Source organism: Arvicanthis niloticus, chromosome 12, assembly GCF_011762505.2.
Source record: "Arvicanthis niloticus isolate mArvNil1 chromosome 12, mArvNil1.pat.X, whole genome shotgun sequence".
NCBI classification, from domain to species: domain Eukaryota; kingdom Metazoa; phylum Chordata; class Mammalia; order Rodentia; family Muridae; genus Arvicanthis; species Arvicanthis niloticus.
Window position 1 is genome coordinate 28,891,761 of NC_047669.1, and position 937,763 is coordinate 29,829,523.

The 937,763-nt window shown below is 37.6% G+C and overlaps 2 protein-coding genes, 2 long non-coding RNA genes and 1 pseudogene across 41 annotated transcripts; 2 read left to right on the top strand and 3 right to left on the bottom strand.

The window, feature by feature from the left end:
• The first annotated feature begins 196,483 nt into the window (after positions 1 to 196,483).
• On the top strand, positions 196,484 to 913,222 carry Zbtb20 (zinc finger and BTB domain containing 20). 36 transcript variants are annotated; one of them, XM_076942929.1, is made up of 13 exons: positions 230,290 to 230,651; positions 255,943 to 255,978; positions 256,945 to 257,050; positions 328,322 to 328,370; positions 380,729 to 380,774; positions 488,271 to 488,344; positions 592,955 to 593,002; positions 755,329 to 755,368; positions 861,419 to 861,519; positions 863,573 to 863,630; positions 869,384 to 869,571; positions 901,242 to 902,846; positions 908,849 to 913,222. In XM_076942929.1, the coding sequence occupies exons 10-13, from the start codon at positions 863,605 to 863,607 to the stop codon at positions 909,268 to 909,270; spliced, it is 2,241 nt and encodes a 746-aa protein (XP_076799044.1). In that variant the 5' UTR covers positions 230,290 to 230,651; positions 255,943 to 255,978; positions 256,945 to 257,050; positions 328,322 to 328,370; positions 380,729 to 380,774; positions 488,271 to 488,344; positions 592,955 to 593,002; positions 755,329 to 755,368; positions 861,419 to 861,519; positions 863,573 to 863,604; the 3' UTR covers positions 909,271 to 913,222. The 36 variants fall into 36 exon arrangements, with proteins under 36 accessions (XP_076799052.1, XP_076799063.1, XP_076799042.1 ...); XM_076942937.1 differs by lacking the exons at positions 230,290 to 230,651; positions 255,943 to 255,978; positions 256,945 to 257,050 and adding exons at positions 196,484 to 196,582; positions 466,350 to 466,446; XM_076942948.1 differs by lacking the exons at positions 230,290 to 230,651; positions 255,943 to 255,978; positions 256,945 to 257,050 and adding exons at positions 196,484 to 196,582; positions 868,852 to 869,015.
• LOC143444056 (uncharacterized) lies at positions 206,012 to 235,074 on the bottom strand. Its single transcript, XR_013113581.1, has 3 exons — positions 234,814 to 235,074; positions 232,077 to 232,122; positions 206,012 to 207,292 (listed from the first exon to the last, which is right to left on the bottom strand). It is a non-coding gene; the product is annotated as an uncharacterized LOC143444056 (long non-coding RNA).
• Positions 479,616 to 480,846, top strand: LOC117717597 (large ribosomal subunit protein uL3 pseudogene; annotated as a pseudogene).
• Positions 501,469 to 557,852, bottom strand: LOC143444054 (uncharacterized). Of its 3 annotated transcripts, none has more exons than XM_076942957.1 (5): positions 557,713 to 557,852; positions 555,622 to 555,980; positions 527,068 to 527,226; positions 504,902 to 505,000; positions 501,469 to 503,168 (listed from the first exon to the last, which is right to left on the bottom strand). In XM_076942957.1, the coding sequence occupies exons 2-5, from the start codon at positions 555,628 to 555,630 to the stop codon at positions 502,860 to 502,862; spliced, it is 576 nt and encodes a 191-aa protein (XP_076799072.1). In that variant the 5' UTR covers positions 555,631 to 555,980; positions 557,713 to 557,852; the 3' UTR covers positions 501,469 to 502,859. The 3 variants fall into 3 exon arrangements, 2 of the variants coding, with proteins under 2 accessions (XP_076799072.1, XP_076799071.1); XM_076942956.1 differs by having other exon boundaries at positions 555,622 to 556,006; positions 557,713 to 557,846; XR_013113579.1 differs by lacking the exons at positions 501,469 to 503,168; positions 504,902 to 505,000; positions 527,068 to 527,226 and adding an exon at positions 543,425 to 543,560 and having other exon boundaries at positions 555,622 to 556,006; positions 557,713 to 557,846.
• On the bottom strand, positions 614,501 to 618,440 carry LOC143444055 (uncharacterized). The gene is made up of 3 exons (XR_013113580.1): positions 617,001 to 618,440; positions 615,039 to 615,145; positions 614,501 to 614,743 (listed from the first exon to the last, which is right to left on the bottom strand). It is a non-coding gene; the product is annotated as an uncharacterized LOC143444055 (long non-coding RNA).
• Positions 913,223 to 937,763: the final 24,541 nt, after the last annotated feature.

Genomic DNA, 937,763 nt, shown 5'->3' on the forward strand with positions numbered 1-937,763 from the left:
GCACCCGTTTTTTCACTTCCTGCTCTAGCAATGAGCTTTTTACATTCTAGAGCCTGCCATCCCATAGAAGCACCTGATTAAATGAGCAATGAACGAAATGAGGTAATGACAGAGCATTCAAATGAGTCACTAAGAATTCAGCCAAACCATAGTCTAAACCCTAGGAAAACAAATGCAACAACCCGTATTTATGAGGGGCAGGGAGGAGTAGGAAGTATAATGTAATCAGTATTTGATATAATTATGTTAGCTAAGGCAAGAAAATTCCACTGAGAGTGTCAAGAATTTCATGCAACCTAGTATGCTGTCAGTCCCCTGTGTCCGTTCTAATCAGCTGGATTGAAGGGCCGTAAAATCATGATGTAGAAACAACCTGCTCAGATATGCTAGTCCAAGACTTTTATTTTTGTAAATGAGGAAACTAAAACCTAAAGACATTAGGAATTTGTTTTGTATGCTTTCATTCTATGGTCCAAATTATCAAAAGCTAATATCTGATATTTCACACACACACACACACACACACACACACACACACACACACACACGATTAGATTGAATAGTGATCCTGTCTTTTTCTCTCATTCTCTCTCTCTCTCTCTCTCTCTCTCTCTGTGTGTGTGTGTGTGTGTGTGTGTGTGTACACAAAAGTTTCTGTTAAAATATGGATCTGTGCATTTATGGTGAAATAAAGTCATGAACTAAAATCTCCAGGGAAATGAAATTAAAGTCATTACAGAACTTCTAAGAACTATCAGAGACCTCTAAAAAATATATGTTGGGGTCAGAAATAAATGTAGAATAAAATTGTTTTAGTACCATTTCTCTCCCTCTCGGGCTGGAACAACAGGACTTTAAGTACTGAACAAAGGCACACTTCTTAATTCTCATCTTCCTTTCCAAAATTTATCCTAAGAAATAATGTTAATTTTTGTTAGGATGAAGACCCTGAGAACTCTGTCTTCTAAAGTTTGGAGGCTTCACAGATTTCATCCTGATTCTCAGTGATATTTTGGGAGTTGATTAAAAGAGAAAAATAATACGGAATCAAGTTTTGTCTGTCTTGGTAATGTTCTTTCTCCAGAACTTAGAGAATGTTTGCCATTTGGACACTCACAGTTCATGGTGTATATGCATCTATCTGCTGGAGATGCTTTACAGAGAACTGTCAACAGATCTGAAAACGTCATTTCTTGTCCAAAACCCCACAAAAGTCAAGCTTGAAAGGAAATTTCACATGAAAAAACAAGAGTATCCCTGAAAACAGTTACCAAAGGTATGCATGGATATATGGACTGCAAGGTGAGTTTAAAGAGTAGAAACTTGGTCAGCTCCAGGAGAGCCAGGCCACAGAAAGTGCTGAGATTTGCCCTTGTATGCCCCAGCACTGCTAGTTTGCTCTTCACTCATTCTTTTTGACCTAATGAATGACTCACAAAGGTGTGCACAGCATCAGGTACACCCAGTATATCACACTGGACCTTCCGGTGCTGTGTTCTGGCAATTCAGACATACATGCACATTGAGCACTCACATACATACATAAGTAAAAATTCTAAAATAAAAAATATTTTTAAATACAGAACAACAAGAAAAGACCATAAGTAAACAGCAAATGAATTCAACAAACATAATGGCAATTTTTTTTTAAAGTTGAAGGTATTTAGATGTGAGTATGTCCAGGAGGAATCATGCGACTAGAGCCGGGGTTGAGAAGCTGACTGCATTCATGAACCCCTCACTGTGCAACCTTTTTACTACATCCTCAGTTTGAGAAACCAGATCCAATCTACACCAGAACCAAGTCAAAGCATTGCCCATGACGTCATCCACTTGTGAGCATGTGATTAATTTCTGACCAATGAAATCCAAGTCAAGTTTGCATAAGCAGAGGGATACGCTACTTGGAGGAACAGAAATGAGGGGCACCAGGTTCACTCTTGCACTTTTCCTTTCTTCTTTGATCTTCAGCTACTGTGTGACAGCTGACCAAGAGCAGACCTTCAGAAAGAGACAGCAACTGGAAGGATAGAAATTGCTCTATACAATAATGGCACACAAGGGTAGGAGCAGACCAAACTTCTGGCGATCTTGATTGGATCTTGAAATTTCTTTTTTAAGAAACTATAAAATTTAACAAAATTACTTAATACCATTATTTAAAGTCAAATTTGCCACAGGCAAAAATCTGATTCAGAGAGATTTATTATGAATAATTATCATTTATTTATTAAGGTGAAAACATTCCTGCAAGGTCTTTTAGGAAGAATATTAGTGCCATCCGATATTTGGATGATGTTTGCAGCTGGCTAGAGAAATGCTCATCCTTCCTGAAAGAGGACATTGGTTTCATTTAAGCCAGTGGTCAAAATGTGTGGACTACTGATAGAAGCAGTGAACGTTAAAGAGGAAAAAAAAAAACCAACCAAACAAAACAAAACCCCACCACACGGAGATACTATGGCTCTCTAGACCTGAGTATGCAATTCCATTTAGGCAAGCAGTGGATCTGCCAGAGAGAAAACAAGGAGACGGTGAACTTGAGTGGCTGTAGATGGGCCAGACAAGCACTTCACAGATTTCTGCTCAAGTAGAAAAGAGAACTACCTGTGTGTCGAGTGGATAAAAGTGAGAGCTACCTAACTTTGCTTGTGCTCCCTACACCCCTCCTAGAACATCAGACACTACACAGTTAGACCTAAAACAACAAAGTAAAATTAAAAGCAGAAACACCAACTTCCAAATACCAAGGGAGGGTCAGTTGAAATCCTGGGATGAAACTTAATAAAATATGCAGAAGAATAAGCTCAGACCTTAGATTTTCTAGAATGCATGATGTAAATAAGTTCATATTTCAATGCGAAGAACAGACAAACCTTTAAAGTTACAAAGTTTAACTCCTTCTCGGAAGACAAAAAAACACCCATGAAAAATAGCTGAGTGGACCCAGATCTCAGATTTAGTAAACACATAGTTCAAAAAGATTATGTATGTGTGTAATATGTATATATTTATAGTAATAGAGTAGTATAGTTTACATGTACATATATAGTGTTAAGGTATTGAAAGTATGATGATGATAGTCACTTTGTCTATGTTTAGGGGAAAGTGACAGAAGATAACACCCAGCTCCACAGTGTCATCCTCTGCTGCCTGAGCAGAACTCTAGACTTTTACGAACCTTGACTCAAGCTAAACTGGCATTCAGCTTTACTACAGAAAAGGATTTCAAAACTAGACAGTTTATGAAGCGGAGTGAGTATATAAGTGCATGTTTCTCATGCAAGGGTGAGTATGAACTCAATGGAATGTTCCGGCTCATTGTTTTTGTGGAATTGTGTGTGTGTGTGTGTATGAGTGTGTGTGTGTGTACATTTACAGCATTCACTTGCATATTGTTGGTAGGTACTGAAGTTTTTACTTTGAAAGGATTGAGAAGAAACCTGAATAAGTTTGCTGAGCAGCATCTGCCAGGATTATTATTGATAAGGTGAAACACACAGAGATAAGGAAGGCAAGATGTCTTTACTGTAATGTCTAGAGTTTTGTGTGGGAGTCTCAGGAGACGTCTGAAGAAGGAGTGAGACCCCACCCAATGTCATATACATTCAGGCCGTATGCCCAGTTCATCATCACTTTAATATAAAATGTCTATATATGAGAAGACTATTATTTCTATGTTATCAGCCTTCGAAGCAAATGTTGTTCATTGTGCTAAGGTTTGTGCCTCGTGGTTGCTCAGACTTCAGGATGAGAGACCCCTTCCCTTCCTATGTCAACATAATTTCCCTGCTTTTTTATCCTTCCTCAGATTGACAAATAGGGAATCTCAATGCAGAAGAATCATGCACATAAAAGACACACAGTGCTCATTGTACTATAAAATGCTTCAACTAACTGTGCTGGAAAGCAATCTTGCAGTTCTCAAAAAGTGGAACATGGAAATTATTGCCCAATAATTCCACTCCTCCACATACACTCAAGAATGAAGTATTTGTCCATATAAAAACTTCTAGGAAAATATTGTTAGAACATCATTTGCAAATTCTATAATAAAATAGAAATAATCCAGAGGTCTATTAACTGATAAATTGATTAAGAGTATATATTATGTTCTTATAATATGATTCAATGAAACAAAGAAATACAGTATTTAAAATATACCATCCAATTAGATAAATCTTAAAAATATTGTATGTGAAAGAAGTTCCTCACAATATTGGGGTATTTTGACTCCACTTATATACCATATTAAGAACAGAAAAAGGTATAGAAAGGAATGTAGATTAGTGGCCACAAAAGCCTTGGGGACAAGGGAGGCTCTTTGGGAGTGACTGGTAAGCATAATGGATTTTTTCTAGCGCTAATAAAAAGTTGTGAAGCTGTATGAAATCACTAAAAGAAATATTGAAGTGAGTGCTTTAAAGAGTGAAATATATGATATGTGAGTTCTGTCAATATACCTATTTTTAAAAGTCTTAAGGCAATTACAAAATTATCAAGTGCAACAAAGGCAACCTTGACTAAATTTGCCTATCCCACCTAGATAAAAGTTCATAAGATATTAAAACACCATAATATAGATAAAATAAAAATATTTACAATACAGAAATAAATTAATTCTATGCTTAGATAAAAATGAATACCTCTAAGGACTTACATTAGAAAGAAAAATACTAACATTTTCTGCCCCTGAATTTAGAAAGAAAATAGAAATATCAGACCAAAGATAAACAGAAAATAGCAAATTATAATGAACAGAGTGACAGACCATGGAAAAAAGAGAGAAGAATTTAAAACTATTACTTGATCAACTGATCAAACTTTAGTTATTCTAATAAGAAAACAGAGAGAGAGGGACAGAGAGAGATAGTGTGAAGCCAGGAAAGAATAAGAAAGCAGCAGAAAACCCCAGGCTGAAGGATAAGATGGGTATATTATAACTCTCTTCATACCAACACATATGAAGGCATGCCAGTGCCAACACACAGTTGGCGTTACCTTACTCACTGCCTTTGGGTTTCTATTTTAATTCCTAAATTAAACAAGCATTGTAACTTTAGTCCTCATGAGATTAAAATTTGAAGAATCTAAAAGGCTTTTTAATTTTTAAGAATGGTTTCTGCTCATAGAATGTCCGCCTCTGTGACTCCATGTGATCTGAGAACTAAAGTCTAAGGCATCAGAGTCATAAGTCATAAGTCATAAGTCATAAGTCATAAGTCATAAGGGATGCCAGGCTGGGGGAGTCCTCCATCAACAGAGTACTTGCCTGTCATGCAAAATGCCCTGGATTCAATGCTAGTACAGGCATGTAACATTCTCCTTGAAAAGTTCTCTGAAGACAATGAAGTTACTGAAGGAAAGAATAGTGTGGGGAGTGGGGCCCATAAAGTTTTAAAGACTGTAAAATTAGTATCTAAGAGAACCTATTGACAAAGAGGAGCGTTAGAAACTTCCAGATCAAGACTCACTAGTACTTGCTGGAACCATCGGCACAAGTACAGAGGCACTCCAGAGTATCTGAAGGTGACCCATGACGCATAATAGTAAAACTATACACACTTGGGTGGTATACACTTTTAGATGATTTGTGACATTTGATGCTTGAAATACAAATTCATGTAAAATTATACATAACAGATAAAGCATGCCCAGAAAAGCCCAGGCTATGCAAATGAACCCAAATTCTGTAGCATGTAAGCTCCCAATCTTTTAGAGCATGGCCCTTGAGATTCTAAACATTTTCCTTCTGTTCATTCTACTCTCTCTATTGGAAGTATATTTTTTTCTTAAATTCTCTCATTCCTCTTGCTACTATCTGACTGTCTCTAATTCCTTGTTTCAAGACATACGATTCCAAAATCCCATCAAAAGCTGATAACACCACCTCAGAGGTGAGTGCCCTCACTCCCCAGATGTGAGTCTCCCAGACAAAAGAGAGCTCTTCTGAAGCCCTTTCTCAACCTAGTAAGAATAGTGAGGTCAAAGAAAACACAAAAGTAACCAGATAATCCACCAATTTTCAAAATTAAAAATCTAGCCAGTGTTTTTGAAAACTAGTGTGGACCAGTTTTGAATCAAAACTGTCAACAACAAATGGTTCCAAGGGACTTAGCATTTGTAAATTTTTAAAACATTTAACTTTTTGTCTAAGTTTCTCAGAAAGTTAGGGGAAAATCTCCATCTACTATTATCTCCTGGGTAAGCATTTTAAAAGAGAACCTTCACAATATACCATAAGTGGAATGAACTTGACATTAGGGAAATTGTATTGTCTTACTTTGGGTTTTACTGCTATGAACAGACACCATGACCAAGGTAACTCTTATAAGGACATTTAATTGGGGCTAGCTTACAGGTTCAGAGGTTCAGTCCATTATCATCAAGGCAGGAACATGGCAGCATCCAGGCAGGTATGATACAGGAGGAGCTAAGATTTCTAAATCTTCATCTGAAAGGGGCTAGCAGAATACTGACTTTTAGGCAGCTAGGATGAGGGTCTTAAAGCCCATACCCATGTGACACACCTACTCCAACAAGGCCACACCTGTTCCAACAGGGCCACACCTTCTAATAGTGCCAATCCCTGGGCTGACCATATACAAACCATAACATTTGTGTAATTTTTTTTTATTTTAAATTTAGTACAAATGAACAAAAATATCTCCATAGATCAACAGTTTATACAAGAATATCTAGAAATCATTTGTGTGGATATGTATGTAGAGAGATGGCTCAACTATTAAGAGCATTCACTGCTCTTGCAGAGGATTGAGATTCAGTTCCCAGCACCTACATGGTATCTCATAACCACTGTAACTTCTGTCCCACGAGGTCTTATACTCTCATGTGTAACTCAGTTCCAAGGGACTCAACACCCTTTTCTGACCCCCAGAGAGACTGTACACACATGCTGCATAGGCACACATGCAGCCAAACACCCATATGTATCAAGTAATACGATGATTAGAAGAAAGTCTAGAAACCAAGGTTCCAGGTTTTGTTACAGAGTAGCAGCTCCCAAAACTGTGATTTTTTTTTTTTTTTTTTTTTAGGATCATTTTTGTGAGGAACATGAGATGGTCTTGAGTGGAATATGAGAAATTTTCATACTTTGCCAAAACCAGACAGTAGATAAGCTCCAATAGTAATGAAAGATATTATCATGCATTTTCCATTTTCCTCTGATTAAAGAGAGAGAGATTCTACTTGTGATTCGTGTTTATCAGTGATCCAACACCATGGACATTTCATATTTAATAAAGGAGATGTAGACATCAATGCCAGAGTCTCCCAAAAGCGGCTACATCACTACATACTTTATAACATTGCCTTGTCTCCATCAAAGTTAAGTCAGAAGATGGTTGTACAGTACCTGTTTCTACCTCCAGCATTTTGGAGTCCAGCAGGAGAGAGAACAAATTGGACTACATGATGAGACCCAGCCTTCATTCCCTCCAGATAGTTACAGTTATCTTTTTATAGTGAAATGTTATCCACTTAAAATACTGATATAAAAATTTAAATACATATAATGATTTTTTAAAAAGTCAGTTTATGTAATAAACGATATTAACTAGATTCATATTGATACAGAAAAAACAGCTCTCGCCTCAAAATGAATAAGAGCTCATTCTAGAGCTGTATATGAGTGACTACAGCCTAGGACAGATATTCAGGTTACCTTAATATCATATTCCAATGTGGTAACAGTTTTGTGATGTTTTTATAGTAACCAAATAAAGGTTGTAAGTCAAGGAATTTTCCAGAAACCTGGTAGAAACATCAGCTGGGAGGTCACAGCAAAGCAGAGAAATCTGTCACAGGCCTTAGATGCTATCTGGTTATAGCCTTAGCTTGAGGGCTGGTGGATGTAGACCAGTGTTTCTTTATTCTAAAATGATTTACCCAATAGTCACAAGGATGTTAGGTCACACATAGATTAGAAAAATAAATGGCTACGTAGAGGGCCAAATTTAGCCCATGACAATTTTGGCTTCAAATCTGTAACATTCCAGATCTCCATAGACAATCGGCCTTATTAGAATTTGTTTCTTATACAAACATGGATTTTTTTTTTTCTGGCAATTGCAGTTCACAATTCGAGGGAAGGGCCGTGAAGCATTTACTGACCAAGAGCTCTTCTCTGTAAAGCTAGGTCATCTGTGAAGAGTAAACCTCATGCACCCAGGACATCTTATTTTCCCTTTGCTATCACACTGAACTTAATTTCTCTGACTTCTTTTGCCTTTGATGTTGTTGGCCTGACCCTAAATCTCACCTAGTTTTCAGTCTGAAAGCCCTGTGGCCATGACTCCTGGGTCCACTTCATCTGCCTCTGTTCACTTTGAATCTCCTCAGTCTTGCTACCGAACCTATGCTGACTCCAAAGGAGTCCGTCTGGAGGATGGATAACACCCCATTATGAGCTCTTAATCCCACTTTACTAGTGTATTCACTCTTAGTTCATAATCCTCCCTGCCAGGATCTATTGCCAAATTTAGACCTCAGTACCACAATAGAGCATCCGCTTAAATCGAAAGTGACTTTTCATTTTTATTTGTGCTCATTTCTGTATTAATGAGTAGAACCAAGCAGCTCAGCTCAGCCTACTCATCAGCTGCAGCATTTCACAAACTGAGGTTCCTCAACATTTTATTCTTATCACAACACTTACCTTTTTTGTTATTGTTTTTGTTGATATGGTGGTTTGAATGAAGATGCTCCCCATAGGTTCAGATATCTCAGTACTTGTCCCTGGTGGGTGGTGCTGTTTGGGAGGTAGTGTTGGTTTAGCTGGGAGAAGTTTTGTCACTGACAATGGGCTTTTAAGGGCTCAAATCCTTTCCCATTTCCAGCTCCATCTCCACCTTGTGTTTGTAGTTGAAGACAATGATTCTCTGCTTCCCACTCCTGCTACTATGTACTCTACTGTTGGGGGTCCTCTAAAACTATAAATCAAACAAATTCTTTCTTCCTTAAGTTGCATTGATCATGGTTGTTTGGTTTCAGACTTCAGGACAATGAACTGAGATCCATATTTTACATATCAAATCAGACCTGGCCTCCAGGTTCTCCCAGCATCCCTCAGTGCCTACCTGGCACACTCTGCCCCCAACCCTAAACTTTCCAGCCCAGGGACTGGGGTACCCTTCCCCCCAGAGACTCTTCCCTATTTAATCCAGACTTTTTGGTCTCTCTCTCTCTCTCTCTCTCTCTCTCTCTCTCTCTCTCTCTCTCTTTCTTCTTCTTCTTCTCTTGTTCTCTCTTCTAACAGGTTCTAGACTCATAAAAGCTATTATAATTAAGAAATATGTTGATATATATAACCTATAACCTTATAAATGATCATATCCTTTAATATGCTCAGAATTATATTTAAAGTAATTTTGAGAACTGATATGGTTAATTATTAAGCTTTCTTTAGCATCCTGTTTTATATTTGCTAGATGTACAGTTTAGAGCAGATAACTAGAAATAGAGATAAATTGTCTAACCCAGATATGCTTAGTAGGTTCTAGCCCTCAAACCTGTCAGAGTCCTGCTGGATATGGCATTTAAAATCATAAACTTAAGATGTTTAAAATAAAAGGCAGAGAGACTCCCAAATCTTAGCAGTGATACCCCAAAGGTCTCCAAGAAAATAGGGACACAGCTAGAAAGGACTCCTCTACCTAGATAGTGGCATGATAACCACTGAGAAAGACTGCTCTATTGCCTTGCCTGCTACTAAGGCCTAGCCTGAATTGTGGAAACCAGGGACACTGGACATTCCTCACATTGCTTAAGACAAGCAAGGCCAGTCTTCGAAGTTCCTTCTCCACAACAAGACCTCTCAGATTTGCTAGGCCTGGCAACCGAATCCTGCCCTGGTACCTGTGTCCCCAAGGAAGCCATCAACATAGCAGAAACCTAATGGGGTGGCCATCTAGGTAATGGGTAAGTCTGTCATTTTAATTGACACATAGGCCATTTAAATTACAATATATCCTTGTCAGGTCTCTGAGGGGTTTGAAGACTGAACTAGTGAAAGAAGTAACTTTAGATAAAGGAACTTGGCTTTACAATGACTGCTCCCAGTGATCAAGCACCTGTGTCTCATAGTGAATATTGGATAGAAAAAGTTTATGTAAGGTCCGAGGATATGCAAGTTTTCAAGAAAGTGTTTGAAGGCCTAGAAAGGTGTTTTGAGGTTGATAAATGCAAGTTATAAAGGATTTACCTTTTTGTAAACTTTCAGGGAACACAGGCAAATCCAATTCTCACAGGTCAAAATGGACTCAAGTACTGTCAGTTAACAAACAACCTGTTCCCCTATTACCACCTGCCTGTTCCTGAGGGTGGGATCTATTTCCCTTTTCCTAGTCTTCGGACCCCCACCCATCCTTCACTACCAAGAACATGGGCCTAAGACTTTCAAATGTACATCCCCCAAAAAGGTTTTCTCCCTAAATTCCTTAACTTTATCTGCTGTCCCTGTTATGGTCTGTATATGCTCAACCCAGGAAGTGGCACTATTAGAGGGTGTGGCCCTGATGGAATAGGTGTGGCCTTATTGGAGGAGGTGTGTCACTGTAGGTATAGGCTTTAAGACCCTCATCCTAGCTGCCTGGAAGCTAGTATTCTACTATCAGCCTTCAGATGAAGATGTAGAACTCTCAGCTCCTCCTGCACCATGCCTGCCTAAATGCTGCCATGTTCCTGCCTTGATGATAATGGACTGAACTTCTGAACCTGTAAGCCAGCCCCAATTAAATGTTGTCCTTATAAGAGTAACCTTGGTTATAGTGTCTGTTCACAGCAGTAAAACCCTAACTAAAACAGCCCCTAACATTGAGATGTTTCCTCAGAACCTGCATTCAGGAAAGCTCCAAAACCATAGGTGCCTGGCTCAGCCTCACATAACTGGGGCTGCACAGTCCAACTTCCAGATGGCCCCACAACCTGCATGGCAGTGAAACCACCAGCTCTTCCTGGACTTGGCCAACAATCCAGCTTTTTGCCCACACTCCTAAAGGTGCCCCAATGTCGGCAGGAAGTAGTCATAAATAATGATGTTGTCCCTTATTCACTTAATATCAACAAAAGGCTGGAATGTTTGGTTTCAGATCCTGGGAACAAGGGACTAAAGTGCATATTTTACATATCAAATCAGACCTGGCCTCCAGGTTCTCCCAGCATCCTTCAGTGCCTACCTGGCATATCCTGCCCCCAATCCTGAACTTTCCACCCCAGGGGCTAGGCTGCTCTTCCCCCAGAAGATCTTCCCTATATAATCCAGATATTTTGAGCCCCCCCTCTCTTTCTCTGTTGCTCTCACTTTCTTCTTCTTCTTCTTCCTCCTTTCTCTCTCTCTTCTCTCTCTATGCATGTGCACCCTTTCTTTTTCTTCTCCCTCACCACCCCCTCCCAATGCGGTCTTCCCTGGCCTTGGTCCTTGGGACCAGTGAACTCACCCATGAGCAGTTTCCCAATAAATCTACCTTTAATATATTCTAATCTGGCTTGAATTTGCTCATTGCACCAGCAGAGGAATAACCTATCAATGATATTTTATCACAGTAACAGAAAAGTAACTAATATACTTGTTTACTTTCTTATTTTCATTTCTTTCTTTCTTTATTTGAGTCAGGGTTTGGCATGAATAGATTGGCTGGCCTTCAATTTCCTATACTCCTCCCACCCCTACACCAGCGTGTTCATACTTCAATTGCTGTAGTATGACTTTTCCCTTGGGTAAACCATAAACATCTTATTGCCAGCTCAGAGCATAGATAATCTTGGCCCTGTAGCCACAGCCATGAAAGAAGCAGAATGAAACAGAGGTAGCAAGGTCAGTAGTAATTGTAATAGAACTGTTGCCATCCCACAGTAGAGGGATGCCTGGGGATAACAGGACCTTCCGTCTAGGATTCCAACCTTTACTCCTTTCTGTACCCGCACAACTGCAAATAATGTTTTAAGATATCATAGTATATGAGAAAGCAGAAGGGTAACTGTTGCACCTTTCATGAGGATGTCATCCATGAAAGGTGGGGACATTGTGGTGATGCTGATGAGAACAGAAGAATTGATCAGGCAATTAATCAAGGACAGGACCTTGAAACGAGCAGTTCTGGTTCTTTTCCTTGGCTAGAATCTGTCAATGACCTTAGTTCTGTCCTGGCTGGGGTCAGAAATGGCAGAAGAAGGCTCTGGTTCCTGATCTGATTTCTTGTTATTATTCTCCTTTTATACAGCATAAGTGAGCACCGCTGTCTGCAAGCTACACATTAAGACATGAGAGGCACCTGAACATCTTATAGGTGGGCCAACTGGTGGGCTCATTGGCCCGACAGACCCATTGTCTGATGCCATCCCAATCCTTCAGCCTATCAACCCTGAGTTAGGGACCCTTTGTGATACCCCACATCCAAGACTCTCTCCTGCTACACCAGAGCTCTCTTTGCTCTTTATTTCCCACCTATGAAGAATAAGCTCCTACCTATGAATTAATAATAAATTATTTTCCAAAAAGCTCATCTTCCCATTGGTCCATGAAATTTACTCTTCAAACCTGTAAAACAAAAATCCAGAGCCACTGACACAGTGGAAGCTTTCTGTGATCATAGGTTTCTGGCACCCTAATTCCTGAGTTACGTTCACCTGAAACAAGAAAGCGCCTGTTGTTCTCAGGGACTCCTGCCCTTCTCCTGCTTCAATACAGCTATGGTGGAATAGCATTCTTCTATGAGAGAGCTCCACCCATGCTCTTCCTGTAAGCCAGTCCAAGTCCCATAAACTTGGTGCACATGCAAAGAGAGAGAAGGGAAAGAAAAAGGAGGAGGAGGATGAAGAAGAAGAAAAAGAAGGATGAGGAGAAGTCAGTTCACCAACGTGGACTTTGAATTCTTACTTTGGTCTGACAACAGGCATGCACTACCATGGCTTTCTTATTACAGTAGGTTTTGGGTCTATGAAACAAATGATGATTACAACTGCTAGAGCCAAAACAAACAAACAAATCACACATTTCTTTTTATGAAAGGCCACAGCAGGATTTACCTTTCTTCCGCTACATCAAGTCAGTCAAAGTGGCAAGCTTTTAAATAAATTGACTTTGAACAGTCAATTAGTTTTCTCCTTTAACATCAATTAGTTTTCTCCCTTAACAGTACAGTTTTTTTTTTTAAACCAGAATCTCAGTTATTTTATGAAGTTTTAAATGAATATTATACAAGTACCAAGTGGAAAGGATCTTTAACATTATCTATTTAACCTCTCATGAAATCTTAAACTTCTACCAAAAGCTCTGCATGGGAATGGCAATTAGTTAAGATGAGCTGTTTAAGATTCTTTGCAGCAGTTGTAGTTTCTATCCTAAGGATGAGATTGCATTGGAAAGTCTGAAATCTGGGTCTGAGACCTGTTTCATCTGAGAGATGAATGGCTGGTATTACTGAGATGTATTATCTATGAAAATATAGCCATTTTTCTTGTAGGACCAACTGGCCCAAACAGCAAACGAATGATTTGGCCTTTATCAACCTGAATAAAGAGAGTCATCTGGACCTAATACTAACAATTATAGTAAAATAGAGATATGAGGAAGGTATGTATCTTTATTTTAATTACATAGATCAAAAAACACTTAAGTTATCAAGAAATTTCAATGTATTTAGCCATATTTCCTGGCTTCTCTTCAAGAGAAAGTGGTAGGAAATTAACATTTACTACTTGCCAGTATTTATCCCAGGTTTTCATCTAAGTTATCTTATTTAACTGTAACAATTTGGAATCTCATCTTACATATTTGCTCATGGTTACATAGTTAGCAACAACCTATGACTCCAAATTTTAACTGTAATAAGGGATATATGACATTATAGATTTGTCAAACCCATAGAAGTAGACAACATGAAAAGTGAACCCTAATGTTTAGTTAATGATAGTGTATCAATATTTACTCATTAATTGTAATAAATTAGCCAGAATAGTGTATCAACAGTCACTCACCAATTGTAATAAATGTGCTCTACTAATCCAAGAAGTTAATATTAGGGGAAACTAGGTGAAAGGTATGTGGAAATTTAATTGTTCATTCTTGTATACCTAAAAGCACTATAAAATGATATACCTTTTAAAAGTTAAGATTTACATACCCCCAGATTTAACTGTCCAATTATTTCCCTTATATTTATTCTAGTCAGAGTTTCAAACCCCCACCTCTATGGACATTATGCTTGTCAAGGTCATCTGAGAACACTGCCGTATTGGATCCAACTTTCTACTTTCATCTGACTGAATTACCAAGAGTATTAGATACATTTATTATAAGTTCTTGTGGCTTCTAGGCTATCATAGTGACCATGATGCTATATTTATTCTCCTTGTATGGTCCTTCCTATGAGATTTTGCTCTTTTCAACTTTTGCTATTTTTTCCCTCAGAAGTCTTACTATATAAGGACCCCGCCAAGGCTAGATCTCTGATTTTCTTGTCTTCTTGTCTACTTCACATTCTTAGTGATTTTATGTTATCTGATGACTGTGAATTTAAATAATGTGCAGATATTTCTCAATTTTGTGTCTTCATACTGGATCTATTCCAAAACACTAGACCTAAATAATAATTTAATATCTTCTGTTAGTAAAAAGCTTTACTGAAGATGGAACCAATAGGAATAAAGAGTTAGCCCCTGTATCTTGATGATTGACTAGTCCAAATCTGCAGTGTGGGCCAGCAGGCTTGAGCAGGAAAGTCAACACAGTCTGATTCTTGTCCAATGACTGACATCTCAGAGATCTAGGAGGGCAAAGTAGGCAACACCAGGCATGAGTAAAATGCTACAGAATTCCTTCTTGTCCACAAAATGTTTTCTTTTTCATTAGTTTCTGTTTGTTTGTTTTAGACAGAGTCTCTTAACATAGCCCTGGATGTCCTGGAACTCAGTATGTAGATAAGGCTGGCCTCAGACTCACAGAGATCTACCTGCCTCTGCCTCCCAAATGCTGGGATCAAAGGCATGTGCCACCATGGCTGGTGCAGAAAGACATTTTATTGGGGCCTTTAATTGAATGAGTTGTCCAACCAGGACCACACTTTTAAAGAAAACCCATTCTCCCTCTCCAAGAAGCCATTAACTTTCAATAGTTCTTCAGGTAGTAGTGGGGCCTCAAGAGCCCCTTTGCCCTATGTGTTAAATGTTGACTCTCTCTGTAGGTAACCACAGTTGCTGTCAATTCAGGTCTGTTGCAATCCTGTCATGTTCAAAGACATGTTTCTAGTCCTTGTTGACCTCTATTGTAATCTTTCCATCCATAGTCTCTTCCATGATGCTTCCTAATATAAGGGTCCATGATTCATGAAGAACGATACCCCAGCTTCAAATAGTATGCATGCAGATGCAGAGGTCTCCCATACATTGGGATAGAAGACAGAGGTGTGGACTTTTCAGGGTCAATTTAAAGCCTGTTGGGTAGGAGTGGGTGAGTTTTCCTTTTCTTTCCCTTGATTGTTTGGCTGTCTCCAGGGGTATGGGTGCCTTTGTGATTGATTAAGGCTCTGGGGAATTGGGGCTTTTGCTGATTAACTATACTTGACTCAAGTTAGGTGGTGGGGCAGCTTCTACAGCTCCTGATTGGCTGCCTGTGAGGTTATCTCAATTGGCTGCCCACAATGGGTGGTTTTTCCTGAAATTGACTTGTTTTGAACTTTTCCAGTTCTAGGAAACAGAAAGTTAGGCCAAATTGCTGGTTTGCAATCTGTCATGGAGTCAGCCTGGCTCTGGCTCACTCAGTCCTCTCACTACAACTTGAGGAGAGGTATATTTGTCCCAATATATCATTTGTGGTTAAGCACTCAACTGACATTTATTCTCTGCACTTTGGTCAGTTGCGATTAATACTAATTTTTTTTTCTGCATTCGGCATGACTGCTTCTCATGAGGACTGAGACCTGCACTGATCTATGAACAAAAAGACATGAATTTAGAGAACAGTCTGATACTCTATTCATTTATCAGGAAGCTAGTAGCAAATGTACCACTGGGACCTGTGAGATGGAGCCATGGAGTCTTGGCTAGATTTATAGTACCAAGCATGCATTTCCTGCTGTGAAGTGGTTTTTAAATCTGATCAGAAAATGGTTGGTTACCCCTATACCATTCATGTCCCTAGTGCACCAAGAGCACATCTTGCCACACTGGTCAGTACCGTAGTTCACAGAGTTCACAGCCAGGCAAAACTAATGATGTAGTTGCTTTCCCTCCAGCAACTACAAAACATTTTCCTGTACTATAAGACCTAGTTGACTAACAGGGAGGAAGCTTCATAATCAGTACCAGCTTGCTTTTTCTATGCCCTGTTACCAAAGTATGTGGTACCACTAAATACTTGTGTGTAACCAAGAACAGTGGGAATAGCTTGCATATATAGGGAACACCTTGACTAACAACTGGAGGGGAGGTATACCACACCTGGCACTGGGCTTGTGGTTTGGTCATTTGTCTCTGGCTCCTAAAAAGAGAGACTTCAGGAGGTGACTCCAGTTAAAGTTAGTAGCTCCCACTTCAAACAATGTAAAAGCCATACTCCTTCAAAGGGCTACTATAACAAATGGTCCAAACTACTTACTTCCATATCTCCAGCACTTACAACAGAGTCCTTTCCTGAACATGGCAATTATATAAGAATCATTGGATAACTGAATTACATAATGAATAATAAATTGTAAAGCCCCTGTTTGTTCTAGAACACCAGACCCCCTATTAGAAACCATCTTATCAAAGATTTCAGAAAAAAAAACGATCCAAAGAAAATATTCATGTAACTTCATCTAAACTGAGAAATCAATTCTTTTTAAAAAGACAAATGCAAAAAAATATTTGTTAAATGTATGTAACCAAGACTATTAATATAGGTAATACACTGAAATATAAACAGTGGGAACTAGAATAAATAATAAAATATGAGCTATATAACACCAACTATATAATGTAAAAAAATATATGCTAGAATAAAATAGGAAAGAAGATTATAAAATATTACTAGTAAGGAATCATTGGTCACTTCTGAATATTATGAAAACAAATAAATCAGTAATAATTGTTTTTATGAGTCCCGTAAAATTATGTTTTTATACCATGCCCAAATTTAAAATCAGTATCATTAATATATGCTAAAATAGAAAATAGCTGCTGAAATAAGCCTGCTTTCATTATTTTGGATCTCAGAACCTGTAATTCAAGCAGAAGACAGGTTAATGATGAAATGAAGACTATAGGGTCTGCAGAAGTTTGCAGCCTGAAATCAGGCTGAGGGTAATTGCTGGGAACAAGAGCCAGATTTGTCCATCCACTCCCTGGAGGCAGACCACAGAGCAGCTCCACAGAACCAAGGACATAGAAGCTACCCTAATGACAGCAACCCCATGGCCTTTTCCTTCCTGTGTCCCTCCTCCATGTTTTACCAACCCTGCCAGGGCAGGTTACTAAGTAGCACATCCTTAGAACATGTGCTCATGCCTAGTGGCAAGGACAGCTGGGAGAAAATTGTATTTGTATTGACTCCATGATGAAAACAATCCTACCATGGTTGATGTCTAAGCTACCAGCTTGACATCACTGAACACAGTTGGTTTGTTTGTTTTAATATTTATTCTTCTCTAATACATTACATCCCAACTGCAGTTCCTCCTCCCTCCCCTACTCCAGTCTCTCCCTCACTGTCTTTACAAAGTACCTGTGTTCTTCCTCTAACAGAAGTAGATGATCTTCATAGAAGCATGTATAAACATTCCCAGTGTTTTCTTTAGGAAGGAAACTGCAATTCCAGATCTGTCAGATTCATTGCTATTGTTGTTTCCTTTCTTCCCCACTTTTATCATTATGTTGTTTTACTGCCATGTAACCTTTGTCTTAATTTCCAATCTAGGGCCACATCTAAAAATCTAAAATATCTAGCATTGGACTCTATCTCCCTAGGATAGCCCTCCCACTCAAGTCCTAACCAGACCTGAGCCTGCTTAGCTTCTAAGATCACATGAGATTGACAGCATCCGGGTCAGAGTGGTATGGCCTTAGACAGTACTGTCACAACTCTGACGGTCTCTGTCTGGTTGCCTGTACAGCCTACAGATAGGAGAAATATGAGTACAAACCATTGGATTGATACCTGTGGTTAACTGGTCACTATATTTAGCACCGCAAACTAAACCTCTGCATATCCAATACGTCTGTGACTGGGATGGAGACCCTTCTTTCTTTAGCATCTAGTTCATTTCACCTATGTTCAAGCCGAGACCTCTGTCCTCTGAGGAAAATTATGAGCCTCCTGTGGCCTCTCGAAGCCAGTGTTAAAGTTCTCTCTTTCCTGTTCCCCTACATGACTGTCAGCAGTATAAGAGCCACAATCTTTAGAGACCATTACTTTCTCCCTTTGCCGTTAACAATCACATTGAAGGCAGGGAGCATGCCCAATTGCCTTTACATCCACAGGACCACACAGCATAGCAGGAGGAACACTGTAGACTCCCAAATTCAACCATTCCCTCAGTCCCCTGACTTCACAGATGTTCCCAGCATCTGCTGAGTACCAAACAATGGCTCACGGACTGGAGATAAAACAGTGACAAAATTCTGGGGTTTTCTGTCAGCACCACAGAGGAAATATAAGTGACTTATATTGAATGATTAGAAGTGCTGAGAAGAACAACTGAAATCATGAGTGTTGCTTGGGGTCGGGGGTAATGGCTTTCCAGTACGATTGTTCAGAGGATTCCATTGGTAAATTGACCTCTTCATAAAGATTGGAAGGAGGCTGATACAAACTGCACAATACAATTAGATTCCTGTCCAGCTTCACAGGACAATATAAAATTCACTCCCCTTTTTTTTTCTGATACTTCAGACCTACCTTATTGGATTCTGGGGGTCTGGGTCACTCACCCCAGAGCAGTTGTTACCCACATAGGAAGGAAGTCTCTGGGTTCTTCCTCCTACCTGTCCAATCATTTGTCTCTCCTTAGTGAGTCATGCTGCTCTTTTGTTCTTGATCAGACCTGTCATGTTTGTCGAGTTCTGACTCATTCAGTTCTAATCAACCAGGGTTTACCTCCCGTGTGCCAGCAGCATCAGCCAAGCAAGTGGATTCACTGTGAAACCTACAAAGCCCTTGAGGACTTTCTTCCTAAATCCAGGAGAGAATATTAAAAAAAAAAATGTACAAACACCTTCATGAGTGTCATACTATTTTTGAAATGATCTATTTCGTTAACAAAGAAAATGTAAAAGGATCAACTAAATTGAACACGCGTGGTACATGTGCACATGACTAATTTAGCAGAGTTCATTCGTTATCAGTGCCTTTATCTTCTGATTATTTTCCAAATCCCCATCTCAAAAAAGGACTTGTCTTTCTGGCAGACAGGTAGGAACTGGCTATGCATTATTCATGTGTTCAGAGCATCCATATTTGTATTTCAGCAAAATACCCACCTCTCCTTCAGATCACACTGGAACAATCAGACAGCAGCTGAAGGACAATTGGGTCTTCCAGACTGAGCCCTTTAACTTTCCATTTTCGCCCCCTGATTTTTAAAAGAGCCTACAGATTTGTCCAAACTGGATTTTTATTAGTTCATGTGCTTCAGACTTAAAGGGGTGGGGGCTGTGTTTTGCAAGCAGAGCCCTGTGAGTCAGAGCTGAGCGTTTCCTGATTTGCATGTAAAGAAAGAAGAGATGAGCAGTGGAGCATTTGTATGGGACCAGGTTTTGTTGCAGGGACTTCTCTATTGTGTTATCTAACATATGTTGTCTCACACTGTACACAAAAGGAAATGTGGAAGGAAGGTATGACTACTCACCTCCTTTAAATCAGAGGAAAAGCAGTTACCAGGACTTGGAATCAGGCTTCCAGTTACGCACAGCTTGGTGACAGTACTCATGGGGTTCAGATACAGGTGTGTCTGACTCAGAGAGCCACAATGTTCATTCTCTCCAAGCTTCTGTTTTCTCCTTTCAGCTTAGTAATGGATAACATTGCAGGTGTCAATCCTGTTTGGAACTATGCTTTGAAGTGTACATACATAGTGAATCTGTTCGTTTAATTCATTTAAGAAGTATTTCATTCACCAGTTTCTATAAGAAAAGCACTTAGCCCCTCTCTTTGCACCTTCCAAGAAGATAATATATCATCTTTAACCATTGTCACCTTGCTGTGCAATAGATCAATCACAAAGGAGATAACACCAAGGTCACAATTTCTAGTCTCACCTGTTTGGGCTTTAATCCAGGCCATAATCTCCCCCAACTCCAGCCTCAGGCTAGATCCTAATTGACTCAAATTCTGTTGTAAACAGGTCCTTATACCTTAACTAGGCAGAACATAGCAACTAATCCTGTCCACCAGGGAAACAAGGCTAAAGATATCTGTTAGCAATTAATCACTAGTGCCATCTTTGTTGTGTTCAAAGGCAAAGACAACCTGACCTTTCTCTTCCCATAAATCTATGTCACTCCCTATCCTTCAAATGACAGGGCACTATCATTCTCCACAAGGAAGAGAGTTAAAAGGGTTCCAGCTGTTTACTTCAGAAGAGAAAACAACCAGATACATCTTGAGTAATTATACCCTTTAGGTAGCAGAAGATAAGCCAAAAACTTCAGCAAGTGGGGAAGGAGAGGGAAAGAAGAAGAGAGGAAAAGGGAGGAAGGGAAGGAAAGATGGAAAGGGGGTGGAGGGGGAAAGACAATAGAAAGAGAGGAGAGAGAGAGTAAATTAAAAAATGAATATAGGTGTTATCTGAGCTATGAATATACACATGATAATTATTGGTTGACAGACAATTCCACTATTCTACTAGGCTCCCAGGGACCTAGGCTTGCATCATTGCCCTCCACCTGCCAGGTGTGAGTCAAGTACAGCAGCTTTTAAGGACTGCTTGCAACCCCAGCCCCCCCCCCCCTTCTCCTCCTTCTCCTCCTCCTTCTTTCTGTTTCTTTGACTTCCTGGCTAGTCTCTTTCTTTCTTCCTCTTTCTTTCTCTCATTCTCTCTTTGAAGTGGAAATTTCTGGTTTCTTTGGAGACTCAGTTGTGTCATGTGATATCTTTCTGGAGACTGTCTTATGAGAAGATGTTTTGTTGAAGCCAACACATGGGAGGACATTTTTTCTGAGAACAGACAAGTAGAGTTTTTCTGGAAGCTGCCTGGAAAAGGGGCTTTACTGAAACAGATTCTTGAGAGGACATGTGATGTTTGGAAAGAGTATAAGTATAACCCAATGGACAGTGGACATCACTGTGGCATTGGTTTGCCTTGCCACTCATTGCTGGTCATCCTTGGTCTTCTTCCTTCCTTCCTGACACAGGTCTTTATGAAAGATGCTGTGGCATTGAACATTGGTTTGCCTTGCCTTCTTCCCTGATCATTGTTTGTTGTGACTTTGTAGAGAGAAATGCACCAAGGAACTTCTCGTGATATTCTGGTAGCTTCTTGTGGCTTCCTTGGTCTCTGGCCAATTTGGCAGAGCCTTGCAGTTGCTTCTGGATTGAGCTACCACTGATGTTTCCTGTGGAATGAACTACTGATCTCACATTAATGAAGATTGGGATCACCCTAAAGAACTATTTTTAAGCAGGTCGGCTTCCACCATGTCCTAATAGCCTTTCTTTTTTACTACTTATGGGGGTGGGGGGAGCTAAAAGGGAGATTGAAGCATTTAAGAACCCTTATTAAAGTAGATTTTAGAAAAATCTAAGATAACATTTCTTTCTCTATTTTCTATTTCTGTCCTCCTTTCTCTGCCTCTCACCCTTTTCCTGGTCCCCATTCCACTCCCCTTTTCCACAATAAACTTCTCTTAAATGAGGTCTGTCACATGGCACGATTTCTCAGGAGGGCTCCTTGGCAGGGGTCTGACAGGTATTCTTTTAGCTCCGGCACCTTGGCAGGGACCCACCAGAAACTCCCTTACTCTACCACTGCATTATATTACATTATATTTTATAATAGTAATGATTGGTGATTCACTGTTGACATAAACTGAGGATGTTCTAGGATTCTTTCAAGGGAGATTAAATGAATCTAAAATCCAACAAACAATAAATAGGTGCTCCTCAGACTAGGCTGTAGATTATCCACAAAATCTTGAGTCCCTGTATAAACCATTTTTATCAAACCAGTGAACCCATTGGTCAGTAGTATTTATCAAATGAACAATTACTATATGTGGGTAACATATTTTGAGAATGCATCACAAGTCAAGCCTATAGCAAGGAAAGAGTTAGTTTGTAGACATAGTCAGGAATACTAATTTTTTGTGCATAGATAAAGAAGGTAGGATCTGTGGCCAGTAATAACATCCCCAAGGCTCTTATAGAATCAAGTATAGCTTAGGGGGAAACCCAGAATTCATGTCTGGATACCCAATTTTATTTTTTACATATCTAACAAAGATTATCATGAATCAGGTCTGGGAAACTACTTCAAAGGGGCTGTTCTGATAGAAATACAGCAACAGCAAGTGGAGCATAACCAGGGACTTGATTTAAATATGAACATTTTTTTCTAACATACCATCCTTTCCCAGTCAAATGTCTGTTTGCTCACCTATGTATTTGCTCACCTATGTATTGGGGACTTTCAGTGTCTTGTGACACTGAAATTTAATTGCCAATGAGCCGCTATCAGGTATTTCCTTCTCTAATGGACTGAAGATGTATCAGCTGTTTTGGGTTAGACCTGGAAAATGTAGGTCAATGTCCAGGTCAATGACAAACATCACTACATAGGCTTTTATTGGGCCCTGCTCTTGAAACAGGAAAAGCTATTGGAAAGAGATCAGTGTGGATTTTCAAAAGTGCTGACATATGCTTTTGAAAATGAATAGAGGAGGTACCTCCTTTGATATCATTGAGAATCGCTCGCTAGAATGAATTTGATATAGATCAGCCATAAGGACGGTTTTATTGATGTTGACACAAATGAATTTATAGTAACAGCCAACCCTATTGATTCTAACTCAGTAGTGTGAATGTATTGTTTGGTCACAAGGAGAGACTTTGCATCTGCCATGGCATCTGGGAAAACTGTCTGCCCCAGAAAAAGAAGTGATTTTCTCATTTTTCTGTCACAAGTGCTACCACCACATACAACCACGCTGGGTAACTTCAATCACAGAATTTCTTACCTGACTGGAAGCACAAGTCCAGGGTAATGTCAGGGTTCTCGCCTTCTGAGAGCTACAGGGAGAATCTACCAATGCCTCTTGCCTTGTTCCAGGTAGTCTCTGTCAACCTTTGGCATTCCATGGCTTCTAGACATATTACCCACATCTCTCTCTTCTTCAAGTGACATTCAAATCACGTGTGCATATTTTTGTCCAAATTCTTCATTTTCATAAGAGCAGCAGTCATATTGGATCAAAGCCTACCCTATAACTGCACCAAGCCCGATTAGCTCATATTATCATCAACCACTCTGTTACTAGATACAGTCACATTCTCAGGGATGAGATGTTAAAACTCAATAGGAGAATTTTGAAATGGTGTCACTCCAATCAAAACAGTAGAAGACTAGACAATGCTTGTGTCCTGCTTCATGGAATGGGTGTAGTACAGTCTGTGGAAAAATCTGAGAGACCAGTAATTATTGCTACTATACCGACAAACCTCATAAAAATTTCAGACCTCAAAATTTGTCCATTCCATAGCTTTCAACTATGTCTTGACACTGTTTTCTCAACCCGAGGGATTTGCTTAATAAGATTTGCTTGCATAAGTACTTAGATGAAAAAAAAAGTTTTTGTGAAGTAATATTTATATTACAATCTTATTTCTCATATTGGTTACATTACAATAAACCAGACATACTTATAAAAATGTTTACATAATGAAGCAAAATAAATGCACTGAAAATCTTTGTAAATCATATTTCTCCAAGATAATTTATTAAAACAATTGTAAAAATGCTCATGAAAGTCTAGTAAAACAATAAGAATATAAAAGCAAACTGTAAATGTTCTGTAAGAAGTATCTGCCTTCCGTGGACAACCTCTTGGCAAATTTGGATGGGAGTGTCACCAGCCCCAGTGACAATCAGTAGTAATCAGCCTGTACTAGTATTTCTTCCTCAGCATTTAAGGTAAGTACTCTTATTTTTCTTATATTCAACTAACATCACATCATTTGAACTTAGCAACTGCTCCATTTAAATCTGTTTCAAGAAACCTGGATAGTTGCTGCAGTAGTTCAGAGGGAAGAGATGCTAAGACAATTTAAGCATTGAAATGTTTCGTCCTTGCTGGTCACTGGAGCTCGTCCTAAAATCCACTAGGACATGTGGTTGTCTAGCAACCAACTAATGTCCTATAATGATCTACAAATTGATACCTGTGCTGAATGAATGTCCTAGTCCATACTCTGAGCTTTACATAGTTAATTGAAAGCTAATGTCCCCATTAGTGCCTGTTAGGGAGGTTCAACAAGTGTAGTTTGCATTGCTAAACGTTGAATAATTATTAGAGGTGGTGATTAATGAAAGGTAGAAGGGACTGGATGACTCATCTGGTGACAACTGTGTAAACAAATGATGTTTTTGGACTGCCCACTCCATAAATAAGTTCAGGAGAGTTGATATCCACAGCAATGATCATCTCAGCTGTCCCTGTAGTATTCTTTCTGGGTCCTGCATTGGTTTTTCATTTGCCTCTGTGAGCTCTTAAAAAAAACAAAACAAAACAAAACAAAAAAAAAAAAAAAAAAAGGATTATTCTTAACCCAACTAATAGAAATCAATCTTTTTTCAATTTTTAAAAATTGTTTTGTTATTTTGCATGCATGGGTGTTTTGTCCACAGATATGTCTTCATACCATGTGCACTCAGTGCCTTCAAAGCAAAAGATGGCATCAGATACCGGAAGACTGGAGTTGCAGTGGTTGTGAGCTGCCATGTGGGTGCTGGGAACCTAACTCAGGCCTTCTCCCAGAGCAGCCAGAATTCTGAGCTATTACTGCAGTCCCTAAGAGGTCAGACCTCTGAACATACCCCCTATCATCTACAGTTCATCATAACATTAATATGGAGAAAGACTGGGTCAGTGGGTGGCATCAAGTACTGTCAACCCTGACAACCTGAATTCAATTCCTGGAACCTACATGTTGGAAGAAGAGACCCAACTCCCACAAGTTGTCCTCTGACCTCCGACACACACACTAATATTTTGAATGGAGTAATAACAGTAAAAAAAATAATCTGAATATGCCTTCCCTTTTGAAAAACAGCAAGATTTTCAAAACCATGTTTATTTCAAATGCATGTGACTTTTTACAGTTTAAAATAACTGATCATTTTTATAAATGTGCTATATTTTTTAATACTCAGAAATCGGGGTGTATCTGATTCTTTTTCCCTATTCTTGATAACTATTCATTGTCTGTCTTTTACCCCAACTCTTTAAGTCCCAAGTTCTTTCCATCTATCAATTATATGTGTATATATATTTTAATATTGTATTTATTATTATCCTATATGTGTATCTGTGATGTGTGCATGTGAGTATAGGTACAAACATGCCCCTGCACATGTGTGAAGGTCAGAGAACAACTTTCAGGAGTTGATTTCCACAGTGGTTTCTGGGGATCAAATGCAGGCTCTCAAGCTTTTACCCCCTGAGTCATCTCACCATCACACAAACACATTTTTACTGATTACATTATTCAGTTAAAAGCTTCTGGCTTTTATACTGACAATTCTTTCTCTTGAAACCAACAAAATTTAGTTGCTTCCAATTCTCAGAGCTGTTAATTTTGAACTTCACACTTGTAACCCTCAACTTTTTATTTCAAAAGTATATTCAAAGAGTCCTGTCATATCAAAGTCTTGTTATATAAAAATGTATGCTTTTCAAATATAAAAGAAAAGTGTCAAGACAAAGGGGAAGGTTTGTTTTTTAGACTCAACAGAGTCTAAGATAAAACCACTCACAGATGCATCAATTATTCCATATTCCAAACTAAAGTTCTAAGTATATTTGATAATTCTATAATATACTAGATAAGCATGATAGTAAGATAGTAAAATAAAAAAGTACCTGGCCTGTGACAGGCACTTTGCTGTGACACATACATCATGTAATCACATTACCTTTCTTATATCAGATATGAGTGGAGATGTACATGCACATATGCACTCGTGTGTATGCAGACATACACACACACACACACACACACACACACACACACACACTACAATCAGCTCTATATAGCCACCAATCAATTTTCTTTTCCAAACTTTGCCTACTCTTGATATTTGAAGCAAGTAGGACCATATACCATACCATGTTTTGTGGCTGGCTTTTTACACTTAGCATCTTTATAATTATTTGGTAACACCTATATTATATACTTCATGATGACTAGAAATGTGCTAAATGCATAGGCTCATACATACATCCATGTGATGAACACATAGGAAGAATTTAGTAAGTACTCATCCAATAAGAAATAGAGGAACAGAAGGTAGAAACTGAAAAAGGCAAGAGCAAAAAGACATAGAACATAGTTGAATTTAAACATTTAAGGAAACCCTGGAATGTAAAAATGTGGTACATACTAAGACATGATATGTGCTAACATGGGGTCTAGGGAAACTGTGATATATTGCTGCAAGGTTATCAGAAATACCCATGAGAGAAGATGGGGTATCACATTTAAACAGATGAATAAGAAAGTCATTGCCAACTTGGTTAAAAGAAACATCTAAAGAGTGACACTCCTATAACTTGACAGTAAAACATGGCATTATAAACTAAAATTCCGAAAGACTAACAAAAAAAAATCTCAGACAGCCAGCATCTTCAGTCTTACAGTTCACATGATAAGTGCAGCTTGGATACCAGACATCTATATATGAGAAAAAGACCCAATGGCAAAGGGGACCAGAAAGCTGAAGATAGTATTTTAAAACCATGGGACTAGGCAATAGTTACCATGAGACAGTAGGCATGGTAAAAGAACATTTCCCTCAAAGCACCAAATGTATACAGCCCGTCAGCCAGTGTTGTCTTCATCAACTTCCCTTCATGTGGAGTTCAAAGTGGAAATAGTCCAAGGAGAGAATATAGAAAAGGGCTATATTTGTTTCCAATGGCATTTGTGATGGAAGGACTATTCTCCTCTATATAAAATAAATGATGCTTTGTTGATATATTCCAAAGTGGCAGTCCAGGAGGGAGGTCTAACTTTGGTGGCTGGAGGCACTGTGGTGGAGGAAACAGTCACCTCCACTGTTTCTTGTAGCAAGTGTATGGCAAGTTAATTTTGAAACTTGTACTTTGGAGATGTACTCTGATCATGAAGGACGAAGGCAATCTTAAGAAACGGTCATCAACAGCAAGTGGTCTCAAGAAGAGTGCCCAGTGTGAACTCCAGTTTCTGCAGACACATAGAAATGTGACTTAGAGGCTAAGAGTTACAAGGATGGATAGAATTCACGCTCTCGCCCTGCTTTGTTTGGTTTTGCTTTTGCTTCATAATCCATAGTTTTAAGCTGTCATTTTTTTAAGGTAAATAAAATTATCTGCACGGATATAAAAAGAAGAATGTTTCAAAGTTTGAACAAGAGAACCAGTAAGACATTGCAAAAAGACTTCAGACAATAAATGTGCCATGCAGCTGTACTGGGAGAAGGAATGCCAACTCCTCAAATCTAAAACCGTCAAAATGGAGCTTTACCCCCAGAGTAAGACAGTTCTACCAGGCACCTTTGGATGAGTATTATTTATTTTACTATTGAGCTTTATATATGTTAACTTTTTGAGGGTCACATAATTGTAAAATAGCCTCATAAAATACTCAGATCACAAAATTTTAGTCACATACAAATGTTCCTTACAAAGCAAAAAGCAATATATTAGGCTCTTTCTAATTCTTATATCCCATTGATTTCCACTCTCAATGAACAGAAAGGAGAAATGAAAGCCAGGGTAAGAGAGGCAATAAATGTAGAAGTCCAAAAACACAGAAACTTACACATAAGCATTGTAGTTTCCTGACTAATAACCTTCTTGTCTCACGTTCCAGAATCGTATACTTATTATTAATAGATACCATGCCAGTTTCAACAGAGAGAAGAAAAAACGTAAATCACAAAAGACTCTGAATGTATTCTACCCATGGATAAATGACAAAGCCTTCACTGCACATTCACCAAATGCCAACGAAATGGCATGATCCTTGGTGGAAGTAAAATTTGTACTTGGTTAGACTGACAAGGGTAATTAATGCTTCTTTAGAAAAGCCAGGGTCCCAGTTACTGTGTGTCACATGAAAGAAACACCCCCCCATCTACTCCTCCCTCATCTGTGGTTAATATTGAGTTATGAATCAAACAATGACAGCACTGCAGAGACAGGAAGTAGGGCTAAGCTAACCTTGGAACACAAAGCACCCAGCCAGGATTGCAAAAAACAGCACATTCATCTTCCCAGAACAGAGCAAAACGGCCTTTTAAAACGTAGCATTATCCAAGAGAGGGATATGCAGGTAGGTCTCTTTAAAGGCTGCTGGTTTCATTAGCATCTTTGTGTTATTTTAGCAATGTACATCTCTTTGCCTTCATAACCTGATATCTTTTCAAATTCTCATCAGAACAAGTCATTTAGAAGCAAGTCACACCACATGGAGGGTTCATGAAAGAAATAATTATGTGGATTTCACACAAAAAATTTAACATTTTAAAAATTGTTGGTATTTTCTGAGTAACTTCCTCTGGGTCCAATACATTACATTATTATCTCACTTAATCCATTCAGTGAAGTCATATGTAAGTAAGGCTCTGCTTCTATTTTTTATGATTTTAAAATTATTTTTATTTACGTGTATGTTTGGATGAGTGCCACATGTGTGGGAGTGCCCAAAGAACAGAAGAGAGCATTAGATTAGTTACTAGTAGTTGTGAGTTCCCTGACATAGGTGCTGTGAACTGAACTCTGGCCTTCTGCAAGAGTAGTGGATGCTCTTAACTGCCAATCCGTCTCTCCAACTCTATATATCCTATAAGTACAGATAGGCTAATTATTTGGCCTGCAGTTTTATAGTTAAAAGTACCAAAGTCAGAACTTAACACCATGCCTGGTTAATATCAAACTCTTCATTTTTAAACATGTGTATATATCACCTCAATTCAACAATGTTCCTTTTATCATACTCATGAACTGTATTAGTCGGTGTTCTCTAGAGTAACAGAATTTACAGAATAAATGGGCACATGCCTCTCTCTCTCTCTCTCTCTCTCTCTCTCTCTCTCTCTCTCCCACCCACCCACCCACACCCTCGGTGTGTGTGGGTGTGTGTGTGTGGGTGTGTGTGTGTGTGTGTGTAGGGGATTTATTAGAATGGCTTACAGCCTGTGGTCCAGCTAATCTAACAATGGCTGGCTATGAATAGAAAGTATAAGAGTCCAGTATTTGTTCAGTTCATGAGGCTGTATGTCTCCTTTGGTCTTTGGTAGATTATAAGTGTAGCTTTCTATTTCAAACTTAGCAAAAATCTCTCACTGGTGTGCCCTCCACATTTGGATTTTAGTTAATTCCAGATGTAGTCAAGTTGACAACCAAGTATATATATCACATGAACTAAAGAGTTCTTTTGCTTCTCTTAGACAGAAAAATAAGAGAATACTTTCCAGGCTCCATTAAGGTTAGATTCAGAGACAGTGAGTCCAGGGATAAAAATGACCTGCAGATAGCACAGACAGAATGGATACTTGTGGTAACTGCCACTTTTCTTACCAAAATCTATCTGAGAGGCAAGGTTTTCCTTGGACAACATAAAGACAATGAGATCTGAGAGTTCTTTGCCCTTGGCCCCCTTGACCCACATCTATTGACTAGAGTTTCATCAAGCCAGTGACTAGACCATTTCTCTGCAAAATACCTGGTTCCTCCTCCGTGGTAAGCCTTGCTAATCAATGAAATCAGATATTTACTATGTAAATTTTCAAACTCCTCCAAGCCACATTGCTTGTGTAAAAGGATAACTTGATGGTCAAGAGGGTTGGTAATTTAACTTGTACTTGAAATCACTACTACTTTGATTTATAACATAATCTTTATCTTCACTAGATCCTACAGGGGGATGTCTGTTCAGATGCGCGCGTGCGCGCGCGTGCGAGAGAGAGAGAGAGAGAGAGAGAGAGAGAGAGAGAGAGAGAGAGACTCAAGCATTAAAATGATAAAACATTAAAAAGAGAAATGAGTCAGAAAAGACAGTCTCTCTAAATCCTAGTCACATGAGCAGATGTTTTATGGTTCAACACCTACATCACAAGGGGTGGGTGATGTAGAGATAGGAAGCATTGACACAGAGGTTTAGCAATGGGGAAGGACATTAAAATATATGTTTAGCACCTGTAAAAGAATCTTTTCTCTCACAGTGCAGTATTATCGCCATCCTTTGTGCACATCTGAAATACAGAAGACTTTAGCAACACACCACACCCAAAGGCAATATTATGTTTAAGCACTCATTACTGTTTCTTTAGATGCTACAAAATGAAAGCACTGGATTCCTGGTAATTTTGTCTCTTGTTTACCAAAACAATAAAGCATATTTGTCACATCAGCCCACTAGAAAAGCCCAGCTGTGAGCAAACAGACCACCACTGGCCCATTAGACTGTTCACGGCATAAAAAGCAATATAGAAAACACTATCTATCATTGTCCTCTTCAGCCCACTCTGCCACCAACTTCACTCCCATCCAAGCGTGCCCAATGTGCTTGATGTTTTGTTTATCTGAAAAAGAAATAAAAGACATAACCAAACTATGTGTGCAGTTGTCTCTGTTGATTGAAGTGGATCTCTTGCATTGTTGGCCCCCTAAGGACTCCCCCAGGCCTAACTTGTCACAGGCTCTGCATCATTTCTTCTCTACTGCTCAGTCTCTCTTTTCTCTTGTGCTTACACTGCAAAATTAAAAAATAATTATAACGAATGGCTCCATTTTGTTTGTGCTTCAAAGAGCATGCCAAAACAAAGCCACAAAGAAAGAACAATGCTAGGATGATTCCACAGATCACCAAGAGAACTGAGGACTCCTAACTAAGGAAAAAAAATAACCTAACTAGCACAATAAATAAATAAATATGAATAAATATTCATGAGCATCCACAGGTATGCTAATGCTGAGTTTTTATTATTTTTCAGAGCAGTTGCAACTTCAGAAAGAAACAAAGACATTTTTTTTTAATTGAGGAAAAAGGTACAGGGAGAGAAATCAAAAGGCCACAGCCCCACTCTAGGATGTAATACATTCAATATGAACTTTCCCATATTTGTCTCTATGAACAAGTTTTCCTGACAGACTCAAGTGGTAATGGTGTGAATCAAGAGAGATTATAGATAATCTAAGTACTATGTATATGCTAGACTATACATAAAATAGCTACATTACAAAAAATTATGTATTCTGGGATTTTGGTGATGCCCAAGTGGGTGCCATAATTACAGTTAATTTGTCTCACTTTGTAGAATGAATAATAGTAGGGGAACAGAAAGAAACATTTAAGTGAGGCTGTCTGATCCTTTGTGGTCAGCTTGCATGCCAACAATATGCCTAAGCACTCTATCTCAGTCCTGCAGTACATGTGACTGCTATGCATGCCTCGGCAAAGTATAATAAATGTACTTTTCAGTGTTGAATCTGAATGTCAGGATCTATAATGTCAGATCCAATCATGTCTAAGAGCTAAATTGTGGTGGCAGAAAGTGTGTAGCTCTGACATAGATAGTTAGCACATGGTGTCAAAGCCTTTCTCAAATTGTTTCCCACTGCCCTAATCCTTCCTGTTCATTTCTCAAGAGTGGTACAATATTTCCCATACATCTGCAGATTTTCAAAGTGGAAATGAGAATTTTTGAAAACATTTTAACATTAATGAATGTAAATAAAACCATGTAGGTTGTGGCTAAATGTTATTCAAATTGTATGTAAATATATACATTTAAACAAAACAGAAAAATTTAAATGCAAAATTTCGAATATTTTTTATATAAACAATAAGACTTCAATTACTCTATTCCACCTTGCTGATATTTCATGTGCTCTCTATACAGTTATTTATACACATTTTAACACTACATCGTTTTGCCTTTGTTTTGGTGCAGTTTCTAATTGGGGTGGTTGCATATGTAACAGTGATTCCTATGGCCCTAATAGCTACACAGCAGACACACAAATCTGTAACTTCTCATATACTACGGCTTAGAACTTCGGATAGTCATAGCCAGATGTCAGCATGGGAGAAAGGAGCCTGATAGACAAAAATATCCAAAGCAACAAGTTCTAAAAACTGTACCTCACTGTGTAGCACCAGTCTCTGTGTAGGGTAAGGATGATCAAGATCCCCAGACGATAACAATACACATACTCACTATACAGGTCCTAGGTACTGGAGCTCTTGCTTTTCTAATCCTTCTACTCCATACCACACAGTTCCTTATATATATTATTTTGCATTACGGGACCTGAGATATTTATATTCTCACCACTTTAGGATCTGTTTCAGAGCATACCAGAATGGTTATAATCTACAACATATTTAGAGAGGGCAGTTCTTTTGTTACTATAGAATCCTCTCAGCATGGACCAAAATAAAATTGATTTTAACTGATTCTCAAGAGGAAGTGATAGATGTAAATACTTAATTATAATAAACCATGAAAGTGACACAATGTAACCATGAAACAATTGCTATGATAGAACAGAAAAGAAAATGGTTCTCCCAGAGAAAGCTTCAGGCTAGAAGATAAACATCGGGATCAAATAGAAAGTCATACAGAAGTGTTACAAACAATAGCAATCAGAAAGCAAAATCTAAAAAGTTCCCAAACAGAGACATTTAATATATATATATATAAAGTTTGAATCTCAGTAAAAAGACCACACGTTCAAAGTCTTAATATAAACACTGAATCATTGAGCCAAGAGTCATCGGGCCTGACTTTAGGTAGGTAACATGAATTAGGTCATGAGTCAGGTAACATGAGTCTCTTCCTCCAGACTATCTTGTGCATTTTCTTTTCCAAGGGGATAACTTCTGGTGGTGCTTTATTTACATGTCAGTTTCAGATGACACAGATCCAAGTAGACACCAACACACCATTTTAGAACAAGCCACACTGAGTCACAACCAGCAAAGGAGGACCAATAATGATGCAGCGGATGCCAAGTTAAGCAGGAAGTGTGTGGGCACAGGTGTATGAGAAAGAATTCCAGCACTGTGAGTAAACGGCTAGGAAGGGACAGTGAACACACTGAGAAGACTGAGACAGAGGGTAAAGCATGGAGTTTAATTGCCGAGAGGGAAATAAAAAAGCATGCGGTGACAAGATAAAGAGGGAGGAGAAAGAAAAACAAGATGTTGATAGGTTCTCAAAACAGAGGCAGAAAGAGAGATAAAGGTTCTGGGTGGAGGCAGCCTACAATACCAACTCTGTGGACTACAAGTCCCGGTGGTCTCTGAGCGTCTTAAGACTGCCCATTCAGCGTGTTTAATGAAACTCCATATGCAAGAATCTTGTTCCTTGTTTTAGTACAACAACAACAATAAAATCTCTCTCCTCCATCTAGTCTGCAATCTCTTCTCTCTGAGACCTCAACTATATTTTTCTAGACCTTAAGACCATACTTAACAACAACAACAAAATAAGCTATTGAGATTAGCCTAATTTAAAAAAAAAAATAATTCTGTGACTTTATGGCAAAGAAACCAGGAGTAGGTAAGGGAAATGCTTAGCCAATCCTTTAAAGATGATTCAAGCTACCAAGGATAAAGATGCCTTAATTATACTACAGTGATCAAGCAACAATTTCTACTAGGGTGACCGGGAACTTGGCAGATGATATCTGTGATTGTATTTATCTGAGAACTCTGTTCTTTTCTCTGCCTCCAGTTCAGCTTGCCAAGACAATGAGGAAGGCGAGGGCAACAGTAGACTCACAAGAGCAGCTGTAATGTCATGGTCACATTTGATCATCTTGCCACAGGAGAGGTAGAGGCAGAAAAGAATGTTTGCTTGTTACCAGGAGCTCTACTATAAAATCTGCGATGGGAGATAACTTTTCCCTTCATCTCTGTATTTTCTGAGATCATATTCTTTCTTACTCTTATCAAAAGTCTTTTTCTCCAAATATGTAAAATCATACATTGTACAATAATATAAACCTGCCCATACAGTCCAACCCAATATCCTTTCATATTGGTCCTGCAATTAAAAGGGAAAAAATAGGCCCGTAAAAATGACAGAAATTATGTTCCTTCATTCAATCATTACCTTTACAATGGTGTTTACCCTACTTTTCCTCCTGATGAACAGTTCCAAACTACAAAGATGTTTAGGAACTGAATATGAAACTAGGTAGGTCAACTATTCCCAAGAGACTGCTGAAAGTCACATCCTGAAATAAAGCCAAGAGTAAACGCCAATCATATGAAACCTCCGTCCAAAGCCCCTTGGAAAATCAAAATTGACATAGAAAGGTACAAGGAAGAGGAAGAGATAATCCTACGTACAGTACTTCCTCTCTGACGGAGAAAGATTCAGAGTCTTTGTGTAGAGCTAACGGTCTTTATCTGTACAAGTAGATGAAGCTCTAGGAGCAAGGCCAGGTGGCCACGAATTCTTAGCCAACAACTCTCTAGCCATTGCTTGAATATTTTCAGTGTCCAACACACTTAAACTTCGCCATTGCTGGAGAGCTCCAGTGACTCTAAAGCTGTTCCCAAGGCCAGGGATGTTAGCCTTCTCTTTACCCTATGTCTCGGAGAGTCACACTTCCCTTTATAGCAGCAAAGCTTACTCATACATCCTGTTGTTTCTCCTTCCGTCCAAGCCCTTTGCGTTATTTTTATGAGGTTTTCCTGCCTCCACAGACAATTGGATTCTAACCATACTCCCCAATTTTCTTCACATCTAAATGATCCACAATTATATTCAGAATTGTATATGTTTTCTAAGTGTTCTAATGCTTCCAGCCATACAATGGCACTGCTTTTAGAACGGTTGTTGTAAAAAGCTAAAATGACATTCTGACACAGTAAAAAGGCACATCATAGATCCTGAAGTGCAGTGAGGGCATGAATCAATGCCCAAACATATACTGCAGTAGACTTCCTCGTCTGGGTTGCCTTCCGATCACCACTGCATAGAACAAGATTCAACAATGGTACCGGAAAAGTGGATGTGGAAAAGCGTCCACTCACTGACTTAGTTTTGCAGGCTTGGTCCTTCAAGATAAGTGAGGCAAATTTTGCTTGAACAAAATTTCAAATCTCAGTGAGTCATGAATATTTGGGTGGATTTAGAACGGTTGAGCTCACAAATGTCAAATTCACAAATGTTAAAGGCCTACAGCAGATGTGAACTGAAGTCAGGCAGGAAATGAGTAACTCCAGATGGACGTAAACAGTAGCAAGCTGTGAAGGTTATGTTTAATTGGGAAGGAATAATATAACCATAGCAAATATTAATACAGAATATACTTTGTATAGCATGGCTAGCAAGGCCTTATGTGTATGGACCTGTTTGCCCTACAAAGTATCCTCTTATAACTCCTCATTCCCACTTGAATCCCTGGTGGCAAAGTGGGGAAACTGGAAAGGACTAAATACTCATTTATGATCTTCAGGAGACAAATGAAGAGCCGATGTCTCACCCAAAATGCTAAATGTCTGAGGCTGAACACAGGGAATGCAGACTTCCTCAACGACCTCATAGTCTGAGGAAGGGAAAATAACTCTGTTTCTATGCCGTTCGTTTTCCGAAGGAGGACTTCCTAATAAACATGTAATCATTTCTACCAAGGATGACTTATAAAGTAGTTGTAAGACTTGATGACTTTTACAGCTAGTCTGTTTGATATGAACATGGATACAGGGGCATAGAGAGAAGGAAAAATAGTAGTTTCTGTTTTGGCCCTTACAGGACACAGCTTAAAGCCAGGCTTGATTACCCAATGACTAACTACTGGGGGTCAGAAACATATTCTGTGCTTATCTGGGACTATCTTGAGGCAATTTTGTATATGCATTTTTAGTCTTTCTTGTTTCCTCACTGTTTTCCACCTCGGTTTAAACCAGAGACCCTTCTCTAAAATTCATCTCGTCTCAGCTGTAAAACCAGCAAAAAGAAGAGTTTTCCCTGATGCTAAGGATGTAGAGAGAACAGCAAAGCCAGCAAATATAAAACTAAAGAAGCCAAAGGTCTATGCAGCTAGCTATGCTGTGGATGTCAGAGACAAGTTATAGGAGATACAAATAATATTTATAAATCTCTTAAAATATATTGTATTTAACTTGTTTCTTCCATGTCTGTGCCTAAATCTCACTTCTGACCCTCATCTTTTCCAACTTTAGCTTTGTACCTATTTCCCAGATTGCATGTCTTACCCCCTTCTTCTAATGTGCGTATCACTTTTTCGTGTCAAATCCAAAAACAAAACAAAAAACAAAAGCAAACAAACAAATAAATAAAAACCCTTACTAATGACAAAATCTGTCTTTAGCATCATTCTCTTGAGAAAATAAAGTCTATGAAACAGTATTATTATAAAACCAAATAAGGATGCCAAAATTACAAACCAATATCTCATAAACCCAGATGCAAAAGTCATTCTTTTGAACATGAGTAAACTGAGTCCAATGGAATATAAAAGTATGATTTTATACCACAAAAATGAAAAGTTGTTCGAACATGAAAATCACTCAACACGACACATTAATGGAATAAAAAGTTTAAAACATATGATCATCTCAAAAGACACAGAATATGTATGTGACAAAATTCAACATCCTTTTATGATGTTTATAGAATTGGCATAGAAGAAACAATGCTCCATCTGAGAAAGGACATCTATAAAATATCCTCAGCTCTACATCACGCTGAAAGACTTCCCATACTTTCATAAATAAGGCAAGCCTATACACTTTCATGAATAAGGCTATACACTTGTCTTATGCTTTCTAATTAGTGTTGCATTGGACTTTTTAGCTAGGGAAACTCAACAAGATAAAACAACAATGCCTCTAGATCGGAAAGAAAGATATAAATCTATATAATCAAATAAAATGATCTCACATATAGAAAACCCTAAGGAAGTCATTTAAAAAAAGAAATAACTGTTAGAACCAATAAATAAAGGTTTTGAATGTTACATCCTAGTAATCAAATCTTAAAAACTATCCTTTATGATTTGCCTCAAAAAATGGAATACATAAGAATATTTTGAAGAATATAAGTTACAATCAGTGAAAACAATCAGTACAAAATCATTTTAAGGAACTAAAAGCTACATAATATCTGATTACATGATAGATGATGATAGACAATTGTGATACATAATACATAGATAAATAATAGATGATAGATGTAATAGATAATGCATAAAAAGATAGATGTAGATAGATAGATCAATAGATACATAGATACATAATTGGATGGATGGATAGATGGATAGATGGATGGATGATGTATGGATGGATGAGTAAGTAGATAGACAGACAGACAAACAGACAGATTCAACATAATACTTCATAAAGTTTGTTTGGATCTTATGTAGAAAGGGACAAAAATGATCCTAACATTCATTTGGAAAAATGAACGGTTTTAAGTATGAACAATATTGGAGGATACACACTTCCCAGTTGTAAAACTTAAAATGGTGGTATAATAATAAAGACAGTGTTAATAAAATGAAGTCACAAATAAATATCAATAAGTGAGATAGAACTCACATTCCAAAAATAAAACCATATTTATGGCCAGATGAGCCTCTGCAGGCATTAAGATAATTTATTAAGTAAATAATAGTCCTCAACAAATGGTACTAGAATAAATGGAATTCTACATACCAGAGAAAAAGCTGTATAACTCTACCGCAATCAATATGTAAACGACAACTCAAAACAAATCAAAAGATTTAATATAAAATCCAAAATTATCCATAGAAGGCAATATAGGAGCAAATCTTTGGTCTTAATTATACAATGAACCCCAAGATATGACATCTAAAAATAAATGATAAAAGTAAAACAATAAATTGGACTTCACCAACATTAAAAATTTTCTTCCTTAAAGGAAAAATAACCAGAAATTTCTTGCAAATCCACATATTGATAGGAGACTTTTTTCCCAGAATACACTTTGTCTACAAGTCGATAATTAAAATATTAACCCAATTTTTCTATGACTTATTCATATGGACTTAATTATGAAGCTCCCAGATGTATACACTGAAAATGCCTGTTAGAAATAGGGGATAATCTGTATGCATCCCACAGCCTCCCTCAGCCTCTCCTGCAGCCCAGCTCTCCTCAGTTGAGCTTGTGTTTATCTTCCTGGAAATCCTGCCCTGAATGGTCTTTAAATGGTCCCTTTAAAATCCTTACTCGTCCTTTTCTCCTCAAATAATGATGGGGCTAAGTCACACCCAAAGCTCACACCCTATCGAGTATTTCCTCAGTACTTTACAGAAAACACCAAACAAAAATGCCATTTTACAAGAGGTGTATTTTTTTTCTTTTAGAATGTAAGCTCCTCAAGAGCAGGGGCAATGTTTTCCATATGTTCTATTGTGCCTAGTACACTGTAATGTGCAATGAATATTGATGATGAGAAAAGAAAGAAATACAGGATAATAGATATAAATAAGTTTAAATTAGATCAACGGGAGGTCTTAACCCAATACAATGAGTGTTTTTATAAAAGGTTTCGGAATGCATGCACAGAGGACAGGCCACATAAGGACACAGAGCAAAAGAGGGAGGCACAGGAGAAGCCAGACTTTCAATACCATGCCTCAGACTTCCAGATACCAGAAATGCAAAAAAATACATCTATATGGGTTAAAGCCACACAGTCTGCAGTCTTTGGCATAAGCCAGAAGATCAATTTAGCTACTAGGTTTAACCATGTGATGATTAGCAAATGACCAACAAGCACTTAGGCAACTCAAGAGGCATGATTATCAGAAAAATGCAAATCAAAATCATAGCAAAGAATAATTCACATCCACAAGAGCTGTCAAAATGGAAAATACAGACAGTAACAAGTGTTGTCAAGTGGAGGGAGAAATTGGAATGTCCACATGCTGCTGGTGGGGATGTAAAAGGATGCAGCCACATTGGAAAGTAGATCCTCAAAAGAGCAAACAACCATGTGACAGCCATTCTGTGAACAAGCATAAACCCAAGAGAATAAAACTTGAATACATGTAACAGCATTAGTCATAATAACCAAGGAGAAAAAACCTAAATGATCAGTAACTAAAAAATGGATTAAGAAAGTATAGCATACAATATTATTCAACTAAAAGGAGGAACACAGCATGAAAACATGCTAGGACATGAACAAAATTTGGAAATACTCTGAAAGAAGCTTGGTCATGTACAATCACATATTCTTAGTTACTGTTTACCTAAAATGTCCAGAAGGCAAGTCCATATGTATACACAAGGACTAGCAGTTACTAGGGGCTAAGGAGACAGGGTGAATGGTGGCTACTTATGAGTATACAGTATCTTTGGGAAATAATCAAAGTATGCTGAAACTGGGCTAGGATGACGGTTACACAACTCTGTGAACATATAAATGACCACTGAATTGTGGTCGAAAAGGTAGATTTACAGTATAGAAATTATCAATAAATCTCAGTAAAGCTAATACATGTGTGTATGCATGTGTATGTGAGTCTGTGCTCATGGGTGAGTGTGTGTGTTTATATGTTATGCTTGTGTTCATGTGGGTATGTGCACATGTCCATGCAACTGTGTATGTATAGAGTCCAGAGGTCCATGTGGGGTGTCTTCCTCAATCACTCCCACATTGGTTCTGTTTGTTCCTTTTAAAGTGTCTGTCACTTATCTGGAAAGCATCATCTCAGCTTTGCTCAGTAGCCAATGAGGTCAAGAATCCTCTGTCCACATCACCTCCAATGCTGTGGTTACAGACATGTACCATTGCACCTGGCTTTTTTTACATGGATGCTGGGGATTCAAAGTCAGGTCTTGTGTGCTCAGCAAGCACCTTACCAACTGGGGCATCTTCCCAGCCTGGCTGCCACCTTCTGAAGATGTTTTAGCATTCCCGTTGTCTACAGCATCATATCTAAGCTCCTTAGTTGGCCCTCTCTAGCCTAGCCTCTCCTGTTTTCCCTATTCACCTCTTACTCCTTCCATATCCTCATGTATTTTCTCATCATAGAAGGCCTCTCCTTCTGTGCCTTCTAGGAAACCCATAACTGCTCTATCACACTCAGCTTAAGAGTTACCTCCCCCCTCCCCCACCAAAAAAACAAGACAAGTCAGTTATGGTGTAGCACAGCTTTAGTCCCAGAACTCAGGAGACAGACAGGCAGATCTCTGAATTCAAGGCCAGTCTGGTCTACAAATCCAGTTCCAGAACAGCCAGATTATGTAAAGAAACACTGTCTCAGGATTGGGGGAGGGGTATTTCCCATGTAGTCCTCCACTTACCAGACAATTACTCTCACTTCTCTGCCCATACATGTAGTATATTTTCCATATCTCCCTGTACTCAAGGTTTTCTAAGATATGAGGAAACATTTCCTCTACAGCAAAAAATAAGCATTATTCAAATTATCTCTTTAAAGACCACTACTTGACAATTAAATTAGATGCCCTGATGTTTGGCGGTTGTTGGTAGAGAGCCGCAAATAGCCAGTGTCATTTTTCAGTGCCTTATCTCCACAGTGAGAAAAGAAAGGGAAGCCTTCCATGGAGACGTGAGAAGATTGTCAGAGGCTAAGCCATTTTATGAAGTTATCAGAAATTCCTGAGAAAGTGTACATGCCACAGAGCAGAAATAAATCTCAGGAGAGCCGAAAAGTGTTGAGAAGGGAATATACAAAAAAAATTAGCAAATAATCTAGATTTTCAAAAGATTTTTTAATCCCTGTGTTGGTTTTTGCAGATTCTGCTTTATCATACAGGCCATGGATTTGTCACCTAATATATTTTATGAATGTTTCAAGGGAAAAATGGACAGTACTGAGTTGGTTTGCTTTCTGTCAATTCAACTTAAGTCAGAGTTACCTGTGAAGAGGGATAGTAACTGAGAACATGCTTCATTAGATTGGTCCTTAGACAACTCTGTGGGCCATCTTCTTGATTAATGATCGATGTTGGAGGGCCTATCTCCTGTGAGTACTGTCATCTTTGGGCAGCAGGTCTTGGGTTGTATAAGAAAGCAGGATGAGCAAGCCATGAGGAGCAAGCCAGCAAGAAGCATCCCTCCTTGGCTTATGCTTTGGTTCCTATTTCCAGGTTTCTTCTCTATTTGTGTTCTTCACTCTACTTCCCTCCATAATGGACTGTGATTGGGACATGTACCCCAAATAAGTCCTTTCCTCCCCCATTTCCCTTTGGTCATGGTCTTCATCACAGCAATAGAGAGAAAAGCTGCTGACTGTTCGGGTAGCTAAATTTTTACTTTTATTATTTTAATGTAATTTGTTGCCCTATTTCAGGCAAATGATGAGAAATTGGCTTACATTAAATGAAAGCCTCCCCCAAAAACCCTTTGTAAGTGCCTGGGTATGTTGAAAATAAAACAATATTGATTGATTTTCTAGGAGCAGCCAAGCTTTAAAACGTGATTAAACAAATTTTTCTTGTTTGTTGAAATGAGGCATTCACTGGTTGTTTTATGTATCATACTTAAATGAATGGATGTGGGGGGATTTGAAGCACACCTCTTCTCCAGAAGTCATTATCTGTGCTGGGCATAAAACTGGGCCACAGTAGGAGACATTGTAAATCCTCTATATTAGGCTAGAGACAAGTATAGCCCAAAAGCCCGATAATGTTAAGGTAAACACAATGGCAGCAGTTTACCTTACCTTGAACTTGCAACTTTCAAAGTCAGTTTCACAGTATCTCATTTCATTTCTATAATATTCTCTGGGGTAACAGGTCAGGTTTCGCCTCTGTATCATAGGAGAAAAAGCTATTCAGGCAGACTGAATAAACTTCCCAGGGTCAAAGAGTCACCATGGAATCAGAACCAGAATTCCAGCTCATAGGCTTATTTCTTGAAACTCCTTCCCTTTCCCCATATTTAAACTGCAGAGCAACAGAAAACAGCAGCTGGGGCAAAGTGGCCCAGGATCCCTGGGTTGAAGCCTTTGAGATTGCTTTCACCTGAAAGACACAGTCTCTATGACTGATCGGGCTCTTCATCCCATGCTGTGAAAATAATGATAATATACTCTTAGATTTCGTTATCAAATATAATACATGCTATATTAAAAGCAAGGAAATCATGGACACATTAGTATATAAAACTGTTGAAAAGATAGTGGAAAGACAAAGTAGAGGACTATCTACAGAAAGGCTGCCCTCTGTAAGATGGACAGGGGAAAGTACATTATACCCAGTCTCTTACAGGACAAAAAGGTTATCATTTTTGACCTAATACTACAAAAAATTACTCTAAATTTCGAAACATAACTATATCCTATTTACTTACATTGTATGGATTTCTTTTATGTAATTTGCCATGAAAATGATTTCTTTTTAGTCTGAACTCTCAGACTTATAAGCATTATAAAATCACTCTGTATTCTATGAAGCATAAAACTTTTGGTTGATTTGAACGTAGCATTTTGAGTTTAAAAAATAGTCTGCTGGGATTGCCACTGAAATGAGTGGACAGCATGGTGACACATGCTAGTCTGGATTATCTTTTCATAATTCTGGAGACTGCAAATTCATTTTTAGGGCATCAGCAAGTTCAGTCTCTGGCACTGGACTCTATTCCTGAATGAAGGACAGCTGCCTTCCTTCTCTCTCTCTGTCTCTCTCTCTCTCTCTCTCTCTCTCTCTCTCTCTCTCTCTCTCTCTCTCTCGATATATATATATATTATATATATAGAGAGAATATTATATATATATATATATATATATATATATATATATATAGAGAGAGAGAGAGAGAGAGAGAGAGAGAGAGAGAGAAACAGGAGAGGAGAGGAGAGGAGAGGAGAGGAGAGGAGAGGAGAGGAGAGGAGAGGAGAGGAGAGGAGAGGAGAGGAGAGGAGAGGAGAGGAGAGGAGAGGAGGAAGGGAGGAAAGGAAGAGGAGGTAGAGGGAGAGAGGAAGGCCTGAGGAAGTATAATATTCAGGTAAGGACACTGACACTATTAGACAATGCTTCACCTTCTAACTTCTTTTAGATTGTTAACAATTAGGAGACCTTTTAGACAGGAACAGTTTTGGACAAAAGGCATGTCTTTCTATCTCATGGATCCAGATTGGAATTGGATTTTTCCTATTTCACATTTAGCAATATCCTTCACATGTATGCCTTCTACTTTTGGCTGTTAGTTCATTCCTGATGTAGTCAAGTTGACAATGAAGAGCAGACTTTACCAATAGCCACCACAACTAATGATAAACAATGTGTTGCTGTAGGCATCTATTCCGGCTTATAGAAAACTTACATATACACTCATTTCAACCCACTCAAGAAACTGGTGTGCATGTAAATGTATCAGAACTTGCTACAGATGCATTCACAAAAACAGAAGTATTTTCCCTCAAGTTACTTAATTCTATGACTAAAATCAGGAACTGCAGTCAGACAGAGAAGAAAGCTGCAGCATCCTTTAAGATTTCGTAAAGGACAGCATCCTGGAAGACACCTGAAATAATTTTCTGTAAGACTGAAGAGTGCTCTATAAGACCTCTGAAGAGAGAGCAACCAGCCCAGATCAGGAAATTCTTGTCTCCTCCGAGGTGAGAACCATATAACCTGAGTCTCCTAAAACAAATAGGATTGATGATCAAGAGGTCAGAGAGGCATTCAGCTGGATAAGCATCAAGATTTGACAGTTGTTACTGGCATTTGGGCAACCACACCTGAGAACATTGTGACACATAAGCGTTCAATTACAGGACACTAAAATAATTCTTTTTCAAATTCTAGGAGTATTCTTCTTCCTATTAATCCCCAATGAGTTATTTATGAATTATTTATTTGTCTCATTTTTTCCCATAGGTATTTGATGCCTACTTGTTGATGTGGTAAAGAAATACATCTAACTGAAAGAATGCAGAAAAAAAAAATCCTTCATCTGACTAGTTCTGAAAAGCCTTTTAGAGGCTATCTTTCCTTGGAAACAACAAGCAGGTTTGTCACTGCAGAATGGCTTTGACATTTGTCTTGATGCACAGTAAGTGACTGCCCTATAGTTTCTTATAATTCCCTTGGCTAATAATAGAACGCTAACTAGGGCAGAACTAAGACTGCTGATGGAAACAAAATAGATTCAGCTGTGCTCAGCCATGGTGGGAGCTAGGACTCAAGCTGGCCAGGAGCAGTGCTGTTCCCTGGTCAGGTATTTTTTATATCCAACTTAATCAATGCATTCCATTAATTGCAAATTTCTATCCTTACCTTTATATTCCTTGGTACAAATCATTGGCCCAGCTGAATGTTTATTTGGGCAAATCCCCTCTTTGTGTGTTAGTCCCTATTGTATAACTTTTCCTGAGGAGTCGTTTCTACTTACTCCAGATAGGGAGGGCAATGACAGACCAAAGAACTGATTCCAATCAAGTCCAGCTTGACAAAGCAATGGAGTTATTGGAGTCACTTAGAGGCACATGGTCAGGCATTGGTTATAGGAGCATGAGCAACTTATGGGCAACTATGCCTCCTACCAACTGCATACTCCTTATACACTGTTATACACCCTTAGAAGGGCAGGGCCTGGTGAGCCTCCCTCCTTTGTTCAGCTGGAAGTGTTAATAGGTGCAGTTTCATGAAGGTCTCATATATGATCACTGTTGCTCTGATGCTAGATCCACCCAGACCACATCCAACCCAGACACAACCATCCATCATCCCCACCTTTATTTTGATGAATTTTCACTTTAGACTAGATGTGTACCATTTTGCCAAAAGTTGTTTATTACTGTTGTCTCTAAAGCAACTAAAGTGCATCTTGCATTACATCCTGATTTTATGGTTCACGGGGTTTTCCAGATTAATTATTTTATAATGGGATGTGGTTTTATTGTCCTTTATGGGTGGTTTCTGTTGTGCAGAAGATTCTGGAAAGTATAGTGTTAGTAGAAATATGACAATCTTATCTCCTTGCTCACAAAAGAGCATTATCTCGTTCTTTATGAGAACACGGGTAGTTATTACCCATTGGTTGGTGACTGGATATAAAACATGCCTTTGTGATGACTTCCAGCTTTTGTGAAGATGTCACCCTATGGTTCTAACTCAAAGATGTGGGCTGAGCTAGTTAAACTTGGTTTTGTTCTGTAATGAATTACAAATTACTACCTGCATAAATATTCAATGAAGTGGGTGGTGCCCAGTCAAGACAGCTCCTTCCATCTTTATAGAGGCAACTGCCATGTCTTCATGTGGGGTACTAAGAATGACCTCTGTTTTGTGGGTGATTTATTATTGGTTCATAGTGCTCTCGACAATTACCTCTCTTTGGTAATCAATTGGCTAAACACCTGCACATTTTACTGATAGAATATTTTCCAGCCAGTTATCTCCTGAAACAGTGCAATTAGGTTTCTTTTTCAACTGAGTATGTATTTTCCTAAAGAAGAAATTAAATTCCCATGAATGACACAGAACACCAGAGCAGAGGACATTTAACTCCACAAAAAGAACCCCAGAGCAGAACATTTGGATTGGAAAGGCAGCTAGAATATCTATAGCTAGTTCCAACATTTGGAGCACACAAAGCCCGGAAGGAATGGATCTGATGTAAAGTCAACCTCAAAGGGCTGTGTTTCCACTTCAGCACAGTGCCAAGGCCACCAGGTACTAGAGCAAGAGTTGGTGATACAATGGCAGGACCAAAGGGAAGAAAAATAATGAAAGATATGATGTATATGGCAAACCATACTGGGGAAGGACAGTTATTTCAACCACGACAGTTAATATTTGTCACTTGTTCCTTCCTGAAAAGAAATTGCAAATTCAAATCCAATGTCATCAGAAGTCTCTTTCTTTTTTGTCAAAAAGTGTGATGGTTTTATTTGATGTTCTAACCAATTACCAAGTGGTAGCTTAAAGTATCAGTGTTTTAACAATTCTGGAAGGTTATGATTCTTGGGCTTTGTTCTCTTTGCTTTTGTGGACATTCCACTTTCTTATCCTGTCCAGTTTCCAAAGAACTGATTCCAATCAAGTCCAGCTTGATAAAGCAATGGGGTTATTGGAGTTGCTTAGAGGAGCATGGTCAGGCATTGGTTGTAGGAGCATGATCAACTTATGGGCAACCATGTCTCTGTAGAAGTTCTGCTTCTGTCTTCATATTATCCTCCAAAACTCCCTTAGTCCTTGAGATGAACCCTCGAGATGACCCTGGGTTCATGACAGTAACTTCAACACAATGGCATCTCCAATATTCATTTCTCATTTCTGTATTTGGTAACATAAGCACAGGTTCCAAGGACCAGGATACCACCATCTTTATCTAGCCATCTATAGACAAAGAGTCAGTATCACTTCTCACAACCTGATCAAGGTTGTCTACAAGCCCTTATCATCTTTACACTTCAGATGTGGCTCTGTTTAACTCAGATTCACTTTTTGGTGTACTCAAGATTCAAATTTAGGTTAAAAAAAACACCCTACTAAAAATTTGAAAATTCATGTGTTTCCTATAGTATACTACAAGATGTCCTTCATTCCACACATTAGTATGACTTCTGAACTGGATGGCATTGACATCAGAATGATTTTTCAGTAAAATCACAACACACACACACAGACAGACACAGACACACACACAGACACACACACACACACACACACACACACACACACTAAATATTAAATATCTGTTTTTTAACTAGTTAGAAATCCACTCAAAAGCTTGTGCAGACTTTTGTTATTTTACCCTAAATAACACTGAGGAAAAATTTATGAAACCACTCAACAAAAATCAGTATACCCTAAATTAATTTATCTTTCCTGAATTACCAATCACTGTTTTGAATAATATGAATGAGTGAAGCTTTGCTTTTTTTGGTGAATGAATATTGATTCCTAGTGATTGTCATATTTTTTTCTCAAGGTTCACATGCTTTACATTATAAATTCTAATCTGGAATGTTGATAAAAATTACTCTTCAGTTGTTCTAATTCATACTTTCTGGCATTATCATTTCTTCTGTTAAAAACTGGAATAGCATATTTAAATCTTAAAAGTTTCTTGTAACTTTCTTGGATATTGACCTGTGACTTCTTTTATATAATATAGTTAGCACTTATTTTCTGTCTCCCTAAAGCCTTTCATCATTCACATCATTTATGCTTTAGTTTTCTTGATACTTTTCTTATATTTCTGCCAGTTTTATATTCATGTTTCATAATATGTCTCTCTTTATAACATTTGTAAAACATCATTTATAAGCTTAGACTTGGAACGGGCTGTAACCCCATTATTTTCTTTAAATGTCTTTTGCTTTTCTCTATGATCTTTTCAAAATTCTTATACAGTCAGAATTATATTTATAGAACTTCTCAACCTTCATCATCTATTTCTCTTTCAGTGTGATGAAGCCTTTTCTTTTTATCAGTCAGCTTTTAAAGTCTGGGGCACATGAATAGGCCTTCTTTTACTTTTCTTTGGCATTAGGCTTTTACTGTTGCATTTATAATACGTTTTCTATTCTAGTTAAAATAAAATCCAGAATGGTGTGTGCCTACATTGATTCTCTTATTTTATCCACAACAAAACAGTCTGCTGGTCAAAAATTTATCAGATTCCCTTCCTCCAGCAAAATTGGATTTTCAACAGAGTTCACGAGACGGAGAGTTTTCTGTGACACCGACTGAGAATTTAATAACATAGTGCTTTGTAATATCTAATATTCTGTATACTCCTTGACAACATTTTGGACCATTTATTACTCATTTTTCTTGGACTAACTATGCTTCGATCTAAGGCCTGAGTATCTTCAAAGATCAGTTTTCATGCTGCTTTCCCTTAATAAATTTTGCTCACAACAATCATTGCAAAATGAGAAACTAGTATGTACAGCAACCCTAACGCCTACCGATGAAAACTAAACATACTCTGGTACATCAGCATAGTAAAATCTGTGACTATATGAAAGAATAAGCATTTGGATGCTGTGAATGCATGAAAACAATTATAGCTCTGTGTATAGAAGCAGACCACCACACTGACTCTAACTATGAAACAATGACTATGTACAAATACACAGGAGATAAGAGATCCTCAGGAAAACGCAAATCACTGATGCTGTATCTTAACTAGCAATTTGAGGAACTGACAGATCAAAATATTAAAACTGCATCTAAACTATCCCAAAAAATCTTGTATTTTTATTTCCACATGGGACAGAACTTTATCCAAACCAAGTCTACTCCAGTGTCCCCATTAACTTGCCAGATGTGAAGGCTGAATCATTGACCTTATGTGAAATGTACTCGGGCCAGAAGAACAGGAGAAAAATCATTTGATATTTTAGTCTCTTCAGTGTATATGCAAAGAGACCAAATATTTGTATTTGGAGTTTTATGAGTTTGTATTTCTCAAAATGTAGTTAATACTAACTTGTATTAGAAGCTTCTTATGCTTTTGTCAAAGATTCATTTTTCTCTTCTTTACTTGGCCAGTGTCACCCATAAATACTGAAGTTTGAAGCCATACACTGCCCTCGATGACAAGCAGGAGTAATGAAACAATGGAAGAACCATGAGTTCCTAAATCCTGAAATTTTCACTGAATGATCATTTTCTCAGGAGAGGGCCCATGTTGCCATTGGGCTTTTTACAGGTTTCATAGCAGATAAAACCAGGAAAAGTCTGTAATACCTCTTTTATGTGCACATTATCCATAATGTAGATTTAACACACATTTAACACCACATGAAGACATGACCCAGCATGTCTTCAGAGATAAAAGTGAAATGCCCTTCCCTCAATTACTTTTGATAAGTCCATATTATAGATGTATTTGACAAACAATTTATCTGTATCTTTTGGTTTAAGTAAAATTTTTAAATGACTACGGAAAAACCAGATTCTATTGCTAGTACATTGCGATTTGTAGTGATGTTACAGGAGTAATCCTGTGTGGAGTGAGTATCTTTAGTATCTAGAAGATAGAGAACAAACTGTTGTGGATTTAAAATAAAACCATAATACTTTACAGTCCTTCCTATTAAGTAATTTTCCAACTCCTTGAATCTGAGTAGCCCTACAATTTGTTTGACAAGTCGTTGACAAATTTGTTGTCAGTTCCTAAATCTGTTGTCAGTTCTTAAGTCTCAACCTCAGCTTCCATATTCACTTACTTGAAATAAGTCATTGCCAAGTGAATGAAGTACTATATGAGAAATTATTTGGAGAGATACTCAGTTAATAGCCAACATTAAGACCGTAGACTTGAGAATAAGCTCATAGATTCTATCTATTCTGAGATAAGACATGGCAAGAGTCACTTGAGTGAACTCTGGCAAGACTAGGAAAATCACCTGATTAATCCTAGCCAACACAGATAATCATGAGAAGTACTAAATAATTGCCATTCTAAACCACTAAATACTATCAAGCTTCAGGTATACAGTCATAGAAAAAGCATGCTACACCCTGCCTGGCCAGAGCTTGTTGAGGGCATAACAATAAAAACAGAAAACACTAGAATCTACTTTGCAGTCCACCTCTTAATATTATGGACAACAAATGCAGCTACTCAGGACCTTTCACAAAATGATTTGCTACACATCTGTGGAAATGAAGTTAACAGATACCCTCAACTGTTAGCTCTTTTAGGGTTTCTCTTAGGTAACAAGAATTGCCTCTCCCAAAGCAATGCCTTTTCTAAAGAAGCTTGCATTCGATGACTAGGTGAGGTGGGAACAAAAAGTCCCAGAACCATTAGTTCAAAGGTAAAATGACAATGCAAAATTCTTGTTCAAGAGCTTTACACAGGATGGCCAGGGCTTTTAAATAAGTTTCTGGGAACTACACACAGTCTCTTAGAGGTATAACATTTGGATAGCAAGCATTAGCCCAGATTTGACAAGTGTGGTATTTTAAATAAGAATAGTCCCCTTAGGCTGACGTATTTGAATGTTCAGTCACCAGAGAATGACACTATTTGAAATGGTCAGAAAGATTAGGAAATGTGGACTTGTTGGAGGAAGAGTGTTATTGTGTGAGTGGGCTTTGAGCTTCAAAGCCCATGCCAGATTGTCTTTCTCTCCTAACCTACCAATCAGAATGTAGCTCTTCGTTACCTCTGCACCACATCTCTCTGCCTCCGTGTTTCTTGCTGCCACACATTCTTGCCATGATAATAAACTAAACTTCTGGAAATGTAAGCAGGCCTCATATTAAATGCTTTCTTTTATAAGAGTTTTCTTGGCCATCGTGTCTCCCCAGAGCAATAGAACAATGACTAAGACAACCAGTGAGCAGTGACAATCAGATCACTCTGATGAAGATTCCTGAAGACTACTGCTCCAAGGTATGATGGGAAATGATATGTTGTCTCTTACCATTGGTTAACTACCATCTTCTTGCTAGTTAATAAGTCAATTCTAAGTGACTTAACAGAACTTACTTGACATTGTAACATTGTTATAAAAGTATAGGATAGAAATGGTTTAAACTCTTAAGACTTTCACTGATTTGTTTAAAAGGTTAGGGAGTCATTGCCTATAATTCCAGTTTGGTTGGGGGGAAGTGCTGAGGATGATTGCAAACTTTCAGGCTAATCTGGACTACATAGTAGAACTGTCTCAAACACAAAACACAACAAAACAACAAAAAAACAGAATTGTCTTATGTTATATATTAAATTACACATAATTTAATATATTTATTATATATAAACAAAATAAATATGTAAATAAAATAATATATAATATTATATTATATAAGACTTATATTTAATGTTTTCTGAATCATTTCATCTTTACAATGACTAATCAAGATCAAGCTGAAAAGAGCCTGAAACTCAGGAAATGAGATTCAGAAGACTTTAATCCAAGTCTGACTAACTTGAAAGGCCATGCTCGTTTTGAAGGTCATTGCCTTTTACAAAGCTAGGTGTAGAGTGAAACAGAAGGGATGTGATAAAGCCCACCTACACAGTGACACTCTCCCTCCTACAGGCCCACACTTCCTAATCCTACTGACCATTTCAAATAGTGTATGTATATATTCTCCTTCATATAGCTAAGCAAGAAAGAGACAACAAAAATAAAATTCATCAGAATTTTATTTATTCACCAGAAAAGAAGAATGAGCAAGAAATGAATAATATAATTACCTTTTGTATGTGTGTGTACATGTATGTATGTTTACATGTACACAAATTGAGTGTTATTCCTGTATGGGAAGTTGCCTTTATATGTGTCCACATTTGAGGATGCCAGAGGACAACTTTGTCTGAGATAGCTCAGATGCAGTCCAGGTTGTTTTTGTTTTGTGTTGTTGCTTTTATTTTTTATTTTATTTTATTATCTCAGATTTACTTGGTGTGTGCATATTTGTGTATGCATGCTTAAGTGATGGATCTACATATGCAAGTGCCCTTATGTGTGGGCAGAACAAATTTGCTGGAGTCACTTCTCTCCTCCACTGTAGGGGTTCCAAGGACTAAACTCAGCTTGTGAGGCTTGGAGCCGAGCACCATTACCTGCTAATTCATCCTGCTGGCTCCCATTTTGGCATGTGATTTGCTGTTTGATTGATTGGTTGGTTTGATTTAAATACAATCTTTCAGTGGCTTGACATTCACCAAGTAAGTGGGCTAGCTAGCCAGAAATCTGCCTAGCTCTGGTTATCCAGTACTGAAGTTACAAGTGCATCCACCATACCAGACATTTTTGGTTTTTATGGGTTCTGGAAATAAAACTCAGGTCTTATGCTTACAAGGTAATTCCTTTACCAACTGAACTATCTCCCAACCCCCTCAAATAGTCATTCCTATGGAAGTGGAGCTATGACAACACGAGAAGCTACAGCAACATGAGAAGCTACATAGACAAACATAAAGTTATGAACAAACTCAACAGCCTTCAAGACTCCAACATATAGCTCCATTACCTGTAATCCAAATGTATTCTCTCAGTTCTGTGTACAGCGATGCTTATTTTCCACTGTACATAGGGTTAAGTAAATTTAAAGAAGTCATATCAGCTAAAGACATTAAAAGTAAACAAAGCTACACTGAAACACTTCTATGGAAACCATAGTGGCTTGTGGGAAATTCTAGAAGATTTGGGGGTCAGAGGCAGGAAGGATAACCCATAATGTTGAGCTCCCAAAGCCTTTTAGTCTCCCCCTGCCAGAGGCAGAACTCCAGGCAGTGCAGCTCACCCCTGGCCTACTTTACCTCTCTTATGCTTCCTTCTGGGAGAAAGAATGTGCTAGTCTGGCAAAATTTGTCCCGGCAAGTCTTTGGATTCAGTTTACGAACTCTGAAAATAATCTCTTTTCTTCCCCCTTACAGACAAAGCTTGTCCCTTCAGCTCAAGGTCACTTGCTTGTCTTGGTGTTGAGAGGAAGTTGTCCAGAAGCGGCTGAGCCTCTCAACTCCTAGGATGGATGCCCTGTAAATCGCAGCAGACACCCTCATAAGCATAAATTCTGGATTTCTTGTGTATGAGATTACTCCTACCTCTAATTCCACTTCTGGGGCAGGTGGCTAGAATGCTCATTCTCATTCTGTCTCTGCTACATTCATAGATTTTTGTTCTCTCTGGATTTCTACCCCTCCCCTCCAGGCATAACAGCTTCAGGTTTAAGCTTCTCTTGAAGAAATGGTCATGCTTCATTTAATCCTGCTGCAGGCTGGCTGCTGTGGATGTCATGCTTCTGATGAGCCATTAAATCAAGGTAAACACTAATGCCCCAGGCCAGAGGATCTCAAGAGAGGCAGAAAGTGGCCTCACCTCACAAGAACCACTGTGGCCAATCAGGCCCTCTACCTGTCTGACCCACACCCTCAGAGTGCATTATAAAATGCTCGCTCTGGGGTAAGTTCGAATCATGTTTAATTTGGGGAAGAAAATGTTTTCACAAATTTTGCCTGAATGAAAAAGGCTTCAGAGGAGTAGACAATAAAAATGACAATGATAAATCGTACATCAGAATAGCTTCTGGGATCTTGGAAAGACTGCTCAGTCAATCCCTGTTTTTTGTTTGTTTGTTTGTTTGTTTGTTTTTAAAGAAAAAATGTAGGCTGTGTTTGCATGTGCCTTTAAGTCCAGCATTGTAGAGGCAGAAATGCTCAATGAGCTCTCTGCTGGCCAAGCTACTTTGCTTGGTGAGCTCCAGACTAATTGAAGACTCTGATGCAAGGGGGAAAAGGAAAGGAAAGGTACCTGAGGACCAACACTAAAGGGGGTCTTTGGCTTATGAAGCCCTGCAAATGCACTTGCACATACACATGTACCTACAGACACATGAACACACATACACACACACCAAAGAAAAATGAAACTGGAGCTAGAAATATAATTTAATTGGTAGAATGTTAGAAAGCACAAAACTGTGAACAGGGCCTGATGAAACACTAGTTTCTAACAGCACAGGAGAGGTATCAGCAGGATGACCCGAGGTTCAAGGTCGTAGTTTAAGACCATCCTGAGCCCCTACGAGATTCCATCTCACAAACAAACACCAACAACAAAACAGGCAAGCCAAAGCCCTACCTAAAATCAGAATACTTCTGGATTTAGCTGAAACTGATATAATCTGTATTTGTTTTATGAGTTCGGTGTGATGAATTAGGATGCAAACTACATAGGCAAGCATGCAGTTCTGTTAAAAACCCTTAAAGGCCAAATTTGGTTTGAGAAAAGACAAAGAAGGAGAAAAGACAAAGAAGGCACCAGTTTGGAATTTCCATGTTAGACTTTTCCTGTAAATGTTTTCATTTTTCAAACTTCAATCTAATTCACCTAGGATATAGCCATGAGGGCAGGCTGCAATTTAACTTACATGTAAACAAATTCCACCAGCACCATTGACCACTGGACAGCTCTTCTTTTATACATGCTGATATGAACCAAGTCTGTGCCATTTCCTGTCGACCCCGACATCACATTAACTTAATTATTGCAGAATATTCTATGTTTTAGTCTTAGGGTCAAATTTTCTTTATTCTTAATAATTTTAAGTGATTCATTGTCATTCTTTCCCATTTATCTTCCAGTTCAAATTCACTTTGCCCAGTTGAAACACATAAATCTCAGTAGGATTTCCTTTGGAATTAAATCAAGAGAAAATCCACGTACTATCTGGAAATAGATCTCCACTAGACAAGTTCTATCTTAAAATGTTTTTCATTTGATATTTGTGAAGGATCCAGACTATATTAGTCACAGCTCCAGTTGCCAGTGACATAACACTATTTAAATCATCTTTAAAAAGGAAGCACTAACTATAAGCATTAGTCCTAAACTGATTCCATTTCTGCATCTAAAAGTATAATGTATATAAGAAACAAACTTGAACAAAAAACATGTTTAGATAGAAGGCATGGATCATAAGATAACACAGGATAAATTTGACTTCAAAATTAAAAACTTCTCTTTGCAAAACACTGCTAAAAAAACCAAAAAGACAACAATTGCCTGGAAGTAAATATTTTCAAAACATAAACTTGATAAGGGACTGGTTTTCACAATAATGAAACAATCTCACAAGGAAATAAGAAAACAAAACAATAAGAATTACTGGAAGATTTGATCAGATACTTCACTAAAATTGATGGATCTCTAATAAGTATATAAAATGGTGCTTAGAAGCATTTTTTGTTGAACTCAAACCACCAAGTACATATTAAATTTATCCGAATGTTTAAAAGTAGCAGGAAAAAATATGGTAAGAAAGCAAAGTCATGGGAATTCCCACTGCTTCTAGGAAGGGGCATGGAACAAGAAGTTGGGAATGTGGCTTAAAAGTTTCTTATACAATTAAAATATATTTGTTTGCTAAATGTGGTTTTTCAGGCTTGTAATCTCTGCTACTCAGAAAGCTGAGATAAGAGGGTTGTGTGTTCAAATATAGCCTATACATTTTATCAACGTCCTGTCTCTAAATTTAAAAAATAAAAATATAAACGAGCAGGAGTTCTTCTTAGTGGTATAAGACTTGCCTAGCAAGTGAGAAGTGATCCTGTGTTCAGTTCTCAGCACTACAAAGTGTACGTGTGTGTGTGTGTGTGTGTGTGTGTGTGTCTGTGTGTGTACACACATGCATGCATTGAGGTTCTATGTAGGCAAGTAGCCCTACTCTTAGATATTTCTTGACAGAAGTAAAAATGTTATCCATTCAATAATGTTTATGCAATTACTTAATTTGGATTTCTCCATAATTAACAAAACCTACAGCAGTCCCAATGGCCTGTGTACCATGAATGAATAAACAAATTGTAATAGATATGTCAGTACATTAGCAATGAAAGCAGAAGGAAATACCCATGCTTTCTAACAGCACAGATAGATCTCAGAATAAGTCAAATAAGAGAAGCAATACCTTGAAGGCTATATATGGTGCCATATACATGATATTCAGAAAAAATGCATAATTACAGAGATAGAGAAACATCTGTTGGTGGGAGGAAGAACATTGGGGTAGGGAAGAGAAGGGAGTCAGTAACTAGGGAGTAAGACCATTCTGAGGTGATAGAACTACTTTATATCTGCATTGAGGTGGTATTTGGTCAACCTTAGGCACTGACAAAATGCATGACACCAGTCACTGTAAATAGAACAAATTTTACTACATAAAAATTGAATCTCGCGGTCTGAGCCCTCACACTGAGCAGATCCCAGGTGGCAACTCTGCCACCAATCTCATAGAACTCAGAGGAAGCAGGCCTCGCAGCAGCTCTAACCTGGGCAGGATCTTAGGTAAGGAGAAGCAACACCAGCCCCAAACAGGGAGTAACTGGGACCCACTAGGACCCAAGAAGTCACTCCTAGCCCGGAGCACTAGTTCATTCCGGTCTGTGCCTGAGCACTGAACAGATCTTGGGCCCCACTTCTAACCCCAGTAGTAACATCCACCCCACACAGTTCTGATACAACCAAAATAATAGGAAAAACAGGCTCCAGCCAGGGACAGGGCAGGTAGGACTAAGGAGATCCAGATGGCAAAAGGTAAGCTCAAGTACATAAGCATCTGCAACCCAGGGTACTTGGCATCATCAGAACCTAGTTCTCCCACACAAGAAAGTCCTGAAATCCCCATATCACCAGGAAAGCATGATTCAGATTTAAAATTACTTCTAATGATGATGATAGAGGACTTTAAGAAGGACATAAATAACACTCTCAAAGAATTTGAGAGGAACACAGGTAAACAGGTAGCAGCCCTTAAAGAGGAAACACAAAAATCCCTTAAAGAATTACAAGAGAACACAACCAAACAGGTGAAGGAATTGAACAAAACCATCCAGGACATAAAAATGGAAGTAGAAACAATAAAGAAATCACAAAGGAAGACTATCCTGGAAATAGAAAACCTAGGAAAGAAATCAGGAATCATAGATGCAAGCATCACCAACAGAATACAAGAGATAGAAGAGAGAATCTCAGGTGCAGAAGATACCATAGAAAATATTGACACAACTGTCAAAGAAAATGCAAAAAGTTCTTAACACAAAACATCCAGGAAATCCAGGACACAATGAGAAGACCAAACCTAAGGATAATAGGTATAGATGAGAGTGAAGATTCCCAAATTAAAGGGCCAATAAATATCTTCAACAAAATTATACAAGAAAACTTCCCCAATCTAAGAATGAGATGCCCAAAAATATACAAGAAGCCTATAGAATGCCAAATAGACTAGACCAGAAAAGAAATACCTCCCATCACATAATAATCAAAACATCAAGTGCACAAAACAAAGAAAGGATATTAGATGCAGAAAGGGAAAAAGGCCAAGTAATATATAAAGGCAGACCTATCAGAATTACACCAGACTTCTCACCAGATACTATAAAAGCTAGAAGATGCTGGACAGATGTCATACAGACCCTAAGAGAACACAAATGCCAGCCCAGGCTACTATACCCAGCAAAACTCTCAATTACCATAGATGAAGAAACCAAGATATTCCATGACAAAACCAAATTTATACAATATCTTTCCACAAACCCAGCATTACAAAGGATAATAGCGGAAAGCTCTAATACAAGGAGGGAAATTATACCCTAGAAAGAGCAAAAAAGTAACCCTCTTCCAACAAATCCAAAAGAAGATAGCCACACAAAGATAATTCCACCTCTGCTAACAAAAATAACAGGAAGCAACAATCACTGTTCCTTAATATCTCTTAACATCAATGGACTCAATCTCCCAATTAAAAGACATAGGCTAATTGACTGGATATGTAAACAGGACCCAGTATTATGCTGCGTACAGGAAACCCACCTCAGTGACAAAGACAGACTTTACCTTAGAGTAAAAGGCTGGAAAACAATTTTTCAAGCAAATGGTCCTAACAAGCTGGAGTAGCCATTCTAAATTCTCCATCCCAAGAACACAAAGGGAGAGACTCGGCTCCACCTGTATGCATAATTGAGGGTGGCCTTGCCAGGCATCAGTGGAAGTGGACAGCTTTGGTGCCTCAAAGTTTGGATTCTCTAGTGTTGGGGAATTGAGAGCAGGGAGGCGGGAAAGGGAGGATGGTGGGAGCACACTCTCATAGAAACTCCCAGAATTATACGGATTAGACATGACAGAGGCTGGCCACCAGAAGACTAGATTCCAGAATTCAAACAAAAAATTATCTTGATACTAAAATTTGTTTTGAGAATTGTGTATTGCAGAACACACAGCCTTGGTGTATGTACTCATCAAGCTGAGCAGACCTGCCCAAACCTCTGATGTCCTGGAATTCCAGCTGGATGCAATGAAGACACAGTGTCAGAGACTTATCAGTTTACTCTTCCCCCTGCCCCTCTTCTAATATCGCAGTGCCCATAATCAGCTTGAAGAAGATAATAAAGAGTCGGCACCCCTATTCCCTAGGCTTGGGGACTGAGGTGGTTAATATTGGGCTGTCTTTCTAGGGGAAAATAGTGGTTTTGTTGGAACAGGGAGGATTAGCTAGGATTTATTGCATAGCCATAACCTATTGGTAGAAATATGTATAATTGTTATTAAGATGAAGTTATAATTTCTTAAATGGTACAAAATTTACTTTGATTTCAAATTTAAGGTTTTCTTTGGTATGAGTTTATTATTGATATAAAAATGAGATGAATACTGGTACTCTCATGGGCATTGTGCCTGTATAACACATTTAGGAATACAAGGCTTAGACTCAGTCCTTTAACTTTTTAAACTGAGTTGAGATGGTTAGCCTGTGAGTTAAGGGCCTATAGCAAATTCATGGCTCTGAGTTCATTGTTAGGGTGTTTTCTATATTTTCTTTAGAAATAGCTGAGAGGAGTTAGCAGACAACAGTCCAGATTGACTTACATGGATAGTTGGTTTTCAAAACGTCAGAAGTCCACAGAATTGAAATTGTTTACAAACATTTCTGTAGTAATGTTCATTTTGATTAGAGACCTGTCTGCTCCTGACAGCTTCCTGTCTTGGATTCTAAGAAGAAATTTAGCATCTTTGGAGTTACTCCAGTTGTGGGGAGACAGCCACTAGGCAAGAATTGCCTCTTTTCATCTACAGACATATCATTGTCCAGAAAAGGACACACTTGCAGAATAGTCGACTGATTATATCTGCCTAGACAGAGTAATCAGCCCTTAATTCTGCATCACTCGGTCTGTCAGATGATCCTGGGCCAGAAGGCTGAAGATTGGATGCTCCAATGTTTTGTAGTATAGGGACTGTCCAGGTGTTCAGCAGTCTCTATAAATTGGCTAAGTTTTAGAAGCTATGCTTAGTGCTTCCCATAATTTCAGTTAACTCAGTCATTCTGGATTACTGACAGGATTGAAGACTTATAGTCTCATAGCCAATCCTGGCTATTTACTTTGAGAGAAAAGATTTGAGTGGATGGTTTTCAACTGACATTCATTCTAAAGCCAAGAAAAAAAAGCCAAGTTCAGAACTAAGTCCTTTATTTAAAAGGGATGACAGAGGTTCTGGTTATTCAACAAAATGATGGACTGGGTATTAGGTCTATCCTGTACCTTACTGACACAAATTGTTATAATTATGCTACAATTGTATTTTAAGAGAAAAGTTTTATTTTAACAGGAAGGGTGATATGTAGGAGGAGGTAAGGTGGGAGTAGTAAGGAGAAGAAGCGGAGGAGTAAGGAGAGGAGGACAAGGAGAGGAGGAGCTAGGTGAGGAGGGGGGGAACATGGAGGTGGATGTTCGAGTGTCTCCACCAGTCAAAGATAGTTGATATATCTAGGTTGGGTATTGGGTTACACTTCTGATTGTATGGGTATCTTGTTATTGAGCATTACCAAACTTATAAAGCCTTTGATTAACATTAAAAAAATTATAAAAGCAAAAAATGAGAAGGGGGTATGGGATAGAGGTTTTCTAGGGAGGGGAAATAGGAAAAGGGGATGGCATTTGAAATGTAAATAAAATATCCAATAAAAAATTTTTAAAAAATTGGACCTTGATAGACTTGTACTAAAAGTGTGGAGACCTGTTTATTGGTTTTGTATTTGGAACATCTGTGTTTTCTGGCTTGGGGCATATCTGGGTTTCATGTGTAATGGTGTCTTTTGCCTTCTGCATGGTTCTCTCTTGCTTTTATTCTCTCCACATTGGTTTATTTTTCCAGCAAGAAGCCTTATTAATTCTCATCTTATAGGAATCTCTATAGCTCATGCACTCAAAACATGTTCCTCCCTCTTCTTATGGCCACTACAGTTCTTCCTAAAGGTACCAACTAGCCCTACTTAAGTAATAGCCTCTTCTAGGCTACTCAACATCTAGGTCTTATGGAATGAGGTAGTTTGGACTTCCGGAGTTACAGTGCCCTCCCCAATGGCAGAAATATCCCATAATGGAGCATATCCTAGAAGAAGAAGAAGAAGAAGGAGAAGGAGGGGAAGGGGGAGGGGGAGGGGGAGGGGGAGGAGCTCAGCAGACAAAACAGCTCATGCCCTGACATCCTTATTCTTATGACTGTGTGCTGTTTTTTGCCAGCTGCTCATGGCATACAACACCAGCATCCAGGCCTCCTGCTCTCGAGCTGTGCTCCATGGAATCTTTGTGGCTCATTTCCAGAATTCCATTTCACAGTTTCATGTTTTTACTTAAAACATAGCAGCATCTACAGATACCCGTGTCAACCTCCCTGCCTCTTCACACATACCAGTGTGTCTCAGTTGAAATGGCTTTTCATGCTGAGACACTAACTCTCAGTAGATTGAATTTACCTTTCCATTTGGTGATTTGACCTGCCACTTTGGTGACAGCAGGTCTGAGAAGAGACATTGCTGCCTACACTTGCCAGTTTCTCAGGTGACTCCATCAGCAGTTGCCTGACACAGAGCAAGACAGGGCAAGACAAACAAGTGACTTAGACTGACTTGCATAATTAACCTCACCATAATAGGCCTATCCCATGGCAGCACTGTCACCGTGCTCGCTGAACAGCAGACTGATTGCACAGTCTACAGATATTGCAAACACCCCAGAAAGCAAAAGTTATATGAGAGGCTGCTTGGGAAACAGTCTAATATAACACGTGGGCAAACTGAAGCCCCTCGAGCATCTTGCCTGAGAGCTGGGATTAAAACCCTCTCTACCCAGTTGTCTGCTGACCTGTGCTCTGCTGATGGCCTCCAAGCTTCAGCTTTGCTTGGATTTCTTTCTGGCTAATGATTTCTCAGCATATAGTTCTACCACCACTGAATATAAATGTTTGAAAATGCAAATAAATCAATATCGTTATCTATTTAGAACAGATGTTCCAATGTTCCTCTCCCTCTGATGGGGTTATATCTTTATAAACTAATCAAAAGCCAAAAATATTGAGTCTAAGATGCTTTCAAAATCCTTAACCGAATATCATAGCTTACAACACAGGACACTGCATGGTGTTGCATGTATACCTTCCTGGTGCTGTGACTGACGGGGAACTCCCTGAGAATCCCATGCTCTGAAGAAAATATACTGAGTAGTGCCAGGCTGGGAAAAGATCAACAATCAGAATTCAACGTGCAGGTTCTGCTGAATGAATCTTGGTTGGCATCGTGGATAGGCTGAAAACTTTGCAGCCTGGGGACCATCTTGGTGGTCTTTGCTATTGATATTTTTCCCAGGCAGAATGCATTGCCTAGTAGTAAGCTATAGACTGAAAAATGTTGGATTTAAATGCTGGCCGGGTAACCCTGGCAACGAATTCAGCATTTCTTCTCCCAGAAAATGAAGCTACTAACAATACATTCTTCAGGTGAATGTTATGCTGAGTAAAATTATTTTTAAAAATATTTAGCACGACAGCTAATAGGCAGTCTCCACTCAACAATGGCTAGTTGCTTGGCCACATTGTCTTTGGTCTATGTTCTTCCTTTAGAAAAAAAAAAAAACATAAAAGGGAGGGGGTATGAAAGGAAATAGGAGAAACAGAGAACCTGCCTAACAGAAGAGCAAGTAGGTCTAATCTTGATTGTTAACTGGCTAGGATTTAGAATTATTATGAAGACAAACCTCTAGGCATGTCTATAAGGGAGTTTCTAGGTTCAATTCATTCTGTGGAGTACAGAATCCTAGACAAACTACAAAGGAAAAAAGGATGCTGAAGAGCAGCTTTTGTCTGCTGTTTCCTGATGTAAGCGCTACCACACCTCCTCCCCATGATGAGCTCTACCCTGGACCTGTGAGCCAAATAAACCCTTCCTACCTTAAGTCACTTTGTCAGAGGGTTTTTCTTTTTTCTTTTTCACCAAGAAGACAAACAACTAATATAGGCTTGGTGAAATTGCAGCTAATGTTGTTCGTGAAAATACTGGTCTCCTCAGGCTCCTGAACATATGGTATACATACACTCAGGCATGTATGCTACATATGAAAGAAAGAAAGGAGAAAGAGAGAGAGAGAGAGAGAGAGAGAGAGAGAGAGAGAGAGAAAGGGTGATAGATAGATAGATAGATAGATAGATAGATAGATAGATAGATAGTAGATTTTTTAAAAAAGAAATGTTGGCCTCATACAAAAGTGCCCCCATTTTGTTCTGAGAGCCCATAAGATAGGGTAAGAAAAAAGAAGGTAGTTTTGGGTTAAAAGAAACAACTTTTAGAATTGCTGGGATATGTTGAAATTTATTTAAGTGTTCTGGACTTGTAAAATCTTGTGATTATTCAACAGAGAGAAGGTAAAGTTGTGATCTGGGCAACAAAAAGGCAGGAGAAAACAGCAAAGGATTATTGCAAGGACATCAGAGTAGGAAGAATAGAAAAAATGGGAAGATATCTCAGCTTTAGGCAGGGAGCCAAACACAGAGATGCTGTAGGTCAAGGCCATGAATGGAGGAGCAGCAAGAATCAGGAATCAGAAAATAAATTAAGGAACTAAATTGCATGCCAAGTACCAGGGACAATAAAACACTGGATCATAACTAGGAATTATTAGCATGAGACCTTGATGCTAAGAAATGAATCTATTATTTCCACTAATGTTAGGATCTCACACAGTGGTTGCCAGGACACAGTGATTCAAGGGTACTGTGAAGCACACAAAGTAGAATGGAAAAGATGTTAGGCCATGGTGGATGAAACTCATAGAGACAGTGTCCTACACATGAAGGAAGGCCTTCACAATTTTAAGTAACAAAACACATTACAGCCCCCATCACTGAAAATAAAAAGAATAAGGAAACATAATTCTGGAGTTTGTAGAGATATTTTGATACATATGCCCAGAGGCATTTTTAAAATATGGCCTTGTTTTTCAAAACTAAGAAAAATTAACTGAATATATTAATGATAAAGAAGGCAACATACAAAAATTCAACTGATGTGTTTATACATTATTGTCTTACTGTCAAGAGTACTCTAAGACTAGTTGAGTGTGAATTGTGTGGAGTGGGAAATACTTTTTCAAGTAACTTGCAGTTACTGTGTGAAATTCAGATCCAGAAAAAGCCTGCAGTGAGTTTTAGAATTATAAATTTGTAAGGATATATAAGGATAGGAAAAGGATACTTTTCATTTTTGATAAACTAGAACATGTGTATGGTAGTGGGGTGTTTAGGGGCAGTGATTCAATTCAAGGGCAAAAGAATAGAAAAAAAAGTTACTGATGCAAAGGAGAGGAACTAAACTCAAAGCCAGGCCATTACTAAGGAAAACATCTAGAGTTAGTAACACACACACTCACAAATGATGCAATGAAATCCATTATTTTGATGCTAACAAAGAAAATTAAGAAAATATCTGGTTTAGTGACTAATACAAGAGAATGAATCAAAAGCCAGTTCCAATAAAAATGTCAACTGGAGAAATTCTGATCTGTGTGTCCTGAATTCTGATTGGTGTGAGTACGTGCGTGTGTGTGTGTGGTGTGTGTGTGTGTGTGTGTGTGTGTGTGTGTGTGTTATGACTTTGGGATACCATGAAACATCTTTTATTTTACGTGAACTTTTGCATCAGAAAAATTTTGTGTTTGAGTTGCACAGAACCCTAAAACTATTGATTACCTTCTAACATCTAATAACATGTGAAAATATGTGTCCCTTTCATAGTTGGTGTCCCTCTCACAGTCTGTGAGTTATAGAATGCTTACAGGAATACAAGTGAGTCTTATTCATAAGGAGGCTCGTGATCATTTAATATGATATATCACCTACAAGTACTGGATGTTTTTTCTTGTGTCATTAAACTTGTATGTATTGTCTGGATGCATGTGCTCTTTCAATCATCCTTGGAGCTAATTGTAATAGCTTACCAGTATTCTCCCTAATTAATGTCTTAAATAAAATCCTTTGTCCTGTGCTTATTTTATATGAGTATGAGAAACATGGTATCATTGTTCAAGAAAGCATTGTCCCTAGAAGCTTACAAAAATTCCATTGCCAGCCACTGAGGAAGCATAAACAGTATCATTCACGGATAAAGGAAGAGAAGTCCAAAGTGATTTGCCAACACAACAGTAACTTCTTAGTCTTTGCATCATTGTAAAGCCCAAATCACTAACTCCCAGTGCAGATGATGTTCAAGTAAGAACATTAGTAGTTTGAATGCAGTGGGAAAACATAAGCTTGTTAATTCACAATGTTTGTTGAGTATAAAGCCAGCCAATTAAACTTTGTCACAAGTCACAAAATTATCTTTGTCCTGTCTGAAGATGGGTACAAAATATCTAATTTAAACTTGAATATGAGAGATGTAAGCCGAACATAAATGATTCTTTCTCTCCTTGTAGCAGCCACCTCTAAAAGCATTGGCTCTGAAAGAATCCTTTCAGGATTTTTTTTTTCAGTCTTAGCATCTATTATGAATAAAAGCCGTATGTGGGACACACGTTTTAAAGCACAGGTACTTCTATATTATGATTTAATAATGTAAATGTATTTCAAACAAAACATACATATAGAGGGGGATATAAACTAATCTCACATTGTTTCTGTATATGTTTCCCCATTGCACAAAAATGCAATGTAGTCTCTTAGCAGCCCTTTCTTCCTTCTTCAAGAACAGTGCAGGAGGCACTGGACAGAGTAAGTATGAAAAGAACATTCTAACATATGTAAACAAGGAAGCACTGGGAGAATTCATTTCCTTACCTAGTATAAGGCCTATATGACCTGAACATCATTTTGTTTTGCTTTTGTTTTTAATTTTTTTACCCTAGAACCAGAGTACTTTTCTTTCAAGAGTGATAACCACTTTTTAAGAATGTTAGTAATTTTGAAGAAAAGCAGTAAAAACAAGTACCACAAGTTTTAAGATCCAGCAATAAGAATAAAAATACTCTGATGGAGATAGAGTTGAAAGAAAATGAATTTCTAGAATAGGGTTCTAGAATGTTAAGAGAAACGAAGAAAGATAAAGTCCAAATTAAAAAGTCAAAACTAAAGAAAAACCTTTAAATAGATGTCACTCTCTGTGGGATAGAAAACTTCTGTGTCCTTGCTGTATGTAGTGGTTAGAATAGTAATGGCCTCCATGGATGAATGTGTTTGAACAATTGGCAGAGGGAGTGGCACTATAAGGAGGTGTGGCCTCTTGGAATTGGTGTGGCTTTGTTGGAGGACATATGTCACTAGAGGGTGGCTTTAAAATATCGAAAGTTAAAGCCAGTTCACTTCCTGCTGTATGCTGATCTGGATGTAGAATTCTCAGCTCCTTCTCCAGCACCCTGTCTGCCTGCATGCTGTCATGCTTCCCTCTATGACAATAATGGACTAAACCTCTGAAACTGTAAGCCAGCCCCAATTTAATGTTTTCTTTTGCAAGAGTTACTGCTGTCATGGTGTCTCTTCACAGCAATAAAACCCTAAGACACTGTTTCAAATTGTGTGCCTCTACCTCAAATTTCTTATGATAACACAACCTCCAATATATCATATGGAGTCTCCTTTGGAGAAAGTGTCATCACAGAGGTTATCAGGTAAAAGTTCAGTATTCAAAGTGAACCCTAACCCAACACTACTGCCATTTTTATAAGACCAAGAAAGTAGAATACACAGGAACACAAGGAGAGAACCACATGACCACATAAAGATGAAGGTAGAAAAGAAGATACTTCAAAGAAAGAAGAACAACAAAAGATTACCAGCAAACTACCAGAAGCTTAGAGATATAAATGGAGAGTCTTCCTCACAGTCCTTACCAGGACCACCCCAGATGTCATCTGGATTTTGCTACTCTACAGTCTAGGATGAAGAAGACAGCTTCTCTTTTTAAGTCACCTAGTTTGAATCACTTTGTTATGGCAGTACGTAGAAATCAACAGAAAAAAGATATGGGTTGCCACCAAGAAAGTGGGCCCATATCTGCTTTTCAGGTAAGCTGGCTCTCCACTGAGAGGCTAGAAACGGGAAAGAATTGGAAGCTGCAGGCAGACAGAGAACCAACTGCTCTGCAGGGACTGCCAATTAGTGTTAATTCAATATGAAAGAAAGGAGGAAAATCAGACATTTTATTATGTAGATCTAAAGCACATTAAAACAATGAGAGAGCTACCAAGTGTTTCTAGGGTTCAAATTATATTTCTGGCAACAAGCAGGTCATGCAAGGCAGAAAACAAAATAAGCCTAAGACCGTAAGATGTTAGATTCGTCCAGCATCCTGGTTCCCACCAAGCCATCAACGCTGTCAGGAATGTGAGCATCTGCAGCTTGGGTGATAATCCTCTAGATTAAAAAACAAAATTTAAATGCATGCTATTTTAAACTATTTTCTTTGGAAATGTGACCACCACGTACAGCTCTGTAAGTTTGCACAAGTAGAGAAGGGAGGGGTGCCATACTTAAGAGAAGCATTGTCCTAGTTCACAGCCCTGAGTAGGCATCCTCCTCACACACCATAAGAATGGGAGAAGAGGTCAACATAATACACAAACTCATACCACAAACAACAACAAACTAGTGTGTGTGTGAAAACATATGGCATAGAAAAAAGACGAGTGTTTTTAATGCTGGGAAAACATTGAAAACAAGAGAGCAAGACTTCAGGCCAAAACAATACAAACATATTCAAACATCAAAAGGAAAGAGACACCTTTGTGCATACACATGAAGTATACTGGCAGTCATCACACCAGATTGTTAGGCCAGGTTCATTACACTAAAACAATATATTCTTATGTTGAAATGTTGCACCTCCAGCTATCTTCGAACCTTGCTTTCCTACAGCAGTTCTGTGCTGTCGATAAAATGTGACTGTTACTGTCATACACAGACCGTGATCAATGACACTATGGGAAGCAGCATTAAGACGCATGGTGTGTTACTTTGGAAGTGAATGATGTAATGTTCCTGACTGCCATTTGCTGTAACTGTGGATACGAGACTGCATGCAGTTCTGGATGCATGACATTCTCTCCACTAAAATGTATTCTACTGACATCAAGCTCCTCCCTGGACCATCTTCCTTTCTGCCTCGCCTCCTTTCTTTGGACTTTGCTTTTTTTCTGTCATCTATTCAGCTGTGTGTATGCACTTGCAACATCACATGCTTGGTACTTTAGACTTTTGTTCTTCTGTAGTAAATGCTCCAAGCAACTGTCCTGAGTGAGTCCCCCTTTTCGATTCACTCCTGACTTTGGGGCTTTCAGTTTTCTTTCTAACAGAGGATAAGATGCAATCTCTTATCCACAGCTGAGTCAATGTTCAAGGAAGAAATGGGTTCGGTAGAAAGCCATCTTCAGTGCTTTTTATGCATTCAGAGTTTCATAACATCTTTAAAAGATTATTAAATAAAACATTGTTTCTATTAAAAATAGACATTAGACTCACTCCCGAATGCTTCCATTTTCTCAACTGTAGAAAGTCTCTTACTGTAGAGAATGGTTCTCTGTGGAATGGGTTGTTATCATCACCACTGACTGCCTTGCAAAGTTATTATGAGAGGGGATGGGCTAAAGAGTGCCTGATCTGGCTGATGTTAGAAAAGCTAATGTATGCATGAGTCATTAAATGTTTTACAGTCTTGCCTGAGAAGAATCTCTGGGCAGGAGATAGGTGAACTCTACCCAACCTAAGCAGATCAGGAGAAGCCTGAATAGCACATGGATGGAAAGTGGCATCAAAGTTTGCACTGTTAACAAATTTATAACCAGATGGTGAGAATAAGATTATCTGAAGACAGTCTGAAGAGAATCCCATTTCCCCCAAACAACTGAAAGCATCTGTTTGTGCTACTCTTTCTGGAATCCTATGCTATCCCTCCTCCTGAGCCAGGTCTCTGAAGCTCTCTCCAACAGCTGCAGGCACAACAATGGTCTGAGTACAGATCACATGTGTCGTATACACAGACCTGTAGTCAGCATGCACATTCTGCCTGGATTTCCCTGCATTTTAATGTATGTGGTTTTGATAGTTCCTTAGGCTCTGGTGACTTACATGAGTCTATAGGACTGAGCACAGCAGTAGACACATGTAGCATCATCTTAATCATCTGCATTTACATCTAACACTACAGTGCTTTCAGGTTTCTGTTTCCTCTCCCTACAAATATTCTGGTATTGGAGAAGCCAATGTTCCAAATCTTGTGGCTCTTGCTAAATCAGTCTGGAATGCATGCCTCTGCAATCACAATGATTTGTCTTCCTTCTACTGAGTATTTCTTTAACCTATCATGTTGGCTCACACGGTCCTTAGAGATAAACACTGGCTAAAGTTTCTTCTCAGCTATATTACTGATTCAGTTGATAGATAATCATTTTTCTTAGATTTCTATTAATTTTCATGTACTTGATACAATGTATTTCCTGACTATCTGTGGTGGCTTGAATATGCTTGGCCCAGGGAGTGGCACTAATAGAAGAAGGTGTGGTCTTGTTGGAGAAAGTGTGTCACTGTGGGGGTGGGCTTTGAGAGACCTTCCTTCTTGCTGCCTGGAAGTCAGTCTGCTTCTGACTTCCTTGGGAACAAGATGTAGAACTCAGCTCCTCGAGCGCCATGCCTACCTGGATGCTGCCATGTTCCTGCCATGATGATAATGGACTGAACCTCAAAAGTTAGTAAGTTAGTGCCAATTGGATGTTGTCCTTTATAAGAGTTGCCTTGGTCATTGTGTCTGTTCACAGTAGTAAAACCCTAAGACATTATCTGAAACTGACAAGATGGACTTCATATATCCTATAACCAATACTTCCTATATCATCTCTTTGATCAAGAGACTTTGCTTGGTGACATTATTAAATTATTAAATTATTAAATTATTAAATGCTATGATCTCATACCCCTTAGTCCACCTGCCTCCCCATTCATTATCCCCAGTATTATAAGTTTCTAATCAGACAATAAGAAAGAACTTTACAAATCTGTGATACTACTCAGTTTCTGTTCTTTGTACTTGAAAATGGTACAGATGGTAAATCTTATTTGATGTGTTTTATTTTATCACATTATATAGTTTAAAATATTTTGATACAATTAAAAATCCTGGTTTTGTTTTTTAAGGGGTTGTAATTGTATGTAAGGAACAGAAAAAGAACCATGTCATGTGGCTGTAACCTTGAAAAGCAGATTGGGTAGAATACTTGATGTTCAGGGTCTTATGTACAACAGCATCGGTTTTCATGAACCATGGAGTGGATCATGAGCAGTAGCAGTAGAGAGGGCTGCACACTGTCAGGTGAGTGTAATTTAACATCAATTGTGTCTTTCGGTCTTGAGGTCTGTGGAAAGCTCCTCAGAGCCAAGCCCAAAGCTGAATGTCACTCATTTTCACTGAAACTGTAAATTTTTACCTCTTTCTCACCCTCCTAGATAATTTTGTAGAAAGACAAGATGAAATGTCACAACGAGCATCATAAAGGTGCTGCTTTCAAGATGCTGTTTAAAGGATGCTGTGAGCCAGGCATGCTGATTCACAGCTGTAATCCCAGCACTGGGAAGCCTGCAGTGAGTTTGGTGCCTACCTGAGCTACACTGAGTTACCCTGTCTCCTAAACAAGGCAGATACATTAAATAAATTAATTATATAAACTCAGTGAAAGAAAGACCTTAAATGTATTTCAAGTCAGATTTCCATTTTTATTTATTTATTTATTTTTTAATTGGATATTCTACTTATTTACATTTCAGATGTTGTCCCCTTTCCCCACTCATCCCCCTCCAGGAACACCCTATCCTGTTCCCCCACCCGCTGCTTCTTTGAAGATGTGTCCCCACCCATCCACCCACTCCCCCCTCCCTGCCCTCAAATTACCCCACACTGGGGCATCTCGCCTTCATGGGACCAAGGACTTCCTCTCCTAGCAATTCCTGAGGATGGTTTCTACTGCATATACAGCTGGAGCCATGGGTCCCTCCATGCATGTTCCCAGGCTGGCGGTTTAGACCCTGGGAGCTCTGGTTGGTTGGTATTGTCACTCTTCCCATGGGGCCGCAAGGGTCTTCAGCTCCTTCAGTCTTCTCTCTACCTCCTCCATTGGAGACCCTATGATCAGTTCAATGGTTACCTGTGAGCATCCACCTCTGTATATGTCAGATTCTGGCAGAGGCTCTCCAGAGACAGGTATATCAGGCTCCTGTCAGCATGAACTTCCTGGCATCCACAACAGTGTCTGCATTTGTTGACTGCACATGGGATCCCCAGGTAGAACAGTCTCCAGACAACCCCTACTCCAGCCTCTGCTCCACACTTTGTCTCTGTATTTGCTCCCTTGAGTATTTTGTTACTTCTAAGAAGGATTGAAGCACCCATACTTTGGTCTTCCTTCTTCTTGAGCTTCATGTAGTCTGTGAGTTGTATCTTGGGTATTGTGAGCTCTTGAGCTAATATCCACTTATCAGTGAGAAAATACCATGTGTGCTCTTTTGTGATTGAGTTACCTCCCTCAGGATGATATTTTCTAGTTGCATCCATTTGCCTAAGAATTTCTCAAACTCACTGTTTTTAATAGCTGAGTACTACTCCATTGTGTAAATGTACCACATTTTCTGTATCCATTCCTCTGTTGAAGGACATCTGTGTTCTTTCTAGCTTCTGGCTATTATAAATAAGGCTGCTATGAACACAGTGAAGCATATGTCCTTGCTATATGTTGGAGCATCTTTTGGGTATATGCCCAGGAGTGGCATAACTGGGTCCTATGTCCAATTTTCTGAGGAACTGCCAGACTGATTTCCAGAGTGGTTGTACCAGCTTATAACCCTACCAGCAATGGAGGAGTGTTTCTCTTTCTCCACATCTTCACCAGCATCGTCTATCCCCTGAGTTTTTGATCTTAGCCATTCTGACTGGTGTGAGGTGGAATCTCAGGGTTGTTTTGATTTGCATTTCTTTGATGACTAAGGATGTTGAACATTTCTTTAGGTGCTTTTTGACCATTTGAGTTTCCTCCATTGAGAGTTCTTTGTTTACCTCTGTACCCCATTTTTAATGGGGTTATTTGGTTGTTTGGAGTCTAATTTCTTGAGTCCTTTGTATATATTGGATATGAGCCCTATATGAGATGTAGGGTTGGTAAAGATCTTTTCCCAATCTGTTGGTTGCTGTTTTGCCCTATTGACAGTGTCCTTTGCTGTGTCCAGGTTCTCATATCTGTGCAGTAAATGCTTTTTCCCCCATGGAGCCATCTCTCCAGCCTTCTTTGTTCATTTAAAATAATTCAACTGAGGAAAAGAGGAAAACAGAAAGGAACAACATCCTCGTACCAAGTCCATAGAATTTTAGCAACCACTTAGCAAGAAGAACCTATGAAATATTAAGATGGGAAATGAAGGGTTTCAGATATTTTTAAACATTTAAAGCACCGCATAATAACATGGGAGCCACCCCAGCAAGCCTGTTGCAAAAGGATTTTTATTTAAGGAAAAAATCTTTCTTCGATACCAAACTAATGAGGGGTAGATTGTGCATTGGCATATAGCTAGCATTTTGGAACCATTTCCAGCTGTGCAGGAAACACTGAGAAGCAGGAAAATGGAGCCTACTCTCAGCAATCATCAATCGGTGTACAACACTTATGGGTTCCAGGAAAAAAAATAATCGCTCATTCTACAAATATTTACCAAATCTGGTCTGTTCCCTTACATGGGCAGAAGAAGCATATTCAATAGAATTCCAAGCTTGTCCCTGCTCAGGGACCTTCCTCTCTAGTGTCTAGGTGATGTTCCTATTAATGCCGAACTTCCCCACTAGCATCCACATTTCCTTCATAGTAACTAGCTATTACCTCTAGAAGCAGAAAGAGAGAACAAAAGGTACATGGAAGTCAATGTAAACACACACCTAATTTGCTTTTCTTTTATGTAATATGGTTCACTAGGTTTCTGTTAAATGAAGCCAGGTTGCTAGACCCAATGTACAAAAACAGATGTTAAAAAAAAAAAAAAAAAAAAAAGGACATATTGTCATGCTCAAGGAGGGCTTTATTTTAAAAGGTGGGGGGGGGGAGAATATCTTAGTCTGAGAGCATGAGGGAGGGGCCATAAACACAATAGTTGAGGACAGATTATCGGAGAAGCTCCTTGCATCATTCAGTCCATGGCTTACAGTCCCCTGCTTAGCAGCAAGGGCCATCTAGAGATGCTCTATCTGCTGACTAGAGACAAGGCTGCACAAATGAGTGCCACTTAAATCCCATTCCAGCTGCTCCCCACATCAGAAGTCCACACTGGAAAATGGGAATAGGCTCTGACACGAGAGAACTGCCCTGATGGTTCAGGGTAGCAAAAAGGCAGACCCTCTGACCGCTTGCAGCTCTGAGCACAGCAGAATGTAGTAAAAGCCTTGCAGAGATGTAAAATTAGATGAGTGATCTCTGGGGAAATGAATGAATAAACACTAATGTCTGCTGTCTGACCGTCTGCTCATTTGCTCGTGATATTTATATTGAATGCTTTCTGTGTGTTGATCGCATTTTAAAAGCCAGGTATTTGTATGATGGTGTGCAAGTATACAATCTGGGAGAATGAAGCCTAGTTGATGTAAAGAAGTCTGTTCCCAAATGCTTTGCTCTCCATGTCTCCATCTTCGCAGGGATGCTTCTAAGCTGAGGCAGCTTGCAACTCAATGAATTTTGCCTATTCAGTCTTTGACCTTTGCTTTTCTCATCTTGTCAGTGACACTGAAGATTCTTAATATAGTCACTTGAGATGACCTGTGTTACTAGAAACCATTACAGTCAAAAATGAGAATACATTAAAAGGCAGGTAATATGCTTGCTACTGTGATGCATGGGACTTTATTCTTCCTGCAGAGTAACGTGTCTGCCCCATCAGTACAGAAACAGGACAATTTTTCATATGGATGAAATAACCTTGAAAGCTTTGTCACTGTAGAGCAGAGAGAAGCTACTAAAATGGTTCTTCTTAGCCTCTTTCTGCTGATGAGAGAGAGAGAGAGAGAGAGAGAGAGAGAGAGAGAGAGAGAGACTGCGCCATCTCCCAGGGGCTTCAATGCAGTTGCTATGGCAACACTATATCTGAGTCAGAACTATTAACAATCACCATGGCAACAAGTGTCTCACTTGCCATTTCCAGAAACTGGTTGCGTTTGGACTGGAATCATCACACCATGAAGAAAGGGGTGGGGCTTCTCTTTCACTAAGAAACAGGAATACTTTCTCTCAAACACCTTCTGCAAAAAAAAAAAAAAAAAAAAAAAGAAAAGAAAAAAGAAATGTTTTAACTAAAATGAAATTAAAGTAATAGGAAGGGAATCGTGTTGCTATAAGCTGGTTAATCTTGTTGTTTGTTGGGATTAATGCCCAAAATGTTAATAATCATGATGTTGAATTTATTTTACCCATAAGTCCCAGTAAAATCTTTCATATATATGAACTTCCTTCCTGTGTTGTCAACGTGAACAAGAACACATTTTATGTCTTGCCTGTCTCTTTTCTGTATCTGTTTAATCTCCCCAGCCTCACCCTGTCAGACACCCTCTTGAATATTTAGCACAGTAGAAGTCTTCAGAGATTCGTGGATCACACTTGTCAAGTTCCAAGCAGAGAAAATGATCATGCTTATTTCTAGAAATGCACCAAAATGGAGGGTGTGGTGCTCTTTGAGAAGAGGTCATGTTGTGACTTGGGGCTCTTCCTACTGTGCAACTTCAGATACAGAATGCTAAAATAGTTGGTCCCAGTGGTTTGCACCTAGAGCGTGACCTCTGTGAGTGATTGCAGACTGGCAAAAAAAATCAACACAAGCTAGCTCGTTCTTGGGACCTATTGGTTGTGTTCTGGGCTTTTTCATGGCCCTTCCTTACCTAATTGTCCCAGGATGCATTTCACTGCAGATGTTCATGCCTGTGGGTATCTGCAACAGCCAGTAAGAGGTGTCAGATGCCCTGGAGCTAGAGTTTCTAGTGATTGTGAGCTACCTAACTTGGGTTCTAGGAATTTAACTTGTTTCCTCCACAGTGACAATATACAGTCAACTGCTGAAGCATTTCTCCAGTACTCCTATGTGTTAGCTTTAATATCATGTTTCTCCACGTTCTGGATGAAATCAAGCCAGTGCTGCTTTGGAAAAGACACTGGAGGACTTGTGACCCAGTGTGGATGAACAAAGTGAAGAGTTAGAATATTGAGTACACAATATAAAGTCTTCAGGCCGGTTGTCCTAGGATGAACATTAACCCTGGTTGTTTGCCAGTTGCTAAATGTGTCATCAAAGCTTGAGCTTTCAATTTACGTCCCTTTCAGCTCTCAAACAATGTTAACTATGAGTAAGTGACTTCATCACATTGTGTGACAATTTTGTTCCTCTTTGAAATAGCGCTCCCAATAATACTTAGCTCATGGGATTGTTTTTGATGACTAGTGAACTAGTATACCGAACACGTCCTGAACATTGGGTGACGGCAATATATTCACCAGCCGTGATACATTATTGTTGCGCTCAATTCAATGATCTGCATGTGCTTCCTAGTTAGTCAGACAAAAAATACCCTTTGTCTTAAACATGTTTAGTACATCATGAGGCATATGGGAGGCTTTGGAGGGAGGAAAGGGAATGGGGAAATGATATAATTATAATTCCAAAGAGGAAATAATTTTTTAACAGTGTTTACTAGTTTTATTTGTTCCTCTCATTCAATATACATTTGTTTTTGAGAGGCAGAGATCCATATAGGTCTCGTTCTGTAGGAATTATAATTTACTATATAATTCCTGTAGGAATTACAAGTTTAAAAGACTGGTAAAGGAGGTTGGCAAGGCAGCTCAGTGGGTAAAAGGTGCTGGCTGCCAAGTCTGACAACCTGAGTTGGATCTCACCGACCAACATCTGACATGATAGATGAAGAAGACTCCCACAAGCGTCTTCTGATGTTCAAATATATGCTATGGCCAGCACCAGCACATACAGGTATAGGTAAACACTTGAATGCATATACAATAATAATAATAATAATAATAATAATAATAATAATAATAATAATAATAATAAAACAACTAGAGGAGAAGAAAGAGTAGGCATCAAATGATATTTGACTTTCAGAACTAAAAAGGGATTCTTCTCAACTGGGTGAAGGCGCACATGGTGTTTTCTAGTGTGGACTTCACTCTAGCACTTTCAAAATGTACCCACAGGCTTTTGTACTCCGTTTGTGAAGCTATAGTATAGCTTGTCCCAATACTGCCATTAAAATCGCCCTGTATACAGTCTGTGTTACTCTCAGCTATAAAAATAAAAGTTCCCTATAGACTAGAACTTGGCAAATTTACTTTGATTAAGTTGGGCTATTTTTATTTTGTCCTTAAAGGGTGGCAACGTGCCCTAGTGAATCAAGCTGTCCTGAAGTGAGTGTCAATACTTCCCACTCCAACTTTGACATTTAGAGTTGTCTTTAGCAAATTATTCTGTTTTTTTCTTTTTATTACAGTTGACAAAAAAGTTAAAAACTAGTTTCTGCCTCCTATATTCCTTGTTATGAAGGTAGTGAGTATTGAATGTTAAACGTACCATAATCCCCTCGCATGCTGCCTTAAAATGAAAATCTGAAGATACCAGTTCTGTTCCTTTCTCTTTCCTCAGAGTAAGTCGATCGATCTAGTCTGTCTTAGCCATGTGCAAGTCCACCTAGCCAGTGTCCAGGAGATTGAACCTTCTGGGAAGTGGTCTATTGTAAAAGAATTTAGACATGTTTGGCCACAGTGAAAGAACAAGTAGATGAGAAGTGTGCTCATTCACAGGTTTCAGCACAGTTTGTCTTTTGTTTGTGTAAACCCATTGATTTTTCACAAATTCCTCCTCACAGCAACTTACAACTTGAGAAAAGAAATTGCTTTGTGATGCCCTCTAACTGGAATTGCTCTGTCCAACGTGGCTCATGGAGGGCAAACAGATCGTTTCTTTTCTCTTTAACAGTCCCTTACACACACACACACACACACACACACACACACACACACACACACACAAACAGAAACCTCTTAGTATAAATTTCCTTAGTCATCTCCCTGCCAAGTCTTCTTGAGAAGAGACCATCCTGTATAAAATCAGCTACAACCTAGCCTTTGGACCTAGCTACAGGTCTAGCTGGGGGGCTGAGAAGTGCTGGAAGCCAGTTTGGTGTTTGAAAATGTGCAGTAATTCTCAAGAAACTTTTCAATAACAAGTCCTTTCTGGTCTCTTGAGTTTGAAGATTTATCCTCTTTTTCATAGAATTTTAAAGTCTGTTTGTCTGGCAACTTCTTCCAAAAGGTTATGGACTCTCTGTGGGCAGAAACTGAACCTTATGTTTGCCTCCCATGCTGATGCTAAGACAAATTATTTGTACATCCTAGTTAAAAAATATTTTGATTTCAGAGTCTGTAGAGACAAATACATACACACCCATATACATACATACATACATACATACATACACACACACACATATATATACATACTCACACACACACATATATATATACACACACACATATATATACATACATACACACACATATATATAATACATACTCACACATATATATATACATACACACATATATAACACACACACACACACACTACTCCCTGGCTGCTGAGGGGAGATAAGAAGGGAAAATCATTCTCTCTGGGCACAGTAGGTAGAGCTTCTTTTGTAAATCTTCTCAATGAGGATGGATCGTATGTGGCTCTCCCTGGAATCAGTAATCAGTGATTTTGCCTTATCGTTATGGGTATTGCCAAGGCTAGAAGGTAGAGATGGTTCAAATCTATTCTAAGTAATCAACATCTAACAAGATAAAGTAGGAAAAGGCTTCAAACTTGAGCAGGCATGATTGTCTGAGAAATTAATATTATCCCGAAGATAAAAACAACTTGAGTATCAGTTCACATCCAGACTAAGATTACTTCTTCCAGGCATCTTCCCTAAGTGCAGTAATACCCTCCACACTTGCTTTGTCTTCATTCTCAGAATTTCAGATAACAAAGACTATATCAGATGAAGACCACAGGTTGCTGGCAGCCATAAAACCTCCGTGGTTAACCTCATGGTTAGCTGAGAGGGACTCTCCTCCAGGGAAGCTGCTGGACAATATACAGAATCAGGACAAGAAACAGCCAAAACCTAGACTCCCAGTGGTCTCGCAGAATTCGAGTAGACTTCTGCTGCACTGAGTATACTCTTGTCTTCTTGTGGAGGATTAGCAAAGGTTGGGACACATATTCATTGCTTTAATAACATGAGACATTAAAAAAAAAAAAAAAAAAAGGTGGCACAAAAGTCCTCCATGACAGGCCATGATCCATAGAGTTTAAACAGGGTACCAGAATTCAACAAAGGGGAAGAATCCACCCTTTCCTACCTCTCAACTACTTAGAAACCTTACAAAACTGGGGGAAAGATGCATGGTGCTCCCCAGACAGGAAAAACCTTCTATGAGCAACACCCTTCTTTCTAATTTGCTATTGAGGCATTTTTAGACCTATTCTGTCTAGGCATGCCAGCCATTACTAGAAAAAAAATTAATGAAAATTATGCAAGCCTATTGTTCAGTACCTTGCTAACAAACAAATCCAATATGCTTGCCTAACTTTCTAAGTACAGTGTACCTCTATACAATTCTAAAATAAACTCTGCTTATTCTCCCCTGCCTTTCTATAGCCCAGCATGCAGCCCAGGTGCTAGGTTTAGCATCATTTTGTAACACTGATACTGTTCCCACCTGATTGGCTTGGAGGATGGATGTAAATGTAATAGCACTGTCAGCTTCAGTAGCTTCTAAGCTTAACAATGAAAGAAAGATTCTATAATTTTCACTAATATTCAGTTGGGCTGGAATAAGCAGCTAATGCTACTAGCTATGCAAGGCTTGGGATGTATACACTCTGACCAAGCTGCTATTACCTCTCCATATGCATCTTGGCCATCAAGAGCCAAATTTAGGATTTATGAAAATCAGGCCCATATCTTTCCAAGTCATGGTACCCGTAAGTGAGCAAATGATGCCACTTACCTACTATTTACCAAGTCAGCAAGGTTAGTAGCTGTCATCCAAAAAGCATGCCATGAATCTAAGACAATGCTTGCATGCAGACTGGCCTCTTAAGAAAGACGCTGCATGCCCATGGTCTGCTTTTTACTGTCTAATATTTACACATTCTAATATGACAGCATAATACATGTTTACTCTGATTACTAGGTCATTTTCACTTCCCAGCCGTTTGGCTGATAATTGCTATTCACTATGCAGCTTACATTCTAAATGAGCAACACGCAAATGCTGATGAAAGTTAGATGTGCCATTTTTATGCTGTGCCATGGAAAGAAGCTGGTCCACAGGGTGCCAACTGCAAAAGCTGACTCCTTATTGACCAAATCATAAGCTCCCCCCTTGCCACATTTTCATGCAGCATTTCAGAAGTTGTAGGTGTATTTATGCATTTAAATAATAAAAAATAGTGACTTTTTTGTGAGGCACAAATGCTATTGGTTAGCCAAAAAGCTAGTCTATCTGTTCTAATTGATTCTCTACAATGAATACACGATCTGAATAAAAGCCAACTGTTTCTTCCCCGCTGTGAATTTGCAAGCCAAAACTTTGGTTATCTTTCATCTGGTTTCAGATGTCTGTTCCAGCTATAGAAGCACACTGGCTACCCTTTAAGATGGAGTATTTCCTGTCTAGTAAAACCCTTGGGAGAAAAGCATTCTTCCTAAATTCTAATTTTAAATATTCCCAAGTTGCAACTTTTCAAGACTAGACAACAAAAGAAAGATAAAGCTGCGGATATCCCAATGATCTTAGTTTCCTGACATTTAGGGTAAAACCCAAGGATACCACTAGTAAGTCAGGCTGGGTTTCATCTACTCTAGGTTTCAGGATAGTACATACTCAGGCTCAGGTTTTCAGCAATGTTTGGAATAACAAAATAAACCTACTCCCTCTATAGGTGAATCTTACCAGCTGTGTAGGCTACACCTGAGATAGCTCCCTACTAATAATAAGGCAGATGTGTTGTGCTATCCTGACAAGGAGAGCAGAGAAGAAGAGCAGACAGGAGAGCAGGCAGAGCCAAGCATGGTGTTCTGAAGTCTGCTCCAGGTTGGCTACAGAATGGATAATTAGTCCTCCTGCTTGCCCCATGGGTTTGCAATTTAAATTAGGCAGACATTGCTGGAAGTTAATTACAGGTGTTCCAGCACAGCCAACAGGGAAGCATGGTACTTTCTGATTATGGATGTAGAAATGGCTTAGTAGCAAGAAAAAATATGTTTTAAAATTATTGGAGAAAATAAGAAAAAAAGTTGTTTTTAAAGAGTATCATAAATTTAAGGATAATTATCATGCTTTGCATACAGTTTAGAACAGAAAAAGCAAAAGAGGCCACTACCAACAACATAATAAAAAGTCATTCTACAATTTCCTCTGCCTATTCATGCTTGGTGCCTCCTGATTTGTGTTCCCCTGAATTGCAGTGCCTTCACATAGACATCAGAAGATCATATCGACCACCATCCACTCTGGTTTGAACTCAAACATTTCTAGGTGATCCACGTTTAACCTTTTGTTTGCATTTGTTGCTAGTTGGTATTTTGAAACATTAAGGGAAGATACCTGGGTTCAAATAACAATATCTTATTCCCCATTCTTTCCTAAAGGCTAAGGAAGATTAATCAACACTTTGCATTTGCAGAATAACAGCTGCTGTGCCCACCTCACAGGATTACTTCAGAAAGCAAAGGAGATTGTTGGAAAATGTGCTTAATCAATTTCAAAGCATAGAAACATGAGAGTTGAAATCCATCCATATTTTCCTGATCTTAGAACATTTTGAAAATATAGAATTATAAGAATATTTAGTCTATTTAGCTCTGAAAGTCATAGGTAAAAGGCTCAATTTCTCATTCCTATGTAGCCAACACCTGACCACTACAGCAGCACCACTTTCCAAATCAAATCTTTAATTAGATTCTTGAAATCCAGAGATTACATGGGAAATTGCAATTCCAGAATATGCTACATCCCAGATACTTTCTATCTTCCTTTAAAGCTTGAATCTTGCATGATAGAATGTAGCACATAATGCCTATGCTGATTTTCAGATGGCTGGGGGATATTGGGCTTAGATTGCATGTAGGGGTACTAGTAAATTGTGGTGTCAACAAAATTGTCACTTAGATCACACTCTGATCTCCTTTTCATTCCCCTGCCCTTGTGATCTTCCTCAAAAGCATTCAGATAAGACAGAGACTATATTGTAAAAGATAGAGTTTATTACAGAGTTAAGTGGAGTACTGTCAAGAGGAACGAGAGAATGATGCCCAAAGAGACCATTACATTGCCCACAATCTACAGTTCAGGCAGATTTCAAACTATCTGTAAAGTCTGTGAATCAGATAGCTTTTCTGAAGGATATTTTCCTGTCTAGGTGATTGACAAGCTGACTTGAATTAACTAACTCTTACAGGGCTATGTTGTATCCTTGGATTGGTTTTGGTTTTTATGAGAAAGCCTCCTGCTATACAATCTTGTAAGGTTTAAGGATCCTATAGCCTGGTTTGGATAGTTACCAGTTAGTGACCACTCAGAAAATTTAAGATGTCACAATGCTTCTTAGAGCTAAAATTATAATTGAGGTTCCATTTATTTAACCAGTGTAACTAGAGTATTAGAGTCCTGCAATTCCAGGCCTTGGTTTTATAAGCTGTTGATTATGAGAGATAGGTACATCCCTATTGTCCTTTGAGCCTAGTAATATCTAATTTGACATCTAAAAAAATCACCACCCATATATCCCTGAAAAAATCCAGCATCCATATTGCTATGACTTAACTATGAAGAATATCCCAAAGATCCATGTATTGAAGGTGTCTTAGGGTTTCTATTCTTGCACATAACATCATGACCAAGAAGCAAGCTAGGAAGGAAAGGGTTTATTCAGCTTACACTTTCACATTGCTGTTTATCACCTAAAAAAGTTAGGACTGTAACTCAAGCAGGTCAGGAAACAGTAGCTGATGCAGAGGACATGGAGGGATGATACTTACTAGCTTGCTTCCCCTGGCTTGCTCAGCTTGCTTTCTTATACTGGCAGGACTACCAGCCCAGGGATGGCACTACCCACAATGGGCCCTCCATCTCTTGATCACTAATTGAGAAAATGCCTTACAGCTAGATCTCATAGAGGCATTTCCTCAAGGGAGGCTCCTTTCTCTGTGATAACTCTAGCTCCCCTAGTTAAGTGGTCCTAGGGTTGTGAAAGAAAGTAAAATGAGCAAGTCATGAAGATAAATATAGTAAGCAGCACTCTTCCATGGCTTGTTTCAATTCCTGCCTTCAGGTTCCTCCCTTGAGTTCCTGTACTGACTTGTCAATATGACCTGAGAAGTGTAAGTAGAAATAAACCCTTTCCTCTCCAAATTGATTATAGGCATGGTGTTTCATCCCAGCAATAGAAAATTTAATTAAGACAATGAGATGATAGGCCTATGGAGGAAATAAGTCACTGGGAACATGCCTTAGAATATCCCTTATCCCCTCCTAATTAGACCCTATCTCTTTCTCTCTATCTATCTATCTATCTATCTATCTCTCTGTCAATATATCTGTCTATATCTCTCTATCCTGAGGTGAGTTTCTACCATGTTCTCCACTGTGACATTTTGTTTTGTTTTGTTTTATTTTTGCCTCACCACAAGTCCAGAAGCAATGGATCCATATAATCATAGATTGTAGCCTTTGGAACAGGAACCAAAATTGTTCCACAAAGTCAATTTTGTCAGGTTGTCAGGTATTTGTGACAGCAGTGGGAAACTTATTAATATATATTAAGTTAAGTAATTTTAATTTGTGATAGGTCTAGATATTGGTGACTGCTGGTATCTTTCTCCAGGTCCTTTCTGCTAGATCTGCCATCTAATTGTTCTATCAGTTATAGATAGTAGAGAATGTTTCTAGATTTAATCATTAAAATATTTATCACTCTAGCTGTGTGACTGAGCAGTGTTTTCAACCTTTCCTGTGAACTCAGTATCTTACCATGCTATTAGGAGATAAAATACCTTAACTAACTTGAAAGTGTCTTGCATATAGATCCAAAGGAAATGTTTTATCTGCTGGCTTCCATTATAACACAGCTGCATCTGTAATATCATATGCTTGTCCATGGACATCCTCTGTGACAACTGGACAACATAGCTAGGAGGCAGTCGTGGAATAGATGCCCTGACAGATCAAAGAGTAGAACAAACTGGTGGCTCAGGGAAACTGTTGATCAATTACCCAAGTTCATGAACACAAGGATGTGCTTATTAACATTCACAACTGTTTTCTTTCTTTCTTTCTTTCTTTCTTTCTTTCTTTCTTTCTTTCTTTCTTTCTTTCTTTCTTTTAGCTTCCTTTACCTTGTGCTTCCTGATAATAAAAGCACAAGGGAATACTCAGCTGTCCACTAATGCAGCACCCATCACAAACTTCTGGCTCCGTTCCAGTGTCTTAATTCTGAATACTGAGCTTTACTTGCCACATGTGTCTCTATCAGACTTTCTTGTCAAAATGAAGCTTTTTAAAATAGGGGAAGTAGACTATAAAAGATTGATAATTATGCAGAGTCCAAGGTCGACCGTGGCAGGGAGCCAGTTCAGGATGAGCCCTCGTGAACACTTCTGTCTTTCTTGAGTAGCGGAAAGAGCCCAATCACATTCATCAAAGATTAAAGTGCTTTGAGCTGCCCCTCCAGAGCACTGTGAATGAGTTGTTGCCTTTTCCGGTCTCATCCAGAAGCAGCTGAAGGCTTTCTGTCCATCTATTAATTTTCTCCATCTGGTACAGTTTTTCCAACTTTCCACCAGGGTTTCCTTTTAAGAACCAGTGATTGCTCAGAGACTTCCATTTCTCTTTCTCTAAAGAAACTTTGGACTGTTTGATGCACATGGGAGACAGGCAGGATGTGCGAGAGTTGAAAGACAGGAGATGAGTTTTATGTTCAGAAGCACTAACTTCTTGCTCTAAGCCACGTATGGGTAGAAATTATTCTGAAAATGAAATCAAGGAGCGGTGGGAGCAAACCAAGAGAAAGAATGAGTCTGGATCAGGTTTAACTCAATTCAAATATTGATTGACTGCTTGGAATGGGCTGACAGGCTTGAAAGCAGAAAGCCTGCATGCAGTAAGGAAAGGGCTTAGGGCTCTACCACCTATTGCTCTTGGTGGTATCTGTTCTATCTTTGACTAACAGCTTACCTCATGAGTTGTAGAAAAATTTTGTGTGGGTATTTAGCCTTCAGAATGTTCTTTTCTTGACTACTGGTAATAAACCACTGATATTCCTTGGGAAACATTCTTCTTTACGGCTAATCTTCCACATTCTAGCAAAATGGCTTCAGGCTGAGGTAATCAGAGTCCCATCTTTCCTGGCTACAGTGAACAGCTCAGGGAAAGACACAAGCTGATATTACAATCAATCTAAGCTAATCTGAATGTTTTTCTAGAGCTGCAAGATTTTTTGAAGCTATAAAATAAGGGCCTGGACCTATTGACAACTGTGTCACCAATAAAAGAAAGAAAAGATACAATGTAGAGACAAATCCAAAAAGAAAAACAACCTAGTTTGAGACCTTAGAGCAGCTTTTCCTGAAGCCACTCCCTTCCATATACTCTGCTAGTTGACCCAGTGATATCCCCTGGTTTTAGTTCAGTTTGAACTGAATTTGTAGTTACCGAATTCAAAGATTCTCAGCAGCCTTATTTATATAGGATAATCAGAGTAAACTTAAAGGACACTTCCTTGCCAATAAAGAATCATACTTCTGAGTCTTATATATAATTTGACACATGACTTATCTTAATAGGCCTTACCAAAGGGAAAGAACCCACGAAGAGAGAATGCGTGGGCACATCTGGTAATTAAAGTGAGGAGGAAACTGCTGGTCATCCATGAACTCGAGGGTGTGTGCTTGTTAGCATCCACAACTCTTTTGTTCAGCTGCCTTCATCTTGGACCTCTTTATAAAACAAACACAAAGGGATACTCAGCTGTCCACAATTACAAGCAGTAAAATATTAACCAATTCCAAAGTAAGTCAGCAATGCTCCTTAGTGTGTCTGGAAAAAAACAAACAAACTTAGAGACGCTATCAACTTCCTGTGGTAGCAGAGTAAAGGCCACGATTTCAAAAAATTTGCTCTTTATAAGAGTGCTGACTACGGGTGGTCCCTATGCCAAGAGTTTGAGATGCCAAACATTTCACCAAAACAGCAGCTCATCAGTGGCCAACTAAAAATGGAGGCTTAGGTTTGAAATCACGTCCACATGATTTTAAAACCTGTGACCTCAAACACTGTGTCCTATCTCAGCTCATTTCCACTCCTTACCACCATCGTGGTTACCAATCGAGCTCAGGATGATCTCAGCCGGTTTACTCAACACACTGTCCTGAGGTCCTCCTCTGCCCATCTCCACATTGCTGGCTTTGCTCCCTTTGGTGTGAGCATTCTCCACTTTCCATGCATTAATGATTCAATCCACTTCAGTAAGCTTTAGCCCAAGGAGACTCAGGATCTGTGAGGAGAAAGGAAAAGAGCATACAAGGAGTCTTGAAATCTGTGTAACCAACATGTCCTAATATGGTCTCACTGTGGTCCTCCTTAAATGAACCCCAACTCTAAAACTGACACCAAATTCTGTTTATTGAATTATCTCAAAAAAGCAGGAGCCCTATTGTTACTAAGTTCCTCCATTTTTTTCTGAGGAATTACACCTTAGAATTCCTAACCCTACCACAGCTTTTGTACTGCTTCCTATTCTTTGCCCCTTCTAAGAGCTTCCTATCCATCTACTCTGTCTCTGCTGGCTGACTGACTTTTCCTTGAGAAAGCCATCCCATTATTTGCCAGATTGATATCCCATGGTCCAACAAAATACATCTGTTCTCATTACTTACTGAATAGGTTTAAGAAGCTACAGCACGGTCTCCAAGGATTTGTGTATTGGCCTCTGCTCTCACCTTCTCTCTTTTCATACACATGTATTCAAACGTACTCTATCTAGGTGCTGGCCCCTGAGCTCAGCTTGCTTGCCCAACTCCATGGTCCACTCAGGATTGACATTGTTTACTCTTCATGAGAGGCATTTCCCCCTTTCTCCACCTGCCTCATCCTGAAAGACCCAGATTACATTCCATTTGTTCTAAAACACAAACAAAAACCACTCCTCCTTTTAGCAACCTAAGGAGCATACAGACATCAAGACTTCCAAGATGCGTATCCCATATTACATTCCACTAGTTATGCATGGCTGTTTCATCCTTCCACCGGGTAGCCAGCTTTTAAGAGTAGGACCCTCATATTAGACTTCACTAATCCAGATAAGGGCCTGGCCTATTATTGTCTTGGCTAGAAGGGATATTAATCCAATAAATGAAATGTATGAGATGGGTAATGCACTGTGCACTCTGAATGTAAGGGGTTTTGTCTCTTAGTTGGCTCACTCTGGTGAAGTCCCTCCTGTACTGAATAGCAAGTAATATATAGTAGAAATGATATAACATGACTATCAAGGTAAAGTCATAAAGATATTACAGTACTTGCATTCTTTGGAGTACTTTTCATGGTGAAAACCAAGGCTTCTGGCATTGATTTGTATATTATTTGAGGAAGCTATCTTAAAAGTGGATCCTTTATTCCAAACCAAGATTTCAAATAATGGTGGTTCCAGATGCCTTCTTAACTGCGATCTCCCAAAAACCCTGACCTAAATTTACCAGGCTGGAATAATGAGATAATGTGTCCATTGTAATTTTAAGACCCTAGTTTTTGAGGTGATTTGTTACACAGCAGTGAATAATCAATAAAGACTCCATTGGTGGTACTATAAACACAAGCACAAGAAAGCATAAACATCTTACACTGGCTTTGGTGAGAAAATTAAACTAGAAATGGGAAGGAATAAGAAAAAAAGAAAACACCTCATAAATTTAAATGCTTAAGTTATTAACTCAAGATATTTTCTTTGTTAACAATTACTAAGAGATTTGTTGGGGTCTCTGGTTCTCTATGTATATTTTTTGATCTATGAACCGTGATCTCTAGGCACATTCACAATTTTAATGATCAAGAAAGCATAATATTAATATGTATCATTGGTTTTGCATTGTTACATTCCAGAAATGGTTCTAAGATATTTCTGACAACCCCAGAATGTAGACATTCCTATTATTCTCATTCTATTGAAGAGAAAACTGAGTCCCACAGACCTGAGGTAACATGCCTGGTGTTCTCAGAGGAAGAAGCTGACACAGTTGATTTCACATACCATCAGCCTAGACTTATAGACTAAACTGAATATGATGCTATATAAGATGTCATGTTTCTTATAAGAACTGACATCCTACACAGCACTTCACAGAAGTCAGTAAAAGAACTAAAAGTATGCTTGTTGAAAATTAGTCACGATGATTAACTCACATGGCTACAATCTGGCCTTATCCTGCTTTTTTTGATAAGTAAAATCTCAAAGCAAAGCTGAGAGGTTGCATCATTCTGAACACCCTCCAGAAACACTCTTAGCATCTTGAGTGTATTTATCTCCAGTCTAGTGAGATTTGAAGCTCCTTCTTTTCAAGTTGGGTGCCAAAGACTGATGTCTGAGTCTAGATTGAAGTTGTTGATTTTCTAAATACAATAAAATCCATGTACTCTTTTGTTGAAGCCTAGAAGGTGTATTCAATCAAAAAGCTACAAATTGATAGAGACATTTATTCAGTCTGTTTTTTACAAAACCTATTTACAGCTCCGTGCAGGATATGGGATCTGTGGGACCTGCCCTTAGGAAGCTTACAAATTCCTTCCCATTTTTGCATGTTTGCTCTATTAAGATATCCGGTGTATTTATTTCACCATGCCTCTCCCCACCACACACATATGAGCAAACACAAACATACGTACTCAATGTTTGTTGTGTCTGTTGCTCTTAGTTTTATAAAAGCAGATTTTCAATCATTACCCTATTATTCTTTGATAACAGCAGGTCAGTGAATAAATTAGTGAATCCAGTCCTGAAAATTTTTACTACATAGTCCAAAAATATTCTCTAAATCTAATCTACTTTTACTCTATTGATGGCCATTGGACCCTTTTGTAGAAATTTTCTCTTTCTGAAGGATGACTTTCCATAACTTGGTCATTGGGTCATAGATGTATGTTTTAAATATTTAATAGACATTTCTGGATTACTATTTGTACAGAGGGAGTAATAATTTATGTTACTAAGTGCCACAGCACTCTAGGAGGGTACCAACTTCCTCACATCCTCACCAATACTAGATTCTTAAATTCATAGTTTCTGCTAACTGGTTAATTAGAAAAAAAAATCTTTCTGTTGTTTTAATTTTATTCTCCTATTGATAAGTTAATATGTGTTTATAAGTGTTTATAATGCAGTTTTTTCTAACAAGTTATTATTATTTTGAATCTTTCTTTAAAGATCTTTTCTTAACAATATGTAGAGCCATGAAGAAGTCTCCTTAGTGCAGTAAATAGCGCACCAGAAACATAATATATAGGATCAGATTTTATGCATATTTTTGGTTATAAAAGATAGTTTCCAATAAATCCATTTGTTATTTTTCTTTACATTATATAATAGCATCTAAACAATGTTATTTTTATATAGTAAAAGATATTAATTTTTTTCCTTTATTGTTTGAGCTTGACTTCTGAACAGGAGGTTCTTGAAACACAAAATTCATACAATAGTTTTCTAAATTTTCTTTTTGTTTTTTAGTATTTAGCAACCATTTGCATTTAAAAATGTTAACCATTGTATTTGTCAGGATTCTCTAGAGTAACAGAACTTAGAAATTGGATCTCTAGATGGAGAAAGAAAGAGAAAGAAAGAAAGAAAGAAAGAAAGAGAGAGAGAAAGGAGGGAGCAAGGGAGGGAAGGAGGAAAGGAGGAAGGAAGAAAGGAAAGAAGGAAGGAAGGAAGGAAGGAAGGAAGGAAGGAAGGAAGGAAGGAAGAGGGAATTTATTAGAATGACTTACAGACTGTGATATAGCTAAGCCAACAATAGCTGCCTACCAACAGAAGACCCAAGAATACAGCAGTTGTCCAGTCCACAAGGCTGGATGTCTCAGCCGGCCTTCAGCACATGTTTGTATATGCTGGAATCCTGAAGAACTAGGATCTAATGCCAGTGAAGGAATAACTTGGTAGTGAGGGCAAGCAGGCAAAGGGAGAGGTTTTCTTCTGTGTTCTCTATATAGGCTTCCAACAAAAGGTAGAGCCCAGATTAAAGGTGGTTCTTCCCACCTCAAAAGGTTTGGATGAAAGTTGCATCTTCCCACCTCAAAGATATGGATTGGAAAGCAGTAGATCTTCCCACTTTGAATGATTTAATTAAGCAAAACCCTCTCAGAGGTGTACTTAGCCATTGGGGGGGGGTAGTTCATTCCAGATATCGTCAAGTTGGCAACCAAAGGAGCCATCACAAACATTTTAATTTAAATGCTGTGTTTTCCAGCTTGTCATTTATCCTGTTTTAACAATCAATTTTAGAACATTTTAAAAACTACTTCACACAAGTCTACTTAGATGATAATTATATCCCCTGCTCCTTACTGTTTTATTTCCCTCTCACTCCAGTGAGCCATTTCTTCCCAACTCATACATCTCCTATTCTCACATTTTGGCATTTTGGTTGTGTGCAAGCAGCCACATCTGATCTGTTCAGTATCTCAAAGTCCAAGATAGCCCTTCAGAGCACTCCTCACTGTCACTGGCTCTTACAATATTCCTGCCTCTTCTTCCACAGGAGTGATACGAACGTCTTGTTTAGAGCTGAGCACTCATTTGTCACTTATACAAATTGCTTTGACCAATTAAAAATCTGTATGTTCACCTTTTTCCACTGTCAAAAGAATCATCAGCCAAGGTTGAGCGTAGATAGCACTACCTTATGAGTATGCGATGGCTACTTTTGGTTTTCTATTTGACAACCAAGTAGAATCAAATTAACCCCAGGCAGCTGGACATACCTAAGAAGGATTTTCTTAATTGAATTATTTTAGACGAGAAGACTTACCCTAAATCTTGGAAGCCTATCTGTATCTGTGTCTGTGTCTGTGTCTGTGTCTGTGTCTGTGTCTGTGTCTGTGTCTGTGTCATCTGTATCTGTATCATCTGTATCTGTATCATCTGTATCTGTATCTGTATCATCTGTATCTGTATCATCTGTATCTGTATCTGTATCTATAGATAGATAGATAGAGAGAGAGAGAGAGAGAGAGAGAGAGAGAGAGAGAGAATCTCCACCATAACTGTTCTGTTCCTTTAGAGAACTTTGGCTACTATGGGATATGAAAATAAAAATAAATATTCAGAAGGCAATTAGACAATGTTTCGATTTAAAAATATATCAGTAACCTATTTCTGTCACTTCTCTAGCCAAAGGTTTTTAAAAGGATTATGATATCAGTCGTGTATTACTTCTTGTAGAGTAACTCTCAAATCCAATCAGAAAGTGGTTGGCTACCGCCAAAACAGCCATGCCTCCATTGTACCTCTGCACTAAATAGACATACCTTAAATTTCTTTCAAGCATTTTGTTATTTAATTTCAATAATATTCCTTTCCTTTCTGTATGATAAAAATGCTCTTCTATATTACTTTCTAGTTTTAAATTTGGAGATGAGGAACTCCATACTTGTCTTGCTTTCATTTTTAATGAGCTGAATGGTTATGTATTTGTTAGGAGAGGAAAGTTATATTATTTGTTTATCCAAGATACTGCTTGAAGTCTTGAATAGTTTCATTTTTGCTGTTGTGATTTAATAATTCCACCACAGGGTTGGGGAAATGACTCAGTGGTGGGAAGTTTGTTGAATATATCAGAGGCCATAGGCTCAGCACTAAAAATAAAAATCTCCAGTGCTGGGAGAAAAATTACTCCATCAAAGCGTATCTAGATCTATAGATATTTTTATTAATCTTCAGTAATCATTTTCAGCTTATAGACATTTTAAAAATCTATAGGACCAAAGAGGTAGCACAATGGGTAAAATGCTGGCCATATAAACATACATACGAACCAAGTTTGGATCCCCCAAGAGCAACGTAAATACTAAGTAGGCATGACAACCTGCCTTTAATCCCAGTGTATGAGAGATAGAGACATGGATCTAACTGGTAAGGTGGCTAGCTAGACTAGTGGAATCAGTCAGTTCCAGATTCAGGTAGGAACCTTGCTTCAATATGTAGTATAGAGAACAACCAAGGAAGACATCTGACATCAACCTCTGTCCTTCACATGCATGTGCACATGTGTATTCACATGCTCAAACATAAGCATACAAACCACACCACACACACACACACACACACACAGAGAGAGAGAGAGAGAGAGAGAGAGAGAGAGAGAGAGAGAGAGAGAGAAGATTGTCTTCAATTTTCCCTAAATTTCTTCTCCTTTCCTTCTCTTTCCTGTTACGCATCTTACCTCTCCTCATTGTTCACAACTATTCTGCTGAAGCTTCCACATCATAAATCCACTTTTAGAAAGTAACCATCGCTAGTATATTTTGTGTACCTGTAACATTTTTAGTGTTTCAAATAAAAAAGACATCCTGTGTGATGTGGCTGCATCTCTGAGAATTTTGCTTTCTTCTTTCTAGAAACCTCTTTGAACTCATCCTCTTCCTCAGTGGAAATTATGGATAATAGATGCGTACCAAGGAAGTCTCTCTGTCAGTGCCAGAGCATGGGGTGATTTGTTTGTTCCTGAGTGTGTTCTACTCCCTAACCTCCCTATTCTTCAAGCTGTCTAAGTCTTTCATCTGGGTACAAAGCAAAAAAAGAAGCTCAATTAAGAGTCAAAAGAAAGTAAATACCAAATTATTATATATTGTGTCAAAGATACCTATGATGGCACATTTTGTTTTTAGAAAGGAAAATGTTGCTAAGCCATTTTGATATTTAAAAGCAGTTTATGATTCTGAGAACTCAGGAGTTTTAAAAGACTATAAATGTTGATTTTGACTGGGGGTATATTTAGGACCTAGGAATGAGTCAGAAGCAGGTAGAAAGTGCAGTTGAGTCATTGTGGCTGACATCATGAATTAATGTCACTAGTTTAGGATATTGCTCACATTTAAGAACATCTAAAATATTCTAGAAAAATGAAAAGAAAAACATTAAAAGCATGGTGATGGCATGAAAGGGAGTGGGGGTTGTTAGCCTTTATCGTCACAGTAGGCGTTGGGAGGAGAACTTCATGTTCCTTTTAAAAGTAACTTCTAATAATCATTGGTGAATTGGAGTCCAAGAGGAAAGACAGAAGTGAAGAAAAGATGTGACTCTTCAACCAAGAAAAATGGCCCAGTTTCTGCTACAGAGAAGATTCCCCCAGCCTGGCCTTGATCTGTGAGGTCATGCCATTTCCGAAGGAGCAGTAACTAGGCTGTACTGTGCCTTATCCCATTATGCTAAGAAACCAATTATGGTAAATACTATTGCCTGGAGGGGATTTCTGTGTGACTGGAGAAAGATCAATGCAATAACCTAGGACCTTAATATCAATATTTATCACAATTTTCAAAAACTAATCTATTATTGAAATTATCCTTCAAAACATAGCTTAAACGGTTAACATTTATAACACTATCAATATGTTGGTCCTTTTCAACTGAAAGGCAGTTGAAAACCATAGCAGGACAAGTAATAAAATATAAATGCCAAATATTTACTAAAATAATAGTCCAAGGAAAATATGAGGCTCTTATCAGATCAATCCAAAGAGACTTATTTAACTGACTACAGGCTTTAATATAACTATCAATCAGATGGGCTGGGTGTTCAGTGCTTCCATTTCCCACACACTTCAAAAAGCTACACATTTCTGCAACTCACATAAATAATGAATTGTCCTTTGTACAAAGATGAGCCTTTATTGTTCTATCAAGATGGAAGCCAAATGGAAAACTGTACCCTGGGGCACAAACTGTTTGTGATTCAGGAGATATAATATTTAGAATGAAATTAGTGTTGTAAAATAACAAAGAAAATATTGAGATATATGCTGGGAAAATATTATCTAAACAACAACATTAATAAGAGATCTGTCAAAAAATAATGAGCTATTTGAAATATATGCAGCATTCAGCACAGACAGCATTTCTTCAGAAGAAATGGAAAGTCTCTGTCTAGTCATGACAAAGGCCTTGATGTTGCGAAATCTGAATTTGGTTTCACATTGTATCATAGATCTTGTTGGGAGGAATTGGGCCACACACTGCGTCTTAGTTACTTTTCCATTGCCATGACAAAACACCATGACCAAGGCAAGCTGTAAAAAAAAAATAACATTTAGTTTAGGGTTTCCTTGCAGTTTCAGAAGATTAGTCCATAATCATCGTGATGAAGGATATGACAGTAGGTACACAAACATGGAGATGGAGCAGTAGCTGGAGACTTATATGCTGAGACAGCAACCACTAGGGAGAGAGAAAGAGAGACAGAGACAGAGAGACAGACAGAGAGACAGACAGAGAGACAGACAGAGACTGAAAATGGTGCCTGGGCTCAAAGCATACCCCCAGTGCCACACTTCTTCCAACAAGGCCACACCTACTGATCTTACCAAACAGTTCCACAAAAGTGCCAAACAAACCTTTGAATATATGAACCTATGGAAACCACTTTCATTCAAACCACCAGACACTGTGTTTGGATCACAAGGCCCCAAATATTTTTCCATCCCAGTGTTCTATTGAGAAGTGATGAACTCCCTGAATCTATATTATGATTAAGCACAGGTAAAGCTATAAACATGATAGCAGATTTCCTTATAGGTCTCTTAAACAAATACGATCAACTTCTTGATCATATTTTAACTATGTCAAAAAACACCTCTGCTTGCTTTCTCTGTACCCTCACACAGTAGATAGGCTGCCTAAGCAAAAGAGAACACACTGGGCCACTGTTCCAGGGGCTGAATGTTTCAAATGACATTATGAGTGGACTTCTGGTTTCTTTTAGGACATTACAACTTTTAAGAATTTAAAGACTTGTAAATATATGTACCTTCACCTTCACCTACCTTATTTAGGCACTGAGGTTAAGTCTTGAGTTATCTCATTCTCTCTTGTTCTAATAATGCTTGAGGCTAAAGTTATAATATAGAAATCTAGGTTTCAACTGAGATATGAAAATAAATAAATAAATAAATAAATAAATAAATAAATGAATAAAGGTGGGCTTTCAACTTTTATACTTCTGAATCAGTGAGGATGTTGCTGCTGCTGCTGCTGCTGCTGCTGCTGCTGCTGCTGCTGCTGCTGCTGCTGCTGTTTTAAATATAAGACTTCAGAGTTTTTCCAAACAACAGCTCTTGTTTGAATAGCATTTTCGACCTATTGATACAAGAAGTTCAGAAAGTTCAGACAAAACTGGCAATATATGAACAAATATAAAAATTTTAAGAGCTGTAGGTTGAATTTACAATTTTAAAATAAATTCTGCTGATTCGCCCCTGCCTTTCTATAGCCCAGCATGCAGCCCAGGTGCTAGGTTTAGCATCATTTTGTAACACTGATACTGTTCCCACTGATTGGCTTGGAGGATGGATGTAAATGTAATAGCACTGTCAGCTTCAGTAGCTTCTAAGCTTAACAATGAAAGAAAGATTCTATAATTTTCATTAATATTCAGTTGGGCTGGAATAAGCAGCTAATGCTACTAGCTATGTAAGGCTTGGGATGTATACACTCTGACCAAGCTGCTATTACCTCTCCATATGCATCTTGGCCATCAAGAGCCAAATTTAGGATTTATGAAAATCAGGCCCATATCTTTCCAAGTCATGGTACCCGTAAGTGAGCAAATGATGCCACTTACCTACTATTTACCAAGTCAGCAAGGTTAGTAGCTGTCATCCAAAAAGCAAAAATCTAAGACAATGCTTGCATGCAGACTGGCCTCTTAGCAATGACTCTAGTAAGGACATATTAAATATTTCCTACCTAGATGAAGTGTCCAAGCTTCTGTGAACTTTTGGTGGAGATGTATACTACCACAATTTGGTCTTAGCTAAGGCCATCAGCCTTAAAAATCATTGCATGGTTGAGATTAGGAGGAGCAAGGGCTCAAGAGATCTAATTTAGTATCATATCAGTGCCAGAATTGACTCCATACACATTCACAGATCCAGTGACCTCTGCTGGCTGAAGATGATTGCCTGGGACCTTGCAAAATCAAGCCCATGCTTCAAATCTGCTGCTATTGACCTCGGATTTTTTTTAATGTATAATTGTTATTATTATTATTTTATTTATTTACATCTCAAATGTCGACCCCCTTCCAGTCCCCTCTGGAAGTTCTTCTCCCTATCCCTCCTCCCCTTCCCCTGGAGAGAGCCCCTTCCTCGGGCATTACCCTCCCCCATCCCCTACCAGAGGCATCAAGTCTCTATAGGATTAGGCACATCCTCTCCCACTGAGGCCAGACAAGGCAGTCCTCAACTACATATGTGCTGGAGACCTTGGACAAAGCCATGTATGTTCTTTGGTTGGTGGCTTAGTCTCTGGGAGCTCACAAGGGTCCAGGTTAGTTGACACTGTTGGTTTGCCTATGGGGTTGCTATCTCCTTCATTTCCTTTAATCCTGCCACTAACTGTTCTATAGGGATCCCCGACCTCAGTTCAATGGTATATATCTGTATCTGTCTCAGTCAGCTGTTTGAAGAGCCTCTCAGAGGACAGCCATGCTAGGCTCCTATCTGTAAGCACAACATAGCATTAGTAACAGTGTCAGAGTTTGGTGCCTACCCATGGGATGGATCCCAAGTTGGGCCAGTCACTGGTTGGTCATTCATTCAGTCTCTGCTCCATTATTGTCCCTGCATTTCCTTTTAGACAGGAGCAATTTGGGGTCAAAAAATTTGAAGGTGGGTTTGTGCCCCCATCACTCCAATGGGGGTCTTGTCTAACTACTTGAGGTGGTCTCTTCAAGTTCCATATCCCCACTGTTGGACATTTCGGCAAAGGTCACCCACATTGAGTTCTGGGAGGCTTCCCCATCCCAGGTCTCTGGTACTTTCTAGAGGTACCACTCCCCCATCCCAACTTCCATCACTGCATATTTCCAATCATTCTCCTGGCCCTCAGGGCCTCTCTGGTGTCTCTCCCCACACCTGATCTTGCCTCCTTTCTTCCTTTTCCCCTCCCCCTTCCTTCTCCCACCTAGGTCCCTCCCTTCTTCTGCCTCCTGTGATTATTTTGTTCTGCCTTCTAAGTCGGATTGAAGCATCCTCAGAAATGATACAACCACTGTAGAAATCAATCTGGTGGTTACTCAGAAATTGGTAGTTCTACCTGAAGACCCAGCTGTACCATCCCTGGGCATATACCCAAGGGATGCTCCGCCGCAATATTACAAAGACACATGTTCCACTATGTTCATAGCAGCCTTACTTGTAATAGCTAGAAACTGGAAGTAACCCAGATGTCTCTCAACCAAAGAATGGATACAGTAAATGTGGTTCATTTTCACAGTGGAATACTATTCAGCTATTAAAAACAAGAACATCGTAAATTTTACAGGGAAATGGATGGACCTAGAAAATATCATCCTGAGTGAGGTAACCCAGACCCAAAAGGACATGCATGCTATGTACTCACTGATAAGTGGATATTAGCCAAAAAGTAAAGAATACCCATGATACACTGCACAGAACATAAGAGAATAAACAAAAAGGAAGACCTCTAGTCAAGGCTAGTCCAGTGGGTTCAGGTCCATTGTTGATAATCTACTAGTGAACAGTCTCCAGGTGAGAAGACACTATTCATTCCACTAAGTGGATTTTCTATAAACTCTAACATGCAATTTTCTCACTTTAGGGCAACTAAACTTTCTTGGGTAAAGAATGGTATTTACATTTTCCTGCTCCCAGAAACCTGATGTTACTTGCTTCTTCTAGTTTCTTGCTTTCTTGAAGACTTCTGAATTGAACTCCTAGCACTCTTTATTTCAGAGTTTGGAGGGGACAGATCAATGGCTTCAGGCATTTTATCTTCTACACTTCATATCTCTGCCCATCAGCTTCTTGTATCACATTCTAAAAGTTTGCACTTTTCTCATTGCTTAATTTCTAAGTCTGTGGTAATTTCTTTTTTCTCTTCATCATCATCATCATGCATCATCATGCATCATCATCATCACTAGTATGTCCATGGGTGGGGGTTAGCCATGTAAATTCCATAGCATACATGTGAAGATCAAAGGACAACTTTGTGGAGTTGACTCTTTTCACCATTAGGTGGGTTCCAGGAATGGGATTCTGGTCATCAGGCTTGCTTTTATACCCCTGAGCCATCTTACAAGCCCCTCTGCTGACAAATACTGTTAAGAAAGTTCTGGCTTCTTTAGCCTCTCCTGAAGATATGCACAGCCCTTGATAAGCCTTCTAAAAGAGTTTTGGTGTGACATTTTATAGCATTCTCTTAAAAGTCTCCAGAGGCAGATAAAATGCTGCCTGCTAGCACATCACTTTCCTGCGTAGGTTCATCTCCTCCAGAACTGACAGGGGCACATATCTTACTCTCCTCCTTGAAGGAGAGTGACTCATTGAGGCTTTAAAGGTCCCTTGTACTATAATAAAGTCCTCTGCTGTTCCTCATCACCCTCCAAGCCCATAGATCTCGTAGAGTTTGGCACAAGGTCTTGTGGATGACATCTCATTGTCTCTCCTTTTCTTTCAAAGCAATGAATAGTTTCACCTAAGTAAACAATTTTCCAAAGAACTCCTAATCCCTCACTGCAGCGAAAAGCATCCATGTCACTGCCTAATTAATTGGATGTGAGAGGAAATGATGTGTGTTTCTTTCACATCTTATTTGTGAAACCTCTTCCCCTGCTCACTGGTTGCCTAGGAGATGGAGAAAACTGAAATTGCTCTCTCTTGGACTAAGATGAAAGCCTGGGGCTGAGATTGACAGGACTATCCTACCTCTGTGCACTGTTATGAGGAGTGGGGTATTTTATTTAATCCACTGGATTTTAGGTTCGATTCTTGACATTTCTTTTGGACTTACATACACTATTCAAATCTTATTGGCAGTAGGATTCACTAAGAGAAACAAATACCTGAATCACTAAAAACATCCTTGATTATATAATTTTCTTATAAAGTACATAAGTGGAAGCTAACAGTAGCTTTAATGCCCTCTACAGTCAATCAAAACACAAACAGAATTGCTCATAATGGCCTTGCTCCCCACTCTACATTTCAAACTCAAGAAAGTTTTCAAGAGTTTGATTCTTTCTTCACATCTGATCTAACTCAGTATCCTAAAGTGACAGAATTGCCCAGCAATTTTCTTTAGTGAGTTCATCTAAAGGGAGGAAACAACTATGTCACCTTCAAAAGGATTGAAGTTATGGGCCCCAGTCAAAACTTTTTAAAGCAAAATCCAAGAAAGGGGATTTTCTGAGCAGTTATGGAAATAGTCTCCCCCAATCACTTCTAAATTGCTATTTTTTTTAAAATACTTTTCCAAATATTTCACTACCTTGTAAGGACTAGTGACACACACAACTTGAACCTGAAGAATCTTAATTTCTTGCAAGTTCTGTGGGCATCACCATTGCCTTCTCTTTCATGTAATAAATTACCTCACCAGCTTTGCAATCATGCCTTATATCCATGACCATGGACCTTGTTCTTTCTGAGGTTAATAAAGTCTATGGTAAGTTTTCATATGTTTCACCAGACTGAATTTTAAGGTTGAACTTCAAAGGGAGGCATGCTCCAGTGATGCTCTGTCCACCTGCTAAGGTATGTTATTTTCTGTCAGGTATGTAAGGGGCTTTGCCTTATCCTGTATGGGTCATGAAATTGTCAACCATATACCATCTACTATAGTATTTTATCTGAAAAAAAAAGTTCACATTTATGTTTTCCTTTCTATTTCCTTCCTGCAGATCCTATACCACTGCATTATGTCAAATAAATCATCCACTGAAAGAAACAATTAGGTAGTCTCCTCTACAAGGGGAAGATGAAAGTATGAGAAGAGTTTTACATCGATAATGATCCCAAGATTATCATGATGACACTTCTTCCAACACATGGAGATGCTCTTCTGGAATATTCTAGACGATTCTAAGAGCCACTTCAAAAATAGGCATGCAATAGACCTTCTTTATTGTCATGACCACCAGGAAACACCACTGTTAACTATTGTATGAATCTCAGTCTTACCACATTCAAAATAGTGATCAGAGACATACACACAGAGAAAATCTTTACCAAGTAGGTTTCAAAGCATAGAAATGAAATGTAATTTTTTTCTACACATCTCAACATCTGCTTCCTAAACTTAAGATTCTTTCTGGGAACATGCTAGCTTCATTTTATCTCCCTTACCAACTGACTTAGTACCTTATAACAACCTGGAATTCATTATACCCTATATATTGAATATATATTACATATATTAATAATATATTACATATTATTCTTTAAAAGATGCTCATCTTATTTCCTCACAAGCATCTGTAATGTGTGAGTCATATCCTACAGATCTATAATGCAGCATTCAGCTTCAGTGCTGTTCAACCTATACCAATCATAACCAATGCCCATTGATTCCAGTATGTTTCACAATCTGTCCTGTATATGCCATTTTCTACACATGCACAGTAAGTGGAAGAATAAATGACATTTTAAGTATCAAGTACAGGATAACAACCTGGGTTCTTGGTTTGCTTGTGTTGTGACTGACACAAGAAATAGATAAGCTAATATTCCACAGAATGTCAAGACACACTGGGATCATTCTAAAGAGACACAATCATAATTCAGTTCACTATATCTCCTGAATTGCCGTTATACACTAATCCTATTGGAGGGCATTTTGACTGCTTTGATTTACGATCATTACTGTCTCAATTGTCCCTTCTCAATTGTTCCAATGAAACGTTCTCTGTGAAGAAGAGATTTTTAGAAACTGTACCTTAACACCAGAAGACATAGTTGGACTCAGTATCTAGTCTGTCTTCAAATCAACTAACAAATAACCAATGCCACAAAGTAGATACAAGCCTACACATTGGCACCCATGCATAAATGTACAGCCTCTTTATGCTATTTACCTAAGAAGTAATTGTTGGGCATTGACTGTGCCCACTTCCTCTCCCTTCCATCTAAGCAGCAGAATTGGTTAGGGACCTGCAATGCTATCCTCATTTAGCAACCACAGAGCAGTGTCAGCAGCTCTATTCTGTGCTCTTTTGTTCAGCTTCTCTTTATTTCAATGGTGTCTGCACAGCTCACCTGATGTCACTGGGAGAGAAAAAAGAGACTAGCAAAACCCTTTGAATTGCTCTCATAGCTGGATTTATGTAATATAAAAACTCATGATCCTGAGAATACGTCTTTTCATACATTACGATGACAAAGCAAGCTTGGTAGACTGGAATATAAAGTGCTTCCAGTAGGAAGTGAGGAGACAGACAGAAGAATGTTTTCCTGCTTTTACAAAAGCTTGTCAGATAGCTCTGTTTGAAAGGCAGCCTGTGTCAGTGTGAAATAATCCTGCCCTCTCTCTTCCTCCCTGGCTTCTCCAGGGAAATGAGTCACACCTGGTCGCTGCCCTTCATAGGGTGTTTGATGTTCTAAATTCCCATCAGCCCTGCACAGCTAGGATGATGTCAGCACAGTTGACATTGTTAGATCCCTGCTCTGCTTACATCAACTCCCTGTCGCTCGGGTGTCTGATGAGTGTGAAGAATGGAAGGGGGAATCATCTTCTTAGCAATGCATCCCACTGAATCCCACGTCTCTAGGATCCTGAAAAGACATCTGGCACTTTGCTTTGGGGATTTCCTGTGCTTGCCAGAATTTTAGTTAGATTAAAATACTGTCACTGTGAATCAAAAAGAAACCTCTCATCTTCTTCCATCAGGATGTGTATGCTTTTACAGTACTTCACATCCAAATGTTTATCACCAAAGTACATTATTTATCCATGTTCTCATGCCATAATTCCTGAATTCCTCTGGGATACACTTTCTTGGCTTGATAATCTTACTTGCGCTTAAAAACAGAAAAGTCAAAAGGGGGCCATCTTATCATCCTTCAGTGGTCAAATATCATAGACATGTATAAGTACATAAAATATACAATCAACTTACAAAGAAAAGAAATATGGGTGTACTAATAATAGAGGGATCCAGATAGAGTATAGAAACATTTCCTGGATGCACTCAGAAGACTAGAAGCATTAAATATAAAGTATAACAACAGCACAATGAACTCAGACAGCTGCAGCCTTCAGATTCATCTATGTATTGATTATCCTGGGGAAGGCAGAGAAGACTTTAGGAAAAGGATCTAAAAGGTTACTTTGGAAAATGTTACAGTGGAACAGCCAATAGAACCCTGCCCCTCATGCCAATAGCTGTCAGAAACCCCAACAATGAAGATTTAACATCTACTCTCTAAGAACAATGGCTTCAAATTATTACATCTCAGCTCTTTATGCAAATGCTTTTCATTGCTTTCTAGCTCTCTTTGTGCTTACCCACTTATTCATCTTAGGAGCATTTCTGGCTACAGCATCTTCCTCTATTTTAGTGTCAAGTGACCGAGGTGGTAACTGGAGTACGTTAGTGGACACCACAATGCTGTGTGATAAGTACTCTCATTAGAAATAGCCCAGGGTTCGGAGACAATAAGAAACAAAGGGGAAGACAAACCCAGGTTCTAGAATGGAAAGAAGTCCTCAGAGTGTCGTGCTGAGTCTTCACTACTCGGTTTTGTTTTTATAATTGCAATTAAAATGATAATTTTAAATCCTGATATTCTACCCATAGAACACAAGCATTTATTTTTAGCACGTAGTTCCATGTAGTCCAGAGGGTTCATTTGTCTGCCCACTTGCCCAAGTCACCCAGAGTAGGCATAGCCCACACACAGGGACAAACAAATACTTCTTAGATCTCCATGGTGGGAACAATCAAATGAGTGCAGAGAGGTGCTCTGTCTTCCAATCCTAAAACTTGAGGCTGGTAGCTAGGGCATACATAAAACAACATGTTGCTTGTCTTTTCCCCAGCAGATTCTCTTTCATGTTGTATTCTGCTTGCTTACTGGTCTTTCACCAACAAAAACCAGAGCCTAGATTGAGTAGTAGCTCAATGGTAGAGAGCTTGTCTCACACTTGGGGACCCTTCATATGGTCCTCAGTACCACACACACACACACACACACACACACACACACCTCTAAAATACACTTTAATATTTTTAGTTGTTGTTTGTTCTACAGAACATCCTAGATATCCTTGTACTATGACCTAACATCCAGGTGTTTACAACACACTTTCAGGTCAGCCATTGTGGTGCAGGCCTTTACTATCAATATTCAAAAGACAGAGGCAGGTGAGTATTTGTGAATTAGAAGCAGCCAGGTCTACATAGTGAGCTTCAGGCCAGCCAGAGCTACAGGAAAAAAAAAAAGCGCTAAGAAGAAAAAAATAGCAGTTTTTGTTAAATGAGTATTTTATTTCTTTATATCTCCTGCTTTTAATGCTTACTTTATCTCTGTAGTTTTAGAACATTGTTTCATAATCCTCTTCATATACATAAAAAAATAACCACTTTGTAAAGCACACTGGGAAAACTGAGAATGTCTATCCCATTCTATGGGTGCCTCCCAACTCCCAAGAGCCAGCATTCATACATCCAGAACTTAGGTCAGCAAAAACAAGGCCCGCTACTTGGAAGTTCTTGTTTCCGTCAATTAAAAGGGAGGAGGCACTTTTTTCTACTCTGTGTTTTGTAGCTCATCTTTCCTGCTCAGCATGTCCTGCTGTTTTTCTTTTAACTTTTGGATTTTTTTTTTTTTTAAAAAAATGCTTTCTGGAACACTTGCAGGTTGCTTATGGGAATGAAAAGTGGAACAGATGCTATGGAAAGCAGCATAGGGCTCCTCCAAAAACTGAACGTGGAATTACATAATCCTGCAATCCCATTTCCGTTTATATATTCAGAAGAATTGCAAAGGAGGGACTCAAGCAGGTGTTATGCACCCATGTTCATTTTGGCATTGTGCACAATAGCTGAAAGGTGGAAGCAACCCAAATGGATAAATAAAACCTAGCATATACATACAATAGACTTTTATTCAACCTTGCAATGATTTTGAATACTACTACAATGTAGGTAAAACCTAAAGGAAATGGTGCTAAGTGAAACAAGCTAGTTACAAAAAAAAGATGAGTATTGTATGAGTCTGCCTTATATGATATATCTAGATAGTCAGATATATACAGGGGAAAAGTAAATTGAAAGGTCCCCGGGGCTGGATGGAAGAAACAATGTGAAGGCTCTAAATGTCACATCTGTATTCTTAAAGTTAGCTAAAATCATAGATCTTATGTACATATCACTATAATTTTAAGTGTATCCTTTTACATTGTATTCAAAACATTTAAAATTATAATCCTTTTTCCTATAACTATTTTGGGGATGAAAAGCTTGAACACATGCTGATTTGCCCAGACTTTTGAAAAGACAAGAGTAGAGATCTGTCAATAAACACTCGTTAGTTTCATTCCAGTCACAGGTTATCATTGCCACCTGCGGTATCTGTTGTCTGAATGGGTACCCAACATTCCAACTATCCCGAAGCTTCCAAGTCGTTTTAGAATGGACCCAGTTTGACTTCGTTGTCATAAGCACGACAGTCTCATACCTTTTCCATTCTTACCCTCGCCTTAAATTTTTAATAAAATGTGATTGATTAGCATTTAAATCCAAAAGCAAAACCTTCATCGACTTGTACTTATACTGATCAATGCTACTAAGAAATGCAAAGCCCTTCTAGTCCCTTGAAGATGGAGCATCATTTTGGACTGGCAGGCTTTCAGGTGTGCCTAGCATTAGATTAACACATTTTGTAAGATGTGTCCCAACAGCATATCACAGCCCTAACATGACTCGATGACCTGTTCTTCTGCTGACTTCACACCTTGCATTTCTAAGGTAAAATTATATATTGTTTTTCTCTCACTCAGATACCCTGTTGTCTTTCTCACCTTCATTGTAGATGCTTAATTTAGAGTCCTGTATCTCATTCTTAGGCAGGAAATTCCAACTGAGGATGGGTTAAAGAGACAGCCTTTTGGAAAATGAACATCAGGCAGAAACTGCTTCACACACACACACACACACACACACACACACACACACACACACGGTCATTTTGCTTTTACTGAAAACTAGCTAATCAAGCTAAGAAAAAACAGTTAGAAGCATAATTATTCCAAACCTGAAAATAAGGTTTGTTTAGCATTTTGACCTTTGAAAACACAAGATATAATTACGATAAAGCAATTTTGAACTCTTAATTTTTTCCTCACTGGAGATTAATCCATATCAACTTTCCTGATACATAGTAGGCCTTCAGTTCCATTCCGCAGAACCATTGTATTCCAAATCAGTAAGTGGCTCCGGCAGTAAGCTGCTTAGTAGAGGGAAATGCAGAGGAAGAAAGCCTGATTATGTTGTTTTGCACATCACTGAGACATGGCCCTGAAGGGTTATGAAAAAGCCTCTGGAATAATCAATGTCTCCACTGAGTAATAACAACTTGAGCAGGAAAGAGCAAATTTGGGTTTTGTCTTAAGGAAACAGGAAGCTATGAAAATGTCTGAGGCAAGGAATGGGTAACATGAAATTTGTGTCTAGAGACATCAACAGTTTGGAGATGAGACCAGATTCATTGCATAAATTTTTTTTTCAAATATAAAATCTTGGGTTAAGTCTTGAACAATAAAATTTTGGTCATGGGGCTGGGGAGATGGCATAGTCTGCAAAGTGCTTGCCACTCACGTAGAAGGACCAGAGTTGGATCCCCAGCACACAACATAAAAATCCAGGCACAGTGATATATACCTGTAATTCTAGTCCTAAAGAGGCTGAGACATGAGCGTCCCTGGGATTTGGTGGCCAGTTAGTCTAGCAGAACCTTCGATATGAAGCTGTACTCTAGACCCTGTCAATATTAACTTCCTTATTATGATAGCTGCCCTCCAGCCTCCAGGCTCTACTGTCCAGTATCATTTTTAGTAATTCCCCTATTCATTGTTGCTCCCTTGAACTCTCTCTAAAGAAAATCTGACCATGTCCCTCACCACTTTGAAATCTTGTGACAATGGAAACCATTTTAACTTAAATCCTTCACATGAGTCCCTTTGGCTCTTGACCTCTTGGCCAAGCTGTCCTTTTAGCACCATCTCCCATCACACCCACTGTTAACATGGCAGCTCTGGTCAGCATCTTTGATTGGTTAACTCTTAATCAAAATGTCAAACTCCTTTCAACACCATTCTCCATAGAACAACAGGTCACCTTCTTGCCCTGTGTTCTGCTACCACTTGATGTAGGTCTTGATGTAGGATTCAATCATTCATTTACATACCATCTTCCTTCTCTCTAAGACCAGGACTTAATTCTGTTCCTGTTGACCTCAAGATGAGTCTTGTACATTTAAAAATTTAAATTGCATAAAAAAATCCATATGTTGGTATGGGCAATGTAGGAAAATTGAGTCTATAAAACATCAAAGGGGTTCATAACTCCATAAAGGTTAAAGGCCATTATCACCCTAGGCTGTGCATTTCCCCCGCAAGCATAGAACATATTTTGCTCATCATTGTATAACCAGTTTATTGAAGAGTCTGATCTCTGTGGGGCACAAACATGAAACAGTTTATTTTCCTCTAATCCTTACTTTGAACTGTTTTCTGTCAAATCTGCCTGCCCTGCTCTTTAATGACATCTCAGACAGAGCTCATAACTTTTCAGTTCCTTTGAGTTATTAAAATAGACCAGTTCACGTGTATGACTCCTAATTCAAACAAGCCAGTTCTAAAAAGCCACTTTTGAAACAATCAGGAATTTAGACATTCCTGATTAAGAATCAGGACTCGTTTTAAGAATATCATGAAGTCAGTGTTAGGATTATTTGATATGATAAAAGTGGTTATATCTTTTTGTTTTCTTAGTGCTAAAGCATTACAGACACACATTGAATAATGTGTTTTTGAATACAAATTATGTGATAACTGGAGCTTGACTTGTATATAATATTTTAAAGAAAACATAGGATCAAGAGATTAAGGAAGGTTGGCAAAGTACTGATACTTATTGTATCTGGAACACAGTTTATGGATAGTTGATAAAGTATTTTCTATTTGTATGTATATTTGAAATTTTCCCTGATGATTTTTTTCTAAATTTGTTCCAGTCCTGTATCAAAGAGCCTTCTCACCCTTAGCCAGCAGCATTCTATTGTTAACAACTGGATCTGCAGAGAAGGTAAACTTAGCTGGTCTAAAGCACCCCACCTATGGCTAATGTAAAGTAAGACAACGCCACTGCTGCACAGCTGGGAAGAAATTTCAATATCACACTGTAGTGTGGCTTTCCTACAGGCATGATAGAAATGGCAGCGTAGAGTAAAATAATTAGCAAATGATGACCCTTTAATGGCTTGCTGCCTGTGGTTCAAGATAACCTTCTTCTGTCCTCTCTTCATATCAAACCAATGTTTTCAACATACATTCATGCAGTGGCAGCTTAGGAGAATTTGTTTTATGATGGCTGAATAACAACTGACATACAAGATTCCTGAACATTTCACAACCATCGGCCATGGGACACTACTGCTTCTCCAATTCAGCAAACCAATTCAGCACATGATGAAGACCAAGGTTCTAACATGAATGGCACTTTATATATAGTCCATAGTTCTCTGCTCTGAACAGGTCCTCTTACTCAGGCATAAGAAGCCACACCCCTAGATGCCCCCCCCAATAAAGAGACAAAGTAATAACCACTTCCTTTTATGCCACTGTCTTTGCATATAGACTGAATCTCCCCATCAGTTTTGCTCCTTGATTGACATTCCAGCTTGCCTATGTGTTTGCCTCAAAAGAGTTAGGCACACTACTCTACAGTATTTAATAAGAGCATCCATCTATCAAATAGGAATCAATTTTTCATGGGTTATATTTTGAAGCAAGAGGATAAGAGACACATTTTTTTTCTTCTTAATAAACACTGCTGGGATACTGATGCTTTAAATTACTGACTGAGCACCCTCTTGGCTTATGCTTAGGTATAATGTATCTATCCATTATGTATAGCCATTTGAAAATTTTAAGTAGTCTAATCCAGGCTGTTAGTTACATATGTCTGTCCTATAGTATAAATCATATGACATCAACTTAACAATTAGAAGCTATAATGTATATTTTCATATTCCTATTAAGAAGACTAAGTCTATTTGTTTTGGTTCCAGTAGATGAAACAGATGCTGTGAGACAGCTGAAAAACAGTTTTATCACAATGAAAAGGTTTTAAAAATACCCAGTGTATGGTCCACTTATCATCATTACTCAACTGAAAGAGCACAGGTTTGCATGGATTTCCAAAGTGCAAATCAATTCTAGGATTGAATCCTGAGCCATTTGATATTTATGATAGATGACTCCTTTATATAAGATAGAGGTTGTATTGCCAAGGTTATAAACTGCCATGCTGAAAAGATATAGAGTATTCAGCCAACTTCTTAATGCCCTGAGAATTTGAAATTTCTCACACACATGTACATACAAATAGCCCAACTAGGCACCAGCAAAAAGGGAAAAGAAATATTGTACATTACTAAGTAGTAGACACATCTGCATATCTATTTAACATCTATATGTCCAGTAAGTAAAATACCTATTCTGCAGATGAGAAAACTAGATGAAGCATGTTGAAGTAATGTGATCACCCAGATAGGAAGTCAGAAAGCCCGAATGTGGAGAGAAATTTTCTGTTCCAAATCCTATGGTCTTTATTCAAAAACCACAGTCTTTTCAACATGAATACCTTTTTCAGTTGACTCTCTTTTCATTTCAGTCCACTACCACCTGCAAAGCTGCATTCAAAGTTTCACCAGTGCAAATTCAGAAGGAGGAAGAAACAAATGCTGGTATCTACAACACAATATTCCACACAACTTCAAACTCCTCCCCTCTGCCAGGTTCTCCTTAATGAACACATAGAAACAAGAAGGCATTGTATCCATAAATTCTTTGTAATTATTACAGCATGTCTGAAGGTATATGCACATTAATTAATGCACACAAGGGAGGGAGAAGACATGACTGTCCCCCCACTCCCACTCATCTATGTTAGTGGCTGAAGTCCTTAACAAAAAAAGAAGGGGGAGGAGGAAGAAGAGGAGAAAGAGGAAGAGGAAGAAGAGGAAGAGGAGAAAGAGGAAGAGGAGAAAGAGGAAGAGGAGGAGGAAGGAGGAGGAAGGAGGATGAGGAGGAGGAGGAAGGAGGAGGATGGAGGATGAGGAGGAGGAAGAAGAAGGAAGGAGGAGGAAGAAGGAGGAAGGAGGAGAGGGAGCATATGCATTTATTTAATATTTAATGGAAGTTTTATATGACCTGAAGTCTTCAATAGAAGACAAAAACATGATAAAAATGGAAAAAAAAAAAAACGATGTGGTTTATCTGTGAATTTTTATATGGTTGGCAAAATGTCATTGGGCAAAGAAGGGAAGACAGCCATAAACTGAAATTGTGGGTGTGAGGGAGGGGGAACAAAGAAATTTGTTCCCATTCTTCCTTGTCTCCAGTTTCTTCTCTCCAGACATGGGACATGTTTACCACATTAGTTTTTAGATCCTATTTCAGGAGATAAGAAAATAATTCTGGGGTTTCCTAACTTTGGAAGAAGGGTAAGGTGAAAAGTGAGTGTGACATTCCTAATTCTGTGATGTTCTCAAATGCCAACATGACTTATCTTCATGTAATATATTCTAGGTCAGGTCAAGGGAGACTGACTACTTTTCCAGTCTCAGCTGTTTCTCCAGCTCATTGATGAAGGTCCATCTATCTATTTGCCTATCATCTATCTGTCTTTCTATCTAAAAATCTATTTATGTCTCTATCGTCTATCAGTCATCTATTATTTATATATCATCAATAATATATCAATCATTTATCTATCATATATAATCCATCAATCATCTATTGTCTCTATCTATCTACTTATCATCTATCTATCATCTCTTTATGTATGTGTGTGTATGTATGTATGTATGTATGTATGTATCTATCTATCTATCTATCTATCTATCTTATTTTTAAATTATTACCAAGGTTTATATGTTATATCTGATAAGAATTCAAGGATAGATAGATAGATAGATGATAGATAGATAGATAGATAGATAGATAGATAGATAGACAGACAGATAAAAGGATCCATTTTAGGTGAATAGGATTTTTTTAAATGCACTGAGCTATCTAGTGTTTCATGTGTGATTGGTTTTTAAAGGAAACAGAATGCATTAAAAAAAGAAGATAAAGCAAAGCACAGCATTCCAGAAGTGAAGACTGAAAGGTTGAACTAAAAAGCATGCAAAAGCAAAGGTGATTCTACTTCTAAGGAACAATTATTTCCAGGTTTTCATTATCTTTAAGTCCAAACTATTTAAAATATTGCTGAATAGGCCTGGCAAGATGGCTCTAAGGGAAAGAATGCCTATCACCAAGCCTGGTGATCTGAGGACCATCCCTGGGACCCACTTGATGGGAGAGATACAACCCCTGAAAGTTATTCTCAGACCTCTATATGTGCGCGAGAGCACACACACACACACTTTTTAATACTTTTTAAAATTTACTGACTAATCCAGCAATACTGTTCTGAGATTCATTGAGAACACCTAAGAGCTTCTAAACAAAAATGTATGATAAGTTTTTGTTGTTGTTGTATTATCTATTTATTTTTGATTGAAACTTTTTGATGTATGTTTTTTTAACCTCAGCAATTTGTGTGAGCATGCACTCAAGGAGGAGGAGGGGAGGAGGATGGGGAAGGGGGGGAAAGGGAGAGGGAGAGGGAGAGGGAGAGGGAGAGGGAGAGGGAGAGGGAGAGGGAGAGGGAGAGTGAGAGGGAGAGGGAGACGGAGAAAGTAAAATGACATACCCAAGTGTACATACCCATGTATGTTTATGTGGAGCCAAAGACTGATGTCAATATCTTGCTTTATGTCTCTCTACCCTGCTTTTTGACAAATGGCCTCTCAATGAACATCAGACTCACTAAATGTCTAGACTGACTGGCCAGCAAATATCAAGTCCTGGAATTCTCTTGCCAGCACCTGGTTGTTTGGGTTGTTTTATTATTGTTATGCTAAAACACAGTGACAAGGACAACCTCCAGAAGGAGGGGTTTATTTGACTACAGTACCAGACAGTAGGAATACATGATGGTGGGAAAGTGTGGCGGTGAGCAGCAAGCATGGCGGCTGAAGATGAGGCTAAGGCCTCACCTCTTCTTGAATTACAGACAAGAATCAGAAAGAGTGAACTCTAGTCAAGTGACTCAAGCATTTAGACTCTCCCCCACACCCAGTGACATACTTCCCCAGTAAGGACACACATCTTAAACCACCTAAACAGCACTATGTACTAGCGAACAAGTTTCAAATGCTCAAGACCGTTGGGGCATTCAACCCCCACATTACTTAGCATGTATCTTCTTGTCAGACCTTTTCTGTGCTGGGGATTGAAATTCCGGTCCTCATGTTTGTACAACAAGCACTTTACCCTTTGAGTAATATTCCTGGTATAGGAGCATTTATTTTTTAATTGGTAGACCCAAGTAGGACAGTTACTACTACAACTATTTGGATTGCTTCATCACTGACATGCAAGATGGATATTAGGTACAATGAGCTTTAAAAGAAAATCTCCCAGTTTGTAAAGAAATAAATGTCCCCAAATGAAGGTATGGTATGCATAGTTCTGAAGGAGAAGATAGTGGGTAAGAATCAAGGAGAGTATATCTTGGACAGTACTTTAGAAACTGTGAAATGTCTCAAAGAGTCGGTATTAAAGTAGTGAAACATGGGATCAGATTAATGCATTGCTTCATTTTATCTTCTTTAAAATGAAAATCTCTAACTGAATGAAAACTTAGACTAACGGTCCAAGAAAAGGGATGGTTGGCTATTCCGTAGATTGACACATGGTTTTTGTAGGATAGTTGGGAGACTAAAAACCACATTGTACTTTCTCTCTTTTTTTCTCTGCTTCTCACTTGTCAGAAATGCTATTCCAGCCATTGTCACTTAACTGAAACATGAAAATGGTTGGTATACACGGGAAAAGAACAAGCATGCAAGCATTGTTACCAAAGCTACTGAGTTAAAGCTAATTCACCTTTCTGATCCAAGTATATACAATCACATTCAGATTATGTATTACTCTTTGTGTTAAGATTACACTAGATTATAATCAAGAGAGTTTTATTGGGGAGCTTGTTCTACTTTAATTATGTACACTACACATTGATAACAGTGGGAAAAGTTGTAATAGTTCTCATACAATGAGGGGCAATAGTGACAGATGCAAACACAAAAAAGGCAATCTGGGAATCACAGAGTGAGAGTGAACAGCGTTATATATCCAGATGGTCCCTAGAGACATCATTGCTTTGCATAATGATCATTGATGTCCATACTCATAACCTTGAGTCATCAAAAAAGGTTAAATAATGTTCAGACCTCTATAATAAGTAGACAACTTAGTGTATCATCTACTTTAGAAATATTTCCCTAATAAACTCCTGAAAACTTAAGTAAAATATTAAGCAAATACAACTTACATTCTAAAGCGTTGGTTCTCAAGTTTCCTAATGCTATGAGCCTTTAATACTGTTCTTCATGTTGTTGTGACATCCCCTATATACACACATACCATGAAATTATTTTGTTGCTATTTCATAACTGTAATTTTGCTACTGTGATGAATTGTAATGTAAATATCTGATATGCAGGATATATGATATGAGCTCTCCCCCCAAGGGATTGTAACCCACAGGTTGAAAACCACTGTTCTAAAGTGCTATATTTCCCAATAGCTTAGAGTCTTTGACACTTGCCTAAGTCTTAGTCTTTTATCTAGGTGGAGTGTCTAACCTTAACTCTGAATATACCCCATTTAAATAAATTTGTGAGGGCATGGTCCTTGTGGTTAGACTTAGGATAATCAGAGCACGCCCCTCCACGTACCCTCTCCACAGGAAAATGCAATTAATAAGGTGTTCAAGAACATAGTTCCTAGAACTCAGACTGGCCCTCAATGACAAATTCCCCTAACTATTGCTTAGGTCATGCACTCCATGGCAATTGTGGCAGCTTGCATTGACTAAGACATAGCTATGCCCCAGGACCATGCTGAGTATTGTCCTTTACCATTCACTGTCAAGCCCTTAGGAAAAGATTTCAGAATTTTCCATGCCTATTTCTAGGACAGCGTGGGAAAGAAATAGTCTCCCTAAAGAGCAATAAGAAAGAAGGCGAAGATGAAGCTGGCCTTTTGGATTCTATTTTCATCAGCTCTTTCTTTCAGCAATCCTTTGACTCACCAGATTTTTTTTTGAGGACACAGCCACTGGCAGTCTGGTCTCCAGTAAGAGATGGTAACAATTATCTCTACAGAGTTTAGTGTAGAGGAAAAAAGCATAATTTAAACCATAAAGGCAGTCAAATTATAGTGTCATTAATAAGGTGAATTTCCACTAAGGACACTTTTTTTTTTCCAGTTATAACCATATAATCAAAACAATTCCAGAAAAGAATTCTTTATTCCAACAAAGCAGGGGTGAGGTGCACAAACAGTATTTAAAGATCTAAATAGAAAAAAATATCTGAAAAGAGATCCAGGGAATGTCACCTGTAACTATGATATACCCTCAGACACTGTTAAGTTCTAATAGAAGGCTTTAGAGAAATGCAGGTACAGAGAACAGCTTTCCTCTGACAGTTTTACTCTCCCAAAGACCAGATTCACAAGAAAGGAGATCAAAGCTCACATAACAAGATGAAAGAAGGAATGCTTCCATACTCAGACATACTTCATCACAAAATATTGCCTGTCCTTCAGTCTCAGTGTTCAGAAAGACTCATTTACTATGGGAGACATAACTACCATGAAAAGCCTTTTTGAAAGCCATATGGAAATCTACAAGTGTGGAAGCTTCTTAAAATGTATACATATGTATACATAAACGAGTTTAAATGGAGTTACTATGCAGTAGTGGCAATACTATCCCTACTAGACATCATATGCTACCAAATAAAACCCTAGGAGTAACAGCTTGCATCGTTCGTAGGTTATTGGCCAATGGGGTTTCCTAGACCTCCAACAATATTAAAGACTTGGCACTGTGTGACAAGGCCAGAGTCCCTGAAGAGAGGTCTGGAGAGGCTACTGGTGAAAGTACAGCCCAGTTGCAGCAGTAAACCCTAGCATTTTGGAGATGCCAGTACCATGGGACAACTGTTTAGAACAGCAGCAGCCGAGGAGCACAGCCAGCCTGAGCCTGGGAGAAAACCTGCTTGTGCTATACAGTGCAATGCATATGTATGTCCAAGCCTTTCAGAGCTGCAACAGTCCTGAGTCCCAGAAGCCAGACACTGAGCATCAAACTGTTACAGGACTTCAGTTCTGCTCTAATCAGACTGCGACTGTGCCCTGGTTCTTCCCTCTTGGAATATGAGGTACTTAGCTTATTTTTATTTTGCCGGGGACCACAGTTGAGAGACTTTGGAGTTTTAGAGAGACTATGGATATTTTCTAGAGGCTTCAACTTTGAAAAAGGCTTTGTATGTTTTTTAAAAGACTGATTTTGTTTTTTTAAGCATTTGATTTTGTAAAGACCGTGGGAGTTTTAAAAGTTAGAATATTGTTGTGTTATGATACTAATGCTAATATGAGATCTCCGGGATGAGCAAGAAGGAGACAGTTATGAATTTTCAACAACGTGTTTGTGTGTGGAGTTCATGAGGGGTTAATTGAGCTAACTCATTTTTATGTCAACTTGACACAAACTATAATTATCTGAGAAGAAGGAACCTCAGTCAAGGAAATGCCTTTAACACAGTGGCCTGTGGTACATTTTCTGGATTGGTGATTGATATGGGAGAAACTCACTATGGGCAGTGTTATCCTTAGACTGGTTGTTCTAGGTGTTATAAGAAATCGGGCTAAGTACACCCTGAAGAAGCCGGCAAACAGCACCACTTCATGGCCTCTGCATCAACTCCTGCCTCTAGGTGCCTACCGTGTTTGAGTTCTTCCCTTGACTTTCCTCAGCAAGAGAATGTACTACGTGATTGCAAGCTAAACTCTCTTCTCCCCAAGCTGATTTTGGTCTTGGTATTTTTTTTTTATCACAGTCACAGAGGTTCAAGAATGAATGAAAATAAGAAGGTGAGATAAATACAGACAGCTATCCTTCTCTGCTTCCAGACTGTGACCACACTGTGACAACCATGTCCTACTCCTGCTGTTGTGTCTTCCTAGCCATAAGGGATTATATCCTCGAAACTGGACTACACAACAGACCTCTCCCTTCCCTAAATTATCTTGTCACAGCAATGAGACAAATCACTCACACAAGCCAATAACTTGTTTACATGGCTCTACCTTGTAGACAAGAGGGTCAGACTAACATTAAACAGGTATTACCAAACAGGACAGAATCTGAAGTTCATAGCTGTGAGTGTGCTGGGGCCCAAAAGTTCATTTTAATGCCTACAATTTCAAAGAGAATACCCAGGAGCCAGATGTGATTAAGAAAAGAAATGAGTTTAGTTTTACTGCTCTGGCCAGAACTGGAAAGGAAGAAAAAACATGAATGAATGAATGAATGAATGACCCCCCCCCCCCATAATTCCTCTTTATCCTGTAGGGTAGGAAGTTTACAATTTGCAGGAAAAGTGAAACAGACACCCGGAAATGTGTAGATTTTAGCTTAAGGGTCAAAGATGCTGTGAAATCTCTTTCTGGGACACCAGCACTTTCTTCTCTAACGCCAGGGAAGCTTGTGGAGTCTCTTAGCATGGGGTCTCCCAGGGAAGTTTTCAACCTCCAGGTCAGGAACTTCACAGCTCCTCATAGCAAGGTCCAGATCAGGTAGTCTAGAACTAACTGTGGCTTCTAGACAGTTGGGGTTGTGAGTGGGATGTAATGGTGTCTGGCAGTTAGTCACCTGAGGTTTGAGGAGAGGTTCAGGAGTGTTGAATGGATTTTTCCCAAATTAGTTAACCGACTAAACTGATTAAGTACTCTTCTTCCTCCATCATGTAGCCCTTATAGTTCAACCTAGGATATTTCAGGAATTTTCTCTTATCAATAGACATGGAAAAACAGATATTTTGAAGCAGAGAGTTCTGTAATTTTAGAGGATTAAACTGCCTCTGAAGGTTTCTATTAAATAGTTGGTAGGTCTTTCTGGAAGCTTCTTGAATGAACTGTAAAGTTCTTTGGAGCTTTTATCTTCCAGGATTACAGCATGTTGTTGTGGAAATGCTACCCTGATGAGAGCAGTGAACAGAAAAAGAGAAGTAGGCATCATGAATAGTTCATATTGTCATTCAGCAATGTCCTTGTATCGAGTTGTGTGCAAGTCTGCTTTCTCCAGTAATTTATAGATGCTCACTACAGATCATAAATAATGCCGAAATATGCCTCTTGTACTTTCTGTTCTCATTGCTGTAGTTTCAATGTCATCATCTTTATATCAAACTGTATCAGTTTCTTCTTTTGAAAGTTTCATTATAATTTCTAACTTTCTTGTAAATGAAAAATAAAGTAATGAAGAGCAATAGTTAAGAATGGTATCACATGCCTTTAATCCCAGCACTTGGGAGGCAGAGGCAGGTGGATCTCTGAGTTTGAGGCCAACATGATGGACAGACCAAGTTCCAGGACAGCCAGAGTTACCCAGAGAAACCTTGTCTCAAAAAACAAAACACACTAACAAAAACAAAAATTAAGAAGGAGGAGGAGGAAGAAGAGAAGAAGAAGGAGAAGGAGGAGGAGGAGGAGGAGGAGGAGGAGGAGGAGGAGGAGGAGGAGGAAGAGAAGAAGAAGGAGAAGAAGGAGAAGGAGGAGGAAGAGGAGGAGGTGGAGGTGGAGGTGGAAGAAGGAGGAGGAGGAGGAGGAGGGGGAGGAGAAGGAGAAGGAGAAAAGGAGAAAAGAAGAAGAAGGAGGAGGAGGAAGAGGAGGAGGAGGAGGAGGGGAAGGAAGGAAGGAAGGAAGGAAGGAAGGAAGGAAGGAAGGAAGGAAGGAAGGAAGGAAGGAAGGGGAAGGGAAGGAGAAAAAGAAGAAACACAGAGTAAACAATAACTCTAATATCATCATGGGTTTTCTGAGTATTTGCAACATAATTCACTCACAGAAGATGCTGAGGTTTTTCTAACATAGGTGATTGTTGTCTTTCTCGGTTGATGGTAAAGCAGCACTAAAATAGAATAACATGGATATAGAAGTTGATTGTATCTTTCCCATATCAATGCTAAGTGTTGAAGAATCACAATTGTTTAAAAAAAATCCATTTTAATGCGTCTTTATTTTTATTACACCCGTTTGTCATCAACAAAACACTGTGAAGTTTCCTGAGGAGAGAGGAGCTCCCTGCATTGGAAGTGTCTCCAGAAGAAATGGTTTTAATTATCACTGGTATGATTTCAGATGCCGAGTTAATCGTGGTGCCGCCATTGATGACCTCCCCTTCAAATCTGCTTTTATTTTGATCCTGTAAAACACAGTACACTTTTAGAAACCATCTTGCTCTTTGTTTTCACACGTTTCCTCACATATTGTTTGTCATTTCATCAAATGTCATAAGGAAGGGGATTTGAGGTAAATTATGCCTCAGCATGAGGCCTCCTCATTTCAAGATGCATCAGGAATGCTCTATGAAGAAAGAAAGAAACAATTGTTGGGCTTCTGTCCTATCCTGCAGTGAAGAGCCAAGCATCCTGCCACTCCCTCAGAAACTCCTAAATCCTATTTCCCATTCCAGGATTTAAAAGTGTTCAACAGAAATGAATTTTCTACCTCGGTACCACATTATATCACATAGTCCTTATCTTTTTTTTTTTTTATTTGCCCCTTCTTTTGGTGTTTTGAGGAAAGGTCTCATTTTGTTTCTCAGTCCAGATTGCCTTTGAACATGGGGGCCCTCCTGTTTCCACATCCTAAGGTCCGTTCCACCGTTCAGTCTTTCTTTTAAAAAGACTGCATTGGGTGTCCTTTTGGGGTCTGAGACAGGAAGATAAGACAAATGTGACACTATGTTCTCTAAAATCCTCTTGGTGCCATTGAATGTTATTATGCGGGAATGTAAAAATTCAGGTGAAACAAAACATATTACTGACTCTTAACATTGTATAATTAATTTTCAAATCATAATCTGCATCTTTATAAGTATTAGAGGGAAGAGGTTGGAAACTGTAATCTCAAAGCATGAGAGAAGATGAGCAGAGCTATTTATCTTGATTAAAGTCTTGAATGATTTAACCACAATTAGGAAGACAAGTGCCTACAACTGTATTTCCCAAAATATGGACGATGGTGCTCAAAAAGTATATAAAAATGTCTTTCAGAAAATATGTTTATTTTTCTCAGGTGTAGTTAGGGACCTCTTTCCATATGCCACTCAAGATCGTCCTATAAGGGATTCAAATCTTTAAACTTTTTATTAAAAAAAAAAAATGAAGATTGAATTTGAACTGTCCTAGGTCATTCTGCTAATATATGAAGGGTAGTCAGGATATTTTTCACCCATCTCTTCTCAAAAGCAGACGAAGTGAATCGTCTTTGAAAATAGCAGAACTACAAAGAATAGAAGTACATGTTGATGTCTGAAAAAAAAATATGTAGTTACAGAACAAGAGTAAATAAAAACTCAAAACCCACTTTTCATTTCAAACAGTTTCTATCTGTGGGGGTTTTCTTTTCTTGTAAGACATAAGAAAAATAAATCTTTTCTCAGAAACTATTCCATTGGTTGTAGCAAATGTACACGGTTGTATAATATATGTCAAAAATAGGACAGAGAGCGATTTTATTGTCCTACAAAACTCCTTTGTTACTTTGTGGCTTGACTTTCCCTGTAGGCCCAGCCAATAATGTAGTCTGTTTTCTGGCCTTATAAATTTGGCTTTCCTGGAATATTATACCAATTACACAGTGTGTAGCCATTTGAATGGTTTCTTTCACTGATCATGGAACATTGGGTGCCTAACCACATTGCCCCATTCATACATAGTTCCCTGTTTCTTCTTTACTGCAGGAGCCAGAAGCCCTGGTGTAACGTTGAGAATGATGAGCGGATGTTACTTTTGTTTCCATCTTTGCAGAGAGAAGATTCAGCTGGACACAGGCTCTGTAGATTTCATGTGTCTGGTGTCAGGCAGATAAAGCTCTATCAACTCCTTAATTCACTGTGAATTTTGCTACTGTTTCCATTGCTCTTATTTTAAGCCATGGATGGACAGTGAATTTTGTAAAATGAGAATTCTGGGCAAGTATGATAAAGATTATGTGATCTTTCCTCATTACTCTTCTGAGATGATGAACGATGCTGATTTCAAATGCTGAGCCCTTTTTACATTTCCAGAATAAACCCATTTAAATCATGAGGTATTATTTTGTTTTTTCTAATATTTTATCGATGACTTTAGCTCCTCACATGATATATATTTATTGTTAAGCAGTTTTTATGTTTTCCTGTTTTTTTTGTTTTTGTTTTTGTTTTTTTTTTTTGTATCAAGGTAGAATGTATTAAGTGTTCTCTTTATTTTCTGGAAGAGTTTACATAGACTTGGCAATTTTTTCTTAAAGTTCTAATAAACAAAATTTAACTATTAATTTGATATATTTCATACACAGCAAGATCATCTGTATTATCCATTTTCTACTTATAAGCTATGATAATTTCTGTCCTTTGAGAAATGAATTACTTACTGCAATTATCAAACATGTAGACATATATAAAATTGTTGGAAATAATCCCTATTCCTTTTCCTGTCTATAAAACCAGTTATGATTTTCCTTTCATGTACAATATTACTAATTTTACATCTATTTTCCTTCCTTTCTCAGTCATATAAGATGTTTATTGATGATATCAATCTTTGCAAACAACTAGTTTTTGGCTTCTTTTTTTGTTTGTTTGTTTGTTTGTTTGATAGTTTTTTAAATTTTTCTGGTGTTAATTCCTTAATTTTTACCCCTGTCTTCAATTTTCTTTTTTTTTCCTCCAAGATTTAATTTGTTCTGCTATTTTTTTTTTCTAAATTCTTAAGGCTTAGGAAATAGATTTGGCTCCAGGAAACTGATGAGATAAAAAGAAAACTCCATGCAGCCAAATGAAGCAGCAAGAAGCCAAAGAAATGACGCATCCAAACCCAACATGAGTTTACAGGGGTTAGTTATAGATAAATAGGAAAGGTTGCTTGCAGACTATGGGTGACTCAAAGGCAGTTGAATCACTTAAAAGTTCCAAACCAACACATCCAACAACTCAGGAAAACATTATTATTAGAGTTCCTGTGTGCAACTTTCAGGCAGCTAAGACCTTAGAACTGGTATGAGGTCATAGCAGTTTTCCTGAGCTTCCTGATGGAACATGGTCTTAACGAGGTAGGTAAGGCTGTGGTGGGTCTGAATGATTTTATAATCAGCATAAAAAGTATGTTTGTATATTTGAAAGAAAACATGATAAGATTTGTGTCAGGGTGGAGTTCCCAAAGAGGGGAAAAAAGATGAGAAGCCAAGATTCTTTGGCTCATCTGGAAGTCTTTGAGGCAAAAAAAAAAAAAAAAAAAAAAAAAAAAAAAAAAAAAAAAAAAAAAAAAATCAATTCACAAAAGTGTGAACTACAGAATTCTGTAGTTTAAAATTGCCCCAGACCTAAAGCACTGGGCAATAACCCTTCACCCAGATTATATTGTGTACATTTCTCTCCTTCAAGAAAATATACTGAGAATGTATATGATCTTCATAGTCCAGAGTCCACTCAGACGTTAGTGATAAAAAAAAAAAAAAAAAAAAAAAAAAAATTGAGGCTGGTCATGGCATGGGCTTGGAGCCTGTCAGATCAAACAGCAGTACAATACATGAAAACATGGTCGTCTGCCTCATTCCCAGTACAGGATAAGCAGTGTGAGCTGACCCACTAAGCCTATATAGGAGACATATAGTGGTCTCATGGCATCACCCCTGTATGAATAGGGCAGATGGTTATAGAGACTTACTGTGAATTAGGAAGAGCTAGAAGAGGCAGTGTCCACCATCCACGCTTCTGTACACAGCATTGCTGTTGTGTTGATGGAACAGTTGGCAGAGTCTTTTCTTGCTTTGATTTGAAGCCAGATCTTACTGTGTAGACCTCATTGTCCTAGAAATCATTATGTAGACAAGGCTGGCCTGGAACTCACAGAGACCCACCTGTCTCTGTCTTCCAATTGCTGGTATTAATGATGTGTACCATCATACCTGGCTAATACTTGACATAAGTAATGAGATTTCACTGTGTTGTATTTGGCCTTGCTAACTTTTCCTTAGTATTCTCCTAACTATTTAATACCTAGATTATTGTTCTTTACTTAGAAGGAATAGCAGTGAACTTGAGAGAACTTGCATAATATCTGTAAGAGGATTTTTATTATATGATAGTGAGTTCACTATTGTGGTGAACTCCTACAGATTTGGAAAAATAACTGGTAGAATAGTTAACACAACAGTTAAGGAATTTAAGCAAAGGTGCCCACATGGATAGAAAAAGTCCCTCTCTTGAGTCATATGCTTATTGGATAAAATCCCAGAGGCACCTGTGAGCTACTTCGCTATGAGTTATTGATTAGACTTCCAGATGAGCCAAAGAATCTTGGCTTCTCATCTTTTTTCTCCTCTCTGGAGACTCCAGCCTGACACAAATCTTATCACATTTTCTTCCAAATATACAAACATATTTTTTATGCTGATTGTAAAAATCATTCAGACCCACCACAGCCTTACTTACCTCATTAAAACCAAGTTCCACCATGAAGCTCAGGAAAACTGCTATGACCTCATACCAGTCCCTGTTGAATTAACTCTCTCTCTCTCTCTCTCTCTCTCTCTCTCTCTCTCTCTCTCTCTCTCTCTCTCTCTCTGTCTGTCTCTCTCTGTCTGTCTCTCTCTGTCTGTCTCTCTCTCCCTCTTCCTTCCTTCCTATGTTCTTTCCTTCTTTCCTTCCTTCCTATGTTCCTTCCTTCTTTCCTTCCTTCCTTCCTTTCTTTTTTAATAAAGGAAAGCATAGTTTCAGAGGTTTAGTCCATTATAGTCATGGCAGAAAATGGTGACATCCAGGCCAACAAGGTATTAGAGGAGCCAAGAGTCCTACATTTTGATCCACAGGCAGCAAAAGGAGACTGACACACTAGGCATAGCTTGAGCATAGGAGACCTCAAAGCTCGCCCTCATAGTGACACACTTCCTCCAACGAGACCATACCTACTCTAACAAGGTCATATCTATACTTCCTAATAGTGTCACTTCCTATAGGACAACCATTTCAACACATGAATCTATGGTGGTCATACCTATTCAAACCACTACAGATGTCATCTCTGTCCCTATATTATGTGTGAAAACCTTTAAGGGTTGTACTTCTTTTTTAAAAAAAAATTAGACATTTTATTTACATTTCAGACGTTATCCCCTTAACCCATTCCCCCACACACACCCAGGAACCTCCTATCCCATCCTCCCTCCTCCTGCTTCCATAAGGGTGTGCCTCCCACCCTCCCTACTCCCACCTCCCACCCTCAAATTCTCCCACACCCAAGGATCTCTTCTCCCACCTATGCCCAACAGGCCATCCTCTCCTACATATACAACTGGAGCCGTGGGTCCCTCCCTATGTGCTCCCAGGCTGGTGGTTTAGACCCTGGGAGCTCTGGTGGTTAGTATTGTAGTTTTCCCCATGGGGCTGCCAACCCTTTCAGCTCCTTCAGTCTTCTCTTTCACTCCTCCATTGGGGACCCCTTGATCAGCTCAGTGGTTAGCTGTGAGCATCTGCCTCTGAATATGTCAGACTCTGGAAGAGGCTCTCAGGAGACAGTTATATCAGGCTCCTGTCAGCATGCACTTCCTGACATCCACATTAGTGTCTACCTTTGGTGACTGCACATAGGATGGATACCCAGGTGGAACAGTCTCCAGATGACCCCTCCTTCTGTTTTTGTCCCACACTTGGTCTCCATATTTGCTCCCTTGATTATTTTGTTACTACTTCCTAGAAGGACTGAAAGACCTACACTTGGTCTTCCTTCTTCATGAGCTTCATGTGGTCTGTGAGTTGAATCTTGGGTATTGCGAGCTTCTGGACTAATATCTAATTATCAGTGAGTGAATACAATGTGTGTTCTTTTGTCATTAGGTTACCTCACTCAGGATGATTTTTTTCTAGTTTCATCCATTTGCCTAAGAATTTCTCGAATTCATTGTTTTTAATAGCTGAGTAATACTCCATTGTGTAAATGTACCACATTTTCTGTATCCATTCCTCTGCTGAAGGACATCTGGGTTCTTTCCAGCTTCTAGCTATTATGAATAAGACTGCTATGAACACAGTGGAGCATATGTCCTTGTTATATGTTGGAGCATCTTCTGGGTATATGCCCAGGAGTAGTATAACTGGGTCCACAGGTAATGCTATGTCCAATTTTCTGAGGAACCGCCAGATTGATTTCCGGAGTGGTTGTACCAGCTTGCGATCCCACCAACAATGGAGGAGTGTTCCTCTTTCTCCACATCCTCATCAGCATCTACTATAACCTGAGTTTTTGATCTTAGCTATTTTGACTGGTGTGAGGTGGAATCTCAGGGTTGTTTTGATTTGTATTTCCTTGATGCCTAAGGATATTGAACATTTCTTTAGGTGCTTCTCAGCCATTCGAGTTTCTTCAGTTGAGAATTCTTTGTTTAGCTCTGTACCCCATTTTTAATAGGGTTAATTGGTTGTCTGGAGTCTAATTTCTTGAGTCCTTTGTATATATTGGATGTTAGTCCTCTATCGGATGTGGGTTTGGTAAAAATCTTTTCCCAATCTGTTGGTTGCTGTTTTGTCCTATTGATAGTGTCCTTTGCCTTACAGAAACTTTGCAATTTTATGAGGTCCCATTTGTCAATTCTTAATCTTAGAACATAAGCCATTGGTGTTCTGTTCAGGAACTTTTCCCCTGTGCCCAAGTATTCAAGGTTCTTCCCCACCTTCTCTTCTATTAGTTTCAGTGTATTTGGTTTTATGTGAAGGTCTTTTGTCCATTTGGACTTGAGCTTTGTACATGGAGATAAGAATGGATCGATTTCATGCACAGTTCCCTCCATAACAAACTGGTCTTTATCTGCTGTTTTCCTCTCTCCTATATTCATGTGTAAATAGCTAGAATAACCAAGTGTCCATAATGGTGGGCACATATAAATCCAGAAGGAATTTATATAATAGCTACTTCAAGGAAGAATTAGTAACTATGCTACTCAGTTTCAAGACACACAGGCTGACCTCACTGACATTCATTTCTCACAATTGTGTGTCATTTCTTGTTTAAAAATCTTTCCAGATTCAAGTAGCCTACAAGGGATGTATTCTGTGATTATCATAGTTTCCTATATTAGGCCATTGTTAAGTCCCCCATCTATATGATGAATCATGGGTTTTCCCTTGCTCTGTACTAAAGATTGAACCTGAGGTATAGCTTCCTTCCTTCCTACCTCATTCTCACTGTCAAATTCTCAGAGGTGCAGAAGAAACCTCTGAACCCTGAAAGCTGTATGAAATGGTATCCAATATGACATCTCTCCTCTTTTCCCAACTTTCCTGCCAAATTAGAGGCCAGTGCAAAGGAGAGTATCATACAGCTCCCCCATCTACATTGTAATTTCTCCCTTACATTCCTGGAATGTGGCTTACAATTCCTGGAAAGCAGCTTAGCCTCAGTTGCAAGTCCCATTGCCTGTGACAAAGGCCATGCTAATTCCATCTTAGTCTACTTAGAAACCTGTTCTATATGTGCTACTTTAAAGGTTTCTAAAATAATCTCCCACCTTCCCACTGTTTTCAGAGCATCCCCATACACAGGAAACAAACCCCACTTACCAAGGAGATGTGCCACCCCAAACCTAGAGAAAATATATACCTTGGGGTTCTCCTAAGTATGTCCTACCCTCAGATTTCAGCCTCCACTACTTGTCTTGTGACCTATAAAGGATGCAAGAAACTACCATCATAGCAGGAAGGTATTCCATTTTTATACCACATGAGGAAGGATAGCCATATTAAGACTTATTCCATGGATACTCCACCCTCAGATGCCTCAGCCTCAGTTATGTATCTTATCTCCCCTAACAAAAATCATGTAATCTCTCTCCACTCACCTATTGCTTTGTTAGTCCTAGTTCAGGCACCAGTTTGTTGCATCAATTCACTTTGTGAAATATTATTTAAAGTATATTCACCCCAAGTAGAGAGCCAACAAACTAAGGAAATTATTTCATCCAAGTCCAGAGATTGGTAAACCAATTAGTTAATTGTGGATATTTACAAAACCACAGGTAACTTAAATGCAGCTAGAACACTAAACCATTCAACCCCAGCATGGGTTATATTTTTTTTCAAGCAAATTAAATAAAATACCTTTGGCAATTTGGAGGCAGCTATACAACTGAAGAGTCTCTCTCCACTCCCAGCAATTGTTTATTAATTTCTTCCAAAGATTTTATTTATTTATTTATTTATTTATTTATTTATTGTATGTGTTTGTGCCTGAAAAGATTGTGTGTGTTCTGTTTGTGAGTATACATGCATCCAACACATGCATGCAGGTGCCTTCAGAGGCCAGAAGAGGGCATCAGACGCCTAAAACAGGAATTAGATGCAGTTGTGAACCACTTGATATGGGTGCCAGGAACTCAATCTTGGTCCCCTGCAACAACAGTAAGTGATTTTAAGCACTGAATCATCTTTCCAGCCCCATTTACTTTTAATATAAGGCCAGAGAGGGGCCTCATAGGACCTCAGGGTTTCATAAGCCTCTTGAGCTTCCACATTTCCTCCATCAGTGAATCTTCCAATCCAAAAAGTAAACGCTACAAAACAGCCTTCACTAACAGAAGAATCTAATCACATACTCTCGATTTAGCTACATTCCACGTTTTGATGTATCTTGTTCTTACTTTTATTGCACTCAAAATATTTTCTAATTTTATATTATGCTAACTTGTTATCTTATGGATTATGCAGAATTGTGTTGTTTACCTTATAAGATATGTGTGGGTTTTCCAAATACCTTCCTATTACAAATTTCTGATTAAATTCCATTTTGGCCAAGAGCATATTCTACAGGATTCAACTCTCATTTCTATAGGTTTACTATATATCTCAGAATATAGTCAACCGGTATTGAATGATCACATGAATATGTATAGAACATATATTCTGTTGGTGGTAGTCTTCTGTAAATGTCAAGTAGTTCAAATTAGATGACATTTGTTATGTCCCTGATTACTATGTTATGTCCCTTATATCCTCACTTTTTTCCGTCCTAGTTTTCTAAGTTAGTAAGTATTGGATCCTTCACCTATATTGTGGATTTATACCTTCTCAGTTATTTCTGTCAAATTTTGCATCTTGTAATCTGAAGCCTTATTGTTAAGCACATATATGTTTAAGATGATTATGCCTCCTTCACTAATTCTTTATAATTATATGATATCTATGAGGAGGTTTTGATGTCCTTCATTCCTTTTCACATACAATTAGGAATAAGGCCTGACAGCTTTTGATTTTTGTCACTACATATTGGTTGTCTTTGTCAAGGAAACTTTAATACTTACTAAAAATTAACCCAGTTGTGGTGGCTTAAATGAGAAATGTCTCCCATAGGTATCCAAACCCTTGCTTCCCAGTTCGTGGCATTGTTTGAAGATGATTAAGTGCTATAGCCTTGCTAAAGGAAGTATGTTTTGGAGACAGATTTTGAGATTTAAAGACTTTTTTCCTTTCTAGTTTTTTAGTTAGTAAGTATTGGATTATTCACCTATATTTGTGGATTTATACTTTTTCATTTATTTCTGTTTGAAAGAAACACCTCCAGTTTACTCTTCCTGCTTCATGTTTTCAGTCCAAGAAGTCAGCCTTCAGCTTTCTGTTTCTGCCACCATGCTGACAACTGGTTGCTAGGCTTTCTCACCCATGATGGACTCTGAACCTCTGAGATCATAATCCTCAATTCACTTTTTTTTTCTTATAAGTTGTTGTTGGCTGTGGTATATTATCACAGTGACAGAGAAGTAACTAAAGCACTAGTCTAAGATGTTTTTTTTCATAAACTTTGGAATAGTCAGCTGTGACAAGATGTTGTTATAGCATTTTCTATAACAACATTGCACCATCCTGGAGACTATATCATTTGATTTAAAAAGGTTGAGGACAATTCGATTAGAATTTGAGATAAAAAGAGAAAACAGGCAAGATGTAACTCCAACCAGCTGCTGAGTGAAGGGAAATAAAAAAGAGAGAGCCGTGCCTTCTGAGCTAAAGTCCAAGAGAGCCAGTATGTTCACCAATGGAGGTCAACAAACAGCTGCGTGGTAAAAGAGCAAGAGGCATCAAAGAGAGAACCCAGAGTGCCACAGAAAGCATGCCAAGGCTTTTAGCCAGCATCCAAAAAAAAGTTAGCTAGATAGGAGGAAAAGGAAAAGCTTTGCTATTTTCTGAGGTAGAACGTCAAGAAGCAGACAGGTTAAACAGTGCTTCCTCGAAGTGCGGCAAGTGGCTATACCAAAGAAGTTTCTGGGGAGTATATGTGCATTATCTCTGTGAGAGGATTCTTTCTCCTCCTTAACATATCTTCAGGTGAATCAGTTTTTCTGGAGCATGGTCTCCTGCCTGGCCAGGTGATGGATAGACTCAACTAGATTAACTCTTGAAAGAAGAGTCAGTCCTTGATACCAGGCTCAATAGTTTGGACCAGATCACTGTGTTTCCACCCAGGATCCAAAATGTTCCCCTTCTTTTGATCAGGATGTTTGGGGTGGGAGACAACTGTATTGTTTCTGCTTCTAGTGTAATTGGGAGAGAAATAAGGGATGGGTCCAAAAATAACTACAAGAGAGGAATCTTTCCTCAATGGCCTCCAATAATTCCTGTCTAGCTAACATTATCCTATCAAGAGTTAAGGTCCAGGAATCATTTAAGAGATGGGTTGTACTAGGGAGTAGCCGTAGCTATTTCCACTATTGAAATCCAGAGATCTAACTCCAAAATTACTCACCAGAAGGGATTAGTGCCAATATTAGGGTTTGGCCTTACTCAGTAAAGCTTCCAGGCAGGAGTGATTCATTTAGGAGAAGAGAGAGAGATAACAAGAAACCAGAGGTTCCTTCTGGCATTCCTGGCCTCTAGCCAGGACAAGAAGACAAATTTAGCTTCTGGCTGAGGACAAGAATGGAGATACTGCTTTCAGGGTCCCACTCCCTAATATTACCTATCTCGCATTCTTATCACTATTACAATGATCTGCTGGTCTGAGTTTAATACGTTTCCTGAGAACCTAGGAAAATACATTGGCAATACTTAGGAAAAAAATTAATTCCACATAGATTTTATAATTTGCATAGGTCAATGTTTTTCACATTGTGAAATAAGGCAGTTAGACTAAATGACCTCCAAGACCTCGTCAAAGGAGGGTTGCCCATATGTACCAGCTTGCCTCATATTGTCCTCATTTTGCAACCAAAATGTGTACATCCTGGAGAGAATTTTCAGACCCTAGCATCCCAAGATAGGATGGTCTATGTTAAATTTCAAATTCTGGGACAAATGGTTGATGTGCTTGTTTAACATATCAAAGCAAACCTGACTTCCATGTTCTCCCAGCATCCCTCAGCCCCTACTAGTTACAAGATCCTCCTGGTTTGCATATCTACCACCTACCCTGAACTCTCTTGCCCAGGGGGCTGGGCTGCTCATCCCTATATAATCCTGCCATTTTAGTTACCCACACTTTTTGTATCTTTGCCCTATTGGCTGTTGCACCTGGTTCCCTCTCTCTCCTCTCCCTTCTCTTCCCATCCCTACTTACGTGGCTCAGGGTCATGTCTACTCTGAATTTTCCCAGATGTCTCTGAGTCCAGCTAAGCTCTCCCTTTTATTTACAATAAAACCCCTCCTCCACCATACCTAGGAGTGGTGTGTCTTTTCCTTTTTATTTCTTTTTTTTTTTCATTCAGTCTATGGCATCACTTGATAAACATATTTGAAATCACTGTTTGGTTTAAGTAGTGATGGTTTCCAAACCCTGAGGGTTAATTTCAAAACAAATGAAAATATTTTTTGTCTTATTTCTCAAATGAGCTTGAAATTTTATATATTGCAGCGTTTATGTGACTTAATGCTGAACGAGTTAAAAGTTGAAGGCGTTTTATTGCCTCTGTGAAGTCCAGGATAGGATCTACTCTTGTTCTGACCTCAACTGTGGCATGTGACAGTGCTTTGTAGCTTCACATCACAGCTGCATGATGTCATTGGCAATCCTTTCAGGAGCTGGTCCCTCAGCCTCATTTCCTTGACAGAGTAAAGCATTCTACTAGATCTAAGATTAGACATATTTGTAACTGTTACACAAATTATCAGTTATTATTTGGTATTCATATTAATGCCCTGGTTTCTGTGATTCATGCAATTCAATCTGCTCTGTGTAAAAAAGCAATGACCTCATTCTTTGCTGGATCTAAAAATCAGTCGTGGTGACTAAAACCCCTTGTTCTACACAAAAGAAAGAAATCAGATGACCTTTGCTCTGACCCTTGACTTGATATTTACAAAAGCTAATTATGGGGAGGGCCAACTCTCCTTTATCATTCAAGGACATTTGGTTAAGGTCTACTCCTTAAATAAAAAACAAAAAGTCATTCAGAGTGCTATTTAAGGCTGTATACAGTATGAGGAAATCTACTCTGATAGTTAATTTGGCGTTTTGGACATCAACATTGATTTTTCTCTAAGTCAATCAAGTAAAACAAGGGAGGGGTTATATGTCTCTCATTAAAATCAAAGTGGTTCACTAACAAAAGGGAATCAGTTATCTGGAGGTCTGGCAGTTGGAGGTCAGAGAGACACATGGTCAGATAGCTCCAGCTTTAAACCTTTCTCAGGTTTCACTACCTACCACGCCCCTGCCACTGCATCTGCAGGAAAAGAACTACAAACCACTGTGCATTGCTTAAACTCTAAAGGTTACTTGGATGATAAGGATAAGGAGACCACCCCTAGGACCGAATGCAGTCACTAATCCCCAGTGGGATGACTTAGTTACGTTTATTATAATCTCAATGCTTACAAATACAGGTTTAAAGTAAACAAACATTCAGAGAAAAGAAAAAGAAAGCATCAGATAATTAGAACAATAGTGGAGACACAAATTCTTATTTTTGGCCTGGTTTCCCCTGGCTAGCCTTTTCTTTGGGGGAAAAGTAGAAGTCTGAATTCTTTTGTTCATTTCAGCCACCGCCCTTTTGCAATTTGAGTCTGAGCAAGGCTGCCACGCCCAGTAAAGGGACAAAGGCAGAAAAGGGGGATCTCTGGGCACTGACACAGGTCCACTTACTTAAAGAGGACTCATTTGTTGGTCTCACTAACATAGCTGTGCACATCAGTTACCATCTCTATAAACAAACAATTAAAACAGGGACTTAAAATATATGCATGCTCTGGAATTCTGATTAAAGTATTCTTTTCCTAGAAAGACAGGCAGCCAGAGGGTTCTACGAGTTTCAGAAAAAGGATGAATGCTGCCCCCTTTTGACTAAGTGCTGGATGCGCTGTGCAGCCATAAAGTCTAATGGCCAGCCAGTAAGAGTAAAAACCCTACTTTTGTACAGAGAAATCTGATTAAATCTTTGATGCTGGAAGGTTAAAGAGAGCTCAAAGTTTATCTCAATGGGACTTTTATAGGCTTCTGGGAGGAGGTTGGTTATCTTTTATCCATGCACCTACATTTTCTCAGCTGTTTCTCTTTTGCAGACTCTTAATTTTACCTGGAATAATCATTGAGTTTACTGCTCTTTTTCTCCCATAAGTGACAGACTAATAGACTCCTTGAGAATATGAGCCTCGATCACCACTTTCCCTTCCTCCTCCTCCTCCTTCTCCCTGCTTCCTCCTCTTCTTGCCTTCATAACTATCAGAGCACCTACAAAGATTCATGCACAGTGGGTGTTCAACAATAAATAAGCAACATTTAGCTGCCGTCACTATACTTTATAGCTATTAGTTCTCTCTGAACTAATAAGTGCTGCTGGGGTTTAAAGTCAAGAAATTCAAATGAGTGTTGTCATTCATTAATCTGAGAATTGTTTACACTCAGAAGCTTGCATACTCAGTTTGCTGATAGGCACCAAGCACTGATATGTATGTTATATACATAAAAATATTTTTAAAAATAAAAAATACGGAAAAAAACCTTAGTCATGTTGCACACAGGTATAATGCTGAGTGTAAGAAAATTGACTCAAGACAAAAAACAAACCTGACACCAAAAAAACCCAACCAACCTACCAACCAACCAACCAACCAAACAAACAAACAAAACTGCATGCTGCATGAATCCTTGCTCTAAAGCCTCCAAACAGTGAAGTGACACATAATGCTAGGAGCCTCTTTGGAAGAGCATTGGTTAGAAGGGAAAACACAAATGACTTCTAAAATGTTACTAATTTCATCATTATTATTGAATCTGGAGGCACTGCTGCATTCACTATAAGGAATCTTATTAAGCTATGTGCTTATGATATGTCCACTTTTGTACATTATGCTTCATTAAAAACACTTAAGTGATATTTTTCTCAAACCCCAAGAAACAGATTTGCATATTAGCTAGGGCACATTCTCTCCATTGTAGGTACCTCTGCTTTAATTAATGAAGCTAATCAAACTCTCTTAGCTATCGATCAGACAGCAAGACATCTTCAATCTGTGGAAATTTTCTAGCTGGGCTATCTGTACATCGGTTTCCAGTTTCTATGGCAACTACCAGGCAACTACTCTCCTTGAAAAAAAAAAAACATGTTCTTCTTCCTGCCCCTCTCAGACCACTGATATATTAACACTCAAACAACAAAGTTATTTCATGCATGTGAACCTGTTTTGTGGAATAAGGTGAGTGCTTTCACAGTAAAATCTCATTTGTAGATCTTCATCTGCAAAATTTGAAAGAAACCAACAGGAGATATATGGGAAGGTTTGGATGAGTAAAGGGAAAGAGGAAATAATGTAATTTTCTTATAATCTCTTAAATAAAAGATGTACTGTTTTTTAAAGGTAGCCTCACAAGGTTTTGTGAGGAGAATTTATTACATTAAAATGTGAAGCTAACAAGACTTGGCAAGCTGATGCCAATAAATTTCAATTACTGGGGAAACGGTCTTTCCTGATCTAAGTCAGAAGACCCATGTCCTAGGCATGGTTTTGCCAGTCTTTAAGGTGAAACTTGGCCTCAGTTACTTCAACTGTGAAATGATCCGATGATGACTTTGAAGTCACAAAGGCTCACAGTTAGAAGTGAGTAGTGACTGGAATGAACAATGTGAAACTCTGCAGGCCACTGAGCTTCAATTTGTCCCTGCCACATGATTAGGATTTTATGACTTGCAGGCCAGTTACTTCCTTAGCTTTTCACTTTATTACTACAATTTCCTGTGAGAGTATAATTTCCTGTTTTTCTCTTGCCTTCCTTTTACTCTGCCTTACCACATTGTGTTGGTGGACCATGACGTGGGTTTAAGGAAAAGATTCTGCAGAGTCCTTTGTGACTGGCCAGTCAATTCTAGATGAGTCCCCTGGCACAGTAGATGAAATTTTTGGTAATAAGGGGTGTGGGGGAAGATTGGCTTATGTTTAAAGGCACAACAGGGAGAGGATATTTAAAAGGAGGATGTTCATTATTAACTTTTGCAGAAGCGAGTTAGAAAGATGAAAACCAATTGCTATTAAAAACTATTCTAGACAAGAAAATTCTGAGGCATATTTTAAACAGATGAAGCATAAGCTAGAAAAACAGGACACTTCTTAAAACAAGAAGGGACATTGTTAGGATTGGGTGTAACTTCTGAAACTATATGGATGTCAAATCTTCAACAGCTAATAGAACTAGATATAGAAAAGTAAAACATAAAATAGATTGGAAGATATGTTATGATGCTCTCCACAACTAAGGACCCTGTGACACTGAATACAAATAACAAAGAAGAACATGGTAAAGAAATAGCAACATGGTGTGGCCTTATTGTCACTGTGGAGACACGCTTTGAGGTCTCCTATGCTCAAGGTACACCCAGTATGGCACACAGCCCCTTCCAGCTGCCTTCAGATCAAGATGTAGAACTTTCAGCTCCTTCTCTAGCACCATGTCTGCCCGGACACTTCTTCCCACCATGGTGATAATGGGCTAAACTTCTGAAACTGTAAACCAGACTCAATTAAATGTTTGTCTTTATGAGAGTTGCTTTGGTCTTGGTGTCTCTTCACATCAGTAAAACTGTAACTAGGACACCAAGCTAAGCATCAGTGGAGAGAAAGACTGATAGCAGAAGAGTGAGAATCTCCATCTGTAAGGCCATCACACAGGCCAGGACTGTCCCCCAGGGAAGGGCAGGGCTCTGATGAATGAGGCTGACTTACTTTCTCAGGATGGTTACTTTACCCTTAGAGAAGCTTTCATGTCAACACTACATGCATTCAGATAAACACATTTCTCTGGCAAAAGTGAATATTTCTTTGGTGAAATTACCGTTGACTTTTCACATAAAGTCATATTTTTCTGGCTGGTGGAGAAAGCTTACAGACCCTTGAAGCCACAGACTTCATTGAAGTATGTATGAAGTACATCATACATCATAAACATGATACAGTGATGATGAGTTTTTGAACATCTTAAATTAGTCTATTGGATTGCATACCTTCTAGACCTATATTTCTTCATCCTGAATAACCATCAGAAATCCTGTTAAGATTCAGTTTCCCTTGAACTAGAGCCTGAGCTTCTGAATTCTGAAGCCTATACACAGGTAACATCTATACTACAGTGATGATGCACTATTTATATCCAAGCAACATGCAGATTTTAAAAGGAGAAAGAAAGCATTAAGGATAGGAGACATATTCTAGATCACTATTAATTATAGCTAGAGACTGAGCTACTTACTTAACAATGAAGGTAGTTATGTAGAAGAAATAAAATCTTACTTGAACATATGAATTAACTGCCAATCAATGAAAAGTTCAGAAGAGATTTAGGGGAAAATACATATATATTCATAAATTACATATATATATATATATATATATATATATATATATATATATATAATGCTCCACTGATTTGAAAAATGTTGGTATTATTTTGTTTCATTTTTTTAACTGAGGTATATCGATCATAATAGCAACTGAAACTTCTTTCTTTTCTCTTCTGTTTTTCTTTCCTCCCCCCACCGCTTTGAGACATTATCTCACTAGCACTGGCTAGCCTTGAACTCACTGAGATCTACTTGCCCCCAAACTGCTTTCTCTATTAAAACCTCATTTAATATAATCTGTAAGAGCACATCCCAATTCCCTGATGATGGGGTGCTCAGCACTATTTCCTGAACACTACCACTGAACTCACCATTTGTAGATATGGTCCTGGCCTCTCTTTTATGGTTGTTGCCTTTCAGTTAATATCTGTTCCCCCACATCTCCCCTCTGCCCTGCCCAAACATCACCACAATACCAGCACTGAATATTCATCGCTCTTTTGGCATCCCAGCTACTCTCTCAGGAGCCATTTCTGTTCCCAGTAATAGGCACTGCTGTTTCTTCAACTACTCTGAAACCTCAGAATCTACTCCCTCCTAGCCACAACACGGTAACAAGTGGGCCAGTCCCCGCCCCTGGCCTGTATATAGTCTTCGCTGCCACGGCTTTTGCTCCTGTACTGGCTGGTTTTGTGTATCAATTTAACACAAGCTGGAGTTACCACGGAGAAAGGAGCCTCCCTTGAGGAAATGCCTCCATGAGATGCAGCTCTAAGACATTTTCTCAATTGGTGATCGAGAGAGGGAAGGCCCAGCCCATTGTTGGTGATTCCATCCCTAGGCTGATTGTCCTGAGTTCTATAAGAGAGCAAGCTGAACAAGCCATGGGAAACAAACCAGTAAACAGCATTTCTCCATGGCCTCTGTATCAGCTCCTGCCTCCAGGTTCCTACCCTCTGTGAGTTCCTGTCCTGACTTCCTTTGGTGATGAACATTAATGTGCAAGTGTAAGCTGAATAAACTCTTTCCTCCCCAACTTGCTTCTTGGTCATGTTTTGTGCAGAAATACAAACTCTGACTAAGACAGCTCCCAATCCTTTTTTTTTTTTTCCTATTCTCACTTTCAAATTTTACTTGCAGTCTTATTTAGCCATCCTTCTTTCCATCACTACATCATCAAACAGAAATCCAAGTGTTGGCTGAGATCTCACCGGAGGCTGTACAGAAGATTCTGTCTTCAAACTCATAGGAGTCTTTGGTAGAATTCATTTCCCTGTGCATGTAAGACACATAGTCCTTTGACAAATGGTCCCCTTTATCTTTGAATCAATCATCTCTAGTTCCTTGAGATTTCAAATGTGTACTATGAAACAGAGAATTCTCTCTGCTTTCTGGACTTGAATGATTGAATTATTTCTACCTGGATAATACAGATAAATTCCATATTCCAAGGTCTGATGACTATCAGTCTTAACTACTGTTATCAAAGTCTGCTTGCCACCTGATGTAGCATACTCATTAGAATAACCCCAGGAAGTCAAGATCATGAGAACCAAACTTCTGCCCAACACATTGAACATCCATGTTGGGCACTAATGTTCTTCTCTACTAAGGTTTTCAACACTAATTAAGAATTTTTTTTTATTAGATATTTTATTTACACTTCAGATGCCATCCCCTTTCCCCATTCCCCCCCTTAGATAACCCCTATTCCATGCCCCCTTTTCCTTTTTGCATTTATACATTTTTTTAAAAAAATAATGTTAATCATAAGCGTTATAAGTTTGGAATTGTTCAATCAGAGGTGGAACCCACTGACCAACCTAGATATAACAACTATCTTTGACTGGTGAAGATACATGAATATCTGCCTCCCTGTCTTCCCCCTCTTTCTCTCTTTCATCACCTAGCTTCTCCTCTCCTCCTTCTCCTCTTCTTACTCCTTTTCTTCCTCTCAGTACTCCTCCTACCTTAGCTCCTCCTACACATCACCCTTCCTGTTAAAATGAAACTTTTCTCTCAAAATACAATTAGAGCATAATTATGACAATTTGTACCAGTGAGGTACAAGATAGTCCTAATACCCCATCCATCCTTTTGTTGACTAACCAGCACCTCTGTCATTTATCCTAACTAAAACATTTAGTTCTGAACCTGGCTTTAGGATGAATGTCAGCTGACGACCATCCACTCAAATCTTTTCTCTCATGGTAAATAGCTGTAAGTTTTCAACCCCATCAGAAATCCAGAATGACTGAGTTAACTATAATTGTGGGAAGCACAAAGCATAGCTTCTAAAACTTAGCCAATTTATAGAGACCTCTGAACACCTGAAAAGCCCCTATACTACCGAACGTTGGAGCATCAAATCTTCAGCCTTCTGGCCCAGAATTATCTGACAGACCTTGGTGATGCAGGATTATTAAGGACTGATTACTCTGTCTAGGCAGATATAATCAGTCGACTATTCTGCATGTGCGTCCTTTTCTGGACAGTAATTTGTCTGTAGATGGAGAGAGGCAGTTCTTGCCTAGTGGCTGTTACCACACAACTGGAGTAACTCCAAGGATGCTCAATTTCTTCTTATAATCCACGACAGGAAGCTGTCAGGAGCAGACAGGTCTCTAATCAATATGAACATTACTATATAAATATTTGTAGCATCAGTTCTATGGACTTCTGATGTTTTGAAAACCAACTATCCATGTAAGGTAACCTGGACTGTTTTCTGTTAACTCCTCTCAGCTATTTCTAAGTAAAATATGGAAAGCACCCTAATAATAAACTCAAAAATATGAATTTGCTATAGTCCCTTAACTCATAGGTTAACCGTCCCAAATAAGTTAAAAAAGTTAAAAAAGGGCTGGGTCTAGGCCCTGTATTCCTAAAGGTGTTATACAGGCACAATGCCCATGAGCGTATCAATATTCATCTCACTTTTATATTAATAAGGAGCTCGTACCAATGAAAACCTTAAATTTGAGATCAAAGTAAATTTTGTACCATTTAAGAATTTATAACTTCATCTTGATAATAATTATACAGATTTCTACCAGTAGCTTATGGCTATGCAGTAAGTCCTAGCTAATCCCCCCTGTTCCAACAAAACCACTACTTGTCCCTAGAAAGACAGACCATTATTAACCACATTAGTCCCCAAGCTCAGGGAATAGGGGCGCTGATTCTTCTTTAACTTCTTCAAGCTGATTAAGGGCGTTGAGATTTTAGAAGAGGGGTTGGGGGGAAGAGTAAGTTGATACGCCTCTGATGCTGTGTCTTCACTGAATCCAGATGGAATTCCAGGACATCAGAGGTTTGGGCAGGTCTGCTCAGTATGCTTGATGAGTAGATACACCAAGGCTGTGTATTCTGCAATATACAATTCTCAGAACAAGTTTTAGTATCAAGAAAAAAAAAATTTCCCACCCCCAGGGGGCTGACATTTTTTTTTAAAAGATGTTGGTTCTGAAGACTTTTTTTTCCCCCCGCTTGTTAAAATTGGTTGTAGTATTTACATTTCAGAGTTTATCCTCTTAGCCTACTTCCTCCCACCACCCAGAAACCTCCTATCCCATCCCCCTCCTCATGCTTCTATGAGGCAGTGACCACACCTACCCCCCTCACTATCCCCTCCCCACCCTCACATCATCCCCCCCCCCCACTGTGTGTTCATCTTTTTTTATGGGACCAAGAAACTCCTCTCCCACCTATGTCCGACAAGGCCATCCTCCCCTACATATAACTCTGGAGTCTTGGGTCCCTCCCCATGTGTTCCCAGGATGGTGGTTTAGACGCTGGGGGGCTCTGGTTGTTTGGTATTGTTGCTTTCCACCTGGGGTCAATAACCCTTTCTGCTCCTTCAGTCCTCTCACTAAGTTCTCCATTGGGAAACCCCTGATCATATCAGTGGTTAATTGTGAACATTGTCCTCTGAGTGTGTTAGCCTTTGGCTGACCTCTAAGGAGACAGCTATATCATGTTCCTCACATTATGCACTTCCAGCCATCCACAACAGTGTTTAGATTAGGTGACTGTACATGGGGTGAATACCCAGGTGGAATGGTCTCCTGATGGCCCCTCCTTCAGTTTCTGTTCCATGTTTTGTTTCCCTATTTGCTCCCTTGAGCATTTTTGTTTCTTGTTCTAAGTAGAACTGAGGCATCCCCTCTTGGTCTTCCTTCTTCATGAGCTTCATGTGGTCTGTGGGTTGAGTCTTCACTAATCCAAGCTTTTGGGCTAATATCCGTGGAGATATGTTTGTGTAATATCTTCTTTTGGGGTTTTTGGAAGATTACTTTCTTGCTTTTTCTAGGTTATAGTTTCCCTCCTTGTGTTGGAGTTTTCCACCAATTATTCTTTGAAGTGCTGGATTTGTGTTGAGATACTGTGTAAATTTGGATTTCTCATGGAATATTTTGGTTTCTCCATCAATAATGATTGACAGTTTTGCTGGGTATAGTAGTCTGGGCTGGCATTTGTGTTCTCTTAGGGTCTGTATGATATCGGTCCAGGATCTTCTGGCTTTTATGGTCTCTGATGAGAAGTCTGGTGTAATTCTTATAGGTCTGCCTTTATACATTACTTTGCCTTTTTCCCTTACTGCTTTTAGTATTTTTTCTTTGTTTTGTACATTTGATGTTTTGACTATTATATGGCGGGAAGTATTTCTTTTCTGGTCTAAACTATTTGGAGTTCTGTAAGCTTCTTGTATATTTATGGACATCTCTTTCTTTAGGTTAGGGAAGTTTTCCTCTATAATTTTGTTGAGGATATTTACTGGTCCTTTTAGTTGGGAGTCTTCCCCCTCATCTATACCTATTATCCTTAGGTTTGGCCTTCTCATTGTGTTTTGGATTTCTTGTATATTTTGGGTTAGTAGCTTTTTGTATTTTGCATTTTCTTTGACAGTTGTGTCAATGTTTTCCATGGTATCTTCTGCACATGAGATTCTCTCTTCCATCTCTTGTATTCTGTTGGTGATACTTGTGTCTATGACTCCTGATCTTTTTTTTAGGTTTTCTATCTCCAGGGTATTGTCCCTTTGTGATTTCTTTATTGTTTCTACTTCCATTTTTAGATCCTGCATGGTTCTGTTTAATTCCTTTTCCCGTTTGGTTGCATTTTCTTGCAATTCCTTAAGGGATTTTTGTGTTTCCTCTTTAAGGGTTTCTATCTGTCTACCAGTGCTCTCCTTAAGTTCTTTGAGAGTGTTATTTATGTCTTTCTTAAAGCCTTCTATCATCATCATGAGAAGTGATTTTAATTCTGATTCCTGCTTTTCTGGTGTGATGGGGTGTTCAGGGCTTGCTCTGATGGGGGAGCTGGGTTCTGATGATGCCATGTAACTTTGGTTTCTGTTGCTTATGTTCTTGCTCTTGCCTTTTGCCATCTGGTTAACTCTAGTGCTGCCTGTACTTGCTGTCTCTGACTGAAGCCTGTCTTTCTAGTTATCTAGCTTGTGTCTGATCTCCTAGGGTCCAGATGTCTCTGTGATCTTTTCCAGCTGTACTGATTATAGTGGTACCTCTAGGATGCCTCAGGATATGGTGCCTTCAAGGTAGTAGTCCAGCTAGGTGTCTGCTGTTCTGGGTGCAGTGTCTCCTCTAGAATATCTCAGGATATGTTGTCTGAAGCTCTGAGTTCATTTGTTCCTCTGTGGCTCTGGATTGAGTGGACCTTCCAGTATGTCTCAGGTGGAATCCGGGGTCCACACAACAGCAGAACTGGCAGAGGTCTGATCCAGGCCTCAGATCTGGGAACTAGTTTCTAAGACACTGTCCAAGTTAGAGCGCCTGGGATCCCTGCTTCCTCTGGGTTCTTGGAGGTTGGGGACAGAGCTGCCACCCAAGATCTGCTCAGTGCTCTGGCCCAGACTGGAAGGAACCAGTGTTCCGGGCCAGGAGTGACTTCCTGGGTCCTTTTGGTTCCCAGTTACTCCCTGTATAGGGCGGGCCCTGCTGTCTGCTTACCTAAGATACTGCCTGAGTTCGAGCGCTTGGGATCCCTGCTTCCTCTGGGTTCTTGGAGGTTGGGGACAGAGCTGCCACCTAAGATCTGCTCAGTGCTCTGGCCCAGACTCCACTAATTAAGAATTATAATCAGGTGGAGAACATTAGCAGTTAGTGTCTAATCCTTCAAATAAGGCCATCTAAAATTTAATATCCAAGATTGAGGGCTGTCTCCATTTGTGTGCTAAATTCAAGGGACAGCTGTCTATGTGTATGCAGGTGAACATGTATGTATGTATGTATATATGTATGTATAGAACAAAGATCTACCTCATATATTGTTTTTCAGGTGCCATCCATCTTGTATTTTTCAACAGAATTTCTCACTGCCCTGGAACTCCCCAATTAGACTAGAGTAACTGGCCACCTGTTAATATATTATCCTCCATTATAAGTGGCCACCAAACACTGGAATCAGAAGCACATGACACCACACATGACTTTCTCAGGTGACTTCTGTGGGTTAACCTTAGGTTGTCACTCTTGCATGATAAGCCTTATATTTTTAACTGCCAACTGATTCAAATCCTAGCCCAAATGAAGAATCATTGCTCATTATTCTTCCTGGACAGTTTCTTGGCAAATCTTCTTTTGCTCATCCTTTCTACACCACTAGGTCTCCAGTCCACTTCTTTTTCCCTGGCAGGTCTTGGTGCTACTTCTGTCGGCAACGAGGAAATGAACCCTTCACAATTATCAGATCTTCCTATCACATGCTCTAAGCGTTTAACTCATAGTGGAAGAGTATTTTCAACAGCATACCTCTCCTGGGAAACTATTCTAATTCTTTTATAGAATGCAAATATTTATACAGTTGTATGGTCACTTTTAAGTGTACAAATCAGTAGTCTTTTCAAAGTAATATTTGAAATTAGCAAAAATTTCCTTCTCTGCTGCGTTTGATTTGATTTCCTATTCCCTATCTGAGTATTATTCACAAGACTTTGTCTCAGAGTACAAAATAATTCTCAAGGACCTGTATAAAATTTAGTTTAAAAGTTTAGTATAAAAGAACATATGCACCATGAGATTTTAAAGAACTGTGTGTGTCAGTCCCCAGACTTTGGCTGTGAACACTCTCCTCTTTCAATGCTCACTTTCAAGAAGTAGTCTTTATTTAATACCGAGTGTGTGATTTTGCCCATTATAATTATATACTAGAATAATTCAACATAGATATGCTGTACTGGCTTCAAGTTCAAACAAACTTGCCAGCTAATATATGGTTTACTCAATTGCCCATTTATCCTTCTTAATGACCATATTTTCATACAACTTTAACTTTGTACAGGGCTCTCAGCTGGGTTAAATGTTACTTGAAAATATCTGGAAATACATGTTCGAGAACTATGAGAGAGAGAGAAAGTGCCCAATGCCTACTATTTATTTTTATTATTTGACAAAAAAAAAAAAAAAAGGAAAAAACACTCTCTAGAAGGAAGCCAAGGTAAAGGAAGAATGCCCTCATTGAGCTTTGTGACTTTTTACTTTAAAACTCACCAAACCCATCTCATTCATTCCTTTTTGGAACTGTCTGTGGTGGAAAGTTAAGAGTTATATAATCCATAAATTGGTCATTCTTTTATTAAATTCTAGTGGTGCTAAACATATAAACTATTTACTACAGCCAAGAGACTCTGCAAAAATTAACTCCCCTCCCTTAAAATCATATTTAGAGCCATTACCACTCTGTCATGCCAACTGATCCTTCAGTCCCTAAAACACAACTGTCTCCACCCTAGAGGTTTTGCCTATGTACATGCTTATGTCTAGATTTCTCCTATTAAATTGTTAACTTCATATCCTCAGCTCAAATGATGCTTCTTCAAAGGATTTCTCCTTCACCCCTCTGAACAAAATCAAATAATGAGTATCACATTGCTTTGCTCTGTAGTTCTGATGCTGTGTCACTATTCACAATGTTAATTATCATAATTACTAATCTTTAATGTGCATTAAATGCACCACTAGATTATAATCAATAACCTGTAGGGAACTATGTGTTTTTACTCTCTCTTATATGTAATGCCTTCTACAGTTCTTAGTATTGAAGGAATATTTTCCTTGCTAAATAAATAAATAAACATATGTTCATATCTTTATTTGCCTTTTCAAATTTCTTAAAGAGGTTTATATAGCTTGCTATGGTACTGTTTTTGTGCACAAAAATGGTAATTTTGCTTTCTGATAGTGGACCTATTAACAGAAGAGTGTACCTGTTTAATTATATATACATATACATATGGTTGGAAACTCCCTGATTAGTAATCAGATTACACATCTACAATGTTGGTCATTGTCATCTGATCAAATCTTATTCTGCTTGTTCATGTTCCAACGGCCTTTCACAAAGGCCCTTCACATTCATTAACAGTGGTAGATAGTTCTTGATGATAGTGACTTCCTGAAATCCAGTATTAACTGATAGCTTTCCTCTAGGGAAAATAAACACTTTAACATTTTACAGTTTCTATCAAAAAATGTCCTCCCTTGCCCTCTCCCATTATTGCTTATTTTATTTTTTGTAATAAATTGATAAGGCTACCTCTACCATAACTGAGTCATGCTGCTAACTTCTCCAACTGAAAAAAGTCCCAAGGACAGAGTACTTGTCCACTTGTAGTAAACCAGCAGTTAGCTCAGTGTGCCTAGGATTATTAGTAATTCTGAGCACAGCAATACCTTTTTTTTTGGATATTTTATTTATGTAGAATACAGATGTCAATCACTTTCCCCATTTCCCCTCCCTAGAACCCCTTATCCTATATCCCCTCTTCCTTTATGCTTTAATTTCATTTTGATTACATGCATGTAATAAGGTCAGTTCCAGGTTGAGGGTCTAGCAATACAATAGATGCAAATAGTTGAGGAACAAGCAAGACAACAAACACAAATAGTCAAAGAAAAAGCAAGGCATTAAACCCAGTTACATGAACACTCCTGTGATCACTGTTTCTAAAGGCTTATCAGGATGACCAAAGTATCTGAGCCTACTTCCCTATCCTAGCCCAAGGTCATTTTCATGTCTGAGGCCTACTTCCTTGTTCTAGCCTAAAATTTACATTCCTGTCTGAAATTACTTCTTTGTTCTGGCCTAATATTTAGATTCCTGCTTGACATTACTTCTTTGTTGTAGCTTACAATTTAGACTCCTACCTGAAATTACTTCTTTATTCTAGTATAATGTCAGATTCCTCTTTGAAGTCTACTTCCTCGTCCTTGGCCAATGTCATATTCCTGCCAAGCAGCCCCTTTCCTTGTCCTTGGCCCATGTCAGCTTCTTACCAAGCAGCTCCAAAAGCTCTCCACCTCTCCCCCTTTTTTATTTTGATAATAAGACTGAGCCTGTCTTAGGTGGTTCTGACAAGAATGCCTTATTTACCCATCATGGAACATGCATTATCAAAGGCAATGCACTTCCATCTTAGGTTGGTAAGGCTCTGTGCAGAATCTTACCCATCTTTGGCTTGCCAGCCTGTTAATTTAATAATTCTGTCTGGAGGTCCATTTTCAGGTTTAAGCCATGTACTTTGGCTGCCAACATGTTGATGTTGTTAAGATAAGCTTTAACATGATGGGCAGGAATAAAAGTATTCCCAGGACAAGAAGAGAAAGCCTGATCCAGCTGTATATGCCATTCCTGAGGTTTGTCCAAAATTGAAATACTGAGCTCTAGGCCATGGATAATTTTATCAGCATTGTCTGCAGCATCAAAGGTCAACAGAACAGCATTCTTTAAATTTATAATCTCACTATGCAAAGTTAACACACCCAGAGAGGTATTAGGATTATGCCAAATATCCTACAGGTGTCTTTAAACATTTTTTTCTAATTATAATGACAATAATTGTTAATTTCAAAAATAACACTACTCCAATGATATTTGTCATGACACTTGAGATGGCTCCTAACTCTTGAACCCTGAACCTCCTTCAGATAATTTGAATGGGTTATAGAGCATCATTCATTGTTCCAGATACCTACATAAATCCTTTTGTATACCCAATACATTGGTGTCATTTTTTTGCTAGAAGGTTAACAAAAATAGTTGTCTTAACTCCTTGTATCAATGCTATTGCAGAAGCAGAGTTGCTAGCAATTGATGGAATTAAAGCTGTTATACCAGAAATAATCAAGCTTGCTACCCTCTTGCTTCTGCTTAAAACCTAACACACTTCCTCCAGCACATTTTAAAGCTTTTTTTTTTTTTTTTTCAGAGAATCAAGGTTTTCTAATACTCAGGGCAGTGAGACAAAAGCTGGTTGATAGACCCCCATAACAGACATGCCAGGTTTCAACACACTAACATAACTGGAAATTATACAGTCAATGCAACTTACAATAAATACTGTAGAAGAGACAGAACCAATTTTAGCTTGACAATTAAAAGAGCCTTAAAACATGCACTAACCCTTGTTTGAAATCCAAATCCTGTCACAAAATTATCTTTTGCTATCCTAACATCATAGTGAGCTATAGCTAGCTTTCAAATATGTCTCTTAAAAAGTCCAGATCCAGTCTTCCAAAAGTAGACTATTATTTCCCATATTGGATTGATTTCTAGTCCAGTACATGATTGAGTCCTAATAGCTGGTCACCTTTAAGAAAAATACAAGAGATATAGTTTTTCTTTTTGATTCTCTATCCCACAAGGTTTAAAAACTTGAGGCAAGGCAGCTTGTCCCATCTGGGATATAGTCAAGCAAAGGTGGGTCAGGAACATATGTCCAATATAGCTCCCCAGTCACCCTTGTCAGGGCATTCAGCCAGCTCACAGGTCGGCATCATTCTTTGTCTCAGGAACAGAATGTCTCACCAAACTTTTTAAAGTTCCCTGGGCCTCTTCCACAATACCTTGTCCTTGAGGATTATACAAAATCCCCATAATAAATTGTTGATAAAAGTCTGGACTGCTCAACTACAATTGCCAGACCCATTTTCTGTTTTTTTTTTTTTTTTTAAATTGGATATTTTATTTATTTACCTTTCAAAGTTATCTCCTCTCCCATTCCCCCTGAAACCCCTTATCCAATCCCCCCTCCTCCTATTTCTATGAGGGTGTACTCCCACCATCCTCCCATTCCTGCCTCCCTGCTCTCAAATTCCCTAACACTAGGGAATCCAAACTTTCAGGCACCAAGGGGGAGTCATGAGTCTTTCCCTTTGTGTTCTCAGGCTAGAGGTTTTAGAATGGCTACTCCAGCTTGTTTCTTAGGACCATTTGCTTGAAAAAATGGTTTTTCTGCCTTTTAATCTAAGGTAGAGTCTGTCTTTGTCACTGAGGTGGGTTTCCTGTATGCAGCAAAATGCTGGGTTCTGTTTACGTATCCAGTAAGTTAGCCTGTGTCTTTTTATTGGAAAATTGAGTCCATTGATGTTAAGAGATATTAAGGAGAAGAGATTGTTGCTTCCTGTTATTTTCATTATTAGCAGTGGCATTGTTTGTGTGACTATCTTCTTTTGGATTTGTTGGAAGAGGATTACTTTCTTATTCTTTCTAGGGTGTAATTTCCCTCCTTGTATTGGAGCTCCCCCCCCTTTTTTTTCCTTTGTAGTGCTGGGTTTGTGGAAAGATACTGTGTAAATTTGGTTTTGTCATGGAATATCTTGGTTTCTCCATCTATGGTAATTGACAGTTTTGTTGGGTATAGTAGCCTAAGCTGGTATTTGCGTTCTCTTAGGATCTGTATGACATCTGTCCAGCATCTTCTAGCTTTTATAGTATCTGGTGAAAAGTCTGGTGTAATTCTGATAGGTCTGCTTTTATATGTTACTTGGTCTTTCTCCCTTACTGCATTTAATATTCTTTCTTTGTTTTTTGCACTTAGTGTTTTGATTATTATGTGATGGGAGGTATTTCTTTTCTGGTCTAGTCTATTTGGTGTTCTATAGGCCTCTTGTATGTTTATGGGCATCTCTTTCTTTAAATTAGGGAAGTTTTCTTCTGTAATTTTGTTGAAGATATTTATCGGCCCTTTAAGTTGGGAATTTTCACTCTCATCTATACCTATTATCCTTAGGTTTGGTCTTCTCATTGTGTCCTGGATTTCCTGGATATTTTGTGTTAAGAACTTTTTGCATTTTGCATTTTCTTTGACAGTTGTGTTGATATTTTCTATGGTATCTTCTGCACCTGAGATTCTCTCTTCTATCTCTTGTATTCTGTTGGTGATGCTTGTGTCTATGACTCCTGATTTCTTTCCTAGATTGTCTATCTCCAGCATAGTCTCCCTTTGTGATTTCTTGATTGTTTCCACTTCCATTTTTATGTCCTGGATGGTTTTGTTCAATTCCTTCACCTGTTTGGTTGTGTTCTTTTGTAATTCTTTAAGGGATTTTTGTGTTTCCTCTTTAAGGGCTTCTACCTGTTTAGCTGTGTTCTCCTCAAATTCTTTGAGAGTGTTATTTATGTCCTTCTTAAAGTCCTCTATCATCATCATTAGAAGTGATTTTAAATCTGAATCATGCTTTCCTGGTGATATGGGGAATTCAGGACTTTCTAGGGTGGGAGAACGAGGTTCTGATGATGCCAAGTACCCTGGGTTGCTGATGCTTATATTCTTGTGCTTTCGTTTCGCCATCTGGCTCTCTTTAGTGCTACCTGCCCTGTCTCTGACTGGAGCCTGTCTTTCCTATTACCTTGGTTGTGTCAGAACTGTGTGGGGTGGGTGTTGCTACTGGGGTTAGAGCTGAGGCCCAAGATCTACTTAGTGCTAGGGCGTAGACTACAAGGAACCAGTGCTCCAGGCCAGGAGTGAATTTCTGGGTCCCAATGGGTCCCACTTACTCCCTGTTTGGGGCGGGGTGTTGCTGTCTTTTTAGATACTGCCTGGGTTATTGCTCCTGGGAGCCCCACTTCCTTTGCACAGCAATACCTAATTTTCATTTTCATCAAAATTCTCTTGCTTTCTCACAATTTTCTAACCATTTCAATTCTATAATTCAGTAACACAACTATTTTCATTATCTCATTCTGTTTCCAAGTATTTTGATGTGTCCTAAAACATGAGGACTCCGAACTTAGGCATACTTCACTACCATACTATGAAAAAAAGAGATGATAGAACTGTGCCTGAAGCCAGAGAAACTAATTAAGCAGTAGTGATACTCCTTAAAGAGGGATGTAAAATTGAACTCAGGGGTCGTGTTTGTTAACAGTCAGGGGATCCCATCTAAGAGGGCAGGTTACTATAAGAAGAATCTTTGGATAGTAGTAGTATAGCGACAATTACTGTATTGCTATTCTAAAGGTAGTTAGGCTAACCCACGTCGAAATGAGCTTCAAACTAAGACCCAACTCCCAGGGAGCACAAGCTAAGTGGGTGGTGTGACATGGGAAGGAGATCAAGTACCAGGTAAATGGCTTGGAGATTAAGCCAAAGCTATTGCCTCAGCAGGAAGCTACATGGCAAGCCAGAAAGGAAACAGAATTTGGCACATGAGCAGGCTACATATGTTGAGCATTACTGGGCATATTGCTCCTTACTGCAGAAGCAGGTGCAGAGGGTTCTGCCTGGGACACTGAATGACAGACTAGAAACCATAGACTATTTCCAGACCCTCCCTACCTGGAAATTTGAGCAATTAAAATAATGACAAGTATGGCCAGTAGTTCATAGTGTTGTAGAATTAAATCTATAAGCAGAAGATTGTTGGTGCTGGGGTCTAGGTAAGAGAAGGAAAAGGTAAAAAACCAACTATTAGATACTCCTGAGAAAATGGAAGTCAAAAACCTAGGATATATACATGCCTTTGCAACAGTACTAGCTATAGCTGCTATTCCACAGAACTGAAACTCTGTATGCCAGAGATATACACACTCACACACACATGTATGTGTGCGTGTGTGTATATATGTGTGTGTGTGTGTGTGTGTGTGTATTGTTGGGGGTATAGCTAGGTTTATAGAGAATATATATCTGAGTTTAGAATCTATATAAAAAGTGCTGGGTGTGGTAATCCGCATTTGTAAACCCACATAAAAACAGGAGGATTCCTGGAATTTGGTGGCCAGGAAGTCTAGAATAATTGCTGAGCCCCAGGCCAAAGATAGCCTCTGTCTCAAAGGAGAAGCACTGTGTTTCTGAGACACCGGGATATTCCTCTGGCTCCTTCTCACAAGGGAACACACAGGTATCTGTACTCAGATATACATGTGAACACACACACACATTATAAAAAGTATATTTCTTTTTCTTTGTGAATACATTTATGTGTTTTAATTTGAATATTTCTCCATTGTACTCCCATTATATAAAGCTTTTAAGAATATTTTATGCCTTGGTCTCCTGGGAACAGGCTTAAAATGATAGGCAATTCATTTGGTTAATTGGTATACTGTGAGATACACAGGGTATTTCCTTTCTAACACTACACAAATCTATAGCAACTCTACAGTAACAGCAATACATCATCTGTCTGGCTGCTTGCCTTAGCATCTTCAGTATTTTAGTACAGATTACCTGAAGCTCATCCATGTTCCGTAGCCTTTAGTTTGGGAAATAACTGAGAAGCCCAAGCAATACCTAATTAAATTTACTGTGATTCTTCCACCTGCAACATTATGAGAAGGGCTTCAGTTAATTTTATATATAAATGATTAATAATATATATGGGAGTATGGCTAGGTAGTAGGAATAACTGAGATTCTGTCTCTGATTGATTACCAATCCTACCTCCTACTATGGTTCCAATAACTGGATTTACTGTGTTGTATCTACTTGATTTTTATATTTCTTCTGCTTTTTTTCTTCCTTTTCACTTTTTTTTTGGTGCTGGTGATTGATTATGTATTTCTCCATTCATGCATATTAACTGGACTGGAAAGGTAGTTCAGTAGTGTACTGGCCTAGTGTGTACAACATTTAATCTCCAATACTTGCAAAACTGAGCATGGTAGCACACACCAATGACCCTGGCACTTAGGAGGTGGTGGTAAAAAGATCAGACATTCCATGTCGTGCTTCACTAGTATGGTCTTTACAGTGAGTTTGAGGTCAATTTGAACACTGTGAGACAATGTTTCAAATTAAAAAGGGCAAAACTAGTTATTGATGTCTATTTTTGTGCCAGGTATTAAATGTAGACATTGGGAATTTAACAATGAGTAAAGTAATGTTCCCTTCCTGCAATTTTGTCCTCGTTGCAAATATTCCAAGGAGGCAGTGTGGCTGGAGAAGAGTGTTTCAGGAGAAACATGGAACAAGAGGAATCAGTGTCAGCAGTCAGTTGTCTAATGTCCTTTTTTTTCTACCACAATAAGAATTGTGGGTAGCCTCGTAGAAACTTGCTAGCAAACCCTTTGCTGGGCCTAAGGCCTAGGGTCTGAATGGCAGATCTAGAGGCTTATAACCTGACATCTGGAAAGCTACAAGCTTTAGAAGCCAGACTTTCAGGTCTAGGCATTCCAGTTGGAGGGTTATATCCCTCTGGATATCCCACTGGTTAACCACCAGTGGTCCCACTATTTCACAGGTGATATTCTTAGCTCCCAGCCGTAGTCAAGTCATGAGTGCAATTTGTCTAGCGTGACGGCTCTCAGTACCCATCTCAAACACTAGAATCTTCAGACATATAGGAATGATAGTGTTCTGGACCAGGTTATCTGAGATTGTTGGTCATTAAACTTTGGCAGCTCTTGAGAACTGGGTCCCAGGACTCATTGTTTCTCATCTTTAGTCCCTCATAGTCCTTGCCTTTATTACCTCTAGCCCACATCATCTCTACCCCTCCACTGTCTGGAATTTCTCAGTTGTACTCTGGTCATTACTGTGGCTATCTCTGCTGTTGCTTCTGCTAATGCTGTCACATTTGGTGTGTGTTGCTACAGCTCTGATGTCACTCCTGCCAACTTCTGCTTACGATATTGAGACCCCATCCAAGTATACTAATGATAAAGATCAAATGCAAACAAGAAATGACAACTCAAAAACATCCTCTAATGTTGTAGCATTAGGGGACAGCACAGAAGGGTGTCTGTAAAGACAGAAGGAAGATATGGCAAGAATGTCTGCACCAATCTATGAGTTCTTCATTCAGATGAAGGACTGTGTTTGGGCCAATCATTGACCATTCTCCCTCCAGTCTCTATGAAAACAGCTGCAGAGTATATTAATGTTCATCAAAGCTCATGATGGCAAAAAGTGTGGGTACAGGTATGGGGAGAGGGTGATGGACTGTGAAATCATTATGAATATCTTGCTGCTCATTGCATGACCCTTCCTTATACAAAAAAGTTCAGAGTTAATATTCAAAGTTCTACTATAGTAGCTGATACGCTTGCTTTATTTCCTTTATCTCTCTGAGACATGCAGATTTGATATCCTGATGATACTCGAGGGCTCTGCAGTGGTAATTTATTAACTCTGTAGCTGCTTTCATTGATGAGGATTCTGCTTCAGCTGCACTCGCATCTTCTGTTTCCATTGTCACACTTTTATTACAATGTTCCTGGGCATTCACACTATCCACCTATGATTATACAATAACAAGAGAGGGGAAATTTATAAATATTAATGCTATTCTTAGGGGGAAAGGCGTGCCAACTCTTATTTCATGGAAGTAAACATCGGCTGCTCATTAAAATATTGGCTCAAAGTTGTGGTCCAGGAAGCCAAAGGGTCTTGAGATGAAATGTAGATCTGCTTCTGAATTTCTTCTTCCACCTAAATAACTCCCATGACCCCCTCAATAAGTTGTCTTTTTAAAAATAAACCCTCCTAGAAATTAATCTAAGACATATGATTTAAGAAAATGTAGCCACTGCAATAAAAATGTGTGGTCCTTAAGTGACTATATTAGAATTATCTCTGAAGGTAATAAAATGTAGACTCTATGTCTACTGCAGACTTGCCAAATGATAACCCCAAGTCCAGGAGTCTGCACTGAAAAATAGCTCCTTAGGTAAATCTTTGTACATTAACCTGTGATATGATTGTACTGAAGATTTTAATTTGAAGTTTCAATTTTATTGATATCAGTACCAATTTTCAATGAGTAAGCTAAAATTCATGTTTATTGATTCATATTATATTGGTTTAGACTCTCTGAGAGTATCATTGCAATGACAGTCTGTCAAGTGCAGGGCTTAATCTTACGTAGAATTTTCTAAAATGGTCAAGAAAATTCCCTTATCTAAGATGGGGAATTGACATTTGTAGAACAACACTGACTTACCCTGTGGTAGAGAAAAAGGGAAAACAAAACTAGAAAAAGTTATCAATATTTAATATTTCAAAATAGAAAAAATATCAGTCATCTGACTTAGAATACAACTTGACACCATAGAGATGGCTCAGTAGTTAAGAGCACTGGATAGTCTTCCAGAGGACCCAGATTCAATTCCCAGAACCCACATGGTGACTCATAACTGTATGTAACTGTAGTTCCTGGGAATTCAACATCTTCTTTTGACAGAGCACACACAGCACATACATGGCATACAGACATACATGCAGACAAAGCACATGTACACATACATAAAATTTGAAAATAAAAAAACTATAACAAAACACTTCTCAAACTGATGTGAGTTTCTTATTTTTCCCCAATACTTGCTTTTGGTGGGGGAGTTGTTTTTGTTTTTATTTTTTCAAGGCAGGGTTTCTCTATGTAGCCCTGGCTGTCCTGGAACTCACTCTGAAGACCAGGCTGGCCTCCAACTCAGAAATTTGCCTGCTTCTGCCTCCCAAGTGCTGGGATTAAAGGCGTGTACCACCACTGCCTGGCAATACTTGCTTTTTAAATCCAAAATACAGAAAAGACAATTGTTTCCCTTTACACGGTACATACCTATGGGCAGTGGCTCTATTATATTTGGCACACAGTGCAAAATATTTTTTATATTGCTTGAATAAATATATTTTTGCACAGTATATAAATTTTACATCCTTTTGTTACCAACATACTGTGAAAGTAAATTTCTTGAAGGAACAATAGTCTATTATTTCTACAACAATAGATTCATAAAATACTAGATTTGATATTACATAATTTACTTATTCAGTGTTCCACTGATGGACATTTACTTTCAGTTTTTAATATTAACAGATAATTTGAAACAGCAGTGATGTATTTTCTTCTGGTTATTTCTTGAGACAAATCCCTAAAGCAAAATTTTTAAGTAAAAGATTGTATATACTTAAAATAGTATATTTTTAAATTCATGGCCCTCCTGAGTTGAGTCACTAGTGCATAATAAATTCTATTAGAACTATTTTTTCATATTTGATACTTCTAGCAATATAATATTGTATATACATTTCATTATTTGTATTCAGATGTGTTTAATTAATAGTGAAAACATATCTATTTTATACTCTAATTAGCTAGTTTGCATTTTCTCTCATGAGTTTCCCTGTCTCGAAAAACCAATATATATAGAGAGAAATAAATAAATAAAATAAAAATTGAGAAAGACATATGTAAAACAAAATATAGAAATAAAGAACAAACTCAAAACTCAAAACAAAAAATGTTGTGTAGACACAATGACACACTGAGATATGCATTGATAATAGCACAGGGTAGAGATCCAAAGTATCTAAAGACACATAGAGCAGATAACATGATCCACATGAGAAGGTACCTACAGAATGGGAAAAATCTTTACCAACTATACATCCAACAGAGGACTAGTATCTAGAATATACAAAAATATTTACTGACCTGGGTAAAACAAGCAACCTAATTTTAAAATGAGGCATGGAACTAAACAGAGTATACAAAAAGATGAAATACAAGTGGTTGCGATGTGATATTTTTGATTGTTTTATTTTGTTTTGTTAACTTAAGTCATCAAGAAAATGGAGATGAAAAGTACATTGATATATCATATCATCTACTGAGTCTGAATGACTAAGATCAAACAAACAAAACAAAAAAACCTAACAACAACAAAACAAAAAAACACAAAGCAAATGGTAACAAGTCCTGGTATGGATATGGAGAAAATTAAACACTTATTCACTGCTATTGAGAATGCAAATTGGTATAGCCATTATGGAAGTCAGAGACACTATTTAAGAGCAGTGCAGGGAGAGTCATTAAGTGCAGAGCCAGTTCCATTGAGTTCAGTTGAGTTGAGTTCAGTCAGCTCAGTTGCCAGTAAGTTGAAAATATAATCAGTTGGGAGTCAGTGTAGCACAGTAGAGTTGAGTCCATTCTTGAGTTAGTGCAGTTTGGTACAGATCAGCAGAGGCAGTTGAAACCAGAAAATAAGAAGGAGCTAGAAGATTAGAACAAATTGCCAGAGTTAGTTTGAGGCCAAACAGAACAATCAGTAAGAAGTTGAGAGAAGCCAGATTGAATCAGTCAGCTTGGAGAGGAGTTTGAGACAGAACATCTGAGCTGAACCAGCCATCCAGAGTTCAGAAAGAAACAGAAAAGGTGAACTTGTTCAGCAGTAAGCCTTTGAGGCAACAACTACATCTAGCAAATAAAAGTTACTTTTACACCAAGTGATAGAATACATTAATAGAGAAGGAGAAATGGAAATAGTAAAACAGGAAGGGTTAAACTGATGGTTATGAGAAAGCAGCGTGGAAGAGAGAATATGAGAAGGGATAACTAACATTTAACACTTTCAGAAACATATGAAGATTATAACTACAGAAATTTCATAAAATATAAACACATACATATATAAAAATTTGAAATGGAGTTATCCCATAATGAAGCAACAATGCCTCTGTCTCCCCACCAAAAAGTCAGAATGGGGTCCATCTATTGGAGTTGTTAAACAGTGACATCACTATTACCATTGCTCTCGGTTACTCTCCAGAAAAGTGAAAAGGGATTAGAGGTTACCCTCAAGCATTCGTCTCACCTTCCACCATGTTCAAAGCAATCTCTTTGCTGCTTACCATTGTGTATTCAAGGCTACCAGATCTACAACCTTCCAGGGATTGTCTTGTCTCTGTCTTCAGTCTTACCATAAGTGCACTGAATTATAGATATAAATTCTACTTTATAGCATTCTGTTTTACATGATGGGTTTTCGGAATCCAAACTCAGATCTTCATGTTTGCAAATCAAGTGCTTTATCTATTGAGCCTTCTCTGCAGTCCACATGAGACATTATCTATTATCTACCTATCTATCTATCTATCTATCTATCTATCTATCTATCTATCTATTATCTAACTGTCATCATCTGTCTATTTCTATATAGTTATATATGTAATTGATACATATATAGATATATATGACACATAAAGTGCACACGCATGTGCTCACACACATAGCCAAAAAAGTTTCAAAGTAAGAGAAAAATGGTCACACAGCAACAGACTTAGCAACATATGATAAGCAGACTCAGAGAAGAGCATTTCATGAATCAAAACCTAATAATATGGCTAATATTTTATAATAAGATATACTTACTCATGACTTAAAAGTATGTGACATTGTTGCATCTAGGAGCCAGAACTAAAGTAAATATTTCTATCTGTTTGCAGATGTGATAAATTAAAATTGATGCCCAGATACAATTATAGAATTGTTTCTGTGTTTATTTGGAGAACACACACACACACACACACACACACACACACACACACAAAGCCCTGTTAAGAAAACACACACATAACTCCCCCAAAGTTTTATTTATATTCCTCATAAATGTACAGATAAGTTACCCATTTTGTTTCTTTAGACATAGTGATGGAAAACTTTAAATCTTTCAAAATTTGTGTAAACCCCATAGGAAAAAAACCACAGGTCACACTAGAGCTACATCTGTTACTAAATAGTAACTCAAAATAACAGATACAAATTCATCAGTTTATGAATTATGGTTGAGAAACAGGGGAACAACAAAAATTCATCATCTGACAAGACTATGGTAAAATTAATCTCAATGGTTTATAAAAGTAACTTCTCTGAAGAGAAACTTTTAAGCCTCTCTGTGGGTGGAGCCACCCTACTATTTAAGCTAATGATATGTGCTGTGTGGAAGCTCTATCAAGGACTCATTAATCAGCCACTATGAATGACCAAAGCAAACAAACAAGAAGACTGAACTGCAGAACCATCAATTCAGCCTCACACTACAGGATTGTGGGGACACATAAATATTTTGAAATATGTTTAAATAATGTGTCCAAACTACTAGTAAGAATTTTCCAAGCAAATGCTATTTAAAAAATGTTTGGGCTATCCACAAATGTTTTCATAAGCATTCCAACCAGGCAAATCCTGAAACCTCAGGGGGGAAAAATTTGGCCAACAGGAGAACTCTTAAGAAAGCTTAGTGTTGGAGAGAAGGTTACCTATGAAAATGTAGACAGAAATGTTTGAGCCATCAGGATGGTCTAAAAACAAATGCAGGTTTCACAGATGTTTTGAAAAAATAATTCTTCCCCAAAGCAAGCATTTGGATGGTGAGTACACAACCAATAAAAAAATGTTTGTTTGCCAATGCATTTTACTTGGTACATACTTGCCAGGGCTAAAGTAGGCAAAAGAAAAAGAAATACAAAGTATTTTGAAAATATTCAAAGTAAAGTTGGTGTTCATCTACAAGAGAACATTTGCTTACTAAGCATACAGCAAAAAAAATAGATTTTTTTAATAGTTTATTTAAAGTATTAAAAATTTCACCAGCATAAGATCAGAAGCACAAAAAATATTCCTAAGCATCAATTATATATCAGAGATTTTCCATTGATATGCTGCTACATAATTTTTATTTTTTATTAAAAATATTTTTTCATACAATATATTCTAATCATAGTTTCACCTCCCTCTTTTACTTCTATATTTTCCCCACCTCTCCCCCTTCTGTCTCTCTCTCTCTTTCTCTCTCTGTTTCTTTCTCTTTCTCTATCTCTCACAAAAACAAACAGGCAAACTAAAATAAAAATACAATGAAACAAAAGAAAAAGCATAAAACACACACACCATAAAAACACAAAGTCAAAAATCAGAATTAGAATATAAATACAGAAGACCAGTAAGGTTAAAAATGTCCAAACAACATACTATGAGACAGAACAAAACAAAACAAACAAAATCAAAAAAATCAAAATGCTAAAACTTCCCAAACACCATTGAGTTCATTTTGTACTGACATCTACTGCTGGGTATAGGGTCTGCCATTTGTAGACCCCGTGAGACTCCATCACAGAAACTCCTTCTTCCTTTGCAAGCAGTTGTCAATGAGAGCTGGCTTCTCAGGAATAGGAGCTCATGTCCACTTCCCCCTCTTAACCGTAAACATCACTATTATTCTTTTGATTAGGTCTCATAATCTGATGGCAAACATCAGTATAACTATTTCATAGGCTGAATATATTAGCTAGTTAAGTGTTTTTACAGCACGTGTGCCTCCTGACATTATAAAATAGACTTTGAAAACATTATATTCTTTTATTCCCTTAAGAAAAAATATAGAATAAACCAATGGCTAATACTAAGATGTCTCATGTAATACAGGAGCAAAGCCAGGAAATGTGGGGGAATATATAAAGGTTTATTGATGGTTTGTTTTGTTTTAAATTTATTTTTAGATAGATGTTTACTGTCTGACTTTTATGTAGATTGTGCTGGCCTAGAACACACAGAAATCTGTCCACCTTTCTTTTCAGAGTGCTTGCCTTAAAAGCTTGTTCTACCACTCACAGTGGATGTATTTCTTTAATGACCATTTTTAAGACGTCTGCTAGCCATTCACTATTTTTATCCTATATCAGTGTCAACATCATATTATATTGTAAGACACAGCCCTCTCTTCCCAGTTTCTTTCTTAGCTCCCTGACCTAACTAGGTCCAGATTTCAGATGTTGGATTTCAGATGTTCAGATGAAGGTCACAGCAAGACAATTGCTTGATTTGCCTAAACTTCTAGAACTTTCACTTCTGCTTCTTGTCCATCTCACCCTGCCTCCAAATGCAGACAGTTTCGAAAGCTCTGAGATCTGTCTTTTCTTCCATGCTGACTCCCAACCATTTAGACTGTATAAGGTCACACAGAACTCCGAGCTAGCTTCAGCTCTCCGTTCCCAACTCGATGTTGAACATATTCACTTGTTCCCTGTTAAAACATAACATAACACTCAAAAAAATGCCTAAAGCAGGATTTCTCAACCTGTGGGTCATAACATGGAAGGTTGACAGGCCCTTTCACAGAGGCCCCATACCAGATATCCTGCACATCAGATATTTACATTACAATTTATAACAGTAGCAAAAATTACAGTAATGAAGTAACAGCAAAAATAATTTCACAGTCGGGGGTCACCACAACATGAAAAACTGTATTAAAAGAATCACAGCATTAGGAAGGTTAAGGGCCATTGGTTTAAAGAAAGGTTTGTTTATTAACTTTCCTTCAACAAGCTTAATGTCCTCATTTCCACAGATACCAATGCTATCTCCAGTGATCTTTTAAAAATACACCTGGAGCTGGAGAGATGGCTCTTAGGGCACTTGCCTTACAAGCCCGATGATCTGAATTTGATCCCCAGAACAGACATGAAAGTAGAAGAAGAGATCTACCTCCAGGGTTGTCCTCTAAAACCAGGCTGTCTTAGGGTTTTATTGCTATGAAGAGACAGCATGACCGAGGCCACTCTTATAAAAGCAAACATTTCATTAGAGCTGGTTTACCGTTTCAGAGTTTCAGTGTATTATCATCACAGTGGGAAGTATGGCAGGCAGACTTAGTGTTGGAGGAGCTGAGAGTTCTAAGGCAGCCAGGATGAGACTCCTTTTGCAGGCATCCAGGAGGCTCTCTTTCCACACTTGGCAGACCTTGAGCATAGAGACTTCAAAGCCTACCCTCACAGTGACACACTTTCTCCAATAATGCCACATGTACTTTGCCAAAACCACACCTCCTAATAGTGCCACTCCCCATGGGCCAAGCATTCAAACCAATGAGTCTAAGGGGGCCAAATCTATGTAAGCCACCACATTGGCCATCTCATACACAGGCCATAGCATATGTTTGCTGATACACACACATGCACATGTACATGCATGCATGAACAAAGAATCATAATAAATAAAGTTTAAAAATATATTTGCTAGGAAGACTTTTGGGGGAATAGAATAGGATCAGTGGGGGGTGGGGAGGGGTTGGTGTGTGCCTTAGTTAGGGTTTTACAGCTGTGAACAGACACCATGACCAAGGCAACTCTTATAAACACAACATTAATTGGGGCTGGCTTACAGGTTCAGATCTTCATCAAGGTGAGAGCATGGCAGCATCCAGGCAGGTATGATATAGAAGGAATTGAGAGTTCTACATCTTCATTTGAAGGCCACTAAGAGAAGACTGACTTCCAGGCAGCTAATATGAGGGTCTTAAACCCCCCCACACACACACAAACACACAGTGACACACCTACTCCAACAAGGCCACACCTATTCCAACAGGGCCACACCTTCTAATAGTGCCACTCCTTGGGCCAAGAATATATAAACTATCACATTCTACACATGAGCCTATGGGGGACATACCTAAACACAGCATAATGCAACAAGCTTCTTTGTCTTGGGCTGGTGCCACTTCCTGTTAGCAGCTTTACTCAGCAGATAACTCATGGCTCTGTCACCTCGAACACCTTGAGGTCTCCAAGGTAACCTCTACATTACAGCTTTTTGTTCCAATGTCTGAGATCCACACATGATATTCTGGGCTTCTCCAAAGGGTTTGCAACACTTCTCCAGCTCTGCACTCTGTAGAACTCTAGACTGTGGTTCACTCCACTCCACTGCTGCTGCTTTTCTGGGTAGTCATCCTATGGTACTGGCATCTCCAATATACTAGGGTCTTCCACTGCAACTCAGCTTCACCATAACCTCTCTTCACGGTGCCAAATCTCAACTTCTTTGCAGAATCCCTTCAGTCCTGGGCCATCAACTGCAACAGAGGCTGCACCTTCACCAATGGTCTTCCATGGCCTCTTATAGTGCCAAGCCTAGGCTGCTCTCCATGACCCCTTTATACTTTCAAAACCAGTACCACCTGGGTGATTCTTACACATTACCAAGTTCGGCTGTAGCATGAGGCACAACTTTGGCTACCTCAGGAACACAGCTTCTTTGTGCTCTCAGAAAACCCTTCCCAAAAGATTTCACTTCAGTGATGCTAATCTCTTCTTAATCACCATTAATTTCTTAGCTTCTGCTAACCAGCATCAATTGTCCCAGTAGTCTCCTTCTCCTCTTGACTAAAAGGCCAGAGCCAAATGACCAAAGCTGCCAAGTTCTGCTGCTTGCTGGGTCTGGAATACGGCCCCCTTGTTACATTATATTATCACCAGCTTTCTGTTTTCCAACTCCTTCACCACCTAAACTTGGCTGTTCTGAAACTTGCTCTCTGGCTGAGTTTGACCTCAGAAATCTGCATGCTTATTTCCTAAATGCTGGGATTAAAGGTGTGGTCCACCACACCTGAACTTAAAAGGTTTTCTCTACTTGGAACTTGCTCTGTACCAGATTGGCCTTGAACTCGGAGAACTGTTTGGCTTTGTCTCCTGGGATTAAAGATGTGTACCACCAAGCCTGGACCTAAATTTATCTGGGTGGGATCTTTCCCTAAAATCCCACTTCCTTAATCTGTTAACTCCTACAACATAAGATTCAGCTCCATTCTACTGGTACCCCTTTAATATTTGAACCATATATTTTGTATTTTTCTTTTCTCAGCTTGCTCCTTTTCATTAAAACACTCTTCATAAGAGTGAACTTTAATAACCGCACAACAGAATTTATACCAGACTGTTTGAAACTTCCTCTTTCAAATCAATTAATCGAAATCTCTTTTCCATAGCCTCAGGCAGACTCTTCAGACAATGGTAAAAAGTAGCTACATTCTCTACCATAATACCACAAAAAACAGTCTCAGTGCCACAGACTGAAATTCTTTTCCACTGAAACCTTTTGGATCAGGTCTGCACAGTTCAAATCACCCTCAGCAACAAATTCTTCCATGTTCCTACTAGAATAGCCCATTAAGCACCACTTAAAGGATCCTACTACCTTCCAAATCCAAAGTCCTCAAATCCACATTCTTCTAAATAAAAGCATGGTCAGGCCCATCACAGCAATACCAGAGGCCCTGGTACCAACTTCTGCCTTAATTAGGGTTTTACTGCTGTTTACAGACACCATGACCAAGGCAACTCTTATAAGGACAACATTTAATTGAGGCTGACTTACAGGTTTAGAGGTTCATCAATGTGAGAGCATGGCAACATACAGGCAGGCATGGTATAGGAGGTGCTGAGAGTTCTACATCTTCATCTGAAGACCACTAAAAGAAGACTGGCTTCTAGACAGCTAAGAAGGGGGTCTTAAAACCCACACCCACAGTGACACACTTTCTCCAACAAGGCCACACCACACCTACTTCAAAAGGCCATGCCTCCAAATAGTGGCACTCCCTAGGCCAAGCATATACAAACCATCAGTGTGGAAAAGAGCAGTGTGTGTGTGTGTGTGTGTGTGTGTGTGTGTGTGTGTGTGTGTACTATTTGCCTGCTTGGTGTTTATGGAGGTCAGAAGAAAGTATTAGATCCCCTGAAACTGGAGTTTTGAATGGCTGTGGATCGCCATCTGGATGCTGGAAATTTGAACCTAGGTCCTCAGCAAGAGCAACAAGAGCTCTTAAACACTGAGCCCTCTCTCTTCAACCTTATTACATTTATCATCTTAATGGCAAACACACTGAAAAGTCATTGCTTTTTTGAAACATGCAGTACAGTTACTATCAGTAGTTTCATGACCACTGGATGCAATGGAACACCAGACCTCCTTTCTCCTAGCTCACTATTACTTAACTTCCCATTGCTCAGTCTTTCCTCATTTCCATTTTGTGCTCACCAGCTGCTAGGGACCACCACTGTCTTCTTGCTTCCATGAGATCTGCTTTTTTTCTAGATTCCACAGTTCATGCCTGCATGATATTACTTCTTTTACTTAATAATTAATCATTGTCACAAGTAACAGGATTTCATTTATGTTATGGTTGCCAAGATTTCTATAGTGTATAAGTATCACTGCTTCATTACCCATTCATCATTCGAAAGGCACTGTGATTGCTTCTATTGTTTAACTTTTGCAAATAGTGCTAATGGGGGTGTAAATGTCTCATCAACACACTGGCTTCATTCCCTCCAGATATATACCCAATAATGACACTGGTGAGTGGTATGGTGGCTCTAGTCATAGTGTTTGAGAAACCTTCACAGTCTTTTCCAAATTGGCTGCACTAATTTACCCTCCTACCAATAATACTCAAGGGTTTCCCTTTCTCCAGTTTGTGTGTGTGTGTGTAATTTTTTTTCTTATAGTCCTGGAGAATTGAACCTGAGTCTTGACCAAAATTGGCAAACTCTCTACTACCAAATTAGATCCACAATTTATCTTTTTTTGCATTTGATTCATAGTCCTCTGATGATTACTGATGACAATATTTGCATGTATCTGTTGGTCTTCTTTTAATAACTTCCGTATTATTGCTCTAGTTGGTGGCATGAACCTGGGAGGGCCTAAAAATGAGGTGGACTAAAGTCTCATAAAATAGCCAACTTTATTCAGAGCATCAGACAATTTTTACTCCAAGGGTTAAGAAGAATCCCATTTGTAAAGTGTACACTCACAAAGACAAGCTAAACACGTCAAAAAAAAATGTTTTTTCAAAGAGGCATATTAACAAATAACAATATCTAACTGTAATGAATAATCTAAAGTAAACTCACTTCTATCTACTACAACTGGGAGGGGCACAAACTACATTCCAAGAACAGCCAGGCTATAGAGGAACAGAGATTACAAGATTCTTCTCTTGTTTGTTTACTCAGAGTTTTCTGACAAGGTCTCAGAAATCTCCCAAGCTTTGTTCATGGACTGTGTTCTGACATTTAGGTTGGTGTCTTTTTTTTTTTTTTTTAAATCAGGTTATTTGGTTTTATGCTATTAAGTTTAGGGAGCCCTTACATAGGATTATGATTTCTATCCTCCACATCCTGACTGAGGTGACAAAAAAAAAAAAGAAAAAAGGGCAGACACAGACACATAAACAGGTATGCTTAAATCAAGTGGGCCATACTTGCTCTGCTGGAGTGTCACTAACTACAGTAGCTATCTTGTACTTTGGTATCATATGCTACACAAGGAACATGGTTAGTCTAAGTAGGAAGTCTCTGTAGGGGAACAGTCTTAAATTGTGGTCATCCCTGAGAAGGAAGTTGCAGTAGCTGTTCTTATACACACTGGTCAAGTGTTTGTAAACACTCATACCTGGGTCAGATGAAAGCTTTGCCCTTGCCTCTTGGCCTCACCTGGGAGAAGGCTTTGACAGTTCTCACAGGTTTGAGATATTGGTGTCCTTAACATGACTGTCCCCAAGTCAACAATTTATATTTATTCAGGATGCTATCCACATTACACACTCACTCAGTGCTTCCTGGGCTCCAAAACTTCATCAGATTAAGTTTAAAAATATTTTCTATAATCTTGAAGGTTTTTGTTTTATTTTTTTATTTATTATTGGTTTTTTGAGACAGGGTTTTTCCCCTGGCTATCCTGGAACTCACTCAGTAGACCAGGCTGGCCTCAAATTCAGAAATCCGCCTGCCTCTGCCTCCCAAGTGCTGGGATTAAAGGCATGTGCCACCACTGCCCCAGTTTATTTTAATGATTGTATCTTTTGCTGAGAAGACACGTATTGCTGTAGGTGCTCACAGATAAGCATTGGAGAAACCAGAAATGTCAACCACTCAGGGTTGTCTCCTCAAAAGAGGAAATGAGCACCTGTTTTCTACCCAGAAGATTGGGAGTGGATGTTATTAATGACCTATGACCTTTTCATCTGTAGAGCCAAATCTCAACCAAATTCCCCGGAATGTCTATCTCAGACTCTGTTTCTCTGTATCTTTATCTTTGTTTCTCAGTCAGTACTACCCATCCTATCCTGAAGGAAGAAGTCACATGTACTTTATAGACAGTTACCTGTATGATGAAGACCATTCCAGATCCTTCTCTAGGCCTTTAAGCTAATATAAGCCTGTTTCTAGAATCCATCTTTTTTTGAAGAACTAACAGTAGTTTAGATTTAATATATTATGCCTCCTAGTGCACCTGGGATTGTATTACACCAGAAAACTTTTTCCAAATTGTACTGTGTTCTAATCTCCCAATGTATTTTCCTTATGCTTTCTCCTATTAGTTGTATGTCTTATATTTAACTCTAATCTAGTTTGGTTCTGCTTCTATTATTAATGAAAGAGGAATCTTGTTTCATTCTTCTGCATGTGGAATTCAGTTTTTCCAATGGCATTAGTTGAAAAACATATCTTTTCTCCAATTTGTATTTTAAATACTTCTGTTGAAAATTAGTTGACTGTAGATGTATTAGTTACTATTAGCATCTATTCTGTTCCCGTGCGTGTGTGTGCGTGTGTGTGTGTGTGTGTGTATGTATGCCAATAACATCCTGTTCAGATTACTACAACTTTAAAATATATATTTGAAGTCAACTAGTGTATTGTCATCTGCTTATCTCCTTTTATTTATATTTATTTATATTTTATTTATTTTATTTATTTTTAGTGATTTACAAATTCTAGGGTTAGTGTTTCTGGTTATATTCTGATAGGGCTCAGTGGACAGTAGGCATATTTTAAACTTTTAAATGTGTGTCCTCTGAAAAATTTTTCATGGATATTTAGACTTTTCATTATGGAGTTTTGGGCCAACTTTATTCCTAGAGACATGTTTCTGTGTCTATTGCAAGTGAGATTACGTCCTTCATTTATATGTCAGATAATTTGTTATTGGTATTTGGAAATACTGCTGATTTGTACAGGTTGATTTTGTATTGTATAAACTTGTAGAATTACTTAATCAACTCTAATATTGAGAGGCAAAATGAAAAACCTTGACATTACCACAAAAACCAAGAGTTCTAAACTTCCTTTTTGTTTTTGCCATATTTCTTGTGGTTTTCATGATATAGAACACACCACAAGATTTTATTCATGCATCCTGTGTTCATGAACTAAAATAATCAATAATCTGATTTTTAAAGTTCACACTGTATAGAGAGACCTACATTCAATGACCAGACAGGAAGCAATGTTAATGCTTAAAGTCTTTTCTTCCAATCTCATTTAACTTTTAAAATCCATTCTAATGCATAACCTGTATTATATCACCTCTACTATGAGTTCTAAAAACAGCTTTTATCTTCTATACCATATAGTCATAATTATCACATATCCATATTTTGTTAAATAGTTGAATAAAAGAACAAGAGAGCTGGAATGAAGATATGTTTATAGCTAGAATATAAACAAGAAAGTATAGTAAATGGTTTCTCAAGACCAGTTTCAAGAGTCATTAGTTTAATAACCTTCACAGAACTGATGGCAGGTTAATTGTTTTCACTTGACTTCTATTCTTCTCATGATGCTAGGCATCTTTCAACAGATAGCTATACACATAGGCTCTCTACATTGTCTATGGTATTCTTTTTGTTTGTTCACATTTAAAATACCTTAATTGACTTTTTTGTACAGTTTTGTGGTCACAGCAAAAATGATGGGTAGCTGCAGAAATATAGGCTATCCTCCTCCCCTTCCTGAACAGCTTCCTCCTCATCAACATACTCTGATGAAATCATTGCAACTAAATCTATGTTAATTTATTTCTATCACTCCAAGTCCGGAACATACAGGATGGAATCATTTTTGTTATTTTATGTTTTATTAATTTAGAGAAATAATCTCACTTATCTATCAACAGAATATTATGCAGATATATTTTACTTCTCTAACAATACTCTGTGTTTACCTCTTCTTTTATAACTCCTGAAAATCATAGGTTATTTTATAGTCTTCTAGTTTGCCTTTTTCTGAAAATATACATGATAAAAATTGCACAGTGGGAAGCCATAGGCTTCTTTCATTTTGTAATAGATATTTAAGTTTCTTCTGATTTTTTTAAGGATTGATATTTCTTATTATCACTGAGTAATATTTCATCACTGTTATGACAAAACACCATGACCAAGGCAACTTATAAAACAAAGTGTTTAATTGGGCTTACAGTTTTAGAGGGTCAAAGTCTATGATGGTAAAGCAAACACATGGTAGAACAAATAGCTGAGAGCTCACATCTTGATCTTAACATATACAGAGAGAGAGAGAGAGAGAGAGAGAGAGAGAGAGAGAGAGAGAGAGAGAGCCAGGAATGGCACAAGTCATTTGAAACCACAAAGCTAGTCCCCAGTACCACATTACTTCCCAAAAGTCCATACCTCCAAACCTTTCCCAAACAGTTCCACCAACTGGCAATTAAGTATTCACACATATAGCCCTACATTTGGGTATATCGCACTTTCCACTCTCATCCACTAAAGAACATCTTGGTTTTGGCAAACTTGGGTTATTAGGAAACACTTACTATAAACATCCATGTACAGAGTTTTCTGTGTGGATATAAAATTTCAGTTTCTTTTTAAATATTCCAATAAATTAATTCCTAGATCATATAATAAAAATTCAATTTTGTAGGAAATTGTCTTTTAAGGTGGTTATGAAAACTGCTTCCTGCCCAGGTTGATATGATCCTTCTGGGCAAAAAATAAAATAAAATAAAATAAAATAAAACTCTCCTTTTCCTCAAACTAAGGAAGGAAGAAATATTAACCATATTCTATCACAGGTTGATTGCATTGTATCTAACCTCTTTTTATTAAGCTGGGTGGGGTAGTGTGTTTCAGGGAGAAAAACTTCAGCAATGAAGTATTATTCTTATCACATTACATTAAAATTACCTTTGCTACTATGATGAATAACTCATGATTTCAGCCATTGCTCACCCAGTTCAAGGCAGTGTTTGTCAGGTTATCCAAGACAAAGTCACTTTTGCATTCTCTTTTTGGGAACACACTACTCTTTGTTGCTGTTGTTGCTATTGCTCATTTGAAACAAGGTTTTCAACCCAGGCTAGCCCTGAGCTTCATATGTATCAGAGGATGATGATTTCTTGTTCTTTTGCTCCTCATTCCTAAGTGTTGATATCACAGGTATGAGCTATCATGCCCAATGTATGAGGTGCTGGGATAAAACAAAATGCTTCATGTGTGCAAGGCACGCAATCTACCAACTGAGTTGTAGCCCTACCCCTCCCTGACTCTATATAAGATTCACTGTAACTGAACTGCAAATTTAAATGGAGTGCCCAACAACATATTAGACAATGCAGTAGAAAGGATACATGAACTCCGAGGGGTCGCTGGAAAATTTCCAATCTGAGGAGGATTTTCTGAAGTGGGGGGCAGTTATCACTGTCTGACTAGGTTTATAAGAAATAGGGAAGAAAAATAAACAGCCCCATTTAAAAAGGATTTGTGAGAGGAGGGGCAATGAAAATGTGGGGTTTGTATATGGGGAACAGAAAAATAACTCTGTCATTTTTATTTAAAGTTGTTTCATTAATAAGTTTTCTGCTGGGCATGGTGGTGCAGCACCTTTTACTCCCAGCAGTCAGAGGCAGAATTAAGCAGATTGCTTTGAGTTCCAGGCCAGTGTGGTTTGAGCAGTTATAGGCTAAGCAGGGCTATGTAGTATGAGAGAATAAAAGAGAGGGGAGAAGGAAGAGAATGAAATGAATTAGAAATCAAACGGAAAACAACTATGAAATGGCATGAATTAGTCATGTCCTATTGCAAGCAATCTTAAAGTGGAGAATCCAGCAAGATGGATGAGGCACTGAACAATGTATGCCTTTGACACAGAAAAAAAGGATTTTTTTTAAAATGGAAAATGAACAGTTCCTATCCATGAAAAGTGTTGGGGGAAGAAAGCTGGGATGCAATGAGAATCAAATAGAGAAATTTTGGACCATCTTGCACTGGCTGCCTAATTATCCCAAGATTGGAACAGTTTAAGTAAAGAAAGACCCTCATAAAATGTGGGAAATATATTAGGAGACTCCCAACAGTCCATACTCACACCTCTAAATTTATTAAAATTAAATGGGGCTCTAAAATTATTGCTGTTAGAGAATCTCGAAACTCCCATGGGCTGCAAGCACAGCTGGGAAGTTGTCAGGGAGTATGTGTCATTTCACTGGTGCAGACTGGAAACCCAGTTCAGGTCTATCTACCCTGGGCTAACTGTAGTAGAACCACCCTTTAACAGCTTGTGAAAGCTAACATTGTGTTAACACAAATTTGTGTTCAATATACATCTTCCCAGGCATAAGGCAGTTACACTACAATGTGAGACCATTAGAATATTTCATAACTCTATTTAAAATGGTGACTAGAGTCCAGGCACAAAATAAATGAGGAAACATTAGATTTAAGCTACTTAAAATAAGACAGATCTGACGGACATTTAAAACAATATACCCTATAAAGGCAAAATACATGTTCATCTGAAGAACACATGAAATGTCATATGGTAGGCCACAAAACAAGACTTAACAAATTTAAAAATATCAAAGTAATTAAGTATATTTCCCAAATATGATTATGTTAACAGTTTAGCTACATTATCAGAAACAATTTTGAGCAAAAATAATAAAGCTGGAAGTATCACACTACAAGACCCAAAATATTTTAAAAGACCATAGTAATCAAGGCACAGAGATGTGTATCTGTCTCCACAGCTACTGGGACGCTGAAGCAGGACGTTTGAAGCCCAAAGTTTGAGTCTACGAGGGACCCAATTTGAAAAACAAACTGGCACAAAAAGTAAAATATATCTTTATTTTTTATTAAAAGAAGCATCAACCTCAAATAGATTAAAGACTTAAATGAAGTATTTGAAACTGTTAAAACATAATGTCAAAAGAGCAAAAGACAAAAAGTCTATAGCATTGGTATAAAAAAAGGTTACTTGATCATAACTCCTAAAGCATAGTGAAGAAAATAAAAATAAGTAAACAGCATTACACCAGTTAACAATCTCTGAACAAGGAAAAAAAACCCTTGAGTCAAGATACAGCCAATTTGTCTTAATTACTTTTCTATTGATGGGACAAAGCACCATGATTAAAGCAATTTATAAAAGAGAGCATTTAATTGGGCTTACAGTTTCAGAGGTCTCAAGTCCATGATGAGGGAACAAATGTACACAGGAACAGCTGAGAGCTCATGTCTTGATCCATAGGTAGGAGGCAAAGAGACACACTGGGAATAGCACAAGTCTTTGAAACTGTAAAGACTGAGCCCTGTGACACACATTCTTCAATAAGGTCACACTTCCCAATCTTTCTCAACAGTCCCACCAACTGGCAATGGTATTCAAATATTTGAGTCAATGGGAACCATTCTCATCTAAACTATAACACCATGGGTTAGAGAAAAGATTTGCAAATCCTACATAGAACAAGGATACAAGAAACTCAAACTAGTGACAAGAAAATAAACAGTTCCATTTAAAAACATAGTGGCCAACACATGTTCAATATCCTATCAATGAGATATCAATTAAAACCACAGTGTAACATCAACTCATATCTGTTAGGCTGTGTATCAAAAAGATTTTTATCATAATATTAACAATGACATGCAAAAAGCTGAAATCCTTATACATTGTTAGTGGTATTATAAATTGGTGAGGTCATTTCTGAAAACATAGAATATTCTAAAAAAAAAAAAAAAAAAAACCCTAAGAATTATCATGCTATGATCTAGCAATCTTGCTTCTGCCTACATATGAAGGGAACTAAAACCAGTAAATCTGGATGTAGCTGGAAAGGAAGTCTGCATTTACACGGATGATTCATGATAGTCAAAACACAGAAATAGACCAAGTGTCCATCAATGAAAAACCAGATGTTAAAATATGGGACATAGACATACAATGGACTAGTATTCAGCTTGAGAAAAAGAGATTTCATCATTTGCCATTATGAAGTGAATAAACATGAAGAATATTATGTTAAGTCAAAGAATCCAGGCACAAAAAAATGTGACATTTGTTCTCATCTGTGTTAGATAAGAGTGGCCAAACTTGTAGATAGTATAGTGTTTACCAAAAGGAGTTACAGAGGCAGGGAGAATGGGTTATGGGACTGGAGAGATAGCTTAGCAGTTGAAGACATCTTACAGAGGACTCAGGTTTTATTTCCATCGCCCACACTCTATTTCTTTTCTTTTCTTTCTTTCTTTCTTTCTTTCCTTTTTTTTTCTTTTTTCTTTTCTTTTTTTTTTTTCTTTTTTTTTTTTTTTTTTTGGTTTTTCAAGACAGGGTTTCTCTGTGTAGTCCTGGCTGTTCTGGAACTCTCTGTAGACCAGGCTGGCCTTGAACTCAGAAATCCACCTGCCTCTGCCTCCCAAGTGCTGGGATTAAAGGCGTGCACCACCACTGCCCGGCTACCTACACTCTATTTCTAGGGGATCCAATACCCTCTTTTTACCTCCAGAGGTATCAAGAACGCACATGGTGCACATGACATATATGCAGGCAAAACATTCACATGTAAGATTAAGTGAATACAACTAAATATTAAAAGTGAGTAAGACTAGTGTTGTATTGCCCTGAAGAGGCTTATAATTAACAATGTATTGTAAATTTCAAAATACCTATAAGAGAGGATTCTAAATATCTTTATTATAAAAATTATAATGTTTGAGATGATAAGTACATTAAATTCCCTGATTTGATCATTTCACAATGTAAATATGTAACAAAATAGTGAATTACACTTTGTAAATATATGTAATTTGTATTTATCACTTGAAATTAAAATTAAATAAAAATATGATATATCTGTAAAATGAAAATTACTCAGCAACCAGAGAGAAAACCACTAATACATGCTACAGTTAGGCTATAGTCAAAGTATAAGCTAAGTAGAAGGCATTATACCTTAAAGGCTATATATTGTGTATTTTTATTCCTATTGAATATCCATAATGGTAAAATTTTAGACAGAATATTAATTATTTTCTATGGCTGGAAGTATGGATTCATACACTGCAAGTGGGCATAGGAGATGGTTCATACATTCTAAAATGGGTTATAGCCACTAATTTCACAACTTTCTAAGCTTAATAAAGGTCATTGAATGATCTACTTTGAATGGGTATATTTAAGGTACAAAAATTATACGTCACTAAGTCTTTTGAAAGAGGATAATATTGTATCTGGTTTGCCAGCTCTTGCTTCTCTGGTCTCTTGCAGATGACCAGTTACATACCATTTAGGATTATTTTTTTCTGAGAAATAAAATACACCTTTATATATTGAATTAAAATTCTTCTGGCAAGACTTTCTATTCTGCCTATTTAAGAGGTAAAATTACTATTAAATGTGTTTCTTATAATTTCATGGCATTTTAAATTTAAGACACAAAATTTAACAACTTAGAATGCCATACAATCCTGAATTGTATGACAGAATTATTTGTAAATAGTTTCACAATATCTTAGTTAGTGATGAATTATCTTAGTTCTTAGGAAATATGTGGCCTATAGTTCATAAACTTTCATCTAACAAATCAATGTTTGCTTTGTATGTACTACACCTATGATTTTGTTTTCATATTCCATGAAATGGATTATTCATTCTTTAAAATTGTTGTTTTTCTTTAAAATAAATGGATCCTATACTTGTCTTTTTTTATTTTTATTTAAAGTTCTAAAATTATCATTTCTGTTAAACCAGATGATCTTTTAAATGTAGATTTTATTTTGGAGTAATTTTTTATTTCTGCCAGCAGATGGAACCCTTTAGATTTATTTTGTCTCAGTGCTAGCTAAACCAACCCTCTGTGAACCATTTTCATTTTGAAGAATAGTTTTATCTAATGTTTGTTTCTGAAACAGGATGAGTATATAAGAATAGCCAACATATATTTCCTACCAAACTTCATCATTAATGGAACGCACATGAATATATTTAATTGAACTTACAACTTCATAGACAGTTGATCAAATTACACTGGTCAACGTGTAAATTCTCAAGATATTCTTTGTACCCCCAATGGTAAGGAAACACATAACCTAAAGGAGCCTCCATTCTATAGAATAATGGTTTGAAAGTATTTTATGTAGTCAGATAGTAAATATTTACATTCAATGAGACTGAATGTCTTCATCAAAACTATTTTTTACTACATTGGCTCAGATACACCCACAGATAATATGTGGGCAGGTTTGGTCTTTGGACCATGATATTTATCTTACCCCTGCTCTTGGACAGAAAATCCTGAACTTGCTTGTGAATCTGAATCAATAGGATATTTTAAATTTTAGATAGCAAGATCCATTCTTCAGAGCATATGATTAGGCAGCTCTCTGGAAGGACTTGAAGATATGTATCACTAATTAGTTTCCAAGTGATGCTGATGTTGTTGGTACAGACTTTATCCTAGAAACCATACTCTAGGCCATATCAGCACTTCTGTTGTATTTGTTTGTTTATTCTCTTTCTCTCTCTCTCTCTCTCTCTCTCTCTCTCTCTCTCTCTCTCTCTCTCTCTCTCTCTCTGTGTGTGTGTGTGTGTGTGTGAGTCTGTGGATATGTGCCACATGAGTGTTGGTACTCAGAAGGGAGCATTGGCTTCTCTGAAACTGGAGTGAGAAGTGGTTTTAAACTGCCTGATGTGGGTACCTAGAACAGAAGCCAAGACCTCTGGAAGAGCAGAAAGTGCTTGGAACAATTGAGTCATCTCTCCAGGTCCCTGTTGCTTTATTTCTAGAATATTCTTTAAACAAGTAAAACAGATAACAAAACGTGAACTTGCAATATTTCCTAAAGAGACAATTTATGAAGTAATAGATTGGGTCAATGGGAAGTAAGACTTTATATTGTGACATACATGGTTCAATTATCACCATCCATTAGAGGAGTGTAGTATTTTTTTTTTTTTATTAAGAATGATGCTATAGAAAATACCTCTTGCAGAGGCTCACAGGCTGAAAATGTGTTGACATTAGTATGAGAAGGTGAGAAAAGAATCACCCACCACTGCTTTCATCCTGACATAATCCCTATATTTTAATGCATGCTTTTACATAGCTAAAATCACACTGCACATTTAACTGTGAAATACAGTTTTTTTAAGTGTAGTGATCAGGATTGCTACCCTTGTAATTAAATACTATTTGTAAACATCATTTTTCATAGATATGTAATTTCCATTACATATAAGTATATTTTAACAACTATTCCTACTCCATTTATGATTCCTGGATATTTTTGCCTTGGTGTTTATTTAGAAATAGTCTTCCAATGAACATTTTGGTGCATAAATTTGTCTTTATATGAAATTTCTTTCAAAACCCACAGTAACATCATTATTGATATTTTTGAGAAAAATTCCTCATAGTTCTGGAAGCTGAAGTTTAAAATCAAGGCACTGACATGTTGTGAACTCAGGGGTGGGGAGGCTGTGTTTTGGTTTTTAGATGATGGCCTGAATCCCCTTTTATAAAGGTTCAAATACCATTCACGAGGCCTGTGACGACTGATTTTAATGCCGACTTGCTACAAGTCATAATCACTTCAGTAGAGAACCTCAATTGAGGGACTCTCCTGATTGCCTTAACTGATATGAGAAGTCACACCCCAAATGTGGAGGGGGGCACCTTCTAGAAGCAGCCCAAATTAAAGGGCAAGGTAGAAGGAAGATGACTTATCTTTTGCTCCCATGATCTTTCCTCTTGCCTTTGAATAGATTTTCCCCATTGCTATAGCTGATTCCTCTATTGGTACCAGAAACAGTATCTCAAGGGTTCCATTGTGAACTAAATATCAGCAGCTTCTAGAAACCCTCCAGGTTCCCAGGACCAGATTTGAAGTGCTGAGGCACACATCCCCAGGGACAGGGTCACTACAGGGTTCATGGCTGTTCTGGTGTGAGACAGCCATTGTGAAAGTACTATTATAGTTGAGGCACCCAGCCTTAAGAATGGAAGCAACAAATAGTTCTCAGCCACTCAAGTGTGAGACAACTGCTGTTACTGTTTCAGAGTAAGATGATTTGATAAGTTCTTTATATATATACTGTGTATACATATACACACAGATAGAGAAAGAGAGACAGAGACAGAGAGGGGAAGAGATGAAGAGAGAGAGAGAGAGAGAGAGAGAGAGAGAGAGAGAGAGAGAGAGAATTTTCATCTTATCAGTCTGTTCCCTAGAACCCTGACTAATTTTATGCCAAGTAGACTTATTTAAAATTCCATCCATAATATCATTGCATAAAGAATTAGGTTTCAACCTATGAATATTGGTAGGACACAAAAATTCAGACCACAATACTCATTCACTCTCTCTTATTCCCTCCAATCCCTACACACACACACACACACACACACACACACACACACACACACACACACTTTCAAGACATTGCCATTACAATGGCAAGTAAAGCATTTTTTGAGATGGTTTGGTACATGGCAGAAATATTCGTGTGCACATCTACAAAGGTGGAGAGCAAAAGCCATTCCCAGGCAAAGCTACATTTGAGAGTGATTAAGGCACAGAGGTCTTCAGAAGCTTCTCTCCCTGCATACAGCATGGCTTAAGTCAAGCCTTGTGTGCTGGGCTGAGACAAAACAGTATGGAAGAAAGGATGCTTTCAGTTCTGTAAGAACCACAGATGTGTGGCTGTCACTCTAATAGTCCTTACTCAGGAAAATTCCCCCAAAAGACCAAGGTGAAGACAGAAGCCTGATGAACCTCTGCTTCATTTGGGTTTGAACGGTTTTTGGTGGTGACTAGTTCTCCTTCACCTATCTTAGTTTGGGCTGGAGTTTCTTTATGGACAAGTCTGTAGTTCTCTTCTTGCAGAACTTTTCTTCCTGAGGCCCAGGGAAGATCATTTCACAGATTCACAAGTTCACCAGAGAACTGGAAATGCATCTATATTCATTACAATTTATGATAGATGAATGATGGGAAAGAAGCATCTTTGACTATACTAAAATAAAAAATGGTGTCCATATCATAAATTTTAGAGCTGTTCTTCTCTGTTTTGTACTTCTCACAAATTGTTTTTGGTCAAAAGTCTGAGGAAAACTCATTATAGCACAAGAAAAAACAGCCCCGACCCTAGGAAAATTCTACCAGTGTGTCTCATCCAATGTGTTAGACCTTGTGTTCCATTATTCCCCAGTAGAAGCTAACACTATAATCAAGCCAGTCTCCTTATTGTCCTTGAGTCAACAGCCATGCCTGTGTCTCATTGCACCAGCCTCTACTTCTTGGCTCCTGTGATTTCTGACCCCTAGAGTCATTCTTTTTAACACTTCCTCATAATATCTAACTCCTTTAAGCTCCAGTATAAAGTCTAGACACTAAAAGAAATGGCCTTTCTCGGGGTTCCTGGGGATTCTACCTAAGAAAAAAAGCTGAATTCCAAGTTACCAGGCATTAGCTCATTGTTGAAGACATTTGTAGAGCCCCGAGGATGGGAATGCAAATGGAGCATTAAGTCGGTATGGTCACATAGTCTGGAGAGAGATTGACTGGTTGCCCTTTCAAAATATTTTCCCAGCATGATAAAGAATGGTAGGGTAATTCTAGCATGCATACGAGAACTAAGAAGCTGCTGAACATTAAACTCACTCAGCACGGTTCTTAAGGGGGTATAATCCTGAAGCAACAGAACAAATTCATGTCCCTAAGAGAGGCACCTCAGTACATTTGTGGCATGACTTGGATATATTGTATTGTCAGGAAAAGTAAGAGCCCAAAGTACTCTTCTTGACAGAGTGATTGCTAAATAGCAGAGAGGAAAGAAGCTGCCTCTGATGATGCCCGGGCTGACACATGCAATACTGGGCAAATGAACTGAATATTAGGAGAACAGGGAAGTAATCCCCAATGATTTGATTGGGTTTCTGCACCTCAGCAGAATAGTCTCAGCACAAACTAAATTTAATTGTAAAACAAATGACAGCTGTATTTCTTAGAAACTGACTATATAGACTGAGACCCAGTGCCAAAGGTTTTTCGTTTCTAATATTCTACTACCAGGTATAACTGTCTTCACCTTCCATTAAATGGATATTCAAAACTGATGAGCAAAGTTTAGGCAAATATATTTACATCATGTGAATGTTTTGAATAGATGGTAGAAATACTTTTGCATCATGAGTTTAACTGAGGTTGTAGTCGTAGGAAGCCAAAATTATTCATCTACTATGGTCATGTCTTTGCTAGCTTGATCAAATTTGTAGAAAGAACAACAGTGGCAGACACAAGTTTCTGTATTTACATTTCTTCTCAAACTTCATGATGAAAAACATGAAACTGTTCAGAGTTATTTTAACATTTAAACACATTCATCCTCAGAATTGGAAAATGCTAACGCTTTCCTATGCCCATATGCTGAATAAAATTCAAAGTAAATAGAGCTAGCATATTTTTGGAATTGCTACTATCAAAGCAATTAAAATCTCATCTCAAGGTGGCTATTATAGAAGTATTTATTGTTATTTATGTGTCTGAAGAAGAGACATTTCTGTACTGGTATTATAGTACACATCTGAAACATTAAAAAGAAAAGAAAATATTATGTTTCAAATTTTTCAGGATTTGTTTTAAGGCATAAGGATTTCCAATACAATATCTCATGGAGGAAGTCCTTTCTGTGCTATGATATGTTTAATATTTTAAAATAAAATTATATTTACGGACATAAAAGAATAGTTAGATTAAAAATAATATTTGATTATTTGACTTATGCCCATGAGCCTTAATTTATTTGACTAGTTTCCATGACCTTCTCATTAATTAAATGGCTTTAAAAATGAATAACATAGTGTATCCTATGATATCACCTAGTTTACCATTTTTAATATACTTACCAATACAAGAATAAACACATGTATACTCTGCTGTGGCCATCTTAAACGCTATTAGGTTGGATATTATTATCCCAAACAATAAAAATTTTCAGGATTAATTTTTATAGTTATATAATTATTCTCACATGAGATATTTTAGTATAGAGAATACCTAATAGTGTCCTTTATATTGCTGCATATTTTCATAGGTTTGAACCATACTATGTGCCTGGGAAATTTTCGTTATTATCTTGAGACGGTTTCCAGGAACCCTCCCTCATTTCCTTGAAACATGTAAACCATAGTTTACCACAGAAACATATTAACTAAATATAAATCAAGTGGAGATTACTAAGTAACTTATAGTAGCCACATTGAAGAACTGGCTGCCATGCCTACCAATGCCCCACATGTACTAATGGTGGTGGTCATTCTTTACGCCCCAAGAATATAAATGCTGTGGATATAAAAGGAGCCTTAGTGCAGCTTGTACCTTGTCCAGCATACTGTATTAGTTATGCTGACATTTCTTGTCAACCCCATAAAGCCAAGATTCTTCCCCAGCTGGATTCTTGATCTCAGATATTAGGTTTTAACCTGTATTACTCTACAATTCACATGTACCTTCCTATTTGTGCCAACCTCATACTGGTAAAAGTGAAAACATCTATAGACTCACTTTGAAGATGGATGGCTGCCTGTTCCTATTAGCTTTCACTGTGTGAATAAAAAAAAAAAAACCTAAATCCAAACCACACCTTTATCTCTCAGTGATACTGTGTTGGTTTAGCTCATCTATCAATAGGTACACTGGAAGTAAGCTGATCTAGGATGAGTCCACAGAGGTGACTCAGCTAAGACACTTATACCTTAGAAGTGTCTTACACTATTTTCCTGGGCCCTATAAACTGGTATCAGCAATGGTGAGGTACATTAAAGAAGGAACAGGAGTCCCTTTAACCATAACTGAGGCCACACAGTGGTGTATTGACACGTCTACTCATTCTTTTAACAACAGCAACAAAAGGTTATATGGGCAGGCTCAAATTAGGAGGGAAAGAAAGAAATAATTCTGCATCTTAAAACAGGAGGAAAGTGAATCAAATGTCGTTGATTTTGGAGGGCACAATGGTTTTCAGTACCACCATAAATTTTTCTTTACTTATCAAGTGCTGTGTACCACATGTTCACTATTCTTGTAACACAACCTGTGGTAAGAATCAATGTCTGCTTGGATAGTAGTCATCTATTGTGGCTATCAGTTTATGAGGTAAGGAAAAGTAAGGATTCTGTATAAAAGAGAACTCTGAGTTTAATGATAACTTACTGATAGAATTTGATATTTTTGAGAGGCACAGATTTCTGAGGAATACACAGAACTGAACGACCAAAGCAGGCTTAATCTGAGCAACAGAATGTAAAGAAAATGGGCAGAGAGCATCAGGCACAGAGGGTATTGGTCCCAAAGATGTCTACATCCTAATTTACTAAAGCCTGTGGATATTACTGTAATAAAAGAACTTTCCAGATGCATTGAAATTAAAGATTTTGAGGTGGATTACCTATGAATGGATGATGTTATCATAGTGGTCCTTAGGAGAGGAACTCCAAAGTTAGTTAAAAAGAATGCAACAAATAATGTAAGAATAAATCTGTGCTATGTCATCCGCAGTGATAATTTGTTATGGCTATAATCAAGAAACTAACACAGAAGCATGAGACACAGAAGTAGTAAAGCCTCCTGTCAGAGAAAGAAAGTGTAGATGAAGAGACTGCATCAACTGACACTAGTAGTAACTACAGAAATAGCAGTAGGTGAGAGCGGGACTAGTTGAGTCTCCACCAGGTATTAGTATAGGAAGAAATGTTTTTTAATTGGATATTTTGTTTATCTACATTTCAAATGTTATCCCCTTTCCTGGTTTCCTCTCTGCAAATTCCCTATCCCATCCCTCTCCTCCTGCTTCTATGATGGTGCTCCCCTACACACCCACCCATTCCCACCTCACTGCCCTGGCATTCCTCTACACTGGGGCATCGAGCCTTCACAGGACCAAGGGTCTCTCTTCACAATGATGCCATATAAGGCCATCCTTTGCTAAATATGCAGCTGGAGCCATGGGTCCATCCATGATTTGCTTCTATTCTAAGTACGCTACAGTCTAAAGGGTCTTACATTTCTAAAAAGGCCAGTTAAAGAGAATACCAATCATTTGAAATAAGCTGAATGAGATGGTGTTTATTAAAACCTTGAAGAGGTTAGTCTATAGTAAGGTAACTAGGTCAGATGAGGATTTTATTACAGTGACATTAACATTAACATTTTGCTATTTAATTCTTCATTCTGGGGTCTTTTTCAAGCACTGTAGGATGTTTAGCTCTATCCAGTAAAAACCTCCTTGTTTGCAACCCTAGTTGCAAATAGTTATGAAAATAGAAAAAAAATCTCCAGATATTGCTCAATGTATCTTGGTTGTCAAACTCATGCCTGGTCAAGAACTACTGAGTCTTATTGTAGTAGTTAAATTTCTGTTGTTGTAACATAGTTGGGAAATTACATATTCTTAAACTCATGTTTTCAGAGTTTTCCCCACAGCCTTAAGGTTGTGGTTGTGAATGGTACACAGCCTGTACCATTTTGCTTAGATACTAGACATACCCTCACTTTCCAGACTTCCAGACTTGCACTGCTTGTAATTATCATGGAGTCATTAGCCTTGGCAGGGAGTACATGTCCTGAAGGAGGAACATGAAGTTAAATATATATTTTTTATACAAACAAGCCTTGTACCCAGCAACTGTCAATACTTGTGGAGGCCCATGTTCTACCATCTCTGTTCCAGTGGATGGTTATGTTACTTTGTTCCTTCCATGACCATGCAGGACTTGGCAATTTATACAGGTGATAAGTCCTTTTCCTTACATTAGAAGTCTTGTCTCTCTTAAAGAAACAACAACGGATGGGTCAGAATCTTACTAATAAAAAAAGGTACCTGGGGATAGCATTTCTACAGTATTGGTTCTCTAAGAACCAACAAAAATGTCAAACTTTTCTTTACTCATTGTCTTCAAAGATAAGTCCTAGAGAACTTTGAGCTAATCATGGTGGCACTTAGATTCTAAATGATGCATAGTCAAAACTAAGCCCCAAATAGGAGAAACACTGGATAATTCATTGGTGTGAATTGCATCACTGATACTTTCTTTTTCTTTCTGTTTGTTCAGTACACTTTTTCCAAGCACCTCTCTTCCTGTCCCAGACAGCCTGTAATTTGCAGGGAGAAAAGTCTTGTTTTTAAAATATGACCCATTTCCTAGATGCTATTGATTTGCTTCTGGGGTAAAGTTATGGTCCTACTTTGGCAAATATTTCTGTGCTCTTCATGGGGATCCTCCATGTTCTCCTTTAATCTGCATTAGGATGTGAAGTGGCACTACAGTCAACTCATGCTTATCTCTGCTCTGAGACCATGTAGTTGTATAAAGACCCACTTAGTACTGTGGAAAAAAGAAAACCTACTTCTAGCTTTACCTCCACAAGCAGAAAATTAGCCTTTAATTAGTGTAATTAATTCTTATACATGTTTTTGGGCTTATAGTCAAGTTTTTAAAAGTTACATTAAAAATCTGTCTCAATTACTATGAGGAACAATAAAGGCTGTTTTTGTAGCTATTATTCAGGCCAAGGCTCTTATGTTAGAATCCTGCCCTCCGTGTTCCTTAGAACTGTATTCATCGCTCACCACTCATCTCACAGTCCAGATCCTTCCTGCTATGAGATCTTACTTGGTGTACTAGTCCATTTTCCTTTTAAAATAATTTTATTATTTATGTGTGTATACACATGTATATATGCACATGTATGTGGCTATCTGTGGAGCCCACAAGTGGGCAGTTGATCCCCTGGGACAAGACTTATGGGTAATTATGAGCCTCTGGATGTAGATGTTGAAAACTGAACTCTGGCCTTCTGCAAAAGCAGTATACACTCTTAATGAAGAGCTAATTTCTCCAGCTTTGTTACTTGGGATTTTTGTTGTTGTTGTTGCTGCTGATATGACAAGCTACTTGGTATCATATAGCTTTAGCTGCCAACACACGAATCTAGAGGTGATGGGGAAAAGAGAACCTCAACTGAAGAGTTGTCTCAGTAGGATTGGCCATATCTGTGAGGCTTTGTTCTTATCTACTGATTGATGGATGATGACTCAGCCCCGCTCTGGACAGTTCCATCCCTGGGCAGGTGGGCCTGGGTTTATAAGGAAGATAGCTGAACAAGCCAGAAGGAGCAAGCTAGTAGAGTCTTCCCTCATTCTTCCTATCTCCCACCGTGTGAGATTCTGCTCTGATGGTCTTTAGTGAAACCTTTTCTTCTCCAACATTGCTTCTGGTCAGTGTTCTTTTTCTTTTTTTATCACAATGATGCACAGTAAAAATAAGACAAAAGGGTTTAATTTGGCTTACAGTCTGAAGGTACAGTCTTCTAAGGTAGGGAACTTTTGGAGACAGGGGCTCAGAATGGCAGCCAGGAAGTAGAAAGCAATGAACCTTAGTATTCAGCTCCTTGTCATTTTTTATCTACTCCCAAACCCATGCCTACAGAATGGTGTTGCTCACATTTAGGGTGAGTCTTGCCACCTGAGTGAACTGAGTCATGCAGCTCCCTCACTGTTGCTCATTGTCTCCGTGTTGATTTAACTCCCATCAAGTCGACAGTCAAGATTACTTAGTACACTCACTAGGTTTTGCAAAGCACTTATGATATGTGCTTACTGCTATACTCACACTGGTCCTGGTGCCCCATGCTGCTTACTAACTCAGCGAAGCAGTCCAGGAGAGCAGCGTATTTCATCACAGATTATGTCTTAAAAATAAAGATTATGTCTTAAAAATGTTCTCTCAAAGCTAACAAGTCCTCCTACCTATTGAGTAGAGGAAAGAAGCTCAGCCTAAATGAGGTTTGAGTAATTAGCTAAATTAAACAGAATATCCTAGAAATCTGAACTGCAGGAGAAACTCAAAGACAAAGATGAAAAATAGACTCACTGAGTAGCTACATCACATTAATTGTAGAACTTGGTACTGGGTCCTTCTAGCTATTTGAATCCAGAACAAGCTGCCATCACGCCATAACATAGAGCTTTATCCCAGAACTCATCTCTTGCATTGTGTGAGTGCAAATGAAAACACCCACTGAGTCCATTTGATTGGAAATGGAAATACCTTACTAAAACAGCCTTTATTATGAGTGCACTTGTGTTCTGTGGTACACAGCACACATGTCTTTTTATTCTGTAAGATTATGGGTTCTTTTTCTTTGTTAAGGGCAGGAATATTATGCATCCTCCCCAAGGAGTTAGCTCAGTCTTCCAACACTGAGATCCTCAGAAACAACATAATAAATTGGACTGACAGCAGTCCCAATGTGCTTTCTAAATTCAATTTTTTAATTATACCAAAATGTATTTGCTATCTATTATAAGAAAAAAAGTGACAGCTGAATTTTTCTTTCATATGTGAGAAGTCCTCCAAGATGTCTTCTAAGACTAAAAATGAACAGAACAGGTTATCTGTTATTTCCTTCTCCACATTTGATTTACTTTCACTGGAGAGAGAAATCACTCAGTAACTTCCTTAAGCAACAGCTATGTATTCATAGAAACAAATGTCTGTTGGAAAAACTTTATACTCCACGGTTTTCTGTAGAAATAAAAATCATACCCGGAGGTGTTAAAAAAAAAAAAAAAGAAAGAAAAGAAAAGAAAAGAAAGAAAAGAAACAGCCAGTAACCAAACTATCCAGCACTGTAGTTAGAAATTTGGGTGACATAGAAAATACTGAGTGACTATATCATTAGTTGTATAAACCCCCTACCCATCAACCACATTCACTCTGAGGTTTATCTATGAGCCTTCAAGCCCACCCACAACATGAGAGCACACCAGTGGCTCATATAAAGTATACAGAATAATTCTGCAATGTTTAAGTTTTTCCAAACTCTGTGCTGTTTTGACACTTTCAACAGTTATTCATTAATAGAAAATATGTAGCAAAGGAAGGGCACCTTCCTTGGAAGGTACCTTATCTGGCAATATTCTTAAATTATATTTCATAACTTTGATTCTTTCCTGGAAGATCCTCGAATCTCAAACTTTTATAGTATTTTAAGCATCAACTTCAACTTAAAAAAATTGCTCAGTAAAGATTCTAGAAAAATAATCACAAAAAAATGATTTTTGTTGTTTTGTGGAGGGTTTTTGTGTTTTTTTGTTTGTTTACTTGTGTGAGTTTTTTTTTTTCAAGACAGGGTTTCTCTGTGCTATATAGTATTTATTGTTCTGGAACTCTCTTTATATGCCAGGCTGGTCTCAAACTCACAGAGATCTACGTTCCTCTGCCTCCTAACTGTTAGGATTAAAAATGTATGGATGATCAAATTATTGTTAATATTTTTCTAATTAAAATTGACCTGATTATTCCCCTTAATCCCAGAAACTAGCCATGTGCCCTTTCCTATTTCCATGTCTCAGGAATCAGGGCACCTAGGTTTCTGAAACCTAGGTTAAGTTTTACACAACAAAAAAATGATTGGAAAAATCTTTCTTATTCAACCAGTCTCTCCTACATCATGATTTTTTCCTTAAACTTTTTATTTTCCAGAAAAACAGATGTTTTCTTTTGCATAGCAGTATTATTACCAATCTCAAATATCACTTCCTATCAGAAACTATTAGTTAATTTTTTTTATACTCCAAGTAAAAATTCAGCTTTTTTACATTTCAGAACTTCTAAAATGTAATTATTTTGGTCAGTATGTCTATGGCAGTAAACAAGACTAATTTTCATTGAGGACATTAAATAGGGCAATTAGAGATGCGATCTAAAAGCCTATTCAGGCTTTTACATCATTTTACTCTTGCTTTAATGCACTTTGCAGATACTGATTAAAACCAAAACAAAACATGTCCCCTCCCCCAAATTGAAGTTTATGATTGCCTTGTCTCAAACAAGTCTGATGATGCTATAGTTTGGGCAGTAGATGCTGACTTATGTTTATGTCACATTTTGGTAATTGCCACAATATTTTAAATATTTTCACTACTATAATATCTGATACGGTGATTTTTGATATTATTGCAGAAACTGTTTGGGAGCCCAACAAATAAGTCCTATATTGGAATGGTGAACTTGGCTAACACATATGTGTGCTCTGATGAACTATTCCATCAACCAGCATTTCTACACCTTTGCATCTTCTTGGCCCTCCCTATCCACTGAGATACAGCAATATTGAACTTTGGCCAATTAAAAGCTCTGTGTGCTCAAGTGAAAGGAAGAATCATGTACTTCTATTTTTAATAAAGACTACAAATAAGGGTTAGGGGATAGCTCAGTGGTTAGAAGGCTTGCCTAGCATGTGTGAGATTCTAGGTTCAAATTCCTGTTGGCACATCATAAACACACACACACACACACATGCACGCACGCACACACGCACATGAAAAATATGTCAAAAGCTAAGAGTTGCTGTCTGGCACCAAAGGATTAGTCAAGCTATGTCTGAGAAGAGAACGTTTCTGGAAGAAATTAGAGTTTCTGCTTCAGAGAGCACGAAGAGTTGATAAGAAAGTAAAACAATGTAATTGCAATTGCTGATGTGGAGAAAGTTTTAGATGTCTGAAGAGATCATCCAGCTACAGAATGACCTTAGGCCAACGCCAAATCAGAAAAGTCCTAAGTACCTCTGATTTTATGAAGGTGGAGAGTTAAGGAAAGTGCAGGAGAAAAGTTAGAAGGTAACAGAGGTCAGATTCTTGGGTGTAGGGGAAGAGGACACTGCTGTCAGATTGGATAGCAAGTGCTGATACAGAAGCAGCAGTTAAGTTTTTTGAATTGAGTCAGGACTGTGTACAGGAAGAATGCTGTACACAACCTGCAGAGTTCAGCGTGTACAAGGAGCCCACATAGAGGAAGGTGTCACCTGAGACTACTTTCTCTCCTGATGCAAAGCCAGAGCCTGGGTTCAAAGCTTCAGACACAGGCCGTGTCTTTCTTTGTATGGGCTAATGCAGCTGTTGACTTCAAATTGAAGCCAGTGCTCAGTTACCATTGTTGAGAGGCCTCCAGCCTTTTAAGAATTATACTAAGTCTACTCTGCCTATGTTCTATAAATGGAACAACAGAGCCTGGATGGCAACACATCTGTTTACAATATGGTTTGCTAAATATTATAAGCCCACTGTTGAGACCTACTGCACAGGCAAAAAAACAAAAACAAAAACAAAAACACAAGCAGATTTCTTTCATAGTGTAATTGCTAGGGAGATTAGGCTTTGGTCACCCAAGAACTCTGAAGATGTATTGTGATTCTTTATTTCTGCTAGTGAAACATCTATCTGCATCCCACAAAGGGGTCACACTGAATTTTAATTATATTACCCTTTTCTTTTAATTCTTCTCTCTCTCTCTCTCTCTCTCTCTCTCTCTCTCTCTCTCTCTCTCTCTCTCTCTCTCTCTCTCTCTCTCTCTCTCTTTCTTTCATCTAGGTTAATATAGAACTCCAGTCAATCATCCTGCATATACCTTCTAAGTACAGGGATTTCTGGCATGTGCCCATATCCCTCAATTACATTAAAAAAAAAAAAACAAAACTTTAATCTCTTTTTACAGTCCAGTTGTTAACTGGGCTCTAAAAGTTCCTATTCTGCCTTCTGACAGTTCCTCCTTCCATTCCTCCTGCCCCCCACCCCATCTCCAAGAGGATGTCCTCCCCCAACCCACACACTATCAGACCTTCCCATTCCCTGGGGCCTCAAGTCTCTCAAGGGTTAGCTACCTCTTCTCTCACTGAGGCCAGACCAGGCAGTCCTCTGCTTTATATGTGTCAGGGGCTTTGGACCAGCTAGTGTATGCTGCCTGGGTGGTTCAGTGTCTGAGAGATCTCAGGGGTCCAGGTTAGTTGAGACTGCTGGTTTTCCTATGGGTTGCCCTCTTCCTCAACTTTTTCCAGCCCTTCCCTAATTCAACCACAAGGGGTCCCGGCTTTAGTCCATTGATTGGATGTAAATATCTGTTTCTGTCTCAGTCAGCTGTTTGCTGGGCCTCTCAGAGGGCAGCCAAGCTAGGCCCCTGTCTATAAGCACACCATAGCATCAGTAATAGTGTCAGGCCTTGGAGCCTCCCCTTTAGATGGGTCCCAATTTGGGCCTGTCACTGAACCTCCTTTCTCTTCTCAGGCTCTTCTCCATTTTTGTCTCTGCATTTCTTTTAGGCAGGAACAATTCTGGGTCACAGTTTTTGACTGTGGGATGGCAACTCCATCTCTCCACTTGATACCCTGTCTTTCTACCTGAGATAGATTCTACAAGTTCCCTCTCCCCACTGTTGGGCATTTCAAACTAAGGTCCCTCCCTTTGAGGCTTGAGATTCTCTCAGTTCCCAGGAGATAACTCAGCTAAAAGTGCTTGCCTCACAAGGATGAGGACTTGAATACACATGAAACACCACGTGGGCCATGTGAATTTAGCATCTCAGTGCTGGAGTCCTGCAGGAAGAGGATTCCTGGGACTCACCAGTCATCTTGTCTTGTCATATTGTTGATATCCAGGTTAGATGAGAGATATTGTTACAAAAAACAAAACAAGACAAAACAAAAAACAGTAGAAAGTGCAAGGAGAAAAACAGCTGACATCAGCTTTTGACACACACACACACACACACACACACGAGCACACACAAGCACACACGAGCACACACGAGCACACACTCATATACTACACACTCACACAGAAACTGGAATTTGCCCCAGTGATTCACACTTATAAAGACTCACCACTCTAGATTCCATTGAGATTACTTATGATTGATGAGAAGGAGTCAAAATAGAAACACAGATAGGCATTTGGAAGAAGTTGGTGCTGATCTTTATGAATGACTGGGGGATCCAAGACTACAGTGGAAGAATTAATTGCAGATGGGTAGAAATAGAATTAGAAGCAGATTTGACTAAACTGCTACATTTTTATCATGAAACTTTAAGATATTGAGTAGCTATGTACAGATAGGCAAAGAATATTATTATTATTATTATTATTATTATTATTTATTATTATTTTGAGCTAGAATCCCCTTGTGAATATACTGTGAGGGTTGTTGAAATGACAATTTCTGTCATGGTATCAATTTAATTGACAAAGTAGCAGTAGGATTTGCAAAGACTGTCTTCAGTTTTCAAAAGAAGCTTGATTGGGGACAAAATGCTATCAAATTTCATCCTGTTACTCAGAAATCTTTCACAAAATGGTCAATTGATGAAACAACCTTCATTGCTGTTTTATTTTAAGAAAATACCACAGGAAAACCCTCCAAAAAAATCCAATGTTCTCAGTGAGTACCCATCAACATTGAGCCACAGCCTTCCACTAGCAAAATTACCAAGTCTCTAAAGCACAGATGGCCATTAGAATTTCAGCAACTGAGTCTTTTTTATGTACCTTGCTTTCATAGACATGATGCTTAATAAATAACTTTTATATGCACTGGTACAGGAAACCAAAATGTTTTGTGACTTGCTTTATTGAGAAATGTACTTTTACTCTGGCAGTCTGGAACTGAATCTCAAGGGTCTCTGAAGTACCTGTGTAGAATGCAGCTATTGTTTGGATTCCCTTCCAAACACCTTCCTTCCTACAGGGATCCTTTCAACACCCACTCTGAGTCCAATGGAACCTAGAAGACCTTGAGGTTTGAGAAAGCCTTAGCAGAAGAACTATTCCTGTGCCAGCTTCCAGCTCCAGGACTTTTGATAAAAGAAAAATTTATCATTTTGGGACCATGGGCCCTTACTTTGTCCTTATTCTGTCTCACATTTTATCTATCATACAGAAGCCACTGGGCTTGGGTGGCACTAATAAAACCTAATAAAACTCCTATTTCAAAGGGTTCTCTAGTTTAGAAGAAACCAGTCAGCAGAGTTCAGATACTCTTTTACCAAGACACTAGATTCAGGATAGGTAATGCATGACATTGGTATTTATGGAATATAGGACTCCTGCCCAACTGTTCAAAGATTTGTCATCTTACACTGGTGTCGTGTGTGTCTACAACGATGTAAACCATCACAACAACTTCAAGTGACACACAGACAGTAGCTAAATGTGTCCCAGAGTTTTGATCAAACCATATCTAACTTACCACCACATCTGGATTTCTGTTGCAAGAACCAATAAACTTGTCTTTACTTGCTCAAGATTACATACCTTATACCTGAAGCTTTTTTTAAAACCATTTTTGTTATTGTATAATAATAATGTCAAAGTGAAATTAAACAAAGCCACTGTATAAAATACCAAGACCATTTGATTTCTGGTGACATTACTTGAGGTACCTTCATTAGTGCAAATCAACATAGTGTCTTTTATCATTTGGGTTTATTCCACTTGCAAAATGCAGTCCTTCCTAATTCAGTAGTGTGTCTAAATTGTATGATATTGGGACCCTGAGAAATTATTCATGTATTCTTTTATTGAAAGGCTTATCATGAAAAATAAATTTGAAAACAGAACAAAGAAATGAAGCAAACACCATGTTCTTTCAGAATTGAATATAAAATAACTACTGGTCAGAAAAAAAATCCATTTTTTCAGCCCAAATGATCAATTTCCCATTTTAATGGCTAGTACTGACCAAAATGTTTGTACAAAGTAAAAAACTGGCTTAAATTCTACTGCCTTCTTAGTATCTGCTTAATGCTCCTTCTGTTTGTTCCCATGGGGTAATTATAGGTTGCTCTGGACTCTAGGCTCCAAAGGAGGCTTACAGCCTCCCATTTCTATAAGCACCATCAAGACAGAGAAAGACTGTATGTATTAATATTAAGAGCTTTGTTAGGCTTCAGGTTAAGAGTTAAATCTTCTAATATAGGTTTGCTACCCAAGAGGCTTCATTTTTTTTCGTGTTATTTTTTTTTTTCCTTAAATCTCCTCTCTGGAAACTTTCTTATGAAAATTAAAAAAACAAATTGCTTGTTTACATTTATTAATTAGTCTCAATTAGTCTCTCTCTCTCTCTCTCTCTCTCTCTCTCTCTCTCTCTCTCTCTCTCTCTCTCTGTGTGTATGTGTGTGTACTGGCCATGGTGCCTGTGGACTCCAGAAGACAACTCATGGGAATCTGCTTTCTACTTCTACCATGTGAGCTGTAGGAACTCAGATTGTCAGGTCTTTGTGGTGTATGCCTTTATCTGCTGAGCCATGTCACCAGCCCCACTTCTATAAGAAAGTTCTCTTCTTTATAGGATGATACTACTCTTGAGTTGCCTTCCACAAACTTAATGTTTCCAGAGGAGCTTTGATTTCTTTGTGCTACTTTTGTTTGCAGTGGCAGAAACTGCTGACAGGAATAACTGCAGGAAGAAAGGGTTTAGCTTAGCTTATGGTTTTAGAGACTTCAGTCCATCAGGAGAGAGTTAGTTGTCTTTGTCAGTGGAGGTGTGCGGCAGAGGCTTTTCACATCATGGCAGACCAAGAAGCAGAAATGCAGAAATGTTTGGACTGGGACCAGGATGTTTGCCCTGCATAACCTGCTTCCATCAGTCAGGAAGGACTTCATCTTCTAAGGCTCCACAGCATTTACAGAGTACCATAAGCTGGAGAACAAGCATTAAAACAAAGCCTATGTTGGATGTTTGAGATTCAAATCTTAACTGCCTTCTAAAAGACTTTCCTATCCCTCCATACTTTGTCACTGCAACTCCTACACCCTGACAAATAAGCAGAGAACATGATGAGAATCAGACAAGCAGACCATAAATACACTGTCCCTGAGGCACAACAGAAAAAGCACATTTAAAATTTTTTTTTACAATTTATCCAAATCACATTTAAATCACCATGTATATTTTTAAATAATAGCAATGTAATACAGTGAAATTTTTAAGATATGTTTTCTGCATTCCAGTAAATCAAAATTTTATATGACCTGTGAAATTGGGCTAAACATAATAACAACAACAACTAGATCAAACATTTGTTTAGTAAAAATTCAGGTAAACAACGCTGCTCACAATTAATCAGGAGGTAGATCATAGGAAGTAGATGTTAGGTCTGTTTTTTGATTTCCTGTTCTTACATGGAGTAACTAGAATTTTTTCCCCTGTCACTACTAATATAGGAAGCACTAAAATGGCTCAGGATTGAAAAATTTTAGGGGTTCTAGCAAAAACGGGTTACATACTCCTACACCTATCTACTTGCAAAGTAGGTTGTCTAGCCTTGTGGAACATGCAACCTTACTGTAAAAACACATGTAATAATCCCATTCCATCATTATTAAATGTCTAGTGGCTCCATATACAATTAGTTTTTACACATACTTCATAAGGTAGGTATACTTTTTTGCTTGTTTTCCAAATTTAAACCATACCAGGTTCCCAAGAATATAATTACCTAATTTAAGCACATAGTTCCAATATGCTTTAAACAGTATTAGTTGCCTGTTTTTCTAATCCTTGGACATTTAAAAACTCTTAGCACCAAAATTAGTCTCTTGCCCCCAAATCAGTTTATTAGTATCAATCATGACACATACACATGTGTGTATATGCATGTGTGTTCAATGATAATTTTTATTCAAATTACAGTATTGCAGTTGTAGAATTTTCAGTATGCAGGCTATAAGAGCTTATAGAACATGGTAAATTTAAAAGACAAGGAAACAAAAATCTTAATTTCTCATGTATAACTACAGGGAATGGGCATGACTTCTCAATGCCCCAAGTTAAGGAAAGTCAAATAGTACATACTTTCATATTTAATACTTGTACCTCAGGTAGGCATCTTGTTTATAAACTTTAAAATAACTTGCTATCTGAAATGCCACTCATAAAGGTGCATTTCATAAGCCTGGAGACATTAAATTTCTAACAGAGATATTAAACATTGCAGTTACTGAAGAGATTTTTTTTTTTTTTTTTAACAAATCTTCTTTGGCAACTGAGTTGAGAACAGATCAAGTTATGTTTGGAAACTTTGGGCTGCACCATTTGAAGGAAGAAGCTAATCTCTCAAGTTCCCTTTCTGCTTTCGTTTCCCAAGTGATGGGCTTTACCTAGAGGTACAATCTGTTTTCAGCATTGTTCTCAGAGTTATTGACCTCTGCCATCATGTAAAGTCAGGTTCTTCAAGAAAAACAAATCACAATGGTACTCTGCTCCTTCTGATAACAATAAGTGAGCAAAAAAGAAAATATTCTCAAGGAACACGCGTGCAGAATTTAATGAGGAAGAGAAAGAAAGGATGTGACAGAGCTCATATCTTCCTGACTAATACTCTTGGTCTGAACCCATTCTGTTTTCACGTGCTGTTTTCACGTGCAGAAGATATGTAATTAATCTTTAATTCACTGAGATATTTTTTCAACCTGAAGCCAGTTTAATGGTTTTTAAAATTTTTGGCTTCTCTTCTAAAAAACATATTGATAAACAAATATATATAATTTACCATCTCATTCATCTACATTCTGCTAATTTCTATACTATTGGGAAATAACCCAGACATTCAGTCATAGAAACTCAGGGATTCTTTTTTTTTTTTTTTTACATTTGCTTATTTTCTTTCTTTCTTCCTTTTTTTAATTGGCTATTTTATTTACACTTCAGATGCCATCCCCTTTCACCATTCTCCCCCTTAGAAAACCCCTATCCCATGCCCCTTTTTGCACGTATACATTTTTTAAAAATGTTAATCAAAGGCTTTATAAGTTTGGTAATGCTCAATCAGAGGTGTAACCCACTACCCAACCTAGATATATCAACTATCTTTGACTGGTGGAGATACGTAAACATCTGCCTCCCTGTCTCCCCCCTTTTTCTCTCTCTCATCACCTAGCTTCTCCTCTCCTTCTTTTCCTCTCCTTACCCCTTCTCTTCCTCTCAGTACTCCTCCAACCTTAGTTCCTCCTACATATCACCCTTCCTGTTAAAATAAAACTTTTCTCTCAAAATACAATTAGAGCATAATTATGCCAATTTGTACCAGTGAGGTAGAAGATAGTCCTAATACCCAGTCCATCATTTTGTTGACTAACCAGAACCTCTGTCATCTATCCTAACTAAAAGACTTAGTTCTGAACCTGGATTTTCCTTGGCTTTAGGATGAATGTCAGCTGATGACCATCCACTCAAATATTTTCTCTCAAGGTAAATAGCCAGGATTGGCTATGAGGCTATAAGTTTTCAACCCCGTCAGAAATCCATAATGACTGAGTTAACTATAATTGTGGGAAGCACAAAACATAGCTTCTAGAACTTAGCCAATTTATAGAGACCTCTGAACACCTGGACACTCCCTCTACTACATAACGTTGGAGCATCTGTTCTTCTGCCTTCTGGCCCAGGATCATCTGACAGAACTTAGTGCTGCAGAATTACTAAGGGCTGATTACTCTGTCTAGGCAGATATAATCAGTCGACTATTCTGCATATGTGTCCTTTTCTGGACAGTAATTTGTCTGTAGATGGAAAGAGGCAATTCTTGTCTAGTGGCTGTCTCACCACAACTGGAGTAACTCCAAAGATGCTCAATTTCTTCTTAGAATTCAATACAGGAAGCTGTCAGGAGCAGACAGGTCTCTAATCAAAATGAACATTAATACAGAAATGTTTGTCACATCAATTCTGTGGATGTTTTGAAAACCAACTATCCATGTAAGGTAATGTGGACTGTTGTCTGTTAACTCCACTCAGCTATTTCTAAATAAATAGAAAACACCCTAACAATAAACTCCAAGCCATGAATTTGCTATAGTCCCTTAACTCACAGGCTAACCATCTCAAATCAGTTAAAAAAGTTAAAGGACTGGGTCTAAGCCTTGTATTCCTAAATGTGTTATACTGGTATAATGCCTATGAGAGTAACAATATTCATCTCACTTTTATATCAATAAGAAGCTTGTACCAATGAAAACCTTAAAATTTGTAATCAAAGTAAATTGGTGCCATTTAAGAATTTATATCTTCATCTTGATAATAATTGTACAGATTTCTACTAATAGGTTATGGCTATGCAATAAACCCTAGCTAATCCTCTCTATTCCCACAAAACCACTACTTTTCCCTAGAAAGACAGCCTAACATTTACCACCTCAGTCCCCAAGCCCAGGGAATAGGGGCGCTGACTCATCATTAGCTTCTTCAAGCTGATTATGGGCGTTGGAAACTTAGGGATTCTGTCCTTAAGTTATAAAATTGTTGCTATTGTTTTCCTAGAAAATTAAGGTTAATTTTTAAAAATATGAATCCTATATTCTGTAGTCTATCTGAGACTATACTAAAAAGAGTGGAAAGAGGTCCTCTGTTGTAGGCTGAAAGATTTTTGCTACCAGCTGGAGATGTCCATATTTGATGTCTGTACACATTGTAGTGTATGTGCCACATAGTGAAAAGGACATTGCTGGTGTTATTACATTAAGGATCACATAAACCAATAGAGACAAGTTACAGGTGAATTACATGAAGAAATAACTCATAAGATATGAATCCCAACAAGTCCTAGAGCACTAATAAACCATAAGCACTAACAGAGTTTGCTTAGACATAAAATACAGACTCTATATGAGAAATTAAAAAAAATGTCTATCAAGGCAGGTGATACATGTCTGCAAACCCATCCCTAGAGAGTACATGTTAAGTTGGAGTCTAGTCAAGAATATAAAGTGAATTCAAGGCCAGTCAGACTGTAAAATATTTCTCATGATAATAATGAAACAGACTATCTTAATGAAACAGTAAAATGGTCTGTGAACATCAACTAAGATAACTGATGAATTGTATGAATCTAATTAAAAGTACCTCGATCAATTACAAGAAATTGCAAGAGCTCATGGAGTTCATGAGCCCATGGATTCACAGCAACTGCACTGATTATGTTTGTAGCAACTGTGACCAACTACCCAACAGAGTATTTCCAGGAGGGAGATTTTATGTAGGTTCACTGTTTTAAAGGTTTGGGTTCTTGATAACTTAGGACAATGGACACAGGACAAATGTCATGTCAGTTGCAAGATGTGTACAAGAGGAGTGTGATGGTTTGAATATGCTCACCCTAGGGAATGGCACTATTAGAAGGTGTGGACCCTTTGGAGTAGGTGTGGCCTTGTTGGAGTGTGTGTGTCACTGTGGGTGTGGGCTTTTAGACCCTCATCCTAGCTGCCTAGAGTCAGTCTCCCACTAGCAGCCTTCAGATGAAGATATAGAACTCTCAGCTCCTTCGGCACCATTCCTGCCTGGATACTGCCATGTTCCCACCTTGATGATAATGGACTGAACCTCTGAACTTGTAAGCCATCCCTAATTAAATGTTGTCCTTATAAGAGTTGCCTTGGTCATGATGTCTGTTCATAGCAGTAAAACCCTAACTAAAACAAGGAGTAGTCTAGATCTTGGCTGATCATGAAACAGAAAATTCTAGACAAATTGCAGGCTCTCTGCTAACTCTTCTACCCTACATTTTATTGTGTTTTGGAACCTAGCTAGTGGGATGGTACCACCTTCACCACCAGTCTTCCTCTTCCCCTTCTTGCCATTCCCTTGCTGGTTTGCCTTTCAGATCGCTTACATGCTTCTAATCCTGTTACCTTGACATCACACAGATTAATCTGTTTTTATGACAAGTGGTTCTGCAGATCTGAGTGGGTTCCTTGGCCTTTCGTTGTGCTGGAAATCTATTTACTGTTTTTGCTTTTCCCAGAGTACACTGATCTCTCCCTACATCTACTTGTGCATCTCAAACAGAACTGTCAATTATATTCCCCACCTCCTATTCATAAAGTACTCGAAGTTAATTTTTGTGTATTATTTAGAGATCAGTTCTGATTTATCTAATACCATTCATTCATACAGACCCCCTCCCTCATGACCTCTGTTGCCAATTTGCAATTTTAACAAATTGACATTTATGCTAGACCTTCTTTCTGGGCTTTTCCCCAGCCCCAGTATACAACACACGCGCGCGTGCACGAGAGAGCACACACACACACACACACACACACACACACACACACACACACCCCCCTTATTCCTCTTCTCCTGGGATCACATTCTGGAGTCAAGTACATTATATCCTAATTACGTGAAGTTTTGTTGGAAACTGCTTATGGTTTTGGTATGACTGTTTCGTTTACAACAAAGCTTTGAACAGAACAAAGAGCAAGCACTGGAAGGAGAATCTGAGTACAGAACAAAACAGGCTAAGCGCCTACAACTCCTGTGAAGAAGTATTATAAAGGGCTTCAGACTTTTACCACATTGTGGGTTTTGTGGTTCAAGAAAATTTTATATAACGTTTCCAGGGTCAGGAGAACTTGCTTCACATCTGGGGTGCACGTGTGTTTACAAGTGTCCTCCTTAAGTTGCTTTGAATATGACTCATCTAACCTTAATGTTTTGCATATTGTCCTGACAAATTTTGCTGTCTAGTTCAATTTTATGCCACTAGGAAAGGAAGAGTTTTATTTTCATATTTTTTTATTGCTATTAATGTGCTTTTGCTATTAGTGAGCTCATGTATAGAAAAGCCATGCCTGTTTTCAAAAAAGTAAAACTGTTAAGTAATATATATCATATACAGGGTTGTAAGTTCCCTAATGGATCTTCTAAATACCACATTAGGTTGACAATAAGAGTATAGCCATCCCAGAGAATAATTGTTTTTAGACAAAACTGGGTTTATGGATTCAAGAAGTTCCCAAGCCTTTTGTTACACTGGACATTTATTGCTTTCTCCTGTGCTTCCTTTGAATACTTACTGGTCATAGAGATTTTCTCAATTGTCTCTCAGACAAATATTTTGTATTTTCTGATATTCTATAGGATTTTATTTGTCGTGTCATTGAGACTTTTTCTATTTCACCCAATGATGCCACTAATTATGCTACACAGTATATAATTAGGGTACATATGACCTTATATATTATATGCTGCATATATATAGTCCCTTCTTTAGAATCTAAGCTCCTTGAGAGCAGTAACTGATTTATTTTTTAATTCAACAAAGTAATAATTTCAGTGTATTCTGATTATTCCCAACTCCTTTGGAAGGTGGTGTTTTATATACTCCCATGTTGTATATGCTGCAAACATGCACAGCAGAGTAATTTGTTTCTTTTATTCTAAGAAGCAGAAGACTCTGGAGGAAATAAAAAGGCAAATCTTGTCTTAGTTTAGGTATTTGTCCCCATTTAAAATTTTTAATTAGTGTGAAGAATGTACACTTAATGTTTGTTGAATGAATGAACAAATAGCACACTGGAAAGAGGCAAATGGATTGTGAATAGATGACTAAAGACATTTTCATAAATCTTTTCTAGGCAACCCACTAGTCTTTTTACTTTCAACCAACTTTTAAAAAAAATTTCTTAACCTTTTGGGACACACAATTTAAAAATGTTTATTCATTCAGTTACTTATTTTCGTGTTTATGTAGGTATATGATGCAAGTTTAGAGGTCAAAGGATGACTTGGGGGAGTTGGTGCTCCCCTTCTACCAAGTGGGTTATGGGGAATCAAATTCAGATCATCAGTCTTGGCAGAAGTCCCTTCACCCATTGAACCACCATGCCAGCTCATCAAAAATCAGTCTCCAGTTCTGTTAAATGTTAAGAAGAAAATACCTCATGCCCCATATTAGGGGTGATATATTTATAAAGATAGAGAAGAAATATGCATGCTTTGGTGGAGGTGTGGTAAGGTGTGGGGGAAGGGGGTGCCTCTGAGCGCCTATGACTTCTCCCTGAGGACACACAATAGTATAGTATAGAATAGAGCTTAGTCTGGGCATGGAGAGGGGAGTTGAGAGGGTAGGTGGTAGTGGCAGAGGGACACAGAGAGAGAGAGAGAGAGAGAGAGAGAGAGAGAGAGAGAGAGAGAGAGAGAGAGAGAGAGAGAGAGAGAGAGAGAGAGAGAAAGAAGAAGAAGAAGAAGAAGAAGAAGAAGAAGAAGAAGAAGAAGAAGAAGAAGAAGAAGAAGAAGAAGAAGAAGAAGAAGAAGAAGAAGAAGAAGAAGAGATCAGGCCATGAGCATATGGAGAGAGATGGGGAAAGGGACAAGAGGACAGAACAGAAGCAGGAAGGCAAGAGCAAGAGCATGAGAGAGGAGAGGGGGCAAACAGCCCCATTTATCGTGACTCAGGCATACCTGGCTGTTGCCAAGTAACTGTGGGGCAGAGCTTAGACAAAATGCTAACAAGGGGGGGGGGTCTTGATACAAGTTTGGGATGTCTCCATCTGGGAGAAGCAAAAAGCACAGTAGTCAGGGTAGCCATGCAATGTAAACATGAAAATTGAGATATTCCTAAGAGTCAAAATCCTTTTAACACCAGAATTGGACATTAAAAAATACAGGTAGTAACACCTAAAGCCTGACCTTGTCATTGTTATTTTACATAGTTGTCCTTATGATTCCTCATAATCCTCACATCTACAAAACACTGCAAAGTATCTACAAATTTATGAAAAAGATAAGTAAGCAGTCATTTCTTTTTAAAGTTATGAGGTTAACTACTTGCACTTTTGTTAAATTTTAGTTAATTCTCTCATGATTGTTCTGCATGGACTATTTCCTGTAAAAATTTTTACTTAGGGTTTATACACAAATTTAAATCCACACTCAATAGTACTTTTTTACAGTGAATATCCTTCACTTCTTTTTTAAGCATTTTCTGGATTCTGATAGCCACATCCATTATCTTCAGAAAGCCCCTAAAGTATTAATGAAGTCAAGGCCTTGTACTTTTTTCTTATCAGGGCTACTTTTGCTTTGCTTATGGTCTGCCAGACTTCTGAGTCAAAGGGAACATTTGGTGTTCAAAGTATTCAGTATATGTCAAGGAAGCCTAGTTTAAATCCAGACTTAAACTTACTTCAAGTCTATCAGAATCTATTTTTCAAGTATATAATCTATACGATTATTTTCTGTATTAATAACCAATATTACAAATACAGTTTCTTTGTATGCTTGGTGTTTCTGACAAATCCCTTTCGTGACAAATTAAGCTCTTTAAAAAGTATTAGTTCTTATTTTGGCAGGAATTCTTTTTCTTTGTAGAGTGAAAAGCCATTCTTTTTTCCATCTTAGTCCTTTTAAGGAATTCTTTTCAGGAATCTATCCTTGGCTTCCTGCTGGCCTCTGGCCTCACCCCCTTCCTCCTCTACCCCGCCCTTGCCTGACCAGTATTTGTTAGAATTTGGCTCTGGGGAGTACTATGCTGAGTGACAAATGGATGAAGATGAAGGTTTTATTGAAGCATCTGAACTGCATTTAATTTTCCGTGTTGCTTTATTCCTTCTAGCTCCCAGGATATTGAATTTTGTGGGCTCCAGTTGGGTCGTCAGTACTTCAGGCGTTTAGTAATAAGAAACATAATCTGCTTTTTCCGGTAGGATAATAAATCCTCGTTGATATTAAGGGTGGCTCTCTGCAGACGGTTTCACACGGTATTTTTTTTTGTAGAAACACATTCCCTGGGACTCCTAACACTGCTCCCGCCTGTGTCTCCCCGGGCTGCAGGTCACCTCCCGCCCAACGGTCCCTCCCACCGCCAGGATCCTGCTCGCTTGGACAGCCACTGCCCGTGACCGCGACACCCCGCCTCCCTGCACTGAACCCCTTCCCTACCCTCCCCCTCCTGGCGAGCCAGACAGCGGGTAACCGCCGCCTCCGCTGGGGCATCCCGGCTCCAGAGGCGGCGCGCGCCAGACACCTGCTTCTCACTGGCCGCCGCCGCTGCCCCTCACCCCGCAGTCTCCGCGACAATTGGCCCCAGGCCGCCGCCCGTCATCCTCTAGCCACTCTTGGAGTCCCGCCTCTATCCTCGGGTCATTTAAGTTTATCACAAATAAATAAATAAAGGAGGAAATAGAAATGCGTAGAAAGTAAAAGCAGTCGGGAGGGGGCGGGGATGTGGATGAAAAGGAGGGTGGGGAAAGGAGGAGTAAACAACCAAACTTGATCGTACCTATCCTGACCAATCACCGATCACTACAGTCCGGTCTGACGGCCTCTGTCGACCAATAGTTCTCTAGCTCTTGGATCACTGAACAACGAGAGACGACTAGCCTCTCAACACAGGGCGCTGGTGGGCGGGAAGTGTTGAGACCATTGACCAATAGACTGTTAAAAGTGTTTTGACTGAAGTTTGTATTCACCAATAGATGATTGAGATAGCGGATTGGGTATCTCTTAGACCAATCAAATATGACAGAGATGAGGAACGGGGCAGTTAGGGGCGGGGCCGCGGAGGGGAGGAGGAAGAGTGCATTTTGTTTATGGGCGGCAACCTCACGAGGGCTGTCCAATCGTTATTGGTCAGCTCAAGCACCGAGTGGCGTGCGATCCGCCCAATAGTAGGCCAAGTTAGAGGTTCGCGGCTTCAGGCGCCCAATGTGGGCCTTCTGCCGAAGAAGTAGGGGCGGGGGGAAGTTTAGGAGTTGAGGAAAGAAGATTAAAGAGCGCGAGGAGGTAACGCCAAAAACTCTAATTTGTTGTGGGGCGGGCGGGAGGGAGGGGTGTGAGCGTGCGGAGCGCGGCCCGGCGTCTGCGAGTCGCCGGGAGTCGGGGGTGGCTGGCCGCCGAGGAGGGGGCGGGGTGGGGCCGTGGCGCGAGTTCCGAGCCGCAGCCCGGGGCTTCTGCCCCGCCCCGCGCACCCTCCCGCCGCCCCTCCTTGCGCTCGCCCGGCGGCCTCGCGCGACCCTGCGGGGAGGGTCCGCGGCTAGCACAGGCGCGCTCCCGGTCGCTGCCACCGCGTCTTGTCTCTCCTCCCCGCTCCTGGAGTCGCGGCTTCCCAGAAGAGGAGCTGAGGGGCACCGGCCGGGGCTCCGGAGCTGTTGGCGGCGCCGGCTCCCGCCCCTCTCCTCTCTTCTCCCTCCCTCAGCTCTCCCATTCGCTTTCCTCCCGCGCGGAGGACTAGCTTCAGAGAACCCGGGCTGGGACGTGTAGCCCCGCCTGCCGTGCTCGCACTCATAGACTGGGGGGCTTGGCAAGGAATGAACCCTATCGGTTTCTCTTTAGCCTTTGGAGCACTTTCGAAACATTTAGAAAAAAAATGTTAACGTTCTTTCATACCTTGAGATATAAAACAAAACAAAACAAAACTAAATAGCAAAACCTACCCAATCCCCAAATATTGGAGTATGGTTTTGAAGTTCAAATGTGGTCCTCTAGTTGTTTTAATGCGTTTCCCTGTGTGTGGCTCTCAGGGTCCCCTTCAGCCCCTCCCCTTCCTAAGGATGCAGAAGAGGCAGGAGGCAGGGATTTCGTAAAAGTTGTATTGATAAACACACTTGCACAAGCATATGCTAGGCACACACACAGACTATAAACATTAGCGAAAAACACAATATGGCGTACAGCTACTCTACCTAGCTCGGTAATCCGATGATCTCTTACTCCGAACTGGGTCAAATGAGGTCTGAAGAAGCAAGACAGTTCTCCAACAGAACTCTGAATGGCATGGGAAGACGGGAAGCCTGCGGCTGATAGTACAGTTCTCAGAATCCTTGGCCCAGATTTAAGTTGAACATGTTACCTTTGTAGACAGTGAAATTTGCCTTTACTGTTTTTTAAACATCCTGCCCCCATGCACAAATACCAAAATGTTACTAAAGTGGAATTTTCTCGCTTTGTTATTTTCTGCTGATAAAAAATTTCAAAGTATACAGTGATTTCAAGTGAACAGTGGTCAAAGTTACTACTGCAACTTGTTGCCATTGAAAAACTTAAAACATCCAAATACCAATTTGTGGAAAATAGTATGAGCTCTCAATTCAAGGAATCAATGGCAGCTTAAAATTCTCACAGGATTTACTTGTATTCCTGGTTTAGCTGCTTGTCTCAAGGACTTTTTTCTATATCGTGGGAATAGATCCCATCCCTCTGTACCTATCCACAAATGAGCATGTCAAGAACTGATTACATTTTTGTATTTTTGCTTTACAATTAGGTTTGACTTCTAGGAAAAGAAGATAAAAACCAAACTAACAAGTCACTTATTCTCAGACCTTTGCTCAGTAGAATTCCTAATAAACAATCAGAGTGCATACAGGGTCATAGTCTCTTGAGTCCTCCCAAGAAACTTGGTTTTAGAATTGTTGAAGAACCACAGATGGTTCTGTTCAGTTGCTCTGGTGTAAAAGCCCTAGATTGGGCTTCTGATTTTCAGTGAATTTCCATTTGTAGAGTTTTTAGTTTGAGGTCAAATGGTGCTGAAATAAACACGTGAGGAGAAGAAAATGGAGATTTCCGGAAATCTCTGAGCTGCACAGTGAGTGAATCAATCAGGCATTTTGGGCTTTGATTCAGGTCTTAGATGAATGAAGTACAAGCATTTCAGATTGAAGATCAGGTGATAGGCATACCCCCCCACCATGCTCCAAAGCAATAACGCCCTTTCCTGTTGACCTTCTAATGCTATTAGGTTAGAGAAAGGAGCTTAAATCTTACTAAATTTTATCTGTTTCCTGGAAGCTGTCTTTATGTTTCCCTAGATAGGTCAGCATTTTGGGACTATCACTATACTAAGAAAACACAGATCCACATCCTGACTTTATTGACTAGGTGATATCAGGAGGACAGCATGAGCTAACGCAGTGATGGAGGGAGAGAGTATGTGAGGTGGGTTTAGATCTGTTAGATGTGGTACCCGAGTCTTTCCTAGTTATGTGGCAAGGCTTTGGGACATATAGCCTACTCCTGTTTGCCTGTAAGAATTTGGCTTTTCGATAAAGGAAGAAGATAGAAGAGCAAAGCCTTTTCAAGTGAATTGTTTTTTTGTGTCACTTGTGCAGATTTTCAGAAGACTTTCCAGACAAACTAGACTTCCCAGATAAAAGCCTAGACTGAATAACTTGGTCATTTAAAAGAGCAATAAAAGCTGCAACTAAATTCCAGGAAATGACTTATAACATAAATAAATTTTAAATTATTTCAGATATAGAAGGGAAGTTTTATTTTCTGAAATAATCACGGTTTTCTTACATGGGTGGAAGGCAGTTCTGGATACTTTGGATGAAACACTGAAGTGAAGGGGAAATTGTTGTTCTCTGTGGAGAACAGCGTCATCACATCACTAGGTAATAGACTGTCCACTCCACATTGCTAGGAGATTTTTTTTTTTTTAAATTAAACTTTAAAAAAATCCAGCAGCTTTCCTGATTTAAAACTAGAGTTGTAAAGAAGTTACCAAGTTTGAAGTATAGAGTGTTTATGATTACCAAACAATCTGAAAGAACTCAGTTTATTTAAATTATTTGTACTCATTGTTTTTGTGGAATGTTTTCATAAAATTTCAGAAAAATCTTTGACACATAAGGACTTTAAATTCTTATTTTTTATCATATGTTTGGAATAAATAAAATGTTGCTTTATAATAAAATCTCATGTCTTCACATTAACTGTAAAATTTCTGTGTGGCATGGTTTTGCTAGCAAAACTGATAAAATGATTAACTCACTAACATACATGTTAATTTTTTGCTTAGGATTTACTTTAGGAATATAACCGAAAAATCAAGTATCTCAGATTTCCCCAGTTTTAGTTTTACAAGGAAAGATGAAAGTTGTAACTACCTTATAGGTAACATTAAAGAGGTAGGGAGAGGCCTGGAAAAGAAACAAGCAAACAAACTTTGTTTTTAACCCTCTCTTTTCAGACTCCAAAATCACTTGATTGGCACTGCTCTGATTTATTAAACCTTTATGATTCAGGAATACTATATAAAAATTTTAGCATTATTTTAGCTATTTTGTCTATAAGTAGAAAAAACCCTAGGTTGTAACAGAAGGAAACTTGGTGTCTAGTTCAATGCATATGTTACTGAATTTTAAGTGTGTGGCTTCAAGTAGTGAGAATCTTACCTTTCTAGAAGTTGGTTGATAGCTCCCAAATGACAAGTTCTGATTTGCATTATTTTGCTCTGTCAGTTATGAGTCTGGTTTTGTTACCGATATATAAATTTACTCCTTACAAGAGATAGCTTTTGTTGTACAGAGTGCATCCCATTCTCTGCTGTTGAGGGTTTGGCTTTTCAGGCCTACCTTAAATCTCTATGTTAGTACATATTGTAATTAGCCTTTTTCAGAAAGGGACATACTGCATTTAGAGCACCTTGTGAATGGTTCATATACAGAGACTGCTGCATAGGAAGGCTCAAATCAGAAGAGTGAGGGAAAAATAGAGACTTTTAATTTACTAGAATAGTTTCAGTTGATTTTTCTTGGAGAAGAATGGTTAGAAGAATGTTTAAAGCTAAGTTTTCCTATTTCTAGTAAGAGTGGTTGATCAATGTGTGTGTATTAGTATGTATTTACTAATAAACAGTTTAAGGTAAAGACATATTTTAGTGCTAGATAAACCCAGTCTTGCCCTGTGGTCCTTGACATGGAATGTTTTCAATGTTACCAAGTGATTTTGTTTGACACAATTTGTTAGTTACCAGAACTTTCCTGTGAGCAACATAGAAACACAAGCTAATTAAATCTTTGTAAATTTTATAATACTTTGGGCTAAGATGTTATTTTGGAAGTTTTAAAAGCATGATTACCAAGCAGTGCATAAAATGAATGAAAACTGAAGTGGGAAGCTCATGGACTGGAGTCCACATAAGTTGTATGAGTGTCAGAGTGAGATGGCCTTAGTACAAAAGATAAAATCTTGACATGTGTCAGGTTTTTATGGTAATAAATGAAGCATGACTAATTGTATTAGATTTTGTATTTGTAAGGTATGTATAAGCGTGTGTACAGTGCATTTTAAGTCAAAATTTGGGGTGTTATTGGCTAGACGTAGTCATTTCTTTGCCAGAGATACTAGGCTGTGTGAGGGCTAACCATCTGTCAAGCAATAGAGACAAAGAAAGGTTTTTAATATACTAGTGTAAAAATCTCTACAAACTTGTTTTGAATTGTATTGTCATTTTGTTTTGGCCTTTATACTCTGTGTTGAATATGTACTGGGTCAGTCACCCCATTTTGTTTTATGAACAAACCACTGAAGGCTGGATAAGGTTATTGTCACAGCTGATGAGATCTAAAGGCAAGATAAAATATGTTTGGATTTTGCTTTCATGTAATGATCAAAAACTCACAAGTGGGTTGGCCACCCACTAGCAATTATTCAAATGGTTTCAAACATGCTTATTTTCACCCACCCAGTCTCAATTTGGGGTGTCTTATTTATTTATTTATTTAGCTTTATAGATTCAAGCTTTATATTTTAGCCCATTCCTGAGCTGTTTGGAAGAAAAAAAAAAGTAGCAATAGGAATCCAGATTGCCTGTTTTAGGTACAATATGGTGTGATGTGAAATTGAAACAGCAGATTGGTGAGAAACTTGAGTTTCAAACAAATATAAACTAGTTTGTTTAGTGAAGTCATACACAAAACAGTCTCTATTGACAGGACAACATTATTATTTTCTTTTTCAGTAATTCCTACATCTTGAGGTCACCATGGCTCTTTGGGTCAGCAGTCTATTCCCAAAGCATCATTCAAGGAAGCTATGTCTTAATATTGCTGATTATAATAGTATACTTAGATATGGCAGGCCAAGGAATTATTTATAGCAGTGCTAATTATATCAATAAAAATAGCAATATTAATACTGAGTGTCAAAATCCATTCTTGACAGTATGAAGTAAACAGAACTTAGTCAAACAAAGCAGCCAGCTTGTCTTTATTGTCAGCTCATGAATATGTACATCAGGAGAAAGATACACACAGTTTAGAGTTGAGTATACTGACTTAATCTCTTCAATTGCTTTTGACTTTGACTTTCAATGGAAAAAAGCTTTTGATTTAGCAAAAGACAAAAAAGATTGGGATTTTTAGTTTTGAAACTCTTGGTGCCCATTATCTTTGTCATTGTTAAGTTTCCTGAGATTTACTTATTTCTACTTGAGGGCTTTTTATAAATGATCAGAAATTAATTTTCTCTGTACATTTTGGAATACATATTAACATTGCAAAAGGATCTGTAAGCACCTCTAAAGCTTGACAAAACAAAAGAAACAAAACCAGCTGTTACATCTATATCCACCCCCCCACGGTAGGTACCTCTCTTCTTTCCTCCTTTCCTCCATCTCCCTTTCTCTCCCTTTCCCTCTCCTTTGCCTTCTTTCTTGCCCAGCCCTCTCTTTCTCATGCTCAGTACATCTCTGGCTTTCTTTAGACGTCAGCAATGTTCTTTTCTGTGGTTTCTATTTAAGGATAAGTGTATATATATTCATTACTTTTAGTCAGTTTTGGTCTTTTAAACTTATTTTCCTAATGTTAGATAATTAAGTAAAACTCATTAAATTCAGAAGAGGGTTTTTAAAACACATGCTATTATCTACCTTTTAAATCCCTTCTATATTAAACTTAATTATTTTACTTTATTGCATATAACCAGAAATCTGGATATAGTTAGTCGGGACTGCTGTTGACTAGTTATCTGAACTTGGGTATGTCCTATCGTTAGTGATGTTGTCTCAATTTAGTGATACTGCATTCAGACATAGGAACTTTAAATGTAGACACAGTATCAGTTACTTATTATCTTTTATAATTAGAAAGAATAAATTTACTAGTTTGCATATATCACCCACCAACTCGCCCTGGTTCAGAAAGCTATAGTAATAGGATTTATGGTGATTGTTTGTATCCAGCATAAGGTTGTTTAATTGAAAGAAGCTGGTAGTAATAGAATGAGGTAGCTAACAGTCATTTTCTAATTCCATACAATATATGTGTAGATCAATATATATGTCTTTAAGGAAGGAATGTAAGTTTATACCCTTACTCTTATATAGATAAAGTCTGAGTAACTAAGAGCCATCTCCAGAACCACCAGGGATTGAATATATATATATATATATATATATATATATATATATATATATATATTCATTCATTCAATAGCCAAGGCAGGGCAGAAATATACATTTAAACCAACAGATCCTACTGATTTCTAAACGTCTTTGTGTACCTTTATGCTTCAAAAATCACTGCCTAACATTATCATGGACCACTAAGAGTTTGAAATACAAAGATTTTTTTTTTTAAAGAAATCATGATAATGCTAGCATGCAGTTAGGCAATATGTTTAATTGCATTGTAGAGAAAGGCAAGCTACTGCAATAAGCTGTCTGGTAAACCACATATTGAGTGTTTATTCTATGTCACCCAATTTTGAACTGTTTTTGGAGGAATTTGTGAAAGCCTGTTTAGAATCCAGTTTTCAAAATACTTGTTAGCTTCCATGATGTTTGGATGGATATGAGAGGTAAAAGAACTTTGATATATTAATTTTATTTAGTTCATTATGAAATTTAGCTTTTGACATCTTTCATCTTATATTCACAGAGTTTTAAGCCAGGTTCTACTAAGCTTATCATGGGATATGATCTAGAAGTTTTGTGTGAAACTAATTTTTCCTTGATGCCATTAGCCAAAGGGAGGCCCAGTTTTATTTAATAGTATAATATATATGCTAAATAGATTTCAGATTACCAGCTCAGGTCCTGTACGTGAGTTTGGATTATTTTGAGTAGTCAATGGCTGTGAATAAAGAGTAAAATGTTTGTATATTTTAAGACAGAGTTTCACTGTTTGACAGTGTAGCCACTGGCTGGCTCAAAACTTGCTATGTAGACCAAGTTGTTGTTCAACTCAGAGTATTGCCTGCCTCTTGCTCCTGAGTGTTGGGATAAAGACCTATGCTTTCATGCTTGGCAATAGTAACGTTTAAAGTTAAATATAATTCCAAATAGTTAGCTAGCCCAGCCACTCATGTGCCCTTTGTCTGTAAAATACAGCAGGTGCCACATGCTTTTCAGAGGTGCTATGCTTACTTTGCTAAGTGTACACATGTTAAGTTTGATAGTATGAATACTGAGGGGGTAATGAATCGATGAACCATCACTTCTGCAATTTTACTTTTCCTTATGACGGTATTTCAGATGTTTATTCATACTCTGATTTTACCACATAATGAAATAAAATACAGTAATCTTTTTTGCATGGTTCAAATAGTTATATCACTGAAAAGACACTGTGTGGTTAAAAAATTATTAGCATTCAATTCATGCATGGCAGCTTTTCTCTTCAGGTTTATTGTGAATGGTGCTCTTGTGTTTGTTCTTTTGACAGCCCGTGGTACCTGGTCTTAAGCTATAGTGTTTGCATTTTACTGTTCTTTATATGACAAACTCTCAGAGAAGCACCTTTGAAAGCTTGGCCTCATAATACACTTTCTTGCTCTTGAAAGGGTTTTAGAGCAAAGCATTGCTAAGTTGGGGGCTTTTGAGCTAAAAAATAAGTATAAAAATGAACAGGATCCTAGGCTCTTCTCATTCAGATATTATATATTTCAGTTTCAACGTAGAAGTTGGTGACCATTCCTTCTCGTTTTATGTAAATGGAGATTATTTTTCTGTATTTGTAGGTATATTCATTCATTCTCATTCTCTCTCTCTCTCTCTCTCTCTCTCTCTCTCTCTCTCTCTCTTTCTCTTTCTCTCGCTCTCTTTCTTCCCACCGCCTCATTTATCTTACCGAGTTTTGCTATCCAAACAATGGATAGCTCTGGTGTAAAGTTGATTTCAGTGTTTCAAGCACAGTGTGACTCCCACTAACTTTAGTTATTTGGGCCTCAGCATTTGAGAGAGGTACCATTTAGAACCATGCTGCACTGTTAAGGATAGATGTGGCTCTTATCCTGATAGCCTTCATGCTGGTTTGGTACACGTCACACAGAATGTACTCATTGTTGGTCATGATATTTTACATCTATGTGATGAAAGTCTTGCTTAGTAGCTGTCCATTTTTTTTTTTATTTTCAAATAATTCTTGTTCAAATTTAACATTGTGAAAATTGACATTACCTATTATAATTTACCAGAGCCAGACATCTTTACACATGCTTATGATCCATCATCTTCTTAGCTACTTAATGAAATTCCATCATGGCAGAAGTTCCAATAAAAATTTTATTTACTGTGATTCAGAAAAGAAATATATCAGCTATATCAGATACCACTATCAATGGTAAAGCAAATCTACTTCTATCAATTCAGGATATTGTGTGGAATAGAGTACACAGAATTACATTACCTACCGATTCAAGGATGAAACCCAAATTTCATATCCTACATGATTCCTATCTAGATAGTAGGACAATAAACCACAGTACTTTGTGTACTTTAGAGATTGCAATTGAGATTTTTGTACATTTTATATGAACTTTTAAAATTCTTGAACGAGGAGTGATCACAAACTTCTATATAATTAAAAAAGTTTTTTTTTCTTTTTAAATTTTATTTATTTATTTATTTTACTAATTTCACTTTATATTCTGAGTTATTTAGAAACTGTGCTTAATTAAACACTTTACCATTTGTGATATTCAGAGAACAAAAATACAGTTAATCAAAACCAATAATGATGGAAGGCTATGCTGTGTAAATCATGTTGAGGAATGTTTGAACTTTTGGATAGTAGCTGGCATGCTTTTAACATATGCATGACTTGCTAGTATATTTGAGAAATTTATCTGATTGCCCAAAGTTATAATTTGCTTTTCTTCTAACTGAAATTGGAGAAAACTGGTTTGAAGTTGTATTAAAACAAAAGATACTTGTGTCTTGGAATAGCTAAGAGTGGTATTCCATTAATGTTTACATAGGATGGTTAATAGCTGTAGTATATTTAAGATCTGTTTTTGAGAACATATGGAAAACACATCATTGTTTTTATATACTGTATTCAGCTTACTGAGAACGCTGCTGATTTAAGGGAATACTTACAACAATATTCAAACACACTTCAGATCTACAGATCCCAATCCTGCTTTCAGGCTTCTGTTCATGTGGGAATTTTAAAAACAAGCTGACCTGTAGGAGTTTTTTTTTTTTTTTTTTTTTTTTCCCTTTATAATTATGAAATGCTTCTCTTTGTGAATGAAATGACTGTTGAGATATGAGAACAGTGGGCTTAGCACCTTGTGCAGGTAACATTATTCTGAAAAATTTTCTCCTTTAGTTGGGCAAGCAATTAAGAGAAAAGTACTCAGGGTACATATCAGAAAGCAGCAGACATTGGAAGGAAAGTTTGGACTCCAGAAGCCTCTGGTCAGTTTTCATTCGTGTTAAGTATCCAAAACTCCCACACTAGAGCAGCTAAGGAGCATCTTTCTGTCTCTAAGGCTGAACAAGCAGAGGTAGAGGGCAGACGTTGTCCTCTATGTATCTTGGCGGAGAATTAACAGAACATCTGCTTTTCATCCTTGCAGTATTTATGCCATTTAGGATACTCCAGCAACCAGTGCTAAGAGCCAGTGACATAGCAACAGAAACTATTAGATTGCAGGACATGGTAACAAGGGCAAGAGTGAGGTCATGTGGGAAAGTCAGACTGAACTCCTCAAGTTACTGCTTACTGTTGGTAAAAGTAAATGAGCCGGGAAGTGCATGGCTTTAATCCCAGCACTTGGGAGGCAGAGGCAGATAGATTTCTGAGTTTGAGGCCAGCCTGGTCTACAGAGTGAGTTCCAGGACAGCCAGGGCTACACAGAGAAACCCTCTCTGGAAAAAAAAAGTAAATGAAACTTGAGTTTGAAAAAAGTGGGAAGGACCACCAAAAAGAAAGTCAAATAATGAATTTTAGGTATTAAGAAACATCTCAGCTGAATAAATCAACGGATGAGTCAAAGAACACTGTCCTTGTTGAAATATGAATCAATGAACTAGAAGGCCAAGAAATACATCAAAGCTCTTAGAGAACAAAGATAAAACATGAAAAATGTTGAATAAAGATGGTTGAATTTGGAGGCTATTGAAATCAAACTTGTGAACGCTGAGAATTACAAAGGGAAGAATTAGATTAAATACTAAAGTACTAAAATACTCAGCAGTCTGAGAACCATAAGAATCAGTGTATGACTTGAAAGGGTTTGCTGATTTGTGGTTTTGACTTAAAGAAGGGTGACACCTTTATGGACAGTCTGAGAAAAATTCTCCATTCTAAAATGCACGAGATGAGCGTCTAAATAGATAGGGCAAATTTCCACAGAGGCTCCCTGTAGGGTGGGCGGAGTTCATAAGATGCCAGTGCTGCTTGACCTGTGCAGGAATCAGGAGGTGCTGCAACGGAGTTTCCAGACTTCAAAGTCACAAAGAACACCTAAGATTAAATGTATCTAGGAAGTGATGAAATAGAAAATGTCTTAGTTGAATAAGCATGATGCAGGTCATAGTAAGAAACCATTATTTCAACATGAAACCAACTCCCCCACCCCCCCACCCCCCAAAAAGGGCAAAGAAAACAGTAAAAACCAAATTCCAAAATTGGCAGTTTGGAAGGATCAGCATTATTTAGAAACTCTTGTTGCTTTAGTTCACTATAAACTATGAACATTAATACAAGGTATCAGTGTTACAGATACCAGTTGGCATAGAAAATGAGAAAGAAACATGGTAAGTTGAATTATAGGAAATGAGTATTTTTTTAATTTAAATTACTTGAGGTTATGGAAAGTAATATAATCTTTTAATTTCATGTAATACTCCATTTTGATAAAGAATGTACAAAATTTATAGCTGAATTACAGTTCAATTTTCTTATAGAAATTAATGCAAAATTATAAATAACAAATAATACCAGCATCAGATCAAAACAGGCTTAGACTAGGTCTTAGAAGATTGATTTAGATAGAAATGAAAATATGGCCAAATAAAGGAAAATATATGATGCCAGTTGATTACACTGACAAGTATAATGTTTTAAAACAGCATTATCACTTATTTTTCATCTTTCTCTGACAATGCCTTTAAAGGTATTAGCTATATTGTAGACAGTTTGAAATAGTTTTTCCACTTCCTTGATTTTTAGGTTACTCTTTATCTGGAGATATTTTTAAAACACATAGCTCCGTTTTTAGCTATTTTGAAGTTAAAAATTTCAATCATGATATTGTGTTATCAGAAACAATATATTTTCTAAAATAAGCACAAATATTAGGAATTACTAATTTTTTATTTGGATATATTGATATGATAGGACAGTATATGGATATAGAAATATATTTTAATACTTTTTTCATTTATTTATTTTTGGTGGGGTTATGTTCTTTTTCTGTTGCCCAAGCTGCTGTAGGACTGTTACCCATAACAGTCTAATTCTACCTGAGCCCCCAAGTGCAACACCATACTTGGCTTATTGACCAACATCCTAAAATTTGTCTTTGTTTATCTGTAAACTTTTAAACATGAAAATTTATAATTACCACTTAGAGATGTGACTAGATAAAACCATAAATATCATTCTGTATTTGTCTCATCATTACTTTGCTCAGCATTTAATTATTAAGATTCACCTATGTTGTGCATAATAACTCAGAGTTCACTTTCACTTGTACATAACATGGGTTGCCTGTCTTGCTGTTGAATATTTGAGCTGTTTCTTACTAACATTTTCAAGAAAGTCTTTTGTTATGCACTCAGCCTGGAGTTGCTGTTTTCCTAGGTGCTTAATATTCCATAATTACAGTAGTTGTCACATTGCCTGGCTGAGGTCCTGTGGGTCATTTGTCCTGCACTAGTGGTACACATAACATTGCCGTTCATCTTCCTTCTTTTTATCTTACAGTACTTACTGTCAGAGTTTTAAATTTGACCACTTACATGAGTAAAACACATCCCATTTGAGTCTTCACTTGAGTTTTTGTACTTACCAATTTGGCTATGAAAACATTTTTGTTTTTTGCTTTTGCACCTCTCTCTCCCTCAAGAAATGATTGTTCATACTTTCAGCTATTTGTTTTTTGGATGGCTCTTTCCTATTGATTTGTGTGAGTACTTTATATATTCTAGATACCCCTTCTATCTTGATTTTTATGTCCTTTAGCATATGATAATTAGTAGAAGTATGTTATCATGTTTCTTTCTGCCTTTTAATAAATTATTCCCTGAATTAGATTTTTTGTGTATTATGTAGAAATAAATTAAAATAGTTTTATTAAGGGCAATATATTTCTGGCTCTATTTGTTGTATTTTCTTGTCTTTCCGCAGTGATTTGCCTTACTGCCATTTGTATAATGAGTGTCTGTTTTGTCTGTCTTCTTGGTTGATTTGACTATTCCTGTACCAGCAAGATATTTTTTTAAGTAAGTAAACATTTGTACTTATGTATATAAGGGCAAATGGTTCAGAATTTATGTTTTAAATTTTCTTTTCCTTGAATGTCAGTGTTTTCTCCACCATGTTAGATAAACTGTGGTTTTTAAAAACACACATATATGGACACATGCATATACATACACATATATAAAACTTAGTTGCTAATGCATATATTTTAATATCTGAAGCTTTGTTCAAAGCAATTGCTTATTTTGACTTAGGTCTTGATGATGACAGTCTGTTAGAATTAAAAGCTAAAAGTAATAACAAAAATGTAGTTTAAATTTTATAATACCCAAGTTAATTAACCTGGAAAACCAAATTCAAATGTGTACCATAATTTCTTATATACTGTAGGTATATGCTCATTTAGCAGTTATCTGTTACTGTAAGTATAAACTAGTGAATTGGATCATATCCATTTTGAATCATTATTATAGATTTCATTCCTATTATAAATTTTGTGCTGATCAGTGTTTAAATGATTGACATACTTAGGGTCATTTGCTTTGTAGGGCTCTGAGTTAAGGTTGTAACCATTTAAAGATGAGGAAGGCTAAGAGTAGTTGAGTAGCTTGCTTCCTTGTGGAAGAGGAGGTCAGATGGCACATGTGTGTCTAGTGCTAAGCAGTGGTGGCTTCTGATTGCTTCAGTCATTCTTAAATAAAGCTAAGTCTGTTGACTTCAGCTTTTCCTCCATCCAGTCTCAGTACCAAATAGATCCTAGGGAATCAAAATGACCATTAATATCAAAGTCAATTTTGAAAAAGAGTAGAAAAAAGAAAAATCTAGTAACATTGAAAAAAATCTGTAAAATGCCCTGAAAATTGTGGTTAGAATAATTGTTACTGGGTGGAGTGTATATGTTACGTGCATCAGATGTTAGCTGATAGTTAGCTTCAGCTAGTGGATCTTCTCTTACTCATTTGTCCCTTTTTCTTTTCAGGTGTCCAGAGCTTGTTTAACAGTATGTTTGTTAGAGAATTGACAAGTATTCTATTTACTGTTTCTTATAATGAAACTGTCTCTGACAATTCAGTCTGCCTCCATTCTTAATCCTTTTGTGTTTCTAGAATGTTTACCTCTTTTGTTTTCTATTCCAGTGTGTCTATTTTGATTTTAAAATAAATTGTATGACCAGATAGGTAAACACTGTTGTGTTGTTGATCTATAATGAGTGTTTAAGGATGTCTCCTTTTTGCTTGTTAGGAGTCTTAGAGGATGGAAATGTGAGGAAGTAGAGGAAAGCCTTCACTAACCTGGACTAGATGCCACAGAGAGAGGAGTATGATGCTGTGATGTACAGAACTACCACATAATGCAGGCCATTCAGAATGGAAGTGACTGGTTTTAGGGGAGTCATGCCTGCTTTCAGTGACTGGAGTATGAAGATATGTTATGAAATCTTGATCCTTTGATTAGTTCAAGAGTATGTAGGTGTTTAAAATTGGAAATCAGAGAAGGCAAAACCCAAAGGGGTAAGCAATATTTTGTAAGTGATCTAGCTTTTTGAACACAGGACTGGTTAGGTTAGGAAGAGAAGGGAATGGGAGTCAGTGGATACTCAGGTACATAATAAAATAATGTATTAGAGATGTATTTAACACAAGTGCAGTGATATATATTATATAGACATATATTAACCAAGATGTAGCTATTTTAGGAATGTGGTTAGAAGCATAGATAAGATCAACACAGGAAATGTTAATGGATAGTACTTATTGGATGAACAGGAGCATGGATTTTAGGGAGAATCAGAAAAACTAAAGGAATGGAAGGGTAATGATGCCTTTTGATGGAATTAAAATTCATGGAGAACTAAGGAGATCATAAATACAGGACTTACAGAATAATAATTCGACTTGATATACATGAAATGTGAGAAGGAATGATTTTGATTGATGATTTTTTAAAATTTTATTTAAAAGATAATTGTGATGGTTGAAGCAATGACTTGGTTGCTAAGAGCACTTGCTATCTCAGAGAACCAGCGCTTGGTTGCTAGCACCCACATGTAGCAGTTCACAATGGCCTGTAACTGCAGGTCCAGACAGTCTGACACTTGTTTCTTGCACTTTCGTATACTCACGTACACATACGTACACATAAATAATTAAATCTTTATTAAACAAGAGACTTTGGAGCAAGAGACTTGCTAACATTTTCTAGGAAATATAGAGAAGCTATTTAATGTGCATCTATCATATTTGCAAACAGAAGTTACTACTAAGGGCCCCAAATCTGAGAAGTACATGTCATGTTAAATTGCATGCTTTAAAGTTCAGTTAGGTTCACTAGTTATCTCACCTTTAAGTCCTGCCCTCTTCTAAACTTGTCTCTTTTATCTCTACCTGCCAGTTTTTATGTTTCCTTTCATCATGAAAATTGAGATAGTTGACAGTAGTTTGTTTTTGCATTTTCTTTTCAATCTAGGTTTTTAAGGAAACTTAAATTTGCTATGTAACCATTTGCTACAGACTCTGTCTTCACTATTTAGACAAGGAACCAAAATGAAATTCTAAAAGCTTTGAAGAATTCTCCAAGGTCTGGAAAAAATGTAGCTTTATAAATATTTTTTAAAAGAATTTGATATTATTTACTTTATATTCTAATTTAAAATTCCAGTACTTAAAAAGGGGAAAGCTTTCTTAAGGACATAAAAGATGGACTACATGGGCCATAAAAATAAACTTAGATTTGGTTATACTGATGTTTAAAATACATAGTATAAATTGTTCTTCATATAGGTACTTATTGAAATTTGGCAGATTAGTAATTTCCTTTTTTTTTTTTTTTTTTTTTTGAGACAGGGTTTCTCTGTGTAGCTCTGGCTGTCCTGGAACTCTGTAGACCAGGCTGACCTCGAACTCAGAAATCTGCCTGCTTTTGCCTCCCAAGTGCTGGGATTAAAGACATGTGATTTCTTTTTAAACTTGATGAAATTAATCTTTAAAAATTTTAAAGGAAGTCCATTTTCGTTTGTTTTGGAGACAATTATACTATTTCGCATCAAGTAAAGTCTTAGAATCTGGAGCCACTTCTTGTACATTTTTTTTCTCATGTTACTTTAAGCCTAGATGTATTGGTTAGCTTTTGTCAACTTGACACAATGTAGACACCTGGAAAGAGAAACCTCCATTGGGGAGTTGTTTTTACCAGATTGACCTGTGGGCATGTCTATGAAGCATTCATTCTCTTGAGATTCTTGATTGAAGTGTTTAGATGAAGCCCACTGTGGGTGGTGTGACCAATGGACGAGTGGTCCTGGGTTGAAGAAGAAAGCAAGCGATGAGGAGCAGTTCAGTAAGCAGTGTTCTTTCATGGCTTCTGAGTCGACTCTGGCCTCCTTTGAGTTCTTGCCTTGGCTCTCTTCAGTGTTAGACTGTAACCTCTTCTCTCCAGTCACAGCAACAGAAAGCAAACTTGGACACTACACAAATACTTTAGTCATATTTGTTTTATTCAAATATAGTTCTTTTTTATTGCTAGGATTTAACTTAGGTATTTATTTGTGTGTGTGTGTGTGTGTGTGTGTGTGTGTGTATGTGTGTGTGTGGTAGTGGTCTCTTTGCATGTGCATCACTGTGTGTGCTGCAGTGCATGTGTAGAAGTGCACTACTAGTGGACAGCTATAGTAGATAGCACCCCTACCCATTGAGCATGTAGAACATTTTAAAAAAATTATAGTTAAAAAGCATGTTTGATGGAATGATGAGTATTCTAGATGACTTATCAAGTTTTAGATTTATAACTTTTTATATTTATTTGGAAGATCTTATGTATGTTATATAAATTGTTTTCTCTTAAGTTATATTTCTTCATTAAAAAATTGGCAGATTAGAGAGATGGCTAAGTGGTTAAGATTTATGGCAGCACTTCCAGAGGATCCAGGTTAGATTCCCAGCACCCACATGTAGCTCACAGCCATTTATAACTTTGTTTCCAGGATGATCTGATGACCTGTTGAGACCTCTATAGTCACCAGGCAAGTGGCACATAGATATATATGAACAAGTAACCGCATGCATAGCATATAATGAAAATAAAATTAAATAGTGGCAAATAACATCACAATTGTCAGTAAGAATTAAGTTTAAAACAGCCAACAATTATTCAATCTATATATCAATTAATGATAGCTTCTTCTACTTTTTGTAAAATTACTCCTCTTTTGTCAATTAATTGTTGAGGGAAATTAGGATTTGCATCTCTCTTGAGAATATTAAACAGAGACTTAAATTCTTTTGTGAATAGCTTAAAATAAGATCTTAGCCAATAAGCATCTCATGGAAACTTTTGAAAATAATTTGAAATAAGTAAACTGTCTTTTTTTTTTTTTTGCCAGAACCCATTATCTGTTTTTTTTTTTTAATTGGATATTTTATGTATTTACCTTTCACTTCTATTCTCTTCTAAAACCCCTTATCCCATACCCCCTCTTCCTATTCTTATGAGGGTGTGTGTCACTGTCCTCCCAATCCTGCCTCCCTGCTCTCGCATTCCCCAACACTAGGGATCCAAACTTTTGGGGACCATGGCTCTCCACTGATGCCTATCAAGGCCACCTCAATTACCTGTACAGGTGGAGCCATGAGTCCCTCCCTTTGTGTTCTCAGGCTGGAGGTTTAGACCCTGGGAGCTCTGGTTGAGTATTTTGTTCCTTCTAAAAAGGACCAAAGTACCCACACTTTGGTCTTCTTTTCTCCTCTTGAGTTTCATGTGGTTTATGCATTGTGTCTTAGGTATTGTGAGTTTTTGGGCTAATATCCACTTATCAGTGAATGCATACCATGTATGTTCTTTTGTGATTGGGTTACCTCACTCAGGATGATATTTTCTAGTTCCATCCATTTGCCTAAGAATTTCATGAACTCATTGTTTTTTGTTTGTTTGTTTGTTTGTTTGTTTTTTTTTGAGACAGGGTTTCTCTGTGTAGCCCTGGCTGTCCTGGAACTCACTCTGTAGACCAGGCTCTGTAGACCAGGCTGGCCTTGAACTCAGAAATCCGCCTGCCTCAGCTTCCCAAGTGCTGGGATTAAAGGCGTGCGCCACCACCGCCCGGCACTCATTGTTTTTAATAGCTGAGTAGTACTCCATTTTGTAAAGGTACCACATTTTCTGTATCCATTCCTCTGTTGAAGGACATCTGGGTTCTTTCCAACTTCTGGCTATTATAAATAAGGCTGCTATGAACATAGTGGAGCATGTATCCCTGTTGTATGTTGAAACATCTTTTGGGTACATGCCCAGGAGTGGTATAGCTGGGTCCTCAGGTAACACTATGTTCAATTTTCTGAGGTATCTTGGATATTAGCCCTCTATCAGATATAGGATTGGTAAAGATCTTTTCCCAATCTGTTGGTTGCTGCTTTGTCCTATTGATGGTGTCCTTTGCTTTACAGAAGCTTTGCAGTTTTATGAGGTCCCATTAGTCAATTCTTGATCTTAGAGCATAAGCCATTGGTGCTATGTTCAGGAACTTTTCCCTTGTGCCTATTTGTTCGAGGCTTTTCCCCATTTTCTCTTCTGTTAGTTTCAGTGTAGCTGGTTTTATGTGGAGGTCCTTGATCTACTTGGAATTGAGCTTTGTACAAGGAGATAGGTATGGATCAATTTGCATTCTTCTACATGCTGACCTCCAGTTGGACCAGCACCATTTGTTAAAAAATGCTGTCTTTTTAAAAACCATCCACTGGATGGTTTTAGCTCCTTTGTCGAAGATCAAGTGACCATAGGTATGGGGGTTCATTTCTGGGTCTTTTATTCTATGCCATTGATCCTCCTGCCTGTCTCTGTTCTAATACCATGCAGTTTTAAACACTATTGCTTTGTAGTATAGCTTGAAATCAGGGTTAGTGATTCCCCCAGAAGTTCTTTTATTGTTGAGAGTAGTTTTCGCTTTCCTGGGTTTTTTGTTATTCCAAATGAATTTTAAGATTGCTCTTTCTATCTCTGTGAAGAATTAGTTTTGTTTTGATCTTGAGATTGAATGTAGCTCAGGCCAGTCCTGAGTTCTGTCTCCACCTCCCAAATGCTGGGATGACAAGTCTGTGGCCCCATGCTCATGTCATGTATAACTGTAATAGTTTTGTGAAGAACGTTTAATGTTGTTACATGGTGGACAATTATAAAGTTTTGATGTGAATTATTACTAGTTAGAAGAAGTCCATAACATAATAAAATGTGGGAATTTCTGCATCAGGAAGAAAAAGGATTATTATTTAATGACTTTTGTCATGGATTAAACACTTTGTGTATTCTCATTTAGTGTTATGAAGAAACCAAAATTCAAACAAAATGGTAACTTGTTTTATTCACAAATAGCAAGTGTGGCTGCTTGAGTCAGATCCAGGCTGGTTTGACTTTAATAACCATTTTGTTTTTGCAGATTTACTCTGCTTCCCATGTATCTGCTGATGGAGTGCGTGTGCCTGAATAATCATGGCAACGATGAAAGCTAATCTTTCAGGTCCTCAGTCAGATACCAGCATGCTGTACAATTATCATTCTTCTCTTTTCTTTCTAAACATTTCATGTTGATCTGCCTACCTTTTCTTTATGAAAATGCTATGAGTCAGATGGAAAACATGAACGATCAGATATGTTCACATAACTAAATATTACACATTACAAGCTAGCTTTTCTCCACCTTAGGTTTCTTATCTGGAAGAACATACAATGAAGATTATTACTGGCTTATCAAGCATTTCAAAAATAAAATAATTCTTCATAAAATTAAAATTCTTAATTTTAATAAAACAGTTGGTAGGCTTCATAGAATGTTTCATTTGATTTTTTAGATTAGGGAATTGATTTCAGGTCAGTTGATGAATTCCCTACTTTATACAGAAAATATCTCAGTAAAAGCCACTATGGAAACATTTAAGAAATATTCAGATAAGTCTGAGGTCTGAGTAAAGACACATCACATATCTCATAAATATCCATTTTTGATGCTATGATGATATGATGATGAAATGAGCTGCTTCATTTTCAAAAGGCCTAGAGAGTGTTAATTCTTCCTGCAAAGATATAATAGAATGCAGAGAAAAACAGCGCCATGCTTTGTGATGTGTGTGTAGTTAATTGCTGACTCTTGTCAGTAATCTAGTTCCGGTAATTTTTGTAGATTAACAAACAAGTTATAGTAGCACCAATATAGCTGCACCTAACACTATCAATTATTGAGAACACAGTGCTTGTAAAACATTGTACTTTGTAAAGCCACGCTGGTCACATGAACTTTTGTGAGTGAGACAGTCATAGAAGCAACAGCTCCATTTGCACTAATAAATTATAAAATTTTATACATTTAATCTCTCATTTCCTTGTAATATTCAAGTACTCTTTATGTATCAGTTTCAATTTCTACTTCCTTATAATTCTCAACAAATGCTTTATTTTTCAACGCTATCCTCAGGACTTCGTAAACTCTTGTTTTTTAAGTGCCTTGCACTTTGTGTATTCATAACCAATGTTAACCCTCTAGAAATTGAATGTAGTCTTCAGTACAGCTGTGTAATAGAGTAATTCTTATCCTCATTGTGTAGATGCATTCTGTGAGTGTCATGGTTAAGTAACTTGTTTCTGGCTAGCGTATATGTAGTTTTCAAATTGGAGCTAAAGAAGTTTTAGAATAGTGCTCTACAAACTGGATTTCATGTAATCTAGGAAATATGCAAGGTGGTGTAGATGACATTGAAAATACATCAGAATTTTTATGTGTATTTTCATTTGTAAAAATTTAAAAGGTTAAAAATCTATAGTGTTTAATACACATTAGATACTGTCAGTATTTGTAACTTGCATAGTAAATCATACAAATGATCCTGGTTGGGGCATGGGAATTTACTTGATTGAAGAATTGGAACCACACTACAAATCTCAAGTGTATAGTTTACCTTGAGGTATTTTTTCCTGATGATAGAAACCCATCTCATTGGTAAGGCATTAACATCTAAGTGGGCAAAAGCACTTGCCATGTGAGCCCGACAATCTGAATTTGATCCCCAGAACCATCAGAATGGGAAGAACCATGATGCTCAAAAGTTATTCTTTGACCTGCCACAAACTGCATGTCACACATGTGTGCATACACACATATTAGTAGTAAAATATGAGTATCCAAATCACAAAGGTAAACATGATAACGAGCCATTTAAAAATTTAAAATAATGGTTTTTATTTAGTCGTTGGACATTTCACAAGCATGTAGGATTTATTTGATCTTCCTCACCCAAGACACCAACCTTGCAGAATCACCAACCTGCCTCCCTTTCAACCTCATGTTTCTTTTTAATTGGTCATGTTATTAGTAGCCACCTCAGTCCTATTAACACTGACCACATATATATTAGTGTGGGATCATCCACTGTGCCAAGGTTAACCTACTAGTAGCAACACCTACAAAGAAAATTGTTTAACTCTTCCTCAGCAGGTGCCAACTGTCAAGAACTCCTCAGGTGGGGTGATGTCTGGGGAGTCCCTCCCCAATCTGTGTTGAAGATTTAACTGTCTTGATCTTGTGCAGATGTATTGCAAGACATCATAGCTGTTGAACTTGTGTGTTGTGCGTCGGGCATTTAAAATTTAATAGTGAAACCAAACATTCTCTTGAACTATTGTTCTTAAGAGCAAATCTGGCTGAAATAATACATAGAAACCAGCATGACAACAAGCTGCATCACATTTTGTCAGCAGATGCTGTTAGAAGATGCATAGAATGTATTTCTTAACATATTGAGGAATTCATACAAATTATATGGTGTGGAAGAGTTACTGTAGAGTCAAATGAAAGTACTAGTGATTGTAACACTTGAGCTGATGGTATTTGTTGGGCTAAGTCTTAGTAAGAATAAGAACTGCATTTTATGAGTGACTCAAATGGTAACTGCTGTAAGTAACTGCTAAGCATAAAAGTGTTCTCAGTAAAACAATGCATTCTGGAAATTTCATGAGTATATTCACGTAATTAATATATTAGAGATGTTTGATGAGTATAAAAAGTGTTTTGGGGTTAGGTTTCAGCATGACATCTAAATTGATTTATTTGTAAACAAACTATTTTTCATAGATACTGTAGTTAAAAGTTTCTCTAAGTGCCATAGGATGTCATTAATATAGTTAATTTGTTCTTGTAATTAAAGCTTTACATATAGTAGAAAATACATCAAGAACAATGGAAATAAAGTAATACTTTAGTAGAGCCACTGTGAAACCTTGTAGGAAGATGGAGACTGCCCATAAGTTTCATTTGCCCAGTTTCAGATGCTCCAGTTATTTACTGGCAAAAAATGGAGAAACTATTAAACTTATGGCTATCATGCATTTTTCTTTCAGACTATGACAATTGTTCTGTGATGACTGTACTGTTTGTAATGTCTGTACTGACTTTTCTGTCACACATTTTAGGAAGACATATACTTGATCTAATTTTTAAAAGAATTAGCACTAATGATGAGCAAGAAAATAATTGATTTTTGAAAGATCCATGGTATAGAGATAGCATTTCATATTAAATTATATTAATTACTTTTATTAGGATGAAGTTATGTTGACAAAACTACTATACTTGTAATACTAGTTTCTGTGCCTTTAAAATCTGTACAAAATGCATCTACATAGTTTTATAAATTTGGAAAATAAATTTATAGCTCTCTTTATAGTCTTGCAAATGAAGTCTTTAATACGTTTTAAAATTTTGTTTAAAAATTTTCTGAACTACATTTCACGGTATGAAGTACATGTCACATTACGACATCAAGAGAGTCAGAACTTTACCAGCTTATTTCAACAAGGCATTTCATATCATTGGTAGCTGTGCTTGGAAACTGAGCATTGTGAATTAGTAAGCACAGCTGAAGCCACTCTTCCTCCACTTAGTCTGCTGGTTTGTGAGCTTTCTCTGCAGCCTCTCCCATGCTAATGATTACAGTTAATTTCACACGAGACCATCCTTTCTATTGACTACTTCACAGTATGTAGAACTCAGCCAACGTGCAATGGATGACCCAATTTATTTAATCAAATTTCTGCTTCTATTGTTTTTAGTGAAGTAAAATGTTTTTAAAATATTGATAAACTTAAAAATTTGGAATGATAATTGATTTTTTTTCATTTAAATGTTTACTACTGCCTATTGCTAGCCTATAGTGTATAGAATATAGTAGTATATGTTTGTAAAATGTATCAGTAACTGAGTATACTGGGGTGTGGGCTTCTATTGATCAATGCCACTAGACCAATTTAAATAACTCAGAATGGAGGAACTTAAGAGTATTGAATTTAGTTGCTGGTGTGCTGGAGAGATGAAGAGATGGCTGAGTAGGTAGAGTGCTGTAGGCTTGCCGACCTGAGTTTGGATCCTCAGCGCTCATGTACAAAAGCTGGACAGGACAGCTGGGGAATGAACAGGTGGATCTCTCAACCTTGAGGACAGCAAGCCAGACAGAGTCAGTGAGCTTTAGGATTAATGGGAAAACAGACATAGAAGCAAGCAAACAACAAAATCAAGGAAACTCACCAAAAAGGTGGTAATTTTACTTAGCATGAACATCTTCAGCTAAAACAAGACAAGGATTTAGCCACCCAGCATTTACCAGTTCTGCTTTTGAACAGTAGCTGCACCCCTAGTGAGTCTGAAGAGCCTAGGAACCCAGAGTTCTGTTATGTGCCAAGTGGGCTGGACTTTGCAGTTCCATGTGGGTGTTGTGTTCTAAAGTGCTGCTCACATTGCTGCCATCACTAGCATCCCAGAAAGACACCTCCTAAGAGTGCTGTGGTGTAGGGGCAGATCAAGTGCCATTGTTGAGACTACCAGTGCAAAAAAAAAAATAATAATAATAAGCAAATACTTTTAGCTAATAAATTTAAGTCATTAGCATTCACACTGCTCTGTCTAAGATGTCATGGAACTAAAATTAGCTTTAAAGCTAGTAGAAAATATTTAACAAATTATGAAAGAATTTTACCAGAATCTAATTGTAGGTAAGAACTGAAAGTTCAAAAATAATTTTACAGGTAGGGTTACTGTTTTTACAACTGGAGAATTGATTGCTCTAGAATAAGAGAGTAGGAGAGGTAAGTCACTGGTGAAATGACATAATTCAGTTTTTGTCATTTTGCTTTTAAAAATGGATTTTGGTTTGTTACTGAAAGCTAGAGTTGATTAGGAACTACATAATGGTATTACATCCCTTACTTACTTACAGCCAGCAACAGTTTCATTGGTCTTAGTCACCGTAACATTTCTTACTGGTCTGACTCACCAGCTGTACATACTGCTCATGACTTATCAGCTGTAAATATTTTGACTGTCATTCAAACTGCCGAAAACTGATATATTAGTTGATATATTTATTCCGATAACTTTAAAATCTGGGAAGATGACTCAGTAGGTAAATTGCTTACTGTTGAGTCTGACCATCTGAGTTCATTCTCTGGCCAATATGGCGGTAAGAGAATTTATTCTCACAAGTTGTCTTGTGCACCATGGTATATGAGCATGCATGTGCATGCATGCACACACACACACACACACACACACACACACACACTACATTGTAAAATATAACAGTAGCAATAGCTAAAATACAGCAAATGGAAAAAACAGACTTAAATTACATTAGGTAATGCTTAAATAATATCAAATGTTTTATAATGGCTACTATCTTATTGTAAGCATCTCCTAAAATTGCTAAAGCACAAATCAATTGTTGAGTGAAATACTGAGACACTGGAATTTATTGGTGGAGGGATACTTGAATGAGAATTTTGAGTGTGTTAGGCGAAAGTCATGTGAGTCTCAGTAAGGTGTTGACCCGGTTAACTGTTTATCAATATTTTATACATTTACATATGGCATTGTAAGAGGCATGTTCTAGAGTCCCAGATCATTCAGCATATAAATTAACTCCATAATGATCTCTCCCCTCTCTTTCATAATGTCATAATGATTCCAGATTTTATTACAAGCAACGTTCTTTTCCTTTATTATTCGCTGCTAACACTGCTTGTCACAGTGCCTAGACACTTGCTTAGTGTTATTTGGCACAAGTTTAAGAGTTGGGAGTACTCTTTGCAATGTGGAAAGTTCAACTTATGATAAAATGTCATTAGTTCAAAATAAAATCTTGCATCTTATTTAAATTAGTAAGTCCAAATTTATGGATATTCAGCAAGGCATAGAATTTGTTTTGTACAGAATATTCTTAGCTGAGATATTTATTGACAAGGTACTTAAAATTAGAATGATAATTTTTGGGATACCCATCATAATTAGAATTTAATTTAGTGTAATTTCATATTTTGACAAGAATTATGTAACAATATTTGATATATTCGTAATATTTGATAATTAACTATTCTGTATTTGTTAATGATCAAAATTTTCTTTAGCTGATTCTACAAAAACATTTCAAATTACCATAATTTTTAAAGGCTATAAGTTCATTACTGTCAGATTTGACTGAGTTTTGTTATACAAACATCATCAACAACAACAACAACAAATACTATTTTTACTCATTTGGATCATTACAATGGCCTGTTGCTTCAGAGGAGTTAGGGTGCTATCATGCTGACTCTATTAATAACTAGCTTCATAATAGCTAGGCTGGCTTTTACTGTGTTTTCAGTTCTGAAAACTGGCTATTGGTGTTTGTTTTGAAGGTGCCTGTCTTTCTGTCTTCTCCCCACCCCCATCTCTCTGTCTTTGTACCAGTAAGCTACATTCACAGTCATTGGACATTTATGTATGTATTTTTTTATCAAATCATAATTTTTACTTTTTCACACAGAGGTTATAAACACGAAAAGGCAGGATGTGGGGAAGGGGATGACACAGGAGAATAGGTGTTCAGGGGGAGTACAGATATCTTTCAGAAGAGGGTGTCGGCTGGGTGAAGGTTCAGGGGACAGGTTATGTATGTATTTTTAGAACTTTCTTATTTTATGTGTATGGGTGTTTTGCTTCTATTTGTCTGTGAACCACATGTGTACCTGGTACTCTTGTAGGCCAGAAAAGGGCATCAGATGTTCTGGAATCAGAGTTTCAGATGATAGACGTGGGTGCTGGGGGGTTAGACCTGGGTCTTCTGAAAGTGCATCCAGTGCTCTTGACCACTGAGCTGTCTCTCCAGCCCTTTAAGTTATTCTTGTAAATGTGTGGCTTTTCATCATGCTTTCTATAAATTTCTCTTTGAGAAATTGAGTGTGCTCTTTCTCGAACACATATAAGACAAGTATTGAAACCATCTAGGGAATATGCATACTTTCAAATCCTTTTCCCACTGTGACTATTCATTGTCTAAAAAGGTCTTTGTAATCTTTGTAATTACTGTTTGAGAAAACGATTGGAGTGATTTTGTCAGGCTCTTTCTATACAGATTAATTCTCCTTTCTCCCTGTCTTCTACTTTTTCTTCCTCGGAGACTTCATTTTCTTAGCTATGAGATGGGGACATTGATATGACTTTCCATCTTGGAGAGATTAAATGAGATAGTGAATGTAACACTAATTACAGGTCTAAAGCATATAGCAGTGATAACAGTTATTCTAGAAGTGGATATCAGAAAATCTTGAGTTAAGATGCCTTTCATGTCTTTATGTGGGTTTCATTTTTCCTATTAAGTGTACCACTGTGCTTTTCTGGTATATTTAATATATGCTGTATGTATGAGTGAATTGTATATGTGTTAAAACTTTGAAGATCGACTAGCTGCTGGCTTTGTTCTAGATTGTTGTGTAGGTTGGACTGAGCAGGGAGCAAGAAGAGTTCATTCAGTTTGTATGTCTAAAAGAATTTCCTAGATATTTATTACAAATGAATTTAGTATGTTTTTTATTGCATTAGGTCGGCATTTCCATTGGTTTTTGTAATGAAGTACTTTATTTCCTTCATTTTATGAAGATAGTCATATCATTTTAAGTAAACTTATAATGTAGCATTGATCTCTGTAGTTATTGTCCTCCATAGTCTGCTTTGTCTTGTATTTCAAAAGGGAGATTGACTCATTTCCATACATGAGTCATTCTACATTAAAGGTACTTTTGATTTCTTTTACTCAAGATTTACTGTTTCCTAGCCATTGTTCACTCCAGTAGTTACTCCTGGAAGGCTTGAGGGGGAAGCATCCATATTGCAAAGCTCTTAGAATGTGTGTGTGTGTGTGTGTGTGTGTGTGTGTGTGTGAATCAACTTCTCTTTTGATTCTTTTGGACTACATTATACGACTATGTAAGACTGTAGACACCATCCAGACTTTGCCAGAAGTTTGCAGAGAAGAATTTGCATTGCAAAAATACTCTTAGACTTCTAGATTAGGCTTCACTTGAGAAAAAAAATTCACCTTCAAAGTGGGAATTTCTCATTGCTTGCTCCTTCTGCCATCTCCACTCTTCCAATCCCTTTCTCATGTTTCCTACCTTCAGATTGTAGCTTCTTTCATACTTAGTGCAGTTTAATCCCACAAGAAGGTTATACAAGGTGTACCCCAAACTTCTGGCTTTCAAGGTGTTTTCCTCAGGTAGGATAGTTTCCTTCCTATAAAAGGGCCAACTTCAGATTTTACTTGGATGTTTTCCATGTATGAAGACAAAATATTATAGCTAAAGCAAATGTCAATGAGGGCTGAGTCTTATTCAGGATTTGATTTCCAGTCTTCCATAGGTTTGTGAGATGGCTGAGTGGGTGAGGACCCTGGCTTCCAATGACAAACTGTGTTCAGTAACTGTGCGCTCATGGTGGAAGAGAACCTACTCCCTCAAGTGTCCTATGACCTTTCCATGAACACACTGAGGCACATGTGTGTGATAGACAGACAGACAGACAAACAGACAGACACACACACAATTGTAAACAAATGTTTAAAATCTATTAGAGGAGAATATCTTTTTTATTCAACATTTTATTGTCTATCTAAAAGATCTTAAAATAAGGATAAACTATATATGTGAATTAGTAAATTTTAAACTAGTATGTACAGGTTGTTTACATCATCCTTAGAAGTCAGATTGTTCATGTCTTTCATTAACTACTGTCTGTGAAACCTGTGTACCATTGTTTTGTTTAAGCTTTCATGTTACACATGCTCTCATTCTGAGTATTCTTTCAGCTACATATTAGCTGCACTGCAAGTGCCAGGCCAGAGAAGTGAATGAGTGACCTGCTGTGTGTGCAGGTCTTGGTCTAAAGGAGTAGAAGGTCATAAAACTTCTCCAGTGCTCCAACTAGCCATAACAGAGGCATTCCCAGTTACACACATTACACTCTGTGCCTTTAGTTTTAGACTTAAATATTTGTTGATTATATTGAAATTAAATATTTTCCTTCCCATGTAAAGATTGTACTGTTTGGCAGTATTAGAAAACTCTGATTTATTTATAGTCTCTTTTCATTTTTCTTGGGAGTAATGGGGTACAATTTTAGTCAGATGACCAAAATTAAGAATTATTATCTAATTAGGACACATAGAATTAACTTGATGATGGTGGCTTCAGTGACAAAGTCTTCTGTTTAGTGTAGCAATTAACCACTTTGTCTGACTGATCCTAAACATGGCTTTCCTACCCTTTTCCTCAGGCTTTGAAACTTTCCATTGCTGCAGCATGGCTCTAATTTCCTCCTCCTCTTTTTCACAATAGAAGTATCTTTGGGTATCTTGGGAATATTCCTAAAACTTTAATGATGCCCGAGCTCAGAAAAAGGTTGACTTGGGGTACTTGTGAATGCCTTTGAAATTAAGCTTTCTTTGCTCTTGAAGAATTAAAAAATCTGCACAGTCTTTGAAATAATTATTAAGATAACACTGACTAAGATGCATGCCATTGAAAACAATGGAATTTAACACAATAGGACAATATTTACCACTGATTTTTACACTTGTTTATGTGCGTGTGTGAATATATATATATGTGTGTGTATATATATATATATATATATATATATATATATATATACTCTTAAAGAATTCACTAGATGTTCTGGGAAATAAGCTGTATGCAGTGTGTTTATAGAACTCATTGTATGAAAACAAACTCTATTTCTAATCTCAGAATCTACCATTTCCCTACAAGTATATGCACATATACTTTCATGTTTTAAATTAGACATTTATAGACTTGTGTTTAGCTTATTAAGGGTATTAAGACACTATTATAGAATACCAGTTTAGCCAGTGTTATTTGATTGTGTTCACTGGACTGATTGGCTGCCCATCCCCTTCTGTTCTATGAGGTCTTCAAGGGCAGGAACTGTGTATCATATTTTAAAATTGTTTCATCTCCAGTGCATAGTAAAGAGATAATATGTTTAGTTAATGCATAATGATCAGTACAAAGATAAATCCTTTATTTAAATGAAAGTCAAAATATCCAAATAATTCACAGTTGAAACAGATATTATAAAACCACATACTTGTATCTATTTGTTGTTCTTACAGTTCTTACAGTTGAATCTTGCATTTCTATTCCCTTCTCACAATACAGAAAGTTGGAGATGCTCTATTATATTTTACATATTTATTTAATTATTTATAATACTTGTATTATTATAAGTATATGATGTTTAGACTATACAACTTTTAAAAAATTCCTTTTTAGTGTATGATGTATATGTGTATATACATGTATGATTTGTGTGTGTGCATGTGTGTGTGCATGTAGGCACGAGCCTGCCACATTGCAAAGTGTGCCACCCAGAGGATAATCTTGGGTCTTGGGCTTCATCTTCCATCTTTTCTGAGGCAATGTCTGGATGTTTGTTTGCTGCTGTGTGTAGGAGGCTAGCTGACTTGTGAGTTTCTAGGGATTCTCCTATTCCTACCTCTCACCTTCTGAACACTGGGATTACAAAATTGACTTGAGCTCTGAGGATTTGAGCTCAGGTTCTCACATGTCTGTAAGTACTTTATCATGGATCTGTCATTACACAATATTCAGGAATACCTGACAGAAGGTATTTTAGACTTGCTATACTCATAAACCACATGTACCAAAAACTCTGGGTGTTGACATTTTAATTGTGCTGTATTGATATGCAAGGCATGGTGTACTGAATTTAACCCACATAGAATAGAATCTAATGGCTGGGTGAGGCTTTAGCAATCATAAGATATTTGGAGGCATTGAAGTATTGCCTTTAGTCAGAGACAATGTGCCTAACCCTCAAGAGACTTGAGGTCCGAGGGACTTTAGAGATCAGGTTGGGTTGGGGTGGGTGGTGGGGACATCTTCATGGAGACAGGAGGATGGGGAGGAGGTATGGGACGTGGAACAGTCGGAGGGGGGATAAAATCTGGAGTGTAGATAAATAAATAAATAAATAAATAAATAAATAAATAAATAAAAGATTAAATAAAAAAGAAGTATAAGAATTAAACCATAAGATCTAAACCAGACAGGCTAGATTCAAATTCCATTACTGCTAAATTATGTGATCTCAGACAATTACTTAATCTTCTTGTTTCTTCATCTTGAAAATATAGCCTAAAAACAGTTCTTACCTCATAGGGTCATTATTAAGATTTAATGAGTGAATAAATGAAAATGACATAGAACAGTTTTTTATACATAGTGAACAATTAAGCACTGGCTGTCACAATAATTGTTAGTTCAAATCCAATTATTTTCTTTAAATTTAATTTTTATTATATAAAGAAACCTAAACTGTGGATAGTTACATGACTTTTCAGGATATGCAAAAATTAGCAGCAATTCTGGGTCCATTTTTTTGTGTGTGTATGTGCGTATGTATGTATGTATGTATGTATGTGTATGTTGTTAATATGTTATGATGGCACAAGTTTGGAAGTAAAGGGCATTTTTGGGAATGATTCTCTCTTACTATAGGTTCTAATAATTGAATTCAGATTTTCAAGCTGGCACTTTTAAGTGCCTTTATACATTGAATCATTGTGCCTGCTCCAGAAGTGATGCTTTTTAAATTTGATTAGTAGTAGACTTTGCTTTTTATTTCTAATCGTGTGTATGTATGTATGTAGGGTATGTGAGTAGGGGTGGCTGTGGAAAGGTCAGAGGCACAGCCTCTATCTAGAGCTGGAGTTAAGCAGTTGTGAGCTGTCTGATACGGGTGAGGTGTTTGGAGGACTGAACTCTGGTTCTCTGCAATAGCAGTACGTATTCTTACTTGCTGAGCCATCTCTCTAGCCCTAACAGTTCTTCTTATTTATTTTTGTTTTAAAGGACTCTGGGCTTGTAGAGAATTGAAAAGAAGCTATTTGATTTTACATGTGGCTTTACCCTCATGCCTTCATTTGTACCTTCCCTCACTGTGCCAATAATGTAATCTTTGATTTACCCTGTCAAATTACTCCCAAATTATTCAAAATCCAATCTGTACATTTGTCTGTAGGTTCACCCTTAATGCTCTGCATTCTATGGGTTTGAACAGAAGTACCATCACGTATCTGGTCACGCTTAGGTCACACTGAGGGGAATTTAAAGCCCCAAACCGCCATCTGTTCTTCATTTATTCATCTCATTTTCACCGTGACCCCAGAACCGTTGCTTTTTTCACTCTCATTTACAGTTGTGTTCTCTAGAATGTCATATAGTGGAATCATGTCAACATTTCTGCCATATCATTTTATGGCTTCTTTATTTTTACTACTGGAAAACATTCTGTTGTCTTGATATACCATAGACTGTCCGTTTATCTAATCAAGAACATTGTGATTATTTGCAGGTTTGAGGAATTACGACTATAGTTCCTATAGAATGCTCTGTTGGGGATATTTTAAAAATAGATTTGCAAGAAACTGTCAAGTAGTTATTATTTTCTATTGTTGCTATCAATGAAGGAGCATTCCAGTTGCTCCACATTCCCACTAGCAAGCATGGTATTGTCAGTGTCTTGTATTTTGGCTGTTCTAATGGGCGTGCAGTGATACCTCATTGTTTTGCTTTGCACTGCTTTGAAGATATATGACGTGCATGTTTTCATTTGCTTTTTTGCCTTTGGTTTTCCTCTTCAGTGAGGTGACTGTTAAGCTCTTTGCCCACTTTTTAAATTTTGTTGCTTGTTTGAATTGAAGATATCATTTTATATTTTAGATAAGTATATATTATAAGATTTGTCTTCTGTAAATATTTCCTAGTTTTCTATGGCTTGTCTACCATTATTTTTTTCCCAATATTCTTCACATACGAAAAAAATAGTGATTTTAATGAAGAATTTACGAGTTTGTTCTTTCTTGGACCACACTGTTAGTGGTCCTTAGAGAGTTATTCCTGTAGTTTTGGAGTCCTAGGGTTTTTTACTGTACAAGTATTTTTCCCAACATTTCAGGTCATCGTCTAGGACTTTTTCATGCTGTGTGGTTCTTGCGCTGTGTGTTGGGAAGTCCGCCTTTGTTCCATAGTGTTACAGTCTTAGTTTGTTAACGATCAATTGACAAAGTTTATGTGGATCTGTTTCCAGCTTCTCTGCTCTTTTACACCATTGATATTTTTATTTATTTATTAACTTTTTCTCGAGAGCCACACTGTGTTGATTATATTATAGCTTTACAATAAACATGGAATTGCCAGATAGATCAGCAAGGGCCAGATGTATGCTGATATATAGGCTGACCTCAAATTTAGTATGTTGCTAAGGATGCCCATAAGCATAAAACAGTATGTCCAGTTTTAGGAAATGCTGGGGACTGAATCTAGGCCTTTGTGCATGCTAGGCAAGCACTCTGTCAACTGATCTATATATTCCCCCACCCAGCATAATAAAGTTGTTTTGGTTATGTAAAGGAATACATTCTGAATTTTATAGTACAGTAATATGATAAGCCATATGAAAGGATGGTTTTACAGATAATATTTTTAAGGTCATTGGTATCAAAATACAGCATTGGAATAAGTCAAATGCACCCTCTTTCATTTTTTGTGTGTGTGAATTCCTTTAGAATAATTACTCTATTTCAATATTTTTAAATGCATACAAATGATATAGTCAAACTGCATAGAACAATATTAAGGATGATAAATGCCTACACATATACAATACTCAAATATAGTTTGGTGCATCAGGAGTTGTTTTGAAAAAAATCGAGGGACTTGCAATCAGTCCTGATTTTTGATGTTCATCATCCTACAGCTGAAAATACATCACCACTTTAGGAAAGGCACCTGGGAGTAAGCAAAAGCTATGAGGACCATGTGGTGGGACCAGTAATATAATTAGCACTATTTTCCTGGAGCTAGTGTATGTGAAAATTTGGTTAAAGGTATAGTATAAAGAGTTTCATTTTTTTCTTTCAAGGAAGGTTTATTTAAAAGCACTAGTTTTAGTTCTTATTTCTAATAAAAGATGAAAGGTTATTTACTGTAGTTTCAGATCCATATTGTATGGAACTTTGTCTTGCTTGAATGGTAACTCCTAGTGGGTTTATTTTTCTGGTATACTATGTATTAAATGCATTGCACCTGTTCATACAGACTGCATTGCATTGTGGTGTTTGTGTAGCTGGATGCTTCAAACAAGAAACCAGTCTGCTTTCTTCTAGGGTACTAGCCTATTAGCAAGTTAATTAAACTTAATTCTGTTTTTGTCTTACAGTTTTGTTTATGGTCTTGGTTTATTTACTGAACAGTGATTTCTTCTTTGCAGTTATCAGTTTTGTCTGAGATCAGTTTTTCTATTGTATGGAGTCTGTTTCTTACAGTCTCCTTTAAGACTGCTCTGACTTTAAAATCATTACTAGGCTTTTGTCAGAGCAGATTTGTTGACATTTTTCTCACATTCAAAAAATAAATTTGAAAGATTGCACAAATAAGCTATGTAATTCCTTATTTCCTGCTAATATGCAAAAATGTATTTATGATAATTACACACGTACTGTGTGCCAGAGCTGAAACAATACATTCCTCATAATGGAGCATAAATAAAGAAGGTGGAGCCAGCTGCTCTTAAACTGTTTATTTGCAAGCAGTAATGCTATAGAGAATATACCTTTTCCACTCTGTTAGTCTGGCAATACTGAACCTGTTGCTGCATTAGACGAGTTGCATTTTCCTGGATAGGGGAAGGAGGGCTGTCTGCTGTCTGGTAGGAGGGCTTTGTCTGTGCCTTTCTCTCTCTCTGTTTCTGTTTTTCTTTCTCTCTCTCTCCTCTTTCTCTCACTGGCTTGCTTGCTCTGTTTCTGTCTTTCTCTCTCTCTCTCTCTCTGCCCCCCCTTTCCCTCCCTCTTGCTCTCTCTCTCTCTCTTCCCGTCTCTGTGGTTTGTAAGGTAGGTTGCAGTGTGTGTATATACACAACATCAAGAGCAGGAAAATGGACTCATTAGGGAGGCAGGCAGTCATTACCACTCACACTGTACTTCCAGGGAGACACCGATTATGAGAAGAGAAACTCAGCGCTGGGGAAGAAGGTAGGGGCAGACAACTTTCATAAAAACAACCCTGCCTCCTCAGTCCCCCTGTATTTATCATCTTATTTAGTCTACAGTGCTTTTAGGCTTTCTTTCCTGAATTTTAATTTCTGTATTTAAATTTGACAGAGCTAATGCTAGCTTGAAATTTGGAACATCTATAGGAGACCTACCCTCTACTAATTTTCTTAATTATTTAAGGGTGTGACCTTGTGATTCAGTTTTATTAGTTTAAAAATAATTACAAACAAACCTATTTTTCTTACTAAAGTAATGAGTAAATCAGAATCTTTCACTCTTTTAAAACAAACTCCTCCGTATGTTTGTCTCTTTGCTTTTCTTGTCTGTTTATGCAATTCCATCTGTCTGTCTATATATCATGTTGTCCTTATTTATTGCTAACTGGATTTTGTTAGTTATTTGCCAGTGAGTTTTAGCTGCAGTGCCAGTGTGGGTACTACCAAAACGAGACTCTTGTTCTTTGTTTTAAATTGAAGTTTAAAGTCCATATTTACAGTATAAATCCTTGAAGCAGGTTGCATACTTTATGCCAGCATGTTTATTTGATGACATTGGACATAAGGTGAGGGGTAGCCCCTGAGGGTGGGCAAGAATCAAGTAACTATTTTTTTTTTTTTTTTTTTTGCTAGTACACAGGCAGAAATAGTGCATCAGGGGGTTTTAGTTTGAAAGAAATGGTGGCTATTTTCTAACTTTTTGTTTTACAGATAGATTGCTGTATTTATATGGGTATTACTGTGGTTAGTAAGAACACAAACTTTCTTAACAAGAAGTTTTTATCCTGGGACAGTTTCCTTTTAGTATGTTACTGCTTGTTTATGCTTGGGGAGGGAGGAGTGGAGGCTGGTCTTTTTAATTTTTTTTTTTTTTAACAAAGTGGAAGCTATGAAGTGTATCAGGCCATTTTTTGCAACAACTGTAAGTATTCCCTTAACATATTTGAGTCCATAGATAATGTATTTGTTATTGCAAATATGTATTTGAGGGTTTTTAATTTTTATTTCTTTTTTCTTTCCATGGTGGCAAAAAGTTATGTTTGAAGCCAGCTTACATTGTTGAGGAATTTTCTAGAATAGTGCTTTTTTTTTTTTCAAAATTTCAAGTAGTTAAATAAGGTGGATTTGAAGGATACTTTTAGATAGACTTTTATTTAGGTTTGTACAAAAGTAAAACTTTTATTCGTCTGATAAAAATTAAGTCAGACAGTGAGGCACATAAATGTTTTCAGAATATACACGAGCAGTGATAGAAAATGAATGCTGATCTGTGGAGATCTTTGATAATAACAATCACCTTTCTGTAATACATTATTTATTTATTATAAGTGGCAGACTTTCCCCTGTTAATTCCATTAGGCCTTTCTAACAACACAAAGAAGTCCATAAAGCAATATTCTTAACCCACCTGGGACACGAGAGCAGACTCCACAACACAGTCTCAAGGTTCAAACCTAGTAAAGTGTTTTATTCAAAATCCATTATTAAGAGAGTAGTGAACTTTTGCTACTAAGAGTCTTTTTTACCCCTTCTTTAAAAAAAAATTATACTTAGATTTTTAATTTAGTTTTTTTCCTCTACTGTCTTTTTATCTGGAAAGGCCAGCCTTGACTAAGAGCAGTACAGACCTGAAGTACATTCTGTCAGACCCTTTCAGAGATTGTTTTCTTTCTTTCTTTCTTTCTTTCTTTCTTTCTTTCTTTCTTTCTTTCTTTCTTTCTTTCTTTCTTTTTCTTTTTTTTAATCAAAGGTCCAAGGAAAGTTTGAGGTAGGCTTTAGGAAATGTGTATTAACACTGTGCATAGTTGGTGTTTTGAATATAGTTTTTTCCATTTCTGACAGTGATCCAAAAAGTTGTTTCAGAACTAATAGGTCAGAAGTGTGTCTGTGTCAAACACCTGTTATTTTTGGTATTATCTCTTGAAGAATTATCTAAGATACTCTTTTAGATAAAAGAAACCTTTTACAGATTGTTTGATCAATCATTTTCTTGTGCATGTATATTTTGTGGAAATATTGTGTATTTATGTACATAGTTCATGTTTATATGGATCAAAGAATCATAGATGCATTGCTGATAGAAGTTTAAATATTTCCCATTGTTTTTACATTAACGACAAGTAAACACCAAATGCTGTAACTCCAAGAGAATGGAAATTTTTTTACCTCCCAGAGAGGATAAAAGCAAGGAAAATTTTAGTCATTTCTGTGGTGGTTTTAATTTTTAGAATGTGTTTTCTTTTGCATTATAATTCTTGGTTGGCCTTCAGTAAATCAAAAATATTTTTAGTATGAAAAATAATCTTGCCCTTTTCTGGGAGGAACTGTCATAATCTAAATGCTGCAGGACATTGTAAAATGTGCGTAAGTAAACTTAAAGCCTGTGCCCTCTGCTGCACAGGGATTTGGAAAACTGAAAGACTTGCGTCACAGGAGGGCTATAGAGTGCCAGAAAAATTCATTAACCAGCCTTGCTGGTTATGGTGGGCTCATCTTGCTGTTTAAGTCCCGAAGCCTTGGTCAGGTCACAGTGTGTTTCATTTTAATGTTAGGGGAGACAGTTATCTAACACACCCACATGAGGAAGTGCTCTAAAGCAGTTATTTCATGCTTTGCCATGCCCTGTAGCTAAAACAATTTGGTATTGAGTGACGTGTGTGCTTTTTAACTCCTATCCGATGAAAATCAGCTTTGGCTCTTTGAAAAGCACCCAAACAGTGGAATGCCAAACAGTATGATTCAAATGCTAAGCACATGCCAGTTTAAACTTTCTAAATTTTTTTTTTTAACTGAAGGGTGAATCAGTATGATTATTTTTAATAGAAAGACTATGTATGATTTCCTGGATCTTACTCAATAGGGCTTCAAAAATTGCAGATACACTTTTCCTTCATATTTTTTTCTGCAGAAGCTTATATTCATCAAAAGGAAAGCAGCTGCATACTTTCTCCCTGAAATGTTAACAAATAAATGGCATTCCTGTTTATTTATCTATTTTTGAATTTTAATGATTAGTCCTTGTGCTAATTAACAAATTCCTGTATTCATAAAATCTGGCACTATATAAATAACCAATTGTGTGATTATCTACACATGTTCTGGCTTTCTATAAATATGGAAAGTATTGGTGGATGTGTCCATGGACTGGCCCAACCCAGAGTTGTCGCTGGTCATGCTGTCACATAGGAAGCCAAATTTAGGCCCCGAGCAACGTGTTGCTCTGAGGTCTGGCAAGGTATGTGGAAGCAGCGTCTGGCCCTATGCTCACTGTGATCTTTTCTGGCAAAGGGAGGTCTGCTGTTGACATTCTTTGAATGCTGCTGGTTGCAGCCTTCTTCAGTTGCAAGCATGGCCTCTTGAGAGTAGCTGGTGATACTGGGTACTCGAGCTGTCCCACCTCGGATCTACTTAAAAATATACACATTATGTATTTTAGTAGAAAATGTGCTTAATTTAACATCTACTAAAGAAGCCCATCCTAATTTTCTTAACTAGAAAGAACCTAAGCTGTACCGAAGAAAAAAATCTGAATATTTTTAGTTATTCAGCTCTATAAAATACAAACACATTTTAGAAATTTGGTATCACAAAGAAACAGGTTATCCTACAGTAGTGGCATTACACACTGTCAATTGTGCAAGGTATATTTGTAAGTGTTTTTTTTTTCTCTCCGTTAAAAATAATCTTAAAGTAGCTTACAAAGTAGCAGGTTTCCATATGTCTTTTTGTCTAGACTTAGTTTTGGTTGACCCTTGATGGCATCCACTTCCAGAGTTCCTAACCTAGTCCTTCTGTCTCCCTGTGTTTTCATGCACCAGTAGCACATTTTAACGAAGCAATCTGTTCTTTGCTTAGAGGTCAAGGCCTTTTAAATATTTTTTCATTATATAAGACATTTTGGTTGCTATTATGCAATCCCTTAACTAGCCAGGTACTTTTCATTTGTGACCCAAAGTCTAAAGGCTACATGCATATTCTACACATTATAGAAAATGTTTGACTTCTTGTCCTGTTACACAAATATCCTATAATCACATATCAATATCCATACCTATTATATTTAATGTACCAAGAATAATTTCGTGCTGTTTCAGAAGCAGTAGAGGCAAATTTCTGAGGCTCTAAGAAGGAATAGTGCCACCTACCTGTTATTACTGTGGAGCATGTGGCATCTGCCACAGCAGGTGTTCAAAGCAGCATTCAAGGGCTTAGAAGTGGGACTTTTTCTGTGACTCTGTTCCTTCTGTGGTAATGGACAAATTGACAAATACTCTGCTGGTTCTGCACTTAGCTGAGGGAAAATTATGCTTGATTTTTGGCTCCATAACATCTCTTCTACTTCAGAATCAAGCTCTTTGGCTATACTGCAGTTGACTGGAAAGTAATCAGCTTGAGGACATGGAACTTTTGCCTTTCTGGAATCTTTTGACACTCAACTGAAACTCTAGGCAGTGTTTTGTAGTTCTGTTAAGCAATGCAGCTCTTACATAACCACTCCAACCCGGACAAAGTTAGCAACTTTCCTACATAAGAATATTGAGAAAAGGAGCAAAGACAGTAAGTTGATCAGTTCCTATAGTTGGCAGATGGAACCAAACACATTTGTCATTAATTCTGAGTGCTTTTAATTGAAGGTGATTGAAAGGGTTGTGGTTATAATATACTGCTTGCCTTTTTGTATAGGAAGTAGCTTTGGCATTGAAGTCATCTGTGTCTTCAGATATGATGAATTTAATGTTCATATTTCACATTAAACAGTTAAGTATCAAGAATTTATTCGAAAAGTTCTCATATTAAACTACTAATGTAAGGAGTTATATTAAAATATATTTATGTATAGTAGAGTTTGCAGTTAGAAGAATCAAATGATGCCCAATAAATTGGAAATCATACAAATGGGAATAATTACAAATTACACATAGTATTATTTTGCCCTTAAAGAAATTCAATGTGAACCTTTTTTGAAACAAATTTGAAAAATTTGTTATATGAATGTTAACAGTTAGAAGCCTTTAATTTTTCTCTTTTTATTAAATTACTATGGGTTTCTGTTTTTAGTTTTCTTTTAAAAATATCATATGGTTTTACAATCTAATTGTGATTTGTTGTTGTGAACTCATTTTGTAGTTTGATCTTTCCAGCAAATAAAATGTAACTGACAAAAATTACAGGAATGTTTTTGATTTTTGTGGGTATGCCAACTTAGCCATTAGTAAATATAACTAGCAGAATGTTTCTTCAGGTTATGTTACTTTTTTGGTTCTCATACGCACATGTGATTGTCATTTAAGGTGAAAACACCTTACCTAGACATCCTTTTGTTGTTGTTGTTGTTGTTGTCGTCGTCGTCGTCTAAATAGAAGCTAGGCAAATGCTGCTAGAAGGGTTGCTTTTCACTGTTTAACTTTTAAAATACCGGACACACTAAAACTCCTCTTAATTCAGTAAATACACTCCTGTTCTGTATATACATATTCATGTCCCTATGTTTTTGGTCATATATTCTTTTCATCTGGGTTTTAAGTAGGATAAAAAGAAGTAAAATGCTTGTAACATTTTGTGGTTTCTTATATCATCAATGATCTTTATTCCCTCATTTCATCTCTACAAGGGAGAGAAATATATGTGATTAAGAAGTAAATTGAGATAAGTAATACTGAGGGTGGGAAGAGTTGGTGAAAGAAAAATACTTGGTGTCCAACTTTAGTGGAAAGCCATTGACCATTCCATACAGTTTCCTTTTTCATCCTGCTAAAGCAGATAGGTCTAAATACTCTGTCCATCCTGAGACAGATTCTAATGGTGCCACCTCAACAAGGTCATAGCAGAAGTCAAAGCGTTATATGAGCAGTCCTCTCAGTACTAGGCTTCTTCCTGTCCCTTAATCTTTGGGGTTTGAGCTGTGAGCAGATTTTCATATTGGTGAACAGATATATTTGTTCTGTAAGAAGTTTTCCTAACAAAGCTTTCCCCAAGCAGTCACCAAAGCAGCACCATGAGCTGACTTAAAGTGGGTGAACTGATCCACCAAATTTGTGTGTGTTTCTTCTTAAAATAATACCAAATAATTTTATATAAAACAGCAACCAAAACACCCTCTTAAACTTTCCATCAGACAAAATGGATTTAGGTTTTGTTTTACGTAACCACTTTCTGAAACCAGTTTTTAATAGCCCCTTCCCTGCATCCTGCCCATTTGTTGGTTTGCTTTGCAAATGTTGAATAGATACAGATAATTTTTTACTTTTAAGAAAAAAAAATTATACTCTTACATTCTCAATGTATCCACCAATATGAAGATATCTAGGTCCTACACATAATAGTTTCATTCTATCAATTGGCCATGAACAAAAGAAAACTGGTTTTTCCTTGTATGTTGAGAAAAACCCTACATTCTGCTACAAAAACCTCTTCCTCTGGAATCAGGTGGTAGTAATTAATGCAAGAAAGGATTTAAAGTGGCTAAATCTGGAGGCCTTGTTTCTTTTGATTGTGATTTTAAATAAGTCACAATCTCTGTTTTGCAGGGTTTTTTTTTGTTTTTTGTTTTTTGTTTTTTTTGTTTTTTGTTTTTATCTTTGACAGTAAAACAGTAAAGCTCTGATTCTATTTTTTTTTTTTTTTTTAAGTCTTAGTCAGTGTGATTTTGTTTTAGGTAGCTATATTTGTTGCTCTGTCTGTTCATAGTTTTTGTTTATAAGCTAAAAGTGGATGGAGGAAGTTTGAGTTCATAATGGTGGAAGAGTAAAAGGAGCCTGTGTGGTCCGAGAGAGAGCAGAGCACTTTAATTCTGAGGTGGTGGGTATCAGGGTAAGTAAATGTCACAATATATTATTGGTCTTATTTAATGACTCAATAATTGCAGTAAACCAAAAATTCTTTCTTGACAGACTAAAGGACTTAATTGCCTGTGTGCAGTCTGATAAAAGACAGTTTTAAGTAAGTTTTAAGAAAGTGGAGTGCAGCGTAGCCTGTGTGGCTCCACACTTTCCCAATGGCCACTAGATGGAGAGGCGGTCCATGTCCACAGCTTGTCCCTGGTACACAGCTCACTTCTGAGTTTCTACTGGCAGAGCCGAACTGTATGCCTTTGAACATTTTTATGAACACAGACATGACATTTTGGCGATGTCATCAGAGAATATATTGTCTTCTGTAAAAGCATGATGTGATTTTCATGAAATTGAAAAAGATTTGTTCTTCCTTAGCCCCCTGTAAATACGGGCAGACATGGGAGGCCAGGATCACAACTCTTGTTTTAACTGCCACAATAGACCCTTTTGCCTCTTTCAAATTTGTCCATTTAGAAAGGGCTCAGAATGAATGTCAGCACGACAGTGCCACCTTGTGTCCCTGTTGCTATGAGAGTAACTAATGCATGAGCCAGTGAAAAGGAAAGAACTGGACATTCAGAAAAATATTTGCAATTTGTTCTAAGCCTAGATTAATGATACAGAAGTTCTTATGAATTGTTTTGGTGTGTTTGAGAATTCTTAATTCTCAAGAAGATGTTTGGATCTGTGCATTTCCCCCTTCTCATACTAGTGTGTATTAAAAATTCTTTTAAAATGCTGAGTTCAGAGGGATGGGTTTAACTTAGAATTAGAGATGGAGAAGACAATGGATAGGAGAGATTTTCACTCAGTTCTTACAACTTATAAAACCGAAACTCAGCATATCAGACATGGAGCTATTTCTTCCTTTGAATTCTGATGGGAACTTTTATATGTATCCCTTGTAATACCACTTCTCAAATTGACTTGTTATTGTTTCTAAGCATATAGGCAATATAAGCCCTGGGCTGGAGGATGAGGCTTATGTATGAACTGTCATTCTGGAACCTTTTATGGCATTCAGAATACTCAGTCGAGTTACTTGAGGTCCACATGAATACTTATACTGAGTAGTTTATGACACATTTATTTGTTTTACACACACACACACACACACACACACACACACACTTACTTTACCAAGTTTTAAATGCATTTCTCTTTTTGGAGAACACCTTTTGACTTACATTCTTTTCAAGCAATCCTTTCTTTTTTTTAAGATATTTAACTTTTTTTTTGTTTTTTTTTTCCCCCCTTAGGTAAACAAGAAATTACTTACTCTAGAATGTGTCTTATGGCTGGCTGTGTAGTCAACACTCGGTTTCTAATTCCAGCTTCACAACAAATTTCTTGTGAATGAGACACTTGACCCTCCTATATCAGTGCATAAGATCATTGGACTGATCCAGTTGATTGAAGGGTGTCAACTCATGAGTTTTGGAGGGCCTGCTCTCTCTCTCTCTCTCTCTCTTTTACATTATTTTTGTACCTTTGGCATCTCAATTTTTGAATTATTACTGTAGCTAAAAGTTAAATTACTTGTTGAAAATACTGCTTGTTATCTCATGATTTAGAAGAGAAAGCTCTTATAGGGGTTAAATATGATATGGGCAAGGAAATTATAACTAAAGGACATTGTAAGATTCTGCACTTTATTAAATATTAAGTTTGGTTGATTGGACTACCATCTTTAAGCTATAAAATAAGCAAAATAAATTTAAAGAGCAACTACTTGCCACTTTCATATTATTTCATGCTATTTTAAACTTTTTTCATAACTTTAAAAAATCAGTATTAAGGTTTAAATTTCACGTGTTTTTGCATGGAATTTACACCTGGGTTTTAAGTCCACGTATCACTGAAAATACAAATAAAGTTAGGATTGGATGATTCACTTTACTTTTTAAGTTTGCCCTTGTAATTTTAAAAACAGCAATCTCATTAAGTCATTGTGAGGATTAAATGAGTTCATGTCTGTCAAGCTCTCACAAGTAGTAAGAGCAGTATCCAGATACTAATGAGTGTCCCTGCCATTACTGCTGTAACTACAGAAGGAATGATGATAAAATCCAAGTCAGAGCAAAACACACAACTTAGAACATTAAAATTTGGGACATTTCTTAATTGGAATGCTTCTTTATGGCAGCAGACTCTTTAGAGAGGTCCTTGAAATTTTCTATAGTTTGCCTTAATAACTAAAAATTGTAATACTAAACTAAAACTACTGTTTTTAAATAACTTTTTAAAGTTACTATTCACAAGTTACTTTTGATCATGATATTTATTAAGTATAAAAGCTAATTTTTTAAAAAATAAGCAATTATTATGGAAAATGTTTTCTTTTCAAGTATTTAATTATTATACCATAGTTCAGTGGTTTTTAAGCATCAGGGTGCCTAATAATCACCCTACGGTGTTGCTTAAACTTTAACCATCACTACTGGTTCAGTGCAACTCAGGAATCCTGCACTGTAGCTGGTCCAAAGAATTCAGAAAATTTTAGTAGACTTTTACATCATCTACATATAGCCACAGATGCATCACAATCAGCAGGTGAGTTTTCATATGTATGGATTCTGAGGTCACATGTATCTTACAAAAGCTACTTTACCAGTTTTTATTGCAAACTGTGAGAATCACCATTTTTTAAGATGTAATGTTAAAATATGTTTATTGTTGCATCTAAATTAAACTTCACCGATCATATGATCCCTTTACTAAATACAACTGTATTTTACATGTGGAAGGCTGGTCATTCTTCATGTATTAAAAGTTTAGTCTTGTCTTATAGCCAAAACATAAGGAAGAAGGACAATACTTATTGTTTTTCACACAGAGTACTTAATTTAATCTTTACCTACAATTCTGTGTGAATAGTGATAGTCTGCCTGTGCTTCAGATGAAAAACCCCTGTGTTGAATCCATTGTGACATAGGTTGACAGCTGTGCACATCAAAGTTGAGATTCAGGGTCTGTGTTTTTTCCACTACATTATATCATTTCCTCCCCCTTCATTCTAATGAATCTTTATCAAATTCTCATTAAGTATCTAATTTTGGGAGGCATAAATCTGTGTGAACCACTTGCTATAATAGTTATTAATTAAATCATGTTGATGGAAAGAAATTCTTATTTTCTATTGAAAATGATTTCTGGCTGGAGGTAGAAATAAAGGACCAATAATCAAAAGGACCCTACATAGTTCTATTAACTATGATTATTGAATTCTTAAATAGCTTTACTTATGGGGCTTTGAAATCCCTATACCAACATTATGAAGTGTTTTCTACAAGAGAAGAAATCTAGGCTTGTAATGGTTCAGTGACTCACACATAGTTGCACATCTAGTTAAGGGGCAGAACTTAGGTTAAAACCAGATTCAGTTTAATATTGATAGCAAAGTTAGTGCTCTTAATATATAATCAATAACTTTAAAGTTACTCCTTACTATCAAGGTATACCCCAGAATCAAGTGTATCATTTGTTAAACACAAATCATAATAATAAGCTTTGTAGGATATAAGTTTATTTCCTTTATAGGAAACATACCATCTTGCTACAATTAATAAGTTAAGGAGTTTCTTTCTTTAATTTGTAAAGTTTGAGTTAATGTGCAATAGTATATAGACATTACTTTAAAAGAACAATCTTTTGTTTATATTTTTTAGTGTTAAAGTTCTTTAGTGGAATATTATTTGAATGAAAATTTAAATTTTATCTATTCTAATATGTTGGTATACACAAAATTTCATATTGTAGCCATTGTTATCAGTCTTAAAATAATTGAATTACATTATATGGTGAAAAATAGAACCAATGTATCAGCAACTTTAAACAGTTAAAGTACCTTACCATGGAGCATTTCAAATAGTCCTGTTTTAAAAAGAAAGTCTTTGTATAATGACAGTCTTTGTATAATACAGTTTGGTATACGAGCTGGTATATGTCACACTTATTTTGTATAAATTATGAAACATGTAGTGCTTATGCTTTTCTATAAACTTACTAATACTCTACATGCATTAGAGTAGTCACAGAGTAGAGAGACTCTAGTCTGTATCACCCATGCTTGAAAATAACCATGATCTTATAAAGTAAGATAGCTTACATAGTTTGGGAAAATTTTAATGACAACCTAATTTACATATTAAACATTATGTATGTATGTGTGTATGTATGTATGCATGTATGTATAGCCACAGACTTAGTAACAGGGGAATGTGATCTTTTCTTTAGAAGACTTTCAATTTGGGGGGATTTATTTGGGTTACATTGAAATTCTAAGAGTGACCTTTTCTCAAATTACACTCTTTTAGGTTGTCATCTAGGGAAGAGTGAAGGGTAGATCTTAAAATTAAGAAGTTTACCTACTCTTTTTTCAAATATAGAAATTAAAACATTATTTTGTAGGAAGCCAAATTTAGTAACGGAGCATGAAATGGAAAATTTTGTCAGTAATTTATTTAAGCTCCACAGGGAAAATTCTGTAGGCTCTTTGAATATCCTAAATTTGTTTTGATTTGAAACCAGCTTAAAGGGCATGTCTATCTTAAAACAGTTCTCCATTTTTCTGAGGAAAATTCCACAGGAGCTAGTAGTGGGAGGTAGTATACCAACAATGACCCTTTTGGGGCCAAATAAGCACTTTAGCATAACTCACTCCTTCCTGTTCCTCTTGCCTAGTGGTCATGTTTAATTTTGACAGCTAATTTTATTTCTTTGCAAACACACAAAGTCAGAAAGCAAAGTCAGAAAATCGGGAGGGTAGGGTATTACTGGTATCATGTAGATGAGGTTTTTGGCTTGGAATAAAATGTAAAAAAAAAAAAATCTAGCCAGTATAGGGACATGGGAAGCAATTAGTATCTGAAAAAGGTACCCTTGCTTTACAGATTAGGCAGGAGCAGCCTAAATAGGTAAAATGACTAGTTACAGTTACACATGAGTTTTCACTGTTGGAGCTTGTACTGGAGCTTTTTCTTCAGTGAGAACATTGGTTGGCTTGGTGCCTTTATTGATGAAGAAACTCTTTAACATCCCTGCAGCCTGTTTCCTCCCGCCTCTTTTCTTGCTGTTGCTGCAATATGTGAAAATGATTCTCATGATAGTTTCAGACTAGAGGTAGATTGTCAGGCACGTCAGAGCAGGAAGGATGTTTAGAACAAGCTTCTCTGGAAGGTCAGCGTGCATCCTTCTAAACATGTGTATCACTTTTATTTAGATCACATATGTAACAATCATGGAGTTAGAAAAGGAACATGTTGTTGAATAAGTAGATATTGTGCTCATGGCAGAGCTCTAAATCTGGAAATTGTAGTGAACACATAAGGTTTGAGAAAACAGCTTCATAGTCATATTATATAATTTAGAGTAGAAACATTAATTAGAACTTTAGTCTTCAATGGGTTTATAACTTTCTCAGGTATCTCCTCTTCTTGAGCCTTGTGGGAAAATTTCACCTTGGTTCCCTTCTTACCTGTCGAGGTCATATCTATTAGCATCTCACTGTTACAGTACACGTAAACGTCTGTGGATGTTGCAGTGTGTGAGCAGTAGCATCACGGTTCATTATAATGCCATCTTACTAATTTCTCTGTGCCAACTGAAACCAAAGCCTGAGTTTTACTTGATCACCGAAAACTAAGTCAGTAACTGCATAGAAGAACTTAGAGGAGATGTCATATTCGACATGGTTTGCACACACTGCAATAGAGTGTCCAGTCCTCTAAACTTTTATTAATGAATGTGTGAGTTATTACCAAACCTTAATGCAGATCAGGTAGATGGTTTTCACATTGACATTTCCACAGACATCAGAGCCTTGGATTCCAGTCTAAGAATTGAAATTGATTGAGGCCAAAAGCAGCCATACATTTGATTCACAGATGTGTCCTATTTGTAGAGAGCACCCATTCCTTTGTAGGTGGGCCTGCTAACAAGTGTGCTGTGTTTCTATCTCAGCAATGCAGTCAGTTGCAGTGGCATGAGGAGACTGGTGGTTAGGCCATGAGGCTCTGATAGAAGCAGAGTGCAGGCTTCTCACCTTCCATCTAAATTCACACCAATCGGCAGGAAATTAAATGTGGTTCTTAAGAAATGTAGAATGCTTAAACTAGAAGTAGCTAAAATAGAAGGAACTAAATGATATCTTTAAAGAATTTTACTTATTTTCCACAGTTTTCATCTAGACTTCATCTTGATTAACTTTTCAGAATAAAAGATGAAGTTGACAGCCTTAAAGAGACAGTAGCCTTAGCCTACAAACTATAAAATTATAGTTTGTGCAGTTTAAATATCCTTGGGGACAGACAAATATGTTCTTATCTACTGCAAATTAATTGTTTAGTGAAAATTCTCTACGAAAATAGGTACTGATCCCCAACATGTTATTTATGGATAATTTAGGATATAAAAAGAAGTAACAGTTCAAAAACTTACTTGTACTGATTTTAAAATTATGATTTTAGATTTGAATGAGAGGGAGAGAGTATTAATTTGATTAATTGCCATTTAAATATGCAGTTTCAGGTTTGTGGCATCTCTATAAACCAGGATACAAAGACCATAGAAAAAGATTCTTGTTTGGAAATTACATTTCATGTGGCTATAAAAACACTAAAGAAGTTTCTTGTTATAATAAGGTGAAAGTGGTTACCAAAGAAACAAAAGTTTCTTATCACTTGGCCTGAGGCAACTGTGGCATATTAAGCTTAAAATGAATTCTTGTCTCAGGAGTGCACACAACACTTATTAATGTCTTAGAAATTATGCACACATAGGAAAAAGGAATAGCATTTTCAAGATACGTTTGAGAAAGCATCTATTGGGGTACAGATGGTGTCTAATATGTAATGTAGATACTTAAGCCTTAGTCCTATTTTGCTGTTTTTACCTTTTACTGGGGCTTGACATTGTGCAGAATGACTTGTTTTTTGTCTTTAAAGGGCCTTTCTCTTCATGATAGTCAGGTTCCCTGGCGTCCTGAAAGAGTTAATGTAGTTTCCAAGAGTGCCCAACTTCCTTCCAGGGAGTAGTGAGTGCATGTGAGCTAGTCTGGCTCCAGGATATGTGTTCACATCCCAAAACCAATTTGGCACAACTTAAAATGTCTGCTAGGCAGAGGATTCAGTGTTGTTAGGCCACGCAATTAGTGCTTTATTTCATGAGCACCAAATTCACCCAATAGTGTTTTGTTGTAAAGAAGAGGCTGAAATTCACAATAACGGGTTTCATTTATCAGAGCCATATGGGACTCACCATCTTTGGATATATTTGTAAGGCTTTCACAAAGAAGAATCCTGAGGCATCTCAGATTTCACGGATTGGAGGGCAATCTGGATGAGGATCATTTGTTTGGAAATGATGAACTATCCTTTCATATGTAGTCTCCAATTTCAGTAATCCTTGAGAAGATCCAAAATGCCAGGAAAGAGTTAAGTAAGCCTCAGCTTATTAGCTTTATTGGACAATAAAGACCATGGTTTTTATTTGCACGTAGATCTGGTTCAAATGCCAAGTGCACCTTTGATGTTAAAATTTGCCACCTAATCTCTGTAGTTTGTGATGTGGTCTGTATGAGAGGGAAGGTGGGTTCTACGACTCAACTTTTATTTTTTTTTTTATTTTTTTATTTTTTTTGTCACTTTCTGCTAGTCGGTCTTGGTCATATGTCAGTGGGTTGCTGGGAATCTTTGAGTAATATAGTGAACTGAAATTTTAACCCTGGTACTTTTGATAGCTGATAATTCAACATTATTTCTGTGCTGCCTCTTTTCCCTAACTGTGATCTTTAAGGGGATGATGCAAGGTGTTCCCCAAAGTGCTAATATAAGTTGATTTTTAAATAAGTTTCTTTGTTACTATTCTTTAAACTTAGATATTTCTCATAAGATATTCCTTCTGTGATTCACTTGCCTTGTACTTTTTTTGGTTTCATATTTTACTTGGCTATTGATGACCTATAAACTAATGTTTAAGCATTCATTAATTGAATATAAATGTGTTTGAAGTGAAGAGCACTATTATGTAATAATAGAGTACTATTATGTAATTTTATTATAATATTTTTCAGAGTTTTTAATTGTTGATTCTGTAGGTTTATTTTTGTTGTTTGGGAGCTCCTGGTGCTGCCTGATAAATCTGGCTAAATTGGAATATGTACAGGTAGTTAATAGCACTGTGACAATTGTTGAAGCCTGTTTGAAATTCATATAAACTTCATAAGGGTGCTGATTGCAATTTTAAGTTGTAATGATATTGGCATTCACTTGAAATACCTTTTGCTCATTTTCAATATTACTTTATTGCACTTGCTTTTACTTTACTATTATTGAATTTATACTGAATACTTAAACACTTCATTGGTTAGCAGTCTTTTTATTGGAATGTTTTAGGTTTCTCAAAGAATGGTCACTGATTTTTTTTTTTCAGTTATAAGCATGTTGAATAACTCAACTTAAATAGAATTTAGCTTACTCTTTATAAAATTTTCAACTCTACATTGATACTAATATACATTTTTAATACTACTTCATAAGTAGCAAAATACCTGAATCTTTCCATTTTTTGCTAATGTGTATTATACTGGGCAAGAACAGTACTTAGATATTTCTGACATAGCACATCTGGAATGGGTACACATGTGTTGCTATAGGATGTTTACTCATTCTAGCCAATGAGACTGCTGAACAATAGGTAGAAATTGGAATTATAGAATAAATTATAACTGCTGAAATCAACTTAAGCATTAATTGTGCTAGGTGGTCTTCTGTCTTATGATCTCTCTTTTTCTTTATTTCATTCTTAGTCAGATGTTCTCAATTTAATGCATATAATCAATAGTTAAATTTTTTCAAATTAAGCTTTATTGTTTTCTTCTTTCAACAAATAATAGGTATTGTGACCAAAGGAGACACATTTTTTTTCTCATTCAAAATATTGTTATGAACTAAAAACAAACTCTTTTTGATGATGCTTGACAAGTTATATACAGAATTCTGAAACGTTTCCTTTGTGAGAGCAATGCAGGATTTGGGATCATTGTCAGCAGCATCAAGGAGTTAAAAATGGTACTGACACTCACATTAGTATATGTAGCTCTAGATAAATGGTATTTGACTGGATTTTTGATTCACTAATGAAATATAGGCTGTGAGGAGAAGATAGAGAAGATAGGCACCTGGGTCAAAGACAGAAATGTAGATGTAGTGTAATAATCAGAAGTGTAGTCCTAGTGGATCTCCTAACAAAGGGCACAGAGGATGGAGGATGAGGAAGGCAGCCATGGATGGATTGTACATGTAGATGATAACATATTTGGATGCTGAGACGACAGTGCTAAGCAAAATGATCCGGATTATTTGTTGTTTGGTGCCTGTAGTGGCCCAGCTTTCTGCATTTATATTGAGGGTCTCAGGTAGAGTTGAGTGGCTCCTGGAATTAATGTTTATCATATACACAGGATCACAGGCCATTTATTTTACATAAGAATTTTATTTGCTTGTGATGACAGACCTTTTTGAGCTTAAGGTATAGTAGGTTTCTGTTTGTATCTTATAGGCAGGGTCTATGTTGTTTTTTTCAAATGATAAGTATGTTTACATGGGGCAGATGTGTGAGATGCATGACTATATGGACACATGTAAGGAATGGTTACCTCTAGCTCCTAGACTTTTGCCTTTTTCTTCTAAGTTTTGCTTTATTCCCATCCCCATCCCACTCAATATTTTCTGGGTAGAGAACAAATGCTTGCCTTTATCAGTTTATGTGATTTTTATTTCCTTTTGTTGTTTTGTCCACTGAGTTTGATTTTACCTCAAGAATTAAGGCTCAAATATAATGAATTTTAGTTCTCACATCCAAGAGTATTTCTATTTCTTCCCTGCCCATTTGTCCATATGCTTGCTGATTCCTGATAGGCTGTTCAGTGAGACAGCACTTCTCTCTCTCTCTCTCTTGCTCTCTCTTTTTCTCTGTCTTGCTCTCTCTCTGTATGTTTGTGTGTGTATGAGAGAGAGAAAAAGAGAGAGATTAGTTAATTGGTGTTAGCAGAAATATTTTCACATGTTTTATAAGCAAAGTGCAGTAAGGTATATAAATGTAGATATGATCCAGACACGCGCAAGCTCACGACTGTCACTGCTCATGCATAGGCGCTCAGAAGTAATTAATGTTAATAAGATTTTAATGTGCTTGTGAGATCATAATGAGGAGAAATGAATGCTCTGATTAGGAAAAGGTAACTGTGTGTATGTGTTTTGGCTTAGAACAAGATTTCAATTTTTATAAACCGCAATTTCAGAACTTGTTTGTGATTGCATCAATTGGTTTTTATTTTCAAATTAGAGGTCTGTTTAGCCATTTGAATGATTAACCAAATAAATGGGTGAAGCCCTGATCATAAGGAATAGTGCAGGTTTCCATTTATAAGGCAGTGTCACTGTGTAGTAAGGCTGTGTTGTCTTTTCCACTGTACCAGTTTAACATCTCTTAAAAACAAAATCAAAGTAAAAATCAAGCCATACAACCGTTTCCAGAAGCCACTTGTAAAGACAGTACTTAGTTTTGTAGACTGTTACCTCTCTATCCTGTAGGTGACATCTATAGGATCTATACGACCCAGAGGTACAGATAACCTTCTGCCACTCGGTGGTGGTATAATTAGTTACAGTCATATGTTTGATGCTTTTTAAAGTCTTTATTTAGAAAGATACTAAATGCCCAGTATTTTTCTTCCTAAGCATAATCCTTATAAACTTTAGAGGCTTATTGTCTATTGTGTAAAGAATGGTATTTCAAGGTAAGCAAAGATGCTGTCTCAAAACATACACCAATACTACACAGACAACAGCCAGGTGATAGATTGGCTTAAACCCAGATGTCTTAAGCACTAGGGTATTTCTCCACAACAGTGTATGGAAATTTTTATTTACAGAGATTTAGAATATATCTACAGTATTACTACTTTTAATGGTAGGCTAATATAAATGCATTTAAGGGGCTTTGCCCTGTGGCCCTTAGAAATCACGTATATATTTTATAATATGAATTATAGGTAGAACTATTAAAATATTAGAAACATTTTGAAATTTAAGAAAAAGTTTTGGATCTAAATTGAGATATAAGGTACTGTAGTTGATTTCCAACTAGGTTACAGACAGTTACAGACATGGTGAAGGCTCTGAGGTTTGTTTTTTATATTATAATATTTTTGCTTCTGTTTAAAAAACTATAGGAAGTGTCAAAATTGCTTCTACCAACAAATGTGAGATCTCTGTGCTTTTCCAACAGTTTTAAGGTTTACTTTCTATCGAATACTCATAATGGTGGTTATCTCACAAAACAAAGCATTTTCTGTTAGTATTGATTAGTTGAATTTTTCGTATCACAGAGACATACAATTAGGAATAGTTTTCCTATTCTCATTATGTAAAGACTTAGTTTTTTGTTTTGTTTATTAGTACTTGGATGGCATCTTATGGTAAAATTTCTCATCAAATCAAGGTACATTTCTAGGTTTTCTGTCCTGAGTTTGTCTGTGCTGTTTTCTCATAATTATAAATGATTATGCCTTTATAATATGTTTTAATATTTAAGCTGTTCATTCCCTTCTCCAATCTACTCATTACTCTTCTTGTTCAGAGTTTTCTTGCTTAGTTGTTATTCCAAATAAACAGTATAGTCAGCCAGAAGAACATGTAGAAATGAAAAAAATCACCTTGCGAAAATTTTCATGTAATTTTAGATGCTCCTGACTTGACACAGGCATAATAATTATCTTTATGGGGTAAGGTTTCTTATACCTGAGTTTTCCTTCCATTTATTGAATAACTTTTGTGTCTTTATAAATATTCTATGATTTCCTCATATAGATTTAAACATTTGATATTAAGTTTCTTATATAGTCTTCTGTTTTTCTTTTAATGCTGTTTGCTTAGCTTCTTATATACTTAACATCCTAAAGAAGTGTCTTCTCTCCCATTATATTTTCTACTAGCTGTTTTTTTTTTTCTACATAGAGACTCCTGTTTACATGTTAACTTTATGGTTTGCTATGTTACAAAATGATTTTACTTGTCTGTGGTGACCTGAGGTAGATTTGAGACTGATTATAGTACCTAACATCTGTGAAACTGTGGACAGGTTAGTTTGCATGTCCATCTGAGTTCCTATAGCAGATTACCATCTATTGAGTCACTTATAAGCAACAAAAATTTATTTGTTACATTTTTTGAAACTGAAAGTCTAAGACTGTAGCCAGCATGGGCAGGTTCCAAAGAGGGCCCTCTTCCATTTTGGAGACTGCTGAATTCTCTTGTCTGCTCTCATGCCAGAAGTGAACAAACTAGCTAGTTGGGCTTTCTTTTGAAAGGCAACAGTTTCCACTCATGATGACACTAACACCATGATCTCAGCTAATCCTAATTATGTCCTAAAGCTCCATCTCCTAGTGTTATCACACAGTGATCTAGAGGGTCAGCATCTGAATTCCTTGGGGCAGGAACATGAAGATTTACTTCATTAACACTGACGTGCATCCCACATTTGCTAACTGGGTGCTATAGTGCATCAATTTATCCGTTATCATTTATATAAATAGAAGTGGCTGTCTGGAAACTTTACTAATATTTTTTTTGGTGATGCTTATGAGTTCATGATGGCTAAATATTGAACACATATGAATTCATGATGGTATTCATGTGAGAAGAATAGTACTTCCTAGCCATTATATAAGACTTCTTGATTAAATTGGTGAAAAACCAACAATGATATTTTAGTAGTTCAGTGTCTTTTAAGCTTCAACTCTAATTTACAAAAATGGATATTGTCTTATAAATCTTTTGAATTCATTTGATATAATCTATTCTTAAAAAATATATAAAATTTTAAGGTTTATATTATTCTCATATCTTGGTTGTGGTAAGGACTGATAATGCTTTGTTAGTTGTTGTTTTTATTTTAATTATTTTATTATTATGTTGTCTGTTCTTAATTTGCAATGCTCACACAAATATTCCACCCATATATATTCTTATTCGTAGTGTTGCTGTATGCTTTGAATAAATATATGAAATGTCTGTGCGTGTATGTGTGTAATGCATGCAAGTATGTTTTCAGATATGTGTAGGTGTATTTACATGTATGTGTAAGTATGAAATCCAGGTTCACAACTGCATGTCTTTCTTCACCTGCTCTCCATTTTTTTTTCTTTGAGATTGGCTTTCCTCACTGAATCTGAAGCTCTTATGTTCAGATGATTGCATAATGAACTTGAGTGATCCCCCTGTTTCTGTGTTCCTCTCTGCCAAGGCTAGGATGTAAGGCTCATGACAGATTTTTTATTATGTATTTTATTATGTATTTTGGGGACTTGAACTCAAGTCTTTGTTCTTTAATAGGAAGCATTTGCCTCTCTTGATCCATTTCCCTAGTACAGAAACATTTTAATTAGTACTAAAATTAGACAAAAAGTGACAGGTAAAAATTTGCCAATATTAAAAAAAAGCTAAAGGTGAAGCATGATTATATCAGTGGAGAATATAAAATATTTAGTTGTTTTTGACTGAAATTTCTCAGAACCTGTCGGGATGAAGAGTAATTTCCTCAAAGAACTGTGGGTACATTCTGTTTATAGTTTAGGTTTTGCCAGACTTTTGGCTTCGCATTGTGTGAAAGTATTCTCTGTAGTCTCTCTTTGCTCTTTTATTCATTCACCCATGTCAGAAACAACATACAGTATATGTGAAGCACAAAGAATTGTTGTGTGTTGTAATCCTTTTTGAATCCTTTATGGAATACTTTATGGCAGTCCTTTATGGGTTGTCTTAGTCCCAGAGATAATTGAGGCAGGAAAATAGCATTATGTTCATGGAGTTTGAACCCAGTTATTAACCCTTCCTCTAACTTTATTCAAGTTATTTAGATTAGCAGTGTTAAATTTTCCTTATTTACAAAATAGTGTCTGTTGTATAAGGTTGTATGGACCAACAGTTATCAGTATAAACAATACGGAGAAGCAGCATTGTCATCTCTTTGTAAGATCCAATTTCAAGTTTTCCCAGAATAAATATTCAGAAATGGAAATGCTGTATCATCTGATAATTATATTGTTAATTTGAGAACCCTCCATACTGTTTTCTTTAGAGGTTACAGCATTTCATACCTCTGCTAACAGTGTGCAAAAACCTCACCTTCTCTATATCCTTACCTAAACTTGGCTTTTGTTTTGTTGATAGCCAATAAGTGAGAGATACCTCGTTGCAGTTTGATTTACCCTCATGAGGACTGGTGACATTCAGTATTTTTTAAATAATTTCTTTTATTTTGAGATAAAATTTAATTTTCTCCCTTTCCTTTACTCTGGCCAAGTCTCCCATATATCCCAATGCTCTTCTCAAGGTCTAATATTTCATGACTTTCTCAGCCACCAAGTAAAAGACCATACCTCTTATTACTATTGTATTGAAGGTAAGTTCCAACAAATAAACTTTTCAGTAACACATTCATAACAAATATATATAACATAGCTTCAGCCCATTTATAAAGATTGTGCTCCCGCTGTTTGGGTTCTCTGTTGTTGTTAACTGTTCCAGTAGACATGTCCATAGTAACCTTTTACCAGATAGGTAGTATTTTCACTCTCTTGACTGTTTCCTTGCCTGTGTAGAGGTTTTATTTTAATGTGGTGTTAAACTTACTTGCTGTTTATAGATTTTTATTTTGAGATGAAATTGAGTGTTTTTGTTTTCATTTTTCTCTCTTTGTTTTTAGTATTATACCTACAGAATCATTGATTACTTTCATATTTGTCTAAGAATTTTATATTTTAATGTCTATGTTTAATTCTGTATATTGAGCTGATTGTGATATAGAGGGTAAGGTAAGAAGGACCTAATTTCATTTTTATCGTGTTATATGGGTATCCATTTTTCTCAGCATCTCTCATGTATGGGACAGTACTTTGGCCATTGTATATTCTTAGTTTCCCTATTAAAGATTACTTGAATCTGTATGTGTGTGCATTTATGAGCACTCTGTTGTGAGGCACTCACCTTTAAGCCAAGATCTAACTTTATTTCTTTTGCTGTAAAATATTAGAATTTAGGAAAATGATGCTTTTAGGTTTATTTTTTCTGGAATTGATTTGGCTATTCATGATATATTCTGGTTCATATCAATTGTAAGTTTGTAGAATTAACTCTGAAGGTCACTTTTGCAATTTATAATGTAAACAATATTTAGACTGCCAGTCCATGAACAAGCTTTATCTTTCCATTAGATATGTTTTTGTAACTTTTTCTAGTCAATGTTGTTATAGTTTTTAATATCCAGTGTTTTACTTTGGTTTATTTCTAAGCATTTTTGATGCTGTTCTTATGATTTTAAAATGGGAATATTTTCCTTATGTCCTTTTCAGAGAGTTTATTATTAGCACATAGAAATGCAACTTACTTTTGCTCATTGATTTTGTGTCCTGAAACTTTACTAAATCTATTAGATTAAATAGTTTTGTCTTTCTTTCTGGAGACCTTCAAGATTTTCCCTAAAAGAAGATCTTGATCTGTTGTAGAACAAACACTTTTACGTTTTTTCTAATTTCGATGATATTTGTTTATTTTATTTTTGCTTTGGCTGTTGAATAGAAGAGGTAAGAGTGAAAATCTTTGGAAAAACATTCAATCCTAACTAATGGAAAGTGATCCTTGCACTTCTCACATGTGGAATATATTTTTTCAAGATACATTCCTTTCCTTGCTTGTTGTTTATCCAAAATACTGAAATCAGGAACCTGCTTGACATGTCACCATTCCTTATGTCCATTGTGGTACTGTTGACAATTGCCACAGAATTGGGACAGCCTAAATATACTACAGATGAATGATCAAGAAAATGTGACAAATACAAATGGTAGAATATTATCCAGTATTAAAACATTAGAACATTCTCTAATATGGGGCAATATGGATGAAAACTTTGAATGGATACACTAGCCAATCACAGAAGAACAAAGCTACATGATTCCACCTATATGAACTATCTAAAATATGAAATTATTTGAAGTGTCAAAGAGGATGGTGGCTTCCTAAGCAGGAGACAGGAGTAAATGGAGACTTATTGATAAATAGGTATAAGGTTTAATTAGGTGAAATAAAAAAAATGGTCCAGAGACTTACTCTATAGCGTGGTGCCTATGTAGTCATTACACCTAACGATATCATGCACTCAAAAATTTGCTTAAAGCCTAGAATCAATGTTAGTTAAGAGTAGTAATTTTATTTAGATAAATCAGAATAAGTTAATGGCATAATAATAATAATAGTAATGATAAAAACAATAATATTGAATTATAAAGGATGATCATATTGTTTTTACTGTACTTGCAAAAATCTTTTTAAATTGAAAATTTATTATTCTTAGGAAAAATTAATTGTAGGTTTTGTTGCAAGTGGATAATTTTTACTTCTATCTCCCATTGCCTCCATAAATATTCTTCATTAACATCCCTTTGTTCATTATTTTTGTACATTTTTGTACTCTTTAATTTTAATATTTTTTGAAAGAGTAGTTTTTTGTGTTGGGATTTGATTTAGGGCTCGAGGTTCATTTTGTATAAATGGTGGTATGGCACCTGTAGTACAACATACAGTGAAATGAACTGAATGTATTTGAACATTGCTTCTTAGACTCAGTTTTCCTTTTTCTCATTACTGTGTGGTTGAGAGATGATAGAAGAACTGAGGTATGGTAGTGGGTGCCATATACAGGGAACAAGAACAGCAGTTTTAGAAACCTTCCAATGCCCAACATTTCTCTACAAGATATGTATTAGTTGTATAGAAAGTGAAGCTATTTGTAGTAAGAACTTTATGTGTTCTTATGGGCTAACTAGCTCAAGGGGAGTGAGAATTGGAGATAGTCTCCTATTGAATTCTCTTCACTTTGCTGGCCTCTTCTGAGACACAGTGGTTCTCTTAAAGTATGATCTGACCCGAAATACACAATGCAGTGTTTGAATCACTAATAGCATGTGAGCTAATATTTTTGTTGTTTCTGTACTATGTCATTTCCTGTGTGAACTATTTTTTAATCCTCTTATAGATAGCAATGTAGTGAATATCATCTATTGAGTCACCATTTGTGCTCATCTCAAAACACTATGGTAAATATTGTCCTACTATTCTTTCTGACAACCCCCAAGAATAGCTATTACTTTCTTCTTCTCTCTACCTGGGAGAATTCTAAGGGTAAATGAGATTAACTTCTACAAGGCCCCCTCTCTAGTCATCACAGAGTTCACTTGAATCAGTGGGATAACTTTAAAAAAAGGTGTTTGATAAGTCTAACATGAGCATCATTATGGATAATGAAAGGAACCTTTCATTTTTATTCTGTAAGCAAAGCTGGTGGTTTTAACCAGTGTGCTGTTCTGTATAACAAGCAAATTTATCATCCATTATACCCATTGTCTCTTACAGAAATGATCAATACCTATTTCTTTATACTGTTCTAAACTCCAGAGTAACACTGAACCCCAACTTAAAGAGTAAATAAACCAATTATGTAGTATCATTTCTTCCCATAAATGGAGAATTCTGCAAAGTATAATCAATTAGAAATTCCCTGTCTGATTAGTTTCCAGAATACTGGGTGTCAGTAGAGATTAAAAAGCCCTCCTCTCCCAAGTTCTCCTATAAGGAAGACTGGTTGTTTCCTTAGCTTCAAAAGAATATTTCAAAATGTCCGGCTGGCTGCCCCAGCCAGTCTCTTTGGAAACCTCTTTGTCATCCTCATGGCACATTCCTCTGGCATGCATGACCTGCTGCAAGCTAAACCCTGTGGAATAAGGACGCTTTCATCCCTTTGTTTGGTGTGTTTCATTTTCAGAGTTTGGATGATCCTTTCGTCTGCTGCAGCAGCAGGCATTGTTAATTTCTGTAGGAGGCCTGGATGAACAAGAGTAGTCATCATAGAGAGACAGCCTCTCAGAACTGTCCCTTCGTGCCATGATGCTGTGTTAGATCACTTTCCCCTGCTGGATTAATGGCCAGAGAAAAGGGGAGCAAACAGTACCCCAAATACTCCAATTAAAAGTGCTTGACATCACTGATGTCCATCCTGTTGTTTTCTCAGCTTCCCAACCTGTACTTAATTTCTGGTAGAAAGCAAGAGTGTAAACATGATTATTTTATTATGATTCTTACTTATTTGTAAAAGCATCAACATTTTATAAATTTCTTTTTGGGAGAGTATAGTTGAATCCTTTATCGTTCTCTTGACTTTCTCCCTAATATCACCAAAGCCGCTATCAGGACAGTAGTATAGTACACTACTAAGCATCTAGATTTCATTCTGTTTGTAATGGGAATCCTGTACATTTTTGTTTCTTTAACTGTCTAGTGGGCCAAGTTCTCCTGCTTACATTGCTTTTGTTCTTGATTATAGAGAAATCTCTGTTCCTGCTCTGTTGGTGTTGCCACTGTAAGTAGGAGAGTAATTTAGTCTTTTTATTTTTGTGCTTTGTGCTTAAACTCAGGGACTCTCACATATGAGAAGCAATGTCCTATCAATGAGCAACCTAACATAGAGGCTTGTGAGTTTCATATTGCGATTTAAAAAATAACCTCTCCCAACTCTAAAGTTCTGTATGCAAAATATAAAGCGGGATTTCCAGTACTAATAATTTCTGTGCATATATGATGATTGATGGTTTGCACTGTTTGCACTTATATATTCCTAAACATGTATCTGTGAGGCAGAGACAACTGCTTTATTTGTCTCTTTCAGATATCTAATTCAAGGAGATAGAGTGACTTATTCTACATCAAATACGTTTTAATTGGCTGAACCTGAAATTTAAATTTAGATTTTCCACCTTATATAACATACGGATTTCACTGGGAGGTACAATGTTTCTCCCTTGAAATGTAATTTCATTAATTAATATTTAATGTGTATATGAATATATGCTTTCTTATCCATTATTGGATTAGATGTAGAATTTGTGATTTTAGTTTTTAATTGATGAAGTCTTCTAGAATTCCTAATGTAAAATAACAAGAAATGGGTTACCTTTATTTGTAGAACTTTTGATGTGACTATAGAAAAGCCATTTTCTTATATGTAAACATATTATTTCATAAATCACCTTTCCAATAATAGTATTTATAATAGCAGAGGGATAAGAATACAAGAAAATCCATTTGAGTCAATCATTATCCTTGGACAGCCGTATACTTTGAAAGCAAACTAGGTAACTGTGAAAGCTTGCTTGGAGTGTGGGTAGGATTGTTCTGTACTATCTGGAGAATGATCTCTGATAACCATACTTTAGATTTTGAATATCTGTATTAAGTATATTGTAAGCCAAAGTAAAAAGATAAGTAGAAAATGATAGATAGCAAAACTTCAGATTAGGCACTTAACACCCCCCCCCCCCCCCCACAGAGATGTACTGGAAGCCGAGGCAGCTAAGGAATGTTACTGATAAAATTCTTGGCAGAGGAGTGTCCTCTTGTGTGAAGCTTCCAACTAAAATAACAAAGAGCTACAGGTAAGAGATAATATCAAGTCTATTGCTCAGTTTCCAGCAGAAACAACCTGGTTAAATTGAGGTAGTCAGCCGACTTCCCTTCATTTTGTGTGTGAGTACCCTGTAGCTAGACTGGCAGCTTCTGTTTCTCACATGATGGACTCAACAGTAGTGGCATCTGTTTGAAGTGGCTTACCTTTTCACTGTTTTCAAGGACAGTGTTTTAACTTGGGCTTTTTTCTTGTCCTCCAGTCACAGGGCAGTCGGCCAGTGCCCAGACAAGAGGCTTTGGAGGGCACTTTGAGAAAAACGTGCTTGGGTCTGAAGGTGGTGGTATGGGGAATAATCCTGTTTTCATTTCTAAAATCTGCTTCTTAGTGAGTTCAACAAGGCAGTGGCAGTTTATCAGAGTAACTGTACATTACAAAGAGGTCTTGATTGATCCTTTATTTAACTTGCTTGTCAAGTTAGTACTGACTTTAAATAGATCCAAACTGGAAATCTCCATGCCCCATTATAAGTACAATTTAAGTAGGAAAAATAATTGAAAACTGTAGAAGACCCACCTTATCCTGTCTCTCATTTTTTTCAGGATCTATGAGAATAAGAAGTTTGATTTTTTTTTTTTTTATCAGAAAACTCTAAGCCTCAGATTGCATGTGAGATCTAAGTAAAAGAGCTCTCTATGTATTGTCCGGTTGAGAGTTATCAGTAACATCCAGGCTATTGGGAGTTTGTATTAGTTGTGGAGTGCTCACACAGCTCCTGCTCCCAGAGTCTAGACCTCTGCAGTGTGTTTTTCACTACTGAACATTAAGCTTTACATAATCTTCTCCACATTATAAACAGAGAACAGATAATGGGGCAGCCCCTAAGGAATGTATGGGTAATAGACAAAAAGACTTAGTGCCTAGCATAGCTGTGTTTGTGTTGAATACTGATTGTAAGATTGTAATGCAAGTAGTAGACATGTGCTCAATTCCCACATGCTTCTGCTGTTGCATGGATAGAGGTTTCATTAATTCATACATCTTTAGTAATTCTTGTTTTTGACTGAGTGGAGATTTGAGTTCTTTCTCACGTTACTTACGGTTACAGGTGCATACACTTTTATGTAATTTCACATCTTGTTTAGTTTCCATTGGCAAGGTGCTTATGCTTCAGGAACAGTAGCATTGCTGATAGTTTCTTTGTTGGTGTGAATATTATAGTGACAGTGGTATAGAATGGATGGAATCTTAAAATCAGGACCTCTGATAGTTTGTCTCTTAGAACACCAAAAGCTGTACCTGTAAAATCTCACAAACATGATCGCCCAAATCTGAGTTGAACACAGGACATCAACAAACATGCCAAACTACATGGGGGAAAGGCCCACAAGGCATCAACCATACACTAAGAACTATAGGAAAATGACTAAAGCTGGGAGTGGGAGAAGTGGCCCTTCGCAGGGAAGAGCACACTAATTGGTTGTCCAGTGCCAGATTGTCAGCCCTGAAAATATACATGTTATACATACATACATACATACATACATACATACACATGTGTATATGTATGTATGTATGCATACATGTACACGCATTATTATATGGCCTCAACAGGTTGTATTTAGAAATATATGTATATGCAAATACATATCACATGCAATAACAATTCATGAGAAAAGAAGCCATGAATTTGAAGGAGAGTAGGCAGACCTATAAGGAAGAGTTTAAAGGGAGGAAAAGGTTGAGAGAAATATTGTAATTCAAATACAATCTCAAAAATAACAATGAAAGAAATAATGACAGAATCAATCACTACAGTGAATTCTGGTGCATTCTGAAAAGTTAGGTTATGCAGATTTAAAAAAAAATTTTGGATGTGGCAGAGTTTTTACTCTGTAGTCCTGGCTGTCCTGGAACATCTCATGTAGACTGACCACACACAGATCTACCTGCCTCTGCTTTATGAGTGCTGGGATTAAGAGAATGTGCAACCCATGCCTGGCTTGGAATTTTTCTCTTGTATAAATTATGTGATGGTATTTAATAAACTTTGTGAATGTATTATTGCTTTGAAACACTAAGGAAATAAAAACTTGAACAATTGAAACAATTTAGGACCAGAAGGTGAGTCAGAGGGCTTGGTGGGAGGAAAGAGAGGGGGAAATGATGTAATTGCTATGTAACTTCAAAAAGAGAACTATTATTGTTAAAAATATTTAAATCTTAAATAATACTTTAGTTATCTTTAGTTATTTACACAGTTTTCCCCCCTGTGGGGATTTTTTTTGGTTGTTGTTATTTTTTGCTGGATTGGAGAGAAGTGTTCATGAGTGTAAAAGTCAGAAGACAGCTAATGAGAGTTAATTTTTTCCTTCACCAGGAAGGACTGCAGGATGGAACTTAGGTAATTAGGCTTGGGGTCAAACACTGGTACTCAGTCAGCCACCTTCAGGCCCTCAGCTTTAGAGTGTGAGTGCTGTGTAGTGGTGATTTGTACCCTTGGTATATTTCATATTGAAATTATAATCTCTAATGTGATGGTGTGATGGTACTGGACAAGGGTCCTTTGGATGAGGGGTGTAAGGTCATGAAATGGGACTCTTGTGGCAGACTAAGCACTCTTATGGAAGGATATACTTCTTTTGTGTCTATGTTCTCCTTTACTTGAGCACACAGCAAGGAGATGTTTGTATGCAAACCAGGAAGAGGCAGTAGGTACAACTCCACTATGCTGGTGTGTTGATCTCAGTCGTTCAGCTTGAGAACTCCAAGAAATAAATTGCTGTTTACTACCCATCCAGATAGAAGACTGAGTCAATGAGGCATATGTGAGTGGAGATTTTATATATATATATATATATATATATAAATATTTATAAATATATATAAACATATATAAATATATATGTATATATATGTATATGTATGTATATTTATCTGGAGCAATACATTTATATGCTGACATTGATGACTTTTTTTGCATTCTGTCGTTGAGAATATTATCATTTGTTAAAGATTCCTCTGATGCATGCTTTATGTGAAAAGTTATATACAGGAATCTAAGAATTGTTCCTACATTTTTCAGATGTTAGGCTGTGCTTGAAAAAAGATATTAACTTGTGAATGTCCAAGGTGAAATATAAAATGACAGAATCTTTAATCTTATTTGATAAATCAGTGCATGTATTAAATGAAGAACAGCTTCCTCACATTTTGATCAATATTTAAGTACTTAATGTGTTTTTACACAAAAACTCTCACATGCTTAGTTCATGGAATGCTTTTTAACTGTTCACTGGTTCATTCATCAATGGTTAATATAAGGCACTTTTGTTATAGCTTACAAAATGTGGAGTTATTCAATTCACTGCATGCAGTTAAGAATTTAGGTTATCCTTCAATAATCAGAAACATGCTTTGCCAAAAATCCAGTCTGAGTGTGCTCAAAATATCAAGTGCCTTTTGAAGATTTTAAATAAGAGCTCCACAATAAAAATTCAACAACAAACAAACAAAAAGCCCATAACAAGTTTGATAGACAAAAGTGTTTAGCAGACATCCTCCAGCCTTCTTGAGAATTTTTAGAAATTAAGAGAGGGAGAGGCAGAGAACAAGGTAGATAAAGAAGGAGTGGACGCCTTTCCTTTATTATTATTATTTTTTATCAAGGACATTTGGTATTGAGAGAAAAAAGTGAAGACGAGAAATGAAGAAAGGACAGGATTTGCCTCAAAGATTTATTTTGTAATTGATTGTAGCTTATAAAGGTTTTCATTGACGGAGAATGGGAGGGAGGATTGTAAGTTTCAATGCTGAAGCTTTGAAGAGTTGCCCTGTTGTTGCAGCTGCTTGGGCAGGCTCGCTCAAACATCAATGGTGCATTGTGGCTGTTCCTTCTGCTTCCCTGTTTCTGATGGACATTCTCCAGGCAGTGAAGGGCAAAAGGGCTGGCAATGCTACTAACCAGCATAATAGAAGCTGTTGGACTAGTTTTTAGTATGTGTATTAGCAGAACACTTGATGATCGATTATATAATATGGTCAGCCTACACTGGAGTTTAGAAAGCACTTTCTGGCAAATTAGTGCAAGCAAGATGTTTTATACTATCTTTTTGTTGTATTGAGTGTGTGTTATTTAGTGATTGCATAGTGGTCAACAGAAAAGAAAACCAATGTAGGTAGTATAAAGAAAAAAATTAGACTATAGTTAGAACCATTCAAATATATCCCTCATGAAATAAAAATTACAGTATTGACTTCTGCTGTTCATAGTCTCATTTAAAAGGATAGGCATATAGAACATAATAAATTATATTAAAAATTATTCCAGTGTTTTTGTTTCTTTTACTGAATTTTTGGTAGATTTTATTATTTGATTTGTCCTTTTATTAACATGAGCTTTCATATCAGATTTTAGGATCCACTGGCTACTTATTAGGTAGAGCAATTACCCAGGATTTTGACATGACCTAAGGAAGTGATAGAGAGAAGGCAGAAATTATATTGTTTATTTCTTTCTGTGATATTCTAAGAATGTAGACATATGAATAGGAAAGAATGGGTGGGGGTGTGTATTTTTACAAATTAAAGTAAAATCACACTGGCAATTCAACAAGTATTTTGATAACAATTTTTAAGAACTGTACATTTATTACTGTATGTGTTTTTAAAGCATTGCCTCTATATTCTTCCTTGATCTTTGATGACCCTGAGGAAGTTTTTCTCATCTTACAGGTAAGAAAACTGGCTTAGAAAAGCCAACAATTAGTTTTGAGTGTAGATGAAGTAATTAACTTTCTCATTTAGTCATTATCATATCTCAAAGAAGATGTTCCTGCCTTCCTTTTTTCCATGTTTCAGATGAACTGAAATACAGTCCTTTTCTGCTAGAGCACATGGGACCCGGTTCTGAAAACTGTTGCCTCAAAGCTCATTCTTTTTTTACTGAATGCTACGATTTTAAAATGAGGAAAATTGAAAAGTGTAATATAATCCATATAAACCAATGTATAAAAAAATTTAAAGATAATGAAGGATTCTATAACCTGCAGACTAAACTTCACCTCATATAATAGTCTATGCCGAGATAATGAATACATAATAGATACCATGTAGAAACCGAGATACATCATTATTTATCCAAGATCATTTTCTGATAAAGGTATTTATATTATTAGATGAGAGAATGTTGTAAATGTGTGCTATCTTCATGTAATGATATGCCCAATAATTACAGTATATTTAGATAGATTCATGTAGGTGGTTTTTAGATTTTGTGTTTTTAGTCACATATCTTATTAATGTCCCACCAAATACAAAGTAATACCCACTATGAGAAGTTCTTTTTATCATTTTTGAGATTAAAATGCAATCACAACATCTTTCCCTTTCCTCCCTGCAAAGCCTTCTAGGTATGCTTTCCTACTCTTTTTAGGCAACTGAGGAAAACTGGACATTGGAGAGGTAGAACACCCCAAGGATGAGCACACCATTTGGTTGTCCAGTACCAAATGATCAGTCTTCAAAATACATGTATAAGTAACATTATACTGATTGAAAAAGCTACTTATTGTTTAAGGAGTGTATGAGCACACATACACGTGAATAACAGTGAAAACATAGTGCATGCATTTGGAGAAGTTCTTTTAAAACAGAGTAGGACATCAGAGTTTTTCTCAATGACTATCAGTTGGTAAAGAAGCCAAGAAAAATATGACTACTTAGGTGGTAAGTATATTATTAGGCACAATCTCAGTGTGGTTTCACGGCATTCAAATATCCAAGCCTGTCTAAAGTCTTGGGATGGACTTGTAGATGTGAACTTTGTAAAAATACAAAATAAGTTATAGTCTTCCAATGTATACAACACAGTAAGCATTACTGTTCTGAAACAGAGGAATATGGCACAGTAAACACTGAGGTTTTTAAAGACTGGACTGGGACATGGAAACATACACAAGATCAAAGTAACATGCAAACCAGAAAAGCAAACATGAAATTCTATACTTCCATGTCTGGCATCTGAAACACTTAGTGCACAAAGTGAACTCCAAGTGATGTAGGTAGCCCTGCCTTATGGGCTTCCAGTTGTAGTATATATGTCCTCTTCCCATGGCTGGTTTCATTTGTTGCAACTTTTTTCTTCAGGTTTATGTTCCTGACATCTCTACCATTTGGGATTCCTATTACTGTTTAGATATCCACCTTCATACCTTCACAACTTTACACATTGCCCTCTCAGGGACTGCCAACACAGATATTAACCCTGATATACATTGTCTCCAAAACCTCTGAAATCTTGGCAGACATCTCGATGGCCCCATGGCCCTACAACTCTCTTATTGTGCATGTCTGAACAAGCAATATCACATTGATAGTACCAAGTTTTACCTTCAGTTTGAGAAGTAGCCAGACCCCTCTAAGACATAGCTGAAGAGATCACTGAATGGACATAATGAAGGGAAGGCTTCTTAGGCCTGTGCTGTTGAGGAACCTTTGTGAGACCTCAAAATGATCACCCCAAATTAGAAGGACTAATGGCAACAAGTACTAATGGCAATGCATCTAGATTTGTCCTAACAGAGCTTTAAAAGGAGACTCACAAGGACCAAACCAATCTGCAAATTATTATACAGAGTGCCCAAAAGTATCTTGACACTATCTAAAGTAATTCAACAGCAAATTCAGAACACAGCAGCAGAAAATTTATACTTAAAGTAATGACCACAAACTTAAATTTAAATGCATTAAAAGATGGAAAATAGGGCCTTTAAACAGAAGAAAATCAATTAAATTTGGCCTAGAAAAAATATAGTAGAGTTGGAATGGACACATTTTGTAACTGCTTTTATAAATGTACCAAAAGATTTAAAGGAAAACATGACTATAGTAAAGAGCATTGAATGGTATAAACTAGAACTAACAGGGATTTTTAGCTAAAAGTATAATTGACATAAAATGCATTTCTAGTGTACTAATAGGACATTGGATGCTGTAGAAAAGAGTAGTGAGTGTGAAGATGTAGCAACAGAACTGTCCTTTCTCAAGCACTCTGTAAAAAAAAAAATGAGATTTGAATAAAACCTGCAAGGACATTAAAGCCTCAGAGATCTATAGGATACCATGAAGCAGTTTATAGCACCCAAAAATGGATGCGGAAGAAAAGATGGAAAACTACTTGAACAATTAATGACTCTAACTGTATTTGTAGAGGTACAGGATCTTATCCATGATGAGTATAAATGCAGTGGAATTCACATAAAGTCAGGTTATATCAAAAGTGCTGAAAAGAACCAAGAGAAAACGTCCTAGTGGTGTGGAAGCAGAGGTCTACAATCCAAGCTCTGAGCAGGTGGAGAGAAGGAGAATAGATAGATCCCTGGAGCTTGCTAGTGAGTCTGTCTAGCTGAATCAGTGAGTGCCAGGAAAGGAGAGACATATCGTGTTTCAAAAACTAGGTGGAGGAGATTGAGAAATGGTTAAGAGCGATTGCTGGTCTTGCAGAGGACCGGAATTTTGTTCTCAGCTTCCACACGGCACACAACTATCTCTAACTTTATTTCCACAGTATCCAACATCCTCTTCTGACCTCTGAGGGCACCAGGCACACAGGGTGATACCCATATATATGCTTGTGATTATTCATACACTGAAAATGAAATCTTTGAAGAAAAATGAAGTGGAGAGCAAATGAGGAAGCTATGTGATAGTCCTGTGGTGTGTCTCTCACCTGTGTACAAACATGAACACATCATACACATAGAGGAACCGAGGAGGTGAGAGGCATATAGATAATGAATATATGACATAATTACATGGAAAAATTATTAACAAAAACATTTTATGAGAATCAACACAAACGAGAAGAAATTACAATGGTGTCCTCAAAGCGTTCAAAGAAAAAGCCAAGCTATAATTTTACAAAATTTTTCTCTGAAGACAAAATTACTCATAGATGTGTCCTAAAAGAATTGTTAAAAAAAAAAAAAAAACTATAGTAGGAATAAAAAAAATTACAGCAGATGAAATGGAACATTTTGATTTATAATAAGAGAAATATATTTAATATATTTTCCTCTGAAACTTTACCTAAGATACAATAAAAAGTTGGCAACAATACCCCTCCACACACACATACACACACGCATACACATACACACTCACCCAAAGTGTATTATGTTTGGTATGAATTATATAATGACAGGAATAGAGATAGGTGAATATTTTGTTTTTCTAGTACCTATAAATTCATATGAATAAATTGTTGATTATATATGGGCATGTAAACTGCTACAAATGCAACCTGATTGTGGTATTTAAATTTTTTTAGAGGATATTCTAGGAGGTTTTTGCTTGTTTATTTTAGGATTTGTATACATCACAGTGTCAAACCAGACAAATTTTGGATTTCTGATTAATTGTTGTTTGATGATAATAAGCAATCTTAAGTATCCTTCCTCTTTTGAGAAATAATTAGTACATATTATTATATGTACTATTCATTCAAACTTATAAACTTTTAGAGTAAAATAAAACAGTAGAACATTGTACTCTTAACAGATTACTTGACATAATAAAGGTTTGTCTTTGGATATAAATGGCTAAATGCAGACATCTGAGGTGATTCACATAATCTCTCTGAACCTAAGTCCTTGCTTACAGTATCAGGAAACTGTTTTTAGAAGTTCCTAAGCACACTAAGATTTTGGCTTTTGAGCTTGAGTAAAAATGTTTTAGGAATAATTTTACTCCATGGTTAATGGATATTTCAGCCCTTCCTTTGAAGACAAATGAGAAAGAACTACTGTGTCCAAAGCTGACATTGCGCCCTGTTGGTCACTGGGAGCAGACCACAGTGCTTGTGGTGCTTCACATTGAGAGAGACTGTCCTTCACAGCTACTTTCCCAAGCTGCTTTCTTCAAGCTGACTCAAGATTGTTTTGTGCTGGGTATTTGAAAAATGCTGTGTATACTTATTCACCTGTTGAAATTTTGAATATTTGTTTACTAACAAGTTATTAAATAACAAGAAGCAATAGGTATTCTGCCTACAGAATAAAGAGCTTATTTAAATAATATACTATGAAAGCCCAATTTAATACCGTTGCGATCAGTGACCGCTTATAGGAAATAAATTGCTGTGCAGAATTAAACAAACTAACTTTAAATTGAACGAAATAAAACTTCAACCTAACCAATACCCAAACATTCTTGTGGCTTGTTTTAATTCTTTCCCCCACAATATTGTGAATATTATCACATTTTATCTCACAGACATTTGACTAAGAATTTAAAAATAATGAATTGGTTTACCAGAGCATTGAGATAGCAAAGAGAAAATTTAGCTCAGCTTTCAGTATAAAAATTTTAATCTATAGAATAAATAATGAATTGTAGGTGAAAATGTAGATATATAACAGATAAGTTAATAGAAGTGTATGTAATTGACACAAACTTAACTTTATGTATTTACAATGATTAAAAGTGAAATGTAAACCTAATTATTTGGGCATGCTTTCTTTATTCCACAAAAGAAAAGAGCCTGTCCTGGAAAGCAATGATGTATACCACTTTCAGCCTTGTTTACCTTTTACGGTTTAAGTGTTTTTGCCGTTCTGAGTGAGTCTAATATTTGATAATAATTTAAAGAAATTTAACTTGTAGCCTCAAATTAGTTGAACTGCTTTCTATGATATATAAATGAAATTAAGATGAAGCCAAATGAATGGGCAAATACCTATTAATAATGATGAACAAATAGAATATTTGTATTAGATGAGTAGAGAGGAGATACCTAGTTTACAGTGTGTTCACATCTGTTGAAGAGATAGAAAGGTAATGTAGAACAGTGTTCACTGTTTGAATTTCAAGGGAGAACGACATGGGATTTGTCCCATGCTTACCTCTCTGTCTACACTGGCAATATTTAGTTCAGTGGGAACATTATTGAAAAGGAATTAAGGTGGCTAGCCAAAATATGAGAATTATAGGTTGAATTTTCAGAATTCAGATTACCTTTGATTGTGAATTTGACTGTAGAGAAAAAAATTGAATAAGTCAAGGGATTTCTTGACTAGAGATTTTTAAAAAAATAATTGAATGTGAATTAATGAATTGCAGTCTTTTTTTCTCCTTTTGTTTCTGAGACAGGGTTTCTCTGTATAGCCCTGGCTGTCCTGAAACTTGCTTTGTAGACCAGGCTGGCCTCAAACCAAGAGATCCACCTACTTCTGCCTCCTTTACCATAGGATTAAAGATGCGTACACTCAGATTGAACTACAGTTTTTATTTATAGCACTGAAGTCCCAAAATGTTTATAGTGTCATTTGCTGGAATTCTGAATAATTTAGTCTTTGGAAATGTTTGCTCTTTAGTTTTTTAAATGTTCTCTTAAAAATTCTAGCTGTATGTAAAAACGTTAGTATACTTCAAACTTATACTAAAGTGCCAAGTAATATAAATTCATGAGTTTTCTTCTTTTTTTTATTACTTTTATTTTTATACAGTCCATTCATTACCCCCTACCAGTACGCCTTCCCACAGTTTCTCATCCCATTTCTCCTCCCCCCTGTGTCCAAGATGATATCCCCTTTACCCTCACCAGGTCTCCCCACTCCCTAGGGTTTCAAATCTCTCAAGTGTTAGGTGCTTCTTCTCTCATTGAGGCCAGACCAGGCAGTCCTCTGCTGTCTATGTGTCAGGGGCCTTGGGCTAGCTCCTGTACGCTGCTTGGTTGGCAACTCAGTGTCGGAGAGATCTCAGGGTTTCAGGTTAGTTGAGACTGCTGGTCTTCCTATGGGGTTGTCCTCCTCTTCAGCTTCTTCCAACCTTTCCCCAATTCAACCAGGGGATCCACAACTTTATTCCATTGGTTGGATGTAAATACCTCCTTCTGTCTCAGTCAGCTGCTTGTTGTGTCTCTTAGAGGACAGCCATGCTAGGCTCCTGTCTGTAAGCACATCATAGCATCAGTAAACTCTGATAAGAGTTTTTCACCAAAGGACAAGTTGAGTATTTTTAACTCAAGCACCGGTGTATGTGTATATGTGTATGTATATGTATGCATGCAATACTAAAAAGTACAAATATATAAATATATAATATATAAATTATATAATATAAAAAGAAAAGCATCCTTCTGTTCTTTGTTTTTTAAATTCATTCCTCTGTATTAGGTTTCACTGTTGCATTTTCAAGGTAAGTGTGTTTTTGTTGCCTCTCCCCCATCTCGCTGAGCTTCCCTTGCACCTTTGCACTGGCTCCCCTCTCCTCTACTTTCATGTTTAGTGTGCCCTATTGTCCCCCCTTCCTCTGCTTCTGCTTTTCACCTTCATGGTCTTCCCTAAAGGTCTGTTCCTGCACTCATTCCCACTCATATTCATACATACCAAGTTATAAGCTAGCATCCACAGCTGAGACAGCATGAGACTGTGGTCCTCATCAGTCTCAGTTCCCTAGATTACTGTGAGACTTCTCAGGCTATTCACTCTCCCACAGATTTTATTTTCTCTGGAGCTGAAGAAAATTCCCTTGTGTGTATGTACCACATCTTTATTGTCCATTCATTTATTGATGGACACCTAGTTTGGTTGATTTCCTTCCTGTAGGACAGAATAAAAATAGACATGGACTGCACATGTCTGTGTAAAAACCATCCATTTATTGTTACTTTTTTCTTTAAGTGATACTGAACCATTGTTCATATGTTAGTATGTGCATATCAGCTGACATATGGTCATAACACTAAGCAGACATAGAACCCATACATAATTTTTTTGTTGTTGAAAGTTTCCTTTGTTTATATAACAGCTATCCTGGATTTATGGGAAGATATATGTTTGTAAGATGGCATGTGTCAGCTTTTTTATTGTAGGCATTAGGAAAAAGTCAAAGAAAAATTGAATAATCTGTGAAATGGAGAGAACCAGTTATAGGTAATACCTAATTTCAAGGAAACTTAATTTCTCAGATATCTTTAAAGATAAATCTGTTTTAGAGAATAGCATTTGATAATGCAATGTTAGTTTTGGTTTCTAAGATGAGGTGAAGACAGCTTAAGTCCTTCATAGACTTATTTAATCATAGATTTATTAAATTTCATATATGTATCCAGGATGGCAACTGTATGGAGATTTTGCTACAATGGATGACAATGTAATTATTTAACTTACTATTTTATAATATATATGTACTTAATTTTTTTATTTTTGAAAGTTTCATTTTCTTTTCTTTTTATTGAAAATAGATTCTTTTTCTCCTACACTATCTCTTGTTTACAGTTTACTCTCCCTGTACTCCTCAAAGTTCCTCCTTACCTCATCTCCCATCCAGATCCACTTATGAGAGACTTATTGTCTCTCATAAGAAAACAGGCTTCAGGGGATAATAATAAAACAAAACAAAAACAAACACATCCAGGTTGAAAAAGACAAACAGAAGGAAAAGAGTCCAAGCAGAGACCAACTCATTTGCATACCCAGGGAACCTATGAAAACACTAAACTTGAAACCATTACACACTCTGTCTCTATCTCCATCTTCCTCTCTCTCTCTCTCTCTCTCTCTCTCTCTCTCTCTCTCTCTCTCTCTCTCTCACACACACACACACACACACACACACACACACACACACACACACACAGAGGACCTGATGCAGACCCATACTGGCTCTATGAGTGCTGCTTTAGTCTCTGGGAGTTCATATGAGCTTTGATCATGTGAACTTAGGGAGGGCCTTGTTTTCTTGGTGTCCCCTGTCCCATCTGGCTCTTATGCTCTTTCTGCCTTGTCTTCCATGCAGTTGCCTATGCCCTGAGGGGAGGATTTGATAGAGACATCTCATTTATGGCACAATGTTTCAAGGTTTCTCACTCTGCATAATTGGTTTGAAATCCATCACCAAAATGTCACAAGATACAATCCCATTTACTGACAATAGAGGGTTGTTTTAAGCACTTGTTTCTTTAGGTTATATTTATGATCTTGATTTCTTGTTTTAATGTGACCTTTGAAAGACTTGCTTACCTTTGTGTCTAACCCCCAAATCTGTGAATAAAATGGTCAGAAAAGAAAGCTAAACGTCCACCTCCATTTTTAACTTCTAGCAGGATAACCTCTAATACTGTTAAAGACTAATATTGCTAAATGTCATTTCAAACTGATACATTTTTGCTTGTTATTTATTGGGACTGTGTGTCCAATTGTTTTAGACCACTTTTCTGTTAAATAGTTTTGAGTAGTTTGCTGTCTATTTTGGTATAATCTATGTTTAGTTAATATCTGCTAATTTTTAGAATTTAGAAGTCGAAGACCAACAATTATATACTCAGAATTTTCATTGAATGTATGGTAGAGAACGGATAGGTCACCAGACATTGCAGTATTCGACAGTAATTGCTATCAAAGCCATCTGGTCTCTATACTTCACAGCTAGCTGGCTTTTGTAACCAGACATTTCTACAAATGTGGCTCAAAAATCATACATTTTCTATAGCATTATGAAATTATTGAAATTTGTTTGGTAACTTGATTGATATAACTTTGTTGATAGTAAGATTATGCTGTAATATCTAAGTGTTCAACATTCCTACATGGTGATGCTTAAGAAAATATGCCACTTTTAGGGTTATCCAGAGGAAGAAATGTTAAAGAGATTATGGGAATAGACACCTTGTCTAAAAGCATAAAGAGTTTTACAAAGTCATAAGAGAATGGGTTCTCAGATGATTGATTAAGGCCAGTGTAAGCCTCATGACAGTTCACTATGACTGGTGAACATATGTGCTTTAGACCTGTGAAAAATAAAGTTGTAGGGGTATGCTAGGACACACATGGATTAGTGTAAATCCTTTGTAAGATTGAAATCTTTCATAAATATTCTTTGTACATCATATAAAAATCACTGTTTTAAGACAAATGTTAAAGAAATGCTCATTTTAAATGTAAATAAAAATTCAAAAATAGTCACATCTTTATAAACAAGGACAAATTATTAGTTTCTTTTCCCGTTTCTGTGAAGAACTACAGATGGATGACCTTTTGAAGTAGTCCTTACATAAACTTTGTGAGAATTGCAATTGTGAATTTGATTCATTTTGTGAAGCTTACGGTTGCTTTGAAATGTACACAGTAATAATCACCTCAACATTTGTTTTAATTCTGCCAAGATTATTTATCTTACCTGAAATGACAGACACCTCTGTTGGCATATTATTATGAGTAGCATTATAATTTATCAATATAAATTATATGAACCCAAGATTCTGACTTTAGTGAAAGTTTTAACCCCTTATAAATAGGCAAATATTACACTCTCAAAACAGGATGCTGCAAAGGCTTTTGTAGGACCTTTTCCACTTAGCATAAACCATCTCAAGACGCAGAGGTAATAATTGGATGTCTCTCTGTGTTTCTCTCTCTGTATATATATATAGTAGTACATATATATATATATATATATATATATATGAATATTCACAAACATATATCTACATCTTTGTGTCTGTTACTCCAAGAGAAACCAGAATTATCATTTTATATAGAAGGTTGTGTTAACTCTTTGCGATTACTAGTTTGGTTTGTTGCCACATCAAGATGATAATATCTGTGGGATCAAGGAATTGACACAATTTTAGCTCACAGTATAAAGAACATATCTTAACATAAAATTCCACCATACATAGAGTTAGTTTACTAGAACGAAACTTATTCTGCATTTAAATTATGAGACTGATATTTGTGTTGAGTAAATTTTAACAACATTGGGACAAAGCTTCAGATTATTTGTTTCTATGTATTTCCTTCAAATTTATGGAGATTTTGACTACAACCAAACTCAAATTTTAATAATTATAGAAATATCATGCCCTGTGCTTTTTTTAAAAAGAACATTTTAAAAGTTAGTTTTGCAGCACGAATAGAGAAAGAAATTTCAGTAGAACCAGAGAGGAGCTTCTCTGTACACTGGTCCATCATGTAAGCCTTTCGAAGACCCATAGCAGAGGCAGATTACCCAGTGTTAGAAAACAGAACATCCTTCATATGCCATTTGTTGTTTAATAAGTATTTCAGAATTATATAAATGTAGCCCTAGAAAAATAAACTGAAAAGCTGATATAGCAGAAAGAACCTTGGTTACATACATGTAAACTTCATTTTTCTTAATTCTACCTTCAGTTTTCTTTAGGCTTTTTACTTTATTTTATTTTATTTGTATGCTTAATAAAAGAGAAATAAAAGATGTTTAGGAAGATGATGGGGAGAGGAGGCTACTAGAGGGTGGAAGAGTGCTGGATGTGCCTGAGGATAAAGGAGAAGGAAAGAGAAACAGCAAAACAAACTCAATTCAAAAATTCCCTGGGGAAAACTAATGCTTTGTCTGAATAAAAAGCAAAGAAAGTTGCAGTATTAGGATGCTCACAGTGTGCACGGCTATTACCAGGTAGAGATTTATGTAAGCATTTTCATTCTACAGTGCCACCTACATATTTGAATTTTCTGTAATATAGTGAATATTTGAGAAGAAAACATTCTGAAATTATGTCTTCTGTGTTAACACCACTTTGCTTGTTCAAATTGGTTCTTCAAAGATCCTTTTCAGATAGAAGCCACGGAGCTCCTTGCTGTAGGACCAGACTCAGTATCTCAGCTTCTTTACCCAGGAGATATATTGATTTGACCATGGGTGATACTGTCCTAATAATGTTTCACAGTGAAGTATTTGGAATGAGCATTGTTTTTATGCACATATGAAGGGAGTTGTTCATTGTGTAACCAAATTGTCTTGATTGCCAATGCAGTTTGTTTTGTAGTAAAGATCTGTATTGTATTATCTGTCCCGACACTTGTGGGTTCTGTCCTTTATAACAGTGTTTCACTAATTGGTGCCTCTGGTCTTGTCAACTCTGGATACTTGACCTTTGTAGTTTTATAGAAGAAAAGACAACAAAGTAATTTTTTCATTCTGTCAGTATTTAAGTAAAAATTATATTTTCATAAGATTTCAGTGTTGAAATTCACACATAAAGGATTTATCTTAAGTAACAATGAGCTAACAGCACATAATATGCATGTCTTGGTTAATATGCTTGTATATAACTTACAGATTATATATGTTGCTAAACTTGTCATTGTTCATTGTTACTTTTTTGTTATATACTTATTCACAAAATCCATCAAGAGGAAAATTATATTCATTTAAATATAAAAATATTGGTGAAATCTTTAAATACCAAAGTATTATCAATATAAACAGTGCACACTATTGTGGAGCCATAGTGCACACTTAGTACTGTCCCAGAGGAAGTGAGTTACAGGTGTGAGGATTTTATGCACTGTTTGGGAAGTGCACACAGGAAGACCAGTGATGAATACCAGAAATCCTATCCCACTTTGTTCTTACTGTGTTGTTTTTCCTCAAACCTTGTCAAATAATCAAAGGAAGCTATTGAAGCTCTTCTGGTCATTTTTTAATGCTTTCTAGTATGAAATATATGACTTTTGTTGCCAAAGGTGAAAGATCAAATCTACAAAGGCTTTCTTCAGAGTTTCTCTTTAGAGCAAAGTAATGCTTTAGGATTGCTTTGAGACTAGGAACCAGGCTCACTGTTACCACAGATAAGCTTAGAGAGAAAGCAAAAGAAACGACTGGGACAGTTTCTTTATCATACCTTCTTAGGTATCACCTGATGTATATGTGCATTACAATTACCTTTAAGTTGGAGATGCTTAGTTTGCTCTTGGCATTTGTGCTGTGAATGTCTGAGTCAGGAGTGCTTGATGACTTTTGTTACATTTGGTACTAAAACTCCAAATCAACAGTAAATATTTGTGTTGAGCTATGATGTTGGCAGGGAAGTTTAATAACATTATAGAAATCTATCCATGATAATAACAAGGGGAGGAAGGGTCATATACTACCTAAAACAATTTTATTGAAATGACATTTGCAAGTATGAATGAATGATGAAACAATGTTTTTGTATAAAACTTACAATTATTATAAATTCATTTCTTTTAATTTCAGTGTGTGTATGTGTGTGTGGGTGTGTGGATGTGTAAAGAAGCCTTTGATTTTAGTATGATCATCATGATTTAGTTGAAAATAGCACATTTTCAGAATAGAATACGAAATTCGTGTGGAAAGAGTTTATTGAATTGTTTTTAATTTTGATATATTTATTCATTTGGGGGTAAGGAACTGACATTATACCATTAATCACATTTTAGAATATATTTTGGTGTATAAATGAAGAATTATTTTTGTTATCATGATTTTATAGCTCTGAATCTTACCAAAGGGTAGACTGAAAACCTTCAGGATTTTAGGTTTGATTGTGGCATAGTTATTGTCTTACTGTCTGCCACATATTGAAGGCAAATCTCTGATGATTCAGTTTTCCACAGCTCTAGTCAGGGTTTAGACAATTGGAAATGTATGACAGAGCCTCTTTAAGTTACAACTGATTTAAAATATCTTTAATTATAAATCATGATGTTTTGACTAAATGACAATGCACTGAGAAAACTGTCGGACTGGCCTGGGAACCACTATGCCCTTTAATGTTGGCAGTCCACATGTTTGTCAACTTTCAAATGGTGCAGTAGACACTATGAGTTTGAATCAAAGAAAGTCTGAAAGAGAGCAAAGTAAGTGATTTGATTCTGAGTTAGAATTTAGGAAAGGATTGTAAAAATTGTATAGAAATCTCCTATTCTTGTTTTCCCCTTGTGTTTGGAAAGTGAAGCTGAATATTGCATTCAATGTTCTTCTGTTAGATTTTCCTTTCTTATGACACACATTTTTTTGAGAATCTTAAGGAACCTTGAAATGAATTATGTTTTAGTTACGTACCACTTGAATTTCTTTGAAGTAAATATAAGATCAGTCTACAAAGCAACAGTAACAATTTATAAATTTCTGTGCAAAAATTAGCTTTAAACTTTTAAATTTATATAACTTAACTTTTTATTTATTTAATTGAAATGTGAAGAATTACATAGTTTTACCGATCATCAACATGATATGTATCTAGTGTAGAAAATTCAGCCCATGATTAAAAATATAGAACTAGAATATAAAAAATCACCCTTCTTTCCCAGTGTTTTATGTATTTGATACAAAGTGTGTATTTATGTGTGTGTATTGCACACACATAGATAAGACCATGTGATACTTGTAGTTATTGGAGTGAGGTGGAAATTAGTAAGAATGTTGACCAAGTAACTTAATGCAATGGTCTTGTTTTTGCCTTGAGAGGGCTTCATCCAAGTATTTATCTGTAAGAGAAAGCCATGGGAATGAGTCTGCATATAACGACATTAACATGTTAACATATTTTACCTTTGAGAAATGTTAATGTACTGTTTTTACTGACTTTTTCTTTGCCCATAGCAGATTGTATCAAGTTAGTGTCATAAGCATTTGGGACATTCAGGTATAAGTTTAAGAAACTTCAAGTTTTTAAGACTCTGTGGAATAGAGAATCCAAAAGAGAAGTTATAATGACTCTTGTATTGTTATTAAATGTGACCAGTTATTCAGACTCAATCATGGACTGGTCTAGAAATCAATCCAATATTGGAAATAACAGTCTTCATTTGGAAGGCTGGTTCTGGACATTTTCAGAGACATTTGGAAGTTAGCTGTGGTTCTCTATGATGATATGTTAGCAAGAGATAAAGTTGGGACAGAATCTGGATTTCAAACAAGTGTTAGTACATGTGTTAAGGGTGTTTTAATTGTCAAGTTAAAATTACTTTTGTTTCTTCTACAGTACTTAATGTAAGTTGCATTGATTTTACACTTTCTAATTGTGTTAGTGTGTTGAAACCTGGCATGTGTGTTGTGGAGATCTATCAACCAGCTTTTGTTTTATTGTCCCTGAGTATTACAGAACATTGTTATTCTGAAAAAAGCTTGCAAGTACTGGAAGTAGTGAGTCAGGCTTTAAGCAGAAGCTAGAGGGCAGTGGGCTTGATTATTGCTGGTATAAGAGCTTTAATTACATTAATTGCTAGCACCACTGCCTCTGCAATTGCTTTGACACAAGAGGTTAAGACAGGTACTTTGTTAATCATTTAGCAAAAAATGTTACTAATGTGTTGAGTATGCAAGAGGATTTAGATAGGCATTTGGAACAATGAATGGATTGATGTTCTTTATCCTATTAAAATTATTGGAAGGAGGTTCAGAGTTTGCTAGTAAGGAGCCACCTTGAGTGTCATGTCAAATACCATTGGATTTGTATTACTTGTAAAATTTACAATGAGAGTCATTATAATTAGGAAAAAGTTTAAAGATACTTGCAGCGTATTTGGCATAATTCTAACACCTCTCTGGATGTTTTAACTTTGCATAGTGAGCTTATTTTGATAAAATGATAGTTTCTGAAATAATTAAGGCTAAGTAATTAACATACTTATACATCTCATACTTTTTATTTGTGTGTGTATATGTTAGGAAGACATTTGGAACCTGATTTTAGACATTTTATGCATACAATGTATTACGTTGACATTAGTCTCTATGTTGTAAAACAGATGACCATGGCTTGTTCTTGTTCAAACAGAAATTCAGTGTTTAACTCACAGGTGTACATTTCCAGTCCCATGTCAGCCTTGGCTCTTACAGTCACCATTCAAAACGGACTTTGAAAAGCTGTGCCTGTCATATAGCATCTCGTTAAATTTAGGAAATAAGCATTTTAATATTTCATTAATAAAAGTTATGATGGGATGCCGACTGTGATGTGAGATAAAATCAGAAAAACTTTCATAGCCAATATTAAATATTTCACTTCTGAGCCTCATAATGTAAACCTGCTTTTAGAGTGGCCTAGCTCAGTCTCTCCTTTTTATATAAGCACCACTGGTTTCTTGTGCTCACTGATAATTTATTTTGGGTGAAATATCATCTATGACCAGGCTTAATATTAAGATGTTAATATGTACTTCTTCTATCTAATAGTCTGAACTCATTATCTTAGTGTATTTCTTACATTTCCCCATGAATGTAGTTTTAAGCTTTCAGATATTTGGAAACATTTTCTAGTTTTTTACCTAAAACTGTAATTAGTCAACTTGTAGACCTCTCTGTTTCTCTGCCATTTTTTTGTGTGTTATAATCCTGGTCTTGCACTAGGCAGTCCCTTATTTCTTTTTCTTAGAAAAGTATATAATATTTCTGGGTCATTCTGTATCACCATATTGATCATGTCATCTGCAGCTGCAGATTTGAGTGAAACTCATCTCCTTCATCTAGATAACTGTTATTCTGAGTGTGCAGTTCAAGATTAATCTGCCTTTTCAGTTCCTTATCACACAGTTGATTTATACTGACCTCTGGAGATGTTGTCTCTTTCTGTCCCAGGATAAAGTAACAGGTCACTGAGATAGTATCTGGTAATTGTGTCAGAAGAGTGACTAGTGGTGTCTAGTAAGGAAGAGAGGAACATTTTAAATTAAAAGGTTGGGAGATTGTTAAATTATATATAAACAATACATTTGTTAAAAGATGCTGAATATATAATAAAATGTTTTAAGCATTTTGATACTGCCTTTCATATCGTACACATATTATTCAAGTGTTGTATACTCAAGTGTCGGAACTACAGTGTAATCTATATTAGAAGCTAGGTGATGAGAGAGAGAAAGAGAGAGAAAGAGGGGGGGCATGGAGGCAGGTGTTCACATGTCTTCACCAGTCAAAGATAGTTTATATATCTAGGTTGGGTATTGGGTTACACTTCTGATTGAGCATTACCAAACTTATAAAGCCCTTGATTAACATTTTAAAAAAATGTATAAAAGCAAAAAGAAAAAGGGGGCACGGGATAGGGGTTTTCTAGGGAAGAAAAATGGGGAAAGGGGATGGCATCTGAAATGTAAATAAAATATAAAAAAATAAATAAAAAAGAATATACTAGTTGTTTGAGTGTCTCATATATGTTTTGATCATATTCACATCCTACCCCAGCTGTTCCCAGATCCACCCTGCTTCCCTATCAACTCAACTGCATGTCCGTTATTTCAGTTTTAAAATCCTATCAAGACCAATATGTACTTCTCGAATCTTCTTGATTGTGTGGGATCGGAATGTGACCGACTTGTGGGGACTATACTCTTAGAGAAAACGCCCTCTTCTATCCCAATAGCTTCTTGGACAGGAGTGGGCTTTCTGAGTACAAATCCTATCTCTAATCTGGGATTTGGTCTGGCTTGCATTTGCACATGTTTTATTCAATTAAATTTATTTTCTTTGAAAAGTGTATATGTTACATATATATGTAAGACATATATATGTACATATATATGTATACATACACACATACACACATATACATAAAACATATATATTTTAAATCCAAAACATACTTTTAGATTTAAATTATAATATTAATCTAAAGGAAATGTGGTTTATATTGCAAATAATATATTAAAGAAAACTTTACTGGAATATGTCTAGTCCTTTGAACTTTCATTTAACTTTGAGCTTTTATTTAACTCTTGAATATTTAGCAATCAACCAAATAAATACATGCAATAAGTTTTGAGAATTACTGTGTTTTTATTTATTTATATACCATTTACTCTATAAAAATATATATGGCCAAATATGTTGCCATCCCATTTTATAGTACTTTTACAGTGTTTCAAGTCATTATTCACACAAGGTAGAAATTTCGTTATTGAATGTTGTTAATTGGTTTTCAGGCATCTTCAGAATAAAGGGTATGTATCATTTGCTTTGTTCTTACCAATTGAATTGTCTATTGGTAGGTAATAAGTAAAACCACATAAGCACTTATGTAGGCTTTCCTTGTAGGTTCTTGACTCTCTTGTAGTTATAATTACACGTTGGTTTGAGATTGGAAATTTAACCCTGAAACTTTGTTCCATTTAGATACACAGGGCTATGTTTGGTAATATGTGGCTTTGTAGATAATGTCAGCATCTTTGTAAAACTTCATTTTTAAAGTAGTTTTGTACAAATCACACTACCAAGTTTATTATTTAATTATGTTTGCCTTTTTATTATTTAATTATGTTTTCCTTTTTGGCTCTTTCTATATAAAGATAGAATTCTGTATATTAAACCCACACATTATATATATCACAAAGTAGATATATTTATTTAAAAATAATGATAAAACAACATTTAAATGAATAGTCACATCAAAGTATGGTCCTGTGCTTTTGTTTTTAATTTTTTCTAATCATTATTTATTGATTATTCAGTCTTTACTCCAAGATGATTCATCTACTCTGTTCACCTTTTGTGCAAACCTCTTATCTATCTAGAGCTCTGTAAGGTGCTTAAGATCACTTTAGCCTCAACTGTTCTTGTAAATCTACTTATCAGAATCCCAAAAGACTGACTACCTGTTCCTGTTCCTTGACTTTGGAGTTAGATGTGATCCAACCATCACTTTTTACCTCTTTGGTGCTTAGGGTTTTGTTAATTGTTCTTAGTCTCATATTTGTTTCTAAAAGAGATTGAATATTGTTACTCTCATAGGCACTGTGCCTGTATAACACATTTAGGAATACAAGGCTTAGACCCAGTCCTTCTTTAACTTTTTTAACTGATTTGAGATGGTTAGCCTGTGAGTTAAGGGCCTATAGCAAATTCATGGCTCTAAGTTTATTGTTAGCGTGTTTTCTATATTTTATTTAGAAATAGCTGAGAGGAGTTAACAGACAACAGTCCAGATTACCTTACATGGATAGTTGGTTTTCAAAATGTCAGAAGTCCACAGAATTGACATTACAACCATTTCTGTATAAATGTTCATTTTTATTAGAGACCTGTCTGCTCCTGACAGCTTCCCGTCTTGGATTCTAAGAAGAAATTGAGCATCTTGGAAGTTACTCCAGTTGTGGTGAGACAGCCACTAGGCCAGAATTGCCTCTTTCCATCTACAGACAAATTGCTGTCCAGAAAAGGACACACTTGCAGAATAGGTAACTGATTATATCTGCCTAGACAGAGTAATCAGTCCTTAATAATTCTGCATCACTCGGTCTGTCAGATGATTCTGGGCCAGAAGGCTGAAGATCAGATGCTCCAACATTCTGTAGTATAGGGACTGTCCAGGTGTTCAGCGGTATCTATAAATTGGTTAAGTTTTAGAAGCTATGCTTAGTGCTTCCCATAACTTCAGTTAACTCAGTCATTCTGGATTTCTGATGGGGTTGAAAACTTATAGTCTCATAGCCAATCCTGGCTATTTACTTTGAGAGAAAAGATTTGAGTGGATAGTTTTCAGTTGACATTCATTCTAAAGCCAAGAAAAAAGCCAGGTTCAGAACTAAGTGTTTTAGTTAGGAGAGATGACAGAGGTTCTGGTTAGTCAACAAAATGATGGACTGGGTATTACGACTATCTTGGAGTAAGGAGAGGAGGAGAAGAAGGAGAGGAGAAGCCAGGTGATAAGAGAGAAAAAGAGAGAGAAAGATGGGGGGGGGGGGGAGGAGGAGAACATGGGGGTAGATGTTCATGTTTCTCTACCAGTCAAAGATAGTTGATATATCTAGGTTGGGTATTGGGTTACAATTCTGATTGTATGGGCATCTTGATATTGAGCATAACCAAACTTACAAAGCCTTTGATTAACATTATAAAAAAATTGTATAAAAGCAAAAAGGAAAAGGGTGCATGGGATAGGGGTTTTCTAGTGAGGGGAAATGGGGAATGGGGATGGCATGTGAAACGTAAATAAAATATTCAATAAAAAAAAAGGAAAAAGAAAGACTATACCAATAGCAGATATTGCAAGTTCATTAAATGAGCAAATATTTGTCACAAATATATAAAATATTTATTGAAATTTATTAAAAACAGCCAAATAAATTCTTTGATTCTAAAAAAAAAAGAGAGTGATAGGTGAAATGATGGTGTTATTTTTATGAAGCTGCTTCTATTCACTGAGAACTCAGGAAATAGTAGTTACTCTTGTTTTATTGTTAATTATATCAGTGGTTTTTTTTTTTTTTTTTTTTTTGCATCTACCTCTTGATGCTTTCTTTGATATTAGCCTTAGTTGTTTGTGTATATCTGCTGATGGAGCAGAGCCTTAGTTTGGAATGCTTCCTGCTACTCTTGAGGACTATTCTTAGTGTATTTGGTGTCTATTCTTGATTACTTTATAGAGGGTATTGCTGAGAAATTTTCTTTCTGAAAATATTTAAGAACGTATTTATTCAAATTCTGTTATTACTATGGTAAGTCCAAATAGTAAAATAGTTTTGGATCGAGGAGAGATGGAAATTTATAATGCTTTCCTACCATTTTTCTTTTTTTAAATGTAAAAAAATTTCACCTGAGGAAACTCACCATAGTAATCAGTTAAAAATTTTTCATTTATTTAAAGTAACATAGGGAAAATTAATTAGAATTATTTCATAATTAATAATTACACAATAAATTATTACTGTAAAATAATGATAATTTATTGTTACATTGCTGACTTAAAAGTGAAACACTTTATCTTACCACTCCTTGATGTCTCTTATATGCTATAAAGATCATCAATAATATCTTTATAGTTACTTTAATCATGTAAAACTGAAACTCTTTATTAAACCAAAACTGTGTTTTTCTCTGTACCCCTTGACCAACATTCTACTCTCTGTCTCTATGATTTTTTTTAAGAACTCTAAATGTTATGTATAAATGGTACCATAAAATATTTGTGTTTGGTGTATTTTATTTTATGTGATATACTAAGAACTCACTACATTCTAGTTTGTGCCAGAATTTTCTTTCTTTTTAAGGCTAAATAGTATTTGATTTTATGTATATACAATATTTTTCTGATTAATGAATAATGAGTATTATTCATTAACAGACAAATACCTGCATTGCTTCTGAAGAATAGCGTTTGTGAATGATACTATGATCGTAAATATAAAAATCTCTCTCACACTTTGTTTGAATGGTTTGGTTATATAACTTAAAATAGAGTTGGATTATATGGTAAATCTTTTATTAAATTTTTGAGTAGCTGTCGAATCACTTTCTTTATGAGCTATGTCAATTTCATTATGATAACAGGTTTACCATTTTTTTCTGTTTTTCTACATCCAAGTCCAAGGCTGTTTATCTGTCATTTTGTTTTGGTAGCAGGCATTCTAATGGGATCACAGCTTACTATAGGGCTTATTTACACTAACAAATAACTAAAGTTTTTGCACATACTTTTAAGTGTTTATCGTCCATGGAGAAATTTCTATTGAAGTTTATTGTCAATTTAAACACCTATTTATTACAGGGTATACAAAAATAAATATTTGTACATAGCATACATGTGACTAAGATACCAAGTAGAGTTTCAGTGTAATGAGTAATGTCTAAGTCAGAGTATCCATTTTTAAAAGAGTCTTGGTATCCTTTAAGAAAATCATTTGACTATATGTATGAGACTTTATATCTGTTATAATTCATTGACCTCTGTCTGACTTTATACCAGGTTGTTTTGGTTGCTTTGTCTGAATAATAACTTTTAAAATCAGGGAGGGTTCCTTTTTGTGTGACTCCTTTCCAAATTATTTTGGCTATCTAGAGTCCTGAGACACATGGAGATTAGTATTTTAAGAGATGGTTTTCTGGGCTTTTTCCATTTGCTTGTAGTACTCTGATCAGTTTTCATGATAATTTATCCTTGCACCCCCTCAAAAACTCCTGATTTCCTCTGGTGCCAATCATTTCTATAATGTGCTGAGTTCATTTTCCTATTGGTTAAGTACTTCTAGTCCTCTTGGTGCTCAGAGTGATACTTGTCTGCACTTATATTTTGATTTTGCCATCATGATAGAACTAGACTTATGGAAGTGTCTGAGAGTACACTCTTCATCCAATTGTTATTTTGGGGGCGTGTAGCAGAATCTGAGAAGGATGCTGTTATTTCTTTAGAAGTCTGATTAACTTCTTCAATGGAGCCATCAAGAGTAGGGCCTTTCTTTTGGGGAGTTTTACTATTAACTTGTTTTTTTTTTTTTTTTTTTTTTTTTTTTTACTAAGTTCTATGTTTCTTAATAGATTTGTCTAGTACATGTTGATTTGTTAGGATTTTTTCCATTTCATCTAAATTATCAAAACTGTTAGCATGAAGTTGCATATTGTATACACTTAATGTTCATTTCTATACAACTGAATCCTCATGCTACTTTTCCTTTTTTTATTTTTTATTTTTTTTTTGTTACTTGACAGTAGTTTTTCTTAATATATCACTGTACCATTTTTGTAAGATTGGTCAAGTTTTTTTTTAAAGAACCTAATTCTGGAACTGTTTATTGAAGCCTGGTGGCTCATCCATGGATACACACTGGAGATAATGATTGTTCCACCCCTAGAATTAACCAATAGCCAAGAGTCCAGCAGATAGGCCTGTTTATTAAACCCTGTCACAAACCAACATAAACAGGATTGTGAGAGGAGGGCCTGTATGGTAGAGGGGAATGGACACATGTCAGAGACCTAGGAGAAGATGACATGTATGAAAAGGTTAAACTACAAAGTTAATAAAAATTACTTAAAGCCTCTTTTGGCTGTAAGTATATCCTCTTTAAGAATTTAATAAAAATTCTTAAAGCCCCTATTATTTTTCTTAGAACAGTGTTGGAGATAATTTGTTCTTTCTTTAATTTTCAAGTTCTGAAAGTAGGTTGCTAATGTTGTTTCTTTAAGAATTTTTCTTTTTATGTAAATGTTATAGGCATGAAATTCCCCTTAGCACTGTTTCTTGTTTACACCATACATTTTAATATAGGATAAAACATTCTCCACTTGCTTCAAAGTTTTTCTTAATTACCTTGTGATGTTTGTTTTGATCTATTTATTATTTATGCATTTACATCAATTTTTGTGAATTTCTAATTTGCCTTTGTTTTCTAACCTTATAACATTCCAGAATTGAAAGATACCTTGTTTGATATGTATATTTTGAAAATTTATGGGAACTTCATTTTGACCTAATATATTTTATAAAGTATCATATGTTCACTTACAAATAGTGCATATTTTGTTAGGAAGTTATATATATATATATATATATATATATATATATATATATATATATCACTGCTTGCAGTTTTACATTATTAGCAATATGGTTTTATGCTTTTCTATACCACACAAATCCTTATTTCCTTTTTAAACAGAAAGATATATTATTTTTTAAAATTATGTATTTTTTTTAATTGGAGTGTTTATGTGTTTGTGATTGGAGATGCTTGGGGAGGCCAGAAGAGTGTGTTGTATCCTGTGGAGTAGGAGTTCTAAGCTTTTCTGAAACCTCAACTGTGGGATCTGGATCTGAGCTCCAGTACTTTCTAAGAGCAGTACAATCTCTTAATCATTGAACCATAGTATGCACAGACTTGAAGATCTTTATTTCTACTTTCTGGAGATATCAGCAATATTCTTTGTAATTTGCTGTCTTTATAATGACTGTGTTGCATTCATGCTTCATTCCTCTCCGCATATCTCTCGTATATCCATCTTATTTTTTTCTTATAACCCAGATTTCACAATATAGATATAAAGTGCCAATAAAGTGATTTATTTGCAATAACCAGTGATATCACTCATTCACCTTTATTTGTTCATGGGGAAGACTTTTTTTTTTTTTCTCGGAGTTCAGTCTGGTCCATATTACAAAAATTCAGATGGTATTATTTTGTCTTTCTTTTCACATAAAATTACAATAAAACATAGTTTTGGGAGATTAGCATCATCAAATAGACCCAAGAAGCCATGGTACTTACCAGTGGTTAATTTAATCCATTTACACAATTTGAATTTTCCCACATCTCTTGAAAGTGCGAAGGAGGACAATTTTGTCATGATAATATGACACTAACTTATCCTTTGATAAGGGTGTTAAGAGCAGGTCGTTAGATGGACTCAGGGTTGGATGGCATGCCCTGATTTTTGTTGACTAGTGACCTCTAAAACTTATTACATTTGTGTCCACTTAATACCAAGTCACCTAATGGAAGCACATTTTTTTCCACCAAATCATTTTGTACTAATTCAGTACAATTTTACCCATTTAATATCAATTGACACTAAGCGATTTCCTGTGCAATGTCAATTGAAAATCACTGATTTCTTGCTAATACAGCACTTAGTGTCAATTTCTTTGTGCAGGAAAAGCATTTTTTCAATTAGCTACACCATATAATTTTTTGTTTTTAGTTGTTTGCATGGATGTTTGAGAATAGTTTTAAAACAAAGACATGAGGAAAAAACAATGACTTTCCTATTTGGAATTAAATAATTTAAACCCCAGGATTTTATACCACATTTATAGGAGATCAACTATATTACTGTAAAGCTTAAAAACATATAAGACAATATGGAAACAAAATGATATTAGAGCTAAATAGGATTGTGTAGTTTCACCACTGCATATGCCCAGGTTATGGTAGAAGATATGTTGACCACCAAAAATGCTTCAGTTCCTTAACTATGTCTGAAAATGTACAATTTTAGAATTAATTAAAAATTACTTTTGGTAGAAATGACCTTTGAAAATTCTTACATGGTCTCACTAGAAAAATTGTACAGCATTATCTTCTCTATTTAATGAAAATTGGAAAGTTTCATAGACTATCCCAAGAAATAGCACCAAAGGTAGATACAGGTCTTAAGACTGATTGCTTACTAGGTTTCTTCAGCAAGGGTAATAGCCAACACATATCTCCTGACAGCCTCTGTCCTAAGAATTTATGACCCATGAATATGCAACCAGACCAAATTCAAGATTAAAGATAATGTTTGATATGTAGAATGTTTATTAGCACACTCAGCTGGTATAATATTGGCAAACATTGTAAAGTACTAGCTAGACACAGAAATGACATCAGTGTATAAAATGCTCCTTTCCTGGTGAGAGAGATCTGTGCATGAGACACAGTAAGTTACTCTTAACTAAAGTGATAAACTGATAGTAAGTGGTGTATGTCTTTCAATTAGTGTGGGATGATAATGGTAGAATTGGGATCATTATCGAGTTGGGCTCTGGAGGAAGCTTCTGGTGTATATTTGAGAGAAGAGATGGATTCTCATGTGGTTTCTGTCTCTCTTTCCTCACCTTTCTGTTTTCTTATAGAAGATGAACATTCTTAAACTGTTTGGTTCTGTGTAAATATTATTCCCATTTCAAAATGTCTAAGAAGAGATTTTGCAAATAATTTGAGATAATATTTTTATATATATACCATTTGACTGATATTGCACCAGTGTTTGAATATACAAAGTGAAATAAAGTACCCATTATCTTGAGAAACTAATTATGCATCTATATCTGCCTCTACATTTATTTATACATCTATCTATAATATTGTTAATATATAGCATATTTGAATGTGTGTAATATTTGCCTATTATCCTGGGCAAAATAAAGGTATATTGTCTACCCTGGTAATTTAGGAGAAACTTTTTTTTTAGTACTTCATTTCCACCATTTCTTCCAATCCCTGTGCCTCTTCCAACTCCTGTGTGTGCCTCCATTCCCTCTCAACTTATTGTCCTGTTTTAATTATTATTGTTGTTACATAACATACACACACACACACACACCCCATGCTCATATGACCTCTTACATTTGGATGATGTATTCTGTGATGGTCCCTAGCAATAAGTTAACCTCCATTCTCCACAACCATTAATACTGCCAATCTAGTGTTTGGCCTTAAGAGATTTATGCTGTCCAGATTTGTACCTCAAGTCGTGGTGGTATGCAAATGCTTTTGTGTTCTCGTTCTTTTTAAATAGTATTTCTTTTTTTAATCTTTTTTTTTAATCGTAATTTTTACTTTTTCACACAGGTGTTATAAACACAAAAAGGCAGGATGTGGGGAAAATGATGACACAGGAGCATAGGTGTTCAGGGGGAATACAGATATCTTTCAGAACAGGGTATCAACTGGGTGAAGGTTCAGGGGACAGGTAGAGGCAGGCAGATTTCTGAGGTTGAGGCCAGCCTGGTCTACAGAGTGTGTTCTCATTTTTAAGGTTTCATGGGTGCACCTTCCTTGTTGTAGACAGAAATAACTCACAGCAGATATCCTGGTCTTCTGCCTCTTAAAATCTTTCTGTCCCCTGTCCCCACCTTGCTGTAGGGTGTTGCATTGTAGAATATCATTTGGGTTGGGAGAATAACCATTTCTTCTTAGTATTTTGATCAGTTGTGGATTTCTCTAGTAGTCTGCTGCAAAATGAAGTGTCTTTAGTGACATGTTAGAGCATCTCATAGATATTATGCTGGTTTAAGAAGGCAGCAATAGAGGTCCTCTTGTAGGATCCGTGAACTTATCATACCTAGTTAGCTGGTTAAGTTTCTAGGACTAGCTATGAATTCCTTCCTGTTAAGTAGGCCAACGGTGTAGTTAGATAGGTGTTGCTCACTCACAAGATGCAAGTTTAATTTCTTCAGTCTAGGGATATTTTTCTAGGCTGGTCATTGTGCTTCAAACGCCTTGATTCATAAAAGGATTTCCAAAATGATCCTTGAAAGATGAACAGAAGGCAAATAGGTAAATGTGAGAGGACACATTGTTAGAAGATACTGAATTAATTAAAGTTAAGAAATACTGTTATCTCTTACTGATATATTGAAAAGCCATTTGACTCAACTTGGAATTATAGTTTATTTGCTGTCTTCTGTCATTTTCTAAATTTAAGAGTTGATGCTGATCATTACCCCCAAGACCTTAGGGTTCTTTTTCATATTACATTTTGTTATTTTTACGTAGTGTTCAGTCATATGTTGTAAATAGAATTTCTAAATTTTATGCTTGCCAGTATATTTTTTAGGTTTTGCTATATATATAGACCTTTTCATTTTTATGTGTTTAGATACATTTTTTTTTTAAAAAATAATGAATTACATTTGCACTTAAGGGCTTCTGCCCTGTTTGTATGATTAGAAAGACCTTCTTTAACTCAAGACTAAATATTCTCCTATATTTACTTCTAGTGGTTTTTTTTTTTTTTTTTTTTTTTTTTTGTATTCATTGTTTACATATGACTCCTTAAACCATCTGGATTTTTATTTTGATATACAGTGTGAGATAGGCTCTAAATTTACTCTGTTCTAAATATTTAACCAGTTGTCCCAGCACCATCAATCGAAAAATCTATGTTTTCCCCACTGATTTAAAATGCATTATTTATCATATGCTAAATACTTAATTTACAAATGTTTTTTCCTAGCTTTCGTATTTAGTTTCCAGCCTTTCTCTTTTTTCTTTTCATCATTTTTTGCCAGTTTGTATATTCTTCTGTTTGACTATACTATTTATTTATTGTATCCCTTGCCATATAGAAAGTTGATAAACACAGTTTCATTTTACTACATTTTCAGTTAAAATGTTATTGACATTCTTATTCATATATTATTTTTAATCAATAATTTAGTCACCTCTGCTCTGCCTCCAGTTTCACTTGGCTTTTGGCAAGGGCTATGTTATGTTTGTGAATTACTTTATGAAAAATTAAGGTATCTTACCAACTGATAAATGTATAAATAAATTTGTTATTTTAACTATTACTCAGAAAAGGTCTAATAATTCTTGAAGTGTTCCTCTCTCTTTCAATGTTATCTTTTATGCTGCGATATTCATGATTCTTGCATTTTGTTCTGTGGTGTTGCTGTCCCTTCTAGATGATGGTACTTGGTAGGTGCCAAATGGCCATTGTCTTTGCTTCATTGAGTAGTTTTCTAGTGCTTCCACGCTTCACTGTTATGTCAGTTATCTCTGGGCCTGGATACTCTTTTAAGTGATAATGAAATGATTTATTCTAATCATTTTCATATGATTTTAAAATTGAGAAAAGTGACTTTTAAGTTGTAATTTCAAAAGGCATGTTTTTTCAATTATGTCGTATTTGTACATTATATATGAACTTTCATATTATACACATAATAAAAATTCAATTGCTAAAATTTTTTAGTTAGGATGGATTGTTATTAATTTAATATATAGTTCTTGACAAATTATTTAGGAGTTCTAGATCTTTATATATAAGTGAGAGAGTGTTTATTTACTACATTCTAAAAAGTGTAAAATACATAACTTGAACTTGTAGTAGTTCTCAAAATCAGGTTGTTTCCCATTTTTATCCTGTCTCAGTGTAGAGAAGCTGTATTGCAGTGCTCAGTGGCCTACTACACTGTGAGGTCGCCAGACCAGGCTTGTAGTAGGTTCAGAAAATGAATTAGAAAATTTCATTTTATATTATGCTTTTTGGTGTTTTCTATTTTTTGAAAATGTAAGGAAGTTTAGTTTTGTCATTTAATTTGGGGTTTGGAGATGTTGATTAAAGGATACAAAATTTTATAACAATCAAGGGAATCAATTACAGATGTCTATTTTCAACATGACAGCTATCCTTAAAAACATAACCTTGAAAAATGGATATAGAGTGTTCCAATATATATCAAAGTTAAACATATAAAATACCGTGTTTTATTTTTTCTTGTTGCTTCAGAATTCCCCAAGGAAGCAACTCACAGTTCAAGGATGCAGTGTGTCATAGAGAAGTCATGGTAGGAGCTTGAGGCTACTGGTTACACTGGATGTAGAAGACCGCTTGTATTCACCTTAGATGCTTCTTTGTATTTAGTCAGTATTCTAGTTCATGAGTTGGTGCCATTCATTTTTAGGATAAGCTTCTCCATTTCAGTTAACCTCAAGTAGAGTCTTTTACAGACATACCCATAAGTTTGTCTCTTCATTGATTCCATATTCTATTGAATTGACAATAATTAACCAAATTACATGAGTGTTAACTGTCAAACTTAGGAATACATACATATATATACACACACATCTATATGTATATTTCATATATTATAGTAGAGTATACATTTACACACATGAATGTTAATATTTTTGTACATGACAAATATATACCATTTATTTGTTGAAATTGAATATTTATAGGTTTCATATTTAAAATTTATTTCTGAAAAGTTTTGTAATTTTTAGTGTTTTATACTACTGATCTGTTAAAATTTCCATTTATAAGGTCAGTTTTGAAAGTTCTTAGATCAATTTTATCATTTATTTACATCAAGCATTATTACATAATTTGGAATTTTCTGAACATTTATGGTTCCTGTCTTGTTCTTTATTTTTTTGTATTTATACATTTTCTTTCACATAATATTGTATGAATTTCTATGATTGATATAATTTACCTTATTTAAAATAGTGTTTTTGGATATATTTCTAAATTTTTATGTTTTAACTAAGTAAAACCGCTTTTTTTTCAATTAGTATTTTAAATACATATTCCTGATACATAGTATCAGTATTCCTATGGAATATTCTAGTATGGAACTAGAAATTTAAAGAACATTTATACCAGGAACTCCTGTAATAATTACTGTGTTCCATATTAGTTATTATACAAAGTAAAGTTATTAATTATTTTCATTGCCTTGGCTGGAGAGGTAAAGGAGAAAACATAGTTTGTGTTAGCCTCCAGCTTTACAGCCTGCATTATTCAGAGGGTGGCAACAGTATGATTTAGAGTATTGGGTAATACTTTAGAGTATCTTGAATTATAAACATAGTTTTCTTTCATTTATTTAGAATTAAACATGATTCTATGATGTACCATATGATACAGTCAAATCATTTAGACATATAATATTGAGTTCAAAGGATAACTTAGCAATATAAAGAACTATATAGATGCCATCATTACCTTGATAGTTATTAAACACCTGGGAAGATTTTGTTGAGTAAATTATTGAAGAGCAAAAGAAAGAATATCCATATAAATACCTAATTAAACATCACTCAACCTCCACTGTTTTATTTACTCTTTCCATCAACGACATGGTATTTGAACATAAGTGTAAATGAGTACATTTCTTTTTTTTTTATTGGATATTTCATTTACATTTCAGATGCCATCCCCTTTCCCCATTTCCCCTCCCTAGAAAACCCCTATCCCATGCACCCTTTTCCTTTTTGCTTTTGTACAGTTTTTGAAAAATGTTAATCAAAGGCTTTGTAAGTTTGGTCATGCTCAATCAGAAGTGTAACCTAATACCCAACCTAGATATATAAACTATCTTTGACTGGTGGAGACACATGAACATCTGCCCCCATGTCACACACACAACCCCCGCCTGCCTTTCTTTCTTTCTTTCTTTCTTTCTTTCTTTCTTTCTTTCTTTCTTTCTTTCTTTCTTTCCTTCCTTCCTTCCTTCCTTCCTTCCTTCCTTCCTTCCTTTCTTTCTTTCTTTCTTTCTTTCTTTCTTTCTTTCTTTCTTTCTTTCTTTCTCAAATCAGTTAAAAAAGTTAAAGAATGACTGGGTCTAAGCCTTGTATTATACAGGCACAATGCCTATGAGAGTAACAATATTCATCTCACTTTTAAATCAATAAGAAGCTCGTACCAATGAAGACCTTAAATTTGAAATCAAAGTAAATTTTGTACCATTTAAGAAGTTATAACTTCATCTTGATCATAATTATACAGATTTCTATCAATAGGTTATGGCTATGAAATAAATCCTGGCTAATCCTCCCTGTTCCAACAAAACCACTACTTTTCCCTAGAAAGACAGCCCAATATTAACCACCTTAGTCCCCAAGCCCACGGAATAGGGGCACTGACTCTTCAGTAACTTCTTTATGCTGATTACAGGCATTGAGATATTAGAAGTGAGGTTGCAGGGAGAGTAAATTGATAAGCCTCTGATATTGTGTCTTCACTGCATCCAGATGGAATTCCAGGACATCAGAGGTTTGAGCAGGTCTGCTCAGCTTGCTTGATGAGTAGAAACACCAAGGCTGTGTATTCTGCAATATACAATTCTCAAAATAAATTTTAGTATCAAGATAATTTTTTAGAGGGCTGACATTTTATTAAAGATGTTGGTTCTAGCAACTTTTCTTTTCTTCCCTTTTTTTAGATATAATATTCACATTTTGTATTTTATCCCCTTACCCCATTCCCTCCATTACTCAGGAACCTCTTATCCCCTTTCCTCCTGCTTCTATGAGGGTGTGCCCCCACCTACCTCCACTCCCACCTCCCCACCCTCAGATTCCCCTTTACTCAATGTTCAGCCTTCATGGGACCAAAGATCTCCTCTCCCACCTATGCCCAACAAGGCCATCCTCCACCACATATACAGCTGGAGTCATGGGTTTCTCCCTATGTGTTCCTAGGCTGGTGGTTTAGACCCTGGGCAGCTCTGGTTCGTTGGTATTGTTGCTCTCCTCATGGAGGCACCAACCCTTTCAGCTCCTTCAGTCTTCTAAATTCTTCTTTGGGAACCCTTAATCAGATCAATGGTTAGCTGTGAGTATCTGCCTCTGGCTATGTCAGACTCTGGGGACTTCTAAGGAGACAGCCTATCAGGCTGCTGTCAGCATGCATTTTCTGTCATCCATACATATGCTCCACTATGTTCATAGCAGCCTTATTTATAATAGCCAGAAGCTGGTAAGAACCCAGATGTCCTTCAACAGAGGAATGGATACCAAAAATGTACATTTACACAATGGATTTGTGTAAATACACAATGGAATAAATTTACACATTTATTCAGGTATTAAAAATAATGAATTTGAGAAATTCTTAGGTAAATGGATGGAACTAGAAAGTATCATCCTGAGGGAGGTAACCCAATCACAAAAGAACACACATGGTATTTACTTACTGATAAGTGGATATTAGCCCAAAAGTTTGAAACAACAAAGATTCAACTAAAAGACCACATGAAGCTCATGAAGAAGGAAGATAAAGTGTGGTTGCATAGGTCTTACTTAGAAGGAGTAACAAAATACTCAAGGGAGCAAATATGGAGACAAAGTGTGGGACAGAAACTGAAGGAGAGGTCGTATGGAGACCACTCCACCTGGGTATTCATCCCACGTGTAGTCACCAAAAATAGATGCTGATATGGATGACAGGAAGTACATTTCTTTGAGGAAAAGAACAGAGACGTTTATCTTGTTTCAGCAAGATAAAATATACTTGCTTTTTTGTTGTTTTTAACGATTTTATTTCTTTTGATAAAATCTATTTGCATTGCTCATCTTTCAGTTAGTAACTTGGGGATTGTTTTAAGATTTATTTATTTTATTCTATGTGGGTAAGTGATCTGCCTGCATGTATGCATGTATCTATGTATGTACACTGTATATGTTGCCAGAACTGGTATTGGTCATGTGAAGATTTCAGAATTGCTTGGGCCAGAGTTAGAGTTGTTTTTTGACTCATCATGTCATGTATGTGTACACTGAAAAAAAAAAAATCCTTGAACCATTTTGCTGTCCCTCAAGCCAACAGGTTACTTGGCTATTTTTAAATAGAAATATTCAGGTCTTTGCTAGAATTTATGTGTAAGTATTGTTATGAAAACTAATTTTAGTGGAAAAATTAAATCAATATATATATTCAAATATTAGATGGACTGATTTTCATTCATAGTATATTGTATTAAGCAGTTATTCAAAAACATACTTTTTTTTTCAAAGAGGTTAGCTTTACACTAAATAGAAATACTGTGTTTCAAAACTTTAGAAGGCACACTTTTGTGTGACAAAAGTGACTTTTAAAAAGATATTCGTGTTGCTTTTTAGTGTATTTACATTTTAAAAGTAACAGTTTTTCATAATGTAGAAAAATATCATGGGGTCTTTTGATTGGTAAACACATATGGCCAAAGAATGGATTGTTAAAAGCTAACACGGTGGTGGTGGTGGTGGTGGTGGTGGTGGTGGTGGTGGTGGTGATCGTGGTGGTGGTGGTGGTTCTGGTGGTGTGTGTGTGTGTGTGCGTGTGCGTGTGCGTGTGCATGTGTGTGTGCGTGTGTGTTGGGATCAGGGAAAATTAAAGATCCAATATAGGACTAAAAAAAAAGCTACTAGTTCTTTGACTACATGGAAGAAGAGAACATTTTATTTTTTTCCTCTGATTGACTGCCTTTGCCTAGCAGGAACCCTATGATGTAGTATTGCAAGAAGTGATCAGTTACCAAAAGAATTCATGTCTACAAGTCCTATGGCACAGCTTGGTGGCCGAGTGTTCCCTAACTTTTGCCTTGTATATTATGTGAATTAAAACTCTTGATGCTTTGCTTTGTTATTTTAGAACTCTATGTGTGTTTGAAAGCTAGTCTGTTCGTTCATATATGACTGAATATTTAGAAGTTATTTTAACTATTAAGTAGGCACTACTTCAAGGAAAATTATTTGTGATGACATGATTTATTGTAATTTGCTTTGTGTCAGGTACTTATCGTATCTTACATTGCATATTGTTCTGTACATGTGTTTTCATTAGTACATTTTATTTTAGTTTATACTAGGCAGATTAGCCCAGAGACTGTATAACAATAAAAAAGATTCTGGACATAAGGATTATCTCCCCTATGGCTCCTCCTATGCTCACTCATTCTGTCCTCTGTTCTGCTTTCTGCAGTTTTGGAACCATTTTGTTCTTTTAAGTCTCAACTGAGGTACAATTGCTTAAAGTGAAGGCTGTTTTAGTTTTATCACTATCTGTTTACTTCCCCTTGTGTACTCCTTCTCTGTAGCAGAGTAATATCTCCATGGGAACACACACGTTTCACTTTAGTCACTGTTCTTCCGGTTTAACACTGTATGCTCTGTGTGGGTATCTAATGAATGAAACAATGAATGAATGAATTAAGCATTTACTTTTCTCTACTCTCATACAGTCTCATAATTATACATAATCACAGATTCTCTACTTGAATATATATATATATTTCCTTTCTAAAACTAGTTTCAGTGCTTCTTTTTTAGTAAAATATGAAATATGAGAAATATTGAAACTGAATATTGTAATGAAATATTGTAAACTGAAAAGTTATTTTTATTTTATATGTATACACACATATATTTATAGACACACACATACACATACACACACACATACACACACACACACACACACACACACACACACTCTTATAAATAAATGATTGTTCCTGGGATTGTTTGCCATGGTGTACACATTGTAATGGGATGACTTTAGGGAGTTGCTTTTCTCCTTTCCACTTTAACTGTGTTTTCCTTTACATCAGATTGAATTTACATTGCCAGGCTTATTTATCAAGAGCCTTTATCCACTGAGCTTTCTTACTGGTATTCTTACTTGATTTGAACATTATTCTTTGTTCTGAACATATTTTATTATTTAATTGACATAAATGAATATGCTGGTTTTATATGTTAAAAGTATCTTGAAGAAGCATAACTCATAGCTTCATGGGGTAAAGGGTACCTTAGACTAGCTATCTTTGTCATTCATTCATATCTACAGTTTCAAGTGGTCACTCAGATGTCAGTAGACATATAGAACCACCATATAGCAACACATATAATCTACAATGTGTTATAATAGCATAGTACTTCTCTTTAGAACTTTGATATTAATATAGTCCAAGTTTCTTTTGTCTACTCAATTGAAATTACTTATTCTCATTGAAAAATTTTATATCGTAACACTTTAATCTGGTTTTTGCTAACTTGAAAAACTAAGAGACATAATTGTATTAAAACCTTTATTTTGCATTTAGTCTTTCTGATTGTTAGTATATTTGTTTCTATTAAATCCAGTAAAATATTACTAATTATATAAATACCTGGAATCACTTGGCATTTATGTATTTGATCATTGCATTTATAGCCCTCTTAGTTACAATTTCACTGCTGTGAACAGATACCATGACCAAGGCAACTCTTATAAAGAACAACATTTAATTTTATCTAGGGTTTTGCTAATTTAGAACCTGTTCTTCCAACACCATTGTTTACATTGTGTTATTTTTCTTTCCTACATATTCAACCTTTTCTCTCTTTGCTTGTTTTTTTAAATTTACATGAATAAATAAATATACATCTGCCTTTCCTTGCTGTCTTTTATATACACATTTTATAGTGCAAAATGTAAAATTAAAAAATTTTACATGAAGATTGGTCTTGATATTACTTTCTTCCTTTTTTCCTTCTTAAAATTTTAAAAACAAATTTTCCTTCTTTTTGCTCACTGAAAAGTGTCTTATTTTCCCAAACCATAAGATTACCTCCTCTCACCCCTTCTCATCTTCATCTATCCCCTTTTCCTTCATGTTCTTCCTCTTTCTTCTTTTTTGCCTTGACCTTACTGTGTATCTCAAATTTTGTGGTATTTTGATGGCCATTTTCTTTTAGATATGCTCCTGGATTATGACCATATTGGCATTTTCCCCAACTCTCACAGTCTCTTCCTTTGCACTTTTTCTCCCCTTAACATATTGATTCTTCTTTCTCATTGTCTGAAATCATTTTTTTCTTTTTTGCCTTCACTTCCTACTTCATCTATCAGTAATTATATTCACGTATTTCATTTCAGCCCTAGTATATTTTAGTGATTTTTAGATCTATGGCTCCAATAATTTTTTAGCGTAAATCACTGGTTTCCGATAATCACTGGTTGTATTTAGGTGAATTCCCAAAAGACACTATGAGCTTAACATATCTAAAAGTACATTCTTATAATCCTTTTGAATTAGGATTTTTTTTTTACTCAGTTTACTGTCTCTGAAAATGGGAAGATTATTGACCATTATAGTTGTGGCAACCTTGAGTCCAAAGCTTATCCCTTTTCTCTAACAGTTTCCTTGTACAGCTATGTTTTAGGGATGTACATGAAAGTTAGAAGAAAATATATAATTCTTTTAGATGACATATGTAGCCATCTAATATTAGAAAAATAAATAAAATGCTTATCATAAAGGAAACAATCTATAATAGAGGTGTATATTTCCTTGTCCAGTCTAAAATCACAACATTAACCTTCCACATGAAACATGGATTCCAGAAGTCAAAAATGAACACCCAGTGTAAAAACAAAGTAATGAATCTACATGGGCTGAAATATTCTTCAAGAATTTTTGTATTTTTGATGTTATTAAAACAATTATTTTCTACCCCTGATGTATGTGTGTTTTGTGTGTATAATTTTTTTGATTTTTTGATTACATATCAATAGTGCAGTCATAGTGCAAGAACATGGAGTGCATGCTGCTGAGAGAGAAATGACTTTAGTGGTCTATCTCGAATCTTTACAATTAATTCTAACATTCTAGGCAAGACATGTCCACTGCAGCAGTTGTGGCATGACTTATAGGGAAGCAAGTGCTATCTGATATGCTTGGGGTGTTCCAGAAGACAGTATCGATGTCTGAAACTACAAACACAGTTAAAACCTAAAACTGAAGGAAGTCTGAGGTCCCAGCAGGGAACTTAAAATTGTACTTTATCTAGGTTGACACAGTACAAAGCTGCCTTCCAAACTCTAATGTTTAAACCCATAAACAAATAGTTGTGACTCCTAATAGGATAACCTTCTCTTTGCAATAAAAGGTGGTGAATGGAGACATGGCTGCCCAAGACATTGAGAGTAAATGATAGTTAAATGTTTAGACTGAAATAGAACATTCATATGCCCCTTCTTAGGCTCAAGGGACAATGGATACAAGGTGCAGGAAGGCTTTTCTGATTTTCTTAAACCTTGTTCAGAGAAGTGGCTTTTTACAGTGTCAGGGACTCAAAACCTGTCCAAATTACAATAGTAAGCAACTGGGTGTGGTCAGCCATAAATGGGATGTCTTTATCCACCTTGTTCCCAAGAACCAAGGGAGATATAGAAGGTGAATTGGAAATTGTGTAAGACAGTACAAATTCTAGAATACAGGAGAGGCTCATAAAGGCCCTGCTGAGGGAATTTGGCCATTGATGGTACACTTGGGGGAGGGACAGTTAAATTTGTGTGTGTGGGGTATGACTCTCTGGTCGGTTGTCCATGTGTCAGTATACATAAGGCCTTATGTTCATACAGGCAATAATAACTGGAATCAGTTGGTCATAGAATAGAAAATGTAAATCAGAAACTTGGGAAGGGGATGTTTGATGAGGACTTGAAGCTGGTAGAAGTGGGTTTAGATGGTGAAACAAGGGAGAGATATTTTCACAGTATATTTTCATAATTCACGAAATCTTCAGAGAATTCAAAAAGGTCAATAGACAAAGGGCCACATATGTTGTGAAGCTAAACCATTCCTGTAAACCCAGTGAAGTTTTATTTTTCCTAATTTTGAAGGCCAATGCATTTTTCTTGTCATTGTCATAATCCTGGTAGGAATAAAACTACTAATGCCAGCCATAAAAGCATAGCACAGATAGTCACATATAGCTTATGATATCTGAGAAGAAAAACAAATGAATCCACTAATTTGTATAGTTTCTGTACTGTGGTAATTATTATTTTAAAGTATATTTTTATTTACATAGAGCTGATGCACAATAGTATCTTGGTTGTGATGCCAGCAGCTTCATACACCCCACGCTCTTTTAAAATTATTTCTTTTATGTTTCAGCTTATAGTATAGTTACATATTTTCTGCTTCCTTTTCATTCCTCCAAACCCTTGCATGTATGCCCCTCCAGCCTCTCTTTTAAATTCATGGTCCCTGTAGATCATGTTGTATGCTAGCTTCGAATGTTCAGATCAGTTGAGTAAGCCATTTAGGGGAGTTGTACGAAGACTATGATGATCATCCAGTAGCAGGATTGCCTACTGAAGGACTTGTGCAAGCTGGGCTGGGCTCTGTTGTTAAGTAGTAAATGATTCTATGAAGCAGAGTCAAACTAAATGTATCTATAACATACATTACTGCTAGTATAATTTACTGTTATCAAAAGACTAAATCTAAGAATAATTGGAATAGAGTAGAAACGAAGGTTCCCAGCTCAAAGGACCTGAAAACATTTATCAAAAGTTTTGGAAGTTGTTTTTAACTTTTTCCAACCAACATGCTCTATCTATTTTTGTAACTTTACCAATACTAAATAATAGTTAATTTTTTTTAAAAAAAATTGCCACTAGCTAATTGGTATGTCTATAAGGCTAAGGGTTTTCATGGCTTTGAACATTTATGGTTTATTTTCAGTGATGATGCTTCATCAGTTTCAACTGGACTATTTATATTTTTCTTCCTCTTAAGTTTACTTAATTCTTATATTGGGTTTTAGCCTATTGTTGTTCACATGCTTTTTGTTTGTTTGTTTGTTTTGTTTTGTTGTTGAGGCCCTCACTAGTCCCACGTTTGGGTGCCAAAAATGTTGGGAACCGAGCTGGTCCACGTTTGGGGGCCAAAAATGTTGGGGCCTAGGCTGCCCCACTTTGGGCAGCCAAAAATGTTGTGGTCCTCTCCACTCCACGCTTGGCGGCCACTGTTTTCTGGCCCAAGCTGCTGCTCTGGTCCAAGGGTCAGGGTTCAGCAAGAGAGAGAATGAGGAGAATGGAGACCAGATAGAATGTGATTCAATCCTGTTTATTCTTCAGTCTCTCTTCCTAGTCCAAGTCCCAAGTCTTGAGTTCCTAGTTCCTAGTTCCTAGTTGTACTCAATCTCTGTTACTCCAAATAGTTCTCTCCTAATGCCTAATTCCTACTCCCAAGTTGTAATCTCTGAAGTGTCTGATTCTCTGTCTTTTATATATCTCACTTCTAAGCCATGCCTTTTGGTCACGCCTTTAATCATGCCCTTAGGTCTTATCTCTAAATCTGATCTGTAAGTCACACTCTTAAGTTACACACCTTTAATCTCACACACCTTTAATCTCACACACCTTTAATTATCTCACACACCCAAGGAAAGTCCTGGGTATCTAAAGCAAAATGTTATCAGAGTGTGCTCAGCTGTTGTAGGCTATTGTAATCCAAGTCTCATGTCAGGGTATATGGCTCAAGATGGCTACCAGGATGATAGCTGCCTTCTGTCGGCTCCCCACATTTTGTTTTTCGCTACAGGCTTTCTCTGTATAGCTCTGAATGTCCTGGAACTCACTCTGTAGACCAGGTTGTCCTCGAACTCAGAAATCTGCCTGCCTCTGCCTCCTAAATGCTGGGATTAAAGGCGTGTGCCACCACTGCCTGGCATTCAGATACATTTTTAATGCTATATACTTGATCTTTCTATTTTTACATAGTTACCTCAGTTGAAATCTAGAAGTCATGTTAGTCTGTGTTTAAATTTCTCAATGTCATTCTCTTTCACACTTTTTTCTTACCCAGATTAAAGTTATCATACCTGGCCCATGAACTTAGTTTTTATTTATTTATTAATTTTGTATTTATCTGTCCCTCTTCACCTTAGCTCCTTACTCCCTTTAAGCAGTGAAGAAAAACCTATTAACATAATTGGTGTTTGCTCTGTCAGTGTTGGTTCAGAACTTCAAGCATAGGCCATATGTGTGCATATTTGTTTTTTTTCTACCATTTGTTTTCATTCCAAGTGCTTTTTTATTAGTAACAGAAATGATATTTCATAAAATAGTACAATTTTTTCATAGGTTTCTTCCATAAAAGGAGATTATTGTTACTGTTGATCATTTATATTTACTGGTAAAGAAGATTGGGGGGATTTTTAGTAGTTTTTTTGTTTTTTGAGTATTTCTCCCACAATATTGTCACACTTTTTGGTACACAAATTATAGGCTACACATTCAGTGCAGTGGATTTGTCCTGGGGTATTTCTCTATTAATGCAAGCACTCCGCCACTGAGCTATGTCTCCTAGCCCCATGTATGCTTTTTAAAGTTCTTGCTCCTGAGAAGAGCTTTCTAGTGACACATTGATTATCAATTCTGCTTATCTGTGACCATTTCACGACTTTGGTTAGAAAAGTTCCAGAAGTGGAGGGACAGAGAATGTTCCCACCACTGAAACTGCTTGTCTTTCTTAGGCCCCAGGTCTAATTATTAGATGATTGTGTACGTCGATTCCATAAATATCTAGTTGAGATTTTCCTATAGAACACATAGTTCTCTAGATCCTTCTCTGCTAGGAAACTTAGCGGCAAACGAGAATGTTGCTGCTGTGGAGCTTACAGTCTGGTGTCTAAGTCAGTGTCTGTTCATGTAAAACAAACACCGATTCCTGTTTCATTCCTGGTCTGTGCCTTTTTTGTTTTTGTTTTTTTTTTATTTGATTTTTTTTCTCATTAAAATATTGACTTAAGCATCATGTCATGGATTCTAGAGAAACAAAACAAGACAAGAGAAGATAAAACAAGCTTTTATTCTACTGTCACACTTGCAAGCCTGAAAATTTGTTGTCATCAAGTAAGGGCTTGAGAAAAAAAAGATATTCCAGTCAAACCTTGTTGGGTCTTTTAATGGCATCATGTTTGGTAGTTCTGATTTAAGAGAACAGCATGAGGAGAATTGGAGAGGCTACCTGTGCCCCCTTCTGCTTCTGCTGTGTGATGCTCTCAGCTGCCCAACACACTGTTGCAGGTGCTTATTATTTTAATGGAAACTGGATTGAAGTGTGATAAGTTTCACAGGAGAGTTGTTGGAAAAAACACAAAACAAGGTCTCTATTTGAGACAGTGGGAAATGAAAATAAGATGTAGTTTGTGTTTAAGTAAACATTCTTTCAATTTGATAGGCAAATAATGTCAGTTTCAACCAAGCCATCAACATTTTTCAACAAAACGATAAAAATAGCACCTTGATATAGAAGCTTTCATTACAGTGAATCAAGAAGTATAAATATAGCATAATATACTATCATGGAAATATGCAATGTAAACTGAGTTAACTGTTGAGAAAGTGCAAAAACTTTTCATAGTGCTTTTCTATGACTACATTTTAAGGATTCTTAAATTTTGAACTATTGAATTTGTATTATGTTTCTAATTACTTTTTCTATGACTACATTTTAAGGATTCTTAAATTTTGAACTATTGAATTTGTATTATGTTTCTAATTACTTTAACATATATGGTGAGTAAATGCCATGCTTTATATATATTATACTGAAGTTTGGGAATACAGCGTTTTTGAAGTACAGTACATGGATATTATCATTCTAAATTTAGAAAGGAACTATCTATCTGTTTGTCTCTCCAACAATCTAGGTCTGCATGATCTATTTATCAATCATCTATCTTGCTTGGATTGTATATGTACATGTATGAATATGAATTCATGTATGTGTCATCTGTGTATTAGTTCTCATGAATATACACACATATATTATGTAATTCTTCAAATATACAAATGTTTATTTTTTGGTAGAGCTATAAGTTATACATTTTAGTTTTATACTGGTAAGAAATATTTAGTTCAATGACTTTTGTAGCCCAATAATTTTATTCCAATTTAATTCTGTTTATTACTAAAAATTTTAGAGGGTGCCCAGTGTTATCAACGAAAGATTGAACAATTACTGATTTGTATCTGCAAAAATTTTGGTGACTGTTACTTTGTATGAAGTTTATATCTACTAACATATTTCACTTATGGAGACAGAAAGATGTCTCATTTGCCAGGAATTCCTGCCAGCAAGAGAAATAGTGACTGCTGAGCTAAAAGTATAGATCATTGGGTTAATCAGTATAACGTTCAAGTCCTTTAAATGAGAGAAAAAGGCTGTGTTATAATGTTTTCAAAAGTCAAAATTAACTCGGGATATAAAAGAAAATAATTTTATCAGGATTGTTTTCAAAGTTTATAAAGAACAAACAAATTACACACACACACACACACATATGACATCTCACTTTTTAAATGATTTTACTTTGCATCTTTTGTTCTTTGATCTCCTTATGAACAGAGACACATGAAGTAGCAGGGAGGCCAAGGGTGCTAGATGTCTTGGCACTCATTAACTATTGCAATTAGCACTATTTAGATTGATATTTTTCCAAGATGAAAGCATGATTTGGACAAGAAAAACAGAAAAAATGATCATATTTGTAAAAGTAGAATGACATTGACCAGGAAGAAACAAAAAAGAAACAGAGCTCACCTCAGAACACTTGGATGTTTGAAATATTGATTACATGATAAGATCACTTCAATGTAACTGTCTCTTAAGAGTTATTAATGGTTTGCCGGTATTAAAGTAAAATGAAAAGACACCAGGGCAGCCTGCCTTAATAGCTTGCTGGCTTGAACCCTGATACATAATGTTCTTGTAATAGTTTATGGGGTGACTGCAGTAAATTAGTAGCGAATGTTTTCCAATTTTTTGGCTCTTCCTATCAGATCTGTTCTCAGAGAACATTTTGTTCTGAGGATATTATGAAAGCAATTGATCTACTTTAAAAGTTGCTTGACAATTTTAATATAGCAGTAACTTTTCTCTAGTTCACATTGTGTGACTTTTTTTTTGTCTTTGTAACTTGTGTCAAATTATAGTTAGGTCATAGGTAGTTTGATAATACAAATCACCAAGTACTGCTACAAAAGAAACATGTCATTCTTCAGTGAGTTTTGTTTCCCTTATCTATTTAGACAGAACTTTACATCTACTCTTCTTGACAATGATTTGGAAGGATTAATTTTGAACCTAAATAGCTTGCTGATAAATTGTTTTCAATCATATTGAAGAATTATATTTTATGTAAAAAAGAATATTTGCACTACTTTCATTTTTTTTGCTGTGATAAAATACTGTGACAGAAAGAAACTTAGAAATATAGGATTTATTCTAACCCCCAGGTTATCATAGCATGGAAGTCAAGGCAACAGAAACTGAAGACCTTACACTGACAATCAAAAGCAGGGAGAAATAAATGCTTGCAAACTTGGTACTCAATTAGCTCTCTTGGTACATACCCAGCCCACAGCCTCAGAACAGGACATGGTGCTGCTCACTTTCAGAAGGGTCTTCATGTATCAACTAAAACAATCAAGACAACTCAGGGCAACCTGATATAGACAGTTTCTCACTGATACTACTAGCGGATGGTTATGGGTTCTGTCAAGTTGACAAACTAACCAGAACTGGTCCCAAGTAAAATTACAACATTCTAAATAAAATTAGCATGAGAATTGCCTGGAACTCATTAATTATCTCATATGGAGTTTTCTAGGGGCATCATACCATCTCTGCTTTGGTTCCTCAACCAGGATATGTTCGTTATATATACAGTAAAAACAAGAAATTATAGAATTAACAGAAATTGAAATAGTCTCTATGTTAACATTAGAGCTATGGAGAATTGTAGTCTTAGAGTATCTTATTTCTTCCTCTTCTTCCCCTCTCCCTCCCTCTCCTGTCCCCTTCCCCATTCCTTCCCCCTTCCTTCCCCTTCCCATCCTTCTCCCCTTCTTTTCCCCCTCTTCCTCCTCCTCCTCTTCCTCCTCCTCCTTCTTCTCCTCTTCCTCTTCCTCCTTTTCCACCTCCTTCTCCTCCTCCTCCTTTTCCTCCTCTTCTTCCTCTTCTTCCTCCTTCTCCTCCATTTCCTTCTTCTTTTTGATGTTCCTGGGAGCATTTGTTTCATAGAAATGTTATATTACAATATTACTGGCGTAAGGGTAAAAGGCAATTTTGGAGATTGTGAGATAAAAATATGAATGCATACTAACCACCCTACTAGATGCCAGATTCAGTTTTTGAGCAAAAGGATCTTACTTACTTTGACAAATATTTTCTTTTTTTTTTTTTCATTTCAAAATATTTGTCTTGTGAGGCATGAGCAAGCAAATGAAATTTAGAGACTTCATTTCGGTTGTACTCATATTCTTTTGTGTAAATCTGCATTTTATTCAGAATAAATGGATTTTTTAAAATAACAAACCCCTTAAAATTAATATTAACATGTGGAATTGTTCATTGTTTTCATGTTGTCTTAACTATTCCTTTTTATATCTATTTTTCAAGGTTCCTAGAGTTATTTGTTAATAACTCATTTTAATTGTAATAGTTTTCTTATCTTGAATGTATTCTCATGGAATTCTATGTATTTCCAGTCATATTGTAGTTTATTCCATATATTCCTGGGAAGTGAGGCTGCTTCTTATACCTTTTAAAAATTAAAGGGCCGGTAGTCAGCATGATGGCTCAATGAGTAAAGGTACTTGCTGTGTAAGCCTGGTAACACAGGAGTGTTTGATACCCAGATATGAATAGCAGTATTGTTAATTATATTAATATATAATGTATTTATGAATGTATTTATTAAAATTTATAATTTTGGCTTTAAATGCTCTGTTAAATACTTTAGGGGTACTAGAGTACTATAAAATACTTGGTCTTGTAAAAGGAATAACATACTAATATATAAAGTTTTTAAAAATATGTATTCACAATGTCGATATGTAATATGCTATAATCAGCATTCTAAATTATATTGTCTATATTCAAATTTGTTACATTAGCATCTTTAGAAATACAGTATTTAGAAGTAAAACTCAGACTTTTGTTCTTACAAGCTTTTATAACAAGCATTCAATAAACATACATTTGAGGTTATATAGCAATTGCCAGATGAGGATTATATGTTCACTCTCTCTGTGATATTGCTTCTTTGATATGTTCATTTTTTCATATTTTTGACAGATGGATTATTGTATAACTTTATGAGCTATAATGTCATATTTCATGACATCTCAGTGATTAATTCAAGATAATTTGCAGATAGATCATTTTAAGCTTCTCATTTCATTATAGTGAACACATTCAAATTTATGTTTTCTATTCTGAGATATGTATAGCATTATTGTTAATTATATTAACCCTGCTGTGCCATAGAATACCAAGTTTTTCTATCACCATAACTTCAATAAATTCTTTTATGCAACAGCTAATCAATAGACAAATTGATAAAGTAAATGTAAGTACAAAGTGGAATATTATTCAGACATTAAAAAGTGTGGAATTCTGTAATTTCTATAGAGGGATCTAGGAGATATGAACTAAATAAGTCAGGCACAGAAAGAAAAGCAGCATGTTCAGAAATGACCACACTCAGAGGCGGGCTATGTGCTGGTTGATCATGGAAGTAAAGAGCTGGACAGCCGTTATCAGGGACTGGGAGATATGCACAAAAGAGATGAGAGATCACTCAGCAAGTCTCTTTTATTAAAGTCTCACAAAATAGCCTAGGTCATTAAATGAACTCAGGAGTATGTGAGGTAGATTAAACATGCACAAAGGTCAGTTAATTTACAGTTGAGGATGATTCTTTAAATTTTTTAAATTTCACAGTAGTGTCAATTACCTCTAGATGTTTTGTTTTCTGTTCTTTGTCTTTCTATTGTTTGAAGTGTAGCTCTTAACAACAACAACAAAACAAACAACAACAGCATCAACAACCATCTCTAACGCCTCCGTCTTTTTACCATATAGAATATATTACAGAGCTGTTTAGGAACTATTAGGGTAATAGTTGGGCCTGTGGTAATGAGAGAAAACTGACATTCAGGTTGGAATCTCCTTTCCCTATAAGAAAGACCAGACCTCCCTCAGCTGTCCATTCTCTGCTCCAGCATAGTTTCCATTTTTCAAGTCAAGAAAATAAATAGAAACCGTCTAATTGGGAGATTATTGGGAAAGAATAGAAATATTTGAGCAATACTTCCATGAGAATATATAGCTCATTTTGAGAAAAACAATAAGGCTATTAAAGATCTAAGGCACAAGAAGATAAATAGACATTAATATTTCATGGAAATTAATATAGATGAAAATATCTAGAGTTCATATATGTGCACTCAATGAGTAGAATTTTATCCTTTACCTCCTTCCTTCCTTGCCTCTAACCTCTTTTTTGTATTTTATTTTTTAATATTATTTATTTACATTTCAAATGTCCTTATTCCTGCCCCCCTCTACAAGCTCCCCACCCCCTTCCCTTCCCCTTGTCTCTAAGAGTGTGAACCTACCCACCCACCCATATACCTACCCACTTACCACTTACCCACTCCCACCTCACCCCTCCATTATCCCCCTTCTCTGGGGCATCGAGCCTCCACAGGGCCAAGTATCTCCGCTCCCTCTGAGGCCAAACAAGACAGTCCTCTACTACATATGTAGCAGTGGGGGTGGGGCCCGGACCATGTATGCTCTTTGGTTGGTGGCATAGTCCCTGGGAGCTCTGAGTGTTCTGGTCAGTTGATACTGTTGATCTTCCTATGGGTTGCCTTCCTCTTCAGCTCCTTCAGTTCTTTCCTTGTCTTTTTCATAGGGTTCTCTGGGCTCTATTTGTTGGCTGTAAGTATCCATATTTTTCTCTCAGGTTCTCACAGAGCCTCTTAGGGAACGGCCATGCTAGTCCCATATCTATAAGCACATTTTGGCATCAGCAATAGAGTTGGGATTTGGTGTCTGAACCTGGGATGGATACCAAGGTGGGGTGGTTTCTGGATGGCCTTTCCTTCAGTCTCTGCTCCATTTTTTGTCCTTGCATTTTATTGAGACAGGAACAATTCTGGGTTAAAAATTTTAAGATGGGTTTGTGGCCCCAGCAACTGGGAGATGTTTCTATCTACAGAAGGTGGTCTCTTCAGGTTCTATCTCCCTGCTATTGGGCATTTCAGATAATGTTATCCCCATTGGATCCTGCGAACTTCTTGCATCCCTGGTGTCTGAGACTTGCTAGTGGTCCCTCCCCTTTCCTACCCAGGTCCTTCCCTCCCTCTGCCTCCTGTGATTATTTTGTTCCCTCTTCTAAGTGGGATTGAAGCATCCACACTTCAGCCTTACTTCTTGTTAAGCTTCATGTGGTCTGTGAATTGTATCATGCGTATTCTCCAATTTTTGGCTAATATTCACTTATCAGTGTGTATATACCATGTATGTCCTTTTGGGTCTGAGTTACCTTACTCAGGATGATATTTTCTAGTTCCATCTATTTGCTTGCACATTTTGTGATGTCCTGTATTCCATTGTATAAACATACCACAATTTGTTTACAAACTGATATAACTACTCTGGAAATCAATCTGGTGGTTCCTCAAAAAAATTGGAAATAGTTCTACCTGAAGACCCGGAGTTCTACCTATACCACTCCCAGAGATATACACAAAAGATGCTCCACCATATCACAAGGACATGTGCTCTACCATGCCATTGCAGCCTTATTTATAATAGCTAGAAGCTGGGAAAAACACAGATGTCCCCCAACCTCTAACCTCTTTATTTCCTTTCTTTAACCTCTTATCTTCTATCCTAGTTTCTTATTGATCTTAGGCATTTCCAAGGTTTTAGTAACTGTCTAGGAGTTGATTACAGTCATATTTTTATTTTAAACAAAATCCTTTCCTTGACCCTCAGTCACCAAGACCCAGTTACCTACCTCTGCAGTGTTTGGACTAATCTAAGCATTATTGGTATTGGTCTCGTTCTTTGTGTTTGGTGGAAGCCAGTAGAGAAGTTCCCAGGACTAGGCTTTTCTTGTTATGGACTGTTTTTCATTGTTCAAGGTTACTGTGTGCCTTCAGTCCACATTTTGTTTATCTTTCTTTTGCTGATGTGCATATATATATATATATATATGTATATATATATATATATATATATACATATATATATATATATATCCATAAACTCTTCATGAAGGTTATATACTTGAATTTTATAGAACTCATGTCTTCCCACAACTTGAAGATTTCTACTCTATATCTTTTGGAGCTTGAGGAGTGAGTATACCAGAAAGCACACAGGGTAGCATAGATTATTTAGTTTTAAGGGAAAAATCATAATGCTAAGCATCTTCAAAGAGCAGGGTAACCACCAATTTGAAGTAGGACATAGTTTTAAAATTTGGCATTACAATATTTCACTTGGTGGTGTCATGTTTTCTATAGCTAAGCTTGGCACTGGTGTCACAGAAAGCAGGCACGATGTGAAAGTCAACCAGATGGGAAGGAAGGATGGTAATATCCAATCTGCTTTCAAGACATAAGAAATTGTCCAGTACTCAGAAAGCATTCATATCTTTATAAAATGTTTCTTGTGGATGGTTATACAAAGTGAAAGTGGTAGGATTTATTAAATAGGGTCACACTGTATAACCTTGGCTGACCTGGGAATGACAATGGAGCCAGACTACAGGAGAACCCATAAAGATGCACTTCCTCTGCCAGGTATTAAATTTCAGGTACTTGCCCAGCTGAAAATAATGTTTTAGATATGTCTTTATATAGTCATATTGTGCAGACAATGATTGAGTTGCTTAAAATCACCTACTTTATAAATGATGTGGAAAATTCTTACTAAGATGACAGGTGGGCTCAGCGAATGTACTTTGACCTTATTTGGTAGTATATATGATTCATAATCATCAGTTAGTATATATAGACCTCAGTGCTTAGCTGCTACAGAGTCTACTGTGTTGTGGAGCTACAGTTTTCTAGTTTCGTGATGGACATAACATGTTTTCCATTCCTCTCCTGTGCTGTATCTTGTGTTGCCTTTCTTCCTACTCCTCCTGTACTCCTCCCCACCCCGCCCCTGTTTTCTCTTTTATCCTCTCTTCCCCACTGCATCCCTACTTTCCTTTCCTGCCTCTTGTGACCTTTATTTTATTTATTTTTTCTTTTTTAACTATTTATTTATTTATTTATTTATTTATTGCACTCTAGATTTTATTCTGCTCCTGGTCCACTCTCTGACGATACCATTCCACATGCCATACCTTTCCCCACCACCCTGTCTCCACGAGGATGTCCCCACCCCTCCACCCCCACCCCACCAGACCTTTAAACTCCCTGGGGCCTCCAATCTCTGGAGGGTTAGGTGCACCTTCTTTGATTGAACCCAGACCCCAGGGTCCTGTGCTGTATTGGTGGTTCAGTGTTTGAGAGATCTTGAGGGTCCAGGTTAATTGAGACTGCTGGTCCTCATACAGGGCTGCCCTCCTCCTTTGCTTCTTTCAGCTGTTCTCTAAGTTAACCACATGGGTCAGCAGCTTCTGGCCATTGTTGAGTGCAAATATCTGCATCTGACTCTTTCAGCTGCTTGTCATTTCTTTTTAGTGTTTTTATTACAGTCAGTAATAATAATAAACATTCTTATAAACATTCTTTTATGTATATGTAAGAAAGCCACCACACTTGAATCAATAAGTTTGAACTTTAAAATTGAATGGAAAATAGTTCCTTAAATTTGCCTCAGTCCCTGTTTAATCTTTTCTGAAGCTACCAATATTGGTAGAACTTTAAAATTTGTGTGACAGAAATGAGAATTGTTAGCATCTACTCATATTCTTTTGAATAATCAACTTTAATTGTCACTAATATTTTAATCATTTAGAACAGTTTTTAAAATTTAATACTTATTCTTTATTTTAAGTTATGTAATCTAAACATAAACTTTTCACTTGTTATCTATGTTGTAAACATATTCTCTTATGTATTGCATATATTTTATTAATACATACATTTTTCTTATTTTGAGAAACAGATGATTTTCTACTTCATTTTTGAAAGTAGTATGAAACTATGTTTTTAATATTTAATATGTTTTTTAATTGGATATTTTATTTACATTTCAGATGCCATCTCCTTTCCCCATTTCCCCTCCCTAGAAAACCCCATCCCATACCCCCTTCTCATTTTTGTTTTATACAATTTTTTTAATGTATAAATTATACATTTATAAATTTGGTAATGCTCAATATAAATCAGAAGTGTAACCTAATACCCAACCTAGATATATCAACTATCTTTGACTGTCGGAGACATGTGAACATCTGCCTCCATGTCTGGCCCCCTCTCTGTTTCTCTCTCATCACCTAGCTCCTCCTTTCCTTCTCCTCCTCCTGTCCTTACTCCTCCCACCTTAGCTCTTCCTACATATCATCCTTCCTGTTAAAATAAAACTTTTCTCTCAAAATACAGTTAGAGCATAACTATACGAATTTATGTCAGTAAGGTGCAAGATAGACCTAATACCCGTTCATCATTTTGTTGACTAAGCAGAACCTCTGTCATCTCTCCTAAATAAAAGACTTAGTTCTGAACCTGGCTTTTTTTTTCTTGGCTTTAGAATGAATGTCAGCTGAAAACCATCCTCTTAAATCTTTTCTCTCAAAGTAAATAGCAAGGATTGGCTATGAGAATCTTAAGTTTTCAACCCCATCAGAAATCCAGAATGACTGAGTTAACGGAAATTATGGGAAGCACAAAGCATAGCTTCCAAAACATAGCCAATTTATACAGACCGCTGAACACCTGGACAGTCCCTACACTACAGAACATTGGTGCATCTGATCTTCAGCCTTCTGGCCCAGGATCATCTGACAGACCGAGTGATGCAGAATTATTAAGGACTGATTACTTTGTCTAGGCAGATATAATCAGTCGATTATTCTGCAAGTGTGTCCTTTTCTGGACAGTAATTTGTCTGTAGATGGAAAGAGGCAATTCTGGCCTAGTGGCTGTCTCACCACAACTGGAGTAACTTCCAAGATGCTCAATTTCTTCTTAGAATCCAAGACAGGAAGCTGTCAGGAGCAGACAGGTCTCTAATCAAAATGAACATTAATACAGAAATGTTTATAACATCAATTCTGTGGATTTCTGTTGTATTGAAAACCAACTATTTATGTAAGGCAATCTGGACTGTTGTCTGTTAACTCCTCTCAGCTATTTCTAGATAAAATATAGAAAACACCCTAACAATAAACTCAGAGCCATGAATTTGCTATAGGCCCTTAACTCACAGGCTAACCATTTCAAATCAGTTTAAAAAGTTAAAGAATGACTGGGTCTAAGCCTTGTATTCCTAAATGTGTTATACAGGTGCAATGCCTATGATAGTAACAATATTCATCTCACTTTTATATTAATAAGAAGATCGTACCAAAGGAAACCTTAAATTTGAAATCAAAGTAAATTTTGTACGATTTAAGAAATTATAACTTCATCTTAATAACAATTATACATATTTCTACCAGTAGGTTATGGCTGTGCAATAAATCTTAGCTAATCCTCCCTGTTCCACCAAAACTGCTAATTTTCCTTAGAAAGACAGCCCAATATTAACCACCTCAGTCCCCAAGCCCAGGGAATAGGGGCGCCGAGTCTTCATTAACTTCTTCAAGCTGATTATGGGTGTTGAGATATTAGAAGATGCATTGGGGGAAGAGTAAATTGATAAGCCTCTGACACTGTGTCTTCATTGCATCCAGCTGGAATTCCAGGACATCAGAGGTTTGAGCAGGCCTGCTCAGTTTGCCTGATGAGTGGATACACCAAGGCTATGTATTCTGCAAAATACAATTCTCAAAACAAATTTTAGTATCAAGATAATTGTTTGTTTGAATTCTGGAATCTAGTCTTCTGGCAGCCTGCCTCTGTCATGTCTAATCCATATAATTTTGGGAGTTTCTATGAGGATGTGCTCCCACCATCCTCCCATTTTTGCCTTCATGTTCTCAAATTTCCCAACATCAGGGAATCCAAACTTTCGGGCACCTAGGTCCTCCACTTCCACTGATGCCTAACCCCTTACCCAATTCCCCCCCTCCAATTACTATAAGGGTGTGCTCCCAATTCATTCTCGCCTCCCTGCTCTTGCAATTCTCCAACACTAGGGAATCCAAACTTTCAGGTACCAAGGCTGTCCACTTCCACAGATGCCTGGCAAGGCCACCCTCAACTCCCTATACAGGTGGAGCCATGAGTCCCCCACTTTGTGTTCTCAGGCTGGAGATTTTAGAATGGCTACTCCAGCTTGTTTCTTAGGACCATTTGCTTGAAAAGTTGGTTTTCAGCCTTTTACTCTAAGGTAGAGTCTGTCTTTGCGCTGAGGTGGGTTTCCTGTATGCAGCAAAATGCTGGGTCCTGTTTACATATCCAGTCCATTAGCCTGTGTCTTTTAATTGAGGAACTGAGTCCATTGATGTTAAGAGATATTAAGGAACAGTGATTGTTGTCTCTTGTTATTTTTGTTATTAGAGGTGAAGTTATCTTTGTGTGGCTATCTTCTTTTGGATTTGTTGGAAGAGGATTACTTTCTTGTTCTTTCTAGGGTATAATTTCCCTCCTTGTATTGGAGCTTTCCTGCTATTATCCTTTGTAATGCTGGGTTTGTGGAAAGATACTGTGTAAATTTGGTTTTGTCATGGAATATCTTGATTTCTCCATCTATGGTAATTGAGAGTTGTGCTGGGTATAGTAGCCTGGGCTGGCATTTGTGTTCTCTTAGGGTCTGTATGACATCTGTCCAGCATCTTCTAGCTTTTATAGTATCTGGTGAGAAGTCTGGTGTAATTCTGATAGGTCTGACTTTATATGTTACTTGGCCTTTTTTCCTTACTGCATTTAATATTCTTTCTTTGTTTTGTGCACTTGGTGGTTTGGTTATTATGTGACGGGAAGTATTTCTTTTCTGGTCTAGTCTATTTGGTGTTTTATAGGCTTCTTGTATGTTTATGGACATCTCTTTTTTTAGATTAGGGAAGTTTTCTTCTATAATTTTGTTGAAGATATTTATTGGCCCTTTAATTTGGGAATCTTCACTCTCATCTATACCTATTATCCTTAGGTTTGGTCTCCTCATTGTGTCCTGGATTTCCTGGATATTTTGTGTTAAGAACTTTTTGCATTTTGCATTTTCTTTGACAGTTGTGTTGATATTTTCTATGGTGTCTTCTGCACCTGAGATTCTCTCTTCTATCTCTTGTATTCTGTTGGCGATGCTTGTGTCTATGACTCCTGATTTCTTTCCTAGGTTTTCTGTCTCCAGCGTAGTCTCCCTTTGTGATTTCTTGTTGTTTCTACTTCCATTTTTATGTCCTGGTTGGTTTTGTTCAATTCCTCCACCTGTTTGGTTGTGTTCTCTTGTAATTCTTTAAGGGATTTTTGTGTTTCCTCTTTAAGGGCTTCTACCTGTTTAGCTGTGTTCTCCTCAAATTCTTTGAGAGTGTTATTTATGTCCTTCTTAAAGTCCTCTATCATCATCATTAGAAGTGATTTTAAATCTGAATCTTGATTTCCTGTTGATATGGGAAATTCAGGACTTTCTACTGTGGGAGAACTAGGTTCTAATGATGTCAAGTACCCTGGGTTACGGATGCTTATGTTCTTGTGCTTGCCTTTTGCCATCTGTATCTCCTAAGTGCTACCTGCCCTGTCCCTGACTGGAGCCTGTGTTTCCTATTATCTTGGTAGTATCAGAACTTTGTGGGGTGGGTGTAACTACTGGGGTAAGCGCTGGGGCCCAAAATCTGCTCTGTGCTCAAGAGCAGACAGGATGCTGCCCAGGATAGAGCTCTGGGAGCCCTGTTTCCTCTGGGTTCTTAGAGATTGGGGCCAGACCTGCCACCCAAGATCTGCTCAGTGCTTTGGCTGAGACCAAAGGGAACCAGTGCTCCAGGCCAGGAGTGACTTCCTGGGTTTTTGTGGGTCCCAGTTACTCCCTGTTTTGGGCGGACCTTGCTGTCTGCTTACCTAAGATACTGCCTGAGTTAGAGCACCTGGGATCCCCGCTTTATTTGGGTTCTTAGAGATTGGGGGCAGAACTGCCACCCAAGATCTGCTCAGAGCTCTGGACCAGACAGGAAGGAACCAGTGCTCCTGGCCGGGAGTGACTTCCTGGGTCCTTGTGGGTCCCAGTTGCTCCCTGTTTGGGGTGAACGTTGCTAAGATACTGTGGTTCTTCTGGCTCATCTTCAAGCATACATCCACATATGATCTGTGCAGGGCTCTTTGTATAGTGATGATTGTTTGTTGGGTCCAGGCAAGGTGCTTGACCATTTCCTTCCACCCTTTAATAGAGCATCTTCCTCAGTTTACTGATCATCCCCAATTGTTCTCATGCTTGATGTTATCCTTGGTGTTAGGGATTAGATGTTAGACATCTGTTTTAATTAGTCAAGTGCTGTTTTGTAAGGTTCTCTGATGTATTACTGGCTCTTAGAGTTCACATGACTTCCACCCACAGCCGTAAGGTGACCTGTAGCTTTCTGCAGTATCTCTAGGCTGTTCTGTAGACTTTCTAAATTCAGTGGGGAATACTAACTTAGGGTGTACATGTTCTTTCTCACTTTCAGTGACTTCAGGCTTTGAGTCTTTGTATAGTATGTCTGTTATCTGGGGATTTGAGGGATCTTTGAAGCCATCAAGCCTTCTGTCTCACTCTGGTATTCCTCCAAAGACCCTTTAAAAATATTTTATACCAACATATTTCACTTTCATTAGCAAAGTTATATTGAATATCTCTGTGTTTGAAAGAAATGCGAGGCACACCTATAGATATGAGCCAACTTGTCCTTCTTTTTTTAAGTTTCATTGAGACCTGTATTCTAACTTTAGAATTGCTTGTAGCTACTCCCTGTCATTATTGTCATATAGAAGATATATATGATTTATGTATTTAGCACTTCATTTGAATTCTGTTTCCCTCCTTTTTTCTTAGTGGATGACACACTTGTTTGTGTTGTTATGCCAGTAATCATATACAGTTTTTAGAAGAATGATATCATTCAGGTTAACAGATAACATTATGCATTTTGTATTTAGAAAAAGAGAGAAGAGAAGGGAGATGGAGAGGGAGGGGCAGTTTAAGAGAAGAGAGATAAAAGATTGTAGACATTTGGGTGATTAGACAGATTGTACCAAGGGGACTCAACTCTTGAGCAAAGTTAGTTTTAATCTTTTCAGTGCAGCAGTTGAGCTGTAGCTGAGGCAGGTAAATCACTGCAGCCCCATTCTGCTCTCACCTGCAGCTCACTGCACAGGGCAGTTTTGTTTTTACATGTAAATGGGTGGGAAGTTGAGAGGTCTGCACTTAGCCTTAATTTTGGCACTTTATGACTTGTACTCTAGTTTTGGCCTTACTGAGTGCAGAGTAAATGACTGTCAGTTTGATTGTGTGTGAAAGCTTCTGTTCTATCATGGCATATTATCAGGAACTCGGGATCAGCAAAGCTGTGTTCCTTTGTAAATGCTTTTCTTCACCATGATGAATACCCATAGCAAGAGCAAAGCTAATAACACTATTCAAGTTCCAGAGAAAGATGTGAACACTTCATCCTTTTTTGCAAATATCACATTTTTGATTTTCCTTCATTTTAGGGAAAAGAGTCTCTTTAATTATTTCTTTAATGAATCAGTTAGTGTATGGAGCTTTTGAAATGTTATTTTCCAGATAGATTCAACAATCTTACCATCTATTGTGTAATTTAGTGGCAAGCTTTTTGCATTCATCATACCTTGGAAGGTCAAGCATTTTATGACCTCAAAAAGCTTGATCCTTCTTTTGAACAATTACCTAAATGTTCCCATTATTTAGAATGGATATTTCAAACATCTCAAGGTTTACCTTTACTAGGATTCTCAAGTGTTTTCTTTTACTGAATACAAAATTCAACTGAAACAGACTTTTATATTACCTAAATTTTTTTATGTTTTTCTCATTTTATTTTAAGAGATACAGTAGTATGACATGCTGATGTAACTTTAATGATAAACTTTACATTTAGATGTTATAGATTTGGCATTTCTGCCAGACCCCAGTTGAAGCTAAAAACCGTATTTTGACACTGTAGTTGAGAGATTTATATAGCTAGCACAGATAAAATTAGATTGTATGACAGAATGGAGAGTGCAGTTTACTGGTTATTCTGAATGCTTGGGTTGCAATTTCCACGAAGCTGATTGGCAGTGGCAAATGCTTTAAGTAGAACAGAAAGTAGAAACTGGTGGTACCAGTTAATAAATTGATTGCTAGATTAGGTGGCACATACAAACATACACTTAGGGATCTAGGTACTCCATTACATCCTCTATCACATATTTTTTTTCCATATAAGCAGTATATATAAGACATAAGTTGAGTTTTGACAATTGGTCTTTTTTGAATCCTATCTAATAAAAATCTGATTCTAAATCCTCCAGTCTTTATTCTGGATTACTCACTGATAGGTTCAGTAGTGGTCTGAGCATCTTCCCATGTCTTGTTTTTTATAAAGAAAATTGTATTAGGGTACAGCCATACTCATTTGTCTATGTTTTTACTACCAAAGTATCATGGTTGTTGAAGAGCCGAGAAGAAACTGTATGACCTAAAAAGCCTACAACTGTTATTTGGCCTCTCACAGAAAAAGGTTGCTGTTTTATGGTTCAGGACACTCACATCTCAGATTATTGAAATGTATGAATCATAATAAATTCTGGGGGAAAGTATTATATCTATGTGTTACACACAGGAAAAACTGAATTTGTATGGTACAACACCCTAAATCTTACATGTTTCATGGGAATTGATTTACCATTTGTTAATAAAGTTATGAAATGATTGTCACTGCTACTGCTTTTTTCAATTTCATTCAACAATTCTCCTTAGCATCATAAAAGGATGTGGTGCCATATTAGAAGTATAGTGGGAGAATATGGAAGGAATGATTATTGAGAGAAATAATGCTTGTTCTTCTTATATGTCAAGTCATTTTGGGTATGATTCTACAGCATCCTATTTTTTCCCTCAAATTAATCTTGGACTTTTCTCTCATATTAGGGGCCGTACATTCATCAGCCTAAGATTAACTAAAAAATTACTTTGTGCATTTTAGGTGCTTAATAAGTTTTTATGACTTGAATATTAATGTCCTAATAACTTTTATGTATTCATTTATTCATTATTCAGGTATTTGAGTGCTTACTATGTGCCAGGATGACATCCAGGGGCAAGTGAATAGGCAATGAACGAGACAGATGGCATCTCTAATAAGAAAGCTAGACAATGAATAAGTTTATGATTTTTAAAAATGGTAGTAATAATCTAGAAAGTAGAGAGGGAATTTACAAGTGAATTGGGTATCAAAAGTCACATAGTGGGGTAAAGTTATTTGGTGCTATTTCAGTTGATAAATAGATAATGAGAAGTGAACTATTAGATAATGATCAAGAAGGGTCTTTGGAAGAGCAAGTTCAAAGCCACAGAGGTGGCGTATAAAGATTACAGCATGCAGGAATTACAGGAAAAGTTTTTGTTGTTGTTGTTGTTTTATGTCTGTGTGTAACTTTAGCAATATTGAGCTGCATGAGAGTGTTAGTGGTAACAAGGCACAAGATTAGCTTGTGTGTCTTTTCCTAGGTTTTGAAATGATTGATCAATAAATAGAAATGTTGGTGTAACTGAACAAAAATGAGTGACTAAATTGATTACATGTAAATGACTTATGAATGAAAGAGAAGCCCTGCATAGTACAGATAAAAATAAGGGAAGAGTAGAGAAAGAAACAAACTGAAATAGACCTTCAGGGTATTCAGTACTTGCTCTTTGGTCCCAAGACCAAACAGTTATAAAACCACGAGCTGCATCTTGCATCCTATTGAAGCAGCCTTTTCCCCAGAAAATAAGTGAGTGAACAGGAAAATTTAAAGAAAATGGGCATTCAAGTAAACTGAGGAGGTGATAGTGAGAGTACAGATTAAGAGATGTTACCACTGACATTTGTCCTGAATGCTTTTTCTTCTTTTCTTTGTAACTTGGTACAAGTTTTGTGAGAAGAGGGGGGAACTACAGTTCGGAAAATGTCATCATATTGGCTTGTGGGCAGACCTGTGGGACAGTTTCTTAGTGATGGATGTGGGAAGACCCAGCCCATTGTAGGTGTTATGTCTGGGCTGTGGTCCTGGGTGGAGAGAAAACAGGTTAGCAAGCCATGGGCTATGAGCTTATCCTCAGCATTCCTACTTGTTCTCTGATTCAGTTCCTGCCTCCAGGTTCCTGTGTTGAGTTCCTGTTTTGACTTCCCTTAGTAGGGAGTCTGACCTAAGTATAAGCTGAAATAAACTTTTCCCTCCCCAAATAGTTTTTTGATGATGTTGTTTTATCATAGCAGTTAAAACTTCAACTAAGCCAGTATTTAACAAAAGTTAGGACTGTTAGTGGGCCAGACTCAGGTAACTAAAAACCATTCCAAAGCCTGCAGTTTCAACTAATGTCAATCTCATAGAGGCAAAACATACACATACACACACACACACACACACACACACACACACACACACACACACACACACCGTAAGAAGATAGGATGGTAAATGGTGTGTTTAAATCAACACTGTTAGAAGTAAAAGGATGGGGGGGGGGTCTACATTAGTAGAAAGAAAAAGGCAAAAGCAGAGAGCAAAACTAGATATGGTTAAGAGTCACTGTTGTAACTCTCTAGGTAAAAGAGACTGTAAAGAAAAGGAATTACAGAACTGGTGGAAGACTAGAAACTGGGGTCATGCAAAGGAAATTAATTTTGAATGAGAAAATATTCAGAGGGTTTTTTTGTAAACATAAAAAGTATAGGAAATTATTAGACCTTAAAACATATAAATGGAAATTTAATTAGTTTAATCCAACACATTACCTACAGTTTTATCTCAGTCCTATTTTGGATTAAAAATAGGAAATTCTTATCCTTTACTTTAACTACTAGATTGATGTCTCTATGTCAGATATAGAAGACCCTCAGTTCCTTCATCAGGGTTCTTTATTATGTTGTCTTACATCCATTCATTCCCTTGCTTCTTTCTGTACAACATTCATTCTTCTGTTTCTTATCTTTTAGGGTTTTTAGTGCTCTCTCCCTTTTTCCCCTTGGACATTTGTGGCTTGCTAGTATCTGCTTGTTTGCATTTATATGTAGCGAGAAATGCAATGAAAGTTAAGTGGATTGAATTTTATAGCTAAATCCTGTAAACAATAAGGATGTGATTTATTTATTTTTGGTATCAGCCTCTGCTCTTCAGGAATCTACTCAATATATACAGGCTAATTTACTTGTGGCAAGTCCTGCGCTAACATTGGTTGTTTTCTGGTAGCAGTTTGTCAGCGAGCAGAATATGCCAAGGAAATACTCACAGTTGGATTTTTTAGACCCTGATACAACTTGTCTGCTTTTACTAACCATACTTTTCACTTTAATGTTTTATTTTATTGATATTCCTTAAGGCTAGAAAAATGGAAAAATCCTATACACTGTACATTTCTCTAGACAAATTAATAATTTGGGAGATAACTTTTATCATAAGATTGTGTATTCATTTTATTCCTTGACCAGGCTTTAGGATGTACATCATTTGATAATCTGTCCCTTCAGAACAATTTCTAGAAAGGATATTATGTGGTCAGTTTTATTGTGTGCTCCCACAGTTATTGAGATGGTATCTTATTTTTCCATCTGGGGCACTCTGACAAATTTATAATGGTATACAAGTGTCAGTGGCCAAATATGGTACCAACTTGGCAACAATTTACAGTTTCCCTAATGAATTTACCTAGGAAACTGCTATGACTGCTCCTTCTACTGTAGTATTAAATACAAAGGCAACTCTGTGGAGAACATTAGCTCATAAAAATTGGAAACTTTTCATGTGGTGTAATATATGGCCCATAAGTGAACTTCACCATCAGACTGGATAAGAAACCTGGTAGAGGAATATCTTTTAGCAGATTACTTAACCTCTTAGCTCTGTTTATCCCAGTCAAATGGGAGTGATGCTACTATCTTCCTCTAGAGTTTGTGTGAGTCTGAAAGAAGTACTTGTTCTTTGACTATTTGTGTTTAGTGTCTTACTTGTTCCTTGACTATTTGCATCTATTGTATTGCTATTTCCAACCTAGAACTGACCTTAATACTTGCATGTAATTAAAATGGTGTAAAAGCGAAAAGGAAGGCTGGAAAGATGGCTCAGCAGTTAGGAGCTCTGACTGCTCTTCCAGAGGTCCTGAGTTCAATTCCCAGTAACCACATGGTGGTTCACAACCATCTGTAATGGGATCTGATGCCCTCTTCTGGTGTGCCTGAAGACAGAGACAGTGTACTTACATATATAAAATACATAAATCCTTTATTTAAAAAAAGCACAAAGGAAAAGGAGGGTTGGATAGGGGTTTATGGGGGGTGGGATGGGGGAAAGTGGATAACATCTGAAATGTAAATAAATAAAGTATCCAATAAAAAAGAAACAAAAAGAAGTAAAAGTATATACTTGCACAGAACCTAAAGAAGGGACTGCTAATGTATTTTCTGTTATCATTTAATTTTTAAATTTAAAAATGACAACTAAGTAGCCTTTTTTCTGATCATGGTTTCTCTGAGAGTTATGATATTAAAAGGTAAACATTCTTGGTCTAAAATATGTTGTGATTTGAAAGTCAAAGAACTTGTGGTACAGTTGACCTAAAAGAAGAATATTTAACCTTTACCCAAGACTAAATGAAGCAAAATAGTTTTTACACATCATGACTAAGACAAAGAACAGTATTAGAAGTATAGCTTCAAAAGGTAACTCTGAACATTCCCTTCATGTTATGGGGTCATGTTTAGTTGGCCCAGTCTCTATGTCTAAGTATTTAGAGTTCTGAAAATTTTGAAAGGCAAGATGCTTTTATGTAGGTACCTTAACACAATTTTATGATTACATGCACTTTTGTCTTGAAAAATATCTTTGGTTTTTTTTTTTATTTTCTCACGTAACTCTCTACCCCAAATGATTAAGTAAGAGATGCTGTGAGGGCAGTGGAAATGTTTAGAGCAAAAAGGAAACATATAAGCTCCAATTACTAAAGCAGAGATGGCAGTACACTATCTTGGACTTCAGTAGAATGGATCAAAATAAAACCTTTATTTTTTATTATTATTTCCAGTATAACTAGGCAACTTAACCATCTTCCTAGGAAATCAGTGTTCCCTGTGCCCAGAAGCAGCCATTCTTCAGTCTGTTAACTGATCTGACATAGTCTGGGAAAGTGGGGTTTTTGTCTGATTTTGTCTAATTGTTATTTTTTATTATGATTTCAAAGTTATTTTTAACATTCTTCTATTTTATAATCATGTCTTTCTTTCACCATGTTTAGAAATGGGTGCTTTATAAATGATTGTTTCCAAACCCTTATCAATCAGTTTGATATAACTGTAGCAGTAAATACTTGTACTCATTCTGCTTAACTTTTGGGAAATAAATTATATGAGAGACTAGGGATAGCCACAGAAGAAGAAATTGTAGTACTGTTTGAAATCTGAAAACCTCATTCTACTCTTATGTACTTGTGAAAGTATTTAAACCTATTTGATATATTCAAATTTGTATTATTAAAATGACTTAAATATTTTTAAATAATTATATTTTTGAGTTCTTAGAAAGGGCACATATTCTAAATTCATAAATTTTCTTTGAAGGCAATTAAATAAATAATTCAGAAGTGTATTCTGTTTACCTGTTAATAATTAAGCAGGTTAGTCTGTGTACTCTTCATAGTCATTGAGTTTTAATTTATTTATTTGTTGGTATGTTGGTTTTTAAGAATTTATTTAAGGACTTCTACTATTGGAGAATAAAAACAAACAGAGTAATGCTGCACAGTACAGCACAGGGAGCTTTGAAAGGACAAGGAAGAAAAACTGAAAGTCAATTGGATTTGAGGCTTTAAAAGCAGTGTTTTATAAACAATTCCTCTGAACTTTGTCCCTCTCTGTAGAAATGTATGGTGCCTGATTGTAAGTTTAATTGACTCAAAGCAATGGCTTTGGTATTGTCCTAGAAGTCTCTCCCAGTGGATATGTTATGATTTCTAATGTCCTTGCTTCAGGGCTCAGCTGGGCCACTACCCAACAAGTCAACCATATGGCCTATTGCATTTCTGTGGTGTTGTACATTAATATTCAAAACCAAAATGATTGCCTCCATCTAAGGGACCACCATTGTAGAAAACTAGAACTTCGTTTGACTTTACATTTTTTTTTAGTGTCCTAAAAATTTTAGACTTTTATACTTCAATATAAACCATATTAATAAAATCATAATCATGTCTAGCTTTCTCCTCTTCATCTCCATCCATGTCCTTGCTATAAATTTCAGTTTTATTTCCTCAGTAGAATGGATGAGAACTGTACCCGAGCTATACAAATACATGACTTGGGCTGAGGCAAGAGAGTTTCTGTCTAACTATCTCTAGGCCTAGGCTTGAAAGCACCTAGCTTCTGTACAACTACCCTACAAGCCTGGACCTTTAGAGCTTCAGCTTCCAGCCTCTGAATACAAACCTATGTCTAGAATGTTTTAGCCGATTAGACTTACTGCTGAATAAATTAATTCTTTCTAACTCTTTCTGAACTTTAGCTGGTTGAATCAATATAGCTGTTGTGGCTCAAACAGCTCTCTAAGCTGACTGATGCAATTTGGCTTCTTTTGGCTTCTGACTGAATTGCTCTGCTAGGAAAGGCTCCACAGACTGAATCACTCTGAACTCAAACTGAACCTAACCAAACTGAACTTCCCTCTCTCCCTGTCACTGCTCTTTAAGTAGCCCCTCGTTCCTGTCTTGAGAAGTAAGTGTATTCCATCTCTGGCCTATTATGTCACATCCTTCTCTGATTTGTTAATTTTCTTCCCCTCAAGTAGATATTATTGTTTGAGATTTAAGGTGTGTCCTAAAGGCCTGTCAGTATTCCAGCCAGAGGGATTAAAGGCATATGTCAGCATTCCAGCTGGATATGTGATGCTTGCCAGAACATCCATGTTGCTGGTTTAAAATTACTCTGGAGTTGCCCACATACACATCTTAAATTCATGTTCTCTTCTGTAATTCTTATCTCCCCCACCCTGCACTGGTTTCAATTAGTTCTTAACTGTATGCACATGACTATGAGGCTGGCCATTTAGTCATAGACAACCTGTTTGAGAAGTTGTCCCTGAAGAAAACTGACTGTCCTTCTTATGGTAGCCGTAGAGTTCCTAGCATGCTTGTAGCTCCCCAGGTAGGTCTTGGGCAATGTGAGCCTTTTCCCAATCCGTGCTGGACCATTGCTTGATATATTCCTGTGCAGTCTTAGTAGGCAACTATAGCTACTAAGAGTTCCAGAAGATAATATTTTGCATCAGTCTTCTTGGCTAGGTGGCTCTTGCAATTCACCTTCCCCCTCTTTCAGTGTTCCCTAAGCCTTGGGTGGAGGAGTTGTTTTATAGATCTCATTTGAGGGGGATACTCCACAGCCATTTACTCTCTACATTTCCCCAATTGTGATTCTCTGTCTAATGAAAGAAGAAGGGGTTTCTTAGATGTGGGGTGGGAGCTGCACCAACTGTATTGGTGTGAGACATACTGAAAAGCATTTTTTTGTCTTATGTGCGTTGATACATTTTGTTTTTATACCACTGTTTGCCTAAAACTCCATGGTGGGTGTGTCCCTGTGGGGAGCCAACAGAAGGCGGCTATCATCCTTGCAGTCATCTTGAGCCATATACCCTGACAAGAGACTTGTTTTCAACAGCCTACAACAGCTGAGCACACTCTCATAACATCTTGTTTTAGATACCCAGGATTTTCCCTTGGGTGTGTGTGATTAAAGGTGTGATTTAAAGGTGGGACTTAGAGATGAGACTTAAAGGTGTGACTTAAAGGCATGACTTAAGAAGTGAGACTTATAAAAGGCTAGAGGCAGACAGAAGAGGGTGCTGGAAACTTGGAACTTGGGGGCGCTAGGGACTAGGAACTTGACTTGGGACTTGGACTAGGAACAAGAAACTTGGAAAGAGAGACTTGAGAATAAACGAGACTGAATCACACTCTGTCTGGTCTTTATTCTTCATGTCTGCCCTCACTCTCTCTCTTGCTGAACCCTGACCAGTGGACGGGAGCAGCCGGGACAATTTAGCCCCCAAAGCTTGGGGCAGTGCAGGCTCTAACAATTTTGGCCCCCAAGCTTTTGGCAGTGCGGGTTTCAACATTTGGCATAGCAGTCTCCAACATTTCCCCACCATGGAGTCCAGATGATACATACATATTTCTAGCGATGACCTTTTAAAAATTATACTTATATTCAGATATACCAACTTTGTTTGTACCTGGTGAGGGGTATGGGGAATTTGCTTCTTGTATTTTTTTGGAGGTACTGCCTGTTGTCAGTATGCTATCATGGCCACATGCTACTGACATTGTTCCTCTCATACCACTTGTTCTCAGTCTTTGTAAAATCCTATTTCACAGTATACATGTTTGTCATGGAACTGAGATGCTTATTCCATTGAAATGTGTACTTTATAGTTATCCATCTCTTGGCTAGTTGTTTAAGACTATTTCTAAGCTTAGTGGCAATGGACTGTAATGTAGGATACCTCTGAGTAAGACAAAAAGTATCTGAGTTCCAGGCCTGCCTGGGCAATTTAGTGAGACTCTGTCTACTGACAAAAGTAAAACAAAGGGTAGAATATAGCTCAGTGATAGCTTATGTATGGGGTCTTGAGTTCCCAGTGCAGCAAACAAGTAACTGACAACAAAAGCCCAGGGCTTTCTATGATCGTTGTAGATTTAATTCAATAAAGATGTTTCTCAGAAAAATATTTGCTATAAGCAAGCCTGTAGTGATGCTATGAATACTTAAATGAAGTAGATATAGTATAGCAGTCCTTGTACCAGAGAAAATTATGCTTATCAGATAAAGACAGATATAGCATGTAAGTGAACTGGATACTAGCTTAATACTAACAACTTTATTTTATCTTCTGTGATTAACTCTTACTATTTGGATTCCTGACTTACCCTAGCCATATTTTTCATTTTTAAATTTTTTTTATAAATCTTAGGAAGATTAATTATTATATGATACTGGTTAGATTGACTCAGGCATAGGAAATGTGGTGACTTTTTTATATGCTCATAGTCTGTTTATGTTTTCTAATTAATTAAGTGATAATAGTTGTCTTCTTTTGAGTTCTGTAAATGTTTATTGAGTTCTTGTTAGACACTATTTAAAGAATTTCAGAGAAAATAAAAATGAATACGTTCGACAGGCTTATCCACTGAAGAAATCCACAATTGATAAAAATAGCAATATAAAAATAATAGTTAATGAGCAGCCAGCTTGCTTGCTAGGCGTAGTATTAAGGAGGATAGTGTTTATCATGATTCAATCTGGCAGCAGCTGGGCTACTCTTAGATATATGTTTTTACTCCTTAACTTAACCACCTAGATTTTTTTCTTTTGTCACCTCTTTTAAGAAACTTCTTTTCCAAACCAGTGAAAATAGCAGTTCATCTAGCTCTCAGCATTGTTTCCATGAGATGTTCTCCTCGACTATCATAGATCTAATAATTTGCTTACTTGCATATTATTTGAAATAGTATTACTGGTAAACTTTGAATTATAGGAGTTAGGGTTGCCAAAGGGAAAGCATAAATTTGTATATAACAGGTAACTTCTTGAAGTGCTAGATGTCTTCTTTGTATTATAGATATAGACATGAGTGGTCCGTATGTTGGTTGGTCAGTTTGCACATTCTTTTCTTGAGTAAATGCATTGGTCATCCAGCATCCAGCAGACACTATTGATGGTGTGTGAAGGAGACAGTGGGCCTATCCTATTCTAATGAGGGAGAGAAATAGTAAATAAAACTTACTCTTACAGCATAATCACATAAAAGCCAAATTAATTTTTCCTAAGGTCTTTCTCTGGACCACTTTACAGTCTAATCCCTAACCACCTGCTCCCATACACCTTTTGTTCCCATCATCCTTTGTTCATACCATCAATGGTTTTTATCTTACTCCTGGATCTGATCTGTTGTGGCCCCTAAGGCTTGCCACTGCAGAGTAATTGTGGTATTGTTCATGTTCCCCAAAGGTAATGACACTGTTGTCTTCCTTTTCTTGACTCCATTTGAGTGTCATTACAACTTGGACTTGGGTATCTTTTATTTTGCTGGGGGATCATTTATTGTTTGATTCTTTGTTTCTGTTTGCAAGAATGTTGCATATGCATATTAAAGACTCAGCCAATTCCAATCCTAAGAGTTTTTAAAAGAGGTCTTCACTGTAGATATACTGGCTTATAGGATTAGCTTATGTTTATGTAATGCATTTCCATTAGCAAAACTGCTTTTGAGACTTGAAATGACTGAGTCTCTGTGGAGATTATTAGTAAATATGACATCAAGGTCATCATAGAGATTTCATAGTAAATTTAGAAAGATTGCTTTCCAAGGACATAATTTTAATTGGAGAATTGCTTGTGGCTAAATTTTCTTATTGTGAAGCATAGCATATTGTTTTCAAAAGCCCCTTAACATCCTACTTGCTTTATCTCCAGTCTCAGCTTTGAGTCTTTATTATCAATATGCTTGTGGTTACAAAGGAATTTAAAAGTGTCTTCTTCATATGCTTTGGAGATGGTTCCAGCAGGTAAGAGTACTTGATAGGCAAGTATGAAGACACAATCAAATCTCTGTCACCACATAAAAAACTAGCTAGGGCCATTGACTACTGTAACCCTCAGCACTGTGCAGGCTGAAGAAAGGGGACTAAACTTTGCAGCCATCATGCTAGCTCTAAATTCAAGGAGAGGCTGTCCCAAGGGAGGAAGTCAGAAGGTGATAGAGTAGGGCATCTGATGTTCTCTGATCTCTGCATACATGTGTACATAGCACACATATATCACAAACAAAAACTCATACAGATAAATAGAATAGAATTTTTAAAAGAAACAAGGCACTCATTTGTGTGTATCCATTTCTGTCTCAGGTCTTAGTCAGGCTTGTTATGAGACTCTACTTAACGTGTTAACTTTGCTGCCTATGTCTTTCCAATCATTTAATTTTTCTTTTATTTAATTAGCTGTGATTATGTAAACACTTTATCCTCATTTCCCATTTTAATGATATCTCAGTCTTACCCTTATATACTAGTTAATTTGCTGTCACTTTTCAATCTGTCATATATTACAAATATTCACAAATTGCATTAAAGTATTAGTATACAGGGCATGAAGGATGGTTCAGTTGACAAAGTGCTTGATGTACAAGTGGAGTGAGCAGAGTTTGTTCTGTAGCATAAATGTAAAAATCCCAGATGTGGTATATTCTTGTAATCGCAGTGCTGGGGATGCAAAGGCAAGAATGCCACTGGTACCTTTCTGGCCAGCCATGCTATACTAATTGGTGAGCTTCAGGCCAATAACAGACCTTATCTCAAAGGAGGATGACATTAAGGTCATCATAGATATTTCACAGCAAATTTAGAAAGATCTCTTTCCAAGGACATAATTTTAATTTGAGAATTGCTTGCAGCTATTTTTTTTTAATTGTAAAGCATAGCATATTGTTTTTAAAACTGCCTCAACATCCTGCTCAGAAATGGTGGCATTTCTGAGGATGATACCAATAGTTATTCTCTTGCCTACAGACAAATGTGTTTATGTGTTCACATATGAAGACACATCCAAATATTAAAATCTAAAACTCATTGTTAATATAATTTAAGAAAGTTCCTATTGATTCTCTGTCCCCTGTCCCTTTCAAATGTGTACATATAGTGCTTTGTATTGAATATGACATGTTTTGCTGAGACTCTGTAGTACTGGATGTGTTCAGTTCTTTTAATGATTATGTTTACTTTGTTTTTAAAGCTAGAAATATTAGAATTCATGAAGTCACCTACATTTTTCTCAAAGCTAATCATGAAAACATTAATGCAAATGGTTTCTTGAATGATTACTAATTTTAAATATTTATTTTTTTATAGCTAAATGAATCAAGTGTTTGAATTGCCCTTGCGACTCTGAAGGCTGAAGGTAATAGCCAATGATCTTTTTCCATGGGTTTTATCTTCTTGGACATGCTTTATCATTTTCAAGGCCATGGATTTACTACTTAAACTTTTTCTTGATTGCTCTTTAACAATCTCCCAAAATAATAATTAATTATAATCTCTCAAAATAATATTTAATTATAAGTAAAACAAATATTTCACAATATTTAATCCTACTTCACTGATGTTATACTTTCTTCTACATAGAAATGTTTTATGCTTCTCATTCTTATTAGTTTGAATTCTTCTTATTTTAAACCTTGACCTTTCTCTAAGTAGGCATATTGACTCAAAATCGGAAAGTAAGAATATGTTTGTGCTTAGGAATAGCTTTACAACTTATGATAGGAGAGAGATAAAAATGCTTTCACTGGAAACATCCAAACTGTTCAGATGGCATTTAATAGCTTCTGATACACAAGTGCAGAATCGCAGGAAGTATACAATAGACTTGTGTTGCTGTATTGTGTATAAAGAGCTCATAGGGCTTGAGAGAGGCTTCTTAGACAAGAGGGGGCTGGAATTACCCTGCTTCTTACATGCATGGTTAGATAGATCTTCCAGAGAGAATAACATGCTAGGGTAATTCATTATAGAAGAATAAATCACAGATTACATAGGAGGGGGTTGGGATAGTGTGATCCAACCATCAGTTCTTGAATACATACACTTAAGTATGTGTGATAGCTTGTTTTTAATTTCTTTACACCAGTGCACACCTCAAACGTTCCGTTTAGCAGTGGGATATGCAAATTGTTTCAAATGCAGCAGCAGTACTTTCACCTGAATGTCAAAACTGTCAGACAGCTTTAAATCAAATCTTTATAACATTTTTAAAAACCAACCAGCCCAAAGATTGAGGCACCAAACTCTGAAAATACTTGTCTCCCGTACTTCCAAAAAGCTCCTGTATGTCAACATAGTAATGTCAGAGTTGTAATTCACCTGCTTTCTAATTTTAACCTTTTAAGGATTTTATTTTATTTGGCTTAATTACGATATTTTCTACAAATTAATGATAAATGCCTTGATTAATAAAACCAAATGTCAGAGAAAATGACAACTTGATGAAAAATTAATACTAGGCAATATTTTAAGGTACAGAGGTACTAAAGATGTATTCCTGAGATTGGTATTTCATCATCTATTTCTTGACGGTAGGTAACCAGAATTTTCTTTGTAGGTTTTTACTACTACATGTATAGGTGCATTAATAATATAATTTCAGCTGTTTTTAATATTAGTTATTATAAATACAAATATATTCCTAAGTTATCTCTTATATTACTGCATCATTCATTTGTAGTTTACAGAATCAAAATTATGCATATAGTAAGATAGTGATAGAAATGAAATTAGCACACTGAGAATCTAGCTAGTTTTGTGTGTGTGTGTGTATGTGTGTGCGCGCGCACATGCTGTCTGTCTGTTTAAGAAAGTCTCATGGTATAAAATTTCCCATTTTAAACATTTATTTAGTTATCACCATTTTGTATAATGACTCCTTAGTTCAGCTAGCCTGGCTGGCCAGGGATCTCCTGGATCCATCTGCCCCTGTCCGCCTCTCACTTGGGCTACAGTGCATGCTTCCATGCCTACCTTTGTATGGCTGCAGGAGATCTGTACTCAGTTACTTATGATTTCATAGCAGACATTTACCAGCTCAGCCATTTCTTTAGAACACAGGGATTTGGTTTTTAGAGCATTTTTTTTCAAAGTTTTTTATGGAACTTAATAAATGTAAATGGTTCTGACTTGCTTTTTCCTTATAAACTGCTTTTACTAGTTTAAAAACCACTAGAATGATCAATATGATTATTCTTTTGTGGTGATATTCTTTCATAGGATTGAAAGATAAAAATGTGCCACGTAATTTTCATTTGAAAGTTTTTGCTTTGCTTTACAAATTTTTCCTACTAGTACATAATGTGTACTGAATGTATTTCCCCATCTTTCAAACATTTCTGTCTTCTTATTCCTTACCTGTTCCATTGGTCTCCTCTATCTCCCTAGGCAGATTTACTTTCACTTTGTTATGTATATCCTTGATTTTATGTTTCTCTATGAACCACATATGAAATAAGGCATGTAAGGCAATAAGAAAGACATTAACTGAGACAGACATTTCACTTAATATCATCATCTTCATTTGCCTTCATGTTCCTACAAACATCAAGATTTTGTACTGTCTCCATTTATTTTTCTGTTTTCATAAATGTAGGATTTTTATTTTGACCACTTAGACATTTGTTAAGTAGAAATGGCATTATGCACCATTAATGCCTGTGCTGTAATTTTATATTGACACTTCACAGATAAAACTGCAAACCAAATAAAGGAAGCACAGCCACTGCTCCTGTGTTGTGTTTTGATTGATTGATTGATTTTTATACAAAAAACCACGTAACGCACTGTCGGTGAAATGGACTCAGTTTGGCCATCTGTTCATGGAGTGACATTCTGGTCACACCTATCAACAGTAATTTTTGCCTGCCAAAGTTAGAACTACTTCTACATGCAATAGAGACTGTAATTTTTTTCTGGTGTTTCAAGCATCTTACTGTGCATATTAAGGTAAGTAAAGGTAAGCGCTAGTTAGCAATATGCAAACATAGTGTGTGCCAGTCCCAAGGGAAAACATTCTTTAGTGCAGGTTTCCTGGAATATGTGCATTTGGAAATAGATTTTGTTTGAATCTTCTCTTAGTTGGCTCTAGGTTTTAGTGTTTTTATGTAGTGCTTGATTCCAGGCATCCAGTCTGTACTGGCAAATCTGTTTGATGGTACAGGCCACCAACGTTGCTGCCCTCAGTGTTACATCCTGCCATGTCTAACAGCTCGTCAGCTAGTTAATCACTTCTGTGTAACTCTCTGAACCATCCACTTTCCAGAGGAGGTATTTGCTCCATTGTAGCACAAGGCTCCGATTATGTGTCATCTCTATACCTGAATTTATCTGTAAGCTAAAGCATTATTATTTCATAGATTATTAAGTAGCAGATGCCCCTATTCTTTGACAGTTCTTAACGTCCATACTAAGCATGTGTTCTTTCCTTTATGCTATTTTCCTTAGTCAGTTTATTTCTTTTCTACATATGATATAGCTCTCTGTGTTTATTAGTTCTAGGATTTGATAAGGACTTATGAAATACTTCACAATGTATAAGGTTATACTTTTAGGTGAAATCCTAGCTGTCTCGGTTTTGTACTATAAAAAATGGTTATATTCCCCCAAACCTGTGAAGAATAGAGCAAAACTGAAATCCAAAATAAGTTCTAAAAGCTTTTGCTTGGTGTCACGTTTGAGCTTTGAGGGGAGGATGAGTTGCTGAGCTTACATAAACTTAGTTCAGGGAGTTGGGTCATGATGCTGTAAACCTGATGCTTGAATTAGCGCAAAACAATCAGCTGAAAACCTGTGAATATCCTGAATCATACAGAAGATTTAAAGCACTTAGACTCAACTACATAAAAATAATCTACAATTAAATGGTATTATGGGCCAAAACTATATAAATTCTCAGTTTTGAAACATATATAAAACTTTAGTTTTTTTTATAAATGTCTTTTTAGCACCTTTTGAAATGGCATTTTATATCTTAACGTATATTGTATTCTGTAAAATCATATTATTTAAAATTTTGTATGGAAAAATTAGGTTGCTTTTGAAGTTCAGTTTTTTTATAGGTGTTAGAATAATCAGGCTTTAGAAGTTGGGGCTACCCATCTTATTTGTCTCCTTTGGAAACTTCTATTTATTAATTGAATAAAATATGTCCAGTAAGTACAATTTCATCTTAGTCTTTTGGTTTTGGTTTTTGAGACAGTCTTACTATGCTGGCCTTTAATGCATGGTTATCATCTTTCCTTTTCCCATGAGTGCTGGGATTCCAGTCTCAGGCCATTCTAGAGCTTTGAGGCATACTGTTAAGTAAGAAAGAAAAAGATATCGAGAAACAAAAATGGAGTTTTTCCCCTCCCCCAAATTCTGCATTCATCCTTTTTCCTTAGCCACCTACCATCCTTCAAAATGCACTGGTCTCTTTTTGGATTTTTTTTAGTGTTGACAAGGTGTTTTTCATTCCTCTAATGAAGTGGGAAATAAATTAGCATGCTTCTGGAGGTATTTAGATTACTTACTGTAGTAATGCTCAACATGTCTTTGTAATAGTCTTCAACTCCTACCCACAACTAATTAGTGACTTTCAGAATGAGAGAAGATGTTAGTCGTGCAGTAGCTCTATATTTCCTAGTGATCAAAGGAGTGTTACTAATATACTTGTCAGTGTTAAAAAAGAGTTAAGTAAATAAAGGACCAGATGGTTGCGCCCAGAACCTATCAAGAGCCCAGTATGTGTGGGCTGGTCCAGCAGAATGACGGGAATGTTTTCCAGGCCAAGTGAACTACACTTAAGCTTTTACTAATATCAAGAAGAATGTTTGTCAAACGAGTTTTTTCTGGGATTGTGATTCACATCTGCAGATCACATTGATACTATAACTTATGAGAGCCACATACTCTTTGCATCAAATTCACATAGTTTCACAGGTCTCAGCAAAGTGCCATGCCATGAGTCATATTAGCTTACAGAGTAAGGTAATTACCCTGGAAACATTTTTGTAGGTTCAGAAAATATTATTTTTTTTAACTCTTATAAAATCTTTCTATATTCTATTTTTGTTTTTTCCCCCTTTTCCTTTCCAGCCGGGCTGGCAAATCTCTCGATCCTTGTGCTGTACCTGCCCAATGCTTGGCAATTACACTCAGGGAAAAAAAAAGGATTTCTACCGTTATAAATGTTTTTCATTCTTTATTTTAGTTGGATATTTGTTTCTTCTAACAGATCATGTGACTCCTGATCTAAAGTACCTGATAATATAGTACCTGGCACACAGTGCTAACTGAGTAACTAGTGAGCATGCCTTAGTGTTTGTGGCGAGTCTTCAGACTGAGTAAACTGGAGGTCAGGATCTGCAGAGCCCTCCTGTGTGTCCCTGTGCTTGTCCCGATCCTACGCAATACCACTTTATTTCAAGAGCCATTTTATCTTTTCATTATATTATGTTCATCTTATAAATAATTTTGAAAACTACAATAGGTATTTAGATCAGTGCTGTTGAGTAGGTAAGATAAAATAAAATATATATTTTGAGGCATTTTCTTCTTAGAGTCACACCAATAATGCTCGAGGCTATTATCTAACTTTAGGCCCCTCCCTACCTTCCTGCCCTCCTTTCTTTCCATATTTTCAACATTTCCTGAGTGTTAGCTCTGTGTCAGATATTTCACAGATGTTAAATACAGTATTGAACAAAAGAGCGATAAGGACATTATCATGTAAAAGGGTAATATACTAAGACATAAATAGCAATTACAAATATAGATATTTGATGAAGTCATTCTTTCTGCTTGACTCTGTACTCTGCCATGCTTTTAGGAATTGAGTGTGCAGTATATTATCTCCAGCAGCCTGCATTTTAAAGAGTGGATTACATTTAGATTGAAATTATAGAATAACCATATTCCTTTTAACTTGTCTAAGAGTGCAGGTGTCTTTGGTACAAACATAGATGAGGCAGTATTTTGCTCCAGGAGGAGCTATAAGAAAAAGATGTTTGCTGGGCAGTGGTGGTGCACATCTTTAATCTCAGCACTTAGGAGTCAGAGGCACGCAGATGTCTGCATTCAAGACCAGGTTCATCTACAGAGTGAGTTCAAGAGCAGTCTGGGCTACACAGAGAATCCCTGTCTCAAAAACCAAAAATCAAAAAATGAACAAATTAAAAAAAAAACAAGCAAAGCAAAAAAAAAAAAAACAAAACAAAACAAAAAAAAAAACCCACCAATAACAAAACAATCAAACAGAAAAGAAAAAGGAAAGAAATCAGAACTGTCTATACTATCTGATACACATGACCTTTCATGGCTATTTTCAAACCATAGAGCTTACATAGGAATTTCTAGATTTTCTTTAAATTACCAAAAATTATTTCTGCCAAATAACTTTTGTTAGCATATTATTTACTTTTGAGTTAGGTTTTGGCAATGGCAAGGGAATACTAGACGATGGATGTGTCTGTAGTTTTCTCTCACTGGTCATGTGCCTATGACGGTTTTGTGTTGTGATCAGATTCTACATTCTGCTTCCTACTGGACATGCACACCACTTGGCCCTGCAGTCTGTATTCCCATTCAAAGCCATTCCATAGCTGGACTTCAGCCTTGTTCACTAAAAAGAGGCCATTTCCCCATCAGCTGTCCACTTGGACATACATTTTTTATACTCTTAAAATGTTTTGTATGCATCCAGTGTTTACTAGATGGATTTGTCAAATTGCTCATAGATAATCAGTTTTTTAAAGTTATAATTTGAGCTGTGACCTCTCAAACTGTGAATTATAAGGTTTGACCCTTTGATTCACATTTTGACATAACAGCCATTAATTATAGTTTTTAAAGGACATTTATTTCAGTTAAAATTTGTGTTGTGAAAACAGTTTCAGTGTTTTTTCTTTTAACTTTCAGGAATAACTTCCCAAATATAAATGCATATATTTCAAGAATTCTGCATCTATATGTAGTGTATATATTTTATTATAGTGACATACTGGAATAAACATGAATATTATATTGAAGTATATTTGTGCATTTTATACCAATTCATTTTGATATATTTCCATTGTGATATATCCCAATGTTATCATCCATTAGTTATCACTAGGATCATCCTCATTTTCTGCTGTGATTAATTATGACTGTCAAGATTTAAAAAAAAAAACAACTTACCAGTGAAATCTAGGCATGGCCTTAAAGAAAATTTGAATATTCTAACGACTATTTGAAGTAGTGTGGTATAGGCAAATGTAAACTGTTTAAGTGGTTTTTATGAATATCCATAGCTTAGATACTGAGAGGGAAAGGACATGGCAGAACAATCAGTGTGGGTGAGCTCAGCAGTTTGTAGATTGGTGAACTCCAGTAGTGTCTGTATTTTAAATGGATGTAGGACATTTTAATTGGATAAAAAGACATTTATATAGCTAAAAATAATAACATAAATTTCTATTACTAGTTAATTAGTACTATTTCAAATATTTATTTTTAAATCTGGCTTTTTTTGTTTTGTTCTGAACATAATATAGAGAAATGAATACTTAAAATCTGAATAGCCTTCATAAAGGCACATAGTTAACGATTTGTATTTTAAATATATCTGAAATAACTAGCTTGGTTTTGTTTAAATTATTCACTGCTGTTGTGTTCTTGTCTACCATGAGGTCTTATGGGAAGTGTCTGGTCTCTCATGTACTGGATAGTGTGCCTCATGAAAGACATTTCCCTTTGTACTTGACTATGGTACTCCAAGATGGATTGTTTCTTAACATTATAGAAATATGTTCATTTTAATTCTAAAAATATGTTACTGTCTTAGTTGACTCTAGAGATTCAGGCAACTTCTATTAACAGACTGACATGATTTGAGAGTGACTTGTTGACAGCTATCTGGGAACGTTTGTTTATTTATTGTGTGTATTTTGTACTTCCTATCTAGAAATAGCATTATACTTGGAGTTTAAATTGAGTTTTAGTGTTGGTTCAACTGCTTCTTGTTACCCGGGTAAGTGACTTACTTCTGTGTACTAGTCTCCTCAAAGGAAAATTAAGAATGAGATCTTCGTTATAGTTAGGATTGGAGGTATTATTAATAAACATATTGAATTCATTGGCTGACACACAGAATGTTACCAGTAACTAATAATAATTTAAATTGGAACATTGTTTCCTATTTTTTTCAATCGGTAAGGCATTTTTTTAATAATTTCTATTTTCTGATACACTTACTTCATTCTTCTCTTTTTATCTCATATGTTTCTTTTTCCTATGACTATCCAGTTTCCTCATGTTTCCTTTTACAAATGGAGATCTCATCTCACCCAGAAAACATTTGAAATAAGAGAGTTATTCTCCAAACACATGTGAGAGCACTGCAACAAAGGAGTAATTGATAATCCAAAAAGATGAGAACATTTTATCATAGGCTGTGTGTTTATTATTTTTTTCTGAAGTACTAAAAATCCCAGGACTTACTAGTAGAAAGGAGACTTCTCTGATTAAGTAAATAATTTAGATTACAGTATTTACCTCTAAAACCTAATAGTTGGTAAGTTTTCCTCTGCTTAGTTTCTGAAAGAAAAGGTAACAGCAACAAAGAGTATAGCAATAACCCACAGAACAAGAGATTTATATAAGGATTACTATCCAATGAACATAAGGAACTTAATGTATTTAAACAATGGCCAAAGGAACAGCATACTTTTTTCTTAAGAGTGAATAGAAATAACCAAGAGATAAATGAAAGACTGTCAAACATCAATAATAATCAGAAAAACAAATTAAAATCAAGACTATAGTAAGCTAGGTTTCATACCTTAAAATGACTGTAATTAAAAAGCCAAAGATATCTGCTGCTGACAGTGTATAGACAGAGAATTCTTTGTACATGGTTGGTATGGATACAGATTAGTAACGACGGGAAACATTTTGCAGATTACTCAAAAAATTACCGATAGAATTGTCATATCACCCAAAAATGCTAATAGGTATAATTCAGGATCTATGGCAGAATATGTGGAGGGTATACGTGCCTCCACAGTTTACTCCAGTGCTGTTCACCATAACAAAGATACAGAAACAACCGAGGGGGCAGTCAGTAGATGACACTGGAATACTGATATTCAGCTTTAGATGTGAAGTATGCATGTGTGTGTCTGTGTGTCTGTATGTGTGTGTGTGTGTGTGTGTGTACTCAGTCTAAAACAGGAAAACATTATTTAACTGGTTATTTATAATTTTTTAAACATTAAAACTCATGGACATTATATTTAGTGAAATAATGTAGATAATGTAGACAAAGGTAAATTCTTCACTGCCTTACTTATATGTGGTATCTATAAAAGCTGCACACAGAAGCATAGTTAAGTGATGCTTGATGCCAGACTTCCACATAATGATCAACATAATGGTCAAGGAACACTTAGGTAGGAGGACTAAGTTAATAGGCTCTGTTATACGTCATGGTGACTATAATTAATGTATTGCAAATTTTAACATTGTTAGAGAGTTTAAGTCTTTTTACCATAAAATTGTTGAATATGTGAAGTAATTTATATATTCATATATGTTTGGACATTGTGATACACACACACACATACATATTCAATTTTAACTTGTTAGCAAATAAGTTGAGATTTAGTAGATTAATTCAAAAGTAATATCGAGGTGTATTCAGGTAGACCAAAAGGCAAATAATTTCTGAAATGAATTTTAAATAAATTTTTGTTTCACCAAACACATGTAATCATTTGTATGTTTCAGCTAACTACATAGAATAGGACTCAACGGCTTCCTTTCAGATGGTCGCCATTGCTGTTATCTATTTAGGAATTCTTTTCTTAATGGCACCAAGTATTTAGCATTTTACCTGAATAAAAGTAGTTCTAATACAAGATGTTGGGAGACTTACAATTTTAAAATAGTGAACAGTGGGCACAGGAAAATTCAGTATAATTTACAGATTTAAGATACTTTGTTCCTTGGTTTTCAAGATAACACTTTTTTTTTTTTTTTATTTCTTACATTACTTGAAAGTTAATTCAGGATGATGTTGAAATTGTAATTTGAGCTCAATCTATGTTTTGAGTTCCTAATTTACAGATCTGGTTTTTTGGCATGTTCTCTTCTCTTGACACAGTTTTCTTCTGTCGTTTTACAGCTTGATGTCTTTTAAACATAGACTTTTCTAACACCTTTTCCCTTATCTTTCATTGCATCTGGTATGGCCTTCACATGACCAGAGAACAAAATTCCATTTCATTAGTGGAGACCTTACTTATCCTCTGACATAGAGTATTTTAGTCCTAGTTGAGGGAAAGGGTTGTCTTTTCCACCAATGTCCTTGACACAGAAAAGAAACCAGTAATGTGTTTGCAGACTTGATTAATCAGTGGACAGACGTAGGGAAATTAAATTGCCAACTCTACACATGAGAAATAAAAACTTAGGAAAAGGGGTTCCTTCAACACATAGTTGAAATGCACGGTATTTCCTTTGACTTTGTACTTGATTTCACTTTTATTTTAGTGTTTGCTCAAATTTGAATCTTTACTAATCAAACCAAAGTTTTACCACCTATTCTTTAATGAAGCTGGTTGTGCTTTTAAGGCAAAAATATCTGTAGGCAAAGAAAAAGAATTAAATAGTTGCCCTAATCTTAGCACTTAGAGTGAAGTTGGATGAGTGGCACAGGACATTTTAAAAGAGTTGGTACTCTTTAGTTTTATTGTATGTACCACTGATGGTTGTTCTAAGCTTCAAGCAGTTTTTATATGTATCACCTTTCTCAGAGGCTGGAATTTAGGCAATAATTAGCCTCATAAGTGAATATGTTTGGAAAGCATAAACTGACATTCTCTTCCAAAAGAAAGATGTGGTTGTTTTGAGATTGCACTCTTCGCTTTAATGGTGTCTCGGCTGAAACAGATGCCTTCCTTGCTTTCTTCTCCAGAAGCTGCTTCAGAGTTTTAAGTGCAGTGAATACAGCACACACAGGCACTATTATCGAATCAGAATGAGGCCAGGGGAAAACGCATCTAGGATCCGCACGCCTAAATGCAGTTAGTAAACAGAGACACTAACTCTCATTAAGCATAATTAAACCTAATATTGACTGTAAACTGTTACTTACCTTAAACTTCTCTGTAGAGAGAGTGAAAAGGGATTAACCTAGCAGATTGGGACATTAATTACTACCTATTTCACATTAAAGTTACCATCAAGAAGAGCTATATTCATAAATAAAACATAGGAGGGATTGAGAGACGGAAAATATGTAAATTCATTATATAAAAAGGAAAGAAATTCTATATTAAAAAATAAAGAGAGGTCTGTGAGTGATGTCAGTTTCAGCAAAGGGGAATGCTAGCTAATTACTACAACAAATGGACTAAAATAATCACAGAGGTGTATCTCTGCCTCTGACTGACAGGACCTGCTTCCTAGGAGACTCAGCTCAGCTCAGCACGAGGCTTTTCATGTGCTCCTGCTGCCAGTTCTTCAGGCTACTGAGGGTTTGAGAGAGGATGAAGGGACTTGGGAGAGATGTAATTTCTTCCCCCTTTGCAGTCATTAATAGCAGCTTATTTATGAAATTTATTATAAAGATTGTAGAAATGTTTGGTTTGTCATCAAGAATTTTTTTTTCCTCCCCGAGTCAAAACTGTCTGGCAACTGGTCTCCTGCTACTATTTAATAATCTCCTTCTTGGGTGCAATCTAAAGAGAATGTTGTGAAGAATATAAAAATGTCAGCTAAATTTAAGATCCACTGTTAAGTTTTATATTATGCTGTAGCCTCGAGGGGGACAGATTTAAAAGAGAAGAATTTAAAGAGAAAACAAAGTGTGGACAATACCGGCACCTACTAGACTTAGACATTTTTTTTTTCCGAATACATCAGATTGCTTCGACTGCTTTCTATCAGCTGCTTTCCATTTTCTTTACACTCAGCGCATTGCAGTGAGGATGGACATTCCAATTACTTAGCAAGGGTGGGTGTTCTGTTCTGTAATGGTACCCCCATATACTTTGGGTTTAATTGTACTATCCAACCAAAGTTTAGATTTAATTTACTAGGCCCTTAATCAAGCTTTGGAGCTATTGTGCAATTTTTTTTTCTTTCAAATTCTCATAGGCAAGCACCAGTGTAATATAGCAGTTGTGACTGTGTACAACAGAGTCTAGAAAGTCAGCCTGAAGCATGTAGTTTTTTAAATGGGATCGGGAGTTCAATTTAGAATAAAAAATCCTAATTTTTTTTCTAGTGAATTTAAAGTTAGTTTCCTGGGTTATGTGTTTAACTAACACAACAGAAATAATTAATGGATAAAAAAGTCTATCCTTCATCTCACCCATTGAACAAAGCCCCACCGACTGATTGGGTGAGGGGGGATGAACAAAACCAGTGAGAGTGAAGAGTACCTCTATCCTCTGCTCCCGTAACAATAGTGATGTTCCGGAATAACCATAACAATGGCATTCATATTAATCAGACATATTTATACAGAATTAGTGTTGGCTTTTGCTCTATATTACCTTTAGTTTTACATGAACTTTTATTATCTGTGCATATCAAAAGAGACATGGTGAATGAACAAAGAGGCCCTGTTATGAGACGAGTATTATTTGACATTTTGGGAAGCTCTTATTATAGGGTTTCCTCTTACGTGAGAACAACGGGAAGGTTGTCATAGTTGCTCTATTAGAGACACTCTGGAATTCTAAAACAGAAATGGAGCCCATTTTTTTTTCCTTGAAGAAAGTTAATCAATTAAACAAATTGGAATGATCCAAGACTTCTCATGGTGGTTGGCTGCCCTGACCTTTTTTGAGCTTGTGAACCTCTGACCTTTCAAGGTATCTCTTAGTATCATGATTTTTCCTTTGTGTTACAAAGCTTGGTAGTTAGTACTTCAGTTATGTTTTTTCCCAAAGATTAAATATACTTCTAGACTTAGTGGAAATATTCAGTTATAACAAAATGCAGATGTTTTACAAAGCCTTTGATTTTCCTGCAAACCAGATGTGTTTTGTTTATTAGTGCATATATTGTACTAAAAGAGAATGATTCAAAGTAGTTTCTTTTGAGGCCATCTTCCTTGGCTTCTCACAGTTCTGACTGGGAATTATGTTTTAAAAAAAGTGTCAATCTGGATATCATTGAATTTCTTATTAAAACCACTGATCATATATTTTCAGTCTGACTAGTATACTACAGGTTTATTTTGTCTACATCTTAGGTTAAGATTTTATATCCAAAGAATAAAAGTAAAACTATTGAAAGGAAACTAGAGTAGTCACTATGGCTGAAGCACATCTACTGCCCGTAGACCTGCCAGTGATTCTTCAAGTGGAGGTAGTGGATGTCAGAGCTACCAACTGTCATGGATTTAAAGTAAACCTCCCCAAGATCATTAGGGGATGTTGATTAACAGTAAAACATACCACCAGTTTGACCAATACATAATTTGACTGCTTTTAACTATAGAATTGAAATAAATTATTTAAAATTATTACGACTTATTTTTTACTTCCATTCTGTTTTCCTGAGTTTTATGTTAACAGACACTGAGTTTGATGGTGAAGTAAAAACAGTTACTTATCCCTGCAAAAATGTCTGCCAGAATCGGCATTTAAGCACATAAAAGCAAGCTAGATTTTACACACACACACACACACACACACACACACACACACAAAATAAAATATAAATAAAGAATAAAACATGTTAAAACTCTTAATAAACTACTCATTTAGAAGAGTAATTGGGAAAAATGATTTTTGATAATTTGAAATATGTAAATCAGTTGAAATATTTAAATTGAATTTTTAAAAAAACTGCTATTTAATTTTGAAGGAAATGTAATATTTCCTATTCTGGTTTCTGTCTTAATTGGATATTAAGCAGGTAAAATTATTTTCCTAGTGGCTACTAAGCTTCTAACTAGATGGACACTTAAACTTGAGTTAAACCTGGAAGGAAGATCCTCCTGATTTGGAGACTGAGTTTTCTTAGCTTGCATTTCTGTGTCTTTCACTTATATCAACCCAACAGACGTCTGAGAGACTTCATCTCATCTACCTCTTCATTATGATGGCTCCTTAGGTGGCTTCGGGCTAAAAAGCAGTCAGACATTTAAAGCAGCTTACATTTTCTTAAGTGTTACTAATCTCCGTCCCGATGTTGAACTGTGAGGGCTGATATGCTGCATTTATAACTTTGAATCCTTCTTAGGGCCTCTGATTTCACATTGTTTTTAGGAAATTCTTGTTAAATGTAGATAAGCTGAGGTGAGTGAGGAGCATCTACACATTCAAAAATAGTTCAGTGAGTTTTCTTATATCAGAACGTGATAGGTTTTATTTTCAGGAAAATAAATAAATGTACCTGCAACATGCAAATCACTAGTTTTCCTTAGGTCATAGTATCTGCTATGACCTAATTTAGGAGTGACAAATCTAAATGCTTTCTTCATTTATCTTAAATGATATCTTGCTTTCCTGATTTTATAATCATATTACTTGTCATCCATTAGTTATGCATTAGATGAGAATTTTTTCACCTGTTAACTATTGAATATATTAAAGAATAAAAACGTAACTTCTGAGTTTTAGACCTGCGGCACATTGAGCTATTCCTGCGTAATGCAGTGTACTAAGTTTTAGACTGTTGATTGGGCATCACCTTTTAAAGTACTTAGTTTTAGTAGCTCATTCATTAAAACTCCGGACTTTAGTTATATATCAGAACCCATGTTAAAAAAAAAAAGAGTAGAATGTTGTAGTATGCCCTTGTTATCCTTTGTGGGATGGCAGAGACAAACACATGAGCTTATAATAGCCAGAATATCCTATTTGGTGAGTTCCAGGACAAGGAGTAATCCTATATCCAAAGCACACCACACAGGTAAAGAGCACCTGAGGAGCAATGGCTAAGCTTGTCCCCTAGCTTCCTCATGAGCGTGCACATACACACACACACACACACACACACACACACACACACACTACAGTCTTGAGTGTATAATCTATAGTGATAACATAACACAGCATTCAACACAGCATAAAAGTACTTACATTTTCTTGTAGTTTGTAAAATTCAAGAATTCATGACGTTTATGTGTTTTACTTGAGCAATTAGTCATTCTCCTTGACTCTTAATTTCTTACTCTACTACATATGGAAAATTATTTAGTTTTTTGAATAATTCGATGCTGTCATTAATTATTTTGTTGCCTGAAGAGAATGATAAAATGTAAAGAATGGATCCGGTCTAGGCCAGAGCACTGAGCAGATCCTGGGCAGCAGCTCTGCGCCCAACCTCACAAAACCCAGAGGAAGCAGGGATTCCAGGAGCATTAACCCGGACAGTTTCTCAGGTAAGGAGACAGCAACAGCATCCCCAAACAGGGAGTAACTGGGACCTACAGGGACTCAGAAATTCACTCCTGGCCTGGAGCACTGGTTCCTTCCAGTCAGGGCCCAAGCACTGAGCAGATCCTGGGCTGCAGCTCTGCCCTCAATCTCACAGAACACAGACGAAGCTGGCCTCCCAGGCGCTCTAACCCAGGCAGTATCTTAGGTAAGGAGAAAGTAATGCCCACACCAAACAGGGAGTAACTGGGACCCACTAGTGTTGAAAACCACTCTCTAAAAATGTCACGGACCTCTCTGCCCCACACGTGGGGGCCAGAATGTCACGGACCACTCTATTAATATTGGAACTCACTCTGCCAAAAGCCTTGGGGGCTAGATTGTTAGAACTCACACTGCCCCAAGCTGCTCCAGTCCGTGGGTCAGGGTTCAGCAAGAGAGAGAGTGAGGAGTGAGGATGGATTCAAAGAATGGAGACCAGACAGAGTGTGATTCAATCCCATTTATTCTTCAGTCTCTCTTCTCTCGAAGTCCCTAGTTCCCAGTGCCTCCAAGTTCCAAGTCTCTAGTTCCTAGTACCAAGTCTCAGGTTCTAATCCTAGTTCTAAGTTGCTAGTCTCTTTCCCAGTCACTAGTCTTTTCCCAAGTTATTAGTCTCAAATACTCTCTTTTGTCTGCCTCTCCCCTTTTTATATGTCTCGCTTCTAAGTCACACCTTTAAGTCATGCCTTTAAGTCTTGTCTCTAAATCACACCTATAAGTCATGCCTTTAAGTCTCACACCTTTAAGTCTCACAAACCCAAGGGAAGATCCTGGGTATCTAAAACAAGGTGTTATCAGAGTGTACTCAGCTGTTGTAGGCTGTTGTAAACAAGTCTCTTGTCATGGTATATGGCTCAAGATGGCTGCAAGGATGATAGCTGCCTTCTGTTGGCTCCCCACACACTAGGACCCAGGAAGTCACTTCTGGCCTGTAACACTGATTTCTTACTGTCTGTGCCTGAGCACTGAGCAGATCTTGGGCCCCAGCTCTAACCTTGTAGTAACACCCACCCCACACCGTTCTGATACATCCAAGATAATAGGAAAGACAGGCTCCAATAAGAGACAGGTCAGGTAGCACTAAAGAGATCCAGATGGCAAAAGGCAAGCACAAGAACATAAGCATCAACAACCCAGGATACTTGGCATCATTAGAACCTAGTTCTCACACCCAAGAAAGTCCTGAATTCCCCATATCACTAGGACAGCAAGATTCAGATTTAAAATCACTTCTAATGATGATGATAGAAGACTTTAAGAAGGACATAAATGACACCCTCAAAGAATTGGAAGAGAACACAGGTAAACAGGTAGAAGCCCTTAAAGAGAAAACACAAAAATCCCTTAAAGAATTACAAGAGAACACAACCAAACAGGTGGAGGAATTGAACAAAACCAACCAGGACATAAAAATAGAAGCAGAAACAATCAAGAAATCACAAAGGGAGACTATGCTGGAGATAGAAAACCTAGAAAAAATAAGGAGTCATAGACAGAAGCATCACCAACAGAATAGAAGAGATAGAAGAGAGGATCTCAGGTGCAGAAAATAACATAGAAAATATTGACTCAACTAACAAAGAAAATGCAAATTGCAGAAAGTTCTTAACACAAAACATCCAGGAAATCCAGGACACAATGAGGAGACCAAACCTAAGGATAATAGGTATAGATGAGAGTGAAGATTCCTAACTTAAAGGGCCAATAAATATCTTCAAGAAAAATATAGAAGAAAACTTCCCTAACCTAAAGAAGGAGATGCCCATAAGCATACAACAATCCTACAGAACACCAAATAGACTAGATATGAAAAGAAATTCCCCCTGTCACATAATAATTACAACACAAAATGCACAAAACAAAGAAAGAATACTAAAAGCAGTAATGGAAAAATGCCAAGTAACATATGAAGGCAGACCTATCAGAATTACACCAGACTTCTCACCAGGTACTATAAAAGCCGTAAAATCCTGGACAGATGTCATACAGACCCTAATAGAACACAAATGCACGCCCAGGCTAATATACCCAGCAAAACTCTCAATTACCATAGATGGAGAAATCAAGATATTCCAATACAAAACCATATTTATACAGTATCTTTCTACAAACCCATCACTACAAAGGATAATAGCGGGAAAGCTTCAATACAAGGAGGGCAATTAAACCCTAGAAAGAGCAAGAAAGTAATCCTCTTCCAACAACCCCAAAAGAAGATTACCACACAAATAGTGTCTCCACTATTAACAAAAATAACAGCAAGCAACAGTGTTTTCTCCTTAATATCTCTTAACATCAGTGTACTCAGTTCCTCCAAAAAACACATAGGATAACAGACTGGATATGTAAATAGGACCCAGCATTTTGCTGCATACAGGAAACCCCCACCTCAGTAACAAAGACAGACACTACCTTAGAGTAAAAGACTGAAAAACAATTTCTCAAGCAAATGGTCCTAAGAAACAAGCTGGAGTAGCCATTCTAATATCGAATAAAATCTACTTTCAACTTAAAGCTATCAAAAAGGATAAGGAAGGCCATTTCATACTCGTAGAAGGAAAAGTCAACCAATATGACCTCTCAATTCTGAACATCTATTCGCCAAATGCAAAAGTACCTACTTTCATAAAAGAAACCTTACTAAAGCTCAAAACACACATTGCACCTCAAACAATAATAGTCAGGGATTTCAACATGCCACTCTCAGCAATGGACAGATCATGGAAACAGAAACTAAACAGAGATACAGTGAAACTAACAGAAGTTATGAACCAAATGGACGTAACAGATATCTATAGAACATTTTATCCTAAAACAAAAGAATATACCTTTTTCTCAGCACCTCATTGTACCTTCTTTAGACAATATAATTGGTCACAAAACAGGTCTTAACAGATAGAAAAGAATTGAAATAATCCCATGTATCCTATCAGATCACCATGGACTAAGTCTGGTCTTCAGTAATGACAAAGACAATGGAAAGCCCACAGTCACGTGGAAACTGAACAACACTCTACTCAATAATAATTTCAGGGAAGAAATAAAGAAAGAAATGAAAGACTTTTTAGAATTTAATGAAAATGAAGACACATCCTATCAAAACCTATGGGACACAATGAAAGCAGTGCTAAGAGGAAAACTCATAGCTCTAAGTGCTTATAAAAAGAAACTGGAGAGAGCATACACTAGCAGCCTGACAATATACCTGAAAGCTCTAGAACAAAAAGAAGCAAATACAGCCAAGAGGAGTAGACTGCAGGGAATAATCCAAGTTAGGGCTGAAAGCAACCAAATAGAAACAAAAAGAACCATAGAAAGAATCAATAAAACCAGGGGCTGGTTCTTTGAGAAAATCTACAAGATAGATAAACCCTTAGCCAGAGTAGTCAGAGGGCAGAGAGACAGTATCCAAATTAATAAAATCCAAAATAAAAAAAGTGACATAACAACTAAAACTGAGGAAATTCAAAAAATCATCAAATTCTACTACATAAGCTTATACTCAGCAAAACTGGAAAATCTGGATGAAATGGACAATTTTCTGGACAAATACCAATTACCAATGTTAAATCAGGAGCAGATAAACCATCTAAACAATCCCATAATCCTGAAAGAAATAGAAGCAGTCATGTAAAGTATTCCGGGCCTCTTCCGTGTCCCCTTTGCCCACGAAAGAGACAAGTGAGGCAGTGTTCGGGTGGTTACTACAACGAGGCTTTATTCTTGTATCAGCAGAAGCGGAAAGACGCCAAGCCTGGGAAAGACACTGCTACATGTACCCTAGAGTGGTGTGTTCACTTCTGATTGGCTGTTCACTCATTACCCATATTACGCCCCCGGATGGGCAGTGACTTTGGCGCACTTTTGCCTTTTGCACCTGCGCAGTTAGTTGTTTACTTGTGGGAGCACAGGATGCCCGTGCCATCTTGTAATGGCGAATGTTGTCATGCTCACTGTGGCTCCTAACAGTAAAGTGTCACCACCAAAAAAAGTCCGGGACCAGATGGTTTTAGTGCAGAATTCTATCAGACCTTCAAGGAAGACCTAATACCAATTCTCATCAAACTATTCCACAAAATTGAAACAGAAGGAACACTACCCAATTCATTCTATGAAGCCACCATTACGCTCCTACCTAAACCACACAAAGACCCAACAAATAAAGATAACTTCAGATATATCTTTCTAGGACCCATCCTTCAGCAACCTTCCACAGTAATCTCAGTAATCTGTTCAAATTTCTAAAGTCCCAGAGGATCATACCATTAATTACAGCTATACTTTCTTCATGTGACCATCTCTATAAAAGCACTCATACACACACAGACACACACACACACACACACACACACACACACACACACACTCGTGATTTTCTAATATCCTAGGAATCTCAGATCCATTCAAGGTAAAAACAAAGTTAAATGTATATTCCAATTTTCTTTGTACATTTTTTATTGTGTAGTTTTATTTCAGACATTCTAACAACTCCATAGAGAGTATGCTATACTTGCTATATTTGCATGTGCTTATTTAATGATACAAAGAGCCTAGACATGAGACACACATTTTCCAAGTGAGAATAAAGTTTCATTTCAGTCTCCCTGAAAAATAAATACATATTTTATTCATATTCACATACTGGCTTATATTACAAAGATTTTTTCTAAACTATTTTCTTTCTGATTTTTTCACAATGTCAGTTTGTCACTATTCTATTAAAATATTCACTTTATAGATGGACTAAATTGGCATCCTCACATGACTAATGCCCATTTGGTGCATTCATGTAAATATAGTTTATCAATTAAAGATGACTGTGTTTTCTGTCATTCTGAATCTAGAACCTACTAATTTGTGTGTTTCAAAATATATTTGAGTCATTGGATGCTAATATTTCAATCTTTTTCTGTCTCTGTCAATGTGTATGTGTGTTTGTGCACATATGTATACACATGTGCATGCATGCATATATACAATTCTATCTTCAGTAAATATGTACTAATAACGAATTCCCACAGATTTTTCTTGGAAGGGAAGTTTTACAATTTAAATGTCTTTAAACTTTCAAAAATTGCACTCCTGAATTGTTGTTTATTCAAAAACAGATTTGGTGTAAATATAGTCAAATAGAAATGAGCCCATTTTTAATATGTTGGTGGGTGGTGACATACATGAACTCCATTAATAGTGATGTATGCTTTGTTCTTATTTCATTTTGCCAATGGATTTGTTATCAGATTGATTTGCACTGGGAAGATTTAATTCTCAGAATAAGTATCTAAGGTACTATGCACATTTTCTGTAAGGGCTTAAAATTCATTTAAGCTTGGGGAACACGTCACTACAGAACACATAGATACAGCCTTCTCCTCTGTAAACCGAGCTAGTTACTTTTTTGGTATGGTTTCATATTTTCTACAGAGGGTGATATCATCTTCCACATACTGTTTAAAATATGTGGTTATTAGGAAGCTCTATTGAGTCTCTAATAATAAAAGAGTTAAGTGTTAAAATGAACAGGTTACTCCTTCAAAAGGAAACTATACAGTGGCCCAAGGTCCATAGCTTCCTATAAAGAAATGCAACAACAGCAAAGATATATTAAGACACAGTTGAAGTGCTCAGGCAGTGACAAATAATTACAGTTGAAATACATGCTTCATAATACTGTATTTTCTCTAACAATGATACACATAGATATTTTGTATTTTATTTTAATTGTTTGAATTTTATCTTATTCAGTCATATCCTATCCCATTCTTGCTTACCTTCTATTTTAGCTTTATACAGAAGAAGGAACTAAGTTGGGTAGGCAAGTACTAAGGACTGAACTTCTGTTTTTGCTTTTAAAATGTCCACCCATCTTAAATAAAAAGTGTTAATAGTATGGTCTGGAAGTTAAAAAACAATTTCACAGGGCTGGAGAGATAGCTGAGAAGTTAAGAGTACTGCTTATTCTTCTAGAGGTCTTGAGTTCAATTCCCAGCACCCACAATGGTGGCTCAAAACTGTCTGTAAGTATAGTCCTACAAAATTTGGTGCTCTATTCTGATGGGATAGATAGATAGATAGATAGATAGATAAAATAGCCATATACATAAACAAATAAATTTTAAGGAAAAACAGATCAGTTTTATATCTTTTTAAATGTGCTGTTGAGAAGAGAGTTAAAAGGGATAATTTTTAGAGCTACGTCTAGTGTGATTAGGTTCTCTTTTCACTTAAGCAGAGTTGCTGATGTTCTTTTTTGACTACAATTCAAAAAATGATTTTTCTTAACCACGACCCATATGTTTGTGGTTTAGACATAAATGCCATCTCCCCTTTGCCCATTATTACTCTGACAACAAAGGGAGAGAAACAGAAACTCACATCCTGTTTACTTGTTTGTAGATCCAAAGATGCAAATCTGCCTTAGTGTTGAATATAAGGAAGCAAGAGGTGTCATATCTGCATGTATAAGGGCCACAACAATGGCATAGAAACACTATGTGATCTTCGTGTCAAAATGAGTCACTCCTAAACTGGGGAGGCAGTTTAACATAGTGGGACTCCCTTTGGTTGAAACACATCTAGAGTCAAATCATCTGCATATTTTGGGGTAGTGGCCAATTAATCAAGGTGGTCTAAAGGTTATCAAGATTCTTGGCTTGTTAGAATAATCAAAATATTAGATTATTGTAATAGTTTAGAGAGGCATTGTTACCAATGGTAAACCTACCAGTATATTGTGATTTCCTGATGTTCATCTGCTTGGGCTTGCAATGACTATGGCAATTATGTCTAGTTCATTTTGCTCATCTGAGGGAGAAAAAAGTTAATTTGAACAAATGTTTCCCTGGTGATTTCAGGATGTATTCTTGGTTTAGGTCCATTCTCTGTAGAAGCCTAATATGTCTTATCAATATGTAAGTCATCCCAAGACCTGCAGTATGGGTTCCACCATAAATAGGTGAGTTGAGCACTGGGGATTTTCTGCCTCCATCGTATCTGTTCATGTGTTATTATTTTGGTTATTTGGCTAGTTGTTTGATTGAAAGAGCAGTGTTTACTTCATCTTTTCTTTTTTTAATGTTATTCCAGTCAGATTTATAGAATGCCCTGAGTTTTGAGATGAAAACTTCTATTTGGATGATAAGATCACTACAGTAATCTCCTGGACCTCATTCAGTAGCATCAGTGTGCATTTTTGCAGTATGGCTTGTAGTTTGGTGGTGGTTCATAATCTCTGGTCTTCATTTCTAGTACTCGACAAATCTTTACTTTATCTACATATTGTGTCTATAGTGTCAAATTGGAAGTATTTGATGCTAGAATTAAAAATGGACTCTATTAATCATTAGACCAAGTACACTGTAAAATGTTTCCTTACCAAGTACAATTTGCAAAACCGCTCTCCCAGTTAATTTCCATTCAGATTAATACACCTATAGGAATAGGGCAATTCTCTTATAAACAGAGCACAGTAAAATACATGTTCTTCTTCCATTCTTTGTTAAAGTTTATTAATAAGAACAGAAGGCCAAGTCAGATATGTGATTGATTGAGAAATTAATGCCCCCCCTTTCAACTCCTTTGTGTTACCATGTCTGTTTAATGAAAGTTTAACAGTGTTCCTTCCTCTTAAATCCAGAAATATGCCTTTTGGGAAGAAAGAAACCTTTTCTTTAGAAAAGCTAACATGAGGATGAGGACCTGCTCTTCTTTAGTTGGTCAGTACAAGAGGAAAATGTTAGTTTTGGGTTTTGGTTTTTGTTAAAGTCTTTAATTTGGGGTCGTTGTCATTAACTCAGTGAAGATAAGATCAGAAGACATGACAGTAGTTTAGCCAACAGATGAATTTAGTAAAATATTATGAATGAACCAATGAAATATAGAGAAAAAAAGAGAGAAAAGGAAATTATCTAAACAAAATTCAGATACTTGTGTTTTGTTAATATTTTTCTATAATCAACTTGAACCTGGAGAGATTTGTATGTCTTTTAGACAGAAGGAGTAAGTAGACTGTGGGAGGTAGAGCCATCTTGTTACTATCTGCTGATATTTAGGAACTTCCATAGAAGTTTCTGGAGTTGGAGAATTCATCCCTAGTCATTGGAGAGTTAATTATACTGGCGTTTTGGACTACATAAGGGATGGTAGGTGGATCTCTATCTGCTAGTTAACTACGGCTATAATAGTGCTGTTCACCTCAAGGACTATTTGCTCTGTAGCATGAAACATAACTGACTTTAATTTGCAAGCCAAATAATTTCATGTGGAAGATCTATTACTCTTTTGTAAGTAGAAGACATTGGTCTCAAGCAATGACAGCTATAAGCAGAGGAAGCTTTATTTACCAAGTCAGCTTCAGCATGGTTCAGGTTATCTAGCTTTAAAAGATACTATTATAACAAGTCTGTAAATGTGGCTTTTATTTCCTGAGAAGATGGCGTCAGATGAGAGCCTTACCCAATCTGTTCAAATACCTGGCTTGGACTGAACCCTGAACACTACTTTCTCTGTTCTATCTTTAGACTCAGGCCTGGAATCGTCTAGCCTTCATACAATCAAATCTTCTAACCTGACTTGTTCAATCCAGCTTTTTTTTGGCTTCTGACTGAATTGCTCTGCTTTGCCTCATATGAATTTTGGCAATACATTCTAATCTTTGGCTCCTTCTTTTCTGGTTCATTCTATTTTTACATGTGTCTAGGAATATTTGACAAACACAAATTGATTTGAAGGATTTAAACAATATGTAAGAAAAGTATTAAAAGTTGTGTGGGTAGGGAAGTATGGGTAGATTGGGGGTTGTGTTATGGTGAGTATGATCAAAACACCTAGTTACAAACTCTCAAAGAACTAATGAAAGTATATGCATATGTATGTATATATATGTATGTATGTATTATATATGTATATATGTATGTATATATGTATATGTGTGTGTATTTTTAATTATATGATGTTTTTAGTGTTTATATATATGAATGTACCTATTATGCCCAACATCTCTAACTTTGAGAAAGGCCTATGATAATTTACCTTTTCTTACTGTATTTTTTATACACATTGATACTACCAGTCTAATTAATACTTTTTATTAACATGTATTACTTATGCATAGTAGTATGATTCAGTTTGGTATTCCTGAAACATACAAAGATAAAATTTGCCCTTCTTTATACTATGTTGCCCCTGCCCTACCCTCACCATACCCTTACCAATATTGAATTTGTCTTTTTTATTTTATTTTTACATTCTATATGTGAAAGACTACATCTGGTACTTGTCTTTCTATGTTTGGCCTACTTCACTTAACATAATACACTGTCATTCATCTGGTTTGGCTTCAAATAAAAGGCAGGATTTGATTCTTTCTTATGGCAGATGATACTTCATTGGCACTAGTACTTCTTTACCTTGATTTGTTCTCTGTGGCCTTAACTGATATGTGCCTGAAGCAGATTTCCTTAATTATACCTTTATCCACATAGACCCTTTGTTACCTCATATTAAAGAATTATACTTTCTCCTGAGTAATGACAACACCAATTGACAAGACTCTACCCCTAGGTGAAGAACTACTGACAATTAATAGTTGCTGTCTTCTTCATGGATGAGCCTCCCAGTAGGTTATATAATCTCAAGAGCTAAACTCTAAGGACATATGAAGAAAACTAAATGAAAATATTAGTGTATTGATGTGTGTTTGTGTGTGTGTGTGTGTGTGTGTGTGTATGTGTGTGTTAACAATTCAAGAATATGAGGCCATGAATTTAAAAAGGGGGGACATGAGAATATTGCTGAAGAGATGGAGGGATAAAAGTGAAGAAGGAAAGCTGGGCAGTGGTGGCGCACGCCTTTAATCCCAGCACTTGGGAGGCAGAGGCAGGCAGATTTTTGAGTTCAAGGCCAGCCTGGTCTACAGAGTGAGTTCCAGGACAGCCAGGGCTACACAGAGAAACCCTGTCTTGAACCCCCCCCCCCAAAAAAAAGGAAGAAGGAATTAAGTCAGTGAGGTACTCATAAATGAAAATTTCAAAAATAGACATAAAATACGTCTTGTTTCTTTTCGTCAGCTCTTTTTTCTTCAGCTGGTTTGTGTTTTTATTTTTGTTTTTTGTTTTTTGGCTTGGAGATTTTTTGTTGTTGTATTGATTTTTTCTTTGAGAAATAACTTAAAGTTAGGTGGTAGGGAAGGGGAAGGATCTAAAGGACTTGGGGGAGGGAGGAATGTGATCAAAATATATTTGAATATGAAAATGTTCTAAATAATGAAAACTATAATAATAAAAATTTTAAAAATAAAATAAATAAATCCTTTCATCTTTGAGTTGAAAAATAAAGAAAAAGAATGAATTAATATTAAAATAATATATACAACTTTTTTACCTGCCATCTTATTGATTTCATAAGAAAATGCTGGTTATTATGTATAGAATACATTCACTTATTAAATACAACTTTCTGACTTTAGATTATTTTCCCAGATAAAAGTAAACTCCATTTTTATATGGGGAACAGCAAAGCCTCAGCCCTGGAAATCTTCATTTCCACAGTGCTTTCTGCCTCTGCTGCTCTAGAGTCTATGCAAATCAGTTAACCTTTGCTCCTACCAAACTGGGTTTTCCTCTAGTAACATTTTACTAACCAGGCTCAGAGCTATGTAGAATTTTGGTGAATATAATCTATTAAGATAAATGCTGTGCTGTTTCACAAATAGCCGTATGCCTTCTTAGAACTGTTTCTTTAGTTTATCCAAATCCTTGCGGACTTCCTGTCCACTCTTTCTATTAATATGAAAGAATCATTACTGTCGTCAACTTCAGTGATAAATTTTAGATGTTTTTCTGTTTTGCTTCAAGGGTTTTGAAACTTTTGTTAAGAACATATTCATATAGAATTGTTATTTCCTATTTATCGTTTAACCCTTTATAAGTTATATAATGATTTACACAATATCTCTCTGTGTATCTGATGATAATTCACTTTGAAATTTGTTTTGTCAAAAATTAACACAGCAGATCATCTTTGATTAGAATTTTCTTGGAGCATTTCTGCTTCTAGATCTGTGACTTCTGCAGATTTAACTGTCTAGAGATCAGTCAACAGTAACAAAAGCATTGCAACTTAGCAGAACATATAAAGCCAGTTTCTAAGCATAATCTCTTAAATGATAGGCTATAACAATTGTTTACAAGCCTTTAAGTTGTATTACATATTACAAGTAATGTAGAGACCATCTAAAGTATATGAAATATATGAGTAGAATACATGAGTATTCTGTGTCATTTTATATAAGACTCTTGAGATTATATGAATTTCAGCTTGTCAGTATCTAGCCTTCTTACTGTCCACAACTACCTTCCAGGGGTGTCTCTCATGGTGAGGATCTTACAGGCTAAGTATAACAATCTGGCTTGTAATCGTTCTGTTATGTCAGGACCCTAGAGTAGGTTTGTTTTAAATAATAGTAGCCTTTTCAAGGAAATACCTGGCCACTGCCCACAACCTTATAGAATGACAAAATGGGATTCTTTTTGCTTTCAGCTTCTCTACCAGAGAATCGATTGTTTTATTAAAACCTGCTAATGTGTTTGAGGCTTCTGAGGGCTGGGAGGCTGAGGTAAAAGACTGTGGCTTTCTTGTTGCCTGCATTCTTGGTTTGTTTATGTGTTGGACTGACTGGGCTTCTTCCCTCTCCTGACCTGGAGGCTAAAGGCATGTTTGGTTTGGCTTCTTGTGGTGTGCTAGCAGTTGTTTCCTTGTCTCATCTCAGCTATTCTGTCACAGCATTGTGATTTCTGAATGTCTTCCCTTTGATTTGGGAATCAGTTCTTAAGCTAAGTCTTCTTGACAGTCACACCATGGCAGATTCTCATCCACCATTTTAAAGAGAAGGCTCTCTGTTCACTTTTCACTGTTTGTTCTATTTGAAACATTTCTAGTATTCTACTTGCATTTAGCTGTTACCCTATTGACTGACGTGTTAGTATGGTTTTCTTAGGAATTCCTCTAAAATTTGTTTCATAAATATCTAAAGTCTTATAGGCCTCTCAGAATGCATGTTTCATCACTGTTAATAGACCATGCACACTGGCAGCATTTGCATCCTTCTGTTTCCTACTCTGCAGTATACTTTCCATATGTGTGTGTATGTTTGTCTACATATATTGACAATCACATAAGATAATGTTATAATTGGACCTTTAAGTTGTCAAACATTTCAAAGAACTCGAGACAAGAAAATTACTTTTTTCTATACACTTAAGTTGATTGTTTTCTGTTTGTGTTCGTCATTTTATTGTCTAATGAAACAGTAATTCATTGAAACCAAGGCTTCCTCTTGTGTCATTTTTCCTTCTGGGAGGAAAAGACTCCTTTAAGCAGATCTATTGAACAGTCATTATGGTACAAACTTTCTTAATTCTTTACCTGATAATGACTTTATTTTATATCATTCAGTAAAAATAGTTTTAATAGGTATAGAATTTTGTATGTCAGCAGTTCGTTACTCTCAGCAGTTAAAAAAAAATCATCCTTTTGTTTTCTCTGGTTTCTGCTGAGGAATCTGTATTCATATGCACCAGGTTTTCCTCAAGATAGTATGTAATGTCCTCTGAGTGTTTTAAAGCTGTTCTTCACTGTCTTCAGTATCTAGCACTTAGTTTTAATGTAGCTGGACAAGAGTTATTTTGTTTTAACTCTGGTGGGAATCTCTATCATGAGTCTATATTTTTTAAGCATTGCATATTTACTGATAATCTAATAAATTAAACATAAGGCCTTTTGTTATTGTCTTATATAATTTTCTGCACCACTTTTAAAGATTTTTTTCTTATTCTTAATGGCCAGATTTATTTGATCATATGCTTTATTGACTTATTTATCTGTTATCCTCATTTTACTATTCATATAATATGCAGTTTTATTTTTCCACTTTAAGTCTATTGCTTATATTCTGGATCATTTCATAATGGGCAATATAACATATTGTCAATCACTTGCAACATTTGTATCCTTTCATTTTCTTTGTGTCTGTTGATTATCTTTGCCCATGAAAGTTTTTATATTCCTAGTTCTGAATTCATATACCTGGTTGGTTTGGATCATGTCTTGGGTATTTGGAATATTCTATATGCTATTGCAATCCTTATTTAGAATCTTTGGAGAATATTGACAGTTTTACACTAATGAACACCTGATTTCATTGAAAGTTATGAGCTTTTTTCTGTGGTTCCAATATCAGTTTTGGTTTTGGTGTTGTTCAGCTCTATCCAGTGTGTCTTTCCTTTGCCAGTCTTAGACTTTGGCAGTCTTAGACCTACACATTAAGTCTGCTGGTTAATGTTGCTCTCAGTTTCTTTTTTATGTAGATTAACATCAGATGCATACTTGTGCAGCTAAAGATGTGGCTGGATCTCATAACAACTTTATGAGGTCACTTTATTGACTCCTTTTTTCTTGGTGATCTCCTTGGTGTTTTTTAGCTCCCTGAAGCTCTCTTTTATGGTCCTCCAACCAGCAAACTAAGGCTTTATTTATATCACTAATCCTCATTTCTATGACTTTGTCATGTTCAAGGCCAAGTGGTTAAAGAATAAAGAAAAATATAACCGGTGGGAGTTCATCCAATTTTATGTTAATTTTATATAAATTGTTTTAGTGCAAGAAAACCTACATATGGGTGTTTTAGAGAGTGATCAGTGGTTAAGAGCACTGACAGCACTTATAAAGGACATGGTTCAATTCCCAGCACCCTCATGTCTGCCAGCAACCATCTGTAACTCCAGTCCCAGTGGAACTAAAGCCCTCTTCTGTACTCCATAGGCACAAGGTGTGCACAGGGTACATGGACTTACATTCAGGTAAAATATCCATACATATAAATTTTTTAAAAGGAAACATATATTTAATTTACATATAAAAATTAACTTATATCCAATGGATATATACATGTAAGTATCACCCAGACCAAAACACAAAATCCAACATGACCATACAGATTCATTTTTCTACTCCCTAGTTCTTCTAGAGAGTCATTAATAGCACTTCTAGTAAATGTTAGTTTTAATTGTTTGTGAACAATGTAGAAACATGGATTATATATTACTTTGCATTTAGATTTGTGTATGTGTGTGTGTGTGTGTGTGTATGTTGCATGTAAACTAGTGTACAGGTAGGCAGAGCAGATCAAGATCCTCCCACCATTGTTCTACGTTGTTCTACAGTTGTTGGTTGCTTCAAGAAGAGTCTCTCCCTCATGTAGAAGTTTGTCATTTCATCTAGACTGGCTGTCAGTGAAGACTCTAGTCTGAATATTAGGGTTGGAGGCACAATTTTGTTTCTTTACAATAATCCTGTTTATACATACTAATTTGCATTATGTTTTATCTATTTCAAGATAAGGGAATTTTAATATTGTTTGTTTATGACCCCCTTAATCTGAGAAGAATTTACATGACACCATCATATATTTGACACCATTTGATATATCAATAGGTAGATAAATCATATATTAATTAAATAATTTATATATTGACATGCTTTGGTATAAATGTAATCTTATCATTTATTGAAGAGTAAGTAAAATTTCCATGGTAATGAGAATGGCGTGCTTCTTTATTTTTACATACAGGAATCTTGGGTGAGTCTTGCATGGTACAGGACATAGATCATTTTAAGTGTATTCAGAGATGTACAATACTTTTATAATTAATACTGAGAAAGGCACTTCATATAAATATACATTATATAAATTGCTGAAGCACTTTTTGCTATTCAAGAATTTTTTTAGTTCAGTCATAATTCTTACTTTATTTTAAATTCATTTAACAGTTTTTAATAACACTTGTCAACTCAAATATCAACTTTTAAATGTAACCATTCTAACACAAATGTAACTCATATATACATTGAATTTTATACAAAATCATTGTGTTTCTTGGTGAGCAGAAAACCTTGGTATGCATAGCACAATTCAGAACATCTAATAGCTTAGAATCTGAGCTCTTTCAATGTATGTTGGCATCGTGCTCACGGCAGTATGTGCAGTGCAATGGGTACGTCTTAAATGTTCGAAACCAAGTATGCAGTGAAGTCAGAGGAGGCGACTTAGGCAAGTGCAACCAGAAATACCTCAGATGAAACCATTTGATATTGGGTTGTTGTGCGGTCAGAATCCTTTTAATGATGCCAGGTGCTTTGAAGCTTCCATGCTGGGTTATGCAGCTCCATATAGGGCTCTGGCCCAGCTAAGGAGGCTGTAGTGTAGATGTTCATGTCTAGTACGAGTTCATTTCCTGGTATATTGTTTTTAGATAGGTACAGAAGGTATTGTTGTTAATATTCTTATATACATCTTTGGTAGAGACTATCAGTTTCCTATGTATACGTTTACTGCTGTCAGCAGCAGTATAACACTTCCAATGCATTAAGACCTTGCCAGTACTTAACTGTCTTTTGCATCGTAGCATTTCTGGTATGTGTGGCATTGTGGTGTTACTTGGAATTGTTCTGCTTTCTCACTGTACATACTGTCTGTTGTCATCCATGTGTATTAGTTATTGATTGTTTTCAGTCTCATTGTTGCTTATCATTTTGTAGGTGTTTTATCATATTTTTACATTATATTTGATGTATTACATATGCAGATTACATCTTGCAGATACTTTATTTTAGTCTCAGACTTCTCTTTACTTAAAGTCTCTTGATCACAAAAGGGTTTTATAACAAACTTGAACTTACTAGTCTTTTATTTCAGTTAGTATATTACATACTATTTAAAAACAGAACAAACTCCTCTGCTTACCTGAATATCATGGAGACATTTTTCTTTCTTATTATCTAGGAACTGTAAGGCTGTTAAAGTTAATTGTTCATTTTGCCTAAAATTCATTTTGTGTCATGTGTGTGACAGGGTTTGAGATGGCATAATTCATATTCTTAAGGACATTTGGCACATTGATCCAGCACCATTTGTTGCAAAAGTTTTTTGTTTTGTTTTTCTTTTTCTTTTCTAAGTGCTGTCAATAAGTTTAACATGAAATAAGCATTTTATACTTGTGGGCCCATTTTTAGCTTTATTCTGTCCTTCCGACTTGTCTACCCTTCTACCAACAATGGGTGGGTAGAAGGGAAGAATTTGCTAGAAGATGAGGGAGGGGAAATTGTGATCAGAATATATTGTAGTAAAAAAATCATATTTTCAATTTAAAAAGACTGTCATGTGTTCACTTTGACTTAAAGTCTACAATGGTAGAATATTTTTATTATTTTACTTTTGTCTTCCCTGAATAATTTTTTTTTGTTTGCTTAACTTCATTTTCATACTTTAAAAATTTGCTTTGTGATTCATATTTAAAATGTACATTTGGAAACTTAATATATACTATTTGTTATACTTACTAGGCAATTTAATAGAAATTTAAAATTTGTTTCTCTAGTATTTCTGAAACTGCACTGTTTGAATATCACCACATTGCCCATCATCACACACAGACATGAGAGAGAGTTTTCTTGTCTCTACCTACCATAATTTTACCTACCGTGTGTCACAGTGAATTTTCTATTGTCATGATAAAACACCATGACCAATGCAACCTTTAGGAGAAGGATTTAGTTGGGCTTAAAACAATGTATGGTGGCAGGAAACAGCTGAGAGCTCCTATCTCAAACAGCAGAACAGCAAGCAGGAAGCAGAGAGAGAACATGTGTTAATGTACAAGTGGTTTGAAATCTCAAAGATCCTTGCCCCATCATGACATACCTTATCTAAAAAGGCCACATGTATTAGTCCTTCCCAAACAGTTTCATCAACTGGGGACCAAGTGTTTAAACATTTGAGTCTCTGAGGGGTATTTTCATTCAGTCCAACACATTTTACTTCTTTGCTCCCGAAGGTTCTTAGTCACATTATAATATAAAATGCATTTAGTTCAACATCAAAAATTCTCATATTTTTTACATTTTACATTGCTCAAAAGCCCAGAGTCTTCTCTGAGACTCAAGGCAATCTCTTAATTGCAAAATTCCCTGAAAAATCAAAAAGCAAATTACATACTGCCAACATCCAATAGTGTATAATGTATACTACCATTTCACAAGAGAGAATAAAGGCATCGTGAGGAAAAAAACTGAACCCAAAAGCCAAACTCCAAATCTCATAGTTCCATGTTTGATGTCTACAGTCTTAGCTTCACCTCTCTTACGTTACACAATAGTTGTCTCACACGCTGGTCCCACTCCCCATGTGCAGTTTTTGGCAGATGTCTCACAGCTCTGATATTTGTGATGTCTTTGGGTTCCCAACTCAATTCTTGCTCCATTTCACAGGTTTACCAGTGAGGCAACACAAGATCCCTTATCTTTCAGCAGCTTGAAACAGTGACTATGCTGCCACACTTTGCCTGGCATTGGTCGCTGTCTTTAACATTGGAGACGATTCCATAACCCTTTATCCATCTATCATTCATGATTGTAAAGTCAACCCCATGTAGAAGACACTACCACCTTTGGATGTCAACTTGGGATGATGCGTGGGTTTTTAAAAATCATATTGGCTGTGGGCTTTATTTCTTATATTTCTGGAGTCAGAAGCTTGATTGTACGGGCTCTTGCCATGGGGGTGTCCTTCCCTTCACTCAACTGCATATCAGACCTCTTCTTAATATCTTATCTCTTTCAGCCTAAACTTTTATAGTGGTGCTCTTTCTCTTCAAACTGTACATTTTGCATTTTATGCTGTCTTTTTCCTATTTTATTGTAGACCTCTGTAGGAATGATTACTAATAACCATACAACACAGTTATTATGGTATCTTGAAATCTTTTCTGTTTAAAATTTTTCTATTACTTTATAATTTATTCTCACGGCATTTAATTTGTTCTTAAAGGTCATCCTCTTAAGAATAGGGAAGAAAACAGTCACATTCTTAGACAAATATCATAATAATGTTTTCCAGGACACTTGGAAATGTTTCCTTTTGAAATCTCTTGAGACTGTGCCTTCATAGCTCTCAACATTAATGTCTTCTAATGTCCTATTATGATGTCCCATTAAGCTCTTCTTAGAGTATTGAACCACTTTTCTAATCCAAAGTCCCATTACCTTCCACATTCCTCCAAAAACCACAGTGTTAGGTCTGTCACCTGTCACTGCAACAACCCATTTCCTGGTATAACGTAGTTACATTTCTGAGGTTGTGATAAAATACCATGACTGACTTACTCAGGCAGTATGTACTTAAATTTATTGTGACAGAGGATTAGAATCCATGATGGCTAAACAAGACATGGCTAAGAGCTCATGTCTTGAACAGTAAGCAGGAGTCAGAAAAACAAACAAACACACTTTGAATGGTCTTAAGAGTTTTGAAACCTTAAAGAGCACCTCAGTAACACAGTTCATTTAGCAAGGTCATATCTCATAATTCTTGCCAAACAGTTCCAACAACTCAGAACCAAGTATTCAAACACATGAGCCTATAGGGCCATACTTATTCAAATTACTATACTGTTTCTTTGTGATTGACTTCTCTGTGTTCCCCATTTAAAAACAAAATGAGTTCATGTAAGATTAACACTAGCCTAATAGTTCTAATAAGGATTTCTTAAGTTACATATATTGTTCTCTTTGGTGTATTTACTTTATATCTGCCACCTGTTACCAAATGCTTAGATTAACCCTACATTGTAGCTGTAATGAACTTTATAGTATAGATATCTGTCCCATATCCCATTTCTCATATCTTAGCTGTTCTGACAACTCCGAAGCAAGTGATTTTTGTCTTTCCTTCCCCATAAGGTGTGGTGCTCTGGTTTGCAGTTTTTCTGCTCAGCCTGCCATGCTCCCATTGCTGGTTAGGGGTCTGCAGTGCCCAGCTGGTGATAGAGTTATATAATGCAGAATGGCTGAAGTATGTTCGCCTTCTTTACAAAATGTTGATTTTTACATGAAAATTATGTTGCTTGTACCCTGGTATTTTTCAATGATTCTCAAAGAAAATTTTATTTTTTATACTTTTACAGCTTTTTCTCAACAGTGAGGTGGTTATAAGCTATGCCAACAAAACAAAACCGGAGGCCTTCTAGGGATGTAAGATTGGTGTATTCAGTATTCAAGCAAAGGTGGTATAACCATGGCATGTACCTTCACAGCATAACTCTGAAGACATTCTATTAACTCTAAATGTATTTTATACTCTCATCTACATGAAATTATTAGCTATGTTTAGATATAAATATTACTGAGATTTAAAAGAGTTTGCTATTGAAGTTTATTTATCATAAATAAGTTGATCCAACTGCATGAGTACATTCATCTCCCACGAAAAACTGTTTTTTGAAATTGAAAAACTATCAAGAATTAAGGTATTTTCTAAAAGAATTGGTTATACTTTCCCTAACAAAGAAATTTTTATAATTTAAGGAATTAAGTAACATGTGTTTTATATCTAGGAATTCATCCCAATGAAATAATTTAAATGCAGAAAGTAAAATACAAATTTAAAGCACAATGAAACTCATCAAAGTCTTTTAAAAAATAACCAGAAAAAAATTGTCCAAACACAGAATTAGTCAAGTACCTGTGGCAGATTTTTTTTTTTTACGAGAAGATACTAGAGATTTAAAAATGTAAATATGCTTATTTGTTAAAAAATAAGATGCAAAATAATGTAGTTCTTGAAATTAAGACTAAACTATTGAAAATTAGCCCTTCTGAGACTGGAAGATGATAAATTAATATAAATGAAGAGGTTGTAGTTTCAGAATTTTAGAAACATTTTTTTCAAAGTTTTTTTTTTTTCAGTAACTCATTTCATCGTTTTCAGTAGGGGGTGATTGGGATATTTAAAATGAAAAGAAAGAATGCAAAATATTTCAAATTATTTAGAGTAGAAAATAAGTCAGACAAACCAAGCAACATATTTAAAAAGTCTGGGGAATATGCTTTAAGAATTCTAACAATGAGCACTTTAGCCATTCGCCTTTAGTGAATCTACTCTGCTTTACAATGAACTACTTAATGTCTACACTGGAAATAATAAAATACAATCCAAAAAAGATTTCTAGATGACATACTGTTTATCAGCACCACTGGTAGGAAAGGAACGACAAATATTTTCATTTCAGTTGAGGTATTGGGATCTTGGATAAAAATTGATGTTTTAGAAGTGAGTACTCATCGGTCAGTGGTGGTGCACGTCTTTAGACCCAGCACTTGGGAGGCAGATGCAGGTGGATTTCTGAATTCAAGCCCATCCTGGTCTACAGAGTGAGTACCAGGACAGCCAGGGTTACACAGGAAAAACCCTGTCTCGAAAAACAAACAAAGAAACAAACAAACAAACAAGAAGTGAGTACTCAAAATAGCCATTGTAGCATCACTGAAGGAAGGGGGGACCCATTCTTTGTGTATTTAGTATTAATTTCTCAACATACTACTCAAAATTTTTAAGAAATCACCATATTTTAGTTCTTGTGTAAAAAAAAATCAAATCACAAGAGGATGGACAAACTGTGTTCCATCTTCTAATCTAAAATTATTTCTGAGAAATGAATATTTCAAACTCATATAGTCCCATGTCCTTGTACCTTTCCTTGAATACAATGTATTTATTTTTATACATTATAAATACAATGTATTTATGTTTTAGACCCTCTTGAACTCATATATGATCACCATCCTCTGACTGTAGTATGATTACTTCAGATGAACCTTGAAGGGAGGACATTAGTCATTTCTGACTTTGGACCATGGAAAGAATCCACTGCTGCCAAACCCTCTCAAGTAGGAGACTGTTTCCATGCTCCCGAACTAAACAATCATGTTTTTCAGATCCTTTTAAATGACATCTATGATATAATGCAGACCATATTGTTTTTCATATATAGTGTGCTCATATTTCTTTCTTCTATTGATTCACCAATATTACATCTGTAAAGAAAATACATGACAATAGACAATATTTATGATTTGCTAGTGGCCTTAAGCAATAGCAGTTAGTAGAATCCATGTCACCTGCCTGTCCTTCCTTACAAGGCAGAGAGTTTGCACTTAGCTGAAATTACAGTTCATGTATACTTGGCACGGACCCATGCATGTGTGTACATTAGTGAGCATATCTGCATGAATTTACAATTTGTCAGGTAACAGAGAAGACTTAGCATGGCTTCTCTTATGCTGTATTATTTCGTTAATAATATTCCTATTTTCTTTAGTTTTTCTTCCATTTTATTTTCCCTCCTTCATTTCCAAGGTGTCCCTGATCATCCAGTTCTTATTAGGTAGTTAAATTATGCAAGCACCAATCTCGGTGTCCCCAAACACACATAGCTAATCAAGAGTAAAACCATTTATTGTAAATTTACTTCTAGAATGAGTCCTCCTTTCTCTGATTTTGAGGATGGATAGATACTCATTATGATCTGGTAGACAATTATAACATGCACAGGTAGATAGACGAGTGCTCTGTGTTAGGTGTTGAGACTTTATTTTACTCATTTAAAGACAAAGATTTAAATGTGCTTGTTTAAATTCAACAAGCCCTTAGAGCCATGAGGCCTTGGGGGTAAGAGGTGCTTAAAACCAAATAGCATAGGAGTAATTATATGCCAGACTGAAGGTGGAGCTGAACAAAGAGTGAGCTGGTGTGGGAAAAGGGATGGCAAACTGAATTACATCCCAGGTATCCACCGGGCACTAAAACATGCAAGAGAAGGTGCGTCTTCATATATTTTTACCAAATTTTACAAAATTTAATGCTTTTCAGGTGATTAGCTAATCTAATTTCATCTTTCTTTTTAATACATTTTCAGCTTTAACCTAAATGCTTAAAAATCTTCCTCTCAAGGATGATTTTAGTAAAGAATACAAAGACTTTATTATGCAACGTTTATTCTGAATTCAGTATGGCAGAATTTAAATATAAAATAATTGGAGTAGAATTTCAATATCCTTCTTTCATTAAGAAAAAAAAAACGACCTTTTGAAGCCCACCTGTTTCTTCCAAAATGTAATGTTATGGGCAGGAGGGATAGTGTGAATTGCTGAGAAAAATTTAGGCATTTTAAAATTATGACATCATTGCTTTTAAGTCTCATCTTGCGCACACACATAGTTTCTGAGAAGGTAGAAAGGAAGAAAAGAAGTAAATGCTGATTATATGAATTGTTTCAGGGATTCTTGCCTCATTAGCTACTCATTGTACTGATTGCAGGACTTAGAAATGACCAGAAGCCAGATTAAATCCTTCCCCTTTCTTCTGGAACTGATGGCTCTCTTTCCTTTTTAATAGAAGTGAAAACTATAACCATAGAACTCAAATTAGATCGGTTCAATAATTTTCTATAAAAAGGCAGTATTTTGAATTTCCCAAGCAGTTTTTAAATAAACTCACTATAAATATATAAACAGTTCCTTTTGTCTATTGGATTTTAAAGTTATTTTTAAGCTAGTCTACAATACAGTGGGTTTCATTGTAGCATCTTATTGCATATATCATAATAATTTTTAATTTATCTCTTTCTCTCTGTGTTTCCCTATCATGATTACTTCCTTTTGTTGGTATCCTTTCTTATAAATATCACCCCCCTCTTTTCTGTGTCATATACTCCATTTTAAGTGTTGGAAAATTCTCAATTTTGAGAGAAATGGTATGTTGGATTATTGAGGGCTGTTTTGCTGTACTGCTGTGATGAGGGAGAGACCCCTGAATCTCTGGACAGGTTTCTCTTCTGTTGTTCTGTTGTACATTGTATGCATATTGAAGACGGTCTCATTCTGCCATAGCCTGCCTGATTGCTCAGTGGAGACTGAATGAAAAAGGGTGGAGAGAGGAAAGGCCATCTTTGATACATAAGTTCTTGCATTCAGCCCCTATTAAAGCCACTCTTGCATGTGAGGAATGAGAATTCAGACTGCTCCACTTGTTTATTTAGGAAACACTTGTTAAGCACTGCTTCTGTTCTAGAAATAGAGATAAATTTTGGTTCAAAATTTGGTAAAAACAATACCTGATCAGGTGGAGGTTACTAATTTGGAAAATTTTACTGTTTCCTGGGATACCCAAATAAAAAATATCTCTAGTTTACGTTCAGTATGAGACAATAGGATATCAGAAAATTGAAGGAATCATTTTAATATATGCAAAATTATATATTGAAAGAAAGGAAGAAGCAAGCCTCCATCTGAACAATGCGAGATAGCAAAGCTGATGAAACCTTTCATGCAGAAGTAACGGCTAAGTTGAGATCTGTAGGGTGAATGGATGGGGAATTTGTCTGCAAATTCACTGGTAATGTCCAAGGAAGAGGTATATATTAGGTTTCAGGCATACTATACATAAAGCATAGAAGTATAGGGTATCAGTAGGTCTATAGATAAATCCCATTCACATGTTGAAAACTTTAAAGCTCTTTGGAGGTCAGCACAGAAGCTATGAATGCTGTCTATTTTAAGTGTGGCAGGAATATTTTTTTAATTTTTTTAATTTTTTAAAATTTTTTTATATTTTATTTACATTTCGGATGCCATCCCCTTTCCCCATTTCCCCGCCCTAGAAAACCCCTATCCAATGCCCTCTTTTCCCTTTTGCTTTTATACATTTTTTAAAAATGTTAATCAAAGGCTTTATAAGTTTGGTAATGCTCAATCAGAAGTGTAACCCAATACCCAACCTAGATATATCAACTATCTTTGATTGGTGGAGACACATGAACGTCTGCTCTATGTCCCTCCCCCCCCCTTCTCTCTCTCATCACCTAGCTTCACCCTTCCGGTTAAAATAAAACTTTTCTCTCAAGATGCAATTAGAGCATAATTATTCCCAATTGTACCAGTGAGGTACAAGATAGTCCCAATACCCAGTCCATCATTTTGTTGACTAACCGGAACCTCTGTCATCTCTCCTAACTGAAACACTTAATTTTGAACCTGGCTTTTTTCTTGGCTTTAGAATGAATGTCAGCTGAAAACCATCTACTCAGATCTTTTCTCTCAAAGTAAATAGCCAGGATTGGCTATGAGACTATAGGTCTTCAACCCCGTCAGAAATCCAGAATGACTGAGTTAACTGAAGTTATGGGAAGCACTAAGCATAGCTTCTAAACCTTAGCCAATTTATAGAGACCGCTAAGCACCTCGAAAGCCCCTATACTACAGAACGTTGGAGCATCAAATCTTCAGCCTTCTGGCCCAGAATCATCTGACAGACCTTAGTGATGCAGAATTATTAAGGGCTGATTACTCTGTCTAGGCAGATATAACCGGTCAACTTTTCTGCAAGTGTGTCCTTTTCTGGACAGTAATTTGTCTGTAGATGGAAAGAGGTAATTCTGGCCTAGTGGCTGTCACTGCACAACTGGAGTAACTCCAAGGATGCTCAATTTCTTCTTAGAATCCACGACCAGAAGCTGTCAGGAGCAAACAGGTCTCTAATCAAAATGAACATTAATATAGAAATATTTGTAACATCAATTCTGTGGACTTCTCGCGTTTTGAAAACCAACTATCCATGTAAGGTAACCTGGACTGTTGTCTGTTAACTCCTCTCAGCTATTTCAGATTAAAATATGTAAATCACCCTAACAATAAACTCAAAGCCCTGAATTTGCTATTGTCCCTTAACTCATAGGCTAATTGTCCCTAATCAGTTAAAAAAGTTAAAGAAGGACTGGGTCTAAGCCTTGTATTCCTAAATGTGTTATACAGGCACAATGCCCATGAGAGTATCAATATTCATCCCACTTTTATATCAATAAGAAGCTCATACCAATGAAAGGCTTAAATTTGAAATCAAAGTAACTTTTGTACCACTTAAGAAATTATAACTTCATCTTGATATTAATTATACAGATTTCTACCAATAGGTTATGGCTATGCAATAAGTCCTAGCTAATCCTCCCTGTTCCAACAAAACCACTACTTTTCCCTAGAAAGACAGACCAATATTAACCACCTTAGTCCCCAAGCCCAGGGAATAGGGGCGCTGACTCTTCTTTAACTTCTTCAAGCTGATTACAGGTGTTGAGATATTAGAAGAGGGGTGGGGGGGAAGAGTAAGTTGATAAGCCTCTGAATCTGTGTCTTCACTGCATCCAGATGGAATTCCAGGACATTGGAGGTTTGAGCAGGTCTGGTCAGTATGCTTGATGAGTAGATACACCAAGGCTGTGTATTCTGCAATATACAATTCTCAGAACAAGTTTAGTATCAAGAAAAAAAAATTTTTTTCCTAGAGGGCTGATTTTTTTTTTAAAGATGTTGGTTCTAACAACTTTTCTTTCCCCCCCCCTTTTTAAAATTGGTTGTAATATTTACATTTCAAATTTTATCTCCTTATCCCATTCCTCCCACCACCCAGGAACCCCTTATCCCATCCCTCCTCCTTGTGCTTCTATGAGGGTGTGATTTTCCAGTTTCTGTAATGCTGTTTCCATTAACATAAACTGCCTCCTAAATTTCTAAATCCTTCCCTTTGTGTTGTTAAATCTCTTATTTTTCTTTCTTTTTTTCTTTTTTTCTCCTTTTTCCCCTTTTCTCAATCTCTCTTTTTTAAAAAATTGGGTATTATATTGACCTTTCAGATTTTATCCCCTTACCCCACTTCCTCCCACCACCCAGAAACCGCCTATCCCATCCCCCTTCCTCATTCTTCTATGAGACAGTGCCCGCACCTACCTCCCCCAATACCCCCTTTCCATCCTCACATTCTCCCCACCCCCACTCTGTGTTCATTTTTTATGGGACCAAGAAACTCCTCTCCCACCTATGCCCGACAAGGCCATCCTCCCCTACATATACTGCTGGATTCATGGGTCCCTCCCTATGTGCTCCCAGGCTGATGGTTTAGACCCTGGTGGGCTCTGGTTGTTTGGTATTGTTGCTTTCCTCCTGGGGTCACAAACCCTTTTTGCTCTTTCAGTCTTCTCTCTAAGTTCTCCATTGGGAAACCCTTGATCATATCAGTGGTTAGCTGTGAGCATCATCCTCTGAATGTGTGAATTTTTGGCAGACCTCTAAGTACACAGCTATATCATGTTCTTGACAGCATGCACTTCCAGCCATCCACATCAGTGTCTAGCTTAGGTGACTATACATGGGATGAATACCCAGGTGGAATGGTCTCCTAATGGCCCCTCCTTCAGTTTCTGTCCCATGTTTTGTTTCTATATTTGCTCCCTTGAGTATTTTTGTTACTCGTTCTATAGAACTGAGACATCCCCTCTTGGTCTTCCTTCTTCATGAGCTTAATGTGGTCTGTGGGTTGAGTCTTAGCTATTCCAAGCTTTTGGGGTAACATCTGCTTAACAGTGAGTAAATACCGTGTGTGTTCTTTTGTGTTTGGGTTAACTCAGGATGATAATTTCTTGATCCATTCATTTACCTAAAAATTTCTCGAATTCATTATTTTTAATAGCTGAGTAATACTCCACAGTGTAGATGTACCACATTTTTGTATCCATTCCTCTGTTGAGGGACATCTTGGTTCTTTCCAGCTTCTGGCTATTATAAATAAGGCTGCTATGAACATAGTAGAGCATATTCCTTATTATATGTTGGAGCATCTTCTGGGTATATGCCCAGGAGTGGTATAGCTGGATCCTCAGATAATGCTATGTCCAGTTTTCAGAGGAACCGCCAGACTGATTTCCAGAGTGGTTGTACCAGCTTGCAATCCCACCAACAATGGAGGAGTGTTTCTCTTTCTCTGAATCCTCCTCAGCATCTACTATTATATGTGTTTTTGATCTTAGCCATTCTGACTGGTATGAGGTGGTATCTCAAGGTTGTTTTGATTTGCATTTCCTCGATGACTAAGGATGTTGAGCATTTCTTAAGGTGATTTTCAGCCATTTGAGTTTCCTCTGTTGAGAATTTTTGTTTAGCTCTGTACTCCATTTTTTAATAGGGTTATATGGTTGTCTGGAGTATAATTTCTTGAGTTCTTTGTATATCTTGGATATTAGCCCTCTATTGGATGTGGGATTGGTTAAGATCTTTTCCCAATCTGTTGGTTGCCATTTCATCTTATTGGCAATGTCCTTTGCCTTACAGAAGCTTTGCAATTTTATGAGGTCCCATTTGTCAATTCTTGATCTTAGAGCATAAGCCATTGGTGTTCTGTTCAGGAACTTTTCCCCAGTGCTTAGGTATTCGAGGGTCTTTACCACCTTCTTTTCTATTAGTTTCAGTGTATCTGCTTTTAAGTGAAGGTCTTTTATCCACTTGGATTTGAGCTTTATACAAGGAGATATGAATGGATTGATTTGCATCCTTCTACATGTTGACATCCAGTTGAACCAGCACCATTTGCTGAAAATGCTGTCCTTTTTCCGCTGGATGGTTTTAGCTCCTTTGTCAAAGACCAAGTGACCATAGGTGTGTGGGCTCATTTCTGGATCTTCAGTTCTATTCCATTGATCTTCCTGCCTGTCTCTGTAACAATACCATGCAGTTTTTATCACTATTGCCCTGTAGTACAGGTTGAGGTCAGGTATGGTGATTCCCCCAGAAGTTCTTTTGTTGTTGAGAATAGTTCTCACTATCCTGGGTTTTTTGTTGTTCCAAATAAATTTGCAAATTGCTCTTTCTATCTCTATGAGGAATTGATTTGGAATTGTGATGGGGATTGCATTGAATCTATAGATTGCTTTTGGCAAGATGGCCATTTTTACTAAATTAATCCTGCCAATCCAGGAGCATGCGAGATCTTTCCATCTTCTGAGATCTTCTTCTATTTCTTCCTTCAGAGACTTGAAGTTTTTGTCATACAGATCTTTCACTTGCTTGGTTAGATTCACTCCAAGATATTTAAAACTGTTGTGAAGGGTGTCATTTCCCTAATTTTGTTCTCAGCCTGTTTATCTTTTGAGTATAGGAAGGCTACTTATTTGTTTGAGTTGATTTTATATCCAGCCACTTTTCTGAAGTTGTTTATCAGGTTTAGGAGTTCTCTGGTGGAAGTTTTAGGGTCTCTTAAGTATACTACCATATCATCTGCAAATAGTGAAATTTTGACTTCTTCCTTTCCTATTTGTATCCCGTTGACTTCCTTTTGTTGTCCAATTGCTCTAGATAGGACTTCCAGTACTATATTGAATAGGTTGGGTAAGAGTGGGCAGCCTTGTCTAGTCCCTGATCTTAGTGGGATTGCTTCAAGTTTCTCTCCATTTAGTTTGATGTTGGCTACTGGCTTGCTGTATATTGCTTTTACTATGTATAGGTATGGACCTTGAATCTTTCCAAGACTTTTAACATGAAGAGATGTTGAATTTTGTCAAATGCTTTCTCAGCATCTAGTGAGATGATCATGTGTTTTTTTAATTTGAGTTTATTTATGTAGTGGATTACATTGATGGGTTTCCGAATATGGAACCATCCCTGCATTCCTGGGATAAAGCCTACTTGATCATGATGAATGATTGCTTTGACCTGTTCTTGGATTTGGTTTGCGAGAATTTTATTGAGTATTTTTGCATCAATATTCATAAGAGAGATTGGTCTGTAGTTCTCTTTCTTTGTTGGGTCTTTGTGAGGCTTAGGTATGAGCAGAATTGTAGCTTCATAGAACGAATTGGGTATTGTTCCTTCTGTTTCTGTTCTGTGGAATAGTTTGAAGAGAATTGGTATTAGGTCTTCCTGTAAGGTTTGATAGAATTCTGCTCTAAAACCATCTGGCCTAGGACTTTTTTTGGTGGGGAGATTTTTAATGACTGCTTCTATTTCTTTAGGGGTTATGCAACTGTTTATATGATTTATCTGCTCCTCGTTTAACTTTGGTACCTGGTATCTATCTAGAAAATTGTCCATTTCATCCATATTTTCCAATTTTGTTGAGTATAGGCCTTTGTAGTAGGATCTGCCTTTTTTTTTTTTTTAAATTTCCTCTGTTTCTGTTGTTATGTCTCCCTTTTCAGTTCTGATTTTATTAATTTGAGTACTGTCTCTTTACCCTTTGGTTAGTCTGGCTAAGGATTTGTCTATCTTGTAGATTTTCTCAAAGAACCAGCTCCTGGTTTTGTTGATATTTTGTATAGTTCTTTCTCTTTCGACTTGGTTGATTTCAGTCCTGGGTTTGATTATTTCTTACCATCTACTTCTCTTCGGTATATTAGCTTCTTTTTGTTCTAATGCTTTCAGGTGTGCTGTCAAGTTATTAATGTATGCTCTTTCCATTTTCTTTTTGTGGGCACTTAGAGCTATGACTTTTCCTCTTAGTACTGCTTTCATGGAGTCCCACAAATTTTGATATGATGTGTCCTCATTTTCATTTAACTCTAAAACGTCTTTAATTTCTTTCTTTATTTCTTCCTTGACCAAGTTATCATTGGGTAGAGCATTGTTCAGTTTTCACATGTATGTGGGCTTTCCTTTGTTTTTGTCCATGTCAAAGACGAGTCTTAGTCCGTGGTGGTCTGATAGGGTACAAGGGATTATTTCAATCTTTTTGTGTCTGTTGAGGCCTGTTTTGTGACCAATTATATGGTCTATTTTGGAGAAGGTACCATGAGGTGTTGAGAAAAAGGTGTATTCTTTTGTTTTAGGATGAAATGTTCTATAGATGTCAGTTAAGTCCAATTGGTTCATAACTTCTGTTAGTTTCATTGTGTCTCGGTTTAGTTTCTGTTTCCACTGTCTGTCCATAGCTGAGAGTGGGGTGTTGAAATCTCCCACTATTATTGTGTGAGGTGCAATGTGTGCTTTAAGCTTTACTAAAGTTTTTTTTATGCATGTGTGTGCCCTTGCATTTGGAGCATAGATGTTCAGAATTGCAAGTTCCTCTTGGTACATTTTTTCTTTGATGAATATGAAGTGTCCTTCTTTATCTTTATTGATTACTTTCGGTTGAAAAACGATTTTATTTGATATTAGAATCGCTACTCCAGCTTGTTTCTTGGAGCCATTTTCTTGGAATATTGTTTTTCAACCTTTTACTCTGAGGGAGTGTCTGTCTTTTTCACAAAGATGTGTTTCCTGTATGCAGCAAAATGTTGGGTCCTGTTTATGTATCCAATCTGATAGTCTATGTCTTTTTATTGGAGAATTGAGTCCATTGATAATAAGAGCTATTAAGGAAAAATGAATGTTGTTTCCTGTTATTTTTGTTATTGGTAGTGGAGTTATATTTGTATAGCTACCTTCTTTTAGGGTTGTTGGAAGATTACTTTCTTGCTTTTTCTAGGTTGTAGTTTCCCTCCTTGTGTTGGAGTTTTCCACCAGATATCCTTTGAAGTGCTGGATTTGTGGTAAGATATTGTGTAAATTTGGATTTGTCATGGAATATTTTGGTTTTTCCATCAATATTTATTGAGAGTTTTGCTGGGTATAGTAGTCTGGGCTGGCATTTGTGTTATCTTAGGGCCTGTATGATATCAGTCCAGGATCTTCTGGCTTTTATAGTCTCTGGTGAGAAATCTGGTGTAATTCTTATAGGTCTGCCTTTATGTATTACTTTGCCTTTTTCCCTTACAGCTTTTAGTATCTTCTCTTCATTTTGCATATTTGATGTTTTGATTATTATGTGACAGGAGGTATTTCTTTTTTGGTCTAGTCTATTTGGGGTTCTGTAGGCTTCTTGTATATTTAAGGACATCTCTTTCTTTAGGTTAGGGAAGTTTTCCTCTATAATTTTGTTGAAGATATTTACTGGCCCTTTAAGTTGGGAGTCTTCACCTTCATCTATACCTATTATCCTTGGGTTTTGTCTTCTCATCGTGTCCTGGATTTCCTGGATATTTTGTGTTAGGAGCGTTTTACATTTCACATTTTCTTTGACTGTTGTGTCTATGTTTTCCATGGTATCTTCTGCACATGAGATTCTCTCTTCTATCTCTTGTATTCTGTTGGTGATGCTTGTGTCTATGATTCCTGATCTTTTTCCTAGGTTTTCTATCTCTAGTGTAGTCTCCCTTTGAGATTTATTTATTATTTCTACTTCAAATTTTAGATCCTGGACAGTTTTGGGTAATTCCTTCGCCTGTTTGGTTGTGTTTTCTTGCATTCCTTTAGGGCTTCTACCTGTTTACCTGCGTTCTCCTCAAATTCTTTGAGAGTGTTGTTTATGTCCTTTTTAAAGTCCTCCATCATCATCATGAGAAGTGATTTTAATTCTGAGTCCTGCTTTTTTGGTGTGATGTGGTGTTCAGGACTTGCTATGGTGGGGGAACTGGGTTTTGGTGATGCCAAGTAACTTTGGTTTTTGTTATTTACATTCTTATTCTTGCCTTTCACCATTTGGTTAGCTGTAGTGCACTCACTGTTTCTGACTAGAGTCTGCCTTTCCAGTTATCTTGGTTGTGTCAGAACTCCTTGGAATCCGGATGATTCTATGATCCTGAGCTCCAGCTGCTCTGGGTACGGTGGCTCCTTTAGGATATTTCAGGATATGGTGTCTCCATGGTAGTAGACCAGCTATGTGTTTGCTGCTCTGAATGTAGTTGCTTCTCTAGGATGCTTCAGGATATGGTGTCCCCTGCTCTGCAGCTCTGTGGACCGTGTCCTCTCTAGGATGCCTGCAGCTCTGCGGTCCTTGACCTCTCTTGGGTACCTCTTCAGCTCTTCAGTCCGTGACCTCCCTAGGGTGCCTCTGGACTCAGTTTCCAGAGGGGAGCAGATCATCTGGGAGACTGCTCCAGCCACAGGTATCTGGGCCAGGGGCGGAAGGGGAGTAGCTCTCTGTAGGGGCAGGGTCTGGATGCCAGGTGTCCTCTGGGGGCTCCCTACTGCTATTTGTGCTTCTAAGGCCTAGGGTGGTGTGAGGTTTCTCCTACCTGCTGCTTTGTGGTCTGTGATCTCCCTAGGGTGCCTCTGGACTGTTTCCAGAGGGGAGCAGATTGGCAGGGAGACTCAGGAATATTTTATATAGCGACCATTATTCCCTCTTAAGGACAGAAAATTCATTTGTTGACATTGAATATGGTGTGGTGGGATAGAAAATTTAAGGAAAGGAAATTATTTGAAGTAGATGACAAATAAAAAAGTAATGAGACAATTTACTAGGGAATCCTGAACGTTTTGGGTCCAGCTCAGTTTGGAGGCTATGGGGATGGATGGTTACACTCTCCAAGCTTGTCTGAGTCACCTTAGGTTCTCCAGTCTGGGAGTGGAGAAGGCAATTCCTGCTTGCAGGTTGAATTTCAACCTACATTGCTACTCTTATTCTTCCCTCTGACCCACTCCTCATCTCTGAAGCCTGCCAGGTGCTGTATTGGACACTCTACCTCTGTGAAGGTTTTCCTTGACAGAAAGCAATTATTACTATCAGAAAGCTTAAATAGCCTTTTGTAATGTATAGATTCCCTAGTGACCCTGTCCTTCAAAATGTGTAACTGTGAGGAATGGTATAGTGTGTCCTAGAGGATTCTAGTAAGAGACTATTTCAGTGTACAGTTGCCATAACTTGTGTGATAATGTTCCTTTCTTGGTTTTCTCCTACCCCTGAATCTTTTATATTTCATTGACAAAATGCTAAAAGCTTAGTAGACTAAGCCAACAAATATTTGTTATTTGGCACATTTGTAGCATATGCCTGGCCTCTTAGGGTTTCTATTTATGTGGTGAAACACCATCATCAAAAGCAGCTTGGGGAGGAAGGGGTTTATTTCACTTACGCTTCATATCCTAGATCCCCAGGAGAGGAAGTCATGGCAGGAACCTGAGGCATGAATTTGGGGTAGAAACTGATGTAGAGGCCTTGGCCTTTATAGCTTTCTTATCCTGCTTTCTTATTCACCCAAGGACCACCTGACTAAGGCTGGCACTACTCTCAGTGATCTGAACTCACCTATATCAATCTTTGGTCTAGAATACTTTTCATTGAACTTTCTCATTAAATAATAAAAAAAGGTAAGGCACTTACATATTTAAAATTATAATTTGTATTATTTATTTCTGAAATAAATAATATAACAACAATATAAGTTAACTAGAATACTAACAGTAAAATAACAAGCAAGCAAATTCTCAGGTGCTTCCAGAAGAAATGTATATATATATATTATTAAAGTTTTGAATTACATTGTACCAATGACTACTTAAAAGAAAACATATTTAAAATATGAATATTTTGTTCTATTAGTTTCCAGTTGGTTTGTTTTGATATTTGATCTTTGGGTTGCTGTTGTTGTTGCCAGAACTTGTAGTTGGATAAACTACAGAAGTGGAATGGATCTGGAGGAAGTTAGGAAAGGAAAGACATGATAAAAGTATATTGTATGAAAAACTTTGTTTTTTTCATATTTTCCTTTTATTGAAAATTGATTCTTTTCTCATACAGTGTATCCTAATTATAGTTTACATGTGTTGTACTCCTCCCAGTGATTTCCCAACTCCCCTTCCTTCTGGATCCACTCCATCCACCCCCTTTCTGTCTCTAACTCGAAAAGAACAGGCTTCTAAGAGATAAACATAAAAAAATCATAGAAAACATAAAAAAGTAAAAAATAGTAAGTGAAGGGAAAAAACGTCTTATTGAGGCTGGACAAGGCAATCCAACAGAAGGAAAAGAGCCTCAAGAGCAGGCACAAGGATCAGAGAGCAACTCCTCCTCTTCCACTCAGCAGAGCAGTCAAAGGACTGAGCTTCAAAGCTGTAACATAGACAGAGAGGACCTGCTGCAGCCCCAATAGGCCCTGTGCTTGCTGCTCCAGTCCGTCTTCCTGTCAGCCTATATAGTTGATTCGGGCCTTGTCCTCCTGGAGTCAGCCCTTCCCCTGTCTCATACTCTTTCTCCAGCCTCTTCCACAGCTTCCCTGAGATCTGAGGAGAGGAATCGATGCTGACATCTCATTTAGGCTCTCTCTCCCTGAAATATCTGGCAGTGGGTCTCTGCATTTGTTCCCTGGTACAAAGAAATGGTGCTGAAGGAAGCCTCTCTGATGACAGATGAAGGCACTGATCTATGAGCATAGCAGAATATAATTTTGAATTATTTTATTGATTTTTAAAATTTTAAGTCAATATTATTTGTTTACCCAAGCTGGGATATCCAGTTTCTGGGTTTTGGTCATACAAGTAGTGTCTGGCATGAGTTGCATCTTCGAGAGTGGGGCATAAGTAAAATCAGACATTGGCCGGCCACTCTCATGAGTTCTGTACCATCATAGGCTTCATATATTTGCAGGCAGAGCACATTGTAGACCAAAGGTTTTTGGCCTACAAAAGGCTATTTACTGTTGTTCTCTTCAGTAATAGGGTCAATAATAGGTCATGTTGGATAATGTTGGTTTGGGGCTATTAGTAGTTTAACATATTGTAAACTGTTCACTAAATGTCTAGCTCAGGACTGCCTCTTGTATCAATTTTTGGCTATAGTGTTTTGTGCCCAGTAGGCTTTCTTTACAGCCTGGATTTCTGTTTAGTTTAGTTCCTTAGCTTATAATAATAAGATATCCTCTCCCTTTGGTGCAACTGTAATTCTAATATCAGGGCCCTATAAGGAAATGCCATGCCAGAGACTGCTTATTTTGTTATATGCCCATAAAAGGAAGCACCATAAATAATCCTGCAGGATATTTAGATGATCACCATTTTAAATACAGGGAATATGTAACTTGCATGAAATCTAATTGCCTAGTGGCAAATCATCCTATCTGGTAACTCTGTTGCTGCCCAGACACTATAAGCCTGGGCTATGGGGTCAGTGATCACAGGAATTGCTGTTTTTTTTTTCTTTGTCACTACATCACAAGAATGGTTCCAATTGACATCAACCTTATAACTATTAAATAGCACTGATTTTAGAGGGAATAAAATTATGACTATAGACCAGAGAGAAACTAACCAGTTATAGAGAGAATCTATTAGCTGTAACATTTCATCTGTTTAGCAGAAATTTTCTTCCCTCTCTCCTTTTCTTTTCCTGTTGATGTTGCAATAACAGTGTCTGTAGGAAGGATTAACGAGTAACTAACTATTTACTTAAGTGGCTGATAAATAACTCACTGTTAATAATTGTCCATTTGTTTCCTGTAACTCTGCATAATCTGCGGCAGTCTTACATGCCCCACACTGGTCAGTGTTTTCTTGATCTCCTTTTATGCTATATTACTGTTAACATGAAGAAAATCATATAAATAAAATGTAAATATTTAAAATAATTTGTGAGTGTAATTTGTAAGTGATGCATGCTAAGGAGTCTGAACTTTCAATCAATGCTACATATATGTAAGTTTTCACTCTACAATATAAAAGAATAAACATGACATACATGTTATTGTTCTAAAATGTACTAGTCCTCTCAGAAATACCATAATCTAGGTTATGTTTGTATCTGTGTTTGAATGTTCCTTCCTTCGGATGTTCAGTGCTTTCAAGTGTTTAGCACTGTGGGCATGTGTCCTGCTCTATTTTTTTAACACATGGTGGTGATAAATGTATCCGCTTGCACACAGTAGATGCTCACTGAATCTTGCTGGCTTAGTGAATAAATTAGTCTGTACTAGATACAACAGATTTTCAGTCCTGAGTTGTTCTTGCTGTCATTTCACTCTGCATAATTTAAAAAGTTTGACTAAGATGATTAAAAATGTGTTATTGAATTATTGTGTAGATCCTAGAGTAGTGTGATGAAAAAGACCCTGTGTGTACCCTGATGAGGAGGCAGTGTGTTCTCTCTGTAGGCATACCTAGTGGAGTTATGTGTGAGTGAATTCATTTATTTCTCAAAGAAGAGTTAGGTTTATGGCTTCCATATGGCACTTTGTAAATTTTCTTTTACCTCTACCTTACCAAATAATATTTTACTAGTATAAAAGTAATGTTTATTATGAATAGTTAACTGTCTGTAAACCTAAGTATAATAAAATTTAAATTGTTAATAAATATTCCTTTTCAATAGATTTTAGATATTAGATTCAAGATCTAGTATTTTGGTTTTTATGTGTCTATATTCTATAGTTTTATCTTCATTGTCATTAACCTATACACTTTACATTATACATGCTTGCATAATGTACAATTATACTATACATTTAAAGATTCCATAAAATTTTAAATGTTTAAGGTACATTGGGAGTTGGAGAAAATATTAGTTTATATGGCTTGATATACATTACTTATTTTCTCTCATTACATATCCAAATTTCCTATAATATTTCAGTACCATAGAATTATCTTCTTTATTTATTTACTTACTTTTTAATCTGTATATTGTGTGCATGTTTGTAGGTTAGAACTGGAATTAAGTCACATGTGTAAGTCAGAGGAACAAACTAAGGAGTCAGTTTTTTTCTACCATAGGGATCCAAAGAATCAAATTATGATCCTTAGAATTGGCAACAAATATCTTTACATACTGAGACATTTCACCCGCCCTAAATTTATCTTTTAACATAGATTTTTATCTATTTCCAATAACATGAACAGAAGCCTAGAACTAAACCTATTGAGAAAAATATTTAATGTTTGGCTTCTAAATACCTATATATAGTAACTTTCCAGAAGCTTCTTAGCAATTCATGCTCACATCAGTTTTATGTGTGATGCTATTTTATCGAGCCATCATAAAAATAATTACCTATGCACACCTTTGAGCAAAGTTCACTGACCTTAACATGTTGCTGAGCTAGGCTCAGATGTACATAAATACTTTATTTTGCATTCAGAAAGAATTATGAAATTTTAGTTTGTAGAATTTAGCTTGTATTCTGTTACAGTGCATCTTCCATCTAAACTCAAGATTGTTTGTTTGTTTGTTTGTTTTGTTTTCTCGATTGTAATTGTCAGCTTCCGGTATTAAGCTGGACTTTCATGGTGCTCTGTACCAGTAGCTGCTTCACTGGTAGCTAGGCCAGTGTGTGAGTAAGCCACGTGTGTTGTAAGCAGTCCTCATAGACTCAGGCTGGAATTGATCGGTTGTACCAAAGTAAAGGAGCAGTCAGTTTTATTCCTGCATGATTTTTGTGGACTGCTCTGAGGAAACACTTTGTTGCTTACCAGTCAGTGTTCTAGCAGAGTGAGGGCAGATGAACTGGGGGAGTTCTTTCTCAGAGAGCAGCAGTCATTTGTATTAGCAAGGCATTAGTCCTGGAAGAACACCAAGAAAAAAATCATTTGTAAGTATTTTCCTAGTCCTCTAGTGAGAACACTTGCATTGCAGAGGCCATGGTGAATCTCAGTCAATTGATGACACTGCTGAGGTGCTGAGTACATACATTCACATATATGAGTAATACCTGTGGGGCCATAGGAATATAAACTACTCCACCTTCCGTATATACTGCAATCTCTCCTGCTGATCTGCAAAAGTTGTATCTGTACAAATTGTGAATTTGGTTTGGTAAATTAATTTCTGCTTAGATAACATCTCTGTTTTCCATTTCAGAGTTCCTGATAAATTGCAAGTCTGTTTTTGCCTCATAGCTGCACAGGTATGTATGTGAGTTTCCTATAGCTATGCAAATATATGCATTAACTGTCGAGTTACTACATCTTGTTTATTAAACTTGCTTATAGATGTCATAATATGCAGTTGTTAATTTCAGATCATTTGTCTTATAAATATTGCAAGTTCCAAGGAACTGTACTTTGTACACACATTGCATTGCATACCACTGTAAGAATCAGATACACATTTCTAAGATTTGATGAGGCACAATAATTTTAATTACAAAGCATTCATCTGGTGAAGATTAGAGAGTATTTTATAGGACTGTGCTGTTAAAGCAACTGGCATGTGAGCTCAGACCATTGGAGAAGCATTGTCTTTGGCTTCTTTATTATCAAACTTCTTTGATGTGTTTCAAGTTGTTTGTAGAGGTTGCTTTAGGTCAGGAGTGGCTGCAGACCTACTCTCTCCTGCATAATCTGAGTCACCAGATGAACCTGGATGGGGTGGGAATGTTTGCACTGGTTTCAATTTCAGCCATGCAGTGTTGTTGTTTTTGGGCAACAGGCAGGAATTCTCCAAAGCTTGGTTGCACCTGCTCAGATGTTGCTCACAGCTGTGTCATAGGAGGGACACACAGATAAGCTTGCTAGCAGTTTGCATGTGCTGTTGTGTATCTGTGCTTCATGTACTCTTGAGTTGGAAAGATAGGAGATGTAGGCTTTGGAGTATTAAATTGGGCCATTATAACAGTCACTGGTTATAGTGTTTAGATACTTTTGCTCAATTCTTTGTTTTGTGTATCAAATGCTCAAATATTTTTAATATATCCCAACTGCCTTAGAGAATGTATATCTCATATAGTATATCTCTGGAGAAAACCATGTTGATAATTTTTTGTCCTAAGAGAGACATTTTGTGTTTGGCTTGATTTCACTATGTTGGCAGCCCCACTATGTGGGGCTGGATGTAGTTATTGATCCATTTAGCTGAACAGATTTGAAAGCATTTGGCTATTAGTGGACACATGGGGCACATTCAGAAAATCTAAGAGTATATTGTAAGAAGATTTTACTTGTGCATGTGTCTCTCCTGCAATTGGACTTGAAGAAATGGGGAAAAAACCCTGAAAATTAAGTAGTAAATTCTAGAAGAGGAGCTAACATACACATGAAGTTTTAAGGTTGCTATATTATCATTTCATCAAATCTACCTCCTTGGTGTTTTTCCAGAGTTATTTGTAGTGCAATTCAGTTTCTTTTGTTAATAGCTTTATTTATGTTCTGACAAATTAGTGTATCTTTAAGAGATTAGAACTATTATTGAATTTATCTTAGGTAAAGTTCTATAAGTGAAATACAAACAGCTCTAATTTTATATAAATGTCTTAAATTAATTTATTCAGTTGTCCCAGATTCCTGATATTGAAAACTTGTTTGCATGGCTTGTATTAGTCTCCTTAACATTCTAGGAATACTAAGAATTTTTTTCCATGAGAATTTAATAACCCAAATCTTAAGTCTTAGAACTGGTGTATTTTTTTCTGCTATGGATATATGGAATCATTTTTTAAAAAATAATACATCATTATAATATGGCCTGAATTAACCTCTTGGGAAATAGGAAAATAAACAAGCATAGAGGAGTGCCTGTGGCTCCTACCACAGGACCTTGTACAGAGCAATTGGTCAGAGCATGCTGGATACAGTGAACCATGCCTGGCAGTGTGGTGTAACTAGAGGAACTGTGCCCTGGAGCCATGTGGCCCAGGAAGGCATGTTGGGTGAATACTGATTTGCTTTACTTGTCACATGGCTGGTTAGATGCTGATAAGTCTTGTTTCTGAAAACAAGTAAAGACGTAAAAATCTCTTCATCTTCATTGTTACATATCAAGAATTACAATACCAGTATTTACTTTGTGTGAATATTTATTGACTATGAGCAAAATATTTTTATTCTCCTCATTATACATTTAAAGGCTGAGGCATCATCCTTAAGTTCCTTGTCACCTTGGAAACTCTTTGGTGCATAGGAATGAACAAACCCTCTGCAAAGTGGTCCAGGCCTGAGCCTTGCACACTCACTGTGCTCCCTCCTCACCCAGTGCTTGCTCATCAACTTCACAGAAATAAAATATATCTTGACTTTCATTGGGTCAGGTAAGATTAGAACATATTTAAAAGGTATAGATATTTTTCTAAGCAGAAATAATGGAGCCTATATTTACCCTATACATATTTATAATTATGGTTTCTATTCACCATTGAATACCAACTGCAAGTACATAATAAAAGTAAAGTCAAAGCAGAACAGCTAAGACTTGCTGTTGGTCCTTCTAAGATTACATTGTGTGTCTTGAAATAATCACATTAGAATGATCCAGTTCTTAAGACAGTAATAACTACTTATATATTTCATTTATTTATTTATTTATTTATTTATTTATTTTAGCAGTCAAGTGGCTGTTCTTTGCTTGACTCAGTAACTAATAAATCAGAGTCCTTCCTCAGGGATGAGAACAACAGAGAGGAAAACATAGATATATCAGTAGTATTTTATTTTATTTTATTTAGTTTTTACCAATTATTATTAATGGTCCCAGTTGAATCTTTTGTGTCCTCATTTGTAAAATTTTACATCTATAAATTTCATGTATTATTAATGCACTGAAAGTTAGGTAGCAAGCAACAGTTAGCACATAGCAAATGCTTAAAATTCCTTTCTTGTTTGTATGGCCACTTCTAAGGCTACTGCTGCCTTCATCATGACTGTTTCAGATACTGGAGGAAGACCATCTGAGTAACAGAGATCTGTCCTTCTGGTCTGGAATGTCTAATAGATTGTCTCAGAGGTAATAGTTAAAGATATGTGTTTCTTTGGCTTTACGGAGAATTTATAAATATCGTAAATCAATTTACTGAGTCAGAAGAAAAGTTAATATACTTTTATTGTTTTACCACTTTCTATCATTTAGAATACATGTAACATAAAACTTACTCTCTTAGTCCTGTTTAGGTTTAAATTTTACTATGTTAAACCTAAACATTTTTAAATATATGGATAATGCTTATTCAGACACCACAACAAACCATTTATAAAACCCTTTTGTTTTAGAAATTTCAAATGTTTAAAACACTAAAAAGAAGTACAATTCTTTCTTTTCTTCAGTTCTTGAGAAATATTTTATTTTTGTCTCAGTGATTGTGACAACTCTATAGGGAATGTCACAAAATACATGGTTTTGTGTTTGTGTGTGTGTGTGTATCTTATTTCAGTGAATAATGTCAAGGTCCATCTAAATTGTGGTACATGTCAAGTTTTCCATCTTTTAGTAACTGAATACTATTTTATAGTTTGCATACACCACATATTGCTTGGTTATTCATTTTGACAGTGGACACTTTGATTTCTTATACATTTTAGTTTTCTGTATATCTGTAGTGAACCCATGTGTAAACCTTGAGAACCCAGTTTCATCTTACTTTACAAAGAACCAAAAATGGTATTGGTAAATCATGCAGTAATTCCATTTCTCATAAACTTTTCTGGGATTCCATTTTAAATTGGTGGAATCATTTTAGCATGTTCATGTGAATGGCATTGGATTCCTTGTATTGAAAATTATTACAAGAGTCAAGTTCATCAAGAAAGCACATTACTTATGTGAGTTCAAATGACTTAAAACGTCTATGCCTATTTAAGAGAAAACACATCCTGGGAGCCCATGATACTTTTAGAATTATGGAAAAGTGATGTAGTCATCAGTTGCTCATATTGAAAAAAATAGGATGATGGGAGTAAAACTAACTGGCACTGAAATTTGAGTTTATTCCATACTTTATTTCTCACCAGAGAATCTAGACCTTACTGTGTCCTGAATCAGGGTTACATTGTCATTAATAGAGGTTTATTCTAAAGCAGCCAAACTTAGTGTCTTAGGTGAATAGTTGTTCCCTTGCAGTTTAAAAGTAGAAAATCAAATTTTATAAACAGCCTTGATCTCTTCTCTGCAGTTGGAGGAGGAACGGATGTTTTCCAACCTTCTCTTTGACTTATGGGTAGACATTTTCCTCATATCTCTTCACAGTGCCTTCCCTCTATTTATGATTGCCTCGTGTTCAAATTCATTTTTTATAGAACAAAAATCATATAACCCCAATGAAGACCTATTTATATCTATAATTTCATATTTGTTAGTATTAAAAATTAGGAGTTCAACAGATTTGGTTTTTTTTTATAAACATTCTGTGTGTGTGTGTGTGTGTGTGTGTGTGTGTGTGTGTGTGTGTGTACCACATATGTGTGGGCCCATGCAGAGGCCAGAAAAGTGTCAGACATCCTGGAGGTACAATTACAAGTATTTGTGATATACTCAACATGGTTTTGGTTTTGGTCTGGAAATGCCCCAAGCCCTTAACTGCTGGGCAATTTTTTTCATTTCCCAACATGATTGTTTTATTTTTATTGATACAATTTACTTGGAATTGTTATATTAATATTTGAGTGACTTGGTGTACTCCAACACAAATGTAGGTCAATGTTAACTTCCTCTATAGAATTAAATATATATATGTTCATACACAGGTGTGCCTTACTGATAGTGCTTACAGTAACATGGTTAGGTAAATAATATTCTTCCATTCTATAAGTGATAAAATTAATATTAGAGTGGAATACCAACAATCTGTTCACAGTATACACCTAGTAAATACTAGGCCTGAACCTATTTAGATGCTATTTTAAAGATAAACTTTATAACTGAGTCAAAGGTACATCACAACCATAGAAAGCTTATGGTTGTTTTGTTTTGTAACTAAGATTATGTCAATTGGGACACTATTGTTATTGTATCAATGGCCAATCATTGACTGCTTATTTTCTTCTCTCCTGACACTTAGCTGATGGTTGTCTATAAAAGCTTAGTGCCTTTACTCTCCCTGTTTGGTGAACCTTTTGGATAGATGGAGTCTAACCACATGCTTCAGAGACTTATTCTGAGACCCATTGTGTGGCTGCAAGAGGGACTGTGACCCAGTACACTCCTTGAGTCTGTGGAGAGTGCTCAGCATGCATGTCCTTATCTCCTGCTATTTCTTCCCTCCCTTCTCACCTTTGCCTTGGTCTTTCCCTCCTTCCCTCTTTCTTTTGTCTCACTCTTCTGCCTCACCCTCTTTGTTTTCTCACCTTTTTCACTTTTCTGTTTTATGTAATGCCACTCCATGACTGCTAGTTATGGAAGGGAGCTGGCACTTCTGTGTGAGCCTCTCCCTTTGTTGGTGTGTACTGTAGCCTGGCCACAGCCTTTTGTTACCCGTTCACACTAAAGTACAAGGAGATTATGTACCTTGTGTAAGTTTCCCATCTTACCATTGAAAACATTTTGTTTCTCACATTGAAATTTCAAAACAGAGCTACCTCATGACCCAATTTCACTAATATTTTCTTAAGTAACCATTGTACTCATAAGATTTTTTCCACCCACTGTCTGTCTAGCCTGGTTTAAAATTTTATATATGTACTTTTAAAAAATTGATTAGCTGGAGAGCAGCCCACTCCTCTGTTCTGTATAATAAGGATTTAAAAACTGCATGCTGAATTCTGTATAGTGTAATTAAAACTGACCCACATTTGGACCTGAGTACACCAGGACTTAGCCAAACTTGCCATGAGCTGAGTTCTGGTGGCAGATGGGAACTAATGAGGACACACTCCACTCCAGAATTTCCCAGCTGCTTGGCCCCTTTTTGTACAAACAAGGTTTGGAGCGAAGTCCGGATCCCATGAGCATGTTCTGTAAATGTGCTGTGCCCAATGGCTTGGGAAATGTTCTCACAAAATTATGCTGCTTCAAGGTATCCTTAAGACTTCAGCTATTGTCCAGTTTAAAATTTAAAAAAAAAAATAAAAGGGCTTTTTACTGCTCTTGCCAACCAGTTTTATTTTTTAAGTGAGTAGGATTCATACATATCCCATCTTTTCTCCTGTGCCTGGCAATGGTGGGAAAGACATTCCTATCACAACATGGAGATTTGTAAGCTCCCTACCTCAGGGACTGTTGTACCTCAGGAGAAGCATGTCTCTTTGCAACCTATGGATCTCTTCAACTGGTTTGATGTCCTGGGACTATTGAGGCAGATGTAATTGAATCAGTTTGACGCAGCTGTAGCTGGCATGTGGTCGCTCAGATTGCTAGCACCTGCTTGTTTTTTTGCAACTCACTAGAGTGAGAGAAGTGCCAAAACCAGCATTGGTCTTGGAGCAGCAGCTCCAGCACTCCAGATCGCACATCATTCCCTTCCAGCCTCACCACATCATCACCGGGCCTGAATTAATAAAACCCTTTTGCATGATTAGATCTGAAGTAGACTTTTCCTTCTCATTCTTCTCAGTATGCAGATCCTGACAGTACTGACCATGAGTCCAAAAAAATAAGGCCAGATAATGGTGATCAGATGGCTTTGGGGCTCTCTTATCATTAGACAACTGGGTACCTGTGGTTTGCAGAATCATTTAAATGAATATACCAAATTCATTTACTGTTCCAGCATAGTCTTATTGGCACAGAGAATGAGCAGTTAATGTATAACAAACTGTGAGCTGTTGTGGAATATGATAAATACACTTCCATAGCAGGGGGGAAATAAAATGGGACTCTTTCTACAATGTAAGAACTAAACTAATTGACATGGGTTGCTTCAGCACTTACTGTGTATAGGATGATCCAGTATACTAAAGGAGAGATTTAAATCCTAGAATCTCGATAGGTGAGCTTTCTTTTAAAATATATAGATTTGTCATTATTAAAGTTGTAAATCTTTTTTTCAATATATTTGTATAACCTTATCTTTTCTTTGTGACATTTAATTATTGTGCAGGAATGATCTCACTGGATCCTGATGTTTTATATGAATTGAGACGTTATAATGTATGTTTTAATGTTTCTCTAAAAGAGGTTTAATGTTGATGATATATTTAGAGCAGCTATGAAATAGAATCATGACTAACAGGAAAATGCTATTTCATTATTATTAGGTAATTACCACGTTGTAACACATAGATGCTAGGGAGAAAAGGATATGTGGTCTTGACCAAAAGAAACATGAAGACTGGTAGCTTAGTCCTTTATATGACAAAACAAGGCAGGATCAATGTCAAACGAGGTTCTTAGAACCGTTGTGCCCCTTTCTCTCTTCTATTGTTCATGGAATACATTCTGAGTCCAGTTTGGTTCTCTTTGCAGCCAAGCCAGATTCCTCCTAAAGATAGCCTAGGAGGCAAGCATTGCCAATTGATGGAAGCTGTGTGTAATACGATACCCGTGCGCAGTTGCTGGGGAAGCATGACATGAGTAATTGCTAAAGCTGGTTTGTGGGAACAGAGATCTCTGTGAGTCTGCTAGGGAGAATCGAGAGTTGAGATGGGTCTTGAATAAGAACAATATGTAAGGATAAATTTTCTGAAAATGAGAAGGTGAAACATTGTGAAGCTATGGAGTAATATATGCAAATGAGCGTGTGTGTGAATTTTTTAGCATAGACAATGACTACGAGAAGACCTTAGTCATACATGAATCCTTAACTCTGCTAGACTATCAAATGTAATATGGCATGTTATTCATCGTACAATACATCTTCTCAGAGATTATCTCTGACTCCTCTTATCTATGTTAGGCCTCTGATACAATGGTTTTTGTAGAGTTTTATTGTTTTTCTCCAATTTCTACAATTCACTAGTATGAGAGTACAGTTTCAATGTCAAAAATATTTCAAAAGGACTTTGTTCTCTGTAAGTTTATATAAAACAATGTTTTAAATAAATAAACAGGTAGTTTTAAAACACTTAAAAACACTGTTGCTTAAGGGTAATCTCTGCTCTAAGTGTAATGGCTTACTTTACTGCAAATCTCTGAGTTCAGAGAAGAAACCACAGATCAGTAGGAACAGTGCAGGGCTTAGGAATAGAAGATCTGGGTTTGAATCCTCTGCTGCTACATGGCTGTTGTAGCACTGGGCAGTTGTATGCGTTCTCCTAGATTGAGTCTCCTCGTCTATAAAATAGAGTTAGCAATATACCACAGCCCCTGGGATGCATGCTCCCTCCCATTTGCCATCACCTTCATAAATCTAGTTGTTCATTTAATGCAAATTGTTTTATCCGTTATCTCATCTATGTTTGTTTGCTACTTATTGAGACAGGGTTCCTCTGTATAGTTATGGATGTCCTGACTTACTCTGTAGACCAGGCTGGCCTCGAACTCACAGAGTTCTGTCTGCCTCTGCCTCCCATGCACTGGGATTAAAGTCATGAACCACCACTGCCCAGCTGTTTTCTACTTATTATACTTGAGTACCCCTATGGTCTATATCCATGTTAACTGAACTTATAAAGTATTGAAAGGTCATTGTTTCAGAAAGAAATAAAATTTATATAAAGCCTTTTTGATTTGTAGGTATAATTTTTCCACATATTTAGAATATGTTGAGATTTTATCAGAAATTTGGCATTTGCTGATACCTGTTAATATAAAAAAAACTATCAGTATTTGCAGTTTTGTAGTATCTTCCTTCAATATATCTTTGACCATAAAGTTACTGATACAAAGGCTCTGAGGGACATTCTCAGTTCTAATTTTCTAATAGGAAGCATGAATAGACATTTCTTTGGATAAAATAAATGTCAAGATATTTTTTTTTACCATTTTCATGTTTTTTTTTTTTAAGATTTAATTTTATTTATGAGTACATTGTAGCTGTCTTCAGACATACCAGAAGAGGGCATCAGATCCCGTCATAGATGGTTGTGAGCCACCATGTGGTTGCTGGGAATTGAACTCAGGACCTCTGGAAGAGCAGTCAGTGCTCTTAACCACTGAGCCATCTCTCCAGCCCCCCATTTTCATGTTTTTAAGTTCATAAAAACAGGTTTGTAATAGGTCTTGACTTACTAAATATACAACATTGGATTTTTAAGTGGTTGTAGCTATATAGTGCTATATGTAGCTATATAGTGCTATTGATGGTATGTGTGTATACATACATATGCATACAAATGTATATTATATATATGTACATTCATATACATATAGTAAATAAGTAAATTAAAAATTGACTACAAGTGTTTTTTAATGCTACCTTAAACTTATAGAGCAATCAGGATTGCTGAGGTCAGTGTTACTTGGGAAATAGCTAACTGTGTTTAACTGGAGACATTTCAAACATAGCCTTTAATCATGTTATGCTGATGCCCCAGGCAAAGCAATGTATACTTATTAGAGTCATTGCAAGTGTCAGGATAGTATATTCCCTAGGCCAAAAGAAAATTGATTTTTTTCTCTATAAATTTGTCATTTGAAATAATATTCAAATTTTGGTCAATAAAAAAAATGTGTATATTTGCTTTCTAAATCCAGTCTTCAACAACATAATTTTTTATTAGATGGCCGACTTGAATTATTTCATATTAAATAATTTCAAGGATAACCATGGTATTGATTATAAGGTATCACGAAATAGTCTCATTTATTTACCTCAAAATATAACATGGAATTTAAAAATACAGGTCTATTTTGTTTTATATTTTTAAGGTGATGAATAACAGTACCATCCTGGATTCTGGCTGTCTTGAAAAGGTGGTATTATCTTTGACCAAATACAGGATAGTGTATTCTTTGTTAGGCTGAGTTGCTACAATAAGCTTTCTCATTGATTGTTCTGTACAGTTCTGTGGACTGGGGGCTTTGGGGTCACCATCTGTATGCAAGATGCTTTTGCTTCGCCTATTTCTTAGGCTTGTAAACTCTAATGACCATGTATTACATACCTGAGGCTGGTATAATACATTGTCACAAAATATGTAGCTTAAAACCATAGAAATGTATTCCCTAATAGTTCTTGAGGTCAGAAATCCTTATGAAGGGGCAGTAAGATTACATTCCTCCTACTGGCTCATATGGAGAATTCTATTTGCTTTTTCAGAGTTCTCATGGCCCTAGTTTTTCCTTAGATTTTGGTACTGTTACTCTGAACTTCTTGCATCTTTATGTGGTCTTCCCCTCTGTGGCTTTCTTCTTTTCTTAAAATGATAACAATTATTGGATTTAGATTCTACTCTAAAACGAGAATGATTTTCCCATGATCTAATTTACTATTAACTCCATATTTTCTCCTCTCTGAGATTGACAGTATGCACATGCGATTTAGTGTCATTGCTGTTTGAAACTAAAGGGCAATCTAATCACTGTATGTAGCATTTGCTAGGACTTTATTTTAAGACCATATATCTAAAATACATACTCACCTAGTGACCAGGACAGATTTGTGTATGTAGGATAGAATTACAAGGCTTAGCTCAGTTATGTCACCAGTGAATGACTGACAGAGAGTTGGAGCATCACTTGTCCCAGCACAGAAACCTGTATTCTTTCTACTTCTCCCAACTTGATCTTAATAAAAGAGGTCGTTGTTTTCTGTAAATAAGTTTCAAAAGACTTAGTATGAAGATAATCAAAGACGGCAAAACACAATCATTCTAGGAATAGTTGGAAATACTACTGGAAGCATTTGTTAACCCTTTCTACTTCATAATTGGAACTTTTAAGTCAAGAATTTTGAATTTTATTTTTTTAAAACAGTGAAATGTTACATGATTATTACCCGTATTAACTATTAAACAAAATATCTTACTTGGTGAATTATATTCAGTACAAGCATATTTATATAGTAGAAAAAGTATTAGACTTCCTTGCCCTTGGAAAAAATAAAATGAAAATTTGAATTTATAAATATCAAACTATGATTTCCACCCCAAAAACATTAATATAGTAAACATACTTTAGTTTTTCTCATTCTACAACTAGAGAAAAATATTATTTTGCTATGCTATAATTTTCTTGTGTTTTGGGGGGGAGGAGGTGTGATGATTAAATGTATTAGTCTACATATACACATTCCAGTTATCATGTTAATTTAGATACAAAACATGAGTTCTTTCTCTTCTTATTCAGAATTCTATCTTGGAGGCCTGGCATCAAGTATCATCTTACCATGAATAAATCTGCCTTCTAGCTAGACATGTAGGGCTTCATACAAGCACTTTCCTTGGCCTTGCTTTTGGGTTGTTTTGTTGTTGTTGTTTTTTGTTGTTTTTCTAAGACAGTTATTCAAACTGGTTTTGATCTTTTCACTTTTCTGCCTCAGCTTCTCAAGTAGTTGAAATTTCAGCCTTGTCACCATGTCCAGCTAGAAGGTAGATTTATTCATGGTATAGATGATACTTGATGCCAGGCCTCCAAGATAGAATTCTGAATAAGAAGAGAAAGAACTCATGTTTTGTATCTAAATTAACATGATAACTGGAATGTGTATATGTAGACTAATAAGAAAAAGGTAAATAGAATATATTTACAAAGGCATAGGTAGTATTCATCACACTCAATGGTAAAGGTAGGATAGAGAATGGATGGATGGGGAGTGGGGTCATGACCAGCCATTCAGAGGACATGGCACCTAGCGTCTGCACAAGAATAATGTAAAGGACCCAATCATGGGAACAACTGCAGAAATATGATGTCTAGAGTCTTAAAGGTTATCTAGGACTGTGTATTGAATATGCAAATTAGTGCAGCTGTGGCAAGGAGGGATGTCCTGGTATTAATTTGTCTGTAAGAAGCTATTCAATCATTTCTTTCTCCTAATACAAAAGATATATTAATTTTTATTTTATGTGTTTGAGCGTCTTGCCTGCATATATAGGCTCTGTAGGGTATGTCAGAAGAGGCTGGTTGAGTTCTGGTATCAAAGGAAGAGCAGCCAGAGCTCTTAACTGCTGAGCCATCACACCAGCCTGATCAATTACCTGAAAGTAATAGTATCATACTTTGATTTCTTTTTCTGCATTTAAAGACTGAAAATAGATAGAAGGTCAAATGGAATAGTCATAGGTGTTTTTATTTTTACTATTAATCTCATGATAGCCTACGATCTAGCATAGATTTTTTTTTAGGAACATATAGTTATTTCCCCAGTGTAATTGAATATATAGAACTTATTACTCTCATCTCTATTTTTACCTTGAAACAATAATGTCTACAACTACTTCATTCACAATGAAATTATTACTGTATAAGAAGATAGAAGTATTTGGTGAGAAACTGACTGCAGGTTATTATTCCCTGAGTTTGACATCTGTAATCAGCGCTGTGTGCCCCTCATTTTTGGTTCTCCATTGTTCAGTGGTACAGCATGGCATGAGCAGTATGGGACAGTGCAGAGGAAATAGCAAGTCTACTGTGAAAATGTAGAAGAGATTGAAAAGCCAGTCCACAAATGGTTAAGTTTTTAGATGTTAATATATATATATATATATATATATATATATATATATATATATATATATAAATAGAAAAACTAAAACACACTCAATGTAGTCTTGAAGAGGCTGAAAATATCCCAATTTGCAAAATAAGCTGTCCTGTGTTTAATATCAGCATTGTTATTGGTTAAAACCTTAACTGTACTACAGAAATTCTCATGACTCTTCTTGTCTCATTTAAGATATCTGAAATGAAGGAGTATACTACTTGGTTTTCCAGAAATTCTATAATACATGGTTTTCAGTACATAAAAATTATCATCTCAGTCATACGTGAGATAAGATTCTTTAAAGAAACTCTGTCCATGCATCCAGAGTGTTAAGTCACCACAGACAAAGGCCATTATAATATTGAAAACTTGTATATTGTAATTTAAAAACAATATAGAGGGTATTTCTTATGAGTTGGAAACATGTTTCTGTCCTGTTGTAGACTATGGCCGTTGTATGAGTGCTAGTGAGAGTATGTGCATGGCTTACAAACTAACACTGGCACTTTCTCTCTTCATGGTGTGCATGTATATGAGAGCATTTTTCAGTGTACAATAAGAATTAACAGCGAGCTGTATCATGGGCTGGCAGGCCGTGACAACTACAGCACACACTCCTCAGATCAGTCTTGTTTGGCAAATCTCACCACCTTGGCAGAGCTGAACTGAGACCTAGAAGCACTACTCATGCAGGCAGCGATGTAGCATTTAAAATAATATTTAATTTATTCAGTTTGCCACATTTTTCAGCAGCTACATTATTTGCTTTTGTTACAAAAACATAGTTACAGTCTGTACACAAAACACTAAATAGATACTTGTTCATTTTAGTAGATCTAGATACTCAAAATTGGTATTTAAATTTTCAATGTATTTTTCTGCCATCTGTATCAGATTATGAACTGCTAAAAGCAGAAACTGAAGAGCTCTTAGGTAACTTAGAGTGTCTTGTCAGCTAATCCAGTTGTTCTACAGAAGAGGGAAGGCCACAGTAACCGAGTGCCCCACTGTAGACAGGTGTGCTGTTAGCAGCTCAGCTCAGCGTTGCATGGATCTTTCACAGTGTTCTCTCAGTTTCCTCATGGCACTAAACAGTGGTGCTTACTCCTGTTTTCTAAACATGTTCATATGGTTTAAACGGTTGGCGCATTCATAATCAGCTTATTCATTAAAGAGTATAGCTCATCAAGCAATCTTCTTAACTGAACTTCAAAATCAAATTGGAATCCATGTTCAAATAGTTTGCTATTTGTTTCTTAAAAATATGTTTTCAAAAGTATTGTTCTAAGGCTGGCTTCATATGACTTTAATTCTAGCACTGAGGAGGCAGAGGCAGGCAGATCTCTATGGGTTCAAGGCAAGTCTTGTCTCTATATAACAAGTTACAAGATATCCACATTTACATGGCGAGATCCTGTTCAAATCAAATACATAAGCAAATAAATAAAAAAACAGGCACTCCAGAGATAAAAAAAACTATGAGAAAATTCCATGTATCATAAAAACATCATTGTTTTGTGCCTATAGACAACCTATTCCTAGTTTTTTCTACAGCCTCATCAATATAAAAGTAATTTATCTTATTGGAAGAATAAAAATTATATTTTATCATTGTCTTATGTGCAACTTATATTAGATTTCATGATGTTTTTTAAAATTCATTGCATATTTAGACTTCTTTTAATATGATCTGGATGTTAAATGTTTTATATATTTCATTGAGTTTTCATTTTATATTTTCATTTTATTTTCACAAAGCTCTTTATCAATTTTTGTATATCCTCTTTGTGTGTTATCAAAAGTTAAATTTTGCAAGCTGCCAAGGTGGTCTTTCCTTGGGAATAGCACACCCACTGGTTGTTCAGTGTCAAAATTTTAAGACTGAAAGCACACATTTAAGTAACATTATATGGACTCCATAAGTTGTATTCAGGAATATATATGTATATAAATATGCATAAATGCATGCAATATAATGATAAGACAGGTCATGAATTTAAGAGAGAGCGAGAAAGAGATAGAGTGTGTGTGTGTGATTGTGTGTATGTGTGTGTGTATATGTGTGTATGTGATTGGAGAGAGAAAAGTAAAGGGAAATAAAAATTAGAATCTCAATTTTTTAAATACTTAGAAAAATGAAGTTTTGTGCTCACAGTTTTAGTTATGAATTTCTTTTTGCCCTGTAGACCTTTGTACAGTAGTACTCACTGCTCATTTACTTTCTGACTTAGAAGACCTCATGTGTAGAGAACTTATTCATATTTTCTTGTAGCAGATTTGTGTTTCAATCTTTTATTTAATATTTATATTTTTGTTTCAACTACATTTTACATTCTGTGTACTTCCAAAATGCATTAACTCTTGTTTTTGAATGAAAGTAACAGTTTTATTTTTTCACTTGAAATGAAAAAATTCCTTTTTGTTCCATAAACTTCTTAGGAAGACAGAGTTAGCACCAAGGCAAAAGAAAAAATAGTATTATATTGAGATCTGGAATGTCAGACTTGACATGTCTTTCTTTAGCAGTCACTGATGACTACTGTTTGTGACATAGGACTTCCCAAGAAATTCTCTCGTTTACAAGAATAAATTATTATATTTTGATTGTCTAAGCAATGATTAAATCAGTGAAAGCATCATAGAATAAATCAAACCCCTAGTGAGATACTTTTAACAGCAAATACAGTTCATATGGTAATGTTAATTTTACTTACTTAAGAAAAGCACTTATCAATAAGACCCTATAAACTGAACAAATGAAATAAAAATTTGAACATTGTAATTCATTGCAAGATGCAATAACCAGGTGATAAATAAATTTATTTGTGTCTTAAAAAGTTGGCTTCATATAGTCATTATTAAAAGGCAATCTTTTCATATGATTTTTTTTAGCTTTAAAAGGAGCTTAGGTTAAGAATTCTGATAGCCTGTGTCTTTACAATGTTTTATAAAAAAGCAGTTACAAAGTTGAATTTTAGCAATAAAAGAACCTTGTCCGACTTAACCATGTATTTGTATCTGCTTATGACAAGTGGGGTAAAGGCTGTGGTGTGCAATCCTTAATGTCACGATTTTTTCTTCTACTTTCAACTTAGCTTTCTGTTATTACTTTATGGTTGTTGTGTGGGTGTTTTGCCTACATGTACAGCTGTGTACCACGTGCTCAGCCAGTGTCTACAGAGTAGAAAGGGATGTTGGTGCCCCTGGATTTGGAGTTGTGAGCTGTGGGTACTAGGAATCAGTGTTGAGTCTTCTGAGAAAACAGCTGCTGCTCTTCATTCCTGAGCTGCCTCTTCAGCTCTGTTGTTAATATTATTAAATCATATTTAAACATACATAATCATATATAGTTTTATATTCTAACAATAACAAACTCAATGTAAAACTATTTGGGAAATTCAAAAAGTAGGAATAAAGACAGTCAAGATATCTTTGATACAATTATTAACTATTAGAAGAAAGAGTTGTTAATATATTGGTGTCTGTTTTCAAAACCATGGGCCATTGCTCACAACATATAATTTATTGGTTGTGATTTTTGTTAGCTAACAATATAATTAAATCATGTTTTTGCTATTAAATAATTTTTCCAGGTGTGTTTATGTATTCCATAAATGTATCCTATACCATCTTGACAATCACTTAGTTGTACACATGCAAGCTAGTTACTTCCAATCTTTCTATATTGAAATAGAAGAATAGCTTTATATAGATACATTAATGTACATCCCTAATAAATGAATGGAAGGCTATGAAGTTTTTAGCCTTTGATACATTTAGAATGGCCATTTGTATGCATGCACACATCCTCCTTAAAGGGAGCTGTCTATGCATATCACTATTGCCTGTGGCCCAAAGAAAACACTCAGTGGTTTGAGGAAAAGGGTAGAGAAATTGGCCAGATGAGAGGTCATCAAGGCTTGTTGCATGCTGCAAAAGGCTGTGAAGTATACAGATTTCATCAAAGCAAACTTGTGTGTGTTTTTTTTTAAAGCCCTGACTGAGTGCTCACTTGCCATAATTGAATGTCCCTGTTAGCTTAGTCAGTAGCCTGACCCCTCAAGCACACCGGTACATTTTGTGATTGAGACCACTTAGTCATACTAATCATTGCATGTAGAAAATACATAAAAGATTTGTATTCATCACTCAATATGTTTTGCTGCTCAAGTGTCATGAAACATTCAGGGTGTATTAACTGGCAGATGCACACCTGGAGTATGTTCTTAGCTTTAGAAACCAGTAATTTAAAAAAATCAAATATTTAATTTTGAGGGAAAAATCAGTTTTGGATTTTGAGCATATATATCATCTTTCATTTTGGCCCAATTAACCCAGCAGGTGTGTGTAAATTAGGTCACTACTTTGTCACCGTGGTAACACGCATTGGGGAGGTGGATCTTAACCACCTCCATCACAGGTGATGTTGGCTGAGTTAGTATTAAGAGGTGCTTTTAAAACAAACACGGTGAATTTAATAGGATAGAGTGTAAAAAGGCAGTCTGACGCTGGGTACCGACAGTACTCCATGACACAAAAACAAGTGCTGCCTGAAATCTCCATTAACAAGAAGGTTTAATGAGCCTGAGAATCAGAAATGTGAGACTTACTCAGTCTCTGCAAGGACAGATGCTGTAGCACCATGAGGTGATGGACTTGTTTCTCATGGACCAAGGGATTTGGGCATCAGAGACAACTCCTCTAGAAGTTAAAACCGGTTTCAGAAATAAGTCATGGTTTTCAGAACGTCTATGACTTCCTGATTATGTACTGGAGTGTCTGGAATCTAGTCAAAGCCTAGAGGTGTTATTTTGGTTTTAGTTTGTAATGAGAGGGCCTGATTCTTTCTTTTGTGTGCTCTATTTTAATCAATATTCATAGTTGCTCCTGGGGTAAAGCATTGGCAGAGTTGGTCTCTGCCAGCACTCCAGCACTGATACTGTCTCTAACTCCGGCTTCCCACCAGGTGGAAAATCAGACAAGCCTCAAGATCGCGTGTAGTGCCTGTGCAATCTGTTTGGCTGTCGAAGGCTCCAAATCATGTGGGCATTCTGCAGCCCTACAGAGTGATAGAATTTCCTCACTTATCACTGACAAGTTCACACCTCTTTTGGTCATTAAAATTGTAAATGTGTATTATCAAATGCAAAAAAAAGCAGGCCAATGATATAAAATCCACTTCTAAGGAAAGCGTCTTCCTGGGCTGTTTCAGCTCCTGCTCACTGCTGCTGCTGTCTCCACCTGCCTGTGCTGCTGGTTCATATGTCATTTTATAGCTTTCAGTTGCCCTTCTGTCCTGCTCAGCGTTTGTATTACTTATTGTAATTTGAAGCATTTTTATTCCATACTGTTTTTGATAATATTTTCCAGTGGCATTTAAGAAACTTGAATTCCTTTTGTGTTTATTTTCACTTGGTTGTGACCGCAGCATTATTACTTATTTTGTGTGTTTTCAATAGTTAATATTTACAAAACACTGAACAAAGTCTCTGAGATTGCTTTCTATAATCTCCCTCTCTGTGCATCAGGAATGACAGTTACCAAGAGAAGGGACACAGTAAGTCACTATGTCAGAGTGTGTGTGGATTTGCTAGGTAGGAGAGTCAAGGGTCTCTGATTTTCAGGTTTGTTTTGCTTTTTCATTACCCAAGAGCCCTGCAGGCTTGGAGACTCACAAAGGGACACCAGGGCTGAGTAGGGGAGCAGTTGCCTCAAGTGCTCTTTGCTTATAACATGTCTTGCATGGATGTCCTCCTTATGTTCAAGTCTTCTTCCCATTACCTCTCCAGTGGAGTTGGAAAACCATTTATTTTGAAGAAAGGTTTATTACGAAAAAGCCCCGACGTCTCCGGGAAATCTATTAACCTGGTGAGATAAGAGTGTGTATTGTACACTAAGAACAGCCTCCCACATTCTAAGACCTGGTCCATTCAGGAGAAAGGGGAATGTCAGTACACATTGTAGGAATGAAAATTTTACCAGAGCAGGATCCCAGCCTATTTTAGACATGGGACACCAAACAAAATACAAGGATTGAGTTATCAAATCTAATAAAACTAATAAAGGAAGTTATGGTAGAATCAGGAAACTTGGACCCAAATTGAGGTAACCAAGCAGGAGGGGTGGGGTACAGACACTTAAAGAGAGTAGTTTCTTTCATTGTTTGATGAAATAATTTTTATACCCTTTAAGTAGCATGTTAAAAAGAAAGAGAGGTTGGTGTGACTGAGACAAAGAGCTCACAGTCACAGAACTGGTTGGTTTTATACCTTCCTTTACTGAGCATTGTCCTTCAGTACAATGCAGAGCCATTTCTTTGTTCTCACAAGCTAGCAGTTAAATTGTATGTAAATGCATGCAAATTAGATGCTGTCTAATAAAGAGAGTCATTAGATGGAAGAAATATTTAGTTTAGAAAAAAAAAGCAGGTGTATTGTGTAAAAGAAAATGTAACACTACAAAAAAGCCCAAACTTCTGTGGACAGTTATAGAAAAAAATTATTAAAATAGATTTTTAAAGACTTATGTCTTCTTGACCTTTCTTTTGTGCTTATATATATGTGCTTGTTTTAAAAATATTTACATATAAAACTAGAGGACTGGCTTCTTTCCCAGAATTACTGGAAGCACCTTCACCAGGAACATTTGGACTTGGATAATCTCCACAGCAGCGTTTTCTTTCTTGAATTAAATGAAGTATAAAATGAATGATTTTCCCAGGAAGAAGCTGTTCTTCTTTAGGTTGATACAGGCCTCATGGTCTTACGATAAATGTCTTACAACGGGTCATGGTAGTTATATTTTACCTTTGAAGAGTGAGAATTCCATATCCATTCCAGCCTCCGAAAAAATTCCTTAAAAGGTTTGTAAACCATAGGTTTCTTGTGAAGAGTTTGCAGTCTGTAATGACCAGTGCTGTGGTCAGTGTGTAGTGCAGTGACAGGTGCTCATTAGACACTCACATTTTGCTTTGAGTGACTAAATGCGATCCATTTTTTGATGAAACACGTGGTTGTGGGTATGTCAAATACCTTTGTAATCTCTAGGATACAGGGAGTGAAGCAGCTGCTGATGCCTCAGGCTTGTACATAGCACTTCTATAGTCCATGCTTACTGAAAACAATGTCTTGCTATTCATTTTCCTCAAGTGAACTATGACAAAAATGTGTAGTGCTCCTGGCATGCATCTCTCAAGTGATGTTTGTGGAGCAAAACCAGGCATAACTAAAGGAGCTGTATATGCAAAAGCTTAGTACACAGAAGACTGATACAGAGATGATACAGGAAGATGAGGCAGGGTCTCAAAGATGGTTTCTTAGAGGAAAGTGGGGTTGAACTAAAAGCTAGCAGTGAACAGATAGTCAACTATGATGGGGTAGAGCAGACTTGCAAAATTCTCCATCTTGCATTCCCAAATAGCAGAAACAGCAGGTTTTCTTCTATTCTCTTATGAATTTCCAGGAACAGCTTGACTTTAACCTCTGTGGAAACACAAATGAGAACTATGATGGATACAATAATTACCAAAGTAAGATTATAACTCTCACACTTATAATCATATTCAGTCATTGAGAAATAAGGGAAATTAAGCAAAAAGACTTCATAACTTTTTTGATTTGAAGTCATTATAAATATAAAATTTGTTACTCAATCTCTGATTCTGTCCATGGTGTGACATATGTTTTGAAAGTGCAAGACTTAGGGATGCCTCATTTATGACTACTAGCATTTAGTTTACAGAATATTTGCTAAGCTTTTATTTTATTACAATGGCAACCCTTGAGATATCATACCTTGTATTCTTTCCATTATCAATATGAGGGAGTGAGGTTATGAACAGTAAATCACTTTGCTGAGATTACAAAGTCCATGGCTTGACCAGGTTTCTCTGATATGTTGTCTAGCTCTTTCTCATTTGAATAAAAGCAGCATCTATCTTCAATTCTGATTTTATTCTGAGGGTTTTCTATTGTTTTTGTGTTTTATTCTCATTTTTGTCCCACCTTAGTATCCATGGAATATCAAAGATTGAGTAGAGAGAGACATAAATGGGAAAAACTCAAACATTTTGGTACCTGAGAGCGGAACTAAAAGGCATAATGGTTTTGTGGACTGAAAGAATGTGAATTTGCTTCCTTGACTTTAGAATTAAAGAGAAGATTTCAATGTGGAGGTGCAAGATGTGTTGTATTGAACTAATCTTGGAGGTAACCAAAGGGCTGAGGGACTAACAGCTTCTGATATTACTTAGTGCTTATTATTGTTATTATTATTATTTCTTTTTAATTATGCAAAGTGCTAATCAGTTTGATTATGCACAGTGCTAATCAGGTTAATTATGCAAAGTGCTAATCAGTTCTTCTTGAAGCACATGAAGAGAGCAGAGGTGCTGGCGGTGAATGGCATAGCTAGATGGGGGTAGTCACGGCAGTCATTCCTTATTAAGATAGGAGAAGACAAGATAGCAAATGGGATTTATCTATGAACTTAGAGAGGAAAAGAAAGAGAACTATGGGCACGTGAAAGATGATGGTTTAGGCAGGACAGTGTTTATGCACAGAAAGCTTTTTCCCCCTGGTTGTATACTTTGATTGGATAGTGTGCTATATTTTGAAGGCAGTCATTTGAAGCCAGAACGAATGCAGAGGGAAAGAAACAGAGTACTGTATAACTAGACAAGTTGTCAAAACAACTTACTGTAGTTGGCAAGCACCAAGTCCTGGGAGGACAGTAGAGGAAGTGGGATCTAATAGACCTATACATGAAAGAGGGCATCAATAAAGAGAATTGAAAAATTAAGGCAGTGTCATTTTGAGAAGATAAACAGGGCCACCTCACTCCTGCATTGTTATTAGGTTGGCCATCTGTGCAGCATATTTCCTGAGGTGACCTGAGAGCTGGCTTCTTGGTGCTGGCAGTACTCTGTTGAGAGCAGTGATGACGGATGTGACAATAAGGGTTTTATGTAATAGCTCCTCGTTGGACCAGCTTTGTTGCTGCTGAAATCAAAGTAAATTTTAATATTGACTTGCAGGTCTGTGCTTATTAAGCTGGGTAACTTCCTGTGAAGATGAGTTTATAAAAATATGCTCATAGGCTTTTATAGAACATTGGCCAGAGAGTTCCCTTAGGAAAGGCCTTTTTGCTCAGTCCCATTCTGTTCTGTGGTTTGATAAGCTATCAATGAAATGCTGCTATACATGTTTGTTTGAGTGACCTCAAAAAAAATTCAGGATGCTAAGTGAATATTCATTTTTTAAAGAAATGTTTCCAGTCTATGTGACTCTACCCTGGCTCTAGAATTTGAGCTGGAGATTTAAATTATTTGCAAAGAGGAGGGTCTAATTCCCCAGTTACTATCTGACAGTATTTTCTTTTCTAAACACATGTCTAAGTATGAATCATCTTCACAAACGCCTTCTGTGAAGCTGGATTTGTATAAGTCCAAACAGCGATAACAGTCCTATAGAGACAGAGTCACTGGTGGAGGAGCCTCAGGCCTAGGGCATATTAATGACTTATTTGTCCAGCCAGTGTGGATTCTTTGATAAAAATAAGCTTTCAATTTTTATTTTTTTTAACTGGGACCAATTTCCTTTTCAAATATGAAGAGAATGACATAAATCTTTGGTTTCCAAGGAGAGTCTGGAAAGAAATAGATTGTTAGAGGACAGTGCCCACAAATTGAGAAAGCCCGTTGGGGGCCCTTTGGGAATTTGGCTGGGAAAATTTGTAATAAGCAGGCCTTCTGCTCAGCTTCATGGGAACTTGGTTTTAGAAATGAAACATTGTTTATGTTTTCCCCACCTTAAAACGGATAAAGATGTAATATTCATATTAGCACTTTATTAAAATATTTTGAAGCACTTCTTAATAAATGCAAAAAAAAACCCCTTTTGTAGTGATTTTAACTAAAGGGCACCTTGTAAATCGGCCTCTGTGACAGTATACTAATCCCTTGATTCCTTCTGAGGCATTTGAAGCCAACACCATTGTTACATTGACATTTGTAATTCCATAAGAAAGTTTTAAGGAGAAATGATGTGATTCAAATGGCAAATGAAAATGAATTTACTAAGAGAACTAATATGGTCAAAGTGCTGATTAATTCTGTATTTATCCTCGCAGCATAGATGTGCTTGCACATACAGACCTACTCATTCCTTCATTAAAACTGGAGTTCTACGAGTAACTTATTTGCTAAAAATGTCTGCACTGTTCTAGTTATAATACCTGCTACTCTCCTCAGTACTTGAGACACGTGGCCTAAAGCACAAGTACTTTACAGGATAGTGCTTAGTGGTAAGAGTAAATGGTGTTTTCCTCATGATCTTCAGCTCCCAGAGATAGATCATTAGAGCACAGTACCCACAGATTTAGAAAGTCTTTGGGGAGCAAAACTTTATGTTTTTCTGGTTCTGTAATTTTTCCTCCTAGAACCATATGAATCAACTACTTGGTCTCAATATTCAATTATGTAAAATTTAAGAGTTTGATCTTTTTGCAAGTATGTAATTTGTTGTTGTTAATTCTATGGATACTCCCAGTGTCCGAGGTAGGATTTCTATTGACGTAACAAAACACCATGACCAAAATTAGCAAGTTACAGAGAAGAGAGTTTATTTGGCTTACACTTCCACATCTTAGTTCATATTGAAGAAGGTCAGGACAGGAACTCAAACTGGGAGGAACCTGGCGAAGGATCTGATGAAGCCATGGAAGAGTGTTGCATACTAGCTTGCTCCACATGATTTGCTCAGCTTGCTTTCTTATAGAACCTAGGACCACCAGCCTAGGGATAGCACTACCCACAATGGGCTGGACCCTCCTCCATCATGACCAATCTAGAAAATGCCCTGTATATGGATCTTATGGAGGCATTTTCTCAATTGACGTTCCCTCCTTTCAGATATCTCTAGGTTGTTTCAAATTGACACAAAACTTTCCAGCACACCTGCCTTGGGTTTTAAATTAAATTAAATTTAGATATGGTGGACTTTGGAATATACTTGGGTTTCATTCAGTACTGAATTTTCTAGTTACTAGCTGAGGAAGTCATAATATATTCGATTGTACTTCCTCATACTTTCTCCCTCAACGTTTGGTTCTGGGTGTTAGTTGAACTAAACCATGTAAACCATAGTACCCAGTGCTCAGTGGCTCATGGGAACCCTATGGCTCCACAGTAAGTCCTTTATTTCTGACAACAGTATCTTCCCTGGCTCTGCAACCCAAATAGTGGGTGCCAATGCAGTTCCTGTGACTAGTCTGCTTTGGGTTTTCTTATGTTATTTTGTTTCATTTTACATTAAACTTGTAGTTAAACTCTCTATTTTCTCTTTCCTTATACCTTTCTTGTTCTTCATATATATTTGATCACTCCCCTAGTTAGTTAATTTTTAGTTACTTATATTTACTGAATGTGTAATATAGTCTTGGTTGTAGCCATAAGAGTATGTACCCCTGTGATGAAGCCAGTTGATAGAAATGTCTTGTCTTCCTCACAGCTGCAACATAACATAGCTGTTTCTTGTTTTATCTTCTTACCTACACTGGGAAGGGTTTAAGAGTGAAAGTAACAACCAGAGTTCTTATATGTCCAGTATCTTCCATGGACTCTGCCAACAGGCAGCCCTCTGTCTTGCCAGGGAAAGAAGTTGTAAAGCAGCAAACCCATGATCCATTAACGAGTAAAGTATTGAGAAAGTGAAATTGTCAAGAAAGCTTAATGGAAGAAACATTAGGAAGGTATCTTAATGAAAGTAGGGTTTGGATTTGACCTTACAAAAAATAATTTTAGTTTTATATTGTGGGAATTGGGTGAAAAGATGAACTCTAGACCATGAGCAGGAGAACACAAAAAAAGGAGAAGTTGACCAACAGCTGGACAATATGTGAATCAGAGACAGAGAGGAGAATGAATGGGTGCATTGTGTACTTTAGATAAAGATCCATGAGTCCTTTAAAACCTCATGGTTATGTAGTTCCATCTTTTCAAAATGTGATGTATTTGTGATCTGGGGAAGATTGTGGGGCTAGTGAGATGGTTCAGCAAGTAAAGGCACTTGTCACCAAGGCTAATGACTTGAGATTGATCCCCAGGATCTTCAAGGTAGGAGGATAAGCCATATGCCATGACGTGCAGACATACAGACAGACAGCAGGAAGGCAGGCAGGCAGGCGTGTGCGCACACACACACACATATTGTATTGTAAGAATACAGACATTAGCTTTTTTTGTGAAGAAAGAAGCTGTGGGAATAAACAGAACAATATAGGAAAAAAGACACTGGAACACCATGTGAGAGAGAAGGCCAAGTTTGTTTAAACCTTCATGAGTTTTAGTCACCCTTACTGATTATAATTAAATGGTGTCTTACTTTAGATGCCTTAGACTCTAGAAGTTGAATATGAGAAAATATATTTTATTTTAACAACTATTATCTGAAAAGATAAAAATTGAAAGACAACAATGTTGTTCTGTTGAGAGAAGATAAAAGGTATGTCTAGAGATAGGCATAAGCATATGGCTTTTAAACTAAGAAAACAGTTACTAAATGATTAATTTTACAGAACTCTGCATCTGAAATATAAATATAGATCTACTTGTGAAGAAAACAGACCATGGATCTTCATGATTTGTCTTAGAGGTTGATTACTATGACCTGCAGCTAGCTAACTGAAAAATGAAATAGAATGTAGGTAGCACTAGGGTGAAGTTGAGCAGGATCTCACCATTCGTTTGCAAAGCTCGAGGTTTGCATACCTGACTGTAAGAATGATGTACATACTAATAGTTCTCTTCTTTACTCTACCATTTAACCGAGTGCTCTTGCCTGTACCTCTTTCCTTCTTCTAAGAACTCTGTTCATGGCAGGACTTTGCATGTAGAATAAGTAGACTAGAAAGCAATGGGAATCATGACCATGGGAGTTAAAACTTGGATCTTTAGGACAGATAAGTAAAGTGTGAATTCGGAAAGGAAGAGGAGCCTGGCAGGATATGTAGGCTGGAATGGGGTGGCAGAATACAAAGGTAGGGAAGAAAGAGGCTTTTAAAGCAGAATGTTTAACATAATCGACATTGAGAAGGGGGATTTGTTTCTTTCACTCTGCTGGATACTTTCTGGAGAACTGGATGAGAATTGGAATGTTTTTCGGCATGTGCTTCTGTCTGGCTGCTGTTCATTTGGATCTAACTATGGTGTTGGGGCACACACTTCATTCTCATTCCCACCACCAACATCACACAAAGAGTGAAGAACTGAGCCTCAGACTGTCAGTGTTTCTCAAGTAGGTGGTAGATGTTTGAGATTATGTGTGCTGTTATTCACTTATCCTGGTTGCTAATTGTTTAAGGAAGAAGAAGGAGTAACTCCAAAGATGCTCAATTTCTTCTTAGAATTCAATATAGGAAGCTGTCAGGAGCAGACAGGTTTCTAATCAAAATGAACATTAATACAGAAATGTTTGTCATGTCAATTCTGTGGATTTCTGATGTTTTGAAAACCAACTATCCATGTAAGGTAATCTGGACTGTTGACTGTTAACTCCACTCAGTTATTTCTAAATAAAACATAGAAAACACCCTAACAATAAACTCCAAGCCATGAATTTGCTATAGTCCCTTAACTCACAGGCTGACCATCTCAAATCAGTTTAAAAAAGTTAAAGAAGGACTGGGTCTGAGCCTTGTATTCCTAAATGTGTTATACTGGTACAATGCCTATGAGAGTAACAATATTCATCTCACTCTTATAGCAATAAGAAGCTCGTACCAATGAAAACCTTAAAATTTGTAAACAAAGTAAATTGGTGCCGTTTAAGAATTTATATCTTCATATTGATACTAATTATACAGATTTCTACTAATAGGTTATGGCTATGCAATAAACCCTAGCTAATCCTCTCTATTCCCTCAAAACCACTACTTTCCCTAGAAAGACAGCCCAACATTTACCACCTCAGTCCCCAAGCCCAGGGAATAGGGGCACTGACTCTTCATTAGCTTCTTCAAGCTGATTATGGACATTGAGATGTTAGAAGAGGAGTTGGGGGAAGGGCAAATTGACAAGCCTCTGATGCTGTGTCTTCACTGCATCCAGATGGAATTCCCGGACCTCAGAGGTTTGAGCATGTCTGCCCAGCTTGCTTGATGAGTAGATACACTAAGGCTGATCATTCTGCAATATACAATTCTCAAAACAAATTTTAGTATCAAGATAGTTTTTTTTTAAAGAGGGCTGACATTTTATTAAGGATGTTGGTTCTAACTGCTTTTCTTTTTTTCCCCTCTTTTATTGGATATAATATTTACATTTCAAATTTTATCCCCTTACCACATCCCAGCCACCTCCCAGGAACCCCTTATCCCATCCCCCCTCCTCCTGCTTTTATGAGGGTGTTTACCCACCTACCCCCCAATCCCCCTCCCCACCCTCAGTTTCCCTTCCCCCCCACCCCCACTCAGTGCTCAGCCTTCAAGGTACCATTGACCTCATCTCTCACCTATGCCCAACAAGGCCATCCTCCCTTACATATACAGCTGGAGTCATGTGTCTCTCCATATGTGCTCTTAGGCTGGTGGTTTAGACCCTGTGGTGAGACAGCCACTAGACAAGAATTGCCTCTTTCCTTCTACAAATTACTGTCCAGAAAAGGACACACTTGCAGAATAGTCGACTGATTATATCTACCTAGACAGAGTAATCAGCCCTTAATAATTCTGCAGCACTAAGGTCTGTCAGATGATCCTGGGCCAGAAGGCAGAAGAACAGATGCTCCAACGTTTTGTAGTAGAGGGAGTGTCCAGGTATTCAGAAGTCTCTATAAATTGGCTAAGTTTTAGAAGCTATGCTTTGTGATTCCCACAATTATAGTTAACTCAGTCATTCTGGATTTCTGACAGGGTTGAAAACTTATAGCCTCATAGCCAATCCTGGCTATTTACCTTGAGAGAAAAGATTTGAGTAGATGGTCGTCAGCTGACATTCATCCTAAAGCCAGGTTCAGAACTAAATGTTTTAGTTAGGATAGATGACAGAGGATCTGTTTAGTCAACAAAATGATGGACTGGGTATTAGGACTATCTTGTACCTCACTGGTACAAATTGGCATAATTAATATAATTGTCTAATTGTATTTTGAGAGAAAAGTTTCATTTTAACAGGAAGGTTGATATGTAGGAGGAGCTAAGGTGGGAGTAGTACTGAGAGGAAGAGAAGGAGTAAAAAGAGGAGGAGAAGAAGGAGAGGAGAAGGTAGGTGATGAAAGAGAGAAAGAGGGGGGAGACAGGGAGGTAGATGTTCATGTATCTCCACCAGTCAAAGATAGTTGATATATCTAGGTTGGGTAGTGGGTTACACCTCTGATTGAGCAATACCAAACTTATAAAGCCTATGATTAACATTTTTAAAAAAATGTATAAATGCAAAAAGGAAAAGGGGGCATGGGATAGGGGTTTTCTGGGGGGGGGGATGGGGAAAGGGGATGGCATCTGAAGTGTAAATAAAATATCTAATAAAAAATGGAAAAAATATAATTTTGGATTGTTGTCATTATCTGTGGGTTTATATATAAAGAACAATTTCATTGTTTTAAAAATAATAATTAAATTTCTAATTAAATATTAGTGTTGATATGCAGCAATTTCAATAAAATTTAGTGGTCAGAAGTTTGAGCCCCAGTTTAATAAAATGTTTTCTCAAATAAAAAAACAAAGAAGGAGGATGTCAGACAAGAGTGGGATTCAAACCAGACAGAAGGACCCTGACAATAGCGACAATTCCATGTGCATTTCAGTAATGAAATGTTTACTCTATGTATTTTCACTTTGTACTAATCAGAAAAACAAAACAATTCCATGTTAACCATGCAAACTTGTGCTTAGGTGAGAGAAAAGATTTGAATTTTGCAGGCATTAACATTCTGACACAATCTTCACAAGATTATATGGTTAAGTGATCAAGATTCTTATAAAAAATGTTACTAAGTAAAACTCTATCCGTTAGAACACTGTTAGCCAGTATTGTTATTTAGGAATAACTTGGGTTAGCTCTTGATTCATGAAGTTATCCCCTGTAAAACTGACCAACCCTACACTGACATTTCATGTGATTTAGTTGATGTGTCTAGGAACTTAATAGCAGCCCAACGGTGACATCAGAGACTCTGATGATTTTTTTCTGACATGCCCAACATATTTTTTTTTGCACTACATATTTTTATGGCATACATTTTATCCAACTTTAAGAGTCCATTTTGGAATATTTCTTCTTTAAAAATATATGTTGGCATTCTACAATGAGTAGTTTTTATTATACTTGCATTTTCTTAGTGTCTTCAAAGGGAAATTCAGAATGGGTAAGGCTACATCAAGCATATGGCTACACAAAGATTAGAAAAGCTATGGCCATCAAAAATAAATATTGGTAACAACACTGACGGAATTTCACATGTGTGTTTATTATGAGAAAAGAAAAAGACTTGCATAGAGCTTAGATAAGAAAGTAAGCATGCTGATTAACAAAAATAGAAACCAACGCATCTGCTAGTGAACTGGTGGCCTTGTCTGCTTGCTTCCACTTAAGATAACGCACTTTAGCAAGATACAGTTTTTATATCATAATAAGTATTGGCTTTAATATTATTTCAGAAGGAAGCTTCTATAGCATTTAAATATTTTTAAATTAATAAAATATATGATTATAATAATGCATTACTGGAAACAAACTTTTCTATTATATAGAGAAACAACAATATGTCTAGATGCAAAATCCCATAGTTTGGATGTTCTGTTTGAATTCTTTGCTTCTGTTTTCAGCTTCAGATTTATTATCTTTTTTGCCCAGTAGGAGTGCAGGTAAACAGTAGAACCATCAACAAAACCAGCTGGTCTTGCTTCTGCCTTACCCTTCCTTGTATCCTGAAGCCATTGTATTTGATATCCACAGTCTTTGGGTAGGAATCAGGTTAGACTTTTATTTTAGCATTCTATTCTGAAGTAGAGAAACACAGACTGATGAAGTCCATGTAGAGATCAGTTTCAACAGCTATCCACCTTTGAGTATTTGAGAAGACATCCGAAAGGCACTTTCTATGATCCTGTAACTAAACCATGAATGTATACCTGCACTGTGGTTAGGAGAGGGGTAAAGATTCAACAAACAAATAGGTGAGGGAGACTCTGCAAAACTCTTCTATAATTTTTATGTTGACTATAGTTCTATGAGTTCTGATATAGAACTCCCATTTATAGAAGGAAGTTGAAGAAAATAAGTAGTTAAGATTTCGCTGAAGATGATAGAAAGGAAGTGGCCCAGATGCTAAGATGGAAATGAAATGAAATGACAAGCTTAGTCTTTACTTAATAGTCTTTGTAAGCTTGACACAAATCAGAGTTATCTGGGATGAGAGAAGCTCAGTTGAGGAGTTGCCTGCATCTCGTTGCCATTTGGGCATGGCTGTGGAGCATTGTCTTGATTCATAAGTGATGTGGAGGACCTAGCTCACTGTGGGGAGTACCAACCCTGGAAAGCTTGGGATATAGAAAGCAGGCTGAAAAAAATAAAAATAAAACTAAAAATAAAAATAAAGAAAGCACGCTGAGCAAGACATGTGGAGGAAGTTCCTCTGTGTTCCCTGCTTTAGTTCCTGGCCCCAGGTTCCTGCCTTGAATTCCTTTGCTCATGGCTTGTAACATGTAAGCCACATAAACTCTTTCCCCTACCCCTTAATTGGTTTTGGTTATGGTATTTACCACTGCAGTGAAAAGCTAACTAAGAGAATGGTCAAGGAAATCTGTGATATAAGAGAGGGTAAATGAAAGGCAATTTATTACCTTCAATAAAAAACATCTTGACCGATATTGAGGACATTTCCTAACAAATCTTCTTTTGCATTGAATAGACTTCCTGACAAGCCAGTCTTTGAGGTAGAATCTGAAGGAAGTAAGGTGTTCATTTTCTTCTCCATTACATATTTATGCAGTATTTCAGTGAGTTCAAAACTGTGGACTTAAAAAATCCTTCTTTTCTTTAGATACCAACATCACTCTAGTAACAGGCTATGTTGAATTCATATCTCTAGAGAAGGTGGAGAGATGGTAGTAGTTCCCCAGAAGCAGTTTGGGTACATACTAGAGGGAGAAAAAGCCATGGCATGATAGGTATATTTAACCTCAGTACTCTTGTCAGTGGGGTGTTTTGCTTGAATAAAGGTGACTGTTCAGGTAATGAGGCTGGTTATCCACAGTGTCTCATTTCTTAGGTTCCCTGTTCTTCCTATGCACCATTTCCATATTGAGTTGCCACTCTTACAGTGAAAACTAATTAAGCCAGCATAAGTATATTTTACTATAAAAACTGATGAATTTTAGTTGTTCAAGCTAATGAAAGATAATAATGTGTTTATTTAAAAATTTTTCAGTTTTCAGTATTCAGTTCCATTGATCATGTGTAACAAGTACAAAGATTCTGAGCATGGTAAAGGCTTATGTTTGCATTCCTCGGCTCGTTTGGACATTCTTTAGCAGGACTCTTTTTTTCTGTTTATTGACAGTACTCTTTAGACCTTTGTAAAATTATAATGTACACATTACCAGCATATATTTGGTTGCATAATGAGAGTAGGTTTTTAGTAAATGTAGCCGGAAGGAAATATAAAAATTCATTGCACTAGTTTTAATGCTTTGGGTAAAATAGGTTTGTTCTATGAACCTTGAATTACATAAGACAGAGTGCTGTGTTTAGGAGACATAAAAGCAGATTAAAAGTCAAGAGAAGCAGCATAGCTTCTCCTTGGAGAGTGCTTGCCTCTCTATCTGCTGGAGGAAAAAGCAGGTATTACTGCCATTCCCCCTGCTCTGATGCTGAGAAGTGTCAGTTGTGGTTACCTGAGAATTTTGGCAATGATACACAATTTTCCTTGAGGAAAATAAAATTAGATGTCATATACTGGAATTGGTCACATTACTTTTATTTCTATTTTCTTTAATCAGTTTTCCCCTTCTTTTCCCAGCAATTGTAGCTTCTTTGGTTTTTAGTTTAGAGGGTGGGAATAATACAGTTACCAAGACTGAGTAGATGTCACTTATTTCTCTATTTATGTTCAGTTGTTTGAGACATGACATTGGCCCTAGCCTTAACTAAACAACAATATTCAGGAGAGTTGGCATGGACTCTGTCTCTGTGTGCTGAGAATGGGTCTAACACATTGGTGTAACCCATGTATCTACAAAGAAATTTTCTACTCTTAACTAAAACTAACACTTACAAAAACTTGAGGAGAAGTCTCTTTATTCCTCAGTGGGTGATAACTGGGTTTGAAATGTACAGACAGAAGTTGGGTGAGCTGGATTGCTGCGCAGTGAGGCAGTAAACAAGTCTCCCCTTTTCTGTTAATTCCTTCACTTTCTTGTAACCTCTTACCTCCCCAAATAGAGGACAAATCAATCCTGCCAGTGAGCTTGCTGTCACCATGCTACTCCTGGGCAGGAAAGGAGCTCTTACTCTTTATTTCTAGAACAATCCACACTGATGGTGGTGGTTGTCTTTACTGTTTATTTCTCAGGGACAATCTGGGGCTTATGTTTTAAACATCTTTTTCTTTCCTCCTTCTAAGAATTCACTGCACTTAAAATTGTAGTAGTCCTCCTCTGGACCTACTTTTGCCCTTGTTAAAGGACATGCACCTCATGTTGTATTGTATCTGTCTCTAATTTTCCCTAGGAAATGTTTAAGGTACATTTCTGGCCATTTTTGTGTGCATCTGTCATATGTTTCACACGCTGTATTGATCAGAGTACTTAGGGGGAAGGATCAGTTAGTATCCATACATATATAGAAAGAGAATATAAGAGGAAATGGGTCACATGTTTATGGAGTCTGTTTCATGCCAAGGTCCACAGACAGCAGACTAAGGTCCCAGATGAACCAAAGATAGAGGTTTCATCTTTGTCCAGAGGTCTGATACATGGCAGATCTGATAGGATTACTGAAGTCTGAAGGCCAGCAGACTCAAGATTCAGGAAGAACTAATGTTATAGTTAGAGTCAGAAGGGAGGAGAAATTCCCTCACGCTTGCAGGAAAGTCATCTTTTTATTCTCTTTGTGCCTTTAATTGACTGGATAGTATCTACCATTTAATCCTGACAAAAATACAGGTCACAATACTATAAAGAAGATTCTATTGCTTAAGTCTCACTAAGTCTAGTGATTGTGTATATGGTTTCTATCAAATAGAAAATCTATCTTTGCTACTGATGGTGGTCTGTTTAACAACAGGCACATAGTTAGCCTCACTTTACCCAGATAACACTGCATAAGGCTGTGGTCAAACTCAAAGCTAGTATCTGCAGGTTATTGGTTCGACTTTTGCAAATAGCACAAGCTGAACAAAAGGTTCTTATGTAAAATGACATAGTGTTTGTGTATAACCTATTCACATCTTGAATATTTAAAATCATGTTTAGATTCTTTTGAATGTCTAATGCAACATAAATACTATATAAATATTTGTTTTACTTAGTTGTTTAATAATGATAAAAATGTAAATGATCATCAGATAAACATTGTTTGAGAATTATTTTTGATCAGTGACCATTTGAATATTTGAATGCAGACCCAAGAATAGCAATAGCTGACAAGTCATTTTAATAATTAAATAAAACAATTTGTGTAAAATAATTACTAAAGAATAGCTTACTATGTGAATGCACAGAAAATTAAGGCCCATAATGGTAAGATTTGGTTCCAAGACCACACAGTGGTTGGTAAAAATGAGCTTTAAACTTACATTGTTTCTTCTAAAGTCAGATGTTTAGCCATTCCTCTCTTTTAACCTCTAGAGGGGACCACTATCATGTAAGGAGTGAGCCTGTCACGTTAGCCTCCATGTGCTAAAATCCTCAATCTCTCACTTGCCAAAAGGCTTTAGAGAAGGTATGTAACTTCTTTGTTCATGTGCTTCTTCATCTTTAAAACAGGAATAGGATCTTTTATAGAGTAACAGGGGATGTAAATTGTTTCTAGAAATAATGCCTTTATCTCTGAGATTTAAATGATAGAATTCCAGAACCAAAAAGATTGACAGAGAAGTTTCCACATTTGCCCTCAAATTATGATATTTGCCACTTGGATTTAGGGGTGATGTAGGAAATAATTGGAAATACTCAAAATATATTAATAATTTTAATGGTACAGATAAGTTTCTATTGTAACAGATTTGTAAACAGTTTCGAGAGAGTAAAACAACATGGGATTTGTTCAGAATATTTATGTATCTTAAAAATGAAATTAAAACTCATAGATGAGGAATCTGTTAGAGAATAAATGCTGTGCATGTACAATGGATTAGGATGGAAGATTTTTTTCTTTAGTGCATAAGAAGATACAGAATTGTAGAATGTTATAATTTGTCAATGAAAAACAGCTGAAAAGGTACAAGCCATGAAGAACTACTTTTCTACACATGCCTTGATTTTAGACAAATATATCTGCTTGAAGTTCTGAACACCATGGAAAAAGGCAGCATGGAAATGCATCATTGGTGTAGGAGCCTAGAAGTATTTACTCAGTGCTTGATCCTTCTGTGTGATGGATTAGATGCCACATGCTTCAGTTTGCTGTGTTCTTTCACCCAGTTTGCAATAAACATGATTTTTGTGAGGGAGGGAATCTTATGAATGTTTGTAAGAGATAAAGGAGAGGTTGTGTTTCAGTTGTCCATTATGGAACATAAGTCCAAGAGAAAATCATATCACTTTTTTTCTCAAACATTTTTATATCCACTGAATAATATTAAAAATAACTTTAAGGGCAGGCTTCTTAGAGAACCATAATGTTCATATGTAGGCTAAAGGGAATATGGCAACAGAGGGAGAAAATTTCGGGAAATTTGTAAGGCAAGTATGTGTCATGTTACTTTTTTGCACTCTGAGATGCCATCTATTTCCTCTAAATTTTAACATATAGTAATAGCTACACATTTGTCTTCTCTACCAATTGAATTATCTATAGCCCATTTGCCTCCTAGAAGTTGGAGTCTTTTCAGAATAGGCGACAATTATGAATATTATTATGTGAGAACTATTGAAAACAGATAAAAATTGTATAGTAAATGTCAGATAGATTAAGCTATCTCTTCCATGAGATAGCAGCTACTTATTATATCATTTTATTTTGAGAGATTTACAAAACTTTCTTTTTTACTTTTTGGCAATTGGCATGAGCATTACTCAGAGAAAAAATAGTAATTACTAGGAAGCCAAGGACCAGAAAGATTGTTCAGACAGTAAGGCACTTAACTTTGTAGTCCTGAAGACCTTCGTTTAGATTGCCAGCACTCATAGAAAAATGCAGCCATAGTTGCGCATGCCTGTAACACCAGGACAGAGGATGTAGAGACAAAAAGATACTGGGGTGGTTGCTGGTCATCCAATCTAAATTGGTGAGCTCCATATTTATTGAGAAATCCCTTTACCAAAAATAAGGAGGGGACTGATTGAGAAAGACATTAAACTTTACATACATGTATGTGCACATACATGTACACACATACAAGCACTTATGCAAACCTGTACACATATGCATAAACACAAAGGTTTTTTTTTAAAAACAAATAGGAATTAAGGAGGATAAAATTGATCTTGAAAATCTTTTTTCCTTTGACTAAATACATAAGGCACATGAGGTATAATGTTCAACAAGAATCTGCTTGAACAAGAAATGAGAAATACAGATGTTCAAGCAGATTCTGGTTGAATTCCAGTGACTCCTAACAGGATTAGATAGCTGAACACAGTGTTAGAGGACAGGTTCATGGGAGTGGCAATAGGCTGACAGCCTGCCTGCTATTGTGTAGCACTGTCAAGGTACCAACAGTAAAGGAGGAGGAAAAAATTCTGAATGTGATGATGATTTTTTCAACTTTATTTTTTTAATGTATTTAGTTTTTAAATTTTATTTTATTTATAGTCCAGTTTTTATCTCCCTCCTAGTCTACCCACTGATTGTTCCTCATCCCATAACTCCTCCACCATCTCCAAAAATATGTCCCCAACCCCCACCCCCACCTGACCAAACCTCCCCACTCACCAGACCTCCCCACTCTCTGGAGCCTCAATTCTCTCAAGGCTTAGGTGCATCTTCTCTCACTGAAGCCAGAACAGGCAGTCCTCTGATATATATGTGTCGGGGGCCTCATATCAGCTAGTGTATACTGGTATATTTTTTACAGCAATGAGTCACAAAACTAACACACAGTATAAAGTCACATGAGCAAGTACCTCAGCAAGCTATAATGTAATCAGTTATATTTTGATTTATGGTGATTTGAGTGATTATGGCCGATATAAGTTCATGTAATTGAATACGTGATTCACAGTTGGTAGAACTATTTGAGAAAGTTAAGAAGTGTGGCCTAGTTGGAGGAGGTGTATCACTGGGGGGCAAGTTTTGGTGTTTCAAATGACTTAGGCTGTTCCCATAGTCATACTCTCTGCCTCCTACCTATAGTTCAAGATGTAAGCTCTCAGCTATTCTTTATATCATGCCTTTGCGCCATCATCATAAACTAAACCTCTGGAAACTTAAGTCAAATTATTTTATATGTGGCCTTAGATCTGGTATTTTATCATAGCAATAGAAAAGTAATTAAGACAAAATGGTATTATTTTTGATCTTCTCTTTTAGTTGTAGCTACAAACTACTTTAAAGTAGTGCAAGTGACCATCAAGAGTGTATTTTTATAAGAAGAGAAGTAAGAAGAAGAATGACTAAAATATATAAGACATCTTTCAGAATGTATTTTGTGAATTTTCTCAAAACTTACTCAGTGATCTAGGTAATTGTCATCACCCACTTTATAGATATATGGTTCAATTAATTGTTAATCTTACATTTTTCTGCAGTTCCTCACCTACTGTAAATATACTGGGTTGTTGAGTGGTCTATAGACTAGGGGACAAATACCAATAGCACGCTGTACTCACAGATTCATAGGCAGACCTTGCCTCTACTGCATAGTCACACTCCTCCAGACTCACAGAAAACACATTTGTTCTTTAAAACAAGGGCCTTCTTCCAATACTCTGCACACAGTATGTGATAAGAATCTCTGCTAAACAGATACATGCTTTTGTAAAGAGGATCCTCATTTTAGATTCACTCATACATGATCAAATCAAGACTTTTCTTTACTTCTAAGGAAGAAAGTCTAATCAGATGTTCCCAGCTTACAAACAACCTGTTCCAGAGTTCAGTCAGCCTATAATGAATGAATGGGTATTCTCTGATTATTTATTTATAAAAAATACCGATTCAAGCAGCATTTGCTATGGCTTCAGGTCACATCTAGGCTCTGGAGATAGACATGTTATTAAACAAGACACAGAGCTCTGTTTACATAGACTCACACACTGGTTCTTAGAAGTAGAACTCTAAGAATTGTGTCTAACACATAACAGATCAATATTTGCCAAGCAATATTGTTTAAGAGTGGCCCTGTTATTTTCAAAGATGTTCATTCATTCAGAGCTCACAGCTTCTGAACTAAACAAAATTCATGTGGAAGGACTAGGTAAGAAAAATGCACTGCCTTACATATATTCTCACTGCAGTTGATTAATCTTTGTGGGCACCTACTTCAAAAACAGAATCATCTTTCTACTTGCTTTCATCTTTGCTGTGTGGCCATGGCAAGCTAAGGTCATGTGATCCTCAGCTAAAAATAATGAAGATATGATAATATTCTAATTCTCACAGAGCACAGCATAACTTAGTAAATTAATGTTTGCACAGTGCTTAGAAATCTGAGGTTGAAAATTGCTAAGAGAAATGTACAGAACTATTATTGCTGCTAAAATTATGATAGACAATTTCTTCTCTACCAGAAAAAAAAAAAAGACTTCAGCATGTTGGTGTTTAAAACTGTAAAATTCTACAATTGTGAAAGCTGTATGCCACATTGAAATAAAAAGATGTTTGGTATATATCTAAATGAAAAATAATACCATTATTATATAATAAAAAGTTGCCAAGGTATCACTGTTTTGGGAAAGTAAATGGCATTTAAGACCTTATGAATCACTAGTCTGGACAGCTAGATGATTACATCTTATTTTGTAAGTGACAGGTGGTACCCCAAGTTCCAAAGTTCTGATATTTGCCGATTCTTGTTACTAGTGTTTGGCTTGGGACAGTAACAACTCACTTTAATTCTAAGGATGAGAAGAACTAGTTGGTGGAAGAGTGAAGGGCTGGTTTTGGGTGTGTGGTGCTGCTTTTGGCTCTTTAGTTAATCTCATCCATGCAAGAAGCTGTGATTTCAGAAGAGGTCTGAAGGTACTCTTCCTGGAATGTGAGTTCTTCCCACGGCTTTCTATACCATCTAGAGTGTTAAGGATCATCACTGTGCTCCTTAGAGGATGGTATTTAAGCTATAAAAGTTCAAGGAGAATAAATAAACACTATTATTCACTTAACAAATTTATAGTGAGCACCAACCATACATTCCATTGCTTAAGAATGACTCCGAATACTTAAAAACTTGGCTTCCTTAGCCTCTATTTTAGTAATGAAGAAAGATGGTAGATAATGAACATACAATTTTAGCACAGAACAATGTCATGAAAGAAACAAAATAAAGTCATTTAGGTTGGAATTGGCAACCTTGTAAGGTATGTAGATACAATTGGCTGAAGGATAACAACATAATCTTAAAATGTGACTTCCAGTTTTACATTGTAAGATTCTTTCATATTTGTAATTTTAGCAAAAACATAAAAGGTATGAACATTTTCAGTCAAGTATCACAGGACTCTGTATTCTGACATGACCAGACCATTCAGAATTCTACTAAGAGAGAATGTCCCAAGATAGCTAGCTTTGCCAGAAAGTTTGAAGAGAACCACCTGGGTCTCAGCTCAGGATTTTTTTCCTTTATTTTTTCTTTTTTATTATTGGATATTTTATTTATTTACATTTCAGATGTCATCCCCTTTCCCCATTTCCCCTCCCTAAAACCCCCTATCCCATCCCCCCTCCTCCTTTTTGCTTTTATACCATTTTAATTACATGCAAGTATTAAGGTCAGTTCTAGGTTGAGGAACTAGCAATACAATAGATGCAAATAGTCAAGGAACAAGCAAGACAATAAACACAAATAGTCAGAGAACTGGTTAATAAAAGAATTTAAGAGTTGAGGTAGAACTTGAGGACAATTTTATTAGAGTTTTAAAGAAAAACACCAGGGCAGGTAAACTGCCTGAAGAAGGAAGATGGGGAAGTAAACAAGAGGAAGACATGTTTGTAAGCTGCTACATGGTTGAATGGTTGAGTGCTGATAGGGATATGGCTTCAGAGGAAAAATGGGAAGAAGTTTAGAGTGCCTAGACTACGCTCACCATCTAAGAGAAAGGACAGAAGGACAGAAACAGAACAGGTTTTTTTGTTTTTTTTTTTTTTTTCTCAGTTAGAAAACGTGACAGCAGCTCTCACTACTGCAGGAGACATGGAGTTTCTGGGAAGGAAAAGGATATTTATCTCATTAAAGAGATGATTTTTCTTCCTATCATTTCCGTATAGTTAACAGGTGAGCCAGTCTTTCTGAGTGGCAGGCTCATTACCAGAAGATTGGCAGCCTAGCCTTCCTATAGGTGTTCTATTGGCCAGGCCATTGGCTGTTGAAAATGGATTAATTCTTAAAGGTAGAGACAATGGTATGTGATGGTTCAGTTTTTAGAGCTAGTCAAGATGTCACATCTCCTGCACAAAAGGCCAGAGGTTGATTCCTTTCTTTAACCAGGAGGAAATAGCTTTGCCTTAATAGGCTTCAACAAAGCTCTGATCAAGGCTGCTGTACCACCTCCCTTGTGAGGCAGCAATGTTAAAACCATTTATAAGATGGGCTGAAATGGGGAAGTAGATACAGTCCATTTTCACCTTGAAAATCCAGAAATCCAGTTCCAAAGCTGCTCAGTGCTCTCAAACAGCCTCCGGGCAGGGTGCTCATTTATGAGATAAGAAATCAGAGCTCCCTTGTGGCACTCCTGGTCTGAGAACCAAGGACATTTCCTGCTTCTAACCAAGGACAATAAAGGAATTGTTCATTTTGAGAGTCCCTGTCTCTAAACTACTTAGTCAGTGTCTCTCTTCTGTCCTTACCATTGACCCATACCCATGAGGCAGAGGGAGGCCCTGTGCTAGTCTGCACCTGCTGTTCAGCCTTCTCTACTGGATAGCAATGGTTGCAGTCATGAAGCTATGTGCTATGCTTTGTAATTTTTAATACTATTCTGTCTTGGAAATTTCTAATTTTCCAGGAAAACTAACATTTCTGTAGAATGGCAAATGTCCTTGATGGATTTTATACATTGAAAAACTTAAACCATAATTGTTTGGGTTTTTTTTCTCTTATTGAAAATGCTTTCTCCCCCCTCACATAATATATCCTAATTATGCTTTCCCTCCCTCTGCTCCTCCCATGTTCTCACTCTTGGGTTTCAAACCTGGGGAAAATGGCTGAAGTGCCTATTTAACATGTCAGAGTGGTTACTTGACCAGCAGTTTCTCCCTGTATCTCACAGTCCCTTCATGTTAAAAGGTCCCCTTCCCTGACATATCTTTTCTCCTACCCTAAAATTTTCCAGGACAGGGGGCTGGGCTCCTCTTCCCTATATAATGCAGCCATTTTGGTTACAGACTTTCTTTGTACCATTTGGACTCCTGGCTATTGCACCTGATTGTATTTTTTTTCCTTTGGCTACTTTGCAGGTTCTTTTTCCTAACACCCTTCTCCGTTTTCTGCCATTCTTCAACACCCTAACACTAGATGAAAGAAAAAGGGATAGAGAGGACAGAGAGAGATCCCTGAATAAAGTCTGGAGTCAGAAAGGGGGTGATGTTATTGTTAGACTACTTCCTGCTGACTAGGGTTGTAGTCAGGTTTCAAAGTCACACAGTTTCACACTATCTGCAGCTGGCAAAAATCACATTCCTGCTAGAGCATGAGGTAAGTCATAGTCAGCTGCTCTGGACAATCTGAATCGTCCAGTATCCCTGGAAATATATTCTAATATATATTCCTGTGTTTTTTTTTAAAAAATCAAAATGCCAAAATTGTCACTACACTTGTTCCCTTGGTCTCTCCTCTTGCTTCCCTCCCCATCTCCCCACATGGCACAGCTTAGTCTGGTCATGTCCACTCTGGGCTCTCCCAGCTGTCGCTGCCTCTGGTTATGCTATCCCACATGTCTATCATAAATACTCTCCTCCACCATACCTAGGCATGGTCAGTTCCTTTCCTTTTGATTTTTCCCATTTCTCTGGTGCCCAAACTCAGGACCTGTCATGTCCTTTCTCTCTTTTCATTCATTCACACCTCCCTTCACATCCAGCACCAGTCCTTCTCTGTCTCTCATTAGAAAACAGGCTTCTAGGAGGTGATGTGATATAATAAGATAGAGCGATATCTAATTACTCAGAAAAGCACCAAGCAAACACAAGGAAAAGCGACCAAGAAAAGCCACAGGAAACATATAGAGGCAGAGACCCATTTATTCACACGCTCAGCAATCCAATAAAAACTCTAAACTGGAAGCCATAATATAAGAGAGAGAGAGAGAGAGAGAGAGAGAGAGAGAGAGAGAGAGAGAGAGAGAGAATATATATAAATTAAATTAAATTTAAAACAACTAAAATTTTTTTAAAGATCAAAAAAAAAAAAAAAAAATCCCTGACATTGACATGAGACAGGAACCTTTTTAAGAGTTCACTTTCTGTAGGCAGTCTACTTTAGGACGTAAGCCTGCCTGCCCTCAGTAGGAGTTGGTCTCTCTAGTGAAACTCCCTTGGAGAAAAATCAAATTTTTATTTGTAAGTGGTTATTGATTGGATATAACTTGTAGGTTAGGGATGGGGTCATGTGTCTGTTTCTCTTTTCAGCTCTAGAACCCCATTTAATGCAGACCCATGCAGGCCCTGTGCATACTGCCTTAGTCTCTGTCAGCTCATATGTTAGTCAGTCTTGTTGCTTTACAAGGCCTTGTTTCCTTGGTGTCCTCTATCTCCTCTGGCTCTTAAAAGCTTTCTGCCTCCTCTTTTGAAGAGTTCCCTGATCCCTGAGTGGTCAGATTTGATGGAGACATTCCTTTAGGGCTGACTGTTCCAAGGTCTTTCATTATCCATGTAATGTCTGTCTAGCTGTGGTTCTCTATATTTATTCTTAGCTGCTGCAGGAGGAGGCTTTGCTGATGCTCGGTGAGCACTGCACTGATCTTCAAGTGTAGCAGACTTCAGGAGCCATGGCATGTTAACTGCTTTTATCTTCAAAGACCAGAACTATTTGGGTTTCCCCTGGGTCCATTGACTGACTATATAGTCACAAGTTCTTGGTTACCCAGGCAGTGTCGAGTGTGGGTTCCATCTTGTGGAGTGCACATTAAGTCAAATTACACAAGCTTTGTGTCACCAACATATCTTGCAGTCAGGACACCATTATAGTTCAAAGGATTTGTGAGTGGGTTCATAGAAAACTTTAAACCTTAGTTTTAAAACCTCTGTTGTGTTCCTGCCTCTTCAGTGGAGGCTTATGGCAAACTACTTTGTACAACAATCACATCTTAATTTTGTTGAAGTTTCTGAATGGTATGTAAATGTTAATAATAACATGTAAACTATATGAATTGTAATTGTAGAACACAGACATGGGTTAGGCCTTTGACTTCTGTCATCTGCAAGGATTATTTGAAGCCTTAGTTTTGAAAATAGACATGCAGAACAGTGAAAAAGAGCATGTGTGTCATGCTGATGTCACTGCCATTGTAAGGAAGCCTATATGTGGTGCATGGACTCCTTTGCTAGTCACCGTGTGCCTCTGCAGAAGCGACTGCAGTCATTCATAGAGAATCAGCTTTGCTTAGAGCCTGTCACAAGCTATAGTTCAGAATATTAGACAGGAGTATGGGAATGTTTAGAAATTCTCTGAACCCTGAAAAATAGCTACAAACTATGAAGCCATCCATTTCTCTCTGAACTTACACTAGAAAAGTGCATGAACTTATAAACAAAAATAAAGTTTTTTATACCCAAATTTTACCATCTAATCCTCCAAATTAATGGTAAAATGTGTAAGAGGAAAGGGGGGTGGGGTTAGAGAGAAGGGGAAAAAAAGGTAGGAGAACACAGAAACTGTGAACAAAGAAGGAGCAGCAGGAAGGAAGAAGAGTCGAAATGTGTCTTAGAAACCCATGGATTTTCTATTTTTAAAAATACCAGTTTATCTCATACAATCTTCAGAGTTTGAAATTGACTGGTTTACTGTAAGAAGCATTTAGTAAATGCAATTTTTATTTTTAATAACTAAGGCTCAAATTTCATGTGAAATCTCACACCAGCCCTCCAATGTAATTAAGTTTATGGTTTTCTCAAGCACTTCAAAGACCCGTGATGTGCTGTTAACAACATTTTTTTTTCTGGATTAAGAGTAGGACACTGCAGCAGTCATACTGCAGCTGGCTGCTGTCGCTCAGTAAAGCAGACGCTACCAAGTGATGCAAGGTACTTGATGTTTTTGTGTAATTTGTCTCAAAAGACTCAGGACAAAGAAGACTGTTTTACCTGGAAGTCTAAAGTGATAAGATGCTGGTATGTGTGTGTGAATAAAAAATGTCAAGCAAAGCCTTTATCTGCAGGCTGAGGAGGGCATTTGCACTGCATAAGTATTGCTGAGGGCTCAGTGGCTTTGTGGCAGGGGTAGCCCTGGAGATTAGTCTGGGAGCTCCTAAGGGAAACTGGTGTCCCATGATTCCTTCTACCATCACACACACACCCTCATGCAGAGGCTGCAGGTGCTCCTTTTTCATTGCACGATGTAAAGAGAAAATGTAAAATGGACAAGCTTCCCACAATCATGTTCTCTTCATCAAGCTGTTATTGTTATTTTAGTGAGTCCACTAAAAAGAATTATCTGGAGCTTCTTGTCTTTGCTTCTTTGTGTACTTGATGAATATGATTACCGTGTTACCTCCTGTATTTAAACCCCTCTGCCTAATCCCACATTCTGTCTAAAAGACATGTCTGAGAGAGCTTGTCCCCCTTCCTGTGATAGATTTTTAGAGATATGACTGCATTTAAGCAGGTGCAGTAAATGCATTTGGGTTGTTTTCACTGTCTTGTGCAAGTAAAAAGTAGCCAACATAATTTAACTAAGATTAACAGAGACCATTAGTAAAATAAGTGTGTTTTATGAATGAAAATCTCACACTAATTCGGCATTGCCTTTTTTGACAAATGCACTATATTCACTTATGTAGTACATCATTATATGCCTAGGAAGCAAATAAACATTTGTCAGATTCCTTTCCAGAATTTTCTATTAACTGTCTTCTAATTTTTTCAAGTGGCCTGCAAAGGGAATCAGATTTTACTTTTAAATGGAACAAAAGGTTGGCCTGGTACCACAAGGCCCAGTGATGTCAGGATTATAAGAAATCTTCACTTAATTTTCTTCTAGAATTGTTCATAGTCTTTTCATTTTTGAGTTTAAAGCATCCTATTCAAAATGGCCACCATAAAAGGGGAGGAGGGAGCAAAGGAAAATAATAAAGAACAGTGGTACCCGAGTTGGTGCTGTATAAATAAGCACATTTGCCGTGTCTCTCTTCTGCAGTTTTTATGTCCCACTGATGAGAGAACTGGTTTGAGATGTAAATTGCTTCCCTTTGATTGAACCAGGGAGGAGATGTCATGTAACTCATCTCATCAGCATCGAGCATTGTGCGCCTTTGGTGAATTATAGGATAACAGGGCTAGGAAGAATTCCTTAACCTCTTTCTACAGCTCTGTTCCAGTGTTTAATAACCACCAAAGGGAAGGTCTTCCCCCACCTACCTGACTGCCTTCATCATTTTAGCTCATTGATTCCTACCCTGTCCTTAAATAATTTTTCAAAGATCACTGGAAAGTACCATTGGTTTATCTGCAGTAAGTAATGTGCAAATGAGAATTAGGTTGTGGGAGGGGCTTTGTTGCTGCTGTTAATTTGTTTTAGGTAGAGATCACTTAAAAGATTGCTTTGGAAAAATGAGAAAAGTGATGAAGAAATAATTTCCAGAAGGTATTTACCATGCTGTCTGGCTTATTTGTAATCAAAAATTTCTGTAGGGATGGAGAGCCACAAAGAAAGCGGGCTCTCTGCTTAGTGAGCATTGCACCCAGCAGAGGATCGGGCAGAGTAGGAAGTCCTTCTGAGATCCTCCAAAAACTATGCTGCATGAAAGAACTGGCAAAAGGGACTTAAAACAAAAGAGGTGAAAATAAGCCTGCAGCCTAGCTGCTCAGGGAGCAGCCAGGCACTCGTGTGTGTGTGTGTGTGTGTGTGTGTGTGTGTGTGTGTGTGTGTAAGAAATTCAGGACACATATCACAATCCTATCAGGATATCAGGATAGCAAGGCCTTTTCTTCCTCCCTTTCTATTAAATCTACATTTTGAAGGTGGATGGTGCTGACTCATAAATTAAATTGGAGTAATACATACAGTGTATATATATTTCTGTCACTTTGTCTCAAATTAAACACGAACCTTCTCCCCTGACAAGATGATAGAAAAGTTAATTGCTCGCCCTGGCTTTAAATTGGAATTTGAATTTGCAAAATGCTAAAGGTTTATGAGATCTAAATCATGAGGAGCTTAAATTACATTCCTGTGATAAAATATTAATAAATCAATTAAAACATAAGCCGAGTATAATATTACTTTTTTTTGTGGGAACCTTGAACACAATAATTCATTAGGGTGTAGTGCAGTAACAATTATTGTATCTTTTTTTAATTTTCTTTTTATTAGTTTTTTTTGATAAATACATCATCAGATAACATTCCACATGGTAGATTATCATCCCCCAATGCAGCATCTAGAAATCGCCATACCCCTAAACAAGAGCTACACTCTAAATTATCTGCTGTTAGTTATCCTTGTTAGCATCAGCTGCTTCTTTTACTGAAAGGGTATTTTCCTCTTGGGAACATCTGTTCAATGCCAGCTCTACCATTTTGCGGTTTCTTCTCTAAAAATGGGCATAATCATACTAATACTACCTCTGCACTGGCATGCAGAACCAGTTAGATAATGCATGTAGACATCCTTCACGCATGGTAAAGCTCCAGCTAATGTATATTATTATTATTATTATTATTATTATTATTATTATTATTATTATTATTACTATTATTATAGATTAGGAAATTTGTATGTCTAGAAGGGCTCTTGAATATCACTTATTAATCAACCCTCTCATTTTAAATATGAAAGATCAGAAATCCAGAGAGGTTAAGTCATTTGGGTAAGACTACACAGTTATACAAGGAAAGTGTAGAAATTAAAATCAAGAGTCAAAAACTCATATCTCAGGGCATTTCCCAGATTGTATTCCAGTACTCCATACCTCTTTAAAAATACTAGAAAGTTTACAGCAAGGTTCATGTGTCATTCTGTCTACAACTGTATCCCTGTGTGTGTGTGTGTGTGTGTGTGTGTGTGTGTGTGTGTGTGTGTGTGTGTTTAGATTTGATTTTATCTTATTTTAATCATTAGTCATTTTAGGCATAATTTTCTAAAAGGCCTGGTGAAGCAAGCATGCATTCCCACAGCTGTCAGGAAGGGGCTCATTTACCTAAGGAGAGAATTTCTTCTCCTGCTGCTCCCCAAATGAAGACTCAGCAGTCACCTTCCTTCCTACAGGGTTTTGGAGGAGGCCACAGAAGAAAGGCAGCCTTTGTTCTTAAGTAATTCTGTCATGTAATGATGGAGGAGGATCCCAGGATCCCAATTTTATCTTTTCACAGTCTTCCTGCTCTCTACCCCTCACCTTGGTTTTTCTGACCCCTGTCCCTCTCTCGTGTCCCAGGGTCCTCTGTGACTTGCTTTTTGCTTATTATGAAAATAAAGAGAACCATTGGTATAATACACAAATTAGAGCTACCTCAAATAATTGTCCTTTTCCCCTTGTGACAGTAGGGAAACTCAAGCTCTAAATGCTGACAGACAATCAGAGGGTGAGATTGAGTATGTCTGTTTGTTCTGCTGGCCAGGGATTGGACAGCTTGGCAGTGACTCCATTCCGTTTTGTTTTCTGTAGCTTTTTTTCATCATTAATAACAATATTCACATCTATATATTCTAGTATTTTTAGCATTTTGAAGACGTTTGTTGGAAATGTTAACTGTTCATTGTCCTGTCCTGCAGGGCATTAAACAGGGTCTGGGGAGATCACCTAAGAGAGAATGGGGGAGAAATGGGCGAACACAAAGAACCACTGCTTGTCAAACCGTAATTTTTACTTTTTCACACAGGGTTATATACACAAAAAGGCAGGATGTGGGGAAGGGGATGGCACAGGACCATAGGTGTTCAGGGGGGAGTACAGATATCTTCCAGAACAGAGTGTCAGCTGGGTGAAGGTTCAGGGGACAGTTCACTTTGACTCTGCCTATGATTCACTTGTCCTTATCTAAGTTGGTACTATCCACCAAGGCTACCCAAGGTCTATGACTGTCTACAAGACCTATGACTACTTGTTCCTATCCAGGCTGATAAATTTCCACCAAAGCTGCTTGTTTACAATATCTTATAGCTATCTGTTTCAGTGTTTTTCCACAGAGACCCGAGACTTTGTGTTAGCAGGCTGACTTAGGCCTATGGCTGATTTTAGGCCTTCAGTGTACAAGCAAAGCTGCCCCTGACCGTTCATGAATCATAAAGCTCTATATAAGAACTATATAAAAGCAATCGCTAATGTTCTTCCAAGGTGCAAAATCCCTAATGTCCATAGAGATAGATGTCAGTAGAATCAAATTGTTAAAATTATGTGGTTACTGGGGGAAAACAATTAAAAAATAGAAACAAATAAAAATATTTATAAAGGCAAATATCTGTGCTACCATTTTTAAAAAAGCATCCTGAATTAAGAGCTTCCACAGATTGTACTACAGTGTCCTGAGGTGTTTCTAAAACGATATTAGGAACATAACATAAGCAAATTGCATTTAAGGAAACAAATGAGTCTTGTTGAATTCCAAGTTCTATACATACTATATGACCCTATGCATTATCTTTGATTTTGTGATCCATTTATTGAAACTATATCATATGCCAGACTCTGTATAGATTTTCCTCCTGACATTACTTGTTCATCTCAGGGATATTTAACAAGGAGCACAAGACCCAAGACTGAGAGTTAGTATTCAAACCTGGTCTGACACCCAGACTTTTTCTCATTTCACTATTACCCTGTGGAATCTTCCATAGAAGACTTAAGCAGTACAAGTTACAACAAATGGAACAGAAGGTCTGTGCAAACATACCAAAGGAAAAAGAAGCAGGGAGAGAAATTGTTTCTTTTAAAGGGCTCACTGAGAGCAGCCTCATGTTGTGTTGGATAATTTTCTCTGGACCTCTATTATTTTTATAGTGTCCTAGAGTCTTAGTTAAGGTTTTTATTGCTGTGCATACACACCATGACCACGACCATGGCAACTCTTATAAGGACTTTATATGGATTGGCTTACAGTTCAGAGGTTTAGTTCATTATTATCATGGTGGGAAGCATGGTGCTAGAGAAGTTCCTGACAGTTCTGCATCTTGATCCACAGGCAGCAGAAGGAGACTGCCATACTAGGGCTGGCTTGAGGATATGAGATCTCAAAGCCCACCTCCACACCTATATGGTTCCTCCAACAAAGCTACACCTATTCCAACAAGGCCACACCTCCTAATAGTACCACTCCCTATGGACTAAATACACAGGGGTCTATGTGGTCATTCCTATTCAAATATCCTACATATTATTTTCTGTGGATCAGCTGTTTTCTGCTTTACAAATCATTTTCCATGTTTCTTCATTGTGTACTCACAAAACACTCATATGTGAAGTAAGCAAAAAAAAAGAATGTAGTCTTTTACATACCTGTTTTACAGACTAGAGAAATAAGTCCTTGTAGATTAGATTATTTGACAGACCCATCTTTGTTTAGTGGCAGAAAGAGCTCCATAACCCAGAGCTTTTTATTTTAGTTTTCTGTGTTGGAGGCAGGGAGCACAGAGAGTGTTGTGGATGTCTTGCTCACTTAAGTATTACTTTGTATTTGGAGTCAGGGTCTCTCAAGGAAACTAGAGCTCACCAAACCAGGCAAGTTGAAGGGATCTTTTTGACCTTTGTTTCCAGCCCTTGGATTATATAAACGCTCACTACCTTGCCACGCACATGGGTCCTGGGGTAGAACTCAGGTCCTTGTGTATACATGACAAACACTTTACCAATGAAATCCTCTCCTGAACCACTTGCCACAGAATACTCTTGCAAGATCAACTCACTGGATTACTTGAGAAAATATAAAATCATATTAACCTTTCGATTTTAATGTTTTAAAGAATTTTTGAACATAGGGCCTGAAGAGATAATTCAGTGGTAAGCGACTGACTATTCTTTTGGAGGACCTGGGTCCAACTCCCAGCACCGAAATGGCAGCTCACAACTATCTGCTGCTCCAATTTTAGGAGATTTGACAGTCTTTTTTGGCTTCTGCAGGCATCAGGCACACATGTGGCGAGCAGATATATATGCAGGCAAAATACACACATAGAAAAGTAAGTACATGTTTAACAGTTAATTAGGAAGATTACTAATGTACAATGCTTTATTCTCCTGTTGTAAGAAAAAGAAATGGGGTAGGCAATCTAAAGAGTAAGGCAACTGAAGTTTATTTTTCATATAAGATGATTTTCTAGATACTGATTGGGAATCTCCATCCCTTTGCCTATTTGTCCTTCTAGAAACACAGCTTGGTTTTATAGCATCTTCTGGAAGCCTAGTATAGCAGTAGTCTTAAAGAATCGCCTGATTAAATGTAAATATGTTTATGAGAACAGTGATACAGGGTTCCAGGAATGTGGATGCTACAGTTGACAAGAAATGGCCAAACACTTAGTTGAGAAAAGGGTTGGAGAAAGACCAATAATTAAAATTGTGTTTTTACCAATTAAGAGGAAATAAAATAAACAGGAAATGTTATTCTTTTCATCTCTTCCTGTGAAACAATCAAAAATGAGACATATCCAAACTCCTTTTATTTGGGAGACAGGCAAAATTAAAAAGCATAAACCATATAATACTTTGTAGCTCTCTTCCTATTCTCATTTTCCCCTTTCCTTTTCCTCCTCCTTTCTCCTCCTTTCTCTTTCTCCTCCTCCTCCTCCTCCTCCTCCTCCTCCTCCTCCTCCTCCTCCTCCTCCTCCTCCTCCTCCTCCTCCTCCTCCTCTTCCTCCTCTTCCTTGTCCTCTTCCCCTTCCTCTTCTTCCTCCTCTTCCTCCTTCTCCTCCTCCTCCTTTGGTACAGAGTTGATAGAGTTAATTCTTTGTATAAAGGAAATAGAATAGAACCTTTTTTGGATCTCCACATAGATTACAAGAAGGCTTAAGTAACATTAAATAGAGGTAGACCAGATGTGTAGCAGGAAACAGTACAGAACATAATGCATGTTTTGTATAGTGGCATAGAAATAGAAGACATTGTGCTCTCTTAAAATGAAGGGTCAAGAGTTAGGTATGCAGAATCAGAGATGGTGACAATAAACAGAAATGAAGCTGGCTGAGAGAAATAAGAAATAGAAGAGGAAGGAAAGCTATCATTGAGCCAAAATAAATAGTAGAAACAAAGAGTTGGGGAAGGAGGAAGATGCTTCTAACACTTACTAGAATTATGATGAGAAAATCATTTTTTAAGTTTTAAAGTGTATGGAGATGTGGCTTAGTGATAGAGCATTTGGCTACCATGTCAAGTCTGTGGGTCCAGTCTCCAGCACTAGTTTATTTTTTCAGTCCTAGCACTAGGGCCAAGAGTAAACTCTTTCAGTTAAGTTTATTTTTAAAGAAATATTATAGAATTTACAGAGAAATGAGAACATGTGGATATAGATAAAACCCTGTTCAGAATCCTATTAAAGTTAGCCACTCTAACTACTAGAAAAAATTAAAATGAATGCATTCTCATTCAACTCAGCAAGATGGGTGAACAACAAGAATCTGCAAAACAGGAAGAATTTTGTACAAATAAATTTGGAATCTATAAATAAGAAAATTTTAAAAGATACACTAATAATTCAAAGTTTATTTTCTTTTTAAGAGAATAAAAAGCTAAACAATCTAGTATTAGTTGACAAATGACAATAAATGGCAAAATATACCCACAAATACATAAAAGTAAAAAGTAAATGGAGAAATAACTCAAGAAATGAATTAAGTTAAACTAACTATAACATTTTCTTCAGATAAACTTAAAACTTTCAATATGATAAGTGAATTTAAGTAAATATAAATTACCAAAGAGGTACAAAATAAGTAAGAAATTCTGCTTGAAGAGCTACCACCAAATATATACATTCCTGTATATATACATATAATAGCATGTATATGTGTGTGAGTGTGGTGTGTGTGTGTGTGTGTGTGTGTGTGTGTATGAAAAGAGTGAGCTGCCATTCACAGCTCCCTTTAAGATGCAGCATCATTACACATAGAACCATATGCTCTTCTTCCTACTGGTTTGTTATGCTCTTAGCTGGGATACCATTTTTCCTTTGTGACACTGGCAGAGCCATTGTTTGAGAGCATAGGAGGTGTGGAGGCTCCCAGCTAGAATTTGCTAGGTCAGAGGAGGAAGTGATTAAGCCAAGGAGAATCTCAGTACCAGCTATGGTTGTGCATATGGTTCTTGATTATTAAGTTTTGCTTAATTTAGAAGAACATAATCTACAACCTAGAGATAACTACTGTCTTTGAAAACCACAATAGTGTGAAATATAAAATTATACTTTTACTCAATGATAAACATTGTTTTCTTTGAGTGGCACTTAGAATTGAGAAATTATTTAAAACCAACCATACTTGTATGACTCAGCACATGTGTGGTAGCTATAAATAAGAAACAAAGAACAAGCCATACAGTAGTAGCACATACCTTTAATCTCAGCTCTGGTCCTGCAGTAGTAGGTGAATTTCTGAGTTTGAGGCCTATGTGTGGACTACAAAGTGAGATCCAGGACAGCCAAGGCTACATAGAGAAATCCTGTCTTGAAAAACAAAACAAGATAAAGCAAAACAAACAAAAAGAACAAGTGACAACAAAAATTAGTTTATACACTCACGAATAAGATAAGTGGTTTGTCTTTATTTTCAATTTTAGAAGCATTTGGGTGATATCTACTTGTGGCTAAGGATAAAATATGTCCAAGATACTGTTTGTGTTCAAAATATTGAACTAGTTTTTTTTGTAGTCAGTTTTATTTTGAATATATAAGCAGTTGTATAGAAATAGATTATATAAAGTTTCAAAGAATGCTTAAGTTGTATATGCAAGACAAAAATCCCAGGGTCTTATACTTAAAGGGAATATTGATTTATGTTAAATTTTGAAGGAATTGATTAGATTATCCAAGTTGCCTGGGTAACACAGCAATCTGTGGTCTGGCCATAGTTTGTTTAAAAAAAAAAATGCAGTGAGAGCTTTCCTAGGGAGCCAGTGCCTCTGAGTTCTTATGACACATGTATTTTTCTAACATCAAATTTAATATTTTGACAACATATGAACCACACGTGAGTACTTTCTCTACAGGTTTTCTGTTGGGCAGGTGCCATCTGTGGCTGTGAAGCCAAGTGTTCTGCTGGGGCAGAATAATCGAATCAGAGTTAATGGGGTGACCATCTAAGCAGGGCTCTTTGTCATTAAGGTCCACTCTTGTGATAGTAGCACATTATCCTGCTGATTGGATTTGTAGGAAGGCATCCACCTGTGGCCTGTGTTGGCAGACAAGAGACTGACTGCAGAGGCAGCCCTGGTGAAGGAGAAGCAGGGGGGAGCTGTCCTGGGCAGCAGAGACTTTGACTGGAAAGCCAGCCACACTTGCAGGATGGCAATACAAGTAGGTGGGTGACTCACATGGAATTTGGTTCACTTAGTTCCCAAACTAAAGCAACCTAAGCCAGAGGGTTAGAGTCTGTGGCATTGGAAAGGAATGATTTATCTTGAGCAAAGGAAAAGCAAATGCATTGAGAGACCCACAGCCAGCTGATGAGAAAAGATTTAAGCACATGGAGCCCTTTACCTTCATCTCAGGGATGATTTTCTGTTTGGATGAGAGCTATTGTAAGAATTTCCATGTCTGTTGGGGGCACTGAAGTTCTCACAGACTATGGTAAACACAATTTGGCTCACACGCTCTCATAATCAGGCTGACTTGCAGTGAAACAGAGAGTGCTCTATAGCTGTGCCAGGCCTCTAGCAGTACCAACTGTTAAATAATAAACAGGCCCTGTTTGTTGGCAGCCTCTTCCCCTCCTGCCAACATGGAGTGCCCATTTTCTGGGTTTACCTGCCCGCATGTGTTCAGACACTCAGAACAGTGTGTGTGTTGTGTGAGGCAGTGATGGCGTGAACACATCAGTCTACATCTAATCTGCTTAGTTTATTATTCCCTCAGGACATCGGGTAATCTAGCAAACATGCAGGGTTTGGACAGCACAAACAATGGCCATGCTGTTGTTCTAGATAATTTTACAGGCTTTGAAGGGTGCGCTAGCTAATTGTTTTTCTTAGGTTCATTTTCTCTTCTTATTCTTTTTGCATTGGTTTGGAGGGAGTATGGATTAGGGAAGATGGGAATGATTCTGCCTATGAGATACTTTACTTCAGGAAGTTAGAAAGTATCTGGGCTGCTTATTTTATTTTACTGGCAAGATGTCTTTGGTTAATGTGTACTGAAGAGTGAGTCATTCTGGAATTACTTGCTGAAGTCACATAAGGTACCTCAGAGAAGGTGCCCACACTTGGCTCAGTGGGTGTGTCACACTATAACTAAAGCATCACTATAACTAAAGCACAGTCTATGGTGAGGTCAAAGTTCTTCCTTATACCATCACCAAGTGCTTTGGAAAGGGAGTGCAAGTAAGATCCAGTTGGAAGCAATATTTCCACCCATTCTCATTCATGCTCCACCACCACCTCCCTTTTTCTGAAGGAAGGAGATTCCTATAAGTTCTTTGTAGTCACTGTGATATTCCTCAGGAAAAGTTCCCCTGATAATGTTAGTTTTACAATGCTGTTTTGGCCAAATGAATTTCATATGTCTCACAGATGCAGTGCTCAAAAATAGACTCTTCTAATTCCCACAAACCCTCTTCAACCCAGCAAAGCCACCATGCTCATCTTTAGGAGTAAGCTTTGCGATGTTTATGCCTAAGTGTCACATTTAAGTAGAAGTCCCCAAGCATTAAGGGTAGCTATGGAGCAAAAGATTCTCATTCTCATTCTCTCTCTCTCTCTCTCTCTCTCTCTCTCTCTCTCTCTCTCTCTCTCTCTCTCTCCTTTCTCATAAGTTAAGTGAAAAGTAAGACCTTAACTTTCTTCTAATGGCAATATCATTATGAAAAATAGCCCTAGTTAGAAGTTTCTATTATAATCCATTTGTTTAAAATTGTCATTCACATTTCTTTGTAATGATGGTTCCCACATGATGAAGCTATTCGTTGATTGGGAGAGCAAAATCATTTGTTTGCATGAAATGAAATTTCATTCTCAGATCACTAAATACGGGCTACAGTGTGGGGTAATCATTCAGTCTTTTTGACCAGGATATTTTTAGATCAAGAGTAAATAGTTGAATGACAAGCTCTAGTGACAGCACAGCCAGTGGAGGTTTAGAATGTTGGGCTGTGATGTTCAACCTAGTCTTCTCTGGATTCATACCTCAACAGTGTGTAGTGAACACTAATGTTCTTTTCTTTTCATTAAAAACTCCCTCCTCCCTCTATTCAGTCTACTCTTGACCATGATGACCTGAAATGGTTAAAAAAAACTGGCATTAAATTCATAGGGAAGTAGTTATTTAAGCAAGGGGGAAGGCTAAGAAGCCTAGACTTCTAATTGAGGAGCTCTTGAAATTGATGGCTTCCAGCACATGGGGAGTCTGTTTTCATTAAAGGTGTGGCTTCTGGCTTGTGGGCCTGTGAATGGCCTGACATCCCTGCGTATGTGGGCAGCATGAATTGGATAAGGTAGGTTAATTTAAAATGCACATTTAAAAAGAAGAAATCCAACTTGGAAGGGTATGGGGAAGTATGGTGTGCATCTAGGTTGAGTAAATTGGATCAAAAACCATTGTAGAAAAGTCTTAATAAATTAATAAAAATATATGTGACATGAGTGGCACTCTGTGGCAGTGAATTGGGTTTACTATTAGGTTACTATTAGTTTATCATTAGTAAATGGCACTCTATGACAATGAGTTGAGTTTACTGTTCGTTTCCTGCTGTGTCTTCATTCTTCTTGTGATGATGTTCTCAAAAGTGTCATTGGATCAAATTAGGGCCAGATTAATTTTTCTTCTTATAAGCAATTTTCCTTTTTTTCTTGGCTTTATTCTAACCTACAGGTCTCAGAACTCCACCAAAACCCTGAGTGACAGCACTCCCTGATAGAGCACTTCTCTAGTCCCAAGTTTACATGTATTCCTGGCTTCCAATGTCTAATTTGCTGAGCACAGAAAGGGAGATACCACAAGTTTTATGATTGTCTCTCAATGAATAAATAAGGTCAAAGAAAAACATTTGTGTTGTGATCTTATATGTAGGCATGCATGTTTGTAGGTACATGTGCCCCTAACACCGTTCTACTCTATGATAAGTTTGATGCAGCATACACATCACACGTGTCTCTTCTCTGCTTGTAGAACTGCCAATCTATAGCTGAGGTAACAACTGTTTCTAGTAGTTTAGATGTTCAAATTCATGAAAATCAGACTGGCTACTTCTCTTTCTTTCTTTCTTTCTTTCTTTCTTTCTTTCTTTCTTTCTTTCTTTCTTTTATTCATGTATAATTTCTCATGCATTTATTTTCTTAAGCACCTATATAAACACCCATGTATCTAGAAATCATAAAGTTTTTTATATACGTTACTTCATAGAGTCAGAGTATGAGCAGCTGTGGATTCATAAAATACATTCTCTTGTTGCTCATTAGGAAAAAAGTATTTACTACCTGATTTAGTGATTTTATAAGATTATTTTGGTATACTGCATAGAAAACACATACATGGTTACAGTTGGCTTTGGATGTTGGGAAAACAGGATTGCTGGAACAGCACTTAAATAAAAGGAATAGTGCTGACCTACTTAGAGAAATTAATTATGAAAGAAAAATAATGGATTATAGTAGCAGATAATGGTTCTGGGGCTGGTGCTGGTTGAAATCCATCCTGAGGCTTATTTATAATTGGCACAATTAGAGTTTTCGAGAATTGAGCAGCCTTGATTTATTTACAAGGGTTCATGTAGGACTTGAGTCAGGGGGAATGAAAGGGATAGAAGTGTATAGAGGATTTACTGCTATAAAGACGGTTCTGTAGAATTCAAATTCAGATGGTAGGGTAGGACTTACTCTCTCCAGAGATGCAGTGTCAGGTTCTTAAATGCCAGGAGTTTTTAAAAATGTGGGCTCTTTCTTGTATCAACCAGTCTTCATGGTAGATCTAATTAAAAAACTGAATTATACTTTCAACTTAAGAACATTTTGTTTTCTAGGATTCTGTGAAGTAAGTTTCTATAATATGCAGTTTAGTACTTGTAATGGTTCGTTTGTTGGTTGGATATGTATTACTCTTGATACTTAGTGTGTGTCAGGTCCTGTTCTATACACTTTAAATCTGTACTAACAAATCAACCGTGTTATTTTCTAGGAAATGATAAGAGTATGATTCATTTGGAAGCCATAAAAAGAATAAATGGATAAGCTACATTTCATCACCATTAAATTTTGTATATTTGAAAATATTATTAATACAATAAAAGATAAAATACATGCTCTACACAAATATTTGCATGGAGTTTATTCATTAGAGAACTTTTCAAAATGCAGTACATTAAGAAAACATATACTGTGTTCAATGGTTAATAGATTTTGATCACAAAAGATAGAAGCACATAAAAATATGCTCAACTTTAGCAGCTGTTAGATAAATCACATGTCAGTGTAAAGGCTTGGAGACTGCTACACATATTTTGGCATGGTTGAAATTAAGAAGAGTGACCATACCAAATATTTGTGAGAATGTGGAAAATATGTCAAAAAGTAAAATTGCATATTATCTGGAAATAGTTTAATATCTTTCATTTTTAAAAAATCAGACATATATTTATTGGGTAATCTAGCTTTTCCCTGCTATGAAAGAGCAAGGAAAGTAAATGTTTTTATTAGAGTTATACACAGATGTTCCTAACAGCTTTGTTTATATGAGATAAAAATTTAAACAACCTGTGTGACCATTCAGAGACAGGGATAAACAAATTATAATGTAAATGATTACCACAAAATAACAAATTGAGTTGAATTATTGCTACATGGATAATTCTCAAAATAATCTACAGAGTATAGGAAAAGTAAAATAGGTTTACAATGTTTGATATTGTTTATATATACAGTTTTAGGGATTGAAGGTCAATGGGTAATGAATGATAGTAAGTCCACACATTTTAGGTGTGATGAGTAACTCTTATTTTATTGTGGTGCTGGCTTCAAGAGCTAATCAGAGTGTCAAAGCATCTAAAATTTTATATGTTAACTTTGTGATTTAATCTTTATCAAGTGTACCTTAAAACACTTTTTTAAAGGGAAGAAGAAGGGGGAAAGGTGTGTAAATTATATCCAAAAAATAATGAGGTAGCAAATCCACATAGTGCATTTAGGTTGTTTTGTCTGGAAATGTTCATAGTGTCCCCATTAGTGCTGAAATAATTTCATCCATGTACAGTTTCCTTGGAACACTTACTTATCCATGACAATTAGGTTCCATATACATTCATGCCTGAGACCACGTGGCGAATCCTACATTTACTGTTTTTCTTCTGCAATTATATTATAGATTCAGAGAGACTGAAGGTAATGGGAGTATTGGATTGCAGTGGAAAACTGTTTGCTTTCAAAATTAAGATGTCTATGAAGATAGCCTTAAACTTTGCAGCATTGGAAGCTGATGTTCTTAGAACTTCCTTTTAGAAATCCTGGCCACGTTGGATACCTGAACATATTATTTTTTCTCATACCTACTTGTATTATATTTCTGAACAGTTACCATATCTTTTTCCAGCTTGGACTGTCTCTAAGCACTGCCTTCTCATGCTCTTTTCTTGAATGACCCATATCCCCTCCAAACTAAACTATGTGCCAGTTAAACTCTTCCTCTCAAGTATACTCTTCCCCTTAGAATTGCCATGTAAGTCTTCATAAGGTGCTTCCTTCTCAGAATCCGCTTGGGCCCACATGCACCTGCTCCCTAGTCTTTGATCTTTCTTGGAAGTATGTATTTAATCTTTTTTCTCTCTCCATATCAAAGCTATATCCATAGTTCAGAGTGCTATCTTGTTTTACCTAAATTTTTGCAGTAGTCACTTTATATTCTTAATATTAATCTTGCAACCCAATCATTCTAGAATGACTCATGTCTTCCCCTCATAGCAGCTTAAAAATATTCGGATATTTTAAAACGTTCTTCACTATCCTTTCTTCCCTTTTTTGTACACTTCTCTGAAGTAAAACAATTTATAAAGTCAATGTTACAACTAATTTTCTCTTGAGATGCCTTTACTGATTCCCTAATTAAATTTTCTTACTTACATTGCACTTCTGTAGATGTAAGCTTTATTTATTCATTTGTTTATGAAACAGTCTTTTAACTCTCAGGTTAGCCTCAGAGTTGCTGTGTAGTTGAGAAAAACCATGAGAATCTGGTTCTCTTGCCCCCATATCCCTAGTGCTGGAGTTGCAATCCTTGCCACTATGCCAGTTTGTGTGATCCTGAGTTTCAGGCCCAGGTAGGTAAACATTTTACCAATTGAGCCACATTTCCAGCCTGGTGTGTTTTATTTTCACTGGTCTTTTACCTAACTCTATTCTTAAAAACAAATAGTATATTATTTTCAAGCAGTTTCTCTAATACCAGACATCATACCTCCAGATGGAAATTGATGAAACATTAAATGGTTTGTTAAATGAGTGAATAAAGAAATATTTTATATGATTTGTGATATAAAAGCTAATTTGTTACACTTTAATTTGGAAGCTGGTAAGATAGATTTATTTAAAGGCAAAGTTAATTTTCATTACTATAGCTTTATAAAATGTGTATTCATAGAGAATGTGACACTTAGGTATTTTCTATTATCCAGTGCTTAAATATACTTAAATTCATCTATACTCCTAAACACATACATTATTTCTTTATAAACTTTTAAAATTATTTCTTCAAGCTTTTGGATTGTACAGACACCATTTGTGGATACTCTGCTCTGCAGTAGTAAACTTCTGATTCCTGCCTGATGATAACTTAGTATTTGTATCTCAACCCCTTCCCCCTCCCTTCCTTGTCATTATCTTCTGGAATTCTACTCAACTTCTGTAGGATCAGCTTTCTTAGCTTTCCTATAGAGAGCTTTCTGCCTGGTGCATTTCACTTACATAATGATCTCCAGTTATCTGGTGAAATCCTTGTTTTTACCATTGATTGGCATTCCTGCATTTACAGTCAAATGTAATTGCATTGTTCATATTTACTCTACTTTAAAAAGTCCATTCTGTAGTTATTATACCTGATGTTTGTCTCTATTTCTTAGCCAGTGTGAATAGTGCTATAAAGGACATGAGAATGTAGATTGTCTTTAGTGTACTAAATGAAATGCATGTAACCAGAAGTGCAAAACTAATACAGTCTTTCTTTAGTGACAGTACCAGTCTACACTCTTATGAGCAATGTGCAGGTGTCTCCTTTTCATGATCTCTTCACCACACTTTTCTTCAGTCCTTTTGAGAATAGCTATTCTTTCTTACCAGAGTAATCCCTTAAAAATTTATATTTATTGAATGTATCTGTGATGTCAGTGTGTGACTGTGGGCATACATATGTCATCGAATGTATGTGTATGTCAGAGGACGATTTTCAGGAGTTGGTTCTTTCTTTCCACCATGGAATGCTGGGATGGGACACAACCAGTCTGGTATGTAGCATGCATACTTGTTTACCTACTGAGCTGTCTTGCTGACTCTTGTTGTGGTTTTGATTTCTATTTCCTGATAATTACAACTTATAACATTTTTCATATATCTATTAATTTATTTTTTGTCTTTTGTGAAATATAAATTTGTGTTTATTGTCCACTTAAATTTTTTTGTGTTGTTTCTTTTGCTGAAAGGAAACTTTTATCTTGGTGTTATCATATTTATTTGTATTTGCTATTGTTTCTAGTGCTTCTTGTGTCATACCCAGAAAATCCTTGCTAATCCCAATGCCCAGAAACATTTCCACGTGTTCTCTTCTAGTAGTTTCTTCTAATAGTTAGCCTTATATTATTTTTTAATTCAATTCAGTTAATTTTTATAATTGGTGAAAGACCGAACTCTAGTTTCATTGGTCTGAGTGTATAAACAATTTTCTTGGCACAATTAATTTCTTCAGTGAGAACATCTTTGTCAAGCATCAGCTTATTTAGACATGTGGGTTCTGAAACATGCACTTATGGTAGTGCAGTTTCCAGAAGTCCTAGTCATAATACATTTTAAATCAGATGATGTACTTTTTCCTGTTTTGTATTTTTGGCATTAGCTATTGCAGTTGCAATGTGTGCGTGTATGTGTGTGTGTGCACACGGGCTCCTGTGTGTGCGCCTGTTGGGTGTGCGCAGGTGCATACAAGCAAGTGCTTTCATATAAGTTTTAACGAATTTTATAATTCTGTGAAGACTACCATGAGTATTTTGATAGGAATCGCACTAGATCTCTTGATCAGTTTTAGTAATATGGTAATAATTTATCATTAAAAATATTGGTTCTATGTATCCATAGTAAATTTTTCCATATTTGTGTGTTTTCTTTAATATCTTTCTTCAGTGTCTGTAATTTTGTTATAGATATATTTTATTTCTTTGGTTGGATTTATTCTTAGTTATATTTGATAGATGTTATAAATTAAATTGCTTTTATGACTTCTGTTTCAGTAATTTGCTATTGATGTGGTACAGTTTGATTCTTACATATTGATTTTTCCTCCTGAAATTTCCTATCATTACTTATTATTTTCAATAGTTTGGAAAGTCTTGGTAGTCTTTTTCTGTGTATGCAATAACATCATGTGCAAATCGTGAAAACCTTCATTTTCATGGGGCTCCAGTTCTTAACCATATTAGTTCTTAGGATTTCTTTACCTTTACTATATATATTCAGAGGAGCTCTCATTGGATTCTCACCTTTCTATAATTACTTGTTTAAGTATTTGTTGATTCTTAAGGAAAATAATAGTTTTTTTTAATTGTATAACTTGTTTGAGTTTATTATCAATAAAATGATCGAGCACTTGATATAAAGTAGAATATTTTAAAAAATTTTGATTTTATGATTTTTTAATTTATGGGCACATATGTGTCTGTGTGTGAATATGTGTATATGAGTGCAGGTGTCTTTGGAGTTGAGAAGTGGATGTCAGTTCTTGTGGAACTGCAGATACAGGCTTTTGTCGGGCCCCTGATTGGTGCTTGAGGCTGAACTCCAATATTCTCTAAGAGAAGTATTTGGTTTGAAACACTAAGCTATCTCTCCAGCCCCTAAAGCAGAATATCATTGGCATGCCTACAGTGAAGTACTTCACAGGAGGACGTGACTCCCAATAACCCTGCAGGGGACTTTACCATCGTCTTACTTACTAGGAACCTAAATAGCAGAGATCAAGAGTAACTTTTTCAAAGACACATAACTAGCACAGAGAAACCCCAGGTCCAAACTTGAATCTATGTCACTCAGATTTTCTCCTTTTATTTTTTTAGATCATAATATAGTTACATCATTTCTTCCTACTGTTTCTCCCTTCAATTCATTCCATATACCCCTTCCTCTCTTTCAAATTCATGCCCTTTTTTTCATTAATTCTTGTTACAATAACACCCCACACACACACACACACACATACAACTTATTCCATGTGTATAATGTTAGTTGTATGTGGATTTACAGGGATTACCTTTTGATATTGGATAACCAGTTGGTGTGCTCTTCTTTGGGTAGGACGATTTTCTTCACTCTCAGCATTCCTTGGTTGTCCATAAATCTTATAGGGTTGGGGCCTAGTGGGGTTTCTCATGTCTATTTTACATTTCTGTTGTTTATGTCCTGGTTAGGCTCATGTTAAGTGTTCTGACTACTGCCTCCCATTTTCTCTCTGAGGCATATCCTTATTTGTTTGGTGTATCTTGTTTTTCTATGATTGCCTTAGTAAATAAGCATGATTTTAATGGCCTAAACATTAGAAGCTTGTTCTTTCAAAGCAATGAAACCAGTAACTGAAATTACCATGTTGGCACGGCTACACTTTCTCTCACAAATGTGTGAGAGTCTTTTCTTACTTTTTCATCCTCTGGTGGTTTCAAATATTTCTTGGCTTATAGATACATATTATAATCTCAATTTATGCCTCTGTCTTCAGATGGCCTTATGCCATTTATCTTTTCCTCTTCTGGTGCGTACTTATATGGAAGTGTCATTAGAGATAAAGTATATCTTAGTAATATAGGATAGTCTCATCTAGAGATGCCTTGCCCAATTGTATCTGAAAAGCCCCTTGAAGTTAACTAATATTTTAATATTTTTGTGTATATGAGTGCTTTGGATTTTTGAATGTATATACATCATATGCATACCTGGTGACTGAAAAGAACAAAAGAAGGCTTCACATCCCCTGGAACTTCACATCCCCTGGAGTTACAGATGCATTTGACCCATCATATGGGAGCTGGGGATCAACCTGGGCCATCTCCTGGAGCAGAAAGTTAACATCTGATGAATCATTTCTTCAGCACTAAGAAAAAGGCACTTTTTACAAATGTGAACAGAGCCCCAGATTCTGATCAGGTTATGATTTGAGTATTTCTTCTTTAGTGTTTCAATCCTATATGCTACAATAAATGTTCTATGAAGTAATTTGAGAGAGTCCTATACTGAGGGCATGCCTTTGGAATATTTAGAAGAAGGAAATAGATGATGGAAATTACATAGGTAGGTAAGTGGATAGACAGACAGAAACAGAAAGATCCAAATGATAGATTAATAATACTATTGCTGTTAGGGCCAGAAGTAAAATACTGATGCTCCTCTGTTATTATTAAGGCAGGAATAGTAACATCTTGTTAAGAATGCTAATCATAGGTTTAGAATAGCTTTATTACATGTGAGACTCACTTGCCTATTTGGTAGTAAACAAAGACCTCAATAAGTTGGTTTAATGAAGCTCCTGTTTTCTACATGATGCAGTCCCTGAGTCTGCCATAGTCTATTTTGGTATATCTCCTATGAATTTCTTAACTGGCTGACCTTTGTTGTCTTTCAAATGTGCATCCTTCCCTGTCCTGTTTGTTCTTCATGGATGTGTAGTTTTTGTGTGTGATGTTAGTATTTTAGAATTTTTATGAGTAATTCTCTGATTACTTTAGCATGAACCTTCTTTAAACTTTCAGAGAGCCTAACTGCAATTCTAGTGTAACTCTCCCAATTTCAAGTCTTACTGTCCCTTTTTATTTAGACATATATGTATTACAGACACCAGGAATGCACCATTATGCTCATTTAGAGTTGTCAAAATTTACTTATAATACACAAACCTTTCCAGTTTGTTCTCAGTACAGTGGATGAATCCCAAATTTTTATTAATCTTATTGGTTAAAGGTTCATATTAAGTTAGTGTGATTAGGAAATCTAGTAATTTATAAGTTCCATTTTTAATTGGATCTGACATATTAAATAGCATCAGCCTAAAAATGTGATTTGCCTTATTTTCTTATATAGTATGCCTCATTTACATGTATAATAGTTTTCCCAGTTAGACTCTCTGGGAGAAAAGTATATTTTGATTTGTAAGTGATTCTCAATGGAGGTAGCTTCTGAGTTAGGGATGGAACCTGTGTCCAGTTTCCCTTTCAGTGTTCGGGCCCCATCTGGTTTAGACCCATGCAGGCCCTGGGCATGCTGCCTCAGTCTCTGTGAGTCTATGTGTGCTTCAGTCCTGCTATGTTTAGAAGGCCTTGTTTCTTGCTGTCCTCCATCCCCTCAGAGTTTTATACTCTTTCTGCCTCCTCTTCTCCACAGGAGGTCCTGAACCTTGTGGGAAGGGATGTAGACATCTCTTACATCTGAGTGTTCTGAGGTCCAATACTCTCTGCATACTAACTGGCAGCAGGAACTACTCTTGGGATAGATCACATTTGCAGTAGTAGATGGCCCATGAAAAACAAACTCAGGCAATGTTTGAAGAATATACTAAAGGACAAAAATCCATTTTCAATAAAAGAAACAATGAAAGAAACACACAAAAAGTAACTGTGATTGTTAAAATGTGTTTCCTACCTTTGTTTTTGTTTTTTTTGAGGCTCTAGATGAAAGGCCTTATGTGAGCTGTGATAGTTATTCATATGGTGCTCTTACTAGTGAAGAAGCTGCGAATGCACTGCTACTCTCTGCTTACCCTCTGGGAGCTTATTTGATATCTTTTTTTTTTTTTGGATTGGATGTCTCTGTTTTAGTGAAAATTTATTGATTAGATATTTTTCTTGGCCTCTGGAAAAAAAGTAAGATTTGAAGGTTTCTATAGAATACTAATCAGTGAAGACTCTTTTCTATTAGCCTATTTACTAAATGCTAGAAAAATATTTTGTGTGTAGATTAACAGTTGTAATAGATAGGCATCTTTTAAGGTGGTATATAATGGTCTTTGTCCTGTGTCTGTACCTTTGTATATATTTATCTTTTTTTCTTTTATTAACTAGAGACAGTATGTCACTTCTGACAGGAGTAAGAACAAAACACAAGGTATTGATAAAAATAATGTATTTTCAAATGGCTGTGGTTTTTGTCATGGTACCTTCTGGACAAAATTAGATGGAGAACAACACATAAATGCTTTGTCATGAAATTCTCCTGTATAGAAGAGATCAAGGTTGGTGACAAGTTAGTGACTAAATTTAGAAGTGGCTTCTTCACTGAAATAGAAATATCAGGCAAGAACTCATATTTGGCAGGTTTGATCACAGTCTCATGAGGGAACTGGACTCAGGTACCAGTAGTCATACATCCATATTCCTGACACCCAAAGAAACTCTAGGCAAATACCTGTTCATTTTTTTTAAGCTACTGTGTTTTGGGAAAAATTGTTACACAGCACTAGAATATGAATGTAGCAGTTCATCTAAGAGATATATACATCCTCTTGTAACTTAACCTTAAATGGAAACAAGGCACAGGGACATAAATGTACAAAGTATGTAACAGAATGGCACTTGTAACTGGGATTACTACACAGGGGTAACTGAGGCAGGATGGGACACAGTGCGGATGCTTTGTATATCACGTCCAAGAACAAAGGACTGCTATGTAGAGGTTTTATTAGATCTTAGAACATGGGAAGAGATCTGCCATGTGAAGATCTAGGAAATGGACAGACAAGCAGTGACAATAATAATAGGCAGTAATAAGTTTAACTTGTTTTGGGGACAAAACAAAAGGAGCCAAGTTTCTAAAAAAAAAAAGGTGACAACTGGAGATCAGGTAGCAGAGATGGGCAGAGAAGATGGAGACATTATTTTTAATGATTTTTATTTGAATTTCATTCGTATTGCAACATAAACTGACTGTATTATTTCATGCAAGGGAACAATATAATGTGCCCCGGATTTTAAGATAACTCTAGCTTCTGCTTTGATATCCAATTCCAAAAGGCAACAGTGGAAACAGGAAGCTGGCAAGGAGGTAATTGTGATGTGAATTGGTGATGGCAGATGTGGGGAGAGATGACTGGTTTGGGAGTGTGGCTTGGGTTTGGGTTAGTAGGGATTGTTGAGAAGAACACAAATGTTAAGTGTGACACAAACGAGTGACTGGGAGGATGGCAGTGCCTTTTATAAGAGGTATAGGTAGGAAAGCTTGATTGTGAGAGTTAGCAGTGAGATTGTTGCTGTAGGATTCAGAGTTTTGTTCAGTGTCTGTTATTCTACAATATGCAGAACTTACCAGAAATGTGCTCATTAACCTCTATTCTATGGTGTGAGCAAGTTTCTTTCTTTGACAAACCACCTGTGATATCCCATAATATGTTTTTATGAGGGTTTTTTTTTTTTGGTATGTGTGTGGTAAATTTTTTTCAAAGGCTATGTGAATGCTGAAATAATATACACTGACTCTACAAATACATTTGAGTTAATCAGACATAATTTTTCTTTTTTAGTGCTGTAAAATACTGAGGGAAAAATCAAGGTAGTTTTTTCATTATGCTTTATTAAAGTGTGAGTATCAAATACAAGATAACCCTTGGTCACCCCTGATTTGGTATTTGTTACATCTTCTTATCATGCTTTTCCTCATTCATTAGTGGTTCATTCATTCATGCCACCTTACCCACCTTACCAGTTTGTGACAGCTCTAAAACAAGTTCTGTAAGCATAGTGGGAATTTGGGTGGATTCTTATTACATGTCTGTGAACTCTACAGTAAGAATATTTTTGTAAGTATGGTTACATAGATGGAATACATTCATTCAATGTAATGGAAGGATCAGAGGAGCTGAGGGAAATGCAATTAATATCAATGATGCTTGATGAGGATAGAAACAGCTGGCAAACGCAGTGTCCTAAAGCATATAAACATCACTAGGCGTTTGGGGACTACCACATATACATGATTCTAAACATCACTGGGTGTCTGGGGACTACAACATATGCAGGATTCTGTAGCCCGTTGGTATATTTAGATACCAAAGTATTCGAGAAAGTACATAGCTGAGATTGGATCTGCTAAATTCCGATCCAGTGCACTGCAACTGCTGTGCATTGTGAGATACTTGTATGAACTCATGTATTATAAAATTAAATTGTATTGTGTAGTTCATTGTATTGTTCCGTCAGATTTTGATATCCTCATTTTAAATAATTCATGGGAAGAAATGATCACTTCATAATGCCACAAACTCACAGCAGGCAAAACTAATTTTACACAATATGAAAACAGATTTTATTTATTTAAAAGGAATATTAAAAAAACACAACAACAACTTTTTTGACACCAGCTGCTGGGAAATAAATAGAATACTTTATGACAAATATCTAAATCTATAAAAGCTGTTCCTGGGAGAGCAAGTTGTAGATTGTAAAGATACATTTACATGGTTTGGTCAGTACTAGAAGGCACATTTTTAGTGAAACAAAGCCTCCCATTTCATTTCATTTCCTAGGGTGTAGAAGTTGGAGAAAATCAGCCTTACACAGTCCCTCCATGTCCTCCTAACACAATGCCAGCCATGGGACAAACTTTACCTTTAACACAGCCACCCTGTAAGTACAAATAGTATGGAAGGAACTAGCAAAGTGTCCTCAAATATTAGTACTCTCAGTGTTATTTATAACGTTGTCCTAATCAGACTGTGACTAGAACTGAGTGTTTGAGGTGTCCACAGAACCCATCTTCCACTGTGACTTTAAAGAAGGATGAAAAAACTAGATGAATGAGTATATAAAGGCGCCATTTTCTCTGGAAGTGTTTACCAGGTGGACATTTTAAGGAAAACATTGCACACGGTAGTAAATACTCTAAGCTTGTTGTTCAGTGTGACAGTAAATTCAGCTCTGATTCAATGAAATTCTGTCTGCCTACAAAGAATAGGACTCAATCCCTGGCTAGATCTGAGCTTAAGCTAGGTAGTGTCAGAGTCCAGGTGCTAGCGTTCCAGAAGTATCAGCAAGAGAACAGAGGTGGAACAGGAAGGGCTGGGGTTAGAGAACAATGAAATGGACACAAGAGGGAAAACACAGAGCAAAGCTGAAAAGAGTCGGATAGTTAACTACTCCCAGTGAAAACACTCTGCTAAAACTATACCTGCTGTTTATTACATTTTACCTAAAAAAGAAAGAATTAAAAAGTCTTACTGATGGTAGGGTTGTTAATCTTTGGTTAAGAGACTGGCTCTACAGAAAAGTTTATTACTATCTCTGATAACAGCTAAATTCCATGCATCTTTGTATACTTTATAATAGATAGCCTTATATAATAATGTCCATGGTGGAAGGGCTTACCTCTGGTTTTGTTAAATATTTCCTTATTAACAGGTTAAAAATTAAGAGTTGTTGGGAGCCGACTTTCAGCAGAAAGCAGCTATCAGCTTTGCAGCCATCTTGAGCCAAATACCCTGACTGAGACTTGTATTACAATAGCCTACAACAGCTGAGCACACTCTGATAACATCTTGCTTTAGATACCCAGGACTTTCCTTGGGTGTGTGAGATTAAAGGTGTGTGAGATTAAAGTTGTGTGAGATTAAAGGTGTGTGATTTAAGAGTGTGATTTAGAAATCAGATCTAGAGACAAGACCTAAGGGCATGAATTAAAGGTGTGACCAAAAGGCATGGCTTAGAAGTGAGACATATAAAAGATGAGAGAATCAGACACTTTAGAGAGTACAACTTGGAGAACAATTTGGAGTAACAAAGATCCAGACACTAGGAGTAGGAGTAGACATTAGACACTCGGAGGAGAACAAATTGAGTATAACTAGGAACTAGGAACTCAAGACTTGGGACTTGGACTAGGAAGAGAGATTGAAGAATAAACGGGATTGAATCACACTCTGTCTGGTGTCCATTCTTCGAGTTCTTCCTCACTCACTCTCTCTTGCTGAACCCCGACCTGCGGACCAGAGCGGCAGCTTGGGCCGGGATACAGTGGCCTCCAAGCGCAGAGTGGAGAGGGCCTCAACATTTTAGGCTGCCAGAACAGGGACTACTGTGGTTCCCAACATTTTTGGCGCCCTAACGTGGGGCTAGTGCGGTTCCCAACAAAGAGTGAAGATTTCTTACACATTTTGAAAAGTTACAGATTTTGGAGTCCTGAAATAAGGAGCTATTACCATCAACTTTTCCATATATAACATACAATGGCTAGAAAGTCTCAGCATTTGCTCATAAAGCATGAGGACCTGAGTGCTAACCCCTGGCTCCCACATACAAAGCAGGGCATGTTTGCATATGCTGGTAACCCAGCATTGAGGATGGGTGGGTAGAGATGGGCAGATATCTGGAGCTCACTGGCTAACCAGCCTAGCCAAAACTTTATGCTTCCAGTTCAGTAAGAAACCCTGTGTTAACCTCCTGTGCCACTGTACTCTTTTGTGAATACACCACACACATAAATCCCATACACATTCATGGACTATCCCACCATACATACAAAATGCAGTGTATCTTGGGATTTAAAATAATCAATCAATATTCCACACTGTTAGTGGTTAATGTATTTCAGTGGTTTTGTTTATTTTTTCTTGGTGATGATATACAAAGATAACAGGTTCCTTCATCCTCCATGCATTAGTACATTCTAATATATCCTTTATCAAGGTTGCTCTGAAACTAATTGAAAGAACATTGGGATTTCCATAATGAAGGTCTAAGTTTATCTACTATAACTAAAATTGGTAACTGTGTGCAATTCATTTCAAATTTTGGGTCCTTCTGGTTTTTAGTCTGTACACTCTGGTTAGCAATGCCCATGTATGAGATTCTGTGATACCATTCAGTGAACTATTGGAAAATTTGGGCACTTTTAGAATGTGATTAAAATAGTGAATTCCTCCTCTATTGAACGCTTGATAAATTCTGTTTCTAAACAGCTACACCCGTGCATTTTGAAGGATGACTGTGCATATATAATGTAATATGTTGAAAGTGACTCCATTTGTGCTGTGCATTTGCTGCAACACACCTAGAATTATAATGCAAACATTAGCAAAACAAAGCTGCCACAGCAATGTTAGTATCAGGAGGCCTGAGTTATATTGTACTGGTATAGTAGCAAATATATATAATTTTATATATTTATATATATATATATATATATATATATATATATATATATATATATGTTTGATTATATATCATATAAATTATATAATATAATTACAAATTATATTATATAATTATATAATTATATAATATATATCATATAAATTATATAATATAATTACAAATTATATTATATAATTATATAAATATATAATATATATCATATAAATTATATAATATAATTACAAATTATATTATATAATTATATAAATATATAATATATATTATACATTTGCTACATATATTATAATATATAATATTATATAGCATATAATATTATAAAATATAATATATTATATATAATATATTATATTATTTATGTTCTGATTTCTCCTCGAAACAAAACATATAGCACTCTAGGACTTTACTGAAAATAAAGATAGAATACCAGAGATCCCCAACTTTCTCTTGATTATCTCTGATTTTCTGTGGTTCCTGTCTTTTAGAATATAAAACTTACATATATATGAAATCTTTTTTATTGAAGATAGATTTTTTTCTTATATAATATATTCTTACTAAAATTCCTGCCTACCTGCCCTCCTCTACAGATCCAGTCTATTCTGCCCTTCATTAGAAAAAAACAGGCTTCTAAGAGATAACAACCAAACATGAAAATATAACAAGATGATCCAAAAATGATTGTATTGAAGTTGGGCTTGGTAATCCAACGGAAGGAAAAGAGTTCAAAAACAAAGCATAAGCATCAGAGACCCGTTTTTTTTCTCCCTGTCAAGATTCCTATAAAAATAATAAGCTGATAGCCCAACAATTTCAGGTGCCTCTTTCCACACACACTCTCTTGCCACCCCATCCCCCGGCCACACACATACCTGCTTCCATTCCCACCCCACCCCCAGTCCACCCTTAGATATATTCTTTTTCCTGCTTTCATGGGGATCCATTCGTCCCCAGTAGACCCCTACTCTTTACCTAACTCTCTGGGTTTACGGGTTATATCTTGATTATCATTTACTTTATGAGAGCCACTTACAAGTGAGTACATATTTGTCTTTCTGTGTCTCAGTTACCTCACTCGGTGAGTTTTTCTAGCTCGATCCATTTGCCTGATAATTTGATTTTTAACAGCTGAGTAGTACACTATTGTGTAAATATAACACATTTTCTTTACCCATGCCTCTACTGAGCAACACCTGGTCGTTTTCTAGTCTCTGACTATTATTAAATAAAGCTGCAGTGACCATGGTTGTACCAGTGTCCTTGTGGTAGAGTGAACCTTCTTTAGAGTATATGTCCAAGAGCTGTATAGTGGGGTCTTCAGCTAGATCTTTTCTCAACTTTCTGAGGAAATGACATATTAATTTTCATAGTGGCTATACAAGTTTGTACTCTCACCAGCTGTAGAAAAGAATTTTCCTTATTCCACATTCTCACAAGCATCAGCTGTCACTTTTTTGTTATTGATTTTAGCCATTCTGTCAGGTATAAAATGAAATCTCACAGTAGTTTTGAGTTGCATTTTCTTGATAGATAAGGATGTTGAATTTCTCATTCTTGGTCATTTTAAATTTCTTTATTGAATATTCTCTATTTAGATCAGTACCACATTTTTAATTGGATTTTTAATACCACATTTCTTGAGTTCTTTATTTATTTTGAACATTAGCCCTCTGGATTTGGAGTTGGTTAAAAACTTGTTCTCATTCTATAGTCTGCTGTTTTGTTCAAATGGCAATGTGCTTTGCCTTAAAAAAGCTTTTCAGTTTCATGAGGTCTCATTTATTAATTGTGAATCTTAATCCCTGTGCTATCAGTATTTTGTTCAGAAAGTCGAACTTACAACCTGTGTCAATGTGTTCAAGGCTATTTCCCACTTTCTGTTCTGTTAGGTTCAGTATATCTTGTTTAATCCTGATTTTTTTGATCCACATGGACTTGAATTTTGTACAGGGTGACAAATATTAGATTTGTTTTTTCTAAAGGACTTTTAATTCAGCAACATGCCTGCTTTGGCAAGGGATTCCATCCAACAACCTAGGTCTGTGTGATCTGGCTGGAACATGCAGACAAGCTACACACGTTTAATTCTGGCTGGAACTCAGACAAGCCTGTAGTACACACCTTTAAAGTGAAATTAGTTGGTAGAAGGAAGCAGCCATGTTTGAAAGTATCTTCTAATTGAGGGACAAAATGTTGCATCAGACAACAATTTGACAGGAGTCAGAGACCAACACAGGAAAGAGAAGTTACTTAGAGAGCAGCTCAGGAAGAGTCAGTTTATTGAGACTTAGTTCAGTAAGTGCAGTGGAGTTGAGGAACCTTTGTGAATTCATGCTGTTCAGTGCAAGTCAGCAGAGGCAGTTGAAGGCAGAGAATGAAAAGCTGCCCAAAGATTAGAATAAATTGCCAGAGTTAGTTTGAGGCCAAGTCGGCCAATTTACTGGGAACCTGAGAAGCCAAATTGAATCACTCAGCTTGGTGAGGAATATGAGCCAGAACATCTGAGTTAAACCAAAACTAGTTAGAGTTCAGAAAGAACTCAAAAAGGTGAGCCTATTCAGCAGTAAGCCCCCAAGACTACAATTCCATCAGGCAAATAAAAGTTACAATTAGAGTTTGTGTTCTTCTACCTGCAGACATCCAGTTTTATCATAAAGATACTGTCTTCTTTCCAATGTATATTTCTGGTTTTTTTTTTTAATCAAAATTCAGATGTCCAAATGTATGTGGATTTATGTCTATATCTTTAATTCAATTCCATTGATTAAAGTGTCTGTTTTTATGCCAATACCGTGTGGATTTTATTACTATAGTTATGTAGTAAAATAGAAGTCGGGGTGGGGATGCTTCTAGCAGTTCTTTTATTGTTCAAGATTGTTTTTGCTATCTTGAGTTCTGGCTTTTTCATATAAAGTTGAGAATTGTCTTTGCATAACTGTAAAGAACTGTGTTGGAATTCTGACAGGTATTGCAGTCAATCTCTGTATTACTTTTGGTAGAATGGCCACCTTTCCTTGTTAATCTTACTTATCCATGAACATGGGAGATCTTTTTATTCCCTGATATTTTCTTGAGTTTCTTTTTGAAAGACATGAAGTTTTTATCATACATATCTTTCCCTTGTGTAGTTAGAGTTACCTCAAGACATTTTATATTATTTGAGGCTATTGTGAAAGGTGTTTCCTGATTTATTTATCAGCCTGCTTGTCATTTGTATATAGGAGAGCTACTGTTTTTTTATCACTATTATTTACTCATGTATCCAGCCACTTTGCTGAAAATGTTTATCAGCTATAGAAGTTCCCTAGTGGAAGTTTTAGGTTCACTTTTATATACTATCATATCATCTGCCAATAATGGTTCTTTGACTTCTTCCTTTCCAATTCATAACCTCTTGATCTCTCTTAGTTGTCTTATTGCTTTAGCTAAAGCTTCAAGTACTACACTACATTGACAAGATAAGGAATGAATGGACAACCTTGTCCTGTTCCTGATTTTAGTGGAATTGCTTTGAATTTCTCTCCGCTTAATTGTTGTTGTATATAGGCTCACTGTAAATTGCCTTTATTATGTCCCTTATGTATCCCTAATCCCAGGACTTTTCTCATGAAGAGGTTTGGGATTTTGTCAAAAGCTTTCTCTATATCTAATGAGATGATCATGTGGTGCTTTGCTTTCAGTTTTTATATGATGAATTACGTTCACTGATTTTCATACATTGAACCATCTAACATCTCTTTTATGAAGCTTACTTGATCTTGTTGGATGATCTTCGATTCAGTTTCCAAGTATTATATTGAGTACTTTTGCATCTTTGTTCATAACAGAAATTGGTCTGTAATTCTCTTTGTTTCTATTTTTTATTTCACTTTTTAGCTTGATTAATTCCTGCAGTTTGCTACTTTTGAATGTATTTATTTATTTAATTTTTTTTGCTCTAGAGCTTTCCAGTACACTGATAAGTTGCTAGGATAAGATTTCTCTGATTTTTTAAGGTAGTTAGTGCAATGAACTTTCTGCTTAGCACCATTTTCATTGTATCCCATAATGAAATGCTATGTATTCAAATTATCAAAAGTCATTAATGTCTTTCATTGTTTCTGTCTTTACTCATTTTTTCATTCAATGAAGAGTTGTCCAGTCTCTTTGATTTTATAAGGCAGAACAGAGAAGGAAAAGTTCTACTAGCAGCCTACCTGGTATTCTGGCAGGCATGCTTGTATGATAAAATCTTAAGTTTTCAGTGTGCCTCAAGCTGTTACTTATAATGCAAAGGCTAGACTGAGAACTGAACATCATTCAAAGTTCTTACAGAGAGACATTGTACATGTTCTAAAATGATCATAATTACCTTTGCCTATTTAGTCAATTTCTGTAAGTCAACCATCAAATAGAATATTGAACTCAAATATTGTCACTTCTAATGTGGGGACATAAGTAGCCTACTTGGAGAGTTCCAGACTAATGGAAGACCCAGTCTCCAGAAATGTTGGACAGCACATAAGGAGCAACACCCAAGGTTGTCTTCTGGCTCCCTCACATATTTTCATACCCATATGCATCCTCACAGGTAGAAACACACACATACACACACATACACAGAAACACAGACACATACACCCACATACTAACACACTTAATTCTTCTTGAATATTGTCTTTGGACATAAAGAATTTTGGAAATGATGTGTTTCATAGCTTATAGGAACATAATAATGTCATTTTGCCTTAGCATAATATCTGGTGCCTAATGTCTAATATCTAGTTAGAAGATGATAGAAGAATTATAATTGGTGAATTTGAAATGGCTGTTGTAAATGGCCTGTTGTAAACTTACTATTTAGAATAAATTGCCACATACTTCATGATAACTGTCATGGTATTGGTATCAGTCACATGACTATGTTAAATTGTTAAATCTTGAGATGGATAATAAGTCACATGGGAAACACTGCCATGCTCAGCTATAATAAAAGTAACTAAAAATACATATTAATATATATCAAAGTATGAAAGCAAATTTAAAATCAGAGTGAATTTGATAAGAAAAACAAATCCAAACTGGATGCATTAAAACCACTTTTTATCACATCCATCCCTGCTCCTCCAGCTTTTTCAACCCTCAGCCTGCACACTCCTTCAAAACTTTATGTTCTCTTTTAAATGTTTATTTTTAATAACCAACTGAGCCCAATTAATGACACATCCATGTGGAGGTTGTCTGTTGGTGCACGAGCAATGCACCAGTAGCTGTTCCTCAAAGTAAAGTGACTCTCCATTCCCAGCACCTGCCAGTGCCAGTGCCTTCTCATCCAGACAAGAACCTGCGAGTGCCTCTCATCTGTGCTTGACGTTTGATTAACTTGAGCTTGTGAAACTACTGTCTTTGCTATGTGTTCATGAGTATCATAGTTATGTCATATCCAGAAGACAGCACTTACAGCACTTCTTTGTACCCCCATGTTTATAATCTTTATCCTTTCTCTTCTCTGATGTTCCCTGAACCTAGCAGTGAGTGATAGAGAATGAGACGTATGTCTCATTTGGGCTAAGTTCTCACTGTCACTTATCCTTAGCACTTTGACTATTTGTGACTCCCTATAAAAACTGCTACACAATGCAAAAGTGTTTCTTTGATCAAACTTGAGTGTATAACAAATGTACAAATAAATCATACACATTAAGAAAATATTTTGAGAACATAACCATTTAGCAAAACTCATGCTAAAGCTAAAAGCTCATGCCCCCTCTAAATCAGAGCTATGACTTGCCTATCAAAAAGGGTTTACAGATGAGATAGGAATTCTCTCCTATGCTGTAGGCTTCAAACCCAATCAGAAAGTGGATGGTTACTCCTTATCAACTGTGCCTGTAGACAAATGTTGCCCGACAGATAAGTGTTATAGAATGTAGGGTAGAGTGTTAAGACCTATTTTTCTGTGCCAGAATTCATAGCACTGTGAGTACTAGCCAGTAAGGATAAAGTTTTGCATTTATAGATTAATTATTTTCATAAAAAACAAGAGGGTTTTATGGTATCCTCAGAAATAGTCTTATCATCTCATTATGAAGGACAACCAACAGCAATGGCAATATTCTGTATTTTTTTGTGGGGAGTTATGGAACAACCTCTTGATCAATAACTTGTAGTCACTTTAGCATGGTGACATAGATTAGGCCATATGTGACAGAGGGAAGGAGTCTGTGGATCAGGCAGAATAGGACTTTGAATTATCATCACAGAATTAAGAGTAAATTTCTCTTTGTGCAATCACAATAGCTTTTGTTTTCTAGGAGACACATCTACAGACTATCTGATGCTTATCCTCTTTAATGGAATTACTGCAGTTAAATTATGTGAAACCTCAACAGATTGATATTAAATTTTAGATAAAGTTGGTAATTAATGGCAGGCTTCACACATAATTAGCAATGAACTTTGAACAGGGCCTGCCTAGGGGGAATTGGATCATGGATTCTAGAATTCTACAATCATTTCATTCGAGCAGGAGAGGCAAAGGCCCCTTCCTTCATTGAGTAGATGAGAGTAGATAAAGCAAGTAGCCAGGGAACTCTGCTGGGCTCTGTAGAACAGCTGGGACTAGAAAGAGTGCCTGGTTTTGGTGTAAATGCCTTTCACCTTAGCATTTGACTTCTTCATTCCTAGCATCACAGTCACTCTCAGACAAGGATTTCGGTCATTATTTCTTAACTAAGTGTTCAGCTTCTTAAGTAACTTCAGTAACAAACATTCATGTGGCACTTTCTGTAATTCTCCTTATGGCTTGTGTTTTAGAACTTCACACTATGTTTAGAGTTAGTGAACAGAAGTAAAACACAGAGTCTGAGAAAATCTGGGAAGGGAACATAACCGGTAAGTGGTAAAGACCTGGTTCTAAACCCAGGCCTGAGGGGTCTAGAGCTCATATTCTATTCTATGCTGTTATATAAGCACTTAGTTATATAACCACCTGGCAATAACATGTCTAAATTCTCCGTGTCTTGGGGGAAGAACTTAGAGCAAAATGCACATGATCTGCAGGGAAGTCCATTATGTAATAAAACAAAGTCGGGATAATTGGATGTCTCCTTAGAAGGGAAGAAAATAAGAGAGAGAAACAGTAACTATGATAAACTAAAACATTGCTTGTTCTAGGTGACTGTGAGCAATGTTGGATCTGAAGGGTGTGGTTAAAAGGACACCATCATGACTTAGTACTACAGCCCACTATATCAGAGTAGATGGCCTTGTTAGGCTGCCCCTATCTTGGTGTCAGGCTGCTTGAGTGACACTAATGCTAGGAACAGGCTTGCTACTGAGGTAGTACATTGAAACACAACTATGCTCAGTTAGACCAGAAGTAAAGAGCATAAATTTAATCTTAAACCATATTATATAAAGCATTGAAGAGCCAAAGCTGCATATAGTTCTGACTTGTGACTCTTCATGCCATCCTATATGATTATCATGAGTGTAAGGCTACCTAATACTTCTCTTAGCTCCAGTTTCCTCACATATAATTAGGATAATTGTACTAATCTCATAGATTCCTGGTGAGGGGGAGCAAATAATATCAGTCTCCATAATGTTTAGCACTGTGCCAGACACATAGAAATATGAAACATTTTAAGAATAAAAATCATTAATTTTTCAAATATGGATTATAATGCTAATTACTTTCTTATATAAAAAAGAAAGCATGGCCTAGGCTATAATAATAAATAGGACTTCATATTTATCAATCTCTCACAGCTTTTGGATAAAGGACCTTGAACTCTGAATTGTGAATAGTGCTTATAAAGGAAGCTTTGTAAATCAACTTATTTAAAATGCAGTAGAACAGCTTATGATTTAAAAGCATCCTGTGGTGAATCCTTTTATAATGTGAATAATCATCCCCTAATTTATCTGTTCTGTAAGTTCAGATTTTGGTTTAGTGTGTCTTCTTAAAGGAAAGAGTACACCTGCACTCTTGTTCCTACAAGGTAAGCAGTACTTTCATGCTGGGAAGACTTTCAGAGAAATACAGGGTGCCTCTTGGATTCAAGATGACATAGGGCAGTAACTGAAGAAACACACAAGGCCCCTGTTGTCAGGAAGAACATTAATTGTACTTTGTGATGCATATATTTTTAATGAGTGTTCATCCTCACATAGGCCAGTAGACCTAGACTGTCATGAGGATCATTGAAGCCTAAGAGTGTTGCCCACATTGAAGAGCTAGTTACTGAAAAACAATTTGCCTCATGCCTTCTTTCTCTGAAATTTCAATGGAACTCAACATCAAATTATGACATGCCATCCAAATCTCTATGAAACACCAAATCCCTATGAAACAGCAGTATGGAAAGCTGTGCAATGGAAAGAGCAGTGGGCTGGGAACTGGGAAGTCGGCTACACAAGACCCGGTGCATACTCACAGCACAGTGTACAAACAGGCGTCACCTTCTTTGTGCATTTGTTTCTTCATTGTAAACTAATCGTGTTGGATTTACATTTCATATGCAACCTCTTAATAAAAACCTTTACTAATCTGATTCATAAAATGAGATGAACTGTTCTGTTTCTATCCCTCTAATTTAAAAAAAAAAAAGATTAGAAAAAAATCACAGAAAGAACACTTATGAGTAGTTAAGAGGTTTTCTTGTCCCAATCAACAATACTTGTCACTCTGCCTCAGCTTGAGCCCTTTTTTGCAGATATGCAGATTTATAAGACATTTTATTCAACTATGATATAGAGATGAATATCAAAGTGGGCAAACTCAAACCGAATGAGTCTTTTCTACCATTATCCAGCAAACATTGACCTGTGTTTGGAGAATCATGGATGTATTTGAAATAAAATGACCTCTCCCACAAATTAATTATATCTAGGACTAAAATAATTACATCTTTTCATTGATTCTTTTTATTTCCACAGTGTCCATGGGAATTTTGCCAATTCTTCATAGCATGATTTAAGCTCATTCATACCTAACTTGGATGAAGTACACTTTAAATATATTCCTGCTGCTCTGTCCTCTGCATGATGAATGGGACAACACCATGTATCAAATTCATAAACATAAACTATATGGTGCATCACAAAGCGGGGTCCTTAGTAACCCAATGACTATATTATAAGAACTTGGAGAGCAATGTACACTTTGGGAATTGTTCATACTTGTTCCAGTCCACTGAGGATGTTGAGTGTAGAACTACAATTCATAGATTACAAATGGATCTGATATCAATTGAGGATTTAACATTTTACACAGATTCATGCATTATAAATTACAACTATATAACCTTGAATTTTTGTTCAAAAACATTCAAGCAGATTTTAAAGAGAAACTCATGAGCTTAATTCAGATAAGGAATAATGAATCATTAAGTTTAGCCAAATTGGAAATTCTGGCAAATCTTAGTAATCCAAATCATCTTTAGAGTTCCACTGCCAAACCTAAAGATGCTAAAGCTACCATATCTGACAGGATGTGCGACAGGTTTGCAGGTGCCAGAATGACTGTAGCAGAGCAGAGAATCCTTATTTCACAAAGATAAAATTACCCATCTATTCGTTTCAGTTCTTTAGAAGAAATCATGATCTTGGGCATGTCATTTCTAATTTTTAATGTGTAAAGATAAAGCCATTTTAATCTTCCTAATGTAATAAATATTAAAAATATACAACATAGTAATAAACCATTTCTATTTTCTCAATATATGTTGGAAAATGATGTGTATTATTTAAAGCAGGTATTAGAGAGGATTGAAAAAATACTAAATTTAAAAATGCAAAACTCCATCTATAGGGAAATTCTAGCATAAGCAGTAGATTTTAAAATATACTATAGTAACATATAAAACCATACTATTATTTTTATATGTAAAAAAAAGTCAAGAAATATTGAGTATATGTTTAGTATTATTGGAATGTTGACCTGCATATCCTCTGAGATTTTATGGCTCTTATGTTTCTGAAATCTTATATACACAACCAATAGAACAAGATGATTACAAATGAAATTTCAAAAGACAATCTTTGCATCTGTATTGAAGTAGAAGATCTGGGTTCCATAATGGAGCCCAGGTTATGCTGAGGCAGACTGTATTCACTAAACAATATTTACTTTTATTTCTGAAGAGTGGAGAACCCATAAAAGCCCAAGAGCACCCTCTAGTGAGACTTCTGTGATAGGCCTGGGGACTTCCTCTTGACCTTCACTATCCCTTTCAAATGACCTTTGATTTTCCAATATGTACACCCTGGATTCGTATTATCTGGCCGGAGTGAATAGTAGATCACAGAGAAGGTGGTATGCTTGGAAAGCATGGCTAGGCTAAAAATGCTTAACTACTAGATCTGACATCCATTGTTCTCATGGTTTGGTTTTTACTCATAAAATACCAGTCTGTGACCAGCTAACTTTGTCTATTAAAATCGTTTTCAGAACTAGTTAAGGAAACATAAGCAGTAGAAGTCTGTAACTCATTTGTACTCTGGCATCCTCTAAAGTACAGCCAGGAGAGTTTTTCTATTTCCAATATCAGAAATATGACCAAGGATATTGAGTTGAGTTTGGGGGATTGACAAGGGTGGGAAGGGTACATAACAAAACTCTAGATTTGGCCAGTGAACACTGAATGCATATATTTAATAATTAAATTAAATTTTATAAATGTTATTTATATGTTGAACTTTACCAATAATTGGTGAGCATTGATAAATAATTAAATACTTCTGAAATGTAAAAAATGATTAAATGTAATTATATATGTGCTATTGTATTTTAGAAAGATTAATGTAAAGAGACTGTTAATTATAAGTTAGTTTAAGCTGTTAGTTTCTGTCATTCACTTAGATTATTAACTATTACATAACAATTGAAACAAGGTTAATTATTACTTGATTTTATAAACAAGTTGACATAAAAGTACTGCAATTGGAAGGGAACTTAGGGATCTAAATTTCTCCACTTCAGACAAACAGAGGCAAAGCCTTGGTGTATCTAAATGTTAAGCAACTTGGCAAGATGATTCAAGTGGATAATGGCAGCATTAGGCACAACAGAGACTCCTTGTGCTCATTCTAGTCTTCCATATGCTACAATAGCCCCATTATTAAAGAGGCTGTAATGTGATCGCATAAGTTCATTCTCACTGATTTTGGAAAGTTCTTTATGCTTAGAATGAAAGTGTGTGTCTTACTGTCCCTCTCTTACTCTGTCTCCACTCTTGTATAATGGAGTAAGTTACTTTCTGGATTACTTCCAGGCAAAAGATAAATTTATGGTTATTTCACGAGTTCTCTTTATTCTTGAAATGCTGGACTGTTTATTTGTGACTGACCCTTCAGTCAGATTAATATTCTAGCATTACTAGAAACTGCTCCTGTGAGTCTCTACTTCAGACTCATGTATGTTCTGATGGTTCTATCTGTTTGTGTTCACAGAAGTATTATATAATCAAATAAAAAGTAATGTTGAAGGCTGTTGACATTCATTAAATTTAGTGTCTGTATTGACTGTTCATATCTAATTTGGAAAAAAAAACAAGGCTTTCTTGGAATTATCCAACAGAAGTCAGATCAATAACTCTTTTTAAAAGACTTTTAGGTATATCAGCTGATATCTTGAAAATAAATGGGTTTTTTTAAGTTTTTTTTCTTTTAGTTTTAGGAAATAACCAAACTCTTTGTGTATTTATACTTGAGTATTACTGTATAAGAAACAGCAATTTGGCAAAACATATTCCATATCAGTTCAGCAGGAATCTATGACTCATTCAATTCTCAGTTCATTACCACATTTTTAATCTCAGTTTTAGTAATTAAGACTCTTAATTTTAATAGTCTTAATACCTATGCTTTTCGTCACTGCTAATGTTTAGGAGATGAGATAGCTATGTGTGGTAAATCAAGGCACAATGTCCTAATTTCAGTTGTAATAAAAAAAAGTAGCTATGTTAATGAGCTTTATTTTTATTTTTTTTGCCTCCTATATGAATCCTCCAATACAGTGGAGTTGTTTTGTTTGTTTAAGAATCATAAAGCCAGCAAATTGTAGTGCTAGAATGATAATGGCTATCAAGGAGGCTGGCCTCTTTGATTTTTAGATGAATAAACCATCACTATACAAGAAAAGGAAATTGGAAGTGTGTGATTTTATAACTTCAGTTTCAGGAATAGGTATTTCCTTATTTTCCTAAAAATAGTTGACTCTGGAGAAACAACTGTCGAGTTTTACAGGTACTCTAACCCTCCAAATTAACCAACACTGTGTTATCTATGCACAAGCTATATGAACTACATTAAACCTGGTCTCATGGTAGTACAGTGCAGCATGTCTGCCTGGCTGGCTTTCTAATTCTTGTCGGTTTGCAATGGTGTTAAAGACCACATTGAAACCATAAGTGACTACTGTTAAGTCTATTTCATCGTTAGCTGTGAGTCTAAACAGTCACAGTAATGAGAATGCGTGGACTCTGCATGGTCTACTAAATATTTTTAGGAAGTGGAAACCCCTTCTGGAGTTCTGAGAGAAACATCACTTTGAAAATGCCTTTAAAAGTACTCCAGCATAAACATTGCAGTGGAACATTTCATTAGCTTTTGAAGAACAATAAGGAAATGTGGAGCATAATAGGCTAATATGTTTAAGTGGCCTTGGTAGAACCCTACTTAACTCAGTGGGATTTTCTGCAACATGCAGAGGTGGAAAAACCATTGCCTACATATGCATTGTGTAGGACTGCCTCCTTCCTCCTTGCATGCAGTGTATATCAAAGAGAAGTGACTTCCCACCTGTAATTCTAAAATGACGAAAATCTCAAAATGCAAGTTTCAGAAGCATTAATATTTAGATGGGATGATCAGCAACCAACAGGGCTACTTTTGGCATCCTGGATTACTGCAAGATAGAGGAAGGAATAAACTGAATATTAACATAGCCCAGCCTTTTACAGCTTACATAGCCATCAGGGAATTAAGATCCTTAAATACCTAAGAAAAAGACATGATGTAAGCCAAATCTTATTGGTTATAAATTACAAAGTCTAATTCAACTAATGAAAAATTATTTTGCTATTTACACTTCAAATCTATCCTGCCAAATATTTGAATTAAGTAAAATGATAATTTAATAAAAAACAAAGTGGTAATTTTTTAGTGTTTTTTTTATTAGGATTCAAGTAACTACACTGAATGCAGTGCTGGCCTTGCAGTATGATCTTCTGCCAATACCTTTAGCTCTTGGAGCTTCTATTTTCTCTAAGATAAATTGGAACTCATTAGTCCTAGGGACACTGTGATCCTTGTAATTTGATTAATCTTTTAGGGAAAAATGTAAATTCAGCATACAATTAAAATGTTTTTAGCAAGTTCAAAAAGACCTCCATGATAACAAATTAAAATATTAAGTATTTTTCTTTATGTAAATAAATTATCATCAAAATTCATTGAAAAGTCAGAATCCATGTTCATGTGACATTGGATTAGTGATACAAAGAAAAGGCCTTTTGAGTGACAGATAGCTCGAGTGGCTAAAGGAACATATTTAAGCCATTATGTTTGTTTGTTTCCTTTACTGTCAAATCCTATCTTCAGAATACTATCAACTACTTATATTGATAAATGGAATCTGTCTTTCAATTCCAGGATGTGTTTTCTATCAAATTTTCTCTTCATTGGTTGTTGGAATCTATATGCAAAATAACATATAAACACAAATGTAAAACCCAGCTGTAATTGTTGCTAGCAGTTGGGGACATCATAAATTCCTTCAGAAGTAAACTTGTATTGTAAATATCATTAGAGCCACCCAGTAGGAGTGTGAAAAATCTAAACAAAACTTATTGAAGTCAGCGGCTATGGTTCTTCCTCACCCAGAGGATCGTTTCCTAGCTACCCTGCATGCTCCAGTGGAATCTCACAGAATGCTCCAGGCTCTCCAAGTTAATCCAACAAAGAATCAAGTGGGTTTATTTTAAAATTTACTCTTAAATATGTTCCCTAGTTTTGAAATTATGATTTTGTGCTTTGCTTGTATAATTCAAAAACAGCTTTAGTTTAAAAACAAAAATTGGCAAAAATACTAGTGCATTATGTGTTTTAATCACGTATGGTGTTTTGAAAAGGACTCAAAATTGACAAAATTGTTTCATTGTAATTACAGTTCAAATGCATGGATTTTCTTTCTCATAAATTGTGTAAAATAAAATAAAAACAACAGACTTCTCCTATGAGTAGTATATGAATAATTAATTATATAGTTATGCTACAATATAAAGTACAATAGCTGTATAGGTGACATAAATTTTTCTTGTATGTATTTACATTCTTTAAGGGAGTTTGTACTTTTTAGTTCATATTAAAAAATATAAAGTATACTGAGTTCTCAGGAATTTTTATCCAGTGACGTGGTCAATACTCAAGCTCTAGTACCTGCCGGCCAGCTTTTCTCTTTTATGGAGTTCTTTGTTCCTATAAGAGCTTTTTTTTTCTTTTCTTGGTAATATATAAACACAGAAAGAGAAGTTTCTTTGGCTCATATTACACTCATGAGACAATGATGATGCTGAAGTTCTTTTCATAATCAGGACCTTTGTAGAGATTGCCCAGGTATTCTTAGCCAAAATCTCCCTCTCATTGTACACTACTCCAGGGCAACATGTGGTGTGCCAGCTGGATGCCCTCCCTACATGCCTCAGGTGGCCACATTTCAATGGTGCCTATAGAGCACAGGCCAAATTCTCATTCTCTGTGTTAATCAGTGGGAGAATTCCCATAGAAAAAGGGATAGAAGCACATCTCAGGAAAACTCTAAGAGATTAGCCAGATGATTAGGCCAGGACATTTTAAGTTCAAGTTTTATGTAGAATTTCTATGGCATTATCTTAGTTGACTGAAGAATGTTAGAAAATTTAGAGATACTTCAAATTAAAAGTATCTTTTATTACCTTGTGATTTCTCTAAAGATAATTCCACAGTATTTTTTTTAGATGCAGTCAGAACTCATCGTGATTTATAAACTCAAAGAAAACTGATAAACCTATTAATCTAATGGAACCATCCTCCCATAATTTTGAAAGGATCTGATTTATATCTGGTAAACTTTCATGGTAACACTCTTCATTTAGATTCCGTTAAGTTCCATGAACATTAAGTAAATGTATAGTATGTGTACAGTACTATCGTACATACTTTTGGTAGTTCTGTAGGTAACTTTATGGTATTGAATATATTTTCACATTTTCATGTTTATGGTAAGGAGTCACATTTTAATTATTTCTTACATAAATTGCCTAAAGTTTCAGATGTTATACTTTAGATTTGAATTTTGGATTTTTCTGTATTTACTTTGGGTAATCCTGAAGACCATTGTAGAAAGACATTTAGCTTCCCTTGAAGGAAAATAAAAACATAAGTTTAATATATTAAATTGACCAGGGTTAGTACTGTTGCATTTCTCAGGTTTTCTGTTGTTTACTTGACTTTAGGTTCAATTATGAGTTTATTTTTAATTACCTAATTGAACCTGTTCTATAGTTAGCCTAAATGTAATATTTTTATTCCCTACATTTAAAAAATATTAATTCATTCCATTTTATATATTTTCCAATTTAAAATTGTGATTTATCTCAACCTATTCTTCTTGCATACCATATATTAAATATTACTGTTCTCTCTGAGTAAGGTTAATGCTATACAACTTCTGGATAACAGCTATATAAGCAGTTACATTCCACTTAGCATATACAATATCTTTTATAATTTTTGCATCTAATTCATAATGATATTTTTCACTTCTGTGTTGCTGTTATTTTTTGATAATTTTTATTAGTTTTTCTTAAGTCTACACTTAAATAATTGAAAAAAAACTCCAAATTTTACTTTCTCCATCAATTGTATTTCACTTACACATATGGTAGAAATAAAATTTATCTGTAATTTATCATTCAGATTTTCTAAAAATTAAAAAAGTCATCTTCACTAGGAATTGAACATACCACAGTTTTCTTAAACTCAAAATTTGAAAACTTGGTTGGGATTAATTTTTCTCATGATGTCAAATTTTCAAAAAGATGTTCTGCAGGAAACCCATCATTTATGTCATTTGGGGAGTTTGGCCCAGAGGGCAGTCATGTTGACCCCATCTGCAAAGGTTGGCTAACCTAGAATCTTGGACTAAGTAAATCCCATTCATCAAGGTCCACATAAAGTAAAGTAGGTGGGGAGCAGAGGGACAGATGGTAGGGTCGACAGCAAGAAAGTTGCTGTTGACATTGATATAGACCCTTCTTCTTGCCAGAGTGACTCCATGGACTTCTTTTGGCATGAAATCCTAAGCCAAAGCTATCATCTTAATGGAAGGTGAGCTGCAGGCACACTGGAGAGATCTAGACACAGTAGGTATCTCAGATTGGCTTAGATTCGGTCTATCAGCTTGACTGCCATACCTAGTTGATTGATGTGCAGTGGGGCCTGAAAGTGCTGTTTTGATGTTGAAGATTGTGTCATAAGGTTCCTGATATGGTGCACATGTCTGGATGAAATTGGACATTGACTGTCTCTGCCTATGCCAAGCAACAGCAGACTTGAGTACATTATTGTGTGGATCAGTAGCAGATGGGGAGTGCAGACATTTGGAGGGGTGTGCCTTCAAACACAATACGGAGCCAACAAACTTAGAAGGTTAGTGCATGGCTTGACTTTGGCAGCTATTTTTAAGCAATGACAAAAATTTCACATATTACCCATTTTTACTTTGAGAAAAGCCAAACACATCGGTGGTTCCATGCAACAGAAGTATACGAAACAAGTATACTATTCTCTGTGTTGGTCATGTTGGTTGGAGAGAGCTCTTGGCTTTGGCTAAGTGGGCCAAGTAAGTAATTTTGGATTGTATATACTTGAACTTGGTACTGATGTATTTGTTACTAATGCCAGTGAATCTTACAAGAAGAAAAAGGAAAGGACGTCAGAGTACCTCAAATGCCCCATATTATATTATAATATAATGTGACACTAAAGAGTGATTTTACATTCTTTGGCTTTCAATTTGGTCAGAATATTCTGTTCTTCAGACAAAGAAACATTAAGAACATATAGCCAACAGAAACATATACAATTATACTATGGAAAGAAATTTATAGATGAAAGAGCCTAACAGTAATTATAGACATACAGGACAGACAGTTTTTTACAAATATTTGCTATTTTGCCTAGAGTGGATTCTGAAAACACATAAGTCAATTTTCAGTCAAACTTTTTATCAGCTATAAAGGTAAAATATGGATATCAAAGAGAATTTGGAAACAGACAAATTAAACAACTAAATTTTAAATTTATTGTCCCCATCAATTAGGGTCGATTCTAAAATTCCCCTACTTTCTTCCAAGTTTATGCACCATTCTAAAGTACATGTGTTTGCATGTGAGTTTTTAAATGAATTTTTAATCATATGGTATGTGTTGTGCTTTCTCAGCATCAATAATTAGATGATAGTTATAAAATGTGTCCTATCAATACTTTCAAATTATTGTATTTTTGTACTTAAAATTTTAATCAACTCTTCCTTACTTGACACTGAAGTGATTTTGAACATGATTTCTTCTACTCTGAAGATCCATCTTCCTATAGAGGTAAATTTCTGGGTAAAAGAGTATGCATTCCAGGTTATTTGAATAACATTTGCTAAATTGTATGGGAATGGATTTTTCTAGATAATTTTCTCCTTGCTTTAAATATTATCATTATTTGTCAATTTGGTGAGCAAAACCAAGGTTTCTTTTATTTTGGTTTACATCAATTGCTTTAACATAAAACTAGCATGCTTTTCATATGCTGACTTGACATTGTTCCTCCTTTTAATAAACTGCTTGTGTCCTTTACTCCTGTGATTGTTGATGTGAGAAAAACTTAAGTAATTGTATAAGTAATTCTGTTGTTATATTGTCTTTTGTTGTTATATCGCCCAGTAGCTTGATATTGTGTAATTAGTTAACATTTTTTCAAGTATTTCAATAGTCTAGTATATCTTTTATTCCATTACATGCCAGTTTAGCCTAAGGTATGAAATCAGTATCTTATTTAATTGTACCTGAATGAGTAGTCTTTGCCCTAACACTGTCACATTCAGTCACACATCATTGCACATAAAGGTTAGGAGAATTGGAAGAGTTTTCTTGTGAGACCTTATTTGGTTCTTTCAATATTTCTGTGCTGTGTCTCGCACACCTTCACAGTTTATATATTTATTAATATATTAATATTAAATATTAATATATATATAAATATATATTAAATGAAACCTTCATTTTAATCTCTTATTTTCTTTTTTCCTCTCTCCTCATATCCCTTCGTGTGTCATTTTTTTTGTGACAGAGTCTCATATAATTCAGGCTGCACTTGAATTTGCCATGTTTTAAGGATGATGGCCTTCCTATCCTGATCTCACTGTCTCCCAAGTGCTAGCATTCCAGGCATGCACCCTACACAAAGCTCTTTTTCTCCATTCAAAGATGTTTTTGATATTGTCACCTACATATTATTCACAATGCCTTCCCTTCACTGAGTTCATAAAATATTCCAATAAAATTTTATTAAAACTATAAATTAGTATTAGTGTCTTTGCAGTATTCAGCATTCATATTCAGAACCATATAATATTTTCTATTATGAATTGTTATATTTACAAGTCAATTGTAACATGTTATTTGTCTGCATTACAAAGTTCCTGAGTATAAATGGATCATGTTCTTGTTTTGATTTGGGATTGTTTTAATTCTATTTCCCAAATTTTCAGTAGAAAATCTATGTCTATTCTATTTAATGTTGCAATTAGTTCTGTTTCCTTAACTTTTAATAGTTTCTTTGAAGTTATTTTGAATTTTCAAGGCAATTACATTATCAGCCAACAATAACGGTTTAGTCCTTTTATCTTTTAGTTGTTTAATGTCCCATTTTATTAATTAAAATTTCTTAATCATTTAAGTGATCATTGTAATAAAAAACATACTTTTTGATTATATGTATAGTAATACTACTGTCATTTTTTCATAGTTAAGGTTTGGATAAATATTCTTTTATATTGGTAAAGTAAATAAATTTTATTTTTATTGAGTATTAGAATTGTTTTTAAGTTAAATATGACATACTGAGAAATATTATGAAACTCTAGTTGAAAGGCTTTGAATTTTTATGTAATATATTTTAATTCAAATTAATTTATTATACATTTATTTGATCCTTACTTTGTCCCAGAAAAATTTCACTACACTTTGGAATTCAAGTACATTGGCCTGCCTTTCCCCTTAAAAAGGATATATAGTAATTTAAAAAATGACAGTTAAGAAATAACTTAAAGTCATTGATTTCTCATTGCAAAATAACACTTACATTATTAGTAAACAGTTTAAATTTAAATTTTTATTAAGAAAATATCAAAGACTTTTTGTATTTAGTATTTCATATCACAATGTGAATTTCAAAAATTATTTAAATATAAAATGACTATAGTCAAACTTTTGTATTTTTAAATCAAGAATAGTGATTGGATTCTAGTTAGAAACATTTATAAAATTTGGTAATACCCCACTAAATTTCCAAGCTCAGTAGCATAGACTATAAGCATTCTCTCCAATTAGGAGACTGGAGTTGTCACTTTAGTTAACCACTGCCTCTGGTATAATAACTGAAATGACACATGCTCTTAGGGTGAATCACCTTTGTGATACTGTGATTGGAATTTTGTTGATCCCAGAGACTTTTGAATCACCTTGTGAGATTTCAGTAGTCACACAATTATGGTTTTTGGACTAATTTTATTTTCTCAAATCACTTAAAATGTAACCTGATTTTCCTACCTTGTAGTACAATTCATCATATTTTAAAATTTTATTTTGAGTTTGCTCTTTTAGACAGTGTATATAAATATTTTTATATTTTTAAGCTACACTCTTTTGACAGGATCCTTTGTAATGTAAACACAAAATCACAAATATTCACTGTGTTAATTTTATGTAAGTTATTAATTATAATACAAAAAACTTAAGTCACATAATTTCAAGGAATTGGCTTTCTGATTGGTAGATATGAATAAGGAAAAATATAAAACAGATTGCAGTGAAATATGTATACTTTGTGTGAACTAATGTATCTCATCTTTTTTTTTTGCTCATTTAGAAAATGTATTAAACATGCAGTTTACCTGTTGCATGTTTACCTTCCTCTAAAATAAGCATTTTTCTATATAATCATTATTGTTTATAATTATGTAATCACTTGTTGCTTATACTTTTATAAGGTGTTTCTGATATTTTCCCCTCCTTTGAAACTACTAGGCACATGAATCCACACTGTATTACTGGTAATAATTCCTGGCAAAATTATAACACTTGATTTCAATGGAATATGTATTTATAATTTATATAATGTCTCTTAATTTTCATAAACCTGTATTCTCATTTTTTGTAAAAAGTCTTTCATAAAGACCCAATTAAACTATATGCTTATAACTTATAAATAAACTTATAGGTTTTTTTTGTTTTAAGAATAAAAGGTGATGCTGCACAGCAATAAGATTAGTATATGCAAAGCCTTGCTCTGTGAGCCTTTTCTTTCCTTAAAGAGCTTGTCCAGTACTGTAGAGCCAGTCACCAAAGAATTGACTTGCAAAGTAGTAGCGATCTCTGTGCTGATACAGATTTTTCAATCTACTAAAAGTGATGCTAGCAGGAACTGCTGGTGTAGTAAGGACAATGTTTCATATTTTGGACTTACATTATCCTTTTGTTGTTTGGGGTTTTTTTTGTTTTTGTTTTATTCTTTAGAGGTTACCGTTTTAAACTTTTGCCCCAATTTCATGTTCTCAAAATGTTAACATATTTTGTACAATTGTATCTCTTCTCAACTTTAACTGCTGTCATCAAATGATATTTGTCACTAACCATGATAGTTGTCCCTATGGAAGTGTTAGTCTATGTTAATGCATCAGTAATTCTATTGATTAAACAATATATCTTCCAAACTTGAAGTTTGGAAGTGAGATGAAGAAGCAATTTCTCGGCGTCCTGTGTGGTATCATTTGTTTGAGGTCTTGTTAAAATGTAAATAAATTATGCACGGCACACTTCCTCTATTTACCCAACTTACTATATTGAAGCAACTGTCTTGATGGAGCACAGATTGATATGTAGTGTGTTTTTGTACTGAACCAAGTGAAGAAGGCGTTGTATGAATATTTAACAGAACCTACTTTATAACAGTTTTAAAAGTATTTTATGAATTGTAGATAATCTGAGCCATGAGATATGATGTAATTCTGCATAACAGAGTTCATAGAAAGAAGATAACTCCTCAAACAGAATTGGATTAGGCTCCCGAGAACTGTGTGTTGGAGCTTTGATAGCACTTTAACTTTATAAGCATATCTCACATTTAATTGTGCATATTACTAATATAGTACTATAGTAAATATAGCAAGAATGAAAATACAAAAGAATACTTCCTAAAATAATTTGTCTTTACTGTAATGCACTTTTTTTCTCTAATGTTTTAGTTCCAAATACGCCATTTGGCTTCTCTTGAGAAGCAATTGCTTATCTCCATAATTTCAGAGAATATTTATAATCTGTGTAATGCTACTTTCTATATATACAAAATTGGACTTCCTCATAGGACATGATTAGATCAAACAAAATCTATGAAGTAACAAGTGATAATAAGTTATACTTAAAAATTGATAATATTAAGCCTATGGAATATAGTGCTACTTAATTACTATGTTAACTTTAAAAACTGTGTACAAATTGCTCATTTCTACAGTACATACAAATAGTGAGCTGAAGAAGCAATTTAGTGACATACAATAAATCAAATTTAGCAAAATGAAGCTGGTAGTAAATTTAACTCATTGAAGGCTAGAAGGTATTTTAGTGGGTAATGTACTGACAGCATAATCCTGAAAACCGCCCATGTAAGAAGCTGGATTTGGTGGTGCATGTCTGCTTGATAATCAAAAGTAGGAGAACTCCTGTATTTTGCAGACCAGGCAAATCAACAGGCTTGAAATTCAGTATGAAGTTTTCTCTCAAAAATAAAATGGTGAGAGATTGAAGAAAAAATAGGATATTATCTCTGGCACATGTGCACACATATGCAAACATATATAAAAATGTATCTCATTGGAATGTTATCTTAAATTACAGTAGTGGTTATTACTATTGTATAATCAAATCATTGATGCTTGTAATTTTCCTTATACATTTCTATATTTTCCATCCTTTTTCTCATGATTATTATTGATATTTATTAACTTTCTTCTTTAGCAGCTGTAAATATGCATATGATGCATTCTAGTTACTTACACCTCACCGTTCTCTCTCTCTCTCTCTCTCTCTCTCTCTCTCTCTCTCTCTCTCTCTCTCTCTTCTCTCTCCACTGTCAACCTGTCCCCTTGCCTGTCCATTCTCACATTCATAAAGTCTTGATTTTGTCTTATAAACCACTAAATTTAATGAGGCCCATCTGTGTAGCCATGGGTTTTGAACTATTTATCAGAGCCTTCTGAGGTTACCCTGAGTAAACAGTGAAACTAATGACTGCCTTTCCTATCATGAGTTAATATTTCACCATGGTCAGGTGTAACCCAGTGAATTTCCCAATCTATGACAGACTAATGACAGGCCCATACCCAAGGCAGGCAACTAAAACTGCTTTGAGATCCTGATTTCAGTGACTCTGTCTTGTTCAGAAGGCAGCATCTCCTGTCCATTTCTCTGTCCTCCTGCTCTTATGTTTCTTTCTACCTATAACTTTGACTCATATATTCCTTCCATCTCTCTTCTGTAGTGCTTCCTGAATTTTAGAATGGACAGTCAAGGTATCCTGTTTTTAGGGCTTGGCACTCAGGCATCACTTTTTGAGTGCACAAGTCAACATGCTTCACAGTTCATTGCAAAGAGAAGCTTCTCTGGTGAGTCTTGATGGAGCATTAGTCTATGTGAAGAAATATGAATATCAAGAAAGCCTTTTGACATCATGACTTTTTAACTAAACAGCTGTAGTAAGTGTCCATCTGGACCTAAGTCTTCTCTGTTCCAGGGTTTTGAGTGTGTTTATAGTACTCAGCATGAATACCTTTTTGTGGATAGACCTCAAGTCTAATCCATACAGTGATTAGATATCACCATAATAGTCACTGTTTTGCCAGTGGACAACTTTACTAGGCAAATTTGATTTGCATTGTTGTTTGCAGGATTCACAGTTGGCTGGGACATTGATGACTTTTGTACCAGAGCAGCCTAAATTGCACCTTTTGTCACTATGAAAGCTAGCCAGGATAGAAAAAGCTTTCAGATCAGTTCCAGTGTGATTTCTCTGTATCTTGTAACAAAGGCGTATCTTCAGCAATAGAGTTGCTCCAGTTCTGGTGGAGCTTGTATTTTGCAGGGACAAGATCCATGTTCAATGAGAAACTATTGTCTCAGAAACAATGAGGTGAATATCAAATGGGTCAGACCACAAATGCCAACCTTCCACACATGTACATGGAAAATAGACCTGGACACATGTGTGCACACACATATACCACATATATACAAACACATTTATTTGCATTTATTATATTATGTACATTTGGAGGCATTGGACTATAACCATATACTTTGGAAAACATGCACTATAAATACTAAGGGTAGGAAGAGTTATATTGACAGAGAGTAATTTAGTATTCTTAGAGTAAAGAGATTCAGATCATACAGATATTCCACTCTGGATTTGGTTTAGATTGTATGTAGGAACTAAACTCTGTTGGAAAGGCTGCAGTTATTTCAGAAACTTTCCCATATATTCTGTATATATGGATTTGTTGCTGTCATTAGATAACAATGAATAATAGAGGGTATCTAAAATACAACTATTCTTTGTTAGTATGAAAAACAACTATCACTTCGAAATTCAGTTGAAGTGTTGCAAAGCCTAACAAAATACACAGCAGAAGAAATATCTACCTACTTTTCCTTGGAGACTAAGCACAGACATTCCATTTTCGAGGACTCAAAATCCATTCAAATATTTGTCTGCATAGCCTCCCTAGTGGGAGGTGGAGGGTCAGAATTCTCATTATGATAGTTTGGAACTGAGGGATAACCATATCACTCACAGAAACTAACATCATATGCCATATTCTGGAATACTGATACTTTGAGCAGTATGTTTTATTATTTCAGAGTTTTATTGTGAATTGTATTTCTGATTTTGCAAATATAAATAGTAATCCTTATAGGTACAAGTTCTTAGGGAAAAGTGAATAGCTATAGCTGCTGTATCTTCATTAATCAAGGTTGGTGAATCTTGATTTTTCTGAGATTTTGTAAGTGTGAAGCATTTGTTTGACTCAAAAAAAATCACATTTCAGAGCTAAAATTGTATATATTTTGTATGTGTCCTATACACAGTTCCCTAAGTTTTCCTATACTTCTTGGTGTCTTTCAAGTACAAGTTTTGAAGTTTTCTAGTAACACATTCAACATGTTATTTTATTTTATGTGATATCAGTGATTTTGTAATTTTATTTATATCATAAATATTCTATGTAAGTCTATTCTTAAGTGAATTTTATTCTGGATCTTTATTTAAATAGTCACCTTTACAAGAAATATTATTCTTCCTTCTATTTATGATCTTCATGATTTATCTTATTTTAGTTCCTATGGAGTTTATCCCCTTAATATATTCCTTAAAAATATGCCTTGAGTAAGCCCAGAAAATTATGCAACATGAAGTAAGTTCATACATGCAAACCTTAATCAAAGTAAGAATTGAGACCCAAAAGAGATCTCAAAGGAATGAGTTTGTATGATATTAGGTCTAGATTGTATGTTATACTCTTTAAAACTGATTAAAAATAGTTCAGCTCAGTATGGCTCTAAATTTCTCAGCATTCCATGATGACTCAGGATATTAATAGCCCTTCTCCATTAGTAGATTTTTCTCAACTTTGCATGTATATGAATATATATATATATATATATATGTATATGTATATACATGTGTGTATGTGTGTATGTCTGTATATATACATATATATGTATAATATTTTTGTTTTCTGACTAAGGTCTTAATTTATTTTACTTATTTTTCCTTCTATTGAAAATAATTTTTTTCAAATATATCTAATCTGGATTGAAGTTTCTTCTGCTTTTCCCAGCTCTTTTCATCTTCTCTCCTATTTTGATTCACTCCCTTTCTGTCTTTTATTATAAGAGAACAAGCTTCATGACTCATAGAGGGTTAAAGAGACTGAGTAGGAAATCACAGAACCTGCATGGGTCCCTAGTATGTCCTCTGAATGTATGTTGTGATTGTTTACCTTGGTATTATTATTGGACTCCTAACAGTGGGAGTGTGTGTGGGAGGGGCTGAATTTTTTGCTTGGTGTTGGAACACCTTTCCTCTGGATTGCTTGTTCACCCTTGATTCTGAGGTTTGTACCTAGTCTTCTTGTATCTTGTTATATCTTGTTCTTTTGATACACATGCTCTTTTTTTTTTTTCAAAAGAAACTGAGAAGTGTACATCTGGGAGAGATGGCATGTAGGGAGGAATTGGGAGAAATGGAGGGAGGGAGAACTGTAGTCCTGATGTATGAGAAATGAATAAATTAAAAAATTTTAAATATAGTTATATAAAAGAAAACAGCAGGTTTCTTAGAAATAACAAAATATAACACAGTAAAATATAAGATAAATCAAAACTCATCATGGTTAAGTTGGAAAAGACAATCCAACACATTTAAAGGAGCCCCAACAACAGGCACAAGAATCAGAGGCCCACTCATTCACCCATTTAGGAATCCCATAAAAATACTAAACTGAAAGCTATACTATATATGCATATTGCCTGCTTGTAGATGCCTGCATGCCTTGTGCTTGCTGCTTTAGTCTCTGTGAGTTCATGTAAGCTTTGCATAGTTTATTTAGAGGAATTTGTTCTCCTGGTATCTTCAAGCCCCTTTGGCTCTTACAGTCTTTCTGTCTTACAGCCTTCTGAAGGCTTCCCTAAGCTCTGAGGGGAGTCATTTGATTGAGACATCCCATTTAGAGGTATGTTCTAGGTCTCTTCCTTACTGTCTCCCTCTCTCACTCTCCCTCTCCACCCCCGACTCCCACCCCCACATAATATCTGGCTGTGACTATGGCTGTAAGTCTCTGTCTTATTCCCATCTGAGGCAATAGGAAGCTTCTCTTATGATAGCTAAATAATGCAGTGATCTATGAGTATAGCAGAATATCCTTAGGAGTTATCACTACTTTTTAAATTTTTATTTTATTTTTTATAACGAGTAGTATTTGGTCTTATACTGTATAAGTAGACAGTGTCTGGATCTTGGTTACCTAAGCATTGTTGGATATGAGTATCATCTCATGGAGTGGGCCTCCAGTTAAATCAAATGCTAGTTAGTTACTCCTACAAGCTTTGTGTCACCATTGCACTGACATATTTTGCAGACCGTACATGAATTGTCGATCAGAAGGTCTGTGACTGGTGTGGTGTCTCTCTTTCTCTTTTGGTAGTCTTGAACTCATTGGTATAAGAGAAGAATTTCTGAACACAACAAAGATAATATATGCATTAAGATTAAAAATTAATAAATAGAACCTTATAAAATTGAAAAGCTTCTGCGAGGCAAAGGAAACCATCAGTGAGACAAAGTAGCAGACTATAGAATGGGAACAGATTTTTACCAACTCTACATTCAGTAGAGGACTAGCATCCAAAATATATAAAGAATTCAAGATATTGGATATTAAAAAATAAACAAATAATCCAATATAAAAATGTAGTAAAGATCTAAATAGATATTTCTCAACAGAGGAATCTCAAACCACTGAGAAACACTTAAAGAAATGTTCAATATCCTTAGCCATCATGGAAATGCAAATCAAAACTACTTAAAGACTTTATGTTATACTTGAAAGAATGACTAAACTCAATACACATGATAGCTCATGCTGGAGAGAATATGGACTAGATGGAACATTCCTCTATAACTGATGAGTTCAAACTTGGACAGCACTTTGGAAATCAATATGGCAGTTTCTCAGAAAGTTGGAATCTATATAATCAAGATCTTCAGCACACAAAGAACACTTCATCCTGTCATAAGGACACTTTACTCAACCATGCTCATTGCTGTTCAATTCATAATAGGTAGAGATTGGAAACAGCCTAGGTGTCCTGCAACAGAAAATGGGTAAAAACAATAATATGGTATATTTACACAGTGAAATGTTATTCAGCTGTTTTAAAAAATGGATATCATGAAATTTATAGGCATATGAATGGAACTAAAGAAAAATTATCCTGAGTGTGGAACCTAGAACCAGAAATATAAATATAGTATGTATTTGCTTATATGTGGATATTAGCCCTTTAGTAAATAATAAGCAAGTTACAATATGTAGACCTAGAAAGGTTAATTATAAGGGAAGGGACTGGGAGGGGGCACATAGATCTCCTTGGGAGGTAGAATATATTTTATGGGTGGACTGGAAGCACAGGGACTGGATTGGAAGAATCATATGGGGAGGAAGAAGAGAAAAGGTATTGAGGGGGGTCTGCAAAGAGAGATAGCCAGAAATAAAGAGCTGCTGAGTGGTGGTATGGAAATCTAGAACCATTGAAACCTCCTAAAATATATGAAGTCTATCATAATGGATTCTCCAAGTAATGGAGCATAAGTACTACCAACCAGCCAATTCTTGTTACTAAACAAATCTTCTAGTATTGGGACTGGGTTACAGCCACTTGAGTTGTTGGCCAAAGAGGTCTCATGGAAATTGCCAAACAACCCAGGCTGTTTCCAAAACAATAGACTGCTCTCCACAAACTGAAAGCAATGCCCCTTTGATGAAAACTATGCCCAAACACCAGATAGAAAATGAGGAGGTCTAGCTGATGCCTAAATAGAAATTTCACTCCTACTGTGTAGTGTCATTTGTATGCAAAGGTATTCTCAACTATATTCAAAACAAAACAAAACAATGCTTGATCTTTCAAAAGAGAAGTGTGACAGCTTCATCATTATATATCCTATCCACATCCCAATCTTCACCTGTACCCAAACATTTTCAGAATTGAAAGACCTTTTGAAAGCCTTGCTCCACAAAATTTTAAACTTGTCCAGGACATAGATACTTTCCTGTGCCTGTGTCACCATCTTAAAGTTTTACTTTGTGTAGCTGGACCTAGAATTATTGAATTGCAAGAAAAAGAATTAGATGATGTCCAGTTGTTGAAGATTACCAAAATTGTTTACTATAAAAATCATAAAATACCTCTCAAACTGTGGGAAGGAATGAAAGAAGTAGAAAAACATGTCCCCTTAACCTTTAAAATGTGGTGAATAACACTAATTTATGTATTTGGAAAGCTCATGTACTCCACACAGAAGAAACACAATCGTTCTGAACAGTAATTTTGGAAGTGAAAAGAAAGGAAAAAAAATCTTGAAAATGCAAAAAGAAAAGGAGATTGAATATTGACAGCAGAGTAATTCATTAATACCTGAGTTCATAGTAGAAACAAAATCAGAATTCAAAGAAATTCTTAAAAAAGAAAAGAATAATCAAGACTTTTATATCTAGCAAAACTATCTTAAAATATGAAAATAATAATTCTCAGACAGTTTATTAATAATAAAAAATTTTAAACTAAAAGGAATTGAGAATAAACTATGACTAAAATGTACCAAAATAAATCACAGCATAAGTAATTATGTAGCACCATTATTTGAATGTGAGATACTTGTTTAAGATATAGTTCCTAGGGAGGAGGGCTTTTTGTGTATGAAGTTGTTGTCTTGTAAGGGCTTGTGGGATGTTGCTAGTTCTTAGTTTCATTTTGTTTCTTGACCTATGATTTGAATGATTTGCTTTAACATAGTCTATATTTGTGATATGCTGCCCATTCTATGGCCTTCAATAAGTTGGCCCACTGGATCATTTAATAAAATTTTCAAAATGTAAGAGAAAATAAATTTTCTAGTTTTATAAGTTAACATTTACTTCATTACAGTGACAAGAGATAAGTAGCATGTATAGGTAAATATATGGTGTAGCTATATAATAAGCCCAAATTTAAAAAGAAAGAAAGTAATAGCAATAAAAAATCAATAAGCTAGAAAAGGAAAAGTTCTCTATTGGGAGCGTTTGATGCTGTGGTGTCTCACCAGTAATTTTCTGCTCCCAGGTATGAGTCCTTGTGCTTCTTGCCTCAAAAGCATAGTAGTCTTTTTGGTGGGAAAGTAAAGACTTTCTCCAGTGATGACCCTTCCAAGCCATTCTACCCCAAATCCTTTCTAGGCTACAAAGCCAACACATGGGAAGTTGACAAAACAGGATCCAAGATGATCAAAAAGAAGTTACATAAGCTGTAACCATTGCTGAGGCACCACCAATGCTGGCTGTGGGCATTGTGAAACAGCTAGAAATCCTACAAGGCCTCTGCACCTTCAAGACAGTCTTTGCCTCACACATCAATGTTAAGTGTAAAAGGTATTTCTATAACAACACATGGAAATAAAACGAGAAGACCTTTACCAATACTGCAGAAAATGGCAGGACAGCGTAGGCAAGAGATCGCTGGAGGAGGATATTAAGAACACAAAGAAGCAGTGCCAAGGCATCCAAATTAGTGTCCACCATCAGATGTGTGTGCGCTCTTTGCTCCAGAAGAAGGCTCACTTGATGGAGATCCCAGGTGAGTATGTTTACTGTGGATGAGAAACTAGACTGGGCTCCAGGAAGGCTGTAGGAGTAGGTGCCCTTGAACCAGGGGTTTGGACAGGATAAGATGATATTATCAGGGTGACCAAAGGTTAAAAAAAAAAAAAAAAAAAAAAAGCTACAAGCAGGTCACCAGTTGCTACCCTGTATGATCTACCTAGGGTTGTACAAGGTTGTTTGTATTTAGAGCCTGGCACCCTTCTGGTATGGCCTTCTCTGTAGCTTGAGCTGGCCAAAAGGACTGTCATATTAAAAATATATAAGATTGGTCAGGGCTAGCTCATCAAGGGTGACAAGCTGATCAAGAACAATGCTTCTGCATGTCCAACTATGAGCTATCTTATGAAAGCCTCAACCTACTGGGTGGCTTTGTCAATTTTGTTGAAATGACCAATGGACTTCTGAAAGACTCTGTGGTGGGAACCAAGAGAAAAATGCTCACCTTCTGCAAGACCTTGCTGGTGTAGACCATATGATGAGCTCTGGAGGAAACAGATATGAGTTTCTTAGACACCATCTTCAAGTTTGATGATGGTCATTTTCAAACCACTTAAGAGAAAACAGATTCATAGGACCACTAAAGAAACACAAGATTGTCAATGAAGAAGGCATTAATGTACCAGAAGCACTTTGGGCAGCTGATTGGGTCTCAATAACATCTTTCCCAATGGCAGAACAGAAAGAAAAGAAGAGAAAAAAAAAAAAAACAAGAAAGGGAAAGAAAAAACCAAATAATAAAATCCACAAAGTTGGCATAACTTTAGCTGGACTCAGCAAAGAGCTAAAGATAATAGTTTACCAAGATGAGAAATGAAGGAGGGGTAGCCAGTGGTCACAAATAATCCCATAGAAATCAAAAGGATTCAAAGATAAAACTGTGGACTGAGGCATTCCAGTTTCAGTAAACAATTCAGTTAACTGAAACAGCCTGGAAAAGTTCAGGTTAAAAAGGATATGTAGGAAGAAATATAGAACCTAGATGGGACTGTAAACATTAGATAAATAATTTAAGTTGATGAGGCAAGTGAGAAAAGAGGGTGGGGAGAAGAAGAGAAGGAGGGAGGGAGGCAGGGAGAAAGACTCACTCTAAATACATATGGTTTCCTTAATAAATTCTACCAAAGAAAACTAAAGAACAATAGCAGTCTTTTACATACTTTTTCAGAATATAGTGGGGGGGATAATTTTTTTCAAAAATGAGTAGTAATCCTTGCAGTAAACAGACAAAAATATAACAACAAAAGAAAAAACAAACTCAATAGATATACTGAAAATTGACACCAAAATCTTCAACACACTATTCAAATATAGCTATATATGAAAGCATTTGTCCACCCTGATCAAACAGGATTCTTCTCAGAATTTTAGATTGACATAAAACCCAATAATCAATTAATATTAAAAATACCATATTAATAGGATATAAATTGACCATCTTAATGGACACATTTAAAGCCTAGTCTCTATTGTTATAGCAGTTTCAACCAGCTAGTAACAGATGGAACTCATGAAGACATCTATAAAAGATGTAAAATATAAATGTAGTGATGAAATCTCTAAGATGGAAAAGAGGCAAGGCTGCCATATCTGACCTCTCCATATGATGATATAAGAAAATTGTGTTCAGAATGATGAGACATGGAAGAAAGGGAGAAAGGGGAAAAGGAAGGATAAGAAATGAAGCCCTAAGGGACAGAAATCAGTGGAAAAGTGAAATATAAAAAATGAATTTTATTTGTAGATAATATGATATGGCCTATAGAAAATTAAGTATATAATATAATTTATGTATATTACATAAACACACTTATGAACTAATTAGGAGTTTGGCAAATTAACTATATATAAGTTCGTTGTAGAAATCAGTTTTCTTTTTACATACCAGCAACAATGAAATTACAAAAATTCCATTTGCAGTAGCATCAAAAATAATACTTTTTTCAGAAACTGATAAGTTAATTCTAACATTGAAAATTATGTGAAACTTAAATTACTTATTAAAAAGGAAACAAAATTAGATTACATACAATATCTTATCTTTAAACTTACTGTTCAAAATCCAAAGAGAAAGAGACTCTGACAATGGCTTAAGATCAATGGAATAAAATTGAGAGCCCAGGAAATTAAAACTGATTTTTGATCAGTTGGCGTTTAAGGGGGTTCCAAGGCAATTTGACAATGCTAGGTAAGGTGCAAACGCCACATTGTAAATATTTACCTCACATCATCCATAAAAATTAGCTCATGGACCTAAATTCAAGAACTAGAATTACTAAACTTGAAGTTGTTAGAGAAAATCTTCATGACTTTGTGTCAGAAAGAGTTCCTAGATGTGCCTCTAAAACCTTGATTTTAAAGTGAATAACAGCCTAGTAGTAATTGGACTGGCAAGCTATGCTCACTGGTGTGATAGTATCATATATGGAGTGGGTTTAATACCCACTCTGTAAGATGGCCATTTCTGATATTGTTAACTAGGCCAAAACTTTCTCACTGCTTAGGTCATTAGATACAGGGGAGACCTAATACTGTTATTTTTCAAAATGAACATTGTATTAATTTTCTCCTAAGTTCCCATCTTTGTACCCATAGGTTAGTGTATCTCTCAACTCTCATTGAAGATTTTTTTTTTTTTGCAGTAGATGGTGATTAATTCAGAGAACAGTAGCTGTTCAGTGTATTACAATCAGTACCATACCTTTTCCTCCCTAGATTCTGGGATTGTTGAATAGAGGGCAGAAGGAGTGTAAGCATTAGATAGTGGACATCTGCAATGAAATATTATTTATTGAACATGGTAGGACAGTTGCATATGTGAGCTCTCAGAGGCTATGTCTTCATGTACAACACCAGTATAAGATGAAGCCAGCCAAAATACCAATCAAAAAGTCCCATCCCTGTCTGAGAATCTGTTTGATAATTAATGGCTGTTGAACAAGGTTGAATAACTTTTCTTCAAATATGCTGTCACTAAAAAGCTACCAGTGTTCAATAGATGGTTCTATACTCTTGTGTACACAAGCAGCACTAATTAGACTCTTGGGATTTAAAACAGACATGCATCCAAGAGTGCACAGGTGCACACACAGACTCACACTCAAACCCACATACACATATACATGCATACACATGCATACACAGAGAGAGGGGAGACAGGGAGAAACATGAAGTTGGAAGTAATGGGGAAAAATTGGAATTAAGAAAATAGTGAGATAAAAACACATTATATGCATGCATGAATTTTTCAATAAAAATGTGCCCACCAAAGATTAAATTGATAACTTGAACTTCAACAAAATTAAGAACTTTTGAGCTTCATGATAGAAATGAAATGATAAAACAGATAAAAGGACACAAGATTTTGAATAGATTTACAAGTCATCATGTTTTCATAATTGTTAATTGTTATTTATAAATCATAAATTATGTCATATATGTGAAAATATTCAACAGGATGATAAAAAATCCATTTTAAACTGTCAATATTTTGACTATATATTTTCCTGAAGAAATAGAAATTGCCATAAAAACAGGAAAAGATGCTTAACATGATTAAACTTAGTGAAAAGTAAACTTAAACCAGAAATACTATTTCATACTTCTATAGTAGTTGGAATTCTGTTTTTATAAGGCAGATACAAGTATTCTTGAGGATGTGAATAAATAGAGCCATCCCCACATAGCTGGTGTAAATGCAACATTGGATATTCTATTTTAAATATGTTGTGAATTTGTTAACACTGAAAATAAATAAAATCCGAGAGCCCAACAATTCCACTTCTCAGTGTATTCCAAAGAGAAATAAAAATATATATCCATACAAAGACTTGCACATTATGGATGTTCATGGCAGTATTATTCATAATAGCCAGGAGATGGAGACTGCCTGAATGCACGTCAGCTGAAAAATGGATGTAAAAATATGATGCACTTATACAAAGTCTATTCAGCAGATAAAATATGTGGAGGCAGTCTGGATTGTGACAAAAAGTTTCTCAAACTGTATTGTGTTGATCATCAAATAACTGAATTACTCAAAGTTATTGATAGTATGGATAAGTACATTGTTATGGGTAGTTTTGATTGTCTTTTTGACACAATGTAGAATCACCTTGGAAATGAGTCTCAATGAGAAATTCCCTAGATTAAGTTGGTCTGAGGTCATTCCTGTGAGGGACTTTCTGAATTTGGGTCACTGTGTTTGAAAGACTTGCTGTAAATTTGGACTGCATCCTTCTTGGGCTGGGCCCCAGGGTTAATGCAGTCTAGAATGACTGTAGTGCTAGCATGCATATATTTAGTCATTGTTCCTGTCTGCGGATGAATTATGACAAGCTACTTCAGGTTCCTGCTAGCTTCCGCTTCCCTGTTATAATGGACTGTAACTTGGAATTGTAAGCTAAATAAACTCTTTCTTTCTAAATTTATTGTGTCAGTGTTTTCTGTCACAGCAGTAGGAAATGAAAGTTAAACATATGTTCTATAAGTTTTGCTATTATATGGTGCTAAGATAAAAGTGTTTATTAAAACTATAAAATGATGGATATCTCTTCACCCAGTAACCAGGGTTACCATTGTCGGTTACATGTCATGTTGACAGCATGTACTGCCCAGTATTATAATAATAAATCTTTTTATATGCATTTCTGGAAGTCATAATTCTAGTTTATTCATGAAAAATATTAGAGAGTTTTAGTTCAGTAGCAAAATACAAAGTATTGGATCTTGTTAAAAAACTCTGAAAATAATGAAAAACAAACAAACAAACAAACAAAAAACATAGACCAGAGAAACTAAGGACACATGGCACAGCCATTTAATCTCACATTCTGAATAGGATTCTTTGAATGTAAGAAAGATAATCATGGAAGAATTGATATTATTTGACATCTATTATTTGACATCAACAGAACGTTTACTAGCATTGAAAAGTCATTTTATTTCAGGTGTGAAAAAAGCCAGTTATGTTTATAAAAGTTATCTTTTAGGGATGCATAGTAAAGTCTCTATCTATGGGTGAGTGATATGTTATTTGGCATTGCCTTGTAAATGCTCTTGTAGAAAATATGGGAAAGAGACGAGGTGGAAAAGTAAGTGCAGGCAGTGCGTGTGTCCAGCTCACTTACTGTGCATTTTACTCTCCATGTGTTCAAATTTTTCTATAATATTTTTTCAAAAAGAAAATTCAACTGAAAAGCAAATTTCTCTATTACTATTCTATGCTGACCACAGTCACTCACATCTTGTCTTTCAAGAGTCATGTATGTACAGTGTCAAAGTTAATAAGCCATAAAAAATTTACTGAATATGCAAAAATAACCCAAGCAAGATAAAATCAGGGCAGAATACTTGGGAGAACATTAAGAGAAGTGCTTGAGTTAACAAACCTCCCAGCTGTGGTGCTTCTTATTCTTCCCTTGAAGCTCTGTGGCCTAGTCATAAGCTGAAATCCTCAATTTCTATTTATGTGAGGATTTGAAAATGAGGTAGACCATGGATAGAAGATACCTTTGTTCTTGTTCTGTGTAGGAACCTATGGTGTTTCACCACTCGTTGTGGTTTTGCTCTTTGACTAAGGGATTTGTGTGTGGCCTTGTGACTTGTAGAGAGGGTCAAATACCTCATTTGCTGCTTCTTAGAGTCTGTAGAGCATCTAATGCAAAGTACCGAGCTGTTTAGCTGAAGGATGTGTGTAGAAAGAATCCTTCTCTTGGGCTTCCTAATTTATACTGACCTCACTGTATCATTGGATACTGACTATAATCTCTAAATCCTCATAGTTTTACTCTTCCTAGAACATTTGCCAATGATGTTCATTTCACTATTGTTTTAAAAAGAGTTTAGAAACTGATATGTCAGGAGAAATTCTTATTCATGACACATGCTTTGTAGATCTGTTGTTAAGGTCGATTCCATGTAAAGTTGTGAACATGAAAGTTGGAAGTTGAAAGGCAGAGAGGAGGGTTGCAATAATACCCTGTTCTAATTTTCTGCTTCTCAATCTCAGTGTGCCCTCAGAGTTTTGCACTTTCCTTAATGATCTGCCTTCAAGCAATTTCTACCTAATATTGCGCCCTACTGCTAACTGACAGAGCTAATGGTTTGCTCATGTGGCAATGAAGAGGAGCAGTATTCATATCAAAGACAACTGGTCCCACTTCCAGGTCCATCTTTGGGCCAAGATGCGTAGTCGCCAACAGTGAGTTGGCGACTGTATTTTTTTGAGTCCTGGCGCAAAGCAAGATCCATCTGTTTTGCTCAGCCGTTTGCCTGAGTGCCACAGAACGGTCCTGTTATTAGGTTTATTTGTGGTCCTATTTGAGGTTAGGCATAATGTAAATAAGCTTCAGTCCTCCTTGTGATGAATGTAGTACAGGAATTAAAAGTGGTGGTACTGGGAGTGTAAGTGAGGCTGTGTCTGTTTGCTCATTGCTCTGCTTTCTTTGGATGGAGAAACAGACATTTAAGAATGAGTTTGTCATCTGGAAGGATAGTTGTGACCAAGTTTCCCTCAACAGGATACAAGATGTTATTTTTGAGCTTCATTACCCTCACCAGAGAGAGGGAGAAGAAAGGGACAGAGGGAGAAGCAGGCAGAAATGGAGGAGCAGAGGACAGGGAGGAGGGTGTGTATGACTTCATGCTGACTACTCACAACAGACTATGATTTTTGAATGGTTTCCTTTACTCCACACCACATCTGCTGGGTTGAGGAAAGGGAAATCTGACTGAAGTGCTACTTGTCAGTTAAATAGTTTATGTGTCTATTCGGTCTGATTTCGTTCACCTTTTCTGCTCCAAGCCAGACAGTGAGTCTGTTTCACTGACCACATTTTGCTGGTGAGAACAATACCAGGTGTGATTCAGATTGATCTAGAAATGGACACTTTTTGTGTTTCTGAATCATTTATCAGGGGTTATTGTTATTCCATATAATTTTTGAGCACAGTTATTTTTGTCAGTGTCTTTTATGAATGTTTAGTTGCCTTATAAGGATATATGTGCTCTCCCCTCCTCTCATTCAGTTGTCCCTGGTGACGCCTCCATAATTTCTGTCTTTACGGTGGTGCATTTTTAGTCTAATTCAGGCATTTGGGAAGCAGAGGGAAAGTTTAGTAAGTCAGTCATTAATTTTTTTTCTAAGATCTAATCCCATTCATGGGTAGATTTAGTATGAATTATGAGCAAGTTTGCATTTAAAATGTATGTACATCAAATAGACACATTGCTCAAATTATTCTTCCATATATTTCAAAGGAAAAACAGGATTTGCAAGTGAGAACCAGGTGCATTTTCTAATAATAGTTGCAATTTCAGGGGTGATTTATGATTATGATCTCATATGTGGAAATATTAAAATATTACTTTGCATTATGTGAGGGTCAGACATAAACCTACAACAATCATGGCAACAAATCTATATTAAAAATACTGTTGTACAGTAAAATAAGGAAGGTAATTATGATAGCTCCACTTTACATTTAAAAATATCCTTTTCTAAACACTAATGTTATTATTAGTTAGTTATTTGAAGCTAAAATAAGAATGATTTAATGTAGTAAATATGCAATTCTTTTATTACTAATACTTGTAGAGGATGGTGTTTGAAGAAAAGATTGAAAAAGAAACAGTAGGGTGTTTTATGCCCAAAGTTGTGGGATACAATTGGAGATCTGAATGTCTGGACTCTTAATTTGAAGATTAAAGTCTTTTTTAAAAGTAGACAATTAAACCAGGATGTCTCAATCAAATCCTTATGCTCTTCGTGTGTTGCACTGGTGACAGGATGGTACACAAAGTACAGTATGATGTGAAGCAGGGCACAGGCAGCCCATAATGCAGTGGAGTAGCCATTTTGCACTTTGTGTTGCTAACTGTATTTGTTTACCTCTAATTTGTAGTCTTGCCCCCACAGGTAAATCATTTGAAAGCACAGAAACAGTTATCTAATTTCTCATAGTCATAATTTTTCTTATCATATATATTCAGATCCATAGATATCCTCATGTTGTCTGATGATCTTAATGGTTTTCATACTCTTTGGGTTGTGAAATACTTCTTTATGATGTTTTTTCTCTAAATTACTTATATTGTAACAATTCACTGTAGGAAGTGCCTAGCCATACCACAATGCAAACCTTAACACGGTAGAAGATTTTGTTTTTAGGTGTCTTTTTTTCTTTCTTTCTTTTTTTCAGAATTACCTTTGTTCCATCTTTAGATCCTTTTATTTTCATTTAGAAACTACTCTGGGGAAAGGTTTTTTTTCTCTCTCTTGCTCGCTCGCTCTTTCTTTCTTTTTTCCCCTTAACAGGGATAAAAAAGCTCCGCTTGACTGGTAATGCATTGCTTTGGATGGGGAAACATTATGAAAGTTTAATTTTTAATTAAATCTGAAATACCAATTATAACTGAAAGAGATTTTAACCTGTTTCTTTTCAGACTGCCTGAAGTTACATTTCGAGACTGAAATCACTGCACCTTAAAAACAAAAGATTGGGCTGCACTGTGTTCCTGTAAGTGGGAGCTTCCTTTCCCTTCCTCTGTGTTTCTGTGACCAACCCACAAAGAGACAAAACCACTGCTATCATAGTAACCAGTCATGAGGGAACATCTGAATGTCCCTGAAGAAATATATCCTTAAATGATTTCCTTTAAAATACAAAGTTATTGAGCTCTATATTTCAGAGTCTCTTTTATTTCCTCAAAATTATGAAACCTTTCTTTGGCAGGTTTGAATTTCATTAGGGAGGGTGTCGCCCACTGAGCACTAACATGGTGACATAAATCCTGTGTGGAAAGATTTGTGCATTTTTATCCAGCCTCTTAAGAAGTAAATGAATTCTTTTGAATCAAAGTAAATTTCGCTTTCTTTGGTGATGTCACTAGAAATTTTTAGCCTTTGTGTCAATGGAAATGGAAAGTTCCTGATGACATCACAAGATTCTATAGCCTGAAGATTTGGGGCAAACCTAAGTAAAAATGCATAATTCCCTTGTGCGTGTGTTCCCCATTCTGCTATGAAACAGTCAAAATAGCACATCTTATGTCTTCTCGTGAGCTACAAGGCTGTCTCTCAGAGCCCCATTGTTCCATAAATGCATGTCAGAGTCTACCACAGTCTGCTCTACCCTTATTTAGCTGCTGTTTTGTCAATGTACTTGGAAGAACAATTAACATTTGGGATTTCAATGTCTGAATAACAGGCAGTGAATAGAACTGGAGCAAATAAAAGCTTCAGATGCCCAGGGTGGGAAACAGAAGCTTACAGTTGGTGGGAGAGGGGAAGAAAATCATTTTAGTGCTGCAGTCACGTTGAGAAATACTGTACGGAAAGAGCTTTTTCATATTTTGGATAAAAATAAACAAGTTTTGTAATAAAAATCAGGTTTCTGGTGCCTCCTAAGTTTGGCAGTCTGATGTTTTCTGTCAGTCTTAAGTACCTTCTCTTCTCTGGGAGTGCAGAGTGGCGTCCTTACTGTGTCCCGGTTTCTACCATACAGGTCCTCACAGAGGCCAGACCTTTCCCTTCATTTTCACTTTGCTTCCTTTGCTGCAGCCTTTGATTAGTGAGTCCGACCTAGGGGTTTACATGTCTGCATCTTTTGTCTGAGTCTTCCTAAGTTCTTTTTTATTTGTTTGTTTTGCTTAGTTTTTGAGAGAAATGGAACCAAGGGCACCTTGGCAACTTGGTTTTGTTGCCAATCCAGATTGAATAAATAAGCAGTGGTTGTTAATTTTGTTGTAATTACAACAGTTCAAGTCTATAGACAGTAAGGTTTCAAAAAGTAAGGGCTCATTCATTTTTCAATCCCCAATACTTATCACTGTAATGGATAAATACACACACAAAAAGCTATGTTTTCAGTATAATTAAAATGTTTCAAAAAGTCAGAAATCTGAGGTTACATTATGTAAAGAGGTATCTGGTAAAAGTTTTGACACTTAGAAAAAGAATAATGAAGAAAACAATTTGCTATAGACCATGCTTCTGTTCATAGCAAACCCGGTGCCAGCCTCCTGTTCTTTTCTTCTTGCTAAATTATACTTGTGTTCCTGACCTAAAAGACAAGCACTTATTCATAAGTATCCATTTGGTCTGTGACATAGTCTTCAGGTATTTTTTATGTAAGTTCTGCAGTATTTTTCATGTACTAGAATTAGCTTCAAAGGCAAACACCCAGATGGAGAGTAGCTGGCCATGTCCATCTCTCCTGTTGGCTCTATAGTAGACTGTGTTTGAAGAAGTAAAGCAAGTAGCACTTCCTGGTTCAGGAAGACAGAGTCTTGGAAAATTGCTGTGAGCAGATAGTCTTTTCATTGAATCAGGTATCAGTACCAGTTCTCAACACCATTAGATCACAATACTCTTTTTTTTTTTTCAGAATACTCTTTAGAACTCAGACTATCATGAAACATAACAGCAGCAAAAAAATGTTTTTAAAAAAGGAAGTCAGGTCATCTCAATTTGAAATCAGTAAGCTGAGGCATAGATAGTGCATTCAGGCTTTGCAAACCATGACTCCAAAGGCAGATCATGCCCAAGCATGTAGACAGCTCTGAAGACAAATACCTGGATGTGGAAGCTTACTGATTTTGTCTAAAAGCAGTGTAAGCAATACTTTCTAAGGGACAAATCTCATTGTAAAAATTTTTGAGACTTACATATACCAAGTAGTCTAAAATTATTGAATAAAACAGAAATCTGAAAATATTATCAAAACTTCATTATCTCTACGCATTTTGATTCTATATTGTTGGTTGTGACCCTTGGTCTTTATAGACAAATTTATTGGTTCACTTAATATTCATTATTGTGGTTGGCAAAGATGGTCCACTAGAAATTTCCATAGTTATGCACCTCCTAGTCTTGAGGATAAAGCCAGGAATCTGAACATGGAATTTAGACTTACTAATAGTGTGAATGGTATTAAAATGTTGTTGAAGCCAGGGTTCATTTCTATAGAGAACAGTTTTGGGGTATAGAGCCTGAAATAAAATTAAATAATCTGAAATGAATTAGTTAACATGCTAATTTATTTCATACTGCCTTTATTAATCCTGTAATTTCACAATGCAAAGAGGGAAGTGTCAGAACTTTTGTATTATTTTACCCAGAGTCCAATCCTAGACCTATCAAAGTTTATTTCTCAGTTCTGTTTTATCACATACACGCCTTCCCTTCCTACCTTAAAGAAGATGAAATCACTATATGCAAAGAGTTAAAACCCTCGGTCTCTGTGCCCCTGACAAAATGAACCAGTTGTGCTTTTGTAAATATCCATGGAAGCTGTAGCACACAGAGAAGGAGAATCATGTCGTGGGAATGTCAGAATAGAACTGATCAAATGTGGTATCAAAAAAGTGCACTCCTCAGACTTTTCTCTCTTCTCCACATATTAATAGTTATTGTGTCCGTCCTGTGAACAAAACATGTTGATTAACACCTATGGCATATAATTAAGGGGTTTTAAATCTGTTTTGTAAATCTATAAAACGAAATCATTAATTCTTGCTTCAAATCTACTTGACGTTAAGAATATAGAAATGAGCTCTGAATTCAGAGCTGAATTTAAGACCTCTTAAGGTATAAGAAACTAACTTAGTACACAGAAAATTACAAAATTACAGATTGTCTCTATGAAAAGAACTGTGTATGCAAGAGGATGGTTGGTGAGGTAAATCTAATTGTAATCATCATTAAAGCATTAGTTCTGAGTTTGAGGAGAGCCCGGACCTCCCGAAATGTAGGTCTAAGGTAGGGCGCATTTCCCATATGTATAAACAGAGAGAATGCTGACAGCCTTCAGAGATAAGGCCAAGCTCATTTCCTTTGTAGTTAATAATTATTAAATCCTGTTGCTGTTTAATCCACTTTTAAAATATTTTACAGTGTTCTTTACATAAGTAAAGAATATATGTCAACAATATCTTTTACTCCTAGACTGTATTTTTTCCTGTTAAACCTTAACCTTATCTCTAAGTGTGGTATATTTTATCTCATGCAATTACCATAGGTCTAGAAGCAAGGAAAGCCTTGAAAATTGTTAGTTTCTACAGCAATACTAAATTTCTAGATTGAAGAACAAATCAGATAGTCTTAAAACATGTTATATTAGTATCCTAGGAAGTCACTAAACCAGAACAGAGGTACTGGTTTGTTTTCATAATATTGTAAATTTTCCTTTTCAATTAAAATAATAGAAGAAATGTTAATATTAAGCCATAGAAAAGTAGGTTATGATATAAAGAAATGAAAATTATCTGTCATAATTCAGACAGAAGACATCACCATGGGAAAACACTACAGCAGCAAAAAAAACCTTAAAAGTTTTTTTTTTTCTCGTCTTCTTATTTTGGAGATGAACAAATTCAGACCTAGGATTTGTATCCAAGTTACACTGTTAGAAACTTGACTTTCAGCCATCAAATTAAATACTTAATAGCCCAAGTGGGAAAACTGGACCTATGAGCCCTAATTCTCAGACACATTACCATATACAAACCACCTAATAGATGATCACAATCCCTACCATTGTCCTTTCAACTTTATGCAGAAGCCTGAGTTGATAGAAATAGGAACAACATAGGTGAATTCACCTCAGTTTGTTTACTTAATGTGCCAGATACCTTTAAAAAGTTGTCATTGCTACCCACATCATTGCAGCTACTTACCAAAAAATAAAGCGTTTCCATGCTCTAATGAAGAAAACAAGCCCCAGAGAGTTAAGTACTTACAAGAATGTAACACTGATATGTGTGTTTGTATCATTATCAGGCCTAACAAATCTAAACTCTGTGGGTCTCTCTTACTTGGTACTTTTACCTGTTGTACGTTAGTATCATCTCAGCTCATGTGATCACATAATGTGTTATTTTTTTAATGGTCAAAACATCTAAAAACTATAAAAAATGCTAAGAAAGTAATGTTGCAGTTACAAAGCATATCCTTTCTATATAAAACTACCATGTTAAATTCTGATACATTACAGTATCTTGCCAAGATAAATTAGCTTCAGAAACCCATGTAAAAGCTTAAGTTAGTATTCACACAGAGGCTGTTTGTTTGTTTGTCTTTCTGTTTTTAAGATAGGATCTCATGTAGTCACAGGATTTCCTTTAATTCTGTGTGTAGACAAAACTGACCTTGAACTCCTGAAGCCCCGGCCTCAATGTTCCGAATGCTAGGATTTCAAGTGTGCACCATGCTGCCTGACTAGCTCATCATCCCATCCATTTCTAGGACTATTCTGGATGCTATTCAATCTTCTATGTTCTACATGGTATGACTACGCATCATATAAATAACAATTGTAACACATTCTTTCCTATACTTTCTAAGACAAAGGAATGTTGAGAGATCGCCTTTAAAACTGAATTATATTATTATGTTTGCAAAGAAACATTATGGCTTTATGTGTCCTTCGTTGATTATGGGGAGCTGGGAGGACTGACTGTTTGTTTCGCCTCTACATTTTCTTACCTCATGATGTGTCTGTACTCAATACCCCAGTCATATCACAAAAGATACTGCCATTAACTTGGATCCTATGTAAACATGCCTTTGGGAAGTCAATGAGAAATAGAATGATTAAACCAATAAAAAAGAAATAATTCAAATCTTTTAAAAATAAAATTTAGTTTAGGATTTTCTCAGGTTTTGGTTTAGTGTGTGTGTGTGTGTGTGTGTGTGTGTGTGTGTGTGTGTGTGCGTGCGTGTGCCGTAAGGTTGAACATTATAAAATTTTAAAACAATAAACACTGAAAGATAATTAAAACATAATCTTGTTTTCTAGCATTTCCTGAGAAGTGAATTGGAGAACTCAGGAATTAGAGTACAACAGTAAATTTGATGTCAGACCATGATACATGGTAGAACCCTGCCAGAAAAATAGAGGAGAAAGGGAGAGGCTGGAGAGAGGAGGGAAGTAAATAAAAACATTTTAAAAGCAAGATTTCCAGAGCGACACATGCATATACATTCACACACAGAGAGTCACAAGCAGACACCATACAGTTATATATAGATAGATAGATAGATAGATATAGATAGATATAGATATATATATATATATATATATATATATATATATATATATATATATAAAAGACACCGTGCAGATTCTTGGAGCTATAAACTCTCTTCCATCATTGCTCCAAAGGCATTCAAGAAAATAAATTAGCTGCTATCAATTCCTAGCATCACAAGATCCTGGTGTTTAACAGGTCTTTACTTTGTGTCAAGTGTACTTACTTAACCATAAAAAAAAAAAGTGTAAGTGTATCTATGCTTTTTTTAAAATTGTTCTTTCCTTAAATAACGTAAATACTGTAGGAAATTATTTTTCTCATCAGTAACCAATGCTTGGATAACATTATTGTTGCTATCAGTTTTGTGGATTTTTGTTTTTCTTAATTAGGACTAGTAAGAACAGCATCTAGAAAGTTCAGGGACTAAGTAGACCCTGGCTGGCATCTTAGTGACTTAACTTACACTCATCTAAGTTATGAGTAACAACTGATACTAGAAAACTATATGGGGCAGTGACAATATGGCACTGTTTATATCAGCATAACAGTTACTACTTAGAAGGCAGCAATTTCAATTGTGTGGAAATGGAGTGTCTGGAGATTTGACTTAGTCTTGCCAATAGTGTTGTCTTAAGAGCATTTTCGTTGTCTGCAGACGTCACTTCGGTCATCTTACACAGATGGAAAGAATTCAAATGAGTTATTTAATTATTTAGAGTTCTGCAGAATGAGGTTGGTTCATAGATATCATAGATTCAGGTAGAAGGAAAAATCATTTAGAAGTCTCAGGAGTAAGTTCTTTGTCTGCACATTTAGTGGTTTGAAATCCCTTTGTTTTTAGGCTTCCATGTAAGGAAGCACTGTTTTTGCAAAGTTGTTCACACATTGGAAACCATTACTGAGTTGCAATGAGATATTACTTCACTTAAACATTAGTTTTTAAAGGTTGATAAGTACTCTGAACAGTTTCCATCAAACTAAAAACAACCACACAACTGTGTAGACTCTTATTAGGTGCTGATTTACTTGAGGGGAAGGAGTGAAGCTCATGTACTAAGTTTCTTTCTTAGTCACTGACAGGACACCAGTTTATCTTCAGTAAGTGTTAGACATTCTGTGTCAAAATTCCATTCTCCAAAGTAAGTTTAGTAAGTAATAATTGCATTAATTTAACTACACATTGACTATTATTAAAGACTACATAGACTTTAGAACAGTAAATGATGTATAGAGCTGCTGAACTTCAAGAATGAACATAGATTATGAAATGAGAACAAATATTTTGGTAGTGATTACTTTAAGTAAATGTTTTTTATGCATGTATGTGCCCATGAATAAAGGATACAGACACCTCCCTTCATGCTCTTTGCTTAGGACATGTCTCACAGTTCACAACAAACAGGACTTGGAGAAAATTATTATAAGCTTTACTTTAATACTTTATTGTTTAACTAGTTACAGTGGACATCTATTACTAAAAAAAAATTTTAGATGAACATATATTCTATACCACTGCTATGAAAGCCATCAAAGATTTCCTATAAACAAAACTTGAGGGGAAATATCAGATTATCCAAATCAGAATGAGGCAAGAAGAAACTATATAATTTGAAGGACTATGTTTCAGAACAGTCATTCTACTTCCTTTCAGTAATAACCTACCTGTATGAGTAGAGAATATAGATAGATAGATAGATAGATAGATAGATAGATAGATAGATAGATAGAGATAGATAAATTTAAAACACAAAAGTTATAGCATAATGACCACAACTAATTATAAAAATACAGGCTTCATTTCCATGATATGGCAAGTGTTATGTTTGGTTTTTTTTAAGGGGAATAGAAAGGAGAAAGGGAGTGGGAGAAGGAAACAGAAGGATGGAGGAATGGGGAAGAGAGAAAAGCATCACTTTTTCCAGATAAGAAAAGGACAGAGGGTGGGGAAAGGTGGCTTACTTGGTTATGCCTGTGTGGAGAACAGTTTCCTTACATTTCCCACATCTAGTTCTACAGGCATCCAACTGTAAGTGGATCTTCTTGGTTCTAGACAGCTAGTTATCATCTCTTTCAGTAGAGATGCAGGTGGCTCAGAAGTAACCCATTAGCGGTCTAGGCTATGTGACAATTTGTTACCTAAGAATTCAGGGGAAGTATCTGAACTTGCCAGCTTGCCTAATGCTGTAGTTCTCTGCAGTGTTCTTTCAGTTGAGAAGACTTATTCAGGGAAGAGTATACGTCATGTTTTTGTTGTATGAGTCTTTTCTGTACATATATCTTGGTAAAACAGACTCTATCTAGAAACATATCGAAAAAGGTATTTGGATAAGTTCCTTATTTCTGAAGATATTTTAATGAGATATGAAATAATCTACATACTCTAAAGTGAAAATATACAATTCAGCACATACATAAAGCAGCCATAGCAATCATCTTTGTAGCTTTTATTTATTTATGATCCATAGTGTTGGTGTTTTCCAACAGTGTTTAAGTCTACATTGTATCAAAAGGCTTATAGCAAATGATGAAACAACCTAGATGCCCATGAACAGATGGATAGAGGAGGGGGCCCCATGAAAATTCTGAAATATTTTTCAACTTTAAGCATGAGTAAAATTCGGATAGATGCTTACAATATGGATAAAGTAAATCTGGTCGACACTCCCAGATATTCTGATTGAATTGATGAGGTACGGTAGAGTCTAGCTGTACAATAGGCCCTTGAAGGCAACAAATTTTTATTAAAAGTTCAGTTAATTCAAATTTAGTATACATCTACATAAAAGAAAATGATCTTTCAGAGTGCTGACTTCTTTTTGCCATCTTACCAGTTTATCTTGTTGCTGGGGAGACCCATGATCACACTGATGCGCATATTTCTTCAGAAATTCAGTTTGGTATCAGCTGATCATCCTTTTGTTTCCTGAAGATGTTTAATATTCATATTCACTTCAGAAATCACTTAGTAATCACTTAATATAGTGTTCTTTGAAATTCTGCATGTGTTTATTCACACAGTAAGCACCATGACTATCAGGATACAAAACAGTTCATTTACTCTAAAGAGCTCCAAGCTCATCTCCATATTTGTTCCCAGCACTGACCCCAGAGACCTACAAGTCTGTTCTTATCACTGTGGGTTTGTCATTATGGGAATTACTATGCAAGTGAAATCTAGCATGAAAAGGCTTACTTTACTCAGCATATTGTCAAACGTGTCAGCAGTTTCTGTCCTTTAGATTGCTGAGTAGAATTTCCCTGTTAGGATAGACCTCAAAATATTTATCCAAGCATTCAAGAAAGGCAGTTGCAGTTTTCCATTTGGAGCAGTTATGAATAGAACCGCTACAAATTTTCACATACATATTTTCATATGAAAACTAGTGGTTTTTTGTTTTGTTGCTACTTTGTTTGTTTGTTGCATACGATGGTCTCATTGTAGATTGATGACATGAAGGACAGTAGTGTACACAGTGTGGAAGAGCACATGGGAGGTTGTTACAGATGGGGTGACAGGAAGATTGTGGGGCAGGAAGGCTGTTTAGGTTGTGGGATTGTAGGTTTCTACCTTTCTCTCTCTCTCTCTCTCTCTCTCTCTCTCTCTCTCTCTCTCTCTCTCTCTCTCTCTCTCTCTTCCTCCCTCCCTCCCTCCCTCCCTACCTTCCTTTCTTTATTTCTTTTAAATAAACCTTGTGTTTGGGAAGTGTTTTCAGTATTGTTTTTTGTCTATTGAGATTTAAATGACAAAATAAATCACCATATAAAGGTGTACATTGTAATGTTTTTACATATAAATATATTGTTAAATATACCAAAATCAAGCAAATTGACACATCTACCACACCATATAGTTACTTCCCTGTGTTGTATATGTGTATATTCAATAGGTCTCCATATTTTAATCATCTTGTAAGAGTAAGTTTATACATTTTGGCCAGTTCCAAACTATAGCAAGTATATTCTGGTTTTTGGAGAATTTCTGCATTCATTAATCTAAATGCTATCTCCTTGAATTTTATATATGTGTTTTGAGACACAATTTTATGTTTGTCTATGACTACTAATTGTTTTATCTTAGATACTTTAAATATTGGATCTATCTCTTTGGCATAATAATATATTCTTGGGTCATTGGCTGTATGCATATTCTAAATGTATCTTCTGAATTGTGAATACCATAGAAACTCCACTTTTAATCTTTCAAGAAACCTCCATTATTTCTTCTCTGATGGCTGTATCCATTTCTGTTCCTACCAAGAGTATATAAAAGTTCCCTTTTCTCATGAACTTCCCAGAATTTATCTGTATTTTCAGAATAGCCATTCATTTTTTATATATGAATTGTGGTTTTGATTAAAATTTCCTAGCAATTATGAACAATCTCTTAATAATTTTGAATTAAAAATATTAATACTATAAGAGATCATGACAGCATTTGAAAGGTTTTTTTGGAAGAACTAAAGGGAATCAGTTTTTCATACATATATACTTCTTACATACATACTTCATACATACATACATACTTCATACATATATACTTCATGCATACATACTTCATACATACATGCTTCATACATTCATGCTTCATACATTCATGATTCATACATACATGCTGCATACATACATACTTCATACATACTAGTATGAGTTGATTTTCTGATTTGCTCTTAACTTGAAAACTGAAGTATAACTTTTTGAGACAATATAAAATACAACTTAGAATATATTTTATTCTAAGGGCACGGTTTTTAGAGACATAACAACTTTTCTGGGACAAGTCTTATTTAGCACAATCAAGTAATCTATAATGCTATTTCTCAGCTCTTTAACTTGGACCTGAATAGGTCCCTTATTTCACCCATAATTTCTATGAACACATCAGACTTCTTAGTGGATTGTCTGCTGCTTTTAATTATGGGTGTGTTCAATTGTACTTTACCTAAATGAGAAATATGATGTTTGGTGTTAAATATAATGGAATTATATAAGAGTGTAAGAGGTTGAGTATTATAACTGATAAAGTAGATAATTTAACATTTTTGTTCTAAGTAAGAGTAAGAAAACTGCTTCTTCAATATTAGAAAAGAAAGACTGCATCTGCAGTAAGCTACTTGATTTCCCCTCTTGGAGGAAATTATTAGTGATTCCACAAGGTATTTGACAAACTCCCATAACTAGCCATAGGGGTTTTTAGTAATAATAAGAACAACAACAATAATAATGTAATATAAAAAGAGAATTTCACAAATTCACCTCAATTTTATGTTGCTATTAGTTTAAAGTATGAAATATTAGGATAGACTATAAAATTAAATTTAAAAAAAAACTCCTCTATGGGAACACTCTTTGGTAAACTTTTGCCTTTTTTCTCTGCCTTTCTGATTCTCTCTCTCCATTGGACATACCAAGACATTTTTATGCCTTTTCAGCATAAAAATTTTCTTCTAATGATAGTTTAGGGGCCTGTAGAACTGCAATACAATCTAAAACATTCTAAGAAAGTAATAATTTACAAAATATAAATATTTACTGCTGCAGTTATTATAGAATATATGGATCATAGGGTATGTGATGGTCTTTAGTTCCTATCTAACCGAACAATGGCCAGTCAAGATTACAATGCTGGCAAAATAAGACAATTCCATCAACTCCCTAGGATGTGTGAGTTCTCAGAAGTCACTCAGTACTCCAGCTTCGATTTCTAGATCCTAAGATTAGAAACTCAGTTGTTAATCTTGTGGACAGAGAATGACTTCCCATTGAATATTTGCAGCCTACATGATAACAGAGGCTGCCTTTGACTTATCAAAGTGTTATCTTTTCCATGCTCCTTATCAGTAACCCCCTATTGCCAAAATGTACTTTCTATTGTATTTCAAGTTTTCTTAATAAAACAAATCATGTAATGTGTTTTCATTCTGGTTATGTACATTTTGCAGACTGTAGCACCTCTAATTTTTCTTTCTGTACACAAATTGTAGAATATTTATTGTGTTTTCTTTGATAAAAAATATTTACCAGTCCCTGATAGATAGGAGTTTAAAGCCTGGGGAAGCTAAATGAAGCGTTGGAGATATAGATCCCATTGATTACCTGATCAGAAGTGCACATGCATTCCACCTATTCTTGTTCTGTTTGCCTTGCATGTGAGTTAGCTTCTCTTTTACTTAGCTTCTTAAACTATAATATACTGTTGTGAGAAGTGAGGAGGTAATATATGAAATGGTTTTCACTGTGCCTTACATTACACAAGATTATTGTTGCAGTAATTATTACCTGTTGTCATACTTAGTATCAGTGTTTTTAACCGATGGGCTGTCTTAAAGTGGCCAATACTCTTCGTGATTTTCATGAGTGGGTAGAACCCGCCATATTTCATCACATGAGAGAAAATTGGCATTTATTTTTATTCTTATTTTTGTAGTATGGTTTGTTCATCAACTTTTAACTTCTCTACAAAGTAATGGAAAGACATTTTATACTTTTAAATTACATTTATGATTCCTAATATTGATGGGAAATTTAAAAACAGAGGACTTACAAGATAGCCTCCAGACTAACCAGTCTTGATTCTGGCAGGTTAGAGTGAAACCCTGTGGGTCTCGAATCCTTCTATCCTGAGGGTCATCTGACATATATAAAGCTACATAATCATTGCTTTTTAATGATTAAGATGCTAATTTTATGGTATTTCCTGAAATAATGAAATTTTGTGCTTCCATTTAGTTTTTCATTGTTAATCACACAAAGCACATTTTCCAAGATTATTGATATCTTCTTGTGAAGCTACAAAACTGTCATGCTGAACTACATGGAACCCAGTGAGGCAATGCCCTGAAAACTGGATCCCTTGGCACAGGGTCTTGAGAGTCTTTTGGCAACTCATTTTTTATTTTTGGAAAAGGGCTCATACCATTTTATTTCTCCCTAAGAGTTAGAATAAAGGAAAACCTATTTTCTGTTGTAATAAAATATAGAAGTCTAGTTTCCCAAAAAGATCAACTGTGTGGCTGACAATTTCTAGGAAAATGACTGTGAAAGGCCATAGGATAGAACTTGAATTTTCAAAAGTGTCACAACTGAAGGACCATCTCTAACCTTGACTTATTAAAATGGCAAGAATTGGTGTTACCTGTAATTGCTTGCTGTGTGACTCCTCTCCTGTGTTTGCTCAATTTACTGGTCCAAACAAGACTTTGCTCTTCTTAGACCTGTAGATTTAATCTCACTAAAGAAAACACTCCTGTTTTTATAAAACCTGTTTAACACATCATCTTCCCTAGCTTACTGTCATTTTTAATAGAAATCTATCTTAACATAAAAAGAAATACTGGGACAGAAAAAGATGTGGTGATGTTTACTTTAAAAGAAATTAACAACATGTATTTGTTTTTTGATATATCCAGAATTAAATATGTAGTTTAAAAGGCAAAATTTAATAGCAGATAGGATGAGTGAGACCCCTATGCAGCCGACTACTCTCTAAATAAACAAGAATGGATCAGAAGAAATTTAAGGTCAGCATATGCCACTAGCACTTTATTTCTATGTAAGTATAGTTCTGCTATTCTTTTGTGAGAGTTTTAAGAATAAATAGGTTACAATTATTTGTTCTTATAACATCTAGTCCTTAACATAATTTTTTATCACAATGGAATTACTAATTAAATTGTATACTTTCTTGGGCAGAGATTCTATTCTGTCTTGATCACCATGGTATCCAGTGTACTCAGCAGTTCATAATCTCATACTAAAAAGGTCTCACATGATTTTGAAAGAATGAATGCATAAATAGATATTCACAAATAAATGAATTTCTAAGAGGAATTATTATTTTATTTATTGGACTGTTATTACAGGGCCATATGCATCAACTAATAGTAGGCCTTTCAAATATATTAGGAGAGGGCATGCCTTTGATGTGTATGTCACCCATCCACAGATCTTTCCACTTATCTCTGCATATCAGCCAATTTTCACATTAAGGGTATAATGCTGTTTTCACAGAGATAAAGTATTTGCATCAAGACCTTGTTCAGATATTGCCTTCTACTAAAATTACCTTCATTCCCCCAGCTATGAGTAATTGCTTCTTCTCTAATGATCTCCCACACCACATTATTGAGGACTCTTTGGACTAGATTTGCTTTCAGAGTTTTCAGTGGCTTATTTAGTTATATCTGTCCCACATTGCACTTTGTCCCTGTGCTTTGCAAAATACCATTCAAGATAAATATTGGTGCATTAAAACAGAAAATCATTGAAAGAAAATAATAACTTGTACATGTTTCAAATTATATATATATACATATATATGTATATTCATTCATGCATCTATCTTTCTGTCTCTATCTATCTATCTATCTATCTATCTATCTATCTATCTATCTAGAAGAGTACTTACCTCAAGCTCAAAATGAGAAATCAGTTCCTAATACTACCATACGCAGTAAGTTCAACTTCAACTCTGCTTGCAACTGAATAGGCATGCCTGTGAGACTCTTAGCTACTGTTCTTTTGAGGAGTTCTGACTAGCATTTCCAATGTAGCCACTGTTATTAATTAACTAGTTCAGGTATTCATACAGTGCATTCTTCTGAACAATTTATTGAATAATAACTAATGGGATGATTTTGTTCCCAGGTAGGTCTCTGGATAGCAGGACAAAAGCCTCTTCTGAGACAATGACAGTGTCTTGCTATATATAGCCCATGCTGCCCTTGAACTTAGGCTGTTAACTAGGTGGCCCAGTCCTGGAGCTTGAATTAGAGTCATGCACTATCATCTACAGTTTAAAGTGATGACATCTCAGACTCAAATCTATAAGCAAGCCAAACCAGACCTATTTCTCATATCCTTTTTTATTTATACTATGACAGAATATTAATATAAATTAATTTGATAGTACATTGGAAGACAATTTTTCGAGTCTTTAAATTATAAAATTTTACTTCTGAAATAGTTAACAGACTTGTCTATATTAGTACTGACAGCTAACCTTTATTGATTTCTACATACCAGGCCCTGCTCTAAGAGAGTTATGTATAAAATTGCATCGAATGTCTTCATATTAACTCTTTTGGTGGGTAGACTAAGGGACAGAGACTGAAATCTTTGAAAGATGTATTTTTTTATGTGTATGTCTTTATGCGTCTGTATGTTGGTATCTGCATGCGGTTGCCTGAGTTGATCAGAAGCGTAAAATGCCCCTGAAGCTGGAATTACAAACAGTTGTAGGTGCAGGGAACCAAACTCAAATCCTCGACAAGAGCAGTATGCAGTGTTAACCACAGAGCCAACTTTCCAGTCCTAAAAGGGGGGAAAATACCCAAGATTAAAATGTGTGACAAAGTCAAAATTTAGTCCCTGAAAGTCTGATTTGAGAGCTTTTAAACAATATACATAGTCCTTTTACCAAGTCTCTAAACTACAAATTATGTTTAGATGATTTCTCCAAATCATGTTTCTCCTATATGTTATCTCTGTTTTTAGAGATAAACTTCATTTTATTTTTTTCCTTTTTTTATTAGATATTTTATTTACACTTTAGATGCCATCCCCTTTCCCCATCCCCCCCTTAGAAAACCGCTGTCCCATGCGCCCTTTTCCTTTTTGCATTTATACATTTTTTAAAAATGGATAAACTTCATTTTAAAGCAGATTCAAATGATTAAATAGTCATCATTTCATTTCCCTTTACACACATTTCAATTTTCACATGTTCAGGAAATAACAGTTCATATTTAATATAAACAAATGGACAATTATCATATTATAAATACAGGGAGTAAATGTTTGTTTAAGATGATACATACCTGTCTAAGCTACCTGTATGTTTAGGCTGTTAAGAATATTTTGAAATAGTTGTTACTAAGTTGTCCAGGAAGAACTAGGATGCAGATCAGAGGATGTGTTTCTGCTCAGAGCTATTGTCTGTTCCTCTCTCCCTCCCCAATATTCTTTTTGTTAATTCTGTTTTTCTCCTTTATTCTTCATGCATAGACATTTTATCTCAATGAAAATCTTAAAGTAGCCTTTATTTACATGCTCACATGTTATCTCTTAATTTGTTAAATGAGGGATTGGCTTAGCTGATCATAAATCTCGGAGGAAATTTTATTGTCTATATATTTGATGGAATCCCATTTTATTAAGAAAAACTGTATAGTAATCTGTAAGCAAGGCACATCAAAAACAGCCATTGATGTAGAACATTTTATCCAGTAATTAAATTCCACTTGTAATTTTTTTACAGACTTTTATTTTGAAACTCACTAAGTTGCTACCAAAAAGAATTAACTGTGTGTTTTTTAAATACATAATGTATCTATATTAAAGGGGAATTCTATAAATCTATCCACTTTGAAGATGTCAGTTCATAATCAAGAAGTGTTTATTAGAAACTTTAACAAAGTAACTGAACACCTAAGGCTTTGATTAATTCATGTCTTAGAAATACAATGGCTAAGATGTTTAGAATAACTTCTTATTCATTTACAGGAAATCCAAATTGTCTTTTTCTTCTAAAATTTTTGCAATTCACTTTTAAATTTCCATTCAATTCACCTCCACTCCAAGGGGGTGGAATTTTGCCAAGAACTCAACTCTCCAAAATTGACCATGAATAGTGTAGATACTTTAGGATCTGGATTTATGCTAAAGGAGCTAAGCAACTATTGTATTAGGATCTTAAAACTTCTTGTAGGTTTTTAAATGCTTGTCTCTTCAGCATCCAGTGCTGTATTTTAGTAATTGCATATCTAACTAGACCAATCAGTACAGATCCTGGGCTTTCTGTGTCAACTAGTTACTCTCAACACTTCCTGGGTATAATAGAGCTAAGAGAAAGTAATTAAAGGAAGAACAATGTCTCCTGCCCTCAAGGAAGTTAGCATAGGGTTATGATGATGAATGGAAGTATTAACAAGTTTCTACTGCATATTACTCTTAAAACCTCCATTTCTATTTCATACCCAAAATAGGTATTATATCCTATAAGCAGTAATGTACACATAGTGTTGAAAGTAAATAAAGTCACTAACCATAGTGTGAAGATGGAATTTACATAGACTGATTTGCATAGCACAGGTGGAACTTGAAATGCCTCTGAAGTCCTGACACTTGAACTGCGTTACATCGATCTGGTAGTGACAAGAAATGGAAAAGGAAACATACGGAAATTCGTATTATTCATGCTTCCTCAAGTGAGGATGCCTGGAGAGAAAGGCCAGAACACTACTTACTGTCTTGAGTTATCTGCCAGTGGGTACAATAATTATGTTTATTCTTTATTAAAATAACCTTTTATTATTTGTTTTTTAAATATAATGGTAAATATTATGTCTGACACAGTGTTCTCTGTTAACAAGAAGGTAGTAAATAAATAATGCTCTTCTTCATGTCCAGTCATGAGACTGTTTTCTCCAACTATTGGATTTTATCTGTTTGTTGCATTTCAAATTGTACAAAATACAGTCAGCATTTCTTACTGATTTTCTCCATTTTTCATACTTGTTGAATGATTTACAGCCTTTTAAACTTTCTAGAACATGATTCCTTCATTTGACCTAGTAGTCTAGGTTCATTGTTGTGTTGTTCCAACAATTAATGGTTTGTTGTTGAAATGCCCTGTACCTCAAAAGAATCATGGCAATTTGTGAGTCTTCCTTCTCACTTTTTTCCATTTTTCTTTTTTTGCTTATATATGTGGGGTCTCTCTCTGTGTCTCTATCTATCTATCTATCTATGTGCTTGTGTGTATTCTTGTGTGTTCATAAGTATATGAATACACATGTATGTGCAGATGAGCACACACTTATATTACCTATGTGTGAAGTCTCCTGTGTTGATAGTAAGTGTCCTCAATCTCTCTTAATCCTGTTTATTTGAAACAGAATCTTTCACTGAACATGGAGCAGACCATTTTGGCTAGTCTGGGTAACCAGATAGCTAGGGAGTCTGTCTCCTATTCCTGCATAATGGAGTTAGAACTTGGCCCCTTCAACAGCCCACCTTTACTGGCTTCTAGGGATCTGAATGTATGATTGGGCAGCAAGCATTTTCTTTTCTTGCTCAGTCATCTCCCTGTAATTGCTTGAGCTTTTTGTTGCTGGGACTGTAACAGATTTTTAATCATAATCTAGGGAAAGTGATATCCTAAGTGGTATAGTTATACAACAGTCATTCTGCTGCTGTATTTTCTTAACAAGTTTTAATGTTTTAACACATCTAAGCATTGCTGAATTTAGGATACAATGTTAAGTAAAATAAGCCAGGCCCAGACAGACAAATAGAGCATGTTCTCACCCATAAGTAAAAACAAACACACAAACAAACAAATAAAAAAGCAAGAAACACAAACAAAAAACCTGTTGATTTCATAGAATGAGAAAGAGAAAGGGAGGAAAAGTCAGATGAAATAATGAATGCTGAACTCATAGAACTCATACTATCTTATATAACAGTTCGTTATATAATTTTATACAAGATCTCAAAGAAAGCATTTAATGGTTCCTAAAACACACATACACAAGTTAAAGTTTAGGTTCAAATATTGATTACCACAGTTTTTTTTTTTTACATCTTCTGTCTATGTATTAACATTTGTACTATATCCTATGAACAGGAAATTGAGTTTCAGATATGAGTTATGTTCTATCAAACATTAAAAATATATTTTCTTTGATCAGCTAAAGGAAGTTACTAGAAGTTTAGGCATAAGACCTTCAATTTTATAGTATAGTATAGTATAGTATAGTATAGTATAGTATTTTTTTATTAAATATAGTTGTATGGGCTGGAGAGATGGCTCACCAGCTAAGAATGCTAGAATATTCTTCCAGAGGACTGGGTTCAATTCCTAGCACTCACATGGTGGCTCACAACTGCCTGTAACCCCAGTCAGGCAGTTCCTCTTTTGGCCTTCATGGATACCTGGCATACATATAGTACGTATACATACATGCTAGCAAAATACCCATACACATTAAAGATGTTTTAAAAAATTTAGTACATGTAAATCATTCCACTAAAGTTTGTTATATTGATAATTGACTCTGGGGAAATGGTTAGTGATACCTTAAATACAAATGGCCAGTTTAAGAGAAAATATGAACTTGTTATCTTAATTCATGGAATACTCACACTAACTTTAAGAAGTCGAATCCTTATCATTCTCAGTATTTGTTGTCTTGTTAAATGCCTTTGGTGCTCTTGTGGCCCTGTTATGTTACTTCTCAACCTGGGGTAGCTCGATTGCTCCAGTATTGGCACTCTGATGTTTGCAGTGTGTTCAGACTGAGATTTGGATGACTTTAGGGATTCTGATTGATGTGGTCTGGAAACAGCACCTGTGTTCCTTTCCTATGGCTACAGAATTAAGCTACTACCTTCATCATGAGATAGGTTGGTCATTTGCACTTTATTCTCCAATAATTCCAAAGTCTAAAAGTTTAATGTCAGCACCAAGGGTCCAGGTGAGTGCAGTGATATATTATTTCTGGAAACTATAGGAGATAATTTTTTCTGGTTTTGCTTAATGAAAATACTTCTTGGTTGTGGCCACATTATCCATTGGGGCAACATCTGGTTTCCTGGTCACACTGACTTTCCAGCTTCTGTCTGTAGGCAACCTCCTTCTGTTAAGAATGCATCGGATTTATGTGGTTGCATTTAGTACCCATCTAGAAAATTCAAGAAAACATCTCCATGGAAAAAAATCCTCAGTCTCTTATTTTTAACAATATTAAATGGTATTTATAGATAGAGGCTTAAGGTTTGTATAATGGAATAGAAATGTTCAAATGATGGCATCAAGGTTTATGTTTTGGAATAGGGATGTTCAAACTACTGCATTGTCTTTACCTGTGCACCCATCCCCTAACCCCTGCCTGACTCACTTCCTTTACTCTTCCCTTTGGTCAGGTGAAGGATAGGTGGGAGAAGCCTAAAGCGGGAAGGGGAGAGTTGGCAGGGGGAACTGACTTTGATGTTTGCACCTTGTTTTTATAACTGAACCAGTTAAACACATGCCATGACTTTAAGACTTTCAAAATTAGATAAAGCTAACTCCTTGAACAATGCTCTGCAGATTTCTTTCCCGTGGTTTCTTGGACCTGATTCTCATAATTCTCATTTTAATCATGAAGATCTCTAAAGAGACTCAGTTCTGCTTTCCTCGATATTGACCTTTGTTCGTTGCTGCTGAAGGCGAGGAGAACACAAAGGCTAACAAAGATGTCAGTTCTCTGTCACTCTGCATTTAGGAGACCTGTGTGTTGTTACAGTTGCTCTTGAGCATTTCTTCTTAGGATACAGAATGAGGAGGGACACTACAGAAAGGTGGCTATGGGGAAAACATCTGGAAGAAATCACATTGCTAGGATCAAAGGGCTCCTTGTGCAGCCCAGAGGGTCCTCGGAGTGCTCCTCAGAGCAAACAAACAATTCTCTGGATGAGTCACTCAAGACTGCTTCTGCCAAAGGCCCACATGTGTTGCAAGAGCTCAAGGAAAAGGGGTGGAGAAAGGAGAGAAAATGAAGCACAAAAAAAGACTTTAAAATCCTGATGAATAAGAAAATCGTAACATGATTATAATCTTTTCATATATGTAGCATTCTCAACATTATACCACTTACAGCCCTAGCCTAGAGTAAAATTATATATACTCAAAATATATTTGAAAATCACAAAACGCAAATGTAGTAAAGGAAGGGTGGTGGAGGAGACTACAAGACTTTGAAGCAACACATCTCTCATACATGAAAATTGGCAACCTAGAGTGAATCCCAAGTCAGTGGTCCACACCCTAGCCAGTGGCATTTTACTGAGGAAAAAAAAAGTTACTTATGAATCAGTACAGCCATGCTTTGTTCTGCATGAGTGTTTTAATAGAGCGAGTGTAATATAAGGATCAGGTGGGCTCAGGGGAATGGAACAAAAGGTTTTGTAAAATTAAAGCAAAATAATTATAGCTCTAGGTGCAAAGCGAGAATACTCTAGCAGTTGATAGCAAGGACCTGCTCAGAGCGGGAGGGGGGCGCACTGGAAGGTTTTCTTTTTTTCTTTTTTTTTTTTACTCACTAACAAAGGCTTTTAATAGGTAACAGTTGTAAAGCATCTTTGAAAGTAATTAATGCACCCACACAAAAATTTATTAAAATGAAAATTTAAGGAATTGTCTAAAATGAATTAATTAACAAAAAAAAGAACATCATGCCTTTCTTATTTTTTAAAGAAGGAGAGAAGGTTAAGCAGAGCAGATTTTTGTGAGATTGCATTTTAAAATGTTCTTGGTTTATTTAGTATCTGAATAGCCCTTAAAAAGAGAGTTGGCGGGATTTATTATCCACTCCCTTTAGAAATACTAAATGGGGCCTGGCATAAAATGGGGATTAATTTGCCACGCATGAGCTTTACAACCCCTCAAAATTATGACATCTGTTTACAAACTGTCCAAAGTTTAATAAGTTTGCAGAGACTGTAGGAAGCAGAGTAGACATTCAGAGGCACAGATATGTTTGTGCTGCTGCTCACACAGCCTTTCTCCCAGCCTCCTAGGCAATAGAACTCTACTTCCTGTGGCCCTGTGGAAGATAAGGGAAAATCTGTGAAGTCCAGCTGCTCAGTTTTACCTTAGACACTTTCTGACCAATGGGGAGAGTATCGACTGCCCGCATCCTGCTTCTCTAAGAACACTGAGCAGTTGCATTTGCTTTCCACCCTACTTCTTTTGCATTTGTTCCCTTCTGAGATACAATTACAAAGGAAAGTAGGGACAGCCCACAGGAGCATTTACTCTTGGCTGGGGGAATGATTCCTAACTGATTTCAAAAGTTTCTACTTTCAGATTGTTGCTGGTGGATATATGTCAAAAACTTTAGGTCTGAACTTCCATAAATCTCTGAGGATAAGGGCCTCCAAACCTTCTATGCTGTAAGACCTTGGCTACGACTGCCTCTCTTACAAAATTGTCTTATTCTATTAATCCAATATTCTAGTGTTTTTCTTGAGGGAAGTATTTCTGAATATCAATTCTGGTAAAATATCACATGTAAGGAAGGGAGGTGTGAAGACAGCCTCCACTAGATACATGATTACACAAGCTTCATAGTGATGACAGCACACTGCAGTTACATATGATCTGCAGATACTTAATTGAATTACCTTTCCCTTCAGTAGGTTTTAAATGTCCCTTCTCATGCCTTTGTTATCATTTGCACTGTCGTCAGATTATGTTTATTTTTTCGAGACATTGAATTTCGTGGTTATGACTAATGGAGCAATGCTCTGAAGGCATCTTTGCTTATGACAAAAAAGGGCAAATTTATAAAGTCCTGGTGGAGGACACTGAACATACATCCCCTCGTGGTTTGTTCATAAGCCTACTAGAACTCAACTTTCTCTGGAATATGGTTTAAAATCAAGTGAAATTAAAAAAAAATGGTATGAGGCTAGAGAGATTGCTCAGCAATTTAGATCTGTCGCTACTCTTCCAAAGGAACACAGTGTGATTCCTGGCACCCATATGGCAGAACTGTCTATAAGACCAGTTTTAGGGGTTTGATCCCTTCTGACTTCTGAATTACCAGACTTTCACATGGTACACAAGCACAAGCAGTCAAAAATAACACATATATAAAATATGTACAAATAAATAAATACATACATACATGCATACATACAATTTTTTTTAAAAAGTAATTTGATGTGTAGTGCTAATAACTATTTTCACAGGATGTCCCCTGATCTAAATCTGCTCTGTGAATTGAAACTAATGTATCTATAGGCCTTTAATTTGGATTGATATATTTTTCAATTGCTGCCAAAAGGAATGAATTATCATCAACTTAGCCACCTACAACCATCTATTATTTCACTGATCTCTAGGAGTTTAACTTGGCTTTTACCAGTTTCTTTGCTCTTGTATTCATAAGGTTGTAATAAAGGCCTGATCTGGTTGAGTTCCCAGCTGGATGTGAGAAAAGACCCTGCTTCTGAACTGATACTGTTCCCTGTAGCTCTGAGGTGAAGCGCCTCCTTTCTTTAATGATGACTTGTCATGGCCATCCTTGGTTCCTTGAATGTTTTCCTTATATATCAGGGCCAGCAATAGTGTCCCAAATACCATGAGGTCTCTCTGACTTTCCCTTCTCCCATTTATAGAATAGAAATTTAGAATCGCTACATTCTAAACCTAAAAGTTATCTGCTTTTAGGTTGACTTGATTGAACCCATTTGAAAAGTCTAGAATATTCTCACTGTTTGAATGTCCATAAATATAACCACACTTGCATAATTCCTCAGCCATATACTGTAAGAGTATTGTGTGTTATAGGTCCTTGGTATTAATTTAAGGGAATTGCCTTTTGGTGCATAATTATTGTCATTATCACAGATAATTCTGTAAGAATGCTCCATTTCTAATAGTGTATTTCTAGACAATTCTGACTGCTGGGGGTAGGATTGTTTCCAGAAGTAAATGAGTATTTTTTTTAGTATTTTAATTAGTATTTTTCCCCTAATATAGTTTATAGCACTTGGTAAAAGTGATTTTTCAACTTGAATAATAAGGTCAAGTAAAAATATAGGCAACATAATAAGACAAGGAAATGGAGCCAACATTCACCTATGTCTGACAGCATTGCTCAAGGATGACTCTGTTTGGGATGCAGGGTTTCTTTGGATATTAATAACAGCATATAAGCAAACCTCTTGAATTCAGGTTTCTCTTACTGTTTTTTTTAAGTAAGAACTAAGCTGGCCCAGTAACTTAGCAACTTGTTGACTTTTAAATAAGGCTGCATGTCCAGAGATTAGAAAAATAACAAAGAAAAATTTCTAGCAAACAGGATTTCCCAAGTAAAAATGGGGATGATTAGCATAGTTAAATTATAAAACTTGAATGCTAACTACAAATTTTAGTCTAATTACAAATAAAATATGAAGATATGTTTATTAATGTTTTAACTGTCAGAATCTGGTCTTAATTTAATAAATCTTACTTACATAATCAATTATCAGCTAAAAGCAAGAATAATTGAAGATAGATATGTATTTATATTTTTCTGAAAATATATTCAGTTGTGCTGTTCATGTATTTATGCTAACTTAATAAATAATTGTTTTCCAATATTACTAATTGCATAATTAATAATAAAATACAAACTTAACTAAGCATTATTGCTTTTCTGACAGGATGAGGAAAGCCATAGTAGCCCCATATGTGGATACATTCATAAAATGCATGCAAGTACACAGAATATATATAAAGTACATTTAGATGTATTTATTTTATCTATTTCACTTCTTAAATAGTGAATACACTCTGTCTTTCTGTATGTCAAATACAGAATACTCCAAGGAACAAATTTTATGACTGTGAACTGACATGAGGACACACAATCTCCTCCTTTATTTCTATAGTAAGGCAGTATTGATGTCAAAACAAACTTACGTAATGAACACAGAGAGTAGTAGGAGACAGCATAAGGTTAACATGTCAGAATTAAGTTTCCCCTTTTCTTCTTTGAATGTTAGAGCTATAACATTAAGAATGTCAGTTCATTACTCCTGCCTCAGTTTCCTCACCTATAAAATAAGGACATTTCTCCTGTTTAAATTTTAGGGTTGCTGTTCCAATAAAATGAGCTAGTTAACAAGGTACCTAAAAATTATAAATTTCTATGAAAAACATTTTAATGTTTTAAACAAATATATATGACTCTTATATTTAAGGAATGGTCTGTGTTGTCAAATATGTGAAATCAAATACTCAAAATGGAAACTGATTTGTTACTCTATTTTTGTGTCACTTGTAGTATCCATGTTGTTTCTTGTATATCTGCTAAGTTACTAGTTACAGGATTAAGTGATTAATAAATAAAACTATTCAGTAAAAAAAAAAACCTAATTAATATTTAGTTGGCCTTAATGTTGTTAGTTTGCTAAAGGTAATCATGACAGTATTGGCTATCAGTGAATTGACTAACAGGAAGGAATTTTAAATGTGTGTATGGTGTGTGTATGGTTGTGTGTGTGTGTGTGTGTGTGTGTGTGTGTGTGTATGTGTGTGTGTGTGTGTGTTTGCTCTACCGGCATTTGTAATTCACTTTCTCTTATCCCTTCCTCGGAGATGAGGTTCATCAGTATTTATTCCTGAAGGAGCCATAGAATCAAACCACTGGGCTTTGTACATTAAAGACCTGTGTAACAGATTCCTTTGAAGGTAACTCTACTTCTAGCCCTTTCTAACTATTGGGTTAGAACCAAGCATCCTTAACAGAGAAGAACAGGCTGACAAGAATCCTTTCCTCCGTTCCTACTATGCTGCCCCTGTCTTTCCCTTTCTTCACTTCCTCCTTCCTTTTTTCCTTTTCCTCATTCTCCCACTCCCTTCTTCCCTCCTTTCCATCATGCTTCTTATTTTCCTACTCACTGATTCTAACATTACTTTCTCAGCACTTCACCTTTAAGTTTCCCTGTGTCCTAAGAGTACAGCGATTCTGCAAACATCATTTCTGAGTCAGAAATCATGGTGGAATGCCTGGGGAATGCGCTAGCTCTGTGTCACTCCTGCTCTTTTTCAACAGCTGCCTTCTACTGATCACAGGATAGACAGCATCTTCTCAGTCAATAAAATAAAAAATTTAATTGATTTATGAATTGTTTATTAAACAGATTAAATGAAGGTGGAATTACATTATTCAGTAGTATAATTAATCTCTTTTGAAGACATAGACATGGCCAAAGCCAAGTTTTATGCAGTCAGAGGGTAAGCTCAGATTACAGGTTCAAATTTTCTTTTACTGTAGAAGGAACTATAATGCTATATCTTTTGTTTTTTACATCTGAAAGCATTTTTGTATTACAGCTATTTTTAGCAAAAATAAGTTTAGAAAGAAAGAAAGGAGTGGTTGTATTATTACAGATGTCTGTTGACAATTGAAAATGTTGCTAAGCAGAGTTTTCTTGGAGAATTCAAATTTTCCAGTTGGACTGACTTACTGTCAAAAAGTCAAGTTGATTATTCTTCTCTGAATTAATTTGATAATTGGCTGAATAAAATGTCAATGTCAGTTAGAAAAGGTAGAGTTTTAAAGCTATATAAGAAAATATTTTCTAAGACTCTTGCCATTTTGTTAATTTTTCTTAAACTCTGGTAAAGACTTCATGTAGTTGTAACTTCCTGTTTCATGATGTATTTCTTTCTTAAACCACTTGCTATATGAGCATAACTTAAACATGCACACACACTCACACACAAGCACACACACACAGAGACAGAGAGAAGAGAAAAAGAGAACATACATTGGATACATGAGCTAGCTCTTCAACAACAACAACAACAAAAATACCAGTGACAAAGATGTTGGAAACATCTTATGAGAGAAGTAACCCCTTCTAAAAGTGATGTTCTAATTCAGTGGTGGAATAGGAATTCCACCTAGGAAAACCAGAGTATGTCAGATCCCTTAGAGCCTTAGAGTTGGACTTGCAGGCAATTAGCTGCCCAGTTTGGGAGCTAGTCCTCTGGAAAAACAAGTGCACTTATCCACTAAGCCTTCTATCTAGTTCCTTAAAGACTGTTTTTCTTCCCATGATACTAGGGACTTGAACCCTGGGTCTCATGCTCCTTAAGCTAAAGTTGTACCACTAAGCAAGATGCCAGCCTGTGTAAGACTTCTTTGGAGTTTTCTGAGCCCATTTCAGGGCTTTGCCTTATTCTCAATACCAGCATGCTTTCTGCATGCACTTACCTGTTGTCTCCACTCCTACCCTCTCATCCTTATTTAAACCTCATTATTTGATGTGTCCCCAGGAGTCCTCACACTGAGAACCTCTTAAACTTAAACTTCTAGGCAGTTGCCTTTGACTTATCTAGTCTCAGATCCCACTTATTGATAGTTCTATATGCCATGATTCTTTTATAATGAAATGTCTTCTCTGCCCGTAATGTTGTTAGGTAGCTCATCCTCATTAAGATGTATATATCAAATAAATGCTCATAGCTACATGCTTACCTTCCTAACTTCCTTCCAGTAAATGATTCTAAAAAGTTTAAGACTCTTCATGTTTTCTTTGGATTGATAATAACTTTGTTTTAAAAATCAATGTTTTATAGAATTACTGAAAACAAAACAACACAAAAATTCTATGTACCACATAATAAATCTTCTATTTCTGTGAAGAGACACCATGACCAAGACAACTCTGTTAAAGGAAAACATTTAATTGGGCTGGCTTACAGTTTCAGAGGTTTAGTTCACTATTGCCATGGTGGAACACATGTCAGCATGCAGGCTGGCATGGTTCCACATATTGATCTGAAGACAGCAGAATAAGACTGGAATGTCACACCGAGCAGACCTTGAACATAGTTCTGCCCTGACAATGACACAATTCCTGCAACAAGGCCACATCTACTCCATCAAGGCCATACCTCACTAATAGTACCACTTCTCAGGGGCCAATCGGTCAATCACAGAAGACCATGGTGGCCGAACCTACTCAAATCACTATGTTAGCCAGGTTGGTAACATTTCTTCAATGGATCTTAGACCTTTCAACCTTATTTGAATTTTATTTACTCTCTGAGACTGTTTGTTGAGTCAGCACTATCAGATCCGTTTCTTAAAGCTATCATAAACAAGTACTATAAATTAGGTGATTATAAGACGGGACTTTATTCTTGCCCTTGTTAATTCTTGAAGTCTGTGATCTGGTGTGAGTTACGTGAAAGAGAATCTATCTGATGCCTCTCAAGTAGCCTCTGGTGATTGACTGGTAATCTTTGGCAATCCTTGGCTTATAGAGCTTCTCATTATCTCTGCCTGCATCTTTAACATCCTTCCTATGGCTATCTATGGTTGTGTTCAAATTTCTCCTTTCTATAGGCATTTGTCATATAGATTTAAAAGGCTACCTGACTCCAGTATCACTTCATCTTAACTAATTAAATTACTTATGACTGGATTTCCAAATAAGGCCAAATTCTGAATACCGAAGATAATGGACTTCATTATATCCATTTTAAAACTCAGTAATTCCACCCATAATAACCATAAGAAATATTTCTGTCATATTTCTACCACAGTGATTCTGTAAAGATAAATTATGAACATATTTACAAATTGCTTATAGTTATCAGTCTTGGATACTTTCTCCTTCCCTCACTTTCTCGACTCTTCTTCATTTGGAGATGCAAATTAATATTTTCTTAACTGCTAGCAGTGTGCTTTCTTCTGAAAATACTCAATCTTCTTATCTAACATGAAGAGAGGGTCCATAGTGCTGGTATTGCTGTATGTTAAGAAAGGATGGACTGGTTCCAAGGAAAGAGCTCCTGGCAAGGAAAGGTCCAGGTTGGGATGCCATGCACTTTGTGTCTTTTGCTTTACTCACCTAAGGGGATCTGCTTCCTTTTGAGTTCTTAGAATATGTTGAAATTGGGCTATAGTTAATATTATAACATTGGAAAGTTGCCATACTATGTGAAGTTACAACAAAAACTAAAAAATATCTAAAATAAAATGTTAGAAATTGATTGCCTTACTGAGTTCTTGGCTTAGAAGTTACCCATTAATATTGGAATAACCCTCCTCAGAATTGTTAGGTATGAAATCAGAGTGGATGGTGAATCAAATTTTTGTCTGCAGTATCTATCATACTTGGTTATTCAATAAGTAAAATAAATTAAGATCAAAGACTGTGAGTGGGTGAGGAAAAGCGGACATTTAGTCTTAACAGGTTGTTCTCTTGAGCAGGATGCAGGGCCTGTAGCCCCAGGTGCTAGTCTACCAGGGTGGCCTGTGTGCATCTCAGGGAACCATGCTGAGGAACCTCCCACTGCACTGCTGATTTTGGCAGCCACAGCAGAATCAGTTCTTTGATCCTTGGAGTGGCTCCTGCCACAGTAAGTGGCTCTGTTATGTTTTGTCCCTCCTTTTGGTCATTACTCCCACCTGGCAGTATAAGACAAAAACCAAGAGTAGGGGAGAGTAGCAAGGGGCACTCAGGAACTTGGTCTGCCAAGCATGAAAAACTACTTAAACTGTTCTGATTCTAAGAGCACATGCATAATCTTACTGCCAACTCATTAATGAATACAGTTTATTTTGTATATCATGCAACAGTCTGCTAAAAAGCACATCTCCTCATTCTGCTTTCTCTTTACTGAGGTCTTAGATCCACCATAAAATGCAACGAGCTACACAAATGAAAGGTATTACGACTCCTTTTCCTTTCAGACTTCTTTCATAAGTATTTAGATATGCTTGCAAACATCTGCTTCATCTTATGTTTTTATACTTTAAAAATGGATTCTCCAACATATTTGAAAATCAACTTGGATGCCATCTTTGCATATAAATATTTAATTTCATTATATATTTTATTGACAAATAATAATTATATAAATTTATCAACTACATTATGCTATTCTGATCTATGTATACATTGAGAATATATAAGCTATTATGTATTTAATATTTAACATATTCATCAATTTTCCTGCAGAACACTTTGTTTACAATTTCAATAGATTTTGTAGTAGTCTCAGTTTACTTCAAATACAATTTGATAAAGAACATAAAAGTGATTATAACTATTTTATACTGAAGTATTGAATATGTAAGTTAAAGTTTCACAAGGCAATACTATTATCATACTTAGTAGTTCTTCATTCTGACACTCTGGAATTTAGGACATTAGCATATTTCTTTTAAGATGGTCAAAACACATAATACATATTATTCTTGTAATATTCTATAGAAATCACAGATGAAAGACAGAAAATGAGATGTAAGAGAATACTAAATGGCTTATGACAAGTACTGTAGAAAATTCACAGTGAACACAGGACTTCATTGGTCTGGCTTGGCCTTTTCAATATGTGATTTATTTATAATTAGTTTCCTAGCAAGAAATGTGTTCTACTTTATATTATCCGATTCTCACATGTATACATTTGTATACATTTTAGCCCTCAACTATCAATTACTAATATATGTAAATTTAATTAATTAGTTTATTAATTCAAAGATTCTTGTTAGGCATGGATTTAATTGTGGGGCCAGGTGGCTTTCTCTCTTTTTATTAGCTAGTCAACATTTAGTTAACTGTTTTTTAGGGAGCAGATGTTTATATACATGAGTAAAAAATATGAGTTTAAAAGTTATAAAGTGTATGGAATTAGTTTAGGAAAAAATATGGAAATGTTTAAATGTCTACAATCCTTGGGAGTGTTGTTTCCAGCTAGATGCTGATATTTTTTTACGAAAAATCTAGAGATTCAGATAGTTGATTGGAATTGAGATTCAGGAAGGCTGAACTTCACAGACTTGTTCTTACCAATTCAGATATTGTAGAGAAAGAATATATGACAAGCTTGTACTGTGTACAAAAGACAATTTACAATAGAAAAATAGGCATTTTCTAGAAAATTCTAAAATTCTTGGGACTCTGATTAGGCAGAAAGTAGAATATAGGTTGATATTTAGGCATCCTCTGCTTTCCTGATACATACCTAATCTCATCCAGAAACTGTAAAATTCAGAACATAAGTGAAGAGTCTGGGCAGTCTTTACTTAAAAGAAACTTAAAATCAAAAACAACAACAACAAAATCCCACAAAAACTACTTGACTTATACAAGTGAATAAATGACAGGAGCTTTTTGAAGCTCTTTAGTGACCACTCTCCACCAATATAGGAATATACACATTTGGCCTGAAGTTAGTTTTATAATCATAACTGAGCATGTTCCATGAATATTTGTTCCATGATTTAGGTCAAGTATTCATGATGGTTCTACTAGGCCTACTCGTGTCTAAACAGAAGGGATGTGGAGAAAGCATCAGCTTGCCCAAGGAAGGGGAAATACTAACAGTGGCATGGAGGAGATATTTGATTATACTGAGTGGTGGCTTCTTCAGATAGTCTCAACTAAGCTACTCAATCTTCTATAAATAAAATTTAGCCAGGGTATGGTGGTGCCTGCTCTTAAACCCAGCATCCAGGAAGCAGCAACAGGTGAATCTCTGAGTTCGAGAGATCAGCCTAGTCTACAGAGTGATTTCCAGAGAGCAAGAACAACATAGTAACCCTGCCTTGAAAACACCTTAAACAAACAAAAGAGCAAACAAGCAGATAAATAAACCAATAAGTAAATGTTAATATATTAGTTCCTTGTAAAAATAAGAACTACTATAAACATGTATTTCTGTGTCTATATTTTCTCTGGCAGGTGTTTCCTAAAAACAGCCATTTCAGCCATATTAGAAACATCTTCAAAGGAAAACTGCCAGGCTACCAGATTCAATTTGTTTTTCTAACTTATTTATACTTATTGTTTAAGCAAGCTTTAATAAGGTCATGCATCATTTGATCCAATAGTAAATCTAGCTTAAATGTGTTTGTCTATGAATAGTTAAAACATTATATAATATGTACTTCTCAATGATTTCGGTGCTATACATCTTAAGTATAATTATTATATTCCTTAATAACAAACTGCTTTAGTAGTAAGACCACTGAGTATCAGAGAAGTTAAATAATTTAACCTTGAGTATACAGCTAACTAATAAGGAATCTAGAATTCAAGCTTAGGTCTTTCTGAACCTGTCTCCCTGTCTCCCTGTCTCGTTTTAAACCTCTGTCTCTTCTGTGCCTCATGATTCTCTCTGCATTGCCTCCTAAAAGTGTATGTAGTTTGAATAAGGGGAAAGTGGAATTGTGTTGCTTATTTGTGTTTGTTTGCTCACCTGTTTGCTTGCTTGCTTTAACCACTTGAAACCATGTCCAACACAATGTACCTTCCATTTTTTTCTATTAATACAGCCTGCTAGCTGAGGATACCACAGTATTACATCCCAGATTTATTTATAGGGGCACATATATATTCACTCTTAAGTTAAAAACTATTTAAATTTCATAGATTAAAAATATTATCATAAATGATATATGTTACTATGTAACTATAACATAATAAGACCTTGGTAGAAATTTGTTGCAGAGGTCTTAATATTTAGGATTTTAGTGCATATCCACTTTACTACTTGTGAAGTTTCATTATCTGTTAAATGAAAATTATAATAGGATATACCTCAATTTTTCTATGATTAAATGAGATACTTTTCTAAATAATATGCTTATATAAAATTCTTATGCTTATAAAATATTCTTATGCTTATATAAAATTCTTCATCAGTCGCCCACATACAGGAGTTGCCCTCAATAGTCTTCATTATTATTATAAATGAGTCCTATTATTATTATATGAGTACTATTATTATTATTATAAATGAGTAGTATTATTATAAATGAGGAGTACTATATGATATATAGTATAAGCTTGATAAATATGTAGCAAATGGATAAATGAACTGTATAAATTCTTTAAATGGGTATGTATGACTAACTTATAAATTGGGTATTTGGGATGCTTCTTTACATTCTGAATATCATATAAAACAAATGTTTCATAGCACTGAGACGGTCTTCCAGTTTCCATGAGGATTTAAAGCTCTGGCTGCTACATTAGGATAGACTATTGACCCCCTTCCCCCACTCCCACCCCTGTACCATTTCCAACCCTTTGTAAAGCATGGCATATGATCGCTGCCTAGAAGGTATCTGTGACCACTAAATAAACACATAGTTTCCCCTTCTTATAATAGCCATGCAAATACGATTTCTCTTCTGACACAATACAAACAGAAGTGATTGAGTATGCATGTATGCATTTGGTGAACAAAAGACAAATGAGCAGGAAAACAGGAAAAGGCAATATGTACTCCTACATCCTCTCCTTGCCTGAGGTCCCAGGAATACATTGAGAGTGAAGACAGTGGGCATTCCTATCAGTGCCTGTGTTGGGGACACCACATACCACCCTGATGATGGCAGTCATCATGGTTTGAGAAGGACTTTGTTTCTTAATAGATTTGTTTTTAAATCCTGAGCTGTTTACTATCTAAGGCACTTATCTAAAATTACTATGCACTAAATCCCTCAGTTCCTAGAACTGCTAATCTGATTCTAGTAATAGTTTTAGAAAAGGTTCAAAGGTTTGCCTGTCTGTAGAATGTTCTTCCTACCACTGACACTCCAATTCTACCATTAGATATATATAGTTCGTGTGTCATGTCTAAGAGGCCCATTTCATGCTTTCATGTATGTTTGTGCTATATTTATAGTTTTCTGTGTTGAGGTGAGTGTTTTCTTTTAGGCTGTAGTGATTAAATTATAAACTTCTTGAAGACAGAGCCTGTACCTTATTCTCTCAGTGCTGGTATTATCCAGTTTCTGATACAGAAGAGATTGTCGATAAATATGTATCTAATAAATTAATGAATTTGCCTTTATACACATCAGATAAGAGACATTACTATAATCTCCTCTGTATTTTTGTTTTTCTCCAGTGTTTGTGAGCCTTTTGAAATTGACTATGGACATATTAGTGTGCTTCTGACTTCTCTAATTCCTTTGAAGGATATTTTCTAATTGTTGAAAAAGACATTTCTTTGTTACCAACTGGCCATTTTCTTTTTTGTTGTTGTTGTTGTGTTTTGTTTGACTTTGTTTATCCTGTACATATCTTTTACAGCAGGGCTCAAGTGTGCTGTACATGAGCAATTGCCTGATGGAACCAAATGGAAAAGTGTTCTTAATTCTCACTTTTGTTTACATGCTACCTGCTTTGTTGCTTTGTTCAAGCACTGTTATTGATGTGCTTTTAAAAGATGCATGGATTGTGTCAGCAAGCTGGGAAAGTTAGATTTTTGTTTTGTTTTTCAACCAAACTTTTTAGGCCTTTATATAATATGTGATGCATAGCTAAGAAGTCAATAAATGTGCCCTACCTGAACAAATGCTCCATTGTTGCTTTACTGTTTTGAGGTCTGAGCCTTAGAATCTTGTTAAAGGCTAACTGAAATGTCCAGTATCACGTAGCCTAGCAAGAGAAAATCTGACACTCGCCGCTTGTACTTCTGTGTTCCCGACTGTTACACAAGATCACTGAGAAGTGCTGTATATGTCCAATTTCTCAACTTCACCTGCAGTAAACTTGTGCAATCTCGGGGCTAGAGACCTCCTTTGTAAATGTTGTCTGCCTAGTAATGGTGTTGGCACCCTGGAGTCCCTAGCAGTTAAAAATGGAAGAACATATGGCTTCCATCTGAATACAAATTGTTGGACATAGCGTGGTAATTCAGCTGCAATGTCCCCTATACTATAATCTGAAAGAGTCTGAGTAGATGTGTTTACAAATGGCATCTGAATTCTCCCACCCCTCTACACCCCATTCCACTGTGTTTTTATCACCCTGAATTACAGCCATCCTGTGTGGCAGTCTCACTGTGTTATTTGTGAAAATGGCCAGCATGAGGAATTATTAATTAAAGCTAACAAATCACTCTGACGAGCTGTGCCCTGGCATGGCTGAAGGTTGATTGGCGAAAGTGTTCTCCTTTAGAGAAAAGACTTTTTGTGCTCATGACGCAGTCAGGAACGGATTATTGAATATACAAGTTAGAAGAAAAATCACAGGACAAGCACATTGAGTATTTACTGGCAAATAATTGCACTCTTAAGCTGTGGCTCTCTTCCTAAATTCTTCACATTCCCGAGGGTTAGAAAGAAACACAGAAAAATGCATCGGTACAGAGTTCATTTCAAAAAACACACATAGACTGATGTTTGAGGCTTGTGCAGGTAAGTGTGATTGTGTATGCATGGGAAGTGAAAGACCAAGCCGAAGATGGGGAGCGTGGCTGTGAGTCTGGTGAGTTGTTTATGGGAATACAGCTCAGCATATTTCTAAGTTGAGAATTTAGTTTCTGTGCTGCATTTATTGTGAAAGTGAGAGTCGTGAAATGGAAAGGGTGTTTTCTCAAGTTGTTCGTCTTTATCAGCAAAAAAAAAGTTAATGTTTTGTCCAAAAAAAATAGTTTTGATTTTGCTCAGATATTTGTGACTATGTACAAAACAATGACTGGATTTAGAGATCTGTTGTTATTTTCAACATTGTTAATTATGATGCGTCTTAACAGTGTCCCAAACACATGTGGGTAAAACTCTTGCATTTATTTTTAAAAGTAAACACTGTTTTACATTAGGACCTTGTCGAAGTTTTTACAGGAACACGAAAGATTTGAAGTAGTTGTTAGGCTTCGAGTTCTTATAGTAACCAAAGTGTTCTTATTGTCAATTTGTGTGTGTGTGTGTGTGTGTGTGTGTGTGTGTGTGTGTGTGTGTGTGTGTGTGTGTGTTTCATCTGGAATGTTGCTCAGACTCCTAAGTTTTGAGGTCATTGTAAGATATAAGAAACAACTTTAATGTCTTTTTCAAAACCAAATGTAATGCATAGAAATATAAAAGGAAATGAAGGCTCATGTGCAAAATGTAGACATTAAACAGAGATACTTTTTTTATAAGTGCAGTTAGATTATATGAACAGCATCCAGAAATATGTGTTTTCTGGGGATGAATTACATGTTCTTTGAAAACTTAGAAAAGGTGCTGTCATCAACAACAAGCTGTTTTTGAAATGAGAATAATTGGCTGGCGAAATAGCATTTTAGGCTTATAATAACTACAGGTAGCATAGATTTAAAACAAAGGCATAAATATAATTTAGACTAAATTAACTAATTAATAATTGCAAAGTGCTATTACTATCATTGACATGATAGTAATAGGAATACAAATAATAAAAATGGAAAATCCAGCAGTTACACAGAAATTAAACCACAGTAATCTACATTAGCTTCTAGAAACTCACCATTTGAAAATATAAATAAATAAAACAGAATTTTTTTTTTGCCTTCTAATCTATTCCTTGAACCAGAAAATGTGTTACTAGTTAGGCGACTTTCCTTACTGTATTCTATGTTACTTAAAAGATTAGTTTGTTTTAGTATGTAGAATAGAACTGCAAAGAAAGTTTAGAAAATTTATTTTTTTTAAAGACTGAATTCCCACTGGACCAGATTTTCTCAGATTTCATGAGGCAGCCTCTTTAAAGTTTTCTGTGAGCATTAGAGGCCAAATTTGGTCCATTATTTTGAAATAGCAAAGAGGGCACTTAAAGCATATGTTCAGAGAACAAACCATCTGCCTTCTTTATTATGAGTATCACAGCATCATGAGGGATTGGAAAGGCTTGAGAAATTGAGCCAGAGTCCTGCAGAAGATCTTAATACTTAGTATACTGGTTTATAGACGTGCTTAGCATGCCCACACTTTTGGAGTTTGTTTTGTTTTTTAAGAAAATACTATTATTACATTCTGATACATGGGCAGTCATGCCATAGTATTGTGGAATGACATGAACCCATGACAAGGTATTGGTGATCCACTTTTGGTTGAGTTTTAGGCTTGTTGTTGGCAGTGAAACTCACAGTGACTTAGAGAAATATAAGGAACCAAAGTGAAGTCCAGTTGCTAGCCTCTGGAGTTGCAGAAGGCATGCAGACCAGACGCAAGCACGGCTGTAGTCCACCTGTGATGTAGGCGGAGTGTGCACCAGCTTTGTTGTCGTGGGGAATTAGCTAGCAGCATCAGGATACATAACTAAGTATAAGTTGACATAATTCCTAGATGGTACTTCTATATTTTCTTAGCATCTGGAAGGATTTGACATTTTAAAAATAATAAATGAACAAAAAATTCTATTTAGCTCCAAATATTGTAGTACTACCCTGAGTATTCTATAGGGGTCATAAAAGGCAGGCCAAGATGAATATCACTATATATAGGATATCTAATCTGCAAACAGAACACTTTCACCATACCTAAATTGTATTAAATCTGACCAGCCTGGAAAGCTTATTGTCAAGGAAAAACCAAGGTTACCTTGTAAGTTCTCAGTGGTTTTCAGAGTCATGCATTGGATGGGTTGATCAGGCCAAAGACCTTCTTTAGTCAAAAAACTAAACATAAATACTTTTACAAAACTACGGTTGATATTCATAACAACAAAATCATTGACTTGGTGAGGAAAAGGACTGTCCAGTTCCTATAGATCATTTACTGGTAGGATTTTATTTTATATTTACATAAAGTGCAGACCTACAGATGAATATGCCTGGTGAATTTCTTATCTAGTAGTCTACAGCCTTTGAGAAATCTGTTATTTTTAGGAAGTTAAGTTTAATTTAATGCTTGGATATTCATGATTATACTCAAATGTATATACACATTTTAATTTTGCTATTTTTGATGTTTTGCTTCAATTAAGGAATTTATAAACAGACATGAATTGTGAGTATGTAATAATGATGAAATAAGGGAAAATGATGAACTAAGATAGGTGTGACTATGACGGTGTTATCAGGCATGAGGTCGATATGGAGACTGCTCGCTGTACAATTTCAACTTTTTTGCAACTATGTAAAAATGTGACAAGTAATACAGTCTGCAAAATAAAAGACCTTGTCTCATCCGTCTCTACATTTTCTTTAGATGATTTAGAGAAGAAACTTTCACTGAGAATTATGGGTTACAGTGTCCAAAAAAATCAGCTTGGAAGTAATTACAGTGCATCCTAAACATGCAGATATGTTAGTAATTACTTCTTTCTGGAAAAAGAAGAAATGGGGAAGTGGGAGAAGGGGCTAGATGGAGGAGGATGGGAGAAGAATATTGTCAAGTTGATAAAACCAGGTTCTTATGGAAAATAAGGAGTTAACGGGAAAGACATCTTCAAGCTATTTAATATACATAAATGTTATATACTGTTAAGACAAGTCAAACATTTAGACTACTTTGTCATAGCCACTAAAACACATTTTATCCAATAACGTGCTTGAATCAATATCACTGTCCCAAGTTGTGTCTAAAGCACCCCTCTGTGGCTACCCTCTTTTTCCACTGTTACTTTAAGTAGATTGTCAGTCATTACAGGTGTAAAAGACGCCCTTCCTGGCTTAAAATTTAGCATTTTTCACCTTTGCCTTCTATCTTCCTTCAAAAGTTTTAACAAACTGTCTAGTCTTCTCACAGACAATTTTGATGGATAAGTTGCATTTTCTAGGTTAGTTTTCTCTTCTCTTTCAAAGGATGACAAAAGAAGCTGAGCAGGGACCACCTGTAGAAAGGATACTAAGGCATGTCTTAGAAATTTAGAATTGCTGCATCAAAAGCTGTGAAGACAGCACTTGGGGATCTACAGTTTAGACGGCTATCTAGGTTAGTGATGCAAATTAGAATTTGAAAACAAGTGTTTTAAAACTGTGACCTTAAACTTTATAGTATGTAAACCACAGCTGGTGAGGGTTCATTATAATAACATGAACAAAATACTAATACATATTCAATACTGTGTGATGTGTCTCCTAATACTGGAGAAAATATAGTTCAAAATAGCATTGACATGTTTCAAGGCTTCAAACCACGTATCACTAACTGATTAAAATAAAAAAATATTTCTTGTTATTGATGGAACTTTAATACACCAAGTCATATGCTGTGTCTAACTACTAAAAAAAAAAAGGCCTGTCTTTGTGTGAAACAGTTTACAAGTTGGATAAGAATATGTTATTAAGATACTATTTTATGCAAATTCAGATGTGTATGAATTTATGTGCAGACTTATCTTGAGATCAGGTAACACAAGATTCTACATTGTATGATATCTGTATAGGTAATAATTTCATATACTAGTATTTTGATACCATTTAGAAGGTGGTAAGAAACCTCTGCAGAGCCCTTTTTCCTTAATGGGAGACTGTCTACTAACACTGGGACTGGAGGAAGTGTCACAGTGGCCTCCTAAATACATTCCTCCCACCATTAACCAGCAATTTGTTTTAAGAATCCTTCCAGAGAGAGAGACAGAAAATCAGAGAGACAGAGACAGAATTACAACCTCCACACCTCTTTCCCTTGCTCTCTGGTGTCTAGGCTGGTATGCAAGAGATCTTGAAGCCTCAACAGACTCGCTAGCTCATGGCCAGGACTGCATAAGAAGGAGCTCTGACTGTGCTTACCCAGAATTTTTTGTTCCACAAGTTCCAAATATGAATACAACAGTCTCCTGAGCAAACATCGTGTACCAATCATCATAACCTTCATCTAGAGTGCATATTAGAGTCATCTCCTTGAGGCAACTCTTGACACATCTCTATTTGAATAATCTTGGCCAAGTTATTGGGCATCTCTTTTCTCACTGTACCTCTAGATTAAATTGGATTATTAATAATACTTACTTTGGGCATGATCTTAAGAAATGAATATAGGAGATAGTGAAGAGTCTCAGCAAATAGTGGCTCTTGCCACCAGGCCTGACAACTTGAGTTCCATCTCCAGAACCTACATTGTAGAGGTAGAGAACCAGTCCAGCAAGGTGTTCTTTGGCCTCTACATACCTGTCAATATACACACAAAATTATTAAATGATTTTTAAAAATTAAAGGCACTTTAACAAGTAAAGGCACTTGCCTCACTTCTAAAGCTCTCAATCAGATTCTCAGAACCCACACGGTGAAAAGAGAAAATACACAGAATGGAACTCACAGCTTCTGGATGTTGCCCTCTGACCTCCAACCTGTGATGTGGCAGACACAGCCACACACATATATACCTCACACATAAAAAATGAATAAATACATATTAACTTATTGAATAGTATAATGCATAGAAAATGCTAATAACATGTTACATACATGGCACTTAGAGAAAATTAGTCAAGAAATAATATCATTACTATATCATCTGTGATTTCTATAGTAGCAAAATGCTACAGGGGATGTATAACACATGAAGGAATTTATCAAGCAGTCAGCTCAGAAACAGAGGGAGATTTTCCTATTTCATTTGGTGTTTCATGTTTTCCTGGAAGTTTTGAGGTAACCTTCCTTATAATTTCCAGGACATCATAAGAAATATTGTGTGAATTTTACCTACCTTCCCCCATCTCCTGCTGACCTGTTTCCTTCTTTTGATGTATATTTACTGAGAATTTCTTGCTACCATGACCTTTCTTGGAAACTAGAGATAATAATAGCAAGTAAAATGTTGACCTCATAAGGGTTTCTATTATATTTGAGTAGGAGGGGATAAAAATGATCCAACAAAATAGAAAGGAATATATGTATAGAACTAAGGTGCTTTTGGGGTCATAACCTATTTTTCCTGTTACTTCTATTGTGTCATAGTGTAGGATGTAATTTTTTTCCCTCCTCTAGTGCATATACAAAATAGTCCTGTGGATTCAGGAGATTCCACAGCAAATCTACATGTCTTTTAAGGGAGTGAACATTGCTTTGGGCTCTTTATCCTGAGAACTTGTGTTTAGGTTCTTTCACTGAACTGAGTGGTAGGTGCTCAGGGCACATAGCATTCAAGATAAACAAGGATGAGTCACTATTTCACAGGCCTGCACTACCTTAGAGAAGACTGATGATTAACAGTGTGACTTTGGTACTGTTATTAGGAAGGAGTAAAACAGAGGATCCTAGAAGAGATTGGAGAAAAGAGCAAATTTTAACTGATACTAACAACCTAATAATAATACAAAATGATGGACGTTAGGATGTAAATTTCTAAGCTTTCTTTTGTTCAGTAAGTGGCATGTGCCTGTAATGAAAGTTTTTTAAACAGAAGGAAAATATAGTAAAGAAACAAAAAAAAAGGGGGAAATCACCTGTTAATTCACCCCCTACAACCACTTACAGACGCCATTTTTAACATTCATCAGTCACTTTTTTAAACTATTTTTATGTGTAAGCATGTTTTTCCTGCATGTGTGTATGTGTACTGAGTGCATTTATGATACAGAAGGTCCCTGGAACTGAAGTTTAATAAGGTGGTTGTGAGCTGCCATGTGGGTACTAGGAAATGATCACCAGTATCGAGTCCCTTGCAAAAACAGTAAGAGCTCTTAATCCAAGCCATGGCTCAGGCTCACTCTGGGCACTTTTTAAAGCATGTATTATGTTCTAAGGTTTAGCTAGCTACTCACACCTTCTCAGAAGGGAGCGTTTTAATTGGCAGGTAGTATGAATAGCAGTGTCTCAGACTTTGACTCGTTAGCTATCTTCAAGTTTGAGCTTACAGACCAAATGAGTTCCAAGCCCAGTAGTATAACTATATCAGCCCAAAGATAGCATTAATAAAATGTATATCCTCCCTCTAAAACACATAAGAGGGGCAGGTTTGGGGGGACAAAATCTTGCTCTGGCTTCCTTGCTGGCAATTATTTTGGACAAGTTGTTAGACTATTGGGCTGGAAGTATCCTGTTGTGTAAAATCAGATTATTAACATTTTATACCTCCTTACAGTATGTGGATTAATGAGTAAGGCGATGTATTTGAACTGTTCATTGTAATGCTTGAGATTGGAAAGTATTCACCAAATGCCATCACTACTGTTGTTGCTGTTAGGATTATCACTTGTGTACCATTACTCAAGAGCTTGCTGAAAATATATGTTTCCAGTGTAACTGAATTAGCCCTGGTGACAAAATAATTCAAGGCACATTTCCTTCTGAAGGTGAATCAGACATACCATCTTTGCAACATTTATTGAGAAAATCTAGGCATAGAATAAGAAAAAAATATAATGTAATTTAGCTTAATATGGAGATGATATTATACAAACCAAATTTATGGGGGTTTTGTAGAAATTATGTTTAAATCTGCATTAAGGACTGTTTATTTTACAATTTGGGACTTATTCAAAGAAACTTTATACTCTGAAGTCCCAGTGATCATAAAGTAGTGAAATTGTCTTTAAACATCAGTTATGGAAAAGAAAAATACAATTTTGCCTAAAATAGACATCTTCAAGTGGAAGACTTTATAATCATCAAATCTTTGCTTAAGCACAAGTGTTAACAAACTAAGATCTCTAGCCTAAAGTGGGCATAGGTACTTGAGAATATTTATCAAATTGAATATGTAGTGTTAGGAAAGTAGGAAAAACAATTCAGTTGTTCTGTGAATGATATAGTGGAGTTTCTATATTTTCTTATAAAAGCAGTTGACAATACATTATTAACTTTCTATTTATTTTTATTTTGCTTATATTTTAGTGGTACTGGGGATTGAACCTGTGCCGCATGCATGATAGGCAGGTACTCTACTGTTGAACTGTATTTCCAGCCCTGTGTTAACTTTTAAAATTTGTACTCTGGCTTCAGCCTTAAAAGCCAAACTCTAACACAAAGAGATCGTGTGCCGTGTTCTTACATAGAGTATGCTTCACTTACAGTCACCACCTCTATACACAAACCATGTGATCATAGACACCTTGGTTTTCCTTTGTCTTAAACCCTCAGATGGAAAAATGAACCAATAGCATCCTCATTGATCTGTGCTTATGGTCTCTAATAAATATCTTGCTATATCTTGATACATAATGGGTACTCAGTAAATGATATCTGCCCCCAACTATAATAACTACAACAGTAATAAGACAAAAGAGCCTCTTAGACAATAATCATAAGCTCATTAATATATATTAATATGTAACATGCACTAATATATGAGTATGTAAATTACAACAATTGAAATTGTTTTGCCTAATATTTGACACACAGGAAATCTAGATGTAAATTTGATATATTTAAATGCTTTCATTGAAAAGGTGCTATAATTGTTTTAGTTAAATGAAAATACAATTCAAAACTCCCAAGCTAACCCAATCTTATGAAAGTGATAATAAAGCAACAGCCTCCCAATGATTGTTTAATTTTTACGGAAATGACCAAATAATTTGGGCTTAATGCAGATAAATAAGATGTGCAATGTTTTATTTGAAGTGATAGAAAAGAGAAATATGTGGAAAAATCTTTGATGACCCCTGATTTGAATAATAGTAATTGGAAGCATTTTAAAGATCAAGAGGCTATTATTGCTAGCTGCAATACATACATATGGAAAATGGCTGCAGAGATTCACAGCATAAAAATAGTTCATTGCTAAATTGGAAATTCTGTTAATGTCACAAACAGTGGGCTGTGAAACACGAATGAATTGTGGTGACAGTTGAGTACCAAGCTGACTATTTTTTCCCTTCATAGCTGTCCGTATTTGGCTGTATATTTTCCTCATCCTGATTTAACCCATCAATATTTGTGCTTGTCTAACTAGCACCACCTTGCAACATACACATTAAAGATTTCGTTTCTAAGCCGCCTTGTTTCCTACTAAGCCTGTTTTCACTTTGTTACCATGGGTGTCTACTGTCCTGTAGTTTTCCAGATTCCTCACTTTATAGTCGAGGTTTTGAGCATCTTCTTGCCGGCCTCTATGATTACTATATTTTTCTTTTTTTATGACTGCATAAGGTCTTTTCCCCCTTTCTGATCTGCAGGCTGTTTATTAGAGCATATTTCTTCTCAGGGTAGCTTTGACTTTAGGCACTTACTGTTCACCTAAGAATCTGCATTCACTTTCTGTTACAGTTTTCTCTCTTTGTTTTTCTGAAATACCACTTTTCCTTTATGGCAGGGTCTCTATGATGCTGGCTTTTGTGAACAAGACTTATTTTCTGAACCAAATAAAACTCCCTTCAAATGCAGCAGCTCCACACTTCATACACTAGTCTGACCTTTGGGAAATGTCATTAAAAGACTCTGTGAAGAGTATTTTAAAATGCCCAAATTATTGAGGCTTAATGGCTTTTGTAGCATGGATATCAGCACTACCTAATAGAGGAACAGGCCTAGAAATATATTTTTATGTGGATTTTACTGTGTGTGGTGATTTGGCCACCGTTTATTAGGTGACCTCTCTCTCCAAGCATTTTCATCTTAAAAGAATCCTCTGTGATACTGACTGTTCTCTTCGCTTGGTAAAGGAGAGAACTCTAACCTTAACTTCTTAAGTGATGAATTCAGGGTTCTAATATGCTAAAGTTTATGCTATGAATTGAGCACGTAGTTTTAGGACAGCAAAGTAAAAATTTTCAACTTTTATGTCCTATTTTTATTCCTTCAAATTGAAAGAAAAATGGTTGTTTTTTAAAACTGAACACTCGGTAAAAACTGAACATTGAAAAGAACGTTCAAAAGGTAAGAAAACTACTGAGCCCAGTTCCCAACTCCAAAAACTGTTTTAAAAATAGATTAATATTGGTATATTTTACAAGCTTCAGTATGACAGTAGATTTACCTTTTTTCTTAATCCAGTGTCTTTCACTTGCTTTCCTTTGTTAATATATTCAGTGCATATAAAGTATTAGCATGTTCTGAATCAACTTTTGTGGTTCGAGTCGTAATTATTGACCTCCTAACAAGCTATTTATAGCTCATTTCTTATAGATGCAAACATTATAAAAATATTAAGACATGTTCATTAATAGTGTTAATAAAATATAGTGGAAAATGCTACATATGTATGTTGCACCTTGTTATGGCTCCCTCCCCTCGCCCCCAAAAAATTGTTGACATGAGAAAATATTCAGGTTAAAAACAGCACACAATTTAAAATTTTTGCATCTGTATTCATTTGTATTCACACTTGTAAAAAATATAGAAGAGTTACATGTCTTGAACATAGATTCAGTAGAGATATAATTGAAATCATGATACATTTTAAACAGTGTTTGACTATTGTGTTTCTCTGGTAATGTGAATCCATAGGAAAATGAAACCAAACACATCAAACCCTCCTACTAACAATCATTGAGCCTGTTTTGAAAACTGTTTTGAAAAATGAATTTGGACACTGACTAACCACTGATTTTCTCAAATAGTGTTGCAGCAATTTTATGCTGTAGAATGTACAACACATGAAAAAAGTCAGTAGGATCTCTGTCATGGATGAAACTAAAAAACATCATTTAAATATAATATTGAAACTAATCCCCTCTCCATATTTTTATATCTCATTTCACTGAGGTGATGCAAAAAACCAACAAAACAAAACAAAAATAATCAACAAAAAATAATAACCCTCCATCTTCTACTCAGATGACGTGTCTAGACAAGGAAGTCTGTAAATAATTAAAATAATAAACGAGAGTACAGAAGACAGACAGAGTGACAGAGACAGAGAAAGGGCAGGAATAATGGATTCAAGTGGAAAAAATTATGCACTGAAAAATGTTGAATATTCCAAAATATAAAATTAATGGAAGGGAAGAACTTTTTTCAAGAGAAAATACTTTCCATACTTCAGCAGCAATGCAGAATTGATGGCCTGATGATAAAAAGCCTTTTTAGTGGGGTTCTTGGGAAGAACGTGGTCATCACAGAGGCTTCACTTGGTGTTCAGTTGCCCTGGGCAATCTGATCAGCGTGTCCTTGTTTCTAGAACTAAGTAAACCAAATCAGAATGAACGACACATGGTTTAATAGTTAACTTTCAGAACAAGGGGCAGGGAGATGCTTTTATGCCATCATCCAGTCTTCATTCCAATCTCATTACTGAAGTCTGTTCTGAGAGCATTTACAGCTTTCCGGAGAGTCTAAGCTTGGCAGAGGCCTGAAGATGGAAATAGATCTTAATGGCCAGCTCATTCTGGAGTCTTTTTAATTCAGGTGAATCCTTGCAATCAATCATTCTCTATGCTGCAGATTATTGTTATTAATGTTGTTTTTGTGATTATTACTAGTCTTTGCTTATCATGGGAAGTAGCTTTCTGTTTTACTAATCTTGAAATTTGCAAAAAATTTTCTGACTACTCTGAGTCTCTGAGGAAATTAATGTCCTCTCCAAGTAGGAAATTTGAGATAGTTTGAAAAGTACTTGGGTATGCAAATCCTATACTACTTTTTACAGACCAGATCCAGAAAATGTCATAGGAACACTCTTTTATTTAACAAAGGAAAGAATGAATGAACAGAGAAAATTGTATTACATGGTGTAGTCAGTCCATAGGGCTCAGATGTGTTTGACCTATTGGGTTTTACCTGTTCTCCTACTTTCCTAGAACCCAAATTATGCACTCTCTAGATAGATAGCTAACAGACTCTCCTCTTAGCATCCCTTTCATCTCGTCAGAAGGAAACTAACCATAGACTAGGTCCTAACATATTTAACAAACAGGTGTTTGAGTTTTCTGAACAAACATATTCAACAAACAGGTGTTTGAGTTTTCTGAACAGGTATTTTAAACAACAGAATGAGAGTAGCCTCTTGCTAAGCACGGAATTCATGAGAGTGTCGGAAGAGTCTGGTATGGAGTTGATATCAGACATAATAGTTGATATTAAACTAAGCAGCAACAATAACAACAGTCAAGAAATGTTTCTTACTCTCTCCTTTTTAATTCCATTAGAAAATACACTACCATAAAATACTTCAGCGAACAGAAAGAGCATGTGCCTATATTTTTGTTATATGTTCATATAACTTTATTGTAGTTCCTGCCACACATTAACACTATTTATCTTTGATATCTCTTAGGATCATGTCTGTGTTGCTGTTCTATTAATATTGCTGGTTTTTTCATTCTCTGGTTTTATTTGATCTTTTCATCTGTGCTAAGTAGTTTCTTTTCTAGCCTCTCTGTGTACACTTGGACAGATGGGTGCTTCATCCCTTCAAAGGATGAAGACAGAAAGAGTAGATTTTGAACAATATTTTACCAGAATTATTGAAAAATTATTTTCTGTATATAATATATACATACACAACAGTGATGTAAAATGCAAATTCTATTCATATGTGCTCTCCTCTGCTTTTATTATGGTGACTGGTTCTGTAGCATCTAAGCACTTCGTTATCCCTCTTACTATTGTTTACTACCTGATCATTCCAAAGTGCTTTTGACAATCAGAGAATTTCATTAGCAATTCATTCACTTGCTGTTTTTCAAGACCTTTGCATGTAGAAATATCAGAAATCTTACTTAGTAGCTATATCAGATAAATTCATGAAGGTAGGGGAAGACCATCCCAAAGCATTTCCTAACATTAAGTTTATGTCATATAGTCTCCAAATAATGATGTAGAAGTCTATATCCAAGTGAAAACTGAATCCTTCATGACTACTTTTCTTTATCATGTTTTCTGCCATTGTAGTAATGAGAACTGTGATGTGAGGAACATACAGAATGCCCATATTTTACATATGTAACGATCAGGATCTTTTCAAAGCAGGATCTCTCTCGATGTAGACATCTCTCAGCTCAGAACTATAGGTGCCAATCTTTGTTAGAAGCTACTGTTATTTTTTATAACTAAAATGATGAAAATTTATTTATTAAAAGGTTCATTGTCATTATCGTGGAGGGTGTGTGGTCGGTACCTTAACAGTTTGATTGAATTAAAATCAAGTTCATGCTGGGGTTGCTTTTGCAGCTCTGTTCCTTGCTTTCTCTTTGACTCCAAGCTAATTGCATAACCTCTGGTTGACTTGTGCCTCGTCTACACATTCAAAGTAAAAATCAGAAATGAGGTTATTATCTAACTAATGTAGGCTGGAACATTATTTCTCTAAATATTTCTGAGCTGCATTTGAGATTCCTGATAGTAAAAAACCCAGAGTCTTATGAACATTCTCCTGTAGCCTTAGACAACTAGCCTATGGGAGAGTATACATTAGGTCCACACACAGATGAGAAATCTTGCAGTAGTCAAACTGGAAACGATGTTTCCTTCTTACATACACTGAGCTTCTTACTCTGACTCTAGAATACAAATCAAGTCCTTAGTGCATTGCTGAACAAGAGACACTTTCTGATCCACTGCCCTAAGGGAGATGCAGTGCCAATACCAGAAAAAAAGACACTCAGTCTCTTCGTGCCATAGGAGTAAAGTGTCAGAGTGCACTCATGAACCTAGACCTTCCAGCTTTCAATCCTACTGTCTTTCCTAGACACACTATTTTCCTTCACTTTATTATGTGGTTTTAATGACTCTCACTTGCCTTGGAATACTATACTGTAGTACAGTACTATAAAGAACAGTAATTGGACTCACACGCACATACATATCTAGTAATTTTTCTTCCTAAACTTGTAGAAGAGCCCGTTTTAGTGATTAGTTTTGGTCAAAGTGTATTTTAAGAGCAGACTTGTACTCTGTTTTGGGTTAATGAGAGCAGTAAAATAAATCATCTTTGTCTTCACTCTTTATGGTCAGTATGTAGATACGAACAGGTTTATGAACTATAACCAAATTCCACTGTGACAATATTTCATTAAAGAGTTCCAATGTAATTCGCTCCTCTGCAAACATATGACAACAAAGTGCAGCAAAGTGGACAGAGAAAGGCAGGAGAGCTACTTCAAAGACACTGAGGACAGCTGTGTTCTAGTACTGTGTCACTCCTCAGGAAACATCTGCTGAGCCTCAGGAGAACTGGGACTGCAGAACACTTTGCTTCTCTAACATGTCTGAATGTTTAAGAGGTCTAGCAAAGTTTCAAATCATGTCTGGGTTGCTGTATTAAAAATTCATATTCAATTCTTTTGGACTAGCATTTGATCATTTGTAAATATTAAAATATTTGATAATTTTAATGTGTAATTAGAGTTAAGAATTAGTTTTATAAAGATTGAGAGCTTAGGTATTGAACCCAGACAGATCTGAGTTCTTATCTTGGTGAGTTGGCAACTTTAAATTTGGTCATTCTTTTGCCTTTGGTCATAGCTTTTGCTTTCTAGTTTATAAAATTCAAACAGTTACAGTCTTTGTGTGTGTGTGTGTGTGTGTGGTATATGATAACCTAACATTTATTTATTTATTTATTTATTTATTTATTTATTTATTTTGGGTGTTTTAATTGGTTTATCTTTTTAAATTTTATTTTATTTACATTATATTTACATTTCAGATTTTATCCCTTTACCCCATTCACCCCTCCACCCAAGACCCCTTATCCCATCCCCCTTCCTCCTGCTTCTATGTGGGTGTGTCCCCACCTGCCCCCCTCTCCCACCTCCCCACCCTTGAATTCCTCCCATGGTGTTCAGCGTTCATGGGACCAAGGATCTCCTCTCCCACCTATACCTGACAAGGCCATCCTCCTTACAGTCTTTTAAGCTATTTGAAAATTAAATGACATAACATAATTAAAAGTTTGACATCATGGTATTTAGCTTGCGATATGAGTCTGTTACAAGTTAGCTGTTATGGTTAAGCATCTCACTTTATCTGTAAAGTAGGGGAAATCACTTTTAGAAATGATAAACAAGTATCTTAAAACTTCATGTGGATATGTAATCTACCATCTTGTCCTCAGTCTCTTCCTTAGCTCCAGTTTGTCATTCTTACTCTACATGTAAATAAATGCTAGTTACTCTGATTTCTCTGTAACATTGGTACTTGACAGAAACAACATGAAAGAGAACAGGTTTATCTTAGCTCATAGTATTAGCGGTCGCCATTTCATTTTAGCAGGGAAGGCATGGAAATGCACCTAACGTGGGGCAGCCAAAGCATGCGATGAAGTTTCTTCTCATCATAATAGGCCAGGAAACAGAAAATGAGAGGCCAGAACTAGAGATAGCCATAGGCTCCAAAGGCTAGCCACCCCTGATGTACTTCAAACAGGTACATCATTGACATTTCCACAGCCTTGTAATATCAGCCCCACAGCTTGGATACAAGTCTTGATGATATGAACCTATGACAGACATTTCAATCTCAAATCAAAACAATTTTACTAACTTGTTAATTGAAATCTTTGACAGGTTTAGCCTTCATTGTGGTATTTTGTCAAGTATTGCTACTTCCAACTAAGACTGGACACACAGAAGTAATATAAATCCACTGAAATTCTCACAGATATAATCAAGATGTAGTGGACTGTTGACATATACTTTAAGAAGTAGAAATCTGAGCTTTGTAGATGTGTCTAAATAAAAGCTAGCACACCCCTGGAGTTGCTTATCTGCCATCACCCACTAGCCATCTATAAACTCAACCATTGGTAGCTTCTTCTCAGAGGATAAGTGATGTCTTTAACGTGCTGCTTAAATACTCTTCATCTTCCGTGACTATTTTCTGTAAGCCTTATGTGATCCTGTATAACTAATTATACATATGAATAGGTTAAAATTGTGGTCACCATGGCTTATAAATCTATTTGCTTAGTTCTACATATTTTACTAGGATAGCTTTTCAATCATTTTACCTAATAATTTTAACAATTGGATCATTTTTTATAAAAAAAAAAAAAAAACACTCCATGTATTTCTTGAAGTAACATGTTTTTGGATGGGCTAAAAAGAATCATTTGAATACGCAGTAAAAGTACACATGCTTCCATTTTCCTTGACTCATACCATAGTACGTATTAGTCAAGTCACATGCCTAAATTTGGGAATTTTTTTAGCACCCTGTCACTAAGTTTCGGGGCATATAAAATACTGTTTGCCTGGCTTTTAAGTCTGTGGATCTTACATGGTGCCTGGCATGGAGATAGGAAGGACATTTTTTTCCATTAAGCTTTTACTCTGTTTTGAAAGGAAACGTTGAAACGGAGTCCCTACTGAGATTTTAACATGTTCCATGGTGGTAACCATAGGAAATAGGGAAACAGGAAAGTTTTGGACAGAAGGAAGCCAAGGAGTCCATCTCAGCCTGTCCTCACCTCTCAGATACCATTTGGGCTTGGTAAAATTATTTTTATCTAGGTACATATTTAATACTTTATATTTCCATAGTCTTATTTTAGACAGTAGTGAAAATATTACTGCTGATTGTGTAAATGATTGTATTCTAAACAGAACTCAGCTCTTATGTTCTGGAGGAGCTGATGGAAACATTTCTTTAGATGCTAATAGGTAAGACCATGGGAATTTGCATTTGCAGAAATCCATTTGGAATATTTAGAGGAATTCTCAAAGGTTGATGTGTATATATGAATTCCAGGTATAAGGAAAAATTCTTATTGTATAAAAATATATGAGCACAGAATGATGATAATGTTAAGTTTAGGTCATGTGAATCGTCACACACAAACGCACATATATTCTTTACCCTAGTTGCCTTTCTATTCCTTGACCTATTTAGCCAAACTGAATTCTCACTCACAATCCATATTCAGAAGTGCTGTATCATGTAAATTAAAATGATATCAAACACAGTGATGTTCTTCCCTAAAAATGGAAACACACATTTTCATGACTGTTTAAAGTATGTATGCATTTATTTGTGTGTTTCCTACCTATGGGGAGTATGTTTTAAATACCCTGGCCAGGTAAAGCTCTGTTAAAAATCTATCATCTCAAGAACTTTGTACTCATTCATGTAGTTTCTATTTTCTTTCATCATGCTGCAGTTATTATGAAAACTATCCTAAAGATACCACTTCCTGTTTTTGTTACATTTAATTGGTGAAATACAGATACTGAGTAGTAGTCATGGCACTGTCCTCACTTGGATAGTCAGCTCTTCTTTTCTTATATCTAGAGTAGCACAATACTTTAAAAGGATTTGTATGATCCCACAATAATAAATTAAAAACAAACAAGCAACCTTTAACTAGATCATAAAGACTGCTTCTAATGACTGCCATTAACATCACTCGTCCCACTCTTAGCTGAACTACACTGGTTGTTTAATCTTAGATTATCACATTGTACAGTTAGCCTTTTTCACTGTAAGTTTTTGAAAGATGAACATTGTGTATACATAACTATGGTAAAACTCCTCCTAGCTACAAAAGCCTCTAAAGTGAGTGTGTGCCCAAAGGCGGGGAGGGGGAGGTTTGCACAAGGTTGAAAGGCACAGTGATGTGTCAGAATGCTTGTGTTCTGACTCATACTGTCACTGAATGAGTTATCACTCAGTGATTTAACCAGTTCCCACATCTGACTCAATGACAGTTTACAATGGTCTGAATTTTAATAATTATCCAAATAATAAAAGTCAGAAACATTTTTGAAATATTCAATATTGTATTATAACTTTAAACTGTAAATAATAGGTTTCTCATGAGATAGAGGGCCATTGTTGTTATGTTAAGTTCTCTTCTTCCAAATGCTGAAGTCTAAATTAGCCAGAGTCTGGTCTAAGGGGCCAGTAATGGTACATGGTAGTTAAACTAATAAAAGAAATGGGAGATACTTAGAGAAGTATGTAATTTGATGAAATTTGTATTCCTTAGATTCTCTCATGTTTGACACAGGATAAGTTGAAAGCATTTTTATGACAATGGAAAGCTCTTGTGAGCTAGACAATTTTTTCTATACAAGTGTAGTACTCAGTTGTGTCAGGAGCTAATGCAGACTGGAAGGACATATCAGTGCAGATTCTCAGTTGATGGGGGTTCCTAGGTGGGCCTGTGGGTCCACTTTAGAATGAGCTCCACTAATGTTTGCTCGCTGATGTTCTAGAAACCATCTCTGAAGTTTCTGGCAGTCAATCAGTGCTCTAGCTTTCAGTATATGTGGTTTCTGGTTATGGGCAGAGTTAAAGAAATTACTTAATGTTCTATTCTCTAAAGCACCACAGACAGAACATTTTATTTTTTCAGTCCTGTATCTTTAGACTTTTCTGTTTGTTCGTAAATTTGCATGTTTTAGCTTAGGAAAGAATACAAATAGATCTGTTTTGTCAGAATTTTTACTTAATTGGCACTATAGGATCTATCAGACTAGGGAATCTTTTACAAATTTTGGGGTTTTTTTTCTTTTTTATGCATATGCCCAGATGTCTACACAAAGCTAAAATGAATTGAAAAAAATAACACTTCTATTTAATGTAGTTAAAACAGTTTTGTTATGCAAGGGCAACGACATCTGTTCTAACCTCTTACAAATATTCAAGTTTGTAAGGATAAACAAGAAATATCCCATTACTGAGAAAATTTTCTTTTTTAAAAGACAGTCTTTTTCTTTATTCCACATACTCAATTCCCTTGTCATTTTACATTATAAATAAATAACAAACCAATTTGGCACATGCCCACCGATTAAAAATAAAAGTTGTCAGAAATGAGAATGGAAAGACAAAAATATGAATTATTAATTATAATATTAAGCAGCATAAAAATGCCTAACATGAAACGATACCATCTCTAAGAAATTTTATCAAAATAAAAATGAGACAATGATTTAATATTTATCATGTAAAATTGCATAATATAATTGATATAACTTTACATGATAAATACATTTATATTATCTAGTACTGGTATCAAATTTGATAAAGTGATATATTAATCATTGTAAATAAAATTCACTTCTGGGATAGCAACATAAATGGAAGTATTATTTTAAAGTCATGTCCCAGCTAAATTGTCTTACTGACCTAGTAGGTTTGCTCATTATAACATCTCATCCTTACATATTAGTTTTAAGATGGTCACCATTTTGAAAAACAAGAATGCTTAATTAACAGAAGGGATGATGCTTTTCTCTTTGGGATATTACTTAGAAATTTATACTGTTGGTTTTAGATGGGGAATTAATATGTTTTTCCGTGCAGGAATTTGAAACAAGTATGTATTGAATACTGTTCAACAACATAATATGAGCTTTCATCAGCATACAGAGGCAGCTATCAAGAGGTACAGACATCAAGGATCATGCATACATATGTACAAAACATTCATATTCCTAAAATAATGCAATATATGCATCTAAAAGGAAAAACAGAGTATCACCCACACTATTGTGACCACCACACCTCAGGATTTGCTTGGCACCTCATCCACAGTGGTATATTCATCACAAATATTGTCCCCACAGTGTAGCTTATGCACTAAAGAAGCTCTGTACAATAAAACTTGAATTTCTCATTTTTCTCTCAGCTCTACTCTGTCCATGATCAGAGGCCCTCAGTCCTTTGGTGTCTTGTCCAGATTTTTACCCAGAACTGACTTTCCTGTCTCCCATGGTCTTCAGTGCTTCAGAGTGTTTATTAAGCTTGGTCTTCTCTTGTAAATCATGTAAGTTTCATGGCCTTCCAGTTTTCTTAGTTTATTCCTTTGGGGTTCACTGATTTCCACTGTGTGTAGCATTTCACAGCTGCCGTCATCAGCTGCTCTCCTCTGCTGGGATTGGTTTTTTGGTTTTTGTTTTGTTTTTTTTTTCTTTAAACAGTCTCCGGAAGCCAAGACTGACCTCAAATTGTAATGTAGCTGAGGGTAACCTTATACTCCTGATATTCCAGTTTCTTCTCTGCCACTGGGATTAGCCATGCGCCACTGCACCTGGAGCTGGTGGGCTTACATTTTAATAATTCTTTGTTTGCTCAGTTTGGGCAAGCGTTAGTCCCAATAAATTAACATAATTGTTCATCTTTGAGTTTTAGTTCTTAAACTACTGAGTAAGATGAGAAAATAGCATAAGCAGTGCCAGAAAAGCAAATGCAGGACAAGCTGAATGACCTCCTGCATCTCTGATGAATGAGTCAGAAATGAAGACAGAGTTGTCAAAGAACATTTTAGAATCAAAGAAAAAGTAACCCCAACAACAAGTATCATAACTGAATAAAAGATAATGCCATCTGTGAATGATTATTAAAATCTGATCATCAATACATAACCACAAGAAAGCAACCAACATTTAGATGTATAAATTTGTTAATGATTACATTTGATAGTTTTTCCAAGTTTTTCATATGCAAGGCAACACATTAAGCAACATTCATTCCTTACCTCATTTATCTTTACTACAAATTCCTCGGGGTAAGTATTCTGTTATTTCCTCTATTCTAAACCAATGAAACCAGGGCTTAGCCAGTTTAAGAATATAGCCCAAGGCTATGCAAGTATTCAGCAAGAGGAATGCAGAGCCAGAATGGAAACCTAAGGTATGCACTTAACTTTTGCAGCATGGTTCCTTCCAATGTAAAGACTCTAAATGTATTACATATTCTGGTGTATCTTACATTAGAGAAAGCTCATGAAAGAACTCAAGAGTAATGCTTCACACTCCGTTGTTACAAACACTTGAAAGTATGCTATCATAGAGACTAGTAAATATTTGGGGAAATGATTCTTTCCTCAAATTAGATAGGTTTCATCTTCAATAGCAGATAGTCATTTTTGGTTTATTGACATTGCGGGGAGGGGATCAACTGATTTTCTTCATGTAATATATTTTTAGAGAATGAACAGCACTTATGTATCTATAAATTACATGTTCACATAAGCAATATGACTCTGGGTGACTAAAGATTTTTTCATTGATATATTTCTTAGTTACCATAGGTTAAATTGTAAACTAATGTATTAAACTCAGAAAATCTGATACTTTTAGATAAATTTCATCTACTGAATAAATTTAAGACAAAGTGGAAACCTTTCGATAGTTAATGTTCTCAATATAATGTATTCCTCAAGGAAAAAAAGTATCACTTTTGTTAAACCTCAAAGAATTAGCAGCCAACACCTTAAATCTGATTTGGTCCCCTGCATCTGCAGTGTGCGGTGCTCTAAACTGTCAACTCAATGAATATAGGAAGTGCTGAGCCTGGAGCCAGCAGTATGAGGTAGAGGGGCCACATGGAACATCATCTGTAAAAGGTGTTCACTTCTTTAATTCAAGCAGATTCACTGTTTCTAACTAAGTCTTGCGATCATCTTTACATTTGAAATAATGTTCTGTTATGATATGCACAGTTTATAAATTTGAATTATTTACGAGATTGAACATTACAAAGCCAAACAGTAATATTACCAAAGTGAATATACCAAGAAATGAAAACTTATTATGTAAGTTTCAGCCTTCAGTATATTTTTGTGAACAGTAAAATACCCCCATGATGTCAAGTTGTGAAACACACAGTAAGTAAGAATAGTCCATTTTTCTCCTAATATCTTGTCTTCCAAACTCAGAATTTTAATTTGATGCCTGCAAAAAAAAAAAAAAAAAAAAAAAAAAAAAAAAAAAACAACTAATTAACCCTCTTTTTATATTTAGATTATAACATTGACCTTCCATATTTCAAATTCTATATATTAAAGTTTGTTTGTCATTCTGATCACATGTATCAGCTTTCAAATATTTTGACTAACTGCTGAACTCTTTTATAAGTATCACTTTGTAAATCCTGGGAATGTAAAATAGTTTGAGAGACCACTAATTTACTTCCAACACTTTTAGGACATAGTCTTAATTATTGTTTTCTTTTCTTGCTTCTTTATTATTTAGAGTCAATTTAGTTTGGGGGGTGTATTATCTTGAAATCTTCAGCTTATTTAAATAACTTTTCAAACATAGGTTATGTTCCTTAAGAGCAAGACCCTCTTTTTTTGTTTGTTTTCTCCGTGACCATAAGTATTGCCCCAGACTGTTTCTTCAGTGTCCCTTAATTACCAGCTGTGTATGCTAAAGAATTTGGAGGAGGAGTTCAGTTCTCAGTTTGGGTGGCCCTTCATCTCCTCCACACTTCTACCTCCACTTACACCTCTACGTGATGTGGATAGCAGAAGCCACCCAAATGAATAGGAAGACATTACATTTTACACTAAAATCATATACTTCACAAAGAAAATTCAAAAGCTCGTCTGGATTATGCTTTTCAGGACTCCCATAATGCAGAAAGGAAAGAGGTCAAAGAGTGATGAAGGAAAGGAATAAGAATGCTACAGTGCATGAAGAAAACAAACCATTTTCATGACAGAAACAAGGTACTTGTGGCACCATCGGTGCCTCCTGTAGAAAACATTTGTGTATAAAAGAAGGACCAGAAATCTATGCTGCAAGTGAAATATCAAGTTCCTCCCCATCAAAAGAATCGGGCATGACACATCACATCCCCATAAGAAAGAAGCAGGAAGGCTTCAACCTTCCATTGGCTTCTGGATATCCATGTAGACTTAGCCATAATGAACCAACTATTGGGAATCTAAGCCTTATTGAGCTTTCTCTGTGATGAGCCAGCGAGGAAATAAGAGTAAATACAATACGCTGTAAATGCACACAACCCTGACTAAGTCTGTTTTTTAAAAAGGGTAACATTTCCTACTAACTTATTTGGAAAAATAATTTTTATAATATATGTGTTTACACAAAAGCAATAAAATGTCTTGTGTGTGTTGGAACATTTTGCTTTTATGTCTGGTAGACCATTTACTTTACCTCCTCTTCAGTGTCTGTTGGAACATTTATTTTATATTCTCCATTCTATTTCTGTTGGAGCGTTTATGTATGATTTGTTTGTTACTTTTATCTGTTGATCTTGCCCTCCCCATATGCTCATGTCTGACTGGCCTAGTTTCCCACATTCAGTATGTGATCTCTAGCCCTTCTTAAATATTAATTAGTGTAATTGAATTCCCTCCAGTATTTCTAACCCCAGGCACCTGAATCTCAGTGTTTTTATTAGAACTGATTTGTGCATTTAAAGCCCAACCTGCCTCCCCATCCCCCACTGCCCAAACAACTTTTCTTGATTAGGTAAAGGTCGGAGTACATGCTTGCCTCAGAGAAAGTCTGCATGGAAAATAAAAGCATTATATATTACCACCTTTTTCAGCTAAAGGCTGAAAGACAGAAAGCTGTTTTGAATATTTGGCACAGGAAATCATACAGAGTAGACAGGAAAAGGATGTAGCTCTCTCTAACAGGGTTTAAATACTGCAGGCATACAGAGCCATGTAAGGAGACAGAGGAACACCCCCCCCCCCATCTTCCACCAGCCCCTCTGGGGATGAGGTGACACCTTGTTTAAAATCTTCTCTACTGTCCTGGTACAGTGGTCTCTCTCTGACAAGCATTCCATTTTAGGGTACTTTCATGATTATGCAGAGATGCATTTTCCGAGGAAAGTACCAGGGAAGCCAAAGAGATCATGTAAAGTGGGGTAGAGCACCAGAGATGAGACAGAGGATTTGTCAGTAAGATCATAAATTTCTGCCCTATTCCAGGCCATAAGTAAAAACAGTCAATCAGAGATACAAAGCTGTCTCACTTGTAGTAAGTATGAAAGATCTGTTTGGGGGGACAGTTTGCTATCAGTCTAGAGCAAAAGTCTGAAGTAGACCACTATAGCAACTAAATATAAACATGGAAATATAAACATATAAAAATAAGTGATTGCTTGAGAGCAGAATGGCTTCAGTGAACATAGTCCATACTGTGTGGTGCAGTCTCTCCTGAGCTGTTATGATGAGTAAATAGAGATAAGATTAGCAACTCCTTGAGTTACAAGGCAAAATGTACAGATTTTTAAACTTTATTTTTTACATACATGATTGTTTTGCCTACATGTATATTATGTACGATATATCTGTCTGCAGAGGTCAGAAGAAGGCATCAGATCCACTAGAATTGGAATTACAATAGTTGTTATCAGCCATGTGGGTTCTGGGAACTGAACCTGAGTCTTCTACAAGAGCAGTAAGTGCTCTTATCCAATGAGCATCTTGGTAGCTCCAGTTCTACTATTTTCTAAATATATTTTACTAAATCTGTTTGTGTATAATTCCTTACTTGCACATACTATATTGTGGTTACTATCACCATTCCCCTCTCCATCCCCTCTACTGCCATTTAATTTCCTTACTATGGGTCTCTTCCGTGTCATTTTGTTTTGTTTTGTGATGTAGCCTAGTTTAATCAGTGTCATTGGTTTGGAGCTCTCCACTGGAACCTAGTGGGCTCCATCAGTGGGTATACAACAGAGAACATTGTTGACTTCTCTTCCCTCAGAATCTATCAGAGTCCTACACAGGAGGATTAGAGGCATGACTAGAAGATAGCATTTCATAATTCTTCTCCCCATTGTTCAGTTCTTACATTCTTTCTGCCCACTGTTCTGGGATGTTCCCTAACAATGAGAAGGAGTGGAACAAAAAGACAGAGAACTTTTAGGACAGAGAATTCAACTGTACTTTAATCTCTGCACCTTGATCAGCGGTGTGTTCTGTATTCTTGCATAGAGAAGCTTCTCTGACTAAGGCTGAGAGTAACATTTGTCTATGATATAGACATACTGATTTAAAAGATAGCTTGATGCCATGGTAATTTAGCTATTTCGGTTTTTAAAAGACTGTTGGGTGCAAAGAATGGTCTCATTCTCAAGAGAAAGATTTCTTACAGAATCAAACCTGGATATACTAGGCTTTATCTTGATCACCAAGGTGTTGGGTGGTGGTGTTATGGTTGTTATTGTTGCTTGGTGACTTTGGTGATTATGTATTCACTATGTTTGCACCTAGTAGGACTTCAAATGCATAGAAAAGTTGTTGATAAAGTACAGATTCCCCAAGCATATTGAAAACATAAGATGCACCACATCTAATCAGATAATTTTTTAAATGAATAGTGGAAGATTCTGTGTCTTTGTTTCAAGATGACTCATATTCATAGATGAGGGAAAGATATCTTAAAAGCTATGCATAAGAAATCTAAATAAACAGAAACATTCTCAGAAGTGACCAGAAAATTCAAAAAATGAAAGGAACTGTGCAAGAAATGGTTATGGAGGTTAGAAAACTTGGGAAACAGGAAAAGAACTGTCTTCTTATATATGAAGGCAAAGGCAGTTATCTACTAGCTGATCTAAGTAGGTGTCTGTTATTCTAACAAGGAGAACATCCGAATTGATTAACCCCTTAAATATACAAAATTCTATTCAATATTAAACCTTAAAGAGTAACAAACACCTTTATATGTTCAAAGGCTAAAAACAGAAAAGGCAGGAAATAGATTACAGAATAGATCTAGTTAAATCTCAGAAATAGCATTTAATGATTGTTTGGGGGGAATTTCTTGTACCCCTCATAATCTGTAAGTTCACTTTAAGAAGTCACTTTAATATGACTTTAAGAATTTCCTGTTGTGCTAAAGTAGACTTTTAGTGTTGATGTTAGTCATCTAGAGCTCTCACAAGAGAATAGCATAGATGTGGAGTTTACATAGGAGAAATTTATTTCTCAGGTCCAGTGACTAAAAATCATAGGAGATCAAAAAGGTTGGTTTCTCCTGGGTACTCACTTCTTGTCTTGCAGGTGACCTTCTACTTGCTATGTCTTGGACTGACCTATTCCTCATGTGATCAGAGGGATATTTGTGTATAGCTCTCTTTATGTAGACAATTTCCTGTTTTTTAATGGCCTAACCTTATGACTTCATTTAATCTCAACTACTTTTTCAAAGGCCCAATATCCAAAGAGACTGATATTGGGAGTTTCAATACAGGAGTTTTAGAAACAGTAGTTAATAACAGGATGAGATATCTACAAATTATAATTTTCTAAGTCCCAACTAGTTAAAACCGTTATGTTAGTAGTTGTACAGGTATGATTTTAATACATAATATTTAATGACTCTGCTAATGCTGATATTCTGCCTGTAGAAATAAAATCCAAGTTGTTTAATGGTGACACACTCCTGTAATTCCACTACTTGAGAGTCGGAGGCAGGAGCATTAAAGACTAAGGTCAGATTTAGCTATATTGTGAGTTCAGCGTAAGCCTGGGAAACATGACAGCCTGTATCAAAAAAAAAAAAAAAAAAGCAGAAATAAAAAATGCAAAAGCCTCTATGAACCAACTCTGAAATTCTATAGTTCTCTAAAAGCTCTAAAAGCTCATCATAACTGGTTGGGATATGAAGCAATCTTCTTTCAATAAATGTTTCCTTTAATATCTAAATTCAATTTTGTTTTACAAATATTTACATTTTTGCTGGATCTCCCTTGACTTTTGCTGTCCAAGTTACCAATGTGGCTTCTGATGAAACCTCTGTCTCATTTGCCAAACCTTCAAATGCTCTAAGTCAGAAGTTGTATTATAAAATAAGAAGAAGGAGGAGGAAGAGAAGGAGGAGGATAATATAGCCATCTCAAAGAAAACAAAAACTACTTCACCACAAATGACAAGTAAATACGTCTAAACAGTAAAACTGAAAAGTGGTGTGTTAGTTCATCAAAGAGATTCCAAAGCCTAAATTTATAGCTTTTCAACTGATTCAGAATGAGTAATATTTTACTTTGTCCACGGACGTCTTTTTGTTTCTTCTTGTTTTAATATTTATATGCCCCAACTTACATAGAAACTAATAGATTGAAGTTGAGAGCTTGTCAGAATTTAGCCTTCAAGTTGGCTATTCTCTTGGTTCACTTTTCTTGCCAAGAATCTTGTATGAACATGGTTAGGTTGACTCGTGTCTGTGGTTACTTGGAGTGACTTTTCAAAGACAAAACTGTAAATCAGTGAAATGACACATCATATCCCTTGAATGAGCCTCTGTGGGCAGACTTTCAGTAGCACTTGAAAGGAGCTCATCTTCTCAAGGAAGAACTAAGGTTAAAAGTTTACAGTAGAGCTGGGCATGTAGCTAAGGGGTAGGATCCTAGTCCAGCATGCAGGAGAATCTGGGTCACAGAACTGGAAAACCAGACAAACCAAGCAAAACCCCAGAACACTGTCAATGGTTTTAGTTCTCAGTAATTCAGTCAGCCTCCTCTTGGAGAGCAGTTACTGGAACTTGGTATTTGCACTAAGAATTGAATGTGCAGTGTGCTGGGAGGAGTATAAAGCTCTCTATTGAAGCTCGTTTTGAGGTGTGCTTTGCTTAAGACAATTTGGATACTGAATAAAGATTAGTTTCATTCTATTTTTCACATTTTAATTCTGTCCTCTGATGGGAATAATGTTATTTTTTTTTAATTTATCTAACCTATAGGATTCTTGCAACAATCCAATAATATGGTGTGAGACTATAAGCTGAAACCACTTTACCAATACTATTTCTTCAGCTTATGAATGGATGGAGGTGCTTAACTAGAAATGGAATTGGGATTAGCCAGGATTTTACATTCATACTTCTTCCTAAGAGACATTTCAGGCTGCATCTGGTTTTCTTTTAAACTACCTGAGCTGATCTTCAGAGTGAAGTATTTAACAGTAGGTATTAAAGTTTATGTCTGTTTTTCTGTGAAGGATAAGAAAATAAATCCTTTCAGTTTCTCCCTCGCTATTACTGCTCCTACATTCTCTTTCCTGTAAATACAGGGACAGATTATTGCCTCTGTGTCTTGGAGCTCTTGGTCTATGGTGTGTACTGTCACTATTCTCATTGTATTTTGGTAATTATTGCTATTATTACTATTAATTATACTTTGTAATTATATAGTATGCTTTAAAGAAAGATAAATAGCTAGGAAATAAGCATGGTGTTATTGAAATATTATTTAGACTTTAGACAGTTGCATATCTACCTTAGACCGTTTTCCCGTGTGAATCTTCAGTTACAGCTCTTTTAAAAACCTGTCTTTGAAATAAAGTACTAACCTGAACAGATACTTTATTTATCCAGAACTCTTTATTTTTAATTTCTGCCCTCTTAAAATATTTTTTACAGTTTAATTGCTCTATGGTAAAAATTTCTCATAAACATTTTAAAAGAGAAGGTTCACTGATAAAACAGTGACCCACACTTAAGGGGAAAGTCTTGTTCCTCCTACAGACTTCTGATCGCCTGTTGAAATCAAAGGAGAAAAGGGGAACTGAGAATAGTTTGTGGATTTTAGGCTAGTATTGTAGTGTTGTCCAGCACTACTTGACAGAGGCTCTTTGGAATAGAAACTCCACTGTCTTCCTCAGTATCATACACTATTATTTTCAGGTTTTTGATAGCATTAAACGTAGTTATCTTTAAGTTTTCAGGTTGGTAGGCCCAGGTTTATTTTCAGTATGGGTCCTCTCATTCCTGCAGCTTGGCATAACTACCAAATCAAGAGATTAGGTCAATGTAAGAAATCTGTTCTGGGTAATCTCCAAGTTTCTTTTCTTACTTAGTATGAAACTGGAGAGAAAAGTTTATAGAAAATGAAAAGAGCTGTTGTTGTGTGTTCATTTACTAATTTCTGGAAATTTCCTACTCTTGGGAATAAATGATCTTACCACCTTCTTCATCTGACTCTTTAGTAAAGGTACTTTCTTATTCTCTATCAAAGCAGTGGATCTCTGAGTGATGCGTGGTATTAATATGGCCTAGCAACGAATAATCCCTTGTCAAAGCCAGTTCTGGATGGGAAACATGTATGTGGTGTGTACAGAATGTATTGAACAATTTGCCTGGGAGACTCAGATGCTTACTACAACTTGAGAGCCAGTCTTCCAAAGAGACATTGAATTTCACTGAGAAACTGTTTTGGTAAAAGCTGCGTCAAAGAAATGGAACTTCAAAACTTGCTATTATTCTACTCAAAACTCATCATACAGTTTCATCTTGAAGTGCTTAATTGTCCCTAAAATTTCTAAATTCTAAAATTATCTTTGTGTTGCTGTGTAGCCATAAATTTACCTTGGATTATCCAACTCAAATCATCTTTGCCAAATACTTAACAGCCATGCTACTGTTCTCTTAATTTTGTCTTTTGCAGTTCTTAATGCCTATACAGTTTATTTAATTATTCTCTTTGGTATATTCTCTATATACTGGAAAATTCTGTTTTGATGAACAGTGGTTGTGTTTATTAAGTTTTCACTCAAATCATCTCAGAGTTTCCTTAAAGAATTACTGTGATTTAAGTTTCTGTCACCTTAAGTAGCTAACCCGAGTTCACATTATATGTCATGTACTCAAAAGATCCTCGCCGTTCACGAGGCCACTAGGACACACACACACACTTATATCTTGCACCTTGTAGAAGAACTTTGAAAATACTGAGTTAATGATGATTTGTTAGCATAATGTTGTATTGTAAAGTTTAAATGTTATTCTAACCTTTGCTTCACCACTCCTTTTTTAGGAAAATCTTGGAATGTTTAAATTTCTCCTTAGATTCAAAACCATCTCCATTTATATTCAAAAGGATTCATTGTAGCAAGTAAATGTATCAGTTGCATTTATTAATAACTATTAATGCATTTTCAAATAATTTGTTCTCATTACATTTAAAGTAGAAAATAACTGATTTTGTTGATTTGAAGATTTACTAATTTTCAGAAAGCTACTTTATTATTTTGTATAAAAAAAAAAAGGATGAGTTGAAAACCAATCTAGTCTTGCTTGAATATTCACATGTAACTACTGGTGATAAGTTTATAATAATGCTTGTAACTATATGATAATTATTCAATAATGGTGCTTAGTGGAAGAAAACTGAACTTTTAATGTGGTGAGCATAACCATACTCTGTGAACATATTACATTCACACATGACGTTTATTCATGCAACTAAATTTGTGCCTAAGAAATAGAATGCATAGACTCCCTTGGATAAGGCCATACTCTGTAGTTATTTTGGAAATAAATGTCTGGTTTTTATATAGATGTCATTGTCAAAAAAAGTCCTCTTAATCCTGGTAAGGATCAGCCAGATTGGTACAAAAGTGTATATCCCTAAATACTATCCTACAAACTGAATCAGAACTCTGGGATTGGAGCCCAGCAATTTGCATTTCTAATGATCACTTCCAGGTGATGCTTATGCTCAGTAAAATTTGAAAGCCATTTCTATTTGAATTCATTCTCTACTTGCCTGGTGAATGAAATTTTCCAGAAAATTGATCTGTGAGTTCTAAAACTGTTTGTTTTAGGCATAAAGGGTAGGTGACAGCCTTCAGCAATTACTGTGTTTGCCTTTAACAGACTGTTATAGAATTCTGACATTTTGTGTACTGGGCACTTTTATCTAAATTAATATAAAACCCCAGTAGCTCTGTGAGGCACATATTCTTGATTCTATATTAAAGTATGTTCATTGAGGCTTAGACAAGTAAATATCTGAAGACAGCCCAATATGTTAATTGAATTCGCTTTGACTCTAAAATATATGTTCTTAACTCTGAACCAGGGCTTAGTCAGAATTTTAAAGCCATATCTCCTTAGTCCTCTCTTTCTCTTTCTAAAGACTCCTATATAGAGGGGGTAAAAGAGATGACAGCTAATTCCAAGTTTGTTTCCAAACTCTAAGATTCTATGTCAGGCAACAGTCATTTTAAATTATACAGTTGTAAGCTCTGATATTACCATGTGATCATATCAATCAGTAAGCCATCACTTTCAAGGTGATGACCGAGAACAATACAAGCAAAACCACCATACATCTGGGTATTTCATAATCTGCCTTCTCCTCTACTGCCCTTTGAAGACTGGAGTACATATTTTCCTATGCAAAGGCTACTAGAATGAGCTTTTTATCTTCTAATTAAGACATTTCCTATAACAATATCAGGCCTCATTTCCCTTAACAATGGCTTGTTTTGATAAATCTTTTGCAAATACAACTGGTATACTGTCTATCTGACTCAGCGCTTCTTCTGTACACTCATATCACCTACTAACTTAGAACATACAGATTTTTTTTCTAAATTCTATAGATTCTGAATTATTTGGTCTAGAATAGGGGCTGGGTGACCCATTCTTTATAAAGCCTCATGCTTATATCTGTGAGAATCCGAATCCGGGATTCTCAATCATTGGCCCAGTCCAGTACTCTCTAAAGAATTCAGTGCTATCAAATGCACCAAGGAATGAATGGAGGAAGGACAGCATCTCTAAATCCTACAGTGAGTTCTTTGAAATAAAATAGAAACTCAGGGCAAAAAGAAAGGCTGTTGTTTAAGCCAATCAGATATTCAGATTGAGTATGAAACAATGAAAAAAAGAAAAAGATGTCATTAGGGCATTGTGCTAAATGGAACTATGGAGCATCCTTTTTAAAATTCCATGAAGTTTAAAAGACCTGCTGTCTTGAACAGGCATTTTGTAATAGAAAATGAAGTCACAGAAATGGCAGCATGTTTGAATCTATTTGTATTTTCTTTTGAGAAAAAAAAAAATGAAGGGCAAAACCTTGTAAATGTATCTTGATCTGATGTTATTTTTGCAAGTTAGACAGACATGAGGCCACCAGTCAGACAGATTCGGGGCTAGCTATCATATCAGAGCCCACTCTTCAAGTCCTAGCACTAATCTGAATGATAAAGAGCTGCCTTTAGATTAATCCTGCCCTGGACTTTAGACGAAAGAAACCGCAGTTTAATTACTGAGTGAAATTCACTTTGTCTGATCTGCCTGTCTTTGCTGTAATGTCATAATATAATCAGCATCACCCCTATTTGAAACACGGAGCTGTGAAGTCCAAGGACCTGTGTGATTGGAAGACATAAAATGATGCTCAGACAACAACCAGCCACAGTGCAGTAATTACTTGAACCGTGTTTTCATCTGTATGTCATTCTACCATTGGCTTGTCATGACAGCAGCTGAGGAAAGGATGGGAGGAAGCCTGATTGAAAAGGAGGGTGACCCACCCGTTCAAATCAGACAAGGTGTGGGAGGGAAGAGCCTTGCTGTATAAAATCTTAAGGCTAATTAAACTTGCTTTTTTTTTTTCTTTAATATATATTGCACTGGCTGCCGTGAGTCCAGGCTAAACTATTCAGCTGATGTCTCCCTGCAATTAAAATCTCCTCTTTAGCTGAAACTAGTTTCTGCTTCTCTGAAAATAATTTATTTTTCTTTTAAAACTGGCAGTTTTGGCAGATCCTCCCCCCCGCCCCCAAAGGTTTCTGTGTAGGTTTTGCAAATTTTTAAAAAAGAGACAGAACAGAGTTGCAGTTTGTCTTCACTCAGATAACAGCTTCTGGGCTTTAGTTTCTAGGTTTGCAGGGACCCACTGCCATTACATAGGATCATTCAACTTACACTCATCTGGTTTCCCGATCAGTTATTTCCACAGCTAACCCAAATGCTTAAAGTAACTTGCTCTGAGTTATATAGGTGGAATTATAGCTTCTCTATGAGTTGAATAAGAATGCATTTGACCCTACAGCACTGCACCCCTTCATTCTTGATGTTGACTACAACCATTTAAATATGCTAGTGCACATATTACTTTTTAGTATACTTTATATGCCCTGAAGCATGCTTTGTTTCAAATGTGCATTAGTGAAAGCAGAAAAGAAGAAACGGCTGGTACCTTTTGAAGAACTTTGAGATTTGCATGGTTTAGCTTTGTAGCTTCTATAGTAAATACATACATTAACTCCAAAAGTAATTGAACTTTTGAGAACAAATATACAAGATGAAGTAAAGATAAACTTTTTACTTCCCACCAAATTCTAGCATCAGGAATCCCAAGCATCTCTGGACCTTATGACTCATTAACAGGCATTGAAATCCTATGGAATCTAAACATATATCTCACCACCAAGAGTCTTATGGCAGAAAAAGGAGTGCTCATCGGTTAAAAGAGTAGGACGTACAGTCAGATGACCTGTGTTTAAGTCCTCCTAAGACATTGCTTAATTTTCATCTGTGAAATGGAAGCCAGTACTTTTTAACTTCTTAGGCACAACATACAGATGAAATGGGTTAACCTATAGAAAGTTCTCAGTTCGGTACCCAGCACCAGCTAGCATATTAACTAGCATATTAGCTACCATTAATGCCGCACAGTGTCTCCAGACTATATCATCACTTTACTGTTCTACCGATACTGATCAGTCAGATCACGTATTTGCTGGGTTATTATGGTGGATTCTGCATGTTCTTCTACTTGTGCCTCCTTTATTTCTAGTTTCTAATTATTGATCTCAAGATAGGACTTTGATCAGGCCAATGCCCTACTTATAGGGATTTAATTCCTGTTTGTGCTACAAGACAAAGTAGATTCTTCAGACTCTAGTTCAAGAAGCCCTTTCCCGTCCACACTCAGCTGATCTCTCAACACTATCGCCTATGACAATTCCAGGTAACATGTTTACTTGTTGCTTCAAAATGCATCTTTCAATTTTCTGCTTCTTTGCTCTTGCTCATACCCTGACACACCTGAATCTCATTACCACAACGTAACTCTTAAACACATTTTTTTCAAAGTTCAACTTGATGTTTTTCATCACAATGAAGTTGTCCATTCCCCAGCTATATATAAATGATAGTATTGGTTATCTCCAAGTCCCTATTCTGAACACATGAATTCCTTTGCATTATATTTGTCTATCTCACTTACCTTAAGCATAGGTCAGTGTCTCCATGAACAGTATTGTTTATTCAGGAGCTTCTATCGGAGATCCCAGAGGTATTCGGTACAGGATAAATGAATGTCAAATGAATAAGTGCTTGAAATATGGAGTTTTTCCTGTTCTAAGCCTCCTCTCTTTTCTCTTTTTCAATATTAATTTGAATTTTATGCTTTATATATGTCATTTTAAAAAATTTTAACATCTCTTCTTTTTTGGTCTTCTCCAAAAACTACCATGTAAAGCCTTTGCATTTGCAGTCTCTGCCACTCTCTGAGCTTGCATATTCATATGAAATCTAAGGGTCATCTTGCATCCTCTCTCAGCACTGGAGGGGATAACAGCTTAACTATAAAAAAAAAAAAGATACAGGACCTGTTGAAAGGAAAAGATGAGTTATGTTGAAACATCTTATAAGCTGTCAAAGCTTCACAAAGGCAAGGTATATTAGTAAATATTTCTTTAATAAACATGTCTTCATGTAGCAAAAGCTAAAATAACAATATTGGGCATGGTGCTGCATGCTTGTAATCTCAGCCTTGTACTGAGGGAGGAGTTGAGGAGTTCAAGACTACCTTGGTTGGGATAGACATAAGACTGTCCAGAAAGAGAGGGAGAAGAAAGGACAGGGAGTCCTAACCATCTCTTATCATATCTGTTGAATTTAAACAAAATGTACCTCATATTGAAGAATTGTTCAAAATCTATTTCTCCCTTTCTCTTTCTTATCAAACCACAATTCTCTTCTGAAGAACTCGCATTATTTGTCCTTGCTCTTCTGTATATTTGTTATGACGTTCCCTTGGGAAGTTTGGAGAAACATCATTACTCGAGAAAGGGCCCCAGTAGACCAAAGAAAAGCTTCCACCCATGTCCAGCTTGGTGAAACAATGGTTTATTGGGGCACGGACAGGAAGATAGGACTAAGGCATTACCAAAAGGTTCCAACCCAGTTTGGGCAGCAGCCCAGGAGAACTACCTCACTGCACACCCGACTTTCTGCTTCTTATATCTCTAACACCCACAGGGCGTCCACGAGCATGAGGAAGATTAAAGCAGGTGGCAAGTAGTTAAAATCTCAAGTGACAGTGTGACAGCCCTCCTTCTTTCTAAGAGTAAAAGTCTGTAGCAGAATTTAAGTGCAAAGAGAAAGAATCTACTTTCTGTGAGGGTCACCGGTAGGTCATCCCTGTGCTGGCCTGATGAAAGGTAGTAGAGGGGCTTATGTCCATTGCAGAAAAAATAGCTGCTCACCCACTTGTATAGGGCAAGTGGAGGATTTCCTTAAGATATCTCCTGGAATGCTGTGTGTAAAATAAGTTTCGCAAGTCAGAAAGGAAGACTTATTTTTAACAACTGACAGGAAGCCTCTCAATAGTTCCTAAACGATCCCAAAATAGCATGAGAAATAAATCAACTTCATCTTATGCCTCAGATATAAAGATAATGCAGATTCTTAGACCATCTAGATTATCTGTATGGATACTTTTTAAGTCAAAATTCTAACCAGAAGATACTATTTATTGTAAAGCTACTCAGTTACAGAGGCAGCTTTCTAACTTAGTCTAATGCTTGGATATACTTTTCCCTATACGATACAGTTTCATTAATTGGAGATGAGTTGGTGGACAGTTAGGAAGCGGCCTCAACCTTAAAATCCCATTCCTTCCCATGCCAGTACTGTAGGCAATCATTTGATGTTTGATTTACTGTTGGTGGAAACAGGCCAGGCAGGTCATCAGGCTTTTCATTTTTCCAGTTGAGACTGCCTGGGTGGCCACAGTGAGAGTGAGTAGCCTGGCAGTGTGAGCAGCAGCCATCTAGCTTTCACTGACTATCTTTTCTCTGCTGAGATCCAGAGCAGGGAGGGAGAGAGGGAAGGATGGAGAAGAAAAGAAAGGAAGGAAGGAACAAGTGAACGAACAAAGGAAGTTAGACTTAATTTTTATGTATATTCTCCCAAAATTCTCCTGAACGTGAGCATATTCATAACCCCATGAGTTTTCTTTCCCATGAGTCAAGACTTCGTTGTTGTAAGTCTTGCTATCATGGTGAGAAGCACCAAGTGGCTCATTTGTTACCTGTGTACTCCCTCCCCTCTGCTTCCCACTCATCATCAGGCTAGCAACAATTGCTCCTCTTCTGTCCTGTGACTTCTCCTCCTCAGCAAGCCTGATTAGGGCAGACAGAAAAGTCTTCACTCCTTCCTTCTGACCTTTTCACTCCTGCTTGTTGAGAGTTGTGAGTTAAAATTTTCAAGTTAATATTTAACCTATGAGAAAACTGTTTACAAAATTGCTAGTTGACAATCAGAGATTCCTCCCAACTCCAGATTAATATGGCTAAAGTTTAACAAAGTGAAGCAGCTCACACACCAAAATTATAATAAGAAATACATCGATAATTAAAAGATTAACTCTGGAAATTGTGCTGGTATGTTTTCAAGGCCCGAAATGGAATATGTGTTTCAGTCTAGATAAAAGAAAAACCTTTGTTAAGGACTCAAGAGCCTGACTCTACAGCAAAATCCAAACAGAGAAGGGAGCTAGAATCCTCTGGACAGCATGGGGCATACAAATGGTCCTGACCTCCTCCTGCTGTCCTTTCTCCTCTTCCCTGACCCTATTCCCTGCCTTCTCCCTCAACCATTCTTCTCCTCTTAAAATATAACCTTTATGCCAGATCTTCGGAGGAAGAGTCAAGCAGATCTCAGAGTGTGAAGCTAGCCTGGTCTACAGAATAAATTCCAAGATAGCTAGGTTACACAGAAATCCTGTTTCAAAAATCCAAAAGACAAAACAAAAAATAAATAAACAAACAAACAAGGAAGCGTAATCTCTACTCGTTTCCGTGGCACAGCTCATCTAAGAGTTTGGGATCCTTTTGATGGCTTATTTGGATAGAGTTTTGTTTTAGTCAGCCTTGAGCTGTTTTGTGGTACTTTAGCATGCCAGTGACTAGATGTGTTGATAACCTTTTTAAGAGGATCATTTTTCTTCCTGAGCCACAAATGAACTTAAGCTACTTCTGACAGCAGAAGTCAGGATACTACAAGAGAATATTGTGTTCTCTTTAAAGAAACCTTCATGTGGTGGTTGTTTCCACCCTGAAGCTGGAATTCCATCTGGTACTGAAAACATGGTCAGGTAACTACAGATCATCCTTACTTACTTCTTGTCACTCATGGATCTCTCAAGGAACAATTTCTAGGAGAACCTGAGTAGAATAATGAATTAAATAAGGTAGACCTATGAAAGAGTACATGTGTGTTTCACATTCAGTGTAGAGGTCCCTGTGAAGACACACTATCTTCAGTGTATTTTGACACAGTAACTAGAATATATACTTGTCTGGGACATATATAAAATGTTCCTGAGAAATTTATAGAGAAAGCACAGTGTGTTGCTGTTTTGAAGTAGGTAATACATTTTACCATGAGATATGATGGGCAACTCATAAGCTTCAAGTTAAAGCAGAGCTGGGTTTTTAGATTTTCTGTTTCAGCCTGCATCTGAAAGTCATAAAGTCAAACATCCCAAACTCAGATCTCCCAGAAGTACCTTCTCATAATTCATTGTTTGACCAACTGTGTTGTGACTATCTCAATAAGCAATGTGAGAATTAACTGAGAGCACCAGGCTTTAAATATGGTGAGACTTCAGTGGATTGATGATAGAAACCCTGTAAAGAGGGTCCCCCAGAAGATAGCCACAGTGCTTCAAGAAAGGGGAAGTTGCTAAGAGTGTTGCATCATCCTGAAAAGCTGAGCAAGATGAGTAGAGCAGAGTAATCAGATTGTTTGACAGGAGTGAGCATGGTGGAGCTCACAGCATGAAAGGCTGTTGCCAACACATGGAGGAAGGCTGGGAAATGAAACCATTCACTATGGTAAATACAGGTAATGATTTAAGTCAGTTTCCTATAAAAACAAAGAAAGAGATTGAGAAGTAATAGATAAAGAGACTGCACACAGAGATGCTGGTGCATGGTGGCTTTTGTGGGTTATTGGGGGGGGGGGTGTTTGTTTTGTCTTGATTTTGCCTCAGTTGATATGTTGCTTTTGCTTAAAACCCTCTTTACCATTTGAGAGTTTTGAACAAGGATCCAGAACTCCAATCTGCATTGGAAAGACCATAAAGACTAGTCAACACCAAGGAAGTAAGATGTAAATATCCACTAAGATTCAACAAAGCTCTGCCTAATTTAAACTCTACCAAGTTTCATGAACTCCACTAGGAAGTTATCTGTCAGTTTGCTCTGATAATTGGCAACACGAGTGTGCCATAGCATAGGCTGAGCACAGCCCGTGGTTTCAGAATATGCTTAAACATTTCTTCTCACCACACATTACTTTCCATTCTTTTATCCTGAAGCTTTTGTATCTCTAATTCTACCTAAACCATAATCTGGTTCACAAGAGGAAGGGAGCCTGTATTAAGTGCAGAAGCACAACAACCCAACAGCAAAGCATTTTAGCAGACTGGAAAAACTACACTTCAGTTTTATTTCAGCCTATGGAAAACCAATATGTTAACCATAGTGGCTCATATTTGTGGTGGAAACTCCATAATATCTTGTCATTAGGTTTACAAGCTTTTAAAACCAAGGAATGGAAAAAGAAGATCAAAACCGATAGAAGGGGAAATTGGGAAATGGCAAATGCAAGAGGCAATGGCACAGAGAGCCCGAGTATTGTATAGTGCAGGCCCTGCAGACCAAAAATTATTGTGTTTCTAACACTATTGATTTTTTCTGCAGCTGATATTTCAATCTGGGTGCAGTGTGTCTGTGAGTCTACGCACACTGTCAAGAAGAAATATGATAGTGTCTTAAAAGATTAATAATATCGCTGGTCCTCTGGAGGCCTGTCTTAATTCACTGGCCTGTTCCCTGGCATGTACTGTAATTTATCTAGTCTGATTTGAATAGCAAATGGCAATCGGCTGCCATTAGGGAAATGGGCATCATTCTTATTGATCCAGCATGGGCTGGATTTTATTTAAGGAGAACTGCAAAATGTTATTACCTTCAGGAAGAAAATCTGAAAAGGGAGCTTTTCCTGAGTGCGTTTTGGAAATGTTCTACCTTAAAAGGGGGGAATGGATTGTGGATTTAGGAAAATGAATGGAAATGTAGGAAATGGGACATATATAGGTTTTTTCTACAAAATTATTTACTATCCAGAAAGAATGCTCTGATTACTCAAGGGAGGCCACCAGTCTCAAGTGTGATGCCTCAGAGAAGGGAGATCTTAGCTGCCCCATTGTTCAACTTTTCGTGAAGTCCCCAATTTCTCAGAATGTTTGTTAGTCTGTAAAATGGGCCAAAACCATAAATTTACAGTTTCATTTCATGCCCTGGAAATCTTAGGTGAAGGATTCTATGGGATAAAGGAGAAAAAGAGAGATCCTGTTTAACATTGGTGGGTTCAGTATTTCAGTATTACAGCTTTCAAGTGTCAGGTCATGTGCTGAGTGGAACAACAGGAGCTAGTCTCAAATTCTCATTAGCCGTAATGTGCATCTCTCAGGTTAACACCACATGTGTTGACTTTTATGTTCACCTGTCAGTGGCAGAGCTAGACCTGCAATTTTATCTTGTTTTACCAATTCCAGGAAAGCTGCCAGGATTATGGTGGCAAATGGAGGATACAGTGAGACCTGGTCTCTCTGCCACCGGGTGCAGGGGCTGATTGTGCCATTCCTGTTAGAGCTTGTTTGAGGATTCACTGTGAAGGAGCCCTCGCATTCTACCCAGCCCACCCTTCCTTTGTAGTCAGAAGCAGGGGAAAGGTGTGTGTGACAAAGGTGGCTGGGGAAAGGCTCATTGCTACTGAAATTCTTCTCCATTTCACCTCCGGTTGTTATGGAAAGAAACGATAATGTGCTACAGGAAATGGCCAAGTATAAAAGCAATAAAATAAATTGAAAATGACTTTGTTTTTTTGAGCGGCAGTAATTGCTATATGTTGTGATGTTTGCATAAGGAATTAGTTAATGTGTAGCAGAATGGCATGTGATACTTTTTATTTGCCTGATGACTGTAGTCTCTGAGTGAATGACTTATTAAGGTTAATAAAGAAAAATTTGCTTGTGACTTGTAATGATCCAATTGCTAGAATTTAGCATCCCCTTATGCATTGTTGCCTAAAGGGGAGAAGAAAAAACCCACACACATTAATGGCCGACTGGCTATGATTTTTTATAGTGGTGTGAGAACAAACAATGTCTTCTAAATTGTTGGTCTGTCTATCTTTCTGCCTGCCTGGGCAGGAACGTTATGGCTTTCTTAATTCTCCTGTGTGATTTATCATCCTAAATTCATTGTTTTGCATAACTCTGCTCAAAATGAAGAAATGTCATTATTTTGCAGCGAAAAAGTTGTCATTTGCATAATGCCTGCCATTAATTATTGTGAGACTAATGCAGTTGTTGATATTTTTAGGGCACAGTGGTACAGCCTGCACCTTGTATAATGTCATTCTGAAAACATTGGTAGTTAATAGGTGCCACAACATTGCACAAATGGAAAAGAAGATGATGAAGAAGAAGGGGACACAATGGAACAGGCTGTGATCTTTATTTAGCTTTTTTTTTCTTCCCTGAAATGCTTAGTGAGGGAAGACTATAAAAGGAAGCGAATAGAGCAGGAAGCTGTGACATCCAAGAGAACAAAGGGATTGAAAAGCAGAGGTTTTCTATTTAGGCTGAATTAGTGTAACCTGGGTTCCAGCCAGTGTAATGGAGGAAGTCCTGTCTCCACTGTTTTGGCTTACCTGCCTAACCAAAGCCCTAAACAGAATGCAGGGTTGGGCTTTTAAAACATCAATTAGGATAAGAGTTGGCTCTGAAGCGTGTTCATCTTGTGGAAGAATTCTCTCAGCTAGGCATTTGGCCAAAGTTAAGAGGACACACCGGGGTTTCATGAAGCAGAGAGCTAAAGAATAATGATTTTCTGATTTCGATTAATCAGTCCCCTGTATTTCACCTATTTCATTATTTGTACATAGGACTTGCAAAAAGCAGGGAAATACAGTGGTGGTAGCAGATTAGAGGGACAATTTATTTCCTTTCTATTCCTTGCCATAGAACTCACTCTTGCATCTGATTCTTTAGGGCAGTGCCTACTAAGGCTTTCTATTACCTACTTCACAGGTAAATGAAAGTCAGTTATAAAAATTCCATCAGAGATGAAACTCATTACCCTGAGTCTGGGAGGCATAAATATTACAAATGTAGCTAACTGTTGATCTTTTTAGTCATGGGAACTTAAGAAAAAACAGACATACATCAAATAGAATTTTTTCCTAATTTCACTGTTTCATGTGTATTATAAATTTAGATGTTTCTTTTTATCATTAAATTTAAAAGACATAAAAGAAATGAAACCTCAAAAGTAGACTGACTTGTTACAACTGACCAGAAATATTTAGAAAGAAACTAGTGCCCTTCAAGGCTTAAAGCTGGCATTCTAAACTCTTTGGGAGATGAAATATTTCAGATGGGTATTGTATGTTCCATAGCCAGCCACTACTTCGGAGTTTGCAGGAAGCCAGATGTTCCTGGTGGGGTGGTGGTTGGGCATAAGGATCATGAGGCCCCCATTTGTCTTTTGACAAATGTCTGAGCAGAATACAGGCTGCAGTGGCTTTGTAGATCCTGCCCTTTGTAGCATACTTGCATGTGTTTAGTCATCGGATATGTAGAAAACATGTATTCTGAATGAGAAAATTTTAACTCCTCATAGTGACATCACCATCATAAAGTACCACATTTAGGGTTATAAAAAAAAATAGATGAGTCCATGTGTCAATTGAGTACAGTCTCTACGGCTGTTGTCACTTTTTCCTTTCTTCTGAAGTAAAGGAAATTGTCCTAACACCCTCAATTTAATGTCTTTGATTATAATAAAATCAATATAAACCTGCACTCTTGCAACTCAACTAAGAGGCTCAAAATTTGAGGGAAATGCAAAGGAAATTAAAGGAGAGGACATTTATACATTGTGCAATGGACTAGGATAAACAAGGCTGATTAAGTGTGGCATTTCTAAGCTAGTACTATCAAGATGCCTACCATGTATTCTAGAGCTATCTGTAGAATGTATATAAAAATAGCACACTTATGAAAGAACCAGACTATCAAGCTAAACCATGATAAATGTGATCACCTCATCTATTGTTTCATAATCAAAGTCTAAAGCCTCGGGATCCTTCTCTCAAGGAAACCAAAGCTGGTGGAAATTAAACATGTCTATGGATTCTCATAAGGTATGTTGACTCAACAGTTACATTTACGTTTTCTCATGCCTTCTACTGATTCTATTTGAAAATGCTTCAGTAGTTAGTGCACAATCTGCTTTTAGGACCTAGTTTTCATGGCATCCATTAGCTAAACTATTTTAACTTACTCTAAGAGAGTTTGGATGAAAAATTAGATATTTTTATGCATTGCCTATTTTTTACTTCAAAAAAGCAATATTTCTTAAGATAGCAACCTCATAGTAAATAATCAGCATCAACTGTAATTCCTTGTGTTCATAAAGAGACTTCAGACCTCAAGATTTACATGGAGACAGAGTAGAAATCCATATTTTAGTTGATTTGATTTTTATTATCTTACATCTGATAATGATGTTGGACTGCCATTCTCTAATACTCACTGATTGTTGCCAGGTCTTCTAATTTACCTATCATTTGCTTTAGAGTTCATTTCCCTTCTTATAGCCTGGCACCTGTACTAAGAACCTGATACAAGATGTATCAAGCTATACTATAAATTATATGTCCAATTGAATTGTATGTACAATTGAATATACATGGACTCAGTCCTGTCTTTAAAGGAAGACTACAAGAATAAATTCTGTATAACATGTAAGATTATCTTTTATTCGCCTAATGTTAATTATCTTGGTAGAACTGCTGCTTAGTAAGCTTACCCTTTCTAGTCCTTTCTGAACTCTCACTTGTTCAGCTCAGATGTTCTGCATCAAACTCTTCTCCAAGATGACTGATTCAATATGACTTCTCTTGGCTTCTGACTGAATTGCTCTATCTGGCTTCAAACTAACTCTGGTAATCTGTTCTAATCTTCTGGCTCCTTCTCAGCACTGATCTCTTAAATTGCCTCTCTTTTCTGTTTGTTCTTCTGAGAGTTGTCTGTTGTATCGTATCTCTGACTCATTCTGTCAAATTTTTCTGATTGGTCAGTTTGTCCCTCAATTAGTATTCCCTTTCAAATATGGTTGCTTCCTTCTACAAATTAACCTTGCCTACATTGAATGGGATTAAAGGTTTGTACTTATGGCATGTCTGAATTCTAGCCAGATAATCCTGTAATCCACGGTGTATCTGCATTCCAGCTGCATCATATATGCCTAGGTCTTTGGTTGTGATCCTTTTGCCAGAGCAGTCATGTTGCTGATTTAAAAGTCCTCTACAATAATTTCTAATTGAGCATTTGTTTTATCAGTGAAATCACTTAACACTGTCATAAATCTTAGACATAGAGTATTACTTAAAACTGTGTTGTTTAGTAGATCTGTTTGTTTATGTGTTTGATAAATATTTATTGAAGCTCTAACCTGTTCAGTGAGGCTTTGCAAGTGTGAATACAAAGATGAACTGTCGTTGATGCTTTCACAATGTAAATACTACATAAGGATACTTTATTCCACCTCCAGATTGACAGTTCTTCAGGCCCAAGATCTTATTATGCTGGGAAAAACCTCTCAGTCACAAGCTTGGAAGAGATAATGTTCTTTAGCCAACTGTCTAGTTGGACTTTATTCCTCTCAGGAATTGTATTATAGGACCTTAGCTGCAGTGTGTAGGTGTTTTCCCAGACTGACCTGAGCAATCAGTTGGAAAGAACAGAGGCCACCAGAGCACTCCAGAGTTTCACTGCTCTGGGAAGCTTAAATGTTTTCTATTTAAAGTTCATATGACTGAGATGGAATTTATCAGTCCTGGAACACTTCCTTCACCACTTCCCCATTCAATCATTTAGTAGGTATCAATCACCTATACTTTTGCAGACATTGTTCTGATTACTGGGAATATAGTAAAAAAAATTGAAGACACCCTCCTCACCCCCACCCCCACCCCCAAAAAGCTTATCTTCTATTGTAATAGGAGAGAAAGGCAACAATTGAGTAAACAGAAAAAAATATTTTTAAATAATTAGATTTATGGAGAAAATAATGAAGTGTGAGATAGAAAACAGGGATAACCTCTAGAGAAAATGCTATTTGGAATAGATGTGGAGGAAAGGTCTCACAGAGAATTATACAGTTGGAAAGATATTTAAGTAATGAGAAGAAGCCTGGCATATGGTAACCAGGGGAAAGAATTTTTAGGCAGAGGAAAGAGGTATTGTGAATTCCTTGAAGCAAAAAGAATTTAAACATTTCAAAGAGAGCAAGAAGAAATGCATAGTTCGTACGAAGGGAGAATGACCATGTACATGGACAGGGAGTAGACAAGTGTATAGTCATGCCAGACACTTGACAAGCAGCCGTGCCAGGGTTTGGTTTTTGTTGTATTTTGTTTTGTTTTGTTTTGATGGATCTTGTACTGTCCTGAATGGGTTAAAAGATGTCTTACTACTCTGTGGAGAATTATCAGGTACCAGGATGGAGACGAAGAGTGATGAGAAACTATACTGTCAGCTCAGAGATGTGATTGGCAGCAGCAGTGAAATGGAGTAGGTAGTTTTATGGCAACTTGATAAAGGCTAGTCATTTGAGAGGTGGGGACCTCCATTAAGAAAATGCTTCTGTAAGACCAGGCTTCAGACAAGCCTGTGGGCATTTTCCTAGTTAGTGACTGATGTGAGAGGCACCAGTCCATTGTGTGTGGAGCCACCTCTGGACTGGCGGTCCTGGTTTCTATAAGAAGTCAGGTCATGCAACCACTGGAGAGCAGGCCAGTAATGAGTACTCTTCCATGGCTTTTCATAAGCTCCTGCCTCCAGGTTCTTGCCATGCTTGAGTTCCTGTCCTGACTTCTTTTGATGAACTGTGATGTGGAAGCATACAGCAAACAAACCTTTTCCTCCCAAAGTTGCTTTGGACATGGTACTTTATCACAGCAATAGTGACCCTACAGCATAGAGTAACTAGATCAATTCTGCTAACTTGATAGTAGATCTAGAGAAAGAGACCATAAGTATAATGAGTACTACATGTTTTACCTAAGCTACCAGAGAAATAGAAGTATTAGCATTGGGGACTTGGAAGCTGTGGGGGCTATGCAGTTAGGAGCAAATTTGGGAGAAGAAAAATATTAATTTAATTAGGGGGATTGATGAGTTTAAGATTCTTATACAAGGAAAGTTCTATTGTAGGTGTAGTTGGATGCAAGACACAGGAACTAAGATGAGAAGTTAGGGCAGGACATTCAAAATATTTTTATTTCTACTTATATATTTTCTTTATAAAGTTACAGCAAGTAGCTACTTATATATTTTCTTTATAAAGTTACAGCAAGTAAGGGATGAGCCATGAGCAAGTTTTTTAAAGATAATTATGCACATCCTATATGATTTTAAGTACTAATTTCATTCATTCCTCTCTTCTTTAAAAGTCCCTGAAGTGTGGAAAGTGAACCAGTAAACCAATAAGAATATTTACTCAAGACATACGGTTCCTAATCATACTGAGGTGAAATATATCAGTTATTGTCTACATTAAAATATGAGGTAAAGGAAAAACCCTATTATTTGGGGGGTGTGGAAATATTTTTTAAGTGAGGAAATCTGTGCAACATATAATAAAATTGAAGCTTGAACTTGGGCCCAGTAAGAGAAGTCACAGGAAGATATACACAGATAGGAGCTACCTTTCCCTTTATAGGTGAGCAAGAATGGAGATCAGCTTAGCATGAACAGAATTTGTTTTTCTGATTTACGGGAGATGAATGAATGAAGGCTGCCTAAGAATGAATGAATGAATGAATGAAGGCACAAACCACCCATAGTTCCTTTCTTTCTCAGCTCTAGTATACTTCACTGATGCTTGTGGAGCTTCGAATGTGGAGGCTGCCTAGCACTGGAGATCTTGATTATAAGCCTTGGACTGGGCTGGAAATCTTATTTCCTCATAAGGAGACTGTTTCCAAACATTCCTCCTTTATAAATCTATGATATTAAGTAATTAGAATTTCTACATGGGCTGCATATGCTGTGTTAAGTAGAACAGTTTCCTCTTGCAGCAGCAGTTCATCAGTATTTGCTGAAATTCCTAAGTGTCATGACTCAGCTATTGTTCATATACCCACCCAATTTTTCTTTTACTACTAATATACTTTATTCTTTCCCTGACTTGTTATTTGGGAACAACTGTGACCTGTCATGGCTCCTTCATTTTCTTTGTACCTTATGATCTCTTGCAAATCATGTATGGCTGTGAGCATGTGGGTAAGAGCCACTGAAAGATGGTAACTCTTAAAAGGAAGTATAGGTATAAGAGAGGTCATGATTCATTTACTGCATGGAATTGGACTACAGTAAACTAAGCTCCTCTCAATGTCACCAAACCTACAATATATTTTCATGAAGGTCTGGTCCTCTGTGCTTTATTCTCTACAATATCAACATATGATGAGAAGATATATAAATAATAAGTCATCTGTAAATTGGAAGGTATAAAAGTATTGTGTTGTGAATCTAATTAATATAATATCATGGCATTAATTAATACTAGGGAGCCTGAATTTAAGGCAAATTTAGGACCAAACATTCGAACCAAGGACCTTGGCATCCCTATCCAAATTCTTAACATTCCTCATTCTTAACTAACAGTACATTGGTAATTTTTCTATGAAGGGGCCTGCAATTAACATCACTCAGCTGCTAAAGTCTTATTTATTTAAGGGTTAGAGTATCTACTACAACTACATGTCCCCAAACACTTGATGTTTTAGAATTTGACACTGTCTTTGAATAGTTAGGAGAAGGAGAACTCCTACACTAGTGCAGACTCTTCGAGCCTTGAGAAGAAAGGCTTGGATAGATTTAACAATATTTATTAAGCAATATTTTACCATAAAATTAAAATGCCTTAATTATAGGAAATTTCAAAAGAAATAAAAATCACTTACAATTCCTCCAACCAATTGTGTTTCCTGCTGATTTCAATTTTTTAGATATACTTCTCAAGCATTGTAAAAAAAAAAAAAAAAAAAGGTATTTGTAGTAGGTTTGACCCAGGGATAGGCACTATTTGGAGGTGTGGCCTTGTTGGAGAAGGTGAAGACTTGTTGGAGTAGGTGTGTCACTGTGGGTGTGGTTGTAATTCCCTAACCCTAGCTGCCTAGAAGCCAGTCTTCTCCTAGCAGCCTTCAGATGAAGATATAGAACTCTCAGCTTCTTCTGCACCATGCCTGCCTGGATGCTGCCATGTTCCCACCTTGATGATAATAGACTGACCCTCTGAACCTGTAAGCCAGCCCCAATTAAATGTTATCCTTATAAGTGTTGCCTTGGTCATGGTGTCTGTTCACAGCAGTAAAACCCTAAGACTGAGGAGTTTATATTGAGATTTTAACTAAAGAGTATATATTGATGCAATAAATTTCTTTTTATATATTTTTGGATTATGTTTTTTCATTTGTTTTCTTTGTGTCACTAAGCAGTACCCAAATATTTTTAATATTTGCACACCGTGCCAGTAAATGGTTATATTATCATTTATTTAATCAACACTCTATTGTCATATAAAGTCTTCCATTCTTCACAATCCTAAGAAACAAGATAAACATACTTGCTTCCAAATTTGTATGTAGATTTTTGATTACTTCCTTTAGATCATAGATATACGCTTTCTGGGATAACAACATTCATATCCTTGTAAGTTTTGACACATATTGCTAAGATACTTGCCAGAACACTGAGCCAATTTTATTCTTTCTGTGGTAACTTCTTAAGAATTCCTTCTTGAGGGGATGTTAAAGCCCTGCAGTTCCTCCTCTCTGAGCCCTCTCTCTTTTGTGGTCATTGCAAACCTACTTCTTCCAGTGTCAGGTTTATACCCAGAGCAACCAAATCCTTCCTACAGTCATTGATGCTGCAAAGAAGACAATGTAAGTAATTAATATAAACTGACAACAAGATTACTGTGGATTCCTTTTGATTGCCAAGGCTGTACAAGCATAGTCCACCCTGGATAAGAGACTAGTAAAAGAAAGAAAAGCATTTTCACCTCTTATAGTCAGGACACTCACAGTGTACTAAGCACTGAGCTGCACTTTCATGAGACATGAGTCCTGCCCTCTGAGAACCCACAACTCTTCGTACCGTGATTCACAAGGCATAATTTGAATTTGGCCTTCCAGGATGGTGCTATATGGTAAAGGTACTTAAACTGTATTATGTAGACTGCAGGACACCTGCAATCCATGCATTCAGGTGGGTGGTAAGAGTGTCTTGATAGTCATGGGATCTGGGAAATGAAGAACTGTAAATATGCTTATACGAACCCTAGAATACTAGAGAGTACTCAAAGGGTTGGACAGGAGTAAACGGGGACAAGTTATAAACTAGAAATTGCCAGTGTTGTTGAAGGAGAACAAGCCTACTTGTTTCCATGTCTCCCACTGTGTCTAGTCCAGGGGCAAATGTGTAACTTCTAGGATGGAAGGTTCTTCATTTGGTAGCTTAGTGTTGCTGAGGTTTTCAAGCAGCACAGGGAAAGAGCACAAAGCGGGTATGCAGACCATTTTCTTGTGAGGACAATGGGAGAGTATTTGGAATCGGGCCTCTTGTGAAAAATCAAAAAGGTTGCTATGGACCTAGGACCTCCTGCGGTGTTAGAGCAGTGTAGTGCAGCTTGTCACTCTGCCAAGGGGTACAATGGGGAATGGGAGCTGCCTGGCTGAGAGTTAAAGGAGCAAGAGCACTCATTCTCCTGCTTGGGCCAGAAAAGCTGTCTTGCATACACTTGGTCAGCTAAAAGGGCCAGAGTTCACACGACTCCTGTAGCAGTGACGCAAAATTTCCAGTAGTACTTCTGAAAATGCATAGTAAATGACACATAGTGAACATGTAAACAAGCTATTTAATAACATTTTAATGCTTGATTCTGATCTCTTAATTAAAATGTGCATAAAAGAAAACAGTGGTGGAACATCTGTGTGTGTTATTGGGATAGCAGGATTTATGTTGCACCCTGGGCTTTTTGGTTCATTTCTCCGTGTATGTGAATGTAGGGGGAGGGGGAGTTGCTTTGAGGCAGTTACCAGTTGAGTTGCACAGAGTCTGTGTTTGTAGCTACTACCTTCTCTGTATAGTGCTTGTGTCTTCTGTCTCCTCACATGAAGTGCTGTGGAGCTCGTTCTCTGCCTAAATTAAACTGTTCTCATCACTTGACCTGAAAACTACCCTTCACCCCACCCCTCCAACCTGAAACCCTGACCTAACCCTGACTCACCCTCATTATCTCAGATGTACACAGCATTACCTAATGTTTGGAGCCTCTGAGGGTAATCTCAGGGAGTTCGGGGAAAAGCATAGCCCTTTGTAACTGTGACCTTGCAGTAATTATTACTCTACTGGCCACTGTGGAAATGTCAGAATGTCAGAAGACAGAGAGCCTACCTATCCCTGATTGTGATTTTCTTTCATAATCATCATTGTCATCCTCACTATCATTATTGTTATTGATGCTAAGTATTTATATCAGAGCTTCATTTTGCCTCATTGTTAAATAAAAGTACCAGAAATCACAAAGCCAAGAGAGTTTTAAATACCTTAAATCTTCTACTTAAAACGTGATACTGTGAAATGCTTTTATAACCAAGAAGTTAATCTTTCATCAAACCACCACAAAATTTTACTTCACATCTCCTATTCCCAAGAGAGTTCTGTGTCATTTGTTCCACATAAAGTCATATCCAAATGTCCTTCTTAAATGCATAACAGTTAAGAGTGCCCCACCTCATGAGCAGGGCATTATGCTAGGACAGACTCTAACCTAACAGTGGTCTTACAAACAGGAGCTGTTTCAATCCACACCTGGTCAGCCAGACTCAGAGAGGTTTTTATAAATATTGCCAGTCCTGAGATTCAAATTCAAATCTAGCTTTCATTTTCAAAACAATCTACCTATGATTTTAAGCCCTACTGTTAAAATAACCTTTATTCTTCTGTTGCAATGGTAATCTTGAAGGCTAACTGCCTCAGTCTGTTAATCTAGGCCTAGTTCTGGAAGCTTCTAGCCTGTATAAATCTAATCTAGGCCTAGAATGTTTTTAGACTTTGAGACATACTACAGAAAAAGCTCACCCCTTTTTAGTTCTTTCTGATTTCTCACTTCTGCTCAGCTGTTCTGGCTCAAACTCCAAGCTGACTGATTCAATCTAACTTCTCTCTGTTTCTTACTGAATTGCTCTCCTTGAACTCATACTAACTTTGGCAACCTGTTCTAATCTTCTAGTTCATTCATTCTCATTCTCTCTCTCTCTCTCTCTCTCTCTCTCTCTCTCTCTCTCTCTCTCTCTCTCTCTCTCTCTCTCTCTCCCTCCCTCATCTCTGTACAACTGTCCCAGTAAAACTGCCTTCTCTCTTTTTCTCTGAGATGCTCTCTTAAGTAACTTCTCTTTTCTGTCTCATGATGGCATAGCATTTTGTCAAATCTTTCTCTGATTCATCACTTTGTCTGTCACTCAATTAGATATCACTTTCAAGCATGACTGCTTCCTTCTACAAATTAACTTTACCTTTATTGTTTGGGATTAAAGAAGTGTATTAAGGACATGTCTGTATTTTAGCCAGAGACATTAAAGGTGTGCTAAGGGCTGAGCCACACCACAACTAGAAACAGCATTTTCAGTAAATAATACAATCTTGGGGTTCATGATGTGATCAAATATCCTGCAACACACTACAGTGTAGTTGTTCTGTGTTCTATAGACAGGGACTGTATTTTCTGAAGGAGTCAAGTAAAATGTACTGTATGTGTCGAACATCTAAAACTTGTCTTGAAAATTTGAATTTCATTCACAAATACAGAGTAAATATCGCTATAACACATTTGAAGAACTTCACAAATGGATTAGTATAATTTCCAAGTGTTAGCTTATGGATTCAATATCCCCCACAGTCTCAGTCAATATGACTTCTTTCTATACAAAGCTCTGTGTCATTGGCAATAGTATGAAAACCCTTTGTTTTGGGGTGGCTCAAAACTGGCAGTTTCTGATGATACTTGGCAAAAATTGCCTACAATATACAGACATTACTTCATTTCTGTCTGTCCTTAGCCCTTGTGAGTGGGGCAAATACAATTTGGGGGAAATACCTGTGCTTTTAATCAGATTTGCTTTAAAAAGTGCTCTTCAAAATGCAAAAAGCAGGTAGGCTGTGGTTCTTTGGTCCTTTGCCTTTTTCTGTTAGCTTGTACCTCTGTTTTCTTTCTGGGTCAGTGCTATCAGTTTCCTATGATCCTTTGATGAAAGAGACACTGAATCAACCTCTGCTTTCAGCTTAATGTGTCTCCTAAAACAGTTATCAGATATGATCATTAGGCTGTATTGGTGAGATTGGGTTGGCAATGATATGATAATCATACATATAGTAAGAAGTTATCTTGGTCTACTATGAAAAATGGGGCACTTGAGAATCATAAGAGCTAATAAGCCTTTCTGACTTCTAACCTGGGTTAGTTGTTTGGATTTCTGAGTCCAAGGCTTCTTAATTTGCAAAATGAAAAGTAACCATAATGCCTATTTTATAGAGAAATTGTATGAATTAAATGAAATAATATGTGCCAAATGTGTAGAACAATGGTGGTTGCTTATATTTCATGTGTAAAGAATGGAGATAAATAGAGCGATAGATAGCTCTTCAGAGAACCCAAGTTCAGTTCAAAGCATCCATGGCAGGCATCTCACAATTCCCTATAACTTCATCTCCAGTGGATCTAACATTTTATTCTGGCCTCTCTGGACACCCACACTCACACAGATACACACATGTAAATGTAATTTAAATTTTTAAAAATAAATCTTAACAGAGGAAAGAGATAGAAGGAAGGATAATGATTTAACCGTAAACTGAGTTTTATTACTTCAGTTCAGCACAGAGCACAGGCCGTTTGCTTAAAAGGAAATGCTGAGGTTCCGACTACAACTCTGACTCTTGACAACTCTCTATCGCTTAGTACCTCAGTTTGCCCATCCGTAAAAGGAGTGAGAAAGAATGTATGATTTCTATTTGTCTAGATGGGATTGACCTCAGAGATATTTCTCCTCAGGATGGTCAGTGACATGACTTTGCAGTGTTTACTCTTAAAGGCCAGCAGCCGAGTGTGGCAGACGGCACTGCTCTTAAGCTGTGCTTCCCCTCAGCGACTATATTTACAAGTATGCTTTTGCTCTTCATAAATTTGTCATGTGTCTGAGTATTTATGCACCTACATAGCTGCTGAAGGAAGCACACTAGAATACATTCTTGTGGTATGTGTGTTTATATTTAACACATATATATACAGTATGTGTGTATATATATAAATATATGTCTGTGTGTATGAGAAACAGATGCACTGTAGGCAGATAAAGCAGATAAATATAGATCCAAATAGAAGCATAAGCATATAAATATAGACGTTCTATAGCGTGAAAGCTAGCAGATCAGCACCATTTCATTACTGCTTCAAGCTTTGTAATAAAGAGTTGAAAATCAGTGAACTAACATTGAGATTTTTGACTGAATGACACTGACAGTTCAGAAGACATGGTATAAGGTAAGAAAATAACCTTTCTTTCAACTCTGAGGTGAAATTAGTAGGAAGCTTTATTACTTTTAATTAATTGATTTATAAGAGTTTTTAGATAGTAGGTAGTGTGATATTTTTAATAGTACAAATATGCCACTTTCCTACCAAAGAATCAGATGTAAGTATGAAGCGAAAACCTACTCTAAGTTTCAAAGGTTCGACGGGGTGACACCTGGAACCTTTTTAACGCAGTTCATAACTTTCCCTTATTCCTGACATTCCATGCTAAATTATTGTTCCCAGGCCCCTCTGAAGTCTTTTAGAAAATGTTCCCAAAGGAGGTATCTGAAGCCCAAGGCCGGAGTCACCATTGTTGAGTGAGAGTGGTGGGGATGCTTGCAGTTGTGTTCAGTGAGTGTGCTGAGAGAGTAAAAATGGCCTTCCATCTGTTACCCTGCATCACTGTCTGTTCTCACAGGGGAAAGCATTGCTTTGGAGGGTTTGCTCTGTTTTACTTTGTTTTTATGAGGAGGATGTTGTGAGTTATTTTCAGCTGGTTCAAGTTAACTGAGTACTTTGCTTTTTAATGTTACAAGTTATAGCTTGGTCATGTGCTTAAATATGATTTTAAAAAGAAGCATTTCCTATCTTTCCATAAACCATATCTATTTCCCTTGAGGATTTCGTTTCTTCCCCAGTTTTGTTGCAAAGCAATTAGAGAAGCTGAATGTCCTCTGAACACGTGCAGACACACAGCCCACTTTTTCCAGTGTCACAAAGGAGTCCTAGTGGCTGCTGCTGCTGCATTCCTCCATGTTTAGTATACAGTGGCTCTTCCTGATGGGGTTGGGGCACTGGAGAGGGGAGAAGGTTCTAGCTCTCTCTTTCTGCATTTCCTTCCCTCTTGCTCCCAGTGTGATGTGAGGAAGACTATCAAAGACAAGCAAAGGACTAAAGACACAGTACAACTGTGGGGTGAGCAGTGCTGCCTGCGAGCTGTTTATTAGTTACATCTGGTTGTTTGCACCCACTTTGCACTTAAGTTTCTCATGCAGCTATGGTTTTACAGGTATTCTTCTTAAATATCCAAAGGTCGTAAGGATGTGTGTGGGTATGTGTACATGTGTGGACCTGGGACTTCAGAGAGGCCTGGGAACAATGTAGCATGAAACATACCTACCTGTCAAAACCCAGGAACAAGGGAAAGTTACAGGCTGGGGTCAAAAGGACCCAGGTGTCACCCCTGTCAAACCTTTGAAAGTTAGAGTAGGTTTTCTCTTCATGCTTATTTCTGATTCTTTGGTAGGAAAAGTGGCATATTTGTACTATTAAAAATAGACTTCACTCTCCCTTCTCTCCCCCTCTCTCTTTCTGTCTCACTCTCTGTCTCTGTCTCTGTCTCTGTCTGTCTCTCTCTCTCTCTCTCTCTCTCTCTCTCTCTCTCTCTTTCTCTCTCTCCTCTCTCTCCTCTCTCTCTCTTACACACACACACACACAAATTAATAGGTAAGCATAAACTGCATAGTGCTTTAGACTGCAGTCCTTTAAAAGGATTTTCTTGGTTGCTTGATAAGCTGTAATAATACCTGAAATATGATTATTTGCAAGAAAAACATTGGTGCTGGAGACATGGTTCAATGGTTAAAAGCAGGCATTGCTCTTCCAGAGGACCTGAGCTTAGTTATTACGATGTACACCTGGCATTACAAAGCTCTGGCATCCGGGAATGCCTGCACTCATGTTCACAGCCCCACACATTAACACACATACATACACAAACTAAAAACTGAGAATAGGACCTGGAGAGACGGACCAGAGATTAGGAGAAATTACTGTGCTTGGGCTTGCTGAAGACAGAGGTTCAGTGCCCAGCACACACATAAAAGGTCACAGTTTTCTCTAAGTCCGGGGATCTAACAACTTCTTCTGACTTCTGTGCTTTCCTGAATGTACACTATGTACATAAACACACAAATACCCACACAATGCACGTAATGAAGGATGAATAATCTTTAAAGATAAAAATTACTCTTTTTAAAAAATAAATGAAAAACATATAAAATACCATAGATACATAAAAAGATGCAGTAAAGACCAAAAAGGGAGTGATTATTAAAATAACTGCACATATGACCATACTAAACCACTATGTATGACCTCTTTTGCTTAATAAATATATTAAGATTAAAATTCTACGAGTAACTATGAGTATATAATCTTCATTTTAAATTTTTTATTAGATACTTTATTTACATTTCAGACGGTATCTGCTTTCCCACCTATGCCAACAAGGCCATCCTCCCCTACATATACAGCTGGCGTCATGGGTCCCTCCCTATGTGCTCCCAGGCTGGTGATTTAGACCCTAGGAGCTCTGGTTGGTTGGTACTGTTGCTCTCCTCATGGGGCCACAAACCCTTTCAGCTCCTTCAGTCTTCTCTCTAACTCCTCCATTGGGAACCCCATGATCAGTACAATGGTTAGCTGTGAGCATCTGACTCTGTATATTTCAGGCTCTGGCAAACCTCTAAGGAGACAGCTATATCAGGCTCCTGTCAACACGTACTTCCTGACATCCACATCAGCATCTACCTTTGGTGACTGCACCTGGGATGAATACCCAGGTGGAATGGTCTCCAGACAACCCCTCCTTCAGTTTCTGTCCCACACTTTGTCTCCATATTTACTCCCTTGAGTATTTTGTTACTCTTTGTAAGAAAGACCAAAGCATGCAAACTTAGTCTTCCTTCTTCATGAGCTTCTTGTGGTCTGTGAGTTGAATCTTGGGTGTTTCAAGCTTCTGGACTAATATCCAATTATCAATGAGTGAATACCATGTGTGACCTTTTGTGGTTGGGTTACCTCACTCAGGATGATATTTTCTCGTTCCATCCATTTACCTAAGAATTTCTCTAATTCATTGTTTTTAATAGCTGACTAATACTCCATTGTGTAAATGTATCACATTTTTTTTATTTATTCCTCTGTTGAAGGACATCTGGGTTCTTTCCAGCTCTGGCTATTATAAATAAGGCTGCTATGAACATAGTGGAACATATGTCCTTGTTATATGTTGGAGCATCTTCTGGGTATATGCCCAGGAGTGGTATAACTGGATCCTCAGGTAATGCTATGTCCAATTTTCTGAGGAACTGTCAGATTAATTTCCAGAGTGGTTGCACTGTCTTGCAATCCCACCAACAATGGAGGAGTGTTCCTTTCTCCACATCTACTATCACCTGAGTTTTTTATCTTAGTCATTCTGACTGGTGTGAGGTAGAATCTCAGGGTTGTTTTGATTTGCATTTCCTTGATGACTAAGGATGCTGAACATTTTACGTGTTCTCAGCCATTCGAGTTTCCTCAGTTGAAAATTCTTTGTTTAGGCCATTCGAGTTTCCTCAGTTGAGAATTCTTTTTTTTTAGCTCTGTACCCCCATTTTTAATAGGGTTATTTGGTTGTCTAGAGTCTTACTTCTTGAGTTCTTTGTATATATTGGATATTAGCACCCCATATAGATGTGAGATTGGTAAAAATATTTTCCCAATCTGTTGGTTGCCATTTTGTCCTATTGACAGTGTCCTTTGCCGTACAGAAACTTAGCAATTTTATGAGGTCCCATTTGTCAATTCTTAATCTTAGAGCATAAGTCATTGGTGTTCTCTTCAGGAACTTTCCCCCTGTACCCAAGTATTCAAGGTTCTTCCCCAACTTCTCCTTTTTTAGTTTCAATGTATCTGGTTTTATATGAAGGTCCTTTATCCACTTGGACTTGAGCTTTGTACAAGAAGATAAGAATGGATCGATTTGCATTCTTCTACATGTTGTCCTCCAGTTGACCCAGCACCATTTGTTGAAAATGCTGTCCTTTTTCCACTGGACAGTTTTAGCTCATTTGTCAAAGATCAAGTGACCATAGGTGTGTGGGTTCATTTCTGAGTCCTCAATTCTAATCCATTGATCTTCTTGCCTGTCTCTGTACCAATACCATGTCGTTTTTATCACTATTGCTGTGTAGTACAGTTTGAGGTCAGGGATGGTGATTCCCCCAGAAGTTCTTTTATTGTTGAGAATAGTTTTCACTATCCTGGGTTTTTTGTTATTCCAAATAAATTTGAGAATTTCTCTTTCTAACTCTGTGAAGAATTGAGTTGGAATTTTGATGGGAATTGCATTAAATCTGTAGATTACTTTTGGCAAGATGGCCATTTTTACTATATTAATCCTGCCAATCCATGAGCATGGGATATCTTTCCATCTTCTGAGATCTTCTTTGATTTTTTTCTTCAGAGACTTGAAGTTCTTGTCATACATCTTTCACTTGCTTGGTTAGATTCACTCCAAGATATTTTATATTATTTGTGACTATTGTGAAGGGTGTCATTTCCCTAATTTCTTTCTCAGCCTATTTATCCTTCAAGTAGAAAAAGGCTACTGATTTATTTGAGTTGATTTTATATCCAGCCACTTTTGCTGAAGTTCTTTATCAGGTTTAAGAGTTCTCTGGCGGAAGTTGTAGGGTCACTTAAGTATACTATTTTATCATCTGCAAATAGTGAAATTTTGACTTCTTCCTTTTCTATTTGTATCCCTTTGACTTCCTTTTGTTGTCTAATTGCTCTGGCTAGGACTTCCAGTACTATATTGAATAGGTAAGGAAAGAGTGTGCAGCCTTGTCTAGTCCCTGATTTTAGTGGGATTGCTTCAAGTTTCTCTCCATTTATTTTGATGTTGGCTACTGGCTTGCTGTATATTGCTTTTTCTGTGTTTAGGTATGGGCCTTGAATTCCTGATCTTTCCAAGACTTTTAACATGAAGAGATGTTGAATTTTATCAAATGCTTTCTCAGCATCTAGTGAGATGATCATGTGTTTTTTTTTTCTTTGAATTTGTTTACATAGTGGATTACATTGATGCATTTTATTATATTAAATCAACCCTGCATTCCTAGGATAAAGCCTACTTGATTATGATGGATGATTGTTTTGATGTGTTTTTGGATTCGATTTGCAAGAATTTTATTGAGTATTTTTGAATCAATATTCATAAGGGAGATTGGTCTGAAGTTTTCTTTCTTCTGTCTTTCTGTGGTTTAGGTATGAGTGTAATTGCAGCTTCATAGAACAAATTGGGTAGTATTTCTTCTGTCTTGATTTTGTGGAATAGTTTGAAGAGAATTGGTATTAGGTCTTCTTGAAAGGTCTGATAAATTCTGCACTAAAACCATCTGGTCCTGGGCTTTTTTTGGTGGGGCTAACTGTTAATTACTGCTACTATTTCTTTAGGGGTTATGGGGCTGTTTAGATGGTTTATCTGCTCCTGATTTAACTTTGGTACCCAGTATCTGTCTAGAAAATTCTCCATTTTATCCAGATTTTCCAGTTTTGCTGAGTATAGGCTTTTGTAGTAGGATCTGATGATTTTTTGAATTTACTCAGTTTCTGATGTTATGTCTCCCTTTTCAGTTCTGATTTTATTAATTTGGATACTGTCTCTGTGCCCTCTGGTTAGTCTGGCTAAGGGTTTATGTATCTTGTTGATTTTCTCAAAGAACCAGCTCCTGGTTTTGTTAATACTTTGTATAGTTCTTTTTGTTTCTACTTTGATTGATTTAAGCCCTGAATTTGATTATTTCCTGCCTTCTACTCCTCTTAGGAGTATTTGCTTCTTTTTGGTCTAGAGCTTTCAGGTGTGCTGTCAAGTTATTAGTGTATGCTCTCTCCAGTTTCTTTTTGAAGGCATATAGAGCTATGAATTTTCCTCTTAGCACTGTTTTCATGGAGTCCCACAAGTTTTAGTATGATGTGTCCTCATTTTCATTAAATTCTAAAAAGTCTTTAATTTCTTTATTTCTTCCTTGACCAAGTCATCGTTGGGTAGAGCATTGTTCAGTTTCCATGTGTATGTGGGCTTTCCATTGTTTTTCTTATTATTGAAGACCAGACTTAGTCTGTGGTGATCTGATAGAATGCAAAGGATTATTTCAATATTTTTGTATCTGTTGAGGCCTGTTTTGTGGTCTGTCTTGGAGAAGGTACCATGAGGTGCTGAGAAAAAGGTATATTCCTTTGTTTTAGGATGAAATGTTCTATAGATATCTGTTAAATTCATTTGGTACATAACTTCTGTTAATTTCACTGTGTCTCAGTTTAGTTTTTGTTTCCATGATCTGTCCTTTGTTGAGAGTGGGGTGTTGAAATCCCCCAGTATTATTGTGTGAGGTGCAATGTGTGCTTTGAGCTTTAGTAAAGTTTCTTTTATATATGTGGGTGCCCTTGCATTTGGAGCATAGATATTCAGAATTAAGAGTTCATCTTGATAGATTTTTCCTTTGATAAGTATGAAGTCTCCTTCCTTATCTTTTTTTGATTACTTTTGGTTGAAGGTCGATTTTATTTGATGTTAGAGTGGCTACTCAAGCTTTTTTGGGTGGACCATTTGCTTGGAAAATTGTTTTCCATCCTTTTACTCTGAAGTAGTATTTGTCTTTGTCACCTAGGTGCATTTCCTATAGGGAGCAAAATTCTGGGTCCTGTTTATGTATCCAATCTGTTAGTCTACGACTTTTTATTGGGAAATTGAGTCCATTGATATTAAGAGATATTAAGTTAAAATGATTGTTGCTTCCTGCTATTTTTGTTATTAGAGGTGGAATTATGTTTTTGTAGCTATCTTTTTTTTTGGGGGGGGGGGGTGTTGGAAGATTACTTTCTTGTTTTTTCTTGGTTGTAGTTTCCCTCCCTGTGTTGGAGTTTTCCATCAATTATCCTTTGAAGTGCTAGATTTGTGGTAAGATATTGTGTAAATTTGGTTTTGTCATAGAATATCTTAGTTTCTCCATCTATAGTGAGTGAGAGTTTTGCTGGGTATAGTAGTGTGGGCTGGCATTTGTGTTCTCTTAGGGTCTGTATGATATCAGTCCAGGATCATCTGGCTTTTATAGTCTCTGGTGAGAAGTCTGGTGTAATTCTTAAAAGTCTGCCTTTATATGTTACTTGACCTTTTTCTCTTACTGCTTTTAGTATTTTTTTCTTTGTTTTCTGCATTGATGTTTTGATTATTATGTGACAGGAGGAATTTCTTTTCTGGTCTAGTCTATTTGGAGTACTGTAGGCTTCTTGTATGTTCATAGACATCTTGTTTTTTAGGTTAGGGAAGTTTTCCTCTGTAATTTTGTTGAAGATATTTACTGGCCCTTTAAGTTGGGAATCTTCACCCTCATCTATACCTATTATCCTTAGGTTTGGCCTTCTCATTGTGTCCTGGATTTCCTGGATGTTTTGTATTAAGAACTTTTTGCATTTTTTGATAGATGTGTCAATGTTTTCCATGTTATCTTCTGCACTTGAGATTCTCCCTTCTAACTCTTGTATTCTGTTGGTGACTATGACTCCTGATCCTTTCCTAGGTTTTCTATCTCCAGGGTAGTCTCCCTTTGAGATTTCTTTATTGTTTCTTCTTCCATTTTTAGATCCTGGTTGGTTTTGTTTAATTTCTTCACCTGTTTGGTTGTGTTTTCTTGCAATTCTTTAAGGGATTTTTGTGTTTCCTCTTTAAGGGCTTCTACCTGTTTACCTGTGTTCTCCTGCATTTCTTTAAGGGAGTTACTTATGTCCTTAAAGTCCTCTATCATTATCATGAGAAGTGATTTTAATTCTGAATCCTGCTTTTTCTGTGTGATGAGGTGTCCAGGACTTGCTATGGTGGGAGAACTGGGTTCTAATGATGCCAAGTAACTTTGATTTCTGTTGCTTATGTTCTTGTGCTTGCCTTTTGCCGTCTGGCTAACTCTAGTGCTACCTGCACTCACTGTCTCTGACTATAGCCTGTCTTTCCAGTTATCTTGCTTGTGTCAAAACTCCTCAGAGTCCAGATGTCTCTGTGATCCTGTGATAATGAGCTCCTGGGTTGAAGAACTCCTGGAACTCAGGCTGCTTCTGGGATCCTGAAATCCTGCTGCTCTGAGTGCAGTGGTTCCTCTTTGATGTCTCAGGATATGGTGTCTTCACGGGAGCAGACCAGCTAGGTTCTCCCCCAGCCAAAAGGACCAAAAGGAAGGGAAGTGGTATTCTGGAGGGATGGGGTTTGGGTGGCAGATGGGTCGTGAGAGCCCTAGACTCTCAGTTTTAGCTCTAGGGCATAGGGTAGGAGGGGTTTCTTACCCCTGTTGTGAGTGCAGTGGCTCCTCTAGGATGTCTCAGGATATGGTGTCTTCACGGAGCAAACCAGCTAGATATACTCTCTTCTTATTTTTCCATTTGTTTCCTTTTCTCCTGGATTAATATATGTAATGTGTATCTTTCATTAATTATTTAATATTGATTGCCACAAATTTTCCAAGCAGAAAAACAATTGTGTAAACACATGGGAGTGATAACATTGTACTAATCATCTGATTTTTTTATACGTTATATTTTTAAAACTCTTATCTAGTATAAAAATCTTAATTGAAAATTTTAAAGCAATAAAAACCTTGAGGTGACTTACTGAATCTGAGGAAAGTATGCATTCCTTCTCTAAGGCAGTGAACCTCTTCCAAGTGTACATGGTAGGATGGCATTTGCTTGAACATGGAGTGATTTCAGAACTGAGAGTAAAACAAGAACTTACTTTTGGGGGGATCACTCATGTCATCTCTTAAATTGGAGTATGAGTTAGCTTTTGTCTTTGACAAGGAAGAATTTTCATTGAGACAGCTTCATATTCTGACACATTGTGATGTGATGTATGTGTACGTGGGGTATGAATCCTAATTCAGGACTTACTTTACAACTTTTAAATTACCTTTAATACACTCTTAGAATAATAACAAGTCTGTAACTAGATTGCTCGCTAATCAGTAAGACACTGTAGTATAATTCACAGTAAGTTAATCCTAAGTGAAATACCCTGAGTGGACAGTGTGAGATGTAGAATGTACTCAGCGTATTAATTGCTTTTCTCTTGCTTCAGTAAGAAGCAACCATGACCAAGGCAATTTACAAAAGAGTTTGCTTGTCTTATGGTTCTAGAGGATGAGTGTCCATAACTGTGTGGACTTTGTGGACATGTGGCAGGAACAGGAGCCTGACAGTGCATATCTTGAAACATCACATAATGGAGAGAGCAAACTCGTAATAGGTGAAGTGGTTAATTTTTAAGCCCACATCCAGTGGTAGATGTCCTTCCTCCAACTAGGCCATATCACCTTAATTTTCCCAAATAGTGATAACAGCTAAAGAAAAAAGTGTTCAAATGTCTGAGACTGTGAGGGACATTTCTCACTCAAACCACTATACCCAGTATATCTTATTTTACTTCAAGCCTACTAACTTAAATATAAGTAATTTTTCTCTCTATCCTTCATAAGCATATAACTTAGGAGACAATGCTTGTTGGGGGCCGACTTTTAGCAGAAAGCAGCTATCAGCTTTGCAGCCATCTTGAGCCATATACCCTGACATGAGACTTGTATTACAATAGCCTACAACAGCTGAGCACACTCTGATAACATTTGCTTTGGATACCCAGGACTTTCCTTGGGTGTGTGAGATTAAAGGTGTGTGAAATTAAAGGTGTGTGACTTAAGAGTCTGACTTAGAGATCAGATTTAGAGACAAGACCTAAGGGCATGATTAAAGGTGTAACTTAGAGGCATGGCTTAGAAGTGAGACATATAAAAGGCAGAGGCAGATGACAGAGATATATACTCTTTAGGGAGACTCTTTAGAGAGTACAGCTAGACTTGAGACTTTGACCAGGAAGAGAGACTGAAGAATAAACGGGATGGAATCACACTCTGTCTGGTCTCCATTCTTCGAGTCCATCCTCACTCTCTCTCTTACTGAACCCCGACTGGTGGACCTGAGCGGCAGCTTGGGCCGGGATACAGTGGCTGCCAAACTCGGAGTGGAGAGGGCCTCAACATTTTAGGCCGCCAAAAGTGGGCCAGCCTAGGCCCCAACATTTTTGGCACCCGAACAGGGACTCCAGCTTAGGCCTCAACAAATGCTAGGGAAACCAGAACAAGGAAGCATTTTACTTACCCTCTAATGCCCACTCTGAGAAGAGGTCTAACAAAATCATCAAAAAATCTTGTTTTCTGGGATTATAACCACAAAAGAGTTAGCCAAAAAAAAGTAGGATGCCTTTCTACTTATATACAATGTTGTCACATTCCTGTTCACATCTGTAAAGTGGAATGAGGTGATAAACATTAAGCCTTTTCAGTTAATAGGCAGCCCCTTTATTCACATACCAGATTAGCATCCTTTATTCCACCCTGGCTCCTGTAGATTTACCTTGTTGATTATGAACTGCTCTTATTGGGGAAAACTGTGAGCTTAGACTACCAGTGCCATTGGAATGGGTGAATGGTTGCTGTATGGGTTTTTGTTTTGTTTTTTTTTTTTTTTTTTTTTTTTTTTTTTTTTTTTTGTAATAAGAAGAAAACATAATATCCCACTATAAGATACTTGAGCTGCATTTCAGCCTAGAATTAATCATTGTAGCCGAATTGTAAATCCCATAAGAGCAAGGTTCATAATGGAAACAATGACCCAATCTTAATTACAGGATTCTGGCAGCCGTACCCTTAATATCCAGAGACTTCCTTCTCGTGTCCGAGTTTGCTTTTAACCTTCTTAGTCTTCAGGTACTGTGTAACTGAAATTTCAGTGTGCATCTTCCCAACTTGGATTGGAATTAAGAGCATTTGACCTGCATCATTAAGCTACATTAAGCTACTGGGATTACTCTGGATCCTTTCCTGTTGAGCTATAACTATTCTCAAATATGTGCATCTATGGGATGAAAAGAACATAAAGGTAACTGAAAGGTAGCCTGCTGTCTTGGGAAATTAGTGGCCTGGAGATCAAGAAGCTTTGCTTTCTATCTTTGATGAGATACTTTATGTAGTCCCCAATATCCATATTGACCATGGAGAAGTCTAGACAGGAGTAACATTCAAGAGGGAAGCCTGCCAGCTGTATACTACCCTTGCTATTTACTGCCTTGTCACACTTTTTTAAAATGTTAAGTATTTGCCTAGGACTTACTGATTATATATTATTGAATTTATAGGTTTTTATTTATATTTTCCTTATAATTTCAAAGTATATCAAAGCTTTTTAACAAAAATTATGACTTCCATATGAAAAGAGGAATAAAGAGTGATGATTAAACAGAAAGTGAGAGAGGGAGAGAGAAAGAGGGAGAAGGAGAAGAGGAAGAAGAATTTGAAGTCAGGAGAAATCCATCAGGTAGACACAGGGGACAGTAGGCAGCTCTACTCAACAGTCTAAGATCATAAGAACAGGAGTGACATGTAACGGTTTCAACAGTAGACTCACGTTTAAGATAAAAAATTAAGTATAAGATAGCTTTGAGGTGAACATTTTACATAATGTAAGGATTTTGTGTTTTATAAAAGAATCCTTTGAAATTGTTCCCTATGGCATTTAAAATAAGCTTCAATTTATATGCTTTGATTTACTCTGTGCTGTGGAAAAATTAAGAGTGAGCTTTAGCTACCAGTCCCAGCTCTGTCTCAAAGTGTATGTTCCTTAGAAAAATTAATCCCCAGCCTTCAGATGTTCATATATAAAATGAAGCAGAGAGGCAAGTGCTCATCCTGTCTTAAAAGCCATGCAGACCATGCCATTGACACACCGCTGTGATGTTCCTCAAGAAAAGTTGAATTTATTCACATTAAAGGAATGTCCAGAGTCATCACACACACACACACACACACACACACACACACACACACACACACACACACTGTCTTTATAAGTTTTGATTAAGTATGTGTGCATGTAGAGCTCTAGAGAGCTGACAAGCTGGGATCCCCATGCTTCAGAAGCAGCATGGCTGCCATTTTATCACAGGCTTGAAGTTGAGTCCTCAACTGTGGTTTTGGAGAATTGCAGCTGTAATTTCTCTCCTAAAGGTCTTATTCTCCAATTAACTGCAAGATTGCATTTCTGTCTTCCTGATCCAGAATTTATTTTTCTCATAAAACTCCTGTTTAACCAAGAAAATGAAAGTCAGTATATTCTTGGTTGCCCTTCTGTTAATTTAAATTTGCATAACCTAATCAAAACTCAACCTGCTTTGCCCTTCAACAAAAAGCTGTATTCTCTTCCCTTCCGTTACTAAGTGGCTACATTCTTCTCAGTATTTTTAAAAGATGAATTATGCTGATATCCCATGACTTTTCCTTTAGAATGTGTCCATGAAAATTAAAATGGACCTGTCTGTGCCCAGGAGTGAACTGGAAACCAGGCTGAAAGGACAGGTGACAACCAGCACAACACTTTGCTGATGTCATCAGTATGACTGAAGTCAACTGACCCCAACCTAGCTGCTTGATAGTTCCTTTACATCATTATTTGGCCTGAAAATAAACAATACAGAAAAACAGCCTAAGATTTCATAGAAAGCATTGAAATATATTTTTGAGGCTTTTCTATATTTTCTTTTCCTACATAAATATTTCTTCCATAATCATTTTACAGTTTCAACAAATATTTGCGAAGCACAGAGAAGGTGTTAGAGTGTGCTAGGCATTAGGTATACAGCCATGTGCATTTCCTTCTGTGCTCAGCATCTCTGACAAGAAGTTTGGATAGGTATTCACTTGATCACATGGAAGGGATGACTACGAGATGGTCAGAGATGACCCATTTCTTCTTTTCCTCTGATAACCATGGTTTCATAGTTCCCACTTCAAAACAATTCCAAGATGGAAATAAGGCCCCACCCAGCTTTCTTCTATTATTATTATTATTATTATTATTATTATTATTATTATTATTATTATTATTATTATTAATCATTTTATTCCTTTACATTTCAAATGATATCCCTCTTCCCAGTTACCCCTCCACAACCCCCATCTCATTTCCCTCTGCCCCTCCCCTTTGCCTCTATGAGGATGCTCCTTCACCCCCTCATCCACTCCCACCTCAGTGCTCTAGCATCCCCCTACACTGGGGCATCAAACCTCCACAGCACCAAGGGCCTCCCCTCCCACTGATGTCAGATAAGGCCATCCTCTGCTGCATATGTATCTGGAGCCATGTATATTCTTTGGTTGGTGGTTTAGTTCCTGGGAACTCTGGGTGCTCTGGTTAGTTGATAATTGTTCTTCCTATGGGGTTGCAATCCCCTTCAGCTCCTTCACTCCTTCCCCTGGCTCTTCCATTGGGGTCCCTGGGCTTAGTCTGATGGTTGGCTGTGAGTATCCAAATCTGTATTAGTCAGGTGCTAGTAGAACTTCTCAGGGAACAGCCATACCAGGCTCCTGTCAACAAGCACTTTTTGGCATCAGTAATAGTGTTGAGGTTTGGTGTCTGTAGATAAGATGTATCTAATCCTGTGGGGAATCAAGAGAATTCCTCTGTCTTTCTTATGCTAGTAGTTGATCTCAGCCTTAGAAGAACCTGCAGGGATTGGAGAGTCCTGTACCTGCAGGGAGAGGGAAAGTCATGGATACTTCTAGGGATAAACCTTGGGAGCTCATTCTCTAGCATGGAAAACACTAAGCAGTACTGAAGAACAGCAGTGTCCATCTTCCTTATGCTCCAGAGTTACATGGTCTCCAGACACACAGCATAAGGAATTATTTCCATTTCTCCTGCAACCAGTGTTTGCATTCTTCTTCACTTTGGCTGGTTCCTTCTTATTTGGGGTTCAGTTAAACCAAATCCCCTTATCATCTTTCAAAATAATATGTGGCAAAACAGGAAGATGGATTATCATCTTTCAAAATAATATATGACAAAACAGGAAGTATCTTTGTCCTGACAATACCCCATGCATCTTAGAAAGAATTTTTGTCACAAGGAAAACTAGTGGGGTCATAGCAGTAATTATCACAGACAGAGATTCACAAATGGGTCTGCATGTGGTGGATTGCTACAGGCGGAGAACTGCTGTCAGTTTAGTGGAACTGCTTTCAGTAATTTGAAACATTAGTACTTTCACACATGGACCTGCCAATAAACTTTGTTAGAAATAAGATTGGAATACCACAGTTACTATTGGAGTCACCAGCCCAATTGTCTTAAGACTTGAACAATAGCTGAAAGTCAAAGCCAAAAGAAGTTAAAAACAAAACAAAACAAAATTTAAAAAAAAAAAAAAAAAAAAAAAAAAAAAGGAACTTAACCCAAGCTTTAGGATTGCTTCTCCAAGTGCTTTCCACTTCCCCTCCAGACCCTCTTTTCCCTGTCTCCCTGTCTTCCCCTTTCTCTTTTTGTTCCCTCCCCTTTCTGCTCTTTTCTTTTAAGTGTTCTGAATTCATTAGGTGGCATAGAGTAAATCAATAGTAAACGCTAACCGCCTACTCTGTACTCAGTTACGCAATATCGTATAACTGGTACACAGACAAAAAGGGAAAAGCACACACAGCTTTACATTCAAAAGCTCTCACATAATTTTACTTTTCTACAGCCAAAAAGGAAGTAACAGATGGGGAAACTTACAGTTTTTTTCCCTCTTTCCCAGACTGTTTAGAAAGAAGTTAGTTAACATCCATGGCCATTTCTAGTTACCCTAGCCTGTAGCAACATCCCATAATTGTCGGAGCCATAACTGGCTTTACAACAGGACTTTGTGACTGTCAGTGATGTAATGGATTTTCCAGGTAGTATGAGTATGAAACTAAAGTATTCTGAAACTATTTCACTTGTTTAATGGAAAATCAAAAAATTCTAAGAAAAAAATTAATTATAAAGCAGGAGATAAGAAAGATGACTGTGTGCACACGTGTTTCTACTTGCAATTTTTTTCTGGTATAATATTTATGTGAAAACAACCTGGTATAATATTTATGTGAAAACAACCTGGTATAATAGTTGTGTAAGAACAATTCAGTAAGATGTTTCTCTTCCTTTTTACTTCAGTTACTGTAAGTCTCCAACCTTCTTTTTCTCATTACAGAGCACAGTAGAACCCAAAGTCTCAGTAACATCAAACATCTTGATGCTACAACAGGACAGAAGGCTTAATTCAAATGCCCTGTAGACTTCGTTCTCTGACAGCTCTGTATGAATCTAGAGCTTCCCATCTAGTGTCCCCCTCCTGTGTCACGGTGCTCCCTGGAACACCTTACATTCATTGCATCAAGAAATCTTCCCTCCCCAACTCCCCTGTCCCCATCTCTTCTCTCCTCTCTACTCTCCAGTCATTCTTCTCTTTACTCCCACCTCCTCACCCCTCCTCTTCTGTAATCTCTCCTTTTTCCCCTCTCCTCTTCTCTGGTCTCTCTCCTTTCTCTTTGTAGCTCTGCATCTCTTTCCCATGCGTCTCTCCTTCACATTGAAGGATGTTACCCAGCCTAGATGGAAACAGTGTGGTATTTGTGTGTGCTCTATCAGTCTTTCTTCCATCTTAAGATATTTTGTTTCACTTACCCCAAGGAGTTCTCTGGGAACCAGGCATTTCTGTCTGATAAGGAGGAGGCTGGAGAGAAGGGTGTTTGTTTTGTTCTTTCATTTTAGTGTCTGGCCATCAATGTGCATGATGTGGATATAAAATGATACACACTGGACACTGCAGAGAGCTGTTTAACCAGCTGGGAGGCAGTGGTAGTTCTGTCTGTTTTAACCAAATGAAGGGATGGTGAAAGGTGCATGGGAAAGAGAAGACATGGTTTCTACTATACAAATACAAGCTACTGAAGAATTGGGCTTCTTGTATTTTGAATCTGTGTCTTACTTTCAGTTCATGCTTTATTTATGGATGCTAAAACCTTGAGATATCAACCTGTTTAATTTACTAAAAGTCTAAGGTATGTTTTTTTCTTTATTTGTGTGTGTGTGTTTAATTCAAACCATATATTTTAACCATTTTCTTACAGGTCAGTTATTGCAATTTAAAATTCCTTTGTATGGAAAACTGAAGCACACAATGATAAAAATCAAAGCAAGTATATTTTTGCCTGGCTTTTCAGGGTTCATTGCTCAAGCACTGTCTCTTTATTACAACAACGCAATGATCACGATTATTGGCATTTTTTATTTGCATTTTCGATTACATAGGTTTGTTGTTTTAAAATGAATCATGGCTAAACTAGTAAATATTTCAAACAAGAATACACACACACATACACACACACATTTCTTTCCAACTCTTTCTTCTCAACAGAATCTGTAACTCTTAGAATTGCTTATGGAAAACTATTGACATGAAAATTGGACAGAACATTCTAGTGTTTAGCCAGGCAATTATATTCACACATATTTTTCTACATATCCCTCTAAGTCTATTATAGCTGATCTTGAATTCCAGTATGCATATTGGTACCATATTAGCAAAAATATCACCCTCATCTCTATTTGTTGCTTTTGGCAGTAGTGACAGTAATGTTGCAAGAACCTCAGCCAGTGACTTAGCTGTCCAACAAGAATTACTTCAGTTGTGCCTGGTACACAGAACAGCTTTATAACTATTTTCTGTGTTTTGGTAAAATATAAAGTAGATTTCTTACAATGCAATTTTTACATAATTGTTTGCATAACCTATAACCAAGTTATTCTTTTGTATGTGCAGTTCGCTGCACACACACAGGAATTTATTCTGAATACCCTAATTTTCAAATAATTTTTTTAACTGAAAGACTAAAACGCTTAAAGGGAATCAGTATTTTTAGGGTATCAAAAACAGTTGTAGACAGCTGGTCATTGGAGAAGCAGAGGGAAACGTCTAACATCTTTCTGCCTCCTTTTGCCAGATCCCTTTGCTTTCTATCTTGGTGGGTTTTCACACTCTAAATCACAGGTAGGCAGGATTGTATTTTAAAGTTCACTTTATGCAGGCAAGTCTGCTCAGCCTTCCCTGTCAGCTGTAACCACAGCCCTTGGGAACATATAGGCTATATGTTCTTTTTATTTATAATGCTGGATTCAAGTAGAGGCAAAGCTGACAAACCTAAACTTTCTCTTGCTGTGCCATGCAAAGCAGAGAGTTTTAATTTTTTCTGATATTTCTTAAATCCTGCACAACCCTTTCAACTCCATTTTTCTTCTCATTGCTCAATACGTTCTAATTTTTGAACAAGATCTCCAGTCACTGACAGCTTTGCAGACAGATTCACTTACCTAGCTGTTCCTTGTGTCAAGTAACAGAGCTTGGTAAAAATTTGTTTTGCTATGCTGGGGAGACTGTCCAAGCGAGTGTACGCCATGCAAGGAAAGGGTAGAAGACACTGGAAATGGAGCATCTCGGATCTCCATTTCATCATCATCCTATTTAATAAGGAAGGGCACATCGTCTACTCTTCCTCTTTGTTGGTGCTGTGATCTAACCAACTGAGCTAACTTGCATAGTTGCTCTCATTCTTTATAAAAACGTCAAATCTCAGAAGTCAGTTCTGCGTCTTTCCTAGAGATTCTTTTCAGTGGTGATTGCTGCATAAGCTCATTTTAAAAACATAATTTTTGTCAAGCTACCTGTGTGATCTTCATTCCATTTCATATGCATATGTGTGAGATTTGGGCTTTCAAATAGACCTCTCTTGAACTCTACCACAGACTTCCTTGAATTTGGCCTTTCTTATATTCTCTGGATAATTAATTTTGTTTTCATTCATGTATGTAGAACCTTTACTACAAAGTGACTCTGTCGTGTACAGTTTCACTTTTTTTTTTTTTTTTTTTTTTTTTTTTTTTGGGTGACAAATTTTAGGTCTTTCTGAATCAAATTTGGAGTAGTTTGGTTCTGTTTGATTTTCTATAGGCTGTCATTACAGTGCTGGTATTGAAGGTTGGGTGATTACCAGGAAAACCACTTGTAGCTTCTCTATTCTTAAGGCAGTTGATAAGAAACACCATGAAGAAAGATTAACAGGTGTGTACTATTAGGCTAGCAGTTTCTAAAATGTAGATTATATAACAATTGTAGTCTTGTTTGTTCCACAGTTGAAATTTTTTTCATGTTAACTTTTATTTCAATCTATTATTTTGTGACTTAGCATAAAGGTTTTAAAGGTTTCAGTTCCCATTTTTGCTACTCTTACTTAGCTAGGAATATAAAGCAAAGATAGTACAGCCAATACTCTGATGAAGTGTCATGAAAGCAGGCGTACATGGTCCATCGCTTATTTTCCCATCGCTGCCACAAGACCTAACGTGCAGGACATGAGTAACAGACAGCACAAAGCAAGGAAAACCCGTTTGCTTTTATTTATAAAATGTTTAATGAAAAGCACAGTAAAATTCAAACAGAATGGCAAATCCTTGTGGTTCCCAAAACTTTGATGATTTTTTAATCAGATCACAATAATTAACTGAGAAAGTTACTTTCTCAACACAGAGTATTGTATAAAGGGTTAGCAGATCATTTATTAGGGTTGCATCTAATTAGTGATCATCGAGTTAAATATTCAGGCACTCACCAAGACACCTGTCGGTAGGGTCTGATTGTGCTTTTATTCCCAAAGGAACAATCTTTTGCTTTCTGCTGTCACCGAGCCAGGGTCCCAGGAAGGGACAAGTGTATTCTTTGCTATGATGAACACCGAGCCAGGGTCCCAGGAAGGGACAAGTGTATTCTTCGCTATGATGAGCATGTTGTTGTATATTACGCAAAATACATACCAACACTTATGGTGTCCTTTTCCATTTCAGACTGTTTTATCATCAGCAATTGAATATTTCACACAACCTTGCCGGCTGGTAAGTGAGATTTCATTGTCTCTCAATTGCAGGCCAAAATATCGAAGTCCAAAGAAATAATATGTATTCATACCAAATTTAGCAACTCCAGACAAACAAGAAGTATATCTAGGGGCTATAGTGAATTTACCACCACAAGATTAAATTTGAACAGAATATATTTTGATACTTACAAAATGTAGAAAAATAAGAACCAATATCACAATATTGGTAAACCTTTTGAATGACTTTAGTAGACATGGGTGGAAGTATTAAAGGACTTGTTTGGAATTCTTTCTAGAGATAAATTTTTCTAAAGAACTTCTGAAGAGACAGAAACAGCCATAAGGTGAAGATAGCTACTGATGTTTCCTATGGAGAATGCAGTCATTGTGACATTGAGAAAACACATAGAAAGTTTTTCTAACACACTTTATGTCTCTTTGAACTTGTGGTTTATATTATATAATATTTTGTAAATCTGAAGTGTATTTTCTTCTTTTGAATCTTAAAAACGAACATAGCCACCCTTGTGTATATCCACAAGAAGAAAGGGGAACAGCCTGTTGAGATACGAATAAACATGTCTGTATCTGGAAATTAATAGTGCCAAGATCATGTAAATGTAGGTTTAGACTTTGGCTCCTTGTCTAGAAAGTTCTGGTGAGACTGTGAACTTTTTAGAAGGGTAGCATTGTTTCTTTGAACAGTCTTGGTAGTAGATGTTGAAGGAGAGCAAGGCAGGATGGGAAGGTATGATAGTGGACCATTATCAAGTAGGAGACAGCCTGGAAGAGCTGAGTTTGCTAGAGGCTGGCCTACAGTAAATTGTAATGACAAGTGTACTCCAGCGGGAGGGGAAAGGGAGGGAAGGAGCACCTCACTTGGCTTCTGGCTTTCTTTTGCCTGGCACTCTAGGCCTGTTTACTCATAAACAGCATAGTCATCCAAACCTTTAAAGTTACACTCTTGACTTCACTTCATATGAATGTGCACTAAATGAAGAAATTCATCTCTTAGAGTGAGAAAGATAGCTTCCTGCGGGGAATTTCCAGGCTCACTGCACATAATCCATAGTTGTCACTGTTACTGTTACTAATTCTGTTACCAGTCTATCTTTGTTCTTAAGTTTATCCAACTTGCCAGTGAAGGCCACAGCTTTAGGACTACTAGTCTTTCTCTCCTGCCCCCTACTCCCTGCTTTACTTGTTTTGCTACTCAGAATAAACCTGCTATCAGTGTGAGCCTAGAGGCACAAGGGACAGGCCTGCTTGCTAACTTTAATTTGCTTTCCCTTTGCATTCCTCACAAAATTATATCAGCACAGAAAAGCCAGAATTCCACACTCTTGCTGACTTGCAAAAAAGCAGATTTCTCCCAAGTGTTTTCTGTTTCTATGATCAGATAAAATATGTATTGATGGGGTTTGCCTTTGGGTGTATTTCACTTTCAGGCATGAGGATATCAGACAGTGTAAAGTATCCTGCAGTGCGTCTTTGCAGTTTCTCTGTTTTAGTAAAAGGAAGTCTCCTAGGGAAGGGGAGCACATCTTGTCTACTAATGAACAAATATTTATTTCATTTTAAAATTGTACTTGTTCATTAAAAATAATTTGGAAAAATACATGAGAGTAAAATGAAGAAAAATTAAAATAATTATTTTTATAATTTAAATCTAACCATTAATAACTATTTGATATATTTTCTAACTCTCATTTTCTCCAGAGGACATCCTTTTCAAATATGCTGTGCTGAGAATTCCTCTGTAATTTTTGTCTCTTCTTTTAAAATTTAACTTAAGAATTTTGTATTTAGTTATATTCCAAATAAATAAATTCTATTCCTATAATAAAAATGCCCAAAAAGCATTATATTTTACTTTTTCCATTTCTATAATCCCTTGCATTATGAACAATGAATGAATGAATCAGTCAGTAAATAATGGATAAATGATTGAAGTTCAAATGAAGTATATATTTTTAAGATTATTTTGTGAAAATTTTCCAGTCTGTGAATGTAGGCAGATTACTGTAGTGAGCTCCTATATATTCCTCATCTAGCATGTCCGCTGCTTAACTCATGGCCTGTCGGTTCCCCACTGCACTGCCCTGTTATTTTGAAACATATCTCAGCTATCATGGTAGTTGATTAATTGGCTAATATTTCTGGTTCATCAGGATGCTTTTACATGTTGATGTTTTTAAAAGTTTCAGAAAAATAATTCTCACTATTGTATGGGACACTATTTCTCTTCTTAGAGTCTTGGCCACATGTCTTCTCATATGTAGCAACTGATTGGGTCAGCAGCTTGTGCCATAGCATCCTCAGGCACATGTGCAAGCCAAAGGATGATGTGTTTGAAGAAGAGACGAGTCTAACAGTTAGATAGCCTTCTGGGGCAAATGATTGTCTTTGGGATCTGTTTTTACTTAACTCAATTTTAGGATGATAATTTGCATTGCAGATAACTTATGCAATATTAATTATGTTCATCATTGAACATATCAATGTATTATATACAATTGTTTATCTGAAGTAAAAGAAAAAGTTCATCCTCTGACTGCTTAGAACTCTATGCTAACTGATCTAAGCCCATACTATATAGAGCAAAGTAAAGTACTTAAGCCTGACTTAGTACTCTGTTCTAATATTTATAGATTTTAAGGCATTGTTGATAACAGAAAAGCATCTGATATTTAAATGGGACTCTTGAATCTAAAAGGGGGAACTTTAAATACTTTTGTATATGCAGCTCTATATCTGAGTGGAGGAGATCATGCACTGCAGAGCAGTGCCTGTGTTTAGAACTCTAGTTGTCCCGAGGTTTCTGAAGAGTAGTCTACAAGCCACTTTTCCATAGATAGACCACAGCTTTCACAAAAGAGCTCTATAAATTCAGAATGGTCTGTTGGATTGGGCTTTGTGTACAGTACCTGTTTGCAAGTTTTCCTTTCTTGCTTACTGTCTTTGACTTTTAAGCCAGAGACTGTTCAATGGTGATGTGTTATCCAACAAGTGTTTTGCACTCATCAGATATTCAGGATGTGAGTGAGTACACACTGCATCCGTAGAAACTGAATTTATGTGTTACTCTGGCCTGTTTAATCTTTGGCGCAGTTTCCATTGGCCTCGAAAGTGAGTAGCTAGAATATTGATGTGCCTAAGCCTTCGGGAAGAAATAAAAAATTTCTCCACCACACTAAATCTCTAGAAAAATATGATGGCTTACAGGATGGACACATACAAAATATTTTCAGCCAAAGCTGGTAGGAAAAGCACACGGGGAAAAAAGAAAATAATGACACAAGCAATAAACTATCCAATCAAAGAGAGCATCTGTAGAAACTGCTCCTCTGCATGTGTAAACAATACAAATTCTTGTTCTCTTTCCATCTCTTCTCTTTTCATCTGTCTTCTGAATATTTATTTTCCTCTACTATGGCTTGGCATCACTACCATTAAAATACCAGCTAAAGAGCTGAAATGTACCCTGGCACCATGGAATTCAGGCAGGTATGACAAGGCAGGAATTGTACTGCAATTCCTGCTAAGTATCCATAGTTCATGCAACTCACTTTCCCATCGTTACTTTAAGACGGATACTAACAGCACATCATGGCCCTTCACTTACATCTTGTTCTTACATGTGATGGTGTCCTATGTTCCTGTCATAAATGTGAACTAGAAAGTACATTTCTATTTTCAGCTGACATTCATTCTAAAGCCAAGAAAAAAGCCAGGTTCAGAACTAAGTCTTTTAGTTAGGAGAGATGACAGAGGTTCTGGTTAGTCAACAAAATGATGGACTGGGTATTAGGTCTATCTTGTACCTTACTGACACAAATTGGTATAGTTATGCTCTAACTGTATTTTAAGAGAAATGTTTTATTTTAGCAGGAAGGGTGATATGTAGGAGGAGCTAAAGTGGGAGGAGTAAAGAGAGGAAAAAGAGGAGTAAGGAGAGGAGGAGGAAGAGAAGGAGAAGAGGAGCTAGGTGACAGAGATTGGGGGGAGGGGGGACATGGAGGCAGATGTTCCTGTGTCTCTGCCAGTCAAAGATAGTTGATATATGTAGGTTGGCTATTAGGTTACACTTCTGGTTGTATGGGTATCTTGATATTGAGCATTACCAAACTTATAAAGCCTTTGATTAACATTTTTAAAAATGTATAAAAGCAAAAAGGAGAAGGGGGCATGGGATAGGGGTTTTCTAGGGAGGGGAAATGGGGAAAGGGGGTGGCATCTGAAATTTAAATAAAATATCTAATTAAAAAAAAACAAAGTACATTTCTTTGAAAGAGAAACCATGATTTTTTCTGGTTTGTGTATTACACCATGTACTCAAGTTATCCACCAAAACCTCATCATGATGGCAACTATAGTAATAATTATCAATAACAGTAATAATATCTTCTTCTGGAAAGACCTGCTGAGGCCATCTCAGAAATAACTCAGGCTCTCTGATAAAAGATCAATAGGCTTATCACCTGAACCTCATAAAAGTTGTGTTCCAAAAAAGCCTTGAAAAAAGCTAATGCTTCTTCCTTATGTGTGGCCTTTTGGGTCCTGGTATTAAATCACTGTTGTTGTATTTGTGACCTTATATGTCACTCGTTCAAAACAACATTGTAAGAATAAAGTAGCAATCAACACTTTCTACCTCTTTCTCTGAACTAAGCTCATGATTATAGTTGAATGACTCTCCTTATTTGAAGGCAGGGAATCCTCTGTAAGTTCCCTGCATCATGGCAGGATTTTCCAGCCTATGCTGATAATCATAGCCAAAGGAGGTAGAAGGGTTTATTTAGATTGCCAAGTCTCTTTATTCCATTAAACTGGCATATTTTCTGGGAATTATTTTATTGAACATATATTATGCAATTGTGGGTAGTTGCCATGAGAGTAATATTTGTGTTATTCCCTCACCAAAATAACTCTTGTGATTCTGTCACATGAGAGAAGAGAAGGGAGTGAAATCCATGCTAAAGGCAGAAGTTCAAGGAGATAATTATATCATCATCACAGTCCTTTCATGTTGGAATGAGGTACAATCGCTGTTCTTCCCCTTGTCTAGACTACAGTTTGAACAGGAGATGGTTTTGGAAAGGGTCATTCATCTGGAAACTACTCTGGAGGGTCCCTCTAGACTCCCATGAGAACTGCTTCTATGAGCTCTGACCTCAACTATAGAAATATTTGTGATTTTTGGTGATATATGACATCAGTTTGTTTTCTGGGTATTTGATAGCCACTCTGAATTCATCTAATGTATTTATGGCATGGAGATCTTGTAATCTTTCAATACTAAGTGTAAGGATTCTTGTAATTAATTATTTAAAGACATTTTAGCCCTACTATTTTTCTTTCTTTGTCCACAAACAAGTTGATTGGTTAATCGTGTCTTTGTTTGTTTTATTGTTGTTTTTGTAAACACTGCACACAAAGCAAGAACAGGGAAGACTGTTTATAAAAGATAATTACAATGGCATCGTTGCGCCTTCTCTAGATGTTCTCATTCCCTCCTGCTTGATTGCATCAAGACCTAGACTCTAGATGGTGTGTTTCAGTTTTGTCAGGAAAATGATAGAGAGAAATAATTTCATATTTATTATATATTGTCAAATACAGCATATTAATTGTGTTACAATTACAAATATCACAGTTCTTTCAAACACTCTTCTACTAACAACTTCAGTATCTGGTCAATCCTCACACATAGTGCCCATAAGCAAGAAGGAAACACTAGATACTTTTCAGGCCCTTGGAGAACAGTTTTTAATCAGGATATGAAAAGTCTATGGTCTATTAGAACTGAATTTATTTCTGGAATGACTTATCCTGCCCTCCCTAGAATAAAAATTCTAGTTTCCTCAAAATTAAGTCAAAACTCAAAGGCCAAGGGGGTCTCTAAGATTGTCTCTAAGTCATGCTTTTAATAAATTTTAATACATTTGTATTGATTTATTTGTTGTTATTTCAATGAAGCTTTTGTTATAGACATGTGAATCATTTTCTTTTGTTCCAATTCATTTTATATATTAAATGCTATTTTATTCATTTCAGTATAAAAAAAAAAAACCAACAACAGAAAAAAAATCCCTACCTCTGGATGGATTGCTGTGTATGGCCCTGTGCATATAGGTTTAGTGCTTTGCAGGAACTCTGGTTATCAACAGGTGATCTTGCCTTTGTCTTTTCTCTTGGTTCTGCCTGTGGCGCCTGTCACTAGCAGTCAAATAAGGACAGTTTTACCATTCTCTCCTGCTGCTCTAGGCTTCTTTTTTTTTTTTTCTTTTTTTTCTTTTTTTTTTTTACTGCCGGTACATGAATTTGTTATTCTTTATAATTCCCTTTGAAGTTGGAAATCCAAGGGGAATCTAAAACCGACCAGATGTTTCTACTGCTGGAGAGGGAAGAGTCAGGATTAAGTTTAACAAAACCTTGGTCTCTAGGAAAAAAAAATCATTTCATCTTTAAATGCATTCATTTGCTATATATCTGTTAGTTAATTTATGTTTACTAGCCCTTTGTAGGCAATATCACCTATCAATTTACTCAGAATAAAATTCATAAATTTTGTGAGCAAACAGAGTCCTGTGGTTTACTCAAAGCTATTTTTTAATGAAGTTTCAGTTGTATTAGTCAGGGTATCCCCTGCTCATGCCTTTCTGTGAGGCCTTTGTGTGGCTGTTGCTGATTTTCCTGAAGGATCGCCATCATGTCCCATTAGATTGGGTGGGACAGTTCTGCAGACTGTCAGAGATGCTGAGGCCACAGAAGCCTGACATTAGGGAGGGAAGGGAAGAAAACCTGCACCCCCTCAAAATAAAAGGCTATCATCCTTTTTAATGCTATGGTAATCAAAACAAGAGTAGGTGATGAGACCTTTGCCGAAAAAAGCCAGAAGTTTTGTGGTCTTTTAAGGAACCAGTTGATTTCACAGGCAGTGTGAATAAATAGGATGGGAAATGAAAATGTGATAGTCTCTAGACATAGTAATGTACAAAGAAAGAAGGATCACTGTGAGGTGACATTTTGGAGTCCTCACTTCTGGTACTCAAAACTACCAGCACCCATCTGTCACAAGGAAGGGAACTATTAAGGAACAAAATTACACACAATTATTAAAAACTAATCCGGGTATCTCAGAGATTTGTTTCCTATTTCACAGGGCATTGGAGGGAGGGGCTGGGTGTTTTTTGCTGGGCTACAGCAAAGAATTCCTCACGCTATCCTCTTATGTGCTCTCTCAATTCCCAAGGCTGCCCAGGGTTTCCAAGATGAGAGAGAAATCAGAGCAACTGCTCAGCATCCTTGCCCTGCTCTATGGGTAAGCACTTGGAACTGTTTGCTCCATCTCACAGGGATGGATGATATCTCAGCCCTCAGTTCCATTGACTGCATCCCAGCTTAGTCTGAAGCAGGAAACACTAGTCCTCAATAATTATACTAAGTTTCTTAAGCCACACAATTAGTTGGATGTACCTTTGTAGGCATTCTTTTTCAGCCTGTAGAAAGAAAGGAGAGGGAAAAGACTAAGAGAAATCGCTTAGCAGCTGATTCACTTATTTTAAGCAGCTTTCACATTTTAAAATATAAAAATTTCAGGTTCTGGAACATGGAGTGATTTGAATGTTCGGTAAGAATTTGGAAAATCTCTCTCTCTCTCTCTCTCTCTCTCTCTCTCTCTCTCTCTCTCTCTCTGCTTTTATTTTTTTTAACCATTTGCTCTATATTCAGGGACCTGGATTTTCAATATAGTTCTTCAAAAGTGGGTTGAAATACAGAGTTTTCAACCTAAATAGTTTCTCTTCTTCCTCCTTTTTTACTAATTTATTTATTATCGCTATTACTATTCTCCTTGGTCAAAGCAGATGGTATGAAAAGCATTTCTGTTGGTCTCTCTGCTGACAGAGCTTAACCTAATAATCCAAGACTTAGAACTTAGGCCTTCAATAAAGGAAACACTGTTTGAGGTATTTTCCATTCAAGCCAGCATCAAAAGTTTTTAATTAACACCATCAGAAATTAATGGGCTGAATGCAGGACGAGGTTTCCACATACCCCACTACTGGGAACAACAGCAAGTGGGACCCATTGTGTATGTTTGTATTTTATGGTGTATTTTTATTTACTTGCTGAAGCAGAGCCCCAGCTGCACACTGGCTGCCAAGCCTCAAGAGTGAAACCTGCAGAGGCTGCTTCCCAGAGCAGTTTCATTTTGCTCACTGATTATTGTCCTGAGTTCTTTGTGATTGTAATTGGTTAGAAAGTTTGAAATTAGCAAGTCCTTGTCAGCCATGAAAGCTTTGAAATCACAAGGCTTGATCCAGCTCTCAAGCCTGTGGAGCCTAATGGCTTTCTGGGGAAGAGCTCCAGAGCTGTTACCATTCTCAGCCCCACAGGCTGGACCCCAGTCACCATTCACCACCCTATGGAGGGCCTTGTCTCAGAGCAGGGCTTTGTCTGGGGCCTTTTCTTTTCCATTGGCAAAGCCTGTTTGAGGATGAACAGAGTTTAGAATAATAGGGGTAGGAGGCATTAGGAAATGCGAGCAAATGGGTAGAATGAAGTAGGTAAGGGAACAAGGAGAAAGGGGAGAAAGAAAGAAACCACACAAGAGAAAAGACAGGATATAAGATGAAAAGAGCTTTGTAAATAGTAACATTTCATTTCTTTGCAATTGAGTTTAATGTCTCAGGGTGGAAAATGCTGGTGGGTGGGTTCTATTTTGAAACTTTTTTTTTTTTAAGAGTTGCCTACTCATTGTCAAGGAAAAGCCACATATGTCTGTGTAAGGGACTAATCTGCCCAACATGCCCTGCTGTAGTTTTGGAGATTAAGGACACAGTCCTTTCCTTTATACATTATAACACAGGAATGATTGGTTTATCAACTATTCTAAAAACACAAAGTATTTAACATTAAACCTAACGTGAGCCTCCAAACCAGTATGTCCCAGAAAAGTCCTCTGTTGCCTGGGCCGCTGTGTAATAAACTGAATTCCCACCTTATAAAGTTGCTTGGGCAGAGTTATCTGAAGCGGAGATCAGCAGCATTGATAAATCTGTTCTAGAAGCTTACAGACCTCAATAACTTTCTGTAAAGCATCCGTTTATGTCTGAAACCTTCAAGCTTAATAAATTTAGATATAACCCTTAAACTTCCAATTGTCTTCCACTTTAATAAACTCTTATGAAAATATTAACTAAAAAGCATATTGCCACAAATTCAAAATGTCAGGAGATTTTTCAGTATATCTTGGCAAGATGATATAAAATACCACCATTTTTTTCTTATTTTCCAAAAATTGTTTTAACATTTTCTCACAAGCACAGAAGGATCAATACATATCATTCTGTAGGATAGTAATGAAGGAGTGACTCCCAAGAAAATAATGAGAACTGTATTTCTTAGCTGAACAGTTTAGGATTTACTCCAAGAGTTGACAACTTGAACAATTTAGACAACTCATATGGAATAGAGTTGAGTATAAATGACTGTCTGACTTTCCCAAGCCATTTTAAGAGTTTCAGATCATAATGTGGGTGTGTTATATGCCTGCATTATTTCCCTTAAGTATTTCATACAGTGTATTTTGATATTTATCTTCCTCTCCTGACTTCACCCAGACGTTTCCCCACCTTCCTGCACACCCAACTTTATAGTCTTTCCCCTTACCCTTCCTCTTTTCCTCCTCTACCCCTCTCCCTTCTATGAATCTAGTGTATGTTGGCCAATTATTCTGGAATGTGGGACCTGCCCTGGAATGTGGTTGATATACCAGGTATCACTCCACTGAAGAAAACAGGCTTTTCTTTTCCCAGGAGCAATCAAGCACCAACAGCAGCCTCGGCTAGGTGTATGTTGAAAGGGACTTTGTGTCCACCTTCTCTCCTCCATGATAGATTTTTGTCTGCTTTGACCTGGTGCTGCTCTTGTGCGTGTACTCACAGTTTGTGAATTTGTGCATTTGCCAAGTTGTATCTGAAAAAAACACTGTTTTCTTGAAGTCATCCATCAACTCTGTCTCCTACAAACTGGCCACCACTTCTGCCACTGGATCCACGAAGTTTGAGGGGTTTCATTGTACTAAAGCTATACTTACATGCTTGTTTCTTATCTATCCTAGTAAATAGAAGAATGTATGTTTTAGTTTATAGCCTGGAAAGTGTAATTAAAGCTGGGTGAACTTATGGAAATGTGTGAGAACCTAAATATTTTTTCATATATCTGATTTAAAGATGGTTGTCAATCAAGTCAGTTGGTGGGAATTGCAATAGTTTCTGTCAGTATTTGAAGTATCAAGTCAATTCAGTGGGTTTCTGAGCATTGGTAAAATTTCATGAAGCCAGGAGAATGAGACATGACAAAGTCTTGGTGTCTTCAAACAGAAATCTAAGGTTGATCCTGTCTGATTCACCACAGGGCAGAATCTACTTTTCAGGAGGCACTAAAGAGGCTTAGAATGCAAATGGAAATAAGGTAGAAAGAGTATCAGGGTGTGGTGATCAAGATAATTATTTGGTACTACATGCATCCTCACAGACTACATCAAAGATGGAGAATAAGAAATGCTCCCGAAACGGGACCTGGAGTTCTCCCAGTGGCTTATTTTGGTCCCAGATTAGTACAGAAGGTCATGATATGGTGTATTAGCTATACCCTCTCATGAAAAACAAGTTTCACTTTTAACACAGTTATTATGGGAAGATAAACCATTAACAGTTCTAAAATTTGGTTCCCTACAAATGTATTTGAAGTCTCTGCTCATTTAATGTTGCTTAATATTTCATCATTCAAGTCAAATTACTTCACTAAACTTAGTGCCAAGAGGTAGAGATGTGCACCAGTCCCACACAGATCACATCCTCTGCTGAGAGTCACAGTAAAGTCATGCGGTAGATGGATAATGTTCTGTTTCATAGAGTAAAGAATTAGAATTGCTTTTACAGCCTACTATGTATAGTGTTGGTTGGACTCAGAAACATGTAGCCTGACTGAGAAAGCAAAGGAGCCTGAAGCCTTATAAGGACTCCTTAGTAGAGGCTGGCAGCACATTTTCATTCCGTGCATCTCTAGCAACCTCCATGGCTTTCTTCCTAGCTTCCTTTTGAATTTCTCCATTATGGTAACAACTGAAGAGAAATAGAAGTCAGAAAACACACTAATTAAAAATGAAAGCATTGGTTTCTATTCAAGCTCCATCACTAAATAAGGGGAAAATTACAATTTCGACTGATCTTGCCCTCAATTATTATCATCTCTAAATAGGAATGTAACCTATCAGAGCTACTCGTTTTTACTTTTTCATTTGAAAATCATTCATGGGTATAGATTAAACTACAAGAGGATAATTAAAATCACTCAAAATCATCCACAAATAATCTACTTTCAAATTTTTGGATACAGTTATACTTTTTCTTGTGTATATACACCCTTTCTGTTTTTGTTAAAGATCTGTGCATACAATTATAGAGTACCTTTTTTGTTTATACCTATAGTTGAAAAATACTCAACATTGTATTACATAGGTTTACTGTTTTGCATATTTACTGTCTTTAAAAAAATTGAGATTACTATAATTACATCATTTTCTTCTTTTTCTCCTGGCAAACCCTCCCATGTTTGTCCTCTTTCAAAATTCATAGCCTTCTCTTTTTTAAATTTTTGATACATATATATTCCTAAACTCATGAACACAGCCTTCTCAGTCTGTATAACGTCACATTTACATGTATGTTTTCAGGACTGACTCTTTGGTATTTGATAACTTTAATGTACTTCACTGGGAAAGACTGTTTCTCCCATTCTCAGTGTTCCTACGTTTCCTGTACTTCTTTATTAGGGATGAGGCCTCTTGAGCTTTCCCCGTGATATTAGCATGTCTAGCCTTATCATCCTAGTTTAACTCCTATTGAAAAATCCATGTGGGTAAGACTTCATATGTGTAACTTCTGAGTCTCAGAGACACAGTATATCAGCAAACTCTGGTCCTTGGGCTTTCGCCAGCTCCACATTTACTCTTCTTCAAAATGTAAAATCTAAAGCCTTCAAAACTAAAATGTACATTAAAACTAAATTGTTGTGATATTACTCTGATTGTTATTATAGGATTAGATAAGAAAAGGATAAGAAGTAACATTCAGAGAAAGGCCTACTTTGTACCAAACCATGTATTTGGAACTTCATTTACACCTTTATCTTGAATAGCCTTTTCACCATAGTGAGGTGCAATACACAGAAACCCAGCTCTGAGGATGCTAGTCTATGAAACTGAATTGCTGCTGACTAGCTTTGGGATTTTGTGACACTCTGTCTCTGGCTGAGTTTTCTACCAAGAAGTAGTAAGCGTTATAACAATGCTGTTCACCTGCAAAAAATTCTTTTAAAGATCCAACCAGTAAACTAAAGCAAAATGTTTACAATGGTAGTGGTAAATATTAGCTGATATTTTCTATTTTCAGTGTCTAATGACGTACTTTCTGCTTAGCCCTGCTATTAAAATATTATTCTACATTGTTTCAACTTCTTTGGTGAATAACTGGGTTCCAAGTTGAAACATTGTAGTCTAAATGCAAAACACTAAGGTCTTTAGCTTTCCTGATCCTTCTTTCAATGTGTGGCCTCCAGAGATAGTTTATAGTCCTGTGCTTGGTTATGGATTTCTTTAGAATGAGCAAATGCTAGCTATATTTGTGTTTTGATGGGGATTTCAATGAGAAAATATGTTTAGAACCTGTTGTCTTGCCTAGACAATGAGTGGCTCTGTAAATGTTAGCCATTTATCCCTTGCATTGGTATTAAATTGTTTTGTTTGTTTTAAATTGTGAGCATCAATGGGCAGATTATCCATGAATTTTATAAGCACCACTCACAAAATAAGGCAGTCAAATAAATACCTAGACTCTATGTGTTGGCAGCAGTGCTGGGAGGTGAACTGCTACATTCTCAGCTTTCTACAGTTCACATCACAGTTTTCTGACAACTCTGTCATCATTTGTACTTAGGGAGATACAGAAATGTACCCATTGTTTGATCCAATAACAGTCTTTATCATAAAATAGGTTTCTCTCTTTTTTTATTGATTTGATTTGCAAAATTTTATTCAAGTTAAGAGAAAACATTTTATAAAGCAGCCCGTAGTTCCTTTATTGAGCATACAAAATTATTAAATGAATTTAAAAGTAAGGTGTTAGTGAGCAAATATAACTCCATATTATCTGTCTAACAATTACCACACATTGGTTCTGTCATTGTAGCATTTGAACATATTACTTAGTCAAATACATCAATACACCATATTTCTTTTCTGATTTTTGTTTGTCAAATTCAGATGTAAGTTCAAGGCCAGTACCCTCAGGCTCATAACCATCTAGACTCTTTAAAGATATAATTTAGAAATACATTGCTTCCATATAAAGCAGAAAGAAAGGGATGTTGTTAGTAATAACAGTGCTGTGGGAAATCAGAGAAGATGGGTTGATTCTCAAGTGAGTGAAAAGAAAAACTTTGAGGAGGAAATGGCCTTTCAAATACATTTTGGCAAATGAATGGGATTCTTTACCTCAGGGGGTAAAAACAACACACACAAAAGAACCCATCTAGGGTGGATCTAGGGCAATACAAGCAAATGGCTGGGATCCAATTCCTGTGCTGGAGAAGGGAGGACTTCAGTGGTGAACACCTGGGGCAGAGTGGAATTTCATAGGAGATGGAACTGTGGGGGTTCAAGAGTGGGGTGCCCTAAATGTGCCTTGTGAAATCAGAGGGAGTGATGTGTCCTGGCCAGGCTTCTTCACTGCCGGATTCATCTCAGAGTCCAGTGGTGGCAAGCTCCCGATACTGTAGAGATTTGCACAATTTCACCGCAAACCATATCCTTTTAGGGTAGAGATTTTAGCCAATGGAAGAGGTATTATGTCTGAAATAGAGTATGGAAGTTAAACTCTGTAAGGGAAAAAACTGTGGGTTTGATCCCCAGCATTGCAAAATTAAGATAAATCACGACTTTCAACTATATAAGTTCTTATCTTTAAAACAGATCCCTTATAAATTTGTAAAATAATATTTGAAATAATATCTGAACTTGTGTTTGGAGATACGGTCTTATTATGCAGCCTTGAATTCACAGATACACACCTGTCTCTGCCTTCTAAGTGCTGATATTAAAGGCATATGCTGCTATATCCAGCCTGAACTTTTTCTTTATTTTATTAGAAAGCCTTTAAAAATCAATCAGCACAAAGATTAGAGCACCAATCCTGCCAAGTTGGAAGTATCTCATGTCAAGCACCTGTGTTTCCCCAGCCTGTGGTTCTGCACAGCCTCACCACCGCTGTTCTCTCGCCAGCTATATCCCCACACTATTTCTCAAGCCAAGTTTACTTCATGCATGGTCTCATTAGCTTTTAACAGTAGTGGGCCTATAATAAATGCATCTTAGGAGACATCTTTAATAACAAGATTTTGGAGATTTTTCTTCTTTTTCTTTCCATTGAAAATACTTCCTTTCTGAAATTATTAACTCATTACATCTTACAGTCAGTCACAGGTAAGCAGTAAGGATCACAGTATATATTAGCACCATAGTAGTACTTCATGTTTCCAAAATGCCTATCTGAAACACTTAAAAAAATCTTAGCCTCAGACACCCTACTCCTGCCACCAAAATGGAGTTGGAGGAGATTCTGCAACCTGATGGCTTCCTGGGAAGTTGCTGACAGCAGTGGTGATGGTCTTGTCTTCTCTTGCCCTCTGTTTCTTTTCCTAATGTGGTACATTTGGCTCTGTGTGAATCCTACCTGTGCTTCTTTCAACTCTATTTACAACAGAATGGAAGCAGTTTGCTGGCATTAGTTGGTGATGCCAAGGCTCCAGTGAAGGTTTTTTTTGTTCTGTTTCTTTCTTTCTTTTTTTCTCTTTTTCTTTTTTTTTTTTTTAGGTTGAATATGTTCTTGTTTTCTTGTTTGTTAATTTGTAAAGCCAATCCAAATGTGAAGAAAAAAAATCAAATTTTGCCAATTTGAAAAGAACAAAAACATCTAAAACCTCCTTTAAAATTTTTCTAAGCTATTATGAGATTACAGACAAAAGATTGTACATGAAAGATTTGTTTGAAAAAATCAGGTTGCTTTGCCTTTCTTTTTTACTTCAAAAGTCTTTGTCAGATATGAAAAAGAAACTTACTCAAAATGAAGAATAAATATAATTAAAATGGTCGCTTGCCTTGTCATATAAGCTTCTTATGGGCAAAATCTGTATAAACTTAATACTACGAAACTTGGGCAGAAAAGAAAGAGTGGGCAGGGAGAGAAGTTTGATTTTACAAGAATATGCACAAAATGAGAATAGGAAAATGACATTCAATCTTTAATTGCTGTTGATGAGAAATTCTGATATTTTGCTTTATTTCTCCCAAGGCTTGCCATAGACTGACATACTGTAGCCTCTTCATAGATAACTAAGGAGTGAACCGTAGTACAAGCACACAGACCACATCAATGTGCTGTGAGCATGAACGTTCTCATAACAGGGACAATTTACAGGCAACTTTTAACATAAAGGTCAAATTGCTATTAAATACGGACCTCCAATGTATCATTTAGCAGGTAGTACAGGGCTGTGATTAAGCCTTCACATTTTTGGAACACTTTTTAGTTGTGAGCCTAAAATGATTAAGGACTGATTATTAAAGTTCACTAATCAGAAACTTATGGAGGTAAATTTTATAAGATAATGCCATAATGCAGTTTGTAGTAGTTCTTGCACATACTTAGACAGATAGATAGATAGATAGATAGATAGATAGATAGATAGATAGACAGACAGACACACACATACACACATTTGACATTATGCATAGTAAAAATGATTATAAGTATTACATATGGAATTTTACACAAATTAAATGAATCTATGTTATTATATGTATTGAACATTCAAGAAACTGTACAGAAGGCAATAAGGGTTCATTCATATTGATTATTCTCTCTGAAAAGAAACATAAAAAAAAGAAAAAATGAAAAGAAACATAATCTACTTGGGGAAAGAACATATGTATTAATAGGTTAAAATCAATAATAATGAAGTTCCCATTTATTAATCATTGACCTCCTGTTGAGCTTTTACGTTCACTATCCTGTTTAACATAACAGCTAAATGAAAAGTGTATTACTGTTTGTATACACAGAAGGGAACTAAAGCATGGTTGAGTCAGCGCTGCTGAGCTCACCCTTTCCTCCCGACTCCAGAGCTGCAGTTTTAACTACTGTGCTACTAAAGGAGGCTGTGGACAATTGAGTTAAATGTTCAGTCATGAAGTTAACAATACAAATGAACCAGCTGGGAAAGTGGTTCAGAGAAATAGGAAAGTCTGGTCTTCAGGGACCAAAATACCATACACTTAAACACAATTATTCATCTACTTTCTTTCCATAGTTTCAGTTACCAGGACTCAACTACCATCCAAAAATATTGAATGAAAAATTCCAGAAGTAAATATTCATACATTTTCAGTTCCATGCTATTCTGAGTAGCAAGGATGTGAATCATTGATTTTGACAATGTGCACACTACCCACCTGTGGATCACCCAGTAGATGTCTGGACTATCAGACAAACCTTTGAAATATCTCGGGTTTTTTTTTTTTCAAATAATCCTTATTTTACATAATTAGAGCCACAACGAGTAAAATTAATGATACTAACAATTTGAAAATGCTATAAATAACCTGTAATTTCCTTAAGTTAAAGGGAAACACTTATCATAGTTATGTGTGTATATGGAAAAACTAATACAGTATATTATCCAGTGCTAAGTACCTTCAGAGGTGCCAGGCATCCTCTGTGCAATTCTCTAACACTTTCTGTATATAATGCATTCACCATAATCATCATAATCATCATGTAGAAGAGGCTATCTCCTGGGTTTAAACTCTGACTGTATATATTGATTGTGTTATCATGAGAAAGCTTCTAATTATTATATTTTTAATAAATGGAAAAATAATAGTATAAACTTTGTGAAGCTGTAAAGGCTAATTAATTAATACACAGGATTACTTTGGTGCTTGGCATGTCTAAACATTAAATATTGACTGTTGTTTATACCACTATTGCTTGCTTCTTTTTTATGTTATAGTTGATGGGAATACTTTGAAAAATGTCATTCTTGAATTGTATTTAAAATGTAAAAGCAAACAAAGTTGAATTTCACAAGTCTGGACCATTAGAACATGTAGAGCATTGTTTATGTTCTTTGTCTCAAGAGCTATACTTCAACTGAACATGATGAGAAAGGAAAACGCATGTCAGAAGACTCCATTGTATACTTAGGTAAAAGAAATTCAGTAAAAAGAGTATGTTGCTAGCCTCTTGTGATTTTCCTTCCCTTTCGGCACATCCATTTATATTTCTGTTAACTTCTTTGAGAAGATAGTAATGTCAAGTTTTTTAAAGAACATTGCTATTTTTTACTTTTCTGGACAAATAAATACATTTCAATATATTTAAATACTATTGGCAATGCTAAGACATAGCTTGTACTGTAACATGTGGTCTGTTTTATGAAAGGTACAGTAATATGCTTAGTAAGTAAATGTGTAGACACCTCCCTATACATGAGAAGAATAGGACAATATTCATTGACAGGGAACTAAAAGGAGCAGTTATCCTGAGCTGTGCCTTTCAGGTGGTTCAGTCATGTTTTCTATTTTGATGAGAACAGCTGATTTGGCAATACAAGGGCAAAGATTACCAACATGGCTAGAAGGCCAGACATTGGCAGTTCCATTGGTGATAATGTCAGAACAGTATCTGTGTAGAAAAGATGAGATTTTAGTGCTTGTAATACAGTTCACGGGGAGCCCTTAGCTGGACATGGCTGTCTGCTAGTGACCCCCACAGAAGCAGTTTAACATATGGCCCTTTGCTTATGTCTATTTCAGAGGCCCTTTGAAGTCAGGCAGTTATACCAGAACTGTCAAAGTTTTGAGTTTTGTTTCTGAAGGGATGTATTTAAACACAGATCACATTTAGAGTCCTCTGCAGTGTTCAGTAGGATGCATCCCAAGCCAATGTTCTATAAATTAGTGGCATGTCAAGTTTTTCCTACTTCATACAAAGCCAATTTTAACTCTCTTTTCCATTCTTTTAAATTCTCTCATTCATTCTTTCATTGATTGCTCTACCTTACAGACAGATAAAAGCTGACTTTAGGATTTTATGAGGTAATTTGGTCTATACTTTTTACTTTATTTTATAATCCCATCCACCTTGGCTTACACCCACTCTTCCTGCTGTATATTGAAGATTGTGAGCCTTTGAGGCTAAGAGTTAATGATTCATTCTAGAGAAAGGTGCAAAATGCTCTTGTTTTGGTTTTGTTGGTGGTAGATAGGGTTGGCTGGTTAGCTGGTTGGTTGGTAAATTGTTAATTTTGTGAAGTTTTTATTTTCCTTTGTTTAGAAACTCTCAACCTCACACTTTACTTTATAGAAGTATACAGTTTCTCTTTATACACCAAAAATATTTTCTGTGTAATATGTAAAATAGAGTTAAAACTCAACCAAGGTCTCAAAGCCTATTCATTACAAAACAAAACTCTTTCTGCCTAATCATTAGAGTCTTCTGAAAGACACCTGACCAAGCGATCCAAGCAGCTAAGCTTGGTTCTCGGGCATTCCCAAGTGTTCCTACAAAGGCTTGTATAGTCTCTTCTTTTCTATGCCTTAATAAGAGATTCATGTTTAACATAGAAGACTTCTGGCTCAGACCCTCAGATTTTGGTAGAAAGATCTTTATGAAACTGATAAACATGTAAAACAAATAATGTCAGAGCCAAGCACAGTGAAGTTCCCAGGAGCTTCCACACCAAATATTTTTTGAGAGCAAAGGTATCTCCTGGACGTTTAACTTTCTTAAATTAAATTTGTAGGGACACAGCTTAGTCTTCTCAGAGATGTCTTAGGTATGTACATGGAGAAGCAAGGTTGCTGCAAACTCCTGGTTCAAATATTACCTGGAACTTCATAAAACCTTATTGGTATTCTTCACATAGAAAAAGTATTACCCGAAATAGGAATAAATTAGGCACGTATTCTAACCAGAGCCAAAGAATAGTTAAGCATTTTAATAATGCTAAATTTGAGATGTTGTACTGATGAGATATTTTCCATACAAATAAAGAACAAAGTGTATAAAACCCCAGGACTTGCTCTGAGTTAGAAGCACAATGCAGCTGTCATTTTTGCATTTCCTACTTTTTATGAAACATTACTAGTGATCCTCTGTCATTTAAATCAGTTGAGACTGTGGATTTATCTTAATTTCTACCCTTTGTTTCCCCTTTCTGTGATAGCAGTTATGAGATATGATGATGTAGAGTTTCTGCTTATAAAGGGTTCAGCCCTGTCCCTTGGCAGACTAAATCTTCTGGCTAATTCACTGATCAGCTAAATAGTCGAAGTTATTATTATTATAATTATTATTTTACATTTATATAGCACTTTTCTCCAAGGGTTTCAAGGCATTTTACACACAGTAAATTATCAAATAGAAATTAATCCTTATATCATCCTGTGGGGTAGGTACACTCATATTAATGAAATTCTACAAAAGTCCCCTTGTGTCACAGCTCTACTGCAATCCCCAGCGAACCTGCCCTTCCTTTACAAAAATAAAACAGAATGCCCATGGCATTGTAGGGAAAGGCTAAAAGTGGGATCTTTGGGAAAACAGTCCTATGTCCTGACTTTTGCATTCTGAGCTTCCTGGTGAGTAAACCATTGGGAGCAACCAAACATGTGGGAGTATTGACAAGGGTCACCCGCCTGGGTGACAATTCTTCAAAGGAAAAACTAGGATGTGATTTTATAGTATTTGCTTGTATACAAACCACATGGGAGAGAACTTAAAATGAGATCCCAAGACTTTCTCACTCACAGAGATTCTCACTTAATTGCTCCAGAAAGAACAAAGAGTGGTGATTTTGAAGCCAGTGGTACTGGCTTTGAGAAGCATGTAGTGACTCAGGAAGAAATGTTACTACCTAATGTACATATCAGAAAATGATGGCTCAAGTAAGTAACATGTCACAATATTTAGCAGAGCCAAGACTAGACAGCAAGTTAGCAAATTCCCAAATCTGTACTTTTTATTATAGTAATACTACAGTACTTCCAGAAAAGGATAAGTTGAGAAACAACTGTAACCGATCTTAAATGTAAAGGAATGGAGAGAGCTGGGCATGCAATGCACAGCTCATGCCTAGTGATGCCTAAGGTCCTAGGATCCAGCCCCAGTACCACAGTAACGTAAGACGAAATAAAATAATAAAGGAGAAAATAGCATCCGAGGAGTCTACAGACTGACATAGACTGGCTTCTTCCAAACCTTAAATTAATGTCGATGCCTAGGCCTGGAGGACCATCACCTGTCCTGCAGAGCTGACCTGCACTTGGTTGTCTTGCTTCTTTGTTTCAGGGCTATCTTGATCCCTCAAACCAGCCGTTCCATCAGCTGACTAGAACCCAGTAAATACGTGAAAAATACAGAATGTTGAGTCATTTACCCTGTCCAGGAAGTATATCTTCTGCTTAATAGGTGTTACCAGGAGAAAATTTTAATAAAACTCTTGTTGATAAGATCAGATAGGCTTTACTTGTTTTGTAGGCAGTCTTACTCTGAGAGAGGGGGAAGATATAAATATTTCAATTATTATTTAATATTACATTTAAGACAATTTCATTTTTTATTTCTTGACTTAATTTTTATTTTTTCCTTCAAAAACTGGAGTAAGAAATTGTAAAAAGAAGTACACACAGACATAGTGGATCCAAAGTTCTGAAGCCCTTGGTCAGAAGTATGTGCGTTCCATATTGGAGTTTAGAGGTGCTTATGGAATTTAGTTACAGTTTTCAGAAACCAGAACACAGATAGTGTGAAGTTGCTCCTGGTAGGGATTCCCACAGTCTGTGTAAACTTGACTAACTTCTTTTCAATGGGTACTAAAATCAGTCGGATTGACAGAATTTGTTTTCTTTTTCTCAAAAGCATGTATCACTTAGCTATGGATAATAATTATTGCTGTCCTCGTGAATTTTTTTTGAAGTCTCACCAATATACCATCTATTCCTGGAAGTTGGTTTCTGCATCTAAAATTCTTGTTTTTATTCATGTGTATGGATGTGTTTATGTTTGTGTGCACACATGTGTGTTCATGCATATGAAGAACAGAAGTCCCTACCTTGTGTCATACTCAATTGCAGTCTACCTTATTTGTGTCCTGAAGCAGGTCTCTTACTGGAGCTGGAGCTTACGGACACAGCTAAGATGGCTGGTCCATTCCACAGCACTCCTGTCTCCACCTCCCTAGCACTAGGATTACAGGCCCACATGGTTTTTTTTTTTTTTTTTTTTTTAAATAAAACGAGTGCTTGAGATGTGAACTTAAGTCTCATGCTTGCACTGTGCAGTACTTTAGCTGCAAGTATATATTTCTAGAACCCTTGTCATTATCTTCTTTTTAAATACTGTAGTTATCCTCAGTCACTGAAAGAACAAATTTTATTTAGACTTCAATAACCCAGGCACTGCAGCAAAGTAGCATTTCTTTATTGGCAGAAGTGGGTAACAGTAGCAAATGAAGACGTATTTAGAGACAGTAAACAGCATGCTCCTTAGGAAGGTGCAGTTTGTTCCTTGGCTTTTTGGGCTTGCTCTCTTCAATATCATTGTATTGTCCAGGGTAGATCAAGATTTCTCTGTAACGATATAGACTACCACTTTAAGAAAACAGCATAAAAACTCTGATTACAAAATTAAGCACAGAGATTTAGAATAAGCCAAGCCAGTGAAGAGCCCTGGAGTTTAATCCCTTAAATTCACATTCAATCTACCTCTGAATATCCCCCATTTTGAGCTTTACAAAGGTACTCTTAGTAAATATTACTGTTTCATATAATAACAAGATTAGTTAAGGATAATGTCCTACTTTATGTGTGTAGTCTTTAGGCTAAAAATAACGAAACACTGTGAAAATAATGTGAACCTACTTACCAACAATTTAGCTGATCCCATGTAGTATTCATCTCTGTTTATTCAGGCTAACTCCAACATAATAATGGTCAATAAATACCATTAGAGCAGTCATCTCTTTATGGAGCCTGGTATTTCAAGCAGTATTTTGAGACAATAAAATACAGGTCAGCAAGAAATGTCAGCAGTTCCTTTAAATTCTTTGTAATGGGATTACAAGTGTATTGTAGAACTAATAGAGGAACTAGGGTAGATTGCGTTGGACTCCTTGTCTTTCTCAGAGTTGTAAAAGATGTAAGAGACACGGCTGTTTCACAGCCTTCTGCCTCCACCACCCATTTCCATATGTAATGATTTCATCTCTTGCAATTCTAAAACAAGTTGTAAACATTTCCATTTTATACTCCATCTTTCAGAGTGCCATGATACTGCTGCTTCTTTCCAGTTGTTTGTTTTTCCCCTTAACCTTCTCCCTGTGACTTACTTCAAAAATAATATTTAGTGGTGGTCTCCTGGTAGAAGGCACTTAACATGTTACAATTGAACTGTTAGTAGATCTAAACCTATCTCCTGTTGCTGTGATTTAAAAAAAAAAAAAATGTGTCAAGTCACCTTAAGAGAGAATGGCTTATTTGGCCCAAAGCTTTGGGTTATAGTCCATCACTGTGGGGAAATTAAGGCATTAGGAACACAAAGCAGCTAGACACATACAGAGTTAAAAGCAGAAAGAAAATGAATGTATACAAGTTCCTGTTGTGCTTGATTTTTTCACTTTTGTACAGTTCAGGATCCCCTACCTAAGGAGTAGTGCCACCCACAGTTGGCAGGTCTTCCCTCCAAATTAAACTCAATTAAAGTAATCAAGATAATTTCTGCAGATGGCCCAAAAGCCAAATGTGGACAGACCATCCTAACACTCTCTTCCCAAGTGATTCTTAATTGCATATACATGTTCCCATACCCAATCCTCTGATATTAGAACATTCTACTAAATATATGGAGAGTGTGTTTTGGAGCACCATATAAGAAGTTTAAATGGAAGTCAAAATAGTAAGTAATATTTGCTTCTAAAAATTACTGAGTTTTCTTTATCTTCTTTATAGGCGCTAAGCAAGTTGTTTCTTTCTGCTTTCTCATTTATTGGTCTCTATAGTGCACACCTAGGAAGTAATTTCTCACAGTTCTGAGTAAAAAAAAATAGCCAATCTTCAGGTCATCAATACAGTTTATTTCTTGATACAACTAACCAACATGAAATTCAAAAGCAGAAAAGAGAAAATCTGGCAAGACAGCACTGTAGCCATGAGCAAACGATCACACTGTAGCCGTGAGCAAATCCTCTCTGAACATCTATTATAGGCAACCTCTTTTATCGGAAAACAGATGCTCCTTTAACAAGAAAACCCCAAAGAAACTAAAAGTGTTACATTTTTAATTTTAGCATAATAATTGTAATAAGTTGTATTTCAAGTTTTATTTATATTTGTTCTTCCTTGCATAAGTGATCAGCATTCTTCAATAGTAGAATAGTGTTGGGTTTTATGCTTCCAGAGTAAAAGTGGCTTACTTAAAAAGTAATTTTTACGCCTGTTTAGATCTCTTTTACGCTGTTTTTGCTGAAAATGACTCTTGTACGAAATGGCCAGAGACTTGTAGCTTTGGAAGTTTCCTTTTGCCTTCAGAAAGGAGTGGGATTTGAGCAAGTGTTTGTGATGCATGGAGAAAACGCTGTGCATAGGAAGAAAAAAAAACTGTCCTAAAAAACAGAATTCTAACTTCCCATAATTCACATGGGCTAACATTTTAGAAATGTACTCATTGCTTTTTATAAAGTACTTTAAAATATCTCCATAACAGATAATGTTGCATAGTCTATGAGTTCGGATTTTACACTCTCCCTTGAAAAATTCAAAAAAGGATATTAGCATGGTTGTCTCAGTAATATAAAACTATCTGTTTGTATCATTTGGCATAATTACTTACCAGAAGCTACTTGAAAAATAATTTTGACCAAGTTTCCTTAGCACTGGGTTCTGCATTTGCCCACTATGCATGTGAAGACATGGTTCCTATTAGCCACAGCTTTCATTTCAGACCATCCCATTGCCTGTGGAATTGAAATTCGCATGCGACTAACAGTTCAGGCCAGTGACTTTAGGAGACTGCATTCATACAACAGTTCTCCACAGCTCTACGACTGAGATTTTGGATCGGAAGTAAATAGGAATTGTACACATTGTAAGACATTGAGCAACATTCTGACCGCTGCTCACTAGATTCCAGTAACACTGACAGTGACAGTCATCAAAATTATCTCCAGACATTGTCAATTGTCCTCTGTAGGAGAAATGGCTAAAGGAGCTTTGAGCCGAGAGCTCCTGCGTTGTTAGTATGTCACTGGGATGAACGTGCTGTTTGTTGTAAGAACTCACATTTTTTTATTTGTTCATTTATAAATGACTAGAGGTAAAATTTTATATGAGCTGATGAAAGTCAGTAGTCCTCGGCAGAAACAAAGACAAGTCCTTTTCTATAACTGTGATAAGTTATATTTTTAAGTGTCAATTACATAGGTGTGCTTCTGAATCTCATTTAATGACTTTCACTAGAGAAATGAGCCTAGGATTCTTCATAGATGTATATTTTATACTTTTTATTTATTTATTGGCCTTCTTATAATAATGATCTTTCTGAAAAACAGACCAAGCTGGCATACTGCTATTGACTTAACTAAATTCCCCAGCACTTACCTGTCTCAAATTACAGTAGCACCTCCCTAACTAGAGACCTAGTAAATAGTGAAACAAGGTAAATCCATCTTGGCTTTGAGGCAGGAAGATGGCAATTACGCAAATGGAGGCTCACTGCACTGATTTCAGGGTTTGTGTCTGCAAGTGAAAACTGGAGATTACTTGCCAAACAAAGAAAATGAAGCCTGCTTAACTTTTGAATTAAGATACTTGGGCTCCAGAACTTAACATTGGCGGTGAAACTCATTTGTCCTCACAGGAATCAGATGCTGCCATATTCCTGCAGCAGGAAACTAGGCAGTAGTTGTTGACTCAGTAGCTTGCTCAAAATCACTCACTCCTGGCTACACCTGGGAGAGCCATGAAAGCACCTTTCATGAACAATTCCATGTTCTTGAAGAACCTGAGATCACAAGACTCTTCTCTAGTTTTCTTGGAATTTTTCACAAGCGCTCAGCATTCTCCATACTTGGACAATGTTTCAATAATAAATAAACTACAATTCATTATTTTCTTTCATAAGTGGGCATGTAACATTTTAAAACTCTTAACGGTGAAAAGAATTTTCTGGCTCTCTAATGTTATGGTTGAAATCCCTTTTGAATACTATCTTGTAAGCAGAAGTGCCTACTAACAAACATCTTGTTTCCAAATAATATTTTTAACATTAATAAAATTATGTTTCATTCAGTTCTTTAATTTCTTGGGTGAAGGTTATCTGTACCAGAATTGAAACAAAACGGAATAGACACTTTGGGAAGTATAGTATAATAAAATCCATTTTTACCCAACTGTGTTTCATTTTTGTAAACTGCAATCAGGCTACATTCTGGTTCACATCAGTATTTTGTTTCAATCTACTGGTTATATTCATCTAATGAAATAATAAAGTTATGTATATTAACCCATTCTTATAAAAGTTTCATTCACAGATATGTTATATGTGATAGGAACATAGAAATTTTACATTTTGTACACATTTCAAGAGGCATGATTGTAGGTTAGAAGGAAATTCTAGTGTATCTATAAAAGACTAAATAGCTTTATTTTACTTTTATATAGTTCATATGTAAGCTAAAATGTCAAAGGAGCAGTCATTTTTCTGTTGTTTTTTGAACTATCTGTTCAGAAGATATTTAATTTTAATTTTTGCATTAACAAGAAATGGTTTGCTGGTATCGTTCTCAGCAAAGCTTTTTTTCTGAGGGATTTCCACTCATAAAATGGATCAAGAGAAAGAAACACATTCCCATCCTGTCTCTTTCTAAGAACCCAGTGTAAATTCTCAGACAAAAGACAGCAGTTTGCATGCAGTGTCCCCTTCAATGCCTACTCTTTACTTGCAGTAAAGAAATAGTTCTCCGTTTAAGGCATTTTCAGCAACTTTCCAAGCCCTCGTGTTATGAAATCACAGAATTGCAGATGCTCTGTTCCCAGATTCTGACCTGAGTTCTTCAAAACTGAACCAGTTGCCAAGTAAGAAAGAGGTTGTAAAGCCTTTCATCATTTACCCGAGTATTTATAAGCAAAGAAAGGTTTTGTTTCTTTTTGTCCACATACAAAAAGAAGTTGCTAATATTTACTGTGTCCTGGTGAAATACCATAATCAGAAGCAACTTATAGGAAAAAAGGTTTAATGGCTATTTTTTAAGTCTGTTGTACTGCCATTGAAATAAAGTGGTTTATAATATTTCTATGGACACAGAGAAATCAAAGCATTTCTTCGTTGTGTAAAAGCACATTGCACTTTTTCAAGGCAGTATATTTGGCATAGCAGACTTGCTAGTTTAGACAGTACTTCTACCATGATTAAGGCCTATACAGCCTATTGGCTCCTCACTGACAATACAGAGGTAGGGAAAAGACAATCAAGACAAATAGATAGGAAAGAAGATAGGCTTAAGATGTAGTGTGTGATCATGGGAGGCGACCTCCAGTGAAAATCAGAGGCTGTGAGAAGCAAAAGTAACATATCCAGACTGAGTTACCAAACTCAGACAGAGGGAAGAGGCAATGAATAAACTGACTTGGGTGGATAAATGAATGTAAAGACCCAGAGTGACAGATTCACTGGTCCATAAGCTCAGGATGTGAAGACCCAAAGTCACAGGTTTGCTCAGAGCTTGAGAGAAATTATGCTTGTTTTGAGAGTCCCAGGACAGGATATTACATTAACAATCATGTCTGCATTCTGACTTATAATGAATTATAATGAATTGCTATGATAGGACAAAATAGCCTGTTGTTTATTAACCTCCTAGATTTAGGTTGAACTCTCTAGCAATTGCTCTGTGTAAGAGACCCTGAACTGTTCATGTTTCAAGGACATGGTACTCTTTCTTAAGTTTCCTGTTGTTGTTTTTAGCATAAGTAAAAAGGGCTTTATATGTATATATAAAACTATAACTGTTGTTTATATTATTTTCTCTAAGGAAGACCAAAATTTTAAATGCCTTTTTGCATAAAAACTCTGGTGGCCTTCAAGTCCATGTCCTACTTAAGGCTCCAAGTGTAGCTTTCATGACTCTCACCGTTTTGGTCTTTTGCATTTAAACCTCATCCTTACAGTGAACATGACCAAAAACTGTGTCCCCACCAGTATAGCTTTATCCTGGCTAGAAAAGTTTGATTCAACCCACACCCATTCCTGGTCGCTCCTTGCAGCAGGTGATTCTTTCATTTAGTCAGCAAAATGTGTTGAGTGGCTCCTCCGTGTGAAGCAGAACCTGCAGTCAGCCAGTCATTTATCAGGGTGTTGGAAAAGATTTGTCCTGTTACTTGCTACAGAGGATATTGTTCTTTCTCTGTACTTTCCACTGTCCACTCTTCCCTTGCTCTGAGATATTTTAATAAAATACTACAAAAAATTACTATGGCCACCCAAGTATTCTCGTTTTTATTCTTCTCCATCATATATTTGAAGCAACTATGAAATGACTGAAAGATGACAATTTAATTTAACTTAATAGTAGATCTGGACTTAAGCCAGTACTCTGTGTGTCTATGTGAGTGTGATATGTGTTCAGTAGAGTGACTAACAGATCTGTAGGATGTGTCCTCTGAGGATTTACTGCCAGCACTGTTTTTAAGAATTGCATACAAACATGATTGTGTTTGCGCTAAGGCTTTTCTTGGGCCTTTCATTTGTTATAATGATGGTACAGAGGACTGACTGATACAGTCTTTAACTCCATTGTCCTTCTTAGGGTTAATATTTTCCGGATTCTTAGATCCTTCAATACCACCATTAATCTTCATGTTCTGTCTAAAACATAGGGAGAGTTTTCTCATTAATTCCCTTTAATTATCGTTTTCAGGAGAGTCACTTTGCCAACACATTCACAAACTAAATAGTGGCTCAATGTCTCAGATTGTTCAGGCATCATGAAGAAAATACGTAGCCTCAGAGATGCTGAGATTGTATAAATACAAGTTCACATGTCCCTGGAACATTTACTATAAAGTTAGAAGGAACTCTAAAATCACTAAATTTACTGTTAAGTGTCAGGATGAGCTCCTTTATTTTCTTTGAGAAAGATGGCATTTTTTTTTAAGTAACTATCTGATACTTAAGGTGGAGTAGTATCACGTAGCCATGCAGTACCCACGGAGTCTGTTCTTATGGCTAGAGGCCTGTGGTGAGTAGAATACAATTTAGGCAGCTTCCTTAAAGAAAATGTGTCTTGTAGTATGACAGCAGCATTGGCCTCTGCAGAGTTTGACACACTGCTGCTCTTCCTGTTCCAGAGTCACATTATCAGCAGGTTTTGTTTACTCACAAATTCATGTAATGGCCCCAAGTAGCACATGGTTCTAGAAGTCAGGCAGGATGGATTAATGTCTGGTTTATGTATGTGCTGGGACCCTAAAGGAGTGGCTGTATTACCTGGCAGTTTAACAAGCAGTCAGAGATAAAAGGCTAAACCCCTGGTAGATACAAATGCCTGGTCCAAATGACATACCTGAAAAGTAAGCTTCCTTTGAAGGGAAATTAGGCAACAGACAGTTAAAAATAAGGAGTGAAGGAGCAAACTTGTGAGCTAAAGTGTGTTGACATGGCATCTGGTTTAGTTTTGACAAAGCTTTTGCTAAAAGTGTAGGCGATAGGATTCGAATCCGCCAAATCGCATGTTTTCGCTTTTATATGTAAGCTGAGCAGAGATCACAGGAAGGAACATTTTCCTCCCTCGTTACTAGCCCTTCCTTCCCGCCTTCTTTTCCTTCCTTCTTTACTTGTTTTCTCACGCCGCTGCGTGCCGCGCGCGCGCGCGCGCACACACACACACACACACACACACTTACTTCTCCCCCCTTCCCCTCCCCCTTCCCCTCCCCCTCCCCATCTCTCATCAGTTTTTAGGCAAGGACGGTTCATGAGCTTTCCCACTGCCAGGGCACTGAAGTAAATTGGAGACAGAGTCGCAGAGGTACTGAGCTCTTTGCTAGCACCCTTCCTACATGTGATCATTCCACTTAGCTTTAGGCCACAAACCAAGCGTTTCACACAGACCCAGTCTGGGTTTCTTGGGAAGTTCTCCCTGTTGCTTTTCATAGTTTAGATAATCCCCATGAACAATACTGATTAAATCAGTTGCCTCTAGGCAGTGGCAAAAGCCTAAATGGCTTTCTGGAAAGAGAGGCCTAAAACCTTGTGTTTGTGTACCTGTTCTCTCTGTCTCTCTCACTTCCCACCTTTCTCCTCCTATATATTATATATTCCCATATTTTTTTCACTAAAATTCTCTTGCAGTTAAGTAGAAAAAACCCATCTGCTCCCTCTTTTCTTCATTCTCCCACCTCTCTCTTCCTATATAGTCCTTGTTTTCTCTAAAATTATCTCTATCTAATGCAGTTAGGTAGAGGAGACCATTGTAGTCACTCTTTTCCCTATTCTATTCCTGATACAAGGTTTGATTTTAAATTGTATAGCTGTGTTGTTGTGCAGATTTGAACCTTTTTTTTTTAAGGCTATTATCCAAAGGGTGATTATACAGCAATATTATGTAAGGTCACTTGGCATTTTGTTTTTGAGTCTACTTTTCTAAAACCAGGCAATTACTCTATCATTTAATAAACTTTGCCTCAGAGTTCACTTGAAATAAAGCTCATAAGATTTAAAGGGGGAAAAAATCCCTAAAAATAAAAGTTAGGCTAGGCTAGGCCAGGGTGGGAAATTCCATTGTGGCTAGAAGCCCATGGCAGGTAGAGTGGAATTTAATGAAGGAAACTGCTGTGTTTTTGTGTCTTTCTGTATGTTTTTCCTTTAAAACCAAGAGCTGGGCAGGCATCCCATTCGACCTGACGTGACCCAAGCAAATTGCTTCTTATATAAAAACAACTGCAGACTTTGAGAATGTGAAAATGCACTGTATCCTTCTCCAACTGAGAGAATCGAAAGCCTGAGAAACAGGACGGCCCTGTCAATACTCGTGGAGCAGAGCTATCACTCAAACCTGATAAAGGAGATTAGAACAGTCTCCTGTGCCAGAGGGATACATACAAGTTGGGTTCTTTCTTTTCTTTTCTTTTCTTTTTTTTTTTTAATTTTCTTAAATAAGAACGGGCTTTAGATGGAAAACATGTTTTTTAAAGACAAGTTTTCTATATGAGAAGGTAATAATATGCACAGTATCTTAAAGCTTTTGCATGGAACTGTGTTTTAAATTTTGTTTTAAACTAGTATTTAACAAGAAGACAAAGAGAAGTATTTCCCTTTTCCGGCAGTCTTAGGCAAGCACAGAAGAGGCGTTCAGGGTGTGTCCACTGATATTGCATTCAGATGTGTTGCCTTGGCTTGTGTACTGACAGATTTATTTAAAAAACAAAGTTTAAAAAATGCATTGTGTGCTCGTGAAGTCTCTTCATAAATCTTCTCCTTTATGAATTATTTTGATCACAAAGCTGCTTGTTTAAATTGCTGAAGGACTATTCTCCACAAAAGAGAATGCCTTCATTTTCAAACCTTCAGTTCAGAAGCCAGTAACTTCCCCTGAACAGCATGCGGGGATCCAGAGGCTAGAGGAGAGGGGACTGCAGATGTCCAGACTCTGACATAAGTCATAATCCAATTCAGAGTTGCTACGGCTCACATGTTTTTAAAATTTGGACCTAGAGTCCATCCTTTAGTAATGGATGATTCAGTTTGAAATGGTGATTCTGTTTCAGGAAAAAAACAAACAAACAGGGAACACAGCCTTTGATGCAGCTGGGCTGTCAGAGGGCGGAAGGTTGGAATTAGAGTACTCTTCAAGCTGTTGCTGAATAATGAAGGGTAGGGCTTCCTCGTTGGGCAGTTACCACAGTCCCCTGGGAGTTCAGAGGACAAATATTACCTAATGTGTACAAAGACTTTAAAAATTAAGTTGATTACAAGATGGCTTAAAATTGGCTAAAGCAGTAAGAACTGAGGGTCCACCAGAAGGATCAGAGAGTAAAGACCACTGCCAGTAGTCACAGGCTGCAGTGGACTCTCAGGACTTGTCATGGTTAAAGGGTTAAGGACCTATAGGAAGTAGTCAGTTTCTTAAAATGACTAGCCTTTGTAAAATCATAACAAAGGAAGAACCTTCTACATAGAACATGTACATACATCGATGAGCTGGATGATTTTCAGTTACGAGTTTGGGGAAATTCTGCCTAACTGAAACATAAAGTACATGAAGACCTCATCTCACTCTGCATTTGGTTACCATCCATCACCTGCAATGCTGTTGAGAAATAAAAGCAAATAATTAACAATCGGTCTGTTACAGTGATTTGCTGGGGTGATTGGCCTGGTATAATAGTAGGTGGTTTACAAGCCAAAAGTAGAAGAGATTAACCTGAAACAGAGTCCTAAAGGGCAGAAGAGATACCCAGAATTGGACAGGGTGTTTCAGGTTCACTGATTCGAGAAATAATTTTGGTCACTCATTGCTTTAGTCTTTGATCTCCATTTTGCTGCCTTTTAATAAAATGACCAAGAATATGAAAAGAATCAACAGCAAGTTCTAATATGAGAGCAGGGGGAGGAGATTAACTGGAGATGTATCCCATTAGAATTGGTGGTGTATGCCTTAGATGTCTTTCATCTCAGAAAGATATCTCAGATGTCATTTCATCATAGGTAGTTACAGCAAATGCTTGGAACTTGACTCTGGAGCCTGGAAACTTTCCTTAGTGCCTTGTGTTATGGTTTACTGTGAAATGGGATTCTGATCAAATAGTATTTGTTTATTAACAAATACTTTTTTAGAATGAGACTGGAAGATCAGTGAGGATGAAGAGACTCATTTTTGTACTTGTGTAACCAACTTGTGTCACCAGTCTCCCAAGCAAATAAGTCCTTTAAGGTAGTTTTCTTTACCCATAAGTCTATCTAATTTCATTTGTACATAGTTATTGACTATATTTAGAAAGTAAAACACATAGCATGTTCATAACTACTGTAAATCGTTTTCTAATGTGACAAAACTCTTTTCTCATAAGGAAATGACATTCTGTTGAGAGAGGAACATCTGTAGACACTTGAATTATATTCAGTTTTCAAAACTCATATTTAAGTACTATTTAAAGTATATTTAAATTGTGACAAGAATCTTACTGGAGACCAGGTTAAGAGATTGAGTTTTAAGTTGCAGTAAGACTAGGCACTTCCTCTCCTATTAAGGCTATACTAGGCAGCTCAGTAAGAGGAAAGGGTCCCAAAGGCAGGCAACAGTGTAAGAGACAGCTCGTCTTACCACTATTTGCAGTCTACATGAAGACCAAGCTGCACAACTGTAATGTATTTGCAGAGGCCTAGGTCAGTCCCATAGAGGCTCCTTTGTTGGTGATTCAGTCTCTGTGAGCCCCTATGAACTTGGGTTAATTGGTTCTATGGGTATTCTTATGCTATCCTTGACTCCCTCTGGCTCCTAAAATCCTTCCTCCTCTTCTTCCTCAGGATTCCCCAAGCTCCACCTAATGTTTGGCTGTGGGTCTCTGCATCTGTTTTTATCAATTGCTTGGTAAAGCCTCTCTGATGATAATTGGACTAGGCACCAATCTATGAATATAGCAGAATCTCATTAGGAATCATTTTCGATCCTAGGTCTGATATACCAAACTGGTTGATATCTGTATGAGACCTGCAACTGTGTTCCTTAAAGAACCCAATAGAAAGATATATGTAGATGGTCCAGAAGTTGTAGTTAGTAAATAAGTATCTAAAGCAAATATTAGATATATATTCAAGTCTTAAAAGAATTTATGAAGGAAAAATAAGAAAATAGATGAAGAAATGTAAAAAAATTAAAACATAATATCTATATTTCTTTAAATCTTTAAAGATATATTGAAATTTGAAATGACAAAAGAAATGGTAACTAAACTTGAACACAGACTAAGAAAAAATAGTTAAAAAATCTAGGCTCAGGCTTGAGCCAGAGAACCAAAAAAATAAATAGTCCAAGAGGAAAAATGACTGAAAATATGTCAGATAACCCAGTAAACAATATCAGTATCTCTAATATATTGTCCAGAAGAATAGAAAAAACTGAATGATATTTTAAAGTATAATATCTAAAATAAAAATCATTTGTTGGAGATATTTAACTACCTATTGAAGGTAGCAAGAGAAAGTATGGTACATGAATGATAATTGAAGTATTAAAGCTGAAAATGTCAACAAAATTGTGCAAAAATCATATATAGATATTGGGTTCAGTTTCTAGAAATCAAACCACAAAAACCACAAAAGGATCCAGAAGGGGCAATATTGTCAATTTGGGGAGCAATCAAACACCAACCGATAACTAGTCATAAATGAAATATCAACTTAAAGTGCTTACAAAGAAAAACAGATGACAGGAGTTTGTGTAACAAAGAGATCTTCACATAATAAATACAGTAGTACCTGTTGTCAGTGGAAACCCTGAGAGAGTTGTGAGAGGCAGTGCACATGGCTCTGGAGAAACGCTGCAGAGGCCCTGACTCAAAATTTCAGGAGAGCAAAATCCTCAGTGTCATGAGTTCCTCGTTAAAAAAAGAAAATTTTATTACTTTAAACGTCTGTGTAAGAAGTAGAAAATTAAAGTAACAAAAACAGGAATCCATCAAATAAAATACAAGCAATATGTAAATGAACCTAAAATTGGAATACTGAAAGGATTAATTTAATCTGTCTCTAACATACATGTTAGAAATATGTAAGTTACCAGCATCATCAATGAAGAATAATTCATAAAGATTTTAAAGCAATAAGAAACTATTATGTAACAACCATGACAGTAATTTCAACTTTGATAAAACAAATTCATTTAAAAACATATTATTAAAATTAATACTGTAAATATAGATTTAAATTATTATGTACTTAAAAAAGAAATGAAGGTATTTTATCAAAAACATTTCTGAAATGAAAACCTGACTTCCAAATTGTTTCCCAAAAGAATTACAAAAACCATTCATGGAATAGATAATACTCATCCTGAGTAGTAGATTTAGAAAATATAGGAGATAAAAATCACTTCTAATTGTTTCATGGAATAGACAATCTGTTTAACAAAACTTAAGAGATAGTACAAAATAGAAAAGTAAAGACCAGTCCTCACAGTTCTTGTCATAATTATTATTAAAAACAAAATATTATCAATGCTGGGCACTTTAATCGTTAATCACAGCATTTGGGAGGCAAAGACAGATGGACCACACGAAGCTCTGACTTTAAAATTATGTATATGTCTCTGTGTGTATACATACATACATATGATTCTAGCAATCTGGGAAGAAGTAATACTCTGCAATCAAGTGTTAGCTCAAGAATCTAATAAATTTAAAATTTGAAAGCAAATCAATATAAATTCAACAAATCCCTAAAATTAAACACAAACATTTCCAAAGTTTGTTTTAACTTAGTAAGTGCTATAATAATAAGTGTGATGTAAAGGAGTTGGTTGGAACCTCATTGCCTGATGGAAGGCAGAAGCCCAGCACTAAGGTAGCCAAAGATGAAAAGCTGAGTGCATTCCTCCTATGCTGTAGTACATGGCCGGGGTTTTTGCTTCTGTTCAACACTAATCTAAAGATACTATCAAAAGCAATAAGGCAAGAAAATAAAATTAAAGCTGTAAAAACAGGAAATGAAGTATAAAACTGTCTTTGTTCACATATGCTGTGATGATTTACTTTAGCAAAACTTAGTAGTTATATAACCACTAGTGCTAATTAATACATTGAGAGAGATCACAGACTCAGTATACAAACCTTTTATTTTCATATAGTAGTAGCAGATTATCTAAATGAAAATGTAAAATGTTTTACAATATTTTGAGATTATAAAATAGTAATGTCTTCCTTCAGCCTTGGATTGGGCTGTCTCAAAATTTAAAACTAAAAGGACTTAAAGAAATACTCTTTATTCTGAAGAGCCATGATTTTAGGATAGCATTTTTCCTATAGGAGTTTATAGATCCAGAACAATTCCAATTAAAATCTCAATTTAGGCCTGGAAAGATGGCTCAGCAATTAAGAGCATTTTCTGTTCTTAAGAAGACTCAATTTTGGTTTGCAGCCCACAATTGACAGTAACTCCATCACTAGGGCATTTAACACCCAATCCTGCACTCCATGGGTACCTGTACACAAACACACACACACACACACACACACACACATAAATAAATAAATAAAAATAAAACTTTTACAGTGGTTTACTTTTCTAATTTTAGAGAAAATTGTGAACTAATTTTATAAATTTTATATATTATCAAATAATATCTGGCAGTATGCAAAAGGGAACAAAGAAAAGAACAAACAGAACGGATATAGTAACTGGATACAATAATGTCTATCCCCATCCCCTTTCATGACAAAATAGGTTGTCAGGAGAATAGAGACCCGAATACCAACCTCAAGCATATGTAGTCAATTGATTTGGGGTTAGAAAAGAGAGAAGACAAAAAAATGTAATTGGGAAAGGAAAATGTTTTCAACAAATGGTACTTAAACAACTATATATGTGAAGAGGAAAAAACTTTGACATCTGTCTTGTTATACCCTAAGATTAATTTGATATGTATGTATTAAATACCTTCACAAAAGTGAAATTTTTCTAAAATAACATGTAGAAAAATAAAAATCTTTCCTTGAAATGACAAATATTTACAGGCAGCAGAAAGCTTTACATGTAAAAAGAATTATTGATGATTAAACTCTATCAAAATTTCAATTTCCTCTTCATAAACTGATGGCATTGTGACTATGAATGGGCACAGAGAAGACTGCAAAGAATATTCACAATGGATTTGTCAGCAAAATATTTATATCCAGAACTTGTGAGGTATAATCAACTAACAGTGATGGAAAATTCTGTTTTTACACTGGCAGAGAATGAGAAACCTCTCTCATATTTGCTGCAGGAAATACACAATGGAAGAGCCACTTTGAAACACTTAGTTGATGTCTGTTAGAGTTAAACACTTCCCCGACTCAGGATTTTATAGTCCTACTGACTTACCAAAATGTTCTGAATATTAGGTCCTCAAAGAGACTTAGATAGAAATGTGTATATAGTAGTGAGTTTATCAAATTTCTAAAGGTGGTGTCTGGCTGATTTTGTTTGAGTGTGTGTGTGTGTGTGTGTGTGTGTGTGTGTGTGTGTGTGTGTTCAACTTGACACAAGCTAGAATCATTTGGGAAGAGGTTGGGCTGTAGGCGAGTCTGTGATGTCCAGTGATTGATGTGGCAGAGTCCAGCTCACTGGGGACAGTGCCATCCCTGGACAAATAGCGTGGAAAGAATGTGAAGACATATGCTCTAACAAAACTGATTGCTCAAGCCATGAGAAGCAGCCCAGTAAGCAGCACTCCTTCATGGTCTATGCTTCAGTTCTTGCCTCTATATTGCTGTCCTGACTTCATCTATAATGAACTATTATGTGGAAGTCTCCCAAGTGGCTTATGGTCATGCTGTCTTATTACAATAAAGAAATATAATACAACTGGAAAGATGAAAATATGGTAAATTGATATACAAAATAGGATACGAATAAGCAAATAAACCCAAATAGAGTAAAGTATACACAACATTGTTGATGGATATCAGAATTGTATACAAAAATAACCAGAACACAAGGCGAAAAAAAAAAAAAAAACTGTCACTTGTGTGTTTACAAAGGTCTCTTGGTTTGGATTTTATTGCTGTGAAGAAAAAACCATGACCATGGCAACTCTTAAAGGAAAACTTTTCTTTGGGGCTGACTAAAATTTCAGAGGTTCAATTCATTACCATCATGGTAGGATTCATGGCAACATCAAGGTAGACATGGTGCTGTAGGACCCAAGACTTCTACATCTTGATCTGAAGACTGAAGACAGCAGAAGAAGACCGTGTTCCATACTGGATGGACCTTGAGCATAAGAGACCTCAAAGCCCACCACTACAGTGACACACTTTTGCCAATTAGGCCACACCTCATAGTAGTGCTACTCTCTATGGGCCAAGTATTCAGACACATGAGTCTATGGAGGCCAAACCTATTCAAACTACCACAAGAGGCAAATTTAATCTGTGGTGGAAAAAAAATGATCTCTCTTAGAATAATGGTTATATGCTAATCATTTATTAAAATTTTTGTTATGTTTTAAAATTGTTAGTTTCAGAATACAAAAGCAAAAGTAACAAGATTACATCAGAGTGGAAGCTTCTGCTGACCGGTTATCCAGTACTAGGTATATAGCCAAAGATGGCAAAGCTGCCATGCTGAACAGACATAGGCACTGCTGTGTTCATTTCAGTGTGCTTGACAACAACAAAGAAGTGCAAACAACATAATGTCAAACAGCTGATGAATGAGTTAAAATATATAGTACATTTATACAATGGAACATTATTCAGCTCTAAAAGGATGGAGTCCTGTCGATTGTAACAGTGTGGAAAGAATGTGAAGACAGATAATACACTAAATGAAATCAGCTGTTCAGAGAAAAACAAGGAGTTCATGATCTCATTCATGTGATATCTAAAGATGCTGATTTAGAAATTGAGATTAGATACCTGAGAGTCAGGGTGGATAGGGGGAGATGGAACCAGTTTATTCAATATAGTCCTCATTTACAGTTAGAAAGAGTACATTATGAGGTTCTGGTAAACAGTAGGCAAAGATGGGCATTGCAAACTTTATTTAAAACTAGAAGAAATGATTTTGAATATTTTAGCATGAAGAATTAATAAATTTTTGAGAAATAATGTTTATCCTGAATTGGCATATATCCAAACATCACATGGCATTTCATAAACATAGGTAAGTTTTATGTATCAATAAAATATCAAGTCTGCTGCATACAGTTTTTACCTTGTTTTTTTGACAAATGCAGATTTAACTGTAATCAATTCTCATCTATAATACTTCAACCAAACCATGTCCCTAGACACTGTGTTAATTAACCTTCAAATCTATGTTAAACACCTTTCTCTGCCCATGAGTCTGACTGCAAGAGACATACTAGAACATAAATTGTCAGGATTCAGAAATCCAGTGTTGGTAAGACAAGGAACCAATAGCAAAAAGTGCTTGGCGGTGTTGCTACACATTACATTTCTGCGATACTGCTCAGTATCCTCTCTTCTGAGTGAGGCTGCTCCTCTATGCTCTCTTTCCTAGCACTGGGGTGGGGGGCTAATCCAAATTTACCTTCTGTTTGAAGACAATTTATAAGGTTAATAGCAAACTATAGTTTAAGAACACCAAAAATGTCTGGTGTTTAAAAATTATTTTTTCTTCTTTCTACTATCCAAAGAATGTTTTTATTTATTCTGTTTTTTCTGTGTTTTTAAATAGTCAGAGCCAAAAAGAGAATAATTGAATATTCAAAGCTGATAACAGGCAAGATTTCAGTTCCTTTCCAAATGTAAGCTTCGCTTTTCTCTGTGCTTAACTGTGAAGCTGGTGTTCTTGGAGCATGATTTTTAAAACTGAGAATTCTCCTTTACCTAAAACACACAGTCTGTGTTAGCTTATTCAATATGATTGGGTCTTATCTGATTTTACTTCTTGATATTCAGCACCCAACTAACATTACCCAAATCTGGCTGTAATAGGAGTCTTTCTTTCTCTCATCGTGAATATTTATTAAAGCACTTAATACCTGAATTATGAAATGCAGACACAAGCACATTAACCTGGCTGAGTTATTTCCTTTCTTCCTTTTTTAAAAACACATATTTTAGCCCTGTCTATCAACGCCAGATGGCAACTACATTTTGATACACTGCATATTTACCAAGTCATGTGGTATGCTTTTCAAGTATTTTTTATAGCCTTTCTATCAAATGAGCTGACTCATCCTTCATTCATTTATTCCTGCTTTTAACAACTTGCATTTTTTAGAAACTTGACCTCAGTTTTATCAAAAGGATAAAGGATGTTTTACAGTGATGCATCAGAAATTCCAAAGGCCTAAGTACACCTTACATCCTTTCACTGTGGTATATACTCAGGTTTTAATGTTAATGTTATTTTCTCTCATATTTTAATGAAATTTGATTCTAGATGCATAGTATTATTAGCAATGAGAAATACATTTTGCATAGATAGCTTTAGAATATTCAGGAACTAAAAGTGTTTATGATTAAAATGGCCATGAAAATAACAACTGAGCAACTGATTCCCATACCCCCATGGCCTACTTATAGAGCCAATGGGAAATACACAGTAGAGCTAATTCTAGTATGATAGCAATAATGACTGTAGTAGTGCCAGGAGAAGGATGTACTAGGAAACTATGACAGTACCCAAACGTCCTCAGAATATTGATGTTCAAGATCTTTGGTCTATGAGAATATGCTTTTATGGGAGCCAATGTCAAGGTTTTCCATAGACAATAGTATTTCTTAATCTAAGAATATACAGAGTTTGGAGATGAAAATACATAGCATTGAAATTATGACTGGAGGTCAGTACATATTCTATGGACTCTCTCTTTTCTACTGACCTCCAAAGACACTTTTCAATTATTAAGTTTTTATGGCACCTGGTCAGCATAGGATATTGTGCATCTTTAGATTTACATATGTAATCTATGCACTGTTAATTAATCAAGAATATAGGCTTAAATAAATCACATTTACTTTTGCTTTAGGATGCAGTACTTCATCTTCCTGGCTTCCCCTTGATGTGTTCTGGGTTACTGTTGATAGTGATAGACCATATCATTCCTGACCGTGTCCTTGATGATCTTCCTTTACTATATTTTGAACTTTAAAGTGCATTTGTCCAAATTCTAATCAGATTCATGGAAGTTGTTTCTCTAAATTCTCTCTGTATTGTACATCAGCTTTAATTCCTTCATTATGCTATTGTAGATTGCAGCTTCTCCAATGCTGTCATTAGGAGGACAGCTTTTGTAGCTTGTGATCTGTAACATTAGTATTGCATATAGCGTAGCAAATGTGTTATACAGCAAGTGCACAATAAGTGCTTCATATTACACACAGTGTGGTTTTAGGTGCTAATGATATTAGAGGAATATAGTAAGACAGTGAAAAATATATGTATTAATGTAGTAAATAATTTTAATTGCTAATAGATTTATCAGTAAAATTTCAGCCAATGATAACATAATAAAGAAATGTCAAAACAAGTTAAGATTTTGATAGCTTAATCAAAACAGCACAAAATATATTTAATGTAACTTTACTTAAAGTGTAACTTTGTTTTCTCTTAGTCAGCTACTTCAAAGTGTAAGTATAAAAGATATTAAACAACATTTTATCAGTTGCAAATAGAGATCTCACCAAGAAAGCACTTAGTCCATTACCAAATATCACAAAGAATTAGCACCTCATGACCCAGTACATTTCCTTTCTTTCACATAATTGTCATAATTACAAAGCAAACGCAGGTTAGAGAGCCAATAGAGGAATGTGGAATGCACAGTGAGTACTGTCAGCACACTTCTGACTCTTTCACAGCTAGTCCCTGAGTCACAGATGACAAGCTGAGAGTGACTTGTTCAAGGCCACAGTGAGGTCAATTTTGATCCTAGACTACCATGTTTCTCCAAGAATATCTCATTACTCATTTCATTCAGCTTATCTAAATTAATACAAGGTCTGTTCTGAATCTCTACCTTACTATGGGTTTTGAGATCTCCAAACTGGCTGTAGGGCCTTGTGTTCTTAGGTTTTACATTTGAGAATGAACTCCAGAGGTAAGGGAAGGCAGGAAGGGAAGAGTGGGAGATAAAAACAGTGAGCATTCCTTTCTGTCTCCCTCCTCGGTAACCCTGTGTGTGTTCGTAAGGAGTGATGTCAGTCTTCCCTTCTTGAGAAGCACAAACTACCCTGTCTCAGCTCTTGAGAATCAGCTAACTTCTGGCTGTTTTATTTCTTTATTACATATATTTTAAGTGAGATAGCTGTGTGTATGATGTGTGTTATATATGTGTATAATGATATTTATACACATGTAAGTATGGGCTCATGTACACATGTGTGTGCGTGCACTCAGAGACCAAATTTCTACCTCAGTAGCCGTCTTCAATCAATCTCCACTTTATTTTTTGAGATTGGGTCTATCACTAAACCTGGAATTCCCCAGTTTTGCTAGGCGGGCTGGTAGGTAAGCCTAAGGGATCTTTGTTCTGAGGTTTCAAGCTCACACCACTAACTTATCTGTGGGTGCTGGAGATCTGAACTCAAATTCTCATGCTTGTGCTTCGAGCATTTTATCAACTGGCCCAGCTCCCTAGCCATAGCCATTCACTAGCAAGTCTAACTCAGAATTCTGAAGCTTTTCTTTGCTCTGTGAAGGTATTTCATAAACCTTCCAATCTACCTAATCTGCATATTGTGCTGAAGTTATTTATCTTCCAGTGTTTTGCATGTTCCCTTAGGAATACCCTTAGCAACTGCCTTCCCATACAAACTGCCTGGGAAAGTTTAAGAGGATCAAATCCCTTGTAACTAAACAAAATAGACCTTTTGAATGGAAATTTAATAGCAAATTAGATTGGCAGCATTACAAGGAGATGAATGAAACTTTTGTTTTCTTTACATTTATAGTAGAAAAGTCAACTCAGTCTCTGTTATACAATAGGTTGGATGAAAAATTGGTTTTTTTCTTATTTTGCAATACATTTTGCTTTCACCACATTCTATCAGTGCACTCTCCAAAACAAACCTTTAACCTGGGCTGTGCCCCAGTTGCCTTTGCCTGTTGCCTTAGGCCTCACGTGTCTCTAATGGAAGCAGAGTTTTCACTGGAAGAAATAGTCTGTTCACCAAATAGGAACTCAGTGACAAGGGGAGAGAGAAGACATGCCTTTCATTCTCCACAAATGAGGCTACAGGAACCTTTCCCAGACTCCTTGCCCCCTTGTGGTCCTGCTTTGAAGAGGGTGTCTGGGAGGAGAGTCGGCAGGAACTCCTCCCTTCCTTCCAATCCACTACCCTCCAGTTTGTCTTTCTAGTGTAGGAGGTTTATAAAACTGAGGAATTAGGGGAAAATTATTTCTGAAACATTTATGCCCCATGTCTTTAATAAATGGCCCCAATCATTGGTTCTTTTTAAAGATAATTCTCCTTCAAAATGTCTTGGCCCTCTCAATAGTTCTGATAAGTTTTTGTATTCTTTTCAGATTTTTCTCATGGGCCTTAAACCATATTTTGAAAATTCTTTCAACAATCTCTTTTCTTCCTTTAGTCCACACTCAGCACATTTTTTTCAGCAGATGAAAAACTAAAAATGAAATTACGTTTACTTTATAGTTTCTGTGTATATGTGTGTTCATGTATACAGGTACATGTAGAGGGTTGCATACGTATGTGTGTACATGCAAATATGGAGGACAGAAGTCAGGTGACAGATGGTTGTCACATCTTTTCTTTTTTTTTTTTGAAATGAGTAAACCAAGTAAACCTGTCTGTCTGACTGACTGACTGACTGACTGACTGACTGACTGACTATCAAGCCCCACATGCCTTCCTTCTCCTGTCATAGCACTAGGTCTACAGGTATGCATCGCTCCCTTCACCATTCTATAAAATGGTCTCTCAGGACTGAATGCAGGTCCTCATAGCATAGTGAACTTTACCAACTGGCCTCTTTGCCCCCATCTGTGCTACAGATAGGATTTCTATAACATTCTTTGTAACCATATAAAATCAAAGACAAGTGCTGTGGCCAGAGCAGTGTCTACTAAAGCTTAACAGTGAGGAAATCCTCAGTTCATCTGGCTTTTTCATAATGAAAAGCTACATGGATTAGAAGTTTATTTAGTCTAAGGACAACTTCATATCTCTTCTCCCAGTACCCAGGAACAAAGCAGAATTAAATAACTGACCTTTACCAACACCATTCATTGTAAACTGATGTTAGCCAGAAAGATATTGGGAAACAACTGACTGAAACTATGTTATCTCTCTTATTAGCAAATGAGGCCAATTTCCAGGTTGTGCCATCAAGACAAAGCACAAGGTCCTGGAGTGACGAAGGGAAGGGTGTAAAGTAAGGTTGAAATCTCCTTATTTGATTATGTCATTACTTAAACTTCCTAGTTATGTTTTAGAGTACAATCACACACTTTGGGGATAAAAATATTAAGCAATCTATAGGTAATTCTTTGTCAATTGTGTGTGAGAACAGTTAATATCTTTGTAATATACATACACACACACACACACATACACACACACACACACATAATTTTTAAGGTGTGGTGGCACACACTTTTAGTCCCCGCATACTAGAGGCAGAGGCAGGCTAATTTCTGAGTTTAAGGCCAACCTGTTGTATATACATAGCAAGTGCCAGTCTAGCCAGAGCTACATTGTGAGTCTGCATCTTTTACATAAAAAAGTAGATGATTTTTAATATTCAGTTACTCATGGTTAAGTTTTCCAAACTGTAACATGCTGTTTGTATTCAGGCAGCTCTTACTGTACTTCCATTTATTCTGTGCTTTGTAATATTCATTTCAGCAAACTTCTGAGAACTCACTATATATGTATGTGTGTGTGTTGTTATAATAACAATTTATCTGTCTTATTATATGCTACTTAATACCTATTATATTTAGGGAACAAAACATTTGAATTTCAGAATTAGTTTTCTGTGTATTTTTTCATTTCCAGAGGGAATTATCTCATTTAAATTATTCTAAATATACTTTCACTGCTGTTGCACATCTGCATAATTCTTTGATATAAGGGCTTATTATTCTTTTTTATTTTACCATATTGGAAATATCAAAATTAGATTTAAAAATGAATGAAATCTTTGTCGGGCAACAAATATAGATGAATCATTAATATAATTTGAAATATACATCATTAAATGTCGGTATACTATACGTTACCATATTTTATGAATTTTACGTGGCCAGTTTACACATCTGAACACACTATCATTACTTAGTACATATATGTAAGTACACAGGTTTATATATAGGTGACAAAACTTCATGAAAAAAAGACAAATACAAGATGAAAGTGAACACCACAATGGCTATCATCTCATTTGGGTGGAAACAGAATGTAAAGTAAGCTAAATTACCTGGCTAGGTAACATTATTGTAAAGCTTCCTGCTCTGGTTTCTAATTTCCTAGTGTCTGTTACTTCACTAGAAAATAACAATATATGTGACTAGGGAAATGGTCCCTCACTGGTTATGAGTTTTCTTCCAAAGGACCTGAGATATTTTTCCCCAAAACCCATATCAGGTAGCTCACACTCCCACTGCATGGGATCATACTTCCTCTCTGGCCTCTATAGTCACCAATATACATGTGCACATCGCACACACACAAACACACACACACCATAATTTAAAATAATATAAAATGCTTTATCTTAAGAATATGAATGAAAAACACAGCTGAACCTGGACTTATGATAAGTATATGGCAGGTACCAAAATATGATTAATAAATTCAATACCCAACATGGTAATACCAGTGGTAGCACCCTACTAGCCACACCCACATGTTAGCTATGACTACATTGATTGTCCCCAGAGCTCTTGGGTTAAGAGAATGAGCAAGCACAGTCTGTCAGCAATCTCATATCATTGGAAGGTGAAGTGGCTTGATGAAATAGTTTGTGGTTTGTTATGGTGTTATAGTCAAAATGTCAACAAAGGCTGAAAAAATGTCAAGCCAAGTTCTTCTGGGGCTAGATGATTCTTTAAAAATTTCTCACTCACTTGGTTAGATATTCAATGTTGACTAGCCCATAGGGTTGCTTGGGTATCCACATGGACAGATTCTTGCTTTCCCAGAAGGAGGGTTCCAAGTAGTAAGGTAGAAATGGTCACAGGAACAGCATCTGTGATTTGAGATCATGGGCAAAACATTATTTCTGTACCATACTCTGTTGGTAACAAAGAGGTAACAAAGAAGAACCCTGATACAGGGCCTGAAGGACTGTGAAAGAGAGTGGATTCAGGAAACGAGGATTATTGACAATAATTTTAGGTTGTAGTTGACACACAGACCAAACTTACCTTAAATACCTAGTCTCTTCATTTACTGTCCCTGTTATGTCCCAAACACCCATCTGTGATCTGCTCTTGGTGGCATTGTCAGATTTGTGTATCTTTCCAGAACTGGATGAGAAAAAATATAACTTTCTGCCCTTAATAAATCAGTGTCACCAACCTTCTCATTCTACGTTTTCCATTTTATATTTGATGAATTGTTTGTGCTTCTCTCTACATAGGATTTGGGAGTTTTGAAAAGTATTGGTTTTGGGTTTTGTTTTCTGATTTTAGAATTTCTTATATTCAATGTGCTAGACTTCATATTTCCTAAACAGTCCCAGAAAGTTGTCATCATTTTGTTGTTATTATGGATTTATTAACTCTCATAATTAAGATGAGATACATTAATTTGTATAATTAAAAGGTGGGTTTATTTTTCATTGTTGACATCATGATATTTGTCCAGATGGTCAGTTGCACACTCCACAGATATTTACAGAGAACCAATCAGGTGTCACATTGTCACACAAAAGAACTGGAAAGTAATAGTGGTAAACTATATAGAAAAGGAAGGACTGTCAAAGGAGAAATCAGTACAATATATAAAGTTTAAAAAACACGATAAAGAAGTCGAAGTTCTCATTTACTCTGAAATAACCCTCTGTTTGAAGGAACAGTGCTTCAACCATGCCAGTTTAGTTTAGTAGCTGTTACTCTCTAGACCAACTGAGAACCACATGTTTCCAAGCAAGACAGCTTAAAGTGATGACTCACTGGGATAATATGTGAGCTGGCAGTATGGAGACATGTGCTTCATAATAAATAGTGCTTGTCTAGTATTTTGTGAGCAACTGAAGAACAGCTACATGTACTTCTTTTCCCAGTACTGCCTCTATGTGACAAAATGCATCAGGTGTCTAAGCCACGAAGGGATACATTGATTGAAGAATGTGTGACATAGCATTTGCTGTCTCCTGCATTCTAAATCAGTTGCCAGCCCTCATCTACAGAAATAGATGTGCATCACAGGATATCTTTATTTCCGTATTAGAGTTTACTTTGAAGGAAGGCAGTTCTTTAAACTAAGAAACCAGTAGCACTCTTAAATAGCACAGAAGCAGCTAGGGAACTCATGTAGCCTAAGACGGAAGTGCGTGTTCCAGCCCAGTGAGCTCAAATACTAGTAGACAAATGTGTCTGTGCTGAATAGTTCTGTGTCATCTTGTCACAAGCCAAACTCATCTAACAGGAGGGAACCTCAATCAAGAAAAGGCTTCCATAAGTTTGGGTCATATCTCTAGGATTGGGCTGTAGGTAAGCCTGTAGAGCATTCTAACAGTGATTGTTTGGGAAGAAGCAAGATCACTGTGGGTGGGGCCATCCCTGGGCTGATGTTCCTGGAATCTAGAAAAGAAATAGACTGAGCAAGCCTTGGAGAGCAAGCCAGTAAGCACCACCCCTCCATGGTCTCTGAATCAGCTCCTACCTCCAGGATCCTGCTCTGTTTGAGTTCCTGTCCAGACTTCTTTCAATGATAAACAGTGATATGGAAGCAGAATAAACCTTTTCCCACACAAGTTGCTTTTTAATCATTGTGTTTCATCTCAGCAATAGAAACCCTAAGCAACACATTGTCCATTTGTCAGCAAAGAAACCCTTTTCTTAGCAGTGAAGAGTTTAGCATATTTTTCCTATGAAATGAGAGGTGATTAATGCTGTTACAAAATGGCATAAAGTGTTTTTCCTTGCATTTCTACTTATCTAGATGTGTAGTGTAAGGCAATTAAAGTGTGATTCAAGTTTTGAAGGCTTTCCAAGTTCTATTTTATTTTTTATGGATACATAATATTTATACACATACCCAGATTTGTACATGTACATATAGGGTGCAATGTGAAGTTTCTATCTGTGCATACTTTCTATGATTGAGTCACCAGCCTTTTGACACCAGGTTTCATGATACTAAGACAAAGAGAAAAATACCATTCAAGTGGGTGATCTTCTCAAACTTTCCAGCATATTCTAGGACTACAACTTGTAACCTCTGAAAAAAAATACTATGAAACAATTTTAAACAATTAGACCACATTTACTTTTCTTCTGTAATTTGTTGAGTGGATGGTGAAACCTGGCCTAGGAGCTTGAACTGGGTGAATCTGAGAAGCCACGGTCATCGAATTATAGTACTAAAAATTAGCTAGAAACATTTCCAAAAAAAAGTAAGCTCAACTAAGTAGTCCTGATTAAATATTTGAGTAGTTGACTTTTGTAGGCTCCCAGACTTGTTCTTTCTCAGATAATGCTGGCAATCAGACAGTTCTCATTCTGTGGCACCCTAGCTACTGCCCCTCTCCTAGACAAAGCTTTAGAAAACCTGTATATTTTCATTTCTCCAGAGTGATTACACTACCTCCTCTGGCTCTATTCCACCCAGCTTTCTCCCTCTCCACCCAGAACTATTTGTTCACTCCTAGATTGCCAATATCAGTTAAGTGCTGATCAGATTCTAGAACACCAAAGTAATTAACAATAAGGTGTGAATGAGGTTTACAGGCTCACAGGAAAATTTACATTTTAAAGAGGGGCGTGTTAAACACAAGTGAACTCCTAATAGATAGAATGTGTGAGAGAGTATTGCTTTCTCTGCAGGGATGGAGGAAGATTTCTCTTGCTCCCTTTTCAGCCCAGAGATAGAGATCAGGAAGCTGGCTGTGGTGGCACACACCTTTAATCCCAGCACTTGGGAGGCAGAGACAGGTAGTTATCTGAGTTCAAGACCACCCTGGTCTATATAGTGAGTTCCATCTTGAAAAAACAAATCAAACAATGTCAAAAAACTAAACGAACAGACAAAACCCCCTAGAGTCTCATTGGCAATCTCCAGTTGCTGCCTCCATGCACAGTTACTTAGCAACTGTCCACCTCTTATCTATCTACCACGCTAGCAAGTAGAATTTTCATAAAATAGAGAAGCACATATTAAAGATAGAGTTCATTGATAAAATCATGTTTGTTCCTGGAAATCATGGTGCCTGAAAGTAAGCTCCATAGACCTAAACTTTTGGAGTAGTTAATTTAAAAGACAAAAATGCCATATATAACAAAACTAGCTTTAAAAAAAAAAATCTGCTAAAGCATTTAGATGAGTGAAATTTCACAAAAATTCCTATAATTACTAAAAGTTCTGAAGAAATGAATTTTAAATAATCACAAAAGAAAACCTCATTTCTGAATTAACCAGTATTGACCATGTTAACTTTTGACAAAAGCTTTGTTCTTTAGCCATCATCAGCCTTGGCTTCTCTCAGCAGCGTACACAGATTGACCAGTTTTCTTCTCTAGATCATTTTGGGTGCCTAATTCATCCCCAGGTGTGACCCATCTGTAGCTCAGAAAGGTGACAGAGAAAAGAACCTGCTCCAGCATGCTTGAGTAATCTTGCTGTTCTTCATAGAAGTGTCCTGGAAATTGAAAGGGAGATGCTATATTCATAAAATGAAATAATAGTAACTATTAGTAACTTTGAGCTTTGAACTGCTCTTTCTCTGTTGGTTTTTAAAATATCCTTAGAGTCATTTTTGAAGGAGTTAGCAGTAATGATATTCACAGAACTAATCTGAATTTGCCAACAAAATAAATAGTGGAATTAGGATTGAAATCCAAGATCCAAAAAATTTTACTGCAAAGTTTTTTTTTTACTAGTAAATTTTATGGATAAAAATACCTTTTTGTAAATTAAACTGAGCATGCTTACTAAAATTAAAGACCTAAGATAGTTCACAGTCTATAATTCATCTGACTTTTTTTCTCATCTTAAGCTTATAGACAGAAAGATTCTTCAGGTTAAAGTACTGAGAGTAAAGCAAGAGAGTTAGTTTCTATCTTTCTCTTCATGAATGTTGGCCAATATTAGCAATTTAAATTTTCTCTACAGAAATATTGTCTGTGTAGTGTAAATAACTCTTGTTAAGCTTATAGTCAGGCAGCCCCATAATTTTTTATCCAAACTGGAGAGCTTTTAAAAGTGAAAGCAGGCACTATTAAAAGTTTGCATCTTTGCAATCCTAAGGGAAACTGGAACTACCCTGGGTCAAGTGGTGGATACCATCACCCAGCCTAAAAGGCATCATCCGAAGTAAAATAGCTGGCAGAGGGAAAGGCCTGTATGTTATCTGTTACTTGCAAGTGCTTGCAGTGATTAGGGACCAACTTCAAGGGAAATGTGAAATCAAGGCAAGTAACATCAAAGTTAAATTTGTCAGTGTGGAACTATGCATATCTTAGAGTAGCATGGTAACCAACACTTTTTTCTCTTGATAACAAATACCCTATTGCTACATGCTGCCCACATATATGTGCCTTCCACTTCTGCCTCTGAAGGATTCTGTTTCGAGATGGCCCTAGACTAGAGTATCACATTCAACCTAAGCGTCAGTATCAGTAATGGCAGAAAAAGGACTGAGCAGTTACTGCTAACTATTGCTGAATTATTTGGTAGTCCTTCAAACAAGATTATTTCTCGTCTGCCCAATTTAAAAAGTTAAAATTAATTTCAGTTGTTCTTTTTTTTTTTAAAGGCAATTTTCTTGTAATTGTAATTTTTATTGGTGATAGGAAGTTTCCCTTCTGGACAGCCTGGAAGTGGTAAACTTGTCTAGGGGAAGAGTTCACAATGGAATACAAGATGCATTACATAATGCAGTCCTTTGTTTATGGAGCCTCTGACAGAATCCTGCAATTTTGGCTGATGCTAAATACTGCCACCAAAGTTCTCCCTAACTTTAGGCAACTCTGAGTCTTTTTCTCCACCTCCTGCCATGATTATTCTGGCTTCTGATTAAATCACACCTTATGTTTAAAGTCGCTAACCTAAAATGACCCAAAGCTACTTATTTCTCTCTTCAACAATTCCCTGTGACTGGTAATATTTGGAATGCCTGAAAATAGCCTCTGTCCCAACTTATGTAGCCCCTACTCCAAAAGCAAATGCTTTAACAGTTTCTTCACTCAGGTTTTTCAAACCTCAGGTGAGAGATTTTGGAAGCTAATTAGCATGCTAAGGAGTCTGTGGCATTTAGGTGAGTCACAGTCACACAATCTAAGCAACAGAGAAAGAATCTTGTTGCTAGGAAGACTGGGGAGAATAGATATTGGGTAGGCAACACTCTCTAATCCGACTGTAATGACAAAAAATAAAAAAGAAAATTAATGTGAGCTATAAAAACTAAAATATAATTTATGCAGAAGGTAGGAATAAGGTGCATTACAAGATAACTAAAGCAATTAGATTGATAAATGAATGCTGATTGGATTCTCCCAGGGAGGAGCAGGGGCTGTAAAGCTGGCTCTACATAGTGGCCACTGCTTTTGAAATTCTTTATTCTGGAGAGATAGGAGCCAAAGCTTATTTCTCCCCTACCACCTCAGAATGGTCAGTACTCACTAAACTGTAGTAAATGGGTAAAGACGATTCCAGTGCAGAGTCCAGGCGTGATTGGCGAATTATGGAGATGCTAGAAAAGAAAATTGAAACTGCAGCACTTGGGAGGCAGAGGCAGGCGGATTTTTGAGTTCGAGGCAAGCCTGGTCTTCAGAGTGAGTTCTAGGACAGCCAGGGCTACACAGAGAAACCCTGTCTCGAAAAACCAAAAAGAAAGAAAGAAAGAGAGAGAGAGAGAGAGAGAGAGAGAGAGAGAGAGAGAGAGAGAGGAAAGAAAGAAAGAAAGAAAGAAAGAAAGAAAGAAAGAAAGAAAGAAAGAAAGAAAGAAAGAAAACTGAAAGTGGAGACTCCCTGGAACATACAGGATACTTATTAAATATAAGAACCGACAGTGCCTCAAAAGGCGTAGCAAGCAATAGCAGCTAAAGTACCATGTCAATAATTAGAGTTTGATATTTGAAAACTAAGTTATGTTTCTAAAATTAAGGTTATGTAATACCCAAGTAATAGTCAACTGCCCATCTGAAGACTGTTGCTGCCACATGTTCCCCTTCCCTGTTTTCCCTTCTCTGCCGTCTCCCAGAATTTTCAGTGTTAAAAGAAGCTTTTCAAAAATGGGAAGTCATTCATTGGAAATTAAAAGTTTACTATAGTATAAATTTGCACGTAGTTTCAGTTCTTGTCATGAGGATTCCAATCAAGATGCCTCTGGTCAAGCAGATTGCTAATTTCCATAATGAATTGATCCTCTTATCATGTAATGACCTTCTTTGCTGCTAATGACAGTTTGACTTAATCAGTCTAATGTGGTTATGATTTTCTTAGAGTGCACTCCTCTAGCTCTGCCCTTTTCCATCTACGTTGTCCCCCTCAAGCTAAAGTTAGTTTCTCAGAGGTAATACTTCGCTGGATCTTGGTTTTCTTCTTTATACTCCTTTATTTTTAATCCACTCAAATGGTCTACTTTTTTTAATTAGGGCATGTAATTTATTTATATCAAACATTAGGGAAAGACTTCCTGTGCCATTTTGCCAGTTTCAGTGTATTTTATAGTCTTCCTCGTTTCCTGTTTACCACTGTGCTTTGATATTCTTGTGTTCCCTTTTTGTCCCTCTCTCTCCCCTTCTTTTTTTTCCCTTCTCTGTCTCCTTGAATCCTTCCCATTGCCTCCTTTCCTCCTCTTCCTCTCTCCTTCTCTAGATGCCAACTCTATCTTCTAAGCTTTGGGTTTTTTTACTTTTCAAATTTTGGCACAGTGTCACACTAAGCTGCCCAGGCAAACCTTTCACTTGTGATCTCCCTGCCTCAGCATCAGAGGAGGGGTTTGAGTCCTGGTTTCCTTTTTCTTTTCATTGTATAACCACTATAGATTTTTATCTGTATTTGCCAGGAAGCTTCCATTAAACAACTTAAAATGTTTCCTTCGAGCTCCTTAAGCTGATAACATTTGATAGCATACAGCACCTCTGTGCTTTTCTTCTTTGCTCTCTCCACTTTGCAGGTAGCAGATGCCACAGCTTACTAACATATGCTGTGCATACAGTAAGGTCATTATAGTTGCTTGTATGCTTCTGCCGTTTAACATCCTGGAGTTGGAAGTGATTCGTATATTTTATTATACTGTTAGTGATCTCCAGCATTAGACAACTTACCTTTCTGAGTGAGTTCTACCCTTTTCTATGTTCTCATGCTGCTACTTAGTGCTAATTTCTCTTCAGCTCTCTTTAGTGTTATTTTTTAAAGTGTATTTAGTTGTGATGAACTCTCTCAACCTGTTTGTACCTTATTTCCCCACTATATTTAAGGACAGTTTTTCTGTCTACAGTGGTCTCAATTAATAGTTTTTCTACAATGAAAAACTTTCTGCTTTGAGTATATAATTCTACTTTCTTCTGGCCTTCAAAGTGGTCTGAGCAAACTTCTGAACATCACTTTTGAATACAACAATTGTTTTTCTCTTGCTACTTTCAAAATTCCCTTTGTTCTTTTAACAATTTGGTTACATAATGCCTTACACATATTTCTTGTAATCTAGTTTGAGTTTTTTGGCCTCTATGAATATCCCCCCGCAGATTAGTTTCCTCTTCTGTTTCTTTAAATAACACACACACACACACCCTGTGTCTCTCTTTTCTATAATGTGTTTATGGCTCTCTTGAGTTAAACTATTTCATCCTTATTTTCTATTTTTCTTTTTGTTTCCTTAAATGCATAATTTTAATTGATCTGTTTTGAAATTCAAGTCTGTTTTGGAAGACACCACCCTAGTGAGTATTTCTGGTCAATTTTGTATCCTTCCGCTCCAGTAGTCCTTGCGTCTCTTTTTATTGTCACTTTTGTCTCTATCTCGTTATTAACTTCTCATTTTGATCACGTCTTCTTTTCATGATTTTGTTCAGCTGTCTTAGCTGTTGGGCTGTATTCTTTTGCAGATCACCTAGCTTCTATAAGGACAGCTAGCTGTTTTGAATACTCAATTCACAGATCTTCACGTCTATCAAATAGGTTGATTTGTCTCCTTTGATTGTGTTGTGCTTTCTTCATTCTTTTATGGTTTTTTACAAATTTGCTTTGTAGTCTTCTGTGTCTGGAGGAGGAAATACCACCCATTTGGACTAAAAGAAGTTCAACCATTTGTACCAGAAGTGACTGAGAAAAGCTCACCAGTGACCATTGCTTGACATGTGGAACTTAGCTTTGGTGGTTACTCAGGGTCATCTATGAGACACAATAAAAAGGAACCACCCAGAGTGTCCTCTGAAATTCTACCTGCTTTACTTCCTTCTCTCCATCATGGAGAACAGCCTCAGTTCTGCACATTTTCCAAATCTTTCACAGAGCCAGTTTTAAGAAACCACTGCCCCATTTCCTTTGTGTCCCTAGCTGCCTCACAGGACTGGGTTCTACAGGGAATCCAGAACTGACAAAGTAGGGCTCCAAAGCAGCCACCCCATGTGGTTTCCAGGCAGACAATAACCCAGGCAAAGAGATCACCCTGCATAAACCTGCTCAGTTTCCATAGGAGAACTCAGGGCTGCACAGGGCAGTCAACCTGAAGTTAAGCTGGTTTGGAGGGGTAATAGCTCAGCTCTAGTGAAATGACTGACACTGCTGCTTTGATAGGACTTTTCTTGCTTTGTGTCTTCTTAGTAGTGGTGGTGTGCTTCAAATTGTGATTCCAATAGCATTTTTAGAGCTCTGTTGCTGGGTCAAAGTGATAGGAACATTTATGCTCTGCCATCACACTAACTGCATCCTTGTAAGTTGTCTGATAGATCTTAATTTTGCCAAGATGCCAAATAGAGTATTCAGAAGTGCAGCTTCAATAACAGCATTTCCAGCATGCCTATGTCTGTAGCCAGTTAATGAAATTTACTGGTTACTTTAGATCCAATCTCCCTGGTTACATTAGAATATTTCAGGCTATTTGAGTTAAGTAGTGCTTTGTCTTTTGAGATTTATTATATTTTTGATTACATGTATAGATATGTGTCAGAGTGAATATGTGCAGATATGAGTGCAGGTGCCAGCAGTGTCCACAAGGAGGAGGAGCCCATGAAACTATAGGTATCCATACGTAGTTGGGGCCTCCCAGTGTGAGTGCCAGAAATCATACTCAGGTCTTCTGCAAGAGCAGTATGAACTCCTAACCACTGAGCACTCTCTCCTGCCCCTGAACAGTGCTTCTTGCTTGGACAGAAGAACACCTGTTTCATTTTAATTAATTGAGCAATTTAGTTTCAGAAGCAGAATCTTAAAACAACTCTACTAAAGACTTATATTATTAACACTGACCCTTTTATAAATTACTGTGCTGTTTGGAGTTTTGTCAATTTGATATAAGCTACAGTCATTTGGGAAGAAGGAACCACAATTGAGAAAATGCCTCCATTAGATTGTCCTGTAGGCAAGTCTGAAGGGCATTGTCATGATGAATTATGACATAGGAGGGCCCAGTCCACTGTGGGTGGTGCCACTCCAGACATGTGGTCCTCCATAAGAAACTTGAACAAGCCATAGAGCAAGACAGTAAGCTGCATCCCCCTGTGGCCTCTGCTTGACTTCTTTCTGTGGTAGGGAGGAAACTCCTAAGTTGCTTTTGCCTAGTGTTTTCTCAAAACAACAGGAACCAAGCTAGGACAGTTACTTATTTATTGTCTGTACAATAAGTCAACTTTAGCTGTAGTTACTTTGGGTTCCAATATTTATGTTCTTATTGTTCAGTTGAATTTAGCAGATACTGGGCTGGAGAGATAGCTCAGTGGTTAAGAGCACTGACTGCTCTTCCAGAGGCCCTGAGTTCAATTCCCAGCAACCATATGGTGGCTCACAACCATCTGTAATGGAATCAGATGCCCTCTTCTGGTGTGTCTGAAGACAGCTACAGTGTACTCATCATATAAATAAATAAATAAATAAATAAATAAATAAATAAATAAATTCTTTTAAAAAAAGAATTTAGCAGATACTAATTAATGGAATACTTACATAACCCAAACTAATAAACTAGAACCCAAGTGGATACAGCGACTGAATAATGTAGTTTTTATGCAAATACTTGATAATGTGATGCAGTAAATATTGAGATGTGTATCTATAACAACACATCCTAGCTCCTTGGGTTTGGCATCTTCTTTATATGTATGGTTATTTCTTTGTTAGTATTTCTCATTTCTAGATTGGCAATGAAAAATGGTCTCTAAACTATCACTTTGCTACACATTTGTATATCACTTTAATTTCAAAGAATTTGTATTCTAGAATCATTAGATTATTCATCTGCAAAGTAGCTCAGTGCAATTAAAAAACAAAAAAATGTAATTATTCCCTTTCTGGTTATTAGAAAACTGGACACTGATTTTTTTTTTGAGAATTATATAAGCCAGTGAGAACAGGTAAAAATACCACCCCCACCCCCCCAGCCCCACAATGTTCCAGGCTGCACAACCAGCTCTCTTTGCATATTATAGTTCCCACTTATTACTTATGTCTTCTACACAGTATATATGATCACCCCTTATTCCTACCTAAAGAGAAGTTACCTATTGATTTCAGTGGTTTCAGTAGGAAAGCAAGAGTGTCTAGTAGACAAATGGCATGTCTGCACCAGCAGATCTGCTGCTCAAGCCATGATGCACTGAGAGCACGTTAGACTCTGGTGTGCATTAGAGGTGCAAGGGAAGAGAAAGAAGATGAGTCCTCTTCTCCAGGCCAGTCCCTGGCCCTCATGCTAGAAGCCCAGAAACCCACTGCAAAGAAACCAGCAATTTTGGTAGGTGAGGAAATCATTCTAATTATGGCAACCTAGTAACTTGTTTGCTTGGTAGCATGAGGATTTCCTGCTTTTGAAAAGTATCAGAGGGGAGAACAAATCTTTATAATTCTCAAAAGAAGCTCTCCAGCAGTGACCGATTGTATTTCTTTCTTTACCCAAGCCTTTCTGGGTCATAACCGAGTTATATTCATGTCTCATCCCATGATTTTCTTAGGAACAAAAATTTGCATCTGAAGCCTAGGAAAATGTTTGGCCTACACAGTTGAATGTTTAAACAGGTGTGTGCTGCCCTGGTCTGGCTGAGGAAGGTAGTCCTTCGTCTTAGAACCTGCTATTAGGAGAGTGTTTCTCATGCCAGCATCCAGGGGCTCATCAGGAAAGGCTCAGGTGATACTTAAGTCTTATTACCTGCTTACTAACCCACTTCCCTCCTTTCCCTGTGTTCTCATGAAGAAATTGATTTAATAGTTTCAAGATATTATTAAATACATTCTACATTAATATTATATGTCCTCCTTGAATCCAAGTGGCAATACAATAGAATTTCATTTTATAAATAACACCTTTCAAGCTAACACCACAGGGCACAGTACAAAAGAATCAAAATAGAACACAAATGCTGTAATCAAATGCAGACCCCAGGAAGGCTGATTAAAAAGGCATGTTGCTAGTAAGAGCAACCGACAGGGTAAGTATAGTGGGTCATAGTAGAAAAGCCAGCTGAACAGAAGGGCAAGTGAAAATAAAATGGACTTGCCAGCCCGTTTTACAGGGATTCATGATGCTCTGTTTGCATCATCTCTTCTCATCTCGAGAACTGACTCAGAGGTATGTGAATGTGATGTGGACGGAGGGCCTCAATGCAGGGTTATCATGTCTTCCCTCAGTATTTACATGCAACACAAACAAAAGAAAACAACCTAAGCATACCCATGTGTGTACGACAGAGATGCTGACAGTGTGATCATGAGAGAGGATGGGGAGGGGATCCAGAAAGCCTTGCCTTGCTGGATGTTACTACTGGCTTTCAGACAGCATGACTTGAAATGGGATCTATTCCACTGCAGTGAGATGAGTACTGCTTGTGACCAGGCCTAGTGAAAGATGGACTTATGGGTGAAGCATAAGCCTCCCCAAAGCACACTTTCCTTAGCACTCTACCGATCCAGTTAGAGTTTGTGCTCAGACATTTGCAACAACCAAGCAATTCTCTAATGTCAGATTTTTAAACCTAACTTCTATTAACAAAAAAAATATTTCTTAAATGAAGAAAGCAAGCAAAGGAAGGGGGTGTGTTTGAATATATATTCCTACCTTTGTGTAAAGCTAGTTCCAACAGTAATCATCGCATGTCTTTAATAATGAACCCAGGTGGTCACTCCCTGGTGCTTTCTTAATATTATAGGTTTTACAATGTAGAAGAGTATTATAACAAAAACAAAGAATACACTGATTTGTAGTCAGGAGAGAAAGAAAATAAGAGAACCCGGGTGGGTTTTGCCTTTCTCCAACATTGGATTATTTGTCATGATTCCTAATAATCCACATCACTGAGATTCTGGTATGCAGAGGGGATGCTGATGTGGACTCACAGAGTTAGATCAGCACTGTAGTGTGTCTGTATGCCCGTTTCCTTAAGTAAATCATAAAAGTGTGGGCAGCCCTGGGAGAGAAGGGTAACTGTATAAATATTAGTACTGGGATTTTTAAACTGGTGATGTATAGGTTTCCATTTTGTCGCCTCTTATTTCCCTTCCTTCTGACAGTATTTATCCAACAACACAGAGGGAATCAGTTTATTAATGAACATAAACAAAAGTGCAATACATTAAAAAGAGTAGATTGTGGTGTCCACAGTGAATTATTTTATGAAATGTGTGAGCAAATAATACCTGTGTCTGTTACCAATCACCTTCAATGATTTTCTATTGCTGTGATAAAATGCTGTGACCAAAGGCAACTGAAGAAAAGGTTGATTTGTGCTTGAGATCCCATCGGAACTCCTATAGGGAACAGGGGTAACTAGAAGTGGGGCAAAGCTATAAACTCTCAACCCCACCCCAGTGATGGACTTCCTCCAGCAAGGCTGAACCTCTCAAAGGTTCTATATAACCTTTCCAAACAGTGCCACCAGCAAAGAACTAAATGTTCCAATACACAAGCCTATGGGAAACATTTCTTGTTTGAATCATAGTACTATATGACCTTTGAGTTTAAATATACCCTTCCTTACCTACTCTACAAAAAATGAGACTCTTTTAAGTATTTTCCTTTATTATTTCTCAGGCTTGTGGCTAAGATCAAGTTAAGTATTTTCCTTTACACACTGGCCTGAAGGTACTTTGTCAGTTCAGAGTCCAGTAGACATACTACAGAAGGAAGAGGCCTTCCTTCCTGGTTTTATCTACTCCATCGACTGACTAATGCACGTGTACAATTTCTCCAGGACCTGGCTTCTTTCTTTTGGATAGCTTCTCTAATATTTGTCAGTATGGAATACACTTCTATCTATTTGCTCCAGCTGAAGTACAGATAGCAACCCCACTCCTTGTTCCCCACCCACTCCTAGTCCACACCATACAGGCACACATACAGAAGGCTCCATCCAGTGGATATCTTTGCTGCCACCCAAGAATACAGAAACCAACTATTTCTGTTGAGAAAGCTGCCTGGCACTTTCCCGACATTCAGTAGACAATGCTTGTGCCTTGTCGAACAATGTCTATATCCAAATCCCAGAAGATTTTCCTTGTACCCTACAAGATCTGGATTGTTGTCTAAGAATAGAAACCTTGAGTACGTTCTCCTTGAACATGCTATGTCAGCTCTACAAGTACTGGCCATTCCTTATATTTGCTATTCTTTCATTTTTAAAGGTATCTTTATTTCTTACAAGCTATTCCCTCTTTATTTCAGTCACCTGTTAATGTTAATAGCTCTTTACTGTAATGTGGTTTTTCTTTTCTGATGGAGCTTGCTTCATACACACGGAAGTAACATCAAAATGATCTGTAATGCTTAAGGTTGGAGGAAGTTCATATGTCCTTACAGGTCAGACTAATATTGGGCCTGGATATTAGATGAACAAAATATTTTGAGAATTTTGTTAGGTAGAAAGGCAGCAAGCAGTGATGCTATAAGCACTGTCCATCCATACGGCTTTACTGATCCGCACATTAATGGATTTTACTTCAGTTCTCAATGAATTTGTTATTGAAAGATAAAAATCTGGATATGGATATAATTTGTTGACCTTGGAAGAGGTGTCAAAACCCAATAATTATATAATGTGAATGTATAAATTATTAATAATGATAGCCATCATTTATTGAGAATTCAGTAATCTTCAGCAGTTAAATTTATTGGATCCTCACAGCAATCCAGATGGATACTCCAACTCTATCTCTTGCAAATGGAAAGAAGGACTGGCCTCATGGGTGATACATCTAGAATATTTCAGACAAAAGAAAATTCAACCTAGAACTTTCAGTAACCCCCAGCTTTTCACAACCACTCTGTTTCCAAAATATTGAGCCAGTCATAAGTTACCTTGGAAAACAAATAGGGCATTTGCTGTAAATCAGAGATTTGCAGAAGAGCTACCACAGGAATCTGTAACCGTGTTTAGCACACCCTGAGATATTGCCTATACTGTCAACCTGTTACTTAACCAGATATGGATGAACTAAGTGAACGCTGGTGATGAAATTCCCAGAACCTAAGTGTTAACAGAGTATCTAAAAGGCAGCAGCCTTTATTCTGAGCTGAGTTGAAGGCAGATGAAATATTAACAGCAATTCTAGCAGCAGAAAATGAAATATGAGATCCTGTATCAGAAATTATTAGTAACCTGTTAAAAGAAATGCTGAAAAATGGCAGTTACCAAATTAAAACTGGGAAACAGAGCCCAAATGGGAAATTTCAAAAAGTTTGGAGGAAAATAAATGACAGATTGTCCTCTTGGCTCTTATTACTATGCCATCCTAAATCCTACTTGGCAGTGGATGGTGGAGGTGAAATAAGAACGGCATCACTGCCAGCGTTGGTCCTCAGATTTGTAGTCCTAAGTGTCTGTGATGGTGTCTGGGACTGACTGGAAACGTAGTTGGAAGTTGATAGCATTTGAGCTTTATCTAAATTGAAGAGCCTGGAGACTCTTATTATGAAAGGCTTCCTCTCATTTGTGAATTGGCCCCTTTGCTCCACTTTGGATGGCTGGCTTCCTCCATGCAGAGCTACACTAAATGTTCTACATGGGAAAGCTTTTCTCCTTAAATGCCTTCAAATTTAAAGCATCTATCTGAATATGTTCATGTTTATGACTCAAAATATCTAACATCAAAAAGAAAGAGGGGGTACAAATAGAAAATACCCAGCAGTAAATGAAGGAGATATTTTTCCTTCAGTAACTGAAAAAGAAAAAATATTTTATGCAGAGTTGTTGAGCATTTGATGCCAGAGGGGAGAAAAAGGGAAATGAGCTATAGAACCATAGAATCTTAGTGTTGGCAGAGACGGCGGAGTTCATGCAGTCCTGCCCTATCATTTTTCAATGAAGAGACTGAGACATGGGGAGTTAAGGGACTTGATTTGCCCAAGACACAGAGTTGTTTACTGACAGTCATGCCAAAAACATTTCCCAACTCCCCATCCAGAACTCTATATTTCAGCATGCTGCTACCATTCTCTGCTGGAAATTAACACCAATACAGCCCAAACACAGAGGAGTTCAGCATCTGTGGAGACCAGGAAACAGAAGGATTTCAAGGTGGAAATCAGGATGGGAAAAGAACAGAGAGAGAGAGAGAGAGAGAGAGAGAGAGAGAGAGAGAGAGAGAGAGAGAGAGAGAGAATGAGAATGAATGAGAATGATTGTCTGCTTCCTCACATAAGCTTTGCAAGCCATTTGATATGGGCTTACTCTGCCATACCTCTCCACCAAATAGAATGAAGAAAAAACAAACTTTTTGTAATAACTAAAGTTTGCCTGTGTTCGAATCTGATTTGCTTGGGGAATTCTGCATACATGCTATCTCAGGATGTAGATCAGTTTATAGGTGGCATGCTTACTGAACCCTGTTATTTTCTTAAGCCTGATACAGTTTCTCTAACTTTGAAATGCTTCCCTGAATTCTCAAGATAGTTTCAGGGCAAGGATGGTGCCTGACCATGGGACATATCTAAGATGAGAAATAACTTTAAGATGTAAGAATTATTTTCTCTTAATCTTCATACAGAATTGAAACATTGTAGAGCTTTCACTCAGTTTCAAGACATGGATGAAATAATTTCTGTTTTGTAGACATAAGAGTAGGTTTTAGTGATCCGGCACAGAAGACACAATGAAAAGAACTCCATAGGCTCCCCTGTGAAACAGCAGCAGGCGCCTTTCAGGCCAGTCCAACGACCTTTTTCAGAATAGAGCGACCAGAGATGAGAAGCTCGGCCACATGATGAAATATGCAGATGGAATGCTTTGCATGAAAACCGATTATATGTGAGAGGGCTCAGGAGAGGGTCGGGTGGAATTGGAAAGGAGCAGCCACGGAAACAGGAGAAGATATGCTTGACCAGGCCTAGTAAAATATTCCCTGCCACAACCACTGTTCCATGAAGACACTGAGCCAAGAGGCCTGAATAAACTAACCTGGGGTTCAGTGTTACCATTATTGTGGGAGGCATCATGGCGAGCACATCCGGACTTGTGTTACACAGTAATCACTGCTGGGTGTCAGCATTCATCAGCCAGATGGTCAGACCCACAATTAATCAATTAGGCTGGGATGATCAACTGGACTAAGTTTTCCCCTTTGGTAAAAAAGCCTCATCATGTGGTCAAGGCCAATAGCACTTTTATCCTGTTGCTTTTGGAGTAGCTTCTAAAAATTCCCTCTTTTATTGTTTTGTTTTGTTTTGTTGGTTTTAGACCTCTGGTTACTGGACACTGTCAGGCTCCAAGTTCCTTTGATAACATAGATTCCCCAATCAAGGTTTTTCACATAAGAGATCATCAGCATCCGCTGTGTTCACATTATAACACTGAACATCCCATACAAAAACAAGCTCTTCAAGCAGCATGCTAAGCAGGACACTCAACTGATCTGTTGTAGTATTTCTTCTGGATCTACTCAGTCTGGGACACCAATGGCAGAGCTTCTCTTTCTGGACACTCATAAAGATGATAAAATGATCTAAGAATGCTAGTGATAAAAGTAGTTTATGGTGCTTCAGCATCAGACAGACATGGCTAGGACAAAAATAGATAAACATCAACTCAGCCTTTGCAACTCCAGTTAGGATGATATGGTCACCCCCCCTTTCAAAGAGAAGGAAAGAGACTACAAAACTCATTGGACGTTCAGTACTGGGCATGATATGCTGTGGGATAGAAGCTACATAGCCGTCTTGCATATTTTCTTACCATACACAAACTTGTATATCTAAGGGATAAAAGCTAGGAATATGTTCTAGATCTTCGAGACTCCCTTTTGAACTTCCTTAAAATTCTTCACTAGTGTTTTTCTTCTCCGATGGCTCATTCTGCTTCCCATGCCACACAACTCTCAACCATCACCTTTCCCCTTTCCTGCTGGGAATTCCCAGGCTCCAGCTCAGTAGCCTTATCTAGGTGGTATCTTTCCATCTGTTTTAGGTAGTTTTTAATTATTTGATTTATAGCAGCTTGCCTCTCCATCAATGATTTATTTTTTTAACTTAAATTTTACCCCTCCTTTAATTTTGGCATACCTCTAGCTATATTATAGTGTACACTGCAGGAGCAATGCTTCAGAATACTGGGGGTCACTAGCAGAGTCTTGTATGCTATACGTGTTGTGTAGAATTACAGACAGTGGTCCCTGTATGTAGTGGTGAACTTGCTGCGTGTTTTCCCCCTCAGGTCTTTTCTACTGTCAGACTTGATGTAGGGAGAGCTTCTACTTTAATGTTTTTTGTGAAGCTTATATAAGGATACAATCAGCCCAAATATCCATCCTTGATGTATCAGTTTACTCTTACTTACAATTACATTATTTTATGGAGTATATTACTTCTCTGTGTAACTGCTATGTTTGCTTTTTTTTGTTTTGCTACTTAGCAATTGGAAAACATATCAGAATGCTAAAACAATATAGTATGGAACTACCTGTTTTTATTTGAACTTACAGCACATGGAATAAACACGTGCTCATGTAGTAGTAGTACTAACCAACATGCTTTAGCCTTCAGAGTCTCTTTTGTTCTTATGATGCTGCTGTTTTTTTCTGCAGTTTCGTATTCTTTACCCCAGAGCTAATGAGACTCTTTGATTGTGACCTGCAGTATCCTGCATATTACACAGTTGAGTCCTGCCATCTCGGCTGGCTTTCTGCTTCATTTTGCTTCTGACCTACCTCCCCCCCCACCCCCAACACACACACACCCCAATGCTATTCCAGGCCTGGCCTCTCATGACCAGAGACTGCTGACTCATCCTGGCCTGTGCCAAGCCGTGCAGTCGCTTAGTGATGTGGACAGGAGTCGAAGGACTAGAATGAGCTCACTGAACTCATTTCACTTGTTGCTTACGGTACAGTCCAGCATGAGCTGGAAGTGTAGGAACCTCAGCCTCCCGAGCAGAAAGAGTAAGTAGATTAAACACAACCCCATCGTCAAGTCCTCAACAAGCAGGGGACGGTGGTGGGTGGGGGCTTGCTTATCATGGCTCTTGGCCGTGGCTAGGGCATTCTGGGTCATCAGGAGTTTCCCTTTGTCCTCTTTTCTTCCTCTCCTCCACAGTTGCACCCTCCCCCCCCCCCCTTCCCTGAACTTCCCTTCTGAAAATGTCCGGATGGTAGAGCAATGATCTGGGCAGAAATGAAATTTTGTTAATAAGCAGCCTCCGCACGAAACCCTGGAACACAGACTCTGAAACTGCTTAGAGTAGCCTGTCTACTGGGAACTCACATGAACTTCCCAACAGAATTCAAGGACATGAGAAAAACTTCCCTACCTTCCTGAGTCTCTTTCTTTCTGTTTTAAGAGAGGTAGTTTCAGGAGACATGGCTGCATTCTGGTGTGGTGCAGAGTTTTCCGTCGGGAGACAATAATGTACATTCCTCTGGCAGGATGGGATAGGTTTGTGTGTGTGTGTGTGTGTGTGTGTGTGTGTGTGTGTGTGTGTGTGTGTTTCTCTTGCTGTTGTTTATTTATAAGACATTTCCTCTCAGTTAGTGGAAGTTAAATCGTAAGAGGCTCCAGTGATTTTCCTTCCACCTCCCCTCCCTAATTTCTGTGCTTCAGCACTCTGGAACACTGTGAACTCAACAGACTAATCAGAGCAGGGAGCTTAGCAGCCAGGCCTGGACACTCTCAAGAGACTGTGTGACTCTCAGCCGTCACTCCCTGGATCAGGAACCACAGTCCTGGTGAGTGGTGAGCTTCCAGAATTTGATGTATCAAGGGTTCTATTCTTGGTGTCTCTGAAGCAGGCAGGAAATAAAGGGTATTTTAAAAGAAAAAAAAATTTAAAAAAGCCTGCCAAACAATCAGAGTGGTGAGGATTTTTAGTGTGTCGAGCTGAGCGCACTCTGGACAAGGGCAGAGCCTTGAGGCTCTGCTTCGAAGCAGCCTGCAGGCATAGGTTTTGCGCTGCTGCCACAGAGGGCTGTCAGCCTTGACATGCCTAGCAAACATGATTGTGGGAGGAGGAAGGTAGGTGAGTGACTGGGGCAGGGAGGAAGAGCTCAGGGTGGTGGGAGGGGGAAGTGAAAGTGGGAATAATTATTCATCTGAAGTTTCTTTCCCTCTGCTAACTTTTGATGCATTTCTGTTCTGAGCAGTGTGCCATGCGCACAGCTAGCTGAGCCAGATAGAAAATCTGTAGTAGATGAGCCACAAAAATGTTGCCGGGACTCTTCCTTTAGAGAGCACTTCCTTAAGGCTACTCTGAAACCTCAGGAGCCTCTTCCCATCTGACTTCAGGAAAACCTTATGTGTCACACCCTATTCTTTATTCTTCTGTACTCATGGTACTGAGCAGAAGAATGCAGGGAGACTCCTTATATGGCTCCAGGGAAATTCATCATCTTGACAAAGGAAACTGATGATTGTCTCTCTACAATATTAAACCCAAATATAGTGTTGTCCTCAATATAAGAAGAGACTGATTGAGTGGGCTCCGGAAAGTTGTCAAAGGAATGGAATGGGGTGGGGGTGGGGTTGCAGCCTGATCTGTCATAGCCAGTAGGGACCTTCCCTGTTGTTCTTGGTATGCACACCCTCCCTGGAAGTGAAATGTCAGGTGGGTGGGCTTGTCTTTTGCTGTCAAGCCCTTGTTTTGTTGCTGCTCTAGACATGTTCTATCTTACTGTGCCTTCTTGGCTTTCTAAATTCAAGTATCTGGCATGTTCTAAGATATTAAAGGGAAAAAAGAGAAAACAGCAACAACAAAAACATGGTGGGCATAAAATTATTTGTCTATGTGGCATCCTCTGAAGTGAATTGCTCTTTGGGGAGGGGAAAGAGTCTTGGATGTTCCCAATATGGTTCTCATAGGCTAAAACTTCCCAGAACCACAACCCAGCCTAAGGGGCACTTACTTGATGTCCTTAAATATTTGGGAAGAGATGCTATTTTATTGTTTTAGCTGTATTTGCTATTAACACATTGTCAGTAGATTTCTTCTAGGGTTGAAATGCTTTAATAATAGCTGATTTTACAGATGTGTGTCCTGTGTGTTTGTTATGTGTATTTACCTTTGTTCAAACTGGTACAGTGATTCAGTATATAACATTGACACTTAGCTCTGGAATTTTGTTTGCTATGTTGGGTGATTTGGATTCTTAATCACAGAACTCATGCATGCGCATATGTCCCAAGTGCCCTCAGACACTGTGTACTGCTACAGTCACACTAGGGTTTGTCAGTGACCTCTAGAGCAAACGCTTCCTAGCATAACTCCTAGAGTTTCCAAGGTTCATCAGATCTGTTAGCTTTCGGTGTGAAAGAAAGCTGCTTCAATACGTAAGGGATAGAAGGGAAAGCCTGGTGTGGTATAGACTACATTTCTGCTAGCCCATGTTAGTAATTACTGAACTACTAATATGGATAATATTACTGGGTATTTTTTATTTAATTTGTTATCTTCTAAAAAGCTTAACAATAAAGTTGTGTTCTGAACTTTCAAAGGTGGCTTAAGAAATGTATGGAGCTCAGTGGCCATCCAGAACTCCATGGGAGTCTGTGCTCTCTGCTAACACACCCAACCACACAGACTGAAAGAGACTCAGTCTATAAAGGCAACATTGAAGACAGCTGGGTCTAGTAACACTTGGAAACAGTTTATTCTCCAGAACTATGACTGTACATAAAGATCTGTAAGCAACTTTAAGCAGAGAGTATAAACACATTTACCTAACATTATGTCCTAAGAAATTATGTTTTACAAATCTAATCTGCAAGAGAAATTTTTCTTTTAGTTGCTAAGATATAGAGTTCTATATGGTCATAAAAAAAGTTGTGGTGAACTGATGTACATAAGAAGTTTAAACTTTGATTAATGTGTGTGTGTGTGTGATCAGAGAGAAAACGATGTCTTTTTGTAAGTTGATATAGTTGCATTCATATTAACTCGTATTTTCCATACTTATATAATAAGCCTTTGTAGCATACTATAACTAATTCTGTTTTCAGTGTTCATCTAAAAGTTTAAATTTCATTAAACTTTTGTGTTTTAAAATATGTTTTTTCTTGCAGACAAATTTTAGATGAGATTATTTGCTATATATTATATCCATTTAATTAGGTGGTTACAATTATAGACAAAAGAACTTGTTCAATAGTTGTGATTGCCCCCATTAAGAAACTGTCTACTGCTTCTTATTCTTCTAGCCTTGACAATATCAAGCGAAGACGTTGTTCTGTTTATGCAGAAATTTTAGGGATATTTTCTGTGATTCCCTGGGAAAGAGACATGTTTTATATGTTATAAGATGGTTTTGGACATATATGTTGAGTATGCTAACGTATAAATGAATGTATTTATGTAAAACTATGTTCTTATATATTTAAAATATGATTTTACCTAGACTTTCTAGATATTGAATTCCACAAAGTATTTTTAAACTGACCATAAGAAAAGTTAAGGTGATATTTTATCACATTGAGAATGCAGTTTATAAAGATATTTATGCACACTATCTATAAATAAGATGATATAACTGGTAAGTTTAGTAATTATCCTTGGTTAAACATACACATCAGATTGTAATCCTAAATTCTATTATGCCCAGCTTCAAAATATTAATTGTTCTGTGTAAGAAATAGCTTAAAATTAAGTAGACAGAAGTTAAATAGCTAATAGTTAAAATTGAGAAATATATTTAATGAATTCATTTTGTAAGAATTAATACTTATATAAATGACTCAGTTTATTCTTTCTCACTCCTCACCTATTCACTTGTATATTAAGTACCTTAATTCTGTACCTACATGTTAGTGTCAGAATATAATACCCCAGATATCCTTTCAAGATAACCAGTCGTTAGTCAAGTTTCACTTTGTCTAATGATGGTCTGACACTGACAACAGTTTTACAGGCGGCACCACCACTTATCAACTGCTGCCTTGAATTAAAAACCTTTGAATGGATAGAAGGTATTTTTTATTTTATGCTTGTGTTTTCCTTCCCCTTCCAAACAATGTCATATTGCCTCAGTCTTAGTGGGGGAGCTGGAGGATCAATGGATAGGGAATGAATGATTATCTATTTTCACTGGCAGTGAGTATCTCTTGGTTACCACAATGGAGAAACATGTCCAGGAAACACATCAATAGATTTTTCTGTGACTGTTTCTCTTTATTAGATCTTCCAAGAGCTGAAACTGACCCAGCCATTTACTGAGATAGTTTGTCTAATCCCACAAAGGTTAGGTCATTTCTGATGGATGTAGAGGTTTTGAATTTATAGGAGTTTTCTTGAACTTGTGTAGGTAACCAGATGCCTAACTTAGTTCATGTAGTCTGAACATACCACACTACGTGGTATTCCATGTTAACCAGAGCTTCTCTAGATTGTGGATATTTGCAAATAGTCCATCAGTGGTTCTTCCTTTTCTCAAAATCTACATTTAAGGAAGCAGGCTTGTGGTAGGTGTGGAGGCACAGGAATATTAGCTGTGAATGCTATGAACTAGACAAGAGAGAGGTGAGGCAGACCGGCAGCACAATAAAGACCAGGAGCAAGAGGACAGGCAGCCAAATCATTTGCACAGTCTTAACAAGCACTAATTAAATGCCCTGTTTGAGGTAAATAATAGCTGAAAATAGCCAAGTTCAATTGTGCTGATCGATGAGGAGAGAAATTGGTAGATTCACATGGTGCTCCTTCAGTTATTAAGGCGCAGCCCACTGAGGCATCTTCAGAGAAGGGGCATCAATTGAGCCAGCCTCTAGTGTGTCATTTGCTGTGTCCCCATTCCATTACCCCATATAATGCCCTGATATAATAAGCCAGATAATAAGTGCATATATTCATATGAATATGAATATAGTAAGAAATAGCTAAATGTATAAAGTGGATTTTGAACTTAACTGCTAGTGGTCAGTCAGCATGACAATCCCTAATCTGTACTCAATCCTGTTTTCTGAAAATGATTTTCCAGAACTTTTAATGTGTCTGTGTGCGTGGCATATAAATAGGATGTTCATTTTCATGTGTTTAAATTTTTTCTCTCTGCACTCTCTAGTAAACTGAATTCCTAGATGTAAGCAGCCAGGGAAGAAAGAAAAGTCATTCACAAAATGGATAATTAACCCTCAAACAATGGAACGTTAACCCTGCAGACATGCTGAAAACTACAATGTTTTGTTAGTGAATGTGTTCTTCTTTGGGAGTTAACACGTAGAGGACATTTCCAGTAGCACAAACTTGGCACCAAATAACCTGTTCATCCTCAAGCTACAAATACCACATTCACCTTCCAGTTCCTTCTGGCAGGATTTGTAGTATGATGTCCTCTTGGGTGGTGTATACAAATCACTCTAAGGGGCAAAATTGTATGAGTGCCTAATCCACTTTTGAAAATGAAAGAAAAGGATCTTTTTATGAAAAGCAGCAAATATGGAAGGATATAAATTGTAATAAAAGATATTAGCACCTTCACCTCCTGCTAATTGCCTCCCTAGTCAAGAGGAACAAAATACTGTAATAAATGTTACAGCTACATCATGATCAGAGTACAGAAATTGTCTCTACATTTCAATAGCAAATCGAAAAAAAAAAAAAAGAACAAATCAGGTAGACTTAATTTAGGCTTCTAAATTAAGGGACTCAACTACTTCATTTTCTAAGAAAGATAATGGTACCCATTTGACTGACTTGCCAGTGTTTTTTGAAGATCAGAGTATAAAGTCTGTTTCTCCATTATAATCATTAAACGTTTTTTAACATTCATTCTTTTTTTTCATTCACAAAATATTTTTGAATCTGTACTCTATCAGTTTTTATTATAGGAGCTAAAGATTGGTTGGTAAACAAATATTCATTGAGGAGCTCAAACTAGCAGATACTCTTCTAGGCTAGAATTCAGAGTAAGTAAACACAGAGAAGTCTCTATTTTCATATTATAGACTGTCTAGGAGAGACACATAAGGAAATTCATATGGAAAGTGCATGACCTGTATGTGTTAACTGCTGTAGAAAAAGTCAAACAGTAATGAGAAAGATGGAGCTTACATTGTTATATTAAATTGCATTGGGGACAACATTTGAGTCAAGGCTTCAGTGAAAGGAAGAGAGCAAATTTTGTCAACATCTGGGCAAATATATTTTCAGTATAACTATCTAGTGCAAAGGACCTGAACAAGGATACTGTGGTTGAGCATAGAAGGTTAAAGAGACATGTGGTCAGTAGGGGAAAAGAAGAGTGGGAAAGGCTGTGGGAAGTTTGCTATGCTAAGATGCAGATGCTGAGTTATAGTGAGATTGGAGCAAGAAGCTCTGGTGTACTGTTAGAGTAACAGGTACCTGTAGATAACAGTAAGTTACTATACATTTCTAAAAGCTAGAAAATTTAAGTTTTCTCATCATAAAAAATGATAAGTATTTTTAAAAAAAGTGTACCTTGATTTGTTATACTATATGTATATAATTATTGAGACATCATGTACCCCATTAGTATATACAGTTATATATCTTTATTTAGATGCTGAAAATAAATTTAAAAATAAAAACATTTAAGTACATGTAAATATAATTCTATAGAGCATACAAAAGTGAATATACCAGGTAAGCTGGAGTGATAACAAAGATGGCTCTATAGCAGGAGCAGATGGGAGAGAGGAAAACAGTAAGGACAGAATAATGGAAGCAATGTAATATGGAACCATAGACTGAAGATGGTGGGTCTGCTATCAATGGTAAAGGGATTAAATAAGGAGAGAACGGAGAATGAACTTGGGATAGTGTCACATACTGATGATCTGGAAGAAGGGTGTTCAAAGAAATCTAGGCTCTCCAAACTTTGTACAGCTCAGAATATCCTGGACTAAAACATTAAGGAAACCGAAGGTAATCTATGCTAGCTATGAAGGATTTTCCCAGAGGGCCAAAGAAGGGAAAAGAATTTAGTGATTGGAGCAATTAGGGCAAAGTTTCTTAAGTAGGGGACAGGTGACAGAGATGAGGAAGAGTATCACTCAGGATTAGTTGTGCAGTACAGAGAACAGTGTCCTATGTATAAGGGAGGAACAGTCATGGCGGCCTTGGTTGCCATCCAAAGATGCTTTAACTGCTTGCAGCATTTTGGGAGCCATTGAAAGGTTTCGAGTAAAGGTTAATAATCACATTGTGTTACAGAGGATCACCCTGGCAGCAGAAAGTGAAGGATAGATTGTAGGAGTGGGAGACGAGAGGCAGGGAAATGAGTTAGGGGGCACCTTAAATTGTTCAAACAGGAAACGATGAAATCCTGAACTAGGACACTAACTGTGGGAATAGGCTGAGAGGAGGAGGTGTGTTCAGAGATAACTGACAGAATGGACACAATTTAATAACCTCTGGGCCTGGCATGAAAGAAGGAGGAATTCTGGATTGCTCCCAGGTTCCTGCCTTACACAACTAGACAAGAAAAGCTATGAGGAATAAGTTTGTAGGTTGGGAAGATGATAAACTTGTTTTTGAATATGTTTAATTGTTGGGGGAGCATTCAGACTGGTGTCGGTGGACAGTTTAGTTTAGTCAGGAATACTGGAGCTAGGTCAGGGACACAAATACATGCATAGCTGTCTTCTGAATCATCATTGTCATGGTTGAAACTCAAATTATAAAGTGGATACTTCTCAAGGAAAATATGATGAAAGAAAACAAAGAGGATCAGACTGTTGGAGTACACATGTTTATGGAACAGAGAGAAGGAAGTGGAGCCAACATAGAACACTATCTATGTGCCTGTCACTGTGCTAGATACACTGGGGTGGTAGGCAAAATGAACAGCCCAGAGCCTATCCCAGAAGCACATACAGTCTGTACAAACATAAAAGGTTAGTGTTACTGTCACTGCCAATCATGGGACAGTACTAGCAGAATAAATATCCAAGTGTAACACAAAGTCATCCAGAATATTTAATTAGAGAGATTATTATAACGGCAAAAGTTTTCTGCCTGCAGTTTTGTTATAGAGTTCATTTCTGATTTCTCTAATGCTTGTATGTGTATGTTCCAGTGTTAGCATGGGTTCAAGCTATTGGCAAAACAAGCCAGGTGTAAATTATGGTAGAATTGAAATCGATAGTGCTTTGAAGCACTGGAGTGCCCAGTTCACATCAGGGCGTGCGTCTCTGTTCACTGAAACATGGCTATCAAGTGCACCCCGAGTCATTAGATGTGTTATCCAGTGAATAACAGCATAATGATATTTTAGCAGAGCCGCCTTATGATAAATTCTGCTTTAGTGAAACCCCATATACAGAGCAATTTCTTCTGGCCGTGTATATTGCATGGCAAAGAAAGGATACCCTGCTGCGTATCAGAAGGCTGTAATTTCATTTAGGGGTTCTATTGACATCGTAAACTGCAAGAGCAGAGCTCAAGTGGCTATTTAAGTCATAGGAACTTCAAGCTAAAATTACTGCCTAGTCCTAATCGCCACCTCCAGGGGACTCTTGCCTATACATATAGGCTTTATGTTTCTATCTTTGTGTCTATAAATACTCAATCACTCCAGGGGATGAAATGATAAGCTGTCCTAAAATATGACAGGTATCTGTCACCTTTGCAGCTGATATAGGCTTAAAGGCTGAAAACAGTTTTATTATTCATTGAAGGTCAAATGATAAAAGAGATCCCCTCTTCTCTCTCACAACCACACATGCACATACACATACACACACAGAGAGAGACATAAATACATGCACACATGCATGAGAGAGGTCCCTGTATGCGCATCTGGGTTTTTCTGCTTTAAAACATTATCTACACAGTTTAGTATCAGGTTCTTTCACTCATTCAAGGTAGAAAACAAGAGACTTTTTGATGGTTGTCTTCCCAGCCTGCAAGACCTCTCTCATCTCTTCCTCTTCCTCCTCCTCCCCACTCTTCTTGTTTAGTTGGGTAAGGCAGAACCATGGGACAATCCAATTTTTTCTCTCAATTCCAGGCCCCAAAAGTTACAAACATTATCTGTTCTGACTCTTAAAATGTGTGTGTATGTTTGGGACATGTACATATATGTATATATGTATGTGACTCTGCATGTGTTGTGGTACAGATGCACAAATGTACATACAGACGTAGGAGGTTGATATCAGGAGATTCTTCATTATTTTTTACCTTATTCATTGAAGCCAGATCCCTCAGTTAAATACAGAGTTCACTGATAAGGGACTGGTCTAGCTTATCAACACTTTCCAGGTCTCTCCAGCCTCCACTTTGTAAATGCTAGAATTACAGACAGGATACCATACCTATAACAGAGGTATATATCATACCTCTCATCTTCACACATACTGCTTAAATAGTGAGATATTTTAAGTGCTGAACTATCTCTCTAGTCCCTGGCTCTTTACTGATGGTTAAAATTCTCATTATCACCTATTCCTGTGGCACAGAATCATGGTTCATACATGTTAGAAAATATATGATATATTCACAAACACACATTCATGTACCCTTCCCACCTGGAAATGCCTTTTTAGTCCAGCTATGGGCTTATATTTTACCTACATATCAATTTCCAAGAGAATGTAGGAGGAATCTATCTTTGGATGAAATAGGCTTGTGACTTATTTTAGTTTTAACAAATTTCAAATATATCATCCCATTGTGGGCCCTGTGCCTATGATTTACTTACTTTTCTTCTCAAACATTAATTCTCCATGCCTGTTTTTTCTAACTTAGAAAATTGTTAGGCATGATCTAATCCATATCTCCTGATCAGTTCACATTGAATTTCTAGTTCAGTAAATAAAAAAACAAAGGAATGACTGAGTGAATGCTCTTCCATTCCCAGGCTCTTGGTACTTCCTAAGTCTCTTCGGTTTAATGTGCTAAATGCCAACATCACCCTCTACATAGGCTGCGCTGTCAGGATTCTTCGTTATCACTCTCAGCCTTCTAGTCCAAACTCATTATTATTTTGTCTTCTTGTCTAATATGAAGCCTTTGGTATCAACACTCTGTTAAAATAGTAGGCCTGACCTCTCTGTACATCGTTTACTTCAGTGACCATGACCACCTCCTAGAGCTATACTTGGTATGCCTAAGCATTTTTCCATCCCATTTGGAATTGGAATCATCTTACAGGTGATTCATAACTCATTTGTATTTTAGTCTGATGCCCTTGTCTCTAACCTTGATTCTGATCTTTATATCATGTTATTCACATATCCCTTTCTATATTTATTACATTTTCAGAAAAATACCACAGTGATAAGTGAGTAAAAATGGATACTAATCACATTGTTGAGAAACAAGCATTAAAGCACCCTGGCAGACTCTTCTGTATGGTGTGTTTGCTTCCCACACTGATAACCTTAAGTTGGCTCCCTGGTTAACTTCAGAGACCTTCTGCCCAGAACTTCATCGTGGGTTCCTTATACCTGCTGATTCCCTAAGCTAGTGCCAGCCACATCCAAAGCTTAACTAATGGCAACTTTTAAAGGACCAAATCAATATTATTAAAGCAGTGTGCCTAATAGCAAACCAATATAGGAAGGAGAAACACCTTTCATTGTTAAAAATAAAGTCATTGATAGCTACATTTTGACATATGTTTATGATATTTCCTTGATAGTCACTGATTCTGCATTCATGAAAAAAGTGAGGAGAGAGTATAGAAGAAGTACAATTTAACTACAGAAAAATGTACTGTGTTGAACTCAATTAGTAATTGTCACAATAGTTAACAATCCTGCTGATTATCTAAAACACAATTAGTGCCCACAAGGATGGTAGAGTTTTTATAGTTGTAGTGCTAAGATTAGTAATTAGTTCCTAGAAGTACCTAGATGGGAACTCTTAGTCTCTTAAAGAATGGCAGTGAGTGCTCCAGGACTGCATGATGGTGGCCAGTGTTGTATGTAGAAGGCTTGTAGTGGAGTGAGCACCTCTGCTGTAGAACTACAAGGCAAACTAAATGAATGAAAGAATGGTAAGTCATTTAGAGACATGCAAAGGTGAACCCAATGTTGTGAGTTGTGAAAACATGACAATGGAGAAGATGAAAAGGAAATTCAACTGTGAGATGGGAGGTGATGAATTTAGAGGTAAGGTCCATGTTGACTACTGGAGCCTAGATTTTCAGTCATATGGTGCCCAGGATGTTATGTTTATGTGCTATGATAACAATAGTTATTCCACAGAACACAATAAGCATGCATTTGATAACAAGCCTTTTACAGAGACAGCTAAAGAGAGCAAAAGCAACGTTTAAGGCGTTAACCTGACTGCAGTGTAAAGTGTAGACTGAGAAAGCTGAGGCTAGCCAGAGACTCTGAATGAGAAGCCATTGCAATAATTAAATTGTAAAGCAGGTGAAACACTAGTACATCAAGACTGGGAGCTTAAAAAAAAACAGATATTTCGGAAAACAGCTCTTTCCATGTCCCTTCTCCACATGTCCTAATCCTCATCACACACTATAACTTTGACAGTAGCATACTGTCTTCAATTTTTGCCCCCACTTTCCCTTTTGTTGTGATTTTCATGGAGTCTCTTACTCCTTCCAGGGCAGAGCTAGATTAGAGGCTAAGCATGGAGACTCGCTGAGGCCTCCAGCAAGCAGGGATTCTATCTGCCATGCTCTTAAACAGCTCTTGAAGTTTGACAGCTTGGAGCATAAACTCAGGAGCAAAGCAAATTCCTCACCAGTCTCATTAATGATTTTCTGATGTTCACAGTTCTCTGAGAGATCTCACAAAGCATAGAGCCCTGATCCACAGTGGAGGTTCTGGGATAGCATTTATTCTAGGTTACAAATAGAACTCACAGTGTAAATATATTCTCTTTTTCCTTTCTTCAGTTCTGCTAAGTCATCAGCAAAAAGAAACTTTAGGAGAGACTATATTGCAGCAAGGATGCCAAGATCACCTCAACCTCTTGCCATTACACCGTAGACACTGACAGGCATTCCCAAGGCATCCTGGGATGAGAGTATAAGGAGTAGCACTCCTTAGCTTCCTTTCATTGCGTTCGCCCATCAGTCTTGCATGTATCCTGCTGACCTTTCTTAGTAAAGCTCTAATGTTTTATGAAGAAGAATGATTTAATGAATATATAATTTTTATATGGAACTTCCAATTACTCAAAACTTGTATGCATGTTCTTCCCTGTTCCTAACTTGAGGCACAAAACCTATTTTATTTTGTGGTGATTTGAATGAGTACCACTTACTCCTTTCCTTCTCAGAACTCCATGTGAATGGGACCATGCATTTTCTCTCTGTCTTCTATGGACTTAGCAACACGTGCTCACAAAAGAGCACAAGACCCGTTTGTTGACTTCCTAATTTTGTGAATTTTGAACACGGAAAAACTTCTGTAAATGCCAGTTGTAAGTTCTAAGCTTCCAATGTGGAAAATGCTTTCTTAAGTGCCAAATTATATCGCCCTGGATGGTGAGTCTCAGGTATGTAGTGGGCCTGATTTAGTCCAACAGTTGGGACATAAAATTTATATGTAACGTTGCTTGTCAAACATGTCTATCTGCACAGTACAGAATAGCATTTATAGGAAGACTATTGATAAAATTAAGGAAAAACTCTGTGGATAGAACACTCATGGGCCTAGCATGGAATGACATGTTTCTAATCACAATAGATGTTAAGATCTGCATACTGATGCTTCTTTTCTTTTTGTACTTATAAGTAACCATTCCCACTGCATTAGTGGGTGTATGTGATATACCAGTGGATGCTGTTACACATTCTCTGTATGTCTGGGTGAGGGAACTGTAGATATACATAAATATGTATTTGTTGACACATCTCTACATGTATCTGTCTGTCAATGGGAACAGTAGGGGCATTGATTTTTTGTGAGTAAGAACTCCAAGTCAGAGTCATGCACTTGCTGCTGCTGCTGCTGCTGCTGCTGCTGCCGCTGCTGCAATTGGTGTAGCTTTATCATTTCAATTTGAGGGCACAGGGCAGCTTGTTAGTTCCAACCTAACTTTGGAAAATAGAAGTTATGTCTGATAGAATTCAAAAAGATCTGTAAAATGTTTACCAATGTTCTGATAGCCAGTAGATATAGACTCTTTAAAATATGTATAATTCTCCATTGCACAGCCATACACTATACCTCTTTCTGTCTGAAGATACTATCTGTTACATTATCCTAATGTTCCCTGACTCTTGGTAAATTCTGCCCTGTGAAAGATAAGGTCTACTACCTTAGGTGCTTATTTTAGTTGCAATAATTTTCTCTACTATATTCATTACTGACCTTCACAGTCACTCTGTATATTATTTCTTATAAGGAAAGTCATATTTTTTGACCCAGAGAGTGAAAAAAAACTAGAAACAATAAACTAAATTTAAGGTTACTTCATTTACAAAAGACCAAGGCAACCAGAGCAGACTTGTTTTTTTAATCTAAGTTCTTTTATCAGTTTAATTTGATAGTACAAATTAATTGCACAATTCTTAATATCACTACAGTACAACTACAATTAAAAGATACTCTTTAAAACTATTTTTCAGCCCTCTCATACATATAACAGGGCACATACTATTCTGTTCCTGAAAATTTCATTTTCTTCAACATTGTGAAATTATTGTAAAGAGGCAACAGAAGTATGTTTTTATCCTAGTAGTGTTAGCTGACACACTAGAGGTAACAGAAGTATGTTTGTATCCTAGTAGTGTTAGCTGACACACTAGAGGCAAGAACAGGTGCTCCTGCATGTGTCTTCCTAAAGGGTAAGGAAAGAGACAGACTTGCCAGAGAGGAGATGATGTAATGGGCCTTTCAGAGATGTAGGACAGTTTTTGCACTAAAGTGGCCAGTTTCTTTTCCTGTTTAATTTTCTTTGGTTTGTATCATCCTCATCATTATCATCCCTGAGATTCAACCAAAGCCAGGCTGCTGTTCTGTGTATCACCTCTAGCAACACTGACATGAGTGATATGGTAAGTCAGGTGACAGCACAATGAAAAGCAATGGAGAACCACTCTATACAGTCAAGTAGTGTTGACTAAGCAAATACTTTCACAATATTTAATTAGAGGTCAATATTGGGAATTACTGCTTGATGTTTCTATGGGAATGAGCTAGATTAATCTTGTTTGATATTTTGTTATTGCAAAATTAGAAAAAGAAAATCAGTGGGTGTATGTCAAGCTCTTTTAAAGGAACATGAGTGTATAAGTTACTATGAGCTTGCACCAGCTTCAGAGACAAAGGAACATTAAGGTGAGGTTACCGGTAAGGAATGAAGGGTATGTGAGCCACTGTGGCCAAGGTTTGTCTATGGAATTGTTTGCAGGATATCCCTGATCCCTGAGTTTCCTAGTCACCCATGAAGTCTCCCCATGTCTCCTGCGGCTCCCTATGGTGATTTGAATGACAGTGGCTTCCACAGGCACATATATTTAAATCTTTGGTCTGCAGTTAGTAGTTGATCAAACTGTTTGAGGAGGATTTGCATGGAGGTCTTGCTGGAGGAGGTGTGGCCTTAGTGAAGGAAGTGTGTAACTAGAGGTGGGCTTTGAGGTTTCAAAGGTCCAGACTAGGCCTGGTTTTGTTGTTTTTGGATCAGTATGAAAGCTCTCAACTGCTGCTACTCCTCCAGCACCATGCCTGCTGGCAGCCGTACTTCCACCATGATGTTTGTGGGCTCGCCTTCTGAAACTATAAGCGAGTCCCCAGTTAATACTGCCTTCTCTGAGCTGCTTTGTTCATGGTGTCTCTTAACAATAGAAAAGTAACTAGGACACTACCTTAGCCCTTAGAGAACAGGAAATTTCATTGAAGAACCTTGGCCTTTCCACCTCAGATCTAGGAGCCATATTGGTACAAACTCTTTCACACCCAGACAGGGAAGGAAAATTATAGTATGTGACATATAGAAAATGTTAAAATCCACAAACTGACCATGGCTGAGGTTTGCTGTAGAGTTAATGAAACTGACTGGCTGGGCATAACAGAAGACAACCCGGCAGCCAGTGCTGCTCCAGGTTCACAGGCAAAGATGGAAAGTGTCCTGGCAGAGTTCATGTTTCCTATATGCCTTTGTGGTCTCAGCACGTCTCCAGTGTAAATACACATGAGACTGTGGCCTGTGCACTCATTCACACTTCAGGGAGGCCTATGGTTTCCTTTTCTCCCTCCATTTTAGCAGTGGGCTGCCTGCAACCTTTTGATCAAGCTGACTTTGTACGTTATATGACTGAACTCTGCTGTGCCAAACATCCTTGAGGAAGTTGACATTTGTGTACTTTGAAAGAAAAAAAGAGAAAAGTGAATCCCAACTGCTTCCTCCTGCCCTTTTGATTAAGAGAATGGTAAGTCAGCAGGAGAGGTGCTGCTTTTAACAAGCAGGGGTGTGCGGCAACTGATTGGTATCTTTCTTTGAAAAAAGTAGGAAAGATTGATGTTAAACAACACTAATCAGAGTTGATTACAGGGACTGAATGAATTCATTGATGGGAAGGAGCCATGGTTCCAGAGACAACAAAAGAGATTAGATAATAGTCAGGGGAATCATATTGGGAATAGTCTGCTCATCGCTGACAACCAGGAATCCATGCCTGTAGCTCCTTAGCCATTTCTTGAAGTAGGCATTCGAGAGTAGTAACTGTAGTTCTCTGTCTGGCACATCCCCTGCACTCTGCCTGGATGCCTCTTACTCTTTTTGGGGGACCTTAGCCCTCCCATGGCTAAGTAGTTCTTACTCCCAGTCTCTGTGGGTGTTAACCCTTAGCTCTAGTCCTTCAAGACACTACACTGTGCTGACAGTACCTGTGGCTTCCTCAGTGGGCCACACTCTGCCTTGCTCTGTCTCTTTTAAATCTTTCCAGTTACGTTTACCTGGTGTTCCTCTCTATCTACTGTGATTTATACAGTTTTTTGCATCCTTCAAGTCCCCTTGAAGACACCATCTCCTCAAAGCTTCTTCATTTATTGAGCTTCTTCATTAAAAGGCACAGTCCCACACCTCTGTTCTCCCTTGGAGATTGATGCTCAACTTAATTACAAGTGCTTATCCCTCTATGTTCTAATTAGTTGGATATTTATTTTTCCTTTTCCTTATAACACAGAAATATTTTAAAACAAAAACTGTGTCTTTCATCTTGTTATTACAAACGCTAGCAAAATATTTAGGACATATTAGGCTTTAGGAATGGATGAATGAATGAATGAATGAATGAGCAAAACAATATACCCTTCATTCCTACTTTTTCATTTTAAAATCATCTCCTGAGGTAGAAAAAGAACTCAGAGGATGAAATCCTTCAACAACATGGATAGCTTACTGGTTTTCTTTTACTAAAATTGTAAAAGAACAGAGAAAATGGGAAACCAAACATAGGAGCTTTTATTCCTGTTCTTCTTCCTGATGTCTGCATTGTTACAAACAGTACTCTCACCTTAACATGAGGAAACCTGGGGGAAACTGATTAAAGCAGTTGATACTCTCATTTCTACCCAAGAGTAAAGATGTGGCTTATTACAAAACGTGGGCTGCTGATATATGACTGTTAATTACAACCTGCTAGTGAAAGCAGTTTCTCTTTTAGGGTCCCCTCAAGCATTTAATACACGTCATCAGCCAAATGTCACAATCTGCCCACTTTAATAACCTTTCTCACATACTAAAACCATCACTCAAGTGCCTTAGAAGCTCAATAAATAGTATCTAATTAGTAAAGAAATACTAACTTTTAATAATCTCATGTGTTTGAACTCCTCAAAAAGAGTGGTTTTCTTTTTACATAGCAACAAGTGGATATCCCTTGTTTTCCACTCAACACACAGAACAAACCATGAGAAATCAGTCTAGGCTTCTCAGGAGGACTCATCCCAGTTCTTGGTCTGAACATGTTAATGTTACTTTAACGTCTGACTGATAACTCCTTAAGATATAAGATGGGGTCAACTGTTTAATAGCATCTTAGAATTCTACAAAACTAGAAGGGGATAGTGGAAGTATTTTGTAGTCCAACAAGACCAGATAAAGCTTTAGCGCACTCACCAAATGTTAGCTAATGGTGGCTAAAACTGATGGAACCCTCTGGAGCTGAGGCACCATTTTGTCATTGCTGAGCCATTAAATATCTGTTTAGTTTACTAAACAATGTTTTCCAACTTTCAAAAATAAATACTAGGGCTCAGCCAGTAAACTTCTTGCCATGCAAACATGACTCCCTGAGTTTGTATCCTCAGAACTCACATAAAGAGCCAGGCACAGTGCAAGCACATCTACTCCAGCACTGGAGGTGGAGATAAGAGACTCCTGGAAGATGGCTGACTAGGCACTCTAGCCAAATGGGTGAGCTCCGGGGTCATCAAGAGACTCTAAATAAGTCAAAAAGTGATGAGAGTGATGGAGAAAGACACCCTACATCTACCTCTGTTCTTCACACATGCACATGCATACACAGAAAGAGATGGACAGAGACCGAGAGACTCGTCAGAACTGTATGAAAAGCCTCATCTCTTGTCTCTATCTCCCCACCTCTCTGTTTGCCCTAAGCAGCTCCCTTTTATAATCACTTCATGAACTGATTGCCTATGTGACCTTTCAGTGGCCTCTTTAGTCATGGGTATGCCCTCAGCTCCCCTCTCAGAGGCAGTTCATTCAGTATTTTCAGTCCTACCTTCCTTGCCGCATCTCGCACTCTCCGCTGTGCTTCGGAGGTCATTCTGTACCACTGCATTTTTGTTTGTTTTGGTTGCATGGTATTTGTTATGTGAATATGTTACCGTTCATTCTGCCAGTCCCCACTGATAAATTCCTATCATATCAAGCTGTACTCTGCTGCATAACCTTGCACATCATAGATGTGCAGGTTTTTCTCTGAGACAAATTTTAAAGGTATAATTATTGGTTAAAGGTATACATCCTTGTTAAATTTTGAGAATGTGACCAAACTAGGGTTAGATCTTCTTGTACCCCATTAGCAATATTCAAAAGTACCATTTTACCATGACTTAAATAAAATTGTATTTTCATTAAACCCCATGATTTGATCCAGTAATGTTGACAGCAAATGGTATCTCTGTGTAGTATTAACTTTGATTTTTATGTTATGTGAAGCTAGGCATCTTTTGAGATGTCTTCTATAAGATAGTTCATTTCCTTCTTTTGACTTCAGATCTTTCTTCCTACTGGCTTCTTGCTATTAATACAGTTAAGAATAACTATATAAGCTTCAACTTTTTCTGTGACATCTCCTGCTCATGGTTCCTCTGTCAGCCACTCTTACGATCCACCTTGAAGCAATGCTGAAGATTTTTATCACTGATAATGAAGGACCAGTGCTGATATGATTAGCAGCTGGTGAGATTCTTGTCCAAATCCTGTGATATGATTAACTTCAAAAGATGAATCATGGTAATCAGCTGAGCAGTCATCATTAGATAGGACTTTCCCTCCACCACTGATGTAGCATCTCCCTGTGGAGCCTGAAGAATCAGAAGTCCCCGCTGTGTTGCAGTGGTCTGCTGTACTGCTGTCTCCTCAAAGGGGGAGCAGCACAGTTGCTGACTGCACATTCTTCAGACTATGATTACGGACAGCAATATTCTCTGATTGACACATTCTTTCATGACCTAAGCCTGCTCACACCCTCAAGTGTTGCCCCACTATTCCGTTTTGCAGACAAGATAACTGACTATTCCCAGTGCACAATAACCTTTGTGGTTATGCTGTTTACTCTCCTTAAAATGACTTTTTTAATTTAATTTTTTTTTAAATACTAAGAATCCTTCAAGACTTAGCCTAAAGCGTGCTCCATCTGGAATCTCCATTTACTAGCCATTTTGTGAAACCAGGAACCACATCTGTTTTTATCTGTTTATTTAAAGTATCTAGCTATTTTGCTATCAGTTGTCACTCATCTTTATCTTTATAAATATCATAACATGAAGAAAAAAAGCACAGAAATAGGAATATAGGCAAGAGGAAAGTGAAGGTAATTTGAGTATATTCTGTTAACTGCTCATGACACAATATTAACTACAATATAGGTGTGCAATGTTGGAACTTTTTTAGACCCAGTGGTTCTCTGATTGCTTTCTAAACTCTCAGAATGTGCAGGGAAGCGTATGTGGAGGGAACATGGGTCAAGTTCTATTTTTAAATGTTTGACGGTGATTTTAAGTTAATGACCCCAGGCTAACTCATAAAAATGTACCTTACAGCCCCCCCCCATCTCTTTCATATACTAGAATTGGGTTTGTTTCCTACAATAACTCTAAAGACAATGAAGTGGAGCTAAGGGTATGCTAGGATCTTTCAGTAGCAAGCGAGCTCTCTAGTTTGTACAACACCCTGGGTTAGATGCCCAGAACCACCTGCAGTATCAAAACTGTGATGTAAAAACAGGAAGATCAAGTGTTTAAGGTCATTCTTGGCTACAGAGTGAGTTGGAGGCCAGTGTGGGCTATCTGAGACCCTGTTCCATCTCAACCCATTCTCAAGAAAAAAGATGAGAAAAGTAATACATTTAATTTAGCTTTTATACTCCAATAACTTTTATTTGCTATTTTCAAACATTACTTTTTCTCAAGGTCTGAGCAGCAGATGGTTTATTTTATAAAGTCTATTCTTTCTGGATATGTTCCATAAATAAAAGGATGTCCTGAGAGCAAGAAAAGTTAAGGAATTAACTTATGTGGGGGGAAAAAAAAATATATATATATATATATATATATATATATATATATATATATCCATCCTAATGTGCAGCAGGTTGTTGGCATCTGGTGCATTATGGGAGTATAAGCTTCACCCAAGTCAGTAACCTGACACTCATATCTGATGAGACCAAAGAGAGAAAATAGCTTTTCAGTCCCTGAGTCAGATTCAGTTATGAGTTGAAGGTGAAGTCAGAACTATTTAAAGTTTTGTTTTATTTATAGGCCTCACTATTAAGTGTAGGGTTTCTAAGAAAGTGGAAGACAGCGTTCCCAGCCCTGAAGCTCCTCACAGAATGAGTATAATGAAGCCTATACAAAGATCATCAGTACACATGACTGAGAGTTGGAACAAACATGCAAAGTAGAGCTCTTGGGAAATTGTGAACTGGCCTGAACGGAGTTCTCTGTGGGCCAGGGCCTCGGTGAAGGCCCTGATGCATAAATATCCCACTGAGCCTTGGAACTGGACTAGAGCAAAGGAAATGATCCTGGAAACTGCTGGGAGAAGTTAGGAGTTAGTAGATCAGGGAACGTGCGGGAAGGGATGAAGGAAGACCTAAGAGTATTGCCAGCCCACAGACTACTCCCAGCACTCCCCCAAGACCCAGCCTCTGTGTGAACCCTGACTACCACCAGGAGTCATCACTGCTCCCATTGTTTTACTGTGTAATTGCTCTGCGATTTGATAATAGAAGTGCGGCCTATACATTTTCATAATCACCTCCAGAGCACATCCATTATGCAAAAGAGAGAAGCTCGTGTGAGAATGATAATCTTTGTTTTAGGTATACTAAGTACTGTCATCTTATTAGCTATTGGGTTCCCACAATAAACCTCTTTGATAGGTGCTATCCATTGCAGAGGTAAGAAAAATGGAGTCCTAGAGAATTTTTACATTTTATCTGGAATCCTGTAAGCTGTACTGTCTCACTTTCTATCTCAATTTCTCTCTCTTACACAGAGAGAGGAGAGAAGGACGGGAGAAGAGGGAGAAAGGAGGGACAAGGGAGGGAGAGGGAGTGAAAGAACACACGTGCTACAGTCATAGGTTAGGTTTAGACCCCAGCAGCACTGTGGGGATGGATGGTCTCTCGGAGTGTGGCTAGGAACAGCTTGGAGAGCCTTTTCCAACATTCCAGACCACTGTGGGATGGAGAGGCTTTTTGTTTTTTACCCCTGACTAAAAAGGGAGAAGACACTTTGCAAACTAGCCACTCTCTACCACAAATACAGGAATATTATTAGATGAGAAATTACAAGGTCTTTTTATTTTTTAGACTTTATGCTCATTCAACTTTCTAATTAACAATTGCGTTTAGATAACTTATTTTTGAGATTTTCAAAAATATTACGTATTAAAGTTTCCAGCATAAAGTAATGAAAGAAAACCATTGCCAGCCAGGTAACTTTTTCAAATATATGATTGAAAATAACAGTAGAAAAATATATGAGTAGTAGAAATATATGTACATATATATGTATGCTTATATTTGTTTATTATATATAATACACTTATATATTTATAAGTATATATATATACTTGCATATATTTATATATTATAAATGGGCACTCCAATATCTTTCTTAATACAAGTGTTTGCTATATCACCTCAGAAAAAATATTTATGTATTTGTCAGTATATAAATGTCCCCTCATTTATTTAAATAAGAGCGATTATGCCATATATAATTTCTTACAATTTTAACATGTAATTTTTCCCCATCTCAAATTACATAATGAGAAAATTAACAGCCTTTTTAGAGAAATTGCTTCATTTTGGTTTAAAATAGCCCAAGCTTCTCTGTTTATGGTGTGGTCACAGAAGAAAATACTGTCCATGAAAATACAAATGTATGAGCATGTGTGACATATCACAGGAGATTACTGTGAACCTTAATGCTTCAGGGTAAAGATTTTACAATATAAAATGTCAGGGTGGCCACAGGCGAAGAAGAGAATGTGTCTTTGTGATCCTGGATGTATTACGGACTCACATGGAAGTTGGCGGAGTTCTGGAGAGTTTTAATGCCGCCGCTGATTACAGTGTCGGAGATTTTACTGCAATTTCCATTTGAGTTAAAACTGATTTTGTCTTCAAAATAAAAGCCTTTTTTTTTTTTAAAGGGGGAAAATAATTACTTATTCCATGTCAGAAAATCTGAATCTTTCCATTTTATCTCATAACATGAGAAAGGCACTTAGAAATCTCTGAAAAGTTGAAGCAAAAACAAAACCTTTGAATGTTTCAGCTCCAGACGTTTGTTCTTAGAGTGCCCGATGGTATCCTAAGCATGTAAGGCAGAGAGAGGAGATCCAGATGCAAAAGAATATTTATACCAAGGCTTACTATAATTCTAGTACAAAGGCAGTTGGGGCATTGAGAAGCTATTTTGCTGCAGACTTTTAAAAATCTGCCCATAGACTTTTCAATAAAGAAGAATTTTGTTCGTGGGCATTGGTGTGATTGATCTAAATAAATGTGGAAGTTGTATGTATCAGATACAGAAGAATAAATGAACAAGCAACCCACATTCTAACCTTGAAAGTCTGACTGCTTTTAATGACACAATGTATTAAGGTCAAGACAAGGTGCCCTCAGCAGATGGAAGACTTTGAAAGTGAAAAGCCCTCATTTCCATTTAAAATGTGTTGAGTGGCACATGGCTTCTAAGGAATAAGTAGTTGATACAGTTAGAACCATGCCTCATTTCTGTTGTCAGGTGTCAAGTCCTAGCTTTACCTAATGCATTTCCCAAACAGATGTTTGCAATGGGAAGAAAGGGGCAAAGCTGAAGGAATAAACCCAGTAGGTGTCACTCCTCTCTGTGGGACACTGGAAAAGACACACCTGAGGCTTGGCAAACAATAGATTCCATTCTGCCTTAATTTGTAACTTTTAATATCCATTAATATCTGTTTAAGCGGTATTTCCTGTGATTGTGTCTGTGGCTCCTTATTATATTTTATTTTGAATTTGGTTTCTGGATGAATTCAGCATTATTTGCATTTGAACCCATACAAGAATAGTTTTTCAGAACTGTTATGCAACATGTATCTCACTTAACTTTTTAAATGTACACAATGAAATGATTAAAGGTGCTGCATTCTTAGGTAGCATGATGCTTCTGGGAGGCTTGCTCTCACATCCTTTGTAAAGATCTGTGATTGAGCTTTACAGATGAGGTGCCATGTGCCTTCCTGTCAGCTTTATGGAAGCAATTTTTTTTATTTCTTTACCTACTTCTCATTCTGTGCTCTTTCTTCTTGCTCTTCCATTCTCTCTCTGTTTCATGAAAATTCATTTATCTGTGACATTTAAAGGCTCTGTCTGAGAGGTGTCTGGAGCTGTGGCCGGCTGTGTACATCAATAGCTTCTTAGGATCTGGCACTCTGTCAATATTTGGGGGCCTTGATAACCGCACTTAACTGCAGCGCCTGCCAGCCATCATGCTCTTAGTGCCTCTGGAACAGGTCCGGATGAGTGGATATTAGCATGTCAGGTCTTTCACAACTGGCGACATGTGGTAGACAGTATGCAAGCATCTTCCAGGTGCCTTCTGCACCTTTCAGTGCTCCTTGTTTATATGATGTCTTTTTCTACTATATATAAAAATGTGAGTCCTCTGAAGGTACTCTTTTTTTTTTAATTGGATATTATATTTACATTTCAGATTTTATCTCCTTACCCCATTCCCCCCACCACCCAGGAACCTCCTATCCCATCCCCCCTCCTCAAGCTTCTATGAGACTGTGCCCCCACCTACCCCCAACCCCACTTCGCACCTCCCCATCCTCGAATTCCCCCCCCACTTGGTGTTCAGCCTTCATGGGACCAAGGATCTCCTCTCCCACCTCTGTCCAACAAGGCCATCCTCCCCTACATGTACAGATGGAGTCATGGGTCCCTCCCTATGTGCTCCCAGGCTGATGGTTTAGACCTTGGGGAGCTCTGGTTGGTTGGTATTGTTGCTCTCCTCATGGAGCCACAAACCCTTTCAGCTCCTTCAGTCTTCTCTCTAACTTCTCCATTGGGAAACCCTTGATCAGATCAGTGGTTAGCTGTGAGCATCTGCCTCTGAATGTGTCAGACTCTGGCAGACCTCTAAGGATACAGCTATTTCAGGCTCTTATCAGCATGCACTTTTTGACATCCACATCATCAGTGTCTACCTTTGGTGACTGCACATGGGATGGATACCCAGGTGGAATGATGTCCAGACGGCTCCTCCTGAAGGTACTCTTGTCAAAACCAAAGTGAAAGACATAATTGTACAATCTGGATGAGATAATGATATATTGACATTATATTTTAAGCTACATTCGAACACTGAATTATATATTAGTTAGTTTTATTATATGTAAATTACATTTTAAAGGTCTGACTTTAAAACCAAAGAGAAAAAATATGTAATATTTGCTTGGTCTAGAGTTATTGCTATTTTATAATATAATCATATATTTCTAAAGCTGATTCTTCTATATGAAGCATCTATCATTAGTTAATGTTTTACATGTTTTGATAGATATTTATCTACATGAAGAAGAGATATTAGTGAATTTGAGAGATACAGCTGTTTGATAAAATGTAAGCAATATACAATTTCAAATAGTTTACAGTTGCCTTTGCTATTTAAGCAAAATGGCCCATTTATTTATACATGAAGATTTATTATATCAACTTTCACATGACCTATCCTAAATTGTACATTGGCCTTTCAAAGTCTGTGAGAGAGACCAGTATTAGCGTGACATCTTAGTTACTGAACTATTATATATTATTGGCCCATTGTATAACCTTTAGACATTGCTTGAGGTGAGATTACTTCAGGAATTGAACTTTGAAGAAGGGGGTGAAGAAGATAGGAGTTGAACAGATGTCAGTCTTTTCTGAGATATTTATTTACAACCTAATAGAAGTATGATTGACTTTGCCAAATTGCAAAGGTTTTAGGTCATGTTCAGATGAAATAATGTAGGTTTCTAGATATCCAAGAGAATAATTGCCTTAAGTCCTTAATGCTCTTTGATGGACTCATGAAAAGACCTTCCTTGGACCCATTTGACCACAACTCCTAAATTGAATGGATTAAGTTCTTGCTCAGTTTTGATTTTCAGTTCAGGTCCCTTATGTAGTACTCACACCTGCTATATAATACACCATAGATTTTAGAGTGAATTTTAATAGTACTGAGAAAAGATATGCCTAAGAAACAGCTCTAGTGCAGTTTTTTAATACAATTAAAGATAAACCTGGAGCCTCTGGGACCTTGAGTGATATTTCAGGATGAGAAGTTTCTGCACCTATTTTGTAATTATAAGTCTTCTAGAGGTCTAAAAGTTTACCTCACCACCTGTAATATTTACAAAGTCATGATTGTTTAAATGCAGTTAGCTCTTATCCTTTGTAATAAGAAGTTCCCTCAGAAGGAAAGAGATTGTCTTTAAGGAGGCAGCAAGGATGGACAAGGAAAAATCCTAAGATTTCCAGCCACTGGAAATCTGACAACATAAAACAGACCTGAAATTTCAAGAATAAAAAAGGCATGAATAGTGAACTAAACATATGGAAAGCACTTATACATAGATCTGTGACATGGCCCACACTTTCTACTTCATAGATAATAGAAGATAGCAACATACCTAACTTCTACTGCAGAAACAAACTTGATCTTTTACCTGAATTTATACTTAAATTTTGTGATCTCAGACAGGAGGTCATATATACACAACTCATGCACACAAACATTAACTATAGTGCATTTGGGGGTGATTGTTGTTGTTGCTATTGTGATGATGATGATGATGATGATGATGATGATGATGATGATTTCTCAAGGTATAACAGAGAATATTTTTAGCATCTTCTATGAGTAACATAGAAACTTGCCTCCTCTGTCGCTACTAATCATCCTCTAGGCTAAGAAGTTGTCTACTGATCAGAGTGGACATAGAGAAATAAAGAATGGTGTAAAATACCAAGAATGTGTCTGCCCTTTCCTCAGCAGAGAAAGCATCTGTAATTTTCACCTCTGGAGACTTCTGCTAGAAAAGAGCTGTTTACTTCCTTTCTATAGAACACCTGAAGGGATCCTTCTAAACATCTGTGTAATGCAGGCTGGAATCTATCTTGATAAGGAGATGAACTGGCCCCCAAAGAGGAGCACATCTATTGCCAGTTATGTTTTCCTTTACTCAGAAATCTTTCTGTGTGTTTTGGGGTCAATAAATAATCACTACTGGTGATTAATTATGAATGAGTAATTTATTGCAATGTCCATCCCTGTCTTACTGCAAAGTCCACTTGCCACACAAAGGACTCCCAAGCAAGAGTTGTTGTCACTACTTAAAGAATGTATTCTAGACTCATATTTATTTTAAAAGAAGTTTTTGGTAAAATTTTGATGCACATAGTACAAAAATCGAGGTCACTGCCCTTGTTCTTTTTGAAGAAACAAGCTTTGGAAACAGCTGCATACTTCTATATAATAAATGTCCTCTGTCTGCAATAATTATATACTTTGTAGTTTCTCATGATGTCATAGTGGCCTACAAGCTACCTGCTTAGCCAGAAGTTGGAGGTGCTGTAACCAGAGTACATAATATGAAAGAATCTCTGTGAATCTCTTAGAATTATAAGCTAGGAATAGAATTGATTAGGCATTCACAAGAATAAATAAGGTTGAGAGAAAATGTGTAACATTTTCTCATTACAAATTATAGGTTTTTATAGAAAGAAACTATATTAAAAATATACTACCCCAATCTGAAATAGAGAAAACAGTAGATCAAAATAAGCAATCTCTTTTCTGAGAAGTTCTCTGTAAGTGAAACAAATAGCTGCTTATTAATGACATTGTTTTTATATCCAGCAGTTTTAAAATGCTGGTCTAAAATTAACCTGTTGCATAGATACTGCACTGTGGATGGTTACTCAGGAAGATAGCCCCAGTTCAGCTTCATAGTTTGAGATGATAGTACTCCAGTTACCTTCATTGTCTCCTCTCCTCCAGAGCATAGCCATTTAATACCTCTAATTGCAAGCTGAAAACATAGAAATCCAATTTCCATTTTGTTTACTCTCACCCTGGAGAGTTGTGGTAAAACCGGTTTTGCCAGTCCTTAAGTCACAGCAGGACGGGAGGCCTCACTGATCTGTCATCTTCTTTTCTTGGGGTTTGGCTTTGCTTTGGGGTGTTTTGTTTATGTTTTTATTGTTTTATTTTTTTATTATAGTGACTTTCTCTATAGTCTGTGCTTGACTAGAGCTCACCATGTGACCCGAATAGCCTCAAACTCATGGCAGTCCTCCTGCTTCAGCCTCTTGAATATTAAGATTAAGGCATGAGTCCAAAACCTACCTTGTCTTCATTATTGGCCCAGAGCTCTACTGGACCAAAGCAAAGTTAGTGTTATATGTAACATAACTAGCCAAACTAATTTGATGATAGCAAGGGAAAGATTTCTAACACTTTTGTTTCATTCCAAGCTATTTGAAATTCTCAAGATATAACCAGTGATGAATCAGAGTCAATGTGGAAAAATGTGGAAGTAAAAGATTGGCCACTGAAGCCATCCTGGATTCTGGTGCATCTCTAAATGATCTAGAAACATGTTCCCAGTATTGGCAAGCCCAGTAGAATATAAATCATTGACAAAGTTAAGGCAGTTTTACTTCAAATTTATCTTTTAAGAAATAGATGATAGAAGAATGATGTAAAATCTCATCAACAGCATGGCACTGTAGTTTCTGAATGTTTGCAAATCACTATTCCATTGGGAGCTGAACTTGGAAGAATATATATTTTTAAATTTCAATTTTTATGCAAGATGCACTGTTATTCAGGAAAAAGAAAAATGTCAGAAGACATCAGAACCTTTAAATGTACTTAACCAGGGTAAAGGCAGAGGAAGTACCACCAACATTTGAATAGAACGGAGGTAATCACATTACCATCACTTCCTGTAAAGCTGAGTTCCTACATACAAAAATTTGGCCCTTGTGAATTTTTGGCTAGAGTGCATTATTTTGTCTATATAGGGGTTTTGGTTTTGGTTCTTAACTATAATAGACTTTTAAGGAAAATTTCATCACATTTCAATCTGGTTTTTGATGTCATCAGTCAATGTCAGTGACCCACTATCATTCCTGTATCATTAAAGTATTTTTAATTTACCTCTTAAAATGTAAAGCCAACATTTTTAGTTGTATTTTCTATGGAATAAAGAGGATTCTACAAAATGTAATTAAAGGAAAGACAGCCTTAATTTAAGTGTTTGTAAGTACCACACTCTTTCCCCTGCCTGGTTCTTCTCTAGAAACTAAAGATAAACAGGTAAATACATCACCATCACTAAAGGATGCTCACAGGTTGGTGGGAGAAACAGCATACAAACAGTAATTACAATATGCACTAGATTGATTATGGAAAATGTGTAAGGGGTTGTATAGATCTGCTTGGAAAGTCCTGACTAAGCCTCTATTATTGATTTAATTACCATAAGGTCCTCTCCCTTTTAAAAGTGTTCCTATCTAGACAGTTAACTACACAGACACCTTCTAAATGACTAAATCAATTAACCGTAGCCTATGTTGCTAGAAGATTTTCTATAGCATAGGAAATAAATTGAAAAGATTGAGAACACATTGCCAAGTGTAAATGAAAAGAGACAGACGATAGGCTGATTTTCATTCCTCTCAGGCTTGTGAAATAAGTGCAGTGAAGTTTGACTGGTGTTGGATAGGAGGTGACAAACCAGGACAATCTATACGCAGCTGTAATTATGTATTGGCCACAGGATTGTTGACCAGAGTCTGAGTACCATTGGCCACCAGGTCATGAAACAAACCAGCCACTGGCTACCTAGCATTCACAGCCATATTAGTTCCTTGTTCCTTACTGATTCTACACAGAGGGAAGTCTTCAACACTAGATTTTAAGAATTCTGAAGTGGTGAATGTAAATTTAGCATTAAAGAAGAAAAACACAAGCTTCTTTGTCGCCCATTCTAAACATACTTTTAAAAGCCATCAGACCATGCACTGCAGATGTCTTAGAGCTCATTCTCTGCCATACAAAGAAAACAACCTCTAGACTGTGATATTCAGGAGGCATGCCTCACTCAAATGCTTGGGCACAAGCTCTCTTTAAGATGGGCTGACTGTAAAGTCTTTCTTACCAGTTTGATTTGGGGGTCACATATCAGATATCCTATGTAGCAGATATTTACATTCATATTCATAACAAAAACAAATTACAGTTATGAAGTAGCAATGGTTAAATTTTATGGTTGGAGGAGCTCTAATATGAGGAGCTGTATTAAAGGGTCATGACATTAGGAAAGCTGTTAGAGAATTGATGCTCTAAATTAGATACAAAGAGTTTGGAGTCAAAGAGAAACATGGCAGACAACCAGATAAGAGACATTCTATGCAAAGTTTGAAGTTCAACTGATTTTACGGATCATTGCAACAGTGAGATGAGTGAGTACAGCTTCCCACTTCCTGAGAGAAATAGCAAAGAGGTGACAGTAAGAAATTCCTTAGGGATAACCAGGGAGTATACAGTGGGGTAAGCTAAAGCTATCGACATGCAGCGGGAGAAAGGAGATGGCAAAGATACAAGCTGATGCATGGAACACTGCATTCACAATTAATCTGGTTGCCTGCTGCCTAGTGCACAGAAGCAAGATTCAGTCTAGGCTGGGGAAGAAATGACATCAGGATGAAGCTTAGCTTTCCCAGGGCCCAAGAACAGCAATAACATACCAAAAGCCAGAATGCTGTAACTTGCCTTTCTATCTACAGTTTTGAATAACATTTAAAATAGTTTCCAATGAATCAAAAACATGTTGTAAAAATAGTAGAAATGGACTTAGTTCAAATACATATACTGTAGATGTAAAGAAAACTAGCTTCAAATCTCTACAACTTATATTCAATTAAGTACAATGATGTATAATACTATATAATTATCATAAGATCTTTCCATCCTTAAATTTTAATTCATCTATTAAAAAAATGAGACCTAAATATCATTGGGATGTGCAAACATTAAATACATATATAAATTGTATAACATGGCAAAGGATATTAATAATATATCTTAATGTTTTATTTGAAGTGAGTATTTGTGCATGTATGTGCATGTGTTTGTGTGTGCATGTTTCTGTTCCTGTTCGTGTGTGTGTGTGTGTGTGTGTGTGTGTGTGTGTGTGTGTGTGAAGGTACCCAGAGAGATCAAAGGAGGACATTAAATACATACCTGGAACTAAAGTTAAGAATCATCCAACATGGGTGCTGGGATCCAAATAGGTCCTCTGTCCATTCTCTTAACCATTGACCCATTTCTCCTGCTCCAGCAATAAATGTTTACTCCAACAGGTATTACTATAATTTTCTTTTACTGTGTTGTAGCTACCTGGTCTGAGCTCTGCTTCTGTTTCTACCCCTCGTTTCTCAACATATCCCCTTGGGTTCCACTTTTGATCTCCTTCCCCCAGGTACTAAGCCTGTATCTTGACTTAAAAGCCTATTGCTATGTTCTTTAAGAATTATACTCACTATTATTTATAAATTCAATACCAACTCACAGACTATGTGACATTTAGAGCATGCTGTTCTTATCCTCCAATTCTAAAGGATAGTGCTAATATTAAGGTTTGCATTTGAGTGGAGTAGGGGCTAGGGACTCTATTATTGTTACCGGCTTCTTCGTGGGAAACAAAAATGACTTGCCAAAAGTCACTTGGAAGCCCCGGGTGGGGAGTGTTGAAATTTTTATGAGAAGATCTAGAATTCTTGAATCTGAGTCCACCAGAGGTCCATTTACTCTGAAAACAGCAGCATAAGGATGATCCCAAGTGTAACTTTTGTATTATGATACTGCTTTTCTATCACACAGATAAAATGTTTTCTTGCCTATACTGGTCCTCCAGTTACATGTGACAAGCAGCAGGAAGGCGCTGTAAATTCCCTGCTCAACAGCCAAAGCTATCCTTGTCACCAAAGCTATCGTGTGTTAGATCACACGTCAGTGTCTGCAGCCGAGCCAGGCCTTGGTGTCTCAGGTCTACTTGTTACCAGTGAGTTTATGTGCCTTGAAGCATATGGCCTTGATATATGATCCCAGAGCAAAGGAATAAGGTATTTCAGGCTGGCCACAGTTTTATTGACTCTCACAGGCTTGTTCTGTAGTCATTCTAGTACGCAAGATGAGAAATTTCTGATGTTCCAAACTATCCCATCCCCAGGACTCCATTTCATAATTCAGAGCCCAACAAAACAACTCCAGTGCTTTTGTGTGACATTGTGACGATGGGAATAAATAATTGCTTAGTAATTCTCTTTGAGGCAGAAAATTCTAAACATGGAGGAACCATTTCCCCTTAATGGGAGCCAGAAATCCTGTGAGTGCTTGAAATGGCATTCACAAGTCTGAATGGTAAACAGAGAAAAACAGGAGCACACCAGTTGCACAAATGACTCGCTTGTCACAAACTTGTCATTGCTATAATCTAACATTTCGTTCACAAAGCCCGATGGGAAGTATGGAACAAACAGACCCTGCTGACGGTTTGGCTCCACTAAGCCTTCCTCCGAGCTAAAGCATCTGCAGCATCTTCCTGTTCTAGACCCTTTATCTGCTGAAGTTCCCATGAACACTGTTCATGGGAAAGAAATGTGTGACTATTGCATTAACAAGTCGATCACAAGCAAGTTATTCAGGCAGTTGAAATACTGCTGCTTTTAGCAGCCTGCCATTTTGACCTTCACTTTATCATACAAGAACCCTAACAGAGCAGAGCACCACGGAGATATCAGGATTTTGCCACAGGCCTGTGCCGATTAACAAAGACCACTTGTCTGGGGCTTAGGTATAATGGTACCGTGGGTATAGCAGACAGCTCCATGGGTGTTATGGAAGGTGATTTCTAGTAGAACATTAATGTTATGAGCACAGTTGAGCTGTCCCAAGGATTGCTCTTGTGAAGGCCAAGTGTATGTAAGGAAATTCACTGTCTCCTGCTTTCTCTTCCCCACAAATATATTTGTGCACACATGAATTTATGCTTTATGTAATGTTAATATTTGGAAACTATATGTAGACATGCTTCTATGCCAGTGTTTACACATAGTATTTGCCACTTCTTGTGTTCTTTCTAACCTCCCCTAACCTCTTTCTCATTCAGGGTAATATCTACAGGTATTTAAACTGAGTCAGAGCTACACTCATTCTCCTAAAGCCTACTGTCATACTGTACCTCTGTTAGCCTCCCCACAAACAATTCCAGTAGCCATCATCAGTTTATTTACAACACAGGCTACCAGCAGGGAGTGCTCACACACTATGCAGTCTCCAATCTTCTCTGTTTGAGGAGCCCTCCTCCCCTTGGGAACCCATCCTTAGTGGTTCCTGTCAAGTGGGCCAAGAGCTGTCTTCACACAGAGCCTGGCTGTAGTCGGAGCCTTGCCTGTCCCCTAGTCCCAGAGGTTCAGCTTTGTTGGTGCTACAGGATATCATCACTTGGGACAATGGCACATTTGCCCTAAGACTATTCCCATGTTCAGACAGCTGAGCTTCTCTTATGCACCAAGGTGTCAGGTGCCTTGTATCCCATTAGAGCCTCTAGGTGTATTCATGGGACATTGATAGTGTCTGCTGTGCTTCAGATAGTCCCATGAAAGGTTTTCATTCTCTGGCTTATTTTCTGGCTGATGCCACAGGTGTTTCTATTTTCAGAAGTCTTATGTAAAATGGTTATCATTGTTCCGCCATGAGAACCAATTTTCTGGCCAACATCATGGTAGGCCATAACCTTCTTTGAGACTTGGAAAACTGAGTATAGAGCTCTCTCCCAGGTGAAATGTTTTGATCTCATCCAAATATCTCCTGCCGTAATCTATACCTGGACCTCCTACTTCAGAGGACAGGTGGGTGGGAAGATGTAAGAGGAGGGTCCTTTCTTTGTAAAAAATCACAATTCTATCTCTGGAAGAGGAAGTAGGGCAGCTTGAAGGAGTAATCCAAAGTTTCTGAAAGAAAATATGTGAATGAAAATTTGAATTTTAAATGTAGTTTTACTGACTTTTTTGTTTCTTTTTTTTAAAGTTTCTGATAGGGTTTCCATAAAGATTTTGTGTTTTCTTAATAGCACTTAAATGGCAGAGAAATCATATGCTATATTTAATTCAGAAAAAAATAAAAACCCTCTTTATGGGAACTCTTCTTTTTAATTTGCATTAGAGAATAGGTAGAAAATGGGAAAGAGGAAGGCAAGGATAGGGGAGAGAGAGAGAGAGAGAGAGAGAGAGAGAGAGAGAGAGAGAGAGAGAGAAGAATGATAACCATTTTACATGAGAAAAATCTCACTAGTATAGTATATGTGTGTACTTATTTTAATGTGCATTTACTTATCTCATTATTTTAACAATGAAAAGAAATATCTTCTGTTCTGGAGAAATGTCATTAGACTCAGAATTTTAGGACAAAAATGAGTTTTTTACTAGGATGACTTTATGTCTTTCTCCCACTTAGGAACCATGTATGTGGATGCTAGGGACCAAATATGTTTAATAAATGAACCATGCACACAAGATCGTGAGCAAAACAAGGCTCTAAGCCAACATCTAAATTTTAGTCCAGGCAGCTCCCCCTCAGCGATTATGTATTATTAGTCTTATTTTAAACAAATGTTTTCTTTTAATTTTATGCATCACTGTGCTTAAATGGACCAGGACATTTGCTAGTGTGATAACTGGTATTTCATACAAGCTGTACTACCTAAGGAACATACATGCGCAATCTCAACATCTTCATCTATAGTTCTACTTTCTTTGTGTAGTGTTTTTAAAAGCTTTGATTATTTCCATTAACTTTTCCTCTGACTTAGTAGAGTTCAAAGAAGCACTCTATTCCCATCTTAAAGCTGAAAACATATTTTAAATGGGTCTGTTTCTTTAATAACTGTTCACTTAAGTAGGTTATAGTCTCTGATTCTTGGAGATTTTTTAAAACTTCAAATAATGGAAATCTGTTTTATATTTCCACTTTTAGCCATGTTTGAGTTGATCCTTGTAATTGTTAGTTTCGCAAAGCACTGATGAAGTCAGAACATCACTATTTTTGTTTGTTTGGGTTCTCTTTGTTTAACAAGATCAATGAGACGTGCATTTACCTTTTCACAGTTATGATAACTATACACTCATTTTTTTAATTTATGCAAAACTTTTTAAAGAGTTTTTTGTTTCATTTCTGTTTTTGTATCTCCAAACATCTGCACCGTAGCTAGTGACGAGAGAAGCAGTTAGTGGCTGGCAGGTTTCCTCCGCGTTGTGAGAAAGAGAACTGGCTGAAATAAAACCTTACTTTCCATATGGTCGGCTTGCAGGGCACCACTGAAAAGGTATTGTCTCTTGTTTTCTGAAAGCAAAGGTGAAACTCATGAGCAAACAGCAGTGCTGGTGCCAAATCACCTGTTGATTAGTATCAGGAAAGTGCTTGGCAATGCCAACCCCACTTCATCTGCTGGGAAACCTAGATGGATGGGCTTTGTTTGTTGGGAGCATTGGTCTATATCAGCAGCATCTGCTTCTGGTCACTCACTTAGGAAAGCCTAAGATTCTTCATGTGGATAGAAGTAAATGGAAAATTTTGCTCATGATTCAATGAAACTGTTGCTGTATAAAATGCTTGTTAATTGGTGAAATATTAATTTCTATTGTAAGAAACAGAGAGAAGGGGATGCTTGCCTTCACATGCCTTTGGATTAGGAAAGACAGTGGTCACAGAGTTATACTTTTGTAATGTAAAGTATTTCAAATACATGATAGTATAAAGAATCATCTGCAATACAAGAATCCAGAGCCCAGGTTAGACTGGATTTCGGAATTTGGAATGTTTGTTTCTGAACTTGTTTCTGTGTTCTTCATCTGTTAGTAGTTGCAGAGAAGTGGACAATTTGGTCTTTAGAATAATGAACTAAATCATCTATATGTATGACGTGACCTAATCCACAGTGAGCCACGTGGCAGCGCCCCTGGTAGAACCCTCCATTCCTTCTCGCAGTTGATACATAGTACTCATAGCTTTAGCGAAAGGCCAAAACCAGGCACTGCTTTTCTGACTCCTATTACCATGGGTGAGGGATTTTTTTGAGTCATATATTACAGCTTATATAAAATGAGTTCTTCTAGTTATCTCTAAACTTGACTGATCAACTGTCTCATCGCCAGGCATTATTACTAATGTTTCCCATTGGCAAACAAGTTCACATTTTTATGTATGTAAATATGGAAATCGTTAAACACTAAGAAGTATGTGTGTCAAAGCTTACTGAGTTTTATAGAGAATGCTCTTCAGAAAGTGCTAGTGCCTGTTGATACTGTCCTTAGCAACCGCAGTCTCAAGTCACAACCTAAGTGCTCAGACCTTTGACCGGTTTCTTGCCAATAGAAACTTAACAGTATCTCACTGGGTTTTACTTTCTTTATACATCTTTGGCTTTTCCTTTGTGTGTTGTTTCCTTGTATTCTATGCTCATTTTTCGAAAAGGTTATAAATTTTCTTTTGTTAAATTTTTGTTAACTTCAGTGTTGTTGTCATGTTCTTGGTGATGTTGCAATAGTGTGTCCACGTCTTTGTTTCTTTGACCCATAAAGATTGCTGATATCCTGGCCAATTTGTAATTCATCATTTCTGTCTTTAGCAGAAACTTTTCTAACTTCTGGCTTTAATGCAGTTAATCTTGCTGATACTTTCCTTTAGAGTTGGTGTCACTTAGGCATCCTTCCTCCGATCTATAGTTTGGTTGTAAAGGAAGCATCCTGCTTTCTTTCTCCTGTTTGCTGTTGTTCTTGTGTTGCTTTTCAGAAAGGGTCTTGCTCTGGAGGCCTCCAACCTGAGATCCTCCTGCTGCGGCATACCAAATTCTGTAATTCTATGTATGCATGGCCATGCCCAGTCTTTCTTCTCATAGTTTAGTTTTGCCTTCTAAATTTAATTCTTACAAGATACACATGGATACTTATGGGTCAATTTACCATATTTCAACTGCTGCGTTTGCTTTCTGTGATTTATTTTCCAAAATAAATTACACACAAGTTAATTTAAATTTCTCTTTAAAATTGTGCTATCTTAAGTTATCCAAACTAATGCATTTTATTGTCAATGAATGTGCTTAAACTTGTTAATATTTTGATTGATTTCCATCTTATTCACTTATTTTTATTCTGTTTTTATTTAATACTTTACTGTTTCTTTTATAGAATTTACTACATTGTATTTAACGTCACATCATATTTATGTTAAGATCATTATATAGTTCTTTAAGATAAAATTCATCTAAATGGAAGGTAAATTATTTCATTGATTGTTTTCCTTATTATTAGCTTTCTTGATGCACCGTAGAGTTTTGTCCTGGAGTTAATGCTACTCATTGGCTCTTCTTTTGTCTGTTTTCATTTTGGTTGGTTGGTTGGTTGGTTGGTTCACAAATGCCTGAGTGGTGACTTTGCAGTTCTCTCTGTCTGGATCTTTGAGCCCCTGCTGTCTATGTGAATCTTTACAATGAGAAGTTAGTGTTCTCTCTAAAGGAATATTTTATCATAAGATGGTGTCTTAATCCTTCTCACAGGGCTTAGAGTCCTATTTGATAATTAGGTAATAGTTAGGCCAACATTTGGCACCTTCTTGCTGAAGTAAGGTAGTATCAGGTCCACTGCTTGTATGTATCCTTGACTCTGTCACTCCCAAGAGCAGAGCATCCAGCCATTTGTCTGTGCATCTTAATTTCACATCAGCATTCCTGTGACTTTAGCACCATTCTCATTTATTCATTTCATTTCTCTATAGAAATAATCATCTTTTTAAATCTATGCCCCTTTGTTTTTCTTATTTTCTATTATATTGAATGTTTTGTTGACAGTATATTATAGAAAACAGTCCTTTGAGTTTGATATCTCCTCCTTTTATGCATGTGAATATATAGTTTATATTGTGTTATCTTTATCATTATTTGTGATTTTATTTACATATGTACTTATTTATTTGACATACTGTAGATTCATGCTAAGCACTGTAGCACTAAACTTTATTCTCAACCCAAGCAATATCAACCTTTAAGTGTATGTGCACTGGATATGTAGAGGAATTTTGGTCCAGCAGCATGGTTGCTTTGGCAAGGGATCACATTCAAATACCTTCTAGGTCTATATGATATACCCAAAGTGCAGACAGACACACCATGGATTGAAGTATGACCTAGCTGGAATACAGACACGCCCTTAATGCACACCTTTAATCCCAAACAATGTAGGTAAGCTTAGTTTCTTAATCTGTAGAAGGAAACAGCCATGTTTGAAAGTGACATCTAATTGAGTGGCAAACACAGTGACAAATCATAGAAAAATTTGACAGAATGAGTTGAAGATAGGATAAGTTCCCCACCACCCTCCCCACTACCACCCACCACTCATGAGAACAGACAGGAAAGGGAATCTATTTAAGAGCAGTGCAGGAAGAATCAGGACATCAGTTCTGGTCAGTCAGTAGAGTTCAATGCAGTGGAGTCGAGTCAATGAGTTGGGAGTCAGTGCAGTGAGTGCAGTGCAGTGGAGTTGAGTTCTTTTTTTGAGTTCATGCAGTTCTGTACAGGCCAGCAGAGGTATATAAAGCCAGAGAATAAGAAGGAATCAGAAGATTAAAACAAATTGCCAGAGTTAGTTTGAGGCCAAGCAGAGCAATTGAGTGAGAAGTTAAAAGAAGCCAGATTGAATCAGCCAGCCTGGAGAGAAGTTCAAGCAGAAACAGCTAAGTTAAACCAGCCAGGTAGAGTTTAGAAAGAACTAGAAAGAGTGAGCTTATTCAGCAGTAAGCTTCCAAGATGACAATAATGTCAGGTAACTAAAAGTGCATTTACACAGACGTACTAATCTGTGCATGCCGAAGCCAGAGGTGAGCAAAAGTTCCTTCTTCTATAGTTCTCTGCCTTATTTATTGACAAGGTCTCTTTTTTTATACATTCCATTTAATAATGATAATGTAAATTAAATTTATTGTTTAATGGCAAGTTGTACTTGACATATAATCATATTTCATTCTTTGTTCTTATTACTTCCATTTCTATACTGTAAAACATTGAGACAAACAGGCAAAATAAATTACACTCTAGCAAAATGATTTTAACTAGTAAACATAAATGTTTGAATCCTGTTTCCCTACTATAAAACAAGTATCCTTGAACTTATTATTGTATGGTTGGATTTTTTTTTTATTTTGTGGTTATTTAATTTTGATAAATAACTTGAGATAAGTTATTTCTATTTTTATGAAGAATGTATGTGGTTTTATCTTAAGTTTGTTTCATGTTGTCTGTGCTTTGATGGTTCCTTTATCTGTCTTTTTCTAGCTCTATGTTTCTCTCTCTCTCTCCCTTTTTCTCTCCCTCCCTCCCTCTCTTTTCTCTGCCCCTCTTTCCATGTATTTCTCTTTTGGAGTATAACTCGTTTGTTTTGTTTACTATCAATCTAACAATTTCTAATTTTTAAAACATAATGTTTTGTTCAAGTAAAAATTACTGTTATTTTTCTAAAACATTTTGAAGCCTATTTTAAAATTAAATCTAAATTGTTAAAGTTGTACAGTGCATAAAGTAAGAAATTTCAAATACTCTTTATTTATCTTTTATTATCTAGTTCTCTTTGTTGCTGCTGCTGTCATACAGTATGTCAGGTATAGAATACTAGTTTTTATTAGTGCATCAGTAGAGAGGACTTTTGTCTGAAAATGCTTGGTTGTGTATTTGGGACAGTAAAGAGCTTCTAACACGAGGCAGTGTCTTAATACTTAGAGAGTTGAATGAGCTGAGTGTGTCATGTTTATCTGTGCACACAATGAAAGAAGCCATAGTGTAGGTATCTTTAGAACCTTCCATTGATACTAACTCAATCTTTTCTTGAAAACTTCAATTTGTAAACAACTTTATATGATGGATAAATACTCTCTTTTTTGTTATTTCTTTTGTTATGTAAGCACATGCTTTGTGATTGACTCTTGTGTAACCTAGAAGGTCATGTGCTCCTTCAACATTGTTCCTTCATAACTCTCTTCATATTTGCCCCTTTCTTCCTGTATACTTGCCCCTCAAATAACAATTATAGTTGGCAAGTCCTGTTTTCAAATCAGTAACTGCTGTTAAGTTTTCTTCAATGTAAAGTAGTAATTAAATAGCAATAATTGTATCATATAGAATGGCTATTAGTCTGTGACCTTCCAAAATAGTTCATGTTGTTTACTATTTAAATGAAAACATTTAAAGTGGTTCTCATTGTTTATTTTTAAGAGTAATCCTTTAAAATTTCTAGATATAGTCATTACAAATGATGCACATGAATCTTCTTAGAAAGTGAACTTTTATTGATATTACTAAGACTCTTAATAATGATTTGCAACATGCTAGAATCAAAACACCTAGTTTTTTGTCATACCAAAACAAGTTACCTAAAACAATGCAGAATGAAAAGGGAAAAGCCAAGTATAAACTGGGTCATTTGTTGATGTACAAATTTTATGGAAATTTTAATGACACATTTGATTGATTTATGAGACATACATATTATTTGTGTTATAAAAACAGTCAAACCTTCTATGTGGCTTGATTTTTAACAATCTTTTAAACATAGTAACAGATTGAAATTAAACTGTCTTTCTAGCTGCTTCTATTCTTTAAATTACAAAAGTGATTTTTATTATTCTCTAAAGGCCAATGAACTGGCACTCAGAAAACTTCCTTTCTAGTCTCAGTTCGGTCCTTGAGCTCTCTGACCATGAGTAATTCACAGAACTCAATGGGTCATTTTCTCTTAACAAATGGTGAGGGTTGGACAAGACTCTAAAGCCTTTCACTATCTTATGTGCTAATGTTTTGTCTTCTGTCTGCTTATGCATATACAGAAGTGCCCACATATAATAACAACCTCATTTGGATTCCACCTAGCAATAACATAAGCTGGTCAACCAAACTCATAAGGAAATATCCAATAATATGATGGACTTTCCTCATCAAAATTAGCTGATGAAAAACTGGGAGCTACTGTAGGTAAATTATCGGGAAAGCATTATTTTCAAAGGTACTTTTGGGCATTGGAGTGCAGAATGGGACACAGAGGAAGAAATCTAAAACACAGACTTGTCTAGGCTTCCTGCCACAGTTCAGGGCAAGGTAAGAAGAGTTCAGAACACAGTGAATAGTCAACCATAAGGCAGAAGAATAAGTCATAAAGATACTGAGATATGTGTTGTTTCCAGAAAGAACAGCCAAGAAAAACATTAAAAAGGAAGAAAAAAACAAAGAAAATGGACATACAAATGTCTAGTAGTCAACAACACAAAGTATGCTAACTTACTAACATTCAAAGGCATGATTTATTTTAAAAACTAAATCTCAGTGCTGGTAAGTATGCAATAAAACAGATGTTCATACAGTGACAGTGAGCAATAGTGTCAAAAGTTCTGTAAGATAATATGACATCTTACAAGAACCTTTCATCAGAAATACCTCTCTACCCCAACAGTCTTCCTTCTGTCTTTCCATCTGTTGGAAACAGAGTCTCATACCCAGACCTATGCACAAAGTGTTAATCATAATGGCATACAAAAGAAAAAGAAACAAAATCTTAAATATTCAAAAATCTAAAGAGTCATCATGTAATAGAAAGTCCATATGCATTTTGCATATTTAAAAATATGAATTATGTTGTTCTTAAACATGTTTTAATGATTTTTAAACTTGGGAGTGCTTACGATGTAATGAGACTAAAAATCCTCACTCACAAAGAGACAAATGTATATATCCATTCCAAATTACAAAATAAAATCTGTGATTGGGATAAAGAAAAGACATTAAACTGTGCAGAGCAGTTATCTCTATATGACAGAATTGAGTGAAATTTCGTTTGTCCTTTTTCTTCAACTTTCCAGATGTTGAAATATAAAAGTTTTAAGCAAACAGGAAATAATCTAAATAATGAACCGCAAATCTGACAATAATTCAATTTAAGGAACAAATACATGTCTAATTCCAGCTACTCATCTTCTGAAATCTAGTGCAGTACTGGTTTCCAGTTTGCTGAGCCTGTACCATCATTTTGCTCTCATTGCCTATTATTCTTTGCATCTCTTTTTCTTTTGGATCTTTCTTTATGATCAGTCTCCACATTGACGTTCTTTTTGATAATTGGAGGATGGGTTGCACAAGTATGCATGCACCACGATGCACATGTGGAGGTCAAAAGACAACTTTCAAGAGTCATTTCTCTCCTTCTACTGTGTGGGCTCCAGAGTTTTAACTTATGTCCTCAACCTTGGTGGCAAAAGCACTGACCCATCCTGCAGGCTGCCACCATGTCATTCTAATACTTAAGTTTCTGTACAACCTCATTGTCCTCAGTTTTGTCTGCCATTAATATGCCCAAACCACATTCACATACATGTAAAATTATCTTACACAAAGGGAAGTGCATAGCCTAGATTACCCAGAGTGTCTCCAATTGTCTTCAACTTCTAAATTTCTATTATATAAAAAAGTGTTAACCTAATAATAGCATTTTGAGTAATTGAAACAGATGAAAATGAAGTAAAGGATAGTCAATATGTCACTGTAGAATAATTTTATTGGGTGGAATAAAGTACTGCTGATAAATTTATTAGGCACCCTCTTCAAGAATAGACTCTGGGCCGGCTGCTCTCTGTAAAAATGAATAAACATAACAACTTACTTGGCTCTGTACCCAGAAATTTGGCCGAAAAAGAAACCCAGTTGGAAAGAATGAACCAGATAAAGTTTTATCAGTTGAAAATACACAAGAAACTTAGTCTGCCTTCATTCTAAGAAAATTGTATAAGTAAAAATGCAATCTGCTTTAAAATCTGAAATCCTTACACTAGCCAATGGCAAAGTACTAAAACATCTAAAAGTTTCCAGACCTCACCCTCCTTCCCTTCTGCCAGGAAAGTGAACCACTCTCTGGCCCTTCAGCCTCCCCTAGCTGTTCACATTGACTCAGGACCATTCAGACAAAGCTCATTTCGTTTTCAGAACTGTAAATCTAGTGGAGGCAGAGGCTATGACTGTTGCCTCAAGGTCTGACAACTACAAGATTAGTGAATAGACTGAGGAAGGATTAGCAATGGAGTTTTGATGACTTTAGTGCCAAATACTAATCTAAGGATAAAGTCACTGTGTACAGCCCTGTACCATGACCAACCTAAGTAGTCAGTTGCTTTCAGTTAGAGTATAACATATAAACATATAAAGGACATATTTTTCTGCAGAGCTGTAAGTTAAAGTAGTATAGTTCTTAAGAGCTTTTAGATTTTTACTTTAATAACTTCTGGTCATGAAGGCTTTTTAATCGCTGTGATGCCCAGAAATTATTAAATATCTTTGAATCTCAAGGTTCTCATCTGAAAGATGGGAGCAAGAGCAATCCTGTCTCACAGCTGTTACTGTGGAGATCACATGAGAAAGTGGTTATCAAACGCAGCATGCCTGGCTAAGCCCGTGGCCGCTGTGTCAGGGTGTTGTTCTGGCACACATATCTTGACTCCTGGAACTGAGCATCTGAGTATACAGCCAGGGCTCTAACCTGATACACCCGGGGGTGGGAGTGAAAAAAGCTAGTATGCCTCCGGATGTTTGGAACACGTGTTTAAAATGGAGAGCTCTGACCCCAAAAGATGTCACTTGGTTTGCTCTGAGGTGAGACCCTGAAGCATGTCTTTGTAAGAGGTTCCCTCAACAGTCCTAATGCAACTGCTCTATAGACAAGTGCCAGAAAACACAGGCATCATAATCATAGATCAACTCCATCCCTGTGGCATCTTCCTCAGAGTTTGCCTAACCCATTGTTAGGTGGCTCTGCTAGAGAAACATTTCTGCCCCACCTTCCCACTCCACCCCACTAAAGACAGAAGAGAAGAATAGGGAAGACAGAGTCAATTGAGAAAATTGACTGGCTATGGCAAATTATCAGTTATTTTGTACTATTTGGACTAATGATCTGCATTAGTCCAAGAGTGAGCTGACTTGAGAGGAAAGCTTGAACTTTACAACAATAGATTTCCCTGTAGCTGGAAAGGCTGCCTATAGTAAAGGCTATCTCCTGCTTTTGGCTTTGTTTTTGTTTTTGTTTTTGTTTTTTTATGGAATTGCTATCTATAGAACTTAGATGAATTAGCACGATTGAAGTGCAAAGTGTTAAATGCATGCTTCGGTTTAGGCAATGCATTTGCACATTGAAGTAATTAGGGTGTATTTAAAAGCATTCTGCTTGCAATACTTTGTTCTCCATTTCCTACAAATCAAATTACTGAGGGGTAGATTTGATTTTTTACATCATTTTGAAAATATTTTCTTTTTCTTTTTTTAATTTCCTTAGTATTATATTTTTACAAAGTTCAAAACACAACCAACTGTGACTAAATTCATAAAAAACAAAACAAAAAGTCCAAAGTACAAGAAAATGAAAAACAGCACCAAGTGCTATGCAGTAGGGTGATGCAGATTATACCTCGCAACTGTAACTGTAACAGTATACCTTATCCATGTCTGATCAATTAATAACAAATACTTAGGTTGCAAATAGCTCTTTTACTTTGAGTGAGAACCTCAAATTTAATTATTCATCTCAATGCAAATAAGTATGAAAAGAGAGCCAGGTCTGCTTAGAAATGTCTAACCAACTCCCGTTTGCACTGTACTCTAGGCAATGCCATGAATGAATGAGAAAGAAAGAGGATAAAAGCTGCTTTCCTTGTGTGCTAAAAAAAGCACTCAAGCAAGATTATTTATTTTTCAAATAAAGTTTGGTTTGTGGAAGCAACAGTTATGGAACTCTGTAGCATAAACAAAGATAGATGAGTTGAAGCCCCAGTTTGAATACTGAGTTACCCTCAGTAAGTAACTTCACCTCTCCGTGCCTTGGTTCTCAGATCTGTAAAGTGGGCTAACAGTGGCTGTGATGGGAGCTGCTGCAGCACGTGATAGTGTATCTGAAACACTGAATATACACTCAGCATAGGCAGTTATTAGTTCAGGAAACAGAGACAACATGAGAATATGCCGTGATTGTAGTTTTCAGAGGCTATTTATGTGGACCACAGATTTTAGGGTAAGAATTTATCAATATTCCTAGAGAAGGGAATGATTGTTTTGTTGTTATCTTTTCTTAACCCCAGATAGTTTTCTTTGTTGAAAATTAAGGATCTCAAACACATATTGAACAATATCCTTTATATTATTGAATGAGTGAACCTCTTTAATACAATTATTATCATATTTTGTTGAGTATAAACAGTACTTTGGGCTGGGTCAGATAAGTATAGTTTCTGCTATAATCTAAATGCGGTTATAGTTGAAGGAGGAGGAAGAGGAGGATGAGGAGGAGGAGAAGAACAAGAAGAATGAGAGAGAGAGAGAGAGAGAGAGAGAGAGAGAGAGAGAGAGAGAGAGAGAGAATATGAGAATGAATCATTCCCCAGAAGGAAACAGACATGGTACCCTGTTTAAGCACTTGTCAAATATAGAAAATGTTCATTGTTTGTTGAATAAATGAGAATAACAAAATACTAAGAAAATATCTTCCTAACATAAAGAAGCTACTAAAAAGCAGTAGTATATGTATGTTATTACAGAGTACTCAGTACTTGCCTGGGCATCAGTACTCTGGTTATGTTGGCCTCAGATGATAGCCATATTTATTAAGAGCTACTAGTTCTTAGTTGGAAGTAGATAAGCCAGAAGACAAAACTGAGCCATGGAATATTAGCTAGAAGAAACCATGGGATTTTCTAATCCCAGAGCCTCATTTCCCAGCTGAACAAACTGAATGATGCCAAAACACTGGGTGGCTAAGTTTGTTGGTACTTAGACTTGAGTTTCCTGATTCTGGTCCAGTTCATTTTAAAATGTACCATACTACATTTATGTTCCCCAGCTGCCTGCCTCCTGGTGGTTTCCATATGCCCACAATTGCTGTTGCTCCTGTGAGCAAAGCCGGGCAAGGGAGCATCCAGCAGCATCCCTGATTAGAATCACCTCGTGTATCACTGCATTCTTCATGCTGCCTGAAAGCTTACAATAAAGAGATATTCACTCTTAAATTTGTAATTTCTCATTAAGAAAATAAAGACTCATTAGCTTGCCATTAGTAGTTAACAACCAATAACAAGTTTCTGCAGGGTCCTTTTCCAGTGACCAGTAGATGGAGTTAGAAGGGATGGGGAACAAAGAACATTTATCATTTGAAGAAAGTCTGAAGGGAGGACTTTATTCACAGCAGTTACCCCAGGGAAGGCAACGTCAGCTGGGGTGGAAGCTGCAGTGATTCCCCGGCAAGTGCCTTAAAGACTTGTACCTTATAAGAGCAGAAAGGACAAGAACTAAAGAAGTATGAGGGTTGGAGCAGTGACCTACTGTACGGAGACTTAGCTGTTTGGTCTTCAGTACACTCTTTTCTGACTTTGTGACTCCTTCACTCGGTAGAGAAGTCTCATGCTCACACTGTCATACCCTTTTGTAATATTACTACTGTCGAGTTACTTCAAGAATTCCGTGAGTCAAGTATCAATGACATCAATGAGAAGAGAAGCCCAGTGTTTGGTAGGTAAACATCTTCCCTTCCACCTAAAGAGGGGGAAGCAGGGTAGTGTTGACTGGCTGTTGATGGTGAGGTAAACTGGCACGCAGGAGATTTTTATAAGCGACTTTCCCATGCGCCACTGAATCTGTGTCTTAGGCTTTAGTTGTATACCAGCTGTGCATGCAAAATCTCATAATTATTCTTACTGTATTAAGCATTTTATAGCAATTTTAGCTCTAAAATGCTATGCAATAGTTTTTATGCAAGTGTACCAGACATGTAAGCTGTTCCAATGAAAACATTTCCTTTCTTTTAGACACATGGTTTTAGGCTTCCAAACTTAGCTTTTTGCATTGATGGAAGAATCTTTAAGACAGACACCAGGTTTTTTCTTTTTCTTCTCTCTTTTGGGGGGTTGCAGTGGGATGCTAGTGGAGGGGGAGGGAGAGTTAGATTGTCTTACACATATTTGACTCCTTTAAACAGCCTCATCAGAAAAGGAGCATTTCACTTCACTGATTATATAATGCTGATGTTACAATGTTGCTACAAAATGCTAGCTCTTGCCCAGTCTGCCCCATCTATCGAGGAAGGAACCAGAGAGGAAGCTAGAGTGCTCTCTATCCTTCCAGGATCCAGTGGCAAACAGGCAGGAAGGGCTTGGGCTTAACCTCTCTGCAGAAGGCTCAGCCTTTTAACACTGCTGAGCCCTGCAGTGGCAAGTATTGGGCCTGAGCCCAAAGCTGGGACAGAGTTTGAACCCTTGGCATTCTGGCCCAGGGCCAAGTACTATCAATGGAACCCCACTGACACCTTTAGTTATTCTTCCTAGATTAGGATAGTAATTTACTTGTCTCTTTGATTTTAAGTGTCTGGTTTTGTTTCCAGATGCCTCCCAGCTCATCTGTATTCCAGGGGTTTCAAAAGACTTTAACCTCATTGGTTCTTTCCTTTGTCAGTTCCATTTGGTGAACATGGGAGGGATGTAAAAACTAGAGAGGGCAAGGGAGGGCTGTGTGTGTGTGTGTGTGTGTGTGTGTGTGTGTGTGTGTGTGTAAGCGAGCGAGTGAGAGATGTAGAGCATATGGGGAGGGCTTGGTGATGCTGCAGAAATAAATGAAAGGCATTCACTTTCAGCATATCAGCTATTATACCAGAGCAAGTCAGGGTGGAATTTAAGAGGTGATGTGTAGGACAGTGTAGTGAAAATGCTATTTGATAGATTCATGTGGAAAAGCCCTCTAACCACCAGTAATCTCGGTCTCTCTGAAATGATTGCAGTATATGAAAGAGATGGAAAAACCATAGAAATTTTATCCCAATGCCAATAGGGTAACAGCTCTTGGATTTTAACATGTGTTAGCCAGAAAAAAAGCATCTATGCATGGGTGTCATTCCATGTTTACAAGGGCCTGTCTAGCACTGTTTATTGATTTTATTGCAATTTTCCCCAGGACCCTGTAGATAGATAATTACTGGAAATGTCCATCATTAGCACAACAACAAATATAAGCACTATTCTAAGAAAAAGATGCACATAGGTCCCTGCGAGCAACTATCAGTTGGCAAAGCAGAGAGTCACACAATAACATGTGCAGCTATAACTCCAGGCAAACATACACACTCAACACCCTCTGTAGCCATTGCACTGAGAAAATTCACACAGCCCCCTGTGCAGCCGTCACACATCAGGAAAACACACACACAACACCCCTATGCAACCATCACACCAGGCAAGAGCAGAGACATCAAATGCTAAGTGAATAGGAATGAACAGCTCATAAAAGCCTACTGGAATAGATCACATCACAGCCAGGTACATCTGTTCTCAGCACTAACCATTATCGTTAGCTTCAAATGCTTAAAATCACTGCACATCCTCAGGTCTAGGGACAGATTATTCCAAAAAGATTCTGCTAAATAGATTTGGCAATGCAGTGAAGGGGACCTCCACTACATTAAAGTGATGCATTTTGCATCTCAAAAGCTGTCAACTGTATTTAGAGGGATTGTGTGATTGAAGAACAATGCTCCAGGACAGGATAGCAATTTTTTCTGGCCCTTCTAAATCTGAAGGTGATTTTTACCCCAAGTTGAGCTAAGTGTACAATTGAATTGGGTAGCTCTCCAACTGGGAGGTGGCTAATAAAAGCAGAATTGAAACTAGCTTTCAAGTTGTACTGCAGAGGAAGCACTGCATCCTGTTTTAAGCTGGAACTCTCAGGTGGGATGTCCTCTGAAAGGTCTTCATGAGGTCAGACTTCAAGCCACCAACAAGAGCTAAATAAGTAGTAACTACAGTCCTTGCTCCACAGGCCTGCAAGCCCCTTAAGAGGAATAAAGGAACCACCTACTACTTCTTTTGCCAATGCCTTCTCTTTATCCCCTTGCTGTGGTCTGTGATGTTATCCAAACCCTGTGACACAAGGGTCAACACACAGCAAGGGAGACTCTTGTCCTGAAGACTGCCCAAAAAGAACTAGGGAGGAAGGGTTTCAAGTCTGTAGTCTGTATTTCAATCACGGTGGCGCTTCATCTTTCTTCTGAGCGGGTTTCTACTGAGAAGTTTCAGACTAGCTTGTTAAGAATGATTTACACCATAATTCTAGGAAAAACAAATGTGAGTGACTGAGATTTGAAAGGAAAGAGTAGGGGGGAGTGCCAGACCAAACAAATCCTAAGTAAATAGGGTGGCTTTGCAGGGGTGGCAATGGGAGCTTTGCTTGTTTCCTTACTTTTAAAAAAATGACAATGGTTTATTGGTAATCATTTCTGTTACCTGGGTAGAGCCAAGCAAAAGACAAGAATTGCTCTGTTAGCTCCATGCAAGAGCATGATTTTTCAGGAAGGACAGGTGTTTCCCGAATTCACATGACAACATCTTAATGAGAATGAACAGAACTGAAAATGAGAAGTAAGATTTCTACTTTTTTTCCCCAAAAGTGGCAGAAAGTGTTTTGTAAGGGTGAGAGATAAGCATTTTCTATAAAACAATGCCCCAGTGACATGAGGTAATTACATGGTGGCTGGGACACACCGCATGGTTTACTAGAGAAATTGCATGATACCTACGTGATGACTATAGTAACACTGGTTACCACTACCGCATTATCTCCTGATAACTATATAATTAGTTTGTGTCATCAAAGCACCCTAAGTGTATGCCTGTTCCAGCTACTCTGGTAGAAAAAAAAATAAACTTTTTTGCAAAGGGAAAAAAAGCTAATGAAGAAAGTTGCCAAGAACAGATATTTTGTAATCTGTGCTAAATCTCTGCTGGAAAACATGAACAGTAACGAAGCTGAGAAGACAGTAAAAGAAATTCGGGGCAAGGTGCCAGACGCCCAGACGGAAGGAGAATGTGGACCAAAAGATTGCGACAATCGGGTAATTATGGTTTATGAATCTCAGCTTTAATCTGTAGTTCAGTGAGTCCTGATTAAATATCTGTTAAACACAATTAAAGTTTGTTTTTGTATTTCACCGTCTTGATCAGAATAATTAGAGACTGCGTGTTTCGTGTCAAAAGTAGCAAGAGGAATTTTAGTGAATGAACATCGTTTTTAAAAGCCATTTGTAGCACCAGCTGTTGGCATTATTTTATATTTTAGTGTTATCAGCATAAAGATGGCCCTCTAGATGCTGAACAGTTTCCAGCAGGACAGGGATGGTGTGCAGTTACGATGGGCCAGTGCTGATAACGCAAGCATGCTGAAGGGCTTGTGTTCTCTACAAACAATGGAAGGGAGATGGAAACCAGAGAAGGGTTCAGGTGAGAGGATAGAGGAAGTGATGAAGGCGCTAAGCAGTGGGACTTCTGGTGGTGTAGTCATCTGCATCAGCATCTGCAGTCTGGATGGCTTGTGAAGATGGGTCATTTATTGTGGCTGAAGGGAAATGTCAGGGAGTATATATTGCAAGAGTACTGGGGCTCTCTCCTGCCCTTGGCTAGAGATGTGAGCCTTACTCCTAGATTTGGTAGAGGAAGGTGCAGAACGCACTTACCATATTAATAATTCTTTTCTGGGAAAACTGTGAGTTCTACAAGCAGGCCATGTTTAAATATTAATGGGGTTAGCTAAAACTAGGTAAAATGATAAAAGAGGATTATACAAGACAAAGATGAAACTAAGGTTCCTACATTCTTATACCAAAAAGAAAGGCTAGCAAGTTGTAAGCTACTAACTCTATAAATAATTTGAGGGCACATTAAAATATCTGAGTAGTTTACCATTGTATGAGCTTAAAGAAACGATGAGATATTATCCACTTTGTTGTTTGAGATTTGGGTACCTAGAATATTTTCTTTCCTGTTGTAGATTGATGGCCTCCAAAGAAATATATACCCTAATCTTAAATGTTATCATATACCTCAAGTGTATTCATATACCCCATGAATATGTTGTCTGGCATGACTATGGGACTTTGCAGATATGATTAAAAGATTGAAAATTATCCAAGATTATCTGGGTAAACCTAACATAGTCACAAAGGTCCTTAAAATAAAAAGAGAGAGGCATAAGGTTCACACCCAAGAGAGGCAGGAGTCAAGGGGAATATGCTGCTGTTTTTGAAGATGCAGAAAGGTTTAGAAACCCAAAGCCAACGAATATAGGCAGCATTAGAACCTGGAAAATCAAAGATTATAGTCAGCCTTTGGAATGTGGAACGACAAAGGAAGTAACTCTCCCCTAAGTCCCCCAGAAAAAACTAAGGGGTTGCTGACATGATCATGATTTCAGTACTTCTGATCTCTAGTGTGGCAACAAGTTTGTGTTTGGGATGTTTAAATGTTATTGGTTGTGTCAGGAAGAGGGTGTTTATTTTAAAAATCGTTTGTTTGTGGTGCTGGGCATGGAACACAGCACTTTGTGCAGGTTAGGCAAATGCTTTACCAATGAGCTTAAAACACAGCCCAACAAATCTTTATTTTTAATACCTTCAGTTTGTGAAATTTTGTTATAGTGGCAAGAAGAAACTAATATGGTCTCATGAACCTGCCTTACAGACTTGAACTATCATTCAAAATTGTTTAGTTAAAAGTATGAGAAGAACAAGAAGCCTCTGAATTTACCCTCCTATGGCCCATTTGAAGCTTTCTTTGTTGCATCCTTTGGAGATGGTGCCTATGATAATAATCAAATAAACCTGTACTGTAAAATCAAGGGCAAGTTTAACCCCATCCCTCCACCACAACTTAACAAAAGTACTATCCTCTCAGGAGGAACTAAGAAGAATTGGTTTTTCAATGGTGTTATTTATAGAGATTCCTACCCTCTTCTAATTTACGATTTCTATTGATCATCTGAAGAAAACAGTTGTCCCTCTCCTCAAAAGAGTGAGTTACACCCTCAAGCCTATCCATGGGTTTCAATTATCAATCGTTTACAATTGTGAACCACAAAAACACTACAGCCTTGACTAGACTTGCAGGATTTGAAACCAAAATTATGTAAGATTTATTCAACATGAGAAATTAGACCAGCCATTAATTTCAACAAGGTCCTGGCTTTTAATTTACTAAAATAAGTACTTTTGATGAGAATGTACCAAGAAAGCATCTCTTTTTTCTAAAGTGTTTAAAGCTTTGTTTGAAGATCCATGTGATCAAAGATACTGCCATTTTCCTGGGTTCACATCATTTTGTCATTCATTCATTCAGCAAATATTTGTTGAGCCCTGACTACTTTGCTGCTGTAGACGGTAGAAATGTGTTAGTGAGCAGGACTCTCAAGTCTTTCTTCCTTCTGGAACATTCTAGTTAGAGGAGATAGATAATATGTAAAGCTTGAAGAATAAAATGAAGAAAATACAAATGTAGCCTAACAGAGATGTCACATCAAAAGATATCACTCAGCTGATAGTTGAATCATGTCAGAAATAGCTCTATGAAGAACTGCAGGGAAATCACTTCGGAAAAAAAAAATTGAAAGTAGAAAATACAAAGATTCAAATAAGCCAAGCATGTGAATTATGAAAGGTCACTGAATGAGAAGTAAGTTAGAGCTGTGTTCAGATGAGGAGTAAACACACAGAGTATGCAGGTGTCTTGGGGGAAATTTTGAATTTTATTCTAGTTGTAATGGATTGCCATTGACTTATATAGGAGAATCTGACTTCACACTTAAAGAGAACATTGCAGTTGTTATATAGAGACCAGAGAATAGAGAACCAGTCTCAGCTAGTGGTTTGGTTTTTGTTGTTTCTCTTTATTTGTTTTGTTATGTTTTGTTTTGTTTTGTTTTTAAGTTAAAGCTGAAGGTAGATAGCAAGCCATCTCATGGCAATGTAGTAAGTTGCCTTGTGAAGAATTTGAGGTTCTTAGTTTGAGCAACCAAAAACCAGCCTATGAAGGCTAGTGTTCCCTGCCTGTTTCATGTGAAGCCTTGTGTGGGGGCCTAAAAATGTTCTTCCTGAAAGGAAAAGGAAATGTGTACACAGTCCAGTGATGTTTCCAATGAAGCTGTGCTATTTTGGGGGATGTGAGTGGGTGGGTTTGTAAAATAACTGAGAAGTCAAAACTGAGAACCCAAAACCTCAATAAGTGAGGGAATTACTGAGACTGTGGGCCCACCTGTTTTACTAAGGTTCACTACAAGTCTGCCTCTGTTTCTTAAAAACTGACCAAAATAACAACTCATCTAGATTATTTTTCTATCATTTTAATACCTAGATTTCAATGACCTGTTTGTTCACCAACCTCAAAGTAGTCCACAGAAAAGATGACTATACTGAGTGGTAGGAGTGTACAAAGTAATTTGAATGAACATTAGGGAAGGGACGAACTCGGTTGTGTTGACAAGTGTTTCTCAGTAGAGTTAAAACATGTTTAAGGCTTGGGTTACGTATTACTTCAATATTTTGAGGTTTTTGTGAGTCACTAATATTTCCCTAAAGAAGTCTAGTTTAATTTGTCTTTGTCATCTCGCTAAACTACTTTAATAAGTAGCAAATCATAATAAATACATCCAGGAATAAATGATCTGTGTGTAACTAGTGATTTTTTGCTAGTTTATAAACAACTTATTTTCACTAATAAACTAAAAGATTACATTAACCATTTCTCAGTGATATTCATAAATAATACATGTTGGATCTATATCTATATCTTTATAATTCTATATGGCAATATAGGTAGATGATCATTTAAAAGAAAATGGCTTGGCGCCATTTCCAAAGGGCATTTCTGAGCGTACATGTTACTATGCCAGGGTTGGTATGAAGAGATGAGCAATTCATTATAGCTGAGAGTAACTGACTTAAAACTGTTGATTTCATTGTCAGAGTTCTCAGAATGACCTTGTTGACTCTACTTCCAAGCAGTGTACTGTCATAGAATAGCCTTGTTCTGTAGCTCAAAATCATTAGGAGGTGTGTGTGTGTGTGTGTGTGTGTGTGTGTGTGTGTGTGTGTGTGTGTTGCAAGTGCCTAATACACTCAACTTAATTTAAATGAAGGATTAACAAACTGGGGTCTGGGGGCAGATATCAGAGTTGAAATCTCATAATAGAATCCCCTACCCTCCAGCTTCCCCATGTCTTTCTACTATTTGAAGCACTCACCCCTCCTTCCATTCTCAAACTGCCCTTCTTCTGGGCAGCAGAATATAAGTCATCTGAGAAGAGAACACAAGAACTCTTTTAAAACAGGACACTTCATACCAGCTCATCTATAAACTCCTCATAAAACTGGTTGTTAATCTTCCTTGATTTGTCTACATCTTTGAGGTAATAAAAGCGTCTAAATCATAATGCATTCTTTCAGAGAGTGTTATCAGGTGACTTAATATCTCTTGCTCAAAGACACAATGTCTCTTTGTGTCCAGCCCTGAACTGGATTGACATTTCTAGCTGACACTTTACATCAAAGGTCATTTTGTTCAGTTCATCGTCTGACTTTTTTTTAATATCTTCTAGAACATTCCTATTGCCCCCACACCAGTTGACTAAGAGCTTCCCATTAGCTCATTGGTATATTCCATTAATTATTAGGAACTCTCCAATTATGAGGTTTTTATTCCCAACAAAGTGTCTAGTCTCATCACTGATGGTATAAATAATCAGAATATTGTGAACACTAAGGCATAGCTAAGTTGGGCACAGCCCTGAACTGACAAAGGCATTTCTAAATGGAAAAGGCTTTTCTAACTGTAATAATTTCATAAGTGTCATTCATTTCTATATTTTGTTGAAATTTAATCAGTCTAAAATATTTTTTATTTCCTTCATATATGTATCATGTTGAAAGACAATTTTCACAGAAGAACTAACATCTGTTAAGATGCTACATCCTGAAGTGTACTTTATATTTTTCCTGTGGTGTGTACTATCACTATACCCATAAAAGAGAAAAGCATCAAAAATATGATTAAAAGAACCGCAGAATTTCCAAGAATTAGGCTTAGTCATTGCACGTTTAATGTTACCTAGTTATTAACAAAAAAGGAATTAAAATGGAATAAAAATCATTAGAAAATAACTGTAGAAATACAAACTCTAGGAAGATGTCACGATTGCTACAAGTTCTGAATGAAGCTTTGGGCAGAACTGTCACAGTGATGGGGGTCCTATGCTAGGATATTTGACAGCAAACGAGATCAACAAGGAAGATGGAGAGGATTTAAACACAAAGTTCAAAACTGATTAAGTAAAGAAATACTTGAAACTTGTGACTTTAGGTCACAGACTGACCTATCTTGTAGACACTGAATGTGAACAAACCTGCTGATGAAGATAAGCTCCAGGAGGGAGGTGGTGGTTACCATTGCACTACACATTACCCTCATCTCTTTCTGTGTGCTTGCATTGGGTGTAGGATATCATTGCCTTCTAGTAATAGGATCTAAAACAGAATGAGGAATGAAGCACAGCAATACATACGCTGTCTTCAGTGTAACTTTGAACAACTCTGGTCCAGCTTCCAGTGTCAAGCTGCTTGAATCCTTCTCACTGACAGGTACAAATGTAATGCTAGCACGTTTGGGACAATTAAAGTCAGCAGGGTCTGTGGCTGCCTAACCTAGGCCTTATTGTGAACTGGGTAAACAGCCACTTGTCATTTAGTCAGTAAGTGCAGGTCTTTCATGATGGGCATACCCAACCCACTGAAAACCCGATGTGTTTCCATGCTTGGCAGTGGCATTCGCAAGTCCCCTATGGAGCATTATTCCATGCCCAAGGGTCATTACTCTTCCACAGAAGCACTGACAGTTGTGATGAATGGTGGTACCTAAGAAGAGAAGTGTTTGGATATTTAAACAGATTACACTTTCCTTTTAGAGCAAGAGGCATTAGATCATGTTTTCGATTGCCTATGTATGTGGATGGTAAGGATTACAGCCAGACCAGCTAACATAGGAGCATGCAAGATCCAGATGTTCCAGGCATAAATCCTGTGGGGAAAACAGGCTGGATTTTGTTTCCTGTCATGGTATTGTGTGCTGCAAAGCAATTGGTGATAGGCATGCATAAATGCTGAGATGTGGGGATGTCAACAGGCATGAGATTCTGTCCATCACCATTAGCTGCAACGGGACTTATTACCTGCTGGCCAGTAACACCCTATCCTTACCATCTGCGATGAATTAAAAAGTGACGAGAAGAATCAGGATCAGTTTGGATTGCACTGTGATTGTCAAGTTCATTTTCTTCTCTCTAGGCCCTATAGTTAAGTGTTCGACTTTAGGACAAAATATACAATGATGAAACCTAGGAAGAGCCTTCAGTAGCAGATCTTATAATTACTAAGTTTTTGTCCAGAAAAATTGCAAGTATAATTTTATTTTTTTAAAAAAATATATATTTTATTTACTTATTTAATTTTATTTCTTATAATTATATTTTATTTATTTATTTGATGTGTATGTGTGTACGTGTGTGTGCACATACATGCCCCTGAACACCTTGACAAGGGTGAATGTTAGAGAACAATTCCTGAGGTTTTGTTTTTCTCCATTCATCATTTGGGTCCCAAGGATCCAACTCAGATCATCAGGTTTGGCAGCAGTTACCTTTACCCACAGAACCGTCCTATTATTTAGCTTCCTAAGTAATGAAAAAATACAGGGCCTTTGTCAATTTTGCTTTTTCTGTTCTTCCTTCTCTAGTTTTTTTCTAAGCTGCAGCTAGAAACTGGTGTTTGGTTTCTTAAATTGATGCTGACTATGGTGAGAAATATTTCTGAAGAATGTATGTTTCAACATAAACTCTGAAGTAAAGCTGCCACTGAATCCAAAGAGGATGTGGTGACTTGTTTCTCATTCACACTTGCAGTGATTGCTTTGGCAAGTGCAAACTCCCCATCCTTCAGGATGGCTCTTTGTAACTGCTTCAACTTGAGATGGTTATTGGAGAATTAAAAAGATACAAGAGGTCTGTGTTACTGAAGGCTATTTAATTAGTCTATATAAGCAAATTGGCTGTCTGTCCAGATGACACATCCTATTTTAGTTGCTCAGGGAAATGATCAAATCGTGATGTGTACACAAACTACATGAGAAGCATCAGAAAGGTTTGGCTTTCATTCATCTGCATCTCCTCTCACCAGCAAAACCTCCTTCTTCATTTTCCTTCTTCATCAGTCTACCAGTGCAGGAATAACTTTCAGTCTTCCTTTGAAGATGGAGGGTCTTTGCATGCCCACAGTGCTGTTGTGAGCAAAGAGACCAATTGTGAGATGAGAATATTAAAGATACACCCTTCTGAATCCATCCTTGTGTGTGCAGTGGGGTTTCACTTTCAGAAATGCAGCTCCTCCTCCCACCAAATTGCCCTTGTGGTAGCAACATAGGAAGGAGATTATATATTACTTCATCTCCTTACAGAGAAAAGGACATGTGCTAAGGGAAAGCTTTGCTTCTTTTAATGATTTCAGGCATCCCTTGTCTTTAATATTTCACTAAAGTGGTCCTTGGTTGGCTTTAGAAAGACACTCTAGTGAGACAGGGAGAAACAGAATAATGAAAATGATGGCTTCATCTATAAAGGCTTTCTAACCAAAAGGGATAAACAAGCTGTGACCCCCATCCTCAAATTCTAGTGAAGCTGACAAAGATAGAATCAGGCCTGTAGCTTTGACTACCTCAGCATTTCCTTGAGAACTGATCTGTGGCTATAGTTTGCTAGGAGATGCCAACTCCTGCATTGCAATCTCATCTCTGTTTCTAAAGGGAAAGACACAAACCTTTTGGGAAGTGGTTTGAACAACTTGTTTCAATGTGGGAGTAAGAAAGATGAATCGTCACACTGGGTGAATGAGGAAGCCATTTTGCAGAACTTCTCAGGGGAGTGAACAGGCTACATTCTCCTTTCTCTTCTCATCTATCCAATCCTGGAGTCACACATTGAATATTCTACCAGAACAAAGGTGTTGCTGATAGAGCCACAGAACCTAAGAAGTGCAGACCTTTCTTTTTCCAAATATAGTCATGTTTTATCTCCAAGGCAAAAAAAAAAAAAAAAAAAAAAAAAAAAAAAAATCCACAAAATTATAGTCAGAACTTCATGGTTTACAAATCTCAAGTCTTCACCTTGGTCCTGAGTAGACAAACAGCTAGCATCATGTAAGTGTACTTGCCTCTCTGTATCTTACCTCTACCAAACTCCAGAGGTTGTTTAGTTTGGTTTTCTTTCTGACAAGCATGAATCAGATTGTTTAATGTGGAAGCCAATGGTTACGATAGAAACATATTTTTGTGAGTGGTCACCAAATTCATAACTGAAGAATAAACTATAAATACCTCACTTTCAAATATGTGTTTCAGAAAAAAAAAAAAACTCTTAATATCACTTCCAAATAACTTGGGATTATTAAGAAACGAATTTAGATTTATACAGTCTTTATAATGTTTATAATCTATTTATTATGATGGTTATGAAGCAGGATTGTTTGCTGAATGACTGAGGGAAGAAAAAAATTAGACAAGGTCTTGCAAAAAAAGTTTCCAAAATGTACAATTGCCTGGTTCTTTTGCACTGTTTCTCCGTCCTTAATGTCATCTCCTTCAGTAAGAATACCCAGAGAACACTAAACAGAGACGAAGAATAAGAAATGCAGTAAAACTATGTGAAGTGGCCGGATTCCTGGGCATCTAGAAACTCTTGTTTTTAGCAGAAAATGAGGTTATTTATAGAATTAAAAGTGTTTTTAAACAATAAAATGTTTGTGAGCTTTATTCCTTGAGGACCATATGGACAAGTTTACAGAAATGTCTAGGTCACAGACATGGTGCATCTATTCATAGCTGCACACCTCATATGCTTTTTGACTTAAGGGGCTATGTGTCTTACAAGTGAGGCACATAATGTTATTGAATACTACATGATAATTGGCAACTTCTACAACCATTTGTAAAAATAGAAGCTGAAATGTTATGCCTGTTGTTCAGGAAAACATGTTTATCTGGATATGCCACCTTAAATTTCACATATTTGTTTATTATATATGTGTGTGCACATATATGTGTGTGTATATATATACACATATATGTATATATATATATACATATATATATGAGATATATATATATATATATATATATATATATATATATATATATATATATATATATATATATATCATGTTCCAGGGATCAAATTTAGGTTCTTAGCTTTGGTGACAATTGCCTTTACTCACAGAGCCATCTCACCAAGCCTGAACATTGCAGCTTTGATCAATAATCTTTTCTTCAAGTCTTTATCTATATCTGTGTCTTCATTTTCATCTGTTAAATAAAGGCTTCCTTAGAGGTGCATCCTTTATGAAGTAACCTCTATACACTTCTTCTCAAAAAGAAACTTGAAGCTAAATTCACAACACTGTAGCTTTGTCTAATCCTTCGAATGCATAGGAATTCTTTAAGTATAAGAAGTTTGATAGTGTTTCTTAGAACCTAGTAGGTACTCAAACAGTTACCAAAAGGGAAGCTCTTTTGTTATGAACATGAATGCTGCTTCAGACATTCCTGTATCACTTACAGAATGATGAACTGATAAATAAAAAGGCATTGCTCTATTCAAAATTAGAAAAATAATCAGTGCATTTTTAAATCTTGGGACTCTATAAACCTTCTTTATTTCAAGTAAATATCTTTTACTGCAAATTTTCTTTCTCTTTAAGAATTATTTTAGGCTTTAGGCTTTTTTTGTTTTCAAAGCCTAAAAAAAAATTATTACCTTTTAAAGCCAGAATAAATTCACAAACTTGAAGATAAAGAAGCCAGGAATGAAATCAGAAAATAAGAACTCAGAACTTTTTTTCTGTGTTATGAATGAAGCATGTAAAGACACACCAATAAAAAGTGTTCCTAAGAGAGATGGAACAGCATGCTTACTGACCTATTGTCTTCAAGACTTCCTCTATAAACGAAAAGGAAATACCACTGAAGAATAGCAGTCTTGTCTGGCACCATCGCTCTTCCAGCTGTATACAAAGCAGCTGGCATCCTAGACTTTTCTTTATCCCTAGTAAATGTGGGTCAATTTGGTTAATGTATATATTCTATGCAAGTCATCATGGAAACTATGAAAAATTCCAACAACTTAGAACTGAATCAAAATATACTGAGGAGATACTGTAATCAGGTAAGAAAAGTAGAGTCAAACATGATAAGAAAGGAAATGAGAACAACAGAAGGCCAAAATCTAGGAAGGAAGCTGAGAAGTACAGTCTAAGGGTTCCATAGTATACAGTGTTTGGGACAGTTCCTCAAACAAGGGTAACATTTGGTATAAAATGGACTTTTCGCTGACAGGGTTGCCAAAAATATAACATCACTACAAACACAGACACACAGACATAGACACACACACACTCACGCACACATAATTAGAGGTCAACTTGTAACTCATTGTGAAATAAACTGTGCCAGCAGCTTTCTGAGAAAGAATATTCCTATAATACTGATTTCAAACATGGGTAGGAGGGAGAGAAAGTCACAAAGGGCTTTACTAAGTTGTGTCTGTGTCTTGACATGAGCAAATTTCTATGTGAAAGTCAAATTTCTCTTTACAAAATGCAAATAACACAGTAACAGAAAGTGAACTATACTATCTAGGTTGGAGACAGGAAGAGCCATTGTTGTACTGAGAGCATCATGCTGAAAACGTTTAGCAGCAGGGATACATACTGACTATCTTAGAAGTAGAAGTATAAATGCAGGGCTGGTGGGATCTTTACCCCTTTCTACTATGCCCTGAACTACAAAATTAGTACCAAATCCATCATAAAGAACATATTCAATCATAATTAACACATAACATGTCTTTGTAAAGAAAAGGTCTCATTTAAAATGATAAGGACTATTGAATGAGACTGTATAAAAATGAACACAAAAAATCCTTCTTAGCAGACTAGATGTCTGCATGCCATAAAGGATTTCATTTCCTTGAGCTAAGAAGAGCATCTATCATTAATAAAATAGCTATGAATTGTCATTCTTCTTATTTTCTCAGTAGCCAAAGGTCAGAAATAAATATAGTAATACCTTAGTATATGAAGTGCTTTGCTTGTTTATTTCTTTTTCCTATAACCTCTGTGAGGAAATTATTTTCTTATCCATTGTTACTTTGCTTCAAAGTAGGCTTTAGGTGTTACACATTATGAAGACTACTACATCCATTTTTGTTCCCCTACTTTGCTGTTTATTAATGTATGCAAAACAACCCAGCCATGTTTTAAAACTTAATATATCTTAATGTCCTCCTAGATGAACTTATTTCTAAGATTAAATGATCTCTTGGCTCTTTCTTCCTTGGATAGAAGCAGTGTAGCTACAGTAAGATGCCTGAGAGATTAGTTTTGAGTTGGTTCACACAAATTTTCATTTCACCTCAACTGAACACCAACAGGGGCCAGGCCATTGAGTTCTACATGGTATTTGTGCAAAATGAGTATGTTTTCTTGTTTTATCTCACTCCTAAACACAAAAGAATCTATTAAAACTATCATTCAAATACCACATCCCTATGGTCCAAATCTGAGTGAAGCATAGAATATGCATGTGCACATACACACCTTCCAGGAAACACTGAGGTCTCTAATTAAGGTAGAACTACATAGAAACTAATGCACTGTAACCCAAAGGCATCTTATTTACTGGCTTCCTCCAAATGCATAAATGCTATTTAAGAAAAAAGATATGCAAGTACACTAAGAGAAATTACTTGATTTTCAGTCATATTGAGAAGGCACATCTGTCAGTAATGAAAGCAATACTGTGTCAGTGGCCAATGAATTACAAACAACAAAACCAACATAAAAACTAAAAATGAAAAATGTAGTAAGGATTTAAACTATTTTTTATTCAGTGATGGAACTTTTTATTTCTTTATTGTAAACCTTATACATGGTTTTATTGTATATCAAACACAGAAAAATACATATCTAATAAAATGCATATCTAATAAAGAATTGGTTAAGTGAATAAAATGCAAGCTATATATAATGTAGCAAAACCATCATTCTTATATGTGTGTGTGTGTGGTTTGCAGAGATGTACACACACACTGTTCAAAGTGTGAGTGCATCCATTTTCTTCTGTACTTCTTGTTAATGGTGCTCTTTCCTCTGGTCTCAGCACTGGGATTACTTTAAAGGTCACTCTTTCTCTCTTTTGTCTTTCATTTCCATTCCACCAACAACTAAATTCTGACAGCTCTCTCCCAACAATATCTCTTCAGTAGGTGTCATCTCTTTCTCTTCAGAGACTCAAGGTGGGCCTTGAAAAGAGTAGCCCTTACCTGCTTTCCAGAAATAGGCCACTCTTTCCTCTTGGGCTGTTCTCACAAACCAGTTTTTCAGTGATTTAGAATAATTATTCAAGCCCATGGTTCCCACTGTTCTTTTCTTGGCCTTGGTTTCAGTTTCAAGGTGTCCATCAGCATCTGTTTCCTCTACAGAGGAATGAATGGGGCTTTATTGAATACATCTCTGGGAGTCAATTGGATTGGTTCCTTATACAGTTCTATCTACATGTAGTTATCCTTTGCTCTTGTCTATCATACTTTTGAAGCTTTAAGTAAGGCAATTGGCTTTACCCTTTCCTTGTTCTTGTTTGTTAAGCTGTTATTCCACTCTGTAACATTCTTTGCCTCCATAAATTACTCCATTGAAAATTATTTTTCTTATCTTATTCCCTGTGCTGACATCCTTCCATACTCTTTGTATCCCTCTGTATTTTGATCTTTGTTAAGCTTAGCCTGTGTAGGTATCATGTTTCCCTTACAGCACGAATTATAAACATGTTCTGAGATCAGATGGTATCTCCTTAAATATAGTGACAAATTCTCTACAGAGTATTTCTTTAGTAAATGTTTGTTTACTTGTCTGGGATTCAGTGGCCACTGTTAATCACCAGCACATTTTGGATTCTCTGCTCTTTGTTTTTAAAATAGCAGTTTTAGGTTACAAAGGGACTCATTATATCTGTACAATGTTGAGAACATTGGAGGATCAGAACTCATGCTGGATTTTTGTCTGAAAGATCTTAAACATGCCAAGAATGTAACATACATTGCCTGAACAAGGAAGAAATTCTGCAAACAATGAACCTGATTCACTACTCAATGGCATAAGGATGGTGGCTTTTATGGTTGTTTGTGGTTTGTTTGTTGGTTTTGTTTTGTTTGTTTTCTTTGTTTTGCCAATACAAGCTAGAGTTAACAGGAAAGAGGAACCTCAGTTAAGAAAGCACCTACATAAGATTGGCCTGTACAGGCATTTTCTTAATAATTGATGTGAGCAGGCCCATGCTATTGTGGATAGTACCACCCATGGACAGGTGGCCCTGAGGTATTTAAGAATACAGGTCCAAGTCATAAGGAGCAAGTGAGTACATAGTATTCCTCTGTGGTATCTGCCTCTGTTCTTGCCTTCAAGTTTCTGCCTTTAGTTCCTGCCCTGATCTCCCTCAGTTGATGGAGTGTGACCTGTGTGTAAGTTGAAATAAACCCCTTTCTCCCTAAGTTGCTTTTGGTCATGGTGTCTTATTACAGCAATGGAAACAGTTGTCCCATGTTGTTATAAAATACAAATGAGTTTATCTTAGATGAGCCCATAGGATGTACTATATAGGCTCAAGTCTGAAGAGGTAAGTACACAGCCTAAACTAGTGTGACCAAACGAGCTGCCAAAGACTAACCTGAGGAATGTGTACCCACCACTTTTACATTGTGCAAAATGTTCCAATGTGCTCTAGCTGTGACAGTCTAGTGTTTGAGAATTATCAATAAATCTCAAAGCAGAGGAGAGACCCAAAAGATGTCCCTATACTTATAGACTGTAGAAACTCAGGTTCAGCAGGACAGTGATTATGTAAGAAAATCTCCTTCCAATCTTCTTTGAGCCCACCAAATAAACTGTGGTGGAAACACACAAATTGCTGCAGGGCAATTTGTTTCAGGGCTAAAGAAGACCTAGAATTAAATTTTACATCTTGTTCCAAATCATGGACTCTCCCTGAAAGTGTATTAAAGGCTTTCTTTTTTTGCCACAAAGTAAAGAACCATTTTAGGAAGATGGTTTGGATTTAAGTTTTGAAGAGGCCATTACTCTAACTAGATTCTTGTTGAATGTACTCTAAAGTAACTGTGAAGACCCTCTTCTTCCAGCCTGGTGAGTAGAAACAGACTACTGAGAAGTTTCTATTATCCCTGACATGGCTTATTAATGGCATGGACACTCCAATTGCACTACTGTTAATCACTACCTTATTGCAAGGTAGGTAACAGTGCCTGTTTACAAATGAGAATAGTTGATGCTTAAAGCGATAAGTGGCTCCTCCATTGTATACAGCCAGTAGTTGCTTTAGTAAACACTCTAAAGTCTTGGGGACCAAAGCCAGTCTTCTTAATCTCCACACACTGCTGCTTTCTAACTAAACAATGCAATGCATGTGAAAGCATTTTTACAAACTATAAAATGGAATACAAATGGTACTTTATATGGGAGACAGGAAGTCTTGGGAAGGGCCATTTTCAAATCACCTTGAAGAAATAATGGCTTTTACCCTGCACACCCTAAAGGCTGTAACAGTTCTTTTAGTTATATGCAAAATCTGAGGATTATTCTTCTATGGGATCCAGAAGCAGAGGGTTTTATTCTTGTTTGGCTAGGCTAGCCAGAAGCACAAACATTCAAAGTAGGTTTTCCCCTTCTTCATATATAAGAATGTATATCAGCAATGTCATACAAAGAAGAAAGAAGAAATGTGAATAGAATTGTTATATCTCAATGTATGCATCAAATTCATGAACCATTTCATTTTAGTTGTCTGACAGGGTTTCTTCATGACTATCATATGAAATGTGTACTCATTCTTCTGAATTTATATTGTTAGAGTAAAATTAGTTCCCAGAGATACTGTCTTCCATATTTTTGTATCAAGTAATACAGAATGAATGACGGAATCAAAGTTGGGATATTTCACATAGCTGAGAGGTATCCTTCATATTAGACAGTCATGTTTAAACAGCATTATGGAAATGTTATTAGCCTTAGGTGATACGTCTTTTTTTAATCACTACTTATATTGACTTGCTTTAATAATTTAAAAAAATGACTCTAGTTGACAAATTTTGGCATGTCAGCAAGAGGGTAACAATTTGTAAAAAAAAAAAAAAAACTACATAAATTATTTAAATGAAATACTATTTCAAAAGTTTTGAATGAAATGAGATTTAAATGGTTACTCTTTTCAATTTAATTAATCTCTATAACCAAATCCACCAAGTGTAGCTCCAGGTGTTCTCTCCTTAAGGATAAGAGGAGGAGAAAATATTGTTCATGCCATGAGAAGAGAGGTGGGCCTCTTGTTCCCTGCTCACTTAGCACAGGATCAGAAGCATGGACAGTGCTCAGTGCACAGTTATCATATGCGATTTCTCTATCATTTGATTTTATGATGTTCCCCACAGTAACAAGGGAAATATTAAATGAATATTTACCTATTTCTAGAAATGTGTGCTTACTCTCAAAATACCTTTGTACAAAACTTTTACAGAATTCAAAATCTTTTGATTTATACTATTGTAGAAGGATAATTTTTTTCACCCTCTGCAAATAGCCATTGCTCTCAAATGTGTTTTGTAACTGTTCAAATCCTTCTTTTTTGCTTGGTCCTAAAAGTATATTCTAGGTTAATACATATTAGAATAAGTTTAGAGAATAGAAGTCTTTGGTTTAGAAAGCTGTAGAATTGTTTGTTATTCATGCTGCAAACAGCTTATTTCCTAAGAGAACTCATATTAGTTAAAGGTTTTATAGTTCTCCTACTTTGATTCCCTGTTGCTATGATAAAACCCTAACCCAACACATCTTGTGAAGGTAAGGATTAATTTTAGCTTATAGCTCAATATTGAGAGAAACCGAGCAGAAACTGACACCATGGATGCATGCTGCTGATTGGCTTGTTTCACCCTGGCTTGCTTAGCTGCCTTTCTTATGTAATCCAGGACCACCTACCCAGGACTGGTACTGCCCTACCAGTCCTCCCATATCCACCAGCAGTCAAGAAACATCCACTCCTCACTTGTATCTGATGGAGGAATTCCTCAAGTAAGGTTCCCTCTTCCCAGATGACTCTAGTTTGTATCATGTTAAAAAAAAAAAAAAAAAAAAAAAAAAAAAAAAAAAAAAAAAAAAAACCTAACCAACATAAGTCATCATAGCAGTTATTCAGAAATTGAAGTATCACAAAAGTGAGCCCCTTGTTCCAAATTACAGAAATGGGGGCTGACAACTTGCATCTGTGATTGTAGTTCTAAGTCCCCTATGTGATGCTCAGAGCATTGTTCCAGTTGTTCCTGTTTTCAGAGAAACCTCATCTACACACCATCGAATTGACTTCAGAAGACATCAGGACTCAGGAAAATATTGGCTGTGTATGTTTTTCTAGAGGTCACACATGTGAGGTTTTCTGTTTGTTTGTTTCCAGTTTTGTCGTTAGTTTTATTCATCCTTCCTGTAGGACTCTTTCTTCGGTTCCTTCATCACTTGGCTATATTACACAACTCCCAGGAACAATTCCTGACTGTGGATGTGTCAGAAACTGTGCTTTAAAGTATCAATTAAACAGCATTCCCACAGAATTAGTACTTGTTTCTTTGCAAAGGAGATTGGCTGTTCTTCTTAGTGGATATTCTTCAACCAAGCCATACCTATGCACCTCACACCAGAGGGGGAAAAAGCAAGTAGGTAGAACATGTGTATCTTTTGTTTACCTGTCTGCTGGACCACAAATGAGATTACTGTTTACAGGGGCAGCTCTTTTCCTTTGCATTCCACAAGCAGAATTAGTTGCTTTCCTATGAAAAATCCTTCTTCTTCCCACCTCCACCCTCACTGCACATACCTTCCTAGACAGCCAGACAGCCAACACACTAATTCCCCAGTGCAATGGATTCTTCCCAAGAAGGCTAATCCTGCCCTCGCTGCTTACTCACATGGTTACCTCCTGGGCTCTGCACCACCCATCCATAGCACACTTGCCATTTTTATTCATTTCTGCTAGAATACGCTTAGGAGTTTTTATTATAACTATAGTTGAGGTGGCATTTTAGCTTTGTGCCCTTAAATTTATGATTTATAGCTTTCCCTCTAAATCACATGTTGAACTAGAATTTCTCATGCATATTTTTCTGTTTAGACACAAATGTTTCATAAAACTTAAGGAAAATATTGAGCATAGAACCCAATATTCAAGAATTCATTTAACTCACCTGTTTTCAGCGTTAGCCGATGTACTTTGATGTGTCATGTTTTGAACATATGTGGCACTCAGTAATAAACCATAGACTAATATATGCATTATAAAAGAAAAAGTCCTCTTTGTACCCTTCAGTAAAATGAATATTAAATACTCTGGGTAGAGGAGGTTTCCAGAAACCTCTAGAGACAACCAAGATAGTTAAATTGTGGCTGTTCCTTTCTAGTTCTGATAGTTGATGTAGTATCATAAATCCCAGAAGAACTTTACAGAACCTTTGTAACACACATTACTTAAGTTAATCTCTGTAACAGTCGTACAAAGTGAGTTGTTTGGTGACTTTCCTGGCTTGTGTGTGCTTTGCTTTTCTGGGGCGTCTGGGACAGAGTACTGCTACTTTAATAAAAACACACAAAGTGGTTAGTTAAGCAGTTTGCTAGCAGTCAACCTGGCTTACAGTAAGTAGCTTTAATATGAGTTGTGTCCCCATCTGCTCAGCCACAAAGCCTTTGATTTTCTATAGGATGTACCTACAAACATAAATACATAGTCTGAGATAATCTCTCAAGTATTGTTTTCACATGAATATTCTTTTGTGGTGTGTTGAAGGAACAAGTCAGTTAATCACAATCCACAGAATGTTTGGTTTGCTACATACATGTTCTTTCCATTTTCAGACAATGGCTAGACTTAATCAGAAGGCCAAGTTAAAGGATTTGTAGGGAAAATGGGAAAATTCTTGAACAGGAATATGTTAGTCAGTCAACTGGGATATAAATTGTATTTCTCCATTGTTGTTGATTATACTATACTCTAAGCAGACATTCACCAGGTCAGTCTTAATCTGCTATGCTTTACATTTTCCTCCAGGAGCTGTAAATCACACATGTAAATTACACATATATTGTACAAAAGCATTTGAAGACTGGTGTCGAAATACATGGGTGGTACCAGAAACCTTGATTTTAGATATCATGACGTTTGTACAATTAGAAGCTCAACCTTAACATTACATTAACTTAGCTTTTTTGCATTTAATTATAGATATTGGAATGGAAGTTAATATTTTAAGTCTCCATTAATGGTTATAATTATTTTTTTATTTTTACTGTAATAATGAAAGGGGCATTGAACTTGGGCAGGAGTTAAATCTGGGATTCTAAAGATTAGCACTAATCTGATAATGTACTTTCCTACTAGTCCCCGGAAGCCAGGTTATACACTGCTATATGCAAGAGCTTACAGGTAACAAGAATCTAAAAATGTCCTAGGGTTCAATAGTCCTCTCTGAATTGTCGTGGTAGCATTGTGTTTTTAGTTTCACAGTGGGATGGATTTTAAGCAAATGAAGGTAGAGAGTCAAAGATAAAAAGAATTGACATAAAAACTAACGGAATTGCTTAATTTGTGAATTTAACCCTGTATCATGATTCTTCATTAGGGATATTTGCTATACTGATTCAGTTCCAAGCACAGGGGGCAAATGGGACAGAAAGGGCACTAACTATTTTGAAGATGACACTAGAAATTTAGAGGGCTCTTAATAATTAGGCACTTAAGCTCACCTAGAGAACTGATTAGTGTGCAGAAGTGGATATGTGGCTTCGGGAACACAGATGTATTAGAATGGAACAAAATGTCCAGCTGCAACAATTCTGAGCCACTGCAGCCTACACAGAGATGTGGAAACACTGTATGTGTCGCTTAGTGGGCCTTCCCCAAGAGCCGCTTTGGTCCTCATATATGTGATCACTATATAGATGTTACCTGACCATGAACTCATGACCATGTCTCATTTGTTACTGACATTCAGTTTCTCTCAAATCACGTTCCTCTACTTATGGACAAAATGCCTTCCTCTCAATACTTATAATATTTATAACATATTATTTAAGATCTTGTTTGCAAGAAAAAGAAGATGAACATTTATAACATAGGAGATTTGGCAAACACATGATAGGGTCCCATCAGGGTCTATGTAAACAAAGATGGCTGACTCAATGTGCAGATGAGCTCCTAATCTCAGTAGGGCATTAGGAACTGGATGGGGGTATAGTCTAAGAAAGAGATGCTTAACTTTGTAAGGGTAAGCAAAGATCACTGATGTCGCATGGTGAGAAGAACCGTAGAAGGGGACTTTGTTCTGGCCTTGCAGATGACATTAAAATGAGTGCCCATGAACCTGTTTTAGTGTCTACACAAAGGATGCTGCTTATACCATAGCACATACTGAAAGTCAAATAAGCACTGTGTTCATGGAAGTACTTCAGAAACTCCACAGTGCTTTATAAAATTGAACATTATTACCTCTGTATCACCAAAAAATGCTGGAAAATCCACCTCATTAACTGGGTGATTCAAACCAAAATTCATTTCACTAAAATATGCAAGACACTGTGGAACTAAAATGCTGATGCTTAAATTGTATGAATAATGCCTCTGACCAAAATTTTGTCATAAGAATTGATACGTTCTGGCTATGGACTAGCAGAATAATTGCAACGTTCCAAAATTACAATCTTCTGAAGCTAACAGAAAGAAACTTAAAATTGGAAAGAGCCTGGACACTTGTACATTAAGAGCTGACAGAATGAAAAAGGAGGATTGTGCCTTTCCAAATGTCAAAATTTAAAATGCTAATAAAATCCAATAAACAGGGTATTTACCATGGCTATGGCAACTAGCAAAGGTTAACTTGGCCATGGAAAAGAAAGTGTTAAAGGTGCAGAGGGACAGCATCGTGTCGTCGTAGAGGACACCCAGCACAGGATGAGACTCCATCTCTGGCATGTGCTCAAGTCATGAGGCAGCTTCTTTGAGACCGCACTGACTGTAATTATTGTTTAGAGGAGATTTACTTAACGCACATATTATTTCATAACTGTGCCTTTTGTGCATAGCAGACGTTACTTTTGACTCAAAGTGAGAAAATTGTTCTTAGGTTTAAGCAAGAGTACCAGTTTGAAAAAGATGACAGAATGCTCAAATACAAGCAGGACCTGTCTCTACACATCTACGACAGAAAGCAGAATATTCAAACATGTGTATCTTGCACTTAATTTAAACTGCGTGGTTGGTTACCTATCTCTCTGGCAATTCAGTATAAAGTTTTATTACTGTGAAATAGAATAGGGTAGGGATTTATGTCACACAAAAATGAATTTCCATGGATGGGAACACACATGAAATAATTTAAGTAAGCAGTATGTCAAATGAAAATGTAAGATGTTAGAGCTGGTGGTACATAGGGAAGAAGCAGAAGAGGAGGTGTGTGTAATGGATGATAAATATATCACAGTTGGAACAGAAGAAGGGACCACGGTTGCTACAGTAGGTTATTACTAATGTAGAAGAATTGTGGAAAACACTGGAGAGTACATTTTAAGGCCTAGAAACCAAAACAAATTATTAAATAGGGGAAGTCTCATTTGTACATCAAAGAAAAATATATTACTTAAGTGTGAGCCTATAGTTCCAAAATGTTACATTTTGTTCCAAAATGAGCAACACCCAAAAACCTGGAATTTCATGAGGTATACCCAAGAGAGACATCTTTTTAAACTCTGATTCACAAACCTTACTAAAGGACCATCAGTGAGCACAGCTCCTTTTGCCTCACAAAACTCCTTCCTTGTCATTGATTGCTTTGGTTTCAGATAGTGAGAATTAGGGTGTAGAACATGTGTTTCAAATATGAAAGATTGGTCTAAGAGCAGCCCACCTTACAGCCGATGTTATGATTCTGTGCAGGCTTTAATGGAACACTGGCATTATTAAAGGGTATGAAAAACTTTTTCATTATATTCTGTACTTCTGGCCTTTAAAAAAAAACATAAGTCTGCAAGAAATTCAGAATAGTAGATATTTGACATAGGGTTTAAGAATCCTATTTTTAATTTGTCTCCCACTTCCCTAATCCTTAAGCTTAGACTAAACATCTCAAAAACACTATAAATATAGGGGTTTATGGCTGGTTTCAGTAAGAGTCACAGCAGAGGAAAGACAAACTGTAACTGTCCTACCATGCGTTCTATCACTGTGATAGCACACCGTAACCAAACATGTCCTGATCAAAGTGCATCATTGAAAGAAACCAAGAAGGGAACGCAAGCAGACCATGAAGGAGTGCTGCTTACTGGCTTGTTATCCACTGCTCACTCAGCTTACTTTTCTATATAACCCAAGACCACCATCCCACAATCAACTGGGCCTCCCACATCAAACATTAGGCAAGAAAATGTTCCACAGACTCACCTACATCCCAGTCTGATGGAGCATTTATCAGTTGAGGTTCTCTTTTTTTCAGATGACCCTAACTTGTATCTGGCACAGTACTGTGCTTCCAAGTAATACTTCTATGTGGATGTCATCCTTGGGGGAAAAAAAGGAAGGAAGGAGAGATGTGCTCTGGAAGGGCAGAAATTGTGTTGCTATGAGACTTGCCCTTAAGGTGACTGTCAGATGCTGAGGATGTCCTGGACTACCCAGGATACCACAGGTCTGGCAGAGCTCAAGCTCCACAGCAAGGTCTTGGATAGAGATGGAGAGTCAGTAGTTGCCTTTGACCACATAGTAAGTCCTGCTAGTGGACAGGCTGACCCAAGGAGAAGCTTAAAGGGAAAATTCCAGGAAATAGAACTAAAACATTTCAATACTCGCAAAGCAGAGAAGATAGAAGAGCCAAAGAAAAGAAAGGATCCAGGAGAGAAGGTAAGAAAATCAGCCACTATTAATAAGGAACCAAAAGTTAACTGTCTCAGGCACAGCTTGAATCAAACTGAAACTAGAAATACCCAGCTTGGGCTTAGAGAAGCCTACGCTGACACAGTATACCCCAAGTGCAGCTGTAATCTCATAGGTGGTAGAAGCCTGTGTTATTAAAAAACTTAATTTTTTGACCGGGCAGTGGTGGCGCACGCCTTTAATCCCAGCACTTGGGAGGCAGAGGTAGGTGGATTTCTGAGTTTGAGGCCAGCCTGGTCTACAGAGTGAGTTCCAGGACAGCCAGGTCTACACAGAGAAACCCTGTCTCGAAAAACAAACAAACAAAAAAAACAAAACAACAACAACAAAAAAAAACCTTAATTTTTCTTTATATGTTGAATTAAGGGTGTGTGTGTGTGTGTGTGTGTGTGTGTGTGTGTACGCGCGCGCGCGCGCACTTGCATTTACCTGGAGCTGGAGTTACAGAAGGTTACGTGTGGGTGCTGGATACCAATTTTGGGTCTTCTGCAAGAGCAGCAAGTGCTAGTAACTGCTATGACACTTCTCCAGCCCTAAAAGCACCCCCTTTTAGTGTACACTCCTAGTTCTTATCTTTTTCAATTAATGTTCTTTTCACTTGGTATTGTCCTAATTTTTAGAAATGATTCAGCGTATACTTTAAAGATTAGTTGTTAGGAAACAGTATGCAAAATATATTAAAGAGCTTTAGTGACCACAGTGTATTTCCAAACCAAAAATAAGTGTAAAAATAATATTATCCTCTACCTATATAGATAAAAAGCTACGACAGTCTTTAATCAAAACTATTTCTATTACCCTCTGTAATTTCTGAACTAGTTATGTTCTGTTTTGAAATCACTGAATAACTAGAGTTTGGAGAGAATGAATAAAATGCATTTATTGCACACAAAGCTCTTGCATATAAGTAAAAAAAATCAACACATGATAGAAATTATTGTGAGACATAAATGGTCTCTTGGAAGAGAACCAAGGTGTCTGGTTTAGGAGAGCTCTCACTTCAGGTAACATTAGATTCTCTAATACATAAACCTGCAAGGCTCAGTGGATTAACATAATAGAAGTTTCTGTTTTGCTCATGTAAAACTAATCATGGATTCAGTTTGGCAGAGACTCCATCATCTCTTGTACATGGATTTTAGAGTAGCCTTGAGTATTACATCCAGGCAGAAGACTAGAGAAAACCAAAACAACAGAGAAAACTTCTCCTGAGCCAGACGCAGAGCAGTATGTATCATTCCACCAGAATTCCATTGGTTGGAATGTGGTCATGAGGCTCTAACTGTTGTCATTGAAGCCTGGGGAAGGAGGTTAGCTGCATGCCCAAGAGAAAGGGAAAAGGTCTTTGGAATAGTCAACAATTGACTAAGGACCAGAGCTGGCCTCTTGGGTAGGATTTAGGATTGCAGACTATTAAGTACATAAGGCTATTACAGAATGAGAACGGAGAGAAGAAGGAGAAGTCCATTCCAGCCCCACCCCCTTGTGTAGACAGAAAGCTGTAGAGTCACATAAGCTCCATAACAGCAGCTCTCTCTCTCTCTCTCTCTCTCTCTCTCTCTCTCTCTCTCTCTCTCTCTCTCTCATCTGAGAATAGCACGCAGTCTCAGAGATAAAGGAATCTGCTATGCATGGCAATTTGCTTAGCTGGATATTATGTTTATTAAAGCAGAAAAGAATCATAGGTTTTCACCTTAAAACACTCTCATTTCAGAGGTGAGGCACCCAGGGAAGTCGTGGCCTCTGGATTTCACACAGTGAGTCACTGTCAAAACTAGAACAAACCCAGGCCTCTCAGCTCTACTCTTTCTGTATTCAAAGTACAAGGTTGGCATTTTTTACCACAATTTTGCAGAAATAACCATGGAATTTCATCATAAATTAGTTTGATCTTATTTTAATTCCTACCTTCAAACTAAAAGAAATCATTGGTACTGGTATGAAATTTCTGCTAAGGGTATAAATAAATATAAGACATACTTATTCTAAGAGGAGATGCATTGTATATTCTATTCGGGACACCAGTATATATTATGTTCGTTCGTTCTCTCTCTCTCTCTCTCTCTCTCTCTCTCTCTCTCTCTCTCTCTCTCTCTTTCTGGTGTCTTATGTAGACATTTAATGTCCACAAACAAAGATAGATGAAATCAACATATTACTGTTATTTTTTTACCTAAATTTTCAAAGAAAAGAGAACAAAAGGTGACTGACAAGTGAGTTGCATGGCTATAATTGAGTGTGTTACTTTTATTGTTACAGGATTTTAATTGGCATAGATGCCTAAATGTATATCAAAATGCATGTCACAGCTTTTGTACAAAAATAAATTTGACTTTAGAACACATTTTCTTTAGTGAGAATAATAAATTATCTTGGAGCTTATTAGTCTCTACTTTAAAAAAATCATAAGGTCAGTTTTTAATTAAAAGATAAGAAAAGTACTCAGTGTCCAAGTAGTTAAAATCAGGATGATATAAACAACAACAACAAAAAAAGTTCAAAAGAAAAGTCTCAATCCATCTTCAGAATAATTGGCCCAAGGATGGCTTCCTGCAGAGACCAAAAAGACTAGCTTTGAGGACTCTCACATCGCACTGTAAGGACATTCAAAACTGCACAATCTACTACACAGATGTTCTTCTAAACTTACTTCATTCTAATCATGAGTTAGAATTGTTTTCTTCTACAAAATAATAGGTCTCTTGGAGGTCATCATTCTCTTTTCCAAAATAGTTAACAAGAAGACTAAATGTTCAGTCTCCATTATATGAAATAAACATATACATAATAGTAAATTAGAGCCATTGGTAATAGCACATGTATTCATAAATAAAGTGCAGGTGTAGGCAACCCTGCCACAGCCCATCAGTCTTGTCCATCTGTTCTTCAAGAGGCAAGTTCGGCAACTATTCTTGACAAGATATTGCAAAGACCAGGAAAACCAGGTGACCATTCAAAAAGCCAGCTCTGAGAACCCCATGCTAATGGATACCGAAAGATCTAGCTGTTTCTGGTTGTGTATATGGTGGCAACATTCTGCAACCCTAAATACCAAAGGGCCTCCATCACTTCCACTCTCAGAAGCAGTATGGAATTGTCCTATACCTTTGCTTATGATAAAGCAATGCTGGCTGGATTGAGGCCAGAAACTTTGTCAGTCCCCTGGCCCACTTGCCCTCAAGTGAGATTTTTGGACCTGCCATCTAGTGGTCACTACAGAAATAGGACAATCATAACATTCTGGTCTTCACTTGAAAAAGATTTAAATGGGGTTCATCTGCAGACAGAGCGCTCTCCGCCCTTTGAACGCTAGCCCCTCCTTCTTCATTAAGCACATTGCCATTTTCATACAGCAGCTTTAGTCAGACCATTTGTTATATGCACAAGGAAAACAGATTTTTCATGCAAAACGATACACTTCCCACCTGGAATAAGAAAAAGGCAAGAAGAAAGTCTTCCATTATTGCAGAAAGATCTGGAGTGGGAAAGTGGAAGCAGGGAGGAGGGGATGTGTGGGACCAGGCTGATACTTTGTCAAGTAGCTCTACTTATGAGACTAATTCTTACAAACTGTGCACCCAACAGAGTAAACCTCTTATTTGCTGCTTTTCTCTGATCCCCTACATAGCTGTAATGTTCTGCTTGTTTTTCCCTGTCCTGTAAGCCACATAGGCATCTGATATTATACATAGTGTTGGCAAAGGAACAATTTGCAAATGAATTAAGCAGGTAATTATTAGAATATAGGTCCTTGGAAGTATGTGTTACTGTAACAAAACCCGGTAAGAGGTTACTTTTGTTTCATTGTTTCTATTGTGGTTCCTGGTTGTTAGTTTTTTTTTTTTTTATTTCCAGGGATTTATGAATAGAATGCAGAAATGCACAGTGGGTTATTACTATTATTATTTATTATTTGTCAAAGAAACAAGTATACAGAGCAAAGGTCACTTTGTGAACTATTCCGGGCAGTCCACAGGGCCTCAAATTCCCACCCTTGAGCAGGTCCTGTAAAATGTAAGACAGAATGAAAACAGATGGATGGATGGTACTTATTCAATATCTTAAATATAGAACTCGCTTGTACAGGTGCGTCTTCAGATGTTATTTGAAAGAAAAGACAGAATATCTTGGCATTGTGTCACTTATTCATAAATATTATAAATTTATATTATTTGAGAAACTATTCTAAATATACAAGAAGGCTTAGAAGAAGGCTTGAAAGATGATTGATTTTTCTCAAATGAGACAAAGAACAAACTGGGAAGTGGTGCCTGATACAGAGGAGAGAGAAGAACCAGGCCAATGACAAAGCCAGGAAAATAAACTCCAAGAGGATACATAAAGTTTGACAGACAGGAAATTGTATATTAAAAATAAATAGAAGCTAAAAACTAAGGGGGAAGATGATCTTGGCAACTATGTTCTTAATATGCTAAAATTGCCGAGAGAATCCAGGAGCAACAGTGGCATGAACAATTTAATGAGGAAATTGTTGTGCCAGGAATCCTGCGCGGCAAACAGAGGACATGGTTCTGGGCTTGAAGGAAGAATTGATACAGCAAAAGGGTACTCACATTTGGATAAGAGCAAAAGGAAAAAAGGCAGTAAAGGAGTAGAATTTATCAGAGTGCTGAAGACGGAATTAGAAGAAGCTAACAATAAAGCCACAGGGCAGTTGGTTTGGGTTTTCTCCTTTAACATCTATCATCCATTGGCATTGTCTGCAGTTCTTATTGGTTGTGCCATAAATGTAAAATCATATCTCTGAGCCACAAAGTAAAAATATTTTCAAAGTTAGAGGAAGATTAACAACCCAGAAGCAGTTGGGAATGGGAGGCAGCAGGTATCAGGGATTTCGGGACTTCTAAGTCAGAATTGATCAGCAGGCCTCAGAATGGGGACGGGAAAGCTGTTCTTGCAGAACTAGTGTATAGGAAAGAGACAGCATTAATTTGATGAAATTCTTCAAGATAGAAGTTAATACATTGAGGCAGGGATGACTGCCAAGTGAGACGGATGCTGTGAGTAGAAGAGGGTGGTGTTAAATGAGGCTGTTGTGTGAACCTGTGGAGACACTGGCTTGTTAGCATGTCGTGGGTGTGGGGAACATAAAGAGGGGAAGCAAAGAAATAATTATAAATGAAGTAGAGAGAAGGGCAGGGGCGTGTTCATAGCTATGGACTCTGGGAAATTAAAGTTTGCAGACACTAGAAAGATGGGAAGTGATGGAGAGTTGAGGAGGTCAGAAAAGCTCAGGGTTCCCATCAGCCCTGTTAGTCATCTACTAACGCTCAGCCACTACTCACTAATCCGGGAGGTTCCTTGAACTCTCTTGATCTGCCCTCCACCCTGCTCCGGCTTCTCATTGCTGCGGCTGTAATTTTGACGTTTTAATTACTAATAATTACAACTGCCCATAATCTCAATTACAGGCATCCACTCTCCAATTACTACCTAACATCTTCATAGCCCAATCTCTGTTAGCCCTGTTAACGATTTCTGAAGCCCATAGGACCCCTTAATTTATTAATTTTGTCCAGAGGCTTTCATATCCTCACTTTCTTACAGAGTCGAGGCTCTGAAGGCCACGGACCTCACACACACTTTTTCTCTGGCCAGTGTATGCTTTTCACCACAGAGATCAGAACCAACTACCCACCCTGATCCAAGCCCACATGACTCTGGCTAGAGCCGAAAGCAAGCACACAGACAGCTCTCCCTTAAGTGTTATGATATCTGCAGGAGGCCTTGGTTGCTGCCCACAGCACCTTTTCCTGCATCTCTGAAAGTATTTCAGAGCTTTCCTTCTCTCCAACTTGCAACCTCCATCCTTACCTCACTGTCACCTGATGCCTGTCCTTTCTCTTTTACTGAGAAAAGAAAAACAGTTAGTCAAAAAGGAACTTCACATGTACCTGCTCTCCAGCAAACCTCCCTCTCACATCAGTGCCCACAGCCTCTGCTTTTTGTCTCCACAGCTGTAGACAAGCTATGCACCCCTGCCTCGGTGTCCTCCTCCTTGTGTGGTACACCCACCCCTCCCATACTCGTGAATGTTTCTGAAAAGACATGCTGCTTTCATGTGCGTTATCCATTTTCTTCTCTAAATAATTCTATTTCTCTAATTCTAAATAATTTTCATTACCATAATCACCATACAAACATCTTGTAGTCCCTCTCGTTCTAACCATTCTCTTGGCCCTCACCCTTCTGACAGCCTGCTGTCCCAGTTAATGTTAGACAGTTTCAGGGGTGTCTTAAATCTCATAGACTCTCTCCAATACTGTTCTTTAACTTTTTCTCATCTTCCTCTGATTAGCTTTTTACCAATAAGAATAATGAAACTGGCCGTGCTGACATCCCAGTGACATCCGTGTAGCTAACCTTAGTGACCAAGTCACAGTTTTCCTGTCTTCTCTTCACAGCACTGTCTCACCCACCTCATTCCTTTCCCACAGAATCACTTCTACACGTGACTTTCTGTTCATTCACACATTCCTGATTTCTTCCATTTATAGGCCACTCCCTTGCAATCTTGTTCACTGGGTGTATTCCTGTACCCCCATGGCATAAACATCAAAAGGTCTTAGCAACTGATCTCTGAACTATCCCTTCTATCTCTCCAATCACTCCCTTAATATTCACACTAGCTTCAGTCCTAGCTTTAGTCTCTGGTCCAGACTGTGTTTCTACTTAACATTTCCACTGCTTGTCTAATGAACATCTTAAACTTAACATACTAGGGACACATATTTTATCTAACAAATATGCAGGCTAACCCCCTGGGTGAACAATATCTCCATCCTAAGAGTTGCTTAGATTGAAACTATATCTCTCTGTCATCCCTTTATTTCTCTGACAAATCCAACCAGTAAGCAAATCCAGCAGTTTTACCTCCAAATCCATACCACTCATCCTGTCACTATACTGACTCAGACTATTTTCATTTCTTACACAGATTATTTCTGGAGTTCCCTACTACACTTCCTGCTTCTGCCCTTAACATATACAGGCTATTCTCTAAAGGAAGCTGCTCAGCAGTGTGCACGGTAAACACAGTCAGCATATGTCAGCCCTCTGCTCACAGCTCTCTCGGGGTGGGAGGCTTATCTCAAGTGAAAGAAAAGGCAAGGTGAGGACAGTACTCCATACCACATTCTCCACCGGTTCTCTAGGACCGGTCTCTTCTCAGTCAACACCGGAGCCTTCTCTCCTTCTCCAGCCTCCCAGGTGTGTCTACAGTGCAGGTTCTTTGCACTTGCTTCTCCTGCTGCCTCAAAACGTTTTTTTGGAATAAATCTTGTTGACCATCATTAGACTTTTTACTGAATCTTCACAACATAGCCTGCAAAACGCACCCAGTCTCTTCCCACTCAGACCATAGCTATCCTTAATGAAGCAACTGTCATTTTGTTCCTGGAGGCCCACCATTTGCTCCACACCATCCTACTTTTAAACGTGTTTGATTGGCAAATTTATGTCCACGTGCAATGGATCATAAGGCCCATCATCTAAGGCTTTCCCATGTCATTTATTTCTTTGGGATTTTGTCCATTTTGCACTCCAAGACATCCCCTGTGCCTCGACCTATGCCACTGTGTGGGGTGCTCAATAAATATTTTTAGATGAATTGTAGGAAAGAGTAAGCCATTCTTGTGCTGAGTTGAAAGGAATTTTTATTAAATGCAAAACATAATATTGTGGTCTGGGCCCCATGATTCTCCATGGCAAAATTTTGAGATTCTTCAAAATTAATTTTGAAAATAAGAGTTCTTATGTAGATTTATCCAAAACATTTGATAGGCTACTATTTCAGTTTCATGCCAAAAACAGCAACATCCAAAGTATTTTTCTTTTTCATCCAATAAATGTTTGTCAGGGAATATCAATACTCTAGACGAGTAGTGCCATGTGTAGAGCCTTGGAAATAAGAGAACATGATACGACGGACCACTGAAATCAGTGACAGGCAATGCTAGCCTAGGTTGATGTGTTGGAAAGATGTGCAGTGACGCTGAAAAATGCAAGGCCGGAAGTTGCCAGAATCCAGAGACAGGCTTAGTGGTGACACAACACACTGTCCACCATCACCAGCTCTGGAAATTATTTATAAAATTAGATAAGAGTAGAACTCAAACATACAGGAGGGCACGGCTGGAAACTTCCCTAATAAGGTACAGACTTAAAACCCCTTGCTGTCAAGTGACTGTAAAAATAGCCTATCTGTTTATTGGTGCCCTTGGTGCCTCTGACTAACAGTTGAAATAGTTTGAGGTTCCAGATTTTCTGCCTGCTAAGTAAAACCTCATTCATATTGAAAGCATTTGTTCTTACTTTATACAAAGAAAATTGTTAAGAAATGGACTAATATGTGTATATACTCATAAAAGGTAAGTTTTAAATAAAATTAGACTTGTAAAATTTGTAAGTTTAAAAACTCAATGCTGAAAGTCTTGCTTTCTCTGCACAGAAGAGTCTTTTAGCTATTTAAAACTTGCATTACATTTACATGTCTGTATGGGGTGGAAATTATTTGAGGGGTAAATGAAAAGCATCAGATAAGGTATATCAGTTGGGCAAGTATGTGAATAGTTAACTCCTGTTTACTCTCATGGGGAACAAAGGAGAAAAAGTTTGGAGAATATGAATTAGCTTCAGACATGTAGAATTTAGGAGATGCCCAGTTATATTGTCTACTACATCAGAAATAAAAACATTAGTGTTCAAGAGATTAAGAGCCCAAGATGAAGATTTCAGAACCTTTAAACAGGAGAAATGAATGTCCATGGGGAGTAGACATATTATTTTGAAGTGTTATGAAACATTACATGACCCAGACATCAAAAAACTTGTCTGATACTTTTGTTCTAATTAACTCTCATCTGTTGTGACACCAACGTACATCCTAGGTTTAGTTTTTCTTTCTATTTAAAAACTTCAGAAACTTGATTCCTGACCTCTTATATTCCAGGCATGCCTTGATTTCAGTAATAGTTTTGTACATCAAAATAGTAAGGACAACAAAACTGTCTACATGAAACTGTCATTGCTTAAGGAAACTATGGAGTAAGTCTGTTTATATATGAGCAACACCCACATCACTTATCTAATCTGTTTGCCAGTTTCTTTTCTATGGTGCCTCTTATCCATTGGCTGTAATTGTTTCAAACTGTGGGGATATTAAAGGACACTCCTGTCTTAAGCAATGGGATGAAAGACATCTTTGTTCTATTTCTTTCCACCCTCAGGACAGGAAACAGAATCTAAGAACTTGGGCAATTCCCAGGCCAGGCGCACATCCTTCATCCCAGCAGTCAAGAGGCAGAGGCAAGTGGATCTATGTGAATTTAAGGTCAACCTGGTCTTCAGAGAAAGTAACTAGCTAGGGATATAGAGTGGGGCCCTGTCTCAAAAACAAGCAAAACAAAAGAAATAAAAACCAAAGTTACCATATTTCTGAGGTCACTCCTATACCTTTGGAATATGTGTTCTGCCTCCCATATTTGAAATTTTCCAGAGGCAGCCAATGAGAGGGAAGCTCATGATAGTTTTATTATAGTTGTAATCTCTGCTTTTTCTGTTTCCTGGAATCTGTAATCAACTTGGACTTCATTCTGCTTTACTTCTCTCTTAGTAGTCTCTTTTCTTTGGTGTCTTATCTGTATATCTTTAAAGACTTATTTTAAAAAAAAAAAAAAAAATGAGTCTTTCCTACCAGTTACAGTGCTGTACTCGTAATGTATTCAGTCTCTATGGTAACTGGGTTACAGGCCACAACACCATGATTGCTGGAGCTGCCCTCATAGTAGGGAAACTGGCACATGCCCTGCCCTGTGCCCCAAGCTTCTCCATTGGGTTGGGAATCAGATACCAACATTTCAATGTGCAGGGCAGGGAAGGCAGCAGAGGCATGCTACTAATCCAGTGTCTAAGATGCATTCTTGGGATTTGACAGGATGGGTGATATGGTTTATCATGATAAAAGATAGCCTGGTGTGCTGATCCTTACAAGACACCCTTAAGCTGTATGAGAAGGAAGTTCCTTTCCTTACGAGTGTCTGAACAGTCTGCTTTTCCTGAAGTATTCTTTAGTAAACTCAGAGAAATTAGCACTATTCTATAAGGAATTGTTCACTGGTATTTTGGGTACAGTCTTTCCTGTAAACTCCTCAGTAAGTACATACTGATCTAGTGGGACAAACAGCAAGTCTGACTTTCTCCGAGCATGTCTTAGAGTGGGGTTAGTTCTGCTGAGTTAGGAAAGGAATGAAGGAAAGTAGTTGGCCCCTCTGGAATGTTTCTTCCAGGACACATCTTCCTTCCAAATGCAGGGCAGAACACACTCCAGTGTTAAAAAAAAAAAAAAGAAAAGAAAAGAAAAGAAAGAAAAGAAAAAGAAAAGAAAAGAAAAAGAAAAAAACAGAAACAGAAGCAAAGGGTTTGAAGCAGGCCCTTAGAACCTTGACCCAGCTGATACACGTAGTAGAGTCAGCTAGATCTGTGGTGTGCAGGGCTGCTGTGTGCAGTATAAGGCATTCCTTGCGTCAGGAGCAAGTTCTTGAACCTTAACAGCTAAAAATGCATATGTCTCCAGATGAGGACAAAAATAGCCCCAGATTAGGAACCACTGTCATAAAGCAAGATAAGACTCCAGTAAGAAATGAGATACAGAACACTTAAAGATCCAGAATATTGGTTTAATTAGTTATTCACCAGGGTTTGGGGAGAGAGCTTGAGGTCAGATCCTCAGCATTCATGTAAAACTGGACCCAGCCGTGCTTGCCTATAACCCTAGAGCTGGGAAACTAGAGGAAGGAGAGGAAGACAAATGGGTTCTTAGAGCTCATTGGCTGGCCAGCCTAGTCCAATTGATGTACTTCGGGTTCAGTGAAATAGCCTGCTCAAAGAATGTGGTAGAGAGCAACTGAAGAAAATGGCAGCATCTACCTCTGGCTTTCTGACTGACACACATGCATATGTCCACATACATATATAAACCACACACACATGGGGTCGGGGGGAGACAGGCAGATAGACATTCAGACAGACAGACACACAGCGACAGAGAGGAGAGTTACTTATTGAGCGTCTGCTATCTACCAGGCATTCTTGTACTCATCAGGAATAGAGCTGTGAACAAGGACTGATCTCATGGAACTATGTTCTGGAAAATATGTGTTTCATGTTTCCAACCAGTGAGATCCCTTTCTCTCCAAACAGCCTAACAGTGAATGCTTCCAGCCATCTAAGAGCCAAGGAAAGAAAAGACACGTTCATAATTGGAGAGATTCTGTTCAGTTTATGAACCTCAAAGTGGCTTTGGGTTTAAAATGAATCTTGGCAAGTGATTAATTCATATGTTTTAGTTTATAATGTGTTCTGATCATTTTGGGGTGTTTTCAAAACAAGTGGTGAGATTAGGGCTTTCCCCCCCCCTTCTATTTTTGGTCCCTTAACTTTGGAGAGTCCTTCACTTTTGATTAGATTTGGTGCTCTTAGGATATTTGAAAAATGCTTTCAAGTATTTGAAATGTATGTGCGTGGGTGAAAAGAGATGAAGAAGGGGAAAACCCAAGGCTTCAGGATCTTAGCTTGAATAAATAATGCATACCTATCCCCACCAGAGGATCAGGCACCACTTCTTCAAGGACCTCTCCTCAGAAAGTCCTTGTAGGCACATCCCAGAACCCAGGTATCTTCCTAACACCCTCCCTAAATTCTTACAAGGATCATAAGGGAAACAACTATGTTGTCCCTGTTCATGTTTTTCTCATACACTGTAAATGTTATAAGGACCAGTGCCAGATCTTCCCTGCACATAATTCTATCATCCCGAGTACTTGGGAATTGCTTAATGTGTGTTGAGTGGTTCAATGATTAATGGAGAAATATAGCTGTCAAGATGGCCTGTCTAAGCATTTCTAACCTGTACATTCACTAGTGCAGACCCCACCTTCACTCTGAAAATGTACTAGGCTGGTCATTATTCTAGAAACCATGGAGTAACATGTTTGCTCTCTAATATCAATAGAACTGTGTTTAGTTAGACACTCTTGAGAATAGTTGAAGTTCATTGATCTTAAGGATATTTCAGGCTTTTTTTTTAGAGATGCAAGAATGTAAGAGAAATGATAAAAATGTATAATTTAGGAACATGTTTAAGTATTGCTAATATCCTGAGCATTTCTAAAGACTTAAAGGGTTTAGGTAATAAGGTATTGTTTGTATGAGACACACAATAAAGTTACATGGTTCATTAAGGTTCTCTTACTTAATTTCTGTTTCCTCTTGTAGAATTTAAGCTCTTAGGAGATGGAGAACTTGATCTGCCAATAATTTTGTCCTCTGGGCCTAGAACAAACAAACTAGGGAAGACAGGTTCTATTTTGGACCATCAGAGCCACAGCCTTCAATGTGGTTAGGCTTCAGAAAGGCCCATTCATATCATCCTCTATAAAAAAGGACTACTTTGGAAACCTTGGCCTAGTCAACTCCAGATAACTTAATCAGAGAGTTGAGCAAAGACTGGCATATTATCTTCTAGTTTATGACTGCCTATTCCCTAGGGCTTGATCCCAATGAACATCTTAGAAAAGCGTAGGGTGGCCACAGAGCTCAGGCAAGTGGAAGGGCCGTCAGTGACAAATGCCATCATTACTATAGCTCTGTACATCATCTGTAACGAATGTGTGCTCTGCCCAGAGAAGGTACTCAAGATCTAAGAACATGGACCCCGACACATATCACAGCTTGTACCTGAAACTGTTCACAAGCAAGCAGACTATCATGAAATCCACATACAAAGTAAGAGCAGAAGAAACTAGCAAGGCTGGATAAACCCACAAGTACCAAAATAGAATCACCAAAGAGTATAGCAGTGTACACCATGCTCTTAGGGTTTATATAGGTCAACCACTACAAGAAAATAAGCCTCTTTCTGTTTATTGAAGAAAAATATTGATGAACTTGGCCCCAAAAAAGTTGAATTAGGAACACAACTAGATAAATCAGATTTTAATTGGGCTGAGAAGTAAATAGGAGGTAGGAAATTTGATGTTAGCACTGAGGAGGGAAAGGTCAGGTCCAGAGAAAACGGTGTCTCGTTTATTAGTTTATTCTGATTATTGTCTTTGTTGGGACTTAATTTGAAAGCCACTATAGTGTGTTGGCAGCAGTAGGACATTGAAAAACAAAAGGAGTGCTACAGTATAGTCCTGGAGTCGGTCATCAGTGATCCCTTCGATGTTACAGATGAGTTCAGTGTCAGACATGAAGCGTGGGCTGTGCTTCCATGGTGTGAAAAGAGGCCAGGCTCACTGCTGACAGCACAGGGTAGCAGGTCCATTCTAAGGAACCAATCAAGTGATAAGTGAAACTAGGTAATCAAAGTAGAAAACAAATAGGAATAAATAAAGAATTACAAGTAGTTCTGCTTGCATACTTTTCTGTTGTGATAAAATACCATGACCTTAGAGTTCTGGAGGACTTACCAGTTCTGGACCACTCACCATGGTGGGGAAGGCACAGCAACAGGAAGGTGAGGCTAGCCTATAAATCAAGAAGCTGTCTGATCACATTTTATCAACACACAGGAAGCAGAGAGAGAGAAAGGCCACACTATAAAGCCTCAAACTTTCTGGTTTGTTCTCAGCATCAGTTAACAGCTTGGGTGATAAAGTTCTTGTACAATATCAGATCTGTGTGAGCTTAAGAACTAGAAGGGCACAGCTGGAAACTACAGAGACAAGGACTAAAGGCTGGGGATGCCTTTAACCCTAATGATGGGGAGAAAAAGAAAATGAAGATTCAGGGTTTAAGAGAAAAGAGAGAAATTAGGAAAACAAAAGCTGTGGTGAGCACATAGAAGAGATTTCTTGATTCTTTTGTTCTTAAACCAGAGATATCCCAGTAAGGAAGTTTACGAATGCCACACATATGCTCAGAGTTTCTTTCCCACTTACCACTATTTTATGAGCTGTGTTGGTCTGCCTTGCTTGTCTGTCACAAATTCTAGGGATAATCAGCTTTAAGGAAAGGTCTGTCCTGGTTCATGGCTTTGGAGGTCTTTGATCTATAAGCCATTGGCCTGTTGCTTTGGACCTATAGGGGCACAGTATATCATGGGACAAGTTTGTGACTTCTGGACTAGGTCAGGACTGGGTGCAGAAAAAAGAGAAAAATATTAGGCTAGAGTCCCAATATCTTCATTAAAGTCATGCTTGTAGTGCCCAAACTTCCTTCTAGCAGACCCTCTTTTCTGAAGGTTATGCTACTTTGAAAGCACCACAGACTAGGGACCAAGCCTCTAACATGAGTCTTTGGAAGATATTCATGACCTGAACTGTAGCATCCCCCATGCTCACTACCATTATTAAAGAATGTTCATCTTAAAAGATGAAAGAGAAGAAGAAATAGGAACTTGTTGTGAGACAGAGGGGATTATCTTCACAAGAGGAGAGTGTAGTACTATCCTCCTATTGTGTAGTATCCTCCTATAAGTGTAGTGCTTAGCCTCCTATTCAGTGCTTCCTCTATCTCTTCACTTCCTCATATCTGTAAACATCAGGTATCGAATGGTTCAGCCACCTTTCCCTACCTAAGGTCCAACAAAAGGACTCCCATAAGCTTAATATCGCTTTGAGTTTTGTAGGATGTTTTGAAACAGGTTCTCACTAGTTTAGTCTACCCTCAAACTACCAAAATCACTGGCTCAGCCTCAGTGTTGATAGGATTACAGCAGGTAACACCACACCCATCTGATCATATTACATTTTCTCCCCAGCATTCTGCACAAAGAAGTCAGTGCTTAGTTAAAGAACGCTTTTATATGCTTTGTAGATGACACTGTATAGCTAATCTCGTTTATACTGTACAGTCAGATAAACTTTGGTTGTAATTTTAAGAACAGCTCTGTCCCTTGGGACCCTGTCTCCATATGTCATCCTAGCAAAGTGACCAACCATGTTATTCACTGTTATTCACTGTGAGATACCATGCCCCAGTTATCCTTCTTTCCTGAGTGGATGGAGATGAGCAGACTATGTAGGGTTCAGCAGTTTCCTAAAGCCTAGGAGAGAATTTCTAAGCCTTTTCTCTTGGTGCTATCTATATATAAATTTAAATATATATATTTTGGGGGGAACCTGAATAGGCATTTCTAAAGAGGTCCTCCTTTCACTCCAAATATGAATCCTTACAGAATTCCATTTTTTCCTCTTTTTTTTCCCTACTCCTGATCCTGTTATAGCTTCTCGAGCAATGCTAAAACCCAGCTGGTCTGGAGATTAATATGACCAGACATACCATGAATTTTTTAAATCTCAAAAGTCCCAGTTTCTGCTTCTTCATCAATCAAATATAGGTTATATATATATATGTGTATGTGTGCAGTATATTATCATAAGCCTCTCAGTTCTTTTTTTTTTTTTTTGCTTCAATTCCTCTTAAATTATTCCTATTACTTGTTATAAATAGGTAGGAAAAATGCAAGGAACAGAGAGACAAAGGGTGTGAAACAGTAGAAGACAGAAACAGCAAGGGTGCTCAGAAGAAGGGGATCCAGTGAGCAGACAGGAGATGTAGGAGCTACCCACTTCCTTAGTCTCCTCAGACCACTTCCGGGTTTGACGTTGTTAGCCTTTTCACCTAATGCCCTCAAATAGCTTCTTCTCACCGCTAGCAAATTTTTCCTACGTGCCTCACACTTGGAAATCTCCATGCCAGTATCTTGACATATTGCTCAGGCTGCCAAGCACCCTGTTCACTGACTCGGGGGACTTGGGCCTATTGTTACTGGGTCTACCAACTCCATGCCCCATGTTGGCATGGACAGTGTTAATGGATGACATAAGCCTGGAAGAACTTAAGCATTCATTCAGTTTTACTTCATTAACATTCAAAAAATAAACAAGTAAACTACATGTTGAATTCATTAAATTCCTCTGCCACTGTTTAGGAATATAAAACCTGCATTTTTTAAAAAAGGGATTGATTGGTGTCATGTACGTATTTGTTCACTTCTGTTTATGCAAGATAATAAGACTATTGCCATGGAGGAGGAATAATGGTATTTATAATTCCATCACTACTGTTTATGTGAGACAAAAATGTCTGAAAAGAAATGGGAGGAACAGTGATGCCCTTTACACACATTAAGCTCCTCTGTTGCTGTTAGTAAGATATGTAAGAAGGAAAACTAGTACACTGCTTGTGGGAAAATTAGTGTTCGTGGCATTGTGCTTACCATCTGCCTCGGTGGTTCTAAAGATTCAGTTCAGAAAGCAGTAAAGACGCTGAAGGAGATGTCTCCTTGCAAAGAAGCATAGGAATGTGTAATTCATTAGGCCCTGAGATCTAGGTCATTTAAGGTTATGGTTCTCTGGTGAGTGTTCAGATGCTTCTGTCTGGAAGACTAGAAGATATCATGTTAGGGAAACTAATGGTTTGAAATTTGCCTATAATTCCAGGTGTGCTTCCTAGGGATTGAGTCTATTAGTTGTTCAAAAACGAAAGAAACTCAGACTAAGTTGTGAAGACCCATGTCAAAAAGTTAAAGGGTTTTCTGTAGACTTTGGGATATTTTCATGTCTATTTGAGAAAGAGAATTGGAAGCAGGACAAGTCAGCTGAGTAGATACTGCAAGCCATACAGAATGAAGTCATCCATGGGGGTTAACGGTTACCATAGAATAAGTAAAAAGAGTAACTAACGACGACAAAGAGGGATGGCTTGGGTGCAGTGGCATTCACCATTACTTTCTAAGGTAGATTAGCAATTGAAGAGTAGAGGCATAGGACTCTCCAGGACAGTAGAGAACCTCAATGGCAGGATGGCAGGACGGAGATCTGAGTGACAGCTTAGGCAGCACCAGGCTTTAAAAAAAAAAAAAAAAAAATCTGCTGAGCAAATGAACAGATACAAAGTTCCATCCTCACCTTCTCCTTTATCTGAGATTAACTCTCAAAATAAGTTAAGAATCTTTAGCAGACTTAGTTTTGAGAGTTGAGCTTTAGTAAAAGCATAAAGTCACTAACTTTTAAATTGTGTTCTTTTTAAGTTCCATTCACATTCCTCATCCCATCTCCCCTCACATTTCATTGTCAGTTGGAATCATTTTGCATTAATGTGATAGTGATGAATCCAGAGAGATGGTGAGAGGTGTGCTTTATTGAGCCTCACAAACCCTGGAAACTTGCAAGAGGATATTTGTAATCATAATCACAGCACAACCCTATTGGTGCAGGAAGATAAGCTATAGCCAGTGTCTGGAGATACAGACATAAGAGCTTAATGCAGATTACCTGTCAACGATGACACTTCTAACCAGTGTGAATAAAAGTGAATCATGCCTTGCTCAACTTTGGGCTTTGCTTTTGATACCAGTTTCTCCCATCCAACCCTCTACTTGGCAGCCTTACCTAAGGATGCTCAGAGAGCATGGCTGGCCAATGTGTTGTAGAACTTTGATAAGGGCCTTTGGTTCCAAAACAGGATTTAAGATACTTCAACAAGAATTTGAAATATTAGATTATGCTTCTTCTTGTACTGTGTCCACTACAGGAAGAAATGTGTGCACATTTAATGGTGTATGCATAAATCATTTGCAGCAGAGGGAGAAGTTGAAGGTTCATGACAGATTGGCATCCATTCTGCTCAAAATTAACCAGTTTGGACAATGGAGGAGATCTGATAGTTTGCCTCAGATAGGACATTCAGAAAAAGTCATTTTCTTCTCTATTTATATCTAATTTTTTATAACTCTGAAGCCCTGTACTTAGTAGAATTGTGGGAGTTAGCATAAAATTCTTCTTGCCAGTTACAGAGATGAAAGATTTTCAAATCTGATGGTTCCTTTGAATAGTTTCCTCCACAACCTAAAACCCGCTTGCTTTCCTATGTCTCTCCACAGTACATTTCTGTGATTTACCCACAGAGATTTTTTTTAACAGAACCTTAAACTTACTGTCTAAATTAATGATGTTCCTTTCTTTCGCCATGACAAAACCACCCTACCTTCCCTATAGATTATGTTAAAGGTGCTTTTTCTAAGGCATGTGGACACATTTTGTAAAAGCTTTTTCCATTCCATCGTGTTGACAGACTGATTCCATTAAGTCTCCCACCATCATCATGTTCAGCTTTTTCTCCTTTTCTGAAAAGTTAGAAAACAGTTATCATAAGAATTTTAGAGGCATTCACTTTGGCAAGAATAAATCTGGAAAAACATGAGTCTGTTCCTTGAAATGGAAAAAAGAGATGAGTCCTGTCATTCTCTGTGCAGTGCTTTTCCTGACTCTGTTGTTCAGGAATAGGGAAGGAGGTGGGGCTCTTCTTTCCTTTAAACTTTCCACTAAAGTGCAGTACCTTCCCAGTGTTGTCACAGAGGTCAAGCGTCAGCATGTACTGTGTGGTACCTGCTACTTAGAGTGGACACTGCAAGAAACTGAGTGAATGACAAGAAGACTTTTTCTCAACTATTTCCTCACCCTTGGATAAGTGCTATTTTGAGACAGTCTTAGGATCCCTTGACTGTTGGCTGTATTAGGGTAGAGCCTGCCCTTCTCCACCAGTGCCAAGCTTTCCTACAGACATGGTAAAACCCATTTGATCTCACTGCTACTGGGTCTTTTAATGCTCAGTATGGGAGTAATTAGCTCAGTGGAATGGTGGGTGGGTCATTTCCCATGGAGAAATCATGCCCATACAGACTTACAAGATTAAAGGAAAGTTAGGGTTTTTCGGTCTGGGGTGCAAATTGATTGGAGATGAGAAAAGAGCCCTTTTGTGTAGTGAGTCATTTGGGCTTCATTGGTCCAAGACAAATGGACCCTTGACGGGTCTGGTATAGAACACTGTCAAATGCTGAAATCAATTCAGAGTTTGAAACAGCCTTGGCAAACTGGTACGTTTGGAAATTTTCCTCTGCCAATACTTAAGAATCCGTTTCTTACAATTTACCATATATTTTTTTAAGTCTCATCTTAGAAGCAACAATTTCTTCCTGAAACTGTGGGTGAAACCTTTATATTTTCATAATTGTATTTCAGACACTGCTGTGGGTTCCTAGGTAGCAGCTATCAGCTCAGCCATTGGTTTGGTCTGAGGATTCCTCCAAGGGTGCTTATAGTCTAATCCTTTCAGGAAGTGTGAAGCTGAGGAACATCCACAACCCCCACATCCTTAATAGGTGACTGACTGAAGAATCCGGAGACTTGCAAGGGGATGTCTTAAGGCCAGGGTTTCCTGGGTAAATGAGACTATGTCTTCCTGAGACTATGCTAGCAAACAGCCAGGAGCCAATAGGGAGAGCAATGAGAGAGAACTTTCAGCGCAAGCCATTGGTGCTTTCTTCTTTCTGAATAAACTGCTCTTATGTTTATAAAGTATCTGAACAGAAAATTCCAAAATGCTTATAATTTTGAGAGGAAAACATATATGTGTGTCTTGTCTACATTTTTTTTTTTACTTGAAATTAAGCTAGAAGCAGAATTACCTTTTTGAAGTGAACCAGATGACAAATTGAAAATTTGAAGAGGGCAGGAGAGAGCCCAGTTTCACCCCACATACACAAAAAGAGGGGGAGGACAGGGTTGGGGACTTATACCTCTTTCATTACCTATGAAAAAAACTAAATTTGGATCTTATAGAGACAGTTAAGAAAATGCAAATTCCCCTAAGAGGAAGTATTAAAGCAATTACTGAGTACAAACTGTGGTGCAGAGGCAAGGATCAGCTGGGAATGTCCACAGAGAAACAGTCCCCATCCAGTCAGGCATTTTTCTACAACTGCTTGGTGATGAGAATGTGGACATGAAAATCAGAAGGGAAAGAGGGATGGAAGGAGGGAGGGAGGCAGGGAGTGAGCTTTGCGGAATCTAACAATCTGCATTAAGCCTATTGTGCCACAGCTTTTCAAACTCCAGGCTGCTGGTAGGCTTGACCCTTTGCTGTTCAGGTCATCCCTGGCGTTTGAAACAGCTAAAGCAGTGGCTCCATGCGTCAACCATTATGCTAGTTAAGTTATCCAAGTTAGCTTAATGCTGACTTTATTTTCTGTGGTGATACTGAACAAAATATCTCTTTTGAAAGGTCTTAGACCTCTCTTCTCCCAGCTCCTGATCACAGTAATAAACAACCTCAAGAAGTCATTAGTGGGGACTAGCTCAATTGCCTGTGACAAGTCAGCTATGAAGAAATTGGCATAGTTTGTCTCTTTGATTCCTGTTCTTAGGAAAATAATGGATTGGCAGGGGGGCGGGCAGGGGATCTACAGTTCTTTCTCTCTCGGTCTCTTTTTGTAACCATATCTTTCTTTATAAGTCACATTGAAACTGACTTTGGAGGCTGGGTGTTAGGTTTGGGTGTTCCTAACAAAAGTCTACTACAACTCCAAAGTTTTAATAGTCAAAGGCTGCCTGTTGATTGCGTGTTAGAGTTTTGCTTATAAGAACTGGGCAATGGTTCACTAAGCTACTACTCTAAGACGTAGATAGAATAGGCCCATCTTTTACTTAAGAAAAGTGGCAAACTGCTTTTTAAATGAAGTTGGCTCTGACACGGTCATCAGAAGCATTCATTTGAACATGTGCTGTGGGTGATGGACACTTCTGCTGAGCTCCAGAGCTTCAAGGTAAAAAAGAAAGGAAAGGAAAGGAAAGGAAAGGAAAGGAAAGGAAAGGAAAGGAAAGGAAAGGAAGAAGGAAAGGAAGAAGGAAAGGAAGAAGGAAAGGAAGAAGGAAAGGAAGAAGGAAAGGAAAAAGAAGGAAAGGAAAAAGAAGGAAAGGAAAGAGGAAAGGGGAAAGGAAAGGAAAAGAGAAAAAAAAAGCCGTTGGTTTCTACCACCCATCAGACTCCCAGGAGTCTGTCAGTGCATGTGACTTCTTAAGCATATGGAGCTGTTGTCATTTACAGGAGTTGTTCGCTGGCTCTCCTGATATCATTGAAGTTAGATTTGGGAGTAATAGTACTGAGTTTTTATATTATGTTCTGGACTTTTCTTCCACCTTTTTTAAATTGAAAGTTTAGTTAATATGCACATTTAATTTCAGATTTATGAAATATTCAGCTAAACTTCTTAGTTGTAAGAATGAGTTGTTAGAAAATTGTTGGTCTGTAGCTAACCATTATGCTAAAGCTGTAGTAGTTTATAGTACATTTTTCCTCTGTTTTATTTGTGTCCTGGCACTTGGTAAATTGAACCAATACCTAAGCACCACATACACTATTTTTATTTTAATAACTTACTCCCTGTATTGCCTAATTCCCCTTTAAGTTTAGGATGCATTATTAAACTGTATTATGGTTCTTTGTTACTTGTAGGGTCAGCATTTTATAAGATGTTGTTGTCATCTTAAGCTAAGTAGAGCCTGAGAGGTTATTCAGTTCACCCCTGGCTGGAGGCATAGCTGCATCTCTGCAATCCAAAATAGATGGGGATCTTTCCTTTTTTTAAAGAGCTGTGAAGAAAGAAATTTCATAACTGCTCTTAGCAATCTATTTGATTATTTACGACCAGCATATTTAGGATGTTCTTCTTAAAGTCTTAAATTCTTCACTCACCTATTTGATATCATTGTGCCCAAGGACAGAAATGCCAATCCTTCTCCTCTTTGTAACAACTCTTATAGTCAGAAAACTGTAAAGATGCAACTCGGCTCTTTCTTCCATAAACTACATTATCCCCATTTTATAACAGTTACTTTTATTTCTACAGCTCATTCTGTGGCAAGCAGGACTATTTTTAAAAGTTCTGTCATATATGATGCTTCTGACACAGGCATTGCATATTTTAATTCCACTGTGCTGGTGTGGAAATAGCCATAACTTTTCATTCTATCTTGATGGGCCGAGCATTTGTGCTCATTTAACCTTGAGGTTTAAATTCATTCCCAAAAAAGTAACTGACTCACAGCATTGGCTAGACCCAGGGACACAGAACGCAGTGCTCCTAACTGCAACGCTCTCCTTGCCCCCACTCCTAAAAAGCACTAAAATTAACTTTTCCTTGACCTCTCTTTCTAGTGCTATTTATTTACTGATTTAACGACTTTTTTCTATCATCTTTGTCTCCTAAAATAGACAGATGACATTTATTCAACAAACATTGGAGTGTCATGCTGTGTTTAACACACTTAGCAAGGTTTGGGAGATTCAAGTGTGAACTGTCAGCAAAGGCTCAGAGACATGGATGTCCTGGGCATGCGCAGGGAAAAACATAATAGTCTGTCACAGTATATAAAGAAACAGTGGAGAAGAAAACAGAGATGGGCTTGGGCCAGATTGTGAAAGGTCTTGGATGCGCTTAAGCAAATAGTTTGTCGTGACAAGGATGAAAGTAACACTTTGCAGTCTGTATTACAGAACACTGCTCCTAAGTCTTTAAAACACAGACCTTGCTTATGTTGTCCCCACAGCTTCACCAGTCAGTGGGCCTAAATACCTGGTTAATTTCTGTCTTTTAATATGTGGGCCCTAATTATTTTCTTTGTATTTTAACCATTCGAGGGAACCTTTGGAGAGGATAACCCTCTGTTCATACTGATCTTGATACTTCACTGTGCTTCTGTTGTGCACATACTAATTCTATGATCCACTGAACCAAGCACTGTTATTCTCTGTGTTTCTATATTAAGAAGTTTTGGAGTATTTGCATGATAGCAACAATCTCTGTAGCAAATGACATTAATGGTGGACTAGAGCAGCATTGTGTGCCTTTAATTGATAGGACACATAATAACAGTGTCAGACCTTTTAAGGTCACACACACACACACACACACACACACACACACCAATTTGCTATAGGGAAAAAGTCCTGACACCCAATCCATTTAGAAGCTGTATAGCTACTACTTCAAAATTAGAAATGTACTGGGGAAAAAAATGGAATTACATCATTGAACGTTCCTAAAATCTGCTTTAGGGAGGGCAGGAGAGGGAGGAACTGGAGTGGATATGGTCATGTTTCCTTCTATATATGTATGAGATTCATGCAGAAAAATAAATCATAATTAAAATAGAACCCATATAAATATAAATGCAGCCCCTGCCACCACTCACAGGGCTGCTGCTCCTACTTCATTTGCTCCCTTGTATTTTGTTCTCTGATCCTGTGAGCATCATGAAGTGGACAGGGTGGGAAAGGTGTTTAATTGTATCTTGGCAAAGGCTGGTGCATAGGCCATGCCATGCCTAATTACTGAACTTCAGTTTCTACATCTTCTCTCTGCATTGATGATTACCTTATCCCATCATCTGAAGTTTAAAGAAAACATTGTTCACAGTTATGTCATAACGTTTATGATTCTTTTATTTCTTGAGATAAATACAAAATAATATGGTGTCATAAGGCCGACTTCAACATAGGAATAACTACATAGCATTTATGATTTTTCTCCCACTGACCAAAGGAAATGAAAACACTTAGGCAAGGGGCCTAACGTGGTGTTGCAGAGATCTCTCTGCACCCATGTCCTGTCTTGAACTCACAAATCTTTCCCTGTGTTTAGGTTAAAAAAAAAAAAAATCTAGAGAATTAAAAACTCCCAAATGCAGAGTGCATGAAATGCCATTAAGTCTAGTATAAAACTTCTTGAATCTGTCACATAAAAAAGTCTTGCATCCAACGCAAAGATGGAATATCAATTGACAGGAGTCTGTGGGGCTGGCACTCACTCCGAGAGGCACATGTGTCTAAAATTCCAGTAGCTCCTCAGCCTTTGGAAGTCCCGAAAGTAAAGTAAACGTCAGCCTAGTGTTCGGGAAGACGCCCACATATAATTACTAAATATAATATTCCTATAACACTAAAAGATATTTAAACATATATGTATAAACAGTAAACATAAACATTTAAACGTTGTCCCTACCCATATGAAACAGAGATACAAACCCACCTAAGTTCTAGAAAGACTAAGGAGACTAAAGCCCTGCCTAAGAGGTCACTTCTGCTGCGTGCCTGCCATACTTTTACCCTCCTCAGCTAGCAAGATGACTTTGGAACTGGAGTTCATCTGAATTTCTCGGCTTTGTCATCAGTACTGTGACACATTCTAATTTTCTGATTCATCTGTGATGAATAAGCACTCCCTTTTCTATTCACAGTCCTCAGAGTAACCAATTTTGCAAGTTATGATGACTTTTTTTTCCTTTTCTTACTGAATTATTATTGTCCCCTCTTAGCAAAGCTTCTTGCACTCTTTGCCACCTGATATTAATCCATATGCAGAAAAGCCGGCTTGGCCAGGAAGGTGGCCTGAACTTCGAGTTAGTTCAGAGGAAAGACCAACAGTCAGGCTTCTGTTTTTAACCCAGCCAGATACCTCAGCTGGCAAGCAGCTCAGTTTCCTCACCATAAAATGGGTATAATAATAGCTTTCCCTTACCGCTGTGAAATATTTAGAATGCAAATCAAGCCAAACCTATCTCCTTCCAAAGTAAAGCCTAACCCAGCCTGCATAATCCTGAATGAGCCCAGATTTCAAGGGGAAACATCAAGTGGGAAACACCTAAAGGTAGTATAATTTAGTGGTTAAAGTATGTGGACTTTGGAATGGTACAGACTCACTCAGAGGCTAGTGGCTGTGTGATTTGGGGTAAGTTTCCTAATTCCTGAAATCTCCTCTTTCTTCTAATAAGTGAAGGGTAACAGTATTTTTCCCCTGTAGTGTGGGTTCAGGGATTCACTCTGACAGTGCCTCTCACACTTGGCCTCAGGCAGTCGTCAAGTTGGAATGATCCAACATTCCTCCTGAGACACTGCCCAGTGCGACAGACAGGACCTTTCAGGGAGGTCTCAGGTATTACCCCTGAAAATACACACGGGTTCTTTTTTTCTTTTCACCTCTCAGTATATTTTTGTTTTACTGAACTAGAAGAAATGCAAGGCCAAGAAGAGAATCTGTTTTGTTTCTTTTAAAACATCCAAGAAAAAGTTGATAGGGAAATGGATACATGTACAAGGAACAGTTTAAGTTATTTACACACAAAGAAAAACAGCCCTTCTTGAAAACGGCCATGTCTTAGTATCGGTGCCTCTGTGTACCCCATGTAGCTTCTTACACATCCCTGGGTTGACACATATGCAAACTAGACACACCTTTCCTTACCAGATGCCTGAAACCACAATGGGTACTCAGAGCTAGCAGCTCTTTCCCTTGCTAGCATTTCTCCACTCCATACCCCTCTACCCATTGTGATAACTTCTCTATGGACATTTTTAAAAGGAATTATAATGGGTGGATAATGATCTAAGTACATTATATATACATACACAAAGTATAACAGAGCATTATTTTGTATTATTAATATATGCTAATAAGAATGAATGAAGAAATATTATAAAGGTCCAGGCAGATAGACGTCTCGGGACTTTAAAAGAGCCTGCATCTCTAGGCATGCATCTTTACCAACTTAGAAATTCTTTACATTTTACATTTTTAACATTTTCTTTTCTCCTGGCTTCAGCTTATGTTTGTCTTAAACTTTCTGAAGACAATTTGAAGAGAATCTTCTTTATTCATCCTCCCCCAAGCCCCAAGCCTTGGGTAATAAGCCCAGAGGAGTCATACATGTAGGCTTCTTTGGAACTAGACACTTCTTGAAACTTGTTTTGAGCTTTCTGGGGAAAAGGATTCTCCTAGGGACGTGTGTCTTCTCTAACTGTTGAAAACCACTGCCCCAGAACAATATGTAAATTTAAATTAGGTGAACTAGCCTTTTCAGTTACAATTAAATTACAATTAGGTCCTTGGAGATTGACACTTTTGCTATCACAAAACTAAGATTAGGCATGGCTACACATTATCCCTCCCACCCCTCACTTGATGTGAGTGCCCACTGCTGGGTTTTAATGTCCTGAATTATTTGGCCTTTACAGTTTTATATCCTTTGCTACATATTTGTGTGTTGAACCTAGAATATTCAATGCAAATGTTTTAAATCCTGTGCAAAACTATTCTACTTAATTCTTTGCATTTAATATAAAAAACAACTTACAGACATATAAGGTGACTATTACTTGGATGGAAAGGACACATATCATTACATAATATTTTCAACTGAGCAAAAGTAAATCTATGTAGGTTAATACATCTTGTAAAATCACATAGTAGACTGCAATTCAATCAAGAAGGAGGGAACCTTTTGACAGTTACGGACATTTATGAATTTTACAAGAAGTATGAAATTAAATTTTTAACATTAGTATTAAATTTGGGATTTTTTGTTTTGCATTAATATATTAGGAAAACTTATATCCCGCAAAATTTCCAATTCAACTTCATTTTGTCTTAAAGTATAACATACACTGAAGTTTTTTTATCTTAGATTCTTATCATTGTAGCCTGTATATCATTTTACATCAGGGAAGATAGTTTATTAGTCTTCACGTGTGCTGGTCAATCTGATAACTTTCTAATTTTGTGACTAAGTGCTCCTTGGAGTTTAAATAGAAAAGTTACCTGCTCAGATATAATAACATAAAGACCTGATATACTTTTCAAAGGTCATAATCTACTTTTGAGTCTTATTTGGTTTATAACATGCAATAGATAAGTGGTAATTGAGCATATTTTATAGAAAAGTCACTAGTCATGTTTCCCCTTTTCCTTTCTTAAGAGATAAATCATGCTTTAAAATGGGAGAGGAACAAACAGGGGAAGGGTAGAATATTGAAAGGAGAGGAGGGAGAGGGGAGGAGATAAAATGGCAAAACTATGCAGTGTGGTGACTGAGTATCTTGACTCGTGGAGAAGACATGAGTATATAAAACTACGGTCTTCGAAGACTAGACCCTTTTTATTTGTATTTCCAGTTTATAAATACTTTCAATAATTCATATACAATCTAAGTATCTTTGCTCCAAATTTCATTAGCCTATTTAATTTTGTGAAAGAAAGTAAGGTAAAGCACAAGAGACCCCATGTGTCTCTTACACTGGTGTGTACTTGGGTCCAGGCTGCAGGGTTTCTTTTGAACTCTTCCTGTCCCATGGGGACCATCACCATTCACAGCTGCATGTACCCAGACAGGTTTCACACTGACACACAGGGGGAAACATTTCTTCAGAGCAGCCTCTACCATGGCTCACTTGTCCAGAAAACCTTCTAGATTGTGAGGCCTCCTGAATTTAGTTCTCTGCTTTGGCCTTTTTCAGTGTGATCTGGTCCTTCAAGGTAATATCCTTTGATAAACTCATGCTGTTACTTTTGGAGGCTTTATGTGAAGTGGTTAAGATCACCTTGTCAGGGGCCACAGTTTGGCATTGTATATCTGATGCAATCTGGGGGCCTGTTGGCAGGAATTATGTTATCTTAATTTCTTCTTCTAAAAAAGTTATCTATCAAATCTATGGTGGCATTCTAGTAGTAACTGATTATTTGGTTTTTGTTTGTTTGTTTGAGCATTGTAAGAGATAATTATTAGGCTTTTAGGTAGAATATGAAGCTATCATGGTGAACTTCCCTAAACCTGAAAGTGTCATTATTAGGGCCATGTTTGGGTGCAGAAGTTTTCGTTCCAATCACCCTGTCACAATATCGCCATCAAAAATAGAGCTCTCTGCAATACAGAAATGTTCTGTGTGCTATTCATTAAGGTCATCACAAGCTACGCACGGCCATTGCACACATGGAATGTAGCTAGTGTAACTGAAGATCTGAATACATAGCTTTTTATTAAAGTTAAGGAATGTAAGGAGACAAGTATAGCTAGTAACTACTTTAGTGCACAGGACCGCCCCTTTAGAGAAGCTGTCTAATAGAGGTCAGGTGACATCAAGAAAGGTCTTGGTCCTTTTTGTACAGGGATACACTAGCCTCAGTCAAAGCAAGGCTACAGCTCTTGAAGCTTGCTGAAGTTGGACATTAAGGATTTTGTGGCTACAGGTGACAAAATGTGGGAGCAATGAGTCCCATCAGTATCTTAAGGTTTTGTGTTCCACCCTGCATTAGATTTTATGTTTAATTCTTTGTCTTTTCTTTCATTTTCAGTCCCTTGACCACCAATCTGTTGCCTGTTCCTGCTCTTCATGTGAGTAAAAGTGGCTTCTTTACCTTAAAAAAAAAAATGTTAGGCTTGTGAAAACTCTGGGTTTTGGTGTCGTATTTCCTAGTTGACTTCATTGTGGTGTCTAGCATCCATGTTTAGTGCTTTTTCTCCTTGGAGCCAAGTTGGGTAGGATACTGGTGAGCTGCCCTCTGTGAGGGAGCTGGCAGCCCAGCCATTGTCCTCTGAAAAGACTGCCCTTTCCTTTGCTGCAGCTGCTATTTGCAAAAGTCGCTGCTCTTCTGAACTGAAGCTTACAGTCCACAGCCAGATCTCAGCAACAGTTGGGCTCTGCTCCTCTGTCAATCAATAGGCAATTATTTATTCTTCAGTTATTCACTCGTCCCTAGGTCCAACCATTTTTAATTTTAACTCCTAGATCAGAGCTTTCATTTATTGACAAAATTTATAATATCCTTTTACCAAGAAGTACAAGCCTGAAAAGTAAATAGGCTAAAAATTTGTGCAAAATTATAAAGTCTAGGAAGAAAAATAAAAGAAATCCAGGATTCACATGTACCTGCAAGTTTATAGAATGTGCCATTTCTTTTCAGAAAAGACAGGAAATTTTTTAAGGGAATAAAAAAGAAGAAATGGGAAAACAAAACTTGATTTAAAATAAAAAAGAGAACATTTATTATTTAAAGATCAAACCAGGCTGCACTGGATGAATATTACTTTGGACTGCTTATAAGTGATTCTGGGGCAATGAAATCAAATAATCAAGCCACTACCAGAAGGCACCACCTAAGAAATCCTACAAAGACAGGCAGTCAGTTCATATCCTGAGTGACCATGGGTGTCCTGATAGTTGCATCTCCCTTTGTCCCTAATTCACATTGCCACCAACCAACCTCCCCAAGTCTTTGCTCTGTGGTAGTTCCTGTGTTGCATCGGTCTGCACAAAAAGGGGAGGTCTCTGATTCCATATGTGTGTGGCTTTCACTGTCATTCCTAGAAGCCTGTGGCAAACATATTTAAGAAAGCAAAATGCACAGAAAGATGCTAAGGCTAGAGTTGAATGTGACATTTTATCTGACATAGAAAGGAGATTGGTTAGATTCCTCAAGGACTGGTACTGTGTTATACAACAGAACTGGGTCCTACCTGGTCCTAAGCTCCTCATTCCCTGGTCATTCTCAGTGTTTGATATAGTGGGTCGGCTAATGCTTTGGACTATGTCAGTGTGCATGCTCATGGTTATCACTGTGTCTTCCTCTTTCCCCTTCATTACCTAGCACTGCATATTTCTAGTCCTCTGACTGGCAAATCATTTGTAACAGCTCTTTTGTGTAAAAACAGTTCGCATAATAGCTCAGTGTTAGACAAGGCATTAATCCTCACATCACCAAGATGAGTCAGCACGATGTACTCCTGCCCCCCTAGCTCAGCTCTTATGACGTCAGTGCTTTAGGGCAAGCATCAGACACAAACCGTATAGGAGACCTATGTCGCCCAGTAGAAATCAAACGGGGAGACCTCTAATTGAAAGGCCGTGTCAGCCTCATAGGAAAATGTGAAGCTAATTCTGTGCTACATCAGCAGAGCAGCTTCTGGAGAATTTTTTTTTTTTTTAAGCAGAGTAAGGCTGGGAAAAGAAAAACATATAACAAACTAATAGTTCATTCATGTACTTATGACCTTGTCCCACCCCCAGCCAGGCTTCCTGCTTGCTTACTTGACTTGTTAGAAATCCTCAAATTGCCTTTCTGCCAGTAGGATGACGGGGCCAGTAACAGTCCCGTGTCCTCAAGTGCCCCCATGGACGCAGCTGATGGCTCCAGGGGTGGTGCTCTAGAGGCCCATCAGAAGCAAAGGAAAAGTTCCTTGGGAACAAACCAGAGCATTATCCCCTCGGTGCCGCTCATTCCCAAGTGCCTTCTCAATGACCTCCTCTGGACAGGTGCAAAACTCAGCCTGTTTGACCTTCTGTCCTTGGCACTGCATCCAATGTCTGCATCTGGAATTGACCCAGATTTAAATAGGAGTTGAATAGCTGCCACAATTTCCTGCAAGAGTTTTCTGTCCCATTATTCTTCAGCAGAAACAGAAAGGAAAACTCCACAACCCACCCTGCTGCCTCAAAGCAGATGACACAGACTAGCCCTGTTTGGGAAGCCCAGTTCTTGTCAGCGAGTCTTCTCTGAAATTCAGACCCAGATATGTTCTCTTGACAGTTCTTTACAATATTAAAAGTTAATCATCAGAAGGGTGATAATGTATTCCCTTACTGACATTCTCTGTTAAAAAGATGCTACATCACAGCCTCCATCCCGCCCCGCCCTATCTAACTCTCACTCAAGCCGGTCCCCAGCCCCTGTGATAACCACCAGAAAATGCCTTAGTGCAGGATTTTCTACCTTCATTAGATTTCTAATATTCTCCTTCCATGCTTCTAAGAGCTACTGCTACTACTTGGCTTGGTTTTGATTAATTATGCAGAGTTCTTTATTTAGTTTTCAGTCAACAAACGTTTATAGAAAGCCTGTAACAGTGCTTGGTTCTGGGAACTCCAAGATAAATGAGAAATGCCACCTTTCATTAAGAATGGTACAGTCTGGGGTTCAGAGGACAGCTCATGCCAGATCACTTGTAGTAGAGCTCAGTGAAGTGGAGCAGGAGTGAAGGCCTGGGCTGCCCCACAGCAATGCAAAAAGAGAAAGCAAAAGCCCTAACAGTGGTCTAGGGAAGATGACGATGTGGGTGAAGGCTGTTTTGTGACCGGCACTGGAATGCATGTATCTCCAAGTGCCTACCCATATAGAAGGTTCAAGCTAACTCATGAGGTAAAGTAGTAACAAGGGGTTTATCAAGTGCACGCAAAAGGAGAGAAAGAAAGGGGTTCATTGTCAGAGAAAACAAGAGCATTTAAAAATCAGGAGGCACCAAGTAACAACCAGATCTAGCTACCGAGTTCTATGGTCTGTTAAGTGTGTGATAACCAGGAGTCAAGTCAAAGGGGCTTCTGATGCCAAACAAAGGAGTTTAGACTTGATCTTATACCCCTAAAGATATTTTTAAGAAACTGCATAAGACCTGAATTGTACAGTGGATGGAGATGAGAGGTCATTTCAGAGTGCTGACCCAGGCATTAATATTTGTGTAACTCAGGCATATCATTGCCCACTGCACAATCCTTACCTTGCCCTCTAAAAGAAAGGCTGATGTGATTGTGGTGCCAAACTTAAAGCCAAACCCATCCTTATGGGAGTTCCTCTGAAGGCCTCAGTCTAGTCTAGCATCGCACTGAGCTGCTGCCTGCTAGTCTTGAGATGTACAGGGTTCTTCTGCCCACAGAGAGCAAGGGATAGGAGGAAAGAGAATGTAAGAGACAAAAGCATTTTTAAATAATGGCTCTCTAAAGTCAATCAATCCCCGATTTCCTGTCATTTTTTCATTGCTGCCTTTTTCTAAGCAAAATTTCCAAGCCATTGAACTGAATTGCAACTTATGCACAGCCGGGTGTTGAAACAATTCAGTATATTCATTCCTTCTCTCTGAATTAGAGTTCACCATAAGTGTGCTTTTCTCTCGCTCACTTTGGGCTGCCAGGACAATTTAAAGGAGAATTTCAGCAGCTTGTGTCTCACGTACCATGTTCTCTTTGCAAACTGGAGTATATGCGTGGGCGTGTTTAAGTTGTCTTTATATTGCTTTCTAGAAAGGTTTGAGAAGATGCACAAGATGAAGAGTAGGGACCTATTAAAAACCCAGATCCCCCAGTGACCTGAGTGCAGAACGTAGGCTGGTGATCAGATGGTCAATTATGTGTTTGTCAAAACACAGTGGGCTGCATTCCAGACTGCCAGCTTTGGAGGCCCAGCTTCTGCCAACCAAATGTCATCTGGGAACATGCAACACTGGGCACTGTGAAGGAGTTTGAAATAGACCATGCCACAGCCAACCTACTGCCAGTCTTATAGCACCAATATGGCATGCACAGCCGGGCCCCATGTTTCAGAGCTCAGGAATTCACTGTACTCCATTCAAGGGGTCAGATTGGTTCATGTTTTCAAAGCCTATGTTCTCTGGTTTGAACACTGTGACTTGTTTCTCAGCAATTTCCAAGGGATTTTTCCAGTCACATCTCTGTGGAAACCTCTCTTTCTGTGATGCTTATGAGAGCCTTGTAAAATGTCCCAGAGGAGAGAGGGTAAAAACAAACCTGCTCTCACAATGACTGGGACTCTTATAAGGGATTCCAACTCTAAGGAAATTACATTAAAGGTGCATAGCTTTTAAAATATCAGGAACCACCTTGGCAACTTATAAAAAGCAGAAGGGCTTTGCCTATTTTATAAAGTGATTTGCATATACCTGCATAAATAATGTCCCCACCTGTACTTTTATGCATTTAGGTTGAATAAATTAAATTCAGTGATCTTTAAAATATTCTGTGTCTTTCATAGCTCAGATACCATTTTCAAGACCCTTCCTCCTCACCCCACCCCCACACTGAGATTGTAGTGGCTATTTGTTTTTTAATCTTTTGGCTAATTCTGAGAACTAAAGTACACTGCACACCAGTCTACAACATCCAGAAACATTATCTTCCTCTGCTTGAATTTCTCTTTTCCTTTCTATCATCGGGCCAAGTATTACTTTTTCTTCACAAGAGTAAATGGAAGAGTAGATTATTAATGTGAAAGCGTAGCTCAGGAAAGGACTAATGCACAGTTCTGAGGTAGTAGCCTTACAGTATTTTTATATTAGCCTTTTGTTTCCTTTCCTTCCTTCATCCTTCTTTAGCTCCCATGCTGTTTTTCAGTCTCAGAACAAGGGCTTATTATGTAGTACTGGGCTGCCATAATTGCATTCATCTTTGCTTTCCTTGACCATTGACATATTCTTTCAGAAACTTCCTGTCTACCGACTCCTATCAGTTATAACTTGGGCCTTTACACCAAAACCTGGTCAGTAGGCCAGCCATAAACACATTCATCCTACAATATATTAAGCATGTATCGTTGTTTGAAACTAATGATGTTTAGTGGAGTTAAAATACATAGTTGTCATGCTTGCTTGTAATAAGTGAACTTGAAGTTGAGTTGAGAAAAGAAGTTAAACTGTTGAGTGATTTTTAGATGTTCATGAGACAATAAATGAGTAAATTCCAAATGGAATGATATAAATCCAGAAAGTACTATAGGTTTTATTCTCAAAATTGAGCCTTATCAGCTGAAATTCTTCATGTAAAATACAATTAGGCTGGATCTTGAAAAAAGAATAAAATGTAAAAAAGAAAAAAAGTAAGATAATGGTATTTGAAGCAAAAACATAACCTGATTGTTGGGAGCTTGAAGTGGTCCTTAAGTAACACTGACCTTCCTCAGCCAAGATGTAAGACTTGATCTTAGAAGAAGAAGAAGATAAAAGGCCTGAGAGAGAACCCTCTAGCTAAAAGCATCAGTAGAGCAAGCGTGGCTGCCTACATTCAATACCCATACAAGTGCAAGAACTGAACCTCCTCCACACAGCTGTCCTCTGACCTAGACATATATATATATATATATATATATATATATATATATATATATATATATATGTGCGTGTGTGTGTGTGTGTGTGTGTGTACAATAGAAATTCATTAATACACAGATACAATTTCAAACAATAAAAATGATAACTGAGAAAATAATTTTATAACTGTTGATTGTAAGGTGTAACATAGTGGTGAAGGCAGAATGAGCTCTGTGACTCTCATGCCTTCATTTAAACTTTTAAAAACATGAGAAGATGTATGAAGATAAGAGCAGCACCTTGCCATGTCACTAATTTCACTAACCTGAGTAGGTAAGAAAGAAGAAAGATATTAAAATCCTGCCCATACACAGTTTGATAGTCCCATTGAACGCAAACCAAGGACTATCTTACCAACAGGATGACTCATCTCTATGGGGCAAAATAAGAAATAAGGTAAGAAAGAAGCAAGACAGGATTAGAAAACTGATTTGAAAACTGGGTATAAAGAAGGTAGATTCTTACTAACCCCAAGATCCACAACCTGGAAAGCAAGAGGGTGAAAAAGTAAGTAAGATAAAAACCTAAAACTGGAGCCGGTAGGACAAGTCCTACTTGTCTAAGGGGACACCCCTGAGGTCATGATTGGGAGCTCTATTGTTTGTCCAAGATCTATTTTTTAGGGCTTTTCAGAGTCTCCAAAATGCTTTAGTTAGAAATTGAAGGAAGCAAGCAAAAATGAAGTTGATTAACTAAGTAAAACCTATTGGAAAAAGAATATGATGGTTGTATCTCTGTTTAAGCTAATAATAGAAATATTTACTGAATGGCTGCCTTGCTTTAGATAGTATGCTGTTTAAATCAGTTATCTGATTTAAGTTTGTAAAGTACATTATTAAGATATGCTCTTACTATAATTGTACAAATGAGTAAACTGAGATTTACCAAGTTTGATTAATTTTTCCACAAATACTTAATAAGTGTTAGAGATAGAACTTGAATTGGGACCATCTGTTCTTAAAATCCAAGGCCAAATTTTATTCAGCACAGGCAAGTGTCTTCTAACATTACAGAGATAATGGTGAAGAAAACATTGTCACTCTTGGACCTTTTCATCTGAGGGATATAGGGCGGGTAGTAATTAAATGGTCAGACAAAGAACATACACTTTCAACCTGTGCTTACTACCGTGAGAGAGAAGTACTGGATGCTCTAAGAGAAGCATCTAAGAGAGTATGGAAATTTCCAGAATCCTTACTGAGGAAGTGACATTTGATCTAGTATCTGGAGATATAAAGCAAGAAGTGAGGTTGGGTAATAGGAAAGGAGTCCAGGCAGGAGGAGAAACATATTTAAAGGCCCTAAATAGAGTTGGAAGAAGAGAGTGAAGAGAACAACCCAATCTACAAATGAAAATATACCCAGGGCCTGATGATTCTAGGTCCTTTGTAGCCATGTTAAAGATTTGATTTTTTTTTTTTTTTTTTTAAGGATAGTTTGAGAACAAACTAAAGAAAGAGCATGTTATCATTTTTTTTTTTATTTTAGAAAGATTTGGGACTTTTATCATAAGAACTGGAAATGCAGTCATGTAAAAATCAGTGTGTATTAGCTATTTTATTGGTAATTCTCCCAAACAGGAAACAGTCCAATTACCTTCAGTGGATGAGTTCTTAAACTGTTGCACAAACATACATTCATCACTAAAAAGGAATGAGCAACTTGAATAGATTTCAAGGCTATTTCACTGAATAAAAATTAAAATGGCCAATGTGAAGATAGCAAACTATTATCTATATGCAGCACTCTTGTACTGACAACATTATGATGCTAGAGAACAAAGTTGTGGTTCATAGAGTCAGAAAAGGGAACAGAGGCGAATGCAGTCATGGCTATAAAAGAACTATGAAGACATTTGCAGTAGACAAGAGGCACCAGCTCAAGGTCATCAGGACATCGTGGTAAAAGATGCTGTTGGGATGAATAAAAATTGCCCAAATGCAGGTCTTGATTGAGAAGCCCAAAGCTTAAGCAACTTTTACTGTTAGCCGGGGGAGAGACTAAAATCAGTAAAGTACACGTGGGGTAGGGAAGAGCTGAAAGAGTTGTAGGAAATTAGGAAACATGAAAACTGAAGGCAAGGGAAGAGTGTTTCCTGGGAGAACAGAGAAGGGCAAGGTTGAAACCTGTGCATTCAGTGAATCTGTGTGTAGATTACTGTTGACCTTAGCAAAACCCGCTTGGCTGGAGTGGTGGAAAGATAACTTGTTTATGTTTAAGTGAGAAGAATGAAAGGTGAAGAAACACAGACTGCAAGTGTGGGTAACTGTAAGGTACCGTACTGTGACAGCAAGGAAAATGAACTACGTGATGGCTGGAGGGCAGACACAGGTCAAAAGGAGTTTTTGAGAATGAAAGCATTGATGGTTCCCATACATGTGGGAAGCCTACAGATGAGAGGAGAGATTCAGTACACAGGAGAGAGAGGAAGACACCATATTTAGTACTAGATGGTCCTTTATGAGACTAGAATGTGAACGTAAGAGGAAGGGCACCTCTTATTTGAAGGAAGAAGCAAGAGCAGATGCCAGCCCTTGTACAGATTTGATGCTGACAGATGATGAGGGTTCCCATGTAATGGCTCCTAAGGGGTGAGAACCTGCCGAGAGAAAGTGGTGAGCAGAGCTGATGAACGTTGAGGTTTGAAATAGTTCTGGGCACAAGGGGGTGTGCAAGTTGACCAAAGCAGCACTGTCCATGACACATAGAAGACACAGCTACTCCTCTTCTCCCCAGCCCTCCCTCCATAGCCAGTCATGATGAGTGCCCATGTTTTATCGTTTCCCCACAGCTGGTTTAGCTGCTCAGGAGGTGCCTTACAGATTTCATTCTGCCATCTGATTAAACATGAAGGGCTTCTGCCACTTGCCACACTTCTAATGTGCATCACACATGCATATATTTGCATGACAATTCTGATTTCTCCCATCATTTTACTAATAAATGATCAATTATGAATAAGTAGATAAACTACTTGAAGTGTGGTAAAACATGAATTTTCTCTTAAGTTTTAAAAAATTGACATCTAATAACACAAAACTTATTTAATTTGAGAGAAAGACTAGAGTGAGGGAAGAGAAAAAAGGAAGGAAAATAGAGAAGGAAAGAAGAGAAAGAAAACTAGTGAACTATAGAAGACCTAATACAAACCTCATCTTTCTTGATCAAGGGACACCCCCCCCCCCCAATTTGAGAGACATAAACAAGGCTCCATCGATTTTTGGTGATCTACACTGGGGGCTTGAATGAGATGTCACCCATAAGGTCATATAGAAGAATGTTTAGTCATCAGGGAGTGGCACTGTTTGAGATGAATATACAAGGATTAGGAGCTGTGGCCTAGTTGGGAGAGGTGTGGTCTTGGAAGAGGTGTGTCACCACAGTCAGGGAGGGGGTGGGGGGGACATTGAGGTTTCAAAAGCCCACAACAGACCCAGTGTTTTTCCCTGTCTGCCTGTGGATCAGGATGTAAATTCTCAGCTACTGCTCCAGCACCTGTCTGTGTGCCACCACACTCCCCCACCATGACAATAATGGACTAAGCCTCTGAAACTGTAAGCAAGCACCCATTCAAGTCTTTCTTTTATAAGAGTTGCCTTGATCAAGATGTCTCCTCACAGTAATAGAGCAGTGACTAAACACCTTCTACCTCCACAAATGGCATCCAGACCTGGAGACATACCAAGTACTGTAGGTCCCTTGAGCTCCTGCTAGAAGTGTGAGAAGATGTGATATGCAGAGCCTCAGAGGGAAGGAGGCTCCTCTACTCCTAGATGCCCAGCACTGTCTAACCCTTCTGCAGAAGAAGGGTGACAACAGTGGCCTTTCATGTCTGAGCTCCTGCCACTCTGCTGGATCCCTTTAGAAAGTGACATTAGGACCATTTGACTCGAAACTGAATTGCAGATACATCTGGGGTAGAATATGGCAGCTGTCGAGTGATGCAGCTGTATTTTTTTTTTAATTTACTTCTTTCATGATTCTATAATTCACATTTATCATAAAATATCAAGAAAGTATAATGTAAACAGAAAGCATCCATAACCCCACTCACTATGTAGAAAAAAACTGTTATTAACATATTTTGGTTACCTTGTCTCTGCTCTAAATTTTAAGATAATAAAGCATATAGAATGTATAAAATTCCATAATATTTTAGCTTGATAGTATATAATAAATACTCCCTTGTGTAATTACAGGCTCTTTGTAATATCACCATAATACCTGAATAAACTCCTACGTTATAAAACACCCAGAATTTAACCTAATAGGGACCTGCAAGTATTTATGTTATTTGTTTTATTTAGACTTCTATACTTTAAAGTAAAAACTATACTATATCTTATCAAGCTGTGGAAATGGAAAGTGGAAACTTGAAGCAAGGGGTCATGTTGCAAACCTAGGAGAGAGTCAGGCAGTGTCACTTATTAAGAAAGCAGTTGTGCAGTCTGGAGAGATGGCTCAGGGGTTAAGAACACTGACTGCTCTTCCAGAGTGCCTAAGTTCAATTTCCAGCAACTACATGGTGGCTCACAACCATCTGTAATGGGATCTGATGCCCTCTTCTGATGTGTCTGAAGACAGCAACAGTGTACTCATATACACAAAATAAATAAATAAATCTTTAAGAAAAGAAAAGCAAGCAGCTCTGAAGTAGGAATGACTGCGAAAATCAAATTGGATTTGAGAGTAGTTGTAGGATTTAGCTGAACTTTTTTCCCCCCAAAATTAGATGCTTTAAAATTTCATTCTAAAAATTATGCACATTTCAGTGTTTTTATACACTTAATCTTAGCTCAAAGGCTAAGAAGACATAGGTGTTTTTACTAATTTGTATAGTAAAACTCTCCAAAATCTCACACCCCAGAGACAATCTCTATAAATACATGGGAAATAAACTTTCATGCATATCTATTTGTCTGTTTCTTCTTTTTTTTTATTTCTTTTTTGTCTCTTTTCAAAATGAAAGTAAAAAGAACTATTTTGTAGTCTGCTTTTCTACTCAGCATTGTAGTTGTTTGCCACGTTAATAAATACAGATCTGCATGATCTTGACAGCAATATTGTACTCCAGTGTATGGAAAATATACTGACTGAGTCACTCATTGATGGACACTTGTGATAATTAGAGCTGTTTCCTTACTTTAAAATACTGCCACAATAGCTGTTTTTATATGCACACTTGCACACATATTCTTTAACACAGTTTATAGGTAATTTTCTTAGGATAAATTTAAAGTCTAGGAATTATTAAAATAAAATGTGTAGGTTGTTACACTGTTCTGCAGTAAGGTTCCATCAATTTATACTTCAATCAACAAAGAAAGATACTACCCCTTTTGCTATGTCTTCATTAATTCTGTGCTCGCAATTGGATAAGTAAAGCACTTTTTTACTAGGGATATGTAATATATTTTCCAAGCATAAAACCTAAACCTGGATACGTTAAACTGCATTAAATTTCATTACATGGAAGTAAAAATTGCCATAGAAAAAATTTTTTAACCTGGAAAATTATTTCAGAGAATTTTCTAGTACCTTAAGAGTACCTATAAGCCAGGCAGTGGTGGTACACACCTTTAATCACAGCACTTGGGAGGCAGAGGCAGGCAGAGTTCAAGGCCAGTCTGGTCTACAGAGTGAGTTCCAGGACAGCCAGGACTATACAGGGAAACCCTGTCTTGGAAAGAAAAAAAAAAAAAAAAAGAAGAAGAGTACCTATAAATCAACAAGAAAAATATAAATGTTTTAATTATTTTATTAAGAGAATATATACTTTTAGATTTTAATGATTAACTTTTGCTATTTTAAATAATTTGTATATTAATCATTATTTTTAATCTTTTATATTTTAAATCATATTATTTAAAATTATGTTTTTAATTTAAATTTTTAGCCTCTAAAGTAAAATTTGGAAAGGGCAGTTGATCAACCAGCCTGTGGGAGCTGATCCTCATCCTTTTTTTATGCTTGTTCCCTTTAGATCCCACCCACTGCCCCCTCCTCAATTTTTAATCACAAAAACAGTGCTCACTAAAATCTTTTAAGGTCAGTTACCTCAGGTTCTATTCCCCCAACTCTGACAGCCACACCCAACCTCACTACTCTCCCTGGGGTGCTCTGAGGAACAAAGCAACAATCAGAAAACTTGTATTTCAGCAGGGTGTTAGCACTTCCTAGCTGAGTATATTCCTGTGTTTCTCTGGCATCCCCATTCTCCAAATTGCTCACTCGCGCTATAAAATGTTCATCTGCGTTCTCCTGTCAGACTTTAGAATCAAAAAATTATTGAGAAGGGAAAAATACACACTGGTGACATTGCCTGATCCATGTCTCCAAGGCAGGATTGACACTGTTCTTCCACCAGATGTAGACAGAGATTTCAGGATGTTTGCTAGAGGCCGTATCACTGGTGTCCTTCATCTTTCCCCTCTCCCTCTGACTCCCATGTGTATTACTACATACTTAATGAAATAGAGTATGTTTTCCAGCAACTGGGGGGGTGGGCAGTGAAAGACACTAGGAAAGCAGAAACGCCACCCTAACAGTGTCACCACAGCATCCACAGCGCACACTGTGACAGGTTGTCTTCCGTGTTTCAGGATAGAGAGCATCTGGGCTCTCGGGGCACAGTCTCTGGGCTTTTCAAAGGAGCAGGAGTTGTACAAAGCTGTTTGAGTGATAATTGGAACATTCCTTCAGCACAAGAAGTGCAGTTGCAGATGATAGATGGGCGGGTTGTTCCAGGGTACTTTTTCTTCCCTTTCCAGACTATGTCCAAGTGTCGTGTCTTGGATTCTTAGTCATCATTTCTTCTGGTATGAAGTGTTGAAAACAAATGAAGTATCCTTTCCTGACTGTTATTTGGACATTAATTCCAAAATATTTGTTTAGACCTAGCATCTTTGCCTATTTACATGATGAAAAACTAAAACAGGTTCTCCTTTGGTCCCTCCTCATAAATCTCTGGTCTTTTTTGGTACATGGAACACAATTATCACCTCTAATTTAAAACTCATTCTTTATATGAAGTGATAGAATCAGGTGTCCTATAAGAGAACATGAATTAAAGGTGTGCTGAAGTCCTTTGATAGTATCCATCAAAGTGGTCCTCACATACTGATCAAGGACACAGAAAAAGGACTAATGTAAGGCCTCCTATCAAGATATTTGGGGAGGGAGACCCTGTTTCCATCTATGGCCACCATACTTGAATCATATCCATCCATAGCTGTCCACAGCCATCCATGCACTGCACTTTCAGGTAAAGAATAATACAAGGAATTTAAATACCACATAGCTTACCTAGGTGGGTAAAGTACCTCTGGATAGTGTGTTTCTCTCTCTCTCTCTCTCTCTCTCTCTCTCTCTCTCTCTCTCTCTCTCTCTCTCTCTCTGTGTGTGTGTGTGTGTGTGTGTGTGTGTGTGTCCCCCTCCACTTTCTTCAATACTCAGTAGACTATACAGGGAGGCCAAGTCACTTGTCCCCAATCTTTTATCTACATAGAGAAAGGGGGTAGGGGCAGTTCAATCATATAGATTCTTATCTGGAAAACTGCTTTAGATATCTGAATCTGAAGGAAACTGAGAGAAATCTTATTGACCGATATTATTTGGAGTGGCTCCTTTTATCTAATCCACTAAAGCAAACACTTAGAAGACATCCTTTTGAGCTATGGGTCACGGTTTACTTCTTCCTAGAGAACAGTGTTGTAGTGACTTGTTCACTTATATTCAAGATAAATCCTTTTTCCTTCTTATTCACTATACTAAAATGTCCAAGACTGGCCAATCTAAAATTGTATGTTTGTTTGTGTGGTTATAGAAATTAAGATCTCCAAGATCAAGGTTCTGGCAGACTCACTTTCCGATGTGGGATTCTGTATTTCAGAGATGGTACTTTTTGTTGTGTTGGATCTTTATGTGGCCAAAGAGAGGGAAGCAGCTCCCTCCTACTGCTACATTAAGGATGTTGTCAGTTCATAAAGGCTCTGCTCCCCAAGCTCCTCTCTACGCCTCTAGGCCTCATCTCCAAGTACATTGGCTGTTTCACTTCAATATATGAGTTTAGGAGGATGCTCTCTACCACCAGCCAAGAAATGAAAGCCAGCATAGTCATTTTGGTGAATTTCAGCTTTTCTCAATAAAAGGTATGTTCTTTAGCATCAAGACAGAAGCTCTATATGGGGAAGCTCCCCGAAGTGTTCATGGGCTTTGAAACAGGAAAAGATGCAAATAGAAGTCAGAATAATCTTCACTGCACCAGCCACCAAGAAAGGAATTAGACATTAATCAAGATGGAATTAAAAGCATGTGCTCTAGCCACACCTGTAATCCCAGCAGTGAAGAGTAGAAGCACAAGGTTCCAGAGTTCAAGGCCACCTTCAGTCCTGACTACCTGAGAGCCTAGAGAAAGAAGGTTATAGAGTTCAAGGCTAGCTTCAGCCTGAGCTAACTGGGAGCTGTGTCAGAAATCAAAAACATTGTTACGTTGCTATTATTCTTTGGTCATTTATCATCTGCATACCTTCATCTGTGTGCTAGGGCCTCAAGGGACTACCACAATTGAACACACATGCAGGCACATACAAACACAGGCATACCTTCTCTATTGATCTGGGCTTTTCTTCTGCCCATTAGATGCATTACAAATCTGCTTTTAATGGGCCTCTCTGTATCCCCACAGAAATATTTCTGGTGTTCTCCTGGTCCCAACATTTGCTGGGTGCACATTTAATATGTGTTAGCTTACTGCCTGAAGATGGAATCAGGGACATCTACCTGCACATGACAGTGCTTTGGCTCTTGCAGTTGCAGAACTTAATGTATGTATCAGTAATGAAAATCTTAATTAAGAAAGCTGCATCATTGTCCACGAACACTCATTTTTCTCCCCCTGCAAAGCCCTTTGTGTATTGCAGTATATACCTGGTCCAGACAGACAGAGCCCTCGAAGAACTTGTCTGGCAGATCTTCTTTTGATTATTAACAGCTAGCAAATGACAGAGTCTCACTTCCTTTTGTCTTGAAGCCGAGGCTTGAAACAGCAAAGGACACAATGTACTGTAGAGTTTGTTTGTGTTTTTTGAAACTTGCCTTTATTACGCTGATTTAAAAATCCGACAGTGTTGATCAAAACTAATTTAGGTAACTTAGTGTTACCAAAACACTAGCAGATGCATATTTACACACATACTCTCAGAGAACTGAAATGTTCCATATAGAAATGATACAAAGCATGAGAAGGGACAGTTCATGCTGTCTGCTCAGGTTTCTGGGACCTTTGGTCTCAGGAGCCAGAAAGCTGCAGTATCCCCATTTGTGTGACCTTAGCAGTTACTCCTCTGCCTGTGCCAGTATGTGTCGGTCAGTTTACCATGTCATTGTGTAGGAAATAGGAACTTTAAAAGATAAAGTAACTATGTACAGACAATAATAACTATATCCATAAAAACAGAAAGACTTCAAGAAAGCCCTTTGAAAAGGTGGCCTATGATTTAATTATCTTTATGAAACAGTACTCAATTGTATTTTAATAATGCCCAAATCATAAACTCCAAAATAAAAATTAGCTTATGTTAAAGTGATTTAAAAGCTTCAAAGCATTTCATTTTCTTCCTGTTAATTCTATGACCTTAACCAATAACCTGCATGTTAAGAGAGAGTCTCGTGTTCCTGCCCAGTTATGTATTCTTCAGCCTTCTACATTCCTTAGGCTTCTAGGCTGTACAGTTAACCCGTTTCTGGGAGATTAATGTAAGTGACTGGGTTGAGCTCAAGCCATGGAGTTTTTTAACACTTCCTACTGGACTAGGGCACTCCTACCTAAGATGGTCAGCAATGAATATTTAGGACCTGCTGTCTGCACGATACACATGAATGGCTTCCAGTCTGGCCATGGTGGGAAATCATGCTGCCTTGGGTGGTGCTCGTGTGCTCTTTATTTAATCTGGTTCTTGGAATTTCTCGTGTTTTATCTCATTTATTTTCAAAACCACTGTAAAGTAGATAATGGTCGGTTTTTCAGGTTTCTAAATCAAAAAAAAAAAAAAAACTTGTACAAATTTTCTCTCTGTGCATCATGAAAAATGTAAAGAAGGCTTCATTGTGGGGAAGTTACTTTCAAGGAGTATGATTTATTAATGTCCCAGAGTTACAGTCGTAACATGTTTAATTAAGGTTAAATATAAAAAGTAAATAAGAATGAAATTACAGTTTTTGTAGTTGGACCACACCCCAATAAGAGATAGAAAAGAAGCCATCAGGACACTTGCATGCCAGACAGGAAAACGGTAGACAGGTTGCATTAGTCTGAATGATTTCTATTTTCATGAACTATCAACCAGCACCACCATAAGTCCTAAAGCAACTGGCAAGTACTTGACACAGGAGTATAATATAGGTTCATGGTGTAAGGTATAGAAGAAGCTTAAGAAATGTGTAAGAAAGAAAGTGATGAGCAAACCAGTGGTGGCACAGCGTATAAGGCGCCGGCCTGCAGAGGGCATGGGGCCCTCTGCTCGCTCTCTCTCTCTCTCTCGCTCTCTCTCTCTCTCTCTCTCTCTCTCTCTCTCTCTCTCTCTCTCTCCTCGAGCATTTGAATCCCGCCGAGCCCCCGTGTCTCATGGGGGAAAAAAAAAGAGAAAATGATGAGTAAGATCACAATGTCTTTTTAATTTCTAAATTTGTCAATTATTTTTACGGTGGGACGTGGGTGAACCAAACACATATATCAAGGTCAGAGGATGATTTATAGAATATGGGAATTGGTTTTCTCCTTCCACTGTGGGGTCCAGAAGAATCAAACTGAAGTTATCAAGCTTAACAACAAATGTTTTTAGCCTACTGAGGGAGTAATTTTTTTTAATTTTAGAAAGTCCTTGATTAGAAGTTAGAAATTCAATATAGTACTAGGTATTGGTCTTCAGTTTTCCAAAATGTAAGTTTTTGTGGAATTTCAAAAATTCTAAATATCTGAAATTTGGGTAGATTGGTTACTACCATTTATGAAGCACATAATCACACATTCATACACATAAACAATCATACACATGCACACATAAAATCATGACTTCTATGAATTGTCAATAAAATGGCTTGAGAATCATAAAGATCTGTAGGTCAAGGTAAGATCTGATCCCACCAGCATGTATCTGTGGGGCTGTAGCTCATGTGTGGGTGTGGGTCCTGTTGGGCTGAGTTGTGGATCCTACATGTCCGCCGCCCCAGGTGGCTAGGGCCATGGTTCAAGGGGGCAGAATTACGGGAATTTGACTGAGTTCACTCCACGCAGCGAGGCCGGCATCTAGCTATGGAAGCCACAGAGCTCCACTCCAGGTGTGGGGAGATCCCAGTCTGAGGTCCCTCGTGGGCCGGAACTCTTGGGTTGGGAGTCCCCGGGTAGAGGTAGCTGGCCAGAGACCGGCTGGTCTCAGCCCTTGGGCTCCCAGGCACAGTTGAGAGGCCACAGAAGATCTGAGATTGGGGGGGGGGGTTGCATGTGGGCGGTAACGGGGGAGGGGAGAAGCTCCAGAGGTGGCCCACCGGGTAGTGAGACTCTTGGTCAGTGCAACTTGCTTGGCTGGGTCATTGCTGTTTCGGCTGGCTTGTTTGAGTTGGAGTGCCTCCATGGCTGTAACATAGAGAAGTCCTCCAGTGGGAGATTAGGTGGCAGGTCATTGGTTTAAGGCCCCCTCTATGATTCTCCACAGTGGGCCCCAAAGACAAAAGGAAGTCCATGGTTTTAAAAGGTTTATTGTCATGGCAGAAAGTGGATGAAGCTGTACCCCATGTTCTCAGGGCGGGCCTGAGGTTAAATACCTTTTGCAAGTAGGAGGAGGGTCTGGGAAGGAATGCTTAATTAGCTACGCCCTCTGGCCTTTAGGTATCTCATTAATATAGAGATCTCTTGAGGTGCTGCGATCACGCCCTCTACCTATGCTACATCACTGAAGGCCACAACCTTTCTCTGGGAGGAGCTATGGATGGCTGTCCTAAGTGAAAGGAACCAGGGCCCAGGAGCAAGGCCAAACACCTATCATCTCTTTAAGGTCTCCAGGGTTCGAGTCCTGTGCTCGACTCGACCAGGTATCCAGCTACCTCTCACAGCCCACCACCCAACATGTATCTACCGTTTACTCAAAATTTAAGAGTGACTAGACTAGACTCCCTGAAAGTGACACCCTTCTTTTAACTGACATCTCCACTAACACCTCATTGTGTTTCCTCAGTTTTTAAATATTACACACACACACACACACACACCACAGTGTACATGTAAAAGTGAGAGAACTTTCAAAGTCAGTTTTTGCTTGGCAGTAAGCACTTTTGCCCACTGAGCCATCTCACCAGCCTGGCCTCCTCACCATTGCAGTGCCCGAAGTATTTTATATGTTGTATTATCTGTGGTCCAGTCTACAAGCTAAGGGATCAAACTGGCCTACGGCAAAGGTATGTCTTCTAGCTCCAGCCAAAGGCCTTTAAAAAATATAGTAGCTGACTGTCAGGATGCTCTTTGGCCACCCTTTGCTCTCGCATGGAAACACGTCCACCGACTGTACTGTAAGTGATCCTTGCAGCAAATATATGCATTAGTTGTCCTAATGCTTCAGCTTTGTGTTAATGCGTAATACAACACTCAGAGTTAGGTCTGTTTGAATGCCTGCTACCTCCTTATTCCAAAAGTACCTTTAAATGTAGTAATAGCATTTCTTTCTATGCAAACCTCTGTACATAAAAAGGTTTACATTTTAAAACAAACATGTTTTTTGAGCTTTATCCAAATTCAAAAAAAAGCGTTTGAAAATTTTAACAACTGAAAAACACTTTTTCTTTGCTGGGAAAACTTAAACCTTGCTAGGTTTTGTGCAACTTAAAAAAAAAGAAAAAAAAGCAAGAAAGAAAGACTTCTGTGCTGAGAACCAGCGTGAGAAATCTCAGCATGAGAGGTTGTTGGAATTGTTTTTCTTCATAGAGCTAAAACCAATCCTTGGGTTTAGAGTGATGCCACAATATACATATGCTTTGTCAGGAACAAAGGATTTTTTTCATCAAATCTAATTTCAAGGGCATCTTAAATAAAAAATAGAAGGGCTAGAGAAAGGCTACTTCAGCGGCGATCCAGTGTCTAAAAGCAGAGGTTGAGCACATCATTGTATCAACAAGGTCTGGAAACACTGCTAGCCCTGGGTGCTTGTAGCTGTCCATAACCATGAAGCAGTCTATTTTATTATTGTCTGACTCAGTCCGTACTTAGCCCAGAGTGTCTTACAAAGAAAGCACTGCTCTGGGATGGTGCCCTGGACTTGTTTCTATTTGTTTCAGCACTTTGGTAAATGGTCTCAAGAAACGGTCTATTACCTGCCATCATGACCTGCATGCATGTCAAATAAACCAAAATGCTGTGACAGTTTCTAGAAACCTGAACCATTTTCAAGACCATTTTCCAGTGAGAAATGCCCAGAGACATGTCCATTTATATGTCAGTGTATGTTGAAGACACATACGTTACTCTGGATACCTAAGCTCAAGACAATGAGCTAGACAATACAAACAGGAAGATTGAACTTGTTAGTGTATTTATAACCCATGCTCTTAACAGTATACCTGTTTGGAAGTGACTGTAAAATAGACCCACATGTGTTTTTAACACAAGATCTTGTTCCTCTTAATAGTCCCTAGGGGATAAAAGATACAACACAAATTTGGGCTTATTTGTTTGAGTTTCGGGCAGCACTGTTGTTGTTTATCTGTCTTTACTTTTGGAGACAGACTGGCTATATAGACCAAGCTGACCTGGTACTCATAACGTAGCTTAAACTGGACTTAAATTCATAGTTATTCTCCTGCCTCAACCTATCCAGTGCTACCTTTGTAGATGTACATGACCACACCTGACAAAAAGCATTTTTTAACATCATCCTGGCTAGTTGTAGGAATAGTAACCAAGGAGGTCATGGGTGGGAAGAGTCCTGCATCTTCTCGTACAGACATGGTTTTTATAAGGCCTTCCTAGAAGACAAGCTTAGATATTTCAAGACCTCCTCAAAAAAAATTTTCAGCACCTCCTGTGCTCCAAATTGAGTTGAGTTTGCATCGTGTTTCAGTATAACTGAGTAGCAGGCTAGCAAATTCCCTGCCTTCCTATTCACCAAAATCCAAAATAGAACTCCTTCCTTCTCATCCCTCTTCAAAAAAAAAAAAAAAAAAAAAAAAAAAAAAAAAAAAAAAATCAAAAAAATCTCACTGTGGCCCCCCAGGGAAAAAGAAGCAAAAAAAAAAAAAAAAACTTCAGTAAATAGAGCCAGCCCTGAAAGACAAACTCCCAGCTGTAACTCTAGCACTTTGCTCAGTACTGTGAGCTTGCTAGAGCTGGCACATTTTTTATAATACAGATGCATAAATGTCTGTGTGAGGCAAAGGAATTGCAGCATCCTCAGTGTTGCCTGATGCCTTGGTCTAAGTGTATTGCACAACCTAGAACAAAAGACCCTGTTTTCCACCTCACTATTTTTGTGATCTTTTATAGCTGATTTTTCATAAAGTTTGGAGAAAACAACCTTTTTTGAGATGTTCACCACATTCTTCCAAGTGCGGACTTTCAGATATTTACAGTGATACATGTAAATTTGGACTTTTTAAAAATGCATATCTGTTTAATAATGACTTATTTCAGAAACAGTTTATATGATATACTAACTATAAATAGTTGTTTAAAACCAAGCTATGTGTTAATCTTTTGAAACCATAAGATATATGTGCATTTTTAAAGCATAGCTTGTATTATTAGTACCTTTTTTTATTTCTTCAAAAATTTTTATAGAATAAGCACTTAAATAGATAACACAGAGGAAAGTGAAAGAAAGGAAGAAAGAGTATATCATTCACAAAAGTCCCCTTAAGCATCCAAAATTGGGACAGATTTTGGCTAAAGTTTGAAGCTGCTTCCAAGGATAAAGATTAGATTACCTGAAGCTGGACACTTAGCATACACCTGTAACCCCAATGTTGGGCAGAGAGAGACAGGAGGGTGGAGTTCAAGTCCAGCTTTGTCTGTGTAGCAGGTTGTTGGAGCCTAAGCTTCAGAAAACTCTGAAATGAGAGCAGAGAATGAGAATGACCCAAGTCTTTAAACAACAGAGTACAATAAGAGCCATTTATATGGGACTCAGACTTGTATCTGAGGATAGCCTCTGCTAATTCCTGTGTCCTTTGGGTAAGTTAACTTATCAGTAAGCTTCAGAATATTAGCTATAAAATAAGAATAATGACTATTGTGATAGTATTCTACAATGATCCAAATTATTTTAACACTGATAGTGTCTTTAGAATAAATGTTTAGCCTAGAACTAGAGATGAAGCACACTTAAAACAGTACATTGTTTCTAGTATAGTTATAAGTTCATAACCTTTCTGTTATAGGCATTTTTAAACATACACAAAAATGGAGGTAATATAGTCAATTTTTGTGAACTTTTATGCTTTTACAATTACCAGCTCATACTAAATTCATATCTATGTACATATATAATATATATAAGTTTGATGTTAAACTACAAGAGAGAATGCTTAAACATAATTATGACATATCCATTAAATAGAATTTTTGAGACATTAAAATGTTTATGAAGATCTTAGAATGGCATGGACTGTACTGTATATATTTAATTAAAAGGCAACTAATTTAATTGTGCATATGTTATGATCATAACCATTTTCTACAAATAATACATTGTGAATCCTGGATATGTGGGAGGTTTTAGATATTTTCTCTTACTTTTTTAGTATATTTTCAAATTATATACCATGAGCAGATTTTATTAGAAAAGATTAATAGTTTACTAATATTCAGAAGAATATATACACATATTCAGACATAAAGAGAACATATCTGCCTTACTTCATTATGAAAATTTGGTTTATGTTATAAAATATTCCATGTAACAAAAGTTTATCCCCCCCTTTAAGTAAATATTTCTTATGTTACTAATTTCAAGCTTGAGGTACAGTCTCAATTTTATGTCTATAGGTTTATAGGTTATAGAACATGCCACAATTCAAATTATTCTAAATGGTTCATATTTCCTATGTTGAATAACAATAAATTTCTGTTTCTGTTTGTGCTAATGGGGATGCAGAGTTGACAGTGTACATTTGAGCATTATTTGTGATCTCCCAGCTGTTCCATGTGGTCTTAACTCCATAGTGCTTATTCTAAAAGATTGCTTGCTTCTGTCTTATTTACCAGTGAACTGCAGTAATATTTTTTAGTCCTAGTCTCTTCTTTTTATAGTCTTCATGTCTCATCTTTGGCTATCAGGTTACTTTTTGAACAAGCAAGCCTCTGAGAGCCTTATTTCTTCCTTGATTCCTTATTTCTAATCTGCTTTTGGTCAAGAAGACAAGCATGCACTTATGTTTAGGCTGAGTGTCAATCCACGCCTTTCCTGTTCTCATGAAAAGCACAGCAGTATGCTCAGTGCTAGAGAGACCCAAATCCTACCTTCAAGATGCTCTCACCTGGAAGGAGAGGTAGATATGTTCCTACTTTGCTGGAATCTGTATTAGAAAGATGGGTAATACAGGTAAAGTATTCTCAGAGTTGAGAGGAGGGCTAACCTTGAGCTTTGCCATAGACATGAAAATGAGTTCGCACCATGAAAGCCAAGGATTTGAACACACAAAGATTATAGGGAAGCCCACCTCTGAAGCCATAAGCAAAGTGTGGAGGAATCAAAGGAGTAAAGAATCTGCAAAGTGGTTGTGTTTAACTAGAGCATGAAGTGTGAGATGATGAGTAGAGGGAAATGAAGTGGCCCAGGTGGACTGGCCCCAGACATTAAAGGCTTGGTTACCAGCCCAAGGAACCTGAACTTTCTTCAGTGGACAAAGGGGAGCTATTGAAAGTTTTCAGTAAGAAAGTAACCAGTAGAGCTGTCCTCCAGAAGATTAATCTGGCAACAGTGAGGAAAAAAGATTAGAGTGGAGAGAAACCAGAGGACAGAGGAAAGGTGGGAGACCCACAGCAGTCCAGGCAACAAGGCAGTGTGGGCCCTAAGTAGGGCATGGGCAGAGGGACTGAGCAGAGACAGCACTGATTTATGACACATGGCAGAAGAGAATTAATGCATTATATTTGGAAGCCAGGGAGAGCCCGACACCAAAGACATCTCTATGATTTTGAGCCTGAGTGGAGCCATAAACAGAAGCAGGGCAGCAGAGGAGGAGCAGGCCTGGGAGGGGAGAGCACCAGTTTAATTTCATACACACTGAGTGGTGTTGAGTGAGTACCCATGAGCTGTCTGCTGGGCTTTGGGAGATGGGAGACTGCAGGGCAGAGGGAAAGCAAGTGGGGCTTGGGTATGAGCCTTTGGAGTCGTCTCTGCCTCACCGGACTGAGAGCAGGCACAGAGCTAATCGCTGCAGCCTGGAGAGTTTGCGGGTGGCCTATCTCACATCAGTTTCTGCTGCCTGCTCTTCGTTCTACCCTCCGTTCCTTCTTTCCTTTCTCCCTTTTTCTCTGTTCTTAGGAGGGAGTTGCATACACAGAAGTGAATCACTGATTCATACAAACATAAACTATATTCTAAAATAAAGTAGTTTCTAATAGATCTAAAGAAATCAGTTCCATATCATCTGTTGTCTTGACTGTCACATAAAACGTATTCCTGTGTGACCATAGAGAAGTCACTGTACTCCTTATCATTCAGATTCTTAGATCACTCATAAAACAAATGAAGAAACTGGTAAGATCCCTGGTCCTTATAATTGGCTACATGTAGTGCAAACTGACATTATGTCAAAATAACTTAGGGAAGACAGAGGAAGGGGCCAAGGTTGAGGGATCTATGTTTTAAACCCCCTGGCATGATTGTGATATACAGCCTGGGCTATGTAACCTGCTAGGTTCATTCCATCTCTTACATTCATTCTAAAGCTTTATCAATATTTAGACAAAATGTGTATTTCCATAGCTTATAAGTGAGAAAACATATCCAAAATGCAAATTTACTGTCAAAATCAGCTCATGTATAACAAAATACTCCCCTCTCTCCTTTAAGTTAGAAGATGATATATATTTGAAATGTATTTGAAAAGCACTGTAATTTAGAGCCCTCCAGGGATAGTACAAACTGAGGGGTGGAAGAGGAAGAAAGCCAGGTAAGCTGAGCTGCAGGCTCACATGCTCATTTCCAGCCACACCCAGGCTCTACTATCTCCATACCCATAGTTCAAGGGTGTCTGCTCTGTGCTTGATTTTAGTACTTTTGCAGTTCTTGTTGAGTCATGTCCTTGTGTTGCTTCTGACTGTCCCTGTCACAATGTATATATAAGCATTTCAGAAGTAACTCTTCTCAGACCCAGTGCTAGTCTAGAGTAGAGGCCAATGTCTTTAACCCAGCCCCGTCTGTTCCCATATTTTCTAATGTAATTTTCCTGTAGCTCACATGATTCCAACACTGGAAATATCCACACAGTATACTTTCTAATGACCCCATGAAAACTCAAGTATGCTAGACTGGCCACACAGGAAGGAAGGCCAGAATGGAGACATCCAATTTGTCTCCACTTTCTAGAATTTTCTTGCAGAGGAGACTTCGGCTGTAGAATATGACACAGTAGGCTAACTGGCTTATAATTTAATAGGTTAGAGTTTGGAGATCTAAAATTACCAACTTCCAAATTAGCTTTAATATTCCATTTTCTTAATGAGTATTGATTGAGGAGGTACTAAGGCCAGGAATTGTATTCAGTTCTCAAGCCAGTCCTACCTACTATCAAATGGCAAGCAGGATTAAGTTGACGATGTTAGCAGAACCCTGCAAAGCATCCCTAGCAAAGTGTCTGTGATCCTCCTTTCTCATCCCCACCACTCCTCTTCCCGTGTCCTTTCTCCTAAACTGTGGTTCCTCAGCTTTAATTCCCCTCAGTTAGACTAGCTGGTAACATCATTAAAGTAATGTATCAGAAGGTTTGGATGAGGTTTAACCTCTTAGAGAAATTTGTGATTCAAAAAGTATTGTTTGACAGTTGGGATTCTCTACCTCCCTCTCCTCAAGCTAAGCACATGGAAAGCCAGGAAATTTTGAACAGGGCTTTATTTCCTGCCCCCAGTGTGTAAGACTGGATAAGAACATGAAATTCTCAAAGCTCTCTATATCTTAAGCACCACCGATACTTCAGTTTGCCCTCCCCTCTCAGACATACATCCCTGAGCTGTAATAGGATACATGTGCAATTATTTCATCCATTCTAGACCTACTTTCTCCAGATCTCTTCCCAGTTCAGTTCCTTAGACTCAGCTGCATCTTCCATGTATACCATAATATTGTGCCTTGACTCTGCCTCTTTGAACTTTGTTCATGTACATTTACCAATTACTTAGCAAAGGAGAGAAGACACAAGCTGTGGAGTCAGGTGCAATTACTAGACATGACCTTGAGCCAGTCATTTATGTTCTCTAAGCCTATTTCCTAATATATAAAGTGGGAGCATGATAAAGATTAAACATGATATGTGGATAAGATCAGAGATATTTCATTATGAATTTAATATGTGTTATTATCATTAATTACTATCTCTGCTCCCTCCAACAGTTTGGATGTAGAGCCCTCCTACTGATTACCTAAGAGGATCTAATTCTTCACTGACTGCTATGTGCTGGTCAGTACTAGTTTCCTAGTCTGCATTTTATAAACAAAATAGATAAAGACAGAGACCACATATTTTCTGAACCAGGACTTAGGACACAATTTTATCAACAATAAAAGGTCAGGTGTGAGGGCTAGGGATGTAGATCCACAGGTAGATGGCTCACTAGTGTAGACAGAGTCCTGGCTCTGACAACGGACACTCCATAAATCCAGTATGGTCATACAGACCTGTAATCCCAGCACTCAGAACAGGAAGACAAATAGATCAGAAATAAAAATAAAATATATTAAAAGGCAAAATATGAAACCATGAACCTTCAGAAAATCAAAGGCTATGGTTCTTTTATGTATCCTTGAATATGAATTCCATATACTAGGCAAAGACCAATTTTACATTTACAAAACAGTGCTAAATAAAGATAACACTATCTACCAAGTACTCTTTGTATTCAGAGAGGAAGGCTGGTCACATTGGAAAAAGTTGCCTACATTTTATGGCAGTGTTTTCTCTAAGAAAGGAGACAGCAGAGACTCAGAAGGCATGGACGATTCATGTGCAAACTCTACCACTTAAACTGCATGGGCAAAAACAATTGATCAGATTCTATTTTATCCCAGTCTTCCTTATCAGTGACAGATGAATTTTACCCATCCTGAAGGCATATTATGAAAATTAGAAAGTGTACATAGTAGTCTACCATAATGTTTGGTCTAAATAAATGTATTTCCTGAAAATCCAAAGCCAAGTTTCTCTTCAAGATGAAAAAGGAACTGTAATTATGCCTAGTTTCCACATATAACCAAGCTCTATAAAATAAAAATAAACAAAAACTTATCTAACTGCTATAGAACATAGAAATAAACATTTTCTGTAATTACTTTTTAACCCCAATTTTCCAACTAAGTATACACAGATAGTCAGATTGGCTATAAATTAAGTACCTTTCAACATAGACTTCTAAAAAGGGAGCTTTCAAAGGCTTTCTCATGTACTTTAGCAGAAGAAACTTCTGTTATTATGTAAGGGAAATAGCATACTCTGAGACTGTGTCATTAAAAGAAATGATCAACTAACATTTTAGGGCAAAGTACAGAAGCACCTAGTAAAACCACACTCCAAGGGAATCCCATTCCTATACATTTAGTGCCTAACATCCAAATAGATAGAAATCCTGCTATCTAAATAGATCTTGAGCATTTTAGATAAGTTGAGAAATTATGTGCTGAGTATTTTTTGTTTCTTATTTCTAATGAATCAGTAATTTTGACCTTCGTTCCATATGCCTCTTTAATTTATGGTGAATAAAATAATACTGATATTTCAAAAATTAATACACAGTCTCAAGCCACCAAGTTTCCAAATTATGATATTTCCAATGGCAAATGAAATAACATGCTGTCCATGCAGTTAGTGATTTGAGGCAATTTGAACATCATGATAAGAGAGGGGGGAATTACAAGCAGTGTTATAATTAAAGGTCTGTTGATTCTTCCGTTTAAATGCCATTGTTGAAAGATTTTTCACTCAGATGTCAAAGTCTGTGGCCAGCCAAAACTTGGCATGCTAGAACCGAGCCCAGGGAAACATTGTGTTCTACAGATTGGAAAACCAAAATCTGTTAAGAACAGAAATGTTAGGCTTGGTCTGATTTCTCATGAATCAGAACCAGAACATAGCCAAATACCACCTCCTCTTTATAAAAGGAAGTGGTGCAGGTGGGTACTAATGGGAAATATTTGTTCCCATGGATAATGAATGGAAATTATCATTAGGTATCAACATACGGTGCCAGGGTTACAGTCATATTATTAAAGCGTGTTTGTTTGAAAAGTTCAAAGTTAGTTAGAGGCCTCTTCTGGTTAATTCTTGGTGCATGTGAAATGAGGGGCTGGATTTACATGCCTCCCAAGGTTTACATTGGGATTCCAGTTCTCCATATCTCATTCCTATTAGGAGAAATACCTGAACCGATTTGCGTAACTCAATACCATTTGCGTAACTCAAGAAATAGATTCACACATACGGTTTCTCCCTAGATAGAGATCTCCAGCTACCTTGTTTCCCTTTCTTTTCTTTGGAAGCTATAAACCCATGGCCTCGAGCTGCATCTAGCTAGTCTATAATTTTTGTTCTTATTTTATATTTGATCTGTGGAATATTTTAAAAAATAATTAGACCCAGCTTTTAAATACAAAGAGATTTTCAAAATATCCCGATTTTTCTGGCTTCTCTCGAAAACTTGAAGATCTGGCAGCATTAGAGCCGCATCCGCACGTGGCACCAGCACCGGAACGGAGTGGCAGCTGCTCCCTTCAGACAAGCCATGTTCTCTCCAGCTTGACATCTCCATCACTCCATATTTATGTCACACCCACTTCTCTCACTTTCCCTACCATCACGGCTCAGTTCTGAGACTTTGCTTTCATCACTTGCGGTGGTTGGATGAAGACTCCTTACCTGCCTGCAGTAGTGATAATGCTCTCAATTGTTCCACTAAATAAGACCGATGCACAGGCTTTTCTGAGTATGATGCTCAGAAAAGTATCGTTCAAAATTATGAAAATCAGATGGCAAGAAAAAGGGCTACAAATGGGGCTGTACAATACTGTATATTGATACATTCACAAAATAGAATACCATTTAGGATGTTAAATATATGCCTTAAGAGAATGCAGGTTACAAAACAGTATGTACAAGATTTCTGTTTTGTAAGAGAAAAATATACATGAAGAGGTTAAAGAGCTGTGTAAGGGAAGTATTGAAAATTCATGTATTATTACAAAAGTGCTTATACCCATGAACTCAGAAGTAAGCCCAAGAGCAGCTCTTGGAGGTCTCCTATGTGGCTTCCATCCATTAATTTTGACCTACAGTTGAAGCTGTTTTCCAGTTCTCTAGCTGAAACTGGTTTTCCTTCTTGCCTTTCTTTTTTATACATGGGTACAATAAAAAATAAGATTCCTATAGTTGTTTTAATTAATAGAAAAGTTTTTCTTGTTTGCCTACATGCTATATTGCCAACAAGTCAAAACAAGAACCCCGTTTCCTGTGGTGGCCTTGAATCTGCTTGTTCTTCTAAAGCATCTTTGGATGACACAAAGAAATTACTTAAATGCAAAAAAAAAAAAAAAAAAAAGGAACAGAAAATAACACATTAAAATGAACTTAACGCAAACTCTTAAAGGCTAGACCCTAAACTTCTCACAGTAAAGATGTAACAAGCAGCACGTCTAGGTAGAAGGCAGCTAAGCGTTTATGGAAATTCTACTGATACCAATACTTAGCACAATGTCTGGCAAATAGGAAAGGATCAAAAAATTGCTAAATAACATTCAAATAAATTCACACTCCTACCAAGGAATAATTTTGACATTTGTATCAGGAATCTCAGTTGTCTATTAAATAAAAATAAAATAATGACGTTTGAATTTTACTGACTGCTCTTAAAGCATCAATATCATGTCTCCTAACTAGTTTAATATAGTATTTATAATATATTTAGCTTAGAATTTGGTTTCTGCATAAGCCTAGAAAAAGAATAAGGCAAGGAATAGGAGATGGTGTTTTCAAGATGAGTTTACTAAGGAAGACTCTAGCTCTTAAGTATACCTGGCAGCACCAGCTTCATTGTTTCTGACTTGGCTCTTGACCACCAACCTCTATTTGTTGAAGCATTCTTTACTTTTGTGCTTCAGAGCCTCTGTTTTCATGGTTCACCAGTTCATCTCGTGGTTCATCTTGCTATTTCATCCATGTCCCCGTCATCAGTGCACAGATGCAAGGCTCTGTGATCCCTCTCTATTTTTCTGTAATCTAAGCAGCTTTTCAAACCTTCTCTCAAAATAATCTGAATCTAATACCAACCTGTAGATTCTGGAAGCTTCCTACAGACAACTGAATATTTCCAACTGGATGTTCTGTCCCTGACATCTCCAACTCCTACTGTTAACCTATGAATGTCTTAGAAGCCAGTCAGGTCGATCCCAAAACGCATTGTCTACTTTCCTTTCCTCATGCTCTAACTCATTCCAAATCACCTGCCTAAACCACATCCTTCCAATGTCTAATTGTTGAGATTCCCCCATATTCTAAAGTCCATCTCATATACTTAGTCTTCTTTGATATTTCTCAAGCCATTGAACCCTACAGAAATTGTATTAGCCAGTCTTATGATTCCTTCCTGTTTTGTTTTAATCATGTACTGGTTATATTCTGAGTATAAGGTTATTGATTTCTTACTGAACTTTGGAGCTTCTAGGTCCTAGTATAGCCCTTAGCTCACAATAGACATTCATTCAATATGCATTTAATTAAGTTGAATTTATATACATGTTATGACTTGACTAATAGAGAAAGCCCACCTTGCCCAAAATTGCTCCTTTTTGTTATAATATCTTGTTGGGTGCTTTCTTTGCTTTAGATGTGGGGATTTTCTCTAAATTTTTGGTCCCTAAAAGTAAACTGTTTGCTGGATAACATTTGAATTTTGCTCCTAACCAAGAGGTAATGATCATCTCCTAAAAAATACAAACTCCTAAAAGAATAAGATAGGGACATTGTGGAGGGCGAAGACTAGGAAGACGCTGTGAAAGAGGCAGTAGCTTGGGCTTTAGTCCTTAACTAGTTGAGTGCCTCATTTATCTGAACTGTAAACCTATGATGCCAGTAAGTTATACATTGTATAAAGATGCTATGAGATGTAGCCAAATAGATGTTAATTATTGAGGATAATACCTGACATATTGTAAATGCTAATAACTAGTAGCTATCATAAAATAGTAGTGTTTGGCTTTAGTATATTAGATAGATAGATAGATAGATAGATAGATAGATAGATAGATAGATAGATAGATAGATACATACATACATACATAGATACATAGATACATAGATAGATATTCCAAATATACCCATACATAGTAACTGTACATATGTTATTAATATATAATACAGACATGTATTTTTATATAGTAATTATTTTAATCATCATCTATTTTATTCCTTCCATGGCAAGAAACATGTGGACAATCCACACAGGGACCCTAAATCCCTGGTGATACAGGATAGAAATAAGAGACCAAACTAGGTCAGACAGGCCTAGTGGGAAGCACATTTCTGCTGCCTCCTAAGTTGCATGTTGTCGAGTCTCTGAACCTGTGGCTTCCCCTGGTAGCAGGGGTCCACGTGCCCATCATGTCTGAGTTGAGGGATGAGCTGAGGAAGTCTAAGACTCACTTCCTTCTTGTGCTGATTTTTGTCCTCTTCCTGAACTTCACATTCAGTTTCTTGACAAATTAGATTTCAGATTTTTTGTTCTGAACAAACTTAGAAGAAATGACTGGCACTATTGCAGAAAAATGGTGGCAGCACCAGCTACTAATTTCAAATTATTAATAATTTAATATAGTAGTGAAAAGTTGAAATATGTACCAAGCCTAATGGAGAACAAATATGCACCAAACTGTAGCTAAATCCTTAATCTAGAACAAACTTACTGTCTGGTAAGGATTCTTTTTTTTTTTTTTAAGTCTCCTACCTATGGGAATCATTATACCAATGAAATTTTAGAATCGGTAGTCTGTTTACGTAAGGGAAATTAGTTTTTTTATTGAAAAAAATTATCTCCTACTTAGTCCTTTTTGAAGGAATAGGTAAGAGTTCAGGTGGGAAAGCAAAAAATAAAAATAATAAAAAAGTAAAAATCCAGTCCTGAAAGTATCTACCAACTCCAGGCCATCTGTGTCTAAAAAGAGAAAGCCTTAGCGTGTCCCTTCTGTGTTTAGCCTTGTTCTTGTTGTGCTCTGATGTGGCACCTAATGCTCCAGGGGACCTAAAGCAAGTGTGACAAATGCAACCAAAAGTCTCATGAAAATGAGCCTCTTAACAGCGTCTGAGCTGGTCTGCAATGGCCTCAGGAAATCCCCCCAGCTATTCTCGTCCTTTTATCCACTACATTCTCTGACTCAAAAGGAAACCTCGCTTCACCTCCTTGACCAGAATTGAGCAGACATTGATTTGGCTACCTGGTGCTTTATTTATTCATTCATTAGTCTTCACCATTTGTATTCCAGTAGAACAAAGGAATATCTCTTTCTTTGCATTAATTTTAAGGATGTGCAAATATATGTCTGTCAGAGTATGCATATTTATGTTTATGTAATTTTATGTGAATAGCTTGCTTTAACTTAAAATATTTCCAGTCAAAATTGCACATAGAACCAACCTCACGGTCAACGTCATTGTGCAGAATGACTGTACTTGACACATTAGTTGAATTCATAAAACTCTTGCACATAAAGTGAGCATTTTAAAAGAGAATCATGTTTTCTATTCACTTCTATAATTAGTCAGGTTAGGTGTCACATGGGAAAAATAAGTGGCCCAGTGCATAATTTTTTTAAAAAATTAAGAATTGCAACTCTCACTTCAGTGATAATGATGCATTTATCTATAGACACGTTGTGTGCATTAATTGCCCCCAAGAAAAGCCAATAAGAAGTGAATCCAATTAAACAGCAGATAGTTTGGAAGCAAGTGGAAGCTGAAGGAAACTCCGAGAGTGTAAGTCAGGGCTTGTTCTCCTAGTTAAGAGAGCACAGCAGAAAAGATACGACTGACTACACAAACATTTAAACAGCAGCTCATAATATTCAGATGTATTCTTTGCAGAATTACACTAATGATTTATAATAAAATATACCATAATTTCCTTTCTATTTACAGGACTCAGAGTGGGTACCACCTTCTCATATAGTTGCCTAAATAGGATTAATGTAGGAGATTTTCATCTGAACACAGAATACAGATTTCTTTAAACAATTTGAGTAATTAAAGCAGTAACTGTTTGCTTTGGGGCAGAATGCATGTTCCTGTTCTTTTAAATCGACTTTTAAAGAATGATTGTCTTTGCTACAAACGTTCCTGCCGAAACACTTGTTGAGCTAAGGAGCATTTCTAAATAGATCTTTGGTATTAAGCAATGGAGGAATGGCCTTTGTAGACATTTTTAAAACTCCAGTACCAACTTTGGGTGTCATGTCTTTTTCTAGTTTGTAATTCTGAATTTATTCTTACTGAGGGAATCTTTTCAAGTTGTCCAAAATGTAACTACAATAAATTCTGCAGCACTGTCTGTTTAGCATGCAGCTAATCATGATCAAAGAAAGATAACACTGGAGACTTTAAGAAAATACATCCATAATTACCATTTTAGTTTTAACCTGACAGATTAGAATTGTTGAGGAAGGGACCATGAATGTATGAACAACATACATTGAAAAAATATACAAGCTAGCATTCCCAGTGTGCTATACATACCTTCACTGTCCTGCTGAAAAGTAAGTAATCAAAATAACAACACCAACCAGGATCCGTAGTTCACAAAGCATCCTGGATACATCATTCATTTTAATTCTTAGAACAAGTAGTAAGTTTGCCAAGGCACATGTTATTCACATCTTACAAGTAGAAAGTCTGTGATGTTTAGAAAGACAGATGATGTTCTTGAGGACACAAAGCTCTTCAGGGGGACATCTGCGTCTCCCCACTCACACACTGTGACAGGCTTAGCAGAAGCAGGGACCCAATGTGAACCTGTGTCGTACTACAGCCATCCTGCAAGGCACAGAGGAATTACCAAAACATGATGTGGAGGCTTTGCTCTTCAGAGGAAGGAAGCTCCTTCAGGACACAGGAGTATATGCTATATGATTCCATGCAAGAAGGAAAAATTAAGATATTTAGCTGCCTTGTATGAAGTGTTTTTTCCACTTAAAAAGAAACCTTTATAAATACAGAGTTTATGTTACTCAAATACGGACAGAATCCTAATAGTTTCCAGTGAAAAGCACTATTATATCTAATGTGTATTATATCTAATGTGGTTGTATTAGTTCTTTACAACCGATGAAGAATGTAGACTTCTGTATCTAAAAAGGACCTCGATCCTAATTTGAACAACCCTTCTCACCTATTAGGATTTATGTCTTTTCCATTGAAAATGAGGTGAACATAATCAGTTTGGTTTCCTGGAGCATCTGTTGTCAAATATTGTCTAGAAGTACTAGTGATAATGGACCACTTTGCTAAACAGTGCACACCTGGAAACTGAGGAAGAGTCATGGATTATGATTCCCACAGGCTTTGGTCTTTGTTGTCAGGACAGAATTCAAAGCTGTCACTAAATCCTGCTGTCCAATAAACAGGGAGAGTTTCAGGTCAAAAAACCCGCCACTTAGTCCTAGAGACCAACAATGCCAGGACCTCTTACTCAGCTCACACCCTTCAATTGTGCACAAACATCCAGTCATCATTGCAACTTGAAACTTGAAACTTCCTAAGCCTTTTATCATTACTGTCCCAGAGCCTCTGTTGATGTGAAATATCAAGATGTCCTCAGCACCTTGGTTCTAGAACACTTGCAGTCCAAATTGCATTTCTTCCACAATAAATAATTCTGAGCTATGAATTTTTCATATTTATGTTTTAATAACTTCTTTTGCATAAATGGAACTTGTTCTTCCTTATTGTTGATGAGATTAAAGTCGTGGGCTAAGGCCACGTAGCCAGTTTTTAGAGCCATGTCAAGTTTTAGAGCCACAGCCGAGGCTAGTAGATAACCTCACAGTTCAGCATGGTTTTTCTTACCCTTATTGAACTTCACTGTCATTTACCCAGTTGACAGTGGTTCTCAACAGGACTTTAAAGTCACCTAACAGGCTTACCAAATTATGGATACTCTGGCATCTACCGCTGAGCATCTGATAGAGTAAGGCACAGGGATTTACAGTTCCAGCGGTTTGTAACCAACGCTGATGCTGCTACTGTCTAAGGAGCATTCTCATAGGAGCACTGGCCAACAGACTGCATGCAGTAACTGAATGGCAGGGATACAGTAGGGCAAGAGGTTTTCTGAAAGAAGTTAGCAATAGGTGTGCTGCCCTGAGCTGTTTATTTCTCTGTTTCTGACCTCCATTGGGAAAGAACAAAAAATTTCCTCAAAAAATGGACACCAAGGTGCTGGAGAGATGGCTCAGAAGTTACTCTTCCATGGAACCCAAATTTGTATCCCAGAACCAACATGGCCAGGTCAGAGCATCACACCATCCATGTGGTATGTGATGCCCTCTGAGGCCTCTGTGAGCACCTGTACACCTATAGCATACATAAAGGCACATACATATAAAGAAAAGTAAACATAAAAAAGAATCAGATGCAGATCCTTCAGCTTCCTCCTATCTAGAATGACCTCTGTAAATTAACTAGAAATGTAAGTGCCAGCCCTCAGCCAATGCCTTACCCAGATCTTCAGTGGACCCCTTAATTACATGGTTTAAGTGTGTGGCTTTATGTGGACCTAGAAAAGAAAAAAGAAAAGGCTCATCACTGATTTGCCAACCAAGCAATTTGACTAATAAAGGCTCTGGTAACATAAACCCAGTTCGAACCACAACGTAATATGTCTACCAAAATGAATTTAAAACAAAAAAAAAAAAAAAAAAGAGCTAAGAATTTTTCAGTTATATCAAGAGATAACATCCAGATTCAAGTAGCTGATGGTACCTATATTAATTTCCTGGGCTTTTATAAGACATTACCACAAGCCTGATACTTTAATGCCATGCGTATTTATCCTCATTATAGTTCTGAAAGCAAAAGTCTAAATTTGTCTCACTGCACTAAGTCAGGGTCCTTCTGGAGCTCCTTCATTTCAGAGACTCTAGAAGACAGTTCACCTTCTTGCCTTTTCTATCTTCTGAAAACCTCTGCACTCCTTGGCTTATGACTACTCTCTTGGATAGCTCCAACTCCAACTTCTTTTGCCAGTATGTCAACTGACTGGTCCTCCTACCTCTTTCTTACGAGAACTTGTGATTGTATTTATAGCCTACCTAGGAAATCCCAGATAATCTCCCCATCTTCACGGTGTTGGTTTAAACACATCCACAAGACCCCCTTGGCCATATAAGGTAACCTACAAGTTCCAGGAATTAGGATATGGGTGTATTGTGGGGCTATTCATTCATCTGTCTAGCACAGTTCCTTTGCAATATCTTCAGAAGACTAAGTCCAGAGTTACCTCTCTCTTAGCACCAGAATTTAAGATTTTATCCAAAAGGACACAGAGCAAGATGGTACAAGTGAAGACAATGAAAGCCATCTTGCCAAGTATGGGCAGAGCAAACATGGAAAAGAGCAGGTGAATGATTCCCAAAGTGGGTGCTTCGCATCAGTTGTTTGACCGTAAACTTATCAGAAAAGTCATCTCTACAACTTAGCTTTCCTCCGTTACAGAGAAAGCTTTTCTTGAAAACCTTTTTCTTCTATCATATCACTCGAATGCATTTTAAAACCAAGGACTTGCTTACCATCTACCAATTCAGGATGAATAACGTCCACTTTCTCTTCTAATTCAAAATTAACTTAAGCTTTGAATTTGGAATATGTTCTCTAAGGACTTCTGTAAAAATTACTGGTGAGGCTATAAAATAAATAAACAATATGAGTACTTTCATTTGGCTAATTCTTTTAAATATCCTACTGAATAATATTATTTACAACATAAAATTACTAGTGTTAGGGTAATATGTGTACTCATTTTATATACTGGCAACAAAAGGCCAAGATAAAAACGTTGTGTTAAGAGCTGTGGAAATAGTTGGTACTTACAGCTTTTATGGATGTTGTCTACCAGTGTGAGTGGTAGTCATGTGTGGCAATATATTAAATATGCCAAGCAAAATGGTAAGACTTGTTCCTGCAGAGGTCAGTTTCAAAGCATGAGTAAGTAATAAGAAGACTGTCACTGAGAGATGGCCAGTGCCAAAGGCATGAGGATAGGCTGTTTGTTTGTTTATGGTATTTAAGCCTGGTTTCAGGTGATGTCAAGGAATGAGCCTTTGGTTCTCAAAAGGAAACAGGACTTGTTTGATACCAGTCTTCCTATAGCATTAGAGTCACCCCATAAGCACTGACTTTTAAGTGGTGATTCACAGAGGGCCACAAAGAATCATTTGAAGGATGTATAAGAAGGAAGACTAAGAGCTGAACCAGAAAAGGTGCTTGAAAGTAAATCAAATTCTAGCATATGCTGACTTATGGCATTTATTATTATGTGCAGACTATGCATGGAATTTTGAACTAAAAGCTGGAGAAGCAAAGATCTAGAAACTCTCATGCATAGTAAATAAATTAACCCCTTTTTTGTTCTCCGTATGCCTTGAATTGGTGATTTATTCATGTAGGTACACACCAATAAAATGTGTTGTACTATGGGTGAAGCTGCTTACTTGTGCATGTGACTAACACACAGTCCTCTGAGAGATGCTTATGGTGTTGTGTGAACATGTCCAGTCTCTCATAAACCAAAAGTTCTTTGGGAAAAGGAGAGGGGTGTGTCTACTTTTGATTGTCAAGCTTCTGCACTTATTTAACTAGGTTTTCTCCTATAATACGTTTGGAGATTTAAAGCAACCACCAAATGAGTCAAGATCAAATGACTGGATTACTAACTATTCTAAATGAGAACTATATTGGCATATTATATGTACAATACTTGGTCTTTTGTGTACTCTGAAAATATCAGAAATTTCACTGACATATTTATGCTTAAAATATGCCTTATAAGGAAATTATTTTATCATAAGCAGGTCATCAGCTCTTGAAATATATTTTTCATTTTCACATATATATATTCATATATACATATATACATATATATGTGAATTCATATATATATATATATATATATATATATATATATATATATTAATCCTGTCACCAAGAAAATGGTTTAATAATCTGTCTATTTGATTACCAAATAAAAAATTCTGGCTTCAACTAGTTATCTTTGTTTCATAATGATTTTCATTTTTTCCTTGTTCATTTATTTATTACATGTCTACTATACACTACACATTTCATGTGGAGGGGGAAGCAACAGCCTAAGTGATTATGCAAACCTTAAATATAACTACATGTTTGTGTGTGTTCATATGCTTTTTAAAAAAGCACGTCTGTGACAGGGAGTGACGGATAGCATTGTCAGGGGAAAAATTAAAGAGACACGATGTAATTATCCAAGCTGGAATTAAGCCAATTAATAACCTGTGTGCTAACACTACCCTCAAAGTGCTAAAAATACCATCAGTTACTTAAATGCCCTGGGTGGCCATAGTCAGCAGTCTTCACCTCGCCCAGTCTCAGCACTGTACCAGGGCATGTGCCCCCTGGCTTCTGATCAAGGGCTGTGCCTTGAGAGGCACCAACCACATAGTCCAAGCTCAAGGTCCTCTAAAGTGGTGATGCTGAGACTTACATTGTTTCTAATGATATTTCTAGAAGTATTTTATTCATTTGCTGTTCATTTAACCGATTGGTTCGTGAAACCTACTGGGTGCCAGGCTAGCACTGTTGCTGAGAATGCAGGCTTAGGGTCATGTTGCCAGTGTTTAATCCCCGCTCTGTTTACAGCTCTGTAACTTAGCAAATTCCATGACCTCACTGTACTTGAGTCTCCTCTGCTATGAAGTGGAGGCACCGCAGTACCTAACTCATAGTGTTGCTGTGACAGTAATTCATAATAGAGTGCTGAATCCAAAGCAACTGACCTAGAATATACCGGCTATCGTCTTTATTGTGAGCCAGGAAATATTTCTTGAATTTGGGAATACTGAGATTCCCTGGCCTTCAGATGACCTAACACGTTGCAAGTATTTTAGAAATGTGGGATTCTAAACTTCATTAATCTCTATTGACAGCCCTTTCTAATAAAAGTCTGCATGCATCTTCAAACTTAGCTTTCTTGTCTGGTCTATGTCCTGAACTGTCAGGCTTTGAATAGAAAACACCCTGTACATCCACAGTTCATAATGTTGCTTATTTAGTCTTTCTCAGTAACTGCCAGGTAGTTACGGATCTGTGTTCATTGCTTCTATTAATCTCTGCCACACAGAACTGGGCCAGAAACATCACATTTTTACGGATGGGAAAACTGAGGCTCAAAGCAAAGCTGTGTCTCATGAAATGTTATAAAGCTGTGTTTGCTGTGCAGCTTGTGGCCCTTATACGCACTGTGCCTGCAATCATTTGTAAACACCTCCCTTCCCTGCTTTGGGCTTCTCCTAACATATACTTTGAGACCTGCTGGAGGATCAGCCAATGTCAAAACCAGTTCTTTCTCTCCATCACCTCCAAACTGGCTGTGGACCTTGTATTTCTAACCAGTCACAGCAGCTGTTGGTAAAGAGGTCGGTGTGCAAACGAACTAAATCACTTTGGCTAGGACTTCTTTCGGATGCCTTGCTCTTGAGTGAGTTCCAGGTGCCTGACATTTCTTTCGGTTTTCTTCTCTCACCCTAAGTAGAGCCGTCGTTACTGAAGCATGACTGACAGTTTTGCTTTTATACACATCATGATTCTTGTTTTAGGACAAGAGGCTTAATCTCTCCAGTAACATCTGATGGCACTGTTCTTTTTATAAGCACCTCCTCCTTTTAAAGCATGCACCCTCAATTTTTTGTTGTCAAGAGAGAGCTCTGTACAAACTGTGATCCTGTGTCCCCAAAAAGATATAATCAAATTCATGAGCAAAGAATATAATTGCCCCTTTTATTTTGGTGGCTTGTTTTCTATTGAAATATATCAGAAAAGTTGCCCATAGCTAATCTTCTAGGTAGAAAATCTCATTAGTAATTTAAAACCATAATAAACTGAAAGACCCAATCTCTTTCACCCACACTGTGCCTGTATTTTAGAAATGTGTTGTATGAAAAACCGACATCTTTTTACCTGGTAGCAGATGATTTTTACCAAGGAGGTTGTAAACTCTGAGTGAGGTCTTTGCAGATCAACCCACTGACTGTGTTAGCTTGAAAATGTAGCACAAGCTATATCTTACTCAGACGGGACCCCCATAATGTTACATTTCTCTGCTCTACCCTGAAAATGAATGGAGAACTTAAATCCTTTAGGCCTGTCATTTCAAACTGACCCAAAAGATTATTTCCCCTTGGATATAGACCTTTGGAGAGGGGAGATTTTCACTAATTCTTTAGACGGAGGAATCTTACTACTCTGGAGGCAAGAGTGATTTTCATATCTATTGAGCCAGAATATTCGAGAAATTCCAGCGGTTCAGTGATATGTGAAACAGCTTACCAGGCCTCTAGAACTCTAGGGTTCTAGTGTTAACACAGGTATTGCCTTTTTGTGATTTATTGCTCTGAGTTCCTGAGCCTCAGTTTCCTCCCTCGCTGAATTAGGGGTGGGAGAGGCTCATCTCTAGGTCTTTTTCCAGCTTTGTATTCTCTGGGTCTGCAAATCCCCTTCAGTGTCTGCCGTAGTCTGCCTTGCCAGCTCTGTTTGTCACAAAGATTAATCCATTTTAACTGTACCTTGAAGTGCACCCGGGAGAAGAGGATGGATGGATTGTTTTGCACCTATTATTGCATCAGAACTTTTGCCTTTTTAGACAAGATTGTGCCGTGCCTAAAATCTGTCTGCCTGTCTGCCCACTGACTTTGTCTGTGCTCATCTCTTGCCATGGTGCCTCTTTTTGCCAGCATCCATCTCCCTCCAAGATCTAGATTCGGCATCTGACTGTACCTGTCTTGTTCTCTGCAGCATCTGTCTGCTACACTCCTAGACCATCGTTAATAAACTTTCACACATGACACACAAACCCCTAACATGCCGGCCCCTGCTTACAAATATCTACATTTTCTAAAACTAGGGGAGAAAACTGCAATTTTTTTTTTTAAAAAAAGACCTCTATCTAGAGCCATTTGTATCTGCACTTTTTGTTTAGTTGTAAGTTTTAATAGTTCCCCCTTTGAGGGTTTGTCAGTACGAGCAGTATTGCTTATCAGAACACACCAACAGTCTTTTTGTAATATTCGCTTTCCCCTCTGGTTCAGCCGAGCCTGCTGACAGATCATTCAAATTCAATTGTTTTATGTCTAAGCCGAACAGCTAATTAAAGTAGGGATGATTAACCTGACTGGCAGTGTCGCTCTCCCTCTTGCGCTCTCTCTCCCTCTCCCTTTCTCTCTCTCCCTCCCTCCTGTTCCAATCAGTCTTTTTCTCACACTCTCTCTCCTCTCGGTGTGTCTCTGTCTCTCCCTCTCTCCTCCCTCTCTCTTCCTCTCTCTCAGTCTCTCTCTCCCTCCCTCGTTTGCGCGCTCTCTCTCTCTCTCTCTCTCTCTCTCTCTCTGTCTCTTGCTCTACTTTTTTTTTCCCTCTCTCTCTCTCTCTCTCTCTCTCTCTCTCTCTCTCTCTCTCTCTCTCCTAAACGTGGTCTGCTTGCTGATGGCAGAATGGCACTCGGAGATTTGTGCATTGTGTCTGGTTTCCTACGGGCAGGCTGACCCAGTGCCTCCAGGGACTTATCAATAGACCACTCAGAAGAGACACAGACAGGAGAGAGGAGGAGGGGTGGGGGGGAGAGAGAGAGAATCAATATCAAGAATAGAAGGAGCTCCGAAGCCATTTTTTTTTTAAAGAAGTATCGGGACTTGGGAGAGGGTGACAAAGAAGGTTTTTCAAAGAGGCAGTGGAGGAGGTTCTAATAAATTTGGAAGGAAACAGTTCCCTGTCTTGGGAAAAGGAGAACTCCTGACTGATTAGCATTCACACCAGGTATGAGATGTTCTACCCCTTATCACTGTCGCAACCGAGGTGGAAAGGCTTTTTTTTTTTTTTTTAAGGAGACTGAGGGAGCATGTATTTTGCTGTGTTTGTTGTTGGGGGGTAAGAGGGGCGGCGTGAGAAGCTGTGGGCATTTGTGTATGGGAGCTGGGAGAATGAAAGCAGTACACGGGGGTGGGAGAGAGTATGGAGTGTGTTACTGTCTTTCCTGTCTTTGTGCACCCCTGGGGGGTACCCAAGTTCATTTCTAGCAGGTGGATTTAGACGGGAGTTACTTAACGCTTGACCGCCAGTTTTGAAAAAAAAAAAAGAAAGAAAGAAAGAAAGAAAAAGAAAAAACGCTGCTTCCTATGTCTGTTAAAAGGAAGCTCTAATTTCTCTCTCTCCCTCTCTTCTCTCTCTCCTCTCTCTCTCTCTCTCTCTCTCTCTCTCTCTCTCTCTCTCTCTCTCTCTCTCTCTCTCTCTCTCTCTCTCTCCCTCTTTCCCTCCCTCCCTCCCTCCCTCTCTGTCTCTCCCTCTCCCCCATCCGTCTTCCCCTCTCTTCTTTTTTTCCTCTTCTAACCAGACAGCGGGAGGGTTCCTGGCTCCCAGCCAGCCCAAAGCCTCTAAGTGTTTTGCACTTGTTTCAGGGAGTAGCTGCCCGGGGATTTTTCAGCATTTTCACTGGAGAACAAAGAGTTCTTTACAAAGGGAAGGGGGGGCTTAATGTCTGATATATGTTTTTCTATTTTTATTAGGTTTTTTGCCTAAAAAAGAAAGAGACAGGAACAGAACATTACTCTATAAAGACACAAAGACATTCAAAAGAAACCTAGTTATCTTTTCTCTCCATCACCCCTACATATATACATGAAAAATTAAAAGGAATGACTAATTAAGTTGGCTGTGTTGCTCTTTTCTCCTCTTCTCATCTTTCTAAATTCAACTGTTCCTCTGCCCGCTTTGCTGTTCTTTCCCTACTCACAGTAAAAGTTGCTCAGGGTGCATCTTCTCTTAGCATGTCTGTACCATTTTTGTGTCCCTGAAATCTTGTAGAAGAAAGAATGAGAGTCCATCAAATAATTAATTTAGTAGCAAGAACATCCTCTACTTTTGCCACTTGGGCAAAAAGTTAATTATGGAATTTGAGCTCCCAAAATACCAATGGGGTACATCAGTTCATTTGATCTCCTAAGTTTTTGCATCCATCTGTGTAAAGGGCATCTCTTGTGTCACTTGTCAGTTATAAAGAAAAGGTAGTAAGGTAGATGTTGATCGCTTATATTTTGTTTCTATGATATAAATTACCAAACCTCTAGAGAGATTACTTGTCCCATCTATGATATATTAGTTCAAGCAAAATATAGTCTAGACAGAGGTTTTTTTAACAATTCTGATTGCCACGTAGCTTTGTATTCTGCTCGATGTTTTGCCTATGTGTGTTTCCACTATGAATTTGTGTTTGTAGCAAACATTCCAGAATGCTTATCACTTTCAAATTAATCCTCCAGCAAATGAAAAATCAGGATGTGAACAGTATGTGCAAAGTATAGTAAACAGTTTTATCTTTTAATTCATGCTGTACATTTTATATTTTTATAGTAATATCTTTGACTTACAATCCCAAGGAAATGCTTTCTTTCTGAAAGTTCTACTCTTAATGTGTTTATATTTTGAGTGTCGTTTGGTAATCTTTTGAGGTACATAATGGTCACTAAACTGAGCAGAGGGGAAATAGCTACAAGCGCCACCACAAACCCCCGAAAATACAGACTAGGCTGAGCAGCTACCTAACTGTGGCTCAGGGAAACAACTACAACAGTTGTTCACGAGTTAGAAACTCTCTCCTCCTCTTCCTCCCATTTATGGAAAAATAAAACATATTCATCATCCCCGAGGCTGGACACTATAAGAAAAACTACAGGCATGTATATTTTGCCATATGTATGAATTGTGTTTCTCTCTGTGTTTCTAAAGGGCACAGTACTTATGGGGCAGAGGGCAACGCCTCACTAGTCAGCCCTCCCGGCTGGGAGGTCTGAGTGCCTTGTGTTTGAAGTAACTAGATAACAAGGAGTCTTTTCGGGACCCTTCCATGTTTGTGCTCCTTCAGTAATGACCCTCAAATTAAACCTGGCACTGGGTGGCCGAGCTAGCACTTGACCTCATGGAAAGATACTAGAAGTAAGGGAAGTTTGGGCAAATCCAAAATTTCTAGGGTAGGTCACTTGTCACAGTTACATGTTTTCCTGAGGAAAATTCTTGAATTACACTCAAATGTCTATATTTTTCTAGAGTTTGTAATGCTTTTAATGGTGCTTAGGAGCAAACGATCCTAAACTGAAAGTCAGTCACCAAAAATAAAAGAAACAAAGTCTTTAAAAAGTTTTAGCTTGGAGGCAAGAGGCTTGGGGATTTTTTTCTGCCCTTGCTCCCCACCCCACCCCACCCCCCCCACACACACTTTGCTTGGTTTCTTTTTCTTCTCTTCTCTGTTTTTCCCCTCTCCTGAATCCTTTTGTTGCTGCAGCTGTTGTACCTGCACATTTTGGTTTGTGTGTGTGTGTGAGTGTCCTCTTCTCCCCCTTCATCTCACTCCCCCTCTGCTGTTTGGGGTGGCCAGAGGATTTTCTGAGAGGGAAGAGGAAGAGGCTGTTGCTCATCGCAGCCTTCTCCCCCACCCCCTTAATCTAACTCAGGCAGTTCAGTCAGCTAGCTGTGTTGTGAGAGTACAGTGAGAGGTGATAGCTGTCATTCTGGGACTCTTCGTAGGTCTGACCTGAGAGTAACACACTCACAGTGGAGGAGAAAGGGGAAAATAGAGGAGGAAGAAAGAAAAGGTCTTTGAGCTGGAATACACTGGCCCTTTCTTCCTGGAGGCAATCCGCTCTGGTTCTTGGCGACGCGTCCTGCACTATCAGATATCATATGACTTTTTATTTAGATTTCTTTTTGGAGAATGGCCTGTTAGGACTCTGTTTGTTTTCTTTTATTTAATTTCCTTCTCCCTTCACCCGCTAGTTCTGTGTATCTGTGTGTCAGTGTGTGCATGCATGCATATGTGTGTGCAATTTTTATCTTTGTTTTTGTTCTGTTGATCTGATGCTTTATTTAAGGACAAAGCTTTAATTATTTCGGTATAGTGGTTTAATCATTTGCCAAAAAGAAACCTCATTCCAGACTTTTGGGGGCTGGGGGTCCATTTCTAAACACATCCATTAACACAGGAGGCTGCAGCTCCTAATGCCTGCTGGTCAGACCTTGGCCCACTCCCCCACCTTCATTTACTCCTCCTCCTCAGCAGCATGCAGAGCAGTGTGAGGTAGGAAACACCTGTGCGGGAGTTGCGAGGGAAATAAAAGTAGAGGCAACTTCTTCAAATCTGGGCTCCTGCTTTCACTTTAATAAACTTTTTTTTCCGATCCTTGATTTTTTTTTTTTTTTCTTTTTGGCACCCTCCGTTGAGCTTGAAAACATCAGAGATAGTTAAGGATATGTTTGTGGAGCTTTTGTGAGGCCAGCTGAGCACCACTGGAAAGTGGAGCAGGAGTTGCAATCTATTCAAAGACTTAAGATTAAGTAAGAGGTTTAAATAAGGTCTTTGAGATCTGTGGGCTGTTCGTTCAGGGTTTGGTGATAGGTGGTAAATGGGGTATTTAGGGTATTCAAGGCAGGGAAAGAGAAATTCCCAAACAGGAGAAGACGGGCAGTTCTGCTGCAATTAGTACTTTAAAACCTTAACTCGATCGAATTTTTATCTGTCTCAAAATTTAGCTGACCAATGTATGATCAGCTATCTTTCCACGCTTGCTGTGCAAAACAATTATACTGACAATTATTGCTGAATTTACCCTACAATTTGATGTATTTCTTTTTTAGTTTCGAAGAGTTCAGATTTTAGTTAGAAAAAAAGCATAACTTTTCTTGATATGCCTAATGTTGTCTATGCATTATTCTTGTCATACCGAACATATTAGATTCTGATTATGTGTGTATGATTTTGTGTTACAACACACAAGACAGGCTTAAAGATTCAGGTGACTGCTACATTCTTCAGACCTGTAGTTTTTTAGCTTCTTGTTACTTGTTCTGAAATTATTTTTCGTGGACCTTTAATGTGCAATGTCTTTTCTATAACCAATGGTGAGTTTTGTTGAAACTTGAAGAGAAATTTATTCCACCCCTTTAAGAGTACCCAAAAGGGAAGGGAGAAGTATTCTCTTTCGGCTCAAAATTTTAAAAAAAAAAAAAAAAACCTTTTTCCCCCAACGGAAAACTCCAAAACAGCTCTGTCTCAGAACGTTAAATTTGGCATGGGTAAGAAATGTAGTTTTGCTTTGTTTGAGGAAATTTGTTTTCGAGACAACAATGTTATAAATATTTTTAAATTGCCTGCTGAGCATGCGCTGTCTCTGACTTTATTCATAGTTTTAAATACACACCAATGCAATCTTCTGAATGGCCACAGGTAAGGCTGTCGGTTTGTGGGATTCTTCTCTGAGGCACCTTCAGTGAGTCTCCTCAGTTTTCCAGAAGGGAAAAGGGCAGGAGCTGAGTTCAGACCTGGATACCCTTCTAACTATCATAGAGAAAAAGTGAATTGCCCACTAAGGCTTGCACACTGTACTTAGGGTAAGTACTATTCAACTTTTTTTCCTATATGAGTTGCCTGCCTTAACTTTCTGGCTTATTACTAGCAGAGTAAATGGAGAAAAAAAATTAACTCAAGGAAGAATTTGAATAAAACAGAAGATTTGCAGATTTAAGGGCATCTATTGTGCATAAATTTAGGGATCCGCGAATTTGCCAGTAAAATGCTAGCAGCTCAGTGCTTACAGAGCAAAGATGTGCTAGTCTGAACATGTCGGAGCTCATCTGGAATCGAAAGCTAAATCTAGGTGGGCCTGTTACAATACCAGAAAAGGAACACATGTGTCCTTTGTACAGGCTTTTTTTTTTTTTTTTTTTTTTTTTTTTTTTTTTTGCCAGCCTTCCAAAGGCAAGTGACAAAAGAATTAGACTGGCCTCTTGCTCAGTTGGTCCTATACTTTTCTTCTGCAGATACACACCCAGGTGCTCTTGCTTGTTCTCTGTGTTGTCATAGCTGCTGAAGTGCAGTCTCTCCAGTCAGTGATGGGAACTCTCCCCGTTTCTAGTAAGCTTCATCTCCATCCTCGGTGTGATGTTGTCTCTTACAGTCATCTTCTGAGGTCTGCACTGTCGCTCGCTTGCAAGCCTCGTAGTGCTCACTGATTTCTGCTGAGTGTAGTTCTTCACTGGCTCTCTTACAGTCATGATGGAGATTTTTTCTTTCATTTTGGGAGGCCTTTTTAACTATTCAAACAAGTTACCCTCGAAGGTGAAATTGCTCATACTTGTGACTCAGAAGTCTTGAAAAAATTTGTAAAACAAATCTAATTAGCCATTTGGATTTTGTTGTTGTTGTTGTTGTTGTTGTTTTGTTTTGTACTTTTATGAATTTTAAACATTATAATAAATGTAAATGATCGGTTTTTAACAAGATATATTTTGCTATGCAATGCTTTTCTAATTCTGTCGTTGTGTGCTTTAAGATCAAATTTGAAAATTCAGAGTGTTAAAAAGAAATATTAAGAAGCCTATAAGTAGTTATTGATATTCTCAATACCCACTTTGATGTAATTCACAGTTTTGACTTTATTTCAACATCCTACCTTTCATTGCCAATCAGTATTACTTTATGCAGGGGTGTGTGTGTGTGTGTGTGTGTGTGTGTGCGCGCGCGCATGTATGTGTATAGGTGCATGAGTGTGTGTGTGTGTCTGTGTATAGGTATATATGAACATATATGAATGCATTCTGCATATACAAGAAAAGATACACAGGCAATGTTGATTTTAATTCTGTTTTTACATAAAAGAAAACAAATCAGTGAACTTTTATCATTTTTCTGTAATTTTAAAATCCAATAAACCTTTAGTTCTGATTATTATATGTTTATAAACATGTATTTATATTCTTGTAAGTTACCTTAATTTATATTTCATAGATTTTACACACTCCTGCATTTTATGCAGATACATTAATGCTGACATTTATTCAAACACCACTTGCTGTGTTCCGTATCTGTTAGTGTGTTAACAAGTGGTTTGGGTTTTTTGACTTTTTTGTTTGTTTGGTTGGTTGGTTTTGGTTTTGGTTTGCTTTTTATTTTGATCTATTTTTTTTCTAATCTAGAGAAAGTATATGTTTCTATATGTCACTAGTATTCTGAGAAAGAAACTTCTAAAGCTGTGATCTAGAAAGCTTTTCTGTAATCAGGAGATATACTCTTTTAGCTTGCTTCTCCTGGATCCATTTGTCCATGCTGTGCCATCAGCAACCCTGAGAAAAACAGCGCTAATAAGTATGACCCAATGATTTATCTGATCATAGACCTAGAAACTACCAAAGAAAACTATGGCATATGGAGAAAAATGCCAAGACCTTCTCCAATAAAATCAGCTGGTTTACGCTTTTTTTTTTTTCTTTGAATTTTTGTTTGTGACTTTTTTTTGGCTTGCTGGAGCATTTCCCTATAATCTTAGGAAGCCACAGCAAATTCCCAATGCCACAGCAACACTGTGCAGCCAAGGAGGGGCCCAGAGAGCTGATCCTGGGGGATGGAGCCTTTCTCAGCAATCATACAAGGTAGGGGAAGTAAGGAGGCTACCTTTTCTCTCCATTTTCCTAGTTTATTCTTTCTGACAGGGACAGAGATTTTCTTCGCGTATCTTTCCTTCACCTACTTGAGGCTTTCCCTTCAATGTCAATGACTTTCTATTGCTTCTGAGAGATGGTTCACATGGCAGAGCACCCATTTCTGTTCTATATTGAAACATGGAAAGCTTTGAAAACTGGGAAGGACAAAGGAAAGGGGTCTTAGGGCATCTGGGAAATATCAAAAAGAGCATTTTTTCCGATGGCCATGTCTGTAACTTCTGTTTTCTCCACGGCTTCTCAGTGTTAAGTACTGCAGGGTATAACTATAGGGTGCAAACTAGACTCTAACTGATTCAGTAGATGGAGCTCTTGCCCCTAAGTCTGTATTTAAATTAACATCCCACTGTAGTTGCTGGGACTCTGTGTTTTAAGGTGTGTCATAGTACACACATAAAACCAAAGCTTGTGGAGCTGCAGGAGGAAATTTCCTGGCCCTTTTTTAAAGACATGGAACATGAGTTCTGAAACACAGATCTGCAGGGGAGCAGTCAGGGTAGGGTGGGAAGTGAGGTTTACCTATCTAAACTTCTCCCTGTGGGTCTGAATATTCCTCTAAGTGTGACGTGAAACTTGAACAGTTTTCATACAGGGGACTGGTACTTTATAGACTGGTTCTACAAACCTAGAAAAACAGATAATGTGTACAGGGTTTGGCTGTGTTCGTGACAGGCCTTTCAAGCTATTTGAACTGTACGGCCCTCCTTTCATTTGACTCAGCAAAGGACTCTCACTGCTGAAATGCAATTGTTTCATCTAGTTAGTCTACAGAGTCTGAAGAAAATGCCACAATTCTGTATTGTGACAGTACTGTGGACGGCAGAGCAGATTTGTACGGTGCCTTTATAGGAGTAGAAATACCTTCAACAGTGACCGAAAATGGATCTCTAGTGTCTGCTTCAGTATAGAAAAAAAAATACTTGTTTATCAAATTTTTAAATTAATCAAAGCAAGTAACTGCCATAGCATTCTTCTCAGTCTGTATTATCTTCAGTACCAATACGAAGTTTGATCATTGTCCCTCCTTGGTGCCAGGAAGGAAAGTAGATGTATGCAAGATGGACTAAGTTATCATCCCAGGTCTAATGTCTTCTCACAGATTGGAGGTGTTATTGAGAATCTCTTGTTAAATCTTGATAAGATCATTTGGCCAAAATAGAACTGGCAATGGCCTTACTACCAAAATAAATAGCATTTTTAAAGGACTTGGATTTCCTTTGCGCACCACGTGTCTGAGTTTGATACAGTCCAGGAAAATGGAGAGGATGAGACAAAATTATTCCTAAGCAGCCGCCGTAGGCCAAACACTGAAACAGTGCCAATCCGGACCAATCAGGCGGGCTTCTCAGAAGATGCATGCTTTTGCTAAGCACTTCTGTGAAGAGAAGAGGGAGGAAGCCCTTGAAACTGCATTAGGATGAATGAGTCTTCACTAATTTCAGCAAAGTCCATGGCAGTGAATTTGATAACTTTCTGCTTCTGTAAAGTAGACATACGAAGTTTCCAGGCCAGCTGAGACTCCATCGCAGTTGTACTGACACATGTTTTGAACAAAAGTATCTTTCTGAGTTTAAACAAGTGAAAAACTTCTCACAGAGAGCAAAGAGTAAAATTAATGGAAACTCAAAATCAATTCCAAACCCATTTCTGGCATGATGAGAGTAACATTTGTGCTGTGTTTAAAGCAGTTTAACACAAGAAAATGATAAAATGATCAATATTCTTAAAGCCAAAATTAACCAAGAGAGAACAATCTGCAATCCATTCCCAGTCCCGAAACTCTACACTTTAGATTAAACATGAAAATAAATGAATATATCTTTATAGAGTGGTACTGTAAGCCTTATCACATAAACATCAACGATGAGATGCCAGCTAACCAGTGCATTATTTAAGCTATGTTTTTAGAGCTTGGGATAAATATTTCTGGAGCTAAAGTACTGTGCATTTATTTATATGCATGCACATACCATGACCATAAAAAGAACAGAAGTTAAAAGGTATGTACATTGTCAATAGAGTACATTGCATCTATACAGCCTTCATGCTATAAAAGGGAAAAAAATCAGGCTCAAAGTAAAGCAAAAGAGTGTTTTAGGCTACATCAGAAAGTTAATGAATGGTCAGTGTGGACCAGCTTTAGTATTTATTTTAAAAATACTTAGATTCTTTTTTAATTCATTACAGTTAATAAATATATAGATGCATATTATATATATTTTATATCTATTGCTTTAATAGATTACCCTGAAGGACTAAGTTAACATTAATAAATTTTGAACCTGTGGATTCAAGGTCAATGAAATGCCACTATCCGGATTTATAAAATTCTCTCTAATCTTTAGATTTTGTTCCCAATTAGCAATCGTTTATTACTATATAGGAGTCATTTGGCTGACAGGTTATTTATTGATCATGTAAAATAACACATGTACTTGAAACCTAGCTGAATAAATAAGGACAAGTAAGTGCAGACACATTGACCATGTTGACTAAGGTGCAGTAGGAATGATGATAATTCTGACAAGCACCATGACAAATGTAACCACAGTGAAGCATGTGTGATTACATCCATCAGACTGAACTCCATGAGCAAGGTCAAGAGAGGGAGACTCGGGAGCTAGGATGGGGTGGGGACTAATCATTACTTATTGGAAACGTTTAAAGCTTGTGGCTGGGCACAGAATTAATAGATATGGAAAAGAAGAGCCAATCAATTTCAAAAGTGGGTAAAGAGGCAGTATTTTTCCTATAGGGTATAATCAACGGAATTCAAGTCTTCCAGGGAATGACAGTAACATCATAAGCTGTGGTTGTCCGGTACGGTAGTGGTTGTAAAGAGCTGCTGTGCACATCTGCTTAAACAGTGTAACTGCTAGAACAAGGTGTGCTACTGACCGACTTAAAAATTAAAATCTCAGCTTTAAATATCCACAAAGCAAATATCAACATCACAGAATCAGAATCATTGTATCTCAAAGAAAGGAAAAACCTAAGGTATCTCAGTGAAAGAATGTTCGACTGTCTTGATGTAAGAACATGTAAATTTAATTCTTGTTTACATGTATACATATACCTCTGTGTGTGTGTGTGTGTGTATGTGTGTGTGTGTGTGTGTGTGTGTGTGTGTGTGTGTGTGTGTGTGTGTGATTTGTATTTGGAAAACAGAATTTTAACAGGAAATCTTAAAATATAGAAAGTGAAGCTGCATCAATCTCTCTGGCCCAGTGTGCTATACACTAGTTCCTGTGAACATGGGTTCTAAAGAGGGAAGAGCTGCAGGTTCCTTGGAGAACCTAACAGAGTGATTGCATCTGGAATTTAACCAGTAACTATTCCAATTAGAAAACTTACACAGGGCAAAATGGAAGCTTGTTCTCAGAATGAGAAAGGTAAAAGTGAGATGTGAAGTAAAGTTCCCTGACCACTATGCACTCCTGCCCCAAACGGACCTACAGAACTAGACAAGGCCAGTACTCCAGATGTAACTGAAGAAGAGAGCAAAAGCACCAAGCCTTCAGGTTCCTGTCTTGGTACCAATAACCTCACCATAGATAAAAATAAGGGACAGGGCTGTGTGGTGAGGGTCCCTCTGTGTTCTGAAAAATGATTTAAAAGCACCATGCACATCCTAGAGGCTCTCTGAAGTTTACTACTCCCCTGATACTGCAAACACAAGAAAAGGAGAAGAGGGGCAGGAGGAAATAACTTTGTAGTCACAACTTTCTTTTCAAAAGAAGTCAACCTTCCTCCCTAGGAATCTGCTGTGCACCTCATGCATTTGCTGACCAAAGTCTGAGTTCTAATCAGGCAGTGCTGACTCACTGAGCTGACACACACTGCAAGCTGGACTCTCCTTCTCTCCTCAGCATTCTCCACATCTTTTCATTCCTTTCTCCAAAGAGTCACAGATAGGAGCAAATCCTCCCTCCTTAACTTCTAGGGTACTTTGTATATTTTACTGACTCTTGACATATTCTATTTCATAGTCTAGTTGCTAGTTTGTGTGTAAAGTAAAAAACAATTTTATATAATTTTGCATATTTGTAAACAGGAAAATAATGGCCACCTTGCTTGGGTAGTATAGAGATCCTAGCAAATGTCACTTATAAAGTATTTAGCATAATGAGTAGCACACGGTTACCACTCAACATCAGCTTCATTACTACTATAGCTAATATTCTCCTACTTCTAGGTTTCTCCCTATTAATATTATCGTTAAAGTCATAAATTGAGTTTGGCATCTTATCGATCAATGTACACTATGATTTTTACATGATAGGATCTGGATAAAAGTGTATAGACTCTCATTATACAAGTGTGTATTGTATCTGTTCCCCCCTCCCAACCTTAAATTCTCTCAGGAGCTTTAGCCAGTGATGGTCATGGCCAGTACCAGCTCCAAGTACACCAAAAAAAGGCATCAGTGTTACTCACGGTGGACTCTCAATGCCACGCTATGTTTCAGGTTCCCCGTAGACCCTCAGCCACTTAAAATGGCTCTTTGTGGCATCCCCAAAGTGTCTGCTTGTATTCCTGGTTTATGTGATTAATGAGCTTGTTATAGCTCTGTCTGTAGCTTGAGCTAGAAACTTTCAAGTTAGAGAGCAGGTCAAGATCTCAAATTTCATTTTGGTTGCATCTGTTATAAGCCAATTGTGTATTCATTACATTTATAGATTCCCTCTTCAGCCATATATTTTCATGGCCGTTGAGAACACCTGACTCTGTACTGAATGTCCCTAGATTTTACTTTGGAGACCTGAAAATATAGCAGTAAGGCTTGGTGATGGCTAGCTATCATCTTTGGCATTTTCTTCCCTTAATGGCCTAATCTCAGCTAAATTTGAAGAGACAAGTAAGGAAGTTTTAATTGTCCAAAGTATGGCATTGTAATTCTCTATTAATGAGATTTATGGTCATTACAGTTTTTGTACACATTGCTGGTTTTCCAAAGATGTAATCACATATTGTGCAAGGGGAAAAATAACTAAAACCATGGAAATAATTTTTTTAATTGAAGCATGTAAAGACAAAGATAGAACTAACATTGAATGCAAGGGTTCAGCTATAGACAGGGTAGCACACAAAGGAAACAGAGTGCATTTGGATGTTGGTCCTTCCAGGTGTTGGTGAGAAAATGAAGTAGACAATGTGGTCACAAAGGATGGGCTGACATCATAGCATTCTCAAGTCAGGAAGAAAGCTGCCTTTTAATCTGCCAGCATTCCACTTATGTGACTGGTATTAGTGAGGGAAACAAGGTCACATTTTGGAGAGCTGGTAATTCAATGAAGGATTTCTACTTTGCCAGAGTAATAGTGTTGGCATCAAAAGAAAAAAGTTTTGCAGATTTTTGTGTGTGCACTTGCTGTTACTGGTGTTCCTGGTGGGTGGCTGAATCATCCTGATGGCATTCAACAGGAACCAGCTGCTGAGAATATGAAAATGCATGCAGTTATTCCTCTAGAGAGACAGGAGCATCTGCAAAGTCTTCCCGTCTGATAGTGCAGATAATCCCAGGGAGTGCTCTCTAGTAGTTTTAACTCTCTATTCATTTATCCATCTTCTCCTCATCCTTTTCATTGGAACCCCGAGTCCTAACTATAGTTATCTGGAGTATTTGAGTCTTAAATCTATACCGGGTTGCCGAGTCAGACCATGAGCACTGGGCCAAGAACTCAGGCTTTGCCTTGAATTCCAAGCTCAAGGGAGAAAGTGGCACTCCCCTCGCGGACTGCCTGGCTTGTGAAGAGTCAAGCACACTCAGGCTTCTGCCTATGTAAAGACAGCAACTCCTCCCATCCCATACCCTGGCCAGAATGTAGGCTTTTGAATTTTTCTCTCTGCTTATAAAACCTGTAGATCCTCTGCTTTCCTTGTGTGTTTGATGTTTTCTTTTCTTTTGTAATTATTGGTGGATTTTAGCTTAGGTTTTAGTTTTGGTTTTGGTTTTGGTTTTAGTTTTGGTTTGGCTTTTTGAGCTAGCATCAACACCTGAGGAAAAAGAAAGTACAAAGAGGAGATCTGCACTCCAGAACCTATCCAGTCTTTCCAGCTTTAATATTTATGAATAATGTATTGAACTGATGGAAAAATGTTAAATATGTTCATTATGAATTATATTCATCAGTGTGTTGCCTGGAATATAAAAGAACAAAGCAGTTGCAGTGTTACTACTTCCTTACAATATATACACTGGTACAACAGAGCTCTGTGTCCGTTCCTAGTCCACTGTGTGCCATCCCCAAAAGTGCACGCTGCATATCTGAGTAGTAACTGCAGAGGAGGACCTGATGGAATGACAGACAGCCAAGGGTCAACTGCATTCAGAGTAGGCTCTGGCTCCTAGACAGAAGCAGCCATGGAGAGGGATTGATGGTACAGTGTCCTTTAAAGGGAGTCACGTTCACAGTTACTCAAATGTGTCATGGTGCAGAGAATGTCACAGGTCCTACCATTAAAAAAGAAATTCACAGTTTTGATCCTGATTTTTTTCCAGATTAATACAAATAACTGATTTGTTGCCATTTGAAAGTAAACAAGAATGAAAGAAAATTTATAATATTTATAAGGAGTAGCTTCAAAATTCATTCTATGCTTTATTTCTTTAAGGTTTTCCTTCATTATTTAATTATGTTTAGAATTTGTCAGTTTTGGGGTTTTTTGGATTTTTTTAAAGCTGTATTTCCTAAGCACTCAGTAGATGTCATTAGTCGACACTAACCAGAAACATGACAGGAGAGAAATTTGGGGTGTTGTTTAGTTAGATAATCAACAGAAGAGGTAACAGAGTTAATATAATTTAAAATAGTCTATTTATACCCTCATGAGAATAGAGGCAAGATAGACCATGTAAGGTCAGGGACTAATTGGGCACAGACCAGTTGAGGACATTTCTGAGTTAAAGCAGTTTGTTAGAAAGGTAGGACACATCCTGGGCTCTCAAGAGAACAGTAGGTATTGATGAGCACAGCCTGCCTCAGAGAAGCCTTTTCCTCCTCTTTTCTCACCTCAGAGCCCATAGGCTCAGAGTCCAATGCATCGTTGGAACCAGTATCAACGTTACAGAGATCGTTACCTCAAACAAAATGTCCCAGCATTATTTATAGTTACACATTTTAGAGATGTTCTTTCTTTCCTATGGTCTTTTCAAAGGCTAAAATTCATAATGCCTCATAAAAACAAACAAAAAAAAATAAAATAAGCATACACTTTAAAAGAAATACAATAACCAATCGTTTATAAAACCACAAAGAAAGAAAGAAAGAAAGAAAGAAAGAAAGAAAGAAAGAAAGAAAGGAAGAGAGAAAGAAAGAGAGAAAGAAAGAAAGAAAGAAAGAAAGATGAGAAAAACATGCTTGAAGAAAAATTACACTGTCCAACATTTACATCAGGTCAGGAGAAACAATAATAGTGTTCCAGTTCCAGAGCAGCATGACAGAAGAGACAATGTGGTAAGATTTACCCAGACTTGCCCTTCCTGTCCATGTCAAACAAATAGAAAGCCATCTATCCCCATCTGCTTCAGAGCAGTATTGCTAAAGCTGGTGGTGCACACATAGAAATGTATATATTATAACTTTCTGTTTACAGCAGAAAAGAATCATTTTAAAATAAATGACTCATGGTTTTGAGTATGTGTCTGTTATGAAGGTCAGGCACTTTTTTATATAACTTCTTAGACCTTCTCTGCTAATTACCAATTGTTAAAATACTTTAAAATGATGAGTGAGCCTCTCTTGCCTCAACAAAACAGGTTTTTAAAAGTAAGAGTCAGTATAGCGATCCAAACATATCTTCCTAAACTGAAAAATCGTAGTGGCCTTAGTAAACACACTACAAACCCATTTAGGCAAAATAAAAGACAAGCTTTGCCAACAGATAGCTCTGAAAATGCTAAACCCTAGATATGGCCTTTGATTTGTCACCAAAGTATAATTGTGGCTGAAGAAGTAAGCTGGTTGTGATAAGCTATAGGGCAGGCATGGTATGACCTATGCCTTCCTAACTCTCAGCAGTTGTGATGGTTACCCACAAAAGACCTGCACAAGATTAGGACCATTAACTGTACATCATGGAGGGGAGGAGAAATTCATAATGCTGCCTTTCTCCCCAGGGATTGGTGGACAACTGACAGTTATGTGTACCCCATCCCTTCCTGAGAGTGTCTAGACAGTCATGAGTTTTGGGGAATTAGGCATTTTCTTTAGTAAAGTAGCCATTTCGAAGTTGCCTATGCTTCTGTAAGTAACCCTAATTAAATATATCCACATACCAAGGATTAAGTGAAATGTGTTCTTTGATTTGTCATTGGTGCCCTAACTGATGTGAATAGATATTTGATCATCTCCCCCAAGAAAAGTTCAGATAACATGTTTTAGAAAATGAGACAAAGGCATATATATAAAGAACAAGGGTAGTCATCAGTGCCTACCAACATCTGTCCAGTCCATAGGACTGTCTCAACAACAATCAGTCTCAGTGTATGGAAGACCCCTAAGATGACTGGGGAAGAGGCTGTGGTCATCATACTCTGTACTGCATGATGGTAGTCTTGGCTCTTTAATGTCTCTTTTTCCCATTCAGCCCTCACTGGAATGATAATGATATGAGGGCAGGTGAAGATAAATAAATGTGATTTTTTTATATGACTGCTACCCTCTAATAGCATGTTCTCTGGCCTCCTCTAAGCATCTGGGAAAGAAAAACTGACTTCCATGGAGAATGAAGTCATAGCTCCAACTTAACCTAAGCAGAGGAGAGTGGAGGAGGAGTAAGCATACTGTTAGTGAAACAAGTGAGTTTCTACTGGGCTGGGACCAAGATCTCCTATTTCCTCTGTTTTTCCAAACTGAAAAGAGTTATTGTGGGGACTCACCTGTGCTTCTGAACCCGTATGCATATGCCTAAGACCTGATCTAGGGAAGGCCAGAAAGAAATCAAGACTTGCATCCAGGAAACCCAGCTCCTTTGTAATAATTTCTGCCTGTTTTGGTTTGTGTTTTAACAAAATGTGTTTCAGTTCCCAGTCATTGATGTCCTGGACATGCTTAGGTCATGACAAAGTAGGGATCAGTGGGTACATCAAAAACAGCAGAGTCCAGTGCATTCTGATCTACACTGTATAATTCATCTGGGTCACTACCCTAAGAAAGCAGAGTCAACTGAGATCTGTGGGAGCATGAGACATGACTTCATGATTGAATCTTGGTAACAATGGGGCAAGAATGCCTTGCCAAAAAAAATGGTAACAAGGCAGGGCCAGCTACATGAGTGTCCAGCATGTGTCACTGCACAAAATCCCAGCTTAGAAGGACTCCATGCTCAACCTAAAGCTTCACTGTGACTGTCTTAAAATTCTTAATAATTTCTAATAAAAGGCCACACATTTTTGCTCTTAGCCCTGAAAACTACAAATTATGTAGCAGGTCCTGCCTGCCAGGAATTTATCATTCTCTGACATGCCAACGGAAGGCATCAGTCACCTGTCTTCCTTTACTGAAAATGACCCCCTCTTTTGATTCCTCAGAAGCTTATTCTCCTGTTAAAACTCTTTGAAGATTTCTCTCCAAGTTAGATGGCTCAAAGAACCCTTCTTCCTTCTTTCCTCCAAATACTTCAAGATGATCATGATCAAGGGGCTCTTATTTTATAATCAAAAACTCTGTAGCTGTCTTAGCAACCTTGTTTGTTTGGTTTGGTTAGTTGTTTTGAGATTTGATGTGTTTGGTTTTTCGTTTTACTAAAGGCTAACACCAAGAGAAATAGTTATATCTTGTAGTAAAGTGTTTGCTGTGTATTGCTATCAAAATAGGCACTGGCCATCAGACTAAAGAACTGCATCTAGCATTTTGGTTATCTTACCTGTGGTATTTCTTAGTGGTCATATAATCAATTACATCAGTCTAATAAAAACAAGTTGATCTTCTAGTCCTGACCTTGGGCTTCAGCCCTCCACCTCCACGGCACTACTGGTTGTGTGTCCTCTGCCACCCTCATCATCCCATTCCACACCAGTCATTAACCTTGTCGTTCTCACTAAAACAACAATAATGATGTTATTAAGGTGGATCTTTCCATGGCCTAGTGAGAATAACTTTTTTTCTGAGTGTGAGACATCTACAGTAATCCCTGCCTCTACCTTGGTATGTGTGAGTTACATAACCACATGGTCTGGAGCAGACTCAGCCAGTTGCAAGAGCCTTTGCACAGTAACAGCCTTCTCAGAATAATCCGAGCTCCTAACTTCCAGTCGAGTATACTTTCTGTTCCCCTGGGGAGGGAAAGGCAGGTTGTCTACATTCCCGAGACATAAAGTACCCATGCCTGGCTCCTAACCAGTCTCCAAACGTCCATAGCTGAGAGGAGAAGAAAGTACTTTTATCCAACCTGGGGAAAAGATCATACTATGGCAAAAGAAGCCTCCTAAGCAGGTCTGCCTTACTAATGCCCAGCATTGAAGAGTGGAGCTGACCTAACACAGAGCTTGGTTCACTGGCTTCAAAGCTAAGCAGAGCTGCCCCTTCCACATCACCTCTTCACACAATGCTCTCCTTCCTCTAAAGGGAAAGAAAACAGAGGGATCTAATAGAGGGATACCGAGGTGGGTGGGGTTTTGTTTTTATTTTCTAGTTTAAATAAAAGGAAATTGGGTTTACCTGCCCTTCCCTGAAGTTTACAAGCTTTTCCAGGATTTCTGGCATCCTGGCTATTAACAACACAACCAAGTCAACACTAGAACCCAAAGGCTGAGCTGAGAGATTCCCTCCGTGAGGCTTTCCAGGGCTCACCAGACCCAAGCCCCCAACCAAAACCACAAAGAGTATTTCAGTCCTTTCGGGTCTTGACCACCTCTGTCACCCTCTCCTTTGCCAGCAGAGCCCAGGGTCCTGTGTTAATCTGATTCCCTCCCTCAACTTTCCTTATCCCCAAATTGTCTCTATCCCTCCTCCCAGCTTAAATTCAAAACTTCCTTCCACTGCTGTAATTGTTGGGGTTGAAGTGGTCAAAGCATCAAGACATGAGTGGCTTAACCACAGGATGAGATGTTTGCATTTCAAAAGTGCTGCAAATTAAAATGTACTTCACTAACAAGGGGCATCTCGGGCATCTTGCCTACAGTGGGTGGTTACTCCTTCTGAGCCAAACCAGACTGCCTAGAATTAGCCATATTCCTCAATGGGAGCAGATGTGCTCACCTTGGCCATTTCACTAGAGACACAGATTGGAAGCAAACTCAGAAAAGCAATCTGTTTCTCAGGAAGAGAGAAGGAGGAAATGTAGGTTTTCGTGCTAAATAATCAGACCCAGCATGGTTGCTGAGGGTCTCCCATGAAAAATAGGTCACAATACTACTTTTTGGTTTTATATGAAAATAAGTTCGTAGTTGAGAGTCAACTATTCCCTAGTAGGTAAGGCTATATGACGAGTGCAAATATGTTTTAAACCTGACTGAATACTTGGTCAAGACTTTGGTGTCCATGAACAGTGAGCAATTCACAAATTTGGAAAGTCAACTTGCGTGTTGGGGATCTTATTTACATGTTTCTTCAAGGTCATCAAACTTAGTAGTAAAACTGAGATTGGGGCCCCTGGGCTCCTTAAAGCATGTAGACTCCACTGTTACAGGCACGGCTAAGAGAAGGCCCACCTTTCCTCCTTGTCTCTTCTTTCTTGTTTGTTGTTCCTACAATTCCAGAGAAAATGTTAGCATGAGAATTAAAGCGAGACTCTGTTGCATTAGGGGAACATTAGCAACTATTGAAAAGACATTTTGACCTATTTCTGTAGTTATCAATGTAATAGTATTTGTTGCCAGGAACTGCACCATTGATGGCTGGGAGGCTGGATTGCACTAGCAGCCTGTTCTCAGGGGCCTTCCAGTTACAGGAGGTGGTAAATCTAGTTAATAAAAGGGTGAACTTCAAACACATTTTAACCAAATCAAATTGTAGCAGGAAATATCATATTGCTGATATGCAGGCCGACTCACAGCTGGTAACATTAGTCACTATATAGGCCCAAATACTGACTTTTCAGCATTTTCAGATGCATCTCTAGCTGCCAGAGAGTTCCCCAGGCACATTGTTATGAAGGAATAAGAGATTTTTAACTAACATAGAAGCTAGAATAAATAAAAAAAATTTTTTTGTTCTCATTAGACTTTTTATAAGATTGTCAGATATTCAAATATGTAACCAAGCCAAACTTCAGGTGGTCGACAGGGGATTTAGAGCCAGGAGGTTTTGGGTTTTTTTTGTTTTTTTTTTTTTATTTATTTTTTTTTTTTTTTGTTTTGTTTTTTTTTCCATGACATGTTGGCAAATGATAAAAGCGATTCACTCTGCTAACCAGAGATGCTGGGCAGAATTCCCCCAACACTGATTTCATGCCATGAAAAGCACATGGAGTCTGGCCTGGCAAGGCACAATGTGCAGCACAGGCTTTGTGTCCTGTGGCTCAAATTTGAATCCTAGCTTAGCCCCTCCAGGGTCTGTGACCAAGGAAGGTCACCTAAGCTGTGAACCTTAGAATTGCCGTATAGAAAATGATACTATATCCATCATTCATCATTTAGGAGGGCCAAATAAGGTGACAGGTGGAAATGCACATAAGGAAGCAGTGCCAGGCAGTGCTGGAGTGTTCAAAGGTGTTGGTAGTTATCTTCTTCCATCTTTCTTTTAAAACTGTTATTTTAAAGTTATTTTTCAAAAAAAAAAAAAAAAAAAAACCAATTCTATATTTTACTATGATAAAATTACTGCTGCCTACCCTAAAGACTGATCAGGTCAGTTCAGTGAGTAAATAGCTCTTGGTACCTCATCTTAGCTACAGTGAGCTTGGCCTGCATCCCCTTCAGTGGTCTGTACTGGGTTCATGCAGTCAGAACATAGGGGAATTATAGTCATGGCACATAGACCCCTGATAGCACAGCCCCGCACTGCATCTAAGCATCTCATTCCCTGGAGCCTCGTGTTTGTTCCTTGTCCTGGTCCATGGAATTAGGAGACCTGTCAGACACCTTTCTACAGATTGTCTACTGCCTGGATTTTTTTATTTCTAAACTTTTTCTATGTACCCGTGTCTCCATTTTCACAGAGATTAATTCTGATTTGGTTCGCCTACACTTTTGATGCTTTAAAAGCTTTCCATTGTGGGCAGATTGTCTCAAATTCTGTATTTGAGGATGGAAAAGAAAATTCTGCCCAAATGTAAGCACCACAGAATCAAAGAAACAGTAGTGTTTTTTTTTTCAATTGCATTCTTTGAGGATGTAGACAACCTTGAATTCTTTACAAAGCACATCAGTAATACCATCCTCCCTCCTCTCACACATGCACACACCAGGCGGGGTGGGTGGGGGGACATTCTTCAAGATGTGAGGAGACAAAATAATCAAAAGGAATAAAAATCGAAAGATAGGGTTATTCTATTAAAAAAACAAAACTAGAAGTGAGGACATCTGAATTCTGTTTCTTTCTCCCCTTCTTGTTTGGATCTCAGCCTGTTCCCCTCCATAACCTGCTAGCATTACCTCCAGGGAACATGGAGTCTCACTCATTGTCTTGGCAGGGAATTCATTTGTTAGTGTTTTGAAAGACATTTTGATACTTGTACCAAGGGCACTTTATGTGGGCAAAGTATTTGCTTCATTTGAAAAGATGAAGACCTGAATTATGCCTCCCATCACTCTTCAATGGGTAAAAGAATGAACTTTTCACACGAACACAGGAAGAAAACGATGTCATTAGAATGCCAACTTCTAAGATGATATTAATAATCATGTAAATATCTATACTTGATGCAGAAACACTGGCTTTGACTGGCCTTCAAGTGACTTTGACTTTACATTCGTGCCTTTGGTAAACATTAACCCTGGAACAGCACACTCTGAGAGGTTCTTGGGTGTAGCGTGTCTCTCCTGTAGCCCACCGTGTGCACTGATGGTTACTTAGTGGAAAGCCTGATGTAACACCTTCCTTTGTTGTGCATTGACCCATTTAGTGTGTCTGCCAGAGGGCTGTGCTTAACCAAGAGGGCTTACTTCTGAACAGTTAAAGTGCTGATTTATACGTCACACTCAACACTGCTTGTTCCCTGTTCTATTCAGTGAACATTTGAATCTATTGTGTGCCTCGTAAACATACTTGTAATTCCCTAGAATGTAGCATCAGAAGTACAAGGTAAGAACTGGAGAGATCATTGGTTAAGAGCACATGGTACTCTTGCAGAGGACCCAAGTTCAGATCTCAGCACCTATGTCAGGTAGTTCACAACTATGTATAACTCCAACTCTAGGGGATCAAATACCTCTGCAGACACACACATACACACACACACACTAATAAAAATTATTTTTAAATAAGTAAAAGATGCATTGTGAATGTTGCAATTTAAATAAATGAAATTAATAATGACATGTGAATTTTGGGCAACAAATTCTGAACTCCATAAATGAAGCTATCCACAGAGACCATTGTTAGTTGTATCTGTAAAGTGTAAGGACTTTTAAATTTCCATTTCACTTCCAATTTATAGCTTATAGATATCATCTCTTTTCACCAGCACATACATTATTTCTGTTTTGCCTTGGGTTAGCTGTGTTGCTGACATTAGTCATAAATATCTAGACTCATGCAGTTCTCCTGCCTCAGCCTCCTGAGTACTGGAGCATCCTTCCCCACTGTTGATATTTCCACATTTCTAGGTTTATAAGTGAATGGCGTTTATTTATTAATTAACATACTAAAGTAGAGATTTGTCTTTATAATGTAGTCATGTTAAGTTTCAGTTACCTCATTACTTCAGACTTTGTTTATCCCGTAACACAGACACACTAGGAGTTTAAATTGAGCTCAAAAAATCATCTTGAATTATAATTTGGCCTCCTCCTCTGGGTTAACACAAGACAGATGGAAAATTACTTTTTCTTTGTGGGATGAGGTGTCTTCTCTTTTTCATAGGACTCTTATATAGTTGAATGACATAGCTCTCTGGATAAAAACCTTTTAATTCCTAGAGAAAAAAAAAAACACATCAGACTCATAACTCCAGATTGAGAAGCTTTGGCATCCCCACACAAATAATTTTATACATCCTACAGTTCAAATTTACAGGTGAAGGTTTTATTCCTCCAGGCTTTTAGGATGGGTGCAGGCAATCTGTAATGCCAACCATTAACTGTGACCTCGGTCCAAATGAAGCAGATGATTTAAACGCAAATGCTTCACTGTTCCTCTCCAGCCTGTCTGAATTTCATTTGCACAAAGTGATCTGAAGCTAGTACCCTGATACTGGGTCACAGGAAATGATACAGCAAAGAATTTCCAAACAGACACATTATTCTACTCTGTCCTAGGTTCTTCCTCCACAAGCCTGTCTAGCAGCAAGCTAGCAAAGCCAGTCTCTCCTCAGCTCGCATTCTGTTGAGTCATGTTTACTGTCCCCCCTCAAAAAGGTTCCAAAAGCAAATGCAAGAGGTTGCCGAATGCAGGGCCATGTGGCGTACGCAGTACTAAGTGAGAGGCATAGCATGCACCTGCCTTGTGGCTGTGGCGGGCCATCTTGACTGCGCCATGCCACAAGTTAGCATTTTGGATGAGCAATTGCCATTCTGTTGTTTTCTTCTCAACACATGGTGTTCAAAAACAGTTAAAAGAAAACTGTACCCATTTGCTCATCCCAGAAATCTAAAATTTCAAAGACGCATGCCAAACTAATTTTCACATAATATTTTCCAAGCTTTTTCTTTGCACTGAGAAATGATACTTCACTTTTTGAACTCCTGGTATCCTGGCCTGGGGTAAGTGGGTGCAGTTTCTCTTTAAATGGCATCAAACATATCAAAGCAGGATTATATCTGTCACTGTCTTTTTTTTTTTTTTTTTTTTTTTTTTTTTTTTTTTTTTTTTTTTTTTTAATGGAATCAAAATCCTTCAGGGAGTGTCCCAAATCCACATTAATGTCTTTGAGTGCTAATGTCTCCGCTGGGACTTTCACATTAGCAAAATAACAAGTGTGTGGTTCCCCTGTGCTGTCTGTGTTAGGACGAGATGAACCACACATTCCTAATTCACCATGGCCTTCAGCTAGAAGATGAGTTCAGGGTCTGGGTGTTGTTGATTCCTTTTTGGCCACTCCTCTCCCTTGTGCAGCTTGCCCAAAAAGCTTCTGCGAGAGCTATTTCTAACATGGGTGAAGCTATGGAGTGCCAGCCATGAATTTAATCAAACAGGCCAAGCTGTGCATCTACTGGTCTTGTTTTTTATCTCTGTTCTTAATGTGGAAAAATTGTGCAAATACCTAGAGTCATAAGACAAAGCTGTTGATAGTTTTGACGTTGCTATTAGGGTATAGGCCATGTGTCCCTTTGATTGCTAGAGAAGTATCATGTCCATTTATTTCACTCCCTCATTTTGTCTCTAGCAAAGTAATTGGGATGATTCCTTTGTTTATTTTTTTTTATTTTTGTCAACTTCTAATTATCAAGTATCAGTACCCCATCATGATGTTACAGATAATAATTATAAAGAGTAGATTCTAATGTACTAATAAATAATAAATAGCTAATATTTAATCTTAAAATGGACCTTTTACATGCATTTAATGATGTTCTGGAAATTTGTGGTATTTCTTCGTTGTTATTGTTTTGGTTTTGGTTTTTTGAGGCAGGGATACTCTACAAATCCCTGACTTGCCTTGAATTTACTATGTAGCGGAGGATGGCATTGAATTCACAGCAGTCCTGCCACAACCTCCCACATGACTCATCCACGGGCATATACCTCCACACTCAGCCATGACCGAGTTCCTTGGATGTTTGTTTTCATTTGTGCAGAGAATGGACTAGATGGCTCTTTGGAACCAGCCTGCAGCCCCTGCCCCATTTCCTTCTTTTTGCCCACAGAGGGCTCGGTTGTAGCCCTGAGCGGGACAGCATCAGCTTTTGAGGCCCAGGGTACCATGGTCAAGGCTGCTAGGAAGTGTTTGTTTTTTCCATCTTCTCCAGTTCTGGAGCATTCTGAGAACTACCCTTTTTTCTTTTGTTTCTACCCTTTTTTATCCTTTCCATTTTCCTCTTCTATATCCTTTCAGTTTTTTTCCTTCCCTTCCCTTCCTTTCCTACAAGGAACTAGATGAGGACTTTGAAACTGGCTCCTGGGAGAGTATAATCTCTGAGTGGACAGCCTCACTAAGCAGGGATAAAAGGTTATCTTAGATGACTTCTCTCTGAAGGCCTTCACATGTGGACGAAAACTCATACTTTTTTTTTTTCTTTTCTACACTTTAAAAAAGACAGGGTAAGTAGATGAAGTGAAAATGTCAGGATAGCGCCAGCCATGTGCTCACCTTTAAATATTTTTGAGACCCTATTTACTGGGATTGAATACAGAATTAACTAGGGCAGATTTTGGTGTGGTTGGCAGAGATTTTCTGGTACAAGTTTTGGGGAGTTTTTTACCTGGTTTTTTGTTTTTGGTTTTGGTGTTTTTTGGTTGGTTGGTTGGTTGGTTGGTTGGTTGGGTTTTGGGTTTTTTGCTTGTTTTTAAGCATTGATTTCATGATAACTTTGCAGTGTCAGATAAATTATCTAATGGAATTGGAAAAACTTCCTTTTAAACGTAAGTCACTTGAATTTTCTTCACCACCACTCAAGTGGGTAGGTCCAATGTTAGTGTGTTCATACTAGCAGGTTTAAACGGTAAGATAGCTGGAAACAAGTCTCTATGCTCATGCTGACTTCTGCACTAAATTAACATTTGCAGAATAGACACTTGCATAGATGATCACTAGTTGTACTTACATTGTTCTCATCTCTGGGCTTCCTCTTTAGTAGAGTTTAGCAGAGAATATAAGCTGTGTAGATCAAATGGTGATCCAGTCAAAGTGCAGTATCACTCAGCCATGGTTTCTTTGCCTGAAGGAAGGGAAGTGAGCATTATTGCTCTAAAGGTCTTTATGAAGATTGGATAAGGCAGCTTGTACATGGCCTACAGCACCTGAGACATGGTGGGCACTCATAAGCTGTTCTGTCCTTTCTTCCCTTGAGGGATCCTTGGGATATGTGCTTGCACCTTTGATCTCAAGTTTACCACTAGTAATTTTTCTCATTAACTAGACTGAGTTAATGATACTCATTAGGTTTTAGCCACTTTTGTTTATCACAAGGAAGCCATTGTTCTCTGCCTTATATAGCAAGAAGGAAACTGGCTTAGAGACTGCCTGCAGACCAGTTCCTTATCATCCCCAGTTCTCACCTTGACCTACATTCCCAGGACTGAAGAGCAGTAAAGCAGCAAGTCCCAGAGGTCTCTGTTCTGGAGCTCCTGGGGGAGGGCAGTGGATCTGGGATAGGTTCTTAGGTACATCCAAATACTCAGAGTACCTGAGAACAGCAGCTTATCCTGAGGTTCCAGGGACTTCCCTGATCATTTCCAGCATCAGAGTCAAATACAACCACAGTTTATACCTCCTCTCATGAGTCAAAGGTAATGGTCATGACCAGTATTAATCCAGGAGTAATTAATTGTCTATAGCTATTTGAGGTAGTTATAGTGCAGATATAAAATAAGTATATTATAAAATCTGATTGGATAGAATAAAATTTGTCTAATTATGTGTTTTTGCTTTCATAATACTTGCACAAGTTGCGGCTCAACAAATGTTTATTGAATGTACAGATTTATTCAGTCAGCATCTCCTGGCCGTGATAGTGACAGTTAAAACTTAGTTTCCATTGTTCATTGCCCCAGAATATATCTTATACATATATATCTTTATCCACATACTTCTTCCTCTCTGTATGTGTATGTATGTGTTTGTGTATGTGTGTGTATGTATGTATGTATGTATGTATACTGTTCAAATAAGAGGCCTTGTAAGATGCAAGATATTGTTTTAAAATGAGGTCATATGAGACTCAATTGAACCGGATCTCTGATAACTTCAAATCTGTCTTTAAACTCATGGTTGCTGAGATTGACAGCTGTGTAATTACCTCTCTGACCATTAGTAGGTCCTCAGTTTCATCATTACAGAATAGCTAAATGATCACCACTTCCAACTCCAGAATTCCATCCATTCTTCCTAGTGAGAAATGGTATGTGCTTCTGAAAAGGGTGCTGTTGTGGAACATGGTGCAAGTTTTTCCTTACTGTGTTGGGAACTTACACTGCTTTTATGGCGTGTGTGGGGGGGGGTGTGGTTATGTGCAGTATATACCTTTATATATGTGTGTGCATGCAAGAGTACATATGATGCTATCAGTTATCCTCTTTGATTTCTCTCCACCTTCTTTTTTAGACAGAGACTCTCACTAATCCTAGAACTGACCCATTAGGCTAAGCTGGCTTTTCATATCTGGGTTCCAGATGTGCAGCTGCACACAGCTTTTACATGAGTACTGGTGATCTGAACTCACCTTACTGACTGAGTCATATCCCCAGCTGCAGGTACTTACTTGTCTGTGTGTGTGGAGGGCTGCATGTGCATGTACAGTGTATACACATATAGGGGGCACTCACATATGCTTGTTGAGGTCAAAGATTATCATCATGTGTCTTCCACTGTGCTTCACCTTAATTAATTAATTAATTAATTAATTAGGGGGGCACCTATGCCAGTGTGTAGAAGTGGAGATCAGAAGACAACTTCTGAGAGTTGGTTTTTTCCTTCCACCATGTGGGTCTCAGATCAAACTCAGGTCATCAGACTTGGAAACAGATAGCATCTCTCTGAGCCATCTCTCTGGCCAATTCCATCTCATTTTTGAGACAAGTTCCCTTGACATCTTTATTTTCGTAGCTAGCCAGCAAACCCTTAGAGCTGTCCTTGTCAGCCCCCAGCCCCAGAGCTGAGGTTATAGGAGCGTGCTGCAAAAAGAGACTGAGCCACAACCAAGCTCCTTCCTTACTCTGCATTGCACTGGGGTAGTGCTTCTTTTGTAGAACTGAGGTTGCAGTCCCTGTCTAGCTTGTGGACATCTAGGTATACTATATGCTGAGGACCATGGATTTCAGTCCCCTTACCATGTCCAGAGTCATTTCTTTCTAGTGGTTTGCCTTTTCCCTTTTGATGCCTGCATATTAAATGCTGAGGCTGATAGAGCCTGATTGTCTCCGTCATGAAAAGGTTTTTATGTCATTAATATGCTGATTTGGTTCATGAAATAGAGAGTAAACTGCCACTGTGGTTCAGTGCTGGGGTGGCTCCTTTTTCTCTTCTTTTTACAAGGAGAGAAAAAGACTCTAAATTGTGCTTTTTGAATTATCTTTTTCTCCTTTCACATTTGACTTTGAAAATCCACCTTAAAGGAACAATTCTGGAAGTCTCCATTCCAGCATCTGCCTTTGGCTATAACCTTTGAGTGTAGATACTCCCCGTGCTAGATGGCTTCATGGCTTTGGATGCCTCTTCCTTTTAGTTGTCATGAGCATGCCATGCCCTGGCCATGCCTCAGGGTCACGTGGGCGTCTGAAGGACAGCGGCTGCCATAGATGGTGCTTGTTGGTACTCAAACGAGCCCTCTGCCTCCACTGCCTTCCCTCTCTCCCAGCTGCTCCTCCCCCTTCATTCCTGAAGAAGAGTCTTAACATTTAATTTCTTTATGATAAAATTCAATAAATATCCAACCACTAGATTCTGATGAATGCTAACAGGAAGACTCAGAAAACACACACCCAGTCTCATTTTGGAGACCACTTTTCTATGTAAACGGACAGCCCTTGGGGGAAGCCAGCCTCCCACACGTGAATGGAAAAGAAACAGAGGTGTTGCCTCCTCTGCGTCAGGACCTCCTCCTCCCTGGGCTACAGTGCAGTCCTGCTCTTGCTTAATTAATCCATTAAGGTCTATCTTGACCCTACTCGGTAATGATCGAGTGGCTCACCGGAGCCATCTAGAAGGGGAGAAATTAGATGGATAATGATTTCTGTGCAGATGATGTGTTCTGTCTTTTTATATAGTTGGTCCCATGAGGGACATATTTCTTTGGTGTATTCCTGATGATGTTCTCAAGACAGATATATTACAGAGGAATAAATCAGACTATTAGACATTGCTAGTGTCTAATTCTTCATGTGTAAATTTGGTGTTTTAAAATCAAAGCTTTGTAAGAGGTATTTTTATCAATGTAATGGTAAGTAAGATAGTAAGCTAAGTTTGAGAAATTTCATTTCAGTGTAATTTTTCCTGCATTCAGGTGCTATTATGGAATATTTATGTTAACCGCCTTGTTCTGATTGCTCCTTCCTGCATCAGTCAGTAAACTGTTTAAGAGGATTCCTCCTCAATCCAACTCAACAAGTGTTTACTGATAACTGAAGTGAGCATAACAGTTGACAATTCTAAAAAATCAGGAGGCTTAAATGCTTTCTACAGCCTAAAGTTTTAAAATAGGACAAGTTGTTATTTGTTTTAAACAGTAAGTTGAAATCAAGGCTAAAGTTGAGGTCAGTAATTGAATGATATTGAGGGCCAACTACATGTTTTCTTACATTCATTAACTAAATTATAAGAAACTCGAATATATATATTTAAAATGCACTGTATACTTTGTAAATGCTGTGTAGAAGGGCAGGTGGAGTAGTTCTTACCTTGATTTAGAGAGACGGCAGTAATCACGGAAATCTCTGTGCACAAGTGCAGTTTGAGTTGTAATTTGAATGAAGGGAAGATGTTCTTCAGTGATAAGGAATTATTCCATAGATGTGGGCTCGTGTGAGAAAAGTTTAGAGAAGGAGAGAAAAGACGACCCTCAGAGGGGAGAAGCCAAAGGCGGGAATGACTTACTTATTGTATTAAGGTGGGCCCAGGTGGCACCAGTTGATGACAGGTTAGAAGAACAAACAAGCTTGTAGGGGACCTTAGTGCAGGGCGTCTGGAATTCACAACTGAGATGAAGTAGCCTAACAAGCCACTGGAAGACAGTGTCAGTAGTCAGACATGGAGAACATGTTAGGGTGAGGAGGCACTTTTCATATCCTAGCTAGAGTATGATCAGAGCCAGCCAAAGATAGCAGGGAAAGGCTATGCTTCAGTTAAGATCAATCTAGGAAATGTTCTAGATTTTATAGCTAGCTATATAGAAGATAATATCTTAATAATGTGAATCTTTAGCAAAAGACTGGGCCGTTGGATGTGACATGGACGATGATTATACATAATGTAACTAGCAGAATAATTTAAACCTACAGACAGCGTGATCCTTGTTATGTAGAATTTGAAGCACTAGCAGAACAGCCATTCTAAAAAGGAGGGTTAACCAAGTTATTTTAGTTCATTAACCTAGGCTATGAGAAAAGATGAAGTAAAATGGATCTCTTGAATGTATAAACCAAAGAAGAAAAACCCATGGTCCTGAAATGGTGCTGTGAGTGACAGCCTATCCAGGAGATGCCAGAGGGGATATCGGGCAATCTCGGAAAGGTTTGAGTCAAGAGTTTAAACTTCAGAAGCCAAGGACAGGGAAAGAAGCTATTTTAAGGTTTTGGGTTTTGTTTTTGTTTTTGTTTTTTGTTTTTTGTTTTTTTTTTTTAAAGAAGGAAAAGTGAAGAGAAGAAAGAAAGGGGGAGAGAGATGGAGGGGAGGGAAGGGGTGAAGGGAAGGAGGGAGGGAGGGAAGAAGGAAACAAAAAAGAAGGAAGGGAAGGAGAGAGGGGCGGACGGACGGACGGACGGACGGATGGACAGACGGACAGAGAGTGTAGTAAGGACCTTATAGGATCAACTCATCTACCACCCGAACTATATATGGGAGAAAAGGAAGCCTACAAATGAGGTGACGGCTTGGTCCAAGAAAGTAGAGCAGCTTTCAAAGAAGTCAAGATATAAGTTCAGAGCCTTGATCATAGATAGCTAAGTGCTCCTTCTACTGTGCCTTCCTGCCTCAGTCAAGAACTCCAGAAGCTGCTCCTGCTCATCAAAAGTAAGGCAAAGGACTAAATCTGAGTAGAAAGAGCCAACACAATCTAGTAGAGCTGTTTCTGCCCCCATCTGGTCTCCCTAATGAGCCGTTCACTATGCTTATAGCTATGGTTACTTGTCTCTCTGCATCTTTTCCTCTCCTGAATCCATTGCTGAGAGACTGGGAGAAATATTAACATCCCTGCCACTGTGGGCAGGATGATTAGCAATGTAATAAATGGTTTCAAGTAAGTCAGAGATTCCTTTCTTGCTACTGTCTGAAGCACGTGTGCAAGAGAACAAACACAGACACAGCCATATAGTCTTGCAACTGTTTTCAACTTAATATCGGAAAAACACAAAAGTGTTTGTTGAATAAAAATAATTTAAAGTGAGATTACGCTTGGTGGATTTAAAAGAAGAAAGATTGAAACTGAAGACTCCCTCACTGTAATCAAAACTGAGAAACTGGTTTGCTTTGGACCTTGACTGCCTTTCTTCAGCACCACAAAGCAAGGATTTGGCTAATCTGTGGTCTAGAAAATGTGCCATGCTTTGCTTGCTAACTATCATTAAATTGGTCCCTTTGCTTCAGGAAGACCTCCTAGGTTTGCCTAGTAATAGCCATAAACTTGAGCCCATACTAACTGTAACTGCAAGATCTTGCAGGGGATGGGAGAGATGCTGTGCAATTGTGACATGTTGAAGGGGGCTCCCCTGCATAATGTGATCCCTGTCTTTAGGAATAGAGCCTTGCTCCCATGTTAATACATTCTGGAAATTGCTCAAGAGGCAGCTTTGGCATTAGAATAGCAACTTTCAAAGCAGTGAACGTCAGCACTTCTATTTCTCCTTCTTCTTGGCGTGCATTACGTGGAGTTGGAAGGACTAATTGGCTAAATGAAGGGACTCAGTGTGGCAGAGTTGAAATCCTGGCATGTAAATCGAGAGGTGGGAGAGACTTAGCATGCATATCTATATGGCCTCCCTTTGTGAATTATCATAATAGAAATGGTTCTGCCCCTTCTGTAGTTTCCCTGCGAGATGAGTTGGGGTGTGCAGTGCATGGCACAGGAATTCAGCACGCTTTATATCTGTGATTACTTGTCTCTGTGGGCACCGTTTCCACTCCTAAATTGCATGTTTACCTAAGGTTGCTGAATAATACATTGTTTTTAAAGATGTGTCCCTGAATTAAGGTTTTTATATGACAATTAGAATATAGCTGCATACAGCTGACAGTTGTTTTTAAAAATCAGTAAATATCACTTGCAAAAGCAAACAGAGAAATCTCATACCTGTTTCATAGATGTTCAGTTTGCTTCCTTGACCTCTACCAAGCACTTCGAAAGTATGATCAATAAAGAGACCAGGCAGTTAATAGGGCACTGACTCCCTGTGACAGCAGTCAACGTAGCATGTGGGGTATAGCGATCCTAGAATCTTCCACAGGCTTTTCAAGAGAAGCTCCTCAGTTCATTCTTCAAGCTTTCTGTGCAAAACCACAGTCTAGAACTCAGTTGGCTCTGCGACCGTGACATCTAGTAGCACTTGACTAAAATCATCACAGGTAAATGAGGACCAAGTATATTTTCACAAAATCTGCAGTGAAGCATCACAGTGTTTTGTATGTTTTGAGTTCTGAAGTTTGATCTGAGCTATGTGTAAGGAGAGTAGGGTAGATAGCCCATCAGTGAGCTGATGGCCATTACCAAATTACCTCTTCACATGTGAGGCAAGGCAAGAAAGTTCTTTGGCCTCTGCTCTCTACTAGTCTTTTTTTTTTTTTTTAATGAGTTATGGCGCTTTGAATTCCAAGGTTGATATCAAAGAGGAAGTGGATTTAAGTTATACATTCTTCATTTAGTTTGGCCTTAAAAAAAATAAACCAAAACAAAAACCCAACGTGTTACTGTGTCCTTCTGGCCTGGAACTCACTCTGTAAACCAGACTGGCCTCAAACTCAAAGACTCACCTGCCTTTGCCTCTAATTAAAGGTGTCACACCTCATCATTTTAATTTTAAACCATTTTATACTTAGTGATATTTGTGAAAACCTAAGCTTACTGGAGTAATGGTCCACAGTGTAAGTATCTTCCATACTGGTTCTTTTTACATACACCATTGATCACTGAAGGAATAATTTGTAATCAGTAGGTACCACAGTATGAAATGTTTGGCTCAAGATATTCTATGGAAATGTGGTACTAAAAAGGGACTTTGGAGTTCATTTATAAGCTAAGAGAATATTGGCTGCTTTGATCAAATTTGAGGGTACTAGGTTTGGTTTAAAGATTCAATATTAAAATCCTGTCCTTTGGCCTTAAACCATGGTGGGGGTAGATTTGCCTAGAAAATAACATTGATATGGTTAAACCACAACTGCCAAATGATAGCAGTGACCTTTCTACATTGGATTCTATCCAGACACACTCCTGACTCTGCCATTGGTTAAAAGACAAGGAGATTGACCCAACATAAGTACTACCATTTTTTCAGTGGCTTATGCCATAATTTTATCACTTCCTCAGTAAGTATATAGGAATGTCCAGAGATCATTCTCCCTAAAGGAGAAATGAGGAATTTTGAGGTTGTGAAAGGCCTGAGTACCTTGCTTAGAGCCATCTACATAATCACAGCAAGAACCAGAAGCAGAGACAATTGGTGACCAGGGCTAGGAAAAACAAGTTATATTCACATTAACTCTAATGTGTTTTAGACTCTAGAAAATAAATGCTACACAAATATGTGGTTGTTTCACATTCTCTGTAGATTTCTAGAAAGAGAGCTGCAATTTAGAGTGAAAAGTTTTGCTCTTAGAATCTCATCAGCTAAGTTACCAGAAAATTCATATTTCATGTCAAACTCATATACAGTAAGTAGCATCAACTAGGAGTTGTTCATAAAGTGAACCCTCTTGCTGTGTTGTGTGTTCCTCACATGTCAGACTGAAATGGCTTTTGTAAGCCTTACAGATTACTGCAGAAGGTCCTACTTACAGCCACAGGTTTATAGGTCTTTGACACTTGGGAGGTAACAGCAGCTATTCAAAGGAGCTTCTGCTTTTTTGTTCTTTTCTCTTGAGTACAGCTTTCAAATGAGCTTCGTACCCATTGCAAGAAACCCTCAACCCCAGCACTGAGACACGCAGGAAACTCATGTTATGTTTCGAGCAGAAGTTTGAGATGTCTAAGTAAGATCTCTACCTTCTAGAGCCTGTTATTGTGGCTGGGGGAGAGAGAGCAGATTCCAAGAGCTGAGATCCCCCAAACTGTTGTCAGCTTGAACATTCACCCAGGCTGATTTGAGACTCAGTTCACGCCTCACTGTAGAGTGGGCTTCAGCCACTCCAAAACGTAAGCTAAGATTGGGCCAGAAACAAAGAAGGCTAAAAGCAGGATATGTTAGCAAGACGGTGGGCTTTAGAAGACAGGAATATTTTCCCTGAGACAATATTCTACCAGACTCAAGGAGATTTTAACACACACACACAAATAGTTTTAAAGTGACTTTTATGTCTTATTCTTTTCTTCTCCTAGAAATTAGCATTCAGAGAGTTTCGTTCCAACTGTGGCCTGATGTGTGTCTTGATCAGGAGTGCATCTTTATGACTGGGTTATAAACGGTCATAATAGTGAGGGGTTGGGATGGAATGCCTTCAAAAGATAACCTAGACCTACTGCAGGCTTGAAACTCTATTAGCTTAGCTATTAAAACCAGGAGGACAAACTGTTTCTTCCCTGGATACAAAAGCTGTTAGGCTACGGCATGACCTAGTACAAACTTTTCTGAATCTCTCTCCACTTTACAAAACGTCAGCTCATTGCTGCCGTCTGCAGTGAGGCTGTTTACAGCTCTGTGCTAAGTGGAAAGTTCAAATCAATTATTGTCCATTAGAGTTTAGGTATAACTGATGAAATATCCCCAGCGGAGTATTGTAAATGTATCAAGACGTCCTTCCCCATTATAGAAATGGGGACGCATAGTGAATTACTTACCTTCTCTCTTGCCCTTAATGCCTCTGAAAGGCTGCTGGGCAGACAGAGCTCCTCTTGTCTTGCTGGGGTTTTGAGTGAGGACTTCACCATTTGGTGAACATGTGTCTTGAGCTGGCAAACGTCTAGACTCCAGCTTACTTTCTACTCCCGGTAAACTTTCATGTGGATATAAGAAACTGGAAAAATAAAAGATTGAGAGACCTAAAAATTGATGGGAAAGTAAGTACGCAGCAATCAAGTTCCTTTTGAATGATTACTGTCTCGCTGACAGTCAAGTGAGAAAAGCTTTGACTCAGGTTTTAACAAGTGACACTGAGAGTCATTGCTGTGGGACTGTGCTTGTTAGAAACTTGTGAGAAGCTTGTTCCTCACAATGGTTCTTTCCCTCAGTCTTCTACAGGACCGAACGGGAGATTCACTCACAGCTAAGCTGAAAAGTAGGGACTTGCCTCCCCAGACTCTGCTATGTAGCTTCAGGATCTAACAGTGATAAAGCCAGAACCCAGTGGAAAACAAAGATCTATTTGCAATCAGCTCTAATGGGACTTGCTTTGGAAGTCGTTTTTGCTTTTTGTCTTTCTTGTTGGTGTCCTGAGCCATCTCTATGCCCCAGAGATCCCACAGCTGCAATGTATGGACTCTTCTTCTCATACAAAAGGGTGGGTGTTCTTCTCTAGAGGGCTGTGATTTTTTTAAACACCAGACAAGTAATAGAGGAAGATCAAAGAGACATCATTCTCCTGGTTAAGCATTCTCTCCTGGCCCCATGTGCACAGGTGGAGGTACACCTTTTGAATTATTCTGCAGTAGTCCTATTTGGCTCCTATGGGCTACCTGTGAGAAGGCAGCAGAACACAGTTCCATCCTGACTACAGTTATGATGGAGATAAGATTCCTATTTAAAATGCAGCACTGATTTCCCTGCATTGAACACCAAGGAGAACTCCAAAATGTCTCCCTGCTCCCAGCTCTGTCCGCAGTGCCTAGCAGGAAATGGGCTCTGTTTCCTCCTTGTGAGCAGTAGTGTTTACCCTCGGCTCTCATGGGCCTTCCATTCGTCTCACTGTAGAGCCACCAATAACTAAACAGTAAATCTAAGATGAAACTAGAGCATTTAGAACAATTATCAGGTCATAGTATCTTAGGTTATATTATACCATTTTCTTAGTCTACTGTTTTCTTCTCTTTTGGATTTTTTACATTTATGCATTCACTGTATATGAGTGTGTACTTACATGTGCATGTGTATATGTTAGCCATGGTATGCATGTGGAAGTCAGAGGAAAACTTGCAGGATGTTGGTTCTTTCCTATCGTGTAGATTCTAGGGATCAAACTCTGGTTGTCAAGATCAGCAGTGGGCACCTTTACCGGATAAGTCAGTCGACTTGCTGGCCCTGGTTTCTTTGCAGTGGACCAGGGATCCTTAGACTCTGCTTTGCATTTGCCAAACCATTGCTTCTTTACCAAATGACAGACTTTGAAAGTGATCACTTGCTCAAAGGAGCCATGTGGTATGTGCCTGTGTAGATGCTCTCCCCTGAGATGTGCAGTCACTCACACATCACCGGCTTCTAATAATTCCTGACGCCTAAAGAGTGAGTCCATTCCATCCATTTCTTTCCACATATTTGTGGAAGGAGCCACTGGTTTGCAGCACTCAGGAGGCCCAGGATGTGCATCCCTTTATTTGAATCATGTTCATTCTGCCCAGTTTATTGGTTATTTGTTTCCTCTTAGGATTTTAGGAGACTTCTTTAACATGCTAAGTATGGGGTTAAAAATAGTGACTAAACTGTAAATCATTTTGGAAAAAATTAATATGATACAAAGAGAACTGCCTTCCCGTCTACCCTGTGTTATAATGACAAAATGCTAAATGACTCTGCACGTCTGTATCCCTCTTCACTGGAGGTGAGGCTTCTGGATTCTATACCTGTCAGACGGCCTAAATGTGAAGGCTGAAGTACCAAGTGTGGGTTTGGATTTATTTTTCCTGCCCCATTGCTATGAAAGCGTGTTTACTCAGCCTTCCCTCCAGGCAGCTTCCCTGTGCTGAAGCCCATTCTGCCAGCCCACTTCTGAGTAACAGCCAACACACCCCCATAGACCACCGATGGGCTTGCTCAGATTTAAGGAGCAACACTGATTTTCAAGTTTCTTCTAGCCATTATTTGTGTCCCAAATTATCTTCCTGTATCCGTATTAATTTTCTGTTTCCAAAAGTAAGCTCCATGTATTTCAAGGCAGCACAGTTGCTTTTTCACATTTTCCAGGGAACTGGTGTTTTTAATGTCATGTGAGGACAACATTACACAATGGCTCTTTGGCAGGGACACACAGAAATGAATACCGTGTGCGAACAAACATTAAATGGCAGTCTTAATTACAGAGTTTGACTCTGTTGTTTTTAATGCCCTTCAATTTTATAATTTGATGGAAAATGCATCAACACAGCTATTTTCTTTCTACCCTAAATGATTAAGGATTGATATACCCCCAAACTGCAGTAGCTCCTTAGGATCAGCGAATCAGGTAGGCCTTACATTTTATCCACTAGAGGGCAGTAGGGATACACAGCCACTCCAACCAATATGTGCAACATATGGTCGACGTGGAAACATAGTAGCCATAGCTTTCATGTGTATGAAAAATTCCCATTGCAGTGTTGCTTCACTTATAATTATATTGAAAGTAAACACTAATTCACAGACAGACTACGCATATTTCAACATATCCCTCTAGTGTTTTGTCTATTCTAGTTTAAAATGCCCTGAGTAATGAAACTTCTACTACTTCCCTTGGGAAGCTGTATCAAAACCCACTTTTAGATGCCTGTTATTTTACAAACACACACTCTAGTTCTATTAGTCTTCCTTCAAGTTCATTTAGAACTCTGTTGCATACCCCATTTCCCCTTACAGCAAAGCTAGTTTCATTCTGCAAAGATTGTTTACTGAGTACCCATTGTGTGGAAGACATAGTTAAGGGATGGACACAGCTGGTGAGCATTGCAAGGCTAGCTCGGCAGAATGATTTGCATGACTCCAAGCTACAGAAGAAGCTCTTCCAAACCAAACATCAGAAGAAGATGTTGGCCTAAGTTCTAAAATGAGTGACATCCATAAAACTGTCATAACAGGAAAAGGCTTAGTTGCACTTAGATTTTCTGTATTGAAATCCAGAGATGCTCGTATTGCATGGTGACATCCAGTGTCACCTGAAAACCTGTAAGCTCTACAGCTGACCTAGTGGTGAGCTCATGCTGAGAAGACCTGGGTTCTCACCAGTGAAGGCAGATCCTCTTGCAGATAGGTCAGGTTAGCCAAGAAGTTTAAAGCCAATTTCTGGATTCTTTATTCCTATTTATGAAGCAGAGGATATGGTTTGTAAATTGCACCAACAATGTTCCATAGTCTGTTTGTTTGTTTTTTTATCATTGACTCACTGGGTTCAGTCCCAGTGCCGATACACACATTGCATGATGGGAAAGTAACCCAAGATCACATGCAGTACTTTGGTTTGCATCACTGGTCTCTTACTTATACTTTGATTATATGTATCTGAAAGGGAGGGTGGGAAAAAGTCCAAGCCAAGAAAATTCCTTTAAGGCTAGAACTCATAATTACACTATTACTAGAATGTTTCCCCATTTACATTAGAGACAGAACAAGGTTATTTACCCTCTTGGGTCTTTTTCTCAGAAGCATTTCCATAAAGCTGTTGAGATCTCCAAGGACATCTCAGGTAGACATGTATGCGGGCAAAAATGTTGAGCCTCCAAGTGCAGAATGAAATGTTGCAGAAGTTCTAGGAATGATACGTACTTCTCTGTGCTCTTTCACATCCTCTGAGCCAATGTAGAACATAACCTATTCTCCAGGGTCTTTAAAGGCCTTTCTTTTGCCAATTAGGAGGGCAAGAATGTGCTTGGATAGGCTGGCTTTCTTTAGAAAAAGAGAAAGGAAGGATACAGAATCTTCATGGGAATCTACACAACAATAGTCCAGACTTTCTATCACAAACAGAGCTTACATCTGTGTCACCTGTAATGAAATCCACAGGAGTATTTTATATGGAAGTAATTAAGTGCAAATGTACAACAGCCATTTTTGTGTTTTGTTTGTTTAAAAATACCAGAGGTGATTAGGCCATATTATGAACTAATTGCTTACTTAATTTATTTAAGTTGAAATGAGTTCTTGAGTTATACAGGACCCAAAACACGAACTCATTACTCCATTCTGCACAGCACTGAAAAGAACAAAACAAAGACGTTAGTGCCTTGATTTCATTATGTTACGACACACCAACGTTTTGAGCACTGATGAGGACCCAAATGGTCAGAACATCTGTATTTGGTAAGAAAATAAAACAAATAAATGTTTGCCCCATCATTTAGTTCTTCCATTGATGTACTGAAATTCAAAATGAATGGACAAAGGTAATAAAGTGGCATGCCTTTTTTAGTACACTTTCCTATGGAAAGTTTAAACGACTCTTCAAACATATTTGAAAACAGTAAATAAATAACCTACAAAATTCAATATTTTCTTAAATTTGGAAGTAAACCACAGTCATTCCTGGGCTTGAGTCTCTGTACACCAAGTTTCAAACCAAAGCATATTTTGGTATTTTGATGGTTGAGTTATAACCCCCTGAAAAGAGGACTTGATTGTGTGCAGTGAGGACAGCTGCCCCTGGAACGACATCCAGGCTACTAAAATAAAACACTGGCGCTTACTGGTCACTTCTGACCAGGAGCCGTGAGAGGCAGTAGTCTGCTCTCTAGGCAGTGAGGGGGCTTTGTCAGCACTCCATGCTTGCTTGGCCAGATTCTAGACGAGGAAAAAAAGTACACCCCAAAGCCAAAACAAAACCCCAGATGTTAAAAGCAATTGAAGATGCCAAAAGTCTTCCAGGTTCTACTCCTGTTCAGTATTTTAAGGTACTACTAAGGAATTCTAGTTAAGGTCTGTCTGACCATGTTGGCTACATAGTTGGTATTGTTAAGCATCTCTATAGGTTTGTATGTTCCTTTACTGCATAATTATGATTATCTAAAGCAAAATTCATGGGTTTATTGACACTTTAATCACTGTGCACCCCACACATTAGCAAACTATATGCCGATGTTTTGCAGAGACGTAGTGGATCAAGCTATAGTGGTAATGGACTTAATTGTTTCCCACCCCTCAAAAGAATTGGGGTGACTGCAGTAGAAACAAACTTCTGTTTTCCCATGTGAAAAGTGAAGAAAATGAACCTGTCATTTCCATACCCCAGGGAGATACTGTGAACATTTGATGGACTGGCAATATAATCTTAATAAACTCAGGGAGTTTGCTGGTAATTAATTATGTCTTTTTGGAAGAGGATGTTAGGAGGAGCACTCTCTCCTGATGTGAAAAATACCAAATGGTCATTGTCTGTGACATAGCTGCTTTTACCAATACCACAACCTCAACATGAGTGAGATTCATGTCTTGAATTATTTTGCTCATGGGCTCAGACACCTTAAGACTGATACCCAGTGTTCTTTTTTGGCAGCTATCCATTTTAATCTAAATTAGAACCTGTGACTGTTAAATGAATTTTTTTCTCTATCCCAAGACATTTATTCACTGAATAAATATTTATTGAGAAGATACTAAGTAAAAAATATTATACTGAGCCATATGATTTGCTTAATAACTGAATCTGTGGTGTTAACCACATTAAATCCATGGTGTAACCAAGTAAACCATCCAGACAACAGTCACAGAACTGGAACTTTCTATTTGCAAGGAGCTCTTCACTGCACAGATAAGGGCTTTTGGAACTAGTCAGTCCATCAATTCCTCCCACTCTGCACATGTGGTTCATATAGAGCTCCAGACACGGAGCCCAAAGCCCCTGGTCACACTATATGCTGAGTTCTGTCCTCAGCATGACAGTTTATCAAGTTCTCTCAGGGATGCTGTAGGCAGTCAGCTCTGATGTTTTCCCTGCACTATCTTTCTTCTTTGATGCTGATCAGTTAATCAGTGGCATGGCTTTTCTGCATTCAGTAAAGACACATCCCCAGGCCGTGTCTGCAGTCCTGTCAACACATTGGTGTTGAAGGAATGTAAGCCCTTATATGGGCAGGTTCTTAATGAATAAAAGCATCTTGCAAAGATGGATTCTCTTTCTTAATGATATCAAACTATATTAACTTTTTCCCCCATTGGCCACTGGTAGACACTCTCTGAGAGGTATGCCTCCAAGGGAATATTTATGAGAATTGCAAGTTGCCCCACAGCATTTTGAGAACCTACGGCATGGCTGGGTAAATCCTGAAGGAAAGGGAAGCAAGAGCGGGAATATATATGAGGAAAGAGGCCCTGGAAAAGAGTTAGAAACGACTTTGTCAGTAACTGACCTTTAATGATAGATCCTAATCAGTTGTAAGCATATAATAATTCATATTTCTAGGTGGTGGAGGTATATGTCTTTAATCCCAACACACCAGCAGAGGCAGGCGGATTTCTGAGTTCAAGGCTAGCATGGTCTCCAGAGCAAGTTCCAGGATAGCCTGTGGCTACACGAAGAAATTCTGTCTCAATAAAACCAAAAAATAAATATTGGGAAAATAAACTGTTTCTTTTTTTCAAGAATGAAAATTAAGATACAGATAATTCAGTAACATAATGTTTAAAAGCTCACTAAATGTTCCTTCAACATAGCATCATTGCTTTGGGTTGGCAACATCCTTGCAATGCAGCCACCTGCAGCCAAACTGCACTATCTTCAAAAGAGAAGAAAGGCAAATTCATTTGGATGGACCCAATTACTCCTATGGAGTAAATTCTGAACTTTTCTGTTCTGCCTTTTCCCCATCCCAATATTTATCATTTTTTCATCTTTCAATTTGAAAACTCATTCACCATTAGAATTACAAACACACAAAAACTGCAGTCTGACCTTCACGTTTTAGATAATCTATTCAACTGTGTGAGTTTCAGTTAGAAAAACCGTGACCGATTAGGAGGTAGAGAAGAACACGCTGGCACTGATTCACATAGGCTGCTGAACGTCACTGTAACCCTAGCTGTGCGTGTTCGCAGCTCTTTGCCCTTTCTCTTTTCGTCATCTGCTTGCCCCTCTTGTTCCTTCTTAATGAGCTCTAGAGCTGTCATTACTGTAAGATGGACACATACACACGGTTTGCTAACAGAAAGCTACGGCTGCTGTTTAGATAAAGGGAAAAGGAAGAAAAGGACCAGATAGCTCTTAAAGATCAAACTAGTACCTGTTGTTGGTACTTCAAGCCACTGAACAATAGGGCAGCAAGAAAGTTGGGCCCATGAGAACAGTTTCTGGGAAGCACAGCAGCATACGTGTTTATACATGTGTATGCACAGAGACAGAGATATACAGAGAGAGACTAAATTAGTATATATAGAATAATGAGTATTTGTTTTAACATTTTAAAGCTACAAGAGGTGATTTTTAGAAGCAACTCTTCATGAGTTCGAATCTCAGTTCTGCCACTTGTGAGCCATGTGACCTGCATTTTGCTTCTCCTCTCTGAAGGTCTCTGATACACACTTCTCTCACCTGAGTCAGGGAGGTGGTTACTGCACAGAGAGTGATGTGGTGTGGCTCAGGTAGGAGGGTGTAGATGAGTACAGGTTTGTAGACATTCTGTCCCTCCTGTGCCTGCTTTTAGCATCATAATTGCCGCATAGGATCTTGGGAGCCTGTGGTTTTAAGAAAACTCCATTGGGTCAGGCTCATAGTCCTTTCAGGTCAGCATTCAGTTTCTGACCACAGCACCAGGGACTGTTACATAAGTCACAACTGTCCTTGTCACTGACTTCAGGAGTTAGTTACTTCCCTTCATATATCCTAGTTTCTCTGAATAACTCTGGACTTATTACCCATGAATTTAGCTAAACTTAGTGATACTATTTCTGTGATCAGTCTTTAATGAATTTTGTTTTCAACCTTGTGTTTAAAGTGGTTCTTTACTTAAAGACCAGGAAGATTTTCATCCTCATATAACAGAATGTAATAAGAAAATCCATTTTCCCATTCCCCAGTTACAGACATCATCAGATCCCTGTCTGGATTTGACCGTCTAAATAGAAAGCTTCATTGGTCAGAATCATTGTGATTTAACTCTTCCCTTCTCCTGTCAAAATTAAGTTCTAAGTATACTCCAGACTCCAAGCAGAATGGTCTTAGTATGAATGCAATTGCATCTGAGCCAAGGTTCAGCTTAGAGACAGCTGGCAAAATGTTCAACAAACTGGACCAAAGAGGAAGAATCATAACAAAAACATGATCTGTCTGTAGCAAAGTGAAAAACTTGCCTTAAGGAAAAACAAGAGGCATTTCCCCTGCTATAGGAGAGACTAAATAAAGGCTACAGAGCACTTTTTCAGCTCCTGGTTCCTCTCCAGTGGTCCTTTAGGCTTAGAGCACCAGGAGTGCCCAGAACCACAATGAGGATGGACTCAATACACTGTTGCAGTCAGAGACTGATGCTTCCAGTGTGACAAAGCAGCACCAGTGTGGGACTAAAGAGCCTCCTCACTCCACACAAAGATCTGAACTTGAAGTGACTCATTGTGAGTGGGTGGCAACCTACTGTGGAGAAACTCCGTGAACCCAAGGTCAAATCCTAAGGAGAAAATCCCTTCAGGTAGTAAATGATGCAGACAGGCAGCTCTGAACCTGGTTCTCCTCAGTCTTCCCAGGGCTTTGACACACCAGCTCAGGCATGGCACTGTTGTCTCTAGAATTCAACATCCTATTTGTCCCAAGCTCCATAGAAACCGTAGACAAGGTATTCCATTCAGTTTTTTCTCTTTGTGAGCTATTCCCTCCTCATGGATGAGGGGAACTAAATCACATGCACAAGTATAGCTGAACACTATGGAGAGGGGACTAAGTGCCATGATATGTCCGAGCCTTTTGTCAGAACCTTATGTCTTTGCCATGTTGGCACCATAAAAATAGCAAGGTCATTTCCAGACAGTGTCCTGAAGTACAAGATATAAGGACTCCTGAGATCTGAGACTTGGCTTTTTTCAAATGCTAATGACACAGACTTCCTTCACCTGCTCACGTGGAGAACGCTCAATAAACCTAGCCCCAGCCTTGTGTCTGGACAGACAGACCATTAAAGAAGTCTTTAATGGATGGGGCCTATTTTGCTGATTTGTTTTAGCTTTTTTTCTAGATAGTCTTCACACTCCTTAAATCAAAAGTGCCTCATATTATTTTAATAATCTATACCCTACATCTCTCTGGGCCTTTCTCTTTCTCCCTGAATGAGCCTGGTAAGTTCTGAAAAGCCTTTGCCAGGCAGATAATGGGTGAAGATCATTGTATTTCGGCTCCCTGATCCATTACACTCCTGCCTTTCACCAGCATGCAGAGTGTTGTGTTGGTGTTTTTTTTCTAACAGAATAAATTAAATATGAAAGGGAAGGACTAATGTAATTCAAATAAACATGTTAATGACCCTATTTTTCCATTTGGTAACTAGACCGGATGTGGTGGAATGCCAGCTTTTTACTGAGCCTGTAATTTCAAACTTTGAACAAGGACACTTTTTCCCCCTTTCATTTCCATCCTCCATTCCCAACCTCTTTTCTTCTTACAGACACTTCTTACTGTCCAATTAGTTTGGGAACATGAAAACGGTCCTCATTGCTGCCTAGAGTCATGGGCGACCGGGTGGTTTATCTCTGTGGGGTGGCTCGGTGAGTGTGCAGTTGGACTGGTGATTAACCAGTCAGAGCTCTGTACCTCTTCCAGGGCATGAGGAAGGAGGCCACTGGCATGCCACACACCTCCTCATGGGCCTTGCAGCCCAGTTTGCAGATTTGACTTGTGCGTGCTTGAGCTCTAATCAGGACTTCAGCACAGAGATGTGGAGACAGATGAGCCCTTAACCTGGGAACTAGCCATGCATTCCAGCTACATTTTAGTCAGTTAGCTCCGTGTCTTAAGAACATTTTATTACTCCAACTAAAACCCTAGCTAATTCCATGTACCCTCAAATAACCTCTATCCTCCATTCCCCACTGCCTCTCTTGTCTCCCTGTACCCAGAGCAACCACTTTCCACAACACCCTCACCCAACACACACACAGAGGAGAGCTGAATGCAAAGCCGCTTCCATCCCTCCCTCATGCCTCCGATATACCACCTGTCTGCTGTAGTTCACACTAGTGAGCCCAGGATCCTGAATTTCTCCACCCTGTGCGTGTGTAATCTGTTCCTCATCCACCCCTGGAATGCACTATCCCCTTGGCATTTAACAGGCTAGAAGCCATTATCTCTTGTTTCTTTTACTTTAGTCACTTTCCCATGTTTGAAGGGAAACTTTTTGATGTGAGCATATTCTGGTTCTTTTTTTTTTCCTAACTGACGCTGGCGGGAGGAATGAAGGGGAGAGGGGGCTCTGGCCCCGCTACTTCCTGTTTGTTTTTGTTCCGGAGAATGCAGACCATCTGTGTCTCTCCCTCCGACGCTTTTCTTCTGCAGCCACTGTTCTCATTCGGATAGTTAATGTTCTTAGTTTTCCTCAGTTCTCACTAAACAATTTCCTATTTCTCTTCCAGAAACTCCTAAGCCCCTCATTAAATCTTTCTTCCTGAAATTTCTTATCTTAATAGTACCTCTGGATACTGTTTGGTCCCCATTAAGGCCAGGATACAAATTAAGTAAATGATAATGGGAGAGAGGAAAAGGGAGAGAGGGAGAAAGGAAGCTGTAAATGAGGGGGAAATTAGACACGCTTTTGAAAATGGAGTCCGAGAATTCTCAGACCCAGGTCCCAAGTCCTAGAATACACTGCCAACAAGATCCTCTCTGTCAGGTGGATTGCAGCATTGCCACATGTTGTGGGCATCTGTGGAAACTGGCTCTTCCTAAGCATGGCTGGGATCTTCCTCCCAGGCTTACTTGTCATATAATGGTTAACATTAGCCTTTCTTGTGGCAATCAAATGTACTTTCTCGTAGTTACCAGAATTTGTGGAGATACATTTTTCTAGGAAATGCCCATAAACAAGTCCTACATCTGTCAGGATGTTTTGTCTTGTTTTTCAGAGTAGTTTCACTACACAAGGTCTCTAAGCTACTCGAGCCTCTATACTTTTTGGAAATCTTCCTTTTCATACCACTTAAGAAGGCTGTTTGTTGAGTACCATCTCCATATCAGATGTTGTTGCATTTTAGAACATAGGACTTTCCCCATTCATGTTTTAAAACAAAAATCAACCCTCCCCTTCAGTTTTTAAGGCCAAGATTTAAAAACTAAATGAATTCTAAGGTTCTGCCTCCCAGAATTACGTCAGCCAGTTTGAAAGCGAGGAGTAGCCATGGCCTCCCCAGAGTGCCAGACAAGCACTGGTGGTTGGTGTCCTCGTGCTTGTCCTGCTGTAGTGCCTTCAGCCAAGCACATACCATTTAATCAGTGGTGTATTAAAATGGGCCTAGTGTAGTCGGCAATAGCTAGGCCAAAATCGATTGACTATTTTTACAAAGAAAAAGGAGGAGAGAAAATTGGTCTTTTAATCTGGGCAAATAAAATCGTGCCTGCTTGCCTTCCACCTGTAGCTGTGTGTGGGCAAGAGATGTCTACTTGAAGGCAGTGCTTTCTTATGCTTCTTTATTCATGCTTATCCACGTGGGGTCGGAGCACCAGGGTATCTTCAAAGCTGAGCCTTCCCAGTCACATGAGAAAATGTTGGTTCTATTTCTCTCAGGGGAAACTACAAGAAAAACAGACCTCCTCTTTGCCCCTCTTAGAATATTTGAATAAAAACATAATACACACGGCCTCTTCTGCTGTTTAGTTTTTTCTCTGCCAAGAAATCATATCTGAGTATGACATCACAGCGTGCTGCTCCAGGCTGCTGGGTGATGTATGAAGGCAAGGACCTTAATTGGGTTAACAGGGCACACCAGGGGTGCAGGGTGGAGGGTGAGTTCTGTTCTCCCAGTTAGAGCTGCTCTAGGCAGTGTGAAAGAAACACAGTCAGGCTAGGGAGGGGCTCCTCTCCCAAGGGATTATGAACACCGGTGCTCTGTCTTCCTTTCATATATTACCAACCAATGAAATTAATCTTTTGAAAAGAAAAAAATGTAAACTGTGCTTTGTTTTTAATCTGCAAGAGAGTTGGGGGTGGGTTGTGCTGGCAGGTTTGTTCTGTAGCATTGATTTGTGACCAACAAAGGAAATGTCTACTTATGAGACACAAATCAATGCCACCAGACTGTGAAAGTGCAAACAGAGATGTGAGAGAATTACTCAATCGTTAGTCTTCTGTGGAATCTAAAACAGTCCTTCAGTTGTTCTGAAACCCACCTACACCCACCATCCTCAGGGGGGCGGGGGGATAGAAGTAGGGAGGACCTCTTGTGATTTTATGAAGGGAAGACAAGCCTCGAATGAATTTCAGAGCCCATTAACCATGTTCTCAAATGCTGTGGATCGCCAGGTTGTAAGCAACTGGTGGATCAGTTTCAGCCCAAACTTCTGCTTTGGTCGGCAGTAGCTTTGGCTACTCTAAAGTTGACAGCTTCTTGCAAACTCTGCTTATTTTAAAGTAATCCACAGAACTTAGGTTTTTTTTTTTTTTTTAATTAACAAAAGTTAACAGACATACAAAGATGTAGGCAAAAGGCTAAAAAGATACTTTGTGAAATTACCAATTTATAACAAACTGGGAAAGGGACAACTCCCCTGATTTAGCAGAAAGTATGACTCCTGTCATATTTATGTAGTTTGAAATTTCATGTGTGTTAACAAGTGAATCTCTTGAGCACTGACTTCAAAATAAAGATTACAACTATCGAACCTGATAACTGTTGGCTAAATGTGGCTCCACATCCTCCCCACACAAGCTAACATTACTAGTTTGCTTACAAATCCTATTTCCAGAGATAGCAAAAGGTAGATTTCAATACTATTCCTAGTCTACCTATCACAGATTATAAATTATGCTAATGTCCCTTCAGTGAGCTAGAAGAAAAGATGGTCAGATGAAACACCACTGAATAATTCTTAGAATAGCTTCTTAGTCTCTTTAGGTTTGTCAGTGTCCAGATAAGCCAGAATCTTGTACAAAGCCTCAGAAAACATTGGAAGCCCAGAAATGCTTTCCACCATGGGTCTTCCATCCTTTTCTGCTTCTGCTTCCCTGATGATGTCAGTCCCTCCTGACTCTTTCACCTGATCCAACAAAAGCACGCTTAATTCTCCTTGGCCTCATGTTACTCAGCTGCCTGAGGAAAGCAAGGGACTGAATTGAAGGATCAGATACCTACCAAATGAAGGAATTAATGATGAGTTTGTGGCCAAGCCCACTGAAAATTACCCTTCAATAAAAGCACACAATTATTAAACTGTGTTACATTCTAATACCTCACAATCCAATTCTGGCAGTGTATACCTCTGACTTACACCCATAAATCAGCATAAACAAGGACCTTCAAGTGTCCAAATGGGTCTCCACCAAGTCTCCAACAACTCCTGCATTCAAAAGTAGTATTATCTCTGAAGGCATCATGTATCTGATTTTTTCCAATCCAAAGCCATTTAGAGAATACACTTAGCATAGAACGTTGGGAGGAGATGGCTCTGAAAAGCTAGAGCAATAGCATGGCTTTGGCAGTGGAGAGTCCACTACACACAGTTCAGTCCTTGGCGGCAAGATTGAACTGTGGAGAAGAGGGTGATTCTCCAGAGAAATAGGAAAAATCTATGTCTGACAAGCAGGAATGATGAGTAGTCACAAGGATACCTTTCATCATAAAAAATCCTAAATGGTAGCAGTGGACTCCAACAAAAACAGGAAAATCTGAAGGACCTCTGTCTTACAAAAGTTTAGCTTGTGTGTTAGTGCTTATCATTTATGTCATTAATATTTAAGTGGAGCATTTTGTACATACACCACTTTTATTTGTTTAACTTTTTTTTTTTTAATTTGGAAAATGCAGAGATGGTTTTGTGTGGTGCTGAAAAACAAGCTAGCCAAAACTACTCAGCATGGACACCTTGAAAGGCTGTTCACTCCTGAGTGGTTTAAGTCCAGGTCTCAGACAAGGAGGCCCCTCCCTTTCTTTGACCTGAGGGAAATAACATGGGTTGTCATCTGGAGGAAGGCACGCTTGCTCACCTTTAGCTGGTTTGCTTTGTTAATGTGTCACTGTAACTGACCAGAAACATGGTGCAGGGAGTTGTTTGTGTGTTTGTTCTTTGCTTATTCAACTTTGCAAGCAGAAAATGTTCTTGAGACCAGATGGTAACCAACAGTCGACTGCAAGTTCTACTCTGCAGACAAATTGATGTTTCGTGTCTTCTTGAAGCCAGTTCAAATACATTTTTTAATTCAAGTCCTGATTTTAGTAACTCTTGTATTTCCGTGAGGCCCTGTTTAACTAACAAGGAAAGGGGCTGGAATATTTACTTCTATGGTCTCTGAGACCAGCTAAGCAATGGAATGTCAGTGCCACTGCCATATGGTATTCAACCTTCAACCAGATAAATGTTTACCACGTGTTATTTTGGACACAGTGGATCACCAGGCCGCAGTGAACACCTTGTGTCAGTCACAAACACAAACCTATTTTCGACATTGTTGTTTTCAACATTATACTTTCTTAGCGCTTTTCTTTCATTTTATTTTTTATTTTATTTATTCAGCATTTCAACTTGGCACGTGTTTGTTGGGGTTGTGTTGTTGTTGTTGTTGTTATTTATCTGCTCAGCAATTTGGAAGTTTACTTGGAACACAGATAAGTTAAGATAAAAAGCTGTTTTTCAAAAATAAAAGCCTCTAGTAAGTAAAAATGAAGATGCTATATCTGAATGAATGTGAAAAGTTGTCCCTCTGTATATTTTTAAAGCTTCTCAAACTATCCCCAGTTCTCAGCCAAATGCAGCCTACCCAGATTGTCTTTAGGAAAGTAGCAATCCACAGGGATTTGCAGTTAGCTGCATATCAGAGCACACTCTCTCTTCAGTCCCTGCTCATAGCTCCACCATTTTAGAATATGGTGAGAGATGCCAGAGACCTACCATCTGTTTAATGGGCTAATTATGTTTAGCACATGCCTACTTCACAGTAATACCATGAGTGAGCTTGCCAAACATCATACAAATGTATATGTTTGTATATATTGATATATAAATACACACATAAATAAAGTCGGATACATATATAGTAACATTCAGTGCTTCTGCGCTTTATTCCAGGCTTTCCTTCCAAGATATATTATAGCCCTTCACTGGAGCATTCTTAGAGTTTGTATGATGTATGAAGGGTGGGTCAGACTGAGAGGGACAGTGATGAATATATATATGTATGTATGTATATATATACATATATATTTGCCTATTTATATATATTAAATATATATTTTTCCTATTTTAGCTGCACTCCATATTTTCCCTCTTAAGATTTTAATTTGCCTCTATAGTCAGCACACCCAAACTTCATGACACTGTTCTAAATATTTTAGCTCCTCCCTTTTAGATGTTGAGAATTACTGTTCATTGAATCCCTTAAACATAAGGCTACAGCTCTTCTCTTAGATACCATAGCTTCTCTATTGAGTCTGTTCTTAAAGCTTGCATATTCTTTTTCTTTCACAATGATTGTGCAGCCCTTAACAATGTTTCTGGTGGTCTCAGAATACTTTCTAGGAGTGTGGTCTCAGGGACTCTAGTCAGTACAATAACTAGCTGCCATGTGCTAGCCAAGAAAATTATCACTGGGTCCCAAGTTGGGTCAGCCTAAGCTGATTCTTAGACACGAGGCTCACAGACCGTGTGCAGAGGGTTTCAGAAGTAAAAGAGACACAGACAGAGGGCATTCCAGGTGAAGGGAATGAAACCAGCAAATGAATAGGGCAGAAATGGAAAGGAGCGAGTCATGGGTAACCAGAGTGCCTAGTCAGGATATGATATAAGCCCCAGGTACGGAGTTTTCTGTGTGGCTCCTTTGTCTCTGTAAGGCTAGCCCTGCAAGCTCTGGATCGGCTTGGCTTTGAGGGTGCATTGGCCTGAGAACTATTGGGAGAAATATCCACGTCTGCATTCCAGACTATAAAACCAATCTGTACCAAAAGATCACAACATAGGAAACTATCCTGGGTCCATTTCATTTGTCCTTCCTAAGATGGAAGTGTCTTTGTAAAGCTTCCTGCACCCAGAGCAGTAGAATGTTTTACTACACTGCTTTAACTAGAGTTAAATTCTTTAGAGCTTTTTTTTCCTGTTTGTTTGTTTTACTTTTGCAGATTTATGCTTACCATGGATTTTTATAACCAAGTTAGATGGAGGGAATATAGCCAAGACATAAATAGTTCAGTCAGATAGCTTGCATGAGGAAGGTAGGGGCTTTGTGAGAGAATAGAGATTCCTAAGTACCAGAACGGTCGTTTTCATCTTAGGCATCAGTCTGATGTGAGAGGGGACATTGACAGACAAAGAAAGGCAGAGCTATTACTTGTACTCTCCCTTGGAGAGATGAAAAAGATCACCTTGATATTTGCTATGTGACTTCTTAAGGTAAAAAAAACCAACAAACCATGCAAGGTCCACAGACCCTGATCTGAAGAAAGCAATGTTTATCTGAATAAGAAGGGGATGCCTCTCCGTCTCCTATGTAGCATGGTCAATTTCCATGGCTGGAAGGAATCCTTAGAGCCAGCCCAACTAACACGCCTGTTCTACATGTAGGACTGTGCACTGCATGCTTGCCTGTGGCCTACAGCAGTATAAACATGAATAGGGATCCAAAACCTTCTGCGATGCTCAGGCAGCACTCAGTCAAACCATCCCATAGTTTTTCTTCCATTCCTCTGTCATAGTTTTAGGTAATTCTGACTTTTCTTCTTCTAGCAACATTGCTTTTTTATATCTTGATTACCTACTGGCTTCTCAATTAATTGCTTTAGAGACATTTATTTTATAGTAATTAATTGCTGGGTTCCTATAAATGAGTCTAATAGTTAAGATAGGCTCTCTGATGTACCCTAATTACTACACAAATACAGTTAAGCTAACCAGATGGACATCTACATCTTCTTTCTGGATGCCTGCTGGAATAGCTGTAGAACTAACTTGGATGCTATTAGACCTTTCAGATTTCTAGGGCTCCAGACACTTGTTGGGAGGTATAAACACTACGGTCAGAGTTGCTCATTTGCCCTGTGTGAGCTGTGCCTAGGATGTGTTTAAACTGCTGTGCCTTTGTGAGGAAGGAATTCCCACTACCATCAATTTCCCCAGTTCCTATCATCAGACCAGTTACTACAAATGGACTGCCTATCAGCCTCAAAAACAGCTGGACTTAGTGTTTTGCTGGTGTTTTGTTCAGTGTAAAGGAGAAAGAACATGGTGAGTGTCTGGCATGGCTAGGCTCCCTTTCATGGATAAAGAGTCTATCACTGAATAGACATTCAATAAAAGGGACAGAAAAAAAGTATTAAAAAAAAAAAACCCTTCTGAATCACTTGCAGATATTAGCTCCAAGCTTCTGATATGGTGCCGTGTGGTTTGTTGCCCACATATGGTTATTATGATCTACTTGTCAGCAATGAGCCAGAAATACTCTTACTGTTGCAGTGCAAAGTAACATAACAATCCATTTTTACATGGCAAATGCATGTAGCCCATCAGGTCCTTGCTCAGATGCCAAACTCACCACTGTGAAATAACTGGCTGACATAATGCCCTAAAATTTCAGGTAACTATAGTCACCTCACACAGGCATGGAGTGAGCCTGGTTTTTAAAGCCAAGAGAAGGAGAAGCAAAACTCTGCTCTTCCCTGAGTAAGAACCATTTGGCAATAGTCACAATAGTTAGAGGGAATAGCCTTTTGTGAAGAAAATTGTGGTGTCTCAGGGCTGTTTTTATTAAAACATTTAGTCCACCAGAATACCAATTTTAAGAATAATTTAATTCACAAAGCATATGAAATGAACAGAAGAGTCTAGTCCCAACAGCTGCATCCTACCACTGTGATCCTGCTGTGATGCAGGGTGGCTCGGTGGTCAAGATCCCTCCCCCACTGGTTGCATTTGGATATTTGTGAGAGGAGGGGGAAAAAAAAACAACCTAGAACTCATTTCCTTTAATATCCATATGGCATGTAGCAAAACCACCAGAGAATACTAATCAAGATTTTTTTTTTTTTTTTTTTTTTTTTTTTTTGCCAATTCTAGCCAGATGTTCAGGTAACAATAATAGACATCTTCTCCCTCTTATTTTTGTCTTTGTGTTTTCTTCTCCAATCTAATGCTTTTCTTGCTTTTATGGATCGAAATCACTCCTTAAAGGAAGTAAGCAAAGTTTATCCTATTTGTAAAAACCACACAGTACTTTGACAGGTAACTGTCTCATTGTGCCTTTTTGTACCCTGTGCGACTGAGGAGCACATGGAAGAGCCAGGCAGTAGTCCTCAGAGGATGTTTAGCTTACCTAGTCGAATCCACTGTTTCACACTACAGAACAATGAAAGGAGAGAAGAAAGTTTCCCTCTTGTGGTCCTACCCCACAATGAGTAGCAGGATGTAACCTCTCTGTGTCTGTAATTTCCGTAAAGTCCTCCATGATATCTGTGGGTACTGGCTCCTGAGGATGCAAGCTTTAAAAGTATGTCCTGGCAATGATTTCCCACAAGAGGGAAATGTGAGCTGGTGAAGAAATACAGACATAGATATCTTTGTAATATTTTTCCTCATAAATATTTTAACTTGCTATCAAGACCCCATTTGATTTTCAGTCAAATGAGTGATTTAAAGAAAAAATTATCTTTGGGGGCTGGGGAGATGGCTCATTTAGTAAGATGGCTTGCTTTGTAATCATGAGAACTTGAGTTCAGAACCCCAGAACCCACATAAAATGCTGGACATGACTCCATGTGCCTATAATCCCAGCATTGGGAAGTAAGAGCCAGGCAGTTCCCCAGGGTTCACTAACCATTCAGCCTTACCAGAACAGTGAAGTTCTAATTCAGTGAGAAACCCTTTCTCAAAGAAATAAGGCAGAAATAGTGACACAGGAACAGATCAGACATCATTTTCTGGCTTCCGTATATGAGGACCACTTACAAATAAGACATATATATACACACACACACTTTACCTTTGTAATTTTTCTAAGTCATATTTTCAGTCTTTCCTTCCTATCGCTGGGATTTGGGGTAATCATCTTAACAGGTGGCTGGGAGGAAATCATGTGTGAAAAGTCCTCATAGCTTATAGCAAAACAGAAGATGTGCTCAGGAGAGAAATGAAAATCCATAAATGCAGTTACCCCCCCACCACAAAGAGAAGAGTTCAGGGACACTGTGATGCTACATGGCCTGCATGGGGAGACGCCGAAGCCATGTTTTCAGTTGCTTTTCACTCCCTGGAAATTTATGCAATAAACAGAGCCAAGAAACTTTGGAATATACTCTGCTGAAACATAAAGGAGATGAGAAAAAAAGTCCTTTGAAACTCCAGTTTAACCAGTGCATGCTAGCAGCCAATCCAGTGATATAACTGCCTCCTTTGTCCTTTAGGTTTGACATTTCTGTACACTAGGAAACAGAGAGTGTATCTGCCTAGTGTGTTTGGAGCACTTGGCTGTTTCAAATACTTTTAAGATGAATATTTGTTTCCTGCATTTCCTTAAACAAGTTCAGTTAACAATATCGGTTATCCCACGATGCATGGTTAGTCAGTACATTGCAAAAAAAAAAAAAAAAAAAAAAAAAAAAAAAAAAATTGGGCCCTTCTCTTTCTCCCTTTGCCCCCTCCTGTCTGTCACACTGTGTGAGGAGTTGAGAGTGTGTGTGCATATGTGCATGTGTGTGCATGAGTGTGTCTGGGAGGTAGACAGATTCCCTACCTGGAAATGGCTTGCTATTATTAGATGTTCAGTTACCAGGGGTTATGTAAGACAATTGAAGCTCTGTTTTTTAACAGAGACATGATTCATGCTGCTTGTAGTAACAGTAACCACCTCCAAACCGAGACAGAAACCAGACTCAGACAAAGGCTGGAGAAATCAATGCCGACTCACTGCAGCCCCTCTCCCGATACCCTCTGCCTTTCAATCAGGGCACTTAGGTTATCAGGAAAGGAGGCTCCTGCTAATTCTGGGTCTGCTCTGTCTCCTGGGACTGCCAGATAAATTCATGTGTCTGGAGCTAGACACAGGAAAAAGTAGGCTTCTTCGGGAGCTGTGACATTCGAGCTCCCTCCCTAGGATCTCGCCAGTGTTCCCCACCTGGCAAGGAATAGGGCCTGCACCTGTGCTAGGCACAGAAGTCTCTGTGGTCTGTTTAGAAAACTTAAGGGCTTGAGTGTTGGGATCACCTACTCTCAGAACTTCCCTCTGGTGATGTTTTCAGCTTGTCGAGAGAGCAGAGTGGGGTGGTATTAGAGCCCCTTTAGTACAGCTTTTTTCAAAACTCCAGCTGACTCGGCTTGGCTGTCAGTTCTCCCCCAGATGAAGACCCTAATCTGAGTCCTTACCACACCAACTCCACAGTAGCCAAATATCTACACATGAGCCCCACAGCTGAGGAGGACAGCTGAGGAGGACAGCTGAGGAGGACAGCTGAGGAGGACAGCTGAGGAGGACAGCTGGGAAGGACAGCTGAGGAGGACAGCTGAGGAGGACAGCTGGGAAGGACAGCTGAGGAGGACAGCTGGGAAGGACAGCTGAGGAGGACAGCTGAGGAGGACAGCTGGAAAGGACAGCTGAGGAGGACAGCTGGGGAGGACAGCTGAGGAGGACAGCTGAGGAGGACAGCTGGGGAGGACAGCTGAGGAGGACAGCTGAGGAGGACAGGCAGTGAATCCCAGTCACGACTTTCCAGTTGAAAACGATCGTGATGCTCAACAGTGGTGTTCTCTGTCTGTGATTTTATAGAGAGAAAAAAATGCAGCTGGGGAAGTTAGTGACCTGACCAGAGTCATGTTCCTGTCAGATGCAGAGAGACTATGATATCTGATTCTCTGCTGTTACAAAGTTTGATGGTAACCAGGACATTTTTGGAGGGAAATTTTTTAAATTAAAAATAAAAAGCATTTCTCCTGAAAACTTTTAGAGTACACTGTATTCACTCAGCAGGCAACTCAAAATCTTCCCCTTCCCTCTCTCCTACCCCAGCCCCAAATGTTCCATCTGTGTGAATCATGATGGAAACTCTTAATGAAAGTATCGGGCAAACTTTCCTGTGTCTCCCCATGAAGCACTAGCACATCCCTAGTGCATCCTCCTGTCCCTCCCAGTGGCACCCCAGAAAGGTGTGGATATCTTAGGCTTCCCCCCCCCCCAGAACCTGGAAACAAACTACTTCGGCTACAAAAAGAATCTAATGCTCCAGAAGCCTCGCATGACTGAGAAGACAGCTGTCCTGCCCCAGTTCATGTACCCCACAGGCAGCCCACCCCTTCACTCCCTCTCAAATGGAAGGACAACTCTGAGTGTAGAGGTGACAGAGAAAGGTCTAGCCTTTTAGTTTCATCGAGTCAATAATCCCCTACAATACAATTTCCTTTTTAAAAATACTATTATGGATTATTAGTAATGGTCAATATCTTGAAAGATCTTAGGACTATTAACTGTGGACTATATGAAGTCTCTGCTGGTACACATACTCTTTAATTTTCAAGGTAAAACGTAAGTAAGCGTTCCCATTTTGTATAAAATACTTTTAATTATATCCTCTGTATACCATGTCTTTAATGGAGGACCACAGTGAAATACTTCACAGACTACAGTTCCTGAGCATTTTCTTTTCTGCTAAAATACGAAAGTCTTCTGTTCCCACGGTTGCAAGGAAGAAAGCTGTACTCTTCCTGCACACTGTAAAAGCTCCTGCGCATACACCCAGGGACTATACTTTTAACTCCAATCTCAGCACAAACTCACCATTAGGAAATACGCTAAGTCTCTACTTCAGATAACATCTAATCTGCAGAACTCAAAGCTCTTTGATCTCTGGCTGTTATGCACTGGCCTGAGAAGACCTGCCCTGGGCTTTCTGTGCTGTGGCAGTAACCAGTCTTATGGGGAAAATGTTGGGGGCTTTGTATTGTGCAAACGGCTGCCAGGCCTGCTTTAGCTTACACAACACAATATGTCTCCAGACAGACTGGAGATGGAGGCTGGAATATGGGTGAAAGGTGGTAGGGAATTCTGCAGACATTTGCTGCATTCCCTAGGGATGTCTTTTATTTTCATCACGATACCATGATTTAATGATCACAAATAACATTTTTTTTTCCTTGACAAAAGTGTATTCCAGGACTTTTCTTCATGGACTGTTTGGTGTTCTTTATTCTTTTATCTTTCCCTCTATTTGGTAAAAACTAAGCAGATTCTTGCTTATAGATAAGAACAGGACAGCCTTTGCTTTTCTCTGTTTAGTCTTAATTAAAAGCCGTACAGACACATGGTGGAATGTTGAGGTGATGGCAGTAGGAGTGAATGGTGGTTTTTCCAGCAATGTATCATACATTCTACCCAGACCTTAACCACCCTAACAGTCCCCTACGGAAACCAGAGTAGACTTTATCAGGCCTCTAATTACTATAGTAACCAATAACATGAGTATAACATCCCTACTATGTGCAAAGGCCTGCAGTAGATGTTGATGTTTCCGTAAACTACTAGCCCTCTAATCCCTAGAGGACTGTGACCCACTCACTCCCAATGACACATAAAGCAGAGAGTAAACAGTAACTGGCATCTAAATGATAAGTCAATGTCAGAGGTCAACATCAGCCAGAGCATTCTTCCCAACAGAGTTTCATAAGGAGTATGTCGCTTCCTACGGACCTTGAATGGGAAGAAAGTTTAGGTACCAATGAAAGGCAACAAACATGGCATCCTGTTACTTTGAAACAGTGTGTTCAAAAGCTTAGGAATACAACTATATTTGTCTTTCTGACCCCTAAAAGTTAATTTACTAAATGGAGTATTAACAGAAAGACCTTATTTTATAGACATTCAATGGCTTTCATCATAGACAAAAACAAAACAAACACACAAGCTTTCTCTTGATTTTCCTCAGGCATTTTCTTAGGTAAAATGATGTTCCATTAATCCAATAAGCTTGGGCAAAGCATATAGGGCTTCCTAAATTTTTTTAACCAAATATATGTTAAGATTTCTTTTTAAGTATTTATTTTGTGTGTCCTTGTGCAGTATTTGGGGCTGGGTGGAAACAGGGCAAGCACACATGGAGGTCAGACTTGTGGGAGTTGTCAGTTCTGTGTTTCTAATTCACAGGTCCCCAGAATCATTCTCAGGCTTAGCAGAAATGACCTTCACACAATGAGCCATCACACTGGCCCAACTTTTTTTTAAAAACGATAGTTAAGGGCTGGAGAGATAACTCAGCCATTAAAGGCTAGGCTCACAACCAAAAACAATAGTTGATTTATGTATGTGGGAGTTTTGTCTGCCATGCATTTCTACACACATATGCATGCCTTGTGCCAGGAGAGGTCAGAAGAGAGTGTTGGATCCCCTGGAACTGGAGTCCCAAAAGGTTGTGATTTGACTTGTGTGAGCTGGGACTTGAACCAGGGCTCTCTGGAAGAGCAGCCAGTGCTTTTAGCCATGGAGCCACCTTTCGATGTCTCCCCTCCCTCGCCTCTTTTTTTCTTATGATACTTTTTAAGGTACTAGTACCCTATAACCTCACTCTGCGATAAACCACCTTAAAGGAGTTGAAGGTCCAGAGTTGAAAATCATACTGTGTTGTAATAATCAGTGCTGTTGACAATGAACGTACCACTAACTGCAGAGAAGTTTCAGAGATAAATTTAGTCTATATAGCAGGTGAAGACTGGAGAGGAGAGTGTCTGAAGGAAGAATCAAGTGTGGAGGGAACAAGGAAGAATAGTTCTATCTTGAGTAATGAAAATCAGAGGTGATTAAAGGAGATTAGAGTCCATAGACTTACATGCTACATGGCAGCTGCGTAGGAGCCATGCTTATCAACTGAAAAAGAAAACAGAGAATGAACAGGACTTGGTAAAATACACCAAGGTTCACACATGGAAACAATAGGCAGGATTGGAGGCCCAAGATGGGAGGAGATAGAGGGCCTTACTTACACCAGGGGCAGCAATGAGCCACTCGTGATCATATGGATTCATTGGTGAAGACATTAAGGGGAAACCCCACACATAAAAGTGGAGACGGAAAGGAAACACACAGGCTACCAAGGACAGAACTCCATTACAAGCTGCTATAGGCCACACCTCAGGGCAGCGTGACTAAAACCTCATGTCCCATCCTACATTGCTCCGCTCCTGCATCACGGCCTATGGTAAATAACTGTATCTTTCCTAAAGCATCTCAGCTGCCTTGTCTATATGTAAAATCGGAATACCACACCTTTGAAGAGTAATCATAAGACGTGAAGTTAAACAATGAAAGAAAAAGTCCATTTACCATGTGCTAAGCATTTAGTTACGGGTACCCAAAGTTGTCACTGACGTGAGGGGACAGAAAAAAGAAAGTGAAATTCTCTCAGAGTGTGTTATCTGGGGCAAAGCTACTGGGATGCATCTTAGTACCTGTTTTGTTTTCTTTTCCTTTCTTTTCTTTTCTTTTGTTTTGTTTTCTTTTTCAGTAAAGCAAAAAATGCTTAGTACAGAAAACATAATGCAAGAGACAAAGTAAAAAACTGATACAACAGAAAACATTCTGGTCCACAAATCATTCGTATTTCAGAATTTAAAGAGACCTCATAACCAGGGTCTGTGGCAGGCTTTCTGGACAGGAAGGTATCCATTTGGACTGACTTGGAGTGGGTAAGATGGGGTGTCTTGTTGCCATCATATATCTATCACCTGATCCCCAACTCTCTTAATTTAAATAAGAATCAACTACCTGAAACACTAAGGCTTTGGGGATATACGGTTCTTATTAACAGAGTTTGTGAATTGTCAAAAAGGAATCAGGGGTCTCTATGGAGAATATTAACATAAACTTACTGTGACAAACAGTTGCACTACGATTCCACTGTCTGTGGCAGGACTATCCCAGGGGTCTTTGAGCCATCAGAGGTATTTCTCCTGGACATGAGTATTAACTGGTGGTTAATTAACAAGCTACATTTTAAAACTGGAAATGGTTCTCCCAGCATGGAAAAGCTGAAGCTGAGTTCCTGATCAGCCTGTCTGGCCTTACTTGTTTTAATGGTTTCTCGCCAGTTTTCATCAGGTGGGATTAGTGTTATTGACTAGGGAATTCGTTTCAGGTAATTAGTTAAAAAGTTAAAAGTCAAATAGATTTCTTTAACGTGGTTAGTGGCTTCCCGGCTTGATGAGCTCTGTAATTCCCACAGTTTTCCTCTCAGGAGGCTATTACAATTTTAAAGGGATCTTAAAATCGTAAAACTTATCCCTTCTTTTTTACAAATGGAAAAGGTGATCCAATGAGAAGCCAAATGATTCACCTAAGGTCACCCAGACAGTTCTAGAATTTTCTTTCCCTTCTCTTAGTCTTACTCCTTTGAGTTCTCTTTGAATTCTCTCTGTCCCCCCCTCTTGTGTACTCATACACATACATGGGGACACACACACACACACGCTCTATTCCCACAGTTACCTCATTACCAGTTGTTTCTTTTCTTGCATTTGCTCCTGTGCTGTGAAATATCTTATGCTTCAGTTTATAAGCTAGTAGGTCTTTGGCAATTAGTAACCCCTCACCACTGACTCACTACTTCATTTAGAGTGAAGAAATGAGGGAAGTAGAACAATTTTAAATTTACTGTGATCTTCAAGACAGCTTTTTCTACACCTGGGAATTGCTGTTAGACAATTAAGGTTAGTAAAGCTCATTGAATTTCTCAGAGGAAAGGTGTTATTTAAATTATTACCAGATAATTATTGTTAAAAATAACAATAATGTAAAAATGGGACCATGGCATGTTTGAGATATTATCATTCTTAGGTTACAGAAGTTGAGGGAAGTTATTGGAAATCTAGAAACAATACTTTGTTGTTGTTCACAACATAATGTCAGAAACTCCTGGAATTCTGATGTCTGATGACTGGCCCAGAATCAGAAGCCATGTTATTCAGCTAAATTGCCCCTCCAAAAACAAACCTCTATTAGAAAAGAGAATGTCAGATGTAAGACAAGTGGTATCCAGACCTGTAGCATCAGCATCACCTGGGAACTTGCCGAAATGCAGAATTGCAGACTCTGCCCAGACATGCTGATTCAGAAATACCAGCGATTTGAGTGATGATTAGAACTTGATACTGATATAAGACATTCCCTTTTCAATTAGAAAGTAATTACGAATGACCTATGCATATTGGCAATTTCAAGGCCAGTTCTGTCCCTGTGACTCTGAACTCTCAAGGAAACGACTCCCTGTGGACCGTGGCAGGAGATAGTAATATACCCGTGAGATGTGAAAATTGTTTTATAGTGGCAAGAACACAGAAGATCTGTGTTTGAATTCTGTCTTCACTATCTTCAAGCTTTCCAATCACAGATTTTTTATGAGCTCTCTGAGTTTCTCCTCTGTACACTGGGCCTAGTAATCAACATAGCTGAGAAGGTTAAGTGAGGATCTTTTCACATATGTGAATCTGTGGTCCCTAATAAAATGTAGACATCCATAAACAGCAGCTCTTGTTTTCGCTGCGCCTTTTCTGTGAGCTTCCACCACAAAGCACCCTCCCATTTTACACTGACTTGGTGATCTTTGAGGAGTGAGTACCAAAGGCCACACTGAAGTCAGACCTCAGCCGACAGTGCCTCATGTGATGCGTGGCATTGTGTTCCTTAGCAGCTCACTCAACTGGCTTCCAAAGCAGGTGTGCAGAGACGCCATCAAAGCAGCAGGCAGAAGAGAAGTGACCCTGTGTCTGTTCTGCATCTGACACCACCATGAAACTTGCTGGGTTCTAAGGGCAGACTCTTTATCACAGTGCTGCTGTAAGAGGCAGGGGAAACAGCTGGATTTCCAGATACTGAGTAGAATTTGTGGCACCAGCAGCCCTTCAAAATTACCTTTTAACTTAAAAAACTTAGTACACTGGATATGGAAGTCATTAAAGGGGAATAAATACGAAACCTCGTGAGGTCATTTTCACTGAGTCTTTTTTTATCCTTTAAGCAATAAAACATGACAGACCATGCAGTAGCCCTGATTAGTAGACCCTCAGGTGTGTGCAGGCACCTGAGAGGGCAACTAAGGAAATAGGGGTAGAAGATACTCTGCCAAAAAAGCTGGCAGATCATAGCAGCAGGATGTGAAGGAGAAGGCTTTGATTAAAGGACAGGAAGATTATGGCTCTGTTTAATTACAAATTTCACACTTTTAGTAAACTATTATGTGCACTGAACGTGTACAGTTACCTAATTACATGGAGGATATCTGTATATTGCCAGGTAACTATTCACTGCAATATGGGAGAATATTGGTCAGTGATTTTCTTTATTATCTTAATGTAGTTGCCGGGAGATAAAAAAAAAAAGTTCAGCGAGACAAAGAGTTAATAATCTCTAGCCACACAATGGATTATAAAGAATAATGAATAGTTTGTGAGCCCAGTTTTGCTGGTTATGTGGCTGCTAAGGTAAACGGTTCAATGCATAGCACCTCTCCACCATACCAGCCAAAAATGTTTGATAAATATGACTATCTTCTTCCTTTGCTGAGTAACGATGAGTTGATGAGGCCTTTGGCACTGTAGGCTAATATTTAAGAGGAAGCCTTCCTGGCCAATAATAAATGACTGGTAGGCCCCGAAAGATCTGTTTTATTTGCTGTGGTAAACACCACTATCCCAAGACAGTTGTTTTGGTTTTAGTTTTCGTTTGGTTTGGGTTGTTTCTTTGTTGATTTGTTTTGTCTTAGCTTTTCATTTAGGACTAAGAAAAGATGAATCTGTTTGAGGTCAGAGGAAAAATGGAACAAATAATACTTCTTCCATCTTTGGAAGAAAACAAGGCAAAAAAAATGAGAAGGGGCTTGGGGCCGTCACCTGCACATTTCTATGAGTAAATCATTAAATAAGGAGAAGAATAAGTGCAAATTTAAGCTCACCAGAACACAGAAAGTGAGCAAGCTTGCTGGGAAAAGAAGTGTTAATGCAGCAAGACTGCCAGACGGCTATGATGAATTTAACTGTAGTATTGATGTAGCCTGTTTTCACGAGGAACCATAGCTGAAGCCATGGCCTTTGCAAACGTGAGGAGCCTCATTCCAGTCTTCAGTCTTAGTTTGTCAGTCCAGTGGTATGTTCAGTATTGTCACAATTGTTACTGCTAGTAGTGTTAGAAAATCTGCTTCTTTGCTGTTATGATCCACCATCATTTTAAGGCATCTCAAAACATAAAGTGCTATTTATTCTCTCAGTCTGTTGAAGCTAATAAGTGAAACAAGTTTGTTATTTTTGAAACATAGTATACACCCAAACAATCCCTGTCTCTGGTCTGATCATTGCTCTTGGTGGTCTGGTGGCCTTACTGGTACTCAGCAGTCACTGACCTATTTAAAGATACAAGACCTTTTCTATCAGTTGTCCTTGCTTAGTTACTAACAAGGGTAGGACCTTGAGCAAGTCTGCTCCCTTAATCCCCTGTCTGAACACAAGGACAGTGGAGTAGATGAGCTTCAAAGTCCTTTCAGTTCATCCTCAGTTTCTGTAACTTCTAAGCAAGGTTCTTTATTCCTTTGGAATTCCACCCAGCCAACCTCAGCTGACCACACATCCATATGTTAGGCATTGCTTATGCAAAACGTTGTACTATGGAGGCAGGAAAAGAGGTATGGGCCTTATTCTGTACACCATAAATGGACTTTGCCAACACCTCTGTAGCCAAAGACAGAGTCATAAGACAAAAGTCCAAGAAATGCATTAGACACTAGAGACTTCAGGATGAAGACCCAAGATACAGGATTGCTGTCAGGGTTTAAGCTGGCTGGACAATGGACAGCTGTGTGGAAATATGATTGGTTGAAAGGAGTGTGACCTAATGATAGTAGACTGAGCACAGAAACCCAGCAAGTCCTGTCTGTTCAGATTCTTGCTGGCCTCTCTGTACAGCATTCCTTCTATCTGGGTATGAACAGGACCATTTCTCAACCTAGGGTCTTAAGATCTTCTCTTCCAAAGAAGGTATGTCAGAACATTTGTAGCCTTTTCATACATAGAAAGGCACAGGAAGAGTTGAACATCTTTAAGCTTCACGACCTGCTTTTAGGGATGGGGTTCTAATTTCTATCTTCTGCTTTGCAGAAAAGAGTCTCTTGTTTCTGTGACTTGTCTTATGAAGAGAGGAGGCAGAAGAGAGGAGGCCAGGAGAGGGGCAGACAGAATGGTTGCTTCTGAAGCCTCCACCCTTGGGCTTTATCTCTGCTCTCCAGAAGTAGAGGGACAAATGGTACAAGTGACTGGAGTTGGTAGAATGTACCAAGGGATTCTACAAATCAGGGCTTGAGGATTCAAGGGCATTTCCCTTTGAGAAATGCTTCCTAAATGAGGCAGTGTTTAATGGCTCTTAAAGAAGCTATATGTAGACACTAGAAAGAGAGGAGGGTACTATGAACATGAATGGAAGAATGGGGCTCTGGTGGTGTAGAGAATGAACTAGAGGGAGAAGAATCAAAAATTATATCGGAGCTACCTTGTAACAGTACATAAGGAGTCGTTGCTCAAAGGAGTGTTGCACAAAACGTTTAGGCTAGCATTTTAGAACACTAGTGTAACAATGATAGAAAGGTTTAATGTTGGTTTAAAGTGGAGAGAAACTACAAAAATAGAGGGAGTCAGGAGATGGTCTCAGATGTTCTGGCAGCAGGTAGTAAAGAGACAAGAGAGTCAAGAAAGTCAGCCAGAGGAAGAACTACAGGTTTGGTGGCTGATTCCATATGGAGAGGCAAAAACATCAGGATAAACATCAGGATAGCTGCTCAGCTACAGACAAGTCCCAGAGTAGAAACGGCAGCAAGAGTAAGGAAATCAAAACTCTGGGAAAGCAACAGGTTCTGAGGAAAAGACATCGAGGCCTATCTTTACTTTCTAATTTAAAAGAGTCTGGTACTCCTCAGTGTCGATGGAATTCTGCGGCGTTAGAGACCCTGATTTGCTCATCTTCCAAAGGGTCTACTAGATACAGTGTGCACACTGGTCGAACAGATGGTGAGTGCACTGGTCACTGGCTGAATTCACAGTACAGGTCTGGTGCACTGCAGAAAGCAAGAGTTAGAGAGAGCAATGGAGAGACACTGAGAACATGCTTACTGAGGTCTAGGCAAGTTTTCTAGACAAAGCCTACAGCAAGAATGTTAAAGAACTTATCTATCAAGGAAAGAGGAGAAGGAAAACAAGCCAGTGCAGGAGACAGAGCAGCAGACAGTCAAGATAGTGTCCTGCCCCCATCACAAAGGTGTGTAAGTTTAGGGACAAAATGGACCCTGAGCAGGACCCAGAGGGCAGGGATGGGGTGGTCAAGAACCTGTGAGCTGGGGGCCCCTGGAGACAGATCATAATCTACACTTTCTAAGGCTGTACTCCCTGGGGTTAAAAGATAAGAAGGGGAGAGTCTTCTGTTCTCCTGAAGGGGAACAGAGAGAAGACAAGAATTCAAACCAGGTAAGTGACTGTCTTCAGAAGAAGTAATGACTGAGCAGTAGAGAGGCAGAGACTGAAGGGAATTAACCGTAGCAGAACTGAGATATACAGAGATACTGTGGACTACTACTCAGCCTTGAAAAAGAAGGCAAGCTTGTCATTATACATCATAGATGAACCTTGAAAACCATTAGGTACAATAAGCCAGGCACAGAAAGACAGATATAGCATACTCTCTCTTATATATGGAATCCGAAAAAAGTGGAACACTCAGAACCAAATAAAATGGTGGCTAATGCAGGCTAGAGGGCTGTTGTTCAAAGAATGCAAAGTTTCATTTAGATGTTTTTTCTAGTCTAAACAAAAATTTTATTCAAGACAAGACAAATAAGTTCAAAACTTTTTTTTTCTCCTTTTTTTCTCCGTTCTCTTCCTCCAGGCAGCTGCTGAGATTTACAGTTTGTCTGCCCTAGGATTTAAAATAAAACTTTTTTTAAAAAGTAATCATTATCACCACAAAACATAAACATGTGAGGTCATAGATATGCTAATTATCTTGATTTGTGGATCCCACAATGAATACAAATCTCAAAACATTGCGCTAACATTATATGTGCTACAAATTGGTATGATTTGTGTCGACTAACAACTACCCAGTACATGGAAAACATCATGGAATGATGCCCCCCCACCCCACCCCACCCCCCTGTGTCTCTGTTCAAATTCCGTCTCAGCTTCCCAAAGCAATGGCACTGCCGGGGTGCTCTGATGTCTGAGACCGTCCCAAAAGTCAGCAGAGACACACACTACAGAGACAGAGCCCCTTCTCTGTCTTGCCACCTTCTGGAGCAAAGATGCGGCACCAGCTGCAGTCACTTTCCTTAGCTCATGTCTCTTACAACACTGTTAAATAAACGAACAAAGCATGCAATAATCATGTCCTACTCAGTTAATGACCTTGCTTGTTTTGTTGTTTGTTTATGCTAGATGCAGTCATTCTCTGTTCCTTGTCCCGATGAACATCTGCACTAGGCCCAAGCCTTGGAGTGATTTACCTGAAGAGTGACACCAGTTATCTGGAAACTACTGTAAGTACCTTACATCTCTAGTGAACTCACTTACTTTGTTTAATAGGTGGTGGTTCTGGTGGTACTGGTGGTGGTACTGCTGGTGGTGGTGATGGTGGTGGTGGTGGTTATGGTGGTGGTTGGTAGTAATGAACCATGCAACTGGAAAAGCTGGTAAAATTTCATATAGCTTCATCTCTTAGGTTCAGCAAAAGTGACCAGTCCTAATACCCACAGCAGAGTTCAGCTACCGGCACTCATTGCATACATACTCGGGTAGTGTTCTCCCCAACCCATCTCCTGTGGTTATATCTCTGCACACCCTGAAGGAAGTAGAGCTGTTCTGCTTGGTCCTGTGTGCCTCTTCCCAAGATGGTTGTATACCTATATATATACCTATGTATATAGCTCATTGTTTGCTAGTCTATAGAATCTCATGCTTACTTGTCACTTCATGTCACCCGTCACTTCATGTCACCCTGGTCAAATCTGTGAGCCAGCTCAGCTTTCCCATGACTACATGATCTCTGGAATACATAACATGCTGTTGCCTCCCTGCAAGTGTAAGGAGCCAAGGCTTGCCCTTGGGACTCTGGGCCCCTTCTACCATATCTCCAGCCCATCCTGCCAACTCTGCTGTGCCCTCTGGAGGCATGGCTCTGTGTAGCTGATTGGGTTCCTTATACACTGGACATTTCTGTATAAATAGCCCTCACAAGAAGGTGTGCAGAAATAAGATAGGGCAGGCGATTCAATATCCACAGGACAATAATGAAAATTTATTAACTAATTATATTTAAACTAATACATGAATATATTTTTTTATTCTAAGAAAGGCCAAAATTTTGAATTGTTTAGAAGCCATGCATGTAAAAATAATTATGGATAAAATCTCATTTTAATTGTACTTACATGTTCTTCTGTACAGTATGAGGCAGGTAATGGGATGATTTATTTATTTATTTATTTATTTTTACTTTTTTACTGAAGTCTCTGTTACCAGAAAACACTAAACTAATAGTCTTCTTAGGTGCCAGGTAGGACTTTCACATTCATGTTACTCATGTCTTTAGCTGCTCTAGCACACCTTAAAACCAAAGAAATGAAGCTAGAATTTTGTTTTGGGTCTTTTTACCTGTAGTGCATTTGTTCTCATGATGGTAATTAGTGATAGCTAGTATGTAGGTGATGGACAGCCCTTGCTAGCCAAGATGGGGAAAGAAGGGCATTGAGAACTGGGATTTATGGCTTGAGAAAAGGCCATGCATTGTTTCTTCAGTGTGTAAGCACGCAGGGAACTTACTTGCATAGTTTATCCTTACACTCAAGTGCAAGAAGTGCACACTTCCCACACCTGAATAGTATCTCTCATCTGAATTTTCCTTCAGCACAGAGTAAACCTGTGCCAGCAGCACAGCCACGCTAGGGTGTGGAGTGATACCGAGGGGTGTGTTGGTTACAGCTCCTACATTCTTGTGCTGCAGAGAACTCATACCGAAGAACTGGGATCTGACCTTTCTTGAAAATTGCAGGGAAATCTACAGTCACATGTTTTGTCACAGAAAAAATATTTCGTCTTCTCCTGAGCTCCAGAGAGGGGGATAGACTGAGTTACAACCCCAATAGAAACTGCTTCCTTACACACACAAAAGAAATAATTCCTGGGGTAGGAAAAATATAAACATAGGACCTTTGAAGCAGTGTGCCCTTCCTGGGGCTGCCAGCACTGTGTACCTGTTCTCAGCGAGTGAGAGGTAATGGTGAAGCACTGCTGGATTTGAACACATTACCACACACATGCTCAGGCTTGCCTACTGACTCACTGTTGTGATGATTAAATGAGATGATGTATATATAGGGTCTGGCTGGCAGAGATGAGTATGTCTCCTCAATCCACTAAGATTACTGAGTGTTCAGTGGGTGTCACTATTCTAGGCACAACGATATGTAGCAAGGAACACAAACAAAGCCCCACTTACTCAGTTCCCCTGCTCTATAAATAGCAAACAGACAAAGTAGGTTCGTGGAAGCTAACAGAGGACTGATTTGATTTTATTTTGCTTTTTCCTTCCAGAAAGTATAATTGAGAGGAACAGGGTGAAGGAAATGCAAATGCGAAAGGGAAGCAGTAGGTACGCTGAGGAATCTTGCCTACCCATCTCCCATTCCCTGTCCTAACGCGTGACCCAGCGACCTCTCGGGACTCCAGTGCCCAGGCTCCAAGTCAGACTGTAAGACCCCGCCCTAAGGCCATCCTGACTCCTTCAGAGAAGGTGCCCACTCTTGCCTTCCAGCTTAACTGATTCAAAGATGAGATCAACAGCTCTCCATTGTCTCCATGCCTAGTGCTTCACTGTGCGTGAGCATCCCTTAATCCCACCCACACCTCAGACAAGGTCCCTTCATCCAACTCCCTTCAGTTAAAACCGTTACATGTGCCATTATTTCCTTCCGGGATCCTGACTATGGTGAGGGAGGAAAGACACTGAAAAAATTATTGTAAATCAGCCCTGCCAAGAAGAAGGGGAAAGATTGAGATAATAAAATGCTTTAATCATGAAAACATTTTAAATTAATGTGAGAATACTGGGCCCTATCATGAAAGGATAAATTGTAAGAAGGCGTGATAAGCAAGAGTCCTGTAGGTGGGTGTCCATGAATAGGCCACAGTGTTCCGGCTCATGGGTGGCTGCAGCTTGCTTGACCCTCAACTCTGAGGACCTCTCAGCACAGCCACAGCAATGACATCCATGTGAACAGAAGGGAGGCAGCTAACGTTCCTTCTCCGTTCACGACAATTAATCCCTGACCCAGATATTCAAAATACTACTAAGATGAAGGTGTCTTACTTATATAGCTAACATGAACACTACAGAATTAATATTTTTCAAAAAGCTCTATTATCCAGCATTTGGTTCTGGACCAGCACTGTACTAAGCACGACCTGCCTCATCTCCTTTATTCCTACCCACAGCCCATAGCTGGAAGGCATCACTGTTCCCATTTTACAGATGGAGAAGATAAGGACTCAGACATGCAGAATAACCTGCCTTGTTCACAAGGCTGCTAGCTAGTCGAGCTCTGTTTTCCTAAATTCATCTCCCCAGGTAGGAGTGTTGGCGGCTTTTTACTTCATCCCTTCTCCTGTCCCCAGACACCCTACAGTTAAGGAACCGAGTAAGTAGAGAAATGGTTATGACTCCAGAAAGGCCGAGAAAGGCATCACTGATCTAAATTATCTTGATCCAACGACTGCGTAATTATTTATCAAAGGGAGGTTCTGACTAATTCTTTCCTATCCAACCAGGCTGATAAGTGGAAAGCATGTTAATGTGCAAAGGAGGGGGGGAGCCCAGTGCAAGGAGAGAATAGGAGGAGAGCAGGAGAAGGATGGAAGAGAGCACTCGCCTCTCAACAGCCCCTGGAGACTGATAAGAGCTCACATGGATAAAATATTTATTTTTCCATATGTTGCAGAAAGCACTGCTGCCACTGTATGTGTGCAATATGTGTGAAGGGGTGTGAACTATATACACCCAACACCACGGATCTGCCTCATTTCCATGCATTTAACAGGCTCAATACCTAACAGCACATCCATATGTTTTAATGCATATTTCTCTGCACAAACAATATGGTCTAGTTCAGAAAGAGCCAACATCCTCCACAGCCTCACTCACAGCTATGTTTCAGCCCTAAACTTACTGTCCGGGCCAGCACAGGGAGAGTTAAAAACCAGAAGGTTCTGCTGGCTAGCTTAGCTGCCCTTCACCTTAAACGCCTTCCTAGTTCTTAAAGCAGCCTTTTTCTCATAACAAAAATGTTCACAGTGGGGAGATGAAAATGTTTTTGTTCTCTTTGGACAATTGGGACATGTTCAGTCAGAATGTCAGAACTGACCGTTGAAAGGCGGGTGCCTGCGGCCACACTTTTTTTTTCTTTTTCTTTTTCTTTTTTTTTTTTTTTTTTTTTTTTTTTTTTTCATTTTCTTTTTTTGAATGCAGAGCTGCACCAATGTGGCGGGAGGAAGTGCACAATGATTGGCCTGTTTTTCTGTGGAAGTGTTCAGGGTACACCCAGTTTTGCTTTGCATATATTTACGAAACATCTGCCCTTTTCTTGTTCTGAAGTCTCTCTCCCTCACGGCCCCCTTTCTCCTCTCCCCCGGGTTTTTCTTTGTTGTTGTTGGCTTCTCTGACTTCTACGTTGAAGTTTTCATTTTCCGGTCGAGGGACGACCTCATCAGAGTGTGTAATTTAGAGAGAGAGAGAGAGAGAGAGAGAGAGAGAGAGAGAGAGAGAGAGAGAGAGAGAATGAGAATGCACAGCAGGCAGGGAGAGAACAAACTTGAAAGAGACTGAGAGACCAGGCCAGAGAGAGCTTGGCAAACCAACCAACCTTTGGCATGGTGACCAGGAGGAAGGTTCTGGTAGGAGTTTAGGCTCCAAAATGCTACCTGGAGTCAGCCAGTGTGCTGCTGCCCTCTCCAGGCACCAGGGGATACTGCAAGCTACTTAGGCTTGTACAGACATGTCCTCAGATGTGCTGTGTTTATACAATCCTTTTTATGCAACCAAAGAAGGCATTTTCAGTTAATTACAAGAGAGTTTGCTCTTTCCTCCTTAATAAACCACAAACTGAAAAAAAAATGGGTCATAGAGCAGCACCTGTGCATGTCAGACAGACTGCTGTTTTGTGTTATGCTTCTTGGCTTCAGAAAAAGGAATCCCAAAGAATCATGAAAGAGGTTGGGATGGGAGAGGAGATGCTCCAACGGACAGTGTGCAGTGCTCTTGTCTGTGAAGTTGGAAAGCTGCCATGGTAAAAGGAGAAATGAAGTGTCAGGAAAAAAGGCAGGGAAGGAGCCAGGTGGTTGGGGTTTGAATGTGTTCTACTCACAGAGGTGGCTACAATGCCCCTGTGCCGTGGACAGCCTCCAAAGGTAGTCCTGGACATAAGGTGGGGCACAAAATATCAGGCAGGTATCAAAATGTAAATCAGGACAAGAAGAAAGGGCATAAACAGTGCAATTTCTCCAGGGTTAGCCCCTGGGTGGCTTGGCAGTGCACTGGTGCATGTGCATACGAACCATAATTCCCTAAGCCACAAGTCTAAAGCTAGCTGAGGCCTTGTCTGTAAGTACTAGGGGCCATTTTCTTTTCTGCTACATGATAATGGCCATTGGTGTTTTGTTCCTATATTTAAGTGAATTACAAGGACCAGCCACTCTCGTTAAATACTCTTCTTGTAATCAGTGAAAAAGCAACCAGTCCAGGTTGATTCCACTGCTGCATCAAATGAGGACGCTTAATTGAGATTCAGACTGGGACTGGTGTCCAAGTAAGACTTAAATTTCAACTCACTTTAATTCCATCAGCAAACAGCTCTTAACCTGATGCTGTGTATATGGTGCCCCAGTTCACAGTATAGAATAGGCAGTAAATTCTGGCTGCTGTGTATATGGTGCCCCTGGTTCACAGTATAGAATAGACAGTAACTCCAGGAGGACAGGACCCAGATTGCTCAGCCTCTGGCACATCACAGCCATATAATATTTGTACAGTGAATGTGTGAATGAGTGAATAGGGGGAGAGGAGCAGAAAGGCAGAGTAAAGAAATGGATGAATACCAGAAACAGGACAACTGCTAAGATATTCCCCTTCCACAGAAAGGGGAATTCTCTCCGAGAACCAATAGCACGTAACCATTATTGAAATCAGAGTTGGTAAGACAAGAATACTGCAACCACTGAGTGCCGCAGAGAGGAGCCATCCTGTATGAAAGAGGGGAATCACAAGAGTCTAGCACAGAGACACATGTAATAAGTGTGAAGGGTTCATCTTGTTTCGGCGGCAAAGATGAGAAAAGGCCGTTCAAAGCAATGTCAGTAGTGAGTAAAGGTAAAGAGCCCAGAATGTACATTCCAGAAGCCTAAGAATGACAAACAGAGGCCACGGTGCCCGATACGTGGGACCCATGAGATAAGGTAGGGCAGATGATAAGAGCTGTCCTCAAATGACAGGCTAAGGGTGCTGTGGGATTTAGTGACTGGAGAGCAGCAGAGCTAGGGCCTTGGGTGATGAAGTTAGGGGCAGCAGTGCAGTAGAAGAAGCAGGCTGGTGAGGACTGCAGGGTAAGCTGGCCATAGGGCAGAGGAAGGTGAGCAAGGGGCTTCCAGCCTAACAGCAGGCCGCAGTGCCAGAAATAGACACCTCAGAAACAGCCCTGGTTCTCTTAGGGGAAACAGACGGTGGGGAGGGGGCAGTTTGACAGTAGAGACTTTGATTTTAAATTCTTTCTTAATCTGAAAAACCAAAAGGGCAGATCCTTGGGGGTCCCGATAGGCACAGGATTTGAGGGTTAGCCCCAGTCCTCTTTCAGCAATGGATACGGACAGCATTGCAGCTTGATTCTGATATGTTGGCTTTCTCCACACTGAGAAATACATCTGAAAGCCCCCCACCCCGTTCTAATCTTTACCACGCTGTCTCTGCCTCATGCCCTCTGAAGAAACAGATTTGATTTCACAACCTGTTGGACTAAAAACACAGCATACTAATCATAACACCATATTCTGCGAGGGCAGATTTGACTACCCAGTACAACACATTTCAATACAAAATATTCTGTATACAAGTCCAAGCCATGCTCATAGAAACAAGGAGAACATGGAAACAGAGACTTATAACAGATTATGTACCACACATAATCTATCCAAAAAGGGGGGAAAAACATATTTTGTGGTAGCATAGTGATAGAAAAAGAAAAAGTCCCAGAAACTGGGGCGTGTTCAAGGAGGATCTCATCGCTTTGGGGGCGTCTGGTGTTCATGTGCTATATAAATGCCGATTTGCTAGTTACCATTGATTTCAGGGTCATGGGGAAGGGATCCTGGGCTGACTGATAGCTGAACTATTTCACATTCTGTTCCTGGCTAAATCACACCACCACCTTTCTACTCTCTATCAGCAATCTCTTTCTCAGAAGGTGAATACATACCAGTCATGCTCCTAAACTCTGGCATCTGTGCTAAACCAAAGAGCACGGAGAATCTTAGGCTGGGATGGATAAAGAGAAGGCTGGGTATATGGGAGACACCTCTCATCTTTGCCTCCCAGAGCCTACGCTGTCTTATTTGCTTTTCACTTCTTACCGTACAGTCACCTCTGCCACTACCCCTCCCTCTGGACAGCCCACAGATGGAGGTTGGGATTTGAAATTCTGTGTTGATTTCACATAAATCTAATAGTGACGGGAAAGTTGAGTACTCCATAATGAGTTCCAAGAACAGAGATTTAAAGCCAGAAGGAGCCTGTCGGGCGGGCCGTCTAATCCAAGCCCTTTATTTTGCAGATGAGGAAACTGAAGCCCAGAGAGGTGAAGTGAGGTGCCCAAAGCCACACAGCAAGTTGCAGGCACAGCTAGTTCCGTAGCTCAAGTCTCCTGACTCCCAGTCCAGTGCTCTTCCCATTACTCCACGGGTCCTGTCTCTAAGCTTCCTGACAAATGCTAGAACGGTAAACCTCCACTAGTATTTTTCCAGACCATGTTAAAACTCTTTAAGGGGGAAAAGGATGCTTTCTTGGATAATGTCAGCCATACGTAGCTCAAGCTGTCTAAAGTTCTGGGACAGGGTCTTTTTATACAGCCAACAGAGTCCAAATGTGGTGCTGTTTGCTTGGCCCATATGCTTTCATGTGTTCCCAGTTAGGCCATTACTGGAGGGAAAAAAACAAGAATCAGCTTGTTTTAAAACAAGGGACATACTGGACTCCCTCCCATCCCCCTTCAGAAAAAAAAATCAAGTTATCTTTAACAGATTCTAAAAATGCCTTTTCCCAAATATGCAGTCAGTTCCTTCAAAGGGCCCTTTGTTTATTCTCAGGAAGAAACCCAAGACAGCTGAAAACCAGAAGGCATCTGAGGAGAATGAGATTACTCAGCCGGGTGGATCCAGCGCCAAGCCGGGCCTTCCCTGCCTGAACTTTGAAGCTGTTTTGTCTCCAGACCCAGCCCTCATCCACTCAACACATTCACTGACAAACTCTCACGCTCACACCGGGTCATCTGATTGTGAGTACAGCAGTGAGGTGATGGTGTCTTCCCAAAGCTTGGCGCAGTGCTCCATCCCTCCCCCCCCCCCCCCAGGGTTCTGGCTGTTTTGCATTCAGAGCAAGCTGCTTCCATTTGGTCTTCCAAAGTAGCCAAAAGTAGCATGCCACCATTTTGATCCAACAGGCATCTATATATTTTCAAAGCCAGAGAATATTTTAAAGCCAGGTAACCAGTCACTTGGCCTCAAAGTGTTGATTAATTGCACTTGACCCCATTTTCTTTCGTGACATTAACTCAAGAAAAGAAGTGCTGTTGCTGCTTCCTGGTGTTCTTGCTCTCCGTAACAGCACTTGGACCGTTACTAAATGGAATCACCAAATATGGACCTCAGAAGGCCAGCGAAACACAAGGAAGCAGCCATTTCCAAATTACATAACCCAAGTCAGATCTGCATTAGTTATTGGAGTCTCATGTAGCTTGGCTAAATTTCGGTCTTTCCAGTTTTTAATTTATTTTGAAGTGGTTAAAGGATAGCATACATTTACAGAAGAAAAAAAGAATGGCTTCCAAGAATTCAAAAGCCACCCAGACTTTGCATAGCCAATAAGAATGCAGGTTAAAAATATTTTTTAATTAAAAAAACTGCCTACAGGCTAAATTTGGAAAAGGGCACTTAATGTGAATCGTCACTATTGAAATCACTTCTTGGCTGTTTATTTTTGCCATCTTCTCACTAATCTAGAAGTCACTTCTTAAATTCTATTTTAAGGAAGTTGATAGATCACGTGAGGAGGCTGTTTTTCATTTCTGAAGTGTAACCGGCACTTGAGAGAGGAGCACATGTTGACAATAGCAAACGACAGAGCGTTCCTATTAGTTCAGATGCCCAGCAGCTCCAGGAGATAGACAGAGCGTTCCTATTAGTTCAGATGCCCAGCAGCTCCAGGAGCTGATCTCCGCACAGGACGTCTGCTAACAGGCAGAGCCGGCTTAGTGGAGTGAGTAAGTAAGCCAGGAAAGCTTGATTACCAAAAAGGACTCCATGGATCCTGCTCCTCAAAGACAAAAGTAAAAGGAAGGAAGGAAGGAAGGAAGGAAGGAAGGAAGGAAGGAAGGAGAAGGGGAAGGGAAAGGAAAGAAGGAAAGGAAAGGGAAGGAAAGATAAAAGGAAAAAAGAAATCTCCATTAGGAAATAAGATTCCAAATCTCTTACTGGTATTTTCTAGCAGAAGAAATATAAAATTCTACAAAGAGGACAAAGGTGAGTGAGCCTGGGAGACCCCCTCCCCCATTCACTTTGCCATGGTAGGCTCTATACAGGGTGTGTGAGCTGGGGCAGGGGCAGGGCTGTAGCCACACTCAGCTGTCACTAGAGAATGGGAACAGAGTGAGATCCAAGTCACTAAGGCCATGTAATCTGTACCCATCAGACTTGCAGCTTCTATTTAGATATAGGGGACGGAAGCAGGGACTTTGTTCCCTGGACCATCTTCCTAGTCACATCCTTGGACTTTCTTGCCTGGAAGTCTCCAGCCTAATAGTAATTACAGGAAGAAGTTGAAATAGCATGGCACAGTGCCTAGAGACATGTGCACACCATGCTGCCCCTGCCTACTGGAAAGGTAGCCTTTCAGTCTGGTAAAAGGCCTGGAGTCTCAGTGTGCACACCTTCCTCACCTGGCTTTCGGCCATATCTATGGGGAAGATTGCATAGGATGGCCCTATCCCAGAAATCTGTTACAAACCAAATGAATGTTTTTCCGAGTAGAAAAAGCACTATGCTTCATGTACAGTACGGCAGCATCTTCTGGCCAGGCCTTACTTGCCCTACTAGCCTGGCATATGTAGAAGGAACAGCAGAACAGTGCTGTCACTGCAGACCCTTTGGAGGCCAGAAGAACAGAGCTCAAGGGGATATCTGAATGCAGTTGGAAAGAGTCCCACCCAGGAGGAGCAACCTAACCTCAGCTGTCTAGAAAGTCACTTTGATTTTGCCATTAAGATGTGTAAGTCTCTGCACCAACCTGTTGTTGAAATTGGTTACACTTCTCTCCAAACATATTTGGATTGTAGTTTGTCCTGATTTGAGCCTACAATGAGGGGAAAATTGTTTTTAGGAAAGATTCACAGAAATCTGTCCATTTGGAGGTTGCTTGAGAGAAGACAGGAAAGGAGTTTATTTTAAGCTGTTAAATTTTTTGGATGCTCTTCTTGCATTCAAGAAGATTTTTTTTTTTTTTTAACTTTCAAATGTCATTCTTACCATAGATTAATTTAAAAGCCTAATTCCTTTAAGGTAAAATATTCAGTTCCTATTTAGAATGAACAGATTTGGGGCACTTAAAAATAGTGCCCTTGACTTGTTAGTCCCTTTAACTTCAGGAACATTCTACTAGTATGTGGTGTTTAAACCTTTTTATTTTGTTGAGTGCTTAGCAAAATTATTCTTAGTCCTGACTTAATGCTCACTTCCCATCCATCAGCATGGTTATTCCCAATTTACAGATGAGACAATGGAGAAACCTGACACTAACATAGGAAGGACTTGCCTGTAGTGGACTCACGTGGGTGCCAACAAGTGTTTATGAATTCGCTGTCCTGAGTTTCTAGACCTCGAGGCTCAATGCACAAAGATGGCATTCCTGGCTATACATCCAGGCACCCTGGATGTGTGTGGCTACTCATCATGGTGATGTGGTCACAGAAACACACTAGATAAATCATACCCACAGACGAGAAGTGAGCTCTGCTGTAGCTAGGAAAGGTGACAAGCCATGGCCCTTCCTCACGCACCAGAGTAAAGATGACTAGTCCAACAGCATATCCCGCTGTGCTGCGGCACTTCCCCCTTGCCCAAAGATCTAGTGACGTTCAAAAGCAGAAGTAGCTTTATTGAGATACTACTGTTATCTTGCCATAGAAATGTATGTTGTTTGATGGTGCACTTCCCAACACAATTTCCTCTCAGCAATATTTTACCATTTCCATGGAGCTTGTCACCTCTCCACCATTTCTGAAAGCGTAATGGCAAGCAAACTCAGATGACGATAATCAAAGACATTAGGATGAATTTGGGAATAGAAAGCGTGCAAAAACCCTAGGTGTTTGACAAAGCAGTTAACCCACCAAACAGGCTGAGTATGCATGGAGCCAAGCTCTTCCTTCAAGGGCTTACAGAGGACCAAGTGGAGGCAGGAGAGCAGACAAAGCCTTCCCTATGTGAAGCCTGTCCTGACAACTATCGAGCTGCTGTAGCGCCTCACAGTCATGCTCGTGTGAGAGACGAGAGACGCAGTAATCAGAACGTTGACTTGCATATTCCTTCCGCTTTGTCCCCTGTTCCCCCCAATGAGGCTCCCATGGAAGGAGGAAGGGCTTCTCCCTTAGCATTCCTCTCTACTGTAGATTATCCTTGGTTTCTGTCATCAGAAGCTGGAAGCTGACATCCATGGTCACTTACCTTCCAGTGTTTCTGTGCTGGACTCATCAGACTGTCTGGTTTTTCTGTCCTTGCCAAGATGCATTTACACATTAACAGTTTTTATTTATTTTTAATTTAACCTTTACACAGTAGCAAACTGTTGTGTGGGTGGGTTTAAGTTTAGCTGTGTAGGTAGCATGGTGCTGATGGGGCTGCCTGCTGTCGAGGAGGCTATGGGTTCTTCCTTTCCCATCTCCTGCCTGCTCTCTTCCCTGACCTTCCCCTTCCTCCCCCCCTTTTCTCTCCCTCCGTCTTTCCCTCCCTCCCTCTCCTTTTCCCTTCACTCATCCAGGCCCTGTGATTAAATTTTTAGTACACTTGGATCATTTTGAACTTTTAAGCAATTTCTGAGAGAACAAAACAAAGAGGATTTTTATGGCAAACTCCATTAATGCCACATTAAGGCTGACATTTTAATTACCCCCAAGTCAGGAAATGCAAAGTTCAGGTTCCCACAGCAACAGAAACTGTCCCCTTGAGTGCCAAGCAGAGCATCCCAGCCGACTCTTTCATCCCGTGCTTACACAACACCAACACCGGCATGAGGACATTGTTTTTAGCCATGAGGAAAGGAGCAGCCTTTATCCTTTGTGTCTCTTCAGGAACCACAGTTGAGGATATGAGCCTTTAGCACCCCTCCCCAAACCATCTCTATGTATTATTCCATAACGGAAGACATGCTCTACATGTGCACACAGACAGGATTAAAGTTGCTGTGGGGACATTAACTCTGGTTTCCGGACTTCCGTGCCAGTCACATTTAGACCATAATGTTGTAATTTTTGGCATGTAATAAATGTGCATTTCATGTACACAGACAGAAAGAAGCATAAAATGTATTTTAAAGAGCAATTAATTACTAACTTTGTGATTAAAAAACATTTGGTGCATGTTCCTTCCCATTTAGCATCAGCTGCTGGTCTTAGCCAGGCCTAATAGATGACATACTGTGTCCCATCCTGGATCTCAGATGTACTTACTGTATGTTCCTGTTCCTCTAGATAATTAATTCCTTAGTAACGCTGTAGGGGGAAAACAAAATGGAAGGAATATGCAAGCATGTAAATAGGGTAAGGGAGACTTTGAAGGAAATGATTCATTCCTGCAAATAAACCTCTGAGTCCCTGATAAAGAGCCAGAAATCTGCTAAGTGGGTGTAGACAAAGGTTTCTGGCCACCTTGGAGCATCTGGTCCTGGGCCGTAAGAACAACTTGAAAGCAGATTTTTCCCCCCATGAATTCCAGGCTTGCCCAGTGGAGGAGTGATTTCCTAACTCTTTAGGCTTCAGAAATTAAAGGTTAGTTTATTCTCTAATGACTGGCATTTGTTTTCAAACTGGGATGTGGGAGGCAGTTGTAGGAAGTTCAGGTAAAAGGTGGGCTTTGCAGAAGAACCCCTGATGTAGAGGATAGTGTTTTCTTCCTCTGCATGTTAATCTGGCTGACCCATTTGTGTTAGGAAGGGCATGTCTCAAAATAACTGAGTTTCTGAGTAAACGGAATCATTTGCAGTACATTATGGCATAATGTTTGAAAACGCAAGGGCTTGGACGTAATGGAAATTAGGAGACATAAAAAGTGCCCTGGAAAGGTATGTGGCTTAAGCCCGGCAACAGCCTCCAGCGGGCATGCTCAGTGAGGACCCTCCTGCTATTTGCTCATTGCTCCCTGTCGTGCATTCCTTCTTGCTCAGTTTGGTTGCATATGGTATTTAACCTTTAAGAAAGAAACTTCAGTTTTCCAGAGCTCTGACTTGCTGTACTTGGGCTGTCTCTAAGTGTGAATGTATGTCTGTGTGAGTGAAAACTGCTCACAGAGTTTGAAGGTCTCTCTGGCAAATTTGACTGCGTGTTCAGAAAGTTTCCAATCGGAAAGCTGATTCAGTATAAAACCTTCCAAAAACTTCCTGAGGCACCTGTTCACATGGAAAGATTGGGTTTCTGTTGGAGGTGCTCAGAAGGCAATGTTTGTAACTGAAGAACTCTGTTTGGCGTGCCAGAAAAATGAAAAACATTTTGGCCCCAAAAAACCTCTATAAATGTTCAAAATGTATAATCAAACAAAGACTTCATTTGGATTCCAATGCATGTATCTCAGCAGATGTGTCTAAACTAACTGGAATCCCACAGGGGCAGCTGAACTGGATTTTGGTATGTCTTGATAACTGAAAGAGTTATTCTTAGACCTTGCAAGGACAAAAATGGTCCATCTGTGAAGAACCGTAATAGAGACATGGCAAAAAACAGCATCCTCTGAAAGAGTTATTTATGGAATTTAGGACAAGTTGGACAATCCTGAAAACATTTTGGGGTCACACTAATTTGCAGGAGAAATGCGGCCAAAATGGGAAGAGGGGTAACAAGCACAGATAGTTACTATCCTATGGCCTGGATAATTAATTTTCTAATAAATTATGTATCAATTAAGTAGTAAATGGGGCATCTGTAATGTAACTAGGAGCTGTGTCTGCCTCCAGAGTGTCCAAGTTCTTTTGTACTCTAAGGAGCTGAGTGTTTATCTTCATTTTGTTTCTAACTGTGTTAACCGAGTTTCTGCCATTCCATGAACTGAGTACTCGTGGGTTTTGTTTCTTTAAAAGAGGCTTTCCCTTTATAAGAAGTCTCCTTTCTACCTGTGAGCTGGTTAACATGTGCTGTCTTTAGAATTGTTATTGCTTATAATACCCTCTTATGCAGAGTTCTGAGTGGTGCAGAATGTAGCTTACATGTTATAAGGCCAGTTGGCTTTGGTGGTGGTGGTCATGTCTTTTTTCTTGCTCTGAGTTTCTAGAGTTTGTATTTATTGTGTTTAAGGTCATACTTTCTTTAAAATTACATCTTTGTAGCCTCTTGCTTCCGTTCACTGAATGTGGCACCTGCTCCAAGTCTGCTTCTGAGAGAACATACTGTGAAGAGCAGACTCAGAACTGCTCACCAGTCAGGTGACCAAGTGTTTTGAAGGCAGAGGGCCTAAGGTCAGGTGTTAAGGCAGGATGCTGTCATACAAGCTTCTCCAGTAGCTGGAGACTTAGATTCTTAGGAAGAAGAGGAATTACCATGATAAAGGACTGCCCTACAGGGTAGTTCAAAATTCATCATCCCACCATGACCCTCTGCATCCATTCACTGCTCAGGCCTTACATGTAGAGTGCATGTATGTGTTCATGTATAGCTTTACTGAGTTCTATAAGTACCCAAAAGTGAAAACTAGCAGAGCCAGATACTGTAATACTTAATCTATGTCTTCAAGTCACCATTATCTTAGAACTCAGAATGGACTTGAAATACACTCTAATCCATTAACATCTTATTAAGTTTATTGAAGAAGTTCCAATTGACCTCTTTTGAAAGTTGAATATAATTTCATTGAATGTGAGGCATTAGGGTAATGGATGACAGGTTTGCACCAGAGTTCAAAACTATAAAACCCCAAGGAAGGGTTTTCAAGGGACTTTTTCACCATCAGAACTCTGCTTAGAGAACATCTAATTTAGCAGCCAGTATGTGGAGCATAATGGGATGGGAGGGGCCAACTGGAAAAGGAAAGAGCCCAAGAGGCAGTGTCAGTAGTTCACACTTTTAGGGACCTGCAGGGAGTTAGTAATTGGAGCTGAACCCAGAAGACTGAGATGAGGTGTGAAAAAGGAATTTATCAGAGATGACTCCAATAAGATAGCAAAAACAGAAGATTTAGGGATTTGGACCTAGTGGAACAGGCCTATAATCCTAGCCACTCAGGAAGCTACTGCAGGAAGGTCACAAGTTCAAGACCTCCCACAGTCAAGGTCAAAAAACAAAGCAAACAAACAAGCAAGCAAGCAAGCAACAGAAGAAAATTGACACCACCCCCCCCCCAAAAAAAAGAGCCAGTGATGAGTGCGTGTATATCATGCACAAGGCACTAGGTTCAATCCCCAGCAAAGGGAGGGGCAGATTTCAGAGCATAGAGATTGCTTCATACAGAACAAAACGTAAAACACCGGGACATTCCCAGTGGAAACAGAACAGTGAGTTACAAATGGGATCCTAGATTACAGTAGAAATATTGAAAATTAGAAGTAGGAAGCCCTTTGGACAAGAGGCCATGATTTATGGCATAAATGCACGAGTACACTTCAAAGAGGACTTTGTTGAAAGAAAAAAAGGGAAATGGAACCTAAGGAATGTTTACATTGAGTGATAAGAAGAGAACAAAGAATCTTCAAAAGAGAAAAAAAAAAAAAATCTAAGAGAGGAGAAAGCCAGGAGAGCAAGGGGATCATCCAGAAGGGAATAGGTGAGCTACAGACAGCATGAAGGCAAAGAACCGGGCCAAGCTTACCTCAGACATTGAGAAGTACCTGTCATGAGAGCAGAATCAAGTGTTGCCGCCCCCCCCCCCCCACACACACACACCCTACCATGCAGAGAAGTTCATGGACAAACAAGATAAATGGTAAAGATAACAAAGGAGCATTTGCAAACAGGATGCTAAGTAACTGAAAAGGTGGGATCATGAGTATTCTTAAAAGGCCAGAGTTTCAAAAAACAAGAAACACATATGAAGGAACACTCCTCCATCGTAGGTCCAGTGAGAAGTTAGATGGATCCATAGGACAGTGCGGACATGAGTGCCCAGCCCTGCGAGTCAGTGATTGCACCTGCCCTTTCCCCACTGCTTTCTTTCCTTCTGTTTAATGAAAACGAATGTTTTCTAAGAGTTATGGGAAGTCTTTTGTGCAAGACTTCCCTGGTACCCACTTCATCTGAACATTTAGCTGAGGACAAGTATCACATACCTTGGCTATTCAAATCTTCTAACAATTTTCAAACCAGTCATTTGAAACATCATCCTTTAAAGTGAATTCCTCTCCTGACAGACCCTGAACAAATGGCCACATAGTTACCAGTTATAGCACACTTTTCCAGATCAAGTGTGTGAGGCATCCTCGGCTTCATCATTTGGGTCAAGGAGGTTTAAACCTTGTGTGGTAGAACACCACATTAGGAGTTTCAATATGTGATCACCAAATTAATCTTCCTGTGTTTCTGTTCCCAGCACACACACATTGGGCAGCTCACAGACTTCTGTAACTTCAGGCTTCAGGTCCAGTGGATTCATCACCCCATTCAGCTCCCATAGGCTCCCAAATACACACACACACACACACACACACACACACACACACACACACACACACGAGAGAGAGAGAGAGAGAGAGAGAGAGAGAGACGACCGACAGAGAGAGACAGAGAGAGAGACAGAGAGATTGTCAAGCAGACCTACCTCCTAGAGAGTAATACAAGCAGACTTTAGCAGAGGATATTTCTAGCCTTACCCCACCTCAGAGCAAACATTAGATGCAGAGGCCTTAGACTTCACTGGTTCCAGAAAGTGAACCTCTCTCAGGTCTGTGAGCTCCCTGAGAAGAGAATGCATGCACATATCCAGTGTTTGTCTGGACACACAGTTAAAGCTTGCATTCAATTGGGTCAGATAACTAAAAGAAGGAAAGACCAGTATGTGCAGAGAATATCCCAGTGAGTATCTGTCTCCTTGAAACTTCACTTCGAGAGTAAGTCAGATGCCAGGAGAAGTTCCATGAGAACATCCGACTCCAGCATGACAAGGGGCAGGATAAGGGGCAGGGAAGGTATGGCAACAGACTCTACAGCAGTGGTTCCCACCTGCCTGACGCTGCCACTCTTTAATACAGTCCCTCATATTGAGATAACCCCAACCATCAAATTATTGTTGTTTCTGCTTCCTAACTGTAGTTTTGCTTTTGTTAGGAATCAGAATATAAATATCTGTTATTCAGGATATCTGATTTGCAACCCCCAAAAGGGTTGAGACCCACAGCTTGAGAACCACTATTCTACAGCTATTTCCTGGGTGTGTTGTTCATGGGTTAAGATTTAGATCATGTGTTGTTCATGAAGTGTTTTCTCACTTCATGGTTACACATGAACTTTAGTCTGTGAATGCAGTTTACATGCTTTGAATTTCCATCCTCTATTGTTATTTCCTTGTATGCATGGTATCTACACATGCATCATATATATGTTCCATGGCTATTGTAAAGAAAGATTAGGTACAGTGTTGCATGCAAAGCTCCAAAACAGTACCAGCACCAGTGGCTTTGACCACCAGCTAGTACCTCTTCCTCTTCCTCTTCCTCTTCCTCTTCCTCTTCCTCTTCTTCTTCATTGGCTTCCATTATTTCTACTTTTATGATTTTTTTTATTTTTTTGAACAAGGTCTCATGGCCCAGGCTGGACTTGAACCTGGGATCTTTCTGCCTCCTCCTTTGGAGTGTGAGGATTACTAACAGGTGGCACTACCATGCTTAATGTCAGTTTAGGTGTTTTAGATTATGAAGAAAATGTGGAGTTGAATTAAAGCAACATAAATGACAGTTGTATCAGGGCCCAAACTTCCTCAGAGCCACTAAAACTCAAAAACCTCCATCTGTAGAAAAAAAAAAAAAAAAACCTTCAAGTGCTCCTTCTGGATTCGGGCCTCTGTGGAACAGGAAGCCTCTCAACTAATCTTTTGGTGATTGTTTTGGCATCTAAAAAAACCCAAACAAACAACAAACAAAAAAACACCTCTACATTTGTTGATTTACTTTACTAAAAATGAAAGAGGATTAAATTTAGTAAGTCTATGTCAAATACACTGTCATAGCATTCTTATAAAAATACCACATTTCATAGATAAGGAAATTATCTAGTAATCAGAAAAGTTTAAAACAAAAAAGCCTTCAAAATGTTTCCTTCCTGGTGTAAGGAAGCTTTAGAAAAATAATATGTTACTGTTGAATGATAACATTATCCAGCTGAGTCCCTGGTGCTCACCTGCATTCAGACCAGCGAGAGTTTCCAATAATGAGAAAGGGAATGGAGTGGTTTGCTCTCTCCCTTAGATGTCAAGCCTGCACATACCCCGTGTCAGCTTTCCACGTCCAAATTCATGAAGAGAACCTAGATCATACCTTAAAACAAGCAGACCGTTGTTCTGCCACATCACAGAGCCTTCTGCAGAGAGAAATCCAAGCAAAAACATGTGTGTATACATGTATGTATGTATGTATACACACAAATACATATACATCTTTGAAAGACAGTATTCATGATGACTTTAGAGTATTTTCAAATAATTCAAAATCAGGTTCAGTTAGAAAATAAATGTATTTCATAGAGAGGAAGATTACTCTGTTACCTGACCTGGCTACCTTCTTCATTTCTGAAACAGTTTGCAATAGTTAGGAGAAAAATAAAACCTGAAGAATAAATTCAGTGAGGCTTGCTGACTTTCCCTACTTCCTGTCCTGTGGTACCCACATAGTTTGGGGCAGTATGTGGAGAGGTTGGGGTGTTTGCTTCTCTTTCTTCCTGAATGTTTCTGCTGCTGCCAGGTGTAGAGTTGCAAGGACACACATGGAGGAACTTGATTGTCAAATCTTCCAGTAATAGCTGCAGATGGAAAGCCAAAGCAGATTATGTGCAAGTCTGTATACATCCTAAGTCAGAGCTTTAAAATGATAACTTACTGAGTCATGAGTTCTGCATCTTGCATGCAGAATTTCTTAAATCACATGTTGATGGCTAATCAGCAGAATCCAAAGACGCAAATTAGATGGTACAATATTTACAGAGAAAATATATGTGTAGCTCACAGAGTAACGATCCTCACAGTTACCATCCCACCCAAAAGGGGAAAAAAAAAGAAGAAGCATTGCAATCTGAACTCTCAGCATTGCAGCCAAGAAGGGAGCCAGTCTAACAGTAGAATGAAGCTGAAGACAGAATATTTTTGGTAGCAAGGGTCCAAACACTCGCTAAGAGTATCTGAAGATTCAGAAGCAGCACTCTGCAAGGTGAACTATTCCTATTATTCAAATAACATAGCCAGTTTATGCATATGCCATATAATTTTTAATAATAATATATGATTTATATATAATATATAGCTCTCAAATAATTTTAGAAGTATATATGTATGTATGTGTATATATATACTTTTTAAAAATATTTGAGAGCTTCTTACGTGTATATATAATGAATTTTAGTCATTTTCACACATACACAGACCCATTACCTTCTCATCTCTTTCCTTCTCCCACTGAAACTGTTCAATCTCAGCAATTCCCCTTCTTCCTTAATGTCCTTTGTGTGTAGTTATGACTCAGTGAATTTAGTTACAGTTTCTTGTATGGGCATTGGTGGCAGGTTATGTCATGGAACCCCTAGTCAGCATTAATGATCCATAGTTCCTTAGGGAATTATGGAGTTCATGAGCCCCTCCCCCTACCATTAAGAAATATTGAAGAGCACACTCTTGCACAGGACTGATATGGGTAACTGTTGTTGCAGTGAGTTCGGGAGTGCGGTGATACATCATCTCTAGAATACCCCTTTTGCAACACCTTCCAATCCTCTGGCCCTTCCCTTTTGTGATGTTCCGAGTCTTGGAGAGGGCAGTAAATGTCTTGTTGAAGTCAAGCTTTCTACCTTCCCTTATTCTCAGCACTTTAACAGTTATGCATCTGCTTAACCACTGCCTACTGCAAAAACAAATCTCCCTGATGAAGGCAGCACTGATCTGTATATATAAACATGACTGTTTAGAAGGCAGTTTAATCACTTGTCCATTTATCCAAGTGATGGTAGTGTGTTTCCCTAGGACCAATGATCTCCTGGCCACAAGCTCTTGACACGATTTACTATACCAGGCATGAGTTTCCACCCTGGAGCAGGCCTGAAATCTAATCAGAAAGAGGTCAGCCATAACATCCATGCTCTGGCAGCTTAAAAAAAAGTATTACATGTAAGGAGGGGGCACACATATACCACAGCATGTGTGTGGAGGCCAGGGAATAACTTATAGGTTCATTTTTTCTACCATATGAAGACATGGATTGAACTCAGGTCATCGGATGGAGTAGCAAGGACCTTCATCCACTGAGCTATCTCAAAGGCTCCTCTGCCAGCTTTTGTAACTCCTTATATTAATAATTTATTATTTATTCATACATTCATTCTTTTCATACTGGGAAACAGACCTATTATCTTACACTTGCTATACCACTGAATCTTCAGCCCCAGCTAAAACGTTGAATGCTTATTTTACCCAGGCAGAAGTCCCAAGTGCAGAACTCTGGTCCTGTCCACTGCTGGATGCCAGGATCCAGTAAAATGCTTAGCTATCATAGGTGCTCAGTGAGCGTATGCAGAATGGATGACTCAGGGAACTGTATTACTGAACATATTGCAGAGCTATAAAATTGAAGTGAATTTTTCCACTCAGCAGACCTATATAACAAAGTGCATCCCAGATACCCTCAGGTTTGTATGTGGGGAAAACAGAGTGCTTTCTCTTGTGAGTAGACCGCTACATGTTTTGATTTTAATAGCAATATGGCAGGGTTAAGGTCAACTTTGTAATATAATCTGGCGCCTGTTTTCTCATAGATATCATGGAAATAGATGTTCTTCACAAGATGCTCAAACAGATGATTGGGTGAAATCTCTAGAAAACCTTGCAATAACTAAAAGGAAAGATTTACCCACTACCGCCTTTCATTACTGCCGAATGGTGTACAGTTTTGTGCAGCTCCAACCATTCTTTCTTGTATTCCCAAGTTCAGTTTTTGTCTGGTGAATACAGCATATGACTGTTAGTATAGCAAGGAGATAGTTCTTGAGAAATCCAGCCCCCACACATAGTGCTCCCAAGCTCCTCCCCTGGGAATGGCATGATTTGATCAGCAGCAGGCAGAGCTGGCCCAGGGAAGAGCTTGGCATAGAATCTTAGGGCCCTCCTGCTGGAGGGGCCCCCAAGAGAGTTGCTTCACACCCATTCTCCTTCAACTGGCCAGACAGTAGAAAGATGTGCAGGAAAACAAATTCCTGGCTGAATGAATAGAGGATTAAGTAAACGAGAGACGAGTCCCCTTCTCCAGAAGTCTCTGCCATCCCACTTGAATAGAAAGGCTAACTTTGAAGCCACTCTGTTCTCCATGGCATGATTTTGTATATACTCAGCTTTGGAATATGGTTGCCATCTGCTTTCAGTGCATAAGACTAAGGAAGTATTGGGGTGGGTAGGAGGAGGCTGGGAGGAGAGAAAAGAGACACTTAAAATGAGCTAATGATCTGCTTTGTGTTGGAGTCTAGGTTTCAGAACATCAGTCCTGTACTGTAAGAACAAAACACCAGTGTGTCTTAGGCCACACCAGGCGCCGGCACATCAGATAAGGCCCATGCTGTGTCGTATTCAGCCACTGAGCCTCAAGAAGTTCTGAAAGTGAAATTAGAGAAGCAAACCAAGGAAGCTAAAATGGGAAAGCGCTTAGGGTACAATATGATCAGAAGGACTCTGCAGACAAGTGTCTTTGGGGTTACAGTATTTCAAACATGACTCTACTGATTAGAGACTTGGAAAATCGTCTAAATCCTAGGAACTTAAAGATCTTTAGAATAAAGAGGAGACTTCTCCATCTACTGCAAAGGCATTGTGAGGCTTCTGTCCAGCCACAGGATGAGAATGACCTAGCTATTGTGCATTGTTGTGCACTTAACCATTGATGAAGAGCTGTAGATTGCCATCCTGGCAGCAGGAGTGGGTGGTCTTTTACAAACAAAAAGGCCTAATAAGCAAAGCCAGTAAAGCCAAGAATGTCTCTGAAAGCAGTGAATAGCTCAGAGAGCTTCCTCTTTCCCTGATATTATCTGTATAAATTACCAGTTATGGCACAGAATTATGTTGATAATTTATATACCAAAATGACATGCCAGAGAATAATAATTAAGCTGAGATGTACACTAGTAAAAAAAATTATCCCGGTGAAGTTTACTTTTGAGAAAGATTAGCTAATTAGCCAAGTATGACATTTGAAGGCAAGTCCCCTTCTACCCTTAATAGTAGCTCTGTCTCCACTTTGAGGAATTAGCAGGATTGTAAGGCAGAAATATTTTCTGGTGTGAAAAGGAAAGAATTCCTTCAGAACTATAAGCAGAGTGAGCAGACAGTGAGAGTTGTGGAAAAGCAGAAAATCCGATCACCATGCATAGAACGTGGTTGCAAAAGCATGTCGACCTCAGCGCCCTGGGATGACCAAGCCAGGAAATATTTGTTGGCTGTACAAGCTTTGGCCTTGATTCCTATCTGCCATGGGAGACAAGTCATCCGCAGCTGTGATGCAACCACAGAATGTTATTAATGTCCTCAGCCCCTCTCATGTACAGTTTCGTATCCCAGGAGCCCAGTGTGCCTTAAGACTTTGTTTGGCATCTCCCAAGATATCCCCACGGAGCATAAACGTCTTCATTTATAGATGAGAAAACTGGTCCACAAAGGCGCGACTCTGTTCTCTGTCTTTAAATGTGAACTGATTAATAGTCACGATGCTGACCCAGCACATTATGCTATTTTTCACATTATTTTGGGCTTCTCAGACAAAGGACATATTTTATCTTTCTCATTATTATTTTTTAATTAGTTTTCAGAAAAGTCAAGATAAAAAAAAAGACTCTAACAAATATCCCATAGAGATATTTGGGGGTTTTTTTCTCTCTCTCTCTCTCTTTTTGAGAATAAATTAAGATCTTCTCTGCTTCTCTGTGCTGGATCTCTGCAGATAGTCACAGTCTCATGCCAGTTTTCAGAAGAATAAGGGCTCATTCTAATGGCCGGATCACAGTCCCTTCTGTGAAGAAACAGCCTTTTAAATTCCTGTCTGGACACTGAATAACTTGTTTTTGGCTTAAAAACTTTTAACAGTTTGACCTGAAAACTTTTAAACATTACTAATATACAACCTGGTTGTGAATTTAGCAATAAATTTAGACCCAGTATGTGAAAAGCCAAAGAGAAGACTAGTGGCTTTTATTCTCCCTGGTGACCTGCACTAAATGTTGCATATTTACTTTGTAAATGAGGACACCCAGTGGCCAGCAAGTGAAAATATTCTAAACAATCCCCAACACCGTTAACATTAATATAAAGAGCCTTGTCGACACCCATTGATAGATAGCTTCTAGCAGCTACCACCAAGCACCATTTCCCCTGGGTCAGGCAAGAGTTTTAAGCCTGATACTTTTTGACCTCACTTCCCAGACTGGTTGTCTCTTTCCCTTTCATATAAGCGTGGCTCATCTTTGGCGTCCACTGACTCTTCAGTGGCAGAAGGGCCTGGTAAAATATTTCTTAGGACAGATGGAGTCAGGAAGTTGAGAATAACTTGGCATAGATCAGAAATAATAAACAGATGAGTGTGGTTTAAAAGAAGAGAGGTAAATTCATAAACCAATTGCTTTAAACCATAAGTTCATAGTGAAGACAGAACCACGGTTATTAACTAATGAGAGAGTAAGGAAATTAAAAAACAAAACATAAGAGGAAAAACAGATGTGGGCCACCAGGGACTAGAAGGACCTCCTGCAACAACGGGTAGGCTCACCTCAGAGAAAATGAGCCCTGAGCTCCCCACTCACTCTCAGCAGTGTCTCTACAGTGTTATGGAGAAGAAACAGCCACTTAGAGAGCATCTACCCCTTTGAGGGAATGTATGGGACAGCATCAGGATCCAGTTACCAACCTGTGGTCTTTCGGTCACAGTTATAGTTGTACTTGTAGTTGTAAGGTAGAATTATCTTATGGCAGTAAAACAGGCACAAGTAAAAGTAGAGGAGGCATTAATCTACTGTCATTATAAATTATCTAGTATGTGTGTAAAGTACAGCTTTATTCCTAAACATTCAAGTAGTCAACCCATTTCCTTGCTTTTCTCAAGAAAATTAAACCTAAGACTCCTGTGTGACCAATTTATATAGAAGTCTAATGGGGTTTCAAGATTGTCTTCCCCTCCCCAGATTTGTACAAGACATGGGAAATCTAAGGTAGAGGTCAAATCTTGGTTCGTAGTGAGCTTTGGAGTTGGCATTGCTTGACTTTCCACAAAGATGCAGTTGAGTCTGGTCCTTTTGATTTCTAGGAACGACGTCACTCACTGTGCTTATAGATGCCCTTGACATGGAGCCTGCATCCCTAAGATCACTAGTTCTCTCAGAGCAGTAGATGCCTCCTTATGTCTAGTCCCCAAAACTGTGCAAAGGCAAACCCCACAAAGGGTTATGTGCAAGCTGATTTTGTTTTGTTTTGTTTTGTTTTGTTTTGTTTTGTTTGTGAGAGCCTTTGCTGAGTTAGGGTCTCACCATATAGCTTGAACTGACAAGTCTCCCACCTCAGCCTCAATAGACATAAGCCACCATGCTTGGTTACCTTTAATATTTTAATATTTTAAAGAAAGATGATGATTTTTCTTCTTAGTAATATTATCCCAATCTAATTTCAAAGTACCAGACTCCCCCACCTTTATATCCTAGAAAGGGCCCAAGTTAATTCCTTTTAGAAGACCAAAATGAGAACAAAACCCCTTCCTTCTAGGGATTAATAAACTCTGAAACTACAGCTCCCTTGGGTGAGGAATGTCTCCCACATCCACATATAAACATCCAATGCTTCTGACCTACAGGAGGAGGAGAGAGGGGACTCTTATAAATGTCTTCTTGTTCTAGAACAACAAACCAAAATTAATAATTCTACTTATACCTCCGAGCCAGTGGAAAGCAAAGAAAGAAAGAACTCAGCATAAATTCTAGTAGCCATGTGAAATGTCCCAGAGAAAGAAGAATTTTGAATAGGTTTCGTGGAAGGTCTGTAAGGTTTGGTGAGTGGGAAAGCCCAGTAACTTCAGCACTTGTTATAAAATGAGCAGAAGGAGATAACGTGGAATGGATGCAGATCATGGTGCAGTGGCACTCAGCTAGCCTAGCAGTTCCTAGACTCCATCACCAACAAGCATCCATTCCCCTGAGTGAGTGATGAATACATTATATTTGGAAATTGGCAAAATGACCAGGCTCTTGAATCAATACAAAGATTCTGTTTGGAAATACCATGAGAATCAAATCAAACCAACCCGACAAACGTGAGACAAGCTGGTAAGAACACAGGTAAGGAGTCATGGAGCTTGGTCCTTCTACTCTAATCCATAAATAATGTTGTAAATCTTACAGAATGGAAATATAATAAAATTAAAGCAAAGTACTCTTTATGAGCATGTCGGTGAAGTGCACTTTGGCTTCACCTGGTCACCAGTGCTTTCTGAGGCTTACCAGCTCTGCCAGAACTTCTGTACTTGCTTAGCATCTTCTTAAAACAAGAAAGGAACCTACATGTTCATTTTAATTTTATTTTAGATTTTTACATTTGAAGATATTTTTCCATATTACATACATAATGTAATATACTTATTAGATTATGTTACTGAATAACATATGGGCATTTAAATGCAAGTATATATTACATATGAAGCTGATTCTGTAATGGGTCATCACAAATGGGCATCTGAATTGCAGCTACTTACTGTCTTAAGGTGGCCTATACAAATCACCTCTAAGCTGCCATTTGATCATTAATCTAGCAAAGCATTGGGGTGGAAGGCCTGCACTGTTTAGCAGGAGAATGCATAGCAACTCCAGTCCCCAGTGTCCATAGGGAAAGATACCTCCTGCTGCCCACAGTGCTGCTTTGAATTCTCATTGTCATATTGGAGGTGGCAATGTGTTCAGAAGACACAGCAGAGCAGTCTGAGCGTGAATCTGAGGTTCTGCTTTAGAAACATTCAGAACAAAACTGCAACAGAGTTCAGAAGGAATCAGTATCTTGGAAGCTGTGTGGTAATTCCAGTAGGCAAGCTTATTTACCTGACACTACAAGATCTTATTTCTCACTCACTGAAATCTAGATTAAGGGTTTCCTAGCTCACAAATTAATTTTTGTAACTCATTGCAGTTTATATTTTCTGAAAGAATGGTATTCTAGAAGGCTGGGCTGTCTCATTACAGTTACTGAAGTGAGAATTCTAACTTTCCTGTAAAAAAGAGTCCATGTTGATGTGGAGCGGAAAAGGAGAGCAAATGAGTAAGATGTGCTAGCTACTATATAAACACATTGTAAAATTTGAATTTCTCTCCCAGAAAAAAGAAAGACAACTTCCCAACCACACTGACTATATAGGTTCCTCCTTAAGGCCATTCCAAATCCAAGCTCAGCCTGGAGAACTGTGAATTTAAGTACAGTCTTCTGTTCAGCTTTGTATCCCACCCACAGATAACAGCATCTCTGTATTTTTGTTCTCCAGATTTAGTGAACAATGGGAAAGGTTACAATAGGGCAGCAGCTAAATTTGTAAGGAATGAGCTTTAGGGGGAAATGCAATTTCTGAAAGGCGCTTCAAAGGTTTACCCTGTGAAAGGATTTAAAGACATCAACCTCAGCTTCCATTGACTCTTCTCCTCCTCATCCCAACAGGGCTTCCCTCCTCAAGAAGCCATTTCATTTTAAGTCTGGGCGGAGGGCATACATGTTTTTTAGAATGTCTGGAATTTTCTGTCTATGCTTTTATTCTGAGAATTAAAACATAAGCTTCCACAAACACACAGTAAGACAGTATCCATGTTTTATTCCACTGGAATCTGAAACTCAAAACATAGATTCATCCTGCTCATTGTAATAGATGAGTCTAAGGGTTACCTTGACTGAGAGTGAAAGACTGCCTAGAAACCCATTAAGTATTATTTCAGGGATGGTGGCAAGTGTATTTCCAGAGGAACTCAGCATCTGTGTTTGAGTGGACCAGGTGGGGATAATTCTCCCCAGGGAGAGTACGTCCTATCAGATTGCTTGGGGATCTGGAGAGAACAAATACAGAAGGCATCTAGACATAGGCATCCCCACCTGAGAGCTAGGTAGGGCTTTCTTCTGCTTTGGATATCAGAACTATAGGCTTCCTAGCATTTGGATTTCAGGGCTTATACCCAGTAGCACAAACAAGTATGCATGCTAGTTCTGAGGCCTTTAGACTCACACTGAGCCATACTCTGAGAATCCCAGTGTCCTCAGCCTGCAGACAATCTGTCAGGACTCCTCATCTGTCCTAATTCATGAGCCAGTTCCCTTAATAAAGCCCCTCTCATATGTCTATACATATATCCTATTGATTCTCCCTCTAAATAACTCCAACGAATATCAAGATTGACTGTAGAAGAACTGAGTGTTTTTTGGTTTTGGTTTTGTTTTGAGGAACTGAACCTTAAGGATGATTTGTGTATCTGATTTTAAGGATTCTAGAACTGACTCTAATCTGATTAAACTACAAATGCTAAGGGTTCTAGTTAGTACAGAGAGCACCAAGAGACTGTGGCATGGATTGTAGGGAACACAAGATAAGTACATTTGATACCCCTCCTAAGAAGCAAGGAGTTTAGTGACTCGTGTCTGTTGTACTTTCACACGTTCCAGAGAACCAGGAAATGTGACTCTGACCAGTTGCAAATCTTCAGGAGGAAGATGTCTTGGCTCCAGCTCCATATAACTTACTGAAGTGTATCTGAACTCAAAATTTCTCTCCTAAAGTTCCAATAGGCAAAGTGCTGGAAATTAAGCATGCCCTCACCATTCAGTTGTCTGAACTCTAACAGACTTTGAACCAAGCCTTTCGTGAAACCAGCTGTTAAAGTGAGGACATTGGTTGAAAAGGTATGGACTAGAGTCAAGGGAGGGGGGAAGAGGGGATCCTTAGTGTTGGATTGAAATGTTTGTGAAGACTAATGAGGCTGGGGACACGGAGCTCCGAAACCTTGAGGAGATGCATTTGCCAGTAGACATGCCCTCTCTCCATGTTCTCTCCTCTTCCTGTGCCTACAACAGAGTGGTCTGCACCCCCTGCGCTGGGGCATGGCAGCTGGTTCCTCCCACCCCTGAAGAGGACTGCTCACCCATACAGGGAAAGGCCTTTCCCTGTCTGCCTGCAGACATTGGCTGGCATCACTGCCAGGGAAAACATCAGTGTTCTCTTCTGAGAAGCCACAGGCAGGAGAATGCTGCTCTCCTCAGGCCAGGCCTTCTTGGTTTCCATCCTGAGATCTAAATTCAAGTCACACCAAAAGCTCTAAATATGGAACAAAGTGTCACCCCGAGAAGGTGTGCTGTAACACAGAGGAGTCACCTGAGATGCAAACAGAAGTCTGAAGAAATCTCATGTGGGGAACACATGAGAGGACAACATAAGTGAAGGGGAAATGAACTTACAGCAGCCTAAATGTATTCTTTAATTGAGATTTTTTACAGGTTGTATAGGAGATCAGTGCACAGACATTTCAGTTTGTACACAATTCTTACATGTGTAAAAGGTCTAAAAGTCCTATGTTGTGATTCTTCATTAGCATATCTTCCAGTGACTTTTTAACTTCAAATGTGGAGGCAAATTTTCTACAATAAGATATGAAATACCAACATATTCACATGCTAATTTACCATCACACAAGACACACACAGGTCTCTGGTTTCTACCACACACGCTGCACACACAGGTTGCCTTTCACAGCACAGTACCATCATTATCAAGAAAATGAGACAGCATTACCAAGGGTGTTGCACAGTATACACATGTCTGACAAGACAATACTCTATTCCAGACATGTTCAATATACAACTGTGACTCCAAATTCCCATGTCATATGTTTTGTATTGTAGGATATAAAATTAACTTACCTATAAGATGTTAAGCTGATAGCCAAGACAGTCACAGGCTTCCTAATTAAATGACCCACTATTTTCTGGTTATATAAAAAATAAACAACAGCCAGAAAATGGTTTTGCAGCTTCTTCCTTCTTTCCCTCCTCCCCAGCATCCACTCTGAGTAGGTAAATACATTCTACCATGCCAGGCTCCCTAAGCCTTTGCAGTGATTTCTTGGTACTCCATATTGCTCATATTGGCCCTCTTCTGATCCATGTTGCAACCAGCAAATTCAAGATTAGTGTTTTTCTTAATGCCTTAAGCTGTAAGATGAAGTGTGATACCATCACTCTTGGCTTGATTTCTTTCACCTATAAAGATGGACAAAATGGTTTCCCTCCATCTTATAGATGTTCTTAGGGTCATCAAAAACAGCTTAGGATTACAGTTATACAGAAAGCATTCCTCTGGTGCTGAGACATGGTGTTTCTGCACAGACCTGAGAGTTTGAGTTCTGTCCAACATCCCATTAGGTAGCAGGAGAGAACCGACTCCCAGGAGTTGGCCTCTGATCTCCACACATGCTCTGTGGCACAAGTGCCTGCACACAAAAACACCTGGCACCACAGACAGACAGGCAGGCAGGCAGGCAGGCAGGCAGGCAGACAGACAGACAGACAGACAGACGGATGGACAAAAGATCTTTTGAATATGTTTGGGTTATACAAGAAGGGAGTTGAGAAACAATGAGGCATCCGTAGAGTTAGCTTTGGTCTTTCATCATAGGCTGTACTCTTCATTGTTAACTTCTTCGTTTTCTGAAGATAAATGTTGGGTTTCTTGGTTAGCCACTTGGGACATTTTTCATTTTTTCCTTTCTTTCTGTGTTCTCTTTTGTTTGCACTCTCCACCTCCCAACCTCCAAGATGGAGTACCTTTGTGTGGCAGCCCTCATTGTCCCTGAACTAGCTTTGTAGACCAGACTGGCCTCAAACTCACAGAGATCCACCTACCTCTGCCTCCTGAGTTCTGGGATTAAAGGCATCTGCCATCACCGCCTGGCTTGTTTACACTTTTTTTAATTTGAAAATTTGTTCTTTCCCTTTATCTTTTTAGCTTTCTTTCAGCTCTTGCAGAAGTAGGCTCAGCTGGCAGTCTCCTTTGGGTCTCTTTCTTCATGGAACCCGCTGGGTTGTCTTTGTTCTTGGTTGTTGTAGCAGCAGGAAAACTGAGCTGGGTACCTGAAGGCTGTGGACTCTGAGAACTTTCACAAAGCCATGCTGCCTGGCTGCTGCAGACTAAAAACCATCGGGATGGGCCCATTGAGCAGAGATGGGACTTTTCCTGTTGCAGCTTAGAAAGGTAGAAAAAGCACCATCTGTTTGGTTTTTTTGGCTGCAATTTGCATCAAAAGAGAGTCAATATGCATGAAGTGAAGATGCCCAAGGAAGGAATGCAAAGACTTGGGGAGGTTGGAATGTTAAGGTGGATTTGCCTACTTCTTCCTCACTGAGGTAGACCCTTCCCCAACCAGTTCTTCAAATTAGTCAGGGACAACCCAGGGTCTTTGAGGAGTTCTGTGTTGTTGCTTTGCTATAGCTCCACCCTTAGAGTGGGAATCCCTGTCACTCAAGTAGAAAACATAAATGCAGTGAGAACTGGATCTGGAAAGACCAAGCCGTGGTATTCCACTGTCAGATGCAAGGTGGGTAATTACAGCAATGAATAGAAAGACAGAGCAACAAGCAACATAGTGGAAATGCTGTAGCTCCATTATCTTGCCTACTTAATTCCAGAGTTTGTAGGAACATAGGAAACGTACCAAACCCTTCTGTGACCTGTATAAACCGAAATCTTTTGGAGAAAGTGAAGAAAACTCAAACTCAAGTCCTTTAGACAGAATCACAACTCCCAGTCACTTCCCAGAGCTGGGCTGAATGAATGTAAGGCAGAGCCATCACTTGAGGAAATACTCCATACACTAACCAAAATATGCTCTGTTCATCTTTTCCTCATCCTTCTCCAAAGAGACTGACGGCCCTTTACCAGGTACCTGTGCATGGGGAAAGAAAGAATCATACTTTATAAGGATAAGTAGAAATATGCTCTACACACTGTTACAGGAGAGCACAGTATCTCCGTAGCTACCCAGTCAGAGTAAGGCCTTACAGAGATCAGGTGATTAATGGGGTTATGGCTCTAGTCTGATTCATGGTTGATTCTCAGATCTATCTTATGTGTCTTCCTCAAGTTCTGGAATTCGTGATTATGACAGGGATACTTAGCACCTGACCAAATGGGCAGGTCTGAGCTGCCTTTTCCTAAGAAAGTAGTAAATAAAATTAGTATGTCCCCAGAGGGTTTATAAAGATTAATCCCACCGTCAAGGACTTGCAAGATGCTAGTGTGGTGATTCCCACTCAGCTTTTTTATTGGCCTGTGCCAAATGGATCCTGGAGAATGTTAATAGATTATTAAAAGTTTAGCCAAGTGATGACATCAGTTGATTAATTTACAAAATGTAGTTTCATTGTTTGAGCACATCAGCATATGCCCTGGTACTTTATAAACAGCTAATACTCTGGCAAGTACCCTTTTCTCCATAAGACAAATGGCTAGTCCAGCAGTATATTTATACTGCAGTTCCTACCTCAAGAAAGTATTAGCTTCTTAGCCCAGCATCATAGTTTAATTTCCAAGGATCTTGATCACATTTCCTTTCAAAGCTCTCCCACTGCTCCTGCACATTGATGGCATTATGCTGATTGGGTATGGTGAATGGAAAGTACCAAGTACTGTGGACATAGTAATAAGCAAATTATTGTCAAAAGGTGGGAAGTGAAAATTCAGGGCCTTGTATCTCAGAGAAATTTCTAGGGCTCTGTGGTACGGGCATGTTAAGACCCCTTCTAAGGTAAATGGTGAGCTGCTACAACTGGTATTTCCTATAGCCAAAAAGGAAGAGGGAGATGGTACAGTGTCTATGTGGTTTTGCCTAGGAAGCACATCCTAAAACACAAGGAAGTTACACAAAGGAGAAACCCAAATACCCACAGTTCCTCATCCTACTCCTCATCATAGTCTCCCTCAGCCTACATCTCTGATTCATAGAGAATACCCGATCTCTGGGTCCCTGGACACTCAGCCTCAACCTCAGAGTCACACCATGGGGTTCCCTGATTCTCAGGCTTTCAGACTCAAACTGAGCTGTGTCACCAAGATCCTGGTGTCCCTAGCCTGAGATGACCTGTCACAGAACTTCTTAACTTCCATAATTGCATGAGACAATTTCCACAGTAAATGCCCTTTAATAAGTCTATACTAATATTCTCCTCATTCTATATCTCTTGAAAATCCAGACATGCACACAGATAACACCATTATACTAAAACTGAGTTTTTAGTTTATGTTTAGAATTTGGTTCCATAAGTTGTTGATTAATTACCTGTAGACTGATGTTTGATTATATTTTGCTGGGACCTAAAAGGATTTAGGTTGACTTTAAAAATTCAATAATTATTAAGATATGTGTTTTTATATAACTGCAGACAAACAAGGCATCAGTCAAAGTAAAATAAGTTATTATTTATTATTATTACTTAATAAGTTGAGATGAATTTGTAAATAGAAAAGCACATATTGAAGTCTACTCAACTTCTATAATGTGGCCTAAATCTTGACTCCAAGCTCCTTTCTAAGCAGAGCCAAGAAAAGAACACAGATTTCATCGAGATCAAAGCAGAATGCTGTTGCCAGAACCTGGGGATCTAAATTGGTTAGTTAATATGTTTCAGATATCGAAGGTTTCTTTGGATGGATATCTTTTTTGCTTTAGATTTCAGCTCATTCACATTTACACTAGGGAATTCTCAGTAAATGTTTCACTAATGATCTAGTGAAAATCCAAGCAACCCTCATAGCAACTTTAACCATAAGTCAGTTATGTTTATAATTTTAGGATGAAGCCAGCAAAGCTTCATTCCCTCGTGGGATCCCAACAAACTTGGTTTTGTTGGACTCTAAGATCCAAACCAGGAGACCCGCTCCCCTAGAGTCACACAGGAACAGAGGATTTGCTGCAACAACATGAGGTATAATGATTCTGGTGCACCGGGGCTCCCTTGCATGCAGGCAAGAGAACCCCCGAACAAAAGCTGGGAGCAGTTCTTACAGGAGAGCAACCACAAAGGCTGACCTTCTCAGGTCTGGTCTATAGATGACTCAGATTCGCACATTACTTTCTTCCTGACCACCTCCCATCCTGGAATGTGTCTCCTTGCTCTGGGCCTTCCACACCCGCAGGTGGGTTCTCTTCCCCGTTGTCTGAAGAATGTTAATCATCCTCTCCCTTCCTCTTTTGAGGAAGTGTCCTCTGACTCAGGAATAATGTACTTCTCCCGGAATGCATCCCAGGGTAGTGAATTCTAATAGCTCACATTTAAGCCAGAGGCACCTGAGCTAGGTGGAAGGGCCTATAGAGAGACCCATAGGAAAAGCTGCCTATGAGACACCCATAGGAAAAGCTTCCTGGGATTAAGTCTTCCTTTGCACCTAAGACTCTAGCTAGCTGGAAATCTAGCTTCAGCCTTCAGACAAACTAGAAAGGAAATTAAACAAATGAAAAAGGAAATTAGAAGTGAAACATTTGTCTAGAGTTGGGGTTGGCCTTAGCACCATAGAACAAGTGGTTTTTTCCCAGTTTTACTTCCCTGTTGCCCATACATAAACCTTAGTAAGAACAGAAACGTGAAGATGGAAAAAGAGGTAAAGGGGAAGAGAAAGGAGGAGAGAAAGGGGAGAGGAGACAAGAGAAGAGAGGGGAGGGATAGAAGAGAGTAGAGAAGAGAACAGGGCAGGGGAGAGAAAAGAGCAGAGGGGAAGGATAAAGGAAAGAAGGAGGAAGAAGAGAGAAGGGCAGAAAGGGGGGGTGGTTATAGAGCTTTCAACCAAACCTTGTTTTAAACTTCATTTTGTTGCGTGAATTGTAAGTGTATATTGGATTTGCTTTATCCTTGTACTATAATATCTCATTTTAACATTCAAAAATATTCAAAGGTACCTCATCCCCTAATTCTTCCAAAAATTTGTAATAACTGTCAAAAGGAATGAGCCCTGCTAAAAAACCAAAATCAAATCAAATCTTGCTCAATGATTGCCTTCAACAGTTGGAAACAACATCACCAACTTGCTCAGCTCTGTTCCAACCAGCTTCAGTCCGTTATCCACATTCCTCTTTGAATCTTACACTGTTATTGTTAACTATCCTTTTCTAAGAAGCAACTTTTTATTGAAGAGTGTTTATCTTATCATGTAAAATATTGCCAGCTCCAGACTAGGGGAGGATAAAGCACTTGCCACACAAATATGAGGACTTTGGAGAAAATTCCCAGAACCTATTTAAAGCCTCATGAAGCAGCCTCAGGGTGTACGAATAAAGTTCCTGAGAGGACTGAAGGGACCACAGAGTTTGAGGCTGGACTATGGAGCCTGGCCCTCAAGGCTGTACCTAGACCATGTACTGAGTAACTGACCTCCTTTGAGCCCTACTTTTGATTTAGACCTGTTGGCTTGATCAACACAGGGTTTAATTTGAGAACTGGTATTTCCTCCTTTTTCCAGCCATGCTTTCCCATCCCCCCTCTTCAAACCCTCCCATGCACCTTATCCTTGTCCTCCTCTGTTTTATATATCCCTTTGCTCTCCTGCCTGAGAAAGAACTGGATTTCACACCTAATTAAAAAAGATTGTATTGCCTGCTGTTCCTTTTCTTGTCCGGTTTCTCTTATTCTGGGGCAGCTTTTCATTCTCATGCTAAAGCTTAGCCCTGGACCCCTGCAGCTTACAGGACAGGCAGGGGCAAAGTTCCTATAAAACCAGCACCAGGCCCTGCACCGCCCATTTCTTCAGGCAGATTTCTTCTTGGGGACTCAGCCCTGCCTCAGCACCATCATTTGTGTGTGCTCTCAGGGAACAGTCACTTGGAATAATTACATCCTCACTGTCCTTAGGACAGTTTCTTGAATGTTCCCAGGGAGTGTCATCACAGGCTGACTTTTTACTCTGGTGCAAAGCCAGGTGGGGAGGATATTCTTTTAAGATAATATGAAGAGATCTATTTTTAATAACAGTCTTCTCATGCCACTGACAGCTTTCTTACAGCAATGTGGCATTTTCAAATACACAAAAATCTATGTAAGGTTGTGTAGTTTTTGAAGAGTTGGGGTTTCCTGGGGAGGGAGATTATTTGGTTTAGGGGTGTCTGGGCTTTTTGTGGGGTTTTTTTCTTGCTTATTTTGAATAGCCCAGATGCCTATTCAGTGCCAATCTTAGAAAGAATGGAGTTAGCATTTTCACACCATTCCTTCCTATACAGTTCTTGAATACCATCTAATCAAGATTTGTTTTCAATGGGGGACAAATCTACAGTAGACTATTTCAAATGTATTCCATTAGAATCTATACATTAATGTTCACTGGATGAAAAGGACATGTTCACAAAAGCCTGGACTTTGCCTCACTGTGGCAGAAACTTTCCCACTGTATTTGAGTTAAAAATAAAAGCAAGCCTGGGAAAGGAACTGCCTCTGCATTGTGTGCTGGAAGAAGGAGGCATGCCTGAATGGAGAGGCAAAGTCTCTCCATCCTATCTGTACCACCACCAGCGAAAGAGAAGCCAGCCTTTTATGGCAGCTTACTGCAGTGGGGGCCAAGTGTAGTCAAGGAGATGTTTAGAATCTTGTCCATAAAAATCCAGATGACTGATAAGGTCAGCTTGTATCTGCACATAGGTTTACATTTTCCTCTCTGGTTTTCAGTGAAATTGATGACAATGATAATATTATACTCATATAGACTATTTAGCAAATAACCTGATTGTTTAAATTGGCTAAATCTTCAGTTTATTTAAAAAAGCAAATTTTTCTCGTGAAGCTGTTCTCGTGCATGTGTGAATGTGTGGATATGTAAGATAAAATAGGTTTTTAATACTATTTTATTACTCTCATCTCTTAAGCAATGTCTCAAAGCAAAGCTTTTGCTTGCTCTCACTCTTTCTCCCTCTCTTTCTTTCTCTCTCTCTCTCTCTCCCTCTCTTTCTCTCACTCTCTCTCAGAATGAGGATGGTCCTAGATCCTGGACAATCAAAGTGTCACTCCTCAGAGCATCAAGAAACATGGATTCTAACCCCAATTCTGCTAGTTGCTTACTGTATAGAACGTTGATTAAATCAGGTAGAAACTTTTAGAACCATAACATTCTCTTACCTCAAACAGAACGAAAAATAATGTCCTGAAAATACATTGGATTGCTGCAAAAAAAAAAGGGGGGGGGTTCTTATATAGGAGAGAATTTCTTACTGGGTAAAAACACACAAGGATGTTAACCAGATGTTAACCAGATGTTAACCAGAGTACCAGTTGTGAAGGAGCTGCTGCTTAGACTCTGAGGAAAGAAGCCAATTGTGTCGTCTGACCTCTGCATTACAGTGCATGTGACTGTCATCGTGATCAAGTGTGCACTGATGTCTACCTGTGTAAAGAGAAGTGTGCTAATAAGCCCACCCTACCCAGAGATGGTGATTTTCCTGCCATCTGTTTATAGCCATTTAACTGTGCTGCTAGATATCTGTTGCATGCTGTCACATGCATGTGTACATGTTTAAGCTACAGTGAAGTCTGGAGGCCTAGAAGCCAAAGGCTGGAGGCAGTCTTTTTAACTTTTAACTTGAGAGCTGGTAGTTGGAGCAGCTGTATGGGCCCCTGATGGTAGCTCCCATATAGATACAACACGTGATGTTGTGGAACTGTCTAGAGAGAAATACAGAGCCACACCACCTGCTGTCATACACCAACTCTACCACCGTATCAGCCCAGTATATAAATGGCAATAATAATACAACCTGCCCCCCATGGCTGCTCTGAGGATTAAATGGTATAATATGCAGAGTGATTTGGACAGTGCTTAACAGATAATAAGGCTTGAAGAAAAGTTTGCCCTTATCATTTTCCTTCTACATATGCGTATATCTAGAATATAAAACTCAGCAAGAAGCTGGAACATGATCTATTGAGTCAATTCCTGAACATCCATTCCTGAATTACTGGGATATTCATTTAGGGATATATTTTGTATAGCATATAGAGTGGGGATTTGCCATACGCATTCAATTGTGCAACTAGAATTTTATGATTACATGAAAAAGTTAGAAAGCGTAATACAGTATTTCGGGCACATAATAAACCTGACGGAAGTTGAAAGAGATTGCATCACTGAATGATACAAGAGGTAGAGCAAGGAAGAAGCCTTGGGGAGGAACTGAAGCAGAATTAGCAGGAACACCTGTGTTGTGGTTTGAATAAGAATGGCTCCCATAGGCTTCCATATTTGAATGCTTAGGCAGCAGGAAGTGGCACTATTTGAGAATGGTTAGGAGCTCCTGCTTTGTTAAAGTAGGCGCGGCCTTGTTGGAGGAAGTATCTCACTGGGGGACAGCTTTCAAAAGCCCAAGCCTAGCTCAGTCGCTCTCTCCTGCTGCCTGTGGATTCAGATGTTGAACTCTCAACTTCTCCACCACCAAGTATACCACAGTGACAATGGCCTAAACCTCTGGAACTGAAAGCAAGCCCTGATTGAATGCTTTGTTTTATAAGAGTTGTCTTAGTCACCAAGTTTCTTAACAGCAATAGAGCACTGACGAAGACAGCTTGCTCTCCAGCTCCTGCTCAGCCTCATTCTCATCCTCCCGCAAACCACCTGCCCAGGGCTGGCTAGGCTCTCCTCCTCCAATTAGCAGTCAAGAAAATGTCCCATAAAAATAGGTTAATGTGATGGATGTGATCCCTCAATTGGGATTTCCTCTTCCTTAGTGTCATGGCCTATGTTAAGTTGACAAAAGCCAGCTAGCACTGGGAAGAATGGTCTTGGCTCATGATTTCAGAGGGTTCAACCCACGCTTTCTTGGTCCTATTGTAATGAGCACATATGGCAGGACGCATAGATAACCTCATAGAGTAAAGGAAGCAGAGAGAGAGAATCCAAGAAGCCATGGCAAGATACAACCCCACAGGGCACGCGATCAATGATTACTTCCTCCAACCAAGTCCTACCTCCCCCAAACAGCATCTTATTATGGAATCTATGAAGAGCTTAATCAGTTCATTAACTCAGACCCCTCATAATCTAATCATCAGTGATGGTGCCTCTCACAGAGAGAACCAGAAGTGTTCCTCACTAATCTTTTAGGTACCTTTTAATCCAATCATGTTTTCTCTCAAAATAAAACATTGCAGATTGTGAAGTTACAAGTATGGTTCTGACTGAAGAATGGTATATGGCTTATGGAAAGGTATTCTTAAGAGACGTCTGAGGCCTGAGGTAGAAAAATGGGAAATCCCTGGGACTGTGCCATAGCCATCTGCTTTCTTCTCAGTATGGAATGATGTTAACAACATTGTCACCTGTGTAGACAGCCTGGAACGTAGGGATGGCAGTTGGTCAGACGAGCAGAGCCTCCACCAAGATTATTGTTTTCCTTGTGGGAAAGGTGTAAAAGTTCTGCTAAACACCCTGTTGCTCAAATGAAGCTTATGCACTACCTCCAGTTCACTGCTGCTCTCCTGGCCTCATTATGAACAGTGCTCGCTTTTACTCTAAGCGCCCATTTTAAATAATAAATGTGATCACCTAATATGATCCCACTCAGCCTTTTACAACAGATCTGGCCTTTTAAAACATTCCTTCTTTCTGGGAGTGGTGGTGCAAGTACACCTTTAATTCTGGAGGCAGAGGCAGGAGGATCTCTCAGTTCAAGGCCAGCCTGGTCTACTTGAGAGTTCCAGGACAGCCTAAGTGGCACATTGAGAGACTGTCTTAAAAACAAACAACGAAATCCCTTCCTCATCACCAGCAGCAGCATCACCAGTATCTCACAGAACCATCAGTGTAAGTGTGCAGACTATCAAGGGTGGTAAGAGAGAGGAGATACAGAAGCAGCAAAAAAGTTCATTGTCTGCAAGCAGATTGCATTCTGCATGCCTCCTGTCATCTGGAAAGGGTGGTGGCAGTGGTGTGGTAACCATCTTAGTCTGGCTTGAATTTTCTAAGAAGTTTTGCAAATCGGATATAGGATCTGATATTAATATGCCATGTAAACTAGGAATGGATTAATTTTTAAACTATGGATATTGTTGCTGCCTAGTGATAGAATAAGAAACATCTGTAACCTGAAGACAGGAATTAAAGTTTCCCAGAGGACTTGGGATTAGGCCTGTCCAGAATGAGGCAGGGTGGAGTGTTCCCTGGGCTAACATACATCTTCGCACCATGCTGCAGTTACAGGAACAGCAGGCAACCACCCATCTATCTGGTTATCCTTTTAGAAAACAACATTGCCTGAATGTGGATGTGGATCTGTATGAATGCAATATCCAAACTAGCTGGAACACTAAGTTCAGAGGTGGGGAAACTCAAGGCATCAGTTGCCTAGGCTGTGTGTGCAGGCTTCCCAGCTTTCTCCCGGATTGTGTGTGCATCTGCAAGGAGGGTGGCTCTGGCTTTACTCTTCTAAGACCTGAGTTAGAAATGCCATCAGCTATATATGACTGTGTGCCCTGTCTTGTTATTTGCCTCACTATACTACAGGTGACATCAGTTGCAAGGGGATGACCGAGCGCATTCACAGCATCAACCTTCACAACTTCAGCAATTCCGTGCTCGAGACCCTCAACGAGCAGCGCAACCGTGGCCACTTCTGTGACGTGACGGTTCGCATCCACGGGAGCATGCTGCGCGCACATCGCTGCGTGCTGGCAGCCGGCAGCCCCTTTTTCCAGGATAAGCTGCTGCTGGGCTACAGCGACATCGAAATCCCGTCGGTGGTGTCCGTACAGTCGGTGCAAAAGCTCATTGACTTCATGTACAGCGGTGTGCTGAGAGTCTCACAGTCGGAAGCTCTGCAGATCCTCACAGCCGCCAGCATCCTGCAGATCAAAACAGTCATAGATGAGTGTACACGCATCGTGTCACAAAACGTGGGCGATGTGTTCCCAGGCATCCAGGATTCCGGTCAGGACACACCAAGAGGCACACCAGAGTCAGGCACATCTGGCCAGAGCAGTGACACAGAATCAGGCTACCTGCAGAGCCACCCACAGCACAGTGTGGACCGAATCTACTCTGCACTCTATGCTTGCTCCATGCAGAATGGCAGTGGCGAGCGCTCCTTCTACAGTGGTGCAGTGGTCAGCCACCACGAAACTGCTCTCGGCCTGCCCCGTGACCACCACATGGAAGACCCCAGCTGGATCACACGCATCCATGAGCGCTCCCAGCAAATGGAGCGCTACCTGTCCACCACCCCTGAGACCACGCACTGCCGCAAGCAGCCCCGGCCTGTGCGCATCCAGACCCTGGTGGGTAACATCCACATCAAGCAGGAAATGGAGGATGACTATGACTACTATGGGCAGCAAAGGGTGCAGATCCTAGAGCGCAATGAATCGGAGGAGTGCACAGAAGACACTGACCAAGCAGAGGGCACAGAGAGCGAGCCCAAAGGTGAAAGCTTTGATTCCGGGGTCAGCTCCTCTATTGGCACCGAACCAGACTCAGTGGAACAGCAGTTTGGGGCAGGAGCCACAAGGGATGGTCAGGCGGAACCTGCCCAACCTGAGCAGGCAGCAGAAGCCCCAGCTGAGAGCAGTGCCCAGCCAAACCAGCTAGAAACAGGTGCCTCCTCTCCTGAGAGAAGCAACGAGGTAGAGATGGACAACACAGTCATCACTGTCAGTAACAGCTCCGATAAGGGCGTCCTACAGCAGCCTTCAGTCAACACATCCATTGGGCAGCCATTGCCAAGTACCCAGCTCTATTTACGCCAGACAGAAACCCTCACCAGCAACCTGAGGATGCCTCTGACCTTGACCAGCAACACACAGGTCATTGGCACAGCTGGCAACACCTATCTGCCAGCCCTCTTCACTACCCAGCCCGCGGGCAGTGGCCCCAAGCCTTTTCTTTTCAGCCTGCCACAGCCCCTGACAGGCCAGCAGACCCAGTTTGTGACAGTGTCCCAGCCCGGCCTGTCTACCTTTACTGCACAGCTGCCAGCGCCACAGCCCCTGGCCTCATCTGCAGGCCACAGCACAGCCAGTGGGCAAGGCGACAAAAAGCCTTATGAGTGCACTCTCTGCAACAAGACTTTCACAGCCAAACAGAACTACGTCAAGCACATGTTCGTACATACAGGTGAGTGCCCCTTCTCTGACCAGGGTGTGGAGGGCCATCTGTGGGAGCAACAGAGCTCAGATCTCAAAGAAACCCCACCATAGGTCCCCTTTATAAAGAAATCTAGCTGTACTTATCATACTTATCATAGGAATAAGGTACTCCCAAATCACAAAAATCCTTTATGGAAAAGGCATGACCTATATTCAAGTACCTGTGTTTTGGAGATGACATACTGTAGATTCAAAGCTTGCTCTTTGGAGACAGATTGCTGGGCCTGGATTTCAGGCCCAGTTACTTACTACCAAACTGTGCCACCTTGGTTGAAACTACGTAATACTTTAAACTTTGACTTCTGGAGGTGGGGAGGAGGGAGATGGATGGATGGATGGATGGATGGATGGATGGATGGATGGATGGATGGTCGTGATATACCTTCCTTGTGCTGTCTCTGAGAATTATATTGATTAACATATATGACCTAAAGATGTCCCTAGCATGGTAAATATCATAGATGTTATAGCTATTATTAGCATTATTTAGATGGCTGAGAGGAGAAAAGATGTTCCAAAGATGAATAAATAAATAAATAAAATTGAGCCACTGAAAGCTTTATGGACAGTCTTTCAACTAAATAACCAAAGAAGTTGAAGAGTCCAAGCTGCTCTGAGCTGTTTGCTTCTCCAAAGAAACTGGGCTCCAGTAACTAGGGGTCTTTAAAGACAGAATGGATAGTTTTGTGAAGATACTATCAAGAGGGCTTGGGAAAGATAGTGGTTCCCTGAATCCTACCAATCCAGAGAGAAAGCGCTCCAAGCCTCAAAGACTGCCCTTTCCTTAGCTCCACAATGGGACGGACACAAATAGAAATGCCTCCATATAAGACAGTGGTCCTCAATCTGTGGGTCGCAACTCCATTTGGGGTCGAATGATCCTCATTTGCCCTTTCTCCCAGAGTTACTTGCCACTGGCAGTTTGGAAAGTCCATCTATATTTCAATGTTAAACATGGAAGCCAAAGAATCAGAGAAAAAGAAAGATAGCACAAGCCATTCTTCATGGGACAAAGCAGGGTTCTTTCTCACTTCTCCCATCAAGAGACAAAACAGAGGTCAAAATAAAGGAGTGGGAGGGATCCAAAGCCAGAGATGGAGGATGTTAGAAGAATAAGTCTTGCTGTTGCCATGGATATCAAGACAAACAACAGGGTATCATATAATTTATCTGGAAACTCCAGGTGGAACTTTCTTTTAAGATCCAAACTTAGGGCATTTTACTTTAAAAAAAAAATCTATAAATGAATATGGGCTAGCATATGTAGTTGCTTAGCAAATGTTTGTTGAGTGAGTATGTAAATGAATGTTCAAAAATGTGGACATGCTTTCCAGGAGAACTTAATTCAAGGAACTTATACATAAATGCATTCTTTTCTCTGCACGACTTTTAGATTTCTTTCTTTAAAAAAATAGCTTTAGAATATATTGTGCAGTATCTATAGTCTCACTTGTGGCTTTTCACCAACAAATGATAGTTCTTTGGCTTTTTTCTGAATCATATTATCAACAGCCCATCCGTTGGTGATGTTTTTCAGCCCATTGATATCCTTTGCACGTAAGATAATTCTGCTTGTTTCTTTGGAAACCCAGCTTTTTCAGCCATCAATTCAATGGGAAAAGAGTAATAGCTGTGGCATGTCAGTGTTAGCAATAGGCTACCAAGAGAGACACAAGACAATGGCACTGCCACCCACATAGGAGGTGGACAGTTAAATCTCTCAAGATGGTGACTATGTGGTTAGAGGAGGAAAACCTCAGTTTTTCCACGTTGTAACTAAATGACTTTAGGTTCTAGGTTGAACTGGAACCATAATTTTGGGGGGGTCTTAATAAGTTATCTGAGAATGAAGTAATGGACACAGAAGCATTTGATTATGAATGCTATAGCTATCACTGACACGTAGGAATATATATTACAAAAACACCATGCATTTTCCAGCATGATAAAGGAACTAGCTGTTTTCAGTGGTAGGGGAGTTAGCAGGGATCAGGAACTTATCTTACGCTAGGCTATCGTTCATTTGTTGGGATCTTGAAGGTGTCAACACAAAAGTAACAGGAGATACCACTTTTTAGAGTGTTAACATCCGCCCCACTCACAACACTGTAAGAAGTCAGCTGATGTAAGAAACTGTTCCCCCTAGGTATTTAGAATCCCGCTTACCACCAAAATGCCTGAGGTGTCCATGAATTCCCAGAAGTTTGTTAATGTATGTGTCCCCAGTTGGCAATCCCTCCTACATAGTCAGCAGGGAATAGGCAGAAAGATCAAATCACACCCTCCGTGTCCTACTGCTCCCTGTTGTCTTCACCAGACACCAAGAGGAACTGTGCAGCCAATGGGTTTGACCACATTCCCACTGTTAGTACCAAGCCTTTTCCTGTCTTCTGGTCCCGTCTTCATTTTTCCCATTCAATGGCCCTGTACTTCCCAGAACACCTCTCTTTCCTCTTCCTCTGACTTCCTGGCTTTTTTTATACTCACCAAGCATCCTGTTTTGGTTTTCTGACACACATGCACGCACGTGCACGTGTGCACACACACACATACACACACACACAAACAAGCACGCACACACACACACACACATGGACACACGAACACACATACCAACCATCCCTACCATGCTCACCCAAAGAAGAGTTCTGTGTTCTGTGTTAATGTATGGAACCGCCTCTTTCACTAATGTGTATGACTAAGAGTAGACTACATGCTTTACCTTTTAAAACTAGCCTCAGTAAAACAGCCTGCTTTAGGGATCATCTGAAACATTGTTTTTGTTGCTTTGGTTTTGCTTCTGTTTAACTCAGGATCTACTTTCCTATGCAGCGTAGTGATTTCTCAGTTGGTTTACGTTATCCTCAGTTCCTGCAGGCTGGATACAACAGTTTGGCTTTCCATAAAATGACCCATACTCGGTGCTAAGTGCCTAATCATTAATATTCAAAACAAGTTGCCACACATGCACTTTTGAACCATTACCAAGTTCTAGATAAGGAAACCAAGGCTTAGAAAGCTTGGATAACATGCCCAAGTCACTCAGCCAAGAAATGGAATTCATATCAGACTCCTTCCCCAGAACAGATCAGTTTAAAGTCAGGGAGTCCTTTGCCGCTGCCCTTCATGTCATGGTTCACATATCCTCTTTGCATTCTGTGACACTGCCTAACAACCCAGACTTGCGGACGGACATGAACCTTATGCTTCAACCCAGAAAGCCATCTGTGACAGTTTATCATGTTAACCTCAGACTTCTCCACCTGCAGTGTGATGCTCTACAGACCACTCATTTCATGAACAGTGCCCCATTTCCGTTTAGGTTTGCTATCAGTAATATGTAGGGGAGTAAGCTGATAGGAAATGTTATGATTCCTGCTGAGTGATGTTGTTTCAAATCTTTCCATGTAAAAAGGGCAAGTGTGGGCAGATGACTGATATGAAAATACACCCAGGACATATGGGCAGTCCCTGAAGTGCTCAACTCCGTCACCCCAGCACTGCAGTAATTTAGAGAACACCTTCCTCTGACCAGCGCATAGGTGCCTTGCACGCACTTTGCTCGTTAACAACCATCCCATTTTCCTGTGGTAGGGCAGACAAGTAGATACTTTGTCCTATTTAAACATGTGGGACTGCCCAAGCAGTGAGTGAGTAAGCCGGTTGCCCTCAGGTAGTTTGCTGACAAGGCCAGGACTAGAGACCTTAGGGGTTGTTGACCACCCTGAGATGAAGACCAGTAAATCCACAGAGCCATATCAAATGCTTGGTCCAATTTATCACTTACAGAAGGCAAAACAAACCCAGAGAGATGAAAACACGTAAAGAGCTCAGGGTCACACAAATAATTACTGACATAACCATACTACATGCATACAAACAACCTACGTATATGTGTGCCAGAGGAGAAGATGACAACTGTGAAGAATCAATTTGTAGTGGGATTAGAAGGGTGTGAAAGTAAAGGGCCTTGATTGGTGACCTTGCCTGGAGGAAAAGCACAGTCAGAAGGTGAACGTTCAAACAGCAAGAGCATTTTAACAGAGTTTCACCTTCCTAGCATGCCAAAACACCATCTGCAGTTTAAGGCATGCTTCCCATTAAAGGTGACAGGTGGACATGTTCTAAGAGATACCCATCCAGCCTCTCTTAGCCACTATAAGTGATACTGAGAGCACAAAGACAGCAAAGACCAGCTGAGTCGCAAGCATGTTTACAGCTGACAGCCATGCCTCAACTAAAAATAACACGCACGGTTGTCTCCAAGGGGATCTCTCATTTTCAAAAACTTACAAATGTAAACACTATGTATAGGCTGAGCTCTTTAGCAGTAAGCCTTCCCCAGATTCTCCTATTTTAATCTAAAAATTAAACGATTCTCTTTTAGCCCTAGGATTCTGTACTTCATACTTCCCCGTCAGAGAGCTTTCATTCAAGCTCCCTTATGTTAGAAATACCAAGAAAATTGTCTAAGTAGAGAAAGCTCCATAAGATGAAACATAAATATGAAGCATTTGATCCAGAACCTGGCATAATAAACATTTAGTGCTTGGGTGCTTTACTGCCCTTCTTACCATGATCCATCAGCCTCCTTCAGAATGGAAAACTGAGGACAGCCAAGCCCTTATTTAAAGGGGAGTTAACTCAAGCCTAAGAAGCAGCTCCTTTGGCCTGCTGCACCTTCCCTGAGAAGGCCTCAGACATGGGGCTTTAGGCACCCTAGGCAAATGCCTCCTTTGGGCTATCAGTAATGAGGTGGAAGAGGCAGATCATATACTTTAGAGAAGTTGTCATCTGTCAAAATCAGAGAACAAGTGTTGAGAACCAATATTAATTTCAAAAAAAAAAAAAAAAAAAAAAAAAAAGCAAGTCTTTTAAACAATTATCCAAGGTGATGTCCTGGACCCATGGGCTTTCAGGGGTCCCCCATGTCACCATCCAGTGACTATTCTTACCTTACTATTTTTAACTAGCTAGATCATTTGGTTTCAGAGCCAATGGCAGACAAAGCAGTAAACACACAAGAAAAAAGGGTTGTGCCAGCTAGCCAAGGGAAAAAAAAAAGTAGACAGAAAAAAACTATTTTAGAAATTGACCTAAAAGTTCAAAAAGCATATGGAACCATTTAATGGGGGGAGGATGTAGCCTTGTAATAAGAATGCCATGCAAATATTCCCACACCACCCTTGGTGGTCTACAAAATGATTCCATATGTATTTCTTGTCAACACCATCACAGTGAGGTAAGCAGGATGGTGTACCTCAGAGGCTCTGAGTGATTTCTTTTGATGGCGCACAGTGTGTTGGTACCTAGGCTTGAACAAGGCTGAAGACTCAATGGTTGTCCCCCATCTACCCAGCTGTCACAGTCAGTGAGGTCAATCTTCAGGACAATGAAGTCAACACAGAATAGCCAGTTCATTCTCAGGAAGACTTTTATCAGATACAGTCAATAATGTGTGCATTTACTAGGCCGAATAGTGGGAATGGAGACTTTCTGAAAAGAATCAAGTTATACAGCCAGTACTCTCACTTCACAGTGATTATAGCAAGCCCCTCCCTCCAAAGGCATTTCTCTTAACTCTTATATTTGTTTGATAATATTAACTGGAAATATGTGAATCTTTAATAACGGTACCGAGAATGACTCTTACAAAGTAGCCTCTTGGTTTTTCTTCCAAGTGACCTTTGAAGAGTTAGGTGGTTGCATGTTGTTACTGAACAAGGGAGCAGTTTTGAGTCTTGGGGAAATGGAAAACTCTCCTGGCATTCTTGAAACAAGCTTGCTCTGAAAAGGAAGCCAGAGAGGCTTAGATCTTTCCAATCAAGGATGATCAATGAAACAATCAATTTTTACTTTGTTTTTTTAACTTTCTGTTTTTCTTTTTTTGTTGTCTTGTTTTCCCTCTCATTCTCCCACTCTGGCTGTGTCTTCTTCTGTCCTGCTTGCTGTCTCTTCTCACACCACCAGGTGAGAAGCCCCACCAGTGCAGCATCTGTTGGCGCTCCTTCTCCTTGAAGGATTACCTTATCAAGCACATGGTGACGCACACAGGAGTGCGAGCGTACCAGTGTAGCATCTGCAACAAGCGCTTCACCCAGAAGAGTTCCCTCAATGTGCACATGCGCCTGCACCGCGGGGAGAAGTCCTATGAGTGCTACATCTGCAAAAAGAAGTTCTCCCACAAGACCCTGCTGGAGCGACATGTGGCCCTGCACAGTGCCAGCAACGGGACCCCTCCTGCAGGCACGCCCCCAGGTGCCCGCGCCGGTCCACCAGGCGTGGTGGCCTGCACAGAGGGGACCACTTACGTCTGCTCCGTCTGCCCAGCAAAGTTTGACCAAATCGAGCAGTTCAACGACCACATGAGGATGCATGTGTCTGACGGATAAGTAGTACCTTTCTCTCTTTCTTATGAACCAAACAAAACAACAACAAAAGAAAGAAACAAGCAAACAGACAGACAAAAAGCTATGGCACTAGAATTTAAGAAATGTTTTGGTTTCATTTTTACTTTCTGTTTTTGTTTTTGTTCCGTTTCATTTTGTACTACATGAAGAACTGTTTTTTGCCTGCTGGTACATTACATTTCCGGGGGCTTGGGCGGATAATACTTTTCCCAGTCTCCCTTGGATGGTGGCCTTAAGGCCTGGTAGTGCTTCAGGAGGTCCACTGGTTGGATCTCTAGCTACTGGCCTCTAAATACAACCCTTCTTTACAAAAACAGAAAAAAACAAACAAACAAAAAAAACAAAAACAAAACAAAAACAAAACAAAAAAAGCAAAAAACCACACACACACACACAAAAACAAACAAAAAAATCTTTTAAAAAAGTTTTAAAAAAATGTTTAAAAAAAAAAAGAAAAATTGTTTTTCCACTCGTGAAGAGCACTACAAAATTTATTACGAGATATAAAGGCCTGCTGTCTTTAAGTACACCGCTCACAGTGTTTCAGTGGACATTTCACAATTCTGGCCACTTGGACTTCACAGTAAGCAGTTTAAACTGTGGAATATCACTTCTGGTTGAAAACCCAGAGGAAAGGCCCTGCTGATCCCACCTACCACATTGTCTGATTTCATTAAAGGGCTCTGGGATGGGAGGAGGCGGTGAGCCCAGTGGAGTCGGGAACAGCTGTGTGGCAGGCTTCTCCCCCAGGTCTGCCTGGTCCACAGATGCTGGCCCACCTCCTCCACATCCCCGCCCCTTTCAGCAGAAGCCAGGAAGACTTGGACAAGCAACAAGCAACAGTGGCTATCGTATTTATTCAGTGTCTTCGCTGAGCCACCGCCTCAGCACAATCAAGAGGGACTTTCATGAAAGGCAGGAATGCAGATAAAACAAAGATTACAGATTTGCACCTATGTTTCTAGGTACGAGAGAAGGATTATTTCCAACAATCTTTGCAAAAAAAAAAAAAAAAAAGTGTCAGGATATATTCTTGTGGAAGAGAAAAAGAAAGAGAAATGGAGGGTGGGGGGACAGTAAAAGTTCTTGAGGCTTTTTTAATTCAAAAATTTATAGAGGGGCAAAAGTGATGTTTACCAGATAGAATGCTGATTTTTTTAATATATTTACAACAGTATTTGTGTAAAAAAAAAAACAAAAAAGTGAGATTGTTAAAAGTGATTTTTTTTTTTTTTCTCATTTTGGTTTCACATACACTGCCACCACCCCTTTTACTTTGTCTCACACACATATATATATTTTTTGGTAAGTCAAGACTGTTAAGGTTAGCGATACTGCTTCCAGATAGAAAGAATAAAAGGCAACTAAAGTTATATTTGAAAGAGAGGAAGGATATTTTCTTCATATTTTTTTCTTAATTTTTATTGTTTTAAAGTATTGCCTGGGTTGCTGAGGGCCTCCGAGGCCCACCCACCCTGCTGTAATTTCAACTGCTGCTCTGTTTTTGATGCGTAGATCTTTGACTTCTAGCAAGCTTAAGTGGCTCCACTGAATAGTTACCACCGTCCACCTAGAATTCTGTCCTTTGTCATGGGAGGGACATGCTCTTTTAGAAGCAGATTTCTTAACTTCTCCAAAATTTCACTGAGCTCTTAGGATTCTAGAGTTTCCATTAACCTTGCTTTTTCCCCCTCTAGTGAAACACTAGTGGTCTAGAGATCTTGACACAGGGGTTCGTTTCCTTTGTGGTCCACCAGGAGAAGGAATCCACATGCCTCTCCCCTGCCTCCTCTCCCTCTCCACTGTGTGAGCGCCACTATGAGAAGCCTGTTACAAACCACAGTGCATTGATGCCAAAACTCCTTTCTTCCTTTCACAGCCTCTGACTCTTTCCACCATGACTGGCAGGGCTGATCAGGATGATCATCCTTTGGTTGGTTCTTGACTCTTGCTCTTTTGGAAATTAACAGTTTCTCTGTGCTAACATCCAGCTTTCAAAAGGCCATGAGTCTCCAGCATCATCCCAGATGCTCCTCTTTCTAGTTGGGATTTCTCTTTGGTCTTGATCAAGAAATCATAAGATTTTCCAGTTACATACAATGTCCTGAAGGGGTTCCCGCTTAAAAGAAAAAAAATAGGACTTTTTAAACCTAGCTAATATTTGCTAAGTAATTTCATGACTGGCCATGTTTTAGCACACTTAAAAGGAAACGTAACTATTCCAATAACACAGAAACAAAAAACTACATTTTATAAAAGAGAAAAGAGAAGATATTTTCTTTTCTAAATTGCTCTACGTTTTAATTCAATTTTCCTCCTAATTTTTCTGTTAGCATGTTATTTACACACACATATACATACACACACACACACAAAGGCAGCAAATGAGGGAAATTTTTCCAAGGCAAGCAACTCTATAATGACTAAATTGATTTTATTCATATATTTTAGACAATTGGTTAACTTGGATCTTTTCCATAAGTTCTTTGTGATGTTTAGTAGTTTGTGCAACTGGAGTATTTGTGGCGTTGAAGTTGGTCTTACAGTGCTTACTTACTTCAGTGGATGTTTTGCTAGAAGTTGTAGTGTGGATTTGGATGAATAACTGACTACTGAGTATCACTTACGGTGATTTCTAAGAAAAGGATGCCCCAAAACTTGTGTGACCTGTTTTAAAAATTAGCTTCAGAAATGCAGAAGTTCTCCCTCCCCTACCCCTGCTGTTGTTGCTGTTGTTAGTATTGGAAGTCAGGAGTGACTTAATGTGTTTTTACTGCCAATAGAGGGAGCATTAAGTACCGACATCATGGAGTCACTTGCATAGTTCAAAGAGTAAGTCATTTAACCCACCAGGAAAAAAACAGAAAAACAAAAAACTGACTCTGTGATATTTTTTCTTAATCTGGAGGAAAAAAGATGTGAAATCCCTCATCATATAAAGCAAGTAAGAGAAAGCCAAGGCACAGCTTCAGTTTTCCTCACTGCTGACAGGAGCACATTGAAAGCAGTGTCTCTAGTCAAAAAAGTAAAGTAGTCAGAACTCAGACTGTTCCTGGGAAAACTTACCTTGAGTGCTGTTAGGTTACACTTCCCATCTGCTTACTACATCTGAAAGAATCCCATTTGTCTTAATGCTGATTTGCCATTGTCAAAAAGCTAAGCAACTGGGTTAAAAATCCAGTATTTGTTATAGAGCATGTAAAAAAAAAGGACACCAGGTGACTTGAAACTCTGAGACACATCCTTTCCCTATAAAGGGAATATTTCTTTTTAAAACATGTGGGGAGAGCCCTAAGGAATTCATGGTCAAGTCCTATTGTACAGGCTCATTCCTACTGTATTTTCCCTCAAACATCTCCCAACCTTAAATAGTGCTTTCTAGAATTGAAAGGACACTCCATTGGCATCAGACTGCTAAGGCGCTCTATAGTGCTAGTGCTGTCTATCTGGCCTCCCAAGGGCTGGTTCCAACTGCCCTGTACTGTAGAAGATAAGCTAGTCTGCACCCACTTCAAACCTTACAGGTGCCTTGAGGACTTCCCATGTGCACTCGATATTAACGATCACAAAGAAGAAAGAGCAGATGACAAAGACTAACACTTTTAGGTTTTTCAGTCCTACAGTTTTTATGATGGAATGCTATCAGTTCTTTTAAAATTAGAAAAACAAACAAAAAAGGTCCTTTTAGTATTCAGGAACACTTACACACATGTGCATGCACACACCTGCACACATTCACACATGATGGAAGCAAGTGTCCCAGGCAGAAGACCTCTTGAGAAGTTCAGGGAACAAGAGCTGGTATGCAAAAGAATACTAGTATAATTTTTTTTTTAAACAATCTATGATTTTAACTAAGAATTTGTTAGTACTAGCACTTGTACAAAAAAAAAAAGAGCCCCTGTATATAATATACCCCCCCAAAAGACAATAATTAGAACTAAAGGATATGATTCAGCTCTACAATAAAAAACAAGAACAAATAACTGAGAAGCAACTCCCCCCCCCACACACACACACATACACACCCAGTAATCCCAAACGAAAATCTTTATAGAAGTATTTTCACTGTTGTGAACTTACCCTCCTGCAGACTCTCCCATCCCAGTTCTTTTAGCCAGGAGTTAGGGTGTTAAGTAATCCTGGCTCATGCCCCAGATGCTACCATTCCCCTCTCTCCTATCTAGGAGGTCACAGTAGCTGTTGACTTTAGAAAGACTTGGGCTTGCCATCTTTCTCTGTAAGAGACACTTTATTGCATATCATAATATCATGTAAGGACCAAGAAAGGTCTTTCAGTGCATGAGCAGCAGCAAGAGTCTATGTGTCTGAGATTGGAGAGCAAGAGTTTCATGTCAGCACCCCTGTCAGGATCTACCTGTGCTTCCTTCTCACACCATCCACTATCACGTGTCCTGCTTATGTCTCAAAGCAGTGTTTTCTTTCAGTGTGGAAGTTAAACCGGAAGTGTGTGCCTCATCAAAGCGCTAGGTCCCCAGGAAAACACAGGAAAGTTCCTTGTTGCTGTCCTCCAAGATATTCCCAACACCGTTGTCCTGAGGAATGCTGGCAGGGAGGTTGACCTGGCAAGGATGCATAGCAGATATGCCCATCTGAGCCTTCCCCTGATGTTGCAGAGGGAGTTGTTTTGATTAGTTAGGGGGGTAGCCATGGGGGTTATAAGGTTCAACAGATCACATCAGGCCTGTTCTGCCCTGACCAGTGTGCAGCTGCAGCTGCAGCTACAGGAACAAAAAGGTGTAGCCCAGGAGCAGATAGGAGATGCCCTGAGGAGGAAAGAGAACAGAGGGTGGGTGCCCTTTCTGCTGTGACTTGACTCTTAAAAGAAACCCTCTAAAAAGAATTCTTTAATTTAGTAATGAGTTGAAGTCCAGGGTAATGGAAGCTCTGGGGAAGAGAACAAAAGAATTGCAAAATGTATTCAGTACCCAACAATACCAAACCAGAAAACATCCAATCACAAAGCTAGGAAGTTTGGCAAGAGGTACTTAGGGAAACCTCCAGCCTTTTCCATGGGTAGGGTCTGCAGACTTTCTTTTGAGTGATTTCTGGCTCGGAGAAACCTCTTTACTCACTAGAAAAGAACTTTATTTTAAATGGCCAATTTTGTCCCGGGGTGGGGTGGGGGGGCGGGGAAGAGAATTTTTTTAAAAAGACAGAAAAGAAAAATAGGACACTAAAGACAGAACCTTGTGAGTTAGTGACAAACAAAAGAAAGGGGACACTAGAATTTCAATAGACTCCCCATTGGATAGATTTTTTTAAAAAAAAAGCTGCACAAGGGCCTCCCAGCTCCAGACTTCCAGTCTTCTGGGAGGGGACAGTGCTTGAGCTGACCCAGCTGCTGCCTTTCTGGGGCTGGACATAACTTCCCAGCCCAGACCCTAGCAACCTTCATTCTGTGTTTTCATAAGGAAAAGGGACTGTTCTTTTAGGTGCCCTGGAAATAGGTGGCATGGGGCAAACTTTCAACAGCAACCTCTACTCTGGTGCTCAGGATGCCCCAGAAGCTCATGAAAATACTTAAATATTCCCAAGGGCTTTACGTGTGGAGTTATCATTTCCAATACATCTTAAACCTCCACACGAGGCTGTGTTTCTATAAAACTGCACAAATTACTAACACAAAACATCATCATTCCTAGCCCTGGGTAGCCAGATGATCAACCCAAGCAAAATAGCCCAAGGAGTTCTTTAAGTTTCTCAAGATGCTTTTCTGCTTGAACACTGAATCCCCAGCAGGAAGTGATGTGCATCACAAGGTGCCCGGCAGGAGTGCTGTTGGGGCTGTGGAGCTAGTCTTCATTCTCTCTAAGGCCTTCGAAGAGGCAAAGTGAAGGCTTGCAGGGCACAAGTTATCTTTCAGAACTGTATGTCTCCTCCTCATGGAAGGACGACTAGAAAAGGCCCACATATGGCTTACTGACAGCTGCACTTCTCCCAGAGTTTCTTCAGGCCCCATCTATGCTCCACAGACAACTGGCATAACCCCAGCTAAGGAACTTTCACAAGAAACCATTAAGTTGTAGGATTTTTTGCCTTAAGTTAGAAACCCTGGAGGAAAGCAGACAATACACACACACACACACACACACACACAGAGAGAGAGAGAGAGAGAGAGAGAGAGAGAGAGAGAGAGAGAGAGAGAGAGAGAGAAAGGCTGTGAAGACATTTATTGTTTTGTAATGGTTTCATAATTACAAAAATAAGTTCTTCATGACTGAGGACTATGGAATCAGTGACTTCCTGGGAGGCACCAAACTTGTAGGGGAACCAGCTGCTTTCAGGAAGCAGCTATTTCCTGTCTGCTCCGTTTCATTGGTAGGTCGAGGCTGAATGTAAAATAACCATGTTGCTAAGTAGCAAGTCCCGTTAAACATAATCACAGGTGCCTGGATGGCTCTTAAATGTCTCCTTAACACGGAGCCCAATCCCAAAATACAGCTTTCTCTTCCTACAGAGACTGTATCACCACAGACTTCACTCTGTTCCACCTCAGTTTTGGGGTGCATTTGGTTTGTCTTGTGAGCTTTTGTTTAAATACAGAATCAAAACTTTAAAGTCTTTAGTGAAGAGGCGTAATCTGCAGATTATAGACAAACTCTAGCCCGAGTCATGAAATCCTGGCTTCAGCAATGCCTGAAAACAGTCCAGGTCTCTCCTTGGACCTCTTTCAGACTGAGAAGTTTCTTGATTCAGAATGCTTACATGATCCTGATACTCTTAAGGCATAGAGAAAAAGAACCCCACAGGAGACATCTGTTTCTACTGCTGTTGTGACAGTTGTTATAGCCCAGAGCGAAACTGTCATTTGCACACAGATGCTAATAACAAAAGTGGCTTAAGCCATCCAGTTTATCACAGCTGCTGTCCAGAATGTCTGTGAGTACACCTTATCCATGTGCACACATGGTGTGAGGTGCTTGTACCACACAATTTCATTCATATTCTCCAGTGACAGTAGCATACACTTGAGAATTTCCAGCTAGAGTCATAGGCCTGACCCCATGTGTACACCTGCTTTCTGCTTTGTTACCTTAGTTGGGTGTGTCCGTATCTGTGATGAGGCTTTAGAGCATCCAGAAGGAGCCCAATCATCAGTAGTTTATGTATAGCCCCTCGAGGAAAAACTTGAACAAATGCTACACTTCTGTGGATTTACTGGTGAATGTGTATGTGTGTGCATGCACATGTGTGAGCACATGACTGTGCATATTTGTATGTTTATGTATATTTATGTTGTCTGAGTGTGTATGCATCTCTCAAGTGAAGCACACACGGCAGAGTTCCTGGTGCGTAGATACAGTTGCCTCTTCTACCATTGTGCTCAGACTCATGGCTTTCTTCCCAGGAAGCAGTCACCTGCCCACTCTGTTGCTTTTTGTAGCATTTTAGAGTTGGGAGAAACAAAGGCAGCTTGTTGGCTCCACAGCAAACCCACAGGGACAGGCTGTTTTCCTCCAGAAGAGAGTGGCATACACACACTCAACCAGAAGCAGACCAGAGGGAGCCATCCAGGGGACCTCACAGAACTCCCAGACAAGAGACACCTAGCCAGGCAGTTAACACCCAAACACCCCAAGATTAAGCCAGAGCTCAAAGGCTATTTCTGTCCTCTCTGGAACCTTCAAGGCTTTAGAGAAGGAACATGGTCTACAGATCATAGATATATCTAGCTCCAGGCATGAAGTCCCAGCTCCCCATGTGTGCGCACACTCACACACAGGAACAGCATGGGAGTCCTACTCCCAAACTGAAGCTTCCTGATGCTGCCTGCACCTACAGAACATCATTACCATTCCCAAGTGTGTCTCCTGAAACCAGTGTGGCCTTCATGTCTTTCCAGGAATGGGTTGTTCACCATGTCTTGCAAACCAGTAGAATATCAGGGAGTATCTTGAGGGCAATCTCTAAGAATCAGTGGCTCTTGCCCATGTCAGACATTAAAGTAGAATGCTACTCTAGTATAATATACTGAATGACTGGACTTAGTTCTCATGGGTTACTCTTGATGGCTTGGTGACCTGGAAACAGTTGGATTTAGTTTTCTCATTCCCATACCCTCTTTTACTATACAGTTTATCCCTTCCTTTCCCTCCCTCCCTCCTTCCTTCCTTCCTTCCTTCCTTCCTTCCTTCCTTCCTTCTTTCAATATGTAGATTATTTCTGCTTTACAGAATTCAGAGGACTTTTCATTCCTCTAGTGTTTCGGTGACATTTTCCCTTCCCCCATGCAGTGAGGCTACTTACCATTGCAACTATTTTTTGTTTATTATTTTTAAAATGTATATTGTCTTTCTGTATCCAAAAGAAGTCTGTGACTGTAACCACAGAAATTTCTTTTTACTGGAAAAAAGTTCATTTCTTAGTGTTTGTTTTTATTGTTTTAATTAACAGTACTAGTGACTTTGTGGAAGACTATGGTTACTATTTAGGTATGCTTACTTAAGTACAATACACTACATTGCAGTGTTTCTGAAATCTAGAACATACACATTATATATAACAGCTCTATATTGAAATATATTACATTATATTCATTTTAACTTTGAATCTACCATATGATCATCAGTTGATTAAAATATTATTTCTTCACATATATCACCCATCACCACCTGCTGCAGTTAAATCTGGTGCATTTAATGATCATTATTGTTCTCGCTTGCCTTTTATATTATCAGCTTCAGTATTGTCTTTACAAGATTTTAGAACTTTTTAAAAGCTCAGACATAGCACATGTAGTAAGGTGAAAACTGTTTAAACTTTTTTAAAAATTATTTTGCTGCAGCTAATACCAAGAAGTTCATATTGCACATGATCTTGTTTAGCTGACCCAGTTAACATCCGAAGAACAATGGAAGTGCATATGAACATATCTGTGATCTTCCCGTATAGGACTGCCATCATCCGATTTGCTTCAAAAGAATATAACCAAGGAGCTGCTTGTCCATCACATGATCTGACCAACTGTCATAAGCTGCATTTCCAAAGGGCTGCTTTGGTGAGAAGCAAAGACAGGAAAATGCCTTGCTGTCCCAACCGTATCTTCAAACATTGGTTCTCAGTATTGATCCTTCAGGGTCTGCTCTTTCTCTTTACCATGTTTGCTACTGTTTTTATTAGTCTTCAGCATTTCTCTGGAGGCATCTTGGCAATAATACACTGCTGATTTCCCCCCAAGAGATTTATTTTAAAGTAAAACCACATTTCCAGGAACTTTTTATTGACAGAACTCAAAACCATATATGTCATTCTCAGCCTGCAGAATCTGTAAGTGGGTGGCTTTTGGTTACCTGGCCCTCAGCATCCCAACTTGCTTTCTTTAGTCAGGCCACCATGGGGCATTCAGACAGCAGATAACCCATCTTCTAACAGAAGCACTTCCAAGGGATTTTTTAAGGAACTTTCTTCAGCTGTCCCAGGTCTTCCACTAAAAGCCTGGAAATCAGAATCAAGCCAGCTGAACCTGGTCTCGTTCTCCACAAACTATATTCAGGACCAAATGATGACAGCTTTTCATAAAACTCAATAGAGACTCTCCCCTCAATGGACCAATATTTAGGCTTCTCAGTGTGAACATACCACTCTCTCCTTCAATCTTCCCTGTCAGTCATTATCTTCAAGTCTCATCACATTCTGCTGTGCCTGTCCAGTGTGTCTCACCCATCCACACTCTCCTCAGCATCTTCTTGTAAAGCCTGACATTTATTAAGGAACTTTCCATTCTTTGTCTCCTTTGATGATGCTAAACTAGAGTCTAGTAGGAAACTACTTATGTAGCATCTGTTCTCAGTGACAGACATGTCAGAGGGACAGTGTGAGTGTGAACTGTGTGGTAGAGGCTGTCCCTTTTCTGATCAGGCACAATGTAGATAGTCCCAACTCCATTATTCTCGCTTTCTCTTTCTTACCAAAGTTTTTCTCATTTCTTGTTTCTTTTTAAAGATAACTTTGAGCTACCCAATCATCTCTTTACTGCCCCCCCCCCCCGATTTTACATTATGATCCCTAGCTGTTCACGAATTTCTCCTACCACTCTTCTTAGCATCTTTCTTTAAATGAGTTCATAAACTTGAGACTCGTAGGCAGAATGAAGCATGTCTTCGTTTCAGCTTCAGATTTTAAAGGTTGTCAGTGTCTGAGAGTAGGAGGACCTGAGTCAGAGTTTTAAATGTCAACTGTACTAACTGAGATCATTAATTCCTCTCACCTTTACATTAAACCAAAGATAAGTATTTTCTTTTTTTTTTAATACCACAGTTTTCAGATTCTTGATATGAGTAGATGATTTCTGATGGAAGAAAAACTCCCTTGTCGATTATTTCTGCTTGTATTAATATTTAGCTAATGCCATGTTTGCCAGATATTAGATTTACAGGAATCTGAAGAAAGAGATACCATTTCAAAATGACTTTGGTAGCTATTCAAGCCAAAAGCCACTTCTACTCAAACACACTGTAAGAAAAGTTTGAGAGAATTTCTTCATGTATTACACTTTGAAAAGCCAAATATTTGTTGGTCTGAAACTTTGAGGGATAATTTATTAAAGAATAAAAGGATCTATGAAGTTTATCAAATGCCCGTTTTACAACAAAAATTTATATAAACACAGTAAGTGTTAAAATAAGAACAAGACTAAATGGGTACTATATTAAATTATAAGTACTGTACTCAGTTTATAAATACATACCATACTATTTGGCCATAATTCTAGGGTTCATTCCAATTATAGCTGTCTGGTCTCCAGAACACTGGTGAAGAAGACTGAAGTCATTGTAGGTGTCTCCCTTTGGGGACACTTGCAGTGTCATTTCACAGTGACTGTTTAGCACAATGCCCTGGCTCGCTGTGTTACCACATTGCCTCTCTGATCATATGAAGATGGAGAATCTGAGACACAATTTGGAGTGCACAGGCACTCACTTCTTGCTCTACCTTGACACTCAGAATCCACGCTTCATATGAAAAAATGTATTGTTGCTTGACTTGAGGCTTGATCGAGATTTTGTCTTAAACAGATTTCTAGTATCATCCCACAGAGAGCAATGAGGTAAATCTCGGGTTTATCTCATTGATAAGTGAGATAGGCATTGATAGATGAGGCAGGCATCTAGCAGGAAGCCACCGTGTCTTAGGCCAGTGTTTCCATCCCATCGCTGAAGACGACTTCTCCTTCCTATACCTCCAACCGAGTTTACCCTCACTTCTTTCTTTTCCCATTTGGGCTCCTGCCATCTCTTTTGAAAGTATTCTGTCTCTAAACTACTCTTGTCCTCCAGCATTGCCTTCCAAAGGCATCGAAGTCTCTTCCAAATCACCACATACTATCATCTCAAGTACAGTGTGGAATGGGAGAGAGCTGGATCAGGAAGATCTCCTTTGGTCCAGTTGATCCAGGCTGCCTTCTTGCCATTGTTCCTTGAAGCTCTCAAAGAAATCCAACCCTGAGACCCAGAATTTCTCAGCACAACCTCTTAAGTCACAGATGAATGTCTAAATCCTGTTTAATATTCTAGAGGCTCCAGGGTGTGAATTCTTACTGCTCATGAGCTTCCTGTTTTTACAAGCTGACACCTGTCAAGACACCAACAGCCCAGCAGTAACTAATGCAGCAAAAATAATGGTCAGAAACACTATAGTATATATTTGAGAGATTAGGACATGATTTTTTTTTCTTCTTTCATCCATTAAAAAAAAAAAAAGGCGTGCATACCCCCCTCCCCCAACACTTTTCAGAAAACCTGCATCTCATTTTATAGTTAGATAGTTTTAGTTTTTGTGAATATAGATTAGGAAATGTTCTGGAATTGAAGCTGGTAGCAAACAAGTTTATTTTCTGCACTGGACATTAGGACAAGTGTGCATGGATGCAATTCCTTCAAAGAAAGTGAAACATGGCAAAGCGAAGGGACAGTACTTTCACACACTAAACAGTTGTCTGCTATCTGTAAACCTTGATTTAAGCATAATTATAACTTCATAGATATCTGAAACTGGAGGAATGTGTATTTTATAGTTTGTTTGTTGATTTGTTTTCCTTTATGTCTTTCTTCTCTAGCTAGGGAAATATTTTGATTCTCTGATTTGATACTGTGCTTGCACATCAGGCGACTGTCCTCTACCCCACAGGCTTCTGCCCCTTGTGAATGCTTCAGTCTCCCATCAAGGGGTCATTTCTCATGGAAGTCTTATCTTCCTTTTCTGCTGTCACTTAGAGTTTTGAGAAGAGAAATAATTTCTGCACTTTGGGGTTGGAATAGTTAAAACAGAACATAGTCCTTGAAAGAAAATCTATCTTTACCTAAACTGACAGGTCTGGGGCCAAAGAATGGAGCCAATCACTGATGAAAGCCATGAATCCTGTACTTCAGATCATCATGGCCTTCTTAAATCCTTTTTGGAATAAATCTGGGGATAAATTTATTTTCTTTTATTTGGATGTTTCTTCTGAGTATCTAGTACAGAATTCCCAGAAAGGAAAAAGAAGGATTAGTAAAATACTCAAGTCATCTGATTGACCTTTTATCACAGTAGGAAGGACTTCAGTCATGGTCAGTTTAAGCTCTCTATGGTCCTAAGGTCTTAAACATGGAAGCATTCACTTCCACTTTACTCCTAAGGCCTTTCCCTGGCACTGAGATGGTGGAATGTACAACATCTCCAGGCTGCCAGCACTTCACCTATCCATGCCTACCATCACAAAAGAGGAAAACGCCAAATTAACATTGGGGAAAGGGTCATAGTCCCTTGTCAAAGAATGCTCTGTGTAGCTCAGCTTAGCTTACAGATAGCTTGACAACCTTTTTATAACCTGGCTTTTGTGCTTTAATTTACATTTTTGGCTCAAATTTGGGAAATAAATGCAATTTCAATTTCAATTAAGGGAACAAAAGGGAAGCAGGGTGGGGAACAGCATAACTCAGTGGACCTAAATAGAATTCAGTTCTAAAATCCTAAAACCTATTCTTGGGGTTACCAAAGAATGATCCCACTGGTCCTGTCAGGGTTCCCCATCTCTCTGTGTGTTGTGTCTGAGAATTAATACAACTGTTCTCCTCTGTGATTTATGGCTTCTCCCCATGCTATCAAGACCATCTGAAGAGCTTATAGAAATCCTTGGCCACTCTGCACCTCATCTGCCCTCCAGGACACTTGTGATGTATGCATCCAGATGACTAAAACTAGACTAGGGCTTTGATAAGGGTTTACAATAGTCGAAGTGCTCCCGCTCACAGCTGGGGGACCTTTAAAAACAAAGCTAGCCAATTCACTCTTTGCTCTTCATGGGACAGTTCTTGGCTTGAAGTCAGCAATAGAGTCAAGAGAAAGTTCCCAAAGATGCTTGAACAGTTAAATTTCATCCTTGCTCCCATTGATTTAGACGTCAGGTTTCAATAGAAGCCTATCGAAGTATACATTAAGGATCATTTGCTTAGGCATATCTAATTAAGATTCATCTTTGCACCATTGTGGAAAGAATTGTGGTTGGCAGAATAGATGAACGCAGACTCTCTCAGACCCATCACAGCAAACAGGTAAGAAGCTGATGACAGAGAACATCTACAATTGCTTTGTTTTAAAAAGCCCTGAGATGCCAAGCATCCTTGTTTGTTTTCTATTTTCCTCAAGCCACAGCATGTCTGTGTAGGTGTAAACAGTCAGGCAGATTCACATGTGCAGAGGGAGGGTTCAGATACACTGAAGGGACAGACTCTGGAGGGTTACCACATACCAAGTGCTTCTCCTCCGGGATCACTCAAGTGATCTCAAACTGACTTTGTAATCTGCAGTAAGAAGTCCATAAGAAATCCCACTACAGATGTTTTCCTTTTTATCTCAGTCATACACAAAGAGGATAGGATGCAGAATCTGCATCCTAGTATAATAATTCACTTTGTATTTAAATAGTTCTACCTTTTTGCATGTAGTTATTTGTGCCAGTTTTAAAACCCGTCATTCTAAGAGAGTCCTTGGCAAATTTCTTTGTATGTGGATATGAATCTGTATCTCTATAGCCAGGCAAACCAAATAAACAATCAAAAAAACAAAAACAAAAACAAAGAGGAGTGGCAGGAAAGAAAGAGAACCATCCAGAAGGTGAACCTATTGATGTCATGGAAGGTGTCTGCTGCTTGTCTTCTTTGAAGAACAGCTGATTCTGCTGCTCACTAAGAAAGGCCCAGGACTGTTAAATGTAGAACTGAGTTTTAGGAAACAGGAAAGCTCACTCTCTCCCTCCCATCCCCATCTCTCTTAGTACCAGTCAGCTGACATGATAAAATCATTTAGACGCACTACTGACCTTTGCATTGAATAGATGTGTCCCTCCTCTAACTAATACCCTTGCTTTCAACTCAACCGTGGGCCTTCCTTTTCTGCCTACTGGCTTAATGTTTTATAGAATAATACAGAGGTACAAGCTGGTTGTTTCTCTCCTTTGAGCTGAAACAAACAGAGCACCAGAGAGGTGAGTCACAGAAGCCAGGCAAGGCTGCCTCTGCTTTTGCAGCTCACCTCCAAGAGTTGTTTATGGTTGACCTTTGAGTCTGTCATTGTTTTGTTTTTTTTTTTTTTTCAGTTGTTTTTTGTTTCATATGTGGAATATCTCTCTTTATCTCTCTCTCTCTCTCTCTCTCTTTCTCTCTCTCTCTCTCTTTCTCTCTCTCTCTCTCTCTCTCTCTCTCTCTCTCTCTCTCTCTCTCTCATATTATTGTTTTGTTTTGTTTGCACTAAGCATGACTGCAATGTGTTGCACTACTGAGCTGTATTGAATCGTGCCAGGAGAGTGTGTTAGGTAAGAGAAGAAAGGCTGGGAGACCAGGAGCATCACAGAGGTTATTTCTGTTGTGGTCTTAGCAGAGGCAGTGAGAATCTGTGGAATTTATGCCAACTCTTGATCAAGTCTAGAAAACTGCTAAGCTGGAAAAAAAAAAAAAAAAAAGAAAGAAAAAAACCACCTGTTTTCTTATTGTATGGAAGTGGGTTAGTACAGTAAATGAAGGATATTTCAGAAGAAACATATTCAATTTTGTTTCTGACTAAGCTTACAATAAGAGCCCCGAGAGGGAGGAAGCTGGCTGATGTGACATGAAGTCTTCATCTTGGTTCCCAACACACTCCCACCCCGCCACAGCACATCTCAGTGTGCATAGAGGTCATGGTATCTATGTTCAGATATACTTTCATTCTGAGCATACCTTTCTGTCGAGGAAAGACCTAGATCTGGGTAACCAAAGAGGAAGGCCATGCATGTGGTAAAGCCCTGTAAGGTGACAGTAAGGGAACAGTGCAATAAACACTGCTAGCCCGTGAGGTGAAAGGCTTATTCTGAAACAAGATAGGCCAGCTAGAAAACAAGAAAGGGTTGGAGGTCTCCTCACAGTCCACGAGCTGCTCCATCCTAGACCATCCGTAAGCAGAGACCTTGCTATAGTGCCTAAAAGTTAAAAGTAGTTGCTCCCCTCCCCCAACCTTTCTGTGTTTAGTTTATGTTTACTGCCTTTTTAAATCTTAGAAGCAATCGGGGTTTGACAGCGCTTTAGTAATTACTAACGAGAGGATCTTGGACCACAGGAAGAGCAATAGACTGTGTGGTGACTCAAACACGTGTGAGGACGCTGAGGGACTTCTGCAGAGTCCCGGAAGAAAGCCATTGAAAACTCTCGTTTGCTAAGAATCACAACCCACGTAAACAGCTAATGTTGAGTTTCTTTGAACACCGTCCCACGTGAGGGCATCAATCTGGAAAGCTTCCATTTAAGGCCTCTTTAACAGACTTATCAATCTGATACTTCCTCCTTCCTCCTTATGATATGTCTCAGTCCCCCTTCCATGTCAGAGTTTCTTTTTACATATATACAAAAGTGCCAGCCTTGTTAGTTAAACCCTACAGACACCATCGGAACTAACTTAAGTTACTTAAGTTACTTAAGGTAGCTCAAAGCATTATCTGTATTTCAAATAGGACTTCTGAATCAGAGCTCATAGCAGATCCCTAGGAATGCATGCTGGGAAAGCACTAAAGGACATGGAGACACCCAACCAAAGCTAGGAGAGGAAACAGTTGACCTTTAAAACATCCTCACCTGAAGTATTCTTGGATACTTTCCTTGAGGCACTGGGGACAAGTTTTTCTTGAAACTTGCATATCCACTGTAGTTGTGTCACCAAAGATTTTCTTCTCCAGAGCCCAGCCTCCTTTCTCCCAGGCAAAAGTACTGTAACAGGCCTGAGGGGATGCTTGCAGTGCTCCACAGAGTGCGCCTTCTGTTCACAGTGCTATTTACAGATCTTTTAGTAGAGGGGTTTCTGAACAGTATGTATGACTTGGGAGTTAGTAAGAAGGTAAAAAGAAAAAAAATGCACAGCACTACTTGACACTGTAAGCTATGTGAACTACAGCTGTAGCCTGGAGGCTTTGTCCATGGAAGAAAGTGAGCTGAATCATTTAGAACCAAACAAGGATCACTGGTGAGAGGATCATTGATGGGGCAGTACGAATCAAGCCAATCAGGGCTCCATGTGCTCAGGGCCAACAACAGTGGCCTGCCTGTGAGGATGTTAGACAACACACCAATGGATTCAAATATTGAGAAGCTCAAGTGTGGGCTTTGCCGTGATTGCTGACATTGTTGAAATGTTCATGCCCCAGCAAGGGAACTACTTGGAAGTAGACCTGTTGTGATAGTGCCTTTCTCGTTGTAGCAAGTCATTCATTTATTCAGTTAGGCTTTTTTGGACCATTGCCCCCATCTTCTGCAGAGGCCTGAGGGATGAAGGGATAGGATACTGCCCCTGAGATGCTGGGATTTGAAGATGTTTGCACTAGATTCTAACTAACCTCTCCTGTGAACTGGAGCAGCTGAGTGAGAGGGGAAACTTAACAAGGACAACGAAAAGTTAAATCCAAAGTAACGTGTTCTGATAACATTAGCTCCCCTTCACTACTGTATCTTCCCTCCTTCCCTCCTCCCCTCTTTCCTCCCTTTCTATATCTACTTTTCTCCTTCCTCTTAAAGGAAACTTCACACTTCTTATTACCAAATCCAACAATTACTTCTCTTTGTCTCTCCCCAGCACGGAATCATAAATTCATTGATCACTTATCAGCTAGGGTTATCTAGTAAACAGCCTCTGCCCTGACACTTTTGGCCTTTTCTGCCCGTCACGGGTGAACAACTCAACTGTGGGTGATAGGGAGTAGGGACATGCTAGACCCGTCCAGCTCTTAGGGAAGCTGGAGTCTGGATTTCACGCCTAGAGGGAAATGATACCTGTATACCCAGAACACATTATGGTCTACAGCTCATCCTAAAGGATGTTTAGAAATAAAACAAAGCTTCTGTTTTACAGCAAACAGATGCAGGGAGTACCCAAAGTTTACCTGTCTCTTCTCTCTCCTCTTTTCCATCTTACCACCATGTCCTCTCAACTAGACTTAAACTTCATCTCACGAATATCACCAGAAGAACTATTTGATTCCTTGGCTTCTCTCTTTTTCAGTAAGCTGGTAACTCTTTCAAAATTAAAACTAAGCAAATACTTACTATTAGCGGCTGAGGGCTGAACAATTTCCCAAGTGTCTTGATGATCCCAGTATCTTGATAATCAGCTCTGATAGCTTGGAAGTTTTGGCTGGCTCAGACATCTGTCAACTTTATTTTCATTTTGTCTCCATTTCCATTTAAATCTTGAGTGAGAGTGGAAAGGTAGAATCATGGGAAAGATTTTGAGGCTGAAATTCTAGGGTATAGTTTGTCGGAAGTTTGTATTATCCAAAATAGAAATTTCTATGCTTACTTTCAACTTAATGTTACCCTGAGTATAATTTCTATTACAGTTACTGTTGTTTTTATAAAATAGAGTCCATTTGATATGTCTAGCTGAGTGCTCTCTTTTCTGTGTCCCCACACGGATGCAGTACCCACCTGTTACCTAAATATCTTTTTATTATATTGTTAATATGTAATTCTACTGTAGACCAAAAATATAAAAACAAATTTGCTCATTTTAAACATATAAAGAGTCTAGTGAGTAAAGATGAAGAGAAAAGACAGACGAGCAGTGGTGACTATGTTGTTAGAAATCAAAGAGTAGCCTTACCTGTTTAACCAGTGCTTGCCAGTCACACCACAGTTGGGACTATATTATCATGGCTTCTTCATGCTTATGTTCTACAAGTCTTGTTTGTCTGTTTCTTTGATGTAATTGAGGTTGCACAATGATGCTATTTGGTTTTTTGTTTTTGTTTTTGGTAATGCCTGATTTTATTATAATGTACTTTATCAGTCATTTCCTTTAGAAGAATGAGGGGGGAAGTTTTATTTCTTCTTTTAATTTAAATTTTGTTTAATGCACTGGAAATAAAATTGGACACATTTCACTGTTTAAAAATCAGAAACAAAACGAAACCCTGAAGAAAAATCCAGCAAACAAGTAACAAGATACACACATACACACATACAAAAAAAGGCTATGAAAAATAATCTGTTCATACAAAATATACATATAAGCTATATCTCACATGAGAGATAAATACTGTCAAGTGAGAAAAACACCGTGTAATCGACAGTGCTGAAAACTATAAGAGGAACCTAGGTTTAAAGTGTGTGGAGAAGACAGCCCAATCCTTTCTGAGGCGAGAGCTTTTCCTTGTTCCAATAAAAACCTAAGCAAGTTAAATGTGGAAGAGATTAAGTAGGAGTACCCCAGCCCTCCTTTACCACCAGACCTCTGGGTTACTCTTTCTCATGTGTCTCAGCTACACACACATACGCACGCATACACGTATGCACACATGCACGCACACTCAGTACTTGAGAAGGGTTTGTAAAGTGTATATATGCAGCACACAGATGCACACAGTTCTCTGACAGTCCTCATGCTGCTTCTAGGCTCGGCAGTGATGAGCCCACAACATGGAAGACAGTAAGTGATGGGGTGAAATCAGTGTGTGCTAACAAAGTGCTTGAAGCCAGCCTGTTCTCTTCCTCAGCATACCCTAGTACAAGGCCAGCTGCCACACACAAATGGACAGAGACAGGCAAGACACCGGTTACTTCTCTTAGCCAGCTGGCTCATTATTTGCTTCATATTTGCTGGATTTTTCTGGTTTTGTTCTGTTTTAGAATGGGGTGGGAGTGGATGTTACGTCACAATCCTAATACAGTAAAGTTTTGCATCTTCCATATCTTATGCAAAAACAGACATTTAAATCAATAAATAGTTGTGCCCTAGACTGAAAGTTAATGTTTAGGAGAGGGAAAAATTGTTGGAATTTTTTCTACATTTTTTTGTGAAGAATCTTTTTTGGAAAGGAAGGATACATATTTTTGTTGTGTAATATTTTCTATTTTTGAATGCATTTTATTGGTACAAGACTGTTTTTTTGGTGAAGACATTATTTAAAAAAAGAAAAAAAGAAAAAAACTAATCGAAAGTTTGCCCTTAAGGATATGCTGCAGTTTTGAGATTAAAAAAAATAATAATAACTGATTCAAGATGCGTGTTAAAAGTTGGGATTATATTGTTGTTTTTGTAATTGTTACAAGAAGAAGTTTGTACCCACTGCTGTTTATTTTGTTTCAGATGAGTAAGTAAAGGGATTGTTCTTGTTTTATTCTTTTTTTAGAGAAAAAAGCTATTTATGAAATGTCAAAAACACTGGACTGTGAGTTTAAGTGTGGAAGCATTTTACCACCCTGTGTCTTCAACCAATTATGGGAAACCTTTTCTCTCCCCCCCTGCCTTAGCCTTGCCAAATGAGGAAAACATAACAGCTCTCAGATGACGGAAGTCACCGAAGCCCTGCTTTAATTTTTATGGTCTGAAAAAGTCGGAAAACCAAAGTTAAATTTGTTTCTGAAATCCCGCTGTCTATAGCCCCCTTTTTGTATAACACAGCCGCTTGGCTCTGCCTCTCTGTCTTGGATCATTGCCTTCTTAGGAACGTGGGGCCAGCTCTGCCGAGAGGCGTGAAGGTGGCGAGGTCGCAGGAAGTGAGGTGTGAGGGGGATGGCAGCCTCCCCAGGGCCACCGAGCTTCTCCATCCAGAGGTGAGACCGCCAAGAGCACACACAGCTAACAGTGCCTGGCGGGGTCGCCCCTGTCCCCTTCACCTCCTGCTTCGAAGACCCTCCAGTTACCGTGGCTCTGCCTTTCTCAGCAACCCACGTTCCGTGGATGGGAGGGGGTGGGATCCAAGTAGAAAACGTGGCTGCGGGTGCTGTGAAAGCCCCGGCCCTCAGGAGGTAAAGCAAGGGACCACTCAGCACAAGGGCTCTTGCTGCCCGCCTCCTCTTTGACTCTGTGGATTGTCCATCCATCTGCTCACTGTGAAGATGGAGAGGCAGTGTGCCCTGAGGCTGTTCAATAGCTTTTCCATATTTTTTCAACATTGAAAAAATAATTTTTAAAAACTGTGATATTTTTTAAAAAAAAAATCATTTGGCTGGAGGGAAGGGAAAAGGGAAACACCAAAAGCTGTAACGATTAACTGGAGATATTTATAACTGGGGCACTTTCCAGACCAAGACAAATGAATTGTTTTCTGGACCCTAAAGCAGCCAAATTTTAAGACTGTCAGCGACAAAAAGCTGAAGAGAGGCCTCCATTTCCTTCTCCTTTCTTCTCTCTGTCCTATATTCTCTCATTTTCTTTTCTAGCTTCTCTTGGTAACAGTCCAATGGGCTTCATAACCCGTGCACACATGCACACACGCACGCACGCACGCATTCATGCACGCAAGCAAAAAAAAAAAAAAATCTATTTTTCTTATGGATTGTGGGACCGAATTAAAATCATGTGCCTTCATTTTTTTCCCTTTTATAGTTAAATGAACCTCTTCCTTTTTTTACAACGTGTTGGGTTTTATTTTGATTTTAGGGCAGTTAAAGTGTTTGTGGAAGGATTTTAGGCATCGATTGGGAGATTTTTTTTAGCATATTCTCCAACTAAATGTTAAACACAAAAATCTCAGCCCCTTTTCATGGCACTGTGCACACTTGGAGCATCAAGTAATCAGAATCCTGACAGCCTAATCCACTTGATTTTAGAGAAGTTTCTTAAATTTCTATTTCCTAGACTTTTTTATCGTTCTTAGTTTATCACCGTGAGGTGAGTGAGGCGTGTCTCCTCCCTCTCCCAACTTGGTGCTTCTGCTTGTGGGGTGGGAGTGGGGAGGTATAGACAAGGGTGCATTCCTAAAGCTCTCTGGTGCTGAAGGGCCTCGAGGTTGAGTTTCTTTCAGAAAATGTGTATGGCACACTCTCAAGTGCACACGTGAATGGTATCACACCCAATATGTTACAGGACAAGGGAAGGGGCTCTCTGAAGTGAGGTTTTGCTTTCTCTCATAACATGTGATTTCCCTGGTGCCTTATTCCTACTCTGTGCTGGCACTCACATGCCCACAGGAACACACGCTGATGTCAGCCTTAGGAGTGAGGACCTCTAGGTGACAACTGAGCATCTGGGGGCTGTTGGGTATTGGAGTGAGTCAGTTGGTGGGGGAGGAACTAGATGGCTGAAAATACACAGGGACCGCACAAGCCCATCACAAGATTAGTAATGCTCATAAGTATGTGTGAATACACACACACACACACACACACACACACACACCCTCTCTCTCTCTCTTTCTCAAACACCAAATACTTTCTTCTTCCTCTGAACTTTGCTTCTTTCCTCGTTTCCTATCTTTGCCTTCTCATAAAGGTGCTGCTGCTGCTGCTGCTGCTGCTGAGATGCCCAGAGTCCAGAATGCCCAGTAATCACTCAGGCACAAGCCTGGCACTGCCATGTCAGCCCTTGGCACGACCAAACCCTGGTTTCTCTTGCCTGGGGCTGAAAACAGTCAGATTTTTCTCATTAAAAAAAAAATGTTATCCAAGGAATCAGTGGATTATAGTTACTCTGCATTAAAAATGCACTTTAAAAAATAAATAAAAGCTCCAGACTGTTTAAAACACACAGAGGGAACAGGGGAAGATAAACGTGCTAGTGTCTGAACCCAGTTCAGCGTATCTCCAGTTGAAACAGTATACACTTACTATGTATACATGTATACACACTTCTATATATGTCCACATATATACAGTGTATATATTATACAGGTATAGGTGTGTATGTGTGCATACACACAAGTGCACAAAGCATATCAAATGTCCATTACAAATCCAGATGCTCATTACACAAACAGCAGCAGAGGAAACAAGGTTGGACTCTTGCAGCAGATCACAAAAAATAAAAACAGCCACTTGCAGTGACCTCGGTCATCTCTGTGTGTTCATAAGGAATGGATTGTAACAAAGGAAAAAAGGAACAGTGTTAGCAGTTGGGAAAACTGGGACAAACCATCTTGATCCAGTGGGAATGCGGTAATGTTCTCTACCATTTCGTCAGCTCTTTCTGTTAGTCGTGATGATTTCATTTTCATTTTTGGCTATTAAAAACGTTTTAGACTCAAGTGACCACATCCAAGTGAACAAAACAACCACAGTGAAAGCCCTTTCGGTAGGAAGATGTCAGAAAACTCAAAACCCTTGGCCTGGCTCAGAACGACCATGTGCAAACCAGAACTCTCTCAACGTTTGAAATAAAAACTTTAAAACTCTTTTTGAAGCACCTTAACGTGGCCATCCATTTGACGAGTGGGTGCCACCTTTTTCTTTGAGCACCTTATTGACGTATTTTGCTATCTGCTGTCTTCTGTTACTGTTGGCTGAAGAGCTAGCTGTTAACACACACACATGTGCACAGACATCTGAGAACAGACATCTGAGCACGTGTGTTCTCAATGACGTTTACTGTGGTGACTGCTGGAAGGTGAACTCATTTTCTGATTTTCCCACCACAGTGTTGTGATAAGACTCGAAGAAACCCTGCCCTGCACGGAAAAAATGTTCCTTATCACATTGTATATTAGGGTGGAAAGAAATATGGTCCCCTTTTTGCAATTGCTACTGTGTATACACACACATGCACACACACACACACTGTATATTCAAACCTAATGTACACACACAAACATAACTCATTTGTCCAAGTGATATTTCAAATGTCTCTGTGGGTGTCACACACCATATGCAGTTTTCTACTTCCCAGAGAATTTTGAATGGAGGGCAACTTTACAGACTGATGAACTGAGTGCCGGGGAAGAGTTTGAAGTGAGAGGCAAGGAAAGAGAGAGCATTAAGTCAAAAGAATAATTTCCCAAGAGGAACTGGATGAATGGCTGTCCTTGCAGGAGGGTGTGGAATACTGCTGTCTTAGTCTGCACTGTAGAAATCCATGCATACATCAACACACACACACACACACACATACACACACACATACATCCTCCCACAGGGGCGTGGTCTGGGATGAGCAGGTCAATAGTTTTGAGAGGGAGTTTGTTCCTTTTTTTTCTCTCATTATACTCTTGTTGTCAGTTATTAAACAAACAAACAGAAAAATTGTTTTGAAAAACCTTGCGTACGCCTTTTCTATCAAGTGCTTTAAAATATAGACTAAATACACACATCCTGCCAGTTTTTCTTACAGTGACAGTACCCTTACCTGCCATTTAATATTAGCCTCGTATTTTTCTCACGTATATTTACCTGTGACTTGTATTTGTTATTTAAACAGGAAAAAAAATTCAAAAAAAGAAAAATTAACTGTAGCGCTTCATTATACTATTATATTATTATTATTGTGACATTTTGGAATACTGTGAAGTTTTATCTCTTGCATATACTTTATACAGAAGTATTACGCCTTAAAAATACGAAAATAAATTTTACAAGGTTTCTGTTTTGTGTGGAAGAGTAATTGATGTTGCTAAGAATGATGTTTGTTTTTTGGGGTTTTGTTGTTTTTTTTTTAAATGTTACCAGCACTTTTTTTGTAAGTTTCACTTTCTGAGGTATTGTACAAGTTCACACTGTTTGTGAAGTTTGAATATGAAGGAATAATTAAAAAAAAAACAAAAAAAAACAAAAAAGCTCTTCTCGGTCTTCTCTCATGTTGTCCTCGTGGTGTGCCTGTCGTGGACAGCTCTCCATGTTTCTTCACACATGGAGGTCTGTTGAGTCTGAGAGTGTCCAAATTGAGGACTATACCCAGAAGGCCAGAGAAATGCATTGGTCCTCTTGATACCAGAGATAGGGAGTTCAGGACTACTGATGGGAAAATCACTTTGGGTATCTATAATGCAAATTTTAGCATTATTCTGTACATGTCTGAGCCTCAAGAACAATGACATGCATTGATTACTACTTAACAAGTCAGCTCTCACCATGTCCTACCCATGTGAAAATCAGCACCTAGTACTAGTTACTGTGGAAATAACTGATTTCCAATGATGCTGTCTCCTCTGGTCTCTTACCCTATGAATCTATCTCAGAACCAAGTGTTAATAACCTGGGCTTCTGAGTTCCAGCATAAAAAGGATATAGATAGATAGATAGATAGATAGATAGATAGATAGATAGATAGATAGATATTGCCCTTTAATGACTTTGGAGACAGCTAAGGGACTTCTGTGGGCTCCACAGATCTTTCTTATAGGGAACTCCACCTGAAAGTGCTCTCCTAACCTTGAAATTATCACAGAAATTGATCATGTGATAAGGAAAACTCACGCCTTGCTTGTCCCTGGTGTGGTCACCAGAATTTAACTCCTTGAGTCTTTACTGTCTCCATTTTAACCAATACTGTGTAGAATATAGACGAAATTATTTCAACCCTGGTAAGCCTTCAAATCTAGCAACTAGAAATAGAGGTTCTAAAAAACAAACAAAAGCAACAGTTTAAGCTGTATTTTCAGTGTTGTGGGATGGAGGGTCATCCCTAAGTCAAGGAGTGTCCAAGTCTAGTCTGTGGGATCCACAAGGACATTGGACTTTGAGCTGGAAGGGCAGTGTGGGGAGCCATTCCTACTCACAAAATCCCCCAGACACAAGCCTGATATGGTCAGAGACCTCTGCGCTGGAATGTAATTGGTAAGCTTCTAAGATGCCACAATGATATTAAATACTGGTGTCTTGGAACTCCATAACTCATCTAAGTTAACCTGATACTTTAGAAAGTTCAAAAAAGACGAAGAACTGCCAAGATGGCACCGTCGTCAAGAGTGCTCACTATTCTTACAGAGTACCCAGGTTCAGTCCCCAGCATCTACATGGCGGCCCACAACCATCTGTAACTCCAGTTCCAGGGGATCCAGCAATCTCTTATGGTCTCCACAGGCTCCTGCATACATACGGCCCACATAAACTCATACAAGCACACATGCATGCACATAAATCTTTTTAAAAATAAATTAAAAAAAAATGAAGTGTGATTTGTTGTCTGATTTCTGTGAGGATTATCAGCATTATAACACCAGGCAACTTCACCCAGTGCTCCGGTGCTCTGCACCAGCCACAGACTTGCACACACTTATTTTTATTATTATAAGAATTTTAAATATGCATAGACATAACTTTCAATATGCCTGTTTACCTTACAGATTCACAACCAAAGCTATACATTCAACATGAGTAAAAGTATAAAATTATTTTTGTAATGACAAAGTTAATGTGTTAATATCGCTTTAACACAGCTGTGTCTTGGCACACAGTGGAATTCGGCCTCCAGATGGTGCAAAGCAAAGACAATCCTCCTTCCATTCGCTGCTCCATCCACTACTGAATGGTTCCACTTACCTGGAGTCGACAAATCATTTATGAAGGAAGCTTTTGTCCTTTGTAGTCCATAATATAACAAATATATCAAAAATATAACAAAACAAACATAGAAACAGCAAAACAGTAACAGTGCCTTATTATAAGATCGTCAGTATCCACAATATGTGTGACTTGATAAAGCATTGTTTCACTTAAAACACAAAATTTGTCAAAAGCTTACAGGACACCTGTGGGGCCCAAAACTATATTGACAGTTCATCATTGGTCAAATTCCAATTTTTCAGGACTTTCGTAATTCCAGATTCCTTGCTTCCTGCCCAGCAAGCTTGTTCCACCATTGGGAACCTCTGCGATAGCACAAGCAATACCAGGCACATGGGCTCATGGACATAGCTCAATAATACCAATAAGTATTTTGTTAACTTGGCACTAACGACCCTGACCTCATTCCTTTAAGGCCTTTTGAAGTAAACATTACTGTTATTATTTTACAGGTGAGATATTGGTCGTGAGGCACTGAGATTGCATAGCTCTCTCCATCAGGAAGCTTCATTAGAGTCACTGGTAGTTGGACCAATTAGATCCATTTCTACTCCACACCACACTGTAGTCACATCTCTTTCAGTTGCTGTGAAACCTACTGTAGGTTCAATTCCCACTTTACATGAAATTAAATTACTGTCATCCAAAATAAGACCTGTGGTGAAAGTTGATTCCTTCATGAACCTCCCTGAGTTGCAAACTTCTTGACAACACTGGTCCTGTTGCTGTGGATTGGACCACTTAGCAACTTCAGATCGCCATGGAAAGAGCTGGAGATAAGTAAAAGTGCAGCCTGCCTTTGACCTCATGCTTTTGTCTTGATTAAAGGAAGGACAAAACAGAAGGAAACCGCACAAGTTTCATCCTGATGGTGACTCTGTGAAATGATCCATAGAACCGTCCAATCTCTAGAGACACAGCAGCAGTTTGAATTAGAAGCTCCAGTTACATTTCACTGGATTTCCTTTGTACATTTGATTTCTAGAGCTTTGTAGCCTCCTAGGACTAATGGTCAACACATTGAATGGTAGGCAAAACATTCTTACAGGAAGTTCTAAAGGACAGCCATATCCTTCACACCACATCCCCAAATAAATGCCCTAATCATTGGTCATAGTCTGACTTCCAAAAGACTCAAGTTCTTGTTACAAATAAGTTTCCCTGGGCCTATCAACAGTTGTTCTTTGGGGTGACTAGCTACAAACAATACAGGCTTGGGAAGAATCCCAAGCTGACTCCCCTCTCCCACCTAGCAGACAATGGCAAGCTCCTGATTTTTTTTCTACTCATAGGAAATACCCTACCCTCCACAACATGACCATTTGTGAAGAAAACACACAGCCTCTGTGCCTGCCCAGAGCAGTCCTAATGGACTCTGTATGAACACAAGCATGTGATAATTCATCCCTAGGGACCAGAGGCTGAGAGGGGATGTTTTCTGAATAAAATAGCAAGGTAAGGTGCTGTCCTTTCCTGAAGGCTCAACACTCTGTGACTCAACATTTCTCAGTATAATCTCTTGCCTTCTCCATCTGATGGCAGTCCGGAATCGGGGTACAGGCAGAGAACTAGGAGGATTTAGAATCCCTTCCTGTCAGCACTTTAGGGGCCTTTACTTCAATTTCTCTGTGATCTTTCCCTGTGTGTGTCTCACCAAACATGATAAGGAGAGACTTCTTCAAGCATCATTCTAAAAGGAGAAAGAGATAAAGACCAACAGATTGAAAAAGGAACGTTCTCCAGGTCCCGGCTTATAGAAGTATAATGAGGCTCCAGAAGCAAAATTAGATCTCTAGGAGCCATGTTTAAAAAGCAAAAGGAAGCAGGGAAGTTAGTTTGTAATAACATATTTTGACTTAATCTAAAATATCCAAAGCATCATTTTGAAATGTAATGGATATCTTTAAATTAGATATTTTATGATTCATGTTATCTTCAAAATATCCAGTGAGTGTTTTAGAACCATAACAAGTTCTGTCTAGGATGAACCTTGCGGCAGCCACATGGAAACAGTGACTAATGTCCTGGGCAGCACGTGCTGCCAGGAGTCAGGGCCTTAGGCACTTGTCTTCTGTGGATCTCAGAAGAGAATCTAGTTCACTTTCCACTTTGAAATTTGTTTTCTGTCAAATTGAATCTTGTTTTAGCAACCTGACCCATTTCCACATCTATAGGCTCTTTTGTATTTTCTCTACATCCCAAAGGTATTTGTAAATGTTTCCCAATTACCATAACTATGTTAAGTGGCACCCAAGTCTCAGTCTGGCCTTAGTTCAACATCAACCTCCTCAGAGTCAAATCACCCCTCCTTTTCATTGTTACATTTTAGTCGCTTTCCAATGTGTAAGCTGTGTTCTACTTTCAATGAATTTGCATTTGTTCTATAAGAAAAGTCCTATGGACTGCCATAGCCAACAGCACATTCCATTTTTCCCTGTCTCCATCTTTCTTCCCAAGGGCTGGGGCTCTGGACTAATCTTAACTCCTTGTGATACATCTGATAGGAAAGTGAGGTGGGGGTGGGGATCTCACGAGAAACAGGGGAACAGGAATTGAACAGTCTTCCTGCTCACGCTTAACCTGAGGCTTTGGTGAGAGGAAAGCTCACTTCATTCTCTCTCCAATCTGTGCTCATGAAATAAAACTACTCACAGATAGAGAGATGGGAAAAGGACAAAGTCTTTTTAAATCCAGCCTAAAATCCATCCAACATAAATAAACATCCCAACTCCAGCATGA

What these genes read in the sequence shown, in the direction of transcription:
- Zbtb20 (XM_076942937.1), top strand. Translation starts at nt 863,605, where the DNA reads ATGCAAATGCGAAAGGGAAGCAGTAG. An exon ending in ATGCGAAAGGGAAGCAGTAG is followed by an intron (nt 863,631 to 869,383) that starts GTACGCTGAGGA and finishes GTTTATTCTCAG; the next exon opens with GAAGAAACCCAAGACAGCTG. An exon ending in TCACACCGGGTCATCTGATT is followed by an intron (nt 869,572 to 901,241) that starts GTGAGTACAGCA and finishes ACTATACTACAG; the next exon opens with GTGACATCAGTTGCAAGGGG.
- LOC143444054 (XM_076942957.1), bottom strand. An exon ending in TTCTTAAGATCATGCCCAAA is followed by an intron (nt 505,001 to 527,067) that starts GTAAGTATTATT and finishes TGTCACTACCAG; the next exon opens with ATCGATGTAACGCAGTTCAA. An exon ending in AATTCCATCTTCACACTATG is followed by an intron (nt 503,169 to 504,901) that starts GTTAGTGACTTT and finishes CCCCCCTTTTAG; the next exon opens with GACTGGAAAGTTGGCTCTGT.